Source organism: Dasypus novemcinctus, chromosome 11 (assembly GCF_030445035.2).
Source record: "Dasypus novemcinctus isolate mDasNov1 chromosome 11, mDasNov1.1.hap2, whole genome shotgun sequence".
NCBI lineage: Eukaryota > Metazoa > Chordata > Mammalia > Cingulata > Dasypodidae > Dasypus > Dasypus novemcinctus.
In genome coordinates this window covers 106,170,847-107,195,674 of record NC_080683.1, presented here as the reverse complement: position 1 = coordinate 107,195,674, position 1,024,828 = coordinate 106,170,847, and the positions used below count along the sequence as shown (strand labels likewise).

The following is a 1,024,828-nucleotide window of genomic DNA, read 5'->3' as shown; positions in this document are numbered from 1 at the left end:
CAAACACCAACCCCAGTGCTAACTTCCCAAGACAAGCTTAGTATTAAATGGATGAGTTCAAGATCTGTTTTAGTTTCCTGGCTCTTATAACTAAGATCACAGAACAGGTTTGCTTAAACAACAGAAATTTATTGACTCATGGTTCTGAAGGTAGAAGTCTAAAATCAGGATATTGGCAAGGCTTGCTTTCTCCTGGAGTCTGTAACATTCAGGTGCTGGCTGCCAGCAATCTTTGGGATTCCTTAGCTTTTATTTCTGTCTCTTGTCCCATGGTTATATTCTCTCTTTTTTTGGCTCTTGTGACTTCCAGGCCTTCAGTTATTTGGATTTAGACCCACTCTGTTCCGTTGGCCACACCTTAACTAAAAACAGCATCTTCAATAGGTCCTATTTTCAATGGATTTACAACCACAGGGACATGGATTAAAATTTGAACATGTGGGAAGCAGACTTGGCCCAGTGGTTAGGGCATCTGTCTACCACATAGGAGGTCCACAGTTCAAACCCCGGGCCTCCTTGACCCGTGTGCAGCTGGCCCATGTGCAGTGCTAATGTGCGCAAGGAGTGCCGTGCCACGCAGGGGTGTCCCCACGTAGGGGAGCCCCACGCGCAAGGAGTGCCCCCCGTAAGGAGAGCCGCCCAGTGCAAAAGAAAGTGCAGCCTGCCCAGGAATGGCGCCGCACACATGGAGAACTGACACAATGCAACAAAAAGAAACACAGATTCCCGTGCTGCTGACAACAACAGAAGTGGACAAAGAAGAACAAGCAGTGAATAGACACAGAGAACAGACAACCCAGACAGGGGGGCGGGGGGGATAAATAAATAAATCTTAAAAAAAAAAGATTTTAACATGTATTTATTGGAGTACATCATTCAGTCTACCACAGGAACCAACACCAGACCTGGCTGCAAGGCTTTATAAACAATATGCTTTGCTGCTATTCCAATCTATGCAAAATTATGAGTTTAAAAATTATTAGTTTAAGGTGACTTTTAAAAGTATTTGAACAATTTTGATAAGAAATCGATGGCAAATAAGAAATTCTGCTTCCAGAACAGTCCTGTGAGATCATAACTCTTTGGACCAAGAGAGAGTGTGACTCTCCATATGTAGTGGCACCTGCAATTATGGTGTGCTTGGTATCCCCTCCTTCTACAGATCATAGCACCTCTTCTTTCCTATCAAGGACATCCTCTCTCCCATTTCAGAGTTTGTGGTTGGGTGGTCTATCAAATGGCCCCGCCTACCCCATCACAGGATGCAAATGTAACACACACTATAGGAGTACAAACCAAGCTGGCCAATTTTTCTATCCCTGAATAGGAAGATTGGCTCAGTTTGGGCATAATTTAAGCAGAGTTCAGTTTTGTTTTGTTTTGTTTTTGTTTTGTTTTTGAGCACTGATAAAAATGAGCAGAGGCGGTCACACTCTATTCTCTGAGATTGATAGTTACAAGAATGACATTGGTTTGATGCTTACCTGGGTTGTCTTCACAGCCATGTGGAGAAAACCTTCCAGGGTCAAAGTTAACATGGAAGAAAACAGGCCTGAGAGATGGAAAGAAGAAGAGAGGTTTTAGATCACATCATTCGACCACACAGAGCCAGCCTTTCTTAAATCTAGGAAATTTTTATTCAAGACCATAAATTTTTGTTTATTGAATTAGTTTGGACTGGAATTCTGTTACGTCCAACTGAAAAAGGCCTAACAAATACACCATGGGAAGCTTGGTACCTTACGTCAATTAAACTGGCTTATGTTACATTCATGTACATATAAATCAAAAACAGGTTAACAAACATAGTTACTAGTTAATGCCTCTGTTGAAACAATTCTGAGATGTTTTGCTTCTAGTATGTAGCAGATCAGACAATCATTTCCTGTAGTAATCAGTCACAGGGGTGCTGATGCACGGTACCAGAAATCTGCTGATTTTTATACAGGACATTTATTTGGGGCAGAAGCTTATAGTCACAAGGCCCTAAAGAGTCCAACTCAAGCTTTCGTAAGAGGTACTTTCTCACCAAACTCTGTTGCCACATGTTGAAGCAAGATGGCGGTCGATGTCTGCAAGGGTTCAGCCTTCCTTCTTTCTCTTAAGGCTCCATGGTCCCAGTTTCTTACAATCTCAGCTGTAGGCTGGCATAAAGCTCATATCTCTTCCCAGGCTTTTTTCTTTCAGGGTTCATCTGCTCTGGTCTCTTCACAAGATCAGCTGCAAATTATCAGGCTCATCTCTCTTCCCAGACTGCAGGATCCTCTGGGTATCTTCTCTGTGTGTATACTTCCATGTGAGAGTCTGTTTTATCAGCCCACCAAGGGGGATGGGACTGAATGCTGAGTCACACTCTAATGACATGGTTGAATCAAAGCCCTAATTTCAATATAATTTAATAAGACATCTCAGCTGAATCTAATACAATCAAAGGGTTATCATGCCCAAAGGAAGGAATGGTTTACAAACATAATATCTCTTTTTTGGAATTCATAAATAATATCAAATTGCCACATTTCCCCATATAGAATGTCAGGGGGGTAGCTTAGATAATCTTTGTTGTTAATGAGAAACACTTAAATTCCTCATCTCAATTTTCCACTGGATTCCACCAACACACCCAGTTTAATATGTAAGACAGAAAGGGCATAAACAAACAACTCAAAAGAGAAGTTGCCCAACCTTTTCTTGGAACATAAATGTAAAATAAGGCAAGTTGCTATTTTTCAGCTATGAAATTTATAAAAACATGCACCAATCCTAATGCTGATCATGAGATGTTTCTAGTTTCTTCCTTTTGATACACAGTAGATTTGTACTTCCTGAGCTCCCTGTGATTGAGTGAAAAGAAACCATGTGACTAATTATAGCTAATGGATGGTGATCATAGCGACATTTTTTACTTCCAGGCCAGAACATTTAATTGCTGATACAAAACCTCTGGAGCTCTCCTGGGTAGGGTTCCAGAGGGTGGATATTATAGAGCAAACTTCCCAGCCAGCCTGCAAAACATATGTGGATTAAGTGAGACATAAACCTAAGTTGTTTTAAGTCACTGAGGTTTTAGAGTTGCTTGTTACCACAGATGACATACTCTATCCTGACTGAAATAAAATGAAAAAAAAAAAGATACAGATCAATTTTGGCAAAGTGAATTAAAATTATACTCTTACATACTGTTAGTGGAAGGATAAATTGGGTGAAACACTTGGAGTATACTTTGGCAGGATCTTCTAAGACATCATTAAGTTATTAAGTTTTCTTCTGGTAATATATCCTACTATAAAATGGAAAAAGGAAAAAATCAAGTGTTAGCACTAATAACAAAATTTTATCTTCCAGGAAGTTCTGAACCAAATTTATGTTAATAAGTTTCCAGGGCGTTCTAAGTTGTGAGTACTCACACTGTATTCAGGTCACTTGATTTGTATCCAGGCTCCTCCTTTCCCTAGTTGCAGTCACTTATCCTTGCTATGCTTCAATTTCCTCATCTGAAAAATGTAAGACCTTTATGTAAGAAATGTATTGTTTCCCACCTTGTCTGTCTACCTAAACTGTCCTAACTTATATATTCATATTACTGGTGCTTTATTTCCATATATTAACATGTTTTCTTTTAATTCTATTTGATTGTTTATGATTAAAGCAGAATATTGTTGAGGAGTCTGTCAAGTAACATGTCTTCCAAGTTCAAGTTTGGTGTCAAATAGGTAGACATTAGAGTCAGAATATCATCTTTATTGCTAGCAAAACAGACTGGAGACTAACGTGCTTATAGGGCAGACTAAGGTTGCTAGGACCATGCCCCTGAAATGGGTAAATTTACCCCCTTCCCCAGTGGTCTTATGTATAGCTGGAAATCTACAGATCTCCCATACAGAGGCAGGATCTTTATCACAGGACAAATAGCTGACAACAATGCACTGCTCCTCCTGGCAAACAGATTCAAGGAAAAGAGAGAGGAAAGGCTACATCAATTATATTTAATTACTTCTCCCAAACTCACTGTGATGGCTAAGTTCATGTGTCAACTAAGTTAGATTAAGGTGTCATTTTTTGGTCAAGCGAACACTGGCCTGATTTTTACTGTGAAGGTATTTTGTGGCTAAATCAACAGTCTGTTCATTGCATCCATGGCTGATTGCATTTAAAATCAACAGAGGATGGGAAGCGGATTTGGCTCAACTGATAGAGTGCTGCCTACCATATGGGAGGTGCAAGGTTCAAACCAAGGGTCTCCTGACCCATGTGATGAGCTAACCCACATGAAGTGTTCATGTGCGCAAGGAGTGCCGTGCCACGCAGGGGTGTCCCCCATGTAGGGAAGCTCCATACACAAAAGAGTGCACCCACAAGGAGAGCCACCCCATGCAAAAAAAGTACAGTCTGCCCACAAGTGGCTCCACACACATGGAGAGTTGATGCAACAAGATGATGCAACAAAAAGAGACACGGATTCCTGGTACCACTGACAAGAATGCAATCGGTCTCAGAAAAACACACAGCAACTGGACACAGAGAGCAGACAATGGGGGGGTGGGTGGTGAGGAAGGGGAGAGAAATAAATTTTTAAAAAATAAAAATAAAATAAAATCAACAGAGGAGATCGCCTTCAGCAAAGAGAGACATCATATCCAATTAGTTGAGGGCCTTGAAGATACAACTGATGATTCAGGAATGAGGAGGAAGAATTCCTACCTCTACTTCAGGCAGCCAGCTTCTCCTGGGGAATTTATCATCACCTTCATGGGAATTCCCATCTTGCTGCTTCTCCTGGGAGCTCCAGCAGCGTCATTGAGTTCCCAGCTTGTGGCATACACTACAGCATTCAGGCTTGTCAATGTCCACAGTCATGTTAGCCACTTCTTTAATGAATCTCATCATATTTACATAAATACACTCACACATATAGATATCCTATCAGTTCTGTCTCTCTGGAGAAGCCAGACTAATAGTCTCACCAATCAGATAAATCCCTCCTTCCAAGTGGAGGTAGATAAAAGAGCTGGATAGACTGGAAGTGATGCCCTAGAATATGTCCCCACAAACAGGTGAACATGTGGCCAGGGGAAAGGAGCTGTCCACTAACATTCTACAGCTTTTTATTCACTTATTCTACCATGCTTAAATAGGTCAACCTGAGAAGGCAGTCTCCCTTAAGGGAGAGACTCAGCTCTATGTGGAAAACCCTGCCCCTCCCTTTTGACGACCATCCCCCAGTAACAATCACAGCTTATTTGGGCAACCTCCTGGAACACTGGGCGGTAGCTAGGTTTATACCCAGGAAAGTCCTAAATAGGTCAGATTCACTGATTAAATTATCTCCATACCACACCACACCATCTCACTCATTTCCCATTTTTCTGCTATATCAAATTATGTTCACTAAAATTTTTCAGGATAGATCTTCACAAGTCCACAATGAAAGTAAATGACAACACCAAGATGTTCCTATTATCATGTCAACAGCACAGAAATGAAAATATTTAACGATAAACAACGCCTCTCATGAAGGACCCAGGAAATTAAAATCGAAATATTAAATTCCTTTGAAAATCCAGTCCTTAGGAACTTAAGGATAAAAGTCTTGGGGAAGTGGTTGTGGCTCAAGCAAGTGAGCTCCCGTTTACCATATGGAGGACCCAAGTTCAATCCCTGGGACCGCCTGGTAAAAAAGAAAAGAAAAAAGTCATCCCAGACCTGCATAGTGAGGCACAGTGATGCAAACAGAGTGGGGGGGGGGGGGGTGGGGGGAGAAGTGTATGTATATGTACACATATGCCAAAAAAAAGCCTATTATCTTTCCCTTGTGAGTAAATTATTTCAAATAAATTAAAATTCATGATTATTTCTCCATCAATCTGCTGAATCCTGACAGATGTACCTCACTCAGACAACTGAATGGGTTTAGAGTTTCTTCTATAGCTGCCATCTGGGATCTCTGTTCCCAGAATGCATGTGGTCTCTCATGCACATTGAAAAGTCCAGTCAACTGATCATACAAGATAATCAAGGCATGCTCTAGAAGTTTAGCCTGTTTCTTTACTTGGTTCTTTTTCTTCTCTACTCTGTAGGTCTCTCACGGTTGGCAGGATTTCAGTGACAAATTTCTTATCCATTGTCTTGTTCTCTCAGTTTCTTTCTACCTCTCTCTTCGAGAGTTTTCAAACATGTTTTCTTAGATCTCGGGGGCAAATGCATCAAATTAATGTGTTCTGCATCATCAGAATTCCATAATTGACCTTCCCGTCTAGAACGGACAAGCCTACTGTGATGGTTAGTTTTATTAGTCAACTTGGTTCTGCTATAGGAGCCAGTTCTTTAAAAAAACACTAAGCGTTGCTGTGAGCATATTTTATAGATGTAGCTAGGATCTACATCCAGTTGACTTTAAATAAAGGAGATTATCCTCGACAATGTTGGTGGGCCTCATCCAATCAGTGGAAGGCTTCAAGAGCAAACGCTCAGGTTTTCTGGAGAAGAAGATATTTTGTCTCTAGACTACAGCGCTAATACCCCTGAGTTTCCAGCTTGCCTCCTGCCCTACAAATTTCAGTCTTGCTGGTCCTCATAATTACATGAGCCAATTCCTTAAAATAAATCTGTGTGTGTGTGTGTCCTTTGGATTCGGTTTTTTGGAGAACTCTGACTGATAGAGCCACCAAAACTGTAACAAACCCTTGCCCAAACGTAATCCCCTGTGTGTCTGCCCTTTAATATGCTTCAATTTGTCTATGTCTTCCCTTAAAATTCCAATTTCCTAACTCTCTTGAGCATGTGCCCTCAGAACACAGGATTTTTCATGCTGACTCTCTACCCACAATAACTTTGTTACCTCCAAGCCCATTCAGCAATTCTTTAAAGTGCTTATGTGACTCTCCTACCTCTAATCTGTTCGGATTTTCTATAACCACTTGCCATAGCCACCCTGTCTTCAAGTAGTGGTTCCCTAGTTGTTGCACGTATGTGTATGGTTGGATGGAAAGATAATGAAATAGATCCCAAGACCCATTCCTGCCTGGAGACTGAAGATTGAGATAAATGACTTCAGTGACGCAGGCCAGACCCAAGTCTGCTTCAACTTCCAGTTACTCTCACTCCTCTATCAGAGGTCTAATCCAAATCAGGAGCCTCCTCAACCACGTATCAAAGGATACAACTTTTTAATTTACCAGTTTGAGACTCAAAACATTTCTTTAGATTAACAGATGGCAAGCAATGGGATAAGACATACATTTGATTAACAAAAAAATAAGGATTAAACTGTGGTATCTCTGTGTTGTGTTGGGTTTTTTATTTGATTGATCTGTTTGCCTTAAGATCAAGATAAAAAAATTCACGTGCTTCCAAGTGCTAAAATCCTGGGCCAAAATCTTCAGGCCACTTCCCACCAAGAGTCAATCTGTCCATATGTATTTTGGTGTCCAAATGTCAGCCCATTTCTGTGTCTATAGTGCCCAAGCGAAGCACCAAAATATAGGTTTTTATGGAGCTAATAACATCCCTTCTCCCCTTCCCATTTCAGAAAGTGTTGATAAATAAAAATGGGACTCCACTGAGAATCAAAACATCATCCTTATAATTCATAGGACAGCTTGAAATACATTGCTTTAGATCTTTAGCCAAGTGTCCTTGTTAACCTTGACCCTCACAATACTTACTCATTGAGCTCCTGCCACAGTGGATACCCACAGAGCCAACTGACAGAGCACAGACCAAAATGAGCCTTGCAGCAGGCAGGCAGACCTGAAAATCTGGGTACAAGATGCTGAAGAGAATGGAAAGGGACATGATGGCACTTCCTGGGGCATTTGAAATGTTCTGTGTCTTGGTCTATAGTGGTTTCATGAATATATAAATATATAAAAATTCATCAAGTCATACAATTAATTTGTATAGTTTGCCATATTTAATACACCACAATACTAAAGTTAAAAAAAAAAAGCCCATAAAATGAGAACACTTTATTACAGACAGAGAGATTGAATTCATTGTATGAAGGGTGATGTATTAGTCAGCCAAAGGGGTACTGATGCAAAATACCAGAAATTAGTTGGTTTTTATAAAGGATATTTATTTGGGGTAGGAGCTTTTACAAATACCAGTCCATAAAGCATAGGTTACTTCCCTCACCAAAGTCTATTTGGAGCAAGATGGCTGCTGACGTCTGCGAGGGTTCAGGCTTCCTGGGTCCCTATGTTCTTGGGGCTGCTTTACTTTGGCTTCAAGGTTCCTTCCTTCCTGGGGCTGGCTCCTCTTTCCTCTGTGTGCTGACTTCCCAGGGCTCCAGTTTAAGTCTTCAGCATCAAACTCCAAAATCAAAACTCCGACATTAAAAGCCGCCAACTCTGTCCTTTGCCATGCCTTTTATCTGTGAGTCCCCACCCTACAAGGCGTGGGGATTCAACGCCCTAATCATAACTCAATCATGACCAGGTACAGATCAGATTACAAACATAATCCAATATCTATTTTTGGAATTCATCAATAATATCAAACTGCTGCAGATGAGTTTAAAGACATCTCATCCTTTGCTGAGAAAAATTGTAATAGGGAAAAAGTATGAGAAAACTGGAAGCCTGCGGAAAAGAAAGGAGATGGGGCAGGGACAAAGGAGGATTGATGGGAAGGGGCAATATGGAAGCCAAGACCACCTTCTCCTACTTTATTAGTTAAGTTTGGTTAAAGCCAGACTTACTTGTCCCAGCACCAGCTGGTGTGCCAGGGTGAGGTCCATCAGCTGCTAGTCTGTTGGAAGACAGAGTTTTCCTGTCCTCTTCTGGTGATAGAGAGACAAAAAGAAAAAGGAGAGAGTGAACACGTGAGGGGGTGCAAGGGCAAGAAGGAGAGGGCAGTGGGGCAGAGGAGTAGGAGGAGGGGAGAGGGCCAGAGAGAGATGGAGGGAGACAATAAGGGAGGGAAAGAGACAGAGAATGAGAAAGACTACGAGAGAAGGAAAATGAGAATAGCGCCACATGAGACATCAATATGCTTAATGTTTAAATAAATGAACTCCAGAGGCAGATTGTCTGGGTTTATGTCTCAGCTCAGCCACTTAAGAGCTATTTGGTCATGGGAAAATCACTTTCTCTCTCCATGACTCAGTTTCTTAATCTATTAAAGGAAGTAAAGAAAACTATCTACATCATATGATCATTTAAAAATGAAATGGGCTAATACAGGTGAAAGCTGCTATATAAATGACTATCAATACCACTGAAGTTTAAGACTTCCATCTGTACACCCAAAGTATAGGCAGGAATGAGGAGTGAGGAGCTGCCTCTGTGAGGATCCAGTGAGTAAACCCAGCTTGAGTAGCAGTTCCCTTTTCCGCTCTCACCCTTGCCTGCCCTGACAGGGCTGAGGTGTGGGCAATCGCAGCCAGCTCTGACTAGAGCAACCCTCGGCAGATGGTCCCCTTAGCCGCCTGAGGTGAAGCACTGTGCCCTTCTCATGTGATCTTGTTTAAGCCCTCTATCTCCCAACTTCGACCTCATTTCCCATCTAGGACTGCTGATATCCTGCCTACCCTTGATCAGGCTAAGTGAAAAGTCTGCAGTTCTCAACTATAATTTTTCCACATGGGTTATCTTGCCTGCTTTCTTCTCTGATGCAGAAAAAAATAATAATAATCCAGCCGAGACCCTTTCATTCCCCTCACTTGACCGTGACACAGGCTGATAGACCGCGCTAACTCCTGAGGCGGATCTTCCGGCAATGTGATGGGTCAGCAGTCTGCCTTCTTTTCTACGTGGGCACTTCCTTTCTTACAGTGCCTATCTCCAAAGACCACAAGATCATGCAGGAACCAGGAGCTGAAAAGCCAGCGGTAATGTTCATCGCCTGTGGTTACTAACAGGCATTAACAGCTAGTTGTATCGCACCACCCACTCAAACACCTCGCAGAAGGCATCCTAACCATGAGGCCGAGGTCCTTTCCCCTGGCATATATCTTTACGAGATTTTAAAAAAGAAGATGGCCCTGTGGGAGATGACAAATGTGTGGCTTCATCCAGAGCAATTCAGTTGGTAGACGGGATGCAGTTCAGCAGTTACCGAGTTGCAGTGAGTCAGTGATGGAGACAAATGTTGCCATGGTGACCTTCCCCATTCATTCCGTGTGAGGCCTCGGTATACCCGTGAGGATTAATGACATGGCATTAACACTGATAATCATAATGAAGAGAGCTGTCTGAGAGTAAGGCAACCCAACCCTGACATTTGTGAGGAAATAGGACAGAGGAATTTAGCCAAAGTGTAGAGGAAGAAAATATTGAACTGCAGGGAAACGAAATCCCTTCCTTTTTTCTTTTATAGAATAATTTTCCTGCCAGAACACACCCTGTTGCTGAGAGACTTTGACAGTCTCCCCTGGGGCAGTTCTCTTAGCCTTACAACAAAGTGGGAGTGTAAATGAATAACCCAAAGAAGTGATTCACTGAGGGCCAAAAGAACCAGGATGAGAGAATATGGAAGGGGCACAGGTTTCAAGTCTCCTCAGCAGTCTTGCTTTTGTTTTTGTTTTTGTTTTTGTTTTCTAACGCCTTAAAATGTTCCTTAGGAAGTCTTTTTAGGAAAGTCTTTTCACAGGAGACTTACCTTTCTCTATAGTTTCATGTCACCCCTTTTCTTTCAGGAAAAAAAAAGTCCTTTCATGTTGTGCTACTAGCAACACATTCTATTTTAGCGTACAGCGATGTGGGACATGGTATGAACTGATAAAGTGAAACATTAGGAGCCTACAATCTAACTCTGATGCCAACCTGGTAAAAGTAGAGACACAAAGAGAGATTACACTGTCCTGTAGCAGGGCACACTCACAAGATGACAGGGCCCTGTGACTCATTTAGCGGTTTGCATGGTTCCCTCCTTTATTAAATTTCAAGATTCCATAGAGCAGAAACTCCAGCTTCTTCATTGCTAGCGTTGCCAGTTCCATCCCAACACACACACACACACAAACATTAACCTAGCATCCTGCTTTCCACTGCATTAGTGCCCGTCTATTGAATAAGAGGATTTGATCAGCAATGTAAAACCTCAGATAAGGCAATCCAGCACTTTGTATGTAAAGTTTTAAATATCCATGGAATCAAGTTATAATGGCTTTTAGAACTAACAGTGTTTTGCTGTTTTAAATGTTTAAACAAGTGGACTTGACACAAATACAATAAGGCTTTAGCGGCAATGAATGAAAAATGTGTGGGAAAAAAATCAAGAAATTCTTAAAGCAGGTGCGCTGTTGAGATTGATTAAATATTGTCTCCAGAATGCTGATGACTGGACTTTCCATGGCATTTGTTAATCCATCAAATATTTATTGAGCAACTACTTTAATAGCTATTTGCTCTATGCCACTCACTGTCTTGAGTTCTTTAATCACATAAACTTATATAAGCCTACCTATGAGGCAAATGCTATTATTAAAATATCTGTTTTTCTGACAAGTAAACTTAAGTAAAAGTGGGTTAAGTAATCTGCCTAAATTCACACAGATGGTAAGAGTTTGTTTTATTCACTTTCTCTTCACCCTGCTGGTGAGAACCCACTCTAGGGTTATGGGGCTGGCCAAACACACAACACACAGCACCAAACTGATGAGATGGACAACAGGTGACCTGTCACATACACTCAGAGCCTGAACAGAAGAGGGCAACGCACACCTTGCAGGGCCTCAGAGGGGTTATGTGCTTTATGTGCGGGGACAGAGAGAGCAAGCAAGAGCAGTGAGAGGCAGGCTTTGTTGTAACAAGAGGGTGGACAGGTCCTGGTTCCCACTGTTGGCTAGGTGGCTTTACCCATGGGGCAGAGAAGGAGAAGACCTGCCAATTAGGCCATGTGAGACCCTCCAGATGTCAAGGCAACACGTAATGCCGAGCCTTCCTTTCAGGCTTACCCCACTGGGGTAGGAGAGGTGTCCTAAGTTGAACCAAAGCAGTCTGGCTCCAAATCTCAAGCTCTTAACCATTACCCAGTAATCACTAGACCAGTGTATTAGTCAGCTGAAGGGGTGCTGATGTAAAATATCAGAAACTGGTTGGTTTTTACAAAGGGTATTTATTTGGGGTAGTTGCTTACAGATACCAGGCCATAAAGCATAAGTTACTTCCCTCACCGAAGTCTATTTGCATGTGTTGGAGCAAGATGGCTGCCGATGGCTACGAGGGTTCAGGCTTCCTGGGTTCCTCCCTTCCAGGGTCTTGCTTTTCTCTCCTCTGTGAGCTTACTTCCTGGGATTCCAGCTCAAGGCTTCAGCATCAAACTCCAACATCAAAACTCCAATATCAAAAACCCTCAACTCTGACCTTTGCCATGCCTTTTATCTGTGAGTCCCCACCCCTTGGTGGGTAGGGACTCAAAGCCCTAATCACGTGGCCCAATCAAAACCGTAATCATAACTATCATGCCCAGGTACAGATCAAATTACAAACATAATCCAATAGCTATTTTTGGAATTCATAGCCATATCAAACTGCTACAGCCAGAAACTGAGGATATAAGAATAATCAAGAGATATGTACATCTTCTTTGTTTTCATAAACTTAGAATTTTGAAGGGACAATGTGCTAAAAAGAACCAGCAACAATGTAAGTGACAAGTGCTGAAAGAGCCACATTTTCAAAGATCAGAGACATGGAAAAGCATTTTCAAGAGCATGGACATAAATATTGAAAGTCAGAACAAGTTCACAGTTTTAGAGATCCCAGCAAACAGTTTCCGGATGATCAGCAGAAATGGAAGGGCCAAAGCAAGATGGGTGACCAAAGGGGCAGGCTATCCAGAAATTGGCAGGAGAGCCAAAGAAACATGGTAAGTGGAGAGGAAACAAGGCAAGTGGCCAGGGCCCTGAGCTGAGGCAGCCTGTTCTCCTGCCCCGACTTCTTGAGTCTCCTCTCACCCTGCTGAGAATGAGCTGATAGAGCTTGGCTGCCAGAACAAATGAATGACCCTGAATGGGTACCGTATATGGTAAAAGTAGATAACAATAGCAACAAGTGAGTCTGTGGGTGGGGACAGGTGATGTTCAGAGCTGAGTTAGTTAAACAGTGGAGGCACGAAAGTGGTTCTCAGTGTTTCTTACAAACTCACCTCAGGTGGCTGAAGTATTCTAGATTAAAATACCATTATTTCTAAGAAAGAAATGACTGAAAAATATTTCTTGAAACATTTTTAAGATTAAAAAAAAAAAGCCTCACTTGAGAACCACAAAACTTTAAGGGTTTCCAGAACTTTCCTCTTGCTCCTTTGTAATTGCCATGTAATTTGCTTTCGGAACCTCTCCTGAACATCATTAGTTTTATGCTCTTCAAAAAGACTAAACTGTTACATATTTGAGCAACATGTGAAGATCATCCTGCTCCTGATATCCATATTTAAAAGCACATTATGCATGCTCTGAATTGTCCCTTGATATTTGATTACAATTATTTTATGGTGTATCTATTGATTTTTCTTTCATCATAGCTATGACTTAAAAATATCAGGAAAAGAGATTCTAATATCCATGGTAAAATATGGCAACACTAAGATAAATATATTTTCAATATCTCAGCCCAAGTCTACTAAACTTCCATTTCTTTTTTAAAATGTAGGCCCTACATAACATTGTTTTACTTAATGTGTTTATCCTCTTGGAAACTCTACACCTGAATGAATTTTAAGAAGGACCCTCAGGGAAGCGAACTTGGCCCAGTGGTTAGGGAATCCTTCTACCACATGGGAGGTCCGCGGTTCAAACCCCGGGCCTCCTTGACCCGTGTGGAGCTGGCCCATGTGCAGTGCTGATGCGCGCAAGGAGTGCCGTGCCACGCAGGGGTGCCCCGCCCCAATCCCGCGTAGGGGAGCCCCACGCACAAGGAGTGTGCCCTGTAAGGATAGCCGCCCAGCGCGAAAGAAAGCGCAGCCTGCGCAGGAGTGGTGCCGCACACAAGGAGAGCTGACACAACAAGATGACACAGCAAAAAGAAACAAAGATTCCTGTGCCGCTGACAACAACAGAAGCGGACAAAGAAGATGCAGCAAATAGACACAGAGAACAGACAACCAAGGTTGTGGGGAAGGGGAGGGAAATAATTAAATAAATCTATTTTTAAAAAAAAGAAGGACCCTCAAAAACTAACCAGCTCACTGATACTGTGGACCAGAAACTGACTTCCTTATCTTATCAATAGGAAGTATTTTTATTACCTGCAGTAACCTGGGTGGTACTTTTGAGTATTATGAAGCAAGAATTTACTTCCCTATGCATAAACCTCTAACTTCAAGTCAGTGCCTCTGGTCTCTGTGCTGCCGGCTGGCTTATTAAGGATTTGATGTACTGTCATTTTTTGTCCTTTTGGTTGCTGCCACTGTCTTCACTTTCCTCTCCTTTTCGAGGTATCTACTTGTTTCTGGAATCCCTTTTTGGTTGCTTTATCCCCTATTGTCTTGTCTTTTCAGCTTTTCAAAAGGTCTCCCCAGTGATTTGAATTTGAAGAAAGCTGCAGGGTCATAGCTCAGTAGAAAAATTAGAATGACAGTGAAATCCCTAAACAGGGACTACTCCTTCCGAATAGGGAAACCTAAATAGAAAAGCTCTCTGCAGCTGGAACTGTGTGCCAAGACAACTATCACAGAAATGCAGAGGATCCGGAAAACATAAATGAAAAGCTCCCTTGCCAGGAAGGACTGCAGTATTAAACTGGTGCCAAGGTAGAAACCTGAAAAGGCCAATTTCATAGTAGGTGGTTTATCAACTGCAGATAGTTCAATGTGGTGGCAGTTTGAACAATCTGACAATGGTCATCACTGGGAATTCAAGGACACGGTAAAGAAATTCTAGGACAGCCCAACTCCCCCAAAACAACTGGAAGGCCTGTGGTGCCTGGGTATCTCTATTTGCCTTTCTTCCTTCAACACAAGGAGCCCTGACTATTTACTGGTGATTACTATGGCTAAGTTCATGTGTCAACTTGGCTGAGTTTTAGTGTCCAGTTGTTTGGTCAAGCAAGCACTGGTCTATTTTTACTGTGTGGATACTTTGTGGATTTAAATCATTAGTCTCCTAATTGCAGCTATGGCTGATTACATCTGTAATCAACAAAGCAGATTGCCTTCAGCAAAGGGAGAAGTCTCATCCGGTCAGCTGAAGTTTGAAGTGAGAACTGAGGATTCTCAGCAATAGAAAGAAATTCTATCTCTACTTCAGCCAGCCAGCTTCTCCCAAGGAATTCATCTAAACCTTCATTGGGGAGTTCCAGTGTGCTCCCTGCCCTGTGGATTTGTCAGTCCCCATGGTCATAAATTAATATTTACATACATATAATTCTCCTCTTGGTTTGTTTCTCTGAAGACCCCTAACTAATACAATGATGTTTTCCACTGGTGATTCTTTTAAATGGCAGTTCTTTGAAATAGTCCATCCCAACTCTGAGTTTCTCGTCACCTCTTCATTTCTTTGGATCACAACTTCCTATCATTTCGCCTTTCTATTCTTTTAATCCCACTCTAACTGCTGGTCAAAGACATTTTGATCTCCAGTTATTCTTAATCCAATTTGTCACCTTTGCAAAGGTTCATTTCCTTTCCTCTTCAGCTTAGATGCTGTATATAAGCATAAGTAAGTATGCTTCCTGTGAAGAAAAGCAAGGCTTTCTGTGGCACCCAAGACTATACATGTTCTCTCTCTCCATGGGACCCACCTCCTTTTTACCAGCCTGGATGAAAAAGCACCCCTTCTAGTGTTTTTATTTGATCACCCACTCTTCTGGCTTTCCTTCAGATCATAGCTTATTTCTTCTTCACAGAACAAAGTAATCTTTCATAGCTGTGATACTCTCTTGTTATCTTTCCTGCTTTCTCCTTCTTTTTATTGTTAAAGTCTTTGGAAAAATATCCTTTACTTACCTTCTTTATTTCTTCATTCACTTTCCTCTATTTCATTCATCTACTTTTTAAAAATCATCATTAAAGAAATACATGCACTTATTTTAAATGACTGACAATAAAGACTACTAGTTCTCAGGGATACATCTGCCCACCCCTAATTCTGTTACCTTCAGGTCCCTTTTTAACTCTATACACCACCTGAACACTGCATTTTATTATTTCCTTTTGCCAATGGATGTGATTTTTTTAGCCCCTCGTTTTGTTAGAAGGGATTCTCTAGCTGAAGTAGAGAGGATACGCTTTCTGAATTCTTGGATATATGAAGATGTTAGTATTCTATTCTCATGCTTGACTGATAAGTCATCTGGGTGTAGAATTTTGTGGTTAACAGCACTTACCCTCAGAATTTCAAAGATACTCCTCCACTATCTCTAGCATCTAGGGTGATCCCTGAGAAGTTCAATGCCATTCTGATTCTCGTTCTTTTACATGGGATCTATTTTTAACATGATTTTCAAAAAAATTCTCAAACAATACAGAAAAATTGTACAGATAGTACAAAGAGTAATTCTTCCTTAACCATTTGAGAATAAATTATCAGCCCATTGCCTCAACACCCTGAATATTTTAGTGTATATTGTACCACAAGCACATTCAATACTCTCCTATATAATAAAATGTAGCAAATCAAATCAGAAATCTCATTGACACAATGCAATTATCTAATCCTCGGGCCCTGTTCAAGTTTTGCAAATTGTCCCAATGATGTTTATATTTAAAGGATCTGGCTTAGAATCACCTGCTGCATGTCTTTTCCATCTCCTTCAATCTGCAACAATTCTTCCATATTTTCTTGACTTTCATAACCTTGATATTTGTGAGGAACACAGATCAGTTACTCTGTAATTTCTCTCTGTTTGGATTTTATAGGGTTGGGAACTATGAACCCCAGAAAAACATGTTTGTAAACGTAATCCTTTCCTATGGATGTGAACCCTTGTAAGTCAGAACTTTTGATGAGGTTTCTTCAGATAAGGTATGGCCCAGGTTGGTTCTTAATCCTATTACTGAAGGCCTTATAGAGAAGGTCGAAGAAAGAGAAAGCCAAAGAAGGGGCAGCTAGAAAGTCAATGGAATGGAAAGAGAAGGGAGAGGCCACCACATGCAGTGCAATGTAACAGAGGAGCTCAGGACCAAGGATCTCTGGCAGCTAGCTCCAAAAGCCAGTTTTGAGCAAGAAAGCATTACTTAGATGGCAACTTTATTTGTATTTCTCTTAACCTCAAAACCATGATCCAATACATTTCCATTGTGAAAGCTAACCCATGGTATTTCATTTAGCAATGAGGAAATTAAAAGTTTTGTTTGATGTTTTCTTATGATTAAATTCAGATACACATTTTTATAGGACTATCATAGAAGTAGTATTATGCCCTTGTCAGAGTATCATAATGGGACATATGATATCAGTTTGTACCAATACTGAGGATGTTAATTTTGATTACCTGGTTGAGGTTGCAAAGGCCAGATTTTTCCACTGTAATTTTTTTTTCTTTTTGTAATTGATAAACAGTCCATACCATGCTTCTATGTAAATGTTCAGTTCTGCCTCAAAATAAACCCACCTATTTTTGCATCCTGTGACAGTTTGAAGCTTCTTGTGGATCCCAGAAAAGATCATGTTCTTAAAGCTAATCCATTCCTGTGGGTGTAGGACCATTTGATTGGATTGGATTCAGTTGGAGGGTTAGATTATTTAGTGAGGCGTGACCCAGGGTGGGTCTTGGTCCTCTTGCTACAGTCTTTTATAAATGGGAGAAACATACAGAGATACGTGGAGGAAAAGTGGCAAAGACAGAGAAACTCTGAGAAGTTGAGAGAGAGGTCCTGGAGGCCAGAGGTTGGAATTAGTGGAGGTTCTTGAAAGTCTAAAAGAGATGAGGCCCAGAGAAGAGGGGAAAAACAAATTATATGCCTGATCGCCCACAGCTGAACTTAGGGAGAAAGGAATCCTGGAGTAGAAGGCAGAGACTGAGACCAGAGAGCTGTCACCATGTGCAGTATTCCCTTTTGTAGAAGGAGCCCAGGATCACCAGCTGACAACCTTCAGTGAAAAGGCATCTCTGATGATACCTTGATTTGGATATTTACACAGCCTCAGAACTGTAAGCTTTTAACCTAATAAATTCCCACTACAAAATCCAACCCATTTCTGGTATATTGCTCTGAGCAGCTATTAGCAAATTAAAACACATCCATTACTGATTTTTTAACTCTTTCATTGATTCTATATCTCTTAGTTGTTTTCCTTTTATAAAGAATAGGAAAGAATTACACCCTGTAAAATTATTTATTCATTTCCATATTTATCTCAATATACACTCAGGGCTTCTGATCTTTTTCAATGGGTTACTTTCCATTACAGCTATTGCTAATTTTGATCCCCATGTTGTTCTAGGTTTGGCCAGTGGGAGATCATAAGTTGGCTCCTATTGACTTTTAAGTGTTTTTCAATATTATTTGAATATTTCCTTACTTTCTGTTGCAAGAAAATATGCTATTATCATCTTGTATTGTACCTTAATTTATATTAATGGTGAGTGATATTTAGAAACCAAGATATGGACATTAAATGTTCTCATTGCTACTGGTGTGTTATTGCTTCTAGGACCTCTCAGTAGACAGGCTTGGAAATGCATATATTCATATTAATATTATACATATGAATGTATATATGAATACATATATATTCATATATAAAATCATGAGTTCCACATATCTCCCATTCCAATCTGATTCAACACCACAAGATACATTCCAGTCTTCCACTTTTCCTTATTTATAACTCTTCTTGAACAGTAAGTTTATTATCCAAATATATTGAGAATAAACTAGTTCGCATTATCCTCAATATATTTGTTTATAGTTCTTTTTTCTTTTGATCTAGAGAAAATTTATAAAATGAAGTACAGAAATCTTAAATGTAAAATTAGATGAATTTTTATGAATGCTTACCAGTGTAACCCACAAGTCTATCAAGATATAGAACATAACAATCACCCCAGAAAAATCCCTTGATCAAGACAATCAATGTTTTGATTTTTTTCAAGATTAATTTTACCTATTCTAAAACATCATTTAAATGGAATCTTACAATGGGTAGTCTTTTTTTTTAGTTTTTAAAAATTTATTGAAGTATATCACTCATACATAAACACACATAAACAATAAGTGTACAGTAATAGTTGTGAACTTACAAAACAAACATATAACATCATACAGGGCTCTCGCACCTCACCTACCACTAATACCTTGCATTGTTGTTAAATCTTTTTAACTAATGATTAAAGAGCATTGTCAAAATATTACTACTAACCACCAAAGTATTTCCCCCCATTCCCCCATTATTATTATTATCTTTATATCATTTATATATGAACATACATAAACAATAAGTGTATAGTGAAAGTTGTGAACTTACAAAGCAAACATGCATAACATCATACAGGGGTTGCATACGTCACCCTCCACCAACACCACGCAATGCCATGAGATGTTTGATACAAATTATAAAAGAATATTATCAAACTCTCACTACTAATTATAGTCCTTATCTTATAGCTGGTATATTTTCCCCCCAACCCACCCTATTATTATTTTTTAAATATATATATATATATATATATATATTTTTTTTTTTTTTTTTTAAAGATTTATTTTTATTTAATTCCCCTCCCCTCCCCCGGTTGTCTGTTTTTCTGTGTCTTTTTGCTGCGTCTTGTTTCTTTGTCCGCTTCTGTTGTCGTCAGCGGCACGGGAAGTGTGGGTGGCGCCATTCCTCGGCAGGCTGCTCCCTCCTTCGCGCTGGGCAGCTCTCCTTATGGGTTTTTTTATGACAGAAGTTGTAAACTTATAAAACAATCATGCACATGTGCAGAATTCCCAAACAACATCCCTCTATCAACACACCACACTGTGGTGGAACATTTGTTACAAATAATATAATATCTGATTGTTACCATGTCCATAGTGTACATTTGGCACACGTTTTCCATACTGCCCCATTATCAACACAGTACATCTTTGGCATAGATGTAAGAATATTATATTATTACTGCTAACCACAGTACATAGGTTACACAGTACACAGTACATAGTTGTATCTTTCCCATGCTTCTCCACATTCCCACCACCCTGCAATAGTGATGTACATTTGCTCTAGCTAACAAAGGACACTCTTGCATCTGTACCATAAATCACAATTCTCATCCACCTCTTGATTTACTGTGCTATTCTGTTCCTAGAATATTCTCTAGCATTCTGTTAATTGGCATTTACACACCTAGACTACCATTTTCAGTCACATTCCCATATATAAACAGCTGTTAGTTACTATGTGTTACCATACACTCTATACATTTCCACACTTTCACAGTAAAGCTAATTAAAACTGCTACATATATTAAACATAATGGGTAGTCTTTTGTAGCCAATTTCTTTTGCTCAGTATAATGCTTTTGAGATTCACCAAGCTATGTGCATTAGTAGTTCATCTCTTTTTATTGTGTGTAGTATTCATTGTATGAATATTCCATGATATATTTATCCATTCACCTGATGAAGATATTAGTTTATTTTTTGCAAGTTTGAGTTTATTATCAATAGAGTCTCTAGGAAAACAACAAATGTATTACAAAGTAGCTGTGCTATTTTGTATTTCAACTGGGAACGGAATGAATGAGTTCCAGTTGCCCCATATCCACAAACAACACTTGGTACTATCAGTCATTTTAACCATTTTAATGGGTTTATAGTAGTCTTAATTTGCATTTTCCTGATGACTAGTGGTGGTGAGCATCTTGTCATGATAAGCAGATGATAGGTAGGCAAGTAGTTAGGTAGATGATAATTATGTATATAGAATACATATTATAATATTTATTACTATTCTTGATCTGCCTTATTTTCTTAATGGAAAAAAAGACAACATTCTTAATTTTGATAAAGTTCAATTTGTCAATATTTTCTTCTATTAGAAAACATATCTGTTTCCTATTACAGAAAACTTTACCTACTCCAAGGTCACACATATTTTGTCTTGTTTTCTACTAGAAGTTTTATTGATTTAGTTTTTACAGCAAAGACAATAACTCATTTTGAGTTAACTTTTATATATGGTGCAAAATAAGCATTGAGTTTCATTTGTTTTCTAGATGGATATACAGTTCAACTGATATTCGGCAATATTTTGTAAAGATTCTTCTTGCCCTTTTGAATTGCCTTAGAACTTTACTGAAAATTAATTGACTATTTATATGAAGGATTATTTCTGGGCTCTCTATTTCATTCCACTCATTAACATGTTTATCCTTCTACCCTTAACTATCTTTATTTTTGTGGCTTTATAGTAAGTATTGAAACCAGATAAGAAAAATCCTTCAACATTGTTCTGCTTTTTCAAAATTGATTGGCTATTCTAGGTGATTGCATTTTCATATTAAATCTAGAACAAGTTCATAAATTTCTAAAAACCTTCTGGGATTTTTTTTTCGGAATTGTAGGAAATATAAAGACTTACTTGAGATACAGCATCTTAAGAGTTTCAGGTCTTCCAATCTATGAAAACTGTATATATCTCCATTTATTTTGAGCACTTGCTTGGAGGTTCTAGCACAGGAGTGCCCATATACCCTTGACCAAAGAACGTTCCTCCTCTACCAGGAAAGGTTGTCTTCTTCCACCCGGGAGTGCAGGTTCTGGAGTGAGCACATGGAGCAGGAAGGGAAGAAGTGGACATTGGCCTTCTCCATTTATTTTGGAAGTCAATTACTTTCAGAAAGATTTGTAGGTTTCAACATACATATCTTGTTAAATGTGTGCCTAATCATTTATGTTCATACATATTCAATGTTGTGAAAGGTACTTTTAAAATTTCAGTTTATGATCATTACTAGTGTACACATACACAATTGTTTTTCTATATAGACCTTATATCCTGTGACCCTTGATTAATTCACTTATTAGTTCTAGCAGAATTTTTTGTAGATTTATGGGATTTCCTCTATACATACTCATGTCTTTGGTAAATAAAGATAGTTCACTTCTTCCTTCCCCATCAGTTTGCTCCCGGCTCACCTCACCTCAGTCTAATCAAAATGGTTCCATTACAATGGTGAGAGAAAACATCCATTTATTGCTTCCAGTTTTATAAGAGAATTGTTCAGTCTTTTCTTCCATTAACTATGATATTAGCTGTATATTTTCCTAGCTGTTCTTTATCTGGTTGAACAGTTTCCTTCTATTCCAAGTTTGCTGACTTTTATCACTAATGGGTGTGAATTTTATCAAATACTTTTCTGTTGATATGATTACATTTTTCTCCTTTTATGCTCTTTCATTAGTGAAGTACTCAATTGTTACATTCTTGGGATAACATCGTCTCGGCCATAATGTATTATACACTTTTTATTGCTGGATTCTACTTGCTAATGTTTTGTTAAGAATTTTGGCATCAGTGTTCATAAGGGATACTGATCTATAACAGGAGTGGACAAACGTTTTACGTCAAGGGTCAGATGTAAATATTTCAACTTTGGGGCCCTAGGGTCTCTTTTGCAACCATTCAGTTTTTCTGTTGTAGCATAAAAGCAGCCATCAACAATAAGTAAATGAATGGACATGGGTGGACTTGGCCTTCAGTGGGCCTGATATGGCCCATGAGCCATGGTTTGCTGACCCCTAATTTATGCTTTTCTTTTCCTGTAATGCTTTTGAATTTGGTGTCTGAATAAAGCTGGCCCCAGAAAATAAGTTGGAAATTGATTCCTTCTCTTTAATTTCTTGAAAAAAGTTTTTATAGGATTGGTATTATTCATTCCTAAAATGTTGGATAGAAATTACAAATGACCCTGAGCTTTCTTTTGGGAAGCTTTCAAATTACTAATTAAATTTATGTGATAAATATAGAGTTATATGGGTTTTTTTCCTTGTTGTATCAGAGCTAGTGTTTTGGGATCTTCAAGAAATTTTGTCTATTTCATCTTGCTTGTTAAATTTATTGGCATAGAATTATTCATAATATTCTTTATTATTTCTTGAATTTCTCTAGCTACTGTTATGATGATCACTCTTTCATTCTCGATACTGGTAATATGTGTTTTCCTTTTTTAAAAATTGATTATATATACAATGAGCAACTTCTCATTGATATTCATCTTTTCAAAATACCAATTTTGATTTTCATTGATTGTGTCAATTATTTACCTATTTCCTATTTCATCGATTCAGCTCTTATCTTTAGTTTTCTCCTTTTTGCTTCCTTTGTGTTTAATTTGTTCTTCTTTTCCTAACTTCCTATGGTAGAAAATTAGGACATTGATTGCAGACCCACTTAAAAAATTTTTTTTTCATTTCTAACATAAGCATTTAGAGATATCACTAAACCCTGCTTTATCTGCATCTCCCAACATTCACTATGTTGTGTTTGCATTATCATTCAGTTCAAACTACATTCAAAGTACCCTTGTTATTTCTTCTTTGACCTTTGAGCTATTTCACTGTGTGTTGTTTTATTTCCAAATATTTCAGGTATTTCTAGATAACTTATTGCTAGTTATTTCTAGTTTACCTCCATTTTTGTCAGAGAACACACTCAGCAATACTACAGTCTTTGGAAATTTATTGAGGTTTATTTTAGGGCCTAGAATATTGATGAATATTCTATGTGCATTTAAAAGGAATGTATATTCTGCAGTTTCTGGGTATAGTCTATCAATGTCAATTAGCTTAATGTAACTGTCAGTGTTGTACTGATCTTCAATATCCTTACTGATTTTTTTTTTTTTTTTTGCTAGTTGTTCTATCACTTAATGAGAGAGAAAGTAGATAAAATCTCCAACTATTATTGTTGGATTTATCTGTTTTTCATTTGGTGATACCAGTTTTTTTTTCAATAACTTTTTAGTTCAGCGATTAGGTGTATAGACCTAAATAATTGCTCTATTTTCTCAATCAATTGACAGTTTATCATTATGAAGTGTTTCTCTTTATATCCAGTAATTCCTTTTGCCTTGAAGTCTATTTTGTGTGGTATTTTTTTTTAAGATTTATTTATTTATTTATCTCCCCTTCTCCCCCGCCCCCAACTCCATTGTCTGTTCTCTGTGTCCATTTGCTGCATCTTCTTTGTCTGCTTCTGTTGTCAGCGGCACGGGAATCTGTGTCTCTTTTTGTTGCATCATCTTGTTGTGTCAGCTCTCCGTGTGGGCGGAGCCATTCCTGGGCAGGCTGCACTTTCTTTCGTGCTGGGTGGCTCTCCTTATGGGGCACACTCCTTGCGTGTGGGGCTGCCCTACACGGGGGACACCCCTGTGTGGCATGGCACTCCTTGCACGCATCAGCACTGCACATGGCCAGCTCCACACCGGTCAAGGAGGCCCAGGGTTTGAACCTTGGACCTCCCATGTGATAGACGAACGCCCTAACCACTGGGCCAAGTCCACTTCCCTGTGTGGTATTAATATAGCCATCCATCTTCCCTATGCTTACTGATGGTGTGATGTATTTTCCATTTTTTTGCATCAACCAATCTGTAATTTTCAATGAAAACATTTTCTTTTATAGTCAGGATATAGTTGGATCTTATAGTTTTATCCAGGCTAAGAATCTTCATCTAGTAACAGGACTTAAACCTTACCTAAGCAATAATTATATAACATAAAAATGGGTTAAACTCTCCTATTACAAGAAAGATTCTTAGCCTTGATAAAAAAGGAAGATCCCAACTGTTCTTGCTATTTTTTTTTCTATTTGTCTCATGTTTGTTGTTGTTGTTCCTGTCTTCTTTCTTTCCTGAGTTCTTTTGGGTTAACTCCCTTATTTTTAATAGTCTTTTCACTTTTTGTATTGGATTTTTAAATATACTTCATGGCTTTTATTTTGAGAGCATGCCAAGGGAATACAACCTGTATCATTAAGTTACCCCAGTCTACTTAGAGTTAATTTTATACCTCTTCACATAAAATGGAAGAACTTTGCAAACAAGGTGTTCTGTGTTGTCAGCCTCTATCCTTTTTGCTCTTGTTGTCATATATATCATTTCTACACCTACACACATTTTCAACATTATACAGTTTTTAATTTTGGTTTTTAGCTGTCAGAGGACTTTAAGGAAATTATTTACCCACACACTGGCCAAGCAGACATGAAAGAGATGGAACTAAGGACCTGTGCTTAGATCCCTATATTCCCAGAATTCAATAATCCGCCCTTCATTTCATTCCATGAAGATTAAGAAGAGGCAAAAACTAAATTCTGAAACATTTTTTTTCTATTTCTTTGGGTAACCACTGTGATTTTTCTTTTTTAAAAAACCAATTATTTTTCTTACTTAAATTTGTTGATTCTCCCCTCGACACTTGTCTTATCGTGTGCAATCAAACTCTCTGTCCTGGTATCATCCAGTCGGCCTTGTTCCTCGTTTTAATTTAGCTAATTCACCCTACAGTTTCCTGTCCTGTGCTTTACTCTGACGGGAAAGCAGAGCACCTTCATCCCTTGAACATCTAGCAGAGCCCCTTTGATCACTCAACTCAGTCACCACCTACACCCATTTAACTCTTCTGTTTACCACCTTTCTCGCAGATGATAAGAACCAAACCTTCCTTCAGGCTCCAGGTGTGCCCTGTGTTTCTACTACCTTTTGTTCTCTTATCATTTCAATCACTGTTTGTTTACACGACCTTCAGAATCACTTTTAGGCCATTGAACCCTTCGCTTTCGTCTTCTTATTCCATGTTTCTAGCAGTGTCAGCACCTGCAAGCTATTGCGTGAATGCAGGAAGGGAGGAATATAAAAGTTTTCATGTATTAAACTGTTGTCCTTCATTTTATGGTGGTAAATATAGGGAAGCAAATTTTCAACTGAAGAAGTTAAATTGAGATAAAAATGGGAGGATTTTATCAAGAAGATGTAGGTAAAATAGATGAAAAACCCTATCTTAGTTTTCTGAATATAAATTGGATCCCTATGTACACATTTTTCTATTATTTCTTACAAAATATAGCCTGGCATACGTCTAAGCAGACTAGCTCATTGGCACAGGATGCTCACAGACCTCTCACCAAGCAGAAGAGGCCAGCCTGAGGGAGTTCAAGGCAAGGAAGGGCTTCCTTGGAGAGATGAAACACAAACACGAGCATTTCAGGATCTGGTAGAGGAATAAGCCTTAAAATGTGAAAATTTAAGTTCAAGACACAGAAAAAAAATTAGTCTCTTAAGAATCAGTGTTTCAATGATGAACAATTTTGGCCAATTAAAATTTAGACTAATTGCTGTGGTGATTTTGAAAAAAGAATGAAGCTAATGAGTTTCTGAATGTCAACTGCAATTTTTGAGTACTTTTAATTTGCAATCTTTTTATTTAATGGAAAAATCATTGCCGACTCACTCTGAATGTATTCAAACTGCATTTTCGTTTTTACAGCTGTATTTTAGTATAGGAATTGTATCTTACCATGCTGTCCCCTCAGTTTTTGGAAGTTAAGTCTTAGAAAGTCTCTTCTCTGAGTGTCGAATCACATACCCCGCTAGATTCTAAAAATAACTCTGCTTGGCATTATACAGGATAAGAATCGGGCCTGATATCCTAATCCTGTGATCTGGAGGAAAATAGTTGACAGATTGCTTGACCTAGCAAATCATTCAGATAACTGTGCTTAGAGCAATGGCCCTGCCACTTGTTTTAATATAATTTTTTTAATTTATATCCATTCTCCCTGAAGGATATTTTGAGGAAATTGCCAAAGGATTTTTGAGTTCACTATAATTTAAATGTCTGTTTCAGGGAGATAGAAGGCAATCCCTTTCCTCCTCCCTTTTACCGAGGCAAATGGGGAAAATGTTAAGAGTGGCAGTCTGTCTTTTCCTTCCTGCTTTTCTAGTATTGATTACAAGAAGTGCAACAAATATACCACAACTACCTATACATTTAAATCTACTTTAGCCTAGACATTTACCTGGAGATCAATAGTTAGAAACTATGTGCATATATAAATAATGGGCGCTTTTCCTCGCACTTTAGGGTTTTACTTTTCATTTGCTAGAACTGAGGTCTACAGCAAAAGGAGTGAAATGACACTACAAAGCCTACTGCACCAGTCTCAGGAGCTCAGTCATACAGAGGAGAGAAGAAATGAGCTGATTTTTCTCAGGTTCCTCCCTGCTTCTTCCCCTCCTGATTTTTTAGTGCTGAGGTAATATTTGATATCAGCAGGAAAAAAACGCACCAAAATAAAAACAAGAAAAACCATAAGAGGCAAAAAAGCAAGGGTGACTTTCTGTGCCTGCATGTCACAGGGCAGATTCACGCTGTCAAGTATTTCAGGCCAAGGAAACTCAGAGACAAGGATTTACCTGCGTGCACTCTTTTCTCTCTAGTTGTCAGGGTGGCAAACAATGTGAAAACAAACACAGAAAATAAGTGTGTACGATTTTTTTTTACATTTGGTTAATAGTTTACTACTCCAACATCCATTACTTCAAACTTCTACAGAAAAATACCCACCTTTGGGCTTTACCTCCTTCTCTTTTCTTGCAATTAAAGATTCTTAACAGAGCTACCACTTGTTCTGAGGCTTTTAACTGACATGCATCAAACTGATTTAAGAGCTATGACCTTTTCCTGATGAACTCAGGGGCACTGATCTTTGAAATAAACTTTACTCAAGATGAACACACATACATAAATGAGGGGTTCGGTATAATTAGCTGAGCGCTAGAGGACATTAAATTTAATGAGTAATATGTAGCAATGGCCCATGTTATCTGCAGATCTATTATGATAAGTGATGCCTAATTATCTGTGTTTTAACAACAAGCAGTCATGTTTTCTTTCCTTTTTTGTTGTTTACAAGTTTATTTCTGAGTTGCAAAGATTATTTCCCCTTCCCCATGATTTTAGAATTTCCTGTATTCCCCCATTCAATCTTGGCTGCCACAACCTGACAGACAGAAACGTGAGGACCCTCTTTTTCTTGCGTTTGTAGTGGAGACAGTCATGTATTTTTACCTATTTGAGGAGAATACATAAGTTTTAAGAGAGAAATTCCACTCCTTCCCAGTAGAAGACAGTTAACCAAGCAATAATACATTTAAGTTACACCTCTGGAATATTTCAGACTCACTAACACATATAGTTCAGTTTAGAATAAGCATTCAAAATATTTTTCTATAAAAATTTAAGCCATTAAAAAAAATCATATCATGGAATCAGAATAACTTTGTAATTCAAAAACAGAAGAGACTTTAAATATTTTACAGACGAAACTCTTCCATAAGAAACAAATTCTGAGAGATGAAATTGTTTGCCCAATGTTAAATTTTTAGTCAATGGACAGGCCAGAAATAGAAGAAAAAAAAAAGTTCAGGCATAAGATATATTCACCAGCACTAAATCACATTAAGATTTCAGAATGTTTTCATTGTCTTTTGAAATCTTGTATTTTTTCCAGCAATTTGTTTATAAAAGCAACCTTTAATGGATTATTTCTGTACCAACTTTCAGAAATATAAGCTTTTATTTTCAAAGCTCAGGGTTTTTTTTTAAATAAAGGAAGTATTCTGCTGAGGATATTATGAAAGAATAACTTAGAATTTAAAAATGTACTTAAGAATTTTAGAAATATTAATCATTTTCAATGCTACCCGAAAATCTCTTTGGTATCCAAGATGTTTATAGTAGTTTGAAGGAAAGATCATGTTCTCAGAGCTAGTCTATTCCTATGGGTGAGAACCTATTTTAGGTGGCACATTTTGGTCAGATTATTGCAGTTAAGGGCCTTTTGATTAGATTGTTTCAGTAAGTCATGACCCAGGGTAAGTCTTAATCCTCTTACTGGAGTTCTTTACAAGCAGGATGAATACAGAGACACACAGGAGCTCAGAAAGGAACTGAAGCTGAGAGAGAAAGCCACAGATGGAGCAGCCAGAAGCTGAAAGCAGTGGAGCATGAAGGTGAAGTGTGCTACCAGCAGATGCCATAATGTGCCTTTCCATGTGATGGAGGAATCCAGGATCACTCACAGCCAGTCTACAGGGAGAGAGTGTGGCCTGATGATGCCTTGATTTGGATACTCTACTCAGCTTCATAACTGTATGCTTGCAAGTCAATAAACCCCTATTGTAAAAGCCAACCCATTTCTGGTATATTGATTTCAGCAGCTCTTAGCAAACTAAAACAACGTTCGTTCATCAAGAATTTAGGAGTACTTCATTATACACTGTCAAAAGTTTGCATGCGTGATTGACATCAGTTCTGCTCTATCATTTTTCCTTTTTTTAAAGTCTAATTGGTATTTGGTGGCAAATAGATGACTGAAAACTCAGTGGGGAAAAAAAGTATTTCAATAATATGGAAGGTAGTGACTATTCATATCTCTTCAGGGTTTTTATGGACTGTTTAGAGAAGAGGGTACAAATTTGTAAACTTAGTCTCTGACTAAGCTTTTTTAAATTTTAACATTTTAGCAAATAATGTTAGTTTAATTTTGGGGAAGTGTATTTTCTTGATTTATGTAGGACCCTATGACTAGTGATTTATCAATACTAAGCAAATATTAATAGAGCTGAATTGAGAATATTACCAGGGACTTTTTCATTGCTACAAAGTATAAAATTAGATATTTTAAAATATTTATATTAAATAGATGTAAATGCCTCACCACTTACTATGAGGCACTAGTGAGTCTAATGAAGACTGCAGATTTAAGAAATCAAATCATAAAAGATGAACACAGCCATCAAAAGGTCCCCAATTAACAAAATTATTAATCTTCCTGTACAACTCAACGTAAGTGGCATTCCCTCTTTTATGGATTAAGCAGTGGATTATGCACACACACAACTGTACTTGTGTTACATATGGAGAGATATGGTGTTATTATTTTAACTAATTATCAGACCCTCCCTTATATAGAGTATACCCACCTGTTGCTCAGTGACAGAAGCTGCTCTCCATGGGATACAGCTTTGTATGTAGACCTGTAGTCTAACAGTTATAATGATGCTTTTTGTCATGATCACAAAACATTTAATTGCACAGAGCAATTTAGAAAACACAGTCAAGGTCAAGACAAATAGTAATCTAAGACAGATAACACTGATGAGGAAAACAAGGGGCAGGCAACAGCAAAATAATAAGCAGTGAATAATTACAAAGTCAAAACTTAGTGTCACTGTTATTTCTGCTAAGGGCAAATGCATTTTGGGCAATTCACCTTTAATTGCTAAATGTTTTCAAGGGTCAACAAGTACTATTATATCCTCACTAAGTTTTCATTGCTCCAAAGACCATGATTTCTTCCTCACAGTATCCCTAGATAAGAGGATGAAGGTGGGGGGTGGGCATTTGAATAGCCATTTCTGTGCAGGAACATTTAAGCCAATTCTGTTGACAGCAGATATACACAGCTAATTGCCAGGGAACGTACCCCTTTCCTACAATAAGGGGTGTCAATACTTGACAATCATTTTGTGATTGGTGATCTGACAAGGATAATTGTTCGATAAAATGTATTTTTAAGATTAGTTAACATTAGATTATTAACATAAATTTTTGCATTCCTTAAGGAGATATTAAAATATAAGAAAAATCTCTTGGAAAAGGGTAGATTAGGACAAAGAAATACATATTCAAGGAAACAATAATAACGGCAATAATGATAAGAATAATAAGCAGCCTTTTAAATCTTATGTTATGGCAACTTCCCAAGGTTCTTTAAAAGTCTTTTGGCTCTAATCAATAAATCCTCATTCCAAGAAGGAAAGGATAATTTGGACAATTTTCAGGTATTTGTATATTGCAATAATAATTGGCTATCAAAGAGAGAGGAAAGTAAGGAGAATTGTTAATGTTTTTTTTCCTGGAATGTTTTCTAGTATAGACTAAAATATTTTAGAATATATAACCTGGAATGTTAGTCAAACAAATATATATCCACATGAAAACTGGTCAATATTTAAATAAAGGCCATCACTCCCTGATGGTAAACAATTAAAATTCAATTGTTTATGCTATTAATGAGGAAACAAAATAAACATAAAACATTAAAGTAAAAAGATTGCCTTGAAATAAGAATTACAACAGTTTTTATAAGTTTGCTAAGATTGCCCAAATTACACTCAGTTCTGCTTTATGCAACATTTGTGTTCCTAAAAATCCACTATGTGAAAGAACAAAATAAAAGTCATAGGGGTGGAGGTACAATTCTCAAAAAGTTTGTCAGTGGTATATTAACCACAACAGAAAAGAACCTAATAAACATGGTAGCAGGGCTTTATACTCGTCAAATGCTTAAGGAATATATAAATACTACAACAAGTTTGACTGCTGAAGTGGGAGTTGGAAGGGTTGCAACTGGTGAGTTACTGTGAAGTGGTGGAAGGAAGGTTTTCTGAAATCCATAGGAAGTTGTAACAACTGATGAGGGTGGGTTTGGGTAGGCTGACTATCCTTTGAGGTACAAGTATGTACTTGGTTTTGGATATTCTTGTGAGACTCACTTCAGCTGTATGAAGTTTCCTGCATTCACCTAGTTTTCCTCACTGGTGAAGGAGTGCATAAACAAAGTCAAAATTTGCCTCCTGATAAACTTGTATCCTAATATATTGTATTAGTCAGCCAAAGGAGTGCTGATGCAAAATACCAGAAGCCTACTGGCTTTTATAAAGGCTATTTATTAGGGGTAGGAGCTTACGGATACCAGGCCATAAAGCCTAAGTTACTTCCCTCACCAAAGTCTATTTTCACATTTTGGAGCTAGATGGCTGCCAACATCTGCGAGGGTTCAGGCTTCCTGGGTTCCTCTGGGCTCAGCTCCTCTGTTTTCTCCACAAGGTCAGTTGTAGACTCTGCAGCTCTCTAGGCTTTGCCTCTCTCTACAAAGTCAGATGTAGACTATCAGGCAAACAGCTCAGTCTCTCTCCCTGAAGTTCCAGTTTAAGGCTTCAGCATCAAACTCCAACATTAAAAGCCCTTGCGTCGGAAACCAGACTTGGCCCAATGGATGGGGTGTTGCCTACCACATGGGAGGTCCATGGTTCAAACCCCGGGCCCCCTTGACCCATGTGGAGCTGCCCCATGCTCAGTGCTGATGCGCACAAGGAGTGCTATGACACACAGGGGTGTTCCTAGTGTAGGGAAGCCCCACACACAAGAAGTACACCCCATAAGGAGAGCCGCCCAGCACGAAAGAAAGTGCAGCCTGCCCAGGAATGGTGCCGCACACACTGAGAGCTGACACCACAAGATGATGCAACAAAAAGAAACACAGATTACTGGTGCTGCTGATAAGGATAGAAGCAATCACAGAAGAACACACAGCGAGTGGACACAGAGAGCAGACAACTGGGGGAGGGGGAGAAGGGGAGAGAAATAAAAAATAAATAAATAATTATTTTTTTAAAAAAAGCCCTTGCATCAAAAGCTCCAACTCTGTCCTTTTCCATGTCTTTTATCTGTGAGTCCCAAATGACATGACCCAATCAAAGCCCTAATCAGAACTCAATCATGCCCTGTAATAGACTAGATTACAAACATAATCAAATATCTATTTTTGGAGTTCATAACCATATCAAACCACTATATATATCAATATATAATTCGTTGGAGCAAATTAGCATTTTTAAAACCAAACGTTTAACAAACCAATGAGCAAAAAACCAAAACCGAAACAAAAAACAATGAGAAAAAACAATGAGTAAACAGAAGAGGGAGCCATTTCAGGGGAGAAAAATGGGTTAGGATTTTGGAGCTGCTTAATTGGTTTGTACACTCTTTGCCCCAAATCTCTGTTATAATAAATAGGGTCCACTCAGGCCACATATCTGTATGTGACAATAGGTTAGAGGGATTCTTTTACATGAGACTTTATGAAGTGATCAAAAGACATTTTAAGAATGAATAACTGCATCCAGGAATTAAGACAATATTCATTTTCTATACAGATAATTTAGGGCTAACTAGGGTGTCCATGGAAATAGCTTCTAAGCTAATTTTTCTGGATCTAGGTCCTATGATACTTATTGTGATTTATCCAGGCTATACTACCTGGAATTGAGGCAGAGCCCTTACTAACAAGATCTTAGTCCTTGCATCTACAAATAGCCAAGGTTCCCTGAGAGCAGATTGCTTATCAGTAGATTTCTATGGAGGTTTTGTGTCCCTCTAGTAAGCTTGCTACTTGTCTCATCTGTTCTTGGTTTTGACTATCAATTTAGAAGGAATATCTTTTTTACTTTTCCTTTTTAATCATTTGGTTGTTTGGTTTATGTTCTTTTTGGTTAAAGTAACAGAGGCCAACTCAAACTGGCTTAAAAAGTAAAAGTGATTTATCTACTTGCATAGCTGAAAGCTTTTGTGGTAGTGTGGGCTTCACCTTCTGTTCAGTGAAGAATCTAGCTCTATTTTTTTTTTTTTTTCTGTTCTCTCCTGGCTCCATTCTCCTGCAATTTCAGTTGTGTGCTCAGTCCGGCTTGCCTTCTAGTTATAAAATGGCGTTTAGCAGTTTCTGGAGTGACCAGTTCTCCATTCAATTTGTAGAAGAGAGAAGAGCACCTCTTCTGGAAATGTTTAGATATGGAAAATTTGATTCAGAGATTCTGGGGGTGGGGCAGGTCAGAGTTTCAACAAGTCCTGCAGATGATTTTGATGACCCTAAAGATTTAGAACCACTAGTTTAACAATTGTCACTATATTGTGGTTTTTATGTGTACTTGACAGCTTCATTTACTTTCATTTAATTGCTTTTTGAGATTGGTGTATAATAGACATTTGAGCATAGGATAAATGATTTTCTTGCATTCTGGTACATACCCACAGAATTTTGAATTCAACCAACATTGCACAGTCAGTTCTGCTAGAACGTTTGGTTTTAAAAATGCTAATTTGCTCCAATAAATTATATATTGATACATGTAGTGGTTTGATACGGTTATGAACTCCAAAAATAGATATTTGATTATGTTTGTAATCTAGTCTATTGCAGGGCATGATTGAATTCTGATTAGGGCTTTGATTGGGCCATGTCATTTGGGACTCACAGATAAAAGGCATGGAAAAGGACAGAGTTGGAGCTTTTGATGCAAGGACTTTTTTTTTTTTAATAATTATTTTTTTTTTTTTTTATTTCTCTCCCCTTCTCCCCCTCCCCCAGTTGTCTGCTCTCTGTGTCCACTCGCTGTGTGTTCTTCTGTTTGCACTCATTGTCTACTCATTGTTTTTGCTCATTGTCTGCTCTTTCTCTTTTTGTCTTCTTTAGGAGGCACTGGACCTGAACCCCAGACCTCCCATGTGCAGGCAAGCACTCAATTGCTTTGAGCCACATCCACTCCCAGCCCATTTTTCAAAACCCCAGTCCTAGTTTGAGTCTTTTGTGGACCCCAGATAATTATGTTCTTAAATTAACCCGTTCCTATACATGTAAACTTCATGTACATAGGACCTTTTGGTTAGATTCAACTAAGGGACATTGTGGCTAGATCACTTCTTTTAGTTAAAGGCTACTGATTAGATCGCAGGGCCTGGGGTGGGTCCTAATCCTCTCACTGGAGTCTTATATAAATTAAGAACTGAAAGCAAAAACACAGAGAATGGGAGCTGCCATATTACCCTGCCACCTGCAAGAGGACTCTAGGATCACCTATAGCCACAAAAAGAGAAGCCACGAGAAACGTCTGGGGGTTGGAATCAGCAGAACAGCCTGAAACTAAAGAGACAAGACCTGGGAAGAGATGAGCCATATGCCTGAGATCCTCACAGCTGAGCTCAGAGAGAAACTGAGCTGGAGGAGAAAGCAGAGATCAGCTGCCATTTTGCCTTGCCACGTAGATCTGCTGGCAACGGACCTTTGGTGAGCCAACATCTCAGATGATGCCTTGACTTGGACATTTTCACGGTCTCAGAACTATAAGATTTTACCCTAACAAATTGCCATTATAAAAGCCAGCCCATTTCTGGTGTTTTTGCATTGGCAGCCTTTAGCAAATTACAACACCCACCGTGACCAGACTTACTTCTGTCTGGATCTATACTGTTTTTACCAACAGAAATCAAACAAGTTATAGAGATTTGAAAATTAAAAGACACATGGATTCAAGAAAAATACATTTGATTCATCAGATAATAAGAGAACTTATTTCATTTTCATTTAGTTTAAGGGCAAATTAAGCCCAGAAATCTAAATGGTAAGTATAAAGAGCAGCATCTTTGGAGTGACATAAATCTGAATTTGAAATCCCAGCTCTGTAATTTGATCTTTGACAAGCTATTTAACTTTCTGGAGTACCAAATTTCTCCTCTGCAAAATGGGAATAATTTGCATGTTATAGAGTTGTGTTTGTGACAATTAAATGAGATAGCACAAGGAAAGCACCTCACAGTGCCTGGCACACATATATTAACTTCATATCTTTCCCTAACCCTAAATGTCTCAATAGTTCCTTAGAATAAAACAGAAATACCTTTAATTCAACAGATTGTTAAGGCTTTCCATGAAGGAGGGCAACCTGAGTCCTTTCAACCACAGGAGTCCCAAGGGCATCAATATACTAGAGAGGCTGCCATCTTAATGGTACCCCAAATATTACAGGGTGAAGTACCTCCAATTGGGGTATCTGCTGGCAAAGGAAACTGTAGTACATCCAGACCAATGTCTGTTTATCTACAGGAAAGATAACAATTAGTTCTGTATAATCCAGATTAATATGCAAAGTATTTCCTATTAACAAAAAGGTAGAAGCTCTTTTGATTTGGGCTATTGTCTTCTGACAAGCAGTTGTTACATTTGGGCAGTGGCATATGAAACCTAAGGGCTGAGAGTATCCATGGAAAGCAAGTCATCAAACAATGAAGCTGCAGGAAAAGTACACGGCATTTTAGAACTCATTCATGAACACTATCTCCTGAAATAGTTCTACAAAGCTCGTGATTGTGGCCCATTTTCCTCCCGCTGGCCCAACAGTAGTAATCTCCAACCTCTGAGGTTAAGAAGTGATACCTTAACAGCTTTTGCATATACCAATCCTGCTGTCTTCTATCTAGGTAATAAAACCTGCAGGATTGGAAATGCAATCCATCAAAACTAATGCACCTTTCTAGCTCTGTATTTTAAGGTGTTATGTGTTAATGGATGTGTGGCTATAGTTTTGTTTTGTTTTTCTGGTTGTTTTAATCTTATTTTGGCACCTGCAATGTACTTTTTAAAAGGCCTCATCTGAATGATAGGTTCACCTAAGGAAAATTGTAGAATGCACTCTGAAAAGCAGAATGTGTCATGTAGCAGTTTTGTGATTTTGCTACCTGTCACTGTCACCTCATTACTCAAACTCTAAGGCTGGGTGCTGTTCAGGATGTGTGTTAATAGAAAATTTGATTTCATGGGAAATTAATACCCAAAACACTCAAAACACTCAGAACTTTTTCTGAAATAAATTTTTTAAAGTCTACTTGCCTTAAAGAATACAGAGAGGTTAAAGAAAATATTGGTCTGGTATTTAGTGTATTTAGTGTATTTAGTGTTGGTTTTTTCAATGAACAGGGTTGAATTCCCAGTTCTACCAATACCAGCTTGATAACCTTGAGCAGGTATCTCAACAATTCCGTGCCATTGGGTACAAAACTTGGAGTAAGATCAGTATTTACCACATAGGGAAGCAGACTTGGCCCAGTGGTTAGGGCAGCCGTCTACCACATGGGAGGTCCGCGGTTCAAACCCCGGGCCTCCTTGACCCGTGTGGAGCTGGCCACGCGCAGTGCTGATGAGTGGAAGGAGTGCCCTGCCACACAGGGGTGTCCCCCGCATAGGGCAACCCCATGTGCAAGGAGTGTGCCCCGTAAGGAGAGCCACCCAGCGTGAAAGAAAGTTCAGCCTGCCCAGGAATGGCACCGCACACACGGAGATCTGACACAACAAGATGATGCAACAAAAAGAAACACAGATTCCCCTGCCACTGACAACAACAGAAGCAGACAAAAGAATAATACACAGCAAATAGACACAGAGAACAGACAACGGGGGTGGGGAGAGATAAATAAATAATAAATCTTTAAAAAAAAAATAAAAAGATCAGTATTTACCACACAGATCACTGTGAGGAACAAATTAGATAATGAACGTAAACACATTTCCTAAATTAGAAAGTAATGAGGCAGTTTTGGAATTTTTAAAATTCTAGATTCAAGATTCAGCTCTGCTACCTACCCCTGTGTGACCATGAAAAGTAATTTACTTTGTCTAAACCCAAGTTCTTCATCTGTATAATGCAGAAAAAACAGTAACATATATACTACCTATCTTAAAAGTTATTGTAGGAAAGCAGATGTGGCTCAACCAGCTGGGCACCCAGCTATCACATGGGTGCATGGGTTCGAGTAATGGGCCTCCTAAAAAAAGCATGCAGACACTCCCCCCTGTCCAATGAGCTAGACGCTGACCCTGCCACAATGAGCAGATGTCACAACCCAGTGGACACTGCAGCCTACAGGGAGCGGATGTGGCTCAGGCTGTTGGGCAGTCACCTCTCATGTGGGAGGTCCCAGGTTCGGTTCCCGGTGCCTCCTGGAAAAGGCACGAAAATGATGAGTCACAAACAAGAGAACCATTTGGGGGAGGGAAGGTAAATAGAGAAAAATAAATAAAATCTTTTTAAAAAAATAGTTACTGTATTTTTTAAATTAAACTCTAATGAAATTACATTTTCTAATGGAGTATGGTCAACTGTAAAACATTATGAAATCCTTAGGAGCAGGTATTCTCATTATTAAAAAATACAGTTTGGAAGAAGAATCCTGCCATTTACACTAACACAAATTCATAATGTAGTCAGAGATACACTTCTGTTATATGCTCTAGATTATAAATTCCATGATGCTAAGGATTTGGACTCCTGTTCATAGATGTACTTTAGCTCCTAGAAAAATGGTGATTCATAGTAGAAGTTCCATAAATATTTGTTCAATAAACTTTAACACGAATAGTATAGAAAAAGATATTGAAGTTAATATGTAAGTAGTGACTGACTAAAAACAAAGACAATGATTTGAATGCTCCTGAAAACTCAGCTGGCAATGAGAGTGAAAATTTTCTGGAGGGCAAGAAAATCACTTGAAAGAAGACTGTAAGTTTTTTATTCCATGATTTACATTAGGAAACAATAGCCATATTACATCTACCTCGGGGCCAAGCAATACATTGGTTGTCTTCTATATATGTGATAAAGAAAAGAAGCCAAGGACGCAGATTTGGCTCAACTGATAGAGCATCCACCTACCACACGGGAGGACCAGGGTTCAAACCCCGGGCCTCCTGACCCATGTGATGAGCTAGTCCATGCACAGTGCTGATGCACGCAAGGCGTGCCGTGCCACACAGGGGTGTCCCCCATGTAGGGGAGCCCCACGAGCAAGGAGTGCACCCTGTAAGGAGAGCTGCCCTGCACAAAAAAAAAGCTCAGCCTGCCCAGGAGTGGCGCCGCACATACAGAGAGCTGATGCAGCAAGATGTCTCAACAAAAAGAGACAGAGATTCCCGGTGCTGCTGACAAGAATCCAAGCAGACACAGAAGAACACACAGCAAATGGACACAGAGCAGATGGGGGTGGGGTGGGGAGAGAAATAAATTTAAAAAAATAATAATAATAAATAAATCTTTAAAAAAAAAAAGAAAACAAGCCAATGGAAAATAAACCAGAAGTATGCATTGTAGCAATCTAGAGGGGTCTTTTCAAGAAAGAAAATGCTATGTTCTTCTTGGTGTTTATACCCATTTGTCCCTATATTCTGCCTCTTTATCTGCATGTACACCAAAAGTTTGATTAAACAATTAGTGCCCATAATAACAATTCTGAGTTCTCAAAGAAATGGTATACTCAATGTTGCCCTTCCCAATTCAAAGACATATGTAACAAGCCTTATAAATACTTCCACCGAAAAAAGAATCATTACCTTTTAAAGCTGTGATATTTACTTCTCCTTTCTTCCAAAAATTTTAATTAAGCATCTATTTTATCTCATAAAATGTAGATAATCCTCAAAGAAGAAATAAACATGCCCCATATTCTCAAAGAGCTTACAATTAGGTGAAAGAAATATTAAACATCTAATTTTAAAATTTATTAAAACTCTAATTTTAAAAATTCTTTTATGCAGACCATCTGTTTTCCTAGACATCCAATAATTCTGTATCAGATTCATTTACTGTGAAACTAAAAACAATTAGGCCAGATTAATGTGCATCTTGATTGATATTTTGGATTTTCCTTTCTGGGTATCTTTGCTATTTCAAATTAGTTTTTTGGTGGTTTGATTTCTTTGGTTTTGTATATTTTTTGTGTGTATGAGTAATAGTATTATCTAAAAATTTTCTTGCTGTGTCCAATGTATAATCCTATGAAAATGTTCATCCACAGCACATTGTAATTATTTCCTATTTCCATGACAACTTCACTGTGAGTTTCTTAGGATATGGATTATGCCATATTTGACTATGTTTCTCTAATATGCGGCACAGTATCTGGAATATTATAGACATTATATAAATGTGAAAAGAAGGAAAGAAGACAAAATCCATGAGAATTCATGTCATAACTCACCTAAAAAGATCAAAGGATTTGAACCTGGAGAAGTTTTAATGAAACTAAATGTATTCATGCCAAATTATGCCAGAGATTGAAGAGCTTGCAAAAGGAAAAGAAGCAAGGGTGATAGGGGTGTGTGTTTAAAAACCAGGAGTTAAGTCATTTCTATCCACACACCCTAGGTAACCTCATATCTTCTTTTGGCCACACAGAGAGGCTGGGCCCACTGAGCTGGACAGTCTACTCTCTGCACACAGGTCACTGTACAGCCAGGAGAAGCTCAGGTTTCAAAGCCAGAGAGAAGCAGAATGTTGTGGTTGTTACTTCAAGAACAGGGGTAGGAGGTAGGGGCAGGCAGCATGAACTCATCCTCTCTTCTTTTGACCCTTTTGCCTGAAGTCTCTAGATCCTTGGCTTAGCCTCCATTTAGCCTAGAACGTAGAGACTTGGCAGAGCTGCCAATGCAAACTCACCCAGTCTTAACCTGTAGCACCAGTCTCCTCATTAGCACTCACCCCCACACGCTACAGAAACAATAAAATAACTAAAAACTCGATGTGAAAGGTTCTGCCCCGAATTACAGGCCTGCTGCTTCCAGACTTGAGAATGCACACGTGATTTACAGGAAAACAAAAGCGCAAATAAAACTCATCATACTTCAGAGCAGGTTCTACTGGTATAGCTGCAATCTTCCTACTACATTACGTAAAGGCTCCGAGAGTCACCTTAGGCACTGTCGGGGCAAGTGTGTGCCTCTCGGGGACCTGGGGGGTGGGGTCGCCTGCCACCATCCTCTCCCCAGAGGGTATTTCTCATTGGTATCTGTTAGGACAGATGGAAAGATATTCTTTTACCAAAATAAACTCTTTCTTTATTAAAAGTTACGATCACACCTTCAACACAGCCCAGCATGAGGTGTGGAAGCTTTGCAGTGCATTATTTTCCTATTACTATTCCAGGAAAGATCTCTATCAGGGACTGCCTGCCCAGCAGGGAAAAAGTCCAAAATGGAGCCTTATAGCTTAGAGCCCGGAGAACAGCCAAAGAAAAAACAGCAACAGCCTCCCTTCCCTTAGGAGAGAAAGATTTACCTGATTTTGTGTATCATTTGCAAGACTGTTTTAGGCCTACAAGAAATAAAAAGTGCTTCGTCCAAGGAAATTTAAAATTGATTGAAAATGTGGATGGAGGTTGCCAAATAGCACTCGCTCCAAAATGCGTTGCCTCTGTGACTTCTCCAGTCGTTCCAAAAGTGTGGGTGACTCGGCCTCCTCCACACTGGCTTGGACACAGGTCTGGAAGGCACCTGCCGCCCCTCCACTCGCCCAGCCCCACACCTTGACTTCAGGAGACTTCGCTTCAGTGCTCCCTCCTCAAGGAGACCTTCCCTGAACTGTCTACCTGAAATACCTTTCTTTCCTATCATCACTCCTTCTGTGCTTTCCTCATCAAAAGCATTACAATCTGTAAGGCTTTAATCCATTCATTTGCTTTCATCTGTTTCAAAATTTAAGTTCCCAGAGGGCAGGTATCACCCATTGATCATTGTATGCTCAGCTCCTGGCACATTGCTCAACATATATGAAGTGCTCAACTATTCTGATGAATGAACAAAGGAAGAGTACAAACCGGTGTTAAATAGAACAGAGTTCACTTAATGGGCCTTGTTGTAGGATCTTGGGAAAGTTTCTTACTGCCATAACTGTCTTGATTCCTTCATCTGTAAAATGATGATAATCATTCTAACCACAGAGATGCTGTGAGGATTAAATGAAATGATGTGAAAGAGCACAGAACCCTGTCTAGCAAAGAAAAGACTGGCACAGTTATTGTTATTATTATTGTCTGAACCAGGAAGGAGGTGGGGGTGGGGGATAAGGTGAATGAATGGACCATTCAGACACTTGCTAGGAACTGGGCATGTACCATGGGAAGCTGAGGCACTTGGAGTTTTTGTTGATGGGGAGTTTCTTGGAGTCAGAAGACTACCACCCACCCTGGGATGATTTGACGATTGTAAGGTGGAACACATGCCCCCAGAAGGAGGCAACCTTCAGTTTTCTCCCTTGAGACATTCAAGGGATAGGATTTCCAGGAATTATGTCTACTCAACTTCTTCTGGTTCCTATTCTGTCTTCTTCCTTGAAGTATGACCTGGAAGGAACCAATTTTCAAGCAGTCATGAGAGGGTTATGTACCCCAACAAAAAAAGCATGTTCTTAATCTTCACATTCCTGGGAGTATGTGAACCCGTTTATAAATAGGAGCTTTAGAAGATGTTATTTTTAGTTAAGGGGTGGCCCAACTGAATCAGGGTTGACCTTAATCTGTATCATTGGAGTCCTTGATAAGCAGAAGAAATTCAGACACAGACAGAGAAGGCCACAGAGGAGCTGGAAGCCAGAAGTCAGTGGAAACTGGAAGAACGAATGAAAAGAGTGGATATTGCCCTGTGGTGGGAGGCAGAGATGCTATTCAAGAAATCCTAGCATCAGAAAGCACAGACCCACAGAAAAAGCAAGCTTTGCCAATATCTTGATTTTTTATTTCTTTTGGCCTTAATAATGTGAGCCAATAAGTTTCAGTGGTTAAATCCGAGGGACAGTATTTTCAGGACTTTGTGCTCAGCCCCCATCAACAAAAGTCCCACTACAAAGCTAGGGAAGGGATAAGGGGGTGGGGATGGGACTTGGAAGCTGAGTATTCAGTTTCTCTTTATGAAACAGGCCAAATAAATGTGGTGGAGTCTTGTGTTTGAGTTGTAACCTCAGGGAGATTTATTCCACTGGAAACTATAGAGAATTAAGAAAAGCCCCTACAACTTTCTGCTGTAATGTATATTTATATGGAAACTCTCACTATCATATTAAGGAATGTTTTGGTATTGAATTCCATCATAAATCATATAACCAGAATTTAAAAGGTCACAAAGAAAATTACAGTTTTTACTTAATTTGAAAATGTGTGCATGTTACTATGTAATAGCTAACATAAAAATACAACAGATTTTTTATTTTCATTTAGAAAATTTTTTAAAACCACCCATTTTGGGTTTATATTGTCCTGTTAATTTGCTTAGTTTTCCTCTATTGGTCAGAGGAACCTTTAAGAATCTGTATCAGATAAGCTCTATTTTATGCAGTAGTCACAGGCCTGTAAGCAGAGGTTCTTAACGGAACTAAAAGAATTAAAAGCATTCTAAGGTCATATTTCCATTGACAGCAGCTCTAGATCTGCCTGAACCTCCAAAGTATTGGGGGGATGTATGGACTGTTTTTGGATGGTGCACTTCAGTTAGCCTTGAAGAGGCTTCTGCTTACAGTCCAAGTAGTCAACTTCCTACTTCTAACTACGTGGTTCTCAACCTTATCATGTCCCACTCCCTTTTCATTATAATTATTTCATTGCACTCTCTTTATAATCTTGAAATAAAATAAAATACCTAAATCATATAACCTATCAACACGCTCAATTTCAAGAAAGAGGGAGGAGCAGCTACTAAAAAAAGAAATGGAACCATAATAGGAAAACAACTTAAAATAAAGTATATTTCAACAGTAAGTGCTGGGGCACACCTATTCCAGGAGATATATTGAAGTGGTCAGATGCCAGAACCTTCGTGAACTGAATAAGGTATAATTTGTGACAAGTAGGGGGAAGTGAACTCATTTCGTATCAGTATAGGAAAATGAAAGAGCAGAAGTAGGCATGGATGCTAGAACAAAAACTGGTGTTGAGATAAATGCGGCAGACAGGATAATGCCCAGCCCTCCAACACTGTTCACATCCTGATCCCTGGCACACATGAATATGCTACCTTACATGGCAAGAGGGAATTAGGTTGTAAAAGGATTAAGGCTGCTAGTCAGCTAACCTGAAGACAGGGAGATTATTGTGAACTTTCTAGGTGGGCAATATAACCACAAGAGTCGTTAAAAGTAGAAGAGGGAGGCAGAGAAAGAGACATGAAGACAAGTGAATTCAGGGAGATGCACTGTAAAAAGACACAACATACCTTTGCTAACCTTGAAGATGAAAGAAGGAGGCCACAAGACAAGGAATGCTGGCCGTCTTTAGAAGATAGAAAAGGCAAGGAAACAGAGTTGCCCCTAGAGCCTCCAGAAGGGACACAGTCCTCTAAAACCTTGACTTTAACCCGGTGAGAACTACATCAGACTTCTACCCTATAGAACTGAAAGATAAAGTCTTGTTGTTTGAATACACTAAATTAGTGGTAATCTTATAGCAGCAATAGAAAACTAATACAATAAGGAAATCAAATAGTCTTATTTATATGATAAGAGAAAAGAGCCATAACCTTCATTGAAATAAGGATGACAAGTCAAGATAAATTACAAAATTTCTTAGCGGAGGAAAAAGGAAGCGATGATATCTTCACAAATGAGCTGAGCTGTGCAGATATAGAGTCAAAATAATCCCTTATATTATGGCATGGAATGAGACATTGATGTATTGTTGCCCCCAAAAAATGTCATTTCCTGCAAACCTACTGCCTTTCAGGGCATATGTTAGTCCTCTGGTACTTGAGGTATATATCCTTCCATAAGTGATAAGCTATAAAGGATGGGGGTATGATGGTTTGGAACTGCATGTACCCCAGAAAGTCATGTTTTTAAAACTTACCCATTCCTGTGGGTGTAAACCTGTTATAAGTAGGACATTTTGATTAGGTTACTTCAATTAGGACATGGCCCAGGGTGGGTCTTAATCCTTTTATTGGAGTGTTTTATAAATGGGATGAATACAGAGAGAGAGAGAAAGCTACAGAAGCGAGAAGCTGAAAACAACAAAGCCTGGGAGAGGGGAGAGACCAGCATACACTGCAATATGCTTTACCATGTGCCAGAGGAGTCCAGGATTCCAGGTTTGCTGGCAGCCAGTCTTTGGGAAGAAAGCATCACTTTGATGGTGCCTGGATTTGGACATTCTCATGGCCTCAAAACTGTAGGTGTGTAAGCTAATATATTCTCACTGTTAAAAGCCAACCCATTTCTTGGTATATTGCTTAAGCAGTCAAGCAAACTAAAACTGGGGGAAATACACAAGCAAACAAGAGTCTTTTGAGAAGTTGTAATTATCCTCTGGTAGTAGTATCTGATAACATTTGGGAAAAAATTGGTAACCCAAATTATATTCATTTCATTGTGCTTTTTGCACAGTAGACCTCTTATAAATGGGTTATAGAATAAATTAAAACAATATGGATTGGTAAGAACATGAAATCCTTTTAAATTAAAAAAAAAAAAAACCTTATCATTATGGAGTGATCCTTTCCATTCTTAATGACATTGTCAATGTCTATATTATCTGGTAGTAACATATCTATCCTTGCTTTTTTTTTTTTTTTTCTGGTCCATTCTTTTACTTTCAACCTTTAAGTGTCCTTATGTTTTAGCTGTGTCTCTTTATATTTTATTTCAGTCTACCTTCATGTGATATTATACCCCTTCGTATACAGGAGAATAATCTTATGTTTGAACATTTCCATTTGTCTCCTCTCCTCCCTTTTGCAGTTGTTGTCATATATTTTATTTCTGCATGTTATAAAGCCTGAGATACATTGTTTTCATTTTTTAATTTTTGTTTAAACTGTCAATTAGCTTTTACAGAGACTTGCATGAGAAGAAAAGAAATTCTTAAATACATACCCACATAACTACCATTTGTGGTTTTCTTCATTCTTGTGTGTAGATTGATATTTCCATCTCATATCATTTTTCTTCTGCTTGAAGGATTCCTTTAATATTTCTTATTGTGTGAGATTATGGATTAGGAATTCTTTCAGGTTTTGAATGTCTGCAAAATATTTATTTTGACCTTTAACCCTGGCTGCTTTTAAGATGATCTCTTTATCACTTTTGAGCAAATTGATGATAATGTGCCTGAACGTAGGTTTCTTTATATTTCTTGTGCTTGGGGTTCATTTCCTCTTTTGGATCTGTGGATTTATATAGTTTTCATCAAATTTGGACAAAACTGGCCATTATCTCTTAATATTTCTCCTTCTAGTTCTGTAATCCAGGATATTGTTTCACTTTTGAAATGGTTGTACTCCTCAAATATCCTATTATTTTGGTCCGTGAGTTCTTTTTCCCTAGGGCAATAGCCCCCAAGCTTTGCTTCCCACTAGAATCATCTGGACAGCTTTTAAAAATCCCAAAGCCCAGGCCCCATCCCTTCAAGCCAGGCATCCTATTTTTTAAAGATCGCAGTAGAATTCCAGTGCGAAGCACAACTTGGGAACCACTGCTTTAGGAGCATTAGGCATGGTGGCACTGTGTCTACCCAGTGAATCAGAGGGCGTGGGTGCATATGGGGGGCAGGGCGGGGAAGGAATGATGACTCCCAAAATGAAGAGCCCCAGATTCCAGAAAAATCACAGTCAGTTAATCCTCACCCCAGAAAACTTCAGGTCTTACCCTGACCCTGTTCACTACTCCAGGTAGAAGCAGCATTAGAAGAGATGCTCCTTTGATTTTAATTCCCTAGCCCTAGGCTGTATAGAGAACTGCTTTAGATTCCCTAGACCACACCCCAAACCAATTAAACCAGAAACTGCTGTCGGTGGGACCCAGGCACTAGGACTTCCTCAGGTGCCTCCAAGGTTAAGTATCTTTGCTCCCTGAACCAGGACAAGGAGGGGTGGAGACACAAGTGCCTCAGGTCAGGTCGTCTCCACCTATTTTTCTCTCTAACTCAGAAGGAAAGAGCTACCTGAGGAGTCCTGAATAAGAGTTCTGAGTGGGCGTTGAGCAAGCACTATTTTTCCCAAGGTCATAGGGAAAAGAGCAAGGGCAGAGTTCCAGCCGTTCTCCTCCTATCCGATCCTCTCACGGCCCTGTCGGACTGTGTTCTATCCCAGTCCAGAACCAACTTCACATACACACGCCCATGTGCATGCACACACACCAATTCATAGAGTGCACACGGGGAGAGGGGGGTAATGTAGCAGAGCTCTTCATTTTCCTCCTGCTTCCTTAAAGGTGAACAACCACAGGAGAGCTATATTTGGGTAATTCAACATCTGGGTTAAAATAATATTCAAATCGGTGCACATTAAAACTCATTAGATGAGATAAAATGGCCGGACAGAACTTTTGTTTTAATAAAAATACTTCTTTTTCATTGTGCCTTTCACCACTGTTAAGATCTGCTATCTGTTATGCACAGTGATAGTTTCTTCTGTATGTTCCTCTAGTATCTTTTTGTTTTTTTTCACTTTGTCTTCAAAGAAGTTTTAGGTTACAGAAAAGTGCCATAGATGCCTGATAATGCAAGCAGACGCAGAAGAACACACAGCGAATGGACACAGAGAGCAAACAATGGGGGGGGGGGGTATGGGGAGAGAAATAAATAAAATAAATTTTTAAAAAAAGAAAGAAAATATAGGGGATTTCCATATACCCAAATCCCTCCCACTCTCCCACTCTCCCTCCTTAGTAACATTTTACATGTCAGTGGTACATTTGTTAAAATTGACATGCAAATTTCGAAGCATTGCTATTAACCCTGGTCAACGGTTTACATTATGGTTTAAGTTTGCCTGTACTCTTTTACAGATTTTGAAAAAATTTAAAGTGGCCTGTATCCGTCGTTGCAAGATCATGCAGAACAATTCTCATGTCCTGAAAATGCCCTATGTGCCATCTATTCTATTCTTCCCTACCCTTCCCCTTGGAACCTATGGTAACCACTAAGTCTCAATTTTTGAAGAATGATGTTCATAGTTACATGAAATAATATTGAGGGCTTGACTAAACAGGCTATTTTCTTTTATTGGGCAGTAATGCTTCCATAACGTGTGAGCTGCCTTTTTCTACTTTTTTTTTTTTTAATTTGAAAAAAATAAAAGCATGCCAAAAAGTAAAATAAAATAAAAGCATTATTTCATTATGAACAGTAGGCTTAGGGTCTGGGTTCAGATAATAATAAAAGTTTTCGTCTATTTGAACATTTTGTGGGCATTTCAAAGCCGTTTAAAAGCCAAGGAACTGGACAATTCCTTTTGCAGGTAGGACTGTCTTACACATTGCAGGATATCAGTCACCCCTGGCTCCTCCCCAGATAATAATGCAAGAATATTAAGGCTCCAGCAAGACTGGATAAACTTGGACTTTAGCTTAAAATATATTGGAAGGGAAGCAGATGTAGGTCAACCAGCTGGGTGCCCACCTACCACATGGAGGTCCCAGGTTCAGGTCCCAGTGCCTCCTAAAGAAGACTAGCAGATGCCAGGCATGCTACAACCCATGGGAAATGGATGAGGCTCAGGCTGTTGAGCACTCACCTCTTGTGTGGGAGGTCCTGGGTTCAGGTTCCAGGGCCTCCTGGAAAAGGCAAGCAAACAATGAGCAGACAGACCAGAGAACCATCTTGGGACGGGGGGGATAAATAAAAATAAAATTAAAATAAAGTAAATAAATCTGAAAAAAAGAAATACATTGGGAGATGGAAAAGGTTTGTAAAGAAGGGAAGCTCAATTTTCAATCAACTAGCCTGACCGGGCTGTAAGTTCTTGAAGGGAGGCACCATACCATGGGAGTGCCAGAAATGAATCAAGAACCTGGCACAGAGTAGACAGTAATTATTTCTTGGATAGATGGGTAGACATATGGATGGGTGGACAGAGGCTGAGAGCAGGAGTGAAAGAGAGAGAGAAACATAGGAGGCACCAAGCCAAAACAAACAAACAAAAACCACAGCTGTCTGAGTCTCCGAAGGCTGCTCTGACAAAGTACCACCAACCAGGTGGTTTAAATCAACAGAAAATCATCGTCTCACAGCGCTGGAGGAAAGAAGTCCCCGTACCAAGGTGTCAGCAGGTCCCTGCCCCTTCTGAAAACTCAAGGGAAGAATCCTTCCTCGCCTCTTCTCTCTTGTAGTGCTTGCCAGGGACCCTTAGCTTTCGTTGGCTTGTAGATGTATCACTCCAATCTCTGCCCCTGTCGTCACATGGCCTCCTTCCCTGTGTCTCTGTGACTCCATTTCCTCTTCTTACAAGGATCCCACCCTAATGCAGTCTGGTCTCCTCTTACTAATCGCACAGGGTATTGGAGGCCCTGTTCAAACAAGTCACATTCTGGGCACCAGGGATTAGGACTTACACATAACTTTTTTGGGAGACACAGTTCAACCATAACATATAATGTAATTATTTATTCAATTGTGAAAGAAGCCCCAAACTAAAGGAATAGTAGTGGAACAGTGACAATATGAAAAATATTTAGGAGAAAATATTCAACAGGACTGGTGAGATAGAGTAATGTTGTGGCCAGAACATGAATTCTGTAAGCCAGATAATCCCTGATTCAGGCAATAATTGTTTTAAATCATAAATAAAGCATAGTAACCCAATAAATTCAAAACCAAAGCATTGAAATTGCTAGTTCCTGCAAGGTATGCATAGTTTCTCCAACATAACTCTATTTTTCATGTCATATAGGAGAGTTCTCAGGTATATAATAAAATTTTAATAAAATCTGCTGAATTTTTGTAAATTAACAAAGCTTCATCTGATTCACACAATCAGGTTATTTAAATCCCCGACACTGTCCAGTCCTCAGCCATGGGCCTTTCTGGTGTTAGCTGCAATTCAGTGAACAGGCTTTACTGTACTTTTGCAACCATTTTGAATTATTTTCTCAATTTTACATATTACAGTTGTGGATTTTGCCAGTTCTCTTTGCTCTGATTGTGTTTTAAAACATACAATCATACGTATCATTAATTACCAAAAACAGCAATATGTACATTTGAAAGATAGTTTAGGATGTGGCAAAGAAGTTACAGAGGAAGTTACGTATAAAGAATATACCTTCATAATACGGAAGTGATTTGAAGAAACGCAGCAGTTTATGAGAAAATAAAATCATTTGGAGAGTCGGAGATTATAGATGGATTAGGAGGGAAAAAAGAAAAAGAGCATGAAATGAAAGAAAAGGAGGTCATAGAAATCATGAGTAAAAAGAAAATTGTTACTAACTGGGAGTGACTTTGAACACTTTATGGAAAGGATATAAACAACATGAGCTTAGTGTGGAAGGAAAAAATTAAACACACAACAATAGAAGAAAACAAGTAACCAAAAGACATTTAGTAAAATATAAGCCACCAGGTAAAAGTTACTGCGTGAAGCAGCAGAATTGAGGGTTGTACTGCAGAGAGAACTGAACTCAGAAAAAATAGGAAATCTTAAAGAAAAGGGATATCGAACTACGATCAAATCCATAAAGGAAGACACAAGAGGTTATGACAAATTTTTCATATCTTATTTCCAGTTAGCAAATTTGTTTAATACATCTGAACGCACAATAAACAAATATAGGTTTTCAATGGGGACAGAACAAAAGTTCCTGGGAAGACATTGAACAGGGGAAACTGCCTGTGCTCCCAAATTTAACGTATAGAACCTATAAATTATAAAAATGGAATTACTGAAAAATATGTGAATTAGCATGCTCAATAAGTACTAACTATTAAAGAAAAGGGCAAGGTTGCTTGGGCCATGGACCATCCAGCACTTTTGGTTGGCAAGGCCATTAGAATGACAGTTTGTCCTTATCCCCCCCTCACCTTCATCCTTCTAACCTCCAGGTCCTCTGCCTTCAGTTCACCCACCCCCTCTTTTACCCTCCTGCCTCTGGAATTGTCTTCAGGGGTAATCGCTGTTAAAATGTTAGTGGGTAATAGGTTAATGTGCTTTTACATTTAAATAAAATGTGTTCTGTAAATACAGACACACACCTATAAATGCATTATATACGCATGCACAACCATCACACACACACGTACACATGCCTTGCCCCCGTGAGGTATATTTTTTATCTCCATGGTCTAAAGAAATTAGGGAAATTTGAATTAAACAATATACCTTATCCCTCAGCCCCACCCTTACCTTTTTGGCACTATGAGTAGTGGGGAGAAGGAGCAAGACACGATGTCCAGTTCTGCAGGCAACAGAAAGCAGAGAAAAGGGCCAAAGCAGGGAGATGAGGCAGTAAAGATAATTGTGAGCAGTGAGAATAATATATTTGCAGGCTAACAACCCTTTGGAAACAACAATTTTGAGGGTTAAGGGAAAAATCAAAGTGTAGGAAATGGAAAAATAAATGGAATACTAATATCGTAGAAAAGCAAATGGGGGTGGAATAGACATATTAATAATGCTCGTATTTTTGTTAATAACTTACTGAAAACCCATCTTGATCAATTATGAAATTTATTTCTTCCGCCCCATATCCTCTTCCTTACTTGGTGCCTCTTATCTATTCACAACACGAAATGAACTTTTTCTCACCATGGAGTAATTGAGAGTGAACATTATTCGAGTAAATAGGGTTCTCTGAAAAAAAGGGATCCTATTGCTTGTTGGTGGATGACATCACACACGCACACACACACAAAACTCTCATAATATTTTATGTTGATTTGTATCACATTTTGGAATAAATGATTAAAGTATTTTATAAACACTAAATATCACAGAAGCTCTTTTGAAGAATATCAAAAAAGAAACTACATGTACAATACAAGGGCATCTCAAAAACAGTACTGAGTGAAAAAGACAGATTGCAGAACATCTTCAATATGCTTGCCTTATCAAGTTTTTAAACAAGTATATAATACTACATTTGGTTTATGGATACACATATTTGTAATACAGGTACAAACCATGTATGGGAGTGATAATCACCAATTCAGGATGGTTGTTATATGTGGGAAAAAAGGGAAATGGGACTGGGGAAGCGGACTTATGCGGGGTGGGAGTTCAACTCTCTGTAATGATTTATTTCTTTAAAGACATTGGAAGCACGGATAGGAAAATGTCCAGAATTATTAAAGCTGGAGAGGGGTTAAAAAGAGAGAGGGAAAGAAAATTGTGACCGTATCAGCCCTGAGGTTATTCCACAAGCAAGTAGAACACTAATTTAATAATAATCTTGCTTCCTTTACACATCTATTACCATTTGTAGTCCTGACCAGTCCATTATAAACCTCTCCAATAATATATTTGATCAAAGAAAGCTGCTCATTTGCATTGTTATTTAATGATGGTTTCAATTAAATCGTCACTTTATAAAGATATTTGTAGGGGTATAATTCCATATATTGTGTTAAAATATTGTTCTCAAATGCAATTGAAGTTGAGGGTTTCTTTTTTTTTTCTGTTCCTAATATTGTCTCAATTTCCCGTCTTTTCAGAGCATTGCCTGTTTCTGATGCTTCCTTTCTCCTGCTTCCTTTCCGATGTTTATTTCCTCTCCTTGATGTAATGTGCCATCTTTTAATTATTTTGTGTCTAGTCCATCTGTCAAAGTTCTGTTTCTGTCTTCTTCCTCTATTTTCTCAATCTACTACATTATCCTCTCTGGATCATGTATGGTTTGCTCTTTCCGTATTTGGGGATTCTTAGTATTTGCAAGTAATATTGCAAGCTGATGCTGGGTTGTAATAAGCCAGGACCAGAGCGAGATAAAGGGCCAGGGAAAGAGACCAAACAGGATAATAAGCTCCCAAGATTGGTAAGATTTCCAGCCCTAGAATTATCAGAAACGCTCACTCGTTGGTCTGTTTTATGTTTGATGATCCTTCCATTGATAATTGCTCAAAAAGTTATTTGAAAGAGGACATCAGCTGTATTAAATAGGTGATAAGGTAGTAACACACATATTACATTTTCCCTTTTCAGAATCTTAGTATTTGAGGAAAACCAGAATGTGTCCTATCATTGTGGAATGACTTATTGGCTTCATCTGTTGGGTTTTATGTAATTGTCTTCTGTAATCATGTACAAAAGCAATTTATGAAATGTCTTCCTCTCCTACTAACGTTCTCTCAGCACTATCTGGACCCCCAGCCAAAGACAATGGTATGTAAAGCTTCTAGGACTCCAGTGTAAATCTCCTTGATTAGCAGCAGTTTCACTTGGCCAGACGATTACCTTTCCGTTATTTCCCAATTGAAACGACAGTGATAAACTGTCTAATGTAATGTTTTATATATATATATATATATATATATATATATATATACACACTGTAGATGTTTTTAGTTCATATTACTTGATTTCAATGTCTGCATTTATGATGCTTTTTAATTTTAGCCTTTTTGTGGTAATTGCGATAAAAGGAAAGCAAAGGGTATTTAGTTTTTATTCTTGCAACACATGTTGCAAAACTAATCTTAATAAAGTCTTACCTGTTGCTCCCATAATATTTTTACTGTTATTTTTAGTATAGTTTTAGAAACACAGAGACCCCTGTGTGAATTTTACTCACAGAAAGTAGCATTGAGCTCTGCTAAAATAACCAGTAGTGAGTTGATGTATTGTCCTGGTAATGAAATAAAACTAGGACTGCTTGGAAACAAAGCAATGCAACTCATTCTTTGCTTGAATAGAGCGCAGATGTAGGATCTGAATATTCAATAACTACTGAGCAGAAAGAGTAAACCTCTGTTTTTTGTTTCGGTTAATTATACTAATTAAAATTAGAAATTCCACGATTGAAATTACCTGCAGCTGTATGGTTCTAGTCGCTATTGTTGGTGTACACTGAAAACACTCCAACAGAGGGCACCAAGAATTGCTGGTGATCTGCACACCCACACAGTCTTGTCACTTTGGAAAGACTGCAGACAGCATAACTAATAAAGTTATTGTGCTCTTGTGAAAGAATAATAGCATGTTTGAAGAGAGGATATTAACCCTGTTGTAAAGTATTGATTGCCCTCTGTAGTAAAGGAAATGAAAGAACAAAGACAAAGGGTTTTTAATTCTTACCCTCTTTGCTCTTGCTTGTTTTATTCCATTTCAATTTACACCTATATTCAAAAACACTAAAAATGTATCACCAAGCCTCAAAGGCAGTTTTATTTTGCCTACCCACGTTTGCAACAATTTGATGCTTTAAAGAACAGATGTGTAATCTAACTTCAGAAAGTGATGAATAAGAAATAACTTCCAATCTCAAATGGATCTGAACTCAATTCACTATGTTTACTTTTATAACAAAAAAGAAGAAGAAAGAGAGAAAGGAAGGGTACGAGGGAACAAAAGAATGAAGACTATTATATTGTTTCACTTTTTGTTATCATAAAAGGTTTCTATTTACTGTGCCATAACATTAACAAGTTATAATCCTGGTTGTAAACTCCAAGAGAATATAGTAATAAGCAGACAACAAATATTTCTGAAATCCCAAGATTGAACTTAGAAATTTTTAAAGATGTACTGATCCTTATGAAAGATATATTATTAATGGCAGTACTATGTCCACAATGATGAGTCTTGCTCCCAAACCACCATCCCCTAAATAAGGAAGAAGGTCTTTGAAGGGGGATAGCGGGAGACACAGGAGAAACGGAAATCATTTGGATATTGTTTTCCTAAGGAAACTGAAAACTGGAAAGGAAATTCCTGAAATTTTTCCTCAGACTACAGAGTTTATATTTACAACACTATTGCTACAACTTTGTTGCATTATGCATAAACAAGATATGCATGAAAATAAGTAATATTTGCATATTGAGTGCCTCTATATTCATTGTGGTATAACAGGTATTCTGAGTATAGCTCATGAGTATTGAGGTATAAAAATAAATTGAATTGCAGGTAAATGAAAAATAATCAAAGCTTAAAATGTGAAAGAATCTTTTAAAATGAAAAAAATCATGACAGGATGAAGCTCCACAGTTTTGAGTGACAGGTGGTGGACATTCCATACATCATTGATTAGGCATAAACCAGTATTTAAAAATCAGATAAAAGTCTTTTATTGTTAATGAACATCATTTAAAATCATCCTTGTGTGGTGATCTAGTAAGTATAAAATCACTCACCTTTTCCAAACCACTGCATTTAAGAGCAGAATTCCTGTAATTGCATTTCCATCCTTTTTTTTTTTTTTTTGAGATGTATCTATCTGTAAAGACATTTGGCATCTCATCAGCAGAAACAGCAGCTGGAGAAAGGCCTTCTTCCATGCTGTCAAGGGAATTGCAAGTTCAGGTGGGGTTTTAATAGACCTCAGGGATTTACTGACATAACATAGATTGCATGCTTTTGTTCTATTTATCATTTGTGTCTTTCTCTTTTTAATGGAAATGAAAACAATTATAAAACAGGAAAGATATGGCTTCTCTTTGAGAGTACTGTATTATAGCCCATGAGGAGGTATAAACTGACAAATACACGTATGGAAGTACTTAAACATCAGCTGATGTTAGTTAAACTTTATTTCTAGTCTCAAATTTTGTAGGAAACATGAGTGAACGATGACCCAAGCCAACAAATCAAGTCTCTTCTATAGACGGTAAGGAACTTTTTAAAATTTCTTCTATTGAACATTTTCCTAAAACTGCCAGTAACTGTTTAACTTCTTTAGATTTCTAATGTAGTTAATAAATAGTTTCTTGAATAAATTCCCCACAATTTGCACTTTAATAAAAATAAAAATTAGACAAATATTCCCTGAAACAAGTCCTGGAGATTTCCTTCTCAAGTTGCTAACAGTTCTTGTATGTGCAAATCCTCTCAGTCGCCCTACCCGCAGTGGCCCTAAATCATACATAAAACAACGCTTCAGCAAATTAAGAACCATACCTCAATTTACAAACAGAAACAGAACTGCAAAAATAGGTTTGAAAGAACTTTCTTGAATATGTGGGACATGGACATTAAAAAACTATTTTGTGTTTGAATCATAATTTATTATAGAATCACAGAAACATAGCAATGAAGGCAACCACATTTGCTAAATTCAATGCTCATTGTTAAGTAACTTTTTTAATTTTAAAATTAAACTGTGTTTCCTGTGATAATTTTAAGAAATAGGTTTCCCATTTAAGCATGGTAGATTGAACGCTTACGTTTACTTCTCCCTCTAAAAGTGAAATTCATGGAAAGTAATTTTAATGAAAGTATAAACCCACAAGGACAAAGAAAATTAGAAAGAAGACAATAGCAGGTGAAAGATGGAATAAATTTATGGAAGACAAAAAGCAGATGGAGGAGTGGTAGTCAAATTAGCAGAGAAAAAGGAAGATGAACTCTAAGTGTCTGCAAAGGACACTATTTAAAAAGTAGCTAGCTGATTCACCCTTTGGAGGGGCTCCCAGGACTAGTAGAAGCTGAGCTGTGCCTTGGAGCCTGTTGACCCACATATCCTTTACCATACCCCAGTAAGACACCTGAGCTTTAATCAGAGATACAAAGGATTGGATTGAAAGAAGTGGATAAATTGAAAAGCTGAAGGCTAAATAGAGTTACCTACACACCCAACCACAACTCCCCACCAGCTCGTTTCCTTTGCCAGACTCCAAGAACATCAGCAGTGAGTTGTGAATCCAGACATGTTTGAGGAAAATGTCAACATTTAACATGGTCTAAAATATATACTTTAACAATTGCACTCTTAACAGTAGTGCATGGAAATGCCTCTTTTCCCAAGCCTTCTTCAGCTTTGGATATTTAAAATAATTTGGGAAGCAGATGTGGCTCAAGTGATTGGTCTCCTGCTTACCATATGGGAGGTCCCTGATTGGGTTCCCAGTGCCTCCTGGAGAGTGAGCTGGTACAAAGGACAGGCCTGGCAAGCTGATGCAACAAGATGACACACCACAAGAGACACAACAAGATGACACACCACAAGAGACACAAGAAGAAGACACAATGAGAAACACAATAAAGCAGGGAGCAGAGGTGGCTCAGGCAATTGGGTGCCTCCCTCCCACATTGGAGGTCCCAGGTTCAGTTCCCAGTGCATTCTAAAGAAACAAGGAAGATGAACAGACACAGCAAGTGCAAATAACAACAAGGGGGTGGGGAGAAATCAATAAAATAAATCTTTAAAAAAATAAAAATAAAATAATTTACACCTATTTAATGGGAGAAAATATTTGGTAACCATCTATCCTGTAAGGGCCAAATATCCAGCATATATAAAGAAGTCCTACATCTTGAAAATAAAAAGACAAACAACCCATTTTAAAAATGGGCAAGAGATTTGAATAGACTCTTCTCCAAAGAAGAAATACAAATGATTAAAAAGCACATGAAAAGATGCTCAACATCACTAGCTATTAGGGAAATGCAAAATCAAAAAACTACAGTGAGATATCATCTTACACCTATTAGACCGGTGGCTATTAAGAAACTGAGGACTACAAGTGTTGGAGAGAATGTGAAGGAAAGGGAAAACTTACCCACTGCTAGTGGGAATGTAGAATGGTATAGCTATTGCGGAGAACATTTTGACAGTTCCTCAGGAAGTTAACTATAGAACTGCCGTATGATCCAGCAATCCCACTGCTGGGTATACACCCAAAAGAATTGAAAGCAGGGACACAAACAGATATATGCACACCAATTTTCATTAGCAGCATTATTCACTATTGCCAAAAGTTGGAAGTAACCCAAATGTCCATCAAGAGAGGAATGGATAAGTAAACTGTGGTATATACATACAATGGAATATTACTCAGCTGTAAGAGTCAATGCAGTGTTAACACACAGGATAGTATAGACCTTGAAGACCTTGTGTTGAGTGAAGTAAACCAAGCACTGAAGGACAAATATTACATGACCTCACTGATATGACTTAAGTAAATTGAGCAGATGTACAGAGCTAGAGGCTGGAAGATAGGTTTACAGGAGACAGAAAGGAAGTACAGTGTTGTGAGGGTTGCCCATATGGGCAAAATCTATGATAAGGTGCAAGAGTGTGGTTGGGCAGTGGATGGGCATTAAGAGTGGTGCAGTGATGTGATTGGGTTCAGTGGTGCAGGTCTGTGATGGGGAGTAAGGTGGGGGAGGGGGTATATAAATCAGCCAAAGGGATGCTGATGCAAAAATACCAGAAATCTGTTGGCTTTTATAAAGGGCATTTATTTGGGGTAGATGCTTACAGTTACCAGACCATAAAGCATAATTTATTTCCCTCACCAAAGTCTGTTGCCACATGTTAGAGCAAGATGGCTGCTGACATCTGCGAGGGTTCAGGCTTCCTCTTCCTCTTAGGACTCTATGGTCCTAAGAGACCCTCCAATATCAGCTGTAGGCCGTCAGGCTCTGTAGGCTTTGTGTCTCTCCCAGGGACTCGATTCTCTCTGGGCTCAGGCTTGTTTCTCTTAACAAGGTCAGCTGTAGACTATGAGGCAACCAGCTCTGTCTCTCTCCCCAAAGCTCAGTTATCATCAGGCTCAGATGCTCTGCTCCTTTGTGTGCTTACTTCCCGGATCCAGCCCAAAACTCTCAGCTCGGTCCTTTGCCGTGCCTTTTATCTGTGCGTCCCCACCCACCAAGGGGCAGGGACTCAACACCCTACTGATGTGGCCCAATCAAAGCCCTAATCATAATTTAATCAAGTAAAAGTGAAATCTCCGACAGACCAATTCACAAACATAATTCAATATCTATTTTTGGAATTCATAAACCATATCAAACTGCTACACAGAGGTTGGACTATCCATGGATCTGGGGGAGGGTTGGAGAAAGGAGCAGGTGAATTCTGGGGATTTGCAGGTCTGTGGTTAAAACTACAATGGTCACAATGCTCTTTTGGCAAATATCACAGGGTAGGATTACTGGTGTAGAATGTCAGATATGGGGGTATGTGTAGAATAGGGCAAAACTTGGGCATTCTTCTATGGAATATGTACCTGTTAATTTTGTCATAGTGTGTTATCTCACTATGGAGTGTGGAGACACACACAATAAACAAGAAAATATTAAATTCACATTCTGGAGAGTCCTGCTATGTTCTCTATTAGAGAGACAAGAATCCCTTGAGAACATAGGCAGTGCCTAATGAAAGAAAACAGACCAATATGTTGTTATTATTATATTAATATTAACAATATATTATTAATATTATCATCAATATTATTTCAAGTAACTATAAACATTAATGAAACTTAGTGGGTACCATAGGTTCCAAGAGGAGGGGGAGGGAAGAACAGAATAGATGGGCATTGGGCATTGTTAGGGCATTAGAATTGTTCTACATGATCTTGCAATGATGTATACAGGCCATTTAAATTTTGTCAAAACCTATAAAAGTGTATGATGCAAAAGGTAAACCATAATGTAAGCCATTGACCATGGTTAGTAGCAATACTTCAGGTGTAACAAATGTACTATCCATATGAAAAATGTAATTAATGGGGAGAGTGGAAAAGGGGAAGGGCATTGGTTATATGGGAATCCCCTATATTTTCTATGTGATTTTTCTGTAACCTAAAGCTTCTTTGAAGATAAAATTTTAAAAGTAAGACACTGGGGAAATATTTGGAAGAAATGGTCACTGTACATACAAGACAACAGATCTTACAGTGATGAAAGACACAATGTCTAAAAATTTTTATTTTATTTCATTTTTTAAATTTTTGTATTTTATTTGTTATTTTTTAAACTATTACTATAATTTCATTTTCCTATTAATTTTATTTGGTTATTTTGTTGGCTTCATTTTTGGAAAGGTTCTGGATCATGCAACTGTAGCAGGGGAGGATCACTGGTGTGGGGTGTCAGTGATGGGGGGATGTGTGGGGAGGGGTGCACCTGGAGCATGCCTCTAAGGCATATGAATATGTTCAAGTGTTCATGGGGCATTGTCTCAGTGGGTGGAGACCCATACAATAATTGAAAGAATATTGAATTTCCATCTTGGGTAGTATTGCTACATTTTCTAATAGAATGGCAAGAATCACATGAGGATAAGGGCAGTGCCTAGTAAAGAAAGACAGACCATTATGCCAGGCCCTTGATTTTGATGATTGTACTTACAAACCTTTTCTTTTGAAATTGAAACTTAGCCTAGTATTATATACTGCCTAAGAGTTACCTCCTGAAAGCCTCCTTCTTGCTCAAATGTGGCCTCTCTCTAAGCTGAACGTAGCATATAAACACATTACCTTCTCCCTGGTGTGGGACATGACTCCCAGGGATGAACCTCCCTAGTAGTGTCAGACCAACTAGCAATGCATCTGCAAAAAGACCTTGACCAAAAAGTGGAAATATTAAATACAAATACAAATAAGAGATTCCAAAGTGAGTCAGGAGGTCATTCCAGAGGTTGCACTTATGCACATCTCAGCAGAATCTCACTAACTGCCATAGAAAACAGTGTCTCAAACAATGGGCCTCCTGAGGAATCTAGAGATATCTAGACACTATAAGCAGGGTAGACAAGCTCAGGAATTCAGCACTCTGTCATTTGGCCTTACTTTGGAATTTATGCTCCCCAGTGTAACAGTTAGACTCATTTATAGTTTCCCTATACATGGCTCTTCTTCCCCTTTTATTTGAACCCAAAATTAGCACTATACTTATTAAATATATGTCCCAGAGACTTAAATTTTTGATCTGTTCATGTGTTGGTTGAACTCTAAATCTTAATAGGTTGCAAAACCTACTCTCCAGTTCATTGGATTCACCTAGGACAACTAACAAGGAGATAATGATGGACAATGTCCATCCCAAGGAACAGAGAGTATCTGCAACTGCAAGCAAGATAGTTCCATCCATTTGCCCCATGGGATCTAAGCTTCCTCTAAATCTGGAGCAGAGTGGGCACCACCATTCCCAAATCCTCAAGATTAGGGAATGAACAATGGACTAAAGTAGACTTATTATTATACTATTATAGACTTATTATTATTCTAGCAATGGAAGAACTGTTATCATTTATATAAAGGCAGTGGCCAGCAGAGGTTCTGAGGGATGAAAGAGGGAAGAATAGGTGTAATATGGGGGCATTTTTGGGACATTAGAATTGTCCTGAATGACAAGCAGTGATGGATACAGGCCACTGTATATTTTGTCATAACCTGCAAAATTGTGCAGGACAGAGTGTAAATTATAATGTAAACTGTAATCTGTGGTTAGTAGCAATGCTTCAATATGTGATCATCAATTGTAACAAATGTACCACACTAATGAGGGATGTTGTTAATATAGGGAAGTGTGTAAGGGGGAGAGAGTGGGACATGTGAGAATTTCTTTTATATATATATATATATATATATATATTTTTTTTTTTTTTTTTTTTTTTAAGATTTGTTTTCTTTATCTCTCCCCACCACCTTGTTGTTTGCATCTGCTGTGTCTGTTCATCTTCTTTGTTTCTTTAGGAGGCACCAGGAACTGAACTAAGGACCTCCGGTGTGAGAGGGATGCATCTAATTGCTTAAGCCACCTCTGTTCTGTGCTTTGTTGTGTCTCTCATTATGTTTTTTTTCCTTTTGTGTCTCTTGTTGCAATATCTTGTCACATCAGCTCACCATACCTGCCTGTCACGCCAGCTCACTGTCCTGCTTGTGCTCTCTTTAGGAGGCACTAGGAACCTCTGCTCCCTGCTTTTGTTGTGTCTCTTTTTATGTTTTTCTTCTTGTGTCTCCTATTTCATCATCTTGTTAATGTCACCTTGTCATGCCTGCCTGTCACACCACCTCACTGTCTTCTTTAGGAGGCACTGAGAACCGAACCACGAACCTCCCATATGGAAGATAGGAGTCCAATCGATTGAGCCACTTCTGCTTCCCAATCCTTATATTTTTTAATGTAACATTTATGTAGTCTAAAGCTTCTTTTTTTAAAATTAATTTTTAAAAAATCACACATAAAAAAAAACTTGCTTGATGGGAGATGAAAAATATCTTCTTTCCCAAATATTCATCTCTTTGATAATTAATGACATGAGACATTTTTCACTGTTATTTATTTATATTCTTCCTTCTTCATTTGCTGATTTAGTTCTTACCCTGTTTTCCATTGGCTTGTTTATCTTTCCAATTGATCTCCCAAATTTCTAAGATTTCTTTTTATTATAATGGATATCTTTATATATCGTTTATAATAAAAATAACAGTAATAACTAACCCATATGTAGTATGGCTAGTATTATTAAACACAAAAATTGAGGAACATTATTTGAGCAAATTGCCTAAAGCCTAATAAGAAACAAAAGTGGGCAGAGTGATGTCATCAGTGTGAGACCTACTGGTGTATGTGTCTCCCTAGATAAAGGAAAGCAAAGCAAAACCAAACAAAAAGGTAGAAACGACTTTCTCAAAACTCTGAAAACAGTTGAGACTAGACAACTCAATGAATGCTGAATCAAGAAAAAACACTTAAAATAGCAGAAAAGCCATGGGAAAAATGTACCAATCCAGGTCCTTATCCCATATCAGTGGAGAAGTATGTACGTGGCAGTGATAGTCATGACTCGTCAGCCTGGGTGAAGGTCCAGAGGACCTCATCAGCCTGCAGGGATGGCCCAAAGCTTTTGCACATTCAAGGGCAGTCCCTGAAGTCTGATTACCACTATTACAAAAATAGTGGGTGTCTGTACATCAACCCCCATGGGCTCTGTGGAAGCTCTACTCAGGGTATGGATATTCCCCTAGCCTGGAAGTTATCAGGAAGAGAAAAGCAGTATGGGTAAAGGGGAAGCTGAGCTGCAGAACTGCAAGCAGACAGGCTGGTTGAAAAGGCAGGCAAGAGCACAGGCATGCAGCTGAACCGACCTCAGTTGTTGGGAAGGAAAAACTAACCAAAAAAAAGAGCATAGCACAGGAATTTAATCTTACTGAGGATCCCCTTTATGTGATGCGTAGCTTCTCTCTACAATATTCTCTTCTACTACATGCTAATGAACTACTGGAAGTTGGAAATTTTAAAATGATTTTCAATAGCATGAAATATATGAAAGAATTAGAAATAAATCTGATGGAAGATGTGCAAGACCTATATACTGAAAACTCCAAAACATTGCTGAGAGAAATTAAAGAAGACCTAAGCAAATGGAGAGATCCATTATGTTCATGCATAAAAAGCTCAATATCGTTAAGATGTCCATTCTCCTTAACTGAGATACCGATTCAATGCAATTCTAAGAAAAATTCCAGCAGTTTTTATTTTGTACAAATTGATAAACTGATAATAGAATTCATTTGGAAATTTAAGGAGGCTACAATAGTCAAAACATTTGAGAAAGCAGAAAAAAAATTTGGAGGACTTGAATTAATTGATATCCAGACAATATAAAGATATGGTAATCAAGACATTGTGGTAATGGTGTAAGGTAGAAAGATAGTTCAGTGAAAGAGGTCAGAGAGTGCAGAGTCAGAGCCACATATATGTGCCAATTTTTGGCAAAATTACCAAGGTAATTCAGTGGAGAAAATACATTTTCTTCATCAAATGGTACTGGAACAATTAGATATATGCAAAAAGAAGCAAACCTCAATCCATACCTTATACCATATACAAAACACAAATAAAATTGGATCATAGACAACATGTAACACCTAAAGCTAGAATAATTCTAGGAGACAAAGTAGAAATTTGTGACACTGGGTTAGTCCAAGTTTTCTTACATACAGCACCTAAAACATGATCAATAAAATAAATGAATTGATAAATAGGATTTCCTCAAATTAACGAATTCTGATCTTTAAAAGACACTGTTACGAGAGTGGGAAAAAATATGTACCTAGCCTATATTTGATATGTACTTCTCTCCAGAATATATAAAAACCCTCAAAACTCATTAATAGAAAACAATAACCCAATTTAAATATGATTATAAGCAAGATGAAGTTGGAGCATTTTATATACAAGAAAGGAAAAAAGTACAAAAATTTTTTTAAAAACCTTATGTTGACGGAGGGTCACATGAGCCAACTGAAAGAGGTCTAAATAGCCAAAGCCAGAAGAATTTGAGCAGTAGCAGGACCAACAATAAAAACTATTAGATTATAACAAAAAGTATAAAAGAAATTTCTATGAGTTAGTCCATATTGATATGAAAAAAGAAAAAATCAATGGGGGAAAGGAGACTATTTTCCCATGCAGTAGAATTCCAAATAACATATGTAGATACACCATTCTCAAGGAGGGTGAGCATAGTTCCTCACTCCATAAGTATGGGCTGCTCTAGTGACTTCCTTCCAAGGAATATCTAAAAGAGGGAAGCAAGAGTAACTTAACAGTGGGGAAGCTTGGCAAACACTCCCTCAATCAGGTGATTGAGTTTAAATCATGAGTGATAAATCATGTTGATAATACATATCCTTGATATATCATGTAAATGGGATTTTATCTCTGGTCTTCCTCTCTAAAACCAACAGTCCCAGCCTAATCATGAAGAAACTACTGGAAATTCCAGAAGAAGGGGATCCCCCCAAATAACTGACTGTTTTCCTCAAATTTGTTAAGGCCATCGAAAATAAGGAAAGTCTGAGAAACTGTCACAGCCAAGAGGAACTTAAGGAGACCAGATAACTAAATGTAGTGTGTTTTCCTGGATGGAAACTTGGACATTAGGTAAAAACTAAGGAACTTGGAATAAAGTTCCTTAAAGTTGTTTTACTTTGAGTGAAGTAAGCATGGATTTTAGTTAATAATAATGCATCACTCCTGACTCAAATGTACATAGTAATATAACAATATTAGGGAAAACTGGATGCAAGTTATGTGAAAACTCTCTGTACTGCCCTCTCCATTTTTCTATAAATTTAAAGTTGTTCTAAAAAATGAAGTGGGAAACGGACTTTGGCCCAGTGGTTAGGGCATCCGTCTACCACATGGGAGGCCCGCGGTTCAAGCCCCGGGCCTCCTTGACCCGTGTGGAGCTGGCCCATGCGCAGTGCTGATGCGCGCAAGGAGTGCCGCGCCACGCAGGGTGTCCCCCACGTGGGGGAGCCCCACGCGCAAGGAGTGCGCCCGTGAGGAAAAGCCGCCCAGCGTGAAAAGAAAGAGCAGCCTGCCCAGGAATGGCGCCGCCCACACTTCCCGTGCCGCTGCCGACAACAGAAGCGGACAAAGAAACAAGAAACAAGATGCAGCAAAAAGACACAGAAAACAGACAACCGGGGGAGGGGAGGGGAAATAAATAAATAAAAATAAATCTTAAAAAAAAAAAAAAATGAAGTCTATTTTTAAAAATGGCTATAAGTTTTGAATGAACAGTTCACCAAAAAAGATATATACATGGAAAATAATCATAGGAAAACATTATTAACATCATTAGACATTAGAAAAATGCAAGTTAACACCATACTGAGATGCAACTACACTATTAGAATGGCTGTAACTGGGAAGCAGATTTTGCTCAATGGATAGAGCATCCACCTACTACATGGGAGGTCCAGGGTTCAAACCTAGGGCCTTCTGACCTGCGTGGTGAGCTAGACCACGTGCAGTGCTGATACACGCAAGGAGTGCCATGCCATAGAGGGGTGTCCCCCACATAGGAGAGCCCCATGCACAAGGAATGTGCCCTGTAAGGAGAACCACCCAGTGCGAAAAAAGTGCAGCCTGCCCAGGAGTGGTGCTGCACACACGGAGACCTGACGTAGTGAGATGACACAAGAAAAAGAGACACAGATTCCTGGTGCCGCTGACAAGAATCCGAGTGGACACAGAAGAACACACAGCGAATGGACACAGAGAGCAGACAACTGGGGGTGGCGGGGAGAAGGGGAGAGAAATTTTAAAAATAAATAAATCTTTTTTTAAAAAGAGAGAAAATGGCTGAAACTAAAAAGACTGACCATACCAAATGCTGATGAAGATGTGGAGCAACTGGGACTCTCAGACGCTACTGAGAGGAATGTAAACTGCTTTGAAAAACAGTTTGGCATTTTCTTGAAAAGTTAAATATGCATCTACCAGATAATATAGACATTCTGGAGCATATGTCTATACAAAGTCTTACACAAAAAATGTTCACAGCTGCTTTATCCATAATATTAAACACTGGAATTAAACCTAATTAATTCAATTATGAACTGGTGAATGAACAAAGAAATTGTGGAATACAATGGAATACTACTCAGTATCTTAAAAGAATAAACTATTAATACACCTAATAGCATGGCTAGATCCCTAAATAACTATGCTGAGTGTCTTAGTTTGCCACAGGGCTGCCCATATAAAGTACCAGAAATGGGTTGGCTTCTACAATGGAAATTTTATATAGAATAAAAGCTTATAGTTTCGAGGCTGTGAAATGTCTAAAACAAGGCATCAGCAGAGATGGTTTCTTATCAAAGTCAGCTACCTGTGATTCTGGGGTCCTGCCACATGGCAAAGCAAGTTGACAGGCAGTCTGTGCTACAGTCCCTGCCTTCCCCTCAAGGCTTACTGACTCTTGGAGTTCAGCTATGGATGATTGGGCATAGGGCTTGTCTCTTTCAGGGCCTCCTTTTTCAGTCTCAGTTGCTCTTCTTGATTATTGAGTTCAGCTGTGGGCTATCAGGCATATGGTTCATCTCTTCAGCCTTGACCTGCTCTGTCAGTCCAGCTTCTGGGGGGTTTCTTGATTCAGTATTGGCTGCTAGCAATCCTCGAGTCTTCTCTCTCACCTGCCTGGGTCAAAATGGCAGTTTTCTTTCTCTCTGTGTCTCCATTTCTATAAGACCAAGCAAGAGGGTAGAGACACAACCTGAGTCACAGCTCACAGATGTAGGCCAATTGTAGCAGTTTGATATTGTTTATGAATTCCAAAAATAGATTATGGAATGTTTGTGAACTGTTCCACTGGGCATATTAGATTAGATTGGATTCAGAGGTTTCACTTTTATTGATTAAATAATAATGAAAGCTTTGATTGGGCCACATCAGTAGGACATTGAAGACCCTTGGTGGGTGGGGACTCACAGAGAAAATGACATGCCAGAAGAAAAAGTTGGAGTTTTAATACTGAAGACCCAGGAAGTAAATACACAGAGAAGCAGATATGTGAGGAAAGAGAGATGGCTCCATTAGACACAGCAGAGGCCCTGGAAAGAGAGACGAGCCCTTCGCCTGAGAGTTTACAGCTGGCCTTGTGGAGAGAGCAGAGAAACTGAGCCCAGAGAGAAATGAGCCCTGGGAGAGAGATGAGACTTGTCCCAGCCTACAGCTGATATTGGAAGAAGCTGAGACCATGGAGGCTTAAGAGGAAGAGGAAGCCTGAACCCTTGCAGACATTGGCAGCCATCTGGCTCCAACATGTGGCAACAGCCTTTGGTGAGGACATAGCTTTGAGTTGGACTCTTTAGAGCCTTGTAATTATAAGCTTCTACTCCAAATAAATGCCCTTAATAAAAGTCAACAGATTTCTGGTATTTTGCATCAGCATCTGTTTGGCTGACTAATACACCAGTCAAAAGCAATCTAATCAAGTGATCTGAAGTATACTGAGTACAATCAAAGGGTACCACACCCACAAAAATAGATTAGTTTAAGGACATAATATCTTTTGAGATTCAAAAAGAACTTCAAACTATCACAATGAGTGAGTGAAGTCAGTCAAGAAAAAGAGTACACACTATATGATTTCATTTATATAAAATTCTAGAAAATGCAAACTACTCCATAGCAACAGAATCCAGCTCAACGGTTGACTGAGGACATGATGGGGGAACAGGCCAGGAGAAGTGGAAGCAAGGGTTGACAAAGGGTCTCAAAGAAAATTTGGAGGTGATGGATATGTTCATTATCTTGATTGTGTTGGTATTTTCACAGGTTTATACATATGTCAGAATGTACACTATAAATATGTGCTGTTTATTATATGATATTTTTATCCTTCTTCCTTTTTTGGCTTGGAAATTTCACCAACTTAGAGAAGTTCAAATTCCAGACTCTTCTTTTTCTATCTAGGCCAAATGTCATTAACATATGATTTATGTTTGCTTAATTCATATAATTATATTATCACTTGCTCAAGTGCTATGTAATATCATTTTCATAATAGAGACAAATAAATTCATTATAATTACTCTAAATAGGGCAATATTTATATGAGTTTAGCTTCCATTGTGCAAAAGAAAACATATTTCTAAAGAAGGGTCCCACATGCATCAAAGCCCCTTAAAGATAATATTCACAAAGGAAGGAAGGAGGTACTTTACATGGACAAAAAAAAAATTACCTTAGTGCATTAATTACTTAATTTGTCTTCTGAAAGCCCATATTTAGAAAACAGAGAATGTTTTGTTTTTGTTTTTGTTTTTTTTTATCATCAAAGAGAGGAAATACAGACACTCAGGATAGGTATGAGATATGGTACTAAATGGGAGTTAAATGGAGCAGGACAGTAAACAATTACATGATTCACAGAGCAGTGTGGCAGAGCACTAAGGGCCATCTATCAAAACTTGGAAAACAGCTGGATTATGGTAGAAAACGCATTGGACGCTTAGTATGCAGTGTCAGGCATCTGTTGCTTTAGGTGGGTTGATGAAATGAAACTCCTACAATTAAATAAATTTACCTAAAATTTAGCATCCTGCTTCCTTCTACAATGAGCCATCATATCTTTTTTTGTTTCCCAGGGAGTAATCTTGCTTCACATCTAGCATTCTCTCCTTTTACCTATGTAAATAATCTCTTCCACTTTTAACAGTTTGTAAAAGACATCTAATCCCCAGCCCCACACTTCAGCTAACAAGAACTCTGTTATTCCTTGAATCAGCTAATGAGTAACTCTTTCTCTTCATTTTGTTATACCCTTTCCCTCAAGTTTCAAGGAGAAAGTTATTATTAATGTCAAAATATGGTAGACAAACAGCTTTCTCTTAAACATGATCACCTAATAGTTAGGGCTAAATAATGGAAGAGAAGGATAACTATTAAACCAACAAAAATAACAACTCTATGTCCCAGGTACCCTGTGAAGTCATTTTGCATGCATTACTCGTATTTAATCTTCAACCCAACACCTTCATATGTGCCCTGTTACATATTTTACAGATAAGGTTAAGAGATTTTCCCAGGTCATGGTCATGCACAGTTTCCCAATAGTTCATTGGACTTATCTTTATATCAGACTACTTCATTTTTTTCTCACTTTGTAAAAGATTAAGTCTATAGGGCCATGGAGATAGCTTCCTTTGTGGCTGGGTGCTTGGCAGAATTCTTAACTAAATTCTCCAGCTAAAAGATCGAAGTACACAGATTGTCTCTGGGAGTTTCTGACAAGGATCCTGATCTCATTACTCTAGAGCTTCACAAAGTAGAGTAAAATTAAATCAAACAATTAACTTGTGCTATTATTCCCACATATCCAGTCTATTAATTACTTTTAGCTTAAACATTCCCTCCTCTGCAATCTATGGCCCATCATCTTTGTGTCTCTCTATTAGACCAGGACATTTTAAGACAGAAATAAATTAGCAATGTTCTGAAAGCAGCATCCCTGAAATACTATTATGCGCTATTGCAACCCACATTTCTATCTCTTTGGCCAGAACATTCAAGCATCTTCAAGTAGTACCCAGATGTTTGGAGACATTTGATTAGCAGGAGTTATGCCTCTGGAAGTGTGAGGGATTTATTTTGAGAAGTGTGCTGTTAACCCTGACTGCTGCTATAAAGCTGTGGGTTGTTCTTTCCTTTTTTGTCACAGGAGTACTTTATAATTTCAGTAAGATTCTCTCTGCATGAAATAATGTACTTTAATGTAGATTTCCTGCAGCAATCCACAAATACTTCTCTGTGGGATTTTACGTTTCAACCAATTCAATGTGTTCATATCACTTTTAAATTCATTTTTACTTACATTTTTATAATGTTCACTCTGGCTAGTAATTTTAGCCTTTTCGTAGGAATTTTTTTATTGTGTGCTCTCTAAAACTTAAAGCCTTAGAACCCTGAGCCATAAGACAACAAGACTGATTTTTTCTTGGACCACCATTCAGTAAAAGGAATGACAAGACTTGGATCATAAAATATTAGATAAAAATGAAAAAATGAATTAAATTTTTGCTACCTTGCATTACAGTCTGGCTGAAGGTACGGTAAGGTTCTTATTTGGATATAGCCTACATGTATTTATTTTTCCTCGACCCTGGATTGGGTTTTTTTGGTTTAAGCTTTTTAATTCCATTTCCAATTTCAATAAACTTTATTGGCATGGCAAGGAATGCAAGCATGGCTAGAATCCATAAATTATGTTTGTGACTTTAGGGCAGCAGGTTTCACAGAGGTAATAAGATTTTTTCCCCCTTGAATCTTCATTTTCCATTAAGTAAAGGAAATGGAAGAGAATATTTCAGGTCTAGAAAGAGCAGAAGAGAAAAAAAAATGGACTTCTCAGTGGGACTGCATTCTGAAATGAGTATGAGCAGGAAACAAATGTTGTCTTTAAACAAATAAAAGAGATACCAATTCAATATTTTATTTCAAAATAAAATGTGTATATAGGGGAAGATCCAGGTTTTGTGTAGTTTGATGTTTATACATCTTTACAGACTCTCTTTAAGAAAAGGAAATTAACATTAAAAATACAAAATTGGGCTCAAAAGTGAATATTTAAAATGTAAAAGAAAATTATACATTTAATAAACTGACAAAATAACATGACAATGGTAGCACAACAGTGTGAACACAATTAAAATCTGAATATGACTGAAGGGGGAAATGTTAGATTACACATATGGTAACAGAATAAAAATTTCTTAAAAATCTGTGGAATTAAATTACACAAATAAGTTAAACCATGGACTTTAATTAATAGTACAATTATAAAAACATGCTATCATCAATTGTAATGAATGTTCCACACCAATGCAAGATGTTGTGGTGGGGTGGTATATGAGAATCCTATTTGTTATGCATGATTGCTCTGTAAACACATAAATTCTCTAATAAAGAAAAAAAAAATAACACCACACACACAAAATAAATGATTTTGGTGGTAGATAAGAATTGTGGTTAATAATATAAATACAAGAATGTTCCTCTATTATGAGGTGTTAAGAATATGAGGATACATGGGAAAAATACAACTAACATAACATATAGACTTAGTTAACAGTAATATAATATTTTTGTAGCAAAGGCAAAGACGTTACTATGTCAATAACAAAGGTAAAAAAAAGAATATGAGATTTAGTTTTATGAGATGTTAATATAATCAGGTTTTTTTTTTTTTGCTCCATTTTCTTTATTAACAAGGAGAACTTGGCCACACCATTTAAACCATCTGTGCTCATTTATGTACCTTTCTGAACACTGGAGAAACAACTGAATTTGTCTTTAGAATTAAATGGGATAAATGCACCTCGACAGAATTTTTTTAATGTAATACCTCCATACTTTGTTAAGGTGCCTTTTGTCAATTATTTTATTTTTTGAAGTTGAAATAAAGTTTACTTTAAAATAAATTATTTAATTAAAATAAAATTTTAAAAATAACATTTTTATTAACTGCCTAACATGTCACGATAGTACTTTCCCTCCACCATTTTTGTTTGCAAACCTTTGATTACCTATTTTTATGCCAACAGTGACTATAATATTTTCCATGGATAACTTGAAAGATAATTCCGTCTACCTTCTTACACAGTAGATAAGAATGTATTTTAAATTAATCGTTGTTTAGAAAGCTTTCATTTAGCGTTACAATTCGTGGTTGGTAATGTCATGCCACATATGACTTTAAAAACAGACATACATGATATTTTTACTACTGCTGTAGGTTTGTGCCTTACATGTAAAATGTAGTAAAATTTTGCATCAAAATGGAGAAAAAATTGTGTTGCATTTACTAGTGAGCATGCTGCCTTATCATGTTCCCAACAGAAAAGGACTTGTTTTGACTAAGCATCCTACCCTTAAATGTACATGTCTGATGTAGGAAAAACCATCTCCAATTAGCTTCTCGCTAGTTGTCCATAAATTTCAAACCTTGTTTGTTCACCAGCTTTATACTTCTAATGCCAAATGCTATAGAGCCTGTTCATATAGTGATCTAAAATGGCCTTACAAGTGTCACAATAATGGGTGACTCAGCAGAGAGTGTTCTTGGAAGATATTTCTATGCCAGGACAACTAAGAATAACTTAACTAAACACCAGTGTGTTTGCAAACCATGGAAATTTACTCAACTAAACCAGGGCAGCTCACCTGGCACTACTGGCATTTTAAGCTGGGGGGGAGGGTTCACCCTGTGATGCCAATAGCACCCCACCTCTACCCTGCTGCAATTGTGACAATCCAAAACATCTCAGGCATTGCCAAATGTCTCTCCTGATGGGGAGGGTAGGACAAAATCTGTCCCAGTTGAGAACCACCTCACCTCACTAGACAAATCTAATTATCTAATTTCATTCCTATTTCATTTTATTACTTGGATACTGATAAATCCTCTTGCTAACCCAGTACCACTCAACAGGGTAAAATATGGGACAGGGGACACTGAAGAGGAAAGAAGGAAAGTCTTAACCATTTGCAGGTTCAATATCTGTTTTTGGAATTTTACAGAAAGCATATGATATCTGAACACATTAGAAGGAGACCATTCAAGGGGCCAATAGATTAATCTTCATTAACTTCAAGATAAATTATTTTTTGTTGAGACTATAAAGAAAATAATGATTTTCTGATATTTTTGGCCTTTTTATGCTCTATTATTTAAGGGTTTTCTGAATTTAGGTGAAATGTTCCCAGTAGGTAGTGGTTATTTAAACTGTAGCAAATGGGAAAGAATTTAGATCTGTGAATGGTTCCTAGGGTACCTCACTCACCATTGCTCCTCTTTGTCTCTACTGTGATATTTCTGAAGGACTGTCATTGGGAAACATATGTCTCAAAAAGTAAAGACAGGATTTAAAGCCTTCCTTTTTCAGCTATTTGATATTGAGAATTTCTGCTACCACTGAAGTTTTTCACTTCAAATTTTCTGGTCCAGGTGACTCCATCCATTCCTTTATGAGATCACTAAAAAAATTTTTTTTTTTAAGTCATTGGTTTATTTTATTTTATTTTATTTTTTTAATTTTATTCATTTTGTAAAAATATTACATTAAAAAAATATGAGGTCCCATTCAACCCCACCACCCCTACCCCACCACTCCCCCCCCAGCAACACTCACTCCCATCATCATGACACATCCATTGCATTTGGTAAGTACATCTCTGGGAATCTCTGAGATCACTAAAATTTATAATCATAATATTGTCAATTTTTAAGAGCTCACTAAGATCAAGTGAAACTTGAAGGTGTAAGTTTTGGGTTAAAGCACCAAACCCTTGAGACAGACAGTAATTGAGGTAAGAAATGGTGGCTGATGGCATTAGCCCCTACTGGATGGAGAAAGACAGACTGGAGTAAGGTGATACTTCCCAAATTGTAAATGTAGAGTATAGTGATCATATAATGGTAATACATACCCTACAAAAAAAAAAAAAAGACTTTCATTTTTTAAGAGGGATTTTCACTGTTAAATAAGATTATAAGATTAAGGAATTATGTGTTAAATCGAGTTAAGTATGTTTCTTTTCTTTCTTGCAGCACTATGTTTCATAAACAGATGAAAATTAAGCCTTCTTTGGGGAGTGGATGTGGCTCAAGGGTTGAGTACCTGCTTCTGAAACGGGAGGTCCTGGGTTTGGTCCCAGGTGCCTCCTCCAAACAAAAAATGCAAACAACCCAATAAAACCAACTCAGGGCTGCTGATGTGGCTCAGTGATTGAACTCTGGCTTCCCACATATGAGGTCTGGGGTTCAATCCCCAGCCCCAGTAACAAAAAAAAAATTCGTCCTTCTTTTTCACGGAACCCTCTTATTATTTCACTCTTTGGAAAACATTTTGGTGAATGCCAATATAGTATTAAGAATATGGCACTTTGCACCGTGCAGTTTTGGGTTCAAATCTTGGTTCATTGGTTCAGCTGTTTACAGAGCAATGCAACTGCAGGCACATCAATTAACTTCCCAAGCCTCATTAATGTGTGAGACTGGAATCAAAAACTTGCCCCCTAGGATTATTATGGGAGTTAAAGATAGCACATAGATAATACTTTGTAAGGTACTGTACCTTACACATGGTACCTGCCCCTAAAATCATACCTTGTATTAATGTTTGAGTGTGTTCTTTGAAAGGGCTTTAAGGAAATATTAATTTGAAATCACAGGAAAGACAATTATATTGAGCTCTAATTCTATTGGCTTTTATCTAATGTATGTTGGTTGACTTTCTAAGGAGAATGAAATCTACCTAGATTTGCTGGACCCCGTGAGATGCTTAAAAGTTATTTGTGTGAAAATCTCTCTGCTTTAGAAGAAGCAATTTTTTTCCCTAGCAGAGAATGATTCACTATTAATTTAACAAAATCCTACATGAAATAGTGATATTCTCAGTAAGATTATATACCAGTTGTTAACCATGGTGGTATCTGTATGGGTAGGAGTTGTGATATTTTACAATTTTCTTCTAATTTTTTTGTTATGAACATGTATTATTTTGTAATGAGGAAAAAAGTTCTTTTTAAAACTTAAACTAATAAAATCTTCTGTAATGCTTTTCTAAGATCTTTAATGCTAATGTTCTGGTAATGTTTATGCTCCTAGTGGGAGGAGATTATGTCTATTTAAATAGTGTTATACACAGCACAATTCTTCCAAGATATAAAAATAATCATAGACTTTAGAACTAAAAGATATCTTAAGGATCAACTTTTCCCAGGCTTTCCTGTGAAAAGGAAGAAATGGATCCCTGGGAGCTTAGGGGACTTGTGTGCAGCTAGGTAGCTGTGCTTTTCCATATGTGCATTTGAAACAGACATTGCAGGCCCTAGGTGCCTGGGAGAAGAGCTGATGCAAGCAGGGGAATTCCATTCATCAGCCATGGGGGAATCTAAGCCCCCTCATGAGTTAGAGGCAAAGTAAGCATCACCATTCCAGGGTCCACAGGATGGAGGAATAAAATGTGGATTAGAGTGGACTTACTGGTATTCTACTATAGAATTATTGTGACTCTAGCAATGGAAGAAACTGTATCATTGCTGTGGAGACATTGGCCATGGGAGTTGCTGAGGGCAGGGAAAGGGAAGAAGAGGTGTGATGTGGGGGCATTTTCAGGACTTGGAGTTGTCCTGAATGATATTGCAGGGATAGATGCAGGACACTATATATCCTGCCATAACCAAGGGAATGGACTGGGAGAGAGTATAAACTACAATGTAAACTATAATCCATGCTGTGTAGCAGTGCTCCAAAATGTATTTATCAAATGCAATGAATGTGCCACACTGATGAAAGAATTTGGTGATGGGGGAGGAGTGGGAGTATATGGGATCCTCTTATACTTTTTAATGTAACATTTTGTATGATCTATGTATCTTTAAAAATATTTTTTAAATCCTTTAAATAAAAAAAAGTTCTCCAAAAAAAAGAGGAATGTCGACCATCCATACACTTGCAATTCCATTATTCATATTCCAATTCCTTCCAAATTACCTGATCCTAACTGCACTGCTTCTTTCCCTCTTAAAACAAGCTCTCAGTGGCAAAAGTTTAAACTAGTCATAGAGTATTTAGTAATATTCCCATGCTCCTTTCTCTCTTTTGATACTTTCCTATGCATTCTGAATTTACCTCTTTTCCCCAACCACAATGTCTTATGCTAGCCCTGGTTGCTTTAAGTCTCTATCCCAGCCTTCACCAAAACCCTTCCCATTTCAAAATTTTCAAATGTCTAATTCTTTCTTTTCTCCCTTCCTAGGTCTGGTGAACTCCACCTTATACTTCAGATTTACCTTAATTTTTGTTCTCTCTCTGATGCCTTTACCCAATTCCCAAGGCAGCATCAGTGGTTCCTTCATATAGTTACCACTTATGAAAATTGCAGCTTTGTTTCTCACCCCTCCTGGCATATGAGTTGGACAAGTCTTTTTCATTTTTGTAACAACTTAACATAGAATAGGATGTTAAATGAAGAGTGGTTCATTTCTATTACATGTCTAGAGAAAAATATGATGAAATAATTCAAACTGAGATGAAAATGACAGGTAGGCTTTCTCCTCTACCCTCACAGGAACATTTCATTTGGATTGTTGCTAGGACACAAAAATGGTAGCATTTTAGACAAAGTGACTCTACGTAGTGCCTCAGTTCTTACCACACAGGCAATCAGGTTGTCCTGCAGCACAGATGGGTCTATACTAGAAGTGTAAGAGAGGCTGGTACATAGAACTAATGAGGTAGCAAAAGTGAAACATTGGAAAATCCTGGGAAGTTGGAGCAGAAGAAATGAGTAAACATGGCTGAAAAGAGCTGGTCTTGAGGGTTCTAAAACAGTAACTGGTAATGGAGACCTAGGAGAGCCGGTTCTTGCAGGGATCTAGACTCTAAACTGCTCACTAAATACTGCATGTTCTGTGGTGGAGATCAGAATAAATTTCATCCTCCAGTTTCACATTTCAGTAACAGTTACTGACAACCCAGATCGCAAATTGTCCCCATTAGAAGTGAGAGAGACAGATGGGAGGGGAATAAGCAGAGTGATGATATTTGTCACTTATCCTTGCTTAAAAATGACAGAAATTAATTGCTCCTTCCTCTGAGTTTTCACGGCTGGTTGTTTGTGCCTCAATTGTGCCTATCATTTTTGCCTTTACTCCTAATTTGTTTTTCACATGTTGTTCTCCCAATCCCCCATAATCACCATTGGACGGTGCCTTATGTTCTTGGAGTTATGAGATTCTGTGCTCCATCTCTGTACCCCTGAATGGCCAGTACAGAGATTTATATATAGGAAGGAAAGGAGAGGCAAGCAAGGAAGGAAAATCACAAAGAATTGCCACATTTTGAAAGTATAGATTAGTGTGAGGTGTGTGTGTGTTGGGGAAGATGGGGTGCAGTGGGGAGAATGGAGGCTAAGGGTTAAGAGGAAGAAAAAGACATGGTGCTGGTAGACAGATTGTAATGCCTAGCTTCAAATTTCCTAGCATGTTCTGTGATTATTGCTGAGAGCTTTGCTTTGTCTGGTGTTTCAATATATACTGAAGTAGTTTGGTCCAGCTTCTCAATTTATTCCACTGGTAAATTATTTATCTGCCCTTTGGATTCCTTAGAAAACTGATCAGCAACTGTATTACTGTTGGACAAAATAGCTCTGATGGGTCCTGTCATTTACCAACTCAGGTGTCATTTTTCTTCTTTGAGAAACCAAACCTCTGGATCTGAATTACAGAATTTCTTTTCAGTGCAGGAGTAGTTTGCAGTTGGGTATAATCAGTGACTTCACTCTGGGTCATGAACTTGATCTGGTCTTGTTTACTAAGGCATCTTATAATTGAAAGATGCCATTTTGAATGGGAGATGTGAACTCAGGTTTCCCTACTGAAGCTATCTAGGAAGGGGACAAACTCAAACACTTGAGATCTTAGGTGACTTAGACTGCCTTAAATTGTGTTAGGGTGCAATCTCACGTTATTGCCTTGCATTTAAATCCATGGCTTCCATTGCAGTGATAACAGAATTATGAATATCACATGATGAGTTGTAACTATAAACCTTCAATGTCTTTGGGTATAAATATGTGGTGTTAATAGCTGTTTAACTTTTATGCACACAAAAAAATGTTTCATCAGACAGCTGGAAAAATACAAAAAAAAAACCCAAACTAATCAGTCTGTCTTCTTGATCAGAATTGAACCTATACACCTGAAGAGTATTAGAAATAGAACAAATGAAAAAATAAAATTAAATATCTTACATCAGAATGGTAATTAAAAATTTTTCAGATTGCTATAGGAATCAAGATTTCCTTACTCTGTTCTATTATTCTCAGACTCTCTTTCCAGGTGTTTGTTTTCTATTATCTCCAATTTCTATGCCCTCTTCCTCCACAATCATTCATTCATGTATTCACTCAGCTACTATTAATTGAGTAACTGTGTGACAGTCAATATATTATGGGCATGGATACAATGATAAATAATACATAATCCTGATTTTGAGGAACTGCAGTGTCAGCCAATGGATTATACCAATTAAATAAAAGTTTGGTTCTTAAGGCTCACCACAGTATTAACGACCAATGCATTTATAAAAGATGAAGAGAAGTGGATGAGATGTTGTTTTAGTTTGCTAAATGCCGCCAAAGCAATATACCAGAAATGGGTTGCTTCTACAGTGGATATTTATTAGGTTAAAAGCTCACAGTTCTGAATTTATGGAAGTTTCCAAATCAAGGGACTATCAGGAGACCAGCTGCCAGAGATCCTGGAGTCCTCTCTCACATGGCAAGAGACGTGGGGACTTCTGCTTCTCCTCTAGGTCTTGTTGCTTCAGCTTCTGGCTTCTCTGTCTGTGGCTTCCTCTCTCCCAGGCTCCTCGTTGCGCTCCTGGGTCACTTCTCTCCATCTGTGTGGCTTTTTCTTTGTGTCTGCAGTTTTTTGGTTCTCCATTTATAAAGGACTCCAGTAAGAGGATTAAGACTCACCCTAGGGCACTCAGTCTAATCAAAGTCCCTTAATTAAGCAATTCAACCAAAAGTGATCTAAACAAAAGGTCCCTTGACTGAATCTAATCAAAAAGTACCATCTACAAGAGTGGACGTGACTCATGCAGTTGGGTGCTTGCCTCCCACAATGGGAGGTCCCATGTTCAGTTCCCACTGTCTCCTAAAGAAGATGAGCAAGACAGCAGGCCAACCCAACAAGGAGACACAACAAGAGACACAACAAGCAGGGAACAGATGTAGTTCAAGCAATTGAGCACCTCCCTCCCACATGAGAAGGGAAGTCCCACATTGGGTTTCCAGTGCCTCCTAAAAAAGAAGACAAGCAGACATAGACAGAACATAACAAACTTACACAGAGAGTAGACAGTGAGCAAGGTGTGTGTGTGTGTGTAGAAATAAATAAATCTTAAAAAAAAAGTTCCCATATACAATGGGCTTACAGGCACAGGAACAGGTTCACTTTAAGAACAGGTATTTCCAGGGTCTGGAAAAGACTCAGACCAGCACAGATATCATGAGGAGTGGGCCTTGTAGAGTATAGAGGAAATATAGGCTTGACCCCTTCAATAGCTTACAATCTATAGAAGAACCATAATGATAGTTATGATTTGAAATATAAGAAATATATGTGATGCTTAATCTTCATGTTAATGACATGACAAAGGCTGTCTCCTGATTTTAAATGATCCTCTGATAATGCCGGACTGGAATGGTATTGCCAGAATTTGTAGCAAAGCAGCTATAAGAGAATAATAAGAATTATATTAATTGTGAATACACAAGGAAAAATATTGCAATAGTTTTATTAATTTGCTATCACGCTGTGAAAATTCAATATATCCTTGTGATTTTAAATTATCGTTTTGGAATAGTGTATTTTTTAAGAGTGCAGACTCTGGAGTCAGAGTGCCTGGACTTGCGTTTTAATACCACCACTTGGCAAATTGCTTAATCTCTTTGGACATCAGCTTTCTCACCTTTAATATGGGTATAATGCTAATATCGACTCTACCAAGTTGTTTAAGGATCATTTGAGACAACCTGTTTGTATTAGCTTCCTATTTCTACTGTTAAAAACATTACCAGAAACTCGGTTGTTTAAAGCGACACAAATTTCTTCAAGTTCCTGTCAAAAGATCAAAAGTCCCAATCAGGTTTCACATGGCTAAAACCAACATGTCAGCATGGCTGTGTTGCTACTAGAGCTCTAGAGGAGATTTTGTTCCCTTGCCTTTTCCAGCTTCTAAAAGCTGTCTTTATTCCTTGGCTCATGCCCTGCCCACTCCTCTCCAGATTCAAAACCAGCACATAGTAGCTTTTCTCCTCTATGAGAAAAAAGCTTTTATCTGCTCTAATTATAACCTTACCACCTCCCTCAAGACCCTTGTGATTACATTTGGTCCACTCAGATAATCCCAGATAATCTACCTCAACCACATCTGCAAAGTCCCTTTTGCTGGTAAAATAACCTATTCATGGGCTCTAGGGATCCAGGGATGAGGTCTTGGATATTTTCTGTCTACCATACCATGTGAAATCCTAGCACTTAGCATTAAAAAGACTATTAGGGGGAAGGGGACTTGGCCCAATAGATAGGGTGTCTGTCTACCACATGGGAGGTCCACGGTCAAACCCCAGGCCTCCTTGACCCGTGTGGAGCTGGCCCATGCACAGTGCTGATGCACACAAGGAGTGTCATGCCACGCAGGGGTGTCCCCCGCATAGGGGAGCCCCACGTGCAAGGAGTGCGCCCCATAAGGAGAGCCACCCAGCATGAAAGAAAGTGCAGCCTGCCCAAAAATGACACCACACACACAGAGAGCTGACACAGCAAGATGACGCAAGGAAAAGAAACACAGATTCCCAGTGCAGCTGATAAGGATAGAAGCAGTCACAGAAGAACACACAGCGAATGGACACAGAGAGCAGACAACTGGGGGGCTGGGGGCGAGGAAGGGGAGAGATAAATAAAAAATAAATATTAAAAAAAAGGAATATTAGCTCATATTCTTATTTCTTGTCTTCCAAGCTTCTCTAAAGTTCATATTACTTAAGTTAAAGTTTGTATCGCTTAAATCCCAATATACAGAGCAGAAGTGCAAAAAAAAGAAAGAAAACCAGATTTTGACCAACTCAGACTGATGCTGGCCGTCAATAAGAGATATATTTTGGTCAATTATCAGGAGAAAGAGTTCAGAGAATGCCTGCTCAAGTAGGAGGTTCAAGCTCTGAAAAGAAGTTTACACCTCAGACTTTTCCCGCTGCCGCTCACAAACATAACTATTTTGAAGATCTAGCTCAAAACTGGCCTTCCTCTAAAACCACTTCCCTCCAACTACATTCTACCAGGATAATACCTTGCTTTCTTTTTCTTCAAATTTAGTTATTCTATTCTTTATTTTCACCTTCCTCTTCTTTATATTCCCAAGGGATTGGCTGTGTCTTTTTTTTTTTGTATCTTAAACTCAAATGTAAATTGCTAATTCTCCTATATCCCCCATAGCTATGTTGTACACTTAATAAATGCTTGCAAATGACAAAATGAATTCTTTGCTTTGGTTAAAGAGGACTTCAGAACTGAAATGAGCCCCTATGTTTGTGTGTAGGTTTTAATGATTCATTTTCTTGTCAGACTTCTGTTCACGAATGCTGTGGCAGCATCAACAGCGTAGAGGGAGGGTTTTGTTCGAGAACATTTGGGGGATTAGAAAATCTCCAGAGCTTTGGAGGCATTGCATTTTGTGTTCAGACTTTTATTTCATTCTGTCTCAAGACCAGAACAAGCAGAGAAGAACGATGGCAAGATCGACAGAATTCCATATGTAAGTTACCCCCTTAACTCCCTTCACCAGTAAATTGGAGGAAGGCAGGCTTATAATCATTCGAGAATTTCTCATTCAGCAGGGTTAATTCTCCTCAGGCTGCATATGAGCTCTTAACCCTGCAAAATGTATTGTTGAATGCATGATGAATTAGATTTATTATCCTTTTTCCTGATTTTTACTCAAATAGCAAACAAAAAAATACCCCTGGATAATTTGACCGTTTAGACCAAATACTTCAAACAGTATTCAATGGGATGCTCTTTATACCTTTTCTCCTATATGTGGACCAGGAAAACACAAAATACATTCCCCGCTCCTTGGCATGGAAATTACTCACTAGTATAAAAGGAGGAAATGGCACCATTTAGTGTCACAGAAAAGGTCATTTGTCAAACACATACTAAGGAGCCATGAAGACCACGCATGTTTTTCCTCAGAGGTCTACCTTTTATTAACATAATCATTGGATTAGGTTTTTTGAAACTGGGGAGAGACTCCTCCAGTCAGAATAGACCAGCTCTGGAAGTGACTTTCTCCCTCCCATCTCTCATCTTGATCCAATTCACACTTTCATGATTGGCTTCCTTTTTGACCCATGCTTGTTAATTATATCCAGCTGTAGGCGAATTGCTCTTCCCAACTGGCAACACCGAGCTCTCACGCTGCGTTTTTTTCCCCCTTCCCTTGATAAAACCTTTGGATTACTGCATTTTCTTGACTAGTGTTTCTGAACTAATCCACAGCTATGGGCATCATTTTCAAGTATTCAAGGGATTCACAAAATAATTCTGATTTTGAATATGGTGATTTTTCTCTCTGTTTGACCCCACATTACCTCATAACACATGGAGAAGAGAAATTCCTTAGCGATATAGTGGAATGGTGGCCCTCATCATTCCACTTGTTCCTGGATGTACTGCAGTCAAATTGAAGTGGTAACTGGCTGTGTCAGGATGCTACTCCACGGAGGAATTGTGCTTTGCCCAACAGTCTAAGGATCTAGAATGACAGTTTTTAAGGGCATAACAGATGCATTTTTTTTTTTTTCTTCTGGAAGTCTTTGCCCTCCTCAAGGGTGTTTCTGTCAGAAATTTCCTGCTTCTCCCTTCCCCAGGGACTCTACAGACAACACACATAACCATGTGATAATTTTACTGTAAGGAAGTACATTTTTTCTCCTCTTCTCCTTTCAAAGCAAAAATAGAAGCTCATTTCCACCTACAAGCCCAAGAGGCTCTGCCTGATGAGATGGCATTGAGGATTTGTCACATAACTCAAATGAAAGTATTTGGAATTACATACATAGGAATTGTGATGTGAGTGGAGAGCCCAGGTCAGAGTTACAGCTCTGCTGTTAACTAGTTGCATTAGTTAGGGAAAGTCTTTTCATTCTTCTAAGCTTTGGGATCCCTCATCGTTAAGTGAAATTAATAATACTCTCTCTTCTGCCTACCTCCTAGTGTTGGAGGGAGGCTAGATTGAGAACATATGGGTGAATATACTTTACAAACTGAAAAGTATTAAATAAGCAATTAGTTATTACTAATAAGCTAATTGCATAGAAGGATAATAATCTTTCATTGGATAAATAAAATCCAGTTTCTGCTGGGAACATGTCTGTGTTCCTCATTCCTAAATACCTATAAGAAAATATATATTAAATACATATATTTATATCATTTAATCCTCTGGATATCCGAGATAGGATTTATTTATGTTTTAAAGATTTCTTTTATTTTATTTCTTTCCCCCTTCCCCCCATTGTCTGCTCTCTGTGTCCATTTGCTGGGTGTTCTTCTGAGTTTGCTTGCATTATCCGACGGCACTGGGAAACTGCGTCTCTTTTTTGTTGCATCATCTTGCTGCATCAGCTCTCTGTGTGTACGGTGCCACTCCTGGGCGGACTGCGCTTTTTTCACAAGGGGCGACTCTCCTTGCAGGGCACACACCTTGCGCGCTCCTGTGTGGCACGACACTCCTTGTACGCAGCAACACTGGGTGTGGGCCAGCTCAACACAGGGTCAGGAGGCCCTGGAGATGGAACCCTGGCCCCTCCGTATGGTAGACAGATGCTCTATCATTTGAGCCACATCCGCTTCCCAAGATAGGATTTATTAGTCTCATTTTTATAAGAGGGTTATTGAGGTACAGAAATTTTAGATGTTGTTTAAGGCAGCGCTTCCCAACTCTGTTCCCTAAAACCCTAAACCTGAGAGATGTTCCTCAATTATAGAGCTCCGTGGTCCCAAACTTTGAGAACTGCTACATTCTATTTCCCCATCCAAGATTCACTGTGCACTATACCATACTGGTAACAATGGGAAAATTTCTATAGTAAAGAAATTTGTTTAACTTTGCTTAACCCAGAGTTCTCCAAGTTTATTTGATCTTGAGATTTTATTTTCCAATAACACTTATTAAAATCCCTTGGAACAGGGATTCTAGAGAAAATGCTTTGCCAAATGTGTGACTGCAGTTAGTAAGAATACAATTCTTTCCTTTTTTGAAAGATACATAACTATGTACAAAAAAGCAATAGGAAAATAGAGAAGGGTAGCTATAAAATTGTGTCCTTCTATAAAATTGTATTATCCTATATTGACTTTATTCATATTATGGTTTATGATTTTTATTCAGTCTTCTGTTTTTCTTGATTGAAGTCACAGTGAATATTGTTTTTTTACTTGACATTTTATCATAACCATTTTTCCATGTTGCAATTTGCTCTCTTTTTATAACTTTCATTTCTATCCAGATAATTTTCATGAATTTGCCTAATGCTGGATATTTATATTATTTCCCTTTTTGCCTTCTGTAAATGTTAACTATCTTTCTGTATATCACATTTTCTACATTTTGGATTATTTCTTTAGAACAGATACTAGGTTTAAGTCTATGGACATTTTAGCATTTCAGTGATTTTTAATACATGTTGCCAAGCCAGATTTATATTTCTTTTAATTGATTGATGGACTGATTCATTCATTCATTCTTTCAAACACACAGAACACTAGAAATTCCTTATATTTACCAGGTATTTATCTATATGGAAGTCACAAATGGTCTCCACTCAAATGATTTCAATCCACTCTGCTCTGGCCAGCATAATTTACTGTCATTCAGGACAAAAGGACTGATTCACTTGGCCAGAGTTTTATTGCATTTCTTTGCTTGTTTGATGATTCTCTGAGAATTTCTTTACCTTCTGTTTCTTCTCTTGCCCACTTCTATCTCTAGGCTATATTGCCTAAATTTTAGAGTCATTCTGGATTTTAATTGTGACTTCACCACTTCTCACCCATGAATGTGCTGTTAGACAAATTAATCTCTAACCTTGTATACTCATTTGTCAAATGGCAATAATAATTGTACTAATGTCATGGGATTGTTGTCTGAATTTAACTAGACAATGAGACATTGTATATTTTAAGAGAATGCCTAGTACAACTTAAGACTCTCTAAACATTATCTGTTATTGTTATCACTCTCATGATAGAAAACTAAAATGACACTATTAGTTGACCCTAGGAATGGGCAAGCTAAGCCTTCATGTACTTCACCCTGGCTCTGTATGCTGGTCTTTAAATGAGTTTTTTCTCCATTTAAATAAACAAACATATAAAAGTCATATACTGCCTTTACCTTTCTTAAGGACCAGAGGAACAGAAGAATTTGTATATGGATGGTAGGTTTTGTTTGTTTTCCTGGGCAAATTGCTGAAGTTTAGCAAATTTTGCTAAGTCCTTCAAAAGGAAAAGATATCTGCGTCAGTTTTTGGTTACCTGGGATCTAGGAATGCTTGTCAAAGCAATAGGGATGGTGATGATGTACTAAGAGATATAAGTTAATAAGTTACAAACTAAACAAACAGAAAAAACTACATTGCACCCTAAGGAAGAATGACCTGAATTGTGCTGAACTGAACTAAGTTCAGGGTTACTCAGTGTGTTAATGAGCCAACTAGAAGATTCTGAATCCTGTTTAAAATGCTGTTCTGAGCAAATCTTTAAAAAGCCTCTTCTGTCCTCATTATATATACATGCACATGCACATGCACATATCTATATGCAGTTTATATTTGTGTGTGTATACATATGTAGGCACATGTGCATGTTTGTTTTCAGGCTCTGACATAAACATGGTCTTTAATAGCATATCTTTAATTTTGGGGAAGCAGACTTGGCCCAATGGATAGGGCATCTGCCTACCACATGGGAGGTCTGTGGTACAAATCCCGGACCTCCTTGACCCGTGTAGAGCTGACCCATGTGCAGTGCTGACGTGCACAAGGAGTGCCCTGCGTAGGAGAGCCCCACGCGCAAGGAGTGTGCCCCGTAAGGAGAGCAGCCCAGTGTGAAAGAAAGTACAGCCTGCCCAAGAATGGCGAAGCACACACAGAGAGCTGACACAAGATGACGCAACAAAAAGAAACACAGATTCGCGGTGCTGCTGATAAGGATAGAAGTGGTCACAGAAGAACACACAGTGAATGCAGAGAGAGCAGAGAACTGGGGGGGGGGGGGGGGGGGGGGTGTTTATAAATAAAAAAAATAAATCTTTAAAAAAATCTTTAATTTGAATAAAGGAACAATATGTGGTTTAGTAAATTATTTCAATGGTATATTAAATTGAATTTCACATTGTCTTGATTCACCAAGGCTAAAAGATAAGATGTCTGAGTGACAGATGTCAATCAACAAAATATTTTGTTCTAGGAATAGTATACGTGAGATCTGAATTCTGGATAAAATTATTAAATTTGATCATGCCTGATAATTTACAGAAATGAATAAAGTATGCACTATCCAATCTTATCATAGAAACACGTGAGGGTGGCATATGGTGCAACCACTTCAAGCTGCTGAAGAAGTAGCAAACTGTAAAATACGTTCCTGTCATAATATAGCATTATTCTCTTGCCGATGAATCATTCATTGCTGTTTTCATTGTCGGTGTAAATTCCTTTTGTTAAATAGTTATGGCTTAAATAGCTATTAGAATATGTGTGTGTGCGTATAAATATAATTTTTTTTTTTTTAAGGCAACCTTTTCTACTCCACCAGACCGATATTAAAGGGAAGGACAATAAGCCCTGATTAGTTCTTAGGTGAGGGGAGAAGTGGAAAGAGGCCAGAAGGGTTCAGAAAGTTCAGCGAAGCCGGGAGGGAATTCAAATATTCGGCAAATGACAAATAAACCAGAAAGGAGACACGCCAGCTGTTCACACTGGAAAGTTACCGACCATGTATTTTGGTTCAAGTTCTATTTATTATATGAATAAGGAATAAGAAGTTTTCCGTGGGGGTGGGGTTTCTGCCTCATTGCATGAAGAAGAAACAGTAAGTTTTCAACGGGGGTAGGGCGATTTCTTAGCGCGCGCCCACACCCGCTTCCTCCTACCCGCAACCGCTCTGGTGGGATTCCGACCCTGGGGAAAGAGCCCCAGGCCGCCTCTCTCCGGGCGGCGGGCCTTTCTGAGCTCGTGTCCTGTTGTTTGGATAAAATGATCACCAGACTGTCTCCTCTCCAACTCCGATTTCTGGGGCCTCCGGCCGGGTCCCCAAAGCAGAGCGGGGCAGCGAACAAAGGCAGCGGGCGCCGGCGGCGAACAAAGGCGGCGGGGAGCGCGGGGCGCGGGGCGCGCGGCCGGCTGGCGCGCCACTCTCCGGCAGGAGGCGGCGCGCCGGAGCCCGCATTCCTCCGAAACTCCCCGAGCCCGCGGGGCGACGTCACCCCGGCTCCGCCCCCGTTCCTCCCGGAGCAAAGTAACTCTGGACGAGCCCGAGCAGCCTCGGCCGAGCATGGAGAGCGGCGGCGGCGACGGGCCGGCGACGCGGGCCCCGCTCTCGCCCCCGAGGTAGTTCGGCCTGGGCGGAGGGACGGCAAAGTGCCGCGGAAGCCCAGCGCCTGCCCGCCCTCGGACTGCGCCGCGCGGCCGCCACCCCCGTCGTGGATTTCGTCGCGATCCCCCCGGCAGCTCGTGGCGAAGCTGCTTGAAACTTCTCCCAAACTCGACATGGATACGGCGGCGGCGGTGCTACCTGCTTTTGTGGCGCTCTGCCTCCTCTCCCCGTGGCCGCTTCTGGGGTCTGTCCAAGGCCAGTTCTCCGCAGGTGAGTGACCGCGGGGGCGTCCGGGGCATGGACGAATGCCACCGGCCGGGGCTCGCGACGGGGGTGAAGCCGGCTTCGCGCAATGCCGGGGACGGGGATTTGGGGGAAGCCTTCTCGGCCCGGGGCGTATAGGGTAGGGGGAGAGCTGTCCCCAGAGTTTGGTCCAGTTGCGACCCGCGGCGCCAGTGTGAGCGCAGGTAACTTTCAGCTCCGCGACCCATTGTTCCCCGGTGAGGCTCGCCGGGGGCGCGGGCAGGCGGGGCTCTGGGCCAGTGTGGGGAGATCTGGAAACGGGTGGCCTCGGTGCCTGGCGCAGCCTGCTGTGGGTCAGTGGGGAAGACAAAAAGTAGTTGCGACTCTGGAGACGGCTCCTCTCTTGCTCGTGGTGCGGGCTTGCTGCTGCTTGCCAACTAAATGTCCCCTGGAAGCCATTGTCGGAGATGGGGACGCTCGCAGGGACTGGCGCGCTCCGCCAGGTGCTTTTTCTCCCGGGGAATAACCTCCCCTGACTATTGTCTCACTACTTCCCCGTTCCTCCCCCCTGCCCCTTCTCCCGGGGCGCTGGGTTGCTCTGGGACTTGATCGGTGGGTATGGCTTTTGCCCAGAGCGTGTCCCGCGTGTGCCGGCGGAGCCTGTAAAAGATTTGGACACATGAATTGGAAGGAACCGCGCCAAGAGGTCCTCGACCAAGGTCTGGGCGTCGGGTCGGGAAAGCTTGACTCCCCGCGTGGGAGCCCGCTCACCGGGCAGCGCCACCGCCAAGTGGCCCAGGACCCCTAGAGCCGGCCTGAGTGATGGGGGCCGCAGGCGACTGCCGCCCTCCAAGGGAACCCACCGGGAGGGAGGTGGCGCGGTCTCGCCTAAGAGCCCCTGGGGGTCTAGGTAAAGCCACGCAGAGAAGTCCGCGCGACCCGCGTCTCTCCCTGCCGGGTCCCCTGTTCTATTCCAGCTTTGTTATCCCTCGCGTAGGCTGGTTGCTTCTCTCGTTTCTTTCCTCTGGGGGCTCTGAAGTTTCACCAGGTGGACGCTGGGGAGCGGGTTCCCGGCGCTCGGCTGCCTCCCGCCGGTCCGCACAACTTTTCTGTCCATCTCCTCCAGCTCCCGGGGTTGCGGTGCAGATGGGACCTCAGAGGTGGCGGAGGGGGAATGGAGAAGGCGAGGAGAGCGACCGCCGCGCTCCTGGCTGAGGCCGCAGAGAAAGAACTTACTTTGAACTTGCCAGTTTTCCTCGTTGTTGTGGCTGCTCGGTTTCCTGCAAATAAACTCAAACTGTTGTGTTCCAGACTAATAGTTTCTTCCCCTTCCGGTCCCTCTGTCCCCGTTGGAACTCGACGAAAGGAGTTAGGCAACAGATTCAGGTGGCGACGTGTCGTGCATTCAGGCAGTGATTAGGAAATGCAGCGTGCCGAGGAAAAGCTGTGTACGTAGGTGATATATGTAGATGGCAACTGCTGTATGCAATGAATGACCCGATGGTTTAATTTAGTTCTCTCTGGAGTGAGCATTACTGCCTGCGTCTTTGACAGATATTGCTCCTTAGTATTGGAACCGTGCTTAATGTAAGTCATTACATGCAGGCAAGTTGGAGAGAGTATTGATTTCTGCGCACTGTTCGTCTCTGAACAGAGAGCTTTTGCTTTTGTAGTTTGTTAATTGAAAGTTTGAACTCTACCCGTTGCATGATTAAATTTACACGTATTCTAGAGCTGCAACTGTTAGCTTCAACAGTTGATGGATATATTTTCAGCAAAGAAACTCTTTTTCCCTTTTCAGATGTTATTTACTCCTTAATGAACAAGTAAATATTAAATTTCCTCCGGTTGAATATGCAGATGAGCTTTTCTGATCCTTGGAGTTCAGATAACACGAAATGAACAATTGTGTTCTTAGACATCCAATTCTGAGTAATTTAACCAAATAAGCCTGGCTTTTCTTTAGTGACAATAGCATAACCGTAGACTTTGTTATATTTAATTAAAAAATGTGTAGTCTTTACAAATGCAGTTTTCACTGGACTCTATCTCTGATTTTGCCATTGAGATATTTATATACCCAGAAATGAATGCCTCTTATGACCACAGTTTAAAGTCGGATTGCGGATCTCTATAAATTAGAAGTTTGTTTTGTAACCATTTATTTTTCTTTTCTTATTTTCTTTCTTCTTCTTTTTTTTTGGCAATCATAAATTATTTGGTATTCTACTCTTATCAAATCCTATGACCATCAGATTTGTTTGAAAGACAGATTCAGAGACTGGAAGCATACTCTTTGCTGTTATTTTTCTTATATTGTACTTTAAATGATAAACTTTCATTTCTATTGAGAAATTTAAATAAATATGCTTTAAAAATCTTTAACAACTGTGTGCACAGAATTTAAAAATGGCCTGTGAAATATGTCTTTTAAATCATACTCAGGTTAGTTTACCACTTTCAAAGATCATCATGTGATTCCTAATGTGGTGTGCTTAAGCAAATTTTGAAAGACTGAGGATTATTGGATCTTTGAGATGTCATGTATGCATTCCATTCTGCTTGTGTTATTTAAAACACAAACTTTCATCACTTTGACTGTTTTCCTTAGTTTTTGGAGTTAAAATAGAAAAATGCCGTGTGAGCTTCTTTCAAGCCAGAACTTTATAAATCTCAACTTATATTTATATTCTTTCAGTTTAATCTCTCACTTAAAACGATACCTGTTATATCTAGGGACACTGAGTCATAGAAGCACAAAGATGTGCTGAAGTTTATTCAGTGTGTTTTGTAGCTATCCTCTCTTTAGTATAGCTGGGAAGCATCAAAATGTAAAGAAAGTTTTTGTACTAGATTCAGATGACTGACAAAACCAGTCACCAGTGAGGGGGCTTGGAAACTCAATTTTCTCTTCTGTAAAGCAGGGATAAGAATATCTGTCTCAACCTTTCCACATGGTCACTGTGAGGATCTAATGAAGGAATTTCTGTGAACAGGCCCTGTAAATTGTAGAGCATTTTGCAGCTCTCTGGGGGTATAACCATCCTATAGGAAGGTAGCTGAAGTGCTTTAGTTTGGCTCTTTACTGTTCTCTTCCAGGTGAGTACAGCTGGTTCACGATGGCTTTTTTGTTTGTTTAGTTTTTCCACTCCACCTGGCATTCATTTTAATCATTAGTAAACATAAGTGCCCTGGACTGGCCTGACCACAAGTTCATCAGCACAGGGAGGGGAATTATCCTGTTTATTTTTAAAATTACTTACCTTGTGTGAATTGTTACCTGAGTCCCTCTGAACATTCCTGATATTTTAAATAGAGAAAAAATAGGTTTGTAGTCCATTTCTTTAGCTGTTCGTTCCACTGTTGGTTGTTCAGCCTTTTCATTTCAGTGTAGAGAAAAATCTACAGTTTTTTAGATGCAGTCTTATCAGTGACCTAGAGAGGGACTATTGTCTCTCTAGTATAATGTGAGCCTTGAAATGCAGCTCAGAATCCTCCTGCCATGGATATCGTTCCTGGCATGTCACACTGTAATTGTGCACTCACTTGGATCCTTTAGGTCCCTGTAACCCCTCTAATCAGTGCCCCTTTGCACGAGGCTGACCCTTTGTTGTCTCCGTGTGCTGAATTAATTTCTCTTATACTTAGTACCTTTGAGGAAGATGGATCAGAGGCAGCTTGTTTTAGGGGCTGCTCTTTAGCTTACAGTTTTGACTAGCCAGTATCCAGTTCCTTAATTCATTAAAATCCCCATTTTTTGCTCACTAGTAACGAATGTAACTGGAGATTTCCCAGGACTGATTTTTCTCTTCCTAGTCCCCTTATATCTGACTCTTTTGATTTTCCTGGCTTGTGAGATGTCATCTTGTGTCTGGCCTACCCAGACGGGAAGAGGCAGTCTGGCTGATATTTGGGCTTTGGCGTGTGTGCTGCTGACAGCTTTTCTCTTTGTGTTCATAAATGTGAATTTGAAAAATAAATCAACCCCTCTGCCACTCCACCCCTCTCCCACACTCCCTCCTACTCCTCTCTAGCAACAACAAAGCCCTGCACACACATACAAAATGACAGTCTTTTTGCATTTATCAATGATCTTTTGGTGCTGGACATGTTCTTAAAACACAAAAATGTGACTCACCTAGTACCCAGTGCAAATGCCAGCCCTCCCACCAAATCTCATATTTCTAGCAATGATAGTTTATTACATGTTTTTTATGGCTTTCAAAATACATTTAAGTCTCGTGACATGATCCCATCCAGAGACATGGCTTTGCTGCCCAGCAGTACTTTTGAACACCATGTCTTAGGTCTGCTCAAAGTGGTATTGAAGATGCGCAGTGTAAATCATGTAAAATATGGACCTGCTGCCCAGAGCATGGAAGAGCCTCTCCTGATCTGCCCCATTTCTGTTCCTATTTTCCTTTCTTGCTCTTCTGGGAGGTCAGGAAGAGGAGTTCTGGAAGATTTAGAGCCTGAAACATCAAGAGAGTTTACAGATTGTTCTAAAAGACAAACAAAACACATGAATTCTGGGGAGTGGTGTTGGGGGTGGGGTGGTGGGAAAGGGGAGGAGCAGGGAGAGAGAGAGAGATCTTTTAATTTTCTGAAGAGGGGAAAAAAATCCTGTTTTGTCTGGTTTATTGGAATCAGCCTTCGCCTTTGTCCAAACACGTTCATTTCTTATTCTGTGGATGTAAAAATTCCCCTCTGTGTATTCCTCTCAGACTTTACCCTTTGATCATATGTCTCTGGTCTGTATTCCTTTATCAAATGGTGTTACTCTTTGCCTAAAAAGGGTTGTAATTGCTTTTGAACATGACTTGTTTTTCATCAAAACTCATGCTGCTTGTCAGAATTACTGAATAATGGTACTCTATCAATTCATCACATTCTTTGAATGTTGATAACAAAACAAGTGGAGAATACATCAATCAGGCTAATTTTCTTTTCAATTAAAGCCAGAAAACCCCCCACAAATTTTCATATCCATTAAATAATCTTTTTTATGTCACTGAGTGTTTGTTTGTTTGTGCTTATATACCTTTGAATAGATGAGACTTTAAGTTCCTTTTTGTAAGCAGGGCTAGAAAATTTGAGTGATTTTTTTTTTTTTTTTAGATAACATTATTTACATATGACTATTCTTTTGAAAATTAAAAATTTTTTTTCGGTTATTCGAATGCTTGACACCATTGTGACCTCCAGAGTTAGATATTATACAAACCTCAAATCCATGGCAATATGTTTTATGAACTATTTTCTTAAAGCAACATACAGGATTCCTTGAAGATTCTTTTGTGGAAGGTATGCTTATTTTCTTTAGTGTTCTTGACAAGAATGAAGGGAATTATTTTGATTTGTAGCGAATATTTGAGTAATAAAAACCATCTGAGGTTTTTCAGATTGTTGAGATTCTGGAAAAACATAACACCTGGGGTATAGGATCACGGTGGGACATTGCCATTTTCCCACTTAACTCTGAGTTGAATTTTTTGGCATTCTCCCTGGGGTGTTGATAATCCGTGACAATTACAAATGATCTATTTGGTTATTTACAGTTGTTTTAGGAGCAAATTGGGTTTCCTGAATGAAATAATTCACATTTGCATGATTGTGGAGCATTATTAATAAAAATGAACTGCGCCACACTGGCAGAATTCTTCTACAGGTGTCATTCTAGGAACTATATTAATAAGAGGTAGTCAGGTGGGAAAAAAATCCCCAATAAAATAGTGTCTGGTTAAGTTATTGTTTGCATTTTGGGGAAGCTGGCAGTTGTAAATGTATGTGTGTACATAGATATGCACATACATATATATATGTATCGGTGCAGTGACTGAACTTCATCCAAAGGGCTAGGCTAGAATGAAGGACATCTAGAGACGGAATCAAACCCCTCCCTATTTTATATTCTTGGAAGGAATATTGAAAATGGATAATTATTTCCTCTGTTTCATGGATGGAGAACGTGAAATGGAAAATAAATGAACTATATATATATATATATATAGCACTTTCCTTTCCTATACTGTACCCTACTTTTAATGAGAAAGTAAATCTTCCTCCAGATTGGTGTCTATTTATACAGACCCTTCCCAGTGCAACCTGCTGCCTAACCAGCTGCAGATAGGCCTGTTCCCCAAACCTTGCCCAAGGCAGCAGCTGACCAGCAGCAGAAGTTGTCCTAATCCTTCTTGGGAGGTGGGGGTGACCAAGCAGCTGCTTAAGTGGCAAAATGGTGGCGTCTTCTTGATGTGATTTATCTTCAGTCATTCAGGTTTTTAAGAGTAGAGAGAAACCTTTCGAGTGTCCCCACTGCCCTCCCAGGCATTGATAGCTGATTTGCTTCATGGTCATTGGCTTCCCCAACTGCAAGGAGCCCTAGGATTTTGCTTCTTAAATTATGGACCATGGGGTGGCAGACTTGGCCCAGTGGTTAGGGCTTCCGTCTACCACATGGGAGGTCCGCGGTTCAAACCCCGGCCTCCTTGACCCGTGTGCAGCTGGCCCATGCGCAGTGCTGATGCGCACAAGGAGAGCCGTGCCACGCAGGGATGTCCCCCGCGTAGGGGAGCCCCACGCACAAGGAGTGCGCCCCGTAAGGAGAGCCACCCAGCACGAAAGAAAGTGCAACCTGTCCAGGAATGGTGCCACACACACGGAGAGGTGACACAACAAGGTGATGCAACAGAAAGAAACACAGATTCCTGTGCCGCTGACAACAACAGAAGCGGACAAAGAAGACGCAGCAAATAGACACAGAGAACAGACAACCGGGGTGGGGGGGAAGGGGAGAGAAATAAATAAATACATCTTTAAAAAAAAATTGTAGACCATTGACCAGCAGCACCCACATCACCTGGGGACTTGTGGGACATGGCAGTCTATCAGGCCCCACTACTGAATCAGAATCTGCATTTTAATAGTATCTCCAGGTGATTTGCTTGAACTGTTTAGATTTGACAAACACACCCATAGGACAAAGTATGAAAAGATTTGCCACAGGGACTTTACTGCAGAATTCTAAGAATATTGTGAAAGGATCAACTACAGCATGAAACAAATTTCCCTGGATATATATTTATTTTCAATACTTGATTATAATTTAACAGCCCAGACAAATCAAAAGAACAGTACCTTATTGTTATTTTTTTAAGAAACACTTGGACACTTTTGAAAGAAGTGTTTTCATAACATGGATAAAAATAAGGCTAAATAATGTTGGTTATTAATGTTTTTGTATAAGAACATTTAAGATAAGCATACTATATAAGTAACCAAACATGGTATGCAAATCATTTTTCCTTAGCATATTATTTTTGTTGATACAGAAAATAGTTTTCCCTCTGACATTACTAGCAGCAGTTCTTGCTTTATAATTCTATTTCTCCTAAGTGTAATTTAAGGATCTTTGTAATAAGGAGCTCATTTATAGGACAGTCAAATTTAATGAATGGGAGTTAGTAGGTAGAATGCATTAAATATCACTGGTGTTCTTTTCACTGTCTATTGTACTTAGATTTAAGAACAGAGATTCTTGTCAGTTTTCTCAAGAGAAAAATTATGATGTAATAGACAGTGTACACTATTCATGTCAAAACACAATTTTACTTGCATTTTATAGCTCGCTTTAGCATTCTTTTAGAAAATGAATTTTCCCAGAAGACCTAATTGCCTTCTTATTAATGAGGCTCTAAGTGTTTTTTGTTATCCGTTTTCTATTCTAAATGTGTCTACTTTTGCTCGTGTTTCAACTGTAAGTCTCTGATTAAATTAGGGCGGCTGGATTTGTTTTTACCACTCACTAGTGATTCAGAAAGCACTGCTATAATGACATGGTTAGACAGAGACTAATGAAAAACAAGAAGTATAAATTAATATTAACCTATAATAGTTGGTCATATTGTGATACTGGGAGCTGGAATTTGGGATGATGTAAAGCCATATTCTCTATATTCTTGATACTGTAATTGAAAGTCTGTTTAACCTGTATTGTCTGAAATACAAAAAAATACCATTGGATTAATAAACTACAAATTGTTGTGACTTCCAGGGTTACTTATTTTAGGCACTGATGTTTAAAGAAAGAGTATAAATGAAGAAAGATCAGTGTTGAAAGAGAATTTAGTGATGGAGAAATTCCGAGAGATACTTCATACATCTTCAAGAGCTTGAGCCTGAAGGCTCTGACTTGTTATTTTCTAATTTTTTCCTAAATCTTAGAGCTTGCCTTTTGTACCAGTTCTGCTTTTATTCTTGTCAGCAATAATTAGGTTGGTTCATTAATTCCTTCACATGTTGATTGGAGAGTAGAGATTTTCCCACACAATTGCAAAACAACAATAGAAGCTGTCACTTCCTGAGTGAAGATGCAGGGCCCCTATGATCAGTGTTTTACATAATTTTAAATCCTCACATAAACCTGTAAGATTAGAATCACCTCCATTTTACTGAGTTTACAGAGACTAAGTAGTAATTTGCCCAGAGTGACTGTGAGGAATTAGTAGACCTGCGATTCATTATTGAATGTATACACATTTGTGTAGCAATTAGATATTTTGGTTGCACATTGGCAGAAAATACAACCCAGATTAGTTACAACAAAAGGGAATTTGTTATCTCTCATGCCTGACAATTCCGATGGAGCTGGAATTAGGAGCTCCCATAATGCTCTCCGGATGCCATCTCTTGCGGCTCTGTCCACTTGCTCTGGAACCCTCCAGGAACTTTGTTCTTCAGCTCTTTAGAGAGGTAAGGTGGCTGCAGTTCCTCCCATCCTGCAGGCTCCCAGGTTCAAGGCCATTAGAAAAATGCAAACTTAGTTGCTGGTGGAACCTTAAAAGGGCCAGCGATTCACTTGATTGGATCCAGGCCAGTCATTTTCCAGCTCCTAAATCAAAGGGTCTGAACAAAGGGAAGTAATTCCACTGATTGGCTTAGCCCAGGGTTCTGTCCTAGTTCCCCACCCTGGCCACCTGGACTGAGAAGGGGACTGGATCCCCAAGTCAACAGTTGTTTAGACTTGGGGGAATGGTTCTGGAAAGGCAACCAAACGACAGTGTGGCTGCTCATGGAAAGAATGAGTAATAAAAGCAGGCAAAGAGTGGGGAATGCCTGTGTGTTTGTTTATAATCCTTCTGAGGGGAAAGAATGAAGGTAAGGAAAAGGCATTTGGATCAGTAGTTCCTGGTTTTGGATCATCAGGCAATCAGGAAATCACTAAGGTCTTCAGGAAGACTCCTTAGACTCTAAGGAGAATGGGGTGGAGGAAGGGAGAGAAGAGAGGGGCAATTTGCAGCTGGCAGCTTTGTGTGCATTACAGATCAGCTGTTCATACTTAAGTGAGTGTCTCTTTTTTGACTTTTCCGTTCAGACCTACTTTACAGCGTGAATTTCCTTATTTTCATTATTTATTCTCTTCTGCTTCAGTATGGGATAAGTTCAAGATTAAAAATTTACGTCATTTTAAGAGCTAGAAGAGACCTTGGAAATTCATGGCCTCTTCATTTGTAGAATAAGAAACTGAGGCTCAGAATGGAGACATGACTTGCCCAGAGTCATACAGCTTGGAAAAACTTGAGCCCAAATGCAGGATTTTGACTTGTAGGTCACTGTTATTCACAAGTGTTCTATTGATAATGATAATTTATATAGGTAATTGTTTTTTAAGATTTCCTTTAATTATTTTAGTCTGTGTTCTGCATTTCTAGAGCAGAATGTTTCAAAATAAAAACCTGACAAGGTTTGCTTTGATTAAGTGAAATGTAAGGTGCTAATATGCCTGGAATAAAGGAGAACATTTTAGATGGCTCCTTGGCTTTCAGGTATGATGACAGGATTTACACACACACACACAGATGTGTTTGCCTTGTGCATTCGCTTATTTTTAGTAGAGGGCAAGAGGTAGGTTAAGTTGTGGTGACTGATGCTGATCGAAAGAGAAATAAAACCTAATAACTCTTTACTCTTTAGAAACTAATTTTGAAAAACCCGAGAGGGGAAAATGAATCTGTTTATAATTTTGCTCTTCTCACTGCTGCTGCTCAACTCTATAATATATGCCTGAGCATTGTGGGAGTTGCTATAAGAAATATCTTGGGGTACTGAATAATGAATAAGTTCAAAAAGTAGCAGCTCTTTTTACAGCCCCCTCCTCTGACCCCGAGAGACACAACGAGCCTCTGTTAGACTCAAACCTGTGTTAAGACCTGGAGCTGGGCGTGACCTGAGGACCAGGGCCTCCAGCGTGGCTGTGCCAGGTTAGAGCAGTGGAGGCTCCAGGCAACTCTGAGGTTGATAATGGCCCTTCTGTGGCCAGCGCAGCTAGCTTGGCACCGAGGGTGAAGCCAGTGGTTGTGGGGGAAGGCTTATCAGCGGGGATAACTGTAACTCTGAATGATGACGTTTGTAGTAACTTACCTAGCAGCCTTTCTGGTTAACCCAGAATGCTCTGGTTTTGACCCATTATTGCCCCGTTATCTGTACACACATTTAAATACTTCTGGGAATAGAGGTGGTGAAAAGGCGGACAAAGACCTGCTTCATTCAGAGAGAGAGCCAGTTGTTTTGGTGGACAGGACTGTGCTTGCCATAGAAAGGAACTCTATCTTTCTGGTGCTGAGGTTTGGGGGGCACTTCTATTCTGCCTGATCCTTTCCTTATGTTTAAAAAAGGGTATTTTTCAACAAAGAATGCTTTCAATGTCTGCTCTGTCCACTTAACAGGACACTTAAAGAGAAAAGTGATATATGTGCAAATAAAGATAAAGATATAGGAAGATGCTTTTATAACTGCAAAACATCATAAAATGTCTATTTTGTTAGGAATGTAAACTTTGATAGTAACGAAATTCTTATTGTTGAAGACACAAAAGTTATAAATGCTGAAAACGGAAATGAACACAATAGACGCTTCATAAATTTGCATATCTAAGTTAGATATTTTTGAGGAAAGTGTTTGTATATAGCAAGTTGTGGGTACACTCTTTTCCTTTTGACTGTTTTCGTGAGATTGACCATGCTCTGGCCACCCAGCTGGTGTGCCTGGTTGGCGAGTTTGTATCCTGTTATTCTCTTGCCATCTAAGATGTGGCAAGTCCTGTGCCAGGTGTTGGTGACGCTGGCCAGTAAGCCTTTGTTTGGGAAGCAAATATTCCTTTTCTGACTTTTAAAAGAGGGGTCACTTTGCATAGCTCTACATATTGGTGAGTCCCAGGTGGAGCCTGGGGCTGTTTTGTAGCTGACCAGACATACACCTGTGGCTTGGCAAATCTTTGAGCTCAGCCCTTTCCAATGTACTGGTGCCCTTCTGAACTTGCCTGGTATAATTCCACTGTGTGGGCAGTCATTCCATGACTTGGTGTCCTCAGGCAGAAGAGTAGAAGGCGACCAAGAAAAGAATTATGGAAAAATTGCCACAATGATAGTAAAATTCCACCAAGTGGAATTTCCCAGAAGTTGAGTAATCTGGAATGTAAACAGAGTCGGGCAGAGGAGAACACATTGGTTTTCTGGAAGTTTAGTCCCTTTGTCTGCCTGTGGAAGCAGGGTCAGGAAGAATGGCGAGTGAGCTTGTAGACTACAGCTGTATGGTAGAGGCTCAGGTAGGACCTGAACAGTCGTACTGTTTGTCCCAAGATCTGTATTTGCTGGGACCAACCGCTGCTTACCGACTGCCCCTGTTGCCTGGACTCTCTTTAAGGCTTCTCTGCGGCTGCAGTGGGGAGCCCTTTGTCCCCAGTAGTGATTGGGAACTGGGAGGGAGACCAGGGGTTGTAGAGAGGCCAGGACTGCCCCAAACTGCCCCCCCCCCACCCCTGCCGAGCAAATGCAATACCTGGCCCTTTGGTCATCCCTTTGGAAGGGTATTCATTCACATTTAAGCACAACCATTGTCCTACCAGGAAATGGAGATTTCGAACTTCTGTTCATATTCAAGGAGGCCCACCTGACCAGCAGTGTGCGAAATAAGAAGTTATTATAGAGATGTGTAAATTTTCTCTAAGCATAATCTAAAATTCCCAAATGGCGCAGGCCCAGGCTTCAAAAATATATGCATTTAGAAAATGATATCATTTTAGTTGGGCCTCTAAAATACTGAGTCCATTTGGTATTATTGCACATGACCCCTAAATGCCTGTCTTCACAGACAGAAGTGTGTAGCATGGTGTTTAAGAATATAGACTTTGGAAACTGATTGTTCAGGTGTGGATATTGGTTCCATTTTCTTCTTGCTATAACCCTAGCCCCTTTCCTTCAGTTTCTACACCTGTAAAATGGTGCCTATCCCAGATGTTGTGAGGAATGTTAAGTTAATATGTTGCTTAAAAGAATGCCTGGCACATTAATAAAATTTATTCCTTTTAGCTATTATCATTATTATTATTATTGGAGTACATTAACCGTTGTTGGCAGAATATCTGATCCCATGTCATTTCTTTTTAAACTCTCTAGCTGCATTATTACCTTTTTTCTTTAAAATAAAACCAGCAGAGTAGATAATAGGATGCCTGAAATAAATCAACTCACTGTCCTGATTAACAAGACCAGGACTAGCCCTGTAAAGAATATAATTCAGTGTTTATGAAAACAAGAGCCAAATTTACACTGATTCCTAAACATCAGAATCTTATGATAAATGACAGAAAATCAGTAAAATTGGTGCCACGGGGAGCAAGAGTGAGGGTGCGAGAAGCATTCCATTTTATGTGTAAAGGACCTAAAAGTCTTTAGGAAGTACATTTGAAATGTCTGAGAGGTTGGGAGAGCTGGGGATTTGGGGCATAAATGAAACTGCTTACCTCCTGGAGAGATTTAATCTCAGATAAAATATGAAACTGTAATTTAGGAATAAGATTAAAATTGGAATTGACCAGAAAGTCGGGCTGAGATCTCTGCCACTTCAGGTGGCAGTAAGATTATTGTCTTGTCTAGTTGGCAGCACTCAGATTTAGAAATGAGATAATTGGACTTAAGCAGAAGATAAGAGAGGCCTCCTGAACTCCTAAAGAATGTTTTCCCCAAAGCTTATACAATGAGAAAAGGATATTAGTATTGCTTCTATTTACATTTGAAACATATGCTAAGCAAATACCTTACTGGCCTTTAGACCATCATTCACCAATGAATTCTAGATCGTGCTTTTTTTTTTTTCTTTTCCCCCTGAAGGTTGCTGTTGATATTTAATCTTCCTTAGCTCACAATGTAATGAGGTAGTTTCAAATCCATTTAAGCTCTAAGACTTTTTCAAGCCACTATCACCTGGGTCAAGCCATTTTTAGAGTCCTGGCGTTGGTATCAGTGTCTGGCTTAACTTCTGATAATTGCTAGCTCATTTGCAGAGTTGCTCTTTGACCAGTCAAAGGAAAGCCTTCTTTAAATTTCAGCAAGGATTTTGTTTGATGCAAACTTCAGGTTTCTTCTACTCTGTAAGCTTTTTACTGTATATTTTCTAGTTTTAATTGAAACAAACTCTCCTCTATTTAGCATTATGCTTGTGAAAATATTTGCTTTCCAGACACAATTAAAAGTTCCTGTTAACTTTCATATTACAGAGGCTCATTGAATCTCACTGAAATAAATTATTTTATAGTATTCAATTTGCCATAATAATACAATTTTCTGCTCTCGATGCTGCTGTTGACTGAGGCCTTTGAGACTTGGTGTCTTCATTTGCTTCTGACCATTTAACAAGCAAGGATACTTAAGATGTTGTCACTTTGTTACACTATTTGACCAGCTTCACAGTCTTAATAAAATGAAGTATTAAAAAAAAATTAGGCAAAAACCAGCAACAAAGTCTGACACATTTAAACTTAAACATGAATCATTTCTAAAAGAGGAGGGAAGCAGACTTGGCCCAATGGATAGGGCGTCCACCTACCACATGGGAGGTCCGCGGTTCAAACCCCAGGCCTCTTTGACCCGTGTGGAGCTGGCCCATGTGCAGTGCTGATGCGCGCAAGGAGTGCCGTGCCACGCAGAGATGTCCCCTGCGTAGGGGAGCCCCACGCGCTGTGAAAGAAAGTGCAGCCTGCCCAAGAATGGCTCTACACACACGGAGAGCTGACACAACAAGATGATGCAACAAAAAGCAGCACAGATTGCCGGGGCCACTGATAAGGATAGAAGCGGTCACAGAAGAACACACAGTGTATGGACACAGCAGACAACTGGGGCGGAAAGGGGGGAATCAATGAAAAAATGAATCTTTAAATATAAAATTCTAAAAGAGGAGCTGCACACCTATACTCTTTCTTCTTTCTTCTGAGCTTCAGAATCATGACTCAGTTTATTTTGAAAGGTGACTGGTCCATGTATATTTGTCACAACAATATCTGTAGGACACTGGATCAGAAGAGGATCTATTGAGAATGGCAGACTTTACTTAAATATCCTGAAATATAATTATGTCACAAGAAACTGTAAATTATAACTGGTGTGGTTCAGACTCTGCCTGCCAAGATTTTTGCAGTAGGGAACTGGAGAAATCCATAACCAGGACAGGTTGGAGCAGATGCCTCCGGAAGAAGCCAGGTCATCTGACTCCTTGCTCTTTGGCAATGCCTCTTAGGTTTGCAGTTGTGTCCTTTCCAAGCCAACTCTGATCAGGAGTGCGGATCCCAGCTGAAGACTGGGAATTGCTTCCAGGCTATTGTTCAGTCCGGTAGCTTAGGTGTAGGAATGGCAAGGCAGCGCTTTGGCTGTTCCACAGTGGCATGCTGTGTTCACTTACTGTCCACTAGAGATCTTTCCTAGTCACTGGGCAGTGTTTGCTCACAGTTAAGAGTCAGCACAGCATCAGATAGAAAAATAGAAGCATTCTATCCACCCCATCACTCATTCACAGTTATACCACTCATTTCCCAGTTGCCAACACGTTTTAGAAAAGCATGTAATTTTATTAAGACTATCTCCTGTTGCTTTCAAATATAGTCAAGTAAAGGGGAAGGGAAAGAGAAAAGGAAGGTTATTGAAACAGCGTTTACCTTTTCAGGCGCCAGTGCCTAATTTTGGGCTTATAGCTATACTGAGCATTGTCTTATGTGAGCCATAAATAAAAAGGATGTGTCTATTCTGTATACTGTAAACATCGACTCGTACTTTAGTGTCAGCATGTCAAATATAATATCCTTTTGAGCTTGTTATAATAGATTGACACCAGTCTAAATTATTAGTACTTGTTTGATGACACCTTGCTGGGGCAGACAACATTGATTTGTGCATTCATGTGATTGATGTGGATCCCTGTTAGAGTCAGAGAAGCTGGAGAGCTAGTGGCCCCTTCATTCAATTAAATGTGTATGCAGAGTTTATCTTATTTCTTTCATAGTAGTTTGGTTGGCATCACCAAATATTCAATGTGTGTCCACACTGTGCCAGGCAGTGTGTTTGGCAGAGAAGGCAAAAAGATGAAAACGATGACCAAGTTCCTGCATACAAGGACCTCATAAACTATTTGGAATATTTCTAGAATTAATAAGTTATAATTCAAAGGGGAGGAAAGGTGGGTCATTCATTTCTGGAGTCATTATTTGGGCTTCCTGCATCAGATCATCACCTGGCAAATCCCCAAGAAAAAGAGCATAGAGAACACAGGAGCAAATGAGGAAGTAGTGGTGTTGGTGGTAAATTTTTAACAATCCTCTCTCTCTCTCAAAAAAAAAAACAAAAAAAAAACCACTCTGGTTTTAGCATTTGGTAATTTCCTTGGTGTAAATACTCCCACTGTGGTTGATTTCAAACTACTAATGTGACTTTATTGGGAACAGATCAGATGCATAGTAGCACATCATTACATAGTATTTTCCCCGTTGAGATACAAGAGAAGTAAATAACCTCAAGAACATAGCAAATGTAAAATTAGGAAGTGATACTTCTGTGAACTTCTATTACTTCTGTTTTTAATATAATTTAATTGTAAATTTACACAATTTAATTTTTAATAATGACTTATCAACAACTAGCTTACAAAATTCCTGAAAAATTTAACAGTTGGCAGTTATACAAAAGTATGAGCTGGGTGTGTGTGATTATAATCTTGGGGTGTATATACTCTTGGATATGGTTGTAAGGGTTCAATGAGGGTATCTGGTTTAATTATGGGGACTTTCTATCACACTTTCCCATTAGAATACTGTAAGCAGTTTGATATCATTGATGAATTCCAAAAAGAAATAATGAATTATGTTTATAAACTGATCTTTTCCTCTGGGCATATTTATATTGGATTCGTAGATTAATTAAGTAAACCTCTTGTGCCAGTAGGGTGCCAGTAGGCATTGTAAAGGACAGAGTTGAGGGCTTTTAAAGTTGGAGTTTTGATGTTGGAGTTTGATGCTGAAGCTGGAGCCCCAGGGAGGGAGACAGAGCTGTTTGCCTGATAGTTTACAGTTGACCTTGTGTAGAAAACAGAGGAGCTGATCCTAGAGGAAACCAGGAAGCCTGAACCCTTGCAGATATTGGCAGCCATCTTGCTCCTACATGTGAAAATAGACTTTGGTGAGGGAAGTAACTTATGCTTTATGGCCTGGTATCTGTAAGCTCCTACCCCAAATACATACCCTTTATAAAAACCAACCAATTTCTGGTATTTTGCATTAGCACCTCTTTGGCTAATACAAGTACCATTTAGAGTAAGGAGGGCTGGTCTATTTTGAAATCCGTTAGTAGAGATTTATCAAGAGGGTTTAGGTTCATGGATAATCAATGCTGATACCAGAGGCTTTTGGAGCATCCAGTATGGAGCCTAATTTCATAGGAAGAGTTTTAGGGGAAAGGCTCTTTTTCTGCTTTGTTGCCCCTTAGCACCGATTGAGTATCTCTGATCTCAGGTATTGGTGTGACTAACCATCCAAGCTCTCCTAAGGACTATTATCTTAGAGGCTGCTAAGACTATATAAAGGGGAAGCTTTAAATGCCTTTGAATTATATACATTTTTCATATTAAGCACCATCTTTCCTGGAATATTACACAGTAGGTAGTGGGTTTCCAGCAAAAATAGATTGAAAATTATTATATAATCCTTGTATACCAGTATAACCCTTGTGGCCCACAGAAGCACACAGCATTTAAGATATCCAGAAATATTGGATTAATGCACAAATGAGTGACAGTGACTGGATTTGCATCCAATTCTGCTCTGTATTGTTGCTTTGATGAATTATTTATTGACATATATGAGATTGTCAACATCTATTAAAATCTACATTTTTTAAATATGAAGCATGCTTCACATCTTAATATTGAGCTCTTGGTTTGATGAGTTTTAAAAAATTATCATCCACCAAATTATCAGTTGTTAGCTAGATATAGTTTCTTCTGATTATTTGACTTGATGTTTTGATCCTTTCATTATTTAATCCCTGCCAGTGTCACATATAATTGGAATGTTGTTTTAACACCTGCTCTTATAATGTTTATTTCTTTAAAACAAGAATATTCCATGTCCTAAAAAATGTTGTGTAGTATTAATGCAGTGTTAAATGAAAATTCCAGTGCCTCAGGAATTCCTGTGTTCAGCTCTGTCCACAAAATTGGAAGATATTTTTTTGAAATTGGCAGATTGTGAATATATTGTCTGATGATGATTTTTTTCTTTCTTCCTTTTGATGGGAATGGTCTGTGTATTTGTGTTAATTCAGTTCAGGACTGTGTGACAAAGGGCTGACTGTCCTCAATTCACTTGTTTTAGCAAAATGGATTCCTCTTTGTATAGCTACATCTTATGTAAAATATTTTATCTCATACCTTTTATCTCATACCTTCCCTTTTAAATGAGCAATTCCAAGAATTTGGAAGCATTCCAAACTTTATAGTTTCAAACTAGATTTCATAACAAGCTGACTCTGCAAGACAAAGTATACATTTAAATTCTTCTTATTTAATACAAAATTTCCTTTCATATAACTTTTCTCAAATAAAAATTTTCAAGCTCAGTTTGCTAGAAAACCACCACCTACTGTGTAACATTCTGGAAAAGGTGCTTAGTATGAAAATGTATTTTAAGCCTTCTCAATTAGTGGACTCCTCAAGGAGAGGAGATAGTGACCAATATTGCTCAGTATTAATCAAGGTGTAATACTAAATTGGCTGATAGTTTTGTTTTGTGCGTGTATCCTTATGGTGAGAGGCATTTGTTAATAGAAACTCCCAGGGATTTCTTTAATAAAAAAAAAGACCAATTTCTTCTCTCTGGCCTGGGATTAGTTGACTTTAAAACTCAATGTCTTACTTACCCTTGTGTCTGTAATACTGTGGCAGTTAAATGATACTCAGAATGCTGATTGAATTAGCAGAGCATAGTCAAAGCTTCAATTATGCTAGGTATAGGTAATTCATAAGGCTGGAGATCTTACCATTAATGGGCACAGTGATTGAAATGAAAGTTTCCCCCTCCCCTCAGTTTATCATGATTACATTAACTAGGACAACCCACTGTAGAGCATCTGTTTTTGACAGACAACTTTTACATATTATTTTGCATCTCCACACTCTTATGAATTCAGCAGGACCTGATAAAGATCTGTACTTCATTTCCCACTGTAAAGCCCTTTATTCATTGAAGGCTGATAACAGGAAGAGGACAATGCATTTGTGTCAAGATTTTACCTACCTCTGTGTCAGAAACCCAGGTGATAAGTATATATTTCTCTAGGCTGTTTACCTGTCTTGTCTAGACTTCCATTTCCAGGCAGAAATTATATCCTTTTAAAATGTTTTTGGTCCACTAACCTATAGTGACATACAGCTTTTTAAAATAACCTTTTTAATAACTTTCATTTTAGTGTTTACTTGGCCTAGCACTGAGCTAAGTACTTTTTAAGAAGCTGTTCACTGTTTTTCAGTTGAGTAGATAGCAGCCAGCTTTACAAAACAACATGAAATAGAAGAGAATATAACAAGAACAATAACAGAAAGAACACACGTCTCATAGAGAAAGGGAAAATATTGTTTTATGAAACTTTGGTATTAGTTAAATGTGTCTTTGCTCTGAGTCACAGTGTAAAATAAATTTCCCATTGGGGGTCTGGCCAAAAAGAGAGAAAGCCACTACACTGTTTTCAAATAATATGCACTCCAATCCTATGCAATAACTTGTCCAAGGTCACAGCTTATCAACTCCAAGATCATTGTCTTATCTGTTGCTTTATAGCACAAGGTTTTGCTTAATGTGGTAAAGAAGTAATTTAGCTTAAATGGGCCTATTTCCTTATCTGCAGTTTGTGGATAGTGCCACCACTGCCCTGAGGATTTACCTGGTTATGAGAATCAAATAAGATAATTTTATGTGAAAGTGCTTTTCCAACCTTGAAGAGCTATATACAAGTAAGGTATTATTATTACAGTGATTTGCTATTTGGGTCTTCAAATACTAATTGATTGTCAAGTTCTACTAAAGCAGCTTAGATTAAATCTTCTAAGTTTTTCTCAAACCCAAAAGTGTATGCCTCACTGTTTCATGAGTAGAGATCACTCATGTTGCGTAAATCTCTTTATACTCATTTATTTCTTGTTTATAACAGTATTTTGTGAATAGAGAAGCTGTAATTTTAAAATTTATTTTTATGTTTCCCTTTTTGGTGTTACTCAACAAAACAACAGAAGGCAAATGTACTTTGGACATACCTATAAAACTCATTATTCACATTTGTCTTCAAATAAACTTGCATTTGATTTTAAAACAAAATAACTCTGTAAATAAACTTGATTAACGTTTTTTTAATACCCATGGTGATACTCAATAAAAACGTCTCACAAATAAGAAAGATATCCCAGACTTAAAACAACAACAACAACAAAACAACCCAACAAAGGAACAAAAGCAAGCATAAAACCTTGAATTGAATGTAAAACTTGTGAGGAGGTATTTCCGGAAGTGAAGATTGCTAGCAAAGTAGCTGGCTGTTTTTCTGTTGCCTGCTGCCTGTCTCCTAACTCTCTGTCAGTTCATCTATCTTATCTATTGATGTAGCCATCTAGTTAAACTTTTTGTCAAGATATGATTTATTCCATATTTATTCTGTGACCTAATTCCAGAATATGATGATAAAATATATACACGTTTTGCCTTTTGTATGTCAGTATGGTATACCTCATAATGTATACATTCTGAAGGCTTAGAGTTTTTTATGAATATTATCATACTTAAAAAAATATTCATCCTTAAGAAGAGCAGGCAGTTATCTGGACAGAGCAACATTGATGCCCCTGTTCTCTAGCAGCCCTCCTAAACGCAGAGGAGGATGTAAATTAGGTAGAGGAAGGGCTCTTTGCCAATCATTGTTTATTGAACTGAGTAAAATGTCTCCCCCTTGGGTTGGAGGGAGCTGGTAAGTTTAAGTGGAGGGAAAAGGACTTTCAGGTGCTGAGATGTCTCCGATAAATACCAAAACTAGATTCTCTGGCCTGGGGCAGGGAGGGGCAGGCATGAATTCCGCTCAGCCTTGAGAGTCCAGGTGGGTAAGGTCACCTGTGTGGAATGACGCAGGGAACTGGCCATAGTTAGGGAGCTCGGCTGTGATTTAGCTTCTCAACTTCTGGCCAGAAAGAGAATGTTAAGCAAATAGAATGACTAACAGTTTCAGGGGATTTATTTACAATCCTTAAGAGAACAAATTGTTTTACTTTTTCACACTTCTGATATAAGCAGTTCTAAGCTAATAGCAAAGCATCCATATCTATTCACAAGAAAAATTTTCTAAAAGGCTTATTAAATTAGTCAGCCTATTGTTTAAGTACATTTATTCTTTAAAAAATGCTTCAAATTATAATAAAAATGATATTCTTTTAAAATGGTCAGCAATTCAGATTTTATAATGATTCATAGAATCACCTCACTCCCACTACAGTTAATGAGAATTTACTGTTTACATGTTAGCCATATCTACCGGGGGAGGGGAGACTTGATGAGTGATAATCACTTAAACCTGGAATCCAAACTAAGTCAACAAGATTCATGAAAATATGAATACATTCATACTGAGAAAGAAGGTTTAAGAATGATTGATGGAGTATATGGGGGCCTCATATTTTTTGAATGTAACATTAAAAAAACCAAATAAAGACAAAAAAATAAAACAAACGATAGGAAAGAAATAAAAAAAGAATGATTATGAAGTAAAGGTGGGGAAATAGGATGAATTCAGTCAAAAAAGAGAAAGCAAGGTATTAAAACATGTGACTCTCATTTTAATGACTATTGAAGTATGACATTCCAAACCAAAATGAAAACCTCAACTATTTTGAGCAATTTGTTTTCAGTGAAGTTTGTGTTAAACTTATTTTTTCAGTGTATAACCAGGAATAATTAAATGAACCATTATTTTGAAAGTGGGTTTAATGTTATTTATTCTGACTCTCCATCCCTGATATCACAAAACTATTAAGACTGGTGTACTTTTAGTGACTAGCATTTACATGTTTATTTTGAACCTCTGAAGTGAACACTTACTTAACCATTGGAATTATAGAAAGCAGTCAGCTCCAGTTTTGACAACTTACATGAGGAAATGTTATAAGTTGCTAATCACATACTGTTATATATGTGCGAAGGTTATGGCATGTAGTTATTTTGATATCCTTTTAAAATGTTATCCATTTTAGTTTATAAGAAACCTTATGCTTGTTACCTATAATGTTTTTCTGATTCCGGAGCCTTACAGTGTCTGTTAGGGTTTATCTTATTTGGAGTTCGTTGGGCTTATTTTTTCTTTCCTGACGTACCAGGGCTGCAGATTGAACCTGGGTCTTGCATGTTGGCAACTGGCATTCAAGTACTGAGCCACATCAGCTCCCTGAGTTGGTTTTTTCATTTGTTTCTTGTTTTTTTTTTTAAGGAGACCTGATCCCTGGACCTCCCATGTAGGGAAGCAGGTGCTTAACTCCTTGAACCACATCCGCTTGCCCCATTGGCCTTCTTGGATGTGCGTCTTCATGGCTTTCATTAAACTTGGGAAGTTTTTAGCCATTATGTCTTTGAATATTCTCTCTATTCCTATCTTCTCCTTTTGGGACTCCCACCATGGGTATATTGATAAGCTTGATGTGTCCCACAGGTTCCTCAGAGTCTGTTCTCTTTTCTTGACTCTTTTTTCTTTGTGCTACTCAGACTGAATGATTTCAGTTGTCTTCAAGTTCGTGTATTCTTTCTTCTGCCAGTTCCAATCTGCTGTTGAAACTCTCTAGGGATTTTTTTCTGTTACTGTAGTCTTCACCACTCTTTGGTTCCTTTTCATAATTTCTGTCTATTGATATTCCTTTATGTTCATCTGTTATTTCCCTAAAATCCTTCAGTTCTTTGTCCATGTTTTCCTTTGGCTCTTTGAACATGTTTAGGACCATTTTATAAGGAAGTCTTTGTACTGTTTGTTCTAGGTCTGGTCCTCTTGTTGATTGTTTCTAGTGCTTTAGTCTTCTTTGCCTGGGCCTTCACATTCTGTTTCTTTATATATTTTGTAATCTTTTGTTGTACCTTGGACTTTTTGAGATTTTAATGTGTAATATTGATGGAGTTTAGGCTCTGAACCATCTATTTCTTGTACTATGGCAGAGATTTCTTTGAATGCCCAGAGCTTACAAACAAGTAAATTATGGTTTAAGGTATGTGTATATATGTGTCTCTTGGAAATTTAGTCATTTAATTTAACCCATTTTATTTTCAGACAACTAGATTCTTACCCTCAGGCAAGATTCTTGTCTATCTTCTATATACTTTTGCTTCCTTGGGAGATAAGCTTTACTCTTTTTGAGATTTATCTCTTGTTAACTTTATTTTCTTCTATGATATAGATGAATTCATACTTATATACAAGCACATATGTGTGTGTATACATACAGGCATATATATATTTTAGACATTATCATTGTATTGAGTTGGTGTATAATAAAATATGGAAAAAGGAAGAAATTTAAAAAATTGTTATATTGGGATTATCTTAGAAAATGGACATCTACTAGAAGGTTGAGAACTGAGATTCTTTCCTTGTAAAAAAGCAAACATTTTGCTATTTGGCAGCTTACTAAAGTCAGGGAAATAGGAATTTGACTCTTATTTCCCCCCCCACATTCTTCTAGGGTATTATGGCAGCTTTAATGCAAGTTTTAAAATGTAGGAGCTATCCTCTAATTCCCTTTCACACACATAAATCAAGTTTCAGGCTCTTTCAGAAATGTTTACTAGAAAACATCATGGGCAGATTTTAAAATGCTTTTGGATTGCATGACAGCATGGTGCCACTTCGATTGAAGGCTTGTAATATTTTATTTTCTTTCCCAAAGAGTGAAGATAAATCCTGTAAACATTTTTTTCTTGTTTTGTTGTTTCTGTTCTACTATTGTGCTTGGCTGTAACCTTTTACCCCCAGGAAACAAAAGTGTTTTCTTACTCCAGTGCTCCTGCTGAGTGCTCCAGCTGTTGGGCAGCAGTTTCAAAGTTGTTCCTTATTTACCCACTGTAATTCTGGCTGATCAGAAAGCTTTCTGTGTCTTCTGTGAAGCATACCATATGAAATTTAAGGGATGTATTTTGAAGGGAAATCATTGTCAAAACTTACCACAGTGTGGCTTATTTTATTTTGTAAATATAAATTTCAATGTAATCAAATCATTATAGCCTTTTAAAAAATGTTTGATGTCTGTAATGATTAATTTTATATGTCAGTTTGCCAGGCTATAGTACCTGCCTTATTTAATCAAACGCAAATCTAGGTGTTGCTGTGAAGGTATTTTGTAGACGTGGTCAACATCTAAAATCAGTTGACTTAAAGTGAATTACCCTTAGTGATGTAGTGGACCTTATCCAACCTGAAGAACAAAGACTGAGGTTTCCTGGAGAAGAAGAAATTCTGTCTCAAAATCGCAGCATGAAAGTCTTGCCAAAGTTTCCAGGCTATGGATTTCTGACTTGCCAGTCTCCACAATCCCATGAACTGAATACCTAAATCTCTTTGTCTGTCTGTCATTAATCTTTTCTGTATCAATCCATAGAGGTAGATAAATCTATCACCTTTTGGTTCTGTTTCTCCAGAAAACCTTGACTGTTACAGTGAGCTTCAACATCATACCTAGTCTGCAAAACTGAAAGCAAATTCATCAAAATGCAGGTTATAGGAGCTATTCTTTATTACTTTAGCACTAACAACAAAATTATTAAGCCATTAGTATGTACCAGGCACTGTGTTAGGTTTGAGGCTGAAAAGTAAGTAAGGTAATGTGGATTGAATGTTGTACCCTCATTTGGACATGTTCTTGGTCTCCACCTGCATTTTGGTAGGTGTGGATCCATTTTAAATAAGGTCTACTCAGCTATTACTTCAGGCAGGGTGTGGCTCCAATTCAGTCAGACGAGCTTTCATCTGGATTATGGAGTCCTTTGTAACGCAGAGTAAAAGTCAGAGAGAGAAGATGGGGGGCAGGCGGTCAGAAGTTGGAAGGTAATGGAACCCTGAAGAGCCAGGAGAAGAGCTGCTGTACACGTTGTCATGTGACAGACAAGCCGAGGACCAAGGATCCCCAGCAGCCAGCCCCACCATGCCGTAGTCTTCTGGGGGAAAGCATCGCCTTGCTGGTGCCTCAGTTTTGAGCTTCTAGCCTCAAAACCGTGAGCCAATAAATTCCCATTGTTTAAGCCAACCCATTGTATTGTGTTTATTTTAGCAGTGACGAAACTATTAAAACAGGCTATAGGCCTTGCTATTTAGGAACTTCAGTTGGTAGCAGGAAATGGTCATGCTGATAAATTTTATAACTCATTTGGGAATGAAGTGCTAAGGGAAGAAAGATGAGGGAAGAGCTTGCTCGGCCTGGAGAAGTTGGAGAGGTTGCCAGAGTTGAGAGCACCGTTAGGTTAACTTGGAGTTTGCCAGATGAATAGACATGGGGAGAAAGTGCTCTGACCCCAAGTGACACGTTGTGCTTAGTTATTACTTGTATAAAATATAGTATTTGGATTTGGTGACTTCTAGACTTTCTCCCACTTCTGTGATTTAATGATAGTTTAAGTATAGTTCAGTGCATTTTTTGAAATGTGCTTGAAACATTCATATTTAATAAATAAAAAAAAAATCTATTTCTAATTCCTAGTTTTTGGTAGATTTTGGTAAATAGCACTTAACTCTAGGGAAAAAGTGAAGTAGAGGAAGCAATCGACTTCTTCCTTCATTTAATATCTATAACTGAGTGCCTAGTATTTGTCAGATACTGTTAGACCCTGGTGATAATGCAGTGAACTATAGAAGCAAACATTCCAGCCCCTGCAATGCTTACGTTTTACCAACACAGAGGGTGCCACACCCGGGATTGGTGGCAAAGATAGGGGCATGGCTTGCCAGAAAAGGCAACAAAAGACAGTACCCCCCCCCCTTACCCCACCCACCCCCAGAATTCCCAGGGGGCCTATTTATAGAGAAAGGAGAGAGCATATCCAGTTGAAAGGCTTGAGAAAGGCCCTGGTGGAGAATGGCACTAACAGGGTTCTTGAAAGGCAGGGTTTCTGTGAGCAGAGGTTGAGAGATGGGGCATTTCGGATGAAGAGACAACTTAAACAGTATTTTCAGGCAAATGGTCAAATTTGAACAGGGTTATAGTGAGTGGAATCATGGAGATAAATTTGACCAGAGCAGGAGCATAACACCAGCTATTGTCTTGTCCTCATGCCAGGTGCTGTGGCATAAAGTAGGTCTTGTTATGTCTTTGTGTTACAACTTCTCTAAGGTCACATGAGTAGTAGATGGGTTTCAAACTCAGGTCTGTCTGGTAGAGAAATGTATGCTGTCTACCACTACAATATTATGATTTTGGTTTGTGGAGTGCTGACCTAGAAGATACTGTTGAAAGTTTCTGAGGCAGAGGAGTGCTTAAATTTGTACAGTGTAACATTGTTGCAAACTCAGTATAGTGTTAGATTTTGGCCATTGTGGGAAACAGGGAAGAGGCAAACTACTCAGAGTGGATGGATGGTGTTTCCCTGGAATGTGATACCAGAGTTGAGATCTAAAGATTTGTAGAAGGTAGCAAGGGCAAGAGAGAGCCAATGCAGATGGTTTTCTAGCAGAGCGAGAGGAACATAAATTGAAAGACCCATAAATAAGCGGTGGGAACAGCTACTGTTGTATTTAAAGACTTTAGAGATGAGTGTAGGAGTGGAATTGGGGCCAGCTGAGCACATGGACCTAATTTTGAAGGCAGTTAGATAGAACTGAGGGTGGAGGACTTGGCCCAGTGGTTAGGGTGTCTGCCTACCACATGGGAGGTCCGCGGTTCAAACCCCCAGCCTCCTTGACCCGTGTGGAGCTGGCCCATGCGCAGTGCTGATGCGTGCAAGGAGTGCCCTGCCACGCAGGGGTGTCCTCTGTGTAGGGGAGCCCGACACGCAAGGAGTGCACCCCTAAGGAGAGCCGCCCAGCACAAAAGACAGTGCAGCCTGCCCAGGAATGGCACCGCACACACGGAGAGCTGACACAACAAGATGACGCAACGAAAAGAAACACAGATTCCCCTGCTGCTGACAACAACAGAAGCGGACAAAGAAGATGCAGCAAATAGACACAGAGAACAGAACCGGGGTGGGGGGGAGGGGAGAGAAAAAAAAATAGATAGCATTGAGGACTTCAGGCAGTGAGTGTTGTGCTCAGATTTACACAATTAGGTTGTGTTAAATCCACTTACAAAAAAAAGGAAATGATGAATCAGTTCCCAGGGGAAGCTTCATCATCCAGTTCTCTTCCTGTCTTGATGCATAGGCAGTTACTAGCTCCTTACCAGCCTTAGCTTTCGGTGCTCACTGCCTGCGGTAGTCCTTGCTTCCCTTGTCCTTGCTGCTAGTCTCCGTTGTATTTTGCACCTGTCGTGTGTGTGGACAGAACCTGGCCAGGCTCCTAAAGGGTGATTAAAAAAGGAACCAGAGCATAAATTATATAGGAATGTAAATAAGCCTAAGGTTTGTTTTGGTGGTAGATTTTGGTGTTGGTATGAGTATGTGAGCTTGCCTAAATTAACCTGACATGCTCACCACAGTTTTCCAGCTCAGGAGTTGACTGCAGGTAAAATAATTGAAAATTATAGGGATAGTCCAAATTGTATTACAGCTGCCAAGTGTGGATGCATGGGAGCTGGGCTGCTTTTTTGCCTGCTTCCTCATACACATTCTTTCCGCATTCTTTATCAGCGTGTAATCTGGAGAAACAAAAAGCTTTTGTGTCCCACTGGGAATGTGAGAAAATCAAACCTGTATATTGGTTTTGCTCCTGGTTAGGAGCCACTAACATTTCTATATTAACCACCCAGGTTTTGAATTGAGATAAATGTTATCAGCAAGGTGTGTTCTACATTTTCTCCCAGAGATACCACCCTTCCAATACAAGAAGTTTTAAGGATAAATTCGGAATGCCTGTTTTTCGTCCACCTGAGCTGTGACTTGTGGGTACTTGTTTGAAATGTAAATTTAATACAGCTTAGCCTCATGTAGTAAGCACTGATATTTCAGTACCATGTGCCAGGCACTTTATGTATATTTAACACAGTTAATCTTTACTTCAGTCATGTGAAGTAGATACTGTTGTTTAACATATTGTGCACATGGAGGTACAGAGAAGTGAAGCAACTAGTCCAAGGTCTCCCAGCTAGAAAATGACAGAGTCAAGATTTAAATTAGGGAGACTATGAATATGGAGTCTCTGTACTGCTTCTAAAGAGGGTAGTTACCCAATATCTGGGCCTCCTACTGCCCTTGTTACTTTTCCTCCCCTCTTTGTCTGCCCACCCCACTGTTTTCTCTTGCGCAGTATCAATGGACTGCTCAATTTGGGCTGTTCTTTATAAGAGTGATACATCTGCAGATTGCCTTATTCCTCTCTCAGTTGGTAATTTGCTCTGGCTCAAGCAATTTCATGGTTCAGAATGAGCAGGGTCAGCAAACACTGCTGAAATTTTTCTTGTCATACATTAGCTTTTCAAATAATAGCAAAACTCACCTTGATTTTTCCCCCTAGCATTAGTCTCATTATTGGGTTAAAGGCTGCTTTTTTAGCACAACCCTGATTGCCATATTCTGGAAAAGAGTTTTGGTGAAAGGACAGGAAAAAGAAGGAAAGTCCTTTGAATTAAAGTGACCATGTTAACACCTAAGAGTGATCTGTGATGAATTTAGCACTTTTTAGTTACTTAAATATATGTTTAATATGCTATATGTTTAAAGTAGTTTTTAAAGTATGATAATACTATTCATTTTGGTACTGATTGGTATGGGAAATCATGAAGTATTTATTTCTGAGCTTATTACACATTTCTTATGAATTCCCAATTGTGCAGGTTGTAGAGGAAAACAGACTTAAAACAAATATGTGGACTCTTTTTACTAATCCTCCTATGGAGATATAAATAAATTAAGTAGAGTTTGTGTGCATCGTCATGTGCCTTTCATAAAGTGTGATTAAATATAGATACTTGGACACAGATAAAAAGAGAAAATCAGAGTTGCGCTGTGATGAAGGGCCGTCTTTGTAAGCATGGGCTGGTTCCTGAAGCCCCCTTAGTATCGCTCCACTTAGTATTACCGTGGAGAGCTGAGAATATGCATGGTCTCTAAGGTTGGAGCCCAGGTCGCCCACCAGCCTTTTCCCTCCTGTATGGGCAAGACTCTTAGCAGGATGGGATGAATCGGAAAATTCTAGGAACCAATGTGGCCCAGTTGGTTGAGCACCGGCTTCCCACATACAAGGTCCAGGGTTCAGTCCTCAGTCCTGGTACCTCAAAAAAAAAAAAGCTGGAGGAAACTCTAAACAGAAACTGCCTTTGGAGTTATTTTTGAATTTATTTTACATCGTGGATTCACTTTACCCCTTTATCTGTGAGTATAATTTCAGTAGAAAATAGATTCCATTTGCAAAATAAGACATTCGTTTTGAGTTACCTCATGTAATACCTGAAGGTAAAATCCTCAGTATATGGCACTGAAATTGGTTGCTGTAGAAATATTTTCAAAACCTTGGACTTAAGATTTGAGGAAGGTGTAGCAGAGAATCTCATGAATTGTTACTTTTTAAAAACAGTAGCTCCTTTCTCATACCTATTAATAATAGTAATAAAGGGATGTAAATCATTAGAAAAGAGATTTATTTTAATTACACAGTAGAGATTTTTCTGCCTCATTAGAGATCAGTGCCTGTATCGTAGTGTAAATTTTTTATCTGAGAAAACTTGTTCTAGTTTTAAATCATTCTATTTACCAGTAAATGCTGAAAGGAAAAGATGGTTGCATTTTTTCATTATATCTGAAATCACTTTTATTTTAAGGAATCTAGTCTGATTTAAAAAAAAAGTTAAATGACATTTAAATTTATTTACTGGATAACTTCAATATGATTATATCCATATAAATTTAAAGATTATCATCTTGAACCGTATCTTTTCAGTACCCATTCCCAGAAATGTTAGATCTGGTTACCTGTTGGCAAAAGTAACTTTAAAGTTATGGCTATGTACTCAGGCAGTTTTAGCATGGGAATATATAGCATGAAAGGTAAAGTGGAACTCCTTTTCAAAGATAATCACCTGCTTTTGTTTAAGATACTAGTATGTCATCTCTAGTTTGTGGCTGTTCAGCATCCATTCCCCCTTCTGATAGCAGCAGCCACGTTTTGCTTTGGAAAACAACACCTCATTGTGTGCCATCTTGGAGGGACTTTTGAGTTAAGGTGTCCTGCCTTCCTTGGGTAGGTGAGTCACACCAGGGAAATCAGCGCCTTTATCCCAGGATTTCTTAAACTGGGTTTGGGAAAGTCATTCCTTCATAGGTGGTGAAAGTTTGTAAGGTGAGGTGAAAGGTGAAAGTTTGTAAGGTGGAGAATTTGTAAGGTGAGAGCTCCTGCCCCCCACCTTTCCACCATTTGCAAAAAGCACAAGGAGAATATGAGTGTGAGCTGCTGGAGGGTCGCCAGCATGTTAACATACCTGGTTCCGGTTGTTTATGAGAACTAGCTTCTTCCCTGTATCTCCTATGGTTTGATTATTCAGTATTTCCTTTGATTCCATAAAAGAGTTTCTCCTTTTACCCATGCTAGTTTGAGTTAAATTTCTGTCAGTTAGAAAAAAATTGATATACACTGCAATTAAATTTTTTCTTTGATCACATTTTCCCCTTTCCTGTATGCATAAATTATTTTCAATAATTATAATCATAGCATAGATGCAATTTTGTTTTTTTGCTTCCCCCCCAACTAACATATTCAATAGATATTTTTCCCTAAACATTATTTTTACTTTTGTCATCACAAACTTGTATAATATTTTAATTGGCTCCATAGTTAGTTTAGTTCAACATTTCCCTATGTTAAATATTTAGCTTGTTCTTCAGTTCTTTTTCATTATTTTTTTTTGTCAATTAAAAATAATGTAGTGTATATTTTCAGAAGTTTTCTCTGAGTTGATTTCTAAGAGATGGATTATCGAGAAAAAGCGAATCTATTTTATTTTTTTAAAAGATATAGTTTTATTTATTTATTCCCCGCCCCCCCCCCCCCCCATTATTTGCCCTAGCTGTCTGCTTTCTTGTCCATTTGCCATGTGCTGTATGTGTCTGCCCATCTTCTGTCTAGGAGGCACTGGGGAACCAAACTTAGGACCTTCCATGTGAGAGAGAGGCACTTAGTACCCTTCTTTGTTGTGTCTCTCATTGTCTTTCCTCTTTTTGTCTCCTTGTTATATCATCTTGTTGCATCCGCTTGGTGTGCCTGCCTGTGGCACCAGCTCACTGTCTTGCTCGTCTTCTCCAGGAGGCTGGAGAAGTGACTGGGAGCTGAACCTGGGACCTCCCATGTGGTAGGCAGGAGCCCAATCACTTGAGCCATATCTGCTTCCCAAAAGTGAACCTATTTTAAATATTCTTTAAATGTATTTCCATATTGGATTCCTAAATGGGCATTGAACATTTGAATTGACAGTAGCTTGTCTTCAGTGTTTAGCTTGTGTTTACTGACAACTGTTACGTTTATTATAATTTTTTTAACCCCCACCCGCCTCGGGCTTGCTTGTTGTCTGCTCTCTGTGTCCATTTGCTGTGGGATCTTCTCTGTTTTTTCTCATCTCCTTTTTTGTTGTGTCACCCTGCTGAGTCGGCTCTCCCCGGCGTCCATTGGCCAGCCACTACCTTGTAGCGCTTGCAGGCCAGCAGCTCTCTGCAGCGTGTGGGCGAGCCTGCCTTCCCAAGGAGGCCCTGGGACATGAACCCAGGGCCTCCCATATGGTAGGCGGGAGCCCAAGTGATTGAGCCACAATTGCTTCCCTATAATTTTTTTTTATTAACAGAGACTTTTAATGTCATAATCTATGTTTCATTAGTCATAAAATCCTAGGTAGTTTTTATTAAGAATCTAAAATTGCTCCCTTTTTAAAATCTTTTTACTACTTCTACCATATTTTATCTCCTTACCAATTTTTTCATGCATCATACAAATTCCTGCATTTCATTTCCATCATTTATTAAGTGTGTAACCTTGGACAAAATATTTAACCTTCAATTAACTGATACAGAATATGGGACTAATAATAGTACATACTTTATAGAGAAGTTGTACAGAACATAAACACATAGAATGCTTAGATTACTTGGTACATAGGATGTATGTTACTTATAAGAAGTGTATGCACTGGGTATAGCCTTCCCTTGAAGCCAGTGTAAGTTGCTTGCTTTAGGTAATCTGTTTTTGCTGGCTTATAGCTGGTCTCAGTAGTCCTGGAAATATCTTCTCTATGTATAGGCAGGATATTGATAAAACCACCCCCAGTTTTTGTACATGTGCTTCATGTTATTGGGAGGATAAAGATTCATTAACAGAGAGAATGTTAACATGAAACAAGCCTTAAATTTCTCCAATACCTAAGAATTCTAGTAGGGTGAGAGAGGCCTTATTCACCTTAGGTGTACTCTGTCTCCCAAGTGAATACTGACATTAGAAAGAAAACTAGACATTGTTGTCTTGGAATGCTGAATAATGGACTGAGCAGGAACTTTGGAGCCCACATGAAACGATACAAATCCAACCTCTGCCAATATCTAAATCACATTGGTCTAATTGTTTAATTTCTTCCTCTCAAAATGGGGCTAATAATACCTAGCTTCTGGCTTTGTTATAAAGATTAAATAAAAATGTGGTACACAGATTTTTAAAAAAGTGTGTTGAGCATTGAAGGGAAGCTAATGATTGCTTTCATTCCGAGAAGATGTTCTCCATTATTGCTCATCTGATTACTGTTAATTTATTCCTTAATATGTTTGCAGCAGGATCAACATTCTGTTTCTTCTTGGACCCTGTCTTCTTGCCTCCTCTGCTTCTCTGTCTCTCTATGGCAGTTTACCTCCATTCTTGGTCCCTTGGAAGATCTCCTCAATTTTTCCATGGGGACTTCCTTGGTTTCTTAACCTCCCTTGCTATGACAGCAACCTATGGCCAAAATAGTCCTTTTATTTTCTTTCATTTTATTATTATTTTTTGTTTTACTTCATTCTACTGATCATAACAACACACATGGGTTATCTGTGGGTGTCATCTTCATGACTGGGAATGTACCTTTGTGATAAAACGGTGCTTGTCATAAGGTGGACATTATAAATGTGTGTGCATGTGTGTAATTATTCACTGGGCAAACCTTTTAATGATACAGAACTTTATAAGGTCATGAGAGTATTGGATACTGAGGAAAGTTTTCCCCTTTCCACTCTATTTTCTCCCCAACAGAGGAAATTCTTAGAAATCCGATTGATGGCTGCAGAACTGAGTAAATAGGACGATAGCTGGTTACTTGTTTAGAACCTGATGATAACTTTGCAGTATGTACTACCATAAGCAATTGTCCTATATTTAGGATGTCATCACTGAAGAGATCTAAAAAGATGTGATTATGAGTTGATTGCAACAAAGCCGTAGGTTAACATTTTTATAGAATACTAGCTATTTCTGATAGTTTTCCTAATCATATAGTTGAGTTATAATTATACAGCTTGTGTTTACTTGTGAGTAGCATTAAAACGTAAGCGTAATTTACATTTGTTATGTGTAGATCACTCTTCCTTTTTATTGTGAATTCAGAGGCCTCACTCTAATACATTTGATCCAGTGAGCATCCTGTTGAGACTGTCTGCTTGTTAGAATGGAAATTCAATTTTTAGGGGGTTTGTATGCGTTTTGAAGCAAATTAAAATGACAGTAGTTAGGGTTGTGGATTTGATTTGTATTTGCTGAAAGGAAGGAAACTATTGAGTTTTAAAATGTGATTTGATTTGAACACACTATGCTAATTAAATTTATTTTTGAAGGTACTATTAGTAGAAAAATGTAAATGGAGGTAATTTTCCATTGCTTATTTCTCCCTTTCAGAAGTATAATTCAGTGTTTTCTTACCATCTTGTTGTTTAACCCCTAGCATTAACAAAAAGTCATTTACAAGCGATTTATTTATGTCTTGAAGTTTACTGTATAAAGAATTGGTCAGGAAATATTTTCTTTCCCTGATTTACTTCTGACCTTGGGAACAATTATGTGTTAGTATTATCATTTGGTAACTGGCTCAACAACAAAGAAATTAGTGTAACAGCTCAGTCTTATTCAAATTTGTTGGAGCTAGTATTCGATTGTTTATCTTATTAAAACTTGAGGGTGGAAGTTTATTGAAAGTTAATGATTGACTTGAAAATTTAAGATTACAGACAGTGAAAATCACCTGTAAAAAGCATTTCTTTTCCAATATGCTTTGGAAAGAAGCGTTTGACTGTTAGGAGTTTAAAATGTTGCTAAGCATTTCTTGTTAAGGCTCCTATAAAAGGAAGCAGAAAGATGAGTTAGTGGAACTGAAACCCCCTGTTCTTGGGAAAGTATTAGTTTTATTAAAAGATCACTTTCATTATTCCTACTTTAGGTTGTCTTGGAAATAATTTAGGACTGAGGGTGATGGATAAGTCTTTTAATACCAAATGAGAAAACCCATCTTTTTTTCTTTGCTCTATTTTGTTTTATTTGGTAAACATGGCAACTGTAATGTTTATATCTAGGATTCATCAGTTACTATTTTTAAAGGACATTTTGGCCAGCAATTAGGATATATTTCTGGGCAATCAAGGGCTTTAGAACAAGACCGTGAAGAGGGGAAAATGAACTGGAAAGGAAATGACTGAACCTGGAAATTACCAGGACATCCTGCCCAGGATGTCATTACCAAATCTGTGTTCTGTTATTTTTAATAAAAAGATAAAATCTATACACACCAGAGGACAATGGGAAGCTAAGACATAAGTGGCCTGCGATGATAAAGGGCGTTTTGTGTCATAGTACCTGATAGTTTTAATTAGAGTTTTACTTTAATTACAGTATAATTCTAAACTAGACCTGATGATGGTGTGCATTGATTTTATTTAGGACTGGCTTCCATATAAAGTGAGAGCTGTGACGTCGGGCAGAAGGACAGAATGCAGAGCATAATGCCCAGGGTCTGTGCGTTTAGCAATTGAGTAAGATCGGGTAGTACTTTAGAGTTCCATGGCTGAATTTGTCTCTGTTCCCTTGTTCATCTTTATAAATAAGCACTTAGAAAGAGAGTCAGGCTCAGTCTTACTACGCTGAACACCACACTGATTCACAATACCAGAGGAAAAAAAGATGAGAAGGGAAAAAAAAGGAAAAATAAATTAGCATTACACTATATCGAATTATTTTTATAAAAGACATTCTGCTTTTTTTTTTTTTTTAAATAAACACTAAGTGGCAGAAACCAAGATGTAGTGAGTCAATAAGATAAACCAAGTTGGTCGAGCATCTGCCATGCTTGTAGGTCTTGATCATGGAATATATTGCTCAAATTTAAAAAACTAAGAGAGAAATTGCTGGATTCAGAGTTGATGGTGTTGCTATTACTACAGTATTTAGAGCCCATGTCTAATACGTAATAAGTAGATGCTTAGTTCGGTGACGTTTTATTTTATCAAGAATCATACATCTATGGAAGTTAGCCCAACCCTTAGTTGGCTCAGCTAAGAAAAGAGCAGGCTATTGATGTGAATGGTTTTATGAGCACGATAACCACCTGGCTCCTCCTTGCTCTGACTTCATTTGTTGTTGTCTGGAATAATGAGAGCTGTTCACTGGCTGGATGCCTGTGATTGTAAGAGACAGATGCTATCTGATCCCTCCCTGTCAGAAGATTTCCCAGAATAAGCTGTTCAACCAAGAACAATTGGCGTCTTGTTGATTGAACAGTAGAAGAGGGAATTCTCTGTATTCTCTAGCACCTTGCTTTTCCTCTTCTCCCGTGTTTCCTCAGTAGGAGAAATTGTTTGCTCACTGACTGACTACCCGAAATGGCGTGTTGGTGGTTGTTGAGATACTGCTTTCCTGTGATTTGCCTTTTGATGTATCTAAAAGTGTCCTCGCTGAGCATTTGTATTGTGCCTCTTTCCTAAACTGTGGTTGTATTAGTCTCTTCTGATATGGACGTTTTATTCTAAACTGGTCTCTATTTCAAGTTCTTCTCTTTCTGCACCTCCTCCCTTTTCTCTGAATCCTCATCGTGTGACCACACATTATTCATGATCAGGATTTTCTTCAAGCCTCCCTTCATTGCAGAGTAGCTCAGGCAATGCATTGTGGCTAAAAACAATTATATTTCAATGCATTAAGAACTATGAGTAAAGGCAAACAGAGACAAATTACAAGGAATACATTTTAAATTTCTTATCGTCTCTGGTGGATCTTACAGCTCTGGTTATTTATTACACTTGGCACTTTACCTCTTCAAAGAGCCGAGGAATATTTTCCAACTTCATTCAACACTGTTCTAATTATGACTCTTGAGTCAGTTTTCTGGTTTGAAGAAAGCAAGAAAGTGCTTCCAACTGCTAGGTGAGAATTACTGAAACTTTGAGGAATACTGATGTTAAAGACGTTAAAGAAAAACAACAAACAAGCCACATTAAAAAAAAAAACCTGTAAAATTTTACAGTTTTACCATTAGTGCCTGAAATCCATGCAAGCGAAGCTTATTTCTCATTCATTTATTATAGTTATATTATTTTTGATAGTGTGTTGGATTAGAACAAAATTAAGTTCTGAGAAGAAAATACACAGTCTATTTTAAAACACCTTTTGCATTAGTTAATAAGCCTTTACTGAAAGCTTTTTTTTCTGGAAAATACTATGCTGTATAGTATTGGAAGAGATAAAAGAACTATCAGCCCCAAATTCCTTTGAAGATGTAAATTTTGTTGGGGACTCTTAAAATGTGCATTTAAATGTATATTTCAAGAATGTCTTTAAAAATTCTTGGTAAAATTTGCAGACTAGCTTATTAGCAAGTTAACAACTAATATTAAAATTGAAAACAAATGAACTGAAGGGTTGTAAGGTGATCAAAATAACTTAGATAACTGAGGGATGCTTATCAGATCAAGTAAGGGGAGTTAAATTTAGGAGTACAGGAGCAAAAGGGGCAGAAAGGGTTCCTAATACAGGGGGCCTTGATAACGCATTCCCTGCAGCCCAGTGATGCAGATGTTGTATGGGGGAACAGAAGCCATCCTGATGGGAAAATAATCCATGATGGATCATTTAACAATTTAGTCATTTTATCTCAGCCCATTGTCTTAACCAAGGTCTGGATTGGTTAGTCTTTGGATTGTTGTATGCTTTAAGCACCCAGCATAAAATCAATGAAAATGCTAAGTATTTGGTATACAGAATGGCAGTTTTTTTAAATCTTGGGAAAGCCACTGGTAAATGAAGATCAGGTAAGTGGGCTGGTTAACATGTGAACTTAAGTAACTGGCTGCATGTTTAAACTGGCTGCATGTTTAGTTTAATGGCAGAACAAAATTAATGAATACGTATGAAATATTGGATATACATTTTAAAAACTATTTCAGATGATAAGGTTTAATTAGGACTTTTAAGTATATTGTTGCCCTCTGAAATTGGGATTGGAAATGCAAACCTGTTTGCCTGTTTGACAACTGCATTTTCATTCAAGTGGTTTTCAAGAGTTTACTATGTATCAGAAATAGGGGACTGAATGGACAGGGTATGGTACATGCACTGATCCGGCAGTGGCACTGAGTTTCGTTGGTGTGTGTGTGTGTGTGTGTGTGTGTGTGGCAAAGAGAGTGACATAGGTAGAGAAGAGGAGTGAGTTTGGAGAAGTGGTCCAAGTATTTTTAAGGGCTTGGATGGTTCAGTGTGAGATTTTAGATTTTGTACCATGTGAACGATGGGTGAAGTCAGAGTGGGCCTTGGCCATGGATGTGATACTGGGAACCATCCTAATAAATGGGCAGACCCTGGATTGGAAGTCATCAACCCTGGGTTTTATATAGCCCTGGCTCCATCTCCCACTAGATACCTAAACTTGTGAAGCTACTTCTTTGAATTTTAATTTTCCATCTGTAAAATGAGGGTGTTAGGCTGATTTGTAAGATGCCTTCCTAATTTTGTGCAGGTTCTTCTGAAGATTCAGTATAAAGCAGAAACTGAAGGTAGGTGGGAGAATTAGGGCCTTGTCTATTGAATTCAGGTGGGAGGAATGAAGCCTTGGGCTGGAAATAGCATTTAAAAATGAAGAGGGAAGGATCAGTCAGGGAGGTGTGGTAGAAGTGGAAATGGCAGAGTTTGTAGACTTTTTGAATGTTGAGGGTGAAGAAGAGAACCAAAAATAACTTCAAGTTTTATGAGCCTAGGGGATTGGAAGGGCAGAGATAACATTGAGGAGTAGAGGAAATTTGTGAAGACTTGCTTCTTTTTGGGGGGAAGAAGCAGAGCTCTGTTTTTCACCTGTCAAATGTGAGTTGTCAGGTGTAAGGGAGATGCCCTGCAGGCATCTGGAAGTACTTGCAACATGGGAAAGGGAGAGAGCAAGGCTTGTGATGGCTTCTGGATGTCAGCCACGGCAGGCTGTCTATAGAACTGGAGGTGAAGGAGCTCCTCGAGGAAAGAATGGGAAGGAAAACGGAACAGTGGATTAAGCACTGCTGTTGGAGTGTAGGTGGGGTAAAAGACTTTGCATAACTCAGTTAATGGTGTGGAAGTTGAGGATAAAAGTAAATTAGAGAAATGGGATTAGGCCAAGAGTACCTGAGAGAAAGCCCCTGAGTTGTTTTTGAAATAGTGGGTGACCTTTGGACTGTTTCTACATACTGTTTCCAGAATATTGAAACAGAAGGACAAAGTCAAAAGGGGAAATAGAAATAATAATGTACTCCTTATTTTAGCCACAAGACAGAATATGGAATAAATAGAAAAACATATTTTTAAAAAGAGTTATTTATTTATTTCTCTCCCCTCATCCCCTTCCCCCCTCCCCCATTGTCTGCTCTCTTGTGTCCATTCATTCTGTGTTCTTCTATGTCTGCTTGCATTCTCTGTGGCGTTGGGAATCTGTTTCTCTTTTTTGTTGTGTCATCTTGCTGTGCCAGTTCTTCTTGTGTGAAGCGCCACTCCTGGGTGGGCTGCGCTTTTTTTGCGTGGGGTGGTTTTCCTTGCAGGGTGCACTCCTTGCTCATGGGGCTTCCCTACGTGGGGGACACCCCTGTGTGGCATGGCACTCCATGTGCGCGGCAGCACTACTTGTGGGCCAGCTCACCACAGGGGCCAGGAGGCCCTGGGTTTGAACTCTGGACCTCTTATATGGTATGTGGACCCTCTATCAGTTGAGCCACATCTGCTTCCCAGGAAAATATTTTTAAGTTAAATTCAAGACACTTAATTTAATAATGTGCCAAAAGAACAGATAGGCTTTTAAAAAAAAAATCTGCCTTCAGTGAGCAATTAACCATCCTTTCTACGCATTTCCCTTTGAAATCTACCCAAAAAACAAAACAAAACATTTCCTTTGCCAGAAAGGCAGATAGTGGAACCTCCTCTTTCTCAACTACTGAGATTTAAACTACCCCTCCCCCAATCTGTGCACCACAAAGATTCCTTGGACCCCTTGGTTTTTTCCCCCTGTTTGTAAACACTATTAGCTGTTCAAGATGGATTTTATTACAGTGGAATTTGGACAGTGAAACTTATTAGAGTAAGTAAGAGCTTGAAGCAAGACTTGTAGTGAGTAACATCTATATGAGTATAGCTAAGATAACTATTTTCCCCAGTTTTCAGCATCATCATGATTTCAGAAGTAAAATGGAGAGTTTTTACATCAATTGTGTTGTAATAACTTAGCACCAGCATCATACAGTTTTACCAAATCTGGGGAAGTAGAGCCCCAGTGAACTTACGGACCACTGAATGCACCAGAAACATTTTGGCACCACCAGGCCAAGTCTTCTGGATCTTGGGAGTGTGGGCTAGATACCAAGTGTCCTTTTTATCCATGAGAACACCACCGTGTAGGCTGGAACACAGTAAGTGCTTGCTGAGGCTTCAAACCCATTCCTCTCTGCCCTTAGGCAACATCTGGGTTCTCTGTAGCTTTCTAGGAAGAGAGAGAAGCAACTGGCTTGCTTGCTACGGTGAGGCTGGAGTGGAGCTCAATGCCCAGTTCACCAGGAAGAGGACATGCTGCAGGGAAGGGCTACTGAGTTTCATATCCTAGAACTTTTATTTCCTGGTACTGTATTTTAGCCTTAACTAGAGGCACTTCTTTAATTTGCTTGCAAATTAGCAAAACTTTTAAACTTAATTTACTTATTTTTCCCACTCATAATACTGCTTTTCTTTGACACGGGCAAGTGAAAAGCAAAGCAACTGTGAAAGTATTCTGCTAAGACATCTACAGGCATGGTTATCATTCTTTTGCGAAAACATTTATTTGAGACCCCCCTCTCTCTCAGAGTGGCAAAAGCATCATAAAAATGCAAAATGGCCTATTTTCACGCTCTGGTTTGATAGAATTATTTTGTTTGCCTTTGTCAGGGTAAAGGTCATGTTAAAGTTTTCTGAATATGTGCATTCCACTTTCCAGAGTAGAGAGATGAGCAAAGGTGGGTGCGAGTAGTCCCAGAACCGTCTAGCAAATCAAGTTCCAAGCAGTCCTTCAGGTCCAAATAAATGCTCAAAAATGTCTGCTCCTACAGTGGGTTTGTGGCAGCCCACCATTGCCCAGGGATGGCTCTGGACTGAAGCCAGTGAGGAGGTCAACAATGAAGTCCTGGCATTGGTGATGTTGCCACCAGGAAGCAATGGCATGGGGAGGGGAGAAGGAGTCCATGGACCGCAAGCAAAATTCTCTCACTTCTTAATCCCTTTAAATCCTTGTGCTACTCCTTTTTTTCACTGAACACTGATATCAAAACAGCATAGCATCTCTGAAGATTGCCTGCAATTCAGTATGTTCCAAATGGGTAGGTATGCCATGTCCCCACATTCAGCTCATTTTAAATAGCATCTACACATCTCCCCCAAAAAGGTGACACTTAAATCATGCCTTTACATCTAGTTCTTTTCCTTGGCTGTTTCAGTTTGGTGGCAATTGCCATGGCATATAGAAATGGTGACAAGAGTCGCTATGAGTTTGTTCGTTGTTCCATAATGCCTGAGAATGGAGCTGTGCCACCTATGAAAAGAAGACGGTTTTTAAATATGAGCTGTTATCATTGGGTTTGATCTGATCTCAATGGAAAAAAAATCAGTGTCTAAATTCCATGTCTGAATATTTTCTACATGTGTCAAGGTTATATCATAAATATTGACTTTTGTCACACAAAGGAATTTTTCACTTTTAGTGTTTTAGAAAGAACTGGGGGCAAGTGGACGTGGCTCAAGCAATTGGGCTCCCGTCTACCATATAGGAGGTCCAGGGTTCGATGCCCATGGCCTCCTTGTGAAGGCAAGCTGGCCCACGTGGAGTGCTGGCCCACGTGGAGTGCTGCCCCACACAGGAGTACTGCCCCCCTCGGGAGTGCCAGCCCACGCAGAGAGCTGGTGCAGCAAGATAACACAATAAAAAGAGACACAGAGGAGAGAGATTAAGAGACGCAGCAGATCAGGGAGCTGAGGTGGCACAAGAGAATGATCCCCTCTCGTACCCTGGAAAGTCCCAGGACTGGTTCCCGGAGCGACCTAATGAGAATATAAAGCAGACACAGAAGAACACACAGCAAATGTACACAGAGAGCAGACAATGGAAGGAGGGTGGGAGAAATAAATAAATAAACCTTAAAGAAAAAAAGAAAGAACTGGCTAAGTGTAGCCTTTTCTTTAGTGCTTTTCAGTAAAATTAGTTGATTTATGGTGGTTAGTGCTCTTGCACTCTAGCTTCTAGACTTTAATTTATAGCTTACAGAAAAGAGATTGCAATTGTGTGGTAAATGTTGAATGTAACTGTGAAAATAACATTATTACCTATTCTTTTTCCTTCTCTTGAGTGTAATATATCTGCTAGAGATTCCAAATATAACTGTATATTCTCTTTATTAGAATTTGTTAGCTTCCTGAAGTAAAATTGGCTTGCTTTATTTGCCCTAAGTTTGTTACTTTTTCTAAAATACAGTCAAGGTAATTTCACACCAAAATGAGTAAACATTTTTATTCTTCTTGGGTCTTGATTGCTCTGACTTCTTCATACAGTTTAGAAATCGCATTTTCCAATTTTATTACCTCTTTATTAAGTGCTTGGGAAATTAAACACATGGAACCATTTTTGTTTTACATACCGTGGTAACAATCCCATAAGATGTGGTATTGTTTCAACATGAATATTTTCTAAAAGGCAGTTTCGAAGTTCCTTCACTTCTGAAATTTACCCTCATCTAGACCTTAAAATCACATTCTTTTAATTCTCCCATAATTATTTGCAGATTTCAGGAACTTATAAAACTGGTAAACCATAAACCTGAAAAGCTTGGAGTAATTTGCTGAACCAATCCAAAATAAAATTATGTTTTCTTACTCAGGAATGAAACATTATTTAAAGAGAATATCAAACTATAGTACACAGAGTGTTGAAGTAAAAATGTATCTGTGTATTTTTCACATATATTGATCTAAAACTGCTTTATTTAGATGACTTTATGATCCTGTAGTGTATTATTTACACTTATTTTACTTGGAGAGTCATACCTCGTTAATAGTTGATACTTTTTAAATACTTTTGGATCTGCATGGCAGATCTTTTGTTGAGAATGATGCTTCCCAGTGCTTCAGGGCATTCTGGGCATGTCTGTGACCAAGATGCTAGCTGAGGTGTTTTTGAGGGTCAGCTTATATGGTCTCAGTAACAACTAGATGACAAGAGAAGGTGTTGGTGAAAACAAGGACTGCCAAAGGAAGATGTAGTTCTTGGGCAACAGAATTAGAGCTGCAGTATATATCTCCTTTGGGAATTATGGGATGAAATAATGCATGAAACATAACTGAAAATTCATTTGGTGAAAGCATCTGTCCTAAAAGTTTTGAAAAGGAAGAGCTGGTACATTACAGCCAGTGCTGATTTTGAATTGTTAGAATGGTGATAGAAGAACTTTAGTTCCAGTACTAAATACTGTGCAAAAATACTTGACACTGGGAAGCGGACTCGGCCCAGTGGTTAGGGCGTCTGTCTACCACCTGGGAGGTCCGTGGTTCAAACCCCGGGCCTCCTTGACCCGTGTGGAGCTGGCCCATGCGCAGTGCTGATGCGCGCAAGGAGTGCCCTGCCACACAGGGGTGTCCCCCGTGTAGGGGAGCCCCACGCGCAAGGAGTGTGCCCCGTAAGGAGAGCCGCCCAGTGCAAAAGAAAGTGCAGCCTGCCCAAGAATGGTGCCGCACACACGGAGAGCTGACACAACAAGATGACACAACAAAAAGAGACACAGATTCCCGTGCTGCTGACAACAAAGAAGTGGACAAAGAAGAACACACAGCAAACAGACACAGAGAACAGACAACTGGGGTTGGGGGGGAAGGGGAGAGAAATAAAATAAATCTTAAAAAAAAAATACTTGACACTGAACATTACAGTGTGATGTAGCTATAAACTCTCACTTTTATTAGGAAGTGCCACCTATTTGTGCTCTAGATTAAAAACATTTTTCTCATCAATGAAATGATGTCTGAAAAGGTATCCCATTGTGAGAGGTCTGTGGTTCTTTTCCCGGTGTCTCCTAAAAGCAAAGAAACAAGCAACAAGCAAACAATGATAAAACCCACTCAGGGGAGCCGCTGTGGCTCAGCAGTTGAGCTCTGGCTTCCCACATACGAATTCTTGGGTCTAATCCCCAGCCCTGGTTCCTCAAAAAAAAAAAAAAAAAGTATCCCATTCAGAATTCTCTTTCATGTTAGTGTTTCATTTCTATTTAAGATAATAACCTAGTGGGAAGCCCAGGAGTACCTCAGGTCTCAACATGCTTAAAAGCAATTGAATTATTTGCTCTCCTCAAGCATGGTTCTCCCCAGTCTCCAGGATTTCAGTTAGCCACGTCAGAAACGAGGGAGTTGACTTTGTTTCCTCTTCCTCTCCTTCCACCAAGTCCTGTACCCTCTGCCTTTTTTGACCTCCACACCCATGCCTCCTGCTTGTCCCAATACTGCTTTTTTTAAGACCCTCAGAATATCCTTCCCAGATGCCTAACAGTAGTCTCCATATCTGGTCCCTGCTTGGTTTCCCACGTGACCTCCTCTAATCAACCTACCTTTCACAGCGCTCTCAAAGGGATATACCTGAAACAAAAATCTATCACGTGAGGCCCATCTGGAATGTTCACTGCCTCTCTATTGCCAAAAATAGATAGCGTTAACTCAAAGGCTTTCTTTATATGAGGCACATTTTAAATATATTATCTTGTATAATCCTCAGCAACTAAAGGGGGTACTAACTCTTACTGTCTCCGTGTCACAAATGAGGAAACAGACACAGAGGGTTTAAGTACCTGGCCCGAGGCACATAACTGATAATAAACAGGGCCAGTATTTGGTGGAGGCAGTCTGACACCTGTGCCCCTGTTTGTAACCACTGAGCAATGCTGCTTCCAATTGCTTAGCTTCCCATAAAGGCAGGATTTGAAATGCACAGTGAACAGAGAGAGGAGGTGTGTTGAAAGGCAGTGGCCATTGGCCCGAGAGCTGCCTTGTTTTTTAGGTACTGCTGGTTCTTAAGCTGTTAGACCCATCATAATGGCCTCAGTTTTGGTCAAATCATTAGGCATTTTAAAATGTATTCACAGCACTCTCCCATGATCTTTTCCTGTGTGCAGTGTCTTTTCTTGTCCTTCTTGTCTCTGATGGTTGGTGACATACATTTTTATTCTGGAGAAAAATATAATACTCAGCTTTGATATGAAGAGCTTTCCTTTCTTGTTTCTCTGCCTGAGGCAGTCAAAAGTTTTCAGTTGTTGCAGAAGTCCAGAAAACTTTTAAAGTCTGATGGCCAGAGCCAACGAAAGCTTTCTGGCTTAAAGTTAAATTGAGACGTAAAGGCAACATAAATATTTTATGCAGCCTCATTTTGCCAACTTGTTACCATTCATTGAATCCATGGTTTATTCTTTTTTTTTTTTTTTTTAAGTTTTTTCTTTATTTTCAAAGAAGATTTAGATTACATAGATGTATCAAAAATATAGGAGATTCCCATATATCCTACCCCTCCCACACTTTTCTCATTAACAATATCTTTTGTTAGTGTGATACATTTGTTACAATAGATGAACACATATTGAAGCATTTCTACTAAGCATAGTCTCATAATCTATGTTTACATTTTGGCTTACTCTTTGCACCACACAATTTTATAGGTTTTGACAAAATGTATAATGGTGTGTATCCGTCATTGTAATATGATGCAGAGCAATTCTAATGTTTCCAAATGCCTCATGCTACACACATTCTTTCCTTTCTCTCCACTCAGAACCTCTGTTGACCATTGTCTTTTATATCCATGTTACCATGGTTTATTCTTAGCATTTATCCTATTTTATCAGGTCACTGATTTTTATTCCAGGGGAAGATGAGCTAGAAAGATCAGTTTTCCCATAGAGAAAGAGAGTGTTTCCAGGTCATGGTTCAAATCAAGTCAGTTTCTAATGCTTTTTCCATATGATAACCTGTCACCTCTTTGATGATGACCATCACGGCCCCTGTGTCACCTCTTTTAAATAAACATTCAGGTCCTCCCACAACATGACTTTTAGGTCTTTTGCCACCCTGGTCCCACTTGGAATTATCTGATCCGAGTATATAGCAAGTGTCACCCAGAAACTCACTGGTAATTTCCTTAAATAGGAAATAGTAATATTGTCCTTTTGTTCCTCAAGTCCAGGGTTGTGGCTGTTGAACCATGACCTGTCGCTCTCATAGGTTAAGTGGAATGGAAGGATTTAAGGGCAGACCCAAAATTTGGATTATTCAAAATAGTAGGTTTTGTTTTTATGTTATTGTATTAGTCAGCCAAAGGAGTACTGATGCAAAATACCAGAAATCTATTGTCTCCTATTATTTGGGGTAGAAGCTTACAGTTACCAGGCCATAAAGCATAAGTTACTTCCCTTAACAAAGTCTGTTGCCACATGTTGGGGCAAGATGGCTGTTGATGTCTGACGAGAGTTCAGGCTTCTTGGGTTCCTCTCTTGTCAGGGCTCGGTTTCTTACTGGGCTCAGCTGCAGTGCTCTCTCCAGAAGGCCAGCTGTAGACGTGGAGGCAAATGGCTCTGTCTCTCTCCCTGGGGCTTCTGATGCATCTAAGGAATCATCACTATTCCTCTGTGTTCTTCTGTGTGTTCACTTCCTGGGCTCCAGCTCAAAACTAACACCAAAACTCTAATAACTTCCTCTGCTCTGCCCTGTAGTTTTATCTGTGAGTCTCCACCACCAAGGGGGTGGGGACTCAATGTCCTACTGACGTGGCCCACTCAAAGCCCTAATCATAACTTAATCATGTACAGATACAGACCAGTCTACAAACATAATCCAATATCTATTTTTGGAACTCATAAACCATATCAAACTGCTATAGTTATTTTGTCTTTTATGTATCTTTTCTACTTTGTACTTCTGAAATGAATTGTCATTCTAGAGTGAACAACAATAACAAAAGTATGTTTAAAAATATAGCTTTAGGGAATAGATGAGGCTCAAACAGTTGAGTGCCCACTTTCTACATGGGAGGTCCTGGTTTGGTTCCTGGTGCCTCCTGAAGAAACAAATACAAACAACAATCAAAACGAATGAAAAAACCAACTCAGGGAAGCTGATTTGGCTCAGTGGTTGAGTGCCAGTTCCCACATACAAGGTCCCAGGTACAATCCCTGGCACCCGGTACTTAAAAAAAAATGTAGCTGTGTAACATCGTAAAAGTATCATAGGATAGGTTTTGTATGTTGATGAGCAAATCCAAATAGAGGAATATTGCATAAAATAACTGGCCTGTTTTCTTCAAAATATCAATGTCATGAAAGACTAGAAAGGTTGAGGAGCTGTTCTAGATTTAAAGAGATTCAGAGATGTTTACAATTAAGTGCAATGCATGATCCCCAGTTGAATCTTAGACTGGGAAAAATAGCTAAAGAGGACCTTATTGAGACAAATGAGAATTGAATATAGACTGTGATTTATGGGAGGGCTTGGCAGATTTTTTCTGTAAAGGGCCAAATAGTAAATACTTTAGGCTTTGCATGCCATACTGTCTCTGTTGTGACTATTCAACCCTGCCATTGGTCACACCATTGCTGTGACAGCAGGGAAACAATTGAACATGGTTGTATTCCAATAAAATTTTATTCGCAAGAACGGGGGCCGCATGTGGACCTCAGGCTGTCCTTTGCTGAACCCTGAATTATATAATAATATTGTATCCATGTTAATCTTTATTTTGAATTTGATAACCTGTTGTAGTTATGTAAGAATAGTTTGGAAATATACGCTGAAATATTGGTAGCTAAAAGTACATGACATATACAACCTACTATCAAATTGTTTAGAATATATATATTAAAATATATAAATTGTAGAATTACATAGAATAAATGCTAAATATATAGGAATATCAAGAGAAAACAAATATGACAAAATGTTGAATATTGGTGAATCTAGTTAAAAGATATACAAGGGTTTTTTGCATTATTCTGCAAACTTTCTGTAAGTATGAAATAATTTAAAAATAATAAGATAAAAAGAAATAAGAGGGAAGTGGATGTGGTTCAAGCGAGTGCGCTTCTGCCTACCACTTGGGAGGTCCCAGGTTTGGTTCCTGGTGTCTCCTGGAGAAGGCAAGTTAGTGCAACAGGCAGGTGCGGCGAGCTGACGCAACAAGATGATGCAACAAAGAGACACAAAGAGGAGAGACAATGAGAGACACAACAAACCAGGGAGCTAGGTGCTCAGCAATTGAGTGCCTCTCTCCCACATGGGAGGTCCCAGGTGCAGTTCTCCGTGTCTCCTAAAGAGAAGATGAGCAGACACAGAGAGCTCATGCGAATGGACAGAGAGCAGACAGTGACTTCACAACAAGAGGGGAGGTGGTGGGGAGAATAAATAAAATAAACCTTAAAAAAAAAAAAAGAAATAAGAGTATTCCCTAAACCAAATGGGGGGAAAACAAAACCAAAGGACACGTGCACACACACCCACTCACTGTGCTTGGCGGTGCTGCACCATCTGTGACACACAGAACCTTGTGAGCAAACAGAAGCTACAAACCAGGTTTCTGGGGGACTCTTCTGTAAATGGAAGAATTCATGAAGGAAAACCCCAGGGAAACAAAGACCAAGCTTGGGAACAAAGGGCCACAGCCCCAGATTCAGTGGAACAGCTCTGGGGAGAAAGCTATGATGCTATCAGATTTAGCTCTGCTTCCTTAATCTTCCTCTGTCTTGGTTTCTTTCGCTTGTGCAGCTTGCCTTTTTTCAGTCTTCCCCTCACTTCCTTCACCCTTCGTCTCTATCATAAGCTAGCTCATGGACTGACATGTCTTCTGATATATTCTTATTATACATTCACAACAAGATCAGAGAAACCATAATCAGCAGAGCAGTGATCGAATTATCTAAACCCAGTTTCCAAAACTGTAGGATGAAGATAACCAGTGGTAACCTCACACACATTCACAACCACCTGCTGGATCTCTCCTTTGTGAGTCCAGTGAGACCATTTGTCTGGGTCATTTCACAGCCATGCTTTTTTCCCACTCTGGATTGGCCTGTGTTTTTGTTTTTGTTTTTTTTTTTTTTTTGTTTTGCTTTTATTTTTGGAGGTTGTTTTGTATCTATTAAATGCATTGCTGATTTATGTTTTTCACTAATTCACATCCATTTCCCTTTAAGACCTCTTTTTCCCATCAGTAATAGAGTCCCTGTTCTGACTGTAGCTCCCCATTGCACCTTGCAACTCCTGACAACTTAACACTTTTTTCTGCAAAAAGGATTGTCCCAATGTTTCCTGCACATCATCCATAATACCTAGAATCCTCTGCCCCATTCATTTTTCTTTTCCTGTTTATTTCCTGCTCCCATTCCTACTTCTACATGTCTTGGAAACCACATATTTTACTTAGTTCAGTCTAATTTTAAACAAAATATATCTCACCATTCTCTTACCAGCATACTGGAAATCTTGCAAATCTTTGCAAAAAGAGGAGTTGGGGAAATATTGCATGTATGTCCTCTCTGAGTGTTTTCAACTCCTGGCTTTGACAGTTAATCCCAGGAATACAAAATTCATTTAAAGCCACAAGAATATTATTGCATAACATTTACTTTTAAATGATGCTCAGTGATACATGTAGAAGGCATTATCATGTGTTCTAGCTATTTTGACTCTCCAGCTTAGGGGAGACTTAACCTGGTCCTTAATGTGAATTTCACTTTCCATGCCTGGCTTATTTCAGTTTGGTGATTCTTTTTTTCTTAAGAAAAAGAACTTCACTCCATGGTTAAATGTAGTGAATAAGTTGTGTGTGTGTGTGTTTTATAGTAGGTGTTAAACAATATAGCCAGGACTTGTAGTAGTTTACAAGAAAGGCTTTGGAGCCATTTTTAAAAAGAGACATACCGTCTTTTCTTCTAGAGCCTTATTGAACCTGTAAAGATCTGTATGTTAAGAATTATTTAAAAGCAAAGTTCTGCACTGTATTGATTTTTTTCCACCTCTCTTTTTCTGAGATAACAGGGATTACTGAGCCAAAGCAGCATGCAGGTACGAACTGAAGCATTCTCTTACTTGAACATGGCCTTTTGGACGATGAGAGAAGGGCCATAGTAAAGCAGAGAAATTGCCTAGAGGCCTAAAGTAAAAGGCAGTAGGTGATTATGAATGATGTTGTGTAATTATATTTATTTTAACTTGGCTTCCTTATGTTAAAAAGCTCATAGAGTTTAACAGAATAATTTCATAGAAAAAGTCAAAGCTCAAACAACACTTTATGATTAGCATTCATGAGACAAAGACACAAAGAACTTGAGCGCATGAAGGAACCATAGAACATTCCAGCAATCCCCATTGTACTAAAAATGAGGAAACACAGAACCAAGGATAAGTAACTAAGCTAATCGTTAGCGTGTGTGGAGGGGTCTGAAATAGTCTATGGCGGCAAGTTATGTAAAGTAAGGTTGTTAGTTTATTATTATGCTTAAGAATGACTGAATATATACTTTTTTGCATGTGAGTTGTGAAGTATTGCATTAGTTTTCTGTGGCTGTTGTAACAAGTTACTAGAAAATTAGCGGCTTCAAACAACATAAATTTATTATCTTACATAAGCTTGAAAGTCGTCTGACTGGCTTAGAGTCTAGGTGTTGGCAGGGCTACACTCGAGGGCTAGGAGAGCACCCATTTCTTGCCTTTCCCAGCTTCTAACGTCACCCACCTTCCCAGGCTCACGGCCCCCTCCTCTCTCTTTAAAGCCAACGACACGAGATGGGCTGTTTCCCACACTGCCATTTCTTGGAACTCTTCCTCTGCCACATTTTAGGTTACTTAGAAATCCTAGATAGCTAGGATTACTGTTGCATATACCCAGGTAATCCAGGATAATCACTCCAGCTGATTAGCAACTTTAATCCCGTCTGTAATTTTAATTCCTCTTTGGTATGTAATCTATGGTTTTTATAACTTCTGGGGATTAGAATGTACACATCTTTGGGGGGCCATTATTCTGCCTCTCTCAAGCACTAATTTAAACACTGATGTGAAAATAAAAATGACTAGTAGCATCTAGATGCTTATTGTTTGGAAACAGAAAAAGAGTTATTTGATGGTGTAACTCCTGTTTCTTCCACTATCCCCAACCCTTGTGTTAAAATATTCCCCTTAAAGTTACTCCAGGGCATTACTAAGTAACAGCAATATAAGAAATGATGGACCTTTAGTTTTACTGTTCTTAAAGTGGCTTTCCAGGTCAAAATAGAAATGATTTTGAAGATATTTTCAGGTTCTTAGAAGTTGAGTGAATGTCATGTTCTCTGTGTGTATGTTCTTTATCAATTCGTAGCAGCATCTTCCTTCAGCATATATCTATAGCTAAGTCCACAAGATAACCTCTTGCTTCTTGATAGATGGTTTAATATATGCTTTCTAGCTAGATAAAATAAATGGAGGAGAGCACTCATTTAGAGTGGTCAGTTCTATTTTTTCAAGGTTAGATACTGGTCTGGTTTTGTTAGGCTTGCCATGGATATTGTGATCTTACTTTTTACAGATGTGGAAAGTGCATTTATCATTGCTATCAACAAAAATACCTTGTTTCGAAGCTGTGAGAATTATTTATCAAAGAGACCATGTGTGGGAAAAGAACTTCTCCTGTGTTAGTGAAATCAGATATCTTAACACTTTTTGTGTTTTTCTTTTTTTGCAAAGCTATTCATTGGGTATATTGAATTCCCTGGCCTCGGGTGGTGTTTCTGTTTGATAGAAAGATTTTCAAAAATTCTTTCTGATTGAAATAGAAACACTATAACTTTTCAAAGGGTTGGCGAGAAGTCTGCTCAAACGGAAGTGCCAAATACTAGTTAGGTGAGAGATGATCAAGAAAAAAATAAAACAGAACTAGGAGAAATCTGTTTTTTGGGTGGGTGGCCATGACTATAAATGGATGGTAGTGAGAAGGATGCTATCCATGGAAACCATGGAATTAAAGGTGGCTTTGTTGGGAAGTACTTTTCAGTATATCTATTCCAGAACCATTTTCTACTCATGAAACTTTATATCAAAGATAATGGGTTCAACAGTAATATAAATGAGCACTGAAAAAAAGGAGTCAGTCTAAACAGAGACAAATTACACTACTTGAAAATAAACCTGACATGATAAGAAATTTCTGGTTAGGTAATGACAGGCAGTTAAATGAGTGTCCTAATAAACTGCTGAAGAGTATAGTAAACTAAAAGCTTGAAATTCAAGATTTACATATGCTATGAGACTGCAAGATTAATACATTTTACTGTGCCCTGGAAGATAGTCACTGGAGTTAGATATTTCTGAAGATAGAAGAGGAGGAAGATTTGTCTAAATATTTTCATAGAATTATTTTATTTTTTTACATTAACATGAAATTCCAAGGCTTCAAACTTGTTAAAGGTAAAAAATAACATACGTATTTACAATTTTACTTTGCTTAAAAGACTTGTGATATATTAAAATTAATTCTACATGAATGCATTTATTATATGAATGGGCTTACATGCAAAAAAATGTTCTTAGTGCATCTTGAAAGGCAATATAATGAAGTAAATGCAATGGGGTCTGACAGATTTGAGTTTGAAACCTACCTCTATCACTTACCAACTGTGTAACCTTGTATGAGTTAATTAAATGCCCTAAGCATTTATAAAACTGGGCCGGTGATAGTATTGATTTTATAGGCTTGTTTTGATAAATCAGTTTGTGACCATGCATTTGGAAATTATTATTTGTTGTAGAATTTTCACTAATTTAAAACTTAACATTGTTTCAGGCACATAACTTTACAGATATGTTAATGCAGACTGACAAACATTCATTGATGAGCACCCTACTTGTAAATTTGCATTTTGTAAGTCAGTTAATTTTTTTAAAGCAAAGCATTGTGCCTGGTTTTGTGAAGATAGATTTAAAGTTGCATGGGATATAAACTCTATCCTAATTGGCTTAATACCTCCTGGAACAAATAGCATATTTTCTAAAACAACCACTATAATATGAAATTAAATATAAAAAGCTCATGAGGCTTTCAAGTTTATGGACTTTTTCATATTGTTTTCCTTTAATTGCTTCCATTATGATGCTTTTATTGACATCATATTCCCAGTGCCTAGACAGTGCCATTTTAGGTGCTTGATAAGTAATTGTTGTGAATGAATTTTTACGTACTAAACTCATTAAGATCTCTGTTTGCTTGGAAGCTATGACTATTATTTGTGAAACTTATTAAAAATTATTACTGCTTTTTGGGGAGCTTTTTTTCCCTAAAAGAGGGAAAGAGGTCCCTTAAGAGCTATGATGTGTTTTCCAGTTTATCCTCTTGGAACTCAAGCTTTCAGAATCCAATACAGCTGAAACTAGAATTTATGGGTAGTGCTGCCTAACAGAACAGGGATTTGTTCCTGGAAAAGTCATTGAACAGCTTCCAGCTCTGATCCTGCTAGGCTCTTTCTCTGTCTATTGCCTCCACCAACCCCCCTTATCTGTTTTCTAAATTTTTAGTAGGTTATGGTGAATCTTAAAAATAATTAAATCTATTTGTATTTTGTTCCTAAAATGGTACAGTGCCTTTCACTGGAGTAGGTACTCACTGGTGCTGCCAGATGAATGAATTGGGTTTGAAAATCTAGTGGCATTAAATAGAAATGGGCTATGAGTTTCTGTCATGAGTGAAAAGAGCTTTCTCATTGATCTTAGCATCGATAGCATAAATCAGTTATAAGATATATTTAATGACTCTTCATTCTCAAACCCACCCCACACTTCTGGCTTCTCATTGTTACTTGGAAGAGGTAGTCATCCTGTTTAGCCTTAATGTCACGAGAGGAATAAGGAGGCAATGGCAATAGGTTTGTTTCATTTCAATGTGTTTGTCTGAAAGAAATTCAAGACTATTTTTGTTCATGAATAGAAAAATGAAAAAAAAAAAAAGAGAACTTTTTCAAGATAACATAGATTTAAATCATTATCTAAAGATAGTGTTGGCATTTTTCTTGATAAACCTAATAAATGTAGCAGGACATTTTTGTAAGAGTACACAGTTTTGGATAATATTAGCAAGATAGGACTTGCCATTGCTAACAATGAGCTAACTGCCCTAATATGGGAACATAACTTCTCTTTGTTCCTTTTGTCCCACATATAATAACAAAATCTTCTTTAATTATTTTTAATACCTTTTTGGGAGTCTTAGTTCATTCTCAGCTTTAGTCTCAACATTTTAGGGTTTATAACTATTCTCTTAAGTTCTGTTTCAATTTTATTTTTATTAAATGTCTTGGCTCAAAAGTACTGTGCATTGCTTTACAGGGTATCCTACCTTTGCTGTGGGGTCAGTTTGGTTGAATATTCAGAAGTTTGTTAGAATGAGCCATATTCCCTCTCTTCTGTATTTATAAAATCATACTCAGTTTTTTCCCATTCCAGAATTTGAAATACTTATTTTTTCTAATGCCTAAATATCTGACCGTACCTACTATTCTTCTCCTAATTGTCTCCCAAGTTTCTAGTCACATTGAGATTTCAAAGACCAGAAAGGCATCCTCTGCCAGTTGCTACTCTGCGGTGAAAGGCCCTTGTACATATGTCCATCTGTGCTGCCCTTCAACTGTAATTGCTGTATTTTCTAGATATTACGCAATCTTTTTGTTGGTATATTCTGCTTTGCAGTTCTTGCTCAGGCAATTGTCTCCCAGGGCTAATTTGCTTTGCGCTGAGGAGTGTCTGACACATGAATGAATAGACAAGATTTTGTATATTCAGTTTTTTTTTTCCTTTTTCTTTTCTTGTTGGCTCTCTCCTATTTGTAATTGTAACACTGACAAACACTTGGCAGTAGCTCTTAAGGAGGCAGATTCTTCCAAGTCAACTGGCAGTAGTTGCTACAAAAAACACACAAAACCAGAGATTATTTTTCCTTCAGTCTGGGTTCAATCATCAGGGTGTGCTTCATGGACAGGCCACCCGTGCAGTCAACACAGGCCGTTCGGACTTGGGGTGAGAATCCTGTGACTGCTGTCTTGAAGTTCTAGTTACCTTTGAATTGGATTTTGTAAATGAAGTCGCAGCGGACAATGGAGCCTGCACTTGCGAGTCGACGCGCCTGCCAGTGTGGCCCCGCCCCCTGTCTGCTCCATTGCGGCCCCGCCCCCCGCCTGCTCTCGTGCGGCCCCGCCCCCTGCCTGCTCCCGCCTCCCCGGGCCGGGTTCGTCCCTTCCCGGGCCGGCTGTCCCGCAGGGCTGGCCCTTCTGCGTGCGTACAGAGTCTTGGTACAGACGCCGCAGAGCTGCTGTGCACCAGTGTCCCCATGCCCACGGGGGCATGATGTAAAGAGCAAATAAAAAACACTACGTCCGGTGAGGAGAGACTGCAGAAGAAAAGGAAAAACTCCTTTCCCCCTGCTTTTTGAATAAGGGGTCCGCAGTCTGTGCTTGCATTTTGCTCTGGGCAAATTATGTCTTTGGCCCTGACAATTGTTAGTAGCCAACTGGTGCCCTGCCAACAAATTTCACCTTTGCAATTGATTGATTGCAAAAAAAAAAAGTTTCCAAATTTTCAGTTTTGAAAACTTGGTATTTAATTGAATTTGGTTGTAATTAAAATCCTGAAATATTCCCAAATATTTAATAATAAGTAATGTAGTGGTCTTTTCACAGATCATGCTGTTAGTCTTTAATTTGCTTTTCATTAAATTTTTTTTTCTTTTAAATTGAGGTATTTATACCCTGGCAGAATTTGAATTTAAATGGATTTTAAAATTAATACTGAGCAATTGCATTTTACCCGGACTTTTCTTAAACATAAGCTGCTTGATCAAACTTGTTTAGTAAACTTTCTTTATGATCTTTTTGTATGCTATATCATGATTTAGTACTTGGAGGCTTTTTTTTCCTAATTAAATTTTTTTTTTTAGGCTTTTCTACACCATCCCTCCCTCTCCCTGGTACCTCCTTCTGTTCATTTCGGCCTTTACTTTACCATCCGCTGACTCAAGTTACCTAACTTTTTACTTGAATAATATAAATTTGATTGGATTGCCTTTCTAAAGGTCATTTTTGTTTTGCACGGGGACTTTACTAAGTAGTGTAGGACTGCCCAAAGCAAAACCTCGGACCTTGTTTTAGAGCAAAAAGCAAACACAAGAGAAAGAGAGAACAGATCAGATTTAATCTTTCTGCCCATAATCTTTGTGGCCTCTAAAGGCGACATGCAATGTTTTTGTTGTTTTTGTCTTTTATTTTTAAAGAAAACCATCTGTAATCTTCCCTCCCCTCCCTTCCCCTCCCCCCCTTTCCTTCTAAATTGTTTAAAAATAACAATATTGGTCTCACTGTCCTGAGTTTCCTCCTTCACTAGCTGAAGACTTGCAGGTATTCCAGGTACTCGCTGGGGAATGGAGAGCAAGCGTGTGGCCATCTGTTGTTCTGTGTAGTTTTTTAAAAACTGAAATAAAGCTTCCAAAGGGCTCCTTGTGAATTCTATAGTAATGATATGTTCCTAAATTGCTAATTTATTATATTTTGGTTATATAAATCCAGTGCTTTTTCTTTTTTAGATTTTAGATCTGCTTTGTTGATTTTATCCAAATTAACTTTTAGTTTCTTTTAATGTCCACTAATGCAGACCACACAAATGAACAATTGGAGTTATAAATGCACCTGTTTCTTTCTCAGGAGTCCTGGGGAACTCAAGGAATTTACTTAAATTTCTATGCCAGTATTTAGTTTATTGCCTAACATTTATTTGCAGCTAGAGGTTAGACTGTTCCCTCCAACTCAGTAGTTGAATTTGTGAGTTTTTGAATGATTCCACAGGGGAAGTAACTGCTTAGCTATGTAAAGGAATATAAAGCTTTTGTATTTATTGTAATTGGGCTTTTTGCTTAAGAGATTATATAATAATAAACAGGGGCTTTGCATTCCAGACATATATATTTTAGTCTATCTCTGACATTGAGGGCAATTCCTGTGCACAATCATTTATTTAAATAAAGTTCTTATTTTCATTGAGAAGGTTGTATTATTTTGCGGAAACTGAAATAAAATTCTAATAAATATGCTTCAATCTTCTTGTTTTTTAATAAGCTACCTTAACTTTTTGTTGTTGTGTGGAAGCGCACATTATTTAACTTTTAAAGTATTGATTTGTTTTATATAAAATTACTTATGATAGACTATCAGTGATGTGGAACTGAATATTATTAAGAGGCCTTAAGGGGTAGGTGAATGTTGGCTATAGATGGCATTAACTTGCAGTTCACAGAGGCATTAGCAGTTTGAAAAAGTGAATGTGTATGGCAGATATGGGCACCCGGAAGCACAGCTCCAAATCCTGAATGGATACTAACCCTGGGAAGGAGCATGCTGGAGGCTGCCAGGGCATTAGAAAGAAAGCTAGCTTCAAACTATTTTTAACTGCTTACCTATTAGAGGCACTTAACTGAAAAAGAGCCTAGGGATAGATAGAGATAGAGATAGAGCTAAAGATAAGACTGGGAGAGACTTAGGAGGGCAGTGCTGGATTTTCCCAGTTGTGAATAAATTCCATCCCTTTAAAACACTTTCCTTCACACTTTGTTTTTGTCATATGGGGGGCAGGCGATGGAGGGCATCCCGATTCAATTTGAAGCTTTGCAATTTTTAAATTGTGGACAGGTATTCACATGTCCTCAATACTAGTTCAACTAACTGGGCTAGTTGATTTAACCACTTTCCATGCACTGGAATTGACCTTATAGCGATGGGACTCAAAAAATGCTTAATGTAGAAATTAAAATCTCCCTGTTTTTTCCCCTTGATATTGTACCATTCTCCACTCTGTTTTCACTTCATTTTCCTCCTTCCTCACCCTTTCGAACAATTCTTTCTCTCTAGTCCCTCTCCTATTACTCCACTCTCTTGATCCTCACTGTCCAAAATGGTAGCCACTACCCTCATGTGCCCATTGAGTCTTAAATTGTGGCTTGTCCACATTGAGATCTGAGATGCATGAAAGTTACATAGTAGATAGGAAAGGAAAAGACAAATGTCATTTATTTCATTAGTAATTCTGTTTTGGGAAGGGGATGTGGCTCTAGGGATTAAGTGCCTGCTTCAGGGCTTAAGACCTTCCCACATGGGAGGTCCTGGGTTTGGTTCCTGGTGCCTCCTAAAAACAAAACCAAAAAACAAACAACAAGCAAACAAATGAAAAAAAAAACAACTCCAGGGAGCTGATGTGGCTCAGTGGTTGAGCACTGGCTTCCCACATACTAGGTCTTCAGTTCAATCCTGGGCCCTGGAACTTCAAAAAAAACAACAACCAGAAACAACCAAACTGTATTGGTTACATGTTGAGATAACAGTCTGGATATATTGAGTTAAATAAAATGAACTTCATCCTTTTCCTCTTTTAATTGTAGCTACTAGAATATTTATGATTACATATGTTGATCTAATTTTATTTCCTTTGGACAATGCTGCCCTAGATTCTATTAATTTTTCTAACGAGTCTCTTAGGATACCCCTCTGCCAGTTTTATTCTCATTCCCCCCAAAAATATTTCCATGGAGACCTGAAATTAGTAACTGACAAATCTTCTAAAATTGCCTTTAAAAGTAAATGTTAGAGGGAATATTATTGGGCAATTAAAATGACCTGGTACTACATGGCTGGACCTCAAAAACATTGTGCTAAAAGAAGGCCAGTCGCACTAGATCACATGCTGGATGATTTCAGGTATCTGAAATGTATAGAATAGACAAATCTATAGAGTCAGAAAAGAGAACAATGGTTGCCTAGGGAAAGGGGAGTGGGGAGAATGAGAAAAGACCGCTAACAGGCACGAGGTTACTCTTAGGGGAGACAAAATGTTCTAAAATCAGGTAGTGGTGATCATTGTACAACTGTGTGAATATACCCAAGTCACTGAATAGTACACTTTAAAAAGGTAAATTTTGTGGGATATGAATCATATCTCAGTCAAGGTGTTAAAATAATAAATAGTAGGTCATGCACGTGAAGTCACAAGGGCACAGGTTGGTGCTCTCTTCCCTGTGTCTTGCTTCTGAGGAGAAATTTGCTTTGTCCTTTGTTAATCAGTATAGCCTCCTAGAAATTATGTATATGTTCTTGTTAATGTCAGTAGTTTGCAGGTGCTTTCACCTTAGAAAATGAAAAAAAGAAAGGTTAGAATGTACTTTTGTAAACAGTCACAGTCCCCTTACAATTGGTATAAGTGCAATATAGTCCTTTTAATGCAGTTTTTCCCCCTAAAGGGACTTGCTAGGCAAAGGTACTTAATTGTCATTTGGATACTTTTTTTTTTTTAACCATTTATTTTTTTGCATTATACTTCCATGATATTCCAACAGCTGATGAGTGGCTTTTCATTAGGACATCTGGATTTTGTACACATATAAAAAAACAACAGAGAAGAACAGTAATCATTTTCACAAGGTAGTTACATATATCTATTTATACACCAAGTGCACAAATATGTATTTTTTTAAAACAATTCTGGCAATACAGGGAGGGGCCAGTGTGCTGAAGAGAAACATTTTGATTAAATTGGTCCATTTTAAGAGATTTAAAAAGGTTAACTGAAAGTATTTTTCTTTTATTTTTCTCTCAAGCTGCAGTTTTCCTTTCACCATTTTCCTTAAAGATGTCTTCAAACTACAATATCTCAAGAAGAAATATTTTTATATTTATTCCTCTAAGCAGTCCTTATTTTATATCTGTCCTCTGTTTTGGGATAGCTTATTTTTCTAACTTTCTCAAATAAATATATAAGTAAACAGTAATAAAACTAATATAAACTTTGAGGGATGCTACTTGTCTCTTTGATCCATTTGCCCTTAGGTACAAAAAGAGTGAAGGGAGGACAGTTTGACAGTTTTTATTATCCCTTGCGGAAGTTTGCTTTCTTCAGTGGGATAGTTTTTTGCTTGCATTTTTTCCATCATTTACATTGGGAGAACAGTTGTGTTGTCTCTATTAAATTATATGTGTTTTTTGTTTCTCTAAAGTGGAGAATTATGTAGTCACTTGAATTGTGTCAGTGACTTAATAGGCAAGGAATTCCCAAATGTGAAACCATTTTAGTCTTTAATGATTACTTCTTTTGGAAGGAATAGGACATTATGGACAACTTTCAAGCACAGTTAGGCTGATGTAGTGAATATATAATCAATAATGTATTATGACTCTCCACCTCTTTCTGTCTTTCTCCATTCATTATAAATAGACTACTGCTAATATTCAATGTAGTGTTATTTGGATAGATAAGCACCATCATTGCTTTATTAGAAATGGCAACCCATGAAGGGTTATTACTTGGAGGGATTTTAAAAATGATAGTGACAGACTTTCAGCAGCTTTTTGCAATCTGTAGAGGGCAGGAGCAGCATGGGGTGTGTGCTAGTTCATGGGCCCAAAGGACTCCTTTTGTTGTTGCTGTGGGTGTCAGTTTGTCTCTTTTTCCTGGATGGATCTCTAGGTACAAAGGTTTCAAAGTCAACTTTTCTGAGTCCATAAAAAGGAACTGAAGGTGGGGGGCGGGGGGGGACGGAATGGCTGGTGTCTTTTGCCTCCAAGGTGGAGTTGGTGAGATGAAAGAGAGAGCTCTGGCTGGGGGCTGTGGATTTCTTGCTTTGCTTTTCTTTTTCTCCTTCCCCGTGGTAAGCATAAGCTGTGGGTCTGAAAAGTGTGAGGTATGATGGACTTTGCACAGTTGAGTGCGAGGCCCTGACCTTTGTGGAAGCAGGTATATTCAAATAGTGTGTTAAACTATGAGAAGATGCTTTTGTTTGTTGGAATATTTATAAATATTTATTTATCGAAGGAACAGAAAGATAATGAAATTCACCCTCCTCCTTTTCCAGTTGAGGAGTCTGTCAAAGAGCCCAACACATTTAGCATGAATCCCTCTCCTTCTTCATAATAGACTCTTGGTAATTTTAACCGATAATACCCACCTTTGAAAGTACCTGTTTTCAGCCTGTGAGGATAGCTTTATATGTGCTTATAATCTGAGGGTAAAGGCACATATTTCAAAAACTCTGTGGACTTTAATGATCTAAAGAATACGTTTGGGAAGCAGACTTGGCCCAGTGATTAGGGCATCCATATACCACATGGGAGGTCTGTGGTTCAAACTCCGGGCCTCCTTGACCCGTGTGGAGCTGGCCCATGCGCAGTGCTGATGGGTGCAAGGAGTGCCGTGCCATGCTGGGGTGTCCCCTACGTAGGGGAGCCCCACGCGCAAGGAGTGTGCCCCTTAAGGAGAGCCGCCCAGCGCGAAAGAAAGTGCAGCCTGCCCAAGAATGATGCCGCGCACACACACGGAGAGCTGACACAACAAGATGATCCAACAAAAAGAGACACAGATTCCCGTCTTGCTGACAACAACAGAAGCAGACAAAGAAGAACAGGCAGCAAATAGATACAGTAAACAGACAACTGGGGCGGGGGTGGGAGGAGGGAAGAGAAATAAATAAATCTTAAAAAAAAAAAAGAATATGTTTGTTTGTTAAAGGCTGTGAGAAAAGGTATAGATCATTCTGTGTGTGCCTTTCTGGTGGTGACAGAGATGGGTGATAAGAGGGAGAAGATGAGCATTTGAATTTCTTTCCTATGTTTAAGCAAAGAATTACATTTAAAAATGCATTGTGGTCCTCTCAGGTGGCATGTTTCTTATTTGTGAATTATTGAACTGGTGTAGCCATTTATTTCTAGTCAAGATACAAATATCTAGTATTATGCTCTTCTCTGGGGTTATAGTTCAGTTTCTTAGTCTAGAGTTATCTGCTGTCTGTTATGGGTATGACTGATATGCCCATACTCTGTGAGGAGATTTGTATCTTTTCATTAACTTGATTATCTTTATTGTATAATAAAGAAAAGGATTCGCTTAATTCCCAGCACGGTAACATTTGCCAAATGATTGGATCTTTATCTCTTCTCCCTCATCTGGGTTTGTTCACATCTCTTTCCCCAAATTTTTACATATATTCCAATTTTTAGTTTTGGTGGTACAAGAGTATTGGTGGGTGTTTTGTTATTGTTTATCTGGACAGTTGGCACAATTAAACTAAGGTGAGATGGAGGGAAATTAGCCAAGTGCAGAGGTCCACGAGGAGATCATAATGGAACCCCAGTTGAGAAAGTCCCGAATTCAAATCAGGAAATGGATTTCCTTGCCTTCTTTGCCACTTGTTTCTTTGACAGTCTAACTTGAAGGCATTACATAAGGGCAGTGCATGTGGGAATGTTCAGAAGTTAATGTGCTACATCTTAGTGTTACTGTACTGTGGCTAAACAGATGGCGTAATTAGCCCACAATGGGGAAGAACAGCCTTTTTCATGTTTGAATGAAAAGGACTCACTGTGGGTGGTAGAGTAAGAGGTTCCAAATGACAGCACCTTATGAAGACTGAGAGAGTTTTATGATCCTACCCAAGAGGCATGTTTGTGGGCACATACATATCATAATCTCCCACCTATGTTAACTATACTGACCGTTGTTGCTTTTAGGGAGAAATTGTTGGTAAGAGGATGCACAAATGACTATAAATTCAGCATAAGCCAGGAGACAGGGCTATAACTACTGAGGGGGATACAGAAAAGAATTTGGCCTTTGTATCCAAGCAGCCAGTTTTCTGGGGCAAATTCACTGGAGCATGGGAAATATAGGACCTGGCAAATTTCATAGCAAAAATGTATTTTAAGTGATTAGCTGTATGAGTTACTTTGCTCCGTTCAGTATTCTTCAGAAGGAAAATGTTTTCACTGAGACAGTGGATAGAAGTTAGGACAAGGTCTGTCTCTTCACTCACTAATGTTCTCACCTACGTTTCCACAAGGGCTAGGGTTTGTTCTGGTCAAATCTGATTTTCTGAGCTCGGTTATATTTTTATGCAGTACAAAAGTGATACAACAAAGTGATAAGCAACCAAGAAAGCAAACAGTGGATAAATGAATATGGCAGTCCCTTCTGTTTGTATAATTTGAAAAGGTTTTCTCGAGTAAAAGGTAGATGTTGAAATTGGTGTATTCTGTGCTGTTCAGGTAGCTCTTACTAAATCCTTTATAATAATGTCAATTTAAAATAATACCTGACACTTTGGCTAATTGTTAGAGAGATATTTGTAAAGATTTCCCGCCTTGTCAGCCCATCTGCTCCTATGGTACAATCATAATGTGGCAACACTGACATCTCAATCATTTCCATGGCAACAAATTGATGTCAGGATCCCACATTTGACTTCACTGCAGGACCAAATAGAATTTGGATTACAACAGGAGTGGATTGGGAGTTCTTATTGAAACACAAGTCTTTAAGAAAGGAAAATAGTAATATCTTTGGGAAATAACTTGAAGCTTTTAAAAAGAATTTAGGCTTACTTTTAAACAGTAACAATAAAACTATAAATGAAGTCTTACTACTCTTGTCTTTCTATGGGAAAAAAATGTAATGAAGTACATTTACTCTCGGTTACAGCTGCAAGTAAGAGTTTGAATCTGATTTAGTGTTCTCTCAAAAACCTGAAAGAAAGAAGACTCAGGACTTTGTCAATATTAGAGAATTATAAATCTAGACCCATCATAGTTTTGGCTAAGTAGTGGATTTGAACTATCGGTGTTCCACAGCTTTCAGTGATTTCCTGTCTCTATTGTTGGTTTGGGCAATCAAAAACAGGGGCAAAGGGATCTGTTGATTTTCCACAGTGTGTGGATGACATGGTTCCTCTGCCTGCCTTCTTGTGACATTTTATGCTCCTGTGAAATGCATTTATATTCCATTCCTCCAGATAGGATTCAACTCGTTCCTTATTGCCAACTCTCTGGGGAAGCAATTAGATTTGATCCAGATTATCAAATATTTCTTAATCGAATCTAAAAATATTCCTGATACTTCTCTGTTCTGTAGCCCTCTGCAAGCACCTTGGTTTAAGGTTGTTTCCATGATATTCAAGTTCCTGTGTACTTCTGTCTCCCTGGCTAGAACTTGAAGGCAGGGACAATGTCTTCTTTATATCCCCAGTGTCTAGTACATAGTGAGTACTTTAAGTTTAAGTCTGTTTAGAAAAGAGGGATGATCTCACCGATTGTCAGGGCTTCATGGAGTTGCAGACTTGATGCTGTAACCTCGGTTGACTGCTGGACCTTGAGTTTTGCAGGTTTGAATTTTTGGTTTATATTTGGGAGACTGATTTAAACTACACAAACTAAAAAAAAAGACTGATTGGTGATAATTCTCTGGTTTTCTCTCAACTGCATTTAATGGCTGAGTCCATACAGAGTATCCTGTTAGTTTCCATGTTCCCTGGGTATACCAGCTCTGGAACCTGGTGAACTGAGTGGTTGAAGGTGTGGTTCCATCAGATTCCAGTGGCTGTGTACATTATCTCTGGACATTTCTGCCCAGGTAGCTGATGCCATCCCTAGGATGAAAGTGTTCTCTCATTCTGAATGGAACTGGACAAAGTCCACCTAGAGTTGTGTTCTTCCTTCCCCTCAAATGACTTGCATACCTTGATGCTTCCTTTAATTATTCCTTCAGACAATGACGTTCATGTAGACTTGTAAACGTTTGCTTACGTGCTCATGTTCAGAGCTTCCTGAGAACGTACCCTGGGACTCTGTGAAGATGGCTGCAAAAGCATGTGGAAGGTTTACTCTGCTTATGACCCTTGTACTACGTGCTTTATGGACATCATCACATTTAAATCGTTTAAAAACCCGAGGAGATAACTACTATTGCTTTCTCCTGAAAAAGAGAGGAAGGAGAAGTAGAGAAATGGTCAGTAAGTGACCCCAAATCATACAAGTGAATGGAGAGTTGGGATTTGAATCTGATTCAGCAGTCAGGATTTTTGCTAGATAATACAGATTGACAGACTTTTTTTTTTTTTAAAGGTGAGCTATGTTACTTTTGACTTAACCTTTATTGGTTTTGATTTTGGAAGGTGAGCTTATTTCCAAATTCTGAGAACATCTCCCTGTAGCCTGTAAGTATGAAGTGAATGATAGCTTTCTAGCTGTAGTATCGGTGTTTCCAAGGTCACAGAAGCAGAGAATTGTCATGGGGCTAAGAAGAAAATGAGTACTTAATGATAGGAATTTATAATGAGATTTCAAATTAGGAAATATACCCATTTTGGACTCATTAAATTTTTTTTTAAACCATGCAGCTTAATGGCATAGCATTAAAACCTTGCTAATTTAGATGAATTGTGGGCAACACCTGTCCAAATTAACTGAAAGTCTGAATTATAATAATTGTACAGAAATTAAGTTTTATTATTTTTCTGATATATGTAATTGGTCTATCAATTAGGAACAGAGAAAACTAAGCTTCTGAGTTACTTCTTTAGAATAGTTTGTTTTCAAATAAGCCCTGTATCTTCAATCTAGCTTATGCTATTTAGTGACTTTTTAAAAATATTTCAATATTTTACACAGTATTTTAATATTGTTCTTGAACAATACCACATTAAATCCTTACAAAAATCCTTACTTTCCAGACCAGTCAATTTGATGTAAAAGGAGAAGAGTAAAATGACTAGCTCAGGGCAACATGAATGGTTAGACAGAGACTGGACTAGAATTCATCTTTTGGAGCGTTTTATTATCGCAGGACAAATCTATACCCTTTTTGAATTATCATCAAAGTTTATTTAGTAGCATCTAAACTGAAGTGTTTTCCTCTTTCTTCTTTTCCATCTATCCTCCCTCTCTCTAGCCTTTTCTCTCCCTCTCTCTTCCTTTCCATGCTTCCATTGAGCTTTGTATGTCCGACACATGTAGGTAAAGAATGTGTTTGTCTTAACCGCATTTTCTGCTTTTGAATTTTTTGGTGGTGATTTTAAATCTCATTAAATTCTTGTTACAATTCAGATTTTTACTCACTGGATTGAATCAGTTCAGAACAGGATGAAGTTATTGATTACGTTAGTCTTCTGGTGTTATTTGGAATATCAGTAATCAATCCAAAATAGCCTCTGTAATTGACTGTTGGATAGTCTCTTCTGTTTCTTAATTTTACTTGTGTAAGTCAAAACTTTGTGATTTGCAAATGGCATAACTGCTTTTGGCTCTCCTGAGAAAAAAGGCAAATTCATTATAAGGGAATTGGGGTGCCCAGATACTAAAGGAAAAGAACATGGTGAATCTCAGGAGCAACTAGAGTCAGAAACTTGGACATGCTCAGGACTCCCTCTTCAGCTTCTCTGCTTGTCTCTGCTTCAATCAAACTCTCTTTTCTCGCCTTCTTCCCCGCCTTCCCTTCCTCCTTCCTCCTCTCCCTCATTCCCCTCCGTTCCCTGGCATCTCATATTACCCTTACCTCTCACTCCTCTCTTCCCCTAAGTTCCCCTTCTTTCTCCTCCTTACTGTCTCTCTTTTTCCTCCTTTTTTTCTTTCCAATTCTCTGTCCCTCAAACTCCTTCTCTTTCCCCACTGCCCCCTTTCCCCAACTGTCCAATGGTTACAGGTGGTAGAGCCTAATTGTTTTATTTTAGGGTTCCTCATCAAATTTACACATACTGGTTTTATAATCTGTTGCTGACTATTGTCTTATTCCATTAATGGTTCCAAAAGGGAATTTTTCTCATCTCATTCTTCTCTGTTATATAGAATAATTTTATATGGGAGACCTTTCTTTTATCTCCTAGGCTATTTGATTAACTTGAAGTACAGCTCACAATGGGAACATGGGGCAATTCTCTTCCTTATATTTAAGTTTTCAGCCTAGTAGGTTGGTGCCCCAGCAAGAATTGTGTTTCTGAAAATCTCTGTAGGTGATTCTTATGTCCAACCCAGGTGAGAACCACCAGTCTGGAGCTTGGGTGCTCCCCAAATCCCAAAGTTTTATTACTTATTATAAGGGCAGATTTACAAGATACCTATTGTATTTACTACATGATATATTTTTTTGGCCAAAATTTGTTGCCTCCCATGGGTTTCATTCAAAGCAATTTCTGTAGGAGTGTTTTGGGAGGGGCCTGCTCATTTTTGTCCAACTACAAACTAAAGTAAACCATCTGTAGAAGAAGCACTCCAAGGGCAACCTGAAAATAATCGTACAATAGCTATTATTTGTTCAGGGTTTATTCTGTGCTGAGCTTTGAGTTTAGTCCTTTACAACCTTTTTTTCTGTTTCCACCCCATGAGTAGATAATTCACCATCTAAAGAAGAGAAAACGGAAGCTTAAATTTGCTAACTTGTCTAAAGTCGTGCAGCCAGCAAAAGGTGGGACTGAGCTGAAGGGAGCACATGGTTGGGAGACCTGGAGCCTGTGTGTGAATCCCAATTCTCTGCTGCTCTCAGAGCAGAATATTTCCAGTATCTAATCCCATCTGTCATGTGGAATTTTCCCTCTTTCATACTGAGACAAAGATATGGAATGACTCGGTGTTTTTAATCTTCAGATTCTACCATAGGAAAAAGGACATACAGAGAGTGGTATAAAATGGTTGGAAGTTTGGTCATCCATTATAACTAGCATTTACTAAGTGCTTAGAGTATGATGGGCACTGTGTGGTTTACTTCATTCATGATACCATTTATTGATTATGTCTGCAGGTTCATTATTAGTTCCGTTTTTACATCCTAGGAAATCAGCTGGAAGAAATTAGTGCTCAGGGTTACACAGTGGCCTTTGAACAAGGCTCCTCTGTCTGCACAGCCTTTATTCTTAACCAGGTTATGCTGACTAGGCAGAGGAGGAGTTAATAAGGAACAAAGGGTGGTTCGCTGACTAGCACATTTTCTCCAGAAGCCAGATGAAGGTTGTTTTCCAGCCCAAATAGGATACCTACAGGGCAGTGTACAACGTGAATTTTAGAGATTAAGACCTCAGACAACTCTTTCAGTGTCAGTACTTGGTCATATCTCTATAGTCTGTTGGTTTTCACTTTTCATTTACTCCTAAATATTGAACAGTGAAGGGATAAGTTGTTGACAGTCACCATCAGCTCAGAAGTTTGCTGTGATTGTTCAAGTAGATATTCATGTCTTGGAAATGAGCACTCAATAAGAGATCTTGCTCTGTCATATTCTTGTATAGTTTATATCATTATAGATGTAGAATTTGAACTTAAGAAAAGTAAATTTGGGCTGTTTTCTCCAGTGATTAAAGCTTCGATTTTAGAGGTGCACATTTTTCACTTTATCTGAAGTTTTTAATAGTTACAGGCTTTTAAAGAGAATACAAGGAACCCCTGAACTCTTTTTGGTAGTTATAATATCAACCAGCCCTGGGGGTGCTGATGCAAAAATACCAGAAATCTGTTGGCTCCTTTAAAGGGTATTTATTTGGGGTAGAAGCTTATAGTTACCAGGCCATAAAGCGTAAGTTACTTCCCTCTGCAAAGTCTCTTGCCCCATGTTGGGGCAAGATGGCTGCCAACGTCTGACAAGAGTTTCAGGTTTCTTGGGTTCCTCTCTTGCCAGGGCTTGGTTTCTCTCTGGGTTCAGCTGCTGTGTTCTCTCCACAAGGCCAGCTGTAGACTCTCCCTGGGGCTTCTGCCCTGTCTAAGGAGCTATCTCTCTTCCTCTGTGTTCTTCTCCTGTGTGTTCATTTCCTGGGCTCCAGCTCAAAACTCCAACCTCGCTTCTCTATGGTGGGGTTTCTCTGTGAGTCCCTACCCACCAAGAAGCATACAGTTACCTGGACCTAAAGAGTCCAACTCAAGGCACCATAAGAGGTACTTCCTCCCTCAAAGTCTGTTGCCACATGTTGACGCAAGATGGTGGGTAATGTCTGTGAGGGCTCAGCCTTCCTCCTTCCTCTTAAGGCTCAGTGGTCCCAGCTTCTTCTGATCTCAGCTGTAGGCTGGCATAAGGTTCATCTCTCTCCCTGGGGCTCATTTCTTTCCAGGCTTAGCTGCTCTGTTCTCTTTACGAGGTCAGCTGTAGACTATCAGGCTTATCTCCCTTCCCTGGGCCGTGTTTATGGAGCACTCTCTCTTCCTGCGTATCTGCTTCTATGTGTCTACTTCTGTGTGAGTCCATTTTATCAGCTTAAGGGGGCTGGGATTCAAAGCTGAGTCATGCTCTAATGGTTGAATCAAAACCCTAATCTTAACATAATCAGACATCTCAGCTGAATCTAATACAACCAACGGGTATCATGCCCAGAGAGAGGAACAGACCAGTTTATAAACATAAGCTGTCTTTTGGGAATTCATGAATAAACTGCCACAGTTGGCTATACCCAATTCTGAGTAGTTTGTCTTTAGTCATTCTTTCAAGTAAATATGGTATTTCATGAAAAAATGGCAAATTAGCCCCTTAGACTCTTAATTATTTCCTTGATAAAACCATACTGTGGTATTTTGTTTTGTAGCAGAATTGCTTTAATACATACTTTCTGTTTTAATCACACAGAATATGAAAATGACATGTATTAAAGGCTTGTGATTTTAAAAATTAGCAAGTTTTGGAGCTTCATCAAGGGCATTTGTATATGAAAGTGCTTTTTATTTACTGGGAGTCCATGTTAGTACAATTTGGTGCGCCTGCCTTGATCTTTCTAATGGCATCAACACTTTTTCTACCATTCCTTTTGCACCATTAAGTGGAAAAGGTAAATAGTGTCTTAGTATTATTATGAAAATAGTTTTGGCCTTGCAGACCCCTAGAAGGATCCTGGCTACAGCCAGGCTCTGTGAACACATTTTGAGTATGGCTGGCTTAGGGGGGGTGGTTGTCAGGTACATGTGAAACAAGTTGTTTTTGTATGTAAAAAAAGCATTCTCTTGGCATATATTTCTAAAAGTAGAGTTTCTTCCATGCATTAGGATAAATGGTTATGTTAATTGGTTCATTAACAGCTTGAAAAAATTAAATTGCAATTACGAGAGAAGGATAATTTGTTTTTAATTTTCAAATAAGTCAAGTACAATAATGCCTCAATGCGAATTTCTTGATAATGATCTTGTTCGTCATTTTACATGCATGTGTATCTTTAGAAGCAAATCCAGTTTGGACAGGAGACATACTTCTCCATTGTCCCAGGGTTGATCATTTCTCTGCTTGTAGGGTTCTTGGTTTGATTTTTATGGTACTACACTTCTGTCTCACTCAGTAAGAGTATGTGCAGATATAATATTCACACTTAAGTGTGAACGTGTTCAACTCTTCAGTTAATGAATTAACATGGAGTCTGTTCTACATACAGGCATTACATATTTAGTCCTATCTTTATTCAATTAAAAAAAATACGCACCTTGGAAAAGTAGTTTTTTTAAACTGGGAGCAGAGATCAGATTAAGTAAATCATTCTAGTGCTTTCTGGATTTCTTATAGTCTTTCAGATTTCTCTTGTGGGAAAAAAAACAACATTAAAGCATGAGATATATCCATGAGAGAAGTGTCCTTTCAATAACAAAAAGTACATTTTATTTTCAGAGTTCTGCAGGTACATTAAGAATGTAACAGTTCTGCTGGTTGATATCAAACAACATAAGTGACACAAATTCTGATAAAATAATACATAAAGTATAGGTATTAATCTCTGTTTTGAATAATATAAAATGATGCAGACAATGATAAAATATTCGTAGGTTTCAAAGGAGACTATTTTTCAACCATATACAGTATGAGAATTTGAGAAGCCCCTTTGAGAGGCTTGTGTGTGTGTGCTTATGTTTAAAAAATCACTTTAGTACAAACATTAGACATTTTTCTAAAACTGGCATGGTATAGGAAAGAAACATAAATTATCATGATCTTTGCTACATACAGAAGGCAACGTATTTTGCTAGGGGACCTCCTTTAAATTTTGCCCTTGGTTAATACTTTTTGTACTTGGTTAGTGATTCAAGTTTAAGTTATTAATGACATTCATAATTTCTTGTCCCTATGGCACCCTGAATATATGGAATAGGAAATCTTTGATTACTGATGGCAAGGAGCTAGTATCCTGAAGAGCTGCACACATAAATCCTTTCTATCCACTAATTATTTAGTGCCTAATGTATGCCATACTGTGTGCTGGGTCTAAGGATAAAAGTGGAATAAAATAAGGTCTTCACAGTTTAGCGGAGGGAGGGGTAGAGAACTTAGTGGGGGAAATGTGTTATGAGGCTCTAATGGAAATATGTAAATGGTACTGGACGGGTGGGTCAAGGAACAAAAGTTCAGTTCTCTTGAATAGACCAGAAAAGTCTTTGCAGAACATGGGACCAACTGGAATTTCATATACTCAAACATAGTGTAAGTAGAAATTTGTTTTATGGTACCTCTCTGGAACTCTGGAACCAGGGTTCTAAAAAATTAAACGTTCTTCCTTCAGTCTACAAATGTTTATGAAAAATCTCTTATATGTGGCAGGCTGTGGGGATGGTAGCATGAACGAAGTGGTTCCTGCCATTGGCCACAGCCCAGTGGGGGAGTCACAGAATTTCGGGGCAGTGCAGTATGCATCCTGGTGGTGAAGTACACTGAGGGGTATCTAAATGGGGCTGACGGGCTGATGCTATTATTTTTAAAACATTTGTGCTTGCCACAGTGTAAACAAGGATGTGTCCTGAATCATGGAATATTTTCTTATGTTTACTTGGCATCAATATTTATAAATAAAAGGAGGCCTTTGCTTTTGTGTTGTAGATATTTCTTATCTTTATCTGCAGTCTGCACACTTTGAAATGACCAAAGCATTTCCCACTGTCTTTAAGCGCTCCTAACTGAAATTACACCAGCTTTAAATCAAATCCTGGTCCCTCCACTAATTAGTTATTGGGTTCTTGAATCAGTTATGTCACTTATCTGAAGCTTAATTTCTTCAACTGTAAATAAAAGATCTAAATTGTAGCTAACTAGGGCTTTTGTGATTTTTTTTCCATGAGATAATCTAAGACTAGGTGAAGTGCTTAACATGGTGCCTGGCATATGGTAAAGGCTTGTTATATGTTAGCTATTCTTATTTCCTCTTAAATGAAACCCTTTAATAAATCACATAATATTTTAATCCTCAAAATAATGGCCAAATAGGATTTTTTTTTTTTTTTTTTTTTAGTATTTCACTGGTCGGGTATAAATCTTTGCGTTCTTTTTTTGTCCTTCACTACCAACCAAGAGAATGAGCTTGGACCAAGCCAGGAGCTATTGGTAATGATTTCATAGGGGGTGGTGCCACCATTCCCCTTTAAAGTGAGACAAGAAATATTTCGAAACCCTCGCTAAAAAACATTGCGCTGAGTATTCTAGAGATAACAGACTTGAAACTGAAATTATCCTTGTCCTTAAGAAGCTTATACTTTCTCATGATAAATAAGGTAAATATTTAAATAACTGAGAACATGCTAAAAAAAGGGATCAAGTATTACATAGTTTTGTCTCATTTAAGCAGAGGGGTAGAAGATATAAGATTGCAGTTCTTCTTAGAAAAGGCCTCTGTTAAAAAGCTTTTGTTTTTTGACCATTTCCCCTACTGTTTTTCTTAGTTTTATTTGCAAGCTGGAGCAGGTATTAAAGATGAAGTGTCTGGTGGGAGCGGTAGCCCGGGGCGTTTTGAAGCATTGCTAATTTCAAACCTTGTAATTTAGTTAAATTGAAACATAACTGCATTTAGATGAATGGGCCGCTGCTTTTCCTTCCCAAAGCAAACATGCCAACCTTTCATTACTTCTTGTCTGTGCTATGGCTTCTGTGCTATTCAGATCTGCTCGTTTACACATAATTGACATTTTGCTGTGTTGCAGATTTTTTATTTTGATAAAAAAACTTTTTAAAAAAATAGGGTGCTCTCTGTAACATACTACATCAATCATTTTAGATTTTGGAGTGAGAATGAAGGAGTGAGTTTGGGTAACTTGATGTTCCTGGGAAAGGTGGTTTGGAGTTGGCTCATGCTTTTACAAACCTGGGAATAAGTGACACAGTAGGTCTGATTACAGATACAGTTTATCTTCATTTGGAATCCATGACTTCTATTAAATTTAATTACTTCCCCTGTGGCGTCTATTAAATTTAATTAATTTTCCCTGCAGCTGGTATGGTGGAGGTGCTGCTGGTAAATGAAGGTGATTGTTAATTGAGGGTGTTTTCTGAAAGGGGTTTTACCTTTTCTCTGGTTTATCCGGAAGTCACTTATCTAGCCAGGTATCTTAGAGCCTTGTTGAGAAGTTGCAGGTTGCAGAGTCATAGATGAGTTCACCACCACGATTTAGAGAATGCTGTTGGATTTTTTTTTTTAAGGTCGGATCTTTTCATTAGGGTGTCTTTCTTTTTGGTGTGAGGGCAACCTATGATTTGAATCAAAGAAAACTTGCTCAGTCATAACCTAGACAAGAAGGAACATGTTAAGCCTATTTGCACATGGAGCTATCTGGAACTGTATCAAGGTCAATTGCTGCTCAGTTTTAGAAACATAGTGCAAGTGAGGCAAAGAATCCAGCTTTGTGGGCAGTGTAATATACATTCAACAATTATTTGGGAGGCTCTCATTTTTAATACGGTTTATCTTAATTGGATCATGTAACTATAATGATAACACAAACACCAGTATACATTCTTAAGGCAAAACCAAAAATTCCAAAGCATTAAAAAAAAAATCAAGATATAAAAATATTATGCATCTATGGTCATTGCTTTGTTTTTAAATTTGGTCAAATGTTAGGAAAAAAATTATACAGTAAGTAGATGCACTCTCATGTAATGCATGTTTATTATCAGTCATTTATCTTATAATAGAAGAGAACTCGTACTTTTGAGCATTTAACATGTGCCAGAAATTATATTTATATTATAGACATACATTATGTATAATACATAGTGCATCTCCATTAATTTTCCTAATAATCCAGTGAACTAATGAATTCTTCTGTTTTTGCTTCAAGAGCTGAGGTTCCAGATCTTGTTCTTTCTCTTAATGTTTTGCTGTGCATTTAAGTGGTATGTGGACATCCTGGCTCTTGTGTTCTGCATGGACAATGCTGTGTTGGCAGCATTCTTATTAAAAGCTGGTTTCCCTTGTTTTTCATACTCTGAACTTCTCTGGTTTTTTTTTTTTTTTTTTCTTTCTTTCACCTACCTTTCTGGCCACTTCTACTGAGTCCACATTGTGAGGTCATTCTCTGTTAACCACACTTTCAATTATAGTTTGATGTCTTTGGTGCTTTGGCATAGCTCAAGATGTCTCCTCTTCTTATTCTATAATCTCTTCTGGATAGTTGTATCCAGTCCCATAGTTAGTAGCACATCTAGAGGTCCCTCACTATTAATTAGTGAATTAATTAATTCTTGGAGGTGTTGTGGATTGAACCCAGGGCCTTGTACATGGGAAGCAGGCACTCAACCACTAAGCAACATCTGCTCCCCTCACTATAAATTTATAAGTCCAGTCCTGGCCTCTCTTTTGAACCCCCAGGACCATTCATTCATTCTGTTTCTCCATCTGGTTATTTCCCAAGCATAGCAAATTGAACTAATAAATTTTCCATACAAACTTGTATTTTTTGTCTACGCCCTCCCTGCCAGCTAGGACTCACTGGTTTATGTCAGGAACCCAGGAGTCATTCTTAACATCTCCCTCTCCCTCATGCTTACTCTTCAAGCATTAAATACTATTTAGCCTATTACCAGATCTTTCTACTTTGGTTGCCCTGCCCTCACCCTTTTAGTCTATGCCACCTGGACTACTTTAGTAATTGCCCCCTAATCTACTTAGAATTTCCTCAGATCTGTTTTCCAGAAAGCATATATATTTAAATTGTAATTATGATCCCCCTTTTTTCCGCCTTCCTCCTCCCCTTTTCTTTCTCCCTTCTTCCTTTCCCCCCATCTTTATCTTTCTACTGAGTGTTCCTCCCCTAACATCCCTGCTGTTTTCCATTCCAATTCTCTTCCTCACTGATCCTCCCTTACCTCTATTCTTTTTTCCAGGTACCTGGCAAAGAGAATGACAAAGATTTGCGCATTTAGATAAACTGTGTTGCTTGTTAGTGATCTGAGCCTATTTAAAGACAGTGTACTGGGGATCACTTACAATTCCAAGGAAATTATGTGTTTTTTACAGAGATCTGAAAGTTTTTTCTGCCACTGTTTTAAAGAAATGAACCTATTTGTGTTATTTTTTCTTTGTGACATGTACCTTCTTTTCCTGTGTTAACTATGTGACTATAACTTGATTTGCCAGTTTTATTTTAGAATTGCAACCAACTTCTAAAGTTCTGAACTTCACAGTTCTTATATGCATGCTTTTTACCAGTGCTGTCAGAATTTGAACTTTTTTCAATAAATCTTGATTTTTCTTCCCAATTTGTCATTAAGATTCCTGGCCAATACTTAACTGATAGTATATTAATGTACTGGCCACACTAATTAGAGCCATGAAAATGCAAAAGTCAATCAAGGAATGAAGTAGAGCTTTATCCTTAACCCTTTATTTGCCTGTCTTTGGTTGTTCTGCTCAGCAGAGTGTTTGCATAGTGGAGTTTGTGCTACCATTTTTGCACAGTTTTAGTTTGAAGATTTTTTTTTTTGCCATGTATGAAGACATTTCTTTTTGAATCTCACCATTGTGTGGTTGCAATGAAATAGGTGACTGTTAGGGTACAGGTGTCCTGGGTTAAACAAGTAGAAATGTGTTGTGAGCCCTGGAGACCCTGCTTCCCGCTTGGGAAGGGCTTGCTGGTGACCCTGTGGTTGTGGGAGGGAGGGCGGGAGGCTGCCCTTGATAGCAAGCACCTGCTTATCTACTTGGAATGCAGATGACTTAAGGTGATTTTGGGGGTTTGAGGAGGTGGATGGAATGTTGGACCATATACCCCTTGTAGACTCTGGCCCCACCAATGTTAAAGGAAAGGACTGTGGACAGAGAAGAAATAATGGATGAGACAGCTACAAGAGGGCTATGACACAAAAGGAGGAAGGCAATGTAGAAAGAGTGTTAGGCAGGCAAAAGGATTTCATGAAGTAGAGTAGACAGAGTGCAGCGAGGAAAGCCCATCATCTGCTTAACTTATTACAGTTCCAGGACTGATTTTTGCCTATTAAAACTTCGATGAACTGCATCTGTATTCACAATTATGGAGTATTATGCGATAGTTTGAGGGCACGTTCCCTAGTATCTTTTCTGATATTTATTGAAATATGGATTCAGTACCTGAGCTCTGACTTTTGCTGACTTCCTGTTTGGTCTGGGTTTGGTGTCCTGAAAGGCCTCTGAATCTGAAGGGTTAGTTAAAGGGTTACATGTGGTTTTCTTTTCTTTTCTTTTCCTTTTAAATTAGGGAAGTTGTGTTTGGTTTTGGTCTGTGGGGATCCTGGTAGCTGCTGAGTGTTGGTGGCTGCCATGGCCTCTTCTGAACTGTTCCTAAGTGTTTCTTTCTGAAAAGGATAACCTTTTCCTGTTTCTGTAATAGGGAATGCAAAAGCTACCTAGTTTTCATGAAAACTATGTGTAACCCATCTGTGCATGTCTGCTTAAATTGCTAGTGTTGTGTTTGCCCCTTGGAAGGTCAGTTGTAATGAGTTTTTCTTGTTAACCCTTTCTTTGGAACTTGTGGTGCAATATCTGTTGTTTTGTCTTTCTTCATGAAAGATAGATCTGCCTGAGTACCTCCCAAGCTTGAGCCGGTTGGCCCCTCTCTCTCCCCTAAAGACGGAGGCCACAGGGTGGCACGGGCATAGGGCTTCCTTCTCAGTCAAGGAAGAGAGGATTGGCCTTAGAGAGAGGAGCCTGGAGGGGGACCTCTGCCACCCATGAGCACGAAGACAGACAGATGCTGTATGCCTGTTGGCTTAACTTTTATATCTTCCATTTTCTTTTTCATAAAAAACCACTTAAGACACCTAGGCAAGGCTGAGCTAGCTCTTTGAGGTTTCCTTCTGCACAATGATTTGCCCTCCTCACATTGCCTAAAGTTTTCGTTTCATTTTTTCATGTTGTCTGAAATAGCACCCCACTTAACAACTAATTTGGTGACTTAAGCCACCTTTAAAGAAATTTAGGAAGGATCCACAAGGTAGTAATAGCAGCAGTCATCTGTGGAAGGAAAAAGTTTCCCTGCATTCCGTTTAACATTTATGTATTTTTATTTTTGAAGCATGTAAATACGTATTAAAAATTAAGTTAAAAAGAAGCTCTCTGGATTAGTTAATTTAATCCCATTGTTGCCTTCTTTACCGGCATCTGAAATCAAATGCCCTGAGGACAATTTTGATTGGGAAGGCTAAGTAATTGCTGAGCACTCTCTCCCTTAGGTGGGCCATGATCCCACCCACCTATCTTTGGGATTGCTTGGAGCCCCTGGGAGATATGAAAATTAGGGTTTAGGAGTTTTGTAGGTAAATTGGAGGTGAAAAGATGCCAAAGGCTAATTTAAACTACTTTTAAAATGCTATTTAAAACTACTTTACTTGAAAAGCTAAAGATAAGATAGTGACACTCTTCCTCCTTATCCCTTTTCCAGCTTCTTGGATGAATCAGAAATGACATCAGAATCAGAATTGAAAGCAGTTCTTTGAATTAGCATATAATTGAGGTATATTACAGGCCAATATGTGTTTAATGATTGACCCTTGGAACTTGACAAAAATGTTTAAGTCTGTATCTGCTTACAACTATGTTTTTACTTCTAATCACTTAATTCTCAAACCTTTCAAAGACTGCTTAGGGACAACACAATCCCTAAGCAGTCTTCAACTGTGATCAGTCATTCATTATAATCAGTGGCTTTTTCTCAATTGGTGTTTGACTTGTTTTCTTTATACTGTCTCTCTATCCCAAAGCGCAGATTTTAGAATCCTGAAATCAGCAGAAGTCACGTATATGGCATTTTAATGGAGACTCTATTATCATAACCCTGCTGTAATTCTTTCATAGTTGAAATAGCCATTCATGCATTCCGGGGCTGATTAGTTCAAGTTACATCATTGTGAACACTACCATTTTTCTTAAGTATTTAATTAATGATTTTACTAGACCCTATATGTTGACCTCTTGCTGTGGATCAGATTCTGTGCTTGGCTCTAGGGATTCAGTGATGTGTCAGTTTCTGCCTTCATTGAATTTATACTCTTGGAGATAGTCATTCATAAACTTGTGCCTCCCCACCCTGCCTTCCTGATAATCTCGTTGTAAAATATTGTGAAGTAGGAGGGAAGGAAAAGGTATATGACCACTCATATCTGATTTCTCTCCTAAATATTCAGTTCCCATTTAGCAAAGAACTTTATCACCATGTATTGGAATCTTGATTGCCTGTGAAATGTCTCCATTTTTTAGAAAACAATTTCTTGAATTCTGCATAGTACCTTGTAAGCAGATCTCAGGGGGACCTGGTATTAGAAAGGCAGCAATGTGTATTGGAAAGAACCTATGATTTGAAGTTCTGATTATAAAATACTGAATCTATCACTTCATAATTATATGGTCATTTATGTTATTTTTTTTCTTCCAAACTTTAATTTCCCCATCTGCAAAATGGGATGGCAAAACCTACCTCCCACATTTGTTCCAAGCGTTGGCAATGTCTCCTGTATGCCTGGCACACACAGGAGCTCTGTAATGGCTAGTTCTAAGTTGATTATGAATTCAGAAGCAGCTGATCAGGAAGAGATTAAGTGCGGTGATGTGGTAGAACAGGCTGGAGTCCCTAGGTTCCTTGGCTGTGTTGCATGAAAGAATTGAAGGACACGCCACGTTCATTAGGCCAGTAAAAAGAGTTTATTGAGCAGCGAAAAGAGAAAAGTACCCACCCCAGACGTGGATGCTGGTCCTCCTTCCCTGTTTGCTGTTCTATTGGCTGCCTTCGGATCCTCACCTGTTAGCTCTCAGGGCACCAAGGGACAGCCTTTCTGCCTGGGGCTATCCGGGGGCTTCCTCTGGAGCCGGGAAGGCCCCAGGGTCTCAGAGGGGTCTTTTCTGGCTTTGTTCTTAGCAGCGGCGTTCCTTCGTTCCTTCGGGGAGTTTCTGGGCAGGGTCTCAGGGCTCTGTTCTCTGCTGGGTCCCAGCTGTGACAGGAAGTCTTCCTTCCTTCCCTAGGCTAACCTGCCTCGGTGCTGACACTTCGCAGTGTGTTCACGTTTCAGTCTTGGAGCCTTAAGTCCTTGGTCCTTTAGGCTTTTCTAAGCCTAATTTGGCACCTGGAATGGACCTACTTTTTTGTTTCTTATCTCTTTTTAAGTTGAAAATGCATTGTGTAGGGGGTGGGCAAATCCTCGATTTGATCCCCAAATCAAAGGAGGGAAGGTGAGGGGGAGAGGAGAGCCAGTGGTCGGTAGCTGAACGGAAGTGGAGCAATGAGTGCCGCCCGCTCTCGTCTCCCTTTCCCTGCCAGTGGCCAGTAGCCAGCTGCTTTCTTAATTCAAACTTCCCTCTGTCCCAGCAGTGGTAAAGCACATTCTTTTTAGAGAAATCCCTGCTGGCGATCGCAATTTCAAAGAAGAGACTTGTAGAAGAGTAATGGATGGTTTTAGAGTGTTAGTATGTGTGTCAGAGGAGATAGAGTGAAGAGCCAGGGCTTGGCATCCATTGAGAAGTGGCCTGTCAGATTTTCCTTTATTCAACTCACTTGTGGGCAGAGATGCAGTGTCACTGGGGGTCACCCACAGGCAAGCCTCTCAAGAATCCTTGTGATGTGAGGTAGTTTGATCCACTGAATCAGCCGTACCTCAAATGCCACTGAATCCTGGGCTTCTATGAATAGCGATGCCTGCTTGCCAGTCGTGGGACCTGTCTCTTAAAAGTTCCCTGCATTCACTTTCACATGGCCTACACGCTCTACCCCTATTTCTGCCCCGTGCTCCCGCCTCCCCCACCCCATGGCACTTGCTGCTCATTTAATTTTACCTCAATAGATTCATTTCTTTCTAGCATGAACATCTTTACTACTTTCTTTTCTCTCCTTACTTTTGACCAGTTAAACTTTAGGAAAACTTTTTACAAAAACAATGTAGCGTAGCTTTTCCAACCCAGCTCCTGAAGGGCACGAGTTGGTGTGGCTGCAAGACCAAAAAGAACACACTTGGTACTGAGTCAGGTATAGGCTTTATTGGCACTTACAGACAGGAGAGGGTCTCTGATGGCGTCTGGGTGGAGAATGAAGCTAGCGCTTCCTGAGGAGTAATATGAAGGCTTTCAGAAGGAGGACAGTCCATAGGGTATGAGAGCAGAGTTCCTGCTAGGGCCACGTGAAGCGTACAAATGGGGTCTGGTGACGTGTTCACGATGCTTTTAGGAAGGACGTTTACTGCATTGAGATTATAGTGTATGATACCATCTGTACATTCCCTCCTCTCTGGAGAGTTGTTAACCTTTACTTAGTCTAGGTCATACAGGTGGCTAGCTGCTGAGGACTTGGGCTGGGGGGAGCCCTGGGACCTCACAATAGCTTAGTGTTAAGATCTCTGGAGTGTGACAGCCTGGGTTTCAGTTCTCTTCCTGCCTGGTGGTCTTGGGAAAGGTTCTTGAACTCTGTGCTTTAGCTTCCTGTAAGGCGAGGAAAATAATATTAATACTTACCTCACAAGATTGTTTTGAGGCTAAAATGAAATTATGCATGTAAAGTTCTTGCCATATCATTTATGTGAAAAAGTTACTTAAAGATTATTTAGCTGCCACAGTTTCGTTTCATTTTAAATGCCATAAATTATTCAATTCATGAAATTAGTGTCGGTATATACTCATAGCAGGGAAAAGAAAAGTTAGAAAAAGTTGTTCTGTATCAGTTTCTGAAGTGAGCAAAGTGTTCAAAGTGTTTTTAAGAACTTCATAAATCTAAATATTCCTCTTCCACAAAATTTCCAAATTTGCTTCAGTTTAAGCTTTAGCAGGTGAGATGTATTTTTAAAAATCTCTTCAGTTGCATCATTGTACCATTTTAATTGCTGTGGAAAGCAGTATGGCCAGTTCCTCAAAAAGTTAAATGTAGGTTTACCATGTGACCCAGCAATTCCACTTCTGGGTATATATTCAAAGAAAGTGAGAACAGAACCTCAAACAGACACTTGTACAATGTTTCTACCAGTATTTTTCACAATAGCCAAGAGGTAGAAAGAACCCAACTATCCATCAGCAATGAATGGATAAACGAAGTGTAGTAGAAACACACAATGAATAGAATATTATTTGACCATAAGAAGGGTGGAAGTTCTGAGACATTCTGCAATATGAAAGGACCTTGAAAACCCTATATTCAGTGAAATAAACAAGGCACAGAAGGGGAACTAGTGTATGATATCACTTATAAAAATCTGCAGAGATAGAAAATAGATTATAGGTTACCAGAGGATGGGGGGACAGAGGAAGAGAGAGTGAATTTCTGGTGAAGTTATGGAGTATATATAAATAAAATTAATAACAAGAAAAAACCTGAATTTAAATTGCCTACCCGACTTTTGGGACTAGTCTGAGACACTCATCATTGTTTAAAACAGTGTTGGAAAAATGTTGGTTGAGACCCCAAAGGGCAACTTACAGATTATCTTCTTGGAATGCAGTCTCAGTGGATGATTCATTTTGCCACTTTACCTGTGAGTCTTCAAAACTTCCAAGAAAGCCGTTGCTTTTTATTCTGGTTGTTTTCATTTTGGCTAATTGGCTGAAGAATTTGACCAGCCAGTTAGTTGGCTTCTCTTTTTAAATTATTAATACATTGTCATAATGCCAAGATGTTTATTTCTCTGATGGTTTATTTCAGAGCTCAATTTTTTTTTTTTTTTTTTTAAAAGAGATACTAGAAAGCACATGGCAGCTATAATTTCTGAGTAGTGGCTCTTCTGCAGATTTTTGCCCAGCTTCACACAGTGGCCAACCTATTATACTACCGGGGGAGTTTGTTTCTTCACAACAGTCAATGATGGCCTTTAATCCAGTAACTGTTTCTAACTTGACCCTTAAGAGAACTCTCTAGTGGTTGTTTGGATTAGCATTTTTCTTTCAAGGAATAAGAGGAACTACTTTAAAATCAGCCATTAGGGAAGTGGACTTGGCCCAGTGGTTAGGGCGTCCGCCTACCACATGGGAGGTCCGCGGTTCAAACCCCCAGCCTCCTTGACCCATGTGGAGCTGGCCCATGCGCAGTGCTGATGCGCGCAAGGAGTGACCTGCCACGCAGGGGTGTCCCCCACGTAGGGGAGCCCCATGCGCAAGGAGTGTGCCCCGTAAGGAGAACCGCCCTGTGTGAAAAAAGTGCAGCCTGCCCAGGAATGGTGCCATACACACAGAGAGCTGACACAGCAAGATGACGCAACAAAAAGAAACACAGATTCCCGATGCTGCTGATAAGGATAGAAGTGGTCACAGAACACACAGTGAATGGACACAGAGAGCAGACAACTGGGGAGGGAAGGGGAGAGAAATAAAAAAAAGAAATCTTAAAAAAATAAAATAAACTCAGCCATTAGCAAGATAGAAAACTCTCATTTGCTTCTGTTTTCATCATCTGACCCAAACTGTTTGGTGCTAATGTTGGTCCTGCCCAGTCTTTCCCTGGGTGTTATAGTAAATTCAGATCTAAGCCATTGACTAGTTATGATGTGTTCAATAGAATAGCAAGAAGAAAACTTTTTCATACATCCATACTTTCAGTGATAGATGTACAGTATCCCTCAAGTCAAATTATTTTATTCACAGAAGACCAACTTTAGTTTAGGAGAAGCTATTTATATACTTACACCTTAGTGGGGTGTCAAGATGCCCAGTGAAAGCCAAGGTTTTGAAGGCTTTCAGCTTCCAAATGATTTTAAACAACTGCAGATCTTTTTGGGAGGATCTCAAGCAAAGGTATTTAAAAAAATTATAGTCAAGATAGGGGACTGGTGAGACTCACCCATGAGGAATAAATTCTTTTCTGAAATGAAATAATTCTATTTAGTCTAGTTTAGTTACGTTTATTGAGCTTGTAATGTGCCAGGCATGCTCCACGTTCACGATCTCATGGAATACTTTTAATGCTATGTGAGACAAGTTCTGTGTCTGACCCTTAGAGCAAGTAAATAAACTGAGGTTTTGGGGAGCCGAAGGAGTGTGCTCAAAGTCAGATTAAGTGCTTATTCGCTGTGCCCCACAATCCTGTGCTCTGCTGCACTTCTGGATTGTGCATCTCTCTAAAAACAAAGTTGTAGGGGAGGTTCAGAAGTGTCTAGTTATGCTATAGTTATAGTTGTTTTGAAACTGAGTAAAATGGCTTCATTTAGGAAAGACTTCCATGCCGTCTTGTTTATCCACAGCTGGTTTGCTCTGGGGAAATAGCCACAATCATATAATTGTGCTCAGAGATGTTGGTTTTTAGTACACCCACCTGCCTCTTCAGAGAGATTGTGAATTCTCCCAGAGACAAGATAATATTGTTGCTTCAGTTCTCCTGGGGTGTTTTGGGGGCTAGTTTGTTATTCTCCTGGGGGTGTGTTGTGTAATAATTCTACCCATGTGGTTCCTAGTCTGTTGTCTAGCTGGATGGAAAATGGGTTTGTCAGCCACTGCTGACTGATGATGGTTAGGATCCAATTCTTAGTAATAATCAGCCTAGCAGATCTCTGACTTGGGATGGAAGTGGTTTGTTCTCTACAGAAGCAAAAGAATCTTTCCGTCTTCTCTGGTAGGGATTTATGGGTAATATGCTTATGAATCTATGTTGAAGTATCTTTCTAGAATCTATTAAAAAAGAGCATAAAGGTTACTTAGAAACATCCAAAAAACCTAATAGAAAATGCCTTGGAAATTGAATAATAAAGAATAAAGAATAAAATATTTAAAATAATATTAAAATCAGGATTTACATATATACACTGAAGTTACAAAATCAGGAAAAATTTAAAAGAATACAACTAGATTATAGAATGAAAGTTTGAAGTAAAAAGATGAATACTACATAAAAGTTCAAGCTGCAAACATGAAAACAAAGTAAACCACATTGAGTGAAATGTGTGTGTGTGTATTCATAAATACAACATACCTATGTGCTAGAGGTATCTTTGATTTTAGACCAATCTCATATGTCATGCTTGTAGTCCAAAGACTGAACTGAGTCCTTTTTTAAAAATTTTATTAAAAATTAAAAATATATTATTATTTTTTAAAGATACAAAGATCACACAAAATGTTACATTAAAAATATAAGAGTTTCCCATATACCCTATTCCCCACACCCCCTGCTCCTTCCACATCAACAGCTTCTTTCATTAGTGTGGTGCGTTCATTGCATTTGAAGAATACATTTTGGAACACGGTTACACAGCATGGATTATAGTTTGTGTTGTATTGAGTCCTTTTTGAGTGTATCAGTTTTGCTTTGAAAAGCTTGCAATGATGACCTACTTGAAATAGTTTCATTTTGGGAGTGAAACAGAGAAATAGGTATATTTTTATTTGGTTCAGGACAGATTTGATTATCTGAATGGTTTGTAATGGCCCAAAATGGTTCTACAATTTTATCTGAAGCATGTTAAATTCTTACATCCCATTGCTACGTAACTATATGTGGAGAGAATTCTATAAAACCACTTGTGTTTGTACAGCACTTTATCTCTAAGCACTACTCTCAATTACATCACTTGCAAATGCACCAAAGGTACGCTTTGATTTTATATCTTGGAGTAGTAATTTCTAAAAGATTCAGCTTAGACCAGTTTTTTAAAAAAGTAAACTGAATTCTTTAAAATATTCTTTGTTATTCTTAAAATAAATAGTTATTACAATTTACCTATTTTTAAAGTTGGGAACACAGTTTATTTTTCAGTAGGATTTTTGAATTGCTGTTTTGAGCTTTTAGAAACAAACTCCTATTTAATACAGTGAATCCTGTGATGGATGAGGGACCATGGTTAATGGTACTAATATGAGAACATTCTCTCATAAGCTATAAAAAATATACAATATGAATATATGCTGTTAATAATAGAGTTGTGTGTGGGAAAAATACACCAAATGTAAATTATGAACTATAGTTAAAATAATATAATAGGAGGTTCTTTCATCATTGGTAACAAATATTCCACAATAAGGCAGGATGTTGATCGTGGATGAGGTATGGGAATCCTGTATATTCTGCTTGACTGTTTTGTAAACTCATGACTTCTCTAAAAAATGGGAGTGGGATATGAGAACAATGCATCATTTATCCTTAGAAAAATGCTATATGCCACAGAAACAATCACATTTCCTGTCAGGTGTTCTGTTGTACTCTGAGGCTTCTCTGAAAGTACATGTAAAGAACATTACATGAGAAGCAAGATAAGTCTATAATTTAATTTCCATGTCAATTAACATAACCCTGATAAGAAGATGAAGATGCACTATGGTCAGGTGTCCTGACAAACCCGGTCTTTTGAACATCTTGAAAGTTATATAGGTAGGAGTATCTGGTATGTTTTCTGGATCGATAGAGGCCTGCACAGTAGATAACAAGTTATTAAACATTCCTCCTGGGGAAGTCCTGCTGCTTTTTCAAACATGATGGCAAAAAGCTCTGGATTATAAAATCCTTTCTAATAAAAGGAACCAGGCCAATATGACAAGTCCTTGATCTTAAGCTTGCACTTATGAACCTTATTCCTGTAATAATGAAAGTAAGCCCAAGAATAATTAATGCCTAAGAGTTGCCTCCTGAAAACTTCCTTGTTATTCAAATGTGGCCTCTAAGCCAAACTCTGCAAATAAACTTACTATCTTCCCCACAACTTGGTACATAACTCCCAGGGATGAGCCTCCTTGGCACTGAGGGATAATTAATTACCATGTGTTAATCACCAGTGCTTTTGGAGAAAGACCTTGACCAAAAGGGGGAAATATGAAATAAAATAGAATTTTTATGGCTAAGAGATTTCAAACAAGTTGGGAAGTCATCCTGGAGGTTATGCTTATGCAGATCTCAGCCAGACTTCACAAACTCACAGTGAACAAAACCTCAAATAAAAAGCACTCCTGAGGGCCTTAGGGAAGTCTGGTTACCATAGGTATACTACATGGTGTCATGAAATTGATACCCTACAAGTGGGCCTTATCTGGGAATATATGGAAACTCTATTTCCCCAATATAACATAGTTATAATCATTTATAAATTCCCTAACCATGATTCTTCTACTCCTTCTATCAGAACTATAGTTTTAAATTTACCTGTTAAGTATATTTCTCAGAGACCTAAAGTCTTCAGATTGTTCACATGCTGATGGAGCTATGAAACCTAGCAGATATACACTCAACTCCTACTCTCCAGTTCTTTGAGCCTGGCCTGGACAACTTACAAAACAATGAGGGTGGACCAGCTCCACCCTCCAAAAAGGAGTATTTTCAACTGCAAGCAAAACAACTCCATTTCTCTGACCTGTAATATCTATGTCCCTTCTCAGCCTGAAGCTGTCAGAGCAGACATCATTCCAAACCTTAGAATAGTGAGGAATGAACAAAAATGGGGGAGGGGGAGTATAACCACTGACCAAAGAAAATTTGTGGTTACTATCTTGTGTTTGTTGAGTAACTTGTAACATTGACATAAATAATAATTTTTTAAAACTAAAAGCAACAGTGATCACCAAACTCCTTTGAAAATAGTAGCTATAAAGGTAGGATCTGGGGTGGTTTATGACAATTCTAACCAATGTTTATTAGAAAATTGGAAGGAGCTGTGCCTTAAGCAGTGTTCCTCTCCTTCCTTTCCTTCCTTCCTTCCCTCTCTTCCTCCCTTCCTTCCTTTCTTCGTTCCTTCTTTCCATCTGTTTGTATAATGAGTCTGGAAATATGTAATATCATATCTTTCCACTATTTCTAAAAGGGTTTGGGGTGGGGATTAGTAAAATTTGGAGAAAAATGTCAGTATAAGATGGTATCTCCACTGGTCCTTAGCCATGTCTTATCATTTGAATTTTTTCTCCTAACTTTTCATGGTAATGATTTTACTGTTAGGGACCTGCAATTTAAAAGTGCTCATGTTAAGCTTTTAGTGTGTTTTATGCACTTAAATGAGTTTTTATAGGAGGCTGATGCGTCATTCAAAAAGAAATAAAAACAAGCAATTAGATGCATTAACATTATCTATTAGCTTTTTTGTTGGTTTAACATGAACATGTCTTGGGAATTTCCAGTTCATACGCGGCTTTCCTAGCCAAAATGGCATTTTATTTTAGTTAATACACTTTTGACATTATCTGTGGTTTATGAAAAATTTTAAAACAGCTTAGAAAAATGATTTTATTCCAATACCATCAGCTAAGACCAGAGATAAAAATTTGGTGTTTTAGTTATTTATTTAAAAAAACATTTTTCAGGCTGCTTATCTCAATACAGATATTTTTTTCTTGTTCTTCAAAATGTGTTTTAGATATCATAGATGCTTATGTTTAAAGACTGCATATTTATTTTAAATTTATAAAGATTGTTTCTGGAGAACATTGCCAACCAAATACAAAGTCCTCACCTCGACATAATAATTAAGAATATTTTAAAAATCAGCATGCTGACTAGTAAAGGTTTATTTAAGTATTTACTGTTTTTGCGCGAGTGTGGGGCAGGCACTGGGAACGACTTACTGTTTCTGTAAGGCTCTGGGCATATTCCATCTCTGGTCCTCTGCCATAGCATGTTTGAGGCCAGTCTAGAGCCTGGAACACACTAGGCTTCTTAATATTTACTGAATGAAAGGTTCGTTTTCCTTTTAAAATTTCCATTTGTATTGTGGTAACATATGTATAATGCAAAACTTCCCATTTTAACCATTCTTAAGTATTTAACTTGGGGTGTTAGTTACACTCACAATGTTGTGCTGCCATTTCCGCCTCCCGTCACCAAATCCCTTTCAGCACCCCAAACAGAAACCCTGTGCCCAATAAGTTATAACTCCCTAGTCCCTGCTTCCCAAGGTCCCTGATAGGCTCTAACCTCGTTTGTTTCTTCAGATTTGCATATACTAATTGTTTCATGTAAGTGAGATCATACAATAATTATCTTTTTGTGTCTGACTTGTTGAACTCAACATGATGTTTTCAGCATTCCTCCGTATGGTGTCATGTATCAGAACTTCATTCCTCTTTATCCATTTTTTAAATACATTCATCTATTGATGGACACTTGCATTGTTTCCACCTTTTGGTTATTGTGAATAATGCTGCTATGAACAGTGTTGTAAAGTGTTTGTTTGAGTCCCTCTTTTTCAGGAGTGCAATTGCTGGGTCATATGATAATTCTTTGTTAACTTTTTGAGGAGCCACTAAACTGTTTTTTAAGTTACGATAAAAGAGGTGACCTTTAAGATTTGAGTCAAATGCCTCTTTCTCCAATAAACTCATCCTGATCCACTCAGCTGTAGTTAGTTCTTCTTGCCTCTGTGCTCCCATAATCTCTTTAACTTTAATTAAAATAAATTATTTTTATTTTTTATTAGAGAAGTTGTCGTTTTACAGAAAAATAATGCAGAAATACAGAGTTCCTATATATCCCCTTCTCACACTGTTTTCCCTATTATGTATACTTTGCATTAGTGTGTTACTTTTGTTACAATCGAAGAAATATTAGTATGATTTGACTATTAGCTGTAGTCCATTGTTTACATTAGCGTTCATTATTTGTGTTGTATAATCCTATGTCTTTTTAAAAAATTTTTTCTAGTAATATATATAGCACCTAAAATTCCCCCTTTTAACCATTTTCAAATATATTCATTTTTCTTGATACGGCCTCTATTTTTTTAGCCATGGCTAATATATACTTATTTTTCAAGGTCATATCTAAGTAAGTCTAAAAGCCACCTCTTTGTGACATTCCTTCTTACCCCTCCCCCATCAAATTTATGTGTGTTTTTATTAACTGTCTTTTGGTAAGGCATAACAACCTATGTTAATTAACTGTGTCCTTTCTTTCTACCCTTTCTGCAGTCCATAAAGGTATGGTCATGATTTAGGCATCATTATATAATCTGCACTTAGAATACTTCTTGGCACTTAATAGATACTCAGTAAATGCTTTTTGAATCAAATAAAATCAAGTAAGGTTCCAAAGACAATGAGATGGTAAGAGAACTAACATTGATTTCCTAATCTACTTAGACTCTTCATTAGTTGCTTTATAATATGATGGCCATGTAATTTTTCACATAATCTATTAGAGATGAGCTACCACCCCATTTTATAGATAAGGAAATTGGGCCAACAAGTGCAGCGCTAAGTCTTTCCCCAGTCTGACTCCTATAAATGCTGTATTAAGCTCTTTCCTGTGCATTTGAATTTCTGTGCCATCTCATCTTGGCAATGATTTAAGACAGAAAAAGGAAACAAAAAGATGTAAGAAACAAAAGATGTATAGAAACAAAAAGTTGGATAGAATTGTATGAAAGTTAAAGCCCATGTCTCTTCACTTAAATGGTTCATATTATGAAAACAGACAATTTCACACTTATTCATCAAGATCATTCCAGTATTCCTATATGTAAATTTTTCGTCATCACAATCGCATCTAAATTTATTTTACAAACCACTGAGATTTGATTGCTGATCTTTGGTGAATCAAAGGTCATATCTAATAAGTGAAACAAAAAATTAAAACAACACCTTTAATTTAAAATTACTTTTAAATGGCATTAAAGATTATGCAAGCATGTCTCATCATGGTGGATATTTTCAGTTGTGTTTGATCTTTGCTATTGTACATCTCCCAAGGCAGAAACCATCTAATTAATAATCAGCACCTCAGAAGAGTAAGTTTACATTCTGAAATAAAAGGCAGACTCCTAGAAGGGCCTCTAGGATGTTCATTTTTTTGTTTTTGTTTTTTAAAGAGATGCCCCTCTCAAACACTTCCTCGCCACCCTGTTCCCTCACTAGGAAGCACTGGAGTGATTATAAGGGGATATCTTTTATAGATCAGTGGAATGGGAGTATGTTATTCAATTTTTAACCTTTATTTCGCCATCATTTTGGAAGTGGCAATGTTACTTCTGTTTCTTTGTTGTCTAGCCCTTGTTAAAAATAGAGGTTTTGGTACCTTATTTCCAGATTATTTCTATTTTTTAATTAGTAGGGCAGGGTCAGTGACAATGAATCTCTACACTTATCAAGAACCCAAGGATATTTTAATGTGGGTAATTAGCTCAGTTGTTTTGCATACTGTTAGAGTAAGTTTGAGGTCACTGGCTTAATCATAGATTGTGCTTTACCCAGACACATCTTTGACACCTCCTATCCCCTAAAGAGGCAGGGCAAGGCTACAGTGGTGGACGGCTCAAATAACTAGCCACTTTTGCAAAAGCAGCCCAAAAGAGGGCAGACCTTTGACCATGGCACTGTAGGAATTTTGGTTGGATCATCTAAGGAATCACCTGCTTTTTGTCCCTCTTTTTTTTTTAATGGCTGAAGAAATTGCAATACATGGAAGCTAAGTGAGCTGCCTTAGGCCATGATTTGGTAAGTAGCACAGCCAGATCTCCTTAAAGGATATACTCTAATCACATTAGAGTATTGAAATTCATTTGGAGTGCCTTCCTTGTTTGTTGGTTAGTTAATTTGTTATTGATGTAATTGGCCCAATGCAATTTCCTTGAAGTCAAAGGATGTCAGGTACTGAGGATAAATGATTGTTATAAAGTGAAAAGACTGTTACAAATCCCCCATTTCATTCTTCTCAGTTCCTTAAAGACCACGATTGATGCCACTTTGGGCATTTTTACTTGCCCTGTGCTCAGTTTGGAAAGGCTCTTATCCACAGATCTTCACAACCACATCCTTCTTGGAATTATTCCAGCTTCCCCTCTCTCAATCTGTTACATTGTCGGATCTACCTGCCATTGCCTGTGAAATGTGTCCTCTGTGAACATTGCATTATTTTTTTGACCTCTGTAGGTCTAGAACATTGCCTAGCACTCAGCTATTTGCTCCATAAGTCAATATAGATAATGATAAGCATATGACCTTCTAGCATTCTACTGATAATGCCCATCTTTAGGTTGCAATAATTGCTTTCTCCTACATGACAGGTACAGTGCTGAATGACATGGGAGTCCTGCCCTAGAATTTCAAACAGCTAATTCTTCAGCTCAGTGTTATTCCTGGAGTGCATAAACCCAGTGAAACCTTAGGAAGAGGATTTATGGGTTCACAGTGTCTACAGGTTATTTTAAGATTGTTATTTCCCTGTATATGGAAAGGCTGATGCCAGAAGATTTGTTTATATGGTCTTGCTAATTGATGGTGGTGGTTGGTGAGAAGAGTGGGTAGAATGAGAAGTTAAGAAGAAGGAACTAATTCTGGTGTGGCTGTCATCCAGGAATTCACAAATAATTCCTATTTTAATTGAGGAACACAGGTAACTAACAGATTAATTAAATCTGTTTAATTATACATGACATTATACATTAGTCAAAATCCATAGAACTGTATATGCAAAGAGTTAAACCTAGGTTGAGCTTCCTGTGGTTGCAGTCACACTAGCAAGTGCTGTGGCGGGGGTGAAGAGGGTCCACAGTGGCATCACTTCTTCAAGTGGCCCATGGCATCTGGCCCCACACAAAAGATATTCTGTCCAATGCTGAGAGTGGGGTATTAAACTCCTTAGCTATTACTGTAGAGGTGTCTATTTCTTCCTTCAATTTTGCTTGTATGCCTTACGTGTATGAGTAATGTAGGTCTCACAATGGTTTGGAAAATAGTCCCTCTTTTTCATTTTCTGGAAGAGTTTAGCTTCCCTAAATGTTTGACGGAAATCATCCGTGAAGTCTCCTGGGTCTGGAGTTTTATTTGTTGGTATCAAGTTGTGCTAGTACAGCCGTATAAATAATTAATAGCTGAAGTCTCAATGTAACATGGACATTTACAGTGATGACAGATAAATGCAGACACCTGGGAATCAAATACTAGGCAAAACACTTGTAAAAAGATAGGAATTTAGAAAGTTCTAGTATTCTTCATGGCTGCAGCTGAGAGTGTGAAATCCTGAAGCTTAAGCTGTCTTCTAATGATAGCTCTAACTCTTCAGGATCTAAGGAAAAAAGATAATGTTTCCACAATGACAGATTTTTGGTTGTATAGGGTTCCCAATGAGTGGATCATGATGACCATATTGTATTGTATGCCATAGTATTGCTGCTTCCAATCTATTCATGTTACAAGGTCAACAGTGGAGTTAAATGGCTTGGATGAATCTTTTTGTGGTAGGCCTGTAAGGAATCAGAGCATTGCTCATCCTGAAGAAATCTCTTTCCATTCTCCAGTACAGTCAAGATCACCAAAGAAGAGACTAGCACCTGTGCAAATTCAGAAAGGAAATAGTAATGGAAGAACCACTGACAAAACAGAAAAGTATGTGAGAATCATGGGTAAGCTGTAGGAAAAGAGGACTTTCTTCATTGGCAAAGTGTAGTACAGAAAGGCAGGCTGTAGAAAATGGTGAGAGAGGCAAAATAGAACCCGTTTCACCAGTTTTAAAAAAGAATTAAGTGTTGTCTAAGATCTGAAGAACTGAACAGTTCAGAAGATTCACCTAGGGAAGCAAACGTGGCTCAAGTGATAGAGCATCCGCCTACCATATGGAGGGTCCAGGGTTCGATCCCTAAGGACTCCTGACCCATGTGCTAAGCTGGCCCATGTGCAGTGCTGCCATGCACAAGGAGTGTTCTGCCATGCAAGGGTGCCCCCGTGTAGGGGTGCTCCACGTGTAAGGAGTGTGCCCCACAAGGAGAGCCGCCCTGCGCGAACAAAGCACAGCCTGCCCAGGAGTGGTGCAGCACACATGGAGAGCTGATGCAGCAAGATGACACAACAAAAAAGAGATGCAGTTTCCTGGTACCACCCAATAAAGCAAGCAGATGCAGAAGAACACACAGCAAATGGACACAGAGAGCAGAAAATGGGGAGGGGGGGAGGGAAGAGAAATAAAATCTTTAAGAAAAAAAAGATTCACCTATAAATCAGACAAGGAGTAAATAGAAAAGAGGAGTACAGTAGTGGACAATGATGCAGATTTTCAAGGAAAAAATGAGCTTGCTGTTGTCTTATACTGGATAGGGGTAAGAAAAGGGAAATTAAAAAGGTGAATGTCAGTGAAGAAGGGCCACTTAATTCTGCAGTAGCTGAGGAAATTGCAGGCTATTTGGCTGGCAATGGTGTTGATGATAGTGATTCAGTAGTTATAAACTGTGATGACTGTCAGCCTAAAGGGAACACTAAACAAAATTGCACTGGCTCCTAAGTATTACAGGAAAAATCAGTAGCTGAAATTGGGGATTCGGATACCCAAATGTCCATGTTTCTTGATAGTAGGAAGGAAAACAGTTATATAGACCATAACGTACCTTGCACAAATTCAGAAGTGCAAGTCAAAATGAAGGACCACAAAATAGTAACTACCTGCCTACGGAACATGTGAATCAGATGACTACTGAGCCGGCTATGGGGCCCTTTTCTGAAAGTCAATCATCTTTAAGGGATCCTGAAGAGGAAGTAGATGTGGGAGATAGCAGTGTCTCAAAAGAGTGATGTAATGAAAACACCAACAACGTCCTGCATACAAATCCTGAGAGTATGCCAGTCTCTGGAGAACCAGACCCATCTTCTGTTCTAGAATGTGTTCAGCTCAAATGATGTCCTTAGCATAACCTCAAGAACATCATTATACCCTGAGAACTTCACCATGAAGGGCATTCCTGACCAGAGGTTGTCCCACTAAAAACAGTTTTCCTTGCAGAGAAAATTTACAATTTGAGGAGAATAGTCTTAGTCTCAATGAAACAAATGCAGCTGTTAGTGATAGTGTAAGTAGTCTCAGACAAATCCAGATGAAATTTCCCAGGATGAAAAAGGGATGTGTTGTAACTCTGAAAATTATGGTAGTGATGGACTAAGTAAGACACCTTCAGAGGCAAGACTTACTATCGGACTTTTGCCATCTGCCAGAGAGAGTGCAATCAGGACATTATAGAAGAGGAAGATGATGATCCTGATACATGTTACTTTCTGTCAGATCCTGTGGCACTTGAATCACAACAAAGATTATCAGAGACTGTTACAGATGATTACTGTACTTGAGGCTCAGTGTTCTCAAGCAGGTCAAGACCATGAATGTTTGGGTAGATACCAGAGAGAAGTAATAAAAAATCCCATTGGATTTGTGGAAAAACTTCAGAAGAAGACTGATATAGGGCTTCCGTATCCACAGAGAGTTGTTCAGTTGCCTGAGATTGCATGAGAATAATACGCCAATAGCCTTGGGAACTTTGAAAGAGAACTTAAACACCATGAAAGACATACCGAGGGAGTTAAATTAATTCTTGATAAAGTAGTTTTACCTCCTAGAACGAAAAACCCCCTAGAGCCTAAGAAGAATGGGGAGTCCGTTTCTTATTCTGTGTTCTTTGAGTCATGGTCCAGAAGGCCCAAACAGTTGTCTTCAGATGATAAAAGGACACGTGTGTGATGATACCAACCTTGAAACATTTACCTAGTTGTGGACTGTAGAAGAACAGAAAGTGCTTAAACAGCTATTCCTGAAACATACTTCGACAGAGACTACTGTGTGTTCCAGGGCACCAGTTGTATTTACCCTGACCCAAAGTACTTTACGCAAACAGATGGCTTGTAAGAGACCTTCTCTTACTAGTTTTCTTCAACACATAGCAGTGGTATCATTGTTAGTTTTATGCACAGTTTGGAAAGATTCTCTGCTTTCCCTGAAATGACACCCACAGGATGACAGCTTCCTGAGTGTTCTCGTCAAGTACAGCTGTGCACCACTGTGGCTCTAGGTCACTGTTGAGTGGCTGCACATTCCTGGTGAGTGGAGGGTCTCCACTCCCACCCTTTTTCACCACCCCCTTAATGCCTTTTTAGGTGGTGATCTTAAATGGGTGAGATGGAGCACACGTTGAAGAGAGTAAATTCCAAAGGGTTCAGAGAACTTGGTCATAAATATGATAAATGAGAAGACAAAGTATTTATTTAAAAACAGTTTTATAGCATTCAGTTTTGTTGTGAAAATAGTTTTCAGCACAGAAACAGATTTCTTTAGACAAAGTTTTAGCCAATGGTGGTGTTTTCTTCTAGACACACTTTAAAAGAATTCAGGGTCCGGGTGTGACCATTGATGACCTTTAGTAAATCTGAACTGCTTAATCATATTGATGTGTAACTCCTTTTAACCTCAATGAACTGTCCTTATTACCAACAGTGAAGCACTGCAGGAGGCAACTGTGCCATTGCTTCCTTAACCAGCTCGTGGTTTGTGAATGTTATAAAAGTGTCACTCAGATATATTTTTAAAATTTAATGTTATGTAAGATGATCATGTGAAAAGTGGTGAAAAGTCCCAGTGGTAGGAAATGTGTGAAGTCTCTAACTCATAACATTATTCCTTTAAAATACACAGCCTTCTGCCTCTGTATTTGGAGTTGTCAGTGCAACTCATCAAAGAAAACTGCCTAATATAAAAATCATATATATGGTAATAATTTCCCCCTTTTGTAGTCTGCACAAGACCCGTAAAAGATTTTATTTTTATTACTATATAAACAAGGGATTAAATTTAGTCTGCACAGAAAGCAAGAGTTCAAATGCATTCTTTAATATCGCTGGATTTTGTTGTGCATCATTTAAAACATTTTGTATTTTCCTTATGTGTGTATACAGTATGTTCTTGAATAATGTTCATTTGTCAGGAGAACTGTGAGAAATAAACTGTGAGGATATTGTCTGTTTATATTAAAAAAAAAAAAAAGAAAGGAAAAGATAGCCTTAATATCAAATATGGACTTTAGTTACTAAGAATGTGCCAGCCAATATTGGGCCAAGGATTGTAACAAATGTACTCCAGGAAAGCAAGAAGTTAATAGCAGGAGATGCTATATATGTTGGGGGTGGGGGGGTGGAGGTGTAGATGGGAACCATGTACCTCCTTGTAGTTTCCTTGTAAACCTAAAACTCCCCTCAAGATAAATTATTTTAAAAATCCATTTAATCTATGAGTATTACTTCAGTCACAGGAGTTTTGAAAATCATGTCCTTGTTTTTCACTCTGGGTCTATATGCTCGAAAACCTGCTGCTCTTGTCTAAGAAGGAGCCCAGGCATTCTGACTTGCCAATATTTCAACATGTCTTCCGATTGTCAGTAATGGCAAGGAAAGTGTTCTTGATGAGAGGAGTGGCTCTCCAACCTTGAGGGTGACTGCAGAGCATTTCTTTCATGCCTTAGTAGAGGGCAGACTGGTGACTAAGGGTTTGGGCTCTGGAGTCAGACTGCTTGGGTTAAAATCCTGAAACTCTTATTACTAGTTGTGGGAACTTGGATAAATTATGTAACACCTCCCTAGGTTTTCTCTTTCTGTGGAGATAATCATAGTACTTTCCTCCCAGAGTCCTGAGGATTAAACGTGTAAATGCTTGTAAAGCACTTAAGTACTTGCTGGCACCTAGGAAGTAGCTCTGAGGTTTAGCTACTATTGCTTTGACAATCAGTACTAGCTCTTCCCCATAACATGTGCCTGTTCAGTATTAATGCATCTGAGAACATGTGATGGGGGAAGGACAGGAAAGGAAGATCATGATCTTTCAACCTTTTAGGTATGTTCTGTTTTGAAAGGGGAACCTGTGTCTTCACCGGCTGCCCTGTTGGTGAGGGGAAGGGTGACAGTGATGAGTGAGTACCTGAAAAGTCAAGTCTCTGAAATCTCAAGAGTGTATCTGTTTATAAAAAAAGAAAAAGCTTCCTTGACAGTTTCTACATGTTTTAGGAACATTGAGTATTTAATTTTAGGTAAATTAAGAAAAATTGACTTTATAAGGGTAACTTAGTCAAGAACAAACACTTTTGTTTTCACCTCCCCTTCCAAACATGAGCTATATGTCTTTTTATTTCAAGTGACAAGATGAAGTGATGACATGTTTGGTAAACTTTTAAAACTACAACCTTTTCATTTGAAAATGTTAAATTTTCTTTCTGTGGGATTTTAAAGCTATTGGTGAGTATGGGAAATACTGCCTCTTTTTATTCATTTTTGTCAAAGCAGAGCGCATTTGAAGGAGTGTGGTATATGGTAGGGGTCACAGGGAGTTAGAAGACAGTATAGGGAAACGGACTTTGGCCCAGTGGTTAGGGCGTCCGTCTACCACATGGGAGGTCCGCGGTTCAAACCCCGGGCCTCCTTGACCCATGTGGAGCTGGCACATGCGCAGTGCTGATGCGCGCAAGGAGTGCCCTGCCACGCAGGGGTGTCCCCCGCGTGGCACGCGCAAGGAGTGCGCCCGTGAGGAAAGCCGCCCAGCGTGAAAAGAAAGAGCAGCCTGCCCAGGAATGGCACCGCCCACACTTCCCGTGCCGCTGACGACAACAGAAGCGGACAAAGAAACAAGACGCAGCAAATAGACACCAAGAACAGACAACCAGGGAAGGGGTGAAATTAAATAAATAAATAAATCTTAAAAAAAAAAAAAAAGACAGTATAAAGATTAGGCTACCTTTGAAAATGTTCATTTAAGAAATAATTATAACCCACTGTTGGGTGATGAGAAGAATAAAAAGATGACTAAGCTCCAGCTGCTGTTTTCAAAGGGATTATAGTAGTTGAATAAAATACTGGAAAAATAGTTTTAATAGAAGTAGAAGGTTTTAGAAAGAAAAGAAGACTCATTGTTCTGTGGGAGACATTAATTCCAGCTCAGGGCCCCAAGGAGAACTTTAAAAATGAGCCAGTATTTGAACTGGGCCTTGACTAAAAGTAGAATTGATAAGTAGCGATACACATTGGAGGTTGTCAGGGGAGATGCGTCCTAGACAGAGAGACAAGAAAGGTGCAGAGACTCGAGGCAGGAATCAGAGGAATAATTGTGAGAAGCAGTCCATCGTGGTTTATTTCTCCCAGTGTATCATGCGGAATAATAGTTGCAAGAGCTAATATACACAAAGGGTTCCTATGGTGAAATTAGTTTGGGAAACATTTGATTCTAACCACCTCTTAGAGATTTCCAAATATTAGCTATTAAAGGTTCTGAGAAGTTTTCTAGTAAAAAATGTGTTTTCTTTTGCTATTTATACCAGTTTACTTAATCATGAATACCCTTTTTGAATAACATATATAAGAATGCTATGAAACTATTTCTTGTAGGACCTTATTGGGAAATGTTGATCCACAAAGGTAAGTTGAGGCAAGATGGTGGAAGAGTTAAGTCTCAGAGTGAAGAGTCTGTGCATATGTATATGGAAGCTTTCTGATGGGGTTAGGGAGGCATGACCTGGTATGCTCTTTAGGAGGGTTATCTGGAGACTGTATGAGATGGGATGGATGGGAGACTGGAAGAGTTTGGTGGTGGTGGTGGGGTGTCCATGAATAAGCCTTTTTGAACAGACTAGGCTTGAGGTGATGAAGGTCTAAATTGAGATGGTCATGATAGTAATGGAAGGAAAGGTTTGAGAGGAAAGGAACTTACACGAGGAGAGTCAGCACTTCTTTGATGTCAGTTGGATATGGTTGAAATAAGAAAGACTATGGTGTTTTGATTTTAAAACACATTTTTTTCCCCTCACATTTTAACATCTTTGATATCAGGAAGTATCTCAGCATTTAGTCATTGTTTAATTGGCTGTACCTTTCATTCTTAATGGCATATAAAGTAATAGAGCCTTAGATTTGTGGAAATACTATTGTTGACAAGGTGTTTTTTTGAGCTAAAGAACAAGATGCCTGAGAGTCACTTGGACTTAGCAGTTTCTCAACAGTTTGATGCTGCTCTACTCTTTTTCTGGAAAACAAGTAAAACTGGAAGAGCATCCTCCAGTCATTTGGGCCAAAGGAAATGCTGTTTTGATTCAGGGAACGTGATTGAGGATCAGCTCGAGATTCCCTGATGATTTCTGCTGCGCTCCATAGGCATTAGGGGAGGGAATTCTTCTGAACATCTATCTTTGTCACCTACTTCCTGGTTCTATTTTATCCATCTGAGAATGGTTTTACTTTAAGTCAAATGCTGCTTTGTTGGGAGACATGGACCTTTCCCACCATCTTCCAGATATTAACTTGACCCAAACTTCTTGTGATTTTCCAGTGGCTGCCATTCCTCCTCTGCAAAAGATCTTAGCTGTCTAGCCATAAAAATAAAAAAGTTTGCACCACAACAACTTTACTTGCTATAGTTCTATTAAGTCATTTAATCTATAAGATGTTTTGTTTTTCTTCTTAAAGATTCAAATAACTTGAAATATGTGTTATACTTTCTCTTACTACTAAAGTTCATTTTTTAGCATTCAATTCATAGAGTCTAAAGAACTCAAAAAATATTTATTAAATGGAGAAAACAAACCAAGAAAAAGCCACCAGAAATTTTGATCCAACAAATTATTACAAAAAGGCATAAGCATTCTCCAATATATAATCCTTGCATTGCTTTGAAATATATTGTTTGACTCTGTATATACCTTCATGAATATGAATGAATCATAGTTTTTCTTTCCTTTCCGCTCTCCCTCCTTGATGCAAAATAAAGCTGTTAAAAGTAAGTCCCAGAAAACTATCGGTAATAGTTTGATAGAGTTTACTTACTTTATTAAAAATTGAGCTTTTCTCTTTCTTCATTATATTTCTGACTGGTAATGCTTCCTGGTCATGAGAAAAGTCTGAAATTAGCTTTTCTTCATTGTTAAGTACAACTGCTACTTCTAACCTGTGGCCATATCCTGCATAATGTACATGAGGAAAAAATATCACTAATATGGGTTTTTAAATCCAAGAAGTTGGACTTCCAAGGTTTTTCAGCCTGACATATTAATTTGGTTCTAGGTGTTCAGAAAAGAACAAACCTGAGTTTACTTCAGAGGTAGTTGAATCAGTTTTAAGATGACTGTAGTCTAGTCTTGAGTTTGAACCACATAGATTAGGGACTAAAGAGGAGTAATTTTGAAAATTTTAGGTTTAGCACGATATGTATTACCATTGACTGCCTAGGTTATTGTGTGAGTGACTTAAACCTCTTAACCTCTGTTTTTATATTTTCAAATGGTAGAAATGCTTAGTTGCTTACTTTAAAAAAAAAAAAAAAACCAACCCAAAAACCAAAACAACAAACATCTGTGATACATTATAAACTATTTTGAGTTCTTTGGGAAAAAGCAGTCTCCCATGCTATAAGGAATAGGACAAAAATATGTTAGTTAAGAATCTTTTGATTGTTGACAAAGATTTGCCTGTTTGGAGAGGAAGAGGGACTATGTTAGAAAGATGCTTGGGAACCTAATGAAGTCCAAAGATGAACTGAATAATAAACAGCAAACCATGGGGAGCTCAGGTATGCAGCTGTCCTCTGAAACAACTGGAACTGGGACCCCGGGCCCTTCAGTGTGCTATTTTTATCTCCCTTTTCTATTTCTCTTCATGCATTGGCTTCATTATTCTTTCTTTGTGGTACACACTTTTTCTCCACACAGTACTTTGACCATCAGAGTTCCCAAATTTTATATCCTAGCTTGGGTCACTTTGAGTCTTATCCAACTTCCTGTGGTCTCCAGATTCAGAATCCCAGGGAGGGGACTCGAATGTGTTGCACTGCTCGGTTCATGGTCTCTTGTGCCAGTTCACTAACGTAAGGGGGTGAGGCTGTGGAACCAGTGTGGCAGCTTCCTGAATAACCAGGTTGATGTGGGTGAGGGTGCTGTCAAACCAGGCAGATGGGGTACTGGGCAACACTCCCATGTATCACTGGATATGCAATTTTCTGAATAGATTGTGAGCAAGTTGTTTCCGGATGAATTATTGTAGTGTCACATATTTGTTTTTAAGAATCAATACTCAAAAAATTTTGCTGGTGATTCAGATCTTTCATAGAGAAACAGTTATATATGTAGGGGGAAAGTAATGTAAGGGGATTTTTACTTTTAGAATGATTATATGATATCAAAATCATTTAACAGACATTACACAAGAACACACACAGCATTAAAGTCACACTTACAGGAGTAGATTTTAATAAATGTGCATAAATGTATGTAAGGGGAAAATAATGCATCATGAAAACTTAGACATAACCTTTTATTGACACAACCTTTTCTCAAAATATACAAGGCACAAAAGGGGTTGTGGTAGAGGGAAACACTAAGCAACAATGCAGAGCAGCTCTATTGCCAGCCTGGGCTCTGAGGTGGGTGAGCCTTTGTATGTTGCTTAGCAATGTGTGTTTTCTTATTTGAATGGGCCTACCTCATGAATCGAGAATTGTTAGTCTATGAGAGTAAGGTATTCTTACAAGCCTGCCAAAGAGGTAACCAAACTCAGACTCTTTTATTACCAGAAAGATTTTAACAACAGAAGTTTAGCTTCTCCCTTTTATTCTGGAGCTTGATGAAATATTATTTGATGAGAATTTTCTCTTAACAGTCAGCTGTACCTCACAGCATTTTGAGTGCTTCATCTTTGTGATTGCTGTTTAAAAAAGGAAATAAAAAACAGTCCCCACTTTTAGTGCCGAGTGGTACCTTTTAGGCATATGGTGTGGAGGGGATTGGGGGCAGTCAGACTCTTCCTTGTTCAGTTACTGAATCTTTCCTTCTTGAAATGCCTTGCAGGCCTTGAAGGGTAAATAATTGTGAATAGTCGCCTTGAATGTTTTGTTAAAATTCCTGCTCTTTGTTATTCAACAAATTTTAAATCTTGGCTAGAAGAGATTAAAAAAAGAAGAAAACAGGCAACCAGTAAACACCTTTTTTCCCCACTTGTTTTCCCACCTTTTGGATAATAGACTCATCAGTGTTTCCCACCATAAACACCAGTGCTCTTTTTCAAATGCTTGCTGGGCTGTCTCTGACAACCACACCCTCTCTTCTGTTTCCACAGCCCCTTTTGCTCTCACCTCTCCCAACTCATAAGATAAAAAAGTAAGGTTTCCCGATTTCATTATATTTGGCTGGTTTGTTTTCATTTTTCTCCCCAAACTTCATTGATTTGTCGTTTTTAAGAAAAAGTATGTTATTGTTTTTCATTACTCGTTAATGTATCAAGTACACTAAATTTTCATTTGTTTAAAAATGACATGAGGGAAAATATCAGATTTGATAAGCATTGATTTAAAGAACTTAAAAATAAACGATTGTGTCATGTGCAGCAACTAGGACCTGTCCTATGAAAAGCGATATTTACGTTTTTGAGAGGCGGGGTATCTCACCTGGGTGCAGATGAACTGGCCATGGCCCTAAAGTCTTTTTCTAGACACCAAAGTTGGATTTTAGCAGTTTGCCTGGAGGTGAAGATGATTATACTAGGAACAACTGTCTAGTTTCTATCTTTATTTATAGCCATTTTTCCAGCCCAAATCCAAGCAATGTGACGCGCTGTTCCCTAGTTACACGCTGTGGCTCTCTGCCCTGTGCTTGTTCCCACAGAGCTTTCGTTGGCAAAATCTTTTAAAGCTTAGTTTTAGTGCTGCCGTTTCCATAAATCACTTCCTGACCGTAGATGGCAAATGCAAAATGCGCAATGCTCACATAACTTGGCTTTGCTTTGCGTAGTAATCACCGCAGGTTGGTTGGTCTGTGCTGTTGCTAATTTGTCTACAAGCCCAGGCTTCTCCACGGAACTCTAATGACAAGGTCTAATTTTTTATTGGAAGTAGGTCCCACATTTCTAGCGTAGGCTTTTGGATTTAATAGGTGATAATTAAACATTCGTTGACTGAAAACAAACTGCTAATTCACAGGTAAAAGAAGGAAAATGTAAAGTTTAGCTTTTACCAGCAAGGCTTTCAGGCAAAATTTTGCAACTAATTCAGTTGAGTGCCTTCTGTCTGTTGTAACTGCGACTTTCACTATGTGTAGGAAAAAAACCACCATTCCCAGAATGTCAACCTCACTGAGATAAACAATTTATGTTTTTCTTTGGCTTTGATTTAGCCATTTGAGATGCCTGTTTTTCTCTGTAGAGTTTAATGCCAATGACTGCATTCCCTTTCCTTTTTTAGGGAGTTGAACAGGCAGCCTTGTTTTAAGTAATGCTTAAGGAAGACTGAGCCCAGGAACCAAGTTTAGCAAAGCAGTGGCATAAAACGTGCAGCACAGTAATTCATACACATGCTGAATGTGATCCAGGATTATTCTTTTGATGTGCTCTAACGGGGCTCCAGTAACATCCTGCATTTCCACCAGAGGGGTGGTTTGCTCTTGGCAAGGTCAGGAGCACAGTTTTTGTGATCCCGTGCTCCCTTCATTTTGGGGGGTACGGAGAATCTTCTCACTGTTGTACTTACTCAATAGCTTTTTGTTGTGAGCCTTTCCACCTCCAGCTTTGGTCTTGCCCTGGCTCCTCCGGACTGACATTGAGGCTTCCCGGGGCAGCGGCTTGTGGGAAATATAAGTCTTCAGTAGGGTCTATGTTGAGTTCCTATCAATTTTCTATTCTCTGTCTTTTCTCTTTCGGTTATTTGGAGGTGGTAGCTGAAGACCACACCTATTCCCTTTAGCCTTCGCTTTCTTCCTTCTTTGATCTGTTCTACACAGATTGAAGAGATTTATGTTCCAAGTCATAAACTCCTGCCCTCAAATGATTTTCTTATAACTCTCTGAGCTTCATGTCGTAAGAACAAAATAACACTTCTGATACCATTTATACCTTATTATTGATTGCTAGTTATTTGTGGGCATTTGGACACTTCTCCATAAAGTCCTAGTAAGGATTCCTGAAGAGAAGGGGGCAGAGCCTTTTTTGTGATTGCTGGAGTATATTGTGGAGTTGTGGTGGGTTAGAGTGCAGTTGTTTTGAGCATGGGAAGACATCAAAATTGGGCTGATAAAGAGTAGGGTGCAGGCAAGATGGTGGTTTGATAAAAAGTCAGAGTCACCCTGTGTAACATTCCAATCGTGGGAGAGGTAGGATTTGTACAAGTCAGCCTCCACCCTTGCTACTTTGCTTCCACAGCATTCTTCGGCTGAGGAGGGGGCTCAGGGTGATTCTTAGGGCCAGCCTTCCAGGATGTGAGTGCAGCAGACACGTGCTTGTGTGTGGCTTATGTGGAGAAGAATACGAATGAGGAATGTGATTTCCGATCCAAACACATCTTTGCCAAAGGGGGGAAAAACGCTTGGAGCGTTTGGAATCTTGAGGAGCGAGAGTTTGAAGGAGCTATGATTATGTTAAGAATATATAGAATTCTAATATATAGAATTTATAAAATCTGGTGCTGATGAATAGGCATTTTTTGACCAAAACCGTGTCTTCCAGATTGTTAGAACCCATCTTTGCAAGTTTTTAAAAAGCCTTAATTAAAAAACAAAGGAAAAAACCACTTGTACCTGAGGAGTTTTTGTTTTCCCTTCCATCTCTCTGGAAATGGGTGGAAAATAACTGTAGTCCATTAGCCCAGATGTCAGAGTGGGAAAGGAATGCACACAAGTTGCCGATAACATCTCTGGGAATTAGAGATGAAAAGGACCATGATCCTGACCCTGTTCCTTTTTCTCATGTCAGGTAAATAGATTTTGCGGAATGATTTTTTTTTCCTCGGGGAGGGAAAGGTGAACTCTGAATTCATGGCAAGATGATCAGGAATGGAAGTGAGGAAGGAAGGGCTAAGTGACAAGAATACTGCCATGATCAAAGATGTTTTCTTGTTATGAAGCAAATCAGGATGGTCGACTCAGCTCTATTGCCTAATTATAAAGTGTATGTTTGTTAGTGAAGCAAGAGTGATTTATCATAGTGATAGATCTGGAAAGAACCTCTGATGATTTGCCAACAAATTAGTTTTATTGTATTAGAGGGGTCTGTGCCTGTTAGCATTATTAAATGACTCCCATGCTTTTTAGTGTACCATTTTTGTGTCTTAAATTTTCTTTATTAACTATGTTTTGCTATGTATAACTAATATATAAATTGACGTTTGGCTGATGTTTAATGGCCTATCCTTAGGTAAGATTGCAAGGAGAATTGCATTATTCCATAGAGCAATTTTGAGATTATGGTTAACTCTACTGTCTTCCCATGTATGGCCTTCAGTGCAGCTCACCTTGACTTTGTATTTTAAGTCTTAAGTTCTTTACCCCTGACTCCATCCCCCATACCATGTATATGAAATTCTGGACCTCTTGTTAAAACTAACTGGTTTGTGTCTGGGAATATGTACATTAGCCCAAGAAAAAATGGAATTATTTTTTCCATCGCAAGTCACAGTATTATACAAAATCGAGAAGGGAAAACTATGAATTTTAGGTAATGATTCTCTGCCTCTTAGGTTTTATAGATATAATTAAATGTAGTGTGATTTGTCTTGTCTTTACTTAGTAAATATCAACTGAATGATGTGAACATTCTTATTTGACTTTTTAGACATTTGTCTCCCTCCTAGTTGGGAAAGAATAAATATGCAACATCTTTTTTTAAAGATAAAATGCTTCACTGTAAGGAATTTGGAAAATATAGAAAAGCCCATGATCCCACTAGTCTGAAAGACATACTGCTAAAATTTTTTGGTCTCTCCTCTCAGTCTTCTCTGTTTGCATGTGTGTACACGCACGTACACAGACACATATTTTTGTGCGTACATGCAAATTCATCTCATTTTAATTCTATAGAAAGCAAAGTCAGCATTGACTAGGAAAACGGTTTCTGATTTAAGAAATTAATGTATACAAACTTATAGTTTTATATTATTTCCCCCAAAGGCCTTGTGCAAGTGAAAAAGTCTATATATCACTGTACTGACTGTAGATCTGCTTTTAAACCCACATATTTTCTGAGCTGATCTCCGTCTTCAGCCTCCACTCTTAGGTCAGACCTTCTTTAGCTCTCACCTAGTCTTTTGCAATCACCTCTTCAAATCCGTCCATTCTCCCTTCTGTTTCTCCCTTCTCTGGGGCCCTCTGTAATACATCCTTTATGCCGTTGCTTACCATGGTTCTTCTGAAACACAAATCTCACTGATATCCATGACCGATCAGATGTGTCCAGGATGCACAGTATGGCTTACAAAACGTGATGTTACCAATGATCTTTCACCAGGCCAGCTCTTCTCTTAGCAGGAAAACAAAGTTAATGCTGCCTTGGTCATCCTTACTTTTGTACTTGCTCTTCTTTTTGTCTGGTGGTCTTCATTCATCCTTCAAAACCCAATTTATATGCCACATCTTCTGTCTCATCTTTATCGAACACTTCCCAAGTAGAGTACTTATTAACGCTTTCTCCATGGGTTACGCATAATGGATAATTCTCATTGAAATTATTTCCTTGTATTTCTGTTGAACCTTTTATGGAAGCCATGGGTCTTTTTTGTCTCTGTGTTCCAAAGATCTAGTGCAGTACCTGATACTTAAAGAAATGTTTCTTGAATTGTCTTTTCTATAACCAGATTCAACGAACTCTGATGTCACCTACAAAGATGTTAATAGACCCAAACATCAGACATTTAACACAATCAAGTTTTTTACATAGAAGAATGAAATTTTTCATCTTATAACTTGAATTAATTTTAACAGCTCTTCATTAAACCTTTCCTATGTGTCATGCACATTGCTGAATTTGCTTGGGTTACTGCGACTGGGGGAATAAGGCATCATAGCTCTTTTTTAGATGGGGACTTATGGTTATTGTAATTGTAACAGTGTTGGATTAGGGTTCATTTTTCATGTCATGGTCTTCAGCTAAGTCCATTCTGACTCTTGGTTTTGGTGCTGTCCTCTCAGAAGAGAAGGGGACTTGACAAATGAAATTATCCCCCAAAATCATCTCTGCCAGAAGGGTTGTTGGAATGATTTGTGAGAATGTTTTTTGTCCCTCACTGTAGGTTTCAAGTGACACTTATTTTTCGCTACTGAAATATGAATCTGGCCCTTTCACGTGTATTTTATTTTAATAAAGTCAATTGTTAGATTCATTAAAAGGAAAAGCTTTCCTTACTTGTGGCAATTGTCTTGTGGCCTTGAACATTAAGCAAAAGTTGAGTTTTTATATGTTGCCTCAGTCAGTTTCTTCTCAAAAATGAATACCAGAATTCTTACCAAAAAATCTCTTTTCCTGTTCATTGTTGCACAGAACCTGTGGCGCTGGAGAAATCTGAATTTTATGGGGAGGAGGTTTGGGAGGTGATGTGCAGATAAAAATTCTGTTTGTGTTTTCTCTCAGATTGGGCTGACCCTTGAATCTATGAGAGCAAGGGATTCGAAATTAAGGGAATTTTATCAAAGACAAACTAAGATTACCTGGTTTAGTAATGCTTGCCTAATCCCTCTATGTGCTTATGAATAGTCACTGCCACTTTCTTATGCTACTTTATGTCATCAGGACTCAAATGACTTTAAGTTTTTCAGGTGGACTTGAAAAGTATATGAACTTTGGAATCAGACAGTTACTGATTTAAAACTACCAGTAGCTAGGTGACCTTGGCCAAATCAGGAAATTATTCTGTATTTCAGTTTTCTGAACCATAAAATGAGAACATTTTCACTAACCTTGTTTGTATATATTAAATGAAACACAAACACGCGTGAATGAAAGTACAACCTACAGGATCTGATATATAATGTGTGATTTAAACAAACACCTTTTTTCAAAAAATCTTCTCTTGAAGAGCTTGGTTTCTCATATTCTATCCACATTTATTTAAGCATTGAAATAGCCTTATGGTCCTTTTGGGTTCATAGGCATGATGAATGGGTGTTCACGCGCTTGTATGAGGTGTCCCTCCCTCCTGCCTCGTTACGACGTCAGCACATTACCCGACTGACGTGAAAAAAAAAAAAAAGAAATAGCTTTATTACATTAGATCAACTGGACAGTGCAATAAAAGAAATAATCTCTTCCAGAAGATGAGGTTTTAAAAATAAGTAGTGGCAAAGCAATCCAACTTTTCTCCCACTTGATTCATTGTTTTGTTTTGTTTTGTTTCTTTTAAATTGACGATTATATACAACAGCTGCATAATTTAAAAAAATCCACTCTGAGGAAATTTCATTTGTGTACACTAGCAAAAAAATATTTAAAAAAAATTGAATTGGCTAATAGAGATGAGCCGAACAATAAACATTGCAGGGTAGTGTGCAACAGAGGAAGACTTGCTACTCAGGGAGAGAGAAGCCCTGGGAGGGTGTCGCTCTCATCATTTATTGTGAAGCTGGGAAAGTCAGTTAACCTTAGGGAGTCCCCTCCCCTACGGAAAAGGGGGCCCTGATTCCATCCTTACCTGCATAGGGAACTGAGTGAGTTAATATCTTGATGTCCCTTCTAGTTCTGACACTTTTATACTAGGAATTTTAGAAAAGGTGACCTTTTTCTATAAGAATTTGTTTTACTTAATGTTACAAACATATTCAGCATGAAAAGGCTTCTGCCTTAGAGTTTGGAGAGTATCCCACATCATTTGTTACTCTGCTCAATCTCTCGCAGACTGAGTGGATCCACTTTTTATCCCCCAGTTTTGACCCATCGGGTATCAGAATCCCCTGCTTTTTAAAAAGTGACCTCTTAACTTTCATTCTTCTTTTTTGATCAGAGTTATTGAAGCCAATTAAAATAAGAAGAAAAAGAGAAAATTTAAAAAGAAGACATCAATTTGAAGAAGAAAACGCCAAAAGAACTGAAACTTTGTTTTGAAAAACTGGCTCATTATAGGAAGCGATTAGTTTGGGTGGCACTCGTATATGCACATCTGGAAACCTCGTTCTTAACTAAATCTAGATTCTGGTCTCAGGTAAAACAAAAAGTGGTGTGCTTAAAGAAACCTTAACGACCTTTCTGACTCTGAAGTCTAGTGGTTGTATGGCTGTGGTCTTTGAGAAGGTGCCATAGTATTCCATCTGAACAGTCGAGCAATATCAGAGACATCATGGAAGAATACCATTGCTACCACGGAGGTCCCGCCTTTTCTTGAGATGAATGATGTGGAAATAGCCAAGCAGATGCAGAGAGGCCATCTGTCCTGAGAATCCAGAGGACATTCCTGTACTGGGTGGAGAGGGGTACTTGATGGGCTTGAGGATCTTTGGCAATGCCTCGCATTTTAAAATTCCTTCTCTTAAAATAAATGAATATTTAGAAGAAGCGGAGCCCTGCATTTCCTAGAAAACTTACCTTGAATGCACTTCATTAAGGAAAGGGCCTGGCAAATGTTCTTTCATGCACTGCTCTAAGTCATTTGATGCAGATAAGCACTGGACTCGATATTTCGTTTTTCTTTCTTTGTGAGATGGCTTTGAACTCTGCCAGGAGTCAGGTTAGACTGTCACCCCCTTGTCCTGCTTTAGCGTTATGTGGGCGGGCTTAAATACAGTTCCCATCCTCAAAGAGCTGATTCTAGTAAATTAAATGCCCTCTACCACTGAGTAAATGTATGGGTTGTAGATGCTGAAATAAACTGGGTTAAAGATCTTTATTACACAAAAGAAATGCTAACTGAAAGAGGCTTGTTATCTTTGCCCTCCCAACAATTTCTCACTTAAATGGTATCTCTAAAGAGCTGTCCAAATTCCTAGTGCTGGCATGTAGAGAAGACAGCTGAGTCACAGCTGCTAAAATGAGACCATGCCTCCTTCCCCTCTCCAAGAGAAATAGAGAGGAAGGAGTGATAGAGAACTCTTGCCAGAAGCTTGCTTAAAATTCACTGCCGAGTGAAGTATCCGAGGTTCCTGAGCCAAGAGGAAGCCATGACTGGACTCCGTGGGAGTGTTGGGAGCACAAAATTGGCTTTTCCTAAGGGATCTCTTCTAATTGGCCATAGTTCCTGCAGAAATGGGTGTTCTTTCCTGCATTTGTAGGATTGCCTGTAGTGTCTGGCCTATGATCTGGGGCTGCTCTTTAGTCTTGCATTTTTGACTTGGCAATACCTGGCTTGCTCACTGGCTTTCTTCTGAAGGCTGAGGCTGCTCTTCCCTTGGAAGTGCTTATTTCTTTCCATTTGAAGAAAGTTTAGGGATGCCAACTTTGCTTGGATTCTTATCCCAGCTTGGTGACTTACTAGCTGTGTGACTTTGAACAAATTACACAAGCTCTTTCTACCTAGTTTCTTCATTGACAAAATGGAACCTTATTAGTTTGTTGAGAGGATTAAATGCATTGCTTCATATAAAGTGCCTAGAACAGTACCTGGCATGGAGTAGCTACTTGGTCATCATTAGCTGTGCTTTATTACTCCTACAGCCGCTGTATTCGACTCAATGCCATGATGTCTAGTTCTAGTCCTCGTCCTGGCTATATTGCACCTTCTACCAGTACACTTACCTCATGCCTACAGATTTTCCCCTGTTGGAGGAAAGTTGAAGATGAATGGAGATGAATAAAGTAACAGCTAATAAGAGACGCATGAATCAGTTAACACTTGTCCAATATCACCATTATTTGTATTGTTTGGAAACTTCTTGTGGAGTTAAATAACTATGAAGTTTGCAGATATGTGTATTAGAGAGTAGAAAAAGCACTGGAAGCAAAGGAGAACAAAGCTAATATTATTTAGACATTATGAATTTATACCTGGATGTCCCAGGGGCATCAACTGTAAAGTTATTAGATTTAGAGCATTAGCAAAGTGGGTGAAGGCAGTAAATTTTTAAGAAGTGGTGACTTTCCTGAACATTTGCAATAAACAATAAGAAAATATACAAAAGTTTAGAAGGAAAATTGCACCAAAATATTAGCACTGATAGTCTCTGGTTGGTGGGATTATATGTGATTTCTTTTTTTTTTTTTTTTAAATAAAAAGAAACCTGTCATTTATTTAGTACTTATTATGGGTGAATGGTGCTAAATACTTTTTATATTTTAAAAATTACTGTTGACTTTACAGTTTGTATTCTGACCAACTTTTTTCTTTAATCCCCTTAAAGATCCATAAAGCTTTTTGGATTTCTGTGAATTATAATGCATCTACAGGTTGTAATGGCAAAACTACATACCAAATGGCACAGATTGTAATTTGCTGCTACTTAACATCTGCTTGAAGCTGCCAATATGTAGAGAATGGATTTGATTGTAGGAATGAAGTAAACTTGCTCTCAATCTAGGAGTGAAAACTTTTGAAATCCCTCCTCCTTTCTCTCTATGAAAATATATGTTTATACATTCTCATATGTAATGCGTGTACATAATAATGTTGGCTGGTTTAGATCAGATTTTTCTCCTTGGGAACAGGGAGATTTAGAAAAAGCACAATATCCTGGACACCCTGTCTCCTTGGTTAATTTTTTTTTTTAAGATTTATTTTTTATTTATTTCTCTCCCCTTTCCCCCCATTGTCTGCTCTCTGTGTCCATTCATTGTGTGTTCTGTGTGAGCTTGCATTATCCAGTGGCACTGGGAAACTTTGTCTCTTTTTTTGTTGCGTCATCTTGTCATGTCAAGCTCTCTGTGTGTGAGGCGCCACTCGTGGGCGGGCTGCACTTTTTTCACGTGGTGTGGCTCACCTTACAGGGCACACCCCTTGTGCGTGGGGCTCCCCTATGCAGGGCCGCCCCTGAGTGGCATGACACTTCTTGCGCTTGGCAGCACTGTGAGTGGGCCCACTTACCACACGAGTCAGGAGGTCCTGGGGATCAAACCCTGGACCCTCCATATGGTAGACAGATGCTCTATCAGTTGAGCCACATCTGCTTCCCCCTTGGTTAATCTTAAATGTTTAAGACAAGGAGTCTATTCATTTGCTTTTATTTGGAGATTGTGGTTGTTATTGTGATGATAAATTTAAGGCTCAGAAGAAAGTTTTACCACTGAAGACCTGGGTTCAGCCAAGTTAGTGATTGGGCAGGAAGTCAATACTCCTCCCTTCAATTACTTCCCGTGCACTTCCCCTGTGACTTATAGACCAGCATTTTATAGTGCTATAAAGTTTTACTCTTTCACTGTCACAATTCTTCCTTTACCACTGCCGTTGAGCCAGATACAATAGTCTTTCTCTCATTGAGTAATATGGTCATTAAAAAAAAATCACAGATACTCCAGCTAAGGATTGCCTTGCACAGAATATGTTATAGCCTGGCACATGGCCATATGAAAAAGTAACTTTTAATATTTTGGTAGAAAAAAAAAAAAAAAAATATATATATATATATATATAGTTAAATGCAGCTGTATTATTGTCACTATCATTGCAACAAAAATGAAGTCTTTTGGTCTGTTTTACAAGATACTTAGGATACATGAAAAAAAAAAGAATATGAAACTTATCCATTATCTTTTAGGCATCACTAAGCAGAATCCTATATGTGGGTGATTCTCATCTTTTGAGGGTAGGTTGTAGAGCTGACCACATCCGGGAAAAGGGTTCCTAACGTCATCCATTTCCTTTTAGATGTGCTTGTCTTTAACAGCTTGATGGTTAAAACCTGTGGAATAAGAATCGGAATGCCTTTTACTTATCTGCCATCTATTTACCTTCATGTGGTTCTTAAACTGGTACAACTTTATACAATTCATGGGTATCATGAGCGGCCTACCAATGTAGATCGAGTAGCTCACAAACTCCACTATCCATTTCATCCCTGCCCCACACCACTGGTCTCTGCCCAACCCCTGTTCTCTGCACACACTCTTGAACTTCAAGCTCTTATAGTATAGTGTACCTCCCCCACCCCCTAGCGTCTTTCCTATTCCTTCCCCATGGGACACTTTAATTCCTCTGGGTCTCTATGAGGTATTTCCTGTTTCCTAACAGCTCTTCTTCCTATTACCATATGTTCTGCAGAACATTTTCTGAAAGATTTTTCGTTAAATGTTTATTTGAATTATCAATTGATTCTTGCTCTCTATCATGATTTCATGTCTCGTGCTTTCCAGCCCTACTTCCTCCATACACCCTCCTGATCTAAGTACACTCTGTGTTAACACTCAAATTATTGACAAATTAAACAGAAAGCTGAGAGATAAGAGGAGGAGTTGAGATGGCACTTGAAAGTGGAAGGTATTTTCCTACTTCCCCTAATAAGTTTATTTTTCATTTTTATTTTCTTTAAAGATTTATTTATTTAGTTATTTTTCCCCCTTCTCCTCCTCCCATCCTGCTGTTTTTTGCTGTCTGTGTTGTCTTCTCATCTTTCTCCTCTAGGATTCACTGGGATTTGATCTTGAAGACTCCTGATGTGGAGAGAGGTTCCCTGTCAATTGCACCACCTCAGTTCCTGGTCTCTGCTGCGCTTCACCTTGACTCTCCCCTTGTCTCTCTTTTGTTGTGTCATCATCTTGCTGCGTGACTCACTTGCACAGGCACTGGCTCACTGCGCAGGCACTTGTGTGTGCCCTGGACCACCACGCAGGCACTTGCACTCCCCGTGAAGACGACTCGCGTGGGTACTGGCTTACCATTCATGCACTCACATGGGCCCTGGCTCACCACATGGGTACTCATGTGGGTGCTGGCTCACTGTGTGGGCACACTTTCTCTTCTTTTTCAGCAGGAGGACCCAGAGATTGAACCTAGGTCTTCCCATGTGGTAGGCTGAAGCTCTATCACTTGAGCCACATCTGCTTCCCCCTAATAAGCTTAGCCTGTGATTGAACTAGTTGATTTTTTCATAGCCCACTAATTGAAAAGTGCTGTATCTAGGAATATGTTTTACTTTACTAATATTAGATTAAGAAAAATATTTAGTTAAATAATGATATGAGTTTTAGCTTGACAGTCACATTTATGGCCCAAGTATCCATTGGGGGTTTTATTTTAGCTGGAGCTATGAATATGTGCATGTGGACTCTCTCATAGAAAGCCTTCCTTTGCAGATGAAGTAGCATCAGAAATGCCTTTTGACATGTCTAGCTCTCTATTATACCTTAATCTATTTTGTATTCTGGCTGTATCTTAAGATGAGGCCTGAAGTTACTGAAGCGATAAGTGAAAAGGAGATAAGGAAATGTTATTAGATGGTGGGAGAATACTAGGAAGTTATACTCAATGCCCTTCTTTAAGATAATTTTATTTTTGCCTGACTTACAGTGCTATTGGTATAATCAATCTTCTTTTGAATGATTTGTCATGAAAATGCTACTTCTCATAAATAGTTTCCCTGTGCCTGTTTTCTTAATCTGCTGAAGAGCCAGCTGAATGAATTGGTGGTTAGAGAGGGATCCTTTTATATGACTGATCTCCTTGTTCCCTGCATGAATTAAGATAACTCATATTATTTTACTAGTGTCTGTGAGTCCAAAATTTGAGATTTTATTTTGCAAGCAATCATGCTGTCACTGACCATCAAGCTTGAAGGTGGTCCTGCTTTGTCTTTGGGTGTCACTACAGAAGCATATGTATGTGGAGGAGTGCAGTTGGTAACCTCAGTTTATTTTGTTGGACCCAGAACTTTTCCTGCATCCTATCTTTGTTTCAAAATTGCTCCTGCTTATTTTAGCAGACCATTGCTAAACATTATTTGCCACTTTTGCCACTCAAGTCTTCTGAAAGTTGTTGCTTTATTCCCATTCCTCTTACTCTGAAATCTTGGTGTATTTCTCCCTATGTTTGTTTGTGAAAATAATCTTAGCCTTCAAGAATTGATGATAAAGTAGTGACTCAACAGGTTTATGAATAAATCTGTGTGTGTATGGTATGTGTGTGTGTGAGAGAGAATTGTGCTTTCCATCCTGTGTTTTAAATTTCCTAAAAGAATAATATGATTGAACTTTGAGACTAATTTTATTGATGAATAAAACATGTCGGTTTTATATAAGATAGCTCATTTGGTAAAAGTAATTGTTATAGAGTTTCCTTTTAAGCCAAAGACTAAATGGGCTTCTGAATAGGGTTGATAGATGGGATTTCTCTGTTGACTCATTTTTTTTTTTAAGTTTGAAAATTTATTTTGGAGGTGGGGAAATTGAGGCTCAGATAGAGCCCAAACAGAGTTTTGAATTCTAGAAGGAATTTAGATTTTGTGTTGTTAAATAAAGAGAATGAATAAAAGTTTACTATAAAAGGAGTAATATAATTAGATCTGCAATTTTTTTTGCGAGGAAGATAGGATTCCCTGACTAAGAGGTGGTGGTAGGAGTTGACCTAGGATCATGGAAGTTTGAATGAAAAGAAGGGTCTGAATCTGGAGGCACTTCCTTTAGTTTTGTTTTCGAATTCTAATAATTTCCCTGATGCAATCTGTCATTGGAAGCGTATTTTAGCCTGCTATTTTTTAGACTTCTAAACAGGGTGGAGTCTTCAAGTCATACTTTGCCTGCCACTTATTGATGAAAATAATGCTTGTTTATAAAGTAATATGCAGGTATGTAGATGGTATTGATAAACACTATGACTACTTGAAAATAAACTGAAATTTCATGTGCCACTTTCTCTAATTTGGCAGACTCATCCTTTTAAAACAATCTTTTACTTTTTAAAAACTTACATTATTGTGGTTTCATTAATGTTATCACTACCTTAATTAGGTAAGATTTAGAGTTTTGGAGGAAAAGTGATAAGATAGGGTCTATATAGTTAATGAATTTATTATGAGAAATATTAAATTCTTATGCGTTAATAAATGAACTCCTTAATTCTTTAGTACATGAAATTACTGTGTTATTAAATTATATTGCATTATTAGAGAATGTATTAGGTTAATCTGTGTTACTCCATTGAATTAGTCTCTTACAATGTGTCTTGAATATGACATTCACATTAATTTCTTATGATTTTTTTCAATCCCCCAAATAGTACATTAATACATGCTTGTTTTAAAAGTTCCATCTAATTTAGAAATATGTAGGAAAAATGTACAAATCCCTATGAATAAACAGAGCTAATAGTTTGGGTTTGGTGGTGAGTGTATGCTCGTGCATGTATATATGTAATAGGTATTTGCTTTTTTTTTTTTTTTTTTTTTTTTTAAAGATTTATTTATTTATTTAATTCCCCCCCCCTCCCCTGGTTGTCTGTTCTTGGTGTCTATTTGCTGCGTCTTGTTTCTTTGTCCGCTTCTGTTGTCGTCAGCGGCACGGGAAGTGTGGGCGGCGCCATTCCTGGGCAGGCTGCTCTTTCTTTTCACGCTGGGCGGCTTTCCTCACGGGCGCACTCCTTGCGCGTGGGGCTCCCCCACGCGGGGGACACCCTTGCGTGGCACGGCACTCCTTGCGCGCATCAGCACTGCGCATGGCCAGCTCCACACGGGTCAAGGAGGCCCGGGGCTTGAACCGCGGACCTCCCATATGGTAGACGGACGCCCTAACCACTGGGCCGAAGTCCGTTTCCCAAATTGGATCATACCATACATATTAGACTATAACATTTTAAAGCAATAAATAGCATGTCGTCCTCTTTCTTGGTTAGCACATTCATGTCTTCTCATTCTCTTGAATCTGAGTAATCTGTAGTATTGATGTTCTATAATTAATTGACTCAGTGCCCTGTTAATGGATATTTAGTTTTCATTTTTTAACTCTTATGAAGAGAGAGTTCTTGTATATATTGTCTTCATGCCCACATGCAAACATTTATGTAGGACAGATGATTAGAATTGTCACTAATTCTAAATTAGTGGATTAAAGGGCAAGTGCCTTAAAAACTTTTGTAAACAGCCAAATTGTGCTCCAAAAGGAAGCGCCAGTTGCCTTCTTATTGTTACTCTATTTACTGTCAACACTGGATTTGATCAGTTTTGACTTTTTGCTGATGATATGGAAAAAAAACCCCATTCTTGTTGCAATTTGTCTTTTCTTGATGAGTTGTAGGAATGAAAGTCTTTTCCTTCGTTTTTGCAACATTAGTTCTTTAGGAACAGTTTATTTGCTTTTACTAATTATTTGCCGGGTGCCTTTGTCTGCTTTACCTTGTAATAATGTATTTTATTTTATCTATTTGTGGAGAGATGAAAATTCCAAAATAAAAGCTATGTGGAGCAAAAGTGATCACACTGCACAGGATAAATCAGACTTCAAATGCTATCATCTTACTGCCACTCCTTTTAATCTATTATTCATATCTTATTTGCTAGCTTCTGTCCCCCTTCTATTTGAAATAAAACACTTGCAGGTTTATATGTTTCATTCTCAAGAAATGCATTTGTCTGTGTCAGTAACTGTGGAGTTTGATAGATTTAAAGTTGGTCATTACATTTTTACGCAAGGTTGGTTGAAATGTGGAAGTTTACATTTTAGGAGTTCCCCTGGAGTCCGTGGTGGCATGTATATTTCTGACATATGACTGGATCTATAATAGAGCAGCTTTTTTCTTTTTATAAAGGCCCAGAATGATGAGGTATTGCCATAAACCCACCTTCCTTTTCCTAGTCCTCCAACTTATTGGTGATTTACTTATACAATTTCAGGTAAATATAAAAAAATGAGAAGAATGTCACCAAATGCTTTCCTAACAAATCCTAATTTAATGTTGACTTAAATGTGCATAGCACTTAGCTTCTGATGTTGTAAGAAAGTATGGAGAGATTTTCAAATTAATTGGCAGCCTTCCTATGTAGTAGGTGGAAGTAGAAATGAGGAAGTGAAGCTGAATTGTTTCTTTGTGGGTGTAGAAATGAGAAAATGAAGACACCAGGCAGACCTGAATCTTGGGACCCACCATAGTCACCATTCTTTCACTTAAGAGTCTCCACGAGGTTAGAATGGCCATTGACTTCCATGTCACCTAGTATGTCTTTGAACAGCAGTGCCTTGTGTTGCTTGAGAAATCGTTTATTTTATGTGGCAATTCCACTAAATGATAGCCATATGTCCTCTCTGGACAGAGGGTATTTGATGAGAAAGTTCTTGTGATTTAGGCTTCCACACTGGCTTGGTTTTAAAGGCTATAGTAAAAGTCTCACCAAAATTTGGCAAAAGCCCAAAATACTTCTATGAGAAAAGGGGAAAAGTTCGCTGATGTCAAGGTTTCTGACATCGTTCAACATGAACCTATTTGCTTGTGTTTGTGTGGCTTATTTGCAGTGGACCTGGTAGTAGGACAACCTGTAATGATGCCTTGAATGAGAAGAACTGTTAATAGGTCCAATATCAGTAGTTATTAAATGGTTGAAATGGTGGTATCTGATTTTTTTTTCTAATTGGCAGAAAATGGCAGAAAGAACTGTAATTCCTTATTCTTCAGACCATTTTAAGATCTGCCTTATACAGTACTGTTTTTCTTTATTTTTGAGATGCATTTTATTTTATTTACCTAAGTTAGGTGGTGATCTGTTTCTTTGAAATATTGATTTTAAAGTGTTACAAAATTGACATTTTGACCCTTTTAAAAATGTCATTGAGTATATTTAAGATTCCTTTGCCAATCAGATATAAAACTTTAATTCAAAGGCTTAAAGCTTCTCTTTGCCCTTCTTCTTGGAGGTTGGGTTATGGAATTCTATTTTACGTGGCTTCAGCCTTTCACAGAACCTGCTTCGTAAATGAAAAATAATTTATCACCCATCATGCTTGAGCTGCGTCTGGAGCAAGTGCTGAAATAAGCCAGAATGTGTCTAATGTGGGTGAAGTGGAGCCCACCAGGAATCCCTCCATGAGAAACAAAACAAAACAAAGAAATGTTTAACTATGAGCTTGGGTGGTTTCCAATTTTGCCAAAATGTAAATATGGCTTCAGTTGGGAATTTTATTTTTCAGTACATTTACTCTCTATTACTTTGTTCAATGGGTTTCTTTAGATTGTGTTTCTAACATTAAGTGGAAAAGATGAGGTTTTACTGGAATTGATAAAAGAGTAAAACACAGGAAAAGAAACTTGGGTAAATACACTAATAATTTTTGGTAAAAACACCTGGTTCCTTATTCTACAGTTAGTGTGGAAGCTGCAGCAAAAACTGTCAGAAGAAAATTGCTTTAAGTTATTTAAATGTTTTTAAAGATGAAAAAGCCATATTTACTTCTACATGTTTTGGGTGTTCTTGAGGTGAGATGTGAAGGACAGCACTGTGAGTTGTAGGACAACATTTGGTTCATACAAATTCTCAGAGCAGGTGGCTTGCTTGTCACCCTATTTAAATAAAATTCCTTGCTGACATTACTAGTTAATCAGAGTGTTAATTTCCTGCCTGCCTAACAGCAGACATTTATTGGCTCACAGTTTCAGAGACTAGAAGACTTGGTCCCTTACTGGGGTTTGGTATCTTCTCGCTGGTCAGCAGGCTTTGGGTTTCTTGGCTTTTCCGCCACATAGCAATGCACATGGAGGCATGTTTTCCTTTCTCTTCTGTGTTCTGTTGATTTCCAGCTCCTGCCTGCTTCCTGTGGCTTCTCTTTTTGTGTCCAATTTCCTCTGCTTATAAACTTCAGCCGTGGTGGATTAAGGCCTACCGTCATTCAGCTGGGGCACACCTCAACTGAGAACATCTCCAAAGGTCCTGTTTACAAATGGGCTCCCACCTACAGACCAGGGTTGGGACCTGAACATGCCTTTTGTGGGAGGCATGATTCAATGATCCAATCCCTAACAATCACCTAGCTTTTGTAGGTCTGTCCCAAAAGACCATTTCCTGTCTATGGCATCAGGGATACCCGAAAGACTTTGACATGTGATGTGGTTCCAGAGTTTACAACATTTTATCCAAAAAAGGATGTAGCAAGAGGGCACTGCCATTCTTACTGCCAAGCCATCACATGGGAGGATGGGAAATGCTCTCTGTGTTGAGTACTATCTTGAGGCTCTGCCTGTAGGAGGGACCTGCAAAGGATGGTGCTGAAAGGGTCTAATTCTACCTCATTCTTTTTTGAGGAGCCATTTAATGTAGTGGTTAAGAGTGAAAAACCTATAGGTCCTGGGTTTGGTTGTTGATTTCGATACTTCCTTGCTCTGTGACCCCGGGCAATTTTCAGTTTTTCTACCCTGAGCTGCTTTTCACTAATAGGTTCTTTTTACATTTTAATAAACCTCTTTTCATTTATGAAATCATTTCTATGGCTGTTTGGCATGTAATCATCCATTAGCTCCGTAATGAGTTTGGATGAAGTCACATACATGCTGTTAGGGCTGCCCAGGCCTCAAAGGCTCAATTTTGGATTCCAACTTATGCCTCAGACCTGAAAATTAATTAGGTAGAGAGACTTGGATTGTTCTCACTTGTCTTCTGGATCACCTCCCACCAGAGGGCATGTGGCCACATGTATTTGAGGAAGAGGATTGCTGGTCTTTTTTCTTTTAATATCTGCCCAGTTTCATACAACTACTCTTACACTTTTTCCCTGTGGTAAAACCACAATGCTAGTGGCCCATAGTAGGAAATAATAAACGAAAGAACTCATATGTTCACACATATTACATGCATGTGGTGGGTTATGACGGAACATTTAATGTAGTGGTTAAGAGTGAAAAACCTATAGGTCCTGGGTTTGGTTGTTGACTTCGATACTTCCTTGCTCTTGTGGATCATAGCATTTGAACTAAAGGTCTTTGAAAGGCTTTCCAGTTCTCTTATGTTCTTCCTGATTTATAGCTCTGCCCAGCTAGACAATGTGATTTGGTTCCAGATATAGTGTTGTCATTCAGACTTCATTTCTGGTTCCCTTTCCTGGCTGTGGCCCACTAGCTCTTCATCTTCTACATAACCAGTTATGGGAAAGAAAGTAGAGTGATGTGGGGATAATGCAGGGATCAGTGTGCTTGGTTGTAAGCTTTTAACCGGACTATATGTTTCCTGTGGTTTTCAAGAATCCTTAAGAACTGGGTAATCTGGACCAGGGGATTGTGAACTGTGACTTGTGAATTAAATCTGGTCTGTTGCCTGTTTTTGTAAAGTTTTACTTGTAAATAGCTATGCTCATTTGTTTCAGCTTGGCAACTTTCTGTGACTGCTCCCTTGGTACAATGACAGAGTTATGTAGTTGTGACAGAAATTCTATGACCTGCAAAACCTAAGATACTCACTGGCTCTTTACAGAGCCTGAGTTTGCCAACTCCCGATCTAGAAGAAGGCACTACCTAACTATTTGATAGAGTATCTGATAGTTATATGACTGTTGAGGGAAATATGATTGTGGTAATATGGTAATATTGCCTTTATTTAATCACGTTTTAGCCTTTCAGGATGAATTAGATGGAAACCATGAGTTTCCTCCTTACTTAGGCTTTACCTGTTAAATAGGTACATAGGGTTGCATCTGGGTGGTATGTATGCAGAATAAAGATTGGGAACATGAAAAATAATAATGGTGCTTTTAAGAATATTTGCTGAATATTAGGAGCTTTACATGCATTATCACTAATCCTACTGTATTGTACTATAGCAATTATTATCTTGATTTTACTGGGAAGGAATCTGAAACTGAAAATAGTAAAGATATGGATGCTTTTAGCCATCACTTCTTGCCATCTCTTTTACCACGTGGGTGGTGAGTGTGTGCCAGTTCCTTAAAATTCCTTAAGTCTTATTATTTGAAGTTTAAATATTGCTTCTCTGCAAAAATGCAGGGGAATGAAAATTGGACTTACTATTCCATTCTGGTTAATTCAGGCTTGTTAAAGGAAGATTATTCAGACAGTTGGTGTATAGCATTTACTTTGAATCATAGAGACAATTTGAAATAACCTTGGATTATATATATTAAACATATATTCTTGGCTAGAGATGAAACTCTAGGAATGATCAATTGGATAATTTATGGGTGTGTTTGAAATGAGCTCTTTTCTCATCAAGAATCATTTGTACCTACCTTACAATAAATTTTGAGTCTGGATTTCCACAAATGTGTTTCTTCAAGTTCCTTTTCCTTTGTGTGGAAACTAGATTCAAATATTTTTTCATATACTATTTATCCTACAAGCAGGATAAAGGACCTTTTCTCTGGATCTGAAGTCATTATCTTGTAAAGAACTCTAAATCATAAGTTTTCTCACTTTTCTTTGGTATTGCACCAGGGCAATGTATTTTGATCGGCAACTCCTTAAAGGCATTGGTTCTTTGCATTTACTTTTATATTATTCCTATTTGAATTTCAATACTAACATGGAGAAAAAGCATTGCTTGTCTGTAGAGCAGATGAAACACCTAAACATCAGTCATGGTATATCAGTTCTTCTTTTGTACCTTCAGTGTTCCCAGGAGTATAGAGTTAAAAGGAGAAAAAAGGTGAACTTGAGAGGAAATATGAACTTAATTAAAAAGCATAAATTTTTTTACACTTTTTTCTATAGGGTGTTTTTCTGGGAATAAACTTTACTCAGATTGTAAATAGATCTATATTTAAAATACTCTGTAATAAATTCCTTTTTTGTTTTTATGATTTTTTTTGTGAATTAATTTGGTTTTAATGACTGTTGGAACTTAACACCAGTAAATTCATATTATGGTTTCTGACTAGCATAAAGATGATCTCTTCAAAGTTAAAGTCAGAATTTCATGTGTCCTAATATGCCATGTGTTAATCTTTCTCTGTTGCTTAATGGCAGAAAGATAATTCCAAAGTTGCTGATCACTTAAATGAGCACATTTGTATATCAGAGAATAATCTAAATTGGAAAAGATTAATTTGTCCAATTTTCTAGGTCATCAAACCACTTAGTTATCTTTTATTCTATGCTTATTGCATTTGCCAACATATTTTGTTTGGATTTCCCTCATACTTTGTAAAAGCCTATGTAAAGGAAATTTAAGTAAATCAAGAGAAAATGGTTTGTATCTTTAGCTAAATGAAGCTTGTTCCTTACAAACAGTGAAGGAAACTATGAAAAATGTAATTCTGTGTGTTCTTTATATTATACTTGGAAAATTACGACTACAGAAGTACCTTGGAGAGAAGAACTTATTGGAAGATGTCAGTAAAATTGTGTACATTATCTTGTAAGAGAATGCCCTTCAAAAATGTTCAGAGCTCTCCAGGACCTGACTTTTTATTTTCTTCCAGTTCAATTTTATTCTGAATTAATCCAATCCTAGGTTTTATTGAAAGGTTTGATTTCAGAAAGGATTTGAGTTTAGTGTTGATTCTTTCATGACTCCATAGACAAGAGTCTCTATGTGCTCTTTCAAAGCTACCACCTAGATATTTAGACATATTAATATGGTTTTGGGCAAGGGATACATTTTGTATGTGTGTGTGTGTTGGATGGGGGGGTACCTAATTGCACATAGCTTTTTTTTTTCCTTTCCTTTTTTCTTTTCTTTTATTTCTTTTTTTCTTTTCAGTGAGCACCAGTTAGGAATGGAAGAAAAATTTATGGCATGTTCAAATCAACTCGATTTTTAAATTTTATTTTCAGGTGAACAGCTTGCAAAGCCTCTTAAGTGGCTTGCCGTAGTATAAGCAGACCGTTGGAGTGATAGATCTGTCCCTAGCTGATTGATTGGGGCAGAGGAATTAGCAATCTATGAAATGGCTCTTCAGAAGTAATTTTCCTCCAAGGGTCAAGGAACTTGTCACCATCCCTCTGGCATGATTTGCAGCTACTCACTGTAAGCTTTATCACCAGTAGCAGATACAACCATTGAAATTGGAAGATTTTTCCTAGCTTATTTTTCTTCTCTGCCTACCTAAATTTCCCTTGAATACCCGTTTAGTATTGCCTCCTTCTATTCTGCCATCTAGCTCAGTGAATCTTTTTAAGTTTATGAACTATGTTTTTATTAATTAAAAACTTGCTATGATATTTCTCTCTTAAATAGGTTGTAATACTGTGTATAAAGATGCCTTGAACTCAAGAACCTGTGCCTAGAATACTACGTATCATAGAATCCTTGTGATTAGGGCTTTCTAGCGAGCCTTAGATGGTCAATAGGGATTGTATATAATGGGATTTGCTCAAAATATGTTATTTGCTCAGCACAGTAAGGTTCAACCAAATTATCTACCTCCCTTTCCTCCTATTCTTCAAGATCTGATTTGCCCAGCTTATTATTTTCTTTAACGTGGCTTGAATTGTGGTGTACTCTTGGATAAGATCCTTTAACGGTTTCATTAAAACTATGGAATAAATCATAACTTTTTCTGACATTTAAAACCTTTCATATTTTGTTTTGTTTCTGCCTTGTCCTCTGGAAACTTTTCATGCTTATTACATGGAATCATTTGAGATTCCCCAACATACGAGTTCCTTTAAATTTCTATGCCTTTGCTCTTGCTTTTACTTCTAATTTCAATCACATTTTCATTCTAGCTTTTCTCTGCCTGGAACATCTTCATCAAGGACTAAGTCTATGAGGCCTTTTAAAATTAACCTGGGTGAAGGTAGCCAGTTTGTCCGTGTTCTTTATGTCTTTGATCACGTCTTTGTTATCCCACGTAACACACAATATTATAATTTGCTACATTTGCGTTTTTATCCACTCATCAGGCCAGGAATAATATTTTATTTATTTTTGTATCCTTATCATCTAGTCTAGTGCACTGCCTTAGGCCATAACCCTGAAAAAAGGAATTTTTACAAAATGGTATGGAAAAATCTTTTACCAAAGACTTATTAATATGTTCTATATTTGTTAAACAGATACATAATATCTCTTGCATTAGAACTTATTGTAAACTGTAACATGGGAATTCATGTTCTAAAATTTGTCTTATTCCTCAAGATGGGTAGACCCTACAACTATTTCTAAGACCCTTGATGCGTTGCTGATATGGCAATTATGTGCAACAAATAGCAGAGGTTGACCCACTTATTTTTACAGCTACTCCTGGTTGTTATTGCTAATCAGAATCCTGGAGTCTAAGATTAACAGTGGCTGTGAAGGACAGCAATTAAGGCAATTTGTCTTTCAAATGGGTCAGTGTGCATTCCACTGGTACAGGGGTAATAGGGGCCTGCAAGGCATGTGCTGCAGAGTAATAAGTCATTTTAGAGTTGTGATAGCAAATTATATTTTGAGAATAACTTTCCCTTTGCTATGCGAAGGCACATTTTCTAGCATAAACTGTTTTCATTGGTTAATTTTAAATGAAAAAGCACATCATTTTTCAGGAGAGCCTTTATAAAAGGCTAACTTAAGCGTATTTTAAAAAACAATACGAAGCTTCGAAGCTGCTAGAGTTTGGTTATTCTAAAGGATAGGGAGAGCATGAGAGTGACTCAAGGATAGACACAGAGGTGTACACTGCTTTTGACAAAGGTAATTAGGGCTAGCATGTCACCTGGGCATCTCTTAGCTTTGTCTTCTTTGCCTGTGACACTGGCTTGTCTCTGTCACTGGTGTGGAATGTAACTTTTATTCATTTTCAAAATGTCAAACTTTTGATAAGGAAAATGAATTCCCTGTTTACAGTGAAATATTTATAGGCCTGGAGTTTACCACCCTCCAGGTTGCTGCTTGGTCAGAGAACTCGCTGCGTTTCTTTGCAAAGATCCCCATGGAAACTAAACAAATAAGGCACTTGAAAGGAGACAGGTTATTGGTTTTTCTCATTATACCCACTGCTGGATTTTCATTAGTTCTAATACACTTTCTTTCAGGATTAGACATATAGGCCACTTCTTATTTTCATGATTTGAATACACTAAATATGCTGAATTTGATATGCTTGTGTATGTAGGCTAAGAAGCAAATAAGTAACCATTCTACTTCTGCTGTTAAATTGCCTTGGAAAGTAAGCTGGAAAAAAATGACTGCTGTAAAGAGGAAAGTCTGCCTCCATTTTTTCAAAATTAAATAAGGTGAATGTGGTGTTAGGGATTATAGGCTACTCTGATTGATTTCATGTGTCATTTTTTCCCCCTTTTAAAATCTCAGTTGTGTATGGAAGTAAACTAAATTAGTATGTAAGAGTGTATCACCTACCCAAAATGCTTTAGACTCTAGAGCTTTACAGGTCTCATTTGCTACCATGAGTAAATTTCAATATATTCTTTTAAAGCAAGCAATTTGGAAAGACTTAAATATTAAGTCTTCTCTGTTTTAAACGTGAATTACAAAGAAAGACAATTTTCACTCTTTTCCTTCCACCCTTTCTCCCCATAAGAGTTGTTAAAAAGCTAGATTCTAGATGGTTTTTATCTTTAAAGAGCGCGTAACTATATTATATATATCTTTTGTTATTTTTTTATATTTCAAAATCTGTGCCTTAGGCTTACTTTTGGGCCTCAAGCTGGTTTCTTATTCAAATAGAAGATACTGAGAGAAATTTTATTTTTTTTGGGTGAAAATGTAAGGAGAATAGGGATACACAGGGTACAGTTATTATTAAAATTATGAGTACTCCATTATGTATGTCAATATAACATTTCCTTCTCCAGTGCTTTCTCCATTTTTAGTAAGTCTGATTTGAATGTAACCACGGCCCTCTTTTCCACTTTCAGGTGGCTGCACGTTTGATGATGGTCCAGGGGCCTGTGATTACCATCAGGATCTCTATGATGACTTCGAGTGGGTGCATGTCAGTGCCCAAGAGCCTCATTATCTGCCACCTGAGATGCCTCAAGGTGAGAACTGTTCTGTTACCCAGTGTTGGGGGAAGAGCTTGGGAGTGTGTTGGATTTTCCTATTTTACATATAATACCAATAATCAAATTGTTATAATAAACCACTTTACTGGTGCTATTTGACCACATCTAAGGGCATAGGTGTGTTTTTTTGCCTTCCCTTAATAAGTTACCACAATCCTGTATTCCTTTAGAATGTTCACTATTGCTTTGTTGTCTGTCTTTGCAAATACATAAATATTTGTGTGTTTATTTTTTCTGTTTAAAGAAACCATAAAATAAACATCAGAACAAACAAAATCATTAGAAGAAAAAATCTAAAACGTGAGGCCAGCTTATTTGGTTCCTATTCAATGAAATTAGACAGTGCTGACCCAGTCAGACTGAGGGGAAGAGCTTATATGTCATGGTACCCATGGAGGTCTTTTCATTCTCCTTTTGGTCATGAGCATGCTACTGGCTCTGAAGGGGGGCAGCCAGGAGATGAAGGGGCCACATGGAGGAGATTTTTTGCGGTGAGTAGTAGGGAAATGGGGCTGACTGAACCTGTTTGGTCCCTACTAAGACCATGTTATTCTTTACATTTTGTTTATGTGAGATAATAAACTCTCATTATTTATGCCAATTTGAGTTGTGTTTTTTTTTGGAAAACAGGTTAACATAGTATGTCAACATAGATATACCATTTTTAAAAAAAACCTAATATCATACTAATATTTAAGCCTTCAATTCTGCATCTTAATTTAAAACTAATTCCAAGCTTGGTATGGATATGTTTGGCAAAAACTTATTAAATTTTCAAAGTTGAAAATGTAAACAGAATTTTAAAAAATACTATGCCAAAGAGAACAAACTATTTTCATTCCAATGTTTAGGAAAAAATACATAAATAAGGGCAATTATATTATAAGAATCATATTATTGTAGTATATAATTAGTAATTGATGGATTGATTGACTTGATAATTTGAATTTAAAATATATTTATAATCTTTTTGTGATATTTAAAATAGTTCATAATTAAATTTTTCTAAAAATTCAGAAAGACATTTCCAATCCTGAGTGTGAATTTTAGATGAGACAATTTTAGATGTACCCATTGGAGGTGAAAATGTCAGTTCTGGTGATTGAAGGAAGAACATTTTATTAATAGTACCCTGCACTTGCTAATTAATGTGATTAAAAATCAAACAATGTTAAAAACATCAGCAACAAGCACCTCTCAATAAGACCCCACAAGTACACAAAGCCAACGAAACAAAACCTCAAAGTTAAATTTCCAGAGTTTAGTTTGTAAGTGAATATAAGAAATAAATCCTTCAGAAGGTTCTTTATTGGTCCACCATGTGCTGTGCACTTTGATAGTAGAATGCATTAAATCTGCTTTCTTTTCTAAATTGTTACTTTCCATGGCTGAGTAGGCAAATGGTTATTTCTGAAACTAAATTGAGTCATATTTCCTTTGCAAGAGGAATAAAATGGTATTATGTAGATGACTTGCTTTACTTCTTATGTCAGCTGCAGACTCTTTTAGGTTTATCTTTTTCTTTGAAAGGTACAAAACCTTATTTCCCTGGTGCATTTTAATTAAAAACAAAACAAAACAAACGTATGGTTTTTCTCCTGAGTTTTTTCCCATGTTATATTTAGACTGAAATTTTCAGATAAAATTAAAAGGGGTGGGCTGGGAGATGCACGCATTTTGACTGTCTATCATCAGAGAATAATCAGAAAGACGTTGATTTATGGAAATGCTACCATTGTTAATTATCATTGAAAGTGGGTAATGAATAACTGAACAGATACTGTGCAGGTGACCTTGTTGGCTCACCTTTGATGAACAGCTTAATCGGTGGTTCTAGGACAGGATGATATGTGCAGAAAATGAAAGTGTTTGAAATTCAACCACATCTTCCAATTAATAGGGCATTAAGTAATTAATCATGCAGAGGAGGGAAAAAGGTCATGGCCACTTTATTTTTGCCCAGTGTACCTTGTGTTTAGTCATCAGAAAAGGTGAGAGAAAGCACCTGTATGCATATTCTTCTCTTTTTACAGTAGATAACTGCTTTTTTTCTTCTTCTTCCTTTTGATATTCCTTTAAAACGCTGGCTCAACATTATCTGTTAATAATTTGTGGGAAAAAAAGAGACCTTTAGATGTATCCTATTAAAAATATATGAATGGTCTCATTGTTTTAAGGAAATAGGCCGGCATGCTTACTTTTCGTGTTTATCTTTTAAATTAAAAAAAAAAAAAAAAGTTTGGCAACTCTAAGGTCAGAAGTCTGGATCTCTGATGCAAATTTGTTTCTGACCCTCTAACTAGTATATAGACATTGTTAATCCACTTTTATTATTTTTGGCTGGAAGTTTTAGAGGAGTAGAAGAAAGGGTGAGTAAACAGATTAGACTGAAAGAAGAATGAAGATGAGTAGAAGACAAAAGTAGAGAAAAGAAGAAAAGTATTTTTCCTGGTGGAGAGATAAATGCTATAGATAATTACTTAAAATGTTGCTCAGCAGTTCTTAGGTTCTTAGCCATGCATAGTAGTTTTGTCAGTGGTGAGAAAGATGGTGGCTGAAAGCCCTGCAAAATACTTTTTAAAATAATATGCAAAAGAATGAGCACTTCATAAGGATATATCCTGTTGGCTAAAAGTAATATAAAAAATTAAAAGGTACTCAACTCAGCCATCAAGGAGAAGCAATTGAAAACTACAAGGAGAAAACATACATTCAGTAGAAAAGTGAAAATCAAAGTGCTAGGTGCTGGTGAGAATGTGGAACTGAAGCTTCATATCCTATTTGTTGGAATGTAAATATGCAGAACCATATTGTGAAAATCTTTCAGATACCTACTAATGATACACCGCATGACCTGGCAAATTCAATCTTGGGTATCTACCCAGCAGAACTGAGTGTACATGTTTACTAAACGGCATGTACAAGAATGTGTATAGTATCACTATTTGTAATAGTCCCAAACTGAAAATGACCCAGATGTCTGTCAACAGTGGAATGGATAAATAAATGATTGTATGCCCCTATAAATGGACCGCTATTCAACAATGAAAATGGAATTAATGATTGTTCTATGTAATAATATAAATGAATTTTACCAACAGTAGGGAAGGAAGGAAATCAGACACAAAAGTGTGTATACTGTATGATTCTATTTATATAAATTTCACATGCAGGCAAAACTAATTGATGATGTTGGATATCAGTTTATTATTTACGGGCAGGGCCTAGGGGGATTGGTTAGTGCTTAGAGAGGGACATGAAATGTTAGTAATACTTGATCTGGGTGGTGGTTTCAAGGTGTGCTGAAATTGTAAAATAGCATTGAGCTTTACGATTGTGTTGCGTACTTCTCTTTATGTATTACATGTGCATAAATATTGACAAAAATAAAGTAAAATAAAACTGATGCTCATTGGGATACTGTGGGGGAAACTGAGTTAACCATTTTAAATTGTTTTATTTTTCAATAAAAGATATATAATAGGAAGTTTCAAATGGGTCCAAATTATACTTTCTCTCCTTGGGCCCCCTCCCCACACTCAGATGCTGTGTTTCTTCACATCACTGCACCTTTGTATGTTCCTACCCTCTGTTTAGACATTTCTTTGCCCACTTTTCCATTAGGCAAATCTTACATATTGTTAAAGTCTCTGCTCGTAAAGTTCCATCTGCTGTGGGAAGATTTTCCTCATCAGCCTGGCACTAATATATTTCTTTTATTCGCACATCCAAATATGCCCCCTACTATCCTTGTTTCAGTTACAACTGTTAATATAGTGTCATTTTATATGCCTTTCTCTCCACAGACTATAGTGTGCTCAGGAGCATAGAACCATATTCTTTTTCATCTTTGATTTCCAAAGACTTTGTATCATTTTACTTAGGCAAAAATGTCAACTTTTATAATGTATTTTAAAATACACTGGTCAAGGAATAAGCAGAAAAGGTTTGTTTTTTTCTTGTTAGGACATGAATTGAATGAAAACCACCCCTTTCCCCAGCGTTATATTCAGTTTATATTTTAAAGTAATTGGAAGGCCTTCATGTAATCACATGTATTTGGCTTTTGCATTCATAAAAACCACCAACTCATTTTGGATACTAATGTGAGTGTTTTTAATACTACTGACAAAGATCTCCTTTTTAGCATTTCTCTCTCTTTTTTGTCTTTTTATTTTTCAAATTAATCTTAATCTCCAATCCTACTCCTGAAATGTTTATATGTATATATCGATGGAGAATGTAGAGAAGAGCAAGGAACTGGAAATTATTCTTTGACCTCAGATGTACCTTGCTCCCTGAACTTGAGAAGTGTTCTTTTTTACATGACCTCGTGAAATAAATTCATTTGACCACTTTACTGTAGGTTCTGTCCTAAGTCTAAGAATAGAGATGTTCGTGTTTGACATCTCAATACATTTTCTTCTCCTGTAATTATAACTGTCTTCTTTTTAACAGGTTGTAGTAAAATGACTAATTGAATTTTAGTTTTGATTCTCCTGAGTATCCACTTTACAGTTTTTAAAATTATGAATACCTTATAGCCTGCCTCTAATCTGGTACTTTTCACTGACATTAATGTACATGACTGTATAAAGTTCTATATACACACACACAGAGCAAAAAAAAAAAAATAAGTCCTCTGTCATTATAATTAATCTGAAGATTGAAAACATCCCTCCTCTTTTATAAAACTTAAGGAGATGTGATTTACTGGCTTAGGGTCTTGTTACATCGCAATTCTGCCCCCTTGTCAAGACCCCAAAATAAAATTTAGTGAGCATTTGAAATTACATAGAGAAGCATGAGAAAGGAGAGCGATGCTGTTAAGAAAATGTGCCTTTATATTAATTCGCTTTAACCGTAAATTTTAGCCAAGTTGTTAAATTAAGGTTTGCCTTTTCACATATTTATTTGGAGAGACTAAATGTGTTTGTGTATTCAAAAGGAGTGTTATGGGCCTGACTTTCCCTTGATATAGGGGAAATAGTGAAAGTCAAATGAACTTTGGTGCTCATGGTTTGATGCCCTTGATAGCACTTCAAATAGGTAAAACAGTTTCAGCTTCCTACATACTGATACTAGTGTCTTAATTTTATGAGAAGTCTTAGCTGTCATTTATTAAAGTAATATTGTTTATGCAGAGTGTTGCATTTTAATGTATTAGAGGAGGCATTTTAGGGGAGTTTTTGTTTCGATTCTCCACTTCTAACCCATAACCTGTCTGTTCAAATCAGTTGAGCCCTTTGCCTCAGCTTTTCATGACCTTATTATAGACAGTTGGTAATAAGGCCTACGGTTTTACAAGGTCATAACTGCCAAATCCCTCACCTCTGACTTAACTAAATTATTGAGAGTAAATCTGCCAGAGTCCACATATTACGGAGGGTGGTAGGATAAAGTTGTATGCTTGTACTGCTGATAATGAGATGTTGAGTTGCTAATATCATAGCTAGTTTTGAGGATAGAGCAGTCAGTCCAAAATGTTGGTTTATCTTTTGTCATCTAGTTAGAATTTGTGGTTAAATTTAACCAAAGATAGCATATGTTCGAACTTATGAGGTGTCCTAAAGAGGCATTGAAAGATGAGGAAGGAATTGGGGAGAAAAGTGGAAAGACGAGACAAAGGAAGTAATAATAGAGAAAAAGACAGTTCATTAACACAAATGGGAAAACCTCAAATATTGGCATTAGAGTCTAAGATGACAGAGTCTGAAAACCATAGAAGGATAATGCTGGAAGACTGCGCATTATTTGTTGTTTTTCAGATTGCTTTTCTTTTTTAAAAAATAATAGAATTCTCTTTGTAAATGAATTATTTCCCAGAACACAAATGTAAAATCAACAAAAAAAGAGCCAGTGTCCTCAGAACCTGCTTGCTTTTTGTCCTCCCTACTTCCTTAGGTTTACCCATTTCCTCTCCCACACCCCAGCTCCATTGCGGTGGTGTCTGAAAAACATGTGGGCCTGTAAGGCTCCAAGGCACAGTTTGGATTTGATGTAAACTCAACACTTGCAGATAAGCATGGCTAAGGTGAAAGTACTGTTACCACTCAGTGGTAACCTAATGAGTTCTCCTATACCATGACATGATTATCCTCACAAAAACCCTTCAAACCTAGTGATAGTTTATTTAAAGGTGAATGGAGAGAATAAGGCCACCCAGGAACAGGATTTGAGCTTAAGTCTCTCATTTTCATACCAAAGTTGCTCTTTCCATGGTACCATCCTGCTTCATAATTGGAGTTGAGCTGACACATTTTCCTTGACTTGGTCATGAACATTTAAATCCATTATATGATAAACAATGCCATTTATTCGATATTATCCATTATGTTTTTCTCCTATTTCATCTAAAGTGCCATTTCTTTCCAAAATTTGAAAGCTTTTTTAGATGACGGTCTCTCAATATTAACATGAAATGGAATCTGAGACTTGATGTTTGGATTTACTGCTGAGCTTTACCGTTTCCTCCGTGATATTCTCATCCCCTAGGGAGTTGCTTTGCCCTTTCTTTGATTTACCTGTAAGTTATTTTTAGTTATTTGATGAGCACTTACTGCTTGTCTGTCTAAGCAGACCTTTAGAAACATGTATATTATCTGCTGTCTCATTAGAGCATGTATGGTGTAGAAATATCATTGGTCTAAAGGAATCAAACTAAAGTTTAGGGTTCGAAAATAATTTTAAGGCTTTGTATGCAATGGAGTATTTTAGGACTAGAATTATGGGAGGAATTCAGTGTGCTATTCCAAACCATGTTATCATGTGTCTGTGGTGCTTTTGCCCTCAGTACAGAGAAGATAGTTTACCACATTTGAGTTGCTTATTAAAAACAGTGGGGTTGGAGGCAGTGCAGGGGCAGAGAGTGGAAGTCTGGCATGGCCTCCTTCAAGGTTGAGCCACTTACTGAGGGCCAGTTTTGAATGTGAGGACTATTACCCTTGTAGACATAAATGCAGCATGAAGAATGCCTAGATTACAGTGAACAAAAATGGCATGCTGAGACGGGAAGTTTTTCTTGATATTTCAGGTATGTAATGTATCTAAGTTAGATGTGTCCCAATATATCTTTAAAAAAAAAGAGAGAAATATTAATATTGGTGTTAGTGCTAGAGAACTTCCAACCTCCTAAATGAATTAGGGATAAGAATAGAGTAATTTCAAAGACTATACAGTCACCTTTAATGCATCCTTTAAAATCAATACCTTGTCCAAAGAAACAAAATTACTTTTTTTAGAAAGAATGTGACAGTTCTGACCTTATACATTGACTCTCCAAAAATAAACTTATCCCATGATGATTACACAACAATAATGCCATGGAAATGAATATACAAAAAAGAAATGGAAGATAAGTAATAAATTTAAGGATATATTTTTACATATATATGATTTTAAGGATTTTGTATAGTTAATGTTGTACAAAATATATAGAGCTGTGCTTCTATTTTTGATTTTCATTATTTAAAAAAGATACTTTTAGTATATTGGAAGACTGTCAATTTTGAACCTAACTTCTGCAGAGAACACTATGGCCATGTTGTAAATGCCTCTCCACCCTCCCCAAAAGAGGAAATTATTGCTTGAGAAATATTTCATCAATGAAAAGAATACTTTATATATTTAGCAAACATAGAAGTGCCAGTATCATTACGAAATCTTTACTGAGGGATATAGATTAAACAGAGAGATACTGGCTTGCTTTTGTAGATTATGGGAATAGAAATAAGTAGAACTCTTCTGCAAACTTCATCAAGCTGGCTATGCATTTCTATACCATTTTCTTCCTGGTTCTTTTTAAAAAAAGATTTATTTATTTATTTATTTATTTCAACCCCCTCCCTCACCTGTGTCCATTCACTGTGTGTTCTTCTGTGGCTGCTTGTACTTTCATTAGGCAGCTCCAGGAACCGATCCTGGGACCTTCTGGAGTGGGAGAGAGGTGACCATTCTCTTGTGCCACCTCAGCTCCTTGGTTTTGCTAAGTCTCTTATTGTCTCTCCTCTGTGTCACTTTTTGTTGTGTCATCTTGCTGTGTCAGCTGTCCGTGTTGGCCAGCATTCCTGCGCAGGGAGGAAGTCCTGCACGGGTCAGAAATCCCGCCCTGGACGGCACCCCTGCACCGGGCAGCACCCCATGTGGGCTGGCACTCCATGTGGGCCAGCTCGATGCACGGACCAGCTTGCCTTCACCAAGAGGCCCTGGGTAGCGGACCCTGGACCTCCTGTATGGTAGATAGGAGCCCAATTGCTTGAGCCACATCTGCGTCCTCTCTTCCTGGGTTGGTGAATTAAAGAAGAAAGTGGGGGTGGCAAATTAGCCTATTCACAAATTGTATTAGTCAGCCAAAGGGATGCTGATGTAAAATACTGAAATTGGTTGCTTTTTACGAAGGGTATTTATTTGGGGTAGGAGCTTACAGATACCAGGCCATAAAGCATAACTCACTTCCCTCACCAAAGTCTATTTTCACGTGTTGAAGCAAGATGGCTGCCAACATCTATGAGAGTTCAGGCCTCCTGGGTTCCTCTTTTCCACAGTCTTGCTTCTCTCTGGGTTCAGGGTTCTTCTCTTCCCAGGGCTTGCTTTTTCCTGGGCTCAGGGATTCTCTCTTCCTGGGACTTGCTTATTTTTCCTCCTTGAGCTTACTTCCTGGGGCTCTACCTTAAGGCTTCAGCATCAAACTCCAATATCAAAACTCCATCATCAAAAATCCTCAACTCTGTCCTTTGCCATGCCTTTTATCTGTGAGTCCCCACCCACCATGTCAATGCTCTAATGACATGGCCCAATCAAAACCCTAATCATAACTTAATCACACCCAGATACAAACCTGATTACAAACATAATCCAATATCTATTTTTGGAATTCATAATCATATCAAACTGCTACACAAATTATGCATTGATTTATAGCTATGCTATGTCAGACTTATAGGATATTTAAAAAATACTTCTGATCACCTCTTCTTTCTAATCCCAGGCTCCTTTTATATGTCATTTCAATTTACTCTCATAAAAGCCCTTTGAAATATGTATTAAACTCACTCTATAGATGAAGGAACTAAGGTTCAGAGAGATTAAGTCACCAGAGGTTTCATGTCTTAGCAAGGTTAGGAATCCAAGTTGTAAAGATTTAGGATAAAGATCTGATTTTTGAACTCTATATGAGAAACAGGTATAAGTAGAGATTCTTCTTTAGAGACAGCAGAAAAATATTTTAGGGCTGACTTGAAAGTGTTTCTTTTAGGTTTCTTCCAATTGCAAGTAATAGAAAACTTTACTCACAGTGCCTTTAAACCATCAAGAAAGCTACTTGCACATAACAGGAGGTCCAGGATTGGCTAATTCAGTGGTTCAATGATTTCATCAAGGGTCCAGCTGTTTTTCTACCTCTCTTCTCCTCAATTTGGTAGGCCATCTTTTTACTCAGGCTTGCTGCCCTCATGGGTATGAGATCTGCATATGTTCTAGGAATCAAATTTAGACATGGCAATATCCTGAATAAAAAGATGTTGTTTGTCTCGTGTCTTTAAAAACAAACAAACAAAATAATTTTCCCAGGTACCCATCAGACTTATGTTTTTTGTCTAATTGGTCAAAATGGTGTTAGATGTCCATGCCTAAACCACTCACTCACTGATGGGGAGAATTGGCTTAGTCTACCAAGTACACCTCCCTCTCCCGGCTGAAGCTGAGGCTACAGCTAGTTCAGTCTTCCTCAGATACACACGGCTGTACAAATTCTATTTGAATTGGAATGGGGTGAGTTGGGTAGGCAGCCAGCAATTCCTAATTGAGGCAGATATGGTTGGATAAATTTGGATGTAGTAGAATTTTGAAATTATGTTTTTTGTAAGAGTGGACCGATAAACCATTTAGTAGAGTAGCATGCTGTTCTTTAATACACTATTGACCTAATGTTCGTTTTTCTTTCATGTCAAAGAGTTTACTGGATCTGTAACAGCAGAAGCAGGAAAACTTTCTGCCCTTAGTAAATTCATTTTATCTTCCTAACTTGGAATTTCAACCGCTACAAAATTTTAGATTTCTTACCTGTTTTTCTCCCGAATTTTATGAAATAGAATAAAGATGTTAATGCAATGTTAAGTGTTTTATATACATCGTATACTTATATATATGTTTACTTCATTCGTGAGGGGATCAAAAGGATGGTAAAAATGGTTCAAAAGATTATAGCAACAGAGAAGCATTGGCATTTATTGTCACTGAAACAAAGAATGCTGGGAAATAAGTTTCTTAAATTATATACTAATTGATTAATGTTCAACAGGGCAATAAAATTGAAACCTATGGGTTTTTTGTTTTCTACCAGGCAAATATCATTTGCATTTCTACTAGACACAATTTATTTGCATTGTTATTATATAAGAATCATTTGTATTGCCATGAGTTTTCTACAGATTAACATTTTTCCTCACAGAATAATAAGCTGTCCTAATCAATAATGAATAGTGAATCAGAAAAAGATGTCTACGACTAGAGAATTAGTTAATATTTGGGTGGAAGACATGCAGTCATCCTTTTGCTAGGTCAAGTTTGAAGTTTTTTTCAACTAGCAAATTCCCCTTAGATCATAAATAATCTCCAAGGATTATTTTTGCTCAAAACAAAACAACACAGAGGTTTCTCATTTTTTTTCTCAGTATGATTCATTTGCATAGGTGCAGTAAGAAGTGTTTGTTAACAAATATAAACCTTCTTGTAGTAGGAATAAAATAACCAGTTACAGGGGAGAAGGTGTGGCTCAGTGGTTGAGTGCCTGCTTCCCATGTATGGGGCCTTGGTTCCAATCCGTGGTATGCACCCCAAATATCCAGTTCCATACAGAGTTACACAACTAGGAAAGGCAAAAATTAACCTCTGCTTGGAGAGTTCACTAGAAACCTTGATGGTTATTTCAATAGTGTCCATCATCAATACATCCTTTGTTCATTTAGATGGTTTATCATATCTGTTTCAATAAAGTTTATTCTTAAATATAACAACACTCTATAAAATTCAAACAATTTGGCTGTAGTTGATGTATCAAATTATGTACTGATAAAATAATGGCAGATCTTGTCAAACTTATCCAGTTAACTACTTTGCTATTAAGAGTAAAGATATTCAGAAAAACATGTTTTCCTGAATTCTGGTGTCTCAAATATGTCATTTAAATTAATGATTAGATGTAGGTCGAGAAGAATGAAGAGCTTCATCATATACCAATTAGAAATAGAACATTAAAAATAAAATATACCAATAATATTCCAAACAAATCTCAATTAGATTTCTCTCATCAGTTCATTGAGTCATACTTAACTAGTTCTTGGTTAATAGTCTGTCAGGAAGTCATCAGCCCTGGAAATCCTAGCTCATATCCTGGTACAGTCTGGCTGATGTGGAAGCGATATGGACTCTGAAATCTGTACTCATGAGGCTGTTTTTGAATACCTCACAGTTAGAAGTACTTGGTCCAGTCATTTCCACTGCGACCATTAGTTGAAGGCCCAATTGCTAGAGCCTATAGTTCGTAGGAGAGAATCCAAGCAGACGTGGAAAGAATGCAGAACACACCTACTGATGAGAAGGCAGAATTGCATGATTAACTTATGACAGCAGTCAGAATGGAGGTGGGAAATATTCTCTGTCAGGGTATAGAACTCAACTATTTCATAAAGATTTGACTAATGTTTTCCCTGAGGGTATTTATGGACATTGAGGGTACTAACAGAACTCCAGGTTTTTCCTGTAAATTCCATTATTTTGTATACATTTTCTGTTAATGACATTTACCTTTATACAATTAATGTACAGAAAGTTGAACTTCTTTTTTTCTTTGATTTGAAGCTCTTTCTGTGCAGCCCCTGTGCTAATTAAAAGACATGGAGCAGAAAAAACTTTCATTATTTTTAATGTCCCTGCTTTTATAAGTAAGGTGATGAATCTTTGTGGTTGTGCAAAAACCTGTAGGAAATCCCAGAGACAGTTCAGAGGAAAAGATATCTTTAGTTTTATTTTTTATTTTGTTTAATAGCATTGAGGCCTGAAAACAATGAATAATATAAATGATTTAGTATTAATATCACTAATTAAATGCCAATTTACTAATATTAAATATTTAAAAATAAAATTGCCAACGGTAACACAATTGTAAGGAAATTTAGCTCTTTCAGCAGTAATGAAGTTGTGTTTCTTTTAAACAGTCAAGGCCATACTAAAGTCAGCTTAACGCACAACAAAATTTGTTCTGAGATATAGAATTTCTGCTTTCTGAACAGATTAAGCAGAATGTTAGGAACAATGTTTACAATCTCTTGTTAAGAATAGACTCAGAATATTAAGAAAAACTTATTTTAACAGAAAGTAAACTAAATCTCAGTCTGGCTTGAAAGTAATGTTTGACAGTAAGAGATGCACAGTTTAAAAAATATATATAAAAAACTGTCTGCCGTAGTAAATAGTGCCTCAAATATGGGTGCTCCTGGGGGCTCTAGAGACATGTAGACACTATAGGCAGGGCAGACAAGCTCAGGAAATTGGCACCTTGGAATATATGCTAAACCATGTCCCTCAATGTATCATTTATAGTTTTCCTACACATGGTTCTTCAATTCCATTTATTTCAACCTATAATTAGTGCTGTGCCCATTAAATGTACGTCCCAGAGACTTAAATCTTCACATGTCGGCTGAGCCCTGAATCTCAGCGGAGTTGTAGCCAACACCTTCTCTCCAGTTGAACAGACTCATCCAGGACAGCTAACGATGATGATGGACAACACCCAACCCAAGAAGAAGAGAGTATCTTCAGCTGCACCCAAGACAGTCCCATCCCTTTGCCCTGTGGGCAATTGTTAGCAGAGTGGGTATCACCATCCCAGGATCCTCAAAATTGAGGAAGGAACAAACATAAGAGGGCGATGCAACTATGGACTAAAGTTGAGTTATTCTAACAATGGGAGAACTTGTGGTGTTGATTTAAAAACAGTGGTCACCAGAAGTTCTGAGGGGAGGGAGAGGGAATAATAAATGTAAGGTGGGCATTTCTGAGACTTTGGAATTGTTCTGCATGATATGATGATGATAGATACCAGCCATTATACATTTTGTCAAAACCTATAAAATTGTGTGGCACACAGTGTAAACCATAATATAAACTATAGTCTATGGTTAGTAGCTGTGCTTCAGTATGTGTTCATTAATTGTAACAAATGTCCCACACTAGTGAAAGATGGTGTTAATGGGGGAAAGTGTGGGAGATGGAGTGGGGCATAGGGGAAATCCCTATTTTTAAAAATTTTATTACCCACCCCGTGACTTTTTGTGTGCTGTCTGCTCTCTGTGTCCATTCGCTGTGTGTTCTTCTGTCTGTATTTATTTTTATTTGTTCCCCTCCCCCCTTGTGGCTTGCTTGCTGTCTGCTCTCTGTGTCCTTTTGCTGTGCTCTTCTGCATTTTTTGCTTGTCTCCCTTTTTGTTGCGTCACCTTGCTGAGTCGGCTCTCCGCGGTGCTTGTGGGCTGGCGGCACTCTGCAGCGTGCAGGCGGTGCTGGTGGGCTGGCGGCACTCTGCAGCGTGCAGGCGAGCCTGCCTTCACCAGGAGGCCCTGGGTCACGATCCCAGGGCCTCCCATATGGTAGACGGGAGCCCAAATGTTGGAGCCACAGCCTCTTCCTGAAATCCCTATATTTTTGATGTAACGTGTGTAATGTAAAGCTTCTTTAAAAATAAAGAAAAATTATTTTAAAAAATATAAATAAACCTATCAAAACTGAGCCAAGTTTGCCAAAAGTTTTTATCATATTCCATTACTTTTTCCAGACTTCTTTATATGTAGGTATTATACTACAAGGTAAATAAATTTTTCTGCAAACTTTTTACAGTTTCTTATATCCATTTGAGTACTTCTTTCACATTCAGAGACAACCAGACATTTTTTTCTTATAGATAAAATTACTCTCTTTTTCCCTGGCACAGTACAGGTCACCATCAGGTGTACAGGCGTCTCCTCCTCTAGTATATGGTGTCTCCTACTTAATGTGAAAAATCTATTTCTGAAAATCAGTTGTTTGGTTTGGAATGCTAACAAGGAGTCAATTTCCTATTATTTTAAGTGGGAAAATTTGTAATATTTTAGACCTCTAACCAAATCCCATTGCCACTAGTCAATTTAAATGTAGTTTAAAACCAGCATATAAAATAGACAAAGTAGATGGTAAAGTGCTTAAAACATCATTTCTTGATGACCAAACAATTAATATGATTTTTATTACAAGGTTGCTTTGTATGCAGTGCATTGCTTTGTATTCATTTGTAGTCACTGTCTCAGGTTTTCCAAATATCTGCACATACTTCTGATGTTTTACCAACTCTATTTGATTGTAACACAGCTTTTTCCATATGTAAATTTATTTACATATTATTGGGTTTTTGAGTTACAAGTAAAAGTATTTTCTCAGTAAGTAAAACATCAGAACATTGGCCAAAAACCTTTGTATTGAGAAATATCTATATCAAGAAATAAATTCAATTGTAACTGACAATGCATTTGGGTATTTAATTTGTCTCATGGTTCTAGTGTTTTATTCTACTTTATACAGGACTTAGAAATTATTTAACTTAAAATTTTATGGAACTTAGTAATTGGTCTGTTTTAAGTTTCACCTTTCTGAAAGTTCTTCTGTTAAGCAAACACACTTTAATAGGTGAAAGAGAATGAGTTGGGTTAAATTTTGATAATTTTGTGTAGTATGCTTTCATGTATATATGCTAAACAGAGTGAGGGTAACTAGCCACATTAATAATAACAATATTGACAAATCATAGTATTTAATATAATGATTTTCACTTATCGCTTCAAAATCATATCACTTTAGCTTTAAACAGTGATATGTAAAACAATAAGGGTTATAATAGTGTCCATAACATGACATAGTTCCTGAAAAGAGTTAAGATATCACTTAAAATTAAGATCGTGTGAAAAAATACCTCTTTTGACATTTGTGAAGACACAGTGTATGGCACATAAGTCTTCAATAAATAATTACTGAATGAATGATTCAAAACTTTTAAATACATGAATTGGCTATTTTTGACCTTATTGCTTGAGAACATTTATTTATCTTGGAGTTCAAATTATTTTTGATGAATAATAACATTGATATAAAAGAAATTATGGGGCATTTTAGAAAATGAAATCAATTACTGTTAATGTGCCCTGGCTATTGATAAATTGACTTTTTAAAGCATATTTAAATAACTTTATTTTGAAATAATTTTAAACTTACAGGACAGTTGCAGAAATATTGCAAACCCCATACAGAGACCTCTAATATACCTCCCACCCAAATATCCAGATACACCAACTTTGAACATTTTGCTGTAATTGCTGTATCATTCTATTTATCTTCTCATCTATCATCAATCTGTTTATCCATTTTACAAACATTTGAGATTAGGTTGCATACATCATGCTCCTTAAATACTTAATACTTCCATGTCCATTTCCTAAGAAAAAGAATATTCATTTTTATAACAACATTCAGTGCAGTTACCAAGTTTAAGAAATGCAACCTTGACAGGAAGCGTATAGTCTATATTCCAATATTTTCTTATGTTCTATTAATATCCTTTTGGATATTTTCTTCCCATTAGATTCAGTCCAACAGTGTATATTACATTTTTTTTGCTATTGGTTTTTTAGTCTTCCTCTCTGTTTTAATTAATTAATTATGCCTTTTAAAGCCTTTTTGATGTAGATGAGTGGTGTAGCAGTTTGGTATAATTGATGAATTCCAAAAAGAAATATTGGATTATGCTTGTGATCCGATCTGTACCTGGGCATGAATGAGCTATAATTAGGGCATTTCGTCCCCACCCCTTGGTAGGTGGGGACTCACGGATAAAAGGCAAAGCGAAGAATAGAGTTGGAGGGCTTTTAAATGTTGGAGTTTTGATTTTGGAGTTTGATGTTGAAGACTTAAACTGGAATCCTGGGAAGTCAGCACACAGAGGAAAGAGGAGCCAGCCCCAGAAGGAAGGAACCTTGAAGCCAGAGTAAAGCAGCCCCAGGAACGTAGGAATGCAGGAAGCCTGAACCCTCGCAGGCGTCAGCAGCCGTGTTGCTCCAAATAGACTTTGGTGAGGGAAGTAACTTATGTTTTATGGCCTGGTATCTGTAAGCTCCTACTCCAAATAAATATCCTTTATAAAACCCAACCAGTTTCTGGTATTTAGCATCAGCACCCCTTTGGCTGGCTGACTAATACAAGTGAAATGGGTCGGATTAGGAGCATTGTATATATCAGTGGGTTTAATACCAAACCTTTTGTGTTTTTCTCCTCTATAATTGGAAATGATCTGTGGTCTTCCTTCCCTTCATTATTTATTCTGAACCATTTCTAATGATTAACACTATAATAATATGCCATTGTTTGTGTTTATGCTTTTTTGGGGCTGTGTGAAATGTTTGGAAGTTGAGATCTTTGCAGTGGTATTGGAAAGTGATATTTCTCATGGTATGTTCAATGGTTTATCTTGGCTGATAAAGGTATAATTGCGTTGGGGATTGAATCATGTCTGCCACAAAAGGCATGTTCACGTCCAGATCCCTGTTCCTGTGGGTGGGTACCCACTGGTAAACAGGGCCTTTGAAGATGCTGTTAGTTAAGGTGGGCCCCACCTGAGTAAGGGTGGGCCTTAATCCAACGTGGCTGAAGTCCTTGTAAATGGAACATTGGAGTTGGAAGAGAAACCCTCAAGGGGCAGCCAGAAGCTTGAAGTCTACAGAACCCAGAAGAGAAAGGATAAGATGCCGTCGTGTAAATCGCCGTGTCGCAGTAAACTCAGGTAGCCACGAGGAATGCTGGCCAACCAGAAGAAGCAAACCTTTCAGCCTGTGAGACAGTAAATTCCTGTTGTTATGCCAACCCATTGTATGGTATTTGTTTTAGCACCTAGGAAACTAAACCAAATTGTGACAATAAAACTTCACTCTTTCTAAAAATTTTAATTGCATTACTCAGACTGATTGCCAGTGAAACCAACAAACAGCATTTTCTTAGCTTGGTAGAGGTGGCTTTATTCTTTCTGTTTTCTTTTACACAAAATTAACATCAATGAAGGTAAGACAGCAATGGGAAGAGCTGATTATTATTATATGCCACATTCCTCATCATAAAATGTCTCTGTAGTCACAATGTGAAATAAACTCTTAGTACTAAACTCCAGTTTTTAAAAATAGGAAAGCTTTCCTATTAGTCTTTTATTTATGCAGACAGAGCAGTTTGTACTGGGCCAATTGCAGTGGTGCAAATATATTTGGAATTTTAAATGCTCCATATCCGTGTTCAGCAGGATACCTTCAGGACCTGTGAAATCATTACATTTGACTGAATAAAGAGAAATCAGTGGTCAACAAGAAAGATGTATAAGTTTTGTATAGGTTTCTTTTATGCTGCTTTTAACTACTTATTGTCCATATTTAAATGTCATATGGACACTTTATTATATGTTGTTGGGAAGATAATATATTATAATAGAAGACACATTCCCCTTTACTCAATTTTCCATGTGGGTTGACATATGAAATCTCTAAACTCAGTGTAACCTATAAACTTTCTGATAGGAGCACCAGAATAATACTTAACACCATTGAAATGACTTTGCATTTGATCCAAAAGAGACCCTAGAGATGATCTCTAGTCTATCCTTTCATTTTACAGAGGAATTAAGAGTGTAGATGAAAGCAAGCTGACATGGAAGCCACAGTAACCTGAATCCAAATCCAGGTTCTATTATTTCCTATTTGGTCATGAAACATAACCTTTCTGAGCTTCCATTTACCCATCAGTGAATTAAGAATAATAAAATCTTTTTCTCTGAACATTTTTCTACCTGGGAAATGAAATAATGTTTGGGCAGCATCTGGTAGTATCTGGCGGGTAGTTGACGTTTAATAAATATTACTTCTCTTCCCCCTGGCCAAGGTGACATGGCTGGTTAGTAATCTCATTAATCTGTAAGGAACTGATTTGAATTCCTTTCACTTTTTTGTAGCGAGGAATAAATTACATTTTCCCATTATAATTTTTCAGCAGCTTATTAGGAATTTTGTCCACTTTAGAAAATTACCTTTTCTATGTAATTGCTCACCTAATACAGGTACTTTACACTGTGGCACATAAATGATATTTGAAAATGGTTTTCATGAAACAGTACTGTAGGTCAACCTGAACTTTTCAAATATTATGCTTAACAAAGGTAAAATACTTAAGATATGGAAATAGTGTGAAAGAGGATTACCGTTTCTCAACTCTTTGGACTCTTTTTACATAGCCATCATTCTATTTGAGGTTAATAAAATTGCATTGTGATCATTCTTATTTTAGCGTAATTTTTTTTTTGTGAAATGTATCAGTTTACTTTGGATTTTATGTAACATTGACATCAGCTTCAGCTTATGGTGTCCTAAAACCAGAGGAAGAAGATTTGTAATGATGTATAAAATGTTGAGGAACTGGAAAAATTGTTAAAGTATCTCACTACTCAAACTGACATTCTGTTACAATACCAATGTCTTCATGGAAGTACCAATAAATGTATAGATTTGAAAAATTAAGTCTGAATATATGCCTGTTTTGGCTTGTTAGTATTCCTTTGAAATCTGAATGTTGTATCATTCATCAGTGAACTGATTTTTTATTTTATGGCGTCAAGTAGAACATGCACAGGTGCTTAACCCAGCCAACACTTATTTGGGTAACTTCCTTAATCTTTTGTCAGAGGCTAGAGATATATCCAGGACTTTAGTTGTGAGTTTCTGTTCTAATGAGAAATTAGATTATGCCGGTTGCCTTTCCTATGCCTTATTTCCATCTTTTCAGGAATCAGAGAAGGTTGAGTTTTATGTTTGTGTTTCTCATCTATATATTGTAATCAAAGAATATTACGCCACCTCAAATAGCAAGTGCAGATTTTTTTTTTTTTTAAACCTGGGTTCCATAGACGAGTTATAGGGGGTATAAGAACCCTTTTAAATTGCAATATAGTAAATATGTATGTATTTTCAGGTCTGTGTGTAGGTATATGTGTGATTTTTGAGGATACTGTTAGACACTGAATATCAGAAAATTCACACAGAATAGTAAAGAATTCTATAGTGTTCAAAATTGGACAGATTTCTAACCCATAGGCCTTGGCGGGGGGAAGGTTTAGTTTGTCATGGGGAGAAAAAGCTCCCATTTTTCTCATCTCCTGGTCTGGTATTTTATACTGAGTCAGTCAAAGATATGTGTTTCTGCAGTCTCCTCCGTGGTGTTTTAATTTCATTTCCACTGCCTCAAAGACAGTTAGGCATATTTAGAATTGAAAGGATTTAAAATCCTTTATTCTCAAAGGATTTTTTTCTGAAAAGTTTTCTTACTTCCAAGAATAAAATCTTCCTAAGTTTCTTCTCTTATTAGATGAACACACTTTTGATATCCTTCTTGCTACATTGTTTTAGGATTGCAGCCTCTTTTGTGATGGTTTACAGGGACTGAACAGGAGTTGGCAAGCTTACCAACTGTTTTCTGTGGGAAATCTTAGATACGTTACTTTGAGCTTTACTGTGCTGTCCATTTTCTCTGACTCAATTGTTTCTTATTTTAGGTAAAGCCATAAGTAAACGCTAAAATTATTTTAACATTAAAGTTTAAATAGCAAACATTATTAAGCAACAAAATAAAGGCTGAGGAAGTTTGCTTTCCATGCCCGGACTGAGTCTCCTAAAAGACCAAAGCTTTTTTTCCACTGAGTTAGCCAGCTACTGTTAGAGGTGAACATGTGGCATTGAATCTATAGATCAATTAGGGAAAAATTGACCTCGTAAGAATACTGAATCTTCCAAGCCCTAAACCTGCCATATCTATTTGCTTAGGTCTTCAATTTCTTTGAGCTATGTTTTAGGTTTTCAAAATAGAGGTTTTGATATCTTTTGTTGAAGGTATTACTAAGTGCAAGTTTTTACTCCACTTTAAATGGATTACAATATTTTCTCATTATTTTCAGCTAGTATTTTACACCTTGAAACCTCATTATATTTAGTGTCGCCTGCCTGACAGGGATGCTTTATTCACTTGGATTAGAATTCATTTTGAAATAATGGGAAACTCCCCCAATGCCCAATGCCTTTCTCCATTTTCCACTTGTGAGCCTGTGCCCATAGTCTGTCTACTTTTGGCCACTCTCTAGGGCTTTCAGGTAGTTTTCAGTATACTATCCAGAGTTTACAATTGCTATCTTTGGGAATGTTGACTTAATAGGACTTGTGCAGTGTTAACCAGGGGGATCAAACTTAAGTTTTATTTTAACTTACTTTATTACATTTGCTCTCCAGTGCACATGCGTAGTAATTTCTCAACATATGTAAGTGAATTATAATTGATATGTATTGAAATATAACTTTCACTCTAATAGTTTAGTTTCTAGTATTTCAGTAAAGTTATATGAAACTTCAGATCCTAAAAAACAAGCTCTATTTACACATTGCATCTGAAACATAATGTGATGTTTATATTAGAATTATACAGAGCAAAGAAACAAGTGCTCTTTTAATTTTTACTTAGTGTTTGCATTAAGAAAGGAAGAATTTTAATATGTTTAAAATAAAACCTAATCTGTATGCTTGTAACATATAAATTGATTATAAAGTCTACAGATTGAGTAAAGATTGCCTGTAGTTGTCATTTTGGTTGACCTTCTGTGTTCATTAGGGCATTTTTTTCCAATTTATTTTCGAGCTAAGTGTATTTTCTTTGTCTAGTAAATTTGATTCTGTTTCTTTGTGTGGGGAGGTTGGTAGAGGTTTCTTCTTGCTTTAATGAAGTTGATCATTTTTATACCCCTTTTAACTCTCCTAAAGATTTTTAATTATGAGAAAGTACAGTGATGAAGATCATTTGGTCAGTTCTAGTTACCTTTTATTTACCAACTCATTCATTCATTCATTCATTTTTTCATTTACTCACTCACCCAAATTATACAGTAGTTTATTTGCCAGGCACTTGGGATAAATCCATGAACAAAGTAGTTGAAAATCCTCATCTTTAATACGCTTACATTTTAGTGGGAAGAAAGATAATTAGAAAGTAACAAGTACAATGGGCAGTGTTTCTGACTGCTATGGGGAAAACTAAAGACCTAAAAGGTTTGAAGGAAGCTGGGCCTACATCTAGGGGAAGAGCCTTCCAAGCAGAAGGATACAAAAGTGGGAAGGCCCCAAAGGAGTAGTATGGCTGTCATTTGAGGACGAGTAGGGAGGTGGAGACTGAGGGTAAGGGAGTTGTGGTAGGTGAAAAGATGGAGGCGGTAAGTCTGATGATAGAGGACTTTACAGGGTTTGGAGAAGAGTGATGTGATTTGACTTGTTTCCTAACAGGGTCCATTTACTGCAGGATGTGAAGAGCAGACCTTGGGTTAAGGCAGGAGTAGAAACAGGGAGATTAGTTAGGAAGCTGTGATAATCCAAGTGAAAAGACTGGAGCCTATAGGGCATTGAACTAGCAGGATTTGGTCACATCCTGGATGGGTGGTGTGAAAAAAGAGAGTGGTCAAGGATGAATAAAATGTTCTACATGAGCACCTAAAAGGGTAAAATAGTCATCAACTGAGATGATGGGCATATACATGGGAGGTACAGGTGTTTGAGTTAGATTTTACAGCTGTTAAATTTGAAATACCTTTTGGTAATCCAAGTGTGGTATTGAGGGAAAGGGCCAGGCAGGAGATAAGAATTTAGTAGTCTTCATTATGTAGAACCGTGAGACAAGAGGAGATCACAATGACATGTATACATAGAGAGTGGAAGAGTTCTAAGGAGTGATCATGCCAATATTTAGAGTTCAAAGAATAAGCAAAGGGGACCAAGCAGTACTGAACTTGTCACCAGGGGCATATGTACCATATTGACAAATAATATTAAGAATGATGCAGGTGAGCTTAGAGTAGCATAGAATTATTAAGAACCTGTCTACCTTTCCATCTTTTTACTTAAAGAAGGAAAATAATATAAAAATTCCTGAAATGAATATTAAATTGTAAGATGGCTAGATCCTGGAGAATTAGAAGACGTGGACCACATATTTGTCCCTGAAATTTTCACTCCTCCCTTTGTCCCTCCCTCCCTTCCTTTCTCCTAGCAAGGGAAAAAAAGCGGAGTGTATTTAATTGCAACATAAGATAAAAATCAGTCACCATACAGTAGAAACTTTTTTTTTTTTTTTTGCTCAAAAGAATGATAATACTTGTAGTGCTGAGGTCAAGATGTGTTCAGAGGCAATAAAAGATCTAACCCATGAAAAGAAATTGGGAGTGACCTGTAACACATGGGCAAATGGGTGCTGGAGGACTCACATTCTAAAACCCTGCACTTGATTGTATATTTATTGTACAATTGCCTTAAGGAATTTGTAAGGTTTTCTGTTGTTATTATTTGGATAATGGAAAATCTGGATACTGGATCAAGAAGAAAAGATAATTTCAAGCAACATTTAGGCAATGTTATGATTCTGTAAGCATTATATGGAGCATTGATTCTTAAGCCTGGCTGCACTTTAGAATCATTGGGGATTCTTTAAAAAGGATTAATGCCACACCCCAGAAATTCTGGTTCACTTGGTTTGAGTAAAGGTTAGGTTTTTTTTTTTTTTTTTTTAAGTTGCCTAGTTGATTCTAATGTGCAACTACTGATAGACATTAAAGTAGTGGAAGTAAATGTGTATGTACTTGTGTGTGTGCATATTGTGTAAACTATCTCCAGCTCTTTGAGTTACAATATTTCCTCTCTTCTCGTTTGCAGATGTATTGAATATGCATCATTACCCAATTAATGTATATGTGGTTCCTCACCAAAATGTGAATTAACAGAGTTGCCATGAATAAAGTTCAAGATCCAAGCCTTGCAGTTGTATTTGAGTGTATCATTATTTGGTGAAAAAAAATCCAAGAGATAACATGTGCATATTTGATTTAGGATTAAATTTAGTTGGTTTACTAGGAGCCTTAGTACAAATCTTTGATAAGAACTTACGCTGTGTCATGCATACTTTGATTTTACTTGGGAATACTAAAAATATATTGAACTTCTTCCAGTCTTAAGGTCTTGTGTTGCATTTGCCTCCCTCATATTTTTCAACATTTATAGTGTATGGTCCATGCAGATGGTATAATATACACAGCCACAGTCATACATATAATGAGTCTTCTCCCTTCTAATCTGCTCATTTTCCCATTCCACGTTTCTATTCAAAATTTGGCAAAAGGTGAGTCAGGATACAGACTTACCAGAAGTGTCTTTCTGATGTACCAAGAAGCTAGCTGCACTGTTCTGATAACTGGATGGGGGTTTAATTTGTCTACCATGAAATATTCATTCATGTTCATCGGAGTATCATGTGTGAACACTTAAAATAGAGTAACTGAAAGCTTCATTACATGTCTTCAGTAACTTAAAATCAAATAAGAAAGGCCAACTACAGGGAGCCCTTATCTGACCTTATTTCTGTTTCTGGTTTATTCTTCAACTGCTTTGCATTTCCCCTCAAGGACTAAGTGAAAAGTATATGCAGTGTATGTCTGGTGCCTCTGTCACCTTTCTTTTGGTTTGCCCAAATATGCTGAATGTTTGAATGAACTGAAGCCTATTTCTTGGCTTGATTCTTTTGTTCTTGGTTGATTTTGTGGATGGGCATGGTTTTAATTGAAGCATTAGTAAATCCTTTCTGCATTGCTGACCCTCTCTCAACTTTACTTCTTCCTTTCTAAGTTGGGTTTATCACCATTCTCTGGTATCTTCATGCCAAGCCTGAATCACTACCAAATTCTGATAACTAGTTTCTCTCTAAATCCATTTCTTTGTTATTTTACAGACAAGTGCTAGCTGCTCTGCTCCTAGGAAGAACCCATTTGGCAGCTACAAAGACTCCAGAGTAAGAAGGTGGATATAGAGTCAGAAGACTTGGGCTTTTTAGGGTGACCAAGTGGTTATCTGAAAGGGGTACTAAATGGGTAGACCCAAGGTAATAGAGTCAAACTTAGGTAAACTGGGCCAGTGTTCATATCTTACAGCTGCGTCCCTCAGAGTTCCTAAGCTCTAAGCAGTTTTTCTTTCAGTAAAATGCTATTTAACTCCTATCTTTAAGCAGAGCGCCACTAAAGACTGAGAATTTAGAGTTGAAGAATAAAATCGTTAGGTTCCTCTTTGTTGAAATTTAACACATTTACTTGTTAGTTGAGGAAGGAAAGGTTGATGATTGGTTTGGCCGGTTAGTGGTTAGTGTGCTACCATTTTCTTGTTTTGGCCCCACAACCGGATTTGGGTGGATGGAGGCACTTCATTCAACCAAGGAACTGAATATTCCAATGAGGTGTGAGAAGGAGAGCAGCAGATTGATAATGGATTTTGAAGTGTTCCAAGTTATTATAATAACTAACAATTCAGAACTATAAGAGTAACGACAATTTTACAATAGAAGTAAAACTCTAGAAATAGATTGCACTTAAAAAAATATATATGTTACAGAATAAAAATTTTAAAAAATCCGTGGAACTGCACAAAGTAAACAGTGAAACCTAAGATAAACCATGGACTGTAGTTAATATTATACTTATAAAAATGTACATTCATAAAAAAAAATTCAGGAGAATATATAAGCAAGCTATCCAATTTGGGTTAGAATATTTAAAAATATAATTTGTTCTTTTATGTGATTGATGTTGAAGTAGCCATTTATTTTTACTAATTCACATTTCAGTACTGAAGAAAGTCCAAACTGATTAAGTGCATGTAGCTAATGAAATGAATTAGCAGGAAAGTACTGGTGAGGGGACAGAATCAAAGTTTCTTGCTGATGGAGGTGGTAGAAGTGGTGGAGTATGGGAAAGCATAGTAAAATTCATAGACAAACGCCAGTCTTTCTGTTTATTCCGTTTCAGTTCACCGAGTTGTCTGGTTGTAATTGAGTTGTTCATATTGTTCTCCTGAAATGTTTTGAGGCAAATGAAATCTTCTAAGAATTCAATTACACTGAAACAATAGCCACAAGACACAGTAAAGTTATTGCCGATGCTAACAAAGGGCAAAATGGGAAAACATGATTTCTTATCGCTTGGAACCAAATACTTAAAATTATTTCCAAAGCAAACAGATTTAAATGTAATAATTTATTTTTTTACAATAAATCATGAAGGTAATCTTTTCATTCTTAAAGTGATAAGTTTAAGTGCTTTTTAATGAGAACTGTTGCAGTGTGTGTGTGTTTTTAATGGTAGTTTAAAAAAGTCTGAAATTAATTTACAGAATAATGATTTTTGTCTTGGCACTATTATACAGAAATTTTGGAATATTTCAGGGATAATTGTGAATGTAAAACATGGAATTTTATTGACTAGAAAATTTTCATCAGAAAATTAATGCCCATTTAAATAGGTTTTAAAATATAAAAATGCAAACTGGCTACGTTGAATTATCTTGATGTTAAAAAGTCAGTGCCTCATGAATAATATTACTGTGAGAAACCATTTAAGACCTCTAAAGGCCTATAAAGGGAAATTATTTTATTTAGGAAATGAAAAAATATATATCTGGATCAATAGCTTAGGGAACCCTGTGCTCTATTCCCTATATCACTGTTAACTCTGTAGCTGTGAACAACTAATTTAACCTTCCAAAACCTTTCCTCATTTGGGTAAAGAATGAATAATACTTTCCAGCTATATCAATAACAGGGATGCCCTGGTGGATGATGGTGTTTATTTAGTACATTAAGCTCTGTGGGTGGGAAGGCAAGAACTACAGTATGAACACAAGCTCTTACCATTAAACCACTTGTTACTTTCAAGTACAATATTTTAAAAATATTTATTTTGGGCTTGTTATGTGCAAGGGACCAAATGACTTGTCCTTCCTACCAGCTTCTCAGCCCCTGAAATGCAGTTTCCATTTCTTACTCATTATTGTATCCTGTACACTCAGGACCTTGCTTAGAATCTTCCACATGGTGAATAACCAAAAAATGGGTAGCATTAGCAGATCAACAAATACCTAAAAGGAATGATGCATTCTTAAAAGTATGCCGCAAGCAATAAAATATGTGTATGTGTGTGTTGGGGGAAGACAAACTGAATTAGGAGAGTATTTTATTTTGAACGAGGCTCTGAACTTAATTTGTTCTTACTATTATTTCCTTCATAATTATAACTTTTGCTTTTCCTTCAGAATTTCAGTCTTCTTTTGTGCTTTTGCGTTATTCTGAGTTTTTTTTTCTTCCCGGTGTATGAATGGTTTGTCCCTCTGTGAGACTGTCAGCTTTGGAGGAGAGGGACTAGTGCTTCTACTTTCTACTTATCTTCCTTTGTGAGCACAAAGTACCCAGCTCTGGAATAGACTGCCTTGCAAAAGTAGGCGTAGAATATTCTTCAGAAACATGTCATCCACACGGTGTGGGATATGCCACACTAGGAACTTGCTAAAATGTAAGACAAGGGATATAAACTGAATGAATGGCCTTTTAAAAATATCTAAAGCTTATTTTTCTTTTAAAGTACTAAATTTTGATATTTTTTCACCAGCATTTCAATACAGATATATTCAATTTGGGAAAAAGTAGTATCTGTATGTTTATTAAAATATAATCTACAAAGTTCATTTTTTTGGAAATGAACAGAACTAAATTTCTTTCAGGTATTCTCTAGATCAAGCATTTAACATTGAAGAATACTTAGTTTTCACTTACAGAGTTTTATTTCATATGGTGAAAGGCAAAATTAAACTCAGATTTATCAGACTTAGGCCCTTCTATATTTGAATATCGTATGTGATCTCTGTCTATATTATGTTTATCTGCTGGGTTTTACCTAGATGTTTAGTCTCTGAAACTTACTTACATTTGGAACCTGTTCGTTTTCTCTTCGAAGCATTTTCCTATACTCTAGAAATGAGCCTACACTAAAATCATCATTGTTGTACTTCTTTTCTTTATGAACATAGTAGAAGAAAATGGTTCAGTCAAACTTTGGTGAAAGGGTGGTGGATCAGTGAGGGGGAAAATCAGTATGTAAAGGCACTTTCAGGGTAACTTTTTCCCCTCAGTTGAAATGCCTACTACATCTTAAAGGCAGGAAGCTTTGCTCCTGAAGCTAGGTGAAATTTAAATTGCATGCAAAGCCCGGCTGCCTTAAAAGACAGTGAATTAAGTCACCTGTGCGATTTAGCTCTTTGGTGATTTTTGTTCTTTTGGAAAGAAGTGAAGTGTTTTATCTTATGTAGTCACTGAATAATGGAAAGATTTTCTGGTACCTGAATTTTAAAGACCATTATTGTAGTCTGTACTTAGGAGCTTGAGGGCACTTTAGAAACCTTGTCCAACTTCCTTACTTTACGGACAGGACAGCTCAGTCCCAGAGAATGGGCAGTGCTTGCTTGGTGAAGAGCACAGAAGGATTCGGTGTTCGAGGTAGGGTTATGATGTTGCGGTGGGCCCTTCACTCTGGCCCTGTGACCTTGAAGATCTGAAGGCAGTGACTCCTGACTAACAGTCTCCTCATTCCAGTTAGTAGCAGTCTTGGGACACTGGCACTAATTTTGTGTTAAAAATAATTTGGAAGTAACTTGAAAAGAATGATTGGGCTTTGCTAGGGGAAAATTAGCATTAGTCAGAGGAAGCTTCATCTAGTCAGAGGAAGCAACTGGCAAAGGCAGGGTCTTACTCATTGGCCTTATAGCAGGTTTGCCAGTGTTTTGACTGTTTTTTTTTTTTAAAAACAGAACAGTTCATTGTTAAGGCACCTCTCCTTTATTGGAATTGCTCTTAAATTGATTTTTGTTTTTGTTCGTTTGTTTGAGGAGAGTAAGTGCTGATCATAGCCTTGTCCCTGTCCTTTCATCCCTAAATCCCCTTCAATTTATTTATGTGCTCCCTGTCACCCTTAGTCCAGTTTCTTTTCTCTTTAAGTCTTTGCTTCCTGTTGTCCCTGACTACCAACAGCAGCCTTCTTCCTTTTCTCTCTAAATTTCAGTAAAATCCAGACCCCATAATTTCCTGACACTTGTAGATTTAAACGCCATCACTTATAAAATAAGCTTATCAATTTTGGAATGAGTTGGCATCTATACTTTTTGCATTATTGTTTGACTGTGGGAGTGGGGAAAACTATGTATGCACATCAGAAAGTCAAATCTCAAAAATCAAGTCCTGGGTTTGCATCATTTAATTGCTTTTTAAAATTGAACTAACACTGTAACTCATTACAGTGAGAATATTTTTCCCCCAAAGGTTCTCTCAAGCTCTCAGGTCTAGTATTATGTTGTAATTTTTATAGATGTTATTGGTTTCCTAATATATTAGCGCTGCTGTTATGTGCTAAGAGAACCATATTTGATGTAGGGTCTCAGTATTAATGAGACCCAAGTTAGGGGTTTGAATAATACATGAAAAAACTTGGAAGGAGACTCTTATTGCCATCCTTTCTATTGCCCTTTTTATGATAGGCCTTCTGCCAACACTTGATGTGTTTGATGGAGAGACCTCAATTTTCCTTTCACCCCTAACCCTGTTCAAATGAAATTAAATCTCAAGTGACATGTGAGGCTCTTAACTTTAAACTCAGAAATGACTTTCAAATTGGCTAACTATCTTTGACTGTTTGTGGCTATGGAGATTTACTTAAGATTGCTAGGAAATAGGGACTGAGCATGTGGATTGCATTCCTAAAAAACAGTTTGAATTTGGCCCATGAAGATGACAAGTTTTTAATTCTTGTCTCTGACTACTCTGCGTGGTTTATTGTGCTATGTTCTGTAGGACATTGCCAAGGAGTTAGAAGACAGGCTCAGACTATAGTGCTCATTAGACACTCTTTGCCAATTTGAAAACATATCTTAAGCAGACATTAACATAGTGTAATTTTAATGATCCATTCTCAAATTCCCCACTTGCAGTACAGAAGTACAGCTTGTCTAAACCACACCACAGGTCAAAAAGAAACCATTGTTTCTGCCACAGTAGATTGAATATACGTTTAAAGAAACTCAGATTTAGATAAATAAGATGGTAAGTGTTCTGCTGGGTAACTATTGTGATTAGTAAGGGAAGAAATTGTAGTAGTGTTGTGGAGAGGGTGGCCATGGTGGCTGCTGATGGTTGGGCGAGGGAAGAAGAGATACGGTATGGGGGTATTTTCAGGATTTGGAGTTGTCCTGGGTGGTGCTGCAGGGACAGATGCTGGATGTTGTGTGTCCTGCCATGGCCACCTGGGTGGAATGGGGAAGAATGCGGACTACAATGTGGACCACTGTCCATGTGCTGCAGTGGTGCTCCAGAATGTATTCGCCAGGTGCAGTGGATGTGCCGCCATGATGGAAGAGGTGGTTGATGTGGGAGGGGTGGGGTGGGGGTGGGGTATATGGGGACCTCATATTTTTTGAATGTAAAATTTAAAAATAAGAAAAACAAAGATGATAGGAAAAGGACAGTTTTTTTTACCCTATTTGTAATATAAAAGACGCTAGGTATGTGAGTCTCCTTAATAGGAAAGGCAGTATTCAGTAGGAAGAAGAGGATGTGAACATTTATTATTGCAGTTAAAATAAATGTGCACATTTAGGCTGTGCTTGCAGAGGTAAGATGAATAGGTGAGATAGCTAATTATCATCTTTATTTCTTTCTTTCTTTTTTAAAGATTTATTTATTTATTTCTTCCCACCCGTTATCAGCTCTCTGGGTCTATCTGCTGTGCATTCTTCTGTGTCTGCTTGTCTTCTCTTTAGACAGCACTGGGAACCAATCCGGGGACCTTCCGGAGTGGGAGAGAGGTGCTCAATCTCTTGTGCCACCTCAGCTCCCTGGTCTGCCTCATCTCTTATTGTCTCTCCTCTGTGTCTCTTTTTGCTCCATCATCTTGCTGTGCCAGCTGTCCGCTTGGACCAGCACTCTACATGGGCCAACTCTCCGCTCAAGCCAGCTCACCACGCGGGCCAGCTTGCCTTCACCAGGAGGCCCCAGGAATGGAACCCTGGACCTCCCACATGGTAGACGAGAGCCCAATTGCTTGAGTCACATCAACGTCCCAATTATCCATATACTTTAAAATAAAATATCCAAGCGCTATTGCTTAAGAGAAAGCTTATTTTATTTTATTTTGTTTTATTATTTTTTAAAATTTTATTTACATGCTTGTTTTGCTGAAGTTGACTCTATTAATAATAAAGCTTATTTAATAATGCCTACTCTTTCCTTTGTGATTATTGCCAATAGCATATCAAGATGCGCACGAGATAGTGACAAATCAATTATGTGTTTCTATTTATATATGTTTATAATTATCCTGTCTTACACACAATATATGTTTAATTCAGTATAAGTAATGTAGACTTCTATAACTAACTGGCACGTTTATGCATGGATCATTTGCCACCCATCAGAGAACCAGATTACAAATATAATTTGAAAGTCATTTGCTTCTAAGAAATATATAAAAATTTGAAACTTAAAAATGAGATCGCATGAGAAAAATTAAGCCTTCAACAATTCCATTGTGACTCAAAATCTCAATTATATTAGTCTTTTATTATATAACTGTATAAATTAGTTCTTTACATTTGAGTACCATAATTTTATATAAATTGAGATAAAATTGGACTATGATAAAATTTGACTATGAATAAATGGTGAACTATTAAACTGAGAGGTTAAAATAATGAAAAATAATACAGGTTTTGGCTCTGCTGAATATTATCTCTGAGGTCTTTGGTTTCCTTATCTATAAAATGGGAGAAGGACTGATAAAACAGTCTTTCTATTTCTGAAATCTTGTAATGTTGATAAATAACCATGGATATGAATAGGGAAATGTCGTTTGGAAGGACATTGTATGTCGAAAGCAGCATGCAAAAAGACAGTATTACCACTTAAATTCTGGGTCAGAAAATAAAAACCTAGAAAATTCTCCCAACAGATTTCTAAAGGAGGACTCTCCTGTTTGATAGACTTTTTTCTTCTTTCCTTGATTTCTCTGTTTTGGAACCAGTTCTTTTCTGTTTGTGAGGACCAATTATAATAATAGTCAAATTTATAGCAAATTCTGTTTCATGCTGGGTCATTGGCACACTGATAGCTCTGAGGGGAAAGTGCTTTATTTATGGCTGAAACTTGCATTTAAATTTATTATCTCAAGCTAAATTTGTAGAAAAATGAACACATATTTATATGCTGCAATTATTCCCTTTGCAATTTTGCTATTAAATGTGGTCTTTGCTTCCCTTTGTAAAAGCTATTTGATGCTAGCCTTTTAAAAATTTTAATCCAACTTTTAAAATTTATTTCAATAGATTTGAAAATTCAGATGTACTTACTCTGTCTTTTGAAATATAGAAATCAGGATTTCTGTTAGGCTTCAGCAAAAAGTTGCTTAGCCATTCTTCCTCTTAATTTTTTGATCAATGAGAATCAATAGAGATGCCTTTATAAATCATTTTATGAGTGTAATTTAGATTCTTGTGTATAAATGCTCTCCAGAATAGTACTTAAAATGATCTGATTATGTTTGTGAGCTCAATATAGACTTGAAGGCAAATTAAGTACACAGAACATTCCCTTCTGTGCTCTAAGATGTGAAAGATAAATTTATTTCATTGGGAATCTGTTTATGTATCATATTCTATTAAAATGTTGAGATAGTACATGAAAGGGTGAGAATAAGCTGTAAACAACGAACTGTGTTATTTCCAGGAAATTATTTGATTGATGAAACAGTTTTTACTTAGATGAATCAGTCAACTACCTTACTATTTAATATTTATATGTGATGTAATGTAAAACATTAATAATCAAATCTATAAACTTTCTTTATCAATGGAAAATGGCATGTTTTTTAATCTTGAGTTTAAAGGATCATACAGTATGCTTAATGTTCTGCTTAAGCATCACATCAAATGCAAAAAAAACCACAAAGTAGCAGGATATTGTTATTTATGGAAAAATAAAGGTTTAGCTTCACGGTTAAGCAAAATGGGAATGAGAAGAGCAAATTCTCTCATGTGTAAAATATTTTTCTTTCCTGGGAGTATTTTTTTGTGTATGGTTTTATCCAGCAATTACCCACATGTAGAGTTTATAAATTAAATAGTTGAAATAACATCTGGAATCCCTATTATCTGTGCTATGTAAGAAACATTCTAGGTTGCTGGAAAGCTAGTCTGCAGAGATTTAGATAATCTATATGTAGCCATGTTTATTCAAAGAGTTAGTGATTCTCAATTTGCTTTGAATTCTTGAGTGTATAAAGGCAGTGATAAGGACTGTATGCCCTTTTCACTATTTTTAAAGAAAATCTAAAGGCTACCATAAATTTTAATTCTATGTAAAGCATCATCTTTCTCTGATTTTTATTGAAAATATATTATTTCAGAATACTGATGCAATTTCATGTTATTCAGGAGTTCTGATTGGCAGTATTTACATATCTGAAACAAGATTTGCCACATTCTAAAAAACCTTTTAGGGCCGGTGGTACTATGTGGAAAATAACTTCAGGCTAATTCTGATTGGATGGGATGTGAGATAACATTGCGGTTAGTTTTACCAGCATTTACCTAGAAGGAAATACAGTTATCCTCCCTTCCACATCCCGGGAATTAGGGGTGCAGCAGCCCCATGATCTGGAAAATCCATGTAAAATTAAGAAGTCTTAATTTTTTCTTTTTTCTTTTAACGGGGGTGTTTTCAGTACCTTATTGTAAAATATCAGTTAAGTATTACACAGCACTGTACCTATTTTTTATGCATTTCTGAGTTTCTGAACTTTTGTGTCATCTGCTGGCCTTCACATGTCATCTGCAGCTTCCACAAAATTCCCCCCAAATTCCCGTTTACTTTCTTTATGCCGATCCGTGATACATGGAAACCGGGGTGGGGACTGTTGCGATATGGAAGGGCTAACTAATACATTGGGAGCTTTATTGATGAAGTCAACTTGTTGTGACTCACATGGTGCCCTTGGATGATGAACATTTTGGAGCATTAGTCTAGGAGTTCTACTGAGGAAGGAGAAGATATGGAGGAAGTTTTGAGGTAAATTCCTGGCATCCCGCTCACCATGCATTTTATTTACTTTATTTCATTTTTTTTAAGATTTTTTTTTTTTTTTATTTCTCTCCCCTTCTCCCTTCCCCCAGTTGTCTGCTCTCTGTGTCCATTCACTGTGTGTACTTCTGTGTCCTCTTGTATTCTTGTCAGCAGCACCCGGAATCCGTGTCTCTTTTTGTTGTGTCATCTTGCCGCGTCAGCTCTCCATGTGTGCGGCACCATTCTTGGGTGGGCTGCACTTTTTTTGCTCTGGGCGGCTCTCCTTATGGGGCACACTCCTTGCGTGTGGGGCCCCCCTACATGGGGAACACCCCTGCATGGCACGACTCTCTTTGCATGCATCAGCACTGCGTGTGGGCCAGCTCATCACATGAGTCAGGAGGACTGGGACCTCCCATGTGGTTGGTGGATGCCCTGTCCTTGGGCCAAATCCTCTTCCCTCACCATGCATTTTAGGTTAATACTTTGGAGATGTCTCATGCTAATTAGTGATTCACCTTGATGTTATTTAAGAGCAGCTGTCATCACTACTCAATGCCCTTGGACTCCGAATCATCCCTTCTACATCGCAGGGTTAGGGGCCTGGCACCCCAGCCATCTGGAAAAGCCACATGAAATTTTTTGGCCCTCCCTTTGTAGCAGAGAAGTCTGACTTTTTCCTTTCACTGTGAAGGGCCAGGAAGTTTGCCCAGCCCCGCCACTTCCCCAGGCTCTCTGAAAGTGGAGGGCAGGTCTTTCTTTTTGACATTTCTGTTCCACCCTTGGGCAGGATCACTGATGGGTTAACCACTAAGCACCCCGCCCTCATAACCTCCCCCTTCTTTTCCCTTGATTAGACTTATTTCCAGTGTTTCTAAAAGTGCACTGTTTTCTGGGCCTCTCTCCATTCCCGCCTTCTAAGTGGGCTTTTCTTCAGCCTTCCCTGCTTGGATTCCTGACCAGGTCGCCACCCCGTTCCCCTCCTCTGCCACTCAGCACTGTCTTTCTGAAACCCCTGCTGCCTCCCGGAGCGAGGCCCTTTGCCCTTGCCCAAGCTCTGGGCCTCGCACCCACTCAGTGCTGGCCTCACACCCCACAGCACTTCCACATCTGACAGATGACATTTTTAGGAGGTGGTATTGTACTGGGGAAACTTGGAGCCCTGTTTGTGCCACGCACGCGCCCGTGACTGTGAAGGGGGTATTGATGCTTCTTAAGACCATTGCTTCCTCATCGGAAGTACAGAGAGTAAATGAAGATTAAATTCTAAAAAATATGTCAGGAGTTAATAGTATGGCCTTAATAAATATCAGAAAGCAATAACTGGCCCTTGGTTTTAATAGTAAAATGAAAAGGCCCTGGTAAGTAAGAGATGCTTTACGTTTCTTCAGCTTTCTTAGATTTAGTTTGAGATGATGACCTCTTAGGAGATGTCCTAAGCCCTGTCATTCTCAAAATGTTATGGAGTGTCTTAAAGAGCTTTTTTCCTGTTGTGAAAAGCTGGTAGGCACTACCTTGAATAACAATGAAAGCAAAAGTGCTCATGTATCAAGATAACCAAGCTTCGTTTTTGGTTTGAGATTGATGTGTATTGATTAATATGGGCGTTGCCTAACTTGCATCATTGAGGCTGGGGCGAATTGCGACGGGGGAAATGTGTGTGAAAGAGCCCAGTCTTCCTTGGATTCTACACCAAGAGATATTACCAGCTGAGCAGCCTACTGAAATACTGTTGTGAAGCCTATCGCTAATTCTTCACGTAATAATTTAACTTGTAGGCAATCAGACACTCACAAACAGATGTATTGTAGACTTTTCGTTGAACTGCAAACAGAAACAATAAGGTGATTTCATTTTGGATTACTGTTAAAAGTTATAAAAATGTATTCTTTAGGAAAACATTGAGTTATTTTATTACATACAGAATAGCATTAGATTTTATTCAGCAATAGAAGATACTGTCTTTTAAATTGAATAAAATGAAAATGTTAGTAATTTGTATAGAGATTAGTATGGATAGTATTGCAAATTTCGAACAAAACAAGAATTTTCTGAGGCTATTGAAATACATGATTCTTAAATATGTAATCATGTCTATAAATACTATATAATATAGTAATTCTTGAGGCACAAAATGCAAGCATAAAATAAACGCTGTAAAAATGTGATATGGCTGTCAAACTGGAAAATGGAGACCATTTGTAAATTAACTGTTTCTTACTTGGTAAAGAGCTCTGAAGTTCAGCAAGGTGCTAATTTTGTTGTGTTGTATAAATTGACTTTCTGAAAACTTTCTTTAAATTATCCACCATTTGTTTTCTAAGGCTGCTAGGAAAGGGGAGGGTACAGTGTGCTAGGAAATTCATGTCACTGTTGCTCAAAGTGTGATCCAAGGAACCTAGACATCAGAATTTCCAAGGGTGTTTGTTTTCAAAGGAGGCTCCTAGATCCCAGAGTCAGAATATCTGGGGTGGGATCGGGACATTTTCTTTCTTTATAGGCAGCGATTGGGTTGTGCTGTTGCCCTCCAGTTGGATTCTATGCTACATTTATGTGCCAGGACTTTGGAGGAGTCTTATCTTAGTGAAAGCAAGAGAAAGTAGGGAATTTTCCCCTTAGGACATCCTTTCTAACTAGATGACATGGTGAAAACTAGGAGCCTTTAAGTATCACATAGGCTAAGACTTTTGTCATATATATATATATATATATATATATATATATATATATATATATATATATATATATAAAATCTTCCCATTTTTCTCCTTCTGCCTTCATATCTGAGCTCTCTATTATAATTTCAAGAACTACTCTTCCAAACTGGAATCCAACCCTGTTTTCCAGATGCTGCCTACACATCTTGAAAAATCAAAACAACTTCTCATTTTGCATTTCTTTCTGCCTACCTGTGTGTTGAAATAATGCACTGGATATTTTTCTCATTTAGCGCACAAGATTCACATGATTTATCAGGAAAATTATTTAATTTTTAAACAACAATCTTAGAGGGACCTCTCCCTTCCTGGTAAGCTGCTGCTGAAGACAGCACTGCATCACTGAGTTATTTCATTGTTGGGTGTGAAGTTTTGGTGGACTGAATCTCCTAGTCTTTGGAAAATGCCCCAGAGCTTTGCCTGAGGTTCTCTCTTGCATCTTTCTTTGTTCTTTTACTGTTGCTGAAACTTAGGGATGTTAGACCCCATCTAGTATATTCTCTGTGTTTGGTTACCTGCACACAGCTGGACTGTCCTGAACACCTAGCAGGAATTGAATTCTTGGAGCGCTGCAGAAGTCATGGGTCATGGAGCATGGAGAAGGCTCAGCTTGCACAGCAAGGTGTGAGTGAGCATACTGCCCCCCTACCCCATGTGTCCTAATGCCCTTGTAGGCACTGGCCTCAATCTATTCCCTCATTCAGGCTTAAGGACCAGTATCATAAACGTGATTGTTATCAGGTGGAATTTGGTCTCTGCTTTATCACAACTGATTAAACTTTCATTCGGCTGTTCCTACCCCTTTAAACTTTTAAAAGAGGTAACCAGTTTTGATATATTTTAGTATTAAAGGTTATAAAAATATCTTGAAGCTAACTTTGGGTTAACGCCATCATTCTGAAATAAAATTACAATTGCTACAGACTCTGTGAGTCAGTCTATCCTCTGTAATTATTAATGAATTCCATGGAAATTTGATATCTGGGTGGGGCTGGTGAAGTGAGGCGATTGAACAGGGTGATATCTCTCCCACATCACTACTAGCTATTGTTAAAACGCATCAATTATTTATTCATAAAGGTGATGCTGTGCCTTAAGTTCCTAGAAAAAGATGGACTGGTGGACAGACAGACATAAACAATAGTTTCAGTGTAATTAGATGTAAATATATTGACAGTATAAGAAGATTGGGAATAAGATAATTGTAGCAAAGTGCTAAAAATGGACACATCGTATCTTTTACTGCCCTTTCCTTTTGAGAAAACAAAGACAGCCCTTGCTCTTGAATGTATGAATATTTATACTTATTTGTGTAGTGTTGATCTGTTCTGGCTGCAGGGTGCTAGCTATTCTATAAATATAAATCACCTCTAGCTGGGAACGGTGTGTGCTCTCACAGTGGCCAGAAGTGTTTAATTCTTAACGCTTGTGGTGGAATGAGCAGTCTTGAGGAACTGGGGCCCTTCTCCTCATCCCTGAGAGAGCCCCCTCTGGTTCTTCTCTCCCGCTTGTTTCTTGCCTGTGGGTGGAGACTACTGTACTTGCTAGCTCATGTTCTACAACTTGTAAAAGGCTGTTAGTAATCAGATGCTCAGGATCTCTGCCTCTGCCTCTTTCCTGCTGCTTAATACTGTGGTATCACATGACACGTTCAAAATGTGAACTCTGATCCTCAGCTGATTTAATCCTCCCTAAGTTACAACTGCAAAAGTGAGCATGCTCAAATCTTAGGTTTATAGCAGGAGGGCAATGAACATACATTGCTCATTCTGTAATTTCAAACACAGCAAAAGGAAAATATGGATGATGAAAACCTGTCTCTATTTTTTGGTTTAGGGAAAATGGGTCCCTGTGTAATGAATGTCTCATCTCCCAGCTCTTCAAGACTCTACCTTCATTTTCCATCTAGAAATTCTCTCTTTTCTGCCTCAGATCCACCATGAAATACTGCCCTTTTGTAAAGTTCTGTAGTTGACATTTCTCTTCTGCCTCTTTGAAACTTCACGTTCCTCCCTGGCACAACTGGAGAAGTTATGAACTAATGCAGAAACAGCATGGGACTAAAGTGGAGCCAGGAGGCAGGGCTTGCAATTTTCACTCTGATGCTGCTTATCTGGGTGACTTAGAGAGAAAAAATCCTTTCCAAAGACCTCCATTGCGTGTAATAGTTTGGAAAAGGATCTGAAGTAGAAAAACAGATTTGCCCATCACCAACATGAATGGATGGCTGCAGCCAAGGGTGCGGACGAGATTGTCCATTGAGCATCATGGTTTATGATGTGAACAAGGAAGAAAGAAACCCACCTTCAACTGAGGCTTGGAGAGAAAGAGGAGTTCCTGAGAAAATTGGGAAGGGTCATCTGAGAGGTAGCAGGAAGAATAGCAATGGTCGTGTTGTGAAGTAGGGTGGGAGAGAGAGTTCCAAGAAGGCAAAAGAATGACCCATCATTGATGTTGCTGTAGAAAGATATAGTAAGATCGGAAAGGAAAAATACCTCTTAGATTCTTTGGTGACGTTTGAGGAGCTGGTTTTATCCACAGAAGAGAGCAAGAGTAAGCTTATTGTGAAGTGAGCTTGCAGTGCAAGTGAGGACACCCTTCAATAAGTGGCTGGAGGACCAGAGAAAGAGAGGAGGTAGAAATATGGACCTGAAACTGGAAAGAGTTTTTTTTTTTTTTAAAGAAAGAGATTTTATGCAGGGGCTAGATCATTCAAGAGGGAAAGTCTGAAGATGCTGGAGAGAAAGGGGATAACTGATGGGGGAGAGGACCTGGGAGAAAAGTAGAGGCTATGAGCTTCAGCACGGAGGGCGGAGGAGGCTGAGACAAGCAGGACGAGGACACCGTGGCACAGGCATTTGTCTCTCTGGCCAGTTACACATATTGTGTGTGGTCTGATTTTTCCGTTTACTTACTTTTCCCAAAATGATATGCCTTTTAATTGACGTCCTGAGTTTTAACACCTTCAGAAAAATGAGGGGTTGAGAATGACAAGGGAAAAATTAAATTCTGTAATATTTTCAAATTACTATATTCTAGTGGAGAAATGTTTATATGTGAAAAATGGAAAATTTTGGCAAATGTTTTAAAAAATTTACTTGAGTTTTCCTTTGCTTTCCAGTGGCTATAATTTTATAATATGTATGGTAGGTATATGGGTGTGTGTATAACATGTTTTAGTAAAGAGAGGCTACTCTACACACTAGGCAGGTGCTCAATAAATATTTTGGACTGTGTCTTTCTAAAGGCATTAAAAACTTTTCTCTAGATAAGAAAGGAAAGAAGATAAAGACCGATATAAATATAGTTCAATTCTAGGTATTTCAGTTCTACCATTTTAAATTTCAAATCACTTGGACATCATGAATAGAAATTTACTTTTCTGTAATCTTTGAAAAAATGGTTGGCTAAGCAGCTTCAGCCTCTCCTCTCCCAATTTTGGACACGGTATAATTTACTGAGTCCAATTGCTCTGCATGTAGGTGGAAGAAAACTCATCATGTTGGAATATTCAGATTGTAAACAGTACTAAAGAAAGAATGTTTAAATCTTGTAAAATAATAAAGTCATTATACCCTTAAAAAGTTTAGAGTTGGCTGTTCACATAAGGACAAAAACAGCCTTTTATTTCCATACAAATAAGTCTTGATTCTCCAGTAAAGCATTTAAATTCACTGATGTTTCTACTATGCTGTATTTAGTTACTTGATTTCAGTTATATATTTGCCAATGAAATAACTGTATTTCTTTTCAAACCTAACCATAATTTAAACCTGATCAATTCAGACTGACCTCAAATGGGTAAGAGCTGATTATTGAGGCAGAAAGGGTGATGACTAAGGGAGACTAGAGGAGAATGCCCTGAGTTTGAATCTGGACTCCATCATCTGTTAGCTATGTGATCTTGTATGGTCTTGAATAAGTTATTTAAAACTCTGCAGTCTTCATGCTCCATATAAAATAGGAATAATAGTACTCTCACACTGTCATAAGGATTAGAAAAATTAACACTTAAACTTTTAGCCCATTGTCCTACTTTTGGTAAGGAGTTAGCCATTAATACTGACATTTATTCTTATGTTAAGTGATGAAAGAAAAATAATTTAAAAAATAATATAAAAAAGCATTTGTAGTATATTATGTAAAGAAACACAATTTATAAGAGTGGATGTTGCAAGAATCCAGTGTTGTGTGGGAAAAAAGTATTTCCATGAATAGTAAAAAGAGATATATTAAATTGTAAAGAGTCATTATTTTTAAGTAGTATGATTATGAGTACTTTTAATTTACTTTTGTTATTTTTCATTTTATGTATTTTCTTTAAGGGATATATGTTATTTTTATAAGAATATATATAATTGTGAAATTTTATAGATCATTCTAAGTATGACATATCACAAATGGCAAGTTAAAAATGCAAAATAAATCTTTTATAATTTGTGTGCAGTTCCCTCCCAACATATAGAAACCATTTCTGAGTTTAATCAATGAGGATAGTAATTGGGTGGGCATTTTTAGCAAAGTTTACACCCTGGGATATCATCCTTTTGCCAGCCTGCAGCACACTTTTGAGATGGCTCATTCTAATGTCAGTGGGTGACTGTTGAAGGAGTGCAAACCAGCGTTTTAGGATGGAAATTGCTGGGTAAAGAAGGGTAAAATAAAATAAAAAAACCAAACCATATATATATATATGTATTTTTTTCTTTATTAAGTAATTAATCAAGAGATGACTTTAGACTCTAGGATTTGTGTAGTGCTATTTTACTAGGGTTCAGTTTTAACATTGGTATTACTACCAGTATGATTGTGTATGGACATTTTTAAAGTGTACTAATATTTTTTTTTCAGGTGTATTTTTTCATACCCGTTCTGAGAGTTTAAATCACTCATCAGAGCCTCTCTATATATTTACATAAAGAGGCAATAAAGGATAAGGCAGATAATTTTTTTGGTGAGAATGCTGATATGCAGTTTAATTAAGCTTGGTTTTCTAAATTTCACACGCTAATTCTCTTACAAAAATTCATTGAGTGCCTTTTATGTGTTCTGGAATTCTGCTCAGTCCTGCAGATACAGCAACGATCAGCAAAATGCTGTCACTGCTCTCCTAGGGGATTTTATACTATGGAGGGCATAGTTCCTGAAACAAGTACAGGGAACCCTTACTTTGCATGGTTCTGCAAACTTCAACTACTTCAATTTAACATTACTGATTGTTTTGTCAAATAATACCAGTCCTCAAAGAATGCAGTTAAATTTCAGTTACCATGATGTATTAACAGAATATTTGCATAATGTGCAAAGTTTGCTGCCAGTTCTTCAGTCCACAAATCACTAGGAAAATAGCAGATATGAATCAAAGTCCGTGACCAGTCATTTTACCTCTTTCAAAGCCTGTCAGTGATTGGTCACTACACATCTGTCAGTTAGTTCTCACACAGACAGCAAAGCGTGTAGTTGTGTTGCCTCCTTGTCAACCAGTGATAAACCCATGTGACATTTTACAAAAATATGTAGTTGAAATAAAGAATTGGCCAACAAAGATGAAAGGTGCAGCAAAGAAATGAAAAGTGATATTGCTGGAAGTGAAATTCAAGGCAAACATAAATGGACTTACAGAAGAAATTGCTGTCTGTGGGAATGTTGACACCATTCAGTGCAAAGTGACCTTATAGATATGCAGCCAGAGGATCTTTGTTAACATAATTTTTTTCCACATAAGTGAGGAAAATGTTTATGAAGAAAGGGATAAAAATTGAAAAAGAGAAAGTGATACCACCAGGATCGTCACATTAAAGGAACTCTTTCTTGTAGAACTTTCCTGACATTCAAAGAGCAAAAGATAAAATATTAGAGGGGATTCCAAACTTAGAAAGGAGTATAACAAATTGCCATGACATAAAACAGATAGTAGTTCCATATTGTAAGTTATATGACATAAAGGCGTAGGATGGCACTATTTAAACTGTACTTGGTATATTTTTAAAATTTAACTTTTATTTTATTTTGAAGTGATTGTAAATTCACATACAGTTTAAAGAAATAGTGTAGGGAGATCCTGTGTTTTCTCCAATGGTGTCATTTTACATTTTGTATAAGTTTGGCATAACACCACAACCAGAAATCCATATTGCTCCAATTCTGACCTTACTCAGATTTTGCCAGTTTTACACACACAGTCATTGTGTGTATGTTTTATGTGTGTGTATGTGTGTGTATGGTTGTAAGCATGTATTTAGTTCTGTGCCATTTTATTGTATGTGTGGTTCCGTGTAACCCTGCTATGGTCAAGATACAGGACAGCTCTGACAATGCAATGTTTCCTTTTATAGTTGTGCCCACCCTCTGCTCCACTTGCTTCTCACTGCCTTCTTTTCTCCATCTCTACAGTTTTGCCACTTCATGGATGTTTTATAGGTTTATGTATATATGAGTGTGGGTGCATATACAGTATATATGTAGTATATATCTTTTGAGGTTGACATTTTTCTCTCTTGGAGTAGTTTTCTTGAGATACATGGCAGTTGAGTGTATCGACAATTTGTTCCTTTTTATTACTATGGAGTATTCCTTTGTACGTACATAACTTTTTTTAAGCATTTTTTCATAAGGGACATTTTTGTTGTTACTTTTTGGTTGTTTTGAGAAAAATGTTGTGAGCATTAATTTCCCTCTTTTTGTGTGAATGTAAGTTTTTATTTCTATGAGATAAATGCCTGAGAGTACAATTGCTAGTTAGTATGGTAAGCACATATTTAGTTTTTTTAAGAGACTCCTTAGCTTGTTTCCTGAATGATTGTACCATTTTACATCCTCAATAGCAGTGTGTGAATGATCTATTTTCTCCAAAGTCTAACCAGAATTTGGTGTTATCATTATTTTTTTTTTCAGCCATTCTGATCATTGTGCAATGAAATCTCATTTTGATTCTAATTTACATTTCCCTAATGGTTAATGAATGTCTTTTCAAATGCTTATTTGCCATCTGTGAAATATCTTCAGTGAAATGTTTTCTTATGTTATTTGCCCATTTTCTAATTGGATTGCAGTTTTTTAAAAGCTGAGGTTTTTTTTTAAGTTCAGTTTTGAGTGCCCTTTATATTGATAATGTTTTTAACAAAGAAGTAAAGCACTTTAATTCTCAATGTTTCTAATGTTTTATATTTCATTGTGCAAAATGATTATTAGTTTAATTATTGTTTTTATTTCCCTGAAGTGTATAACTCAAAGCAAGAGAGTTTGTTCATGTTTTGACTAAAGATTTTAAAGGATTTGGACTGATTATAAATTTCCCCCTTCATTATAAATACTTATCTGTACAGTTTCAGCTTTCATGGTCATTTTTATAGTCCTGTACTATTGAGTGAATGCAGGACTGTTAAAATAAAATGTGATAAATGCTTTGACAGGGGCATTTGGGATGCTGTGTTAGCACAGAGCCTTTGAGAATTTGATTTCTAAATTGGGATCTGTGTGTGAAAAGGAATTGGCCTAGCAAAGATAGATAGATGGTGGTCTTCCTGGAGAGGAACTTCTCACACCTGTAGGTATGAAAGAACATGGCACATTCGAGGAAATAAGTAACATCCAGTAAGGCTTGAACACGTAGTGCAAGGAGGGCAGTGGAGATGCTGCAAAGACAGGAAGAGGCAAAGGCCTAACGATACTATAATCCATTTTCAAACACATGATCCTTACACCAGGGCCCAGAAAGTCACCCAGTCCCTTCTGGAACACACAAAGATTCCTCTGCTGTATTGAGAATGAGTTGTAGGTCAATGCAACTAAAGCATGTAATACTTGGAAGTGTTTTGCATTCAAAGTTGTTGTTGCCTTAATGTGTGTTTGCTTTGGTGTTTGTGTGAAGTGGATGATTTTTATCAGCAGGTTTTTTCCAAAAGATTATTTATAATAACCCGAAAGCCCAATACCAAAGGGTAAATGGATTAAAGTTGACCTACTTTGCATAACTTTGAGGTGGATGATCCAGTCTCCAGTGCATCACTGGGTTATCCCCTTTCTGCATCCCACCTTGGCTTGACCCATCACTCCAAACTCCTGTGTTTGTAGGCAGGATGCATTGCAAGGAGTTCTGGACCACTTACCAGTTCAATGATGCCATTTTAATTTTCATTTGTTTTGTGCCAGTATCCATTGCATGATTTCATTTTAACAAAAGAGTCTCTGGAAAGAATGGCTGAAAGTCCTTGTCATTGAGGTTTTGGGAGTTCAGGGTGGAAACTTCTGATTTAGAGAAGAATGATCTTAAACTCTTGTACAATTTTAGGAAGAACTAGGTGAGAAAATTAACTATCAGAAACTTTTATTTAATCAATTTGACTTGTGAAAATTATGTGAGAAACTGATGATCTATCCTCAGAGATATGATTTCTTTATTTTTGAAGTTTAAGTTCCCATGTCCTTTACAGAAATCTATTAAGTGTCCCTTCAGATCTTGAAGGAATTATAGTGATATTTCCCCTCTGCTCTACCTGTCTGAACATGTCATGTTTAGATTCACACTTCATTTTCTACCACATGAAACATACCCACCCCCTTGCTTACATAAAATAGGACTACTTTTGTTCTTAGATTTTCATGTGTCTTTGTTTTATATTTACCACTGGTTTTGACAGAGGATTTTATCTTTTATTTCCTTGAAGTACTGTGATTAGGTTCATCAGTCTGCTTGTACTTCATATTCTTGGATTTCAGGGAGTAGGATGTAGTTGGAGCTACAAACTTCAGAAGGGGTCAGATTTTATCTGTTTGTCTCTTTTCCTTTTTTTTTTTTTTGTCTTTATTTTTTTAATATTAGATTAAAAAAATATGAGGTCCCCATATACACCCCCCTCACTCCACTCCTCCCCCCATAACAACAGTCCATCATCATCATGAGACATTCATTGCATTTGGTTGTTTGTCTCTTTTACACTCTTGGCTGATTTTAAGATTTGCCTCACTTGTATGGTTCACTACCAAGCAAGGCATCACACACAATTTTCATTTGAATTGAAGAGGTAGATGGAGCTGAAACCATCCTTACTTGAGCTCTTTCTACCTCTTCTGTGTTGCAGAGTTAGGGGCAAAAGAGCACACCATTAAATTAGAGGTAAAAGACTAGCTTTCTGGTTCTAGAGGAGATAAATGGTTTGCATATTCAAACATCTGTGAGGCCAATAAGTAATAAAAGGGGGATTGATGACATTTTCTTCATTTAAACTTTAAATATTAAAGGATAATCTGATTCCACAATTTGTTGCTATGCTGAAATGTAGGCCCAGGTTTCCATTTTTGCACTTACTCAAGATGAGCTAGAAGTTCTGATATTTATGCTTTATTTTCCTTTTAAAATCATTGGCTAAAGTATTTATGAAGCAGTGTGCAATCCAAAGAAAGGATTTCTGCAGACAGATTGCACCTTTCATCTCCGAGTTTGAAAACCTTGATCTAGTATATGAGTAAATGGCTTGTAGCAATGTTAGCTTAATCATATGAATTTATGTGTTCATCATTAACCTTTAACCTCCTTTTCTTTAAGGGAAATTTGAAACTGTTGATTAGTGTACCTGTCCTTGAATTAAAAAAAAAGTTTCCTTGCCATCCTCTACCTCCTCATCCCCAACACATACATTATCTGCTGATTTGCTTTTTTAAAATTTATTTATTTATTCTCCCCACCCCCTGCTGCTTATGCTCACTGTCTGCTCTCTGTGTCCATTAGCTGTGCATTTTGCTGTGTCTGCTTGTCTTCTCTTCTTGTCTTCTCTTTAGGAGGAACTGGTACCTTCTGATGTGGGTGAGAGGCACTCAATCACTTGAGTCACCTCAGCTCTCTGGTTTGTTGTTTCTCATTGTCTTTCCTCTGTGCCTCTTTTTTGTTGCACCATCTTGTTGTGTCAACTGGCCATGCTGGCTGGCTCACTGTGCGTGCCAGCTTACCTTCACCAGGAGGCCCTGGGACCTCGCATATGGTAGACTGAAGGCCAGTCACTTGAGGCACATTTGTTTCCGTGATTTCCTTCTGAAACTGACAACTTGAAGTTTAAGGTCATTTTTATATGTGACCCTCGTTGATATCTTTATTGCCTTCTACCTTGCTGTGGGCCAGTCCTTAGGTACCCTCTAAAAATTGATAGTGCCTTTGATCAACTAACTGCTTTTTCTGGCCTGTTTTATCTAGCTCTTATGTTTTCCTGCAGGGGGCCGGGGGTGCGTGGGTGGGGAAGGCATATTTCTTCTCTTAAACTTTTCATTTTGGTAATGTCAACAACTCAGTTTCCCCAATTTAACCACTTTCAACTGTACAGTTTAGTTGCATTTATTACATTCCCAATATTGTGCTACCATCACCAATATCCATTATCCCAACTCTTTCATCACCTCACATAGAAACTCACACCTATTAAGTAATAACAGCCCTTCCCCACATTGCCACATCCCTGGCTCCTAGTAGCCTGAAAACTATTAATACTATCTCCAGAAATTTACGTCTTCTAGGTATTTCATATAAGCAAGATCATACATTTGTCTTTTAGTTTTGGCTTATTTAATTCAGCACGATGTCTTCAAGGTTCATCCATGTCACAGCATGCATCAGAATATCTTTCTTTTTTTTGGCTAAATAATATTCCATTATGTGTATGCCATTTTTTCTTTATCCATTCGTCTGTTGATGGACACTTGGGTTGTTTCCACCTTTTGACTCTTGTGAATAATGCTGATATGAACATCAGTGTACAAATATTTGTTCAGGTCCCTGTTTTCAATTCCTTTGGGTATATGTATACCAAGAAGTGTCATTGCTGGGTCATATACTAATTCTATTTTCAACTTTCTGAGGAACCATCAAACTGATTTCCAGTGGCCATACCACTTTATTGTACCACCTGGAATGTATAAAATTTCCTGTTTCTCTATGTTCTTGCTGACTCTTACTATTTTGCTTTCTTAATAATAAGCATCCTAGTGAGTGTGAAATGGTATCTCATTGTGGTTTTGATTTGCATTTCCCTAATGACCAATGCTGTTGAGCATCCTTTCATGTGGTTATCAGCCATTTGTATATATTCTCTTGGAGTCATGTCTTTTCAAGTCCTTGCCCAATTTTTAAGTGGGTTATTTGTGTTTTTGTAGCTGTTCTTTATCTATTCTATATATAAGCCCTTGTCAAATATATGGTTAGCAATTATTTTCTCTTATTCTGTATGTTGCCTTAAGAGTTTCTGGATAGTGTGCCTTGAGTTTTTTTTTTCCCTTTTGTTTCTTTCTTACCATCCCCATCAGGTGGATGTGTGGGTAGTCCATCTACGTGGCTTCCTACATGGTTTTCTCTCAGTACTATCAACAAAAAAAACTTTGGTTCCTATCTGAAACTGGTGATTGGAGTGCCCATCTGTCCTCATTTTCTGGGACATTCCTGGTTTATACCTGTAACCTGGGCCTAATCATTCATAGTGTCCCATTTTGTTCTTCATTGTGGTTTAGAGACTTACATGGTCACCCCATGTCTCCTATGTATATGCCATTTACTCCTATAATCGTCACCAAGTTTCCACTCTTAGAAACTTATCCCAGAATTCCATATTTCAATAGATTACAAATGCATTAAATTACTTAATCACACAAATAAAACAATAGAAACCCTATGTCTTTTCAACAGTACATCTTTTCATTAAAATTTCCCTTGTATTATGCAAATAAAGCCTATCTTGTACATTGGATATTGTACTGTGTGAACATAGTTGTATCTTCCTTTCTCACTTAACAGAATCAGCTTCTGAAGATATGCTGATTTGTTGTTAACTAAGGCATTAAAATGGAACAGGTTCTTCAGCTAAATTGTTTCAGTGGACCTCTCACCTCACATTTCATTTATCTGTTTATGTATAGTTGATACAATAAATGGAAGCTAAAGCAGAGATCATGAAGGCATAAAACTAGAGGATTTCTGTATATTCTTGTTGAAATAATCTCATTTATCTGCAATTGTGCATTTAATTATAAACCACTATCTGCAGGATTTAATTCTTGAAAAAACTCCATTGGGGAATACTTAATGGGAAAATTTTTTTCTGCCTTAACATTTGAATAAAGGAATGATCATAAGAGTTGTACAAAAGAAGTAACATTACATGGTTTTAGGTTTACTCTAAAGTTCCCATTGCCCTTATTTGTCTGAATTTTTGTTCGTTTTTCTGGACGTCACACTAGAGTTCTCTGAGACACTCATGAGAATTTTTTTTGTTATTCCTTATTTTATTCATATTTATTTCCATAATTTCTCATTTGCCTTCATTTATTTCTTTATCTATATTTCTCTTCTTGTAGTATAAGGGAGGATGGATCTTATATGGAAGCCTCAGTTTGCAAAAGCCCATAGCAGTTACTGGCATACTCATGTGGGTTGTCATTACTTCTTATAAAAAAAATAAGGATAAAGTATTCCTATGCTTTGGTGCCTGTAAATTTTTATTCATTGGTAGCCAAATTAATCACTGTTTTTCTTATCAGTGTTCAACTGCAAGTTTGATTTTCTCCATCTCTGATTCAGAAATTAAACAAATTGTTATGGAGCTTTCATATTTTCATACCTGACTTTTTAAAGATAAAGCTAGAATATTTAGTAACTAATCTTAGAGTTAGTCTCTTCAGTTTGACTGTTAGGATTTGATTTCTGGTAAAACAACATATATTGAAAACAAAAATAAAGTAAAAACTGATTGATGTATTGTGAACAAAATACATTGAAATATTTCAATAATACAAAGGGATATTTAGGTTTTAATGGTAATAGAATTCCTTTTGTAACTTGTTATGCCTGCTATATTCACCACAAATAAAATACAATAAACATAGATCTTACTTGCAATTGTATTTTAATAATTTGAGGAAGGGATTTTGTTATGTCAGTGTAACTAAGTGAAATGATTTCAATATACTTAACAACCATATTATTTTGAAACTAGAAGATAACTTTTTCATTGACCCAAAGATGGCGGACCAATGTTAAATTTATTTAATAGAATAAAATATATTTTATTAAAACATATAAATAAATGAAAACATCTCAAGATGTTTTTTTGACATCTCTTCTCTATAGACTTATCTCCCATTTCTACAAATTTAGAGATACCCCAAAATGCTAAATAGTTGCTCTGCCATGAATTTGGTAGGCTGCCTGAATTGGCAACATTTAAATGGTACCATTATGACAAGGGTGGAGATGGTATAAACAGTACTTTGATATTCTGATTATCTTATGGAGATTAGAACCGGACTTCCCTCTGGGTCAGTAGATGATGCCAGCGTGATTTAAACTGTCTCAGTTCCCCCCTCCCTCCCCAGGGCACCCACTGTCCCAGTGTGCCTAAAGAGGAAGAGCTAAAATGTCTTTTTCAGTCAGAGATCAAAGATTAAAATATCAGTTTACATTATTTTTTTCTAGTGAGATAATATTATGTTAGTTGTTTGGTAGGGGCATCATTGAGTTACTGTTTTTAGCGTGGTTTGAGGGTCAAAGTATTATCACTCAAAGGTCAGACTGATACTTGTAGCTTAACGTTTTTCCTTACTTTCCTCTTTCCACAGGGCAAGCAAACATAGGGTTGTCACTTGCTGTACACTTACTTTGTGCCAAGTCTCATGCTGAAGACTTTGTTGACGCTTTCCAATATATTCCTCTCAAAAATCTCATGAGGCAGGTGGTATCCCTGTTTTACAAGGGAGAGACCTGCATTTCAGAAAGGGGAAATAACTTGCGCAAGATTACACAGCTAGCAAGGATGGAGGCAGGATTTAAACCTGGTTGGCCTGACTCAATTTTTGAGAACAGTTACAAGCTTTGAAGATATTTTGTCTTTCCCTAAGATCTGCTTTTTTTATGGAGAGAACTAGAAACTGTCCTGGCAGTAAAAAATGCAAACATTTCTATTATTATATAATTTATGAGGTGTTTTTGGATTGGGCCTTTACAGCAGACTTTCTATTAATAAGATCATCATACACAAGAAATTTGTTAATTGAAACTTTGTGGGAACTATTGGATATATCAGAACATCAGTTAAAAATCTTCCATCTTAAAAAAAATTGAAGTCTCACTCATTATTGGGTAAAAATAAAAGACACCATCTCAGTTTTCATCTTTCTCTTTTCCCTTGCTTCCTTGAATATCTAAAACATTTGCCTTTTATGATATGTTATATAAATTCAGTGTTTTTCAGATTTTTAACATATAAAACTTAAGGAAAAATGAAATTATTTCCAAGGATCCTATCAACCATAGAATTATATGAACTCTGGTCACCCAGAACAGAACTGGAAAAGCAGAAGTAATATTATAGTTGTATCCCTCTTTCCTTCCCTCCTTCTTCTTGTTATTCACTGGAAGATTGTTGAGACAGCAGGTGGATACTAAGGTGAAAGTATTACTTTTTGCAAGATAAAAAAGTTGTTTACTGCCTGAAATATGCATCTTTCTGAAATGTAATAAAAAATAGGTTGGATATTTTAAAAAGCCACCTACCTCTTTCCTTTTCCATTGAAGAAAATTGAGAGCTTCTGTTCTGAGGAATATATGCATATGTACACACACACATAATGGAAATAAGTTTATACATTTAGAGCCATTATCTCCATCTTTGGTGTAACAGGCAAGGTTGTATTAAATACTTTAATAGTAACAAGCTATATCATGAGAAAAGATACAGATGCAGGTAGTGTGATACTTCCTTGCATGGTGAGTAGCACATATATTTTCTCTTCAGCCTGAGTTATGTCCTAAAGAGAAATCCTGGGCAGTGGTTGAGGGAAAATAAATTGGAAAACATTCTTGTTCTTCTTGTTCCTTGTAACTTAATTATTTGTGTCTCAAATGTTGGGATTTTCTCAAATGCCAGTGATTCAATTAGCTGATACTTATTGATTCCTGACCCCTTCTTCAGTTCAATGCTTGATGTCATGACTTGAAGTAGTATAGATAATTGTCATCAGCAAAATGACTTCTGCAGATCACTGACACACACAGAATAATTAAAGAATAGTCAACCGAATGAGAGCAGTTACTATTTACATTTTTTTTTTAAGATTTATTTTTTATTCATTTCTCTCCCCTTTCAGGCCCCCCCACCCCCGCACTGTGTCTGCTCTCTGTGTCCATTCACTGCGTGTTCTTCTGTGTCTGCTTATATTCTTGTCAGCGGCACTGGGATTCTGTGTCTCTTTTTGTTGCATCATCTTGCTGCGTCAGCTCTCCATGTGTGCGGCACCATTCCTGGGCAGGCTGCACTTTCTTTCACGCTGGGCAGCTCTCCTTACAGGGAGCACTCCTTGCACGTGGGGCTCCCCTACTTGGGGTACACCCCTGTGTGGCAGGGCACTCTTTGTGTGCATCAGCACTGTGCATGGGCAAGCTCCATACGGGTGAAGGAGGCCCTGGGTTTTCATTGAGCCAAATCTGCTTCCCACTATTTACATTTATTCAATACTTAATGACAATCTCAGAATTAATGCATATATTATAATCTAATATGTATCATGTATATAATGGTAATGAGAACAAAACTTCATCTTCTTTCCTGTAACAAGATGCCGAATTCTGTTTGGTATTAATTTAAATTCCTTTCTTTTACAGTATTTTGGTCAATACAGAGATTTCCATGGGTTAGAGAATCCATAATAATGATCCTGACCTAATTTGAGCTGATCTTGGTATAAGTCCCCTGGCTAACTGGCCACGTCTCAGTTCTTCAGGGCTGTTAACAAAATTCCACAAACATGTTGGCTTAAACAATGGGAACTTGCTGGCTCACAGTTTGAGGACTGAAAGTGCAAAAGCAAAGGTGCCGACGGGCCCTGCCTTTCCCTGCAGCCTGTTCTGGTGGGGGCGTGCTGCAGTCTCTGCCTGTGACACATGGCTGTGTGGCATTGTTTGGTTTCCTGTGGCTTGTACTTCCATTTGCAATTTTACTTTGTTTATCAGGACTCCAGTGGTATGGATTAAGACCCATACTGATTCAGGTTGGCCTCATTTGCGAATAAGATCTTCTGTGAAGATCCTGTTGACAAATTAGTCCACGCCCAGGGACCTGGGGTTTAGGATGTGGCCATCTTGAGTGCAGCCCACAGGACCTGGCTTGAGAGCGTGGGCGTGTCTCCGTGGGGGACTTGATTCATCACCGAAGGAGGGTATCTATTAGGGAAACAGTGGGTGCAGGGAGGATGGCAGAGGAAACATCTTCTTCTTGGTCCCCTGAATCAGGAGATAGTTGTTGGCTTTTTTTTTTTTTTAATTTTTTTAAAAATTAAAAAAAAATTTTTTTTCTCCCCTTACCGCCCCCCCCACCAGCTGTCTGCTCTCTGTGTACATTCACTGTGTGTTCTGTGTCCGCTTGTGTTATTGTCAACGGCACCCAGAATCTGTGACTCGTTTTGTTGCATCATCTTGCTGTGTCAGCTCTCCCTGTGGGCGGCCGCATTCCTGGGCAGGCTGCACTTTTTCGTGCTGGGCGGCTCTCCTTACAGGGCGCAATCCTTGCATATGGGGCTCCCCTACGCAGGGGACACCCCTGGGTGGCATGGCACTCTTTGCGCACATCAGCACTGCGCGTGGGCCATCTCATCACATGGACAAGGAGGCCCAGGGTTTGAACCTTGGACCTCCCATGTGGTAGACGGACACCCTATCCATTGGGCCAAGTCTGCGTCCCAGTTGCTGGCTTTTTATGTGGGGGTGTTGGGCTTCCTTAGGGGTAAGGAGAGTATTTTTGAGATATTAGAAATCAAAGTACAGAAATTTTTAATTGTTTTTCCAAGGCAATATTTTGAGGGAAGCAGACGTGGCTCAACTGATAGAGTGTCTGTCTACCATATGGAGCGTCCAAGGTTCGATCCCCAGGGCCTCCTGGCCCGTGTGGTAAGCTGGCACATGCGCAGTGCTGCTGCATGCGAGGAGTGCCGTGCCATGCAGGGGTGCCCTCATGTAGGGGTGCCCCACGTGCAAGGTGTGCACCCCGCAAGGAGAGCCACCTTGCATGAAAAAAGCACAGCTGGCCCAGGAGTTGTGCCGCACACACAGCGAGCTGATGCAACAAGATGATGCAACAAAAAAGAGATGCAGTTTCCCAGAGCCACCTGACAATGCAAGCAGACGCAGAGGAACATACAGCAAATGGACACAGAGAGCAGACAGTAGGTGGGAAGGGGAGAGAAATAAATAAAATAAATCTTAAAAAATAAAAATAAAAAAAAAGCAATATTTGAGACATTCACAAGAATAAATATATATACCATCTATTATCTCCCAGTGTTCCTCTAAGGCAAGTGATATTATTTCTCAATTATAAGGGGAAGTGAGAAAAGGGGAAAAATTATAAAAGGGGAAGTGAGTTGAGGAAATCACTTAACTTTGCCAGGATTTAAACCAAGTTTGGTTTGAAGCCAAAGTTTATTCTTATAACTATATGCTTAGAAAAATAGAGGGAATTACAGATGTTTCATAGCTTAAGTTCTGTCATGTTTATTTCAACTGGACCTGGGAGACATAGGAACTTTTGCCCTTGTATATTTTGTCAGGCAGCTAAAAATGTAAACAATACTGTTTCACATAATTTATGACATGTTTTTAGATAAAGCATTTAACAATTGACTTTCTATTCAAAATTATTCTGAGAGAATTTAATAGAACTTTTATTCTACTGTAGTGCTAACCTATATGAATTACTTTTAAAATTTAGACCAGGTTATCCATTTCTTTATTTTATTTGTGAAATAAATTTAAATGCTGAAAGACCTTGTATTGCCTTTATTAATAACAATGTCATTTAATTTTGATGATCTCATTCCTATTTTAAAAGGATATTTGTGATTTTTTACCAAAAAAAATAACAATTGTTATAGGCTTTGGTAGCTTCCCCTTATCAGGATGAGAATGTTTTCTTCTGTGCCCCAAGTGTCTTCTTTGAAAGTTTGTCAGAATGAACCTGTAAAAGAAAAAGAGATGATAGTTAGAAGTCTCTCTTTAATTGAAAGGTTTTTTTGACTTGTACCATTTTACTTTTGATTTTACCATTTTAATTCTGTTCACTATTTTGTTTTTTTACTTTGTTCTACATTTTTCTAAGAGTGGGCCTTAATTTACCATCACCTGTACTACTGCCTGGGCTGCTCAGGGGACATGAGGTGCTGTGGGGCCAGGGGCAGAACTGCCTGGTGGGAGAGTTTTCTTGACATAACTACTCTCGGCTTTAAGTATTGAGATAACCAGTAGAAGGTTTTAATTCTTCTTAGATACTGGTCTAGCAGGCAGTCACCCTGGGCCATCCCTTTCTTCACAATTTTATACAGACTATATTGGGGGATTTCGAGTGGGAGGTAGGTATTTATGAAAACTTGGCATTTGCGATAAGTGGGGGTAAAATTGTAAAGGGGTTCATCATTTGTTTTTAAGGGGGCGAATCCCTCTCTCTGTTTTTTAAAGATGTTTTTCCTGAGAAAAATTAAAGTTGAGGCTTCTCTTCCCAGAAATCCCAGAAATGAATTTAGGCTTATGTTGACATATTTTTGTCTACCATGTGCTTTTTGTACTTAATCTTTTTCTTACTGTCCAGTTAATCTGTTTTATGAATGATACGTTTTTTGGAGGCTGATGTTATTGTACAAGGTAAGGCAATGTTGCTTAGGCTGCAGTCTCTAGGCACATTCTCTGAGTTCTAGGAAAGTTTTAAAAATTGTATGTTGTATCTAATATTAATATAAACTAATAATAATATATTAGTCTAATAATATTAATGTGTCTAATATTAATATAAACTATAAGGCAATCTGGATGATTATGAAGGAATTGAGAAACATTATTTGCATGTGTTTATGTTATACCTTTGTGAAGTGAAAGTAAGATTTGCATCATACTTCAGAGCACAAATGAAGGTTTCACAATAGAGAAACCATAGAGAAAAGTGATGGGACAATTGAGTTACATACCATAAGCATGCCAAAATTATAGTAAACTGGTACAGTAGTTGATATACTCATTTTCACTAGGCATTTTTGAAGCTTACCATTAACAATAAATGTAGTAAATGTCCAGAAAATATTTTTTATTAAGTAACTTTAAATATTTCCTATCATTGTATTCCGATACACTATTAAGTTGATTATTCGCCAGAAGCGTTGTTGATCATTAGTTAAAAATGACTTCCCTATTGAAAAAGTATAAAAATTAAAATGGCTTTGACTCAAATGATGTTTTATTGTCATCAAAATTAAAAGGACTGAACTGAAATGGAGATGTAAAATATAAAAGAGAAGTGTGTATTTTTCACTCTTATACCTAATATTCAGTTTTGATTCCCCAAACATATGTTCAATATTTTTTTTTTTTTTGCTTTACACATTTGTTCATAGGAATAAACTCTACTCAGAGTAAGTTTGTTCTTAGGTGTCAATCTGTGCAGAGTTTAATACTCAGTTTGTAAGAAAGTTTTCCTTTTAGAAGATTAGGTATTTTCTGCTTCTTGAGAATGACTGAAATATTTACTCTTAATCTGTATCTTGCACTTTGGGACTTCCCAGGGCACATTTGGTAGTTTTTTTTTTAAGATTTATTTTTTATTTATCCCTCCTCCCCCCGCCCCAGTTGTCTGCTCTCTGTGTCCATTTGCTGCATGTTCTTCTGTGACCACCTTTATCCTTATCAGCGACACCGGGAATCTGTGTTTCTTTTTGTTGCGTCATCTTGTTGTGTCAGCTCTCCGTGTGTGCGACACCATTCTTGGGCAGGCTGCACTTTCTTTCGCACTGGGTGGCTCTCCTCACGGGGTGCACTCCTTGCGCATGGGGCTCCCCTACATGGGGGACACCCCTGCGTGGCACAGCACTCCTTGAGTGCATCAGCACTGCGCATGGGCCAGCTCCACACGGGTCGAGGAGGCCCGGGGTTTGAACCGCGGACCTCCCCTATGGTAGGCGGACACCCTATCCATTGGGCCAAGTCCACTTCCCCATTTGGTAGTTTTAAAGGTAGAAATAATAATACTTACCCAGTTGCTGGTCTGTTAAAACGGTGGATTCCATATGGAAATTGACCTACTGAGCCTGATGGCTGAAAGAAATGCTCATCAGGAGAGAAACCCTGTCTGGTTGCCATGTTTATGTTTTGCGCCATGTGCGTTTACTCTGACAGTTGGGACCAGTAACTTCTTAGCTCTTTTTACGGATTTGGTAGGGAACCAAGAAATAGTTTATACTTGGACAAAATGACTTATTTTAGGAGGTCTCTAAGAATTAGATTCCTTCAGCTTCTTTGTCTTCCTTTTGCTCAGCTTCTTAGTAGCTTGCAACCCTCCTCTTCAGTTTTACATTTTTAGGGGGTGATGGTAGTGATTTTGACCTTTGGATTTCTTCCCAAATATTGATCATGGGCAACTAGAAAGATAAGTGAGACCACACTTTCTAGTACTCTCCCTAAGGAACTTGCGTGTGGCAGCATTTGTGCCTGTAAAAAGAAAAATCAGAGGCCCTGTAGTGTGACTTGTGGAACTGTTTTTTTGTTTTGTTTTGTTTTAATCTGGAGGTCACCAGCTCAATTCCTTTCTGGAAGCCAAATGTTTAGCAATATAAATTTTCTTCTGCAACTGACGTCTCTGCAGCTGGTTTATCACCACGAACTTATTTGTTAGCGTCTCATTTATTTATTTATTTTCATATTTTTCCAGCTGTAGAAAGGTATTAACCTGCTTTTCTGTGCTCCAGCAAGCAATTTTAGGCCCAGACTACTGTGGGGAGGAGAATCACAATGGCGTTTCCATCACAATTAGTTCCAATTTTGCCTCTCCAGGTACATATGTCTGTTGTAGCATCTTGTCAATTTTTTCTTCCCTGGAACACATTGTCTTTTAAATTGAATGCTTATCAGGATAGATAATGCAACACACTCAGCAGGGAATTTTGGTTTTGTTTTTGAGGAAAATAAATCAGGAGACGGCTGTTTAGATTCAAAGATGTGCTCATTGAGGGTCAAGAAGTGAATCTACTCAAGGTACCCACACTGTTTCTGTGAGCTTCTGAGTTCAGGATTTAATGGCTCTCATCCAGCTGCCGACAGCATCTGTTGGGGGGTCTTGGAAGTCACCCAAATTGTTAATCACTATTGAAATAACATTTTAGTCAGAGATAGTAAAAACATTCTTAGTTATAAGAGCTAGTCGTATAATTAGAGTTTTAGAATAAGCATCTCCCTTGCCTTCTAGAGTATTTCCCTAATTAGTGGTAAAATGTTTATTATCGGATTCCCACATTCCAAGTTCCATTGTAGTAGTGTATTATTATTGTATTATTATGATTGTACCACTAATTTGATCGGTTAAATTTATCATTATATTTTATTTCTTTGTAAGGTTTGGTTGAAAAGTTTATAAAAGCCAAACTACAATAGCCTTATGAAATTTCTGTGGTGTAAAATACAGATGCCGGTGACCTACAAATGTTTTAGAAGCCAAGATCCTCACTCTGAGATGCAGATTCACATTTCCTACTGCCTGTTTGACTTCTTCCCTGGGAAGTCTCGACAAGTTGACAATTTAGGAGATAGTTGTTATTATTTTGGGCATGTCCTTTACTTGGTAAATTTCTTGCTCATGAGTTTGTGATGGCTAATTTTATGAGTGAATTTGGCTAGCTCATGGTGTCCATTTGTTTGAAGAAACACTGGCCTAGTAGTTACTGTGGAGGCACTTTGTAATTGGGATTAGCGTGTCCGATAAATTTACTTAAGTAAAGATTATCCTCGGTAATATGAGTTGGGAACCTTAATTGCATTATTGGAGGAATTCTGCCTCAAGACTATGACCTTTCATTCCTACCTGAATTTCCAGTCTCCTATGGACTTTGAACTTGCCTGTCCACACAGTTGTGTGACCTAATTCCTTATAATAAATCTCTTTATGTGAGTGTATACATATATGGATATGTATGCACTTACACATGTTTGTTCCATTTGGTTTGGTTTCTGTGGAGAACCCTTACTGATACAGAATTCTTATGGCCCCACAAAGAAGTAAACTCACCTTTTTAGCTCTCCTTATAGCAAGGATTTAGACAAGAGACCTAATCTCTGCTAATCAGACCTCCAATAGGAGCTGTGATTGGGAAGCTATTGGCTCAGGAACGAGGCATCGTGACACCCCCTTCTTCAGAGGATGGAAGCAGAGACTCGAGGTTGCAGAGTACAGGGCCCAGCTTGGGTGCTGGAAGCGATGTTGTCAGTACCCAGTAGTGGGTCTCCACTGGAAGGGTTCTGGGTGTATACTGGCCATTCAGTGGGCTTTCTAAACATCCCCCTGTATGTTACTTTTCTGCTGAAAATATATGCAGTGGGCATGCTGTTTCCAACAAAGAACTTGAACTGATCTTTTCCCCAAACCTGATCTCTGTTCACTGCGCCGTGTCTTGAGGATTAGCCCTGCCAGCTCTTTGATTATATGTACAGTCAGAAGTACAGCTGTGCATTCTGGACACTTGGTTTATCTTCACTTTTGTATCAATGCATCACTGATTTTTGCTGAATTTTACCGCTTAAATAGGTCCTCAATGGCCTCTTCACATCACCTCCATCATTGCTACCAAAGTTAAATACAGTTTATCTCAACTGAGATTCTTCAACTACTTTCTAACTGGTCTTCCTTATTCCCTTTGCTCACTGCCCCATCCCCCAGTTGTTCTCTACGGTGTAGCAGAGTGATTTTTCCAAAGTATATGCCTCCCCCAGTTTAAATCTTTTTCTTTAAGTGTCTTCTTATAACACTTAAGGTAATGACAAAACACTTTACCTTGGCCTACAGAACCGTCTTAATATATTTATTTTCTGTACTTCGAGCCTTCTCTCCCCCATTTTTAGCTATCCAGTTACACTTTCATTCCATTGAGGAATATCTTCAGTGTGTAGATCACTAGCATGCCCTTCCATGCTAAAGGGCAAAATCAGTGATAACAGCTCTTCTGTTTACTAGTGAGTTTGGAAAATTATACATATTATAACCAATTAAAGGTAAAAGTTGTAAAATGTGCTAACTATGTAAAAAACTGTTTGTTCAACCATAAGAGTTCATGAGAAAATAGGAACTGAATGTACAAAGCCTTTCAAGTCAAAAGAAGGAGGGGTAAGTCAAGACAAAAATGTGTATTGTATTATAGCAACTGAACTAGTGATTTACGCTAGTGATTCATGGCAAATAAGCATTACCAGGTTTTAATGGACTAGTTTTGTCAGGATTGTGAGTTGAGTTGCAATATATGGTCTTATCTGTATCCGGGCATGCACAGTTAATTGCTTCAACCAGTGGAAGCATGTTGTGTGCAGTGGATGGATAGCACCATGATTGGAGTAATCACTGCCAGTTCATAATGCTTACAGAGTTTAGTTGTTGTTTGTGGCCTCATTTCAAAGCAATTACAGTTTTTTTTCCCTTCTGTTAGTTTTATGAATGTTTCCAGGGAGATACTTGATACTAGTCTAGCTGGACAAAAGAAAATTTTGGAGTCATATCCTTGCTTCTGGTTATTCACAAAGAGAAATTTGAGCCTCTTCCATGAACCTGAGGTGTTTTCTTTTAGCTTATAAATATTGATGCAATTTTGAAGTTAGATCTCAATAGTAAATTGAAAGATATGAAAGTCTATTGAAATTTGGAGGGAAAAGTGGAAGTCTCTTGCATATATTCTGTCTTCCCTCCCATTAAAGGAAGACCTTCTTTCCCTTAAAAAAGTCCACCTGTGCTTGATTGATAATCAGACTAACAACTATTTCTTGTTTGGGCTGAAACTATTTTCTCTTTTAATTTCCACAAAACACCCCAGAGGGAAGCTTTAAAAAGTCAGTGTGGGAACTAAAACTCTACAATTTCTCAGTATTTGTGTTCACCCACTGAGCCTTAACTTAGCATGTATGAGAACAATCTCAGTTGTTCTCAGGTCAGAAAGAGCACTCTTGGAATAGAGGTCACTTGCATCATGCAGTTCTTCTGGTAAGGTTTAAGAGGAATGTTTTATGGGAGTAATATCCTTGGATGGCTGTGCTTGCTAAGAGGTAGTTTTAGCTTCATTGCGTGCCAGCATCAGAGAAGGATTTGCATGGCATGCCTTCCCTGACCCTTGGCCAATATGGCATGTCGTAACTGACCAGGTGTGTTTGCACCTGGTCACACTTTGACAGTACTGGAGGCCGAATAACTGACCTCAGAAGACAGTGATATGAATGAGTAGTATACTTTGACTGCCCTGTATTGGGTACCACTAATTCCACCAGAGCTGCCTTAAATAACAATGGGCTCAGGAAACTTCAGAAGGGTCTCAGGTTTTTCAATTTTTTATCAGAGCCTTGAATTGTATGATATTTGTCATCTTGTGCCTCAAAACAACTATCTTAACACTTGAGATGATGAGTCTCTTCTATTTTCTTTTTTTATTTCCTGGGATGTATTCCTTTTACTGTATTTGATTGGCTATGAAGCCACTGGCAGAGACAGAAAATAACCCCATTTTGTCCACCGCCCTGTCCTCCTCTCTTTTCACTCCTCCCCCAAGACCTCATATTTTAAATTGTAAGCACTTATGCCTTCTCTTTTTTTCTCCTTCTAGTTGGACTCTTCATTACACTATCACACAATTTCCCTACTTTCCTCATATTTTATGCTCTCATTCCTTTTTGCTTTTCTTTTGCTTGTCTTAGGACTTTTTAAATAGGTACTATTACCCAAAACAATCAGGCTGATTCTTAGTTTAGATAATACTTTGTAAATAAAAAAGTAAAAATATGTAGTTCCTGTTTCTGTAATATCACAACAATTCCCTGAAATAGTACTTTTATTATATCTAAGATCAGAGTTTCATCAGAAAAATGGTAGGTGGTGGGGGTAGAAGGTTGGGGTGAGTGGTAATTGGCAGAGCCAGGCTGCTTAGTCAGCTTCTGACTTCAGCTCCTGAATCCTTAACTACTTCATAGGTGAATATGTATTTATTTGCATGGGTAGTGGAATATATGTCATTCCTTCTTTTGAAATCTTTAATGAAGCATCTTTTCTTAAATTCAGAACCTTAGTTGTCCTTTAAGTTTAATAAAGGATGGACTTCATTAAAGTTGAACTGTTCCCATGCCCTGATTACCCTTAAACTTGGGGACTCAGTTGAGAAATTTTGTCCAACCTGAGGTCTTCTCTAATTGGTCATTATGTACCATTGGCTTATTCATGGGTAGTTGTTGTCAAAATAAAAGCAAGGTCTTCTTACAGTATATTAGAATAGATTTTAGTTACCTCTAGACAAATCTGACTACTGGGCAGAATATTTTGGCTTTGGGAATATCTGTTTCTGTGGAAAACATAGAAGTGTTACACACTTCTCCTTTGACTTTCCATTATTAACAGGGTTGAAGTCAATCCAGCAAACAGGCTGGAATTGTTAGCGTGATCCTTAGACTTGAGGCAGTTTCCAGGGACTGCAGATTGAACTACTTTCCTCTTATCTTTCATTGTGCTTTTCAATCTTAGCTCCTTTGAAAAAGCAAGTGATGATTACAAAATAGGCTGGAGGACAAAGGCTATCTTGCCTTTTGGGGTAATGTAACTCTGATTATTCTCGTTCAGGATACTTTCATTTTAGTTGTTGCTGTTGAAAACATTTCAGTACCATATAACATAAAAACTAGGCAGAAAGGAGAGCCATGGGGAGTGCTAGGATTTGAAAAATTGGAGAAATGGGAGTCCTTAATCTTAGATTTGTGAATCCTTAAAACTATTTAAGAAATTTTACACAGTAGGTATGTCTTTCTGGGCAATAGGTTGGAGGGAAGAGTGTTTACAATTTACATCAAATTTCAAAAGAAAAAACCGAGTGAGGGAGGGTGAGAGAAGAATAGGTAGAAAAGAGGTGGGAAGGATGGTTGACTTGCCTTGTGATGAAAGGTGTTAGGTAGAAGTTTGAAGGGAAAGGTTCAGAAAGGTTGTGAGGATTAAGTGCCCTTGAATTGGAAGTTTCTAAGTGTCATCTCATTTTTCACCCGTGAATTTTTTTTTTTTTCTTTCATTTTCCACTTTGGGTGTCTTTATCTGATAGAGAAGGAATGTGTCCAAAGGAGCAAATACTGAAGGCCTCTTTTAATCTGTCTTAGAGTGTCAGGTAGATGACTTCACGGCATCCTCATAGCAGACCTGGGTGGATAGGCATTTCAAGGTGAGGACACATGACAGAGAGAGGTGAAAGCATTTGTTCAGAATAGACAGCTGTGGGAGGTGGGGAGCCCTAAAGCACTACAGGTTATAGAGGTAGCCACTTCTAAAGAGGAGGAGGAGGATAGTAACACTTGTAGGAATCATACTGTATAGGTTTTTTAGGTCATTCACATGAAACCGGAAAATTTGGCTGTTACAGTGAGGTCTAAGCAGAATCACGCTATTGCTTTCCAAGATGTTGCGGGATGAGGAGATTAAACTATAGAAGAATGCTTGACCCCGTTCCTAAATCTTAACATGTACCTAAACTCCCTGAGGAGACTTGTTTCCCAAGAAGGAATAACACTGTGTTAATTGTAATTGAAACCTCCTTTATAGTGTTTTGTGTTGTCTGAGGTTTGTTGAAGCTATACTCTGAATCAAGACATTTTTCTATTTAAAATGTAAATTGGTTACCTATAACAAATAAAATGCTCTTTTTCAGGGATTAAGAAAGATTTTATCCTTGAAGAATGTGAACGAAGCACTTTTATATTTTTCCAAGGCAATGGGAGGGACACTTTAGGGAGATTAAAGTTGTTGGAAAAAGAATCCTGTGAAGATGCGTGTTCAGTCCTCTTGTTTTGGAGTTTTGTGGACACGTTTACTTTTTCCTACCCTTATATTTTATAATGTATGCCTCATTCTGCCTTTTAAAAACAAACTGTGTGATGTGTGGGTGAACTCTTATTAGACGAAAGGCATTATCTTAAGAAATAATAGACTGTAAAACCTTGAAGAATTAATAATAGGCCATGAAAAAAGTGAGGGCACCTATTTCGACCTTAACAAAATAATGGAATCTTTTGAAGGAATTGTCAAGTTTGAGAACATTATTTAAAGTCATTTCAAGTTCCATGGTTTTTCTTTTCTGTCTTATCTTTGAAAAAACAATGCTGTTATCCTTTTTGAAATTTCTTCAGTTTGCTTGCTTTCAGTTGGGTTCAGCAAAAGTTTATAGGAGCACAGTCTCTGTGGTTGGTGCTGGGGGGAGAGGTGTAAAGAAGAGGTTGCTACTCTGGAAAATGTTGCACTAGTGTTAGGAAGGTGTGCAGACAGATAATATCACCATATGTTCTGTATGGTACATAGAGATACTTACATCATTGTTATGGAAAAGCAGAGCAGGAAATACGAATCGAGTTGTCAGATTTTGTACAAAAACCCTCAGCCTGAATTGTTTTGTTCATCTATACTACTATGTTTTCATCTCTCTTTTTCCCTGTTAGTGTTTGGGTAAAGTTTATTCTTCCATTTCTTCTCTTGCTTTTTTTTTTTTCTCCATGCTCAACATATGCAAAATAATATTTCTTATATAAATTTTATTATTTTAACTGAGGAGCTGTCAAGTTATGCCTTGTGAGTCTTCTTTGGAAAAAAACATACATTTTCAGTAATACAGAAGGAAATGTCCCAGGCATGATTTAAGGACCTGGACTTCAGCAGAGTGGGGTTTTATCCATCAAGGAGAAGAAATAGATTCTTGCATTTCCATGGAAAACCCTTTTCCTACCAGAACAGAATGTCCACTATCACTGTGTTTTCACTGTATATGCCTGTAAGTGAACTACAGGGGAAATACAGAGCCTTAAAATATATGGGCCCCACAGGCATTCTCGATCAGTTGAATGAATGCAATACTTTGAATTGAGGCAGAGTTCAGATAGGATCCTGAATGTGAAATTTTTGAGGCTCATTTTCAAATTTGCACCTATTATTGAGGTGCATCCCTCGATCCTACCCCCTTCTCAATTTTAAAATAATTTAGAAGTAGCCATAAATTGTTTCAATCAAGTTTGTAATCACAATGGAACAGGCAGTTGTGGTGATGAAAATGCACATCCGTGCACATACGTTATCATTCACCCATCGATCAAAAAATATTTAAGTACACACTATGTCCCCCCAACCTAATTTTAGGTTTCTTGATGAACAAGCTAGATAAAATTCTGGTTTTTCAACCAAGTAAACAAATAAGTTAGAATCAGAAAGTGGCGAGTGCTGTGATGGAAGTAACACCGAGTGATAAGTTGAAAAAACAGTCTTAGGAGGAGCTATGTTAGTTAACAGACCAGAGATTGCATGGCCAGTAGGTGATGTTGGAGCTAAGACCTGAATGATGAAATGACAGCTGGGGAGAGAGCATTTCAAGCAGAGAAGGGGACATGTTCAAAGCCACTGAGGCAGGCATACACTTTTCGAAGGATGGAGGGAAGCCCAAGGTGTCTGGAGCAGGTGGAGTGAGGGAAGAGATCGGGGGGGGGGGGGGGGGGGTGGCGCGAGGAAGGCAGGGACCAGATCACAGTGAGACTGACAGGCCAGAAGAGCTTGGTAGATTTTTTTCCCCGACTGCACCATGAAGCCATTAGAGGATACTATGTGGGGATGAGAAAATGTAATTGTACGTTTGGAACAAATGAATCTGGCTGCTTGTAGAATCCTGTTGTAGAGCTGCTAGTGTGGAAATCATGAAACCTGTTTGGAGCCTATTCTAGTTGTCCTACTGAGAGCTGATAATGTCTTGGCAAAACTAGTGAGGACTAAGAGAATTGGATGGATTCAGCATATAATTTGGAAACAGAGATAATAGGAATTGCTTGTGGATTGAATGTGGCAGGTGAGGGAAAGGGAAAAATCAAACCGATTCCTAGGTTCTTAGTTTTAGTAACCGGGCATATTATGTTTTCAGTTTATCAAATGGAGAAAAACGGGGGTCAGGGCAGAGGGTCAAAAAAAGAAAATGGGATGATGAAAGATTTTATGAAAGATAGGGCCATGGCACTGCCTTTAGCTCAAAGTTAATAGCAACAGAAATGCTTAGAGACATTCATGTTATAACAAAGGAAAAAAACTATTCCAGATGCTCTGGGACCCAAACCGATTTTCAGTCATCACCCTTTCTACCCAGAGATCTTGGTTATTGCTTCTTAAACTGACTGGGTATGAAACTACATTACTGTTTAAGTGCCTTTGGTTTTTTCATGCCATCAGTTCCCGGCATGTTCTTTGTTTCTACTGGAAAAATCTCACTCAAGCCAAGAACTAACTGTTTTGCACAGCGTGTTGATGCTTTGGTAGCTATTCAAAATGGTCTTAAGATCACACAATAACATCTTCTTATTAGAATAGACTATTACTTAGTCTTCTCTAGTCTTCTGCTCATTAATGACGACCTGATTCTCTGAGGGTGGGAGAATAGAATGGAAGAAAACCCTTATGTTTAATCTGGTGTGGAAAAATTTAGTGTTTTCTATTTTCAATCTCCGGACAGGCAACACCCCAGAGAAGACTTTGTTTCTTAACTGATTTCATGGAGTATTTCTTTATTCCCTGCAGAGCCTGAATGCCTGAAGTAGAATCAATATAAATAAAAACACTAATGGTGTTCTCATTAGAGAATGGAGATCAAAATAATAATGTATATTCAAATATAATGGTTCTCCATATGTTGCTCAAGACCCACTGTGGGTTCACAAAACCTTTTCAGGGTATCAACAAGGTCAAAACTATTTTCATAATAACACTAAGATATTAATTTCCTTCATTTTCTTCTCATTTTCTTATGAGTGTACATTAAGACTTCCCAGAGGTTACATGATGTGTGCTATCACAATAGATTGAATGAAGAAGTAAAAATGAAAATCGAGCTGTGTTTTTAGTAAATCAGACATTAAAGGGATTTTTAAAGTATAAAACCATACCTCTCTATTGACTATTTTTATTTGTTTGGAAAATATAATTATCTTCCATAAAATGTTATTCAGATTCATATATAATGGGTGTATTAATATTTATTAATTAATAAGTATTATAAAACATTAATTTCTAATATTATAAGTACTGGTAGGTCGAACTCAGAAACAAAGGATTTTCGGGATGCTTAATAATTTTTAAGAGTGTAAAGTGATCCTGAGACTAAAACGTTTGAGAACTGCTAATCCAGTAGAAAGTTTCTCCCTTATAAGAATAACAACATCCTTTTAGAAAGAGCCTGATTCATTCAGGATCCAATCAGAAGATAGAAGCTACATAGTGAATTTTTCACAGTATATTATTAAGTATAATGTGAAGAATTATTACCAAAGAAAGAGTAGTACTTTTTTCCATTTCAAAAATATTTATTGCAGTTTATCATTCATACATGAAGAGCAGTGCTTTTAAAGGTGAAAAGAGAACTGTCTTACTTTGCAGCTCTGCTGTGACAAACACCATTCAAAATGGTTTTAAGAACGAGCAAAAACACTGTTCTTATTAGAATAGACTATTACTTAGCCTTGTAGACTTCTGTTCACTAGTGACAACCTGATTCTCTGAGGGTGGGAGAATAGAATGGGTTGGCTCGTACAATAGTTATTTAGTCCAGAGCTAAGATATTGGCACTTGTTTTCCCCCAAAGTCTGTACATAGGATCTGGGGCTGGCTGCTGGCAATCGGTGCGGTTCCCTGGCTTGCATCACTACCTCCCGCCACAGAGTGATGTTCTGTCCTCTCTGGCTTCCGAGACTTCTGGGTCCTCTTTTCAAGGTCTCCAGTAATATGGATTAAGGCCCACCCTGATTCAGTTCTCCACACCTTGGCTTAGCATACCATCTTCAAAAGGTCCTGTTTGCAATGTTTCCCACCCACAGGGATGTGGCTTCAGATTATGGACAGGTGTTTGTTGAAGTCTACCACAAGAACCCTAAAGAGTAATCCAGAGATGAAGCAGAGCACCCAAGGAAGGGAAAATGTGGAGCTGGAAGGGGCATGCTGCCAAGCAGACCTCCTTGTAGACGTTGTGGTCGCAGCCCACTGGATGATGGGGACGTTTGCTGGGTCTCTCAGGCCAGAGCTGTTCTCTGGCTGACTTATTTTCAAAGTTGTCCTAAAGCATTGTGTGATTATGGGTCAGAATCAGAAATGCAGACACAGTGTATCAAAGGCCTTTAAGGGACAGAAAGCTTAACATGTGCTGGGGTAACTGAGGAAGAATAATAGGTAAGAATTGGATAGGAGGTGAGAATGGGTTGGGCTTTCTTGCAAAGGCATGAACTGGTTCTGGAGAAGAAAACTGGCATAGTGTATGGAGAAAATGGAGAGAAGTATGACAGGCTGGGCTAGACGGTTTGTGAAGAGAAGTAGTGGGAGGTAAAATGGCAAAGGACTTTAGGGTAAGATCATAAAAGGTTGTGAATACTAAACAGAAGAGTTGAAATTTCTCTCTTAGTTTATAGAGAATGTTCAGTGGAATTTGAAAAAATATTGACTTAATAAAAATAATCTCGTAATATACTAAAGGATAGAAATATAAAGGAGTTTTAGAATGAAGTATGGAGACCCATTTATCATTTATTATATTCTTTATGGTTAATCCCATCTAGTATCTTAATACTTTATTTCTAGAAGTGTAGGTTAAAGATAAATTCCATTCATAAGTACAATAATCCATAGGTCTTTATTTATCTAGATATTAGAATGTAGTGATTATGAATATTGGATTTGTTTCTTTGGCAATTCTCTTTAATACCTGATTTTCGTAGTGTGTTTTTTTGAATGCCAAGATGCTGTTAATCTGTTGGATACAAATAGGATTTAATAATCTTTTTTTTTTTTTTTTAGATTTAAAAAATTTTTAATTTATTTCACCCCCAAATCCTCCTCCTCCCCCCCAGTTGTCTGCTCTCTGTGTTCATTTGCTGCATGTTCTTCTGTGTCCACTTTTATTCTTGTCAGTGGCATGGGGAATCTGTGTCTCTTTTTGTTGTGTCATCTTACTACGTCAGCTCTCCGTGTGTGTGGTGCCACTCCTGGGCACTTTTTTCACTCTGGGCAGCTCTCCTTATGGGGTGAACTCCTTGTGTGTGGGGCTTCCCTACACGGGGGACACCCCTGTATGGCACGGCACTCCTTGCGTGCATCAGCACTGCATGTGGGCCAGCTCATCTCATGGGTCAGGAGGCCCTGGGTTTGAATCCTGGACGTCCCATGTGGTAGGTGGATGCTCTATCTGTTGAGCCAAATCTGCTTCCCAAAGATTTATTTTTAAAAGGCAAGAAACCTGTCTTTATTTCCTAAGTATTTATCACTTGATGTTTCTCATGTAAGATAGTTAATCATGTACTTTATTTTTAAAAGTATAAATCTAATCATCTTCATTGTAGAACATTCAGAAAATATACGTAAGCAAAAAGAAAATACAGGACAATTACAGACCTCTTACTGATATATGCTGTACCATTTTGCTATGTATTCTGTTTTTTTTCTAATTATATATAAATGTTTATGTGGATTTATTTGTGAGTACATTAACAGTTACATAAATCTATTTATTTGCACTTATATAACATAAATACCTAATTTCCCCAAGGGGATATATTATTTTATAACCTGCTTATTTTCCTTAATATATTTTGAGTATTTTCCATTAAATGTTTTTTTGTAATATCATTTTTATTGAGTGCATAATAGTTCATCAACCTGATTTACCATAATTTTGCAAATTGCCTATTATTGAACATTTAAAATACTTACATTTATCTATATTTTAAAGGTGTTATGATGAGATGAATATCATTTTAGCTCTATCATTTTATATATTCATGGTTCTTTGTCTAGGATATATCCCTAGATTTGGAATTGCCAGATCAGAGGCTATGTATCTCCTATTGCACTTTTAAAAATATACGTTATGAGGGAAACGGACTTTGGCCCAGTGGTTAGGGCGTCCGTCTACCACATGGGAGGTCCGCGGTTCAAACCCCGGGCCTCCTTGACCCGTGTGGAGCTGGCCCGTGCGCAGTGCTGATGCGCGCAAGGAGTGCCCTGCCACGCAGGGGTGTCCCCCGCGTAGGGGAGCCCCGCGCAAGGAGTGCACCCATAAGGAGAGCCGCCCAGCGCGCGAAAGAAAGTGCAGCCTGCCCAGGAACGCCCACACTTCCCGTGCCGCTGACGACAACAGAAGCGGACAAAGAAACAAGACGCAGCAAATAGACACAGAAAACAGACAACCAGGGGAGGGGAGGGGAATTAAATAAATAAAAATAAATCTTTAAAAAAAAAATATATATATATATACATACATTATGAGCATATAACTTTTCCCTCTGACTTGAGTGATATATTTGAAAACTGTGTTGCTCAAGAGACTAAGGAATATTCACAAGGCCATGGAAAAGAAGTGACTTTAACAGATAGTACCTGGCATGTTTGTGATCATAGATGCTTCATTGTTAAGTTTTGATAATGAAATCACAACTAAATAGTACTGTATTAAACTGAAATCTGAGTAATTATTTAGTTTTAGAGAAAGAAAAATAGTAAATAAGCTTAAATGGTAACATAAAGAGAGAGGGAAGTACATATTAATGAATTTCCTGACTCTCGGTATTGGTAGCTTGGGAGACTACCATCCTGGGAGACTTTTCTGGGGGATGGTAGAAGTAATTAAAATAAAATAATTTAACTTGCATTGACAGTTTTTGAAATGTTGTACTATATATACTTCACTCATCCATTTTTAAAAAACAAGAATATTATTGTGACTTAATAGAAATAGCTGAAAATTGCTAAGTGGTCTTAAGGGTAATATTAAGGGTAGATATCACATTATATTATTTAAATGTGAGACAAAGCACATTTCTTTTTCAGATTTCAAATTCAAAAAAAATTATTGACGTATGTCATTCAAACATTAACAAACATAAACAATTCATGGTAAAAGTTGTGAACTTAGAAAACAAAAATGCATACCATCAGATGGGGCTCCCATATGTCATCCCACCACCACCACTTTGCATTATTGTAAAACATTGGTTACAAACTATGAAAGAACATCGTCAGAAAATCACTCCTAACTCTAACCCATATCTTACATTTGGTGTATCTTCCTCCCAACCCACCCGATTATTAACACCCTGTATTAGTGTTAATAATTTTTGTATTAGTGTTAATATTTGTTGTAGTTCATGAGGGAATGTTCTCTTATTTGTTCTGTTAAGCACAGTTCATCTTCCACCACTGGATCCCCATGTTACACAGTCCCATGCCTTGTACACTCCTTTCAAGGTGTACACTTGGTGGTTCTCATTTTCCTTGTAGAGTTGTACTTTTGTCACCACAACGGAGAGAAAGCACATTTTATTCCAAAATTTATTTCATAATGGAAGAAAATAGCCATGTCATTGCAAGACATAGTTATAGAAAAAAACTACAACTCTCGTATTTATGAAGAAGGCAAGACCCAATAACACTAAGTAGTTTATTCAAGTCTCAGGCCTGGGATTAGTTAAAAACAATAATTGGTCTGCTGTGTCATGGTGAATCTGATGAAGACATCTTGCCAAATCAGATCAGTTATGGACTTCAGAATATGAGTTCAAGCAAAAATAGAAACATCCTGCTTCTTTAAATTGGGTTGGGATCCAGGATATCCTCATTTAAAAAAATATAAAGAGAGAGATTTTCTCCAAAAATATACATGGTTGATTTATTCTATTAAAGTGCTTTCTGGGAAAATCAGGGGGAAAAAAAGAATTCCAACTTATAAGAGAAGATGAGAACTGGGGAAAATCAAGTGAACAGTAATATATGGAACTACCACTATGGAATGCTTGTGCTATATGAAAGTGTTTACATGTGAGATCTTTACAGAAGCTCAGAACTGTGAGTTCCAATGAATGAGAATTGGTTAAATTTGAAATTTTTTGCATTCTTATATAAGTTGAAGCCCTCATATCTGCTGTGATTTGAGTTTTTTGGGATTGGGGTGGGTAATTGAGCTAATTAGGCTAGTAGTCAAGGAGTGTTTAGTATGTCATGGGAAAACAAGGAAGGAATACTGTGGGCTGATTAATTCCACATGTTGGACAGGAAGAGCCTGGCTGAGAGAGGGTCAAGTGCATTGGTGATTATACGCAACACTCTACCTAATTAATACATTCTGGTTGAAATTATAATCTAGAATAAATATATTTTGCAAGAATTTTGTGTCCTATTAAGTAGGATAAATAGGTATATTTGTATTTTTACGGAATGCGTTCTGGATAAAAATCCAGTGACACGAGAAAAACATTTTTTTCTAGAGAAGTTCTTAGAGGAGCTAGGAGTTCTAGTTCTATTTTTGTTCCTGACCTTTGCGTGTAATGCAAGGGCTCTTTTTGAGTGCTATGGGGATGGGCTCTCTGTGTCCTAGGAATATTCCTATGCTTCCTGATGGTTGATACCCAGTGAATATTTATTAAATCAAATGGACTGGAGTAGATCAGTGATTCTCATTGCAGCCCTAGAAAAGCTGCAGAATTGGGGCCAATAGCCATTCTTAGCTACAGTTGAGTGGCTAAGGTTCCAAGTGAATTACTCTGTTTTTTGACAGATTTTCAACTCCAGAAAGTTTGCATTTTACCCTTAGTGCTCGCATTAACCCTGAAATGACAAATATTCTTATTCCCTTGAATATGAATGAAAAACCTGAGGTTCAGAGTGATTAGTGCATTGCATAAGGTCACACAGCTTGTATAAATAATGACCTGGGGCTTTGAAGTCAGAAATGATTCCAGTGCCTGTAACCCTTAGTCCAGCTTCCTGAAATATATCACTGATAAGGAAAAGGAAGACTCATTCTTTATATAAACCAGGCCAATAAGTTATTGTTTTGTTTGTTTGTTTTATATTAAGGACCTCTGTTTTGTAAGACTGCACGTATATAGTGTGGGATTTGAATTTGAACCAAGTTCTACCTACTTGTTATATGATTTTGGTAAGTTACTAACATTTCTGTGCCTCAGTTTGTAAAATAGGTGTAATAACAGGTTTTTGAGGAAATTAAATTTATAAGTTAATACCTGATAGGAACTTAGAACAGGGTTTGTTACCTATTACGTGTTCAATCCAACTTACTTGAGAGATGCCTTTCTGTGCCTCTGTTCTGTAAGACATAGTCTTTTTGAGTTAAATTTAATATTCAGAATAGGTTGATATAATTTTATTAATCTTTCTCGTATCATACATTCCCTTTTGCTTATACGCCTATTTAGTTTTATTCTGTGTAATGTCATTTCAGGTTCGTATATGATAGTGGACTCTTCAGATCATGACCCTGGAGAAAAAGCCCGACTTCAGCTGCCTACAATGAAGGAGAACGACACTCACTGCATTGATTTCAGTTACCTGTTGTATAGCCAGAAAGGGTCGAATCCTGGCACTTTGAACATCTTAGTTAGGGTGAATAAAGGACCTCTTGCCAACCCAATCTGGAATGTGACCGGCTTCACGGGCAGTGATTGGCTTCGGGCTGAGCTAGCAGTGAGCACCTTTTGGCCCAATGAATATCAGGTAAACATCTATGCTTTTCTGAGTTAAACTTTTATATCACTGAATCTCGTTGTATATGTAATTCTTAGATTTAGATACTCACTCCCCAGTAATGAAAGGTTACCCCTCCACAATTCCCCTGCTTCTTTTTGGGAGGAATTTTTTGAATACATTGGCACAAACGCTTCAAAGCAGACAAAATGTCTCCTCATATGGAAAATAGGTTTAGGTCCAAAACTTGTAGGTTATTTGGCAAAGAGTTCTTATTGACATATATGCTTTTATGGCTCTATTCTGGAAGGAAGTTTTTTGGGTTGACTATAATAATCTTCAGACTGGATTGGTTTACTGATTTCCTCAAAGTAACATTTGGAAAATAACCATGAAATAGTGCTTTATAAAATACTTTGAATGATTATTTTTATTCTTGCCAATAAAATAGCAAAAGCAACAACAAAAGTTGTCCACAATGTCTTTGGATTTTCATCCCAGAAATGTTTGATCTAATTATGATTGAACCAGGCATTGAATAGTGACAATACTTGCTTTACATTTTGTGTGAGTGAATTTATATGGTTAAATAAAGAAGTCTATTTACCAATTTTGAGAGTTGTGCAGTAATCCTCATTATGAGGTTCAGTATCTGGAAGCAAAAAGTCATCATTTTTAAAAGCCCAATTTTGTGTTAGACCTGAAGATTTAAATTTTTAAAATACTTGCTTATTTGTAGCTTACAATAGAGCTAAGAAGAATGTATTTATGCAAATGTATGTTTTCTCATGGTCTATGAGTAGTTCTTAAGCTGATAACATTTTCATTTCTGCTTTTTACAAATGAACTGTTATTTTCAGGTTAGGCTTCTCTTTATTTTAGAAACAAACCAAACCAAACCAAACAGTGAGTTTTAATTGCTTTGTCTTGAGTTGAATTTTTCTATTTTATTCAAAGCCTCTTACATCATAGGCTAGGGTCCACAGAGCAAGGTTCATGGTTCAGGATTATGCATCTATTAAGGTTTCAATGAATTTTCATTAGGCACTTGTTGGTTCCATTATTCCTGAGGAGAAGAACGTTTCTCTTAGGTCCCGGAGAACTGTCAGATTTTCCAGAGCCCCCAGCTTTGACAAGGCTGTGCGTGTGCCACGTGGGTGGGTGGGTGGGCTGTGGAGTGAATGTGAAGTGCTGGTAGCTGCATCAGAGGGCTCACCTCTGAGAATCGGGGGGTTGATGGCTGTCATTGTTGGGTCACCCTTGCTACGCATTGTCATATTGTCTTCATGAGAGTCTGTCGTTGCAGCTTTGGGTAATGCTGAAAAGAAGAAACTCTGATACAGCAGAATAAAACTCAAATTCTTTCGGCTTCACAAAACAAAATAAAGCTCCAAATAATAAGTTGGTCTGGCCAAATCATTAAAAATGGGGGTTCTAGAGTCAAATTGCCTGCATTCAATTGTTTCCTCTTTGCTACCTGCATAGTAGTTTTTTAAAGAAACCATACTATTAGTTGTAACGTAGTCTAATAAATAATGTATCTATGATATCATGCTTCTGTCCCTTTATAACTAATAAATTGCATTAATATTATTTTTTCCTATTTTTTTGGTATGATCTTATCTTTGAATCATTGATTTTAATACCATTTTCTCATGGCACAGATTTCTGTAATGTTAATTTTAATATTGAGTTACAGGATCCAGAAGTGGATGAATACTTCTTTTGTTTGGTCTCATTTTGCATGACAGATCTCCCTAGGTTTTATGTACCTATGGTATATTTAAGCAAGCAGTGCGAAAAGTGCCTGTATATGTTTCAACATGGCCAGTGATAAAATTTTGGAGGTCTATTGTCAGAGAGAAAAAAAATACCAAAACTATGAACAGATGTCTCTTTGTTGCAAATTAAAATTTGGACCATAGATTGTTTTTTTTTAGATTGTTAAGTGATTATTTTGCTTCCATATCTTTTTCCTTCACCTGCAAAACTTAACAATCAATGAGAGCAAATAACAGAGTAATGTATTTTTTATTCATGTGCTTAGTGCTCAATAAATTACTTGATTGATCTTTTTATTGATTCAGTCATTTAGATACCTAGTTGTACCTGTACATCAATTATTAGAAACAACCAGTATAACATAAAATATATTTACACAGCATTTTTGCTATTAGGAAATAGAATGAAAATACTTGACTATTGCTTAATGCAGAATCTTTATGGATTTTTAAACTAAAATGTAGCCATTGCAATGTTAGAAACTCTTATTCGCTTTCATTCTTAAAGAAACATTATATTTTCTCCAGATATACTAATTCAGGATATCTTTTGAAGTTATTCCTGTTGGTTTTAAGATTTTCTCCACGGAACTTATCTTCCAAACTTCCTCTTTAAAACACTTTTTATTTCTTTCATTTTCTCATTCCCTTTTCTTTTATCATATATCTAAGAGAGATTCCTATCTTTTCACTAAGGGGAGTGAATTTTTGTTGCCTGCTGGAGCCATTCCTTATGTGACCACACCTGTAACCCATCCCTTCTTACCCAATAGTAACAGTAACAACAAAAAAAGCAATGGGAAAAGAGCCACTACGTTTATATAGCAGAGGATAATTTTTGTAAAAAAAAAAAAAAAAATCCTGAAAGTGGAGAAAAAAATCCTCTCTGACCAAGCTAGCTTTTGTCTTTTCCCTCTCTGTGGGAAGCAAAGTTGGAAACAGGCATAGTGTGTCTTTGGTGTGATTTACTATTTCCAGATATCCTGCTTGCCCAGATGTGTCAACAACCTGTAAGCACATGGGAGATTGACGTCGTAATTCAGTCATTTATGCTGTGAGGAGATACTAGTTTTTATCCCAAGAAATTTAACTTCTAATTTTAAAAGGAAACAAAGAAATATATGTGAAATAAAGGCAAAAACAGTTTTCCAAATTATGAATTTTCTTTTCCTGGCAGATCTGGGAATGCCTCATGAATGTTGCAGCCTGTCTGCCTGGCCTGAGTCTTGCTCCTGCTACTTATCAGCCCAGAAGCCTTAGACAGATTCCTGAACCTCTTTGGCTTCAGTTTCCTCATCTGTAAAATGATCATAATAATGTATGCCTCCTTGGGTTGTTAAGATGGCTTTTAAATGAGTTGATATATGTAAAGTGTTTAGAGAAGTGCCTCGCACATAGGATGTGTTTACCATAAAGTTAGGTTAATGTTATGATAGGTAAATAAAAGATTTTCAGCCTCTACTAGGTTTAATTATGTGCTCAGCTGTGAAGATCTGAGTTCCTGGGACTAAGGATCATGGATAAAAATCTCAGGGGTTCATCTGCCTCCGTCTTTCCTCTCTCCCTCCTTCCTTCACCCCTTGTTCTTTCCACCCTCCCTCCCTCCTTCCCTCCTTCCCTTTACTTACCTTCTTTCTATCAACTCTGTGGGTAGTGATCCCCTTGCCCTATATATAAACTTACCCTACAGCACAAGATTTCATGACTTGACTTGGAGAGAAGAAAAACTATCTATTACAAAAGAAAATAGTTTGTTTTACATGGATGAATATGCATATGAAACTAACCATAGGTGGATCCCAAACTAGATTCACTGGCAAGAAAATAGCTATTGGACCTTTGTTGGATGTCTTTGTGCTCTGTCTAGTTTAACACTTGGTAACGTTGATAAGAATTGTGTTGACTAATGGCAGGGCAGGTGGGGTGTGCTCAGAAATGTTTAAGTTTGAGAGCTGTACACATAGTTCTAGAAAATATCTTTATTATGGAGAGTTCCTTCGTTATAGAATGTATTTGCAGGGAGTGTATTTTAGGGAGGGAAAAGGGATGTATTTTGCACTTTAATTTTATTTGCATTCTTATGACTATCTGACATATGAGAAATTGGGTATCCGTACTTGCCTGGGTTTTCATAATCATTGGAGTAATTTTAATTTAATATGAATAATAAATATCTTTATTAGCTCTGTATTTTATTATTATTCTTTGTTAGCTGAGAGTAAAGAAATGTAGTTACTATTATTTAACTAATAATAGCAAATATGTTAAACCATAAAAAATATATATAGTCACACATGCACATATAAATAAAACACATATATTTCTGTTTCTAATTCTCCTATATTGTTATTCAGTGGGTTTACCAGTAATTTTTGTCACATGATCCTATAGTAATTCTAGAATTCTGTGATAGTCCCACCTTCTAATTTATTAGACCATGATTTGTAAGAGTTTTATCTTTTTTTAGGTTTATACATTCCGGTTTCCTCCCCAACTACATAGTCTACCTTGAGGTTGTTCCTGCTTTAGCTAGCTAGTAAGCCTTTCCTATACTGCCACCTGGTAAGCAGAGAAGTTGTTGACAGATACCTTTTAGTAGCTCTTTACTTTTTAGAACGCAGTCTTGCACTTATGACCCCTGATTTAAAAAAGGGAAGTGGGTTAAAATTTTACCTCAACAAAAGCAAGTACATAAGCTAATGTGATCCTGGCATATTGCCTTTTATGATATAGTTTAAAACAGGAAACAGACTTGAGGGAAACCGAGAGGGATACATAACTTACATGCTCCTTAAACTATAAGACATCAAATCGACCATAATTTTTGGTAACTTTCAAAGTCAAATATATTTGTCAGGTTTTTGCCAAGTGTGTGTTTGTAGTCAAAACATGGTAAAACTTTTTGATCGGTCATTAAGAAGCTTATAGTCTCTGGCTTATTAAAGAGAAACTCAGTGGTTTTAAGTGCCTGATATAAGAGGTCAGTTTTGAGATTCCATTATGGAAATTTGTATGCTTGATTTCTATTATTACGTAAGAAATGAAGCATCCCATGTATTTATACAGATTTGAGTGTCAGACTTGCTTTGCATAGGGCAACTTATTCTCTAAAGTTTTCTTCTCATTAATGAAACACCTGGTCAAGTGATTCATCAGGATTTCAGAAATTGATCATAAAAGTATGAAAGAAAAAAAATAAAAAGAACCTTGTCCTTAAAAAAACAAACAAGTAATGTAGGATGAGTGCTTTGACCATAAAAGACCTTACATGGCCCCTATATAACATTTAATTTTGTGTAGAACATCTTATTAGACTTGCCTGAATGAATAAGGTGCAGATTGTAGACAAAATTAATTAAATGAACTGACCTATTGGATTTCATTATCTGGTCTTTCATATTTCAGCTTTGTTTCAGCATAGTTTATGGAAATCTGTTTGTTTTGACATTAATTGTTCTTCTTTAATTAAGGCTGATCCAGCTCATGAATGTCTGTATAGAATGGCGGATTGCATAGGTTCCAGCCTTCTTTTAGCTGGCTATATATATATATATATATATATGTATATACACACACGCACACACACACATTGTGTGTGTGTGTTTGACATTATTCTGCTTCATCACATTTAGAAGGGACGTTTGTTGAGTCCAAATTATTCTTTGCTTTTTCAAGTTCTAGGACTCATCTCAAGAATTAACTGAACAGGCACATTCGTTATTCTCAGTTTTGGGGAAATATTATGCCAAAATGCAAATGCTCAAACACTCAGTAGTTAGAATTTCTACAAACTTAGCTTTACAACATTGCAGGTTGCAATATATGATATTGAGTAATATATGTGAAAAGTAGTCTATTAGAAAAAAGAATAACATGTAAAGGTAACTGCTAGTTTACTTTTGAATCTTACATTCTGCTATTTTTCTAAGCTGTAGCCATCTTCATTTTTTCTTAGTCTTGTTGGCAGGGTACTATGGAGTAAGCCATTTAATTTAAATGATATTTTTTAGTAGTTAAGTACAGATAAGCTCTTGTGAAAATTCAAAGAATAGAGAAGAGAGATTACTTTTCCAACTGGGGAAATCAGGGGACACTTGTGGTAGTACGCTATTTGAATCATGTCTTGAGAATTGGTAGAGTTACATCATTGTAAACTTGACAGAGACTTTCCAGGGAAAATCACAAAGACCAACTAGAATATTAGTAGGTTTTGGGAACCATTGACTGGTTTAGTTTTGTTTTGGCTTGTTTTTCAGAGAGGTGATATGAGCCTGGTCCATTTGACTAATCAATGCCCATGCCGTTGATTTTATTCTGTTGAGTTTCCTTTTCTGAGATTTTTGGATTATTCCTTTGACTTTGGTATTGGTTAACTTGATGTTTTAAGAAATTATTCTCATTTTCTTTTGCTTCAAAGCAAGTTTTTCTCTTCAGGTTTTAGATTTCTTAAAATATCTAATATTTAGATACTATGAAGTCACAGCATTCAGTCAAGGTCTTTCCTTTCATGAAGCTTACAGTCTATCTCAACACTCTAGGGAATAAAAAATAAATCATATGTGTGTTCTGCTCTAAAGGAGCCTTGTCCAAGCAGACATGTGAAATATAATTTGAAACAACATAGCAATTGTTAGAAGACGTAAGGGAGATATTTGTAAATGTAGGCTTGTAAAGGTACTGGGGAAATGGCAAACAAAAAAAGTTAGATGTCGTTCCAAAGTAATTTGAGGCAGAAATGGGACTAGAATCCTGGCCTCTTGATTCATCTATTCTTAGATTACTGTGCTGTCCACCAAAGCACTTTGTTTTTTCTTAAATCACAATTATTTAGAACTAACACTTTCTATAATGAAACAGAACAGGCACATGTAAGTTTTGTTTTTTGACATAATCATTACAGTGAGACACCAATGTTTAAGGAACTCGTCGGTTTCTCAACTGTATTTTCAGAATAATGGGTGTCATTTTAGTGCAGCAATTATAGAAATTACTAATTGTAGAAGTTATCATATTTCTTTTATTTGCCTTGGTTATAGGATGCTAATTCTCCTCTTTTTATTGGCCTCAAATAAATAAATACTGTAGATTTCTAAAGCCAATTACTTAGAAATTTTAAAAAAAGCCTTAACAATATATTATCTTAGTGTTACATTCCAAGTGAAGATCAGCACACATTTAAAAGTATAATTTTCCCCACTCTGGAAATCTGACCTGTCTTTTATGCATAAAACTAAGTTCTGCTTTGGGATTAAATCCATTACTTTCTTACTGAGCGGCGAGGCTGTTACCAAATGAGGCAGGGAGACATAACTTGCAAAACTATTAGTGGAAACCTAATCTGCTGTTTTCCATTAACTGGGTGCACATCATTAATCACAAAAATGATGCGTGGTGAAAACTACAGGGGCTTGGCCAGAGATGGGAAAGCAATAATATAGCAGAATGTGCCTTTTCCCCTCCTAATTCACCAAGAAACAAACACTGAACTTTTGTAGCCTATTTTCTTGTTAATGTTTAACGCTTGTTTTGGAAAAAAAAAAGTAAGATTTGGAAGTTCATGGGATTTTCTGATTTTGTCTCCTTTAACGGGTTATTTTAGCATGGCCTGTGCTAGTATTTTTGGCAATAGAGAGATTGTTACATTTCAGAGATCCTGCTGGCTTTGAATCTAAGAAGATTGGGACTTAAACCGAGTGACTGTTGACTTAAAGAAAAAGCCCCTGAAAGACTGATGTTTGCGCATGAGGGCCTCTCCAAGAGCGTGCCCACGAGCCATCCCTGCAAAGAGCAGGGAAAATGGGCTGTGTCATAGCTCTTGGAACTCTTCTAATTTATGCTGTTCTTCATCCATCCATGTAGAGCCCCATTTGAGAAAAGGACAGGGGCAAGTTCCTGATGTCACTTCTTCATTAGTAAGCATTTTAAGTGACCCAGGTTCATGATCTTGTGCAACTGTGCAGAAACAGTTACTGCCCATGACAGTCAATCTCCTCATTTCTCCCAGGTTGGCAGGACTTCCTCCCAGCTTATTTACCTTCTCAACTTCCTTTGCAGGTGTGGGCAGCCATGTGATATAATTCTAACCAATGAGTTATTAGGGAAAGTCTAGTGAGGGGCTCCTGGGAAAGATTTTCCTCCTCCCTGATAAAAATGAGAGAGACATATTCCCTGAGCACATGATGTTTGGGGCCAGTGCATCACCTTGAAACTGTAAGGAAGGAGATAACTAGCAAAGTGTGGATGACTGAATAAAGAATGGAAGGAGCCTGGGTCCTACTGTTAGGCAAAATAATAATATTATTAATAATAATAAAAAAAACACGATTGTTTAAACAACTTTCAGATGAGTGCTTTGCTATTCTGCCAAAAGCATCCTAATATACCACGTCACATCTTTCTTGAGCTTTCTGGCAATCCAGGCTAACCTATCACATACTGTGTGTGGGTAGTGCACGTGGGCCATATGCCAGAATTAAAAATATATATATTTTCAAATTATATTTTTTAGTCCAGTTGTAGAGAGAAGAGAAGTCTAGATATTCAAAAAATATAAGTAGTGCTTTAAGATAATGAATCAGTGGCTGAAGCCAGTAGAAAGAAAGGAAAGATTGTGTGTTGAGAGTCTACCCTGGGGAAGACTGGGCTGGATAAAAACGCAAGTGTCATTTTAATTTGTTTTGATATTTGTTCAAGGGCTAAGTAAATTTTTCTAACCATTAGATGTGGAATAAGTTGTTGATTATATAGTAGTATATATTTTATATTTATAAAATATATGTATTTTTCACTTTTTAAATTTATTTATTTTTTGCTTTAGAAATTTAGTCTGGCTTTTAAAAATTTTGGCTGTTAGCCCTATCAGTGACTTTTGAACTTAGCCATGACTACATAGGCTTATTTTGGTCATGGCAAAAGCAATTGCTTAATATGGGCACATGGCTCATTTTTTGCTCGGGAAAAATACCTTCGGTGGGATAGACTAGCAACAAAGCAGGCTTTTGCTGCTACTTTTTAATCGCCGTGCTTCCCTGTTTTTTTTGCATTTAAAATACTCCAGGTGGGGTTAGAAAAACTCTCATGTTATTGTAGGTATTGCTTTCTTAAACCTTCTAACCCTATGAAGGTTAGAATTCTCCCTGGTTTCTAACAGTGCTTTGCTTTTATTATGAAATGTCTGTTCTACTTTTACTTTAAACCCTGTTTTTATTGAGTTCATTGATAAAGACTTATCGTTGTGCAAATAAATGTAAACAAACAAAAGAGTCCTGCCTAGATAACAAAGTAATTATCATAAATCTGTGACAAAAGTCTGTTCTGCCAAATCATACCTGTTTTTTTCAGGGTAGCAAGAGCTGTCTCAGGGCCTCTTCACTTTTTTGGAGAAATATTTCCATGAAGTTAATTCAGTTCTCTTTTCATAACTCATTAAAAATAATGAGCAGTAGAGAGAGATAGGCTGTGTTTATTCCGTTTATGACTCTTCTTTTCTGAGGAGTTTCTTTTATTCAAGGGAAGTGAGCAAGACAGATCCTCCAAAGAGTAGTAGCAGAGCAACCCTTTTGCTTCATGACTCACTCGCATTCGGCCGAGCTTGTTTAATCTGAATTAATTCACTTTTGATTCCTCGATTTTCCATACCTGTCTATTAACTATTTAGCATACATTTGATGGGCTCATCTGCAGGTACGAAGAAAAAAAAAAAGCACCCTACTGGACCAGGATTCCTAGCCTAACACAAAAAAAGGCAAGAACCATTTCTTTTGAATCAGTTTAATGATGTTGCTCACATTGCTCTGTTATTTATTAATGTCATTCCATGTCATATAATAAAAATGCAAATGATAACGATTTTAAACCAGTTTCTTCTACAGTTATTTTGTCTGCTGATTTTGATATTGTTAACATTCGTTTGGTTTCTTAGGGCTTTCGAGTTTCTGTGAAGTTTGAATTTCTGTGTGAATTCTGACTATTTCCATTTCAAAGACTGATTTGTCTTCATTTTAGACTGCTGGTGGAATGCGACCAAAATATTGGTTCTTCAGGAAAAACAAAATTGAGTGACATTATGTTTTTATCCAAAATTTAACTTTTAATTCTTAGAACATAATGGAAAAATGTAAGGATGCAATTATCTCGTTTAGTGTCAGTTTTCAATTGAGAGAGTAATAGGGAGGAGACAGAAGGTAAATGTCAGATATATTTGTAGTCTATATTTTTAATTACTTTAGATAATTTTATATAGAATCAAATTACGCTGTTAGTAATGCAAGTTGGAATATAAAGGAAACAACCCTTGGAGACTGTAAATGCAAGCATCTATTCTTGTAATCTATTGGACACTTTGTAGTTAATTTTAGCTTTCATGATTTTCAAAAGGCATCCTTAAAACTGTCACTATAAAACTGTCTGCAACATGTTATTTCTGCATTTAGTTATATAAATAACCATTGTACACACCATTGGAATTCCATGATGAGAATTAGATTCTTAATATTCTTTGAGTGATCTTTTTAAAAAAATCATTCTTCTCAGCTTCCTGGAAGCAGTAAATCAATTCTCATTTTATGTTTAAAAATAAGGTCTCTAGCCATAAATATATAAGAAGTAATGCTTCGATAAAACAATAAAGAATGAAAAATTTCTAGCAACTAGGATCAAAGTTTGGTTCAAACCTAAACATCTTTAGATTCTGGCATTTTGCAACAGCAGCACAAATACGAGACTTGTAAATAGCTACAGTGGTTCTTGGGTTAATATTGATTAAAAAGCACTTGTGGTTTGGTTGTGAACTTCAGTAATGTAAAAGTTAGGTAGGAATGAAATTGATTTAGCTGCATAAATACCAGTGTAGATTTTTGTTGGTTGATTGGTTGATTAGTTGTTTTGTTTTTTGTTTTTCTTTCATATTTTATCTCTCCCACTCTATTTTTCTTTGAAAAGCATTAATTGTTAGCAGAATGAAAACACTTAGCCAGACAATTTATTTATTTATACACTTATTTACAACAGAATTACTAATTTTAATTAATTATATTTATAGATACGACATAGTACATATTATGTACTAATTATTTATTTAGCATGGATATTAGGTATTGCTACATGCTACATGAGCATTGGAAGTAGATGGCCTCATTTTTTAATGGGAGTAGAGAATAAACCAGAGGCCATCTTATCTAATGGTTAAAGTTTTGAGCTAGAGGTCATTTGACCTGTGCTCAATGGTTGGTGCGATTGGCCCAAGGTCTGCTAACTTAGATTCATTACTTATGTGTTCTATAGATTCGAAGGAACTCATCAAAGCTGCAAAATAGTCCCTGTTAAAGCCCTTACTTACAAACTACAGATATCAACTAAAGCTATCAGAGTAAGAAAAGAGACAGAATTGAAAAGTATTTTTTACATTTAAGGCAAGTGGGATATCCAGGCTTGAAGATGACATGAGGACCTGAGTAACCCGAGAACAGCAGTAACACTGGCTTTCTGTTTGAAGGTGTGCCATGAACGACTCATTTATTTATCTACTCCACAAGCAAGCGCAGTCGATGCCAGGAACTATTCTGATTGCCAGGGATATATATAGTGCTGAATAAGACTCAAAGTTCCTGTTCTCCCAGGGATTCCACTGTAGGGGGTGGAGGGGACGGATAAATAAATGAGAAAAATATTAGAATCTATAAAGGGCTAAGCAGAAAAGTAAAATAGAAAGTGTGTGAGCAAGAGTCTTGGAAATCATAAGAAACCAGGTGGTCCAGGAAGGCCTATTTAAGGATGTGGCCTCCAAGTGGAAACCTGAAGACAGAAAGGAAAGAGGCTCTCAAAGATCAGGAGGATGGAGCAAACAGCAAATGTAAGACCTTAATTCTGGAAGGCACTTGACCTGGAGGAGGCATGGAGGTAAAGCACACAGTCAAGTGGGATCCATCTATCTCACGATTGGCCATCTGTTGACAATTATTGATGGCAGGTGATAAGTAAATGTGATTTCTTTATACAAATACCACAATTTTATATATATGTTTGAAACTGCCATAGTCAAACACTGGGCGAGGGGGCGGGGAGCGCATCTTCTTACGGAGGTAAAACATTTATATTGGCAAGCTTGCATTATTCGTTAGCTGAATAGCCAAAGGAGTGAGGAAAACTTATTATTAAAGTAGTTCAAGGAAAGGAGAAATCACAGACGCTTTGTGCTCAGACAAAAATTGAGTTGAATCTGGTATGTAAAGGCAGGAGAAAAGGGATGGTAGGCTTCCCAAGGCATAGATGGCGCCCTCAAGTGGTTGGAAATGAGTGAGGGAACTGACGGACGGGCCAGAGTGAAGGGCTTTGAAATGAGGGAGGGATGATAGATGATAACGTTGAAGAGTTGAATAGGTTGGGCCTTCACATGGAGACGTTTCCAAATCCAGGTTAAGAAATTTGCTTTTTTAAATTGAATGCTAAGTACTTGTGAATGACTCAGAAGAGTCTAATCAGCTGAGACGTGTGATGACAGTGATGTTTTAAAAAAGTCGTTCTTTTAAGACAGAGCCCAGCAGATCAAAGTGGGTCTTGGTGCAGCATTAGACAACCTCCATGCACTGTTCTCATCCAGGCCCCTCAAGTTGTGACAGTCAACTTTTTTTTTTTTTGGACGATGACCTGTAGGGGGCAAGGCATATTTTGTTACTTAGTTCCCATCCTGCTAGGGAGAGATTTATTTGTTATGACAGGTAATCAGGTTTTGGCAGACAGACCTGCAGTTTTTAAAATGTCTTTTTAAGGATTCTTCCTTCGCCAACAGGATTGCTAAATTTTGCTCATTGACGTTGATTCTTTCTGCTGGGATTGCTGGGGCACGTGTCCTTATTATAAGGGATGAGAGATGTCCAGATGATGCTCCGCTCCTCCAGCTGCCCGTGAAGTCCTTAATCTCCTACACCTGTGTGGCTTCTCATCCTCGATTTGCTTTATGTACTGATGCTTCCAACTCGGACAGGTTTTGTGTCACATATGCCAACTAAGTTTCCTTTTGCCATAAAAGGGCATGCTACACCCTAAGATCTCCTGGAAAATAAAGCGGGCTGCTGGTCACAAATGGACCTGATGGTTTTAATGCAACCTGGTTAGTAAATGGCATTCACTCACTCTACAACCAGGAGTGCCCTATTGATTGGCAGCGGGAAGCGCCTTGTTCATGTCGAGAGTTCCTTTTTGTGGGCTGCTAGCCTCTGAGAATTGTCAGTGTGCTGCTTTTGTCCTTTCTGCTTTTCTCTTTTGCCGTTTGCTTCTCCAGTTGGGGTCCAGCTGAGTCATTTATTTATGGGCCTGAGTTGTAAGGTACAGAAGTTTTAAATAAGTTTGTTTTTTATTTTGTTTTTTGTTTTAGATTTATTTTTTATTTATTTCTCTCCCCTCCTCCCCCACCCCAGTTGTCTGCTCTCTGTGTCCATTCACTGTATGTTCTTCTGTGACCACTTCTATCCTTGTCAGCGGCACTGGGAATCTGTGTTTCTTTTTTTGTTGCATCATCTTGCTATGTCAGCTCTCTGTGCGTGCGGTGACATTCTTGGGCAGGCTGCACTTTTCTTTTGCACTGGGCGCCTCTCCTTACAGGGTGCACTCCTTGCACATTGGGCTCCCCTATGCAGGGGACACCCCTGTGTGGCACGGCACTCCTTGCGCGCATCAGCAGTGCACATGGGCCAGCTGCACACGGGTCAAGGAGGCCCTGGGTTTGAACCATGGACCTCCCATGTGGTAGGTGGACACCCTATCCGTTGGGCCAAGTCCGCTTCCAGATGAGTTTGTTTTTGATCTTCCTTACCTGGGATTCTTTTTAGAGAAGCAGAAGACAAGGGAGTACAGGAGGCAAAGTTACCCACTATTTTTTTTAAAGCTTTATTTGTTAATCTCCACCCCCTCATTTTTTGCATTTGCTGCGTCTGTCCGCCTTCCTTGTTTCTTTAGGAGGCACCAGGAACCTGACTCGGGACCTCCGATGTGGGAAGGAGGCACCTAATTGCTTGAGCCACCTCCGTTCCCTGCTTTGTTGTGTCTCTCATTATGTTCTTTTCTTGTGTCTTCTTGTTGTGTCAGCTTGCTGTTCCTGCCTGTTGTGTTAGCTCACTGTCTTGCTCACCTTCTATAGGAGGCCCAAGGCAATTCCGTTCCCTGCTTTGTTGTGTCTCTGATTATGTTTTTTCTTCTTGTGTCTTTTGTTGCATCAACTTGTCTGTTGTGCCAGCTCGCTGTCTTCTTTAGGAGGCACCGGGAACCTCCCATGTATGGAACGGGAGCTCGATCGCTTGAGCCACGTCTGCTTCCCACTGCTTCATAGTTATTGCTGAGCTAACTGAAGTTAGAGGGCTATGCAAACTTACAGACAATGCCCAGAATTGAGTTTCAGGCTTGAATCCCACTCCAGTTCAGAGGAAGCTCATGCTGCAGAATCAATCCTCACTCACATCAGATAATCTCTACACAGAGAGACCATGTATCAGCTTTCCTGATACATGAACTTGGACTCAGTTATAAAGTGACAAAATCCACTTCCTCTCCGTGGTCGTTCTTTACATAGAAGCCCAGCTGTAGCTGACTGAGGAAAGCATGGTGCTTCTTGGGCTAAGGCAAAGTATGACATTGATTTCTAGGAGCAGAGACTTGGACTTACTTTGTAATTTTAAAATTTTTCTTCCTTTATTTTTTAGAGCTGTTGTAGTTTACAGAAATATCATGCAGAAAGTACAGAGTGCCTATATACGGTCCCCCACACATATAGTTTTCCTTGTTATTAACATTTTGTGACAGTGGAATATTTGTTACAGTTGAACCAATATGACGTTATAGTTGTATTATTAACTAAAATCCATAGTTAACATTAGAGTTCACTGTTATCTAGAGTTCTATGTTTGTTTGTTTTTTTAAGTATGGTAACATATATACTAATTAAATTTTCCCATTTTAACAATTTTTAAGTATGTGATTCAGTGGTGGTAATTACATTCACAGTGTTGTGCTACCCATCAACACCATCCATTAAAAAACTTTTCTGTCACCTCAAACAGAAACTTTGTACCAATTAAGCTTTTAGTTTGGACCTTTAACTAATGACTTCATTTTCCTATCTCATTGCCACCACTAAGGGAGTTTTCTTAAAGTACCCTTTGTATTCATATTGCCTGGAGGGAGTGAGTCTGAGAATGGGAAATTTTCTATAAAAATGGTATTAGTTCACCTTGAAGAGATGGAGAAATTAAAAAAAAAAACAACTAAATATTTTAGTTTGGAGGGAACCATTTGGGAAACATGCTTTGGAGAGAAATTTCCGTCTGGTGTTTTTGCCATGAGGTCATATAAACAATACTTTTAATTCCTAACCATTATTCCTAAGTGTTATTAGAGTTCTTCTCTTCCCCATTACCAACTAGCTAGGCTAATGAGAAGAAAATCCCAGCTTCTGATGTAACAGACTTTGGAGGAAGTCAGTCCAGTGAGAGGAGGTCCCAGCTGTTTCATGGCATCCGTCATGACCCAGCCTGGCGGGTGCTTTGCACAGGTCCCACCCGGCTTTACTAATCTCTTTCTGACAATTCTGTTAGGGTGATCTCTAATGACTTCTGGCTGCTCCTGGGCTCCCTTACCCCCTCCTGCCTTCATTCTTGGCTTAGCACGCCTTTTCCAAAGGGCACGATGTCCCCATTCAGAGAACGCTTGTCTTTAGACCAGAAACCAGGGGATTTGGGGAAGGGAATGGTGATGTCGCTACCGTACCGACATTAAAAAAAATTTTGAGGGCAGCGAATGGAGCTCAAGAGGTTGAGCACCTACTCCCATGTATGAGGTCTTGGGTTTGATCTCAGGTACCCCTTAAAAACAAAAACAAACCAAAAAAAAAATGATAAATCCAGCTCTCATTGAGGAGCAGATACAGCTCAGTGGTTGAGTGCCTGCTTCCCCACATTACGAGGTCCTGGGTTCATTCTCCAGTACCTCCTAAAATTATATATATACGGGGGGAGAGAGAGTGTGAGAGAGAGAGTGAGTGCACGAGAGCGGGTTAGACTTTATGGTGAGTAAAAAAAGAATGAGAAGGGTTAACCGTTTGAGATAACTTAGAAGCTGTTCTGTAGCAGAGAGTTGTAATGTATAACTTATAGACTATTTTCTGACTGTTGAATGAGGCATTTAATACAGGGAATAACAACCCTTTTATTTTCTAATGCTTAATATTATAATGTTTATTTAAAAGTGATATATAACTTCACAATTATTAATATCTCCTTTTTCTAGCATCTTTGGTTTCTTTCTCCACACTCTTGCCAATACATGCCATATGCCCACTGATGCCTGCTGATCTGCTTTCAAACATGTAAATATTTCATCAATATCATTTTCACCCAATTAATACACATGCTTTTTCTGTAGCTGTGATTTGTGTTTATTTTTCACTATTGTGTAGTGGTTTATTGTTGTTGTTTTTTATTATGCTATGCTTATTTATCCAGTCTTTTACAAAGGATATTTGGATTGTCTCTGGATTTTCATGTTATTGTATTAAAAACAATTGCTATGAACATTCTTGTGCATGTATATTCATGCATACATGTCATATTTTCTCTCACAGTGATACTGCTAAGTTGTGGGATATACACATGTTCAACTTGATGACACTGAAAGGTTTGCCAAAGTGATTGAACTATTCACATTCCAAACAGTACTATAAGTGTTTCTATTGTTATATATTCTAGCCAACTCATGGTATTAGATTTTCAAATTTTTTACACATTGGGTGGATGTAAGATTGTGGTCAAAATAGGAATTTCCTCTGACTACCATTGAAGTTGAGTGTGCTTTCAAATGTTTGTCATTTGTGTTTCCATTTTTTGAAATGCCTTTTTATGTCTTTTGCCCATTTTTCTATTGGTTTATCTGTTTCTAATCAGTTAGTAGTTCTTTATATAGTTCAGATACTAATCACTTGACAATATGTTTCCTTAGAGCTTTGGACTTCTCATCTTTATAGTTTTATTTGAACAAAAAGTTTTCATTTCAATAAGTATGATTTTAATGATATTTTAATTTACAGATTTTTTGGTTGTCTTGTTTAAGAAGTCCTTCCAACCCACATTATTTTTGTTTATGCTTCTTATAAAATGTTATAATCTGCGTTTTAAATTTAAGCATTTAATAGCTTTGGAATTGATTTTATATATATTGTGAAACAGGGCATTTTATGATAGTCTTCCATAGTGCTGGACTAATGTGCTATCAGTTTATCTCTTCATCTGTCTGCCCATCCATCCACCCATCTGCCCATCTACCCAACCATCCACCCATCCATCCACCCAAACATCCATCCAAACATCCATCTACCCATCCACTTTTCTATTTATCCATCCATCTGTCCGTTCATCATCCATCCATCCATTCATCCATCTTTCCACCTCTCTAATCATCTGTCTATTACCTATTAAAATCTATCATGTGTCTTTTCTAAGATCTGAGCCTTCTTTCCAACTGCCTTCTAGAAATTTCCATATTGATTTATATCACCTTAAAGTCAGTTTATCTAAAACAGAACTTCTTTTCCCACTCTTTCCCACCCTTTTCTCCCAGATCTAACTGGTTTCTGGATTATGGAAATGTTTCCTTTGAAATGAGTCTTTCTTCTGACCATTTTCATTTATCCTACTTCCTAATTTCATACCTTTGTAAATCAAACTATATTTAATATGCTTTTGGCCCAGACTTCAGACTTATATATTTTAAAGTGTATTTCCTGCATATCTTTCATACTGATAATGTGTGCTGACATCATGTTAGTATTTATCTTTCTAAAGCAAGACTTTGATTGTCTCAAGTTAAAACAACTTTGATAACCCATTGTATTCTCAAACTAAAGTGTCTAATCCCTTATACTTTCCAGTGTTTCTTATGCCTACCCTCAACCCTACTTTACAACGTTATCTCCCACTATAAAAATCTCTCTTCTAAATTGTCTCCCTTTTTATTGTCTTGTGCTGTTGGTTTTCAGTTATTAACTCATTTTATTTTGCCTATTGTTTTATTCCCTGGCAAATTCAAATCAAACTTCCTGTCATTCTTTAGGCATTCATGATGTAGTGAATTAACATTTTTCCAGTATTTTTTTTGTTGAACTAATGGTAACAGTCATATATTTTATTGTATTTACTGTTGCACCTATCACAATACATAGCACATAATAGATAATAAATACTATGAATTAATGATTATAATCATGATGGATACTGATTTTATGCAATATAATGGTATTTAGTTTCTTCTAGGTGAATTCTTTAATTCTCTTTGATGTGGGGAGTTGGATCCTGAAAGATGCTATTGATTTTATTAGAGCAACATGAAAAATAGGAGTACTCTTTAGGATAATTGACAGGCTATTTTTCCGAGAGATTTGAGTTTTGATCTATACAGAGAGTCTCCCCTTCCTAAAATTATCTTCATTTAAAAAATGTTAGCTATAAATAAAGAACTCATTTCTATTCTCTCTCTTATTTTCTTGATTTCTTTTTTCTTTTCCAACTGTACCTTTCTTGACTTTTTCAATCAGGGAAAAGCACTTTCACATTCTAGAGTACTTATTTTCTTCCCTTTACCACCTACTGTAAAAGGACAGGTAATAGTGAAAATGAAAAAGTGAAAATGAGGTAGTGAAAATGAAAATTCAAGTCTGATACTTGTATGGTCTCTTTGCAGAGAGACCTCTAAGCTCCTAATGATGTAGAAGGCAAATCCAGTATTCTCTTGTGATTCATGAAAGAAAGAATAAAAGGAAAAAGAAACAGAAAAATTGGGTTTAAACTTTGCCGTAAGTCAGCTTTATTTCAGATGTTAATTGGACTGCACCAAAATGACGATACATCCACTAAAGTGTAGCTTTGAAGAGGATCTTTAAAAATCTACTAAAAGACATATCAACCTAACTTCTTTTAAAATTTGTTGTTTAAGGCCCTTCTATAGCAATCAAAAGGAGAATAGTCAGAAGAACAGCATAATAAAGAGCTATTTTTATCTACAGAAACTATTTTGCTTAAGAAAAGAAATCGCAAAATAAACATGTGAGAACTGCCATTTACAACAGCTTTTTGAGCAGTAATATCCAGAGTATTCCTTAAACTGCTAGGGCAAGAGACTTGCTTCCTTCAAGGTTGTCTGATAAAACACATGTTTCTTTGTCTTTTTCTCAACTCTAGATTTTAAGGCTGGTACTATTCCTCTAGAACAGTGGCTCTTAACCAGGAGTCCATGAGCTTAAATTGAAATTCAAAAAAACATTATTCTTGTGGGGATGTGCTGGTGCAGGTGTGATATATTTATTAAATAATACACAGTATAGTGTGGCCTTAGTTAGGGTTCCATGGTTTTCACCTGACTGGCAAGTGGTCCGTGGAACAAAAAAGGTTAAGAACTCCTGCTCTAGCAGGACTAGGGAACATATGCTGCTTGTGTGTTAAAATAAATTCCCTGGGAATTTTTAGGATTCATCTCAATTCTCTTAAAAGAAATCTTGAGAAGCCTTTCTTTGTATGTAGCCATGTTTCCAAATAGAGATAAAGATGGCTTTTAACGTTAAGGAATTGGTAGTTATATGTGTTTTATGCTAAAAGGCTTTAACGATTTTTGTTAAAACCCCTGATTTTAGAGACCTCTAGGGGCCATATAATGTACACCTGCCTCATACAGAAAGGTGTTTGGGCTTCTTGCTGCATTTAGTCCTTTTCCCATCCTACCACATTTCCTTTCTGATTAACCACTGTCTTTTTTTTCCCCCAAGATTTATTTTTTTAAAGTTTATTTCTCTCCCCTCTTTGCCCCCGCCCCCCCGGCCGTTGTCTGCTCTCTGTGTCCATTCACTGTGTGTTCTTGTCTGCTTGCGTTCTTGTCAGCTGCACTGGGAACCTGTGTCTCTTTTTGTTGTGTTATCTTGCTACATCAGCTCTGTGTGTGTGTTTAGCGCCAATGCTGGGCAGGCTGCACTTTTTTCGCACGGGGCGGCTTTCCTTGAGGGTCGCACGCCTTGTGCATGGGGCTCCCCTAAGCGGGGGACACCCCTGTGTGGCAAGGCACTTCTTGTGCGCATCAGCACTGTGCTTGGGCCAGCTCACCACACAGTTCAGGAGACCCTGGGTTTAAACCTGGACCTCCTATATGGTAGGCAGAGCCCTATCAGTTGAGCCAAATCCACTTCCCAATTAATCACTTTCAAGATGACTTAGCTAAGGTTTTGCATCCCTGATACTAAATGCTGCCACTTTCAGTGGTAACATTAATTAAAGAAAACTTAAGTCTTTGAGGGTTACCCTAAAACATTTTGCCTCAGGATGAAGTTGTGTTCCTCCTTCTTAGTCTTATACTTTGACTTTGTTTGCCAAGATTATGCAGAAAGAGCTCTTGCAACACCAGTTTCCCGGAGAGGAGCAGATGGCACAGGCTCTGCTTTCCCAGTCCTTTTATATAAGGCACAGGCAAAATATGGAACACACTTCAGAGTAATTTTAATGCCCCCAGAATTGCATAAGTCACGGGCTGTGATAGGATCTTCATGGCTATGTGTCATACTCTCTCTACAGTGCAGCTTTTGTCTTCTCAAGACAAACTCCTCAGTGGTTTCAACAAGTATGTAGACTTCAAATATGTTTTAAATGAGTGTTGTAATTGAAGTAATCAGTTCTGGGAACTGTAATAATTGTGGAAATCTTATGCTCGATAAATTCTACATAAAAATTGTCCAAGTGTTTTAAAAAAATCTTTTCATTTTAGAAAGAGAAATTCATTTGATTGCAGAATTCATCTTAATGGAATAGAATTAAGGAATGAATCTTTGTGCCAAAGCTTCAACTTTAGTCTTCTAGCATTAGATAATCAATTATAGGAGAGATGAGGTTAATTCCTTGAGGTAGTGAAGAACCATTATTACTTAGAGAATACATGCATTTTAACAAGAATACATATTAACATTGGATAGTATCCATCTCGTATTAAATTGCTTCATTACAAAAGTAACCCAGGCAGCAGCAAGGAAGAGAAATGATAAAAAAATATAGTAGGTCTAATACACTAATGGATGTGATCTTCTGATAATTTTGCAAGTGTTTATTCTCAGTCCCACTTCAACCAAGGGGATCTTCCCATACTTTGACAGGAACCTCTATGCCATAAAAGCTGCCCAAAATAGGGATCCTTTATGAAAAGTCCATGTGAATCTAGCGGTTAAGTGGACAAAACAGGGGCTGGCTTTGGATGATCTAGTTGCAGATCGGATGTGGGTAGGCAGTATTGGAGTCAAACAATACATTTAAGAAACTTAAGTAGATCAGGTCAGAGAGAGCAGTGGAGGATCTTAAATAAGCCAGTGGCCACGTGGATTCAGTGAAGTTGACTGATGTACTGGTTTTGGAAATGGTGTGGCCACGGATTTGATGGTGGATTTGGCATGTGGGATAGAGAAAGAAGGCAGAAGTGATGCCCAGTTTTCCAATTATGCAAGTGTAGTGGCGATGTCCTTTATTGAAATAGGGATTATTTGGGAGGGGGCAGATTGTACGTGTAGGCAGGAGGTTGTGAGGGTGGAGGTTGCTGATATAGCTAGGGGATGGGAACCATCCATGGGGAGCTGACGCATAGGTTATAAATCCATTCAGAAGCCATCAGCAGAGGGAGCTATTATTGCCTAGAGAGAATAAAAATAGAATAGAAACAAGGCCTTAGACTGACTTATCATAGAAAACCTGTAGAAAAGTCCAGTAAGTCATGCCCTTTAAAGGAGATGGATGAGGGAGCACCAAAGAGTTAAGAGAAAACCAGGAAACTGTGTGCTGGACAATGCAAAGGAAGGGTACATTGCGAGAACAGGATAGGTAGGAGAAATCTTGAAGAAGATAAAAGAAAAAGGGTTTATTGACTTTGGCACGACACACTGTGGGTTTAATTTTCTCTAAATACATGTTTTGAGTAAATAGAGTGATGAAGAGCAATGGGAGGGTAGATAGTTCTGTGTCTGAGGATATTCACTTTTTCCCCTGACTTCTTATAAAAATGAAGTGCTTTGTTTTTGCTTTTTTTTGTTTTTGGAATAGTAGTAGGAACTTAGAAAAAACCATTTGCATTATGCTCTCCTTAGATCATCGTTTTAATGTGCTCCAAAAATAACCTACTTGGAACAGGCAAGAACATCAGTCATTTCATTTTAGCTTAAGTAGATCTAGAACATATGTCATTGAGATAATATCCTTAACCTAAAAGGAAGACAAACATGATATGGTCTTCTGGAGGTGGAATATATCAGCAGTGGTATATCTCAAATGGATTCAAATTGCATGCATATTCAGACAAAATTAATTATAGTTTGTATTTAAAATTTCTCTGAACTTTGCATGTTTTATATTAAGCAAGTAACAAAACACAAAAGTTATCTATGCTCTAATTTAAAATATACTTTTAGCTAACATTCATAAGACATTAAGAGAGTGATGAAAAATATTATTTCAGTTTGTGTGCTTAGTCCCAAACATCAGTACATTTGAGAAAACTAAAATGAAAATTTCTAATTTTAAGGTATTATATCAAAAATATAAGTAAAAACATACAAAATACAATTGTATTAAAATTGATGCTACATCTTTTTATAATTGGACAATTACTGTATTTTTATGCCTGTATATTTAGATAAAAATTAGCGACGCTTCTCATTAAAGCAAACATTCATTCATTTATTCAACTAATATTTTTCAAGGGCCTTCTTCATGCTGGGCAGTATTCTGGGTATTTACTAGTGAGTAAAAGAAACAAATCTGTATACTCAAGAAGCTTTTGTATTGTGACGATCAGGGGAGGTAATAAATAACTCAGTTTTTAAGTATAACTGGAAGATAATAACGACTATGGAAAGTAGAGCAAGGTGGGAGGCAGAAGTCGAGGGTGAGGGACAAGGGCAGGTTGCAGTTTTAAAGTGAATAGTCTGAAAAGTCCTCACAGAGAAGTTGAATTTTGAGCAAGCAAAGGTGTGAAGGTGAGGGTGTGAGCCATATGATACCTGCCAGAAGAACTTTTCAGGTAGGGAAAGAGCCAGGTCAAGGTGCTATGGCGGAAGCATGCCTGGTGTGTTCATAAGTAGCAGGAGACCACTGGGCTTGAGCGTGGTGAGCAGGGGGAGACGGGGAGGTAAGGTCAAGACAGGAGCCGAGTTGGGTCCTGAAGAAACTTGAAGGACTTGGTAAGAACCGTGACCTTTTCTCAGAGGTCATGGAGAGTCATTGGAACCTTCTAAGTCAAGGTGTGAGTGCCATGATAACAACTTGATTTTTGTGATCATGTTTTTCATTGTTCATGTACTATATAGTATATAGTACATACTATATAAGGATGTGAATTTGAACTATTTTTTAAAATTAATGTTTACAACAGTGTACTATAAACATTTTCTACAGTGTAGCCAGTGGTCCATGTGCACATTTGCCATGTGACTTTATGGTGTTCTGAGTTTAAGATGTATTGGCCCACTTGTGCTCTGTTCCCAGACTCCTAATGACTCAGTTTTGAAGAATCAAGATTTGTGAGACTATCATTGCTTTCATGATGCCTTTCCTATTAATCATTCTCTGAAAAATGGAATCATCATTTTCTTCCTCAGGATCAGTTTTTAAAAATACTTGCTTAATGCTCACTTTGATAGCTACCTTTAATCCACTGCTGCTCTATGGTTTTTCCATATCCTGCAGTAGAGGTCAGCAAACTAGGACACCCTAACCCAAACTTAGGCTGCAGCTTGTTGTTTTGTGGCTATGATCTAAACTTTTTTTTACATTTTTAAATGGTTGACAAAATGAAAGAAGAATAGTATTCCATGACATGTAAAAATAATATGAAATCAATTGTCAGTGTCCTTAAATAAAGTTTTATTGGAACATGGCCATGGCCATTCCATTACCTGTTTGTCTGATGCTCTTGTGCTACTGTGGCAGGGGCAAGTAGTTGTGACAGAGAACATGTGACAGAGAACAAAGCCTAAAATATGGTCTATCAGGCTCTGTAAGAAAAAGTTTGCAGCCAGTTGTTCTAGAACAACACCTCTCAAACTGTACAATGCATAAGAACTGCCTGGTGGGCTTGCTAAACCAAGATTCCTAAGCTTCATCACCAGAAATTCTGATTCCACCTACACAGGTGGGACCTGAGACTCTGCGTTCATGCAGCTCCTAGATTAGACAGATAATACATTAGTAGCACTGCCTAGACTGGTCCTCCTTGGACTTTCCTTCTCTCTTGGCTTATTTTCCCATATCTTAGGATAATCTATCTGCTTTGGAGGAAGGTAGAAGGGATTGTCTTTGAATGAGACTTGAAGCAACCTAATCCAAGCAGTGCAACTAGTCCAAGCATATTGAATTATAGACATTTATGCAGATTATGTATTATAGCAACATAGATCTGAGTTTATTTGAACATAAATACATCTGTTCTCTCTTTCTCCCCCTCTCTGTTTCCTATGTAAATTTTCCTATGTCTTCTTTTCCCTGTGATGTAAATACCCTTTGCAGAAATGTCCTACTTACATAAATGACTGTTTGCCTGGAAGGTTAATTGCAGTACTGATAGTTTACACTTTATTTTTCTGATCTATACCATCCTTAGATCAGTCAAGTTCCTTTCTATTTTCTTTCTTTTAAACAGTAAATAGACCCAGCTAACATAGAGGTTTTTTTTTCAGTTATTTTAAATTTACAAATAGAAGTTCAAAAATATCCACATGATTACTCCCATAATTTATTGCATATAATTTATTGTTATAAAAATAATTAACACCAATACTTCTAAAACTCTTTAAAAAAATAGAAGAGGATCAACATATTTTATGAGACCAATATTATACTGCTACTGAAGCCAGACAAGTCTACTATAAGACTATGAGCTGCAGACAAATATCCTTCTGAATGCAAACTCTTCATACGGCTAATTTGTGAAACAAAATCAAATAGTAATAACTTAAGAATTTCCATACAATGTGATGAAATCACATGTGCAATCATGTACCTCTTTATGTAGGTTATTTTATTTTTCCTGTTTTATACTGTAAATCTGCACAAAAGACTTTGGCTTTGTTCTCAAAGTTCTTTGATTTCTTTTGGAGCTGTTCAGCTCACTGCCATTTATTTATATTTTCAAAATGATAGTATTTCTGCATTCATAAGTTGAATTTAGGATATAGCAGAAATATAATATATATTATATTATACAAATATTATACATGTTGCACTTAGGATATCTTAAGCAGTGGATAAGCAAAAATTAGGTCCCTAGCCAATATGATATTTAGCAAAATCTTAAAACTAATTGATTACTGCAGATATATTTCAGCTTTACAGCTTTCATATATACTCTCTGTCTACCAAAATGAGAGAGATGAAGTGCAATAAGCTTTATCTCTTGCCCCCAAACTTTAATTTAGTAACTCATTTAATAAAATCCAGTGTGAAAACTGCAAGCATCCATTTGCAAATTTCACTGATTATAGATGAATACAAGAAGGTAGAATCTTTGAAACCCAAAGGTACTCCAAAGCAGAGTAATTTGGTAATTTAAATGACAGAAGAGAAGTTGACATGTGGCAGCCTTCCTATTTCAGGGCACACTGAAGAATGAAAAAAGGAGAGGGATTTCTTTGTGTACCATAACAAGAGAAATGGGGAGAAAACTGTGTCTTGAGGGTAGGATGCCATTTAATCAGTATTAGAAACCTAGAAAAGACTATTAGTTAGCAAAGGGTTAGGAGTAGCAAAGTGCTCTGCTTATAGGTGGCATAGCAAATATTTCTTGATTGTCTCTTTTTAAGAATATTTGGTTACATATTTAAATTTAATAAATTGATATTGTAAAATAAAATTAAGAGACATACTTGGTATACTAATGCATCTAATAGTTTAAAAAAAAAAAGATTTATTTATTTATTTCTCTCCTCTTACCCCTCCACCTCCCCTAGTTGTCTGCTCTTTGTGTCCATTTGCTGTGTGTTCTTCTATGACCATTTCTATCCTTATCAGCGGCACTGGAAAATCTGTGTTTCTTTTTGTTGCGTCATCTTGCTGTGTCAGCTCTCCGTGTGTGCGGCACCATTTCTGGGCGGGCTGCACTTTCTTTCATGCTGGGCGGCTCTCCTTACGGGGCGCACTCCTTGCGCGTGGGGCTCCCCTACGCGGGGGACACCCCTGCGTGGTAGGGCACTCCTTGCGCGCATCAGCACTGCACATGAGCCAGCTCCACATGGGTCAAGGAAGCTTGGGGTTTGAACTGTGGACCTCCTATGTGGTAGGTGGATGCCCTATCCGTTGGGTCAAATCCACTTCCCTCTAATAGACTTTTAACTGTCCTTGTGAAAAATAAGTAAAATGGTGGGACTGGGGAACATGTGAGAGCAGTAATTAAAAACAAACCGTCCACTTCTACAAGCAAAGAGCCTCAGTGGCTAGGTGATCAAGTAGGCTTCCCTCAGGATCTGCCAGTTACGTTATTGTCTGAGTCCATCTGATCCCAATGTGTGGGCAGGGAACAGAGTTTCACTTTTGTATGTGAGACTCCTTTGTGCATTTGCATGCAAGTTACCTGTAGTAGGTACTCACAAAAAGATGGTTGAAATGAATTGAATTCTACTTAAGTCAGTGGGATATGTACTCCTTCCTGAGATAGTTTATTATTGTTATTTAATTTTAATGCATCCAACAATCTGCAACTCAACAGAAAGTGGCAGATATCCCAGGACTGGGGTGTATGTCAAAAATACCTTGCCAGCCAAACGCCACACATCTGCAAGCTTGATTCGGCCAAAGGACGGCTGATAAAGTGATTCCAGTTGGGAAAGGATAGAATACATCTGAAGAGATCGCTAATTGCAAGCAGAGCTGTGTGAGAATACCAGTTGGCTTTCAGAGCTGCTGAAGGCTGAAGAACAGTGGGTATTGCCAGCCCCAGTGAAGGAAGAGGGGTTTTGATTCCAAAGTTCACAGACAGCCTGGTCCCTTACTAGCTTGTGGCCTTGTTCTTTTTCTCTAATGTGCCCCCCCCCCAACAAATTACCACAAGCTTAGAGGTTTAAATAGCACGATTTTATCTTACAGCTCTATAGGTCAGAAGTCTAATGTAGGTCTCCCTGGGCAAAAATCAAGGTGGTAGGACAGCAGGCTGTGCTTTTCCCTCTTCTAGACCCTGCCCGTCCTCCTTGCTCCATGCTGCCTCCCATCTTGAGAGTTAGTAATAGCAGTCTGAGGCCTCTTCATGTGGTGTCCCTTCTGAATGAATTCCCCTGGCTCTTACCTTCTGCCTGCTCCTACATTTTAAGGCCCTTGTGAGTACATTGGATGATGTGGGATACTCTCCCCATTTTAATGCTAGCTGATGAGCAACTTAATTCCATCTTAATTCCCCTTTGCACACGTTGCCAAGATTAGGATGTAGACACCTTTGGTGGGGGCTGAGGGGGCGTGTTATTCCGCCTACCACACGAATATTTTGTTTTCAGTTTCCTCCTCTGTAAACTGAGATTGCTCTGAAGATTAACAACAACAAAATACTAGTGCATAATTACCTTGCCTAGTGCCTGATATATATTAGTAATTTGATAAATGGTATCTGCTGTTGCTTCTTATTTCCTGCATTGACTCTTCCTATTACACACTCACTTTCTTCCATATTGTGATGTCTACCTCTAAAATTAGTCTCCAGAGGTATTCTCTGATGATGGGGAGTTTGGGATGCAGTCCTCTTACCTCAGTAGGTTTACAGAGGTGCTTAAGTAAATTATAGATTTTGAGAGCTTAAAAATTAAGCTTATATGTAGAATCCCTTAAAGTACCTTCCAGTTCTCTACCCTACTGCGTAATGCTCCTGTCCCACTAAACTCTAGAAACTGGAGTGGGTATCAAAATGCCTGTGGAGCTTGGTATACTTAAATGGTTGGGCCCCTCCCCAGAGTTTCTGATTCAGTATCTGACCAGGATTGATATAGTGGTTTTGGTTATTTTCTAACTTTTTTTACAGTCGCTTTAGCTGGGCTGTTTTTCAGTTGTGGCAAATCGTAAAATTGAATGGTTCTACATCTAATTGTGTTACTGCTTCACAAATCAAGTGTCTTTTTAATAATATTGTCTTGAAGTTAACTGAACATAGTGCTTTTATTTGCAACATGACTTTTATGCAGCACAAAAATATTTCATTTTTATATAATGCATGAAAAATAAAGTGCTAAATTAGTAAGGTTGTTTGATCCATACTTGAAATTGCCCTTGAATTATAGTACTATAAAATACCTAACAATTTGTGTCATGTTTAAACTCATATTTGCTTTGATATAGGACTTTAGAATAAGTTTCTGAAACGTATTTCTTCTCCATAACATTTGTTAGGTGGCTTAGGTGAAATTTTCTCTATTTATCTATGTGCTAAGAGGCTCAGATTTAAAGGAAAGAAAAAGAGCTTAGAGAAGCCTCATGAAAGCCATAAAGTAAGTTATTTAAAAAGTACAACCCTACAGGATCAATTGCTCTATTTTTAAAAGGTGAAATTTAAGAAGTTTAATGTAATTTCACTGACTGGACAATAATAGAGCATCCAATGCATTGTTGAAGTACTTTGAGCTTTCGAGTAATTTAAAATATCAAACTCAGTCCTTCCATTTCAATACATTTGAACTCAGACTGGACTAGTATTTTATAAAGGTGATTTGTGGCTCATTTCCTAGAAGAATCTCTCTTTAAATGCTATTTGGTGTTAGGTTAATGTTGACTGTGATATCACCATAAGACAATATCATTGGGCATTTATATACTTTGAAATGGACACAGCTCCCAGAATTCCTTTATGAACAAGCATCTCTGGAATTCAGAGTTGCTCCAGTGGTTTGTAAACATTAGAGTTCTTAAGAATCGCCTGGTGTGCTGGATAAAAATGCAGTCATAGGGAGCAGATGTGGCTCAAGTGGTTAATCCCACATGGAAGGTGCCCGTTTCCTCCTGAAAAATCAAAAACAAAAACAAACAACAAACAATCAAAAATCCAACTCATGAAGCTGATGCGGCTTAGTGGTTGAGTGCCAGCTTCCTACATACGAGGTCTCGGGTTCAACACCCAGCCCCCAAAACCTCAAAAAAAAAAAAAAATAGCAAAACAAAACAAAAAACAGTTACAAGGGCCCTACCACTCAGAAATAGTGACTCATTAAGTCTTTGTGGAACTGGAACTGTTAATTTATAACATATACTTTGCTTGGTTCCGATGCAAGTGATTCAGGGAGCTCACCTGGAGAAGCCCTGGTCTTGGTTCCAGTGGTGATGGACAGGGATTTGGTGGGAGGAGAAATGGACCACTGAGGAGTAGATCCAGATGAAAAATGGCTGAAGGCCAATATATTGATGATAAGAAAGAAGGAAGGTCAGGAACCTGAGGACGTTATGGCACCAGGAGAGGGAATTTCACACTTTTAAATTTATAATATTAAAATAGCTGCCAATTTTTATTGACTTATCAGTTTTCAAAGCTTAGTTCAGTAAATAATTATACTGAGTGTTAACCACTTGTAAGGTATGGGGGGATACTTCAGGAATATCAGGAAGAATAAACATCCTTTCCCTAAAAGTGCTTATTATTTAACAGAGTGGGTTTTCACATGTTTTGCTTTTATAATATTTATTTGATGGGTATCTTCCTTGAAATTGCAAGGTAATAGAGAACCAAAAAAGAGAAAAAAAGGTTCTGATTAGATCTTTCTTAGGGACTGGTTCCCTTCTAGCCTCTTCTTCATTTATTCACGCTACCTGCCAAATAGTAGGGTTCCTTAGAACACAAGTCAAACATTGTTAGTTTAGTAGATCGTCACTACAAAGGTGAGCATGTAGATAGAGATCTTTTTCAGATGAAATGGGGAAATTATCTAGATTAGCTTTATTTTATCATCCAAAACATATAATTTTGGACTTTAAAAATTATTAATCGTCTAATATAAAATTTAGCATTTAATGGGCTAAAGTGTGTGTGTGTATGTAGAGAGAGAGAGAAAGAAAGAGAAAGAGAATGTAAGAGAAAAGAGTCCCAAGAACTGGGTTTTGAATAACATACATAATTATGGAATAAGTAAAATAAAAATAATCCCAAAATGAGAATCACCAATGAGCATATAGGAAAGCTTTCAGTGTCATCAAAGCTAAGATAATTGAATTTCAGGAAGCAAATTATCAAGGAACCAGAAGTCTGAAGCTTTCCCTTTCCATTTAATAATGAGGCATTCTGATTCAATGAGCAAGTTTCCAGTAGAGTTCTGGGTAAAGAAGGCATGTTTCAGTGGGTTGGTAAATTATTTGGAGACGATAAAATACAAATAGTAAGTAGAGAGTGAAAATTTTGGATGAGAAGAAAATATTTGGACAGTAGCCATAGGGTAATCAGTATCCCAGGAAGACTTTACAAAATGAAAGGAACCATTTGAGTATATTTATAAAAGGCTAATGGAGAGGCACATATAGACAGAAGCAGACGAAATTAATTACAGATGAAGTGAGGTTCAGGAAATGAACTACACGAAAGGACAGAGAAGTCTATGAGCAGGTGGGGTTCTGTTACGTACTTGCATGGTAGAACAATATGAAAACAGCATTTGCAGTCTAGTTTCCTTAGCTTAAAAGGTAGGTTGATGCCTTTGACCTACTTTGTATGCATTGTGAACAATAATGGTAAAACTTGATGTACTTTATAAATGTTCTGTAAATGCTAATGTAACTGTAACTGTATCTGTAACTATCATGCTGATTTATAAAAGCAGGTCATTGTGTTTTCATCTTTCCATACTCTTGTGAAATCAAGAATAAGCCCTAGAAGATTCATTAACATGTAACAATATTCCTTCCTGAATACAACACCGTTTGTTGAGTGACTGTTTGGGGCAAGGGTACCATGTGAACCCCAGGACTGTGGAAGACAGAGTTCTGCCTGTTCTGAGCAAGCACACTTGGGTTGGTATCTATAATCAGTTCAATATATGAAAAAAGTGTGATTGACCTGGGATTCTGCTCTGACGTGAGGGTGAGCGTGGGAGTGGGATTCTCAGCATTGTGAGATGGAAATGGATGAGGAGGAAATTGAATTGCTAGGATTTACTTTAGTGACACTGGGGATGAGACCTCCTAGCACAGGAAATGACATTTAAAAAATTACTTTGGGAGTGAATGATAGAAGTGAGTTCTCAATGAATTGCAGAAGTCCAAATTAATTAGAGTTTAGAGTTTGTATTGGAACAGAGTGAGAAAGAATGAAAAAAAGTTGAAGACCTTTGACTGCCAGGCATATAAACTTGAGCTGTATTCAGTTAAAAAAAAAAAATTAGAGAGAACCACTCTCTGCACATCTTCAGAGCCTGGCTTCAATGACATTATTTATTTTTTGCTATATATAGGCCGCATGGAACATCCTGGAACCAGGTAGAGTTACTAGTGGGCTATTGAAGCAGTCTAGGTAGTACACTCTGCTATTATAAAGAGCAAAAATACTATGCAAGCTGAGCAGCAGAGCTATTGCTATCAAGAATTGCTGATATCATACAGCAAAAATAGTTGACTCCCTGGAAAAATTGCTGCTTTCTTGCTTGCTTTAAAGACAGTTGATTTCTATTTTAATTGAAATCAGCAATATTTAATAATATGTACATTGCTTCTATTTATATTATTTTTCAATCTATTTTTCTGTATCTAAAATGATAGTTTAAGAATGATTAAATTGTATGGAGTAGGTCTTTGAAAATTATTTAACCTAAGAGGCAATGTTTATGAATTTACGACAAGAAAGTAATGGTTTATATATAAAAATACTTCTTTTCACCATTCAAATCTAAGTTTTATTCTGAGGAGGCATATATTTTAAATCAAGCATCAACCTATAATACATTTCATCATTGATATTCAGCTAAAATTAGCCAATCATTTCCTCACTACTTGATGAAAAAGAAAAGTTTTCTCTCATCCTTGGCTATTTTACCATGATCTTATTGAGAAGGGTGGAACTGCCTTTCATTTTAGTTTTGTTCTCAGTGAAAAGCGAGTTTCTCATTATGAAAAAATACCCTTTGTATTTAACAAACAGTAGTCCTAAATGGAGTTTGTAAGCTTACTGCTTGCACATTTTATGATTAGAAACATCACTTTTGCTCATATACTCTAATAAACAAAAGTAAATAGCACAGTTCCAGATATAATTGGGCATTGGTAATCCCTGCCAATGATCTCTCTTTTGGTCTGATTTGTAAGGGATTTAGTAAACCCACTGGATTCTAGCCTTCTGCCTTTGGTCTCCTTTCTTTTCCTAGAGGCAAATATGCTTGTATCTCCAAAGTATATGTTTATGGCTTTATAACTGAGATAGATACTCTTCTCATGAATCAAAAATGTGCTAATTGTATTTGTAGCTCTCCTAAATACCTTTTACTCTAGACTAATCTGTATTCCTGAGTCCTCTTTGTTGACCAGGCTGGGATCTGAGTTTCTGAGCTTCTCCTTTTTTTGGTTCCATGCCAGCCTTGCCCATTTCTGAACTGATTGGGGCACCCCAGGAGGAACTGGTCTGTGAAGGACCTGCCCACACCCAGGAGTCTGTAGCCAGGGCAGGAGTAGTGTGAGCGTAGAGATAAGAATGAGCCAAAGACAAGCTGGGTTCTGGCTGAACCCACCCTTCCAGGTGGAATTGGATACTTCTGAGGGATAGCCTGGCCTGCTTCACCCTTTGTTATGTGCTGGTTTGTTGTAATGCTCTGTGAGTGTGGAAACCAGCCTTTGTTGTATTTGTAGGACTAATATACCTGTATTTCTTTTATCCAATCTCTTCTTTGATCTCTTTTGGCAGTTATCTCATTTATTTTGATTCTAACTACCATTTCTTTTTTTTTTTTTATTCTCATAGATAATTATTGTCTCTTTTTTTATTTACCTCACAAGTTGTGGTATAATAAATGCATGGTGTTTCTAAAGCATTTTTGCAAAAGAGCTCTCAGTGCTTTCTGGAGGCATCTAATAATTAATCTTTACAGAAACCCTATGAAGTAGATAGGGCTGGATAGGGTATTCAGCACAGAATTCACTAGACCATGCTGTCTCTCTATTATGATAGAGGATTATTATAATGTTAAAATGTTTATACACTGAGTTCATAAATCTGTCGAGATTGATGTAAACCGAATCTCTTGGCAGAAATACGAACATGCCTGTAGCATAAAATTGCAATTGTTAAGCATGCTTTATCAACTTCTGGTGTTTAAAGAATTATTCCAGATAGGAACACTGAACCTCTCTTGGGCAGGTTGTTTCCTTTATGATGCTTCTTGGGGAGCGATGTGTGGGTTTTGGGAGAGGCTGATGCTACTGAACTTCTGGAATTCCAGCAAGGATAAATTCAGATTCTTTGTAGAATTATTTTAAAACTGCAATTACCTTTTTTTCTGGCATGTGTCTGACTCATGTGCATGTATATAACTGCTTCATTGACTTATATCATTGGTGTTTTTATGGGCATATGCTGATAATATTTATTGAAACTGAGCTACATGTTTTATGCGTTTACAGAGTTTCTTGTGGCTCATCTGAATTACCCTTTTCAGAACAAACAACACAAACCGAACATCCTAAAGACTTTTCCCTCTTAAAGGAGGAAGCCCCATTATGTTTCTTAATTGAAATCAGTGTGTAGTCCTAATGTGCTCTGTGGTGCTTACCCCCACTGTATCCAATGGATGCGCTAGGAAATAGCAAATAAGCAGGGGTGTGGGAGAGAAGGGTAGGGAGGCAGGGCTTGCTCATCTTTTCCCATCTCTTCCCTGTTCAGGCACGTTGCCTTTCTCCCCCATCCTCTCGTCAAATTCTGTGGTTATTAAGCATGTATGGTTGGTTGGTCTTAGATTTTGTCTAAACACACAGATAATTCTGGTAGGAATTCTTGGGTAAATTGGAGAAGCTTGGGAATTATAAGTAAATTGAGTTTGTGTGTAAGTGTTTGACTACTGGTCTGCACCACTCTGTCTTCCATCAGGATTACAGTAGAGAGGGATGCATGGTGGGTTTTGGATAGGTGGGATGGTGTGTAGAGAGCTGTGGGGATTTGATTCATAGGCATATACGCTCCAGCTGGGTGTGTGGTATCTTCTTGGCGCTGAGGTACACTGCTCCTTCCTGGGAAGGACTCAGGGAAATAAGATCCTAGTATTATATAAGCCCCTAGTTCTGCTCTACTGAAGTGCCAGGTATAAGGGAGCTCCTGAAGGTTTCTGCAAGGGAGAGTGGGGTGATGAAGGTGAAATTAAGGGAAGACTAATTCATCATCAGCCTAATCTCAGGGCTCCTCCCTGTTTGACTTCTGAACACCTTCCTGCTTTGCCCCCTTTTGCATTCATTTCCAAATGAATATTTGGGCATAAAAAAGAGGGAGGGGTTACGCTCTTTAAAATATGGTTAGGATGTGGATCATTCTTGAAGAGACAAAAAACAAAAATTGTTCTCATTACCATCAGACCCTAAAGCTCATTCCCAGCCCAGCGCCCTGCCCTTGTTTGGAGAAGCCCCCGTCTGGCTGCCGCTCTCAGCTCCTCTGCCTCTGGGCTTGAGGCTGCCACATGCTCTCCAACCCGTTCTCGCTGCTTTCAGCAGGGTGGATCATGTTAGCGGGGTCAGCATGGTGTCAAACTGTCTTTCTATACTGATGTAGAGAAAATTGCTGCTTTGGGCTGTAATGGAGTGGATGGTTTGTAAATGTTTCCCTCCTATAATCCTCTAAAGCGTCAAAATATGAAATGGCTATTACCCAGATTTTTCTCAAGAGTTTGATTTGCTTACTTAAACAAAATATTTTTTTGAAAGGAATTGTGCAAGTAATATGTTGCAGAATGTAGGGAAATAGATATAGAATTATTTTAAATCTCAAACATGTAATAACCCACATTAATATACTAGTGACCTCCAGATTTTTCTAACTATGCCTGTCACATATTGTAATTAAAGTATATGTGTACTTGTATCTTATTTTAAAATAGAAATATTTTCATAGAATAGAATTTTCCCATCTCATTTTGATATTGTTTTTGTGATCACACTTTTCAAAGGCTGGCTTTTATTATTGTTGACTTAAATATTCTATTGATTTTGTATTTTTTCTCTTAAATTTTTCATGTGTTTTTAACCATATTTTATATCATTTCCTTAGACCTTTTTGAAATCAGAAAGGATGGCTCATAAGGCATTTTGTTAAATTTGTTTCTAAAAGTATCATTCCACCACAAGTTACTTTTTAAGCTTCTATTTCATTTGGTAATATTTTCTTCTTTGATAAAATTTCTGGGCAGCATATTGACAAAATGATAATTCTGTGGCTACTCAGATCATATAGGAACTGTTTTAAAATGTATTCAAGAGCATCGAGAATTTACTAAGTTCCCATCACTGTGCTGGGTGCCAGACCTGCAGGCATGAGCGGGCAGAATCCTCCTAACTCCACAGGCCCCCCGGGGAGACACGGCACAGGAGAGCTGGGCATGAAACGTGCCATGTGCTGCATGTGGTTTGAACTGAGAGCTGGAGGAGGAACTATCGCACCTCTTAAGGATCTTTGTTCAGTAGTTATTCCTTAATTCAAGCTTACGTGATGGATGGAGATGCAGTTGATTTTTTTTTGTTAACATTTGTTGTATGTACCTAAAATGTAAGAGGTTATGGATATTAATAGAAGAAAACTTCGAAAGTTTTTAAACATGTAGTCATGCACACATACTCAATGGATCTCTTCTAGCTGGTCAGTGATTAACCAAGTCTTTACTGCCAGACCAGGAGCTTTTCTAAAGGCTGTTGGTAACCTACTATTTACACATATGATTGCAGTGAGATGCCTGGAAATGGTTTGGGATGGAAAGTAAGTGGTTGTTAATAATAAAACCTTCAGCTATGATTCATGAATTATTTACTCACTAAATTAAAATTGGGAGGGAAATATGTACCAGAAGTTGTATGATCAAATGCTTTACTAAAATTGTATTGTCTAAGTCTTGTCAGAATTAGAATAAATAATATTTTTGTGTTTTTTTAAAAGATTTATTTATTTATTTCTCTCCCCTCCCCCTCCACCCCCTGCCCCAGTTGTCTGTTCTCTGTGTCTATTTGCTGTGTCTTCTTTGTCCACTTCTGTTGTTGTCAGTGTCACAGGAATCTGTGTTTCTTTTTGTTGTGTCATCTTGTTGTGTCAGCTCTCCGTGTGTGCAGAAAGTGCAGCCTGCCCAGGAATGGTGCCACACACGTAGAGTAAATAATATTTTGGTAGTCACTTTGGGGATGCATTTTTGCTTGTTTCAAAAGAAACTTGGTGAGAGTACTTTCTTCCAATGGCTTCAATTAAAAGAAAGAGAGAGAGAGAGAAAGAAAGTAACTATTTGGTTTGCCACTGGAGCACATATATCCACCTTGGCTTCCAGCTGCATTGATCCCTATCGAAATGGTGTTGCTGAAACAGATTTACCTGATAAGCAATTCTAAGACTTCTAAGGAAAGCCATTCTTTGGGGAATGAGTCCATTTACTTTGTGTTTTTAATTAAAGGTATCTAGTGCTGGAGTGCCTGTAGGGTTTCCATTTTCTCAAACATCACAAATCAAATTTTTTTTTTTTATTTTAGGGTCTGATTTATATTAAATTATTTGTTAATTAGAGTCAGGTTGTAACACATTTGCAGAGCAGGCTTTAGCACTAAACAATTTATCCAAGAGTCTTTTTTTTTATTTGCCCTGGGTTGAAATTGGAGAGTCTTACTCCCCCAGGTAGGTATGTTTTCCTTCTTTGAATTCTGTTATGTCCACATTGCAGTGGCTCACAGTATGAGCCACCTCTAGTCTAAACTTCAAAGAATAAGTGCTTAGGCCCAATTGCAGGGTGATTAATGACTGAGCAGGAAAGTTAAACACACAGCACTTTGTGGACTGAAGACCAGACCAAACAGTCCCTGTGGGAGATTCTACTTCCACCCCCCACCTCTTCCTGGACTCTTATTACCTGGTCGAAGTTTCTGCTTTTTAATGTGTGAATGAGTCGGGTTGTAACAAGAGCACTGACCGGAGAAAGCAGGAGGTTGGTGTTTGAACCAAGGATTGTAGATGTAGATTGTCACCAATAAATACTATCTTCTTGGATGTATCTCATTATCACAGCCAGTTGTGTAATTTTATCCTAATTTTATCAGTTTGTGCATAGGTATTTTTTTCAGTTTTATGTGTATTTCTTACATATTGCTGTGTTCTTTTCCAAGGGCTTGGTGATAATAGTAAATAGAATAACACTACAGACCAAGCCCTATGGCCTTGTGCAGATTTTCTTCTTCCTGTTTGATAACAATTCACTAATGAACTCTTTTTCCAGTATAGTGGTAGACTAATCTGAGTGTAACATTACTATTGTACTATCCATCTCTAATTTCTGCATCTTGCCTGTAAGGGGAGCATGAGGGATCTTGTTAAATACTTAACTGAAATATGGACACATTAAGATCATTTGCATTTCTTTTGAGCTGCTATGCTGGTACTTGTTGCTTTCCTTTGCGAATACTCAAAAACTAACCATTTAATATCATTAGAATTTTACAGAGAATTTGGAATCATTGGTTTGCAATTTTTTTTTTAACTCATTCAGTTTTTAAACTATAGGAACTTTACTTATCCCTCATGTTTACATTGTGCCCATTTTTGTTATTCTCAATATTAGAAAATAGTGCATTAGATCATGCAGCCATTTGTTCACCAGATGGTTTTACATACAAGTGAGGGACCAGGTATTTCTGCAAGTTTTCTCCATAACTTAGGATGTAATGTGGATGAGAAGACTGGAATTAATCATGGCAGCTATTAAATTAAGCTTAAACCATTGGCAGAGGTCATTTCATAAATCATACTAGACTGTTATTCTAACACACAGAATCTCATGTCTGTCCTTTCCCCAACCTTTACTTCTTTGGTCAAGAGTAAGTTATGAGCTAGGCTGCCTGAGCTCAAATAAACTCCCTACTCCAGTTATTGATCTTGTTTTGGAATCTGCCTCTCTATTATGTTTCGAGTGCCAGTGTCAGCAGGAATATTGTTTTGAGAGAGCAAGTCACATATTTCATCAGGATAAAATATGGCTGTGTTCTGACCTCTCTTCTCTTTAATTTGATTCTTAATGTTTTGACAGAGCTCTTACCTTAAGGGTCCAAAAGACTACCATTCTCTTATATAATAACTTCATAGTTTTGTTATCTCAAACTAGAAGTGGCATAAATTGACAACTGCTCCTGCCACTAATATGTTGTTTTCTTTGGTCAATGTACTGTGACTCTGATTCTATTTAAAAGACCAATTCAACAAGTTACTTTGGTTTGTACTTCACAGAATGCTGTTTTTCTAAAGCTTAGCACAAGTTAAACTTCCAATGTGTAAAGTTTTGTTGAATTGTTTTCTTTAATGCAAGCAGAAAACTGTTTTCACATTAAGTGAAACCTTTTTCAGACTAACACTGTTGTGCCAGGCTATTGGGAGTAGACTCTTCAGGTGGGAGGTCATTCATTGTTTGTTTGTTTTTTTTTTTTTAAGATTTATTTATTTATCTACCTCCCCCCAGTTGTCTGCTCTCTGTGTCCATTCATTGTGTGTTCTTCTGTGACCGCTTCTATCCTTATCAGCAGCACCGGGAATCTGTGTTTCTTTTTGTTGCGTCATCTTGTTGTGTCAGCTCTCCGTGTGTGCGGCACCATTCCTCGGCAGGATGAACTTTCTTTCACGCTGGGCGACTCTCCTTACAGGGCACACTCCTTGCGTGTGGGGCATCCCTACGTGGGGGACACCGCTGCATGGCAGGGTACTCCTTGCACGCATCAGCACTGCACACGGGCCTGCTCCACACGGGTCAAGGAGGCCCGGGGTTTGAACCGCGGACCTCCCATGTGGTAGGCAGACGCCCTATCTATTGGGCCAAGTCCTCTTCCCCATTCATTGTTTTTTGGTTAGAGATTTGAAAAAACCTCTGCTGTAGCTGTGGGCTACTGTTGAAGAACTACCCACAGCAAAGGAGGGAGATCCTTTTGGACCTGGAGGAGTCTTCAGTTCTTAGGCCAGAGTCCTCAATTTTCATTGAGTATATGAGCCCCATATACATAGTGTCTTAATACTTAGGGTTTAATGAAACAGTTGAGTCTGTATTTAAATGACAAAATTGTATAGTTGATGACACATCACCTTTTAGGAAACACAGTACTGAACTCACCGGAGCTCAGAGTTTAGAGAAACAATATTTGGGGAGCATTGCTTGAAAGATAAGTCATCCTTTCTTCCTCTTTGTTTTCCATTTTATCTAAAATCTGTTCCCAGATCTGCAGAGTCTGGGCCAAAGGAACACATCAATTTACTTCCCAGTGGAATTGTTTTACTAGATCAAATTACACTGGGGGCCGCTGCGTTTATGCTAGCACAGTTAGAGCCAATTTTGTGACTTTCTAATAAGTTTATCAGTGCTTATGGTAAATATATTTAAACTTCCTTCCTGGCTCTCATTGATTCCTTCATCCTTTTTCTCTCCTTTCTCTGTGATTTTAGACTTATGTATCCTTTTCAGTTGCCTTGAGTCTTTTCTAGAATGGAGGTAGAATCTAAATAAACAAATACAGGACATCTGCAGTAGGAAAGAATAATTAGAAAAGAGATGGATTGTTTTCTTCGTTGAACTTCTTTTGAACATTTGTGATCTAAGACAATATTTTTGTTGTTTTAAATAAGATATTCCAGTAATTATTAGTAGACACAAATAAATTTGCGTTTAAATTACTTACAGATATAACATTTTATGTACCTTGCCTTAAGCAGAACTTCTTTAGTTTATTCAATAATTTAGTATATTTGCATTTATAGTTAGGACATACTATCTTACATGATATTAACAAATGATTTTAACAATATCTTATGTGTATAATTTAAATTTTGAAAAAGTTTTGCCTGTATCATCTACTCATTAAAAAAATTCTGTAAAGTGGGCATTCTCTGTAAGAATTTTCCCCATCTTAGAGGAGGAAGCTATGTCTTGGTTATGTTTTAGCTTATGGAAAATTGAAATACAAACAAATAAAAACACATCACGTAGCAAAGAATGACAAGATATTAAACTTGAAAGAAATTTAAGAGTCATCCGTAATTCATCAACTCTAACAAGTGGTCTTTCATTCTCATGAAATAATACTGAAAGGGACCTTAGAAAGCCTTTTCTATAGTCTTTTTACTTTATGGGTACAAGCAATTGGAGTCCTCAAAGAATTGGCAATGTATGTGGTGTCACACAATTAGTTATTGACAAAGTGGGACTTAAAATCATATATCTTGGCAACCAGTTCAGTTCTCCTTGTATTGTGCCGTGTGTCCTATGCCATAACCTTTTCTATTTTCAGAAAACTCAAATGACTATTAAATACCCATGTAAATTCTACCCATTGGGATCAGGCCTATCCCCTGTGTAACCTCAAATAGTTGAGCCGTCTAATTCTCATTCCTGGTGCCCAGCAGCAATACCTTCAACTCCTTATTCAGAAATTTTCCCTTTCCAATCCCTGCTTATTGTAACCATTCTTAGAACTAAATTTTATTACGCTCAGCAATTTATTGGTTCTTTTCTTTCAGTGTTATTTCAGATCCAGAGTGAAAATTCTGCATTAGTCTCCTGAACTCTTTTTTTACTCTTTATGTGTAACATTATGTAGTTAGTTGTCTGTTGGTTAAAAATAAACAAATAAATAGAGTTAAGCATCTCAGGGCTCTGATCACTTAAAAAGTAAACACTTGGAGAAATAATAATTGTAGTAGTACATTCAAAACAGGAGCACAGCCTTCATAATCACATCGTTCAAAGCAAGGCTCTGACATTTGCTGTGAACTCAGCCGAGGTAGTCATCTCGTGATGCTTAGTCCTAAATATGAAAAAGACCTGAGTCGTAAGTTTATCTGTTGTGTGTAGTGTGGTGCAAGCAAAGCACAAGGTGATACACATGGTAAGAGCTCATACTAGCATCTGATATGTTACAGTGACACAGATTTAGTTATTCTTTGGAAACAAGAACATAACTTGGTTTATAATGTAATTGAATTGCTAGGAAGGTGCTTTCAAGCATGATTCTGCTGAATAATTGTAGTCATAGGATCACTGCCAATATAAAGCCCTGTTTGTTTGTATTATTTTTGTTGGTTAGTTTAAACCAGACGTCTGCCTTTTGATTATTTTTCCTTGATAATCGGAAATGTACAAACATTCATTTTAGCCAAACCAGGTGATTTCACTTTATACTCTTCTGTGAGTTGGCCTAAAAATTTAATAAGGAGATAACTTACTTGTTACTTGTCTGGACCCAGAATAAAAATGCTTTCAAGTGTATTTTTGTGGTAAGAAACTGGGACTTTTTTTTTTTTTAATCCAAGTATGAATGCCAGTGATTGCCTCTGCCAATACATCTACCTTGGGACCGTGACACAATTTCAGATCTATTTAGGGGAAATTGTAAGACCCAGGGCAGCAGTTTATTGTGAGGCAGAGAGTAAATTTTCAAGTGCTCTCAAAAATGCTTTCAAATAATGTTTTTAAACAACCAGTAAGTTATTTTTATTGGCCAATTGTAATAATATACTTAGCCAAAAACTTATAGTTTTAAAAATTTTTTTTGTAGAATGCCAATTTTTTAAAGAACTGGAACATTACCAGAGTCAAAGTCTAACCAGAGGTAATGGACCTTGGATCCTTATCTGAGGAAGGCAGTTATTTCATGAAATTAAACAACTACCATCACCACTACCCTTTAGTGTTGTACCTTATACAATGTGTATTCGTATTAGTCAATCGCTTTTTAGACTTGCTTTTATATTGGCCAACATTTTTATTGTAACCATGTTGGAAAGGAAGAATTTAAATATTTTAAAGTGAGAGAAGTTACACCTTGTCTAATGGAATCTCAGTCTTTTACTGTTAGTCTAGTAGTTCTGTTGCTTTAACTCGTAATAATTTCAACCCAACGTGCTCATCAACTGTAAAAAGAAGCCCTAGCCTATTTAATATTTTCATGGCTTTGGGGAAAGAGGGGCTATAAATTTACAATAATAGCTTTTATTTTATTTGCTGAAAATGGTTTGATTTTAATAGTGAGAAGAAAACTTGTAAAATTCACATGATTTGGGGGCTTTTGAGACATTATCCTAGTAAATCGCTCCTGCACTGACTAGTCTTTCTTGTATCCTTCACTGCTAAGCTTCTTAACTGGCATGTCCAAGACTATAACCCGACACAATACTAGACATGATCCTGGACATTACAGTGTCTAGAAAGAAGGACTGCTAGTTCGTGAAACCTAGCCATGCTTTGGTCTAGAGTTGAGTCTTGAAGTGGTTATAGCAGAAGACATTGCACCTGGAATATGGTATTTTCAAGCGTAAGTGTGCAGGGGTGTTAGGTATCCAAGTTCATCACCTAGAGTCTGTGACCATGAAGCCATCAAATTTTGAGCTTCCAACGCTTGTAAACTCAATTTTGCATACTCCCTTAGAGAAGGGGATTGATAGTTTTCTTAGAATGGGTTCTGGGACTTCATAAAGATTAAGAACCTCTGCTTCCATAAGCAGTGATTTCCTTCCTTTCTATATACTAAATAATCCAATCTGTGGATGTGTGTTTTAAACTTAGGTTTTAATGACTAATTCATGTGTACAAATCCATTAAATCCACGTGTCCAACTTCATTAGCATTTCCAGTTGCTATCTGGCTCCTTGTTTTAGGAAATTGAATTGTTAATATATTGAAGAGTGCTGTTAATCTGATAGTGCTTCTTTTCTGATAAACAGCTTGATATTAATTTTTAGTTGTTCCAGCTATTCCAAATGAAGTGAATAAACCTATCCAATTTACTGAGGGCACAAAGCATTGGTCTCAGATTATGTATTTATAGCCTTGGACTTATCCTAGAGATAATATAATCAAGGTTTGCCATGGCTGACGTGATGATTCCTTCAAAGTTGAGAAAGCTGGTCCTTTAATCTTTGGTTGATGGGGACCCCTGAGCTTAGACCAGAGTGTCAATAGAGATTTGTACCTGATGAGACCTTTCCTTTTTTTGAGTAGATAATAGCCGCTTTTGCCAGAAAACCAGATCAAAGCATAGCAGGGGAGATGACTACTGTTGGTTTTATCAGTCATTTTTCAGCTGTAGCTCTTCAGAAGCTGAAAACTGGGGTGGGGGTGCCTGGAGTAATTTACATCCAACCTCCCTGCGGTGTTTCATTTTGATTTCTTTAAGAACCAGGGAGAGCCACTTTCACAGCATGGACACCTGGTTGGCCCCCTCTCCATCCCTGTCAAGTTTAAAGCACCTAACTAGTAATCACTGCTCTGCTAACAGGCCTGGAGGCCACCGTGTCTCCTTTGCTTTGGACTTGGCAACTGCTGTGGCTCTCCTGGCCATCTCAGATATCTTGGATTGACTTCAGAAGCCTTTTTTGAGGTTTGCATTTCTTCCACTAGTATCAAGGCAAAGGATGACAGCTCCTCTCCCCTCCCTTAAAGGAGCATTGCCCTCAGACAGCCTTTTGTCTTTATCCTTTTTATTTCTTAGAGACTGCTCTTGATGTTAAGGACCGGACTAAAGCAGGTCTTACTTGCCAAAAATTGGCAATTGTACAATTGTAGCTCTTGGAGCAAAAAAAAAAAAAAAAGAAGAAAAGCCAACAACAAAACAACACCACCAACAAACACCTTATCCTATCATGTCCTGCCTTCTCATTCTATGTAGCAGATATGCAGCTAAAAAGGCGACTAGTTGCTACAATCTCGGTCTCTTGATGACTGACTGGTTCACTGTTTTCTTTATGATGAAATGCTACCCTGGCTTCTTTGATATCAGAGTGAAATGGTTTCATTTCTTCATTTTGGCTGAGATGTAAATCCAGGTTTTTCTTGAAGAACATTTTGAAGAAGTGTGCATGATCTAAAATAATTTCCAAAAAGGCTTTCTAAATTATAGGACTGCAAGAAATAGCATGGTTAATTGATGTTATTTTCTTTTGTAAAGATTTATTTTTTATTTATTTCTCTCCCCTTTTCTGCCCTCCCACCCAGTTGTCTGCTCTCTGTGTCTACTCACGGCGTGTTCTTCTGTGTCCTCTTGTATTCTTGTCAGCGGCACGGGGAGTCTGTGTCTGCTTTTGTTGAGTCATTTTGCTGCGTCAGCTCTTCGTGTGTGTCGCGCCACACCTGGGCACGCTGCACTTTTTTCACACTGGGCGGCTCCCCTTACAGGGTGTACTCCTTGCGCGTGGGGCTCCCCTACACGGGGGACACTCCTGTGTGGCACGGCACTCCTTGCGTGCATTAGCTCTGTGTGTGGGCTAGCTCACCACACAGGTCAGGGGGCTCTGGGTTTGAACCCTGGATCTCCCATGTGGTAGGCAGATGCTCTATCCTTTGAGCCAAATCCACTTCCCAATTGATGTTATTTTAAATGCAGTATTAGTTTGAATTCAAACTTGTTACAAGGGAGAAACTCGTGACAGTCCTGCATCTATGTGCACTGTGCCTTAAAAATGTTCAGAATTGCATATGGTAGAATTGGACCTTTCATATGGAATATGTTTGCTCTGGGGTTCAGTGGCTCCCCTCTTATTATTGATATATACATATACCCGCTATTTATGGTCATTGTATTTGGCTCTGTAAGGTTGAATGTGAGGGATGAAAGAATGTAAAATGCCTTAACCTTTGAATAACTGAAGTTCCATTAAGGTTTTATTTCCATCCCCAATATTCTGAAACCTTTTGGCATCCAATTGAATTTATGCGTATCACTTTTCTCATCTGAAAAAAATACAATGTTGCATTTTAGATACTTTCTAAGGTTTCCTCAGTATTAAAATTCTAAGATATGACTAGGAACATAATTTTACTATTAATCACTATATATGAATGTATGTGATTATATATGTGCATTTTTCTTTTGTTTAAATAACATGGTTAACATCACTATAATTTGTTGAGGTCAAGGACTTGGTCAAAGTCCTACACAAACTAAAACATCATTCTTATGGGCAAACATAATCCCCTTTACAGCTCTCTGCTCTATAGTATGGTTTCTAGGAAACCATCATGGCCCAAAAGCAAGGACTGCCTATCATGAGCTAAGGATAATTGACTGGCAGGTATAATCAGCAGAAGGGAAAGTTAATTAAATTGGTTTAAAGACTTTCTTGTAGCCAGAGAATGCTAAATTGATTTTGTTTTACTACACAGAAAAAGTGCACATTATGGGGGGGGGGGCGTGTTGCTTCAGTAAATTCCACTGTAAGCATTTTCTCAAAGTGTTTGGCGAATACATTGCTTTCCAGAAACTACACAAATGGTTTAAGAATCTTGAAAATAGCTACTCTAAATGTTTAAAGAAGTTATCCTTTTCATTTGTGGATTGTTTTCCCTAGAGCTTATACTCATAGAGAGACATGCCTAAATAAAGATTTTGCGTAAGTAGTTGGCTATTTCATGTTTCCAGCTATCAATAGTTTAGACATGAACTGTTTACATTTATTCTGTTGTTCAGCTGTGTCCCTGTTTGTATATTTCTATCAGTGACACAATTATTTGCAGAATCTCTCTGGCCAAAAACTTCATAGTTGGTGTTAACTTTCATTGCTACCCAAATCTTACTGCTTTTTCACATGGTGTAGCAGTTTATTATTTATGAATTCCAAAAGAAAGATATTGATTATGTTTATAAACTGGTCTGTTCTTCTGGGCATGATGCCCTTTGACTGTATTAAATTCAAAGGATTTACCTTTACTTGATGAAATCAAGATTAGGGCTTTGATTCAACCATGTCAGTAGGGCATGTCTCAGGGTTGAGTCCCTGCTCCCAGGGTAGATGGATAGAAACAGACATGCACAGAAGAAGGTAGGGAAGAGGAGAGAACTTGGTCATTTTGGTCCTACTATGTGACAGAAAGGAGAAGGCTCCACTGGCTAAAGCCCCAGGGAGAGCTGAGCCATTCGCCTGATAGTTTGCAACTGAAGAGACCAGAGCCCTGAGCAGCTGAGAAGACCTGGAAGGAAATTAGCCTTCCAGACTGGTGAGATCAGAAGAACCTGGGCCCATGGAGTCTTAAGAGGAAGAGGAACGCTGACTCCTTGCAGAGGCTGGCAGCCATCTTGCTCCGACAGGTGGGAACGGACTTTGGTGAGAAAGGAACCTTGAGTTGGAGTCTTTAGGGCCTTGTAACTGTAAGCTTTTACCCCAAATAAATATCCTTTATAAAAGCCAACAGTTTCCTGGCACTTTTTATCAGCACCCCTTTGGCTGACTAATACACATGGTAAAGTCAGTAAAATGAATTACATTGTCTTTGAATAGGTTTCATACTTGTCTGACCTCCTCTGGATTTCTATATGGCATTTTCCTGGCTTGCTGGCTTCCTTGCCATCAGTCTCCAAATTTAGGAAATCCTGCAAACTGCTACTAAATTAATTTCCTTTTAACGCTTCGAACTTGAACTGACTTTGGGGAATCAAAATCTTTGGCTTGATTCTAATCATACTCTTTTCTGCCTTTTTGTTATTAAAATGTAACCTAATGAGCCTTCCAGTGTCACCTGACCCTTGTCTCCCCTCTGAGCAGATTTATGTAGATATACCTATCATTACCCATATTATGTCCTCTTTTAACTACCCCTTTCTTTTCTACTCTCTGTCTTCTTGACTGCTGGGACTGTATTTTACCTTGGTAGCCCAATGCCCTGCTGCCCTGCCTGGAACATGGACAGATGCTTCTTCAAAGAATGTTTCTGCTGCTTAAGCACAGGGTCTATGTATTTTATTTGAACCTCTTTTTACCAAACAGCCATGCACAGTCCTGGGCACAAAATTCAGTCCTGAAAACAAGGATTGCCCCTTTAGCTCCTATCACAAATTAAATACTTAAGAATTGTTGATTTATGCTGTGTGATGATTTTTGTTCCACAGGTATTTGCCTATATATACTGGATTCAGAACTTTGTTACCTTTTGGTACTTATAATTCTTCTTATACATGGTAATTGTGGAAATTCAGATTTTCTTTGTGAATTTTACTGACAGGTTCACAGCAGTAATGAGAAATTAATGAATTTAATGAATGTAGTTTATATATACATATATTTAAATTAGATGACAGCTTCCTTTCTCTATAAGATTGATTGATTCTAGAAATTTAGAGGCCATTTTATTAAATGGGCTTCATGTTATTAAAGAGGATAGATTCTGCCCTGTAGGAACAGACTGGGGCTAATTAGCCCGTAGCACGTGGGATATGAGGACATTATTAGCAAATTGTTCTCCTGTCTGATTTTTTTTTTATTTAAAGATTTATTTATTTATTTAATTCTCCCCTCCCTCCCCTGGTTGTCTGTTCTTGGTGTCGATTTGCTGCGTCTTGTTTCTTTGTCCGCTTCTGTTGTCGTCAGCGGCACGGGAAGTGTGGGCGGCACCATTCCTGGGCAGGCTGCTCGCTCTTTTCACGCTGGGCGGCTTTTCCTCACGGGGGCACTCCTTGCGCGTGGGGTTCCCCCACGCAGGGGACACCCTTGCGTGGCACGGCACTCCTTGCGCACATCAGCGCTGCGCATGGCCAGCTCCACACGGGTCAAGGAGGCCCGGGGTTTGAACCCCGGACCTCCCATATGGTAGACGGACGCCCTAACCACTGGGCCAAAGTCCGTTTCCCTCCTGTCTGATTTTAACTTGACAAAGATACTACAGATTGCTCTTTCTGTTTTGGACATCAGGGTGCATATAATTTCCCCTGTATTGTTTCTTTTAATGAGGGTAAGAGTAAGAGACAAGACTGAAGAAAATTGCAGACTAGACAGTCACAAGCCATTTTCATTAGGAGTTCATATTTACATTTTATTGGGGGCAAGCAGATGATGACTAATGATTAGTCCCTTCAAGCATGGTAAATATGCATGCCCTCTTTCTTGCCAAAGTAAGAAAAGAAACTTGTGAAGAATTTCTCAAGGCAGTATAGTAAATCTCCTGCATGTTTTGGTAAACCCATCAATTAACACTTGATTTTATTTTGTCTTAAGAGAATCTGTAACTGGCAAAGAATATAATCGTAAGGAAGGGTTCAATAGCTATAATATATTTTATTTTACTAAAGGTAACTCAGTACTCTAGAGAAAGGACTGATCAGGTTATTGTACAGTAATTTAGTGAGAACCATTATTTTTTAGAAACTGTAAAATGAATTGTTAAAAATAATTTTACTGTTCACTGGGGCCCAGTGATTATTACAGAATAATGATTTCATATGGGTAATGCAGTTAGGCAAATGCAGAAAACGGCTTCACTGTTTTTATCTGTCTTTGATATTTTGTCTTTCTGAATATGAACTTTCTTCCCCAAAAAGGCTGAAATCATAATAAACGTTTCTAATAGTTCTCTGTCTTCTTCTCTATCAACTTTAATGATTTTCTTGCTTTCTTTGCATTTTATGTTTCTTCTCATGTAGAAACCATGTCTTTTTGTGCTCAATAATTGATGACCCTTGGAATTTAGTAACAGATGTGGGTTAATTTAAATCATCATCATCAATTTAACATGCACCTCTGGTAATACGTTTTCCACTTCTAAAAAATTGTATCATGAAGCAAAATGTGCTTCTCTGGGGGAACAGCAAAGATTATAAAATAATCACACACCTCTAGGGCATAGGGATGGGAAAGGTGCAGACAATGTATCCTTCCTTTGACATAATGATTATTTCATAATAACTAAGTGCTTTCATTCCAATTTCCCCTGCCACCACTATCCCATTTTCCCCTTGTTCTATTAAGCTGAGAAAGAATAATAGAATTTTTCTTGTGTGCTAAAATATGATGCCCATTGTTTTATGATGGTTTAGTATATATTTTAGCTGAACTGCACATTTCCCTCTAATCACTAGGAAATCAGAATGGTCCATTCGCCCAAGAAGTTGATATACAGAGGAAACAGATTTCTCTTGAGTTCTTTTGCTCATGCCTTTCTCAAGATCTCCTTTCTCAGGAAATTCACATTCTGTTGCTACTGAGTTTTGATGTATGTTCTTGTGCTTGTGAATTTTGACTATTGCAATATTTAAGCCAGAAATTAACACTGCGCTCAACATTTCAAGGACTGTACATGGCCACAATCCCAGGGCCAGAGGCAAGGGAATTCGTATGCTGCTGTTGTTAACTGTGGAGTTTTGTGGCCTGTTTTGTGAATCACTCAGTGAAACTTTTCTGAGGAAGGTGTTTTATGAATTACTGGTAGTAGCCAAATATTGGAAGAAGAGTTACACAGTTTTAAGGAGCGTGGGCTATAGGATCAAATCCAGCTATACTAAAATCCCAGCTTAATCACTTGCTAACTCTTTCCTTCTACAGCTGTTTACAGTGTCTGGGCCTCAGAGTTGCTCAAAAGTGCCCTCAGGCACTCTCTGGCAGATAAGAGCTTAATAAAAGGTAGAGGTTTGTGTTTTCCTTCTTTGGATTGCCACTGTGCTTACACGTTTGTCTGTGCGTGTAGGTGTTGTGTGTGTGTGTATGTGGGGGGCTGTCTCATGATGGTTAATAGCTTCATATAAGAAACAGGAATAAGGATACTCCGGCTTTGTTCTGTGTTCCGAGGCTAGCCTGAACAAGTTCAGCGGTTCCCGAGCTAGTGTGTCCACACTGACTGCTTCTTGTCAGCAGTTCACAGGCCTTTGCTGAGAGATGTGGTCTGAGGAGCTCACTGAAGCCATGGCTTTTTTAGCGGGACTCCTGTGGAAAAGTAAGACTTTATTGAATTCCTGCTCCTTGTTAGAGCAGCTCACCTCATCACCCAACCACCTCAGAGCAGCCCTATGTTTCAAAGCATGAGAAGTGGGCTGGGAAAGTGTAAGTAAATTCTTAAACAGGTAGTAAGTAGTGACCTGAGATCCAGCCCTAGGTTAAGGCCCAAGTAGAGCTTTACTAGCAAACCCAGGCTTTATTTACAAGCCTTCCTCTCTCCCCCCCCCCCCCTCTTTTAGCATCATCTGTTAAATGTAAGCACATATCAAATGGTCCACTTTTACATAACTGACAAAATACTTGAATATTTCTGAACATTCTAAAATGAAAATTGAAGTTATGTCTCTTTCTTAAAATGGGTTATCATCTCTGAATGCCTTATGATTGAAAATGGTTGAAATATTTTAATCATTTTGGAGGACAATATAAGTCATGTTTACTAAATTACCTAATTGGGGCTATCTTTTGGTGTGTATGTTTTACACATGTATATACACACACATATATGCACAAGTGGTTTTTTTAACAATTACATTTTTTACTGGAGAAACTGTGAGCTGATGAAACAATCAAGCATAATGTGCACACTTGTGTTTTTATTATCTTATTTCTAGTATGGATGCCAGGAACGAAAATGAATAGGGGAGAGATTCCCCCTCCCCGCCCCTTTGTGCAGTACATGACATTTAAATGACATAGCAGTCAGTAGGTTGTAGTGAAGCAAAAAATAAAAAAGAAATAAGCAAGAGAACCCAAAATAAATTGTACCTTATTGATGTATCTAGTGTTTTCTATCCTTGGTAAATTGTTTGACAAAATACATTCCATTTTTGTCTGCATTTCTGTCATGTAGATGAATAAGGGAATTTCCTTCTTTTTCCATTTGTTTGGTACCGACTCATTACTGATGCTGATTTGTTTTGTTTTTTTCTGGGTGTGGATAACTTTGTTGCAGTTTGTGAAAATTCAAATACCAAAATTAGCATTTAAAACCATAGTTTCTAAGATTAATAACACAATAACTGATATCCTACTAAATAATAAAATATTTCATTATATCGACAGATGATTTCTAGAGCAGAGTGGGACATAGTTTGCACTTGGATTCCTTAGCACTCCCCCCCACCCCCGAAATTATTCTTTTCTATATTCATGCCCCACTTCAATTAGGTGATTTCATTTACTGCACATGCAGAAAAGCTTGGAGATATTTAGAGTCATTGTTTTCAGGAAACACCTTAAAGCCCTTTAGTTGAGAGCTGGTTCAGCATGAGTTTATTTTACTCTGGGACTTGGTAAGTCTTGCCTGAATTCTTCGCTGTCAGTGCTTACTTACATCTGTAATCTCTGTGCTGGTCTCCTGGACATAGTGCCTTATCCAGTTGGCGAAATAGAATCATGAAACTACAAGAAACCTTCCCGATTCTGTGGTCCAATAATTTAATTGCATAGAAGAGGGAATCATGCGTGGAGAGATTCTGTGGTGCTGAGTCACACCACCCTAAGTGACGTAACCCAGGCAAGAGCTCTGACCTGAGACGTCTCAGTCCATTGCTCCCTAGATAGTAACAGGCAGTCTTGTTCTTCAAACGCTGCCCCACCCTGTGCTCTTCAGGATATCCCCCTTGGCATCCCCAGCATCATCGTCCCATTTGTCTGGCTCCTCAGACCTTACCTGGCTACCTGAAAGTGGAGGGAAACAAATGGGTTAAGCTTTTACTATGTGTCAGGCACTGTGCTGTTTGCTACTACTGTAAAAAGTTCAAATAACAACAATACTCCCTTTTCTGTTCTTTTCCAGGCTCAGGGCTTGCCTTCCTTCTGGTACTTTCAGCCTTGTCCGATTCCTGTTCTCTTGCCTCTTGTGGTCCATCAAGAAAGTTTGCGTGCTAATTTTTAAATTTTTAACATCTCTAAAATATGCTCTGAAGGACTTAATTAAATTTTATACCATCTGAGATTGAAATGCATTCAGGTTTAAATTTGTGGCTCAGGCCACAGTCTTGAAAAGTAATTGCAGTTGATAAATTACCTGCATTGGTTGCCGCATAGCAGTGCTGACTCCCTGGGTTTGAATCCTGGCACTGCCTCTCACTAGCTATGTGACCCTGGGAAAGCGACTCTTTGTGCCTTTGTGTCTTCACCATTAGAAGGGGGATAATAATAATCCTTACCACACAGGTTTGCTATGTAGACCAAATGAGTCAATATTTTAAAGTTGTTAGAATAATTTCCATTACACGGTCAGCATTCCCAAAGTGTTTGTTAATAGATGGATAATATAAAAAATTGTGAATCATTGCTTATATTTATCACTGGTTTCCTGAAAATTGAGAATTAGGAGTATGATTTCAAAAATTAATTCCCCAGCCTAGTAGAATGTGTACATATTAGTCACACCATTTATAGTGGTCATATTAGTCCCTAAACTCAAGTAGTTTGTGTTAGTATAATTGGTGATAGTGTAAATTAAGGTAAACTGAATAACTGACTATGTAGGACTTCAAGTGCATTCAAGCTTTGGCTTTTAAATGAGCATGTCACTTAATTTCTCCGCTTTTCACTTTTAGTATCTAGAAGATGTGACTGCTAATAACAGTTCTTATTTAGCAAGTCTTTTCTGTGGATCAAATAAAGTGCATTAAAGTACTTGGTAAACTTGAAGGACCTATCTAAAGTGATTATAGTGTTAGGAGTTTTGATAGTGATGACTTGCATATTTAGAAGACTTTCCAGCTCTTTACATTTGATACAGATTGATGATGGAGTCTTTCCCATGTCAAAAAAGCAAGACTACATGCTATCATTATTTAAAAAACGAGGTTTTTTTCTTTCAATGAAAAATTCTCTTTGATTTTCTTGTTAGAGCTGTGAAATCAACAACACCTTAAACTATTTTTGTAATCAGTTGGTTGAGAAGTTTCAACTCAGGGAGGAGTTCCCATGATTTTCCCTAGACTTGCAGCTGGCTTTTGAAGGAGCGGAGCCAGGGTATTGTCAGCTGTTTCTCTCTTGCTCGCCTTCCCAGGAGTGGGGTTGGAAGCAGCTATAAAGGGGTCTTTTTCCATAACTGGATCTATGTCAGATGAGAGGAGGAGCCCTGGTCTGGCCTGAGCTTTTCTCTGCTGGCTCTTCAGGTGTGCTGCTGAGCTCCGGCCCCCGGTGTGGGCTTTCCTCCGCGCTGGGGGGTGTGTTACCTCCCATGGTCTCCTGCTTCACACCAGCCCCTCTCTTCTCCAGGACCTCCTCGCACAGCTGCTTCCCCCCTGACCTCGGCCAGTGGCTCTTCCAGCGGAGGTGGCCCTCCCTTAGCTGCTGCCCGGGTAGACCTGGAACCCCAATACCACCTCTCCAGGATGCTTCTGCAGGTGTAGCAGGAGAACCTCCTGGCTCGTCAGGAGAGCAGAGAAACTCCCATTGCTCCTGAGGTACCCCAGCGGTGTGCTGGAGCCCACTCGGCTTAGGGGGAGCCGATTGTTAATTTCTTAGAAATGTTGTGAGCTGGTTCACACAGCCATTACTAGATGACCTTATATAAACGAATAATTAAATAAATTATATCAAACAAAGCAATAATACTCAAAACTTTCCCCAGTGATTTCACTACCTTTTAGTATTGTCTATGCTCTTGATGTTGTTTGAAGCACAGTATGGTAGTGTACAGCTGCCTATCACGCTCTGCCTCCAGTGACATCACGTTGGTTACATGGAATTGGCTGGGGTGGGTCTGTCCACCACACAAGTCAACAAGCACCACAAACCAGGGTCTTTAAACCCCCCCACCCCTCCCAGCCAGCTGTTGAACAGCTGAATAAATGCATTTCACTGGACACCAGATTCTGGACCCTTCTGGTCCTACTGCTACAGGCTGCTGCCACAGCAAGTCTCCCTCCATTTACAATCTCCAGGTAAGAGGCAAGAACTCTCTGTGCGTTCTGAGGGATTTTGGACAAGTTCCCTGGAGAACTCTCTCATGAAGTATCACCTGAGAACCCCTCAGTGGTCTCTCCTTCACACACATACTTTGTCTTCAGCAGCGTTTCTTTTAGATCCTTCCTTCCACTTGGCTCTGGTAAGGTTCTCAGTGCTCTACTCAAGGCAGCTGAGAGAACTGTGTGGGGAGGTGTTGGCCTGTGGAGGGGCTGAGTCAGCCTCCTCTCAGCAGGCGCTGAGGGAAGACCAGCCCCAGCTGCTCCGTAATAGTCTAGAATGAAGAGTACTTAAAATGCATTTGTCCTTGACTTTGGGCCACAGCTGTAAATTCCTAGATAAAAGAAATACCCTTTACCCTCCTAGCAATAAGAGCTATAGTGTTTTGCTCCTGTCACAGAATAGATTTTTCATGAAAATGCTTCACATTGACATGCAAACTAATTTAAAAAAGTAAATATTCCTATTATCTAAGTCTTGAGTCTTAACACGGACTTTGCAAGGCAACTGATGCCTTAGATGATTTTAGGAAAAGTGTTATCTTTTGTTCCTTCTTCTATCCTGCTTTATGCCACCCCCTCCCAACCCTGCAATTGGAGATAGTTTAGAGTTTACCTTTATTAAAGTAAAAAATAAAATAAACTAAGTCCTTTTCTTGGGAAGTTAGTATTTTCCATGTGGGGAGTCTCACATTCTTCAAAGGCATTCTAGTCTAGCCCTTCTACCTCCTCCTTCCCCCAAATTTACTAAAATTTAAGATTGTAACATACAGATAATTATGATCAGTGTTTCTATTTTATCTTAAGACTCTTAACCAGATTCCTTTAAGGTGAAAATCTTAGCGGATAGTTTTGTAATCTCTCTTGATTGCCGTGAACTCATTACACTGTTTGTATCTAGGGAGGAAACATGTTGGCAACTGAACATAAAATTGGCGTATCAACAATTTTGAATAGCAGTGTAACTTTTATCATGCGGCTTAATTTCTCATCCATAAAATTGGGATGAAATCCAAACTTGGAAAGTAATATTTGACTGTACTAGCAAGTGATACAGTATTGCTTGATCCAAATAAAGCACCCTTGATCAGGTTTGTCATTGGCACTGCTGACTTTTCTCAGGCTGAGTAACTCTTGGAATTGGATTCTAGATTTAATCATGCCGCGCTTGATTTTTGGTGCTCTTAAGTAATTAGTCCATCATGTAAGGGCCCAACTTGATGCTTTCCTTAAGAACAGAACCTTCTTTCTTGATTCTTATGAAATTTATGTTACTCTTACATGAAAATTTGCTTTGGCATACCAGCTGCATCTTTTTACTTTTGATTTCATGTTCATTATTATTTACCTCCTAAATTGCTATTCCCCACATCTTTTAAAATTCATATTCTATAGCTTTGGTGTACAATGAAGTGAAGCCATTAGCCATATGTGGCTATTTGGATTTTAATTAAGATGAAATAAAATTAAACATTTACTTTGTCAGTTGCACCAGCCACATTTCCAGTACTTGATGTCCACGTGTTCCTGGCTGGTAGCTACCATACAGAACAGCACAGATGTACAATATTTCTTTGTGGAAGAAATTTCTTTGGACAGTTCTGCTTTAGATTGAGTATCCCTGCACATACTACTTGCCCTTTAATTTGCTGTAGACCTGTGGCTAGACTTTATTGATTTTTAAAAATTTTGCTAAATCAAAGTTGGTGTCATAATGTGTTTTGTAAAGAAAATATAATAAAAATGAGTCCTGTTACAATGTATAATAACATATTTCACATATATTATAAACTAGAGTATCTTGAGAACTAGCTTGGAAAATTAAATGTCATGGGTAACATTATTTTTTCCCTTGAGAAACTGTATCCTCAAATTTCAAATCTATACATCCTGTTGAAAACCCTGTATAAATATTGATTTCTGCTTATACACATTTTAATCTTACGAGCCAAAGGGAATAAAGCAATGAGTTATCTAAAATGATGGAAAAAACTCAGAGACTGCTAATCAAATTTGTAATTTAATATTGCAAATTTTTCTCACTTTAGAGGAGAACTGTACTATTAAATGCTAAACTGTTAAAGCAGCATTTCTTAGGTACCATGAGAGTAACTCAGGATGGGATGACTTAATATTTTTGTACCTCTAACATATTTGAAATTTCAGTGACTTCATGTGCTTTAATACTGAAGTCAAACAAAGAAAGAACTTTGTATTAAAATAATTTCTACCTTACTTTCTTCCAAAATGATTTTCTTGTAACAGTGGTTTTATATATCTTTAAATACTTAGGGGTTTAGCAAACTGCTTTCCATAATGGGCATTATATAGCGTCTCCAAAAAAAAAAAATCCACCCTCTCAACTCAGATTTGGAAAAGAGTATATATACTACAACCCTCTGCTGGTCTTTTCTCCTTCCTTCTTTCTCTTCCATCCAACATGAAGACCCCATTTATTGAGGGCATACTATATGCCACTTGCTAGCCTAGATATCAGGGCTGGCAAAAATGAGAACATTTTCTTCATTTCCCCTGCCATTTCCATAGTTTATTCCATTATCACCTTTTCCTTGAACAACTACAGTGGTCTCTTAATCTTGTCGCTACTCCTGGCTTTTTCTTTCCCACAAACTATTTTTCCCCCGAACAGTCAAAATAAGCTTCTTTAGAAAAAAAAATCATATATGGTGCTTTTATTAGTTTGCAAAAGTGGTGCCCATGCAAAGTACCAGGAATGTGTTGACTTTTATAAAGAGTAATTATTTGGGGTAAAAACTTACAGTTCCAAGTCTATGGAAAGTCCAACTCAAGGCACCATGAGAGGTGTTTTCTCACCTTAATCAGCTGCTATGTGTTGAAGCAAGATGGTGGGTGATTTCTACCTGATCTCTGCCTTCCCCTCCAGGCCATAGTGTCTTCCAGAGCTCAGCTGTGGGCAACTAGGCATAGGCTTGTCTCTTACCTGGGTCTCCTCTCTCAGACTCAGCTGCTCTGCTTTCTGATTTCAGCTGCAAGCTATCAGGCATATGGCTCCTCTCTCCCTGGGGCCTCAGTTCTTTGAGCCTCTCCTTTCTGTCACGTGGCAAGGCAAAAAACGGTGTTATATGGGAGTTCCACACATGTTCATGATTGTTTTGTAAGTTCACAACTTCTCTAATAAAAAGATATTTAATTAAAAAAAAAATTGGCAGAGCTCTCTTTTCATGTGTGCCTCTGACCCAGCAAGATGACAGAAATTCAACCTGATTCACACCTCAGATAAAACAGTATCACACCCACAGGAGTGGACCAGCCCACAAACATAATCTTTCTCTTTATGGGATTCATAAAACAATTTCAAACTGCCACAGCACTCCTCTGTAATAAGCTCATTCCATTCCATTTAAAATAAAGTTCAATCTTTTCTTTTTAAAGGAATTTAAAATATTTTTGGAGAAAGGCATATCATCAAAAAATGTAGTCCAGAGAATAATATATTCTGTAGGTCCAAACATTATAAAATTGCATCAGTAATGTATAGATACTTATACAATTTCAAATAATACAAAAGTCTATAAAATAAAAAGTGAAAATCTTTCATATCACTCCAACCAATCATCCAATCCCTCTCCCGAATTAACTCCTCTTAGTTAGGTATATATGCTTTCAGACCTTTTTCTGTGAAAAATACATTTTCTTTTTATATGTGTTCTGGAGTAGAGGATAAGAAGGATCTTGTGCAAGAGTTCTTATATATGTTGCAGAAGGAAATCTTTTGGTCTCTTTTTAACTTTACTTAAATGAATAGGAAAGAATAATGTTTCAGGTTACATCTACTGCTAGAGAAGTAGTGTAGTAAGACTTTATGATCCTTTCCTAAAGATTTATGGTTTTCACATCAAAGAATGAAAATTGAAATCACACTGAATCGTTCTACTAAAACATTGTTCAAATTATTCTCCCCCTCTTCCTGATGATTTAGAATGAAAGGACATATTTTATTTTAAAGGAAAGACTAGTCAAACATTTGTGTGTATGTGTGTGTATACTTTCTCTTTACAAAACTAATGCAAACTTGTTCTCAATAAATCATTGCAGATATACATCTAAAAAGAAAGCAACCCATCATCTCCCCCTCCTTCCTCTACAGAGATGATCTCTGCTCATATTTTGATGCCTGCCTCACTGTAATATATTATCTGTGTTATGTATATGCGTGTTTGTGTGTGTGTCAGCTAAACTTGGTTTCAGCAGAATAATAATACACAACGTTTTGCTCTTCAGTTAGCATGCTGTGAGGAGCTTTCCTCTCTGCATGCAATCCATAAGCCAGTGTCCTGGATCTGACCCCTTCTCCTGCACTTAGGTCAATGCTTCTGGGTCCCTGTGCCTGCCATGTTTCCCGACAGGCTTTTTATAGGTGTAGAGAGAGTTTGGTCTTGGAAGGATTTGGTCCCTAGGCTGGAGCCTTGAGCTGTGAGAAGACTTGACCATTTACTCCATGGTACTCTATGGATATTATCATTTCCTGCTTATTTCATGAAAAAATGTGGCCCTCTGCCTCTTCCACTCTACCCTCTGCTTTGGAATCTCCAAAATTGCTCCTATCTTGAGGTCTGTGCTTGTTATTCCCTCTGCCTGGAATGCCACTTTTCCCATCTTCACATTCAGGTCTCTGCTGATATTTTATCTTCTAGAAACTTCCCTCACCACCCGTTTCTACCTCTCTGTTGTTCTTTGGCTCTTTACCTGACTTGAATTTCTTCATAGCACCCACTTACCATAGCATCAGTTTGGTTATTTTCTTCCCTCCATACTATGTATGTTGGTCTGGTGATGGCGCCAACTTTTTCTGTGTTGTCCAATGTGTTCTGTGTTGTCTCGTACATATTATTTTTCTGATAAATATTTAATGGACTAATGCATATAAACGACTGTGCTAAAAGGATCAGCAGGCAATGAAAGTGATATTTTTGTTCCGTATTTGTCTCCTTTACTTTCTTTTTCCCATTACCTTGAATTTCTATAATCAATTATCTCTATTACTTGCTCAGGCACTTCAGGGAGAAGTAAAAGAAAAGATAAAATCAGGACCTAGTTAATCTATTGGCCAATTAAGACATGCATGACCAACTCTGTGGCATCATTGAATGTGTAAGATGAGATTTTGATCTTTGAAAATAGTCAAATGGAAGTTTTAATTATTACTTTGCTTCATTTAACATTATGTGGTAGTCTTTATTATATAAATTTTAAGGAATTTCCCATAATATCTTTTTTCTTATAGAAGAAAATAGGTGCAAACAGGATGTGAAGAACTAAAACAGTCTTATTTTTAAAAGAATAAATTATAGTTTTAAGTGAAAAGGAAGCAGTTTTGTTTCTAGACACTTTCCTCCATAATTGCTTCTCAAAATTTATTTATGTCCTTTTCAGCAGTCCTAATTGATTTCTGAATAAAATGTTTTCTGACCGTTTTTCTTTCTGGTAGGATTTGTTATAAGATTAACACCAGTAAACTTAAGTTCTGTTTACAAATCAGAGAACCCTCTGACTTTGAGAGTTGGAACTTTGAATTAGATTAGTTCAGTAAATCATGTTGGGTTTTTGGTGACATGCAGCAGAGAAAAAATTAAAGATGAATTTTCATCATGCTCATATTTATGAAAACTGCATTTAATTTAAAGTGAAGGGAGTGTAAAGTTGATATTTTGTCTACCCCATCTTCATTTGTTTTATAATCCTTAAAACGAAGGCATTGTTAATGACATTAAATTTTTAAATCTGAATTTCAAATTTAGTAAAGTCTCCCTGAGACTTTTAGTTATTTATCTTGAGCACTTGTTCTGTGGTTAATAAAATATGTAGTCTAAAAGAAAACAAATACCTTTTTACCCCTGGGTATATAATAATACATATATGATCTCTCCACATAAATTGTAGGGATAAAATCTTCCCACACACGGTACAGATGTAAGCCAAGTGGTCGCTTTCTATGGCAGGTCATTCCTGGAAAAACATACTCTTTAGAGCCCAGTTGGGGTATTGCTTAAAAGAATGGGACCAGCAACCCGTTCCTTCCTCCAGCCCATGGCTGATGCCAGCTCTCATAGATCTGTGACTTTTTGAACAGGAATCTGCGCTTTCTTACTTTCTCTCTTTTCACATGATTTTGGTAGCAATAAGACAGGTGAAACTGCTTGATTGGTACATTAAAGTCTTTCAGGATCATTTATTATTTGGGGACATCTTTATTGTTTTGTCCTTCATCGACCTCACACATTGATTTTGTTTTGGTGGCAGGTGGGGCATTATTGTGTATATTAAATTAATGTTACTTGTTTAAAATTATTTAGATGATAGTGTCAGAATTTAATGCTCTCAGATTTTGTTTTCCTTTCAAACCATTTCGCACACAGAGTCCCTGTCCTCAGGCTCATACACTTTTTAGATATATAAAGTTTTACCTAATATCTTGTGTAGTTATTTAGCCATGCTTAGTTGTATTCTGCCTCTCATGGTTTCTGGCACTTTTAACTGATCATCTATATCCTCTTTGGTCATTGTGTAAGAATTCCTTTATTCACTCCAAATGATGTGTTTCCTTCAGGGCCATACCTGTCACCTGCTGTTCCCTGTACCCTCCCCAATATTAGAATCATGATGTGTAGTGAGAGACTTTTTTGAGGGGTTTGTATTGGTTGTGTTAATTTTGTGGAGTCTGGAGAAAATGGTTTGCTGTCCACTTTTCTAGTCCAGGAGGAGTTTTGGAATGCAACATGACAAAAATGAGCATTTTAGTTGATATACTCAAGTGACAGTGTAGAAAGTGGACGTGAGAAGAAGACAGGAGAAAGAGGCAGGGAGAACCCATGAGGACACTTTGGGAGAGATAGTGCAGGCCTGACCTAGGGCGATGGAGAAGTAACACCTTGGGGTTGGCCCATGCAATGCACAGGTGAAGGTCTGGGCTCAAGTTTGAACAAAAAAGGGTAAAAGCTGGAAGTGTACCTTTAAGAATATTGCATGTACAGGTTGTAAAGAAAGAGTGGGAAAGAATAAAGGTATCAAGTTGAGAGAGCAATGAGACAGGATCTGTGAGGAGCAGTAACATTTAAAGCATAGACCTTGTATGAAGGCGAACCCACAAATGAAATGTCTAGGGTATAAAGGCCAGGCATCTTCTCTCTGCCCCACATGACAAGGTACGTCTTCATTCCTAGCTCCTTAACCAAGGCCCCAAGAACAGATACTACTTCTGAGACCTACCTTTAGACATAACAAATACATAGGCAAGTCCTGTGACTGATGAACCAGACTTTTGAAATTACATTTCTTGAATGATGACTCTTCCCTTGGCCACGCTTAGACCAGGATGATGTTTGTCTACCTTTTACCCCATATTGATCTTCTCTGGGCCACTAGTTAGTATGTGGCCCAAGGACACTGTGTTTTCTTCTATCATTGCAAACACTACTATTTTTGGAAGATGCAGATGTATGAATTTATTTCTTCTTCTAGCATCTAAGGCTTCTTCCAACACTGCCGAACTGCCGGTGGCCATCCGCCTCCCTTTTAGGGGGTCTTTTTTGTTCTTCAGTTTATTGCCAAAATATAATACAATGTATGATACATAGTAGGTGTGCCCTAAACTTTTCTTGACTATCTAATATCCAAGCCGGTTTAGGAGAACTTCTGTGTGATTTTAGTCCTTCAGTCCTGTAGTGTTACGACAATGACCTTTTTCAAGTGCAGATCAATCGCATTTGTAAAAACCCTTCAAAGACATTAATTACTGTACCTTCTAGATAAAGTACAGTTTCCTGCTTCAGGCATAACAATCTCTACAAGATAAGGTTCCAGACTCCTATCTCTTAGGCTTTATCTGCTCAGTACTGTTCTTAACTATGCCTAGAGGTCTGATAATTGCTTGTGCCAGTAGCCTATGATGCTTCACTTTGCACATGGTCCTCCTTGGGTCTGTAATACCCTATATTTCTGTTTGCCTGTGTTTTAAGTCTGCTATGGACTCATTTTCTTGTTTTTAATCAGTACTTTTCCAGGTAGAAAATATTTTTGGCTCTTTCCTTTGTTTTTATATGTCATTGAGTTTTACCTCTTGAATTGTGACTCTGTCCTTTACCCATTTTTGTATTCCTAGTGGCTAGAATACTTAGTGTGACTCCCTATGGGCCAACTTGGAATGAACGATGCTTCCTTTGATCAGAGAATTGCTCAGAGGTCACTTGCTCTGAAGTCATTGGCTCTTCCCCCAAGTGGAATAATTTTCTTCCTATTTGAACTGCCTCATAACCTCCCTAGCTCTGCTTTATCACAAATAACTGTGCTATAATTATTTTTCAATATCTCCATCTCTCCAGCCATGCTGTGTCACTCTTGAAGACAGGGGCCAAATCTTAGCCATTTCTGTTTCTAGTACTAGTTTAGCTAATATTAGTCATTCCATAAATTTTTGATAAATAAATGAATGGGCAATTGTTTAAACTTAAAAAAAAATGAGTATTGTATATGGGCTTATATGCTTGTTTTAGCTGGTTAACTGAAAAGTAAAACCCAAGAGTCTACATGTAATTCAATTTTTAAAGAAAGCACAAAGATGCTGGAAGAAGAAGACTGGTCTATAGAACTAGTTCTCCCTTTACTTATTATAGGACAAGACAGTCATATGACCTCTAGCTCAGTTTCTTTACCTCTAAATTGGTCAGCTCAGCCTGGATCAGTGTTCTCAAACCTGAGCCTGAATCAGCATCATCTGGAGGACCTGTGAAAACAGGTTGCTGGGCATTCAGGAGGTAGAACCCGAGCATCTGCATTTCTAATGAGTTCCCAGGTTTTGCTGGTGCTGCTGGGACCTGAACTCAGTTTTGAGAACCACTGGCCCTGTCTTTCTGGCATTTACAGCCTTTCACATCTAGGAGTGTTGCTACTTTAACACCATTATATGAAATCAGTGAAAAAGTGAAATAGCTTAAATACCTCCTGCAGTTTCTGGGAAAGCCCTTTCACTTTTACGTACTATTCCCAGAATGAATGATAGCCTCCTTTGGGTCACTGGGACCACTTTAGATTGGTTTTGATCCTTTACATTCAACTTTCGGGAAGGCCCTTGGTGCTTGCAGCTCCTAACACTCTCCCTCCCTTATAACTAAATCCTGCCAATGAAATTGAGGCTTTCTTTCCCCTCCCTTATTCTGTTTGGTGAAAACGGAGTTCTCTATCCCTCCTGGTTCTACCTTTAGAGCCTAATTCTATTCCATTCCTTTAGACTTAAATGAGCAACAGAATTGCTCAATGAATAAGTCACATTGTTTTATATAGTTCCAGGCCTTTGTAATTACACAAAAAGTTCAAAGAATTTCTTTCTAGTCAATGTAATTTCTAAAAATTCTCTGTTTCCAATATCCCTTTTTATTGATTGCCAGACACCCACAGAAGTTATGGGTATTTTTAAAAAACAATGTTGATTTTGTAACGTGGGAAAGGATGCCATTTTGCTTCTTTTTTGACTGAAATTTCAGAGTTCATTTCTTGCTATCTCTTTGACTATTTTAAGTAACAGTTTGTTTATGTTTAGCCTTAAAATGTTAACAGCAAGACTCTGTTCTTTGCTGATATACAGCACCTGCATATTTTATTAAATATATCACCAGATATTTGAGCTGATTTTCTGCATAGAATTAAATGCACTGCACACTTTTAGTTTATTGATTTTAAACAGATTGTTATTTTGCTTTTAGAAAGAAAAAGGCAAGGCAAGTCTATACATGAATATTTGGTTGTGCACATCCTTTTTTTTAAAAGAACTATTATAATGTTGAAATATCTTCTAAAATTCTCTGTCATTTTCTTCTGTGGATGTTGACTGAAACATTTTGTTCATAAATTCTCCTAGTAAATATTTTTGTTTTTTCGCTAGGCTTTTTTTACTAGCTAAAAAAAATGAATAATAAATTATATAATAATATATAATATTATTTACCATATTTAAACCCTCTTAGCCAAAGATATCACCTACCTACTCATATGACTTATAAGATAAGACAGAAATAAGATAAAACAGAAATAACATTCGTGAGGTAATCAGTACCTAAATTCAGCTAAGAGTATGAAGAGTACACAGAGTTACTTTAACTTTGTGTAAACATCTCTCTCCAACCCAACTCTAAAGTATTATTTCAAGAAGGAAAGGTTACAATAATTTTGAAATTGCTATGTTTGAATTTGTAGTGTGAGAGCCCAGGTTCAGCATCTGGTTGAACTTAGCCTGGGTGTAGATTAATCCTGTTATCTTACCTATGCAGCAGCTATTAATCACGTGGACTTGCTTAGAGCTTGTGCTTTTCTCTATAAGAAGATACTGTCATGGATTTCAAGTGTTAGTAGATATTTAGCATTATGGTACATGTAAGTTGCACTACTAATTTTAATGTTTAAATAGAGTTTCATAATTAAAATTTAAAGCTCTTGAGAGTCACACTTGGCAGGGAACAGACTTATTGTGTTAGATTGAAAGCTTTTTTCTCATTTAGTTGTACAAATGAAGTGATCTACTTATTCTGTGAGTAAGATTGGACTGTTGGTGCTAAAATTTAAAAGCCTCTGCTTGTGGATTGTAGGAAGACAAATGACACATCTCTAGAAGTGTAGAAAAATAGTACCGTAATTCAGTGTCACGTTGATAGAAATAGAAACCTTAACCAGTCATCTTTTATTTTTGACTCAGACAACTAAGTATAAAATATAACCTAGATGGTGGAGCTATGATAGTAAAGATACAGAAATGACATTTTGCTGATGAATTTTCTGCTACTCTTTGCTTCTCTTCTTTCAGTTTTATACCAAATCTTTAATAGTATAAGTCAAAGTCACTTGCCTGAGTATCTAAGGACAGACACACAGGATAAAAAATATATCTAGTGGCATTTTTGATCCTGGATTGTTTCAGTTATTATGCTTCATTTCACTCTTCTAATTGCGTTTTTGGTTTTTCCTCTCCTTTGTTAACCTCTTATTCTAAAATAAATTAGGCTGTGCTATGAATAATAGGTTTTATTCCAATTTACATCTGAATACAATTTTGGAAGGCATTTGGAATGTGTCATTAGGTCCTGTCTGCTGCTGATGGTGGAATCAGGGAAGCTTTTAAAGAGGGCAAGGAGTTGGGCCACATTATACAGTAATCCTTCCTCACGGACGGCGTCATCTCTTTGAAGCCTTGTATTGAAAGGAAAAAGGAGGCTTGTACAGGAATCCTCATCATGGGAGTATGGGAGTCTCCAAAATGCTTTGCTTTAGAAATCAGGGATGGGGAAAGTGGTGCATTTGGGGTGCCAAGTGTGTTAAATATGGAAGATTTAAGAAGTTCTCATGTCCTCCAACATCAGCATCACTGGAGCTACCCTCTCCCCTCTTCATTCCCACCGACTGGATTTGTAAGGCACTGCTTAGGATGTATCACGATCATGGAGAACCTAATGAAGTGTGGAGAATCTCTTTAATCCTTACAATGACCCCATGAGGTCAGATCCAGGATTTGAATTGGAGGTCTGTGACTGAGAGTTGGGGCTCTCTCTGCCTGATGCCAGCATGCCCTGATTTGTGCTCTATGAGTGTGTGTGTGTCTCCATTATAAGGGTCATATGTGAAAATCTTTCTGAAACTTCAGTATATACCTTTTTGCAAAGGTATGTTAATGACATAGAGAACGCAAGAACATCTCTTGTGCTTATTTGATGACTATTACTCATTCTTGGTTCAAGTTTGGGTATGCTTGCTTTCATGGATGAAAATTTATTTACATCTCTCTTCAGCCATGTAATGGAAGTCAAATGTCTTTGATACATATTAACCTGCATTGATATCTAAGGCAAATTAAAAAGATCGCTGGTAATTTTTTATAAGTGCAAGATTAAAGGAAGGAAGAATTAAATTAAATAACTAATGGACTGTTATTATGAACTGAAGCACTCTAGCATCAACTCTAAAAATGATTATTATTGGGAAGCAGACTTGGCTCAATGGATAGAGCATCTGCCTACCAAATGGGAGGTCCACAGTTCAAATCCTGGGCCTCCTTGACCCATGTGGAGCTGGCCCATGCGCAGTGCTGATGCTTGCAAGGAGTGCTGTGCCACATAAGGGTATTTCCTGCCTAGGGGAGCCCCATGTGCAGGGAGTGCACCCTGTAAGGAGAGCCACTCAGTGTGAAAAAAGTGCAGCCTGCCCAAGAATGGCGCACACGCATGGAGAGCTGATGCAGCAAGATGACACAACAAAAACGAGACAGAGATTCCCGATTCTGCTGACAAGAATAGAAGCAGACACAGAAGAATATACAGGGAATGGACACAGAGAGCAGACAGGGTGGGGGTGGGGGGCAGGAGGGAAATAAATAAAAATGATTATTAATTCTTTATTTAGATCTTCTGGATACTTTGGTATTTGGCTTAGTCAACTCCCTGGGCATAGGAATGTCCTATGTGGGCATATTAATTTCACTATAAGAGCTTTCTGAAAATCTCCTCCTTTGGGCCTTGTTTTCATACAGTCTATTTTGGTGTGAAATCTCTTAGGTTTTATTTTCTCCTTTGATCTATGGTCTTGCATCTTTGCCATTTCCTGGACTCTGATGTGTGCTTTAACTGATGCTCTGTTGTTTACCAGGTGAACACAGTTTCACTCTGAAAAGGGTTGCTGTTGGATGGGTGCGGTGGTAGTTTGTCATGCAAGTACAGTCTTGTTATGTACTAATGTTGTCCTCCATGTTAGATAGTGTGGTCATCCTTCTCACCACTTGACAACTGGTAATGCCAAACCTCAGGATATTTTTGTAACCCAAACCGTTGTAATTGAATGTACTGATGGTTTCTTTGAGAATACTTGGCTATCTTATACATAATAATGCATTCTAAAATCGATGCACATTATTATTATAGTATTACAATTTGCATATATTATTGTTAGGACTGTCTGTGCATGTGTGTTTGTGTGTGTGTGTTTGAAAGAGGGAGAGACTACCTAAAACCATATAGCAGCTCCTGCTGAAATAGTAGATCATGTAGCTATATAAAAAGTCTGTGTGTATTCAGATTAAAAAGTATTAGTTTTAGAATCCATGGAGCCCTAATTACTCTCTGTGAACTGTGAAGTCTTGACAGTAATAGTCTTTTTAAGGAAATGGTCGTACTTTATCCCAGGGTATCTTAAGGAAAATAACTGATTTTAAATCTGTTTCAGAATCAGTCTGTCTGAGGATACAGTTGAAGGGCAGCTATAGGCAATTCTTGGCCCAAGTTCACATGTAAAACAGTCCAACTAAGCATTTCCATGAGCAACAAAATCTGATATGTAGCTATAAATCATTTAGGTAGTAAGGATAGTTAAAATCTGAAATCTCAGAGGGTTTTAGATGAGGAATTGATTAGAGCTTGATTATATGTTTTAACTGCCTTCTGTATTTAGTTGGCAAAGAGTTAGAAACATTTCTCTCCCTCCTCCCCTATCCAGCCCTCAATCAGCTTTCAAGACGAGGAATGTACCAGTATTTTCCTTGCCTCAATATTTTATCTTTGTAAATAAGTACAGGACCAATAGCCAAGGACTGTTAAGAATTTGTTGGCTTTAGATAGCCTAAAGGCGTTTTCCCTTTAGCCTCTCAGAAGTGCTCTATTACATGAGTCAGTAGGCAAACCATCAGGGCATGGAGGAGTTTGCTGTGGGGAAGTTCTTTTTCTGAGGTTGCGCATTGGTCTTTTTGTATCATCTGTCAATTCTTTATATACTAATCCTTGAGAATGGACAGAAAGAAACTAGATTCTAGATTTTAACATTTTCATATAGATCTTTGACTTAACCCAATTTACAGTCTTCTTGGGTCTATCACCTGAAACATATGCCTTACAGCATTCAGGGGAAGTAATTATGTGTTCATAATTTTTCATTTAGCTTGGGAACTTTCTCTTATGTCAACACAATTTCTGCTTGTGACTCTAGTTTGAGGACAGTTCTTCCCAAATAGCCTCTAAAAGAGCAGATATCAATTCCCATGTAACCTAGAATCAGGTTGGTGGTTAGGGCAGTTTATTCTTATATATCTGAGAAAATGGTGGCCATAAACCAGAAACTCCCTGATCTACCAGTCCTACAAGTTTACTTGTGTCTTCATACAGCCTGTCTTTCTTTTCTCATGGTATAAAAAAGGCAGAGACTCCTACTTATAAAGGCTTATGATTTGGATCCCATCTTACACTAAAGTTATCAGTTTTCTCCCATGTACATTCACACATTCCCTATCAAATTAGAATCTTTATCAACATCTAAATATGTTTGTTTCCCATCTTAAAAATAATGATAAAAAAGGAAAACTTCTCTTCTTCTATTCATAGTTAAAGTTCTCTCCACCCATTCAGACAAACTTTCTGTAGGAATTTTTTATACTCACTCTCTTTCTCCTCTGTCTTCATCATTGTCCAATATGGTTTCCAGTCTTCTATTCCATACAGAACATTTTTCCTTTGGTCACTTCTGATCTCAGTGGCACAAATATGGGATTAGTCTCCATTTAGCATTTGACCAGCCTTTGGCCCTGACATCTCTTCCCTTTCAAATATTCCCTTACTGGCTTTTGTAATACCATGTACCTCCTTTCTACATCTTTACACATTTTTTTTTTTCAATCCCTTCTGTTCTGTTTGCAGATTCGTTTTCTCTATCTTACAAGGATAGAAAGTATGAGGAAAAAAAGAGAAAAGGGCCTAGGGCAGAAACTTGAGAAACTGTGGTATTTAAAGTGTACATTATATAGAGAAATCCATTATATTTAATGATGTTCACATACTTTTATGCTCATACATGTGAAATATGCATATGTGCATATAAACATGTGTATTATATGTGTATATATAAAATTTTTAGACTTTTTTTTCAGCTATCATCAGTTGAATGTCTACTTTGTAGGACATTGCTTTGGGTCCTTTGTAATGAGGGATACAGATATATGTGCTTTACCAGGACTGATATGGTTAGATCTGCAGCCTTAGTCATCTTCTTGTGTATTAAAACTCGATTTTTTCCATTATCTAAGTTTGGACCTGAGGATGTAAAAGAGGTTCTGATTTTGGTGCATTTACTCCTTTGGTGACAAATGCATAATTTACTGTGAACTATACATGAGAAAAATTAAATGTTTAAAAATTCAAGCCACAAAAACACAACATTAAGTAGGTTTATAAGAATAAAATACCACATCATATTTATTTATTTATTCATTCATTCATTATTCATTCCAAAATGGTTGTAGAGGGTTAGGTTTCTCAAGGGAGAGAGAATAAGGGAATGAGAAGAAATTTTATGTTAGCCTATGTTTGGATATTTGTTATTTTCCATGATGATATTATGGAATTCTTACTGTGATCTTGGTGCTGTGCTAAGTGTTTCAGGTGAATTTTCTCCCTTACTCCTCCCTCTAATGCTGAGGTGAATACAAAGTTTCTTTTTATAGAAGAGGAGGCTGAAGTTTTATATAACTTGTCCAAATTCACACAAAGAGTATGGACTAAAGCTATAGCTTACCGTAGAGCTTGAACTCAACACTATGAACTCTTGAAAGAAAATTAAGGGCATTTTCCCCCCAGATTTTTCTAGTATTCATACTATTATGTATTACATGGTATTTCATGTATCATTTAATCATTTCACATATATTATTTAATCTTCACAACAAACCTTTTCTGTAGATAAGGTCAGCCTTGCCAGATAAGGATGTGGAGATACAGGTTAAGTAATTTGCTTCTGTTATGCATCATAGCAAATCAAGGACTAGATTCTTTCCTTCCTAACATCTAGCTCAGCTTTCCATTATGTGAGGTACTTCCTCAGCAAATTTGTATTTAGTTCATTTTTGCCAAAGGATAAAGTTGTCTTTGTTCTTCAGGGCCTACCGGTTTTCTGTGTTTTCTTTCTCTACTTTAACTCAACTTGATTCACTTACTTAGTTAATAATCCAGCAATGTTGCTGGAGTAGCGAAAATTTGATGAGAGTCATCACCTTTAGTATTTCAGGTAATGGGGTGGAGTGAAAACAGCATGAAAAGTGGAGTGCATTTGTTGTGTTCCCAGGTTGGCCTCCTGGGTGGGTTAAAGTTGACATCTGGTGTGGATTCCATTGCTTGTTTTCTGGGAAGCACTGGGTGACTACCTGACACCAAGCTTTAGATCTGACCTGAGCATTAACCCAAGCCAGCTTTGCGTAATCAAGATTTGCAATTGGAGCCGTTGAGATTTGTTTCCCCTGACTGGACAGAAGAACTTTACAAGGTGAAGGTTCTATGGAACTGAAAAAGCTGATTAGATCTTCAGCAGCAAAGGAATCTGATCTTAGAAATTTCCTTTCGCTTTTGTTAATGAGGCAAAGCCAACGCTTAGCAGGGAAAATGAGGTCACTAAAGAGAGAAACATTATTTTTTTTCCTTTAATAAAGAACTGATCTTTTTGCCCCTTTTTAAATCAAGGCACAAATTTATTGTCCTGAAAAAAGCTCAATTTAAATGAACAAATAAGAAACTTTTCTCTGGGGTGCAATTATCTTGTTTAAACTTAGTACCTATATGAAGCAAGGAAAGTTAAACAATTTGAGAAAGTAAAACTAGGGTAAACCTAGAAGATTAAATAATTTAATGAATGTTGACTACAATAGCACTGAAAGAAGATAAACAATGATTAATTATACAGATGCGTGGTTTCTCATGAGAATGTCCTTTTTTCCCCTTAATGTTTTTCTCACTTTGTCTTTCTATAACTTCCATTTTCTTGAATCACTGTTGTAATAAATGAAATTTATTTTCCTTGGATACACTTATCCATATCTCACATTAGCAGTGTTGCTAATCATACTGTTTGGTTTATCCAGCACTTCTACATATGTTACCATTTAGTCCTCATAAAATTTTATAATGAAACCCATATTATATCCATGTTCAGAAGTTGTGACTTGGCTCTAAATGATAACGTGATGTGCTTAAGAATTTCCAAACTGGAGAGTTGGGAGAAATATAATTTTTCTTATACTCAGGAAAATGGCTTATGCTACAATTGCCTCAATTTCTATATTATTTAAAGTCTTTGATCCTCTTCTTCTTGCTAAGTCTTTGTTTCAGTATTTAAAAAGCGACATGACAATTGTGGGTTCACACGGAATCCATATATATAAAATATAAAACATATGTATACATATACACACGCAGTCACTCTTCTGAGTTCATAGATTACTATCATTCCATGAAGAAGCATTTCTCTTCCTGTACAAACTCTGTTCTCCTTCTTCTCAGATTAAATTTAGGCCAGTTAAATCAACAGTCGAAGTGGCAAACTCAAAATAAAAATGATGTTACCCAAGAAAAGGTAACTTGATGGGAGGGAGAGGAGCTGTCCCAGCCTACTTGATACCATTTTCTGAGGCTTTGGGATGGATGTGGAAGGGTGGTAAGAGATGGATGTGGTTTAACACTGCTTAGTAAATATAATATTCAGTTTAGTATTTAAAATGACTAATTTTAGAGTCTATTAAAGGAACTACTCTCCTGTGTTTGCTTCTTTGTTTTGAGATGCATGTAGTCAAGTTGATGGATACTTGGACCCTGGAGGCAGATGGCCTGGGTTCCATTCATGACTCCACCATTTGTTAGGGTGTTGGACATGGGCAAGTTACTTAACCTGCCTTAAAATGAGGATAGAAATAATGCCCCCTTCATGCAATTATAGTGAGGATTAAAAGCATTCAGAGTGAGTGTTTATCTAGAGAAAGAAACAAAAATAGAAAGAGTACACTTAACAGGTACAGATATTCATGCAAGCCTTGGATGGTCTCTTGTCTGTATGTATATGTCTGTATGTAAATTTTGGTTATTATTATTGTTAGCCTGGTAAATCAAGCTTCTGTCCCTTGTACTACTGAAAATTGATTCTAGCACATGTTACCAGGGAACTCCTAATGCCAAATCCAACTGGTACATTTTAATTTTATTTTTTATTGACCTTTCTCCTACATTTGATATAATTTACCATGATCTGCTTCTTGTTTTAACTTATTTTGAGATACTTTCAAACTTACAGGACAGTTAGAAAAATAATACAAACCACATACAGAGAACTGCACTATACCCCTGCCAGTTACACACATCCACCAATGTTATTTTGTCACATCTGCCATTTTATTCTACCTATTTACCTCTCTGTGTGTCTGTCATTCCAGTTTCTGAACACTTAAGTGTAGGTTGTATACATCATTCTCCTTGAACACTTAACACTGCCATGTGCATTTCTTATTCACTTAAGTGCAGTTATCAAGATCAGAATTTTGATATTGATATAAATCTTACAGTCTATTTTCTGGTTTTTGCCTATGTCCCAAAAACGTCCTGTATAACCTTTCCTTTTCCCTTAATAGATCCTTTCCAGTTTCACATATTACATTAAATTGTGGGAACATTCATACAACATGAACTTTCCCATCTCTCCTACTCTTAAAGGCTACCATTCAGTGGAATTAATCATATTTGCAGTGCTGTGGTACCATCACCATCTTCCATTTCTAAAACGTTCCCATCACCCCAAACAGAAACCCTACACCCCATTTCTCCTGTATTTTACTTTCTGTCTTGGTTAACTTACCAACTTTCCAATATTTTCTTTGTAATTAACATGGTATTTATATATAACATCCTAAATCTATAATAATCTTGTTTCCTTTGATATCAGCTGAACTTCAGTACTATATACAATGTTCCTATACCCCTCCATCACCCCATTTTAATGTAGTTCTTGTCATAAATTACATGTTTATATATCATGATTTCAAAACTGCTGCTTGATCCTTAACATATTTTTTTGTATTTGCCTTTTAGATCTGATAGGAGATAAAAACTGGAGTTACAAACCAAAAATACAATAATACTGACATTTATATTTATCTATGTCTTTAATTCCCATGGAGATCTTTATTTCTTCATGCAGGTTTGATCTATTGTCTACTTTCCTTTCCTTTCAACCTACAGAACTCTCTGTAGCATCTCTTGTAGGGCTTCTGTAGTGGTAATAAACTCTATCAGCATTTGTTTATCTGGGCATGCCTTAATCTCTCCCTCACTTTTTAAAGATAGTTTTGCCATGTTTAGAAGTTTTATTTGGGAATGTTTTTGCCTTCAGCATTTTAATTATGTCATGTCACTGCCTTCTTGTCTCCATGGCTTCCAATGAGAAATCGATAAAAATGTATTGAGGCTCCCTTGTTTGTGACACGTTGTTTCTCTCTTGTGGCTTTCATAATTCTCTTTTAATCTTTGGCATTCAGCAGTCTGATTATAAAATGTGATTGTTAGATCTGTTTGGGTTTATCCTGTTTGGAGTTCATTGAATATTTTGGATGTGCTGATTCATGCTTTCATTAAATTTGGGGAGTTTTCAGCCATCATTTCTATGAATGTTCTCTCTGACCCTTTCTCTCTTCTACTTCTAGGAGTCCCACAATGCACATATTGTTGCACTTGGTGGTGTTCCACAGGTTCTTCTGGCTCTGTTCCGTTTCTTCATTTTTTCTGCTCCTCAGATGAATAATTTCAATTGTCGTATCCTCCAGCTCACGGATTCTTTCTTCTGCCAGCTCCAATCTGCTACTGAACCCACCTAGGGAATTTTTAATTCCCGTGACTGTGGCCTTCAGCTATGTTTGGTTCCTTTTCATAATTTTTATCTCTCTGTTGATATTTCCTTTGTGTTGCTCTATTGATTTCCTGGTTTCCCTTACCTCTTTGTCCGTGTTTTCCTTTAGTTCTTTGAGCATATTTAGGTCCATTTTGTAAAACTCTTTGACTGGTATGCTCCAGTTTTGGTCCTCCTTGTTGATAGTTTCTAATGTTTTAATCCTCTCCTTTGCCTGGGCCATCATTTCCTATGTCGTTGTATGTTTTCTAATTCTTTTCTTGTAACCTGGGCATTTTCCTATTTTAATATGTTATCACTGGAATTCAGACTATAAGGCATCTGTTCCTTAATGTTGAATCCAACAGAACTTTCCTTGAGTGCCAAGAGCTAAGCAAAAAACAAAACAAAACAGACACACATGCACAAAACCTTTTCCAGTCTTTTGCAGAGTGAACTGTGAGTGTGCTCTCTCCTTCAGAGCTCATCCATACAAATGAGCTTAGAGAATAGCTCAAGGCCAAAGCATTGGGTCCTCCCTGATCCTATCTGTGCATATGTTTTGTCTTAGACATGCATATGTGACCCTATGAATTCCCTGCTTACATGAATACATATGTTCCTTCTTTCCAAGGAACAAGTTTCCTCTTAGTCCTGTATGTCTTATAGCCAACAATCCCTTCCCCCAGGCAGCCCAACTTGACTGAACTTCCAGTGCAGCATTGTGAACTGCCTTTGACAGGCAGGGAAAGTTCTGTGATTGTGAGCCTGTGACTAGTGTCTTAGTTCAGTCCCTCAGGAAGGTTGCTACCAGGCACGTTGGACTAGACGTACATGCTTCCAGTTGTGTATGAGGGTTGCTCAGCTCCCTCCAGAACCAGGACCAGAAACCTGCACAGGGACTTCCTGCTGGCTGCACACCTTACCAGCCAGATCACCGGGAGATACTACCTCTATTAAGTTACTACCCCTTTTTTTGATGCTTACCTTTTTATTCTTACTATAGTCCCTTACCTGTTTTCTGGAGCTTTGAGAACTATGTTTCTGCCAGTTCTTGCTGGTTATTCAAAGCTTATATGGGAGGATGGAACCCTGAAGCTTATTACTCCATCTTCTTGATCTTCTACATCTGTTTTCATCCAGCTTCATCAATTTGAAATTTGTTGTTCTCTTTCTGCACAACTGCACTATTTTCTTCTCCCATCAGATGCCCTCATTCTATACAGAGCTAGAATCACAGCCTGATCTCAGAATTGATAAATATTCTCATGTGAAAGGAAAAATGGTAGGAGAATATCTGATCACATTGGAGAAGACTTTTTTCCTTCCTAAAATTTGTGTTCATATACATGTTATTGTTTATGCATATATATGATATCTTTAAATTATGTAATTTCTGGCTTTTCTAATCTTTTTAATAGGAGTATTGACTAACCTCAAGTTAGTATACCTATTGGAAGCATAATCCACTTTCAAATTCTTAAAGACTCCTCCCTTGCTTGCTGCTCTCCTGGTCTCTGTCTTCCTTCTTTGATCATTAAATCTTAATCATTTTTCATTGGCTTTTCTTCCTCTGGCTATCTTTTCAGTGTTGGCCTTCCATTTTCAGTGTTTTTCTTTTCTCACTTTATCTTTCTAGGCTATCTTACACACTCCTATCAGGGCAATTCTCAAGTTCATAGCTTATTCATTTCTCTGATGCTGAATTCAAATCTATAGCTTTATTCTAGATCCATCTCTTCTCTTCCCAGTGCATCTAATTATCATCTAAGCATTTACCCAGGATATATCTTAGGCAAATCCAAGCTGAAATGTCCAAAACTTAGTTATTTCCTTCCGTAAATTGGAACCTCTGTATCCCCAGCCCTAGCTAATAACAGCATCCTCTGCCTAGTTGTCCAAGCTTGAACTGAGAACTGTCCTACATTTCACTCTTTCATTCTCTACAACTAATACCTCACTGAGTTCTATCTTGTCTACTTCTATAGTAGTGTTTTTATATTTCCTTTCTCTTTTCATCTCTCCATTCTCATTGCTGTTATCATTTTACCTATTTCCAGTCTTATCTTCTTTTAAACCATCTTTCACGCCCAAATATATATCTTTCTAATAGACAACTTTGTCAACTCCAACATTAGCTTCCATTGTATTTCCTAAAATGCCTTGCACAATGCTCACTCAGAAAATAGATCCTCCATATTTCTCCATGAACAAAGGGTGCCATATTCAAATAAAATTTGGAAAAGCTGCATGCCAAGTCATTCTCTTAAAAAGCCACAGCACACACTATTAAAAGAAAGGCCAGAAGACTTTCTGGTGTTATCATGAGCTTGTCTTTGAACATGGAATCTGTTTTTGTCGTTGTTTTGTTTTGTTTGTTTTCCTTGGCATTTCTTAATGTAGAGCATTAAGACAGCATGTATTCCTGTCCTTGTCCCATGGTATTCAGACCTTACATGCCTACCTCTCTCATCTCTTCTCTTCCCTTTGGGATATTTGTGGCCATACAGATTATATACACTTAGATCCTCAATCATTTAGCTGTATTTTGTACCGTTGTATGTAGTTTCTTTTGCCTGGAATATTTTTTATTTCCTCATCTTTCCCTCAACCTCCATCCTTGAAAATTTCTGCTATTTAAAGGTTCAGATTAGTTATTTATTCATTTGATATCTTTAGAGGTTAGCAACTGCTTGGCTTATGGTCATTGCTGCCATATGAAATATATAACAGAAAGTCAATAAGAGAAAACATACTTTCAGAAAGGTCAGATTTGCCTGTATACTGCCTGTTCAGTTAATCTAACAACATTTAAAGTAGTTGCTTAAAAATAAAAAAAATAAAAAATTGGGAGAGCTGCCTAACCTCAATAATTTGATTGCTGTTTAAATATTTTTGTTTAGGTGTGACAAGTTTTAAGAAATTATTGTACATTAAAAATAAAATATCAAATCTTCTGGAACAAAAATAAAATTTAATTTTTTAAGCATGTTATAGCTATTCTCCTTCCACTGTGGAAATTCTTTACAAATGATTGTTGCAAATGTTTTCTGTTTCCTTCTGACAGGTTATATTTGAAGCTGAAGTCTCAGGAGGAAGAAGTGGTTATATTGCCATTGATGACATCCAAGTACTGAGTTATCCCTGTGGTAGGTTGTGATTAAGGATTGTATTATTCTATGTCCTTTCAACATCTTTTATATATTGACAGTGATTGGTGACTACTCATCACTTGGTCATTTGCTATCTCTCTTTTTTTTAAGATTTATTTATTTATTTATACCCCCTCCCAGTTGTCTGCTTTCTGGGTCCATTTGCTGTGTGTTCTTCTGTGACTGCTTCTATCCTTATCAGCGGCACGGGAATCTGTGTTTCTTTTTGTTGCATCATCTTGCTGCGTCAGCTCTCCGTGTGTGTGGTGCCATTCTTGGGCAGGCTGCACTTTCTTTCGTGCTGGGCAGTTCTCCTTATGGGGCGCACTCCTTGCGCATGGGGCTCCCCTACACGGGGGATGTCCCTGCGTGGCATGGCACTCCTTGCGCACATCAGGACTACGCGTGTGCCAGCTCCACTGGGTCAAGGAGGCCTGGGGTTTGAACCGCATACCTCCCATATGGTAGGCGGACGCCCTATCCATTGGGCCAAGTCTGCTTCCCTGCTATCTCTTTTAATGTTGTTAACTTCTTGCCTTCTGTTCAGTTTTAACAGAACTCTGAAATAGTAGTACAGAGTTTCTTAATCAAAAAATTTTCAGCCTTCTAACTGATTGAACACGTAGTAAATGAATCTTTTAAATTATTTCATAACTGAGAACTAAGTATAATTGTAAATGCAACTCTATGACTTGTTCAGTCTATTCATATTATTAAATTGTGCATGAAACAAAGAAGATAAATCATAGTTTAACTGAAAGGAAAATTAAAAGAAGCTTCACTGAGTTTGGTGTTCATTTATGTTGAAGGTTCTGTCAGAATGAAGGGAAAGAATTCACCTTATTGCAAACTTAGGACTAATTTTTGGATATCCTGATAAAACTCCAATTAGTCCATATTAAAAGCAAAGCAGGAGAAAAGAAACAATGAGAAACCCACCATGCTCACAAACAGCTCACTATCCACTGGTTGCTCTTGAGATCACATTTCTAGACTTGTCTCTATACCAAATTCTCTGAAAGTCAATTCAGTCAACAGAGCCAGATATAAAGCACTGGGCGTAAATTCAAACTTTTGCTGCCTGTTCCAATGGCAGCATTTCCCATGACCCATAAATTCTGGATTATCTGTTCAGTTATCTTCTCTGGCAGAATTGTCTCTAATTGTAAGCAGCTTTGACATTGAGCAAATGTTGAAGGTCACATGCTGTGAGGGTCAAATGCTGTGCTCCTGCTAAGTGGTTGTCACATGCTAGCGTGTACCTAAATCACCCGGAGCATGTGGTTAATCACAGATTGCTGGGTGCTGCCTTTGGTTCTCATTCAGTAAGTCTGACAAGTTCCTGGATGTGGAGTCCATAATTGGAAAGCTCCCATTCTAGCTCATGTGCCTAGCGCAAGCATTCCTTTTTCTGGAGCTTTGCTGAGGTGAGGAACCAGAAAGAGATGTAGCCCATAAGGGTCAAATTGTATATTCCATGTGATATTCTCCAGGAATAAAGAGAACAAAATCACTTCACTCTAAGTTCAAGTGGATTTCCTAGGTTCTTTAAATCCATTAGTATAAGAGAATCGGGTTATCATCTACTGTTCTTTTGTACCACTTGATAGGTGTTAAATCAAAGAAAAGCTTTCTTGAGTAAACAAACAAAAGTACGAATTGAGCACATTGCAGCAGTTTCAGTTAGAGTGTTCCTCTGTGTACTGTTCTCTCGCTCACGGAGGCTTAGCTTTTTCCTGTTTACCTTTCCTTTCAGTGGAAAACATCAATGAGCTTTTAGTTTTAAAAGGTAATTGCAGCAAAAACTTGCTTGACTGTCATATAACTCTTGTATATTTTGACTGCAGTTACCACTTTTTGTTGATCTAATAATTCTTTTGGGTAACTTTCGTAGGGCTATAAAGGAATAGGAAGAGGATTTCATAGCAGTTAAGCTGATATCTCTTTGAGGGAAACTAAAATATCCCCTTGTCTTAGAAGTGCTAGAGGGTTATAACTCTTTTTAAAAAGAGTTTTAAAAAGAGAAATCAACAGGAAGAATATCTAGCTGTGTAAACTGTAGCTTAATAATAGTTCACTGGCCATGTAACTGTCAGTATTTTAGGTATCACCACATGTTTTCATTATATTTTTATATTATGCTCTGATTTGTGCCTGTTTAATCTCTTTTGCTTGCTTTGACTTGTACCATTTGTATCATCATCTATGCAGCGCGTTCTGGCGGTAAGGCAATGGGCATTGTGGCGCGTTCACTCCGTAGAGCAACTATGGGGGAAACAAGTAATAGAACTGCTGAGAAAAGAGAAGTGGGAAAAGTCACAAGGAAACCTCAATTTTCATCTATGTGATATTAGTCTTGGTCAAAGGTCAAAATATTAACAACATTATTCTGTTGGGAAAAAGTAACATGCTAGGTTTTCTTCCTGTGAAAAACATATTTTTTTTCTTCTGCCTTCACAGATAAATCTCCCCATTTCCTCCGCCTGGGGGATGTAGAGGTCAACGCAGGGCAGAATGCCACCTTCCAGTGTATCGCTACAGGGAGAGATGCTGTGCATAACAAGTTGTGGCTGCAGGTAAGGCCAAGTTGACAGCTGACATAAAGGGTACACTTGATTTTTTCAAAAAAAAATCACAAATGAGTACATTTGTGGTCTCATCCCTTCCCCTGTGTGTTTGTGCGTGCACTTGGAACAAGTTGTCTTTTGTGTGAGTTTGGTTTAATTTGCTGAAAATTCACATCACACTTTTCCCTTTTTGGAATGAAAATAGGAGGAGGTAGAATTAATAATGAGTATTGCTGTTCATTTCCAGTGAAGGCTAATGATTCTCTAACATGCACACTTTGAAAGTATTTTTCTAGACTCATTGCAAATGAAAATTTTCGTATTGATTAATATTTTGAAAATTGAATTTACAAGAACATAATTCTTCAGTAGGAACTCTCATACTCTGATAAATTTTTAAGAAGTATTTTAAGAAACCCTTGGGAGTGTTTTATGAACTGTGAATTGGAAGAGAGCCAATTATATTTTTTATACTCTTGTGTATGAGTGTTAACCATACATCTAAAGTTGAGACATATGTCTTGTGCGTATGAATTTCTCAATAAACAATATATTTTATTAATTGCAATTTAATATACATGCCAGGCAATTGAAAACAGTGCAGAGAAATAAATATCTTTATTTTATTTTTCATTTATTTATTTCTCTCCCCTTCCCTCCCTCCACCCCAGTTGTCTGCTCTCTGTGTCTGTTCGCTCCGTGTTCTTCCGTGTCTGCTTCCATTGTTGTATTGTTGTCAGTGGCACCAGGAATCTGTGTCTATTCTTGTTGCGTCATCTGCTGCGCCAGCTCTCTATGTGTGTGGCGTTATACTTAGGCAGGCTGCACTTTCTTTTATGCTGGGTGGCTCTCATGGGGCGCACTCCTTGCCCGTGGGATCCCCCTACATGGGGGACACCTCTGCATGGCATGCCACTCCTTGTGCACATCAGCACTGTGCATGGGCCAGCTGCACACGAGTCAAGGAGGCCCGGGATTTGAACTGTGGACCTCCCATGTGGTAGGCGGACACCCTATCCTTTGGGCCAAGTCCTCCTCCCTCCATTGGAGCAAGCACACTTCCCTCCATAGGGCCAAGTCCGCTTCCCAAAATAAAATTCTTTAAAAGAATAAGATAAAATAATAACTAAGAAAGAAAATACAAACATATAATACAATTTTAAAAAAGAAACAAAAACAAAAAAAATAAAAGAATCAGAAAACAGTAGACTAAGAAATGGACTATGCCTTCAGAGAATTTATAACAAATATATATGACAAACTGGGGTAAGGAAGAGGGAGCTGAGGGTAGCTCTAGAACCAGAAGAATGGGCTCATGACAGAAGCTTTTTGAGCTAAATATTTGACGCAAGAAAATATGAAAGTAATAGCATTCTTTAAGCATCCCCTTCTTTTGGTCCTATCTGCATCAGAACAAGGATAGATGTTTAGTTAGTTTGAATATTAAATTCTCAAGAATGCCAAAGAAGACCACAAAGAAAACTCCTTGTAAGATCTGCTTAATTTCTTGAACATAAAAATGACGTTTTATTTTGCCATATCTTTAGAGAGGTAAAATTAGAGTTGGGGGTATCATAAGTTTGCAGGTGGATAGAGTACTCCTAAAATAAATAATATTGAAACCATACCTACCTGATTTTGTGTTAAATGTTATGCCATTTAATTCTCACAATGGTCAAATAATTTATTTGATTTCCAGGTGATCTTTTGTACTTAAATATTGAAAAAAAATGAGCCCCTCCCCCCTATTTCTGTCTGTGCTCATGTTAATTTCCCATATAGGTACTGAAATATGAGATAACTCTTCATGGAGAATTATTTTATAATGTACAACTTATCAGTTAAATATCAAGACAGACTCCCAAGCTCTCCTGGTCTCTCTCTTCGCCTGAATAAATAATTAGGTTTAAAATTATGTTTTTAGAAATATTTACTAATTACTTTGCTAATTATTTTTTCATTTAGATGGGAATGTTATTTAGCCTTTGACTTTATTTGTAATCTATATAGTTCTGCCTTGGAGAGCCAGAGGCCCCAGGTTTTATGCCCCAGGATTTAATGTGACATTGAAATAAAAAGGGTTTTGTATCCTCAGACACCAGCTGCCTGAAGCAACAAAGACTTCTCTGGACCCTGCTGGTCTGAGTGGGTTGCAGTCAAAAACTGCTCATCTTTTGTTTGTTTCATTTCCTACTTTGTAATTGAATAAACTTGGCTCTTTTATTCATGGTTTCTTAAAATTTTCCTCCTGCCATTTTTTTGGGCAAAGATGAGAAAGAAGATACTCTGTAAGACTGTTATTCTGCTTTCTTTTTTCTCCTCTTTATTCTACTTGCATTTGCCACATGAAGGTGAATTTGTGTATTTCTTTTTGACTTTGAGATTGACATGACATGGCCATTTCCTCAGTAATTTACAGATCTACCTTATTCATTCCAAAGCTATTCTGTCTTTTTCAATAATATCAAAATAAGTTGCCTTAATTGATTCTTTAAATCATTCTCCTCAGTGTTTAAGAAATATCAAAACCTATCAGTTGCTAAATTTAGAGATTTTTAGAATTAAAATGAAAATGAAAACTTTCTTTTTAGTAATATTGTTGAACAATGAATCACATGAGAAAGGTCATATATGCTATGACATATATTTATATAAAGCATCAGTTAGAAAGTGGTTAGTGATAGTCACTTAAATATGGCTTACAAAACACACCCATCTTTTGCTCAGTTGTAGCAAAAACATAATAAAGCACAAGAATCCTGGTAGCATAGTGTATCTGCCAACCAACCTATGCAAATGGATGTCAACTTATTTTAACTTGGTGTTGAACAGTGCCCTAGAGATCAGGAGACTTAGTTCTCAATTCTTTTCCTTCTCCTTTTCGTGGTTAATTTTGTTGATATACAATATTCATTTAACTGTTGCAGGCCTCAATCTCCTTTTCTATATAAGGAAAACCAACTGATTTTCCACAGATCAATCAATGGACTATGGACTGTATGTTAGCATAGTGAGTTTCTCATTTTTTTCTATAGTTTTGTTTTCTAATATCATCTAATCAAAGTTTTATTAGGGTATCCAAAAATTGGTCTTAAGTTTACAACAGAGACTGAAATCTCTTTCAGTGGTAAGACCCTTCACTAGGTCTTTACATTATTTCTAGTGGCCTGAAACATGGACTTGATCACCCTTTATTATCTGATAAAAGAATGAAAAATTTTTGTTATTAGTTTTGTACTGGGAAAAATGGCCCCTTAAATTGAGTAATATTGTGAGAACAATTGCTTGCAATATCTACTGAATGTACAGAGAATGAATGTACTTGAATCAACTCAATGAAATGTCATAGCTTCCTATTCACAGAAATAATAGAATAATAGAGTAGCTTTTACATCTGCTAGATTCCATTGAAATAAAAAATGGTCATCAACTGGTTATGTCCTTCAGATCACTGATATATTATAATATTGAACTTCCATTAGTAAAATGTTGTCTTAACATGGGTGAAGTAACAAAACCAGCAATGCTGCCAATTTTCTATTTTAAAGGAAAAATGATATAAAATAACTTGTTATGAAAAGTACTGAACAAAATACCTAATAGAATTGGATGCTTAACATAATTTATGTATGGAAGTGTATTTAGAGAACAAATTCTCTCACTTGTCTGTTGTCTCTAGGTTAAAGTATATATATTTTTTAATTGCTTAAAATGACATGCAAATTGGATAAATTGGAGAAAGGAGCAAAATAAAGCAAATACATAAGGGATTACTTGAGCTAATCTTGTATGATATCTCATAAGGGTACATTTTAGGGAGTATCCTTTTCTGAAATATCTCAGACTATATATATATATATATATATATAAAATTATTGCCTTAGAAATAGCTCATTCATTTTAGATATTTAGAAAACAGTGACAAAATGCACAACCTGAATTGACCTCTTGATGTGTGCCAAATGAAGTAGTGATACGTAAGAAACTGGTGAACATTTTTAGACATCTGTTGAATGCCAACAAGCTAGAGATAGAGTGAAATTGTGTGGTTTTATGGAATATAGTTTTATAAAGTGTGTTATGCTCTTTATTCAGGTAGAATAAGAAACAGGAAAAAGTCCTTAGTTATCCTCAGAAAAGTTCCAAATTCCTTATCTATTCTAAAACCTCAGTGAAGCAGCATTGTAACCTACATATAAAAAGGTAATAACATGGTTTATCCTTTACAATTTGCTAAATACTTCCTCATCATGTCTAGATGTTTTAATTTTTGAAACATTTTTCCCAATTAAGCCATATTAATTTTATTCCTAAGGAACTGCCAGTGTTGTTATTTATAACACAAGGCTTATTGTAAAATATATGTTATAGGAAATGAGGTCATACATGAAATTTTGAAGTACAATATATACTGAAATAAACAATAAAAGCATCTGATTATGTTCCTGAGCAATTTAAAATAATTTTCTCATAGGAAAAAGAAAAATTACATTTATATTTCTGTAGGTTAAAAATGTTAGTCATGTTCTTTTTTGTTGTAACTCACATTAATATGAATAATAGGTAAAGAGATTATTAGAAAAAGTGAATATATAAGCAAATAGCTAAAATATCATGTATCAGTTCCACTACTATTTACCCAAGAGAAATGAAGATATGTGCCCACACAAAGATTTCTACAGAAAGGTTTATAACAGCTTTATTTATAAAAACCAACAGTTTCAAGAACACCAATATCCATTAGCAGGAATGGGTAATCAATTTGTGGTTCATTCATGCAATGAATGTTACTCCAAAATCAAGAATAAAGCACTGATACATGTAACAATATGGATGAATCTCATCAACATATGTTATGTTTGGGGAAAGAGGACAGACATAAAGGAGTGCACATGTATTAGTACATTTATATTCATTTTCAGAAGAGACAAATTTTGTCTGTGGTGACATAAATTAGAACTGTGGTTGCTTGTGGGGAGTGAGGATTGCCAGTAGGCAGGGGGGTCTTTCTGGGGTGATATTCTATATCTTTATTGGGATGTTGCTTCTATGGTGTATATATGTTTGTCAAAAGTTAAGATGTGCCAATGCCCTGTATATAATTTGTACCTAAATAAAATGCAAATAAGGAAAAAAAATGAATATATGAAGCAATTTATCAAATAACCAGATGAATGGCAGTACTAAATTTTCTATGATGGCCTTGACCTGCAAATATTACCTGCCTTTTTGTCCTTCTCCATTTCCAGTGATGTGATTGGGTTAAAAGGGCAATTTGTAATCATTAGTCTAAGCTGAAATACAGGGAATAAAGTTTGTCCTGTGTGTTCTATTTTCAGAGCACCTTCTAACTTTTGAGGAATGAAAAGATTGAAATTGGGATTGGACAGTAATTTATAAATTGGTATTCTTTCATGGCAGTCCAGTGTAAGTGGACATCTACATGGGAAATCAAATAGAGCCCATTGATGGAACATCTGTCAGACCATATGCTTTGGCTGCAGGTTCAATGTAGAAATAAAATGCTAATGACTCCATCCATCATTAACTGAGCTTGGCGGGCATGCATCATTGAGTTGGACAGAGAAATTCATAGTGTAGTTATTGAAAGTAGGGACTTTGAGGATAGGTTTTGGTGGCACCATTTGTTTTGGTGAATTGAAATGAGGCTGTGTAATGTGTGACTGGTAATCCTATGCAGAGTGCCATCAAAGCTGTGGCAATTGTGCCAATCTGACAGTAATTGCTGCTGGTTTTGGCTCCATGCCTTCAAGTGGGCCTGCCAGAACAGAAAAGTCAGCCACTGCTTTGCCCTTGGTGAGGCTCATCACTGCTAATGTACTGTGATGTCGCTAGTTTCTCAGCCAAAGGAAATGTCATTCCTTATGGAGAAACAGATAATTTAAGCAATGGCTGGAGAGTAATAATTGGAAAGTAAAATTAGTAAAATGAGATGCAAATTGCTTTAAAAAACAACCAGAGAGGGGCTAACCTCCCAGCACTACCAACTGTTGTCAGGCTAGGATCAATGAAAATGGTTGGTCTGAAACTTCTGACCACGTAGTATTTTAGCTTGTCCAGGGAAACGTCATCACCTTGTTTCTGTACACTATGTACACATCACCATGGAGCTTTGGAAATCTGAATCATGAGTGAAAAAAAATACTGAATTAATTGGAAAATACAAAAATCCTAACTGCTGAAGTAGCTCACAAGACTATTTCAAATGCTATCTAGTCAATGCTCACAAAACTCTTTCTGATGCTATTTGTAGTATTTTCCCAATGCTTATTTATATTGTTATGTGAAATGCCTGGATGTGGTAGATTTAGTTCTAATTCCCACAGAAGATATATTCTTTCTGAGAAATAAATCTGGTAATTTTGCATTTACTATAATGAAGGTAATTTCTTGGAAGAAATTAATTTATGCTTAGATGTGTGCAAGTTTTAGTGGATAATTCATTAAAAACTAATTTCAGAGGAATATTTGAAAAGCAGCTTGATTACATTAGGTACTATGAAGAAATGAAACAAATGAAAGAATGAGATATAGTGAAGCATCTTAATGTTTGAGCTTGGTCAGACTTCTTTCATCTTCTGGGTGCATGGCATTTGGAATGGCTGACACGCTTCTGAATGAATAGAAAAACAAAAGCAGTATATAATTACCAGGGCAGTGAGGGTGATACTTAAGTTCATGTGCCAGCTTGGTTAAGTTATGGTGTCTAGTTGTTTGGTCAAGCAAGCACTGGGCTGATAGTTACTGTGAAGATTTTGAGTAAACTGATTGCATCTAGGGCTGATTGCATCTACAATTGCTTAAGAGATTGCCTTCAGCAATGAGAGGAATCTCCTCATACAGTCAGTTGGAGGCCTTGAAGAGAGAACTGAGAGTTTCAGCAATCAGAAAGAATTTGTTTCTAGTAAAGCCAGCCGGCTTCTCCTAGCGAATTTGCCTTCACCGATGTTTCCAACTTGTGGCTTCTCCTGGGGAATTCAGTGTCACCATTGAGTTCCCAACTTGCTGCCTATCCTTTGACATCTGATCTTGTCAATCCCCATGCTTGTGTGAACACATTCCTAAAAAAATCCCTTAGTATTTAAATTCATAGATATATGTCTTGTTGGTTCTGTTTTTCTGGAGAACCCTAATACAGTGAGCAAACTTAAGGGGTGACATCAGAATGTCTAAAGGGACACAGTATACATATATCTTGAGATTTGAGGGCAACTGGATAGGCTTCTTGAAATCTTAAAACCTTGGAATATACAAGAGAGATCCAGTTTATTCTTTATGGCTCCTAAAAGTGACTAAATGGTAGAACCTGTATGGATAGAGATGTAAGCTGGTTATGAACAGAACTTTGTAACTGCTAAAGCTGTTGAAACCTAAGGAACTGTTCCAGGAAATAGCAAAATTATGAAGAGTGGGAGTGTCCTAGCATAATCAGGACAAGCCCTGGTGGAGACATGGAGGGTATTCAAGGGCCATGTTTTTATGATCTTTCATCCCTGACGGTATGATTCTGTAGCCATGTGTAAGATAAGACTGTGCAGAATCTAAACGCTCTACTGTATCAGAGATGAGAGAGAGCAACATGGAAGGTAGTGTTTAGTGAAATCATTGAAGACTTGAAGAATATTTAGGATTTGAATAAACAAAGATTAAATGAGCATGGCTATTACTGTAAATTTGGGAGGCAGAAAACACCCTGTGTGTCTTCTATGGGTGTGGGATAGGTATATAAGAAGAAGGATCTACTGAAGTGGAAGAGTCACACTGGGGGTAGAAATAAATATAATTTATGGCAGACATCAATTGGGGAAGGGCTAGGAATGGATGGTGCAGGAGGAATTGAAAAATATGTCAGGAGCCAAGGAGAGACAAAGACAACAGGGTTTTGGAACTGGTGGCACTTGACAAAATTTGGGAAGACGTGAGAATGAGATGATAAATTTCCTTGAAGTTTATTTTTGAAGCAGTCTCTAAGTTTGTTTACTCGTTCTCCATTTTGGCACTGTCTATTGGATGCATATGCTTATCGTTTCCTCTTTCTGTCTTCATAATTGCCATATAAATTATCCTAAATAGAACTGAAACAAGAGGAGACATTTCATTCCTTTTGGCTCTTTTTAGCCTTAATAAACCTTTACCTGGACAATTTAAAGCTTTTGGCCCCATTAAAACTCCTGGATGGTCCTGTATCACTAAGAAGGATTAATCTATGGTATGGCTGTTGGGGTCTTCGGCTCTGGCTTCTTCTATACCCACATTTTGGCTCACGGAATAGGAGTGGAGTCCTGGAAGTGTTAACCATGCCACTGTGCTTTCCTGAATTCCTGTAAGCTGCTCTCCATTTAAACTGACAGGTGAACACTAGGCTGGTATTTAATTCTAATTTTCCCTCTTCATCCTTAGTTTAAGCAGCAGTGATTTTTCTGTATGTATGCTAGTTTACAATTAATTCTGCTTCACTTGAGACCATGTCTTATTTGGTAGTTAATAGCTAATGTTCTACTCATTCCTGTGTTTCCTTGGGACATTGGTTTATTCTAGTTTACAGCATTATATCTTCCTTCATGACTTCATCTAAAGAATTCTGCTCATAGGTCTCAAGGTAAATCACTGACTGTGTATCATAGATTATAATGTTTATTTTTCGCCTCTGGCATTTTTGATGTGATCATATGTAGTGGTAAGCCCTGGTAAATTTAGTCATAATTAAGTTTTAGGATTGTTTGAGGTCCCTGAGGTCATTTGGGTTGGCTTTATGTGGTTTTCTACCATAAAGAATGCAATGCTTTAAAGATATAGTACATTCTTTTCCTTCTTCAATAATTTATAAACTCTGAATTTATGTCTACAGAATACATAATTGATTTTAAATGAATAATGGGCTGAATATTCTTTACCTTTCTTCTCTGTCTATGGAGCCTGACTATAAAAGCCTGGTAACCATAGACGCTTAAGGATTTCTTATCACTATCAATAAATAGCCATTTACTGCTCTTTCTCTACAAGAGTAATGCTTTCTCCTACTGTCAGTAGAGCTGTTCTTTCAGGGTATTGCCCACCTGTGTCATGTCAAGCACTTTCCCACATCCCCACTGAGCCCGTCTGGTCAGGATTCCAACATGGAGGATTTGGCTGTGGGCTCAATTTCTTCCTTATGAAAAGCAGTCACATATGAAGACCTAATATTTATAAAATGATTTTCTTGCAAAATAAAGCATAGATATAGAAAACTATGCAAAAATAAAGGTACAACTCAATGAATTTTTATCAGGTAAATAGCACACAGGCCAAGTAAGAGACTGCCAGCTATCCCAGAGACTCCTTTCCTGGGCTTCATCCTGGTCTCTCTTCTCTCTGCTCCTACAAATGGCCAGGATCATGACTTTTTGCTCTCATGGGTTTTCCAAAATATTTCCCTCCCCCACTCATATGCATGACCTTGCACACTATGGTTTAGTCTCACCTGTCTTTTTTTTTTTAATGTATGTCTTTTTATTATTATTATTTTTTAATTGATTTTGTAAAAATATTACATTAAAAAATATAATGTCCCATTCAACCCTACCACCCCCACCCCACCACTCCCCCCTCAGCAACCCTCACTCCCATCATCATGATTCATCCATTACACCTGGTAAGTACATCTCTGGGCATCTCTGCACCCCATGGTCAATGGTCTACATCATGGCCCATACTCTCCCACATTCCATCCAGTGGGCCCTGGGAGGATTTACCATGTCCGGTGATTGCCCCTGAAGTACCATCCAGGGCAACTCTAAATCCCAAAGGCGCCTCCACCTCTCATCTCTTCCTGCCATTCCCCATACCCATCAGCCACCATGTCCACTTTTCCCACTCCATTGTCACCTTTTCTCTGTGGACCTTGGATTGGTTGTGTCCGTTGCACCTCTATGTCAAGAGGAGGCTCAGATTCCACATGGATACTGGATGCAATCCTCTTGCTTTCAGTTGTAGGCCCTCTAGACTCCATGGTGTGGTGGTTGTCCTTCTTCAACTCCATCTTAGCTGAGTGAGGTGAGTCCAATAAATCAGATTGTAGGGGCTGAAGTCTGTTGGGGCTCAGGGCCTGGCTATCATATTGTCAGTCCAGAGATTCAAATCCCCTAAATATATCTTAAACCCCAACACCAACTACAATTCTAGTAAAGTAGCATGAAAGTCTTGTGCAAAGAGATCCCATCTGAGTCCAGCTCCATCACGCAGAAACACCGGCTCCAAAGAAGGGCCATCTGCCATGGCAGTGAACCCCATCTGCCATGACCATAGAACCCGTGGGTCTCTTTAGCCCTCAAAGGAACGAATACCTGGGGTTGTATCTACTTTATCTGTCTCTTAGACTCTGCTCAGTTGTGCTTAAGGGCAATCCTTCTGAAAGCCTCCAGGGATCACTACCAAGTACCAATTGATGATGCAACTGGAAAATGACCTTGAATTGAAGGTTCAATGTGGATCAGCAGAATATCACTGTCTACATATAATAACATGACTTTAAATTGCTGTTTGACCTAATGTAAGGGGGAAATGGAAACGAGAAATGAGTTTATATGGCTACGAGTCCCTAAAAAATGTATGTTTTTTTAAGTGTCTTTGAATTTGTAGGTTTGTCCTCCTTTCTTTTCTTTTCCTCAGAATCTGTTGAGCCACCTAGACTGTTTGACGTATAATTTCCCACAATCTGCATTTGCTGTCGATACTAATTGCCCCTTCAGTTCAACATGTTCCTCTTTGCTGTGTATTTCCTGTAAATTTGCTGCCAGATCCAGAGTCAAGCTTGATCGTTTGGCAACAGTATAGGTGATGTTTGGTATGATTACAAGAGGCACAAAATATCATCTCATTTTTTGTGATCTTGGCAGCCTTGATGCCTAATGCCTATATACATTAATGGAGGTTGAAAACTGTGATATTATATTTCTATTATTCCTTTTTCATTTGTTTAGCTGGTAAAGAAACACCTCCCCTCATATACTATGCAGTTACCCACTGGTACTGTTCATCAAGAAGGAAGCATACATGCGTAAATATTTTTTTATTTACTAGTTCTCAATCTGAGGAGTCAGTTCCCTATCATCCTGCAAAGGTGATCAATTCTTCTTAAAAGATATATTAAGAACTCATGGATTTAAACAGATTTAATGGACTTCAACCCATTGTGATTATTACTGTTACTAAAGCTCAAATCGTCCCATCTTTGGCCAGTGGGAGCCTCTTCAAATCAAGTAATTTTGACATGATATTAGTAGTCTTTGATAGTTTCCTGGCTAGCCAATATTGTAAGATATTCCAGTGTCATCTACTATATTTTACCCTCCAGGCATGGAAGCAGCCATTTCTCCACAGTTCCCTGGTTGTTTTAGTGAGAAATTATATTTTAAGACTGTATATTCAAGAACCCATATTACAAATTACAAGTCCACTAGACCTTTTTAGTGAACAGAGCTCAGAAGTGTATACATATATTTAAAGATAAAATAGGCGATGGGTTCATACTGATATTTCAAATTCAAGACTGATGAGCTTTTTATTTAATGCTTTCTCTATTACTTCTTCTCTGTATTTTCCCACACTGATATTCTTGGTTCTCAATGACATTGGGGAAGATAGAATTAGAGTTTACCATATTCATTCGTTTTCTTTCATATTGTCAGCCCATCAACCTGGTAACGGACTAATGCTACCACCAATATGACTACTGAAAACATTAAAACATTTTTGTAGATGCTCTGCCCATTCTCCTCTCATGTTTTTGAAAACTTGTACTATATCTCCATTGTCAGATCATACAGCCATTACATTCCATACTCTTTCCTGTTTACCCCCTTTATAATCTTAGTTACATATGTAGGTATGTTTTAAATGTTTATCTTCGGTATATATAGCAATGTAGCTCTAGTCATTTTTTGTTTGTCAGAAACTTGTTTTCTAGTGGATTCCTCAGAAGCAGCTCATGGGAAAAATATTCCCTGAGTTCTTGCATGTTGATAATGGTTACTTTTGTTTATTTGTGCCCTTCATTTTTGTCAGTTTTGAAGGATATAAAAATCCTTTCTTTACACTTTCTTTGGGTAACTTAAATATATGCTATTTCATTTTTTGCTAGCATATGATATTGCTACCAAAGTCTGATAATTGAGTTTTCTTTTCCATAAAATGTACCTTTTTTCCCCCAGATAGCCAAGGTTTTTTTTTTTTTTCTTCTGTTTCTTTAACATCATTAATTTTATGAGAATATGTATCATTGTGGGTAAATTTCAGGTATGTCATGTGTTCTTTCATTATATTGTTTAAAACATTTTTTTCTCAATTTCAGAAAAGGTATTTTTAAAAAATTATAATTTTCAGTATATTTCTGTTCTCTTGCATTAGTATCTTCTTTAGGGACTCCTTATGTCTGTTATGTCTTCTTTGTAGTCATCATTATTGATCACTTTCTAATTGTTATTATGGAATGGTATGAGTAGAGATGCTTTTGTTTTATTTATGAATAAAGTTTTTAAATAACAAAGTAGAGGCTATTTAATAAAAGAAAAAGGAGTCTATCCTGGCTGTGCAATTTTAATGAGAACATCTGTGCTCACTTTTAGAAGATCTAAGTCTAAGACCATATAGTGAACCAAGGATGTTTAGGAAAATAAGCATGTTTTTATACATTGCTTTTCAAATTTTAGGCGATAAAATATTTGTATGTCTTTTTCACTGTTTTTGCTTTTTATGTCTTCCTTTCTTTCCAAGTAAAATTGAGCAAAAGTCTTTTGGATTCATATTTGTATTGAGTAGGATACTTTCAAGCTGTAAATAGCAGAAAACCAAATGTTTCTCTCACTTATCAAGAAGTCCAGAGAGGAGTCTCCGAGGAGTAAACACTGTTCTCCAGACTCAATCAAGAACCTGATTCTGTCATTTTCCCTTGACGTGCTATCTTCATTGGGTTAGCTTTTCCTTTAGATTGGGCTCTCTAATGATTACAAGTCAGCTCTTCCAGTTTCAGACATCACATTGAGGAGAAGTAAAGGGGGCCTGCTCTCTTGTACACCTTCTTAGAAATGAGGAAATGTTTTCTAAAAAAAGGCTTCCTGCTGTATTGCATTGGCTAGAATCAGGACACATGCCCATTTTTAAACTGGTCACTGCTAATGGGAAAGGAGCTCCATGGTTATCTTAGACTAGTGTGTCTCAAGATGTGAGATCTTAGTGCATAACCTAGAGATCTGGTTAAAATGCCGATTTTGGTTCAGTAGGTCTCAAGTCATGTCTAGATTCTGCACTTTATCAAGCTGCCAGATGAAACTGATGTTTCTGGTTTGCAGACTATACTTAGAGTAGCAAGAGGTTTGACCAATACTGAAATGGATGTTGAGGAATCAACCAATATTACCACTGCACTACTTTATTTCAGGAACTGGAAGTGGTGGGGAGTGGGGTGGGGGGTGAATTCAGATGAATACTGCATGCATCCTGCAAGGTGAAGCTTACTTAGTTGTTGGGAGAGGAGTGATAATGCACCCAGGGTGATTTGGTATGTGACAAGCTGCAGTAACCTGTATTTGAGATGAAGTATATAAGAAAGCATGACAAGAATCTGGAAATAAAAAGAAAAGGAGCAGGAAAAAAAACAAAATGCAAGTTATGACTCCTTGAGTCATGTAGAATTGTGAGATGCATTTCTCAGTGCTTTTCAGTGTTGGGGATGTTTGCAGGGGAGATTTCATATAAAAATATAAGAATAGGGCAAAGAGCCTGGGGCTGAAGAAGGTTACAAAGGCAGAGAAGTATGTAACCACTGCTTCATTAGCAAGAAATTTACTCGTTTCCTTCTTCACAGCCCTGCTAAATTGATAGCTTGTCTTCTGGTGAAGACCTATTATTTTGGGTTTATAAAAGGAAAAGTTATCATTATTCTTGACTTCTTAAATGCACATATTGTCAATTGCTTCTTTTAACTATAATGCATTACTGGGACCTAAGTAAATACGACAACAAAGTAAAACATTAAAGCAGTTTATATTTTCTCATTGTAACAATGCATTGCTTAAGGTTCAATAACAAATGATCAGTTCATTTTTCTGGACCAGTGATAAAAACCAAGCTTCATTCAGAGGAAAGCCTACTGGATTTGTGTTGTCAGATTTGGTTTTGAGTTTTAGACCTAGTAATTTCTGGCTTTGTGCCATGTCCTTAATCTCTCTGAATCTTGGTTTTATGATCTTTAAATAGAAATGACCATCATAGTAGGTTCATAAGAGAGCGCAGTGAGGAACTGAGACAGTTGCTATCTTATTATCAGGTATATGAAGGTGCATATTAAATGATTATTGATTATAAACCTGACAATAATAATAATTTTGATAATTGTACTATGCATTATGTATTGCATTATGACAGTGGTACTTTTTATTTTTAATTTCTTTCAAGACCTAAATAATACCCAAGTCTGCTGTACCCATTAATTATCTAAATAATGTATATCCTATTAAAGGATGCATTTTATAGTTGTGCCAGTATAATAAAGCACACAAATGTACAGTTAATGACTTTGTGATTTCCTGGCAAGATGACCTTGAGCAAGACCCTCTCAACCTCTGAGCTGTGGTATATTTACTTCCAAAATAGATACTTCAGGATTCATAACCTCTAGATGTCCTTGACTTTCTATATTTATATAGTTTCAATTGTATTATTGATTTTAATTAGTGATATTAGATACTTCATTATCGTGAGGATATTTGAGATTCTATCTCTCAAAAGATCAGTGAATTTAATTCTTTTTAACAAAGTATTTAGGTCCCCACTAAATGATGATCATACCGATAATACGTGTTAGAAGAAAAACAAAATAGGAAACCTTACCTTCAGGCTGATTTCAGTCCCCAGAGCAGTAAAAGGGAATATATATGGAATATATTATGGTATTAATAGAGGAGATCCAAGATAGAAAAGCTGTTCAAGAAGCTTTTTTGATTGTCTTTGATGAAGTTTTCAGGTAATGTCCAGACTGAAACTGTGGGAGTGGAAGGAAAAGATTATAAGCTGAAGGAAGGTAAAACGGAGGCAGAGAGGAAGGATCAGATTCTATAGTTCAAGTCACTGGGAATCAGCCAGGGATATCTAAGAGTGACTGAGCTCCATTTTGGATAACAAAGATTTTTCAGAAGAGCAAGTGACTTGGTACTAGCAAAGGTCAGTGGCTGCAGAGCAGATGCAAAGAAGTAGTGTAAATCCAATACTGGCATTGCATAAACAATGAAAAGGTAAAAATCCAGATTGAAGGAGTGAGAAGTAGAGTCCCATGGTCAGTTGGGATTCTAGAGGAAACTCATAGCAAAGAATACTGGATGTTATAAGGCAGTCAAGTTAGTCAGTGATGTTGGGCATCACTGAGGCCAGGATGAATTTTGGGATCATGGGGAATATTCATGGGATTATGGTGGAAAGGATAACGGGGCCTGGTGGATAAGTGTGATTGGAATGATACTTGGGTAATACTGGGAATTGAGAGGTTGTTGGATTGGGAGAGTGGAAGAGTGGTCTGCAAATTAGGAACTAGGGTAATATTAGCCTTCCCTGAAGGGACAGTGTGGTTGTAGGAGAAAATGTACCTTCCTTTGAAAAAAGTTTGGAGACAGTAGTTTTGTCAGAGGAGGCATGGCAATTCAGATGAAAAGATGGAATGCTGGTTCAGAGGGAGACTTTAATTGTACCCGGAATCACTACACAAGAGGATTTTTAAAGCCTTAGTGTTAGATATGGGTGGGAGTATGGATGCATGCCCGAGAGAATTCAGAAGGCAGGGCTGGCAGCAGGAATTCTGGTCTCGTGCAAGAACTGGGAAAGGTTGAGAGAGCAACTGAAGCGACACCTTCGAGGAAAATGAGGTGAGAGTATATACAGGGGAAAGGAATGCTGAGTCATGGGTCTGCCTTTTAATTAGGAAGAGTGTACAGAATTGTGCTAATTGGAAAAAAATGCAGCCTGGGATTTGCAAGAGTAATGGTTTTTTGGGTTTGTTTGTTTATGTGATTTGTAGGGAAAGAGAATTTATGCTGATTTTTATGGATTTATGTACTCATGGGAATGAGGAGATGTTGGTGCAAAAGTCATGGAATGGGTGGGTAAAGAAAGAATGAAGAGAACACTGAATGAATGAAAATGTTGGAAATCATAACTGGGATTTAAGTCTTAGATATATATACATGCATGCATATGCATACACATGTATATACTGTAGAAACATGCATATTTATCATATATATCATTTCAGATATGGAGAGTGGTGATTAAAGTTAAAGTACATCTTGGGGTTTAAAAAAGACGCCCCCTTCATTATTTAATCTTTAAAAAAAATACAAAAACACAAAATAATGTACATTTGAAACATACAAAAAAAGTACAGAAAAGAGTACAATTGCCACAATTGTATATACTACCCCAATTTAATAAAAACTAGTAGTTTGCATTCTTTTTGAGATTTAAACATGCATGCGTAGTGCATGAGGTAGCTGGAGAGTACTGGTTTGTGAGAATGAATTGTTGAATTTTCAGGAATTTAGAAAGTCAATTACCATCACTTTGGTAATTGAAATTATCCACTATGGGAATTTTTGCCATACAGAAATTAGTAAACACTGTAAACTAGCTTATTTTCTTAGGTGAGAGAACTAGCTGTTTAACGTTTACCAGCACACTGCAAATCCTAGTTCACTTAGCTTAGTTCACCTCCGTTTATTCATCCATTCCCCCACTCAGGAATATTTGCATATTTCCCATCTTTAACAATGTTGAGTTGAACATTCTTGCACATATTTCGCTGAACACAAATGCAAAGGTAATGCAAATATGGATACCTACAAGTGGAATTGCTGGCTTCTTAGGTTTGTGCATCTTCAATTTTATAAGATCAAACATATTTTCTAAAATGACTATAATAATTTATGCTTCCACCAGTAATTTTAGGGCCTCTGTTTCCTAAAACTAATAGTATGAAATGGTATGGCAATATTTTACTTAGTATTTCACTGACAGAAAATCAGTTTGAGGATCATGACTAATCCTTTCTCTTGATTATAGCTTTTCTTTGCCCTTTGTGATGTCTTTGACATATCAGTGTTTTAAAATTCAAGTTGAGGTTCTCTTTTCATATTTATGGGACACATATACATTTTCTCTTTTTATAGCCTGTCCATTTTTGATAGGGTTTTCATATTTTTTCATATTGAACTGTAGAAGATCTTTACATATCCTGGATATTTATCTTTGGATGGCTATTTCCATGAGAAATATCTTTTCCGAGTTTATGGCTTGTTTTTTCATTTTATTTATGATAATTTTCAATATATAGAAGCTATAAATTGCATTTTAGTTTCGTCTTCTTCAAACATTTCTTTTATAGTTTATGCTTGTTATTCCTGTGTGAGACACCCTGATATCACGAATGTATTTTCCAGTATTTCATTTTGAAAGTGGAAGGGTATACTTTTTTTCATTTAGGTTCTTTTGATTGCTTCTTCTTTGAAATGGTATAAATTGGCTGTCACTAATGCCAAAAAGAAGATTGCAAAAACTACAAATTTTGGTTTGACTCTAAATTATTCCTATGTATTTTATTGTCATTCCGTGGCAGATACATGGCACACATTTGGAATACCAAGATGCATATGGCATGGTCTTAGTCTCCTGGTGGGGCAAGCCTGTTATAGCAGCTGCAGTTTACTATGAGGACTAAGAAAAGCTTTTTACATTTACTCTGAGAAAATGAGCCAAATGGGGGCAGGGAATTATTTGCCCCAGGAACTTTAACTGTCTTGTTAAAGTAGCAGTTTTGTGGAAAACAGCTACTATTACCATGATATTAGCCTATACATTTTAAAAGATACCTACATTAACCTGCATCCTTTTTCTGATTGAATGACAATGGTACAAATTTGTGAGTCTGTATAGATGTTCCTTCTAATATAGGAGCAAGAATAATTTATCACAAATATTGATTGTTAAGATGCTTTAGATTTATGGAAAGATTAAGAACCTGTTTTTTTAATTATTGGTTTCTGGTTGCAGAGACGAAATGGAGAAGATATACCAGTTGCCCAGACTAAGAACATCAATCACAGAAGATTTGCTGCTTCCTTTCGATTGCAGGAAGTGACAAAAACTGACCAGGATTTATATCGTTGTGTAACTCAGTCAGAACGAGGTTCTGGTGTGTCCAATTTTGCCCAACTCATTGTGAGAGGTAAAGTAAAATTGTTCTCACTTGATTAAGTTATATGGCTGTATTAGAACAGAGGCAACTTTTTAGATATTTGGATTGATTTTTAAACCACAGTGTTCCTTATCATAAGCTGCTATAAAATCCATATCGTTATATAAAAGTGCTTGTAATATCTTATGGTCACATTAAAAATGCAGTTGTAAAGGTTGTCAGTCAGTTTTCCAATGAGTGTTTTCTAATGAGGGGCAACTATTTTATAAAGCTCTAACTGGGCTAAACATATAAAATACAGTATTCCATGTGCCATCATCTAGTTTGCATTTTAACCTTAGAATGGTTCCTCCTGTTTAAAATTGTTCTACAGTTATAACTTTTGTTCTTCAAAGCATCATAGTCATTAGGTCAAGCTCAAATATTCTGTCCGCATGTAGACAGACACCCCATTGATGGATATGCCTGAATTCTCACCCCCGTTAGAATTTTAGAAAATTAGAACTGTTAAGAAATCCTCATTAATATTCTTGAAATCTACAGTTACTAGAGGAATTGTGTTGGTTTATGACATATTACTACCTATCTTATAGTGTATTACTGGATATAAAGCAGAGGTGCACAATGTATGTTACAATCATTCAACATTTACTGAGCCCCTATTATATCCCAGAAGCTTTGTTAGGTTCTGGAGATATGGTTTTCAGAAACTATAAAGTCCCTGCCCACATGGAGCTAAACACCAAAGTATGTTAGACACACAATATACACAAAAAGTTAAAATGTAGTATTAAGTTATGGTATGCCCTAAGAAGAAAAATAAAGGCACATAATAATGGGTTAATATTTCAGTTAAAGTATTCTGAGAAGGTGTCTTTGAAAAGGTGACAATTGAACTAAGACTGTAAAATTAGAAAGTCAGTCATGTGAGAACTTAGAGGAGAAGCAGCTCAGCTTAACAGGGTATCAAGCACCAATCAATATACAAATGAAAGTAGTTGTAATCAGCGAACGCATCTTCCAGAAGTTTGGAAGACCATAATAAAAATATCTAAAAATATCTAATCTGGGCTGAGATTATTCAGAGGTGTCAGTGAAGGCCTTTCGAGTGAATCATCTTAGAGATTAGATCTGAAGATTGAATGTTTCCCAAGAAAGGGATGGAATCTTGGGGCAGCAGTAAGAGGAAAAAGAGCCAATAGGCAGAGAACAGAGCTTGTATCCAAGACCCAGTGGCTGAAGGGAGAATATTTTTTACATCCATACTCAAGATAAATATAGTTTATAATGCTTGAGAAGGGGATTGAAATTGAGGCTATTTGATGATTGCCAAGAGCCACAAAAATCGAATAATTGACTGAGCCAGAATTTAATCCCATGTTTCCTAATGGTGGACTCAGTCTTTTCCTCTAATTCTCTCACATTATTATATGATGCAGCCGGTCCCTTGTGTGTTCTTGTCTCGGGGGACCCTATAACTCATCAAAGAAAGTTTACCTTTGTAGATTGGGTATGACTCTATTTGTACCTAAACTGCTCTCATGTCTCCAGAGTCTGCTCATATCACTTGCGTAAGTTCATACAACCATGGCATCAATTTACTGAATAATCAGAAAAAATGATAGCATTTGACTCTGGTATTCAGGCAGAGAGATGATTTATCATCTGTGTGTACCTGCTTATGTATTCATCTTTGCCGAGCCCTGTTCCAGCATTGCTCTCACCAGAGCCTACTTTTGAAAGTCTGAAGGTGTCTTTGGATACTGGTTGGTGTGATTGCTGTGCTACCGATAATGGGAAGGGAGGTGTGCTTTTGAGTCATTGTGCTCACTGTTTGCCAACTTGTAGCCACCAAAGGAGATGGAGCCTTTTGATTGTGCAGTTAGAGGGCTTTTGAATACTTTATAGTTATATGTGTTTTGAAAAAAGGGCCCTGTGAGGTATTTATTTGACAAGTTATAGAGAGAGAGTCCAAGATTTTTTCCAGGTGCACTCATTTTAGATACAGTCCATTTTTCTGTACAGCTATTTTAAAGAGAATTATTTTGTCATTACTAGATCTTCCTTTTTAATCTTACTCTACAAATATATCTTACCATTGTGTCAAAGCCTGGTTTCCATTACTTGGAGTTAGCCACCTTTTGTAGTTCTAGGAGTGTGGCTCATGAAATAAGTAATTATTTCAACACAATTGATAAAAGGAAAATCCTTAAATTTCATAGGAAGTTTTCCCTTTCATTCTGTCCATTTTCTTTCTATTTATTTTTTTAAAGAGAAGACTGCTATTTAACATAATTGTATTGGTTACGATAGTGCTTTGAATGTGTTATCTAGAGTCTGCTAACATTTTAGCAATATATTTTGATAGATTTGGCAGTTTTGTTTTTCTTTTCAATATGTTTTGTGTTGTTATATATCTAATACTTATGGGGATATTTTGCTTGCTGTTTTATTTGAAAACCAATGTGGAAGAAGATATTTTCTTATTTATCCAGATAACCGCCAGATAAATATTGTTAACCAAAAATCATACCCTTGGGGGTCAGCTGTCTTGAATTGAAACTGTGCTGAAAATTAAGTATGGTGACAGGTCCTATCTCTCATTGGCACTTTTAAAGCTGACATCTGTTACGTGGATACAAAAGATGGTAATTTTAAAGGAAATTTTGGGGCCAGTGATATGAATGGTCTTTAATAGGAGCTGGCATGGTATTGCCTGTTGTCAAAGATGACCCAAGGGTAAGAGTTTATTAGTGCATTTTCTCCTAAACTGAAAGTGACAGGGCAAGCTTAAGGCTTTTGTGTTGTTGTTTGTTACAAATGAAAATTTCACTGCAAAATTCTCATGCTGAAGAGTATTGATCTATGTGTTCCCACAGTCAGAGGAAGAGATGAAAAGTATGGTGAAACACAATGTACGGTGTCATGACTTTACCATTGCTTCCAAATCATTTTGAGTAATGATAATTTCTCCAGCTGTGGAAACCAATCTATATTGGCAAAGAACTATTTACAGAGATGAGATGAAGAGCAGAAGTTTTTACTCAATGTTTCTTAAAAAATTTGAGGTATGAAAAATAGGGTACAAGTTGAAGTGGTGTTTACCAGCTTCAGTCTGAAAACACCAACTTCTTGGTCTAAGTTTTGTTGTAGATTGGTCTGCTCGTTCTCTGCCTCACTTGTAATCTTTTCCTTCCAAAAACTCTGACGCAAAGACCCGATTATGTCTCTCACCAATCAGATTCACAATAAAGTTCTGTAAAATTCTTTGATGGGTAGATTTGGCTCAATTTATATTCTCACGTTAGTGATTTTTTATACTTATCGTATTTATTTGTAAGGTCCAAATACATTTTAAATACTTTAAAGTGAGCACAGTTTTTTTTTGTCTTTGTTGTTGATTTGTTTTATAAATTTTAGTGTCAGTCATTTGCCCTTATCAAAATGCTCAGGACACAAAAGCATTCATTTAATACTTTTATTTATTCCTAATGAGTAACAGTGACGTCCATTTGCACATTGGGGTGAATTTTATCCAATTAACTCTGCCTTACTCATTACATGGACCTATAAAACAAATTTTGGTGTTCAGAACCATAAGGAATTTGGATTGAAGTCAATTTAATACCTGTCTTTGTGTGGCAACACAAACTTGCTTAAAAATAAGGATATTTACTGGCTTTTGTAACTGGAAAGTGCATAGATAGGCTTCAAGTTTGGTCCAGCTAATCATCAAGAATCTGGGCTCTCTCCAACTTCTCATTCTGCAGTGCATGGTTTTGGCTTCCATTCTAAGCTAGGCTATCCGTGTGGTCACTGGATAGCAATCTGGGTACTTATCCTTGGTTACATCCAGTTGGAGATAGAATACTACCTCCAACAACTATCAAAAGAGCACATGACTGCATATTCCAGAGACAACTAGAATGTCCAGTAAAGAGCTTGTTGTGCATTGGATTCCAGAGCACAAACAGGGTTATTCAGAGGAAGCTGACAATTCTACTCAGTTTAGACAAGAACTGAAATACTTCAAGAGAAGTTTACATCTTAAACCTAAAGAACATCCAGAGTGTGTAAGATGGAAGTATGGGAGAAGGTTACAGAATGGAGTAGGATCATAGCATATTTGGTGAATGGTGACTTGTTAATTGTTGCTGAACAACTGAATCCCCTTGCCTAGTACCAGTTCACCCACAACATATGTGAGGAAGGAAAGAAGTACAAATTAACACTAGCTTTGCCTGGTATTGAATAATTATATGACTGCTCATTTTCATAATTTCAACTGACAGTACAAAAAGAGAGATTGGGATTGGGAGCATGTCATCCAAATAGAAATATCTAGGGTAAGATTGAAGCTTTGGTACTGGAAGTCAGGAGGGAATTAGGCTCGGATTGAGTTTGGGTGCTGTTCATATAATGCTAGTTGACCACCCTGCATGGATAAACACCCAGGTAACAGTAGCTAAGGTGGGGTAGAAGATTAGACCAAAGAGGCTGAGACCAGTTAAGGAGGTAGATATGCCACTTTTCAACACCAATTCTTCCTTTATTATATGGTTGAAAGTATTGTCTCTTCCCTTGTCAAATAATGCTAATACAAAGTTTTCAGATTCTGCTTGTTCAATAATTATTTGTAGTGTTTGTTCTACCAGAGCCTGTCTGGGTTGTCTTTTATTTGCTACAGCCCCTCGCACAATCTTTACATAAAGACACTGAATGCTTTTCTAAACATCAGTAAGTAAAATTGTTAATTGAAGCCAGAGCTTTGGGTCTGACTACGGAAGGTGTAGTGAATAGATGGTGAATCAAACGCTCCCTCTCACCAAGAGATGGAGTGAAGATGGCTGGCATAGAGGAAGAATTAGAAATCATTTTGAAAAGATGATGGGTAACTTTTTAAAAAGTATTTGTACCAATCCCTTTCCTTTCTTAAATGAACAGTAAAGGTGATTTTCACTAAGTTTTAGTATGAAATATTTGTTATTGGAAAAGGAATCATGATTTGACAAATATGTTATGTTCTAATCTCTTTGTAAATGCTGGTTAAAAATTACGTCTGCATATATCATTAGTATTTTTGTATTTGGAGCAAGGACATATGGAAAGTGAAAAACACGACATGCTTTTCTAATGCTTTTGCTAGTAGGTGGTTTAAGGCAATGGGATTTCTAACTTGATTCTTTCAACAGACGTTTAGTATCACACAGCATTGATTTTAACTAGATTTCATAGCTCAGCAGCCAGACTCATAAATTCATATAAAGATCCTTTTTCTAAATAGTGACTTGAAGATCCCTTATCTTTGCTTCTAATGTGGAAAACTAGAATTAAATAGGAAAATTAGAATTAGATAGGAAATGCAAATTTAAGCATTTGTATGTTTAATAAAATCTGAAATACAATGAAAATCTAAGAATACATGGATAAAACCACATACTCATTTTCCCCAGTAGACAATCATTGGATATCACATGTGTCAAATTTGGAGGAGACTCCAAATGTCTCAAATTTTAAATTTTACTTTGCTACCCTTGAGTATGATAAAAGAAACATTTGGAGTCTCCTCTCATTCGTAGTAGCTACTTGTCATTCAGGTGATTCAATGTTCGAGATGTCTGGTACATTTTTAAATTCTAAATGAGCAAAAGGATATTAGATGTCCTTATTTCAGATAGTACGCTGTGGTGCAACCAGAAACTGGATACTGATTTGAAATTATTCATATAATTAAGAAATACACGTTCAAAGTTAAAAAGCATTAAAAATCATGACAGTATCTATGTTTATTTGAAAGTAGTAGGGAATTTTTTTTTTAAATTTATTAATACTGACAGTTCTATCCATTTTTGCACACTATCATTATAAATACTCTTCTTATTAATTATCCATTCCCTGAATTTCCTGATAGCTGCTTTACCAAAATGGTAGAGTACAGCACTTGTTTTTGCTTGAGTGGTTATTTTAGTTTTATTTATTTTCTCTTAATTTGTTTCAAAATTTTAAGAAATGCAAGGAGAGTTCTTTCTCAAAGGATTTCTGGATTGTATTGCCATAGATGATTCAAATGTAAACCTCAAAATATTATTTACCATTTGAGGTGATGGTCACTGCTCTTTGGAGTGAAACTTTGGGACTTTGTTTTTGTTGGAGCTCTTGTCTTGAGAATTTTAGTGGGTCACTGAGGAAGCAAGATCTTTTGCATACTAAATGAGTTTTACTGCTAACCTTGGGGAATTTTATTCCCGAGCACTGAAAGCAGGTACATACTCTCCTCCTCAGCCTCTCAATTTCAGTCTCTTGGGGTTTGTGATAAAAGCATTTTGGGCCCACTTGCACCAAAGGGCGTAAACCTATTTCACAGACAAACAGTGTCTTTGTAATTTATATTCCCCTCCCTATGCACCGTTTTTATTTCCCTTATCCTAGACCAAAATGGAAGCAAATAAGTCAATTTGGGGTAAGATTTGTTCAGACTGTCTGTGTTCCTTTGCAACTTCATTGGAAAACCAGCTAGCAGTCTTTATTGAGTAGATGAGGTGGTAATAAGTGCTGTGAAACAGGAAAGAATCAGGAGAGTCTCAGCCTGCAAACAATTTAAAATTTAATTAATTCTATAGGAAAATGTGGAATTATTGACTATCTTGGCAGATACCTTTGACTTAGATTTTTTTAAATTATCTTTTAAAATTTTATTTATTTTATTTTTTCAATTTAATTTTGCTCTTTTAATTATCTTTTTTAAAGTTAATAGATCACACAAAACGTTACATTAAAAAAAACATGAGGTTTCCATATACCCCACTCCCCACTTTTCATCCCATCATTTGTTTTAATTGTATTTTTTTGAAGATACATAGATCACAAAAACTGTTACATTAAAAAATATAATAGGTTCCCAGATACCCCACATTCCGCCCTACCCCACTCCTCCCACATCAACAATCTCTTTCATCATTGTGGCACATTCATTGTATTTGGTGAATACATTTTGGAACACTGCTGCACCACATGGATAATAGTTTACATTGTAGTTTACACTCACCCCCAGTATATTTAGTGGGTTATGGCAGATAGATAATGTCCAGCATCTGTCCCTGAAATATCATTTAGGACAACTCCAAGCCCCGAAAATGCCCCCACATCACGTCTCTCCTTTCCTGTCCCTGTCCTCAGCAATTACCCTGGCCATTTTCTCCACATCAATGCTACAATTTGGATGGAGGAATAAAATATGAATTAGAGTGGACTTACTGATATTCTACTATAGAACTATTGTGACTAGTAATGACTTAGATTTTCACCATATCTTTAAAATTCTATAAGAAAAAAAAAAGATTCCCTAACAACTGAAAAATATCCTGCCAATGTGGATATTCCATGGAAACCCTTTATTAAGTGCTAATTTGGTAAATAATATTGTACTATGAGAGTATTATAGAATCAGGAAGCTCTATAGCTCACAGATTGAAATCACTTGGTAAGAAAAGAGAGAGAATTTATACATTTTTTAGTGACACCGTGAGTCAAGACAGTGATATAAGTGTACTGGTGGGACATTACTTTAGTTAGCGTTCTTGAGTCTCTCCCACTTTCCCTACCACTTAATCTTCAAAAGAGTCAACACCAGCATAGAGTTGATCTAAGAGTTTTGTTGTTCAGCTTTTTGCACTTAGCATAAATTTGTCATTAAAATGTTCAGATCTTTATAAAATCTAGCTAATAATTATTCTGCTTACTGTAAAATGTGATCAGTAAAATGTTTACTGAGTCCAAACAAGGAAATACATAGAAAACAGAAAGCACTCATGAAATGTTAGGTAGAAGTCTTCCAAAGAAGGCAGAGAATGATATGTACGGATTTATTCTGAATAAATCAGTCAAAAATCAACTTGTTTAGTGGAGTTTATCATATTGCAGAAAGCACTTTTCCTTCTCCATCTGGACTAGTGCAAATGATGTTATTCCCTCTTCTAAGAAACATTCAGTCTAGTAAGAATTAAAAACAAGCATAAGGTTGACACAAATATGTGCAGATAAACATTTTTATTTGGTTAGCCCTCTGGGTGGATTGTGTTCAGTTCTTAGTTATTAGATTTTAGGAAAAAAGGAGAGGTTTAAACATTTTAGTGTTAAAAGTTTTTGAGGATTTAAGGACTGAGAACTGGGCAGAGATTAAGTAATTATGGCAAAATATGTAGCAACTCCTCAGTCCTATATGTAAATCCAAAACAGCCTCTCCTTTTGTGCTTTATCTTTGCTCTGATGTTGTTCTTTAGAGAAATCATGACCCATAGATGTGTTTTCATCTCTTACAAGGTATAAGGTGGGGGTTAATTATAAACCTTATGGTATAATTTGGAAGATAACTTTTTTTTTTGCGCTCCAGTTTCTTTTTTTTTTTATATGTAAAGATTTTTGATTAATTAATTTCTGCCCCCCTCTCCATTGTCTGCTCTCTGTCCATTCGCTGTGTGTTCTTGTGTCTGCTTGTATTCTCATTAGGTGACTCCGGGAACTGGTCCTGAGACCTTCCTCAGTGGGAGAGAGGTGATCATTCTCTTGCACCACCTCAGCTCCCTAGTCTGCTGCATCTCTTATATCTCCTCTGTATCTCTTTTTGTTGCATCATCTTGCTGCCCCAGCTCTCCATGTGGGCCAGCACTCCTACATGGGCCAGCACTCCTGCATGCGGCAGCACTCCTGCATGTATTCCATGCAGGCCAGCACTCTGCGTGGGCCAGCTCGCCACACCAGGCCAGCTTGCTTTCACCAGGAGGCCCTGGGCATCGAACCCTGGACCTCCTATATGGTGTAGATGGGAGCCCAATTGCTTGAGCCACATCTGCTTCCCAGTTTCTGCTTTTTGAGCCCTAAAAGAGGACAATAATTTGCTGTTTTTCTGCCATTTTGCAATTTGGAACAATACGTCTACATGAGGGCAAGGAATCTGTCTTTATTTTTAAACAAAGAAATAATAAATGAATAATTATGTGTAGCCTTGTCAGGAAGAAATTTTATCCACATGGTTATTTGTAGTGAACTAATTGCTGTTGCCATTTTCTTTTGTCTTTATGTGCATCTTTGTGTATGGAGGTGCACTCTCCAATGGCTTCTTTTCACCTGGAGAAAAGACAACACACATACACACACACATACAAAAAAATCCAAAACTCTGTCCTTTTTTGTTCCACCAGCCTTTAAATGAAGCATCCCTTTCTAACACTCCAAATTTGTTTCCTATACAAGTAACTTGCCTCCTTAATCTGTAGTAGGCATACCAACTTCCACAAGCGTGCTCGTGTCTTTGGGCCTTTACACTGTACACTTGCTGTACTCTCCGCTGCTTTTTTCTCACATAAACACATGCTTTCACATTCTTATTTCATTCAGGTTTCTGCTCAAATTTTCTTTTTTCAAAATAGCTGAAGGCCAAATAATGCTTATTTTCTAGTATGGAAGAGATTCCATCTAGATTGCTTTACAATATTGTCTCCAAAGTCATTTAGCTCTATATTTTCAAAGGATCTTAATGTAATTCCTCCTTTTAGTTAGTATGTGTAGAACAGATATACAAGAAAATGGTCTCAAAGTTTTTTTGCACTGTTGGGTGAGATATAGCCAATAGAAATATGTATGTTGATTGACTACTTTCTTCATTCCTTTGGCTTTTATTTTATATCCTCTGAGCACCTAGAGCCTTACTTCTTCTTCACTGCCACCGCTTTCATTCATGTCACCCTCTTCTCTTTCCTGTACTTCTATAAAAAACATCCCAACTGGTCTCCCCATCTCAAAATGGGCCTCCTCCAAATCATTCTCCACACAGCTGCCAAAGCAAGTTTTCACACAGAATATGTCTGAGGATGCTTTCCCTGGCTCCGCTGACTTCCTGCTCCCAGAGTAGGAATTCCAGATCTCTCATCACCATCAACAAAGCGTTTCTTATCCAGCCTCTGCCCTTCTCACCAATCCCTCAGGAGACTCTCCTTTGCTTGTCAAACTCCAGCAGCGCTGGTTTTCTTTCCCTTGCTTGACTGAACCATGCTCTTCTCCACTTTAGAGCCTTCAATGCTCCTGCCCCAGATTTCAAAACATAACTGCACTCCTGACATCTGCCTCCTCTACTAGATTGGTGGAGTCAAGGATGATTTCCTTTTGCTAGTTCATGACTGTGTTTTTATAGCCATCACTGTGTCCCAAACCTGGCAGACGTAATCAAATATCTGTCCGGTATGGTATGGAAAGTGCAGGATCGAAGGTGTGGCGTGCAGGACTGCAGCCTCAGTGCTGCCTTCACTGATCGAGAATGCACTGTGGAGGGGTGGAGTCTTAGCTGGCCCTGGACAGATGATGGGTAGGCATCTTTCCTTAAGATAAGAAAAAGGCATTTCAAGCAGAGAGAACGGCATGGGAAAACACTGTGGTCTTGCAGACTAGTATTAAATATTAGCTAAACCACAGTGGTTTCCCAGGGAGAGAAGTGTGAGATGAGCCTAAAAGTTAACTTTGAGGCCTTACTCTGGAGGGACTTGAATGTAAATTTATTGTTTCATTTAATTTGAGAATCTTTGGAGATCATGGAATTTGTTACTCATGAGTTCTTATCTGTCTCAGGAAACCAGCACTGGCGATGGGTTGGAGGGTGGTGAGGTGGCAGGGAGTAAGATTAAGGACTTGGAAAATCATGTAAGCTTGAATGATGAGGTGTACTTGAAGGAGGTTGTGGTGAAAGGGTGGGTCAGGGGTGAGAGATTTTGGGAGAAATACTGAGAAGAACATTCTAAAATGACAGAAAGAGTCAAAGGACACTTCTGGGTTCCTGGCCTGCAATGCCAGGAGTAATTTGGTGTTATGGACAGAAATTTAGATGACTTGTAGAAGTTCTTTGAGAGCATAGATGGTAATTTCAATAGTAAACTTTGGGATTAGAATGCTAAGAAGACATCCAGGTTTGAAGACTTTAGGCATGCAGAAAAAGGCTTAGACTAATTATAGGGTATTAAAAAGGAATTCAGCAAAAGATTAATTAAATAATAGGTACTTAGTGCATAGAAATTCTTTGTGTTTAGTAAGTTTCCATTTCATCGCTTGTAGCCAATACTATTAGATTTTTTCATGTTGTTAAACTTCGATAAAAGGGATATATTCAGTTATACACTTAAAAAAATAGTTAACATGGGAAATTTTATGTCATATATGTATATGGAACTACAATAAAAATTTAACAAAAAGGTGTATTCAATTAAATGGAAAATTTAGAAAGAGAACCCTGACATGGTTAATTTCATATCTTTTCTTATAACTATATTAATAATAACTTTTTTTAAACTGCTGACATTAGCCACACATTAAAACACATATAAAATATAGCATGTGTAAACATTCCTCCTGCTGTTTCACGTACATTCCTCGTCTCAAGTGAAATTGTATTCCTTGTCTTTGTAAAAACTTTTTTCTTCATAGAGATAAAGCAACCTCTCAAGAAATTTCACTTTCTCTGCTCTTCAGAATTTGATTGCCCCTGATAATAATGCTCCTAGACCTGTCTTTTTCTCACATCAATTTTTTAAAGGGGTAGGGAGGAAGGGGACTTCCTTTCTAGAAATTTTGGTCAGCAGCATTTCCCAATCCTCAAAGACTGTCATTCATTGTAGCAATGGTTTAAAAATATTTACTTAAAGGTAGATAAAGAGCTTCCACCTCCCATGATTTTCTGGTGTTCAAACCCCCACTAGGTTTGGCATTTCTGTATATTATGCAGGATTATTAAAAAGTAGTTACAATGACCAACTGGCTGATGCATGATAATGATGAAGAGCAGGCTGTTTGGAATTCAACGTGGTTGGTAGAAAATGCAAGATGTCAGAGAAGCCGTATATTAAAGAGAATTTGAATTGGAAACTGAATCCCAATCTGCCACTGGGAACATTTTGATCATTTTGATTTATTAAACTTTTATAACAGCATTCAGATGGAGCTGAATTAAAACCCTTTAGTCTTGGATAGTTTATGGTACATAGAACCAACGTGTTACTGATGTCATTTTTGAAGGTTCTCTTAGCAATCACTGGAGAATGAAAAATTGAACAGGTGAGAGGCTTGTTTTGAAAGACAGTTTTACCTCGATTCTTACTTCTAACTTTAAATCCCTCCCTTTTGTTTGCATTGTGTCAAGAATAAACCCAGTGTTTCCTGCTTACTAAGAACGTTAAAGGCCTGAGTTTTACTAACAAACATGTGAAATTCTGAATAATCAATATGATACTGCACTACTGCATTTACATATATATTACACACTGTCTTTTTTTTTGTCTGCGTGTTTGTGCACTTGGATGCCTTAGGGTGTCTAAGTTTATGCTCCTGAGTTTTTCGGATAAACAGTCTAATGATAGAAATAGATACTGCAATTCTGAAGCCTAACTTACAAAGATAAAAAAAGAAAGAAAAAGAGAGAAGTGCATTTCCCTACAACTATTGGAATTGTGTAAATCAGGTCTTTTAAAAATCATCTTTCTGCATCAGCAGCCATGATAGTCTTTTCTGAACGGTGGCTCCATAATAAAGAGAAATCAATTACTCTTTGAGAAGCACCGGGGGTTAAAGGCATTACAGGTGCACGCTCGGTTTTGCAGCCAGGAGAAGGTACTTAGCTGTGAATCAGGAATGATGCAAAAGACAGATGAGACAGAGTTCAAGGAGCGTAATGTGAGGGTCCAGCACTATCATTGCAAGCTGTCTCCACAGTAATGATGGATGGTTTGGTGGCAAGAGGTAATAATACCATGTGATGAAAGATGCATCTCAGCATCTTGAGCCAGAGTACACCATCTACCTGTTGGAAGTTCAGGGATGTAATGATTCCTCATTTGCAACCAAATGGGTATGCTGCATTTAGCAACCCAGATTTTTGGCAGCTGTAAAGGAAACTAGTAGCATATCAAACACTCTTGCACATTGTACATTTAATTACCTCATATTTATGCATAGTAGTTGTTGACAGGATCTTGTATGCTATGCTAATATGGTAGGTAATTTGTTACCTCCAGAAATCACTTTCCATGTGTCTTGTGATCATTATCATGAAACATGATAAATGATCTGGCCCATGAGATATAAATGAAAATGAAATGGATAATTGGATTCTATGTCTAAATTGTGGCAGCAATAGTTGCGGCAATTATAGTTGAATTTATCTCATAAAATGCATTTGGCAATATATAAATGACCTTTAATAATCTTGAGGCTATACTGTCATATGAAACTGCTCTAAAAGGAAGAAGTTTTTTAGAATTATCCAACGCTTAAAGTTTTCTCTTTTCTTGACTTATCCACCTCTGTTTTCAAAGTATCATGTTTAGCTACAATGGGTTTAAGCAATTGATACAGATAATGTTTTTATACTGATAATAAAGTGCTGTTATAGATTCCTTGATCGAATGGTTTAAGAACAGTGTAAAATATAGTTGAAATAGCTTTATAGTTTTATAGTTTTGTGAATAGCTTTTGTCAGTAATAGCACGTGTCTTTCTGCTGGATGATGGAAGTGTGCCCTCTCACTATATGTGTATATTTTCTTCCATTCTTGTAAGAGTTCTGAAGTATAGAACACCAAAAGGAAACAATGTTTAAATATTGACTTTTATACTTTTTCTCCCCATTCTTTCATTCATTTTAAATAACACATTATTTTATTATAAACATAATATCACTCTAGTTTATTCTTTGACTTAAGAAAAATGGTTACCATTTTTGAGCTCTCACGCTAGGTGCCTCTTCTCTCTATTTCCAACTAAAATGAACTACTCCAGATTTGGTTAATAGTAAGACTCCTTCTGTTGTCTCTCACTTTTATATTGGTCAGATAGGATTAGAAAGTTTTTACTGTATGCTCTGGAGGAAGTTTTCTCCTCTACTTGCTTAATTTTTGTATTCAAGGTAGGAGAGTGCTCTGAGTAACTCTTCACCTTGAAAGTAAAATCATGAGCCAAATTCTTGGAGAAATAGTTGGAGAAATATTTGGAGAGTAGTTCCATTTCTTCTTTTATCTAAGTGAAAACTTAGAGAGATGCTATTCGGTGGACCTCCAGTGTTTTCCTGTTTACTAACAATGACATTGCAGTCAAACTTCCGTAATTGTCAAAACACTAATGTCCTAAGATTGACGTGATCTCGAAGTAATATTAAATAGAAGGAAAGTTTATGTTCTCATTCATAATTCAGAGATTCTACGGGAAATGTTGGCACTGGAAAATAATAGTAGATCGTGTATAGTTAAATTCAAAATAAATCATTCTAAAGAGCCTACAGTTGCAAAAAAAGGAAAAAGTGTACCTGACGACTTGAGTGCTCAAACTTTTGTACATGGAGTTCCTCTTGTATCTTATTATGCCAGGGAGTCTTACATTTTAGAAGTCAAAAGAACTGATGTAATGAAGTATATGCAAAAAGCAATAATCTATGAGTGATTTAGCAACTTTCAAGAGAATTTTGACTAGATATTTGCCATAATTGCTTACTTTAAATTTTAAATCATATATGATGAGATTCCACTGTACTTTAAAGGTGCTTGAGTTAGGGGAGTTGCTCCTGGCAGGAGTTGGGGACTAATTAGATACATAGTCACTTTTCTCTTTAGTTTTTGCTTTTTATTTCTTTTATTTAAAAAAAAATCCTAACTGAAGTATAGACATACAGGAAAAGTTTACATTACATATAAAGCTCAATATGTTTAGCTTGGTAACCTAGACACATGCGCCATCTGCACCAATAAATGGACACTGCAGCACCTAGAAGTCCCTCTCGTGCACCTTCCCAGTCACTGACTCTCCTTCTCCAGGGCCATGACTGTCCTGGCTTCTAACAGCATAGCGTAACTGACATAAAAGTAATCCTATGTCTTGCTTTTCCCATTTTAACATTAAGTTTGTGAAATTCATTTTTTTACATGTAGCTGTAGGTCATGTGACATCAGACATCATTATTGTAAGAGACTGTTACTTGACTGCCACATTTTACCCATTTTACTGATGACAGGCATTTGAGTCATTTTCACTCTGAGCTGTTTATAACAGTTCTGCAGGAATATTCTCATACATGACTTTTGAGGAACATATGTACCTGTTTTAGATGAGCATGCATCTAGTAATGGAATTGCCAGGTCATAAAGCATGTTTCTATTCAGCTTTGGTAACTACTGATGAATAGTTTTCTGAATTTATTTGTGTCAATTTATACCACAACTTTCAGTTTATGAGAGTTGTGGGTTGTTACATATCCTCACCAACACTTGGTATTATCCTACCTTTCATTTCTCATTATCTTCCTGTGTTTGTTTTTTTATTTGTTCTTGAATGCATTTAATTAACAAACATTGATTGCCCAATATGCCAAGCACTGAAGATACAAACTTAAAGACAAATAATACAAAGTCCTTGCCTTCAGGGAACTCAGTATCTAAAGAGAAACAGAAAATGTACATAAATCTCTTTTAGAAAAAGGTGAATTTATTTCAGGCTGGAGAAGGTGTAGAGAAGAAAGGCTTATTGACATGCTGATTCCTGAGTTGTGATTTGAAGATGAATGATATTTTGCTAAGTGGCTAATCCAGATGGTATACAAAGGGTGAAGGTGGGATCAGTACAAGAACATGTATTTCCCTTAGAAAGTGCAAGTCGTTTAATATGAACCTGTGGTTTGAGTTGAAGAGCAGTAAGAAATTAGGCCTGGTGAGAAAGCGTGGGCTAGAACATGAAACAGCAGCATAATTTATGCTTTAAAATTATCTTTAATTTTATCTTTAAAGTTTACCATCAGCCATTTTAAGATGTAGTGACTGTTCCTTTAACCTATTGTTCTATAGTAAACCACCAGGTAACTTAGTACCACAAAACAATAACCATTTTATAATGCTCATAGCTTCCCATGGGCCAGAAAATTAGAAGGGGTGAGGCAAGGATGGCATGTTTCTGTCCCATGATGTTTGGGTCCTCAGCTGGGAAGTCTCAAGTCCAGTAGCTGAAGGTGACATCAGACATCACTGTTGTAAGATACTCTGTTCTAGCAAGTTCCAGGAAGGTAGAATCCTCTGGAGACTTCTTCACACACGTGCTTGCCACCTGGTCTGGAATAACTCTACTGACTGACTGAAATGTTTGCAGGAAGGTTCAGGGCTCCAAGGTCGGATTGCAAGGGACAGAGGGGAAGCTCCATGACATTTGTGAACTAGCTTCAGTCCCATTTCTTGAGCAGTCACACAGTCACAGGGTGGCCCAGGTTCATGGGAATGGAGCATGGACCCAAAGTTTCAGTGGGAGCACCGTCAAAGAAGGTGGTCATGTTTTCAAACTGCCACCATGACTGTGTTATCTTATGCTTTCATTGGCTCTTCTATGTGGTGTCTATCATACTGTAATATTCACAAAAAGTATCCAGTGTGGCTTTGTTATTTTATTCCTGGCCGTTCTGCTTGTACTGACACCCTGGCATGGAGAGCACAGACCTGTTCTTCCTTTTATAATTGAGATGTGATTTTATAAAGCTGAAAGCGTAATTTTACTATTGGTAAAGTATCTGTTTAACATATTTGCATTTATATATTAAGATAAACTAACTTTTGAAACAAGATTAAAAATATCCAGGCATAAATTAGTGCCTTTGCTTTTTTAAACATATCAGCATGCCAAATAGGCATAATACATCTGGTATATTTCTATGATTAATTTCCCAACATACTTTCTTGACATTTGCCCAATGCTGGTTTCTTAATTTAAGAAAGCTATATTGAACATAGACATAGATGTTTGAAAATATAGGTGCATGGGTTTGGACCAGGAAATGGTACCTTTCAGTTATAATGGAGAGAGCCTCACCTGTCAACATTTGTAAGTGTGTCATTTTTAAAAAATGCACACCAAAGAAGCATGATACTTTCCCCCCTTTTTATTATTACTTAAAACAGTAGATTTCCTTTTCCAATTCTTATCCTTAGTAATCAAGTTCACTGATGAGGTGTTTAAAAGATTTTTCAACATCCATGAAAATATTTACAGATTTTATTTGTCATACTTTTTATTAAGCAAATTTTCAGTTCATCTTGCTAATGTGGAGAAGGATGGGAAACCAGAAGTTCATGGAAAGAATGTATGAACAATCTGGGTTGGTAGCCATATCATGCCTTTTAATAAAAATGTATATTTATCACAGCAGAATAAGGAGGCTACTTGTCACTAAATAGCAAAAGTTGTGAAAGACGAACCCAACCCCTCAGCTGTTTAATTGCATTACTTATATTACTATTCTAGAAACTTTCCCATGTTATTTTCTGACAGGTCACAGAATTGGTACTGCCTTCCGATATTTTATGGTTTATGTGATATAACTGATATTTTTGGTGTCTTGATGCTCCACTGCGGTGTGGAAGAGTGCGGGTGGTCAAATGGATTGGAAATAAAAGATCTCTTGCTGGTTCAGGCTGTCACACTCGTGCCAAAAATATGTGCAGTTAACGTGGTTAAATACCTCTAAAATGTCACCAACTTGTTAAGTTATTAGATAGGTCTGCAATTATTCTTGTCTGCCTCTTATTTCCATCAGATTATAAAATTGGGTGTAGTGATTTTATTTTTGAGGGCACTTTGGCTCCTGGGGGGGCCAGGTATTTTAGCCTATAAAGGAATGCTAACTCAACTGGACAATAAAATAATTATGTAGAAGCCCTTGTAATAATGGTGACCACAATGGTGACTCCATTTTTTGTGGCATTGCCTTGTCTTCACTCTTATGCCTGTAGACCCTTGAGATATTCATAAAAAACCTTCTTTATTCAAAACTTACATAGAAGTGCACAGAAATCTGTCCTCCAGTCCTCTGCATATGTCACTTGACTCTTTTACCCAGTAACTAATTTTCAGTGAAGATTCTTTATTTTCTGATAGTATCAGCCATCTCTTTTAAATTCCTAGAATGCTTAAAGCAGATTACCATGAAATGGCTTGGCTTAAATAATGGGAATTTATTAGTTTACAGTTTGAGACTGTGAAAATGTCCAAATCAAGGCAATGCTTTCTTCCCACAGACCAGCTGCCAGTGAACCTTGGCTCTTGTGTCACATTGCAAGGCACATGGTGGCATCTGCTGGTCTCTCCCTTTTCTTCTGGGTTTTGCTGATTTTATCTTATTGCTTCCATGATGCTCTCTCTCTTTCATCCCCCGCCCCCCCCCCCCCCCCCCCGCCTCCACTTCTTAGTATTCATTCTGTTTATAAAGGACTCCAGTAATAGGATTAAGTCCATCCTGACTAAGGTGGATTACACCTTAAAGTAGCCTCATCAAAAGTTCTACTTACAATGGGTTTATGCCCACATGAATGGATTAGATTTAAGAACATGTTTTTCTGGTATACATGCAGTGTCATGCCACCACAACATCTAACCCAGCAGGGCACTCTGTTTTTGTTTAGTTTTGTCTCAAAAGTGAGAAATGTTCAATAATTGCTATCATGTATCTTCCATTTCCTTTAAGTAAATATCCTTTGGGAATCTTCACATTCCAAAATTGAATTGGATCTGTATAAACTACTGACAAGACTTCTTTGAATTTTCTGAAAATTTATGCTTTTTTCAATTGAAAAGAGTCCTAAAATTATGACTGCTCTGGGGTTCATAGCACACGCATAAAGACTATCAATTAAAGGAGGTATCTGTATGATGATAGTCTTGCTCAATTGGTTTTACTCTGTCATCACAAATTCTTTTTCATAAAAAATAAATGCATCACTTGTTACATCAAGGGTTATGCCTGGCCATTCTCTTCCCTCCAGAGTCATGTGGAAATAACAGGTAAATAACAGTTCTCCTGATTGACTTTGGATAAATAGTCTTGGATTTTACCTGCCTGGGAACCAAGGTCACTGAGTGGAGGGGGAGTACGTAGTGGCTGCTAATTTCCTTGAAAACAAGGCCATCTGTTGCTGACCACACATGTGTGCAAAGCCCATGCGTCATTTTGAATCTGCTTGGAATGATCACCAAGCATGTATTATTATGAATCAATACAATGGAGTGTTATCTGCAGGAATCATGCTGGCAAATTTAGATAGTGTTTGATTACAATTTAGAATTGGAGAATTCTTCTAATTGTATAGATTTAAATTTCTTAAATTATTCAGATTAGCCTTGTGAAATTTTTTAATGTATTTATGATATGTGGAAGACTAAAAAAAATTTTAATAATTTTTGCTTGATTATTCTATACATATTACATATTCATGTGTTTGTGTATATATTATAGTGGAAATGTAATGTATATAACTTATAAATATGTATTAGTGTCAATATATGTTATAGACAATTATATGTAGTGATTTTTTTCCTCTTTAATTTATATCTTTTAGTTTATTGGATTGAGCCATTGTATCTTTTTTTTAATGATTTATTTTTTATTTATTTTTCTCCCCCCACCCCATTGTCTGCTCTCTTTGTCCATTCACTGTGTGTTCTTCTGTGTCCTCTTGGATTCTTGTCAGCAGCACTGGGAATCTGTGTCTCTTTTTGTTGTGTTGTCTTGCTGCATCAGTTCTCAGTGTGTGCGGCGCCATTCCTGGGCAGGCTGAACTGTCTTTCGCGCTGGGCAGCTCTCCTTATGGGGCGCACTCTGTGCACGTGGGCCTCCCCTATGCGGGGGACACCACTGCGTGGCAGGGCACTCCTTCTGCGCATCAGCACTGCGAGTGGGCCAGCTTACCACATGGGTCAGGGGGCCCTCGTTTTGAACCCTTGACCTCCCATGTGGTAGGTGGATGCTCTATCCATTGAGCCAAATCACTTCCCCCATTATGTCTTAATATGTGTTCATATAAAATGAATATGAATGGTATTATTCCATGTCCTTTGCCTAAAATTTAGAATGAAATAAAAGTCTATCTAATTTAGGCATATTTAACATGCTACTGGGACATATATTGTCACTGCCAAGCAACTCAGTTTCCCTCCTTTCTCCCATCATAGATACATATATATATTTATTTATATATTCTCCTACCTCATAAAGGTGACTAATGAAATGGTGATAAGATTGCCTATTTATGGCCATAGGCTTGAGAGAACTAAACAAAGAGTTAAGACTTCCCTGATTTTACTACTGACCTTAGTGCTACTCTTGGAATCAATTAGATGCTCTTTCCTTGAAATGCTGTGAACAGTTTGAATTCTGTTAGAGCTTAAAGAAGGTTTAAATGACCCCAAGAAATCTTCTGCTTTTATTAGCTTATGACTCATTCAGAGGGATACGTAATTTTTGTCATAATTTTTGCATGAGGTTCACTGTCAGGTGGCTTGTAGTTCTGACATTGGCTTTTGTAAAGTTGTTGAATTATTGCAAGTAAGTCATAATTCTGAACCATTTTATTGCATAGATGTTAATGAGGAAGTGTAACTGTTGGTCAAGGTGATTTAGTTTGTAGTTAACGATTACACAGGCTAAAAAGCAAATAACTTTACTTTTCAAAATTCCTTCTCTTTTCATACATCCTAAATATGAACCTACGTTTTCTTATGGTTTCTGCTGACAGTTCTAAAACAGTGTGCTGCTGCCATGCCTTTTTATTTCAGGCAGGTAATAAAGTTATTGCAGCAGTGTTTTCATCAAGGTGAATAAAATGCCATGGCAATGTATAGAATATAAAATTCAGTATGCAAAATTTGCAGTTTCATTGCTGAAATGATTCTTCTTATTTCAGCACTTTAGGTAACAGGGAAGAGTCATGTCATAGAGATTAAATACCACAATTCCACAGATCCTGCAGTTTAAAAAAAATGAGTACATACCATTAAATATAGTTATTTAAGATGAAGAGTGGCATATTTTGCATCAGAATTTTTTCCTACACTAAATCACATTTTTGTCCAAAGAAGTCACATTATTGGTATATATTTTAATATTAGTACAAGTGGATATATTGGATACCATTCTTGTTTGATATTCTTAGTACGCAAGTTATTTAAAAATATATATACATGGGTAATTTTCCCACACGTGGAAAATACTGTTTATTAAACAGTATTTAATTTAATTGATCTGATTTTATTAAAAGACAAAAAAGAATTATTACTAGGTTTGTAGCTATGCCATTTTTTACAAGCAGGATAAATCATTTGATGCCACTTGGTCACTAAGCAATTGCTTGGAAAGTGCTCTTTTGTTCCAGTCAACTAACTCCTTTAATTAAATAGTAACATTTTGTAGGTGCTGTGTATCAATGTCAGAGTAATTGGCTAGCTGCATGGTTCATGGGACAAGGTGGTAAATCTTATTTTTGAGGACTTAATTTCAGCATCAAAATAAATAAACAGATAAAATAAATACACACAGTTCTGTCATCACTGTCTTCAAATGGTGGTTCTCACACTGAAATTGCAGCACACATGTTCTTGTGTAAGATAGATAGAATTGATGTAGTTAAGTTTGTCTTACAGTGGCATGGGTAATTTTTGCTTTTTCAAATCATTCTTGAGCCAGCTATTCATTCTCTTAACAGTATTGACACATTTTTCAGGCTCTGCAGTAAACAGTGGGGATGTAGTGATGAGTCAACTGTAGAAGCACGTGACAAGTTTTACTGGAAACAGATACAGGAAAAAGCAAAACCACTCCTGGTCCCTCAGTTCCCATCTCTGCAGTTAGCCCATTTGGTGGTGATGGTGGTCGTTTTTTACCTAGGGGAATATATTTTTTTGCTTTGTAAAATGAAAACTTTAAACATTCAAATGTCCCTTGACGTTATATATATTTGCTGTGTTGTTACATAATCTTCTTGAGTGACATTCTTGAAGTTTGCATGAAAGTCTATTGAATAGATGTACCATAATTTGCTTCTCTGTTTTCCTGCTATTTAATATTTTGATTGTATAGGTTTTTTTTTAAAGATTTATTTTATTTATTTCTCTCTCCTCCCCCCCCCCATTGTCTGTTCTCTGTTGTCCATTTGCTGTGTCTTCTTATTTGTTTGCTTCTGTTGTTGTCAGCAGCACGGGAATCTGTGTTTCTTTTTGTTGCGTCATCTTGTTGTGTCAGCTCTCTGTGTGTGTGGCGCCATTCCTGGGCAGGCTGCACTTTCTTTCGCGCTGGGCGGCTCTCCTCACGGGGCTCACTCCTTGTGCGTGGGACTCTCCTACACCCCACGTGTGGCACGGCACTCCTTGCGCGCATCAGCACTGCGCATGGGCCAGCTCCACACGGGTCAAGGAGGCCCGGGGTTTGAACCACGGCCCTCCCATGCGGTAGACAGACGCCCTAACCACTGGGCCAAGTCTGCTTCCCTGAATAGGTTTTTTTGTGTGTTTGTTTTTGCTCTTCTGAATAAACATTTAAATGATCTCCTTATAAGAAATTCCCAGAGCTTGAATTATATTGGCTCATGAATATGCTTATATTTCTGGATACATTTTGAGAGTGTAATATATAATCAGTTGACTTGCCTATGAGCATGTGAATAAATGATCCCCATACAGGGCTTGCACCCCTCACCCTCAAAATTGTACTCTGATGCTCTTTTGGAAAATGGAAAAGTGAATGACACAACTTTAGGTCAGCATAAGCAGTGAATTGAGAGGGGAAATTATTGTTTGCATTGCTGTGTTTCTCCAGAGGAGCCTGTTTGCTTTTGGGACTGGAAAATTCTTCATTGTGTAGGACCATACTGGGTGTTACATGATCTTAAGCATCACTCACTTCTGTCCATTTAAAGCCTCAACTCATATGAACAACTGCCCTCAGTAGGCAATCATTGAGAGGGAATGAAGAAGCTCTCTTTAGCTGGATGCAATTAATAGTGATCAAAATACATAGTAAAAACAATAATCTATTTTGTTAAAAGAGGGCATTGATACTTAAATGCAATTTTCTTTGATTATCACCTTTTCTAAAACCTTTTCTACCTACTTACGGCTGTAAAACCATGTGTGCTTATTTCCTGGATCTCTGAAGATTTTTTGTGAAACACTGTGAGTGTGGGCATACGGACCATTACGCATACTTTGATAATAAACCATAGCCTTGTGCTTATGCCCACCTACTTATCATGGTGATGATAATGGCTAAGGTGGCTCGCTGTGATTGATACATTGTCAGGGGCTGGTGTAGGGGCCACAGATTGGATAACACCCAAACTTCATGATATGTTAGCATTAACTTCATTTGACCAGTGCAAGCTTTTGAGTCACTTGATTGATGTGATTTGAGAAAGAACTCCATCAAGTGGAGTTTTATTTTTTAATAATTATTATTATATTTAAAGAAGTTTTAGATTACATGTTTGTTACATAAAAAATATAGGGGGTTCCCATATGCACCACTCCTGTCCCCTCCATACTTTCCCACATTAACAACATCCTTAGTAAAAAATTAAAAATGGCAGAAACTCTGCACGGTAGGAGGGCCCCCTCCCCTGAGGTGTATAAAATCCAACACTCAGGCAGCACAGGTTTCAATCCTGACCCAAGCAATTGGCCTCTCCAAGGGGACATGCCACAAAGGGACCTTTTCCCCTGCTCTCTTTTGGGCCCTTTGTGCTGTGTAAGTATTATTGGTCATTTGCTGAAAATCTCTGTTGTGTCTAAGCCTGTGTTCCCATGGTACACCGTAATTTGTTGCACATTGACTGGCTAAAGAAATGGTTAGAACTGAAAATCTGAAATATCAGAAAATATAACAGCATGAAAATCACGAATAACTATTACTCTTCTCAAACGTATCTGAGTTAAATCTCATAAAATGTGAGTGCATAAGGAACCTTACTAAAATTAATCCCCAAATTTTCAAATGTGTATTTGTGTTTAAACATGTAAAGAAAGATGCAACAAATTCCATTGTCATACATATAATATTAAATACTCAAGGAAAATGCTGCTGGTTATGTGTATCCTGCTACCCATATCTTATGGAAGAGAAAAACATCATCTGTAAATGAGTGTTATTTTGAGTTTCTTAAAACACTGAAGTATCATTACATTATGCTGTTATCCTATTGAGGCATAATTTAAAATCATTTAAAACTCTTATAGGGTAACTGGTAAATAAATGCCTGAATTAATTGGTGTTCTGATGTTGTTCTTCTTCCCTTCATTCTCTCTAATGTCCATTGCCCTTTACATGAGTATTCAGTACATTATTTGGAAGAAAATTAAACAAAAAGTAGCATGAATTAGTGAATTTTGTTGTTTAACAGGACCTGGAAGTGGGTCGACATTTCAGTGAAGAAGATAACTGCCGCTGTAGAATAAAATTGGTTTTGAAGTGATTGTTCATTTCTGTAAATGAATGATAGTAAATAAGAGAAAATATTTGCAATGTCAAATTTATAGAAATCTAGACCTGATTTCTATAGCCATTTCAAGTAATACTTTTTCCCAACTCTATTTCCATTTTTAAAAATCACAAATAAATAGTAAACCTCCCCACACAATTTAGATAAATTATTACTTCTCTTATAATTTAGAAGGCTCTGAGCCTAGCAAGGAAATACTCCTGAAAGAAATATTTTCTTCACACAAACTTTCTACCAACTAGATAAAAAGTGGAGCTTAAATGTCTTCTAGGAGGGAAGACAAGATTCCTCTCTGTGTCTGTAGTTGGCTGAAATATGTTGACCAAAGGTAACAGGTCCCAATCCTTGGGCACTGTGAATGTTACTTTATATGCAAAAATGGTTTTTGTAGATGTAATGAAATTAAGGATCTTGACATGAGGAGATTATTCTGGATCTTCCAGCTGGGCCCTAAATCCAATCACATGCAACCGGATAGCAGAGGAAAAGGCAGTGTAAACAAGGAGGCAGAGAAAGGAGTGATGTGGCAAGGAATGCAGCAGCCACCAGAAGCTGGAAAAGGCAAGGGATCAATTTTTTTTTCCCTTCCATGTGTTAGTATCTCTTCCTCCACTAACTCCACATATCCTATTATGAAATACCTGGCCCAGTAAACAGGATGGCAGAGTTTCATCAAATTATCAGTTGCATTCATGGTTGTTTGCCAGTGGCCACTGGATTGTGATGAAGCTTGGCCTTGGTCCCCTATTTCCTCTGAGAAGAACAGAGCCAATCTGCTGCTCCTGGGTTCTTCTCAAGGAAGAATGGAGATCTTCACAGGAGGACAGCTGGGCCCAGGAGACATCATCTTCCAGTACATTCAGAGTGATGAGATCTATGAGGTGATAAATATCCTGAGCAGCATGTATTGGAACATTCTGGGCCACCAGTGCTTTATCAGCGTGAATGCTGTTGTAAACCATCTTCTTAGACAAAAACTTACTCCAGAGAGAGAAGCACAGCTTGAGGCAAGCATGGGAACCTTCTATGCTCCAACAAAACCATTCCTGGATGCAACTATATTGGAATATAGAGACCAAACCAGCAAATATGCAAGGAGATTCTTCCACCATTTACTCAGGTACCAGAGATTTGAAAAGGCTTTTCTCTTGGCTGTTGATATTGGTGTTCATGACCTGTTTCTGGACATCCATTACCTTGCACTAGATAGGGGTGAATTGGCACTAGCTGGAGTGGTAAGGAAATGAGCTAGTGACATTGATGTACAATCAATAACCTTTGGAGTTGAACTCCTGGGGTCCTTGGACAGAAGTGATATGCTAAACAAAGCTTTTGTTGGACTATCGTTAGCAATTCAAGGGGACGACACATTTCCAGACAATCTTCCTCCCTCTTGTTCAGTCCATAGCTGCATTATTCAACAAAGAGTATTGAATGGTTCTTGTCATAGTCCAGTACCTGACCGAAGGAGTGAACTTGAAAAGGACATCTGTACTGGATCTTTGATGGCTAAGAACTATAATTCAGAAGAAGGGGAACTAAAAGAAGACTGTGGAAAAGGAAATTGGAGATGGTGGTTCTCTCACAGTGGTTTAGTTTGACTTGGTGTAAACGTAAGAAAAAAAAATTTAATTCAAAAAAGAAATATGCCCTTTTCTTCTCTAAACTTTTTCATGACCTGCTGCAGATTAAAATTTCCCTGTAAGGACTAAAAAGAGGAAGGATTATGAATCAGTTAATTTTTTTATTTTTTATTTTAGAGTTCTTTCTAGATAAAGTTTTGCTTTCAAAAAACATGCAAGGTAACAGCAAAGTAATTCTAAGTAAAAGTCCTTAGCCTCTTTATTTTCAATAATGTAAATTTTGTAAGTGACTTAAATTGTGCATTATTAGGTGTTTCAGAAGTAGTGTATTTAAACTTGGTTCTCCCAATAATGAACTGAGCCTGAGAGACCTGTGGGATACCAACAGTGGTAGGTTGAATTTATATATACACCAATTTAGACATGTTCTTGATCTTATCTCTGTGAATGTGAATCCATTGTGAATAAGGCTTGGAAGATTTTTTTGGAGGGGAGGTACCAGGGATTGAATTTAGGACCTTGCACATGGGAAGAAGACACTCAGCCATGGAGCTACATCTGTTCCCCAATGAGAGTTGGTTTTCTCATTTTATTTAGGTGTTTTTTTTTTTTTTTTAGGAGGAACCAGAGATGAACCTGGGACCTCACACTTGGGAAGCAGGTTCTCAACCACTTGAGCTTCATCTGTTTCCAATTGTTACTTTAGTTAACATATGATCCAAATGAATGAGGGTGGGTCTTAATCTGGATATGAGGAAAAACCACACAGAGGAATCAGAAGATGGATATCAAAGGAACCTGGAAGAGAAAGGAGAGGACATGTAATGTAAGATAGCTCAAGGAACTCCACACAGGATAGATTTAATGAGATCCATACCAAGACATATTACAGTAAAATTGTCAAGATCTGAAGACTAAGAGAGGATTTTGAAAGTAGCAAGACAGAAGTGACTTGTTACGTATCAGGGATTTCCAATAAGATTAACAGCATATTTCCCATCAGAAACCATGGAGGCCAGAAGGCTGTGGGATGTCATATTTAAAATCCTCAAATAAAATACTTGTCAACTGAAAAATAAGTCTATATCTGGCAAAACTATCCTTCAAGAATGGAGGAGAAAATAAGACATTTACAGAGATGAAAGAAAGCTGAAAGAGTTCATTCCAGAAGACCTGCCCTACAGAAATGATAAAGGGAGTACTTCAGGCTGAAATAAAGGACTCTGCAGAGTAATTTGAAGCCATAAGAGGAAGTAAAGAATATTGGTAAGGATAATTATATAAGGAAATATAAAATTCTGTATATTGCATTTATATTTATATGTTACTATGTCTTCTTCCTACATGACTTAAAAAGTAAAGGTGTAAAACAATCATTAAAATCTACATTAATGGTGATACAGTGTATCCCTATTACTCTGGAACATTACCATTGTAAAGGGGGAGGGACAGATTTAGAGGAGTGGAGCATTTATATACTACTGAAACCAAGGTAATATTCAAATGAGGTTGTTATTAGTTTAAAATGCTTACTGTAATTGCAGAGGTAACAACTAAGAAAAGTAGAAAAATATGGAGAAAAGGAAATAAGGGAAACAAAAAGAGATATTACAAAACATCAAATAATACAGAAAAAAAGAGGCGGTAATGGAGTAATTGAGGAACAAAAACATACAAGAAACACAAAAAGCAACTAAATGGCAGGAGTAAGTCTTACCTTATCAGTTCATACCTTAAATGTAAATGGATAAAACTCTTATATTAAAAGGCAGAGATTGGCAGATTGGATGAAAAATAAGATCTATCTATATGCTATCTACAAGAGACTCACTTTAGATACAAAGAAGCAAAGAGGTTGATAATGAAAGGTAGGAAAAAATATATTTTATGCACACACTAGCCAATAAGAGCCAAAATGAGTATATTACTGTCAGACAATATAGACTTTAAGTTAAAAAAAAATATATATATATATTACAAGAGACAAAGAAGTATATTATAAAAGGTTCAATTCAGGATGAAGATGTAACAATTATGAATATATACATATCTAACAACAGAGCCCCCAAATACTTGAAACAAAAATTGACAGGAATGAAGGATAAAATATATAGTTCTACAGTTATAGTTGGAGATCTCAATACACCACTTACAATAATTGATAGAACATCTAGCCAGGAGATCAGTAAGAAAATAGATGGCTGAAATGACACTGTAAGACAATTACACCAAATGTACATTTATGGAACACTGTCCAAAACCAGAAGAATACTCGTACTTCTCAAGTGCAAATGGATTATTCTTCAGGATAGACCTTATGTTAGGCTACAAACCAAATCTTAATAAAGTTAAAAATATTAAAAGCATAAAAAGGGTCTCCTTTAACCACAGTGGAATGATGCTAAAAAGAACAAAAGGAAAACTGGAAAATTTACAAATGTATGAAAATTAAAGAACACACTTTAAAACAACCAATGAAAAGAAATCAAAAAGGAAGTTAGAAAATACATAGAAGCAAATGAAAACAAAAACACAATGTACCAAAACATGGGATACAGTGAAGACAGTGCTAAGTGAAAAATTTATAGCTATAAGTGCCTATTTTTAAAAGGAAGAAAGATCACAAACCAATTACCTAACTTCATACCTAATTGAACTTAAGAAAGAAGAGCAGACCAAACCCAAAGTTAGCGGAAGGGAGGAAATATTAAAGATTTTAGTAGAGATAAATGTAATAGAAAATACAAAAACAACAGAGAGAATCAAAAAAGCAAAAGTTAATTTCATGAAAAGATAATAAATCAACAAGTCTTTGGCCAAACTTGGATAAAAAGATGATAGAGGACACAAATAAATAAAATCAGTAGTGAAAGTGGTGACATTACCACTGACCTTACAGAAATAAAAAAGATTATAAGAAAATACTATGGATAACTGTATGCCAACAAAGTAGATAACCTAAATAAAATGGACAAATTCCTAGGAACATAAGAATTACCCTGACTCAAGAAGAAATAGAAAATCTCAGCAAACCTATAACAGATAAAGTAATTGAAACAGTAATCAAAATCCTCCCAACAAAGAAAAGGCCAGAACTAATGACTTCATTGCTCAATTCTACAAACATTTAAAGAATTAACAGCAATCCTTTTCAAACTCTTCCAAAAACAGAAGAGGAGGTAATACTTTCTAACCTATTCTATGAGGCCAGTATCACCCTAATACCAAGGCCAGATAAAGACACTACAAGAAAAGAAATTACCAACCAATATCCTTTATGACTATAGTTGCAAAAAATCCTCAACAAAATACTAGCAAATGGAGTCCAGCATATATTAAAAGGATTATACATGATGACCGAGTGGGATTTATACCAGCAATGTATGGCTGGTTCAACATAAAATTAATATAATACACCACATGATCATCTCAATTGATGTAATAAAGGCATCTAATAAAATCCAACATCCTTTCATTAAAAAAAAATCACAAAACTAGGCTTACATAGGAATTTTCTCAACATGATATAGGGCATTTGTGAAAAACAATGGCTAACATCTTATTGAATGGTGAAAGATGAACACTTTCTCCCTAAGATCTGGAACAAGATAAGGATGCCTACTTGTGCCACTATTATTCAACATTGTACTGAAAGTTCTAACCAGAGCAATTAGGCAAGGAAAAAAAAAAACCAACAACACATCTAAATTGGAAAGTAAGAAGTAAAATATTCCCTATTCACAAAAGACATTTCCAATATATAGAAAATCCCAAAGAATCCACAAGAAAGCTATTAGAATTAATAAGTGAATTCAGTAAACTTGCTAGGTACAAGGTAAACACAGAAAAAATAATTTGGGTGGCTATACACAAGTAATGAATAATTTGAAAGAAAATTAAGAAAATGTGTCAATCTATAATGACATTTAAAGAATAAAATACCTGGGAAAAATGTAAACAAAGAGATAATAGACACTGAAAACTACAAAACTTGGTAGAGAAAAAATAAAGAAAACCTAAGTAAATAGAAGGAAATCCTGTGTTCAGGATTGGAAGATTTAATGTTCTTCACAAGTTCTGATAAATGCTACAATGTGGATGAACTTTGAAGATATCATGTTGAGTGAAATAAGCCAGACAAAAAGGACACATTTTATATGACTTCTCTTACTTGAAATAGTCAAAACAAGCAAACTCATAGAGACAGAAAGCAGAATAGTGATTACCAGGGACTAGGTAGGGGAGGGCAGAATGGAGAGTTACTGCTTAATATATATGTCTTTGGGATGATGAAAATTTTCTGGCAATAAATAGTGGTGAAAGTTATACAGCATTGTCAATATACCTAATGTCACAGAATTAAATCTTTAAAATGACTAAATTTACTTTTGTTATGTATAATTTACCATAAAGAAAACAAAAATAACCCTACAACTTATAGCTTTAAAAATGTTTGTAACATATAATTTTACTTTAGTGTATGACTTGGAAGGCTCTGAAAAGAATTCCACAGATCTGCGGATTAGCTAGCTCCTTTAAATAACGAAAAAAAAAGAAAACCAAAAAACCCAAAAAACAAAAAACTGGCTTTCAGAAGTGGAAGATTTTGCTAAAAATATTTCCCACTTTTAATAATCTAGAATATATTCCTAATTGAATTGCAACCAATTTGCTTTTCTAAAAAAAGTCATGGAGCTTAAAATACAATTCATAAAAAAACTCAGTTTAATTTTGCTCTGCTAGTAATCTGATCAATATTATTTGTCTATTCTCAACTTCTCAAAGAAAGCAATATTCTTTTATTCTTTCATAATTACTCTAATATGAACTACACGTTCTTCATGTTATATAAAAGTTTACTGAAACTTTTAATTCAAACTTTCTTATTAAATGATTTAAAAAAAAGATTGGATTGATTGATTGATTGATTGATTTCTCTCCCCTTATCTCCCCACCCCGGTTGTGTGTTCTCTGTGTCCATTTGCTGCGTCTTCTTTGTCCCCTTCTGTTGTTGTCAGCGGCACGGGAATCTGTGTTTCTTTTTGTTGCGTCAACTTGTTGTGTCAGCTCTCCGTGTGTGTGGTACCATTCCTGAGCAGGCTGCACTTTCTTTCGCACTGGGCGGCTCTCCTTATGAGGCACACTCCTTGCGCGTGGGGCTCCCCTACGCAGGGGACACCCCTGCGTGGCAGGGCACTCCTTGCATGCATCAGCACTGAGCATGGGCCAGGTCCACACGGGTCATGGAGGCCCGGGCAGTTTGAACCGCGGACCTCCTGTCTGGTAGACGGACGCCCTAACCACTGGGCCAAGTCCGCCGCCCAAATGATTTTATTTTAAATATTCCTGTTCTGTCAGTGAACTATTTACTTAAATGATATATTTCAATTATTTTCTTAAAATCCTGTTAGAAAAAAAGTGTTTCATTTTAAATTTCATTTAAATATTTCTTAAATATACATTAGTTTCAAACCCTAATCCCCATACCGTATTAGCTCTTTCCAGTTTTCACGCCCCACTTTAGCATTCATCAATATGCATATAATTTTTAACTATTTCATTAAAAAACATTCATATGCAAGTGGGTTAATGCTCTCATAAGGTTAACTATTTCATTTAAATACAAAATAATTATACTTGTTAATGAATTTAAAGTTTAACATAATGTGAAAACATTTAAAAATTAAAAATTATTCTTGGAACAGGGCATTTTGAGGCTTTGGAATTGTTCTGCATGATATTACAATGACAGATAAAGGCCATTATACATTTTGTTAAAACCTATAATATTGTATGGTGCAAAGTGTAAACCATAATGTAAACTATAGACCTTAATTAGCAGTATTGCTTCAGTATGTGTTTATCAATTGTAACATGTACCACACTAATGAAAGATGTTGTTAATAGGAGAAAGTGTGTGTGTGTAGGTGGGTGGGTGGGCATATGGAAATCCTCTATAGTTTTGACGTAACTTTTCTGTAATCTGAAACTTCTTTAAAAGTAAATTTGACTATATGGACAATAAACAAGGCAAGGGATAGATTATCTCCTAAAGCCTCTGGAAGGACTGCGGCCCTGTCAACACCTTGATTTCAGTTTAGTGATACTGATTTCAGATTTCTGGACTCAAATATTCTATTAAGTCACCACATCTGTGGTAATTTCTTACGGTAGCCTGAGGAAACAATGCAGTGTCATTGCCTGCTTCCATAGTTAGAGGGTTAATCTTGAGATACTTTTGTCGAAGCTTCTTGAACAGTTGTGCATGTAATTTGAAATAAATAAAACTATTTAGAAGAAGATAAGATTGAGAAGAATTTAGTTTATATGGAAAAAATAACTGCAGAAATACCATTTGCCTTGACATTGACTTTGTTGACTCTGACTTTTCTGGATTTCTGGCTTCTATTTCTGATTTTGCATTTTATTAATTAAATGAATATGATAAATTGCACATATGTTTGCAAAGTAGCATTATAATTGGAATAATTGGATGGGAATATACTTTAATAATAACTTATCTTGATTTCAAGACACTTAAAAATTATTTGTAGTATCAAAACAAATAATGCAATTTGAATGTATAATTGGGATTTTGTAATAGGTTCAGTTCTAGAATAATGAATGTAAGTCATTAATTGAAAGTTAATTGGTAACATCGGCAAAGTTTATCTTGTATTTTGGGGATTGCATGCTTCACTTGATACTTAGTGTACTGTTGGGATTTATTTACACCATACCTCTGGGTCTGATAGCGTATTAAGTTATGGAGAATATTAATATGGCTGCAGAACAATTACTTGTTCATTTGCTAACTGATTAAAATTCATGCATAATTTATTTAAATGAATAGAGATTTTATAAATAAGCATCTTTGTTCTCAAGGGCCAAAAACAAAATACATATGCTAATATAAGGCTACTTTTTACCTCTCACATAAAAATATTTAATATGCAGTGATATATTCGTTTCATTATTGGTAGGTTTCACTTCTTTATAATCATGCTGTTAATCAGTGTGTATGTTTCTAAGTCACCCTTAGAGATTGCTGCAGTTTTAAATTTGAGCTACAGTTTTGATTACCAACCTATCCATTTAGTTCACCTGATCATATCAAGTTATTGGTAAAACTGACCAGAGAAAATTGCTTCCCTTCTGTGGTCTAACAGCCTGATTATGTGAAATTCATTTCTTTATATGCACAAAATACTAGTGTTGAGTAATGATTTCCAGTTTTTAATATTTACATTCTCCTTGCAAAAACAAAACAAAGCAAAATCGCGTCACTTATAGGTTTGTTGATGCATTTAGAAATGCAGAGCCTTTAAAAATTCTTAAATAATACTAATGAAGAAATTTTTGTGCCAGTAAGTTAAATAACATTCAAGTTGAAGTTCACCCAGCTAATAGTTGCATGTCCATTTTTGGAAAATAGGTCTTCTGACTCCAACTTTCATTTTCTTGTGCATGTCGCTTCCTTAGAGAGAGAAATGGTTTATATTGTATTTTATTCTTTCTATTGGGTCTCCAATGTTATCTTTCAGTGGTAACTTTTCTCCTCCCCTTACCTGTCCTCCCCTCTTCTCTCCTTCTCTACCTCCCTTCCCTTCCGTTTCTCTCTTCTCCCTCCCGTCCATCTTCTCCTTTAGTTTTCTCGTTATTTTATACAGCAGTGTTGTGCAGGATTTTGAACAATGACATTGAAGAATCAATATACACATATGAGGTCATTTTCAGAATACCTAGACTTTACAGATTAACCACGGTTCGTTATTTATTATTCATTTGATGAATCATAGCTCTTCGTTAATCCTGCTTAGTTTCAGTGCTTTTCAGGTTACTTTTGAACTGTAAAGTGAGTGAGGCATTGGTGCTCTGGGATAGAAGCCCGGGGAGCTGAGAATTTAGCATCACTCCCTACTTAGCACCTGAACCAACTGCCGTGAAAGGAAACATAGTTTATATGAGGCAACCTGGTTTATTCTCAAAATACAGACAACTTCTGAAAATATGGGCAGCATTTAGATATCCAAGAAGTCATTTGCTTTTTTCCAATTATGTTCATTTCTCCATTCAGTTTGATTTTAGTTTAGTATTTAGAAAAATATATCAGCTTTCACTTTCACCCTACAAAAATTTTGTAAATTCAATTATAAAAGTTCTTATACAACAACGTATTCCTTCTATCATCATCCAATCCACCCCCACCCAGGGTGCAGGAGGACACTGTTTAGCTGCATTTGATAATTTCCCTTTATGTGATTTACCTTAACAATTAAAAATAATTTTAAATCACTTTTATTAAAAAGTTGTCATTTTCTTAAAGTAATGTTCATTTCTTTCTTTTCTGTAAAGGTCATCTGATTTCCCTAGTAGTGTTCTTCCAGAAATTTAAAGAAAATCATACCAGATCACAATTTATTAATTAGATTTTCTTCATGACATAGCATTCATTGTAGGACAGATCCTTTGGAAAGAACTAGAGCTATGAAGCTCCTTATAAAGTCCAGGCACTAATGTTGCTATATCATTGCTAAAGAAAATAAAAAGTACTCTAATTCATCACACCTGTAAGTTCAAATGTAGAAATAATGTTTTCTGAAGTTCCTACCAAACGGTCTTCTGCTATCAAAAATTAAATTTCAGTGCACCATTCATGTATTGCCTTATCATATGCTACTCCCAAAGGCTAGGGATATGGAGTGATTTGTAATTGTGCCTGGGTGTAAATTTCAGTTTCTCATACTATGAGATGAACATATGGAAACATCTCAGCACCTCTCTCCAGCATCTGAATTCAGTGCTGCTTTGCCTTTTCCTTATCTCATCTGCAAGAACTCTAAAGAAGTTAAAAAACAAAACGAAACACCAAAACAAAAACACCCCTTGACCTTATTTCATGAATGAAATCATGAGTAATAGCAACAGTGTTCATTAAGTTGGAGATTTGTGCAAGTCTCAGGACCTCAAGAATGTTGAAAGTTATCTGTACTCTGTTATTATCTAATCAGAGTTATCCAGGTCAAAATATTTTCATTTATTTATTTATTTTTTATATACTGTGCTTTAATAAGTTTATCTCCTAGAAAGGCATGTTTTTAATAAAGGGAAACCTATGTTATAAATGGTCATATGTCATCAGCAAAAGTATTTTCTCTTGAAGAGTACAGGTCCCAGACCAGTCTTGTCCTGGTTTCCTCTTAAGTATTTACCATATACTTCTAAATAAATCATTCATTAAGTCTTTAGGCTTTGAGAGACCGATACATCTGGTGTTGATAATTTACTAATTAGATTACACATTCCTTTCTCCTAGAACCACCAAGACCCATTGCTCCTCCACAGCTACTGGGTGTCGGACCTACGTATTTGCTGATTCAACTGAATGCTAACTCCATCATTGGTGATGGTCCCATTATCCTGAAAGAAGTGGAGTACCGAATGACATCAGGATCCTGGACGGAAACCCATGCGGTCAATGCTCCCACTTATAAATTATGGCATTTGGATCCAGATACTGAATATGAGATCCGTGTCCTACTTACAAGACCTGGCGAAGGTGGAACAGGGCTTCCAGGACCCCCACTAATCACCAGAACCAAATGTGCAGGTAAGACTGAATTGCAAGCCTGATGAAGGAATCTAGCATAAATCATACAATATACATAAACTGTTGAAGATTCTAATTATTTAGCACATGATGTAAGCACACTGTGCCAAAAGTTCTAAAAAATTAGGTAAATCATCACCTTGATTATTACCATAACTTAAATGATTTCAGAGCAGTGAGAATACATATTAATGCTAGTATTATGAATCCATGGTCTTTTCTTGCATGGTAATTTTGTTTAGCCCGCTATGTATTCAGCCCCCAAATCTCTGATGGGATGCAGGTAAAAGTAGTATTGAGAGAGAAGACTTTTACAGTTTAGAGAAATGCTGAATACCTTTCTGCCACTTTAGAAATCATCTCCCTTGATAATTTTGTTATAGTCATTGCAGAGGCCATATCTTATAATATGTATTAGAAAAATTACTCTGTAGTAGTGCCTTGGTGGGATAACTCTTCTATTTAGAAAATCCTGCTGTTGAGTATTCCCCACTGATTCAACAGCTTGACACTCATGTGTAGAATACATAAAGATTTTCCTTGTATTTTTAAACCTTGTTATTATCCTCCCAATGTCTAAAATAGAATGGTGAACATAGTAGCATACAGTGAAAAGACAAAGAATAAAAATGAAATAAAATATGATATGTAAGTGTACATTCTGGTTCCTTATTGTGCCATGCTGAAATAGTAGGAGAAAAATGTTAGCTATTTATTTTAAAATACACTAAAAAAGTTCAACTTATTTAGAATATTTTAGGGCAGTTGATTTTATTATTGAAAATAATCAGTTTCATTTCAGTTTACTTTATCCATCGGCATTATAGTGAAACATCTGCAGAGTTAGACTATGAACTTGTGCATCTTGAACATTTAATGATTATGCTCTTAAAATTGAAAACTAAAACTGTAGGGATCTAGGAAAAGGGAAGTGTCTTTTCTTCCTTGAACATCAATGTATAACTTTTTTTTACCCTCTTCTGCAACTATCAAGAATACTGATCCAAAGTGAAAGCAAGACTCTTTCAATTAGCTGATATAATACAATTATTAAAGATTTTATTTTGTCCAGCTCAATTCTTTTGTGTTAGTAGTACCTCTTGGATGATGTTCAATACTGGGAGGTTGAATTGCTTCACCATTAGTTTAAGATTTAGGAAATTGAGAGTCCGCTAATTTGCTGATTGGTGTTGTACACTCATCCAGTGGTTGGAAAGTAGCCCGAAGATATTGGGTGATTCTCTGTGGCTCACCCTGAATTATGTAGTTTGTTTTTCAGCTTTCCATATAGCTAAGTTCTCCAGTTCTAGGTCATATAAAAACTTGCTGTTATGCTAGCAAAAAAGCTTTTTGAGGGAGAAGCAAATTTAGCCCACAACCTAGGCTCATTGGAGAAATAATGTAAAGAGAAAATAGTGCAGAAATTGAGAAGAAGCACGATATCTCTTCCAAAATTAATAATCCATGCTAATGTTAAAATAAGATTAACAATGGTGTCCAATTTACAGGAGATATTGCCTACACATATTTTCTAATAAAAGTATTCTTCTCTACATTTAATCTTTATAAGGTCTATACAAATAATATAATAACCAAAGCAAATTTGCTATTCCAATAGCCTTCTCTTGGCTTCCTGTGCCCAAACTTTTCTTTTAAATAGTTCATCAGTTTTATTAATTTTTATTTTCATCAAATTACACCTTGAAAAAATTAGCCTTCCACACAATATATTGTTAATATCATGGGATTTTTGTTTAAGCTAGAAATTATTTGAAATTGTTTATCTGGGTGAGAGCCAGTGAAGATTGCAAGTAAATGATGATGTGCTTTCAAGCTACATGTGTTTTATTAAGCGAAAGGAACAACACATTAATAAATATCAATTTGTCCCTATTGAATGCTTATGTTCAGAATATACTTTGAACGGCAAAGTATAAAATATGACTATAGCATGTTTTGCGGTATTTTATTTGAGAATAACCTTATTTGTGTAGGATAGAGTAAAAATAACATTCATAGCTGTACTTAAATTTGTTAATGCCTAGACATTTTAGAGTTTTAATGTATTGATCTTTTATATGGTTCTTTGAGAAACATATAGTTTATGGAATCTTTGTGGCATAAAATCGTATCGGGCTCCATCATAGGTTTACTTCCAACTGTAAAAAGTTTATTTTTTTTAAAGCTAGCTATACTTGTGGTATGTCTTAGTCACACATGTTTATTATAGTTGGCTAATGTGTACACTGTGGTCTGACAATGAGATTAGCTGATATTTAATTCAGATTTTACAAGCAGAGAAGTTCTCCATAATCTGGGGAGTGATCCTTTTGAGACTCCAACCATAATGTTTGGAAGAAGCTTCATCTAATTCTATTGAATTGTACAGGCTCTAGATCCTGGTTCTACAGGATGCACTGAGCACTGCTTCTATGAACTCTTCCACTTTCATCAAGATCAGGGGAACTCCACATTCTAATTAAGGTGTTTGCCATTAATATCATCTGATTGAATAATTTAAATGTTTTGATTTAATTATTTTAATACATGCTCCATGTTAGATCAGCAGAAATTTTCAAAATCAGTATAAAGACTTATCAACTGAGTGCATTTGTGTACATGTGCATGTGTGGTATAATGTCACATGACTTTCTTGTAAATAAGTAGTGAATAGTGATTAATTTCTGCCTCTCCCTCAGGCATTCTTATTTCTATTTTGGTGTATCACAGAGAAAGTTTTTGTGTCTACTAAGTGTCAATCAATAGTAAATTATTTACTAGTTACTATTTCAAAAACTCTATTTTAATGTATTTAAGCCATTGACATTTTATTTCTGGCAACAGTAAGTGTTATTTATTTAGCAGAACAGTGTCCGTAAATATTTTCCAGGAAAGCAATTGGATGTTTTACTACTGTGTATTAATTAATGAGTTTTATATTTTCAAATCCAAATATACATTTTCTTTTTTTTTTTTTTTTTTTTTTTTTTTTTGGTAGTTAGCAAAGCTTTATTTCTTGACTTGGGTGATGGTTACAAGCATGATCCCTGATAATAACTCATTAAACTATCCATTTCTTTTTTTTTTTTTTTTTTTTTAATTTTTTTATTCTTCATTGACTCTGCAACAACATTACACCAAAAATACATATGTAAAAATATATATTAAAAATATATATTTTTGATGCAATACCACTACAAAGTCAACAAAAAATAATAATAATAAAAAAATATATATATATATATATATGTGAGGTCCCATTCAACCCCACCCCCCCACCCCCCCTCTCCCCCCCCCAACAACACTCGTTCCCATCATCATGACACATCCATTGGATTTGGTAAGTACATCTTTGGGCACCTCTGCACCCCATATACATTGGTTCACATCATGGCCCACACTCTCCTCTATTCCATCATGTAGGCCCTGTGAGGATTTACAACGTCCGGTGATTACCTCTGAAGCACCATCCAGGGCAGCTCCATGTCCCGAAGACGCCTCCACCTCTCATCTCTTCCTGCCCTTCCCCACACCCTTTGTCCATTATGTCCACTTTTCCCAATCCAATGCCACCTCTTCTATGTGGACACTGGATTGGTTGTGTCCATTGCACCTTTATGTCAAGAGGAGGCTCAGATTCCACCTGGATGCTGGATGCAATCCTCCCATTTTCAGTTGTAATCACTCTAGGCTCCATGGTGTGGTGGTTGTCCTTCTTCACCTCCATCTTAGCTGAGTGTGGTAAGTCCAATAAATCAGATTGTAGGTGCTGGAGTCTGTTGAGGCTCAGGATCTGGCTATCACATTGTCAGTCCAGAGATTCAAATCCCCTAAATATATCTTAAACCCCAACATTAACTGCACCTCCAGCACATTAGCATGAAAGTCTTATGAAGGGAGATCCCATCTGAGTCCAGATTCATCACACATAAACACCATTTCCAAAGAGGGGCCATCTGCCCTGGTAGTTAACCCCATCGGCCATGACCATAACTCCCATGGGTCTCTTTAGCCCTCAAAGGAACCAATATCTGGGGGTTGTATCTGCTTTATCTGTCTCTCTGACTCTGCTCAGTTGTGCATGAGGGCAAACCTTCTGCCAGCCTCCAGACTCTTTTTTAGAAACTCGTAGCCATATAAACTCATTTCTCCTTTCCATTTCCCCCTTACTTTAGGTCAAACAGCATTTTAAAGTCATGGTATTTTATGTAGACATGGATATTCTGCTGATCCGCATTGAACCTTCCATATAAGGTCATTTTCCAGTTGCATCATCAGTTGGTAGTTGATAGTGGTCCCTCGTTGCCAGGGAGGCTCATCCCCGGGTGTCATGTCCCACGCTGGGGGGAAGGCATTGCATTTACATGCTGAGTTTGGCTTCGAGACTGGCCACACCAAATATACATTTTCATAGTCAATTATTCATTAATACTACTGTAGAATCAGCATATGAAGTTTGTCATGCTTATATGATTTTCACACCAGTCCCCTATGAGCTAGATATGTTATTTTCCCTATTTTATACCTGATGAATCTAAAGCTCAAGGAGAGAAAAAAACCCGACTTGTCCACCATCAGACAGGTGGGCAGCTAAAATTTAACTCCATTTTCTTGTACTTGAAAAGCCTCAATTCTTTCCCCCTTACTCCTACCATAAGTAATCTTTTTTCTCATAATACTATAGTATGAATAAATGAAAGTACAGAAGTAAAAACTGGGAGGTATGCACATTAAAAAAAAAAAAGTATCAGCATGCCTCACTTGTTCCCTGAGAAAACATAGCTTAATGTTTGCAACTTCACTTTCATTGAAAGCACAATTGAATGGTGTGCTTAACACTCAACTGTGTGCTGTGCTTTAAATATTTTAAACAGTTAAAGCAGTGTAAAAATGCTTTATTTCATCCTTTTCTCAAGATGTCCTGCCTGGTTGCCAAAGCTATTTTTTATTTTCCTTCTAAAGTACATTAAAATCATTTGGTAAGTGCAGTTACCTGCTTCAGGGTCTCTTTAAGTTAGGAGAGGTGGTAATTACAGCCTCTGGTGGCTGTAGCTACCTATGCCTGCTGTATACTTCTCCCTGCACCTGAGGGTATGGTTATTTCACTATTACCTTACAGCCTGACCCATGTTATTGTTCACATAATGCCTCTTGAGTCATTGAAAAATTTTTGGAAATGGTATAAATGCGAAGTTATCTTAAATGGAAAGTGATTCAGGAACGCCATTGAACAATCAGAGAAAGAAGGAGAAAGTATGGTCTTTTTTTTTTTTTTTCCTCTTTGTGTTTTCCTGTGGGTATACCATCTGGCATAGAAGCTAAGAAAATACAGTTTCTATTTCTCTTATTAAATGGAAATAAAATATGCCATCGTCAGAAAATTGTCTGCATTGCATGCTTTGGCAATTGGATGATAAAATTGCTCTTTTAAATTGCCTTCTGCTTCTGGGTAACCATTGTAGAACTGCTTATGATTAACTGACATTTTAGCAGCATCTCCCTCATAGGGAAGGTCAATAGTTCAGAATGTCCAGAGTGTAATTTATTTACACAGTTGGGAAAACCACTCTCTACTTGTGTATTGAAGTTCAGTGCTTTTGGCAATTTTCAGTGAAACATGTAGATCCATGAAGCAGTGAAAAGGAGTGTGTCTCATTTTCAATGTGAACTTTTGTGAAAAATACGTTTTTCCTGTCATAACCCAAAATGACATCCACAGCAAGACAAAACTACACTCAGGCATATACCAGAAAACACAGGATTAGGAATTAAATTTTGTCCCTTAAAATACAGCTTCATTTTTATTTGTGTTTATATTTATATTTCCATAGTACTTCACCGAATGCTGAGTCTGTTATCAGTATCATTAAGTACTCTATTTATTGACTGCATTTATTTTGTTTTTATTGACTTTAGCATAGCTCAATAAAGCTGACAGGCAGAAATGATTTGAATAACAGCATAAGTCCCCCCTAAATGTCCTGGATTTTCCTTCAGGTCTTTTATTCACATCAGGATGTAGAAATGATATATTGATAATGTCTTAAATGTTGATGGCACAGGAGTATCTGAACAAGAATAAGACCTGAGTAGCATTGAAGGCATGGGTACAGATACCAAACTGTAAGGAATGTGTTAAGTAGGAAGATGGGCTCAAGAAACCCAGGTTTGGGGCTTCCTTCAGACCTTCCTTACTTTGATGGTCCCATGACAGTCACACTGGTGCATAGAATTGCCCTTGATATTCTTGATTATCTCCTTTTTTACCCTGACAATTTACTTCTGCTTTCTATTATCCCTCCTTATATATATATATATATATATGCTTTGGTATAAAAAATAAAACTCCTAAACTGGACTTTGGCACAAAATTGAGGTCACATTTTCTTTGGGGTGTTGGAGGGAGTATGACAGCTTCATGACTGTATTTATCTAAACCCATTCTAGTTATAAGGAGCATTTTTTTAGAGACTGTGGGTTACTCCCTACAATCTGGAAAAATAACTTTATACAGATATATCTTTTATTTTAATCATTTAACTTGATTCTTACCCAAATCTAAATCTGGGAATCACCAGTTTGCGTTGGCACCTTCTAGTCTTCACGATAAATTATGATCTTATAGATAGTAATTGCTGTAGGAATGGCTCTACCATCCTTTTTCCTTTCCATCAACCTGTATATAAACTGCAGAGACCAAAAGCATATTCAAAGGAAAGAGATAATGGGTGAATTCTAATCTCAAGCAATTTAAGTTATATGATACTTTATGAACCCAATAGAAAATTGAACTTCAAAAGGCAGAAATTCATGTCTTTCATGTCTCTCTAAGTAAAATCTGTGCAAATTCAGCTGCTGCTACATATGATATGGCTTAGAAATCACTGAGTGATGTGTGTTTTAATTGCTTCAGCCAAATCAACAGAGTGAAGTTGAAGTTTAAATAACTCATGTTTCACACTTTGGCTATGTCACTATTTGCCATGTAGTGTCATTTCAGAATAAAAGAATAACAAGCAAAGCAAAATAAAAAGTTTATTTTTAGCTGTTACTTACAATGCTTCCTTTTTAAGCAGGTATGGTCGATATTGTCAGTCTTCTTAAATCTCCTCCCCCCACAAAATACTAAACATCATGCTGTATGGACTAATGTGAATCTACAACATTTTGTTGCCAAAACAAACTTTTAAAGATATCTTTAATAGGCTTCCTTTTTAATAGTAATTAGAGAAGGAAAGTGAAATAACACGTGCCAATTATTTCTTTACATCAAGAACACTTGAAATATTTCTGCAAGATTCAGGGTGGTGTTTATTGGAAATCATAAATTCTGCTTCATTAAGCTAATAAATTGCTTTGCCAAAAGGTTTTCTTCTTTAAAATAAATAGATGTTTCAAGTGAATAAAAGAATAATTATCCAGTTTTGGAATATGAATGCCAGTGATCTTTGAAAACTTTGTTTATGTGCTTTATTAATTTTCAACTCTGTTTTTTGCCATCCAGTAAATTATAATAATATAGAAAGTTTAAAAACATTCTAAATACTCAATTTCTCTAAAACTAAAAATGCTATATTAAGTTCTTACTCATTTTATCACCTTTATCCAGTGGCATTTTAAAGCACAATGCTAATGGACAAAGCTTAACCAAACTCTGAAATAGGATGGTGTATTGATGAGTTCCTGATAGTTGCCTGAGTCATATTGGAGCTACTCTATAGTAGTGTAAGTACAGCTAAATGAAGTAACAACTGCTCTTCTTCCACCAGGGGTATGGATCCTTAATGTGTCATCATGAAACACAGTAGTGCTCTAGATCACGAAGCGTTGCTCTTCGTAAAGAAAAGCATTTTTTATGTTGGATTCTTAGCACAAGATGGTAATGGGTTGAGCCAGTGGTCCTGTTTTTCCTAATGATTTAGTCAATGAAATGTTAACTCCTATGGGCTAGACACTGCCGTTGAGCTGGGGATAAAGTGGTGAAGAGAAGACAACATTCCTCAATTATCTTGCATTTACAATTAAAAATAGTTTATATATAGATCCCTTTCTCAGAAGCGATGAAAGGTAGAAACTGATTTATTCTATTGAATTTCACTTAAATGGTTTTGTTTTCTTCCTGTATGTCCACCTCACATAAAATACTTGCCACATAAGGAGACTAGAAAATTCTGCTCTCTTTTGAAAGCAACAAGGAGAAACTCTTTTTTCTAAATCTCCCTTCCAGCTTGTTCACACAATCCTTTAACTGCAGCCTCCCCTTTACTCTCCACTGAGTAAATAACTCGTTTTTTGGTTGTTTTTTTTAAAGATTATTTATTTATTTCTCTCCACTCCCCCCCCCCCTTCACCCCGGTTGTCTGTTCTCTGTGTCTATTTGCTGTGTCTTCTTCTTTGTCCACTTCTGTTGTTGTCAGCGGCACAGAAATCGGTGTTTCTTTTTGTTGCATCATCTTGTTGTGTCAGCTCTCCATGTGTGCGGCACCATTCTTGGACAGGCTGCACTTTCTTTCGCGCTGGGCGGCTCTCCTTACAGGGTGCACTCCTTTTGTGTGGGGCTCGCCTACGCAGGGGACACCCCTGCGTAGCAGGGTACTCCTTGCGCTCATCAGGACTGCGCATGGGCCAGCTCCACATGGGTCAAGGAGGCCTGGGGTTTGAACCGCAGACCTCCCATGTGGTAGGTGGACGCCCTAACCACTAAGCCAAGTCCACTTCCCGCAACTCATTTTTTAAAAGCAAAATTCAAGTAATGAACCAGTTACTTTCAGAAAATATCATTTTATTGAATTAAATAAATATTTGTATTTTTTTTCCTTAATTGAACCAATTTAAGTTTTCTTTTTAAATTTGCAATCAACTTTAGGTACTTGGACATTATTTAAAAAGTTGTAATATTGCATGATGGTCAAGCCGTAGTATTGTTCCAGCCACCCCTTCCATTCTTTTCCACCTCACTTCTCCAGCAAGTTCTGCATCATAAGTGTGTGTGAGCATGTGAGTGCCTGTGAGTGTGTGTGTTTGCATATTGTGTTTGTGCCCCAACTAAAAAACCAAGCTCCACTCAGCTTACGCAGAAAAAATTAACAGATATACTAAGTCTCCCTAAGCTTCATTTCTTTGGAGTTCCCTTTTTAGAAGTCTCAGACTCTATAAAAGCTGCATGGGATTCATACACCCAAATGGTGTTCATAAATAATATATGAGAACATATTACAGCAATTTTTGCAAATAGAATTTTAAGGAAACTTTCCTAATGCTACAATTTTCTTATAACTATTATCATTTTTTTTCGATGCAATACTGTATTGGTCAGCCAAAGGGGTCTGGTACAAAGTACTAGAAATCAGCTGACTTTTATAAAGGCTATTTATTTGGGGTAAAAACTTACAGTTACAAGGCCCAAAAGAGTCTAACTCAAGTCTCTGTAAGGGCTCAGCTCTCCTTCTTCCTCTTAAGGCTCAGTGGTTCAAGCTTCTTCTGATCTCAGCTGTAGACTGACTTAGGGCTGGTCTTTTTCTAGGCTCAGTTGTTTTGGTCTCTTTACAAGGTCAGCTGTAGATTATCAGGTGAATGGCTCAGCTCTCTCTGGGGCCCTAGGATCAAAGTTTTCTCCTCTATCGTGTCTATGGAGCTCTCCCTTCTTCCTCTGTGTTACCTTCTTTTGTGTGTCTTCTTGAGTGAGTGTCTGTTTTATGTAGCCCACGAAGTTGGGTGGGAACTTAAGCTGTGTTACACCCTACTGATGTGGTCGAATCAAAGACCTAATCTTGAACATAGTTTAATCAAAGACATCTGAGCTGAATCTAATACAATCAAAGGGTATCATGTCCAGAGTAATAGGCCAGTTTACAAACATAATCTCTCTTTTTGAAATTCATACATAACCTCAAACTGCTACAAATACTGTTTTTCTTTGTGCCTGTTTTTTGTTGTAAGTATAAAATATATGTAATTTATGCTTATTGTATTTGCTGTCATGCCAATTCATTGAGTATCTTTCTACAGGTCATTCTAACCATCAACTTTAATGATTTCTTAATATTCTGTTGGATGTAATTTTTTCTCATTTAATATCATGTTTAGTACTTTATTGGCTATGTCCTGGAATTTGTTTAAACATTTTTCTATAGCTGCAAGTTTGGACTGCCTGCATGGTTGGCCATGGTAAATCCTGGAAAGAGGCTCATGCTTATTTTTTTCTACATGAAGGAAAAATTCTTGACATACTTTCCAATTGCTTTCTCAAAGTATTTTATCCATGTCCTTTAATGGCACCAGCAAGCTCATGCATATAGTCATGCAGTTTTATTGTGAGAAAATACCATACAATTAGTCAAGTCTATCTCCCCCATTTTTCTGGTTTCCTGGGCACTTGGATTCAGTAGTAACGTTGTTTGATCAATGTCAAACAGCTTTTGATGAGGATCCAAGACTACCATTCATGCTGTCTTTTCTTTTTCCTTTTCTTTCTTTTTTTTTTTTTTTTAATGTGAGTATCTCATGCTTGTAAGACCTGTGTTAGGTACTGGCTTTTCAAAGATGAAGACTCCTACTTCTAGTCACTCATCATAGTAGCTCACACGTGTTGTTTTCTTACTGTGCAAAGGGCATTGATCTTAGCAGTGAAGCAAGGCTGCCTGGGTGTATAACTTCTGCACTCAACTGCCGAGAGTTTCGAAGAAAAGACATGTAAGTAAATCATTAGACCAGTAAGTGGTAGAAGAGATGTGCTTTTCAACTGTGTGGGAGCATAAGAGGCAGCTTGCTCTCTGTTTCCTACCTAGAGAGTGGGTGAAAATTTGAAAGGAGTTCTGAAGTATGAGTAGCATTTTATCAAGTTGAAGTTTGGGAATCAGTGAAGTCCAGGCTCAAATCTGACTCTTGTACTTACTAATGAGCAAATGTCTTAATCTTGGTAAGCCTTTCATTTCTTCATCTGTAAAATTAGGATCTTAATGGAACCTGTCCAGTTGGATTGGGAAAAAAAAGAGATTTATTTATTTATTTATCCATTCATTATTTATTTATTTATTTATTTATTTATTTATTTATTTATTTACCCCCCCCGACTTGTTTTTGCTATCTGTTCTCTGTGTCCATTTGCTGCATGTTTTTTTTTTTTCTTTATGTGCCTGCTGTCTCCCTTTGTTGCGTCATCTTGCTGCGTCAGCTCTCCGCGGTGCAGGCATGGGTCTTCAATTCTCCGTGGCATGGGCGTGGGCCAGCTTGCCTTCACAAGGAGGCCCTGGAATGTGAACCCAGGGCTTCCCATATGGTAGACAGGAGCCCAACTAATTGAGCCACAGCCGCTTTCCCAGTTTGATTTTTGTGTGATTGTTATTGATTTTCTTGAGAGTCAATTGTTAAATTTTCAGAAAGTTTGCCAGCTGTTGTTAAACCGTTATTGAAAAATAAATTTTGTAAATTTATAGCTATATAAATTATATTTTTAAAAAGATTATACGTACTTAAAACTTCCTAATTATTTGAATATATTACCCAACAATCTGCATTCTAAGGCACTATGTCTCTCTTACCTATCTATGTGTTGGTGATACTATATAATGTGCTACTGCTCACTTCTTCCCAGTTCTGTGTTGGGAACTTAAAAACCATAAATGGGAATATTGAAGCATGGAAATAAGCATATGCTGTAAATCAGGGCATTGTTTAACTTTCTTTTTTTTTTTTGGAGAGTCAGTTAAACACTTTCCTGTATGCCCCTGGCTTGGAGATAATATAAAGAGCTTACTGAGCATTTTGTATGGTAGAGAAGAAGCCCACAGTAAATATTAGCTGTTACATTACAAGCCATTTCATTAAAAGTAATCTTCTGTGATATTTAAAAAATTGCAAACATGTAGAAAATCTGAACAAATTAAATAGTGAATACCCAAAAATCTTCCATTACAATGTACCTTTTGCTATATTTTCTCTATTATCCATCATCTATTTTTTTATTTATTCACCAGTCCAACTTTTCAATAAATTGCTACATTAAACATATTTTATGCAAGGGTATGAGATTTTAGAGAGATTTGTCTAAATGTTTTTTGTTGAGAATGTTTAGAATTATTTGTTTTTCAGAAATATTTCTCTAGTGGTAGTTTAGCGAATGGATTGGAAGGAGATTAGACTGAATTTCAGGGAGATTAGGAAGCTGCTACATCAGTCAAAGCAAAAATTGATCAATGCTTGAATTTAGGCAGTGAAGATAAGAATGGCAATGAGGAGACAGAGGTGAGATTTGAGAGGCACAATCAAATTGTGACAAATTGGAAGGGAATTCTGGCTTGGAAAATCAAAGTAGAGTAACAAGTTTTAACCTGAAGGGGTAAAATATTGGGGAACATTTAGAAGAGAAGACTCTCTTTATTTTTGGAAGTGAGATATTGGATAGGCAATTACATTCATATGACTACAGTTCAATATAGTGGGCAGGGAGAACGCTACTTCGATTTTGGATTTATCATTTCAGTCATGCTTATGCTATGATTTGATTAAGTTAGAAATTATAAGTTTGTTTCAATTGCCTTTTCAGAAATCACACTTTTAAAATCGATTATATTATACACATTATTATCTTAGTGCATGAACTCTTCAGATTACTGAAGTCTCTTTGTTCAAGGACAGAAACTGCTAATAATTTTACATAGAGACAACTTTGAAATATATAACGGGCTGTTTTCTCTTCACAGTTGCATTAAACTTTTCAGTATATGCTTTAGAAAGTGTGGTCGGATGTTGAATTGGGATAACCATAGGTGTCATTTTAGTGTCCCCAGGATGGTCAGCCAGAGCTACATGCCAAGGGCATATTCAGCCTGTGGCTTAGGGTTGATTTTCACCCACTGATCCTAGGCAGAGTGGTAACAGAGCACATAGGTGTTGAGTGCACTTCTTTTTCCCCATCTTGCACTTAGCTTCCATGATACACTGCCTCAAGATTTGCGGTGGTCTGGCGTCACACGGGTGCCCTCAGGAGTCCCCGCATCATGGCAGGAGAGGTCACGGGTGTGTGTACCCGTGATTACAGCAGTGCTGGAGCCCTCCTTCTCTAGGTGTTTTACATTGATATCTTCCTAGCAAGTTATAGCACTTTTTTTTTTTCTAGTTTGTACCAAATTCTGCACTGAGTTCTTTGAGGAAGTGAAATCGTTGATTTAATTCTCTGAACCCTCAAATCAGAAGCCTTTGTAGAACAAGTTTAAATACTTAGCCTTTCTAAGGAATTTCCCCCAATGGGGAAATAAAGCACCCATTACAGCTCAGAGGAGAAAATAAGTGTTCCTGTTCTGTCTGATTTTAGTGGCATGTTCTTATAAATTAGAAGTACGTCAGCAAGACTGAATTAGTTTATTACAAGAATGGCAATACAAATATCATCTTAAGGAAATAATAACACAGTGGCTCATTAATAAAAAAAAAAGGTAGGGAAACTCTTAGTGATTCATTCCTTAAGCTGTTCCTTAAACATATAATAGCAATTGTACTGGTCAGGTTAATTGATCTCTACTTATTTCAGCTGATCTCTTTTAGTCTCAGCTTTTTATATTCAGTGTAATTTTGTAAAAATCAGCAAGCCCTTTTAAACTTACGTTAAATCATAACAGTTATTTGGTTGTGTACAATTTCAGTGAAAATATTATCAGGATATATTCTAAAATTGGTTGATCAATCCCTTTATTTTAAGCATACAAAGTAATATCAACTCTACTAAAAAATTGTCTCTTAAAGAATGTGTTGAATTTGGAAAGCTGCTAAGCTCCTGTAAATATGTTTTTGACAGAATATATGTGAATATATTTCTAATCTATAGTTAAAAATGAAATATTGTAAATATCATCTTAAATTTAAAACCAAGAATTGATCTGATAAAGTAATTATTTCAGAATTAGAAATAGTCTCCTAAAAAACAAGTGTTTAATTACATCCCTTTTTATATTAATCAATTAATGCTCTGAAAAATAGAGAAATAAATGTCTTCCTGCATGCCTCAGAACATCTAAACAGAACTTCTTTCATATTATAAATAGTACATAATATTCTTATTTTCATGAGGCTAGTAAAGCATTTGTTATATTGAGGTTTTTAGCAAGGAATATTGCATATGTCTTCTTAAAAATATATTCGCAGCTTAGACAGGTATTATTTAAGGAGTTTGGAGTGAGAAATGGTTTGGCAGTATAGCAAGGCATATTACAAGTGACTGACTTGAAAGAAAAAGAGATAGACATTTCCCATTACTACCTTCTGTGAAGGTACTTGCATTATCCCCTAAACAACTTCATGCTCCTGGCAATAATCATGCAAGGTCATTTTTGCTTTTTTTTTTATACTAATAGGAAAGTACAATTCAATCTTTTTGACAAATAGTGCAGCACTACTGCCTTAGCAAATTTTCATCACTCAAACCTAGTTGATGTATAGTAAGTAGTGACACACTGGCTGAAAAGACTTTGAATTAACTGTGTTGAGGAAAATACAGTTTACTGAGGGGAGGGTAGTTACACTTTCATGTACACTTTCAAACTTTCTCTTCTCTCTCTCCACATCACTCTGCCCTCTTTCCTGCCCTGAGTTCAAATTCATCCTACTTCCTTATTCCTTTAAACTATGTCACTATACTTATGAAATGTTTTATGGTGATACTAAAGGAAGTTTTTTGGGAAGTATATCATTTGCTTCTTTGTATTATTTTGTCATCATTTGTGTATGTGTGCATGTGTGTGTGTACCCATACAATCTAAGGAGTTCATAAATTTGCTTTTTTTCTGGGGGTCAATTTCGTTTTAATATTTTTGATGAGTTTTCTCTTTTTGCTTTATTTTTTTAAATTTACCTGCCATCCCTCCCCCAGATGGTTCTCTAGGCTGTCTGCTCATTGTTTGCTTGCCTTCTCCAGGAGGCACCAGGAACCAAACCTCGGATCTCCCACTTGGGAAGAGAATGCTGAATGGCCTGAGCCACATCCGCTCCTCCCAGACTGTGGTGTCTGCTGGCTTTGTGGCATCTGCGCATTTAAGCATCTGCTCATTGTTGCAGTGTGCAAGTGTCTAGCTCTTGTTCCGGGGGCATCTGGCACTCACTGCGGCAGGCGTGGGCATATGTCCATTCTCCCCAGGAGGCATTGGCACCCAAAGCTGGGACCTCCCATGGTAGGCGGGAGCTCAATCACTTGAGCCACATCCATTTCCCTGGGGGTCAATTTCTGATCTGACCTGTGATGTGGATTCTATAACCATAGCCTCTTACAGTCATTTATAATCTGTCCATTGGTGTGAAATATGGACATTCTGCCCTTTTGCTTTTATGGTTTTATGGGTACAAGGTTTGCACTCCCACAATGTACTTTACGGTAATGAGTGGTTAGGAAGGACTTGCCATTTAATTTTTGATTCTTTAGTTGTTAGAACTGCTTATCTCCTGAAGAGGAGATAAAAGGTTACACATTGTTACTTTATAAGATGACCCATGAATTCTCAGTGTTATCTCCAAAAGTGGCACTCCTGAGAAAGAAGTCAGTTATTTGGTAACGTAATATGTCATGTAAGGTTGTTTGTATTTTGAATAAAAGAAAGTTATCGATTTGGGAAAAACTATCTTTAGAAAATGCAAAGGCTAGATTCACTAGTTTTCTCACCCCTCTTAACAAGATAAGGAAGGAATGTTTAGTCTCTTTATCATTCTCTCCCAGTACAGTAGACTGTGCAAGTAGAGTTACTGATACCACTTTGGATAGATAGACGTTAGATGTCAGTGTAGCTGTAAAGAAACACTTACTCACCCTGCTCACTTACTTGTTACCTGGCGGGGAATTTGGTTCTTTCATAGTACCCACAGTCATCCACAGGATGATTTTGTAGTGGTTGCTGTATGAAGTTTCTAATTTTATTTAATTAGTGTTTTTCTAAATTAAAATTGAAATCTTATTCTATTCAAAAGTAATTAATCATATTAGGTATGATATATACACTAATATACTTAAAGAATCCAAAAGGCATTATTAAAATATGTTCACAGTTAAATAAAATTTAACTGATAAAAACAATTGAAACAGTAGGAAACCTCTTGCCGTAAGTTGCACATACTCATTCACTAGATTTTCAGCATGATTTTGTCACTGCTAATTTATTTTGCATTTCATATCAAAGAAATGCCATATTCTCCCATGTTGTTGTCAAAAATGCATGGCCTTTATTATAAAAATATTTGTATTTTTCATCTAAATGTGAGATTGGCCTTCAAATTTTATACTCGTGTAAACACACACATAAGCATTTTTTAAAAAATAACATGGTATAGAGGAAATTTGTAAGAATCTATATGTTCAACTCTAGGAAAGTGTTTTTTGTAAATTCCTTCATGTCTCTGCATTAAATATTGTGTAGCCATTTAAATTATAGGTACAAAACTTAAATAATTTGAAATGTGAATATGACTTAATATTGTGAAAAAATTAAGGTATGATGAAATCAAACTGAACTATACTGTGTCATGCTACTAGATAGGATAATTTTGCTGGTAATTTCCTCATCACTTAAGCTTACTTAAAAGCATTTCATTTATAAAAATAAATATTTTTATAAGCCAAAATTTGCCAAAAACAATAAAAAGAAGAGATTGATTGTTAGTCCAGTCTACTTGTAAATCTTGCCTACCAGAGTATCTTCCTACAGTTGAGCGGCTTGGAAAACAATTTCTCCAAAAATTATTTCGGCATAATCTCTGTATAGAAAATTTTGCTATAACCGAACTTTTTATATGAACCCATATTACCTTTGGATAGCAACTATTAGAAAACGTAATTTAGCCCTTAGGGGTGGGGAAGTTGTGTGGAAGCAGTCTTCACATTAAACAAAATCAATACCAAAATATTTGAGATCAAAAGATGCTGGAATAATATAAGAAATTAATTTTAAGTATGCTTTATTGTTCAATTTAGAAATGAGTTAAGTATCAGTCTTTTCTCCTGGCAAATATTAATCTAATAAACATTTTTTAACTCCTGGGAACAGTTTTTAATTTAGAAATGTATGTTTTGGGTTATTTCTTTTATTCCAGTGCTTGACAGCAAACAATAAGTTAATATAATATTTCCTATTGCAATTGGATTATTTTTTCCTGGCCCTGTGCATTTTTCTGAGCCATTTCGCTTTTCTCACTAACCAGGCTCTAATAGTTATTTGTGTTGGGGTAGGTTTTTCATTTGTATTTATGTGTAAAGCATAGCACAGACTATTTATTTTGAGGCAAAACATTGGACTGATTTCAAAGAGATTTTTTGTTGTTATAAATGTTTATTATTTTTTGTGGAGTTGAATATTTTATCCTGAGTGGTGATACTTTATTTCTAGTTGTTTCCTGGTAAGATTGGTAACCCAGGAGATCTTGGAAAACAGAAACTATAATATCAATGTTAATTTTACAGGAACTGAAACAACGTAATTCAAAGGGCCTTTATTAGTTACGCATTTACATAAGATTATATGTTATTTACAGTTTTCCTAATTTTAAGAACAATTCAGAGTGATTAACTAGATCACAAAGATTTCATAGAAAAGCACTAGACTGATAAATAATTTGGATGAAAGGGACAATAAGGAGTGAAAAAAAATAGATAAACTTAAGAATAATGAGAATGAACAGAAACTTATGCCAAAAAGTGATTGAAAGAGACCATAGATTTGGTTCTGGAGATGGTAGTAGCAAAAGTAAAATCTACATCAATTAATAACTACAGTATTTATTATTGTTTATAACAAAACGGTTACAACATAAAAACTGCTCAGTTTTTGACACACAACTGTTTTATTTAATGATTGCAAGGACCCTGAGAGGTGGGAACGTTGTTATATTTTACACATAGAAGTTTTTTTTGCCCAAAATCCCACAGCTATTAACTGGTAGAGCTGAGATGGGAATCCAGACAAGTCTGACTCTGAAATCTATAATCTTAACCACAAAAGTTACAGTTTTTGTAAGAAAATAAATCAGTTGCTTCAGAAAAATAAACGTTTTCTTAATTCTGAGGATAAGAAAACAAGATCTGTGGGGCTCAAGCTTGATTCTAGGATAAAATGGAGCCTTCCCAGAGGAATGCCTGAACTGCTCAAGCTTCAGGCAGTCTTGTGAATGAATATCTTTTTGCTCTTTGTGGCGTCCAAATTATTTTGTCTTCAGGCTATGAGCAAATTGATTTTCTAGAAGCAGTGTCTCCTATGAACAGTTAATATTAAAACCAAGAAGGCTTGCTGGTCAGAGTTTTAGTGACTGTCCTTATCTTATGGAGAACTCGAAGAAATACTCTTATTATGAGGAATTCATCTATTGTGCACAGTTTTGTTAAATATCCAAAGCAAGTTTAAAATAGTTTTTAAACATTTTTACATGCATGTTTTATTTTTCTATCATTTCTTACCTAACTATTGACCTATAACCATAGTACGATGTAAGCTTTCTACAAAGATGAGATTTTATGTTTTGGTTCCACTGAGTTTTCATAGACACTTGTATATTCATTCATAGCACCTATGGATTTATTATATGTTTTATTACTAATTTTCTTCAGGCAGAGAAATGTTGGAAAATTTTCTTTTAGTAAAGTCAATGAGGAAAAATTGAAAGTAATCAATTAATGAAATAATCAATTTATGGAAATCTCTCAATTGGCTTTCTCATTGTGCGTACCTTTTGGGTTTGTTTTACATTACTTTATGTAAATATTTTTAAAATAAGGTTAATAGCTGCCAATTCCAATGTTGCCTAATGGTTTGGAGATTAAAATGTCAACAAGGGAAGCGGACTTGGCCCAGTGGTTAGGGCGTCCATCTACCACATGGGAGGTCTGCAGTTCAAATCCCGGGCCTCCTTGACCCATGGGGAGCTGGTCCATGTGCAGTGCTGATGCGCACAAGGAGTGCCCTGCCATGCAGGGGTGTCCCCTGCATAGGGGAACCCCACACACAAGGAGTGCGCCCCGTAAGGAGAGCTGCCTAGCGCAAAAGAAAGTGCAGCCTGCCTAAGAATGGCACTCCCCACACGGAGAGCTGACACAACAAGATGACGCAACAAAAAGAAACACAGGTTCCTGTGCCGCTGACAACAACAGAATCAGACAAAGAAGGAAACACAGCAAATAGACACAGAGAACAGACAACCGGGGTGGGGGGGGAAGGGAAGAGAAATAAATAAATAAAATAAATCTAAAATAAAATAAAATAAAATAAAATAAAATGTCAACAGTGTTAGTATAATATTATACAAATAATGCTATCTATCTTTTAGTTTGTATATCTTAAATAAATAATTAAAAAATAATTTGCTTTTTAAAATGTTTTTCAAAGATGTAAAAGTATCATGATTTTATAAGGTCATGGGCATTTTGGTGTTTTTGTTTCAACTTTAAGCATAGTCGTGTGATTTTACTATTTTAAATTAGAGTAATTCTTGAGTAATATTTTAAAAAGAGACTCTATGTCAAAATAACATCTATTTTTTTTACTGAGGAAAGTTCCATTCAACAATTCTATATTGTATTGAAGAACTTTGGAAAAGTCTCCCCTGAGTGTTTCCTTTTATACATTTCTGTAAAGTTTAGTTTACATTGAAACACAAATTTAAGGATCTCATGAAGTCACCTTCATTATAGGAAGTACTCCTACTATTCTTCTTAATTCTAGAGAGAGACAGTGTAGAGTCTTAGATTTGAACAGGCTTTAATGCCAGGCTAACTCACTTAGAATTCCGACTCTACTAATTAATAGCACTGTGATCTTGGAAGAGTTACTTAACTTCTTTGTACCTCCGTTTCCTCATCTACACCCACTAGATGGGGTTGCTTTGTGGATTGTCAATTAATGCATAGGAGTACTTTAGAAAGTATCTGGCACAAAGTAAGTGCTTGCTGAGTATTTGCCAAAACTCTTTCATGTTAGTCATTTTGATGCAAGGAAACTACTTTCTCTTCATCATTAAGGCAGGTACTGGGTTTTTTTTTTGTGCAAGTGGTAACTTATTGTTATAAGTTTTTGCTTGCCATGTATAAGCCTTGGAACCAACTGATTACAACTGTAGCTGAAGGGAAAGAACCCAGCCCTTTCTCTTCAGAGTTTGTTTCTCACCTTCATAGTTCTCCCTGAAGCTCTAGTTGAAGCTCTATGTCTGGCCTAGAAAAACGATTTTTCTCCTAAGAGAAAAACATAGAGCTTCTGCATATACATCTTTTATCAATTACTTATTTACTCATTTGACAGCCATCTATTTTCACCTGATATTGGTTATTAAATAACAACAGCCTCTAGTCCTCTGAAAGACTTTCTCTTGCCTCCCCTCCATCCAAGCAGGTGCAGGTTCCCGTCTGGGCCTCTCAGGACTTCCCTAGGACCCAGAAACTGGGATAATGCTGGGTCCACAGGGCCCTCCACAGCCCTATGCAGGGCTGTATTCCAACTCTGTTCTGATTGGCCAGAGCCTGGGCCTTTGCAGATATTGCTTTTTAATATTCTTCCATCTCGATTTGTGTCTTCATTTTTTCTCCTTTTTGTGATCATAATATATATCTATATCTGTGTCAACAATCCAGCTCTGTCAGCTAATGATTACAAACAGAAATTAACTTAAAACCTATGTCTGTGTTTTATAATAATTTTAAAAGATGGAAATACTACTCCTTGTATTAATGGTCCTGAAGTTGACTCATATCATTTATTTCTTTATCATAAATTAGAGGTGTTCGGGAGTTGGAGTTTTACCAGAATAAGCCATAATAGTAGTGCACAGCCAATTTCATAGTAAAGTCATGTACAACACACGTGTAAAGCCATTTGTCATCCAGTATAGCCAGTGGTAGGTGACAACATTTCTTTTTGAAGAAAATAGCTGAAAGATAAACAGAGGGTCATAACTTCTGAGAACTGAGATAGCAGGGTCTTGCTTCATTCAAGAACAGTAGACGTGCTTTATTCATGGTGAAATTTGCATGTCTGAACATGAATGACTGTCGTCTCCAAGCGTTACCTCTATCTCTGATTCATCCTTAAAGTTCTCTTTCAAATAGCCTTACTTATACATGGATATTTATATGTGTATATAATATTTGTGCTATAATAACTTCAGTGATAACCTTTACCATAGCAAGCACAATTGTGTTTGATTACAGGTTGTTCCCAAGGAAAAGGTGGAAGGAGTGAGAGATTTTTGTGTGTATGGGTGGGAAGTTGATGGAGGGGAATGAAAAATAGTCCTCTAAAACAGAACTTCTTAATCTGGATGTCCCTGAATTGACTTCAGGCTACTGGAGAATTTGTACATGAAAAAAAATTACATCCTTCTTTCCATTAATCTCCATCTCTCATTTAGCATTTCCTTTCATTGTGAATATTGACCACACCCTATGGTAGAACTAGAAGTGCCAGTGACATGGTCTCCAACAAAAATCCAGGATATTTTCATATCACATTATAGGTGTTACAGACATCTTGAACTGGAAGTTACAGTAGTCATTAAACCTGCCTCTGTTCAATGCTTTAAGAAAGTAACTCATTTATTTCTGTATCATATATTTTAAAAAATATTTTGATAAATGTGTGTACATATAACTGGTTTCCTGTGCAATTCTGTGTATTTCATTGTCTGCATTTAAAACCATTCTTAAGGGTACTGGACTTCATAGATTGCCAAAGGGATCCGTGGCATAAAACAGTGTAAGAATCCATGCTCTAAAAGTTAAGCTAACTCAGTCTTAATAGTAACCTTTGCTCTCTTCCCAGTGCAGCAACATCATCCATTTTCCTCGCCATCAACATAAAGTTATAATGAAATTTAGAAGTCTTTTTCTGTCAATCTCTTTAATCATGTCAATGTCTTATTTTTATGGAATAAATGTATTTCATATAAAGAAGATAAAGAAGTCTTGGTAACCCAAAGATATTTAAGACATCACAGTGAAGAAAAGGCATTTACAAAAATTTTACAGCATTTGCAGCAGAAAAAAATATTGTTTTAATAAGTGATAGCCTAAACATTGTAGGTTCTATTCTTTATAGTCTTTAGGTCTCATCTTGCTCATCTGAAGTAATTTTAAGAGGAATAACTGATACAGCTGGAAAGTAATATATAGCACCTAAAAGTATGTTAATCATAGAAAGGAAAATGGAAAACAGAAGCCTGCCACTATGGGTATACATGTCACGTTTTTCCCTAAGGTTTTGTGTACCATCTTTAAGCAGGGTACTCTGAAGATCTTGTCAATATTTGCAGCTTCTTGTAATTTATTTTACTGGTCAATATTCAACATTAATGGACCTCACCCAGATAGTTTTAACTGGATATATCTACTACTATTTCATTAATTGAACACAAGAAGAGGTATTTGGCTCATTCTTGAGTTGAAATGCAGCCTTCACTCAGGATTTGACAATTAATTATTTCTACATATAATTGAATCTATTGCTTTTGCCTCAGGCTCTTTCTCTATATGTGAAATGTATTAAGATATAAAACTGTGAGTATATCAGCTGTGTCCATATACTGGCTTTTCCGCCATATACTGTCCTGGTAAGCCCTAGAAAGATCTAACTCAACATCAAAGTCTTTTCTTTCTTTTCCTCTCTCATACACAAACTTGCTCAGACACACCCACAAAGGAGAGAAGATATAAAATAGAATAAAATTAGGGGAAAATTTAATATTGAATTCATTGTTAGTTGTATTAAGTATCTTGCATTTTTATTCACATATGTTTGTTTCTTGAATAATGTCAAAAATTAATCAGCTTGTGAAACATTAAGGTCTTATGGTTGGACATAAAAGATAAACATCAAAACTAATAGCTTCATTACGTTGTGTAATGGTATATTGGCAGTTAACTGTTATTTAAATGTCATACCCACTTCCTTTCTGTAGTGCTGATGTTAACCTTGTAAGGTCTAAATTGTCTGGAAGTTAATGGTCTGTTATATGAGTTTAATAGTTCTTAGTGAAAGAATATTAGATTATTTTATGCAGTTTGAAATGTAACTTGATCTCTATCTCATAATCATAAATAATGATACAGACTTTGTTGAAATTAAGGCCATTATTTTTTTCTGCTGATGTTGTAAATAGTATAAGGTTAGTATTTTTATTTATTCTTGTTATCTTTATAAACATATTTATATGCCCATCAACACACTCTGGTATAGGAAAAAAAAGAAAAAAATGGTAATGCTGCTAAAGGGTAGGGTATTCTTTTTGAAAATCAGATTATGAAAATTATATCAAAGTTGGGAAATTCAGAAGCATTATGTTCTGTCAGGACCCATATATGCCCTTGTCAGACATTGCAAGAGTTTTATTTTTTTAATTTTATAAGAGTTAAATTTGAATTGAAGCTCATGTAACTGACAAGAGGGAAATAGAAGCAATTGGCTTGCACTAAACAAGTTTGAATGGCTGTTAATGTGAATGACTTTCAGGCAGTGAATGTCAGAGAACAGTAGATTACTTTTTTTACCTCAGGCATTTTAAGCCATCTCCTGTGGTAGAGCTGACATAATTTTACTCTCCCTCTCTCTTGAAACTGGGAAGCAAAGTAATTGGAGTCTGGTAATTTTGGCCTGTGGCTGATGAAGATAAATCATAACGAGCTATGGAATACACACTGACAATTCACATAGGGCTACTAGAACATGAACTCTTGGTAATGTATTAATCAAATATTGTTGCTTTCTGATTTATATTCAAGAGAGCCCCAGAACTGTTAATTATAAATGCAACCATCATTTGTTATTTTTGACAAAATTTTACATGCTAAACAAATAGTTTTGAAATGTAAGTTATTATGTCCTTTAGAACATGGGCTAGCAAGTCTTAACCCTTTCTATTATATCCACTGTATATGAATTTGACACAAACTGAGGTTTTAAAATAATGGAGGTGGAAGAGAATTCAAGACCATGTGGTTTAACCCCTCTCTGAAGTCTCATGAATATGAAATCAGCTGGAACAGATATAGGTATAATCACCTAAAATTTTATAGAAATGGAGGTTCTACAGCTTCCTTTAATGACTCGCTTTTGAATTTAATCACTGACAGCTAAGGAGTGCTATTTTACATTCAAACTCTTTTCATTTAAGTCCATCTTCTAATTTCTTATTTTGGGCTTTTGAAGGCTAGTCTCAATATTTCCATCAGTTAATATAAATTTATTAACGAAATATGTATTTTTCATATTTTTGTGTTTCATACCATTTATTCCTTATTTTCAATACATTAGACACTGTACTAGGTATTCACTGACACTATTGTATTCAGTTCAGCCACCCTAGTGAGCTTAAGTATTTGTTATCTCCATCATAGATTTAGGAAAGCGAGGTTCAGAAGAGATAAGTGATTTGACTAAATCACTTCTGGGAAAAAGAGGACTTGTACTTTAACTCCCAGTTTTTCTGATTCAGTTCTTTTCCAGTGAACTACCTACTCTGTGTTAGGATCCAAACTCCTTCTTCATTCTTTCGGTTGAATTTCCTTAGCTTTGTGGTTTCTCTACTTTCTGTCATCTTAACGATTTTATTGTCTCTTTTCCTCAGCTATTGGAGGTATATCCAGTTTTTGTTTTTCTTTTACAATACTGCCCTCTCCCAAAATAGCCACTTGAGAACTTTTTTCCTAAAACCTTTCACACAAAATTTTAATACCACATAAATATCATATTCATGTACTGGATGTGTATCTGTTCATATATATATATATATATATATATATATATATATATTCTTTTTATATCTAAAAAGAATAAACATTTTGCTTCCTTCAAGAACCAATTTTTGCCCTGTTGGGGGAGTTATTGCCTCCCTTAAGAATGAATGTGGTACATATCTATTATGGGATCCTGTTTTGATTTTATAAGTATACATTTCTTAATATAAATGATATGTTAATTTCTTAGGTATGAGAATTATTTTACAAATCAGTAGTAATCATCCTCTTATTAAGTTACATGAGATTTTCAATATTCTGAAATAGAAAGAACAATTTTGAAGTATTATATAAGTATCAGGCCTAAATGAAATTTAATTCTTATATAACTATGTATAATTTGTACTGTGGAAAAAAAATCATAAGATTATAAATGAACATGATCTAGCTTGTTTTGTCCATTCTTTAGACCTTATGCTAAATATGGGTTTATCCACAGACGTCCCATTCTTGCTATAAATCCATATTCCTCTTTGTTTTGACATCACAGTCTGTTGCCTTGGAAATGATTGGTATCTTACATTTATCTTCATGTCTTCACAGCAGGTTCATAAGGAGAGTGTCTGGAAAAAATAGACTGTTGGCACCAGTGAACTTTTAAAGATAATGCACCTCTTTCTATGTTCATCTTCATTTTCCCTGTAAACACAAGAGTTGCAAATCAGTACTTTAGAAAGCATAAAAACTTATTTTTCATTTTGTGATTTCTTTCAAAAGTCAAATTGGATTATAATGCTTTATAAAGAATTCAAGTAATGGATATCACGCAATTTTAATTTTATTCCTTAAATGTGAAATTGGCTTGCGACCAGTGGCTAAGAAACTGTGGTGATTGAACATACCCAGCTTTTTCATGTGCTGCAAAAATACAACAGTCAGGAGTAAGCCTTGCTGGTAGGTTCTTACACTTGGAAAGAAACCAGTAGATGAGAAAAAGTGTTTGGAGCTTTTATATGTCATCTGTATAAAGTTATTAGTTTGGGACTTTAGATCTACTTCATTGGATCAAAAAACATGATACACTGAATCTTTAAACGTTGTCATTCATATCTGTCTACAAGTATACCCAATATTCAGTCATTCACATGGATGAAATTGACCACTTAGGTTTTTGAATCTCTTCATTTTGTAATGGGTTCCAATTCCCTTTTCATAAATATTTTTATCTCTATGGAGATTTCAAAGAAAAAAACTATAGTAAATGTCTATTTCACAAAAGTCTGGGAAGAAAGGGGGGAAAAAAACATGAAGTGGCCACTCTACATATATGCAAAGAATAATGTTTTGAATTACTTTAAAAAAATCAAGTATTTGAGGATGCTAATGTCATGTGGATTTAGATGAAGGAAAAAAGTGAGAAGTGTGAAATAAAAAATGGGAAGTTTATGTTCACCTACTTAAATTAACTCCTAGTTTTTTGTTTGTTTGTTTGTTTGTAAAAAAGTCTATGTTGTGGCTGAAGTATTGTGACTTCCCTCAGTGGCCTTGATCCTCTGTTAAATGTGTGTCTTGTTCACTTTCCAGGGTAAACACAGCTCAATCAATATAAACTAGACAGAGAAACCTTTGATTTTAAAAGTTATTTTATCATGGGTGCTTAGATTTTTTTCTTGAGTATTTATATTTAATGCCTTTTGGAGAGAGATAGAAATAAATATGCAAATGACTGTGGAATGGTTTGACCGTTCATAAGCTGTATAGCAGCCAAAACATGTATCAAGTTACTTCAGCAGCTAGAGGAATGCTGTTCTTTGTAGTACTGGTGGTTGTTTTAGTGAAATGTGATAGCCTTTATATATTTACTTGACATAGAGAGAAATACTGAAATTAATAAATGATAAAAAGTAAATGTCATTTATTTGCCTTGAGATTGAATTCTGAAAACACTTGGAGAATATTTCCCTTCCTTAAAAACTAAAAGAAGGTGTTTTGAAACAATATAATACTACTCAAGGGATTTATAAATAACCCCGTACAAAATCAATAGTCTTAGCTTAGATGTGAAAGCTTAATAATTCTCTGGTGGAATCTAGTGCACCCACTTGTAATCAGAAACATTAATATCTTCTCAGAAAAACCACAGGTATAAATAAAAACTCAGATGCCTTGTAATTCAGTTGAATAAGTTTTGTGTTTTCAGTGCTCTTTTTGGTTTTGATTTTGGATATTTGGATAAAGATTATGGAGGAGTTAGGTGACCCCTAGAGTTATTTAAAGGATGATCCAGTGTTTGAAATGCAGGCATCCTGGCTCCTTAGTCCACATGTTGTTACCACGATGTTCTCCTGCATTTAGAAGCAGATCCTGACAGCTCTATACATTTATGTGGTTGGCTTAAGTTAAAGTTTATCTTCTTATAATATGGCGTTTGGTTGATATTTTATATGGCACCTATCTTTTTTGATAATGGCTATTAACTACTTTTTCTATTCTCTAGATTAACCTAGATTATCAAAGCTTGCAAGTACTGTATGTTGTAAATTCAGAAAAATTCAGAATGTAGGAAACTCTATAGGATAAATGACCCAGTTTCTTTTATCAACCAAATGCAGTGAGTGTATGGACAATACACTCCTGATAGGCACAAACCAATTAATTATTAAAGTTAGGTACATGAGGGTTTGTTACGTTATTTTCTCTTCCTTTCTTGTTTAACGTTTTCTATGGTAAGCATACATTTGAAATTTAACTTTGTGCATCTAACAGTATTTTCATTTTTGTCACTACCAAGTAACAAATGGTGAGAAATGGTAGTGGCTGGAGGTTGGGTTATTATTTTCACTGTTTTTGAAATGATCTCTAATTGCATTTTAATTTTCTTTTTTGATGAAGTATTTCCTTAGGTGGAATGATTTATTTTTTCCAAATCTCCAGCTAGTGTTAATTATTTATATTACATTGTGGTCAGAAAATGAGGTAGTACAATTTAGGCCTTTCTGGCATTTATTAAAATTTTCTTCATTAACTGAGAAAATGATTATTTTACAAAAACGTGGACTCTTAAAGACAGCATTCTTCTCTAAAATGTGAATTTTACTATTACTCACATTTTTTGTCAATATATAAGTAAAATAAAGCTGTGTTATTTGGTAAATATAATAGCTTCATACAAAAGTAGGATTATCATTTCTATTTAGATTTTTATACCATTTTTCACATACCCAGAATTTCATTGATAGCTTTGGTCATAGAAGTACCCTGAATCAGTCTTCAGGATACAGTATACAATTCTCTTTTGGTAGAACTGCCTGCTCAGAGTTTTCACATTTTTATGAATATAAATTATAAAGTGGTTACACACATTGAGTTTTTAAATGTTCTAATATACTTTTTAAAAATATATCATTTTATTAGAGAAATTGTGAGCTTATAAAACAATCATGTATAATGTGCAGAATTCTCATTCATCTACCAACATCTTATTGTGAAATATTTGTCACAGATTATGAAAAAACATCATCAGACTATTACCATGAACTATGGTCTATAGTTTTCATATAGCACACTCTTTCCATATTTAAAATAATCATATAGAAAGGGTTGCTATCTAATTTAAATTTGCTTAGAAAAAAAATTAATCTTTAATTTCTTAATTTAAATGTAAAATTTAAACTCAGTATTAATATGCATTAATTAATTATTAACACATACCTTAAATGAGCTGTGGCATGCAAATGACATCATTAAATTATGAATAACATTTATGAGCCATTTGTTTAAGTCTTAGCCAATAAGACTGACTCACCTTTTTCTATCCTTCTTAAGGAATTCTATCATATTCCTGACCTTCTCTAACCATAAATCAATTCTTAATTAAGGAATAAATGCTTCTGAATTTTTAAGCTTTCATCATCATTATTGATAGTATTTATGGAGTCTTAATTTTTCCTTGGGATTATGGAGAGTGAAACTTATTTTAATAAATGGAGTCCCTAACTGCATTCTATCCTGGTTGCCATAAACCCTTTTGAGCTATTTTACTATTTCAAAGGAAGAGGGCTTCTTTTCCCCCATGGAAATAGTGAATGAATAAATTTCCTTTGAATGAAATGATTAATAAGGTCTTGCTGAATCTCATATTTTTCATGTAGCAGGCATTATGTCCAAAGCATTGTCATCGTGTGTCAGAACAGCATCGTTAATGCCTTTATCCTAAATTATTTATAAGCTGGCTGATTCTTAAAGAGGAGGACAATGTATTTGTTTTTATTCTTTGTAACCTGAAAGGTGCGTTTCTATGTGTAAAGCTACAGTGAAAGTTGTAATGCTAATTGTAGTTTCAATGGTCCAGTCACCTTCTGAAGGTACAGTTTTACACCCAAGTAATTTAAATCAAATTCTGGAAAAGTGCATTTTCTTGCTTCTGATAGTGAATATGTAATACACTTTCACTAATAGGAAAACCCACATGCTAGAGAGAGATGAACATGATTAAATGATTAAATAGAGTTAATTATATTTCTTATTGTTGTGTATTAATTGCGTTCTCTACCATGTCCGCAGAACTGCAGCACATTGTGCTATACCTTACTGAGGAAATTGTCTCTTCTGATACAGTCCTCACCATTTTACCATTTTTCACCATTGTTATTTTAATTTTTTGAAACGCTGATTCTCTCATGTCTCTGATCTTTTGATTTTGATTTTGCATATACATATCTGTTATTTTATATTTTGTCTTGTTTATCATCTAATTTAGCCACTATCTTATTTTTCTTCCCAATCACATTTTGTGCTCCTTGAAGGCAAAAACTGTCATAGGTTCTGGGTCATAGTCCTCATTGTAGTCTGTTCTAGAGAGATGGATGACACATGTCACATTCTAGTTCAATTGAATTCTTTATTTTTAAAAAGAATTGTTAGCATTATGGTGTCAGTTCTACAAACGTGTGAACGTGTTGGAGTACTAACCCGTCCCGGGCAGGGCAGGAGGTTCCGCCCCTGAGACATAAGTGGACCTATTGATAACTGTATCCCTTTTTTTCTTTCCTGGGTTGCTCCCCTTCGTGAATCAGGGCATATAATTGTTACTCTCTTTTATCATGTTCTGCCAGCTTTCAGCAGACGTTTTCATTTTTAATCAGCATTTTGCCATCTGGGTCATGTTTTTTCCCATTACATTTTCTCTGCCATCACCTCAGGTGACTTTACTAGCCAAATGCATAACCCATATTTTAGAGAATTTCATTTTCAATGACCACACATCCACTCCTCAGACCATTGCTTTCTAACATTAAACTTCTCAGTTCAACCTCTCTTTCCCCCATTACACTGATTTCTGCTTTTTCAATCCTATTATGAACCCTAATTGCTCAGTCCCTCTCAGCTTTTCTCTTTCTACCCTGACGGTTGTTTCTTGACTCTTTCACCAGTACTCACTCTGACAAGGTACCTCTCTCTCCCTTGATGCCTCTCTTCTGCCAGCTTACCATGATTCTTCCATGAATAGACCCTGTGGTCCCTTTTCATGATAAATGACAAGAAGTCCATTCACTGTGCCAAATGGCTCCAATACAAGCCCAGTTTTCGGTAACTGCTTTCATTCACCTCTATTCAATTCCTAATTTCTGAGAGTGTCTGGTAAACCTAACAGTGTCCTTTTCTTTCACACACCTAACCATGCTCTTAACTCTTAGCCAAAAATCTATGCCTTACCTTTGGCCTTAGAAAAAATCAAAGCCATCTTAGTTCAACTCCTCGATCACCCTTTCTTCCCTTTCTATCCTAAACAAACTGTTTTTCAGAATTTATTCCCTTCTGTCTTCCTCTTGACCCTGTGGCATGTGTGTTCTATGTCCTTCCTCAGTTCAAGTCATCTTAGCTGCACTTATCTTTCCAGGGACCTCTTCCATCAAATAATTCAACTCCTGTATTTCTCTTCATCTGTTACATCAATTCCTCCAATCACCCCCAGTCAGCCTACTAAGATCCATATCAAAGAAATAAAAAATAAAATCACTTTGACTCCAATTTTACCTTATTGTACTATATCTTCTCTTTTTCACTAATTAAGGTCTTCAAAGAATTTTCTTTTCATGCTATACTCTCTGTCTCTACAATATTTAATTACTTATTAATCATCCGTTACTCTATTTCCTTGATCACGCCATTAAAAACTTTTCTTTGGAAGTTTGTAATAACATCCTAATAGACAAACCATTCTTCTTAGATACCAACTTCTCTACAGCAGAGGCTTTTGTGTAAAATACAATAAGCATAGATTTATTTATATATATGCGTATCACCTGCTTATACCCTCCGACACACACACACACACTCACACACACGTGTATTTGTTTTCAAAGAACTATTTCATCTAAGATTTTTATCTGTGATCTCTGTTTTTCTCTCCCTTCCCCTTCTCCCCTCTCTCCGTCCACCCTCTAGGCTTAATTATGCCTCCATAAAATAAAACAGAGTATGGTAGTAATATAACATTTCCCTGACTTTTTATAGTTCACAATACTTTAAAAATGGACATGAAGAAAGCTGAAATCCATAAAATGGAGAATAATCTCCTTCCTATGTCAACTTTAAAAATTCTTTCCATTAACACCCAGTTTCCTTTTCTAACCCATCCAGAAATTCAAGTCTATTTAGCAAATATGCACTGAATTCCTAAATGACAGGAACTTCGATCATATAACAATTAAAATTACTTTTTAAATTGTACTCTTGTAGTATTTTGTTTTTCTCTTTCCCAAATACTTGTCACATGATATATACTATTTGAATTATTGACAGTAATCACAATAATGACATTTTAAAGCATGAACTTGTGCCAATTATTATATCAAACTCTCAAAACAGACCAAGAAAGTTGATGCTGTTATTCTTCTCTAATGATGCACAAACTTGGAAAGTTTAATTCCCCTGATTCCTATAGAGATAGCCAGGATTTGCCCTTGAATCTCTTTTTCATAGCCCTGCAGTTCCTCTCCCATATTTGTATATTTATCTACTTCTGACTACTCAATGAAAATATGAGATTCAGGAGGGAAGGTTTAGGCAAACAGATGTTTATGTAATGTGATAACAGGGCACATTTTGAAAGCAGTGATAACAGGCAACTGTTTGGAAGATGCAGTGAAGCAGGGAGGGCTTGACAGAAGGAGTGGCATTTGGACCGCCTCTAGAAAGATGGGCAAGGCAGGAGGGGGAGGGAAGGGATGACGACATATTCTCCAGAGAGGGAATGGTGGGCGTCAAGCCTGGAGCCTTCCGAGTCCAGTGAGGCTAGAATACAGGACTGAGGCTCATTTAGTTGATTTGATTGTTTGCCTCATATACAATGGAGAGTTATAGCCCCATTCTCATGCCCAGTTTTTTTGTAATTTTCAACACTCAATTTATTTGGCCTATTGCCTGTCACATATTTGTGTAAGTCAAGAAGAGTAAAATCAGAAATATTTTATGTGATCTCACAAGCTTAAAGAGGCAGCACTAAGCCCAGCACAGTAATTACAAATCTGTTTCCCCGTCTCAGTGCCAAACCCCCAGGGTTTTTTTATTTTTTGACTTGCTGCTATATTGATTGTAGCAAAAATTGCAGCCAGATATACTCAACTTCTTGGCATTCCATGCAACCCAAATTGATGCTAATGAATGTCTTAAGACTATGTCCTGCTTCTAGCCCAGAAGCAAGTGTTCTGTCTCTTTCATCACCCAGTAGAATACGACTCACTTAGGGTTACAGAAGAGATCCTGTAATTCCTATGAAACCCTGGCATGTTATAACTCCCAGAGCACCGCTCAACATAATGAACGTCTACAATTAGCTGAGAGTGCTCTCCGTTTTGAAGGCATGCAGCAATGACTGCTTCTTCTCTCCCCTATCATTTATGTGCATATGTACCCAAAACTGATTTAATTTATGCATGAAAAAGGAGTGAGGGAGGAGTGATGAGAGTAATACAAATGGGAATCAGGGTCTCAAGTTAGATGCAAAGTTATACTACAGACATATAAAGCTTTCATTTATTGAGCCTTTACACTCCATTAATTGAGACTTTACTAAATGCTGGGTTCTGTACCAAGTACTTTAAATACCTTATCTATTTTAAGTCTCACAACTACTTTAGGACATACATATTATTAACCCATTTAAAATAAATTAAGAGATAACCTTAGTGAGATTAAATTGTCACCAAGCCAGTGGATACTAGATTGAGATTGGACCATATGCCTGCTTGATTCCAAAACTGTCTACTGAATGTATGCAGTACCATATTGCTATTGCAATACAATACCTATTTAAAATTGAAATATTGTTCTTAAGTCAGACAGATCTAACACACCATTTTAATACATTTCATATTGAGTATATTGCTTTAATATTGTATCAATGTTTTTATTATTATTTCATTAGCTATGTTATGCCATAAAGATTTTGTTTTATATTTAGTGACAGCCTCTACCAAAATAACAAGCAGGCTTATTCAGTTCATGTTTCCTTTGATTAAAATGCATCAATCATTTATGTAAGAAATGGTCATTGAATTTCCCTTGAAATCATGGAAACAGGTAATTAAATTCTGTCATTTTCCCAAACTTTGACTTTGTTCTTTTAGTGGAAAGAAATTACATAATTTTAGAGCAAACCAGATCTCATTCCCCCAATGTTAATTACCATGCAAATAAACTTCCTCCACACTAGGATTATTCTTATTAAGTAGATGAGTGTAACTGGATACATTATTTTTAAGCAGAACTTTTTTTTTTAACTTTTTTTGATAACTGTAAAAGGTTTTAGAAAATTTGCAAAGGTAATAACCAGAATGCTAATATATTCTTTTTGCACAATCAGCCAAGTCTTCCTTTCTGCTCTGATTGTTGCATTGAAGAAATTCTAATGATATATCCCTAACCTGTTAAGGAATACCAATTCTCTTCAGGAAAGGCATAATGAAATGCTAATGGTTGGCTATAACCATTTGAGTTAGAGGAAATTATGAAGAAATGCTTGTTTATTCTCCCTGCCAGGGGGATTGCCTTCTACAGTAATCCCAACACAAGAATTACCTCCCTCTGCTAGACCATTGCTGGAGTAGAAATTCATTGGAAGAACTATATCATCACCATCATCATCTGTAAATCCACATATTGCCTTGCATAGCCTTTTACATAATATATGCTAAGTAATTTCTTTTCAAAGACTGTTTTTAAATTCCAGTAATCAGGAATCCTCTACTTCACAAAGCAGCCCTTTCTATTTTTAGATGGCATTCCGTCTGCTTAAGTAAGTTCTAGTTCAACCTTCTGGCAGGCACTAAATAACAAAATCTGCACTCTTCTTCCAGGATGGTCCTTCAGATATTTGTCACTTAAACAGGCTCATTAGCGTCCCTCTTAAAGTATGACATGGATAACTGAACTCCAGAAGTGTTCCAAGCAACACTGGATGAAATGGGATTTCTCCTCCCTTTTTCTCAAGAGAGTAATTGCAATTCTTGGTGGCTGTTTCTTGGCTCAAATTTAGTAGTTAGCTCAAGTTCTGTGTTTTTTGTTATTGTTTCTCCTCACTGCTTTATTATTATGTAAGTTGACCTTTTAACCTCTTCCCAATGAAGAAAAAAGCCTTACATATACTGTAGTGGGATGGGGGGAAATTCCACAGGCATTAAAGGCTTGGGTTTAGTATGTGAAGGGAGAGGAGAAGCCTATAAACCACGTTAATGATTGTTGGCCCATAGATATTTTCTTAGTTTTATTTTGTTTTGTTAGCCTATGTTGTTTACATATGAACTATATGAGCCATTGTTAAGCCAGGACCCCCACATATGTAAGAAAAATTTTAAAACATTCATGTAGCACTTTGTATTTAGCCCTCAAAGTCAATGAAATGCTTCAATGATATGAATATTGAAAACTATTGAGATTTACTTAATAGATCCATTTTCTTTTTAAGATTTGGTCATTATTCCTAATGATAGTATGTTCTTGTCAGTTACGTAGTCTTAGGACTATACAAAATTTATAGACTTTTAGAAATAGCTACTTCCCTTGCAATTGGAAACTATAACATGCCCTTGATTTCTTATATTTTTTTAATACAGAAACTCTAGAAAAACTTAGTGTTGCTGTTTAGCCTTAAGTAGATTATTACATTAATAGAATGTTTAGACATTTCTGAATATCATTGTCTTTATTCATAAATGTTTCCCAAATCTGTTTGCATAAATCATGTGTAGTTTTCATTTCATGATATAGCATATGTTTTTGGTAAGTAGCAATGTATTTGCCACTTCTGCAAATGGATAAAAATGGAAGTTATATTCTTTTTATAGGAAGGCAGTACCTCAGAAGATAACAGAAGAGCAAACTGAGGTAGAAGAATGAATAATTAGAATGGAATAGGAGAGATGTTCCCACGTTAGTTATCAAGTTCCCATTTTTTTCAGGCTACTCATTTGTATTAAAGCATTTTCCTAAGTGAGAAAATTATGTGATGCTTGCAGATTTTACAAACAAGATATAAAATTGTCGAACATTATATACTGCTTCATAGAACAACACTAAAGTATTAATTTTATACCTTGTCATGGCTTCTTATGTCATATTTCTCATTGGAATGTTAGAATTTCAGTTTTGTCTACAGTTTTAAAACAGTAGATAAAATGCAATCAAAACAAAAAAAAACATGTTATGTAGAGTAGTACATTGGATTTAAAATTTTTTAATCAGGTTTTTATTGAGATGTAATTTTCACCCTTTTTAGTATACAGTTACATGTGTTTTCATAAACTACTATTATGCTCAAGATATACAAGAGTTCCATCGCCAAAAATATGATCCCTTTTGCTCCTTTGTAGTCACACTTGAATGTCACCAGGCTTACGCTGTCCTGTTACACAGCACCACCATCAAAAAGGAAGTGAACCTCTAACTGCAGATCTTTTGGAAGGTTCCTGATTGGCCTGGACTTTGGCAAAGATAGAGGACTGGTACGACAGTTGACTAAGGCTATGTCTGTGAGGAGATGGAAGTCCCATCAAACCAAATAGTGGGAGGAAGGAACATTTTACAGAGATGGTTACTGGTCCCAAAGCAGGAACTTGGAATGCAGGGAGTATAAAACAATGGATGTCTGTTGCACCAATTTGGAAAAAACATTAACTTTCAACAAAAGTTAAGAATTAATATTTTTTAATAGTAAAGACTTATAACATACCCTAAGTATAGATATATATGTTTTAAGGCAATAGGAGTCACCTTATGTCCAGTGTGAAAAAATTTATCTAGAGTACATGTAATACACAAAATGAAAAAAAAAAAAAAGTGCATTTAATTTTGAAAACATCAGTCTTTTTTGTCTTTATTAGCTCTTCAAAATATAATGTTTTCTTTCTTGGGTCTTCAAAGACAAGAATGAAAAAAATCTTTTTTCTTTGCTTTCTTCATATTATGAATTTCATCTAAGTGTATTTGTTGTTTAATATAAGAAGTAATGTCAGTTATTTTATAGACAAAACAATATTTTTATAATTATACTGTTAACTACAGGTCATGGCTTACATTAGGATTCATGCTTTGTGTTGTAAATTCCTATGCATTTTCTCCCATTTTCATTCTAATATATACATGCTAAAATTTCCTCTTTTAACTATATTCAAATATACAATTCAGTGGTATTAAAACATTGACAGTGTTGTGCTACCATCACCATGATTTTTACTGAAAGTTTCCATCACTCCAACTAGAAACTCTATCAATTAAACTTTAATACTCCCTTCCTTATTCCCATCCCTGCCTTTGGTAAAATGTATTAAAGATTTTGACTCTTATGAATTTACCTTTTCTGATTATTCCATATCACTGAAATCATATAATATTTGTCCTTTTGTATTTGGCTTGTTTATTCAACATGATATTTCAAGCTTCATCTGTGTTGCATGTATGAAAACTTTATACAGCTAATAAATAACATGCCATTGCATGTATATACCACATTTTGTTTATCCATTCATTTGTTGATGGACATTTAGTTTGCTTCCATCTTTGGACAATTATGAATAATGCCTCTATGAACTTCAGTGTGCAAAAATTTGTTTGAGTGCTTGCTTTCAATTCTTTTGGGTATATGCCTAGAAGTGGGATTCCCAGATCTTATGGTAATTCTATATTTAATATTCTGTAGAACTACCAAACTGTTTTCACAGTGCCTACATCATTATACATTGCCAACAAACAATGAATGAATGTTCCTATTTCTCCACATCCTCATCAAACTTTTAATTAAAAAAAAATAGCTGTTAGTAAAGCATACAATGTTATAATAAATTTTAAGATTTGAATGTATGAGTCCTCTGACTTTGTCTTTTCTCATGATGTTTTTGGCTATTTGGGCCCCTTTGGCTTCCATATAAATTTGATGATTTGCTTTTCTACTTCTGCATAGGACTGTTAGAATTTTGATCGGGATGGCATTGCATATGTAAACTGCAGTGGGCAGAATTAACATCTTAGGAATATTTAGCCTTCCAATCCATGTACACAGAATTTCTTCCATTTATTTGGGTCTTTTTTTTTTTTTTTTAAGCAATGTTTTATAGTTTTCCACATATAAGACCTTTACATCCATGGTTAAAATTATTCCTAGATGTCTGATTCTTTTTGTTGCTATTCTAAATAGAATTGTTTTCTTGATTTCCTCTTCAGATCATTATTACTTGGGTAATGAAACACTACTGATTTTTCTATGTTGATCTTGTAACCTGCCATTTGCTGAATTTCATTTATTAGTTCTAGTAGCTTTCTTGTGAATTTTTTAGGACTTTCTATATATAGGATCATGTCATCTGGAAAGAGTAAAGAGTTTTACTTCTTCCTTTCAAGTTTGAATGTCTTTTAAATATTTTTTCTTGTCTAATGGCTCTGGCTGGAACTTGTAGTACAATGCTGAATAGCAGTGATGACAGTGGGATTGCTTGTCTTGTTACTGATCTTAGAGGGAAAGCTTTCAGTCTTTCATTATTGAGTATGATTTTAGCTGTGGGTTTTTATATACCCTTTATCTTGTTGAGAGATATTCTGTCTATTCTTAGATTTCCATGTGTTGTTTTTTTTTTTATGAAGAAGTTTTGCTGGATTTTGCCAAATGCATTTTCTGCATCAATTAAGATGATCATTTGGTTGTTTTCCTTCGTTCCGTTAATGTGGTATATTATGTTAATTGATTTTCTTTGGCTGAAGCACCCTTACACACTTAGGATAAATGTCACTTGATCATGGGTATATAGTTTTTAAATATATGCTGTTTAATATATACTATGCTATTGGGTCTATTTGGCTAGCATTTTGATGAGCATTTTTTCATCAATATTCATATGAGATATCAGTCTGTAATTTTCTTTTCTTGTGGTATGTTTATATGGCTTTTGTATTAGGGTGATGTTGGCCCCATACAATGAGTGAAAAATTCCCTCCTTTACAAATTTTGGGAGCACTTTGATCAGGATTGGTATTAATTCTTGTTGGAATGTTTGGTAAAACTCACCTATGAAGCCATCTGGTCCTATGTTTTTCTCTCTTCAGAGATTTTATATGACTGATTCAATCTCTTTACTTGTTTCAGAAATGTTGATATCTTCAATTTCTTGAGTCAGTGTGGGTAGTTTGTATGTTTCTTGGAATTTGTTCATTTCATCTAGGTTATTTAATTTGTTGTGTATGGCTATTTATGGTATCGCCTTATAATCCTTTTTATTTCTGTGAAGTCAATAATAATGTTCCTCCTTACATTTCTTATTTTAGTTATTTGTGTCCTTTCTCTTTTTTCCTTTTCAGTCTCACTAAAGTTTCATCAATTTTATTGATGTTTCAAATTACCAAGTTTGGTTCCATTATTCTTTATTGTTTTTGTTGTTGTTGTTCTGCATTTCTTATATCTCTGCTCTAATATTTCTTATTTTCTTCCTTCTGCTCACTTGGATTTAGATTTCTCTTCTTTTTCTGAATCTCCATTTGTGAGGTTAGGTCTCTGATTAGAGATCTTTTTCTTTTTTTAAATGTAAGTAGATAGAGCCATTAGTTTTCCTTTTGGGATTGTCTTTTCCACATTCTTTAAGTTTTGGTATGCTATATTTTGATTTGCATATGCCTCAAGATATTTCCTAACTTCTCTTTGTGATTTTTTTCTTTGACACATTGGTTATTTAAGAGTGCAGTGTTTTATTTCCAAATATTTGTGAATTTTCTAATTTTCCTTATTTTACTGATTTTCAACTTCATTACTTTGAGTTCACAAATAAACATCATATGATTTCAATAAGTTAAAATTTATTGAGACTGGGTTTATGACCTAATGAATAGTGTATGCTGGAGAATGACCTATGTGCATTAGAGAAGAATGTGTATTCTGCTGTCATTGGGTAAAGTGTTCTGTATATGTCTTTTAGGTCCATTTGGTTCATAGTTTTGTTCAAGTCTTCTATTTCTTCATTGATATTCTGTCTAGCTCTTCTGTCCATTACTGAAAGTAGTGTTTGAAGTGTCCTACATATAATACTATGTATTTCCTTCTTCAAATCTGTCAGTATTTACTTCCTATATCTTGAGGGTCTGCTACTGGTGCAAATATATTTATAAATGTCTATCTTCTTGTTTACTATTGTTCACTAAATAGTATCCCTTGTCTCTCATAACAGTCATTGACTGGAATTCTATTTTATCTAATATAGTATAGTTAACCCAGCTCTCTTTTGGTTACTACCATTTGCATTGAATATATTTTTCCCACCCTTTCATTTTTAACCTACTGTCTTTGAATTTAAGTTGTATCTCTCATAAATAGATATTTGGGTTGTTCTTTTTTATCTGTAATGCATATCTCTGTATTTTGACTGGAGAATTTAATCCTTTTACATTTAAAGTAACTATTGATAATGCATAACATTTTCTGACATTTGTTATTTGGTCTTTGTAATTCTTATCCCTTTTTGGTCCCTCAATTTTTCTATTAATGCCTATTCTCATATTTTTAAAAATTTTTTGTAATGTATCATACTGAGTCCTTTCTCATTTCCTTCTGTGTATGTTTTTCAGATATATTCTTTGTGGTTACCATAGGGCTTAAATTAACATCCTAAATCTATAAAAATTACATTTGATTTGATAGCCACTTAACTTCAACAACATATACAAACATTGTTCCTATGCCCCTCCATCCTCCCAACATTTTTGTTACGTTTGTTTAAAATGTTATCTTTATTTTTTATGTCCAAAACCATAACTGTATCACTACTTTTTATGCACTTGCATTTAGAACCTGTAAGAAGTAAGACATGGAATTATACCAAAAAATACAGTACAATAGTATTGGCATTTAAATTACCTATATGGCTTTATTTACTGGGGGGTCTTTATTTTTTTATGCCACTTTTTTTTTAATGTCTTGCCTCCTTTTCTTTCAGTCTGAAGAACTCTCTTTAACATTTATTGAAGGTCAGGTCAAATGGTGATGACCTCTCTTAGCTTTTGCTTATTTGGGAATGTCATAAATCACTCATTATTGAAGGACAATATTGCTGGATATAAATTCTTGATTGATAATTGTCATCTTTCAGCATTTTAAATATTTCATCCCCATGCATTCTTGCTTCCTTGGTTTCTGATGAAAAATTGATACTTAAATCTTATTGGTGCTCCCTGGTGCATAACATGTTGCTTTTCTCTTGTTTCTTTCAGAACACTCACCTTGTCCTTGTCATTGGGCAGTTTGACTGCTGTGTGCCTGAGTGTGGTCCTCTTCAAGTTTATCCTGTTTGGGGTTCTTTGGGTTTTTTGAATGTGCATATTCATGCCTTTCAGTAAATTTGGGAAGTTTTCCACTATCATTTCTTTGAATATTCCTTCTGCCCCATCCTTTCTTTCTTCTCTTTCTGGGGTGCCCATGATACGTATATTGATATGCTTGATGATGTCCCACAGTTCTCTTAGGGCGTGTTCACTTTTTTCCTTATTTTGTCCTTCTGCTCCTCAGCCTGAATGCTTTTCAATTATCTTATCTCTGACTTCACTGATTGTTTTTTTGGCCATCTCCAATCTACTACTGAAACCTTCTCAGAATTTTTTATTTGGATCGTTATTGCTTTCCAAGTCCAGTATTTCTTCTTGGTTCCTTTTTAAAATTTACACCTGTAATGAAGATTCTTGTATTGTTAATTCATCATTTTTCTGTTATCTTTCTTTCTTCATGTTTCCTTTATATCCTTGACATATTGAGGATTATTGTTTTAATATTTGTCTGACATATTCAGAGTCTGGTCTTCTTTGTTGATGTTTCTGGAGTTTTATCTTGCTACTTTGGATGAGCCATTTTCCTATTTCTTTGTTTATCTTGTTACTCCTTTGTTGCATACTGTAGATTTTAATATTTTGAAGTGTACACTGTGGTATTAGTGTATGAGCTTTGTTTCTTAAGTTTGTTTCTAGACAGTGATATTACAGATTTCCTTACATACCTGGAGCTAACAAACCATCTGCAGGGGGAAAAAAAAGACTTTCATAGTGTTTGCAGATTGACTCTGCATTGGCTGGTGCTCTCCTTCTGAGTTTAGCACTCCTATCAAGATCCACCTCTGGTTTGTGGTAAAAAATTTCATGTGAAAACATTCATCAAGTTTATGTATGTTTTCTACATCCACTTTCAGTGACTCATTTACAAGAGGAGAGTAAGTGGAGAATAGGATTCAGCTGGGAGTTGGGATTTCTTCAGGAAAGTGGAGAAACAAAACAATTGAGAGCTTTTGAAAGGATATGGTGTACTAATACACTTTGAATCTAAGCTCAGTTTAGAGGGAATTGAGGATGTAAAGGGATGATGGCTAGTGAAAAGATTCTTGGAGCAATGGACTGGAAGTCCCAGGGTGGTCCAGGAATTCCTGAAATGAACATAAGAGGGCATGAGCTCAAAGATCAGAGCAGTAAATCAATGAAAGCCATGCCCAAATTAGTGTTTTGGAAGTGACATATCTATTGGTATTGGTGGAGGTGGGAAGAAGGTCACAATCATTATAATATGCTAAAACACTAAGATCCTCATTTTCAGACTTATGCAGTTGAAAATGGCATTACAGAACTGTGTTTTAGCTGTAATCAGTCACTAGTAGAAACAAAAAGGTCTATGTATAATGATGATCTTTAATGTTTCAAATCAAATATTTTTTTAAAAATCATAAGTTTTCGTCAAATGTTCTTCCTAAGTGAATGCATAGATCCCTTCCATTTTTGTGTCTGCAGAGAGGTGAGCCCATTTTGAAGAGACCATGTAAGGATGAATAGAAGCCTAGAAGAAAGGAAAGGGAAATTCTGAGTTATGTATTATTTTCTAGTGCTACCATGTAGCTCAATGTCAATCTCTTGCTGTTTCCATCAATTCAACTGTTTGTTTATAGTGGAAAGTGAAGCAGTAAAGGGGGAATGGGACAGGGAACAGTATAATGAAATTCAAAATAAATCAGCTTTGGAAAACCAATCCTGAATATTCTAATTTCTATAATATGGATGGGTTTTGAAGAATATTTGAGAAATAACTATTTTAGGTTAAAAAACATAAATATCTTGAATCATTATATTATAATAATTTGAAGTTAAATTAAAATACAATGTACCAAATTGTCTACTTGGCTATGGCATAAAATATATTAAAACTTTGCTATATATGAAAAATGCAATTTTACATGTGATGGGAGGATACTTACATGATGAAGGAGTATATGAATAGAATAGCATTCACACCTTATTATAATTAGACTTGTTGAAAACTAAGATTTACTTGCATTCTTATTTTTCTGCACATATTCTAATTTTCTTGAGTCTACTTCACTTTTCTATGAAAATAATGTTTTAAAAATTCCTTTTCTATTATTTGTAAGAAATAGATTTGCATTTGGAAGACACATGTCTGTGGAAGCAATACGTATAATCTTTGTAGTATTTATATTCATAAATTCCAGTGTACTTGGTGCTTTGTTTGGCTTGCCTGGGTGAGAGTTGTGATGGATTTGTTCACCTTAGGTGATATTTATTCCTTTTACTTCATTACACATAATCCATCTGTGCCAGATCTTAAGGTCTCTGGTAGACTTTATACTCTACTAGACAGCTTATCAGCTGCTCTGCAGGCTTTTCAATTTGAATTTTAAAGTAAAAATGAATGCATTTGTGTTGCTTGTTGAGCCAATGTTCTGAACTAGTTCTTCTCTCTGCCCCAGGGGTGATAACTAGAGAATAGAAAGCAAGTTCATGGATTATCATTTAAAATGGCTGTATTATAACTATATGGTGTGTTTGTGTGTGTGTACATATATATGTATGTAAATACACAAGCAGATATTAATATTAACTTAAGTATATGTACACATAAATTAATGTATGTAAGTATTTTTTGAGTTTAAGGGATACGAGGTGGTTATTGATTTTTAGAAAGAATTTGATGCTTAGATGGAAGAGAGAAGGAGCAAGTTTTTAAATTATGTAAATTTTATATATATGATCACTTTTTTAAAATGAACAGTCTTATCATATAAAATTGAAAGTAAAACCAGAAAAAAAACATTGATATGTTTTTTCTACAGACTTCTATATGAAGTTAGGGTTGAGCAGATTAAAATTTACCCTACACAAAAGAGGGCAAAGTGTTACAGACCTAAGGCTAAGATGAAATGGAGCAATTTAATAATCAAAAGAAATACACATATAGTATTTTTGCCAGATAACTGAATTAATCCATTTCTAGCAATTCAAAACAATTGAATTGTCAATTAAACTATTAGATAGTCAAAAAGCTATACCTTAGGTTTGCTCAGATCTCTGTCCTTCTGATAGTGCTTTTGCTCTTGGAGGATTCCTTTTCTTTATGTCGATCTGACTGTAAGTGATGCTTTATCTTTGGTGTAATTCTTTAAATTGGTGTGGAACAATGTGTTTTAGCTTTATTAATGCTACTTGTTTACATCGAGTTTCCCAGGTATACTATATAATGTCAGTGTTGAGGAGCAAGTGAGCAGTGTTGCTACATGAGCATCTAGATGCAAGACAAGTGTACGGTTACATTTTATACCAAAAAGAAGGTGATGGCTTCCTCCAGCGCAGGGAAGGGGATGGGATGATACTTTCTGAGAAGACAAGGAGTTAGCACAGCATTTGTTAGCACCCTGTTTCCTCTTCTCTTAATTTTACTTTTAAGCACCCAATGCCTGTTTATTTGGATTAAAAATTGATGCCAGAAAAATAAAAGTAAATCAATGGTATCCTAAAATATAGAATTAAAAGCAAGCTATTGATATCTGACAGTTTATCTGGAGAACTAGAGCAGAACTGATTCTCAGTAACTCTTCAGTATCCTATGTCTCTTACCCAGAGCTTGTTTCTTTTGATTCAGAAGTCCAGACTACTCAGGAGAAACTTGGGAAGGACAACCTGGGTATAGATATGTGTATATATTAGGATCAGTGTTAGAAAGAATGAGAGAGGCAGGGAGAAAGGAAAAAAGAAGTTCATTGCATTAACTTTATAATTAAAAGGAACCTAAATCATTCAAAGACTCTTCTCAAAGTTCACATTTCTTTGTTTGTGTTAAAACCTATTTCCTAACTATGATGATCTCCATAGGGTACCTTTAGTAAATAAAACCAGAGGAGCCCTTTAAACTGTAGTGAAATGTCCCATCTTATGTGTTAATAACATGTCTTATTTTTTGTTTGTTTGGTTTTGGTCATATTTTATTCTGAAAATGTCTAAGATAGTTACAAAGCTACTGAGTTCTCATCATTTCACATTTGGACTTGGCAGCTGCTTCTGGACCTATCTATCTTTTTCTAGTATTTCTTAGGAGGAAATTAAAAAAACTGTTTTAGACACCATCAGATTTATCTCTTTCTTACACTGCTTTTTAACATACTTGATTCCTCAGCTCAAAACCTGCAGAGGCTATTCTTGCTTATAGGGTGTCCAAATTCTTTATCTAAAAATGAGTACTTGGAAGTTCAAAATTCTACATGATGTGGCTGTCTTTGTCTAATTTTACCTCCCATTGTACTCTGACCAGAGTCTAAACTCCCATAGAACTACTTTTCTTCATTCCTATTGCCCCCCTACCACATCCCTGCAATAAACTTACACATGTGTGTTTATTGCTGACCCATATTCCATTTGATTAAAGTCTCTTGGGGAGACAGGAGCTTTGCCATTTCTTTTGTATTTTTCACTTCATTGCCACAAGGAGCATTATCTGCAGAGAAAACACTCAAGTGATTATAGAATATATCCATTAAATTTTCCCAAGTATATTTCCCATTATGGTGCCACTCTGAAGACTAAACAGACAATCTCAAAGGCTTAGGATTGCTAATGCTCCAAGGATAGGATGTCTGGTTCCTGGAGTCCCAAATGATGGGTGGAAAACCATTGTTTCAGTGAAAAAAATACACTGAAAAGCAAAGCAAAAGAAAATGAAGCAAAATGAGGGTAACAACTTAATTGAAGGATGAGAGGTGAGAAAATTCAGAACTAGTGTTTCAAAATAATCAAGATGGTGGAAACATCAAGGAGATTTTAAGAGGAAATAGGGGATCAGTCAGTTGGACAGGAATCTTTAAGAGGTAGAAGAAGCACTGAACCTATTTAAATAAGAAACGAAATTTTGGAATTGTGATATAAATAAATGTGATTATTTGAGACTTTCCCATACTTGTTGATAACTGTTTAGGAATCTGTTCCCACATCGCAACATTGCACACCTATTGTTTCCTAATGAAAGGCAGAAAAGAACCAAAAAGAAAATGAGTAGAACAGGTAATTCCATAATATGGTTTGCATAACTACTTTATGTACTTTTGAGGTCAGTCTAAAAACAATCCTTACTAGGCAAGATAAAATTATTCTGGCTTCTCTGTGGGATTTATAGTGAAAGTACATCTTCAACATCTAGTTATATTTCTTAATATCTAAAAAGGAAGAGTATATAGATTATTTCCATTGTGTATATATTAGCTGTTTTAAGGAAAGTGTCTGGCACAAGTCCAGATACACATCTCTTGATAATAATGAGCCTTTATTTTTACAGAGCTATACATTTTGTAAATCAGATAACTGTGGCTTTACAAATATGTGGCAGATGTTTATATTTCAGATGGGCAGGAAAATGCCTAAGGTGGGAGACAATACTTTAATGGGAAGATATACATTTGTTTTCTTTCTTAATACTTGGTATTCTTTGAAATAATTCATAAGAGATGTAGAATCTCTTCTTTATATGATCCACTAAATTTTGCATTCTTATTTATTTTAGCTGTGGGAATATTTAGTATAATTACTTTGCCTGTTCTTCATTAGATTGTGGCCTTTCCTTTGCTTTTAAGAATATCAAAGGTGCTATTTGGGTTCAGTAAATAACTGCTTGTTACTGTTAAGAGATTTTGAGAATTCTCTTTTCAAATGATGTTTGGCTAATAGCTCCGGGCACAACCTTCTTCCTAAATTTTCAACTAAAATGACAATAAGATCTAGAAAACATTAGAATTACCAATATGGAAAACATAGACTGATAGTCAGCCACCCCAAGATACCTCCAACCTTGTCTAAAATTACATAAACAGAAAAAATAATGTGGGGACTCCTTGAAAATATGGCAGAATTACTCTACTGTATATACCTAAATATAATGGGAGATCATCTCCAGGGCTTTTAAGAAGAGTAATGAGCCAAGAACTTGATAACAAGTCAAATTTACCTTCATATACAAAGGCAGCATAAGTCATTTCTGTTAAGCAGGAATTAAAAACAAAAACAGAAAACAACAAAAAAGAAACCTTCAGTGCAACTTCATGCAACTTACTTGCATCATATGTAAGAGCCTGAGAATGCCATGTTACTAAGTAATTTGGGCTCTTCCCTTACACATTTGATCCCAGTTATCAGGAACTTAGAAGATGCATTTTATAGATGGTGCTGCCCAGGGAACAACCTTATCTCTAGGTGTAATGCTTTTTCTCAGATGTTCTATTTCCAGTTTTCTAATATCATATTTATTGGTGTATCTGATGACCACTCAAAACTATATAATGTGCTATTCTTTTTTTTTTTTTTCTAACAATAGCGAACTTCCTTATAGGGTTTTAACACTCAGGAGCAAAGCTGGAGCATACCGTATCAACTTGGTTCTACTATAACAAATCTATGGCATTTGAAATTAGCAGTGCCGAGAGCCTCAGACGATGCAGGGATAGGCTAGATGCATAGCTGGCACAGAAGTCTTTGATCCTAAAAGAAAAGGAATGGAGCAGTCCCCACCATGACCCCACCAAAAGGCACTTCAAAGAGCGTCTACTTTGAAAGTGTACGACCGTGCAGCAGGGTTAGATTGGCATCACACCACTCGAGGCTCACGTCCTAAACTGGCTCACTTTATAGCCTAAACTCCAAGGTTCACATGAATGTGTTAATGAGCAAAAAGTCAGCAGAACTTTCTTGTAGGAGCAGCAAAATATAAGACCCAGCAACTGTTATACTCAGATGGGATTGGAGGCTCTGAGCCAAAGTGGACCCTGCACAATGGCAAAAGAGCACCACAGCTCTGGCTCCAGTCCTCTCCATCACCCTGCCCTCCAACCTTTCAAGAGAGCTTCCAACAGCAGCTCCATGAGTGAGAGAGCAAAGGACATTGTACATGCTTTGTGAACATGCCAATTGTGGTTAGACCTTGTCTCATCTCAGACTAATGAATGGGAAAAAAAAGGTGGTGACAATGAAAATTTTCTGAAATTTAAGTAATGAAGAATACAACACTTGCAATGCAAGGGTCGCAGATAGTGTTGAAAATGCTATGCCATACCACTTTGAAATATCATGTTCATATTCTCAGTAGAATTAAAACAAAAAACAAACAAACAAAAGCATGGGCTCTGAGAAAGATGAGATCCGCCAAGGAGCAGTTAGAGCTCAGGAATAATTCTTAAGGTTCACCGTCCCCAAGAGAAGCTGTAAACATGCTTACATGTTTGCATAAAGATGAATTTGGAAATGAAAATTTATCCATCCCCACAAATATACTTTACTCTCTTGGGATTATTTTTGTTACTTGGTATTGCAATAATATTATTTTTGGAACCATTTTTGTCAGTTTGGGTCAAGTTATTTGGAATTTTCTAACATTCTATTTATTTATAGGTATAAAAGTCTAGAATGTTTGAAACAGGAGCAATTCTGGGACAATATAGGAGTAGGGTTTTCATACATACTTGAGCCCCCACAGCATCAGTGTATTATTTTTTACTTTGAAATTTTTTTCTTTAATTGTCCTTTCAGACAGATAGTTATGAAAGTAATATTGCTTTATGCTTACTTATGTCTTTCCTATTTAACAACATACTAATTAAAAGATCCAATTTGAATGTTGACAGTTTGGAAAGTGTTTCTTCAAAATAAAAAGTCTTGCCTAATTTTATCCTCTAAAATAAGTTAAAAAATCATAGCTTAGATGTAATTTTGCTCATCAATCATAGGAACATAAAGTCAAAATTAATCACTTCATAAGGATGTTTCAAATTGAAGAATGAAATATAAAATGTCTGTGTATTTGTTTTTAACATTTTTTCCATGAAAATGAGAAATACCAAGGTTCCCTGTATTCTGAATTTTGTATAAGGCAAGCTGTGGCAGTTTGAGGTTATTTATGAATCCCAAAAAGAGGAAGATTATGTTTGTAAACTAATCTATTCCTCTGAATATGATACCTTTGATTGCATCAGATTCAGTTGAGATGTCTTTGATTAAAAGATTAGGGCTTTGATTCCACCACTTCAGTAAGGTGTGACTCAGGTTGAGTCCCCGCCCTCTTGGTGGGCTGAAATAAATGGACACTTACTCAAGAAGACATGGGAAGAGAGAGGGCCCTGTCATGCTTGATCCTGAGGGCCCGGGAAGAAAGGTGAGCTGTTTGCCTGATAAGCCAGTCTCCTGATAGTTTGCAGCTAACCTTGTGATAAGACTAGAGCAGCTGAGCAGTGAGAAACCAGGAGAGAAACAGCCCTATGCTAGCAACTGATATAGGAAGTCCTGAGAGACAAGCCCTATGCCAGCCTGCAGCTGAGATCAGGTAGCTGGGCCCGCAGTGCCTTAAGATGAAGAGGAAGCCAAGGTAGGAGAAACCAGGCAGAGATCAGTGACCATCTTGCTTCAACACAGGGCAACTGACTGGTGAGAAAGCAACCTTGAGTTGGACTTTTTCAGGCCTGGTAACTATAAGCTTTTACCCCAAATAAATACCCTTTTAAAAAGCCAATAGATTTCTGGCACTATGCATCAACACCCCTTTGGCAGACTAATACATAAGGAAAATCAAACTAAATTATATGCTCAAATTGTAAATGTTCATTTTTTTCATCATTTAATTTTAAATAGAATTAATCGTTTCTATATTAATACCCACAGCTACAATTTTCAGCATACTCTTCCCTCCTTAAGATTGAGGGTTTGACTAATGACCCCTTGTTAGAAATATGTCAGTTCCATTTTGTTTTGTAAGTAAAATCATAATGTCATTATTAGCAACTTTCAGGTGTCTGTCTGTGGAGAGTTTCTCCCTTATGGCAATGGAAGACGAAGACACCCGGGTCTTAAAACATGGCTGAGGGATGGTGGCAGATGGTGTCAAAGCTATACAGTAAATTGCAGGAATGCTGGCTTGCTATGCCCAGAGCTGTTCGCCATTTTCTCCATTTGACTTGTAGTGGCATATGTAGAGTTAATTTTGTGTGTAGTGGAAAAATCCTTAGGGAGGATGGAGTCAGTATGATATGTGTATAGTAAATGAAAATGAGGTGTGCCGGAAATTTAGTTAATGCCACTTCTGTTTTGTCTGCATGGTAGTGGTGTCATCCGTGTGGTAAGGACAAATTTATGGGAAAAGCCAATCTTATTATTGTTGTCCAGTGTAAGTTTCAAATGGTTGAAGTGGGAATCAGTGGGAGGACTAAAACAGGTAACACAAATTCTTGTTTAAAAATGCGGTCTGTAACTATTTTTATACTTGGCCTTTTATCTTAACACAGTATTTTTAGTGTGCATTTTATGCCATTGCTTCAATTACAGAGGTGGGGTTTTTTATAGTACAGTGGTCTATAATCATTTGTCTGAAAAATGGTTTTGACCTTTGAAGGCATAATTTATGTGCGTCAACAAGGCTAATTTATTTAAATATTTTACATACAAGCTATTAGGCGGTATATTTTCTGTTAGGGAAGAGATCAGAATGAAAAAAATCAACACTAATGAAACTATTTGCAACTTTTAAATCACATTATAAAACATTATCCAGCATTAGTTGCCTCTAAATTGGCATTATTAGTAAATACAGTGAAAATCCCTGAATAGTTAAGCATGCTTTCTTATAAACTGGGGGATGGTTGTTTCAGGATTCCCCCCTTTTAAAACTCAGCATCATTTTTAAAAAGCACTCTCTTACAACTCTCCTTTACTTGAAGAAGAGCATTTTGTTCTACAGGTGTTCTAGTTTTACTTCTGGCTGAGGGGCACCAGATGAGTTTCAGCCAACGTTGCAGTGATAGGTTGATATCGTATGCTGAGATGCCTTGGAAGAAAAAAAGAACACATTTCACTGTTGAATAGTCAGTAGGCTACCTGTGTACAAATGCGCACTGGCTGTCCACTCCACAAGTTGATGGAGACTCAGGCGTTCGTGTTGGGTCTCCCTCACTGGGTGTGGCTCATGTAGACTTATTAGATCCTGCATCTTTTGCTCAGCCCACACTGGGTCACCCATGCTTTACCACTGGAGAAGTAGTTTTTCAAGCAACACATAGCTAAGATTTGGAAGGTTGCCAGAGTCACAATTGCTGCTTTATCTACTTATGACTTTGACAAAAAGCATGGCATGAATTGAATGCTCAAAGCTCTGCCCCTGCACAATCTGTAGTATATTATTTCAGTTATGCTTTTAACTGCTTCTTCGGGAATTGATTTTTCTTTTCAGTTACCAGCTTCCCCTCAATTTTCCTCCCTTAAAAGGGAAGACAGAGAAAAAAAAAATGTGCACAAGGTGTTTGGGAAGATGAACAAAAAGTTGGCATTAACAATTCCATGAGGGATTTGAATGGGTGGAAATTTTAAGCTGCAAGGCCAACATTGCTGGCTCAAGTACCACCAAGTTTCATATAATTCTGGAGTAGAAGAAATACTGCAAAATTGTGCAGATTTCAAGCCAGTTCCTTAAAATTTAATTCAGTTATTTATTCATGGGAATGTGTTTTACATCACATGTCCTTATTCTTTTCCGTTTTGTTTTTGCTTTTGTTTTTGTTTTCAGGAGGTACTGGGGATTGAACCTGGGACCTCGTACATGGGAAGCAGGTGCACTCAACCCATGAGCTACAATCCCCAATGTCCTTTTTCTGTAAGGTATCTGTTTCCAAAGAGTCTTGGGTATCTAAATTTGAGGAGAGGTTCTCCGTCCTGGTTTCTGTGGGACCAGGGTTACCCTTGTGTACGCACTGGGAACATATATGTCTGACCCACTCCTTCTCATGCAGCCTGAGAGACTGAACCAGGAACGCCTCATAGTCTTCCCTTCCCAGAACTTGCCCTGTCTGTGGAAAGCAGTTCACAGAGCTCTCCTACAGAATGATGTGTGAGTGCAGTCAAGTCATAACTGTCTGGAGCGGGGATTCCTCAGTGTAGGACATAAAGCACAGTGGCCAGGTCCCATGAGGAAACTGTTTCCTAGGGAAGAGGGTACATTTATATCTCTGTAAACATGGGAACTCCCAGGTCTGCACACATGCCCAAAGGAAGATATATAAGATGGCCCCTACAGTTTGGTCTGGAGCATTCTCTCAACTCATTGTATTGGTAAGCCCTGAAGGAGAGCATTCTCATAGTTTTTCTGCAAATACTGGGAAAAGTCTTTTCTTCCTTTCCTTCCTCTCTCCCTCCCTCCCTCCCTTCCTTCCTTTCTTTATTTTGTTACCTCCTTACATTAAAGGAAAGCCCTGTCATAGCACTAACTGCATATAATCTTAAAAAAAATAGCCTCTATGTATAAATTCTAGCAATAATAGCTTAAAATATCAAAATATTCAGGTTTCAATGGAAGATTACAAAACATAAAAACAAAAACAAAAAAAACCAGAGTGATGGTCCAGGCAAAGGAAAAGAAGAAAGCCTCATTGGTGGTTACCAGTGAGGAAAAGCAGACTGGGGACATACCAGAGACTGTAAAAAATAAAAAAAAAGATCCTAAAAGAAAATATCAAACCAGACATGGAACTTTTGAAAAGGGCCAAAACTGAACTGAAGACCACAGTAACAGAAATTAAAAACTCTACTGGGGTTTTCAATAGCAGATTGGAGCTGGCAGAAGAAGGAAGTAGTGGACTTAAGGATAAATCCATTAAAATTACACAACCTAAGGAGCAGAGAGAAGAAAAAAAAATGAAGAAAAGTGAACAGAGCTTGAGAAATCTGTGTGACATCGGCAAACATACCAATATACACATTGTGGGAATCCCAGAAGAACAAAGAGAAAAAGGAGCAAAGAGAGGATATTCAATGAAACAATGGCAGAAAGCTTCCCAAATTCAGCAAAAGTTATGAATATACACATCCAATATGTTCAACAAACTCCAAACAAGGTAAACCCAAATAGACTCATATGGTAGCATATTATAACCAAACTGTTGAATGCCAAAGATAAAGAGATAATTCTGAAAGCTACAAGAAAGATGGAGCCTCAATAAGATTAAGTGCCTATATCTCACTGGAAACCATGGAGGCAGTGGGATAACATTTAAAATGCTGAAAGCAAAAATCTGGCAACGAAGAATTCTATATCTAGCAAAACTGTCTTTCAAAACTGAGGTAGAGAGCTTCCGCTAACCTCCCAGGGGCTTGCAGACTGCAATCTGTGGCAGTGACAGAAATGAGCTTGTTATGCCAGTGCCCTCTGTTTCTCCCCCAAAACCGAGAGAAAACAGTGTATAAAGGATTCATTTCAGCTTAGAGTTGTATATGGGTTCTTGCTTCGGTATCAAAGTTAAAAACTGATTACGCTTCTGGTAAAGAGCAATCTCATCACTCAAGTTGAAAACAAAGTACCTGCAGAAGCACCAGATTGGTTTGTGGATTTTATTGTTCCGTTTTCTGTTTCTTGGACACTACAGTCTCCTTAAGTTAGGTTTTGGCAGCCTTAGAATCACTGAAGGCATTCTGGAATGTTATGGATGAAATTGACTAGAAGACTTGGATACCTGAGCCAGAAAAACTTTCATGGAGGGCAGCAGCACACAGAATTGCATTAGGGAATAATGTCTTAATAAGTATAGAGGTAGACCACCAAGCATCCCCTTCTACTTCCTGAATGATGCTTTCTTGGAGCTGATCATGTGGTAAAACACCTGGGAATTTAGTGACACAGAAACATACATTTGTAGAATCCAGAAAACAGTCTATTCCAAAACTTGAAAGATATTTTAGAAATTGATTTTCCAGCTTATGCTAGCCTGGAAAATTCTAATTTCACTGTGGATTGTGGAATTTGTTTTGCTTATCAACTTGATGGTGCAATTCCTGTTCAAGTATGTGATAATTATCAGTTTGGAAAACCTTTTTACCAAATATGCTTATATCAATTGGCTGTAAGTAAAATAGACTGGTAGTCAGTTTTATCATATTTGGTGAAAGTCAGTATTGTTGTAAGCCAGTTACCTTGAAAATATCTGGGGGGAACCTCTGAAATCAGAATGTTGCATTTCTGTGAGGAACTGGGAACAAAAATTTATCAAAGGATTTTATTTACCTTCATAGAAAATATAGGGTAAGAAATACTAACATCAAAAGAAAAAGTATGGTTAAATTCGAACAGTATACATCTCCTTTGTGTCTTCTCTAAGAGTAAACTGGGGAATTATATGCCAAAGTCCTCTACAACTTTCTAGGTCTGTGACCTTCATATCAATTACGGAAGAACCATGTATACCAATATGGAGATTCTGGCTTGTTAAATATACCTGGACTGGTAAAGTCTTCATGGAATTCTTAAAATGGATTTAGGAGTTATAAACAGATGGACTTTTGTGAAGAACTTTTTACTTAATTGAAAAATTCTTGAAGCATTAAAAAAAAAAAAGAGGGAGAAATTCAGACATTATCAGATAAACAGAATCTGAGGACGTTCATGACCAGTACTGGCCTTATAAGAGAACCTAAAGAGAGTTCTGCAGTTTGAAAAGAAAGGACGATAGGCAATGGATCAAAGCCACGTGAAGAAAAAAAGATCTCCCATGAGAATAATGACATGGGTATAATGACAGTATTATTGTATTTTTGGTTTGTAACTACACCTTCATTTCCTACACAATCTAAAAGGCGGATACATAACAAGTAATGATAAATCAGTTATTCTGAACTCATAATGTATAGGCATACAATTTGCGACAAGAACTACATAAAGGTGGGGCTTGGAGCAGTATAGGAATGTAATTTGTATAGGCTATTTAAGTTAAGTTGGCATCGAAGCAAATGAGATTGTTATAGCTTCTGGATGCTAAGTTTAAGTATGGGAACCATAAAGGAAATACTTGAGAATATGCAAGCTCACTGAGACAGAAATTAGAGTACATTTTTCTGGGGCAAGGGACAGAGGAAATAAGGCGTTGATATGTAATTGGTGTAGGCTTTCTGTTTGGGAAGACGGGGAAGTTCTAGTAATGGATGGTGCTAGGGTATTGCACCATTGTGAATGTGATTCATCCTACTGAATTAATCCTGCTTGGGAGAGGTTAAGATGAGAAAGTTTATGTTGTATATATACTTCCACAATTTAACAAAAATGAAAGCACAGCTAAAGAGACATCAATGTATATGATTCTGGAAGGAATCTAGGAAGTGAGGGAAAAAGGTTCAAAGTACATTATCGGGACATATGAAAAAGGGTATAGGCTGTCAGCTTTATATCAATGTTAAAATTCTCGAACTCAAAAACTACACTTAGGTCATGAATAAGTGAATATCATTGTTTTTTGGAAGTGTGCATGACAGTATTAATAGTTCAAGTGCAAATGTTCAGAAAATGGATTAATAAATAGGTAAATAGATGGCTTTATAGACAGATATGTAGATTGAATGATACAGCTATTATGGCAAAATATTTAAAGTTGGTGACCTGGATGCCTGGGGGAATAAGGGTGTGTTGTAGTTCTCTGTTGTGGTTTATATTACTTTTGTAGCTATCCATAAGTTTGAAAGTATTTCAAAATAAAAACTTAAAAACAAATTACTATACTTTTGTTTGTGAAAAGTAGTTCATTATTTGGTCAAATAGTCCCCAGGTATTGAATGAAATTGCCAAATGAAAATTTTTTAAATGTGCCTTGTGGGGTTGCCATGAAAATATGCATAGTCAAGGCCTCAGTAAGTCTTATGATAAATAACCTTGTTTAATTTACTTAACTCAGCCTTTCCTTAGTAAAACCTCTTTACACCATAAATACCTATTTGTATCTCACTATCCTGGATCACAGTGTTAGGGAAATTGCAGCGATTCAAAAACATAGAAGGAAACATTGATACTACTTTGTGATGGCGGGATATGGAGGGTGAAGTGAAAAAGGTTCCTAGGTATTTAGCTGTGTTACTCAGCGGTTGGTGGTCCCATTCCTTGTGATGGGACACGGCACATGTATTATTACTTTCATGGACATCCTGGCAAACAAGTGTGACTAGTGTTCTTGCTTTAAATAAAGGCCAGTTGATCTGTACATTTCAAGATTTATTATTGAGAGCACATCCTTGGAAGAAATGTAATGTATGCAAAAATAGATTTGCGATTCCAACTATGTGAGGATATTAAATTTAAATTTACAAGACAGAAAAATTATAATATGAATAATTAGAACAAATTATATCCCACTGCAAGTTGCCTTAATCTTTTGACCTAAGCAATCATTTAATTTCTGCATTACTGTCATCTGAAAACATTCTACGACTTGGAGGAAATATACCATATCATAATTCTTACTGTATTCTTCTATCTTCTTGCTAAGCATTCGGAGCAAAGTTGTGCATTCAGAACTGGCAAGATGATTGTCTGAATGTGACATTATCTGATGACACTCAGAAAGCCTTTAAATATAAAAGATATGGAGAAATGCTTCATTGCTCTCCTTGGATGGCACTTTTTTTCTTTGCATCTAAGCAAGATTAATGTTCTCAACAGACATGGTGACATATCTAGCCATGAAATGGCAATAAAGTATAGAGAAAATGGGCGTAGGGACATGCCTAATAAAATGCACTACCTTAATTTTTTTCTAAATACTGGCTGTTTGATAATGTTCTGAAGGTAATGATATTCAACTTGTAAATGTGTTGCATATGTCATTATGTTTTTTTTCTCTCTATGTGTGTACTCTGTTTTTGTTAACAGTGATAGATCACCTCACTTTGCCTTGTCTCCTGTATCTCAGCAAAGTGATGGCATTTATTATTCTTTTCAGTTCAGTTTAGCAAGCATTTATCCAGTAGTTTCTCTGTTTAAGATAGTATGCAAATTGCCCCTTGTATGAATGTAATTCACAGAGAAACAGAAGAACCTGAGAGCAGCAACTTAATTTAGGTGAATACTTAATTCCTGGTGATCAAAGCTAATTAGTGATCTAATTTTAAAAAATCTAGCAGTATACATTGTAGCAGTAGGACTTTATGTATAGTGTGTGGTGCTTCCATATGGAAATTACAGTGTAATAAGGCAAGATATGTTTTTATTTATACAAGCCAAGTACACCAGCGTGCACCACACACAAGTAATATTTGTGAGTATTAATAACTTGAATAGCAATGATCAGATGACTTTCTCTGAGGCATATGAAAAATTATTTGGGGAAATACTGGACATTGGTGTTGAATCATCACAATTAAAAGAAATAAATAGGTATAGGCAAAGTCACAAGCCAACTTAAACAGATAAAGATTACATCAAGTTGAAAGGTAAATTAAGTTAAGGCAAATTGTACAGTTTTCAAGGCAAGAAAGAAGACTCAAAGTAAGTCCAGATCTCTGGCTTTACAAATCATGAGTCAAATAAACAGTATATGCAATTAGTGGAAATATTTCCTGATGAAATCTGTAGTCCCATTTAATCTTGCATTTCAGAATGAGCATTCTTGGCATCTTTGATAGCATCTTTACCAGGAAGTCTTAAAATGGTGCCGTGCAAAGAGCAATGTGTGAAGGGATGGGGAGGGGAAGGAAGGGGAGGGGAAGGAAGGGCTGGCTGCACCCATGTCCATTGAGAAGGAGATTTCTCTGTAAAGGATGAATGTGGTTTTGGTAGACTGGGAAAAAGAAAAGAGGATTCTCCAAGCTGAAGGAAGGTTTTCCGTCTTCATTTAATATGTCACTGGTTTTCAAACTTCTTTAGCATTGAAAATCATTTTTTAATTAAATCAGTGTGAAAGCCCAACCAATACTTCTGTAATTATACATTTATTTCACAAGGTTATAGAATGTCCTTAAAAGCCAATCAGTTGATTTATGCATTCGGTATGGTTTTTGGGTGTCAGGAAAATCCTCCATCTGTAGATAGTTCATGTAATTGAAGAAAAATATATTTTAAGAGTTCATTTTGAAATCCCAGGATAATCTCCAATTAAACTGATCCAGAAGCTTGGAAGAGGAATCATTGGAAATTGTTATTTTAATGCTGAATCACAGAGAATTTAACTGCTGCTCACAGTGCTTACTAGGAAGACTTCAATTTGAGTGGAGTAAACTAATATATTGTAGGTACCATTTTAGACTAGTATTAAATGTGTCCTTGCTGTGCTCAGTCATATTTTTCATCAGATTTAGAAAATGGTAATATTTAGCTTATTTTGCATGTTGAGTCTAAACTGCAAGTTTTGGTTTCATCAAAGACATTTTTCCTGCAGGTAACATTGTAAACCTGCATCAAGAAAATGAGCTTATTCAGTTAAATAAAATCCTCAGTCATAAGGAAGCCAAACCATTACATCCAGATTTTAGTTGGGATATTTATCTAATAGAGTTTTTTCGAAAGCAAAAATATTAAAAAGTATTTCTTTACCCCTTATGAAATAGTCCACTAGCAGATTGACCTAAAGTGAAATTTGGTTTGTAACTAGAAATTTTAAAAGGCACTGCTGTAATTTAAAGACTTTACAGGAACAAGAGGGACAAGTTGTAGGGTATTTGCTCAAATTATTTTGAAAAATGCACTTACTAAACAGTAAACACTTTTCAGTGCAGCATATCATAGCTTCTTGAACATACGCCAGCTTTTTATACAGCTGCCACTGTTGTTTTTCCTACCACTGCCTTAGAACCCTCAGAAGAGGCTTTTCTGTGTGGCCTTGCAAAATTTAGTAAACCTGTCTGTGTCTCTTAGATCCCTAGTCAGGTAAATAGTATAATTGTAGTCATATTGCATATTCTTATGTTGAGAGGTTTAAAGAGCTAAAACACCTGCTAGAGTTTGGCAGATAGTAAGTAATCAATAAATTGCAGCTCTTTTTATCAGTATTGTTATTGAAATTAAGTGCACATTTAATGTTAGATAAATATATTTTTTAATAACATTGCAATATTGAGTATAAGCAAAAACAAACTTGGCATGTTTTATTTAGGCTCCTCATATTTTATTTCATGATTATGTTGTAACATTATGTAACCATAAAATAATTTTGCAGATTTTCATAGCATTTTACACACTGAGATCTCAGACACTTGTTTTTTGCTGGAAAGAGTGAACCCAGGTACAAGTAATACTTTTTAAAAAATTCCCCATGTTAGAGAATCCTTTGGATTAGAGTGAAAATTTGGGGTATATTCAAAGCTTTCATGCTGTTGTCAATATTATCTACATTTATGGAAATATATCACTTTGCCCAGTTATCATTTGTTACTTATTATATTGATCCTTTACAATCTTGACTCATCCATCATCAAATTCCTTCAGAAATTTTCTAGTGGTAACATTTTAATTTACTTGACACATTCATAGGTACTAAAAGTTAATTAAGTACACACATTTGCAGTAAACACTGAGGCCATAATTAATACTACAACCCAACAGGTTTACTCATTCTACACATATTTATTGAGTGTCTACTGTGCCAGGAACTGTTTCAAGGTGCTTGAGACACATCAGTGAACAAAACAAAGACCTTATATCCTATCAGGGTGAGACAGGGAATAATGTACGAGCCAATTATATAATGTGCTGGCTGGTGATAATAAGGAAAAGAAATCTTTCCCATGACAAGAACATGATCCAAAGGTATTTGCCTGAGCTTCGTTTGCCAGTTTGACTGATTACTATGAACATTTATAAAAATAAAGTCCTCCCCTGAAGATTGCGAATAAGGCAAGCCTGTCCTCTCTCACCAGCCCTATTTAGCATCATACTGGAAATCCTAGCTAGTGCAATAAGTTATGAAAAAGAAAAAAGTGTGTCTAGATTATTCACAGATTATATGATTATTTATGTAGAAAATCAAATCTCAAGGAATCTATGAAATGAACTCCTGGAATGAATAAATGAGTATAAAATGATCACACAATATAAAAATGCAATTCACCTGTATACCAACATTGAACATAAGAATTTGAAATAAAAAAAGAAAAAGACCATTTACATTAGCACCCCTTAAACAATGAAATGCTTAGAGAGAAATTTAACAAAACATATATAAGATTAGTATTTAGAAAACTCCAAAATCATGAAAAATCTAAATAAATGGAAAGACATTTGTGTTCATGGATTGGAAGACTCAATTTTGCTAAAATGCTAGTTCCTTTTTTATAGATTCAGCAACATCCCATTCAAAATCCCAGCAAGCTGTTTTGTGGATATCAAGAAACTGATTCTAAATGCATATTTGGAAAGCGGAAAAAAACTAGAATAGCTAACAAAGTACTCAAGAAAAACATAGTTGGAAGTCTTCCATTACTGAAATCTAGAATTACTATTAAGCCATTGTAATCAAAGAAAGCATAGGATAGTTGGAGAAATAGACCCATACAAGTATTCTCAACTGCTTTTTGACAAAGACAGTTTAATGGGGAAAGGGTCATTTTTCAACAAATGGTGCTGGAAGAGTTGGACATCCATATGCAAAAAATGAACTTAGACACAGAGTTTACATAAGATTTAACTCAAAGTGGATCACAGACCTAAATGTAAAATTCAAGATATGAAATTTCTAAAAGAATCTCTGCAAGGAAATGTATATGACCTTGTGTTTGATGATGAATTGTCAGATAAAACACTAAAAACATATTCCATGAAAGAGCAAAAAGAAAAAATGATTCAGTTGGAATTTATTAAAAGCTCCTGTGCAAAGAACACTGTTAAGAGAATGAAAAAAGCCTTCTAAAATATTTGCAAATAACATATCTGATAAAGGTCATGTACCTAAAATATACAAAGAAAACTTAAAATTCAACAATAAGAAAATAACCCAATTTAAAAATGGGCAAAAGTTCAGAACAGGTACCTCATAAGAGAAAATCTACAGATGGCATAAACATAATAATATGCTCAATATCAGTTTTCATTAGGGAAATGCAAAGAAAAATGAAATACCATTACCCCTTTCTTACACTGGATAAAATTTAAACTGCCAATAATTCCAATTGTCGGCTAGGATGTGGACTTCTCATTCATTGTTGGTGAGAATGCAAAATGACATGGCCATTTTGGAAGACAGTTTGGCATTTTCCTACAGAGTTAAATGTAGTCTTACCATATGACCCAGCAATTTTTCACCTAGGTGTTTACCAACTGATTAAAAAACTTCTTTCCACACAAAACCCAAGAACTTGCATGGGAAGGTTTATCCATAATCACCAAAAGCTGGAAACAAGAAAGATGTCCCTTCAGTAGGTGATAAACAAATTGTGGTATATCCGTATATGGAAAACCATTTAGCAGTAAGAATGAATGAGCTACTAAGACACACATGTACATGGGTGAATCTTAAATACATATTGCTAAGTGAAAAAAGCCAGTCTGAAAGGCTACATACTGCATGTGTTCAGTTATATGGCACTCTGGAAAAGGCACAACTATAGAGATATTAAAGAGACTGGTGATTTCAGGGGTTGGTTTGGGGGAGGTTTGAACAGGTAAAGCAGGGAGGATTTTTTTTAGGACAATGAAACTATTCTGTATGATACTCTAATGGTGGTGTAGTAGGTTAAGTGGTGGCTCCCCAAAAGATTACATCCACATCCTACTCCCCCAGAACCTGTGAATGTAACCTAATAAAGAAAAAGAGTGACTCTTATCTCAAATGGTCGGATGTGTTATTACGTTAAGGATATAAGATTGACTAGGATTATCTGAGTGGGCACTAAATAGCATCACGTGTCATAAAAAGTGGTGAAAGGAAATAAGATAAACAAAAAAAGAGAAGACAGAAACTTGTAGAGGAGGTAGTGATTGGAAGATGGAAACGAAGATGAGAGTGATGTGGCAACAAGTCCAGGAATGTCCCCCAAGAGTAGCCTTGCCAGATTTCAGGCTTCTAGCCTCCAGAGCTGTGAGAGAAAAAACTTGTTGTTTTAGCCAAAAGGTTTATAGTAATTTCTTTTACAGGAGCCACAGGAAATTAATACATATGGATGTATGGCACTGTGTATTTATCAAAACCCATAGAACTTTACAGTTCAAAAAGTGCACTTTAATGTGGACAGATTTAAAAATATGTATTTATTTAAGAGGTGAGAGAATCCCCAGATGGGATACAGAATGTGACAAAATAATCTACAAAGTAATTATCACTGTATTACTAACATATGAAACAAACTCACTGAAGGTGACAGAGGGTGGTGCTAACCTAAATAATTTTGGAAATTAATGAAGAATGTAAAACTAAAGGCAAAATTACATCTAAGTAATGGGAGGAGGCTAGCATGATCCATGTGGTAATGGTTAGATTTGGAGACATCAATATGAACTCGTGTTTAGCATAATATAGATGCAAATCATTTTGAGTATATGTATATATATATATATATAATGTATATGCACAGGTTAGTGTATACACATGTATTTACCTGTTCTGTCATCTGAGAGTTCCTGGCAGTAGGGATAACTCAGTAACAAGGAGCACAGCTAGCACCCAGATCTTGGTAATCCATCCTGATATGAATGAATTATTGAACATTTTAAACAAATGGAGGAGGATAAATTTCCCATGCAGAATAGTTCCAAATAATTTATGTAGCTACTCCACTCTCAAGAGGTAGAGCATAAGTCTCCACTCCCTAAGTATGGGCTGCGCATGACTTCCTTCAAAGAATACTACATGGAAGGGGAGGGGGCAGTAACTTTACAGGGAGACACCTGACAAACACTCCCCCAGCTGGCTGGTCAAGGTCATCATCAATAGTGATAAACCATAATCTCAGTCAATTCATGGGAAGAATATCCAATAAATTCCAATAGAGGGACATTCTGCAAATATTTTACTAGGACTTCTCAGAACTGTCATGGTCATCAAAAACAAGGAAAATCTGAGTAACTATTCCAGACTTGAGGAGAGGAAAGAGACATAATGACTAAATGTAATGTGGTTCTAGATGCAATCTTGGAACAGAAAAGGACACTAGGTAAAAAGCTAAGTAAATCTAAGTAAAAAAGGATGAAACATGGAGTTTAGTTTATAATATACCATTATCAGTTCATTACTTGTGACAAATGTACCATTCTACTCAAAGATGTTAAAAACAGGGGAAACTACGTGGGGAGTATGTGGGAGCTCTGCATAATTTTTGCAATATTTCTGTCCATCTGAAACTATTCTAAAATTTAAAAAAAGATATTAAAAACCAAAGTAATGTCCTTGCCATGACTCATCCACAAGGTGATCAAATACCTGCATAAACCTCCAAAAAAATAGATATCTGCAGCACAAATGAACATTCTAGTGGCCTATCAAGTGGTAGAATTGGTTTAATCATAGCAATTATGATAATAACAAGTAACAATTATTGAGCTCTCACTGTATGTCAGGCACTGATGGGAGTGCTTTACAAATATTTAAAGCACTCCCATCTGTACTTTACATGTATTTTTTCTTTTAATCTTCATGTTGCAATTTTATCCTTGATTAATATAATAGATGAGGAAACCGAGGTTAAGAAATTTGCCTGAAGTCACACAGTTAAAGTGTTACATACATGTGCTAACCAAGTTGATTGTATTCTTTAACACATTAATGAAATGGAAAGTGTATCAAACATTTGCAGAAGTCTTGAGTCCCGTTCTTGGGCCTGAGGGTGTCACTGTAAGGCTCAAGCCCTGGGAGACATGAAAGTTTTCTAGCGTAATCTTAGTCTGAAGAATATTTATTAATCCCTTTTGCTGGGACCTCCTTGTGCCTTTCAGTTTAGGATTTCATGTAGGATTCCACCTCAGTTATACAGCAGTCTTCGAATCCACTCCTACCTTCCCTATTAAATTTCTATTTCCCTCCGAAGATGATTTACTTTTTTATTCGGATTTCCCACACACACACAGACACACACATGTGCTCATGAATGCATGCACGCTTGCACACAATTTTTCTTCAATTTAATTCATTCTTTATAACATGCCTCCTCCTCAAAGACTTAAAAATTCAATCTTAATCATGTAAAGACTTTACACTCTGCAGTAAGCATATCATTTCCAGAGGCTATTAAAAGTATGTAGGTGCCAAGTAAATGTATATGATGGAATAAGTGATTCAAATAGAACAATTAACAGATGGCAGGAACAATTATATATTCATATTCCGGTCCAACAGCATTTGGTAGATATAATTACCTTACAGGTGTTAACTGCCCTTCTGTCATGGAATGAGACATCTCTGAACACTTGAGAGGCACAGTTAAATGACTGATGGTCACAAATTAGTAAAAATTCTATTGGCTCATTTTTTTTAGACATGACTCAGAAAACTAAATTCAGTTGTTGGAATCTGGTGCTAAGTTCAGAATAAGTAAAACTAAACAGGAGAGCAGGTGTGGTGTAATCTTAACGTTGATTGCTGGGGAAGGAGAAAAAACCCTGAGCATTAAAAGACGTTTAAGATTCACTCAACATTTCGAAGGTGCAAAGTCCAAACAGGCAGTCATTTAGGGAAAAGGAAGCAGCTGTTGTGAAGTATTCCTTTGAGTTCCTTCAAATTACCTGAGTTTCATATGCAAAAGAGTATTATCATACTATTATTACATACTTTTTCTACAAAAAGTTTTCTGTGTAGATAAGTTTGTAATTATGTTTCTTTATTGTCTTGAAATTATGATGCTAGAATGGGGAGAAAATACAATTTTCAGTGTTATTATTGTTAATATTTTATTCATTTTTTCCAGAAATATTTGAAAACAGACAAGCACACACATTCTCGCACAAATTAGATCATTCAGCCATCACTGCTCTTAGTTTATATTTAAATTTTGAAGAATAAATATTTGCTACCCCCATTTAACATTTATATGGATTGCAGCTATCAGCCCAGAGAAGTATTATATATATCTCACTTGCCACTGGAAAAATACAATTTGACTAATACTGGGAGATTTCCTTACTTTTGTTCTACCTTCTGGACAACTCTGGTTCTCTGAATTTGAACTGAAGTCAGCACAACAATTTAATACTTATTTACCTCACTGTCTCGTATATTTCAGGTTACACAGGATTGCTATTGTTCCTATCATTTTACAAAGTAATGCTCGTGGAAGGCTCTGGGTTCTGGGCTTCTAGGTTCTTGGCTTATGTTGCAAAAAAAGAATTTAAGGACACCCCAGAGGGTGAGCAAGGGAATGACGAGTTTATTGAGAAACAAGAAGAGTACACAGTCCTAGGCATGGATGTGGGCCTGCTACAGGGTGAGGTGTGCGCATGGCTGCCCCAGCTTAGGCCTTTTTAAAACTTTTACTCTTCCCCCCTCATAATGTTGGGGAGGGGCCCCAGCTGTTTGCTGTTCTGATTGGTTGCGCCACCTATTAGCTCTCAGGGGGCCAATGGTAAGGCTTTTGTTTGAAGGTATCTGGGACTTCTCCTTGACCCTGGAAAGAGTTCCAAATGAGATGGAGTCGCCAGGATATCGTGGGATCTTTCCGGCAGCCTTCCTTTCAGGAAGTTTCCCAGCAGTCTCACTGCCATGTTGTCTGCTGGGCATGTTTTCTGCCAGGTCTTCAGCTGTGACCCAAGTCGTGCCTTTCCTTATACTAACCTGCCTCAGAAATAGTTTCAAAACTATTTTGTAAACATACACAAGTGTGACATTTTGCACTATCTCATTGCTGGGTTAGTATATGTGTGTGTGCATATATGTGTCTGTATATGTGTTTTGTAAAAGCTATTTTCAATACTTTTCTTTCAAATTATTTAAGTCCTCTTACAAAGAGAATAAATTTTTTCCTTTTAAAATATTTGGACAAAATATTCCTTAGTTGGTAGACCTAACTAATGTTAAAAATCAGAATACAGTTTTAAGGTTGTTAAATTGCTCGCCTAACATAAACAGATAAATTTGGGGTGGGGGGGGATGCTATATCCCCCTTTTTCTCTTGTAATGAAAAGTTAAATGTTTAGTATTGTAATTGTTATTTTTGTAATGATTATCTGTAATGTGTCAGTTTTCCTTTATTTCTATATTCCCTTCGATGGCAGTTGATATCAAGTTGTGTGTTAAAATTCTTTTTTCTATTTTAAGTTAAACTGAAAAGCAGCCTTGGATTTGGAACTGAGGGTGAAGAATTAACAAAGTTATGATTACTAAATCTTTATAGAATTGCCTTTATACTATAAAATAGCCAAAGGTTAATACCTGAAATTACTGGAGCTAGCTAGAGTGGTCTCACCCCTGTTTACGGTTACTCTGGATTTAGCCTCACGCTTGTGTTTGCTTACCTTTATGATGGCAATTCTGGATTGACCTTACCCTTGTTTCTAGATTAGGCCCACCCTCCTGCATGTGTACCTTTGGTAACCACTCCACTCTCCTCTGTTTAGTATCCATATGAAACCCTTGTGAAAGGACCTGTGTTCTGTATATCCCTATCCCATTAGTGGAAAGACTGATAGATGGAAGGTCCTTGTGACTGACCCTGACTTGGTACCATGCTCACCCCCATCCTCTTCTGCCCCTTAGTGTTTATTAATGACGGAATCTGAGCCCAGCTCCACCCGTTATTCCTTAGCACCCTGGTGCCATAAAATATGAGAATTTCTGCAGATCTAGGAGGTAGCTTTGGGCCCTTAGGCCACTGTGCTCCTTTGCTTGTGCAAGCAAATAAACTCTCTCTCTTTGAAACCCCCGTGTCTCAGGAATTTGCTTTAAAGACCCGTCGGGAAAAAAGAACTCACTTTTGCTTGGTGTCAGTTCTTTTGTCTAAGATGTTCTTCAACAAGTCTGATGCTTTTACTCTGCCTCCCCCCTTTTCTTTTGCAGTTAAGGATATTATACTTTTCTGCCTTGAATATTTAATAAGTAAAAAAACTGTTTCACAAACACTACATAAATAAAAGATAGCCATTCGTATGCACCTTCACTCTTACCTGTTTTCCAGCTTTTGAATTTGATAATGCATTAATATTAAGAAAGTGTTACTCCGGCCACATGCCAATTGTTCATCTGGTATCATTTTGAAAGATTTTGACTGGTGGAATTACTCTATCTTAAATAAATAACTGAAATTGATGTAAAGCTGTATGGAAACAGTGCAGAGATTCTCAAGGTTTGGGGATAGTCTTTATTTTGTTTTGTTTTGTTTTTAAATTGCAATTCTACATAGAAACTATGATGTTACCTCTAGGATGATACTTTTAAATGTTTTTTTAATATAGAGTGGGAAATTCAACATTAAAGGGAGTGTAATCTCAAATTTAACCGTATCTGTAAGACTAGATCTGCAAAGAAAAAGACTAGAATTGGTATGTAAAAAAATTAATGATAATGATAGTCATCCTTAAAGTAATACTAAGTATAAAAATTTATAACTGAAAAGTTACTAGTAGATTAGTTAACCCTAATTATTTCAGTTAGTATCTTTTTTTTTTCATATTTCATCAGATTGTAGTAAAAAATTGAAGAATCCGACTGCCTACGTCTCCAGTTCTTCCTGCAACAAAACATTTGGACAAAATATTTAACCTCATTTGTAATAAGGAGACCAAAAAAAGTACAATCTCATATGGTCATTGTTGGACTTAAAGAAAATGACATCTAAAGCACTCAAATAAGTGCCTGGTTTATACTTCTTGCTCAGCACATACTAATTATTATTATTAGATAAATTTTAAAGTATGTTTTAAATGGTTCAGTTGAAAATAGGGAATATCTAGCAAAAATATTTAGAAGCTGCTTTTACAATCATTGTGGTTACTCACTTTCCATTATACTTAAGCCCATCATGGTACTGGTGAGTTAATATGGAAGCAGGAAAAGTCATGACTGAGAAACCTATGTGAAACCAAAGTCTTTTTCTTTTGGGATAAAGTCAATTCAGTCCTTGAGTAAATTTACTTTTCTAGCTATAATTTTCTCATAGACAGCTTTAGTTTACACCTGAAAATAACTGCCAAAGTCAGCAGCACTATTAGAAATAAATCCTTTGAGAAAATATTTTCAAGCCACTATTATATATTTTTGAATATTTTCAATCTACCTCAGGGTTTGGGGAATGTTTTATTAGCAAGAAGGTAAATATTTAAAACTTTCATAGTTTAAGAGACCTTGCATTCCTCTTTTGGAGTAGAAAATTAGTATTTAAATAACAATCAATCTAAAAAAGTATGAGTTAAAGAGATACCATTTTTCTTTGAAAATTTAATTGAAAGGAATAATCAAAAAAGTACAAGGTTTTAGAAAGATGTATGACTTGTTACTTCTGTTTAGTTATGTTTTCATGCTAAAGTGTTTAAAACTATTTTTTTTTATTACTAGGGAAAAATGAGCCCCATAAGTATGTTTTAGTAGCATAGTAGATTTCATTTAGTTAATGGATTATACATTAGTCCCTCGGATGGTTAAAATATAATTTTATTTATGCCACTTCATTTGTTTGCCTGGCTTTTTAAAAGCAGCTGATTTATGCTGATTGTTCAGTTCAAGATTACGTAGAACCTTACCTGGGAAAATTCCAATCAATGAAGTGAATCGGCTGATGTTATGTGTGGGGAATGGAAATGCTCTTGTGGCTCAGAACTTCTGATAAAGTTCTTTACAAGACAGATGTAAGGAAAGTCGATGTCCTAGGATTGATAGGAAAATTTCCTTCTCAGATTTCAAACTGTGGAATGGCTAGAAAGCAAGCCTAGAAATAAATGGCTGGTTCGTCAAATAGAAAAGGTTAATGGGGGGTACCCTCAGGATCAATTTTAGGGCTGATGGTATTAAATCTATTAATGATTTAGAAGATGAGCTGGAGTTTTGCTAATGCCATCATTTTAGTTCACTTAGTAAAAACCGGGAAAAGAGTAAGAACCCAACTAAAATAATTCAGAGACGGTAATTATAAACCAAAAAAAATCAAAATGATCAATTCCAAACTTTTGACTGTCCTATACTTGCATGTTACTGGCTCAGAAGAAATTGATGGAGGGGTGTGGGGACTATTCAAGCTTTATTATAGACATAAGAAGTGATGTGCAATTCAGGTTTCTTCTTGCTTTAACTATATTCTGTATTCTATATTCATCTAACAGAGGTCTCCATATTCAAGAAAACTCTATGCCTATTCCTGCATACAAACCAACACCGTATTTAGAGCAGAACTGTTTACTTCTTTTACTTCTCATGTATAGTTTCTTTGAAAATTGGTTTTGGATAGCTGAATCTAGTGCCAGGGTATTTGTGCCACACAGACATGCCACAGTGCAAGTCCATGGTGGCCTAGATTTATTGCCATTGCACGCAATTTAAGCCATAGATCCCATTAGTGGAAAGTCTGTTAGATGGAAGAGTAAATGAAATGAATTGAATCGGAAGTCACTTATGACTATTATTTACTGACATCATTGTTATTTACCTATGAATGTTGTGATAAAATAAGCTTTGGATGATGTGGGAATTCTTTCTACTTTCCATAAAGAGGTAGCCTCCTTGTGGAGCTTGTGGGTTTTTGACTCTATACCAATCTAAATAACACCAATAAAAAAAAAAATACAAGAAGCTTTAATACAAGATGAATGCTTATATCCCCAAAACTAGACAGCATAGAAAAAAAAAAATATGTTGGTCTTAATTGGCCAAAGTAAATTAGGCTGCAGATATAAAATACAGAAAGTAGTACAATATAAATGAAGCACGTTATAAAATGTTTTCTTTGGAAACATTTCAGATGTATTAATTTGAGAACTAAATCTTAAAAAAGTATGCACAGGTATAAATGTTACACTTCTTTCAGCAGAATTGCCTAATTAATATGCTTTGTTCAATGGTTATTGAATATATATTGATAATTGCCCCAAGCTGCAATTACACTGATCTTCTTAGTATAGAAAATTGGTTTCTGAACTGTTTCAAAACTGTATTCCTGTAGCTGCTTTAGGGGCTTTTGAATGCTGTCATCCCTAAGTCTGAATTCGAATGTCCTTGTTCATCAATACAGATTTTCTATTCCCATTGATGTATTCATTAAAAAAGATCAGTATTATAAATTTGAAGTTCTGAAGCCAGGTTTTAATAATAAGTTTTATCTCTTTTTATACTATTGCTCAAAACAGACTTTTCTCTAAGCCATCATTTTACTGAAGCTTGGAAAAGTCCCTGCCTATGGTGACACAGCTACTTCTACATGCAGATTTGAACCAAGCAATTTAAATCCAGAAATTCTAATCCAGTGGGTCATATTTCTTCCTGCTCGTTTAGATACAAGGTTATGGATTTCCTCTGCAATCTTTGAAAGAATAACTAAATTATTTTTATTCAAGCATCTGTTTGTTCCTCTGGTTGGGCCACATCTTAATCTGTTTGAAAGATTATTGTCGAGAAAACTCCTAATCCCCCCTCCCCACATATATAGTTATTAATAGTGTATATCTATAGCATGACCTTTTCATAAACAAGCAATAAACTGAATGGCTGCTACTTTCAATAATTACCATATTGCATCTATACTACATTTCAAAGATTCAGTGTAGATAAATAATAATAAGGAAAGACAAATAGTATAGAAATAATTTCTGGGTGGAGATGTGGCTCAAGCAGTTGAGCACCTGCCTCCGATATGGGATCTCAGGCTTGGTTCCCAGTGCCTCCTTAAAAACAACAACAAGCAAACAAATGAGGGAGACAACTCAGGGGAGCCAATATGGCTTCGTGGTTGAGCTCTGGCTTCTTAGTTACAAGGTCCCAAGTTCAATCCCCAGACCTGGTACCTAAAAAAAAAAAAAGAAATGAATTATGAATTGTAAGAGATTCTGGGTCCTAATCTAAATATAGATAGTTCTGCATCCCAGTTAATCTTGATCTATTACTGATCAGTAACAGAGATGGTGGAGAGAAAATGTCTCTTGGGACATCAGGTATAAAAGATGTAAATAGGAGCATCAGGGATTCCCTAGAACAAACAAAAACAAAAGTCTTGTGAAAAGCAACAGAAATCACTTAATGTGGTATATTTGAAGCATTGCTACTAACCAATATGTTTTATACTTTATACTGCACAATTTTATAGGTTTTGACAAAATTTATAACTGCTTGTATCCATCACTGCAATATCATACAGAACAATTCTAAGGTCCCCAAAATGCCCCATATTACAGCTATTCTTCCCTCTCCCTCCCCTCAGAACATCTGGTGACCACTGTCTTTATATCAATGTTACAAGTTTTTCCATTACTAGAATAATAACAAGTATACTTTGATCCAGTGCTGTGTTCCCCCTTTATGTTTGTTCATTCCTCAGTCTTGAGGACTTTGGGATGGTGATGCCGACTCTTCTTCCCATGTGGCTTAGAGCCCATGGGGTAGATGGATATAACTGTCTTACTTGCAGTTGTAGATAGATACTCTGTGTTTTTTGGGATGGGCATTGTTCATCATCATCCTTTTGTTAGTTGTCCTGGGTAAGTCCGATGAGCTGAAGAGTAGGTGTTGGCTGAAACTCTACTGGATTCATACTGGCATATGAAGAGACCAAAGATTTAAGTCTTTGGGACATATGTATTTATGGGAATCCCCTATATTTTCGATATAACATTTATGTAATCTAAAGCTCCTTTTAAGAAAAGAAAAAGAAAAAAAAAAAGAAATCAATATGGCAAACCATGACTTGAAAATACACTGGCAGTGGCCTGTGATTCATTCTGAAGAGGGATGTTGAAGAGGACTGTAATAGGGATTCTGGGTGGTAGTGGAGGGCGGTTTTCCTGGGGCTTTCTACTATTCTGTGCATTGGTTTTGCAATTAAAGCATAACACATTTTAAGTTAGTGACTAGTATACCTTAAGTATAAAGAAAAAAAAGGGGATAAGCATCAAATAGCAAACTTATTTCTCATTTATAGCATCATAATGTAAGACTTGTTCAATATGAACAATTGAAAATTATTCATGTGAACATATGAGCATTCAGATTTTGAAATTATAGACTCCAAACTAATAAAAATATTACAAACGTATTATTCTTTTCAAATTCCTTTCACATATATTATTCCATGTCATAATTCTATCAACCTTGTCTTAGATAGGACTATGCCCTGTACTGCTAGAAAAAAAGACTTTTATAAAACTATATTGTGAAATATCTCTCTCCACTTATTTAGTTAATATTAAATGGCTGCTATTATGTACCAGGCACTTTCAAATTTCATTTTTATAATCCATTTTCCTTGATAACATCTTTCTTCTGTAGTTGTTTACTTTCTATAGTTTTTGGCATTCTTCACGATTTTAGCTGAGTAGATGTCTGGATTGGGCTAGGGAGACACAAACAGGGAAGTTGAGGCAGGCTGGACAACCCTGATTTAATGTGTGGTCAAAGGCGATGTGGTATATGGAGGACTTGCTATAGGAACTGGGTGCCTTCACTCTCAAATTCCTGCATGTATAAGCCAGGGGCCCTTGGGGGACAAAGGTGTTAGATGCAGAAACACAGAAATTGATAGTGTCCAGCTGGGGACATTGAACCATTCGGGATGGCTAGAGCCCAGAGCAACTGTGGTGTGTGGTGACAGGTGCAGCTGGGGCTGAGATTGCCCAGAGGACGGAGTACTTGGTGTACATCCAAGGGTGTTTGACACTATCCTGAATGATAGGGAGCAGAGGAGTGACATTTTAGGAATGTCACCTTGAAAACAGTATTTTTGTTTAATTCTTTTTTTCAATCATAAATTAAGATATGTGTAAGCAGATAGATGATTACACAAAAACATAAAGATGATGATCCTTATGTATATGGCACAGCTTGACAGCCTACCTCTTTCACAGCCTCATCGCCCCCACATGCCTATTTTTTCCTCCACTACACCTGACCTTGGTTCACATGCCCCTCTGGTTGTCCTGAGCTCCACTTCTGGGCCTTCCACTGAGGCTCTACTTGTCATACTACCCAACAACTCTGATTCATCAACCCCTCTTCTTCCTTCAAGGGGCAACTGACATGGTCCTTCTTCAAGGAAGCCCTTCTTGATACTTATTTTCCATAAGAGCTCCCTGTTGTACATTATCATAACTCCCTGCACTTTTCCTTTATAACATTAATCAGTTTTAATCAATCAGTATATTATGCCAGTTTCTCTCTCATATCTGTGTATACATATGTATATTATACCTGGGTGTAGTTAACTGGAACTATACCAAAGTTATATTTTGCATCTATTTTTGTGTCACTATTATATTTAATGTAGTTTACTGTGGAATTAGAAATGAAGGGAAGTCAGATAGTACTGGAAGTAAGGAGATTAGATAGAAAGCTATTTCATTAGTCTAAGTGAAACCTAGAAGTCATGAGGAAGGGATTAATTTCAGAGTAAACAGTGAGATTTAGGGTTTGATTTCATGGAAGTTTATGAAAGAGGGATAAAACTAGTATGTCCAAGGGTGACTTTCAGATTTGAGCAATTGAATGGTTGACTATAGAAGGAAGACCCAGTTTAGCACCCATTTAGAAAATGTTCCCTGAATTATTAAGGGAGAGTGTAAGTGTGACACCTCTTCCCCTGGAGATCTTTTGTAAGTGCACAGAAGCATTTGCCTGTTGTGCTTTGAAAATGATCTTGTCAAGGCAAGAGAATTGCCAGCCTAGCCTACCTGTGAAGAATTCTCCCAGACCTCTGAACCTGTGATATAATTAATTTTATGTTGACTCCATCATGTCCTTCTAATGTACCATAGTTTTCATAAACAACTATGTTTCTTTTGCTAAACCAATGAAAATTATAGCTTACTAAATTATAACTTACTAAGATATGTTCCTTCCACCATAAGTGAAGTGTCAAGATCTCATATTGGGAAGTGTATTTGGCTCAACTGATAGAGTGTCCGCCTACCATGTAGGAGGTCCAGGGTTCAAACCCAGGGCCTCCTGACCTGTGTGGCGAGCTAGCCCACGTGCAGCCCACATGCAGTGCTGATGCCGTGCCATGCAGGGGTGTCCCCCACATAGGGGAGGCCCACGCACAAGGAGTTCACCCCTGAAGGAGAGCTGCCCCGCACAAAAAATGTGCAGCCTGCCCGGGAGTGGTGCCGCACACATGGAGAGCTGATGTAGCAATATGACACAACTAAAAGAGACACAGATTCCTGGTGCTGCTGACAAGAATACAAGTGGACACAGAAGAACATACAGTGAATAGAAACAGAGAGCAGACAATGGGGCAGGGGAAAGGGGAGAGAAATAAAAAATAAATCTTTAAAAAAATATATTCTATTCATGAACTATTGTGGTTAATAATCAAGAAAATGTGGCACTGGTGTGGAAAAAGTGGCCATGGTGACTGCTGGGGGTGGGGAATGGGAGGAAGAGATGAGATATGGAGGCATTTTCGGGACTTGTCCTGAGTGGTGCTGCAGGGACAATTGCTGGACATTCTATGTCCTCCCATGGCCCACTGGATGGAACGTGGGAGAGTGTGGGCTATGGTGTGGACCATAGGCCATGGGGTGCAGCGATGCCCAGAGATGTGCTCACCAGATGCAATGGATGTGTCATGATGATGGGGGAGAGTGTTACTGTGGGGGGAGTGGTGGGGTGGGGGTGGTGGGGGTGAATGGGGACCTCATATTTTTTGAATGTAATATTTTTTTTTAAAATGAATAAATTGAGTAGAATTTGAAAAAAAAATCTCATTAACTTAAAAAGTACTAATTCTTCAGTGTGTTGATTTTGTTTAAGGGTGTGCTTTCATCCAAGAAACTTGTAATATGTATTTCAACCAACTGTACCATCTGTATTAGCCTTGACTGCAGTTATTTTTACATTTTTCTCTGTTCTCTTTATTAATTTTCACATCTTTTTTCAGTGTAATCCAAACTAAGGGCAGAAAGCAAGGGTTAGGTGTCATTAAAAATAAAATACAAATATAATATTCAAATTAAAACATTTGGATATTAAGTGTTAGCCTATTTCTAAAAGTAATTTTTTTGCTAAGCCCATCTGTACACTACCTTTCAGGACCAGCTGGCTTGTTGATCAAGATGTACTTCCCCACTCATGCTCAGACATGGAGGGTGAAAGTAGTGACATTAATTTAACACTTAAAGAACAAATTTATTAAAGCTCTACAACCAAAATTAAACCTTTCCCAAGCCTCCATTTTCAAGATTTTAATCTAAATATTCTCCTCTAGGAAGCTTTTACCAACACCTTCTCCTCCATCTCCTCAGGCAAAATTGAGCATTCATTCATCATAAGTCATTTGTGAATCACCTGTTGTGAGCTAGCAGTGGTCCTAGATTCTGAGAACATGAAAATGAAAACAAATTAAGGGTGCTCACACTCCTGCAAAAGAGAGAGGCATCAAGCTGATCATTTTAAAAGCGTAAGTCCAGGAATATTGGTAAAACAACAAAGTATTATAAAGCTGTCTGAGCAAGGAGATCAGGGAAGGATTCTTGTTCTCTTGAATTAAATGATATTCAGGGATGACAAGGAGAAGCTAGCCAGATGGGAATGTTGGGTGAGGGAGGGTTACTGGGGAAGAGAGGTCCATTATATCAGAGAAGACAGCAAGAACAGCTTTATGGAAGTAAGAAAACACATGCAGATATGGCAAATGGCAGGTAGTTCTAGAAACATGAAAAAGTAAAAAGTTGGCCGTGGTGAACAATCACAATAAAGAGGTAAGCAGAACTTTCAGGGAAAACTGAGTTTAGAATATGCTGTACTAAGGAACTGGGGCTTTATCCAGTAGGTTGAGGCTATTCATAACTTTGATATCTGTAGATGACTTGATAATTTAATACAATATGTGGAAATACGTGGAAAGCATATTTTCAGGGACATTTTAAGCAAATATCAAACTGCAAAATTTAAAAATGATAGCATTTATTTCATATAAGAATGCAATTAATTGCAATATTTTAGTGTTATTTGTATGCAGATTTAAGATGAATATTCTGAGGCACAGCTTAAGTTCTATATTCAGTTTGTAGTTTTTTTTATTCCTTATTTAACTTAGTATGTTAATTATAATGTTAATCATAACTATAGGTCAATGGGAAATGATCTATAGCTAGTGTTTGGTGATTCTGGCAGATAGTTCTGGATCTTTGGATCTAATGTGAAAATAGTAATTACTGGAAACTAATTTTAACAAGCTTTCAGAGTCAAAGTTAGCTAGCATAGCTTCCTCAGGACCTAGAGGTTTAAATAGCTTAATGTAGGACATAACAGCAAATGGATTATATATATATTCTTGTTGTATTCAGGACTAGAAATTATATTCTCATGTTTTGTTGCAACATTGGGTGTATTTTTAAAGTATACCTACCAATAGGATGCCACCTTCTTTCTCTTAAGAACATAGAAAACCATTGTGCATTGAATTAGATCAAACTTGCTGCAATTGACTGCCATTTAGTCATCTTAAGAAAGCTTCTTTCTGATCTTCAAAATTAAATATGATGATAGATTGCCCTGAAGTGATGGGTTCAGACTATTCGATACATTGAATGTATTGCTAAAATTGGACTATTTGGACATGCCACTTGATGTCATTGAAATGGTCTTTAATAGCATAATCAGTGTCAGGAAGATATGTGCTTCTGTCATCCTTCATTTTGAAAACCATGAGAACTTCTTTCCCTTTAAGAGACAGCAGACAGAGTGTGGTGAGACAGTCTTGTGTTCACTGCCCACTTCTTCACTCACCACATTGAAAATGCCAGGTGATTCTATTCACCATTTTTATTGTTTCCTTCAGCACTGAGTCAAGACCAGGTGGCACTGTGCTTGCTTCATGTCAGTTCTCAATGAGTAAAACTATGTGTGTTATCATTTGAGTATTGATTAATTCTCTTTTTCCAAGTGCCACCTTTCCCCTCTGCATACAGACTGTATCCCTCAGTGTTGAAACCACTGCCTCTTCCCTAGTTTTCTGGGGTGACTGGTACCAATGTTCAAGGAATATTTTTCCTTCAAATTTATGCCACACGTCCATCAAGAGCACATCGTTTGCACATGAGCAGTTTTTTCAACCGTTAAATGAAATGTCTGCTATTACTTCCAGGGGACAGGGAGTGCTCTCTATATTGACTTTTTATGCAATGGTGACAATGTTCATTAATATAAACATTTTCCCAGTAGCCATTCCTGTTTTTCTGCATGTATAATATTTATCATTTATTTTCTTAGTGGCTTTTCAAGCCCCTCACAAATAGTATGAATTTATTTGCTTTTGCTTCTAGGGGAGTAGTTTTGAATTCTGTGCTTTGAATTCTGTGCCTTGGTCCCTTCTCAACTGTTGTTGACAACAGTTATCAATTTCATGATGGGAAGCCTTAGTTTGTTCTTCTTCTGTAAAAACTTGTTGGGTTTACTACAAAGGTTACTGAGCTTGCTTTGAAAATGCTGAAAAAGTGTCATTGGATGCAAGTCACCACTGGACATTTTATTTCAGAGAGTAAACTGAGATCTAGATTTGAATGGATTATCAACATAATAAATTCCATTTTCAAGTTCTCACGTTGTGCTTCCGGTTTTTTTTTTTTCTCTCCCTTTCCCTTTTTACCAGTACTTGATCTACCACATAGAGATTCACGTATGTTCTGACATGGAAATCCTCTTCACTCTTTATATTAAGGATCTGGGTATGTTCATGACCTGTTTAATATAACTTTTCTTCAGAGAAGTTGCAGGTTTACAGACAGATCATGCAGAAAATACAGATTTCCTGTATACCACTCGCCATTATTGACACCTTGCATTATCGAGATACATTTTTTACAGTTGATGAAAGAATGTTATTATAATTATACTATTAATTATACTCCGTGGTTTACTTCATGGTAGTGATGGTGGCACAATATTGCGAGCATAATTAGCAGCACTGATTTACGTATTTGTCACATTTTTTATGCTTCAATGAACCAATTCTGAGACATTGATATATTTTTTATTGCTGCCCTATAACAACAAGACTAATAATTTAAAAGTCCAACTTAACATATGCAAATACTACCACATACAGCTTGCAAATAGGTTGGATGAGACAACTAGACCCACATAGTCCATGTGGCAGTTGTGTTCCATTAACAATGTAAAAATTGTTAAAATGTAAGTGGGTTACTTTGAAAATCGTAATTAATTTTACATTTCTAACTTCTGAAACATGGGGAAGAGGACAAGAAAAGAAGGATGGAACTCATTTAGAAGGCTGATGTGGTTTATTTACATTTAGCTACCCTCTTATTTAGCTATTGTCACAATACGATAAATATAATTCCTGGTGCATAGTAGGTTTTAAAAATTTTTTAATATTTTAGTAAATTTTAATCTTTTCCTGTGGAAAACTTTCTATGTCTCATTGCTTATATTTTCCCATTTTGTTAATATATATACTCTATATTGTTTTTGAAAGAGCATTGTTTTCAAGTCAGGCAAAATTGGATTTGTAATCAGGCTTGACCAGCAGTAAGCTGCTTGAAACCTCTAAGTCTCTGTTTCTTCTTTTATAAAATTGAGGGGCAACCTGCCTTTTAGAGTTGTTACGGGCCTTAAATGAAATAATATCCTTAATACTTTTTTCCACAGTACATAGTATATATTTAATACTTATTGGACATCTCCACATTTACTCTGCATTATATAATCACATCAAAAAGTTAAAATTTTGTTTTTCCCCCTCCATAATTTTATTGCATTTTCATCAACAGTATTTTCTTGTTTAAACTAACTTTTATTCAGTAAAATGACTAAATTAGCATCATATGGAGTAAGCAATAAATTTAGTGCAATTTCTAAACTGATTTTGTCAATATCAGCACAACCAGGTTAAAAATTTTCTTAGGAATAGCTAATATTGAGTAAAGCACCTTTCTTTTTTCTATCTGCAGCTTTGGTTAGATTTTTTATGGCTTGGGGGCATAATGAAGCCAGTGAGAGGTCACTTTCGAATCCATGTAAAATTAAAAGAAAATTACAATGATGATTTGATTGACAAGAAAATCACAATGATAATTTGGTTGAAAAGAAAACAAAACCAGTGAATTACCATATGACCCAGCAATTGTACTTCTAGGTATATACCTAAATGAATAGAAAGCAGGGACACAAATATATTTGTACACCAGAGTTCATAGCAGCATTATTCACAGGAGCCAAAGAGGAGAAGCAACTCTATTTTCCATCAACACTTTTATATCCATACCATGGTATATTATTTACCCATTAAAAAAGAATGGTGTTATGATACATACTACAACATGGATGAATCTTGAAGATATGTTGTGTGAAGTAAGCCAGACACAAAAGGACAATGTATGATTTCAATTATTTGCAATCCTAGAATAAAGAAATTCATAGAGACAGAAAGGAGATTACATGTTACCAGGGATTGGGGGTGGGGTGGGGGGAGGGATTGGGAGTTAGTGGTAGATGGGCACAGTTCCAGATGGAGTAAAAGTTTGGGTAATGGTGGTCAATGATGGTAGCACAAAACTGTAAAAGTAATTAATATCTCTGAATTGACACATGAAAGTGGTTAAAGTGGGAAATTTTTAGTTGCATGTTATTTAACACAATAAGAATTAAAAGCAATGCACAAAGGCCTCTTGAGACTCAGTCTGTGGCATGTGCCCATGAAGTAGGCTGCAGTCTTACTCAGTAGGAAGTACCCTCTCAATTTTGCCTTTAATGTGAGTCCTAACTTATTGAAGTAGATCCACAGTGGGGTAATTGGCATGTGCATTAGAAAGATTGAAAATCCTCATTTCACAAATTGTCACAAGTACTATGGTATTTTCATTACATTTTTAAGAGAATATGATAAAATAGCATGTATAATTTAATTGAGGCAAAATGGTGCCCTATTAACACTATTCTTCCTTGTTTCACTTTTTGATAAAATAGCTGATAGTTCTTTGATTAAAATTATATTTCCCTTTTTCCTGAACATAAATAATATGTAAAGATATTGAATAATACTACTTATTTCCTCATCACTTTTTTTGCATTATAATACTTTGGGCAAAGGAACCTAATACATGTTTTTGCTCACTCAGGGAACATCCATCAAACAGATGAGGTTGTATTCTTAAAAGGGGACACATTTAATGTTTTCATTCATTGAAAATTAATGAGGTTATTCTTTCATTCAATGGATATTTTATGTAAGCATCTACTAAGTGACAATATATGCTTGGCTGATGCAAAAAAATATGAAATAATTCTTGGCCTCGTATAGTGAACAGACTTCTTGCATACAAAATTATGGTGCTCTGTGTTCTCAAAGCCTATAAAAGAAAAATGGGGAAGGGAAAGTAATGCAGTATGCCAATTGCTTTGTTAAGGTCTTGTACTCTTGCTATAAATATTTTTTCTATAAGCAAGCAAGCCCACAATAAACAAACAAACCTACTTGCTATATTGAAGTATCAGCAATGTTGAACTATAATTATATGGTTTACTTAATTTGGCTTACTTATCAGAATAGATTAGTAAGTGTCTGAATATATTCTCATATATAGTCAAGACAAATTTTCATTCTAATTTCAGTTCAATTGGAAATTGGAAATTTCTTTAAATTAAATTCATTTTTGAAGGATGCGTAGCAAAGTGCCTTTCTTTAACTGTTCAGATTGTTTGTACTTAACTATTTTTTTTAACATTTGCAGAAAACTTTAAAAATATACTAAGAAAACATTAGAAAAATTGGAATTTTATAAATAACTGCAGTTTGATCATAATGTTTGGGTGCTAGAAATATCCTTGAACAACCATTCAAATAGAAGATAAATAAATGACAAAGCCTTTAAACAACTCTCTTTATAGCTTTAGACTCAAAACAAGAATTCTTGAAGTATTATGTACTAATGTTTAATGACATATTGAAAACTTCACTTGCAGTGAAAAATAAATTTGTGTTTTTGTATAGAAATGAGTGGGTAGGACCCCATGGGTTCAGTTTAGTAGAAAATTGTGTTCAGTGGTTTTAATCAGTTTTTTAAATTTTTCTATTTATTAGATGTCTGTTAGATTTTCTTGCTGTTTTTATGTTAAGTTAGATATTTTCCATAGTGCCTTACACACACATTTTTGAAGGATCTGAAAAGGGGCAGGATATTCCTGAAACCGAGCTTTTTTAATTCAAAAATTGTTTACTGTGATCTTTTGAAATTATAAATTGATGCTTTTCCTTTCTACATTGAGAGTAGAAGATGGATAAATAGCCACAAGTGACACAACTATGTTTGAAAAAATTAAAAACTCCCTAAATCTTGCAAGGATCTTATTCTTGTAAGTGATAATGCTGCTAGATCACTAACATAGAGAACTACAATAAAAGTAATATATACATACTATAATTATGCTTTATATTTAATTAATATCTATACATTATAAATTAGCATATGTATCTGATAAAATAACTACAGTAAAATTAATAGCCACATTTATCCAAAAAGTATGTCAGCTGTTTTTCTAAGTATTTTGCATGCAGTATCTTATTTTGTCTTTGCTAAAACACAAAGGTAGGTACTATTCTCTTTCACATTTCATGCACTTAAGTAACAGGCCGGCTGATTCTGCAGTCCATTCATATTTCATATATATATGGCTTTTCTCTGTCTTCCCATCATGGCCACATTCAGCTATATACCACCTTTGTTTTTGTTTTTTAAAGATTTATTTTTATTTAGTTCTCTTCCCTTCCCCACCCCTACCCCCACCCCCACCCTGTTGTCTGCTCTTTCTGTCCATTCGCTGTGTGTTCTTCTGTGTCTGCTTGTATTCTTGTCAGTGGCATCAAGAATCTGTGTCTCTTTTTGTTGCATCATCTTGCTGCATGGCACAGCATTCCTTGTGCACATCAGTGCTGTGCATGGACCAGCTCACCAAACGGGTCTGGAGGCCCTGGGTTTGAACTCTGGAACTCGCATGTGGTAGGCGGATGCTTTATCCATTGAGCCAAGTCCACTTCCCCCTATATATCACTTTTGGAACACATAGAGACTAGGAAGTATTCTTGTGAAACTTGTTCTAGGGCTCTAGAATAATCAGGCTAATATAAATGACAAGCAGTCCACAAAGCCACTTGATCCCAGGAATCTGAGCATGATTGGAAGCAAGCCTGAGTAAAACTGAGCAAAGCAACCAGTGAATTCATGGTAAACAGTGATGACTCATACTCAGATTAAAGGACTAAATATTTAGGACTCCATGCACATGAAAAAGAAGTTTAATGTGCTTTTTTTTAATTTTTATTTTTATTTTTTTATTTTTATTTTTTTATTAATACACCAATTTATTTTCACTTTATCTTAGTATTTCTTTTTTTTAAAAAATATTTATTTATTATTATTATTTTTTAATTACATTAAAAAAAAATATGAGGTCCCATTCAACCCCACCGCCCCCGCCCCCCACTCCCCCCACAGCAACACTCTCTCCCATCATCGTGATATATCCATTGCACCTGGTAAGTTCATCTCTGAGCATCACTGCACCTTTTAATGACACCATCTATTCTACACTGTAACCTAAAACAAAATCAGTTGTTCATGAATTAAACTCAATTTTTTCAGGACATCTAACTTTAAAGATGGAATACCAAATCTAAGATACCAAAGGTCTCTTCTTCCTAAGCTTTGAAAATTACATCACTTGACTTCATGATTTTTTTTTTCTTTGTATTGATGAGGTTTATTTTGAAATTTTATGTTTAGGGCCCTGAAATTTCATATCACCTCCTTTAGGGTAAAATTATTTTAAAGTTCATTTATTCATTGCTTTCTTAGTCTTTGCTTAGTACTGATGAAGAAATAACTGAAGTAATAAATATGTTCCTTGCCCTGGAGAAAATTGCCCTCTATATCAGAAAAAATTTTTTAAGATATGCTTTTAAGATCAAAACACAATAATAAAAGGCAGTCAAAATGAATATCATTAAACAGCTTCATATTCGCAGTAGAGAAAATGTTTTAAGTACTTCAGATTTCCAACTTTAAATGTATATTTCCTTTGGCAGAAACTCCCTATCTTACTTTTTCGAAGGTCTACAATAACTTTCACTCAGCAGTTTGACATATTTTTCAAGCTAAAATCTTTACTTTGCTTCTTGAACATTAAAGCATGTTAAGGGAAGCGGACTTGGCCCAATGGATAGGGCGTCCGCCTACCACGTGGGAGCTCCGTGGTTCAAACCCCGGGCCTCCTTGACCTGTGTGGAGCTGGCCCATGCACAATGCTCATGCATGCAAGGAGTGCCATGCCACGCAGGGGTGTCCCCTGCGTAGGGGAGCCCCATGCACAAGGAGTATGCCCCATAAGGAGAGCTGCCCAGTGCAAAAGAAAGTGCAGCCTGCCCAAGAATGGCGCCGCACACAAAATGTGCTGACACAAGAAGATGGTGCAACAAAAAGAAACACAGATTCCTGGTGCCACTGATAAGGATAGAATTGGTCACAGAAGAACACAGCGAATGGACACAGAGAGCAGACAACTAGGGGTGGGAGAGAAATAAATAAAAAATAAATCTTAAAAAAAAAAAAGCATGTTAAGTTAATTTCTGGAGGATGGGCCTGAGTAGTTGTTTAACTTTCATTTTATAACTAAATCCAAATATAGGGTTTTATTTGGGTGGGTTTTATGATAATAAAAAGTAACTGTCAATCAGCAAAAATTTGTAGCCAGGAACTTACTGACTGAAGAAGATACACAGATCCATTAATTCATATATTCATTCATGTAGTCATTTATCAACCCCAAGATGTGCTGAGCAATTGTTGTGCACATTTTAGCAGAAGAAGTATAATCCAGATAAATAAATAAAATGTAAATGCATGGTGCTAGGAAGAAAAATGAAGTCGTAAAGGGACACGAGAGCTAAAGTAAGGTGGTCAAGGGGCTTCACTGAGAAGGTGGCATTCGCATAAAACATGGAAGAGGCTGAGGGGATGAGAGAAGTGGATACTTGGGAGTCAATCATGCTAGGTAGAGAGGAGAGCAAGTGCAAAGGCCCTGCCTAAGGCGAGAATGAGCCTGACAAATTGGAGGGACAGCAGGGGGGCCAGTGTGACTGAAAGGCGGAGCAAGCCTGAGAGGATTGGTAGCTGAGATAAGACTGGGAATGGAATGGGCTTAGAAACCTATTGTGAGGACTGTCACTTCCAGTGAGTGGACAGTCCCTGGAGGAATTTTAGGATCTCTCTGTCATCAGTGTGGAAGAGGGGCAAAAGACAACTGAGAGGTTCATCCCAGTTTATTTTGAAGGCAATAGCAGTGGTTGAAGTGGTGATAAGTGATTGGGTTCTTTTTTGTTTTTTTTTAAAGATTTAATTTGTATTTTATTTTCCCACCCCCCACCCCCCCCATCTGCTCTCTGTGTCCATTTGATCTGTGTTCTTCTGTGTCCGCTTGTATTCTTGTCAGCGGCACCAGAAATGTATGCCTCTTTTTGTTGTGTCATCTTGCTGCATCAGCTCTCCATGTGTATGGCACCACTCCTGGGCAGGCTACAATTTTTTTGCACAGGATGACTCTCTCTACAGGGTGCACTCCTTGTGCGTGGGGCTCCCCTACATGGGGGACAGCCCTGAGTGGCAGGGCACTCCTTGTTTATGTCAGCACTGCGCATGGGCCAGCTCCACACGGGTCGGGAGTCCCTGGGTTTGAACCCTGGACCTCCCATGTGGTAGGCAGACGTTCTTTCAGTTGAGCCAAATCGTCTTCCTTGATTGAGTTCTAAACTTATGTTGCAGATAGAAGGGAAAGAATTAGCTGATAAAATGAACATGAGGTGTAAGAGAGAAAGTAAAGCCTTCAGATGAGGACAAGGTTTTTGGCCTGGACGGTGGGAATAATCGAGTTGTTTTACCAAAATGGGGAACACAAATCACATCAGCTCAGATTTGGAGATTTAAGTTCAAAATGCCCATTAAACAACCAAGTTGAGACATTAGGTAATTGCATATATGGATGTGGAGTTCAGGGAGAGGTCCAGCTGGAGATTAATATCCAAAAGCATTTTCTTTCCCCATGCACCTTTTGCTCAGCCAGAGGTGAATGATTGTAGCAACAGAGAAATGCTCTTTATCCTTACTCCCTTCACAGTGTTAATGACCTGGTCATCCTTGGGAATCCTGTCAGCAATAAGTCAATTTCATTTTTCTCTTTAGTCCAATAGTACTCTATTGTTGCCACATTAAAATACAATTTACTTGTTTTGGGACATTGTCACTTCACCACATTGTGAGTCTCACAATATCTTATTCATTGAATCCTGAGTAACTAGTCTGGCTCATTTGTACTTTCTTGGGAAATATTTGTTTTAGGCAATTGTTCTTAACATTTAAATGGTCTGGTAGGAACTGATTTTTGAGTTTGTTCTGCTTTAAAGATCTGCTATATATTGCAAATACATTAACTGCTACTTTATTATTTTGTCACTTAGGTACGGAGCACTATTTCTTCAAAACCTGGTTATATTACTGTTAATCACTATGTTGGGCTTGGTTTTGAATTTCAAGGTTTGCGTGTTAATATAGGAGACCTGAATACATGTGCACACAAAATGAATAGAAGGCACTTTGCATTAATTGCCTCCACAGGGGTAGGTACAAGTCTCTGAGAATGAAAGATCACATCACTGGATCGTATTTCCTGGCCAAGTTTTCATTGGAAGGCTAGATTTTTCACTGGATATTAAAGAACTTCACTAAGTAGATCTATACTTGGAAGGTCTTCAAAATAGAAAAAATAAAATTGACAATGGTACAAATGTTGGCCAGTTTTACTTTAGCTTTGGCATCTAATGAGTAGGTTGGTAGGTAGTGCAGAACACTGGGAGAAGTTTATGAGAAAAAGTTAGCACTAGTTATTAGAATACCCTTGGCTTGTAGGATGAGAGGTTTTTATCCAAATTCCTCAGCCTAGGAAACCCTTGGCAATTTTTGAATGGACAAGTTATATAATCAGAGTCGCACTTTGAAAGGTCTTGGTGAAGAATGCACAGGGAAATAGTGGTAGCAGCAAGAAATCCCAGTAAATTAGGTGAGAGAAAATTAGGGCCTGAATTAACAAAAGGGACAGTGATCCTGGAGATCTTATGAAATGCTGTACCAAATAGATTTGGTAACTGATAAGGGTCTATGTGGGAAACAACAAGTCAAGGTTTTACTCTGCAGGCTAAAGCAGGAAGGTTAAAATGAAGCACTCCTAAAAGGAGGAGGATGAATCTTGTTTAAGCAATATTACATTTAAGCATCTTTCTTTGAAATTTTGAGCCACAATTCAAGATATGGGTTGGAATTGGTATTATAGATTTGGGCATGTAAAGAAAGTGATTACTGAAGTAGGATATGCACAGGATGAACATAAAATAACTCCTCAGAGCTTTTACACTTTTTCCTTTGTTTACTCTTCCCCTGTGAATATCTATAGAGAGTAGGACTTCTACATAATTCTTCAAAAATGTAGCCTTAAGAGGGTATTGCTATGTATGGAAACAAAGGATAGCTATCTACCATGTTGTTATGTTGTCACCATTTTGTGCTTTCAGTAGAATCATTTGAAAATGTTAGTAGATTTGAAAATATCTTTGTCAAATATATTGTATAAAGTACTTAATGAAACATAGGTTACTTTAGTTATTTAAACAACTTAAAGGGATTTCATTTTCTTCTGAAAACAATATAAAGCAGGTTGAAGCATTTCCCTAACCCTAAAAACTGACATGAGGGAGTCTGTACTCTAGTACTTATTGAATAGCTTTTCAAAGGTTGGTAAATGGCTCTTTCATAATACATAGCAAGATGAACCACCGATTTATTTCTGCTTCATGTGTCATTATACGTAAGATTCAGGCAGAGCTCGAATATACTTGGTTAGAATAATGAAAGATTTTCACAGGGAACACTAAGCAACAAAGGTGAAAAGATATTCAGAAATCCGTAATAGGACAGAAAAAAGGATAAAGTAAAATTTCAAAGTTGGAAAATATTAACCCCTTCTAACGACTGTTGACTATTTGAAATTGAGTGGATAGATGTTTGTCATTTTTTTCAGACAACTTAAGACCTTAAAATAGTGGGAAAAAAAATTGTGTGCAGCAGTACTTCACATGTTTTTAAGGTGAGAATATTCATAAAGCAGATCTGGTTATGACTTTTATAGAAATTAGATTTACACACTTTAAAATGCTCATGTTTATTTTTCTAGTAAATAAAAATCATCATTCCTTTATGTCAAAAGTGATCATGAGTCTTCACTTTTAATATGAGATCAAAATTCCAGGTAGAAGTTAAGGAGTTTATTTTCTTTTTTTAAAAAATCCTCAAAATTACATTTTATTTTATATGGGCTGCTATTCAGGAGTAGAAAATAATGCATTTGGTAATCTTTGGCCTAGAAATGTACCACAATTGTTAACTAGAAAAGGAAATCCTCCAATTCAGTAGTTCTAAACCCTACCTACACCTTAGGACACCTAGAAGGCTTTTTTTTTTTTTTTTTAATGAGGAGAAGGGGTGTTCCATTACTTTTTTTATTATTAGGAAAGGTATGGTGTACAGAACAATCATGCATAGAATACAGGATCCCAATTACCACCCTATCATTAACACTGTGCATCTTTGCATTGGTGTGGTACACTTGTTAGAATTGAAGAAAGCATTTATAATTGCTATTAACTTTATAACCCATGGTTTAACTTAGGGCTCATTACTTATGTTTTGCAATTCCATAGTTTGGTTTTAAACGTTTCTTCTAGTGATATAGATACAACCTAACATTTCCCCCTTTTAACCACAATCAGATAAATAATTCAGTGCTGTTAATTACGTTCACAGTGTTGTCCTGCCATCATCACCATCCATTTCCAAAACTTTCCCCTCATCCTAAATAGGAGCTCTACATTTTTCAGACTCTATAGGTTTTTCTTATTCTAATTATTTCATACAAGTACAATCATACAAATTTGTCCTTTTGTTACTGGCTATTTCACTCAACATGATGTCTTCAAGGTGCATTCATGTCGTTGCATATATCAACTTAATTATTTTAATGACTGAATAATATTCCATTGTGTGTTTATACCAATTTTATTTACCCAAATTCATCAGTTGATGGACACTTGGGTTGCTTCCACCTTTTGGCAGTTGTGAATAATGTTGCTATTAACATCAATATACAAATATCTGTTTGGGTCCCTACTTTTAATTCTTTTAGGTATATACCTAGAAGTGGGGTTGCCAGGTTAGATGGTATTTCTGTACTTAACTTTCTGAGGAACTGCCAAACAGTCTTCCACAGTGGCTGTACCATTTTACATTTCCACCAGCAATGCATTAGGGTTTCTGATTCTCCATATCCTCTCTAGCACTTGTAATTTTCTGTTTCATTCATTTTAGTGGATGTAAATGGTATCTCTGTGGTTTTACTTTGCCTTTCCCTGGTGGCTGATGATGTTGAATATTTTTTCATGTGCTTTTTGGTCTTTGTGTATCTTCGTTGGAAAAATGTCTATTCAAGTCTTTGCCCATTTTTTAAATTGGGTTGTCTTTTGTTGTTGAGTTGAAGGATTTCTTTATATTTTCTGGCTATTTAACCCTTACTGGTTATGTGTTTGCCAAATATTTTAAATATTTTACAAATATATAGGTTTGTTGTTTTACTTTTATGATAAAGACCTTTGAGATACAAAAATTTTTAATTTTGATGAGGTCCCATTTATTTATATTTTCTCTTATTGTTTGAGCTTTGGGTGTGAAGGTCAAGAAACCATTGCCTAACACAAGGTCTTGTTGATGCTTCCCTATGTTTTCTTCTAGGAGTTTTATACTTCTGTCTCTTTCATTTAGGTATTTGATCCATTTTGAGTACATTTTTATATATGGTGGGAGGTATGGGTCCACCTTCATTCTTTTGCAAGTGGAGACCAAGTTTTACCAGTACCATGTGTTGAAGAAACTATCCTTTCCCAATTGAGTGGTTTTGCTTCCTTGTCAAAAATCAGTTGGCCTTACCAAATCCAATGGATGTGTCATGATGATGGAAACGAGTGTTGTTGGGGGGGGAGAGGGGGGGTGGGGGGGTGGGGATGAATGGGACCTCACATATATATTTTTAATGTAACATTATTACAAAGTCAATAAAAAAAATTAATTTAAAAAAAAAAAAAAATCAGTTGGCCATAAACATGAGGGTTGATTTCTGAACTCCTAGTTTGATTCCATTGGTCTGTGTGTCTTTCCTTGTGCTTGTAGCATGTTGTTTTGGTTACAATAGCTTTATAATAAGATTTAAGGTCAAGAAGTATAAGCATGCTAACTTATTTCCTTTTTCAAGATGGCTTTAGCTATATGGGACCACATATGTTTCCATATATATTCAATGACTGGTTTTTCAATTTATGCAAAGAAGGTTGTTGAAATTTTAATTGGGTTTGTGTTGAATCTGTCAATAACTTTATATAGAACTGATATCTTAATATTTTGTCTTCCAATCTGTGTACATGGAATGCCCTTCTATTCATATATGCCTTGATTTCTTTAGCAATATAGTTGTGGTTTTCTTGTATAGGTCCTTTACATCTGTAGTTAGATTTATTCCTAGAGATTTGATTCTTCCAATTGCTATTGTTAATGGATTTTCCCCCTGATTTCTACTTCCTGCTGTCCATTACTAGTGTATAGAAACATTATTAATTTTGGGGTGTTAATCTTAAATTCTACCACTTTGCTGAATTCATTTATTCGCTCAAGTAGCTTTGCTCTGGATTTCTAGGATTTTCTGTTTGATCATGTCAGCTACAACTAGGGAAAGTTTTACTTGTTCCTTTCCAAGTTGGATGTCTCTTATTCTTTTTTCTGGCCTAAGGTTTAGTTGTGATGAATTCTTATAGCTTTTCTTTATCTGGCAATGTCTTAATCTCTCCCTTGTTTAGAAAGAAATTCTCAACAGATAAAAAATTCTTGGCTGGCAAGTGTTTTCTCTGAAGACTTTCAGTATTTTAACCCACTGCCTTTTTGCCTTCATGGTTCTGATGAAAATTGGCACTCATACTAATTGGGACTCCCTTGTACATAACACGTCACTTTTCTCTCGGGACTTTCAGAACTCTCTCCTTGTCCTCTGCATTTTGCAAGTGCGATCCATATATGACAGGGTATATTTCGTTCATGTTTATCCTGTTTGGTATTCTCTGGCCTTCTTTGCTGTGCATATTCACATCTTTTGCTATGTTTGAGACATTCTCTGTCATTATTTCTTTGAATATTCCTTCTGCTCCTTTCTTTCTTTTCTTTCCAGGACTCCCATAATTATGTATATTGGCATGCTTGATGATGTTCCAGAGGTGTCTTAGGCCGGGAAAGGTGTCAAGAGCTTCTTCGGTGCTTCCCAAAACTGAGCTTTCTTGACCTGCACAGTTCATACAGCCCTTCTTCTGTATTCCACGGCTCTGAGAAAGTGTGCCGTCTCTAAGCCTCCTCAGCAGCCTCTGTCTGGGCAAGGTTGGACCAATAGCCACCCTCAGGCCCATGCCCCAAGCAATCCAAAGTAGCTAATCAAAGGCAGTGATTAGTGATTGACTTGTGCCCCCCAAGCTCACCCCTCTCCAAGATCTTGGGGAAGTGGATTTTTATGTGCCTTTTTGGCACCAGCAAGCTGTGCCAACAGCTGAACCCCACTGTAGCTGCTACAAGACTGGGGATGGATGCCAGTAACTACCCTGTGGAGAGAGGAATTTACTGGTATTTACCATAATTTATCAGTCCCTTCCTCCTGCTCTTCCTGGGTGCTTTGCAATTGATTCACATAGGTGATTCAGACAGTTCCTCCCAGTTTAATGTAGTTCTGGTGGTGGGACTGATTCCTGAAAGTTCCTACCCTGCCATCTTCCCACAGTCCTCCCTTATTTTTCATTTTTCCTAGCTCTGTCAATTTCCTAATTTACAAATGAGCTGAAGCAATTAATCCTTGAAAGTCACTGGTATTAATTATAGTCTCAGGCAGGTTTCCTTGCGGTTTTGTAATCCTTTTTGTCACATTTGCACTGTTTACTATCTCAGCTTGATGCTTGTTGACATGCTGATTCATGTTTTTGTGCGACAGATAAGTTTTTTCCCATCCAGAGGAATGAGTGTGAAGAGGTCACACCTTATAATCACACTGGCATTTCCAGTGCGAGTAGACCATATATCTCCTTTTAATTTAATCTCTGAAAAATGTACTGGGATTTCTGCAGCTAAGCTGTACAAATCAATAAAATTTATAATCAAGACTCTCTAATCTCCAAACCTAATATAAAACTGCACAACTATTGATTACATGTGGAGGATCTACAAGCCATTAATCATGCATGAAAGTTGAGAATAAACAGTGGCTTCAGAAAAGGAAATGAACAAATAATCATCCACCCTGCAGTCCTTATCTACCTTTCCTCCTCCTCTGAAGCAAGAATGTTACTAGGTGCTTGCATTTTATAAAGTGAAAAGATGTGTTAAAGCATATCGATAGCGAGGATCTCCTTTGAAACCTGTACACTTTAGCTTATTTCTGTTGTTATTGATATATTTTCACTACCTTTTCCAGATACGTGATATAAAAAAACACATTAGTCTATTTAGTATTCCAGAGAGAATGAAAAAAGGAGCTAAATTTATGTATTAAAATCATAATCTTCATAAGGAATAAAATAAGTGGTAGATACTTGGAATAGGATCATAATGTAATTCCCCATTTTTCTTTAGTTTTGTTTTTTGGTGGGGAGCAAGTCAGGAAGATCCATATCATAAGAAAACCTCACTTAAAATGGGCCCTGTTAATATTTCATTAACTAATAAATGTTATGACACATTTTCCTATTTTGAATCCACCGACTAACTCCTTCAGAAAGATTTTAAGATATTTACGAGATCATTAAGTAGTTGAGGAGAACATGTATCTATGTAGTTGTTACGTAGGTAAGAAGAACATTTCTACATCTATGCAGTGCTGGGGGACTGGGATAAAAATTTACATGTAAATGTATTTTACCTATCAATCTTTTGCAGTCAAAGTCAAGAACTTTAGAGTATGTTGTGGATTTGTTCACCTACATAGTCATTGATATACATAAAATAAAGTATTTTAACTGTTACTTATGTTAAAATGATATACTTAATTATTATGGCTCACATAAATTCTTGACATGTGTTATGACTCAGAGAGTTTTTATTAATTCTGTAATTAATATACTGGACTTTGTGGGAGCATAGTGAAGAAATGAACCCACCTTCAAAAAATGAACAGGAAATGAAGACAGAAACACAGCCATTTAAAATCACTTTTAAAACCATGTATCAGGGAGCAGATGTGGCTCAAGCAGTTGAGAACCTGTCTCCCATATGGGAAGTCCTGAGTTTGGTCCTGGTGCCTCCTGAAAAACAAAAACGGACAACAAGCAAAACAAACAGAAAAACCAACTCAGGGAAGCCGATGTGGCGCAATGACTGAGAGCCGGCTTCCCACATACGAAGTTTAATCGCTGGCTTCCAGTACCATACACACACAAAAGATACCATCACAGTGCCTGACACATATCATGCTTTAATAGTAACTCTTATTAAAATAAAATTTAAAAATCCTAAATAAGTATGTAATGATTCTAAACAACCCATTAATACTGAAATAAAATTCTTAAAGTACTGTTTTATGGAGAGAGCAGTGGCCTAATCATCACACTGAAGAAAAAGATTAGGAACAGAGGTTATATCAAAATGTTGAACCACAGTGAACCAAAAAAATCACAGTGCAGTCTAACAGAAATGTGTGGCTTACATTTCTGGGGTAGTTGGCTAGGAGCCCCAGTGATCTTGGCTGGCCCACAATTCTGCTGGTGGATCGGCTCTCATGGGCTGATCTAGGCTGGCTGCAGCTTGGACAGCTGGGGCAACTCAGCTCTGCTCTGTATGTATCCTACTGTCTAGAAGTGATGGCAGAGGTGTAAGAGCAAGCAGAAACATACCGGGCTTTTTGAGATGTAGGCTGAAATGAGCACACTTGTCATTTCCAACTTTCTGTTGACCAAAGCCAGTACCAATGCAAGCCCAAAATTAAAAAGTGAGGAAATAGAACTTTTTGGTGTGAGGATTTGCAGTCATATGACAAACAGTGTGGATACAAGGAGATTTGTAGAATTGGAGCCATCATTATAACTACCATGGAAGGAAATTTGGGTCCTAGGTTCCATTTTTATTTGCTCTTATGCTTTAAACATACATATTAAAAGTCTTTGCTTTATTGTACAGAAAATAAATTTTCTGAGCATATACTATGGGCCAGCCACTGGGTTAAATGCAAAATAGTTATCTCATTTTCAGACTAAAATGTAGGTAGGCAACCTAAGAGGCAGGTAATTTATCTTCTTTTGAGGAATAAAGAGGGTATTGAAAATCCCTTGTAGAGTTTTGTCATTGTTTTATGCAGCTCCTCTGAAGTCACCTTACATTTTACATTGCATATTATGAAACCATGTTTTCCATTTTAGTTTTTCTTTCTTTTAAGGTTATATGCAAATAACCGTACCGTTTTAGGTGTTTTATTTATGATTTTGCTTAAAATAATTAGAATAAGCAAGCTCATAGAATCAGAATCTAGAATATAGGTTACCAGGGGAAAAGGTAGGTGTAGGGAGTAGGAGTTAATACTTAAATTGTATAGAGTTTCTGTTTGGGTTGATCATAAAGTTTTGGAAATGGATTGTGGTTATGGTAGCACAACATTGTGAACATAATAAATGGCATTGAATTATATATTTGGAAGTGTTCAAAAGGGGGAATTTTAGGTTGTACATATATTACTTGAATGCAAATTTAAAAAAAAACAGGACTGTACAACCCTGTGAACCCTATTGTAAACAATGGACTAGGTATTTAATAGTACAATTATGAAAATGTTCTTTCATAATTTGTAACAAATGTACCACTAATGCAAGGTATTAATAATACAGTGACATATGGGAACTCTGTGTTTTATGTGTGATTTTTCTGTAAACCTATACCCTCTCTAATAAAAAATAAAGTATAAAAAATGAAGAATATGTGTGAAAAATAAGGCTTGTTTGTACAGCAGAAGCAGATTACTCTTTTCTAATTTTCTTCTATAAATTAAGAAGGTACCTTTTCCTTTTTCAATTTTATATTCAATGCTAGTATGCAGAATGTTTTATTTTTAAGTGTTTTTAAATTAAAACATGAGTTAGATAGGCAGTATTGGAGCTGAATTGAAGTAGATTCATTGATTATAAATTACATGTTTCTTGAAATAGTCTTATACCATTGCATAAAAATTTAGATGAAAAAGAGTTAAAGGGTATCCAAATTTTCAACTGCCCACAATTTGTGAATTAGGTTTCATAATAAGAGATTCAATAGGATTTGCATAGTGGAATATGAAACATCTTTGTCTTTTTTTTTTCCATGTCTCTTTGGTAATATTGTTCTCTAAAAACCATATTATTTTAAGAGAGTTCAAATATTTTCTTAGAGTTACCTGATGAACCTCAGTCTAACTCTTGAGAGTAGAGAAGATGATGTATTTGCGTTGAATTTGATGATTCACTTTGTATGGTTCTGATAGCGCTGTACAAATATTACTCTGACTTTGTGGGGTTGATTTGTTTTGTATGGTTCTGATGGCACTGGACAAATATTAGTCTAACACTGTGGGGTTGCTGAATGAGCCATGTGCCCCCTTTCATTCCACATGCCGCAATCTAAGTGGGTCCCTTCAGCAGCACAGCCGGAAAAAAAAATGCACTGACAGTTGTCTTTTGATTATGCCTTATGGTATGGTACTAATCAAGCCATCTCACCAACTTATCATTAACTCAGTTTGACCCGTGGGAGCTGAGATGAGATCTTTTTGGCAAGACTTTTGATGTTATAACATCGAATAGATGTGAAATATAAAACCTTGTTTATCATCAGTCCTCACCATGAGGAAAAGAATAAAAATACAAAGCATCTAAAAGGAAAAGGAAAAGACATCTTCCAGAGGACCTTAAAGTTTTATTTCCTCCTCCAAGGTGTACCACTATTTGCTTTATTTTCTTTAACTCATCTTTGTTCAGAAATTGCATCTCAATTCTTTTTTTTTTCACAGTAACAAATATATTTTTATATATATAGGCAGTCAGAAAATTCACTTTCCTTCTATTTGTTTAGATAAGTGGAATGGAAATTGTGCTTCGCAGTCAGCATCTAGGGTTTCTGATGAAAAGGCAGGCAGGAGCACGGAGCTTCTGTCATGCTTCAGTGTTCTTAGTTTGTGCACATCTTTGACAAGAGCTTGCTTTTTCCCTTGGCACGAGCTATGGGACAGGTTCTATTTTTCTCTGACTGACAGTTGGATAATACGTTTTATCATTAAAAACTGATTCTAGGGAAATATGATCCCTGCCCTTGATTTGCTTTCCACTGCTAGGCTTTTGTTTTCACAACTTTTTCAGAATTATAAGAGATTATCACTTCCAAAGGACAATGGATATTGACCTGCCATGTTACGTGTTGTTTAGCAAGTACCCCTCAAAATTTCAATTATCTTTTTTCTGTTATCTAGACCACTTGTTAAATCATCTTGCTGTTGAGACATGACTCAAAGTCAACAGCTTCTGTCTGTTCGTGTTATTAAGTAGTTATTCATTTTATCCTATCAAGTTAGGGTAACTTTGGCACATAAATGATTACAACCAAAATTATCTCACATTTGAGTTATTGAGAATTTAAGTGAGGGCACTCCTTTATTTACCTACTTATTATATGATATTGGCCAAAGATTTTGATATGTGACTTTTCTGCCATTCCTTTTTCTTTCATTTTGAATTAATATAACCTTTCTCAATATACTGAGTAGGAAATTGGAGGACAATAAAAGGGAAAATGGAATGGTAAAAGTAAGCCTTGCTGATCAACATTGGCAGGCAAGATAAAGAAAATACTGACATTTCTCATTGCATATGTTTTAAACAATTTAATAGGTAAGTGTTTTTCTAGAATGGTAATGAATTGAATTGAATGAATGGAAGAGAGCTTTATGCCAATTTGTTTGTACATATGTCCACAGGACACTTAATAAGAAGAATTGAGATTCATCAGCTAAAGAATAGAATGGGGAAGGACTGGGTTTTGTTGTAGTTTCAGGTCTTTTACCTGCTTCTTAATATTATTTCTGCCCTCACCCCTTTCTCCAAATTTATTAAGGCCCATGAGACTTTAAGCCTTTTAATTCTGCTGGTGTCATCTGTGCTTATTTCATAGATTTCTCCCAGTTTCAAACCACTGGCTGATAATTCAGGGAAAAGTTTGGACCAGTATGAGTACTGAGTATAAAGATTTCAAAATGAAGTAGGAAAATCTGGGACAGTTTGACTTCCTGGTTTTTCTTTCACCCTCTTGACGTTGAGCTGTTCCTGACTCACAAATTTCCATCCTGAAGTTACCTCCGTGGTCTGCTATCTCTGGCCTATGTACCTATATGACTCAGAATTGCTAGAAAACACAGATTCATTGGATGGATTCTGCCACATTTACACATTCACTCTCTTCAGCTGAATTCTTATTACTTTTCATTGAGCAGTCCTTTTGCTCTTTCCTTTGTGCATGTACGTGAATTTTCCCCTAGAGCAAGATGCATTCAATATCTATAGGAATATGTACCCAAGCCAAATTTTCTACAAACTGAGGTGACCAAATCTTATAACATATATTGGAATCAAATTTGGCAATAGACAAATCAGGAACAAATTTAATAGAAGGAAGCACAAAATCTAAGCTGAAATCAGAACCAGAATCCATTTATTAGGTGATACATGAAATGAGACCAAGAAAACTTGGGGAACATATTTAATTAACAACATTTGGGTGACAACCTTTGTTTTGGAAGGAATTTTCTGTGTATGCTCATTTTCACCTGTCTCAAAAGCATTCTTCTGAATAAGGATTCTGACACTAAGTCTCCATAGAATTCCCTCCAGTTGTTATTGCAAACACTTTTTTCACTTTCTACAAGCCCTCCCTTCATTCCCATGACCTAATCACCTTACTGTTACTGAGAATAATCTCCTTATTTTTGTTATGGGATCTTACATTCCGATTCTGAATGCCTTTAGAACAAAATATTACTGAACATGAACATGCTGCTAAGTTATATCTGCTTGCTTACCCGTAGGCAACAACATCAACATCAAAGTTTATCTGGAAATTTATAGGGTGATCCTTGCTATATTTGCTTGTTCCAGTGCCAAAGATGGTGTTTCATTCTAACTGATGAAGCTGAAATTACCATCAAATCACTCCTGTCCCTGGCATAGAGCTAGACATATAAAAAGAATTTTTTTTTAAAAATTGGAAAGCCATATTTTTTCTCTGATCTACTAATACTGCTTAAGGTAACATATAAAAGTGTTCGCACGAACTGGCTACAATAGACAGATTGGCTGGAAGCTTAAAACCTAAGCTTTAGATTCAAAGAAAGGTTCATTTGCATGGATCTGTGTGTGTGTGTGTGTGTGTGTATGTATATAATTTCGTGGCTTTAAATTAAATGACCACCAGTCTGTGTTTCAGATGACACATTTAATATACTGAACTGAATTTCCAATTTAGACTTGCTGCCTGTGTACTAGGCTGATAATTTTTATAGAACTGAGATTTTAATCTCAAAAATGAAAATGTATAAGAGCACCATTTTGGGCATTTCTTGTTTTATTTATTCTTCTTTTTAACGAGAACAATTGGCTGTATTTATGTGTTAAAGGGAGTCAACAGCAAACTATCACCTGGGCCTTGACTTTGTTAAATCAATGTACTAAGGTTAAGCTGTGTATTGGTGTCTTTGCTGTGTAGACATTGTCATGGCCATGACTTTCATAGAGTAATTATTTTTATTAAGTTAGACGGTTAAAATTAGTCTTGCATGAGGAAAGAATACACTTGGGAAGCAGTGATGGATGGACTCCAGTCTTCAGAGTGTCTAGTTCTGCCAGCATTTTCCACTTGAGTGGAAATTCACCTCAGAGTTTGGTTTGGGTGACAGTGAATGGATTGTCAGTACTCAGTGTTCCTAGAAAGAGACAGAAAGAGATCAAGAAGGAAAGATGAAAATGTGAATATCCATATGTGTACTTGTAATTTTTCTCAGATTTTGTTTTGCTCTGATGAACATCATTACTGGAATAATAAATGTTAATTAATATCTGTGTCATTTTTGTAAATGGTAGTTTAGTCCTACAATTAGAGTAATTAGTATACAGCGTAGCCTGGTGACATGATAAATCATAGAGCAGAACATGTTGAACTCTTATCCATTTTGATGTATTAGCGAATTCATTTGCTCGATAACGACAAAAGAAAAGAAAGATGAGAAGTTGCATGGTAACAACAGAAACAACTATAACAGCATTGTGGCCATGTTTCAAGGTTTTTATATTCCCACCAAGTTCCTGAGTACTATGGAGTGTTGACATTTTACATTTCATTTCTTTTCCTATTGATAAATCACAGTCCCAGAATGACACCTTCAAGGAAGAGATCAGGAATAAAGAAAGAAAATGAGAATAAAAGAGGATTTTTCACATTTCCCTGGGTTTGCATGTGCTATGTCATACTCCATGTTTTCTTTTGCCAAGGTTAATCATAGTACATGTGACAGCTGTCTAAATCTTTCATTTATTTTTCAGAACCTATGCGAACCCCAAAGACTTTAAAGATTGCCGAGATACAAGCAAGACGCATTGCTGTGGACTGGGAATCCCTGGGTTACAACATAACTCGTTGCCACACTTTCAATGTCACTATCTGCTACCACTATTTTCATGGTCACAACAAGAGCAAAGCAGACTGTTTGGACATGGACCCCAAAGCGCCTCAGCATGTTGTGAGCCATCTGCCACCTTATACCAACGTCAGCCTCAAGATGATCCTCACCAATCCGGAAGGGAGGAAGGAGAGTGAAGAGACAATTATTCAAACTGATGAAGATGGTATGCTCATCCTCCATTATTTAAAAGAGGGGCTATTGGGTATGATATTGCTAAAATTTCGCCCTGAATTGTCCAATTCTGAATTGGACTCTGAATCTGCTAAGTTCTTCTTAATGAGGTTAACTTTGGAAAGAGTTTTCCTTTAACAAAAAAACTTTATTTCCTTGAGAGAAGCATCCAAATACTGAATGAAACATGCTTCTTTTGTCTTGTCTTTCGATACAGTGTTGTAGACGTAGGAATCATACTAAAACTTTAAAGTTTCTCTTATCTAAGCTTCAAAAATAATTTTTATTGTTCATGGCATTGTATCAACTCTTGGTAAAATGCATTTGATTTGAAAAAGTAGGCTTCCAATAGTAGTTGTTTTCATTTTCCTTAAATTTGCAACATCATTTTTTAATGTTTTGGTCTAAATCTAAAAGGAAGCAAGTCATTTCTTTAAGTCTTGATAAAGGGCATTCTCAGATATTGACAATCTGTTCTATCATCATCCTTTATACATCTTATTTTACTAACAAAAGCTATACAACCAATTACTTAAGTACACTTTATCTAACCTGTATGTATGTTACTTCTGAACTGCTAAGTAATAGGAACAAACATATGTCTTAATGTTATAATATACACCTGGCTATAGAAGTATAGTATAGCAATATAGTATATTAGCATTCTCCTGATTCAGTAAAAATGTTTTGGATCCTATCCAAAAAAAACTACAAATCATGATAAAATTTTAATAATAATAATAATACATTCTTTTTTCTTTGGTAAAATTTATTTGTAATTGTAGTAAAATATAAATAACAAAAATCATTTTAATAATTTTATATGTGCAATTATTTGACATTAAGTACACCAACAATACTGTATAACTTTCACCACTATTTCCAGACTATTTTTATCATCCCAAACCAAAACTCAAACCCAATTAATAATAAGTTCCAGTGCCTCCCACACCTTCCCTCCAATAACTACTATTCTGCTTTCTGTCTCTATGAATTTGCTTATCCAAGTATTTCATATAAGAGAAATCATATAATATTTGTCCTTTTGTGTCTGGCTTATTTCACTCAACATGATGTCTTCAAGGTTTACCCATGTCATAGCACGTACCAGCATTCATTTCATTTTACAGCTCAAAAATATTCCACTGTGTGGATCTAGTACATTGTTTATGCATTCATAGCCTTCTTTTGATGTCAGACATTTCCTTTTCAGAATTTTCTTTTATGGGTGAAAACAAGTAGGTAGTAGAATGAATGAGTGAGTGAGTGAATGAATGAATGAATGAATGAATGAGTGATCTGAACTTGGAGTCAGGAATCAAGCTCCAAGTCCTGGATGTAATACCTCTGGAACCTTAGCAAATCCTTTTACCTCTCTGGCTCACCATTTCTCATCTCTGACTGAAGGATTTAAATTAGATGATCTCTAAGATTCCATTCCCTTCTAAAATTCTTTCCCTTTAAGTGATTATATCTATTTGGGTTTCAGAAAAGAGGATATATTTTATACCCAAGTCTTCCCAACTTTCTTCAGGTTCTGAACTTTAGGGTCAGATCTATAGTGTGGTACCTAAGTATGAAATTGCCATAAAATAGGCTAAGATGCCCTATTTTTAGAAAACAGCCATTATTTCAAGCCCTTCCCCTCCTAAAAGTGGAAACGACACTGGTTTGTCCTGGTTGTTTTTGTTGTGATAAGGTGAAGTGAGAGCTCATTTAGCTCTGATTTTGAACAAAACAATTAACATAGCCCTTAAATTATACATGGAATTATTCTCATATTCCTAAAATGTCAAATAACAAGTCTCAGAGTTATTTGTGATAAATATACTTTTGTTTGTTTTGAGATAACTATTTCAGCTATTATGTTTTAACTTTCACCTAATTGAAGCAGCAATAATATTTTAGCCAACAAATCCATAAATACACAAACACCCATGCATATACTTACTTATGAAAGAAAGAATAATTAGGGGTAGTTGTTTCAGAGCTGTATGAGACAGATGGGGGCTCTAAGCATATATCCAAAAATTGATAAATTTCTATTTCTCATCTCCTAAAATGGGATAGATATTAAAATATCTGGACTAGAGCTTTTGTAACTCATGTTTTCAGTACTAAGAGTATAATCACATGCTTTAGTGCCTACACTTAAATTTTTAAAAATGATTTATTAATTGGTAATTTTAGAGTCAATTATATGAGTTTTGTGTTTCTTCAGCCAGTCACCTTCTAACAAAACAATCCATTTCAATGGTATTTTGGATATGGTTTGTTAGTTTGCCTTTTTTTCCCACAGACAAAAGAATGCAATCACGCTTATATAATCTTTCTCATATTGCGTTCAATTTTTAATGTATTTTTGGGTACACATATGACTAGACTAGTAATAAGAAAAGGAATTAAATGGAATTATGCTCTAAATCTTTCAAATTCATGACTGTCTTGTTTATTTCATCCAGAAATAGTCTTGTAAAAGTAAAATACCATTAACTATAAATTTTACTGTCAGTATTAATTTCGTTCCCAGTTTCTTTTATTTAAACCACTAATTTAAAGGATTTTTTATTGGCTTTGACAATATAAGTTGCATATTATTATTATTTACTAGTATGACCACAGACTAATCCTTTCTGGTGAGAGTTTTTTTTTCCTTTTGTCCTATATAGATGTATAAGATTTAATGATTAAAGTACAAACTTTCTGTGACATATTTGCAGGGAACTCAGTTTTCATATCTGTCCGTGAGAGCTTCAGTTTCTACATAGAATACTTGATGTGTCTTAATGTTCCTTGGGGGGTCGAGAACATCTAAATCATAATCTATTGTTGCAAAGATCGATGGATTATGACGATCTGATTAAGTCAGTCTTACTAAATTATTGCTGCCCTACATACATAGAAAAAGAATAAATTATCAACCATCTAATAAAAGGATATAATTTCATGAAAAGAATTCTGGGGACATCCATAAATCATGAGAGCAAAGCTAGAATGATTTCCCACCAGAACCCTAAGGTGGAATTTATATTTAATTTATTGCGTACATTTTTTAATGCATGGGTAGAATTTTTTTGTATGAGGTTTAGTTTTCATTTTTTATTCCAACATTTCTAAAAATCAATATTATGAAGATAACTTAGCAGAAAAACCTGGTTTGGGGACTTTTTTAAGAATACAAAGCTATTTTTAAATATCTATTATATTTTAAAGGCTGTAATGCTTATTTAATACAATCTTGCCCCACTCATATTTCATTTGCCCCCTCTTTTCAATTTTGAGAGTTGCATTTTAGCAGACTTTTTCTACACTCAAAAAAAATTTGCTGAAAGAGTTCTCAAATAAATCACAAGCAGAGGAACAAAACTCAGCATTCTGTCACCATTAAAAGTTGTTGATGTGGAACTGGGAAGTGACATTCCCTGGCAATCTGTAGAATGTTATAATAATGCTTCTATTGACTTCATGTTATCTTTAGACAAAGCATAAATATATATAGATATCATCTGTATATACACAGGCATTATCTCCCTTCATGTGTAGAGTTATTGAATATAATTATCTTCCTTCATGTGTAGAGTGTTATTGAATAAAGTTTGCTCCTACCCCCATCCCGTGTGTGTGTGTGTGTGTGTATTTATGCATGTGTGTTGTAGTTTGCCTAAGTCTGATTCTTTTTTTTTATTCTACTGTAAGTCCAGGTATCAATGGCATAGCACTCTCTTGTCCATAACTTTCCCAGAAACAACTAGTCTCCTCTCAACACATGACCTGTAGGTACTTGAACTAAATCCTCTTGACAAAGTAGAACATGTATAAGAAAAGCAAAGAAATTCTACAGTTCTAGGGAAGCTAAGTTACCCTGCAATTTTACCCCACTATCAATGCAGAATCATGCAGTCATTTTAAACCATACCAATTGGTGAACAATTTGAAATACGTATTGCCGTTTTATAGTATTTGTAGGCCAAATTGTGTTGAGAACAAAGACATTTATATAATGATAATACCAGTCAACAAACATTTCCTCACTATTTGGGGGTTTGACCTCTCCCTCCCCAGCCCCCTTCTATGAGAGATATGTCAAGACGTTGTCCTTCATCACATTAATAAGCTTGCGTCGTTTGAGTAACAGGGAAACAACAGATACTCCCCTAGAAAACCAACGAGTGCTCCTGGCAGCCTCAGCAGGTAGCCTGGATTGCCCAGAGAGGCTGTTTGGCCTTTCTGCCTTCATTGGGGAACAGCAGTACTGAGAATCCAGAGCTAAGGAGGAGTCAATGCTTTTGGTGAACTTTTCCCCAAACCTGCAGCTGACGGATGCTCGAGCACATCTTCTTAAGATTTTTGTTGGCATCTTTCTTTTTACTTTGGTTTTTTTCCTTTATGGATTTACTAGTAAGGTGCCAAATTATGTTGCCTGTCTTAGAGGTCATAACATCATTCACAATCTTCTTGTAGATTGGAATAAATCTTACTCTAGTGACATACCGTTCACCATTTCTCGATGCTGCTAGCCACGGTGCAAAGCATTTCTTTTGATCCAGTGATTTTTAATTTATTTCAGTCCTCACAAAATTGCTATATCCTTTGAAACTACATTTCTAGATAATGTCATGTGTGAAGTTCACTGAAATGTTAGATGAAGGGAAAATATTAATTAAAAATTATACTTGCACAATATTGGGGTTGGTATTTTCAAAAGGAAGCAAGTTTTAAACCAAAGTAGAATGATTAGTATACATTTATAAACATTTAGGTTATTTCTATTCATTTTTCCAATCTAATGGAATTAGTAGCAGGGTATTTATGTGATTAAATAGCAACTGGGTATTCATACAAAACCTACAGAAGGCAAACACAAAAAGTGAATGTATCTTCTGTTTGTTTGTTTCTTTTTTAAATGAAAGGAGATGAATCATTCAGGTCTGCCACTGGGTATTCCCAGATCTGACATTTGCAAATAAAGCCGGGAGTAAAGGCTTCTCAAATCTTGTCATTCTTGGGGACACTTCAAAACAAGTTATGCTGATTGTTGAGTTCTAAACAAGTCCGATGTTCTAAAATGATTTGGTTCTTAGCTTTGAAAAAAATGCATTTCATTTAAAAGACCAAAGCAATGATATTTGAACCTATTAATCTCAAACAACTTTTAAAAAATTATGGTAATCAACACTATCTTTTGTTACATTATAGAAATTTAATAAGTACTGCTTGAAAGGCCAGGTTATTAATGGGCATTCCAGTCCTGTGCTATGTGATTTGGCTTTTGTTTCCAAGGAGTGTTAATTATTACTATAATTCATTATTTTATGAACTTTGTTTATGGATATTCTTTAGGGGCATATCATAATCTTCAAAAAATCTTTCAGGGAAATACTGCTCTGTTCTTGAAAAAAATTACAAATGAGATCTTCATGTTATTAGAAGTATACAACAGAGAAAACTAGACAATTTATTCAACTCTCTAAGGTGGTAATATATTCTTTTGAATAAAAACAACTTTGCATTCTAAAATTTTCTTTATTAGAAGCTTGTTGACTTACTCTAAATTCCCATATATTAAAGTCAGAAGAGTATTGATATGGCTTATTTTATTTTTAATGACACATTTTTATTTATATTACATTATTTATATTACATTTATTTTTAAATTTGGCTGTTTTAACTTACATGATTTAAGCTTTCTCTTTCTGATATAAATATGCTTCTAATAAAAAACACATGTTTTCTAGTGCCTGGCCCTGTACCAGTCAAATCCCTTAAAGGAACATCCTTTGAGAATAAGATCTTCCTGAACTGGAAGGAACCTTTGGATCCAAATGGAGTCATCACTCAATATGAGGTACTGGGATACCGGGGAAGCTAATTGAAAGGTAGATTGAAGAAAGAAGGGGGAGAGAAAAAGGAAGAGGTTAGAGGGAAATAATACAAAAGAAGTAAGTGAGGATTAAAATCATATTAGTTCTTTGTTTTGATTTACAAATTTTTTGATCCCAAGAATGAGTGTTGAAAATATTTTGAATTTCTTAAAGTAAAGGCATTTTTTTTTCTGGGAAACAGGTTTGACCTTGTCAAACAGACTTACTAATGGCTCTAATGAATAGTCACACATAAAGAAAAATGATTTTATTTTTCACAAAATTAAGAAGCTTATATTTCCTGGTGTGATTTAGGAGGGACTATTGAATGTCGATTATTTCAGAGTAAGGAATGTATACCCAATAGGAAAATATATCATATACTTGAGTATTTCAGAGCTTCGTGTCAACTTTGGGTATAAAATCACTATCTTTTCAAATATGAGAAATTAAAAAGAAGAAGCCAGAGGATCATTTTAATTGCACAGATGTATAGTTCTCTTCCTGCCTAGTCAGTGTGGATTAGAGCAGAAAATGCTTAAATTCCTAGTGACTATGGAGAGTGCCATGGGAATGAAAATCACTAGCATAGTCTTATAATTAGTGACTATTTTAGCATACTTGAATATTTACATGAAATCTGTTATGAAACTTGGACAAAGTAAATCATAGAATAATGATAATAATAAACATTTGTTTAACACTCTCATTTCATACACATCGATGTATATAGGCATAAGATTTTGTGTGGATATGTATACATATGGATGTGTAAGTATGTTAATTTATTGTTTGACTTGGTGGAAGAAAATGGATGTATAGATTAGTCTAGTCAATTGTAACTATCTAGATACACATGTGGGTAGAGTACAGACAGGTGAACAGACAGAATGACAGAGAAAGAACCTTACTGTAATGAGAAGGAAAGAAGTGAAAATAAATTATGTTCGATCTCAAGGAGGTGCTGTTTGTCATTCTACCTTAATTAAGAAGCATTTATTTATGTTTTATTATAACTTAGCCTGGATGTGTAATGGAATATATATTTCTTAAAATAGGTCAGCTATAGCAGCATTAGGTCATTTGATCCTGCAGTTCCAGTGGCTGGACCTCCCCAGACCGTTTCAAATTTATGGAACAGCACACACCATGTTTTTATGCATCTCCACCCTGGTACCACCTACCAGTTTTTCATAAGAGCCAGCACAGTCAAAGGCTTTGGGCCAGCTACAGCCATCAATGTGACAACCAATATCTCAGGTATGCAAATGCTTAAAGTGCAAACAGGATTGTTCATATTCTTGGCTTATAATAACCTGTCTGGGAAAATCACATGTACATAAAATGTAGTCCATCTCAATTTTTGAGTTTTTAAGAATGATGGAAGAATTATTTGTGGGGGGAGGAGTGGGGTGTGGCAGGTGGGGGGTATATGGGAACCTCTTATTTTTTTAATGTAATATTAAAAAATAAATAAAGACCAAAAAAAAGAATTATTTGAATACAGATGATCAATCTGGTTATGTGTCCAAACCCAAACAAACCTCATAGTCACTTTGTAATTAGCAGCATTCTTTAGAAAAATTCTATCTTTATGAGAAATCTTCCAAAGATGGTTATAACTGCTAATATAACTTATTAAACCTTTGAGGAGTTGATCATTATTATGCCATCAGATCTTTATTAAATAGATTTTTTCACAAATCAGTTTTGTTGGTACATATTAATAAAGCATAAGTCCATCCGAAGTATACAATCAATGGTATCTGGTGTAATCACCTATTGGTTGATTCATCACTTCAGTCATTCTTAGAGTACTTTCATTATTCTAATAATAATAATAAACAAAAAGCAAACAAAACTCATCATTTCTGAATTTCTCTATGCTTCCCCTGCCATACATAACTGTTCTTCTTTTTCCTTCTCTCTAGTAAATTTGCCTTTATATTTTGTTCAAACAGGTAGTATTACCCATATTCATGTTTTACATGAAGTTTTACTGTCATGTACAGTACCTTGTTAACAGTTCTGAGCTTTTCTTCTAGTAATATACATGACCGTAGACTTTCACTTTCAACCTCTGTCATTCCCAAAGATTTACAAATAACCTTTTTACTAATTCTGCACGGATTAAACCTCAGCTTTCCATCCTTAACATCATTCTATTTTCTGGTGACCTATATTCTAATTATGGACTCCATGAGTTTACACACATAATTAATTCATAATAGTATAATCATACAGTGTTTGTCCTTTCGTGTCTGGCTTGCTTCACTTGACATAATGTCCTCCAGGTTCATCCATGTTGTCATATGCTTCATGGCTTCATTTCTTCTTACCACTGCATAATATTTCCATCGTGTGTATACACTACAATTTATCCATTCATCAGTTGATGGACACCTGGGTTGTTTCCAACTTTCGGCAATCATGAATAATGCCACTGTGAACATTGGTGTTCAGATATCTGTTCGTGTCTCTGCTCTCAGTTCTTCTGAATATATAACTGGTAATGGTATTGCTGGGTCACATGGCAAGTCTATATTCAACTTCCTTAGGAACTGCCAAACAGTCCTCCACAGTGGCTGTACCATTCTATCTTCCCACCAATGGTGAATAAGTGTTCCTACTTCTCCACATCCTCTCCAATAAGGAATGAAATGATATCGCATTATAGTTTTGATTTGCATTTCCCTAATCGTTAGTGAAGTTGAACATTTTTTCATGTGTGTCTTCACCATTTGTATTTCTTCTTTGGACAATTGTCTTTCCAAGTCTTTTGTGCATTTTTTAATCAGGTTGTTTGTCTTTTTATTGTTGAGTTGTATGATCTCTTTGTATATCATGCATTTAAATCCTTATCAGTTATGTCATTGCCAAATATTTTTTCTCAATGAGTCGGCTCCTTTTTCACTCTTTTGAAAAAGTCCTTTGAAGTGCGAAAGTGTTTAATTTTGAAGAAATCCCATTTATCTATTTTTCTCTTTTGTTACTTGTGCTTTGGGTGTAAGGTTTAAGAAACTACCATCTACCACAAGATCTTGAAGATATTTTTCTACATTTTCTTGTAGGAGTTTTATGGTTGTTGTTCTTATATTTAGGTCCTTAAGCCATTTTGAGATAATTTTTGTAAATGGTGTGAAATAGGGGACATCTTTCTTTCTTTTGGATATTGTACTAGTCAGCCAAAAGAGTGCTGATGCAAAATAACCAGAAATTTGTTGACTTTTATGAAGAGTGTTTATTTGGGGTAGAAGCTTATAGTAACCAGGACATAAAGTGTAAGTTACTTCCTTCACCAAAGTCTGTTGTCACATGTGGAGTGAGATGACTACCTACATCTTCATGGGTGCAGCCTTCCACTTCCTCTTAAGGCTGTGGTTCCCCTACTTCTTCCAATATCAGCTGTAGGTTGGGATAAGTCTCATCTGTTTCCCAGGGCTAATTTCTCTCCAGACTCAGCTGTTCCACTCTCTCCATAAGGCCAGCTGTAAACTCTCAGGCGAAGGGCTCATCTCTCTTTCCAGGGCCTCTGCCATGTCTAATGGAGCCTTCTCTCTTTCCTCCCATATCTGCTTCTCTTTGTATTTACTTCCTGGGGCCCCAGCATTAAAACTCCCAACTCTGTCCTCTGCCATGTCTTTCTCTGCCAGACCCCACTCACCAAGGGGGCGGGGATGCAATGTCTTACTGATGTGGCCCAATCAAAGCTTTAACCGTTATTTAATTTAGTAAAAGTGAAACCTCTAAATCCAATATAATCTAATATGCCCAGAGGGAACACACCAGTTTAACATAACCCATATCTACTTTTGGAATTTGTAAACAATATCAAACTGCCACTCTCCACACTCTGAATTCCAAAGAGACATTACAATATTTTTAAAAAGTCTTATTTCATTAATAATACTAAGTTCAAAATCATACCGTAGTCAGTTTAAAGAAATACAGTTTGTCTTGGGGCAAAATCCTCTCTGGCTGTTGACCTCTGAAACTTACAAAACAATTTATCTGCTTCCAATACACAAATGGATAGACAAAGGATAAAGATTTTCATAAGGAGAATTTGGGAGGGAAACATGAGTCATGGGTCACCTACAGTTCAGCAAACCTGCAGGGCATACTCCATTCCATATCAACATCTGAGTGTCATTCTTAAGATGATTGATTTTTCTCCCTGGGGCCTTGTAGGGGCCCATCCTCTCCACAGGCTTGGTCAACAGCCATTTTCTTGGTTCCACACTCATCAAGCATCTGGGTGGCGACGGCACTTCAAACCTCACCCTCCAAGAGTGTTGGGGTGATTGCTGTACTTTCCCCAATCTTTGGATTAGAATCTTAACCTCCCCCCAAGTGTAGTGAAGTGGAGATAACATTTCCCCTAATCTTTGGCATGCAAGCCCACCCTTCTCAGACCTAATTGGTGGTGACCTTAACTCCCCTAATCCTTGGGGAATGTGCTCCACCCTCTCTGTACCCTGCAGCAGCAAAACTCTCCCTGAACAGCAGGCAGGATCCATCCACCCTCTTCAGCTGCCAGGGAAAACTCACCCTCTCTGTCCACATGGGTGGGGTTCCTCTCTTGGCCTGAGGAGATGTCTTAATTTCAGATCTCAGCTTCCATGGTTTTCTTCTTAAAGTTGTTTCTCCTTCAATCTGTCCTTTCCATGTCCCTTTTATTCCAGGCTGACAGCAAATTTGTTCTTACCACTCTCTCAAAAGGTTTGTTGATATAGCATTCAAGAAGCAGGGTCAAAGCCATCAGACAGTAAGATTTTCCACAAGTCTTTCCTAGATAACTGCATTTTGGATCCTGATTTACAAGTTCCAAGTTTAGTTAAGTCATCAGATGGGGCATTATCATTTGGGGGCTTGATTTCCAGAGATTTGGAAGTTGTGGAATCTGTTTCTGGTTCCATTGTGCCCAACAGTTCAGTTCTCAGCTTATCTCTCTCGTTTAGCATTTTGCTATAAGCTGGAAGAAGAAGTCAAGCCTCACTCTCCATGTTTACTTTGGAAAGTTCTTCAGCTAAATGCCCAGGCCTGATATTTTCAAATTCTGCCTTCCATAAAACATCAAGAGTCAATCTTGCTAAGTTCTCTGTAACTTTAAAACATGGATTGCCTTTCCTTCAGTTTCCAATAATAGTTTCATCATTTACTTCAAAGTCATCATAAACTATCTCTTCAGATTTCATATTATTATCAACAGTCTCTTCAAAGTACTGTAGGTCTTTTCTACCAAGCATCTCACAATTCCTCCAAAAACTATCCCTTACCCAATTATAAAATAATTCCAGCATTTTGGTAATTGCAAAATCATGATCCCACTCCTGGTACCAAATTCTCTATTAGTCAGCCAAAGGAGTGCTGATGTAAAATACCAGAAATCTGTTGGCTTTTATAAAGATGATTTATTGGGGTAGAAACTTACAGTTAGCAGGCCATAAAGCATAAGTTAATTCCCTCACTGAAGTCTCTTGCCACATGTTTGAGCAAGATGGCTGCTGACATTTGCAATGGTTCATACTTCCTCTTCCTCTTCCTCTTAAGAGGAAGCCGTAAGGCTCTGTGATCCCAGCTTCTTCCTCTATCAGTTGTAGGTTGGGATAAGTCTTATCTCTCCCAGGGCCTGTTTTTCTTTGAGCTCAGCTGCTCTGCTCTCTCCACAAGGCCCACTGTAAACTATCAGGTGAACAGCTTATCTCCCTTCCTGGGGCATTTGCCATGTCTAATGGAGCTTGCTTTCTTTCCTCATGTATCTGCTTCTCTGTGTGTTTACTTCCTGGGCCTCTAGCATTAAAACTTCCAACTCTCTCCTCTGCCATGTCTTTTTCTCTGTTAAGTCCCCACCCACCAAGGGGGCAGCTATACAGTGTCCTACTGCCATGGCCAATCAAAGCCTCAATCATTATTTAATCAAGTAAAAGTGAAACCTCTGAATTCAATATAATCTAATGTGCCCAGAGGAACAGACCAGTTTACAAACATAATCCAGTATCTATTTTTGAAATTCATAAACAACAACAAACTGCCACAGATATGGGTATATAGTTCTCCCAGCACCATTTATTGAACAGACTGTTCTGGCCCAGTTGGGAGGGCTTTACTGTCTTGTGAAAAATCACTTGACCTTAGATGCGAGGGTCTATTTCTGATTTCTCGATTTCGTTCCTTTCGTCAATGTGTCTGTCTTTATGCCAGTACCTTGCTGTTTTTACTGCTGTAGTTAAGTAATTTGTTTCAAAGTCTGGAAGTAGAGTGCTCCACTTTGTTCTTTTTTAAGGACTTTTTGGCTATTTGGAGCCCTTTGCTCTTCCAAATACTTTCGATAATTGGTTTCTGACCTTCTGCAAAAAAGGCTGTTGAGATTTTTATTGGGATTACATTGAATCTGTAAATCAGTTTGGGTAGAACTGACATTTAGTTTTTGAATCCATTAACATGGAATGTCCTTCCATTTATTTAAGTCTTCAGTTTCTTTTAGCAATATTTTATAGTGTTCTGAATACAGGTCCTTTTTCTCTTTGGTTAAGTTTATTCCTAAATATTTGATTATTTTAATTGCTATTTTAAATGAAATTTTTTCTCTCGTATCTTCCTCAGATTGCACAACAATAGTGTTAGAAATGCTATTGATTTTTGTATATTAATCTGTATCTTGCCACCTTGCTGAACTTATCTACTAGTTCTGGTAGTTTTGTTGTAGATTTTTTCAGGAGATTCTAGGTACAGGATCATATCAACAGCAAATAGTGAAAGTTTTACTTTTCTATTTGGTTGCCTTTTATTTCTTTATCTAGCCTAATTGGTCTAGCTAGAATCTCTAGAACAATATTGAACAACAATGGTGAGAGTGAGCATCTTTGTCTTTTTCCTGATCTTAGCAGGAAAGCCTTCACTCTTTCACCATTGAGTACAATGCTAGCTGTAGGTTTTTCATATATGCACTTTACTGTATTGAGAAAGCTTCCTTCTATTCCTATCATTGGACTGTTTTTATCAAGAAAGCGTTCTGTATTTTGTCAAATGCTTTTTCTCCATCAATTAAGAGGATCATGTGATTTTTTTCCTTCAACTTATAAATGTGATTTATTACACTAATTGATTTTCTTATCTTGAACCACCCTTGCATACCTGGGATAAAACCCAGTTGTTTGTGGTTTAATTCTTTTAATGTGCTTTTGGAATCTGTTTGCAAATATTTTCTTGAGGATTTTTGTATCTACATTCATTAGAGATATTGATCTGTATTTTTAATTTTTTGTAGTCTTTTTCTGGGTCTGGTGTTAGTGTGATGTTGGCTTCATAGAATGAGTTTGGTATTGTCCTTTCCTGTTCAATTTTTTGGAAGAGGTTGAGCAAGATTGATATTAGATTGTCTTTGAATAATTGGTAAAATTCACCTGTGAAGCCATGTGGTCCCATGCTTTTCATCTTTAGGAAGTTTTTAATCTCTTCTCTTGTGATTGGTTTATTCAGTGCTTCTCTTTCTTCTAGGGTCAGGGTAGGTGATTTGTGTGTTTCTAAGAATTTGTCAATCTCATCTACATTGTCTAGTTTTTAGGCATACAGTTATTCAGAGCTCTCATATTTCTGCAGAGTCAGTGGCAATGACCCCTCTCTCATTTTTCATTTATTTATTTGCATCTCCCCTCTTATTTTCTTTCTCAGTCTTGCTAAGGTTTTGTTGATTTTCTTGATCTTCTCAAAAATCTTCTTTTGGATTTGTTGATTATCTCCCTTTTTTATTTCCCCCTCAATTTCCTTTATTTCTGCTCTGATCTTTCCTATTTCTTTCCTTTGGCTTAATTTAGGATTAATTTGCTGTTCTTTTTCTAGTTCCCCCAGGTATGCAGTTAGATCTTCAATTTTAATTCATTCTTCTTTTTTAATATAAGCATTGAGTGCTATAAATTCCCCTCTCAGGACTGCCTTTGCAGTATACCATAGATTTTGATATGTTGTGTTCTCATTTTCATTTGTCTCAAAATATTTGCTGAGTTCTTTTGCAATTTCTTGTTTGACTCACTGATTATTTAAGAGAGTGTTATTTAATCTCTATATATTTACAAATTTTCCCTTTTTCCATCCATTATTGATTTCCATCTTCATCCCATTATGATCAAAGAAAGTATAATTTCAATCTTTTTAAATTTATTATCTTGTCACCCAACATATGGTCTATCATAGAGAGGGATCCATGAGCTTTTGAAAAGAAAGTATATCCTACTACTTTGGCGTATAGTGCTTTATAGATGTCTTTTAGGTCTAGTTCATGTATCATATTGTTCGAGTTCTCTGTCTCTTTATTTATCCTCTGTCTAGATGCTCTATCCAATACTGAGAGTGGTATATTGACGTGTCCAAGTACTATTGTAGAAACATCTGTTCCTCCTTTCAGTTTTACCAGTGTGCGCCACTTATATCTTGGGGCACTCAGGTTAGGTGAATAAATATTTAGTATAGTTATTTCTTCTTGGGGAATTGCCCCTTTTATTAATATATAATGACCTTCAATATCCCTTATAACATTTTTGCATTTGAAATCTATTTTGTCTGGTACTAGTATTGCTACTCCAGCTCTTTTTTGGTTACTATTTGCATTGAATGCCTTTTTCCAACTTTTCACTGTTAACCTGGTTGTGTCCTTATATCTGAGGTGGGTCTCTTGTAGACAATATATACATGGCTCATTTTTTTTTTTATCCATTCAATTAGTCTATGACTTTTGATTGGAGAGTTCAATCCATTAACATTCAGTGTTATTACCATGAAAACCATTACTTACTTCATCCATTTTGTCCTTTAGCTCTCTGTTGTCATATCATTCTGTTGTCTGTCTTTTTAACCTTTAGTTAACCCTTCCTAATAATCTTTATTTCTGAACTCTTCTCCAAATGTCTCACCCTCGTTTTTTCCATTCAGGCTGCAGGACTCCCTTTAGTATCTCTTATAAATCTGGTCTTTTTGTAACATCTTCTATCAGTTTTTATTTGTAGAGACTTTGAACTCACCCTCCTTTTTGAAGGACAGTTTTGTCAGATACAGAATTCTTACCTGGCACTTTTTCTCTTTCAGTACCTAAAATACATCATACCACTTTCTTCTTGCCTCCACGGTTTCTGATGAGAGGTCGGTCAGCACTTAATCTTTTTGTGTTTCCTTTGTATGTGATGCTTTATCTCTCTTTACTCTGATATTTGTCATTCAAAATAGTAAGTTCTCAGGGTAGGTCCATTCAAATTTATTCTGTTTGAGGTGTGTTGTCCTTGGATATTGATATTTACATCTTTCATAAGAGTTGGGAAATTTTTAGACATTATTTCCTTAAATATTCTTTCTGCCCCTTTTGCATTCTCTTCTTCTGGGATACTGATAATGTGAGTGTTTGTGCATTTCACATTGTCAATTCCATGAGACTCTTTTCCATTTTTCCATTCTCTTCTTTTTTCTGTTCTCCTGTCTTTTCCAGTTCAGATGTTCCATCTTTGAAATCACAAATTCTGTCTTTGAGCATTTCAAATCTGCTCTTAGGTGCCTCTAATGTATTTTTTTGTTTGTTTGTTTCTCTCCTCATTTCCCCCATCCCCCTCTGTCTGTTCTCTGTGTCCATTCACTGTGTGTTCTTCTGTATCTGCATTCTTGTCAGCGGCACCGGGAATCTGTGTCACTTTTTGTTGCATCATCTTGCTGCATCAGCTCTCCATGTGTGCAGCACCATTCCTAGGCAGGCTGCACTTTTTTGGCATGGGGCAGCTCTCCTTGCATGTTACACTCCTTGCACATGGGGCTCCCCTATGTGGGGGACACCCCTGCATAGCACAGCACTCCTTGCACACATCAGCACTGCTTGTGGGCCAGCTCACCACATGGGTCAGGAGGGCCTGGATTTGAACCCTGGACTTCCTATATGGTAGGCGGACGCTCTATCAGTTGAGCAAAATCCGCTTCCCTCTAATGTATTTTTAATATTACCCATCATGACTTTTATTCCCATAAGTTTCTGTTACTTTTCTTTGCAGGCTTTCACATTGTTCTTTATGCTCACCAGTGTCATGTTATATCCTTTATTTCTTTAGTCATCTTTTCTTAAATTCTTTGAAGTGATTTAGATTTGTGTGATTATCATTAATTGTCTTAAATCCTGTATCTTTTCAGGATATTTGGTTTGTTCTTTTGGTTGGGCCACCTCTTTCTTTTTCCTAGTATAATTTGTAATTTTTTGCTGATGTCTAGGCATTGGAATATTTTGGTGAATTTACTCTGATGGCCAATTTCTCTCTCGCTTGTTTTTTTCACAGGCCTTCTTTGATATTTAGTTCAACTTATTCTAATTCTTTAAAATTTCCCACCTTAAGTTATCAAAATCAGGCCAGGGACTCATTAATGGGGAACAGATTTTTTCCCAGGGGTTATGATGCAGAGAGAACTATTAAGTTTTTGCTCATGCGTTTTCCAGACCAGCCAACAGATAGCGCTGTCGATGCACCTTTCCACAGAGGTGTTTCTGTGTAGGCTTTCTGGGGTTCCTGTGTTGACTCTCCAGAGCAGAGTTTCAAAAACAGGTTCTACTGGTTGAGTTCACTGAAGAAAAGCCTCCAAACCCCCTCCCTTTTCCCTAACTCTATTCCAGCTTATATACTGTTTTAACTTACATTCTTAAGATTCTTCAAACAAATATGTATTATACATCTAACTGAAGGTTTTGAATTTGAAAAACAATTGTTTTACAGGTTCAGCCTTTGAAAATATTAAAATACTAATTTTAAATATCTAAAATCTCTATGTCTGTGTTCATAGTCATTACAGTTGTATATACTAGTGACACAGTACTTGAAATTTTCACTTGAAAATTTCTTTCATTTTTCAGAATCTTGTAATATTTGTATCAAAAAGGAGCTACTCAGTCTCTTAATTGTTTTGTCTAAAAATTTCTTTGGAAATATGTTTACTCTAGTCAAAACTTGTTAATTTGTTTCATGAAAATAAATTAGCTATTCCAATTTGAGTTATACCTTCTTTGCATAACATTTGGCTTATCTTACTGTACTAATGAAAAAAGAAATTTAAATCATCCATTATATTAGAAAATAGTAATTTATTAAAATAGCCAATTAATACTCTGATGGAGCAATTCTAAATTGTCGACCTAAAATATTGACTGCATAATTTTACTAGAAAATGTGACTTGGTGATATTATAATATAGTGAGACATGTTTCCTGACCTCTAAAATTAGCAATAGTGCTATAAATGAATAAGATCCTTCAACAGAAGTACTTACACCCATAGCTATATTTTCCTAAACTTGTAAAACTGAGAGCACTGAACAAATGTACATCATTAAGAACCATGAACATGTATATAAATATGTATTTGTGTGTGTTCTCAAATCTCAGACACTAATTTGTTAAAAAGAAAATCTCTAAGGACCAGGATACTCATATAATATGGTAGAAATAATCTTCCAATTTTTCAGTTGTGGTTTCACTTGAACCAATCTATGTACAATGGTTACTTGATCTGGACTTGGAAAATTTGGTTGCAATCATTATATCTTGTGAACAGCTTATGATCACATTGGCAGTTAAACAGCTAAGCCTGATGAACTTATGGTAGGGCAATTGTCAGCATTGTTTGGACTTTTCAGATAATTTATCCCTTGAGTCCAGCAATTACATTCCTCAGCATTCTTAAAATAAATTAAATAAAATTGAATCCAAGTTGTTGGAGGCATGATGAAGGTTATGAAAATAAAAAATAGATATAAAGTTAGCCATATATATTTTGCATGTATTGTATTTAATATCCATTGATTCTGCTTCATAAATAATGCTCAGATAATTTGCTTCCATCTAATATCACTGTTTCATCCTTTCCATCTGGTCCATATTTTAAACAGAGCATTAAAAATCTCTCTCAAGGTGGTATCTCTGCCTCCAGATTCATCCGGCTTCAGTGAATCTTTCTGTCAATCATTATACAACACATATTTATTCTTAAGTTTTTAAACATCTTCTTGTATCCAGTTTGACAAAATTCATGCCCTGTCATTCAAGCTTGGTTAGCCTTTATGCCCCAACCTGGGGGCTCTTCCCAACATCCTTTCCTGAACCCTAACATGCAGGCATAGCAAACTGCTTGTAGCTGCTAAAACACTCCATGTCCTTTCATGGTACATTATCTTCAAACATAACGTTTTCTCATGGAATTTAATTCCATGCATATTCCTCCTCATGAGTGTTCGCTCTTCTTTTAAAATTCAGCTTAAGCATCACTGAAACCCTGAAGTCCTTTTCTTCCTTATGCTCCTAACTCCCAACACCATTGGCCACACTTTCTTGATGTTTCTGTTGTACATAACACATAATTAGACCAACATGAGGTCTTAAATAGCACTGCCTCAACAGGCGCTTCGTACCTGAGGACCTCGCAAATCCACAGTTCCGTGCGTGACGCCATCACCAGTACTCCAGAGTCTACACCGTATCACATTCTTCCTATCTCATTGTTAATTTCAAGGGCTCAGGGAACTAAAAGCTGAAGCATCCTCACAAAATGCTGTAAATTGCCAGATATTTACATTTCAACAGCAAATCTTGGCTTAATACCTTCCAAACCATTACTTATGTTGTCAGGGTTAATATTCAGTGGCATATGTTATTCTACAAAATAAGATGCATTTTAGATAATTAAGTATTACATTGATTTTCCCTGTGTTAAGATCATTTATTCTTCCTGAACTATGAAATATCACTGTTAATTGACTGAAACATTTTTTGCTCATTAATCACTTACCAGCTCCGACTTTGCCTGACTATGAAGGAGTTGATGCCTCTCTCAATGAAACTGCCACCACAATAACCGTGTTGTTGAGACCAGCACAAGCCAAAGGTGCACCCATCAGGTAAAAGGGGGGAAATAATAGTTAAAGGGAAAAAAAGGCCAGTAGGAGAAAGTTTTTTTCTTGGTTGCTTGGCAGCCAATAAAGTAGTCTGTTTCTAAGAGGCATTCATTTGGTAATTGCTGTCAGGAAGGTTTCGTTTTTATTAGTTTGTTTTTCCTTTAGACAAAGCGTGTAGATAGACCTGTAGTTAAGAGTAAAATTCTAAGGGGATTTTTTGAGATATTCTTGAATGGAGCCATTCACCTCTCTGAACTGTTTGATTTAAGATCCTTGTTCATTTTTTTCCCTCCAGTACCATTTCATTTGAATTCCTCCGTTGGTATCTATGGTATATAAAATTTGAAGATATTTGTCAGAAATAGGATGAGAAAATAACTCTTGTCTAAGGCAGTATATCAGTTATGAATAATTTCATATGAACGAATGAAAAATAGGGAGTTCTGAAGAAATAAAAGGAGAATGGTTACAACAAATGCAGCTTATCTGACCACTTAATTTCTGAATTGTTCTTTAATTGGAAGTTGCACAGTAAATATTAAAATTTATTTTGCCATGCCCTTTATCTTTTCAGTATCACCTAATACACCTCATCTTAGAGGAAATGTGAGCCTTGTTGCTTTCAGGGATTAATCAAATTACTCCAATCATTTTAATTTCTGCACATTTGTAATGAGATGTATGTCCAAAGCTTATGTAGGTTTCCACTTGAAACTTGTCAATTTTGCTCATATTTTGTAATAAAACTTCTATTGAGAAATATGTGGACACAGAAACCAGTGTAGGCATTTCATAATTGAGTCATATCAAGTTGTTTACATGTTTATTAAAAAATAAGATTAATCGTTGTTCTCTCTGATGAATGTATTTGGCCTTACAAGTATATATTGGCCACTCAAATAATCCTACATCACTGGAAAGGAGTAAAGAGTTTTCATAATTAACAAAAAAATACACCAAAATGTACTGATAAAAGAACCCAAGTCTATATAGGAAATTCTTTAGTACACCTGGCTAAAATGCATGGCGAGTCAAAGCCGAGAAAAGGAGAGATGGTTGAGTGCACTTGTGATATAAACACTTGGGAAATACTGGCTACTTAAAAATTCAAAGTGTCTGGTGCTATTCATCAATCAGTGATCTGTGAGTGAATCTGATTGCTGATCCAAAGAAGAAAGAAAAATTCCTTCATGCAACATCTTTTTTCTATTGACAAGTAATCAGGGTCATTCACATGTTCCTTCCTGTGATAAAATTTACTTTGTAAGTATTCATTTCTGAGGCTGCTATTTAAATGATCTTTAAAGGAGGTACTTGCATTTATGTTTTTGAGTTGGATATTTGAGTGAATTCAGATTTCTTCTGTAAGTTGCAAGCACAATGTATTATTATTGCACAATTAAGCTATGTAATATAGTTTACACTAACTCTTTATTCATTTAATCAATTTATTCCAAAACTTTTGACTGACCATTTATTATGTGCCAGACACTGAGTTAGACCTTGTGAATTCAAAGATAAAATAACCGAAACAAAACAGAGAAGTCCTATGCTGGTATGTCATGAATTATCATAGGTGCTTGCAACCTTGGAAATCCTTTGCTCATAGCTATTGTTGACTTAGTTCAGTTAGTAAGTGTGCAATCAATCATACATTTTTCAAACAAAATTATTCTTTCTTCCCTATTTACTTTTACTTATCATACAATTTCTAATGACTGAGAATTCATAGAGTCTGAACTAATGGTTGTGTAAAAATGATCCCTGAGTGATCACATCTCCATCTTTCTCTAAACACAGAAATGCACCTCTTTTGTATTTGCTGAAGATGCATTTGACCATTTCTGGAATTGAGCCCAGAAGCTAAGAACTCTAAACTTTACACAGTAGGAGATTAGCACTCCACAAGAGCCCTACAAGAAGCAAAAATTTAATAAAATATAAACACATGACCTGCCTTTTAAAAAGAATGTTAGTACCAGGAACAAAATCTGTTTTCCAACTGATATTCTAAACCCCCTTGTCCATCTTTAGCCTTTTGTAATGCCTTACCCAGCTTGCTGGGATCACCTGTGGGTGGAGCCAGGTGGCAGGAGCAGCTGCTGTAGGCAGGTGCTTTGACCTCAGGTGAGTTCTTCCTCCTTGGCTCTTTGACTTTTCTCACCAGTGAGCCCTGTCTTCCCTGTTCTGGCCACATTCCTGCCTGCAATCTCACTTTCAGTAAGTGGAGGAGGCGTGTTTATCTTGTGGCTTCTCTTGTCCCGTGCCCTAATTCCTTTGAAAAATGACAACCCAGCTTGATGTGATTAATTTTCTCAGCACTGAGTTTATGGTCTGGTACCTCACTCCTTAAATTGGGTCCCCACCCCTCCCTTCAGATGTACTTGAAACTAAACCCCTCTCTGTCCAATGTCGTCATTATGTATGTCAGCCTTTCAGAGTCTCTTTGCATAATCCTTGATGCCATTGCACTCTTTGCCCATCTCTCTCCCATCCCCAAAAGTCTGACCCATTTACCGCCTTGCTAGACCTCCTGAGAGCAACCATCTGTTAGCTGTGTCTGATGTTGGAGCGCCAACTCCTGGACTCTATCCTTCCCTACTTTACACCATTTCCAGCTTCTGCCAGACTGCATTTTACCATGTATTGGCCTCAACTCCAATGGAAATATCTATTTTCTATCCTGCTCTCCCTAATGTAGAAAAAAATTCTAATTAAGAAGCCTCTACCATAGCAACTGGGAACTCATCAGTTAGAGTTTGTATGTTTAGTTTCATTAAGAAATCTAAAAGTACCAATGGTGTCTGTAATTTCATTGCTTCAATAACATTCAGTATGTGGCAGGAACTGAGCTGGATACTTGGACTAGAAACCCATAGGAGGTGATGTAGTAGGCGCCCTCATTTGGGGTGAAAGACATGTAGCTCATTGAATGGTAATAGTGCAGTATGATAAATGCAATGACGACAGTGAGAAAATGTGGTGTTAAAGCTCAGTGTTGAAGGAGAGGTAGAAATGAGCTTGGCCAAGGCCACTCTGCCAAGGCAGGGGAGGTTGCTGTGAAGAATGGGCCTTCCACACAAAGAGAGCAGTGGAGCCAGTGATTAATATGTGACAGAGCATCATGGGTTCAAAGACTGCAGGTTCAGGTCCTCAAGAGGAAAGAGTGTGTGAAAGAAGTGACAGGAGCTGAAGTTGAGAGGTAAACAGAGGACGAAAGGAGGGACTTCTGAGCACCAACCTGCAACCTGAAGATGTTCACTGAAGGACTATAAGCAGGAAATTATCATGGGCAACTTTAAATTTCAGAAAGATCACTGGTAGAAATATAGAGAATTTCTATCAATAGCCCAGACTGGAGAAGTGATGATACACCACATTCAGGCTATAGCAATGGAAATACAGACAAGGCTCCTGTACAAAATTTTACATAGGTAGGATGGTTAAAGCTTCATGTTGGGTGGGAAGTGGGACGGGGTGGAGTTCATTGGTGAGAGACAGTGGTACCTTTTATTTTAGAAGTGGCAGAGAAACAAAAGTTGCCTAAGAATTCAAAGTATTGTTTTTGAGGTGGAGTAACAACAGATTTTTAATATTGTCGCTCTAAATCAGAAAAGACTTTTTCACTCTTTGGAATGAAGTGTTCCATTTGTATTTTACCTGTCTTACCAATATTTTTTTTTTTTTTTTACCAGATTTTAGCTCTAAAAGATCAGGGAGTATACAGAACAAATAATTTATACTGAAAAGAAAAAAATCTCTTTAAATATTACACGTCAGCATCACCAACCTCTTGGTCCTTCTGCTGTCCATTCATATTGTCTCCATATGCTAATGTGAAACATGTGCAATGCATTCTTGGCAAGTGTGCTTCTTTGACAAAATAAATTTTTGATTTTGTAATCATTCTAAAGACTGAAAGATGCTGCCTGATTTACTAGAGTTTTGGATCTCCTTATCAACTTTTGTGATCGCTACATAAAATTGTCATCACTTGACAGTCATTACTATTATTGAAAATGAATAATTCACACATTTAGAATCAATTCTCTAAAATGCATAATTTCCTTCCTTTTTTCTGGAAGATTTTATATTCTTCAAAAATGTTTTTGAATGCTAACCTGAATACTTATAATGCTTGGAATATCCCTTTATTAAAAGTTACCCAATGGAACTGTGTATTTTCAAAGAATGACAATAACTCTAGTAATATTGTAAAACATAGAAAAATACTTCCTCTGTGCTGAGGCTCAGTTTATTGTAAGATGTAATAAATATTAGAATGGCATCAATGTATATTTTTTCTTAGCATTTTTTTCAAATAAAAGCACGGCATATTTTAAGTCATTCATGAATTATTGTAAGTTTATTTTGTAGGTAAAATCTAATTTTCCATTTTAAAACATTTAATAACCACAGTTTTTATTAGGTTCTTAAAATAGTAAAATTCAGTCAAACCACCCTTTCTTCCACAGTTAAATTAGAAAAAGGAATTATAATGTTCAAGTTCAATGATAATTTAACAGAAATACAGATCAAAATATGCGAGCAAATTTAAATGGAATTCAGACCATGATTATTAAAGGTCTTCCCTGGGTCACTTGGTCATAAATATACAAGTTTAAATATCAGGGTTACTGTCTTCCTCCATCTTCAGAATAGTCGATTTCATCCTAGAAATTTAAATAGATTCAGAGTTGCCAGATTTGTCTGATTTTTATCATAATTAGACCTTACTTGAATTTAAAGTAAAAATGCCTTGAAATTAAAGATGAAAATAATCCTTTTGCCCTGTTTTTGGGCAAAAAGGTCATATGGTCAAAGTAAAATCCAACATAGGTTATTTTAGTTTTATTTTCTAAGAATCATAGTAGATGGGATGTTTTCTAATGGACAATAGAAGGAAGTGTGCCCATTCTCTTATGTTTTTTTTACAGTCATATGTGCATATGTAGTCGAGGTGATGATAATCATTACTACTTTCTCTTGGCAGTACCTACCAACTTTAGACTACCTATAGATGACAAACCAAGCAAATTCTTATAATCCTATTCAAGAATTTTCAGGAGCATTATGCCATATATAGTTCTTTTTACCTGTTTGTCTTAATTCAGTAATAATAAACATTTATAAAAATAAAGTAGGTAACTGTAATAGACTTGCCCTGCTTCCACCCTTGATACCCAAAAGCCTAGTAGCTGGAGTGATCCCTCATAAACTAAAATCCTATCCTTTCCCTATTCAGAATCACCAGGTCATTTCTCTTCTCATTAATATGAGTCCAAAGTCTTACTATGTCCTCCATAATCTGGCCCTGGGCTACATTTTGTCTTCCTCTCCTTTCCTCTGACTTCACTTATCTTCCTTCTACCAGGTTTTTCTACTCGGGTTTCTTAATGCATCAAACATCATCCAAACTCTTAGACTTTGGATATAAGCACTGTTGCAGTATAAAAAATAATACTTTGATCCACTTTCACTCAAGAGGCGGAACCTAATGTCTATCCCTTTGCATATGGATGGATTTAATGACTAATTTCTCATTGGTAGAATAAAGCAGAAGTGACAGCATACCATTTTGGAGGTTAGGTCATAAAAAGGCACTGAGTCTTCTGTCTTGGCCACTCCATCTCATAGATTATTCACTCTGGGGACAGCTAGTTGCCATAGCATCAGGACCCTCTCCCCCTGGAGAGGCCCCTGTAGGGAGGAGCTGAGGCCTCTGGCCAACAGCCACATGCGAGACTTGGAAGCACATATAAGTATCTGCCATCTCTAATCCTAATCATCCCTTTAGATGACTTCAACCCCAGTCAGTGCCATGATTGTGGCCTCATGAGAAACCCTGAGCCAGAACCATCTAACTAATAAGACTCTTCCAAATTCTGACCCACCTAAATTTTGAGATAATCAGTGTTTGTCATTTTGAGCCACAGAGGTTTAGGGTAATTTGTTATACCACGAGAAATAATTAGTGCATACACCCACAAAGCATTCTTCCTTCAGGTCTCTGCCCAAAGGACACTTTATCAAGTAGGCCTTTCTTGATCCCCCCATATATATTGCATTTTTTATTTATAGCCCTTATCCCCTTTTGACGTATATTTATTTGTGTTTATTTTTTAATTTACTTGATTGTTTTATGGTTCATTTGTGCCTCCCCTCTAGGATGTGAACTTAATGAGAGCAGAGACTTTGACTACTATGTTTATGACTATAATCTTAGTACTTAAGTAGTGCATGGCATACAGTGGGCTCTAAATAAATATTTTTTGATTGAATGATTGGGCACTGGAGTTAAAAATATATGTGACAGGGAGCAGATGTGGCTCAAATGATTGGGAAACAGACATGGGAGGTCCCGGGGTCGGGTTTGGTTCCCAGTGCCTCCTAAAAACAAATAAACCAAAAAACAACAAGCAAAACAAATGAAAAAACCAACTCAGGGGAGCTGACGTTGCTCACTGGTTGAGTGCTGGCTTTCCACATTCGGGGTCCCAAGTTCAGTCTCTGGCCCAGGTACATAGAAAGCAAGGAAGTGGCAGGGAGGTGGGGGGGGGGGGGGGAGGAAGGAAGGAAGGAGCTTATAATGTACTAAAGAAACACATATGCTTGAAATATATATATATAACAGTATAAAATCAGGTAGTATTTATAATATACCATGGTAATGATACAAGCATTAATATTAAAAGACAGTGGTTTGGGACCATGTTAATCCCAGAATTCCTGAAGAGTTGTCCTGATGGTTTTTATCACAATATCTGTGACATTAGGTTGGCGTGGATGGGTTAGGACTAGATTGGAGAAGCACTCTACAAAATTCTGACCTCTACCCCACACTTCATCACTCATCAACCTCTTCCCCAAGACTTACTTCTGTTGGCTTTGGAATGAGTAAATACTGAAGACTAAACTAGTCAAGGAAACTTTATAAAAGAAGTAGGAGAGCTAGATTTAAAGAAAGAGGAATCCCTTTGACCATATATGTATGATGAGCTTAGCTTACAAATATCATATCAGTTTTAAATGGATAATATATCAGGAGGTAGTGAGAGCAAGAACAGATATAAAACAAGGGGACGTGGTTAAGATATTAATTCTAGAGTAAAGAATATAGATTTTGTCTTATAGACAATGATATCACATAGTTTTGACAAGATACAGATTTAGAGAAGAGTAGTTAATGTACAAATTGGAGTTTCAGAAAAAGATAAGCAGGTTCAAAATGTTTTGTTTTGTTTTGATTTTTGGATTCTCCGTGGAAAGTATATGGCATGCAGAGGACAAGAGAACACTGAAAAAAAAAATTGTTTAAATGGATGTTTGGGTGGCTGGCTGGACTAAATGCAGAACAAACAGAAGGCAAGACACTAGACCAGTACTATAAGCATATAGTTATAAATACATCTCTCATGAGGGAAGCAGTGGGATTGTTAGGAAATAGTATTTTTAAAGGCATGATAAAGGAGAAATTACAAAAGAGATAGAATTTGTTGAAGTTAATGCCATGATTTTGAGCTTCACTGATAGAGGAAATAATTGTCCTTCCTACAAAAATAGGGAAGCCACGAGCATACCAACTAGTATGTTTAATGGTGGAAGAGGTGGCCAGAAGGTAATGTGACAGTGACCAGAGAGGATTCCTACCTAAACCTTTGCTCCATTTATCATTGCAACGTTGGAAATAAGGCAGTGTAAGCAGTGGTGGCTGTGGGATCTTAAGAAGTCTGTCGTAAGAATACTGAAAAACTGAAATACCTAAATGCCAATGTTTAATTAGATTATATTATAATACAGTAACATGTAAATCATTTTTAAAATTTTATAACCATAAGGAAATCTTATTTGTGTATTGGATGAATATTCATGATGCCAGTATATTGATTTGATGTAATGGTAGAAGTGTGTGTTTTTTTTTTATTTTAATTAAAGGGAATAGGGAATATATATGAGTAGAGTGAATAAAAATATTCAGGTGACTTTGGAATATTTTAATTGCTAGAGTACTATGCTCAAATATATTTAGTTCTACCTGGAATTAAGTACCATTAGATAATTAGACAACAACAAGAATAAGAAAACACAGGCCCATTTCATGTAATCAGTCAAATAACTTCTAATTTGATTCCTCATTTCGTGTTTTCAGCCCTCTAATTAATTTGTATTGATAAATGAGAAAGTAGCAGGGAAAAACATCTAAGAAAATTAGATGTACACAATTAGAGAACAGCATGCTAAGAAAAACTGAAAAATGAAATGAAAATAATGCCTTATAAAAATGTATTTTAGAATTTTTAGTTTAGCATTCCTTCTCAAGTTACTTGAGATCTCACCTCATTGTGAATTCAGTTATATTTATAGCTACTGTTCACTTAAGTGTAAATACCTTCTAAGGACCCACCAAGATTACACTTGATCTTGGTACAGATTATACACATTCCTTCTCCATGTGCTTGAGGAAAGCTAGAAACAGATGAGGAAAGCAGTGTGTCTTGAAAGGAGCTGATTGACGACTGAGCCCAACTGATGACAGTGAAATGCCACTGGCGGATTTTGAGCAATATCGTTCCATGGAGAGATACTTTCCATATTTTCAGTATGCTGAACAGATAGCATGTTGAGGGTGTTCTGTGAGGAAAGCACGCAGTATAGCAGATATGAGTAAGCCAAGATTTTAAACTGGAGAAAAGGAATTCTGAGTGATGTTATAGAAGAATACAAGTATAATTTCAGCTTGGTTTGAGTATCAGGGCAAAAGAAAACATTAACAAGTGCCTGCTTCATGAACATTTCAGAGAGCAAGCATCTCATCAATAGCATTTCTAGAAGGCTAGGGACCCAAATTAGCAGAGGTGAATATTGCAGCATACATGATTTCAAATAGCATATGTTTCTCCTTGAATCTTGACTTCTGTCATTAACACAGTTAATTTCTGTCCCTTTTCTAGAGGATACCAACCTACAATTTTCTTAGAAGTATATTAATAGAAAATTAGAACTTGAGTGAGTAGGAAGAAAAAATGTTTTATAAAGCTCTTTTCTTTTAAAATATCAAAATCTTTTGTGTAGGTATCAGAGTTTATAGTAAGTTAGAATTTTCTACCAGATTCTAAGTTCTGAATTATCATCGATGCAAGTTTAGCTCTGCTCATGCATTTCACATGCATCCTTTCTCATGCTCCCCTCTTTCTTTTTGTGGAAGCCAATGAAAGATAATACCCCATTTCTGCTGGAGAACTATTGAAGATGGACAATTTTCCCCATGTAGAAGGAACATATTTGCTTAGAGAATCAAGATCCAAACATGCAACACTTCACACAGATATTTCTATACAATTTATCTAAACTAGCCTAATACATTTTGTCATACTTTTGAGGAATTCAGAAACATTTCTCTTGAATATAGATAGCATTTAAATGTCTAAGACATACTTTACCCAATAAAATTTCCTACAAGGAGATAATATTATTAGTCTTTGAATATTATTAATATACCAGCAATTGATGGAAACTATTCTATTAGTGATTAGGGAGTTTTATCCTCTTTATAAAGTTGCATTTTTTTCCCCTCTTCTTTGTAAAATAATGGCTACTGTAGAAATCTTTCAAGACTTTTAAGAAAGATATGAGAAGGTTTGGGTAAGAGCTTTAATAGGCCAAAGGCCATCTGTTTCTGCAATTTGTAACATTTTATTATTAACAACTCTAGAAGAAGGTGGCAGTCTATTTTCGTGGTGAGGACAGATTTCTGTCCATCTGTGCTCCTATTGCAGCATGTCGCTTGTACTTTAGATCTGTACAGCTCTGAGCCAATGTAGATGCCGTGGCAAGGTCAAGAGGTGGAAAAGCCTGTCGGCACATTCGGTCTCTACTGCGATGACAACTGCAAACTGGCACTTTGAGCAGTGCCGCAGGCGGTCTTGGAGCTGGGCCTGCCCGCCTATCATTTCAAAGGAAAATGTTAACTTTAAGCCTTTAAAGATATCAGACAAAGAACTTAATCTGTTATGTATCTCTGGTTAACGGTCAGATTCCTTTTTGGGGTGGCTTATTTCTCAACATGTTAAAAATGCGGGGCGTTCTGTGGTTCTTTTTCTTGTTTTATTGAGTTCCTCACTAACTACATTGGGTTTAGGGGGGAGCAGAATCAACATGCAATTCTGTTTTAATGCGACATAGCTGAAAATAAGAGTGCATTGTGTTAAGGCTGATGGTACACACTCTTAAACAGGGCATGTAAATATGAGGTTCTTTTGTTCCTTTATTGAACAATATTAGTATTTCTAATCTCTAAATGTGTCTTGCTTGCTTGCTCCACAAAAGTGCCTATCAGATCGTTGTTGAAGAGCTGCACCCTCACCGCACCAAGAGGGAAGCTGGAGCCATGGAATGCTACCAGGTGCCTGTCACCTACCAAAATGCCCTGAGCGGAGGAGCACCCTACTACTTTGCTGCAGAGCTGCCCCCAGGCAATCTACCTGAGCCTGCCCCATTCACAGTGGGGGACAATAGAACCTACCAGGGGTTTTGGAACCCACCTCTGGCTCCACGCAAAGGATACAACATCTATTTCCAGGCAATGAGCAGTGTGGAGAAGGTGAGCTTCCACCAAGATTTGCTTCCTCCTCGCTGCTCTGGGGAAAGCTACTCGGTAGCATTTGTTTGAGGGGAAAAAAAGAGGGAAAGAATTGTTTCTAACACTGCTGGTTTAGGGTCTAATGTAGGGCTGAGGCTTCATGCCGGTTTCATTTCACAGGATTCTTATTTCCTAGTAACTATTTCTACTGGAGCCTTCTTCAAGACAGTCCACAATGGCAATTGTGAGTAAAATGGTTTGAGAAGTTGGGTTTGTTGCTTCCAGGGCCCACCCCCACGATGTACCAGGCATTATTCTGCCCCCTTTGCTCGATATTGGCACACATCAAAAGATTACGTTTACTGCAGGCTAAACAAAATGCATGTTCCACAGCAGGCTAATAAACCCTTATAAACTTTTCAGGTGGTACAAGCCAAATAGTATCTACACGTAACAACCCTCCTATGACAAAGTAGTAGGGCACCTGTGGTACATCTGACAAAATCTAAACATAAGGCTGCCTGCACGTGGTTGGGTGCTGAGCCTTTAGAGAAGCTGGCTTTCTGTTCCCCTGGAGGCTCCTGCATTTTCCATTTTGGACACAGTTGTTTTTGAGCACTTTTACTGATCCCAAGTGAATATGGAGGAGGATAATACACAGAGAAATTAGGATTAATAGGCGTTCCATATGTGGGGAAGCAACCTGATCTTTCATGCCCCATGATGTTTTCTTTGAAAGATTTTTTTTTCATAAAATTTACTTTATTTCATTTAGTTGATTGATTGATTGCAGAGAAAGTTAGAAAATAATATTGAGAATTGACGCTTGCCCCATTTACAATCCAACTGAAGGATGATGTTCCTGTATACTTATAGGTATATAGGAAATGGCTGGGTTTGGGTAATTGATTCGCTGAGGTAGAAACCTGTGTCATGATGTAAAGTATTTGATGTGCCATTAGATTGGCCTAGTCCTGTTATATCTTAGAATAGTTTAATAAGAAGACATTCCATATGACCTGTTTGCATTTCTGCAAGGGCCATGAGAATGTAGGGCATTCACTGGCTATTGAGCCATCTTTGAAAGAACATTTTATCTTTCTGCTTACCTTCATGGTTAGCTTACAATGCATCACAAGGAAGAACATCCCAACATCTTCTAAGATGTACCCAAAGCCAGAAGCTGCTCATGGTGGAAGATGATTTCTCCTTCTCCCTTATTTCTTTATAACTGGGAGTCCTATGCCCACTTCCCTTGTAGGCATTCCCTACCAGTGGTATGACTTCAATGCTCCTACAAGAGAAGACTAAGAAAATCACTATTCCATTTTAGGTATAGAGTGGTTTAGGAATAGAAAATACAGTTCTGTGTTTGGGTTTTAGAGAGGTTAGAAATTCTAAATTAACTTTTCTTACTCTGTCATTAGTATGAGAGGAGTGTTAATGAATGTCTGTTACTTATAAAGGATTTTCTCTGACACCATTTAAAAGTTTTGATAGGAATTTTCTCTTCTAATTGTTGATGCAGCTACACTGTGGTAAATCAAAGTATAGTAATAGCAATATATTTCACAGCTCTCCTGGCAAAGAGGCTTCAAAATTGATGTGGCTCTCCCCAGCAGAGGCTCATAGTAGTGATACAGTTAATAGGCATTGTACAATTATAGGAAATTAGAATCTCTTTGGACATATACTGGAATCGAAATAATCTCTTGCAGCTTACTATGAAGGCCTTGGTAACGATTTAGTAAAGTAGTGCAAATTTTATTTTTAATTACTAATTAGATTTTGCTTTGTTTTGTTTACTATAAAAATCATAGACCTAAAGAAAATCATCAACTTTTTTGGCTTATAGACATACAGACCCATTCAAAATGAGTTAGGAATGCATCTTCAAAAGAGCTTCTGTTTTGTTCACTGACTTTGACATTTCCCCCCACCTATTACATATTCCGGCATATACACTGAAGGAACCAAAACCCAAAGGAGTGAAATATCAGCCTAGAACAGCACGTGTCTGCCACCCCCTGCCAGTACTCCAGATCATTAAAAAAAGAAAAAGGAAAATTCCTTTCCTACTTCTGCTTCCTCTCCCTCATCTGTCAGACGAAAGGAAGAAGTTTTTCTATGCTGGGAAACATTTTTCCCCTAAGAGTTAAATTTAAAAATATTTTTAAAGATAAATTACAGTCCTGTAACTGTGATGCAATTTGTTGATGAATTTTCTAACTACCCTCATTTAGCTCTTTAATCATACAGGGATCCAAGTGAGAGTGCATGTAATATTCGGCTTCAGTGTAAGTCTGTAGATGTGAGGTGAAAATAAAATTTATATTTGTATCTGGCTTAAATTAGCTTTGTAAATGCATTTTCTTTCTGGTAGTTCAGAAAGTACAATAAATGCAAACAGAGCGCTCTATTGTACTACGTATTCCAGACAAGATGGCGATGTCTTGTCCCATTATAAAGGGAAAGCAGAGATCTAAATCTTCAGAAAATGCTGGAAAATTTTTAAAGCTCTTATTTTAATTTTTTTTAAATCTCTCTGAGAGCACGTGTAAAAAATAAAATTATTTTCTTCATACTGGAATTCTATCCTTTATAATCCTACTTTGTGACTCTAGATTGATCTTCATAATAGAAAGATCATGAAACATGAAACCTTCTCTGTTTCTGACTATTTTCTTTCATTTTTATTCTAACAGGAAACTAAAACCCAGTGTGTACGAATTGCTACAAAAGGTAAGAGGTTGCCTTTTTTTTTTTTTTAACACATTCCCCCTTTCTAAAATGAAAGAGCTTTCTTCTCTGCTTCAACTCTAATTTAATGTGGCATTTCTATTACAGCATATTTGTAGTACAGCCCAGTTAAACTGCTAGACAAGGCTTCTGACTCATTTGGGTGTCTTTAACTGGTAATGTGCTCCTACTTCCCATCCTCTAGAAGTTGACTGGAGGAATCTTGTTATGAGCATAGGAAGGATTTAGAAAATCTTAGAAGGGCTCATTTCTACCATGTATAGTCAGAAAGCTCTTGTTCTGCTGACTAACCCATGACTAGGAGAAACTCAGTAATGACATCTCAAAATAGCCGGTTGCTTGTTTAAAAACCCCTATTACTTTCTGTAGTTGAGACCATCAACGTCGAAAGAGCCAAGTTAGTACATGCGTATGTAAGAGTACAGGTGTGGAGACGAGGCCATATCTTCATCAGGATGGCAGTTGGACTGAGGATGGTTTATCTTTTCTTTTCTCTTTTTTTTCTTTTCTGTTCTGTTCACATGGTGCCAAGAAATTAGATCTGCCATGGCTAATGCCAGGGCAATTCCTGACCCCACATACTGAATTTAGTTGCTTAGTTTCAGTGGGAAGAGAAAAACTTTCATCTCTTAATGTGTATTTAGAATTCAGAGTGAAGGAAAGCCTCCTGCATTCACTGTTTATAATCCTTCACTGAAGAGTTATTTGATTGTACCAACAAGGGAGAGAGACCTACTTGGTATATTCTAGCAAGAGAATCAAGAAAATGCTGCCCACATTCCTCCTCAGAGGGCTGTGCTTTGTATGCTGCCCAAATTAGAATTAGACCCATATTCATGAGCAGTGATCAGTTTATTTGGGGTAAAAAATGAATGACCATATACTGTGTGTGCAGTCATCTTTCATTCCATCATTTTTTCTCTCCCTGATCATCAATCTTCTCAAGCATTTGTATTTTACTCTTGATTTGTAAAGGCAATAATGACAGATCATTTTCCCTTGATTCATGAGAACTAATTAAGGGTCTTCACAGAGGAGAAAATAATACAATTTTCAATTCAAATGTTCAGATTCCTCATGATAAAAGAAGAAAGCAATCTAAGGTAACTTAAAGGAAAGAAAATATGGGAGTTGCATGTAATAATAAGCATTTATTTTATTTCTACAATGTAACTTGTGAATCTGGAATTAGAGTTGAAATTCTTAGAATATAATGAGCAAATAACATATTTAGGTATATATAGATACTTTTTGTTTTATTAAAATAGAGGCAGAAATGGAAGATAATCTTGCAGTAGCTTCGAAGGAGGTTTTAGTTGTGGTCATGCTGCCATTTTTTTAAGTGAGAAGTGAATAACTATAATGATTCTTAATTATTTATTTGCTTTACCTTGAGTTAAATGTCTTTTTTGTCTGTCTCTTAATGCCAAAACAATTGCAAACAACAAATATCATGTAATATTCAGACTGCAAGAGGATTGAGGTCATAGAAACTGACCTTACCATATGATAAAGACTGTTTACTAGAGAAGTGGATTTGGCTCAATGGATAGAGCATCTGCCTACCACATGGGAGGTCCAGGATTCAAACCCAGGGCCTCCTGACCCATGTGGTAAGCTGGCCCATGCACAGTGCTGATGCATTCAAGGAGTGCCATGGCCACACAGGGGTGTTCCCCGTGTAGGGCAGCCCCATGCACAAGAACTGTGCCCTATAAGGAGAGCCGTCCTATACAAAAAAAAAAAGCGCAGCCTGCCCAGGAGTGGCGCCGCACACATGGAGAGCTGTCCCAGCAAGATGACACAGTGAAAAGAGACACAGATTTTGGGTGCCGCTGACAAGAATACAAGCGGACACAGAAGAACACACAGCGAATGGACACAGAGAGCAGACAACAGGGGGAGGGGGGGAGAGGAGAGAAATTAAAAAAAAAAAAGACTGTTTACTAGAAAGCTCAGAGGAAGAGGAAAAAGGAATTTTGCAGTAGCTCGTTGTTTAATAATCTAGCTGTGTTGTGCTTCTGGATCTTACCTTGGCATATGGAATAGTGAGTAAGGGTGTATTAGTCAGGGTTCTCTAGGGAAACAGACTCAACAGGAGATATCTGTCAGTAGTATGAGATTTTACAAGAGTTTCATGTGACTGTGAGGATGCACAAGACCAGGTTCTGCAGGTAGGCTGCAAACCAGGGGCTCCAGTGAAAGTCCAGTGAGGGTCCTTGATGAATTTCCGGGGATGTTGGCCGTCCAAAGATGAGCTGGGAAACTCTCTGAATGCTGAAATCACTTCCCCTTTTAAGGCATTCAACTGATTGGATAAAACAAAATGTCACTCATTGCTGAGGGCAATCTCCCTGATTGATGTAGATATTATCAGCTACCTATGCAGTAAAGTCCCTGGTGACAAAAATTCATAATGTCCTTGTATTACAATTATCCCAGTGCTTGCTTGACCAAACAACTCTCCTTATATTACAATTATCCCAGTGCTTGCTTGACCAAACAACGGGCACAATTACCTGGCTGAGTTGACACATTAGCCTAACCATCACAACAGCTAAGGGCTCTGCCCTCACACTTCCTGGGTTCAAATCCTGACTCTCTTCCTTACTGGTTTGTTAGCTTTCAACAAATTATTTAACCACTCATCATCAAAATGATAATAATAATAGAGTACCTACCAGTATGAGAGAAGTAAAACCAATAAGATATATGTTATATGGAATTAACATAACTTTGGGGCCTGGCAAGTCAGAATCCCATAGGGCAGGCCAGTGACTGGAAATTCTGGTAAGGGTGTCATTTAAATCTTGACTGAATTCCTTAGTCAGGAGGTGGTAGAGGGCGAAGTTAAGGCATAATTTCTTCTGATCCTTGGAACCCTGTTTTCACCCTTAAAACCTCCAGTTTATTGGATGAGACCCACCACATATTGAAGGTAATCTTCTTTACTTAAAGTTCATTGTAGATTCTAATCTCTTTTACAAAATACCTTCAGGTTGTCACCAAAGGTAGTGAGAGGTGCTTTCTGCCTTGGTTTGTTTGTTTTGATTAGTTTCTGGCATTCAAGAAAAATCTCTGTCATATTACTAGCTGGGCATAAATTTAAGGCAAAAGAAGCTCAGGGACTCAATTCTCAGTTAAAGAGTTAACACTTTAAAATATTAAAATATATAGTATGCAACAAAAGACTACAAGACAAAGAAACAGGAAAAGCCGGCCCATCCAAAGGAACAAGATAAAAATCCAGAAACCTTCAATGAAGAGGACCAGATTTTGGACTTATTGGACAGAGTTAAAGACATGATCCTCACCTGTGCTCAAGGAAATAAAGTAAAACATAGAGAAAAAAACTAAAGGATATGCAGAAAACAGTCACTAATCAATATGGGAATCTTTCAAAAAATACTGGAATTGAAAAACACAATAACATGAAAAATTTCCTAGACAGTTTCAACAGCAGTTTAGAAGTGGCAGAAGAAAGAATCAGTGATTTCAAAGAAAAGACAATTGAAATGATTCAGCCTGAGGAAAAGGAAGAATAAAAAAGAATATAATGGAGTCTAAACAGCCTCTGGGACACCATCAAGTGTACCAATATATGCATTATGGGAGTCCCAGAAGGAAAAGAAAGAAAGGGGCAGAAGGGATATTCAAAGAAATAATGGCAGTAAACTTCCCAAATTTAATGAAAGACATGAATGTGCATGTTCAAGAAACCCAATAAACCCTGAGCAAGATAAATTCACAGAGAACTATGTCTAGACACATAGTAATCAAAATATCCAATACCAAACAGAAGGATACGGTTCTCGGTTCTCGAAGCTGCAAGAGACAAGAAACAAATTATGTACAAGGGAATCCCAATAAAAGAATAAGTGTCCATTTTTCATCAGAAACCATGGAAGCAAGAAGGCAGAGGTACAAATTATTTAAAATGCTGGAAGAAAACAATTGCCAGCCAAGAATTTTACATCCAGCCAGACTTTCTTTCAAATATGAGAGGTTAAGACAATTCCAGATAAATAAAAGCTGACAGAGTTCATTACCAAAAGACCTGCCCTGAAAGCAATGCTATAGGGAATTCTTCAGATTGAAAGAAAAGAACACTGGAGAGTGGTTCAAAGTGACATAAAGAAGTAAAAACCTCCCAGAATGGTAACTATACAGATAATTATAAAGGTCAATAATATTGTATATAATTTTTCTTAGGTAACTCCAGTCTTTAATTCTTAGAGATGCCAAAATGCAAATGCATAAAAGGTAATGCTAAATTGATGGTTTTGACATAGAGTGTACAAAGATAAAATTTGTAACGAGACCAAAAAAAAAGGTTTCATGTATATGTTGTTGGACATAGGTTGGTATCAAATCAACTATGATTGTTACAGATCTAGAATATTAAATTTTAACCTCACAGTAACCACAAAGAAAATGTAGGAAAAACATATTCAGAAAGAAATGAAAAGGGACTCAAAATGGTACAATAAAAAAATATGGAAGTAGGCATTGATGGAAGAATTGAGGGTCAAAAGAGGTATAAAACTTACAGAGGAGTGGTGGACTTGGCCCAGTGGTTAGGGCGTCCGCCTACCACATGGGAGGTTCGCGGTTCAAACGCTGGGCCTCCTTGACCCATGTGGAGCTGGTCCATGCGCAGTGCTGATGCGCGCAAGGAGTGCCGTGCCACGGAGCAGTGTCCCCAGCGGAGGGGAGTCCCACATGCAAGGAGTGCGCCCATCAGGAGAGCCTTCCAGCGTGAAAGAAAGTGCAGCCTGCCCAGGAATGGCGCCGCCCACACGGAGAGCTGACGCAGCAAGATGAAGCAACAAAAAGAGACACAGATACCCGTGCTGCTGACAACAACAGAAGCGGACAAATGAGATGCAGCAAATAGACACAGAGAACAGACAACCAGGGCGGGGAGAGAAATAAATAAATAAATCTTTTAAAAAAAAACAAAACTTACAGAGGTGAAATAGCAAAATGACGGAAGAAAGTACTGCATTATCAGTAGATAGTTTAAATGTAAATAGATTGAACTCTCCAGTCAAAAGACAAAGATTGGCAGAATGGATAAAAAAGTATAACCCAACTATATGCTATTTACAAGAGACTTAACTTAAATTCAAAGACATGAGTAGGTTGTAAGTAAAAAGAAGGGAAAATATATACCATGCAAATAGTAACCAAACAGAGCTGTGGTGGCTATAATAATAACAGATAAAATAGACTGTCAAAAACTGTTATAAGGGAAAAAGAGAGTCATCATATACTCATAAAGGGATCAATTCAAAAAGAAAACATAACAACTATAAATATGTATGTATCTAACAGCAGAGGCCCCAAGTATGTGAAACAAATATTGACAAATTTGGAGGGAGTAATTGATGGTTCTCTTCATAATAATAGGAGATTTCAAAACACCACTTTCAATAATGGATAAACAGAAGAAAAATAAGGAAATATAAGACTTGAACAATACTCAGAACCAGCTAGCCTTAACAGATCTATTAAAAACACCTCGATGGGTAGAGCAGCCGCCTACCACATGGGAGGTCGGCAGTTCAAACCCAGGACCTCCTTGATCTGTGTAGAGATGGCCCACACGCAGTGCTGATGTGTGCAAGGAGTGCCCTGCCATGCAGGGGTGTCCCCCGCGTAGGGGAGCTCCATGCACAAGGAGTGCTCCCCATAAGGAAAGCCGCCCAGTGCGAAAGAAAATGCAGCCTGCCCAGGAGTGGTGCCGCACACACGGAGAGCTCACGCAGCAAGATGATGCAACAAAAAGAGACACAGATTCTCGAGCTGCTGACAAGAACAGAAGTGGACACAACAGAAAACACAGCGAATGGACAGAGAGCAGACAACTGGGGGCAGGGGGAGGGGAAGGAAGAGAAATAAAGTACAGAAATAAATAAATAAATCTTTTTTAAAAAAATGACTTCATCTAACAGCAGCAGAAAGTATATTCTCACCTAGAGTACATGGGTCATTCTCTAGGATAGACCATATGTTAAATCACGAAAAGGTCACAGTAAATTCAAATGTATTGAAATCATACAGTGTATCTTTTCCAACCATAATGGACTAACACTAGAAATCAAAAATAGAGAGAGAACTGGAAATTTTAAAATGTATAGAAATTAAACAACATACTCTTATATAACCAATGAGTCTGAGAAGAAATCACAAGGGAAATTAGGAAATATATTGAGGTGAAGAAAATGAAAACACATCATGCAAAAAATTATGACATGCAAAAAGGCAGTTCTGAGACAGAAATTATAACTCTAAATGCTTACATTAAAAAAGAAGACACATTTCTATATAGTGACCTAACCTCAAAACTGGAGGATGTAGAAAAAAACAAATTAAAACCAAAATGAGCGGAAGGAAGAAATAAAGACTAGGGTGGCAATAACTGAAATAGAGAATAAAAAATGGAATCAACAAAATAAAGCTAAATTTGTTTCCTTGAAAAGATCAATAAAATTGATGAACATTTAACTAGACTGACAAAGAAAAAAGGAGAAAGGATACAAATGACAACCGGAAATGAGAAGGGGTACATTACTCCCAACCCTGTTGAAATAAAAAAGTACTGTTAAAATATACTATGAACAACTGGATGCCAACAAATAAGATAACCTAGATGTAATGAAAAAATGTCTAGAAACAAACCATCTACACTGATTCAATAAGAAATAGTAGATCTCAACAAATCAACAATTTGTAAAGAGATTGAATCAGCAATCAAATACCTCACAACAAGAAAACCCCAAGACCAGGTGACTTCACAAGTGAATTTTACCAAACATTCCAACAAGGATTAACACCAATCCTGCTCAAACTCTTCCCAAAAATTGAAGAGGAAGGAACACTCCCTAACTCATTCTACAAGGCCAATATCGCCCTCATACCCAATCAGGATAAAGATACTAGAAAAAAAGAAAACTGCAGACCAATATGTTTTATGAATACAGATGCAAAAATCATCAATAAAATACAAGCAAAGCTAATCCAACAGCACATCAAAATAATTATACACAATAATCAAGTGGAAGTTATCTCTGGTATGCAAAGGTGACTCACCATAAGAAAATTAATTAATGTAATACAACACTTTAACAGAATGAAGGAAAATTCCAAATGATCATTTCTATTGAAGCAGAAAAGGGATTTGACAAAATGCAGCACCTCTTCTTGATAAATAAACTTAGAAAACTAGGAATAGAAGTAAACATTCTTAACATGATAAAGGGTGTATATAAAAATCCCATAGCTAACATCTTAGTGGTAAAAGATGGAAAGCTTTCTAAGATCAGTAACAAGACTAGTATGCCCACTGTGCCACTGTTACTCAACATTGTATTGGAAGTTCTAGCCATTTAGGCAAGAAAAAGAACTTAAAGATGCCCAAATTGGCAAGGAAGTGGAAATTCACCTATTTGCAGATGACATGCTCTGATATACAGAAAATCCTGAAAAATCCACAACAAAGCTACTGGAACTAATAAAAACAACAAAGCTCTGCCAGAAATATGGCAGAGTACAAGGACAACATACAAAATCAGTAATGTTTCTGTATACTAGTAATGAACAATCTGAAGATGAAATTAAGAAAAAATTCCATTTACAATACCAAAGAATCAAATATCTAGGAAAATATCTAACCAAGGATGTAAAGAACATATATTCAGAAAAGTACAAAACATTTCTAAAAGAAATCAAAGATTACCTGAATACATGGAAAGACATTCACTGTTCATGGACTGGAAGTCTAAATATGGTTTAAGATGTCACTTTTACCCAAAGCAATTTACAAAATCAACACAATCCCAATCAATAGTCCAACAACCTTCTTTGCAAAAATGGAAAAGCTGGTCATCGAAATTATATGGAAGGGTAAGTGGCCCTGAATAACCACTGCCACTTTGGAAAAGAATAATGAAGTTGGATGAATCACACTTTCTGACCTTAAAACTTATTACAAAGCCAGAGTAATCAAAGCATCATGATACCGGCACAAAGATTTACATTTAGACCATGGAATAGAATTGAGAGTTCAGAAATAAATCCTAAATCCATGGCCAACTGATTTAAAAATATATATATTTCTATTACAGAAGTTGTAACCCTAATCCAAACTTACAAAGCAATAATGCACATGTGTAGAAGCAATAGTGGTATATATTTGTTCTAGTTCACAGAATGAAATTCTTGAATTTGTACTATTAATCGCAATTCTCATCTTCTCCTGGGTTAATTGTGTTATTCAGTCCCTAGATTATTCTTTAGCTTTCTTTCAACTGACATTTACATCCCTAGACTTCTCTTTTTAAGCCACAATCCTATTTATGATACAGTTGCTACTCATTATAATGTGTTACTATCATTCTATCCATTTCCACACATTTACAGTCAAGTTAATTAAAATTTCTACATACATTAAGTATCAGTACTTCTTCAAAGCCCTCCTCTTATCTCCTAGATAAGGTATTAACTCCATGTGTTTATTCTTTATGTTTAGTTCGTATTAATGAGACCATGCAATATTTGTCTTATGTCTGTGTGGCCAACTGATTTTTGACAAGAGGGCCAAGTTACATTCAACTGGGAAAGAACAGTCTCTTCAACATACGGTGCTGGGAAAACTGGATCTCCATATGCAAAAGTATGAAGGTGGACCCCTAACTCGCACCATATACCAAAATCATCTCAAAATTGATCATAGACCTAAATATAAGAAAAAGAATTGTGGAACTTCTAGAGGAAAACCAAAGGAAGCAAATTCAGGATCCTGTGTTAGGCAATAGTTTCTTAAACTTTACAACCAAAACATAAGAAAAAATATATAAATGGGTCTAAATCTAAATTAAAAACATTTATATATGCAAGAACTTTATCATGAAAGTCATGAAAGTCAATGGGAGAAAAATTTGCAAAACACATATCTGATAAGGGTTTAATATCCAGAATATATAAAGAAATCCTACAACTCAACAATAAAAAAACAAACAGACCAACTAAAAAATAAGCAAAAGAGGGAAGCAGATGTGGCTCAAGCAACTGGGCTTCCACCTAACCATATGGGAGGTCCCAAGTTCAGTTCCTGGAGTCTCCTGGAGAAGGCAAGCTGGTGTGGCGGACAGGTGCAGGAAGCTGATGCAACAGGATGATGCAATAAAAGAGATACAGAGAGGAAAGACAATAAGAGACACAACAAACCTGGGAGCTATGGTGGCTCAGGCAACTGAGCTCTTCTCTTCCACATGGGAGGTCCCAAGTTTGGTTCCCAGTACCTCCTAAAGAGAAATCAATCAGACACAGAGAACACATGGCAAAAGGACACAGAGAACAGACAGCAACTGCAAACAATGAGAAGGGGCGGGGGGGGGATGTAAATAAATGAAAAAATAAATCTTTTTTTTAAAAGTGTACAAATGAATAGACATTTCTCTGAAGAAGATATACACATATGGGGAGATATACACACTCATTTATTGCTCATGGGGATGTAAGATGAATTAGTCACTGTGGAAGAAGATATTTTGGCATTTCCTCAGATAGTCACGTAAGGAATTAAGTTAAGAGCCAGCAATCCCACCTCTAGGTAAATACCCAAGGAATTGAAAGCAACAATTCAAACAGATATTTTCACACCAATATTCATAGTGGCATTATTCATGGTTGCCAAAAGTGGAAGCAACCCAAGTGTCTGTCAACCAGTGAATGGATAAACAAAATGTGGTATATCCACACAATGGAATATTATTCACCCATAAAAAGGAATGAAGCCCTGATACATGCAATAACATGGATGAATCTTTAAGACATCATGTTGAGTGAAATAAGCCAGGCAGAAAAGAACAAATATTATATGACCTCGCTGATAGGAACTATTAGAAGAAGAAAACTTACACTCAGTATCTCAAATATAGGTTACTTGGGGTGGGGTGGGTACGTGAAATATGAAGTTAAGGCTTAAAATGTAAGGCTTACAATGAAGTTAAGGCTTAAAATGTTCTATTTGGGATGATGGAAAGTTTTGGTAATAGTTGGTGGTGACGGTACCACAAGAGTTTGATCCTAAATAACGGCTCTGAATTATATATTTCATGTAATTAAAAGATTATATTTTTGGTTGTCTATATGTTACTAGAATAAAAATTAAGAAATAAAACTACCTTCGTTCTGTACAACACAAACAGGGACCCTAATGTTAAATGACACAATATAGTTAATATTACAATAACAATAATATTCTTTCTTCAATTGTAACAAATACCACACTAATGCAAGGTGTAAATTATAGGGCCATATATGGGAACTCTGTAGTTTATGCATGATTTTTCTGTAAACCTATAACTTCTCTAAAAAAATTTTAAAAACAAGAATATATGTATTAAATACCTGAATAATGCCTAGCATATAAATACTACTTCAGGATTAGCTGCTATTTTTATCATCATAATTATTGTAATCATTTTTCATATTACTTCAGAAGGGTATAATTTATATTATGCAGTTACCAGAGAAATATGTATATAAATAAAAACCTAAACTTTTATGATAGAGATTTCTTTGGAAATCTGTCCAAGTGTAATGTAATTCCTCTTGTGAACAATTAGCATTTTTCCACATATGAAAAAAACACACTTCATAACTTCAACTTATTTCCTGACTACATTTTTAAACTGACAACATGTAAGTGTGGTCAGTCCTGGTATGAAATTTATTAATATGGAAATAACAGGTTTTCTGGTAGGGCATTTCAGACATTATGGCTGTATTTTCAGAAATATCCCTCTTAAGAAAGATGCATTCTGAACACATACTCAATAGTCAAAATAGTATAATCATATTATCTGGGAAAAGGTTTGAGGGATCCTGCTGGGAAAGGGAAGGTTTTTTTATATTTCACAGGCGTATACATAAGCGAAAATCCACTAAGGTATATAATAAAAATTTGCACACTTCCCAATTATGTGTGTATGTCAGTAGGTAGGTAAACTGTTTCTCAATTTAAAAATCACAATGTATAAAACATTAAAAAGTACACAGCATAGGTAGAAATTATACTGAGTACACAGGGCCTTATACAAGGTGTAGAACGCTGCCCACTCCAGCTTTAATGCGATTTTCCCTCCATGTGACAAGGTTGACCTTCCACTTTCAATGGAAGAGAATGTGGGGAATGAATAAAGAGTCTGGAAAGCCCCCTATCTCTCTCTTGGATTACATACGGGAGCAAGTCTTACATCACACCATCCCTTACCCACACTTCCCTGACTCACCTTCACAGCCACCACTCTTTAGTGTTGAAGAGCTGGGGCCTTCCTTTCCTGATCCCCTCAATGTCTAGAACAATTTTATTGACGAGAACTTGATTTATGGACAACCTTGTATCCTTCTACAAGATATGACATGTCGTTATGGCCCTTTACCATGCCAGTTTTCTGGTCATCCACTATATGGTAGTGTATTGCTTTCTTGCATTTCATTTTTTTATTTAAAATGAATACTTAGCCAGGTTTGAAGGTATGATTTTATATATATGTATGTAGTGAACCTGTCTTTCACATCACTGTATTCCAAGGACAAGTCCAGGGCCAAACTGTCATTAGGTACAATTAATATTTGTTGAATTGGTAATTGAATTAAAAATAAATTTAAGGTAGATGCTCCAGCTTTTATATTTAACCAAACTAGCTAGAGTAGTGTCTTAAATTCTAAAAGTTATCAGTGCACCTTATACTTGAGTATAATGTAAATGAACGTCTAGGTGAGTGAAAGTATCATTTCACTCCCTTCCAAAATTACACAGCTTGGTGAATCATACAGATTTGGTATATCAGTAGAATTATGTTTCTATTTTGTTTAAGTATACCTTTATGTCATGATTTATATTTCAACTTCTAGTATAGACTACTTTTTCCCAAAGCTGTGATTCTATGTTAGTTATAATTAGAACATCGTTAATTAGAATATAATTCTTAATGTGAATTAAATCAAATATGAGTTATCTCCATATGATTTTATTCAGATGTGTTCTTTTGCTGAATTATTTGACAATCTAAAATTCTTTTGTTCACTTACAATGACTAATTTTTGGAAAAATAGGGTTTAGCTAAAATTCCTTCTTCAACTCAATCACTGCTATTCTTATGACTATATCCTATAGCTGCTCTCTGCTCTCCTGGAACTCACACTTCAATGTGAAAGGCCTTTCCTAGTAATTTAATGAGAATTTAAAAGTGTGATGTATGATTGCGAGAATCCAAAGGAAATCTAAGTATTAACTTTTATTACTCAGATCCTGGATGTAGACCATTATGATGAAAATTAAAATTATATTAAATGTCGTAAGAATGAACATAATTCAGTGGCACAATCTGGACCATGCATGATTTGCTAACAAGAAGCTCTTTGACTTCATTAATGAGTGTAGTTATATTTTACAATCAAAATAAATATAAGAACTCCACATATCCTTTAGAGTTCTCAAAAATAAAATCGGAACTAGAAATTCAAAAGAGCCATGATTCGTCCTATTTACAGCATCCACCTTTTCCAGACAATTTAAATTATCTTTAAAGTTAGTGGCAGTTCTTACATAACCACTACATCTCTGGAATACTCTGTGTCTAGTTGGTTTGTTCTCCTAATTCACCCCCAAAACGGATGCTAGAACCTTTCTTTCTGTACCAATTGTTAGTAGAAATGACATTTTCCAAGAGAAATTTCCTAGTCACTGAAGCAGAAAAGATCTGAGCTGAGGAACTTCAAAGGTTCATAACCGCTCTTTTCATTCCAATCCCAAAGTACCTGGAAGCTAATATTTATTTTCTTTAAAATTAGGTGCTTTACTTTTGTTTATCTATGGAGTATTAGTATCCCTTTTCCCAGAGAATGATTGTTACTGATATGTTAAGACATAGGGAGAAATGGGAAAACTAGAGCTGACCTTTTCATATGTAGTAAATGGAAGAACAGTATCAGGAAAGTCAAGGTAATGGTACCTCTTGATTTTTCCTTTCTACCCAAATGTGAGTCAGCTGGTAATAACAGAGGGTGGTTCTTTTAACCAACATTTTAATTATACCTGTAAACATCTACATGGCATGAATGACTCAAGACAATTCAAGGATTTTTACTTTTATGGAAATTAAAATGTTTCCTGAGATAAACTTTACCCATGACTACTTCTTTCCTGAGGAACCTGTTGGAGGTACCTTACGTTTATGGTCAAGTCTACAGGAGAGCAGGGATTGCATTGATGCCCAAGCAGATAAAACTGTCTCTATCAGCTGTGGAAAGGGCAGAATTTTTAACCTTAAATATAATGATATCATTAAAGAACTGGAGGAGGTTGGAAAAAGCAATAAATTGATATAATCCAAAAGAATCAATTGAGAATCTACTACAGAAAAGAATTAGAGTGATTACTATGTGATTAATATTTAAAAAGTCAATAGTTTAGCAGCTGCATACAAATATACAAATATATAACAGTATTTTCAAAATAATGCAATTTATGTTGTATCTTTAAAATCAAAGTAGGAATAAATCTAATAAAAGATAGATAAGACCTCTACATTGGAAAGTAAAAATCATTAATGAAAGTAATTCAAGAGGATCTTAATAAATGGCACACTATACTCATGGATCAGAAGATTTAATATTGGTAGGATGTCCCTTCTCTGCATTTTTATATGTATACTTAAAGCAATCAAAACCCCAGTTTTCATTTAAACTTGACAATTTGATTTTAAAATTCAAACAGAAATGCAAATGGTCAAGAATATGCAATGCTATCATGAAGAAAAATGATGTTCCAATGGCTATTATAAAGTTATAATTATTAAGGCAATATGGTATTGGCACAAAAATAAACAATTTGGCTATGAAAAAGAGTAAAGTCCAGAAACAGACTGACATATATGTGGTCACCTTATATGACAAAGGTAAAACTGTAATGCAGAGGGAAAAGGAAATGCTTTTTAATAAATTTCACTAGTTTTCCATAGCTTTATGAGAAAAAAAAATGTATTTTGACCTCTAACCCCACACTGTGTAGTTAGATTTTAGAAAAAAAGTAGGAGGCCATCTTCATGATGTAAGAATAGGCAAATATGTCTTAAATAAGAGACAAAAATGTAATCATAAAGAAAAAAAGATAAATTCCACTTAAGACATTCTTTCAAAGGACACCATTAACAAAGTAAAATAAAACTCATGGAAAGGAAAAGATAGTTGAAATAAATATGTATTTGTCAGCCAAAGGGGTTGTATTACTCAGCCAAAGGAGTGCTGATACAAAATACCAGAAATCTGGGTGTTATAAACAGTATTTATTTGGGGTAGGAGCTTACAGATACCAAGCCATAAAGCATAAGTTACTTCCCTCACCAAAGTCTATTTGGAGCAAGATGGCTGCCAACATCTGCGAGGGTTCAGGCTTCCTGGGTTCCTTCGATCCTTGGGCTTGCTTTCCTCTGGGTTCAAGATTCCTTCCTTCCTGGTGCTGGCTTCTCTTTCCTCTGGGTGCTGACTTCCCGGGTCTTGAGTATCATACTCTAACATCAGAAATCCCCGCATCAAAAGCTCCAACTCTGTCCTTTGCCATGCCTTTTATCTGTGAGTCTCTATCCACCAGGTGGTGGGGACTGGGTGGGGGCTCCATGCCCTAATGATAATGCGATCATGCCCAGGTACAGATCAGATTACAAACATAATCCAGTATTTATTTTTGGAGTTCATCGATTATATCAAACTGCTACAGGGGTGCCGATGCAAAGTACCAGAACTCTTTTGGCTTTTATAAAGGGTATTTATTTGGGGTAGAAGCTTTATAGTCACAAGGCCCTAAAGAGTCCAACTTAAGATACCATAAGAGGTACTTTCTCAACCAAAGTCATTGGCCACATGTTGAAGCAAAATGGCAGGCAATGTCTGTGAGAGTTCAGCCTTCCTCTCTCCTCTTTTAAGGCTCTGTGCTCCCAGCTTCTTCTAATCTCAGCTGTAGGCTGGCATAAGGCTCTTCTCTCTCTCTGGGACTTGTTTCTTTCAGGGTTCAGCTGCTCTGTTTTCTTCTCAAGGTCAGCTATAAACTATCAGATCATCTCTCTTTCTGGGGCCTCTGCCATGTCTAATATGCTGTCTCTTTTCCTCTGTGTTCTTCTTCTCTGTATGTCCACTTCTTTGTGAGAGTCTGTTTTATCAGCCCAAGCGGGCTTGGGACTCAACGCTGAGTCGCACTCTAATGATGTGGTTGAATCAAAGCCCTAATTTTAACATAATTTTATCAGACATTTCAGCTGAATCAAGTACAGTCAAAGGGTATCAAGCCCAGAGAAACAGACCAGTTTACAGACATGATCTAAATCTTTTTTGGAATTCATAAAAAATATCAGACTACCACAAAATGTATCTGAAAAAACACAAATATATAATATTTAATAAGCCAGTAAGAAAAACAACTGACAGTTGAATTAAAAAATACAAAAGACTAAGGACATCCAAATCACCAATAAACACATGAAATAGTGAAAAACAAGAAAATGCAAATTGAAATCACAATGTGATGTCATGCCAAAATTGTTAAAATGAAATAATATAGAAAATACCAAGTATTGAAAAGGACATAGAGGCAACTATAAGTCTCATACTCTCCTGCTGGTATTATAAATTTGTATAAACAAATTGAGTACAAATTTGTAAAATCATTTTGGAACACTGTTAAGTAGCATGTAGTGAATAACTTATAACCCAGCCATTCCATTTCCAAAGGAAATGTGTATGTGGATAGACCAAAAGACATGCCACAGAGTTTATAGGAGCACTGTGTATAAGAGACAAAAACTGGAAACAACCCAAACATCTATTAGTAGTAGACTGAATCAATAATTTTGATATATTCACACAATGGAATAGTACTCTACAGTAAAGCTAATGAACAATCTGTATCTACACACAATAATATACATGAATATCACAAACATCTTTTGAGTGAAAGGCCAGATACTAAAGAATACACACTTTATTATTCCATATATAAAAATAGATATGTACCTGTTAATGAAGGTAAAAAGGTATATGCAGTATTTATGTAGCTACATTGTGATTTAGATATGTATGATCTAGATACACATCTGTGTTGGGGGTTGCCCAAGAACACCCCCAGGTTCAGTGACTCCCTAGAAAGGCTCATGGGGTTCAGAAGATAGCTATACTCATGGCTATGTTTTCTTACATTGAAAGGACACAAAGTAAAATCAGCAAGGGGTAAAGGTGCGGGGCGGGGGGAGGGGGGCATAGTCTGAAGGAAACCAGATACAAGCTTCCCAAAATCCTTTCCCTATGGAATCACACAGAATAAACCTAATTTCTCCAGGATTAAATTATGGCAACATGTGTGAATTGTGTGGCAGTTCCTTAGAAAATTAAATGAAGAATTACCATATGATGTTACAATTTCACTCCTAGGTAAACATATATGCCCCTAAACAGTTGAAAGCAGGAACTTGGACAGATATTTGTCTACTAATGTTCCTCATAGCATTATTCACCGCAGCCACAATGTGGAAGCTACCACAGTGTCCCTCAGCAAATGCGTGGATAAACAAAATGTGGTGTAGCTATACAATGAAATATTATTCAGCAATCAAAAGAGTGGAATGTTAGTACATGCTGCATTGTGGATGAACCTTGAAAAGATCATATTAAGTGAAATAAGCCAGACACAAAAGCACAAATGTCCCTTTTTTTCTCTTAATGAACTACTTAGAATAAACAAATTGATTGAGACAAAAAGCAGAAGAGTGATTGCAAGTGGTGGCAGGAGGGGAAACAGGGAGTTATTGCAAATTGAATATGAGTCTTGTTTTAGGGTGATAAAAATAGTGTGGAAATAGGTAGTGGTAAAAGTTACAAGGTATTGTCAGTGTATTTAAGGTCAAAGAATTGTCCGCTTAAAATAGCGGGAAGCTTATTAAATAGAGACTCAGCGCCCAAGGTTTTTCACTTCGGCACAATCTGCCTAGTAGGTAAAAAAATTCCAGACTTCCAGAGGAAAGCAGATGTTCAGCATAAACCATGTTGTTGGCACAATTTAAGCAGTTAGGAAATGGTGGGACCTCTTCCCCAAATCCAAAATCCCAGATGCCAGCCAAGGGTCAACCTTGTGGGCAGGCCTTACTAGCTGTCCTAGCCCAGCTATGTTAACTCATTTCTGCACATTTTCTGTATCAAATATCAAGAGATAGTTGAGAAATATTTTTTAGGAATTTTTAGAAATTTTTTAGGAAATTGGAGAGAATTCCAAAAGCCTTACATACAATTGAGGACACAGAAAAATTATATCCATGAAAAACGGTTAGAAAATTCATCGTTGTTAATATGAAGGGAGTGCTGACTTTAGAATATGAAGAGTGATGATAAAGGATGTAGAAGCCAATGGGCTATATCTTCCCTGAGCCTTCTCTTATCAGAGACCATGAGATTAATTTAGAGTTTTTAAATAGTTCTGAAAAGGATTTCTTGAAAACACTTTTAGAATATGTTAGTTCCGTCATTGCTAGAGCAGATACCATGCAATGGAATGGCTTGACAATAGGAGTTTATTGGCTCACAGTTTTGAAGCTAGGGAGAGTCCAAATCAAGTCATCATCCAGGTGATGCTTTCTCCCCAAGGCTCTGATTATCTGAGGCTGGCTGCTGGTGATCCTTGGTCCTTGGCTTCTCTGTCACATAGCAATGCATATGGCAGCCTCTCCAGATTCCAGTGACTTTTAGCTTCTTGCTTCCCATGGCTTCATCTCTGCCAGTCTGAAATTTATTCTGCTTATAAAGGACTTCAGTAACAGGATTAAGCCTGATCCTATTTGAGTGGGGCAACACTTTAACAGAAGTAGCCTTGTCCAAAGGTCCTACTTTTGATGGTTCCACACCCACAGGAATACATTAAGTTTAAAATCTTGTTTTTCTGGGTTACATAGCTCCAAAGCACCACAGAACAATTTTAAGAAATAATTTCTCATTTAGTCACTTTCCTTTAGATTGTGTATATCCTTATAGCTTGATTCATTATTTTAATTAGTCCTCGTGGAATTATGAAGCAATTATGTTTATCTTTTACCCATTCATATTTTTTTTTCTTTTTATACCCAATAAATGGGCAATTCAAATTTTCAAACCTGAATGTTCCCTATAGAGTTGGTAATAGCAGGTGTTTGAAGACCTAATTTAGGTTTTGAGGGAAAAAACGGAAAGATTGAACTACGTTGTGAAAATAAGTGAAACTATATAGCTTCTGAGTTGTGATAAATAGAAATAGCATTGAACAGAAATTAAGGACGTGTCAAAAGAGTAATGCTCCAGAACATTCTATCTCTCCGTAAAAACTGACCCTAGTTGCCACTGGTTGAGTACTCTTGGCACAGATTTGCTAAGCACTGAATCAAAGCTGAGAAATGAGAAAAATTAGAGAAGAGAGGGAGGGAAAAAGAAAGTGGAAGCTTAACAGAGGCGTCTGCAGGTCATTCTAAAACCATTATCTTAGGCTTGGAAGCTACAATAACTGAGTACCAATCTAAGAGAAGAAAAGAGAGAAAAGAAAAAGACAAGACCACTACACCCTGCCTTGCATCATTTTTAATATTAATGACAGGATAAAAAGGCTTATCTCCTGAGTATAGGACACTGCCAGTAAAGGAGCCAGAAGGAGTTTAGGAGCACAATATATATGTATATAGAAGTTCAAGAAGGAACTAGTAAAGGATTTGGTAATCCTAAGTAAATGAATGTTGTAAACCTGATAGAAAAAAGTAGATCAAACTCCCTACCCAGTACTTAAGATTTAAGCCAAGTGTAAATTATAAAGATGAAGCTAAATAAGATAGGGCTAATTCATTGGTGTATGTTAGTTATAGATCATTTTTGTTTTTTGTTATTGCTTTAACATATTATGTTTTTCTCATTCCTTTAATGACTCCTTTATGAGTACTTTGGAGATCTTTGCTTTAACAAATGGATTCTGTTGCTCTTTGCCAAGTAAACTCTGTAACTTTTCTATAATGAGGATAGTGATCAATATGGACTTTTTAATGAAATACATTCTTAGAATTGAAAATTACATAAAATTTTCAAATATATGGGAAGAACCAAATATATGTGTTAGGATTTTTTTTTTTACTTGCATTTTTAAAGCTATTTCTTTCATTACTCATTAAAATCAAGACACTCGAGGATTTAATTTAGATGAACATTATGTCATGCAGTTTAAATAGTGGCTTTTAAGATTATGAAAATCTAGGGGTTCATGAAGTTCTGTTTAAAATGTCACTTGATATCCTTGTCGCTTATGGCAAAACAAGTATTCTAAGCCAGGCTTCCTGATTTCAGATACATGTTTCTTTCTTCCCTTTCGTGGCTCAGTGTTCCCCATTTGCATGGCTCTACGGTAGTTGGGATATGAACTTGAAAAGGAATGATCCTTGACCTTTAGGAGCTTTTACCCTTTTAATTAGTGAGAAATTTAAATAAAATATGATGCAAAATGTGCTATGTCAAAAAAAAAAAAGGCAAAGTCCCTGGGAGCTCATGGGGGGGTGCAATGTTTGTATCCCAATGCAAACAGCAGGAACCTTAGATTCAGACAGTCCTAGATTCAAACTCTGCATCTGCTAACTATTAACTATTAGATCTTGAGCAAATTACCTAATGTCTTTTCCTAAGTTTGCCTGTAGTGTAATGGAAATGAGGTTGAAAATAACTAATTTTCAGAATCTACGTAAGGAACAGAAATAATATATATGAACTTTCTAGTAAAGTACCTCTGGTGTGGGGCATTTCAATAAATGGGAGCTATTATAACTCTTGTTGCTATTATTATCATTATTAATATTATTCATAATTACTTGTGGTTGGGAAGCTAAAAGAGGGATTTTATGGAGGAGGCAACATTTAAATTGCACTTTTAAAGATGGATTTTTTTTTTGACAGTTGAAAATGAAAGAGAATGCAATTCAAGGTAGAAGTAATTAGGTAGAACAAAGTTATAGGGCTAGAAATTACATATAAAGAGTAATATTCATTAAGAGAAAAAGAACCTAGAAAGTTTATGGTCATGTTTTATAGGGCTTTGGGTTCAAACTGTATTGCAAAGACAATAGCGAATTACTGAAAGCTTTTGAAAAGAGGAGTCCGCCTAATCCTCACTGGATTTAGTACCTTGGGCAAAATAACAGCATATACGTTAGATTGACAGAGTAAGATGTTAGAGGTAAAGAAACTAGTTAAAATCCCGGTACAACTCTTCTGCTTCTTGCTCAGCCCTTTCCTTTCCCTCCTCTCATTTCCTGCACAATTCTTCCAGGAACCATGGGGTGGAGCAGAGCAAGGTATGTTTCCACAACGCATTGTGAGGTTTGGGGAAGGGCCCCAGGGCCCCAGCACAGCAGGTCAGAGCTGGAGCTGGTGAGAAGTTCTGGTGTGGGGTGTCAGGGGGGGAGCAGGTTCACAGGTCATCAGCATAGGGCAGAGCGTGGCTTGAGCCCAGAGGGGAAGAGTATCCATGGATGGAAGTGAACTACTGGGGCATTGAAGCCCGTGTGGGGGAGCAGAAGATATATGTAGGGGACCAATGGCACGGGGACTCAGAACCCCAACTCAGGGAAGAGGGTGGAAGCCCCTGTAGGGACTGTGAGTGGAACAGCCTGTTGTGGCCTGTCAGTGTCTAGTCGGGGTGCAGAGGTTGGTGGCGGGGCGATCTGAACGGGAAAAGCAGGGACCCAGCAGGAGGATGGTCCAGCCAGGGGTCATTTAGATCAGGCTAGGTGGCTGTAGCAGGTTGACATAATTATGAATTCCAAAAATCGATATTGGATTATATTTGTAAACCGGTCTGAACCTGGGCATGATTGACTTATGATTAGGGCTTTGATTGGCCCCATCATTAGGGCGTTGAGTCCCCACCCCTCGGTGGGTGGGGACTCACAGATAAAAGGGATGGCAAAGGACAGAGTAGGAGGGTTCTTAATGTTGGGGTTTGATGCTGGCCTTAAGCTGGAGCCCCGGGGAGAGAGACAGGAGCCGTTCCCTGATAGTCTTCAGCTGACCTTGTGGAAAGAGGCAAAGCCTAGAGAGCCTCATAGTCTACAGCTGACCTTGTGGAGAAAACAGAGGAGCTGAGCTCAGAGGAACCCAGGAAGCCTGAACCCTCACAGACGTTGGCAGCCATCTAGCTCCAAAATGTGAAAATAGACTTTGGTGAGGGAAGTAACTTATGCTTTTTGGCCTGGTATCTGTAAACTCCTACCCCAAATAAATACCCTTTATAAAAACCAACCAGTTTCTGGTATTTTGCATCAGCACCCCTTTGGCTGACTAATACAGTGGATTTCCACGCAGGTGGAGGGCAGGTGCAGGGCACCTGGGTTTGGGTGAGATGAGGAGGACAGCAATTCAGGCGAGCAGGTGATAGCAGAGGTAGCAGAGGCTGATCCAATAGGTAAATACATTAAAGGAAATGAGAGCAGTTTTCCCTGTCAGAGAAGAGAACAGGGTTACTTGTTCAGAAAGGGAGAAAAGTAGACTGAACCCTGAGGCGCTGGATTGGAATTGGAAGTCTAGTGTGAATTCCTGCTTTTCAGAGTGAGAGAGATGGATAGTTATAGAAATAAACATAGATACAGGGAAGCGGACTTGGCCCAATGGATAGGCGTCTGCCTACCACATGGGAGGTCCGTGGTTCAAACCCCGGGCCTCCTTGACCCGTGTGGAGCTGGCCCATGCGCAGTGCTGATGCGTGCAAGGAGTGCCCTGCCACACAGGGGTGTCCCCCGTGTAGGGGAGCCCCATGCTCAAGGAGTGCGCCCCGTAAGGAGAGCCGTCCAGCGCGAAAGAAAATGCAGCCTGCCCAAGGGTGGTGCCGCCCACACGGAGAAATGACACAAGATGACGCAGCAAAAAGAAACACAGATCACAGTGCCTCTGACAACAGAAGCGGACAAAGAAGACGCAGCAAATAGACACAGAGAACAGACAACCGGGGTGGGGGGAAAGAGGAGAGAAATAAATAAATCTTAAAAAAAAAAAAAATCTTCACATGGGCAAATGGCTCAAAAATTTTCCAAAGTATTAGATTATTTATTTCCTCCCTTCTTAGAACTTATAAACAGGATACAGACATTAGCTTGAATATTAAATATATATATATGAATTAAATAATCAACATCACAATGTCTGAAATAAATGCTGTCATTAATACAATATTATGAGACAAGTGGAGAGGTGCTTTGGGAATTATGTTCATTGCAGCCGAGATCAATGGTGCAGATCTTTTACTCTTATTTAGGTAGGAAGTCACTGGGGAGTTATGCTTCAGGAATAGAGAAGAAGCGTTGTCTAAATCATGAAAGCGTGAAGACATTTAGAAGTGTCATAAACACAGGAAAGGGAATTTAGATTGTTCGATGTTGGTTCAGTCTCTATCTTCGTACATATAATTCATAACAGTGATTTAATTTAGTATACACATAAGTAATCTGTAAATTGGCCGATAAAAATCTTCTGCCATGGTGCCATAAAGAATTTATACTGTGATAAGCTTTACTGTCTTTTTAAAAAATTATTTCGATGAATAACATACTTATGGTTAGATTTAAATATACTGATTCAGGCAAACATTATTATTTTATAGTAGTACTATATTATGATCAAATTTACTCAAAGGATTTTCAAAAGTACCTCTCTGGAAATATCTTTATCCATACCTTTAGCCATATCTTGTTAAATGCATCTAATGAGAATTATTTAAATTGAATTTTTATTTTATCTTGCTCAATATAATTAGTATATTTATAAAGTCATTTAAAATCTTCTCAGTTTTCTCATGGACCATATACTCATTTACATTAAATTATTGTTAAAGTAAAGCAAGCAAGCATTGATAAGAAATCAAGATGTTGAGTAATTCCCTGGAATAAAACTAAGAAACAAACCCAATAGCATGTGAAATTGGAAGTATTACAGTCTATGTCAATAGCTTACTTATATGAACAATTTTGGTTATGCCCAATAGCCCTTTCATGTGTGAATTTGTTTGTTTTTAAGCAGAAAACTGGATAGTTAGGATTTAAGTTTTTTCCATGTAATAAACTTTTAAAGAAGTTTTACATTACTGAAAAGTTGTACCAAACATATAGGAGATTCCTATATACCCCATTCCCCTTCCCTCACATCTTCCATATTATAATAACATCTTGCATTATTGTGGTACATTTGTTACAATTGATGAACACATATTGAAGCATTGCTACTTAACCAAGGTCTATAGTTTGCATCATGGTTTACACTTTTCACCATACAGTTTTATAGGTTTTGACAAAATGTATGATGCATTCTGCATCTCACAATTCCAGTGCCCTAAAAATGCCCTATATTCCATCTATTCTTCCCTCTCCCTCCACTCAGAACTTGTGGTGTCCACTATCTTTATATCAGTGTTACAAGTTCTTCTGTTTATGTGTGGATCTCTATTTTGGCAAAATCTGTCCATTAAAAAAGAAAAAAAGATCTGACATTTTCATTGATAAAAGTCATCAAATTCAATAGAAGAGGAAAAACAATTGTAATATATGTAAATTTAATCAAGCATGGCATTTAGGATGAAAGAAAGTTATGCTTTTTTAAAAAGCTAATGAAATATGGCCATATTTTTTATTAGCCTGACAAACACTTAAGTTTCCAAATCATGAATGGGTTTTATTCCAGAAATCCATTTGAAATGAGTTAACTTTGGCAGATATTATTCCTTGCCTACCCATCAGCCATTCTTTGAGTTCTTTCCCTTTCATTTGGATATTGGCATTCCAATCATTCGTTTAACAAATATTTATTTAATTCCTACTATATACCAAGCACTGTTTGAGGCCCTATGGATAGAACAGTTAATAGATCAAAGCCCTTGTTCCAATGAAACTTAAATTCCAATGGAGGGAAGCATACAATACACAAGTACATATGTGGTATATCAAATGGTGGTAAATTCTCTGGAAAAAAAATCAGGAAGTGAGGATAGGGAATGCTGGGGGGATTTATATTTTATATCTAGTTATCAGAAAGGCTTACTGGTAAGGTGGTGTTTAAGAGAAACTTGAAGGAAATAGAGTTCACCATATCCTGGAGGAGAATTCATCCTTAGCTCAGGGAAGGTGGGCTCAGACTTAGTTGACAAATGAGTTTGATCTAAATCAAACTTTAGCTCAAATGAGGAACACCTGTACAGCTTGTGAAGCAGATTTCTAGGCCTCACCTCCAAAGTTTCTGAATTCATGGACCTGGGGAGAAGCCCAAAAATTTGCCTTTCTAACAAGTCATTGTTGAGGCTTAAATTGCTGGTCAGGAGGCCATACTTTGAGAATCACTGGTCTAAACCAATCCCCTTCATCTCTGCCAGTGATAGATTTACAAGCTTGTTTATAAAATCCAGTTTTGGCAAGTGAGATCTAAGGATAAATATCATGTTATATCTAATAGGGAATCTTTTCCTAACTGAAAAAAAAAAAAAAAAAAAAGAGGTGTCAAGACATTCCCCCACCTGTGTGCTTAAATTTTTTCAAAAGTTAAAATAAGAAATGTTCTACTAAAACAATAAAATTGGGTTTCAAGAAAAGTATTTTATACTACTTTTCCATTTCTAAATTTACATTAATTAAGGCTATGATGCGGACCACTGACCATGAGGTATAGCGGTGCTCAGAGATATATTCACCAAATGCTATAAATGTCTCATGATGGTGGAGGAGATTGTTGTTATGGGGGGAGGAGTGGGGTGAGGGGGTTGGGGGGTATATGGGGACCTCATGTTTTTTTAATGTAATATTAAAAAAATAAATAAAGACAAAAAAAAAGTTAAATGAAAAATTTGGTTCCTCAGTCACACTAGCCACGTTTCACATGCTCAATGGCCATATGGAATGGGTGGTTACTATATTAGTATAGATTTAGGCTTTTGTTGGGGACTGAATCATATCCCCTACAAAAGGCACTTTCAGGTCCCAACCCCTAGCCCTATGCATGTGAACCCATTTGTAAATAGGACCTTTGAAGATGTTAGCAGTTAAGGTATGCCCAGACTGGATGAGGGTGGGTCTTAATCCAATATGGCTGAAGTCCTTAAAAGCAAAGGAAATTGGACACAGACAGAGAACTCATGACGAGCAACCTCTGGGAAGTCAGTTGAATCCGAAGAGAAGGGAGAAGATGCAACAATGTGCATTGTCCTATGATAGAAAAGCCAAGGACAAGGATGGCCAGTGGCCAGCCCCAGAACTCCAGTCTTTAGGGAGAAAGCATTGCCTGGCCGATGCCTTGAGTTTGAACTTTTTCTAACCTCAAAACTGTGATCTAATAATTCCCATTCTTTAAACCAAAAATAAGAGGAGAAAGTCAAGAGAACAACAGATAAGGCAACCCAGAGCCCCAACTGTGAGATTCTGGGCCCCCCATTGCTGGAAATCCTGAACTCCACATATCCAAGTTTGAAATAATGTATGTCCTTATTATGAAGCCACTGCTAGTGGGTAAGCTGTTACATGCAGTAGATAGCTTCTGAATTGATGTAAGATTTCTATTCACTCTTAGGAATAACATGAAAAATAATGATTAGGTTCCAATATGAAGTATAAAGGTCCGATTATTTTACAAAATAATTGCAAGAAATTACCTAAGATCCATGTAACCTAATTGTTACCAGTGAAATTTTTTTAAATGGAAAATCTTCTTCTAGGTATCAACCTAGAGTACCAGAAACACATTTGCTACATTAGCATTGATGCTTGGGTGGGATTTGATTTCATTGTCTCCTGAAGACCTAGAAGCCATTGAAAGAAGGGGATTCTAAAAACTATGGCATGTATTCATTCATTCATTCATTCATTCATTCACAAAAGTTTGTTCATTCTTTTGATAAACCTAATGCTAAACTGTGATTTTTGAAAGATGTCGATAAGCTAGAGATTGACACTTCATATTATATATTCTTATCCTGGGAATGTTCTAATTCAGATAATTATCCATTCAGAATATTACTTATACTGAACAATGATATAGGCCATTCTTTATCCCTTCAAACATAATAATTGACTTCAGTATTAGCATAATTTTAAACATACATTCCAATATTAAGAAGAAACTCTTGTTACCAACAAGTAGGTGTGTATAGATTTTATACAAAATATGTGACATAACATACAAATTACATTTTTTCTTTTGTCTTCCTTCCTTTGCTTTCTATTCCTTAATTACTGGATAAAGGGTAGGTTTTTAAAAAGAATTTTCTTCAAAATTTTAATTTTGTTTCATGCTATTTTGTCAGATCTTTCACTGGTGCCCTTTTCTCTGAGTGTACAGATGGATCAAAATGTCTTTTTAAGTGACAGACATTCAAAAATAACAAACACAAGAAGGAAAAGAACACATAATATGTCAAGAAACTACAGTAAAACTATGGAAGCTCCATTTGGTTATGCCATGTGGGTAGAAGTTATTTGACTGAATCCATTCCTACCATATTTACCCACCAGTGAACTTGAACTTGACTACAACTGTGCAATCTTGACTCAAATTGCACTCTTGTGCTTTATCACTTACAGAGCTTACAACCACACTGGAAGGGTGACGTAAAAGTGGGGATGAAGTTTAAAGAAAAAAATATATATTTAAATGGGTTTCAGTATCTAAAATCCTAACCCTAATTGCTGAGGTTATGCTGAGATACCTTATATTTAGCAAGGTGTACATATTGAAGGAAATGTCCATAAAGCATAAAGAAGCATAATGAAGAAATTTTCAACTGTTTTTATACCCTTTTTTCTAGATGATGGAAACTATGGTCAACTGATTATCACTCACTGTGATAGTTCAGTCTGGCCTTTCAGAATCTGTGGTCAGAGATGTGTCTTTTTTTGGTCCCTATGTAAGGAATTTGTTTTCCCATCTGGAAAATTGTAATCGTGAAAGTAACTTTGGTTTTCCTCTGAATGCCTGAGCACCCTTCGTTCTTCATGACTTTCAAACTCTTTTCTCCTACAAAGTAAGAAATCTGCTTCCTTCTTCCTGCCTGTTGGATCTATGCACTAGTTTTCAAAATTAATCTGATTTGGGTTACATTTTTCTTGAACTCAGAAGGGAGGACATTACAAAAGAATATATTAGTAATAGAGTAATAGACTTCATCCTCAGGGAAATGAAAGCATATCTAAGTGAAACCAAGCCAGGTGCAAGTATAATTTTAATAAAGCTTAAATTAGTGCTTATGGCTCTGAACTAACCTCTTTTAGGCACTAATAGTTCCTGCTGCTCCATCAAAGGCCTTATTATTGTAAATTCTCTTTTTTTAATATAAAGAAAGTCATGAAAATATTAATAGTAATGATTTTTTCAACCTGTTTACAAAACTGAAGTTAACCTTTACTTTTCAAGAACTAGATTAGAATAAAAATGAAACATTTCCAAAATGTAGTAAAGGCTAGTAAGTGACCAAATTATTTTTTTAGTAATGTCTTATTACAGTAAAGAACTGTCTGGAAGGACTGAAGGTTTATAGGGGTAGGGGTCCTAGCCTGCTTGTATTTGTTAAATCCATTCCTCATATTTAATAGAAACATGGTCAGTCTCTGTGGAAATGATGAATGAATGAATGCGTGAATGAATGAATGAATGAATATTGTTTTTCAGAATTATTCCACTTTTTAATGTGTTGGGATATATCTCTCTTTTTTTCTATAGGTCTTTATTTTATTGACATCATTTAGAGACTATGTGAAATGTATTTCCTTTTTTATCTTCTACAGAAAAAAATAAAATTAATGCAAATAAATACATTTCTTTCTTAGTATTCCAATCAACTTTAGCCTCTCCCAAATCTGAATTACACTGTACCCTTGGAATGAACAGAATGTACCTGAATTTTTAATTTCATTATTTTTTGTATTATATTAATAATATTTACCTTTCTTCCTCATGAGGAGAATAGGTTAAAAAAAAAAAGTAGCTTACCACACCAGGGAGCCAAGAGTGCCTGCAACTGAAAGCAGGAGAATTGCATCCAGCATCCATCTGGAATCTAAGCCCCCTCTTGATATAGATGTGGAGTGGACACAACCATTCTAAGATCCACAGGATGGAGGAATAGAGTATGGATTAGAATGGAATTCCTGATATTCCATTCATGAACTATTGTGATTAGTATTCGAAGAAAATGTGGCATTGGTGTGGAGAAAGTGGCCCTGGTGTGGCTGCTGGGGGTAGAGAGTGGGAGGAAGAGATGAGATGTGGGGGTGTTTTGGGGACTTGGAGTTGTCATGGGTGGTGCTGCAGAGACAGTTACCGGACATTGTATGTCCTCCCATGGCCCACTGGGTGGAACATGGGAGAGTGTGGGCTATGGTGTGGACCATTGACCATGAGGTGCAGTGGTGCTCAGAGATGTATTCACCAAATGCAATGAATGTCTCATGATGATGGAGGAGATTGTTGTTATGGGGGGAGGAGTGGGGTAAAGAGGGTGGGGGGGTATATGGGGACCTCATATTTTTTTGAATGTAATATTAAAAAAATAAAGACAAAAAAAAAAAGTAGCTCAGCTTTTACCCTTACCTCCCCTCCCAAAACTGGGTAGGGAAATTATCATTATCGTAAATAAAGAAAGCTGTTGGTATAGAAACCTTGACTTTGAGAAGCTTTAGGTTCCACATAAAAAGACCTTAGAAAAATTCCAGCCTTGCAGAGATACAATAAAAACTGTAATGTAAAAAATGCAATGTAAATATGTGTACTGAATGTAAATATTCTACTAAAAAAGAATGGGGAGGGGTTTATTTTGAAGTTCAACAAAGCTCACTTATGAAAAATTTCTGGGAAGTGATGAAATTTTTACCCTTTGCCTTAAGCAAATTAAACTTTTTACCATGTGATTGGCACATGCAGAGCAGAAAGGTTGCAATGAACAAGTCATATGGGAAATTCCCCCAACAATTCATTCATCCAGACAACAGAAGTATTTCTGAATACCACCTGTATACCAGGCATGATTCTTGGTGACGGAACTAGAGTGGTGAGTTATACCTGCCACATCTCTTGAGGGCTTATTTTTTGGATGGGAAGACAGACAGTATTTAAGTGCCAATTAAATAATCAAAACTTTCAATTTTTCATATGTGCAATGAAGAAAATAAAGCAGGATGATGTGATTTTGAGTGGCAGTTGCAAGTAGACCTCATTTTGATAGGATTTCAGATAGACCCACTCTGAAAGGATGTTTGAGTTGAGACTTAAATGACAAAATTAGCCTGTCATATAAATTGGCAGAAAACCCTACCAAAGAGAAGAAATAGCAATTGCAAAGGCATTGATGTAGGAATAAGCTTTGGATATTAGAGAATGGAGAGAAGAATGGTGTAAAGAGAAGACAGTAAGAAAGGGCGTCCTTAAAGATGAGTCCGGAGAGGTAGGTGGGGGCCAGATTGTACTAACCAAGGAAGTCATGTGATCTCATTGGTGTGTTTAAGGATGTCTCTGGGTGCTCAGTCGTGGATATGGTCAGGTTGAGTTAGTGGAGAACTCTACTAGTTACGATGATACTGCCACTGTACCTGTCAGACACGATGATGCTTAGGGCTAAGGTGATGGCAGTAGAAATGAAAGAGCAATGGACATAGTTAATATTTTTAGAGTTAAACCCATAGGAAGGGCTCGCTGATAAATTAAATGTAATATACAAGGGAAAGATAAACACCATGGAATATTAAACGGCTAAATGTTGTCCTTTCATTTGATTGTGTGATAGTATAGAAAATGTGTGTGGTCTTTGAGATCTAAAAAGGGTAAAATTGAAATCTGTGAGTTATTTCAGTACTATTTGGGCAAGATAAGGATTCAAAACTTAGGATTTGTAGTAGTAGAAAAATCCACGTATTCAGAAAATAGAATCATAGAACTTTCAAACTCAAGTAATTTAGAGAGTACATATTCCAAAGATTTCCCTAGTTTGTATTGCAAGTGTATTAGGGATTTCAAGAGCATTTATTCTACTTTTGTAATAAAGTGAACTATTTTACTTTAGTAGAAAGTAAACTTGAAAACAGTGCTTGAATACACAAATCTCTCCTAACAGAATATTAACAGATATCTTCCCTTAAGCTTTGCCGTAGAGTTTTTAAAATTTCTGAGCCAAAGTAAAAATAAAACTTTTTTCTTCTACCTCTATGTATATCCTGAAATTGCAAAGTGAGTTAGCAAAATGATATTATCATTTGCAATTACATATATTGATAAAGTGCTCCCAAAATGAAATAGTCAGATTCCTATAATACTTGAGCTGCTACTCATAACCCATGATTTCAAATTTGCCTCTCAACAGTTCTGTTTTTAGTGACTAACTTTATAGTAGGTAATAAAAATGAGTAGATTTGAACTTTTAAACTTACATTAATAAAATACTTATATTCCAATCGGTATTTCTTTTCAAACTGGCTTTAAACCAAAATGTATAGAAGCTTGATCTAATTCACTGCTTTCATTTTATGGATGAAGAAACTGACGTTCATTGATGTAAGAACATGCTGTTGAAAGTATGGGACTAATAATCAACTCCCTACACTTTTTTTCCTTACTCCAATAACACACTGCCTATCTAGAATTACCCATTTTAAACCTGATGTATATTCAGTCCTTATCTTCTTGAGAATCAGGGCAGTATGATTACCAGAGGGCCACTACAGTAGATATTTCTCTAATGTGATTAAAGAACAATCTAGAGATTTTTATTGGGTAAAGTATTCTGATAGCATCAAACTGAGGATGCCATCTGTTAATCAGGGAGAATTTTGTAATTTAGAGTTTCATTTAAATAATATCAACAGCAGAGTATAAATTGCTTATTGCATTTAGCTCTAGGAATATTGCCTTCACTTACTAATGAAAGTCAAATTACTCATCATGTTTTCAGTCATTTATGAGCAAGGTTCAGAAATATCATTATCTGATAGAGCAAAAACAGCAAAACACATTAGATTTATCCCTCCTGATAACCCCCTTTTCAAAGCTGCCAATCAAAATTGAGTCAGTAAATATTTCTAGAGAATCATAATGTATTCATAAGTGGTTTATAATTGTTTAGTTTCCAGCTACAAAAACAAATACCATATAACGGTTGTCCTAACCACAGGGATTTGTTAGCTCTGGTTTCAGAGGCTAGAAGGCTTGCCTCCTCCTGGGGTCCATCATCTGTCTGGCCAATGGTCTTTGGGGTTCCCTGACTTTTGAGTCACATGGCAATGAACATGGTGATGTCTTGTCTTTTCTCCTTTGGGTTCCAGTAACTTCCAGCTTCTGGCCACTTCCCATGGCTTCTCTCTCCATCTGAATTTCACTCTGCTTATAAAGGCCTCCTATAATCCAGATTACAGCCCAACCTGATTTTGTTGGACCGCACCTGTACTGAAGTAACATCTTGAAGAGATCTTCACGATGGGTCCACCAGAATGAGGACCTAGACCAAGAATATACCCAAATATGGGTACACAGTTCAATCCACATCAATAGTCAGTAATTCTTTGTCTGAGGCTATGACTCAATAATGGTCCACAAAGATGCCCACACCCTAATCCTCACATCCTTTGAAAATGTTACCCTACATGACAAAAGATACTTTGCAAATGTGATTGAGAGGAAAGATTATCTGTGTCCACAAAGATGCCCACACCCTAATCCTCACATCCTTTGAAAATGTTACCCTACATGACAAAAGATACTTTGCAAATGTGATTGAGAGGAAAGATTATCTGTGTAGACTCAGTATAATCACAAGGGTGTTTATAAGAAGGAAGCAGAAGGGTCAGAGTCTAAGAACCCTGATAGAAGATAAGATGACAGAAGCAGAGGCAAAAAGAAGAGGTGACAATGGAAGCAGTAGTTGGAGTCATGCACTTTGGAGAAGGAGGAAGGGGCCTGTAGCAGTTAGACATTGTTTATGAATTCCAAAAAAATGGATTTTGTTTGTAAACTGGTCTGTTCTTCTGGGACAATTTGATTGTATTAAGTTCAGAGCTTTCATTTTACTTGATTAAATAGCGATTAAGGTTTTAATTGGGCCATATCAATAGGACTACACAGCAGAGGAGTTAGTTGGAGTTTTGGATGCTGGAACCCAGGAAGTAAACACACAGGAGAAGAACACAGAGGAATAGAGACAGCTCCATAGATACAGCAGAGGTTCCAGGAAATAGAGAGCCAGCTAGTCTACAACTGACTTTGTGGAGAGAGCAGAGCAGCTGAGCCCAGAAAGGAACAAGCCCCAAGAGAAAGATGAGACTTATCCCAGCCTACAGCTGATATTAGAAGAAGCTGGGACCACGGAGCCTTAAGAAGAACATGTGGCAACAGACTTTGGTGAGGGAAGTAACTTATGCTTTATGGCCTTGTGACTATAAGCTTCTACCTCAAATAAATACCTATTTTAAAAGCTAACAGATTTCTGGTATTTTGCTTCAGCACCTCTGTGGCTGACTAGTACAGGGCCATGAGTCAAGGAATGCAAGTGGCTTTGAGAAGCTGAAAAAGGCAAGCGAAGGGGGTTTTCTCTAGAACCTCCAAAAGGAACACAGCCCTGCCAAGGTGGACATGCTTTGGAAGTGGACAGTAGGAAGAAGATACAAGGATTCTGAGGAGCATGATAGAAAAGCCCAGTTATCTTCAAACAGACTGTTAGTACAAATGTTGGTGTAAAAGACTGCAGGCAAGGGCTTAGAAGTAAGTGAGGAACATGATAGAGAAAACCTATATTATCTTAGAGAATACCTGAGTCATCATAAACAGACTGTTGCTAGAAATATGGATGTTAAAAATGCTGCTGTTGCGCCCCGGAAGGAAATAAGGAACATGGGTTGGAAACTGGTCAAAAGGGAATCCTTGCATAATGGCAGAAACTTAGCTGAGTTGTGTCCTGCACTTATGTGGAAAGCAAAACTTGTAAATGATGAACTTGGATATTTAGCTGAGGGGATTTCCAAGCAAAGTGTTGAAGGTGTGGCCTTTACAAAAATAATTTATTATACTATATATGTGCACACACATGTGTATGATATATATGTAATTAATTGATATCTTTATTTTTATACAGTGGCAGTACAAATTACCTATTTTAAAATTTTGATGATGAAGAATGCAAATGATAAATTGCAGAAAACTTCATTTTATTTTTAATTTATTATACTATATATGTGCACACACATGTGTATGATATATATGTAATTAATTGATATCTTTATTTTTATACAGTGGCAGTACAAATTACCTATTTTAAAATTTTGATGATGAAGAATGCAAATGATAAATTGCAGAAAACTTCATTTTATTTTTATGCTTCATTGTTATAAACAAGTCTTTATAGTGAATCCCTGCATCAGAAAGATTATATAAGCTTTATTGCAATAGTATGATAACATGAGCCCTGCCTCTCTTTTTTCTGTGTTTATCCTATTGTAGGGATCAAGGATTAAAATGCAGTTTGGCCTCAGTGAAACACATTTGCAGTGTTTTATAGAACATTGGTTTATGATTATTGCTCTATAACAAAGTATTTTTATCACTCATCAATTTAGTGTCTGAAATTATGAATTCTATTTAGTTTTTAATGAAATGTAGATTACTTTAAAGATTATCTCTCTGATTTAATAAATGGCATTAAAGTAGAAAGTTAATTGGATCTTTCCTGAAGGAGCTGTGACTACTATGTATGATTGAGGAGAGGAGGGAAAAAAAGTAAATTATATATTTTGATATTCATCTTAAGTGTTTAAAGCTATTTTACATGAACAAAGTATTTTTGTAATCCATTTCCTCAAATAAATTATGTAGCCATTATTACAATTATAAAAATCACAGGGAAATTCTTTTAAAATAAAAATTTCTCAGATTTTGTGAAAGCCAGATATAAAAATGCCAACTACTTGAGTGCATATATAGTTTAGTGTGTTTTTGTTTTAAAGAAAGAGAAAGTGAATTTTATCACCCAGACATCTAAATAGTTTTAGAATTGCCCCCTCCTATTTTTGACTCGGATTATAACTGAACTTCAAAATTTGGAATCTTGTTCCACTTCTTGTATTTGTTATTCTTTATTCAAGAGCTACTGCTGAATTTATTAGTAAAGAGATGATCATTTCTGCTTGGTTTATGCAAAATTTCTATTTCCTTATTCTATAAGGAAATGTAAAAATTCAGGTGTTTGCTGATATGATGGTAGAGGTGATAAAGTAATCCTCATCAAATTTTCTATATCCCTGGGAGTAGCAGAAAGAGATTTACAGTTTGAGTATTGCCCCTTCAGTAAATAGACAAATTGTCTTAATGACGATGATATTCTTCATGATGGTTGTTTGTGTGCAGTTGTGATTTCTATATTGTAACTTCAGAAAGGCTATGTTCGAATTGCCGCCTCCAGCTGTTACTTATACCACCTGGCTTTGCCTATGTGCCTCTTAAAATTCCAGTCTTGGCCTTTGAGGAAACCACCCAATCCTTTTATACCTCCTGCTTCCCTGGTCTATTTGATGCTGTTATTTCCTAGTTGAAAAACTAACAAGGCTAGATGTTTGAGATAGAGTTTCATTGTACCGGTAAAGCTTACCTCTGGTCGCCCTGATAACCATCATTTCAGTTCTAACTCTTTTCTGAAAAGCTGCTTTGCATTGTCCAGTTATTATTTTTCTGGCAGGTTGGTCCACTAGGAGAAATGGTTGATCATGGTGAATAGTAGTCAACCCTTGAATGAATCTGAGTTTGTCCAACATTGTTTAAGGTACTGCACCTAAACACTGGGAATTTGGTTATCCATGCAGAAGGTAGTTTTTGTCAGGCACTAAACCAGATATTAAGCTCCAAAGGAGAAAGAGAGCTGTGGGTGGGGGAGCAGCCCTCCTGTGCATGAACTCTGCAGAGCAAGTTTGGGATATAGACAGATAATGGCTGCATCAACCTTAAATCATGAAAAATTATCCTTCCAATTGACATTTCCCAACTCTACATAGGCCTGTTCTTGGAAATAGGATGTTTCCCTTTTCATTTTGGTAGTATATTTATAGCCTATGTAAATACGGATTTGCTATAATTTCAGATTTGGCCAACAATCATCATTAAATAAATACATTGTGTCTGAAAAGTATGTATATTTAAGCCTTCTTTTATTTATGCTGGTTCATGTTTCTTACTACCACATGCAGTAGTGGAATTAACATCCTTAGCTAAGTTCTTTACATTTTCTGTCATAAGGTAAATTTCTAGAAGTAATATTGCTAGGTTATATATGTAATTATTTTTAAATAATTACATCCAAACTACCCTCCAAAAGAATGAAATTAATTTATGTTACGAAGAATAATATATTATATTAGAATGATGTTTTCTCCATATTCTTGCCACTACTAATTGCTACCAGTCTTAAAATTGTGCCTATCACATGGGTAAATATGGTTAACAGTTTATGGTGTTTTATCGTTAGATAATGATGACATGAATTGTTGTGCTAAAACTGCCCCATAAAGAATTAAGAGATGTTCACATGGGCACATTTAACTGATCAATGTATGAGGCACGTTTTGTTTCAAGTTGATGAATGACAAAGTCAACAAGCATTCAGAAAGTGCTCTTCTTGAAGGCTGCTTCTTAGAAAAGCCTGGAAATAATTTCATTTGCTTTGGATTGTCTAAATGTATAGTAGTTCTGTCACATTTCCTGAATTAGATTCTAAATCATCTGGGATTATGATATATTTTTATTAATCACTGACAACCTCTGAATTCAGAATTCATCAGATATTCTCACATTGACTAGGATGACATCCCTAGGATTTTTTAAGGGATTTTTCTCAAGAAGGATGTATACAAGACACTTATGACCCATGCCTCAAAGAACTCAAAGTTTCCAGGAGAAGAAAAGAAAAAATTGAATTTGTTTCATTTCATAACAGAATTTGTACTTTTAATTAAAAAAAAATAAAATATCTAAAACAATCAATTAAAAGGCAAGAAAGCAATAGTACCCTCACAAGAAAACTTGCCATAAGAGGCAAATGTGGAGAGTATTTTTAAATTCATTGCTCAGAGTGAATTTTTTTTTTCAACCTAGTTTAAAGAAGCTATTTGAAAAATTCACACAACACTTTGCAGAAAGGCAACAAGATGAATGTCACAACAATCATAAAAAATACATAAAATGCGTTAGTATTTTAAATTTCTCATGAAAGAAAAAGCTGTCTCTTGAAGATATATAACCAAGTTGAAAAAAAGTTAGAAAAGCTAAGTTCCTGACTTCTCTTTACCAGATGTTTTGATAGAAGTCTTCTTCAATATTCTATCTAATGATGTCTGGGTCTCACATTGCTGGGAAACATCCAAGGTTTACATCTCGTTTTTTGATAAAGAACATATGGCATTGGAAATCCATGTTAAAGCCACACAGAAATTTTTTAGAGCAAAATTTCAGTTTTACTGTCAATATAATGATTGTCTTAAAATTCTTAAAGAATAAAGTCAAATTTCACCATGATACATACAGTCATGTAAAAGAATATAAAAAATTATTTCATTTTGCTGCACTCTGTATTACTTCTCTTTTTAGTTTCACAGGAATTCAGTCTTAAAATTTCCTGAATATGCTATTGTCATACACATAACAATTATAAATTTGATGTTTTTAAATTTCATATTAAGATATACATTCTTAAGCCTTGATAGGTGAGTGTTCTAGGAACCCCTGAGAGAGTTCTGGATCATCATGCAAAGGAACAGTTGCCCATCATGCAAGATATAAGAAAAGGGCATCAATTAACTTTTCTGACGGAAGTAGAAGGACTTCAGGATGGGAGACTCGGTTTTGAATTTCACCTGAAATGCAAATTAATTCAGTTTGAATCTGTGATGACTTAAAGGACTTATACAATGTCCCTTATTTCTCCCAAATAGTATCTGTGACAGAAATCAAATATGCAGCCCTCCTTGCTAAGAGGAGAGAGAAACATCAGATTAGTCCAAAATAAAAGGCATGAGGTGGGGAGGTGGGGGAAGAGCACAGTGAAAGAGGCTCCCTTCCAAGCAAAACCATAAGAATGAAGTAGGGAGGACAAAGAGAGAAATCAGATCCTTTACTTTCAGAAAGATCAGGGAGAAATGATAGCCCTTTTACAAGATACTTTATAATTTTGCATTGTAGTTATCACTTGCCACTTTTGTTTATTATTTATTTATCATGTTTATTATAGTATCATATTTTATTAAGAACTTATGTGTAAAGATAATCAGGAGTACAAAGATGAAGATGTTTATTGACCTTTATGTGCTCGCCTCATAGTTACTCTTCTGTCTTTTCTATTTCTTGCCACTTTCCATTGATGAACGTTATCTTTTGTTTGGTTTTTGTTTGTTTGTTTATGGCTAGTAACTATCCCTTCTCCTCTTAGCAAATCCCTAACCTTTATATTTCATATTCTCTGTAAAACTACGTTTCTAGCAACCATCTTACATAACCTAAGTATTTGTCTCCAAGCATCTCCTGGGCGTAGCTGTTCCAGTATCCTGGTTTGGCCACCACAGCGAATGTACCCATATACTTCAGTGGTTTCCTGGGGCCCACTCCCCAAGACTCTTCGACCCACTGTGCCTTGGTCCCATGTGCCCTTTCTTTGTTCATATTTTAGGCACACTTATGGAACAGTTTTTCCCAACCTTAGCAAACTCCAAATATAACAAAAGTTTTGCAAGACCCTCTTTTCTACCAACCATAAAGCAAAATTCAGCTTACCTATATATATACTATCAAAAAATTATCAATAAACACCTTCAACCATAATATAAAGGAAAACCACAGAGAATAATATAAATTAATGTGTACTTTAATGATTGGGCACAATCACTCTGGAAGATATAAGGGATACTCTGATGTTTGACATTATTCTTAGAAACCCATAATATAATGACTACAAATGTACACTATCCTTCAAATCACAGGATGCCCATCAGTCTGCCCTCCCTTTACTAATTGTTTTAAAACCCCATCCCTCATCACTGGGAAGTCAAAATTCCCCTACACATTTCCTAGATGTCCCCATTCCCCACAATAGAACCCAGACAAGCCTACACTTGGATACAAGGTATCTTAATGGGTATATCTTCAAGTGGCATATCATTAATGAAATTCTGACTTTGTTATATTGTATCATTATCATATTGCCATCGTCTGTCCAAGTGATACTGATAGAAACCACTGAGTGATTCAGTATGTTTTGATAAAAAAGGAATTAATATGATCATTTTAATAGCAATGGATCCTTTCAGTGGACATTTTAAGCAGCAGAAAATGAGGACTGACTAAAATTTTTTTAACCAGCACAAGAAAGATTAAATAAACAGTTTCAAAATTGCATGTATCTCACTTGCATCTTTCCTCTTGCTAATATTGTTTTCTTACTTCTTCTTACTGCTGCTTCAAGAAAATTTTCACTGTATACTCCTTTCACTGAAATAGTTCACTCAAATAATCCATATATATTTATTAAGGGCCTTTATACTTTATACAATTTCAATTCACATTTCAATGATGAAATCCCGGAATATTTTTTTCTTATTTCCCAATTCTCTTTCCTCAAATTAAGAACAGTAATATAAAAAAAGAAGTGCCTGATTTGACTACTCCATTTTCCAAAGAGGCATCATAAAACATATGACTTTAACCGTTTTATTTTTCTTTCTGATGACCTATTTCAAAATCTGCAGACTGTAGCTTTTATAAAACACAGAACCCTTGTTTGTTGCCTCTTATATAAATCTTACACCAAAGCATTTACTTTATAATACAAGGATATTTAATCGGTTTTAGCAAGTGCATGAACAAGAGAATATAATGAGTGTAGGAATTTGTGAATGAATGCAATTTGTTAAGCATGCAAATACAAGAATTGACACAAGGAGATGTGTACCTTGGATGAAAATTCTAATGATTCTTTTCCTTCACCAGAGAGAAACATATACTAACTACTTTGGTGGCTGAAATGTTGCTATTCAAAAATTGCTCATCCATTTAAATGCATGTATGTTATAATAGCTTTCTATGATGTTATTTGATTATTTGGGGAAACATAAAAACTTGATAAGACTGTCTTTGCTGCCTTTCTTTATAGTGAGGGGTGTTTAGATTGTAATTGTTTTAAATGTGCATCTAACTCTTTCAACTGATGAAAAATAACACAGTCATTTGTATAAAAATGTAACATTGGTAATGTCATTCTAAGGATAGTTAAGTTATCCTGTCTGCAGTTATTGACGAGGCCCACAGCTTGTATTGGAAGGCCAGTCTGGATTTAAAGATAAGTTGTAAGTGTAAAGGAATATGCTTTTTTCTCCATGAAGGAAGGAGTACCTAAGGCGTGCAAATGTGCTTTCAAATAGATAGGACCCTAATCATACTAAATATTGTATATAAAACTGTTCCTGGATTGTCAGAATGACCTGTAATCAACAATTTCAGTCTTTAAGATAAACTCATGTGTTAAATGTAATACCACTGTTTCATTATACTTCTGAGTCTGTGTGAGAGTAAAACAAAACCAAAACTTATCTTAATGCAGTAATAGGAGGCTTATGTTGTCCTAACATCCTTAGAAATCTGGCAAGAGGAAAGTTTTAAAGATAGTTATGATCTCATGAAATCTGAATATGGTTCTAAGCTCTTTGGGAAGAGAGATTTGTCAGCTGGATTTTTATGCTCTGAATCTCTGATTTCAACAACTGCTGCCCTCTACCAAAACATATCCATTATACCCCAGTATCTCCAAACATTCCCAAACAAAATCTACTTTCAGATTAAAAGCACAACTCCGGCATCTGTGCCAGGCCGCAGGTGCTACCCTTATGTACCAAAATCAGTAGTGCTTTTTTTAGAAGATAGCCCTCAGGGAATATGGAGAACTGGAAACAATTTAGTGATACTAAAACATGTTCATTCTTTTCCTAGCTTCTCCATAGCTACCGGCCCCGCTATCCCCACAGTCCCATGCTGCCTTCGGACCATCTTTCCCATCATTTGTTCATACGTAAAAACTCAGTGGTTCACTGGGAAGATAATTTAGCTAAGGAGTTCTTCAACGTATTCCTCTGGGTTATCAGAATTGACTTTTTGTTAATGTTTCTCATCCAAGGGAATAAGATTTGGGATAAGGTCCAGGCAATACTGCCCCAAGTGTACTTTCACTCTTCACATGGCCAGCCACACTGCTGAGGATATTCCTTCAATAGCCAGGTCTATAGGTCTGTCGTAGATGCTACTGACTCCTTCCTTTATGCAAATGATTTAAAATATAAGAAGTGTAGAACCTACAAAACTTTAGGACTTTCAACCCTTGGAGACCAGAATTACTGCATTATTTTCATCCTTCTTAAAGAGGTAACTTTTCACCTTTTTGGTTTGACTGCTTATATTGGCATGTTTGATTTTTTCCCAAGATCTAGGTCAAATCAGTTCATAGGCCAGCAAGACATTATAATTACCCATATATTGGGCTGAAAATTTCTTGGATTATCTATAATGACAGTTTAGAATTACTGTCCTAGAAACTTGCCTATGAAGCTATTAGGAGGAGTGACTTTACAAACCTTAGTGAAATAGCATATCTCCTGGGACTGATGTAAATTAGGTGACTGGCTAAGCTTGGGGAAGCAGCATGACCCTGTCACACAGGGCCCAGAGGCCAGAAAGAGGAAAACCACAAGGAGGCTGAGAAGCAGCATGGACGTTGGGGTGGGGCAGTGTTTGGAAGGGAAGATTAAGGCAGGAGGCCAACTTGCAGGGCTTCTGGTGGTGAGAAGTGCCCGAGGCCCCAGTAGACAGGGCTAGGACAGGAAGAGGTCATAGGCCAGAATCAGGATTTTGAGATCAGAGGAGGCACAACAAGCCAGCAATGCTCAAATGATGAAAATAAAGCCTACCTCCCTCAGGAAGTCCTCACCGCTGTGACTGGCTGCCAGACTGTGACTCGCAGAAGTCTGAGACACTTGCGGTCTCTAAGCTTGTCTCACCTGCTAGACCCTGAAACGGAGTGAGGTTGCTGAATCTTGGAGATGAGGTTGAGGCGCTGATTCAGATAGGCTGGACCGTTCACATGCTTTCCTTACAGGGGAAGAATCCTAGGGGCAATAGGTCTGTTTGTCTGTCTTTGTCACTTTAAATTTTGGTCTTTTGCAAGCTACATTAAATGAATTCAAAATGTAAAAATTGAAAGATCAAGGAAAAGATAAAGAGAAAATCAGGTCAACTTCAAGTCCTTTTGATTGCAAAAACATTTGAAGGAGTGAGTTATTGGGTGCAGGAGCATAAATAATTTTTAAAATGGAATTAAAATGTTTTGCTTGGTTACTGGCATTTTCTCATGAATAATTACTGAGAGGTAATTACTATAGTCTTTTAACGCAAGGAACCCTCAGAAAACATTAAATTACTTTGTTGGTTTCTTCTGAGGATGATTCAGAGGAGTACAATTTGACATTGCCCACCCTCAGTATTTCCAGCATTTACTTGACAGCATTTATAGTACATCAGTGTCACAAAAACGTTTATTATTGTTTTGACGTTCATTTTCTTTCCAAAGAATTTACAAAGTGTCAGGGAGGAGCATGTCTCTAGCTGTTGGTGTGGTGAAAATGTAACAGCTTTGGAGTCAGGTGACCCGGGATCTATGAACCAGTTGTGTGACCTTAAACCAATCACCTATCCAAGTGGTGATTGATGACTGCCTAAACTAAATCAGTTAAATGAGTGTCTTTGGAGGTTGTGGGATAAGGTAACATAATAGCAGTCAAAACTGCCCGTCCATTTATGACATATATTGGGCTTCTACATAAGATTGTATTTAAAAATAAAAAAGTGAAAGTTTGACTGTTTTGGAGGGTGTCTGATAGCTCTCCCAAAATTGAAGTTTTATTTTATTTCATCATTTTATCTGTCGTATCTTTTAATACATTTCTGTGGATCTAGTAAGTGCGTAATAAATATTTGTTGGGGAAATAAATGAAGGCTTGTAACTCAATCATGCAATGTTCAAATGTTAATGACAATTTCCCTGTGGAAAGTTTAGCACAGAGAATGACATTTTGGACTCTCGATGGGAACTCTTTATATATCGACTTGAACTTGATTTCTCACCTAGGAAAATAAAAAATAAATCTGATATGCACATGCTTTGAGCATAATCCAGTTGCTATCTGATCAGTCTTTCAGGATTTCTTCTGTGGGGGTGAAGAAGCCTCTCCTTTTTTCAGCTTGAATCACATATATGAGCTTTTGATAAGATTAAAATAATCCAGAGAAGCAATTTCAGAATGACCAGCTAGAAAGAAGAACTAAGAAACATCCATGTCTCCACAATACAGACACCTAGTGGCAGATCCCAGCTTTAAGGACCTACAGATGATGTTGGGATATACAGATAAACATAAACAATTGCTGTTTGAGCTATACATTGCTAGTTAAGCTAGACATTTTAGGATTTTTAGCTTTCAAAATGTCTCCCTTTCCTTGCTACTTTGTATTCCTTTTAAGGAGCCAATTATGGTGTCACCTGGAGGTTGTGCTTTTTGTATGAATTAAGTGGATATTTTTGGTGTCCCCCACTCTGGATCCCTTTTACCAAACTTGTGTGCCCACCCCCAGCTTCTCTGCATGTTGGCTGCTCAAGACTCAGGAATCCCCCTTACCTGGAAAATCAATGTCAGGTGAAAAGCAGTTGCTTTGCCCAGATCATGATGCATCCACCCCCTAAGCCCTCATCAGCTCACAGCCAATAACTAACACAGGGACCAAAGACCAGCTCCCTCATTTCACAGGGAGGTCAACCTCAGGACAATTCATGCCCCAGAGGTCTCCCTGGGATTAAGCTGAGACTGCATCATTATTTAATTTCCTCCTCCATCTCATCCTGCTTCCCTTGCTCTTTTTATCTTTTATCTTCAGTTCCCAGCACAGTTAGAATATGGTGCTCACAAGTACTTTGAAGAGTGGACAAAATAAGAAATTTGATCTTCAGTTGGCTAAGTACTCAGAATGGAGGATGGACAGTTGAAGTCACAATTTCAACCCAATCACAATTCTTAGCTCACTTAGAAATTAGGACCTTGACAGAACTGGGGAATAGAGTTATGGTAATGTCAAAATGGAGCCCACTTAACATCCTAACATAAAATAGGAAACTCAGCAGAGCACCATATCAACAAAAAAATGTTTTCAGTTGTGAAATTGTGCAAGAGCTTTTATTCAACTTAATTTTCTGCCATGTGTTCTATAATAGGCATTGAGAAAATGAAAGTAGGTAAAATGTGGTCCCTGCTCTTAAGTAACTGAGTAGTAAGAGAGACTGACAGATGAGCTAATACTTGAAATATCATATGTCTGGACATGAAACAATATCATATGAGGTGGCACTTGAGCTGAGCTGATGGAAAAGACCAAAGGTATGTAGACATAAATGTTGATGGAATGATCAGGAAAGAATATGAAGTGCAGGGTATCCAGGGAAATTGGTAAGAAATTAGACTACGGAGATGTTTCCGCAGAGTTGTAAAAATGTTCTAAGACTCAAGACTAAATTTTCTTGAGAGCAAGGGAAACCAACCAATGTGTGTTTTCCTTTCCTCTCTGTTTCCTTTCCTCCTCTGTTTTAAAAATTGTTAGAGCAATATAGTAACATTAAAAAGTGTTTGAAATGATATCCTTAAACATCTCCTATCATTTTTGCTTATTTTTCCTTTCTGTGATCAAATACTTAGTTTTCCTAATTACAGTGATAGAGATTTGTAATTACTTGCAGTTGCTCTTTTATCATAAGCCTTTTTCAAATTATTATGTATTTTCTCTTCAAAAGATTAAATATTGTTATAATGTGTTTACACCTCCATTTTCATTTTCCCTAAAAACTTGGTAGACTACTAAACAGGGCAGTGATAGCATCATATTTGGTTTTAGAAAAGCCACATATTAAACCTGCAGATAGATTGGGGTGAGTTAAGAATTGAGTAAGGGAACCACTGCAGGGCAGACTGGGAAAGAGGTGACATGAAGCTTTTGGGGTTGTTATCCTCATCAATAAGAGGAGACACAAATGGCTGTCCCACAAGCCTCATAGGTATTTGTGAATGTTGAGATCGTACATTAAATAACTTGTTTATTTTTTTAACATCTTATTTTGAAATTCTTTCAAATTTATAGGACCATTACAGAACAATACAAACCCTGTACAGAGAACTCCAGCATGTCTCTAAGCACCCTCCCCAGATTACAGAATCCTCCAATTTTAACGTTTTGCCACTCCAGCCATATCTTTCTATCTTTCCATTTTCTGAATACTTGAGTGCTCCTTGAACACTTAATACTGCCATGTACATTTCCTGAGAACAAAGACATTTACTTGTGTGACTATCTTAAATGCAGTGACCAAGTTCAAGAATTTTAACTTTGATATAGTTTACATTCTATACTCCAGTTGTCTCAATATGGCCCAGTAATGTCCCATTGAACCTTTTCTCCCCCCTTGTTAGATTCTTTTCAGGATTATGTATTGCATTTAATTTTTATGATCTTTTTTAAATTGTGGGACCATATGTACAATATGAATCTTCCCACCTCAACCACTGGCAAGCATAACATTCAGTGGGATTAATCACATTCACAATATTGTGGTACCCTCACCACCTTCCATTACTAAAACTTTTCCATCTTCCCAAAGAAAAATCCTATATCCAATATGCATTAACTCACCATTTTCTCTCCCTGCCCCATACCCACCCCTGTTAGCTTGTACTCTAATTTCTGTCTCTGTGAGCTAGCATATTCTCAGTAATTTCTTTGAAGTTACCATGGGGAGTAAATTTAACATCCTAAATTTATAGCAATCACATTTGCTTTGATATCAACTTAACTTCAATAGTACACACAAACTATGCCCCATACTCCATTGTCCCCACACCTTTATGTAGTTCTTGTCACAAATTACATGTCTGTACATTGAGTCCAAAACACTGATTCATCCTTACATTTTATACATTTAAATCTTGTAGGAAGTAAAAAGTGGCATTCCAAACCGAAAATACAATAGTACTGGCATTTATTTTTACCCATCACATTTTTCTCACCAGTGTTCTTTATTACCTCATATGGTTTTGATGTTATCTATCGTCTTTTCCTTTCAACCTGTAGAGCTCTCTTTAGTATCTTCTGTAGGGATGATCTAGTGGTGGCAAATTCTCTAAGCATTTGTTTATCTGGGACTGTCTTAATCTCTCCATTTTTGAAAGATAGTTTTGCTGAATGTAGATTTCTTGTTTGGCAAGTTTTTTATTTCAGCACTTTATATATGTCATCCCCATGCCTTCTTGCATCCATGGTTTTCCATGAGATATAAGCCTTTAATCTTATTGAGGCTCTCTTGAATGTGAGGATTTGCTTCTCTTTCAGTTTTCAGAATTCTTTCTTTGGCATTTGGCAGTTTGATTACAATATGTTGTGGTGTGGATTTATTTTGGTTTATCCTGCTTGGAGTGCATTGAATATCTTGGGTGTGTATGTTCATGTCATTGAATTTGGTAAGTTTTCTGTCATTATTTCTTTGACTATTCTCTCTGCCCCTTTCTCTCTCCTGAGATTCCCACAGTGCAAATATTGGTACATTTGGTAGTGTTCCACAAGTTTCTCATGCTCTGTTCACTTTTTCTTCATTCTACACACAGGGCAAATTCTGGGATGATGAGTCCATCAGGCTATCACCAGACAGATTGGGCCAGACGTACAAGCTCCCAGTATATACATAAGGATTACTCTGCTCGCTCTAGTACTGGGACCAGGCATCCACACTGGGAGCATGGCCAGCTTCCTCCAAGTCAGTGGGGATTGAGGAAGGGGCCTACCAGGGTACCATGAGATTCTTGGCTTTTTATAGTAGCTTTTTAAGTAGCTTTTTAAAGATATGGCACTCACCTCATTACTGCAATCGTTCAACTGTATTCTGGAGCTAGGAGAAAGATTTTTCTGCCAGTTCTTACTAGTTGTTCAAAGCTTGTGTTGTGGGGTGGAGCCCTGAAGCATCTCACTCCAGCATCTTTATTGGGATAGGGCCAGAACTTGGCATTTATGAAGTTCTTTCATAAATTACATGGTCATTGCTGTAGGTAAAAAGAATAGAGCACTTTTGTTTTTAGGCATCTAATTTCCTGAAAAACACTTTGAACTCTGTGAAGGCAGGGGCTGTCTTATTCACCTTCATGTGCTAACTATACTATCTGACATAAATTGTTGCTTAACATACACATTTCTTCAGTGAACTAATGAATGACCAGGTGATAATTACTTGTCTGCTAGATAGTCATTTCTATCTAGTGGGAAACATACTAGTATTGTCTTCTTTTAAAGGAGATGATGTGTGCATTATTGCAAGAAATGATGAGTAAGTGAAAATGCTTTAGTTATCACATGGTGTGGGTATTTTCTTTTCTGGCCAGTGACAGCATATGTTAGCTGTGTTCATTAATAAGGCCAAATGTAATTGTTGCAAATTACAAAATAAGTGGTGAGGTCCATCAAGAAGTCAGAAGTTCTCTTGGCACTGTGAAATGTTTTTCCTGCATACCACTGAACTCAATTATAAATAACTGGGTTTTCTTTTGTTTGTTTTTATGTCAGTCTTCCCCTCTAGACTGTAGACTCTATGCGAGTAAGGCTTGTATCTGAATTGAATCTGCACCCAGCAGTTTTCAAAACATTTGAATACTGTTCAAATATTTTGCGCTCAAAAATATTTAGTAAATGAATTATTGAATACAAAGCAAATGAGTGAAGTTACACACTGGTTATAGTATAGGGTCAGCCACAATTTCAGGGTGATACTATGTTCTGTTTTTGCTATAGCAAAGAAATAATATAAAATTAATAATAGCCACCATATCTACTAATAAATCCGTATTTCGTTTTAAAAAAGAAGACAGCTGTTTTTGGAAGTACACAATACAAAAAGAATGTTTATTATATTTTTCAAAGTTATTTTAATCTTGCCAAGTATATAATGTGTTGTATGCCAATAACTTCCTGCTCCCTAATAGGAATACCAATATTAAGCTCCTTCTTTGTGCCAAGCATTTCCAGGTACTTTAAATACATATATTCCATAATCTTCCAAACAAAAGTAGAAAGGAGGAATTATTTATCTCATTTTAATGTTGAAAACACTGGGTCTTAAAAGCAGAATAACTTGCCCCATAGCATGCAACGGTTTTTCCTGATTCAAATTCTTTCTGCTGCTTTTCTGATCATAAAATAGTGTCATACCCTATCCTTCGGCTATTGTAACAACAGAGAAACAATGCCATAGGCCTATTCTAAGATACTTAGGAGATCTTTTATAAATACAAGCATATCATAATGTGATTTTTATCATTATAATACCAAAGTTAAATATGAAGATAAAATTTTCATTGTCCATGTATTTTTGGAGAATTATTAATAATTTATCACTTATTCTTCAACTTTGTCCAAATTGATGCTTCATGCACTCTCTAGCTGCTTTCTGTTACAGGCTTTAGTTGCATCATCCTCAGTAACTTACTACTTCAAAATAGAAGATTTAAATAATTATATCTTCTGTGCAATTAAAAAAATGTCTAAATATAATTGCTTGTTCTTTTCCCTCTACTTTTCTAATCTGCAATCTTTAGGGGTAGAGTTTTCAGTTTATCTGAAGTTAGAATAAGACTATACCAAGAATTTTGCTTTCCTTGACTTCTTCCATTACTCTGTACTATCTTGTTGTTGTTATTTTTTTCTTTTTTCCATCAACAATTTCTAGTGTTTTTTACCAGTTCATCCTCCTCCTTTATTAGTTTCTTGGAGTTTAACTCTGGGCCCCTTCTCCTCTTAGTTGTGCTCTCTCTACAGATGTCACGGTAGATACAATCAAGTTCCATATTAGGATGACTTGCAAACCATCTTTGCCCCCAAACCTGCTCCCTTCCATTGTTCCTGATTACAACTGTGATAGAATTGCCTTTCCTTTGATATTACCAGACTTTTGGTTCCCAGAACTATAAGGGAAGAAATATGTGATGTTTTAAGGCACCAAGTTTGTGGTAATTTGCTATAGCAGCCATAGGGAACTACTATCCAGATAGAAAATTATTTTATGAACTTTTCTCTGCAGTGGAGTTGTTTATCTTATTTGGGAAGTGATAGAACCAGGGTTTTCTAATCTATAAACCATTGGTTATTTTTTAAATCTTCATTTAAATGTATGTGCTTATTCTTCCTCTATAAGGTCAGGTAATTTAGCAAAAGATTTGTAAGAATGCATTGTGTCCTTTGAGGTTCAGCTTAAATAACTTTGATATAACAAAAGTTGGGAAAAACAATCTATCTGAATCAGAGACTTTGGAATATAAATTCATAGAAATTAATGAAGGAAAAACAAAACTTGGCCTCATAGGGAGAGAGTATCTTATGCAAATCTTTGTTGTCAACCAAATTCATACACACAGAATGCAAAACTGTTCCACTGTGTGTTGAGGATTTGAAAATAGCTAGAGATAATCTAATTTAAGAGGACTGGCAAATTCCTTCAGCTTTATAGAATTTATTTCACATATGTCAAAGATATACTTATTATATCACAGAATAAGTTAGCATTATGTTAACTTATGAATTTATTAACTTATTAATTTATTTTGTTAATTTACCTTTCCAACTATATGTTAGAAAGGTAAATATTGCTATTTACATTTTATTCTCTCATTTATTCTGTTGGTTCATGTTAATGAATTGCAAAAGTACAGTGTCAATACGACAAAGTATACTGATAAATTGTGATGATTATAATAGACTAGTTAAAATATAGCTCTGGTTTTGAACACTAAGAAAATATTAAATTGTCGATTTTTATACCTGATACTGAATTTGCACATTAATTATAAACACAAACATATAATAGGGAATTATTAAAAATGTTCTTGGTAAACAAGAGGATTCACAAGAGCATGGTTTGCTGATGCCGTAGCAACATAATCTTATATTGAGAATATCATCTGTTTCTATGTAAGTGGTTGTGGTCATGTGCTTAGAATAGACTTTCAGTTGCTTAAGTATAGAGTGATATAATGGGATAAGATTTTCCCAGATGTTTATACAGCTCTCACAAGAAATTATTTTAGTATGTTTATATAAGTTGAACTGTTATGTGCTTAAAGGACTGAATCACTGTTAAGCCTTAGAATATATAAGTAGCTTTGAACTGCAGGAGTAGGTGAAGTGCCTATTTTAAGAAGATGGATATGAGCGGACAGAGACTAAAATTTGCAAAGTATCTGATTCCTCTAGAGATGGTCTCTATTTAATTTAAAAATCAGAGATCAAATAGTTCTGTTAAGAAATGTACCAAATAAGAAGTGATTGTTTTATCAAATTTTTTGGAAAAATACTTCACATTAGAATTTTAGTGGGAAACCATAGCAAAATAAGGCACATGCTGAGAACAGACTCAGCAGTGGCGATAACAGGAAGGGACTAGGGTGGGTTGGGGGGAGGGGGGTCAATGCCAGGTTTAGCCAAAGGAGAATGGACAGAGCTAGGAGGGCCTGAGACAGTGAGTTTAGTTTCCAGAGAGGTTTGATGGACAACATTTGATGTCAGGAAGGTGCAGCTTCAATGTCAGGTTTAGGCTATAAAAAGAGTGGTGGAATCTGAGCTCCACGCGCATCCCCTGAGGAGTGGTGCAGATTTCATCATCAGTGTTGGCACGGCACAAACTCCCTGAGCAGGGACCGCGGGTCTCCAGCTTGAGGCTCTCTGCTCGCAGCTCAGTTCTTCACTGCATCACTGATCAAGCTAGGCACCCTCTCTGTTCCTGTCTAAAGTGGGTCTCTTCACTCAGGTGGACAGAGCAATCTAACATGTTTACTTCCACTGGGGTGTCCTGCCTAGGTTTCTCTGTAAATTCTCTAGTAAATTCTAGTTATTTTTAAAAATCAGTTAAAATGAACCTTTGCTTTTTCACACTATGAAATTATTAAAATATTATTCTATCCCTGATACTGAATTTATACATTTCTTGTTAATGCATACATTTAAGGGAACCGTGAATCTTTAGAGGATTTTAAGAGGGTAAACTGAGGTGGATTACAGTATTATGACTAAAGGAATCCTAATTCCAGTGCAGTTTCTTTCCAGGGAGAATTGAGTTGTGTTTCGTGTTCTTTACTGAATCCCCTGTGATATAAGGACACCTTGCAAAGATAAGATTTTTTTAAAAATACCATGTAGTCTAAACCCAGGGTAATATCTTTCTCTCCTTAGCATGGAATCATGCCCATTATTGTGCAGAGAAACATTGGGCTCTCGTTCACACCATCTGAGACGTGCCTGTGCACAAGAGAAACCACGCTAGTTGTCAGTGCTCATTAATTTCGCCACCTGAGAGGGGCAGGGCCAGCCTTCCTGTGCCTATTTGGATTGAATTCCTTATACTCTGGGTCTGATTTCTGATGAGAGAGGGAGAGGTAGAATTTTCCAGGTTTATCCCACCATAAATGCAGCCTGGCAACCACAGATGCAGCCTGGATGTGCAGGTCATATAGTGGGGACTTGGGGGAGCCACCTCCACCCTGCTGCTCTTATTTTCTGCAGACACCAGACTAGGTTGTTTGGAGACTACTCACAGGTCTTATATGGTACAGAAAAGGAAATACAGAGCAAACCATGTGTACTTAGCCTAGAGGAAATGAGAGGAAGAGAAGGAAATTAAAGAATTAGAATAAAGACTAATCTTTATTCTTTCAAAATGGAAGGAATTATGTTGCAAAATGATTTTTAAAAAATAGATTCGAGCCATTGATTTCTTTAGCCAGATTCTTCACTTGTAACTTCAGCTTGCTTCTTGTTGAGGTCATTAGAAACCAGTCTTCAACCAAGAATTTTGGAACAATTGTGAATATTCACATGGGACATTATTAGTAACAATTCCTCGAATTTCTTTGTGGATCTCTGTTTCTTAGATTATACTTGGGTTTCTCAAATTTTAGCTTCTGGTTTAACCCTTCTTTTATCCTTTTCCTTACATCTTCCAGTCTCACTACTCAGTTCACTGCAGTTGAGAGAAATTTGAATATTTTCAAGACAGAGAAAATGTGCTAGGGGTAGAATTTTATTGTTTATATTTCTAATCTCTGTGTCAGTTCCGACTGATTTATTTGGTGACCCCACACAGCTAGCTAAGTTTAGGCAGGATCCTGCCCCTGATCTACCAGATATGTGTGAACTTTGTAGAAGAGCACAATTTCCCTTTAAAAAGCTTAGCTTTATATCCAAAAAACATAAGGAGAGGGGAATTGAAAAAGAAATATACCCATGAAATATAGGGCTCCGTAAAACCCAAGAAAAAGAGCTAGTTCAATACCCAGCGAACATCCGAACATATCTATACAACCTATATGTAGGCCTGGAGCACTCCCTCCCACCCATGCATCCCCCATCAATGACACCCCACATTAGTGCCCCTCCCCTGCCATAGTTGAAACCCTCTGTGATCCAACACCTCTTCAAAAATGAAGTCTAATATATTGTCAAATTCAGTTAATAGGAAAATGAAATAGTAATGATAGGTTTAAAGATTAGAAATAGAATACATAATAATTTAGAAACAATAAAATAAAAAAAATTAATTGGAGCATTAAAAACATGAAAAAGATCATAAAAATTTTTTTTGACATTTTGCCTTTCATCATTGTAATAGGTATTGCCCTATATGTACAGTGGCAAGGCAATCTTTTCCATTTCTTCCTCAGTATCTACAACCTCTTTTTTTTTTTTATGTTTTCAAAAAAAGTTTTAGGTCACAGTAAAGACACACATAGAATATACAGAACTGGTGGCAGACTTGGCCTAGTGGTTACGGCGTCCGTCTACCACATGGGAGGTCCACGGTTCAAACCCCGGGCCACCTTGACCCGTGTGGAGCTGGCCCATGTGCAGTGCTGATGCGTGCAAGGAGTGCCCTGCCATGCAGGGGTGTCCCCACGTAGGGGAGCCCCATGCGCAAGGAGTGAGCCCCGTAAGGAGAGCCGCCCAGCACGAAAGAAATTACAGCCTGCCCAGAAATGGTGCCACACACACGGAGAGCTGACACAACAACATGACACAACAAAAAGAGACACAGATTCCTGTGCCGCTGACAACAGAATCGGACAAAGAAGACGCAGCAAATAGACACAGAGAACAGACAACCGGGGTAGGGGGGGAAGGAGAGAGAAATAAATAAATGAATAAATCTTAAAAAAAAAAAAAAGAATATACGGAACTCCCATATACACAACATCAAACCCTTTTCCCCCTTTGCCAGCAATGATCTTTTTACATATGGATGTTACATTTGCTGCAACTAATATATACATATTGAAGCATAGCTACCAACCATGGTTCCATTATGATTTACATTATGGTTTACATTTTAGACTATACATCGTTATAAATTTTGGTGATATTTAAAATGGCCTGTACTGTCATTGCAGGATAGTGCAGAACACTTCCGTTGCCCCCCAGTTACCCTATTTTCCAACTATTCTATTCCTCTCTCCTCTTCCCCTTAGGGCCCACAGTGACAACCAAGCTCCACTGCTTCAAGGACAAGATTGATAGATACTTGCAAAAATGCTGAGGGCTTGACACACTAGTCTGTCCTCCCCCATTGGGGCCACCCATGCTCCTGAAAGACACCCTCCCCTGTGTTTGATAACATCAGACTTCTTCAGGATGGGGACATAACACCTTCCTGCTCATTGTATGGGTCTCCACCCATGGATATAACACACTATGACAAGATGAGCACTCACACACTCCCTAGAAGCCTGCCCCAGGTTCACCCTGTGCCAGATGCCCCCCATCAAGCACCTTAAACCAGTAATCCTTCCTTATTATATTTTCTAAAGAGTTTTTTTAAGATTATAGTTTTAGCCACATTCCGGACAATCTCCTATGTTCACTTGCTGTCCCTCAACCCTCCCTCCATTCTTGGACCATCTGAACTATCCTCCCAACCCAGCCCCCCTCAAGCCTTCAAAGCCCATCCCAGTAATATCCCTATGCCCCCGTCTTATCCCTTTACTGCACTACTACTTACCTCCACTTTGTCATAGATTTTGCCCCTGTGGGCACTGGCTCTCAACCTTTCTCTCCCCCACTATTTCCTTTAAGCCTATCTTCCAGTCTCTAGTTCTTTGAGACAGCTTGATTTGCTTAATTAATATCAGAGAGGTTATGTAGTATTGGTCCTTCAGTGCCTGACTTGCTTCACTCAACATAAGGTCTCCAAGATTCATCCATGTTATCCCATGTGTTAGTACTGTATTCCTTCTTACAGCTGAGTAGTATTCCATTGTGTGTATATACCACATTTTGTTTATATACATTCATCTGTTGATGGGCATTTAGGTTGACTCCAACTTTTGGCAATAGTGAATAATGCCGCTGTGAACAGTGGTGTGCATATATCAGTTCGTGTCCTTGTTTTCAGTTCTTCTGGGTATATACCTAGCAGTGAAATTGCTGGGTCATCTATAGCTAGTTTTTTGAGGAACCACCAAACTGTCCTCCAGAATGGCTACGTGCCCACCAGCAGTGGATGAGGGTTCCCATTCCTTCACATACTCTTCAACACTTGTAGTCCTCTTTTTTTTTAATAGCTGCCAGTCTCATAGATGTAAGATGGTATCTCATCCATCATACCAGAGAACCGAGAGAGTCTACAGCTGCAAACAGGAGAATTGCATCTATCAACCATGTGGGATCTAAGCCCCCTCTTGATTTAGAAATAGAGTGGACATCACCATCCCAGGGTCCTCAGGATGGAGGAATAAAATATGGATTAGAGTAGACTTACTGGTATTCTACTATAGAATAATTGTGACTCTAGCAGTGGAAGAAATTGTATCATTGATGTGGAGACAGTGGTCACGGGAGTTGCTGAAGTCAGGGAGAGGGTGAAAGAGGTGTGATATTCGGGCATTTTTGGGACTTGCGTTGTCCTGAATGCTGTTGCAGGGACAGATGCAAGACGTTATTTATCCCGCCTTAACCCACGGAATGTACTGGGAGAGAGTATAAATTACAACATAAACTATAATCCATGCTGTGTAGCCATGCTCCAAAATGTACTCCTCAAATGCACTGAATGTACTACATTAATGACAAAAGTTGTCAGTGTGGAGGAATGGGGAATGTGGGGAATTGTGTATGTGGGAAACTTTTATATTTTTTTATTGTAACATTTTTGTGATTTATGTATTTTTTTTTTTTAAAAAAAGAGCTAGTTCACTTTTAGGCTAATGAAAGATTTGTTAGGGGCATCAGCCAGGAGGGTGAATCTGCCAGGGACTACTGGGGACCCCCAACATGCTGTGTGATGTGACCTGGAGAGAGTGCCTCAAACCCCTTCAGAATTCGAGTCATTGGCGGTAGTACAACGCATTTACAATGTGGTGCCCAGAAACCAGCTTTCAGGGAATAGAAACAGTAAATGAAGAAGTATGTGAACAGTGGAGTCAGTGAGTTAGGAGGTAATTGAAAGAACAAATATCCTAAAGGTCAAAGAAAAATGAAGTTACTTGTTCGAAGGTTGCTGAGAGCCGGATTTTTAGAGAAGAAAAGTAAGGAACCAAAAGATGCAGTGGCAGAAAGACAAACAGAAACCCTCATGGTGTTTTAAAAATTGGTCACAGGAATATCTAAAGCAGGGATGAAAGAGAAAAGGATATTCCTCAGAATATGGGACAACTGAATGTACCATTGGCATACACTTAATTTCTTCTGAGGGTGAATTTATACCATCTCAGTTAGCTTTTGGAATAGTGGACCACATGTTAATTAGCCTATTTGCATTTACAGTGTAAAACTCTGTGCCTCAAACAATGGTGTGCAGACAGTTGGTGATTACATCTAATGTATGGGGATTTAGGGATCAAATATTTACTGAGTCCCTATACTGCTAGAAACTGGAGATATTCATGTATGTACTCAAAGAAGAAAGCCATGGAAAACATACACAAGGGAACAAATCTTTCTAAGCTTTATTCAACTTTATCTCATTTAATACTTAGAGTACATGTGAAAGAATATTATTGCCCCAATTTATAGATTAAAAAACTGAGATTCAAATAAGTTATGGAATTTCCCCGAGTTCAGATGTTATTGTCACGGAACACAGAGTACCGGGTAAGGGCCAGTCCTTCAAGTCACTCTACCCCAAATTTTTGATGCCCTAACCCCTAGTACCTGTGAATGTCATCTTATTTGGAAATAGGGTCTTGCACATGTAATCCAGTTAATGTGAGGTACTGAATCAGAGTGGGCCCTACTCCAATATGGCTAGAGTCCTTATAGGAGAAGAAGAGACTCTCAGAAGGCCATGTGAAGATGGAGACAGAGACTGTAGTTATGCAGCTGTAAGTCATGGAATGCCAAGGAAAGCATACACCAGATATCAGTAAATGGTGACCTCAAAACTCTTGCTTCTCCTACAACTCCACTGTAATTCTCCAAGGCAGTGATGCAAAATAAAAGTAAGAAATAGATCCAATGGGTGCTTAGGAATTCAGAAGACACTGAACCACTGGGGAAGGCTTCACGGGAGGAGATGGGACTTTGTAATTGAAAGGGCTCTAATATAGATCATTAGAAGCAATGAGTATATTTGAGTATAAAAGTTTCTTTATCTAGAGGTAGGCAAAATGCAGTAACTTAAAGTGTCATGGATATAGGCTTTTGTTGGATATTTTGAGAAATAGAAATTTGCAAATGTAGCCCTTGCTTAGATAATTTTGTGCTATAAAGAACCATTTAAAAGGGAACAATTTGACATCAGCATCAAATGTGGCTCCTACCAATTCACTCAAGGCCAAAAGATAATTTAGGATTAGAAACCAATCTCAAATTCTAAAATATTTATTAATAATTTATATTTTAATACTAAATTAACTTGGAAAAGCCGTAACGCAAAATCATTTTTTAATCTGGCTCCTTTGTCCAATATTAAGGCAGTCTCTAATTTAGTAAACACCTGTGAAAATTGCAGTGCAATCTCTATTAATATGATTTAAAACATGTTGTGTGTTCTCCTGAGATATGCCAGATTAATGAATTAGTCAAGCCTTGGTGGAAAATGACCTGCTGTAAATGAAAATAGAATTCATTGTTAAAAGCAGCCAAAGAAATCAGCTAGCTCTAACCCATCATTTTACAAATAAGTAAAGTGGAAATAGATTTAAATATAGGCAATTTTAAAATTTTAGATCACATCACATAGAATTTGAGCAGTATTGAAGATTTTATTTCATGTATATTCCTCTTTCTCTAATATTTTAAGTAATATTTCATTCAAATGTGCTGGGTTTTGGGTTTTTTATTTTTTTTATTTTTTTAATTTTTTGCACTTTGATTTGAATGGCATAGTTGAATGACTGGCCCAGATCTGGTGTTCTGCGTTCTCTGCCAACAAAAATGTCAAGTGCATTTGCCTTTTAATTACATGCAGTGACTGGATTTTAATATTCCATATTTTTTCCTTAAAAAGAGGCTTTTCTAACCTTGTAATTTGTGGGAGGAAAATAAATTAGAATTGTCATGAAACATTACCCCTAAAATCTCCAGATATCCACATATATCATTTCATAAATATTTCACTTTAAGACTCAGATTTAGTAGCCTGCTCTGCTATAAACAGTGTGTCTAAACATGCTCCAATGTCTTTTGTTTTAGCTTATTACTCTTATTTCTCAGTAATCTTCAGCTTAACCTTTTTTACTCGTAATAAGCCATTACCACTTGGATGCCACACATCTACTATTCAGCATGTAGAAGATATGGTCTCTTATCAAATAGGCTTTCTTTTCCCTTTCTTTTTCCTTTGGCTATAAGTGTGAACCACTGCATTATTCACCTGTATTAAAGCATTATATTATTTGGCTTCTTATTCTTTGACTTCCCCAAACTAATTTTTAATATCACTCTAATGTTATTCTCTGATTCCTTTTATTAGTTGAGGTGAAAAAAAAAAATCTCATTTTTCTTCAACTAGACATCTCCATAATCTTTGAACTCCCTCTAAATCCAAGAACATAGAGGGTATGGGTTGAAGTGTGTCCCCCAAAAAGACATCTGTAAATTCTAATCTCCATGCCTGTGAATGTGAACCTAATTGGAAAGAAGATCTTTGAAGATGTTATTAAGATGAGGCCAAACCGAATTAGGGTGGGCCCAAATCCAATGATTGGTGTCCTTATAAGAAAAGATAATCAGGGCACAGACAGGGGCCGTAGGGAGAGTGCCATGAGTTAGAAGCTGGAGGAACACAGAACAGATTCTTCCCTACAGACTTAGATTGAAACATGACCCTTCCAGCACCTTGATTTTGGACTTCTGACCTCCAGAACTGTGAGACAATAAATTTCTGATCTTTTAAGCCATCTAGTTTTTAGTACTTTGCAGCCCTGGGAAACTAAAGCAGTAGAAAATCCTCAAAGTCTTTTTGCCATTGCTATGATAAACTATTTCTTATCTCAGTAAATAACCACACCATCAGTGGTGGATTTAGTCACGTCCTCATGAAGATATGTTCAATTCCTAACACCCTAGTCCTGTGAGTATGGACTCATTTGGAAATAGGATCTTTGAAGATCCTATTTGGATGAGACCAGATTGAATCAAGGTGGTCTTTACAGACTTGAAGTCCTTAAAAGCAGAAGAGATTTAGATGCACCCATTCAGGACAAGCCACAGGACAAAACAGAAAGAGGCAGATTCCCATGTGATAGAGGCAGAGATTGAGGTAGGGATTGCCAGCAAGCCCATCAGAACACTACAGACCTTGGAGAAGGCATAGCATGCCCGTACTTTGATTTTGAACTTCTAGCTTCCAAAGTGTGAGACAGTAAATTCCTGTCATTTAAGGCAAACAGTTTGTGGTAACTGTTATAGAAACCGTGGCAAACTAAGATGCCATCCACTCCATGTCTTCTTCAGAGCTATCTTCCCTTGCTACCCAAATCTAAAATAGTCACCAAAGCTCTCCATCTCATCACCCTATCTTAGGTCTCAGTATAGACCGTCTCACTATCAGATGACGCTTGTTCACCTTTTTATCATCCGTTTCCCACCATAGGGATATGAACAGATATATTTTGTGTTGTTTGGTAACAATTCTTCAGACCCTGATCTTTGAGCTTTTTTAGTGAGGAGATTGCAGATATATTTTGTCTTGTTTGGTGACAATATAAAGGCAGATATATTTTGTCTTGTTCGGTGACAGTTCTTCAGACCCTGATCTTTGGGCTTTTAGTGAGGAGATTGCCAAGCCATAAATGCCCATTTGGAGTTGGCACTCCTAAGGGTTCAGAGGTGGTCTGGGTTACTGGTGCCTCATGGCTCCTGGCAGAAGCAGAGTTTGCATGATGAAAATATGCTCAATTTAGGTCTCAAGATTCCCACAGACTAACATAAAGCAATTTACCTTGCACTCAAACTTCAAAAAGCATTTATAAAATAACTTACTGTCATGTAATATTAGCAGAACAATAGATCTAAATCTCCAAAGGACTGTGGGTACTGGGATTGTCAAGTAAAAATACAAAATAGCTTTTTATAAAATATTTTTAAAAATAAAGTGCAAATAGCAGAAATTAGCAAACCATAAGATGCTATCAGGAATAACTAAACAAAGAACCATTTGTAAAGAACCAAATGGAGCTTCTTGGAAGGAAAAGCATAATTGTTGAAATTATTTTTTAAAAATGTTTAGATGGATTAAATAGCAGATTTGATAGAAATGAAGAGGTGCTTCATCAATCGGACCATAGATCTGAAGAGGTTACCCAGAGCAAAAGGTAAAGAAGAACTAAGGTGCCCCAGAAAAACCAACTAGGCAGAGTAACATGCTCATCATGTATCACAACACATATAGATTTATAGTAATTAAAACTACTTGATATCAGTACATAATAAAAATGTTGGCTCATAAAATAAAGGAAAACCAAGAAACTGGCTCATACAATCACTTACGTTTGGTATAGGACAGAAGTGGTTGCATAGATCATTGGATAAATTCAGAAAGTGTGCTGTGATAACATAGTATTTATGTGGAAAAAGACCTGAAGTGTGTTCCTACTGTATGCTGTGCACATAATGCAGTTCCCCACAGAGCCAGGATTAAATATGAAAGGCACAATTTTAAAACTTAAGGAGAAAAAAGAGAATGTTTTATGAATTCAGGTTGGGAAAGGACTTCTTAAGCAAAAAGCACTTAAAAACTGATTACTGTATTTGACTTCATTAACATTAGTAATTTTTAATCATCAAGATATTACAAGTATAGTGAAATGAAAAACCACCTAATAAAAGATATTTGCAATACCTATAACTAACAGGATATGCAATACATATAAAATATTTCTACAAACCAATAAGAAAAAGATTTTGAAAAATAGAAAAATTGTTCTAGGTTGTGCACTGAACATTTCAGAGAAGAAACAGGAATACCTATATTTCTAATAAGCATTTAAAGTTTATTTCATTAGAAATAAGTGCATATTAGATATCATTTTCTACCACCAAACTGGCAAAAATTAAGAAGTCTGATAATATGAAGTGTTAATGTGCGCTTTAAATGGAGATTGGATAATAGCTATATATTTTAGTAACAATTTGTCATTATCTTGTAAAATTGAATGTTTTCAATCTCAGTTTAAGTAAAGATGGGCTAGGATTTGACCCACAGTCATAGTTTGCCAAACCTTAAAAATAGAGCCCGGAGTATTCGAGTATTTGGAAAATTGCAGATGATTTTAAAAGATTAGGCTATCAAAACCGTAAAGGAATCGTTGGTAAGTGAGGTTGAAATTGTTACCGGGAGCCTGATTTTAAAAGGCGTTATGTGTCATGCTGAGAACTTTTGCCTTTTCCTCTTGCATGGAAAGTAATTGAAGGAGTCACATCATCACATTTGCATGTTAGAATACTCTTCCTGGTAACAATATATAGGATAAATCTGAGGAGATTTATATGGGAAATCAGAAGGCTAGTAAGAAGGCAAAATAATTGAGTCCTCAGCTAAGGCAGTGAAAGATAGAATGAAGAGTTAAAAACAATTTCATAGATAACTTAGCAGACAGACTCAACTGGGTTTAAGAAGTAAGTGAGCAACCTAAGGTTCTATTTTATTCAATTGAATGAATTTAAATAAATTAGAAGGTTAATGAAAAATTCATATATAAAACATAATACTTGCCATACTTGCCCTTCGTTGAGTTACTGTGAAGTTAAACAGTATTTCATATATATTTTTTACCCGAGTACAAACCTGAAACATTTTATTGCTTTTATTAAAGTATTTCTCTTTTCTTCAGAACTTTTTGTAACATTTTTAACTGTGATTTTAAAACGAAAACAAATTTAGAGAATCTAATTCTGAAAGTAAATGCCTAAAGCAGTATGAAATTACTTTTAAATATTTGTAATATTAACCTATACTTTTTATTTCATAGTTCCTTAAAGTCTTCATAGATTTCTGATTTATTACGTTCCACCTCAGAAATTTTAAGTCCGTATCTTTATCAAGTAAGAATAAGTTATATTCCAGCCACTCTTAAAGCAAAATGTATGGCATCTAGAGGTTTTCTTTTTTCACCAATAAAATGCTGTCCATTTAGCACCTCTGATAGATTTTTCTATCGTCCACAAACCAAGACTGGACAAGTTTTGTAAGAACATGTGGTATGATGAGGCTAAATGACTTCAAAGTATCATTGATTTAAATAATACATACTTCAAGATGCCCATAAGGCCTGGACATCCACTCTGGCAGACTATTTAATTAATAATATGTACTTTACAAAACCTATCATTACATATTTATACAATAGACCACTGAGTTTTTTTAAAGCTGACTTTCATTGTCGTGCTATTCATACTTTTTAGTTTTTATATGATGAACCCAAAAGGCTAACATCCAGGCCATGTCTACCCAGGATGGCAGCATCTACTACACTACTACTTCTACTTCTACCATTACTAGTGTTTCATAGTTCATAAAAGCTACCTAATGTCAGTATTGTTATTGTTTGTGTTTTAAAGGTGATGATATTAACTCTGAAAGATATTAACTTGCTCGCTGTCACAAAACAAATAAAAGGAGTCAAGAATCAAAACTGGGTCTTGCTAATGTCAAATCAGGAATACTTTCTATGACACTGAAATTTCCTTGCACTTTGGTGTGGTCTTAGATAGTGGAAGAAGGTGGAAATGGTTGGCCCTGTGAGGGAACAGCTGGCATAGGGGCTTGAAATTTCTGGAAATGCCACACATGTACCAAGTTCATCCCACCCCAACGTCCAAAACAACAAAGATATGTGCCTGATCAGATATGTCACTGTAATTGTTAACAAGAAATCTGAGTGTCTATATGCCAGCACAATCTACCATAAACAGGCTTAGTGTTATTCTTTCATTTATTCAACTAATACTTCTTGTATGCATGCTCCTTGCCAGGTCCTTCTAAAATACAATGGTGAGCCTAATAAACATGACCTCTGCTTTCATGGACTTAATCTTTGCACCACTGGGTAGTCATTGGATGGTTCTAATCAATGAAATGATATGATAAGATTAAAGTATTAGAAATTTCCTATGCTACAGTATTGGTTTTGGTGTGGAACAGGCAGAGAGTTCAGTCAGGGAGGCAAGATATGCAGTAATGTAATCTGGGTGAGAGGTGATGTCACCCTGATTCAAAGTAATAACAGTGGAGATGGAAATGGGAGAGGAGAGATAATTAGGGAATAGTGGTACTTTGTAACTGATTGTATAAGAAAGAGAAATAAAGGGATCCTACATCCCATTGTTCAGAACAATTCTGGTTTTTACGTGTTGCCTTCTCATTCATAACACTACCCTCCTTCACTTTCAAAAGTGTCCCCTTTGGATAATAAATTATATGTTATATTCCTAGAGATAAGGAGTGAGGAGGAGTCAAGAATGAAGTGCAAGTTCCAGGCTTGAACAATTGTGTGATAGTTGTGCTGCTTACTGAAAGGGAGGGCATGCACTGGAGGAGGAACTGGTGTGAGGGCAAGACTATAGGTTCAGGTTTGGACATGGAGTGTTTAAAGCAACTGCAATATATGGAAGTGAAGGCATACAATAATAAATTGGCTGCATGGGTCAGGAGTTCAGTTTGGAGTACTTGGTTAAAAATATAGCTGTGTGGGAGCCATCAGCATAGATGGTAACTAAGCAATGGAAGTGCAGTGAATTTGGAAAGCATGGGAAACAAAGTGAAGAGGTCAAGGTCCCTGGGAATTCAAAGGAACACCTATTTTTAAGGGATGGGTAAAAAAGGAAAGGTCACAAGAGAGGTCTGCAAAGAAGGTCAAAGTCAAGATAACCAGGAGATAGCTGAGTAATGGAAGCCCCAGGAAAAGATGGTTGCAAGAATGAAGAAGCAGTATTGCCAGGTGCCATTAAGAGATCACATAAAATAAGATGAGAAAACCGCACATTGGATTCAGCAATTAGAAATCATTAGAGGCTTTGGTGATAGTGGTTTGGCGGTTTTGGGGGATATAAAAGTGATTGTAGGATATAGAGGTATGACTGGGTAGTGAATGTGAGCAATTTTCCGGAATTATTACTGAGAAGGGATGAAAGCATTAGTGAAATACCTGGAAGATTTGTGTAATTTGTGGGAGGATGATATATCTTAAGGAGCTATAAGTTCACTTAATATATCATGCTTAGAGGCTTCCATCTCTAATATCCATCATGAATGTGGAAAAATGATTTAGTATGATCCTAGCTAATAGAATAATTTCAATGTTTTAAGTAAACTTGAGTGTGTGACATTGAAATTATTTATTTTAAATTTTGTTTTAAAATTATTTTTAAGAGGTGGGAGCAAGAACACAATTCCTAAATTTACTTTTTGTCAGAAAATATGCATTTCATAAATTTGCTTGGTAAAATTGAAATACTGCTTCAGTTTTTTCCCACTGTTTCTTGGCTTCAGGACACTGGGGATTCTTAGAATGTTCTTTAGCAGATTAAAAATAGATAAAGATTTATGGCAAAGGGAACATTGTCTTTGTGCATGTGCATGAATTATAAACGTGGCTCAGGGGTGCAGTCACTATAATAACTTTTTGCGCTCATTCAAGAAAATAGAAAATACTCACTTAAGGCTACTGCTTGTGTTCCCATTAATGGATCTCCTAAGCTTGAAAGACTTTAAGTGGTGTATTTATGTTCCTTGGTTCTAATAGGTTAGGAGCTTAGAAAATCTGTTATTAAAGCATCTAAAGTCATAAATTTCTATCAACTTGCTTGGCTTAAAAGTAGCTTTAATAATAAAAAATGTGACAACTGAAGACCTTGAGGATTCACAAGCAAAGGAAAAGAACCACTGAATCACATGTAGTTAGAGGATGTGCTGGTCCGAGTCTTTTGTGCACCCCAGAAAATCCTGTTCTTAAAGCAAACCCATTCCCATGCCTATAAACGTATTATAGATAGGACCTTTTGATTAGATTCATTTGAGGGTCCTCTTGATTAGATTGTGGAGCTCAGGGTGGATCTTAATCCTCTTACTGGAGTCCTTTATAAATGGAGGAATAAAAGTCTCAGATACAGGAAAAAAAAGTGACAGAGACAGAGAACCTCCAAGAGACTGGAAGAGAGTCTGGAGGCTGGAATCAGTGCAACACAGAGTCTCCGTAAGAAGCTGCCAAGAGGCTGAGGAGAGGAGGCCCGGAGGAGATGAGCTATATACCTGATCCCCCACTGCTGAGCTTGGGGAGAAAGTGTGCATGGAGGAGAAGGCAGAGACTGGCAGAGCAGCCATCATGCCCTGCCATGTGCCTGATCGCCCACAACTGTAGCTTGACGAGGCAGCATCTCCTAATGATGCCTTGATTTGGACACTTTCACAGCTTCAGAACTGTTAAGAGTTTAACCTAGTAAATTCCCATTACAAAAGCCAACCCCTTTCTGGTATATTGCTCCCAGCAGCTTTTAGCAAACTGAAACAGAGAATGTGGCTAGCCTTCTGCACTCAATTTTCATAATTATATTACATTGTTGATGAACAGCTCTTTGTACAAGAGCTGTAATCATAACCAACAAGCTCCCTTACCCAACCCAAACAAATGAACTTGGTGTTTGGGGTGTTTCGTAGGTTGGTTGGTTGATTAAACTTCTGGTAATTTTTCATTGAAGTCTGGTATTTAACACAGACATACAGATTATGACTTTAAAGTAATAACACTAATTTTCATAATAGATGATAGAAGTCTCAATGCTTTGCACCCTGTACACATTGGCATTGTTTTCAGTATCTCTGTTCAAAAATTTACTTTTAGATTTGGATTTTTCATTTCTGGACGTACATTTAGATTCATTCATTGGCAAATCTTTATTATTTAATAAGACTTTAGAAAAATACTTCCTCCTTTGAATTGGAAATTATTTAACCATTACCGTCATGTCAGTTTTCTTATTTGGTTACTAGACCCAGATAGTTGTAAGGCAAGCTGTTCAGACTCTCTAGTGCTAGTTTATATTTGCCTCTGTAAACATTAGGAAAGTATCTGCTTCTGGTGGAATTTAGTAGCTCTGAAGATTCTTATGCAATATAACATATGCTGCTTATGACATAATGTCTTTAGAAAATTATCCCGTAGCATGTGTTATATTGAATTTAAAATGTCATATGAAAAAAAAGTATTGGCATCATTGAACAAGAACGGATCTTCCAGAGAGTTTCAGAAACATTTAATTCTGTAAGTGAGTTATCTATGTCAGAAAATCACTTAGGGATCATTATCATTACCTTCTGAAAGCCAAGTGTAACATAGAACCTGATGAATGTAAGCTTTAATTACTGAATAATGGTGATTCGTTACATGGACTAAAGTTTTGTTGTTTTTTTAGCGGTTCTACTTTACTCTGTTTCACTTCCTATTTTAATCAGTAATCATGTCAAACCATCTAATTTGAGAATTTCAAATAAAAAATATGTTGTTATAGAATTCATATCAACTTTGAAATAGACCCCACCTTGTTTTCAGTATTTCCAAACTCTGTATGTATATACTTTAAAATTGATATGTGTATGTATTCCTAAACTTGCTTCTAGGAAGGAAGAGATCTCCAGTGTTTTAATGCATGTTTTGTTTAATTGATCCATAATGTGTATTAGGAAATGTAATAAGCATTGGACTACCTCTATTCATCATTACGAGATTGGAAATTCCCAGAAGCCTGGATATTTGGAATGTCAAGTTAGAAAGGAAAATTCCCTTTACTTTCAAGAAGAAACAAGCTGAAGGCTTGCTTTTCCTACTTGAGAATAATGGTAACCAAATACTGGACCATGGGGAAGTTTGATCCAATCCAATTGAAATAAGATAAATTAGGACAATATAGTGTTCTCATTTACACTTTTTTCAAGCTATGCCTTTCCTACTTTAGCTGTAACCTACCATTTCTTTTATACAATGATATTTATATTAGACAAATTTGGTTGTTTTGTTGTGTTATTTTACTTTCTTACTTGAAAAAATTAAAAGTAACCTTGTGTTAGTCCCCTTTTGAGTGAAACTGTGGCTGATGGGAAAACTGGAGCAGATATTTAGATGGGGTATGGGCAGAGAAGGGGGAAGAAGCTGAGAGAGATGCTAAAGAAAAAGAATTGGAAAGTAGAAAATTATTTTTTTTAAAAAGGAGAATTAGCAAATTTTCTGTTGGAAAAAGATGAGGTTAAATTTAGAGACTCAGTTGTGTGTCTTTGAGCCAATATCTCTTGGCTTCATATGCAACCCACTGCACTGGGTGTTTTGAAGCAGTTTCCCAAATATTCCTGATCTAAGAATCACCTGGACTTTGGTCTCACAAAGCTTCTTAGTGGTAAGGACCATGGATATGGAAATATTGAGAAATGATGCTTTAGAAGATAGAAGGTGTATTAGAGTTTGTCTCTGTCCTTCAGCAGTTTATAATCTCCCCTTCTCTCTCTAAGGCTCAATTTTTTAAATCTGCAAAATGTAAATAATAATACTTTTCTTGCCAGTTTTCAAGATAAATAAGGTAAAAGGAAAATGCCTTCAGAGGGTTACTGGAACTTCTGAATTGATTAAAGTTAATCATTTTAATTGTTGATCATTTTAATTGCATATATTGGGGAGTGTGGTTTGGGGAAAGAAAGAAAGTGGGGAAATATAAAGAATTTTTTTAAAATCTTCATCTTCTCAAAGTTTATTATCTGGGTTTTATTGGGTAAGAGAATTCCTTGATGCATGTATTTTGCTTTTCTTCTATGAAACCAGCTGTTCATCTAAAAGCTTAAATATGCAATCATAAACTCAAACCTTCTAGACCTTAAAACTCGGAATTTATTTAACTCAGTCCCTTGTGTCCTGAACAGTACCTTCTACCCTGCCTTAAAGCACACTGCCCGATATCTTAAGTTTGAAATCAAGATGTATTTGCTGAATGAACTGATGAGCAGATGAATATCTAAATCTAACCCCATTTCTTCCAATGACCTATTGGCCAAAAGCCTTGCATTCTGATTTTTTTAAGGAAATTTGGAGAAAAGTAGTTTACCGTTTGCTTTGGTAGTTTTTTCTGAATTTTTGTTTCATTTTTTATATTTCAAAAATCCTTAGAGAGTTTTCCCTTTGATCTAGGCTAAACCCCTCATGCTGTATTTTAGCATGCTTCTGTATGTATATTTTCATATTATTTTTATTAAAATAAAATATTAAATTTTGCCTTTTTATAGTAATTTTTGGCTGGAAATATTTTCTGTGTGTTAATTAGCTGCTTTCAGTAACTTATTTTTTTAATTCGTTTAGCAGCAGCAACAGAAGAACCAGAAGTGATTCCAGATCCTGCCAAGCAGACAGACAGAGTGGTGAAAATAGCAGGAATCAGTGCTGGAATTTTGGTGTTCATCCTCCTACTCCTAGTTGTTGTATTAATTGTAAAGAAAAGGTAAGATTTGATATTGTCCTGTCCTACTCATTTAGGATTTATGTCACTAGTTTCCAAACACCTGTTTTCTCAAGCTCTTTTAAGTTGGAAAGAATAACAAGAAGAATTGAATTTTAACAATGTTGCCAGCATCTATTTCTCATATTTTTAAAAAATAAAATCCTTATTGTTTACTTGCAATTTACTTTTGGATATATGCATATATGTTTTATTTCATCAAGTTGACTTTTAAATTGATGTTAGAATTTATATTTCTCAAAGGCAAAGATAATTGTGATGTTTTATATTAAGTTTGAAATGTTATTTATTAAGAATGTCAAAATATGGGTTTATTGTGATGCTTGGCTATGGTCTATGACTTGTTTTCTTACTCTGTATTTTTCTCTATTGTCATTAAAAATAAGATATGAGAAAAAATATAAACATTATTTAGTGAAATTTTATGTTAAATATTCTCTGACTAAAAACTTGAGCATTTAAAAATAAAATCAAAGTTTTTTTTTAATTAAACCGTATTTTATACTGTATCAACCCATATCGCCATCTTCTGGAATTGTATGAAGGTGCTAAGACCAACTGCAATTTAAACTAAATTCTATTCTGTAGATTAAAATATACTGCTGAAAATCAATTCAAAGTATTTCTTAAATTTTGAAAATAATTTAAATATTTTCCCATTACATAAAATGTCATAGTCTGTAACACATTGTCTTAATAACCATCAAAACTCTAATCCTTCCTATCGTGTATTTTAGATAATGCTACACTTTGGGAGGCCTTTTTTTCTTTTAATTTTTACACACAGAGTACTATCCTAAAACAGTTTTACGTATAGAAGTCTAATTTATGGATTATAATGAATAATACAATAATCAATGTTGTTTACATTACATCATATAGTATATCATTATTATTATTTTATACTCAAATAAAGCATTGACATTATAGATAAGACTCATACTACATGTCTTAACAATTCCATCAGAGTTTATTTTAATGTATTGCCTCTTTACAATTATCTCCTGGAGATATATATGTTGGAGAAGACACATCTGCATTAGAAATATTAGGTATGCATTGTAGTGTTTTGTGTTAAATTAGCGACATATGTGCTTTCCCCAATAGTGCTTTCTCTTTTTGCTGTTGTCTACCTCTGTGGTTGGAAAATATATCATATGTGAGGCAAGAAGACCTAAGCATTTCAGTAACAGAAATTTGCCAGTGAAGACCCATAAGATCATTGGCTACAACCTTGAGATCTTATATCCTTCTTTAGTTTAAATTTAGTTTGGGAGCATTAATTAAACTAAGCATTTTAGAGAATTAGCTAAACCTTGCTTCACAACTGCGTTATTCCAGTGACTTCAGGCTGGATCTGAGAGCTTGGAAGTGACTTCAAATTATGCCCCCTCTCAGATAGAATTGGGATAAACTTAAATGGTTATGTTTATTTGCCATGTATTTGGAAACATTTCTTTGGGATTGATTGATCCCCTTATCCATGGCCCTCTGTTTTAGGAGCAAAAAAAGAATTGAAACTTAAATTTCCTAACATACACTAAACCAGATACTAAGCTAGATCTTTTTTGGGGGATCAATGCTCTCTGACAGCACTGTAAAATTGTATAATATATCAAACTGTTCTTTTTCCAGTTCATATCTTAAATAGTTGGATAAGTGAGCCTTTTTATTAAGATGTTTAAAGTTTGCTAATTTTTCTTAATTTTGCTTTAATTTATTGTCTTTTGATAGAAAGCAGCTAGGGTTTTGTTTTTGTTTTTTCTCTTCCTACCATCATCTCTTTTGCTAGGAAGAGTTGCAATTTTATAAAGTTCCATGTTTAAATATGTAACCTCTGATTGTTATATCAAAATTACTTGAACCCCTGAATTACCTAACCAACTTTGTAATGATTTCTACGTTTGAGTAGTATACATCATACATGTATGATTTAATCAGAAGTATGTTTATTGTAAATACACAAAAGCATAGATATTAATAATTAGTTTGGATATTATCAAGGCTAGCCAAACGATTTCAGTCTATAATGTAGTTTTCCTTTTTAATACATTTATAATAAAATATTGGAAAAGCAAATTATTTTAGCCTCTAATCTGTATTTTTATGAGAAATTGTTTCTCTAATAAGACTCTATCCATTACTGACATTAATATATGTAGGTATATTTATCATGTTGGAAAAAGGTTCCATGTATTTCTGGTTATTTTGTAAAGAAATGGGTTGGAATTTGGCTTAATACAATTTTTCAGCTGAGGGTATATATAAAGTAACTTCTTAGGCTAAGAAAAGGGATATTGCATCTTTCAAAACGCAATGTCATTTTTTAATTTAATTGCTGTTGAATTATTTCCAAGTGTATGGCATTCTTCATTAGTTACGCATTATAATTTAAATGTGCAGCGTGAATACACTAATATTTTCAAACACCAAAATTTGAAATTATTTTCAATACAGTAAATGTTTGTGCATATTATGTTCACATACATCTACTGAAGAAATAATTTGTGTGTATATGTATATAGTATATGGTACATATGTATAGTCACATAACATACCTATATACCTGTGTGCCATGAAGATATAATGACTTGTTTATAGACATTTAGGTGTCATTCTGCCTAAATTATATATTAACCTATTAGATCTTTATGTATGATATCTAAAGAAAAATAGCCTATTTAGTATACAAGTTCTATACACAGCTGTTCCATCTGTCATGACATTTAGATGGTAATGGATGATATTATGCTTAACTGCATGTTGATAATACACAATCCATTTAATTTTTCCTTTTTTTTGGCAATAAAAGAAACGTCAGCATGTTATTTTTTCCAAATTTGTATTTAAATTTTATTTTTCTGTTGCATATCTGCCTATTTAACTGCATGGCAAAAGAAATCTAACCAATGCATGAGCAAATTGAAATGCAAACCAAAGAAACATGAATTTTATTTTATTTTTATTTTTAACGCACATTTTTCTGCTTTATTGAATGTGACAGAATCACGCTTTTCATTCACCATTGCTTCTCTTTTTCCACTGTCTGTGATTTGCTTGCCAGGAGGAGCTACTATTCTTACTCCTACTACCTGTAAGTAGAAAACGGGTGATGTCCGACTTTACATGTGTTAAAGATGCAGTATCCCTTTTCAAAAAACAACAACAGAGAATGTTTGCAATTTTGGTGACATTTTCAAAAAATATATTTTTCTGGACGCTAAGTCCTATAAAGGTTATTCATTCCTTATTTTGCTAATCTTTTTTTAAAAGGGATATTGTATTTCTGTATGTTCAGCTACTTTTAACTTTTATTTACAAGTTTCCATGAGTAGCTTTAGTTATAGCCAAAAACATCATTTATTTACTTATGTCAAACCTGTTCCTGAGGCTAAAATGTGGGTACCTCAATCATCGACAGAGACAGTGATTGTAACTCACTAACCCTTGTCTTCATACAATAGTGTTATATTTGACAAAATGAACGAAATCCTGTGTTCTAATGAATTATTAGGAATACATTCACAATGCCCTCAGGATGCAAATCAGATCGGGTCTGCCTGTGATAACATCTCTCTCCACCTTTCCAGGAATTCAGAATGGCTTATAACTTAAAGGGTTAGAATGTCCTTGATCTGGCTATCAAGGCAAATAGTATGCTCTTGTGAAAACAAAGAGATAAAATCATAATGTTACAATGACAAAGAAACAAAGACTCTTTCTAGAGAAGTAAAAGTCAGTTTGTTTATTATACCTCAAACATGGCAGTGGTTTATTTATTTATTATTTAATTTCTACTTATTATTTTTTTATTATTTGGCAAGGTCAAAGAAAGCTCTTGTCAACATCCACAGGTAAACATACAGGCATCTCTTACCTCCTTTTCTCCTCCAGAGTTTCTGGGTTCATCCTAGACTCTGGTGTGGAATGCTCGTTTGGATAAGGTTTGATAGAATTGTGTACTCACGTCTTCCTGCATCATTGTCATTTTACCACCTTAGATGCCAGAGTAGTTATTCGTTCCATCTAAAGGAATGTTCCAACAAGCATTCTTGGACTTTGTCTGACCAATATTTGATTCACCAACTTTCACAGTTTAAGGATTAAGATTAAGTTTAGTTGGAGCATATATCCCACAGTATTTATAGCACCAGGTAAATATAAGCTAGCCTTACAACAAAATTAAATAACAATCTCAATGACAATTATAGAATTCTGCCAACATTTTAAATATGATTCATATTTGGCTTCCTAAAATCTGCTAAAGTAAGTATGTGTAAATGAACAGTGCTCCTAGCTTATTGTGATGAATCATACTATCCTTGTTAAATCATGTTTCACCCAGCCAAGATAAATTAACTGTATAGTTTCATACAATGGTGGAGCACTTTTTCCCTTTTAGCCCACCCATACATCCACCTACAAAAGTTTATACTGTTGGCTGTTCTAATAATGCAAGTCATTTGCACATCTGTCAAACTCAAGTAGTTGCAAAATGAATTGCTTGACTGGCCTGAAGTGCAGATTATATGTGCTGGTTGCATGGGAAGAAACAAAATAACAAACATACAGAGAACCGGTTGGGCATTTAATTATGAGAATGTCAATTAGCTTGCCATTAACTATCAATGTATTTGTAGTAATAGAATGGGATGGCCTTTTTTGGTGGGTGGATGACATTGCTATATAAAGAACTGTGTAGCAGATTATGATAATGCAATTGTCATATTTCAGACTATTGGCATTATCAATAATAACTAGAAAGTATGTCAGAGATATGCTTTAAAAGGCAGCTTGATCATACCTGGTAAAGCCAGTCTGAATTAGAGGCTTTTAAATAAAAGTAGAAATAAACTATAGTAGAACTTGAAAACTAGATGAGCTCTTTGAGCTAGCATTCATTGGCATTATCATGTGTAACTAAATGTCAGTTCTTGGTAAAAATACTTGATTCTGGCATTAATTTTTGTTTGTTTTGAGATAACCTGAATAATAGCCTACCTCACAGGATTGTTGTGAGGATTACTGTATAAGAACCAAGTTGATAACGCATGGCTGGCAGATAATAACAAAGGTTGTATTCCCCTGAAGCATATCAAGTAATAAAGATTTGTAAGTCTGAAAAATGAAAGTCCTTTGTTGTCATGAAAACGTTTGTCTGTCAGGCATTTGATGAATTCTTCACATTTTCTTCAATACTGAAATACATATGCATTATACATGCTTTAAAGTAAAGTCTCAAAGTTTAAACTTGTCTTTGCCACTTGGTCAAAACTGTCTTCAAATTTTAACATTATTTTGAATCCAAATTTCAGGTATGTTATTTTCATCCAATTCAGTCTCAACTTATTTTCGAAATTAATTCATTCTTTCTTCTTGCCCAAGAGAAAAAGATTGTGTTATTTTTTAAACTATTATTTCACTGTTCTAACCTTGAAAAATGGCAAAACATCTGCCCTACATTTGCATTAGTCTTCCCAAATTTATCACAGCTGTTTAACTCCTAGAGTTAGTAGATGATTTATATTATGCTATATTTTATAATGTGGCCCTAAGAAAAAAATGGTAGCAATTGCATACCATATAAGATCTTAGTCTTTGGAATCATGTCATCCTTTACTTTTTATTAGATAGATAACCTTGAGCAAGTTATTTCATTTCTCTGAGTCACAATGACTCACATATTTATCTAAAATCCTTATGCCTTTTTCATCAGGTTAATCTAAGAATTAACCTGATGAAAAGGGCCAAGCATATAACAGACCTAAATTCACCCATTCAGCAACTGTTTACTGAGTGCCTACTATGTGCCAGGCATTGCTGTAAATATTAGAAATATACAGAGAGACAAAGGCCCCCATGGAATACACAGTAGGCAAAACACAATCAAAAGGGTAATTGCAATGTGTGATGAGTGTTATTAGAGGGAGAGAACTCAGCTGTAAGTATACTTAGTAGGGAATCCTGACCTAAGACAGGCTGTCTGATAAAACCTCCCTGGTGAAGTGGCCTTTAAGCTGATGCAGAATGGATGGAAGTTACCCAGATACTAGAGGTAACAGAACGTTGAAGGACCAAGAACAAATATCCTGTATAAAAACCTAGAAGAATGTTTGGAATCTGGGGCCTGTAGGCTAAATAGCATCTGCTGATGTTTAGTTTGGTCCACACAGTGTTTCAAAACAAAACAAACAAAAATTAAGAGAAATCAAGGGATTTAATATAAACATCAGGTTCATGGCTTCTGTTAAAAAATCAAACAGCCAGAAGCTCAACACCGCCATCAAATGCCAGTAGTCATTTAAACAAGCTGCCTCCGCAGTCCTCACCTTTCCAATATGGTGTCTAAACATTGGCAATGTCATTCATTTGCATTACCATTCTGAGACCTATAAATTTGCACAAGCTGTTATCCCCCACACACACTTAGAAAAAATAAATAATAGCATTTTCAATGAATGGGACAATCATGGCTAATAAATGATGGTGATGGTGGGTGATGGTGATACTGTAGGAGTAGTGATGGTGGTGGTTGTAGTAGTAGTAGTTCTTATTTTTGTCATTGTTTTCTTATTATTATTATGAATACTATCATTATCATTATTATTATTTCTTTTTAAAAATTAAGGTCATTTCAATCTCCCAATTTAACTTTTAACTATCCTATTTAGGTGACAGTTCTGCCATGACAATGTAGAGTGTGTGTGGCAGTTTGAGATTATTTTTTGAATCCCAAAAAAAGAAAGACCATGTTTGTAATCTAATCTATTTCTCTGGTTGTGATATCCTCTGATTATATTAAATTTAGTTAAGATGTCTTTGATTAGATTATCCAAGATTGCTTTGGAGGCCTTTTGATTTGGCCACATAGGTAAGGTGTAACTCAGATTGAGTCCTGGCTCCTTTGATGGGTCTGATGTAAATGGTCACTCACACACAGACAGGCACATGGAAGTAGAGCTCTGTCATTTTTGATCCTGCCACGTGACAGGAGAAGGCTCGAGCAGGGCCCCGGGAGAGATGAGCCATTTGCCTGATAGTTTGCCGCTGACTTGGGGAAGAGAACAGGATACCTGAGACTGATATAAGAAGCCCTAAGAAGCCCTAAGAGACAAGCCTATGTCAACCTTCATATTGTGATATGAGATCACCAGCTGTCTTGCTTCAAAACATGGCAGCTGACTTTGGGAGAAGGTACCTAATGTGTTACCTTGAGTTGAACTTTGATGCAAAATAAACACCCTTTGTAAAAGCCAACCGATTTCTGGTACTTTCCATTGACAACCCTTTGGCAGACTAATACAGAAATTGGTGCAATGAAAGTGGGGTTGTGCTGCTTGTAATTACCAAAAATACTGTAACAGTTTTATAAATGGGTAATATATATATAAATGGGTAAGGTGCATGTTTGGAGGACTTGTGAGATGCTTGATAAAAAAGGGCTAGATTGCTTTAAAGAGACTAATGGTAGGAATATGGAGCCTAAAATTATTTCTGATAAGACTGTAGAAGGAAATAATGAAACTATTATTGGAAACTAGAGAAAAGGTGATCCATGTTTTAAAGTTACAAAGAACTTAGCAAGATTGACTCCTGGTATTATATGGAAGGCAGAATTTGAAAATGACATCCTTGGACATTTAGCTAAGGAGAATTTGCAAACTAAATGTGGAGAATGTGGCCTGGCTTCTCCCTGAATCTTATAGCAAGATGCAAGAGGAAAGAGATAAGTTGAGAACTGAATTGTTGGGCACAAAGAAACCAGAGACTGATTCCAGAAATTCCAAGCCTCCAGATGATAGTGCCCCATTTGAGGAATTAACTCAAGTTGGAACTTCTAAGTCAGTATTGAAAATGCAATTATACAGGAAAGACTTGTAGAAAGTCTTATTGTCTGATAACTTGGACTGCTGCTTCCTACATGCTAAATCAACAAGTTTTTTGAGAGATCTGTATGAACAAAACCACTTTCAGCATGGATTAAAAGGGACAGGATTGGGAGAGATAGAAGGGAAAATGGCTTTAAGAGGAAAATGAGGGAAGCAAACGTGGCTCAACTGATAGAGCATCCGCCTACCATATGGAGGGTCCAGGGTTCAATCCCCTGGCCTCCTGACCCATGTGATGAGCTGGCCCACGCACAGTGCTTTCGTGTGCAGGGAGTGCCGTACCACGCAGGGGAGCCCCCATGTAGGGGTATCACATGTGCAAGGAGTGCACCCCACAGGAGAACCGCCCCATGTGAAAAAAGTGCAGCCCACGCAGGAGTGGCACTGCACACACGGAGAGCTGACACAGCAAGATAACGCAACAAAAAAGAGATGCAGTTTCCCAGTGCCACTGGAAAATGCTAGCGGATGCAGAAAAACACATAGCGAATGGACTCAGAAAGTGGACAATGGGAAGGGGGGAAAAATAAATGAAAAATAAATCTTTAAAAAAAAAAAAAAAAGAGGAAAGCCATGGAAGCTGAGGTCTGGAATTAAGACATCTACTTGGGCCATGAAAGGGACCCCACCCATGTATATGGAGAGGGTGAGTTTGCCCCGGCTTTTGAAGAAGATGGGTGTTCCGGCCTGCTGTTCAGGGCAAGTTTGGCCACCCCAAACTATAGAGAGGTTGGTGTGCATTCCTGGTGGTTAAGGAGAGTTAGGTCACCACCCTACTTCTCTGAAGGGGGTGGACCTGTTCCCTATAGGTTGGGAGAGTGAAGTTGCCACCCCACTGCTCTAAGGGGGTTGGCTTGTGTGCCAGAGATTAGGGACAATGTTGTCACCACCTCATGGTAGTAAGGAGGTTGAGACTGTGCCCCAGAGACTGGGGAAAGTGTGGCCATTACCCAAATATTCTTAGAGAGTGAGGTTGGAGCTCAGTCACCACCCAAATCCTTGATGAGGGTGGAACTAAGAAAAGAGCCATTGGGCAAACTTGTAGAAAAGGTGGGCCCCCATAAGGCCCTGAGGAGAGGAAGAAACCATCATTTTAAGGATGATTCTCAGACTTTGAAATCTAATAGAGTATGACCTGCAGGTTTCAGAACTGTTGGTGACCAGTGATGCATGATTCCTTCAAATATTCTCCTGTGGTAATGCAGATGTTTACCATATGTCTGCCTCAGTTGTATATTGGAAGCAGATAACTTGTTTTGTAAATTTCACAGTCTACAGCCAGAGGGAATTTGCCTCAAGACAAACTGTATTCCTGTAACTGATTTTGATGTGATATTGTACTTAGCATTGCTACCGAAATGATTTAAGTTTTTTTGGAATATTGTAATACCTTTTGGAGATTCAGAGGGTGGAGCGTGGCAGTTTGAGATTATTTTATGAATCTGAAAAAGAAAAAGATCATGTCTGTAAACTAGTCTATTCCTCTGGGTATGATATCCTTGATTATATTAAATTCAGCTGAGGTGTCTTTGATTAGATTACCTGCCAAGATTGCTTTGGGGAGTTTTTGATTTGACCACATAGGTAAGTGTGACTCAGATTGAGTCCCCACCCCTTCAAGGGTCTGATATAAACAGGCACACACACACACACAGACACGGGAGAGAACTCTGTCATTTTTGATCCTGCCATGTGAGAAAAAGGAGAAGGCTCAAGCAGGGCCTGGGGAGAGAAGAGCCATTCACCTGAAAGTTTGTAGCTGACCTTGGGAAGAGAGCAGGATAACTGAGACTGATAAAGGATGCCCTAAGAGTCAAGCCCTGTGCCAATCTCCAGCTGAAATCAGAAAGAGAGGAAGCCCAAAGCAGAAGGCTAGCAGAGATCGTCAGCCGTCTTGCTGCAACAGGTGGCAACTGCTTCGGTGAGAAGGTACCAAATATGGAACCTTAAACTGGACTTTCCATGACCTTGGAACTGTAAGCTTTTATCCTAAATAAATACCCTTTGTAATAGCCAACAGATTTCTGGTACTCATTGGCACCCCTTTGGCAGACTAACATAGTACTATAATTCTCAGAGAAAAATATTCTACACAGGAGCAGGACTCAAATTGCTAGATTTATTTTCATGAAGGAAAATCCTTTGGGCATAAACTCAATCTATTAAATGAGACTTTTAAAAGTATTTGTAGCATATTTACTCTAGTATAGATACTAAATGGCAATCCGAAGAAAAATGCTAATATATTCCAGCTTAAAAAGGGTGGTGTTAAAACAACTGAAGAATATTTCTGAGCTAACTACTGCCATAAACTTAAAAACATAATCTGCCTTGTGTAGACTTTTTTTTCCATACCATCACTACTCTCACCACCTCCCAATCACAAAATGTTTACCTATACCTGTGAATTACGTAATTGTATTACTTTTAGAGGCTTTTTGAGTGCTGTTTCTTGTTAGGGTAATTATAAACTATATTATGCCTTTAATCTTTTTTTTCTTTACACTTTTCATGTGCAACATTCACAAAGAACCAGAATACATTTTATATCCTTGATACGTAATATAAAGATGACAGTATTTGTGTAGCTTAAAATTCTAGCTCTGCTAATTTCCAAATCCCACAAGTCATTTGCCCTGCTGCATGTATAAGGCAGTACTGGATACTTTGTCAGGTAGTTCCAAAACACGTTTTGAGGATTTGATCATGTTTCTAATCCAAGGTGTTGATATTTTATATAATACATCTATATAGTATTTTAAAAAAATGTTTCAGAGTACTTTTCTTATATGGTATAGAATTTAACACCATATACTCATGTATAGTAAAATTTTATCCAGCAGTGGTTTATTCTAAAAGTCTTTCAGTTAGGTTTGGATTAAAGTTATAAATATATTGCTAAATATGTTAACAGTACACATTTTGCATTTTTAATTAGTAATAGCACGAAGAATGAAGAGAGGAGTAATTATTTATTTCAATTGTGTGATGATAATAAAACTTGAAGAGTAGCATATATTTGTAGGAGTAACTTCTTAAAATTGTTCAAAAAAATTAGTCACCCAGGAGGAAAACCAAACTTTAGCTTTAGCTTAAATCTTCCTTGAGCTTCTCTACAAGGGACATCTTTATGGTTTTCATAAAATATGGTTATGTTTCCTGACATTTATTTTAACCATAGGATAAAATACAGGAAATGCTGGTAGTTTGAGTTAACACTTGAATGTTGAAATCTCCAGGTGACAAAAAAACAGTTTCATATCAACCAAATAATGTAATTGTTTGAATGTCAACCTCAATTCTTGAAATGATGACCGGTCCTTAGAGTTTCTAAACTCAGGCTGTCCTGAGCTTCTGACTGCTGGTGTCAACTCTCCTTCAAGCCACAGGCTAAGGCTTCTCTTTTATATTTGCCTTGACAGCAAGCTTGCTAAGAAACGCAAAGATGCCATGGGGAACACCCGGCAAGAGATGACTCACATGGTGAACGCTATGGATCGAAGTTATGCTGACCAGAGCACCCTACATGCAGAAGACCCTCTTTCCATCACCTACATGGACCAACATAATTTTAGTCCAAGATGTAAGTTCTTCATTAAATTTTTAATTCATGGTTTTTCAAGCTCATCAAGTCCCTTTTGAATGCTACACATTGCCCAGTAAGACAGTGGGACGAAGCAGATAGAGAGAAAAAGAGATAGAAAATATTATTTTCAGTCTGAAAAGATCTTCCAAACATGCACCACTCTGAACGAACCATCTGTCATTGTTTTGATTAAGTTAATCTGTGGCCTAAATAAAAGTTCTTGCTGGAATTTGCGTAAGATAAGTGAGCACAAGATAAATTTCTTTTTGAGATATGAGAAAACATAACAATCCTTTCTGAGAACTACTGGCATGGGTAAAATTATTCCACTAAAATATTATACTTCGGACTCATGGAGAATTTCAATAAAAAAACTTTAACTAAGGGAAAGAAAAGTCACCATGCTTTTAAGTAGCAGGTGTATAGTACAGATGTATACCTGAATTGGGAAAATGACAGGTGAACCTGAAATCCCTGTATCCAGCCCTCCATGCTTCCTTCCCTCCCTTTCTGTCTCCATCCATCAATCCACCCATCCATCCACCCATATTAAGAATTTCTAACGTTGATCTAGGAAGGAAGACCTTTTAAAATATTCCCACTTGAAGTACTGTCTATTTTCAGGTGATTTGGATAATTTATACCACAATCAGTTTTACTGTTTCATATTCAGAATTCCTATGGATTTTATCTTCTGTTCCATCATCCCTGTGTTTAAGTTACTTACAAGTTAAATTATCTGATTTTGTTTCTTTAAATTCTTAAGTAAAATTGATGCTTAAGGAATTCAAATCATGTTTATCCCATGACCATTTATATACAGAGGCATTCTGCCACAGATTCCAAGACTGCTTACCCCAGTTTGAAAAACATGTATGAAGAAAGAAAGAAACAATGAAAGTATTATTTCCTATATAGTTTTATAAACATATGTTATGGAAAGGTTGAGAACATAAAATATTTCAGGTTTTCTGGAGAGGGAAGTTATTTCTGAAATGTTTAGCTTGGTGAAAATTTTCAGTAATTATTGGCCCTTGCTGTAGTCCATCATTTTCCCAAGTATTTATCTGTATTACATTAGTATTTAGAAATGCTATCTGAGTCATTTCAGAATTTAGTTTAAATCATGATAGGGCCTTTCTGACTATATTGTTCTTATTTCAATGTACGATAAATGGGAGAGGAGAACATAAAATACTATTATATTATTATTAGAAGTAAGTTTTGTTGAAAATATAGAATCACCATCTCTCAAACCATTTGATTTAATAATTTAATCATTGAAGGTTTTTAAAGCATTTTCTTTCCCAAACTTTGCAAGGTAATACTATTAGGATGTTTGATTCAGCAGCTATAAATAAATATCTACTTATGAATTTGAAGAAACAAATCTGTTTCCTACACTTAACTGAATAACCGTTTCTTCTAATTTTATTGTCTTTTTAATGGAAAGTTGAATCTTTCTAGCTTTTAGAGTTGAGCAGAGCATGGAATTTAAAAAAAGAAAATTATAGATGCACTTTTCCCTTTTTTTTTTTTTTTTTTTTTTTTGCGGTAAATTACCCAAGCTGGAATGGAAAATTTTAATTCTGCAGGTTGCAGTAACCAAAGAATGTTTAATAATTCTATTTTTAAAGAAGATATCAGTCTAGTTTAATGAAAAGAGAAACAAGTTTAAAAGACAACTTTAGGGCAACTTATTCCTTCATGAACTTTGTCTTCCCACAGTGCCCAATGATCCACTTGTGCCGACTGCTGTGTTAGGTGAGGCCCTAATTCTTAATCATCTTTTCTTGCATGGATCACACCTCCTTGCATGGGTTACAGTTTTGTCCACAGAGTGTTACTGAAGGGCAGGAAGCAGCTTGATTTTGAAAACAGACAGGCATGCCCTTATCAGAGAACAGCTGTAGCCAACTGTATCAGCTCAGGGTAGATTTCAATTTAGTGAATTATGCTGGTTACATAATTATATTTTAAGTTTCTTAGTCCTGGTAGATTGGTAACAAAGGTACAAATGCCCTTAACATGTGGTTAAAGTTTAATAAATGGCTGATGTTTATACCCCCAAGCTAGTAGAATGAACCCTCATGTATCAGTCTTAGGGGCCAAATGCCACCTGAATGAAAATTAGCTTTGTTGTAGAAAATTTACTTGCCAGAAAGGAATTATCTAAATCTCCCTAAATCTTAAATACTTTAACAAGCAAAGATTAGGAATGTGTGCATTTATTTTTTATCTTTATTAAAATTTTAAAATGCAAGTAAAGTTGCCAGCACCTGTTGTGGGGTTTTGCTTTCTATATGAACCTTCTGTGATAAGCAGAGTTCTATTTCAAGAAATTTAAAACAAGCCACTTGGTTTACCACTGTGAAACAGTAAAGACAACCACTTTTGCTGTTGATGATTAAGGCCTTTTCAGGAATAAACTTAGGTTGATTTATTAATATAATTATATATTTAAGAAAGGAGTGAGTTATATTTCAATTTGCACCCTCTTTCTTGATCAGTTACCCACCAATGATTCATGACCAGTTTGCTTGTATGAGCACAAGTTCCATACTAGTTTTACCACCGGGTTTCTAATACTTAAACTTTTAAACAAAGAAATATGAGAATTGCAAGACAATTTATAATGTAAAAATACCCAATTCTTATGTTATTTATATTTATTTCTTATGGGCATAGAACTTTTGTCTACATTTTATCCATATATTCAGTATTCAACTACATTTTCAAAATTTCTAAATTCACCTAGAGATATGAAAATCAAATTGAAATAAATGCCAAAACTGAACAAATATATCTGATACAATATGTATAAATAACACGTGCAGTTCATTTCTTAGAAGAGCTTTGCGTGAATAGAGGTTTGTCACTTAGGGATAAGGGGAGTTAAAGAAAAAATCTGAACAATACAACTAATTCACTTAGGTAGAATACACTCCTGTATTCACTAAAATCGTTATTTAAATTCATTGTGTTATAACTGATGGGAAGAATATGTGTTTTAAAAGCATCCATATGTCAATGATCTCTGTCTTGGGCTGTGCTCTCCCTTTAATGTCCACAAAAATAATGATAGCAACATGAACTGGAAGGTTTGTCCTACAGGGTGGTCTCCTTCTGTAGGGAGGAACAAGGAACTGGGGTCTTTGGGAGGCATCTAATGACCACGAAAAGCACTGTAGAATTCTGGCAGCATCAAAGGAATACCTGGGGAGTATACAATTCAATTAAAATATTAAGAAGCTCATTGGAAAAAAATCATTGCCTGAATATAAAATTCAGGAAAGAACTCGTAGAATTGGGTTCATATCTCAGTCCTCCTCTGTATATAAACTCTTAAAACGTTACTTTAAACTCAGGATATAAACTCTTAAAAATACCTTACAACTTTGCTTCCCCATCTGTAAAACAGAGTATATTTCCTACGAACTTTTGCACAGGTTTTTGTAAAGAGAAAATAAGATGATGTAGATGAAAGACTTTTACAAACTATCAAGTTTAAAAGATGATTGTAATAATTTTCCCTATCAAAAGGATATTTATGTTTAAGGAAGGCTAGGGTTAACACAATAGAGGAATAAGATCTGTTTGCAAATACTACTATTATTATTTTATTTCATTTTGCAAGTCAAACTTTGATTTTTTTTAAGAAAAATTGACATTCTTTAGAAGCTAAATCTGCTATTAATCATGTTCATGTAGAAATGACTCTTGCATTTTTCATCCCTGGCATCGTGGTGTTTATAGTTGTTTTGCATCCAATTGATAGTGCATTTATGAAGCAGGTTTTGAAATCACTTAGACTATTGCTCAGTATTAAAATGTCACCATTTTAAGAGGGCTTAGAAGCATTGTATTGATTCATGGTTTTGTGTCTTTTGTGTTTTACTGCTTCATTTGGTTAAAGTCCCTATAACTGGTAAGTGTATTACAAAGAACTCTAGGAAACATTTCAATCAAGGAAATATTTGAAATGATTATTCTTAAATGTGTAGTAAGGATAATGATTAGTACATGTATCCTCGCTAGGAGTCACAGTATTGGGCAGCTAATGAGGTAGAAATGTATTGAGGTTAATAATTCCTATGTGATTCTTTTCAAGACCCTTCTGCATTGTATTACTACTGTATTAAAGCTTAGTGCAAGCCCAAAGACACTGTCTATGTCTTACTGGGGCACAACCATGTGTAAGATTTGAAATATGGGTGCAATCATTGTTTCCGACTGAGCCCTTCACAACTGCAAACGTGCTGCTGCTCCAGCAGGCATGCCGTGGGTTCCGGGGAGGTCCACAGAGCCTGGCTCCATTATTCCAGCTTGGGTGCGCACACATTGCCTCTTTGAATTATCTCTTCTCTTTACTTCTCCTCCTAAGCTGTATATTGTGTTACAGTGCCCAAATCAATGGCTTCTGAATTTTTATTCTTTATGTCAGTCCATTGCTTGTAATATTTTAGCAAAGTTAAATCAATCTAGTGTGAGCTCACAGGAAGAAGAGGAAACTTATGAATCATGTTTTGCTGGCAGAATGCATGGAGAGGGTTGGGGAGAACCTGAGCAGAGGTTTTCATTCTTTTGGGTGGTTAGTTCACAATAGAATCCACCAGGGACTTTTTGATTCAATGTGGAATTTATGGGAATGAATGCAAAAAAAAATACATTTAGTCTAATAAGAGGGAGGAAAAATAAAAATAAATGCAATCAAGCTAAATTAAAGAGACACACGAATCTGATTGTGGGGTTCTTTTTTTTTTTTCCTTCTCCAGGAAGAAAAAATGTTTATCATGGGGACAACAATTCATTTTTTGCCATATCCTATTTGTAGAGTTGGTAATAGAACAGGCAAATGTACCAGCACTTGAAATGTGTTTAACTGTTAATTAAATATCGTTCTCTACAGTATGCATTATCATTAAAAACAAAAGTTCCCCTAAGAGTGTACTTTTTCTTCTGTTAATGAGTATAGCAGTATAATGCTTTTCAAGGTAATGCCCCGTAAAACATTTGCTTTAAAGTGGTAAGTTTAAAATGTGATGGATATAAGCATGCTTTTCATTGTAATCATTAGTACGGTGGTCATTAAAATAATATTTATTCTTCATAGGTAAAATGTTCTTGTTCTTTTCTTCCTTCTGATGTCAGAGAGGGACTTAAGAGTTTCTTTTCACCTTAAGCTAAGAATGCCGTTGGGATGGGGCCTACATTTAAATGTGGGTGGTAAGGGATTCAGTTGGTTTTTAAATAATTCATTCATTTTAATATTTATTGAATGGCTACTATGCATCAGGCACTAGATCTCTATGTTAAGAGTTTAGAGTTTAGCAGAGACCATAGACAAGTAAACAAATGTTGGAAATAGAGGGCAAGTGAAGCGGCACGGATGAGAGCAGCTGGCTGTGGGAATGTGAAGCAGGACCTTTGAAACCCAGCCTGGATGGGCATGGGAAGAATTCCCGAGGCGGTGTCCGTGGGTTCCACTGGGGAGAGAGACCCTATTCGCTTGTACACAGTGGCCAAAAGAGTCACAAATAGCTTAGCACAATAAGAACCCGAAGCCAAGTGGGTGGAGTGGGAGTATAAATACACGTGTCCCCTCATTAGCAGACCTGGTGGGGCCAGGGGTGATCCTGGAGAAGACCCACATTGCCCAGGGTGCAGTGTGGGTGGTCAGGCCGGGTGGCAGGCATGGCCTGGGCCGCCGGGGCAGCAGGAGCAGCCCTGTGCGGCTGGGGTGCCTAGAGCGGGTCCCTGAGCGGGGTTGCGTTCGGGGTGGGAAGGAGTTTGTTCAGTGTCATCGCCAGTGAAAACGCCTCTCCAACTGACAACTTGCTTCTCTGCTCCCATTCTGCAGAGGCACGAAAAAGTAAGAACTCGGAGAAACTTCCCATTTACCCCTTTTTAAAGTGGATCACATGTCTCCCTGCATCTCACAGCATCTGTTGCCTGCTGGTGTGTCCGTAATATACTGTGGCCTCAAACCTAGAGCTGAAGCAAAAGGCTCTGCACTGTCTGGTAGATCATTGCCTCCCTCCTGTTGTCAGAAAGATCTCAAGGGCTTAAAAATCTTCTTTGCATAGATATGTATTAAGCAAGATAACTTTGTTTTCTTTTTACTCTTCTGGACTCTGGAAAATGCCAGATGAGAACCACAGCGCTACGGCCGAGTCCAGCCGTCTTCTAGATGTCCCTCGCTACCTCTGCGAGGGGGCGGAATCCCCGTACCAGACGGGACAGCTGCACCCAGCCATCAGAGTGGCCGACTTGCTGCAGCACATTAATCTCATGAAGACTTCAGACAGCTATGGGTTCAAGGAGGAATATGAGGTGAAAGCTTCAGTGCTGTATTAGGTTTGATTTTTAACCGAGATGCTCATTGCAGTTGAACGTTTTTGTTCTGTCTTCACCATAGCAAGGAGTGAAATCCTCCCTAGGTTTTTCTAACCTCATGTTTATAAGTGTATAATCAAGTGGCTGCAGAGAGTGGGAGGGGTACAACCCCTGGATATATTTGGATCTGAGTTCATTGTAAGAATTTTAAAATGTTTGATCCCATCATTTATTTTACTGTGTTACTTAAGAAGGCTTGTTAGAGTTTTTATTTCCCCACTTAAAAATCCTTAACAAGATAGAGCCCCACTGTAACACTACAGATTCTATCATTTGAATGACTTCAGGGTAGGTACTTTAATGCCCCCTTGCTAGTAAACCCTCTGATTAAGAAATCAGATCATGCTTTCCAGTGTAACTGTTCTACTTGCACTCCCTAGTTTAGTTTTGTGGATTATTGGTTGAGTGTCTGGGAAGGAAAACAGAACACTGCAATCCTGTAAACAACATTATGAAGCAAAAGATGGTTGTGGGAAATCCTTCTTCCAACCTCATTTTCTCTTCCTATTCAAACCAAAATACCAGGATTTAAATTACAAAGGAAGTGATTTAAATTGAACGTGCCAATTAACATAATATAGCAAAAAGGAAATGGTTTCTTTTCTCTTCCTCACTTACTAAGAAATGTCTTTCTGGGACAGTGGAGGAAACCTCATTCAAAACCACTACCAACACACACACACACATTTAAAGTAAAAGAATCCAAATAATACCTTACTTGGACAGAAAGCTTAAATTACAACCAACTACATGAAGAATCTTTTAACATACATACACACACCCTGGTTTATTTACAGATTACTTGTATACCTTAGTTTAGTTTAGGGGTAACGAATTATATTTGAATTTTGAAAGTTGGTTTTAGATATATTCCAGAAACACGGTTTTGTAGTAACAGATCAAGTGTAAAGAATTAGAATATTCTGCCAGAGCTGGTTCTTTTTGTTCATTTCAGGTGTATACCTCACTTCAAAGAGTATTGGCTCTTTGAAAACCCCATTTCCTGTGTTGAGCAAAGTTTAAGATTTTCTGCAAAAATAAACCTATGCCCATATTTTTAATTACTGCATATGGTAATTAGACCAGTCAACAAATTAACCTATTCCAAGATTCTTGGAGATGGTAACTCTAATTTTCTTGCTGTAGAAACTCAGTCCTTTTCATAATCGTCAAAGAAAATGAAATGTGATGTATTGCATACTATTTAATGAATACAAATAAAGCAGGTTTTCTTTCTCGTGTTTTGAATGCTATAAAGGAAGCACATTGAAAGAATTTGACTAAAATGTAGCTTCAAAGTTTTTGATATGTTATTTTTCAGTAGGCATGGAAATAAATGACACAACTCACAATTTTCTATATTCCTTTTTTTCTCTAAAGTTTTTTCTTGGCCTGAGTTTTAACTCAGTCCAATCCAAGATAAACAAGTGTGAGTCCAATAAATCAGCTTTGAGGTCTGAGAATGAACCTCGTTTACTCTTGTTTTTCCTGAGAAAGTGGCTTTTACTATATTGGTCTTTAGAACAGTAAGCACACTTCAGAAAATGGAATTAAATTCATTGTGCTTGTTAACTTTATTTTCCAGAGCTTCTTTGAAGGACAGTCAGCATCTTGGGATGTAGCTAAGAAAGATCAAAATAGAGCAAAAAACCGATATGGAAACATTATAGCATGTAAGTTCCCATACAATTCTTGGTGAACGTAAATAATCACGTGTATGAAGATGATCAGTGGGTTGCATTGTGTGCATGCCTTCAAATTAAATTTATGTAAAACACTTTGGCCTTCCATATCTTTTAATATAGGACCAAATTAAAACATTTTTCTGAAAATGTATCATTTTTCATAGTTCCATTAGGTAAATAATGGTTTAAATATTAAGCTTTAAGAGATTCCCAGAGGGTAGCTCATCTGTTTTGAAAGTTTTCTATTTAATGTTCATGCAGCATTAGCCATGGACAGTGACTCTGAAATTGTCATCGTCATTATTAATTAAATTGATGGAGCCTCCATATCCTGTGAAGATAACGTACTGTTTGATTTCATATTTGTAAATGCATGGGGTGCTGTTACACAACTGATAATATCAAGGAATGGAAACGAAAGATCTTTTTTAGGTTATAAATTGCTATTTGACTTCCACCAAACATATTCAAGGTGACAGTGTTATTTCCCTTATTCCTTCAGAGCCAGTGCCTGAACTACAGGTGCTTCTTGGTGATTAGCATTAGAGACTTCCTCCTGATTAAGTCTTCAAGGTATAAACATGGGCTAAAGAAAGGAATTATCATATGAAACCACAGGAGCAGTAAGGAAAGTGACAGTTTAACTTGTAACTAGCTGCTAATAGACTTCCACTCCTCTAGTCTCAATTTAAATTATTTTACGAATAAATTGAAATTTAACCTTGACTGTCAAGGAATAAGAAGTCAAGAGCAGGGTTTTGAAATTCACTCTCTAGTTCTGTGGCTCGTTTGCTCTAAAGTGCAGAGGCAAAGGACCCCAACCATTTAAAATAATGCCTGGGAATTAAATTAGGAGTTAGGCAAGTCTGGTTCTTTAGGCAAGACTCAAATATTAAGTCAAATATTCATGACTCAAATATTGATTCATCAGCTATTATCGTTTCCCCTAAAAGCTTTCTCACTACAAAGGTGTAATTTATTAATTCTTTAGTTACTGAGCATTATAATTATAGTAAGTATGAAGCTTGTTCAAGTTTTCATGTTTCTTCAAATGACTGATGCTTAAGGAAATTTTTAAAGGATTATATTATGGATAATCCATTAACATTCATTTAATTATTTTAAATCATAACATTGTCTCAGAACAAGGTAGGAACTTAGTATAATAGCTTATATTTTATTATTTAAAAATTTCAGATGATCACTCCAGAGTAATTTTGCAACCTGTTGAGGATGATCCTTCTTCAGATTATATTAATGCCAACTACATTGATGTAAGTATTTTTATAGTTCAGTTGTCCTACTTTGTTGGCTTATATATATGTGAATCTTTTTGCATGTTATTATCAATAAAGTGGTTGCTAGCTTTTTAAAATAAAGAAAACAAACTGTAACACTTTTCCTTGTTCTACATCTTAGTACTTACTGACATTGTTGTGCTTTCTTTCACACCTGACTTTGGTTTGGGCTGTAGATTTGGCTGTACAGGGATGTAAGTACCATTATATGTAAATAACAGACCCCATTATAAATATTTACTATAACTACTCTTAATCACAGTTATTACTAATGCCTACTACTAGTTATCTCTGCATGCTTCACCTAATTAGCCTCATATGGTGTTCATTTTTCTGTAACTCCTTTACATGTGTAGAGATCTTTTTACCTCCTTCCCTTTTCTATGTTTAGAAAAACAGGACCATTTTTAGACAATTTATTATGTACCCGAGTTTTATTTGTTGATGAATTCTGTTTCTGGCTTTTATTCTTACCCTTCCCCAAACAATATGTGAGAAGCTGGATAGTAGGGTGTGTATTAGTGTTTCTGAAATTTTGCTTTTTATATTTGACCTTAATGTTAAAAATGAGTAGGGGCACTATTTTGTGATGAGTGGCATTGGCCTGTGAAATAATAATATTATTCAAGCAAAATAATTACTAAATTGCATTTGTTAAATATTCATAGCACACATATATATCGAATTGTGCAAATCAAATTGTTTTGATCAAATGCCGCTGCTAAATTTTTGCACAGATATATGTACATGAAAATTCTTTAATTAAGGAAAAGTAATTAACAAATGAAAGATAACATTGTTAAGGAGGCAGTATATTAGCTGGTAAGACAGGCTCATTGGCCATACCACTTGGTAATAAATCACACTGGAGATCTTGGGAATATTATTTAACCCTGCCCCTCAGTTTCCTCATCATTACAGTGAGGATGATGGAAACTAGTGCTAACCTCATCACTTCATTATGAGGATACCCGGAAAAATGCATGCTAGGCATTTAGTGTAATAGAAAGCATTCATTAGACTTTAGCTGTCTGTTTGCTATTGTTAAAATCTGGGTATGTTGAAATTATTGTACTCAAGATATGCATTACTTGTAAAGCAAAAGGTAGAACAATTGAGTATCAAGTATTACAACATAAATGCACACATTTGTATACATAAATAGAGTAATTTTCATCACAATTATTAAATTCATGTTTTACAGTTATTTTGTGATTTGTAATTTTTATATATTTGATTTAATGTATTTAATAAGTCTAGTATATGAGCATGAAAGTTAAATTTCTGATCATCTTAATCTCATTCAGTATTAATCAGACTCTCATCATGGAAAATGAAGTTAATTGTCTACTCTAGAATAAAAAAAAATCAACAGTTCTCTAACAGATATGTAGTTGCTCTTCCCTATTTGGTTTTCTGCCAAGGTGTATACACTGGAGCCTTGTTGTAATATGCTTTACAGTTCGTATGGTGACTGTTGTAAATGAGATTGTACTGTTATCTAATCTTTCTATAAAGACCCCAGTGTATTTTGTCAGATTACTGCACAATTTCATAACTTTCCCCTTCCCATTTGTTTATTATATTTAGCAGACATCCTCTGCAATTGGTAAATTTGTCATAAATGACAGTAGATGAAATGTTTATAAAGCTTATAGTAACAATATTTTCCATAAAACATTGTGCTATGTTAGTAAAGTAAGAAATAAAAATCTTCTAAAGTTTGCAGTAAGGTTATGCGCAAATGTATCTAATTTTAAATTGGCAACCTCAGATAAAATGCTGTTATATGTGTATTGAGTGTGCCACTCAAAAATGTAGAGTAATTGTACCACAGCATTTTACTAAAGCCATTTGCTGAATACCACAACAAATTCAGAACTTAACCCTGCCATACCATCAACATTTTTGCAACTCATGATCTAGGCATGAATTCAAAACCAATTGAGAACAGCTAACAAGTTATTCCTCACCAGAGCAATTTTTTGTTGAAAAAATAAATATCTAACTACACAGAGCTCTTGAAACACTTTTTAGAAAGTACTAAACTCTTTGTTCAAGAAAAGATGCATTTTTTAAAAACTTTTCTTTCCCTATATATGTGTGTATCTATAATGATGTGTGTGTAAATTAACATTATCAGTACACACAAAATAGTTTTGACAGATTCCTGAACATATTATAGGACAGCAATACTCTCTAAAAAAATCTCAGCAGGTCTTTGATTTGATGCACACATGCATTGTCCAGCTCTAACATTGGAATGTTTTGTCATTTTTTTATGGTTCTAATATGTCGTTGTCCATTTGTAATGCAGTGTGTTGTACTTTTGGATGATAAAATGAGAATATTTCTTAACACAGTTTTACCAAGAATGAATGACTAAAGATTAACATGAAGGCATAAACATTTTAGGGAAACCAAATTCCGTGAGGTGATTCAATAGCAAACAAAACTCATTTATGCAATATATATCCTAATTACAGCCTTTAAAAATACTTATTTTTTGTTTTATGTTTACCTTTCAGATAACCTAAGTTTGAGAAGTGAACTATAAATGTTCACTATTCATATCTGGACTTTTTACTATTTAATCTTAACAGGTGGTTGTCTTCATCTTTTTATGCCTTCATTCCTTTATTTCTGATCCTGAGGTAAAATAATAACCAATTTTGTTTTCCTGTTTTAGGGCTACCAGAGACCAAGCCACTATATTGCAACCCAAGGTAAAACTTTGCCTTTTTAAATGTTCCAGGATAAACAAATGTGCCTATTCAAAAGATCCGTATGGATGGGTTTTGTATTTCTGTCTGAATTAATTGGCAAAAAGATCAGCTCTTTGTGTAACTCTGTTCTTTATTCACTTGTAAGATGCAGACTTTTTTCTTTATAAAGCATATAAATTAAGGCTTTATTTTTTTAAAGTAAAAGACAAAATAAGGTTTAGAAAATAACAAAGCAAAAAAAAGGGAATGAAAACAAGAACTAAATAAATAAAAAGAGAGAAAGAGAGAGCGAAGCTGCTGATAGATATTGTGATCCAGTTCTTGGTACCCCAATGTCTCAGAGCAGTAGTCAATAGTTCAGGGCGAAGAAATAATTTACTTCTGATGAAAGCGAAGAGAGACCTCATCCAGTATAAAGCTCCTGTCTCCTTGAAGCATAGTTTGTCACCCGGATGCACTAGAACCCAAGACCAATGTTATTATATTAAGATGTTTTATTGTCTTCCACCAATTTTCTGACAAGTCAAGACTGAGACAAAACCAAGGACTAGAGGGAACTTAGTCAAGTTCATTCTTCATGGAGAAAAAGAAGAAAATAGGGAAATCTTATCATAGTAGCATACTGAGGAATAAAAGAATCCTAACATCCTTAATTATTTCTCCAAATGGACCACTGGCCATCTGAAGAAAAATCTGCACCTCTCCTTATAGAAGAAGAAAGTAAAACTTAAGCTATGTTTGCTGCCTTTTTGACAGAGGTTGTATTCTAATTGTTTTCGCATATATTTGGAGTAACTGAGTTTAATTGTATACACTTTAAAATTAGAAAGGACAACCATGGTGAAAGTATCCTAGTTTTATGGTAGAGTACATGCTTTTGTAGCTTGGAGATGATAAGATTAAGTTAGGTCCTTATCTATATGGATGCATCTTTATTAACCCACATACATGCCCTGTTTATATAGAATGTGCATGTATTTAATTGGCATTACATGCTGTGTGGTTGATGGTGGCCTAAGGGTTCTTAATTTTTCTACATGTATTTGAAAATGGTTTAAAATGACTTACTAGCAGATATAAATACCCTAGAAACAATGATAACTTCTACTGAACTGGGAGTGAGAGAAGGTAATTCGGGAAAACAGAAAATACTTGCACATGCCAATGCTTTTTGCCTACAGTGTGAATTTGGATATGAATTGAATATAAGTAATTTCAGTAGCATTTGTGTTGGACTTTTTAACTCTCTTTTTTTGGTATATTTAGTTTACTTTGCTTTTTTTTTATCTTATCTAAACTTTTTGCTAGCTACAAAACTGCTCTGATAACATAATATTCAAATTAATTTCCTCATAGGCCCAGTTCATGAAACAGTATATGATTTCTGGAGAATGATCTGGCAAGAACAGTCTGCCTGCATTGTCATGGTTACAAATTTAGTTGAGGTTGGCCGGGTAAGGAAAAAAGAAAGTCTTTTTTTTTTTTATTATAAAACATGGTAATATGTTGAGTAGCAAACCATACCACATTTAAAATAGAATATCATTCAATTGTAAAATAAAAATAAAAATAAAAATAATTCATAAGCATAGCATTTCAAACCATTGCTCCTATGTAGACCTTCACTGACTAATTGATTTTTCATTAAATAATAAAATAAATTTAGATTTTATATTGGAATTTAATAGTATTATGAGGAATGTATTAATATATTTTTATCTTTATGAGACTAGACAGTCTTAATGTGTAACAGTTTCTTTTATCTCACTTGTATATGTTTAAATTAAATTCCTAGGTTGTGACTTGTTTGAATACTTATCACTGAAATTAAATCACCTTCTGCTTGATGTGTATTATCTATTTGGGTCCACCTACATATTCTTTTTGTCCTTTAGGTTAAGTGCTATAAGTACTGGCCTGATGATACTGAAGTTTATGGTGACTTCAAAGTAACTTGTGTAGAAATGGAACCACTTGCTGAATATGTAGTTAGGACATTCACCCTGGAAAGGGTAAGTAGCCTAAAATTCTATAAAAATCTACATGGCAAAATTGTTTTTTCTCTTTAAAATTCCTGTCTAGCTTTCTTTAGATGATGCTATAAAAATTCATTCATTCATTCATCCATTCCAAAAATATTTGAAAGCTTGCCATGTGCCTTGTACATTTCTAAACCACAAGGCACATATTAAAAATCCTTGCCCTGGTGGAACTTATAACCCATTGAGGCGATAAAAATAAATAAATAAGTAAATATATGCTATATCTTAAGTTCTATGGAGAAAAATAATGTTGAAAATGGAAATAGGGAAAATTGAGGGAGGGAAAAGAATGGTTTATAATTTTAAAAGGATCCTTAGGGAGGGGCTCATTCGGGAAGTACCTGAAGAACTTGAGGGAGGTAACCATGCATGATGCCCAAGGGTGAAGGGCAGAGAGAAGAGTCTTTTCAGAGGCCCTGAGGCATGAGTGTGGCTGTCATCTAAGAACAGGAAGGCAGGGGTATGGGGAGAGGGGTAACAGTGGAAAGAAATGTGAGATGAACTCAGAGAGCATGGGATCACCAGGTAAGGGGGTGCTTCTAGGCCATTATGAGGACTCTAGTTTAGTATTAAAAGTAAGGTGGGCAGTTTTTTGGGGGGGAGGGGTTGAGCACAGAGGTAGTATGATTTAACTCTTATTTCTAATGGGATCACTTAAGTTGTGTCGAAGAAAGATGAATCAGCATGGGCAGTGTGAGTAGATTGAAATGGGATATAGAAGCATTGAAATAAGGCACTGAGGTAAGACTTAATAGCTTTAGCAACACAAAAAAGGGAAATTTCATTGTATGAAAAAAATATTAAAAGGTACACATACACAAAAGAAACCTGTAATTATTTACAAATATCCTTAATCTAGAGTGTTAATACAAGTAGAAAGAAAAACATTAGATTCCCCAAAGAAATGCAGTTTTTAACGTGCCTATTAAAATTGTTTAACCGCATGTATTCATATATCATTTAGCACTTTCAGTCAGAAAAAATGATAATCTTCATTGCTTGTAAGTCTGTTGTGAGACAAATATTTTCATATATTGCTGATTGTAGTTAAATTGCTATAAACAATTTTAACTCTAAATCAATAAAGCACCGTGTCTCTACGGCTTTGAAATATTGATACCCTTTGACTAAGAAGTTTACCTTCTATCCTAAGATACTTATTCAAACATAAAGACTTCTTTTATAGCTTGGAAAAATTTCAAACATGAAAAAAAGAGGAAATAGTAAATGGAAAGTAGTGTTACATAGAACAACACAACTATGTTATCACAACTCAGTCAAATATCATAGTTTACCTCAGGTTCTCCTGCAAGAAAAATTTATACCCATAAGTGAACTCTATTTAGAAAGTCGGTCTAAAATCAGATGAAAAATCATACAAATTAGAAAAAAGGAGAAAAAAAACAAAAGGCTAGACCAAAGGAAAAATGAAATAGAAAACAAAAACACAAATAAGAAAGGATATTTTAAATAAAAAAGCCAGTGCCCTGAAGAGATCAGTAAAATAACTAAACCACTATCAATTCTAAATAAGATAAAATTAAAACAAAATATGTAATATTAGAAAATACAAAGAGGATATAACTATGATTGTGTATGCTACAAGGAGAGATATGAAAATATTATGTGCAAACTTAGGGATTGATTTTAGTCTGGAGACACTGATTTTCTAGCAAATAATAATTCTCAGAATCCAACCTAATGAGGGGTAGAAACCTGAGAAGATTTATATTTGTGGTTTCTTAACCTTTAAAGAGTAGCTAATGCCTATGTTATTCAAACAAAGTAGGCAATAAAAATAACACTAAAACTAACTAAATATATTTTAAAGTCTAGCATAACTGTAATAATAGAGCCAGATAAAGAGCGCTCTCTCTTTCCGTCTCTAAGAGGGAGCACACACAACTGCAAACCAATTTCATTCAAGAACACTATTGAAAAAATTTTAAGTAAATTATTGAAAATTTGAGCCTGGCAGAGATAAGGAAATGTTATAACACAATCTATCAGTAGTTTTTCCTAAGAATAGAAGGCTATTTCAACCTTTATAGAAGCAAAAAAACAGAAATAGAAATTTTTGAAGATCCCTTTATAATAAGAAGAAATTTAAAAATATCTAGGAATATAGTTAATAAGAAAGACATAGGTCTTAAGTGAATAAAAGCACAAAAGTGTATTGAGGAACATAAGACATACCAGGTCCCAGAATGAGGCCGCTTGATATTAATATCACCCTAAAAATTCAGTGCAAATCTAATTGGAGCATCAGTATTTTTTTGGTTTTGGTTTTGGTTTTGGTTTTTTAATTTAAAACCAGAAGAGAGTGCTTTTTAAGTTTATTTTTATTTTTTGAAAAATGATATATTTGTAATGACTCAGGAAAATTTAAATAAAAAGAATGATAGGGGAACAAGTGCTGCCAGATATTAAATTTTACTAAAAAGGGAGGGAGCAAGCCCTGTACAGCAGCTCTAGTAATAAGATTAATACAGAAAAGCTGAAGTAATTGTCTGAAGTCAGGCTTTAGAACAATTTATTCCTTTTCATTAGAGTTGACTTGAAAAGAGTCAAAGGAGGTAATTTTTCCATTTGCATGATTTCCTGATGATTTATCATTTTCATGATTGTCATTATTTGTTGAGTCCTGCTTTACGTAGGGTGCTGAGCCAGGAAGTAGAAATAAAAAGAATTATAAAGCATTATCTCTGGCTTCCAAGATTGAGGTGACATTGATTATATAGGATAAAATATAAAGTTAAACAGTCATGCCAATTTATTTTATGTATTTTTCTACCTTTCCTGATTGAACAAATAAGATTGAGATTTCATGAACGGTTCATGGTAGAATTAGAATTATATAGCTGATAATATTTATTTTGCTGCAAGTGTGAATGTTTTTAAAAAAATTTTCTGTAGCACTTCATCTATGTTCTCCAACCTGTGCTCCCACAATTTACAGCCTTCTTTTAGCAAAAAGGAAAGAAAAACCTTTGAAATGTGTATTTAAAGAGTTCTCTTAAATTAATTCAGTAGGAGAGACACAAACAGCGAATGTTTCGCTTCTTTCATTTTGTGTTTTGGTTACACAGAGATAATACTCTGTGCGCTGAATTATTTCACAGAGGTAGGAAAAGTAGTTTGTCCAAAGAACGGTTTAGCTATGTATGTATTTTCACAAACCAATCTGGAATACCACTGTCCTGGAAAATCCCTACATGCTACGCTTCAAAACCATTTTCAACATGGATAAGCAAGGCATTAAAATCTCTTTGTGAGTTGAGAAGCTGGAAAGTTGCTTTTATACACCTCTTGAGAACTCGATGCCATGGGTCAGTAGGGCACCATTTTAGCTTTCCCATTTCCTCCTTTTCCTCTCATAATTTTACATGTTGTCATTCCCACAAAGGAACACACTGTCAAGATAAATAAAATTTACCCAGACTTACATAGCTGAGCAAGTCTTCTCATTTTCTTTCTTTGGCAGTTGTATGACAATAAAGATAAGCACGTAGACCAGGTCAGGCCAGAATCCTTTTTCTGACGAAAATCTGATCTTTGGTACACTTTTCATTTTTATCATTGTTGATCATTTCTGCTGCCTGAGATTGTGTTTCGTGTCTTTATTTTGGTCCGTTTTGAAAACACTGCTTTGCGTCTTTGCGCAGAGGGGATACAGTGAAATCCGTGAAGTTAAACAGTTTCATTTCACTGGCTGGCCTGACCACGGAGTGCCATACCATGCCACCGGGCTCCTCTCCTTTATCCGGCGAGTCAAGTTCTCCAACCCCCCCAGTGCAGGTCCCATTGTTGTGCATTGCAGGTGAGTGCCAGTCCGAAGGGCATTGGCTGTTTGCAGTCGGCTTTTCTTGAAGTGTCAAGAAAGAGCATTTAAGCACAAAAATTAAGGCGGGTCTGCGCCGTGCCAGCGTTGTGCCAGCTGGCATGTAGTATAGATGAAGTAAACAGTGATAAAATAAGAGTAGCTGTGAGTAGGATGTAAAATAGAAACTTAAGAAATAAATACATTCACCCTAATGCGTGGAGTGTTGGCCACAATTGTGAATGTAGAAATCCGCCTTTTGGTGGCAACATCTGTGTTTTTTGTTTTTTATCACTTTTGCAAATCCCATATTGTATGGAAGGGTAGGTTGAAATAGAGATTGCTTGCCACTATAGTAAATTCTCAAGAGAATCCCCGCTTTTAAAACTAAATTTGAGACATACGAATTTAAGGATTTTTTTTTTTTTTAAAGAAGAGCCATCCAGCAGAGGACCTTGAAAAGTACTTCGGGGAGATCCAGCAACTATATGCTAAAGAAGCACGAACATTATATCCAGACTTTCGTCTGATTAGGAACTTCTCTTAAAACAAGTATTCAGAGACACTGAGAGCAAATTATCTGGCCTTATTTTGAGATATGAAAAGAAAAATACTGAATTTGAAAAGATTTTCCTAAGTGCTACACACCATTCTCAAATACTACTCCCTCCAAGGTACATAATAGGTTGTAGTTCAACATTTTTTCTTTCTGAAAATCCAACCTATTCAGTATTTAAATGACAGTAGACATAAAGAAAACTAAAAAAGAGTGAAAAAAATAAAGGTAAAGCATCCCATAAGAATCAGATACCATGTGTGCCCTGAAAAAAAGTCTTTAAATTCAGTCCTCCTCAAGAAATCTGATACACTCTTCAATTGCTTTCCTGTCTCAAACCCTGGGAACAGTGATTGAGAAGATGTTAGGAGGAAAAAGAACTTGATATAGCTGCAGTGGCTTTTGCTTAAATTTCTGAAAGAACAGTGAGTTTAAGAGAAGCGACCAAGTTTCAACAACAAAGAAACAATGCTAATAGCCCATGTAAGCATTCAGAAAGGGAGATAAATAGGTTTTCAATTCAGAGATCTCTAGACTTGTCAGAGAGATTTGCTTTCTTATGAATTGCTTGTTTCAGGAGTGCTCCAATTTCTCAGGTACTCTCTTGAAACAGAAGTGTCATTTTCCACTTACATAAAGGTATCTCTCAATTTATGGAAGACACCAGTGTCTATCTTGTTTCTTTCATTGGATTTCTATGTACAAAATGAGAGAAACATTCCAAAGGGGAAAATAATCAACAGCATATTTTGATTCAACTTCTGAAATGAATATAGTAGGATGGTGCTCTGAAATCTGCTGGAATCATATTCACCACCTAACAATTCACTTTTATTTTTCCTTCAGATAACTGTTCAAATATGTTTTCTACTCTCAGTCTCCTTCCCTTTGATAACCACCATTTTCTTCCTTACCCTTCAATTGTAGCTTCTCACATTTCCCACTTAAAGGTTTTGTTATTAACGTCCTTTTGGTATTTACAAGAGTCTAAGATAGCAAAGCAGCGTTCTCACATTTTGCCACAAGAACCACTACTGCATGAGTGTGAAAGTCTTTCAAAATAGAGTTAGATTTTAAAGCATGAAACCACCACTCGATCAATTCTATGAGCTTGATTATGTGTTTCAAGTTTACATAAAATGAGGACTAAGAAAAGCATGAAACTTTCTCGAACAGTGAATACACATTGTTTTCAAAACACAATTTGATTTTAAGTTATATCCTCTAATTTGGAATTCTTGTTCTAATCTTCAGTTTACACCAAAGCATATATTCTCCATGAAGTTATTTGTTCCATAACTTCAATAAAATAAATCTACCAGTTCAATGAAATAATGTGCAAATTATTTGTCTTCCACTATGTTAAACAGTTTGTCTCCACATGTCTGAAAGTAGAAGGGATCTTTACTTAAGGTTAATAACACAGACAATTACGCTTCTTATGATTTGTTGGGTTTTTTTTTTTTTTTCAGTGCTGGTGCAGGACGAACTGGCTGTTACATTGTGATCGACATCATGCTGGACATGGCTGAAAGAGAGGGTGTTGTTGACATCTACAATTGTGTCAAAGCCTTAAGATCTCGTCGGATCAATATGGTCCAAACAGAGGTGTGTTCATTAGCTTTTATTTCTGCCTCCCAATATATCAAATAGAACAGTAGATGTTTTCCTCATAGAATCGATATTAGCTCTCCAAGTCATATAAGAAAATGTCAGTGTTTTTATTAATATTTCCATATGCAGAAAATTATCTACCTTTGATAACAAAAGTTTTGTTAAAATGGTTTGAAAACTTTATTTTTCCTTCTTTTGATAGGAACAGTACATTTTTATTCATGATGCCATTTTAGAAGCCTGCTTATGTGGAGAAACTGCCATCCCTGTCTGTGAATTTAAAGCTGCATATTTTGATATGATTAGAATAGACTCCCAGACTAATTCTTCACATCTCAAAGATGAATTTCAGGTATTCACGAATTCTGGGACCTCTTTTATGAGCAACTTATTAGAATTTGTTCTGAGTACTGCTACTTCTTTTAAGGAAGGTCTTTCAAGTCAAATTCCTATCCTTTGACCTGATATTAATATAATATAATATCTGTCTCTTTCATTATATGTATTATGGAGTCACTTTTGTATTAATGAGCTCATATCTGCTATATCTTGAAGGAAAATTAGTTCAGATCCAAGGAATAGTATGGGGAAATGGTACCATAAAAGTCTAATTTGGTGATGATTTATGTGTATTTACAAACCTTTTTTTTTCATGAGGTCTTACAGATTGACCCTTTGTATCACTTACAATGTAGGGAGATCAAGCAACTATTAATAATAGTTGACGTTTGTACTGAACATTATCTCTAAATAGCTCTAACTTGTTTTCACTGCCCTTCAAACATTGCTGAAGGTGTGGGAATATGAAATCAAGAGTTGCTCTAGGGAAGCAGACTTGGCCCATTGGATAGGGCATCCGCCTACCACATGGGAGATCTACGGTTCCAACCCTGGGCCTCCTTGACCCATGTGGAGCTGGCCCATGCGCAGTGCTGATGCGCGCAAGGAGTGCCATGCCACGCAGGGGTGTCCCCCGTGTAGGGGAGCCCCATGCACAGGGAGTGCACCCCATAAGGAGAGCTGGTACAACAAGATGATGCAACAAAAAGAAACACAGATTCCCGGTGCCGCTGATAAGGATAGAAGCGGTCACAGAAGAACATGAAGCAAATGGACACAGAGAGCAGACAACTGGGGGCGGGGGGGTGGATAAGGGGAGAGAAATAAATAAAAAAATAAATCTTAATAAAATAAATGACATTTTTAAAAAAAGAGTAGCTCTAGAATCTTGACCGAAAGGGGGAAACATCAAATACAAACGAGTGTTTACAGCTTAGAGTTGGAAGGTCATTCCAGAGGTTACATTTATGCACACGTCTTAGGAGGATCTCACTGACTGCCACAGTAAACAATGCCTCAAGCAGGGGTGCTCCTGAGGCCTTGAGATATGGGTGCTACAGGCAGGACAGACAACCCCAGGAACTCAGCACCCAGCAGTGGGCCTTACCTTCGAATATGTGATAACCTATCTCCCCAATGTAACAGAGTTAGACTAGTTTATTAATTTCCTATACATGGTTCTCTAGCCCTTTTTATTTAAACCTATAATTAGGACTATGCTCACTAAATATATCTCCCAGAGACTTAAATCTTCAGTCTGTTCATTTGCCAGTTGAGCTCTGAATCTCAGCAAAGTTGCAGCCAATACCTACTCTCCAGTTCATTGGATTTGTCCAGGAAAACTAACAAAATGATGATGCCCAACTCAAAAATCAGAGAGTATCTACTGCAAGCAAGACAGTTCCATCCATCTGCCCCATAGGCTCTAAGCTCCCTGTCAGTAAGAATGAGAGTGGGCCTTACCATCCTAAAATCCTCAAGATTGAGGAATGAACAAACATAAGGGGAGAATGCAACTAGGACCAAAGTAGACTTATTATTATTATAGTAATGGAAGAATTTGTAATATTGATATAAAGATAGGTCACCAGAGGTTCTGAGGGAAGGGAGAGGGAAGAATAGGTGTAAGATGGGGTATTTTTGGGTCATTGGAATTGTTGACATGACATTGCAATGGCAGATACAGGCCACTATACATTTTGTTAAAACCTATAAAATTGTGTGGTGCAAAGTGTAAACCATAATGTAAAGTAGACCATGGTTAGTAGCAATGCTTCAGTATTTGTTCATAAGTTGTAACAAATGTACCACACTAATGAAAGATGTCGTAATGGGGGAAAGTATGAGAGGGGAAGGGGTGGGGTATATGGGAATTCCCTTTATTTTTGATGAAACTTTTATGTAATCTAAAACTTTGTTAAAAATACAGAAAAAGACAAGAGTAGCTGTAGAAATTTAACATTTGATTCTTTGTCCAGTGCACTTCCCATGATGCTACAGCCTATCTTCAAATAAGCCATGTCAGAAGGTTCTTACAAATGATAAAATTTCCATCTTCGATGAAGGGTTATTATAACAGGCTACCCAGATTGTCTTCATTTGGTCAGGCAATGCATTTTGTAGGTAGCTGTATTGCTTAACTTCCACTTTCCTTTTAAGATAGGACACATTGAACAAAGTGCTTTTTTTTTTTTTTTAGTTTTTTGTGTGTTTTTCTCAGCCTTCTCAGCCTCCAACAGCTTTAAGTACAGAGTCTATCAGCTTGTCAGAGTGGCAAATGCCATTACTTTGCACAAATCTTGCACTTTCTACTTGGCCTCCTCAATACTTGATGGATCTGTGTTGTGCTGTTAAATGGGTCACTGTGTTTGAACCTGGGTTCCCTTTTCTTTTTAGACATTGAATTCAGTCACCCCTCGACTACAAGCTGAGGACTGCAGTATAGCATGCCTGCCAAGGAATCACGACAAGAACCGTTTCATGGACATGCTGCCACCTGACAGATGTCTGCCTTTTTTAATTACAATTGATGGGGAGAGCAGTAACTACATCAATGCTGCTCTTATGGATGTAAGAAACTACCCTCTTTGTTCATGTAAAGTGCCATGAAAAGCAACATAATGTAACTCATTACGGGCTAGTTTTCTTTTCTAGGAAGTTAAATGGCCTGAAAGGAAAACTGGAAACTTTCATTAAAATGCAATTTTTTTTTGAGAATGAGTTTGGATTTCCCCTACAGGGATTCTTAGAAACTATCATTTATATAGCTTCATTGTAAATTTGGAGCTTGTATGTCAATTATTATATTCTCTATAGGAAATATCTGCAGGTGATAATTTTCAACTTAATTATTTTCAGAAAAGAAAATTATGCTTCTCCAGTTTGATTACAATTAAGAAGGAATTTTTAAAATCACAGACTGCCATATTCTACAGAAGTCATGTTAATTTGGGAAATTTCAATCTTTGACATTTAATGTTCTAATAATTTACAGCTAACATGTTTTATCGGATGTTAATTAGTAGAGATTATTTATAAGTAACTTTAAATCTGTATTTCAGCTCAGATTAATATATGGATAGGGAAGACGTCGGGTCAGCACTTACATCATAACCAAAGAACTCTCTTGCCCAACTTCTTGTAATAAACTGCAGAGTGCAAGCATGTATTTAGTGTGTTTTCAGAACAACATGAAGAGAGTTTTGAATTATGTTTTTGGCCATCTTGCTTTGGTTGCCTTGGGAAGAACCAAAAAGGATATCAAGGTTCAGAATCCTTTTCAACAGTTTATTGTCCACATTATGTAAACATTTTTTGCCCTTTAACTTATGAAACCAATGCAAAGAAATTTAGAATCAGGGTTCATTTCTTATGGCCTAATAATGAGGATTCTAAGTTGTCCCTATTGTATTTTGTAAAAATTAACTTCTATAAAGTAGTAGTCTGGTACAAGAGACTTAGAAAAGCCCACATTCCACTTCTATAAATAGTCTTTTTGTCACTTATTTTGCTCTTTATGCTGCATAGCAGAATAGTCAGAGGCAAGCTCAAGTAAACCATTCCCATCCTTGCTGTGACCAGAGTCTTGCCTGGCCATTAATCACATCCACTGAAATCACACTAGATCCTTACTATACCATTTCTTTTCCATTTTCATTGTCAGGAAAGGCAAGTATACTAAATACAGAAAGGACATGCAAGACTTTGCATCTCTGAGTCTAGATTTGGAAAGAAAAGTGTTATGTGAAAAAGGGAAAGAGAAAATAATAATATTAGGAAAAGTATCGATGCCTTTGAATTTTTTCTTTGGCATCTTTTTTTTTTTTTTTTTCCATTTTCCTGGTTGTCTTCAAGCCAACATTAATACTGAAACTTGTACTCCAGCATCTCCTACTTTCTACTCATTTCCTATGATTCGAAAAATATGTACTTCAGAGGGGAAATCCTCGGTGGCTTTAGTAGTGAGGTTGGACTTCCAGAGAAGTATGGTTTGGTTTGGACTGAAGAACAGGGCTCATTGCTCAACCTTGCCGTGATCTCTGTAGTTACTTTAACATGCGTTTTTGCCTTGGCTGTGAATAACTAGGAGCTAAGGCCAAGGATTGTGTGCTCCTGTTTTAACTGAGGAAAGAAATAGGAACTCTTCAGTCTTCTCCCGTGTCATCTCCTCCACATTCATCTTCCCTTCCCTGTGACACAAAAAATCAGCAAACAGCTTGTCAGCCTGTTCTGCCTCACTCTTCCCAGGGAGCAGACATTTAAATAGGAGGAGAGCTTACTCTTGAGCCTTCACGCCTTTCTTAGGAGACACCGGTCCCAGCTGCCTGTATAACTCTGTAAGGCTTGAGGTCATTTAGAATTAGCAGGTTAATTACCATCTCCTCAGATTTATCTGCAGTCTTCCATGGAGTAGAATGCCATGGTTATCAGCATGTCTCAAATGGTGGTTAAGATCAATAGTGTGAGGATCAGATTTTACATTGATGTTAAGACACTTGAAGCACTTTTAAAGAGTAGTATGATGCAAATGACTTAGAAGAACCCTGACAGTTTTTAGTGGCATTAAAAAATTATATCCCAGACAACGGTCTAGGTCATTTTTTTTACAAATCATTAGTTTACACCATTACATAAAAGTAATTTTCTCTGAAGAAGTACATGTCTATTTTAACATCTGTAGAATGACAGATTGTCCAGACCACATGAGCAAAGTTTTTAGCGCCCTCCCTCTGGGAAGAGACCATGAATTTGTGTCCCCATCAAAGGACACTTGGTGGACAAGGAGCCTTTACTTGAGTGGGGCTAGGAAGTGCATAGGTTGAGAATCTTAATGATTTAAACTGTCATTATGATCATTGATATACATTGGAAACTATGGAAAGTGGTTTTCCTATAAGATGTATAAGATATGCTGATAATATCCTATATAATATAAATGCACATGAGTTTGAAGCACATGTGGCTTTTCTTATTTGGTGTGAAGGAGAGCCAACAGTTACAAGCACATGACAGTTGATAGATAGATAGATTGATTAATAGATAGATATACAGAGAGACAGGGAGAGAGAAAGTCACACACCAGAAAATGTTGTACTTATTTTGCTTTCAACCTCTCAGAGACTGATTACCTTTGGAAAACTGAACCAGCCTAACAGGTACCTCATAGATGACCTTAGCCTCAAGAAGTTATTAGTTTTTCTTTTTTTTCTTTGTCCTGTGTTTAGTTCTTTCAACAAATTTAAAGTTCAGTTCTTGTCTTTGGACTTACTGCCAGGGAAGATTGAACTCTTACCATCAAAATGACTCATTACCAGTTCCAGTACATTCTAGTGGTCCAAATCTGTTATTCCCTGGCTTATGCAGCAGTCTGGTTCAATGTCTTCATAGAGCTATTAGGTCCCTACATTTGAAAGGTAAGACTCTACTTGTACAACTGATCATATGTTTTAAGTTCTTGTGTTTTTCTCCAACCACCTTGTTTCTTCACAGAGCTACAGACAACCTGCTGCTTTCATCGTCACACAGTACCCTCTGCCAAACACTGTGAAAGACTTCTGGAGATTAGTGTATGATTATGGCTGTACTTCCATTGTGATGTTAAATGAAGTCGACCTGTCCCAGGTTAATGCCTTGTATACAAGTTAATACAGTAGTAATAAAGGCCATAATCGGTGTTATACTATCCAATTAGAATAAATCATGCCCATTTTCTTTTTCCTCTCATGACACTGCTCACCCAGGGCTGCCCTCAGTACTGGCCTGAAGAAGGGATGCTGCGATACGGCCCTATCCAAGTGGAATGTATGTCTTGTTCAATGGACTGTGATGTCATCAACCGGATTTTTAGGATATGCAATCTAACAAGAGTAAGTCAGCGTTCAGTTATTCTCACTGAGCTGATCCCCAGCAGGAGTGACGATCATAGCCATGATGGTGAATTCCATTCAGACGACAGAGAAAACAGATTTAGTAAGCACCACATAGTCAAACCCAAAGTAATGACTCTTACGCCTTAGTGCAGGAACAAACATGCATTCAGGAGAAATGCCAGAAACTTGATTTTCTAGGGAGGTGCTAGAATAACATATTGTTTCTGGAAATCTAGATTCAGGTACACTGGCTCAATCCAATGTGAATGCCTGGGTCTGGCCCTGAGTAGTGCTAGACTTCCCTCAGGAACACCTGCATGTTTTATTAGTGTATGTAGCCCAGAAAAAGCTAGCAGTTGAAAATGATGATACAAAAATACCAACAATAGTAATAATAACAGAGAAGCTGTCCCTCAGCAGAAAAGAAGGGCATAAAGAAATGCCCAGGCATGAAGGGAAAGGTATATCACAGCCAGCACTGATTCTCCTCCCACCCAAAATTTTGCCTTTCTAAACGTCCCACCTCTGGCTCATCCCTGATCTGTAAATAGAACCAGATCTGCTGTCACTTTGCATTTTCCCAGGAATGAACTTGAAACTGTCATCCTTGCCCTGACTCTTCATGTGCTTTTCACTAAATGACAAATTAAGTTTAGGGGGAACTCTCCTTCCAAAACAAATGTACATGAATAAAAACTGATTAGATTATGGAACCAAATGGCAAGCAGAATTTGGAAAGAAAGCCTTAGTAAATTTCATGGAGTTTTACTCTCTAAAGAGAAAGATTGCTCTGTTTTTAAAATACCAGCTCTGTGTATGCCTATTATTTTCAGTATGTGATTAGGATTATTTGTCATGTTCTAATGTGTTTCATAGCAAAATGACTATATGTGTGCCTGGTTAATAAGTCTATGAATAAATAACTATAAGCAAAGGATAAGATCATACCCAATTCTATAGTTCATTTTGGTGGAGAAAAAAGGAAAACTCCAATCATGTCATAATAGTCATGCATATCTTAGATGTTAACATAAGTGGAATTACATTATGTCTGCACATCTGTTACATTTTTGGTTCCAGTAATTTTTCAGCTGAGAAACAAAAGCTGTTGAACTAAGAAAGTAAGACCCATTTGTTTATCGAGCTGATTATTAGGAAAAAATTCTAGGAACTGAAATCTCTATTACATTATCAGCATTTTATTTATTTATTTATTTTATTTTAGTTCTTCTCCATTTGGTGTATTGATCCCTATTCCCTTTTTTTTTTCTGTTCCTAATATCACCATTTAATATCATCCATCCATAAAATATTATGCACCCACATCAAATTGGGTATACTAGGGAAGTCCTACCAAAAGATACATGAGCCCTTATATGGAAAGCTTCAGATCTGATGCCTTATGCTATATGGCTTATTTATTTATTCCATAGTCTCTTACATTTTCATTTCAAAGTATAAGATTTTGATTCATACTTTCAAAAATAATACTCTTTGAAAACTATTATGCTAGGTTCTTGTGATATAGAGTAAAAAGGGAGAGGAAGAAATGATTCCTTGTCCTTAAATTTGTATTTTATTGGGGAAGACAACATTAAACAACTCATTATCATTTATTTACAAATATGATAAGTTTTACAGAAAAAAAGTACAGAATACAAAATATTTACCTCAGTGATCTGATGTTGCTGGGAGAACAGAGACAAGTTCTTTGAGGAAGTGATGTCTAAGCCAAAATCTAAAGAATCATTAGCAGTTGCTTGGGAATAGGGTAATCCAGCCATGTCCTGGTTTACCTGTGATTGAGAGATTTCCCAGGACACATAAATTTCAGTATTAAAACCAGAAAAGCCCCAGGCAGACCAGGGCAAGTTGGTAACCCTATTTAGGATTGAGAAGGACAGGAAGAAGGAAGTATTCAGGGCGAGAGAACAGGATGTGCAAAGACCCCAAGGCAGAAAAGAATATGATTTGATCAGTGGATTAAACTTGAACTTGAATAGTGTATAAGAGTGAAGGAAAGGTGGGGGAAGGTGGCAGAGCCCCAATCATAGAAGGATTTTTAAGCCATGGTTGGGGTTTGGATTTTATGCTAAGATTATTTGGAAACCCATGTGGCATGCCAATTACAAGATCATACTTGCATTTCAAAATACTCAGGATGGCTTGATAAGAACGGATTGGAAGGAGAAGGAAATGGGTTTGAACATTATTTAGGAAATAGAATCCTGGGTATTAACTATTGAATTATGGGGGTTGAGGGAGGTATAAAGGATGATTCTCATATTCCTTGACTGTGGAACTTAGCATGTTTCTGTCGTGGTGTGTAATATTTAGAATATTCATTGGCTAGACTTAATCAGATGTAAGTATCATTTAGTTCATGGCATTATTGATGTCCCAACTTGTTTACATAAAAATCCTGTTCTCTCTGCAGCCCCAGGAAGGTTATCTGATGGTGCAGCAGTTTCAGTATTTAGGGTGGGCTTCTCATCGAGAAGTGCCTGGCTCCAAACGGTCATTTCTGAAACTGATACTCCAGGTGGAAAAATGGCAGGAGGAGTGCGAGGAAGGGGAAGGCCGGACGATCATTCACTGCCTGTGAGTACGGCAGCTTGGCTTGGCCGCTCAGGAGCCTCGGTGTCATTGCTTTGCCTTCTCCATGTAAAGGGGTATCCAACTCATACCTTGCAGACCTACATAGTCCTTTTTAAATAGATTTCCTGTCACTGGATCTATAATTAACCACCATCTTTAATTACCTTATTTTTTTAAATACAGATTGTTTTAACTATGTTGAACACAACTCTGAATCATTTCTCTCATTACACAGTTTGCAGGTAGATCAGAATCTCAAGGGGTCTAAGTTGAAGCAATCTATGCCTGTAGCATAGGTGTAAGCTGCTGAGCTAACCTCATCCTCAAGTGTCCTCCCTCTGTACACTGTGCATGTCCACACTCACATACGGAGCTAAATTTAGAGGTGAATGGAGTAAAGAGCCAACATGATCATGTTTTCTTTCCCCAGCGTACATAACAGCATGACCTATGGCCACCAAAAAATGCCATCTAAAATGCCTTTGCCTTCTTTGCTTTCAGAAATGGTGGTGGACGAAGTGGCATGTTCTGTGCTATAGGCATTGTTGTTGAAATGGTGAAACGACAAAATGTTGTTGATGTTTTCCATGCAGTAAAGACACTAAGGAACAGCAAGCCAAACATGGTGGAAGCACCGGTGAGTCACGGGACCTTGTACTTCCAAGGGACTGGAGAAGTTAGCTCGTCACATACTTACTTGTTGATGTGACTTGATACATACCCAATGTAAATGTGCCTTTACTGATCACTTGCTGGGTCTCCCCCACTATCCACAGAAAGTCAGTCACAATCACATGCAACTGCAAGTGACAGAGAAAATGGTTTTCATCTATTTGTTCTAGCCATAACAATGTCACTTGGTGCAATACCCTTTGGTAAATGGTTTAATAATAAGAATAAATTCTCCTCTCTAGTCTGTATTCTCGTTATTTCTGTTTCTTAGAAAATACTGTTACCTGGTAAATATTAATCTGAGGGATGCACTGATAGGTTTTATCAACACTTTTGACACACTTTAAAAAAAATTTTTTTTTAATTTTTAAAGAAGCCTTAGATGACATAAATGTTACATAGAAAATATAGGGGATTCCCATATTTCCTACCCTCTTTGCCTCCCACATTTTCCCACATTAACAACATCTTTCATTAGTATGGTAAATTTGTTAAAACTGATGAACACATATTTTAGCATCGCTACTAACCATGATCTATAATTTACATTATAGTTTACAATCTGTCCTGCCCAATTTTATAGGTTATGACAAAAGGTATAATGGCCTGTATCTGTCATTACAGTGTCACTCAGGACAATTCCAGTGTCCTGAGAATGCCCCCATGTTACACCTATTCCTCTCTCCCTCCCCTCAGAACCTCTAGTGGCCACTGCCTTGATATCAATGATACAAGTTATTCCTTTGCTAGAATAATAGTAAGTCTCCTTTAGCCTATTGTTCAGTCCCCAATTGTGAGGATCTTGGGATGGTGATTTAGTCATTATCCATAATTTATTTCCTTATCAAGTGTTAAATCATTAAACTGTCCTTGATCGTTTCCAGCTTTTAGCAACTATAGAGCACCATTTTGAAATCACTGCTAACTACAGAGTCTATAAACGAGTTTTAGTCTGCTGTCAATAGAAACTAGTGGTTGGAAGAGGAAAACTAATAGTCAAATAATTAAAGTACTTAATAATTTATTTGATATTTGATCTTTTACTTAGAGAAGATTTTAGGGATTGGGGTGGAGCAGACTGGATTAAATTATTACTACACAGGTTGGAAACCAGAATTAGGTACTTGTAAATAGAATTGTTACAGCTTTATCATAGTAGGGGAAAACCATGTGTGTGGCCCATTTGGAGAAGTACCTCTTAGATGGTCATTAACCTGAGTCAAAGCAGGGAAGTTGTTGAACCACGCCCATGTTGGGCAGCTTCTGTCCGCTGTGGCTCCTACGTGTAAATAGACCCTGACTTTCTGGGACTAGGAGTGATGATTCTTTTTACTACTGTGTGCTGTACGGACCCCATCCATGAAACGTTTGCTTTTAGGTTAGGTTGCTCAACTGCTGACACAGAAGAAGTAAGTTGAGGCAATCCTTGGCCCCTTAGCAAGTCAGTTCCAGCTCTAGGCAACCCAGTGAGTGGCACTGTGGAGGGAAGTCGACTTCCTCATCTAGTGAAAGCATGGACTTACTCAACCTGCTCTTTAGATCAGCCTTCCCTGAAGAACCCACTGCCTTATCAGATAGCTACCTCTGCAGTCAAGGGAGAAAAAAAGGATGTATGCTTATTTATACTGAAAGTGGTCTTCTGTTTGATTAATTTTGAGTGGTATAAGTGCAATTTGGTTTTTTTTAGCAACCTTTTTTTTCCTTTCCCCATCTTCATGATATCAGATGTATGAATACTTTGCACACTCTGCTAGTGATAACTGCTGATTTAATTGTTACTTTGACTAGTCTTTATGATCATTGGTAGGTTATGGCAGAGACCTCCCTTATTTGCATAACACTTTCTAAAATCCTCAGAACTCCAGACCACATAGTTCATATGATGCTACTTTAGTTTTCTAAGGCTCATAAAATCAGAACACAGCCTCTACATGTTTATAAAATGTGAGTTAATAGGCATGTGTATGTGGGGACCCATGGAGGGGTGCTATAAGCCAAGTAAGAAAAAAAGTTAAACTTCTCTAACAAGTTTTACTTTTAAAGAGAAAGAAGTACTTCTGTGGTTTACACGTATGTGTGTGGTGGAATCAGGCCTGGTGCACCTGTGTACTTACACTCACAGAAAAGTAAACCAGAAAAACCAACGCATCATTGTTGCTTGCCCTACATTTACCAAGATGATCAGATAACTAAAACGAGCAGTTCAATAAACCTTTAAGGTATTTTCACCACTTCCTGCTCATGGATTGTTCACACAAGAGGTGCAATGCTTCATGAGAGAAAATCTGAAGAGTGAGGTTTATTACTGTTTCACTTTTACAAATAATAGACTTCTATCCCTTCTCCAAATCCCCTCAAATCCCCTCTACCCCATTGCAACCTTATGGTGGTTTTTGCAGTTGTCTGAACAAAATGATGTCCATTTCAGTTGGTATACCTGCAATGGAGATGGAGAAAGGGGGATAGATTTGAGATACGTGAGAGGTAGAAGTCTCGGGTCTTTCTCACAGATTGGATATGTAATGGTTGGTTAGCTAATTAAGATAACAGCTTTAAGGTTTCTCATTTAAATCCCTATCTCAGTCTCTCAGATCAATTCTTTTTAAAATCATCAGTGGGGCAGATCCTGGCCTCTGAATTCACCTCTTTACCTCTAAACATAATTCCGGTTCCCTACCATTACTTTAAAAAACAAAACAATTCTGTGGTTAAACTCTGCCATTCTAGAACATACTAAAGATTAACTATTTTCCTTTATATTCATTCACATGTATCCTGCCTCCACACCCCAAATTCTGATGTGTTCAATCTGGATCAATGATTAGTACAGTTGAGTTGGATAAATCTAGCAAGGAAATTTAGAGTGCAAAGAAAATTGCTGGAGACCAATTAAAAGCACAAGTACTTTTCCTTTCTTTGGATGCACTTGCACAGTGGTAGGCTAATTTAAATCCCTCCCACTTGATAATTGGGTACGATTGATAAAGGCCTCTTGGGGAAAATAGGTTATGTTTGTTTTTGTTTTTTAACCCTAGTTTATTGCTGGAGACACCTAGGATGTCTCTTTAGAAATAACCTGCTTTTTAAATTGGTCTGTTGTTCTGCAGTTCAACCTGAGTTGGTCTGAGTTGGGGGGGGTTTCAATAAATTACATATTATAAGTAATAATTTAGGGTACATTCTGAAGTTTTCTAAATACTTGATAATGGAGCAATACAGATAAACTTGGAAGGGGAACAAAAACTCATTGCCAACCAAGTTGCCTTAAATATATAAAGGCAGCACAAATAAATGTTTGTAATTTAAGAACCATTAACATAATTGAAAAATTTACTTGGGTATTCTGATGGACCAAAAACTGAGTCAGAAATTAAGAACTTATAATTGAGAAATAGCAATTTAAAATGGCTGGCTTCTCTTTGTTTTTAAATCCTAAGGTAATGATTTAAATGAAATGTGGGAAATAATATTTGTACATATTCATTATAGCATTATTTATAATAGAAATAAAAGCAATCTGACAGTCAAAAAATCCATATTTTAGATTTTATTGTATTTAAGTTATCTTCAAAGTAATGTTTAATAACATGGAAAAGGTACATAACATAATGGTAAGCACAAGAAAACAAAATATAAAATTATATTCTGAAATATACATATATAATTATACCTACTCTGAAATAATCATTTGAACCATGCATAAAAATAGACCGAAGCAAAATAAGGTGATTTTCTTCCAATAACAGAATTGTAGAAACTTTTTTCTGAGTCTTTATATTTTTCTATGCTAGGAAATTTTTCTATAATGATCTGGTATTATAATCACTAAAAACTTTCTGTAGATTTAAAAATAATTTGATAAGTAAAAAGGAGACAAAGATAGCCTTTTTACATCAAGCTTCTTTTTCTTAAACAGGGATCATTAGAATCATGTAAAATATGTATAAAACAAGATATTAAATGTATATAGAAAAAGATATATCATTCTTGAATAATCTAAACTGGCTGTTAAATATTTATTGGGTAGTTATCATTCACAGTTAGCCTTGTTTTTAACTGTTCTCATCCCTTTTGTTTTAACATCTTTCAGGAGCAGTACCGTTTCTGTTATGATGTAGCTTTGGAGTACCTGGAATCATCTTAGTCGGGTGAGACTTTCAAAAGTGCATCCAGACAGAATCCTGTTCATCTGTTGAGCCAGCAGTTGTTGTACCTGTACACCTGTGCAGAAAGATTTTAAAGTGGGGGGTGGGGGACTTTTACATCTGAGAGGTAAAAGTATTTTTCTTATGAAGTTGTGTATCTTAATAAAAATGATTCAATTAGTTTCTATTACTGTATTAAAGCATCACTGTTTCGTGCCACATAAACTATATTTTAAAAGAACCAGATTCAAAAGAACTGGTCAAATGAGAACTTACCCGTGTTTATACAGTTAATATGCAGCCTTTTCTCTCCTGGTTTCGGTAGAGCAACCACCCTTTGTTGCATGAATTAATACTTCCTATGTGGCATTTTACTCCCCTTTCAAGGTTAAAGACATTGAATCTTTAAAGGATGAAGAAAGAAAAGCTGTGCAAATTTAAAGTAAAGTTCATTTTTTTATATGTTACAAGTGTAGCAAATCTCTATATAAATATATAAATATATATAGCTGGCTTATTTTCTTTTAATGTGCAATGATGGCTGGATCATTTAAAGTTCTTTTTAGATAATAACATAAGCCAAAGACTCAAGTGTAAATATGTTGATATGGAGAAAGCACATTATATTTATTGGTTACTCGCATTCCTTTTTTGATGGCTAAAATACTACCACCACACAATCATTTTTTTCCCTGAAGAAAGCTTTTTCTTTAGCTAAAATCAATTGTAAACAATTTTTGTAGATTATTTTTTGTATGTTTTAGTGTAAGTAGAGGACAAACTTTTTATCCATAAACCAGGAAGCAATGGTCTTTATAGTGATTCTCTTGTGTACATGCTTGTGAATTAAACTTATGTAAAACCCCTTGGCAATTGGGTCTTCTAACACAGGACCAAATTAAAACATTTTGCTGAAAATGTATAGTTTTTCAATTTTGTGAGGTAAATAATGGTTTGGTGATCACAGATGAAAAATGCACACATTCAAAGGCCTTGCTGAGGATGTGAACAATGTTGAACTCGGCCTTTACTAAATTGTTTAACTTTGAAAGGAATCGATCTTTTCAGCCTGTGGCCAAGCACTGGTCAAGAAAACAAGATGGCAACATTTATGCTTTCAGGGTCAAGTTTTAGCAAACTGTAAACTGTTAAGGTGATGAAATGTTTCTTTTGATGTTTACATGCACAAGCTTTGGGTTCTGCCCATAGAAAGTGTGAATAAATCAATTCCAGATTCCTGTTTTGTGCGTTGTCATGAGATTCCCAAGTGAACCTTTATAAATGTGGTCTTGTTCACACGCTCCATGTAGCTGTAACTCCACATCATCAGCTTGCAGTTTATTGACTAAAGCATTCCAGTATCCTCTTTCTAGATTGCCAGTACATGACATGGTGCTTATAAAAATTTAATTAAAGTACGAGTGAAATAAAGTTTTTATAATTACAACATTTATTGTTTGCACATTATTTTCTGCTCTTAATTTTCATGTTTTCACTTCCAAATAAATAGCCTTTTCGTATACTCATTGACACAAGTAAACCAAAAAATTCTATTAAAAGCAAAACCAGAGTCCAAGAACTAATTTCTTCCTTTCTTTTTTTTTTTTTCTTTTTCTCTCAATTGAATGCCATGAAGTCCAGGTGACATTTATGTAATACGGATTTCCTTTTATCTTCCTTGTAACAATCTTTGCAGACAGTAATCATTAGCCCTGTTTTATAGATGATGAAATTGAAGCTAACGAGAAAGTAAATGATTTGTCAACATATTCAAATCTGAGTCTCACTTAGCAACTCACTCTGTTCCATTCAACACATTGGTTCCCCAATGGCATGACAAAAAAAATTTGGCACTTCTTTCTTATCGTTACTCATTAATTGATTTTCTCATAATATATTATCATTATGGGCATCTTTAAACTCTCATTTGCTCTCTACATTATTAGAACATTTGTGACTTTCATTAGTAAGAATTCAGATAAAGAGACTTTCTCTTTTTCTCGGAAGACTCATTTCCTTTAAAACATGGAGGTATTCAAACAAAGAATTCACAGTTCACCCAAACTCACCTAGGATTGTTTTACCCAGTAATGTTCATGATGCAGATCCTAAGGAGGATTCTGCTTTGCTGTGTGATTTTGATTTCATTTCTACTCCTGTGACTGTATCTGCATATCACCGCCTTAACATCAACTGTGCACAAATCTCAGAGGTAGAAGGCCTTCAAAATTCACGCAAAAAAAAGTCAGAGGAGCCTTTCTCTCTGACAGGAAATCAAAATGGTACACTTACTTTATTGGGGCACCTCAGAGGCCAATTAATCAGTAGACAGTTTGGGGGAGGAGCAACTAAATCTCTTTATCTCAATACCCATATTCTGAAAGTCATACTTTATACCTTTTTTCCCCTGTGGAGCTCCATCCACAGTCCCATGCATAGCTCTGTCCCTTTGTGCAGAAGGTGTCCTGACAGAGTTCTTAAAAGTGGTCATGCCTCTCATGCTAGGAACCTCCACTCCCTATATCAATTTTTCAATGCCTACCTTGAAGTTAAATTTTCTAGAACCCTTTCCTATATATTACCCATAGGGAAATGTTGGAAGTATGTGGGCCAGTGACACAAAACAGCTGGGAAGTTGTGGGTCTTAGCCAAGTACTCTTGAAAATAATGTTAGCCCTCCAATCTCAGATACATAAATATTGGGGATTAAATCATTTTCCCATAAAGACACCAATCCCGTGGGTGTGAACCTATTTATAAATAGGACCTTTGAAGATTTTATTAGCTAAGGTGTAGGCTCATTTGTGAGTAGGTCCCTGGAAGGTCTTATTTAAATGAGGCAAAATTTAATCAGGGTGGGCTTTAATTTATATAATGGAGCGTTTATAAGCAAAGGAAATTCAGACACCAAGAAAGCCACAGAAGATCAAAGAGAGAGAGCCATTTGGCAGAGGATTGACAGAATGCTACAGATTCTGGGAGAAAGCAAGCCCTGCCAATATCTTGATGTTGGATTTGTAGTCTCCAAAACAGTAAAACAATACGTTCCTGCTGTTTAAGCCAACCCATTGTGTGCTATTTGTCATAGCAACCCTGGCAAACTAAGACACTAGCCTTTTTCTAATATTTAGTCTTTGGAAAATGAAAGGTCTTTTGATGAAGGCATTCCTGTGTTGCAGCCAAATGATTTCTTGACATTGAGAGATAAACCAAAGAAGATATTTTTGCCTGGAGAAGGAGAGAGGTGATGTATTTGCCTCTGCATGGAGGTGCTGGTACACTCATTCAGTATGCACCTTACTGGGAATCCTGGGTTTTCAGACACTCATAGACTGTTGGAAGTCAGTCACCAACAGCTGCTCCTTCCCAAATTGCTCCGTACCCAGGAAAATAGTGTAAAGAAGTAAGAAGGCTCTTGGCATCTGAAAAACCTACTAGACACCAAAAAATTAAAATGCAGGAGAGAAATTATTGTCTGTAGCTCAACTGGAAATACAAGATAGTCTATTAGCTTTGGAAAACTCTCTTTGGATTTGCTTAACTTTCATAGGGAAGTGGTCATTGTACATTTATACTTAATTTCTGTGCCCTTCAGCAAGCACTATTTTTTCATAATAAAATAGCTGGAAATCAGTATTCTGGCCATACTCCTGTATAATATGTAGATTATTGGTTACTATAAAATATTTCCATAGGAAGAAGTTCCACAGACCTGTTTCAGTGTTTTAGCAAACAGCTCTATTTAATGTAGGGGCAATATGTTATTTTATTCAACACTACCCTAAGTGAAGATAGAAGGCAGCTGGCTGTACATCCCTTAATACTTCCTACTTGTATATTATTTCATAAATTCTCCCCTGAGCTTAGAGAGGCTTGGAATGTAAGAGATATTATCTGAATTTGTTCACAACTCTGGTCTATTCAAGCAGTCTACAGAGTATTAGAATATTATCTCTCAGAAACTAAAAGAAAAAGCTCTGTCTTGGGATCTACTTTAAGTAAGCTATAAGTGGCTTCTAGAATATAAATTGTCCAAAAATCAATGGAAACGTGGTAGATATATAACTCTACCAAACTTCCAGCTTCTTCCACAGTGAATTGAAATGCTAACCTGGAAGATAACAAACAGCAGAGGGACACTGTAGCAATCACATCCCGAAAGAGACCATTGGAGGGATCTTTAAACCACTGAAGCAAATATAAGGTCCCTAAAGAATATCTGACTGCTCTTTAATGTTAAAATCTGCCCAGGATGGGGAAGTGGGGGAGGGAATTTTATGACAGATACCATCTCTCATGGTGCACTTGCAATATTAGAAAATTGTTTCAGTTTGCCAAAGGATTGCCAATGCAAAGTACCAGAAATGGGTTAGCTTTTATAAAGAGGATTTATTTGGGGTAAAAGCTAATAGTCCCAAGGCCATGAAAAGTCCAGATTGAGGCAACATAAGAGAGTTGCTTTCTCACCAAAGTCAGCTACTGTTGATCTTGTTGTCTGGGCACATGGCAAAGCAACATGGCCACCAAGCTCTTCCAAGGTCTCTGCCTTCTCCAGGCTTGGAGTCCAACTCCCAGAGTTCAGCTGCCAGGCATAGGGCTTGTCTTTTTCTGGGCCTGTTCTATTAGTCTCAGCTTCTCATTTCTCTTCCTGAGTTCAGCTGTAAACTATCAGGCATATAGTAGGGTTTGTTTCCTCTTGAGCTGCTTGGTTGACCCAGCCTCATGGGGGCTTCATGCTTAAGTGATCCTCCAGTCCTCTCTCACATGGCAGGATCAAAAATGGCAGCTTCCTTTTCCTGTGTCTGTATCTATCTCTCTGTGACTATATTTAAATCAGACCCAGCCAGAGAGCTGAGACCTAAGCTGGTTTATGCCTCACTGACATAGTCCAATCAAAAGCCCTAGAATATCCAGATTGAGTCACAACGAGTTTTTTTCCTAAACAGAAATTAGATTGTACAGACAGCCAAACAACCAAAGGCCATTCATTTAAACTATGTTTCATGGTCTAAGATAAGAAATCAAATTGGGAAGTAGAGAAAACATGATTGTCAGGGACTCCAATTATATTTGTCGAGAAAGTGGAGTGGCAAACTGAAATGGCTGCAGGAACGGCAAGTACTGTGACTGAGGGAAGCAGGCAAGTTTAGGTTTCAAAATGGTGGTTGAGGTTGGATTATTACAGCATGGACTACATTTTAAACTAGGAATATTCTTCAATTCTACAAAAATATTCTGTCTCCCATAGAAACACAATAACATGAGTTTGATGATAGATGGCAATGGTTGTTTGAGGGCCAAAGGAGACAATGTGGAGACCAGCTGGCACTTAATCTAGAGAGCACATGAGATATCCAAGAACTTGACACTTAGCTCCCAGTGGTGTTCACTGCGTGGGAATATGGATCCAATGATGCCAGATTTTTGCATTTCTCAATAAATGTGGAAATCTAAAATTTTATGTGAATTTTACACTGGCAATCAACTAAATTAACAAACACAACTATGGCTCAACAATTTTATGCAGAACAAAAAGGACCTATCTGAAGGCTGGCTCTAGTAGGGCCATAATCAGATCTGCAGGTTTCCAATTTGTGACCTTTGCTGTAGAAAACTACTGTTTTAAATTTTTGCTGTTTTGACTTCAAAATGTTTTTTTAAAAGTACAATTTTTAGTTTTCTTAAAATAGCCATCATTTTTTCATGCTTATTCTTTGTGTCATATTTGTCCTATCTTCTCATGATTTCCATGTGTTAAATGAAGTACAGATGATTCTTTGCTCCTAAGATGAAAAAAAAAAGCAAGATCAACATCTTTTTGCCCCCTCCTACCTAGACTAAATTCCGAAAACCACATGTCAGAAATTATTTCACATATTTCACCTTGTAAGCACCCCCAAAATGATGACTAGAAAATCATTCTTCTGGAAATAATAATATTGAGAACTCAAAAGGGAAGGACTTATTCTGTGAGCCATGGGATAGTCAGAAATGTTTCACATAGTAGCATCTGTGGAAGCACCACACTTCCAGATTGTGATGGTCCATGCTGACATCCATGGCAGGTGTATAACAGTATGGGTTCTTCCAACCCACAATGGGAATCTGAACTCTGGTTCCATAAATCTAATTACCTGAAGCAAAGTCAGCACACTGAAATTGATTTATTTTCACTTTCATGTTATATTCTTGGCATGAGAAAGTGAGTAAGCATTTGTTGTTAATTCCTTACTTTCCAATGTTAAGTTCTTTTTTGCCTGTGATCAAATGTAGCTGAGGGGAAATGTTAAGGGGAAAATTTTACCTTCGCATAAGAAACCAGTTGATTGATTTCCCCATGAAATGGTATTTTATTAAAGGGACATTGTAGATTATCCCTTAATGTTAAGGTTAAGAAATGAAAACTTCGAGAAGTCAAATGTCTACTGGTAAAGAGCCAGATGGTAAATAATTTAGGTTTTGCAGGCCATTTTGTCTGTGCTGCAATTACTTAACTCTACCTGTGAGGTGTGAAACAGCCATAGACAATTTGTAAGTGAAGTGTGTGCTGTGCTGTGTTCTACCAAACTTTATTTACAAAAACAGTCAAGCGACTATAAAATTTCTTCCCCTGGTCTATGTAATAGCAGAGCTGGATTCTGGACTGACGTCTTTGAATCCAAGGCTGAAATTTTTGTTGATTCTTTTCCAGATCCTAGACAACTAATGTCTACTTGTTTGACCACTGAAATACCTAGCTATATTTCTCAAACTGATCCTAGAGAATAGGGATGAATTACTGCTAATCCTTCTTCCAGACTCATCAGAACTTGAATTGTGACTACTGCCTCCCTAGTTTTCTCTCATTGACCATAGAGATTTTCCCAATAGGGTGGTCTAACAAAGAAAGAAAAGCATACAGCAGTTAGTTAGCATATTGCTCATAATGCAAAATATATATCCATTAAATAAAATTGAGGAATTCTGCAAAAACACAAATGTGTCCTGATGAGCCAATTGCATTAACTGAGAGAAAATCTCAGGGAATATGGTTTCATGACATCCCACCAGGAATTTACAAATTTTGAGGTCTGATTTATGATTGCTATGGAAATTGGAAGTGGTTTCAGGGGCCAAAACCACAAACTTGTTTCTTTCTTCTATTACTGTTTTGCCTGTAACATGGCCAGATTGTTTTTTCAACTGACAGAGAATGGATAAACCCACAGATTAGCTAATGACAAAACAACATATCTATGGACCTAAATTAGCATTGATACGCAACTTTAATTTCTTAAGTTTCATAGGATTTCCTTAGAAATGTTATGTTGCCTTGCTCTTTTCATTGCTACAAGATTTTTTAAAAAACAAAACAAACAAAACCCTCTGGAATAACTTCATGTCTATACTTGCTGCTCCTGTCATGTTCTTTTTCCTACCATGCAGTACTCTAGCTCCTATGTCAGGGAATATACATTCCATTTCCTGCTAAAACTCCTTTTCTCCAGAACTCTATCTCTACAAACTCATGTTTATAAAAGGACTTAGATTTGCCAATATTTGTTTGATAGATACAATAGCTATATAAGCACTGGGAAATATCTGACTAATCATCTATCATCTGGAAACTCCTTCCCACATGCTCTCTTCCTATAACCATTCCACTATCAACCCCCGTGGTCTTTTCAAGAACTGGGGCAACGTCTCCCATTTCAAAGTCAGAGTTGAACTGGGTAGGATGCCCCAACCCTTTCAAAAAGAGGTAAGCTGGCATAATTTTGCCAAAATAAGTAGGATTCTATCATGGCCTAGGCAGACTCTGGTCTCCTGTGACAAAGCAGGTGCTTTCCTCTTTCCAGCAAAGGAACTCCCCTTGAACATTTTCTCTGACTGTACTTTGAATGTTGGCATTCCCCTAGGTTTTCTTTTTGATGGTTATTTTTGTTATTTTCTTCTTGTTCTTTGTGCTCAAATTGTTTAAGAATGCCTATTTACCTATGACTTTTGCACAGAGACTGGTATCCAACTGCTTAAGACATTTCTACAGAAAATATCCCACAGGCATGTCAGATTACATAAATAACAAAAACTGAATTTATTCTCTTTCCCTTTCTAAACTAAATTATTTTTGTTGATTATTTCTCTTTCTATGTAACATAACCTTATACCAGCTCATTTAGATCAGAAATACAGAAGTCATCTAAAACTCTTGCCAATTCCTCCCCATCCCTTCCCTCCCATCCCCCCCCCCAAGAAACACACATAATTAATCATAAAATTGTATGAAGCTAATTTCATTATTGTCTCTTTCTCCACCTGCAGTACAGACAGTTACTAGGCTACAAAATTAGTGTCACCTTCCATAATATGGACTTGATCCTGGGAAGTAACGTCCCATGCCAGGAGCACATTTCCCAGCCCCCAGTGCCTGTAGGTAAGGCCATGTATCTAGTTCTTGCCAATGGATGTGGATGGGAGTTGTATTTGCTGTACAGGTGATGTCAATGAAAAACTGTAGGGGATGAAACAGCCACAAGGTAAAAGGAATATGAGTTCTAAGAGATCCTTTGGAAGAAAGCTGCCCACTATTCTGGAGCACCTATTTTGGATTGCTATGTAAGCAGAAATAAACTCCTATTTGTTGGCCTGCTGAAAATTTGGGATTTTTCTTCTTGGTACACAAACTAGTACCCACAGGAATCAATTTTGTTTTTCCAATACAAATAAATGTCATTCTTGTTTTAAATATTCAAGTTTCTCTGATTGTTTTGTAATAAAACCCAACTTTTTTAGCATGACCTACAAGGCCTAGGATGACATGGAACCTGCTTATCTCAACAGTCATATTTCCTATCTATAATTTTTAGATAATTATAAGACCTTAGCTCTTATTAACTTAACACAGAAAAGGGAGTGTTACTGGAAGTTCACTGGGAGACTAAAGACAGTGCTATACCTGCATGATTTGGGAAAGAGGGGTTAGGAAAGCTCTGAGATGTCAATAGTAGAAACCCACTGAGTCTTTCTCATGGACTCTAGTAACCCAGTGTATTAGTCAGGGTTCTCTAGGGAAACAGAATCAACAGGAGGTATTTGTAAATAGTATCAGATTCTGTAAGAGTCTCTCACGTGACCATGGGGATGCACAAGACCAGGTTCCGCAGGCAAACTGTAAACCAGGGACCCAATAAAAGCCCAATGAAGGTCCTTGATGAGTTTCTGGGAGACCCTGGCTGTCCAAAGACGAGCTGGGAAATTCTCTCTGAACGCTGAAATCACTTCCCCTTTTAAGGCATTCAACTAATTGGATAAAACGTCACTCATTGCTGAGGGCAATCTCCCTGGTTAATTATAGATATAATTAGCCATCTATGCAGTAAACTCACTGATGACTAAAGCCCATAAATGTCCTTGTATTACAATTAGCTTAGGGCTTGCTTGACCAAACAAATGGACATATTACCTGGCCAAGTTAGCACATTAGCCTAACCATGACAGCCAGCTACAAATTTTTCAGTTACTCTGTAGCTCTGTTAAAGTTTTGAATTCTAAGGAGATAGAATCCAATGGCTAACTGCAAATCAAGATCTAGTTAGGTAAAGAGAAACCTGCCAGGAATTTCAACCAGAGGAGTTTTAACCAGAAAAAGAATTGCTAAAGTTTGTGGGAAGAAAAATGAGGGGGTGCAAGTAATTAGAGAATAGTAACTGCAGAGAATTGCTACCACCCAAGGGACTGGTGGAATGAAGGAAAGTAGGTAGTATTACCAGAACCCAGGAGTTTAGTAGCTGCAGGCAGTGACAGAGAAGGCTACTGTGGTTGAAACCACTGCTTTCAGAACTGCCAGCACTACTTATGGAAAGCCTGCCACTGTTAACCCTGCCAGAATCACTGAAAACCATGGGAGCCTGTACTCTCCCATTGCTGTGAGACATCACCAGAGAAAGAGAATTTTGGTCTTTTGCTTTCCAATATTCTGCTAATGCCTCTCCTTGCGAAAAAACATTACTGGAAATAGCTGACAATGGAGCCTGGGGAATGTAGTTTGCAGGCAAACACAGTTTATAGTTTACAGGTTTGTAAGTAGTTTGTATTTTATATGTAGTTTGTAGTTTGCCTACTCAGCATCCTCTCACCTTTCCTCACACACTTAACTTCCATACAACCATTATAACAACACCAACTGCTTCTGCCTCAATAGGATGCAAGTGCGCCTTGTACAAATGAAGACATTCTCATCATCTCCCCAAAGCGGTGAAGCACAAAAGCTCATTAGTCACAATATCCATCTATATGTAATATTGATTTCTCATCTAATTAATTCACAATCCCAATTTTATATTCTATTATGTGAAAAGTAAATTGTAAAGTTACTCACACCAACAGTTATTAAACAAAATAGGAAGTGGGAAGCAGAATTCTAAGATAGCCCCAAGACTCACTCCACAGCTACCACCATGTACCTACTCTATAATCCCATACACCTAAATGAGGGGGCCCTCGGAACAAGTTAGCATATAACTCCCATGCCTTAGTTAAATTATATGACCAAGGTGAAGGAATTTTTCAAAGGTCCTAATAGATTGATTTTGAGTTAATCAAGAGGGATCCTGAGTAGGTCTAATTTAAACAATCCTTTAAAAGTATGTACAGGGAAGCGACTGTGGTTCAAGCAGTTGGGCTCCCGTCTACCATATGGGAGGGCCTGGGTTCACGTCCTGGGGCCTCCTTGTGAAGGCAGGCTTGCCCGCACGCTGCGGAGAGCTGACGGCCGGTGCACCACGGGTTGCTGTCCCAGCAAGATGACACAGCAAAGGGAGACAAGCAGATACAGAAAAAATGCACAGTGAATGGACACAGAGAAGAGACAACAAAGAAAGGAACAAGCCTCAAGGGGGGGGGCAATAAATAAATAAATAAATCTTAAAAAAAAAAAGTGTGTACAGACTTCCAGTTCAGCCAGGATGGCATAGGAACAATTTTCCTTCCTTCTCCTCAATGAATACAATTATAAACCCGAGAAAAAATGCAAGGCACAATGAAGGAGAAGTCTGAAAAATGGTAAGATGAAGGAAAATTTGTTTGGGACTCTGGACTGAAGCTGCAATGTAGTGGGGGTAGAGTATCTTATATTCCCCTACTGAAGATGAAGGCAGTCAAGACCTGGCATTTCCCATTTCCCAGTCTAGCCATAATGAGGCCTAAGCAAACTCATTCCTTCCCTGGCTTGAATGGGAGTCCCACTGCCAACACTAGGAGAGCCTAGAACCACCAGCGAGGGATGTGACAGGGAACCCCTAACAATGAGAGGACAAGGGAAGTGAGCTCCTTTTCTCAAAGGCCTGATACTCTCCTCCCCTACTGAGAGATACGGAGTTGGCCATGTGGCACCAGAAAGAATGTCCCTGTGTTAATAGGCAGCCTGGCCTGGGAATCCTCTTCATTCTGCTGACCTGAGATTTCACTCCTTCTCCAAAGACAAGGAGAAGCCAGAAGGTTATCAGTAAGAGAAACCCTGCCTTAATAAATGGCCCAATCCATGTAAAACCCATGAAAAAATAGTATACACCTTTATCTCTTTGGGTCTGAGACACTGTTTCCCTGCCCAAAGACATCAAAGAGTCCAGGGACCCCACACAAGAAGGACTGTGATGCAATAAATGGACTGGCCTATGACAATGCCTCACTATGAGCCTGAGACTCCCCTTTCCCAAACAGACAGCAGTGGCTAAAATGACCCTACCGCAACAAGTGGCTTAACCTGAGAAAAACTCTGTTCCTTAGTTCTGAGATTCCCCTTGTCCACTGAGAGGTACCCATTATTCCGGCCTGGAGAAATCATTTCTACTTTCTAAGGTGGCAGAACCAGCAGGGACTAGTAGGTGCCCCAGGGTTTCCAGATAAACAAAACAGACCTTATTAACACCACAAGCACTCTGAAAATTAAACTGTCCATATTACCAGAGCACTCAAAAGTAGGCCAGGATCTGCATGCTGAATCTAAAGAGGGTGACCTCAGCTGAAACAAAATATTTCAATAGGACTCAGCGTCTCCTAACGTAATAAAATTTAAGGATGCAATCTAAACTTTCCTATTATATCAAGAACAAGGAAGCTCAAAACTTGAATGAGAAAAGATAATTAAGTGAAATATCTGGCTATTTCAATATTCAGATGAAATGAATGTTGGAATTATCTGACAAGAATTTTAGAGCAGCCATCATAAAAATGCTTCAACAATAAATTTCAAATTATCTAAAAACAAATTTAAAATATAGAAAATCTCAGGAAAACTAAAAGCTGTAAAAACTATCCAAAGTAAATTATATGACTATAAAATATAATAAATACGTCAAATTTGGTGGAAGCACACTAGAATACATTGGATATGACAGAGAATAGTCAGTGAACTTGAAGGCTGATCAATAGATGTGTCCAATCTAAAAGAAAGAAAGAAAAAAGACTGAGAAGAAATAAATAGAGTTTAAGGGACCTGTGGGACAAATAAAAGAGCCAAAAATCCATATCTTTATAGCCCCAGAAGAAGAGAAAGATTAGTGCACAAGGATATGAAGAAAAGAAATTTTGAAATTTGTTGAAAAACACAAAGCTACAGATCCAAGAAGCTGAGCACACTTCAAAAAAGTACACACTTAAAGACCTAACTGTCAAGACACAGCATGCAGCATAAATAAATTTCTTTAAACCAACTCTGAATAAATCTTGAAAACAAAAACAGACAGAAAAAACACTCTACTTAAAATAAGACAAGATTTCATATGACAACATATTTCTTACCTGAAACCATGGGCAAAAGGAAGTGGCACCACATTTTTAAAGTGCTGAAATAAAAGACCTGTCAATTGCTAATTCTGTATCCAGTGAAACTATCCTCCAAGAATGAAGAAAAATACAGACGTGCTCAGAGGAAGAAAAATTAGAATTTGGCACTCGTATATCTACGCTTAAAGAATGGCTAAAGCAGGGGTTTTTAACTAGGAGTCCACAGATTTCAGTATGTCACAGGGTCCATGAACTTGAATTGAAAATTCAAAAAGACATTGTTCTTGTGGGGACATGTTGGTGTGGGTGTGATATATTCATTAAATGATATACAGGATAGTGTGGCCTTAGTAAGGAGTCCGTGGTTTTTACCTGACTGGCAAAGGGGTCCATGGAGCAAAAAAATGTTAGGAACACCTGAGTTAAAGGGTGTTCTTCAAAAAAGAAAGGAAATGACAAAAGAAGGAATTTTGGAGCATCGGGAAAAAAGGAAGAACAATGGGAATATCAGACTTATTAATACAAACGATAGAATATCCTTTCTGGCATGAGTTTTGTAAATCATATTCAATGTTTGAAACAAAAAGTATAACACCTTCTCATGCTCAAGGTTTGGGAGAAGAAAAAGGGATGATGTAAAGAAAAGTATTCTTTACTTCACATGGTAAAATATTGATTCCACTAGATTGTGAAAAGTTTTACATATATATATATATATATATATATATATATATATATATATATATATATATATGAATACTTGGAGAAGCCACTGAGAAAATTATACAAAGTAACATGCTCAAAAACACTCTAAATGAATCAAGAAGGAATCATGTTCACATAATAAACAGGAAGGCATGTAGAGAAACAAAGGAGAAAGAACTAGAGGAAACAAACAGAATACAAATAAGTAAATGGCAAACTTATATGCTAACATGTCAATAATTACCTTAAATGTTAATGGTGCAAATGTATCAACAAAAAGACATAAATTAGCAGAGTGAGTGGATTTAAAAAACAAACTAACAAAAATATTACAGTGTCTTAGTTTTCCAGGCTACAATGACAAATATCACAGACTGTATGGCTTCAACAATAGGAATTCGTCTCACAGTTTTGGAAACTAGAAATCAAAAGTCAAGGTTAGGTTTTCTCCAAAGTTGTATTGTTCTGATATTGTTCAGATAGTGATTTGCTGGCATTCAACATCTGCCTCCATCACCTGACTATCTGTTACCTTTATTTTTTTCATGTGGCTTCTATTGCTTTGTCCAGAATATATAAAAACCCTAATATCCTTTCCTTATAAGGATTCTAATAATTGGGATTTATTCATATTGGATTAAGGCCCACCCTGTTTTAGTTTGTCCACATCTAAATCAGATCTTTGAAGATCTCATTTACAAATGAATTCACAGCCGCAGAGTCAGAGGTTAGGACTTGATAATGTTTTTGTGGGTGTGATGGTTAGGTCAATGTGTCAACTCAGCCAGGTGATGGTGCCCAGTTGTGTAGTCAAGCAAGCACTGGGCTAATCTCCTGCGGAGATCATCAGAGTCCCTGGCTTGCAGCCTGCCCTATGGAATTTGGAAACTTATATCCCCATGGTAGCATGAGACAATTTTATAAAATCTCATACTATTTACACATAGCTCCTGTCAGTTCTGTTTCCCTAGAGAACCTAGACTAATGCAGCCTGATATCAGGGGTGGAGTGGTTTGTGAGAATCTTAAAAATGGGACATCTGACTTGATTCTGAGATTTTTGCAATTGGCTTTCTAGTCTGATTAGATTTAAGGGCACTAAAGACTCTGTTTCCAATACTCAAGAGGCCACTGACAGTCCATGGCATGAGTTGGCAATAGAGATACACAAAATATCACCACTCGATATGACTAGTTCCATGCTTATAAGAAGCAAGGCCCTGGATGAGAGAGTTTTTAACATCTTAACAACATTTTGTGTAGTTGAAAGATACAATGATGTTGGCTGACTGTTCCTAAATAAACTGAACAGTTACAAAAGAAAGGGATGAGCTGAAGGCTTCAAATTTGCAACTAAGGCCCTACATGAATCATGTGAAAGTTTCTATGTGTGCCCTGAAAAAAAATCTTGTTTCATGCAACTGTAGACTTGAAATTTCTGACTCAGAGTCTCATTGTGTGAGTAGCAAAGTTACATGGAAACTAAACTCTCACCTTTACAGGGCATCTGCTGCTAAAGTGAGGGCATTGATTGGAAAGGAGTAGAATCCTTAGGATTGGGATGGAGATATATGGGTTGATGATAGCAGTGGGGTCATAGAAACCCTAAATTCTGCTGAGACTCTGCCAGATAAACCTGTGAAGGTCTGCCCTGAGGAGATATCCACCCAACCTCAAGCCTGCACCACCCATCCTCCAGCCTGTGCAGAGGAGACAACCACCCAACCTCTACTCTGCCTTGAGGGGTCTGCCTTCCAACCTTAAAGAGATTAATCCTGTCTCACCAGATGAAATTGCAATGTAATGTCCTCGGTAATTGGATTGCAAGACACTTCAAATGCTTCTCCTTATCCTTTCTCCAGCACCCCTCTTTTCTTCCAGACTTATAACTAGACTAAAGTCACAACAGGCCCCCGAAGGTGAAGTACAAAGTGTGACCCATGAGAAAATATATCTAATGAACTACATGAGTTTTCCAATTTATGTAGACAGAAATCAGGGGAATATGTGTGAGATGGATATTAAGGGCATGGGAGATTGGTGGAAGGAATATAAAATTGGATCAGCATGAATTTATTGATATAGGCCCACTAAGCAGAGATTCTGGATTCAATATTGTAGCTCAAGGGGTTAGAAAGGGCTTTAACAGTTTGTTCTAGTGCTTGGCTGAAACATGGACCAAAAAATGGCCAACACTGCCTGAGGTCATGATGACAGAATTCCCTGGTATACTGTAGATAAGGAGACTCAAAACTTCAGAGGAATTAGAATGTTAGAATGGATTTACCATCTAAGACATGCCCATCCACCCCAGGAATGAGCAGAGGACACATATTTCATTAGGTCTGTGAGGAACAGACTAACTCCATCTTCCCTGAAGAGCTCTGTGGTTGCTCTTCTCTGAAGGTCAGATATTTCTATGAAAACTGCTGTCACAGAACTAGGATCCTTAAACACTCTGGGGATAATTGGATCCTGGGCTGTCAGAAACCAATGGCAGCACTTAATCACCAAAAAAAAAAAAAAAAAAAAAGAAAGGTGGGCATGGCTACCACAATGAAAAACAGATTCAAAGCAACAATCAAAAGAGTCTGAGTCACATAAACCTATGCTGTTGGCTAATAGATCATGGGATACTAGCAGGAAAACAGATGGGCAGTCTAATAAATTCCTACTTGATCTGTAAAAACAGAAGAACTCTAGGTCTAGTGAAGAAAACCCTAACTGTTACAGAAACAGTCACAGCCCCTTAATCAATTCCAGACTTGAGACAGTTTATTGACCAGAGTCCCTTGAATGAGGGGAAGGCCAGGTATCCTTGGGGAAAGGATCCTGTTACATTACCAAAAATTTATACTGTTAATCTTCCTCCCAGTTTTCCCCAAAGAGAGTAACTGTGCATTGGTGAAAAGGAAATGATCAGATACATGGGGGTTATTAAAAACAGGATCATAAGTGACATTAATTACAGGAGACACAATATTTCACTGTAGTCCTCCAATCAGAGTAGGGGCTTATGGAGGTCAGGTGATTGATAGAGTTTTAGCTCAGGCCTGTCCTACTGTAGGTCCTGGAATCCATTCTGTAGTTATTTCCTCAGTTCCAGAATGCATAGTAGACATATTCAACAGCTGCCAGAATACCCACATTAGTTCTCTGACTTTTGAAGTAAGGGTTATTGTGATAGGAAAGGCCAAATGGAAGCCATGAGAACTGCCTCTACCTAGTGAAATAGTACATTAAAAGAATACTGGATTCCTGGGTGGATTTCAAAGATCAGTGCCATCATCGAGGACTTGAAGGATGCAGGGGTGGTGATTCCCACAACATGCCCATTCAATTCTCCTATTTAGCCTATGCAGAAAAGAGATGGATGTTGGAGGATGACAGCAGATTATCACAAACTTAACCATGTAATGACTCCAATTGCAGCTGCTGTTCCAGATGTGGTATCATTGGTTAAGCAAAATCAACACCTCTTTTTCTTGCTTTTTTTCACAATTTCCGTTTAATATGGGCCACCAGAAACAGTTTGCTTTCAGTTGGGAAGACCAACAATATACCTTTACAGTCCCACCTGAGGGGTATATCAACTCTCCAGCCCTATGTCATAATATTGTCTGCAGGGACCTTGATCTTCTCTCTCTCCCAGAAAATATCACACAAGTCCATTGTATTGATGTTATTATGTTGATTGGACCTAGTGAGCAAAAAGTAGCAAGTACTCTAGATTTATTGGTAAGGCATTTGTGTGAGAGAGGATGTGAAATAAATTCAGCAAAAATACAGGGGCCTTTCACCTCAGTGAAATTTCTAGGTGCCCAGTGGTGTGGTGCACGTTGAGATATTCCTTCTAAAGTGAAGGATAAACTGTTGCATCTGGTCCTTCCTATGATCAAAAAAGAGACACAATACTTAGTTGGCCTCTTCAGATTTTGGAGACAACATAGTCTTCATTTGGTGTGCTACTCTGACCCATTTACCAAGTGACTAGAAAAGATGCTAGTTTTGAGTGAGGACTGGAATAAGAGGAGGCTCTGCAATAGGTCCAGACTGCTGTGTAAGCTTGGGCCATATGGCACTTGGGCCATATAATCTAGCAAATCCAATGGTGCTGGAAGTGTCAGTGGCAAATAGAAATGCCATCTAGAGCATTTGACAGGCCCCTGTAGGAGAATCACATTGGAGACTCCTAAGAATTTGGAGCAAAGCCCTGCCATCCTTTGCAGATAAATACTTTTCCTCTTGAGAAACAGCTTTTGGACTACTATTCAGCCTTAGTAGAGACTGAATGCTTAGTCATGGGCCACCAAGTTACCATGAGACCTGAGTAGCCTATTGTGGCAGTTTGATACTGTATGAATTCCAGAAATAGATATTGGATTATGTTTGTAATCTGGTCAGAGAAAATAACATGGAAGAACAGAGGAGTTAGTTGGAGTTTTGATGCTGGAGTTTTGAGCTGGAGACCAGGAAGTAAACACACAGGAGAAGAGCTCAGAGGAGTAGAGACAGCTCCACAGACATGGCAGAGGCCCTGGGAAGAGAGATGCTGTTTGCCTGATAGCCTACAGCTGATCTTGTGGAGAGAAGCAAGCCTGAGTCTTTCTCCAGGGAGAAAGACAAAGCCTAGAGAGCCTGATGGCCTATAGCTGATACTGAAAGAAGCTGGGACCACGGAGCCTTAAGAAGAAGAGGAAGGCTGAGTGTCGGCAGCCATCTTGCTCCAACACATGGCAACAGACTTTGGTGAGGGAAGTAACCTATACTTTATGGTCTGGTAACTGTAATCTTCTATAGCAAATAAATACCTTTTATTAAAGCCAACAGATTTCTGGCATTTTGCATCAACACCTCTTTGACTGACTAATACACCTATCATGAGCTGGGTATTGTGTGGCCTGCCAAGGTATAAAGCTGAGCATGCACAGCAGCACTCTATCATAAAGTGGAAGTGGTGCATATGAGATTGGGCTCAAGTGGGTCCTGAAGGCACAAGTAAGTTTCATGAGGAAGTGGCCCAAATGCCCATGGTCACCACTCCTGCTACATTACCTTCTCTTTCCCAGCCCACAACTATGGCTTCATAATCATTTGACTGAAGAAGAGAAAATTCAGACTTGCTATACAGATGGTTCTGCAAGATATGCAGGTACCACTGAAAGTGGACAGCAGGAGCACTACAGCCCCTTTCTGGGACATCCCTGAAGGACAGGGGTGAGGGCAAACTCTCAAGTGGGCAGAACTTTGAGCAGTGCACAGTTCATTTTCTTTGGAAGGAGAAATGGCCAGAAGTGTGTTTGTACACTTATTCATGCCAACGATTTGGCTGGTTGGAAGGAATGTGATTGGAGAATTGATGACAAAGAGGTCTTGGGAAGAAGTCTATGGATAGATCTTTCTGAGAGGGCAAAAAACAAGAAAATATTTGTATCCCACATGAATGCTCACCAGAGGGTGACTTCAGCAGAGGAAGATTTCAATAACTAAATAGATAAGATGAGCATTCTGTGGATAATAGTCTTCCTCTTTCTCCAGCCACTACTATCATTGTCCAATAGGCTCATGAACAAAGTGCCCATGGTGGTAGGGATGGTGGTTATGCATGGGCACAGCAACATGGACTTCTCCTTGCAAAGACTGACCTGGCTATAGCTACTGCTTAGTGCCCAATTTGCCAGCAGCAGAGACCCATACTCAGCCCCTGATATGGCATCATTCACTGAGGTGATCACTGGTCCAGTAATCAAAGAGTAGAAATGAAAGTGACACCACTCACTATTACCCTTCATATCCACTAGGAAAATTTTTGCTTCCTTTCCTTGCAACCTTAAGCTCTACCTTCTCACTGCCTGATCCAGAGCTTAATCCATTGCATTACAAATGATAGGTTTCAATAAATATTTGTTAGATGTAGTTTAAAGTCAGGACTAGAATCCATATTTCTTCTTTCATCTCCTGTGTTTTCCCTCAAAATATCATGCAGTGTCTCTGCTTCTAAGAAAGGCAGACAAACAAAACTCAAAGGCACCTGCTCAGAGAACTTTCCAGGATTATCCTTTGAATACACTGGGTAACTCGTCCCACTAGGCACTTTAGCAATTCATTTATAGTATTCATGAATTCAATAAGCTCTTTAGTAATTTGACTCAGAACCATAAGAAAGCAAAAATAAATCTGGGTCTAAGGAGACTATGGCAGACATCCAGCTCAATATTACTGATTGAATCAAAGAGCAAAATTGTCCTCCATTCCAACCCAAACATAGAAATGATAGCAGCACATAGACATATTTTATAAACAGGGAACCTATTATGAAAACCAGAAAGGAAAAGCTCATCAATTAGAAATGGAGAAGCTTTCCTAAAAAGCAAGTAGAACCCCATAGCAGTAAGTGGGGACTGAAGCTGTGTGACCTGGGGGTATCCGGGGAGACCGGTAGGACCAGAGCTAAACAGAAATCACATGCTGACAGTAAGAGGCATGCTGGGATTGGGATCACACTCTGTCTGTGTAGCTGGGCCCTGAACCATGCCAGGGCTGGAAAAGAACAGACTGCTCTTAGCTGACTGATGGAGTAGAGAACCTGTACCTGATGGGGTCTGAAGCCTCTGTCTACATGGAAAGCAGGTTATCCTCTCTGGTTGAATCCAGATGTGCTGATATATCCAGAACAGCATCCCCAGCCTTTTCTTGCATATTTTTGTATCCATAAAATATGGTTTTACTGGATTTTAAATGTTATATCCATGTTATATGGTGGGTACTTCTGCCGCTTGCTGTTTTTCACTTATTTTGCTTTTGAGATTTATTTGTGTTGTAAAGCTAGTTCATTCTTAAAATTTCAATATAGTATTAGATTCTAGGAGAAATCATCTACTTTATCAAGACTTTCTCTTGTGAATGACTGCATGTTATTCCCTGTTCACCTCTCAAGAGCCATCCTGTGCCCTTCTCTACCCAGCTCTGCGACATGGGAGGCTGACCCCTTAGGACTGCATTATCTGGGCTTCTTTGCTTTCTGACTTAGAGTTGGGTTTGGCCAAGGCAAGACTCCAGCAGGAGATCAACTGGAAGGAGGAGAAAAAAGTCATACTTTCTCCCTGATACTCCATTTTTTAAATAATGGTTCCATTCTTCTACCTACCTTAAGTTGGGCAACCCCTCACCCCATAGCTTTAGCTTTCATAATTCTAGTAGCAGTCCTCTTAAGCCCTTGACTTCCAGCCTCTGCTACTTCCTGGGTGCTTTACCAGCCTTTGACCTTGCTAATACAACTTTAAATAGTAGTTTTTTACATGCCCTTCTAGTAACTGCTTCAGTGTGCTATCCATTTCCTGCCAGAATCGTGCCTGATATAGTAACTGATTTTAGAAGTGGACCAAGGACACATTCCATCAAATTGGATTATGGGATTGGGCCAGTCATAGATTTGATACACGCATAAACTCTTTGCAGAGAAACGGGACACTGGGAATCTGGGGCAAACAATGGCTGGTATCTTTACTAAAACAAATCAGCCAGCCTCTGGCATATGATATGTGCCTACTGACATAGCAGATGCTTTCTTTTTTAGCTTCCATTAACAAATACTGCATAACCTGAAACATCTCACCTTTGCCTGGTGGTTCAAAAGTGCACTTTCACTTTTCTAGAGGCTGTGTTTGATATCTGTTAGGTTGTAGCCTAGACTAAAGTGATGATCCTTAAAGTGTCAACTGCATACTGGTTTATGGTCCATGTTTCTTCCTAGTCCTCCATGAATTAAGGAGTTTGCACCAGACTGTGAATTATGTCACTAAGCACACTGCTTAATTCAGCTGACATTTTTTTTCTTAGCAAGACTTTTTTAATGAGAGAGCAGCACATTGATTTACATTCTGGTGCAAGTTCCTTAACTCATTGTTGCAGACAAGTACTCTGAAAGGCTGGAATTCTGAGCTAGAGGGGCCCTTGATTTTTTAATTTTTTTAAATTATTTATTTATTTATTTTTGATTTTTTTGATATCTAATGGAATGTCATATTGTGGCATATTAACTGGACCATGTCATCAGGAAGGAACTGACAAATGCCTTAGGGAGAGAAATGCAAGCCCAAGGAAAGGAGACAAACAATGTAAAAGTTCTTGGGCCTGTCCTAGTAGGAAGTTTCTAGTGGAGCAGTGGCATAAAAATGGCAGGATACCCCCTCTCAAGTCAGAGGCAAGTTGCGTCACCTTGCACAACCGGAAGCAGAAGGAGCCCTAGCCTATTGTATGTCTCACTGGAATTTGGAGGTAACAAATACCACATTTGAGTATATTGTTCAGATTCACCTTCCAGATAATCTGTAAGACAAACTCTTCTTAGAGATACTTTGCACAAGAGAGGGTTCTAAAGCAAATCCCCAGCTGCTGTCTAAGCTGCCCAAAGACCCAGCACACTGAGCCATATTTGAAATTTTTGTGGCAGAAAGGAATAGAGTACATAACCAGCAAGTCCCAAGAGTAAACTCACAAAACAGACATGGGGATCTGGAGAAAGGACATTTCCTCTTCTACCAATTACGATTCTCCACTTGTAAAGCTGCTCTTAATTTGCTACTCAGCTTTGGTAGAAATGGAAAAGTTGACCATGGCATAGTAGAAGAATGGTGCTGCATTTAGATCTAAGTGCTATCTGACCTCAGAAATTATAAAGTTGGATGTGTACAGCAGCCTTCCATTATTAAATGGAATTGGTATATATAGTCTAGGCCTGAGCAGGTCGAATTTCAGGAGCAGGTGGTTCAGATTCCCCTGGCATCTGCTCCTAATCTTTACTGCCTCTTAACTCACACCTATGGCCTCATGGAGACACTAAAAAAAAAAATCATGGTTTTGTTAGGACCAGATTGTGTACTGGCACATCAGCATTTCTGCCCTTCCATGCTCTGTCTTGTTTTGCACGGTAGAGAATAGGGGTCTGCAAGCAATAACCTATGGGACAAATTCAGCCTGCCATCTGCTTTGTACTGCCCCAAAGCCAAAAAGTTTTTTTTTTTTTTTTTTACAATTTTTAAATGGTTGAGAGGAAAAAAGAGTTTATAACATGAAAATACTATCTGAAAGTAAAATTTCAATGTCTATGAGTGATACAGTGGCAAACTTAAAATATTTATTATTTTTTAAGGAGGTACTGGAGATTGAACCCAGGACCTCATATGTGTGAAGCAGGTATTCAACCACTGAGGTACACTCACTCTGCTCAATACCTAAAATATTAACTATCTGGTTCTTTATAGAGAAAGCTTCTTGATCCTGATCTAGAACCCTGGAAGCTACACTGTGCAAAATTGCTATCAGCAGATTTGTTTCCACTGATGAGAGATGCTCACAGGAGATTGTGAAGCAAAGAAGCAGAAGGTAGTCTCCGACAGGGAGTCAGGAAATTGTTTTGGCAGACAGCGGATAGGGGCTTTGCCAGCAGCTTCTGGGCATCCTCTGGTGAATCAGCCTCTTAGGCCCAGCTGAGATTATAAATGATGACTGCATTTTGTGGCTTTATGAATTCTAATGGCAATTTCCCCCCAGGCCTCATCCTTCCTGCTCTTCCAAAGACTTGGAAGCCTTTCATTTCCTATATTTTCTCCTTTTCTCCCCAAACCCTGACTAAACCCCTAAGGAAAGCAATGAATCAGTAAGGAAAACAGGGTAACTAGCACATATACCCAGCTATGTGGGGGACATAGCCATTCTGTGAGAGCATATATGATAAAGGCACTTTTTCCTTTTCTGGAAGGTCAGGTAAAGTTTCCCTGAGGAAGAGAAAACTGATCTTGTACCTTAGATCTAAAAGAGTAAGAGTTAATCAGGCAGAGGACTGGCACTTCAGGGCAGGGAAGAATTACAGGAATGAGGACTGAGCTGTGAATAACTCGTTGATAGAAAGAACAAGGATCTAAAAAGAAAAACAAACAGTGGGGCTGAAGCTCAGAGAGCAAGGGGAAAGATAAGGCTGGAGAAGGAGAGAGAGGCCATACAATGCAGGACCTTCTAGGTTACATTTAGGATTATGGTCCTTGAGAAATAGGTATTGGTTATGTAAGCTGTGTGAAAGAAATGACATATGAGGTGGGGCTTGACTCAGGGGTAGAAGAGTTGTGAGAGAGGAGGGAATTCCAAAAAAGGGACAAGATATGTTGGTGAATTATATATTAGCTAGTTTCTCTGAAGCACAATATAGAGGAGATCAAATTAAGGACAAAGTACGAAGGACCTAACATGGCAGCAATTGAGATTTTATTTTGTTGTCAATGAAAAATTGTCCATGCACAAAAATGACCCTCTCCTGAAGATGTTTTTGTGTGGTGAAACTTAAAATGAAACATGAAACGTGAATTTAGCCTGAAACATACTGTTAACATTTGATAATGACAGTGTCTTGCGGTTCTTGAAGTGAAATAGAGGCTGAAAGATACAGGAAATAGGTGGTTTGGATAAAGACTTGGGTTGTGTCATATTAAAAAGAGCTGTTGTAAGGTTTTTCTTTATGCCAGACTGGTAGACATAAAGGAAATAGATTATGGCACTTTTGAATAGTAGATGGGCAAGTTCTAGATCTAGGTTTGTCTACAGACACCCAGCTCTATCAATATTATCTTATGAGGAAGGCAAGGAAAGGTAGGTAAATGGACTCTGGTGCATAGACCTTCAAGAAACATCAAAGAAGCATTTAAATGAAGTTTTAGAGTACTAATTGTCTTAGAAAGAAAAACAATATCTGCAAAACAATCAAGTAAGCACTATAACAACTAGGCAAGAAAAAAGAAGTATCATTCTAACAGAGTTTGCAAATATTGCTGTTCAGTTTTCCTGAAAAGAGACATTGAGATGGAGATTAGCACACAGGTTTTTTATTGGTGAGTGCTCAGGGGAACATCTGTGAGAGATGAGGGAAGCAGGTTTGGGAAGGAGGAAGGCAACTGTGATGCAGTTGCAGTAGAGACCTCAGGAAATATTTCTAGGAAAACTAGAGATGGGATGGCCCTTCAGGATTGCCCCAATAGGGTCAAGGACCACTGGTCTTTGTATCTCTGCAAAGATGGAAGGGGCATAACCTTGGACACAGAAACATCCTTGAACCAAAGGTAATTCCTGGGAGGGGCAGAGCTATGAACTGTCAACAGTCAACATTTCTAGCAGTTATTGGGTAGGTGCATTGGCTATGCAGATGTATCTGGGAGGTACACCACAACTTTCACTACAGTTCACCCCCAAGTGTCTCAGGAATCCAAATACTTCACATAAGGAATTCACCCCATCTGGATTCAGCTCTTCCAAGATCCTGGATGGTTTCTTACTGGGGAGGAATATTATTAGAAGAGGAAGGTTGACACAAACTACAGAACCCACCGATGCAGCCAATTCAAAGGAAATAAGTCATTTTCTTCTTTGACTACCTAAGCTGGATTTGCTTCACCCTTGATTAGACCTCTTATTTTCCTGATGTCTTAAACAGTTGGGTGATGTAGACCCTCATCCATGAGGGTGAGAGCCCCTGGTCCTCATGCATTTTGCAAGCCATAGCTCCTGTACTTGAACATTTACTATCAATAGTGGGCAAAAGAGAACCAACATTTGCCTCTGTGGATCACCTGGTTACCAACTGATTTCATCCCTTCCTGCAGTGTGCACCAGAACCTTACCTCCCTCTGATAATCAGTATCAATTACACCAATAAGAAGGGTGATGCCATTCCTTGGTCTTTGGGAACAAAGCATCTGATGTGACCAGGGGTCAACCTTGGTTTGAACTTTAATGGGACTTTTGCTGTGTCATCTGGTGGAGTTTTCCTTCTTCGGGAAGCAAAACTCTAAGTGGATCACTGAGATTGATGATTGGTGGGACCACCTAGTTTCTGTTCCCACAAATTCTGCATTTTGGGGACACAGGACAATATAATTGATAATGAATTTGGGTCTTAGTCATATTATGAAGGATGGTGTCCCATTTCCAAACTGGTGTCTCATCCACATAGTCAACAAGCTATGCCACCCTTATATCAAGCCAGTAGTTTCCAGGAAGTGTGGAATATAATAGGACCACTGACTGGATCCCATGATCATGTGCTCACTGCTGAACTGCCTTTGCTTTAAAATGGTGATAGTCATTTTATTTTTTGTTATGTAGGCTCTCATCTTGCTGGATCAAGACCCTGTAAATCTTTAGATAATGGTAATAGTTGAGGTTTTGCAAGCCAGAAAAGTAACCTATACCCAGAATTAATGTTTATTCTAGTCAACATAAATCACTGATTATTCCAGTGTATGAGGAATCTAGTGTAATCAACTTGTCACCAAGTAACTGGTTCATCTCCTCAAAGGAATGTATAATCCTGGGGACTTATCATTGGGTTTCTATTCCTGATAAATTGAACAATTGGCACTGGTTAAGGACAGAGGCTGGGAATTCATCAATTAGCTGTGTAATTCTGTCCACCTGGATGTGGTTGATGCTTTCTGTTATTAACATCCCCTCTCCAATAGATCAGTTCATATACTTCTCCCAATCTCCTTATCCACAGTCTTCAAATTTTCCTCATTTCAGGATCCTGGACAAGAGTCAAGCCATTTGTCATGGCCCATGAATCCACATGTATTCATACACAACACATGAATAACTTGAATAACCTCTTTCCATACATAGTGGATGACCAGTTGCATAGCCTAAACCTTCCTCTAGTCACTGTATTTCAAAGCAACCACTAAGTGGGGCTATAGTGGATTAGCAGTCTATTTTCAGTTTGTAGTCACTTACTGAACCAACCAATTTATGAACTCTCTTGGCCTTATTTCCCCTGTCTACTAGTCATAAGGGATTTCTTATTTGGCTGTAGTTGTTAGATAACAGAATGGTGCCAGTGCAACAGTAGTGGATGACATGGGAATTTGGACCATCTAATTGTGCAATTTGCTTGTCTGGTTTGCTTGACATCTTACAAAGGATTAATTACTGCTAGACTGCCTGACCTTAGGGCCCAGCAGCATACCAGGAGATATTTTTAGAATGACACTTAATTCTCTGCTGCAGTTAGTATTGCCCTGCTTCAGAACCCATGCTGTGCTTCTCCTGTATGTGATGGCCATAAACTCTACACGGCAAATTTTTCCACCAGAGATATCATTAATACAATTGATTTTGCCAGGTCTTATGGCCCAAGCAGGAGGTCTTATGGACCTGCTGTAATACCCACTCCTGTTCTAGTCCTCACCCAAAACCAGTAGCTTTCAAATCACTCAGTAAATGGGTTGATGTCGTTTCCCCGGTGTGGTATATGCTGCCCCTGGAAATGGAAGAGCTCTGCTAGACATTTTCCTTCCCTCCAATCAAGAGATACAAATTGTAACCCTTTGTTATTTACTTTGGACAATTCTGTGTTCTTTACTTTTTGAAATCTAACCCTGCCCTAGACTGCTGGACTTCTAAAAATTTCACTGATATGGCAGGTCACTGAATCTTTGTAGAATTCATCTACCACCCTCTGGAATGAATATTACTTAATTACTGAGGCCTACAATGTACTTTCTGCTTCTTGGATCATCAGGTCACATTACCTTTTTTTCACTCAATAGGAAATCAATATGATATTTTGCAGAACGTCCAAATGTCCAGGTACCTTAAGATTACATTATAAGAGAGGGTGAAGGGTGGCAGATATACTGCGGCTCTAGGTCAAGAACATAAATATATGCTGTTGTTCACCCATGTGGCAGTTTGATATGATTTATGAATTCCAAAAGAGATATTGATTATATTTGTAAACTGGTCTGCTCCTCTGGACATGATACCCTTTGATTGATTTAAATTCAAAGGCTTTATGCTTACTTGAATAAATCAAGATTAGGGCTTTGATTCAGCCATTAGGGCATGCAGGGTTGAGTCTCTGCCCCCTTAGTGGACTGTATAAATGGATGGTCAATCAAGAACATAGAAGCAGATACACAGTGGAAGAGCGCTCCATAGAAGAGCTTTGATCCTGCTGCCCTGGGGAGAGAGATGAACCATTCACTTGAGAGTTTACAGCTAACCTTGCAAAGAGATCAGAGCATCTGAGCTGGAAAGAAATAAGCCCTCTAGCCTACAGCTGAGATCAGAAGAATTTGGTCCCATGGAGCCTTAAGAGGGTAGAGGAAGGCTGAAACCTTGCAGATATCACCTGCCATCTTGCTTCAACATGTGGCAGCAGAGTTTGGTAAGGAAGTAACCTTGAGTTGGACTCTTTAGTGCCTTGTAACTGTAAGATTTTACCCCCAAATAAATACCCTTTATAAAAGCCAACAGATTTCTGGTACTTGGCATCTGCACCCCTTTGGCTGACTAATACAACCCATGTGGATATGAATTGCATTTGGTCTTCTTTCCTGAAAGAGATAGAAAGAATTAATTTGCAGATCTGTGGCCACATACCATGTTTCTGAGACTATGTTAATTAGTGAAAATAACACATCTGGAATGCTAGCTATAATTGAGGCTACCATTTGATTGAATTTTGGTAACCACTGTTACCTTCCACATCATTTTTGTAAGGGACATATTGGTGAGTCATTAAAGGGAGAAATGAAAAATACCACCATCCCTATATCCTCTAAGTATTTAAGAGTTATACTAATATCTGCTATTTCCTAAAGTTGGAATATTTTTTAACAGATTTAATGAAATAAAATTCATATACATATAATTCAGTCGTTTGAAGTACAAATATTAGTGATTTAGTGGTTCTAGTATATTCACAAAGTTGGGAAATATTGTTTTTAACTTATAATCTTAGAAGGAAATTTGAGAGGATTCTCCTAGGCCCCCCACACGAAAATAGAATTCACCTCACAGACAAAGGAACCAATATGGAGGTGCTGTCAACCACTAAGATATCCATTTTACTTAGGCACTCAGAGACCAGAGAGATGACCACCAGGAGTGTCAATGGATTCTGTAAACCCCCTGTGAGTTGGACTTGGACCAGGATTCCATTTCTCGCTTATTCCTGATTTGCTCCCAACCTAATGGGGGTAAGACATGAGGATACTTCCAACAGTCCTTGAAATGTTTGAGTATTCCCCTTTTCTCCAGTGTACAGTTACCTGAGCAAATAGTCTTGGTTACCATTGGAGAAGGATGGAGACAATATTATCTATATAGTTGATATTATGTTGAAGGTTTTTTCTCATGGTTAACCAACCTCTCCTTCAATCAATGGGTCCAAGTTTTGAAAGCTGGCTCAGGTCTGGAGATCTGTTAATGAATAATTACTTGTAATTAGAAAGGTTACTCTCAGCCTTTTGATAATGCAGTATGATTTCTTTAATTGCATAGGTTAAACACACCTGTAGCCTGCCCATTTTTCTTGCTCTGGGAATACCATGTTCTATTAGCTATCTCCATAATTCTCTATGGGTAGGCCTTCCACCATCTTCTTTACTTTGTCCTTTTCTGCTCATAGTGACAATTTCATCCACCTTGCTTCTTATAATTAAGTACCACCACCTGGATTATATTATTAAAGGATCTGATTAACACAACTGTTAGCAGGAAACACAGTTTTGTAACAGCCTACCCTACCATCAGCTCTGGTCCACAGTGGATAGCCTCCAACAAGCTTCTTAAACTGCTGTTGCTTTTCTCCCAAGTACATTCTTTATCATTTTTTAGTAAATGGACTCTTCTTTGGGAATATGGTCATCTGGCCGTTTTCTTGTATTTATGAGGAGTATGAACTCTAGCAGATCAATTTGAGCTTCACAATTCTTTCCTTCACCACCTTTTTTTGACAATTCTGTTAATTTTACTTCCCTTAATATGTAACTTGGCTTTTCCCAAGCCTCCTAGAGCCAATTTAGCATTGTATTAGCACCATCATCTGGGGTCCCTGGCAGCACACTAAATCTTCTACTGGAGAGTGATCCCCTATTGATAAACACTTCCTTACCCGACTTTATATTCCATCTCACTCTTTCTAGTACTATCAGGATCCTGTCTCATATATACTCTCCTAACTTCCATCCACATATGTTGCCTAGGTCCTGCAGTAAATTTGGTATAGAGTGTCTTTCTTTTCTTAGCAGGCCCAACACTTTCCCAGCCTGTTTTTCTGTGACCCAATCATTGCTATTTGCCTGACAGTCAGGAGAGAGAGAAGGGCTGTGTCATGAGCAGGCAACCTGTGGTCTTTCAAATCAGTAACCTATGCTTTGTATTATTTGTATAAGGGGGTACGCTAACTCTCCAGAGAGAGAAATGATGTATTTCTGCAGGCCAAGAAAGGGATTGTGGAGATTCAAGATCCATTAGTACCTTGTCCCAGATGTTCCCATTTCATCTTAGAGTTCCACTATTTTTCAATCACTGCCCTGACCTTGGTATATCAGAACTGCCGGGATTGAGAATTTAACCAGCTGGGGAGCTGGGTTTGAGCCTCAGCTTTTTTTCCTCTCTCTCTTTGCAGGAAACAAGAGCCTGTATGCTCTCAAGGAGACTCTCAGGCTTTAACTCTTCACCTTATATTGTTGACCAAGCACCTTCATTTCTTTATTGTCTCTTTTTCCAATGGCCCTCACAATAACTATCTGACTCCATAGTTCTTATAATCTATGAGTGCTCCACCTACCTCCAGTGATGGGGTTCTTTTTGCCACATGATCATATTTCTGAATTTCCTTCCTAGGAACACTTCTAATACCAACCCTCGGAGATCAAATTCCCCAGGAAATAGCATCTAGAACTGTAGGATTTGTAAGCAAGAGGTTTGTAACTTTTATTGAGGAACAACAAAAATGAGGGATGCAGGAGACAAAATGGTACAGAGGGCGAAATTAAACTGAGAAGAGTTGCAACAGAGACTTCAGTTGATCTTGTGGAGGTTTCTGACCTTCAGAGTTGCCTCAGTTGAGTCACAGGGGTCCAGATCTTTGTACTGCAATATTAACTGGTAATTAGTTTCAAGCTGTCCTCAGGAAAGGGCCTTATCTTAATTGAGGCAGCTTCCATCAGCCACCGACAATCTCTAGAGAGGAACTCAACTGGGAGTCATTGGTAGCACATTCCAAGCAGCTGAGGTAATGAATGTATTAGTCCTGAACACTGAACTTTTATTTCAACTAGGGTGTTAATCAGGTAAAAAGCAAACTTTTGCAACCAGTATACGTGCAGAGAAAAGAAAAATATGCAAAATCTGTAATCTTGTAATATTTGTACTCCAAGAATAAATTGTAAAGATAAAAGAACAGAAACACTAAGCCTCTGGGGCCAGTCCACCTTTAATGATTAATATTTCCCCTCCAGCTAAATTTGACATTAAAGAAATTCCTACTCACCATACTGAGTTTGAAGACCCAGAAGAGACAGGCCCTGAGAATTTTAGAATAATGCCATAATCAACTTTGGGCAGAGGAAACTTTTCAAAAATGACACCTCTAGCACTAAGGAGCATTGGGTTCGTAAGGAAACACAGGCGATCAACTCTCTCTGATATTTCATCTCAACTACTTTTGAGGTTTTTGACTAATTCTCTTTTGCCACTCAAGGCATCACTTTTATGTAAATATTGGAGGAAGCATTGTCAGTCTCCAGACTTTCTGGGTTTAGGTCCTGTTCTTACCACATACTAGTTGGGTAACAAATGAGTTTCTTAATCTCTCTGAGTCTCAAGTTTCCTGAGAGTTTCCCATCTTTAAAATAGGAAACATAATAGGACTTACCTCAGGGGTAGGTTGTCAGGATTAAATGAATTAAGTAAAGTGTTTTTTATAGAGACTGGCACCACTGAGTTAGTGATCCTGTTGGCCTTTGCTGCATTTTTCAGATTCCACATGTGGTCAATGAAGCAGGTACAAAACAATTGACAGAGATTAAGTGTGTTGTCCATACGAAAAGGCACTCATTTTTACCAGGACTGAAGCTACCACCTAGGACCTTGGTTCCAAAAGAGACTACAGGGATTCCCATCCCAGATTTCACAATTTCTCAGAGTAGTTTTAGAGGCTGTGAGGATTATTTTATATTCCTTTTTAATAATTTATTTATTATATATTAGGGCTATAGATGATATGACTATTAAACTTATAAATTGTTTAATGTATAATCCCATTCTGTTAGGATGCAAGCAGGAAAGTTTGATGTTTCTCCACCATCACTTTCAACATATTTGGCTGAGCTTGCCTTCTTCATGTGAATGATTTCTAGAGCAAATGGATCCCGTAGTTTTCTTATTTCTTTCAGTTAAAATAAGTTTATATATTAAAAGTTCTAGACATTAAATGTCAGACTGTAACATTAAATCGTAGTTCAATTTAAAGCATCTGCGTTCCTGATTCCATCACAGGCTGGTGGTGGGGTTTGTGACCCTGCATTGGTAGAGGGCCTATTCATTCAATCTTCCTCCCTCTTACTTGATATAAAAGATATTTGAGGAAGCCAGTGAAGGAAAGAAGGCATTAGAACAAAGGGAGCAAACTTTTAATTCATTTGATTTTGCTTTGGTTCTGCAATTTTATTTTCTCTAGATTATTGCTCATAAGTGGGTTGTCAGCGTCTTCTCTAGGACTAACATCCAAATTCCAGCTTGTGCTGCATTCAGTTCCTTGGAGAACCTGAGGGGACTTCTACACAGCCACGTCTAACTCAGATTCCATACCTGGTGCGTTTATCCAATGGCCGCTCACTGCTGAGCTATCACTGCCCCAGCTGTCTACCTTCATAAATGAAGCTCTGTCATGCATTAATCCTAGCTCTGTCATGGAAACTGGTGGATGTGATGGCTGTATATTGCTCCTGTCTTGCAGCCCTGACATCAGAGGCTACTGCAGCTATCAATTCAACTTCAGCGTTCTACAAGAATTTTCTCTCATTGTCCCTTACCTTGGTGTTAGCTAGGGAGGATCAGTGAGTTTCTGATATGCAGCAAGTTTGGAGTCAGAAAATGAGATGACCATCTCCAGGTTGTTCTCTTGAGTAACATGCCCAGGGACAGGTCGTGTGGATAGAGTGAGGGGAAGGGGAATAGGAAAAACCATAGTCCTCTCCACCAACCTAGCACAAGGACCTCTTGCACAGACAACCACTTCACTGCTGTGAAATCCTCTTCAAATCTCTGGTCTCTTTTTTAGTGTACTTTGGAAGCAGATGATGGTCTGATGATGGCAGGACCACTTAACAAACCTGATAATTCCACACCGGTGTGTATATTTGCAATTAGGCCAAAATTGTAAGAGATCAGGAAAAGTCCAATGTAACATTCTGTTAGGCATATTTGTGCGGGATGTTGGATAATCATTTATTTCAGTTTTCTCATCTTCAAAGGGAGAAGATAATAATATCTATCTCCTAGAGTTGTTAAGAGGCTTAAATGAGGTAATCAAAATCCATGTCTGTTTCATTCCATTCTTTACATATAGGAAGAAATCAGTACAGTTTTTATCAATACTCTATATTTATTTAACTATAAAAAATGTAGATAGAGTGTGTAACTATTCATTTAGCCAGGATATATTTACCATACGCTTAACTGCTGTGGGTGTTTAGGGAGGTGAAATGAATAAAATAGCTCTCATGGAGCTTACAGTCTAATGGGCACAGGCAAACAAAAAACAACAAAGTAAAATATATAATGTATCAGAAAAAGATCAGTGCTATGGAGAAAAATAAAGTAGGGAAGTTGCATCAGAAGTATGGACATGTACTGCTATTCTAAATGACAGAAGGACATGAGGTGACATTTGAATAGAGAGCTGAAGCAGAGAATACTACTCAGCATGTTAGAAGATGTATTAATTAAATTCAGTATTAGATCTCCAAAAGTTTGTTTACTGTTTATAACTTAAGCAGGTAGCCATCCCTTATACCCAATGAAGAAAAATTACTTTAAGTCAGGTAGATCAATTCACTTTTTCAGAAATAGTTTATACTATAAAAACTATGCATTGTCTAACCTGGAGATATTTAAATTAAATTAAACTAAACAAAATTAAATTAAATTACTGTTTTTAGCATAGCTTGCAATTTATTATTTGTTTATTTGTTTGTTTTAATTTCTCTCCCCTTCCCCCCCGCCCCAGTTGTCTGTTTTCTGTGTCTATTTGCTGGGTGTTGTCTTTGTCAGTTTCTGTTGTTGTCAGCACACGGGAATCTGTGTTTTTTTGTTGCGTCAACTTGCTGTGTCAGCTCTCCATGTGTGCAGCGCCATTCTTGGGCAGGCTGCACTTTCTTTCGCGCTGGGCAGCTCTCCTCACAGGGCGCACTCCTTGCATGTGGAGCTCCCCTATGCGGGGGACACCCCTGCGTGGCAGGGCACTCCTTGCGTGCATCAGCACTGTGCATGGGCCAGCTCCACACGGGTCAAAGAGGCCTGGGGGGAAACGGACTTGGCCCAGTGGTTAGGGCGTCCGTCTACCACATGGGAGGTCTGCGGTTCAAACCCCGGGCCTCCTTGACCCGTGTGGAACTGGCCCATGCGCAGTGCTGATGCGCGCAACGAGTGTCCTCTCACGCAGGGGTGTCCCCCATGTAGGGGAGCCCCACGTGCAAGGAGTGCGCCTCGTAAGAAGAGCCGCCCAGCAGCAAAAAGAAACACAGATTCCTGTGCCGCTGACAACAGAAGCGGACAAAGAAGAAGGCACAGCAAATAGACACAGAGAACAGACAACCGGGGCGGCGGGGAAGGGGAGAGAAATAAATAAATAAATCTTTTAAAAAAAAAAGGAGGCCCGGGGTTTGAACCGCAGACCTCCCATGTGGTAGACAGATGCCCTAACCACTGGGCCAAGTCTGCTTCCCTGCAGTTTATTGTTGAATGCTGGAAATCACATATCAGATAATAGGAATTTAGGTTAAAGTACTTCAGTGTGGGGTTTTTTGTTAATCTGGTTAAGGGTTAGACTATGCTTAATGTTTGCTATTGTAGGCATCAAATTTCTCTAGTGTCCTTGATTTTGTCTCCGTGCTGGCTTTGGGTTTCCCTAAGATCTCCTTACACATTGCAGCTTCCTCACTATATTCACTGCTATTATACTGGAGCCTTATTGCTGAGGTGATACGGTATGAGGAAGGCGAAGCAATCTAGAATCTTATGATTCAATCTCAGTCATTTAGTGGCCTGTGGTCCTGGCCTATGACCGTCTCCAATGTTCTTTAGCTCTTTTATTCCCCTGTTAGCTGAGACAGAATGGTCCAAGGAGGTTGGAATCTGGGAAATGTCCTTCCCCCTATTTGGAATAAGGTTCTGGAAAAATCATTTCCTCTGGAGAGTGGGACTTTGTTGTGGAGAACACTGTGGGTATATTTCCCCATCATTCTTGACTCTTCACCATGAGAACCTGGTGAGGTTCCTGGAGGTAAAACCAAAGAAAGCATGAAGGCAAGGTCTTATTTTTTAATGTAATTATTTATTGAAGAATAGCCTACACACAGATGTGCCTAAGTCATATTTGTATAGCTTTATACATTTTCACAAAGAGAAAATACTCATGTGCCCATCAACCAGATGGTCAACCAGACCAAGAAATTAGAACACTGCCAGCATCTCAGACACTCCCCACACACCATTAGTTCCATGTCTGTCACCACCCTCCCCAAGGTAAGCATGATCCTAACTTCTAAAAGCATGGATTAGTTTGGCTTATTTTTGAACTTTATGTAAATGACATTAAGTAGAAGGAGTTCTTTTGTTTCTGACTCCTTTCAAAGAACATGGTGTGTATGCATTAAGCAATAGATCATTTATCCTCATTACTGTATTTCATTGTTTAAGAATATACCAGAATTTATTTGTCCATCATATTGTGATGGATATTTGGATTGTTGCTAATTTTTGCCCATTCAGAATTGTGCTGCTGTGCATGAGTGCATATGTCTTTTCATGAACACATGTATGCACCTCTGCTAAGTGTATACCTGGGAATGGAATAAACACCTTTGCCATTGGTTGATACTGACTGCCCACCAGCAGTGTATGAGAGTTCCAGTCACTTCATGTGCTCAGTAACACTTGGTATTGTTGTTATTTTTCAATGTAGCCATTTTTATTAAAGCCCATCTGTTAATGATGAGTATTGGCTGCCTTGGCAGTCCTGAACTCCAAGTTTTGTCTCTCCAGAACCTCGAAATTGCCAAAACGTATCGGGCTCTCTGCTTTTTTGCAGAAATCTTCTGACTAAGCCCCATATCCAGATTCCTGATCTCTCTCTGAATTCCAAAAATTGGCAAATGCCCTGAAGGAAATACATGTTTTCCTTCATTCTAGTACCTTGGATCCTCAAGTTCTTCCTCAGTTGATTCCCAAAGCCTTTTCATACATTAGTTTTTTTTTTTTATGGGACCAGGGACCTGGGAATGAGCCGGGACCGTGTATGTGGGAAGCTGTCACTCAACCACTGAGCCACATCAGCTCTCCATGTTTTTTAACCACGGGGGCCATACCTGGGACCTCTCAAGAGATAAGCATGTGCTCAACCACTTGAGCCACATCCATTCCCAATATATTAAGTTTTATAAAATATATAGATATTTTGTCCAGCTACTCTTGGTGGCAGGTTTGATCTGCCACAACCTATGCCATCATAGACAAAAGTGGAAATTAAGGTGTTATTTAATGTGCTCTTATTCATTTATTCCTGTGAAAACACAAAGACTTTTCTGAAAGAAAAAGGTTTTTAGTAATTTTTTGTTTTATTTATTTTTTACCAAGAAAACTCTAGCTAATATAATCTCCAAAGATTATTTCTCTTCTGCAGGAGAATCAATATAGAATTAAGCTCTTCTGAGATCTATAGATTTCCCCCTCTAAATAAAGTATCATGCTCATAGCTTTTGATATAATCCATTTTCAAAAGTGTTGAGGACAGCATTTATATTCCACAGTATACATCAAATACCCTGAGTTGAGCTACAGTTTAGTAGAAAGGCAGATGGATAAATGCATTGACATCATTTTGCCATCCACAAACATCCCACTAAATGTATTTCTGAAAGTGTTGAAAAGAGCACTGCATACTGTCATTTTATGAATTGTAACTACTGTATTCATGTTGAGAACTGGTGGGGGAAAAGAAGACAATAAAGAACTGGAAATGTGCTTTAACCAGGAGGCTGTAGGCTTTTTTTAGAAAAAATGTAAAATCCATTAAAGCAGATAATTGTCTACAGTCACTAACCTCAAAGAAATAGTGACTCAGCAAAATGAAAACAAGATGAATTATTAGATTTATCGGGAAGAAGAAAATGTTGAGGAACAGATACAGGATTGTTTTTGCTCTCATGGTTTTGCCTTTTCTAAATAAATTCTTTGGAATTTAAACAAATTCTACTTCAAGGTTAAAGAATTGTTCTACATAAGTCTTTGTTTTTTTCTTATAAATTCAGATGTTGCACACTATTATTCTGTTATCAAATTCCTAATCCAGTCATATTCAGGAGTTTGCTAAGAATTTTTAAACATGCTATTCTGCATGAATGAGAAAATTAAAACCATCTATTGGTAGTTTCAGGAGTCTAAGAAAAAATGAGTTTGATACTGAGAAAAGGTCAAAATGGGCAACATTTAGCTTTTAGAATCAGTGATCTACAGGATAGTACCCCTGTCCTTATCCCAACAATGCATGCTACTTTGCCTTTCATCCACAGATATATATGCTCCTCATAGAAGGAGTGTTTGGTGCTATTTTCTTTTCTGTGTCCATGTAATTGGATGAGAAGTATGACTTCACACTTTGAGGTGGTGCCTGAAGAGTGAAGTTCAGTTACATAGAGGCCTCCCTCTTCTCTTACATGTTTAGGAACCCTTGTGTGTTTAGCACTGCCCAGCTAGCCAGTCCTGCTCACTTCCAGATGTCAGAGCTGGAAATGACCCCCCAGATACATGCCCAGAAGTTTGAGAATGCCCTGCGCCCACTCTATGGTTGGTTTCTTCGAGGTGCTTCTCCACTGTGCTCCAGCACTGGCCTGAGAACCAGTGGCAGAGTCATGGAGAAGGCTGGGAACATTGAGTGTGTCCTCCAACTGCCCAGGCCAGATGGACATTCAAAGAAGGAAACTTCCTCTCACTCCTTAACTGTGGGGTCAGGGAAGTTCAAGGCCAAAAACAGTTTTGGGCTCCCAAGGCTATAACTTCTTATATTATGATAAAGCACTGTCATTACAAAGATGCTTCTTTCTATAGTGAATAATAGGTCATATTGATTGTGAGCATTTATTGCATACTTTAGCTTGCACAACAGATGTGGAATAGGCACTATTATTAACCTCCCTTACAGATGAGAAAAAGGGAGCAATGAGATGCTAAGTAAATTGCTCAAGGTCATATATGGCAGACGATTTGCTCACAGTAAGTAAGTACAATTGCTGGCAGTCAAGTTGAGATAGATGTGATTGGATAACTCCACTTCTTTTACAACTCACAGGGCTACTCGTGCAGGTTCTTGGCCTGGTCAGAAGAGATAACCCTGCCCCCCAGACACACACTATCCAGAGAGCTTCATGCAGAGCTGGCCAGTGCTGTCAAGGCTCCAGCTCTTGAGATGCATTTATTTCCTCAGAGGTCAATTCCGTTCAGGGTCAGATCTCTTTCCTGTTTTTCCAGCTCACAGATTCCAAGCCACTTTTCATTCCTTTTCCTCCATGCCAACATACTGTTCCTGTCTCTTGTGGTAATTTTATTTCGTGAACGTCATTGCCCTTTCCTGTGAAGAAATCTTAGTCAGGACTTCCCCTGCCCTCCCCAAAAAGGTTTCCGTAGTTTTATGGTTTTCTCAGTGAATGAAAATTCCTAAGATGAGTCAGGTTGCAAAGAAGTGTAACATCTTAATGATGATGTTGATGGTGACAATAGAGATGATCGTGATGATAAAACCTGTCCTGCTATGATAAAGCTTTGGATCAAACTTTGGTCCACAGTATTTAACATTCCACATATGCTAGTTCAGTCTATTCTGTCTGTGTAGAGCTTCAACATGAAGAATGGTGACACCAGAGTGTTTGCCCAGGGCATGTACAAGTGGATTTGAAATTTCTTCTGGTTGTAGAAGAAAGAAAAATATGAATTGCTAAGCTGCCAAGGAGGCACACAAATTTCTTGCTGCTTCATATTTGCTGTACACATCATTTGCTGAACGTTTGCTTGCCACACAAATTTCCCCTGCTGAGAGACCTCTAAGGAAGCTTGCATCTCTTTTCATTCCAGTAGTAGTTTCTGAGTGCCCAGACATGTTAAGCATGGATGAGACAGAGTTCCTTTCTCCAAGGAGCACTTGCAATCTGTTTGGGTAATAATCTATGAGTCTGTGGCTGGGAGATATCTAATACAAGAATATGTTCCATCCTTCTACTAATTTCATCTAGCAAATGAAGATATAAGCAGCAAAAGATGAGATCCCTGTGCTTATCAATGACTTGCAAAAAAAAAAAGAAAAAGAAAACATGTTTTTAGGTTTAAGTGCTAAAAATTTAGCACTTAATTAGGGGTAGAGTTGCCAGATAATCACAGCACATCCAGTCAAATTTGAATTTCAGATAAAAAATGAATAATTTTAATTTAATTTGCTGAATCTGGCAACCCTTATAAAGAGGGAATATGTGCTCATCCTCATCCATGTTAAATGCTATTGATAAAGGAATGAAGTTTGGAATCAGCCAGATGTGGGTTAAAAGTTTGTCTTTATCACTTACTTGCTAGGTGGCAGTGGGCAAGTAATTAACTGTCTCTGAACCTCATCTATGGAAAAGAAATGGTTGTTGAATGTTCTTCAATAATGTATAAATAATCACTAACCTGTCGTAGGACTGCATTATTTTTTCTTGCCAATGGTAACAATAATGATGGAAACAGTTAACCTTTGTTCAGTGCCATGTGCTAAGGACCTTACATTTATTCCTCACTACAAGTTTTTGAGATGGATATATAATTTTTAAAATTTTTTATGATGAGACAACTGAAGCACATAAAGGCACACAACCTGCAAGTGTTGGAGTCAAGATTTGAACCTATTCTTCACCCTTATGCTATAATGTCTTTCTTCCATATACTATTTAGAAATAATGGTTTCAGACAGACCAATGTGACTTGCAATGATGCAGCTTTTTGGTGGCTCTTGGAGGTCAAATATGTTTAAAAGAACATTAGTATTAGTGACAGAAGCATAATTATAGAATCTTCCCACCAAACCTAACTTGGGAGTGTTATTAGGCTTTTCAACTACATTTAGAGATGGAGGTATTTGTAATTGGTTGTGCTGACTAATAATAAAATTAGTAAAAAGAACAAGAATAACAGCTAATACACATTGATCATTTATTAAGGATCAGACTGCATTCTAAACCTTTTAAATGATTAACTCATGTAGTCTTTACAACATTTTACAGAGGAGGAAATTAAAGCTCAGAGAATTTAGGTATTCACAAAATGAAAACTCATCTCTCTCTTGACTTCAAGAAATGAATATTTTTAAAAACCTGACCCTAGAGGTAATTAATCTTTATTTCTCTATGTTCCTGTGTAGCCTTAGTTAACACAACTTTTATAAAACCTCTCACAATGCTAATTAAAATACTTTTCTATTTTTTTTCTTCAGGGTGGGGTCTTTGCATTATTTGTCGTAGCAACTTCCCTGCACTCTACATTGGCCCTGGTTGCTCTGGTTATATTCTGCTATGTAACAATCCACTCCAAAACTTAGTTGTGTGAGATAATAATTTATTTTTTATTTCTTATGATTCTGAGGATAGACAAGCTGAGTTGGGTGGTTCTTTCTTGGGTTGTTCATATGGTGGCAGTCAGATGGGCTATGACTGGGCTAATTAAAAGCTTCTTCATTCACATGCCGGGCAGCTGGGCTGGTTGGCCATCTCTTTCCACATGGCCTCTCCATGTGGCTAGCATGAGCTTCCTCAAACATGGTTGTCCGAGAGTCACCAAAGCTCTTGCATGGCTCACATCCCCCAGAGTAAGCATTTCAATAGAGAGGATGTGGAGGTAATTATTCTCTTCAGGCCTAGCTCAAAAATGGAACAACGTTAATTCTCCTTGGTCATATATTCTATTTGGTCAGAGCAATTTTAGAGTCCGCTTAGATTCAAAAGGAAGGAACATAGATTTCCAGCTTTAGATGGAAGCATGTGCACGAATTTGTGACCATCTTTGACCTAACACTCTAATTTAATTTTTCAATAGGTGTTGGATGGATGGATGGATCGATGGGTGGATGAAAAACATCTAAGCCAAACAGAGCAGATCGATGAGAAGAAATGAGGGATAAATATTAAGAACCAAAATATTTATAACAAATTACTATTAAAAAATTTCAAATATCTGCAAATATGTCATAGTCTAGGCTTTACGATACAAAATACGTAAGTAAATATAAATACTATATAATAACAAGTTATATGATACTGATCCTTTCCATAGGAGGGTATTAGAATGGAGTTCTCTAGACTATTTCAATAGATATAATGGCTCTTGGCACTGCCTTTTGATCAGATTAGCTTATTTTCCTCTCCTGATTTTATTTAATATGTTCTCCTCTCAACAGTTCACCTTTGAACAGTCAAGGTCTTATAGTACTGTATCATTTCTTCCCATGTCTTTCCTGTTTTTTTTTAACAAAGTATTTTGTTAAATAGTATTTTGTTATAGAGTGGTTTTATAAATTTATTTTTTACTGCTTTGCTTCCTTAGATGGTTAAAAATTATTCTGTCTCAGCTTCCATTTTATTTATGCGAGTACTAGTATGCAGTAGGGAGAATTCCATTGTTTTATCTCATAACCATCTAACCAGAATTTCCTTAATTTCCCAATATTTTCATGAATGCTTCTGTCTCTAACCATCACCTGTCCCCATCTCAAAGTAATTGCTTTTTTGGTATGCAAATAAATCACAAATTACTTAAATTTTTTCTCTGCTTCCTAGAGAGGAGTGGATGGAAATATGGGATAGGAAAGGGGTGTAATGAGAGAGTAAAACCACCAAGACTTTAAATGTTAAAATCAACAAAATATGCAAAATGCCCTGAGGCAATGTAATATCACTGTCTCACAGAAGGCAGAAAATTACTACGTGAAATTTAAATGATGTGCCGGAGAATGTCAACTGCATTTGGAATGGAGCTTTGGATCTTTATAGGAATTGAATACACATTTCAGTCATTAAAAAGAAGAATTCTGAAATTGTTTGAGATTGAACTTTACATAGGCCGAGAAAGAAATTACAATTAAATATATCATGCCAAGTTTTTGATTTATGAAACAACACACAGGGCTGAGATTTTTTAATAAAATGCAGTTTGTTCTCTAGAACCCCTATGTCCCTAAGGCATCAAAGTTTGGGACCACAATTGGACCTCCATAGTCACCTCATTAAAATCCTGTAGGGAATGATGTGGGTATGATCTTCAGGGACTTCTAGAAAGTTAGTTATAATCAGAAACCGACAAATATTAACTCCTCTTTATAGTGATCTGTTTTGTAGTGTTACTCCTTAATAGCCTAGGAAACAAAATCAGTTTTCCCTCACTGCTCGGTTACTGGAATTCTGTTTTTCTATCTCTGATCTCATTTTGCTTCTATTTTACTGTTTCTGCCTTCCCTTCAGAGTCTGAGTATGTAATCTAAGTCCAATTCCTCTTTACTCCTTTCAATGGATGACTTCAGCATGGCATCCTTGGCCATGGCCAGTAACCTCTTGGAACCAGACATGAGGTGAGAAAGTAGAGCCCAGATCCTTTTCCTCAAGCCTCATTAACTCATGAGACATTAACTCATGAACTGGCCTCTGGTTCCAGCTCAGAGACACAGTATCTCAAAGACTAAGAAAACCCTGTCATATTTATCACCCCCTTTGTCCTGCAGATAGCTTCAAACTTGCCTAACGGTAATTCTCTGAGCATCACAAGTAAGATCAGAGATTCTTGAAAATGGTGACATGAACTTACATGTCCAATTATCCTCCTTCCACACCTTATCCTTAAATTTGTATCTTCTCAATATGCTATGAGCTTTGTTCTGCCCCCATTATCGTTGCCATAATCTATCTGCTACCTCTTATTTTCAGATTTTAATTTTCATGTTTTTAATATCATGTTTTTCCATAATACAATCCACAGTAACAATAAGAGATTTTTCTCTATATGAGAAATGGTAGTAATCCAGTTTTTAATAAAGTGTAGCAGCTTACTCAATTATGTAAGCTGGATAAAGAAGATAATGGTCCTGTTTCTGGAAAAATTTAGTCCTTGTGCCTTTTTACCTTTATTGTCACATTCCACTCATTTCTAAACTTACTTTGTTCAGCACATTTCCTCCCTTCAATGAGATTGTTTCATTTCACTATACCTTTTCCCATCCTTAGCTTGTGGGTTTGTCCTTATGGTTGTTCCACATTCCAGTTTCTTATTACTTTATTGTACTCAGGGAGAAGAAGGAGTAATAGGCCAAAAAGTTCATGCAAAAATCTTGACCTATTGAAAATGTTCTCCAAGAATTCCCAACCTGCATCTTCCATATATATCTAAAGGACTGACAGAAAGATAGGCAAGGAGTAAGCTTTCGTTCGTGAGTTTAGGGTCAGTCAATCACCAGAGTCTGCCAAATTTATTCTAACAGAATTGGAGGTCACGGGGATAGAATTCACTCATTGCTTCATTCAACAAATGCTTGCTGAAGCCCAGCTATATGCTAGGTATTATCTAGATGGTAGATAGGATGGAAAATGGTTCCCTCTCTCACAGTGCATATAATCTAATTTGGGAGGAGAACAAAGATCAAGTAAGGAAATTAATAATTTCATGTAGCTGTGAGTCCTGTGAATAAAATAAAGCAGAGTGATGTGACACAGTAACTGGGTTGGATGTGTGGTATTAGTGGACAACAATAGAGATCTGATCAGAGAAGGCCTCTGACCTTTGAACTTAATACTGAGTGATGAGAAGAATCCACCAACTTGGAAACATAAAGGAAGACATTTGCATTGCAAGTGGCAAATAAATACAAATCCCTGATTTAGGAAAAATCTTTAGGATTGACTGTTTCACAAAACAAAACAAAACAAAAAACAATCAAATGAAGCTTGCTCAGAGTGAACAAGGAAGATAGCCACATGAGATGGGGTTAGAATGGTACAAAGGACTCCATCATGTAAGCCTCTAGACCATGACTAAGAATTGATTTTATTCCAAGTACCAAGCAAACACTTGAAACATTTTAAACAGGAAGGTTGAGTGATATAACTTGCATTGCAAGTAATTAAATTGTTGTTTGGATTTTAATGTGCATTAGTGGAATATGGGAGAGCAGTTGGGAAGTTTCTGAAGTAGCCAGATAAACATTAATAACGATTTAGCTTAGGGAATTGGGAGGTAAATAAGGAAAAATCTTGGGATTCAATGTATATTTTAGAAGTAAAATGATGATATGGTTAATTTCATGTGTCAACTTGGCTAGGCTTTAGTGTCCAGTTGTTTAGTAAAGCATGAGGGCATTTTGTGGATGGATTTGCATCTATAATCAATTGATTGTATCTGTAATCAATAAAGGAGATTACCCTTAGCAATGTGGTTTTAAAAGTCAAAACTGATCTGTGGGAAACAAAAGATTTCAGAAAGCAGAAAGAAAAACTTCTATCTCAACTTTAGTCAGTCAACTTCCCCTCAGGAATTTGGATTCAACTTCAGTGTCAGAGAATGCAATCAGGGTTGAATCATGTTCCAAGAAAAACATGTTCTTGGTTTTAATTCATATCTGTGAGCATGAACCCATTGTAATAGACCCCTTTGAAGATATTATTTTTAGTTAAATTGTGCCCTGAACTGAATGAGGTCGGGTCTTAATTCAGTAATAGGAATAAGATTATTGTTATAACCATCTTTGAAAAATATAATCTGTCACAGTCTGCCTTCTGGGCACTATTTATATCCCCCCAACATGCAAAATCCATTCACCCCCTTCAAAGACCCACCAGAATTCTCATCTCATTAGGACAGTAGGTTTAGGGTCAAAGGTCAGGATCCCATCATTTAAGTCAGTCCACTGGCAGTTGAAGCTCCACAGGTGGTTGAATTTGGCTCCTTTAGTACTATTCTTCTCAGTCTGAAGACTTATGAACTAAGAGACTGTTCTTCTACCCTACACATACCCAGTGTACAGTGATTGGACAGGGACACCTTCATTGTAATAGATACTCCCACTCAAAAAGCGGGCAAATGGGAGACACACAGACAGCAGTTACTACTTTGTGGCAATCCTCAAATCTAGTGAGCCCCATATTGGCAGTTCTTTGATAAGATTTTATTCCTACTTCCTTGGAATTGATGTCTATGTTTCTTGGCTTCTCTATCTGGGCTTTTGTTTCTCTCTTTCGAGTCATCCTTTCATTCCATCAAAAGTCTCCTGTGTTTGCAAGTGAGTAGTTTTGTCACCCTGCTCTCTATAAGTTGCAAGTTCAAGAGTCCAAAGGCTTCTTTTAATTCTGCATTTACTCTGATACAGTTCCTTTAAATTTTTATGGGAAGCCTGTGTATTAATTTATAATCCAAGAACCATACTCTCAGATCTCTTCAAGGTAAGCCCTCTTCTTTCTTGAGTTTCTCTGAGAAGCTGCTGGGGACAGTGCCTTAATATTCTTAAAAATCATTTTGTTTAACTGAAAGGATCTAGGAGGCATGCCCTTAAGATCCTTTGAGGCTTTTTGTCTGCCTGAAAGTTTCCATGAGGCACTGAGTTAGGTCTTTCTGACAATCTCACAGTTCTATTTTGGGTTTGATATTTGGTCTGAAATCTTTCCTTACTTTGTGAAGCTTTTGCCAGCTGAAAAGATTTCATTTGGACTCTCTCTCTTTAAACGTTTCTCAAATTCATTTCAAACACTGAATGCTTGCTTTATATTAATATTTCATCTTTTCCTTTGCTCATTTTGTTATAGGCAGCTAGCAGTAGTCAGGCAGCACCCTCAACACAGATTACAAAGTTCATTGGGTATACTTTCTGTGGTAGTTTGAGGCTTTTATGGACCTCAGAAAATTATGTTCTTAGAACTAATCCAATCTTGTGGGTGTAAACCTAATGTAGCTGGGAACGTCTGAGTAGATTGCTTCAATAGGGTGTGACCCAGTGTAGTAGTTTGATATTATTTATGAATTCCAAAAATAGATATTGGATTATGTTTGTAAACTGGCCTGTTTGCATATTAGATTATATTGGATTCAGAGGTTTCACTTTTACTTAATTAAATAATGATTAAGGCTTTGATTGAGCCATGTCAGAAGGACATTGGTGGGCAGGGAGAAAACTACATGGCAGAAGGAGTTGGTTGGAGTTTTGAGCTGGAGCAGGGGAAGTAAGCACACAGAAGAGTAGAGCAGCTGAGCCTGGAGAGAATCAAGCCCCAGGGAAAGAGACAGAGCCGGATGCCTGACAGTCTATAGCTGGCCTTGGAGAGAGTGGAGCAGCTGAGCCTGGAGAGAAACAAGCCCAGAAAGAACCAAGCCCTGGAATCCAGGAAGCCTGAACTCTTGGAATATGTTGGCAGCCATCTTGCTTATGCTTTATGGCCTGGTAACTGTAAGCTTCTAACCCAAATAAATTCTCTTTATAAAAACCAACCAATTTCTGGTATTTTGCATCAGCACCCCTTTGGCTGACTAATACACCTGGTATGGGTCTTAATCATTTTACTGGAATCCTTTGTGAAGAGGATGAATATGGAGAGAGAGACAGAGAGAAACACACAGAAGCACAGAGAGAAAGCCACAGGAGCAGAGAGAAAGCAAGAGAAAGCCAGAAGCTGAAAGCAATGGAACCAAAAAGAAGGTAGAGACGAGCAGATGACTTTCCATGTGAGAGAGGAGTCCAGGATTACCAGTAGCCAGTCTTCAGGTAGAAGTATTGCCTGATGATGCCTTGATCTGGACATTTTTCTCAGCCTTGAAACTGTAAGCTTACTACCTAATAAATCCCCATTGTAAAAGACAATCTGTTTCTGGTGTATTGCATTTTCACAGCCCAGCAGACTAAAACACTTTCTATCTTGCATGTTACTGCAGATGATTGCTTTGTTCAACCTTCTGCCACTATGTTAAAAATCTCTTTCAGTCGATCTTCTAATAATGTTTTTCTCACTTTCTTCCAGTTCTCACCAACAGCCTGTTGGAGGCCTTTTAGGATTCTGCTAAATTCTTTTCTAATTTCCCTCAGCTTTTCTTAATAGTCTCCTCGAGGCTCTTCCAGCTTTCACCAACAGTTGCCTTGAGGCCCTTCCAGTTTCACTAACACTCTTCTCAATGCCTTTCTAGCTGTTGCCCCTGTCTGGTCCCAAACCTAGTGCCACTTATTTCTCATTTTTATTATGGCACTTCCCTTTCAGACACTGAATTCTGTTCCAGTTGTCTATTGCTGTGTAAAAAATCATTGCAAATTTGAAGGGATCAAAAATGACAATAATAATTGTATTGCCTTTTATAGTTTCTGTGGGTCAGGAATTGGGGAAATGTTTGACTGAGCAGTTTGGGCTCAGGGTCTCATATAGTTGCAATTAGACAGTGACTGTAGCTGGAATGGCTTGATGATCTCATCTCTCTCTCTCTCTCTCTCTCTCGTTCTCTCTCTTTCTCTCTCTCTTTCTCCTCCTCCTCTCTCTGCATGTAGTCTTAGGGCTTCTCCATTGGTTTCCACGAAGGTTAGTTTGAGCTTCTGTACAGCCTGGTGGCCTCAGTTAGTTGAACTGCTCACATGGAAGTTCAGGAAATGCTTTTAATCATCCAACCTCAGAATTTGTACAGTGTCCCATCTGCTACAATCAATTGGTCTCAAGTGGGTCATTAACCTACACATTCAGGGGAAAGGGAATTCTATTCCATCTCCTGAAGGGGAAGGGAAATGGTATAAAGGGACAATTTTCATTCTCTATGGTCTGTGATTTACCACGAGAAATATCTCTCTTTGGCATGCAAAGATAAAGAGAGATGGTGGGTCTTTGGAAAAGAAGCCTGGGGCACTCTGAGAAGCTGTCCCTCTGCTCTTTGGGAATAAAAATGAGAGGTAATTACTTCTAGGGGAGGCCCAGGGTTGCCTGGGCTCAGTGACAGGAGAGAAGCCACAGCTTCTAAAGAGAAACTTGCTGAGATGGAAAGCAGATTTGGGGCTGGTGAACTAGTCTCAGTGCAAGAGTTAGGGGGGGGGATTGCTGGGTGCTTGTGCATTGCTGAGGGCCCTGCTGTTAGTACTCTCAATGGCCTGGTGCTGGGCTTGAGAGAAGAGCTGCTGATCTCTGGGGTGCAAACCAGAAGCAAAGGCAGCCAAAAAGCAAGGGCATCCATTCCCAGTGGGGACACATGGACTGAACCGATCAGGTCTTCCACAATGACACTGTGGAGCGGAGGCCAGAGCAGCAGAGGCACCAGGCTGGATTCTCCAGTTCTCTCTTGGTACCTGCACTCTGCTTCCTCGTCTGAAGTAAGCAATTTTGTTGTTGAGTGACCTTATGTGGAAAAAATGCATTTCCATCTCATGAGGATATAGATGATAAAGTGATCAGCTGGAAAAATAAAGCAAATGTGACCATACTTTATTCCAATTTTGCATAATGCAACATACTGGTTAATTGGAATGAGTATTGCTACTAAAAGTTTGAGAAAGTTCACCTTCTTGGGTTTTTTTTCTTTTATTTATTTATTTATTAATTTTTTAAATTGTTTTTTTGAAATTACATAGATCACAAAAAATGTTATGTTAAAAATTATAAGAGGTTCCAATATACCCCACACCCCAGCCCCCACTCCTCCCACATCAACAACCTCTTTCATCATTGTGGCACAGTCATTGCATTTGGTGAGTATATTTTGGGGCACTGCTGCACCACATGGATTATAGTTTACATTGTAGTTTACACTCACCCCCAGTACATTCAGTGGGTTATGGCAGGATATATAATGTCCAGCATCTCTCCCTGCAATAGCATTTAGGACAACTCCAAGTCCCAAAAATGCCACCACATCCCATCTCTTCTTCCTTCCGCCTGCCCTCAGCAACTACCATGGCCACTTTCTCCACATCAGTGCTACAAGTTCACTTTGAATTTGCTATTCAGTTTAATATATTCTGAGCAAATGTGTTCACTAGAGTGGGGGTTATTACATTTCTGACTCGCAGTAACTTAGACATTAGACCAGATAAGGAAAGTGACAGACCCATTTTCATTCTAGTATTCTCGTAACTCCTTGCTGTCAGAAAAGCCAGGCTGTTTTGCTTCCCTTCTGTAGGAAATTGTCAGTTGATAGGTAAAACCTCAGGAATAATTAAAGAAATAGGATGCATTATCACTCTTGGGAAAATCAATCTTTTGCAGATATATTTAAATGAATTCAGTATCCTTTCCTTTTAAGGGTGCTTAACCAGGTAAAAACATTTATTTTAGATTTTTTTTATGGCACCCAGAAAATTATGATGCCTCTTTCAAAATAAATTATTCTGTGAAATCACAGAGAAGGCTGATTAAAAAGTAATAAAAAAAAAAAAACCTTAGAAACTTTCCCTTGGAATCTCTTGCTGTCTGACGTTTAAAGTATGCCAAATAAATCTCAAGTATCTGAGACTACTTTGAAGTAAATGTTTAATGCAGCCCTATCATTTATTCAGCAAGCCAGGAGGGGAGAAAATTGTTTTTGAAGGGGGTTGGCATTAGTAAATGCTACAGGTTAATTCAGCAGGTGCTATTGCACCTGTGTAAATAGGGGAGGTTGACAGCTATCTGGACGAACTGACCACCCTCTTTGGAAATCAAGAATTTGACTCTAGAATTAGGATACAAATGAATGTCAGTTCATCTGTTCATTTCGTTTTCTCCTCCACAAATCATTAAAAAATTATTTTATCAATAGACAGATATCAGCTTTGAGAATGCTTAAGACCATGGTGATTGTGTTTAGAACTGGAGATCGTATGGCAGAGCTGTTTGGAGGACCGGCATGGGAATAGCAATACTGATAGCTAGCATCCTTCAAAAGGCTTGCCATGTACTGGTACAGGATGTGGGTTGTGTGTGTGCATTATCTCATTTAACACTCACAGTGATGTCTGAGAGAGATACAATGACTATCTTCTATGAAAGAGGGAAAAAAACAAGTCATGGAGAGTTGACATGACTTGCTCAAGTTCTGCCTAGTGAGGAGGTGAGCCAGGACCCTGCCTTCGTGGTCAGTAACTCTGCCCACTACACTAGGTTGGAAAACGGCAGATGGAAGGAGGATGGAAATGAGTGGGCTTTTTTGCAACTCTGCATCAACCTCATTTAACACCTATTCATTTAGTGTAATTTGCCATTTAGTAAAACATGGAAGGTGTTAGATTTGCATAACTGATTTTATTTGCTCTCAAGGCGGAAAGAAAAACGAAGTAGAAATTGCTCAGGTCTAGAAATCAAAAGATTTAGATTCATTTCCACCTCTTAGAAACTAGCTGAGTGAACTTGGGTGAGTTACTTAGGCTTTTCCATGATATGCAAGGAAAACGAAAATGAAAGGTCGACAGAGACACTTTATAAGTCCAGATGGCTTTTCAATATGGAGTTATAATTTTTACCTGATTCCCAGCAGCATATTTGCCTTTCAACTATTGAAACCTTATAATAATTTTACTATTTTGGTTAATGTAACTAGAATTGATTGCAGTTACTTACAGATAACACAGCAGGAAATACTGAGTCTGACCCAATCTGGGTTTAACCACATCAAGAATTAAGAACAGCACCTACATCTTAGGCACACCAGGTTCACAAACAGAGCATTCTGAAGACTCAAGGTATGTGTTTACGTAGGTCTTCACCATCAATTTCCTTGGCTGTTGGGGCAAGGATAGGAAACCCTTCCAGGCATCTTTCTTCTCAGCAGGAGAGAAATGATAAAATGATCCTTAGCCTCAGACTCTGATCAAATGCACAGCTCTTTGTGGGTTAACAACTCTTGTATACAACTTTTGAAGGCAAGAATTTTTACTGGTTATGTATGTGCTATTTGGGTTTTCTTCTGCAAGTGGTAAGTTGTAAGGACATAGCCAAGATGGCAATTTCTCTTAGAAAACACTATAGGGTCAGGGTCAGGTTGATAATCTTGAATTCTCTTTCTTTAGGATTAAAATTTTAATTATATGGTATGTACTATACTTTTTGCATTTATGTATGTATGTATGTTGGGAGCCTGTCCTTTGAGGTCTTAGGTGTTATTTTGGAGTTTATTTGAGGCAATCTCTCTATTGAGATCAGGGCTTATGCAAGAAAATGGCTAAGGAACATGGCTTCCAAGGTTAGTCTAGCCATGTATGAGTCTTAAAAACTTGCCCTGAACCTTTCAATAAAGATTTTAACCAGTGAGTCTACTGGTTAGGGTTGTCTCAGATATCAATAAGGTAAAGCAATTCATGCTGACTTAAGCAGAAAGAAGGGATTTATTAGAGATTGATGTGGGTTGAAGCTGTGTGTGCCCAGAAAAATAAGTTCTTAAATCTGATCCATACCTATGGGTGTGAACCCTGTGTAAGTAAGACCTTTTAATGAGGTTATTTCAGTCAAGGTATAAGTGGCCCAGCCCAATCAAGATGGGTCTTAATCTTATTACCGGAGTTCTTTATAAATGGGATAAATTCAGACATGATGGAGAGAAAGGCACAGGAAGCAAGAAGCTGAAATGGAACCCAGAAGAGAAGGAAGACCTCAAGACGCTGCCATGTGCCTTGCTGTGTGACAGAAGAATCAAGGCTCATGGGCAGCCAGCCCCAGAATGCCACAACCTTCAGGGAGAAAGCATAGCCTTGCTGATGATAGATTTGGACATTTTTCCAGCCTCAAAACCTTAAGCAAATAAATTCCCATTGTTTAAGCCAAACTATTTCATGGTATTTGCTTGAGCATGCTAGGAAACTAAAACAGAGAGATTACGAGATTTCATGGCGTCCAAGAAAATGATGAACCATGAAGCCTTGGGAAGATGGAAACCAGGGTAGACAGGCCTCAAGCAGCGTTTGAGAGAGTTCTTCACAAACTATCATTAATGTCACTTAATCCCCAACTTCTGGCCTGTCTTTTAATCCAAACTCCAGATTCCTGGGAAAGAGGTTCTGACTGGCCCGACTTGTTTCAGGTGCTGGTCCTTGTTCAATCAACTATGGCTCAAGAAGTGATCGCTTAATACAAAACTGGCTGCAAGTCTCAGCTGATGATCAGTTACAAGAGAAAGGGAAATATGAGCTGGGGCTGGGAAGATAGATAAAAAAGTTTCTAAAACAATGGCCATCCTGAGGGGCTTTGTCGCAGGGAAGCACTTAACTGCTGATTAGGAGGCCAATGTGAAAGAGCAAGGTGCAGCGCCCATATATGCCAGTTCTCCTGCTTTGGTGCTTGACCCATATTATTTTATCCTATCAGTTCTGTTTATGTTATCCTTCTAATCAGTTTCCCATTTTGCTTTAATTATTGCTGGTGTGTTACTGGTAACCAGAGGACTCTAACCACTACAGAATTCCCAAAATTTAACTATAGGATTGGCCCACTCTGATCTTTTCCCCAGGCTAACATCTGAGATAGTTTTGGGGAGGATTTTGGGACCATCCCTGCTATGTAAGCCTCCTCCTATTTGTGGAATTTGGGATTAATTTGGAGGGTGAGGTCATTTGCCAGACTTTGTTTACTCTGGATCTAAAACTACTTTAAGGTTTTTGTTTATTTGTTTCAGTCTATTTCCATTTCTTGGACTCCCTGGATTAGATTTTAAAAAGCAAACAAGCAGTGGTCTTACAGAATCATACTCTTTGATTCCAGTTCTGGCCTGGAGTCTCTGTATATTATCAGAGGGTCTTAACCTAGGTGTTCCGATCTGTTCATCAATTTAATGGCCTCCATCTTGCCTGAGCCTCAGGGCAATATGAAATAGTTGCCTGGTAGTATATCATTAAACTTGGTAACTCCAAACAACAGAAACTGACTGCCTTAAGCAAAAGGGAAATTTATTTTAAGGATACTAGACAGCTCACTGGCTTTATTTAGAAGGCTGAAGAATCTGATTTGAAACTTGAATAGGAGCCAGTGCAACAGGAATTATTTAACTATCTTGTCTGAGCACTGCCACTGAAATGAATTAACTCCACTCTTTTGATTTTCATTATTCTCTTTGCCTTAATTGACCTAACATTCAAGATTCTCAGAGAGAGGGTCTCTTTCTAGCTTTAGTCATGTGCTCACCATCTGAACCAGGCACAAGGACCCTGTTTGAGCTATGTGGATGGAGATTGGAATAGGAAGGCACCAATAATCCTCTCCACTTTAGCCCAGACAGCCTCCCAGAGGCTTCTTTATCATGAGAGGTGGAGCTTCAAACAAAATTCAGAGCTTGTAGGATGTCAGTGGTGGAGGCTGGGTGGCCAAAAGAATAAATCTGTCCATTGAATACTGCATTCTTCAATATGGCTACTTACTGTGAGGCAGTCCCAATTTTTTTCTTATAAAGGTATTTTCTTGGAATGGAAACTGCTTGTATACGTATGGGAAAGTCCTTCTAACCTTTTCACTAGAATTTTTTTTTCAAGATATATATATATATAATGGAAAAATATATTTGAAATTCCTTCTGACACTTTCTTTAGGTTTCAAAATATGAAATCATGTTTTAGTGAAACAAACTGAGAGCTAATTTCCTAACTGCAGATTTTTTCCATGTCCCATCTGATAGGAATTTCTGCCTTCTAGATTAAGATCTGGAAAGAAATTTGACCATTTTCTTCCTTACTTGCCCCGCCCCATAGAAGCAGCATCTTTTCTGGTAAGATTAGGGTAAATATTCCTGTGTGGCTCAGTAGCTCTCTAAATCTTGTCCTTGTTTTCTCTCGCCTGCCCACAGACAGAGCACATTATCTTTCTCTGCCAAGCCTTTATTTTGTAAGCATGAGTGAGTCAGGGTCTCTCTTCCAGAGGTAGGCTCCAAAATCTGACTTGTAAAGGAGGCTGTGATTTTCCAAAGTGCAAATTCTGGAACTCTGAAGTTGTCAACTGTCAGTTGAGAACCAAGTTTTAGACTTAGGGAAAGTTTCCAGCAGGTTCCAGTTTCAGTGCCAAGCACAGATATGTTCTCTAGCTTACCTTTACCCAAACATAACAAAACAAATAGCAAAAAATAGTGTGCTATAAACATCATCTTGCTTCTTATGTCTGTTTTCAGTTTCATTGGCTCCCAGAGACTAAAAAAGGGATAATAAGCACAATTCCACACCCCAATAAGAATATTTAAAGGTTTTCCTGGTTCTTCTAAAGGTAAATTTCTTATGGATAAGGCTCAAGGTAGATCCATAAATAATGAACTGTTATAACACAACTTTTATAATCAACTTGAGTTGATTATAAAAATGACTCAATATCATCAATGAGTAGCTCTCCAGAATATCATATAAAATGAAGTCAAATCTCTCTAGTCAGTCACTCTTCTGATAACCAAACCATGTCTAGTTAAAAAATATCCTTGGAATTTTATCTGTAATACTACTTTGTTTCAAACAAAATAAAACATTATAAAGATCACACAATTACATCTCAACTCTACATGTAATTTTTCTCAACTTATTTGTAAAATGGAGCCCACATGAGGGTAAAGTTGTATGGGTAACATTTTAAGGGTTTTCCATCCTTAAATTCTATCATTATATGAAATGAAACATTGCAAGGGGATTCATCCTATAGGAACTTACAAAATGACGAGAAAGAAGTACAAATTTTAGTATCTTTACCATCAGGTCCTTAGAGTGATAGTAGTAGAAGTCTTGGAATCTGTCATTTCTCTGTGCTGTTCCATAGGGGGATCGGTAGCAATATTTCCTCCAGAGTAACTCCTAGTGTGCACAGAGTCCTTGATTGCCATTATCAGGGCAATATTGGTTGTCTATGAATACAGTACATGTGACTATATTTCAAGGTATGAACTAGAAAATCATACACAGAAAGATACATGGAGTGTCTTTGTGTGGTTGATATTTACTTCCAATGCAGATTAAATAATGCTTTGGTGCAAACTTGCAGTTTTACTTCAAATGAGAAATCTCTTGGTGAGACAAAGGCCCTTGCACTGGCCTGTGTCTAAACAGGTCTGGTCTTGGTGTTACTCTGTCATCTTGAGGGAAAAAAGAGGAAGGTATAGGAAGAATTTAACTTTTCCAGTTCCTGATTTATTCAATTAAATACAACAGATACTGAAAGACCATACAGAAAATATTTCTTAGCTCAGTACCTGGAGCTATGGTGTGCATGCAGCTGAATTAGGCACAGCTCTAGCCCTCAAGGAATGTCTCATCCAGAAACAGAGAAAAAGAGCACACAAAGAGACACAGAATAGAAAATGTTCAGCTAGTAGGAATTCTAATAAAGAAGAGAATATTTCTAAAATATGTTAAAGATCCGAAAAGCCTTCCTGGAAGCAGAGGAATTAAATTTGGAACTTAAAAGAGGAGGATAAACAATACATTTTCCATCTACGATCTATTTGCCTTTGTCTGACAATCTGCTTCCTACTTCACACTCCATCTGTGTCTTTATCTCTAATATCAGAATAAGCCTGTAACCTAAACTGGCCACTGAGATTGTTCAGGATGGACACATGAGTTGGTCAGACTACTGTGAAAAACACACAATGTCGTCCCAATGGAATTACAGTCATAAGAGTTAAGTGATTCAAAAGTGCCAGAGGATACAGAATGAGGGACATGTGTTTGGAAGAACAAGCTGTTCACTTTGTTTGGAGCACATGATTCCTAGCAAAAGAATTGACAAGTGTAGTGCACTCAATCTAGGTTCTGGAGACCTTAACTTCTAGACTAACGGGGTTATACTTGAAAGCAAAGTGCACCATTTCATGTGAAGGCACTGTTATGGAATACCAAATGGCATATGGCATTTGTCACTTTTTTTTAGGAGATTATAGCTTTTCTTCTTACATTTACTTCATGCTTTAAAACTTTTTTTAGTTATACATTATGCCTATTTATAAAATCCTCAAGATTGAGAAAAGAACAAACATAAGAGGGGAAAGCAACTATAAACTGAAGTAAGTAGGCATTACTATTCTAGCAATGGGAGAACTTGTATCATTGATCTAAAGGTAGTGGCAACCAGAGGTTCTGAGGGGAGAGAGGAAAGAATAGGTGAAACATGGGGGCATTTTTGGGACATTGGAATTGTTCTGCATGACATTGCAATGATGGATACAGGCCATTATACATTTGTCAAAACCTATAAAATTGTGCAGGGCAAAGTGTAAACTATAATGTAAACTCTAGTCCACGGTTAGTAGCAATGCTTCAATATGTGTTTATCAATTGTAACAAATGTACCACACTAAGGAAAGTTGTTAATGTGGGAAAGTGTGGGAAGGGAAGGCATGGAGAGATATTGGCATTCCCTACATTTTTGATGTAATATTTACGTAATCTAAACCTTCTTTAAAAAATATTTTTTTAAAAGCAGGTCATATTCCTCATTAAGGGGCTTGGGTTTTCTCTAGGATGTGCTTTGTTTTCCAGTGAGAACTTCTCAAACCAACCCTGGAAACAAGGGATTCCTGGGTCTAAGATGAAGAAATGATATGGAAGCTTAGAAATCTGTGGTAGCTCTTCAATCCTCTCAGCCTAAGTAACACCTCAGGACTTAAGTAAAAACCAGAGTGTCTTTGAAAAGCAGGGCAGAGAGGATAAATGGTTACCATGGCCAGTAAGCTCATGAGAATTTTGGGAGAAAATTTCAGATTGCCTATTGCTGGCAAACAAGCAAACACTAGTCCTTGAGCTCCAAGGAGGAAGAGAGCATATCTGTTTGGGATCAGTAGAAAATTCCCAATGTCTAGCTCAGCTTCTGACATATTATACAATGCAATGAGTACCTATAAAGTGAATACATAGATGAATACTTTGCTTTGGTAATTTTAGCTTTATAATTTTCAATAGAGTCAATAAGCCTACATACTTGTTTAATCATCATTATTGTCATCATCATCATCATCATCATCATCATCATCATCACCTGTCCTCTTAAGAAATAGACCATTGCCATGACCTTCGAGGTCCTTGAATGCAGTATTCTTCTCCTCACGACGTTCATGGTATCCGGCTTTTATATTTATCATTCTTTTGCTGCATTATTTTATTTTAATCTATATATAGTTTTACTTGTTACATGTAATCATGCCATTTATTGTTATTTGTTTTGTGACTTATTTTATTCCTGTTTTTGAGATTTACTTATGTTGATGTGTGTAACTCTATATCATTAGCTTTTTTACTTGGCATAGTAGTCAAGTACTTAATTAAGCCACAATGTACTTACTCATTCTGTTATTTTGGATTGCTTTCCGTTTTCTCCAATTTCCATACATAGTCATATGTCATTATACACTTAATTACCAGTATGGAGAAGGACATAATTATTAACTTGGAATTTAATAATTGTACACATTCTTCTGCATCCCTTCTGTATTTTAGAAAAGATGGTTTGTCATTGACTGTTAAGTGATACAGTGCTATATAAATGATGGCTTCCAGGGGATCTGAGGATGGAATTCAGACTGTGACAAAATAATCTAACTGTATCATGACATAACCTTACTAAAGGGGATGGGGAAAAGACATGCTAAGAAAATTTGGAAATGGCTGGGAACTGTAAGACTAAAGACAAATGTAACTGTAATAAGCATTGCCTTCTAGTTGGAAAAATTGTTTCTTATGTGGGTATAAACTAGCAATTCTGAAATCAATGTGGATATGTAACAGAATTGAACAAATAAATAAATGAATGGTAGATGGTGGGAGACAGGTTTCTCACTAATGGAGTGGAAGCTTACAGGCTAGAATGAACTATGTAATTCTGGGTTAGAGTCAGAAACATCAGCCATGAGCTCATGCTTAGGATAATAGATATAGATATAATTACAGATATGTGTGTATACAATGTCCAAAACTGGAACAATTTGAGGCACAAAATATATAAAGTGAATGTGGGATTATAATTCAAAGTATAAAATAAATATCCAGGAGTTCATGTTGTTATAAATACATAATTGAAAAAATGAATAAATGAAAAAGACTCAAATCTCCCATGAAGAATTCCAAATAAATTATGTAGACATTTCTTATTTTAGTTTTCTTGGCTGCTCAAGGAAATACGATGCCATAGGTTGGCTTAAATAATGGGAATTTATTAGTTCATGGTTTTGAGGCTAAGAAAAGGCCCACATCAAGGCATCATCAAGGCAATGCTTTCTTCCTCAAAATTGCTCTTCTGGGGCTGGTTGCTAGTGATCCTTGGTCTAGGCTCTTCTATTACATGGCAGTGCACACAGTGGCCCCTCCTTGCCTCTCCCTTTTATTCTGGGGTCCATGAATATTCAGCTTCTGGCTGTTCCCTCTGTTGCTTTCTCTCTATCTGTCTGATTTTCATTCTGTTTATAAAGGACTGCAATAATAAGATAAAGACCCATCCTGATTGGGGTGGGCCACTTGTTAACTGAAGTAATCTCATGAAAAGTTCCTACTTACAATGGGTTCACATTCAGAAGAATTGACTGAGTTTAGGAAATCTTACACTCTACTTCTTCAAGGAGCTGGAGCATAACTCCCCACCTTTTATGAGTGGGTAATGCTTAGTGACTTGTTTTCAAAGAATACAGTATGAAAGGGTGGTGGTGATGGTGGTAGCCTTTTGGTGGAGAAACCTGGCAAGCACTACCTTTATTAGGTGATCAAAGTGGAGAAACCTGGCAAGCACTACCTTTATTAGGTGAGAGATAATTTATGTTGACAACATGCACCTTGGATGTGATGTGATGTGAATAGGTCTTTACCTCTTTGGCTGTTTGCCAAAGGACTGCTATAAGAAAATACCACAAATTTGTTGACTTAAATAGCAGGAAATTATTGTCTCACAGTTTTGCAGGCTAGAATTACAAAGTCAAGGCATCTGCAGGCCATGCCTTCTTCAAAGTCTGTACTGTTCTTGGAGTGGCTTGCTGGCAATCAGTCTCTGTCTCTATCAATGGTGATCTGTCTCTTTCTGTCTCCCCCTTTCATGTCTAGTTTTCCTTTCCTTTAAGAACTCCAGTCATACAAATAAATGCCCACCCATAATCAGCTTGGCCTCATCTTAAATGGATTTTGAAGATCCTATTTACAAATAAGTTCATACCCAAAGGACTTGGGGTTAGGACCTGGACATGTCTTGTGGGGGCATTATTCAATCAACCAGTTTTCCTTGACCGAACCCATTACCACAGTCTACCCATGAGAAAAACACACCAGATAAACCAAAATTGAGGAACATTCTACCACATACCTATTACATTCTCCTCAAAACTGCCAAGGTCATCAAAAGCAAGGAAAGTTTGAAAGACTCCCACAGCCCAGAAGAGCCTAAAGAGACATAACTACTAAATAGAGTGTGGCATCCAGTATGAGATTCTGTAGTGAAAAAGATATTAGGGAAAATTACTAAAATTATAATAAATTATGGAGCTTAGTTAGTAATAATGTTTCAATATGGGTTCTTAAATTGTGGCAAATGCATTGTAGTAATGTAAAATGTTAATAGGAAAAATGAGCATGGAGTATAAGAAAGTCTCTACTATCTTTACAACATTTCTGTAAATCTAAAACTACTCTATGTCTTTTTCTTTTTAGTATTTACTTTATTTTTCATATAAAACTATTCTAAAATAAGATGTTTAAATATTAATCAATGATTGCTTTACTTTATAAGCTTCATTTAAAATGTGAAGTCCTGTAATTACCTTCCTTGGATCATGGTGGATTAAGAACAGGTTCCCCAGTTCTTTGTTATAGTTAGTTGGCTTTATCCCAGGAGCAGTTTTGCAGGAAATAGTTAAACATATTAAATGACTTAAAAAAAAATTATTTAATTAATTAATTTATCCCCCCCACCATTGTTTTGTGCTCTCTCTCTGCTCCAAACCTGGGACCTCCCATGTGGGAAGGAGGCACCCACTCACTTGAGCCACCTCTGCTCCATGCTTGTTGTATCTCTCTTTGTGTTTCCTCATTGTGTCTTCTTGTTGCCTTGTCATCTTGTTGCCTCGTCATTTTGTTGCCCTGTCATCTTGTTGCATCATCATCTTGTTGCATTGGCTCATCACACCAGCCTAACATGCCAGCTTGCTGTCTTACTTGTCACTGGGAACCAAACCCGGGATGTCGCATATGGTAGGCAGGCACCCAACTGCTTGAGCCACATTCGGTTCCCTTAAATGACTTTTGAATACTTACTATCAGAAAACTAATACTCAATTAAGGTAGTTGTGGTTTCAGAATCAAGAGTTTTCTTTGCTGATAACAAACTCTTTAAGATAAATTCAAGATTCCTAAGAATGAAATATACATCTTCCAAAACAAAATGCCTTAAAAAGTGATGAGGCTTGTTGTAATGTTCTCAGTGTTTAATTGGAAAACATAGTCACTGAGAGAGTAATTTGAAATATGACTCTAAATCTTTGTGAAGAATCATCAACTAAAACAAGCGTTTTATTTCATTTATTCTTAGCTATTTCATATATACAAAAAAGGAAACTGAATGCACTAGAAATTGATGAAATCTAAAGTCATTATTTTTCTAGATAGTGAATCTGTAAATCTTTCCAATTACTACCTTCTTTTAATCCTTTTCTTTCAGGTTTTTTTGCTTAGTGAGGCATTTCTCAAGAGATTGGCCTTTTTTGATAAGTAATCCCTGCCTCAGATTTTCCTGTCACTATGACTTTTCCAACTTTGAAAATCATTTCTATCAAATTATGCATCATATGCTAGTCTCTTTGAACAGGGAAACTTTGAGAAACACAGTATATGTTCAGCCATGTATCACTGATCTGCCAAGAGAGCAAAGCCAACTCTCTAGTGATTAAAACACTTTAGGAAACAGGGGTCCTGGCTAAGCTGGACCACTTACTGCTCTCCTTTTGCATTTTGTTGTTGTTGTTGATTTATGTTTGTTTGTCACTATCCCTGTCTCCTTTTCACAATTGATTTGACATGGACAGTTGAATATGCTATTGATATTGCATGAACATTTGAATAGGCTATTAATATTGCATGGCTTTGTTCACCCAATACCTCTCAGCCTTACTCAATTCTGTGGCATCCAATGAAAAAATGTTGCTTGCAATGAACTATCTCCTGTATATATCTGGCAGGTAGAGCAAAATGTCTATTGCCAGGTAAACTGACTTCGGTTAAAGAAATACATGTCCTTAGTTAAATTTACCAAGCAAAATAATTTACACTTAATAGACTTTGGCTTAAAATTTTATATTTTATTTTTATAATATAATTTATATTTAATATATTGCTTTATTTCTGGTTCTGAAATCTAAGAGACCTGATTTTAAAATGGGCTGACATTTCATCGCTGTTTAATTCATAATAGAAAATTAAATTGCTAAAATTTTATTTTTAAAGAGGGTTAGGACTGAATTGGATATCCGCACTAAGATGTTATTGCCCTGAAAAGCAGATAACTTCCTTGATTTTCTTTCATATATAACACATATGTGAAAAAGAGAAAAGAACTGTTAAAATGAGAATATCCCCTGCAGGCATATTACAGTTAAGCTTTAAAATAATGCTATATAAAAGTCAGGGGAAAATGTTAGAATTATATTACACGACTTCCACCATTTGGAAAGAGAGAGATTGAAAGGTCTTTATGAGCGAAGGGGTTTTATTTTTGATCAGTCACTATGGTTCTGAAGAAAGGAGGTGAGTCCTCAAGCAAGAGGAAATGTCAGGGCAGGATTCAGCAGGAAAAGGGAAGAAGGAATGAGAATGTCCACGTCCACCTCATTCCCCTCCAGGAGGACTCACGTTTCAACCTGTGCTCCTGCTCTGCAGTCTAGAATCCCATGCAAAATATAAACAGACTATCCATTTCAGCAAAGCCTTCAAGAGGGGAGCAGCCCTCGCTACTTTCCTTTGACCCCTTAGGGTTAACGCCAGGAGCACTCTTCCCAGGTAAAACTACTCTTCACTTGGTTTGAGTGCCTGCCCTATGTCTTCCCATAGAGTAGCCCGCTTATCTCTATTGCTAACATTACACACTGAATTATGAATTTTTAATAACATTTTTAATAGGAGAAATTGTAGGCTTACAGAAAAATCATGCAGAAAAGACAGAATTCCCATATACCCTCCTATTATGAACACCTTGCATTTGTGTTGTACATTTGTTACAATTGATGAAAGAGTATTATTATAATTGTACTATGAACTATAGCCCATTGTTTACATTAGGGTTCATGGTGGATTGTGATTTTAACTTGTGTGCATGGTCTTTGTGGTGGTTTGAAGCTGTATGTACCCCAGAACAATGTGTTCTTAATTGAATCCATTCCTATAGGATCTTTTGATAAGGTTACTTCAATTAAGGTATGGCCCAGCCCAGGCAGATGGGTCTTAATCCTATTACTGGAGTCCCTTTACATAAGTGGAAAGAAATTCAGACAGAAAGAAAGCCAAAGAAGCAAGAAACTGAACATCAATGGGACCTGGAAGAGAAGAAAGAGATCAGGAGATGCTGCCATGTGACAGAGGAGCCAAGGATTGCTGACAGCCAGCCCCACAACACCAGTCTTCGTGAAGAAAGCATCACCTGGATGACACCTTGATATGAACTTTCTTTTAGCCTCAAAGCTGTGAGCAAATAAATTTCCATTGTATTTCGTTGAGTAGCCCAAGAAACTAGAACAGTCTCCTAAAATATAATTACTCCAAGACCTTATTTATCTACATATTCTATTATCAGTGCCTTGTATGATAACAGGTTTGGAACAAGGGTTCAAAAGTGTTAGCTGACAGAATAATTAAGCATGGGGCTAGAGTAAATGTCCTTGGGAAAATACGTAAGCTCTGCATTGAGTTTCATTTTAAAGGAGACTTAAATGCCAGCAGGCAAGAGTTTCTTTGAACATTTGGCTATAAGTTGTAAGATATTTACACAGGGAGTCACTGGTCAAGGTGAAAGTTTTTGTTTGATTTAGCATTCCTCTTAAAGGTATACCCATGTTGAATTTTATTTTATTTTTACTCTGGTAACTCATATGAAAATAAAATTTCCCATTTTAACCACTTTCAAGTAAACAGTACAGTAATATATGTAATGCATTCATAATGTTGTGCTACCATATCAAAAAGCCCATTATCAGAAATTTTCAGAACCCCAAATAGAAATTCTGTATCCATTAAGCATTAACTCTCCCTCTCTCCCACCCATAACCTATAATATACTTTCTGTCACTGTGAATTTGCATATTATAGGTGTTTCGTATCAGTGAAATCATACAATATTTGTCTTTTTGTGTCTGTCTTATTTCATTCAACATGATGTCTTCAAGATTCATCCATGCTGTAGCATGTATCAGAACTCCATTCATTTTTATGAGTGAAAAATATTCCACTGTATGTATATATCACATTTTGTTTATACATTCATCTGTCAATGGACATTCGGGATGCTTCCACTTTTTGGCTATTGTCTAATGCTGCTGTGAACACTGGTGTACAAGTGATGTTTGTCAGTTACTTCTTTTTTTTTTTTTCAAAGATTTATTTATTTATTCCCCCCCTTACAGCTTGTTTCATTCTTTGTTGTCTCTTCTCTGTGTCCATTCACTGCACGTTTTTTCTGTATCTCTTGTCTTGCTTTGCTGGGTCATCTTGCTGCACCAGTTCTCCGTGGAGCATGGGTCCGTCAGCTCTCTGCAACACACAAGCCAGCTTGCCTTCACAAGGAGGCCCCAGGATGTGAACCCAGGGCCTCCCATATAGTAGATGGGAGCCCAACTGATTGAGCCACAGCCACTTTCCTCCCTGCTTTTAATACTTTTGGATATATATCAAGAGGTGGAATTACCAGCTCCTAGGGTAATTCTATGTTTAACTTTCTGAAGAACTGCCAGATTGTTTTCCATAGTGGCTGCACTATTTTACATTCCCACCAGTAATTCATGAGTGTTACAATTTCTGCACATCCTTACCAACACTTGTTATTTTCCATTTTTAAAAATAATAGCCATACTTGTAGGTTTGAAGCCGTGTTGGATTTTTTACAAAATAAATATGTCATTTTATGGAAAATCTTAATTTTCATTCTGGATTATTAAAATAATTCATATTCATTCTTATAAGCCAATAATTTGTAAAGTTGGAGGTCAAAGGCCATGGTGATCAAGGTTCTACAATTTATGGAACTGGGAATACTCATTTCCTCCAGGCCCCTTCCCCCAGCAAGCCCAGTTGCTGTTTATGAGCAGCTTGAGCTCATTTTGTAACATAATCTAAACCCATTCTTTCCTTTGCTGTCTAGAAAATCAGAGATTCAGAACCCTTAAAAAAAGTGGTAAGTGTACTATGATTTTGCCTATCACCATTCCTCATTTGGATAATAGGACACTGATCTTCCTTTGATAACTCTCTCCCCCTAAGTCTGTCTTTGTAATTTAGCTGATGACTAGGATAATAAAAAATAGAGCACATGAACCTGCCCTGAGCAATTAGCATATTTAATTTCCTCAATCACAGTGATTGGTTGAGAGATGGGCATGTGATCCAGATTGGCCAATCAGAACTTATGCTGGGACATTTCTTTGTGTAACTAGAAAAAGTTACTCACTTTTCATTGTGCTTGAATCTATGAGCATACAAGTTTTGAGGAGCTATAGGTTACTAAAACAGCATGGTCTTCCGAAAATGCAACCCAAGCCGAAGAAATATTAGTTTATTACTTGGACTACTAAAAAATTTAATGTTTATTTGTAGATCAATGAATTTAAATTTAAATTTATGCAATTCTGAATTTATGTTGGTTCATTTTCTTTCTTGCCTTTCTTTAGATTTATCAAAAATTTTTATCATTCCATTTACTATATTTTAGTGATTTTCCTAGAGATGAAAATATATATCCTTATTTATTTCAGTCTAATACTAATGATTGCTCTTACAACTTCACTAAAAAGTCTAGAACCTTAGAACATTTTAACCTCATTTATAATTCCATTTTTGCATTATTGCACTGTGATTTTAATTCACATATATTTTAAATTTCACAAATACCATCGCAATTATTATTGCTTTGTCAGTCAATACTTATTTAATTTACCTACATAGTTACCTTTAAAAAAAACCAAAACATTTCCATTGGTCTTCATGCCTTCGTTCATATTTAGGTTTCTGTCTGTGATCATTTTCCTTTTACCTAAAGAATAATACCCTTTGATATTTCTTTTAGTGTAGATATACTGGTGACAAATTTTCTTAGTTTTATTCTTAAAATGTCCTTATTTTTCCTTTACTTTTGTAGATAATTTTAAGTTGGTATTTCTTTTTCTGTCAGCATTTTAATGATGTTATTTCACTATGTTCTGGTTTTAGGTCAGTCTTTTGTTAATTCTTTGAAGGTGATGACTTGTTTCCTCAGATTGCTTTTAAGATATTCTCTCTGACTTTGGTTTTTACAAGTTTTACTATGATGCTTCTTGGTATGCTTTTCTTTGCATTTATCTTTCTTGAATAAATTCAAAAATAAATTATTTAATCGATGGCTTGATGTCTTTTTCAGCTTTGGAAAATCTTCAGCCAAGGTTTTTTGAAATATTGCTTCTCCCTCTATTCTTTTTCTTTTCTCACATTAAGACCAATTTACACATAAGTTAAGACATTTAACCATGACTGAAATGTTCCTTTTATTCTTCTCTGAATATTCAATTCATTTTTCTCTATATTCTCTCCAGAAATTCTCTATTTTTCTATTTTTAGTTCATCAATCTTCTCTTACTGTGTCCCATCTATTTCTTCAATTCAACCCAACTTTTGAATTCTTTATTTCAATTACTATATTTTTCAAAAGTCTAGCATTTTCTGTTGATACTTTTGTAGATGGAAGGTCTCTTTCAAAATTCTCCATTTTGTCTTCTATTTCTGAACATGTTAATCAAAATTATTTTGAATTGCAACATTTGAATCCTCCCATGGGTTTGTTTCTGTGGCTTCCTTTTTTTCTCTCTCTCAGTCCAATTTCCTGGCATACCTAATTTTTAAAACTAGACTTTGTGTTTTAAAAAATATAGAGATTCTAGTTTCTGTTCTTCAATGCTGGATTTACTTTTGCTTTTGCCTGGCAGCTAGAATTGGTACAGATCATGTTAATTCAATTACGGATTGATCTCATTTTAAGTTTGTCTTCAGTTTGTGTAAGCCCTGGTCTCTTTATAGTCAATCCTTTCTTTCAGGTGCAGCCTTCAGAGGCCTCAACTGAAAGCATGGGGTATTTCCTGAAGCTCCTCCTCCTCGCAAGCCCAGCCTTCCCAGCTCTTGGAGGCTGCTTGGCTCCTCAGTCTCTTACCAGTCACTCTTTACTTGGTGTCTCTTGCTTTCAACCATGTATTGCTTTTGCATGGGCAAGGCCCTGACGGCAAAAAGTGGTGTCCAACACCTCACTTCCCTGAGTTTCCCTGGATGCCTTGCTAGCCCCAATTTCCAATTTTTGTTTCTCTAGCTATGTGAAACTGCTAAAAACTCCACTTAGTGTCTCTGCTCCCTATCTACCATTATCTGCTCTACTTCTGAGCCTCCCTCATGGTATTGATTCCTAATCAACAAATGCCTTCAGAGGAAAAGAGGTGCAGAATTTTGGTTTTCCCCATTGTTTTTCTCTGTTCTTTAGTATCTGTCCTTATAGCTCTCCTATACCTTAAAACAGATACTTAAAAAGCTAAAACATCCAGCTTTTCTAGTTGTCACTCACATAAGACAAATGATCAGATAAAAGCTATTTCTCATAGTCAGAAGCAAATGTCCATGAGATATTTCTATTTTACATATTGATTTATAAGTTCTCTTTATACATTCAGGACAGTAATTCTTTATTTGAAATATGCAAATGTGCTTTCCCCCTATTTTGTTAAGACTCCATTTTGATTTTCAGACATTTCCTGTCTGTAATCAAAGCTGTTAGGCTTTTTCTTTAAGACTTCTTCCTTTATATCAGTGCTCAGAAACAGTTCTTCCCTTACCCTCTCCTTGACATTTTTCTATTTTTTTCCCTTTTGTTTCTTTTTATTTATATTTATATTAATTTTTTCTGCATTTAATTTTGTTGTGCTGAATGTCAGAGAACTAAAGTTTTTTAATTATTTGACAACTGTTAGTTGAATCCATCATTCTTTCCTATTGCTTAGGAATTTCACCTTTATCACATAGTAAATTATTTTATATACTGTAGTTCGTTTCTGGGTTCTATTGTGTTTCATTAATCTGTCATTGCATTGGTAACCTGCTCTTTCAGTTATTGAGCTTTAATAATTCATTTCACCACCTTGTGATTCAAGCACCCTTTCAATAACCTTATTTATTTTTATAAAAGATTTATGTATTTATTTATCCCCACCTCCACCTCCTATTTTCTGCTCTCTGTGTCCAATTGCTGTATGTTCTTCTGCTTGTCTTCTCTTTAGGTGACATTGGGAACTGATCCTGGGATCTTCCAGAGTGGCGAGAGGTGCTCAATCTCTTGCACCACCTCAGCTCCCTGGTCTGTTGTTTCTCTTATTGTCTCTCCTCTGTGTCTCTTTTCGTGGCATCATCTTGCTGTACCAGTTCTTCACTTAGGCCAGCTCGCTGCACAAGGTGGCACTCAGCATAGGCCAGCTCTCCACTTGGGCCAGCTCTCTGTGCAGGCCAGCTTGCCTTCACCAGGAGGCCCCGGGAATTGAACCCTGGTAGACGGGAACCCAATTGCTTGAGCCACAGCCGCTTCCCCAATAACCTTATTTATTAACTTTATCTTGGCTGTTCACATCAAGATTTCTTTGCCTGCAGGGTCAGAAGTGATTATGATGGGGGCTGAAGTAGTGGTGGTTAGGGTATATAGCAAGAACCGAGTGAATTTTGCTGAGTGTTGTCATCTATAAGGTTCAGTGGGATTTGGAGTCTGGAAAAAGGTGGGGTCCTGCATGACCTCAAAGTCTTCTGGTTTCATCAACTGAGAAAATGGTAGTGCCATTAACTAAGATTGAGAATACAGAGAAACAGATTATAATGGAGTGTGAGGATCATTAGCTGAAAGAGCAGAATGGGTAGCTTAGGGAATTGTAAGAGATTACTATCATTTTTAAATTATATTGGAATGGCTGCCTCGACTAGTCAGATAGAAACTTAAAATGAGACACTAAAAAACAAAACAAAACAAAAAAACTTAAAGTCCATCTTGTATTAGATACCAAATGAAATTTGTTGTGGCACCAACTCTAACAGAAGTATGACTTTTAAGGAACAGTCCACAGCAAACTTTTTCATATCTTCAGCAATGTGAGAGGTGCTGTGTTAGGCTCTAACCAGTGTTTGCAGCCAATCGAGGAGCCTAAGCTTGGAGGCAGGGGTGCAGAAGGCAGACTAATCAAGGTTGAGAGATTTGTGGACAAAAGAGTTGCAAAGGAGGAAGTATTAGCCATTGGTGAAAAATACTCTTGACATGATTAACTATAAATTCTAGTTTGATCAGGAAAGGAATGAAGCAGGCAGTGCAAAATTAATGCAAGTGTCAAATATGCTTCCAAAGAACTGAAAGAATTTTGTAAACCTCTATATCAACATAAGACATTATTTTTCTGTGTAGGTCATTTGGATGGGAAGAGCCAGCAGGGAACCAGGAGTCCAATTTATAGAGAGAATGTGAAGCTTCATATGTCTGTCACCCATATCAACCAACTTTCTATTATTATTCACTCATCCTTAATGAGACTCGGACAAAACACATTGAATCATGTATGCTATTTCTAAAATATTGTTTTCAGTTAAATGCAAAGATAGAGGAGAGGATTTTTGCAAGGTTGGCCATCATGATATTTCTGCTTCCTTTGACTTTGGGCATTCTTTTTCTAAATTTGGACCATGTGATTAGAATTGTGGGCTTTTGGCTTGGGAAGAAATTGTACAGAAAATTTATCTGACTCATTCTACTTTTTCTCCATTTTATAAATGAGACAAACAAAGTATGGAGCAAAAAAGGCTAAAATCACCTTGTCATCAAATGGAGAGCTAAACCCATGCTCCCTAATAACTGATCTAGATGTTTTCCCCTATATTGTGAAGATTAGGGAATTCATATTAACTGACTATCACTTAGCATGTGCACTGCTCTCCCTCTGTTAACATTCAGCAAAATTTTTAATGTGGAAGAGTTAAAAGTGGTTTCAATCCTCTCTCTCCAGACTTTCAGATTTCTGAAAGGAGCTGACACAAAGCACTTTTGTAACCAAATTTAATACAAAAGCACTGAGAATATGCAAATAAGGTATAAAGCCAAACTTCAGAAATGAACTAAAGAGATAATGACTTAACAGGGGGCCATATTTAAGATTAGACTTTAGTTCTGCATTCCTGTTCTTTTCCTGTGGCCCAGCCACAAGCCACTCTGACCTCAACATGACTTGCCCTGCTGTAAATGCACACCTGGCCAAACAACAGACAGAAGAAGGTATGCAGCCATTCTCATGCTGTTGGCATTATCTGTTGAGATATGCTCACCCACCCCCATCCTGTTCTACTTCAGTGTCAGAAGGAAAGGAAGCCACAATGAGAACAAATTGAGCTGTGACAGCTTCTCTTGCCTGCTCCTCCCTCCCTGCTCATCGTCCTCCCCACACAGAACTACTCCATCTCTTCTGCTCTAGTTTGATCTCCTTATCTCCCTGAGGGAGGAATGTGAGTGGGGGGTCCAGTTGCTGACAAGTGACACCCTTTGACCAGAAGCTTCTCTAAGCCCCAAGTCCCAGTTCCACCCAAGCCAGAGCAATGGCATTATCCCTGGAAGAATTCATCCACTCCCTTGACCTCAGAACCCTCCCCAGGGTCCTGGAAATCCAGTCTGGCATCTATTCTGAAGGTAAGCCTCCTCCTATCCCTTCACTGACTGGAAAGTATGTATAAAGTTTACACTCGTGGCAAGGCAAGGGAAAACTTTAATGGAGGATATACAAATTCTGTCGAAGGAAAGGTGAGCACAAAAGAAATGCATGTAACTGACCAGTGTGTCAGAGAAAGGAAAACTAGATAGTACTTGGGTGGGTAGTACCTGGGCAGATAGAAAATGAGGGAAACATCTTGAGATACTGTTGGCCTTCAATAGTTCAACATAAATCGTGAATTAATTCTGTCTTTTCTTTGAAATTGGTTGTAATCAAGAGTGAATAGTTTTGGGTTATCTATATGTTTCTAGAATATAAAAAATAAAATTTAGGTTTCCTGCCAAAAGTGCAGTGTTTGGATAGAAAAATTCCCTCCATGAGTTACCACGACTAAGTATTGCTTGTCTCAACACTTCTTCCTTGATGTCCTAATGTGTAATTATTATATGTAGTGATAATTTTGATTTAAAGGTGTAGAAATTAATGTCTATGAATTACAAAACTATTTTAGAAAATCTATGCTGAAATGTCAGCATTCAGTTTAAATTATTGAATAATAAATTAGTGAGTTTCAGTGTAACTCGTTATGTTAATTCAAGTAAAAGAACATTAGAACCTCCAGTGTATATCCTAGAATCTTTTAATCAGTTAGTTTGAATATATACAAGACAAAGAGTCATTTTCTATGGAACATATGTTTCTGGCCACGAGAGTGGTAGAATTGAAGTGATATTAGACTCAGTTTCAGATGATCCTACTGAGAAAATAACTTAAAGAACTGTTGGTAATCAAGTCTGTCCTATTTATAGACAAAACAGTGCATTATCTACTTCATTATGAAATAAAAGATTGAAAAATGTCAGAACCAGTTCACGCACACACACCTGGAGGTAAGGAATCAGTGCTCATTGTCACTGGCTTAGTAAGGGATTTTAATGCATTTGGTAATTAATCTATTTGGAATCAGACTCAGTTTTGTCATGTATACAACATAACGAAATGTGTCTAAGTCCCTAAGCCAGACTAAGTCATTTTTAAAGAAGTCCTGCTTCATGTCTAAGTTAACCAAAATGTTCTCCTATATCATTTCTATAAACGTAAACTCTTGTATATCACATTTAATTTTTTAATCTATTTGAAAACACTTTGCTATGAAGTGTAAAGGGATTCCATTCTAGGTTTGTTTTTTCACCCCAGAATAAAGAGCCTGATTTCCTAGTACCATATACTAAACTAGCCATCATTTCTCCATTGATATGTGTTACTATCTTTAAAGCATATTGCATCTCATATCTGTACTGTTCTGCTCTGAAATGTCTCTTCTCTACCATTAGTCTTTTTCTTTCCCTAGGTAATTATGCCAAAATTACATTATTTTTATAACTATGACTCTGGAATAAGCATTAATATATAGTTAACATACAGACCAATCCCTTGTTTTTAATCTTCTTGTTTCTAAATTAACTTAGCTGCTTATAGAATTTTCAAATAAGCTTTCTAAAAAGGCAAATGATTCCTTAAGGAACACAACTGGAATTTGTATTGGATTGCACTGATTTTGTAGATTAATTTAGGAAGAATTGACATTTTTATATTAAGTCTTACAAAAGAACATAGTATGACTCTCCATGTGTTGAGGTCATCTTCTTCATCCTTTGTTAGTTTATACTATGGAAAGAGAAAATGACAAATATTCTTGACTTTTGTTGATTTTTAAACGTTGTATAAATGAAACATTACAGTATGTACACTTTTCTGTTTGGCATATATGTTCAACATTATGTTTGTGAAATTAATCCATGCTGTTCTAAATAGATTATTCATCGTCTGTATACCATTCCATTGGATGAATATACCCCAATTTATTTACCCATTCTTCTTCTAATGGACATTCGATTGTTTCCAATTTGGAATGGTTACCAGTAATGATGTCATGAACATTCTTGTACATGCATGCTCACCAGTATATGCATTTAGGACGGGGGTATAAAAGAGTGGAGTTGCTATGTCACATGCTATGTTTATGTATGTTCATCCCTGCAGATAATGAAAAACAACTTTCCTAAATGGTGGAATGAATTTACATTCCCACTAGCAGTATATGAGAGTTCCAACTAATCTACATCCCTGCTAACACTTGTTGTTTCCAGTCTTCTTAATTTTTTAGTCATCCTGGAAAGAGTGTAGTTTATTTCATGGTTTTAGTACGAATTACCCTGGTGACTAGTGAAATTGGGCATCTTTTCATATGTCCATTGGCCTTCTGGATGTTTTCTCCATATTTCATGCTCTTTTCTTCTATCAGATTTTATAATATTTTAATAATTTGATTTTTTAAAATCAGTATTTGAGATACTGTTCCTGTGTCAGTTACCTGTGTTGCAAATGTCCTCTCTGACTATAGGTTGACATTTCATTTTCTTAATAGTGTTCTTCGATGGATGCAAATTTTAAATTTTAGGCTGCTGATTTGTCATTCTTTTCCCTTCTTTCCTTTTATGTATTGTCCAAGAACTTTTCCTTACTTCAAATTTATGAAAGTATTTTATATTTTCTTCTAAACCTTTGTTGGTTTGCTCTCATACTAAGATCTGCAATCTACTTAGAGATGAATTTTTATATATGGCTTAAGGTTGTGGTCAATAGTTTTTTTCCTTCTGTGGAGCCAAATGGTGTAGTGGCATTTGTTGAAAAACTCTCTTTTTCCTACCTTGTCTTGCTGTGTTACCTTAGTCATAAACAGTGTCTGTACATATCTGGGTCTCTTTCTGCAGCTTCTTTTCTGTTCCATTCATTTATTTGCTATCCTTACCCCAGTTTTATCCTGTCTTAATTAATATGTTTGCACCAGTATATAATTTATAATAAATATGTATTTCATAATATAAAAATTTGAAAAAAATATAAAATACTATGTTATGTTATACATAATAATATGCTGCAGAGTAGTGATTTTCAAACATGCAGGCATATTAGAAACACCTGAGATATATTAAAAGTATAGACACCTGGGCCTCCTTAAGACATACAGTAAGGATTTAATTATGTAAAAAGGTAAGGCCTCACCATCAGGTTTTAAAAAATCTTCCCTGATTGTTATAACATGAAACCAAATTTGAGGACCACTCCTCTAGAGTAAGTTCTCCAATTTTATTATTTTCCTTCTAATTTTCTTCTTTGAATTTTCATATACATTTTAAAATCAGTTTATCAAGTTCCATAGAAGTCTTCTCCTCCTGAGAGTACATTGGTTTGGAAAGAACTGACATAAGTAAATTAAGTCTTGTGATCCATGAACTATAACCCCTTTATTTATATAGCTCTCTTTTCATTTCTGTCAATAACTTTTTATTTCTGGGGGGTGGGGGGGGGTAGAGATCTTGCACTTCTTTTTCAGATTTATTCTTAGTTGTTTGATTTTTTTCATGCTATTATAATGGTATGTTTTTAAATTTTCATTTTCTTTTTGTTGTGTTTGTTGAATTCTAAGAATATATTTTATATTCATTTGGATTTGTTATGTATACATTCATGTTGTTTCTGAATATTGACAGATTTTACCTCTTCTTCCCAATGATTGCACCTTTTTTCTTGCATTAAAGCACTGTCTAGCTTCTTGTGCAATACTGAGTAGAGATAATAAAAGATCTCCTTGTCTCATTCACAACCACAGAGAAAAGTTTTGATCGTTCACTATTAAATATAAGGTGGGTCTTAGGTTAAAGAAGTTTCCTCCCATTACTAGTTTGCTAAATTTTTTTAAATCATGAGTTTATACTTAATTTTATCAAATACCTTTTCTGTAACTTTTGTGATGATTTTTTTTTCTTTTATATTGATTTTTTAAAATCAAAACTTTTACTTGCGGAATAAAATCATTTTGGTACTATATCATTGCATTTGGCTAACTCATTTTTTTAGGATTTTTGCATATCAATTATGTATTTTTCTCTTTTCCTTTTTTTAAAAAAAAGGGACTTAGTGCACACCGACTTCTTCCACATTTCTTTCTTTCCCCTGCCCCTTCTGAATTGTCTTAGTATTATTTTTATATTGACAAGGTCTGTAATATTTAAAGTTGTTGGGTTTTTTGGTAAAGTTAATTCCCACATTTCTCTAGATTTTGCTCTGTTGGTAAATGCACTCAGATTTACTACCAGGTCTTTCTGTAACTTTTCTTTCATCTCTTATAAAATCCTAAAAAATTTTTAATATCATTATATTGAACTTATGGAACATCTTTTCCTTTTCTTTTAAAGATTTTGTGTAAATTGATATTATTTCTTATTTAAATATTTTGTAGAATTCATAAGTGAAGTTATTCTTGGCTGGTATTTCTCATGCAGAAATATTTTTAAAATTATGGCTTAAACCTTTTAAATAGTAAGTTCATCCCACTCATGAGTATAGTTTATCTCTCATTTAAAAAATCATCTCGATTAGTTGAATTCAAAGTGTGACTCCATAGAGATCTTGTGTATCCTAGGTTAGTTCCTAGAATGCACACACACACACACACACACACACATATATACTTGCTATTTTGAATGATATCTTCTTGTGTTTTCTCAGTGATTATTGCTGAAGTGGAGAAGTACAATTAAATGTATTGGCAGTACTGACGAAGTCTCTTATGAATTCTAATAGTTTTATCTTTTTTATTTTGTTGGTTTTCCTAAAAAGATATTCATATCATCAGTGAACATCAAGAATTGCACCTCTTCCCTTCCAGCTTTCCCAATTTTTTCCCCTCACATTTGTAATGTAGGCTGTGGCCTCCAGTATCATGTAAAGCAGACATGAGAATCCTTGTCCTGTTCCTTATCATACAGAAATTCATCTAATATTTCTCCATTAAGTGTATTGCTCTGAGCTAGACTTCACTAAATTAGGAACGTTCCCATCAATTTTTTGTTTTCTAGGTATTTTCATAATAAATATGTATTGAACTTAATACTCTCCCATTATTGATTAAGATAATCATGTGATTTGCTTTTCTTTAGTCTTTTAATGTGATTAATTGCATTTAAAGACTTTTTTTGATTCTGAAGAATCATTTTGTACTATATATTCATTTCTGAAACACAATGTAAGAGTTTGAGATTATATTTAAGGATTTTATATTTACATCCTATGTGAAATGAGCTTATTATTTTCTTTCTTTGTGTTATGCTTATTAAGATAACACTAGCTTCCTAAAATAAGTTGTATAGATTTCTTTTTTTTTCTTTTTTAAGGTGACTTCCAAAAAATAAGGCTTAAACTCTTAAAATTTGGTAGACCTTTCTTGTAAAAATTACTGAAAATGGAATTTTTTGGTGGGAACCAGCATCTGGTTTCTAAATATTACATTGTTTTGTGTTTGTCATTGATTTCTAACCTGATCTTCACCACTTATTTTCTTTTCTCTTGGTTTGCTCTCTTGCTCATTTTCTTGCTTCCTATATTGAATAAGCAGTAATTTTAAAAACATTTCTTGCTTCCTGATAAATATATTTAAGAATATAATTTTTTTCTCTGAACACTGCACCGATTGTTTTTCATATATTTGTCATTATTACTCAGTTCTAGGTATAATTTATTTCCTTTTAAAGCCAGTGACTACTTTATTAACTCATCATAGGAGATTTATAAGATGTCTTTTTGCTTTAAATTAACAATTTTATTTTATATAGCTGGAGAATAAAAGTTGTCCATGTTATATTTTTCCTTTGGAACTGACTGAGGCTTTCTTTACTTTCTGGTAGCAAACATGGCTCAGTTTGGAAATAGTTCATGTCTGTTTAATGAAAGAATATCTTCTGTTGTTTGGTTTAGCATTTCTCTGAGTATATCTCAAATAGCCTGAATTTTTAATTGTACTGTTCATATATTTGTACTCACTGCTTATTTTTCATAATGCATTATCTGTCATTTTCTGATTGGTTTTGTGTTTAAAAATCCCTTAACAGTCGTTTACTTATCTAGTTCATTTTATCTGTCTTTGGTTACACTACATTTTTTGAGGCTGAATTCTTACATGGGTCTATATTCATGAGGGTTCTTTACTTTAGCTCTATTATTTCTGCAACAGAATATATCATTCTTTTTCCTTTAGATTTTTATTTTTTGCATTGTTTTAATTTGCTAGGCAATAATATGACTTCAGCTTTCTTTTGGTATATCTTTTTCTAAGCATTTATTTCCAATACTTTGGTGTCTTTTTGCACGTGCAAGGAATCCTATTTGTCATCCTTGTCTGCTCTAGTATCAGACCAGGCAGTGAAACCAGGAATTCACTGGTGCTGGGGTGATGACTGCACACCAGGAGATTTTTGGGTGAAGGAGGCCTGAGGAGACTTGAAGAAGGCTGGAATAAAATGACATGAGATTCTGTGGTACTAGATTGAATGATCCCAATTTATAGCCACAGTGATAATAGGTAGCATGTTATCCTGGATAACGTGTTGCTCAAGCCTTTGTTCTTTTAGGAGGAGAAGTTGACCTGCCAATGTGAAGCATAGAAATGAATTATATACTCAGAACTGCCTCCGGGCTAAGTCATCAATGAGAGATGATGCTATCTATGGTCAGCTGAAAACATCCAACATTTGCGTTTTCTTCTGTTAAGAAAAATGGCCTTCATCGTAGCCCTGAGGGTTCTTGTGAAGATAGAGTGAGCTAATGTATATAAAGTATTTAACAAAATGACTGGCTCTATTTAACAAAATAGAAGGCTTGCAGTAAATCATAACTACTATCATTATTACTTTTACTCTTGGTATATTCTGAGGAAAACTGGCCAGCAATTTATAAAAAGTAAAATAAGTTTGAATTTCACCACTGCTTTGTACACTAACATAACTTAAATATGAAGAAAATATTAAACTTTTAATCACTAACAATAAAACCACTTAAAGAATGTACAGAAGGATAATAAACTAGGGATTTAGAAAAACTAAACATAAAATTTTAAAAAATTCCTTATTGCAAAAAACCAAAATCCATAAATATGGATAAAAGACAAACAAAAAATTTGGGAAATTCACAATACATATGGAAGGCAGATTGTAAATATCATGAGCCTATAAAGTATTATTATTAATAAACAAACATGATCATAAACTTTTAAAATGAGCAAACAATGTAAAAGGCAGTTCATATCCCATAATCACATGAAATGATTTTCAAATCTACTAACAATAAAATGCAAATAAAACAATAATCATTATTTATATTTTAGGTTGCAGATTTTTAAAAGATTCACAAAATCCAATGTGGGCGTGTATGTCCTCAAATGAGGTGAGACACTATTAGTGGGTGTATAAACTGTTAATAACTTTGAGGGAGCAACTGGATACAATGCACCAACATGTAAAATGTCCATAGACATCTGACTTCTAGAAATTCACTTTAAAATATAATCACACAGACACACAAAATAATGGATATTAGAGTGCTTACAGCAGCATGCTTTATAATAGAAAACAATGGATACAATTTAAGGGAGCATTCGTATGGAACAGCTTTTTATTTATATTTTTTTAGGAGGTGCTGGGGATTAAACCGGGGACCATGTATATGGGGAACAGGGGCTCAATCACCAAGCTACACTTGCTCCCCAGCAACAGCTTTTAAATTGCAATAATGCAGTATCAGGCTTAGTTCCAGGGCCTAGAATTACAGTTGGAGAAAAAAAGCAAAGGCCCTACCTTCTTGGAGCTTGTTTTGAAGAGACAGGAAACAAAGAGGCAATAAATTTAAACATTACCTATATCTATCTATCTATCTATCTATCTATCTATCTATCTATCTATCTATCTATCTATCTATCTATCTATCTATCTCTCTATCTCTCTATCTCTCTATCTCTCTATCTATCTCCAAAGTGAAAATAAAGAGAGGCAGAGGGGGGAAGAACCTTCTTGCCCAGAGCAGTGCTGGTGCGAAAACCCTGAGAGGAAAAAAAAAAAAAAAAAGAAAAACTTGACAGTGCTTGTGGTGGCTGGAAGCCGTATGTACCCCAGAAAAACATGTTCTTAAATCTAATTCATTTTTGTGGGTGTGAACCCATTGTAAATAGGACTTTTTGAATGAGGTCACTTCAGTTAAGGTGGGGCCCACCTCAAACAGGTTGGCTCTTAATGCTCTGTTAGAGTCTTGTGGACAAAGTGGCCATGGTGGCTGCTGGGGGTAGGGAGTGGGAGGAAGAGATGTGATGTGGGGGCATTTTCGGGACTTGGAGTTGTCCTGGGTGGTGCTGCAGGGACAGTTACCAGACATTGTAGGTCCTCCCATGGCCCACTGGGTGGATTGTGGGAGAGCGTGGGCTATGGTGTGGACATTGACCATGAGGTGCAGTGGTGCTCAGAGATGTATTCACCAAATGCAATGAATGTCTCATGATGATGGAGGAGATTGTTGTTATGGGGGGAGGAGTGGAGTGAGGGGGGTGGGGGATATATGGGGACCTCATATTTTTTTAATGTAATATTAAAAAAATAAAGACAAAAATAAATAAATAAAAGAATGAAATTCAGACAAAGGGAGAGAAAGCCATGGAAGCCAGAAACTGAAATCAATGAAACCCGGAAGAGAAGGGAAAGACCAGCAGATGCTACCATGTGCCTTGACATCTGACAGAGGAGCCAAGGATCACCAGTAGCCGGTGTTTGAGAAGAAAGCATTGTTGTGGGAAACTGGCTTACCTGTTATTCTAAATGTTACACCTGCTAAATGTTGCAGTTGTTAGACGTTGCAGTTGTTCCATGTTATTGTAAATGATGTTGCAGTTCAGATAGCAAACAGCTGCTTAGGAGTTTCCCAATAAATGCAATGGGAAAACTAGGGTTGAGGCGCTCAGTTCCAGAAGCTGTGAGTCCCCTCGTCCCAGGTTTGTCTACCCTCTTGTGTCTCTACCTTTATTTCTGCATTGCCTTCCCTTTGAGCCAACCTATTGTGAGCTGAATGCAGCAAAGCATCTCCTTGATGATGACTTGATTTGGACATTTTCCCGGTCTGGAAACTCTGAGTGAATAAATTCCCATTGTTTAACACCATCCTTTTTTTTTTTTGGTATTTGCTGTGAGCTGCTTAGGAAACTAAAACAGTGCTTTAAAACAATCTAAATTTTATTTATTAATAGTACAAAGTCCATTTTTCTCTCATATAATTGTTAATTTTATTGTTAAATAGCACTATTGATATTTTCTAGTGAAAGCAGTGTTGCTGAAAATAGTAAATATTTTTAATACTCAATACTTCAATATTTTTTTAACATGTTGACTTAACGTCCTGTGATATATTGGCTCAAAGTTACTGTTCTAACTTAACTTATTTCCATACTTGTTCCCAATGGCTGCCACAGCTATTGTAAATCACTCTTGCAAACCACTTGCTTCATCTTGTTAAGAAATAGCAAGCAGGCCAATGGGGCTGGAGTAGAGCAGGGAAGGGATGAGTGGTGGGAGATGGGGCTGGGGCTGCACCCATAGTTACATGTACATGGTGGGGATTGGGTAGGAGGCCTTGAGATAGGGTGGCAAGGCTTAAAAGCCAAGCAATGCTCTGGGAGATGAGCCTTCTAAACAGAGTCCACAGCTGGAACAAACCCCTGGAGACCAAAGAAACTTAGTTATTTGAGGAAGAGAAAAAATATACTGGCACAATGTCTTCTATATAGAAGACAGGAAAGAGAGCTGTATGAGATGAGGAAAGATCATTTGGATTTTGTTGTAAATGTCAATAAGCATTTTCAGACAGGAAATTGGAAGGAACTGATTGCCATTTTACTGGCTGCTTTGGGGAGGATGGGCAGTAGGGGGCAAAAGTGGAAATGCAGAGACATATATTAGGAGACCACGGACTATTCCAGGAGAGAGACAAAGATGTCTTGGTGTAATCTGGAGGGAAAGGAATAGTTCAAGGTACCCTTTGGAGTTGGAAATACCTAGGTGTGCCAGTACTTTAGCTATGGGTATGAGAAGACTAAAGGATGAATTCAAGGATTTTGACTTGAAACATTTGGGAAGATGTCTGTGTAGTTGATAGAGTCATGCAACCAGGGGAGGAAGACACAGGGTATGGGAAGCAAAAGTTCTGTTTTAGCCACTTTATCCAAGTGGAAATTTCAGTAAGACAATTGAAATGCCAGTTTTGGTTACTGAAAGTGCTCATGATTGGAATGCCCTACCCCTGGCCTGATTGATAAGGACTATATTTGATGGCAAATGTCATCAGTTAAGAGAAGAGAGAATGCATTCTTAATACCTGTATTTATTGACATTTATGCACATTTTATAGTATGGGCAATAATAAAAATTGCAAAAGAATAAAATTTAAAATGTAATATTATAAAGCAATTTTAATTGTATTTATTAGTACAAAACCCATTTTTCTCTCACAAAATTTGTTAACTTTTTAATAACTATTTCAAATTCAAAAAAAAAAAGGCAGCTCAACACATTATGGATGCATTACTCCTAAAAAGTTCTTTATAGGCAATTTTACTTTATCTATTTCTATCTACTAACTCATTTAACTATTAACTATGTCATTTAACAAATTGGTTAAATGACATAGTCAAGTTCTCTCCATTTAATGGGAAAAAATGAAGAGGAAAAAACCTTAATTGTATTCATATTTCACAAAACCAGAACCCATATTCTTTTTTTTAACTTTTATCATTAACATAGTACCAACTTTGCTACAAAAACATTGCCATGTTTTCATTAACTGTAGTCCATAAATTACATTAGTTATATTTTCCCCATATAGCGCCACATTCTTGAAACCCTGGAGTAGAACATTCCTGTATTTATATTTTTAGCCACAACCCTCATCTACCACTCAAATCATTTTTTCACATTCCCTATATTATCCTCCAGCTGTCCTTCAACTAACATTAATTTCCCTAGACTACTCATTTTACCCACAATCACATGTCTGAATCAACAATATTTCTTACATTCTTTATAATGTGTTACCATCAAGTCCCACCATTACCACATATTTACATTTGACCTTATTAAACATTCAACATATATCCAGTGTTCTCTTTCCTTTCTCATACTATAGTCCCTCTTCCACCAACCTACAATTCATAGTCCAATCACATAAGTCTACTCATTGTATTTAGTTCATATTAGTGAGACCATACATTAGTCATCCTTTTGTGTCTGGCTTATTTTACTCAGTATATCCTCAAGGTTCCTCCAAGTTGTCATGTGCTTCCCCAAATGATTTTTCTTGAAGCTGAACAGTGTTCCATCATATGAATATACCACATCTTGTATATCCATTCTTTGGTTGATGGAAACTTAAGTTGTTTCCATTAATAGCGATTGTGAAAAATGCTGTTATGAACATTGGTGTGTAAATATCTGTCCATGTTCTTGGTTTCAGTTCTTTTGAATATATTCCTAGTAGTGGGATTGCTGGGTCATATGGCAGTTTTATATTTAGTTTCTTGAGAAACCACCAGATTGTCTTCCACAGAGGATGTACCATTTTACACTCCCGCCAACAGTGAAGGAGTGTTCCTATTTCTCCTCATCCTTTCTAGCACTTGCAGCTTTATATTTTAAATAATGGCTATTCTGTATGGTGTGAGATGATGTCTCATTATAGTCTTGATTTGCATTTCCCTAATAGCTAGTGATGTTGAACATCTTTTCATGTGTCTTTTATCCATTTGTACTTCTACTTCAGAGAAATATCTATTCAATTCTTCTGCCTATTTTTAAAATAGGTTGCTTGTCATTTTTTAAGTTGTGTGATCTCTTTATATAGCATGGATATCAATCCCTTATCAGATACATAGTTTCTGAAGTTTTTTCCCATTGAGTCAGCTGCCTTTTCACTTTCTTGACAAGTCTTTTGAGGAACAAAAATTTCATTTTTATGCAGTCCCATTTATCTATTTTTTATTTTGTTGCTTGTGCTTTAGGTATAAGGTCCAAGAAACCATCACCAACCACAAGATCTTGAAGATGTTTCCCTACATTTTCTTCTAGTTTTATGGGTTCTAGTTTTTTTCTTTAACAAATCAGTTTTATTGATACATATTAATAAAGCATAAAGTCATCCAAAGTGTACAATTAATGGTATTTTGTCCAATCACTTGATTGTGCATTCATCACTTCAGTCATTCTTAGAGCACTTTCATTACTCCAATGAAAATAATAATAAACAAAAAACAAACAAACAAAACTCATCACCTCACAATCTCTCTATGCTTCCCCTGCTGCAATTCCTTCCTTCTAATGTGTTTGACTTTCCCTTTTAACCACTGTCATACTCATACAATAGTTGTTACTTACAAACATTGTGATTTGATTTTGCCATGTCTATTCATTTCCAAAGATTGACAATCTCTTTATCAAGTCTGCACAGATTAAACCTCAGCTTTTTGTTCTCTACCTTCATTCTATTTTCTGGTGATCTATATTCTAATGATTAATTCCATGAGTTTACATAATATATTTAGTTCATAATAGCTCAATCATACAATATTTGTCCTTTTGTGTCTGGCTTGCTTCACTCAACATAATGTCCTCTGGGTTCATCCATTTGTCATATGCTTCATGACTTCATTTCTTCTTACCACTGCATAATAGTCTACTGTGTGTTTATACCACAATTTGTTTATCCATTCATCAGTAGATGGACACCTCGGTTGTTTCCAACTTTTGGCAATCATGACTAATGCTGCTGTAAACATCAGTATGCAGATGTCTGTTTGTGAATCAGCTCTCAGTTCTTCTTGGTATATACCTAGTAATGATATTGCTGGGTCACGTGGCAAGTCTATATTCAACTTCCTTGGGAGCTTCCAATCAATCCTCCACAGTGGGAGTACCTTTATATATTCCCACCAACAGTAAATAAACATTCCTTTCTCTCCAAATCCTCTCCAACATTTATAGTTTTCCAATGTTTTAAATAGTGGCCAGTCTAATAGGTGTGACATGATATTCATTGCAGTTTTGATTTGCATTTCCCTAATTGCTCTTGATGTTTAACATTTTTTCATGTGTTTCATTGCCATTTACATTTCTTCTTTGGACAGTTGTCTTTTCAAGTCTTTTGCCTATTTTTAAATCAGGTCATTTGTCCTTTTATTGTTAGTTGTATTACCTCTTTATATATCATGGATACTAAACCCTTACTGGATATGTGATTGCCAAATATTTTCTCCCTTTGAGTTAGCTGTGATTTCACCCTTTTGACAAAGTCCTTTGAGGTGCAAAAGTGTTTAATTTTGAGGAGGTCCCATTTATTCATTTTCTCTTTTGTTGCTCGTGCTTAGGGTATAAGGTTTAAGAAACTGTCACCTGGGAAGTTGATTTCATTCAACTGATAGTGTCCGCCTATGATATGGGAGGTCCAGAGTTCAAACCCAGGGCCTTCTGACCCATGTGATAAGCTGGCCCATGTGCAGTGCTCATCTTGCATGTGTGCAAGGAGTGCTGTGCCTTGCAGGGGTGTCCCCCATGTAGGAGAGCCCCATGCCGCCCCACGTGAAAAAAGCGCAGCCGGTCCAGGAGTGGTGCTACACATGTGGAGAGCTGACGGAGCAAGATGATGCAATAAAAAGAGACACAGATTCCCCATGCTGCTGACAAGAATGCAAGCAGATCCAGAGTAACACACAGTGAATGGACACAGCAGACAATGGCAGGGGTGGGGGAAGGGAAGAGAAAGAAATAAAAAATTGAAAAAAAGAAAAAAAGAAACTGTTACCTAGCACTGGAACTTGAAAATGTTTTCTTACATTTTCATCTAGGAGTTTTATAGTTCTAGATTTTATATTTAGGTCCTTGATCCATTTTGAGTTAATTGTTATATAAGGTGTGCGATAGGGATCCATTTTTTTCCTTTTGGCTATGGATAATCCAGTTTTCCCAGCACCATTTGTTGAATAGACTGTTCTGGCCCAACTGGGAGGACTTGATAGCCTTGTCAAAAGTCGCTTGACTGTAGATGTGAGGGTCTATTTCTGAGTTCTCAGTTTGGTTCCATTGGTCAATCCATCTTTACGCCAGTACCATGGTATTTTTTTTTTTTTTCCACCTGTAGCTAAGCAATATGCTTTAAAGTCAGGAAGTGAGAGTCCTCCAACTTTGTTCTTTTTAAAGACATTTTTGGTTATTTGGGGCCCCTTACCCTTCCTATATACATTTGATAGTTGGTTTTCTATTTCTGCAAAAAAGTTAGTTGGGATTTTTATTGGGATTATGTTGAATGTGTAAATTAGTTTGGGTAGACTTGACATCTAAAGATATTTAATCTCTCAGTCCATAAACATGGAATATCATTCCACTTATTTAGATTATCACTGGTTTCTTTTAGCAATATTTTATAGTTTTCTAAGTACAGGTCTTTTATGTCCTTAAATTTATTCCTAAGTATTTGATTGTTTTAGTCATTATTGTAAATTTTTTTCTGATTTCCTCTGCAGATTGCACATCTTTAGTGTATAGAAATGCTTTTGACTTTTGTGTATTAATCTTGTATCCCACCATTTTGCTGAATTTATATATTCTAGTAGCTTTTTTGTGTGGATTTTTCAGATTTTCTAGATATAGGATCATACTATCAGCAAATAATGAAAATTTTACTTCTTCCTTTCCTATTTGGATGCTTTTTACTACTTTTTCTTGCTGAATTGATCTAGCAATATATTGAATAATAGCGTGGAGACTGGGCATCTTTGTCTTTTTCCTGATGTCAGTGCGAAATCTTTCAGTCTTTCTCTATTGAGTACAATGTTAGTTGTAGGTTTTTCATATTTGTACCTTAACATATTTAAAGTTTCCTTCTCTTCCTATCTTCCTATCTTTCAGATGTTCTTATCAAGATGTTCTTATCAAGTCATTTTGTCAAATGACTTTTCTGCATCAATTGAAATATTCAGGTGATTTTTCTTCTGTATTTTATTAATGTGCTATAGCAGTTTGGTATCATTCATGAATATTGGATCGTTTTTGAAAACTTGTCTGTTCCATTGCGCTTATTGGATTTTATTAGATTTGGAGGTTTCACTTTTATATCGTTAAATCAAGATTAGGGCTTTTATTTGATCACACCATTAGGGCAACTCGGTTTGAGTCCCCGCCCCTGTCCCTTTGTGGACCCTATAAATGCTTAAACAAAGACAGGGATATAAATACACAGAGAAGGAGAACTCAGAGAAATAGAGATGGCTCCATAGACATAGCAGAGACCTGGAGAAGAGAGATGAGCATGATAGTCTACAGCTTACATTGTGAAGAGAACAGAACAGTTGAACCTGGAAAGAAACAAGCCCTGGGGAGAGAGATGAGTCTTATGCCAGCCTGCAGCTGAAATTGGAAGAAACTGGGACCATGGAGCCTTAAGGGGAAGGAGGATGGCTGAACTCTCACAGACATCGCCCACCATCTTGAGTCAACATGTGGCAACAGACTTTGGGTGAGAATGTACCTCTTATGCTACCTTGAGTTGGACTCTTTAGGTCCTGGTAACTATAAGCTTCTACCCCAAATAAATACCATTTATAAAAAGCAACAGATTTCTGGTACTTTGCATCAGCACCCCTTTGGCTGATTAATACATACAGTATATTACACTGATTGATTTTCTTATGTTGAACCACCTTTGCATACTTGGTATAAAAGCCCACTGCATTGTGAAGCATAATTTTTTGATATGTTTTTTATTTCATTAGCAAGTATTCCATTGAGAATTTTTGCATCTATATTCATTAAAGAAATTGGTCTGTAATACATTTTTCTCATAATATCTTTTTTTGTCTTTGCTATTAGGGTGACATTAGCTTTATAGAATGAATTTGGTAGTGTTCCTACCTGGTTACTTTTTTGGAAGAGTTTGAGCAAGATTGGTATTAGATCTTTATTTATTCTTAAAGATTTATTTTATTTATGTATTTCTCCCCACCGCCTTGTTGTTTGCACTTGCTGTGTCTGATCATCTTCCTTGTTTCTTTAGGAGGTACTGGGGACCAAACCCAGGACCTCTGATGTTGGAGGGAGACACCTAATCACTTAAGCCACCTCTGTTCCCTGCTTTGTTGTGTCTCTCATAATGTTTTTCTTCTTGTGTCTCTTGTTGCACCAGCTTTTTGCTGCCAGCTTGTCATGCTTGCCTGTTGTGCCAGCTTTGTCTTCTTTAGGAAGCACCAGGAACGGAACCAGGGACCTCCCATGTGGTAGGCAGGAGCCCAATTGTTTGAGCCATATCTGCTTCACAAGATATTCTTTAAATGATTGATAGAATTTACCTGTGCAGCCATCTGGTCTTGGTCTTTTCATTTTGGAGAGGTTTTTGATGACTGCTTCAATTTCTTTACTTATGATTGGATTGTTGGGGTCTTTTTCTATTTCTTCTAGGCTCAGTGTGGTTTGTTCATGTGTTTCCAGAAATTTGTACAATTTATCAAAGTTGTATAGTTTGTTAACATGCAGTTGTTCATAGTATCCTCTTATAATCTTTTTTATTTCTCTTGGGTCAGTGATTACGTCATCCTTCTCATTTCTGATTTTGTTTATTTTCATCTTCTCTCTTTTTTTTTCTTTGCTTATCTATTGAGGGTTTAATCAATTTTGTGGATCTCAAAGAACCAATTTTTAGTTCTGTTAATTTCCTCTATTTTTTAAATTCTGAATTTCATTTATTTCTGTTCTAATCTTTGTTATTTCCTTCTTTCTACTTGCTTTGGGATTAATTTGCTCCTCTTTTTCTAATTCCTACAGGTATGCTGTCAGTTCTTTTATTTTCGCTCTTTCTTCTTTTTTAATATAAACATTGAGGGTTATATATTTCCCTCTCAGCACTGCTTTTGCTCTATCCCATAAGTTTTGGTATGTTGTGTTTTCATTTTAATTGGCTTTGAGGTAATTCTTGAGTTCTCTTGTAATTTAACCCACTGTTTATTTAAGAGTGTATTGTTTAATCTCCATATATTGGTAATTTGTCCCTCTTCTTGTTATTAGTTTCCAACTTTATTCCATTATGATCAGAAAAAGTGTTTTATATAATTTTAATGTTTTTAAATTTATTGGGATCTGAATTATGTCCCAACAAGGGGTCTATCCTGGAGAAAATCCATGAGGCCTTGAGAAGAATGCATATCTTGTGTTTTGGGGTATAATAGTCTATAATTGCCTATTAAGACTATTTATCATATTATTCAAGCTCCCAGTTTCCTTATTTAGCCTCTGTCCAGATGTTCTATCTAACACTTAGAGTGGAATGTTGAAGCCTTCAACTATTATTATAGAGATGCATATTTTTCCCTTCAGTTTTGTCAGTATGTGGCTCATTTATTTTTGGGCACTTATATTAAGTTGATAGATTTATTATTGTTATTTCTTCTTGGAATTGTCTCTTTTATTAATATATAGTAACTTTCTTCATCTCTTAGAATAGTTTTACATTCAAATCTATTTTATCTGATATTGCTACACCTGCTCTTTTTTAAAATTACTTTTAGCATGGAATATCTTTTTCCGATATTTCACTTTCAGCCTGATTGTGTTCTTGCATGTAAGGTGAGTCCTCTTGCAGACAATAAAGGGATGGCACATTTTTAATTAGGAAGTTCAATCCATTAACATTCAGTGTTATTACTATAAAGACATTACTTCATCTATTTTATCCATTATCTTTCTGTTGTCATATCTTAGAATTGTCTGTTTTTAGCCCTTTCAATTTCTCTTACTTACGTTCTTCATTTCTACACTTTTCTACAGGACTCTCTCCCTTTTCTTTTCCTTTCAGGTTGTAACATTCCCTTTAATGTCTTTTGTAAATTCAGTCTGTTGGTAACATGTCCTCTCAGTTTTGATGTGTCTATAAAGATTTTAAGCTTACCTTGATTTCTGAGGCATAGTTTTGCCAGATAATGCATTCTTCACTGGCAGTTTTTCTCTTTCAGGATCCTAAATATATCATATCACTGCCTTCTCACTTCTTTGGTTTCTGATGAGAGATTGGCACTTAGTCTTACTGAAACTTCTAAGTAATACATTGCTTTTCTCTTGTTGCTCTCAAAATCCTCAGTCTTTATCTTTGGCATTTGACAGTCTGCATAGTAGATGTCTTGGAGTAAGTCTACTAGGATTTATTCTGTTTGGGGTACATTATTTATTCATGTCTTTTTAAAAGTATGTCAGATTATGCCACTACTCTGTGTAAAACCCTCTGATGGCTCTCCATTTTTTCTCAAAACAAAGTCTTGTCCCTATATAATAAGGCTCTATATTGTCTCCCTGCTCCCATTATTTATCAGACTTCATGTTTACTAATCTCCTTCTTCTTCCAGTCAAACCATCTTTTCACTGTTTCTCAAATTGGGGGATATGCTCTTGACTTTAAGCTTTGCTTGGACCGGAAAACTCTTCAGGCACATATTAATTTGGCTAACTACCTTGCCTCCCTCAAATACTAACTCTATGGGACTTGCCCTGCCTACTTTATTTAGTATTGGAATGTTATTCTGATCTTCGTTTTCTTTTGTACCAAAGTACATAATTCAATATTTTAGTAAATGTATGGAGTTGCGAAACCATCGCTAGTTTTAGGATATTCCCATCACCCAAAGAATTCCCTTCAGCTGTTTGTCGTCAATTCTGCTCCCACCTCCAGCCCCAGGAAATCACAGATCTGCTTTCTGTCTATAAATTTGCCTTTTCTGAACATTACCTATAAAAGAAACCATACAGTATGTAGCCTATGAATGATATTGACTTCGTTTTCCTGTGTTTATTAACCATTTGTTTGCTTACTTTTAAAGTATCTATTCAAATAATCTGCTCATTTTTAATTATTTGTCTTCTTGCTAAATTGAGTTTTAAGAATTCTTTATATAGTCTGTATGTGATTTGCAAATATTCCAAGATACGCAATTTACAAAGATTTGTTCCCGCTATATGACTTTTCCACCATCTTTTTAGTGTTGTCTTTAATATCATGTTGTCAAACCCAAGGACACAAAAATCACCTTTTATATTTCTATCTCAGGTTCAGTGATTCACTAGAACTCAGAAAAGCTGTTATACTCGTGGTTATAGATTATTACAGAAAAAGGCTAAAAATTAAAATCAGGAAAGGCAAAAGGTGTATGACATGTAGTAATATGTACAAAAATAGGCTAAACAGGGAAGTTCACTCAAAGCTTGGTGTGCAGTTTTTATTGGGGTCAGTCACATAGGCTTGGAGCACCTGTATAACTGATCTTTGCTACTCAAGTCCAGCTCTTTTAGAGGTCAAACTGATGCAGCATAGTCCAGGGTCCCAGGTCAATAAAAACAGGCTTTCACTATAAATTACATTATTAGCATAAACTACCTGGCATGGACACAGCCCCAGCTATGCAAAGACATTAAGGATGTTCCAAGTTCTTAGAAGTTACTCCAAGGAAGGGTCAAGGTGTCATCCTTTCATTGAAATGTGTGGGGTTTGATCATCCCAAACATACTCAATTAACCTTTTATGTACAGTTTTTTTTTTTTGTTTTGAGAAGAGTCTTAGCTCTTCTATTTAGGTCTGTAATCCATTTTAAGTTAGTCGGAAATTTCCAAAAACTTTAAACCAGTCAGTGGATGGATTAAATACATTTCAACCCAGTTATGAAGCATGCTGAGAAAGAGTCAGGTAGAAAAGTCTCTCTCTCTACTTAAGAGAGATGCAAGGAATAACCAAAAAGATAAGCAAGCTAAAGTAAGAACTTGAGCAAAGTGTTAGCCAGGAACATGCTGGTATATTTAAGGAAAAGTGAGAAAGCCAGTGAGAATGGAGGGAAAGGAAGAATAATTAGAAATGGTGTCAGAGAGGAATTGATGAAGAACCTATAGTGTTCTTCCGAACTTCTTAGAAAAATGGTGAACCTCAAAAAACAAAACAAAACAAAAATGAAAACAGTTAAAACAATGCTAGAATTCACTATGCATTTAAACAGCATGGGTCATTTGTTTTCATTGTTTATTAAGAAGGAAATTGCTGATAAACCATACGTACATTTGCAGATATCAGTGCATAGTTTTGTTTCATTAAGCCCATAAATAGATGCTCAAAGGATTTCCTATAACAATTTTTCAAGTGCCAAAATGCTTTTCCCCTCTTGTGAGTTAAGATTTTAAGAGTCATGTTTTTAATACATTGAGTATATTTCTTATTTATTAAAATATGTTTCAATCATGAAAATTATTCACTAAAATTATATATCCACTTCCCTTAGTATCTTTCTTCCCTCCCTCCCTCCATCCCTCCCTCCCTTTCTTCTTCTCTCCTTCCCTCCTCCCTTCCTTCCTCCTTTCCTTCTTCATTTCTTTCTGTAAAATGAATAAAGTATGAGCTTTGACCCCGAGTACGCCATAGACCAGTGAAAGGAGACAGATTTTTCATATCAATCTTTGATACAATGTGAAAAGTGCTATAATAGACATAAACTGTTGTGAGAAAGTTAGAAAAAAGTTCAAAGCAGGTGGTGATTTTTGGCGGGTGAGGGGTGAGGGTGGGTTGCAGCCTGTATAGAAGATGGCCACATAAACAAGAAATTTTCAGGATGGGAAAAAGTTTCTCGAGGGAAATAGAAGTTTGAAAACTCAAAATGTGATCCAAAAACAGCAGAGAATAGTAAGTAATAATGTAATTTGTAGTCATATTTTAAATGGCTTCTGTACTATAATAAGGTATTGAATTCATATTTTAATCAACGGGAACCTGTAAAAGAACATTGTTTTTATACTTTCCTAATTTCCAGAGAAAGTGTATTCATTGTAGATGATTTTAAATTTACAGAAAAATCCATATAAAATTTGGTTGTTGAAGTAAACATGCAAAAGAAATAGCTAGTATTATCTGCACATTTGTCTTGTCTTTTAATAACAGATTACTCTTAAAGGGTGAAAAATCTGATAAAAATGACAGTGAAGAATTAACTCCGAAACAAGTTGAATAATAACACATAGTGAATTTTGCATCATATGAACATGACTTTTATAGATTTGATGCATGTATAAGAGTTTATATGGCAAAAGTTATGTCTACTTTAATGCCAACATAATTATTTTTATGGCTAATTGAATTTAAATTTCTTGACACTTAATTTAATCAGTCAGCGACATGGTAGTAAAATCATGGCAAGTATGAAAATTATAGTACTGTATTCTGCTTACATTTATTCATATTTCATAGGCTTTAAATATTCAGAAAAAACATCATTTTCACTTTTAATATGTATTCATAACTTTGATGCTATTTCATACAAACTGGATATAAGTCAAGTGGAGTGAAATTATATAAAAATAGAAGGAAATAAGGCCCTTCGTATTTCTTTAAAGAATTTCAACTGAAAGAAAACAAGCAGTAGTGTTTTCCAGATGAACTTAGATTTGTAAAGAAATATTGAAGAGAAGCATCGAATTTCTCAAGTAGAATTTTTTTTTCTTTGGCAGGAAACATGTTTCTGTTGAGATTCACAGGTGTGAAACTACTTTTGAGATTCAGGACAACCCATTTGTACATTCACAGATGTACAAAATTGAAAACTTTTTTTCCTAAGGTTTTCAATTAAGTAAAACTTATTATATTCTATGTTTTAAATTGATTTATTTAATAAATACAAATTTATTTTGTTTGTGTCAATAACATATGGTCAGATACTAAAATGGCTGTCAGAATGGAATTTGGGAATCTTCTATGTTCAGTTTCATTTTTAAAATGTATTTGAATTATGTAATTTGGTAGTATGCAAAAATTATATTTTTGGCTATGTTCTATGTTTGAAATAATGTGTTTTTTTTTTTTCTTAAAGATCTTGGAGCCATTTCTTTTTTTCTTTAAGGCTTGACATTTCTGCTACTGTATAATTTGGCAGCCAGAATGCCTATTAGTCGTGCAATACCAGTCAATAAATACTATCCTTTCAGTGTACAGACATTAAAATTTTGAAAGTAAGAATCAAAACCTTTGAAGCTTAAGAATGTAAATGAATTTAAAAGTTTAGTACATTTTTGCTCATGTGCTTGTGTGGAGCACTTTTCTCCCTAAAATTCAACTTAAGCAGACCTTATTTTAAGAAAGAGCTCTGAAGCAGGTGCATAAAAAGGGGCAAAAGAAGCTTAGATAAAAGTGATTTCAGTTGATTGTTTTTAAAAGTTATAGATGAAAATAACTGCCAGAACATTTTCGAGTGTTCTTCATTTAATTGGAGATGTTCCAAAATGTGCACACTTTTGTATTATGGAATATAGTATTCTTATCCACAGTACAACGTTCACATTTAAGAATCTCTAACTTATTTGTAAAGTACTAACCTTCACTATGTACTACAATGTATAGTGCTTGCGAGTGTTCTTTCATGCAACCATAGAAATATAGACTAGTATATACTTCCTGCATTTTATAAATATAAATTAGTGATTAATAAAAATTATATATATATTTATATATGTATTTTTGAGGTACTAGTGCTGGGGATTGAACCTGGGACTTTGTGTGTGGAAAGCCAGCGCTCAACCACTGAGCCGTATCAACTTCCCTGAGATGTTTTTTTTCCATTTGTTTTGCTTGTGCTTGTTTTTGTTTTTTTTAGGAGGCATCAGAAACTAAAACTGGAACTTCTCTTGTGGGAGGCAGGTGCTCAACTGCTTGGGCCACATCTGTTCCCTATATTTTATTGGCTGTTAGATTTTCAAATGTTATATGATGGAAATTTTGGTTAGGGATTTAAATACCTAAATTCATTTTAATAAGTGCAAATTATTGGTCAATTATTTACTAGTGAAAAAAATTCATTGAAGGTAATAAAATCAAACATTTGCTTTAATATTAGTAATTCATGTTTTTGCATATTAGGACACTGGTAAATTTCTTAGTCATTCCTAGATAAGTCATGAGTAAGTATTTAAAATATGAAAGTAGGGAAGCAGAATTGGCCCAGTGGTTAGGGTGTCTGTCTACCACATGGGAGGTCCATGGTTCCAACCCCGGGCCTCCTTGACCCATGTGGAGCTGGCCCATGCGCAGTGCTGATTCGCCCAAGGAGTGCCCTGCCACGCAGGGGTGTCCCCCACGTAGGGGAGCCCCACGTGCAACGAGTGCACCCCGTAAGGAGAGCCGCCCAGCACAAAAGAAAGTGCAGCCTGCCCAGGAATGGCACCGCACACACAGAGAGCTGACACAGCAAGATGAAGCAACAAAAAGAGACACAACGGACTTGGCCCAGTGGTTAGGGCGTCCGTCTACCACATGGGAGGTCCGCGGTTCAAACCCCGGGCCTCCTTGACCTGTGTGGAGCTGGCCCATGCGCAGTGCTGATGCACGCAAGGAATGTCCTGCCATGCAGGGGTGTCCCCCGCGTAGGGGAGCCCCAAGCGCAAGGAGTGCGCCCCGTAAGGAGAGACGCCCAGCGCGAAAGAAAGTGCAGCCTGCCCAGGAATGGCGCCGCCCACACTTCCCGTGCCACTGACAACAGAAGCGGACAAAGAAACAAGACGCAGCAAATAGACACAGAGAAGACAAGGGGGGGGGGGAGGGGGAGGAATTAAATAAAATAAAAAATAAAAAAAAAGAGACACAGATACCTGTGCCGCTGACAACAACAGAAACGGACAAAGAAGGTGCAGCAAATAGACACAGAACAGACAACTGGGGTGGGGGCGGGGGCGAAGGGGAGAGAAATAAATAAATAAATAAATCTTTAAAAAAAAAGTCTTGTTAAAAAAATATGAAAAAAAAAATCAGAAAAGTAATTTTTAGAAATGTTTATCTTTGATGCATTATTAAAGCTAGCTCCAGTATAAAAACTTTACATTTTAATTGGGACATCTAATTTGTTTAACACGTAATAAATATTGGAATCATTACGCCTTTTTAAAACCAAAATTTTTAACAAAAGCCATTACATAAAATATATTTAAATGAAACTTATATTTTTTTCACATGAAATAATACTTTTTATATAGAAATTGGTAGTAATTATTTGACATGCCTTTTTTGTTATTTTAAAGAAATGTAATTTATTAGGAAATGGGGCGAGTTTTCTACTAAGCTATGCTAATTAGATTAAATATCCAACATCCTGACTTTTATGAAGAATAATTAGAACCAAGGAGAATTTATTCTAGGTTAGAAGAATTGGTTTTACTAACTCAGCATTCATGTCAATTAAGAAAAAACAGGGAATTGGATGGGCCTCAAGTAATTGGGCTCCTGTCTACCATATAGGAGGTCCAAGTTTTGCTACCCAGGGCCTCCTGGTGAAGGCAAGCTGACCCACGTGGAGTGCTGGCCGGCACAGAGAGCTGGTGCAGCAAGATGACACATCAAAAAGACACACAGAGAGGAGATAATAAGAGATGCAGCACACCAGGGAGCTGAGGTGGCACAAGAGAATGATTGCCTCCCTCCACTCTGGAAGGTCCTAGGATCAGTTCCTGGAGCCGCCTGATGAGAATACAAGCAGACACAGAAGAACACACAGCAAATGGACACAGAGAGCAGACAATGGAGGGAGAGGGGAGAAGTAAATAAAGCTTTAAAACAAACAAACGAAAAACACATGAAAACAATGTGTGAATTCTAACCACAGAGAAAAAAATTTTCTGCCTCTCTAGTGCCATCAGGACATATTTAAACCCATTTTACAGAGTTTCTGAAGTTAAATCATGCACATTTTATATTAACTGTTCATTAGCAAAGACCACTACGATTTTTAACATTAGTGATATAAATCATTGTTCTAACCTTCCTATTTAAATAGAGCATATGTATTTATTCAAGTAACTTTTTAAAATCAGCAAGTTTATAGAGTTTATAAAATATTGACCATAATGGACATTTTAACTAGTCTTAGATCAGACACTGACTTGACTTCCCTCACTCTCTCCCTTCCTTTCTATTTCTTCCTCTTTTTAAACTTGGACAAATGAGATAGGATATATTTACAGACATTCCTTGACTAAAATGGACTTTGAGCACCTACTACGTGCAGAGGTTAAACGGGATAATGAGAAAAGGATCCGATTAAAATGAAACCCATTGTCAGCAAGTCATTAAAAGAGAGGACCAATAATTAGGAAAGTAATAATAGGGATGCCACCTTAGAAATTCTAGATAAAAAATGTAACTATTACATGATTTAAAAATTCAGAGGCGTGGGGTAGCTGTGTCCCGCATGAGGGCTAGAACATGGGAGCTGTTTCTGGAGCTTGCAGCAAAGCAGAGCCGCTCCAAGAGGGTTGAGCGGGCGCTAACACCATCCGCTGATTCGGGAATTGCGGAGCAGCAAGGTTGGCCTGGGAAGTGGGTTGTAAATCGTGGAAGAGAGGTGTGTTAGCTCCGGGGGCACAGTTTCAGACTTTGCAGGCCAGTCTGGGCCGGGTTCCCCACGACAGCTCCCTCCACCACCTGGCGTTTCAAGATGCGTCAGAGCCATGGCAGCAGAAGCAGCTTTCCACCCTTTTGCCCCAACAGCCCTAAAAGAGCCCATTTTCACTTTTTGACTCATGCCCTTCCCCTTCCCCTGCAAAACGTGTCCATTTTTAATAGTAACTTTCCCTATTTCTAATAGTTCTTTTTAGAGAATGAGACAGAGCATCCTAGATCATCTAAACTAACTGTTTTAAAGGCAGACCTGCCCAGAGTCACACATTTTAATACAATTATGCCACTCACTGATTGTTACTATTAATCATTCTAAAGGGTACTGAAATATTGGACACAAACAAATAATCAAATGAGTAAATAAATGTCCAAGAACATCCATTTATTCAGTGAGGCTCTGAGTGGCTACCTTGTGTCTGGTGGGTTACGGATTTGGAACAAAAAAGGTCAGTAAACCACCTGGCCCTGTCTCTCAGAGGCCAAGGCCTCCTCATGGAGTCGGACACAACACAAAGACAAGATGTGCTCTATGCTAAAGTCTACTCGACAAGTCAGGTGATCACTCCTGGACTGATGTGGTTTCTGTCAACTATTAATTAGACCAACAGAATATTCTTAGAATATACATGTTTTTGTTTCCTGGCCAATAAAACAAATACCAAACAATGAGTTGGCTTAACAACCAGAATTTATTGGCCGACAGTTTCGGAGGCTAGAAGGCTTGTTTCCTCCCAGCATTGTTATCTTCTGGCTGGTGGGAAATCTTTGGGGTTTGGTGGCTTTTCTTTCCCATGGCAATGTGCATGGCAATATCTTTTTCCTTTCTCGGTATCATTCACTTCTAGCTTCTGGCTGTTCTGCCTGGCTTCACTCTGTTCGACTTTTAATACTAAGCAATGTGCCTTTAATGTGTCTTTAAAGCCAAATCCTGAAACACCAGAGTTTCAAAGACAGAAAAGTGTTTATTTGGTTGCACAACCAAAGGAGCACAGTGGCCTAATGGCCCCAAATTGCCTCCCAGATCTGCAGAAATTCTAATATTTTATAACATCGGGGTGCTAATGAATAATTTGGGTGGAGCTGGACACAGATGCCCTCATTAATAAACATTTAGGGACTGAACAGGATGGGGGTGGATGGGTACGAAAGCAAACCAGGGTCAGTCAGAGAGATCTGCGATAAGGACATATAGAACAAAGGTGGATTACAAGATTTTCAGATGGTTATTAAACAGAAGTGGGTGGGGTGGTTACCATCCCAAGAGTAAGCATACACAAGGGTGAGATTAAGTCTAGAGTAACCGTAAACAGGGGTGAGACCACTCTAGCTAGCTTCAGTCATTTCAGGTGTTAACCTTTGGCTATTTTATAATATGAAGACATCTATGTAATGATTTAGTATTCACAATTATTTGTTAATTCTTAACCCTGGATTACACTTGCACTCTGTTGATAAAGGACTTCAGTAATCTGGATTAAAACCCAACCTGATTCAATCGGGCCATACCTGAACTGAAGAAACAACTTGAAGGAATCTTATTTATAACAGCTCCACATTCACCAGATGCTAGAACCAAAGACATGGCCAAGCTAGGGTACACAATTCAATCCATATCAACACTTAAGGAAATAATTTTTTTCAGGGCAGACATGACATTACTTTGAAGAAGACTTTTAAATTGACAATTAGTAAAGCTCTTATTGTAACACAAATTTTACAGTTTAAATGAATGTTTAAACCTCTAAAGGCAGAAATAAGAATGGGGATTTTAACTTTTGCTGTTAAATGTTTTTTCATATTAGGAACAAAAGCCATTCAGTTGTAAGTTCTCATTTAAAAACTGACAGTGCAGATTAATTTTTGATAGATGCTATTCATCTGACAAGTGACTTGTAGTATTGTATTTTTATTTTTTGATTCCATGCTAGTTGCTTTTCTAATACAAATCCTCTTTAAAAACAGAGCAGAATTATTCAAGGAAGCATTCTGTTTTAAGAAAACCGTGGTCACTGCTTAGTAACATTTAGCAACTCCTATTTATTAAGGTAACCAATCCATTGAGGAACATTAAATTCATCCTATTTATTGAGAGAAATTAGGAAAAAAAATGACAAGCTTTCTGGAGAAAATGACTTTTGTGACAAACTGACTAGAATTGATATGGTCATTCATCATTATTAGGTTCATTCTGATAGATAGTAATAGCCTTCAGTCCTTGGAAGTAGATGACAGCTATCAGTTTCTTCCTCCAGAAATTTCCTGGTCTAATATAATGAAAGAAAGCCACAGAGCAAATTTTGCCATCTGTCAAAACAAATATTTGTAAGTGAATGTAAAATGAGTTTTATGACCGTTGTGTCAAGATGGAGTCCCAGTTATCCGTCCCTTTTAGGTGTTCTTACAGTTCATACATGAAAAATTCATCAGAGGCTTCTATAACAGTATTCCAGCAGCAGGATTCAGCTAGCTTTCTAGTTGGTCAAGTGACAAAAGTTGCTTTCCAATTAGCTGCTGAGCCAGGACTGGTTCAGATACCATTGCATGGAACCAATTTGGGGCACCTCTAGACCCCAAACAAGGACAGAAATTCCTCTTTTATACTTGGAACTAAGCAACACACTTTGAATGCCTCTCATTTCATCAGTGAAGCATTCTTACTCACTTCCATTATTCCAATTAACAAAACCTCTGTGTTAACAGGAGATAAAGTAGCAGACAACTACTTGCGGTAGCTGTTTGAAGAGTGTAGACCTCTGTTTAATCTTCTGAATATTAATTAGATATCCTGTGTTTACATTTCTGATTAGTGGACTTTGAATGTTAACTAACGTTTTTCTCATCACTTCCCCAGGGTTAGAGATTAAAATGCTTGAACACATACATATTTATCTCATTGTCTATGCTTAGGTATTTTAGATAAATTGCAAGTACCTTATGCTAATCTTGTATATTCATTTGCACACATATCCCAGATGTTCTATTCTTCTCACTCTTGGTGGAGCAGGCCTATCCATATAAATGCTTTCCAGTTTTGTTTTGTTTTTACCTGTGTAGTTTTTTTTTTTTTCACTTTTTTATTTTTTAAAAGATACTTTGATTACATAAATGTTACAGAGAATATACAGGGGATTCCCATATGCCCTACTTCCCACACCTCCCACATTTTCCCACATTAGTAACATCTTTCTTCAGTGTGGTACATTCATTGCAACTGATAAACACATTTTGGAGCATTGCCACTAAGCATGGATTATAGTTTACATTGTAGTTTACACTCTTTTCCATTCAACTCTGTAAGTTATGGCCAGATATATAATGGCCTGTTGCTGTCATTGTAAAGTCCTGAAAATGCCTCAAGTCCCGAAAATGCCCCCCTATTTCACCTGTTTTTTCTTCTCCCTAACTCCAGAACATCCATGAGTCACTGCCTCCACAACAATGGTATTAACTACTTCCTCAATCTGCATGACTTTCCATGCTGATATTTGTCTCCTATTTAATGATTTTTAACATTTCCCAAATGTAACTCAACTTTGGTATCTACTAGGGAACTTTTAACAATTACAATTTCCTGGGTCTCCATTTTGGAGAATCTAATTTAGAAAGGCTGGAGTACAACCTAAGGATTTTTATTTTTCAATGTTTCCAACTGCTTCTGCAGCAGCCTGTCTGCAGCCTATTGTTTAAGAAGAACAAGACAGGAACATCTCTGCTCATGGATGAGCATTTGACCTAGGAAAAGATATATCAAGAACTGAGCTCATTATTTTCTCCCCAATCTTTCCACCTCAATGAATGGCATCATCATTCTTGTAGCACCCTAGCATCTCAATCTGGAAGTGATTTTGGTCTCATTTTTCTACTTTTCTTTCACTTGCTCCTGGTGAACAATTTGAGTATTTACAGCTGCCATCCTAATCAGACTTTCATATCTAGACCCCTGTGGCATCCTGCAGTGCATCAACTACTACATATGGGGGAGATTAAACTTGAACTTGTTTGTTGCCGACTTCATTAGCTTGAGAGGACAATTAAGGTGACTCATGGATGCCCAAATTACCCAAGCTCTGAAGCATTCTCTACTGACAGCAAGACCTCAACTCCCATTTAAGATTCCCTTTTACCTTTTTCTGTAACTGTGGCCACTAGTTGATTGTGGCTATCTAAATTAAAAGTAAATAATATCCATATATATCTCAATAAAACTGCTTTTAAAAGAAGAGTAAATAATATAAAAATTGAGTTCCTCAGTTACATTAGTTACATTTCAAATGCTCATTAGCCCCATGTGGCTAGCGGCTGCGGTGTTGAGCAGCTCAGATCATGACATTCCCATCAGCACAGCAAGTTCTACTGACTAGAGGCTGCTCTGACATCCCTCTGGGGGCCGTGGGGTGAGAAAAGCCTCTCATCTTCTTTGCTCTCATGACTCCTAATGGTGTCCTGCAGTTTTGGGACTGTAAGTTTTCCTTAGGTTTCTATGAGGACTGCCACTTCTCTCTCATGCGTTTGAATGTTGACCCAGCTATATTAGTCAGCCAAAGAGGTGCTGATATAAAGTACCAGGAATCTGTTGGCTTTGTAAAGTGTATTTATTTGGGGTAAAAGCTTACATTTATAAGGCTGAAAAAAGTCCAACTCAAGGTTACTTCTTCACCAGATCAGTTGCCACGTGTTGAAGCAAGATGGTCTCTGAACTGGGGCTGGTCTCTGTCTTCCCCTCTGGACTTCCTCTTCCTCTTGAGGCTCCGTTGCTCTGCTTCTTCTGATTTCAACTGCAGGCTGGCATAGGGCTTCCTCCATCAGTCTTGGCTATTCTCTCCAATCTTAGCTGTAGTCTATCAGGCAGAATAACTTATTTCTCCCCGAGGCTTCAGCTGTTGAGCCTTCTCCTTTCTGTCACGTGGTGAGCTAAAAAATGACAGTGCCCTCTCTTCCTGTGTGTCTGCCTGCCTGAGCGAGTGTCGGTTTACCAGCAAGGGGGCGGGGACTCAGCCTGAGTCATGCCCTCTGACTTAGTCAAATCAAAAGCCCTAATCTTAAAGGTAATTTAATCAGAGACACCTCAGCTGAATTAAATGCAATTAAAGGGGATCACACTCAGAGGAATAGATTAGTTTACAAACATAATCTTTCTCTTTTTGGGATTCATAAAAGAATCTCAAACTGCCACACCAGGCTTTCTCAGTCTGTCACTACTGTGAAAAGTTGTTCTTCAGCACAGGTGAAGTCTTATTTATCCACTTATTTATTTAAATTAAACATTGTATTTTGAGATGATTGAAGATTTACATGCAGTTGTAATAAATAATAACAGTGAGGGTCCCAGTATCTTGTAGCCAGCTCCCCCCAATGGTAACATCTTTGCAAAACTTTAACACAATATTACAGACATGATAAAGAATGTATCTATCAGCACACCTCTCATGCTGTCCTTTTGTAGCCGCACCTACTCCCCTTCCATGTCTCCCACCCCCTCCTTAACCCTTGTCCCTCACTAATCTGTTCTCCATTTTTCATAATTTTGTCATTTCAAAAATGTTATATAAATGAAATTGTGCAGTGTGTAACCTTTTGGGACTGGCTATTTTCACTCAGCATAATCCTTTGGAGATTCATCCAGCTTTTGCATCTATCAGTAATCCATTCCTTTTTATTGCTGAGTGGTATTCCATAATATAGATGTACCACAGTTTGTTTAACCATTCCCCTGTTGAAAGACATCTGGTCTCTTTCCAGTTTTTGGCTATTATGAATAAATCTGTGATAAACTTTTGTACATTGGTTTTTGTGTAAACCTAAGGTTTCATTTCTCAGGGAATTGCCCAAAACTGTAACTGCTGGGTTGTACGGTAGCTCATGTTAATTTTTTTTAAACTGCCAAACTGTTTTCCCCACCAGCAATGTATGATCTAGTTTCTTTGCATCCTTGTCAGCATTTGGTGTTGTCACTATTTAGTCATTTTGATAGATAGGTAGTGAAATCTTGTGGTTTTAAGTTGCATTTCCCTAATTGCTAAAGATGTTAAGTATCTTTTCAGGTGCTCATTTGCCATCTGTATATGCTCTTTGGTGAAATGATTGTTTCTGTCTTTTTCCCATTTCCTAATTGAGTTGTTTGTTTTTAAGTTTGAAGAGTTCTTTATATATTCTAGAAACAAGTCCTTTGTCAGATGCATGGTTTGTAAATATTTTCTTCCAGTCTATAGCTTGTCTTTACAACTTCTTCACATGGACTTCACAGAGCAAAAGTTTTCTATTTTAAGGAAGCCCAATCTACCAGTTTTTCCTTTTATGGGTGATGATTTTGGTGTCATCTAAGAGGTTTGCCTAGACCTATGTTCTGAAGATTTTCCCTTCTGTTTTTCTAGTAGAAGTTTTATAGTTTTACATTTTACATTTAAGCTCATGATCCATTTTCAGTTATTATTTGTATATGGTATGAGTTTAGTGTCGTCTCCCTCCTTTTTTATTGCCTTTGAATGTCTAATTGCTCCAGCATCATTTTTTGCAAAGCTTTCTTTTCTCCATTGAATTGCTATTGCATTATTGTAAAAAATCAGTTGGGCCTATTTCTGTGGGTTATTTCTAGTTGATGTACGTATCTATCCCTCCACCATTAGCACACAGTCTTGAGAATGTGGTTATGTAATAAATCAAACTAAGCTAGACTGATTCCTCTCAATCCATTCTTCATCAAAATTGTTTTAGCTTTTCTAGTTCTTTGCTTTTTCTCATACATTTGAGAATAATCTCATTTAGAGCTAAAAATCTTATTGAAATTGATAGGAATTACATTAACCTTGTGCATCATTTAGAGTAATTGTTATCTTTACTGTATTGCAGGGGTTCTTAATAAGGGATCTGTGAGCTTGAATTGAAATTAAAAAAAAAAACAAACCCAAAACATTATTCTTGTGGGAATATGCTGGTGTAGGTGTGATATATTTATTGTAATATACAGTATAGTGTGGACTTAGTAAAGGGTCCATAGTTTTTACCTGGCTGGAAAAGGGGTCTGTGGAACAAAAGAGGTTAAGAACCTCTACATTTGAGTCGTTCAAGAAAAATGGCATGTCTTTCCATTTTTAACATCTTCTTTGATTTCCTTTGTTCATTTTTTCAATTTTCAGCATACAAGTCCTATATGTGTTTTGTTCGATTTACACTCAAGCATTTCTTTTTTTTAGTGATTATAGATGGCATTGTATTTTCAATTTTGGTACCCACATGCTCATTGTTAGTAAATAGAAATAAAACTGATTTTTGCATGTTAGTCTTATATCCTGTGGCTTTGTTTAACTCACTTATTAATTGTAATTGTAGAGTTGTTTTTTGGGTTTTGTTTTGTTTTGTTATCTGATAGATTCCTTGGGATTTTGTGCATAGTCAATCATGCCATCTGAAAATAGGGACAGTTTATTTTTTTATTTCATTTTGTATAATTTCATTATTTGTATAAACTTCCAATGCTGTGTTGGAATAAGACTAATGAAAATAGATATCCTTTCCTTGTTCATGTCTTAGGGGCAAAGAATTCAGTATTTAACCATTAAGTATAAAGTTAATTGTAGATTTTTTTTGGTAGATTCTCTTTATCAATTTGAAGATGTTTTCCTCTATTCCTATTTTTCAGAGAGTTTTTAAAAAATCATGGATGGGCATTTAATATTGTCAAACGCTTTTTTCTGCATCAGTTGATATAACCATGTGATTTTTTCATCTTTTACTTGTTAATATGGTAGATTGCATTGATTGCTTTTTGAATATTGAACCAGCCTTGTGTTCCTGAGATTGCCCCCAATTGGTTATGGTGTGTAATTCTTTGAATATATTTCTGGATTCTATTCGATATTTGGTTAAAATCTATTTTCTCTATTGATAAGAGATATCGCTGTGCAGCTTTCTTTTGGGTACTTTGTCTGGTTCTGGTATCATGGTAACATTAGCTTTATAAAATAATTGGGAAGTATTCCTTTCTTTTTATTTTCTGGAAGAGATTATTTAGAATTGGAGATAATACTTTCTTAAAACTTTGAAAGAATTCTCCAGTGAAACCATCTGGACCTGGAGACTCAACTTCCTTAATAACTACAGAACTAATCTCCCTATCTATTTCATATTTGATGAGTTGTGGTATTTTTATTTTTTACTAATTAGGTCTTTTTAAATAAATTGTCAAAATTATGTGTGTAGAGTTGCTCATAGTATTCCCTTATTACCCTTTTGAAATTTAGACGGTATGTCGTGATATGCACTGTTTCATTCCTGCTATTGATAATTTGTGTTTTCTCTCATTTTCTTTTTTAGTGTGACTAGAGGTTTGTCAATATTATTGGGATTTTCAAAGAACCATCTTTTTGCTTCATTGATTTCTTTCTCGTTTTGTTTCTTTTTCCAGGTTCTTTAGGTAGGAGCTTAGATATTGATTTGAGACTTTTCTTCTTTTCTAATATAAGCATTAAATTATATAAATTTCCCTCTCAGCATTTATCATAACTGTGTCCCACAAATTTGGATATGTTTTATTTTAATTTTCATTAAGTTCAGCATATTTTTAAAAAATTCTCTCGAAAGAACTTTTTTTTTTATTTATAGCTTCTTTTTTTTTTCTTTTCTTTTTTTTTAAGATTTATTTATTTATTTAATTCCCCCCCCCTTCCCCTGGTTGTCTGTTCTTGGTGTCTATCTGCTGCGCCCTGTTTCCCTGTCCGCTTCTGTTGTCGTCAGCGGCACGGGAAGTGTGGGCGACGCCATTCCTGGGCAGGCTGCACTTTCCTTTCACGCTGGGCGGCTCTCCTCACGGGCGTACTCCTTGCGCGTGGGCCTCCCCCACGCGGGGGACACCCCTGCGAGGCACAGCACTCCTTGCGCGCATCAGCGCTGCGCATGGGCCAGCTCCACACGGGTCAAGGAGGCCCAGATTTGAACCGAGGACCTCCCATGTGGTAGACGGACGCCCTAACCACTGGGCCAAAGTCCGTTCCCCTCGAAAGAACTTTTGACCCACGGAATAGTTGGTGCTGTGATTAGTTTTGAGAATTTCCAGTTATCTTTCTGTTAATGATTTCTAGTTTAATTCATTGTGACCAGAGGGCACTATGCTTTAGTTCTTTTAAATTTTTGAGGTTTATTTTATGGGTCTGGATATCTTGGTATATGTTTCTGAGGGCACTTGAAAAGAATGTTTGTTCTACTATTGTTGGGTGGAGTGTTTTATAAATATAGATTAAATCCTATTGTTAGATGGTATTGTTTCATTCTTCTACATCCTTGCTGGTAATACATCTAATTCTTTTATCAATTGTTGAGAAAACTGGTGTTGAAGTCTCCAACTGTAATTGTGAATTTGCCTTTCTCTCCCTTAAGCTCTATCAGTTTCGCTTCACATTTTTTTTGCAGCTCTGTTGTTTGGTACATACACATTTAGGATTGCTGTATCTTCTAGGGGGATTGAATTCATCATGATGTAATGTCACCCTCTGCTTTTGGTAATATTCTTTGCTCCTTATGTCTACCTTATCTGTATTAATGCAGTCATTCCTACTTTCCTTTGATAAATGTTTGCATGATGTAACTTTCCCATCCTTTTTCTTTCAATCTACCTATTTAGTTATATTTGAAGTGAGTTTCTTATAAATAGTATATAGTTTGGTCATGCTTTTATATCCACTTTGTCAATCTCTTTGTTTTTTAATTGATGTAATGATATCACTTACATTTAATGTAAATATTGATATGTCAAGGCTTAGATATGCCATCTTACTTTTTGTTTTCTGTTTGCTTTCCCTGTTTCTTTGTTTCTCTGACACTGCTCTAGCAAGAGATGAGGGTGCATCCCCTCATTACTGCCAACTGAATATAAAAGCCCAGTTTCCCTCTTCAATCTCTGTGGACACCCTAGCAGGAGGGGAATTCTTGTTGCTGCTGGCAAAATGAGAGTAACAGCTCCTCACTAGACTTTTGTTAATACCATCCTTCAGGAAGAGTAAAAGTGCCTTATTACCTTCTCCACTGAGAGCATGTAAGGGTGGCCTCATTACCCTGAGTAGTGGTGATAGTACTGAGTTTCTATTAGGTATCCTCTGGCATCACCCCAGCGTGAAGGAAGCAAGCCTTCCTATTGATACTGGATGGGGTGGAAGCCCGCGCTCCCCACATGATCTTCCTGGCTGTGGGTGAGTGCTTGTTGCCACCTGGCTGAGATGAAAGTCCAAGCTCTCAACTCTGTCTTCTCTGACAACATCCCAGCAATGGATGGAAACAGGGGGTTTCTTGTTAAAGCCTGATGAGGGTAGAATTCTAAGCTACCTGTTTAGCTTTTGCTGGCATGAGTCAGTATAGAGACAAAGTTTTATTCTGTGGTGTTTGGCTGGAGTAGAACAGTAATTATCTAAAATTTTTCTATCTTGCTAGGCTGCTCCTTCTTGGTTGTATGCCCCAAGAGAAAGGGCTGTTGTTGGGCTTTTTTTGTCTGTACTCATTGGCATTTCTATGTTTCCAGTTTCTTCAGCTCCAAGCCTGGGGTGTATGAGGCAAAAAGCAAACCCATGGAACTTACCACAATGTTATTTCTTGGGTTCTGGTAGCCCCAGATGATCTGCCTTCTTCTTTCCATCTTTCAGAGCACCCGTATAAAAATCCTAAGTTTTAGTTGTGATATGTGGGAGCCAAAGGGGTGCTAATGCAAAATGCCAGAAATTGGCTGACTTTTAGAGAGTGTATTTATTTGGGGTAGAAGCTTCCATTTACCAGGTCATCAAGCCTAAGTTATTTCCCTCACCAAAGTCTGTTGCCACATGTGGAGCAAGATGGCTGCCAACAGTTCAGGCTTTCTGGGCTCCTCTCTTCCAGGGCTCAATTCTCACCAGGCTCAGTGCTCTGCTCCTCTGTGTGCTTACTTCCTGGGCTCCAGCTCAAAACTCCAGCATCAAAATTCCACCTAAGCCCTCTGCTTTGCCATGTAGTTTTCTCTGTGAATCCCTTCCCACCAAGAATGCAGGTACACATTGTCCTCCTGACATGGCCCAATCAAAGCCCTAATTATAATTTAATCACGCCCAGGTACAGGTCAGTTTACAAGCATAATCCAGTATCTATTTTTTGAATTCATAAACAATGCCAAACTGCCACAGAAAGGAACAGGAAAAAGTATGTTTACTCCATGTTCCTAGAAACAAGTTTAGCTTAAGCCTTTTAATAAGAATTTACTGTAATCTTGAGGTTATTATGTCCAAGAGTAAATATTTGTTAATTTAATAAATAAAATACAGAAGTACATTTGCAAAGTCCAGAGGTCAAGGCCCTTTCTCCAAGGATCGTGCAATTTCCCTCCATGGTAATTATCATTTAGTTATATATTTGTATGATTCTTTGATTACTTTTTTTTTTAAGATTTATTTTTATTTATTTTTCCCCACCTCTCTTGCTGCTTACTTGCTGTCTGCTCTCTGTGTCCATTTTCTGCTTGTTCTTCTGTATCTCCTTGTCTCCCTTTGTTGCATCATCTTTCTGTGCCAGCTCTCCACAGGTGTGGGCTGTCAGCTCTCCGTGGGCACAGGCTAGCTTGCCTTCACAAGAAGGCCCTGGAAAGTGAATCCAGGCCTCCCATATGGTAGACAGGAACCCAATTGTTTGAGCCACATCCACTTTCCTCTTTGATTAATTTTTTAATAAATTAAAGTTTCTATTAGAGTGGGAACCACTTATTATTTAATGACTGGCACTTTGCATTCTTCTTGTGTTTGGCACATAGCATGTATTCAAGTAATTTGTTCACTAGGTTTGAAAAACCTAGTGAACGAATGAAGTCTTTTTCAGTACTCTTCCAGGAAATTTTACAGAGCTGCATTTTTTGTCTGATTTAACAATTACATGTCAGCCAACCTCCATATGAAAGAGAGCAGCTTACCTTCTCCATTGGATGTAGTCTTCAACCATGTTTTGCATCTCTTTAGATTCTGGCAAACATACTTACACAATGAGAATATTTAACACACTGAATAAATAGAAAAGTCAGTTTACAGCGAGCTATCACCAGCATAAACTGCCCATAATCCCAGGCCACTTCAAGGAATTAGGAGTGCAATATGTTGGCACATCTGTAACCATTTGTGGCATACCAGAGTTCTTCGGTAAAATTTGGGAAAATCTTGACCTTGAATATATCCTTATTCCAATTCAAGTTCATCTTCTCAAGCCCCCATTTCTTCTTCTATAATATTCTCTTTCTTAGGACAATCCAAAAAGGAATATAGAATTTTATTAAAGGTAAACCTCACCCCTGTCCATGGAAGAACACTTGCCTTTCATCTTGAGCAAGAAAACTGTAACAGGACACAATTAAATATTATATTGGATTATTCAGTCTTAACCAATATTATATGATATAATAATGATGATGATAATAATTGCTAATATTTATTAAATTCTAATTGATGCCAGGTATTAGACTAGGTGGCAGTTTGAGATTATTATATGAATCTCAACAAAGAGAAAGATTATGTTTGTAAACTCATCTATTTCTCTGGGCTTGATACCTTTTGATTACATTAAATTCAATTGAAGGGCCTTTGATTAGACTACCTGTTAAGATTGTTGTAGAGCTTTTTATTGGACGATGTCAGTAAGGTGTGACTCAGTTTGAGTGTCCACCCCTTGCTGGGTCTGAGATAAAGGACCACTCATTCAAACAAACACAGAGAGAGAGAGCTCTGTCATTTTTGATCCTGCCATTTGATGAGGTTCAAACACCTGAGGCTTTGGGAAGAGATTAGATTTGCCTGACAGCTTACACCTGAAATTGGGCAGAGAGCAGAATAGCCAAGAATGATGTAGGAGGCCTGGAGAGAAACAAGCTGTACACCAGGAGAGAGAGGACTTCACTTAACCACAAAGTCCCAAAAGGCTGGGTCCACGGGGCTCAAGAAGAAAGGATGAGCCTCGAGAGTAAGGTTGAAATCTGTGCAGAGATCAGCGGCCACCTTGCTTCACTATGTGGCAACACTCCAGGATCAACAGTAGCTGTCTTTGGTGAGAAAGCATCTTTGATGGTGCTTCAGTTTGGGCTTTTCATGGCCTTGGAACTATAATATTTACCTCAACTAAATCCTCTTTATAAAAGCCCACAGATTTCTAATACTTTGCATTGACAACCCTTAGGCAAACTAAGACTGTATACTTAAAATTCTCATATTTGAGCCTCAAAACAACTGTTAGAAATAATGTTATTATCCTCATTTTAATGATAAGGAAATCAAGACATTATCCCCATTATACAGATGAAGGAATTATCAAAGGTCACAAAGCTATTAAGTGGTTCAAACCTGGATTTGAACCTGACTCTAGAAAATGTATTCTTATCTGTGACTTTTATCAAGTTAAAAGTGTATAGATAAGGGAGAGTAAGAGAGAGTGTGTGTGTGTTTAACAGTTGTTCTTCCAGTGGAGACAAATATCAACCTTGTAATTTCATCCTGTAGTGCAATCTCAACAACAGACCTATTGCCCTCAGTAACAGATCTCCAGTCTTGGACTTTTCAAATAAAAATACATAATTTTTCTTCTCACCACACAATGTAAGATTTAAAGGCACAGTGTAACTTAACTTAAACGATGAGTTATACATAGCTTTTCTCTACCTTTTGGATCAGAGACTATGAGTTTTCCTTTAACTATATCTGTTCTCTTTTCCTGTAGTAATAGAATTTTCATCTGTGCATATGGTTGCCCAGCTAAAGTCTATATTCTCCAGCTTTCTGGAAGATTGATTACTATTTGGTCAATGAGTTGTGAAGGTATTTGATATATGGGATTTTTATTTCATGCCACTAAAACAAAAAGATTGTTTTATCCACTTCTCCTGCTCTCTTTCTCACTAGCTGAAATTCAGATGTTGTGGAAGCCATAGCAGCCATCTTAGGCGGACACCTGGGTCCATGAATTTGATTAGGCATGGGGTTGCTGCTGAATTGCAGCAATCAACAGACCATCAACATACTCTTACTGCATCCTCTGAAGCACAAAATGCCAACAAGAACTATTCCATCTGCCAGGAAGAAAGACAGAGACTACAGGTTATTCAGGGGAAGGCCCTGCATATATCTGGCATGCAATCTACATCAGACTGTTGCCGGTAGATGCAAGAGGGGATAAATGGGTCCTGACAGTATAGAGTTATTCTGGATTGGACTTTCATACCTGGATATAGATGTAAATGCTTAAAATACTATAAAAGAACTGGAATAGAAGATAATGGACCAATTTGGACTGCAGAGTTAGATTTCTTCACACTAAGGAAAACCCTTTATAGCCCAAAGTGTCCAACAATAGGCAAAGAGTTATCATATTAAATGGACATATCATGTTCCATGCAATCCTCAGAATAACGGTTTTTGGGAGAAATTAAAGTGGGAAATTGAAACATTTTTTGTCTTGAATGGGGGAAGATAAAGGCATGAAGAGCTGGTCTACTTGCTTTCACAAGAGTGTATTCACTTGCAACATGGCAGGGGGTAAGGGGAAAGGTCCCCACTCAATAACTTCCTCCACTTTTCTGAGGCATCTGGGGAACTGGGGGTAGGGATTTTACTGGAATGACTATACAAGTCTTCTCCACATCACGTCAAATTAATTTTTTCCTACCTTATGCCATGTATCTAGGACCAGGGCTACAACTGTGGGCATTAGAAGCAGGGTGATCCCTAAGCAAGAAATAGTAATCATACCATTAAACCTTTTGCCAAAATTCCTAAGGACCTGATGAAATGGATTGTGGCTTCACCTCATCTGACAAAATTGGGTTTGACAGTAAATGCATGATTAGGTCTATACCTATGTTAACCTACCATATAGGAATGGGAGTAGACTGGGGGGAGGCACTTGTTAGACTGGAATTGCAGCTAGCAATCTGGATCAGCACAGTAGCTGAATTCAAAGTACTTTCCAGAGGTGGAAAAGTTTATGTTAAAATCAATGACTAGAGGAGAGAAAGAAATATACTAGCAGCAAGTAAAGGAATGCATAAATTAATTGTGCAATGAAGTAAATTCAATATTACAAAGCTGCCACTAGAGAGGCTCAGAGCAAGTGAATATTATCTTTTAGCACAATTATAGCAGTTGGCATAAAGGGTTAAGCCATAAATTTGCTGCTTTTCGAAACTGACAAGGTTGAATGGAAGCCTGAAACCTGAAAAATTGAGTGGCATTGCTCTAGGAAACATTTTGGTCATACTATAATGATGATGAACTGGACCAACCGTTGATGACTTAATCAAATTTTAGTAATGTGCCAGTAACTTTTGACTCTTAGTTTTTATGTTATGTCTATTACAAAGGATATAATTTGGCAAGATATTTATGGGAACTATCTTCTACTGGGACATTGGACCATGTGTTGTACTGCTCCTGGCCAACTGATTACTGTGCATATAAACCTTGATGAGTGAATGTTCAGAAAGTCTCTGGTTATGATGTACAAATTTCCTTGGTGTTCCATACAAAAAGCTGTATTCTTGTTTTTGTGCATGGAAAACTATTAAACAGAATATAAAAACTGCATTTCTGATGGGATGAGACAGTAGTGCATCATGTGGTGGGTTTGAATTCCCCTAGGAATAGCCCTGACTTGAGATGGCTATGAGAGTCCTTGTGGCATATTCAAATGAAACCATGTCTAGGTGTGAATAACACTCATCCAACCTTAGTATGGGGGATACAATATTTTTGAATACAGAACACGTACCCTAACCACGTTCAGGCCATTAGTATACATAGGCAACAACATGCATTGTGGATTAAACAATAATAGCTCACAAGAAGAAAATGCCTTTAGGGGACATAGTTGCCTCTCTAAGCTTCATGGGACAAGTTAAATTTACTTTTAATGAGAAGCAGCATTCAGAGGAAAAGGGTTTATTCTTTAAATTAAGCATATTAGGAGAACAAGTGTTGCTCCGCGGTTGAGTGCCTGCTTCCCATGAACAAGGTCCTGGGTTCAATCCCCAATACCTCCTAAAATGTTTTTAAGAAAGAAGAAAAAAGCATATTAATATTAGAGGGAAGTTTCTTCCAGGGTTAAGGCAAGGATTAGGATTCAGCCTAGAAGGGCAGAAAGGCTTTAGTGAAGTGATCAGGCAGACGGAACAAATAATGTTGGATAATGCTAGGACCTAGCATTGGAAAAGGGCTTGAACCCTGAGCCAACAGTACCAACTGACTATTTTAATACAGGTGGAGTCTAAAGTATTCACTGTGCAGGGGTCTTCCATCCAAGCTACTTTGAATTCGAGGGGCACACTAAGGGGAATCTTATAGACTGAAAACCTATGGAACTTCTGTGGGAGCACTTTCAATTTACATAAATTTGCTATAACTGCCTTCACTCCAAGAATACATCCAAATAAGGCATGTCCTGCTACAGGACAGTAGGCAGGGATAGGAGGTTGGCCCTGCTATACAACAGCATACAGTGAATCCAAGTTTTAGTACAAACTTGTGAATTGAGACATAGAGACTGGCTTTGTCCTCAACCGATTTAGAACCTGAAAATAACTGAATATGGCCAGTTATAATGACATCTGTCCATAATAATATCCTATTATCCTAATATATGGGCAAGGGTCGATTCTATTAGGAAGACATTATGATTACCTCTGTAATTCTTACTGATTTGTTTTGTAATGAAATAGAATTTTACTGTGACTGTCTTAGTTTACCAGGGTTGCTATGACAAATATCACGAAGTGGTTGGCTTAAACAACAGGAATTTATTGTCATACATTTTGAGGGAATAGAAGTCCAAAATCAAGGGGTCTGCATGGTCATGCTTGCTCCCTAGTTTGTAGTGTTCTGATGATGGTTTTCCTGGCAATCCTCCATCACAGGGCAATCTCTCTCTCTTTCTCTGACTTCTTCTAGCTAACTGCATCCAAATTTCTTCTGCTTCTTAAGACTTCAGCCTTATTGGATTAATGGCTGTTTCAGTTTGGATTAAACTCTGCTTCAGTTTGGCCTCCCCCAAATAGGATCTTTAAAGGTCCTATTTATGAATGAGTACACACCCACAGGACCAGGGTTGGGACTTGACCATGTCTTCGTGGGTAACATGATTCAATCTACCACAATGACCATAACGTGAATTGGTGTAACACTGGCTTTTACGGTAAGATTCAACTGCCTTACATGAATTAATCATAGAGTAATACTGATAATAATTACCAATGTATTAAAATTTGAGTTAAAACTTCCTTGAGATTAATACTGATGGCAAATGATCGTTGGGCAATTCCTTTACTAAGTAGTTCTGTACTGGTATACCATAAGTTATAAATAGCAATCAATCAAATCAGGAAAAGAATAGTCAAATTAGTACAAAAATATGAAAATATATGTAATGGCTTTTTAGAGTAGATTAGTTGTTTCTTTAAATCTTTCCTTACTCCAAATAGCTTCTCCATATGATAGGCATATTTTAACTGATAGTATTGCTATTTCAGTTGTATTATATAAATGCTAGACAGATTGAATGTAGTTGTTCAGACAAATATTGATTTGCTGTAAGAGTCTGGGCCAATGGCTGGAGTAGGGGTGTGTGTATGGAGGGGTGGCATGTGCAGTCAAAGGTGAAGTCAGAGGGTGTGGGGTGTTCTACCATGCACATTCCAGTAAAAGGAGTCACCCTTGACTGGCTTATGGAAGATCATCTATAAGCCTTTGGAATATCCTACGTCATAAGAGTATCTTTGCATAGCTGGGGTCTTAGTCCATGCCAGGTAGTTTGGACTAACAATCTGATTTATGGTTAATATCTGCTTTTATTCTCTTGGGGCACTGACCCATGCTGGATCAGTTTGTTAATTATGGGAGTGGAGGTGGGAACTGGAAACTGAGTAGCTAGAGTCAGTCTTGCAGGCACTCCTTATCTATGTGATTGACCTTCAACAAAATCCTGGATACTAAGGCTCAAGAGAGCTTCTCTGGTTGGCAATACTTCATACATTTTGTCACATGTAGTTGCTAGGAAAATTAAATGCTGTCCATGCGATTCATGTGATAGGACAACTCTAAGCTCTCATCTGTTTTTTCTTGGATTCCTGCCAATGCACCTTTTGTGTTTGCTGATTTTACTCTGATTTTACTCTGTATTCTTTCTCTGTAATAAACCATAACTGTGAGTGAAACAACTTTCCTGAGTTCTATGAGTTCTTCTAGTGAATTATCGAACCTGAGGGTGGTTGTTGAAGTGAAAATAGGTAGATATTAATTTTGTTGGACTTTCTGGAAAATGTTTAACAGGGCTTTTAACAAAGAATTCAGAAGAGTGAACAAATTTAGTTCTTCTGGTGGATTTTGGTGCTTATAGGAATGGTAATGTGTGATGAGACCATCACAGCATCCTGAAGCTAATTGTATTACGCAGCTACTAAGGGTTCTTCATAGAAACAGCACTGACAGTATATATATATGAATTGGCTTGCTCAGCAACTGTAGAGATTTGCAAATCTGAATTCCATAGGATAGGCTGCAAGTTGAAAACTTCAAAAACAGTGATCCTGAAATCAGGTACATCCAAACTCTGTAGGGCAGGCCACAAACTGGGAACTTTCTTAAAGGTGAAGCTGTATTCTGCAGAAGGTGGCTGGCTGAAAAATGGGTAGAAATCCTTTGATTGTTGCTTAAGTCTACTTTAAGATGTCTAACTGATAGGATGAGGAGACTTCCTACTTTGCTAAAGGCAATTGCCTTTGTTGATTGCAGATACAGTAATCTGTAGATGAATTACTGACTATAAATGGTAATCTATCCATACAATACCCTCAAGGTAGCAATAAGGCCAAAGCTTCCTTGACCAAATAACTGGACACCATGAATAGCCAGGTTGACACATGAAATTAACCATCACACTGATCATACAGAATTCTGAGTAGGCTTTTTATGGCAGTCTCTGTGCTTCTCCACACAGTGTCTCCAAATAAGGACCAACTAACCTTCTCCAAGATAACTCTCCATTTTTCCCAGAAAAAGGAATTACTCAATTCTCTTTCCAAATGAACTTCAAGGCATAATGCTATGACCATATTCCTCAGAAGATGGCTTTTACTATTAGGAAGAATCAGCTCTCATAAATCAAAAGCTTTGATTTAAAAAATCATATTTTCTCTGACATGGCACAAAGAACAAATTTTGGAGGTAAAAAAGAGAATATTGTGGGTTTTTTTCCTCTTAAAATTAAAAAAAATTAAAATCATAATTTCCTTTTCAGGATCAGACATTTCTTTATAATTTATTTATATGTCACAGGGCCCTTGGTCTACAATCTACTATATGAACTCCTTCTATGATTTGATACTTTTTTCATTTAAGAAGGTTTTGGCACTTTCAAAAAATCTTTCTCCCTTCCAAAAAAGTCTTTCAAAACTATTATGCCTCTAAGTTTCAAAAAGTCCTTGAATCTCTGTGCTAAACAAAGGCTAAAACTTCCCTCTCATTCCCTGCGGCAATAATCCCCATGGCTTGGCTCTAATGGCAGAAGGGAGGCAGGGGAGAATCCAGCTGCTGATGAGATATTAATTCCCTAGATTTACTATTCAGCTTAAAGACATTATTACTGTTTTCTGCTTCAGGGATTGCTTTGACTCATTAGTTGGCACATCTAGATATGGCTAGTGTGAAATGGCTGCTTAATTCCTCACACAGAAAGTTTTAACTTCATGACAGGAAACGCCATTTGGACATCCCTGACAGATAACACCTAGCCACTTCTAGAACACCAAAGTGCACCCGTTTTTGAGAGGCAAGGTACCATGTTGCAAACTCCAAGGGATGTCATCCACATCCATGTAAATCATGCTTCAAGTAGTTTTGTAATGCACATCTTGTGCTGTATGTAGTAGTCTTGAATATAATCTGATTTTGACAGCTTTATTTCTTAGAAAGACAACTGGAGGCTGGTATCTTCAAACATTTTAAGTCTGATATGTAGAAGAGTTAAATAGTTATTTTCCACTTGATTCTGAAAGCTAGAAATATTTCTGATGTGTGTGTCCTATAGGAGCACCAATTACTCCTAATAAAATGAAGATCTTTTTAAGAGTAAGAATTGCTCAAAAGTAGACTAGGTAGCCTTGAAAGAAATGGAATTCCATCAGTGAAAGTGTTGAATGCAATTTCGATAACCATTTTGTGGAGTTTTTGTATAGGGAACTGAGTCATTGTAATACATTCATAGGATAAGATGGTCTTTAAGCTCCTATTTGACAGTAAGAGTGATTTGAGAGATCATTAGAATTGCTGGCACTTCTCTTAGAGATGTAACTCATCCTACAGCTGCCATTGGGCTATATAAGTCTGTGGTTATTTCAAATTTAAGTAGATGTTTTATGCTTCAATTCAGACAGCTGCCCCAGGAAAAAAAAAAAAAGAAAGGTGAATGGAGGGGCTCTGTATTCCTCTGCCAGATTTCTCTTAACTAAGCCTTTGGGAGAAAACGAAACCAATCTGAGGAATAAGACGTTTAAAAATAAATATCATATTTTGATATGATTTTCTCGGCATTTTACTCTCCACCAACACCTGACCCTCTCCTGTGTTCGTATGCTACCCCTCCCTCCCCCCACTTTTGGGCAACGTTACCCATCCGTCCCTCCCCAGCCACCCTCAAACCCGCAAAGCCCCCCTTTTATCTCTTCTTTGTGTTCATACTTACCACCATCTCGTCTTAAATTCCACCCCTGCAGACATCGGCTCATATCCTTCCTCCACCCTCCGATTTCCTGTAAGCCTATCGTTCAGTCTCTTGCTATCTAGGGCAGCTTGTTTATTTCATATCATTGAGGTCATGTAGTATTTGTCCTTCAATGTCTGGGTTGCTTCACTCAACATAAGGTTCTCAAGATTCATCCATGTTATCACATGTGTTTGTAGTGTGTTTGTTCTTACAGCCGAGTAGTATTCCATTGTGTGTATATACCACATTTTATTGATCCACTCATCTGTTGATGGGCATTTGGGTTGATTCCAACTTTTGGCAATAGTGAACAATGCTGCTATGAACATTGGTGTACATATATCGGTTTGTGTCCTTGTTTTCAGTTCTGCTGGGTATATACCCAGCAGTGGTATTGCTGGGTCATATGGCAAATCTATGGTAAGTTTTTTGAGAAATCATATCAAAATATAATAAAGAGGGTTACCTGTTTAGAATGCTCGGAGGGGAGGGTCTGATGCAGGACGGGCTCCTGGGGAATGTCTAAATGCTCATTCTGCCAGAGTGGGTGACACCATGGGGTAGAAATCCAAGTAGTGAGAGTGAGGGTGGACCCATATCCTGTGGAGGACTAATGCCATCAAATAGAGGGAACTGTATCCCTCGAGAGAAAGGGTGGCTCCCAGGGCATTGGGGCAGTTGAGCAAGTTAGACCCTGAACACTATTCTATCTATCTCTGGAAGTGGCTCCTCAGGAAACGGAGGTTGGCTGTCACTGTGGGCACCAAGGTGGAAGGGAAAATGGACGTTAAATGTGTGGAACCAAAGGAAATGGGGGGTAAGAGAGGAGTTTCTTGAGAGTACACAAGGATGGATATAAAACATGTAATATTACACCATAACATATAGGAGATGACAGACTGATAATGTAAACCATAATATAAAACATAGGATAACTAAAAATGTAAAGAACTGTGTATCCTAAAGTATGCACTATAATGTAAGCACAGATGTCACCTTGTTAGAAAGCTAATGTCTCAGACTCTGTACATCACTTTAAGTAAATATGATATGAATAGGGCGTAAGAGTATCACTGTGGAAGGGAAAAGGTTTTCTGGTGGATGTGTGGGAGTGCTGTATATTATATATATGCATTGCTGTGGTCTAGGACTCCTGTGAAGAAAAGCTGAATAATTAGGGGGAAAAAAAAAAAAAAGAAAAAGATAGGATGTAGAATTTTTTCAAGTCAACATTCTTTTTTTTTTTTTTTTTTTTTTTAAATTTTTTTATTTTTTATTGACTTTGTAATAATATTACATTAAAAATATATATGTGAGGTCCCATTCAACCCCACCCCCCCACCCCCCCTCTCCCCCCCCCCAACAACACTCGTTCCCATCATCATGACACATCCATTGGATTTGGTAAGTACATCTTTGGGCACCTCTGCACCTCATATACATTGGTTCACATCATGGCCCATACTCTCCTCTATTCCATTATGTAGGCCCTGTGAGGATTTACAATGTCCGGTGATTACCTCTGAAGCACCATCCAGGGCAGCTCCATGTCCCGAAGACGCCTCCACCTCTCATCTCTTCCTGCCTTTCCCCATACCCTTTGTCCATTATGTCCACTTTTCCCAATCCAATGCCACCTCTTCTATGTGGACACTGGATTGGTTGTGTCCATTGCACCTTTATGTCAAGAGGAGGCTCAGATTCCACCTGGATGCTGGATGCAATCCTCCCATTTTTAGTTGTAATCACTCTAGGCTCCATGGTGTGGTGGTTGTCCTTCTTCACCTCCATCTTAGCTGAGTGTGGTAAGTCCAATAAATCAGATTGTAGGTGCTGGAGTCTGTTGAGGCTCAGGATCTGGCTATCACATTGTCAGTCCAGAGATTCAAATCCCCTAAATATATCTTAAACCCCAACATTAACTGCACCTCCAGCACATTAGCATGAAAGTCTTATGAAGGGAGATCCCATCTGAGTCCAGATTCATCACACATAAACACCATTTCCAAAGAGGGGCCATCTGCCCTGGTAGTTAACCCCATCGGCCATGACCATAACTCCCATGGGTCTCTTTAGCCCTCAAAGGAACCAATATCTGGGGGTTGTATCTGCTTTATCTGTCTCTCTGACTCTGCTCAGTTGTGCATGAGGGCAATCCTTCTGCCAGCCTCCAGACTCTTTTTTAGAAACTCGTAGCCATATAAACTCATTTCTCCTTTCCATTTCCCCCTTACTTTAGGTCAAACAGCATTTTAAAGTCATGGTATTTTATGTAGACATGGATATTCTGCTGATCCGCATTGAACCTTCCGTATAAGGTCATTTTCCAGTTGCATCATCAGTTGGTAGTTGATAGTGGTCCCTCGTTGCCAGGGAGGCTCATCCCCGGGTGTCATGTCCCACGCTGGGGGGAAGGCATTGCATTTACATGCTGAGTTTGGCTTCGAAGGTCAACATTCTTTATCTAAGTTCTTTATCTAACTTTATCCAAGTTCTTTATCTATCCTTTAAACCCATCACTATATGCCATTCCCTAGTAAGGGACCATGACATTATATTGGGCTTCAAATTTCGGGGAGTTCTGGATCACAGAGTGTTTCAACAATGGCAATGGAGGGATACTGGTATGGGATACCAATGACAGGTGATATATGGCTGACAGGGAGCTGTACAGAACATATGTCCAGGGTGCATGGTAATGTTTGGATACACTCATAGTGGCAACAATTAAAAACCACAGCAGGGGGGGTACTGGGTTCCTGGCCAGTGGTGCTCTGTCGTGGTCCCTAGGGGAGCAGCGACAGTCTCCCAGGTACAGCGGCGGGGACCGGGAGGGAGTGAGGGTTCAACAGTGAGCCCCTGATGCTAATGACTATGCTTGTGAGCTGATAAACCTAAAATAAGAACAAGGCCTAGAGCAACATTGTGCCTGGGAATTTCCTCCTGTCAGCCTTCATGTTACTCAAATGTGGCCAGTCTTGAAGCCAAACTCAGCATGTAAATGCAACCTTCCCCCCAGCGTGGGACATGACACCCGGGGATGAGCCTCCCTGGCAACGAGGGACCACTACCAACTACCAACTGATGATGCAACTGGAAAATGACCTTATACGGAAGGTTCAATGCGGATCAGCAGAATATCCATGTCTACATAAAATACCATGACTTTAAAATGCTGTTTGACCTAAAGTAAGGGGGAAATGGAAAGGAGAAATGAGTTTATATGGCTATGAGTTTCTAAAAAAGAGTCTGGAGGCTGGCAGAAGGATTGCCCTCATGCACAACTGAGCAGAGTCAGAGAGACAGATAAAGCAGGTACAACCCCCAGATATTGGTTCCTTTGAGGGCTAAAGAGACCCATGGGAGTTATGGTCATGGCCGATGGGGTTAACTACCAGGGCAGATGGCCCCTCTTTGGAAATGGTGTTTATGTGTGATGAATCTGGACTCAGATGGGATCTCCCTTCATAAGACTTTCATGCTAATGTGCTGGAGGTGCAGTTAATGTTGGGGTTTAAGATATATTTAGGGGATTTGAATCTCTGGACTGACAATGTGATAGCCAGGTCCTGAGCCTCAACAGACTCCAGCACCTACAATCTGATCTATTGGACTTACCACACTCAGCTAAGATGGAGTTGAAGAAGAACAACCACCACACCATGGAGCCTAGAGTGATTACAACTGAAAATGGGAGGATTGCATCCAGCATTCATGTGGAATCTGAGCCTCCTCTTGACATAGAGGTGCAATGGACACAACCAATCCAATGTTCACATAGAAGAGGTGGCATTGGATTGGGAAAAGTGGACATGGTGGACGATGGGTATGGGGAAAGGCAGGAAGAGATGAGAGGTGGAGGCGTCTTTGGGACATGGAGCTGCCCTGGATGGTGCTTCAGAGGTAATCACCGGACATTGTAAATCCTCACAGGGCCCACTGGATGGAATGGAGGAGAGTATGGGCCATGATGTGGACCATTGTCTATGAGGTGCAGAGGTGCCCAAAGATGTACTTACCAAATCCAATGGATGTGTCATGATGATGGGAATGAGTGTTGTTGGTGGGGAGAGGGGGGGTGGGGGGGTGGGGTTGAATGGGACCTCACATATAAATTTTAATGTAATATTATTACAAAGTCAATAAATAAATAAATAAATAAATAAATAAATAAATAAATAAATAAATATCAACTGCGAGGGCTTAAAGAAAAACAAGACCAAATCATAGTGAAGGACTGGGCTGGGAATAATTTACCCTGGCAAGTCATCTTTACTTCATGGATACTAACCTGAAATTGTATGTTGAGGTAGATTATTGGATTACATCTGGATTCAGCTGGAAATGTGCCATAGACAATTAGTGATGGGAGGAGAAAATAGTAAAAATGGCAGGATTTATTCCAGATATTTGCCATCTCTCTTTCCTGGAGAATATCTGGCATGCTCTTTAAATAGAAACCATGGCTTCATCTCCTAGGAAATTTCACTCCGTCATGGCTTTGTACTCTAGCTGTAGGTCCAGCAACTCAGAGCATCCTGACTGAGTTAGGCTCAAGCACTGCCTTTTACATCTCAGAAGAATACAATGTACAAACGGCACAAACGGGTATTCAAATTTAATAATTTGCCATCAGAGCCATTATTGTCTAGGGGATTTGAATTCTTGTCTTTAGTCAGGGCGCTCAGACTTCTGGTGACATCGAGATAGAGGAGTTAATATCATTGATAAAGGCTTTGTACATTACGTTATAGCTTTCCTTTTTAAAGTATGTTTGTATTTTACTTTAAATCTCAGACTCCCCAAGAATATATCCTGGGTCCCTGGATTGACTGCGATCATGTGTTTACACTTAATGTTTTAGAAAGGGGCTTCTCAAACTATCTGCTGTGAAGTCCAGTTTATTTTCTTTTTGTAACCTATCATGTAATAAAATAAAATGTAAGTGAATTATTACAGATATGAAATTTTTTTTTAAAAAGACATTTTTATTATTTAATTAAGTGGATATAACTTCTAAAATTCTATTAAAAGTTCTAAATATTTACTCTCAGTGTCTAGAATTCACAAGCAGAAAAGTTAATGTAGTATTTAATTAATGAAAAGTACAACTAACACAAATAGGGAAAACTTATAATATTGTAAAGCCTTATTTTTTAAGTACTGTACAAATACATTGTAGTACCTTGAAATCCCTATGTAGTCAATACAAGCAGTACATTTATATTCATTAACTAAAATATGGAGAACAGTTTTGTGATTTTAAATGGCTGCAGAGGTCTATAATGTTTTGTTTTTGTTTTTTTTTTAAAGATTTATTTTTTATTTATTTCTCCCCCCCCCCCCCCCCCAGCTGTCTGCTCTCTGTTTCCATTCACTGTGTGTTCTTCTGTGACCACATCTATCCTTATCAGTGGCACCGGGAATCTGTGTTTCTTTTTGTTGCGTCATCTTGTTGTGTCAGCTCTCTGTGTGTGTGGCGCCATTCTAGGGCAGGCTGCACTTTCTTTCATGCTGGGCAGCTCTCCTTATGGGGCACACTCCTTGCGCGCAGGGCTCCCCTACACGGGGGACACCCCTGGTGGTAGGGCACTCATTGCACACATCAGCACTGCGCATGGGCCAACTCCACACGGGTCAAGGAGGCCCAGGGTTTGAACCGCGGACCTCTTGTGTGGTAGGCGGATGCCCTATCCATTGGGCCACGTCCGCTTCCCTACAATAGTTTTATTTAACATTTAGAAAATAAAAAATATAACCCATAAATTAAAATAGATAAAATATACTTGTAACCACATCCTTTTTAAGATGATAAACCAACTCACAATGCAACAATGTTCATGTAAAAACTTACAGTACTATTTATGATGAGATTTTGAGGGTTAAAATTTGGCCAAAAAAAAAAAAAAGGGAATTATCTAGTTAATAAAAGTATCAGCAGATGCAGAAACAGCGATTTTCTCTACCATCATAGATAGGGAAATGTTTTTTAGATGTGTAGGAAGGATATTCATTTCATACACACATGCATCCCAAATCCCTTTGCTCTGATAATTATTGACATGAAATGCTCCAATGATGACTTTTATCATAACAACAGCTTGAAGCCCTCTTATTATAGTTTTATTTTTTCTATTAATCACTTAAGACATTAGGAAAGCATCAAGTTTTTAGCTGGTATATGAACTATGACTCTTTCTCCTTAACTACTAGGATGCAATTGAATGACATATACTTCACTCAGAATGGATGAAGAGGTGAGCATTACCTAGGCTCTCATCCTACTTTATTTTAATTTGCTTTATTAGCTCTCAGCCTCTAGTTTCTCCAACCTGTGTAAGCTTTCATTGCTGCCCACACCTTGCTTTTTGAGAGTCACTGTATTAGTCAGCCAAAGGGGTGCTGATGCAAAATACCAGAAATCTGTTGGGCTTTATAAAAGGTATTTATTTGGGGTAGAAGATTACAGTTCTAAGGACCTAAAGAGTCCAACTCAAGGTACCATAAGAAGTACCTTCTCACTCAACGTCATTGGCCACATGTTGGAACAAGGTGGCGGGCAATGTCTGCAAGAATTGAGCCTGCCTTCTTCCTCTTAAGGCTCCATGGTCCCAGCTTCTTTTAATATCAACTGTAGGCAAGGATAAGTCTCGTTTCTCTCCTGGGGCTTGTTTCTTTCTGGGCTCAGATGTTCTGCTCTCTCCACAAGGTCAGCTGTAAACTATCAGGCTAACAGTTAGTCTCTCTTCCTGGAACTTCTGCTGCATCTAATGGAGCCTTCTCTCTTTCCTCATGCATCTGCTTCTCTGTATTACTCTCCTGTGTATTTACTTCTTTTTTTAAAAAATATATCATCTTTTTAAAAAAGATTTATTTTATTTATTTATTTCTCCCCCCACCCTTGTTGTTTGCATTCTCTGCCTGCTCTCTATGCTCTGTTCATTGTGTACTTGTCTTCATTTTAGAAGGCACCTGGAATCCAACCGGGACTGCCCAAGTGGTTGGTGGGCACGCAATAGCTTGAGCCACATCTGCTTCCCTGAGTGTTTATACTTCTGGGGTTCCAGCATCAAAAACTCCAGCTCTTTCCTCTGCCCTGTCATTTTCTCTGTAAATCCCCACCAAGGGGGTGGAGACTCTATATCCTACTGAAGTGACTGAATCAAAGCCTTAATCATAATTTAAGTAAAAGTGAAAACTCTGAATCTAATACAATCTAATATGCCCAGAGGAACAGACCAGTTTACAAACATAATCTATTATCTATTTTTGGAATTCATAAATGATGCCAAACTGCTACACTCACCAACAGTCACTGGAGCCTCTGGCACATCTCTGATTTTAGACCGGATTTCCTGGATAACACTAACCCCTCAGTTCACAAGCAGAACTCTGTGTTTTTAGAAGGCAAAGAGATTATGCCTTAATTCTTCCTAAGGTTGCTGTCATTTTTTTGTATTAAGCAATGCCAATGTTTTGTCCTCTTTATATTGATATTTTTTAGGGAAAGAGTCTCTATGGTCTTGAAAGATAATTCCTTATCAATATTCAGATGTGCTGTATCCCACATCTCACTTGTAGAATCTACCCTACTAAGTGGTGCTCAGTTTAAGGTTGCAAGCTTGCTATTTCATGGCTACTTACTTATTGTTACACACACACAAACATGAACACAACATTCAAACATCATGTTCATCTATTTTTAGACATACTCTTCATAGAGTGGGAATGATTTTGTCTCTGCTGTACAGAGCACGGAGATATTCTCTTTATGGAAAACTGTCCTTGTAAATGTCTGTTTCAACTAAAAACCCTTAATGTTTTGTTCTGGTGAACTATATTGAGATTCATTTGGAAATTGAATTGTCTTTACAACTATAATAGTCTTTTAATGCCCTATCAACCACCAACTCTAGGAATGTGATTGTCAAAATAATTTCACATGTATGTGTGTATTTTATAGGAATTCTCTTTCTTGATAATTTGCAGGATAGAATAATTACACTTATTTAAGTAAAGATACATATCTACTGGCAACTCCAATATGATATGACTCTATATACACTCTCCAAAATGAGTATCAAGTATACTTGGCAAATGTTATTTTCCAAACCCCCTTCGAAACTATCTCAAATTATCTCATGAGATTCCCCCCTCAAACCCAACAATATAAAAAGTCATTGATGTGGGAGGAGTGAGGTGGAGGGGGGCTGGGGAATATGGGAACCTCTTATATTTTTTAATGTTACATTTTTTGTGAACTATGTATCTTTTTTTAAAAAGGCAATTAAGTTAAAAAAATAAAAACAAGTAAAAACAATATGTTTACAAAGTTGGCCCTCTTGCATAAAAAAGAAAAAAGTAAACTGAATGATGACATGGCAAGCTTAACAAGTAGAGATTCATCTTACAGAATTATCCCCTCTTAGTGTTCCTTGTCCAGAAAATTTATAAGGTGGCCAGCTAATAGCACATATGTTTGCATATTTGATATTAAGCGTACCGGTTGAAGGTATAAGTCATGAAAAAATCTTAAGTCAACCATGTCTACCTGCTGACATACAAGGACCACCTGTATATTCATCATAATTTATTGTCATGTTATAGCAAGTTGTACCTCAATATTCACTAAAGATCTAAGTGACAAAAAGTGTTACTAGCTCTGTGTGTGTATGTGTGTAGGGTATAAATATAGTTAAGACAACGTCATCTTCTCAAAAATATACATAATATCAATGGTTATAAAATAATACATTAACACCAGAGTGACTGTGATAGGTACTTTAATAGAGATACATGCAAAGTGCTATCAGATCAGAGGAAAAATTTCATTCTGACTTAGGTGTGGGTTTCAAGAAAGGCTTTGAAGAGCACAAAGAACATGAGCTGAATCTTAAGAATTGGTTGGAGTTTGACAGGTTGATGAGGAGGTAAGGTGATGAGTGGTCTCATGTGCAGGAATCAAAGGGTATAGGTGCACCTTGAGTACAGGGAGAAAACATTCACTCAGTGCAAGTTTCCTCTTTCCTGACTGCCACACATTTTTACCTTTGTAGGCAAGATGGAAGAAAATCTATTGAACCAATTGTTTTGGCTGTTCTGATGTGATCACAGCATTGCTTATAAGGATCGTCAAACAAGGGAAGAGCTCATAAAAGGATATTAATGTGTCGTTTTTATTGAGCAAAGTAACATTACAGAAAAGGTGATTTCAAAGGCACATGGCTCTTTCATTACAGCCTTCAGGGCAACGTTTGATCACTGAAAACAGGCTGCTTTGTTCCATAGTTCTCTGATGTTTGGCATTATACTGAATGCATATGCTCTGACTTGGAAAGAATCAGTCTGTAAGATTTAATAGAGTTGCAATTTGCATATTCCAAATACATGTCTTGTGGTTAAAATGAGATGACAACCATTTTAATGTGTATATTTAAATACACATACATACATTTCAGACACACATCTCAGTACATTTTTAAAAAGCATTTACATGTATTATATGCGCTTGTTCTAAGGTTATGCAAGTAAGTTATTTTGAAAATTAAGGATTTTATGTTATCACTGAGAAAAAAAATATTTTTGAGAGCTGTTTTATGGTGAAGACAAAGCAAAAGAAATCTTCCAGTTTCAGGGATATGAGTTTGCTGTAAATCCTTGCCAAGTATGATAGAGAACTTTCTAGTGATGGACATTGCTGAATACTCTCCTTATTAAAGGTGAGTTAACAGATTTCTTAGTTAGAGAAAATTGGAAGTCACAAAGTATTCAAGAGAAAGGTTAAAGATTAGCATTTGCATGAGGTTCTTTTCCTTATATGACTAGAAGTGATTTTTTTTTTTTCTCAAAAGGAGGGAGAGTCTTGGAAAGAGACCTGAAGAGCCCAAAGCATTTCAGGTGGTGATTAAAACATGCAGAATTTTCCCTTCTCTTCCCTGTGAATTGATGTGTGATCTCATATAAATTTATCTTTTCATTTTGAATTCCTATTATACCTTTCAAAGAACGATGGCATCACATAAAAGTCGGTCAGTTTGATAGGCATTACATTTACAATTAGATGCTCATTGCATTGAAATTAAGCCCAACAGACTTCAGTCCTTAATGAACTGGTTAAATTGAGTTCTATTTCATGTAATAAAGAAAAAAATCTTTGGGTGTTGTATTAGTCAGCCAAAGGGGTGCTGATGCAAATGCCAGAAATTGGTTGGTTTTTATAAAGGATATTTATTTGGAGTAGGAGCTTACAGATACCAAGTCTTAAAGCATAAGTAACTTCCCTCACCAAAGTCTATTTGGAGCAAGACGGCTACCAACATTTGCAAGGGTTCAGGCTTCCTGGGTTCTTATGTTCTTGGGTCTTACTTTTCTCTGGGTTCAAGATTCCTTTCTTCCAGGGGATGGCTCCTCTTTCCTCTGCGAACTGACTTCCCAGTGCTCCAGCTTAAGTCTTCAGCATCAAACTCCAACATCAAAACTCCAACATCAGAAATCTTCGACTCTATTCTTTGCCATGCCTTTTATCTGCCCTAATTCTAACTCAATCATGCCCAGATACAGATCAGATTACAAGCATAATCCAATATCTATTTTTGGAATTCATAACCTTATGAAACTGCTACAAGCATCATGTAAAAATGCAGATTCTGATCCAGGAGGTCTGGGTCCGGTTGAAGTTTCAGGAGCTCCCAGGCTGATACAATGAGCCCTACTTTAGACATCAAGCACCAAGAGTATACATGCCTCCCATTAAACTGGTGTTTGTTCCTGGATCCAGATTTCAGGAAATGTAAATTCTCTAACTTTGAGGTTGATTAAGACTTGAAATGACTTTTTTGTTTTTGGTGATTTCTTAAAAATTCTGCACGATTTGGATAGTTATATGTCTTACCATTTCCCCTTTTGCATCTTGCATTTTAGACACAAACTACTCAGTTTCCAGAATGTTTCAGACTCTTTAACATTTCAGTGCCTTTTCAAGTACTATCCTTTCTGTTTGTCCCACCACAAAACCTAGCTGTTATTTCTTCCAGGAAGCCAGTCCTAATCTCTTCCCCGTGTAATCACACTATTAAATATTCCCTCCTCCCCCACCCTGTGTGCTCCCCAAATGCCCTGTGATTTCTGTAGTACAGCTTTCTCATAAGCTGTTGCAATTTTCTGCTTACTTGTTTGTTCCCTTCGAGATAGTACTACTGGGGAGAAAGGATTATGCACTTTATCTCTGATACCTACTGTCAGCCAAAATGCCTTACACATAGTAGGCATTGAATGAAGAGGGGAGGTTGATGTGTTTCAATTATGCAAAAATATAACAAAATGTTTTCTCTCAAGAAGCTTAAAAGTGAATTGGGAGTAATAAAAACAAAACTCATAAAAAGTTAAATACAGGGTGAGATAACACTAAAGATGTAAAATGTTATGATGTGATTAACTGCCAAATGAGGATCATAGAAAATAACTGCTCTGAGTTCATATGGAGGAAAATGCCACTGTGGATTTATTGGGTTTTTTTTAATGCCCCAATTTGTTCCAGAAAGTATTTGAAACTGCTGACAACACTATGTGCAGGAGTTAATGAAAAATATGAACATATATGTGGTTAAAGTAATAGAATGAGAAAAGGAGGAGGTTGTAGATATATACCCTTAAAGCTTGAGGAACAGATACCCTAGCATGTCTGCAAAAATGTTTCCCATTTGGTAACAAACAGCAATTTTGGTGCCTTGGATTTCCAGTTGTACATTCTGCCTGGGAGACTGACATTTGGGGATGAGGAGGCATGAGTAGCTTCTTTATCTTCTGACTTCTGGCTGAATTTGGCCAATGGGGTGCTCTGGCAGAAGCTCAAATGCAGGGAGACGTGTTAGGTCAGGGGATTTATTTTCTTGGGTTGCCCAGAACTTGTAGTGTCCCTAGACAGTAAGTGACAGTTCCACTCAAGTCGTTTTTTTCCGCACAATTCTCTCCTTCTGGTTCCAGTAATTACTTTTTGGGCTTAGGAGTGGTAACAGCTTCTGTTATTAGCCAGGGGTAATGTACTATCTCTAATAATTTTTCTAGAGCTCATGCCTATGCAAACTGCTTCTTTATTAAAACTTCCTCAAATCATTCTAATTTGAGTATGCCACCTGTTTCTGCCAGGACTCTGATAAAATTGCAGATAGTTGCTTTGCAGTGGATTGGATGCCACGCTTAATAATGTTTATGGAAACTATTCATGCCTTATAAATGTTTGGGGTACCTGCTATATATTTGGCATAATTATACGAGGCAGGAGTTTAATAGAGAACAATTCAGAAAACAAACAAAATGAAAATCCTGTACTCATATACTTTCCCATTCCCCCAAGATGGCTCCCTTGTCTGTTGGCTTATTGTTTGTGCTCATTGTTTGTGCTTGTTGTTTGTACCCCTTGTTTTTGCTTGTTGTTTGCACTTGTTGTCTGCTCATTGCCTGTTTGTTTTTTTTTCTTTAAGAGGTACTGGGAACCCAACACAGGATCGTCTGTGTGGGAGGCAGATGCTCCACTGCTTGAATCACATCTACTCCCCTATACTTTAAATTTTAATGAGCTAAAGAGAAAAAAAAACTTTCAACTTAGAAAAATTTGGTGTATTTGAATCCACAAGTTCTGTACTGTTTATTTGTATTAGCCTTTAGTCTTCTTCTGCTCAATTATAAAGAGTTAACTTCATCCTGAATCTTGGCCTGGTTTTTTTCATTTTATTAGAGGTAGATTATCCAGAACTTTTGCCTCTCTTTTTTCCTGTTGCTTATCCTTTGGTGATTTCATGGCTGACTCTCCTTTCTCCAGGCACATAAAAGGAAAATAAATGGATAAAAAGCTTAGCTTTAGCATCTGTGATAAAAGGTTTGTCAGAGAAGAGACTAAAATCCTGGGCTAAAATGAAACTTAAGTCCATCTGAGCTGGTCATTCCTTCATTTTCATAAAGACATAGAGCATTGTTTCTAGCTTGTCAAAAACCCAGAGTTAATAATGGACAAGAAATCTGTTCACGATGAAGAAGAGTACCAGTTATGGTAAATAGATATGGTTCTCTTAATTCCAAGCCCTGGTGTGCAGACCCTCGTGTCTTTGGATATTGGATTGTATTACAGCCTCTTTTGCAGTACTTAGAATATTTTTGCCTCATATGAGCCTAATTCGGTGACTCAGAAAAACAGATCATAAATCCTAGCCATGGAAGGCATATCTGTAGTTTGACCTTGAAAAGATGAGCTAAAGGTACTCAGGAAACTATAAATTCAATTTATAACATATAAAAAACCTCAAGATTATTTATACTTTGCCCAGTGGATGAAGCAAAAATCTAATGTTTTTCCTGGTACATGTTGTACATGCACAAGTACATTTTGCCATTTGATTAAATTCCTGTTTAGTAGGTAGCTGAGAAAGGAACTGAGTAAAAATATATTTATATGAGACTTTTAACCCCTACTTTGATTTTCTTGTTTAATTCTTTTTGAAAAGCTGTTTTTCTTCTTCTTTTTCTCAGGCTCTGTTTATGAAATGTTTGGAAATGAATGCTGTTTGTCAACAGGAGAAGTAATTAAAATTACTGGTCTCAAAATTAAGAAGATCATTGCTGAAATTTGTGAGCACATTGAAGGTTGTCAGTCTCCAAAACCATTCGAACTGCCTATGAATTTTCCAGGTATGGTATATTGGAACTGTTCCTTATTTGTAAAACTATGTTGTTAATTTTTATGTACGTCTCTACAAATGAAAACAAGGAAAAAGTGGTCGTGTTTTCCTTCTAGGATAAGATAATTTTCTTTGTTTATAAATCTATATTATTTGTCTTTTAAGAGAGTGGATTAAAAAAAATTCCAAATTATCATTCGATCATTTTAAAGACTAATAGAAGGCAACTATTTTCTTCCCTTTCCAAGAACTATCCTTTATTCAAGACTAAGCACTGTGGTTGGTAAATACTTAGTAAGTGCCAACTGTATGAGCAAGTGGATGTATGAGATAGTGAGAATCAAGAAATCAGAGATACGGGAAGCGGACTTGGCCCAGTGGTTAGGGCATCCATCTACCACATGGGAGGTCCACGGTTCAAACCCCGGGCCTCCTTGACCCGTGTGGAGCTGGCCCATGTGCAGTGCTGATGCGCAAGGAGTGCCATGTCACGCACGGATGTCCCCTGCGTAGGGGAGCCCCATGCGCAAGGAGTACGCCCCATAAGGAGAGCCACCCAGTGCGAAAGCCTGCCTAAGAATGGCACTGCCCACATCGAGAGCTGACAAAAAAAGATGATGCAAGGAAAAAAGAAACACAGATTCCCATGCCGCTGACAACAGAAGCAGAAATAGACAAAGAAAACAGACAACCCCGCAGACAACCGCAGGTTGGGGAGGAAGGGGAGAAAAATAAATAAATAAACAAATCTTAAAATATAAAAAAAGAAATCAGAGATACATTTTCTAAAGGTCTATAGAAATAATCTCTCTTAAATGTATCTACTCTCTTTATTCCTCTTCCACTTCTGTAGCTCCTCTAGTGTGAAAAACAAGTCTGACTTCTCTTCTTTGTCTATTTAACTTTACTCATCCTTCCAAAATTAGCTCTAATACCATGTCCTCTGGAAAACTTTTGCTGATCTTTTAATCTAATGTAAATATCACTTTTATGTTCTCCTAGTATGTTAGACACCGTCAAATATCTGTCATTGGGTGGTCATTGATGATTTCCTTGTTTGTCTTATTCACTACCAGGGGCCAGCCAATTTTTTCTATAAAAGGCCAGATTACATATATTTTAGGTTTTGCTATTGCCACTACTCCACTTTGCTGTTGTTGAACCGAAACGTGATAGACAATACATTAAAACCAGTGGGCATGGCTACGGTTCGGTAGAAGTTTATTTATAAAGACAGGTAGCTACAGGATCTCCCTGGGGAGTAAAGACTACAGACCCCTGCTTTAGACTAAAACTCTTTGGAAGTTTAATTATGACATATTGGGACTATAGTTCTAGTACCAAAACACATTTTTTGGCTTAGTTAATATGCTCAGCAGGTGTTTATTGGATGAATGAATGAATAATGGGAGAGAGAAACTAGTAAACAATATAATGTGATTCATGTCTGATTGAAATATGCAAGAGTTCTAAGAGAGGATTCAGAAGGAACTTGTAACTTCATTCAGTTTTTTTTAGAACATGGATTCTGGTTTCATTATAAATGAATTCCAATTCTACCACTTATTAGTTGTGTAAATTTGGCAAGTTATTTACCCTCCTTTCATGCAAAATGGGGTAATTATACTATCTACCTCCTAAAGTTATTGGGAAGATTAAATATTAAAATTTATTTAAAGTTCTAGAATTGTTTCTTGGCATATAGTAGAGTGCTATATAAAGGTCAGCTTTTACTGCCATTATTAACATTATTATTATTATCATTATCATGAGAGGAGTCAGAGAAGTTCTTCAGAGAATATTATACTTCAACTGAGGCTTGAGGATGAAAAGAAACTAAGGAGAGGATTCTTCTGAGCACTCTGTATCCTACCTTTTCAGGTGAAACCCTATACAATGTTAAATTCTAACTAACCATTCTTTACCTCAGTCCTTTACAATAATGGTTCTCAAACTTGGATGTGCATAGAATATCCTAGAGAGTTTTTAAAATCCCAATACTCATGCCATTTGCCTATGATACTCTGGTTTATTAGGTCAGGGACAAAGTCTGGTCATCAGGATTTCTCAAAATCTCCAAGATGATTCTAATGAGCAGACAAGGTTTAGAACCATTGCTTTATAAGAAGCCTCTCCTAAGTACTCAAACAGGATGTAACAATTCAGTTTTTGAATCACTATAGTCTCTCACACCTTAATCACTACATTTTTCACATTTTTGCATATAACTAAAGTTATTTTGTGATTGTCCTATCAGAATCATCTGCCTAATAAATCACAAGTTTCCTGAGAGCAGAATCTGAATCTCATTCATTGCTATAATCCTAACAGTGTTTAGGAGAAGATGGACATAATAATTATTTAGTGAGTTAAAATGACTTGCATCTTTGGGTATAAGGACAGGAGCATTTCCTATTAAAGTAGTTCAACTCTTAGCTTTTGGCCCAGTTTAACTTAGGGAGGTGCTATTTAGAGCTTTTTATTGGCACGGTAATCTTTCATTATTTTGGCAGCAATGTCAAAAATATGTTTTCAAAACCAGCTTTATTTTAAGGATGAGGTTTTAAATGGAGGAGAGAAATGATTGGTGATGATCAGGAAATTCTTTCCTTTAAAGAGGACTCTTAGATGATGATGATGAAAGGGATCCCAGATATAACTAATCCTTCTATATTAGCACCAGGGAGAAAGATAAAAATCAAGGCCACTAATATTTTTTTATAAATATCAACAACAACCATTTTTAAAATGTTTACTATATTTAAAACTTTCAATTTAAACTACTGATTAGATTATAAACTCAAAGGTTGGTATTATTTTAAAGCATTCATCCTTATTAGTGAATTTGCCGAATTACTTCCTTTATTGGTTTTGAATTTTATTCTATTGTGGTCAAAGGAGATACTTTGTGATTTCAATCCTTTTAAATTTATTGATACTTATGTTATGGCAAAACATATGGTTTATCCTGGAGACGGTTCCATGTGCACTTGAGAAGAATGCTTATTTTGCTTTTGTTGGATGACATGTTCTATAGATGTCTGCTAAGTCCCATTGATTAATAGTGTGGTTCTAAACTTCTCTTTCCTTGTTGATCTTCTCTCTAGTTGTTCTATCAATTGATGAAGGGAGCGTATTGAAATCTCCAACTATTATTAATGAATTCTCTATTTTTCCCTTTGATTTGGCTTTGGCTTCATGTATTTTGGGGCTCTGTTGTTAGTTGTACCTGTGTTTATAATTGTTATATCTTCTTGATGGGTTGAACCTTGTGGTGGTTTGAAGCTATATGTAGCTCAGAAAAATATGTTCTTAAATTTAATCTATCCTGTAAGTGTGAACCAACTCACTGTAAATAGGACATTTTGATGAGGTTACTTCAGTTAAGGTGTAACCAACCTCCTTTGGAATGGTTCTTAACCCTATTACTGAAGTGCTTTATAAATAAAATGAGGAAGAAAGCCATGGAAACAATAAGCTGAGATCAATGAAACATGTAATAGAAGGGAGAGGCCATAGATTCCGCCATGTACCTTGTCATGTGACACAGGAGACAAGGATCACTGGCAGTCTTGTCATGTGACACAGGAGACAAGGATCACTGGCAGTCTTGGGGAAGAAAGCATTGCCTTGAAGATGCCTTGATTTGGACATTTTCCCAGCCTCTAAACTGTAAGTTAATAAATTACCATTGTTTAAGCCAACCCATTTCATGGTATTTGCTGGAGCAGCCTAGGATACTAAAATAGAGTTTAGTACCAGGAAAGTGAGATGTTGCTACTACAAACAGAAAAAATGTAGAAACAGCTTTGGAATTGTATAATGGGAGGAGGCTAGAAGAATTGTGAGGTACTTGATAAAAAAGTCTAGATTGCCTTGAAAAGATTTTCATAGAAATTTGGATGTTATAGGTACTTCTGATGAGGTCTTAGAAAAAAAAGATGAATGTGTTATTGGAAACTGGAAGAAAGGTAATCCTTGTTTTAAAGTGACAGATAACTTGGAAAAACTGAGTTCTGATGTCAGATAGAAGGCAGAGTTTGAGAGTGATGAACTTGGATATTTAGCTGAGGAGATTTCTAAACTAAATGTGGAAAGTATTTCCTGGTCTCTCCTTGTACCTTATAGTAAAATGAAGGGGAAAGATAAATTGAGAATAGTGCTCCTTGTGAGGTTTAATTGACCATGGTTATAGTCAGCCGTTTCTGTGTGAGATGCTAGTGGATGTGCAATTATCTATGGAGATTCTGTGGAAAGTCCTACTGTTTGATGGTTTGGACCCCTGGATACTACATGCAAAACCAACATGTTTTTGCATTATCTGTATGAACAAAATCACTATCAACCTGGGCTAAAAGGTACAGATAGAAATGGGACAGACTGAAAGAAGAATCACTTTAAGGGAAAGACCATGGAAGTTGGGGTCTGGGCCAAAGACTTCTTCTTGGACCAAGAGAATAGGCCCACCCATATGTGTGAAAAGATTGAGTCAGTCCTGACATTTGGAGAGGGTGGGCCTTCCATCCCTTTTTCAGGAAGAGTTCTGTCACCTCATTATTCTCAGAGGGTGGGTCCTATGACCAGGGAAGCAAGAAAACCATGGAAGCAAGAAGCTGAAATCAATGAAACCTAGAAGAGAAGTGAAAGACCAGCAGACATGTCCATGTGCCTTGCCATTTGATACAGGAGCCAAGGATGGCCTTGACCTGGACATTTTTCCAACCTCAAAACTGTAAGCTAATAAATTCCCGTTGTTTAGGCCGATTTCATGTTATTTGCTAAAGCAGCCTAGGAATCCAAAACAGCACTTTTATCATTATAAAATGTTCTTCTTTGTCTCTAGTAAAAATGTTTTTCCTAAAGTCTATTAATATATGAAATTATTATAGCCACAACAAAATCTATTTTGGTTACTATTTGCATGGTCTATCTTTTTTTATGCCCCTTTGCTTTCAAAGTATTTTTTTCTTTGAATTTAAAGTGTGTTTCTTTTGGACAGCATAGAGTTGGATAATTTTTAAAAATATATATATTCTGTCAATCTCTGTGTTTTAAATGGAGTGTTTAATCCATTTATAGTTAATGTAATTACTGATAAAGAGGGATTTACTTCTGGTACTTTGCTATTTGTTTTCCAAATGACCTGGTATTGCTTTTTTGGTTTTCTTGATTTTTGATTCTACCATTATTGCCTTCTTTTGTGTTAAATGATATTTTCTAGTGTAAGTTTTAATTCTCTTGCTTATTTTACTATAGTTTTTGAGTTATTTTTTCTGTGGTTTCCCTGGGGATTGCAATAAACATCTTAATTTATAAAAATATAGTTTGGATTCATTCCAATTTAATTTCAATAGTATACAAAATTTGCTTCTAGATAGCTCCATTTCCCCCATCCTTTGTGTTGTTATTGCCTTACAAATTCTACATGCAGTCACAGATTTAAATAATTGCCTCTCATTGTTTTTGACAAGTGTTCCCATGAAAAGGCTTTCCTACTGAATGAGCTCCAAGTAAAACCAAATAAAGACAGCCTTGCAAGTGGGGTCTTCCAGGGAACTACCAGACATGAAACATGACACATCTTGAGAAAGGAGGCTTTGAAGATTCCCATTTCCTGGCTGTCTCATTCCTATGATTTCCAGGCTGCTGTTCTTCATCACTATTGTGGGCTCTTGGTCTTCAAGGCTACCACAGGGCTGTAAGGGAAAAGTGAGAATACAGCAAGTTAACACATTCAAAAGTTTACTGTTCTTATCAAGTTTCAGACATTTTTCTTTAATAAATGCACCCTAGATTGCTGCAAGCCTTTGATTAATTTCCAAAGTATTGAAAAAGTTGATTCTGAATTTTTTTAAATAAACATTTTTATTGAGGAGACAATTTTCAGAGTTACTTATTCTGCCATTTTGGGGGATATCACCCAAACTTCATTTATTTATGTATTTATTTATTTATATGAGCAAAGTTGTGGGTTTACAAAATGATCAAGCATATCATGCAAGATTCCCACACATTGTCCCACTACCATCTTACATTGTTGTGATATTTGTTACAAATGATGAAAGTGACACTGAGCAAAAGCAGGTTATTTTCTCCTGATACATTTTAAAGCCAATTCCTGAGACACTGAGATTTCAAAGTGTTCTCATATTTGTGCTGTTCACCACAATCCACCATCCAGAATGGGGTTCACTCTCTTATACAGTCCCCTGCCTTGTACAAGCCATCCAAAGTATACATTCAGTGACTCTCAATTTCATCACCTCAGAGTTGTGTCATCAACTCAGTCCATTTTAGAATGTTTCCATACATCAAAAGGAAGAGTTCCATACCCACTTATACCCCTGCTTTGTTAACCTTTAGCATTGATATAGTGCCTTCTTTGTCTTTGACACTAAAATATTACAGTATTACATTTAACTATAGTCTCTAAATTATAACAATCTCCCCATGTATCACCAAATTCTTCATACCTTGCACTAGAGGAACATTCTTGTGTTTTCACTAATAACCACCACCAAAATCATGATGGTATACATACCCTAGATTAACCTCTATGTGTCTTTCAACCATCCTTCCTTTTAAAAGTAAACTCTGTAAACAAAGACCCTCAATTTCTCATGTTAATTTGAAGGTTCGACAATAACCTGGGCAAGGGTGCCCAGCACGACTTGTTTTCAAATAAAGATGCTCCATTTAAGATAGATATCCAGGCTTCACGAGAATCCATATTTTTAGATGTAGCTCCTGCACATGTAAGTTCAAATGAAAGTTAAGAAAGGGAAGGTTTGCAGGGATTTAGCAAGGACACTTTGAATGGACAAACTAGAAGTTGTTTTTTGTTAAAATGTGTGTGTGTGGGGGACTAAACTTACAATATTTAACAGTGGTTGCATCCTATATTCATATTATGCTTCCATAGTTCTTTATTTTGTCACCTCAAAGATATTCAAATATATTAAAATATATAAAAAGCAATTGTTTCAGTTTCATATGAAAAAAAACAATGTTTTGAAGCACATTTGTTATTTTAGAAGACAGCCCTCTGGGCTGAGGCTTTTCCTAAGGTAGGAAGCATGCCATACTTTCCAAACACAACTCTATATCCTGATGTTTGGCAGTTGATTGCATTATTCTCAAAGATTGGTAAATCACTTAATGTTTGGTTTAAAGTTCCAAATTCTGGACTATAGTGTTATAATGCATGAATAATAAATGTCTTCTTTTCAGTCATGACAAATAGCCAGAAAGTGTTTGAGTACATCTTTCTGATGAACAGAGATTCTCCTCCCCCAAACAACAAGTGTGCTTAAGTGTCTCTAAACCATATATTCAAGGAATTTTGTGATTACATCCATAAAATCACTGTTAAAATTACAAAGCTAGACTGAGAAATTTTTTCTCTTTGGATTTTAAGATCGTATTAATTTTATTGCTATGTAGGAATTTTATTTCTGGAAGTAGGAAGCATGTAGGAAATGTAATGGGCAGAGCTTAGAGGTGAACTACTTGCTACCTTCAATCCTGATCGCAGCCCGCATTCAAATGATATTGAGGACAATTACTTGAAAAACAAGCATGGGACTCATTATGCCCCATGCATTGTTCCAAATACTTTTACATATAAAACTATTCTTAAAACTTTTATGGATATATAAGTTAGTATTTGTATTCACATTTTACAGACGGGAAAACAGAAGCACAAAGAGGCCAGATAATTTGCCTCAGTTCCTGTAGTTAAGAGATGGTCAAGTTCAATCTATACCAGCGTTGTCCAATAAAAATATAATGTAAACCACAAATGCAATGCTAAATTTTCTAGTAGCCATTTTTGTATTAGTAATCTATTGCTAAAGCTAGCAGCTTGAAAGAGCAACCATTTATTATCTCATACAGTATTTGAGGATCAGGAATGTGGGAGTGCCACCTGGCTTAGTTCTGGCCTCGACACTCTCATGTGGTGGCAGTGAAGCTGTAGTCAGGGACTACAGTCTCAGAAGAGCCTGGGGCTGGAGGGTCTACTTCCAGGCTTATTCATGTCACTGTTGGCTTCTGTTCTTCTCCACATGGCCATAGGGTAATCCCAGAGCAATTGATCTGAGAGTGAGAGAAAGACCAAGACTGAAAACCCATTCGTTTATAACTTAAACTCAGAAGTGACATCCCATCATTTCTGCTATATTCCTCTGGTCACACAGAATAAGTGTGGTTCAGTCTGGGAGAGGACCACCAAAGGGTGTGATTCATTATCAGGAGGAAGGAATCCCTAGGAGCCATCTTGGAGGCAAGCTACCACACATTTAAAAAGGTAAAGAGAAAAAGGTGAAATTAAGTTTAGTAATATATTTTATTTACCTAGATGCATTTAAAATATTATCCTTTCAACATCAAGTCAATACTGAAAGTACTGAGATAGTTTCCATTCTTTTCATGCTAAATATTTAAAATATACTATGTGCACTTTTGCATGTCTCACTTCAGAAAAGTCACATTTCAAATAGCCACATTTGAATGGCTGACTACAGTGGGCACAGTCGTAACTACTGTTTTGGAGAGCACATTTCTAGAGAGCTCTTGATCTAGAGTACTTATCTAGAGAATAGAGTCTGTGCTCCGAAGCACTATATCATACTTTCTTTTTGCAGAATCACTGCCATCTTCACCATAACTCAGTGAATGAGTTGAATATTACAGATGCTATGTATTTAATACTGTTTAATTCAATAAGATTACTGCCTTGTAAAATTTACAACTTCATGGATGGTTAAGTTGGGAAACTAAGAACATGGTATAGACTAATGCCATTTAGAGACTGATGTCCTAGGAGTTTTATCCTCATAATAGAGCAATGTAATTCAGAGACCATTTGCTGAATGGCAGAACGGTAGGTTTGAGAGAGAGAGAGAGAGAAAGAAAGAGAGAGAGAGAGAGATCTCACCATATCCAACCCTTCATGTACTCTGCTGAGGGAAGCTCAGAATTTAAAGGGGAATGCTTTGTCCAGTGAAACTCAGGTTAGGGGCCTGCCTCACTCAGAGATGTGCTAATCCCACTCAACCATAATTTGAGATTTACTTATCTTAATCTAAATCCAGTCAGGCATCTCAGGTACATATTTTTTTTTAACCTCATCTTATAACTTAACTATAACAGAGGTATATTTACAGTTTGAATACAGTACTAGTTTAAAAAATTTTTTAAATATATCATTTATCTTACAGGGATAGCATGGTGTATTAGTCAGCCAAAGGGGTGCTAATGCAAAATACCAGAAATTGGCTGGTTTTTATAAAGAGTATTTATTTGGGCAAGAGCTTAGAGTCACAAGGCCCTAAAAAGTCCAAGTCAAGGTATCATAAGAGATACTTTTTCACCCAAAGTCTGTCGCCATGTTTTGATTCAAGATGGCGGGTGATATCTGTGAGGGTTCAGTCTTCCTCCTCCTCCCAAGGCTCTGTGGTCCCAGTTTCTTCCAATATCAGCCACAGGCTGGGATAAGTTTTGTCTCTCTCCTGGGGCTTGTTTCTCTCCCAGTTCAGCTGCATAAACTGTCAGGTGAATGGCTCATCTCTCTTCCTGGGGCCTCTGCCATGTCTAATGGAGCCTTCTCTCTTTCCTCATGTAACTGCTTCTCTGTATGCTTACCTCATGGGCTCCAGGCTCAAAACTTTCACTTTCTCCCCTACCATGTCCCCAAGGGAGCGGGGACTCAGAGTTCTACTACCATGGTCCAGTCAAAGCCTTAATCATATTTAATCAAGTAAAAGTCAAACCTCTGAATCCAATCCAATCTAATATGCCCAGAGGATCAGACCAGTTCACAAACATAACCCAGTATCTATTTTTGTAATTCATAAACATTATCAAACTGTTACACATGGTGTCATTAAAAAACAAAGCCTTTGGAATTCTGGAGAATTTAATGTTTGTCTTTGTGAATCCAGGCATGCTCCTTGAGCTCTCTGAGCCATACTTTACATATCTATAAAGCGGAAATTATAAAAATGTCACGTAACTACTGAAGAGATTAAATGAGAAGAGTATGTAAAATGTCTGACTGACCATAACTGTATCTCAATAAATGTGTCCTCACCCCTTTTCTTTAAAAATAGAAAAAAACTGAGATGGCCTTTTTGTCAACTAACATCATTCTTACACTAAGGGCTCACAGATCCCTGAATATGTGGCATTCTTTCTAGTTCTTCTTTTATTTGTTTTAAGCATGGCAATGGTAAAACATGTATATATACTAACACCGCTCCTAAAATAACAAAATGAAATGGGTGCCTTGAGGTGAATGTTAAAAATTCACTAAACATAAAATTTTCTTCATATGCTTAATGGAGATAAACCATGCTATAAAAACAGGTTCCCTACTTAAATTAATTTCTACCAGATAAATGAGTTTTATCTGTCAAGTGATGAAACAACCCCCCAGCAGCAGGGCTGCTGCTAGGTTTACTTGTCACACTTCCATAACTTAGGTCAGTAAGAAAATGACATACCCAACTGGGTTTAACAGTTTGTTACTCATGGAAGAGCAGGCAGCACAAGCTTTCCTGTCTCAATAATTCTCTTTGTCTTCCAAGCCCCATGAGGCTGATGGAGAGCAGGCTCAGGTGGGTGCTGAGCACACAGTTATCTGTGTCAGAACTGAGGAACTTTGAATTTAGGAAACCCTGAAGCTATAAGGGATTGCTGGCAGACCAGACAAACTTTGCCCTTGAGAAAGACAAAATCTTTATTACCCTGGATTGTTTAAAAAAAAAAAAAAAAAAGAAGAGGGAGGGAGACGTTATGATCCTGGACTATCTCTTGAGAGGGAGACATTCTCTATCATTTTTAAAGTAGTCTGGAAACAAATCTGTTCCCTCTAGCTTCTGAGACCTGTAGAAATGCCATGGGGAATTATCTCCCCAAATATTCCTTAACAGTAAGTCGCTTTTAAAAATCATTTTTATTATGAATGTGAAAAGTACAGAAAAGTATTGAGAAAAATAATCAAAGAAAATAATTGGATTAGTAATAGAACTGTTTTCTCAAGAAATTGATACGATTAAATGACTAAAGTTATGAAATCTGTTCCTTTATGCCTGGGTACCAAAAACATATTACAGTAATATTTTCAAAATGAATTTGGCCATTGTTTCATTGGGAAACTATACTCAATTGATGGAAAACATATTTTGCAACATTCAATGGTCCTTCATTATATGTTTTCTCTACCATTGAATGACTAAATCTTTAATTTCTGGCCACTTTATGATTGTAGTCAATTTTTTATTTGACTAAAATATCAGTTTCTAAAAGGACAGGATAGGAAGAGAAGTATGCAAAACATATTTTTAAATATATTTAATAACTTTGAAGTGAATTAACTTCTATCTTCTGTTTTTTCAAGCATGTTTGTGAAAGGAAGCAAGACATAAGACAGAATTTGCTCCTCTCTTCCCACCTGGATATTTCGATGAAACATGATTGAAAGCTGCCTAAATAGGGCTCTCTGCCTTTTAGATAACTTTGTATCCAAGGAATCAGGGGTTATTCTTCCAAATTTTTTGGGTCAACTTCTCTTTAAGTACATCTTCCCCACCGTGCTCACTTAAGCAAAATAATTTCAGCTGTGTCTAGCTTACAAAATATTTTCCTAGACAAAAAGGGACATTCTAAATATACTATGCAGGAAAGAATGAATTAATCGTAATACAGAAGCAGCCCTGGCTTTTACAGCAATTTTCAGTTCCACTTTTTCTGGCCCACTTTTTTCCCCTACTCTTTAGCACATGATCAGATTATTTTTTTAATTACTGGGTCTTTGGACAACGAAGCTGTATATTATCTAGTGTACAAATGGACTTTGCAATTCTGGGTTAGAATTATCTTTTTACTCACCCGTATATATTTTAGCATCAGACTGGGAATCTGTCAGAGAGATCATTTTGAAATAGGTTGTTCCACAGCTAGCACTGTTCTATAAGTTTTCTTTTATGTCCATCTTTTAAAATCTATCTCATTACTTCTTACTCTTGCCATCTTCCTTCTCTACATGCACAATTCCAATGAAAACTCTTTACGATGTTGTCTCAACAATATCACAATGGAGGGACTCCCATGGGAGGAACCAGGATGTTCTAAAAAAAAAAAAGTGATCTATTCAGGTCTTCACTTCCTTAATTCATATTAACCAGACAGATGGAATACATTACTATACTCATACACAATTACAGTTCACAGATTTAGAAGTTCTGCCTTTAAAATAAGAACTTTTTAAGTTAAAAAATGTATTTTTTTCCTGTTTTTGCAAGTAACACATGCGTCTTGTAGAAAATTAGAAAATAGAGGAAAATGCAGGAAAGGAAACAAAAACTCCTTATAATCACACCACCCAGAGCATTGTCCATTATTCGGTACATTCCCTTTTAGTGTTTTCTAGGGCATTTTGCACCCACACACACATATACACGCATGTTTTAATATCATGAGAAACAAACCTTTTTCTGATACTCGCCTGTGTCATTAGATATTCTTTGAAATTTAATTTTTATTTTCTACTTAATGGTCCATTGTATGCCTATATCATAATTTATTAATCCAATTTCAACTTTGCGCATTTATGTAATGTGTGCTATAATGGGAATCCTTATACTAAAGTTCTGTCTGCATCTCTAATTATTGTAAAATAATTTCAAACACATGAAGTTATTGGGTCAGAAATAAAAATGTTTTTAAGGCTCTTTATAGATATTGCCAAATCACATTGCAGAAAGGCTTGTCCAACTTATATCCCCAACAGGAATGTATTAGGAGACCAAACTGATTGCTTTTTTTGTGGCCATTACTAAGTGTCCATCTCTCTGAACTCTCATCTTTTTTAATTGATGGTTTTATTGAGATATCACTTATGTACTATTAAAGTTCACTTACAAAGTATATGATTCAATTGTTTTTAGTGTCCTATTTGTTGTTAGTAATATGAAGTTTAAAACTTCCAGAATCTTAGAAAATAGCAGGGCCTGACAAAGAGCGTGGGCAGAAGTTCAGACTTCCAAGGATGCCCTGGGGTTGGATCTAGGCACCGAGAAATCAAACACAGCAGGGGAGTCATACAAAGGAACAGTTGTGTTCGGAAGAGTGTTTTAGAATTTTGAGTAAGTAAATATAGCCAGACACAGATAAAACTTTTGGAAATAAGGGAGCAATCATTATTTATATATGGTAGAATTGCCCAGAAAAAAACTGGAATCAAATGAAATAAAATTGCAAACCTTGTTTGAATTAGTAAATGAGTGTGGTCAAATGAGAGTATGAAAACAAATATATATAAAAATAATTATGTGGGGAGGGGCTGTAGCTAGTGTTTTGAATACCCATTTCCCATGTATGAGATCCTGGGTTCAATCTCTAGTACCTCCTAAATAAATAAATAAGTATATAAAGCAAGTATATATACATATATAAAAAACAAATATGTACTTACATAAAATAATATTAAGAACTTTCCATTTATGGCCATTTAGATTATGTAATAGTAACTAATTCTATCTAAAAATAGTGAGATAAAAGAGTCAAACAATTGGGCTTACTAGCTTATACCTAGTATAAAGAGTATTATAAAACATTACTCATTCATTCACCTATCTATTTAAAGAATATTACAAAAATTTATTTGTTAAAAAAAGACATATTAAGTGTTTAAATAAGAATACTGAATATTATAAATATATAAATTGCCCATGACTTTGTTTATAAATTAAATCAATGATAAACATAGTTCCCATAGTATAAAATAATTATTATTATGTTGGTTCTTGAGAAGTAAATTCTAGAGTTCATTCAGGAGAATAAGACAAGAGAAAATATTGAAGCAAATATATTAAAAGTAGGACAATTAGGGAATATTTTCCTGCCAATATTAAAACCTATTATAAAGTTAAAAATAAATTTTACTGTATGTTAGCTAAAGAATGTCAAAAGTTGAATCAAGAAATCATTTTAATAATAGTGGTACTTGTTCCTCTAGAAGCAACAGAGGAATGCCTTGAATTTCACGATTGTGCCTGTGTGCTTAAGCATTTGTTTATAGCTCAGAAAGAGACCTTAATAGAAAGTTCTACTCTCGATTTGATAAAGTAGGTAATACATGTTTGGGAGTAAAGGAAGATTTATTTAGTAGATTTTCTGGTGTGATTATAAATTTGGAAAACAACAGATTAAATTGGATCATCAACCTTACATCCCTTAGCAAAACACACACACACACAACAACAAAAACCTAAGGTAGATGAGTTACAATTTAAGTAAAGCTATCTTTGGGTGTGAAACAACTTTCAGATTATAAATATAAAGAACAAATGCTTGATTACATAGGGCAGACATTTCAATACGTCAGAAAAGTTGAAAAAGAAGTTATGTTTAATGGCAGAGTGTGGAAAATGACAATTAAAAAAGACTCATCACAAAAATGTGAAACATAACAAAATCAATAGAAAATCTAGTAGAACATTAACTGGGAAATGAACGAAGGGTAGAAGAAATACAAATGACATAACCACATGGAAATTAGTTCAGACTCATCAATATTAGTGAAATAATAATGAAAAATTTTCTACATATTTATTTAGCTTTTTACGATTATGATATAAAGTTGAGAAAGCTACTTTCAAATGGTCACTCTCAAAGCCAACTGCATGGCATATAGATTTTTGTAAACTTTCTGAAAATGATTTTGATAATATATTGAGTAGTCTTTTGAAAATAAGTTTGCTATTATATTTCATATGTCATCCCAGTCTATTCACAAGTATTTATTTTGCACATATGCCAGAGATAATGCTCGATGACCAGGATACACTGACATCTTGGTCTCTAGTTTCATGGACCCAGCAGTTTGCAGAGAAATGAACAGCTATAATGCTTATTTTACTCAGTGGTTCCACTTATTAGAATAAATTCTAAGGAAATAATCATTTCAGAATTATTTGTAATAACAAAATAAAAGAATCAACCTAAATGCCCAAAAATGTGGAAAATGATAAATTATGATACACCTCTCGCAGCATAACATGCAACCATTAAAAATCATATTTGTAAGAATATTTTAAGACGTGAGATATAAACATTTAAAGCCATGCTATCAAAGGATGTTTGCAGAGAGACTAGGTGATTACTTAACATGTTTACTCCATCAGCATATCAGTTCCCTAATCTATGAAGTCTGGGTAACATTAATCTTATCTATCTCAAACAGTTCTTCTGAGGATTAAATGAAATAAATGAAGTGATCATTAATTACTTACTACAAGCTTTGGTACATGCAAAGTGCTCAATAATTGTTAATTGTTGTGATTCTTATTGCTATTATCTTTTTTTAAAAATTTATTTATTCCCCCTCCCTCCATTGTATACTCTCTGTATTCATTTGCTGTGTGTTCTTCCATGTCTGTTTGTATTCTCATTAGGCAACCCCAGGAACCGATCCTGGGACCTCCTGAAGTGGGAGAGAGGAGATGATTCTCTTGTGCCACCTCAGCTTCCTGCTCTGCTGCATCCCTCACCATCTCTCCTCTGTATCTCTTTTTGTTGCGTCATCTTGCTGTGCCAGCTCTCCGTGTGGGTCAGCACTCTTTGGTGGGGCAGCACTCCTGTGCCCAGCAGCACTCCATGTGGGCCAGCACTCTGCATGGGCCAGCTCACACACAGGCCAGTTTACCTTCACCAGGAGGCCCTGGACATCGGACCCTGGACCTCCTATATGGTAGACAGGAGCCCAATTGCTTGAGCCACATCTGCTTCCCTGTTATTATCTTCTTAAAATGTAGAAGTGCTACTCTGTTTCATGAGACTCAGCATGGAAAGGGCTCTAATGCTTTCCCACTTCAGCTCTGTCTTCCTTATTATTAAAGTAAATTCTTTCAGGTTTCTTAGAGTAGCTGCTCTATTATTCTTAGTTTTCAATGTTGTGTTAAGTTTTCATCTTTTTCTATCATTTTCTGTCTTTTGTGAATACTTTTTTGAGGGGAAGTAAGGGGCAGCTGTGTCCAGTGCTTCTAGTCAGTTAGTATTTAAACCCCTTTTAATCAGATACAAACCATGGTAAATGCCAATTTGTTTATCTTTAGTGTCTAAAGTGAGCAATAATTGTCTGTCCCGTGCCTCTGGTCTCTCCTGCAAGCTACTATCTGGGTCAGTCTTTGAATACTTTGGGGCAGCTACATAGGTGTAACCTGTACCAGATCTCAGAAAGCCTTTAAAAAGCTCATCTCAAAATGACTCTAGCAGCCCTTGCTGTCTGATAGAGGTCAGATCTTCAGGTGAGAGCCCTGTAGGGTCGACCAAACTTCTTTCCAACTCAAGACTGCTGGAATGGAGGTGGATTAGTCAGTTGAAGAACCCAAGGCTGATCTTAGGTGGGATTCTCAGACTCATGTTATTTGGGTTAGTTTTGGTTGCCTAGTCATACAGATGTGTGCTGGAAGAAAATGTTCCTTTTTATATGCTGGCAAATTTAGGAACAATTTCAGTTTTCTTTATCGTGCAAATCAAAATCTATTTAAATCGTGAACTCTAAAATCCATTTAAAACTTATGGTTATGTTGGAAAATTATATCTCTTCCTAATTTGAATTTAATGTAAACTGACTTTTAATTGTTTTGTATAACCATGGGTAACAGATTTTTTTGAACACTGCATGGTAAAAATCAGCAAATATGTCAGACAAAGCACAATATTACAAGGAAACACCACAGCATATGTTGACAGTTATAGAAGAATTGCTGCTGTTTTCACCCTTCACACCAGAATAATTTTTTCAATATTTACCTCCCATGTGTAGAGAGGGAAACATATGGGGCTTTACATAATCATAAGCACAAACAGGTGGCTACTTAGGTACATTTAATTTGCAGGCAACATCAATAATGAACAACGCAATCGGCTCCACATGGCTCCCAAACTCTTTCTACTAACATTCCATTAGCAAAATTAAGATCATTAAAACTGAGGGATGGTATACTCTTCCCTCAATTGGCTTTAGATACCTTTCAGGGCACATTTTCAAAAGTGCCTTGGCATTTTGCTATTTCTTTTGTTCAAGGGAACTTCAGCAATTGTGTATAATGTAATCCTTGGAATAACGACTGGCAGCGTACCGTTTGCATTAAAAATGTGCTTGCATCTTTATTTCTTATAATCTGTTCATTACATGCATGAAATTATGGTGGCTAAATTCTAGGCAGTTTATCAAAGTGTAGGTCAGACATTGATTTTTCAAAGCAGCCTGAAAAATCTTCCCCTGTGGCAGGCTACCTAAATAGGTCACCTGAGGCTTATTTCCATATTCAAATGCTCTGGTGAAATTTGTAGGAACTATGGTTGTTGGGATAGTTTGGTCAATCTTGCCAGATGTTGAGCTATGGATTCTATGTATTTTGTCAATATCAAGTTTGTCATTTTTGTACAGAACTTCTACAGTGACTAATCTCTCCGATCTTATGACCATCCTGCAATGGCTTAGAATTCCAGATTGAAAGAAAATGAGGGAAATATTTACCATTGTGTGATGGTTAATTTAATATGTCAACTTGGTTAGGCTACAGTACATAGTCCCTTATGTAATCAAACAGTAATCTAGATGTTGCTCTGAAGGTATTTTGTAGTGGTTAACATTTACAATCAGTTAACTTCAAGTAAAGGAGATTACTCTTGATTATATGAGTGAGTCTCATCCAATCAGTCAAAACCCTTTAAGAACAAAAGCTGAGGTTTCCTGGAGAAGAAATAAATTCTGCCTCAAGACTGTAGCATTAAATTCTGCCTGATTTTCCTGCCTGCTGACCTTCCCTACAAACTTCAGATTACCAGTCCCCAGTATTGCATGAGCCAAATCCTTAAATTAAATATCTTAATACGTATCTCCTATGGGTTCTGTGTCTCTGGAGAAGCCTGACTGATATGCACTGTTTTTTTACTCTTTGGGGTTTTGGCTACTTCTTATATGTTAAATAGCCTTCCAAGCATTTTACGTGTATTAACTCATTTTATTATCACAGTGACTTTATGGGGTAGATTATATAATTCTCCTTCTTCTACAGAGACAGAGGTAAGTGTTCACAAAAGATAAATGGTACCTCATTCTATAAATTTTTGAATATGCATCTTAAATATATGTTTACTTATTTAAAATTGTGTAGATATATTTGGTATATCTTTATCTAATATCTCATATATTGGTGGTGGATATAAATATCGGTATCACTGTTTTACCTCATAATATACATGAAGAAAAACAAGCAGGGATAGACATGTCAATCCTGCCATTTTCTCATTGTTTGTGCTTATATTAATATTATTTTCAATGCCTGGGTTCTTTGCATTATGTATTTTGTGAGAGTTAGTTATTTAAAAACTAAGATTATATACTCTGGAAACCCACTTAAGTATGGCCTGGTTACCTGCAGCATGCTGCAGCATGCTTGTATCGATGACACTTTCAACCCCTTCTTCACCTTGTGTCACCCCCAATCCTCCCTTAGAGGACTCCAGAACATTCAGAGGCACATGAGCATCCTACATATGAACAGAGGAGGCTAGTGTCAAACAGTGTCTTAAATATAGGTAAAGTTAATGTTTTTATGTTGTTAGATTTAACAGGCTCTAAGACATTCCACACCCAGAAAGAGGGTGACCACCCCACTTTGGAACCATCTCTGTTAGCTAAGGAAAGACTAGACAGACAACTTATGATTTGCAATAAGAATTATAGGTTGAAATGTGTATTTTGTGATTGATCCTTGAGCTTTGGAAACTAAAAACCAGAGTTCAGAGCTCTGCCCGTCGCCTTCTGAGCTACATGACAATCATGAATTTATGGTGTGAAGACGCCCTCGTCTGTGATATGTTACCTATGTTTTATTTGTAGCTACCTCCTATTCCTGTTTTGAAATTGAAATTATATCATACATGCAGATTGCCAACACATTCTAAGCTGATGATATTTTAATCATCCTGATCATGATGATATGGGGAAAGGGTGAGAATTAATAGGTCAAGTTCATTCCAAGATTCCTTGTCTCATAGATGGAGAAACTATATTTGGTAGGAACTGGGAAAGCAAGCTAGGGGAAGACTAGGGGAAGAAAGATTTGTGGAAACCTTCACCAGAACATTTTGCCATTTATGTGAAGGTGAATTGTAATATCGTGTTTGAATATTTAAAATTTAAAATTACCCCCAATTTGGGTGGTAATTGATGAGGGAGGAAGAGAAAATAAAAGCATTAAAAAATATTCTTTAGAGTGAACAGGAAATTATTTTTGCTTTTCTTACAGTGGACAGTTTTGAAAAGGCTAATCCATGAAATGGGAGGCTCTGTTGATGAAAACCCACATGTGCTTTGTGAACTGGGATATAAACATATTGTTCTCATGAGCACTGCCCCTGTAAGTCAAACATTTAACAGGATTACAGCCTGGAGTGATGGCAAGAGCACAGCTTGCAGTTCAAAGCTCCAATTTGAGGTTCTAACGATATTTACAGGCTGTGAACATTTTGACCATTTTTAGTTCCCTGGTAATATTTGTTTTATTGCCCTCAGAAGATTAGTGTGAATATAAGAGACACATATGAAATAATTGTCCAACCTTATAAACTTTTAAACAAACTTCTGTTTTTACTATTATTTTTAATAATTATGAAAAAACTGATCATTAAGAATTGGTTAAGAAAAACAAAACTAAAATTTAGGGAAAAGATCTAAAAGACTAAATTCTGTACTGACTCATTTTCAGCAGCTCAATTTATTGCATATTCTTATAATTTTTGTTTCTTAAATGACATGTTCTTTGTAAACAATTTTACCTCTTCCAAAAGTAACAATTCTAATAGCTGATCAACAAAGGTAGAAATTTCTTTCTGTTTTTTCATTTACTTATGTCAATTACATATTTGCTTTGTAATTTTAGAATCACTCTCATGTTCTCTTAGCTCCTGAAATGTATTTTATTTTCTTTGGAAGAATAATAAAAACATATTTTCCCCAATAGAAAGTTATTATACTTTGTATGAAAAGGATGGAGGAACCATTGGTCATATTTAGAGCTGATTAGGCCTGATGGTGCTTCTTTATTTTATCTTTAACTTCCTTCACTGTGAAACTGAAGTCCCAGTATGACATCATATTAAAAAAAAAAACAAAAAAACTTGCCTAATATATGATCTATTAAACGATTCTTTATATAAGGAGGAACTCTTTGGATTGGCTGCTATAGCATATGCAGAGCTAAGTTAATCAAACATTTCCCCCTAAACTCTGCCACTTAGTATGCTAAACTGAACACTTCATCATCTTCTAAGGGGAAACACACCGATTCATAGATATATTTTCTTGCAGTAGAGATATCCAACAAGACAGCTCTGAAGAGTGTGATTAAGTTGAAATAATGGTGGCCCTTAGGGTTCCAGGCTTTTTTACTTCGTAATATTTTAGGTCTGTTATTACCTTAGGTGAACCTATTCCCCAAGAAAGAAGATCCTGAATTAATTTTTCTGTGACTTATGTTGTCAATATAGCTAGGATAGAAATAAAACTATGTGTCTCTACCTTTTATGAGATTCTAGGTGATATATTTCTAAACTTATTTCACAAAAACTGCTGCTATACCATGATATACCATGATAATGATTGTGGACTCCTAGAAAATAAATCTTCAGACAGACGAGTGGGATTAGACATGCGCGCGTGTGCGCACACACACATAAATTAATTTACTGGGAAGAATTCAATAATACTATTTTATTTGGTTTTCCCTGATATGAGACATAATAAAATATGAAGTAAAATTTAAAGTAAATGTTTCTTTTCCATTCTGTGTTCAACACACCATGCCGTGAATGCACACTCTTCAATTCCTAAAGTTTTCAGGGAGATTGCACACACGTTTCCTTAGTCATTCCTTGCTAAGATTGGATCACTTCTAGCTTTTCAGGTTTATATCTAAAAATAACCCAAATTCCTTTTTTTTTTTTGTTAAGCAAAAATGGATTTCAAAAATAACTAATCATAAGTCTTTGTATAGTAACCCAAAATATACATAAAAGCCAGTTAACCTGCTTAATAAAGATTTGATATATAGGTGAATGTAAATGGAATATATTTGTTGACTAACTTAATTACTGGTTTTTCCAAGATATATATCATTCTAATAGGTTTTTTATTTACTGTCAACTTATACTTGGCTAGTATATCTAATATTAACATCAATTTATGTTTGAAGTTAGGAAAACAATTAACTAGTTTTCCCTTTGTTCTTATTTTCTCTGGAATTTATTAAAATATACTCAATGACTAAATTTTTTAAGTGCTACAAAGTTGATACATCCATAAAATACAAAGAAGAAAACAAATGAATAAAATAAAAACAAAATAATTCAGACAGGAGAACTGCTTTGACATGCAAGCATAAAAAGCTATATCGTAAAATAAACATGTTTTGTATTAGTGATTGACAGTGTTAAAGGAAACCAATTCAAGTAATAAAATTGTGGCTAAATTAGAGAAGTTAATGAGAAGTAAGAATGACATAATCTAGTGACAGAACCAGAAAAACTATCTAATCTGGCATTTTCCAAGGATGCATACATGGGTGAAGCACTGATTTTTTGTGATATATTATCTTGTGATATAGTAATAGATGTTTTCTCAGAGTTTTTACAATCAAAAAAATTTGGGAAATTCTGCATGTTGTAGTTCCCACTTTAAAATCACAGTGTGCCTAATGTCTCTGAGCAGTCTTAAATTGGCTCTATACTCCTTTCTAATTGTTAATTTGATTATCAATCAGTTTCCTTTTTTCATTTTAGTATTTCCAGAAAACACATTCACTGACCTAATACAATCAGCAGCTCAATTTATTGCATTTTCTTATATTATAAAACTTAAAAAAAACCAACAAAAATGTGATCTTGAGAGATTAAATTCTTTGCTCAAGATCAGGCAGGTGGTTAGGGACAGAGCCAGTATCTCAATCCAGATTTCCAAACTCTAAGAACAGGATCTTTTCAAATTTAAGGTACTTTCTTGACTCCATTTATGTCGCCTGCCTGATGATCTGGTAATCTGCAGTCACAACATTAAATTTTTACCTAGAGGAATTCAGGATTTCAAGGATGTCTAATCTTAAAAGGAAAATTTCATTTAAAAGTTATAGTGTATTTGTTTTATAACTCTCTCATTGTGATTTTTTAAAAAGAAAACTTTCATTTTCCGAACTGTCTTTAATTTGCACAATTCTGTTCTTAGGTCTTTTTAAGATTGTGGCTGATAAAACTCCATACCTTACTATGGAAGAAATTACAAGAACCATTCATATTGGACCAAGTAGACTAGGACATCCTTGCTTCTATCATCAGAAGGATATAAAACCAGGGAATCTCATCATAAAGCAGGGTGAGCAAATCATGCTCAACTCAGTTGAAGAACTCAATGGAGAAATGATGGTAAACTGTGGAGTAGTAAGGCATCATCAAAATCATTCCTTTACTTTGCCTTTGTCACAAGAAGGAGAATTCTATGAATGTGAAGATGAACACATTTATACCCTAAAGGAGATTGTTGAATGGAAGATCCCCAAGAACAGAACAAGAACCGTGAAGCTAACAGATTTTTCAAATAAATGGGACTCAACAAATCCATTCCCAAAAGGTTTCTATGGCTCTCTGATTCTCAAGCCTGTTTATGAAATTCAAGCTGTAATGAAATGTAAGTATCTACTGAGAATGATGTTCTATGAGTAAAAGCATTATGGGATTTGGGAAAGAGAAATGATTTGAACCTGACTTGCCCATTAAGCCAACTGAAAGTTAGCTCCCTCATCTATAAACATGAAAACCACATATTCAGTGCCAAGATCAAATTGATTGATTGTAATCATATATTTTAAGTTATATGGTACTATCCAAATATAAGTTACTGTAACTGTCAGGTACAGACAGGTTAAAATACTTTAAAAAAAGATCAGTGCCAGTTAAACATGGTCATAAAAAAGTTCTTTTTTCTTCTTCTTTAAAATAGAACATATTCATTTAGAAAGAGGTTTCCTTGTACAGAGGTAATCAATAAAAGATGGAAGACTGAAAAATTTATTTAATGTGCCCCTTAGTGTTATTTTAGCGACAGCTTTTTTACCCCCAGTCATCCATCATTGGTCAAAAATCTTTTCTATTAGCTGGGAGGTCCTTTTGACTTAAGGGAAAATATGATTAACTAATGCACAGATAGGTGTGTTTTAATATGAAATCTTTATAGGGTTTTTTGCATTCTAAAATAAAACACCAAGAGAGATCATGAAAGGAATAAATACCTTGAATTTTCAAAGTTTTGGCACATAAGTAAAACAAGTTGTAGGGCAAAAGGATTGTGAACTTGGAGTCAAAAACCTTGGATACTAATTTTTGTTCTATATTCTGATACCAAAGCTGATGGCTTTGCTTTGGGTAAGCCAATTGAACTCTCTGTGGCTGTGCAAAAGAGGATGATGTCACTTCTTCTGCCTACCTCTTGGTGGTTTTTGTTTGTTTGTTTGCTTGTTTTTAGGAGGTACAAGGGATTGACCCCTGGACCTCATACATGCAGAGCTGGTGCTCAACCACTGAGCTATACTCACTCCATGCTGGTGTGGTATTGAGAATGAAATAAAGTACTATATGTAACATAGTTATAATTATTATTTATTTCTGATCCCATGAATATTGTTGGTCATTCATAAAATTATGAAATCATTTGAAGAGAAACTTTGGGACTTTGGGTAGATTTTAGAACTGTTCGTTAAATTTTGTTATTTACAAATATTTAACCAAAAATCATTCAATTCATTTGAACAAAAATTATAGTTCAGAAACTCCATTCAAGCAGTGACTATTTTCTAAAAAAAAAAAAAGACCATAGCAAATTTTAGACTCCATGGTAGTGTTCTATTAGCTATCCCAAAATGTGCAATTGAAATTGATAATTGAGTTTTCCTCCATTTTCCTAAATAATGGATAACATTTTCCCATATTAAATTTTGTTAATTTCCTAAAACTATTAGCATTTCCCAACACATGATGACACATGAAGGCCAACCCCCAATCTAAGGACATGGACCAGGCTATTACAATGTTTAATGAATTTAGATCAGGGATCAAGAAAGGCTTCTTTGAGAAAATGACCTGAGGATGAACTGGAGAAAGGCAAAAAAAGGAACAAAGTTGGGGATGTGGGAGCAGCCTGTGGGTACACAGGAAAGTTAAAATGAGATGGGAGCTCCAAAGCAGTTGGTGTGAGATACGAGAGAAGAGAACAGCTTGAGAAAAATATGAAAAAAATGTATACAGAGAAATGGATTAAATCATGGAATGCTTGAATGTGTGCTAAAGGATTGGAATTTGGTCTAAGGCAAATCAATAAAGAGTTTTAAGATAGGAGGGGCAGAGTCAGATTTGCATTTGCAAATGATCACTGGGATGTCAGGTAACAGACAGTGTCTAGCTCCTGGAGGTTTATACTGTATCACAGTGTTAACAGTGGGAATAGAGAAAAACAGCTGGCTTATTGGATATTTTAGACATTCCATTGGTAGGATTCGAAGATCTATTAGAAGGGGAAAAGAAGTCAAACTGAATCCTATGTTTCTGGCTTGAATGGTATTTAGGTGGAGTGAACTGTATTTCCCTGCTAACCATGATCCCAAAAGAAAGGCTTTAGTTCAAATGAAATCCTTCACAAAATGTTTTAGTCAGTTTCCATTCTTTAATGATTTTTAAATTAAAAGTTTATTTTAATTATTTTGAATATTTTATTTTCCTAGGAATTATTTTAAACATTAATCCTTATACTATAGCAGTTTCAGAACAGATACTGTATGGGATTGGGTTGCTCTATCCTTACTGCAAAAATTCCCTGGAAATGCACAACACAAAATGCCCGCTTTAAAAACGCTTTGTTGTTGTAGACTTTTTCATCTAAATATAAAATGTAGACTAATTTTGAATCAATTGTCATCTTGTTTTATAATATTTTTCTTAAACTGAGGATTCAAATTTGCCTTGAAATCAAAAGGACATTGCTAAAAAGCTTTCATATAGGCCTGGCAGAGTTAACCAACCTCCCTGCCTCTCACCCTTCCTTTCTAAAGTGACAAGAAAAAGAGTAAGTCTGCATGGGGAATGGGAAGTTTTAAAGGATCCACAGGGGAAAAAGCTAGATGAAAAAGATAAAGAACTATTGGAAGCTATGCAGTATTGTTTTGTGAAAAGTGAACAAAGCAAGTAAGTACAGAGAAAAGGGAATATTCCTAGCCTTGGTTGTTTTTTTTTTAAGATTCATTTTTATTTACTTATTTCCCCCGACTCACTGTTTTTGAGCTTCCTGTCTGCTCTCTGTGTTCATCTTCTTGTTATGAGGCACCAGGAGCTAAACCTGGGACTTCCCATGTGGGAGAGAGGAGCTCAATTGCTTGAGCTGCCTCAGTTCACTGCTTTGTTGTGTCTCTCATCATCTCTTTGTGGCTACTTGTTGCATCAGCTAGGCATGCCTGCCCATTGTGCCAGCTTGCTCTCTTGTTCGTCTTCTCTGGAAGGCACAGGGAACCAAACCTGGGACCTCCCACTTGGGAGGTCGCTTGAGGCACATCTGCTTCCCCAGCATTCGTTTTTAACACTTATTTAATGTGATAATTTAGACTCTATAAAGAGAAAATTAGTAGACTGTATTTAAATGAAATATTTGTTCCTGAAAATTCTTGGTGAAAATCCCCATTATAGCTTGCAACTCCTCTAACAATTCAAAAGTTCTAACTACTGGCCTCATGCAAGTGACATCAAGATCTGTTTGTGCCTTTCACAGGAAGATACATTCATATTACTGTAACCAATGGAATGTATAACATTTGTATATGAAAAATTTTGTTCCCCGATTGGGGCAGCTATTTCAAGTTGCTTCCAAAGAAAGGCAGTCTTGCTGATTAAAATGTATAAATGGTGCTGTGTTTTGATGCATAAATTGATAATTATTTTTTCCATAAATGAAACTATAGAAGAGTTGGAAAGCTCCTGTTCCTTTTAAGAGAAAACCTCAGCGTATGGTCTACCAAAATTTGCGCCTACAGTTTTTGCTCAGATATATGAAACAGGAATTCATTTTATAAGCAAGGGGTTGAAACCAGACAAGCAGAAAGATGATATCAGAAAGGTTATATTTAAATACTGTGTAATGGTTGATAAATGAATAGGAAAAAGAACGCATTAACCTTTTAGTATTCTTAGCCTTCTTCTTTTTCCTCATTTTATTTTTAAAAATAATTTCAATTTTTATCAAAGTCAAAAAAGTCAAATAGTGGAAAAAGGCTTATAAAAGAAATTATCAGCAAGCTGTGTGCCCTTTGCTAGTCCCAAATTTCCCTCACTTTTTGCTACTCAGAATTAATTCCTTTAAATATTTAGCCCCTGCTTTCTGGTATTTGCATTCACATTTCCAAATAATATAGGAATATGGCTATTTCTCAGGTCTTCTAAGTTAGACAATAACTGCTGGTGATGAAGATTTAATTACCTTACATTCCTACTTTCTCTTCCCTTTCTCTCAGTATATGTCAAATGAAGGCTAAGCATTGGTATTTTCATTATTTTGACAGTGTAAATGTTTTTCACTGTTGAACCCAGTGATGAATTATGAGTATAATTCTATTCCTGCATAACTGTTTCTTTTTCCTATAATGATGTCCCTTTTGTTTTCATTGCTTGGTTTTCTTCAACTCTCTCAAGTAGAGACGTGCTCTCCTACAGCTCTGCAAAAAAGTCACTCTGTGCAATTTTCCAGAGAGCCCAAACTGTCAGAAAACTTATCTCTTCTATTATTTTGTACCCTGAAATTATTCCTTCTAGAATCCTCCGTTCTAGTGCTCCAGTCTGAATCCAAGGATCTTCATACCTGCTGAAGCTATACATGCTGTCCTGGGACATCACTGAAAATCATTCTGTTGGCTCCCCTTTGAACTTGCTTCTGTGTCAACTAGTCACATGTGGAATCAAATAGCTTCCTTTTTCTTGATATACTTCCAGTTTTGAAGGAGTCCATTCTTCATTTGCTTCCTGAGAAAGGGGAATGGGACATTAATTAATTAGGCAATTAATTATTCATTAGGGAAATTGCGTGTTTGAAAAATCTTTATTCTACACTCTCATAAGACTGGTAGTTTGATTACTTGTATATTCAGAGTTGAAAATAACTTTTCCCTCAGAATTTTGAAAGCTTTGTTCCCTTATCTTGTAGCTTCCAATATTGCCTTTTAGAGATTATCCAGGATGTTCTGAAGTTTCACAATAACATGCTTGGCTGGGGATCTGTTCTCTCATTGTGATGGCAGTTTTCAAACTGAAAATTTAGACATTCCATTTCTGGGATAATTTCTTTGAGAAGTTCCTCTCAGCCAATTTTCTCTTTGTTTCTGTAGCTTCAAATCTCATGTTGGAGCCCCCACACTGATCTTATAGGACTCTTTTCTTCCCTATTTTATCTCTTTGTCTCTGGTTTTCCTTGAAGGAAAACGCCTCAACTACATTTCCAACTGGTATAATGAATTTCATATTTCTGCTGTCATATTTAATTTCTAAGATGTAATTCTTACATCTTTTAAAAATTTTATCCTGTTGTTGTTTTAAGGATGCAATATCTTATTTCTCTGAGAGCATTTTACATTTCTTTTAAATTTTCTACTGTTCCTTGCATCTTATCTGACTTCTTTGGGTTCTGTGTTTTTTATAGTTTTTTTTTTTTTTTTTTGCCTGTAATTCTTACACTTTCAGAGGGGCATTTGCCTCCATTTCCTAAGCCTTTTGAAGATCCTGTGGGGATAAAAATAAAATGAAATTAAACAAATCTCCCTTTTCACTGGACTCTGCCTCCTTAGCCATGGACTTTACTTTTCCTAGTCTGCAAGTCATTTACCATTTTTCCATCTGATTTCTATCCTCATTTAGATTAAAAATGCAGATATCGCCTAGATTCATTGCCCCTTTTCTCTTGTTTTCTTTCTTTTTCTTCTTTCTACCACTATGATAAATTTTGAAGGAGGAAAGGGTTGGAATAGATTATGTTTCATCTTATTTTACTCACATATATCACAATATATTTAAATTAGCCCAAGCTCAGATATTTCCCTAAGCTTAAAGTATTCCCTCAAAGGACTCATTGCACAGACTGCTAAATAATAAAGAGCATAATATATAAACTTAATATTTTTAGTAAACCAAATTTTTTATAATTTTATAAATTAGCAGAATCTATTTCTTATGTATTTTTATTTTCTCAATGTTTTAGATATAGTAAGTGTTCAATAAGTACTCAACAGAGTATATGAATGAATAAATAAATAAATTAAAATAATTTTTTTGGATATGTGTTCCATTTAGGAACTTTACCTACCACATCCAGATTTGATTTATTTTGATGACATGTTTATGAATGAAATAGGTAAGGAGAATAGTCACTTCATGGTACCAAAGCTGTTATCACTTATATTCATGTAACAGACTCAATTTTTATTTCATTTTTCCTAATGTGTCCACAGAAATACATCATCTGTGAATTAAACATGATATTTAGAACAAGTGGATACCCTAGCCAACTTCCATTTTTGCTTCTTCCTTTAGGCTGCAATTTTACTGTTAGAAATATCAAACAGCAAGCAGAGGAAGGTATAATTTCACCCACTTTCTATAAGTATATATGACATATTTAGTTTACATTTACTTTTATTTATTTAGATAAATTTTATATACATAAATATTTATTTTAGACTAACAATTATTGACATAATTGGAGAAAACATCTTGAAGTGTATCATCTAGAATAAGAGAGTGATGAGTTCAATGGTTATTCACTTTTCTTAGTTTTTACAAACTAAATATAAACTTAAATGATAGTAGTATTATAAATAAACTCACAACAAATGTATGTATATTAATTTTAAATGACTCAATTTCTCAGTGAGGGTCACAGTGATTTTTTGTGCTACAAAAGTTAGAGAGCAGTCCAAAAGGCACATTTCTCTGTTTAGAAATACAAACAGCAGCAGAAGACCCAGAAGAAAATAATTTAACAAAATGGAAATTCACAGTGTAGCTTCTCTAGTTATGTTGAGATGAAGCTAAATGAATAGAAAAAAAAAGTCTGGAATAAGGCTTTTAAAAAATTAAAAGTCTGGAAGTCAGCAACTACTAGTGAGTCTAAAAAATTACAATATATTAAATAGTATCATGCAAAAAGGTAAAATCACAGAGTAATTGACAGGTGGGATGGAATTTATGAAAACAATTTTGAGAAAAAGAAATAAATCTTGGAAGGAAATGACACACACATACAAAATCACACTTAGAAAGTGAAAGTGTCCAACAAATATCTAAGTTATTTATTTAATGCAGTAAGAACTAGAAGTTGAGAGAAACTGTAAGGCTAAAATTTACAAGCCTTGTTTAGAAATAATAATATTTAGAAACTATCATCTTGCCTTTAAGCCTTGAATAAGACAGTCTTGGCAGATCTCCAACACCATTGCAAAGGATATGTCCTCACATGCTGAGTTGAGACAGAATATTTCAGAATTGAATATTAACTGTCCAAGGAAACATGCTTTGCCCAACATCAATCAAGCTTAAATGTAATTATTTATATTTTCCTTGGGAAATTCAAATTTCCCTAAGAGGGTTGTTGCAGTGGGTGATGCAGAAAAGCACCACATTACGATTGACATTAGCCCTAACTGAAGGGAATTTCCCTCAAAGAATGAGCACAAAGATAAAGTTTAATGAAATGACTCAGCAGCGAAAAGAGGAAACCAGCACTACCTTTTTAGAGAAAAATGCAATGGCAATTGTTTTTCACAAAAGCACCTTTTGGATAACCAGAAAATATACCAGGCACGAACAATTCACGGTTACCCCGGAAGAGAATTTGGGAGCTCTAAAGGAAGGATGCATAAGTACATGTTGTTTTTACTCGATTTAGTTTGAAATTAGAAAATTTAAAATAAGTATTTCCTAGAATATCTCTCATGCTCTGAATTGCTGCGTTTTTATCTCTCTAGCATTTTGGAATCAAAGATAAATTTTATGGAAAATAAATTTTCTAATTTAACCTTTCTTTGGGAGGATGAGGGTGATATTATATTTTTCCAATTGTAAAAGAAACAAATGCTTGTTTACAGAATTTGTAATGTACACACACATACACATTACTGGAAGTATATGTAAAAAATATAATGTAATCTGCAACTGGTAAATTTGTAAAGTATTATAATTTTTTTCTTATACTCTTTAATATTTTTATGACAGCATGTAACATTGTTTTGTAAGCAAAACAAGAACAAAACAATGTTACCATTTTCCTTATTTTTCTCTTGGAGAGATCCTTAGGTTTAACAAAATGTGTCATAAAAAAGTAGTTGTCTCTTACAGTGTAAAAACTTGAGGAAGCCATTTCCAAATTCTAGGTAACTTTAGATAAACATAATTTTTAATTTTAACTCTTAATTATGGAAAACATAGAACAGATGCAAAAATAAAGAGAAGTGTATAATAAACTAAGAAGGATTCTGTTTTAATATATTAACTTATATGAGAGAGAAATATATAAAATTTGAAGTAGATGCAGAATTAATAAGTCACATTGAGAATCTGTAATTTGGGTATCAGTGGGCTTCAGGGCAGTCAGTAGAGAAAGGCTGACATTTTGGCTTTAGCCTCTCCTCCCATGTGCTATCAAATGAATCTGCAAAATTTTCATTTTAATTTGGTCTTTCTTAATCTCAAGTATTTTGGATTTCTTCCTGAAAGTCTTGATATGTTCCTCAGCCTTCAAGGGGTCAACTCATCTTCAGATCCCGTGCTCTTGTTTAAAATCTCAAGGCTGGAGTGCTTGTTAATCACTGAATATTTTTTCCACCTCTGAATTTGCTCATGGTATTCTTGCTTAAATATTCTCTCTCCCTCCCTATCTTGGTCTATAATTCCTTCACATCCTTGAGAGATTCGCTGTGGCCATATCTGCTAGGGAAGACTTGAACACATGCTAAGCAGCCATCTCCCAGCCCTCTACTATCCCACCCCCTCTTCTCTTGTGCTGTTTCTGTTCCACAACCTGGAGGCAATGTTAAGTCTAATGAAAAGGTCTGACCGGATCTTAAACTTGGAAACCAGGAACAAGCAGATGCTAATCAAGGTAGGAATTCTCAGTGACAGGGTCCTCTCCTGTATACACTCAAACAGTATAGATATGTCTCTCTTCTCTAATGAGAAGTAGGGCATAAGGAACTACCAACTACCAACTCTGGCCCAAGCAGTTTTGACCACCTTGGGAGACCAGCCATCATGGGTTTTCTTCCCCTGCTCTCCTGGACCTTTTGTCTTGTGTGAATAATGAAAGTGATCATTTGCTGAAAGTTTCTGTTGTGCCCTGAATCTATGTTCCCAAGATATACTGTGTAGCAGCTCGCTCCATATCTTTCATAATCTCTCTCTTTATCCCCATTCCACAACTGGATGTGCTATTTATTCCACTCTCTTGCTATTATTTTTCTTTTCCTTCTCTTGTTTTCAATATCATATATTTCATTTTCCCTCCTCTCTGAGCATCAATTATACTTTAAAAAAAAAATTCTTTTAGTGATTTCCCTATAATGTGCAATATACATTTACAACTAATCAAAGTCCACTTTCAAATAACACTGTACTGCTTCCAGGAACCTTAAGAGTATTCCCAATTCCTCCCTCTCATTCCTTATGACATTGCTGCCATTCATTTCACTTAGCCATAAGCTATAATTATCCAATATAGTGTTGCTATTATTATTTTGAACAAATTGTTATTAGTTAGGTGAGTTAAGAATAAGAAAAATAAGGATTCTATTTTACCTTCCTTATTCCTTCTCTAATGCTCTTCCTTTCTCTATGTAGATCTGAGTTTCTGACCTGTACCATTTTCATTGTTTCTGAAGAACTTTTAACAATTCTTGCAAGGCAGGTCAACTACCAACAAATGTCCTCAATTTTTGTTTATCTGAGAAAGCCTTTATTTCTTGTTCACTTTTGAAGGATAATTTTGCTGAATATAGAATTCTAGGTTGGTAGATTTTTCTTTTACCACTTAAAGTACTTCAGTCCACTCTTTTCTTGCTTGTATGGTTTCTGAAGAGAACTCCTGTGAAAATTTTAATCCTTGTTCCTCAATATGTAAGGCATTTTTTCCTTTGGTTACTTTCAAGATTTTCTCTTTTTTTAATTTTTATTTTCTGCAGTTAGAATATGATTTACATAGGTTTGGATGTTGATTTTTTGATGTTTATACTACTTTGTGTTTCTGGGCTTCCTGGATCTACGGTTTTGTGTCACTGAAAATTGTCATTCTTACATCAAATATTTCTTCTGCTTCTTTCTCTCTTTTTTCTCCTTCTGGTATTTTTTTATGCATATGCTATATGTTTGTGATTGTCCTACAGTTCTTGAATATTCTGTTCTGTTTTTCTTATTTTATTTTCTTTATTCTTTTCAGATTTGGAAGTTTCTGTTACCTATGTTCAAGATCGCTGATTCTTTCCTCAGCCACATCTAGTCACCTAATATATTAATGAGTAGTCCATCAAAGGCATTCTTCATTTCTGTTACAGAGTTTTCTTTATTTACAGGATTTCCTTTTGGTTCTTTCTTAAAGTTTCCATCTCTCTGCTCACATTACCTATCTGTTCTTACATGTTGTCCACTTTTTCCATCAGAGCCTTTAGCATATTATTTATAGTTATTTGAAATTCTCAGCCTGATAATTCCATAATCTCTGATAAATCTGTATCTGGTTCTGATACTTGTTTTGCCTTTTACCCCACCCTGTAATATTTTTGTTGAAAGCTGTACTTGATGTATCCAGTAAAAGAAATTGAGGTAAACAAGTCTTCAGCATGAGATTTTTTTGTTTATTTGGCTCAGTTAGCCTATTTTGCTGTTTGTTGTAGTTATTGGTATCAGAGACTAAAAGGTCCTCCAGTGGCCTTGATTTTGCCTCACCTATTGTCTTCAGGTTTCCCTACAGACTCTTTTCTCTTAAATGATCTGTTGATATGGTGGTAAGATGTGGGGGAGGAGAAGCATTCTATATTCCCATGATTAGGCTTAGTCTTTTAGCAGGTCTTTGTTCTTAGGCTGTGACCTTTACAAGTCAGCTCCCTCACCTCAACTCCCTCACCTCTGTGACAGGATTGCCAGAAGGGGTTGGAGTTGGGTATTTCCCATCCCTCACATCAGTTAGGTTCTCATAAAATAATTTTTTCTTGAGTGCCAGTCTTTATTAAGGAGAACAGGGTGCTCTGGACATATTTCAAAATAGTTACTTTTCTGTTTCTCCTGTTGGAGGCACAAAGGGATTTTTCTCTGATCTTCACTGTGAGAACCTGGTGGAGGCAAAACTCACGAAATTATGGGGGCCTCATAAGGGTGGGCTGGGCCCCCAGGAGTTATTATCTCTGTTAGTCTATGCTCAGTCTTCAGCAATTAGTCAATTACCCAAAAAGTTTTTCTATCAGTTTCTGGCTCCTGTAGCAGTTTTTGCTCCTAGAAAGTTGTGATTCTCTGCATTCCCTTTCTCTCAAATCTTAGGGACAATGGTTTGCCCTGTGGCCTCAATTCTCTGATGAATCTAATGAGAGTTGTTGATTTTTACTTGCTGTGCTTTCCCTGTATTGAGTCCTCTCTTAAGGCAAATGTATCATGGTTATATATGCATTATGTAATCTTTTTTACTAAATGAAATTTTGGCTGAAAAATACTTCACTTTACCATATTTTATTCCCTAAAATATCTACATTATTATTTTGCTGAAATTTAACAATAAAAAATATTTATTGCATTGCATAGAAAAACTACAACCTTAAGAGACACATTTTAAATGGAATGTAAAATACATGTTATGATTTATAGCAGGAGTTTTAGCACTAAAAACATTTTTTTTTTGTTCCAATAAAATTTTACATAACAGTCCACTTTTCCTCTATATTTCTTTTAATGCTCACTTAAGGACATTGGTCTGGCAATTGTTTTTCATTTGTTAAATTTATTGATTGAGTACCTACTCAATGCAAGATAACACTCTAGATAATGGGATATATTGATGAACAACTTACCTAAAGAACCCTATTGCTGTGGAGCATATGTTCTGACTGGGGAGAAATAATAAACAATGAATATCATAAATTAGTAATTTTGTGGAATTATTGAAGGTGAAAGAGACATAGAAAATAGAAAAAATAGATCAGGGCAAGGGGCAGGGTTGGATGTACCTTTATGAATAGAGGAGTTAGTGTAGGTCTTATTGAGAAGATGGCACTTGAGGAGACTTGAAGAAGAAGAGGAGATGGCCATGGCCACACCTGGCTGAAGAATGTAGTAAGGCAGAGGAAAGGGAAGTGTAAAGACCTAACTGACAACAAGAAGGACAGGGAAGTAGCAGTGAGTTTGTGTGAGGCAATTTGGTAAGAGATGTGATCAGAGAGAAATCTGGGACTGTGGTAAGTGTTTCTGCTTTTATTGTATATGAAAGACTACCACTGCAGGGCTATGAACAGAAGAGAGACTTGATCAATTTAACATTTAAAAAGAATCTGGCTGTCCTATTGCAGTTTGACTATAAAGAATCTGGTTAGGAAACTACTGCAGTAAACCAGGCGTGAGATAATGTGGCATAGAGCAAGGTGGTCCTGAGATAATGGATGTTAGGTGTGAGAGCAAGAGAGAAGCTAAGGATGTCTCCAGCATTTTTGGACTGAACAAAGAGAATAGATTTTCCAATAACTAAGAGAGAGATCACTTTTTTGGGGTGGGGGGAGATCAGAATATCATTTTTGGCATATTAACTTTGAGATATCTATTGGACATCCAAGTGGAATGTCAGTAGGCATCTGGAGGTCAGGAGACTTGTTCATCTGGAGATAAAATTTAAGGGAGTCAACAACATACAACTTTAAGACACAAGACTGTGTTAGATCACCATGAGCATGAGTGGAGATCAAGAAAGGAAAAGAACCAAGACACACTAAAGGGGCTGTGCGTGTGTGTATGTGTATGGGAAGGGTTGTACAAAAGGAGAAGAAATCAGCAAAGAAACAGAAGGATGGTAAGTACAATAAGAGGATACAAGGGAGGAAAATATAAAATAGAATGAAATTTACTCTCTCAAATGTTTCTGATATGTCAAGTCAGAGGACATATCTTCAGTGGATTTGGATACAGAAGTATTGAAGATAAGTCAGAAACTAGATAGGAAAAATTAAACAGAGCTTACATGGTCTTGCCTGGTGGCTTTCTCTGGCAGTAATAAAGGTCTCCAAAGGTACCAAGATCCTTCCTGCCTCACAGCACCCTCCATGCCTGTCTTAGTTTTCCAGGCTGCTGTAACAAAGCACCACAGACTACTTGGCATAAAAAACAGACATTTATTGCCTCATGGTAATGCACACTAGAAGTCCAGTTAAAGTTGTCAGCAGGGCCAGGCTCTCTCTGAAGACTGTAGGGTTTTAGAAGTGGCTGGCAACCCATCATGTTTCTTGGCTTGTGCGAAAACTTCAGTCTCTTCCTCTGTCACATGCCTCTCTTCTATCTGCTTTTTACTTACTGTGTCCAAATTTCCTTTCCTTATAAGGATGCCAGTCATCCACCCTAATCCAATTTGCCCTCATCTTTGCTAATAACATCTTCAATGATCCTATTTACAAATGAGTTCACATTTGGCTGAGGGTTGGGACTTGAACATATCCTTTTGGGGAACATAATTCAGTCCAAAACAGTGCCCTAACAGAGATTGTGGCCCAGCTTGCATTAGGGGCTAATGTTCTGATAGATCAATTCAGAGGTCCCAGAAAGTCCTGGATGTCACCTATTCTACTAATATATAGCTGAGGAATGGCATGAGACCATGAAGCCCCTCTACTCTCTAAGGGTCGCTCTAGAATGCTACATCTAGCTCATTTTGATCCAAATAACCAAAACTGCAAAAAAAAAAAAGTTGAGGGATGTTGAACTGTATATAAAATGATGTAATAATTGTAAGAAAATCAGTGCCCCCCCTCCTTTAAAATGAAGAATATTTACAATTTTTTACAGAATTTCAATTATTGATTTTTCCTCTTTTCACTTTTTACCTTTTTACATTCCCAAAAATAAAAACACTTTTTCATGCTATGTCTTCAGTATCTCTATTAAACTGTACATAGGACACTAATTTTAGAGTTATAGATTTTAGATTCTGCATAAATAATAATATAAAGAGTAATAACATTGATAATGTGTTGTAAGGGGAAATTTTATCTTCTAGTACTTCCAAATTGTTCGTTTCAACAGCATGTAAGGAAGAAGGAATATTTGCAGAAGGGTGGCTGTAAATTTTTGGAAACATAGTGGACTAAGAGAATGCTATAAATTATTTTGTTAGTAAATTAAGAAAATAAAAGCCAAGTTACTATTAACAGATAACTATTTTTAATGCAAGACATTTGTAATGCTTCTACATGGGGTAGTACATGGAAAGCATATAAATGATTTCAGGCTAATATTTTAAGTGTCTCTGTCAGTCTCAAAGATAGTTCTTTGGGACAGTTGGTGCTTAGAAAATAATAAAGAGAATCATTAGTCTCCAGTGACCCATTAAGGAAAGAATACATTGGTTAGTATCCTTTAAGCACACCTAGGGCTCCTGAGTGACTCCTCTGACTGTGACTCATCTTCTGCCACTCATTTTCTAACCAGTCATTAGTGCAGCATCTGCAAAGAAAGAATTTTCACATTGAAAAAAGATTGCATCTTGGTGTCCTTTTCCATATTAATTTTAACTACCTTATATCCCATAATTTTGCAATGTTATTTTACCTTACAAAATGAAGTTTTGTATAAAGAATGTATGTCTTGAACTGTATGCATGAAGAGTTTTATGTGAAGTACCAAAACTTTCCTCTAAGTTCATTTTACATATAAAGTATGAACCTCAAGAACATAAGTCAAAATGATATTAACCATCTGGAAATAGACACACATGTGCATACATACATAGTTATACAGTTTATCCTCGTTGTTGTGGATTCTATATTTGCAAATTTGCCTATTTGCTAAAATTTATTTGTAGCCCACAAATCCATATTCACAGCACTTTTGCAGTCATTTGTAGACTTGCAGAAGAGCCACAAATCTGATTTCCTGACATACATGTCCCAACTGAAGTTGATTGAATAAGGCAATGTTCTGAACTCTTGTTTCAGCTTTCATTCTGTTAAAAAATGCCCCTTTTAAAGTAAATTTAGTACCATATTATAAATTATCATTTTTGTGCTTTTTGTTGGTGATATCATTGTTTAAAATGGGCCCCCAAGCATAATGACCTCAATGAGTTCAATGCTAAAAAATCAACAGTGTATTAAATAAGATGTCTTTAAGCAGAAATACACACAAAACAAAGTTACATACTGATTAGTTCATGAAAAGATCATAACCAAAGGCTCACAGAAACCTAATCCTGTATTTTCCCTAAAAGCAATGGTTCAATATTTGCTAATTCAGTGTTTGTGGCATGTTTATAGAAATAACTACCATGAATAATGATAATCATGCACACATATATATCAATATATTCATATATTTTTGATGTGATAAAACTATAAAGAAAACAAAGGAATTATTTACAATAAATTCAGGAGAATGGTTCTCCTTGGCCTGTATGAGGAGGATGTGATTTTGAAAGGCTCCTATGTACTAGTTAATGTCTAATTCTTAAGCTGAGCACTGGGTTTATGAGTGTTAATTTTTTATATCATCAATTTCATCTTTTTAAAAAAAATTTCTCTCCCCTTTACCCCCGTTGTCTGCTCTCTGTGTCCATTCACTGCGTGTTCTGCGTTTGCTTGCATTATCAGGCAGCACCGAGAAACTGTGTCTCTTTTTTGTTACGTCATCTTGTTGCATCAGCTCTCTGTTTGTGTGGCGTCACTCCTGGGCGGGCTGCACTTTTTTTCACTGTTTTTCCTTACGGGGTGCACTCCTTGTGTGTGGGCACCCCTATGCAGGGGAGCCCCTGCGTGGCATGGCATTCCTTGAGTGTGGCAGCACTGCATGTGGACCAGCTTACCACACAGGTCAGGAGGCCCTGGGGATCGAACCCTGGACCCTCCATATGGTAGGTGGATTCTCTATCAATCAAGCCACGTCCACTTCCCTCAATTTCATCTTAAGATATGAAAGAAAGAAATTACATGTAAGAACTGTAATATTATGATCATCAGAAGTCTGTTTTTTATTAAATTTAACTCTGGCATGGAGGAGATTCTAATACTACCTCACAGCAAACATTTTTATCACAAAACGTCACAGTCTTTGTTTTTTTTTTTCAGTTCGAAAGGATATAGTCCGCATCCTCCCCAGTTTAGATGTTGAAGTCAAAGACATTACTGACTCTTATGATGCAAACTGGTTTCTTCAGCTCTTATCTACAGAAGATCTTTTGGAAATGACCAATAAAGAGTTCCCTATAGTAGCTGAAGTCATAGAAGGTCCTCATGGGAATGAGCTGCCCAGAAGCATTTTACGGCCTGGGAAAACCATTGTGATCCACAAAAAATACCAATCATCAAGGATCTTAGCTTCAGAGATTAGAAGCAATTTCCCTAAAAGACACTTCTTGATCCCCACTAGCTATAAAGGCAAATTCAAGCGACGACCCCGGGAGTTCCCAACCGTCTATGACCTAGAGATAGCTAAGAGTGAAAAGGAGTCTCTCCATGTGGTGGCCACCAAAGCCTTTCTTTCTCCTCATGATGAGCTGTCATCCATATCTGTTGGGGACCAGTTTCTAGTACATCACTCACAGACTACTGAAGTCCTCTGTGAGGGAATAAAAACAGTGGTAAACATTCTGGCCTGTGAAAAAATCCTTAAAAAGTCTTACAAGGCTGCACTTCTGCCTTTGTATGTGGAAGGAGGTTTTGTAGAAGTGATTCATGATAAGAAACAGTATCAAATTTCTGAGCTCTGTACACAGTTCTGCCTGCCCTTCAATGTGAAGGTGTCTGTGAGAGATCTTTCCATTCAAGAGGACATTTTGGCTGCTACCCCAGGACTGAGGTTGGAGGAAAATATCACAGACTCTTATCTACTCATAAGTGACTTTGCCAATCCCAGGGAGTGCTGGGAAATTCCTCTTGGTCGCTTGAATATGACTGTACAGTTAGTTAGTAATTTCTTTCGGGAAACAGGATCATTTCCAGTCAGGACTCTGGTAGAAGAGATCACTGAAGAACAATATTATATGATGCGGAGATATGAAAGCTCTTTCTTGCATCCTCCACCTCGTCCTCCCAAACATCCCACAGTGGTGGAAACAAAGTTAACTCCACTAACCTCAGTGGAAAAGAGACCAGTGTATCTGTCCAAGTCTCCCAAGGTAAGGTTATAATTTTGTGGTATTTCTTCTAAAGAATTTTTCTTGAGGCAACTTATTTCAAGTCTTCTCTGAGCTTGTTTTTTTGCCTACTTTTCCTTCTTTCATACCATATTTGAAATGAGCCTCTCTGATGCACAGCAGATGAATAAACATCAACAGAGCATAAGCTGTTGCAGCATTTTGTATTTTGATGCTTAACCAGTTGATGTGGCATGATGTTTATTTTGCATTAGAAATAGCAGGGATGACATTTGGATACTATGACCCAAATTGCCATTTCAATGAGATTTGGTAATTAAGAATGTTTTATAAGTTTTCTCAGAGGCAAATCTCTTTTATTTTGGAAGTACTGTTCATTTTTTTCTAGGTAGGATTGTTTTAATACTTCATCCAGGAAATGAGCTTACAATAAACTCCTCCGGGGAGGGGAGAGGGGAGGTACCAGTAGCATGAATCTGTAACACATGTCTTCATTTTGTTTTATATGCAGAATGATGTAAAAATATCTTGGCAGAACTGTGTGTGAGAATGTGAGCATCTGCCCGCATTCTGCCCATCTTAGAATTGTTATCTTTAACAGTTCTATTGAAAAACAAAAATCAATAAAATTGCAGGCAGTATGAGATCATTACAGAATGAACAACACCATAACCACTCTAAAGATTTTGAGGGGTTCAGCTTCATTTCTATTTAAAGTCTTTGTCTTTTGAAAATTCCCTGCTGGCTGCCTGGAAAGAGCTTGCCCTTATACCAGGATGGAGAGGTCGTTTATCCATCCATGGTTCTATGGGGTGTGGAAGGAGTACATTCTGGCCTGGCAGATGTTGTGCTGGCAGCTTGGGAAAACAGAGCAATTAGTAAAACAAAGAGAGATGCTGTGTTTACACTCTATACTTTAGGAATGAGAGCAGCCTCAGGCTTCAAGTCTGTGGATATGGAAATACTTTTAATTCTACATTTCAAAGATGGCAATCTGATTGTATGCTGAGGAAATCCAGTAAAGACCTCCAAACTCATTTTCAGAAAAAGAAAAAAACAGCTGAAATTTCCTCTCCAGAAACAGTTTTGAGGGAGTCATTTCTAATCAAACACTGCTCCCAAATAATGTCTATTTATGTTATTACTTGTATGATTACTGTTATTAACATAGAGGGGATCTTTGATGTCTCTTGTTCAACCTGTTTTTATCACTGAGTTTGATGATGTGAGATGGAATGCTTTGCTCATTTTTAGTTGATACGAGTTAGGCAGAATAATGGCTCCCCAAAGATGTCCACACTCAAATCCCTGAAACCTGTAAATATATTACTTTGCAAATTGATTAAGGAGCTTTAGATGGGGAGATTGTCCTGGATTATTCCAGGTAGGCCCAATGTAATCACTTGAGTTCTTAAAAGAACCTTTCCAGCTGAGGTAAGAGTCAGAGGGAGAAGTGATTATGAAAGATTGGCCAGAAAGATATAGTGCTGTTTGCTTTGAAGATGGAGGAAGAGGCCGTTAGCCAAGGATTGCAGCTTCTAGAAGCTGGAAAAGGTAATGAAATAGATTGTCCCCTAGAGCCTCCAAGAAGGAACACAGACTTGGCCAAACCTTGACTTAGTCCTGTGAGTCTTGTGTCAGATTTCTGACCTATAGAACTGTACGATAATAAATTTGTATTGTTTAGCCCAAGTTTGTGGCAATTTGTTATAAACACATAAAGTTGGAAGGGATAAATAAAAATCTTAGATAGCAAAATCAATAAGTTAGCACTCTTTTAGGTGCTAATGACAAAGGTTTTTGTTGTTGTTGTTGTTTTGTTTTTTGCTTTAATTTATTAGCTCATGTATCCCTGGAGAATCTAAGGGTACAGCTAAGCTTCAGGGACAAGTGGAACCGGGATGTTCTCTGCTCTTCATTACACCTTGGCTTTATTTTCTCAGGCTGAGTTTAATCAACTAAGCGGCATTTCTGTTAACAGTGCCTACATCTCACATCTCATAGTTCCATCACTAGAGAAGAATGAAATCTCTTTGTCTGATTTCAATTTTCAAAAGGAAAAGACCTTTATCATAAACCTATGCATCTCTTACCTCAGTCAACTTATTGGCAGCCTTAACTAGAAACGTGATTGGTATGAAAGGGAGTGAGGACCTTTTGTCTCAAATAATAGAGATACTGGAATTACAGTTATGAGATGGTCTGGAGAGGCAAGAAGAGTCCATTTCCATCAGGGAAGAAGGCATTTAAAGTCTTAGATCACTAAGAAGGCATTAATAGGAAAAAACAGATCAAGATGAAAACTATCTTTTGACAGAAGGTCATATGAAAATTATCCACTCATTTTATTAAGATAGAAGCTCACAAAAATAATGTTGCTATCTCTAGGCTACTAAAATATAGCTAAGGTGACATCCTTGACCAAATTTATAGATGTAGGATTCAAGGCCAAGTTAATCATTCCTAATTGCTTATTCTCTGATCAGATACCACATGGAATGAAGTATCCAGTTCATTCTGAATCCAAACTCTAGAGAAAAATGTCAATAAACTGAAGTTGGTTAAGAGATACTGAATTAAGAGATGTTTGTTAAGATGCTGAGAGGTCCGTTGCTACTTTCATTGACGAATTGTTGATGGAACTTAGTGATTGTTTTAAACTTGAAAATCTTGTTACTAGGTAGTATTATTATGTTATACATTTAAAGAACTGCTATGTGGAAAAGAGTAAAGACTTATTTTCCACTTAAAATGGTTGGAAGTCAAAGGGAGACCAATTATGGTGTAATATGTTGGAACAGATTTCTTGTCCATAAAAAGGAACCAGGGATATTTTCAGGGAATTCTTGGTTTGGTTGAGAGTTACCAGACAGTTGAAAAGGATCTATAAAATTTTGTTTCTAATTGGTTCTATCAGTGTGGTGATAAAGCACAATATTTTCTTTGAAACCACTTTAACATGCCAAAGGATGCTGTTATTTACCTTTGTCAGACCTACTGACTTCTCAGTGTCAACAATTTTTCTCACCATGTAGGTAGGAATTTGCTTACTGGGTTGTTTTGGAATGTAAATGAAATCTTTGTTAGTGTCTATATAATATGCTCAAAAGAAGTCTTGTAACCAATTTCTTATTATATCATGTCATTCTTTCATATATTTCCTTTATGATTCTTTTTGTATCTACATTAAAGCTATTTTATCATGACTGCTTTTGAAGTGATTGGATAGAACATTTTTATACTTTCCAAGCAGGAAGGCAAGAAACCACTATTGAAAACATTCCCTTAGGATATTAGTTTGTGTATTGATTATTGCCTTAAATTTACAGAATAGTTTTAAGGTGTATTCAAAGTTTAAATATTCAAACTCATCTAGCTCTTGGAAATGCCCTATTACATGCTTAGAGAAGAGAATCAGATGCTTCTTTATATGCATTTAATTTTGCCTTCCCAGTGGGTCATTAAGTTTACTGGATCATTTTTTGCTTGCATTGTTAAGTTATAGGACTGATGTTTGGGCAATGTAAAGATAAGAATCTGAAACGTACTTAGTATTAGCCAAATTCAGCAATAGTAGGTGTGCATTGTTAATTATGAAACCTATAAGTTAATCTAAGAAGTTTGGAAATTAAAAATATGTGAGGGCGGCTGTATTTTTCAGAGTTCTCTAGGGAAACAGAACCAACAGGATATACATAGATAAATATGAGATTTTTAAAAGGAATTGGCTCATACTGTGAGGATGGACAAGTCCACATTCTGTAGGGCAGGCTAAAAGCTGGAGACTCCAATGAAGTTTTTTGATGATTTCCTCTGGAGAAGCTGGCTGGCTGAAATAGACATGGAAATTCTCCTGATCACTGAAATCATCACTTCATCTTAGGTTTTCAACAATGATGAGCCTTCTCTCATTGTAGAAGGGAATCTCCTTAGTTGATTGTAAACTTAAGTAGCAATAGAGGCAATCAACTTACTGATTTAGATCCATGAAAAACCCTTACAGTTACCATCAGGCTAGTGCTTGTTGAGCAAACAATTGGACACCATAACCTGGCCAAGTTGACACATGAACTTAACCATCACAACAGGTTACAGGGACCAGGATAAATAGAAGGAATTGTTTTCCAAGGAAAGATTGAAGACTGTTTTATATCATTAGGAGAACGCTAAATAAGAAAAAAATGGATTGCCCTGGAAACTTGAGAAATGTAATTTAGCTGTGGGCAGGGATGAGTGAGGATGGTGGGGTTCAGTGGGTGATATCAACAGAGATGTCTCTCACCTCAAGGCCTATGAAGTGTTACATTGAAGGAATTGGTTGTGAATTTGAAAATGTAATACTTAGGTGTTGAAGAGAAAATGTATGGAGTCTAAAGAGTGAGATGGGGACATACCAAATTGACCAAACAAAATTATTTTTAAGCTTATGGTATATAGAAATAGTGTCTTTAAGATCTGGGTATTTGGATTCTTAATCAGATGAAAACAGTATTACAAAGTGATTAAATAAATGAAGTTGGGACTAAAATTGTGTTCTCAGTAAGAATGTTGTGAGATAGACTCTCCTCCCTCAAAGGTTAGTTTCTATGTGAGAAATAGTTTCTGATGGTTTGAAAGAGCATATCCTCACTGGGGTTTTTGCCTGTCATGGATATATATGGCTATGACTTCTGAGTGCCACGCAAGAGAAATGTAACTTCTGCATCCTGATGAAAGGGCCTATAACCAGATAGAAAAACAAACCTTTGGTTGAAAGATGAGTTATTCTACTTCTTCAGAGACTACATCTGGGACCAGAAATCTTGCATTTCACTAACTCTGTTTGGCCATTTAATGCCCAAGTGTCCTCTTTGCTGCTGGAATTTCTAGATTTCTGTCGGACAAGAACACCCAAAGGAAATATAAAGGCAAAGAACAAGGGAGGCAGCAATGGCAAGGTACTGTGAAATTGTGAAATGAGCAGGAAAAAGTCCTCTACCAGAATTAGAGTGGGGGCTGGAAAAGGCAGAAGGAAAGCAATAGTTTCTGGGTGGTGCTGAGAGAACATTTCAACAGCTGCCACTGGTGTTAAGAAGTTACTTCTGATGTGGTATGACAGTTAGAGAGGCTGAAGTATTAAAGAAACCCATGCTCCAAGGCAAATCTAGATCTTCAGAGAATAGTATTATCTGTACTCAGTTGTGATCTGTAGGATTTGGTCACAAATTATGTGACTTGTTTTTGTTTTTGTTAACCTGATGCTGCTAAAAGCATTCCATCTTTGCATTTTTATCTGAATGTGCTTCTGAAGGCTGATATTATCTACTCTTGGTGTCATTTCTTGGTTCCAACATAGAAGCTGACTGTCTGTTTTCTCTGTAAACAGGGAAAATGATTTTTATGGCAATTTTCAAAGAACGTAGGCAACGAAAGTGGAAAAACATGGGCTTCCTTAAAAATGAGTTACTGAACACAGATAATAAGAAAAATAAAGGGAGTTTTGCCCTTTTAAAAATTGACAAATTATCACTAAGATATATTTAACACATTTTTAGCAGGTATTTGAGCCATGCAAGACACATATGGTTGAATAAAACATTGTTTCTGGGCTGCCTGAAGTTTGCTATCAGGTAATAGCATAGGCTTTTAAACAACTTACTATAGTAGCAGGAAAAGAAAAGGATGGGGAAGAGGGCAAAATATCAGTAAAAGAAGTGCTGAATTGAAAATCAGTCAAACCAGATGTGGCAGTTTGATATTATTTTATGAATCGCAAAAAAAAAAGAAAGATTGTTTTTAAACTAACCTATTCCTGTGGGTATGATACCCTTTGATTGCATTAAATTTTGCTGAAGGGCCTTTGAATAGATTTGTTGATAAGATCACTCCAGGGCTTTTGAATGGACTATGTCAGTGAAGTATGACTTAGGTTGAGTCTCCACCCTCTTGCTGGGTATGATATAAATGGAGACACAGATTCAGGCACAGATAAAGGAAACTGCCATATTTGATCTGGCCATGTGAGAGAAAAGACAACAGCTTTGCCCATAGCCGAGGGGCTGAGAGAACCCCTGCGAGGTTCAAAGAGCTGAGGCTTAGGGAGAGATGACGCATATTACGTGATAGCTTATAGCTGAATTTGGGAAGAAGGTGGAGCCACAGAGACTGTAAGAAAAGGCCCATTAAGAGACAACCTGTATGCCAGGTTTGCCTACAGCTGCAGAAAAGTGGAGACCTTGGCAGAGATAGGTGGCCATCTTGCTTCAACACATGGCAGCTACTTAGGTGGGAAAGCACCTCTTATGGTGCTCTGAGTTGGACCTTTCATGGTCTTGGAACTGTAAGCTATTATCCCCAATAAATCCCCTTTATAAAAGTCATCCCACTTCTGGTACTGTGCATTGGCAGCCCTTTGGCAATAATGAACTGGAGTTCCAACTGTAACCTTGTGGGTAGGGATCTGTGCCCAGTGGGTGTGTACAGTATTTATAAGTCTTTCCTGTGCTTCTGGAAGTGGAAGAGTAATTTAAACTTTTATAATTTTTCTCTAGGAATAATGTACTATGTTTCTATGTCTAGCTGGACAGCTGAGATTCGTCTAAATGAGTTTACAATGAAAAAGAACAGGGCAGAGTAAGATAATAAGAAACTGCTTAATGTTAAGTGAATTACAACCAAAAATGAGTAAGTTGTCAAACAAAAAGTAAAATGTTTATTTTTTCCTAAAGTTTTTATATCTAGAATATATATTTTTTTCACTCTGGGGTGGCCAAATACACTCCCACTTGGAAATAGTTGAATGAATCAAAATTTTGGTCTTTGTCTTAGTTTGCCTCAGGGCTGCCAATGCAAAGTACCAGAAATGGGTTAACTTTTATAATGGAGATTTATTAGAGTAAAAGCTTGCAGTTCTGAGGCCATAAAATGTCCAAATCAAGGAACCATTGGAGATACTTTCTCACCAAAGTCAGCCACAGTAGAGCCTGATGTCTGGTCACGTGGTAAAGCATGATGGTCCCTGATCTCTGCTAAGCCCCTGCCTTCACCTCCAGGCTTACCATCTCCTAGCATTCAGCTGTGGGCAACAGGCATAGGGCTTGTCTTCTTTGGGGCTTTCTCTCCCAGCCTCTTGGGGCTTCTCTGCCTTTTTGCAATGTGCCTGTATGTAAATGTGGAGTCTTCTCTCTCACATGGCCAGCTCAAAATAGCAGATCTCTCTTTACCTCTCTCTCTCTGTCTCTCTCTGTGTGTATGTCTCCCTTTATATCAGACCAAATGCCTCTCACTGATGTAGTACAATCAAAAGCCCTAGAGTAGTCTTATCAAGTAATCTAATCAAAGGGCTCTTAACTGATTTTAATGTAATCAAAGGGTCCCACACCCACAGGAATGGATTAGCTTAAAAACATAATCTTTTTCTGGGATTCACAAAATTCAAAATGTCAAAGTCTTCCCTGAGCTTTCAATCACTGAGAATGTCCTCATGGAGTAGGGCTTGTGATACAAAACTTTAGTTAATAATGTTACATCCTACCACTTTCACTGTGTATTCAAGATCTGAAATACTGCCAAATAAGTGATGAGCATATTTTCAATGTTAGTGAGAGTTTATGTGCATGGGTGTGTGTAGGTGTGTGTGTGTATGCGTGTGTGAAACTTACTTTTTAGCTGTATAAACATGTGAATTAATTTTAAAAAATTATCTTTCACAGTGGGTTGGCAAAATGATTGAATGAAATGTGGAATAAATCACTTCACATTAGATTTCTGGCTTTTAAGAAGGTATTAATAATAGGGTGGTTTATGGGGAAAAATACTCTCTAGCATAAACTATGGAATAGTTTAAATAGCATGATTTTAATATTCTTTCATCAATTGTAACACAGGTACCACACTAATGCAAAGTGCTAAAAATAGGGTAAATGGCAATGCTGCATTCTTTACATGATTTTTCTCTAAACCTTCAACTTCTCTAATTAAAAAAATGTTATTGGTGACACAGTACTATGTAAGTTTGCAAAAAACAAAAAACAATATAGAATGATTTATTTAGAATATTTAGTATTTAGAATATTAAATTTGTTTTAAAAAATGTTTCTTTGTACAATGTAGTAGTCCTTATATTGTTTACTAATATTCTGTTTCCATCTACTTCCAGACATAAGAGAAGGTTTCAAGTTCTCCAGCATAGACATGAAAATTAATATGAACAGTGATTTTTCTCTGGCCCATTAAATACGTGCAGTGGATGGAGAGAGAGAGAGAGATTTCACATCTGTGCATTATTCTCAGTTCATGATTCTCTACCTTTCCTTAACTATATCTTGACAACCAGCCATGTTCCAGAAGATAGACTCACTATCTGTGTGGGTCCCTAAGTGAGGATGGTGTGTTTCAGAAAATTTTCCTTTCTCAACTTATAGTTCAGTGAAATTTTATATACAAATTTCAGTGAAAGTTATATACAAATTTCAGTGAAAGTTATATACAAATTTCAGTGAAAGTTATATACAAATTAAATATGTTGATTTCCATGACTTTGTGGGGACAAAAAGTAAACATCAACCAGCTATGGCTTGAATTTTCATTCTAAAATCACAAATATTCTCAAAGGACTGAGTGTCTTAAAATATTTCCCATTATTTCTACCTGATAGAGAGTATTGTGTTCATTAATTTAAATTTTAATAATTGGATTAACAAAAAATAGTTAATTAGATCTTCACACAAAAGTCTCCTTCCTTCAATATTTTAATGAATTAATGAAATGATAAATTACCTTAAACTAACAAAAGACTTACTTATACTCTACCTTTTGCAGATAAATCTGCCTAATTTGAAAAAAATTAGTGCGTGTGATTCAGGCACATACAGAATATTGGTAAACAATTGGATAAACAACTTCTAATTTTAGTTTCTGTAACAGGCTATACGAACTGCTATCATAGAACTTTTGAGTGTTATAGTGGCTGTTAGGTTGTCTGTCATCCTAACTAGACTCTATTATTCTTTAAGCCTAGAGATATATATTTGTGTTTGCTTCTTTAGTATTTAATACAGTTCCTGATATATAGCAATCATGCAGAAGAAAAGAAGGAAATAAAAAAGGAAAAAAGGAAGGAATTTTATCATTTTTTCCTAAATCAATTCCTATTCTTTCTATATACTAAATAGTACAAACTTATCATATTTTTGTGTATTTCCACACTACTGGTTCTTTTCTACTTATTTTATTTATTAAGCCTGTGAAATTATTAATTTCTGTGCAGTCAGACTTGAATTCTCATTTCTTTTCTTTAAGATTTTCATATACACTTGATATTTATTGTGAGGTGTGATTCTAAACTATCTCAATATCATTTAGTAAATAATTCTTTTCAAGTCTCTGTTTTGATACTTTATCACATATAAATTTATTTATATAAAAATCTATTTCTTGGTTATTTTCCTTTTCTAGTGATTTTTTTAAATTTTTGTGCTAAGATCACATTTTCATAATAAGATCCCTTTTTGTGTGTTTATATCTAGATATACCTTTTAAATTGTTTTAAGAGTAAGGCATGATTTATTAGAAAATAGAGTAAAACAAAAGAAAATAAAATCACTAACAATCTTATCACATTAAAATTTTGTTCTATAACTTTCCTTTATTAGTACACATGTAGACTTATAGGCACACAGGTATATATGATTCTGTATTTACCTGTATTTGTTATAAAGTGATGTATACACATACATGCAACAGAAATGTGAAATTTGACTCTGACCAGGAATCATGCCAGAAGCCCTAAACCTGAGAACAAGAGCCCATGAAATCTCACACTTTAAGTGAGTTAATCTAGACTATCTGTGAAGGAATTGCAAGGCCTTTTTCCCACCCTGGAAGCCAGGAGAGAATGCTCTCTGAGTATTGGGGCATTTCTCATCATATCAAGTCAAGTAAGAGAGAAGGTAAGAAGTTAGGAGGTGAGTAAAAAGGATCTTTCTACAGGGATTTAACCATATCCCATGAATATTTTCTCTCTACTATTATATATAAAGTAAGTTGGGTCTTCTCCCTCACCTCAAGTTATGTGATGTAGTCTTCAAGTGGTCCATTTGGAGACCTTGACATTGGACTCAGGAGTTGGTGGAAAATGGGAATTGGCATTTGATGTATGTCAAAAAGTCTAAAGGCAAGAGACTGACTGGGGCTTCCTCCTGCCTAGAGTGAGAAATTTCTAAAGCAAATTACACTTCCACCCATGGCAGAGAAAAGGTGTGGGTGCTCTGGAGACAAGACATAAACTTAAGAGAGGGGAAGGAGCTTTGATCAAGTTCCTGAAGTCCAAGATCTGAATATATGATAGTTGTAAGTGGCTAATCTTAAGAAGACTACAATGGGGTTCCCATTGGGATGTTCTTCTAGAAATCTTAAAAAGTATGCATGAATGAACTAGTCAGGTTTTATACTTCTGCCATGCAATATTGTTTATCCTTTCCCCTAATTCCCTTTGCTAGGAGGAGTCAAAACGGTGTGAGTAGGGGATTGGATACAGCTCAGGCAGTTAAGCACTTGCCTCTCACATGGGAGGTCCCGGGTTCGGTTCCCAGTCCCTCCTAAAGAAAAACAAAACAGACAATGAGCAAAAATCAATGAGCAGACAATGAATAAACAATGAGCAAACAGATGAGGAAACCAACTAGGGAGATAAAAAAAGAGAGTGAGTGACTGGGAAAAGGAGATGGAGAGAGCTATGCATTCAGAAGTCAAATGTACTTGCCTTCCTTTTTTGTTGACCTGAAAGCCTCAAGTGAACATAAGCTGATTTAGGAAGAAGCTTAGAATTAGGGAAAGATTCTGAGCTTTAGTTATTATACTGAATAGCCCTGAACTTAAGTGACTATTGAACAATTGTGGATTTTTATGAACTATTTGTTCACTGAAAGCTATGGGATTTGCCCAAAATGTTACACCAGGTCAGTGTAAACAGTAGTTCACAGAAATCTGAAGGAACATAAAAGAGTTAAAAAATTAACACTTTTACCCTATCAAATCCAACTTACTCAATAAACTGCTTGTAACTGCTGTATGTGTGCATTTGCTCATGCATATACCCTTGTGTTCATGTGTGCATACTTCGTATATGAGTGTGAATGTGTGTGCATGTGTAATTTAATCTCCAGTCATCCTTTTGGATGTCAAATTTTTCTTTAGTGTCCAGATAAAATAAAATAATCCCTCAATCTCATATAGCTGTTGACAATCCAATGCTCTTCTCCATTATTTTCAAAAATTTACATGGGAGTTTTATATTTTCTCCTCTAGCCTCCTCTGCTTTCTTGCTGTTCATTCTTTAAACTTTGTTCACAGTCACCTTGGGTCATCTTAATACAGTTGTTCCAGCTGCATCATATTGCTCTGGTTTTCTGTGCCCTAAACTATGAATTCAATTTATTCTATTCTATTTTTTCATGGAACCACTAACAATGCACTTATAGGTAAACACAAATTTGCAGAAGGTTTGGTGATAATAGCTAGTAACGAGAAGCAAAAGCCTTGAGCCCTAATGCCTAATCCTTGAAACTTAACTCTCCCTAAGTTTTTCATCTCACAAAATGATCATGTAGGATCAGCTCATTGGTTGTTTGTGTTATTATCATTATTATTGGAAATTTAATGCATTCAAAATACTCATTCTTTCAGTGTGTAGTCATAGAGTATTAAGCTTGGAAATCTTTACCTGCCTTGAAATCATATTCACTTACATTTTATTCTAAATGTTTTTTTTATTTTCTTATTTTACCTCTTAATTCACCTAGATTTATTCTGCATATGTGTGAGATGAGGATCAAACTCATTTTTGTTTGTTTTTGTTTTGTTTTTATAAATCGTTATTGTATTTTATTTTACCAGTATATTGATTAAACCATTCTTTGCCCATTTGTTCTGGAGGCAGTTTCTCAAATAGTTTTCCTCTATTTCTATGATTTACTTGACTCTCTTATACCAGAATCAACAATTCACAATGTTATACTTTGTAATATGTCATAATGATATATATGATGTATCTTTATTATTTTTTTCATCCATTATTTAAGTTCTCACCTCCTTATTTGTTCAAATAAACTTTTTTTTATTGATTTTGTAAAAATATTACATTACAAATAAACTTTTAAGCCATTTCATTAATTTCTATAAAATACTCTTATGGGATTTTTAATTGAAATTAAGTGTATACATTAATTTGGGAGTACTCAGATTTTTATGGTTTTTGTTTTTTTCCATCAAGGTAAATGGTTTGATGTTACATTTAGTAAAATCTTCTCATTAAATCCATGTGGTCTTTCTAACAATCTTTCAACCTTTTTAATGAGCGGATTGGAGATAATAGATACCTTCCTTAAAGATTACGGATTCTCGGTGCTGTGGTACTCTGTTGTAGGATTTATGTGCTTTCATAAATAAAACCAGAGGTTATGTCCTTCAACATGGTAACCATCTACTTTAATTAAGTCCCTCATTTCAAATATCTCTGACAATTATGTTTTAGGGACTGTTTTAGGTACTGCACATGCTTCAGTAACAAAATAACTTGATAAACAGTTGACTCCAGTTAATGCTTACATCCTAGTGGGATTAAATAATGGATATATAGAATGTGAGAGCATGATAAAAGTGCTATGGAGAAAAAAGAATAGAGCAGGATAAGGTGGATGGAGAAGAACAACATTAAGTAGCATGGTAAACCTTGCTGTGCTAGACTTTGTTGTGAAGTGACATTTGTCCATTTGAAGGAGGTGAGAGGCAGAGAGTGGGGAAATTGTTCCAAACAAATGAACAAAGGAAAGCGTTGGTACAAACCCTGGACCGGGAGTGTGCCTAATGTATTCAAGAATCAGCCAGGAGGTCAATATGATTGAAATACAGCGCACTCAGGAGACAAAGGCAGCTGCAATTAAAGAGGAGTTGGGGGGAGGCAGACTATGAAGGACCTTGTGGTCATTGTAATAATTTTTACTTAAGTTTTCATGAGACATGAAGTGACTGGAGAAGTGGCGAGAATTGGCTTTTGTTTTAAAGGACTCATTCTGGCCAGTGCGATTAGATAATAGGGGAGAAAAGATGGACAAGGAAGACCAATTAGGAGGTCATTGCCGTAGCTGATTCTGCCATGGACCAGGAGGGTAACAATGGAGGTCATTTTAACAATGGTTAATTTTTGGATAGATTTTGGATGCAAAACCAGAAGCATTTCTTTCTGAATTGGATTTTCCCTCCAATTTTCAATAAGAAATTCCCAGTTTATAATGTCTTCTCTCTTGCTGACTTTTCAGGTTTTGCTTATTCTTACCCGTATTCTCTTGTTCATACAGTATTTCCCTCTTGATCTTTAAATAGCTGCAATTCTTTTGAAAATGTTGAAAATTTAATCTAGAGTTTGATAGCTATGGTAGAAAAACCATTATGTGGATATTAGGGGAATATAGTTCTTGGTTCTCATTAGTTTGTGATCTTGGATATTAGCGTCCAATGCCTATAAAATGTGGAGATTAGAGGGAATGATCAGGACCATTTCTTCTAATTTAAATAATCTAACAATCTATGATTCTGTTTCTGTACACTGGCTAGTAAGGAGTTAACAGTAACTGAGACTCTTCATTGAGTCCCTTGGAATATCAGCAGGCTGCTCTGCTATAGCTGAAGAATTTTAAAGAGAAGAAACAGGAAGCAACCCCACATGAGCCGGTGGTGTCTCGTGGGATGGTGCTTTTTCTGGTGGCATTGCCTAAGGTTCTCTGTCCTTGGTACCCTCAGAGGAGCCCTTGTCTGTGATGCTTGTCTGAATGGGGCTTTCTTTCTCTTCTTAATCCTGCATTTAGCAGGAAATTGGCTCCTGCTTTCATCTTTATTTTTCCCTCCTGCAGGAGGGTTGTCCCAGGAACTGCCTCAGTTCAGGAGTATCCCTCCCTATTTCAGTTCTGCACTTCCAAAAGCTGGTACATTGTGGTTACCTCAGTCTACTGGAAAGGCACATGGCAGTATTGTCACCCAATATTTCATCCATTTAATCTTTTTTTTTTAATTTATTTTTAAAATTTATTTCTCTCCCCTTCCCTGCCCCCTCCCCCAGTTGCCTGCTTTCTGTGTCCATTCACTGTGTGCTCCTCTGTGTCCACTTGTATTCTTGTCAGCGGCACTCTAGCAATCTGTGTCTCTTTTTGTTGCGTCATCTTGTGTCAGCTCTCCGTGTGTGCGGCACCATTCCTGGGCAGGCTGCATTTTCTTTCGCATTGGGCAGCTCTCCTTATGGGATGCACTCCTTACGTGTGGGGCTCCCCTATGTGGGGGACACCCCTGCGTGGCTGGGCACTCCTTGAGCACATCAGCACTGAGCATGGGCCAGCTCCACGTGAGTCAAGGATGCCCAGGGTTTGAACCCTGGACCTCCCATGTAGTAGGCAGATGCTCTATCCATTGAGGCAAATCTGCTTCCCATCATCCATTTAATCTTAACGTTTCTATTTATTTGTCACCCTTTTTTGGTTTTGTCTGTTAGACTAGAAACTCTATTCCCCTGTGGCCTCCGCTGGGACACATTCTTCATGTATGATTTGCCCCTGTTCTTTTCCAGTACAGGTGGCATCTGATGCTGTGTAGTGGTGCAGCCCACTCCTTTCTGAAACTAAGTCAACTTGTTTTCAAACAAATCTAACAATATCGTCTTCCCTATCTCAAGGGCGTTACATTTGTGACTCTTTTTCATTAAGAGATCAGAATTAAGATATTAAGAAGCTGTGGAATGAAAGGCATAACTAGTTTGTTCTTGCAAGTGGAAAGAAATTTACCCCCATTTAGCTAAAAGCACAAGACCTTTCTAATCGAATATTTGACATGACCAGGTCAGTTGAAAAGTGTACCTCTTCAGTTATAATTGGTACTGCCCACAGAAGTAGACTTCTCATTGTCTGTGCAGCTACAGAGAATACAGCTAACAAAGGCATATGTCAGCCTGACTGAAGCTGTTCTAAAGCCCTGTCAGACTACTCTGAGAAACTGTTACTTCCTATTATGAAAACTAAATCTTGAGTCATAGCTAAAAGGCAATCAGTCTTCAGGAGAGTGGTCCTGTAGAGGTAAGTGGTAGTTCAGATTTGATTGGCAACATAGGGTTTTCAGGCAGTAGTTCAAAATGAGCAAAATTTTGAGAGAGCCAGAAACACAATTCAAACTGATGATTCTCAGAATTTCCCTAACATGAGGCTATTGGTACGTAGACTCTAAATTTCAAAAATTGTATCTTTCCTAGCACTATAAGAACAAAACGGTGGTTTGTGTGTTTCATCTTATTTGACCCATATATCAAAACCTTGTGAAATAGGTATCATTATCACCATTGTGTAGTGCCAGGGCCAAACTCTCCCTGTTCTCTGCCTCCAGAATGCAAGTATTCCATTTGCCCCAGTGATGCCTCCTGTAAAAGTTGTATAAGCAAGTCTTTTTCAACTTCCTGTCCTTTTCATTCTTTGCATGGACTCCATGTTTACTGTTCCCATCACTGACAAGATATAATAATGACTCCTTCACATGGTGGTTGTGATGTTGAAATCCAAAGAACTATCATGGGAAAATAACAAATGCAAAGGAGAATTAATATTGCCCCATGTAAGAGATAGCTCCATGTTAGTAATTTTATATACCAATTTCATGATTTGAAATAAAGTTGTATATTCAGTGTGAATGGTATTGTAAGCAGGTACAACAATAATGCAAACTTGGAAATAAGTGTAATTTTTCATGGAAAAATGGTGTTGCTGACACACTTTTGGAAATACAGGTATTCACCTTGTTTCTACAATTGAATCTGTATCATTTCATCCATACTCTCTCACTAGATCTACTGTTACCTAATAAAGACAAAAATGTACCTAAATTCACTTGTAATATAGTTGTCTGGGATTAGAGGTGTTGTCTACAATCAACAATAAAGCATCACTGTTGCCCCAGTGTCTAGCCTGGATTCTGTAGTTTGGTGTTAACCAGTTGAATGAGGACTATGCATTAAGCCAGTACACCTGGATGTATATTGCCATTGTTATTGATTTATTTTTTGAATGTTATAAAATTAATATTTCTGTACTTTTGCTCTCTTACTCAGAGATAGTGCAGATCTAGGTTTCTGAGTATTCCTCATGTCACTCAGGTGAATTTCCCTCTCTTTGGACCAAACAATCAAGTGAAATTTACCACAGCTTCTTTTTAATTATTTAGCATTTAATGTTTTCTTTTGTTGCTTTATTTGGTAGTATTAATACTGAGATACATGTATTATCTATCTCCTTAGATTGGGGTTATTCCATATAGCAAGTACCATGCTTTCAATGAGTGTGTGACAACTTTCAAAAGATGCTCAAGGGAAGCGGATGTGACTCTAGTGATAGAGCTTCCACCTATCATATAGGAGGACCTTGGTTTGATTCCCGGGGTCCTCCTGGTAAAAAGAAGAGGAAGTGTGCCCACATGGCAACCCAGTGTGTGCATGAGTGCCTGTGTTGTGTGGTGAGCCAATGCCCCGTGCAAGTGAGTCAAGCAGCAAGATGATGACGCATCAAAAGAGAGACAAGGGGAGAGTCAAGGTGAAGTGCAGCAGAAACCAGGAACTGAGGTGGCAAAATTGACAAGGAGCCTCTCTTCCCATCAGAGGTCTCCAGGATCAAATTGTGGTGAATCCTAGAGGAGAGAAAATGAGAAGAGAAGACAACACAGACAGCAAAAACAGCAGGGCAGGGGGCGGGGGGGGGGGGGGGGGGGGAATTAAAAAAAAAAAAAAAGCTCAATAAGTCCTTATCTAATTGTTGAACAATTGGAAAAATTTTCATGAAATTTGAAAAATCTCCCAGTGAAAAACATTTGTATTATACTCAAGGTTATAGGTTCAGTGCAAATCTAATTAGTTCTACAACTTATTTTTAGGCTACATGCTAATTATACTCAATTGTTAACCTATCTATCAATTGATTGGAATATGTAGATATAGCAAAACACACACACACACACACACACACATACAACATTACCCAGGATGGCAGGCCATGTAGGGTCTTATAGTTGATTGAAAGGACTCTGTTTTATAATTGTATGAATGAGATAGGGAGTACTAAAGAGCTTGAAGCAGAGCTGTGCCACAATATGATCCATGCTTTAAAAGGATAACTGTTTTTAAGAGGACCCTAAGTGATTAATATCAGTAATGCTCAGGATACCAAAATTTTGTTTCCCAAGTATGATCTTGGAATTTGGGCCATGTATTAGTCAGAGCTCTCTAGGAAAACAGAATTAACAGGAGATATCTATATATATAGTGAGATGATATAAAATTGTCTCATGAGACTGTGGAGATGCATGAATTCAAATTCTATAGGGCAAGCTGCAAGCTGTGAACTCTGATGAAGGTTTTCAATGAATTCCGCAGGAGAACCTGGCTGGCCGAAGTAGAGATGGGAATTCTCTCTTCTGACTGCTGAAATCATCTTGTCTCCTTTTAAGGTCTTCAACGGATTGGATGAGATGTCTCATATTGCTGAAGGCAATCTCCTCAGTTGATTGTAGATGTAGGTAATCAGTCTTAGATGCAATCAACTTAGTAATAATTTAAGCCCACCAAATGTCCTCATAGTAATAATTAGACCAGTGCTTTCTAAACCAAATAAATGGGCACCATTACCTGGCCAAATTAACACCTGAATGTAACCATTATAGGATATTTGTTCTGATTTGTAACATGTATTCGAAAGTATTTTATTATATTAAAGTGAATAAAATCAATTTCATTTCTCTAATATATTTTCATAATCTGATGGAGGGGGTGATTGTTAGTGAGGATTCAGGGAGATAATCTCTATGGGGATGGTTGTTTTTGGTATTCCTTTGCAAGAAAAGACACAGGAATAAAATGTTGAAAGAATATAACTGCAAAGAGAATATTACAGTTTGAAAATATGTTCTGGAACCATATTACTACCAATAAATGAATACTCTCAAAAGATCAGGTAGTTTAGACTAAGGCAATAATTATGAATCTATTGAGTTGTTCAACAAAAATTTCAATAACTGTGAATAAAGCATCTTGCTTTTTCTCTGTGGAATTGGAAACTTCTTTTCCAATTGTCTCCTAAACTTTCATTATTTAATAATGGAAATCTGTAGAGTAAATGAGGAGAGCTAGGTAGATTGTTTAGCCTCAACCTCTGGATCTGACCATTGGAAGGCAATTCTTCCTGAATACTTCCTTGATTCTACATGGTCTGATCTTTCAGAATGAAGAGCACAAGCAAACTTGGATGGGGGGTACATGGGGACCTCATATTTTTTGAATGTAACATTTAAAGAAGAAGAAGAAAAGATGATTGAATGACAAACCTGCTTTGGAAAATAAAGGTACTGCCTTGCTCTAGAGAAACTTAGAAATGTTATCTCCCCTGTAGACTTTTGCTTACATCCCAGAGGGGAGGATGACCTGATATGCCAGCTTAAGCTATACTTCTCATAATTTTGTGAGACTGTGGTACAATCCCTCTGCACACAGACAAGTGCATCAGGCTCTCATGGCCAAGCCAGTGCTAATATGCTTTTTGAGTAATAAACTGTTTGTTCTATGGTCTAGAGGCTTTGTATTTCCTGTTTCTGTCTCTCTCTCATCTATCTTTATCATCTCTCTGTATCTATCTATCTATCTATTTTCATCATCATCTATCTTCATCATCATCATCATCTAAGTTGTGGCAGGCTGACTTGTTAGCATATAATTCAAATTATATCTCAGAACTTTCTTCATTTAAGATTTAATGCAGATGTCTTTCCTTCATGTAGCTCATACTCTATTGATGTTTCTTGTGATGAGGAGCAAGACTCATTTTGTGGTTTTAGTTTTCAATATATTCTGTGTGCCATTTTTACTCTAAGATACATTAAAAGGAGATGCTAGAATAATGTGTGCACATAATATAGAGTAGTTTACATACATACATGCTTGTACTTGCACTACTGTAGAGATAGAAAGATGAAAGCATTCCCTTGCAGGTTTGGTGGGCTGGAATTTCATTGAAATATATTAAGATTAAGGGTTATATCATCCAATGAACATATTAATAGTAACGTGGATACAGCTGGAGGCCAGCTAAGGATAAACTAGATTCAACCTGGTAGACCTGGTGGAATGGTGATCTCTGAGGCTTTTTGTCTTCATGAATAGATATAAAAAGCTTTTTATTTTTTGGATAAAGGAAGAAGATGGTGTGTGTTTGTATTTGCTGTGTGTCGGTGTACAAGGGTACTTGAAACAGCAAAGTTGTGGGCACTTAGAGGACTTAAAGGATAAACTCATATCTTACATTCCCATTCTATGAAGATCTGGTTTAGCAACATTTGAAGAGATGGTGTGACAGTTTGAAGCTTTTTGTGGATCCTAGAAAAGGTTCTGTCCTTAGAGTTAATCCATTCCTGTACATGTAAACATATTGTAGGTAGGAATTCTTGATTTAATGACTTCTGTTAATGGCCTTGATTAGATTGTGTGACCCAGGATTAAGGGTGGATCTTAATCCTCTTACTGGAGCCCTTTATAAATGGAGGACTAAAAGCAGCACACACAGAAAAAAGCATCAAAGACAGTGAGCTCCCGAGAGGCTGGAATCAGCAAAGCACAGAAGCATAGAAAGAGGCCCCTGAGAGACTGAAACAGACAATACCGGGAGGAGAGGGGAGAGACAAGCCCTATGCCTGATTGCCCATAACTGAGCTTGGGAAGAAAGTAATCCTAGAAGAGAAGGCAGAGTCCCAGATCAGCAGAGCTGAAATTATGTCTTGCCACATGGCAGAAGTCTGGATGCCCAGCAGGCAACCTTTGGTGAGACAGCATGTCTGATGATGCCTTGATTTGGACATTTTCACGACCTCAGAACTGCAAGCTTTTAACCTCATACATTCCCATTGTAAAAACCAATCCATTTCTACTATATTGCTCCTAGCAGCCTTTAGCAAGTTAAAAGAGATGACTCAGAGCAAACGGCTAATGAGTCGTATTTGTGAATGATTCTAAGCACAAGTTATTCTTCCCTATGTATTAATTGGATCTTTTTTGCCAGCTCAATTCTGCTGCTGAACCCTTGTAAGTGAATTTTTCATTTTAGGTATTGTATGTTTTAGCTCTGGAATTTCTATTTAGTTCTTTTTAATCATTTCTATCTCTTTATTGATATTTTCTATTTAGCAATATATCATCACACTTTCCTTTATTTAGACATGCTTTCCATTTTTATAACAGTCTATTCAAAGTATTTGTCTAGTAAGTCCAATAGCTGAGATTCCTCAGGGACAGTTTCTTTTATTGCTATTTTCTCCTGTGTATGAGCTATGCATTCCTATAATATCTTTCTATATCTTGTATTTTTTATTAAAACTGGAGATTAAGGATAACGTAATTGAACAATGCTAGAAATCACCCCCAACCCAAGGCTTGTCTTTGGGTTGCTGATTTTTTCTTTTCCCTTTTTTTTTTTTTTTGCTTAGTGACTTTCCTGAATTAATTAAAGTCTATATTCTCTGTCAGGTGTAGCCACTGATTACTTTGGTTGGTTAGCTTAGTGGTCAGCTAATGATTGCTAACTACTTAGTCACCTAGTGATTTTCTTGAGGGAAGTCCCGACAGTGCAGCTGTCCAAGCCATGAGACTTGCGCTACAAGACACGGGACTATGAGTAAACTCTAGCCCCCACATGCCCTTGAGTAAACTCAGGGATGGTCTTCAAAGCGCTGAGTCATGGGGCGAGGACAGTGCGCATGCGCCGCGCCACCATTTCATCTCCTTCCGCCATTTTGTCTAGTAAATCTATAGTTACCATATATAGACATATTGCTGTCCCACCCAATCAGATAATGTTTCCGCGTTTACCCTATATAACTCCCGTCCACTACCCCTTCCCCGGACTTGCTCGCAGATCGCGCATAAGCCCGCACGCCCTGGCTCCCCCGCTTCTGCCAATAAAGCTGTCTACTTCTTCTGGCCAGTGGCTTGCGTGAGTTTGTAGCATGGTCCCCCTTTGCTGACTAGCAGCCCTGGCCAGCAGTCCCCGGCACACGGCTGGTGAGGTGTGTCAACAGCCCGCAGCTTGTGAAGGTGGTGCGAGGAAGGCTTCCAGCAGTCACCGTGGCGGCGGCGGCGGCGGAGAAAGTGAAACCAACATCCGTGCGGCACGAACCCCCGCCGGCAATTTTCCTAAATGCCTAAGTCAATAAGTCTTATACCTTTTTCAAAGGGCCTCTGTGTGTGTGTTGGGGCATGCTTTTAATTCTTGGTTTCCAATTCTGCCTTAGCCTATGCTTTCTGAATGCACAAATTTTCAAGATCAGGCAGAGGTGAGAGAATGGTGCTCCTTCAAACTTTTCTGGGTATGTGTATAATCTTGGAAGTGTATATGGCTTTCTAGGATCTCAAGAATATGGCAGAACTTTTCAAAACCCACCTATGGACATTTCATTTCCTAAATCTTCATTTTAAGTTTGGCCAGACTCTTGTTTGCTGCACTGGTGTCACAACCTCAGGAGTTGTAATTATTGCTGAATGATTTTGATAAATGCCTTGTTGATAAGGCTGTTCACAGAGAATGCATTCTAAGTCAGGTCAAAAAACTTCCATTTTTTTCTTCTTAACTTCTTTAATTATAAAGCAGTGGTAATATGTTCTAGAGAATTTCTGTGAAGATTAAGTAAATTGATACAGGAAAAGTACTTAGAATAGTACCTAATAGCACATAATGGACACCCAATAAAAACTGGCTGTTAGTAGTATATAAGTTCCTTTTGAAAATGTAAGCCCAGATATTAATCTATGCTTTATTCCTATTTATTTATTTATTTGTTTATTTATCTCCACCCCCTTGTTGCTTGCACTTGCTGTTTCAGTTTGTTTGTGCTTATCTTTTTTTGTTTTTTGGTTTTTTTAGGGAACTGGACCTGGGACCTCTGCTTGTGACCCCTCTGCTCCCTGCTTTGTTGTGTCTTATTATATTTTCCTTCTTGTGTCTCTTGTGCCATCTTGTTGCGTCAGTTTGCCATGCCAGCCTGTTGTGTCAGCTTGCTGTCTTGCTCATCTTCTTTGGGAGACACTGGGAACCGAACCTGGGACCTTACATGTGGTAGGACGGAGCTAAATCGCTTGAACTTTATTTCTTTTTTAATTTTGGTTTTATATTCATAGTATAAGGCCCTTATTATTTTTTCTGAATTCGTTTATCTAGATAAGTAGTTTTAGAGATTATATTCCACAAAGTTTCAAACAACAGCAGTTGATAATGTTGTTTTGCATTCCATTAAATTGAATATCCCCTAACATTTTTTGGAAGAATAACAGATGACCAAGATGCTGGAGATATTGTGATTATACTTACTGTTCAAATATGTAGGCTGAAAACCATATCATAAAAGAGTAATTTTTGCCTTTGGTGACCTAAAAATATAAGCCTCATTTATGCATTTATGTATTTTTTAAGTGGTTTATGAAATTGTGCCTTATGATAGGATTATCTCAGGCTGAAGAGTCATATTTGTTTGTCATTGAAATTTTTAATGCTCTATTCAAACATTAGTGATTTGCAAATATAAAATATAAAATATTTGAACTTGTAGGAGAAGTGAAGCTATGTAAAATAGTATAGTTATAACCATTAAGTTTTAAAAATTGTCCTTTGTAAACATCTCTTATAATGGCAGAACAACTAGAGGCCAGAAAGTCACAGGATATTTCTTCTCTAACATAACTTTAACTAATTGCTTTTCAGATTGAAGGCTCCACTAGTTTAGATAAAGGTGAATTAAGTGCATCATTGCACATCTCACTGCACTGCATTAGAAATAACGTTTTTTCATTTTTCACCTGAGTTCTTGTAGTAGGCAGAGACAGTATTCTATTTTGTGGAGCCTGATATATTTTTTTCAGTGACTTAAGAGTTTATTTGGTAAATAATTGGCAAAGTGAAATAAGCTAAATAGAGATAGGAAAAGTCCAGAAACCCATGTCAATTTCATCATCTATTCTCAATGTGGACTTGTTAAAGCTACTAATATGTTTCCCTCTTTCTAAGATAAGGCACAAGATATTTGAAAACATTTATTAAATCATTGAGGGCTTTGGTAGGGAGTGTTGTTAAAGAGAGTAGGTCTGAAGTAAAACTCTAAAGATGTAGTTTTTCATGGTATAAATCCTAAGGATAATCAGTGGTGGAGAAGGGCCTTCAATTCCTTCTAAAAGACTATAAAGTCAGGAGTGAGATCAAGCTCTTAGAGGAACACTGTGAACCCCAAATGGTCTCCATAACTATCTTTTTGATAGATTGACTGATCATGGTGTGTAACTGGTTATGTAGTTTCAGTTTTCAGTAGAAATTTTCTTTCATGGATACCGTGCCAACATTTCTCAGGAGAGAGGGAATTTTGTAGTAATAACATGTACCTTCTGGAGATGTGTAGCATGAATTGGCTTCTAAGTTAGATGAATCTGCTGTTGTGCTAGATCATAAAAATTGAATCTGTAAAATGAAAGCTTTGGGGTCAAATAACCCAGTAGGTATTATTTCTTTGTTCTTCAATTCCTTCACTTTTTATCAAAAAATTTTTTTAAAATTTTAATTTAAAACATTAAAAATCAGTTCTAGATTTTAATAAGCATTAATGTAGTCTGGCTGGATGAAGTACCATGTTACAAAGTTTACTAAAAATGAAATGCAAAACTATGTGCTCTGTACATTAAAGAAAATGAAACCTTTTACTTTGTTGACATTATATTAAAGAACAAATATGACAAAAAGGAACACTGTCTTGACATATCTTTAATATCCTGCCTGCTCTATGTAAGGAGATGACTAATTTAAAAAGGTTAAAAATATGAGAAATCATCCAAGTTCATCTAATAGACAGATTTCCTGAAAAACATGACAATGTCATCTATAACATGCTACTCATTGGTTGCACATAAATTTACTATGGGGCCATTATTACAAAAAAGGAAATTAGTTCATCATTTCTAACATCTCTTTCAGTCCCAGATTCAGTTCCTATATCCTATACTATACGGGAGATTGTTGGAAGACATCTTTCTCTCATAAGTGCTTCTGTTTGTTAGATATTGCCAAATTAGTTTGTTAATTCAGAGCATTGACTTTCAGACTTACACTGGTATTTAACTTGCCCAATATTTCTTCCACTGTTTTGTGTGAATGCATTGAGATTTCTGCATTCAGTTTAGTTATATTACCAGAATTCTGGAAAGTAACACATTGGTGCTACTTCATTTGTTTATTTGCCAACACATTTAATTAGGCTAGTAATTATCTGATACCAAACCCAGAGGAAGGCATTATAAGATAGAAAACATAAAAAGAAAACAGTAGAGCTATCAATCCCTTTTGAATACAGTCACAAAAATCTTTGACAAAATATTGCTGGTTTAAGTCAGCAACTTTTGAAAGGATACAAGGTCATGAATAAGTGTATTTTTATCCCAGATATGAAGATTGATTTACTATTCAAAAATTAATTCATCATTGTATTAGTCAGCCAAATGGGTGCTGATGCAAAATACCAGAAATTGGTTGATTTTTTAAAGAGTATTTATTTAGGGTAGGAGCTTACAGATACCAGGCCATAAAGCATAAGTTACTTCCCTCACCAAAGTCTATTTTCACGTTTTGGACCTAGATGGTTGCGACGTCTGTAAGGGTTCAGATTTCCTGGGTTCTTTTCTTCCCAGGGCTTGCTTCTTTCCAGGCTTAGGATTCCTCTCTTCCCCAGGCTCCAGCTTAAGGCTTCAGCATCAAACTCCAAAATAAAATCCCTCAACTCTCTCCGTTGCCATGCCTTTGATCTGAGTCCCCACCGACCAAAGGGTGGGGAGTCAAGGCCCTCCTAGCACAAGAGGTTTATGTAATTACTTAATCAAGTAAACCTATGAGTCCAATATAATCTAATATGCCCAGAGGAAAAGATCAGCTTACAAACATAATCCAATATTTATTTTTGGAATTCATCAATAATATCAAACCTGCTATAATTATATTAATAGAATAAGGGAGGAAAAGCATATGACCTTTTCAACTAATAAGAAAAATCATTTGAAAAAATTTCAATACTTAATCATGATTAAAAACTCTCAAAAAGACTTTTTTATTGAAGTTTATCATTCATACATGGACATGCATAAACAATAAGTGTAAAGTACAAGTTGTGCATTTATAAAACAATCATGCCTATCATCATGCAGGACTCCCATACATCACCCCACCACCAACACTGCACATTGTTGTGAAACAATTGTTACAAATATGAAAGAGCATCATCAAAATATTACTACTAACTGTAACAAATATCTTATATTTGGTGTATTTTTTCCCCAACCCACCTACTTTTTAACACCCTGTATTAGTATTATATGCTTTTTTATAGTTCATGAGAGCATGTTCTCATATTTGCTCTGTTAACCACAGTCTACCTTGCTCCCCAGTATTCACAGAGAATTCTCCAACATGATAAAAGGCATCTATGAAAAATGTACAGCTAAGTACACTTTATGGCAAAGAAGTGAACGTCCTCTGTAGTCTTTTCTATCAACGTGTTACTGCAAGTACAAGAAAGGAAAAAGAAAAAAATGCATATTGACTAGAAAGGAAGAATTAGTCATTTTATTAGTAGATAACATGATCATAAATGTTTATAATCTGACGATGTCTGACAAAAATATTAATACAATTAATATATGATTTAGTAAGATTATAACATACCAATACAAAAATAAGTAGTGTTTTTAAGTACCACTAACCAACAATTGGAAAATGAAATTAAATGCATTAGTATCAAAAGGCATACAACACTTGGAAGAAATATGTACAAGACCTTCACACTGAAAACTTCAAAACCTTGCAGAGAGAAATTAAAGAAGACCAAATTAATGGAAAGGTATCCCATAATTGTGGATTAGAAGACTTAATATTATTAAGCTATCAATTATCCCCAAATTGATCTCTATATTTAACCCAATTCCAATAAATTTCCAAGTTGCCTTTAAAAAAATTGAAAAGCTATTACTAAAATTTATATGTAAATGCAAAGAATATAAAATAGAGCACTTTTGAAGAAAAGAGGAACAAAATTGTAGGACTTACATTGCCCAAGATAGGAGAAAATCTTCAAATTTGATACAGATAAAATATTAATGGAATATGAAAAATGTGAGCCATTGAAAATGTTAAATTGGGTACCATCAAATTTTAAATTTTTTGCCTTTCTAAATGTACTTTTTGAAAATCGGAAAGCTAACAGTCTGAGAGAAAAATATTAGAAATGTATTTGTATCTATCAAAGTACTTGTGTCTGTTAGTCATAAAAATCCTTAGAGTTCAACAATAAGAAGACAAACATATAATTTTTTAAAATATGGGAAAGATTTGACCAGATATTTTATAAAAAGACATTAAAATGGTCAATAAGTATACAAAAGTCTTCTATCCTTTACATCATTATCATTAATAAAACCACAAAGAATAGCCAAACAGCTAAAGTTAAAACCACTTAAAATATCAACTTTTGGTATGCTTATAGATCAACTGGAATTCTCATACACTGCTAAGAGGAATTAAATGATGCAAACTTCTTCAAAATTGCATAGCAATTTTTAAAGAAAATATACATAAACCTATCATAAGTCTCAATCATTCCACTCCCAAGAATTCGCCAAAGAGAAATGAATAAATACAACCATACAAAGACAAATATATGAAAATTTACAGCTACTCTATTCATTACCACCCCAAACTGGAAAAAATCAAATGTTCATTTACATAGAAATGGATAGACATACTGTGGTATGTCCATACAGTGAAATATTACTCAGCAATAAAAAGGAATGCTATGGCATGGATGAATCTTAAACCTTTACACTGAGCCAAAGGAATCAGATATAGTAAATGAACTATGATTCCATTTTTAGGACCTAGAAATGCAAACAACCTACAGTAACAGGGAACAGTCCATTTGTTGCCAGGGGTAAGGGACATTCATGCAAAGAAGCATATAGGAACTTTTTGGTTGATGAGAGAAAAAATTCACAAAGCCAAAGGGCTGTCAAAAAATAATTGGAATATTTGAGTTGTGAAATGTGTGTCTGTGATTTTGTTGAAACTTCAGAAAGATTTAAAGACATGTCTCATTGTTCTTATCAGCTACAAATTGCTTCTAAGCATCTCGAGGACATACTTCTTTGATACTCTACATTGAGCATCCACAATCTCAAAATTAACTCAATAGTAACTCAGAAAAATATGTGGAAGTTGTTTATTTCTAAAGAGATGGCAGATTACAATTTATACATAAGAAGCCCATAATGTTTTAAAGAGAATTAAAACACATGGATCATGCTTTTTGTATTCTATTTTAAAGGAATAGACACTGTTAAAGAAGTCTTTGAGGTCCTGACTTCTTAAAACAGGTACATGATGAGAATGCTTTCTGCAGCAAGCACAGCCATTTCGTAAGGAAAAGAAGTATACATCAGAAAGCAGAGGATAGAAATAGGTGCCAGGTAGACCCACTTCCAAACAACATTTTGGGCCTTGATCAACATACTCCCTGCCAGAGCAGGGTGATTTGATGACTTGTGCTGAGATGGAGCTCAGTGACTTCTATGTTCTCTTGTTTTCCTGTCTTTTTTTTAAAAATAGAAGTGTCTATCATGCTCCTCTCTCACCATTGCAGGCTGGTGTTGTGTGGAGTGTATAGTTCATTTCATTATTTCATGGTCTTTAGATCAAGAAAATATCCCCCTGTCAAGGTTGTACCTGATTTGCATGATAAGATCCTAGACTTCAAGTGTTATCCTGATGTTGTAATGGGATACGATTTAGGCAGATGGGTGAGGGTATTTGGCAAGTTGGAGGAATTCATTCTTCATCTTTGACCAGAGGGCTAACTGTTCTCCAAAGATGACCTCAGATATAATACTCCTCATGATCTTCAAACCCCGGGTAGTCTCTCAACTTGGTGATGCACTAGCCCTGTGATTTGCTTTAACCAATTGAACATGGTGCAATTATCTCTAAGCAAGTTCCTGACTAAGACTTAGGAAGGCCTAGAAGATGTTATGCTTTTGCTTTTTAGGGTAATTCCTGACATTCCATGCAAAAGAATTGGCTACCTTGCTGGCAACACCATGTAGAAAAGCAAAGTGAAAGAACAAGCTTTGAGGCTAGATATATAAGAGCAAGAAGTTCAGTCATCACAGCATCACTGCAGAGCCCAGTCTTCTCTACTATAGTTGCTGGTATGTTGTAAAATATCTTAGTGGTAGTAGCCCCAGATGGCAGCACATGGACCTGAGCCAAGTTGATTCGCGAATGGTGGAGATAATAAAATGATGATGTTTTAAGTTACCAAATTTTTGGATGAAATGTTATGCAACAATAGATAAATAAAGCACTCGTAAAAAACAATAACTATAAATGAAAACATAAGATTACATAAAATAACAATTAATAAACTTGCTAATTGTGATTTTCAAACTTTTGAATATTGGTTAATCTTAAATCTTTGTCTCTGGCTTATCACTACATAGTCACCAATATTAGAGCTTTTTAGAAATGTTACTGTATAAATTATTATTCTTTATGATCATGTGGCTTCTTTTTTCAGGCTGCCTTTTATAAAGTTAAGTGTCAGTTTAGTTATTTATACATCCTGGCAGGAAAAAAAGATACCAGATGTCATATATAGGATGAAATGCCATAATCTTCCTGTTGTTGTTGAAAGACCTTTTAAAATCTTTTAGTGGAAACTGCATATCAATCATAGGAAGTCGGCTCTTAAAAATATATATATATATATAAAGTAATTTGAAGGTGTTTTTGAGTACTTTTTAAAACAGTGTTCTTTTAAGGATGGCTAATGTGATATAGAAGTTCAAACATGTTCTAGAAATATAAATCCTTCTTTTGGAAGTTTCTAGCATTAGAACTTGGCATATTAGTAATGTTAAAATATACCTGCAGTGTCTATCATAATCAGAATCAGTGATTCCCTAGTTTAGTACTCCAAAGACTCTCTGATAGGTCTTAATGCTTACACATTAGCATTGCTGTCTAAGACTATTATTAAAACCTGCATTATTTGTTTTGCTTCCCAAAAAAGTGAATTCCAGGACAAAGCTCTATTCTCTTAGCAGCAAAATCTAGGTATAACTTTTAGCTTCTTAGTTATTTTTCTGTCCTGAAAATCATGCAAAAAGTTACTAGGGGCTTAAAATATTTAGGTTAAATCAGTTTAACTTTATATGCATAAACACATTGAATTGTGGAATTAGTGCTATCAACTTGATTTAACATACCTTCATTATTATACTGAGTAGGTCAAGAGTGGCAGAGCCAAGAGAAGTCTAATAAACAAATTTTATGTCTTACAGAAAATAATTCCTAGTAGACTATGTTTTACCCACTTTTTACGTGAGCTTCTTAAATGAAAAGATCACAGTATTACATCCTTGATAGAACTAAACTTCCTACCTTTTTAAACTCTCTGGGAGTATGAACATCAAAATGACATTAAGATATTGCTATTGTTTCTTGTAAAGAGCCTGTAGGAAATTGCATCATATCTCCCATCAAAGTCATGTTCAGATCCCAACCCTTGGTCTTGTGAGTGTGACCTATTTGTAAATAAGACGTTTGAAGAAATTATTACTTAAGGTGTGCCCAAACTGAATGGGGATTGGCCTTATTCCCATAAGGTTGAAGTCCTTATAAGCAAAGGAAATTGGATGGTATTTGTTTTAGCAGATAGAAAACCAAGACAGAAACATAGGAATTAAAATCTATTGGCAAACATGCTTATTAAAGAGGATGATAGTGTATTCTACTGAATGACAGATAGAGGAAGATATTTGAATGATTCTGGTTATACAAAATGAAATAGCACATCTGTGTTCTGCCCAAATGATGACCTGAATAACTTTATCTTTAAGCAACTGAGTTATGATGAAAACACTTTATTAACTCAAGAACAAAATTCTTCCTTAAAAATCCTCAGAGAATAGATGAACACTGAAAATATGTCATGTGAGTAGAGATTTTACGTAAATACTGATGACCTATAAATTTAAAAAGGCTTAATATGACTATAAATCCAGGACACTCAAATTTAAAATAAGATATTTTCATTCATTGGTGGACAAAAATGGAAAAAATAAGATATAAACCAAACAATCAGAGGAAGTATGAGGAAGTGGGATCTCTTAAACTCTGTATGTGCACTTTTTTTAACTTCACAATTCCATTTATCATCTAGCTTAGAAAATTCTCCCATTTATGCATCCATAAGAATTTTCACTGTAGCATTGTTTCAAATCAGGAATCCATAGAAGCAATCTAGTTGTCCATTAATTGTGAAATGATAAAGTAAACTCAGAATATTTTGAATTTCAGATTGAATTGAACATTTGTGTGGTTTAAGGTTGAGAGATTCTTCACAGTTGACCAGGTGGTAAGCAAGAAAGACTGAGTAGATGTTGTAGGAATAAGATCAGGGATATCAAGAGGATTAGAATCTGTTAGCATACAGGAAAGCCAGTGGGATGAATCAGACATGATGCTTTTATAATCGTCATTGAGCTATATCCAGATCACTTTGTAGAAATGATGAGCAACTGGGATCTTTTGTTTGGAAACGTTTAAATTTTCTTAAAACTGTTCAATTCCTGATCTGACTAATTGTCTATATGCATAAATCAACTGTTAATTATATTGTGTTATTTTAATATCTTGTGTTTTAAAAAATAGATAATACTATTTGAAGGTCACTTTCGTGTTTAATCTTTATTCTTTCATAAAGGAAGCCTCACTTGCCTTTTTCTTTTTGGAGGAAGAGGCACACATATTTTAAAAGGAAATGTTGATTAACATCCCTATTCTATTGTTTTCATTGGAAAGTATTTTTCTTTTTAGGTGAACCAACTCTCCATTCAGACTACAAAACTGATGATGAAGTAAAAATACTCACTTTGAAGTTAGTAGGGCTTTATAGGTAGAGGGAAATGTGTCTGGAGTTGTTAATAAATCCGGAAACAGTGTGGCATTTAAGTTAGTTAGAAGGGATAGATGACAAATCCCTGGAATACTAATAATATTAGCATTTATTTTCCTCTGAAAGTACACTAATTAAAAGAAAGAAGAATCATGTTCTTTGACCAATTTATAATCATATGAATGGAAATGTTGTTAAATATTAAGGTTCAAAGCTAAATACATTAATTGTATATTTTTGGGCATGTGCACGTTGTAGTTCAGATATAAGAATTGTAAGAAGAAAGGGGAAGATCTGGTTATCAACATTTGATGGGGATATATTATAAAGTATTAATAAATATTCATCAATTATTATATCAGACCCATTGAACAATTTTTTCTGTGTTCCTTATCTGGAGAAGGGGGTTTTCTTATCCCTGGAAGAAGAAGATAAAAAAGACTAACTTTGTGTCTAATAATGAACTATTTTAACCAAAAGAATCATTAAATCAAACATTTTAAAATACAACAAAAGTTTTCCAAATGCTACCAAAAGTAGCATGTTATAGTCAATATAACTATCTGTTGTTCAATCAAAGGAAACAAACTAGATGAAATGTATGAAATTCACTGTATTAGACAGCTAAAGGTATGCTGTTGCAAAGAGCTATAACTCTTTTGGCTTTTTAAAATGGTACTTATTTGGGATAGAAGCTCACTGTCACAAGGTCCTAAAGAGTTCAACTCGAAGTTACTTCCTCACCCAAAGTCTGTTGTTACATGTTGACATAAGATGGTGGGCAATGTCTGCTAGAGTTCAGTCTTCCTTCTCCCTCTTAAGGCTCCGTGGGCCCAACTTCTTCCAATCTCAGTTGAAGACTGGTATAAGACTCATCTCTCTCCCCAGGGCTTGTTTCTTTCCAGGGTTAGCTGCTCAGTTCTCTTCACAAGGTCAGCTCTAGACTATTAGATTCATCTTTCTTCCCAGGGCCTCTGCCTTGTCTAATGAGCTGTCTCTCTTCCTCTGTGTTCTCCTCTGTATGTTTACTTCCCAAGCCTCCAGCATCAAAACTAAACTCTCTCCTCTGTAGTGTTATTTTCCCCAAGGGAGTGGGGACTCAACATCATACTGACATGGCCAAATCAAAGCCCTAATCATAATTTAACCAAGTAAAAGTGAAACCTCTGAATTTAATGCAATCTAATATGCCCAGAGGAACAGACCAGTTTACAAACCCAATCCAATATCTATTTCTGGAATTCATAAACAATATCAAACTGCCACACTTCACACTCTGAATTCCAAAAAGACATTACAATGTTAAAAAAACCAAACAATCAAAAAAACCCACCTTCAATCAATTACAATGCTAAGTACAAAATCATATCAAAATCTAAATATAATTTGTCTTGGGGCAAAGTCTCATCTGGTTGTAGGCCTCTGAAGCTTACAAAACCATTTATTTGTTTCCAATATACAAAGGGACAGACAAAGGATAAACATTTGCATTGACGTAAGGAGAAACTGGGAGGGAAACATTAGTCATGTGTTCCCTACAGTTCTGAAAACCTGCAGGGCACACTTCATTAGGAGTCAAAGTCTGAGACTTTCTTGGTTCCACATTCATCAATTATCAAGGTGGCAACCTACCTCTAGACCTCACCCTCCAAGAGCTTTGGGGTAATGGCCACACTTTACCCAATCTTTGAGGTAGAGTCTTAACCACCCTAGTACAGTGAAGTGAAGACAACATCCTCCCTAACCTTTGGCATATAGGCCCAACCCTCTTAGAGCAACAAGTTGATGACCTGGCCTACCCTAATCCATGGGGGACAGGCCCACTTCTCTTGGATCTATGTGGAGTTGACCTTACCCTGTCTAAACCTTGGGGAATGTGCTCCACCCTCTCTGTGCCTGGGGACACCAAAACTCCCTGAATAGCGAGCAGGAACACCCACCCTCTTCAACTGCTGGGGCAAACTCACCCTCTCTGTACACATGAGTGGGGTTCCTCTCTTGGTCCAAGGAGCTATCTTAATTCCAGATCTCAGCTTCCATGGTTTTCCTCTTAAAGCTATTTTCCCTTCCATATCTCTTGTTGATGTTGCTTTTAGTCCAGGATGATAGTGGTTTTGTTCATATAGTTCTCTCAAAAAGTTTGCTGGTTTAGCATGCAAGAAGCAGGGGTCTAGGGCATCAGACAGTAAGACTTTCCACAAGTCTTTCCTGGATAACAGCATTTCCAATCCTGATAAACAAGTTCCATGTTCAGTCAATTCCTCAAATGGTGCACTATCATCTGGGGGCTTGATTTCAAGAGTCTTGGAATTTCTGGAATCAGTTTCTGTTTTCCTTGCAGCTTATCTCTCTCATCTAGCATTTTACTATAAGCTGCAAGGGGAAGCCAAGCCACATTGTCCAGGTTTACTTTGGAAAGTTTTTCAGCTAAATGCCCAGCTAATTTGCCATTTTCAAATTCTGTCTTCCATAAAGCATCAGGAGTCAATCTTGCAAAGTTCTCTGTGATTTAAGCAAGGATCACCTTTCCTCCAGTTTCCAATAATAGTTTCATCATTTACTTCTAAGTTCTCATAAAAAGTATCTTTAGTGCCCATATTCCTACCAACAGTCTCTTCAAAGCAATATAGACCTTTTCTATCAAACATTTCACAATTCCTCCAAAAAAAATACCCCTTATTCCAGCATTTTAGAAATTGCAAAATCCCTTCCCAATCTCTGGTACCAAATTCTGTGTTAGTCAGCCAAAGGGGTGCTGATGCATAGTACCAGAACTCTGTTGGTTTTTATAAAGGTTATTTGGGGTAGAAGCTTAGTCACAAGGCCCTAGAGAGTCCAACTCAAAGTTACTTCCTCACCCAAAGTCCATTCACTTTGGGATTTCCTTGTGGGTATCACAAAAATAAGCAGTCATCCTACAGAGAGGTTCAGACTACACTGTAATTTGTCCATTAGATGATGATTGAAAGTCTGTAAGAATTCTCATATTCAGGTGCCATGGAGAGAGAATATTAGGTGGTGATTTCAAATATAAACCAAAAATTGAAATCTGCATGGACAGATGCTCTGAATTACGGGTGCTAAATTTTTATCTATTTGCTTTTACGTTAGCCTTTCAATAAAGCCTTGCTATAGCTTGAGTGGCAGTGAGAATTTAAGAATAATTACAGATTTTTTTTCTAAGGAATACTTTATTGGTCAGCTTGCATTCAAATATATCCATTACAATTCAAATTTATTTTTAAAATTTTATTTTTAAAGAAGTTTTAAATTATATAAGTGTTACATCAAAAATATAGGGGGATTCCCGTATACCCCAATCCTTTCCCCTCCCCCACTTTTCCTCACTAATGCATTAGTGCGGTACTTTTGTTACAGTTGATGAACTCATATTAAAGCATTGCTACTAACTATGGTCTAGAGTTTACAATATAGTCTACACTTTACACTGCACAATTTTATAGGTTTTGACAAAGTGTAAAATGACCTGTATCTGTGATTGCAATAACATGCAGAATAATTCCAATATCCCCCAAAGTGCCCCATATTATACCTATTCTTCCCTCTGCCTTCCCTCAGAACCTCTGGTGGCCCCTGCCTTTATATTAATGGTATAGTTTCTTCAATTGCTAGAAAAATAATGATCCTACTTTAGTTCATAGTTGCATTTCCCCTTTGTATTTGTTCATTCCTCAACTTGAGGATTTGGGAATGATGATACAAACTCTTGTTTTAATTGAAAAGCATCTTAAATGCTATGGGACAGATGGATGGAACTGTCTTGCTAGCAGTTGTAGATACTCTCTGTTTTATGGGATAGGCCTTGTCCATCTTCATTGTTTTGTTAGCTATCCTGAGTGAGTCCAATGAACTGGAGCATAGGTGTTGCACCTCTGCTGAGATTCAGGGCTCAACTGGCATATGAAAAGATCAAAGATTTAAGCTTCTGGGACATATATTTAATGAGTATAGCACTAGTTATAGGTTAAAATAAGAGGGGCATTAGAGCCATTTGTAGGAAATTATAAATGAGTCCAATTCTGATACACTGGGGAATATATTCCAAAGTAAGGCCCATGGGCAGAGTGCTGAATTCCTGAGATTGCCTGCCCTGCCTATAGTCTCTAGAGCCTTGAGGAGCCCCCCTGCTTGAGGCACTGTTTACGGTGGCAGTCAATGAGATCCTTCTGAGATCTGAATAAGCAAAACCTCTGAAATGACCTCCTGACTCACTTTGAAATCTTTTAGCCATAAAAACTCATTTGTATTTAATATTTCCCCCTATTAATCAAGGTCTTTTTCCAAATGCATCTCTAGTTGGCACTTGATAATAATTCATATGTGCCAGTGAGGCTCATCCCTGGGAATCATGTCCCACGCTGGGAGGAAGGTAGTGAGTTCATATGCTGAGTTTGACTTATAGAGAGATCACATTTGAACAATAAGGAGGTTTTCAGGAGGTAACTTTCAGTCAATATATAATACTAGGCTAAGTTTCAATTTCACAAGAGTAAGGTTCATTTGAACAACCATCAATATCAAGGGTCTTGCTAGGCACTGCCCATGTTCTCTAGGGATTCTTGCAGCTCTATCAGAGAATGTAGCAGGACTTCTTAGGATAGGAATTCAATATTCTTTCTGTTATTGTGTGGTCTCCACCCACTGAGATGACACCCCATGTATTAGGGTTCTCTAGGGAAACAGAACCAACAAGAGATATCTGCCAACAGTAAGTGACTCTGTAAGAGTCTCTCACACAGCCATGGGCATGCAAGCCAGGCTCCACAGGCAGGCTGCCACCAGGGGCTGCAATGAAAGTCCAATGAAGGTTCTTGACGAGTTCTGGGAGATGCTGGCTGTCCAAAGATAAGCTGGGAATTTCTCTCTTAATGCTGGAATCACTTCCCCTTTTAAGGCATTAAACTGATGGGTTAAGGGTCACTCATTGCTGATGGCAATCTCCCTAACTGATGTAATTATAACCAGCTACCTGTGATTTACCCCTGCAGTAAAGTCAATGGTGACTAAAGTCCATAAATGCCCTTGTATTACAGTTAGCCCAGTGCTTGCTTGACCAAACAACAGGGCACAATTACCTGGTCGAATTGACACAATAACCTAACCATCACACCCTATAACTACTTCAACATATTCATATTCCATAGAGGCATGTTCCAGGCGCACCCCTCCCCACTCATCCCCCCATCACTGACACCACTCACCAGTGATCCTCCCCTGCCACACTTATGACCCTTCTGCAGTCTAAAACCTCCCCTAAAATATAGCCAAAAAATAAATAAATAAAAACAAGAAAAAATAAAATAAAAATAACAATAAATAACAAAATATTTTTTGTCTTTCATTACTGTAAAATATGTTATCTTTTATGTACAATGACAATTTCTTCCAAAATACCATCCAAATTCCTTGAGCAATTTCTCATGTTTGGCATTGTGATATATCCTTCATAATTTTTGTTATTTGCAAGCTATCTTTTTTTTAGATTTATTTATTTATTTATTTCTCTCCCTTCACCCCCACCCCCATTGTCTGTTCTCTGTGTCTATTTGTTGCATCTTCTTCTTTGTCCGCTTCTGTTGTTGTCAGTGGCACAAGAATCTGTGTTTCTTTTTGTTGCATCATCTTGTGTCAGCTCTCCGTGTGTTTGGCACCATTCCAGGGCAGGCTGCACTTTCTTTCACACTGGGCGGCTCTCCTTATGGGGTGCACTCCTTGCGCATGGGGCTCCCCTACGCGGGGGACACCCCTGTGTGGCAGGGCACTCCTTTAGCGCATCAGCACTGTGCATGGGCCAGCTGCACATGCACACTGTTCATGGGCCGCTGGGAGGCGTCCCCCGCCATTGCACTGACAGATCCATAGCCCGTCCCGGCCTCCCGCAGCCTCCCCGTGTAGCCCGGGCTCTGTTCACGAGGCGAGGAGGGCTTTGGCGGCTGCTCGGTGCGGGTCCAGGGCTGGTCCCGGGGAATAGTGTTTATCAAACGGTACAAAGGTTCTTGTACAAACTGGGGGTCTGGAAGATTGATTTCTGTGGCTCTAAGAGGCTTGTCTCTGATGGCTTCTCACGCAGAGCTGCCAGAAGTTGGGCCTGGATAACGCTGGGTCGGTTGGGTGGTTTGTAAGGAATGTGTAAGGCATTTTGGTACGTTGAACAGTAACTTCTTTCTCCCTGGAGGAGACTCAGACAGAGGTGCCCTCCTGTGAGCTGCTACTGTCCCCTGCTTTGGCCAGCTGCGCCTGCAGCTGCATCACGGTGGCCTTCTCCTTGGCCAGCTGCTCCTGGGTTGTCTTTAAAAGCTCTTGCAGCTTGGTGGCGGCACGGCCCAGGTCGCTCGTCAACTTCTTCTCTTTCTCCAGTCTCTCCTTCAGCTCTGCGGCCTTCTCGGCCTCCAAAGACGGGGTTTGAACCGTGGACCTCCCATGTGGTAGACGGACACCCTAACCACTGGGCCAAGTCTGCTTCCCTATTTGCAAGCTATCTTGAGGCACAATAACATGTAATAATTTGCTACTTACCATGGCCTAAAATCCAATCTTTTATGCTTCGGAGCAAAAGTATAGTCAAATCAGCTTCCCCATACACTTTTCCTGTTGACAATCCATCTCAACTTGAGTTTCTATTGTTTTCTCTTCATTATTTACACAGTTACACTCATGACATGAAGAAAACTTTGTTGCATTGTAAACTATTTCCCAGAAGATAGTTACCTGATAATGTTGGTGAATAGTAAAGAGGTTTAAAATAGTTATAATTACTATCCTCCAAAGACATTTATACTTGATTTTGGCCTTACATCTGTAGAACCATTAAGACTCTGAAGAGACCACTTACATTTTTGTTTTCATTCTGCATTACTGAATTTTTAAGAAAGAAATTATGTGCTCTAATAGTATTCTTGACTTTGAGAATACTTGAAATCTCAGGGGGTATTGCTTGAGAATGCAAGGGTTTCTTATAACAGGATTAAATTTATGAGAGCCTTATAGTTCACCTGAAGTGTTGAAATTCACAGTTAATGAGGTTTCCCTGGTGATGGCCCATACAAATAGAGATGTCAGAATAAAATGAAGCATAAACTTCTACAGCAGTTGGGGGGTCTGATTTTATGAAAATGTGGAAGAAGAGAGAGACGAAAACATACAAGATTTATATTATTCTCTTTAGCAAAAGCAAGGCTAGAATACCTTCTTGAGATTTAAATAATAACTAAGAAAATAGATACCCAAAAGTTTGATGGGCGAATGGAAGAGTAAGACAACGTAAGTCAGTATGAATACAAATGACAGCTGCTGCCTTAGGGCATGGCCAGGATGCCCTGTCCTGGATCAGTGTTATTACCAAGGGTATTCTTTTATGAAATAGGTCCTGATGTAGTCAAGGTGGGGGTACAGGGGGAGTTTGTGGAATAGAATCCTAGTTAGGCCCACTCTGAGGCTGATATCCCTGCCCTTGTTCACTCCTCTGCTTTCTTCTCCTCCATGCTTTGCATACATTTAATAAACAGTTCCTTTTATATTTTAAATGTTAGAAATTGCAGGACTCTTCTCCATGCATGTATTTCATAACGACTTTTGCTTTCTCATGTTTCTTGAGTAGTAATTCTATTCCAAAATGAAAGAGAAGCTATTGGAGTAAAAGGGTCCCAAGTTTGTAGACTTCAACCAAAGGAAAGAGTAAGAGAAGTTTATTTTTGACAAATGACCTTGGAAAAATATACAGCAAATGGCCGTGGCCCTGATTTATTCCCTACATCACAGGGATGTTATGAGTATTAAATGGGCTCACCTGTGCACAAAGCCAGATGTCAAGAAACACCCAGCAAATATCACCAAAGTTAAAGGCGTCTATTCCAGTCATGTGGTATAGATTACCTTGCTCACTTTTCCCAATCTTTCTTCCTAAACTGGTGATAGATAGCTCTGTGTTCTCACTTAGCTATGCCCTAATTAAACCTAATTAAATCTCAACTTTTTGGAATGGATAAGCATTGTCTATTGTGCCCCTTCTCAGTATTATTATTTGCCCAATAGCAATATAATGTGAGCCACAATTGTGAGTCATATATGTAATTTAAATGTTTTCTGTAGGCATCTTTTTAAAAGTAAAAAGACAGGTGAAATTAATTTGAATATCATATTTTTTGGCCCAAAATGTCCAAAATATTACTTTCATTCAATTATATTTAATCTATGTAAAAATTATTGAAGAATAATTTACATTGTCTGAAAAAATCTAGTGTGAGCCTATTACTCTTATTTACATCTCAATTCAGACTAGCTGGATTTAAAGTGTTCAATAGCCACATGTGACTAGTGGTTACATATTGGACAGTGCAGAGTTATATAAAGAGAGAAAAAACTTTTGAACTATAAAATGTTGTAGCAGTTTAATATGGTTATGAATTCCAAAAATATATATTGAATTATGCTTGCAATCAGATCTGTACCTGGACATGATTGAGTTACGATTAGGGTCCCGTTGGTGGGTGGGGACTCACATATAAAAAGTATAGCAAAGAACAGAGTTGAGAGTTTCTGATATTGGAATTTTGATGTTGGAGTTTGATGCTGAAGACTTAAGTTGGAGTCCTGGGAAGTCAGCACGCAGAAGAAAGAGAAGCAAGCCCCAGGAAGAAAAGAACCTTGAACCCAGAGAAGAGCAAGCCCCATGAATATAGGAACTCAGGAAGCCTGAACCTTTGCAGATGTCGGCAGCCATCTTGCTTCAAATAGACTTTGGTGAAGGAAGTAACTTCTGCTTTATGGCCTGGTATTTGTAAGTGCCTACTCCAAATAAATACCCTTTATAAAAACCAACCAATTTCTGGTATTTTTGCATCAGCACCCCTTTGGCTGACTAATACTGAATTTGGTACCAAGGAGTGGGGAAATGCTTTTGCAATTACCAAAATGCTGGGAACAGTTTTACAAATCGATAAGGGGTATTTTTTGGAGGAATTGTGAGATGCTTGATGGAAAGGGCCTAGCTCACTTTGAAGAGACTGTTGATAGCAATATGGATGCCAAAGAGACTTTTTATGATGGCTTAGAAGTAACTGATGGAACTATTATTGCAAACTGGAGGAAAGGCAATCCATGTTTTAAAGTAGCAGAGAATTTAGCAAGATTAACTCCTGGTGTTTATGGAAGGCAGAATTTGAAAATGGCAAGCCTAAGCATTTAGCTAAAGAAATTTCCAAAGTAAACCCAGAGAATGTGGCTTGCCTTCTGCTTGCAGTTTATAGCAAAATGCTAGATGAGAGAACTATGCTGAGGACTGAACTGTTGGGCACAAAGAAAACAGAAACTGATTCTGGAAATTCCAAGCCTCTGGAAATTCAGCTCCCAGATGAAAGTACCCCATCTGAGGACTAAACTAAATATGGAACTTGTAAATCAGGATTGAAGATGCAGTTATCTAGGAAAGACATGTGGAAAGTCTTACTTCTGATGGCTTGGACCCCTGCTTCCTGCATGCTAAACCAAGAAGGTTTTTGAGAGAGCTATATGAACAAACCACTGTCAGCCTGGAATGAAAAGGACATAGAAAGGAGAGACTAAAGGAAAAACAGCTTTAAGAGGAAAATCATGGAACCTGAGAGCTGGAATTCAGACATCACCTTGGGCCAAGAGAGGAACCCCACCCATGTGTACAGAGAGGGTGAGTTTGTCCCTGCAGTTGAAGAGGGTGGATGTTCCTGTCCAGTGTTCTGGGAGAGTTTTGCTGCCCCAGGGTACAGAGAAGGTGGAGCACATTCCCCAAGTATTAGAGCAGTTAAGGTCAACACCCCACAGGTCTGAGAGGGGTGAACATGTCCCCCAAAGTTTAGGGAAGGCCAGGAGGTCAACTCATTGCTCTGAGAGGGTTGAGCCTGTATGCCAAAGGTTAGGGGGAATGTTGTCTTCACATCACTGTACTAGAGGGGTTAAGACTCTAACCCAAAGACTGGATGAGGTGTGGCAATCACCCCAACATTCTCAGAGAAAGAGGTCTGGAGCTTGGTGGACACCCACATGCTTGATGATGGTGGAACCAAGAAAATGGCTGTTGGGAAAGACTGTAAAGGGTGGTTCTCCATATGGCCCCAAGGAGAAGAAACCATCATCTTAAGAATAACTCTTAGACTGCAGTCAAATGAAGGATGCCCTGCAGGTTTACTGAACTGTAGAGAAACCATGACTCATGTTTCCCTCCCAATTTCTCCTTACTGCAATGAGAATGTTTATCCTCTGTCTGTCCATTTGTGTACTGGAAGCAGATGAATTGTTTTGTAAGTTTCAGAGATCTATAGCAGGCAGGACTTTGCCCCAAGACAAACTGTATTTCTTTACATTGATTGTGATATGATGTAGTACTTGCATTGTTACTAATTTAAGATTTTTTCAAATATTGTAATATCTTTTTGGAATTCAGAGGGTGGATTGTAGCAGTTTGATATGATTACGAATTCCAAAAATAGATATTGAATTATGCTTGTAATCTGATCTGTACCTGGACATGATTGAGTTATGATTAGGGTCCTGAGTCCCCACCCCTTGGTGGGTGGAGACTCACATATAAAAAGCATGACAAAGAACAGAGTTGAGGGGTTCTGATGCTGGAATTTTGATTTTGGAGTTTGATGCTGAAGACTTAAGTTGGAGCCCTGGGAAGTCAGCACACAGAGGAAAGAGAAGCCAGCCCCAGGAGGAAAGGAACCTTGAACCCAGAGAAAAGCAAGCCCCAGGAACGTAGGAATCCAGGAAGCCTGAAACATTGCAGACATCGGCAGCCATCTTGCTTCAAATAGACTTTGGTGAGGGAAGTAACTCATGCTTTATGGCCTGGTATCTGTAAGCTCCTACTCCAAATAAATACCCTTTATAAAAACCAACCAATTTCTGGTATTTTGCATCAGCACCCCTTTGACTGACTAATACAGATGTCATCTCCAGTTATGTATTTCTAACCATCTTCAAGTGGAAGAAGTAAATTTTTTTCATGGATCTTGATAGGTAGAGAGTAACAAAGATGGGACAAATGTCTTTTTGTGTTATTTTTAATCATTTCTAATAAATTAGAATCTACTCTATTATGCAAAAGTCTAGTGTTGCTTAGAAACATCTGCCTCACACAACTGTCAATTCTTTGGGGTATTCGAAATTAACCTTTCTTTAGGAGTATGTTAATTATGTAAACTACTCAGAGCCACAATGCAAGTCTTTTTTTTTTTTTTAATTTTTTTATTTTTTATTGACTTTGTAATAATATTACATTAAAAATATATATGTGAGGTCCCATTCAACCCCATCCCCCCACTCCCCCTCTCCCCCCCCCAACAACACTCGTTCCCATCATCATGACACATCCATTGGATTTGGTAAGTACATCTTTGGGCACCTCTGCACCTCATATACATTGGTTCACATCATAGCCCATACTCTCCTCCATTCCATCCAGTGGGCCCTGTGAGGATTTACAATGTCCGGTGATTGCCTCTGAAGCACCATCCAGGGCAGCTCCATGTCCCAAAGACGCCTCCACCTCTCATCTCTTCCTGCCTTTCCCCATACCCTTCGTCCACTATGTCCACTTTTCCCATTCCAATGCCACCTCTTCTATGTGGACATTGGATTGGTTGTGTCCATTGCACCTCTATGTCAAGAGGAGGGTCAGATTCCACCTGGATGTTGGATGCAATCCTCCCATTATCAGTTGTAATCACTCTAGGCTCCATGGTGTGGTGGTTGTCCTTCTTCAACTCCATCTTAGCTGAGTGTGGTAAGTCCAATAAATCAGATTGTAGGTGCTGGAGTCTGTTGAGGCTCAGGATCTGGCTATCACATTGTCAGTCCAGAGATTCAAATCCCCTAAATATATCTTAAACCCCAACATTAACTGCACCTCCAGCACATTGGCATGAAAGTCTTATGAAGGGAGATCCCATCTGAGTCCAGATTCATCACACATAAACACCATTTCCAAAGAGGGGCCATCTGCCCTGGTAGTTAACCCCATCGGCCATGACCATAACCCCCGATGGTCTCTTTAGCCCTCAAAGGAACCAATATCTGGGGGTTGTATCTGCTTTATCTGTCTCTCTGACTCTGCTCAGTTGTGCATGAGGGCAAACCTTCTGCCAGCCTCCAGACTCTTTTTTAGAAACTCGTAGCCATATAAACTCATTTCTCCTTTCCATTTCCCCCTTACTTTAGGTCAAACAGCATTTTAAAGTCATGTTATTTTATGTAGACATGGATATTCTGCTGATCCGCATTGAACCTTCCGTATAAGGTCATTTTCCAGTAATGCAAGTCTTAATTCTGAGGTTCCAATGAGATAATATATTTGAAAGCATGCTCTAAGATATAAAGCACTATTTAATGCCTATAGGGAATCAGGAAAATTTTAGTCACCTCGGAAGTTCATTATTGAGTGAACCTATTTTAAAAATAATAATGCCCTTCCTTTTGCTTCTAAATGCACTCCTGCTTTTACAAGTTATTTATGGCACTCAGGCAAATTTTTTTCTTTCTCAATTTCCTGGGTCTTCTGTTAACAAGCAAAAGAACAAACCCCTGGTTGAGATTGACTGAGGGAGGATACTTGAAAACATTCCCCTTTCCTTTCCTCTCACTGCCCCTAACTCAGATATTTCCAATTTATACAAAGAGTCTGTGTTATTTAATTGAAGGTTATCTATATGATTTTTCAGTACAGATAATAAAGAACTGGTTAGATTTTTTCATATTTTTTATGAAATTAGTATCTTGGGGACAACTGAATGTGTTGCTTCTGTTTATTTAGCTTAGGAATGCTTAGAGCAATAGGAACAAGAGGAGATGAAGCAGAGGAGGTCATAGCAAAGATAAATTAGAGCAAGGTCAATGGTAATTTTCAGGCTGAATATAATTTTCAGTGTTTGGTCATTATTGAAAATGTCTAGATAAGACAGAGAAAATGATAGAGGTGGTGATAGCTATGTTAGATATTTAAGTAGAATGGTCAATGAAGGAAGAGACAAGTCCATTTTTAAAGACCCCTCCAATCGGAGAGAACAGAGTGCAAAGGCACTGAAAGGAGAAGGTTTTTGCCATGGCTGAAGTAGAGATAAGTGGTAGTATACTTGATCTGACTGATAGCAGGGAATGAGATTATATAGACCATAATAAATTTAGTTTTTTATTCAGAGTAACATAGGATGCCAGTAGAGGGATTTGAATAAGGAAGTAACATGATCCAATCCACATTTTGAAATGATTCCCTTGGCTGCTTTCTGAAGAATAGATCATATGTGGATAAAGACCAAAGAAAAAAATCATTAAAAAAAATCTTTTAGTCCTGGGTTTGTGTGTGGGGGAAATGGTTGTGACTTTTACTGAGGAGTAGGGATATACATAAGGTTGGATGCTGGATGTATTTGAGGATAGAGCCAAAGGGTCAAAGTTGATTCCAAGGTTTTTAACCTGACCAGTTGTAAGAAATAATTTGCTGTTTACTGAGATGGAGAAGATGGGTGAGGAACATGTTTGTGGGGAGGTGAGGAACTAGACAGGAGGTTGCATTTGGAGATATAATTTTGGGTGTCATCTGCCTGTGATAATGAGACAATTTCAAACCTCAAAGTATAGCTACAACTGTTATTATTTTGTTCACATTTATGAGAGCTGTATTAGTCAGCCAAAGAGGTGCTGATGCAAAGTACCAGACATCTGTTGGGTTTCTTTTTTTTTTAAGAGTTATTATATAGGAGGCACTGGGAACCAGGAACTGAACCTGGGACCTCCCACATGGGAGAGAGGTGCCTAATTGTTTGAGCCACCTCTGCTTCCTGCTTTGTTGTGTGTCTTATTGTGTTTGACTTCTTGTGTCTCGTTGCATCATCTTGCCGTGCCAGCCCATCGCATTAGCTTGCTGTCTTGCTTGTCCTCTTTAAGAGGCACCAAGAACCGATCCCAGGTCCCCCCATGTGGTAGGTGGGAGCTCAATTGCCTGAGCCACATCTGTTCCCATGTTGGGATTTATAAAGGGTATTTATTTGGGGTACAAGCTTACAGTCACAAACCATAAAGTGTAAGTTACTTCCCTAACCAAAGTCTGTTGTCATGTGTTGGAGTGAGATGGTGGGCAATTTCTGCAAGGGTTCAGCCTTCCTCTTTCTCTTAAGGCTCCATAGTCCCAGCTTCTTCCCATATCAGCTGTAGGCTGGGCTAAGTCTTGTCTCTCTCCCAGAGTTTGTTTCTCTCTGGGCTCAGCTGCTCTGTTCTCTCCACAGGTCAGTTGTAAACTATCAGGCTCTCTCTCTTCCCGGGGCCTCTGCTCAGGAATAGAGCTGTCTCTATTCTGCTGTGTTCTTCTCCTGCATGTTTTCTTTCTGGGGCACCAACATCAAAACTTCATCTTTCTCCTCTGCCTTGTCTTTTTCTCTGTGAGTCCCTGCCTACCAAGGGCTAGGTGTCAATGTCCTACTACCATATCCCAATTAGAGCCCTAGTCATAATTTAATCAAGTAAAAGTGAAACCTCTTAAGTTAATACAATCTCATATGCCCAGAGGAGGAGACAAGTTTACAAGCATAATCCAATATCTAATTTTGAAATTCATAAACAATATCAAACTGCTACAATGGCTCATGATATGTTCTAAAAGTTTAATATAGATAAATAAGAAATTTTCTTGCACTCAAATGCCTTTATCTAAAAGTTATTGAATTTAATTCCCTGTATTAGTCAGCCGAAGAGTACTGGTGCAAAATACCGGAAATCTGTCAGTTTTTATAAAAGGAATTTATTTGGGATAGAAGCTTACAATTACCAGGTTGTAAAGCATAAGTTACTTCCCTCACCAAACTCTATTGCCACGTGTTGGAGCAAGATGGCTGCCAATGTCTGGAAGGGTTCAGGCTTCCTGAGTTCCTCTCTTTCTGGGACTCATCCAGGCTCAGCTGCTTTGCCCTCTCCACAAGGCTCGCTGTAGACTATCAGGCAAATGGCTCATCTCTCTTCCCAGGGCCTTTGCCATATCTGCTTCTCTGTTTACTTCCCGGGCTCCAGCTCAAAAACTCCCAACTCTGTCTTTTGCCATGTCTTTTATCTGTGAGTCTCACCCACCAAGGTGTGGGGACTCAATGCCCTACTGATGTGGCCCAATCAAAGCCCTAATCATAACTTAATTAAGTAAAAAGGGAACTTCAGACAGACCAGTTTACAAATATAATCTAGTATCTATTTTTGGAATTCATAAACAATATAAAATTGCTTCATTCCCCTATATAGTTTGTTTTTTTAAAACCTCCCTGGTCCAAGCTACCACTCTCTCTTGCAAGAAAGGACTCTTATTAAATTCTGAAAACACATCCTATTCTTATATGTAATACACAACCATTTTAAAAGGGAACATGTAATATAACTTCAGTCCTCTGATATATTTCTTTCCAGGCTGCTTGCCATTTCAGTCTTGAGTTCTGTTGTCAGTTAAGCATTTTGTAAATTCTTAAAATGTGCATAGCATGGTACCAATTAATTAGTTAATTATCAGCTTTAAAGTACACAATTTTGGGATTCAAGAGTCTTGTAAGTTTTTTTTTAATAATTGTGGTTAAGGTACTAAAATCAATAAAGAGCCAGTTCCTTTTATTTTCATAAAGTGATAAAATAATTCTTTCTTTCTTTAATCAATGATTGCCTAAACAGTCTACATGTATTCTTGTTTATATATTTTCCTTCTTATTAAAGATATTTCACTGGTTTGAGCTTTAGTGTTAAACCACTGGCCTTCATTATGTAACTTTTCATTTTGTTACTAAAGCAAATATGACATTCCTGCCTATTTAAAAAAAATTGTATCTATTGAGAGCCTTCTAGGCATTGGGGTGATTTATTTATTATAAGAATATACATTTATAATATATATTTATTTCAAGTTAATTGGTAAGGACTTTTTATTATCACACAATAAAATCTGTTCCCCTAAGAAATTAATTCAATTTAAGATTAATATAAATCTGATAATTGATTATGTATCCCTCTTTTGGCCTAACAGGAATCCCAGAACCCAATTTACCAACCAACTCTATCAACTATAAAAGATCTTGTAACATGATTATTTGCATATGTCCTCCTTTTCGATTGCATCTTATTTCCATTATTCTCAGTTGTTTTTTTGTATTCTGCTAGTTTCCTATACAATTGTCAGCCAGTTCAAATATCTTTTGCATGAAGCTGTGTATGAGATTTGTATATATGTATATATGTATTACATATACAAATTTATGTGTCTGGAAGGATGGGGGGAGGAGAGAGAATAAACTGTGTTAATTATCAAAATATTTGCTATCCTTCTCTATCTGATCCCTTCTAGTCAGTGGCCCCTGGCGTAAGATAACAGTCTCTGTACCAGACTCAGCCAATGACACATGGCATATGCAACAGTTGCTACTTCCAAGAAAAAACTTCAAGTGTCAGCATTTATTTCCACCATTGGTCTTTTCTCTGCTAAGAGATTAATGAATCATAGATAGGAGCTGCTCCTTCAGCCTTGGTCTCAGAATCTTGTCCTAGCTAAGCCCTGAAAAGCATATAATGGGAATAGGAAATAAACTTAAATTGTTGTAAGATACTAGGAATTGGTAGTTGTTGATACCACAACTAACTAGCTTATGCTGACTAATACGATATGTATGTGTGTACATATGTAGTAGATGAAAGAATTTCTTTTACATATAAATTACATAAGCATATTGGTGTCTTTAAGATATCACATTTTTAGAACTTCTTTTGTTTATTTCAGATTAAATTTATACCTATTAAACTTGCATAATACAGAAATACATCAGTAACTTGTTACACAAAACATGATGTTCAATATGACCATGAACCCACCTGGAACTATTGAAATTTAAATTTCACCTAACTGTAGTTAATTGAACTAGTCACATTTTGGGTGCTCAATGGCTACATGGACTTAGTGGCTACCTTACCAGACAGCTTAGATATAGAATAGTTCTATCATTGCAGAAAGTTCCATTGGAAAGCTCTGTATGGAATAGCCATATGAAATACAGGCTTTTTTTCTTCCATTCTTATGTAAGGCAGTGACCATTTCTGACTCCGCTATTTTATTATTATTTGTGCCACAAAAATTAACAAATTGGCAGAAGTTTTCTAATGAGCAAAATGTGTCAATTGAAGTCATTATATGTCAACTTATGAGGAAAAAAATTCAAGATTAATTGCAGCAGCATTTTCTATTAGGATATTAAAAATTGGACTGCAAAGCAGGCACATTTTGGAGTTCACAGTGACATTGCTGCTGTCTCATAAAAGCTAAGCAATGAACCACTCTGATGAGACTCACTTTTGGAATTAATTTGACTAGCACATCAAAATACTAGAAAATACACTATCACTCTAGGCTTTATTTCTTTATTTCTTTAGCTAAATAAAGTAGCTGTCAAATTAGTAAACAGTTAGTAGTTAGTGAAAAATATTATATAATACAGTTGAGTGACAGTTGGGGAAATTAAAAGCAAAAAGGCAAAAGCTTCATATAAAAATGCCAGAATACTTTATGAAATATTTTGGACCCTAATCATTCTCATTCTCTTACTTTTACTGTCATCTGGTCAAAAGTAGCCATCAGAGGCAATGGGCATTCAGCCATCCTGAATAAAATTGTATTCAGTCATGGAATTATTCTGCAGGAGAATATCATGCCATAGTTTTCATTTTCTATGCTGCTGCAAAAGTAAAATTGATTAATAATAACCTAGTGATGATAAAATTTTCTGGTGATTTTATAGTTGCATTTGTGGCATTGATCCACAAGTAAATGAGATGTTTGTGTGACACCTCCTAAACTGACAGTTCTGTACAATTGCACTTGTAAAGTCCTACAAATGAGTATCTGTTTGCATACTGATATTTTTGCATGTAGATTTTTAGAATGTTAAGTTGAACAGGCTTGAAATGAAATCCCTAATCTTTTTAAAAGAACTATAATAAAGTCTTCTTTGGCTAAAAATGGAGAATTATTTAATGTTATGTATTGGTTGCATATCATGGATCCTTTTCCTCACTTGGATTGGTTAAAATTGAATACTGATTGCTAAAGTATGACATGTAGGATGAAAATGTTGCTGATTTTCTATCATTATTTTGATTGTGAAGAATGTTTGTAAAACCCACAATTAAAGTTATAGTAAGTTGATACAAAGTCAAGAAAACATATTTAAAAAATAGTATCTTGATCTGCCAGATGGTTTTTCCAGAATTCTGTAAGATGAAGGGAAAAATGTATATTTTGGATCAAAATGTGAGATGTTAAACATTATGTTTTAACCTTACCATTCTTGCTTGTTGGCATTTTCATTGCTGTCTCTGTAGAAATCCAAAATTTGCATAGATCTGGAAGGCAAGCTAATCAGTTCCTTATAATGATTTTATCTGAAAGGTATTTAGATATTTTCTATTTAAGGATTCAATGCCTGTCTTAAGCTACCACCACCAGCTGTGTTGCCCAAATCTAGTGATGATGATACTAATGCCAGCTACCATGCTGGAGCATTATACATTCCAGAATATATGTATTCTGTAGATGTTAGCAGTTTTGGGAGAAAGATGCTTTACAGAACAGCAGATAAAGGTTTTTCTTTAAAGAATTTGTTACAAAAATAAAAATAATAATAAGCTTTTATATAGTTTTTCATGTAGGACTTTTGAAAGAATGGATGTAATGGAGATTTAAGATAATACATTAAATCCTTAACCTGATTTCTTCAGAAAATGATCCAATTAATAGCAATAATTTCTAGAAACACAAACCTATATATTCATTTAATTATAAATATTTTGATATTCCCCCAAAATATTAATGGATAATTTATAAACAATGCACTCATTTGAACAACTTTCACCATTCACCTATCTTAGCTCATGTTTTTGTTGTCTCTACTTTAGTTCTCCCCTAACTCCTAGTACTATATCTGAATGCCCAGAATGCCTTGCTGTCTTATTTCTTCCTAATACAATCCTCCAATTGTTAAATCTCATCTCAAGCTCCAGGGGTATTTTCTCATTCATTTAAGTCAATTCCTTTTTCAATCATTATTGATTTGGGGATGAGCACATGTTTCAAATTTGTCCAATGAGACTGAAGGGAGGGAACTGTACCCCTTGATTGACAGAGAGGTTTGCCCTCTTCTCCAGTGAATGCAAAGGAGAAAGCGTTTTATTGTGTTCCTACTTGTAGCTATCTTGTGACCTCCAAAGGAATTAGTCAAAGGATAAACTTGACATGCTAAGAATGGCTGATAGGAGTAACAGCAAGAATCTGCGTCCATGATCACATCATTGGGTCCTAGTGCCCCGAGTTTCAACGTCATACACGTCACTCTTTCACCATAAGAATTATGTATTAAATATCAGTTTGTTTGGAACTATTGTTTGTATTAAATTTTAACTACATTAAGACAACTTTCATGGAAAAGTCCTGAAGCTTTGACACATGGTTAAGAATGCTTTCATGGAAAAATTTTCCTAAGCCCTTTACCCAAGTGTAGGAGTACAACCCCTTTTCAGGTTGGAGACTACTTGTATAAACTATGGTTCATGGCGGTGGACTTGGCCCAGTGGTTAGGGCATCTGCCTATCACATGGGAGGTCCGCGGTTCAAACCCAGGGCCTCCTTGACCCATGTGGAGCTGGCCCATGCTCAGTGCTGATGCATGCAAGGGTGCCCTGCCACGCAGGGGTGTCCCCCGCGTAGGGAAGCCCCACATGCATGGAGTGCGCTCCATAAGGCGAGCCACCCAGTGCAAAAGAAAGTGCAGCCTGCCCAGGAATGGTGCGGCAACAAAAAGAAACAGATTCCCATGCCGCTGACAACCGGGGTGCGGGGGTGGGGGGAATAAATAAATAAATCTTAAAAAAAAACAAACTATGGTTCATGACGTATTTAAATAATGTGAAATGAATATTAAGCAGCTTCTTTACCATATTTTAACTTTTCATGAACTGTTATCCAGGTAATCTCAGAAGAAACAGACTTTTTTTCCTGCCTTAAATCAGAAAAGATCTAGTTCAACTATGCTTTGTGTCACTGTTATAGAAATCCAAATCCAGGCATTTAATAAGAGAATAGCTCTTATAGTAATGATTCATTGACATGCCAGTTTAGAATTTGTGATCAGGAGTGAATGACATTGTCTCATAATTAATGAATTTTGCATTTCATTTTTTCAGATTGACTATATTCAATAATATATGGGATATATATATATAAAGTAAATAAACAAATCTCTGCTTGAAATGATTCTATAAAGGTATACTTTCCATGCAGGTCAAACTATGAAAACACCATGACTTATCGGTAAAATGATATATAAACCAAACCATTTCTTTTGTTTTTTTTTCATTTTTTTTCCAGCTAAAGATGCTAGAACATGCTGTTAATTATAAAAGAATGCCAGTTGTTTTTTTCTCCCTTGCAAGGACAGTTTTTTAGCTACAAACTGTATCCTGCAAGGTTAGTTGACTGAGACTTGGACAGAATGTGGCTGTAGCAGTTTGGTTTTATTTAGGAATTCCAAAAATAGAAATTGGATTATGGCTGTGAACTGGTCTTTTCCTCTGGGCATGTCAGATTGTATTGGATTCAGAGGTTTCACTCTTACTGGATTAAATTGTGATTAAGGTTTTGATTGGGCCCCATCAGTAGGATATTGGTGGGCAGGGACTCACTGAGAAAACAACATGGCAGAGGAGACAGTTGTGGAGTTTAATGCTGGAGCCCTGGGAAGTAAATACACAGAGAAGCAGATACATAAGGATAGAGAAAAGGCTCCATTAGACATGGCAGAGGCCCTGGGAAGAGAGATGAGCCTTTCACCTTATAGCTTACAGCTGGCCTTATGGAGAGAGCAGAGCAGCTGAGCCCAGAGATAAATGAACCCCAAGAGAGAGACAAGATTTATCCTAAGCCTGCAGCTGATATTGGAAGACACTGGGACCATGGAGCCTTGAGAGGAAGAGGAAGCCTGAACACTTGCAGATGTCGGCAGCCATCTTGTTTCAACACAACACATGGCAACAGACTTTGGTAAGGGAAATAACTTATACTTTATGGCCTGGTAACTGTAAGCTTCTACCCCCAAATAAATACCTTTTATAAAAGCTGACAGATTTCTGTTTTTTTGCATCAGCACCCCTTTGGCTGACTAATACAATGGCAATGCTTCCATGAAGACAATAATTATATCAGGGCCAATAACAATTTGTCTGTACACAGAACATTTCTAATAAGTATTTCCACATGCAGTGCCCCCTTCCATAAGGAAATGAGCAAGGTTAGGAATGGCCTTTTGTTAGTGTCCCAAAAAAGATATCAAGAAAAGTTCCTTTCTATTAATACCTTGGTGTACTCAAAACTCCAAATCTATTATTACATTCTGTAAATGTACGGTATATATCACATCATGATATGGTGTAATTGTGACCAATGGAGCTAGCAGTAATTCTCCACGATGTATTATGCTCTAATATACTTCCACTTGAGCCACACATCCAGGGGATAAGGCTTATTTTATGGCTTAAACTTCATCTTCAATCTAGTAAGGTCCAGGAACATTTAACCCCATGGTCCAGTAATGTTTGCTGGGGTCTTACCAAATAAGATTGCTTAATTGGAGTCTTAACCCTCTTTCACAAATTCTATGAAAGCTTCTGCCCTTGTCGTAGCATCTACTTCAGAATTACCTGTAAGCTTACTGCTGCATTAGGGAGGCCATGTCCTATGAAGGCATATGGCAAATGCTGCAGAAGTGACTAAAGGAGAATTAAAAATGGGATAGAGCTTCTTAATAACTATGAATCATTAGCTTCTGTTCCAAACCTTCTTTCAAAATATGCTATTGCCAAGCAATGCCTCATACCTAGCTTTATGAAAACTTTTCTTCCCCATTAATTTGACATAGAGAGCATCCATTCTGGGGTTTGAATAAATATAGAGCTCTGTTGCTTTGCTTACAATCATTTTATAATTACTACATGTTTTTGTGCTCTTGTCAGATTTGTGCAATGGAAACTAAAGAAGCTACCCACACTGTGGGGGACATAGTATGAACAATTACATGCTCTTCCAGATAAAAGCAGAATTGCCTTCACCCTGCAGTGCGCTCTGAATCACTAGGCATCATATTTTCAAGGTTGGGTCAAGTTTTTCATATGAAAAGATTTTGCCAAAGGCAAAATTCCAGCATATGAAACTGTTAAAGGGACATTATTCAAAGAACCACAGAATTCTTAAGTTGAAGGAACTCATAAAGTTCATTTTATTCCCCCCCGTCATTTACACATGTATTATTGGCGCCTAATACATTGTCTAACCTAGAATCAATAAAAAGTTAGGAGCTGAACTGAGAATGAACTTGAGACTCCTGGCTTTCGATCTAGGCTGCTTTTACTATGAAAAATTCTGAGCTATGGATATCAAACTTCAATTTAGTAAAGCATCTAAATATGACATCATTATATTATTATAAGTTAATCTGGAAACTGCAAAATTGTGACTTTCCCAAATTTATATAGCAATGGTGCCAAAACTGAAATTAAAATAATGGTTTCTTGATATCCATTTGTGTGGGCTACCCCTAACACCTCCATTTGGCCATCAGGTCACGATTGTGTATATCTGTAAAGCAAACTCTTTAAGGGAATAATCCCAAATGGATGTAATGCACTCAATAAAAGTAAGACTATGGCCTTTTTTTTTTTTTTAAGATTTATTTTTATTTTATTTTCCCCCTCCCTTGCACCTTGCTTGCTGTATGCTCTCTGTGTCCACTGGCTGCACATTACTCTACACCTGCTTGTCTCCCTTTGTTGCATCATCTTGCTGCACCAGCTCTCCACAGAAGTGGGCCGTCAGCTCTCCATGGGCACGGGCCAGCCTGCCTTCACAAGGAGGCCCCGGGATGTGAACCCAGGGCCTCCCATATCATAGATGGGAGCCCAATCGATTGAGCCACAGCCACTTCCCAGACTATGGTCTTAATAGCAGCAATTCTGCCTACCAATAGCCCCAACTCAGCAGCATTACTAATTGTAGGGGACACTAGCATGATAACGTGCTTTTGAAAAATAGACAGAAAAATTTAATCTCATCTTGTGTGGTGATGTCTTCTGAACATGTAACATTTATTTTGTAGCCATTTTCAGTTTAAGCCATTGTTGTGGTCCCTTGGAAGTATATTCTTCTTTCTTCCTTTCTCCATTTATAGCTAGCTTGGTTTCTGTGCAAATGCAGCGGTGGTGGTGATGGGGTGTATGATAAAAGAAGTGTCCAGGAGAGAATGGGAGGGAAGTAGGTAAACATAAATTATAAATGAAAAAGAAGATGGAGATGTTTTATGTTCCTCAATTAGTCTTTGGCCTGAGTGTGAAGAATATTCAGTGTATTTTATGAACACTATCCTCTTTGATGCTGACATTACTTATCCCAGTATGATTAAAAATAACACTGTCATATGAATAGATAGTATTTGTATACAGATACATATTGTAGAAAAATATTTTGGAAAAGAGAGACAAACAAAGAAAAACAAAATTGCCTATAGCTCACTACTTAGTTAATTACATTAATAATTTTGATGACTCTCTTTCCAATTTCTTTTACCCATCCTACATCTATTTGTAATCAGTTCTCTTTGCTTAATTTAACATAAGCTGAACATTTTCAATAGCATATATTGAAATATAATAACAAAATTATATCTCATGGGAAGCGGACTTGGCCCAATGGATAGGGCATTCGCCTACCACATGGGAGGTCTGCGGTTCAAACCCCGGGCCTCCTTGACCCATGTGGAGCTGGCCCATGCGCAGCGCTGATGTGCGCAAGGGAGTGCCATACCACGCAGGAGTGTCCCCCGCGTAGGGGAGCCCCACGTGCAAGAAGCGCACCCCATAAGGAGAGCCGCCCAGTGCAAAAGAAAGTGCAGTCTGCCCAAGAATGGTGCTGCACACACGGAGAGCTGACACAACAAGATGACACAACAAAAAGAAACACAGATTCCTGGTGCTGCTGATAAGGATAGATGTGGTCACAGAAGAAACACAGCAAATGGACACAGAGAATAGACAACGGGGGGGAGGGAGGAGGAGGGGGGAAGGGGAAATAAATAAAAAATAAATGTTAAAAAATTATATCTCATGAAGAGTCTATAATTTGTACTATTGATCTCATATTGTTAGTCATTTATTATTTCCAGAAGTTTTTGCATTATAAACAGTATTTTTATTAAAAAATTAGCCTTTCTGTTAAATCTTTTAGTACCTCTTTGATTTATTACTTAATAAAAATAACCAGGATTGGAATTTTTAAATCATATTCCCAAATTTGTGACCAAATAATCTTTCCTCACTTGAATTAAAACTTAAACATATTAACTAGATATTTCTTTTTTTTAAAAAAAAAAGTTTTTTTTGATGTGTAAGATATATACATATGCTAAGTGCAAAGCTTGAGTATCTTCACACAGTGAACATGCTGTGTAACTAGTACCAGGTCCAGCCTCACAACATTATCATTGCCCCTTCCAGTCCCTACCTCCATCCTGCCCCTTACATCTAACAGCCACATGAGGATTTAACTCCAGTTTTGTCCCCATCATCCAGAAACACAGATGGTTAAGTCCTCCTTTTGTAAGTCAGAAATCAGGGAGGTGCACACCCAGACAGGGGACAACTGACCAGTCGCTTAGGAGCTGATGGTGCTACAGACCAAGACCGCTCCTTTAAGAAGTGGTGCAGTGGTTGTGTGCTGGGTTCTGGACTCAGACAGATACTAGCTTCAGTCCCTGCCTCTGCCACTTTCTATCTCTCTAAGTGACCTGGGCAGTTGAGTAATTCCTTCAAGCCTCAGTCTCACCATCGATAAACTGGACATCAATGTCTCCACTTTCTGACATGATAGGTTATTGTGAGGATGAAATGAAGGAGGGCATGAGAAGACTTTGGTCCATTATCTGCCAGTTGTGTATTTCATAGATTGAGATTGATTGTGGGAATATAATGAAGAGCAAAGCTGTATGGCAGATAGCTAACTGTTCTGTACCAACTCCTTAGTAATGTTGACTCTCTGATTAAGGTATGAATGGCTAGTGGTATAAAGGCTATCTTTGCCAGCCTCCCTTGCAGCTAAATTGGTCATGAGACTTAAGTACTGATCAATGAAATATAAGTACAAAATAGTGTATGTAACTTCTAAGAAGTGTCTCTTAAGGGAGGGGGTGGTGCCATGCTGATCATTGGAGAGGCTGTGATGGTTGGAACCCCAGGTGCCATCTTGGCAATGAGGAAGAAGCATTATTTTGAGGGTGGTAGAGAAAGAGAGAGCCTGAGTCTCTGATACTGTGCATTTCATACCAACCCTGGACAGCTTATCTCTATTGCACTTTTCTGAGAAAAAGAAATAAAATCTCTTCATTGAGCCACTAAAAAATTAAGTTTTCTTTCACATGCAGCCAAACTTAATGATAGCTCATAGCTTATGATTTCTTGGAAGTAGAATGGAATTAAATAAGTACTTGGAAAGAAGTTGAATAAGAGCCGGATATAAAATGAGTTTCAAACAAATAGAGTCAATGTTTTAAATATTCATATTAACATTAGGTATTTCACGTTTTTTAAATCTTATTCTAGAGTATGGATAATCTTTGACAATTCTATGAATATAAATATAGGAGAATAGTTCTAGAAAATAACTTGAAATTTTTCCCTTTAACTTAACATAAAAGGTTAAACTTTTTACTTCAAAGCAAGAGAATTCGAAGTATTCACCTTTATCTTAAGAGACACCAATTGGATCTTTTGTGTTCATGTGCATCTTATGGGGTAATCATATTTTTGCATGTGTATAGCACTAGTATCTGTGATACATTAACTGGAAACTAGAAAGAAAATAATGCCCAACAATAGAAAAAACATTAGTATGATATATTTTTCCATTGGACTATTAAGAATATAGATGAATATGTTGAAATAAAACTGGGATCCATATCCACCTACAAGATGTAATACTAAGGTATTATATTTATACCAACACAACAGTACTTGTAGTTTGATATAATAGTGCAGATATATTGCATAACCATACCACATTGTCATTTTATTTTTCCATATAAAATGGCATAAAATTACATGGTATAAAATATTTATAGGTATTATAGATCATCTTCTTAAGTGACTATAAAAATCTACAATATAGATTTAACACAATTTCCTTGATCTTTCTGCACTATTTGAATATTTTGATTGCCATTTAAATGATTATTTCTGATTTTTCTCAATCGAAATTTTATATTTTAGAGTAGCTACTTAGATGTAGTTTCCTGATACAGAATTACTGGTCAAAAGGTATAGTCATTTGAAAGACCTTGACATATATTGACAGGATGCTTTCCATAAAGGCTGGGGAACAATTTAAACTCTATCAAGTAAGTTATATGTGAGAGTTCTGGTTTGGTGACTGGCTGACTGCTTTATGAACTTAACGAGAGGATCCTGTTCATATATTTCTAAAACTCGTGAATCACTTTGATGTAAGTTCCACTGTGTTTTTTTTTCATTACATTAGTCTTTGCCCTCTCCCACTTTTCAACTGTACTCTTCTGGAGGCGACAGGGCATGAATTTATCAAATTTCTTCCATTGGTAATCAGAAGAGCCTGGAGCACCATGAGGATATTAAGGGAGGGAGGGTTAGGGAATCAGAAGAGAAAGAGCAAGAAGAGACTACTAAAGATAAGTTTTGTTTGCTCTGAAAATTTCCAAAGTATCAATCCCCCTTTAACCTCCTGGAGTATGTGAGCAGATGACTCTGACAAAGACAATGAAAATATGTGCTGCTTCTGTAACGTATTAGAGAGTAATGCCTGATAAAATCAATGCACAGTATGTTCTAGGGACAGCTCTGATCATATATTGGAGAATTGGTTGATTTTAATGATTTAATAAAAATTTTATTTCCAGACATCAGTTGATTTGTTTGTTTTTACTATATATATTTCTTTCTTTCTTTTTATTTCCTGAACCAAAAGCAATTTTCAGAGGTTACTATTATATTGGTGGAAATAAAAGCCTCGTAAGCTGTTGTTCTTTACTTAAGGAACTTATATAGGCATAAAACAAAAATGACTAGAATAATATGAAAATCAGACGCTTGCTTTTCAAGACTTATACATTGTTTTCAACAGAATTTATTCTAAGTAAAAGACATGTTCTTGTGATATATTGTGGACCTGAGAAATTTGGGTTTGGATTTATGCTTGGAATCTTGGAATTGATTTCATCATCATCTTCATAACTATGACTATGTCAAGCACTCTGTGACACATGATGTCTGTAGTTTTGTTTGAATAATTCAACATCTGCCCATAAAAGCCAATCCCATAGTAACTAAGAGATACTTGTACAGTTTTCTTAAGAGACTCTCTCCCAAAAATCCTTTAATAGTCCATCCCCATTATATTTAAAGACTGAATGGTGCACCTTCTGATCATTACCATGCTGCCCTACCCTTTTCCCAGATATCTCATTCTTTGACTCTGCATAAACACCAAACATATTTATAACATGAATATCTTTCTCTCCTTCCGTTCACATCCATAAATTTCTAAATGTCAGAAGACTTTTTCATTTAACTTGGCTTTGAGTGGGAGAAAAATTGAGATGAAGGGCATTCTCCAGGCTTAGTGTTTGGATCTGGAAAGCCTGATGCCCAGAAGATCAGCAGCCAAGTGATAAACTCAGAATTAAGAGGCTCTGATGCAAGCTTATCACCAGGGCTAAGATAGTATTTTCACCTGGAGTAGACAGTCACCTACCTACTAGTGCCTCTAGCTTTTTAAGTATTCCTCTCTGGACTGCTTACTTTTAGCAAGCTTACTGTCCTTCGAACAACAGCCTTCTTTCTCTCTGTCTCTTCTATAATAAATCACTTTTTCATGTGCTGTATATTATTTATAAAACAATTTGTTCTTCTATAAGCTACCCTGTTTTACAAATGATTTTTGCAAAATAAAGGAGGAGCTATTCTTCATATCTCCCCTCTCCCATCATATTTCATGTGATCCTCTTGGCTGCCCTGCAAGGAATTTGTCTAAATTGTCCTCATTCACTTTGACTACAGCAACCATTTCTTTTGTTACTTTTCACTGGCGCTGGTTATTATTATCTGCTTGGGAGATCAACTGTCACTTGATGGAAAAGTACCTGCAAATCAATGATTCCTACATCTTCCATCTAGCCTGAGCAGCTTCATGTAACTGTGACCCGTTATCTTGGTCAGTCAGTAGTTGTTATTCCCATTTTGCAGATTAAGACATTGATTAGATGATCAGGTCTGTTACGTGAATGAGTTGGTGTAGTACTGAAAAGCAGAGTAGCCATAATGACTTCCACAAAGTCACATGGAGAATTGCAGAAACTGGTGATAAAATCAAGCTGTCTAAATTCCTAGCTGTGCCTCTCTACTTTTATATGCTTGAAGCCTTAAGAATTCATTCTAGAGGTGTTGTATATCCTTAGTTGGCTTATTCTCATTCTTTCCATTTTGCATTTATATTTTGTTGCTGTGTAGAGTGCATAATATGTCTAGCAGCATCTTCCTCCCTGTATGATTGTAATTTTATAATGTTTTAAATGTAATTTGATAAACGACATCAAACAATTCTATTCTATGAGTTATTTTCAAGATCAGAAGAGACAACCAAGGAAATAAAAATGATAATTTTACATTTAAATGCAATGTAGATCATGATTTGACCTAACAAATACTGAAAATGCTCCAGAACACCTAATGGCAAGGTTAAAGGAAACAGTATGTGACTTACTCCTATGTTTTCCACTTATGTATTTTGTGGATGGTTACTTTTGCTGCTTCTGTGTCTATAAACAACATTTGGTTAGAAATAGCAAAGTTAGATATTATGCTTATAGATTTAAAACTGAATTTCCTATAGAGCTACAATATTTTTAGGGTTTTATGGGATCCTCATAGATGGTGACTATAAGATTTAACTACTTTTTAAGCATTTGCAAGTACAAATGTGCAGATAGTTCTGTATCTAAATGATAGAGGAGAGGAAAGAGATGGAACTATTTTCAATCATGATAACAAAAGCAAAATTTTTTAAAGGCACTTGAATTTTAGTTAGAACTCTTCCTGGTAAGATAAAACATATATATCATAAAGTGGTCCTTAAATTCTTATTTCTCCTTTCTAAAAAAAACACAAAATACTATAGTAAATGGTTAAGAGCTTATATCTTGAAGTCCTCGTAACTCATAAATGCTCTCTCTGGTTGTATAATGCAATGTCCATCACAGATTGCACCGATAAATAAATCCTCTCCTTCTTTGCAGCCATTTGTAACCATTTACTAGCTATCTTTTCAGCTAGCAAAAGAAAAAAAACACTGGTCCAGTTGTTTATGCTCTTATGCCCTCTATAGCTGGTCAGCAAAATGTGACTGGCCTTATATATGATCACCATTTTTTTAATGACATTTGGAGGTTTTAGGCCAATCGTGAATGAGGTTTTAGGCCAATCATGAATATGGTTCAGAGAATCAATTGGATTGGCTATGTGGCTGCATTTCTTGAAAATCATCTTATGAATCATCTTTGTTCCATTGTTCTTTCATCATTGGACTGTAACCATGAACAATTAGAACTTTATCTCCAAAAAAGATTTTTAGCAATGTTCAAATCCAATAGAGGTTTCCCAAACTTCAGTAACATTGTCTGACAAGGTATTATGTTTTTCAGGGGTCGATAGGCAATTTCAACAGTGGAATCAATCACATATAAGGTCCTTACTTTGTTTCTGTTGTTGTCTCCAGCCCTGCCTCTTGGGCTTTAAACAGGTTTGAATTTCTGTCACCTAATTTTATAATTATTTTAAATGACTTTAAGTCATCCTTTGTGATAAAAATGTCCACACCTGCCAACAACAGACCCACAAAGCAAAACAAAAACAAAAATTCCTGATAAGGCTCCTGTTACCACTGCTCTAATTTCCTATGCCTTCCCCTGGAAGACTCAGGGACAATCTCTGCCTAAAGGTCCATGGAGCCTGACTCCAATGGCTTCTTTCCAATTGCTCCTTTCATGCCTATGGGTACAACCAGAGATGACACTGGAGAATACTGATGGGGCACTGGCCAATCAGAACATGCAATACATAAGAATGGGTGCTTGTCTGCACCGTACAGTGGGCTGAACGTGAACTCTGAAACCAACAGTAGTAAAGCACAATCTCTGTTAGCCTCATCAAATCCTAGAGTACAAGAATATTGGCAGAATGGCAGCTTCCAGATACATACACAGCCTCATCTTAGTTTACAGGTTTAGCACATTTTTGTTCATTTTAAAGCATTGAGTAGGCTGTCCCCATCCTCCCTGCTTCACATGGCCACCCTCTTCCAAGTGGCTGGTTCTTCCTTATTCTTCCCTCTTAGAGGTAGGGAGAAGAGTTTTTATTCATTTTTGCCTCACACTTTGCTTGCTCTCCATCTCTCTCTCAACCTCTTTGTTCCTTGGAAGCTAAAATTCATTTTTCTTCTTAGACTTCCTATGCACCCTTGGACCTGGTCCCCAAATGCTTCTCCTTAGTTCCACACGTGATTTGAGGACACTGCCCCCATGTGGTCCCAGCGCTGGCCTATTAATTTGTAGGACCGATCAGGTCTGCCTCCCGAGTTAGGCTTTCATCTTCCGAGTTTCCTCACCTTTGTCTCCTGCACCCTCTGTTCTCCTGGAGTTCTCCATTCATTCGTAGCTCACTCGGTAAGAGCAGACTGCCTTGGTATGACATGAAAAGTTTCATGGCAGGGACCAAGAAACTTCTGGGTTTGGGTCTAGCCAAAGAAATAATTGTATTGGTAATAGAAACCCTGAACCCAGTCTGGATCTAGTCCTTTCACAGAGCTAATTCTTGGTTCTCCAGTTCTCCACATCCTAATCCCGTGCATGGCAAATGTGATGAAGTTAAAGACCTTGAGAAAAGGAATTTACCCTGGACTATCCATTGGGACCCTCAATGCAGTCACCCATTTCCTTATGAAAGTGAGGGGCAGAGATTTTGGACACACAGGGGAGAAGATGAGGTGAAGTCAGAGGCTGAGAATGGGAAGACACGGCCGCCAGCTAGGGAATGCCAAGGAATGCTGGCTGCCATAGAAGCTGGAAGAGGCATGGAGCCCATGGCGCCCTAGAGCCTGTGGAGGCAGTGCCGCCCTTCAGACACCTTGATTTGAAAGCTTTGGGTTCCAGAACAGAATATGTTTCTGCTGTGTAATGCCACCCAGTTGGTGGTAATATGTTAGAACCACTCAAGGAAGTGAAAACATAGATACTCCTGGCCATTACAAAGAAAAGGAATAGGCATCTATATTTCCCAGGCATTTTGGAATTTTACAGAAAGAGCCTAGCCAGAAAACTTCCCCAGAGTTGGCTGATGAATTAATCCATCACGTAGGATTTAAAGGCTCACTGGGAACTTCAAAGGTGAACAAGCAGGAAGGCAGGCAGGGGCACACAATCGAGCAAGATGGACTTGGGAGTAAGCAAAGCCTCGGCTTAGCAGAAAAAACAAAAGCATGGGGGGTGGGGGGGGGGGCGGGGAGAGGCATGAAACGGGATTGCAAAATTACCTTTGAGCCTTGTGAAGTTGTCTGGACTTTATCCTGGAGTTGATAGGCGTTTTAGAAAGATTTTAAATAGAGACGTTAAACTGAGTACACTTAATTTTATATGTAAAAACGTACCCTATTGAAATAGGATAAAACTCTCCCTGTTTTCAATTAGCATGAACAATACTGCAGCCTCTCTTTGTTGCATTGTTTACCTAAATAATTTGGTCTCAAATTTCCCATCCGTAGAAAATTTTCCTTTTCTACACGATTGTAGCCACGTATGATATCTTATTTGGCAACCGGATTGCCATCCCATTCTTGGAGGATGACTTAGTGAATTTAGTTCTGGGTAATCAGTAGTCTTGCATGAATTTATATTGAATTCTAACATTGATTTATAACATGCGCATTTAAAAAGATTATATTCTTTTGACTTGTTGTATGTATGTATGTGGGGAGGGGAGACAGGCAGAGGAGAATTTAGGACAGGGAGGACTTACCCACAGCTTCCTTCCGTAGTTTGTGCTTTTCTCTGTTAAGTGTGAGAAGGACAAAGTCAACATGATAAAGACAGAGCCCAAACTCAGCTGTGCCTTTTGAGGTACCATCCTTCCTTTCCCTGAGAAGTTTATTTCCTCAAATCCTCACCCTTTGAACTGAGCGGGGCTTCATCCTGTGAGAATGCCCCTAGCCTACTCCCTCTATAAAGTATATACAGCATGTAGGATTGTCTGAATTCCTGTATTGAAAAAGCAGTCCATTCTTACTAATCCATGTCAGGGATACAAATTAATTAGAGGCACAAACTGAAATAAATAAGTTGGAGAATGCATCAAGGTGCTCTTTTGCAATATAATGAATGAGCCAATGAATTTTCAGTTGCTTGTAATTCCTGCATGTAAACGTCACTGATTGTTGAGATAAGCCCTCTGTCCTTGAATTATTTTATGACATGTTTGTGCACATGTAGTGAGTAAAATCCCCATACTAACACCTTAGTCAAGATGTCTTAGGTACACGTGTCTAAAAAGGTAAACATTAATTTATGTACCTAACTCTGCCAAGAGAATGAAAATGTTTTAAGTAAATATTCTAGGAGCTAAGATTACGTGCAGATGCTTGAGATACGGATGGTATTTCTATACTCCTTACTTGGCTCTGTTTTTAAAAATAAAACACTCTGAAACATTCACTAGTGCATTTAGCACCTCAACATCAAGAAAAAGTGCCAATTGTGATCTTGAGAGGCTCAACTTAAGCATGAACTTTATGCACATAGCCTTTGTCCTGAAGATGTATGTAGGACCTGAAAACCAAAACCTCTTCCCGTGGAAATCTCTTTTCAAATGAGAGATATTTAATCCTGGAGACACCTAGTCCGGGCAGAGTTCCCATATTCAAACCGAGTATGTATGTATAAGGTAACTGCCCTCAGCGCTACTAGCTAGATCCTGGACGATAGCTGTGAAAAGGCAGGGAATGCTGCCATCTGGTGGGAATACAGGGCTACTACAAAAATAAAAGTCACGTTCTACCTCCCATCCCCACCTTATCAACTATTTGTTCACAACAGAACTTGCTTTTTATTTTTTTATTTTAATCTAAGTATTTATTAATTTTTAGATTTACTTCTCATGCAAAGTAATGATCCGATCTTTTTACTTATTGCCTTGAAAATATGCATCGTCTTTGGTTTGGGAACACATTTAATTTATTTACATTATTCCGTATGCAAAAAGTTTATTTGGTACATTTAACCAAACATTGCTGGCATCAACTGAACATTGTTTTAATGAATAACTATATAATTATTATTGTTTTACAAGTCTCTTCTTGTTTTTGTTTTACTTTTTTTTTAAAAAAAATTACATGTAAAAAAAGGGCCATGCCAAATATTTTTCTTTTATTCTATTTGATTATTCAATTTTTCCCTACTCTTCATCATTTTCTAGTGTTTGGGAACCAGGATAAGCCCTCTAATTACAATAACATTAATGTAATAACTCAAACTGCATTAGGAGATCAAGATGAATGTAGAGAAATTAATAATACGGCAAGCTTATAAAAGTAATCCAAACATAGGTCTAAGAATGCACTTTTGGCTTAGAGTCTAGTCTGATTTACATTTGAGGATATTGTTTAATCCTTTTGTAGTTGAGTTTCACTTATCAGCTTTGGCCCTTATAGTTCCTCTGTCAACTGGGTTCCAACTTGGCAGATATTAATGATAATCACACACTTGGCGTAGATAAAACCTGGTTTTAATGTATATAAAATGCTTATAGGATCCTGAGGCTAGTTCTTGATGTTATAAAACTCATATCAGTAAATACTCAACATTTAAACATCCTTTATCATCATTTTTATTCTCTACTCAATTTCTTTCTCTTCAAAGGGAAGGAATGTTGACTTGAGTTAAAGCATTTTCTACCATCTTTTTAATGGTATGTGTGTGTGTGTGTGTGTATACACACATGTATGTATGTTAACTATATATTCAATATTTTCTCAATATGAATTTATGATCTCTTCAAATTATATAAAATAAAATTAATTTTCTCTCAATGCAAGGTTTTAAACATGTTTTTCTGAAATACCAAAATAGAAAAGACATGTCTAAATTCTTGTCTTTTTCAGTAGGTGAGAATTTCAGATATGGGTGGCAATGACACCCATAGAAAAATATCTTTCTTTTCTCCCTTCATCACTTGTTGTCCTATAATTAACCAAATGCAAATGCCATAATGGATGGTGAACGAGGACACATGGAAAGATGTCTGTGTTACTGCCTGTCATCCAATCCTTCCAGAAAGGCCTGACCTAGATTAGGGAGTTTATTGATGATTTTCAGATGAGCAAAGCCAGTATGTCATTTGATGAGTGCTTTGAGGATTCACAGTCAAAATCTTTAAGGAGAAAAGATGCTGTTTGGTTTCCCTGCTATTTCTTGGGAGAATCACTGATCATCATTACACATTAAATCCCCAATGTTCTACATCCTGGCAATAGAGATATCCATGTGAGAAACAGCCTCATCACCCATTAATGTGTATAGTTTGGAGGAACCACTCAGTTAACTCAATTTGGGCTTTCTGAGGATCTCAATGTACCTACTCTAAACTGAGGGCTTATTGAACATGGTACCAGCTGGTTCTGAAGTTGCCTGGCTTCCTCTTCGAGGTGCCTCTCATGTTTCCCAATGTTGACTTTAAAAACACCATGTAGCCACTATTGAAAGGCAGAAAATTCATTGAATTTATAAATGTGAAAATTGAATCCAATAAACTGAGATATTATCAGTACAGTGAGAGTGTGAAAGACTTCTTGTACTACCTGTACTTTAAGAACTTTATCAGGTACAAAAGACTCCCATACTCTTTCTCCATCTCACCCAGTATTCCAAAAAATCTATTATACATTCTGGAGCACCGCTGCAGCACATGGACAGTGGTCCACATTGTAGTCCACACTCTCCCCCAGCACATCCAGTGGGCCACGACAGGACACACAACGTCCAGCATCTGTCCCTGTGGCACCACCTAGGACAACTCCAAATCCTGAAAATGTCCCCACACCATATCTCTTCTTACCTCTCCTGACCATCAGCAGCCACAGTGGCCACCCTCTCCACATCACTATTACAATTTCTTTCCTTACTAATCACAATAGTTCCCCAGCAGAACACCAGTAAGTCCACTCTAATCCATACTCTATTCCTCCATCTTGTGGATCTGGGATGGCTATGTCCAGTCCCCCTCTACATCAAGAAGGGGTTTAGATTCCACATAGATGATGGATGCAATTCTCCTGCTTGCAGCTGTAGGCACTCTTGGCTCCCTGGTGTGGTGGTTGACCCTCTTCACCTCCCTGTCAGCTGGCCAGGGTAAGTCCAAGAAACCAGAGGGAAGGAGCTGCAAGTCTGCTGAGGCCCAGGACCTGGCTGTCACATGGACAGTTCACAGATTCAGGTCTCCTGAGTATACACCAACCCAAATGCCAACCACAGGTCCAGTAAAAGTAACAGAGGAGGCATGTGTAGACAGGTTATATCTGAGTCCAGCTCCATCACACTCAGGAACACAAACGCCAAAGTAGGGCCAACTGACATGGCCCTGAACTCCAGAGCCATCTGCCTTGACCATAGAACCTGTGGGTCACTGCAGCCCTCAGGAGAACCATTTCACACCTTTGTTTCTACAAATTTATCATATTCAGAACATCTCATAGAACTTTCCCAATTTCTGGCTCCAATTTCTTTGATGGAATAACTTGCTTACAGTGACACTGGAAATACATTTTATATGTGGGTTCAGATCTTTAACCTTCTGTCATCATCACTTAAAAAATTCTAGAAAATGCAGTTAGTTTATCAGCAGTTATATTTTCTCAGTTCATTCATAAAGTGTTGCTTTCACTAAAGAAGCCCTAAAATTTTAGAATGATGGCTTTCCCAATGTATCAACAAAGAAATAGCACTTCGTGTATATAATTAATGAAACACACTCTGGCTGTTTTAACCATAATTATTGCTATAAAGAGAGGCACAGACCTGTCCAATTGAGATGCCTATAGAATGCTGTGGGATGACTGGGCACACACAATAGAATCTAAGCAGGAGTTGACTGCCCTTGGTCCTCTACTCCAGCCCACAAGTTTGAGAGTAGTTCAAAGGAGATCTCCTGAAAATGCTAGGTGCTCTGGAAATTCAAAGTAAACTATTTTGCCTTTATAATCTAGTTAGCAGACAGAATTTATAGAATTAACTACTACACAAATCAATATCTAAGTAGTCACTCTAACAGAGGTTAGAAAAAAAATTAGTAGCATAAATGAGTGAACAATTAGGGAGAATAATTATATCCATCTGATGGAACCAGAGAAGCCTCTAGGAAATGGAATCGTCATATTGAACAATGAACTGGTACAGAGGAAAAAGTGCATTGGCAAAGCCTCCGAGGTGGGAAAGTACTGCCCCTATTTGGGAGAGGCCAAGTTTAAGTAACTTGAATGAGGTATCTTATGAAGGATATAGTCAGAGATGAGTCTTAAACATGGGGTCTGATTGTGTGAGAATGCACATGCCATGACATGGGTTTTAGAAGGAAAGTCTGCACAAGTGGGAAAATGAGTTTTAATTAGGCCAGGATTTCAGGTAAGGTGACCAAAAAGAAGGGGAAAGAATCCTTTCAGAAAGTGAAGCGATCCTGAAGTGGGATAGCTGCAGTGAAAACTGAAGGAAGGGAACACGGCCATAGACATGTGATACTTCGCTGATGGTGATGGCGCATGAAAGATGACTATGATATTCTAGGAAAGCATGTCATTGTAAAAGGTGGATATGGCATGAGGAGCGGTAGGCTGGAGGCTGGTGAAGTTAAGATAATGGGCTCAGTCTGGTACATGTTGGGTTCTGACATGAAATATCAGAGGATATTTCCCAGACTGCCGGGATTTCAACTCTAGATTTTAGTAAATGGATTAGAAGCTCAGTTTGAAAGGTCAAGGTGGGAACCATTTTAATTAATACAAAAGTTAAGTTTCCTAGAGTGGAAAAGATTGAGAGTTGGAGTGGCAGGTCTTTAGGGAATGTTCCCATTCAGGTATCTACGAAAGAATTGGACAATGGACTCTGCCTAGGGGTAAGTACACAGTGGCACTCAGGATTTCAGAGATGACATTATACTGCAGATTCTATGCACCGAGGCAAGTTTATTTGAAAATAGATTTTCTAGTTTAAACCAAACCAATCCTCACAAAAGGGACAAGAATTTTTTTAAAATTATGAATAAAACCCATAAATTAACAGTTTTACTAATATAGACACCATTAAGAGAAGTTGAAAAGATAAGTTACAGGGTAAAGGAAGCTATTTGCAACAGATAAGTGATAGTAAAAGGACTTGTATTCAGAATATGTAAAGAACTTTGATCAATAAGATAACACAGTAGAGAAAAATTTATATCATATGAATATATACTTCATAAAAGAAGATATTGAAAGGACCAATTAAAACTTGAAAAGGTTACTTAGTCTCATTAGATATCTGAGGAAGCAAATTACAACCACAGTGAGAAAATACCATATAATCACTAGAATGGTTTTAAGAAAAAGGAGAAAGATTGACAATAGCAGGTTTTGGCAAGGATATGGGGAAACCCAAACTTCATTCCCTATTGGTAAGACTCTATCTGGAAAACTATTTTGCAATATCTATTGAAACTGGGCTCATATTCATGCCACAGCCCAGCAATGATCTTGCCTACAGAAATGTGTACCCATGTGCACAAAAGATGTGTACAGGAATATGCATAGCAGTATTATTTGTAATAGCTAAAAATCAGAAAAAAACTCAAATATTCTTCAAAAATAGAGTAGATAAATAAATGATGGTAGATTCACACAACAGAATAGTATATAAAGAAAGAAGCCACAAACAAAAAAAAGTATATACATGTGACTCATTATATATAAAGGAAAAAATAGCTAATTTGTGCTGTATGAAGTCGCTAGTTCTAACTTCTAATGGTGGTTAGATTTGGGAAAGAAGGGTTGGAAATATCTAAGCCGAGGCATGAAGGGACCAGCTTGGGGGGGTGGTTTTAAGGCTTTATTTGCAAATCTGGGTATAGTTACATGGGTGCATTTAACTGGTATCAAGACATGGAGTGGTATCCTTCATATCTGCATTTTTTTCTGAACGTGTACTTGTCTTAGATTCCTAGGGCTGCCACAACAAAAAACCACAAACTGGATGGCTTAAAACAACAGAAATGTATTGTCTCACAGTTCTGGAAGCTAAAAATCTGAAACCCAAGGGCCACCAAGGCCGTGTTCCCTCCAAGTCTGAAGGGAAGATTCTGCTCCATGCCTCTGTCCTAGCTTCTGGCAGCGGTGCTCCTTGGCCTGTGGCATAACTTCATCTCTGCCTCCTCATCACATGGCCATCATCTCTCTGTCTCTGCGTGTCCCCTCCTCTTCTTATAAGGACGCCAGTCATATTGGATGAGGGTCCTACCCCACTCCAGAATGCCCTCATTCTAGCTTGCTAATTCCATCTCTTACGACCTTACTTTTATATAAGGTCACATTGTGAGGTACTGGGGATTAGGACTTCAACGTATCTTTTTCAGGGACAGTATTCAACCCCTACCAATAGTATACTTCAGTAAATAAACGTATAAAGCAGAAGAGCACAGAAGCACAAAGTTGTGGTGGTTGTTATTTTTTTTAAGTAGAACTGACAGTTTTTACTCTTCTCATATTTCTCCATCAGGCACATGAGGAGGAAATAAAAGATGAACTAATCATACCCAAAGCCAGCTCCAAATTTAGGATTATCAAGATTTACGGACACCCCAGGTGACAATGAACCTCAGCATATTTTATACAGTCTTATGAGTATTAACAAATAAGAAAATGACGCCATCGTGATTAACAAAATATTTTAAAATTAAACAGCAACATATGAAGATAAATATTTATCATTTTTCAGAGCCCTTTAAAATTATGTAATACTTTATCCATTACTTCAATTCTTTAAAGAATTCACTAAAATTGATGCTTTAAGTTGCTTTAATAGTGATAAAGAAAAAGAGTACATATTATTAAAGGTACTGCTTCCTCTTAAAAATTGCTTAAATAATACAAAGAAACAATGTGGTGACAAATTAAAATCATTTCTTTTTCTGAAAATGTTCTTGGAAGATGTTTAGAAAAAAATGCTTAAGATTTCAATATGCTAATATATGTACTAGGTTTAGTAAAATACCTGACATAGTAAGCCTAAAATAGATGTTAGCTGTTATTATTTGTAGAATAAATGACTCAGGGAGGGAAATTTTCTATAAAGTTTCAGGAAGGTTCAGGGTTTTTCCCCCTGAAATATCTGTTTACTATATGTGCTAGATTATGTTCAGTAAAAAAATCCATGAAGAACTTTTTTTTTTAATGCATTGGGGAAGCCAATGCACTTTTGACTGCTTTAGTGAAAGCAATGCTTTATGGAGGAACTGAATAAGTACAGCTGGTGATGAAGCAGCTTCATTGTCTAGAATATTTTTAAATGATTATGATGGAAGAGCTGAATCCACGCATGAAATGTGTTCCCAGTGTCATAGGCAAGTTATTGGCGCAAAGAAATTGAAGGCAGTGTTTAAAAAGTTCTACAGGATGTTCTGAATATAGTTAATTCGTAGGAACAAAAGTGTAAAATATAGAATGAGTGCGATAATACTGGGTGAGAGGGGGAATGACCGTGGGACCCTGTACCACATAAATAGATGTTGATCTCACGACAAAGCCCTTTTTACCAAAATTAAGGATGCATTAGGTTTAAGATTTTTATTTTTACAAAAAGGTAAGTGTTCAAACTTGCCTCTCTGACAATTGTCTGTCAGTAGCTTTCCACCTGGCAGCAGCACATACTAAATGGAGAACAAATAACTGTAATTAAAAAATTCATCCTTAGGAGGATGATCTTTTGAAATGGATTTTTTTAAAAAATATTTCTGATGGAATGTGATTTCATTGCGGGTAACAGTGTACAAACTATAATGCCACTCATCTTGCAAGCTTTAAAAACTTGGAAACAGGGAGAGGGTGTAGCTCAGTGTCTGAGTTCCTGCTTCCCATGTGTGAGGTTCTGGGTTCAATCCGAAAAGCCAAAACACAAACAAACAAACAAAAAAAGCAACACTTGGAAACAGAATTTCAAACCATTTATAAAACCTCTAAAGAATTTCAGTGAATGTTAAATGCAATATTTAAATTATTGATTGAGTAATTCAATATTAATTTAAAAGATTTGGTTGGTTTTAAAAAGCAACTGATTGGTATCAGGGAAGATAGAAATTTACTAGCTGAATTTCAACAAAATTTTTGTACAATTGTTAGAGTTGAAACATAAGCATCATGACTTAGAGAGACCAGTTAACAATGAAGTTTTCCCATTTGGAATTGTATATGTATCTTTGTGAAAATAATTTTCAGTGGTGACAATCATTAAAACCCGGTAGATAAATAAACTTAATTATGAAGTAAACAATCTTATTGCTATATCACACAGAGTTAAAACATGATTTTTAAAAAATGAAAACTATTCATTTTTTCTCATTGGATTATTAATAAATGAAATGGTTTTGATTAAAATATTTTTACCTCAACTTTAATTTATCCTTTCAACATTTCTACTTAAGAGTTTATCCTATAATGCACATGATGTATTAGTTGAGTAAATGTACATAACTATATGTGAGTAGAGAGCATGTATATAATTTTACATACAGGCACCACATTTATGTTTATGATTTAAGTTTTTTATTTAGGGACATGAAATCAGAATGGTTTAGAGACTACTGATTCAGAGGTTAGGAGGACAGAGAAAAGATTGTAAAATAGAAGAGTGAATGAAGATCCAAGAGCTAGAATAATGAGGAGAGTACAGTGTCACTAGACACTAGAAAGGCAAAGTTTTGTAAAAATTGCAATAGTTAAAAGAGTTTACCGGCAGAAATGATGGATGATTAGAATATTGTTCATGAAAATATTTGTAGTCAAGTGGTAGGAATAGAAATCAGATTTCAGTTAGCAAAATCCAGATAATAAGTAACAAGAAGTGTTTACTCATTAAAGTTTGGCAGAAAACAACTGAGGCAACAGAGAGGGAGAGTCACAGAATTCAGAAGTGAACAGTAAAAGTATTAAGCAAATCAAGGAGGAACTGGGAGCAAGAGGCTCATGCTCAAAGAAGGAGGCACTTATTTTAGAAAGAGAGCAGGACACTGTGTCACTCAGAAAGAAAAGTTAAGAGATAAACCACACTTCTAAGAAATGAGGAGGAAAGCTGTGGGATTCGATTACAGATGGTCACACTCTTCCATGGATTACACTTCCTCAGTTACAATAATTAACTTCCTAAGATTGAGGAATGCCAGTTTGAGAGCTTGCTAAATGTGGAAAAGGTGTGAAATTCTTTCTGTGGACCCCTCACAAGGAAGTGGATCAGAGAGTCTCAAATAACTGAACTACCCTGGGGACCCAGAGGTCATCAGGTTATATGAATTTGTATCAGGGTCAAATAGGAAAAGTAAGACTTTTTACCAGCTACATTCTAGATTTGGGGATGAGAGAAGAGAACGTGGTTTTGGGGGATTGGCGAAATGAGTAGATCTGAAAGTGAGGATCCTATAATCATGGTAAGAAAACTGTGTAGTATGCTGGTTCTAAGGTCCAGCCTGTGTGGTGACACACGTGAGGTGAGGAGGAAGCGAGTTGAAGACTGGGAAGGAAGGGCGGTCTCAGTTACAGCAGGGGTGAACTTAGAGGACAGGGTCAGGATCCAAGATCTTGAAGATGGAGCAATTGTGACGGACAATAGGTCCAAGTTCTGAAAGAACTTTTGAGAGGCTAGAGTAACAAAGTTCATCAGAGGTGCGAAAGTTCTGATGTAACCTCGTTAGGGGGTGGTAAAAAGGAGAACCCAAGCCAAAGAGGGTTTTGTGAGCCAAGTGGAGGAATCCCAGAGTTGACAGAAGGGCCGTGATGGGATTCTACAGAAAATCAGAGGGGGTGTTGGATGGTGATGCCAGATACCTTAAGAAGGGATGGGGAGGGGCGCAGATGTAGCTCAGGTGGTTGAGCACCTGCTTTCCATGTATGAGGCCCTCCAGTGCTTCCTAAGGGGAAAAAAAGAGGGATGGGAAAAAAGGTCTATGATTTGGAAGAAGTCAGAAAAGAAAAATATGGGAAAGAGTTTCAAAGAATTGTTGCCAGGCCCAAGTTGAGGTGAGAAGGTGGAAAAGAAACTTCAGGAACATTATCCTATGTTGGGGCATTTGTTCACAATAGCATGGGCTTTTTAGTGACACTTTGGTGGCAAGAATGCCATTTAATGCCATATAATACAAATGCTAGAAGAAATGTGAGATGAGTCATCCTCATCAAAATAGTTTCCAGCTCAGATAATAATACAGCAATATTTTAAATTAGCCTTTCCAAGGCTCATATGAAAGCCTGTGTTTTAATACCCAGAAGGTTAAAATGATTTCAAATGCAATTTTTTAAGATATGAATTTAGAATAATTTTTCTAGATACAGAGCTATTATATGGTATACTGCAGTTCCCGTTTGCCATTTCCAACAAGACTTGCTCTGCTCAATGTTTTTCAAATGCTATTCATACATCTACTAATTAAAAACTATTTTCACGAAAACTATCTTACCGAAAACATGTCATCCAGTTTATTCCACCATAATTTCTATTTCCATAATTTATAATATGCTTAATTTCTCTGCCCTTTGGCCAAAGATTACCCGGCAGAGTCTAACAGTTAGGACTGCTCAAAAAAATGTGACGATAACCATGTGAATTGGTCATTTTTAAATTTACAGGAAGGCAAAGTAAAGAAGGAAGATGATTTATTTATATACACAGAAGTACTCCAATGTTCATTATATCAATATTTTTGTGTAAGTCAATCTCTGTTCTCTGAGGAGGATGCACTTGCTGCAGTGTCTCTAAAATAGCAAACTCTTTCGCATGCTTGTCTGAAATCAGGAGTGATGGGGCCAATATCTTGAGGGCAGCTGGGCTTTACTTTCATCTCCTTAGGAATAACAATTGGTACAGATTAGCTGTCTATTCAGACCTCATTTTAAAATAAAAATGTTGGCTAAGTACTGCCTCAAGTGCCCATTTCATCTTGGCTTAGTTCATGGAAGATGAGAATAGAAAGAAGCAGATTGCACTGAGCTTGTTGGAAGGGTGTGAAGAGATCCTCCACCCTGAGTATACTGACAAATATTCTTAGAGGTTCATTTTGATCAAAGTATGTGATTCTATCAAGTTCTTCCTGAATCTGTGGGCTACAATTTGATTTTCCCAAGAGGGTGGTCAATTCAACATCAAATTAGGATGGTAGGACTTTGAAATGTCAAATTTCTTAGTCCCTGGTATTCATCAGGGAAGAGAGGAAGATGCAATCGAAATCCGTGGATGCTGTTAATCACATACTTTAATACATGCTGTGTTCTTGAAATGTATCTGAAAGTGAAGGTTTAAAAACAGCCACAGTAGTAAATGAAGGATTTCTTTCCAGAGAACATGATAAGATCTGTGATACACGACGCATGACAAAATCTCTAACTGTAGCTCCCGCTGGCATGGATATCCTTGGATCTGTACCGAGGCAGTCCAGTAGGTAGGTGGCTGAAGAGAACTTCAGCTACAGTGGCGACTGTCTTTTTTTCTATCAGGGCAACTAGGTAAGTAGATAGAAGCATCTTTCCTTTCCTTAGGTCTACTGGCCCTTCTCCAACCCAAGGAAAAAGGCAGGGCAGGTAGAAAACTCCCATCTTTTAAACATTTAAGCTTGCTGGGGTTCTTGGAGCAGGCAGGGGGAAAGTTGACCACAACCGTACCACAGGAGTGTAAGCTTCAAGCACCTCGCCTGCAGGTGAGGGCCAACCTCAGCTGTCTGCTCAGAGCTGAGCCGGCATGATCCCACTTGACGCGACGAAGAAGGCATGCACAGGTGAGCGGGGCAGAGCTGCTACCAAGGGGGAGGGAAAGTGATGCTGGGCACAGGGTCTCACCTGGGAGGGCTACAGCCGGAAGCTCTGGGAGAAGTGGGAGAGGTGGGAATGAGCTTCTGCTGGGCTGCTGAAAATAGGCCTGCCAACCCCAGGCCTGGGCCAACCCCCTTCAAATCCCCTAAGGCTGAAGGGACAGGAAAGGTGTTGTAAAGCAGCATCTCCTTAGGACTGAGTAGAACAAGCTCAAAAACATTCTCCTTCAGTTAGATTGCTAAAGAAAACATTCTGGGCAGAAAGGGCAATTTAGGGCTATAGGTAGATAATAGCATGAAACCTTAAAATATTGTCTGAAAGAGAAAGACGACTGTATGCACGATGAACTTCAGACTGTTTTTCACATTCGTCTTGCTTGTTTAAATATTTTCCTTAGAAAAATTCACCGTTTACCTCCATTTAATTGGATCTTTAAAATGAACAATGAGAAGTACACTCGTTTTTCTTAAAACTACTTATCTCCTAAATTATTTATGGTGACGCAACTATACAGCAAGCAAGTAATTTGAATGTGCATGGCAAACCCATATATTTTATATTGGATTTTCTTTTCTTAATCTATCTTTGAGTTGCACAAATACACTTAAGAATTTGACCTTATTGTACAGAAGTTAAGAAATAAGAATATACTCTCACCACAAAGAAATAAAAAGGTTGTGCATGACTATATGCCAAAACTCTGCCATGCAGTTTAACTCCTTGAGTTTACTAGTCTATTTAGTTCATATTAGTGATACTACACAATATTTGTCCTTTTGTGGTTAGGTTATTTCACTCAATATAATGTCCTCAAGATTCATCCGTGTTGTCATATACATCTCGACTTCATTTCTTCTTACAGCTGAAGTATATTCCATAGTATGTATATACTGCAATTCATTTATCCATTCATTGGTTGATGGACACTTGGGTTGTTTCCATGGGCGATTGTGAATAATGCCACTATGAACACCACTGCGCAAATGTCCGTTCACATCCTTGCTTTCAGTTCTGAATATATTCCTTGTAGAGGGATTGCCAGATTTTGATCTTCTTATTTTTATTCTATAGCCTCTACATTGCTGATATTCTTTTTGTTAAGTTGAATTGAATTCTGAAGAGGAAAGAAAGTTAGTTAATGAGAAGTTCTTCCCAAGCATCACTTGAATTTATTTTTCTGAAGTGGAAAAGTACAGGCAGTGGAAAGAAGAAAATAAGCAGAAGAGGCCACTTATTTTGGTCAGTTAAGAGAGGCATTGCTTTTTACAAAGTGAAAAGTATATGATCTGGGATACTTATGTTATTATATGTTAAATGCGAGTGATATTTATTCTCTGGGCCCTAACAGTCCTATATGGCTATGTAAGTGAAAGCAAGCCTGTTTCCCCTTGGAGAGAAAGGGCATAAGTGAATATGATCATGGACAGGAATCTCAATAAATTGTTTGGAAAAGAATGGCTTTTGCCCAGCATCAGGGCCTTAGGTATGAGAAGAAAGATGGATTTGAAGAAATTTTTCAATTTTTTTCATGGACATCTAGGTTAACTTTTTGTTGTTGTTGTAATTTTCATAAGATAAATACTCTGTACCTTGTAACTGGATCATTCCTTTCAGCAGGATCACTAAGAGCCACATGCAAACTACAAGCCAAGAATAACATGAAAAAATAATATGAAAGTTATTTTACATTAAGAGACAGAATTCCAATGACCCACTTCTAATAACAATTTAAATGGAAATTATGAACAGGAATAAACAGGATTTATCTTAGGAGTGTAACTGTAGAGTGGTCGCATGTATACCAGCTTCAATTTATCTTATGCTCCTCTCTATTCTTTGCATACATTTTAATGATCTCATTTTCTTCTGGACTTGATCCTCAGCTCGAAGGTTTGAAATCATTAAAGCTGTGCCTGACACAGTGTTTCATTTCTTTAGGTGTTAGGCCAAATTCTCGTGCCCATAGATTATGGGGCCACTGGATATCCATATTCCGTTCTCAAGTTTTCACTTTCCTTAACATAACTATTCTTTGATTTATAATTTCTGTACATAGTTGACCAATCTAACTTGAGTCAGAGAAATGTATGAGCCACTCTGTAACTATAGTGTTTGCAATAAGCACAGGGAGGAGTTTTTTTATTTGTGGTATGTGTTTTATTGTTTTTTTTTTTTTAAGGATAAAGTTTTGTGGGGATTTTATTATTGTGGCAGGAAATAAATACCTGGGGATGATGTGGGTACCCAGGGAAGTGGAAGGAGGGAGTATATAAGTAAAACAAGGAAGAGAGAGGGTGGCTGTGTCAGCATCTTAAGAGGCATCTCCTTTCCTTCTAGTTTTGGACCTGGGAACAGAAACCTGGCTATAATAAGTAAAGCAAAGGAGAGGTTAGGAGCACTTTTAATGAATTGAATGGTGCACACAGTCTGTAAGAGGAACTTTAGGGGAAAGTTGTTCATTGTCCTAGCCTTTAATGAGCCAAAATGGTAGTGTGAATGGACAAAATTGATTGGCTGATTTTGACTCTGTGAATCTTCAAATGTTTTATAATTACATTCAAACTGATAAACTTGACCATTCTGACCAACTGGTCATTTTCTTTTCTTGATTTTCATGACAAAAGTTTCAGGTATAATGATTTTATTTAAATTCAGCATCTCTTCTTTGAAGACAGGTTCATATTATAATATATATACTTTGCATTAACTCCTTAAAATTTCCCCTCTGTTAAATTATCTATTGGATTATATATGAAAAACAAGAAGCTGCATTTCTTCTATTTTTAAATAACTTTATTTCAGCTTAAAAAAAAAAGACAAAAGGCAGTGTAAGCAAATTATGGAAGTATTACTTTAAAAAATCCTGTCCAATAACATTTATCATATTTAATCCTAAAAACAAACTCAGTTGTTTCTCCGATGCTCAGAAAGATGAATAAATAAGCATAATTGCTTGTCAATGAAGAAAATAAAGAAACTTGATCCTATTCACTTCTCATAAAACTAAATCCCATATATATATTTTTTACCTTTAGCATTGGTATAATACTTTCTTTGCTTTTTCTACAAAAACATAACATAAAAGTATATTTCATTCATTCTTGAATCTAGTTTATTGCTCAATACTGAGAAACAATGATTTAATATTCATCTAATAACTTGAAATAATAATGTTTCCAAAGATATCCAATTCAAAATTAAAGAAGTCTTCTGATGCTAGTTGAATCTGCCTCTTTCCAAAAGCTATGTGGTAATATAGAGTTGACAATAAACTTAAAACTTCATACTGAGTGATAGGCTTACATTTTTATGGGATGTTGGAGTCAAATTTGAACGGCATAATGGTCTAGCTCTAACTAATACCAACATCTGAACTCTGAACGTTTAGAGTTGTGTCTGGGAGTATCATCAGGATCTCATCTTTTGTCTTTAGAAAAGAACTTCAGAAATTATCTACCCTCTATTTTAACTCTCTGTTTAAAAATTAATTGTGTTGGAGCAATTTTAAGTCTGAGACTGTGTCATATTTATATTTGTATTGTAACACCATACCCAGTTTCTGGGATACCATAGATAAATGGTTGCTCTGCATAGCAGTTATCTATCACCATACAATGATGGATAACCACCAGGAAAAGGCAAAAGCATACAACCCAAAATACATTTACTTAGCTCTTGAGACCATGAGGTTCAGTTGACATATATCGGGTTCACCTGATCATCCTGGGTTTGCCAAACTATATGAGGCTTAGCTGATGGTTAGTTGCCTCAGCTCAGATGTGCCTAGGCATGTTTTCATGGCATGGTGGAAGTGCAAGACTGAGTAAAAACAACTTTGTAAACATATTTCAAGCTTTTGTGTCACACATGCCAATATCCATTGTCCAAAGGCCCTACTTGGAGAAGCCAAAAGTTAGAGTAGAAGGGCACTGGGAACTTACAAGAAAGGACCTGAAAGCAGAGCAATGAAGAATTGGGGCCATTCATGCAGTCAGAAATGAAGAAATAGCAAATTAATCATAAAGTGATGTGAAGAACCCTGGACTAGGGGTCAGGAGGTTTAGCACTGTTCATTTTCTTAGTTGGATAAAGGTAATCTTGCTGCACACTTTTTCCTTATTGGCCCTTTGCAAGTTTAAAAGCATTGCTTCTATGAAATCTAGATTTTAATGAATTTAATGGTACACACAGTCCATAAGAGGAATTTAAAGGGAAAGTTGTTCTTGTCCTATCCTTTAGTGAACCAAAATGGTAGCATGATTGGAAAAAATTGATTAGCTTATTCTGGCTCTGTGAATCTTCAAATATTTTGTAATTACATTCAAACCAAGAAACTCTGAATATGGAGCAACATGCTGAAATTTAATTTCCTGTTAAGGCCTTTAATTTTTGCTTCTATCTGATGATTCATTTGAAGCAGGCAATATGTCAATATGCACTATGACATCTCTTAGATGTGAATGAATTTGAGGATCCATTGATTTGTGCCTTAATGATTTATTGTTATGATAACTTTTTAAAAAATTGACTAGAAGTGGTTTGTCAAATTTCCATAATGCTGATAAAATTTGGACTGTTTTATAGCAGACATTATGATTTGTTTTATATAAAGAGTACCAATAACATATCATGAAAACCCACTCTTTATTATGTATATTGTGTAATTATGTAATACATAACAAAATGCTGCATTAACTATAAGAACAAAATCTGAGTTAAAAGTGTTCTAAATAAAAATATTTTATAGGCTTCACAAGAAAAAAGCAATTCACATGGTCTCTGAAGATGATTTCTTGTGCCTGGGATAACTTCTTATTCTAGTCACTTAGATTGCCTCAAACTTTCCACACAAAGATTACCAAAATATATTGATGATAATATAATTTGTAACTCACTTTGACATGTAGAATGTTCTGTTTCAGACATATAGAAGTAACTTGCCAAATGATAAATGTTTATCCTTGTCATATCTCTGGGACTTATTTTGGACCGATAATTTACTTGTGAAATCAATCACTCTGGCCTGTGTCATTTCAGAGTCTCCATGTAGACATATCCAAGAAAATGCTCTCAAATCGAGCTGGCCTGGATTCAAAAGTACCAGTTGGTTGTCAAAATGATTTGGCTGATCTGGAGAGAGAGAGGAGCAAGAATGAGGCAACTGCAGCTGCAGACACCAATGTGACTATAGGTACATTACGACACATGATATTGGTTTTAACCGCCTACATGATAAATGCACAAAGTTCAGATTGTTATAACATTTTGTTCAGAATATATGGCTCAGCTGAAGTGACTAACCTGCCCTGCAAATATCAATGAAATGAAATCTTAAATGCAGCATGGAATTAAACACTTATAACAATAAAAAGAACCACTCACTGTTTTCAAGAACTAGATTTTTCTCTTCATTTATGGCTTTCATGGTCAAGGAAAGGGTCTTATTTTAAAATTGCTTGTATTGTCATGATAACAGCATTTCAATATTTTTGCTAGAAAGATAAACAGGAAGGATTAATGGCTTGAGAAAAGCTAAAATAATTCAGATGTTTTTAATGTAAAGACAAGTGTCAAGTCATAATGCAAACTGAAATTTTGATAGTTTAGCTTTTAGGGATGCTGATCTGATGTTCTCCACTTCTACCAAGGGCAAAATAAGAGCAAATAGACTTGAGGAGGGGTTGATAGTGATCAATTAAGTTACCCAGAGTAACTTCCATATTATGGAAATTTGGAATGAGTGAGCAAGGGAAATAAGAATTTTCTATCATGGCAATATTTTAGAAACACCCAACCAGCTCCATTTCTATTGCATTTTATCTTTGAAATTTCACATTTAGTTAGGAGGAAAATTGAAACTGTAATTATTCTTAAGCATACGGTTGTTCCTTTCCCCTCCTTACTTGGATTTCTAGTTAGCACTCTTTTTCCTCCAAGGGCATGTAAAAGTCAAAATACTAGATATAAAGTCTCTGAAGGGTTTCTGCTCCAAACCTGTCTTTACAATCTGAGTTCTTTCACGTAGTTAGCTCACTGGCTTCTGACACTCCTATAAAAATATCCCGTAGAGCTTTTCTTCTTACCTTTTCATTGACTCTCTCTGAGTGATAAAAATGAAATTCTGTAAAGGTCTTTGAAAACTATGCATATTGCAATTCCTCCAAATTTCAAATACTTCTAATCAAGTATGACTATAAAAGAAACAACCATACTGCAGTGAAAATTGCTGCAGTGTGTTGAGTCTCAAACTAATTTTTCCTTAAGATTATGGATCCCAAAAAGTACCAAATGACACAATTCCTGAGATCAAAGTTTTGTTTCAATCCTAGGAAACATGCTACCTTATTAATCCCTGGTGTGCTTCTCCCTGGGCCGGGGATGGAGTAGTCACAGCACCAGCTTTGTGTCCTGAATGAATAGTGGAGAGGATGGCACAGGCAGGGGCAGCTCCTGGTTTGAACATATTGCCTGTAAACAATGGGTTTCAGCAAAAAGAGGACGTGGAATTAAGACAGTGGTTTAAAGCAAGTGAGACTTCATAACTTCATTCTAAAATGATATCTCTTTCCTTAGGCTAAATTCATTTCAACATGCATTTATTTAGAAATTACCTTGTATACATATCTTGGCAATAATTTTAATTGCTTTACCCTTCTTAAATATAGTAAATTGCCAAACCTTTCTTACTTTGAATTATAATTATGTGACAAACCACACATAAAATAAAAAGTAAAGCAGAAATATATTTTTCAACCTTCACTCGTATAATGTAGTCCATGTTTCTTTATTAAAACAACAACAAAAACAGACACACCGGGTCCATACTTAACATTTACCATACTTGGAATAGATAGGTCATCTGTGAATATTTAGCAGACACTCCGGAATTCAGAATGGGCAAATGATACCCTTTCTGAACTTTCCCCTCTTTTCAATTTAGACATATGTCAGTCTTTTCCTAAATTTTCTTTTGGCAAGAATGGCAGTGTCAGTCTTTGTAGCATAACACTGGCAAAAATAAACCTTACTAAGACAGGGTTGTTGCTCCTCTTGTTTTGTTCCGTCAGGACACTTAGATCTTAGTCTTTCAGTTAGTTGAGGCATTGTCCTGGAATTCACTGAAAACAATGAAAAGTTTTGCTATGAAGGGCTGAAGGTGTTTTCTCTATTCCATCCAGGACTACAATCAATTGCAACTTGGGTTCAGTGCTTGTCAGGCTTCAGTTTCTCTTCACAAAGAAACAGATGAGAATGTTTCAACAGATCTCCTGAATGGTCTTTCTTCTATGGGTTATTTTTTCACTCTGGCTGCTCAGAGATACCCACATCTTGCTTGAGAAACATAATTATAAAGTCCACATGTCATTTTGTCCATTACTGACTAAAAGAGCAGTTATATGGAAGTAGAATGATTAAGTGGCTAAATCTTGGCTCTCCCTCTCACTAGCTATGTGCCATGTTCATTTAACAGCTCTATCTCCTAATCTGTAAAACTGTGCCAATGATAATCTCACCTCAAAGGGTTATTTTAAGGATTACATAAGATAAAATAGGTAAGAGTTAGTATAGAGCATAATAAACTCCAGTGGAATCATGGCGATTGTAATGTTTGCTTCTTTGTAAGTTGCTTGCTGAGGTTCCTTTCCTTACAACACACTCTGCAAAGGGTTGGCTGTGGTCATCCGATGTTGGGGTTCTCTCAGTCGTTGAGTCTCTGCATTTTTTTCCCTTTGAGAACTATATCCTCTTGGGAGTTTCATGGCTGCTGTGAATGCTGTCAACATGGGAGGGATTAGAAACTCTCTTGGCTGATAAATCACTAATTCCTCAGAGTCCAAGAAACACTCCAGCTGTATAGACATGGCTCCTTGACCCTTCCTAAGGATCCATCCCCATCTTACCTCAGCAGCTCAAGAAGAGCACAGTTTAAGACTAATTTTTGTTTGAAGAGACATGCATTGAGGGCAAATATCTTCATTAAGCTATTTGTTGCCTGTAAGGCTCCCTGAGTTGGTATGCATGTGGAAAGTTTACTGGGAAGTGCTCTGAGGAGCAACACCTGAAGTAGAGTAACAGAAGCAGGTCAGGCGCAGGGAGAAGTTAATTGTGTTAAAGTCACAGCAAAGACCTTAGCCATTCCACAGGGAGCTCTGGAGCTGGCAGTGCTCTCCAGAATAATCCTGAATCAGGGCTAGAGGCCAGGGCTCTGCATCAATCAATCACTGGATGCAACTGACCCTGAGAAGGGGATGTGATTGTGGGCAAGGTGGCTTTTGTCATCTCAGGGCAACCACACAGTATGAAAGGATTATTATTTAGTTGTGAAGGGACACTGGTGATTACTAGATCACCCCTTAATTGCTCTGATTGCCTCTGGTGCTCTGATGGGCTAAAGATGTGGCTGTTTTCTCTCCTACTCTTTGTAGGCACCTCTGGAAGCTTCAATCTTTGCCAGAGAGGACAACCTTTTAAAGTATGCCTATTTGTTTTTGCCCTACATAAATGTTCTTTACTGAGCAAATTTTATGTTCTCCTGATACACTTTCTCTAATGTAACTTCTTTCCCTTTGAAGTTTCAATTAGCTAAAACTAATGGTCTTCTAATTATCCCTGTCTTTAGAGGACATCTGTGCCTACAAGACACTCTGGTCCATTTGTCCTCCTTACATTAGACTTGTCAAGTAGTGATAAAAACACTGGATTAGAGACTAAAACACAGGTCTAAGTACCTAGATGTGTAGTCTTTCACATTCATTTAATTTCTCTGAACTTCACTTTCTTCACCAAGATAGGAGGTGCATCAGGTAATCTTTATGCCCTATCTATTCTGAAAGCATGTGATTCTATGGCCTGTTCTGATATCATGGAGCCATGCAGCTGTTGGGTTCAACCTGGCTCATCTCTACATCAGACTCACATAGAGGTGATTCACCACATCAAGGAAGCTACTTTGTATGAGAAATTAAATAGATGAGCAGAAATAAGCTCCATGGAAAAGCTCTTCACTGAAGCCAAGGGGGAAGCTACAGAATGAAGGACAGATATGCAAGAAAAGAAAGATGGCTTTACATTGAGCTTTAGTTTAACATTAATGTTTAACCTAAGCTTCAGCTTTTATTTGCATGATGGGAAATAAAGCATAAGTCCTCCGCTATCTGGACTACTTTGAAACAAGGTAGGAGCTCTATATTAAGGACCTTGAATAAATTACTATTTATTGAATAATATGTTATCAAGAGGTAAGTGTTTTAGATATCATAAAACATATTTTTCTCCATATTAATAGAGGGAAATCTCAATAATACAATGTGACTCTAAAAGCATATAATTACAAGCACAGCAATTGCTATTATTCCAAAGACCAGAAAATCTGTTATTTGGAATACTGAATAATGTCAACTTGGCAATCAAAAAATCTGGTAAATCTCTCACCTTTCATTTGGCATCAGTGCAAATTTCACATAAGATAAACAAAACATTGACATTAGTAGATTTCCCCTTACATTTCCAGAGACTACTATCTTAGTTTGAAAATAATGACAGGTTAATGTAAAATCTTATAAGATTGCTCTTTTTTTTTTTTTTATAGCAACCTGTTTCCTTCTTCTCAAAAGGTTTAAATGCTTAAGAATTTGCTGGAAGGAGAATCCACAGTCACTTCATTCTTTGAACAATTCTGAAATATCATTTCTTATTAGGCAGTTGTGTCAGCACTGACAGCTTTGCCCTTCTTCTTCCCCAGAGATTAATTTATTTCCTGCAGTGCTTGCTCTTCATGGAAAATCTTACTCGTCAGCCTTCACCAATGGGAGATCTCATCAGCAGAATGTTAATTATAAAGCAAAATCATATACTATATTGAAAGGGAAAACCAGTTATCTAAGCAAAGCAACCCAACTTTTCTTTCCACTCCACTCTCTCAATTTGTGGCTGAAGAGAAACATTAATCACTGGGGAAAGTTTCTGGGAGTTGGTGAGCTGTATGGGAATTGTGCAGGCTTTGCAATCAGACCCAACACTGAACTTTAACTCAAAGAATATCACTGGAAGAAGATTGTTTAATTTCTTCATGCTCTTGCTTCATCATCTATAGAATGAGGATAAAAATATCTGCATCACCTGAACTTGTGTAATAAGACCGGCACAGAGTAGACTATATAAATCACATTTTTCTATAGAGCTCAGTCAACAGTCTTTCTTTAGTACTGGCAACATATTGATTTTTGATGCATAATTTTAATCCTATCTCTCCTGTTCGTTTATGAAGGAATATATTGGTGTTTCAGAGGAAATATTTTTCAGCTCTTAGAAGCTAAGAGTGTCTCATCTTTAGACCAAGACATTTTCATGAGATCGCCAATTTGAAGTTTTGACTTACCCTCCATTCTTTTTCTTTTCTCATCAATATCTATCTTACGTTTTTCATTATATTTTTTAGAAACTGATGAACTTAGCACTTTTCTCAAGAAATAGTTTCTTAAACAGATCCAAAAGCTATTTGCTAATAGTTTTAGATCTACTTATTAGGACAGGAGACTTCATTTATGTTATTTTAAAAATTATTTTCTCTGAAAGTATTTTATTTAGTCTCAGGAACAAAACTTGGGACACAGAGGCAATAACATGGAAGCAAAGCAGAGCTATTTATTAGATGAAGAAACAAAATCAGTTATTTTTAAAAAATATTCCATTGTACCATCACTATGTAGTCTTTTTAAAATTAATTAATTAATTTATTTATTTCTCTCCCCTTCTCCCCCACCCTGCTTGTCTGTTCTCTGTGTCTATTTGCTGCATCTTCTTCTTTGTCTGCTTCTGTTGTTGTTAGCAGCACAGGAATCTGTGTTTTTTTCTTTTTTCTTTTTGTAGCGTCATCTTGTTGTGTCAGCTCTCTATGTGTGGCACCATTCCTGGGCAGGCTGCACTTTCTTTCATGCTGGGCAGCTCTCCTTATGGGGTGCACTCCTTGCACGTGGGGCTGCCCTATGCAGGGGACACCCCTGCATGGCACGGCACTCCTTGCACGCATCAGCACTGCGCATGGGCCAGCTCCACATGGGTCAAGGAGGCCCGGGGTTTGAACCGCAGACCTCCCATGTGGTAAATGGATTCCCTAACCAATGGGCCAAGTCCACCGCCAAAATCAGTTCTTTTTTAAACCCAGAATGGTCATTATATCATTAATATGATTATGACTATGTCCCCTTTAAGTGAATTAACTCCTTTCTTATTTCCACATATTATTTAATATTTGGTTTGCAACACTTGAAAGAAAGAGTAGTCGAAGCATTGGGTGATAAAATTAAAAGATGTCACAGTGCAGACCTATAACAAAAGACAACTTAAATAGGACTACTGTAACCAGGAATGAGCTGTGGGCATGTCACACAACTTAAAGTAGATAGTGTCTTTTCTTATATCAAAATGGTATTTTTCTTAAGACCATTGACAGAATATTAACTTGGATAAAATGCAGTATCAGCAGAGGACCAGGTCTGTGTGATGATCTCAGTCTTTGATCATTTTAGAGTCATTTTCAAATTATTGATTATCTTTTTAATGGTAAATCCTTTATTTTTTAAGAATTTAAAATGAATTTTAAATTCATTTTTTAAAAATATTACATTAAAAAAATATGAGGTCCCCATTCACCCCCACCGCCCCCACCCTGCCACTCCCCCCACAGCAACACTCTCCCCCATCACCATGACACATCCATTGCATTTGGTGAGTACATCTCTGGGCATCGCTGCACCTCATGGTCAATGGTCCACATCATAGCCCATACTCTCCCATGTTCCATCCAGTGGGCCATGGGAGGATCTACAATGTCTGGTAATTGTCCCTGCAGCACCACACAGGACAACGCCAAGTCCCAAAAATGCCTCCCATCTCATCTTTTCCTCCCATTCCCCGCACCCAGCAGCCACCATGGCCACTTTTTCCACACCAATGCCACGTTTTCTCGATTACTAACCACAATAGTTCATGAATAGAATATCAGTAAGTCCACTCTAATCCTTACTGTATTCTTCCTTCCTGTGGACCTTGGATTGGTTGTGTCCATTCCACATCTATGTCAAGATGGGGCTTAGATTCCACATCTTGGATACTGGATGCAATCCTGCTTTCAGTTGTAGGCACTCTTGGCTCCATGGTGTGGTGGTTGACATTCTTCAACTCCATGTTAGCTGAGTGGGGTAAGTCCAATAAACCAGAGTGTAGGAGCTGAAGTCTGTTGAGGCTCAGGGCCTGGCTATCATATTGTCAGTCCAGAGATTCAGATCCCCTAGATATATCTTAAACCCTAGCACCAACTACAATTCCAGTAAATTAACAGGGAAGGCTTGTGAAAAGAGATCACGTCTGAGTCCAGCTCCATCACGCAGAAACACCAACTCCAAAGAAGGGCCAACTGACATGGCAGTGAACTCCATCTGCCATGACCATAAAACCTGTGGGTCTCTATAGCCCTCAGAAGAACCAATACCTGGGGTTGTATCTACTTTATCTGTCTCTGAGACTCTGCTCAGGTGTGCATAAGGGCAATCCTTCTGACAACCTCCAGACTCTTTTTTAGAGACTCATAGCCATATAAACTCATTTGTCCTTTCCATTTCCCCCTTAATTTAGGTCAAAAAGCATTTATAACTCCTGTTATTATATGTAGACAGGAATATTCTGCTGGTCCGCGTTGAACCTTTTATTCAAGGTCATTTCCTAGTTACATCATCAGCTGGTACTTGGTAGTGACCCCTCGGCACCAGGGAGTCTCATCCCCAGGTGTCATGTCCCACTCTGGGGGGAAGGCAGTGCATTTACATGCTGAGTTTGGCTTCAAGACTGGCCACATTTGAGTAACACGGAGGCTGTCAGGGGGAAACTCCTAGGCACAGTGCTGCTCTAGGTCTTGTTCTTATTTCAGGTGTATAGTCTCACAAGCATAGTCATTAGTATCAGGGGTTCACTGTTGGACCCTCATTCCTTCCTGGTCCTTGCCATTGCACCCAGGGGACTGCTGCTGCTCCCCTAGGGACCACGACAGAGCCCCCCCCGGCCAGGAACCCAGCACCCCCCAGCTGTTGCTTTTAATTGTTTCCTTTATGAGTATATCCAAACATTTCCATGCACCCTGGACACATGCCCTGTATAACTAACTCCCTGTCAACCGTATGTCCCCTGTCAATAACATCCCATACCAGTATTCCTCCACTGCCATTGTAGAACCACTCTGTGATCCAAAACTTCCTGAAAAGTGAAGCCCAATATAATGGCAGGTTCCCTTAATAGTAAAATGGAATATAACTATGAGTTTAAAGGTTAGATATAGAATACATATTGATTTGGAAAAATTGTACATGCTATCTTTTCCTTTTCTTTTTTCCTAATTATTAAGCTTCTCTTCACAAGAGCTATAGATCACAGTAATTCATATATACAATATACAGTACTCCCACATATCCAATATAAAATCTTTTCCCTTCCACAGCAATAATCTTTTAACATATTCATACCATATTTAATGAAACTGATGTACAGATATTGAGACAATAGCTTTCAAACAAGGTAACATTTGTGTTTACATTGTGGTTTATACTTTAGGCTATATAATTTTCTAAATTTTTAGTTATCCTATATTTTACATTATGATTTACATTATTAGTCTGTCAGCCCCTATATATTTTTGGTGTAATATTACACATTTTATATCCATCCTCGAGTACTCTTGTGAAACACTTCTATTGCCCTCACAGTTACGTTGGTTCCATCTATTCAATATCTATTTCCCCCTCCCCTTGGGGCCCACAGTGACAGTCAATCTTCATTTCTTCAAGTATTCAGAGATACTTGCAGCAGTGTTGAGGGCTTGACTTGCTCAACTGCCCTAATGCCCTGGGAGCCACTATTTCACTTGAGAGATACAGTTCCCTCTATTTGATGGCATTAGTCCTCCCCAGGATGTGGGTATACCTTCACTCTCATTATATGGGTCTCTACCTAATGCTATAACCCACTCTGGCAAAATGAGCATTCACATATTCCCTAGGAGTCTGTCCTACATCAGATTATCCCCTTTAAGTATGTTAAACAGGTAACTTTCCTAATTATATTTTGAAAAGGTATTCTCAGCATCATACTCTCAACCAACACCTGACAATCTCCTATGTTCATATGTTGCCCCACCCTCCCCCTATTTCTTGGGCAATATTACCCATCCACCCATCCCTAGACCCCCTCAAGCCCACAAAGCCCCACCCAAAGGTAACCCTATGCCCCCATTTTATCCCTTCCTTGTACACATAATTACCTCTAGCTTATCATAGATTTCACCCATGTAGATGTCAGCTTATATCCTTCCTCTACCCCCCGATTTCCAAGCCTATCTTCCAGTCTCTAGCTCTCTGAGGCAGCTTGGTTTACTTATTTCATATCATTGAGGTTATGTAGTATTTGTCCTTCAGTGCCTGGGTTGCTTCACTCAACATAAGGTTCTCAAGATTCATCCATGTTATCATGTGTGTTTGTAGTGTATTTGTTCTTAAAGCTGAGTAGAATTCCATTGTATGTATATACCACATTTTATTGATCCACTCATCTGTTGACGGGCATTTGGGTTGATTCCAACTTTTGGCGATAGTGAACAATGCTGCTATGAACACTGGTGTGCATATATCAGTTTGTGTCCTTGTTTTCAGTTCTGCTGGGTATATACCCAGCAGTGGAATTGCTGGGTCATATGGCAAATCTATGGTTAGTTTTTTGAGAAACTGCCAAACTGTCCAACAGAATGGTTGGATCCTTCTGCATTCCCACCAGCAGTGGATGAGTGTTACCATTTCTTCACATCCTCTCCAGCATTTGTATTCTTCTGTTTTTTTCATAGCTGCCAATCTTATGGGAGTAAGATGGTATTTCATTGTAGTTTTGATTTGCATTTCCCTGATAACTAAAGATTTGGAGCATTTTTTCATGTGCTTTTTAGCCATCTGTATTTCTTCTTTGGAGAAGTGTCTGTTTAAATCTTTTTCCCATTTTTTAAATGGGTTGTTTATCTTTTTATTTTCAAGATATAGGAGTTCTTTATATATGCAAGTTATAAATCTCTTATCGGATATATGTTTGCCAAATATTTTCTCCCATTGTGTAGGCTCCCTTTTTACTTTCTTGACAAACTCCTTTGAGGTGCAGAAGGCTTTAATTTTGAGGAAGTCCCATTTATCTATTTGTTCTTTTGATGCTCGTGCTTTTGGTGTGATATTCATGAAGCCATTTCCTATTACAAGGCCTTGTGGATGTTTCCCTACACTGCTTTCCAAAGTCTTTATGGTCTTGGCTTTTGTATTTAGGTCTTTGATCCATCTTGATTGATCTTTGTATAAGGTGTGAGATGGTAATCCTCTTTTATTCTTCTACATATGGATATCCAGTTCTCCAGGTACCATTTGTTGAATAGGCCATTCTCTCCCACTTGAGAGGGTTTGGTGGCTTTATCGAATATTATATGGCTATATATATGAGGTTCTATATCAGAACTTTCAATTCGATTCCATTGGTCTGTGTGTCTCTCCTTATGCCAGTACCATGCTGTTTTCACTACTGTAGCTTTGTAGTGTGTTTTGAAGTCAGGTAGTATAATTCCTCCAATTTTATTTTTCTTTTTCAATGTGTCTTTGGCTATTCAGGACCTCTTTCCTTTCCAAATAAATTTCATATTTAGTTTTTCTAGTTCCTTAAACAATGCTGCGTTGATTTTTATTGGGATTGCATTGAATGTGTAGATCAGTTTTGATAGGATAGACATCTTAATAATATTTAGTCTTCCTACCCATGAACAGGGGATATTCTTCCATTTATTAAGGTCTTCTTTGATTTCCTTGTACAGTCTTGTGTAGTTCTTGGTGTATAAGTTTTTTACATCTTTAGTTAAATTTATTCCTAAATATTTGATTTTTTAATTTACTATTGTAAATTGTATTTCTTTCTTTTTTTTTTTAAATAACAACCCAATTTAAAAATGGGCCAAGGATTTTTAATTTTTAACTCATCATCATTAGTCTTTAGGGAAATGCAAATCAAAACAACAAGGTACCACTAGGGTGACTATAAATAAAAACAAAGAAACAAAAACAGTAAATAAAAAGTTGCACATTGGTGAGGACATGGAGAAATTGGACCCTCATGTATTGCTGGTGGGATTGTAAAATGGGACAACCACTGTGGAAAACAGTTTGGCAGTTCCTCAAAAAGTTGCAGTTACCATATGACCCAGCAATTCCACTTCTAGGTATACACCCAAGAGAACTGAAAACATATGCCTACACAAAAACTTGATACATGGGGTAGCAGAGATGACTTAAGCAGTTGAGGGCCTGCCTCCCACATGGGAGGTCCTGGGTTCGGTTCCCAGTGCCTCCTAAAGAAGACAAACAATGAGTAGACAATGAGCGCAAACAATGATCAGATGAGGGAGCCTTCTTGGGGGTGGGAAGGGAACATTATTAAAACAAAAAAACAAAAAACTTGGTACATGAGTGTTGGTAGCAGCATTATTCATAATAGCCAAAAAAAAAATTAAAACAATCCAACCTGCCAGCTCATGAAAAGATGAGCAAAATGTGGTATATCCAATACAGTGGAATAGTATTCAGTTATAAAAAGGAGTGAAGTACTGTTACATGTTACAATATGGATGACCCTTAAAAACATTACACCAAGGGAAAGAAGCCAGATTTCAAAGGCTACATACATCTCTTATGATTCCATTTATATGAAATGTCCTATATAGGCAAATCTGTAGAGACAAAAAGTAGGTTCTTAGTAGCCAGAGAATAGGGAGAGAGGCAAATTAGAACTGTTAAGAGTTCCAGTGTTGCTTTTGGGGGTGATGGAAATGTTCTAGAATTAGGTAGTGGTGATGTTACACAACACAGTAAATTTATTTTCTATTTCTAGAATATAAGTTCCTTAAGGGTAGGAATTTTTGTTTTGTTCCCTTCTGTATTCCCAGAGTCTAGAATAGTACCTGATCTTTCATAGACACTCAATAAATATTAGTTGAGAATCCAAATTTCAGCCCCGTAGCATATCTGAGTAGTAGCAAGGGCCCCACCTCACCAGAAAGCTCATTTCTCTTACTCCTCAATAGAACCCCTCTACTCTCATGGGTTGCTTTGTTTATAGCAGCTTCTGTATGTTTGCCTACTGATTTCTTCAAGTTTAAATCCCACACTCATTTCCCCCAGTTCGAATACCACACTACAATTTAAGCCTCCTTTTTTTTTTCTTTTCCTTTTTTTGCCAATGAAGCCTTCCCTGTCTTATGGCAGAGTTGGGCCCTCCCTCCTTTAGTTCAGAGAGCCCCCTGGGCATATCCTTGACAGCCATCATCATACTTGAGTACAGCTGTCTCTACACATTTGAGCTTCTTAAGGGCAGTGATTATATCTAAATAATTTCTCCTTCACAGTCCTAAGTGATAGTCTGTTACCTCCCCTCACTCCAGATGCCATGAGCTCTTAAATACCTGGGCCATCTGGGTATCATAATGAGGAACCCACTCACTTACTGCAGGAGGGTTACTTTCTGCTGCCTATGTCCTATTTGATAATTACTGAGTCTCTACCAGGTACTGAGCCCCATACTGGCCTTACAGAGACAGAGATGTATAAGATCTGATCATCACCTCTAAGCAGCCAATAGCCTGATAAGAACAGGCTCAAAAACTTGTAACCACTGTATAATGTAATAGTATGCTAGAAGCTATGGAAACACAAAGGAGAGAGCAATTCATTTTGTCTGCAGGAGAGAGAGAGAGAGGCCAGGGGTGTCAATAGAAAAGAAATGACATCTGAGCTTGCCTTCATGGATGAGCAGAGGTTCACTAGGTGGGCAGAGAAAGATGGTATTCCAAGCAAGGGGGAAGAGCAAAGGTTTAGAGAGAGGAAACTACACATCTAGTTGGTGAATGACTGGATTATGGAGAGTTCCCGTGGGGACTGTGACCAGGAAGGCTGCAAAGGAAAGTTGGGGCTTGTTTGTGCAGGGCCTCCAGTACCATGTTGAGGATGATGGACTTTGTTTAATTGGCAACACAGTCTTGGGAAGGATTTTCAGCAATGGAGTGACAAGAACAGATCCAGGTCTTAGAGGAATTACTCCAAGAAAAGAATAGAGGATGCAGTGGAGTTAAGGGAACCACAGATCAAGAGTCAGGTCAGGAGGCTGCTGTGATAGTCCCAAGAGGAGATGCTAAGAGTCTGACGAACACAAGGACAGTGAGGACAGAAAGGAGGGGACGTTGTGAGAACTACACTGCACACTCTTCAGGGGTGAGCTCCATTTTTCCAGGCAGTGCTTCTGCTGTGTCTGATGAGAGTCTTGCCCTTATGGACTTTACTCGGGAAGTCCATGAGGAGGAGGACTAACCCCGGTGTCCTCGCGTGCTCTTCACCACAACTGGGTAGCCCAGGGGCTCAGCTTCATCAATCATTTTTGAAAAGTCTTCATGACCACCATAGGAAAATGTGTCTGGCATGGGGACACCATGTCCAGCCAGCTCTTGGAACGTCCAGAATTTGTTGATACAATTTAAAATGCTTTGTGGGCGGTTGACTAGGCGGCAACAGAACTTCTCCAAGTGTCGCAAGACAGTGATGTCACTGTCTGATTGTACTGAGGGTGTGGGCGCCCGCACAAGCACCACATCTGGGAAAGTAGTAAGTGCCTTCTGGTTCAGCTGTAAGCCGAGGTGGCCGCCGACGACAGTCACGGCGATCTGGTCCATGAGCACCGCCGGGAAGCGCACGTCCTGCTCGGAGCAGCGCTGCCGGAGGATCTGCACCTGCGGGTAGTCCTCGGGGATCCGCCGTTCTGTCAGGAACCAGAGCTGGGAGCACATCGCTGCCGGCAGCGGCAGCGCCGGGCCGTGCGGGCCCCCTCGGCGTCCCGGGATGCTTGCTCCTGCAGGCGGGCGGGCAAGCAGCTGGCGTCCGGGTGCCTGGTATTTGTTTCTTGATTTCCTCCTGATCTTGCTCATTACTGGTGTACAGAAATGCTACTGATTTTTGCACATTGATCTTATAACCGGAGACTTTACTAAACTCATTTATGAGTTCTAGAAGCTTTGTTGTAGACCTCTCAGGGTTTTCTATGTATAGGATCATGTCATCTGCAAATAATGAAATTTTGACTTCTTCCTTTCCAATTTGAATGCCTTTTATATCTGATTCTTGCCTCAGTGCTCGAGCAAGTACTTCTAAGGCAATGTTAAATAGAAGGGGAGAGAGTGGGCATCCTGGTCTTGTTCCTGAATTTAGAGGGAAGGATTTTAGGATTTCTCCATTGTAAATGATGTTGGCTGTGGGTTTTTCATATATACTCTTTATCATGTTCAAAAAATTTCCTCGTATTCTGATCTTTGGGAGTGTTTTTATCAAGAAAGGGTGCTGTATTTTGTCAAATGCTTTTCCTGCATCTATAGATATAATCGTGATTTTTTTCCTTCAATCTGTTTATATGGTGTATTACATTGATTGATTTTCTTATGCTGAACCATCCTTGCATACCTGGAATGAATCCCACTTGGTTGTGGTGTATAATTCGTTTAATGTGTTGCTGAATACGATTAGCAAGTAATTTGTTAAGTATTTTTGTGTCTAGTTTCATTAGAGAAATTGGCCTGTAATTTTCCTTTCTTGTGGTGTCTTTGTTGGCTTTGGTACTAGGATAATGTTGGCACCATAGAATGAGTTAGGCAATGTTCCTTCTGTTTTGGTTTTTTGGAAGAGTTTCAGCAGGATTGGTGTTAGTTCTTTCTGGAATGTTTTGTAGAATTCCACCTGTGAAGCTGTCTGGCCCTGCACACTTCTTAGTTGGGAACTTTTTAATGACTGATTCTATCTCTTTATTTGTGATTGGTTTGTTGAGATCATCAATTTCTTTTTTTGTCAATATAAGCTGCTTATGTGTTTCTAAGAATTTGTCCATTTCCTCTGAATTGTCATTTTTGTTGGAATATAGTTTTTCAAAGTATCCTCTTATGATACTCTATTTCTGTGGGGTCAGTGGTGATATCTCCTTTCTCATTTCTTCTTTTGTGTATTTGCATCTTCTCTCTTTTTTTCTTTGTTAATATCACTAAAGGTTTGTCAATTTTATTGATCTTCTCAAAAAACCAGCTCTTGGTCTTGTTTATCTTTTCAAGTGCTTTCTTATTTTCTATTTCATTTAGTTCTGCTCTTATCTTTGTTCTTTCTTTCTTTCTTCTTCCTGTGGGGTTACTTTGTTGTTTTTTTACTAATTCCTCCAAATGTGCAGTTAGTTCTTCAATTTTTGCTCTTTCTTCTTTTTTGATGTATGAATTTATGGCTATAAATTTCCCTCTCAATACTGCTTTTGCTGCATCCCATAAGTTTTGGTATGTTGTGTTATCATTATCATTTGTTTCAAGGTAGTTATTGATTTCTTTTGAGATTTCCTCTTTGACCCACTGTTTTTCTAAGAGTGTGCTGTTTAATTTCCATATCTTGGTGTGAAATCTGGGCCTCTGGCCCTTGCAGATTTCCAGCTTCACTCCACTGTGGTCAGTGATATTATTTTGTATGATTTCAATCTTTCTGAATTCATGAAGCCTTTCTTTGTGGCCCAGCATATGGTCTATCTTGGAGAATGATCCATGTGCACTTGAGAAAAATGTATATCCTGCTGTATTTGGGTGTAATGATCTGTATATGTCTATTAGATCCAGCTCCTCTAATATACTGTTCAAATATTTTGTTTCTTTAGTGATTCTCTTTTGAGATGTTCTGTCCAGAGTTGACAGTGTTGTATTAAAATCTCCCACTATAATTGTAGATGCATCTATTCTTTCACTTAGTTTTTCCAGTGTTTGCCTCATGTATTTAGAGGCGTCCTTGTTAGGAGCATAAATATTTATGATTGTTCATTCTTCTTGAGAGATTGTCCCTTTCACTAATACGTAGTATCCTTCTTTGTCTCTCACAGTTGTTTCACATTTAAAGTCTATTTTGTCTGATATTAATATAGCTACTCCTGTCTTTTTTTGGTTATTGTTTGCTTGTAAGATTGTTTTCCAGCCATTCAGTTTCAGCCTCCATGAATCTCTGGGTCTAAGATGTGTCTCTTGTAGACAGCATATAGATGGGTCATATTTCCTTATCCAATGTCCCAGTCTGAATCTTTTGATAGGTGAGTTTAATCCATTGACATTCAGTGTTATTACTTTCAAGGATTTATTTATGCTAGCCATATTTTGATTGGACTTGTGTGTGCCATATTTTGTTTGTTTGTTTTTTCTTCTCTTTTTGTCTTTTTTGTTGCTCTTACACTCTCCTCCAACTATGCCTGTCCTGTTTTATCCTTTCTTCCTGCAGAACTCCCTTTAGAATTTCTTGAAGGGGAGGTTTCTTGTTGGCATACTCTTTCAATTTCTGTTTATCTGTGAATATTTTGAAGTCTCCATCATTTTTGAATGCTAGTTTAGCTGGGTAGAGTATTCTTGGTTGGAAATTTTTTTCTTTTAGTACCTTGACTATATCATGCCACTGCCTTCTTGCCTCCATGGTTTCAGATGGGAAATCAGCACTTAATCTTATGGAGCCTCCCTTGTATGTGATGGTTTTCTTTTCTCTTGCTGCTTTTAGAATTTTCTCTTTGTCTTGAGCATTGGATAATTTGACAAGTACATGTCTTGGGGTGGGCCTGTTGGGGTTTATGATGTTTGGGGTGTGTCATGCTTCTTGGACATGTACATCTGTCTCTCTCATTAGATTTGGGAAGTTTTCAGCCATTATTTCCTGCAATACCCCTTCTGACCCCTTTCCCTTCTCTTCTCCTTATGGGATGCCTATAATACATATGTTTGTGCGTTTTGCATTGTCATTCAGGTTCCTAAGTCCTAGCTGGATTTTTTCTATCTTTTTATCGATCAATTCTACTATCTGTTTGATTTCCAATGTACTGTCTTCCACATCGCTAATTCTCTCCTCTGCCTCTTCTAACTCTGCTATTTGTTGCAAGTGTATTTTTGATTTCTTGAACTGTGGTGTTCATTCCCATCATATCTGTTATCTTTTTGCGTGTGTCTGCAATTTTCTCTCCAATTGTTTTCTTCATATTTGTAAACTCCTCCTTTACTTCATTAAGTTTGTCTCTGATATATGTTCTGAGATCTTTAATTACTTGTCGAAGTTCTGTTCCCCTTCCTGGTTTTTAGTTTGTTCATTGGATTCAGCCATGTTTTCCTGATTACTGGTTTGGTTTGTAGTTTTTTGTTGCTGTCTGGTCATCATTTTATCTTGACGGGTTTAATCAGTTCCTTAGCTTCTTTGTCTAGTCTTGGGGATTAATTAGCTGTTGTTCTTGTGTAAGTGTTATATCTTCTCTTTGTCACTTTGTTCTTCTTATTCTAATTTCTTGTTGCTGGCTGAGTTCACTTTGAAAGAAAATATTAGGGCCAGGGAAAGGCAATTGTGTAAAAAAGGAAAATGTGTAAGGTAGTATTGGTAATAAATGTTAACAGAGCAACAATATGAGATCTGGGAGGATGGATATTAGATTCATGTAAGTTGTGTAGAGTTATAGCAGTAAGTAGAGTACCTATAATGAGGTAGTTGACTGAATATGGGAGGAATATAATATGAATTAAAAAGCCAGTGTTTTCATGAGAGAGGGAAAGAGAAAAGAAAGATAGTATCAAGGGTGGATAAAAGACAGAAAACAAAACAAAGGTATTAGAAATTAAAAGTTAGACAATTTGGGACCAAAGAAAGGGAGATGGAATATAGGAGAGACAGTAGATGATGGAGGATATCAAGATGGGGGGAAAAGGGATAGTGTAGGTGGCCAAAATCAATTCACACAGAAATGAAGCAATGGAGGATGAGGAAACCCAGCAAATGTGACGTGTTCCCTGCAGCGCCTATTGTATAATTAAGATAAAATAATATAAGAAGAAAAAGAGGGTAAAGAAAAAAAAAGAGAAGAAAGAAAAAAAGGGGGGTTGGGTAAAGAAAAGGGAGGGAAACAAGTAATAAAAAGATAAGAAGAAAGAGAACAACAACAACAACAACAACACTAGAAAAATGAAAAAAAGACCTTGGGAGATATAATGGGAGAAAAGACTAGGAGATAATGCAATATTAGCAACCAGGACAATAAAAAAATAAATAAATAAAAAATAAAAAATAAAAATAAAGAAAAGAAAAAAAGAAAAAAAGAAAAAAGAGAAAAAGGAAAGAGAAAGGAAAAAAAACGCAAACATCGAGGGCTAGGAAAATCAAGAACCTCAGATGGACCTCAGGGCATGGTGGATTCAGGGATGGGAAGTCTGTGATATTGCAGACTCAAGAGGTGTGAGTCTCTGGGGTGTGGGCCACCAGGGTTTAGGGGACACAGACCTGGCAACCTCGAATCTGGTTAACAGGGAGCCTGGGAGCACCGCAGTGCAACACAGCCTTCAGGGATCCCCGCAGCTGGGTACCCAGCCCTATGGGGGGGTGGTCACATCTGCAAACTCTGACCTCTGTGTCAGAAACCCAAAATTCCCCCTCTCATTAGAGTCTCTTCTGTCACTGTGTCACCAATTCAACTTCAGGACACCTCCCACCCTGCAAGCCTCTGAAACAGCCTGCTGGGCGCGCCTCTATATTGCAGCCAATTTAAGGACGCTGCAGATCAGTAGCCAGGCCTAGGGGGCGGGGCTCTAGCCGAAAGCGCTGATATCCACGTCAGAAACCCAAAATTACACGCCTTGCAACAAACTCCGTCTCTGTCTCACCAAATCAGTTTCTAAAGGCCTCCTGCCCTGCAAGCCCCTGAATAGCCCGCTAAAGGCTATGAATTCCCCAGCACCACAGAGCCTCCAGGAATCGCCACCTTGGTGCTGCCCATCCCAGGGGGGAGCGACTGTGCGCAGCCCCTATCTCCGTAAAAGAGCGCCTCAATTCTACCTTTTACACGAATCTTCTCTGTCACTGTCCCACCAAATCGATGTCCAGACACCTCCTGCCCTGAAAAATCCCAAAACAGCCTGGTCCTGAAGAATTTCCAATGCTTCCCAGCTGCTTCTTTGCAGGAGAGACTATAAGGTGCACTCACTCAGACACCATCTTGCCCCACCCCCTTCAATAATAAGCTTTTGAACCCCTCTCCAATTCTCTAATTTTCTTCATGAATAATTTTCAATTTTATCATTTTTATTTCTTTTCCTCTTCTTTCTAACATGTTTCCTTTGTGGAAGGTAAAATGCTTTCTTATATCCATTATTCCAAACCAATTATGACTGTTATTTCATTCAAGAAGCCCATATCTATTCTTACCAATAAACGAAGATTAGCAAAGCAAAAAAGGAGCAGATAACAACTTTTCAAATTTATTTCAGTGATTCTCTGATTTCTTGTACATTAAAAAGTCTCTTAAAGGGGCATGTTAAAATTCATATTCCTAGAAGGGATTGTGGGAATATGATGGAGTAAGAAGTTCCAGGATTCAGTCCTTCCACCGGAACACATATTAAACAGCCAGGAACTGTCTGAAACAAATATTTAGAAATGCTGGAGGCCAGAAGAACACCATACAGCTTCCAGGGAAGTGTGGAAGGAAAAAGCTGGTAAATTATGTTAAAGACTAGTAAATTGCTTTCTCTGTGCAGCTTTACCAGCACTCATCCCCATGCCTGCGACATGCCACTAGTGGGCTCATGGCCCTGGCTAGCTTGCTGGTGACAGTAAGGGACATGAAATCCTCTTTCCCAAGGAGAGGGGCATGCATGGCATATCATGGCTTTTGATAGCAACTTCAGATTACTGGGGGCCTGGATCTGAGAGCAGTTATTGTCCCAACCTGCCCTGAACAAAGGCATGGTCAGGGATATTTAAAGATACTTCCTCAGAGTTGCAGGGGCCATGCCAAGAACTGCACTTGCTGGGCTGGTTCAGAAAGCTCAGTTTTGGGTAACCATGGTAGAAACTCCTGGCCCCCTCCCTTTTCCTCCCTAGGGCAGTTTGGAGGCAGACTGTGCCCCTCTCCTAGGTCCCTGGCCCTGTTTCAGCTGGAAAATACTGACTTGGGAAACTCATCTCCTATGTTACCCCAAATAAATACCCTTTAGAAAAGTCAACAGATTTCTGATATTTTACATCAGCACCCCTTTGGCTGACTAATACACCCTGTTTGTAGGCATTTGAGTTCTCCCTCTGTTTCCCAGGAGACTGACCTCCATCTCTGGAAGGTTTAAGTCAGGCAAGCTCTTCTTCATTTGTCCTGTACTCTTTTATTGCACCCTGTACATTTTAATATTTTAGAATATTAACTCTGGGATCTATTCCCAGTTACTAGGCCATAAAGTGTAAATTACTTCCATCACCAAATTCTGTTGCCACATGATAGAGCAAGATGGCTGCCGACATTCTTCTTCCTTTTAAGGCTCTGTGGTCCCAGCTTCTTCCAATATCAGCTGTAGGCTGGGATAAGTCTTGTCTCTCTGCCAGGGCTCATTTCTCTTCACGCTCAGCTTCTTTGCTCTCTCCAGAAGGTCAGTTGTAGACTATCAGGCTCTCTAGACTTTGTCTCTCTCCCTGGGGCTTGATTCTTTCCAGGGCTCAGCTGCTCTGGTCTCTCCACAAGGTCAGCTGTAAACTATCAGGCAAATGGCTACTCTCTTTTCCTTGAGCCTCTGCACTGTCTCCTGGAGCCTTCTCTCTTCCTCTGTGTTCTTCTCCTGTGTGCTTACATCCTGGGCTCCAGGGTCTAAACTCCAAACTCTGTCCTCCACCATGTCTTTACTCTGTGAGTACCCACTCCTTTGGTAGAGAATCAACATCCTACTGATGTGGCCCAATCAAAGCCTTAATTGTAATTTAATCAAGTAAAAGTGAAACCTCTGAATCAAACACAATCTATTGTGCCCAAAGGAACAGACCAGTTTACAAACATAATCCAATATCTATTTTTGGAATTCATAAACAATATCAAACTGCTACACAGGGGGACTCCAAAACAACTAACAAGCAAAAGCCCTGGACAGTACACAGGCCTAGAAAAGACAGGGAGGACTCTGCACTCTGCATTAACCTTGGGTGGACTTGCTGATAGAAGAGTTGAAGTTCAAGAAAATCTCTGTCTTGTCACCAGTGAGTTAGAAATCAAGAAACAGAAATCTCAGGGAATAAATCCCAGAGTTAATATTCTAAAATATTAAAATGTACAGGGTGCAATAAAAGAGTACAGGACAAATGAAGAAACAGGAAATGATGGCTAATCCAAAGGAAGAGGATAAAAATGCAGAAAACATCAATGAGGAAGACCAGAACATGGCAGACCTAAACAGAGATTTTTAGAAAGGGATCTCAACCTACAGCTATTAAAAGACTTGATAGGTTTATGTCCTAGAGACTTAAATCTTTGGGCTTTCCATGTGCCAGTTGGGCCCTGAATCTCAACAGAGTGGCAACACCCTACTCTCCAGGATATCGGACTCACCCAAGACAACTAGCAAGGAGATGATGATGGACAATGACCACCTCAAGGAACAGAGAGAATCTACAACTGCAAATAAGACAGTCCCATCAATCTGCTCCGTGGATCTAAACCCCTTTCAAATAGAGGCAGAGTGGGCTTCGCCATCCCTGAATCCTCAGGATTGGGGAATGAATGATGGACTACAGTAGACATACTGTTATTTTACAATAGACTTATTGTTATTCTAGCAAAGGAAGAACTTTTATCATTGGTGTGAAGGCAGTGGTCACCAGAGGTTCTGAAGGAAAAATAGGTGTAATATGGGGGCATTTTTGGGATGTTGGAATTGTCCTGAATGATATTGCAATGACAGATACAGGCTATTATATATCTTGTCATAACTTACAAAATTGTATGGGAGGGAGTTTAAACTATAACGTAAGTTATTACCACTATAACTATTTAGTGGTAATGCTCCAATATGTGTCTATCAGTTGTAACAAGTGTATATCACTAATGATGTTAGTAATGTGGGAAAGTGTGGGAGGGGTAGGGAATGGGGCATATGGGAATTCCCTACATTTTTTAATATAATATTTATGTAATCCAAGCATCTTTAAAATATATATATATATATTAAAAAAGAAATATTTGTTGATTGAACTGCTCTGCTCAATAAAAAATATGCTCAAGCTGATGAAGAATAAAGAAAGATTTAAAGGATATTAGGAAAACAATGAATGAACAATATGAGAATCTTAGTAAAGAGACAGAAATTTTCAAAAGAAATCATACCTAACTACTGATGTTGAAGACCACAATAACTGAAATGGGAGTTTTCCGGTTGGGGGGGGGCAGTTTAAGAGCAGACTGGAGCTGGCAGAAGAAAGAATCAGTGAACTCAAAGACAAGAAAATTGAAATGAGCCAGGCTGAGGAGTAGAAAGAAAAAAGAATTATTAAAAATTAAAATACCTCTGGTACTCCATCAAGCATCCCAATATATGCATTATGGGATTCCCAGAAGGAGAAGAAAGACAGAAAGTGACAGAAGGACTGTTCAAAGAAACAGTTACTAAGAACTTCCCAAACTTAGCAAAAGACATGAATATGCACATCCAAGAAGCCCAGTGATCACCAGATTAGCATGAAGAAAAATACACCCCATCATATATTGGTCACACTATCAAATGAAAAGGACAAGGAGAGAGTTCTGAAAGCTGTAAGAGAAAAGCAACATGTTATGTATAAGGAGATCCCAATTAGGTTGAGTGTCTGTTTCTCATCAGAAACAATAGTGGCAAGAAGCCTGGGTTGAAATACTTAAAATGCTGAAAGAAAATATACCAACCAAGAATTTTGTATCTGTTGAGACATTTTTTCAAAAATGAAGGGGAGATTATGACATTCCTAGATAAATAAAATCAGAGGGATTTCATCATCACTAGACCTGCTTTATGAGCAGTCCAAAAGAGAGTTCTTCAGACTGAAAGGAAAGGGCACTAGATAGTGGCTTAAAGTAGTATAAAGAAATAAAGATCTCTGGTAAAGATAACCATTTTGGTAATTATAAATTCCAGTATTATGGTACTTTCTGCAGGCTTCACCCCTCACTGCTGTGTTCCCCTCATTGGCAGGTGCTGGGAGGACTCCAGAGGTAGGAAAGGGTGGTTCCATTAAGATGGAGCTAAAATGAAAATGCGTAGAAAATAATGACATTCTATGGTTTCAGACATACAATATACAAATCTGTAAGTGGAAACAAGTACCAAAAATGGTGGGGGGATAGAGGGATGTAGGAAAAGTATATGAGTATGCCTTTGAAATCAAGTTGGTATGAAAGCAAATATGATTGATATATATTTAGGATGTTAAATATTAACCCCAAGAAAATGTATTAAATATATGTCCAAATAGAAAATAGAAGGCACTCAATATGGTACAACAAATAAAAATCAAATAAATATAAAAGTAGGCAAGAATTGAGAAACAAAAAGGTGTAAGAGTTACAAAGACTAAATAGCAAAATGGCAAAAGAAAGTTGTGGTAGTTTGAACCTGTACGTACTCCAGAAAAACATGTTCTTAAATCTAATTCATTCTTGTTGATGTAAAACCATTGTATGTAGGACATTTTGATGAGACTACTTTGGTTGAGGTATGACTCACCCAATTCAGGATGGGTCTTAATCCAAGAACTGGAGTCCTATATAAATGGAATGAATAGGGTGGTAGGGGGAGAGAGAGAGAGAGAAATATAAACAAGAAGTTGAAATTGACAAAACCTGAAAGACAAGGGAGAGACCAGTAGATGCTGCTATGTGTCTTGTCATGTGACAGAGGTGCCAAGGAGTGGTGGCAATCTGTCTTTGGGAAGAAAGCATTATCTTGATGATGTCTTGATTTGGACATTTTCATGATCTCAAAACTGTAAGCTTGTAAGGTAATAAATTCACATTGTTTAAGCTGAACTATTTCTTAGTATCTGCTTAAGCAGCTTAGGAATATAAAATAATAGTCCTGCATTATCAATAATGACTTCAAATATAAGTGGATTAAACGCTCTAGTTTAATAGATAAAAAAGCACAACCCAACTATATGCTGTCTGTAAGAGACTCACCTTAAATTCAAAGTCACAAGTAAGCTGAAAGTGAAGGGATGGAAAAATATATTCTATGCAGGTAGTTACCAAAAAAAGGTGGGGTAGCTATACTAATAAGATAAAATAGACTTTAAGTATAAAACATTAATAAACGACAAAGATAAGACTCATCTCTTAAATCGGATACAATATCCACTTATTACTGAAGATGAAAGAGCAAATAAAGCTACTATTAACATTTATCATTTATTGTTGAATCTCAACAAATGATTTAATTACCAAATGTGATATGGAAAGGGAACTAGAGGGTGGATACAAATATAAAAGCATGGATTAAAATCCAGTAGAAATATTCAGAAGAGATTTCAGGAAACCACATTTCATAATCAAGTTGATTCCTAAATGAGATAGTTGTGCTTGCTAAAGATTTCACTGGTCACTATCAGGTTGGGCAACTCTAGGAGACTGATACACAAAGTTCCCAAGAAGAAACATGAGCATGGAGTCAATGGCCTTGGTTCAAATGAATGCTTTAGGGAACATTAGCTTTATAAAAGAGTGCAAAGAAGTTTTAAATACGATTGAATTTGATTCTTCTGAAATAAGGAAAATGGAGACCTTCTTTAACTTTAATCCTTTTATCCAAAGAATTATCCACTCTTAATTTACATATGTAAAACTTCATTTTATGAATTGAAAATGTATTATTGTTACAAAGATGTAGATTTTGACTTTTGAAGGATACTTCTTCAGCCCATACATTTTAGAGAAAAAAAGTTTTGTCTCTATTTTTTTAAATGTTACATTCAAAAAATATGAAGTCCCCATATACCCCCCACACCCTTACCCCATTCCTCCTACATCAACAACCTCTTTCATCATCGTGGGACATTCATTGCATTTGGTGAATACATTTTGCAGCACTGCTGCATCACATGGATAGCAGTTTACATTGTAGTTTATACTATCCCCCAGTTCAACTATTGGGACATGGCAGGACATACAATGTCCATCATCTGTACCTACAGTACCACCCAGGGCAACTCCAAGTCCTGAAAATGCCCCCACATCATATCTCTTTTTCCCTCTCCCTACCCTCAGCAGCTACCTTGGCCACTTTCTTCACATCAATGCTACAATTTCTTCCATTACTAATCACAATAGTTCATGAACAGAGTATCAGTAAGTCCACTCTAATCTATACTCTATTCCTCCATCCTGTGTCCCCTGGGATGGTTATGTCCACTCCACCTTTATATTGAGAGGGGGCTTAAATTCCACATGGATGAAGTATGCAATTCTCCTGCTTGCAGTTGTAGGCACTCTTGGCTTCCTGGTGTGGTGGTTGACCTTCTTTGCCTCCCTGTTAGGTGGCCAGGATAAGTCCAATTAACCAGACAGTAGGAGTTGCAAGTCTGCTGAGACTCAGGTTCTGGCTGTCACATGGAGAGTCCAGTGATTCAGATCTCCTGAGCATACACCAATTCAAGCACCAACCACAGGTCCAGTAAAAGTAATAGAAGAGGCATGTGTAGAAAGGTCACATCTGAGTCCAACTCCATCACACTCAGGAACACAAATTCCAAAGTAGGACCAACTGCCATGGCACTGAACTCCAGAGCCATCTGCCATGACCATAAAACTGGTGGGTCTCTGTAGTCTTCAGGAGAACCAGTACCTGGGATTGTATCTACTTGGGCTGTCTCTAGGACCCTGCTGAGGCATGCATAAGCATGACCCCTCTGATGACCTCCTGGCTCTTTTTTGGAGACTCATAGCCATGTAAACGCATTTGTCCTTTCCATTTCCCCCTTTTATTCAAGATTGAAAAGCAGTTTTTAACACCTGATATTACATGTAGGCTGAGATATTCTGCTGGTCTGAGTTGACCCTTTTATTCAAAGTCTTTTTCTAGTTACATCATCAGTTTGTGCTTGGTAGTAATCCCTTGGTGCCAGGGAGGCTCATACCTGGGTGTCATGTCCCACACTGGGGGGAAGGTAATGCATTTACATGCTGAGTTTGGCTTAGAGAGTGGCCACATTTGAGCAACATGGAGGCTCTCAGGAGGTAACTCTTAGGCACCCTGCAGCTCAAGGCCTACTTCATATTTCAGGCACACAGGCTCATAAGCATAGTCATCAATATCAAGGGCTCGTTGTTGGACCATCCTTCTTTATTGGTCCTTGCCATTGCACTTGGAGAATTGTTGCTGTTCCATTGGGGAATGTGATAGAGCTCCCCTGGCTAGGATCTCAGCACTCCCTCAGTTGTCGTTTTAACTGTAACCACTATGAAAATATCCAAACATTTTTATGTACCCTGTATACATGCCCTGGAGAACTCCCTCCCAACCATATGCCCCCTATCAATAACACCCCACACCAGTGGTCCTCCCCTGCCATAGTTGAACCTCTCTGTGGTCCAAAACTTCTAGAGAAAAAAATTGACATATTCTCCTGTGGCTGAAGTGTTTGGCTTGATAACTAAGAAACTAAGCAACATGATTCTAAATCATGCAATGAATTTGGTCGTGTAAGTAATTGGTTCAGTGAAAATTTAATTGAATATTTAATTCAATGTAAGAACCATCACCTCCACTTCTGACTTTTCCAAAAGGAATGGATGATAAATGCCCAAAGAGTTGAGGGTTTTAAATCATTTTAGATTTTAATAACTGTCAACAAAAATAGTTTCTGCACACACATGACACTGTTCTGTCAACTCTAGCTGTCCCACACAGTAGAGATGTTATTCAGAGCTTTCCTGTACTGGGTACTGAGTGAAAGATTAGAGCAGATGGGGCAGGATGAGGTAACTTATGAGGTCCATTCCAAACCTAGGAATTTAAAAATCATATTACTTCATTTTGAGATAATCTCATTATTCTTATATTCCCATGTCCTATTTTTCCGCTGAAGTATGTATTCTCTTAAATCAACTTATTTACAAGGGAGAGTGAGACCAATAACTGTCAAGATGACAGATTGAACTTTCAAACTCAAGGATTATAATAATTTTATGTGACTATGAATGGTAACAGCAAATAATGTTTCTGTAGCACTTTATATTTTACGAAGCACTTTCAGAGCCATTATTTCATTTGATATTTCCTCAACTCCATGATCATTATTGATTATTATTATCAAACACATTCATTCATAAGGAAATGGAATTCAGAGATTCCTCAAGGCAGTCGGTAAAATGTGGACTCAGGAATCAAACCTAGGTCTTCAAATTCTATTTCTCTGTACTACAATACATTTATTTCTTTTGCTCTCACTCCCCTTTCCCTGAATAAAAGCAATACTCTGAGGGAGAAATAGTGTTATCCCTTTTTACAGATAAAGTCACAATGATAGTAAGTGATAGAAGTGGGAATGAAATTGGGGCCTACTGCCTGAAAGCCCTGTGTTCTTTCATCTTTGTGTCTTCTACAGAAGGATTTTGATTGCTGTTCCCAAAGTAAGCAGGACTTAAAAATCAAAAGGTACGTTGGGGATAGTAGATCATGAAGAGAGGGAGTGAAATCATGGAGAGCATGGAGTTCAGGCTGTTTTGTTCCCACCAGGCCACTGACAAGTGCACCCCACCCCCACCACCCTCACACCCCTCCTTCCCTGGCAGCCCTGGTAGGGGGCATTGGCAGAGATAAGTATATAAGGCTGTTAGAGGAGTTCACAGGACACATGGGGAAAGGCTACTTTTTCTTTTTGGCATATCCCTTTTCTTTTTTCCCAATTAGTCTATGAGCTCTGCAGAGCTCACAAAACAGTATTTTATCTTTGTACTACATGCACGTAATAAAAATAGCTAATGGTTGATGAGACAGTTTTAGGCTCTTCACATTTACTAACTCATTTAATCTTTGTAACAACCCTATAAAATAATCCTTATTATATGCCCCCCCACCTTTTTTAAAAGAGGAGATAATGAGGCAGAATGCTTAAATTACAATCTTAACCTAATAGAGCTAATATATAACAGAACAATGAAGGAAACATAAGAAAGAAAGAAGGAAAGAAAAGAAGCTGTCATAGGATTATGAGTGCCAGGGATATGGGCCTAGAGGATGTCTCTCCAGGTTCGCTTAGCACAATGGAGAACTAGAGAGATGACTGCTTTCCTGTACTTCTCTACTTCTTGAGCATTATAGTGCTTGCTGTTAGCCATTTTTTATCTTTCAGTCCTATCATTCAATCTCTTCAAAGCACTTGTGGAAAGGGATGAAGACAGACAGAATTCCTATTTGCGTAAAGACAAACAGATGCCTATTTGCAATATAACTTGCTTCACTTGAGAGTTTGATACAATATTGTAATAATATCAGGTCTGCATGGATGTTGGTTAGAAGCTTTAGATTGCACAGCTGATACCTGGGACACGTTGCTTTTTCTTCCACTTAGTATTTCCTCTCCTTTGGAGTTCTGTGGAATTTGGCTAGGTTCGCTTTCTCCTCTGAAGGCACTGCTACAGCCAAAGAGTGTGGGGTCTGGAATTAAGATATTTTGGAATCCTAAAAAGTTTCAGTTTTCTTCTAGCTGTGTGCTTCCTGGGCAATCACTGTGGCCTCTCTTTCCTACCTTATATTACCTCTATAATAGACAAAATGCGAAGTATAACATTTTGTAAACTGGAAAGCACTTTACAAATTTAAGTTATTATGTCCTACCTCATACAAATATCTACCTTTCTTAGGAAGAATTTACATATTTCTCTCTTTTTTTTTTTTCTGCTCTTTTTACATTGTTTCCAGTTATTCTTCTAAAAGCATAGATGCCTGTGGTTGTTCTCTAAACAGTATTTGAAAGCAGATACTTTCCTTCCTGGTTATCAGCTGTACATATTTCTGACTGACTCTTTTTTTTTTTCTTACAGAAACCTTACAAAATGAAAAACATCAACTATAACAAGATGTGACTGAAGTCAGTTGGGTGGCGAACATAAATGTTGCAAATGAAAAATGAACCTTGCCTCTCAGCTAAAAATGACTATTTCCCCATGGATGCCGGAAGAAATTGAGTGGCATCAAAACTAAGAAAACAACTGTACAAGTTTTAACAGGACGCTTAAAGAAAGCTTATGATAAGGAATTCACATACTCTATTCTGTTGTGACAAAATCTCTAAGTATTATTTCACTGTTATTCAGGACATACATATTCAACATGGACTTTTCCTGATTTTTGCAGTTCTTCTACTACATCAATTAAACATTTGAAAAATAACTATCATTCAGGTTCTGAGGAAAATTGGCCCAAAATAATATAAATACTCAGCAAGTACTATCACTTTATTTTTGAATTTGTTTTACCATTTTTCTAATGTTATCATAATTTCTGTTAAGAAAAAATTAAATAATCTAATTATACCTGAGAGTGATTTAAAATATCCAGGTTTCTCATCTGATTCCCTTGGAGCTGTTGAAATGAGTTTGACTTCACATTGTTCATTTTAGAAATACATGGTAAATAAATGCGTTGAAGGCTCAACAGACAAAGCTATTCTTAGTTACAGGCATATTCCACTCTTCCCCCTACACCAACAACCAGAGATCACCCCCTGACTGCAATATCACCAGAGTTCTGATAATATGGCATATAGCTTACATGCTGTATACTAGATAAACCTTTAAATTAATGTTTATCAGGATTATAGGAAAACTGTTTAGTTATTCACAATGGTTTGATGGAAAGAAAAAAGCTATAGACTTGTAATAACATATTAACTTTGGTTGCCTAGAAGCCAAAGTGATCCTTAACTGTACAGTAGAATAACCCTTTTATCCAATCTGTGAAAATTACTATAAGGGCTTTCATGTTTTGAGAATTTTTCTTATCATTATGAATTAAACAAGCAAGGGCAATATTATATTACCACTAACTAAAGGAAGAGACAGAGGTTATCTGGTTAAATTTACACATGAGTTTACTGGCAAGCCAAGGACTTGGGAACACGTTCCTGGGTATATAGGTTATACTATTTATAAAAAATAACAGTTTGCTAACCTCATATTTCACAATTATTGTATATTATGTATAGAAATCATTTGTCGATGTAATACCAAAGAGTTTCTGAAGATAGTAAACTATGAGACAGAAAAAAATTAGTTAGATATTTTTCACACAGTGATTGTATTCTGATTTAGCTAACATTTCTTCACCTATTTTTTCCATTTTAAGTGGAAATGAAACTTCATTTCCAACACTAGGTTGTTTAATGAAATTGACTGTGGTAATAATGTCTGTTATCTACAGTATCTACAATTTTCTGGTCTGATTTCAATTTTATTTATTTTGCCTGGTTGTGCCCATAATAACAAAAACTTTTCCAAGTTTATATCCCTGCATTTGATTATTAAAATCCACAAAGAATAGTGACTGAATTCAGCAACATTGGCAAACTGCACCATAAGTGTTTGTGGACTCACAGAAAATCACAGGCCAAGTTGTTATTTCAAATATTTCTTATTTGGTATTTGAGAACAGTTGCATTTTTCTCTCAGCAAATGTAAAATTCACTGATACAAAAATCAAGAAAATGAATTTTGCCTTGATTAAAAATAAGCAAGGGCTTTCTAGTGGATATCATATATAACATTTATAGCTTAAGCTATTTTATATACACTGCTTCTAGCTGTCTTTTATTTGTATTCTTTTATGGCTTTAATTATTAAAGTAATTATGTTGACATAATGTGAAAAATATTGTTATTTTACCTTCAATTATTTAATATTACTGGCGGACAAGGGTGAAGTTATAGGTGTGCATACAATCATGTTTGCCAACAATCCCATTGTCAAATATTACTGAATTTCTAAATTATAGTTAGCAATAGATAACTAATGTCCCTTAACTTCCCATGCTAAAATTCCTACTAATTAGACTCAGTGGACTCTAATTTTAACAATAATATGTGTCTTAAGAGTTTAATTTTTATTCTTTTTCAAGTTTCATTCATAAGGCACTATGTTTGAAAGTAGAAATACAATGTATCTTTTAAAGACAAACTGTCAATCTAGTGAGCATTTAACTCATATATTTCTACTGTTGAAATCTAGCTGTCTTTTGCTTCCATTTTTTTAAAGCGTAGACTTGATATTGAAAAAGTTATAAACCTCATGCTCATATATGCAATATTTTGGGAGGTTGAAAATAAATTTCCTAACTTTAATTTCTGTGTGTATGTTTCCTACCATGGTTAACTCTGGAATTTCCAAGAACTGGGGTAATCCCATGGACTATATTCCTATAATAATTAATTTAAAATATTCTAACTGCAATTGAAATACTTCCTTTTCAATTTCACCAAGGGAGAGGCTGTCCTGCTTTTTTCTCACTCCTTGGGTGATATTTTTGGGTTTCCTGACTTTAAATATCATGTATATGCTTCGACTTCCTACATCTATGTGTCCAGCCCAGGCCACAGTTTCAATTCCAGACTTGTAAATCCAACAGCTGACTTGATTTCTCCATTTGGAAGTCTCCAATGAGCATCACCACTTCTCATGTTCAAAACCAATCTCCTGACTTCTACTAGTTGGCTCTTTTCACTGTAGTATCTGTTTGGGCATTCCACTCCAGCCCCTCACCCCTCTCCTTCCCCTGCCCCACCCCCTCTGTGATCTTTTAGAGCTGAGCACAATGGTCAAATTTCACAGCATCAATAAGTTGCATAGACAGAGCCACATGACTACCAATTAATGCTACCCTCTTCTTGATTAAATGAGGCAAGCAATTTTGGGAAGGGGGGTGGAAAGGGAGTGAGGAATGGAGAGAAGAAAATGTGCTTTTTGGAGATGCTCTGGCTTAATTCTTATAACCAAGACTTTCATATAAAAAATAATTTGCTTTAGTACCTAAGTCAAAATTAATAAGACTTCCAGATGTTTATCCAAAGGTTTATGAGGCAAGTTACATCTACAAGGAGGAGAATAGTGAAAATTTGTGGAAAGGAAGAATTAGGATCTTAATACACTCCTAAAGGCTAAAATAATAAAATCAGAATCTGGTAGAATAAAAGAAATAAGCATTAATGTAAAATCCTAAGTTTGGATCCAAAAATTAACTGCACAAATACAGGGATAAAAGAAACAAGACTTAAAAGTCGCAGGGGTTTAATTTCTACACTCAACAAACATTTTCAAATCATTTTAAAAAAATATGACTCTTTAATAGATTGTGTCCCAACTTGTTATTGAGGTATGCTAAATAAAACAAGAAATTGAGCAAACTCTCACTGCTATTAGAAAAACACCTGCAAAGTATGGTGGATTAATAGCATGAAGGTAATATAAGTGGCTCATCAAACTGTGAAGTGCCTCTCTACTCAATCATTGAAACTTTGCCCTTCCTCTCACTCTTTGGGTGATATTTTTGGGTCTCTTGGCTTTAAGTATCATATATACGCTTCAACTTCCCACATCTATGTCTCCATCCCAGGCCACACTTTGAATTCCAGACTCGTAAATCCAAGAGCTGACTTGATTTCTCCATTTGGAAGTCTCCAATGAGCTTCAACACTTTGCATGTTCAAAGCTTATTTCCTGGCTTCTACTAGTTTGCTCCTTTCACTATAGTATTGGTTTGGGCATTCCATCCTTCCAGTTGTTCAAGACAAACATTTTGAAATAATTCTTAACTCCTATCTTTTTTCTCAAACCTCAATCTGACCCATCAGCAAATTCCTTTGGTTCTACCATAAAAATATTTCTACAATTTTATTACTTCTTAATGCTTCCACTTCTACCACTGTGGTACAAGCTTCAATCATCCTTGTCTGGATTATGCAATAGTCTAATAACCATTTCCCCTGGTAGTGCCCTTGCCACTTGTCTTCATTTCCTGGTACTGCATTACCAAAGTACCACAAACTGGGTGCTTAAAACAAACAAAAAAAATTCTCTCATCACTCTGGAGGTCAGAAGTCTGAAGATAAGGTATTGGCAGGGCCATGCTTTCTCCAAAGACTTCCAGATTCTGGTGGTCATAGGTATTCCTTGGCTTGTGACAACGTCATTCTGTCTCCGACTCTATCTTTCCTCTGCATCTACCTCTGTGTTCAAATTTATCTCTTCTTAAAAATGACATAAGTCAGGGAAGCAGCTGTGGCTCAATCAGTTGGGCTCCTGTCTACCATATGGGAGGCCTTGGGTTCATGTCCTGGGGCCTCCTTGTGAAGGCAGGTGCGCCTGCATACTGCAGAGAGCTACCAGCCTGCAAGCACTGTGGAGAACCGACTCAGCAAGGTGACGCAACAAAAAAAAGGGAGACAAGTTAAAACACAGAAGAGTGTGCAGCAAATGGACACAGAGAGCAAAACAATAAGCAAGACACAAAGGGGGGGGGGATAAATAAAAAAATAAATACAGACACACAGAAGAACTCACAGTTAATGGACGCAGAGCAGATAGCAAGCAAAAGGGGAGGGGGGAGAAAAAATTATTTTAAAAAAATGACATAAGTCACATTGGATTAGAGCCCATTCTAGGCCAGTACGACCTCTTCTTAACTTGATTGTGAAGGAAAAGACCTTATTTCCAAATAAGGTCACATTCACAAGGTATTGGAAGTTATGATGACCAAATTTACAGATTGTTAAATTTGAACCCATGACATCACCTATCAAATTATTCTTATTGTAGCAGCCAGAAACCTTATTAAAACACATTGTATTGGAAAGTGAGTCCAGCATGGTGAAGTGAGACACTCTAGGGTCCCACAGAATTTTTAAACAAAAACATGCAGAACCACCTTACTCAGAGCTCCAGAAAACAATTAAAAGCTAACAGTAACTGAATCAGGAAAAGGGCAACTTAAAAATGGTAGAAAAATCTCATGGTTTCACTATTGGGCCTTCTCCATCTCCTCCCCAGCTGGATGCACACCTAACCCATGATCCTGGCACAGAATCTTATACACACAAAAGGGTGCATGCACGTTTGTCTCAAAATGTCTTGTGGCAGCCTAAAGGACTGAATTAGGACACTCATTCCAGGCTTGCCATCCCAGAACTTGCCAAGCACACAGAAGCAGCACACATTGAAGTTAATAAACTGTGGAAAATAATAAAATCACAGTTTCAGGGGACAAAGGACTACCAGCTTTAATGAATACAATATAGCACCTGGGACTGGAAGCAAAGATTATTTCCTAAAGTAAAATAGACTTCGGAATTCAAGTGAAGGAATTCCTAAGGTCTCAAGCACGTGCCCAGAACAAAGACACATGCTCAGGAAAGATGGTTTCACCTCAGCCTGCTCTTTAGACTCATTGTTATGCCAGCTAAGCTCTGAAGGAGAACACTCCCACAGACCAATGGGCAAAGACTGGGAAAGGCATTTTATTATGTTTTTTAGCTCCTGGAATTCAAGGAAATCTCTGTCACAACACTAGCTATATACAAGCTTAAGGAACAGACACCTCACTGCTTACATTTCATAGATAACACATTAAAATATTAAAATTTCCAGTGTGTAACAAAAAGTATAAGACTTGAAATAAACAGAAAATGATGACCTAGGAAAAGGAACAAAAAAGGCCTTAAAATCATCAATAAAGAGGACAAGATCTTGGACATACCAGACAAAAGCTTTTTAAAAATTGTCTTAAATTTGCACAAAAAGCTAAAGGAAATGCAGACTAAGAACTAAAAGAGATCAGAAAAAGAATAGATGAACAAAAGAAAATTACAATAAAGAGGCTGAAATCATTAAAATGAGCCAAACAGAAATACTGGAGCTGAAGACCACAGTAACTGAAATAAATTTTTTTAAAAATTCCCTAAAGATGATTGTGGCAGTTTTCAATTATTTTATGAATTCCCAAAAGAGAAAGAGTATGTTTGTAAACTAATCTATTCCTTTGGATATGATACCTTTTAATTTCATTAAGTTCATCTGAAAGGCATTTAATTAGATTACTTGATAAGATCACTTTAGGGCTTTGATTTGATTATGTCAGTAAGGCATGACTTGGGTTGAGTCCCCGTCCCCTCCTGGGTCTACTATAAATGGACTCACACAGGCAGATGCACAAGAAAAGAGAGCTCTGTCATTTTTTAAAAGTCCTAACATGGGACAGAAAGGAAAAGGCTCAAATAGCTGAGGCCCTGGGGTAAGATAAGTCATATGCCTGATAGCGTACTGCTGAATTTGTGAAGCAAGTAGAACAGCTGAGACTGATACAGGAAGTCCTAAGAAACAAACCCTATGTCAGCTTGCAACTGAAATCAGGAAGAAAGTGGAGCTGCTGTACCTGAAAGAGGAAGCCTAGAGGGGAAGGAGAGAACAGGTATAGATTGTCCATCATTTTGCTTCTACAAGTGGCAGCTATTTTAGTGAGAAAGCATCTCTTATTGTGCCTTGATCTGAACCTTTCACAGTCTTGGAACTATAAGCTTTGCCATAAATAAATCCCCTTATAAAAGCCAACATATTTTCTGGCATTCTGTATCAGCAGCCCTTTTACAAATGAATACAGGGCCCAACAACAGACTGGAGCTGGCAGAAGAAAGAATCAGTGAACTTGAAGATAAGACAATTGAAATAATTCAGTCTGAAGAGCAGAAAGAAAAAAAAAAGAATAAAGGAAAGTGAACTGCTAAAAGACCATCAAACATACTAATACATGCTTTAAAGGTGTCCCAGAATGAAAGGGTGCAGAAGTAATAATAAAAGGAATCGTGATTGAAATTTTCCAAAATAAATGACATGAATATATCCGAACAGGATATACCCAAGTAGATCCACACTGAGACATATTGTGACCAAACTGTCAAATGCCGAAGACAGAGAAAATTCTCAAAGGATCCAGAGAGAAGGAACATGCTGAGGACAAAGGAACCTCAATAATATTAAAGGCTGATTCCTTATCAGAAACCATGGAGCCAAAAAGACAATAGGATGTCAAATTTAAAATGCTGGAAGGAAAACATATAGAAATTAAACCACATACTTTTAAGCAACCAATGAATTAAAAAGGAAATCAGAAGAAAAGTTAGGAAATATCTTGAGGTGAATGAAAACACACCAAAACTTATGGGAGGCAGCGAAGGCAATATTGAGGGGCAAATTTATAGCTCTAAATGCCTACATTAAAAAAGAAGAAATACTTCAAATCAGAGACCTAACCTCAAAATTAGAAAACTAGAAAAAGAAGAGCAAACTAAACCCAAAACTAGCAGAAAGAAGGAAATAATAAAGATTAAAATACAGAGAAGCAGAAAAAAATAGAATCAACAAAACCAAAAGTTGGTTCTTTGCAAACATCAATACAATTGACAAACCATTAGCTAGACTTACAAAGAAAAAAGAGAGAGGATACAAATAACAAAAATCAGAAATGAAAAGGGGAACATTAATATTGACCCTGCTGAAATAAAAAGATACAATGACCAACTGTCCACCAATAAATTAGAAAACATGGATGAGCTAGACAAATTCTTAGAAACATACAAATGACCTACACTGGATCATGAAGAAATAGAAGATCTCAACAAACTAATTACTAGTGAAAAGGTTGAATCAGTAATAAAAAAAAACTTCCCAACAAAGAAAAGCCCAATATTGGGTGGCTTCAAAGGGGAATTCTACCAAAAGTTCCACGATGACTCCAAAAGTGCTCAAACTCACCCAAAAATTTAAGAGGAGGAAACACTCCCTAACTCATTCTATTTGGCTAACTTCATCCTCATACCAAAGATGGATAAAGATATCACAATAAAAGAAACTTTCAGACCAATATCTCTTATGAATATAGTTGCAAAAATCCTCAACAGAATACTAACAAACCAAATCCAATAGCATATTAAAAGAATTATCATGATAAAGTGGGATTTATCCCTGGTATGCAAGGTTGGTTCAACATAAGAAAATCAATTAATTAATACACAACATTAATAAAATGAAGGGAAAAAAGCACACGATCATCTCAATTGACAGAAAAGGCATTTGGCAAAACAGCACATTTTCTTGATAAAAACCACTTAGAACATTAGGAAGAGAAGGAAAATTCCTCAACATGATAAAGGATACATATGAAAACCCACAGCTAACATCCTACTTAATGTTGAAATATTGAAAGCTTTCTCTCTAATATAAGGAACAAGACAAAGATGCCCACTGAAACCATTGTTATTGTTATTCAACATTGTATCAGAAGTTATGACCAGAGCAATTAGAGAAGAAAAAGAAATAAAAGGCATCAGAATTGGAAAGGAAAAAGTAAAACTTTCCTTGTTTGCAGATGATATGATCCTATATACATGAAATCCTGAAAAATTCACAAAACTCCTAGAGTTAATAAATGAACTCAGCAAAGTGGTGGGTTCAAGATCAACACGCAAAATCAGTATTGTTTCTGGACACAAGCAATGAACAACTGGAAAAGAAATTAAGAAAAAGATTCCTTTCACGATAACAAATAAAAGAATCAAATACCAGGGAATAAATTTAACCAAGTGTGTAAAGGACATGTAAACAGAAAGATACAAAACATTGCTAAAAGAAATTTAAAAAGAGCTAAATAAATGGAAGGATATTCCTTATTCATGGTTTGGAAGACTAAGTTTTTTAAATAGCATTTTAAATAGAACTCAAAGCAATTTGTAGATTCAATGCAATCCCAATAAAAATTCCAACAACTTTCTTTGCAGAAATGGAAAAACCAATCATCAAATTTATATGGAACATTAAGGGGCCTGGAATAGTTATCTCTGACTTGAAAAAGAAGAATGAAGCTGGATGATTCACTTCCTGATCTTAAAACTTATTAAAATGCCACAATAATCAAACAGCCTAATATTAGCATGAGTACAAACATATAGATCAATGGAATATATTTGAGAACTTGACTCTCACATTTATAGGCAAGTGATTTTTGGCAAGCTGGGTAAAACCACTCAATAGGGAAAGAATAGCTCTTCAACAAATGGGAAAACTTGATCTCCATTTGCAAAAAAAAGAAGAACCCCTACCTCACATCATATGCAAAAGTCTACCCAAAATGGATGAAAGATTTTAATATAAGGTCTAGAACCATTAAATCCTCAAGGAAAACATAGGGAAGCATCTTCAGGAAACTTGTATTAGTCAGTGGTTTCTTAGACTTTACGCCCAAAGCACAAGAAACAAAGTTAAAAATAGATAAATGGGATCTTATCAAAATTTAAAAAATTTTATTCCTCAAAGGACTTTATCATGAAAGTAAAATGGCAGCATACACAATGGGAGAAAATATTTGGAAACCACATATCTGATAATTAATACAGAGAAAAGAATCCTTCACCTTAACAAAAAGACAAACAACCAATTAATAAGTGAGCAAAAGACTTGAAAAGACATCTCGCTAAGGAGGATATATATACAAATGGCCAGGAAGCACATGAAAAATGGTTAACATAATTCGTGGCCAGAAAAATGCAAATCAAAATCACAAGATACCTTTTCATACCCATTGAATGGCTGATATTAAAAAAACAACAAACAAAAAAAACCCAAAATAACGTGCTGGAAAGGATACAGAAAACAGGAACACTGCTTCATTTCTGGTGGCAATGTAAAATGACTCTGTGGATGACAGTTTGATAGTTCCTCAGAAAGCTAAATACAGAAATACCATATGACCTGGCAATCCCACTGCTAGGTATTTACCCACAAGACCTGAAAGCAGGAGCTCAAACATATTTGTATACCAATGCTCACAGCGGCATTGTTCACAATAGCCAAAAGATGAAAGCAACCCAAGTGCACATCAACCAATGAATGGATAAATAAAATGTAGTATATACATAAAATGGGATATTATTTAGCCATAAGAAAGACTGAAGTGAACCTTGAAGACACCATGTTGAGTGAAATAAGTCAGACACAAATGGACAAATTCTGCATATTCTCAGTATTTCAAAACAATTAGAATAAGCGAACTCATAGAGTTAGAATCTAGAATATAGATTACCAAGGATGGGATCGGCATATGGAATGGGAAGTTTAGGCTTAATTTTAAGTACAGGTTTCCTATTTGGGATGATGGAAATGTTTTGGTAATGGATGGTGGTGATAGTAGCATAACATTGTGAACATGATTAACACCACTGAGATACATACATGAATATGATTAAAAGGGGAAATGTTAGGTTGTATATATGGTAACAGAGTGAAAACTTTTTAAATTCCAGGGAGACGCATTACACAAACAAGAAACTCTAAATTAAACCTTGGACTTTAGTTCATAATATAAATATAGAAGTTTGCTATTATCACTTGTAACAAATGTTCCACACCAATGCAAGGTGTTGATGGTAAGGTGGTTTATGGGAATCCTGTATTTTATGTATGATTGTTCTGTAAAACTCACAACTTCTCTAATCAAGTGAAAAAAGTGAAACACAAATTCATTTTTATCAGAATTTGTTCAAATAGGTTTCCTTTATGAAAGTGGGCATTAGTACATATATTTTATTTTATATCCTTTTTGATGATTTTTGTCATTGTGGTTTATATTTATGTTCATTATTTAAATTTTTTGAGTGTATAGAAAGATGTATTTAAAGTAAAGTACATCCTATTCCCTCACAAAGTTATGAAGAGATGAAATTTTGGACACGTATTTACAAAGTCCTGGAACAGCTTAATAGATAGGGCCAAACCTAAGTTTGATATTCTAAGCCATGGAAATGGTTTGGGAATAAATCTGTAAATCTGGTACTGTTAAAATGGGGATTAAATGATATTGCTGAAAAAGTGTTTTCACATTCCCTATAGACATTAATATTGGATATTTGGGAATAAAAATTCCTGAGAAATCTGGGGAATTCTCCAAACCGTATTTTTATTTATTTTAAATAACAATCTATGTATGTGTTTTAAAATAATAATGAGTGCCCATAATAATAAATAGAGCATAATTTTATGTGACAGAGTTTTAGTTTTAGTAGTTTTCATTTAAAAGTGAAAAACGTAATAGTAAATGCATGGCTTATTATTCTTAAGTTAATACATTATGCCAAGATATAAAAATGATCTCTACCTGAAATAGATACTTGATATTAGAAAACACTTAAAGAAGGGAATATTAACACAAAATAGATGTCAAATAAAAATCATTAAAAATTTGAATTATAATGTAATTATTTACTTAAGTCACTATTCTTAAAATGGAATTTTAGCAAAGCTGTAGCTGATATAACTCATCATCTGGATCTTTGTTTTAAGACAAATCTTCCAGACAGAAAATTTTGCATTGATGCTGGTTCAATTGTTAAGAGTGCATTAAAATGCATATTCAGATTGGGTGCTAAGGTACATGTTTCAAATAAGCTCATTTCCTTTTGTAACATTGAAACTATTTTGTCTGCTTATTTTGATTATGGTTTTGTCTTTGAAATTGATATTGTTCACGTTATATTGGATTTTAGATTAGTTTCAGATTTCAGGCCAGAGTATTTCACAGCAGCATTCATTTCTTCTCTTTACATTTCTTCTTTAAAGTATTGACAAAGAGCTGCAGCATCAAGGAAGTATTCAGATGCTGGAAAATTCCAGCCAATGTCCCTAGGAGACTATAACATTCTGATCTATCTGAACCAGGTTCACAGCACTACAGAGAATTATATTAAAATTGCTGAACTAAGGGGTTGTTTGCTTCTGAAACTTGGTATGTCCTGAAATACCATTAATCAATTTGTATAAAGTATATTATGCATTCAAAATTATTAATGTTTATTTTACTTGCAAGAATGACTCACCTTTAGTGGCAATGTGATTCAGAATCACCCAATTTTTTTTTAATTTTATTTTTTTAATTCATTTTTTAAAAATATTACATTAAAAAAAAATGAGGTCCCCATTCACCCCCTACCACCCCCACCCCACCACTCCCCCCACAGCAACACTCTCCCCCATCATCATGACACATCCATTGCATTTGGTGAGTACATCTCTGGGCATCGCTGCACCTCATGGTCAATGGTCCACATCATAGCCCATACTCTCCCACGTTCCATCCAGTGGGCCATGGGAGGATCTACAATGTCTGGTAATTGTCCCTGCAGCACCACCCAGGACAACTCTAAGTCCCGAAAATGCCTCCACATCTCATCTCTTCCTCCCATTCCCTGCACCCAGCAGCCACAATGGCCACTTTTTCCACACCAATGCCACATTTTCTCAATTACTAACCACAATAGTTCATGAATAGAATATCAGTAAGTCCACTCTAATCCTTACTGTATTCCTCCATCCTGTGGACCTTGGATTGGTTGTGTCCATTCCACATCTATGTCAGGAGGGGGCTTAGATTCCACATGGATACTGGATGCAATCCTCCTGTTTTCAGTTGTAGGCACTCTTGGCTCCATGGTGTGGTGGTTGACATTCTTCAACTCCATGTTAGCTGAGTGGGGTAAGTCCAATAAATCAGAGTGTAGGAGCTGAAGTCTGTTGAGGCTCAGGGCCTGGCTATCATATTGTCAGTCCAGAGATTCAGATCCCCTAGATATATCTTAAACCCCAGCACCAACTATAATTCTGGTAAAGTAACGGAAAAGGCTTGTGAAAAGAGATCACATCTGAGTCCAGCTCCATCACGCAGAAACACCAACTCCAAAGAAGGGCCAACTGACATGGCAGTGAACTCCATCTGCCATGACCATAAAACCTGTGGGTCTCTTTAGCCCTCATAAGAACCAATACCTGGGGTTGTATCTACTTTATCTGTATCTGAGACTCTGCTCAGGTGTGCATAACGGCAATCCTTCTGACAACCTCCAGACTCTTTTTTAGAGACTCATAGCCATATAAACTCATTTGTCTTTTCCATTTCCCCCTTAATTTAGGTCAAAAAGCATTTTTAACTCCTGTTATTATATGTAGACAGGGATATTCAGCTGATCCGCATTGAACCATTTATTCAAGGTCATTTTCTAGTTACGTCATCAGCTGGTACTTGGTAGTGATCCCTCGGCGCGAGGAAGGCTCATCCCCAGGTGTCATGTCCCACTCAGGGGGGAAGGCATTGCATTTACATGCTGAGTTTGGTTTCAAGACTGGCCACATTTGAATAGCACAGAGGCTATCAGGAGGGAACTCTTAGGCACAGTGCTGCTCTAGATCTTGTTCTTATTTCAGGTGTATAGGCTCACAAGCATAGTCATTAGTATCAGGGGCTCACTGTTGGACCCTCATTCCTTCCTGGTCCTCTGGTCCTCACCGTTGCACCCGGGGGACTGCCGCTGCTCCCCTAGGGACCACGATGGAGCCCCCCTGGCCAGGAACACAGCACCCCCCCAGCTGTTGTTTTTAATTGTTTCCACTATGAATATACCCAAACATTTCCATGCACCCTGGACACATGCCCTGTATAACTTCCTATCAACCATATGTCCCCTGTCAATAACATCCCATACCAGTATTCCTCCGCTGCCACTATTGAACCACTCTGTGATCCAAAACTTCCTGAAAAGTGAAGCCCAATATAATGCCAGGTTCCCTTAATAGTAAAATGGAATATAGCAATGAGTTTAAAGGTTAGATATAGAATACATATTAATTTGGAAAAATTCTACATCCTATCTTTTCTTTTCTTTTTTCCTAATTATTAAGCTTCTCTTCACAAAAGTTATAGATCACAGTAATTCATATGTACAATATACAGTACTTCCACATATCCAATATAAAACCTTTTCCCTTCCACAGCAATAATCTTTTAACATATTCTACCATATTTAATGAAACTGATGTACAGATATTGAGACAACAGCTTTAAAACAAGGTAACATTTGTGTTTACATTGTGGTTTATACTTTAGGCTATACAATTTTCTAAATTTTTAGTTATCCTATGTTTTACATTATGATTTACATTCTTAGTCTGTCAGCCCCTATATGTTTTTGGTGTAATATTACATGTTTTATATCCATCCTTGTGTACTCCTGTGAAACACTTCTATTGCCCTCACAGTTACGTTGGTTCCATCTATTCAATATCTATTTCCCCCTCCCCTTGGGGCCCAGAGTGACAGCCAATCTTCATTTCTTGAAGAACCATGTTCAGAGATACTTGCAACAGTGTTGAAGGCTTGACATGCTCAACTGCCCTAATGCCCTGGGAACCACCATTTCTCTTGAGAGATACAGTTCCCTCTATTTGATGGCATTAATCCTCCCCAGGATGTGGGTATATCTTCACTCTCATTATATGGGTCTCTACCGAATGATATAACCCACTCTGGCAAAATGAGCATTCACATATTCCCTAGGAGTCTGTCCTACATCAGATTGTCCCCTTTAAGTATCTTAAACAGGCAACTTTCCTAATTATATTTTGAAAAGGTTTTCTCAGCATCATACCCTCAACCAACACCTGACAATCTCCTATGTTCATATGTTGCCCCACCCTCCCCTCAATTTCTTGGGCCATCCACCCATCCCTAGCCCCCCTCAAGCCTGCAAAGCCCCACCCAAAAGTAACCCTATGCCCCCATTTTATCCCTTCCTTGTACACATACTAACCTCCAGCTTATCATAGATTTCACGCATGTAGATGTCAGCTTACATCCTTCCTCTACCCCCCAATTTCCTGTAAGCCTATCTTCCAGTCTCCAGCTCTCTGAGGCAGCTTGGTTTACTTATTTCATATCATTGAGGTTATGTAGTATTTGTCCTTCAGTGCCTGGGTTGCTTCACTCAACATAAGGTTCTCAAGATTCATCCATGTTATCACGTGTGTTTGTAGTGTATTTGTTCTTAAAGCTGAGTAGAATTCCATTGTATGTATATACCACATTTTATTGATCCACTCATCTATTGATGGGCATTTGGGTTGATTCCAACTTTTGGCAATAGTGAACAATAGCTGCTATGAACATTGGTGTGCATATATCGGTTTGTGTCCTTGTTTTCAGCAGTGGAATTGCTGGATCATATGGCAAATCTATGGTTAGTTTTTTGAGAAACTGTCAAACTGTCCAACAGAATGGTTGGATCCTTCTGCATTCCCACCAGCAGTGGATGAGTGTTCCCATTTCTTCATATCCTCTCCAGTATTTGTATTCTTCTGTTTTTTTCATAGCTGCCAATCTTATGGGAGTAAGATGGTATCTCATTGTAGTTTTGATTTGCATTTCCCTGATAGCTAAAGATTTGGAGCATTTTTTCATGTGCTTTTTAGCCATCTGTATTTCTTCTTTGGAGAAGTGTCTATTTAAATCTTTTTCCCATTTTTTAAATGGGTTGTTTATCTTTTTATTTTCAAGATATAGGAGTTCTTTATATATGCAAGTTATAAGTCTCTTATCGGATACATGTTTGCCAAATATTTTCTCCCATTGTGTAGGCTCCCTTTTTACCTTCTTGACAAACTCCTTTGAGGTGCAGAAGGCTTTAATTTTGAGGAAGTTCCATTTATCTATTTGTTCTTTTGATGCTCATGCTTTTGGTGTGAAGTTCATGAAGCCATTTCCTATTACATGGTCTTGTAGATGTTTCCCTACACTGCTTTCCAAAGTCTTTATGGTCTTGGCTCTTATATTTAGGTCTTTGATCCATCTTGAGTTGATCTTTGCATAAGGTGTGAGACGGTAATCCTCTTTCATTCTTCTACATATGGATATCCAGTTCTCCAGGCACCATTTGTTGAATAGGCCGTTCTCTCCCACTTGAGAGGGTTTGGTGGCTTTATCGAATATTATATGGCTATATATATGAGGTTCTATATCAGAACTTTCAATTCAATTCCATTGGTCTGTGTGTCTATCCTTATGCCAATACCCTGCTGTTTTCACTACTGTAGCTTTGCAGTATGTTTTGAAGTCAGGTAGTGTGATTCCTCCAATTTCGTTTTTCTTTTTCAATATGTCTTTGGCTATTCGGGACCTCTTTCCTTTCCAAATAAATTTCATAGTTAGTTTTTCTAGTTCCTTAAAGAATGCTGTGTTGATTTTTATTGGGATTGCATTGAATGGGTAGATCAGTTTTGGTAGGATAGACATCTTAATAATATTTAGCATTCCTATCCATGAACAGGGAATATTCTTCCATTTATTAAGGTCTTCTTTGATTTCCTTGAACAGTTTTGTGTAGTTCTCTGTGTATAAGTTTTTTACAGATGCTAAATTTATTCCTAAATATTTGATTTTTTAATTTACTATTGTAAATGGTATTTATTTCTTGATTTCCTCCTGATCTTGCTCATTATTGGTGTACAGAAATGCTACTGATTTTTGTGCATTGATCTTATAACCTGCGACTTTACTAAACTCATCTATGAGTTCTAGAAGCTTTGTTGTAGACCTCTCAGGGTTTTCTATGTATAGGATCATGTCATCTGCAAATAATGAAATTTTGACTTCTTCCTTTCCAATTTGAATGCCTTTTATATCTGATTCTTGCCTCAGTGCTCGAGCAAGTACTTCTAAGACAATGTTAAATAGAAGGGGAGAGAGTGGGCATCCTTGTCTTGTTCCTGAATTTAGAGGGAAGGATTTTAGGATTTCTCCATTATAAACTATGTTGGCTATGGGTTTTTCATATATACTCTTTATCATGTTCAAAAAATTTCCTTGTATTCCGATCTTTGGGAGTGTGTTTATCAAGAAAGGGTGCTGTATTTTGTCAAATGCTTTTTCTGCATCTATAGATATAATCATGTGATTTTTTTCCTTCAATCTGTTTATATGGTGTATTGCATTGATTGATTTTCTTATGTTGAACCATCCTTGCATACCTGGAATGAATCCCACTTGGTTGTGGTGTATAATTCGTTTAATGTGTTGTTGAATATGATTAGCAAGTATTTTGTTAAGTATTTTTGTGTCTAGGTTCATTAGACAAATTGGTCTGCAATTTTCCTTTCTTGTGGTGTCTTTGTTTGACTTTGGTACTAGGGTAATGTTGGCATCATAGAATGAGTTAGGCAATGTTCCTTCTGTTTCAATTTTTTGGAAGACTTTCATCAGGATTGGTGTTAATTCTTTCTGGAATGTTTTGTAGAATTCACCTGTGAAGCCGTCTGGCCCTGGGCTCTTTTAGTTGGGAGGTTTTTAATGACTGATTCTATCTCTTTATTTGTGATTGGTTTGTTGAGATCATCAATTTCTTCTTTTGTCAATATAGGCTGCTTATGTGTTTCTAGGAATTTGTCCATTTCCTCTGAATTGTCATTTTTGTTGGAATATAGTTTTTCAAAGTATCCTCTTATGATAGTCTTTATTTCTGTGGGGTCAGTGGTGATATCTCCTTTCTCATTTCTTCTTTTGTGTATTTGCATCTTCTCTCTTTTTTTCTTTGTTAGTCTCACTAAAGGTTTGTCAATTTTGTTGATTTTCTCAAAAAACCAGTTCTTGATCTTGTTTATCTTTTCAAGTGCTTTCTTATTTTCTATTTCATTTAGTTCTGCTCTTATCTTTGTTCTTTCTTTCTTCTTCCTGTGGGATTACTTTGTTGTTTTTTTTCTAATTCCTTCAAATGTGCAGTTAGTTCTTCAACTTTTGCTCTTCTTTTTTGATATATGAATTTTATGGCTATAAATTTCCCTCTCAGTACTGCTTTTGCTGCATCCCATAAGTTTTGGTATGTTGTGTTATCATTCTTATTTGTTTCAAGGTAGTCATTGATTTCTTTTGAGATTTCCTCTTTGACCCACTGTTTTTCTAAGAGTGTGCTGTTTAATTTCCATATCTTGGTGTGAAGTCTGGGCCTCTGTCCCTTGCAGATTTCCAGCTTCACTCCACTGTAGTTAGAGATATTGTTTTGTATGATTTCGATCTTTCTGAATTCATTAAGCCTTTCTTTGTGGCCTAGCATATGGTCTCTCTTGGAGAATGTTCCATGTGCACTTGAGAAAAATGTATATCCTGCTGTGTTTGGGTGTAATGATCTATATATGTCTATTAGATCCAGCTCTTCTAATATACTGTTCAAATATTTTGTTTCTTTAGTGATTCTCTTTTGAGATGTTCTGTCCAGAGTTGATAGTGGTGTATTAAAATTTCCCACTATAATTGTAGATGCATCTATTCTTTCACTTAGTTTTTCCCCTGTTTGCCTCACATATTTGGAGGCGCCCTTGTTAGGAGCATAAATATTTATGATTGTTCATTCTTCTTGAGAAATTGTCCCTTTCACTAGTATGTAGTATCCTTCTTTATCTCTTACAATTTTTTCACATTTAAAGTCTATTTTGTCTGATATTAATGTAGCTACTCCTGCCTTTTTTTGGTTATTGTTTTCTTGTAAGATTGTTTTCCAACCATTCACTTTCAGCCTCCATGAATCTCTGGGTCTAAGATGTGTCTCTTGTAGACAGCATATAGATGGGTCATATTTCCTTATCCAATGTCCCAGTCTGAATCTTTTGATAGGTGAGTTTAATCCATTGACATTCAGTGTTATCACTTTCAAGGAATTATTTATGTTAGCCATATTTTGATTGGACTTGTGTTTCTCATATTTTCTTTGTTTGCTTTTTCTTCTCTTTTTGTCTTTTTTGTTGCTCTTACACTCTCCTCCAACTCTGCCTGTCCTGTTTTTTCCTTTCTTTCTGCAGAACTCCCTTTAGTATTTCTTGAAGGGGCGGTTTCTTGTTGGCATACTCTTTCAATTTCTGTTTATCTGTGAATATTTTGAAGTCTCCATCATTTTTGAATGCTAGTTTAGCTGGATAGAGTATTCCTGGTTGGAAATTTTTTTCTTTTAGTACCTTGACTATATCATGCCACTGCCTTCTTGCCTCCATGGTTTCAGATGAGAAATCAGCACTTAATCTTATGGCGCCTCCCTTGTATGTGATGATTTTCTTTTCTCTTGCTGCTTTTAGAATTTTCTCTTTGTCTTGAGCATTGGATAATTTGACAAGTACATGTCTTGGGGTGGGCCTGTTGGGGTTTATGATGTTTGGGGTGAGTCGTGCTTCTTGGATGTGTACATCTGTCTCTCTCATTAGATTTGGGAAGTTTTCAGCCATTATTTCCTGCAACACCCCTTCTGACCCCTTTCCCTTCTCTTCTCCTTCTGGCATGCTTATAATACATATGTTTGTGCATTTTGCATTGTCATTCAGGTCCCTAAGTCCTAGCTGGATTTTTTCTATCTTTTTATCGATCAATTGTACTATCTCTTTGATTCTTTGATTTCCGATGTACTGTCTTCCACATCGCTCCTCTGCCTCTTCTAATCTGCTGCTATTTGTTGCGAGTGTATTTTTGATTTCTTGAACTGTGGTGTTCATTCCCATCATATCTGTTATCTTTTTGTGTGTGTCTTCAATTTCCTCTCCAATTGTTTTCTTCATATTTTTAAACTCTTCCTTTACTTCATTAAGTTTGTCTCTGATATATGTTCTGAGATCTTCAATTACTTGTCCGAAGTTCTGCTCCCCTTCCTGGTTTTTAGTTTGTTCATTGGATTCAGCCATGTTTTCCTGATTACTGGTTTGGTTTGTAGTTTTTTGTTGCTGTCTGGTCATCATTTTATCTTGACGGGTTTAATCAGTTCCTTAGCTTCTTTGTCTAGTCTTGGGGATTAATTAGCTGTTGTTCTTGTGTAAGTGTTATATCTTCTCTTTGTCACTTTGTTCTTCTTATTCTAATTTCTTGTTGCTGGCTGAATTCACTTTGAAGGAAAATATTAGGGCCAGGGAAAGGCAATTGTGTAAAAAAGGAAAATGTGTAAGGTAGTATTGGTAATAAATGTTAACAGAGCAACAATATGAGATCTGGGAGGATGGATATTAGATTCATATAAGTTGTGTAGCGTTATAGCAGTAAGTAGAGTACCTATAATGAGGTAGTCGGCTGAACATGGGAGGAATATAGTATGAATTAAAAAGCCAGTGTTTTCATGAGAGAGGGAAAGAGAAAAGAAAGATAATAGTATCAAGAATGGATAAAAGACAGAAAACAAAGTTATTAGAAATTAAAAGTTAGAGAATTTGGGGACCAAAGATAGGGAAGTGGAATATAGGAGAGACAGTAGATGATGGAGGATATCAAGATGTGGGGGAAAGGGGATGGTGTAGGTGGCCAAAATCAATTCACACAGAAACGAGGAAATGGAGGAAACCCAGCAATTATGAGGTGCTCCCTGCTGTACCTATTGTATAAGTAAGATAAAATAAAATAAGAAGAAAAAGAGGGAAAAGAAAAAAAAAGAGAAGAAAGAAAGAAAAAAAGGGGGGTGTGTAAAGAAAAGGGAGGGAAACAAGTAAGAAAAGAAGAAAGAGAACAACAACAAAAACCCTAGATAAATGAAAAAAAGGGGGGGTGGGCAAAGAAAAAGGAGGGAAATAAGCAAGAAAACGAAAAGAAGAAAGAGAGAAAAAAAAACCCTAATTACATGAAAAAAGCCCTTGGGGGATACAATGGTGGAAAAGACTAGGAGATAATGTAATATTAGCAACCAAGACAATAAAAGAAAAAAGAAAAAAGAAAAAGGAAAGAAAAAGAGAAAAAAAAAAAGACACCAACACCAAGGGCTAGGACAATCAAGAACCTCAGATGGACCTCAGGGCGTGGTGGATTCAGGGATAGGAAGTCTGTGATATTGCAGACTCAAGAGGTGTGAGTTTCTGGGGTGTGGGCCACCAGGCTTTAGGGGACACAGACCTGGCAACCTCAAATCTGGTTAAAACGGAGCCTGGGAGCACCGCAGTGCAACACAGCCTTCAGGGATCCCTGCAGCTGGGTGCCAACCCTATGGGGGGGGCCACATCCACAAACTCTGACCTCTGTGTTAGAAACCCCAAATTTTCCCTCTCACAAGAGTCTCTTCTGTCACTGTCTCACCAAGTCAACTTCAGGACACCTTCCACCCTGCAAGCCCCCAAAACAGCCTTCCGGGGGCGCCTCTATATTGCAACCAATTTAAGGACACTGCAGATCGGCAGCCAGCTCTAGGAGGGTGGGGCTCTAAGCGGAAGCGCTGATTTCCATGTCAGAAACCCAAAATTCCATGCCTGGCAAAAAACTCCATCTCTGTTTCACCAAATCAGCTTCCAGACACCTCCTGCCCTACAAGTCCCCGAATAGCCTGCTCAGGGCTTATGAATTCCCCAGCACCGCAGAGCCTCCAGGAATCGCCCCTGCAATGCCGCCCGCCCCAGGGGGGAGCATCCTGCGTGCAGCCCCTATCTCCGTGAAAGAGAGCCTCAATTCTACCTTTTACATGAATCTTCTCTGTCACCGTCCCACCAAATCAATGTCCAGACACCTCCTGCCCTACAAAACCCTGAAACAGCCTGGTCCTGAAGAATTTCCAATGCTGCTCTTTGCAGGAGACACTATAAGGTGCACTCACTCAGCAGAATCACCCAATTATAAAATATGGCAACCGTTATAAGACTGAATGGTTAGGTCATGACTGCTTTTCTCCAGCATGCCCCTATCCTGATTGAGAGACAGCATTAACCTTCAACTTAATTATGTCAAAATGCAAGTTAAAACATAAGTTGTGGATGGGGGTGATGGCAGCATAACATTGTAAACACAATTAACAGCACTGAAATATATGTGAATATCATTAAAAGGGGAAATGTTAGGCTGTATATATGGTAATAGAATAAAAGTTTTTAAAAAATACATGGAACTATAGTACACAAATAAGGAACCCTAAGTTAAACCACGGATATTAGTTAATGTTATAATTATAAAAATGTGCTGTCATCAATTGTAACAAATGTCCCACACCAATACAAGGTTTTGGTGGTGGGGTGGTGTATGGGAACCCTGTATTTTATGCATGATTGTTCTGTAAACCCATACTTCTCTAATAAAAATTAAAATTAAAGCATAAGTTAATGAAAAGAGAAAGGTTATCATTTCCCCTGCTTTCAAGAAATATCAAGTTTACTGATATTTCTATTTAAATATTACTTTAAATACTTTGTTGAGTAAATTCATTTTAGTATACTAACCACTTGTTAGATTATTTCTACAGAGTATATTTAAATTAATCCTAAAGATAAATTTCAGTTAAATTTTTAAAAATCTGTTTTTTTAACATTAAATAAAATGTCTGGAATTATAATCATTATTTTGGATCCCTCTTATTTGTTTTCTCTCATTTAATTGAAGAATTTACTTACTGGAAAAAAAATGAAGCTCAATTCTTATTTTCAAAAATTTCTGAGACTAAAGACTCTGTATTTTAACTGCTAGCAGTTCTATTATTTGACTTTAATGATAAAATTATACTTTTTATGAATTAGGTAATTAAGGTAAAAAGTCTCAGTCTTTTGTACTTCATTATCTATTTTTGAAATTTGCTGAAAAATAAGAATGACATAGGACTTTAAATATATCATATTACTGTGTAATTAAAAGTCTTGTCATATCCAGTACCCCCAAAAGTTTCCTCAAGCCCTTTCTATTTCCCCCTCTTATTCCTCTAGATTCTCTCCTTGTTCTCCCCTGGAAACTACTGGTCTTCTATCTTTCACTTAAATTAATTTGCATTTTACAAATTTTATATAAATGAAATCATGGGTTATGTACTTTTTGCCTGGCTTCTTTTACTTAGCATAACTTTTTTGAGCATTGCTGATGCTATTTGATGTATAGATAGTTTATTCCTTTATATTGCTCATCAGATAATGGTAAATTACCAACTGCAGAGTCCTTAATCACATTACTTATAAAGCTATCTTGTATAAGTTTCTCAGTTACACAACTTGGGAACTCACAAAATGAAGAAAATAATTTTGAAAATTAATGACTGTAGAAATTTCCTTCACTTTTCTGGATGTGGGGGAGGGCCTACTCATTAGGAATTTGACAGTATCATCAGTCAATATGTAGCTTTTCTGAAATATATTCAACCACCTTCACCCCTGGGGAACAGACCCTCATAACTGAGTTTCTACTGAGTAAATGTACTGTTCTTGGCCCATAGTGGGTTGAATCAAGGGTAGGTATTTTAGCAGAGAGGAAAAAGGTAAAGTCTTTTTTTCAACTTGAAATTGTTTATCTTCCTCTTGGACCTGCGTAATACACTGAAATTTTAATGTGGTCCCTAGAGCAATGCATGTGAGGCCAAAAGGAGCATGACCCTGTTGTCCTAGCATTCTCCCCAATGGAGAACAGTCTCTGCTGTGTTGACCCTTTAACACTCATTGAGAAATGTGGCTGGGGGACTAGATGTACACAATGTGGTTTGAAGATTGTCATCATTAAGAGCATAAAAACCTGATGAGTCAGTTGGAGTATTCTATTTTCCAGCTCAAATTTAAAAGCTTTAAAAACCTAAAATCATTATCTGAGCATAGATTATAGAGGTTTTGCCTTTTGATATGGATCATCAGAGACTATCATAAAAAGTTCCATATGATTAGGTTACTGACAATAACCATAAATGATCCAATCAAATTGAATAATTGTTTATTAATTTCCCAGAAATGTATAACTATTTCACTAAGTCTAGATAATCTCTGATCAGTAGAGAGCAAGATTATTAATTGTGCAGTTGGAGAGAGCAACAATAATTTACATTTAAAATGATAGGTCCAATGACTTCTATCATACATGAAGAAACTTAGGACACTTGATTCAGAGAAATAATTTGATTTTGACAAAGTCAGTTCAGAAGCTACTGTTTATCAAGAATTTAATATTAAGCCTTTTTTTAAAGTATACATTTCCACATAATTTAAATTAGAACATTCAATTCATTGATTAATTTAGTGATTTATTGAGCTAATATGTATCACGGATCTGTAATTTGCTGTACCTTTTACTAATAGTTGAGGAAGAAGTTATGAACAAAACAAATCCTCTGCCTTCATGGAGTAGGGGAGACAAATAAAACATATAGTATGTTAGATAATGATCATTATTAGGGAGAAATATTAACACAGGGAAGGGGAACTTGAAGCGTCAGTGTGGATTTTGGTGGCCAAGAAAAAGCCTCAATGAGAAGGTAAATTTGACTAAGTTCCTGCAGAAGTGATAGGACTAGCCTTGTGGGTATCTGGAGAAAGAATACCAAGGCTTAGCAAGTGTAAGGAATAGCACTCAGCAAGTGTAAGGTTTAGCAAGTGCAAGTACAAACATTAGCAAGGAATTAGCCTAGAAATGGCAATGGATCTGGCATGCTCAATGGTGACCAAGGAGTTGCTGAACTTCCAAAAATGGTAGGGAGAAGAGTTGGGAGAAAAGGTCATAAAAATAAAGGAGGGCCAGATAATATAGAGTCTTATATGGAACAGAAAGTATTTTAGTGTTGAACCTAAGTAAGAAAGGGAGTTCCAAGGGGTTTTGAGCAAGGAGTGGGCAACTCTTGTTTTCACAGGACCATTGTGGCTGTTGTTTTGAGAGTAGACTATGAGTGAGGAAGAGTAGAATCAGATATATCAGTTAGGAGCCAACTGCAACAAGCCTTTAGAGATGACAGCAGCTTGGATCTAGATGGTAACAGCAAGTGTCAATTTCTGTATAGATACTGGAAAGATAGAGTTTTTAGAATTTGTGGAAGGACTGGGTGTAAGGTTTGGGATAGAGAGCAGTCAAAGACGATTTGAAGAATTCTGGCCTAAACTAATGTAGTTACCACTAATAACTGAAATGAGGTACACTACAGGAGAAGCCGATTTGGGGGAGATTCTCAGAACTCAATTTTGGACACAATTGATATGCCTATTTCACATCTAATAAGTGATGGAACATATGAGTATGGAACTGTGGATATGGAGCTAGTTTGGAAATACAAATTGGACAGTAATCAGTTTATATACACATAAGGTATTGATATCAATCTATCATCTATTTATTTATATCTATCTATCAGCGATCTATCAATCTATCTGCCTATCTTTCTATAGGCAGTCCTCTTGCATGATTCTGATATGTACACATTTCAACTAGCATGATTCAGTTAAATAACACCAAATGACAACTAGTCCCCCAACAAAACAATTCAAATTTCAGTTATCACAGTGTTAACTAAGTAACTTCATAAAGCAGAAACTTTGCTAACTCTTCAGTCCACAAATCATTATATAAATAACAGATGTGTATCATGATCAAGTGATCAGTGTTGTCACTTCTTTCAAAATCTTTTGGTGAGTGGTCACTCCATATCTGTTTATTCAGTGCATGCACAGACAGCAAAGCATGTTCTTTTGTTACCTCCTTGTCTCTCATTGAGCAACCCACTTGACAGTTTACAAATATGGATAATCCAAACAAAGGAATTGACTAACAAAGATAAAAGTACAACACATAAATAAAAAGTGATAATACTGAAGCAAAATTCAAATCAAAATGGAACTATGGAAGAAACAGTTGACCACAGGAATGTTGACTTTGCCATTATTTAAACAACTCTGATATGTAGCCAAGGAACTTGGTGAAGCGGTACTTAATGACATAAATGAGGGAAGTAGTTGTGATGCAAAGAACAAAGATTTCCAAGAAGTCATGCTAGCAAAAATCTTTGCATTAAAAAATTCTTGGTGGGAAGTGGACTTGGCCCAATGGATAGGGCGTCCGCCTACCACATGGGAGGTGCATGGTTCAAACCCCAGGCCTCCTTGACCCGTGTGGAGCTGGCCCAAGCACAGTGCTGATGCATGCAAGGAGGGCCATGCCACACAGGGGTGCCCCCACGTAGGGGAGCCCCACATGCAAGGAGTGCGCCCTGTAAGGAGAGCCGCCCAGCACGAAAGAAAAGTGCAGCCTGCCCAGGAATGGCGCTGCACACACAGAGAGCTGATGCAGCAAGATGACGCAACAAAAAGAAACACAGATTCCCATGCTGCTAACAACAACAGAAGCAGACAAAAAGAAGAACATGCAGCAAATGGACACAGAGAACAGACAACTGGGGCGGGGGGCAGGGAAGGGGAGAGAAATTAAAAAAAAAAATTCTCAGTGGTTTTTACATCAACAGGATACAGTGTTGGAAGCTGATCCAAGCCAGGAAAGGTGGTTGTCAAAAATGGGAATAAAAAAGCAAGAACTCTTCACATGCCCCTTGATAAATTTTTTTTTAAGGTTTATTTATTTATTCCCCCTGTCCTCTGTTGTTTTGCACTTGCTGTCTGCTCTTCAGGTCCATTTGCTGTGCGCTCTTCTGTGTCTGCTACTCTTCTCTTTAGGCAGCTCTGGGAACCGATCTTGGGACCTTCTGGAGGGGAGAGAAGTGCTCAATCTCTTGCACCACCTCAGCTCCCTGGTCTGCTGAGTCTTTGTGTCTCTTATTGTCTCTCCTCTGTGTTTCTTTTTTTTTTTTTTTTTTTTAAGTTTCTCCCTCTCCCCTCCCCCACTGTCTGCTCTCTGTGTACATTTGCTATGCGTTCTTCTGTGTCTGCTTTGTATTCTCATTAGGCAGCTCCAGGAACCCATCCTGAGAACTTCTGGAGTGAGAGAGAGGTGGTCATTCTCTTGTGCCACCTCAGCTCCCTAGTTCATTGCATCTCTTATTTTCTCTTCTTTGTGTCTCTTTTTTTGTTGTTGTTGTGTCATCTTGCTGCATCAGCTCTCCATGTGGGCAGCACCACTGCTGCACTCCTGTGCAGGGTGGCACTCCTTGTGCAGGGGGCACTCCTTGCCCAGGGGACACCCCTGAGTGGGGCGGCACTCCTTGTGCACAGCAGCACTCCACTTGGGCATGCTTGTCACACAAGCCAGGAGGCTATAGGAGAGGTCCAGCATTCAATATACTGTTTCTTTATGTTGCGTCATCTTGCTGTGCCAGTACTCTACATGGGCCTGTACTCCTGCACAGGCCAGCTCGCTTTTACCAGGAGGTCCCAGGAATTGAATCCTGGACCTCCTACATGGTAGGCAGGAGCCCAATTGCTGGAGTCACATCTGCTTCCCTTGATAAATGTTTTACAAAGAAATAAGACTTATTTCTCAAAGTTTCTAAAGTTTTAAATGACAATGCCCTACATAAATATTAGTCTTACCATTTTTTAATTTCCCTATATATTTATAACTAGCAGTAAAAGAGTTACTTACCTATCACCTTCAGAGAGGCACACATTTTAAAGTTTTTATTTTTTTATTTATTTTTTATTTTTTAAATATTTATTTTTATTTATTTAATTCCCCTCCCCTCCCCCGGTTGTCTGTTTTCTGTGTCTTTTTGCTGCGTCTTGTTTCTTTGTCCGCTTCTGTTGTCGGCAGTGGCACGGGAAGTGTGGGCGGCGCCATTCCTCGGCAGGCTGCTCCCTCCTTCGCGCTGGGCGGCTCTCCTTATGGGTGCACTCCTTGCGCGTGGGGCTCCTACGCGGGGGACACCCTGTGTGGCAGGGCACTCCTTGCGCGCATCAGCACTGCACATGGGCCAGCTCCACACGGGTCAAGGAGGCCCGGGGCTTGAACCGCGGACCTCCCATGTGGTAGACGGACGCCCTAACCACTGGGCCAAAGTCCGTTTCCTTAAAGTTTTTAAAACTGAGTGTAGGTGTGAAGAAACAGGAACTTAAATGTGCTGTTTGGTGGGAATAGAAATCAACTCAACATTTTTGAAGTGTATATTTGGCAATATATATTTAAAAATCATATATATTTTGACTCACCAGTTTTAGTTCCAGGAATTTAGACTATAGTCACAAATTAAACATTCAAAAAAAAAAAAAAAAGGATCCTATGGAAGATCATCAATAGCTTAAAACTCCACACATTCTAAATGTGCATCAAAATGTGAAATTACCAGGCACACAGAATGTGAGATGGATGGATAAGAAAGGAACAATTCATGGGTAGATAATATGTTCTTATCTATTAAATACACAAGCATAAAAATTAATTGTTATAATATATAGGTGATACATGTATTATTTTTTTCTGCTTAAATACTATGCTTTATTTAATAACAATCAATATTTAGGCCCATATTAAAAATATAGTCCTGATACTTCCCAGAACATTATTCCCAACACAAGACTTAAAATCAAGTGTGATTATCCACTGCAAGATGCTGAACAAGATTTTACCTTTAGCACTTTGGATTTCTTGACATCTTATGTTGTCCAGCATCCATCAGAAGCATTAGTCCATCTTCCTAGAAGCATATGAAAAACAGTAAGAAAAGTTTACCCAATAACTCAGCACACTCCAGGTTTTTAACAGTGACGAATGTTACTTGTGTAAGTAGAATCTGATACCAATTAAATGGTGACAGCTTTGCCAATAAATAAGAATATGTTCTTTCATCGTTTGGAAGGGAGAATGCCACAGCTGACTGTGTATGTATTCTTATTCTAGTTATTTAAAGGGAAAAAAACCTGCTTTTAAAAAATTGTATAAGAAATGCCACTTCTTGGTAAGAGTCTAAATTATGGAGGTGTATATTTTTACTTTTTAAACATATAAATATATTTTTAACAAACAACTCAGGAACATTAGTACAACTACATTAAAAAGTTGGTGTTACTAAGAAATCGGAAGTGAATTTCTAGTGACCCCTTAGGTGTGGTGTTGGGGAAAGGGACCGTGTTGGGTTTTATCAGTGTATAAGTGGTAACACTCTGGAAGGTTGAGGAGTCAAGGTTCTGGGCTATTTCTCATCACACCAGACTTTCCTGTTGGGAGATAATGCCTAATCCCAAGTATTCTATCACCATGAGGAGTCATTGCCCTTGATGTATTACCTTTTCAATATTTCTCAAATTCATCTACTCTTTCCAGGTCTTTCTTGCCCTTACACGATTGTTCTTTCTAACTGGCAAGATCTTCCAATCCTCCTCAATTAGGCTAATGAACTGCATGGTTCAAACAACTCCCTTGTGAATTCTGCAAGATTAATTCAAGCAGGGCCCATTTTGTCTCTTCTACCGCTGTAGTCATGCAGTATAATAATGTGCATATATTCAGTGTTTTGAACAACTATGCATATGTTTTCACTGATTTTCTGGTGAGGTGGTTTGTGTCATTTGTCTTTGCATCTGAACTGACACATCATAGGTGTGCAATACATGATTTTTTAATGAATAAACCTCCAAATTTAATTTAATATGCTACCTCTAACTTAGACTTGTGTACTAACCTGTACCTCTCATCGCAGAGGTTAATGTACCTGAGCAATGCGTTTTCAAGCATTGTGTACTTGCCCCTTTTACAATGTTTAACATGGTTGCACTAATTTTTAGAACCATTTTTCTTCCCCAACTGGATGGTAAGCTCCAGGATGGTATAGGGCCCTCCCTGTCTTGTTTACCAGAGTCATGAGTGCCTAACAGAGTGATTGAATGGATGTGTGAAATGAAAGTCTTTGTTCACCAGCAAATAAAACTCAGTCTTGATCAGTCGGGCTTCTTTCTAAACACATACCCCAGGAGCCACCTTTTTTTTCTGTGGGTGGAAAACAGTAGCGAGATGAAAAAATGGCAGAGCTGGATCTAAAACTTTTTGCCACACTATAAATTTAGTGATTTAATGATTTGATAAGCTCTAAGTTCACTTTTGGGATCAGATTGGCCTGAATTCAGATCTCACCTTTGTCACTTACTAGGTGTGTGACTACAGGAGTGGGACTCCGTTTCTTCATCTATAAAATGGTAACAATGACATTTGCATCCCAGAATTGTCATGGAGATGAAGCGTAATGATAGATATGAAGCACCACCCAGTTTCTGGCACTTGAAATGTACATAATAAACATTAGTCTTTTTCTTCCAATTCCCCTTCTTGCTTTGTAGGTTGCAAACCTGAGTTTGTTCTTAGTTTCAACACAATCCATTATGTTACCAATATTTGAAATATAGATCATTTTGAATTGCTTTACTAGGAATCATCCATTAACTAATGGTTTCTAAACTGTATTCAAGTTTAGGATATTTACTTACAGATTGGTTATGGAAAATATAAAAAACTTCAAGTTACCGGTTTATGTTTTTTGTTTTTTTTTTGCCACTGTGTACTTATTAGATATTGTTATCTCTTAATGTATGTGAGCGTTCACTGTCACATTATGTGTATTCAAGCATGAAAACCTGATGTTCCCATAGCCAGAACTCAAACAACTGAGTAAGCTAAAAATTCTCGCTATCATTAAAATAATGGAGAGTTAGTTATAACAGGGGCCCTAAAATATTAATTTAACTTTTAGGATTAAAACTGGCCAAACAAGCCCTACCCTTCGTGTACAACAACTTTGCAACCTTTCTTATGACAAAGGCTGAATGATCACTGAGATAATCTTTACTCAGTGTATTAAATTCTATTGCTCATAAATCAAATACAGTTATAAAAACAGTTTTTGTATCACATGTTTATATTGTACATACATTAAAACTAATACTTAGTTTTTAGTTTATGTGTTTGCTACTTTAACTTAATTCAAAATACTTGTAAAGACTTGGCATGTGAGTGAATTCTGAGCAAGAATAGAAATAAAGAGAGGGGTTGGTCATGGGAATAACCACTAGATGATGCTAGTTGTCTAGTTTATAAATCTAAGCAGTAGCACTACTCAAAAGCTTGCTTCTACTTTTCTATGCTGTTTTTAAACCAATGTCTAATCCCATACTAAATTTCAGTAAAATTGGAACTACAAAGAGCTACAATTTGTAACACCCAAGTTTTAAAAATTTTGCTTCTAACTCTCCACTCAATATCTTGTCTTTACATCCTACATAAATTAATGACATAGTTATGATATCTGAAAAGCTTTTAATCCTAACTTTTAAACATATATCCTGCCTTCTACTGTCTCATTAATTTAGGTATTTCTGCTTTAAGAACTACAAATATTTCAATTTTTCTATAACTAGGCTCCTTGAGTAATTTTTAAACTTTTAATTAGAGACTACTTATGTTTCTTCCTTTGTTCTCTAACCTAGGATTTGGGGAAGGGATTTTTAATTATGTCTGAAAACCACTGAGCTAGATACACAGAATTCAGGTAAGGCAGTTTTACTTATTGCCTCTATTAGTCAGGCAATAGGTAACTTTATTTATTTATTTTCCACTGAAGAACAATAAATACCAGGAAAGGAATAGAGAGGCTTTGCCTTACCTCCATATCAATCAAAGAGTTTGTTACAGAGGCCTGCTGCCTGAAGGCCCAGCGGACAGGGAGGGCCACGTGTGGGTGGGCCATAAGGGTGCCACTCACTGTTGCAAAAATACTGACTGAGATTTCTAGAGGAAATCACACCTTGTTTCTTTGAGCATGCGTTGCAGTGATTTATATAATTGTAATCAATTCTTCAAAAATTTCACCTATCCATTCCTTATTCTGTAAAATACCTTCTGTAGAATTAGATCCTTTATGGAGAACATTAGGTCCAACAACACTGTCTCTTAGGTTAGCAAAGTCAATGATGAAGAGATATTTATGGCCAGTAATTAGCATTTTTGGTGATGGGCCCTCTGGAAGAAAGACTTCTCATCAAGATTGTGGAAATGAGGATTGCAACTACATAGTCCACAAAGACAGCACAGCTTTTTGCAAATGCTGCTTCTGAATTAGCTTATCACCTCAAATCTAAAAGAACATAGGAGCAAACACAATCAATTTTCATTTTCTGACTCACACCTTCCCTAATTTTCAAGGAAGATGATTATCTACCATCAAACTGAAATGCATGAATTCAGTCTGTAGAATACATATTTTAGGAGATGGTGCTGATGTTAACCTTTATTCTTTGGAAATATGAAACCAGATTTTTAGAACCTTAAATTTATAAAAATTTATCCCACCAAATGTTCAATTTTTACTTATTTCCACCCATCTAGTAACAGTCTATATAATTGATAACACCACTGTCTAGGACCATGATAAATGACACGATGGAAACAGAGAGTTAAAAAGCAAAGGAACTGAGTCAAAATTTCTGCTACCATCTGCCAGTCTTTAAGCAGAGCTCTCTGCTGTAGTCAGGGAGCACTTAGAATGTGAAGCATCATTGTGAAAGAATTTGTATTGCTCCTTAACAGTGCTGAAGTTATCTCGTGGCCATCTGCCAGAATGGTAGATTTGTGCACCGAAACTACAGGATTTCCTTAAGGGAAATATTAAGTAGAAAGTAAATATTGAGATACATGACTGTGTTGCAACTGTATAATCCCATGTACCAGTCTCTGCTGACTTTAGTCCAGTGGACCTCCCATGTATCCTAAAATATTTTAAGTGCCATTACCTCTGCCTGGAATCCTGTCACAACTGGCTCACTTGGTGAAGTTTCTACTCCTCCCTAGGTCTGATGATGTATGTCACATATTTCAGGAAGTTTCTCCTTAAAGGAAGCAAAGCCAACAGCACACAGCTGCCTGTGTGACCCCGACACTAGTTAAAAAGGGAACAAGTCTCCCTGGAGAAAAAAAATGTACAGATGGTATCATAGACTGCCATTTTCTCCAGGATGTACACTTCCTTCTTACAATAACATCACCAGACCCTATTTCTGTGCTTCATGTGACTCTAGCAGAAACTCTGTTATGAAACGTCTTTGTTCTGAGACCCTTTATATTGCCCCTCATTTTCCTGCCTCTTTGAGGCACACTACTTTGGTTTTCTGGCCTGCTGTCACCAGAGATCCTCTCCTGTCCGTAGGTCCCAATGAATCTCATGATAACTCTGTGCTGAGTACGTTCTTTTGTCCTGCAACCACTCCAACCCATGCCCTTCAGGAGCTGGGTTGGGACACTCACCTCCTTCCAGAGCTGAGCTAGTCACTTCCTCCTCCTTCATACTCCTGTTCCTCCTCAGAGACCACATCGTTGCCTGTTTCTTTCCCCTATAGTAAGTAGAGCTTTGATCCTTATTGCTCTCTATATTTCCAGTATCCAACCATCCAGTACTGTGTCCATTACACAGTAACTGCTTGATTCATGTTTCTTTGTTTGAATAAGCAATATAAGCCAGATGACAGTGATTGTTCTCTGTTTGGGATCTGAGGCTGGCAGCATCCTATTTCCTACCTCTCTGTCCCCCTCTTGCCCAGGGAAGACTTAGCAAACAACAAATGCTCTTTTCAATATATGATAGCTGGCTGGCAAACATAAGAAAGTAGAAAAGTGAGCCCATAAGTATTTCCAGGAAGAACGGCAAGGTCTCACTAATCACATACCTGGATTTGAAGCAAATTGAAAGGAGCTTGGCCATACATAAAAGAGGAAGAGATGAAGATGATTAACAGATCAAGGCACAAAAGGCATAAAAGCAAAAGGGAAATTCAGTGGAAGCCCTCCTAAATTCAAGTTTGCGTGACAAAAGTTGGTCAATGAATTGAAGAAACTGGATAGACTGGTAAATCCTAGAGCAAACATATAAACATGATAAAGTCATACTTACCTAAAACCTAAAGGTATCCATGTATCTGCCAGTGTTTAGTTGATGACTACAGTCATCCTTGGCTTGGCTTATGTGAGTTCAGTTTTGACTTCTTGTCTAAACCACACAATGCCTTGTTTATGATTTATTGGATAGATTTCTGCAAACTAAGTAATTTTAAAGGGACCGTCAGAACTACTCTCAGTGTTGAATTTTTCTAGAATTTTTTCCCCAATTTTTATAGCCAATTTCTAGCGTCAGCTTTTCATTTTTTTGCAATTCTCTTTAATCGAGCTTTTCCACAGTAGGATAAAAAAGCACATGCATTTCTCTATTTGTCCATCTATATAATATTTAATTAAATTAAATATCAGATAAAGGTATACTTTTCTATGTATATAATATTTAATTAAATTATTTTATTCCTATGACAAGTAAAACTGGCAAAAAATAGATTTGAAGAAAAACACAATTACAACCTGGTAATTTCTCCCTGGAAATTCCCACAATACCTGATGTAAATATTTGCTGACTAAATGACACAGTTAGAGCAAACTGAAAATTGACAGTCCTGGCAAATTGTCCTTGGATTTCAACTCCCATGAACCCTGTATAATAAATCCCACTTTAGAAGTTAGCCAATTTGGAGTCCTCTGGCCCCATGAAACTCTGACTTCTCAAACTGTCTTCAAGTCAAATAAGTTCATTCTAGAGATTAATTTTGGTGCTAAATTTGTCATTCCTTTACCCATTTTGGTAAATATGTGTGGTGGTTTGATATTATTTATGAATTCCAAAAAAATATAGATTATGTTGGTAAACTTGTCTGTTCCTCTGGGCATGATAATCCTTTGATTACATTAGACTCAGCTAAGCTTTCTGATAAATTATGTTAAGATTAGGGCTTTGATTCAACCAAGTCATTAGAGTGTGACTCAGAGTTGAGTCACACAGCCCCTTTGGTAGGCTGGTAAAACTGGCTCTAACACGAGATATCTGTTACAGATATCTATATCTGTGTAGATACACAGAGAAGAACACAGCTCCCTAGACACGGCAGAGCCCCTGGAAAGAGAGATGAGCCTGATAGTTTACAGCTGAACAGAACAGAGCTTCTAAGAAGCTCTGAGAGACAAGTGTTATGCCAGCCTACAGCTGAGATTGGAAGAAGCTGGGACCACGGAGCCTTAAGAGAGAGAGAGGAGGATGAACGCTTGCAGGCATCCACCGCCATCTTGCCTCAATAGGTGACAAAGATTTTAGTGAGGAAGTAACTTAGAGTCTGACTCTTTAGGGCCTTGTAACTGTAAACTTCTACCCCAAATAAATTTCTAAAGTTGACTTTAGAAAAGTCATCTGATTTCTGGTACTTTGCAATAGCATGCCTTTTGGCTGACTAATACAATTTGAATGTCTATTTTAATTTTTACCTCTTTACCGTTCCTTATGTTTATTGAATTTACTAATATTTAATGTTATTTTTAACATTATTTAAAGACATTATTCATGTCTTTATATTTACCATGGTTTTATATTTATATAATCTTATTTTACATTTAAATAAGGTATGTAATCACTTGCTCAGTTCTTCTCTATTTCTTCCTCATTTACTAATCTCAGCACTCAGCACTGCCTGACACATAATACCAAATATAATTATGTGATATTATCTGCTATTGATATTTTCAGTTTCTACAATAATATAAGTCTGTTTCTGTCTTGCTTTTTGTAAAAAAAATAAATTTATAGAAATTTTGAGTTAAATATTTTTGAAAAGGAAACTGCTTTAATTAGAAATTCCTGAAGTCTGGTTAACCTCCTCCAAGGACTGGCTCACCCAGTGAAGAATGACCTGTTTGAGCTGCTCTGTGCTCTTACCTCCTGGGCGAGACTAGTGGGACTGAAGGAACTTTTTTTTTAATAAGCTGATTAATTAACTGATTGGTGGCCTTGCTCCTTAATATTGTTAGCTTTACAGAGAAGAAAATTCATCTTTTATTTTTTATATCTCCCTCATCTTTGCATGTTGCAGGAGCTTAAGACATATTTTTGCTTACTTAAAATACCTTTCAAAGAACAGTGGTAGAATAAATGCAATAAGGATGATAAACTAATTTCACAAAAGGTGAGGAGTATAACTGCAAGGAAAACATCTAGCAATCTACTCGAATTTTGACCATTTTGAAGTACTTTATTGATGCTAGGAGCAAAATTATGGCTTATGCTTAGATGTCAGCCAGTAATCTAAAAAGAAGACTTACTGTCAATCAAGCTTTGGGAAATATTGACCACCCCCTGTCTGTTTCCTACTTGGGGGAGTCTCATATTTCCTTGGCAGTTGTCAGAACCAAGAAGAATGTTGAGGATGCTACAATCTCAGTTTAACCCATAGAAACCATGGAAGCCAAGTACCGAAAACCCTTCATTACAGATATCAGTAGATAGAGGGCAGGAAGCAATGTGAGCCAGGTAGCATACTGAATTATTTCCTTAGTGGAGAGAGTCAGTGGGAGGCAACAGCATGTACAAACATTTTTCAAACTTGCAAGTCTGCCCTTACACACTCAGGCAAGGAGTCACATCTCCTTTTTGCTTATTTCTTGATTCCATCCAGGTTATAATCTAGATTGGCATAATTTTTCATCTAAACTGAGTGAAAAAGATGTGATTAGTAAATTTCCCAAGATACCGAGAAAACTAGAATGCATTGGTACTCTATTTCTAATATATACCTCACTTTGGATAGTTGAGATGGAAAGCTGTAAAATATGCCCCTAAAATGTTCTAGACTATGTCATTTATTCACACCCTATTTTGATTGCATGTACAATTCCAGAGTTTTTTGCTAGTAAGTGGTCTGTATGTGCATTTGCATGTTGTCTGATAGGAAATGATTTAGTTAACTTTACTTGCCATTTGTGCAGTCTTTTATTTGTCATACCATAAATGAGCTCTTTTTATCTAAGTGCATCCTCATCACATTGTGGGTTCTGTGATTAAAAAATATATATTCAGAGGCTCAAACATGTATTTTCCATTACACCTTAATGCTATAGACAGAAAATAGTGATAAACATACTTTAAAATATGCCCTTGTGATTTTTTTTCTTTTGGGGGGAAGGGTACCTGACTCCTTTTTCACAGACTATTTTCTGCCTATTTTATGTTTGATTTTGAATACAATAGAATATTTTCAGGTTTTTGTCTTCCCAAACACTATCATATTAGTAAACTGAAAAATTGAAAGATATTTCAGGAAGAAACATGTAAGACTGAAAGTGGATTTTCGTATCACAGAAATGATTATCTTAAATAATAATGGATCCAGTGTTTCTCATTATCAAAAAAGTTGCCAAAACTTCCAGGGACGAGACATGTGCAATTCATTAATTCATCAATTGATCATCAAAGTTATTAGAAGATGGCTGTTAATCCTAAATGGAGGAGGAGCAACTTATTAATGTTTAGGCAAAAATAAAATCCCTTTCACTGAAAATCAAGTTTATTATGTATATAATTTTTCAATGTCATAAATGAGGGAAAAACATTGTTTACGGTTGATATGTATGTAAAGCCTTTTTTGCCAATGACAAAAGAAAGAGCTTTAGTAGAACTAAATATGTATCTGGAAGAGTGAATTGCAGGTGCTTTCAAAGCATTTCAGAATTTCATAACGGCTAGAAGTAGATTTTAAGGATGTGTTTGTGTTTGGTTTTCTGCAAGAATGATAAAATTTGTCACAAAATCTCAACTGAGTGAAGTGAGAAAGAATAAAACATGTAATCTATTAGCATTTGAAGCAATGAGCTGGTTATGTTATACTTAATGGTCAAATTTAGACCATTTCTACTTTCTATCATAACCCCTAAATTTTCCTATCAACTCTGCTAAACTCTGCTAAAACAAATTCCACAATCTTATTTATAAAGGGGTTAACCTTGGTTGATTTGAAATTTCAGTTAACCTAAATACCCTCTTCTTCATCCTGTGAGATGCCATTGTCATATATTTGCTTATTTTGTGAAGGAAGGAATGGATGAATCTTAGTAGAGCATTGGAAAAGAATTAATAATGATACACTACAATATAATAATCTTATTAATAGAACAATAATTCATATTTTAGTTTTAGTAACCATAATTCTTAGAAAATTATGAAGTACAATGAGCTAAAATCCTTACCTATTTTAAATGAAAACAATTCTTCTGGAATCAAAGATTTTAAATAGATTAAAACTTTTAAGTGCATTTCATAATTTTACTACTCTTGGGAAGGAGGAATGATAGCTACTATAACAGAAATTTATCTGATCCTATGACCAAAATTGTCGTTTGGTCTGATAATATCTCATTATGTCAGAACCAACTACATCAAAGAAAGGTAATTTAGACAGGTAAGAATTCAAGGTGGTAAGAACGATAACAACTATTACCACAACCTGTACTTTTCTATGTAAAAATGACTATTTTTGAAGTAAGGAATAAATCATAAAGGGAAAAAACTGCAATTCTAGGAACTCCTAATAAAGGTAAGGCATAGAACAATCATTTCCAGGAGGAAATCAATCACTCTCCCAAGGATCATTTGCATAATTTAACTGTGTTTCCACTAGTAACCCTGCTATCCTGAAGCAAAAATGGAATAGGTATAAAATTTTTTAAAAAGATGATTGATTTTAATGGAGTTAGGTAATTATTAATTCAACTCCAGAGAACACTAGGCTAAAGCAAAGAAAACTGTCAGCTAACTGAAGTTAGAGCTTACTTTTATAAACTTTGTTTTAAACTAATATTTTATAAACTATCTAAAGATCTAATAAATAAGCTATTTGCATTTTATTTAGATACATTTAATCTATCGAGATGGTATAATAGTTTCCTTGTACTTTATGCCTTAAAAGCAAGGTTTTTTTAATATCAATTATTGTCAATAGATCTATAAATAATGAACTTGGTAGTCACAAAAATTTAAGTTTTAAAATAGCCACTTAATAATAATCCAATTTAGAACATCCAGTATTTTGAAATTAGTTAGATATTATGCTTCTAGTTTGATTGAAGCATTGATTTCAATCAATGATTTGATTGATTTCCACTGGTATTTTAAAATATTTTATTATAGATATATATGCCTATTATTTATGAGTATATTTCCATGTACAATGATAGGAAGCTAAGACTCTGAATGAGCCCATCATAACAAAACTAATCTGAAAATGAAGGAATCAAGATTGTAGATTTTAGAGTGTGTATGTGGGGTGTGTGTGTTCTGCTTTTATATTTTGTCACAGTATTCATAGTTGAATAGATTCTTTGATTATTTAGTGTAACAGGCTAATCACTCTCAGCTGATAGGCACGAACTATCCAGAACTGTGGAGTGTGAGGAGTTCAGAAAGGCCACCCCACAAAGTTGTTGATAAATTTCTAGGCTTACCCTGACTTTGACTTGTATTTGTCAAGTCCTTGGCAAAATGACTTTTACCTCTCAGTTTCTATTTCATAATCTTTTTGCTAGTCCTTTTGGGTGACTGGGTTTATCCCTCCCTCCCTTCCTTTCCTATTTCCTTCCTTCCATTTCTGTTTTATTAAAGAATCATATCAGATACACACCCTTCTAATAAAAATTATTTTATTATACCTGCTTTGTTATCATGAATTGAAATTCATAGATAATACAAATTACCTACGCACAATTGAAATCAACAGTGTGCTCTAATTGAAACATAAAATCAAAGGATTTAATTGCATCTGCTGTCCCCATGACACCTGAATATACTTCACTTGGGACTGTTTTTGCTTTATAGTAGAAACTCCAATAAGAAATGGTCAAAAGTCATGATATGGTTTCTTAAGTAAGGAACATGAAAATGTTTGTAATTTCCTGTATTCACTGAAAAATAAATGCCTAATAGTATCAAACATCATTTCACAAAAAAAGTTTAAAAATTTTTTCCTATTAAAAAAGCAAATTTCCAATTCAAAGTAGTTCCCTATAATATATTTACCTCTTGTTTTTCCCCAAAATTACATTGAATTGACAGAAGAAATAGAAAAGTAATACAGATTCATTGTAGAAAAAACTAGAAAATGCAAATATGCAAAAAGGAAGTATTGAAATCCTACCTTTCAGGGATAACTACTCCTAAAACCTTGGTGTATATCCTTCTAGACCTTTTTCTTTGTAAATGTATATACATTGAAACACTTGTTTAAAAAAATGGGAGTATATGGTTTGTACTTTTTTTCATTTAACTTTGCATCAACTGTTCATAAATATAAATAAATATACCTTTGTGGCATAACTTTTAGGGACTTTAATGTACTCTATTGTATGTTATATCCATTAGGATGCCTTTTGCTAGTGGTAATAATGTCCAAATAAAATTGCCTTCAACCAAGGACTTTTATTATCTCATATAACACACAGCTCAGAGGTGTCATTAAGGACAACTTTTTTTTTTTTATGTTGTCCTTAGTTTATTGATTTTTGCTTAGGATTGTTTGTTTAACTCATGGTCACGAGAGCTGCTGCTCTATCTTCCAACTCTACATCCTCCTAAAACCACATCCAAAGGAAGGATGTTGGTGTTAAGGAGCAAAACTACCATGCCTTCCAGTGCTTTAGCAAAACCTCAGATGCGAGGCCTTTTGACTAAGCGACTGTGAATTCACATTGTTGGAGCATTTGTTGTGTCACTGGGGTTTGTAACTCTCTATAAGTGTGGTGTGGCTGAACCAAGAAAAAAAAGCATATGCAGATTTCTACAGAAACTATTATTCCATGAAAAATTTTGAGGAGATGAGGAAGGGTGGTATCTTTCAGAGTGCAAGGTGATTTGGGAACATAAAGAATTTCTTTGGATTGAGTTCCCTGGATGTTTGTCACTGACCTATGCTCCTGAATTAAGTAAGTTGAATATGTGGGCTATGGAATAATTTCCCTTAATAAATAAATATCAAATACTATGTACAAAACAAACAAACAAACAAAACACATCCAAAAGTTAGGAAGGGACATCTCTCCTCTTACATCTCAGTTTTTATCCGTGAAGAAGATTTTTCCTAAAAGTCCACAGAAGATTTCCCTTTCTCTTCAGTTCCCCTTGACTTAGATCCCAGAAAGTCAGTAATATCCAGTGTTATTAGTCTCTGTGTGGGAAGTGGACTCAGCTTGTCAGGAAGAAGAGGAGGTGGAGATGGGAGAATGGCATTAAAAGGAAGCCCACTTCTTGTCATAAAGAAAGTTAGGTCACAGTTTACTCTTTCCTCTGTCTAAGACATTATGATTTCTGAAGTTTATTGATCTAAGCAGTGGTATAATGAATATCCTTGTAGCCACATTTTGACATATATGCTTAATTAGGTCCTTAAGAAACTTTATAGAAGTGGAATGATGAGTCCAAAGTACTTAAACAAATTTAGAGCTTTGATATTGTCAAATTGCTCTCCAGAAAGGCTGTATAGTTTACATTTCCAGTTAGTAGTATGTGAGTGCCCATCAGGGCCTACCTGCTCCCTGGTCGACTGTAGGTTTGTTTATTTTTTTATTTCATTTTGCCTATGTAAGTGAGAAATGGTAACTTTTTAATTTGTATTTCATTACTATGAGGTTGATATGTCATTGTTAATGGCTGTTGTATTTACTTTTTATGAACGGCTTGTTCATGGTGTTTGCCTCTTTTTCTTTTAGCAAACAGATCTTAATTTAAAGTGGGAACATAATATGTACAATGCCAAGACTATCACGTTGATGACAGAATCTATTATATGGTTGTAGTGCATGTCTTGAGAAGTTAAAGTCTTGTTATTTTCAAATATCAAGGAGTAAAATAATTTCATTGTATCTATTACTAAAAGTAAAGCTTGGTGTAACTTGTGTAAAACTGGATACCTTGCTTAATAAAAGAAGAAGGAGTTGGAATGTTTTATAATTTTTTAATTAATTTATTAAGCATGCCCAAATATTCTAGGCATAGTCATAGTAAACATGTTAAGTATCATTTATAATAGAGGAAATATTGTTATCCTTAGAATGAATGTATTGCTAATAAGAAAAATCACCTATCTTGTCATTATAATAAAACTATTAACATTTATTATGGGAAAAAAGTTCCTGAATGTAGTATTCGATCTGAAACTGTCAAATTCTCCATAATAACAAGCCTTGTTTTAGTGGAAAGGATGAATTATACAGGGAGACCAAAATGATTTGAGTCTCTTCATCCCAATGTATGAGTGTCTTAGTTAGCTAAATGGATGACAATGCAAAGTACCAGAATGGGTTGGCCACAGCCCGCAAGTCCTTTATGGATAATTGCATTTCCAATCCTGACTTGCAAGAAAATGGATGGCTAGTTTCAAGTTTGGTTAAATCCTCACATGGGGCACAATCCTCTGAGAACTTATTTTCCAGAAGCTTGGAATTTCCCAATCATCAGTTTCTGTTTTTGTGTGTATGTGTATGTGTGCCCAACAGTTTAGTTGTCAGCTTATCTCTTTCCTTGCACATTGTGCTATAAGTTGCAAAGATAAGCCAGGCTGAATTTTCCACATTTAATTTGGAAATCTCCTCAGCTAAATGTCCGAACTCATCATTTTCAAATTCTGCCTTCCATCTAACGTCAGGAGTTCATTTTGCCAAGCTGACTGCCACTTTAAAGCAAGGATAGCCTTCCTTCCTACCAACAGTTTCTTCAAAGCAATCTAGGCCTTTTCTACCAAGCATCTCACAATTCCTCCAAAAAATACCCCTAACCAATTTATAAAGCTGTTCCAACATTTTTGGCAATTGCAAGCAGCACGAATCTCACTCTTCTGGTACAAATTTCTATATTAGTTTGCCCAAGGGCTACCAATGCAAAGTAACAGAATGGGCTGGCTTTATTAATAGGGACTTTATTTAGGGTAAAAGTTTACAGTTCTAAGGACATGAAATGTCCAAATCAAGGCACCATCAAAGATGGTCTCAGGGTCTTGCCATGTAATGAAGTAAGATGGCTGGTGATCTCTGCCAATATCTCTGCCTTCCACTCCACAATCTACCATCTACCGGTTGTGGGCAACCATGCATAGGGCTTGTCTCTTCAGCCTTGAGCTGCTCTGTGGGCCCAGTCTCTTGGCAGATTTGTGCTTAAGCTTTGGCTGTTAGCAATCATAGAGTCTTCTTTCACATAGCGGGGTCAAAAATGGCAGCTTCCTTTCTCTCTTTGTCTCATTTATACCAAACCCAGCATGAAGGTGGAGACCCAAGTTGGCTTATGCCTCACTGGTATAGCCCAATCAAAAAGCCCCACACCCACAAGAATGGTTTAGTTCAAAAACATAAACTTTTCTTTTTGGGATACATAAAAGAACTTCAAACTGTCACAACAAGTTACTTTACATACTTTGACTTTTAGTTTTCAAATATTTAAATTTGGGACAATAATACATTCACCACAAAAATACGGTGAAATTTCATAAACTAATAACTAAAAACAATCTAGCACACAATCAGAGTTAAATAAATGCTAGTTCCCTTCCACTAAATCCTAAGCCATAGGGAGAAAACAATTGCTTTTTGAATATTAGACCATTAGAGAGTCTTTGCAAAGATAAAAGTAAGTGTATTTCTGTTTGTTTGTTTGTTTGTTTTTTCACTATCTGCTGGGAGACACGTTTTAGACAGGAGTGAAGGTATATTTTAGTATAAACTTAGGACATTATTTTAAAATTTAACACTGTATAAGTAATTTAAACTTTAAAATGTAATGTACTGTTTGACTATTTACAGTAAAATGTCCATGCAAATTATTTGCTGAAACCTTTCACTATAGATTTTGATCATTCCCAATTACAAAATCTATATCTGCAGATGTCCATTTGTTTGCTCATTGATAATCAAGGTCCTCCTTGGTCAGAGTATTATCTGATGAGATACTCTTCTTTCTGTAAACGGAAAAATGATTGGTTTTGTTATAACTTTAAATTTTTTTTCAGTCAGTACCATGTTATTTTTAATAGTCACTGAGTATTATGATTTAAAATAAGAGGGTTAGAGTCCTCCAACTTCATTCTCTCTTTTTAAAAAAATAAATATTTAAAAGATACTTAGATTATATAAAATGTTACATAAACAAATATAAGGGATTCCCATATGTCCCACTCCCCACAACTCCCACTTTTCCCCACATTCACTCCTTCTTTCATTAGTGTGGTACATTCATTGCAATTGATGAACACATTTTGGAGCATTGCCACACAGCATGGATTATACTTTACATTGTAGTTTAAACTCTCTCCTACTCAATTCTGTAGGTTATGACAGGATATGTAGTGGCTTGTATCTGTCATTGCAATGTCATACAGGACAATTCCAAGTCCTGAAAATATCCCCATATTATACCTCTTTTTCCCTCGCCATGACATCAGTACCTTCAGTGGTCACTGTCTCTACATCAGTATTATAATTTCTTCCATTGCTAGAATCACAATAAGTCTATAGCAGAATACCAGTAAGTTCACTCTAGCCCATATTTATTCCCCAATCCTGAGGATTCTGGGATGGTGATGCCCACTCCACCTCTAATTGAGAGGGGGCTGTGATCCCATATGGCTGATGGATGGGACTCTCTTTCTTGCAGTTGTAGACTGTCTTAGTTCTCTGGTGAGCTGGTTGTCCATCCTCTTCTTCTTGTTAGTTGTCCTGGTTTAGTGCAATTAACTGGAGAGTAGGTGATGCAACTCTACTGAGACTCAGGGCCCAGCTGGCACGTGAACAACCCAGTCTCGTGGACATATACTTACCAACTCCAGTACCAACTATAGGTTCAAATAAAAGGGACAGAAGAGGAAATTGTAAAGAAATCACATCTGAGTCCAACTCTGTCACACTCAAGAGCACAAACTCCAAAGTAGGGCCCACTGGCAAGGCACCAAACTCTGGACCTATCTGCCATGACTGTAGGAACTGGGTGTCTCTGGAGCCCTCAGGAGCACCACGGGTTGGGGTTGTATCTATTTTGGCTATCTATGAGATCCTGCTGAGATGTGCATAAGCATTACCTCTCTGATGACCTTCCAACTCATTTTGAAGTTTCTTAGCCATATAAACTCTTTTCTCTTTACATTTCCCCCATTTATCTCAAGGTCTTTTTCCAGTTGCATCACCAGCCAGTGCTTGGTAGCCATCCTTTGGTGTCAGGGAGGCTTATCCCCAGGAGACATGTCCCATGCTGTGGGAAGGTAATGCATTTATAGGCTGAGTTTGGCTTAGAGAGTGGTCACATTTGAGCTACATGGAGGCTCTTGGGAGGTAACTCTTAGGCAACTTACAACACTAGGCTAAGTTGCAATTTCAGGAGCAAAAGACTTACAAGCATAGTCTTCAACATCAAGGGTCCATCAATGGGCCATCCTTCTTCTGTTTCATTGCCCCTGTACTTGGGCGATTGTTGCTGTTCAATTAGAGAATGTGGCAGAGCTTCCCAGAATACTGAACTGGGAATTCAGTATTCTTTATGTTGTTGCATGAATCTCTACCCACTGTGGCAATGCGCCATGAACATTTGAAGATGTATATATACCTAATATGTATGCCAAGGTGAACTTCCTCCCATGTATCTCCCATCACTGACATCCCACACTAATGATCCTCCCCTGCCATAGTTGTAAACTTTCTGTGATCTGAAACGTCTTTAAAAATGAAGCCAAGAATATTGTCAATTTTGATTATTAGGAAAGTGAGATAGTAATAATAGGTTAAAACATAAGAAATAAAATACATAATAATTTAGAAAAACTAAAACTAAAAAAAGTTTAAAAATTGGGGTATTAAAAAGTATTTAAAAATTTTTTTGACACTTTGACTTGCATCATTGTAATAACTGTTGTTCTGTATGTACAGAGGCATTTTTCTTTCCTTTCTTGCCCAGTATCTTACTTTTTTTCATTTTGTTTTCAAAGAAGTTTTAGTTTACAATAAAGTCACATACAGAATACAGAGGACTCCCATATACCCAACATTCTCTCCCCTTTCCCCCTTCCCTATTAATAACCTTCTTACATGAGGATGGTACATTTGTTACAACTGATGTACAAATATTGAAACATAAGCTACTAACCATGGTCATTGATTTACATTATGGTTAATATTTTAGACCATAAACTTTTATAAAATTTTGGTGAAACTTAACATGGTCTGTATCCATCATTGCAAGATCATGTGGAACATTTCCATTGCCCCCTAACTATGCCCTTTTCCATCTATTCTATCCCTTCCTCCACCTCCTCTGAGGGTCCACAGCAACCACCAAGCTTTACTCTTGAAGGACAAGATTCACAGATACTTGCAACAATGCTGAGGCCTTGACAATACTAGTCTGTCCTCCACCTATTAGGAACTGCCCATGCACTGGAGAGATACCCTCTTGTCTGTTTGAGAACATATCAGGCCTCCCCTCTGTTTGAGAACACATCGGGCCTCCAACTCCTTCCCCCTTATTTTGTGGGTCTACCCCAGTGATACAACAGACTATGACAAAATGATCACTTGGACATTCTCTAGAAGACTGCCCCAGGTATGCCCTGTCCCAAATGCCCCTTCATCCAACTCCCTAAACCAGTAACCCTTCCTTGTCATATTTCCAAAAGAGGTTTCTCAACATTGTAGTTTCAACCAGGTACCCACCAACCCCCAATTTTCACCTGCGCCCTTGCCCAACCATTTCCCCCATTCCATGGACCATCCAACACATCCTCCCCACCTAGACCCCTGTCATGCTTGCACTGCCAAACCCAATAGTATCCCTATACCTCTGTCATATCCCTTCATTGCACAACTACTCACTTCCACCCTATCATAGATTTCACCCTTGTTGGTGTGGGCTCACACCCTTCTTCTCCCTTTCTATTTCCTGTAAATCTATCTTCCAGACTCTAGCTCTCTGAGTTGGCATGATTTACTTAATTCATTATCAGGGAGGTCATGTAATATTTGTCCTTCAATGCCTGGCTTGACTCACTCAACATAAAGTCCTCAAGATACGTCCATATTATCCCTTGTGTTAATACTTTACTCCTTCTTACAGCTGAGTAGTATTCCATTGTATGTATATATGACATTTTGTTTATCCATTCATCTGTTGATGGGCTTTTGGGTTGATTCCAACTTTTGACAATAGTGAATAATACTGCTGTGAACATTGGTGTGCATATATTGGTTCATGTCCTTGTTTTCAGTTCTTCTGGGCATATAGCCAGTGATGGAATTGCTGGGTCATATGGCAAAGCTAGTTTTTAAGGATCTGCCAAACTGTCCTCCACAATGGCTGCACCATTCTAAATTCTCAGCAGCAGTGGATGAGGGTTCCCATTCCTCCACATCGTCTCCAACACTTGCAGACCTCTGTTTTTTTAATAACCATGAGTCTAATGGGCGTTAGTTGGTATCTCATTGTAGTTTTTGTTTGCATTTCCCTAGTAGCTAGTGATGTTGAGTATCTTTTCATGTGCTTTTTAGCCATTTGTATTTTTTCTTTGGAGAAGCAGCTATTCAAATCTCTTGCCCATTTTTTGAATGGGTTGTTTGTCTTTTTATTTTTGAGATATAGGATTTCTTTATATATGTTGGATATTAGACTCCTATCAGATATATGATTACCAAATATTTTTTCCCATTGCGTAGGCTATCTTTTCACTTTCTTGACAAACTTCTTTGAGGTGCAAAAAGTGTTTAATTTTGAGGAGATCCCATTTATCTATTTTTTCATTCACTGCTTGTGCTTTGGGTGTGAAGTTCATGAAGACATTTCCTATTACAAGGTCCTGTAGATGCTTCCCTACATTATCTTCCAAGATTTTTATGGTTTTGACTCTTATTTTTAGATCTTTGATCCATCTTGAGTTGATTTATGTATAAGGTGTGAGATGATGCTCCTCTCTCATTCTTTTGCATATGGATATCCAGTCCTCCAAGCACCATTTGTTGAAGAGACCATTGTCTCCCAGTTGAGTGGGCTTGGTGGCCTTGTTGAATATCAAAGATCTATATCAGAATTCTTGATTTGGTTGCAATGATTATTATGTCTATCCTTGTGCCAATACTATGCAGTCTTGACCACTGTAGCTTTGTTATGTATGTTACATCTGGTAGTGGGATTCCTCTGATTTAATTTTTCTGTTTCAATATGTCTTTGGCCATTCAGAGCCTCTTGCCCTTCCAAAGAAATTTCAAGTTAGTTTTTCCAATTCAGTAAAAAATACTGTGTTGATTTTTATTGGGATTGCATTAAATCTATAGATTAGTTTGGAAAGTAGAGACATTTTATTGATATTTAGTCTTCCTATCCATGAACAGGGAATGTTCTTCCATTTATTTAAGACTTCTTTGATTTCCTTTAACAATATTGTATAGTTTTCTGTGTATCAGTTATTTACATCTTCAGTTAAATTTATTCCTAGATATTTTATTTTTTAAAATATTATTGTAAATGGTATTTTTTCTTGATTTCCTCCTCAGATTGATCATTATTTGTGTACAGAAATGCTATTGATTTTTGAGCATTGATCTTATAATGAGCAACCTTGTTGAACTCATTTATAAATTATAGAAGCTTTGTTGAGATTTCTCAGGACTATCTATGTGTAGGATCATATCATCTGCAAATAGAAAAATTTTTACTTCTTCCTTTCCAACTTGGGTGCCCTTTATATCTTTTTCTTGTCTCAGTGGTCAAGCAGGTACTTCTAACACAATGTTGAATAGGAGTGGTGATAATGGGCACCCTTTTTTGTTCCTGATCTTAGAGGGAAAGTTTTTAGGACTTCACCATTGTATCTGATGTTAGCTGTGGATTTTTCCTTTATTGTGTTGAGGAATTTTTCTTCTATTCCTATCTTTTATTGTGTTTTTTTATCAGGAAAGGATGTTGTATTTTGTAGAATGTTTTTCCTGCATCTCTAGCAATGATCACACAATTTTTTTTCTTTTGGTCTGTTTATGTGGTGTATTACATTGATTAATTTTCTTATGTTGAACCATTTTTGCATGCCAAGGATGAAACCCACTTGATCATGGTGTATAATTTGTTTGATGTGTTGTTGAATATGATTAGCAAGTATTTTGTTGAGGATTTTAGCATCTAGGTTCATTAGAGAGCTTGGTCTATAATTTTCCTTTCTTGTGGTATCTTTCTTTGGCTTTTGTATTAGGGTATTGTTGGCGTCAAAGAATGAGTTAGGCAATGTTCCTTCTCCTCCTATTTTTTAGAAGAGTTTAAGAAGAATTGGTGTTAGTTCTTTCCAGAATGTTTGGTAGAATTAATCTGTGAAGCCATCTGGTCCTGGGCTCTTCTTAGTTGGGAGGTTTTCAATGACTGATTCTATCTCTTTACTTGTGAATGGTCTGTTGATTTCATCAGTTACTTCTTTCATGAATGTAGGCTACTTGTGTGGTTCTAAGAATTTGTCCATTTCCTCTAAATTGTCCTTCTTTTCCTTCTTGTGTCTTCTTATGATACTTTTTATTTCTGTGGGGTCAGTGGTGACATCCCCTTCCTCATTTCTTATTTTGTGTGTTTGCATCTTCTCTTTTTCTTTCTTTGTTAGTCTAACTAAGGGTTAGGCAGTTTTATCGATCTTCTCAAAGAACCAGCTTTTGGTTTTATTTATTTTTTCTAGTGCTTTCTTATTATCTATTTCAGTTAGTTTTGCTCTAATCTTTGTTATGTCCTTCTTTCTAATTCCTTTGGGGTTAGTATGTTGTTCTTTTCCTAATTCTTCCAGGTGTGCTGTTAGATTTTTGATTTTATCTCTTTCTTCTTTTGCGATATATGCATTTATGGCTATGAATTTTCCTCTCAGTACAGCTTTTACTGCATCCCATAGGTTTTGATATGTTGTGCTGTCATTGTCATTCATTTCAAGGTAGTTATTGATTTCCATTGAAATTTCATCCTTGACCCACTGTTTGTTTAAAGGTGTGTAGTTTAACTTCCATATCTTTGTGCCTTATCTTGTTCTCTGGCTCTTACTGATTTCCAGCTTCTTTCCATTGTGGTCAGAGAAATTACTTTGTATAATTTCAATCTTCCTAATTCATTGAAAATGTTTCTGTGGTCTAGCATGTGGTCTATCTAGGAGAATGATCCATGTGCATTTGAGAAAAATGTATATCCCACTGTATTTGGGCACAGTATTCTGTATATGTCTATTAGATCCAGATTCTCTAATGTATTATTCAATGTCTTTGCTTCTTTTTTGATTCTCTGTCAAGATGTTCTGTCTATTGGATAATGGTGTATTAAAGTCCCCCAGGATAAATGTAGAGGCATCTATTTCTCCATTTAGTTTTTCCAGTGTTTGTCTCATGTATTTTGAGGCACCCTGTTTAGGTGCATAAATGTTTATGATTGTTCTTTCTTCTTGAAAGAGTACCCCTTTTACTAATATTAATATATAGTGCCCATCTTTGTCTCTTAAAACAGTTTTGCCCTTAAAGTCTTTTTTGTCTACTAGTATAGCTACTCTCACCCTTTCACAGTTGTTGTTTGCTTGTAAAATTGTTTTCCAGCCATTCACTTTCAACCTCTTTGAATCCCTGGGTCTAAGGTGAGTCTGTGTCTCTTGAGCAGTGAGTTTAATCCTTTAACATTCAGTGTTATCTGTTGAGGAATTACTTATATTAGAGTTTATGTGTGTCATATGTTGTTTTTATTTCTCTTCTGGTATTAAAAAATTTTTTTTCTGACACTCTCCTCCAACTCTCTCATTTGTTTTTTCCTTCAACCTGCATAACTCCCTTTAATATTTCTTGAAGGGCAGGTTTCTTATTAGCATACTCTCTTAATTGCTGTTTACCTGTGAATATTTTGAATTCTCCATCATTTTTGATTGCCAGCTTTGCTGGATAGAGAATTCATGGCTGGAAGTTTTTTTTTTTTTCCTTTTAGAACATTAACTATGTCATACCACTGTCTTCTTGCCCCCAAGTTTTCAGATGAGAGATCAGCACTTAATCTTACTGAGCTTCCCTTGTATTTGCTGGTTCTCATTTCTCTTGCTGCTTTGACTATTCTCTCTTTGGACAGTTCGACAAGTATATATCTTGGAGTAGGCCTGTTGAGATTTATACAGTTTGGGGTGTGCTGCACTTCCTGGACATGTACATGCATCTCCCTCAATAAGGTTGGGAACTTTTCAGCTATTATTTCCTCCAACACTCCCTCTGCCCCTTTTCCCTTCTTTTCTCCCTCTCAGATGCCTATAATGTGTATGTTTGTGCATTTTGTGTTGTCATTCAAATTCTTTAGTCCCTGCTGGATTTTTTCTATTTTTTATCTATCTGTTCTACTATTTGTTTGATTTCAAATGTACTATCTTCCACATCACTAGTTCTTTCTTCTGCCCTGTTTAAATCTGCTGTTATGTGCTTCCAGCATATTTTTTATTCTTGGATTGTGCCATTCGTCATCATCATATCCATTATCTTTTTATGTATATTTACAATTTCTTCAGTATGTTCTCCCAGTATCTTCCTAATAGCCTTCATCTGTTCCTTCACTTCACTAAATTGGTCCATGATATTAGCTTGGGCAACTTTGATCAGTTGTTTGATGTTCTGCATCTCTTCCTGGTTTTCAGTTTGCTCATTGGACTGGGCCATGTCTTTCTGTTTCTTGGTATGGTTTGTAATTTTTTGTTGCTGTCTGGTCATCTTTTTATCTTGATGGGCTCATTTAGTTGATTAGCTTCTCTCTGTACTCTAGGGTTTTATTTAGCTGCTGTTTATATGAGTGTGTTAAGTTTTCTCTTCGACACTTTGTTCTTGTTCCATTTCCTTTCTGTCATCTAGATTCCTTTGAAGGAAAAAGATTAGGCCAAAGAAAAGTGAAAGAGGTAAGAAAAATAAAGGAAAAGAAAAAGAATAATAGTAATAGTAATAATAATAGTAAAAGTTAGAAGATGAATTGTATAAGACCTAGGAAAATGAATATTTACCTCATGTAAGCAGTGTAGAGTAACAGGAATAAAAAAGTGGAGTACCTAAAATGACATGAGAAACAAAATAGAGAAAAATGTATAGAATGAATTAAATGGCCAGAATCATGAGGATAGAGGTAAAGAGAAAAGAAAGAACAAAAAGAAAAAATGTTGATAAAAGAAAGAAAACAGAATAGACAAGCTAGAAATAAAAACCAGAAAAATTAAGGACTAAACAGTGAGGTGGAAAGTAAGAACAATAACAGAAAGCAGAAGATAGAATGATGAAGAAAGTAAAAGAGATAGCATTGGTAGACAAAATCAGTATACACAAAAGGGGAAATCAAGGAAGAGGAAACACAGCAAATGAGAAACAAGCCAGCAGCATGTAATTGAAAAGAAAAAGAAATGGGGGGGGAGGGGCGAAAGAGGGAAGAAAAACAAGAAAATGATACAAACAAACACACAAGCAAGCAGTCAAAGACTTAGGACCCTGTGGATCTACTCAGGCTTCTGGTGTCCATCACTCAATTATTCTGCAGCCTTCCCTCTGCCAGTTTGAAACAGGTTTTAGTGAGTAAACTAAGTTAATTTTTTTTTAAAGTAACCCTTTTTAAGAAAAAATAAGAGACCCAAGAGAAGAATACAAAAATAATGTTTATGTTTTCCCTGTCCTAAAATATCAGCTGGATGTTTGATACCTGGGTGGGTCACTACTCTAAGAGGAGCTGGGAATCAAACTAATGCCCTGGTATACTCAAAGTGGAAACTCCTCCACTGAGGTAAACTTTCTCATTGGGTCAGTTACCTCTTTAGAAAGCTATCTAATCTTTTTTCCTCAGGCAGGTTTGGCTCTTTGCAGTTGAATAAATTCCTGCTGATTAGGAGTCCATCCCTGCATGGTTTCTATTCTTATTTTTTTTCTCTCTAGGGCGCAATAGCCTATGTGAGTGGTCGTCCCCCGTCCCCCGTCCCCCGTCCCCCCCCCCCTCACCTCTCCAGGTCAGATTGAGATCCCTTTTGAAATTCAAATGGGGCCCTGGTGACTGAACTCACCATGGAAAAAAATGACTCAAGCTCTTCCAGACTACTCCCTCCCCCCTGGGAACCCTATAAAGGCTCTTGGAAGCTTATTAAACTCTTCCTACTGCCTGCCTCCCTTAGAGGAGTTGAAATTTTGATAGCTTTCAGCACAGGACTAGTCAATTGCCTAACTCTGCCCTCTCCCAGGCCAAGTTTCCCTATTTCACGGTGGTTAGGTAAATTAGGCTGCCTCAGATGATTCACCTCTCCCCTCTTCCTGGTGCCACCTTGAGCTAACTTGTATGCTCCTTAAAGCTCGAAGGATGTCCAGGCAACCAAACCCCTCTCCACTCTTTGCCAGAGCCCTCCCACTCTCAGAGAACACTTCCTCCTGCTGGGTGGCCAGTGGGAATTGGGGCTTGCCACAGATTTTTGCCTTGAGGGTGGGGCTTAGCCATCCTGCAGTTTCCAGTCTCAAGGGCAAGAAACTCATGGTTTTAGCTTCAACAATTTACGTCTTTGTCCAGTGCTCTCCAGATAGGTGCCCTGAAGCCTCCTTCTTTGTGGGTTCCCAAAACAGCTCACTCGGGTAGGATCTTGCCCCCACTTGGTCATTTTTCATGAGACAGATGGTAAGTGCACAATTAAACTGATGCCATTTTGCCACCATGGATCTTCATTCTCTCTCTTTTTTTTTAAAGATTTATTTATTTATTTATTTCTCTCCTTTTCTCTCTCCCCCTCAGCTGTCTGTTCTCTGTTCTCTGTGTCTTACTTGCTGTGTGTTCTTTGTCTGCTTCTGTAGTTGTCAGCCACACAGGAATCTGTGCTTCTTTTTGTTGTGTTGATGTGGGCTATGAGTGGGAGGCTCTTTGTCTCTTCAGAGATAACCTAAGCTGTCTGTGACTTGTGGGTGTGGGATGGTGAGAGGCTGCAGTCCTGCCCTTGGTGACCATGGCAACGACTCCAGTCCCAGGAAACAGTTTAACAACGCAAGGTCTATAAACTTTAAGTATTCAGGGGAAATGCAAACCAAATATGCTAAAAGCTTATCTAGAATGTATGAAGTCCATGCTAAAAGCTTACCTAAGATGTGGAAGATGCATATGCTAATTCAAGCCTATTGAGAACTTAAACAAAAGGACCATTTAACCTTTCCTCTCTGTATAAAAGAAACTTAAAAGTCTTGTTCAGGGCTCAGGTTTGCAACAGGAAACTCCCGAATCCGGCCAGCCATCAATAAATCATTTTTCCTTCTCAAAATCATCCCGAGTCCAGCCAGCCATCAATAAACATTTTTCCTTCTCAAAATCATTCCTGAGTCCTGGCCTCTGTATACGCAAATAATTGAACCTCTCTCAAATTCTACAACAGTGTCATCTTGCTGTATCAGCTCTTCGTGTGTGCAGTGCCATTCCTGGGCAGGCTGCACTTTCTTTCGTGTTGGGCTACTCTCCTTATGGGGCGCACTCCTTGGGTGTGGGGCTCCCCTACATGGGGGACACCCCTGTGTGGCACAGCACTCCTTGCACACATCAGCAGTACGCATGGGCCAGCTCCACACAGGTCAAGGAGGCCCAGGGTTTGAACCGCGGACCTCCCATGTGGTAGATGGACGCTCTAACCACTGGGCCAAGTCTGTTTCCCTTCATTCTCTTTTAAAAGATATTTTTGGCTATTTGGGACCTCTTAACTTTTGAAGTAAATCAGATAATTTGCCTTTCTAATTCTGTAAAGGAAATGCTGTTGGACGTTTTATTGGGGGTGCATTGAACTTTTAGGTAAATTTGGTAGAATTAACATCTTTTTTTTTCTTTTTTTGGTGCTGAAGCTTGGGACCTCTTACATGGGAAGCCAGCGCTCAACCATTGAGCCACATTAGCTTCCCTGAGCTGGCTTTTTTGTTAGTTTTGCTTGTTGTTTGTTATTGTTTTTAAAGGTGGCACTGGGAACCAAATCCAATTGGACACTTTTTATTTCATTTTCTTGAATAATTGCTCTAGCTATAAGTTCTAGCACAATATTGAATAACAGTGATATTGGTGGGAATCCTTATCTTGTTCTTGATTTCAGTGGGAAAGTGTTTAGTCTTTCTCCATTGAGTACACTGTTAGCTGTGGATTTTTCATATATGCACTTAGTTATCATGTTGAGAAAGTGTCCTTCTATTCCTATCTTTTGGAGAATTTCCATCAAGAAATGATGTTGGACTTTGTCAAAAGACTTCTGGATCAATCAAGATGATCAAGTGATGTTTTCCCCTTAATTTGGTAATGTGATGTATTACTTTGACAGATTTTCTTAGGTTGGACCACCATTACATACTTGAGTTAAAACCCACTTGATAATGATGTATACTTCTTTTAATGTGCTGTTGGGTTAGCGTGACAAATATTTTGTTGAAGATTTTTTATATATATTCATTAGAGAAATTGGTCTATAATTTTCTTTTTTCATGTTATTGTTATCTAGTTTGGGTATTAGGGTGATGGTGGCTTCATAAAATGAGTTTGGGAGAGTTTGGGAAAGATTGGTATTAATTCTTTTTTGAATGATTCATAGAATTCACCTGTGAAGTCATCTGGTCCCGGGCTTTTCATCATTGGGAATGAAATGAAAGAAAAAATAGATAAATGTGCCCTCCTCAAAATTAAACACTTTTATACTTTAAAGGACTTTGTCAAAAAGCTGAAAAAGCAGCTTACTCAATGGGAGAAAATATTTGGAAACTACGTATCTAATGTGTTTGATATCCATGCTATATAAAGAGATCATATAAACCAATGATTAAAAAAACAAGCCAACCAATTAAAAATGGGCAAAAGTCTTGAATAGACATTTCTCCAAAGAAGAAATGCAAATGGCCATGAAAATATATTCAACATCATTACCTATTAGGGAATTGCAGATCATAACTACACAGATATTTCACACATTACGGAAAGGCCTTTTTTTAAAAAAATCACAAAACTGCAAGTGCTGGAGAGTATGTGGAGAAATAGGTACATTCCTTCATTGTTGGTGGGATTGTAGCATGGTGTAGCCTCTGTGGAATACAATTTGGTGGTTCCTGAGGAAGATAAATATAGAACTGTGGTATGATCCAGCAATCTCATTATTAGAAATATATTCAGAAGAACTGAAAACAAGGATGCAAACTGACATTTGCACATTGATGTTCATAGTGGCATTATTCATAATTGCTAAAATATGGTAACAACCCAAGTGTCCATCAACTGATGAATGGATAATCAAAATGTGGTATCTATATATGATGGAATACTATTCAGCTGTAAGAAGAAATGATCTTCTGATGAGTAAGACAATATGGATGAAACTTGAGCATATTGTATTTAGTGAAATAAGCCAGACACAAAAGGATAAATATTGTATTTTTTCACTAATATGAACTAAATATGATGAGTAAACTCACAGAGGAAAACTCTAGAGTATAGGTTACTAGGAAATAGGATGTGGGTTGAGAATAGGAGCAGATGCTTAATGTATATAGAAATTTAATAAGGTTTATTATAAATGCATGGAAATAATGGAGTTGATGGTAATACATTATAGGGAGTATAACTAAAATCACGGATTATAAATGTGATTACGGCTGAAAGGTGCAGTCTGTGCATGTAATATTTTAATTGAAAGGAAGCCAGAAAATAATCTAGGGAATGAATAACTTAGTGATTTTGGATGAAGATTGTATTTAATATATAAGTATAAGAATGTTCATCTTTTACAAAGTGTTCAGAATAGGTGATACACAGGAAAATTACAACTAATGTAACTGGATGATAATGGATGATAGTTAGCAGTATTGCTGTAATATTTTTGCAGCAATGGCAGAGATGATATTACATCAATTCTCAGAGACAGGAATAGAGAGTGAAAAGAAGTATAGGATTTTTCCTTTTGGAGTAATGAAAACATTCTAAAATTGACTGAGGTAAATGGCAGCACAACTCTTTGATGAATATGAGAGCTACTGAGTTTACACATTCAATGGATTGTACAAAGAATGTAACACAATGTATCCTGTGATGGAAGATGGACTGTGGTTAACAGAACAAATATAAGAACATAGTCTCAAGAACTATAGCAAGTATACAATACTAATACAGTTGTTAATAACCAGGTGAGTTGGGGGAAAATAGACCAAATGTAAGATATTGGCTATAGTTAGTAGCAATATTTTGATGATGCTCTTTCATAGTTTGTAACAATTGTTTCACAACAACGCAAGGTGTTGGTGATGAGGTAGTGTATGGGGGCCCTGTATGATGATATGGATATATATTTTTTAAGTTCATAACTTTTACTATACACTTATTGTTTATGAATTTTCATATATGAATGACAAAATTCAATTTTGAAAAGTTAATTCTTTTTTTGAGGTACCAGGGGCTGGGAATTGAGTCTGGGACCTCATATGTGGGAAGCCGGTCCTCAAACATTGAGCCACATCAGCTTCCCTGAGTTGGTTTTTCCTGTTGCTGTTTTTTTTTCCTTGTCTTTTGTTTTTTTGTTTTCTCAGGAGGCACTGGGTACCAAACCCCAGACCTCCCATGCAGAACCACTTGAACCACTTATTCATCCACTTGAACCACATCCACTCCCAAAAATTTTTATGTAGTGCCTCAGCATCCATCTTACTTTGGCTAAGCTGCTTGCCTCAACATTGAACTTTGGCTTAGTTAATAAGCCTCCTTCAAGCCCTAATGCATAAACTACCCCAGACCACAAATCCTCATCTGCAGCCACCACCCATACCACTCACACAGCTCAGTTAAAACCAACAGCTTGTCCCAAATGATAAGCTGACCATCCCCACCACCCTCACATCCACAATTCCTTTCCCTGTTCACCCATGTTTGCTTTAAAATAACCAATTTTTGACATCCACAGGAAATCTACTAACATCGATCCCTGAACTGAATAAAGGACCAGCCAGGATGCTTGTTTGTGCTGCACCTGCTGGTTGAGCCAACTGAGTTGATTGTACTTCCCATCAACCCATCATGCCACCCATCTCTTTATAGGACCTGTGAGTAACACTTTATCTTTTCTCAAGCATTTTGATGCTGCTTCTAATGTGTGGCATCTGACCATCACCCACACACAAATTTAAAATAAAGCTTAACCATTTTGGATCAGGATTCCATTTGCTATATAATTATTTCTGTTTGACTCAGCCTTATGCACAACAAGAAGTGAGAGGATGTGGTATTTTTGATGATTCACACTTTTCTAATACTGAGCTTCTTTACTGTTTGGATGGTCCAAAATGCAGGGTCAACCACAGATGAAAATGACAGCTACCCGTGTTTGGGAACCAGATTAATGACAGCATAGCAGAATTTCCAATAAAGAATAACAAAACATTCATTGATCCCTGGGATGCTAAGGACTGATTGCAAATGTATAAGATCCCCAGCACAGAATTAGATAGCTTTTTTTGCTTCATTTGGACAAATCAGTATGGACAACGTACTGTGGGCTCACATATTACTGTTTGGAAAGCTATATAATCAGGCTTGAACATGCTATTTCCAAGGAAAACTGGTTTTTCTGTCCTTAATTCTAAGTGTCATCGTATGTGATGTTTGAAAAGGTTAATATCTAAATACTTAAAGAGGAAGAGTTAAAAAACATCATTTGTCTTCAAAACTCAGAACAATTTAAGGAATAACAAACAACTCCTTTATGATAATGATCTTTAGTGCCTTATCTGCATTTTACACTTTCTATAATAATGACTAAAAGTTTGGACATAGAAAAGTGAACTTTTTCAAAGTCTGTGAGCTGTAATACTATATTGAAGTTTGGGGTATGTACCCCTGTAGATGCAAAGTCCTCATTCCCTAAGGTTTGTGCATCATAAAACCTGATGATTGTCTCAGAGAAATGTGGTCCTATTAAACACCTTTGGTCCATAAGATGTGGATTTATAGAGAATATGACAAAGGCACTTTCAACTATACCAATCCCTCTGGGAAATTTCATGCAAAATAAGGTAAGGAAATTTTGTCCTTTAAAATACCACATATTGATAGATGAGTATGTATCTCAGATATGGTTCTCAACATCTCAGATATGGTTCTCAACACAGAGCTCTCCTCCATTAGCTGTTAGATAAAGGAAAAAGGAAGTCACCAAAACAAGGGAAGATTGAGCCTGGTACCTAGATCACTCTCTTCTCCTACAGCAGATAGGATGATATATTATTCAGGGTTCTCCAGAAAAACCGAACTACCAGTAGATTTGAAGAACTGTCTCATATGACTGTTTGGGCTAGGAAGCCCAAACTTGGTAGGGCAGGCCACATACTAAAAATTCCAATACAAGTGACTGTGAAGTCTGGTAAGTATGTATTCCCCAGAAGAAACTTACTGACAGAAATTTGTTAGGGAAATCACAGACACCTATTAAATAGCCACCTACCTCCACCTCCTTCTGGAAGTCATTAACACACACCAAGTGTTCATCTTCTGGCCTATTGTTACCCCCACCTCCTTTTCTATTATGTCCCACTCCACAATCTGGGGGAGTCTCAATTCTAATGAAAAGGCCTAGCCAAACCTTAAACTCAAAATGGGGAATAAAAGGTCCCAGATCCTTTTCAGAACAGGAATTCTCAGTGGCAGGGCCCCCTCTCCCGGGGGTGGATAAAAACGATACTCAGACAGTATAGACTTGTCTCTATTCTCCAGTACAAAATGGAGCATGCTTAGTTGCCATCTATTGACCCAATCTGGAGCAGTTTTGACCAGCCAGGATATCAGCTAACATGTGATGCCTTTCCCTGCTCTTTTGGGCTCTTTGTGCTGTGTATGTGGCAAGGAGATGATTTGTCCTTTCTGGACTCTTTCTTCTGTAAAAATACCAAAGGGATTATTTCCTGAATGTTTCTGTTGTGCCCTAAACCTGTGTTCCTATGATGAACCATTGTAGCAACTCACTCCACCAAGTTGAGGCAGAAATTCTTTCTTCTGATTTCTGAAATCTCAAGTTCTGGCTCTTAATACCTCCACTGACTGGATTCAGAGACTCTCCACATTGTTGAAGGCAAGTTCCTTTGTTCATTGTAAATGCAATCAGCTACAGATGCAGTCAACTGATTATAGATACAAATCCATCTATGGAGTACCTTTCCAGTAACATTCAGGCCAGGTTTGCTTGACCGAAAAAAAAAGGATGCCTTAATGTAGTGAAGTTGACATACAAAATTAACCACCACAAATGGGAGAAATGAGTAGATGCTGTACATTGGAACTCAGTTTTTCTAGAAAGCTTTTCTCTTTTCTATTTCTATCTATCTTTCTATCGATTCTCAGAACCTTCTGATAGTTCAGTCTGTGCTTATAAGGCTGGAATACTCAGTTGAATATCCTTCCACAGTGGCTCAGGAGGTAATTGCTGTATTTCCTGCATACTTCTCAGTTCATCTGTGTCTGTGAAGACTTCTCTGTTTTCACGTAGGGTAGGATACATTGGGATAAATCCTGATAATTCCTTTGCAACTACATTTTTCTCTGCAATTTTTATAGTGACCAATCAATTTAAGAAACAAAAAAGAAAGAACTTTGCATATGGTAATTTCTAAATTATGAAGCACAGCACATGATTATGAATTAAAGTACGTGAAGTGAACTTCACAGATTTAATGCGATCCCAATAAAAATCAACACAGGGTTTTTTTGAAAGATTTATTTTTTTTTATTTCTCTCCTCCCCCCCCCAGATTGTCTGCTCTCTGTGTCCATTTGCTGTGTGTTCTTCCATGACCACTTCTATCCTTGTCAGTAGCACCGGGAATCTGTGTCTCTTTTTGTTGCATCATCTTGCTGCATCAGCTCTCCATGTGTGCTATGCCACTCCTGGGCAGGCTGAACTTTCTTTCGCACTGGGTGACTCTCCTTATGGGGCGCACTCCTTGCACGCATCTTGTCATAGTGTATTATATTAGTGGGTGGAGACCCAAACAATGTTTGGGAAAGTGTTGTATCTCATCCTGTAGAGGCTGATGTTATCAAACAGAGGAGAGGGTGTTTCTTGAGATCTTGGGTGGCTCCTAATAGGGGAGGAAAGACTAGTGTGCGGTCACCCCTCGGGCTGAAGTGTGGTTTGCTGGCCTGGCGGGGGAGCAGCCGCGGCAGGCCAAGCCGCTGCCCCCATAATAGGGTGGCTGGTCGGACTCACCGCCACCCCTGAAGGGAGCTTGGCATGGGCGCAGAGTGCCCTCGGGTCTCCCCTTCTCAGCAGCCATGCTTCCGCGGCCGCCCCTCCTCCCTGATGGCGCCACACGATGCCTTGTGGGGCGGCACCCTTCTTCTTTCTCCCTGCGCAGGCGCAGGGCAGAAAATTCCAGTCTGCCCTTTTCCCCTCCCCCGACAGCAGCAACAGCCAGGTGTGGGCGGAGAAATCCAGCCCGCCCTTTTCCCTTCCCCCGACAGCAGCAACAGCCAGGTGTGGGCGGGAAACTCAAGTCTGCCCTCCACCCCAGCAACAGCAGCCACCAATCCCTAAACCCTGCCCCTTCCCCCAGCAACAGCGACAGCCAATCCCTAACCACCACCCCTCCCCCATCCAGTACCGCCCACTGACCTTTCGCTGGCAACCAATCAGAACAGGGCGTGGCTTCGACCAATCAGCCTTCCCCAGCCCCTATAAAACTGTTGCCTCTCCCTCAGTAAAGTGGACTTGCGTGTTTACCTTGTCTCCGCGGTAGTTCTTCTGCCGTGCGCCCTCCAGTCCTGAGAGCCCCCGACAAGGGCCTGGCCTCCCTTGTCCCCAGTTCGTCGCCTGCTTCTCCGGGCGACCCCTTCGTCGCCTGCTTCTCCGGGCGACCCCTTCGCCGCCGGCTTCTCCGGGCGACCCCTTCGTCGCCGGCTTCGCCGGGCGACCCCTTCGTCGCCGGCTTCGCCGGGCGACCCCGTCAGCCGAACCGCGCAACCCCTTGTGAGACCGATCCCTCGTCTGCTGCCGGACCGACCCCTCGTCCCAAGTGGGACCGACCCCTCGTCCCAAGCGGGACCGACCCCTCGTCCGCAGCCAGACCCCACCTCTACCGACCGAGCAAGCCACCGCACTAGTGTGTCAAGCCCTAAGCATTTTTGCAACTATCTATGAATCTTGTCCTTCAAGCAGTGAAGCTTAATTGTCACTGTGGGCCCTGAGGGAAAGGAGGGGAGAGAAATAGAATAATGGAAGAGGGGGTAACTTGGGGCAATGGAAGTGTTCCACAAGATCATGCAATGATGGATATAGACCATGTTAAATTTCATTAAAAATTTATAAAAGTTTATAGTCTAAAATATAAATCATAATGTAACCAAAATTTTAGAAAACGTAAAATGATCATTGCTGAGAGAAGGGGAAAAGGGTTTGTTATTGGGTATATGGGCATCCCCTATATTGTATATGTGACTTTACTGGGATCTAAAACTTCTTTGAAGACAAAATTAAAAGTAAAAAAAAAAGGTTGTAGGCACTAGGTAGGAATGGAGGAGATTGCCTTGCCACGGTACTTACAAGACAATACCTATTACAGTGATGAAAGGCAAAACGTCAAAACTAAATTTTATGATATTTTTCATTTTTAATACCCCAATTTATTTTTTATTTTATTTTATTTTTTCTAAGTTATTATGTATTCTATTTCTAATCTTTAAACCTATCATTACCATTTCATTTTCCTACTAATTGAATTTGGCAATATATTAGGCTCCATTTTTGAAGAAGTTTTGGATCACAGAGGCATACAACTATGGCAGGGGAGGAGCAGAGGTGTGGGGTGTCATTGATGGGGAATGCATGGGTGGGAGGGAATTCTCCAGGGCATGTTTATAAGGTATATAAACATGTTTGGATATTCGTTGGGTATTGTCATAGTAGGTAGAGTTACACATGGCAACTGAGGGAGTTCTGGGTTCCCAGCCCAGGGAGCTCTGTCGCATTTCCAACAACAATCCCCCAAGTGCAAGGGCAAAGACCAGTGAAGAAGGATGGTCCAGTGATGAACCCTTGATACTGATGACCATGCTTATTAGCCTGTGTGGTTGAAATTTCAACTAGGCCTATTGCTGCAGGATGCCTAAAAGTAACCTCCTGAGAGCCTCCATGTTGCTCAAATCTGGCTACTCTCTAAGCCAAACTCAGCATATAAATGCATTATCTTCCCCCCAGCATGGGCCATGACTCCTGGGGATGAGCCTCCCTGGTGTGGAGTGATTAATACCAATCACCAGCTGGTGATGCAACTAGAAAAAGACCATGAATAAAAGGGGGAAATGGTAAAGACAAAAGAGTTTATATGGCTAAGAGACTTCAAAATGAGTCGGGATGTCAGCAGAGGGGTCATGCTTACACACATCTCAGCAGGATCCCAGAGACAGCCAAAGTAGATACAACCCCAGGTAGTGGTGCTCCTGAGGGCTACAGAGACACCCAGGTCATATGGTCATGGCAGATGGCTCTGGAGTTCAGTGGGCCCTACTTTGGAATTTGTGTTCCTGATTGTGATGGAGTTGGACTCAGATGTGACCTCTCTACACATGCCTCTTCTGTCACTTTTACTGAAATTGTGGTTGGCACTGATAGAGTCTACAACTGCAAATAGGGGAATCGCATCCATCCAAGCCATGTGGTATCTATGCCCTCTCTTGATTTGAAGGTAGAGTGGACATTGCCATCCCAGAGTCTTTAGGATAGAGGAATAAAATATGGATTAGAGAGGACTTACTAGTATTCTACTATAGAACTTTGTGACTCTAGCAATGGAAGTAATTGTATCATTGATGTGCAGACAGTGGTCACAGGAATTGCTGAGGACAAGGAGAGGGAAGAAGAAGTGTGATATGGGGGCATGTTCGAGACTTCGAGTTATCCTGAATGATATTGCAGGGACAGATGCAGGACATTATATATCCCTCCATAACTCACTGAATTGACTGGGGGAGAGTGTAAATGACAATGCAAACTATAATCCATGTGGTTTAGCGGTACTGCAAAGTGTATTCACCAAATGCAATGAATGTGTCACACTGATGAAAGAGGTTGCTAATGTGGGAGAAGTGGGGGTGGGTTGGGGGTTGGGGGATATGGGAACCTCTTATATTTTTTAATGTAACACTTTGTGTGATCTATGTATCTTTTTTTAAAAAAAGCCAATAAAAATTTTGCTAAAAAAGTGGGGGATAAGGTACAGAGAAATGTGTTTATATGGCTAAGAGACTTCAAAGTGAGTTGGGAAGTCATCCCAGAGAAAAAAACTTATCCACGTCTCAGCAGGATATCATAGACTGACAAAGTAGATACTACCCCCAAATAGTGGGTCTCCTGAGGGCTCTGGAGACACCCAGGTCATGGCAGATTGCTCTGGTGTTTAGTGTCTTGCCAGTGGGTTTGTGCTTCTGAGTGTGACAGAGTTGGACTCAGTTGTGACTTCTCTACACGTGCCTCTCTATCCCTTCTATCTGAACCTATAGTTGGTGCTAGAGTTGGTAGGTGTACATCCAAGAGACTTGAATCTTTGGGCTATCCATGTGCCACCTGGGCCCTGATCCTCAGCGGAGTTGCAATACCTACTCTCTGGTTAATTGGACTCACAGAGGACAGCTAACAAGGAGGTGAGGATGGACAACCACCACTCTAAGGACCCAAGTGAGTCTACAACTGCAAGCAAGAGAGTTCCATCCATCATCCATATGGAATCAAAGCCCCCTCTCAATTAGAGACATCACCATTCCAGAATCCTCAGGATTGGGAAATCAAGTATAGACTAGAGTGGACTTATTGGCATTCTACTATAGAGTTATTATGATTCTAGCAATGGAAGAAAGTATATCATTGTTGTGGAGACAGTGGCCACTGGAGATGCGGAAGGCAGGGAGAGGGACAATGAGGTGCAATAAGGGGACATTTTCAGGACTTGGAATTTTCCTGAATGACATTGCAATGGCAGGTACAAGCCATTATATTAATATATACTGCCATAACATATAGAATTGAGTGGAAGAGAATGTATACTACAATGTAAACTATAATCCATGTTTAGTGGCAGTGCTCCAAAATGTGTTCATCTAATGAAAGAAGTTGTTAATGTGAGGAAAAGGGGGAGGTATGGGGAGTGGGGCACATGAGATTCCCTTATTTTTTTATGTAACATTTTATGTAATCTAAGTATCTTTAAAAAAATAAAAACCATATTTAAAAATAAAATAAAACACATGAAGTACAAATTGTTAGAATTTGAAAGAAATAGACAAATCTACAATTTTCTTAGCAATTTCAACATTATTCTCTAAGTAAAAGAACGACAGATAGAAAATCAGTAAGTCTATAAAGGTGTGAATAACACTATCAACAAACTTCATCTGATATGAAGCATTAAACCCCGTAGAAGCAGAACACATTCTTCTCAAGTGCCCATAGAACATTCAACAAGATTGATGATAGGCTGGACCAATAAACAGCTCCAAAACACTCACAAGTGCTGAAATTATGTAGTTATGTGTCCTTATCAGTCAAAATGAAATGAGAAATCAATAACAAAAGCATATCTGGAAAATTCCTAATTACTTGAAAATAACACACATCTATATAATATTAGGTCGAAGAAAAAATCACAATAGAAGTTAGAAAGTATTTTAAATGGAATAAAATGAAAACTATATATCTAAACTTATGTGCAGGTAAGACAATACATAAGGACAGATTTATAGTCTTAAATACTCATGTTTAAAAAAAAAATAAAGGTATAAAATCAATGAACTGAGATTATACTTTAACAAGCCAGAAAGATAAGAGCATTTAAGCCATTAGTAAGAAGAGGGAAGGAACTTCTATAAATAAGAGCACAAATCAAAGAAATAAAATTGGGCAAATTTAAGAGAAAATCAAGGTATCCAAGATCTGGTTTCCTGAGGAGATAAATGAAAGTGATTAACTTTAGCTGGACTAAGTAAATAAAAGAGATCAAAACATATTTCCAATGTCAGGAATGAGAGCAAATACATTGCCTCAGATCCTAATGACAAAAAAGTATCAAATATTATTAAGAAATTTGCCAAAGCATTTTAAATGTAAGTGAATTATTTAAATTCCATGGAAAAAAACAGCTTAAAATGACACTATAGAAAATTCAAGATCTGAATGACTGAATATCTATTAAAGAAACTGAATTGAATTTGTAATTTAAAAATATCCCACAAATAAATTTTCAAATATTTATTCCCTCAGTGGTGAAATCTATGAAATATTTAAGGAAGAAATAACATGAATTTTAATAAAACTTTCAGGAAATAATGGAAAAGGAAACACTTCTTATTTAAGGCTTATATATTTCCAGCTCAAACATCCTCCCTAAATTCTAGGCTAATATTTTATATATAGCTTATTTTTCATCTCTGCTTTGATGCTGAAATAATCACTCATCTCAATAATCAGCAGTGGTTTTGGGTTTTTGGATCCAGATTGTAAACAAACCTACACGATATAAACTTTACTAAGCATAAAGTTAATTTCACTTTAAGAAAAGATATAGGTCAGACAACATTACATGCATAGCAGTAGCTTATTGGAGTTTTCATGATTGCAAAGTTCTATTTCTTAATGTACAATTACTTTTAATTGGGATACACATGATATAAGGGATGAGGTTGAGTGGATGCAAGCCACCTTAGTTTTGGGGTATCTTCAGGTTCCATACCTTGATATTCTTAGCCCGCTCAGAGGTACATGAGCAGAACCCACTCTGATACACTATATATTATAAATTATAGTGTACTCAACAATTGCAGGCTACTCATTAGTTGTAGATTCTCAATAAACAAATTTAGCAACCATCTAACCACTGCAAGTCTATTTTTGGATCAGGTATATTCCTATATTTATGGAGTTAATTTTTACAAGGAGATCAAATAAAAGGTGTCACTAGTCTGGAGGAAAAATTGCCCAACTTCTGTAAATCATTTTCTTTCCTAATGTTGAAACTGCACCTCCAATTTAACACACCAAAAAACAAACTCCTGATTTCCTCATGCCAAAGAGTTTCCTCTCATCTCAATAAATGACTTATCTAAGTGCTCAGACTAAAGACCTTAAAATAACTATTTTAAATATCTTTTGTAATAGTCATAATCTTATTGAAAGGTTTGAAATACACAGAATATATACACTTTCCTGAACTATTTGAGAGTAAATTGTTGCATGATTTAGGAGTAAGTTAGTGACCTGTTGTCTTGTCATTTTCAAAAGCATTTGGATTTAATCCCTACAAGCAAGGACATTGGCCTCCACAATGTCAATGCCACTATCATACATCGTTTCATTATTGCTTTATAATCCTTAGTACCCTCTTCAGGTTTTATTTGCTCCAACAGATGCTTTTTATAGCAAAAGGATCCAGTGCAAGAAGCACACTTTGAAATTAGTTGTCAAGTCTCTTTAGTCTCCTTCCAACTGAAAACAGATTCTCAGTCATTCCTTGACATTCATAAACTTTCAAACATTATAGGCCAATTATTTTGTGGAATAAACCTCAATTTGATTTTGACTAATGTTTCCTTTTGACTAAATCAGATTATGCATCTTTGGTAGGAATATCACAGAAATAATGATCTTTTTTCATCGCATTTTGTAAGGTGGACTATGCTTTTGATTTGTCCAATTTCTATGATGTTCACTTTGATCATGGATTAAGCTGTTGCTTGCCGGTCTTATGCATTCTTTTTCCCTTTATAATTAATATGCATTTTGTTGGGAGGTAATTATAGAATATTGTTTCTGACTACAGTAGAATTAAACTAGACAGCAATAATGAAAAGAACTAAAAATCTCTCTGTGCAGTTTATCTCAGGAATGCAACTCTGGTTTAACAGAAGAAAATTAATCCATGCAATTCATCACATTAACAGAATAAAGGAGAAAAACTAAATAATAATCTGTACTGGTCTGACTATTTTGTGGACCCCAGAAAATTATATTTTTAAGCTAGCCCATTCATTCCTGTATACGTAAGCCTATTGTATGTTGGACCCTTTCAACTAGATCACTTTAGTTAAGGGCCTTTGACTAGATTGAAGGACCAAGGGTGGTTCAAAGTCCTCTCACTGGAGCCTTATATAAACTAAGAACTGAAAGTAGAGATACACAGAGAGAAAGAGAACTGCCATTTTATCCTGTCATGTGAGAGAGGACTCCAGGATTGCCTACAACCATGGAAAGACATAGAATCCCAAAAGGTTGGGAGAGAGGTTGGAGGCTGGAATCAGTGGAGCGGCCTGAATCTGAAGATAGGTAGCCATACCGTATGCCTGATTGACCACAGCTGCGTGTGGGGAGAAAGAGCCTGGAGGAGGAAACAGAGACTGACTGTCATTCTGTGCGTCCAGGATATGGCAGCAGGTGACTCTTGGTGAGGAAGCATCTCTGATGATGTCTTGATTTGGACATTTTTCCAGCCTCAGAATTATAAGATTTTACCTTAATAAATTCCGTCATAAAATCCAGTCCATTCTGGTGTTTTCATTGGCAGGCTTTAGCAAAATTAATCATCATCTCAATAGATGAAGGATAGACATGTGGCAAAATTCAATATGCAATCTTATGTATTCTTAGCAAACAGGAATAAAAAGAACTTCTTTAATAAGATAGGCTATCTATAAAAAAACTGGTGGATGTCATGAAATATCAAAAGGCTTATTTCTTAGACCAGACAAAAGATAAGGATGTCCACTATTCTCACTTCTATTCAAAATTATATTGTAGTTTTAGCCATTATAGCAGAAATAAGTAAAGTAATGGAAATATACGGAATGGAAGAGAATAAATAATTTTCATTATTTACAGGTGAAATGACTGTGCAGATAGAAAATTTAAGACAAATTATTAGTTTTAATAAGAGAATTTAACAAGCTCACAATATTCAAGTTTAATATGCAAGTATGAATTCATTTCTACTTATCAGCTACCAAAACATTATAATTGAAAACTCCACAGTTTTGGTAGGTTGAATTATATGCCTCAGGAAAAAGATGCTCTTACTCTTATTCCATTACTGAGAATGTGAAACCATTGTAAATAGGAATTTTTGAAGTTGTTTTTAGTTAAGTTATTGCCCAATTGACTGAGGCTGCACCTTAATCCTATTGCTGGAGTTTTTATGAATAGAAAATCATGTGGAGGAGTAGAAGCTGGGATTTAGCCAGAACCTGGAAAGAGATGAGAAATGACATCACCATGTGTCTGGAAAGCCAAGAAACCCAAGAATTTCTGTCCAGCCACAATGCTTCTGACCCAGAAGGAAACTGTGAGCCAATTAATTCCCATTGTTAAGCACAATCCATTGTGTGGTATTTTTCAGAGCAGCTGGGAAACTAAGACAACAATGTATAGTAACATCAGTAACATGAGAAAGGATAAAGCTAATTAATGAAAGATGTGTTAGTCATCTACATTGAAAATTACAAGATGTTTTTGACAGAAAGTACATTTATACTGTATTTATGGATTGGAAATTAACTCATGTAAGCATGGAAAATCAACCTAATTTGAGCATAGATTTAATGTGATCTCAACTGAATCCCAGATGTTGAGTTTATCTACATGCATTTTTTGGATAGATGGTATGATTGGAATTTGATAAACTGATACTGTGATTAATAAAATGCAATATATACCTGAGAAGAAAGTAAAGTTGGAGAATTTATATTATTGGAGATAAAAATTGATTACAAAGGTATACTATTAAAAAAGTTTATTATATGTAAAAGCGTAGATAATAGGCTAGTGAACAAAAACAAAACCAAATATAGTCACGTCACCAGGTTTATAACAAAGTGGACATAACATTGCAGTGAGTAAGGATGATCTTTTCTTTCTTTTTTTTAAAGATTTATTTTTATTTATTTCTTTCCCTGTTCCCCCCACCCCCATTGACTGCTTTCTATGTCCATTCACTGTGTGTTCTGTGTCCGCTGGCATTCTTGTCAGTGGCACCAGGAATCTGTGTCTCTTTTTCTTGTGTCATCTTGCTGCGTCAGCTATCTGTGTGTGTGGTGCTGCTCCGGGCAGGCTGCACTCTTTTCACAAGGGGCAGCTCTCCTTGCGGGGTGCATTCCTTGCGGGGTGCACGTGGGGCTCCCCTACATGGGGGATACCCCTGTGAGGCATGGCACTCCTTGCATGCATCAGCACTGTGTGTGGACCAGCTCATCACATGGGTCAGGAGGCCCTGGGTTTGAACACTGGACTTCCTATATGGTAGGCAGATACTCTTATCAGTTGAGCCAAATCCGCTTCCCTAGATGATCTTTTCAAAAACCATATTCATCAGTTAGAAAACCATATAAGAAATGTTGACCCCTATGTTACTTAAATAAGTCTACACAAGATGGTTCATAAACTTAAATGTCAAAAAATACACTCCAACTATTAAAAGAAAAGATCTTCATGATTTGGAAAAAGGAAAAAATAACTATTTCTCACATGTCTGCTTATCACCTGGCATTCTGTTGACCTATTTGACACTCAAATGGGCATGACTTAGCTCCTTGGGTTCTTATCATACTCCTGAACCAACTGTCTGATTTGAGCAAAGACACACTAGACTTTTAAACGGCCATAGAAAAGCACAAATTGTAAAGGAAATCAATATTTACTTTGGATTATAGTAAAATTTTAAATGCCTGTTGATCTTTTAAGGTGGTGAAGAAGCTAGTTCCTGAATTGAAGAAGAAACTTGCAATAGGTATAGCTAAATTAAAATATAGATATATATGCATAATATATAAAGAATTCCTAACAAAGAATAAGAGTAGACAATGTAGCAAAAAATTGGACAAAAGCTTTGGATAGTATCCAGTGGCTACTAAACACAAAAAGTCGATCAAATTCATTAGTCATCAAGAAAATGCACATTAAAATTATACTATTAATGTATACTATACATTCCTTGTCTGCCTACCAGATTGTATTAAATGAAAAAGAAAGTATCAAGTGTTTTTGAGTATGTGTGGTAATGGATCACAATATTCTTGAGAGTCTAAGGTGGTACAAATACTTCTGTAAACTCTGACAGAATCTACCCAACCTTACCATATATATGACGTTATTACTCATCAATCCTATTCCAATGGAATATACATAACTGAAATGCTTACCTCTGTCCACCAGAAGAGACATATAAAAATGTATGTTACAATATTATTCATAATAGGCAAAAAATTGGAAACAATCCAAATGATCATCAATAGTGGAATGGATAAACTATAATTTATTCAATAAATATGACAAATATGCTCACTATGATAAATATGACAACATGTATGAATCAACAAACAAAATATTGAACCAAAGAAGCCAAAAGCAAAAGAGTGTACACTGCATGATTCCATTAATAGGCTGAGCTGGGAGAAAAATGTACCAAATGTAAGATAAAGACTATAATTAGTAGTAAGATTTTGACAATATTCTTTCAAAATTCATAACAATTGTCTCATGACAATGCAAGGTGTTGGTGGAGGGTTGATGTATGGGACCCCTGTATGAAGTTATGTATATTTACTTTGTAAGTTCACAACTTTTACTATACCCTTATTGTTTATGTATGTTCATATATAAATTTAAAAAATGATATAAAGATAATAATAATAAGGTGGGTTGAGGAAAAATACTTTGGTTAGTAATAATGTTTTGACAATGCTCTGTAATCATTAGTTAAAGAAGTTTAACAACAATGCAAGGTATTGGTAGTAGGGTGAGGTATGAGAGTCCTGTATGACATTATATATGTTTGTTTGGTAAGTTCACAACTAAACACTCATTGTTTATGTATGTTTATGTATGAGTGATGTACTTCAATAAAAAATTTTTTAAGATGTATTTATTTTTTTATTTCTCTCCTTCCCTTCCCCACCCCGGTTGTCTGTTCTCTGTGTCTATTTGCTGCGTCTTCTTTGTCCGCTTCTGTTGTTGTGAGCGGCACGGGAATCTGTGTTTCTTTTTCTTGCGTCATCTTGCTGTGTCAGCTCTCCGTGTGTGCGGCACCATTCCTAGGTAGGCTGCGCTTTCTTTTGCACTGGGCAGTTTTCCTTACGGGGCACATTCCTTGCGCATGGGGCTCCCCTATGCAGGGGACACCCCTGCGTGGCAGGGCACTCCTTGCGCACATCAGCACTGTGAATGGGCCAACTCCACACGGGTCAAGGAGGCCCGGGGCTTGAACCACGGACCTCCCATGTGGTAGATGGACGCCCTAACCACTGGGCAAAGTCCACTGCCAATAAACTTTTTTTAAAAAGAAAAAAATTCAAAATTAGGTAAAACTAATCAATAATGTTAAAATTCAGAGTAGCCATTCCTCTAAACTGGAGAGGTGTGACTAGAAGGGAGTATTATAGGGAGTATGGGTTGGCGTGCTGATCTGTTTTTCTGAACTAGGTGGCTATTAAAGCATTCATGTGATTCTGTGAAATTCAAAGATTGGTATATTGATGTTTGTACATTGTTTTCCGTGTATGTTCTACTTCAATAAAATTTTTACTGAAAAACAATTCATTGAATAAATAGAGTCCAAACTTAGATATAAACTTACGTATATAGCACAGATCAGGAATTTCAATTTTTTGATTAAAGGGCAATTTTAAAAATAAATGCTGCTGACATACTTGACCACCTATGTGGCAGGAAAATGTAATAGGCCCTTGTTGAAAATGTTACAAATATAAATTCCAGATATATCAAAGCCACATGGTAAAACATAAAACAACAAAAATATTAGAATACCACTTAGGTGAAGTTTCTGTATATTCTTGAGGTCAAGTTGGATGTATAATATGGCAAAAGTTGTCCATGCACAAAGTCAAAAGAAAACTTAAAGACATGAGAAAAATAGAATATTTGAAACACAGAAGAAAAGCTGAGTAAAAATAACATATAAAGAGATATTCCAACTTGATAATATCAATAAAATTTGGGAAAACATAGACAAATCACAAAAGATGAGAAGAAAGTATCCAATAAACTAGAAAATTATTCAACCTCATTAGTCTTTAGGGTAATGTAAATTAAAAATCGGTAAGCACTGGGTGCTATTTTTCTATCGAGGTATCAGATTTGCCACCTTAGGAAACAATACAGTTGATTCATAAATGAGGAAATGTGAATTGTAAATGCCTGCATGAAAATATGTCCAACCACTGGCAATACCATTGCTAGGTCTATACCCAGAAGAACTGAGCAAAGCGACACTAATAGACATCTGCACACTGATGCTCACAGCAGCATGATTCATGATAGCCAAAAGTTGGAAACAACGCAGGTGTCCATTAACTGATGAATGGATAAACAAATTGTGGAGAATACATTCTATGGAATATTATGCAGCATTAAGAAGAAATGAGGTTGTGAATCATATGACCATATGGATGAATTTGGATGACATTATATCAAGTGAAGCAAGCCAGACACGAGGACAAATACTGTATGATTGCCCTATTATGAACTAGATCTATTATGTAAAATATAAATATTATGTGAGATATGAGTATGGGTAGAATTGCATATATAAGACCATTTTTCTTTGAAGCTGAACAAATGTAAGTTAATATTACAAAATGTTAATATCAGACAAAAAGACACATTATATTGAGTGAATTAACCAGACACAGAGTACTACACATTGCATGATTCCATTAATATAAAAAGTAAACATAAATCAATTTATAAAGATGAAATTAGATTCGTGGTTATGTAGGGCTGAGGAAGGAATGCTAAGGGGTATGGAGTCTTTCATTTTGGAGTGATGAAATAGTTCCAAAATTTTTGAGATGTACAACATTGTAATTATATTACAAACTATTGATTATACACTTTGGATAGATCACATGGCATATAAATATATCTCAATAAAACTGCTTAATAAACAAATAATTATGCAAGAATAGTCAGAAATAGGAGCTATGTACAGCAGGGGAAATAGAGCAATTGAGAGGTGAGGATTTTTCTTCTCTGCTTTTTGTTTATTATCATTATTTTTATTGAAATAATGAAAATGCTCTAATAATGATTGAGTTGATGAATGCACAACAATATGATTATACTAACTACCATTGATTTTACACTTTGGATGAATTGTATGCTTTATTAATATGCATGAATAAAATTGATTTGTTAAAAAATATTTCCAGCCACAGTAATAGGGAATACAAATTAAAGAAGCCAAATCAAATACCATTGATTCCCCAGCAGATTGACAGAAAGTAAGAAAAATCAGTATTTGTGGAAAATGTATAAATATAGTATTTGCATATACTTTGCTTGCTGATTGTGAATTGCAGCAACATTTTTGGAAATAATTGAGAATATATAAGTATTATTAAAATCTGGCATAAACTCTTCCACTTAGCAAATCTGAAGTGGAATTCATTCTACAATCTCTAAAACTCCCACAGGAAAAGCTAAGTGAAAGATTTTTCTTTGAGACACTATTTATAGTGACAAAAAGTGGATATAGCAGTACTGAATATTCATCAATAGCAGCACAAATAAGGACATATATTAAAAGAAAATTGCCATTCCTGTAATGCATAGTGTATGAGTGAGGGTGCTCTAGGGTGGCAGTTTGAGATAATCTATTCCTCTGGTTGTGATTCCTTTTGATTGCATTAGAATCACCTGAGATGTCTTTGATTAAATACCTGTTAAGATTAGGGTTTTGATTCAACCATATCAGTAAGGCATAAACCAAGTTGAGTCCTCACCCTCTTGGTGGGCTGATATAAATGGACACTCACTCAAGAGATACATAAGAAGAGAGAGAGAGCTCTGTCATGTTTGAACCTAGGGCCCCGGACAGAGATGAGCCATTCACCTGATAGTTCGTAAGTGAAGAGAACAGAGCAGCTGAGCAGCTGGGAAGGCCCAGAAACCAGCCCAATGCCAGAGACTGATATAGGAAGCCCAGAGAGACTAGGCAGAGATTGCTGCCATCCTCAACACGTGGCAGCTGACTTTGGTGAGAAATTACCTCTCATGGTACCTTGAGTTGGACTTTTCACAGCCTTGTCTGTAAGCTTTTATGCCAAATAAACACCCTTTATAAAGGCAACAGATTGCTAGTACTTTGCATCAGTATCCCTTTGGCAGACTAATACGTCTAGGGAAACAGAACCGACAGAGAGAAATATATGTAAATAGTAAGAGATTTTACAAAATTAATTTCATGCAACTGTGGGGATGCAGTCCAAATTCCCTAGGACAGGTTTCAAGCCAGGGACTCTGATGTAGGTCCTCAATGAGTTCCCCAGAAGGCTCTGGCTGTCTGCGGTAGAGATGGGAATTCTCTCTTTAAATGACGAAATCCCTTCTCCTTTTAAGACTTTAACTGACTGATTGAGACATCACTCACTGTTGAAGGTAATCTTCTCAGTTGATTGTAGGTGTTATCAGTCATAGATGCAATACACTCACTGATGATTAAAGTCCATGAAATGCCCTTTATTACAATTATCCCAGGGCTTGCTTAGACAAACAACTGGGTACTTTTACCTGGTCAAGTTACAAATTAGCCTAACCATCACACATAGTATCTTTTACCTTTATTTGCATGCAATATATGAAATACACTTACATATACCCACACATACATATATGTTTGTGTGTGCATACATATACACATAAGCATAAGTACATATAAATATACTTACAGACAGGTGTACAAAGCAGAACCATGATCTGATTTATATATTAAAAGATTACCCTGGGTGGGAAATAATATTACTATTATAGTTCTTATAATATATCCTACTACTAATACTACTACTTTTCAATTCATTTTAAATAATTTGACAAATCTATATGAACTATGCAGCTGCACTGTTGAGGATGAATTGATGGAGTTGGGTATTTATGAAGTGAGAATGAGTGAACAAATCTGTCCTATCCTTGAGTCCAAAAATTGATCAAATGTGTGCACCTAGTTGACAAATGTGCCTGGGTTAATCTTGCAATAATCATGGCTTGTAAATTTTGTTTCTCCCTAAAGCCATTTAACCGTAGTGGTAATCACCTTTGGAAATTACAAAACAAGATCAGTTTCACTGGTAAGTGTTGATTCCCCATAGCCAGTAGGTCTTAATCTATGGTCAACGCAGGGAGGCGATCTATATGCCATGAATCTCTCTTGTGTTGTTGTGCTGTAATGCTACCTCCATGCCACCAGGGTATGAGCTGGATGTCTTAAAACATGTCCAGCAGAGTCAGACTGTCTCCAGTGAATGTTTACATATGCTCATTACAATAGGGCAAGGAATCTACCAACAGTCCTCTATGTAGTAGGGAATTTATCCCTTCAGGCCAACACACCAGTCCTGAGCTCAGGATGTATTTGTGGATCCCAGGAAATGCCATAGGATGCAAGCCACACTAGTACTGCCCTAACTTTTCCTGAGACCCCAATAAACAAACTAATTATCTTGTTAGGCCCATCTCCATTTCAAATGGTGAGCCACAGGTCCGGGGCACTGTATGCAGCTCCGACTGATGTCATTTGTGTGCACCATTTTTCTCAAATCTCTAGGCAACATTTGAGGACAACTAGTAACATCATCCCAGCAGGGTGGCCAGGACTGCTTGGAGGAGGGATCACAACCAATATCCTTACCCATTGCCTAGCCCAAACTGCTGAACAGACTGAGGAGTGTATTTCTCCAATCCTGTGAAGGAGCTGAACTGCAATTTTTTAAAGTCCTCTGTGTTATTTGCAACAAGAACAGTTTTATTTATGCCCTCAGAGACTCAAATCACACTGTTTTGTTAAAATGGTCATTAGGGACCTCTCCCAGGTAGGGCCTGGTGCTGTTCATGTTTCAATACAAAGGTAAAAGTTCTCCTCTGAGTTTGGGACACTCCCTCCAGGGAACCCTCAGGCTTCAAAAGATGTCTCCCCTGTCCAGTGGAGTCCACTATGTTTGTCTAAAGAATGTTTTCTGTGTGAGACTAAGTCAGACACCTAGTAGGCTAGTGTGGTCCACCACGTAGACAGGTTGGCAGGAATGATTGGAGAGATAACGTGTCATCTCAGTTCAAATGCTGACAGAATCAGCTGTTGGTCTGGTTGGTAGTTTTAACAAAAGCCTTTATCATCAGGGCCTGTGAGATAGCCTGGGGAGAGAAATAGACAAAAGTACTAATTCTCCTTCCACTTATTTCCTGGGGGCAAAGATGCTCTTGCCCAACAACTTGAGGTGAGGATTGTCCAGGTGTGGCTAACCAGACTATCTGTCCAAGTCCCAATGCCAAAACTTCTGCATCTGAGGTGGGCTTCCATGTCCCAAGCTTTCAATGTCAATAACCCCTCACTTTGAGTTAATCATGAAAGTCAATAGAATCTACCACAATATTATCCTTTATGATCCTCCTCTCTTTATTCCCTTGACTTGTACCTTAATTGAGGCAGTCAGATCAATTCTTGAAACAATTTCCTGATAGCATTCCTGTTTCAAGTAAGGTCCCCATCTGAATGGAATCCATTCCCTACCTATCTATAGAACAATATCCAATATCCAAGAATGTTATTTATTCTTGAAGCTATTCATATTTTGCCACATAATTTTCACATAAAGTTTCTTTACTTTACAATTACTGCACTGGATAGTCTGAATTCTGCCTCTTCTCTAGCTTCATCTTTCATAAATTACAGAAGGTCCTCAAATATTTTTTCTTTTGCCAGTCATTCTCAATTTGTTCACTCTTACTGCTCTCTTTTTTTTTAATAGCAAATGTGTCAAAAGAGATGTCAGTTGCATTAAACATTATGAAGGCCTGTTATTATCGTAAGATGATTTTGTAGATTAGTTAACCTAACATCATAAATAGATTTATAAAGAAATTCGATGGAATTCTTTTCCAGAACAGAAAAATCAAAATCTACATGAACTAGGTATTCCAATGCATAAAATCTTGGTACAACTACTAAGAAAATGATTTTGAAATAGTTAGATATGTGCTCTTCTAACTCACTCTCATGACCTTGAAAACTAAATGGATGTATTCCTAACTTCTGAAATACCAGAAGCACTGACATTGATGACATTTTCCAATGAACCCCTCAAAAATATTGTGACCAAAATTATATATTATTTTCCTTTGAAATATGTTTTAATTATATTTTTAGAAAATTGCGCACATATTAGAAGTACAAAGTTTATTTTATATATGTGAATCAGAGGTATCTTCTAGAATCAGGTTAGCATAAACTGACTTTTAAATTTCACAGGAGTCTTCTGCAAGTCATAAAGAATTTTTGAAAATATCATTGCTATAATGATATTTCCTGTGTATTGCAGGTAGGGTATCGTTCTACCTGGTCTTCCCTAAATTCCATTAGTACCCTCCAATCAGTGGAAAAAATAAATTTAACCCTCAGGTTTTTACAACTCTCCCAAGAAGTTAATAGCACCCCAATGAAAACCACTACTCTAGAAATGCTTTACTACCTGCTTATAGTTTCCAGAAGCTTCCTGCTCTTACAAGAATCTGTGTATCCAGATAGTTCTTATCATTTCCTTTCTTACCTAGAAAACTCCAATTTTCCTTCAAGGTTCAGCTTCAATGGGAACATTGCTAGATTCTGCACTCCCATTAGAAATATATTCACTGTGCTCCTTAGTATTCATTTCTGATCTGTTACCACACAGTCCCATGTCCACTGATCTCCTGTATTAATATAGCATACAACATTAATGGAATTAAGGGTCAATAAACCACATGACCATTTCATTGATGCAAAAAAGGAATTTGACAAAATCCAACATCCTTTTTTGATTGAAAAAACAACTAGAGGAAACCAGCAAGATGGCGGCAGAGTAAGGCACCCCTAAAGTCAGCTCCTGCTACAGGACCATTAGCAAACACCCAGAGCTCTCTGGAGCTAGCTGAAGCACCTATTTGGGGGCTCCAGGAGACCAGAAGAGCATCCTGCAATGTTCTTGGGGGAGTGGAAGGAGAAGACTGCTCATCTGCAGAGAAGACTCATAAGTAGAGCACTCCATGCCCCAAAGGCCCATACCCATCCTCCAATGGAGACACAAGCCACCTCGGGAGCTGTTCCATGACTGGAATTGAAAGCTCCACTTCCCAAAAATGGGGGAGGAAGAGAAAGTTGGGCACCAATTTCAACTATGATGAGGAAATTCAGAGGGCTGCAGTCTGATCCTGAGAGCAGCTAAGGTTTGAACCTGTCCAGGTCAGAAAGAGGCAGGAAGACACCATCTTAACTCCATGCCTGGCACAAGGGGAAGCAGGGTGGAAGGAAAATCCCAGAGCTGGGGGGGACTGGCTTCTTCCCATCGAGATCATATTGCAAGTCTAGCCTAGGCTCCAGTGCCACCTCCAGCAGGGAGGAAGCTGCGGGGACCTGCACCAGGCTCTCCGGGAAATTACCAGCCAAGTTGTGGAGGGCAGTGATCATCCTACTCGGGCAGCACGAGCCGCCCCAGGAGCTGCTCTGTGACAGGAATTGGAAGCTTCATGTCCCAGAAACAGGGTAGAAGACAGTTGCTGCCAATTTCAGCTACTGAATGGGAGACTAGGTTGGCTAAGAAATAGCCCTGGGAACAGCTGGGGTGAGAACTACCCCAAGTCAGAAAGAGGCCAGTAACCACCATTCTGACCCCACCCCCAGCCTGAGGGGAAGCCAGGCTGACAGGTTCTTTCACGCAGATCAGTCACAGCCTGCCTAGGCTTTAGTTTGGCCTCTGGCAGGGAGGAGGCTGAGAAGCCCTGCACCAATCTGTACAGGTAACTGCAGAGAATTTCTTCTGGCATAGACTGAAAATCAGAAGTCTACCAGGGTAACTGTGGTCATCTTAGGACGCGCACTGCATGGATTGCTGCCCATACCTGTAGCTCCATCCCTGCCCCAGGTAGGGGAGAAAGGGTTGCACAGCTCCATCAGTCTTTCTGGGCAGCTACAGTCTAGGCCTGCATGTGGATTATTCCACATAGCTGTGACTCTGTCCCTACCCCTGGCAAAGGAGAAGTTGGAAGAAGCTTCATTGGTCCCTGGTGCAATGAGGGCAGCTTGTGCCTCCATAGCTTACAGCAACAACTACATGCTTGGCTCCAGCTGCATAACCAGCAAGGGAAAAATGATAGGAAGCCCTAAACTAGAGAGAAAAACTACCCAGAAAAAATACTTCAGTAAGCCAGATGCGAAGACACAAACAAAAAAACTGTAATCCACACCAAGAAACAGGAAGCTATGGCCCAGTTAAGGGAACAAGATAAGCCTCCAGATGACATAAAGGAGTTGAGACAACTAATTATAGATGTTCAAACACATCTCCTTAATAAATTCAATGAGATGACTAAAGACATTAAGGATATTAAGAAGACATTGGATGAGCACAAAGAAGAATGTGAAAGCATACATAGAAAAATCGCAGATCTTGTGGAAATGAAAGATGCACTCAATGAAAGTAAAAAAAACATTGGAATAATATAATAGCAGATTTGAGGAGGCAGAAGAAAGGATTGGTGAGCTTGGAGAAATGGCTTCTGAAAGTGAACATACAAAAGAAGAGATGAGGAAAAGAATGGAAAAAATTGAACAAGGTCTCAGGGAACTAAATGACAGCAAAAGGCATGCAAACATACATGTCATGGGAGTCCCAGAAGGAAAGAGAAGAGAAAAGGGGCAGAAGGAATATTTAAAGAAATAATGGTAGAAAATTTCCCAACCCTATTGAAGGACATAGATATCCCTGTCTAAGAAGCACAACATACTCCCATCCAAAAAAACCCAAATAGACCAACTCCAAGACACACACTCATCAGAATGTCAAAGGCCAAAGACAACGAGACAATTCTGAGAGCAGCAAGAGAAAAGCAATGCATAACATATAAGGGATAGCGAAGATTAAGTGTGATTTTTCACCAGAAACCATGGAGGCAAGACAGTGGTCTGACATATTTAAGATACCACAAGAGAAAAACTTCCAACCAAGAATCTTATATCCAGCAAGACTGTCTTTAAAAATTGAGGGCAAAATTAGAATATTCACAGATAAACAGAAATTGAGAGATTTTCTAAGCAAGAGACTAGAATTTCAGGAAATACTAAAGGATGTGCTAGCGCCTGAAAAGAAAAGACAGGAGAGTGAGACCTGGAAGAGAGTCTAGAAATGAAAATTATATCAATAAAAGTAACTAAAAGTGTCAAAGGAGTGGTGAAAATAAAATATGACAGATAAAACTCAAGTAGTCAGAAATAAACTTAACCAATGATGTAAAGTACTTGAATTCAGAAAACTGCAACTCAGTGTTTTAAAAAATCAAAAAAGCTATAAATAACTGAAAGAACACTCCATGCTCATGGATTGGAAGGCTAAATATCATTAAAATGTCAATTCTACTCAAATTGATATACAGATTTAATGCAATCCCAATAAAAATTCCACCAGCATTAAATAAAAAATTGAAAACACAATCATTAAATTTATTTGGAAGGATAAGGAGTTCTGAATAGCTAGAAACATCATAAAAAGGAAAAGTGAACCCTCATCTCCAGTCTTTAAGTCATAATACCTACCTATAGTGGTAAAAACAGCATGGTACTGGCACAGACACAACAGACCAATAGAACCAAATTTATGGTCCAGAAACAGACCTTCACAGGTATGGTCAAATGATTTTTGACTAGCCTGTCAAACACACACAACTTGGGCAGAACAATCCACTCAACAAATGATGCTGAAAGAATTGGACATCCATAGCTGAAAGAAGGAAAGAGGACCTCTATCTCACACCTTATCCAAAAATTAACTCAAAATGGATCAAAAACTAAAAATAATAGCAAGAACCATAAAACTTCTAGATGAAATTATTGGAAAGTATCTTCAAGACCTGGTGGTAGGTGGTGGATTCTTAAAGGAGATAAGAGAAGGACTGAGTGGACTACTGATGTTTAATGTATGTAGAAATTTTAATTAGCTTTACTGTAAAATTGTGGAAATGTATAGAGTGTATGTTAACACACAGAAGCAGCTATAAATGAGGATGTGACTGAAAATGGTAATCTAGTTATGTAAATGCAATTGATAGAATGCTTGAGAATAATCTAGGAACTGGATAGCATGGTAAACCAAGAGGTGGGTGAGAATTGTGTTTGATAGTACAGATGCAAGAGTGTCCTTTGTTAACTAGAACAAATGTATACCACTACTGCAGGGTGTTAGGAATGTGGAGAAGCATGGGGAAAATACAGGTGGAGTGACCTATGAACTGCGGTTAGTAGTAATAATATAATATTCTTGTATCTATGCAAAAGATGTACTGTGTTGATACTGAGGCAGTATGGAAAATGTGAGCCAAATATACGCTATGGATGTGGCAATAATCAGATGATATTATTTTATCTGTAGCAAATGACACATCACATTGTGGTGTGTTGATGGAGGGGTGTTGTTTGGGAATTCTGCACATGTGCATGATTGTTTTATAAGTTTACAACTTGTCATAAAAATATATTTTAAAAATAGTAGGGTGAGTTGGGGGAAAAACACACCAAGTGTAAGATAAGAACTATGATTAGTAGTAAGATTTTGACAGTGCTCTTTCATAGTTTGTAACAAACATCTCATAACAATGCAAGATGTTGGGGGAGGGTTGATGTATGGGATCCCTGTATGATGTTATGTATGTTTGCTTTGTAAGTTCACAACTTTTACTATACACTTTATATATGTTTATGTATGTTCATATACAAATGATATAAGATAATAATCAGATTGGTTAGGGGAAATACTTTGTTTAGTAGTAATATTTTGACAAAGTTCTTTAATCATTAGTTAAAAAGGTTTAAAAACAATGCAAATTATTGGTGGTAGGGTGAGATGTTATATATGTTTATTTGATGTTATATGTTTGTTTTATAAGTTCACAACCATTATACATTTATTGTTTATGTATGTTTATATATGAGTGATATATTTCAATAAATTTAAAAATACATATTAAAAAATGAAAAAAAAAACCACCTAGAAATATAGGAATAGAAGGAAACTTATCCAACATGATAAAGGATATAAATGAAAAACCTACAGTTAACATCATACTCAATGGTGAAACACTGAAAGCGTTCCCTACCATATGGACAAAAACAAGATGCTCACTCTCACCACTGTTATTCATTGTTGTACTGGAAGTTCTAGGTAGACCAGTTAGGCCAGAAAAAGAAATAAAAAGCATCCAAATTGGAAAAGTAGAAACAAAACATTTACTATTTGCATGTGACAAGGATCCTCTATATAGAACAACTGGAAAATTCTAAAAACAAGCTGCCAGAGCTAATAAACAATTTCATCAAAGTGGCAGGATACAAGATGAACACTCAAAGATCAGTAGTGTTTCTATACAATAGTAATTAGTAATGTGAAGAGAAATAAAAAAATAAATCCACTTATAATAGAGAATGTAAGAATGGCATATCTAGAAATAAGTCTCACCAATGACTTGTACATAGATAACTACAAAACTTTGCTAAAGGAAATCAGTGAAGACCTACATACATTGAAGGAAATCTATGCTCATGGATTGGAAGACTAAATATTGTTAAGATGTCAATGCTACCCAAATTATTTACATATTCAATGTAATCCCAATCAAAATGCCTCCAGCCTTCTTTGCAGAAATGGAAAAGCCAGTAAACAAATGTATTTGGAAGAGTAAGGGGACCCAAATACCCAAAGATATCTTTTAAAAAAAGAACAAAGTTGGAGGATTCTCACTTCTTGACTTTAATGCATATTACATAGGTACAATGGTCAAAACAGCATGGAATCGGCACAAGAGCAGATACACAGACCCATGGAATCAAATACAGAGTTTAGAAATAGACCCTTACATCTATGGACAATTGATTTTTGACAAGGCTGCCAAGTCCACTCAATTGGGAAAGAATAGTCTCCTCAACAAATTGTGCTCAGAGACCTGGATATCCATATGTAAAAGAATGAAGGGGAACTGTTACCAGAAACCATGTCCAAAACTCAATTCAAAATGGATCAAAGACCTAAATAGTAGAGACGTAATTATACAAATCCTAGAAGAAAACATAGGGAAATATCCCCAGGATATTGTATCAGCAACATTTTCTTAGACTTTACACCCAAAGCACAAGTACCACAAGAAAAAATAGATAAATGTGACATCATCAAAATTAAAAATGATGTGTCTTGAGCGACTTCATCATGAATGTTAAAAGACAGCCTACACAATGAGATGAAATAGTTGAAATCCACATATCCAAAAAGGATTTAATATCCAGAAATCCTACAACTTAACAATAAAAATACAACCATTTTTTTAATACACAAAAGACTTGAATAGACATTTCTCCAAAGAAGATACACAAATGACAAAAAAGCACATGAAAAGATGTTTAACTTCACTAGCTATTAGGGAAATGCAAATAAGAACCACAATGAGATACCATTTCACACCCACTGGAATGGTTACTATTGAAAAAGTAATCAGAAAATTACAAATGTTGGAGATGATGTAGAAAAATAGGAACACTAATTCATTGTTAAATGGAATGTTAAATGGTGCAGCCACTTTGGAAGACAGCTCGGCAGTTCCTCAGAAATTCAGTATATAATTACTCAAGACCCTGCAATCCTGCTTCCAGGTATGTACCCCAAAGTTTTGAAAGCAGGAATTCAGATAAATATTTACAGACCAGTGTTTTTGGTGGAATTATTCACAATTATTAAAAGCTGGAAGCAACTCAAGTGTTCATCAATCAATGAACAGATAAATAAAACATGGTATATTCATCCAATGGAATATTATTCAGCCATAAAAAGGAATGAAGTTCTGATATATGTGACAAAATGGATGAACCTTGAAGACATTATGTTGCATGAAACAAAGCAGACAAAAAAGGATGAATATATGATATCACTGATATGAAATAATTAGAATAAGCAAAATCATAGAGCCAGAATCTACAGTATAGGTTACCAGGGGCTGGGCTGGGTGTAGGCAAGAGGGAAAGAGCTTTATTCAAATTGCTAAAAATTAAATGGGTGCTTATATAGGTAAATGAGCAGTCCTCAAGTTCAAATTGGAGAAGACAAACAGAATAAAAAATCACATAAAACCTGAATAAAGAAACTATTTAAAAGAAAGAAACTAAAAAGTTTATCCAGAATTCTCCCATAATCTTTCAATAGCCAATAGTACCCCCAGGGTTTTCTAACCTTGACTGAATTCCAGTGGCTCATTAAAAATGCTTTAGGAAACTAAGGGGAGGGGCAGGTGTGAAAAGATAGGGGATATGCGAGTTTAGCCTATAATTCTGTCTACTTGGTCTGGAAATTAAAATGATAGGAGAGAGGGGAAAGTACAAAATAAACCTTGTTTTGTATAGTCTGTCCTGTAATTCCCCAATTAAATTTTAAGTTTTTGAGATGACAGTAATAATCCAATGCCCAAATTTCAGTAAGTAAAAAGTCCTTGAAAGCAATGGGACGGTTTTTCTAAATTATGATTAAACAAATTAAACAATTATAATATATTCCAGAACTTAGCAATCAGTATTCTTTCAAGGTTATTCACAATCTTAGAATTTTATTAAAGAAAAAAGAGGTTTTAGCCTCCTGTGGAGGAAGGAAGAAAAAAGAACATTTCTTACATAAAATATAATGGTTTCAATTTTATTTAGCTTGAATGTAATCTCCCTAAGGTTATAGGATACTAATAAAATGAATTAGCATTATATGCATTAAATCTTTAAGATGATGAAAATTGTAAGTTTTGACTAATGAAATTAGTACAGATGATGTGGGCTATGGGTGGGAGGCTCTTTGTCTCTTCAAAGATAACCTAAGCTGTTTGACTTGTGGGTGTGGGATGGTAAGAGGCTGCAGTCCTGCCCTTAGGCACAATGGCAACGACTCCAGTCCCAGGAAACATTTTAACAATGCAAGGTCTATAAACTTCAAGTATTTAGGGGAAATGCAAACAAAATATGCTAAAAGCTTATCTAGAATGTCTGGAGTCCATGCTAAAAGCTTACCTAAGATATGGAAGATATATATGCTAATTCAAGCCTATTGAGAACTGAAACAAAGGGACCATTTGGCCTTTCCTCTCTATATAAAAGAAATTTGAAAATCTTGCTTGGGGATCAGGATTGAAACAGAAAGCTCCGAGTCTGGCCGGCCGTCAATAAAGCATTTTTCCTTCTCAAAATCATTCCTGAGTCCTGGCCTCTCTATATGCAAATAATTGAACCTCTCTCAAATACTACAACATTTTTGGTGACCACGAAGGGACTGCAAATGAAGGCCAGAGATGGTAGCATTTTGCTGCCCCTTCCAAATCCCCAAGGAAGCCGGGAGGACTTGGGTGAACCCCAAATCTGGGTGCCCCTGGATTAAATTTAATCCAGAAAAGATGTGGGCTCCACCAGAATCTTCCCGACAGAAGTCGAGGGCAATGGAAGGTCTGAAGAGAAAGATTCTGGGAATGAAAAAGAACTCTGAACATGGAAGAAGGTAAGACTCCCCGGGTGAGCACAGTCTGGAAAGCCCTAGCTTTAATTGCTAGGAAGGGGAGGCTGAACACCTCCCAAGAGAACCCTAGTAGCCCCAGAAAATTGGGGAAAAGCCGTTCTCTCTAGGTCTGGAAAAAGGAGAAAAACCGGAAAAAAGCCCTGGTGTTTTAAGTTTGCCTAACTGCATGTTAGAATCTGGTACTGCTCTTATATCCACTAAAGGAGTGGAGGAGGCTTGATTTTAATAGGAAGGGCTATTTATAGGTTCGAGTCCTAATATCCTGGAGAAAAACCGGGAAAAAGCCCTGGTGTTGTCTAACTGCATGTTAGAATCTGATACTGGTCTTATATCCACTAAAGGAGTGGAGGTTTGATTTTAATAGGAAGGGCTATTTATAGGTTCGAGTCCTAATATCCTGGAGAAAAACCGGGAAAAAGCCCTGGTGTTGTCTAACTGCATGTTAGAATCTGATACTGGTCTTATATCCACTAAAGGAGTGGAGGTTTGATTTTAATAGGAAGGGCTATTTATAGGTTTGAGTCTTAACATCCTGGAAATTGGTCTGGATTTGAAAAAAAAACAAAAAACTTGGTTACAGGAAAATGGATTGGCTTTTCTAGTGGAGCTTGGTCTGGGTGTAGTTAAACAGTGGAAAAAGCCTAGCTGAAATCTTTTGCTGTGGTGCTAAATTGTGAATGAAGTCGCTTTATACCAAATGTTAAGTGTTCTAAGGTTTGTGATGGCTGTGGAGGCAGCCATGATGAAAATATATATATAGAACTTGTGGGTCAGATTAGTGACCTTTGTGCTTCTGTCTGTGTCAGCTCAATACTAGTGTTAGAGTTGAGTCGTTATGTAAAGTAGAATGCAGTAGAGCTAGAACCCTCCCTTGCCATTGGCAAGGGGGTGAAATGATTATGGGGCAAAACTGAGGAGTCTGGATGTTTGCGGAGTCTAGATGTTTGTGCATGCTCTGCTGTCTTGTCTCTGGTCTGCCCCTTTGCTGGGGTTTGAAGGCCTTCTGTGTCTGTGCCACACACCCAAGTTTATTGGGGCTGCCCCAGTCAGGGTGGCTGGGTCCCTGGGAGAGTTGCCGAATTTG

General features: G+C 37.0%; 2 protein-coding genes, 1 long non-coding RNA gene, 1 other non-coding gene and 3 pseudogenes across 10 annotated transcripts; 5 read left to right on the top strand and 2 right to left on the bottom strand.

Moving 5' to 3' along the window:
- Window positions 1-8,053: 8,053 nt before the first annotated feature.
- Window positions 8,054-8,821, bottom strand: LOC131280508 (uncharacterized). Its single transcript, XR_009188121.1, has 2 exons — window positions 8,699-8,821; window positions 8,054-8,310 (listed from the first exon to the last, which is right to left on the bottom strand). It is a non-coding gene; the product is annotated as an uncharacterized lncRNA (long non-coding RNA).
- A 77,494-nt stretch (window positions 8,822-86,315) lies between these two features.
- PTPRK (protein tyrosine phosphatase receptor type K) lies at window positions 86,316-661,344 on the top strand. Of its 7 annotated transcripts, XM_058307403.2 has the most exons (32): window positions 86,316-86,697; window positions 211,718-211,840; window positions 283,984-284,255; window positions 360,575-360,656; window positions 363,120-363,235; window positions 381,317-381,491; window positions 416,683-416,976; window positions 515,063-515,365; window positions 521,109-521,218; window positions 522,293-522,494; window positions 534,038-534,143; window positions 544,467-544,740; window positions 547,425-547,461; window positions 614,505-614,643; window positions 625,973-626,133; window positions 627,865-627,900; window positions 632,285-632,469; window positions 634,118-634,205; window positions 635,415-635,491; window positions 635,692-635,709; window positions 638,205-638,241; window positions 639,598-639,695; window positions 640,137-640,253; window positions 643,949-644,103; window positions 646,132-646,267; window positions 646,476-646,625; window positions 649,010-649,183; window positions 652,103-652,234; window positions 652,354-652,479; window positions 654,920-655,083; window positions 655,582-655,717; window positions 659,843-661,344. In XM_058307403.2, exons 1-32 carry the CDS (start codon window positions 86,601-86,603, stop codon window positions 659,894-659,896), a joined length of 4,374 nt encoding a protein of 1,457 aa, XP_058163386.1. In that variant the 5' UTR covers window positions 86,316-86,600; the 3' UTR covers window positions 659,897-661,344. The 7 variants fall into 7 exon arrangements, with proteins under 7 accessions (XP_058163386.1, XP_058163388.1, XP_058163394.1 ...); XM_058307405.2 differs by lacking the exon at window positions 635,692-635,709; XM_058307409.2 differs by lacking the exon at window positions 627,865-627,900 and having other exon boundaries at window positions 86,339-86,697; window positions 614,508-614,643.
- On the top strand, window positions 178,557-180,647 carry LOC139440020 (ZZ-type zinc finger-containing protein 3 pseudogene; annotated as a pseudogene).
- On the top strand, window positions 193,212-193,314 carry LOC111759727 (small nucleolar RNA U13). Its single transcript, XR_002793628.1, has one exon. It is a non-coding gene; the product is annotated as a small nucleolar RNA U13 (small nucleolar RNA).
- LOC139440069 (E3 ubiquitin-protein ligase FANCL pseudogene) lies at window positions 468,868-478,691 on the top strand (annotated as a pseudogene).
- Window positions 661,345-728,992: 67,648 nt separating the features above from the next.
- Window positions 728,993-939,672, top strand: THEMIS (thymocyte selection associated). Its single transcript, XM_004469492.4, has 6 exons — window positions 728,993-729,306; window positions 788,945-789,103; window positions 811,388-811,846; window positions 827,535-828,583; window positions 908,928-909,081; window positions 937,848-939,672. The coding sequence occupies exons 1-6, from the start codon at window positions 729,216-729,218 to the stop codon at window positions 937,877-937,879; spliced, it is 1,944 nt and encodes a 647-aa protein (XP_004469549.2). The 5' UTR covers window positions 728,993-729,215; the 3' UTR covers window positions 937,880-939,672.
- Window positions 939,673-966,034: 26,362 nt separating this feature from the next.
- On the bottom strand, window positions 966,035-966,154 carry LOC111766805 (small nucleolar RNA SNORA24; annotated as a pseudogene).
- Window positions 966,155-1,024,828: the final 58,674 nt, after the last annotated feature.

Bases quoted from the DNA above. Each gene is read 5' to 3' on its own strand.
- PTPRK (XM_058307403.2), top strand. From the start codon at position 86,601: ATGGATACGGCGGCGGCGGTGCTACCTGCTTTTGTGGCGCTCTGCCTC. The intron at 363,236-381,316 runs GTAAGGCCAAGT...TTCTGGTTGCAG, and splicing joins ATAACAAGTTGTGGCTGCAG to AGACGAAATGGAGAAGATAT. The intron at 544,741-547,424 runs GTGAGCTTCCAC...TTATTCTAACAG, and splicing joins CAATGAGCAGTGTGGAGAAG to GAAACTAAAACCCAGTGTGT.
- THEMIS (XM_004469492.4), top strand. From the start codon at position 729,216: ATGGCATTATCCCTGGAAGAATTCATCCACTCCCTTGACCTCAGAACC. The intron at 729,307-788,944 runs GTAAGCCTCCTC...TCTTTTTCTCAG, and splicing joins GTCTGGCATCTATTCTGAAG to GCTCTGTTTATGAAATGTTT. The intron at 909,082-937,847 runs GTACATTACGAC...TTTTTCTTACAG, and splicing joins AGACACCAATGTGACTATAG to AAACCTTACAAAATGAAAAA.